At 35.7% G+C, this 997,319-nt stretch overlaps 1 protein-coding gene, 1 long non-coding RNA gene and 2 pseudogenes across 2 annotated transcripts; 3 read left to right on the forward strand and 1 right to left on the reverse strand.

The window, feature by feature from the left end:
- Positions 1–90,446: 90,446 nt before the first annotated feature.
- On the reverse strand, positions 90,447–948,966 carry MDGA2 (MAM domain containing glycosylphosphatidylinositol anchor 2). The gene is made up of 17 exons (XM_043556078.1): positions 947,602–948,966; positions 579,043–579,182; positions 481,484–481,658; positions 402,866–403,062; positions 378,234–378,366; positions 355,742–356,011; positions 308,147–308,476; positions 281,826–282,119; positions 206,329–206,598; positions 179,924–180,072; positions 137,125–137,302; positions 133,095–133,115; positions 122,247–122,402; positions 121,634–121,792; positions 108,821–108,951; positions 97,689–97,794; positions 90,447–95,038 (listed from the first exon to the last, which is right to left on the reverse strand). The coding sequence occupies exons 1-17, from the start codon at positions 947,879–947,881 to the stop codon at positions 94,950–94,952; spliced, it is 3,078 nt and encodes a 1,025-aa protein (XP_043412013.1). The 5' UTR covers positions 947,882–948,966; the 3' UTR covers positions 90,447–94,949.
- Positions 414,676–414,820, forward strand: LOC122469916 (annotated as a pseudogene).
- On the forward strand, positions 546,982–547,456 carry LOC122469049 (annotated as a pseudogene).
- On the forward strand, positions 948,963–974,184 carry LOC122469050. The gene is made up of 2 exons (XR_006293376.1): positions 948,963–949,443; positions 971,658–974,184. It is a non-coding gene; the product is annotated as an uncharacterized LOC122469050 (long non-coding RNA).
- Positions 974,185–997,319: the final 23,135 nt, after the last annotated feature.

The raw sequence follows: 997,319 nt of genomic DNA on the forward strand, positions 1-997,319 counted from the left end.
AGAGAGAGAGAGAGAGAGAGAGAGAGAGAGAGAGAGAATCTCAAGCAGGTTCCACCCTGTCAGTGCAGAGCCAGATGTGGGGCTTATTCTCAAGAACTGTGAGATCATGACCTGAGCTGAAATCAAGAGTCAGACACTTAACCGAATGAGCCACCCAGGCACTCCTAATTTTTCTAAAATTTTCAGAAGCAACTTATTGCCCTATGAATAAATTTTTGTTCACCTTAAACTGCTCAGTGAAGTCCTGGACATTCTCATTCCTACTTACATTTCCAGAATCATCTACCCCATCCTTCCCACTTCCACAATCTCATACACTTTCTAGCTATACTAAACCTTAATTTGTCCAACTGTCCATGGTCTCTAGCCCTCAGAATTTCAAATATTTTCTCCCTCCATCTCCCTCATCTAGTTAATCTCCACTAACTCTTAAAATTTTACATAAGATTTCATGTCCTCTGAGGAGTTTTTGCTGACCTTCTAAATCTAGATTAAACCATTAACTGAATTTGGTATTTGTTACATTATGGACAATGTTGATATTTATCTGAACTCTACAATTTCAGAGAGGAGAGATGCTTGAAAGGTATCCCCACTCTTGACATCCTGAGAAATAGCTATCTGAAAAGACCCTTGATGCTCTGGCGTATTCCCAGATAACACCTCCTGTGGCCCTTCTTCAATGATTCCCTTGTTTACCTACTTCTCTAAAATCTCAGCTCCTCTTCCTTTCCTTTGAGTTGTTCTTCATTCATGAACACTTTCCTCACTGTAATAGCCTCAACATCATCTCCTTATTTATCTGGTGCATTTTGTCTTTAATATTATGCAATTTCTCTATAATATACAAGACTTAGCATACAACTGATTTGTAATTTCCTATGTTTTGTTTTGTTTTGTTTTGTTTTGTTTTGTTTTGTTTTGTTTTCCTAACAGTGAAGTATGTGAAAGAAACAGAAACTATGTCTGTCCTTTTCTCTTTTTCTTTGTAATTTCCCAGGGCTTAGTGCAGTGTACATCATCATCATCACCCACTTTTACTTAGAATTCTATGAGCTTTATTCCTTTTTTTTCTAGGTATTCTCCCCTCTTTTATTATTTTGTAATATGAAATTTATTGTCAAATTGGTTTCCATACAACACCCAGTGCTCATCCCAACAAGTGCCCTCCTCAATGCTCATCACCCACTTTCCCCTCCCTCCCACCTCCCATCAACCCTCAGTTTATTCTCAGTTTTTAAGAGTCTCTTATGGTTTGCCTTCCTCCCTCTCTAACTTTTTTTTTCCTTCCCATTCCCCATGGGTTTCTGTTAAGTTTCTCAGGATCCACGTAAGAGTGAAAACATATGGCATCTGTCTTTCTCTGTATGACTTATTTCACTTAGCATAACACTCTCCAGTTCCATCCACATTGCTACAAAAGGCCATATTTCATTCTTTCTCATTGCCACGTAGTACTCCATTGTGTATATAAACCACAATTTATCCATTCATCAGTTGATGGACATTTAGGCTCTTTCCATAATTGGCTATTGTTGAAAGTGCTGCTATAAACATTGGGGTATAAGGGCCCCTATGCATAAGAACTCCTGTATCCCTTGGGTAAATTCCTATCAGTGCTATTGCTGGGTCATAGGGTAGATCTATTTTTAATTTTTTGAGGAAACTCCACACTGTTTTCCAGAGTGGCTGCACCAGTTTGCATTCCCACCAACAGTGCAAGAGGGTTCCCGTTTCTCCACATCCTCTTCAGCATCTATAGTCTCCTGATTTGTTCATTTTGGCCACTCTGACTGGCGTGAGGTGATACCTGAGTGTGGTTTTGATTTGTATTTCCCTGATGAGGAACAACGTTGAGCATCTTTTCATGTGCCTGTTGGCCATCTGGATGTCTTCTTTAAAGAAGTGTCTATTCATGTCTTCTGCCCATTTCTTCACTGGATTATTTGTTTTTCGGGTGTGGGGTTTGGTGGGTTCTTAAAAGATTTTGGATACCAGCCCTTTGTCTGATATGTCATTTGCAAATATCTTTTCCCATTCTGTCAGTTGCCTTTTAGTTTTGTTGATTGTTTCCTTTGCAGTGCAGAAGCTTTTTATCTTCATGAGGTAGGTCCCAATAGTTCATTTTTGCTTTTAATTCCCTTGCTTTTGGAGATGTGTCAAGTAAGAGATTTCTGTGGCTGAGGTCAGAGAGGTTTTTTTCCTGCTTTCTCCTCCAAGGTTTTGATGTTTTCCTGTCTCACATTCAGGTCCTTTACCCATTTTGGGTTTATATTTGTGAATGGTTTAAGAAAGTGGTCTAGTTTCATTCTCCTTCTGCATGTTGCTGTCCAGTTCTCACAGCACCATTTGTTAAAGAGACTGTCTTTTTTTCTATTTGATATTCTTAACTGCTTTATCAAAGGTTAGTTGGCCATACTTTTGTGGGTCCAATTCTGGAGTCTCTATACTATTCCATTGGTCTATGTGTCTGTTTTAATGCCAATACCATGCTGTGTTGTTGATTACAGCTTTGTAGTAGAGGCTAAAGTCTGGGAATTGTGATGCCTCCCGCTTTGGTCTTCTTCTTCCATATTACTTTGGCTATTCAGGGTCTTTTGTGGTTCCATACAAATTTTAGGATTATTTGTTCTAGCTTTGAGTAGAATGCTGTGCAATTTTGGTTGGGATTGCATTGAATGTGTAGATTGCTTTGTGTAGTATTGACATTTTAACAACATTTATTCTTTGAATCCATGAGCATGGAATGTTTTTCATTTCTTTGTATCTTCTTCAATTTCCTTCATAAGCTTTCCATAGTTTTCAGCATACAGATCTTTTACATCTTTGGTTAGGTTTATTCCTAGGTATTTTGAGTCTTGGTGCAACTGTGAATGGGATCACTTTCTTTATTTCTCTTTCTGTTGCTTCATTATTGGTGTATAAAAATACAACTGATTTCTGTACATTAATTTTATATCCTGCGACTTCGCTGAATTCATGTATCAGTTCTAGCAGACTTTTGGTGGAGTCTATCGGATTTTCCATGTATAATATCATGTCGTCTGTAAAAAGTGAAAGTTTGACTTCATCTTTGCCGATTTTGATCTGATGTAGATACGAACATTCCCACAATATAGATGGGGAAATGAGACATAATGGAGGCCAAGGAAATTCCACAAGGCCGTATGGGTGATAAGTGAAAAGCATCTCTTCAACACTAAGATCATGCCTGTTTGTAAGATCTTAATCACTCACTAATATTGTCTCAAAATAAGTTTGCACTTTTTAAACAAATAAGTGGGAAGATTCTAGAAAGATAGCAGCAATTACAATATAGATCTTGAAACTTCTCAGGTCTCCATGTTAAAAATAAACAAAAAACAGCATCTACATGGTAAAAGTAAAAATTATCTTAATATATACATATATATGTATATAATAAGACAATGCTTAATTATAAGCTATTCTAACTCTGTCATTACCTGTGTCCTTAAGAATGAGAATTCTTGGTGTGGAATAGAGGAGATACTAATAAGATGAAGAAGTTAGGTAAAAACCTGTAGTCTTGAATTTGAGTTGGAATTATTAGTATAAGTCACACATATTTTATCTTTACACATATACATATACATGTAATATATATGTGTATATATGTATATACACATATATGTGTGTATATATATACATATATATATATATATTTCATGCATATGTTTATATATATAACTTAAAGATTTACCAATATACCAACCCAATATTCTAAACACCCAAACTGTAGTCTTAAAATATCAGTTCCTTTAAAAGAAACAAAGCCTTCTTGGAATATTTTTATTTCTGGTCTGGAGCAGAAAATGTATAAAAGGAGGTAGGAATTATACAAGATCTGACAATAAGATCTCAAGGAAGTTATAGAAGATCACTATGGTCATATTAATAGAACTCAAGTGCCAAACTAAAGAGTATCCTACTGGCCAAAGATAGGAAAATTTGCAATTCAATTGGTATATGAAATAAAATGTATAGATGCCCATCAAATATGGTTATAATCTTCAGTTCAGATTGATATTCAAAAAAACAAAATAGGTTAACTACTGTATGACAACAAAAAATGAATGTTACTATCTTGGAAACTGTAAATAAAATGAAAAAAAATATCAGTCACTTTTTCTATCTTTTCACATAAAATTATTCCAGATAATAACATGACAGAATTAGGGGTGCCTGGGTGGCTCAGTTGGTTGGGCGTCCAACTTCAGCTCAGGTCACGATCTCGCAGTCTGTGAGTTCAAGCCCCACATCGGGCTCTGGGCTGATGGCTCAGAGCCTGGAGCCTGCTTCCGATTCTGTGTCTCTCTCTCTCTCTGCCCCTCCCCCATTCATGCTCTGTCTCTCTCTGTCTCAAAAATAAATAAATGTTAAAAAAATTTTTATTTTTTTTTAATTTTTTTTTCAACATTTATTTATTTTTTTGGGACAGAGAGAGACAGAGCATGAACGGGGGAGGGGCAGAGAGAGAGGGAGACACAGAATCGGAAACAGGCTCCAGGCTCTGAGCCATCAGCCCAGAGCCCGACGCCGGGCTCGAACTCCTGGACCGCGAGATCGTGACCTGGCTGAAGTCGGACGCTTAACCGACTGCGCCACCCAGGCGCCCCTAAAAAAATTTTTAAATAACATGACAGAATTAGAATATAAAAATTTTGCCAGTTCCAATGAATTAATGCATCTGGGCAATCAACATTTAAGAGTGCCAACACTACAAAAGGAGAAAAATCAGACTATGTGCCTGAGAATGAAAAAATGTTAACAGTTTATAGTCTTGCCAAAGGAAATTAATACAAGCCTAATGAAGTCTGAATCCAGCTGCCACTTTATTGGAAATACAGAGGACCCATAAACATGCAGAGTTATATTATGAGTATGTCATCAGCAAAGTACAGATTTTGAGAATTTCTATAGGTAATATCTGCTGAGTTATCTAGGTATAGTTAATCTCCTGAGTTCCTTAATAGGTATAAAATTAAATGAAAAGAAAAATTTATTGGAGCCTACAAAAAGATTAAAAACAAATACCAAGTTTAAAAAAAAACATGGGAAAGACTAAGGTATAAGGGTCTAGAAATATATCATTTGATTACAGAATTATTAGGACATGCAGGAAAGGGATTACTATTAGGATAGTGGTTATTTCAGAGAGATCATAGGGGCTGTGATGGAACAGGGTTCAAGAAGGGAGTAGCTAGCAAAATTCTATTTTTTATTCTCAGTGGTGTTTGCAAGGGTGGTTACCATATACTAATTAGTGACGCCACGTGTTTGCTGTGTGTGTTTTTCTAATTTTGTTTTATTTTAAAATACGATTTTAAAAAGTATCAAAAATAAGAGCTCATAGTGGTCAAATGTGGAACAAAATAAATAATCGCAGTGTTGAATTATAACCCCAAATATAAAATAAATATGCATGAGTCCATGCAGGCATAAATAAATGATTGGACAAATCTAATAAATGAGAGAGAAAGGATAAATCGCTTTTATAAGCAAATTCCAAATAATATGTGTAGATACTATCCCTATAACAAAGAAGAACTTAATCCGTCTCCCATTAATTTTGGGTTAGACTCAGTTCTAACCAAGATTTAAAGAAAGGTAAAAATGGTAACTGTACAGTGGAGAAACCTGGCAGACACGACCTTACCAAAGTGAGCAAGATTGACATCATCAGTAATTAGTTATATTTGTATTTTACCCCTGGTATGATGCTCTGTGAAGGTATCTTCTTCTTTGTGGTACTCCCTAACATCCATAATTTAGTTCTTATCATTAAAACATATTTGACAAACCCAAACTGAGAGATATTCTACAAATTATATGACCAACACAATTCAAAATGACAAGTTCATAAAAAATAACAATAAAAGATGGTAATAGAAACAGTAATAGTTTGTGGAGTTACCTAAGGAGACCTAACTGCTAAATGCAATGTGGTATCCTAGACTGGATCTTGAAATAAATAAAGGACATTAGTGGGGAAAATAGCTGAAATCTAAATAAAGAGAGTTTAGTTAATTATATCATAACAAGAGGTGCCAGGGTGGCTCAGTTGGTTAAACGCCCAACTCTTGATTTTGGCTCCGGTCATGATCTCACAGTTCATGGTTCTTTGTCTCCTTCTGTCTCATTCTCTCCCTGCTTGTGCTTGCTCTCTCTCTCTCTCTCTCTCTCTCTCTTTCTCTCAAAGTACATAAATAAACTTGAAAAGTAATATCATAACAATATTTATTCCTGAAATTTGATACACGATAGTTACATAAGATGTTAACATAGCTGGAAGAAGGTTACATATGACTTTGTATTATCTTTGTAACTTTTCTGTATCTCTAAAATTGTTCAAAGTCAAAAGTTAAATGTAGTTTTGACAGAACAAAAAAAATTAAGAGTTTTTTTGTTTTTTAAAAATATTTCCTCCCCTCACTTGTGACATCTATTATTTTATTCAGTCATTTAATTAATTTTGAAAATTTTACTTTGTACATGTCAAACATTTCAAGTCTTCCTTTTTAATTCCTCATATGAATTTTTCACTGAATTCTCTCAAGTCTTCATTTTGTTATGTCTCTCTGTCGTTGTATCTTTTTTTAAAAAAATTTAATGCTTACTTATTTTTGAGAGACAAAGCGTGAGTTGGGGAGAGGCAGTGAGACAGGGAGACACAGATCTGAAGCAGGCTTCAGGCTCTGAGCTGTCAGCATAGAGCCCAACATAGGGCTCCAACTCACGAGCTGTGAGATCCTGACATGAGCAGAAGTTAAAGGCCCAACAAACAGTCACCCAGGCGCCCCTCTCTGTCATTCCTCCTTAAAACATCTGATATCGGGGTGCCTGGGTGGCGCAGTCGGTTAAGCGTCCGACTTCAGCCAGGTCACGATCTCGCGTCCGTGAGTTCGAGCCCCACGTCAGGCTCTGGGCTGATGGCTCGGAGCCTGGAGCCTGTTTCCGATTCTGTGTCTCCCTCTCTCTCTGCCCCTCCCCCGTTCATGCTCTGTCTCTCTCTGTCCCAAAAAATAAAATAAAACTTTAAAAAAAAAAAAAAAAAAAACATCTGATATCTATTTCAGCTCAGAAACTTCACTGCACATTCAAACTCCTTCAATAATGTCCTTGCTTCTTTTTTTTTTTTAATGTTTATTTATATTTGAGAGAGAGACAGAGACAGAGACAGGGGAGGGGAAGAGAGAGAGAGGGAGACACAGAATCAGAAGCAGGCTCTAGGCTCTGAGCTGTCAGCACAGAGCCCATAGACTGTGAGATCATGACTTGAGCCAAAGTCAGATGCTTAACTGCCTGACCACCCAGGCACACCAATAATGTCTCTATTTCTTATGCCACTGTTAACTACACCTCCCTATACACTGGTCTAATCAAGTTTCTACATTGTATCCATAGTATGGTTTTTAATCATACCGCTATCATCTTAATACTCACACACATGTACATGTACACATGCACACATACAAACATACTGTTTTCAACTCAACCCTTATAGGCTAACTAAGCAGGAGGTCTTCATTGGGCCTCCTTGAAAGATTTTTAAAGATGGCAAAATCTGGATCTGAAATACCTTTGAATCATATACATAATTATATTTCCTGACTGCACCCAGGGCAACCCATTTTTCTTGTCTTCTGCATATAGCTTGTATTCCTCAGCAACATTTCACTAATTGCTTAATATTTTTACCTTAAGTATAGAAAGTTTTCCCCTCCTTTGATACTAAATTACATGGCGTTAAAAGTGTGAACAGTGGAGAAAAGTTAGTAAAGCTTGTCAAAAGCCCGTAAAAAGAAATAAAGTGAAAACAGGTTAAGTATTTATATGAATGTATTATATTCCTATTTGAAGTTCTTCGGGAATCCCCACATATTCATTATTCTGGTAGTTTATTTTATGCTAAAATGCTGTTGAGGCAACAGAGTAGTTTGCAAAGAACTAATGAGATTTATAGTACTTTATAAATTAAAATTATGGAATATTACCCAATCTTATATTTCCCATAGCAGTTATGACTTCTATTATTTAATGACAAAGCATAATATTATACATATTTCTGTGTGGACATGCAAACTGATATTTTAAAAACTCACATTTAAGAGCACTTATATATTTTTAAAAATATATATTATTTACAATATGAAATATATTTTTACTAAATTAGCTATAAATCATGAGATCATCTAGCTAAAAATACATAAAATGATATTCAATTATTCTTTTTTTTAAGTTTAATTATTTATTTTGAAAGAGAGAGAGAGCACACTTGTGCAGGGGAGGGACAGAGAGGGAAAAAGAGAAATCCTAAACAGGCCCTGCACTGGAAGCCCAGAGCCTGGTTCGAGGCTCAAACAGGGGGATCATGACCTGAGCTGAAATCAAGAATGGGGCAGTTAACAACTGAGCCACCCAGGCACCCTCCAATTACTCTTTAAAATAATTTTTTATAACCAAGAAGCTATAGTAGTTTTCTAAATAACACATGGGGAATTTTAGTGTCCCTGAGATCAGTTTGTAATATTTTATTAATGAGTTTCCTGACCATGATTTTATATTCCAAATGTGTATATAATAAAATATAGCTATTTGTTAAATGAATAGTTTATTGTAACTGAAGGGATATTAAACACACTGAAACATGTGGGTTTTTTTTTAACTAATGTTAGATAACTATTGTATGTATCTTGTATAAGCACAGCCACGAATGTAAAACTCAATTTCTGCATTGGAAAAAAAAAACAAAACATTTTTTAGAGATCAAAGTCACAATGGACAAAAAGATCTTGTGAAAACAGGCTGAGTGGGCTATAGACTGAGTATAATCAAAGTATCGTTTAGCAATAGCACTGGCTGAAGAGGAGATTAAAATTGGAAATATCATATTTGGCCTTTTACTTATGATTAATACTTTTGTAAATGATATGGAGAATAATTCATCCAAACTAAGCAAAGGAATCTAAGCAAAATAACTTACTGCCTCAAATACCAACAGCCAAAATTTTTACTCTATTACTATGTGACCAGTCATGGAATATGAAGGATTCCTCAACATGGATGTCTATGATGAGACACAGACAAAGTTCTACTTCCTAGAATAACTGCTAATATTATTTGTAGTTTACACACACACACACACACACACACACACACAGGATACAACTGTCTGAAAGACTTAAATACAGTTAATGTATCATTAATATCTGAGATATTATATAAACATACAATTCGTGTATATTCTTGAGTGATACAAGAGAAAAACAATTGAGAACTAATCAATTCCTAAATTTAAGATCTCAAAATTATATGATATGTTTAGTTAGTTCATACTAACAAGAGAAACAGAAAAGGGGAAAACATTTATAAAAAATAATTTTATTTAAATTAGACATAAGATGATTTGGTATACAGTTAATAATTTTTCAATGACTTCTGTGGCAATAAAACATTGGTTTCTTGTGAAGTGAACGAAAAGGCCATTGAAAAAGTTATAATCTCATTAAAAGAAAACCACTGAATAGTACATGCCAACTGTATGCCAGTGATCCTTGAAGACAAGTATTAAGCACTTAAAAATATAAATTACAGATTATTTATGGTTATAAACAGCATCAGTATTACCACTTCTTCATTTTCTTTTTTTTAAGCTATGAACATTTTTTATGTTTAAATTTTAGTTAACATACAGTGCAATATTAGTTTTAGGAGTAGAATTTGGTGATTCATCACTTACATACAACACTCAGTGCTTATCACAGCAAGTGCCCTCCTTAGTACCCGTCACCCATCTAGTCCGTCTCCCACCTGCCTCCCTTCATCACACCTCAGCTTGTTCTCTATCATTAAGAGTCTCTTGTGGTTTGCTTCCCTCTGTTCTTTCCCCTACCCCCTTCCCATATGTTCATCTGTTTTGTTTCTTAAATTCCACATACAAGTGAAATCATATGGTATTTGTTTTTCTCTGACTGATTTATTTAGCTTAACATAATTCATTCTAACTCCATCCATGTCATTGCAAATGCAAAGTTTCATTTCTTCATTTTCATCTTTTAAATCATACTACCTCTTAATTGATGATTCTATTCTCATGATTTAGCATACTTATTTTATGATTTGTTCTTTCATGAAAATGTTCTTAGAAAAAAAATTCTAAAATATTAGATAGATAGATAGATAGATAGATAGATAGATAGATAGGATGTTTTCTTTATTTATTCACCCATCAGACACTTATATTGTTTCCATACTTTTGCCAATGTGAATAATGTTAGAATGAACATGAGGGTGAAAAAAAAAAAAAAGAAAAAAGAACAAGAGGGTGCAGGTATCTCTTAGAGATACTGATTTCATTTCCTTTGGCTATATACCCAGTGGTAGGACTGCTGGATCATATGGTAGTTCTATTTTTAAGGAAACTCCATACTTGGGTTCAGTTGTTCGTACTTATTGATTCTGAGCTTTCTGTCTCGTTGGTTTGTTTCTGTATCAGATCCAATGTTGTTTTCTCTAATGTAGTTTCTCCTGTGTGCTCTCATATAGCACTTTTTGTCCTATCTTATTACCTAACCCCATGTGTTGTAACTTTGTAACTTGGTATTCTTCTGTTCTCTTATATCTACTTTAGACTTTAAGTTCCAAGGGGGCAGGGACTTTGTATTGTGCACTCTGCCAGTGCCTAAAGTAGATTACTTATAAAAATGTACTCACCAAATGTTAATATCTGACAAGGAAAGAACCTTGAAGTCTCCCTTTCAAAATATTTTAAGGTATTTTGCTTTTTTTCCCTCAAACTTCAGAATTATTTTGTTAAGCAACTCTCCCACAAACCCATTGAAAATTTTTTGGATATAATATATGAACTCATTAGAGAATACAATATGTAACTTTTAATGTTGCTTCAATATTGAATTTATGACTTTCTATTCCTAATGATAGAATGCAATTTTTTAGATTTCTTTTAAGTTTCTTATAAAATTTAGCATTTTTCTTTATATAGATCCTACATGTCTCCTCTGTAGTTTATCATCTAGTACTCATTATTTTATGAATTAAATACTTTCCTGTTACATTTCTTAACTGGTTATTGCTGGTATAATGAATTCTTACTAATTTGAACAGTTTTGTATTTTATTTTCATGAGGTTTACAGGTACATAGATTAAGTAGATTTTTTACATTTATATAGTTTTTCTGATGTTGAATAATCTGATTTCTTTTTGCATTATTTATAGGCCAATATTTCCAGAACAATATTAAATATAATTAATGGACATTTATTCTGTTATTTTAATTTTTACAAATATGACTCTAAAGTTTCAACATAAAGTTTAAAGTTGGTTCCTTGCTTAACATAACTTTGTTTATTACGCTAAAACCGTTTTGTTGTCTTCTTAGTTTACACATAGTTTTTTCTAAATTCTGACAGTTTGAACCAATGTACTTACTGCTTATTATAGGTATTTGAGGTTACTATGAAAGTTGATATAGTCCTTTGTATGAAAATGTCTTCCTATCCTTCCAAAGTGGAGGAAGGAAAAAGTGGAAGGATAGTAGGTCAGGGATGCTGTCAGTGAGGGAAGCAACCAGAGTACCGCCAGCATGTTGACCTCTGATTCACAGAGCTTCCAAAGTGGAATTTATTTTTTCCTTCATTAGAGGAAAACACATATTTGTTGAATCAACCAATTAATGAATATAACTCTTAGTACTTAGTGCCTATGATGCTTCAAGGACTGAGCAATCGTTAGCTATTCATGGATTGGTTTTAAAACTATAGTCATCTAAGATGCCTGCATCAACTTACTAGGTTTCTTATTGGTTTTAGCCAAAAATTATAAACTGGACTCACAGAATGTTGCCATTCAATGGCCGTTGTTTGATCTATACAGTGTTTTTAAAATTAGTATATTTTCTATAGATTTCTATCTTATTAGTTATTCATAAAAATTAGAAGACACATGGTATATATATTCTCATATAACAACCTGTAGCTTTAGTTTGCCATAGTCCCCAGTAATCCCTGTTGCCCTATTTCCATTCAGTTTACCAGTACAATCTTAAAGGCATTTTAGGTTGTGACCCTTAAATTAAACCTTTGTAAAAGTGGATTATTTAGTCAGATGATTTTGCCTTAGGTGGCTTAACATCAATATTTTATACAAGACAATATTTGAATTATAATTATTTTTTTTATGAAATTTATTGACAAATTGGTTTCCATATAACACCCAGTGCTCATCCCAAAAGGTGCCCTCCTCAATACCCATCACCCACCCTCTCCTCCCTCCCACCCCCCATCAACCCTTAGTTTGTTCTCAGTTTTTAACAGTCTCTTATGCTTTGGCTCTCTCCCATTCTAACCTCTTTTTTTTTTTTTTCCCTTCCCCTCCCCCATGGGTTCCTGTTCAGTTTCTCAGGATCCACATAAGAGTGAAACCATATGGTATCTGTCTTTCTCTGTATGGCTTATTTCACTTAGCATCACACTCTCCAGTTCCATCCACGTTGCTACAAAAGGCCATATTTCATTTTTTCTCATTGCCACGTAATATTCCATTGTGTATATAAACCACAATTTCTTTATCCATTCATCAGTTGATGGACATTTAGGCTCTTTCCATAATTTGGCTATTGTTGAGAGTGCTGCTATGAACATTGGGGTACAAGTGGCCCTATGCATCAGTGCTCCTGTATCCCTTGGATAAATTCCTAGCAGTGCTATTGCTGGGTCATAGGGTAGGTCTATTTTTAATTTTTTGAGGAACCTCCACACTGCTTTCCAGAGCGGCTGCACCAATTTGCATTCCCACCAACAGTGCAAGAGGGTTCCCGTTTCTCCACATCCTCTCCAGCATCTATAGTCTCCTGATTTGTTCATTTTGGCCACTCTGACTGGCGTGAGGTGATACCTGAGTGTGGTTTTGATTTGTATTTCCCTGATAAGGAGCGACGCTGAACATCTTTTCATGTGCCTGTTGGCCATCCGGATGTCTTCTTTAGAGAAGTGTCTATTCATGTTTTCTGCCCATTTCTTCATTGGGTTATTTGTTTTTCGGGTGTGGAGTTTGGTGAGCTCTTTATAGATTTTGGATACTAGCCCTTTGTCCGATATGTCATTTGCGAATATCTTTTCCCATTCCATTGGTTGCCTTTTAGTTTTGTTGGTTGTTTCCTTTGCTGTGCAGAAGCTTTTTATCTTCATACGGTCCCAGTAATTCACTTTTGCTTTTAATTCCCTTGCCTTTGGGGACGTGTCGAGTAAGAGATTGCTACGGCTAAGGTCAGAGAGGTCTTTTCCTGCTTTCTCCTCTAAGGTTTTGATGGTTTCCTGTCTCACATTTAGGTCCTTTATCCATTTTGAGTTTATTTTTGTGAATGGTGTGAGAAAGTGGTCTAGTTTCAACCTTCTGCATGTTGCTGTCCAGTTCTCCCAGCACCATTTGTTAAAGAGGCTGTCTTTTTTCCATTGGATGTTCTTTCCTGCTTTGTCAAAGATGAGTTGGCCATACGTTTGTGGGTCTAGTTCTGGGGTTTCTATTCTATTCCATTGGTCTATGTGTCTGTTTTGGTGCCAATACCATGCTGTCTTGATGATGACAGCTTTGTAGTAGAGGCTGAAGTCTGGGATTGTGATGCCTCCTGCTTTGGTCTTCTTCTTCAAAATTCCTTTGGCTATTCGGGGCCTTTTGTGGTTCCATATGAATTTTAGGATTGCTTGTTCTAGTTTCAAGAAGAATGCTGGTGCAATTTTGATTGGGATTGCATTGAATGTGTAGATAGCTTTGGGTAGTATTGACATTTTGACAATATTTATTTTTCCAATCCATGAGCAGGGAATGTCTTTCCATTTCTTTAAATCTTCTTCAATTTCCTTCGTAAGCTTTCTATAGTTTTCAGCATACAGATCCTTTACATCTTTGGTTAGATTTATTCCTAGGTATTTGATGCTTCTTGGTGCAATTGTGAATGGGATCAGTTTCTTTATTTGTCTATCTGTTGCTTCATTGTTAGTGTATAAGAATGCAACTGATTTCTGTACATTGATTTTGTATCCTGCAACTTTGCTGAATTCCTGTATCAGTTCTAGCAGACTTTTGGTGGAGTCTATCGGATTTTCCATGTATAATATCATGTCATCTGCAAAAAGCGAAAGCTTGACTTCATCTTTGCCAATTTTGATGCCTTTGATTTCCTTTTGTTGTCTGATTGCTGATGCTAGAACTTCCAGCACTATGTTAAACAGCAGCGGTGAGAGTGGGCATCCTTGTCGTGTTCCTGATCTCAGGGAAAATGCTCTCAGTTTTTCCCCGTTGAGGATGATGTTAGCTGTGGGCTTTTCATAAATGGCTTTTATGATCTTTAAGTATGTTCCTTCTATCCCAACTTTCTCAAGGGTTTTTATTAAGAAAGGGTGCTGGATTTTGTCGAAGGCCTTTTCTGCATCGATTGACAGGATCATATGGTTCTTCTCTTTTTTTTTGTTAATGTGATGTATCACGTTGATTGATTTGCAAATGTTGAACCAGCCCTGCATCCCAGGAATGAATCCCACTTGATCATGGTGAATAATTCTTTTTATATGCTGTTGAATTCGATTTGCTAGTATCTTATTGAGAATTTTTGCATCCATATTCATCAGGGATATTGGCCTGTAGTTCTCTTTTTTGACTGGGTCTCTGTCTGGTTTAGGAATCAAAGTAATACTGGCTTCATAGAATGAGTCTGGCAGTTTTCCTTCCCTTTCTATTTCTTGGAATAGCTTGAGAAGGATAGGTATTATCTCTGCTTTAAACGTCTGGTAGAACTCCCCTGGGAAGCCATCTGGTCCTGGACTCTTATTTGTTGGGAGATTTTTGATAACCGATTCAATTTCTTCGCTGGTTTTGGGTCTGTTCAAGCTTTCTATTTCCTCCTGATTGAGTTTTGGAAGCGTGTGGGTGTTCAGGAATTTGTCCATTTCTTCCAGGTTGTCCAATTTGTTGGCATATAATTTTTCATAGTATTCCCTGATAATTGTTTGTATCTCTGAGGTATTGGTTGTAATAATTCCATTTTCATTCATGATTTTATCTATTTGGGTCATCTCCCTTTTCTTTTTGAGAAGCCTGGCTAGAGGTTTGTCAATTTTGTTTATTTTTTCAAAAAACCAACTTTTGGTTTCGTTGATCTGCTCTACAGTTTTTTTAGTTTCTATATTGTTTATTTCTGCTCTGATCTTTATTATTTCTCTTCTTCTGCTGGGCTTAGGCTGCCTTTGCTGTTCTGCTTCTAGTTCCTTTAGGTGTGCTGTTAGATTTTGTATTTGGGATTTTTCTTGTTTCTTGAGATAGGCCTGGATTGCAATGTATTTTCCTCTCAGGACTGCCTTTGCTGCGTCCCAAAGCGTTTGGATTGTTGTATTTTCATTTTCGTTTGTTTCCATATATTTTTTAATTTCTTCTCTAATTGCCTGGTTGACCCACTCATTCGTTAGTAGGGTGTTCTTTAACCTCCATGCTTTTGGAGGTTTTCCAGACTTTTTTCTGTGGTTGATTTCAAGCTTCATAGCATTGTGGTCTGAAAGTAAGCATGGTATAATTTCAATTCTTGTAAACTTATGAAGGGCTGTTTTGTGACCCAGTATATGATCTATCTTGGAGAATGTTCCATGTGCACTCGAGAAGAAAGTATATTCTGTTGCTTTGGGATGCAGAGTTCTAAATATATCTGTCAAGTCCATCTGATCCAATGTCTCATTCAGGGCCCTTGTTTCTTTATTGACCGTGTGTCTAGATGATCTATCCATTTCTGTAAGTGGTGTATTAAAGTCCCCTGCAATTACCACATTCTTATCAATAAGGTTGCTTGTGTTTATGAGTAATTGTTTTATATATTTGGGGGCTCCGGTATTCGGTGCATAGACATTTATAATTGTTAGCTCTTCCTGATGGATAGACCCTGTAACTATTATATAATGTCCTTCTTCATCTCTTGTTACAGCCTTTAATTTAAAGTCTAGTTTGTCTGATATAAGTATGGCTACTCCAGCTTTCTTTTGGCTTCCAGTCGCATGATAAATAGTTTTCCATCCCCTCACTCTCAATCTAAAGGTGTCCTCAGGTCTAAAATGAGTCTCTTGTAGACAGCAAATAGATGGGTCTTGTTTTTTTATCCATTCTGATACCCTATGTCTTTTGGTTGGCGCATTTAATCCATTTACATTCAGTGTTATTATAGAAAGATACGGGTTTAGAGTCATTGTGATGTCTGTATGTTTTATGCTTGTAGTGATGTCTCTGGGACTTTGTCTCACAGGGTCCCCCTTAGGATCTCTTGTAGGGCTGGTTTAGTGGTGACAAATTCCTTCAGTTTTTGTTTGTTTGGGAAGACCTTTATCTCTCCTTCTATTCTAAATGACAGACTTGCTGGATAAAGGATTCTCGGCTGCATATTTTTTCTGTCTAGCACCCTGAAAATCTCGTGCCAATTCTTTCTGGCCTGCCAAGTTTCAAAAGAGAGATCAGTCACGAGTCTTATAGGTCTCCCTTTATATGTGAGGGCACGTTTACCCCTCGCTGCTTTCAGAATTTTCTCTTTATCCTTGTATTTTGCCAGTTTCACTATGATATGTCGTGCAGAAGATCGATTCAAGTTACGTCTGAAGGGAGTTCTCTGTGCCTCTTGGATTTCAATGCCTTTTTCCTTCCCCAGTTCAGGGAAGTTCTCAGCTATGATTTCTTCAAGTACCCCTTCAGCACCTTTCCCTCTCTCTTCCTCCTCTGGGATACCAATTATGCGTATATTATTTCTTTTTAGTGTATCACTTAATTCTCTAATTTTCCCCTCATACTCCTGGATTTTTTTATCTCTCTTTTTCTCAGCTTCCTCTTTTTCCATAACTTTATCTTCTAGTTCACCTATTCTCTCCTCTGCCTCTTCAAGCCGAGCTGTGGTGGTTTCCATTTTATTATGCATTTCGTTTAAAGCGTTTTTCAGCTCCTCGTGACTGTTCCTTAGTCCCTTGATCTCTGTAGCAAGAGATTCTCTGCTGTCCTGTATACTGTTTTCAAGCCCAGCGATTAATTTTATGACTATTATTCTAAATTCACTTTCTGTTATGTTATTTAAGTCCTTTTTGATCAGCTCATTAGCTGTTGTTATTTCCTGGAGATTCTTCTGAGGGGAATTCTTCCGCTTGGTCATTTTGGATAGTCCCTGGCGTGGTGAGGACCTGCAGGGCACTTCCCCTGTGCTGTGGTGTATACCTGGAGTTGGTGGGCGGGGCCGCAATCGGACCTGATGTCTGCCCCCAGCCCACCGCTGGGGCCACAGTCAGACTGGTGTGTGCCTTCTCTTCCCCTCTCCTAGGGGTGGGATTCACTGTGGGGTGGTGTGGCTCGTCTGGGCTACTTGCACCCTGCCAGGCTTGTGATGCTGGGGATCTGGCGTATTAGCTGGGGTGGGTAGGCAAGGTGCTCGGGGGCAGGAGGGGCAGGCTTAGATCGCTTCTCCTTAGGTGATCCACTTCAGGAGGGGCCCTGTGGCAGCGGGAGGGAGTCAGATCCGCTGCCGGAGGTTTGGCTCCGCAGAAGCGCAGAGTTGGGTGTTTGCTCGGAGCGAGCAAGTTCCCTGGCAGGAACCGGTTCCCTTTGGGATTTCGGCTGGGGGATGGGCGGGGGAGATGGCGCTGGCGAGCGCCTTTGTTCCCCACCAAACTGAGCTCTGTTGTCAGGGGGCTCAGCAGCTCTCCCTCTGGTTGTCCTCCAGCCTTCCCGCTTTCTGAGCAGAGCTGTTAACTTATGACCTCCCAGACACTAAGTCGCTCTTGCTGTTGGAACACAGTCCGCCCGGCCCCTCCGCTTTTGCAAGCCAGACTCGGGGGCTCTGCTTGGCCGGCGAGCCGCCCCTCCGCCCCGGCTCCCTCCCGCCAGTCCGTGGAGCGCGCACCGCCTCACCGCCCTTCCTACCCTCTTCCGTGGGCCTCTTGTCTGCGCTTGGCTCCGGCGACTCCGTTCTGCTAATCCTCTGGCGGTTTTCTGGGTTTTTTAGGCAGGTGTAGATGGAATCTAAGTGATCAGTAGGACTTGCGGTGAGCCCAGCGTCCTCCTAAGCCGCCATCTTGCCGCCAAGCTATAATTATTTTTAAATATGCATTCAGAATCCCAGTCTTATTTCCAATAAATGGGCGATAAAAACAATCTGTAATATTACTGGCAAATGACTTCTCAGAGACAGAAAGAAAATAATTTCTTTCAATTCTATAGAATTTTGCAGTTAAAAACAATTTTCCTGTGGTGTCAGTGGGTTTCAGTTGTGTTTCAGTTGGTTAAGCATCTGACTATGGCTCAGGTCATGATCTCACAGTCCATGGGTTCAAGCCCAGCGTTCGGGTCTGTGCTGACAGCTCAGAGCCTGGAGACTGCTTCAGAATCTGTGTCTCTGTCCCTCTCTGCCTCTCCCCTGTTCATTCTCTGTCTCTCTGTCTCAAAAATAAATAAATATTTAAAAAATTTAAACCATTTTCCTATATATTTTTTCTCTAAATGAACAGATAAGAATGTGTCTGGATCATTTTTTAATATTCTGTAATGCTTGGCATGGTGCCTTGCACAGAGTAAATATCCAGTAGATATTTGTTACAAAATATATAAAATAAATGGCCCACTCATGGTTTGCAATAGCAGAAAAATATTTGGGGTTTAGATAATAAGCTTTGATTATTTCCAAAAGCACTTATGGTTGTAACTTTCTCATCATTAGAACAAAGTAGAACAAAGTCACATTTACAAATGGTTGGAAAAAAAGATTGTACAGATATCATTTGCTGAAAATACATACATTTTTCCAGTTCTTGAGCAGTTGATTTTTATTGTAAAAAACACATTATGGGAAACAAATGTGATTCTAGAAATTGATTTTAAGAATTATACAGGAATCTGATTCTTGAGATTAATTGGCTAGTTAAGTGTTTTCAAATGGGTCAGCTTTCAATGTCTTGAAAGCCAATTTCAACCAAAATAAATATATCAACTCTAGGCTGGTAGAGACCAATCACTTTATTCAAGCAAATACTTCAAGAAAAACAAGGGAAGAGACACTTGAATAGAAGTCCCAGATCTAATCACTTTAGCTTTATCCTTAACGTTCCTACTTACAAATTGGTTGTAATGTAAGTGTCTTTGCCTTTTAAATTCTTTATTTTACTACAAATATGCCAAATGGTTGAAATGAAATTTCATGAAAAGACAGAGGACAATGCAAGTACTGTTGCTCACTTTGGCAAGGACTAATTTCTGCAAATTTAGTCAGTTTTGTTCTTAGCCTTGGCTTTATAGTAGAATCATCTGGGGACATTAAGAAAAAAAAATGAATGTCTGGTTCCCATTCATGCAGATTCAGATTGGATTGATCTGAGGTGTATCCTGGGCTCGGGAATTTTCTCTTGATAACTGTTTCAGTTTATTTGAATGTTCAGTCAATTTAAAACAAAACAAAACAAAACAAAAAAAACACTGTTCTCGTCCATGATTCTCAAAATTCCATAAATATCCCGGTATATCTTATCTTTTCTCACTTGCAGTGAAAACAAAAGATGCTTTTTTTGCTGCAGATTGCATGCAATAGAAGATACATAGTTTAACAGCAAGAATGGTCCGGGAAAAGATTGTTTTAAACCTAAAGTTAGCAGTGTCTGATTCTGTTTATATTTTCTTGACTATCCCATTTCTTTCCACCTCTTGAGAGACTGAGATCTTTTCATCCTGCCATTTTCAAATACCCGTGGTTCTGTATCTGTAATATGTCTATAGCCTTTGCTCTGATATGTTATCATTCTTTTCCTATGCAAAATACTCACATCAACAAAAAGCAAATGTTACTTCTTGCTTGCTCTAAACATTACATTGCTGAACTTTCCACAGCTTGTGTCACAATCATCACCATATCTCACCTCAAATATGCTTTTTACGAGCTTCTATTGAATTTGTTGAAGAGGCAAATTGTTACTCTACCCTTCAAATTTCTTCTAGCTGTTCTAAGAATTAAATTGACATGAGTCAGATTAATAGGAGAAAAATAACAAAGTTTGACTTTGTTTAACCAAAGTTTATATGCGCATGGAAGCCTAATACTGAAATTGCAACCCAAAGAAATGACCACGGCAGGCAGTTTTTATACTTTTGAAGCAAAAAAGATAATAAACCTGTGAGGAATTTGACAAGACAAAGAAAATCTGTGTTTGGCAGCTTTGATTAGCTACAAATCGTGATTATCACAATTTGATTCATGAAAAGTACCAAAGTTTGTTTATATAGCCTTCTGATACTTTACACACCTTATCTCTGGAAATAAGGAAATCTCTTTACCTCCTGGTACCTGAAAGGTTCCCTTCACAGGGGAGGGGACAGAGGAGGGTCTCAGTGTCCTTCTTGCACAGGCTATGTCTTAAGTAACTTTTATTTAAAATAGTCAACAAGCCAACATGGCACATTTGGGTGGGGGACATTGACCTTGGCCCCTTTTATTTGAAAAAGCACTTTAAGCACTGTAGAGAAATAGGAGTCCATGAATGATTACAGAGAATACAAATTCTCCAACATATCCAGGACATTTCATCCTTTGGTGCACCTCAGGAGACCACTGATGGCATGATAGCACCCCCAGGACCAATTTTCAAATTTGAACAATATTTAACACAAGGTAAACTATACCCTTGTGTCAATGGCAGGACCTTGTTTTGGGGCATCTGGGTGGCTCAGTCGGGTGAGTGTCCAACTTAAGCTTGGACCATGATCTCTTTAACTAAAGAACAATTTTACTATGAGAGAACGGTATTCCTCTAGTGTGTTGCCAGTTCCAATCCACCTGTCTGGTACAGCTGGAGATGAGGTCAGGAGGTGTTACTACAAGGATTTGATAAAGGAGTTGAGATTTATGAACTCTTCATTACCCAGGTAAGAATTAAGGTATTTACACCTCATTCTGTTAAAATGCTTTCCTAATTCATGTGGCATTTAGTATTATGTCTATTTGAAAAGAGTCTTTCCAAATCTGGCCTTGTAAAAAACAATATGTTCTTGGGGCACCTGGGTGGCTCAGTCTGTTGAGCATCCAACTTTGGCAGGTTATGATCTCATGGTTCATGGGTCTGAGCCCCACCTCGGGCTCTGTGCTGACAACTCAGAGCCTGGAGCCTACTTTGGATTCTGTGTCTCCCTCTCTTTCTGTACCTCCCCTGTTTGTCCTCTGTCTCTCTCTCAAAAATAAATAAACATTTTTTAAAAAGATAGTAGGACCCTATTTTAATTTTGAAACTCACTTTTACCTGGCAGGATGGATTCTAATAAGGTTATTCAGGCTGAAGTGAGGCATCATTCTAGAGCAGCAATTCTCCAAGAGAGATCCCCAACCAAAACCATTGGCATCATCAGAGAACTTGCTAGAGTTCTTAAACCGAACTTCTTAAACCTAAACATGCACTTATTGAGACAAAATCTCTGAGAGTGTGGCCCAGAAATCTATGTTTTTACAAGTCCCCTAGTAATTCTGGTATATGTTAAACTTTTATGAGCACTGTCCTTAAGGGAAGATGGTCTCCTGGTACCTAGAATAAATGAAATCCAACCCATGTCAGAGTAAGGAAAAAGAGTCCAGTGAATATTCATTTGTGTCCTTGATACTTTCAAGGAATTATGAAGTCTAAAAAGGAAACATGCACCGAATGTAGGGGAAAATAAGTCAATAAGACGGTGATTACAGGGTCAAATCTCAGTTTGCTACAGTGCAAGAGAGTTTTTAATGGTGTTACACAGAAAGTCACATGGCATTCATGTCTCTGTATCATAGGATTTGTAAGAGGTTAAAACCAATATGGAACTTAATCTTTCTGTCAAAGGAATTGAGATATAATACAACTCCATCAGAACACCCAAGAATCTGGCCAGGGGCACAAATATGTCTAAGAGAGACAGAGAACAGAATACCACAGTGCTAACTTAGTAGATAACATTTCCAGGAAGTAAGTCACTGGGAGAAGGCATTTTCAGAGTGCCCAGGAGGAAAGAGATGCCAAGAGTTCTATGAAACTAAAAAGATAGATAACTCAAGCTCAAGAAATGTAGTCAACAAAGACCTTGTATTTATGTCCATCCTTCTGCCCCTCCCATCCCCCACAAAATCTCTATTGGCTCCTTTTTTGTTACGGAAAAATATTAGTTTAAAATTTGAGTTTGACAAAAGGACTGCACATTCCCTGCTAAAAGGATGGAATAAGGTATCATAAGATTTAGTTACGTCTATGCACTAGTCATGTCTGTCCACTGAAAGAAAGGGACAGAAGATATTGCACAATGGTGAGTGTGAACCTCCATATGTGGCAAATTACATACATGCAGGTATTAAAAGTCTTATACAGGAGAAGGCTGGTGATTTCAATAGAGTGGGTGTGGATAGCAGCTATTTCTACCAGCAGAAGTTCGGGGGATTTGGAAGTGCAGTTTTCAGCCTCATTATGTCTCTTATCATGTCATGATCAGACATGTGTCATAATCCCCCACTCCTTTCACTTAAAGTCCTGGAATGGCTGAGCATTTAATTAGTGCTTCAACTCTGCAACTCTTAGAATCAAGACATGAGTGTATTATTCACTTCTAGATGCCCTATTGCAGTAGGAGATGGGGTACTTCTTGAAAGCTACTTTCAAAGTTTTCTGATTTTCCATTTGTGTTCTGTGTTGGATATTTACAGCCTTAACTGTCTCCTTCTCCCTAGGGCTTCTTCTCTAGGGCTTTCAGAGGAAGCTGTAATATTTATAGTCATTTTTGTCGCCATAGTGACTGACTGCCATAGCTACTTTATCTCCCAGTACTTTGTCCTCCATGTATATGCTAGCTTATGCACCACTAGCGATAATTTGAGCAATAATGGTCTCACTAGGTGGCATGGTTTCCAGACATGCAATTATCTCTCAGAAAGGAAGCTGCTGATATGCTTCCCAGAGAAGGCTCCCAGAATCTCCATCTGAGAGCTTGTCCTAGGGCGATTATTGCCTCCTACCACTGCCATCAGTCAGGGCCCTGGCAGAAGTCCTGTGGACTTGATACAATATTCATCAATTTCACAAACTCACCCCCCTCCTGTCTTTCAGTCTTTTGCTGTGCCTCCCTATTGCCAAACCCAAGTGGAAGCCAAGGGGTAGAGAGCTAGTTGATATTGTCCATTGATGCCTCTGAGTTACAAAGGGGAAGATGAATCTGGAAAAGTGGAAGATATCCAACACACCTACTATCTGAGCTGTAAACATAATATTTGATTTCAGTTTTCTTCCTTGATAGGAAAATCACCATGTTCATTATGAAATGTCTAATTCAGATGCTGACATCTGCTTTTCCTTCATCACCCAAGTACAGAGAGCAACATGGCAGGCCTGTCACTGCTATCCTTAGAAAGGCCCGCTTGTCAGATTGGCCCTTGGCCGTGGTCTAGAAATTTGGCTGAGAAAAAGTTTCTCACAGTGACTTATAATTTTGCTAAATGACAGGAGTGGCTCATTGTGCCTAACCTGTGCAATGCAATTTATGCTATGTATCTGCTTTCTTTCTGTGAATACAGTTATGAAATTATGATTAATTTCATTGATTATGGTCAATTACGTGACCAACTCCCAGTAAAATTCCTGGAATACTAGGTTCAAGAGAGCCTCCCTTTTAGACAACACTATATACATGTTGTCACAGCTAATTGATGATGGAATTAAGCTCACTCGGTGTGACTCCACTGGGAGGGGACTCTTGTATGCTTGTGCCTGATTTCCTCTGGACTTCACCCCATGCATCTTTTCCCTTTGCTGATTTGGTTTTGAATCCTTTCACTTAATAAACTACACTCATGAATAAGACTGTATCTATGCTGTGTCCTTTAAGTCCTCCAAGTAAATCATTGAACTTGGGGGTGGTCTTGGGGACCCCAAACACAATAATGTATGCTAATGTTATAAAAGCATAGGTAGAAATTGTATTCATTCATTCATTCATTTAAACCTTTTGAGTGACTTCTATAAATAAGGTAGCCACTTTTTGTGTTTAGGAAATGCTTTTAAAAGTTAAGCACTTTCAAAATCTATAGTTGAGCTATTTTACAAAGTTAAATGTCATTTTCAAGTAGACATAAAACTTCTTTGTTTTATATGACCATTATTCTATATTGCTATCTGAAACAATCAAACACTGTAAAAAAGAAAATTTAAGTGTTTGAATAAAATGTCATGGTCTATCAATAGCATTATTTCTCTGGAAGATAAGACATGAGATCAGAGTGACATTTTTCTTGTATTGAAATTTCTCCAAGTACTGAAACAAATAGTAGGAAACAGGGTACCTGCTTTAGGATCAAAGTAGTAATGGCAATCTTTGTGTTGCTAAATCTAAACCTATTTTAGTTTATGATTAACAAATTTCAGAGATAACTTTATGTAGCTTATATGTCAATAAATGTAAGATCTAAATATATGCTTATTAAAAATTGCATCAAATAACCTTATTTCTTGGGGTGCCTGGGTGGCTCAGTTGGTTAAGTATCTGACTTCAGTTCAGGTCATTTTCTCATGGTTCGTGGGTTCGAGCCCCACGTCAGGCTGTGTGCTGACAGTTCAGAGTCTGGATTCTACTTCAGATTCTGTGTTTCCCTCTCTCTGTGCCCCTCACCATTCACACTCTGTCTCTGTCTCAAAAATAACATTTAAAAAAGGCCTTATTTCTTATTCATGATTACCAAATGTCCTCCTTAACTTTTCCTCCCTTTAACTTATTTTAAAATCTTTACATATTGACTGAACTTTTTTGCACTGTTTATTTTCTTTTTTTTAAATATGAAATTTATTGTCAAACTGGTTTCCATACAACACCCAGTGCTCATGCCAACAAGTACCCTCCTCAATACCCATCACCCACCCTCCCCTGCCTCCCACCCCCCCATCAACCCTCAGTTTGTTCTCAGATTTTAAGAGTCTCTTCCACTTTGGCTCTCCCCCACTCTAACCTCTTTTTTTTTCTTCCCCTCCCCCATGGGTTTCTGTTAAGTTTCTCAGGATCCACATAAGAGTGAAAACATATGGTATCTGTCTTTCTCTGTATGACTTATTTCACTTAGCATAACAGTCTCCAGTTCCATCCACGTTGCTACAAAAGGCCATATTTCATTCTTTCTCATTGCCACATGATATTCCATTGTGTATATAAACCACAGATTCTTTATCCATTCATCAGTTGATGGACATTTAGGCTCTTTCCACAATTTGGCTATTGTTGAGAGTGCTGCTATAAACATTGGGGTACATGTACCCCTGTGAATCAGGACTCCTGTATCCCTTGGGTAAATTCCTAGCAGTGCTATTGCTGGGTCATAGGGTAGTTCTATTTTTAATTTTTTGAGGAACCTCCACCCTGTTTTCCAGAGCGGCTGCACCACTTTGCCTTCCCACCAACAGTGCAAGAGGGTTCCCATTTCTCCACATCCTCTTCAGCATCTATAGTCTCCTGATTTGTTCATTTTAGCCACTCTGACTGGTGTGAGGTGGTATCTGAGTGTGGTTTTGATTTGTATTTCCCTGATGAGGAGTGGCGCTGAGCATCTTTTCATGTGCCTTGACTGAACAACCTTTAGTATCAGTTTTAGATTTTGAGGTCTGTGTTTTGTTTTAATTTCAGCAGTATCTGTCTAACATAATAGAAATCTAAAGAATCCTAATGCTCTTCAATGAACATTTTCTTGCATATTTTAAAAGTCTATAACCGAGTTTTCCACCTCTAATCATATGGAAAAAAAAACATTTTTAGAGTAAGAGAACAAAAATACACGAACTAAATGAACTGTGATCTCTTAAAATCTAAAATGTACCTTACAATTATTTTTCTATACTATGAATCTGACAACTAAATAGTTTTGTCATAGACAAGAAACATATATGAGATAGATAAGATAAATATTTTAACAAGGTGTAACATTTTGAGAATAGATATCTTTCTTTTTAACTGGCCACAAATGTCAGTGGTGTATTGTATTAAAACAGATTAGTTGTTGACCTTCAAGAAGATGTGATTTTTACGAAATACAAAGTCCATGTAGTCATAGTAAAATATTGTGACTATTGGCCATTTCATTTATATATAGTGACTCTAGGGAGAAAGAGAAAGAGAAAATTGGCTTAAAAATCTTTACATAACAATAAAAGGGACCAAGTTCACTGGTGATACATCTACGAGATACATATATATATCTTTACCCAACAACATCTTTTATCCCTTTTATCTTTGAAATAATAATACATTTTTGGAAAACAACAACATTTGTGGAAGAAATTATTTTTCACTGGGGAGTAAGAACAGTGATATTTTACAATGAAAACATTGAGGAAAGAAGAGAAAGAGATGTTAAGGTCAAGACAGTTTATTCATATACAGTCTGCCGTTTTTCAATAATATCTTTTCTCCTGAAATTTCATTGAAAGCAAAACAGTGGAAACTTATTTTTTTTAAGTTATGTTTAATTAGTGTCACTTAAGAAAAAATCTGTAATGTAAGAGTAGTAGAAAGAATTCATGGAGAGGAAATCAAAAGATATTTCACTATCCATATGGGGAATATAACCCAATAGATTAGGTCTAGCTGTGACCACAGATGTTTTCTAGCTGGAGGCATATGGTTAGTTTTAACTTAGAACATACATTAAACAGCTTTCTTCTCTAAAACCTCAGCAGTGATCTCATTTTATTTTCAGAATAGTTTTCACAAGTAATGTGAATCTAAAATGTATAGTAGCACATATATATTATAAAACTAATTGAATGAAAACTTGCTACGTTTTTATATGGAAGAGAAGAGGTCATGCATTACATGGCAGCTCTCTTGGGTAAGAATATCACAATTAATTTGATGACTTGACTCGTGCTAAAATATCAAAAAAAAAGTCGACCATCTAAGGAACTCTGTTGGTAACATTTCTTTATGCTTTTACTTTTGACACATTTGTTTTTAAATTAAAAAGAATACATTCTTAGGAAAACAAATATAAAAATAGCTACCTTGGTTTAGAAATGGTGGTCTGGTTGATTATTGGATAAAAATTGGAGTGTATAACTAAACTAGGCCAAAAATTTTTATCATAGTCTACCTTATTTTCTAGTGAATCATTTTACTCTTATAATAGATGCAACCAAATATTAGATTTATCACATCTTTTTCTTGGATTACTTCTTTCTTAATATAGAATTCAATGAGTCACTTGCTTAGGCAGCAAGAAAATCAATACTGCAAATAAACTCATTTTTTTTCCACAGAAATTCCCAAGAGAAATTATTCTATGATCCAATAAATTTCTTATTGATGAAATATATTCTATTACCTAGTCTAAATATATACTTAGTCATTTTGCCCCATAATACTTAATTATATTGCCACCCTGTCTTAACAGTGTAAATCATTTTCTTTCTTCTTTGCGGAGCAGAATTTTAAGTTTCCCTGACTTAAAATTCTTATGTATCCTTACAATTAGGATCAAAAAATATCAAGACAAAAATTTTCCTCTAAAACCATAAAAATCAACACATAAAGATATTTATGATTTCCAGCATCATCATGTTCCAAGAGACAATATTTACATCCATTCTTAATGAGAATATTTTGTCATCTTTATTGAATCTGGGAATTCCTGGAAACACCTCAACCAACAGAACTGTTGGCTACATAAATTATGTAATTGTTATTTTGACAAAGCAAAGGACCACTAACCTGCATAAGAAAAATCTAGTTAGTTAAAAGGTGATAATATTTCCACATCGATTCAGAATAGAAAATGTCTTGTCCAACTTAGAAGGTCATTATCATTATCCTCTTCACAAATTTAACCAGAGAGTTTATCAGGTTTCTATATGATGACTAAGGTTGCTACAATCTTGGTTATGATTTTTCACTATACACACGCTTAGCAAACAGTCTCTGATTTTGTTTGTTTCCCTTGTAGAGTTCCTTACAAGTGATCAGGCAATGTTATGTGAAGTTTTTATCCAGTTGTCAGTTATACTTAGCAGCATAAACTAATACATTTTAAGAATAAAAATCAGTGTTTCAGGATGTCATTTAGCCTGTCTGTTGTCACAAAGCCCAGTTACTTCAAGATGTATTAATAAAATCAATTTTCTCAGTCTGAACATTTAAATTTTTTTAATGTTTATTTATTTTTGAGGCAGAGAGAGAGCATGAATGGGGGAGGGTCAGAGAGAGAGGGAGACACTGAATCTGAAGCAGGCTCCAGGCTCTGAACTGTCAGCGCAGAGCCTGACCTGAACCAAAGTCGGAGGCTTAACTGACGACTGAGCCACCCAGGCACCCCTTGAGTCTGAATGTTTAAAGACTAGATGTTAGATGTGTAACGATCGCACGAAAGTACCAAAACCCTGCTAGGTCATGTCTGAAGCACAGGATGACTTCCTATTTTATAACTTTTGAAACATTTGCTTTTTCAACAGATACAGAACCTGTGTTCCAGGCAGTGGTCTAGGCACTAGAAACACATAAATAGACTGGCTGATATGAACAACAATCACAGTTAGTAATATGCTTCGCAATAAGTTTTTTAAGATTGAGATAAAATTGACATGTAACATTATATAAGTTTAAGGGGTACAATGTATTGATTTTATACACTTAAATTTGCAAAAAGATTACCACCATAGAATTAGCTATTCCTGCTGTCCTGTCATATAATTATCATTTCTTTTTGTGGTAAGAACAATTAAGATCTAGTGTCTCACCAACTTTGAAGTTTACGGTACAGTACTGTTGACAATTTTCACTAGTGTCATGGTAGATCTCCAAGATAGATTTATCTACTAGTTGCAAGTTTGTATCCCTAAACATCTTCCCAATTTCCCCACCCACCAAACCCTGGTACCCATTCTAGTCCCTGTTTCTCTAAGTTCTACAAAGCTCTGATTCCTCATATAAGTGATAGTGTGCAGCATTTATCTCTCTCTGCTTGACTTATCTCACTTAGCATAATACCCTCAAGTTCCATCAACATTGCTACAAATGGCAGAATTTCCTTCCTTCTGATGGCTGAATAATATCCCATTGTGTGTGTATGCATATATATACATACATTATGTGGCATATATATATATATAGAATATATATATGTAGAAATGTATACATATATATACACCACACATTGTGTGTGTATGTGTATTTACATACATTGTGTGATACACACACACACACACATACATTGTGTGTGTGTGTAAATATACATACATTGTGTGGTGTGTGGGTGTGGGTGTGTGGGTGTGTGTGTGTGTGTGTGGTATACACCACACCTTCATCCACTTATCTGTCGGTGGACACTTAGGTTGTTTCCATATCTTGACTATTGTAAATAATGCTGCAATGAATATGGGGGTATAGATATCTTTTCAGCATCTTGTTTTCACTTCCTTTTGATATATACCCAGAAGTGAGATTGCTGGGTCATATGGTAGTTCTATTTTTATTATTTTTGAGAAACCTTCATACTCTTTTCCATGGTGGCTTTGCCCATTTACATTCTACTAAGAATGTAGAAGAGTTCCCTTTTCTCTGCATCCTTGCCAACAGTTGTTACCTCTTATTGTCTTACTGATAGCCACTCTAACATGTGTGGGGTGATAACTCATTGTGGTTTTCATTTGAATTTTCCTGATGATCAGTGATGTTGACCATCTTTTCATGTCCCTGTTGGCCATTTGGATGATTTACTGGAAAAAAAATGTCTACTTAGTTCCTCTGTCCATTTTTAATCATATTGTTTCTAGGTTTTCTTGGTATTGAGTTTTATGAGCACTTTATGTATTTTAAATATTAATCGCTTATCTGATACATAGTTTGCAAAAAATTTCTCCCATTTCACATATTGTCTTTTCATTGTGTTGTTTCTTTTGCTGTCTAGAAGCCTTTTAGTTTGAGGTACTTCCACTTGATTTTTGCTTTGATTGCTTGTACTTTTGGTATCATATTTTAAAAATTGTTGCTGAGGCCAGTGTCAGGGAACTTTTTTTCTATGCTTTGTTGTAGACGAGTGTTATTATATTGTGTCTTATGTTTAAATTTTAATCCATTTTAACTTCATTTCTGTGAGTGGTATGAGATAAGGGTCCAGTCTCATTTTTTTACAACTGATTATCCAGTTTTTCCAACATTTGTTGAAAAGATCATCCTTTTCCCATTGAGTATTCTTGGGTCCCTTTGGTTATTAAGAAAAAAAAGTGATTTATGTTCCCTGGCACTAAGAAGAGTCTGGTACATAAGAATCAGAAAAGGCTTTCTAGAGGGCCTGGGTGACTCAGTCATGTAAGCATCTGACTTCATTTCAGCTCAGGTCATTATCTCATGGTTCCTGGTTTTGGGCCCCTCGTTAGCCTGTGCACTGACAGTGCAGAGCCTGCTTGGAGTTCTCCCTCTCTCCCTCTCTCTCTCAAAATGAACAAATAAACTTAAAAAAAGACAAAAAAGAAAAGGCTTTCTAGAAAAATAAATATTTTTCCTGAATCTTAAAATATGTAGAAGTTGCTGTGTAAAATGGTATCGTAACATAATGTTCTAATTAAATTTCTGTTTGAAGCAAAAGTAGGTGGCCAGGAAGGGCTATCGGATGACTCTTAAGCCTCTAATTCCATCCAGGGTATGATAAGAAAGGATCAAATGAAATTTATGGAAGTTAATTTCCTCAGACTGGAGTGGACTGTGAGTCTCACCCTTAACATCCATGTCCCAAGGAAGTAGAATGGGTAGTTGGTTTCACATCTCAGAAATCAAAGAATATCTTAAAATCAACAGTATGTCATGTATTTTGGCAGCATGTTGTCTTCCTCAGCAGAATGTAAATTATTAAAGAATCTTATAATCAATGGCTCTTCAGATTCGATGAAATATGGTAATGAAGGATTTGTGGAGTGAAAAACTAGGAAGATCCACCTATATACCCATTGCCTAACCCCTACTCCCAGCTATTCACAGGGATGTGTTATTTTTCTTTTCACCTCTATTGAGAGAGGGGCTTTAAAGAGACCACTGAAGAGCCTGTAATGCTTTCTTTGAGCTTAACAGGGTCTGATGCCAAGCTAAAGAGAAATAGACAGGACTTATAGCTGCTTTGAAAACAAACTGAGTGCATTTTGCATCGCCAGAGTATTCCCTATGGACTCAAGTCTTGGACCACATGCTAACATAGGGTCATATCAAGTCCCATCCAAGAGGCTGCCCAGGGTCATGGTGGAATCAGGAAATGACTAGTATCCTGGAGTAGAAGACAAATGAGATAAAAGTGAGAAGAGAAATTAGTAGGCAGGTTAAACCCAAACTGTGAAAATGCTTGAATTTTACAGTTAAAAATCAGGTATTCTCCAGGCATTAGGGAACCAGCCTAGAGAGCAAAGAATAATATGACCTCATGTCTGTTTTTGAAAAGTTAGTTTGCAACAGCATGAGAGGATAGGAGGAATATAAATCTGAAGGCAGGAAATAAAGCAATGATTATTTAAAAACCATTTCAATATTTTAGGCAAGAAATGATGAGGAAGTGGAATACAACCAGTGGTAAGAAAAGGATCTTAGTAACATACTGGAGGTGAATTAAATAGGATTTGGAGTTAATCTGGTATGTGTTTGGGGATCCTTAATGTATATAGGGTGGTTAAATAAACATAAATTAATAGGATAAGGAGGAGCTTGTAGTGCTAGAAAAGAATGTATGACAGGCTATGAGAATTGAGAACAGAACTAGAACTAGAATATAATTGAAATAGAATTGAGAATATTTATTGTTTTAGAGAAGAAAAGGAATCAAAAGCAGCATAAAACGGAGAAAGATAAATTGGGGAAAATAGTAAAAAGACAATAGAGAGAGAAGTATCATGTTAGTTCTTCTCCTTAGATCCATAATTTAATTGCTACACCATTTTTTTTTGTAATTAAGTTGTCAATAATAATACTTACAATTACTATACCTTTTTTTGATAACTTGAATTGTGTTCAATGAATTCACACACACATACACTGCAAATATGTTTTTAATCAATTCTTTATAGACAACCGATTGTATTGACTTTGTATTTAGCATGATGTTTCTAGCATCCTGGGATATTGTTGAATCTACTCAGTCTATTTAGTAAGTAGTTCCATTCATAAGGATTTGCATTGGAGGGCTCTAACTGGTTATTGCAATCCCTAAGAATCTGAAGCAGATATCTTTTGTGGGAGGAGATAGTACTTTTCCCCAGGACTCAGCAATTATCCGTGGTTGCCTATCACTTTTCTCCCATTCCCCTTATTTCAGAAGTATACTTTATTGACCACATCCACAGCAGTGGAAAAATAACTCATTTCATTATTCCATTATTCATTATTCCATTTCTCTGAGGACAATATGGCATGTGGTCAAGGATAATAAGAATCTTATCTTAAGATAAACCACGCATGTAGGCGTGCAAGCACGCACACACACACACACACACACAGAATGTTTTCTACTGATATTGACTAATGTTGTTTACTACCAATATTAACAGCCATTTAATCTGCCTAAACGAAGGAAAAGAATGAGTCCAGAATCTTAGATTACCTTATATGCTTTTGTAGGTTTTACACTTCACTATTTCACAAGTTAGCATTCACTTCATAGTCCATGTTAGAATTTGGTAGTGCATATCCTGTGGGGCCGTAAGGATTGACCTGCTAATGTATCCAGGGGAAAAGAACTACAGAGTGTGAAAGAAAGCCATGATAATCACGTTTCAATTGGATCTAGCTGTGCTGGAAAGTAGTTTCAACTTTGGGCTTCCCAATGATATATGTGTTTACATTCTTATGTCTTATTAGCTTAAACTAATTTGGACTAGTGTTACTGAAATGGAGAGTTCTGAATCTTTTTGCATCAGAAAATAATTTGTTCAGAAAATGTATTTACCAACTATTTATTGAATGCTTATTGTGTGTGAGACTCTGTTCTTGGTACTAGTTATAGAGCAATAAACAGAATTCAAAATCTCTGACTTCATAGACATCATTTTAGTCGATATAATTTTCCTAGAACATCAAGACAAAGAAACAGCAAACAAGTTCCAGGGATAGCTTCCTAATCAGAGCCTAGAGAGGGGGAATTCAAGTATCATCTAGATTGATATTAAACAAATGGTGGAATATGCTACTGATTCAAACTTTTAGATGTCAAGAGGTAACATAAAATGATGAAAATAAAATTCTTTGGGAAAATCAGGAGATCAGAAGATAAACTCCTTTAGACAAGGATTACCTGTATGCACTTTCACTTAAGGTGATACCCATTTTAAACAGAATGATTTTGCAAAACTCAGTGACATATATTTTTTTGAACTGTGGTGATATCAAGAACTCTTTCTTTCTAATTTTTTTTCATGTTTATTTATTTACTTTAAGAGAGAGACAGAGAGACAGAGAGAGACAGAACACTGTGGGGGGAAGGGCAGAGAGTGAGAGGGAGAGAGAGAATCCCGAGCAGGCTCCCTGCTGTCAGTGCAGAGCCCAATGCTGGGCTTGATGTTGCAAACCATGAGATCATGACCTGAGCTGAAATCAAGAGTGAGATGCTTAACTGACTGAGCCACTCAGGTGCCCCTGAGGAATTCTTTCATTTTCCAATTAAAATTTATATAATTTTGCTACCATGCATATTGTTATCATTCTTGGTTTGCATATCATGTGTGCCTATCAGCTGTAGGATATAATTTTTGTTTTTAAGAAAAGATGTTTCAATGCCCAGATGTTTAAATTTGAATTAGATGATAAATACTTTAATGAAAAGAAAAATGTTTCTTGAAATAAGCTATTGATCTAACATTTGCTGTAATTTTTTTCATTTGCTGCAATTTTTAATGTAGATATCACTTTGTTGGAAATATAAAACTGCTTAAGAATGTAGTAGCTCATCAATTGTGTATCTTACTGTATAAATTTTTCACTGTCTTATGAGAAGTGTGATAAAATTTAACTAGTAGTAAAAACATACAACGTCTTATCAAAGAATCTGCTAGCTTTCCCTCTAATTTGCATGTGCTAATGTGCTGGTAATTTACCATTTCATACCTTTTTTCACACTACAGATGATTTTTTTGATCAGGCACAAAATCTATCATATATTGAGTGAATTTCTAGGTGTCATGCCCATGTTTTTAGTAGAGTTTTTTGTAATAAAAATTTTAAATATATTATGATATTGTGGTAGTGTATTGCAGATAAGAATATTTCTAAGTTTCGGGGCACCTTGGGTGACTCAATCAGTTAAGCATCTGACTTCGGCTCAGGTCATGATCTCATGGTTTGTGAGTTTGAGCCCTGCATTGGGCTCTGTGCTGACAGCTCGGAGCCTGGAGTCTGCCTCGGATTCTGTGTCTCCCTCTCTCTGCCTCTGCCCCACTCACACTCTGTCTCTCTCCAAAAATAAATAAACATGAAAAATTTTTTTTGAAAAAAAGAAAATTTCTAAGTTTCATTCTCTAAGGAACATAGTCAAGTAAATGGATTTTCTATTAATGAAAGAGATCTACCTAGAATCATGTAATTACTGAGATGTAAATTTATACACAATACATTTGAGCCACCCTGTTTTACTGATGAAGCTACTGATTTAGTTTGAAATAAACTTGAGTTCTTATCTCTGAACTAAAGCTCAAGTCCGATTCAAGTTTAGTAACCTTTATATGACTATGGGTGACAAATTTTTGTTCTAGATGAAACTCCTATGCATTAGTAGTAGCTTTGGCATTGAAGCTTAGCAGGATAAGTGAAGGAATTCTGGCAAATGTAGTTGGTTATTGCAGAGTTTTTGCCAGGATTATACAACATCATAATGCTTTCAGGCTAGAAATTTTATTCAATGCCATTGAGCTACATGAAATATTAGCCTATGTTAATCATCCTGTGGCCAAGGTTCACTAAGTAATTCTATAAACACTTGTCTTATCGAAGAGAAATGGATCAATCTTAAAGCCTCATCTGGCAGACTTCACTTATTCATCCATCTACTTATTCATTCATTCATTCATTCATTCAGGAACATATCAGGAAACTAGATACCAGGTAAGCAGAAATGACTAAGACATGTGTCCTGATCTCACTGTCTAGGAGAAAAGATAGATGTAAATAAATAACTAAAAAAAACAGTGCATAGGGTATCATTAAGAAAATTAAATTGGCATACCTCAAAAGGAGAAAGTCATGTACAAGGTTAATTGCCAAGGTACACATGCTTTCTTTTCAGTGTTCAGCATAGAGCAGGGTGCCAGTAGCCATGACACTTGCTCATCTACACTGGTGGATGTGACAGCACTGCTTTCCCTGAAGATAGTGCCTTTGGGAAATGAAAGACCTTTTGTCCTTATAGAACAAATGGGAATTTCTGATCTACTGGTGACTAAGACTAGGTAAGGCCTTGGCATCTTGCACAATAGGTTTTCAACATATGAACTTTGGAAGGACACATACACACAAACATTGAGACCAGAGAATTCTGTCCCTGACCCTCCAAAATCCATGTCCTTATCACATGCCATGAACTCAAAAGTCTAAGGCAAAAGCCTCATCTAAATATCATCTAAATTATATATAGAAGAGACCATAGCTATGAACCTTTAAAATAACACACGTTATGTATGTCCAAAGCACAAAGGTAGGATAGGCATAGAATAGATATTCCCACTCCAAAAGGAAAAAAATAGAAAAGAAAAAAGAAGTAACAGGGCCAAAGTAAATCTAAAACCCAGTGGAGCAAACAGCAAAAAATCCCAATCCTCCTTGGCTGCATGTCTCACCTTCTGGACCCACTAGGGCAAGAGTCAGATCCCCAATACTCCAGGCACCCCACCTGCATGGATTTGCTGGGAACAGCTCATGACGTACCTCTCCCTATCTGGATTGCACTTTGGTGCCTGCAGATGGTCCTAGATTGTGGGGGCACCACCCCACCCCCAACCCCTTGCCATGGCTCTGCTTGGCATTACCCTAGTGAAGACCCCCTGCCACAGGCATTCCTGAAACAGCCTTCTGCCTGGGCTGCACTCCCATGCCTCCAGGCTTCCCAATCCTTTAAAATCTAGGTAGAGGCAGCCACACTATGGGTGGTTTGATGGGTGCAGCAAAAACTGTGTCATGGCCCACTGGAACGGTGGAGGAGCATGGCACCAGAATGTGGATGGTCCAGGCAGCAGCAGCCCCTCCTTTGAAATCATTTTGCTCTAGTCTCAGCCTGTGATGGTAAGGGTAGCCCTGAGGATCTCCAGATACCTTTCAGGTCATTCTTCCATTGTCTTCCTGAATAGCTCCTAGCTTCTGTTGAAACAGCCAACCCATTCTCATATCCTTATCAAATTTGGCTACCCCATCTTGTTCTCTCCCAAGCAAGATTTACCTTCCTTTTAATATGACTAGGCTGAAAGTTGTACAAATTTTAAAATTCTGCTTTTTAAAAAAAATATTATTGAAGTTTAGTTGACAACAGTGTTGTATTCCTTTTCAGGTGTGCAACATAGTGATTCAACCCTGCTTCCTTTTTGATTAATAATTCTCAGTCTTTTCTCTCTTCTTACATCTTACTATGAGCAGTAATGAGGACCCAGGCCACTCCTTTAACACTTTGCTTAGATATTTTCTCACACAAATATCCAATTTCGTTGCTCACAAGTTCTATCTTCCAAAAACATTTGGACATGAACACAACTCAGCCAAGCCCTTTGTCACTTTCTCTTAAGAACTGTCTTTCCTCCAGTTTTCAACATGTTCTTCATTTATATATGAGACCTCAAAAGAAGGGCCTTTGCCATCCCTGTTTCTGCCAACATTCTGTTCACGACCGCTTTGGTATTCTCTAGGAGGACTGAAGCTTTCTCTACAGCTCTCCTCTCCTCTTAAGCCCTCATCAGAATTACTTTTAGTGGTCCATTCACAGCAATGTAGTCTTTTTCTAGCATGCACCTCCCAACTCTTCCAGCCTCTATCCCTTTCTCACTTCCAAAGCTACTTCCACATTTTTAGATATTTTTTATTATAGCACCCCCCCACTTCTTAGTACCAATTTCCTGTCTTAGTTCATTTTGCTGCTACAACAAAATACCTCATATTGGCTGGCTTATAAACAACAGAAATCTGTTTCTCACAGCCTACAGCCTGGAGACTGGAAGTCTAAGATCAGGGTGCAAGATGGTCAGGTGGGGAATCCTCTTCCCTATTGTAGATTTATGATTGTATCCTCATGTGGTAGAAGGGGTGAGCTAGCTTTCTGAGACCTCTTTTATGAGGCATTAATCCTATTCCTAAGGGCTTTGTCCCCGTGACCTAATTTCCTCCCATTGGCTCCGCCTTCTAATGCCATCATTTTGTATTTGTCATTAGGTTTCAACATGTTAGTTTTGGGGGGACATAAGCATCAGACCATAGCAAGCCTTGAGGTATCTTGCCCCTGAAGATAATAATTTATGTTTCAAATCAGCCAAAATTATCACAAATAGATAAAAGCAGGTGATAATATAACCGCAAAGTTCTAGTCTTAAAAATGAGTGATCTTATGGGGCACCTGGGTGGCTCAGTCAGTTGAACGTCTGACTTTGGCTTAGGTCATGATCTTGCGGTTCACAAGTTCGAGCCCTGAGTTGGGCTCTGTGCTCGGAGCCTGGAGCCTGCTTCAGATTCTGTGTTTTGTCTCTCTCTCTTTCTGCCCCTTCCCTTCTCATACTCTGTCTTTCTGTCAGAAATAAATTTTTAAAAAATTGAAAAATTTTGAAAAAATGAGTGATCGTACATCATTCACCTCTTCAATAAATTATTATTAGGTATTCACCATGTACCACACACAAGGAGGAAAACAGTGAGCAAAAGTAGAAATGGTACCTGCCCTCACAAGTCTTACAAACTGTTCTGTAAATGAACCAAATGTGGCCACTCTGTATTGGCCCCTAGCTTGTTTGTTTCTTCACTGTAGGCTGAGACCCACTAACTCAAGAGCCCAATGGCTCCAAACTCTAACTTTTGTACATCAGAGGAAAACCGTTTCTCTACACACAAAACACATCTGACACCATATATGTGTGGTTTTCCTTCATACTAGCAGTCAGTTCTCCAACTCTCCAGACGCAAACTGGGTATCCTACAATTTAATTCTGATAATAACTACCTGGAGTTAGCACAGACCTCACAGGTTAAGGGCTCAGCCCCATGAGACTGCCCCACTTTAGACACAAGTCACAAGTTCCAGGGTGTTATTGGTACTTCTGACCAACCAGTTGTAAATTGAGAGTTTTCATATCCCTCTCCTCAGATTTGATAATTTGCTATCATAGCTCACAGAAGTCAGAAAAGCACTACTTTTGTTTACTAGTTTATTATAAAAATTATTATAAAGGATCCAAATAAGCAGTCAGGTAAGAGGTACATGAGGCAAGGTCTGGAAGGGTTGCAAGTTCAGTAGCTTTTGAATGGAGTTGGGGTGTGCTACCCTAGGCACATGGATGCTTTCATCAACCCAGAAGTTCTTCAAACCCCATACTTTAGGAATCTTTATGGAGGCTTCAGCATGTACGCATGATCATTTATTAACTTGATTTCTAGTCCCTCTCCCTTTCCTGGAGTTTGATGGTGGGGCTGAAAGTTCCAAGCTTCTACTCATGGTTTGGGGTTTCTGGTGACCAGCCCCCATACTGAAGCTACAGCTATCCATGAAGAGTTGCTTAATTAAAACAAAAGACACTCTTATCTCCCAGAAAATTCCAAGGGATTTAGGTGCTCTATATAAAGATGCTCCTATATTTCTTCTCACTCAGGAAAGTACAAGGTTTTCAGGAACTTAGGGTCAGGAACTGGGTCAAAGACTCAAGGATAATAGAACAAAAGATACTCCTAGCATCCGTACCACTCAGGAAATTATAAGGGTTTTAAGAACTCTGTGTCACAAAGCAGGGGTAGAGACCAAATATGTATTTCTTATTAAGGCACAACATCCAATTATTTTTTAAAATAGCCTGACTAAGCAGATGTTTTCTTAACTGTTTAGATCCTGTGCGTTTTAGATACCCTACAAAACATCAACTAGCATCTGCTGGCCATCGATAAATTACATCCCTGTGGTTATAAGACCCCTTGGAGCTACTGCCCTTCTGAGCAGTCTGACCCAGAGTCCCCTCTACCTCCAAGTGACATCACTAGACATGCAGACCTTCTCTCCTATCCCCATCCCCAGGAGTTTCTTTGTCCTTCTCCCCTTCTGAGTGGAGACACCCATACCCTAGCTTTTGGAGACACTCTTTGGTGAGGGGCTTGCCCCCCTGGCTTCCCCCAAATATCAACCTGTCAAAGCATCATCACCCAGCGAAGCTTCTGTGTGCTACCGCCATTTCATGGTCATATCATTTTCCTTGCTCCATCATTCAAATGTCTAAACCCCCCTACACAACCTAATGGTGGAGAATCAGCTAAAAGTCTTGCCTAGTCTTCAGCAAATTATTAATGGCATAAATTTATTCTTTGTTTTAGGATTGCCACCTTCTCAGAAACTGCCAGAAAAAGAAATTAAGTGAAATTATTGATTTGATGGTTTTTATTACATGAACCTCCTGCTTCAACATTTATATCTACTTTAAAAAATTTTTTTTAATTTAATGTTTGTTTATTTTTGAGAGCAAGAGAGCAGGGTAGGGGTCAGAGAGAGAGAGAGAAGAGTAGACAGAGGATCCGAAGTGGGCTCCTCGCTGAAAATGGAGAGCCCATTGCGGAGCTTGAACCCACAAACCACAAGATCATGACCTGAGCTGAAGTTGTACACTCAACTGATTGAGCCACCCAGGTGCCCCTATATCTACTTTTTAAATTGAAGGTTATCAACTCCAGAACAAGGGTTTAGCTCTTCCTCTATTTTCTGTAGCTTTCCTTTACAAAATAATTATGTACTAAAGCTTTTAAATGAGACAGTGAAATGGAGGCATCATGACCATTTGGATTGGTGGAGGTGGTGACAAAAGCCACGGTGACTCCAGCACTGTGTCACAGAATAAATGGAGGAAGAAGGATGTTGGTGGGCCAGCCATGTGGTGTCAGAGCCAGGGCAGTGTGAAGAGGACACCTAAGCAGAGAAATGGCATGATGTGAGTTATCTGAGGTGAGCAGGGTGAGCGGGGGATCTGGCTGAGATGGCCTAGCAAGAGATACCAGAACCCAAGCAGGGTGAGGAAGGCATTCACACAGAAGAGTGATGTCCTACAGTTCAAAGCGAGCAAGGAGGGCATCTATGCAGTGGAAGGTGTAAAGGCAGATATAAAGAATTGGTTTCATAGGGGTATTTGTCAAACATGTAAATATGTTAAAGGTAATGGGAACCTGATTTCTCACTGTCAGAAAAAAAAGGAGTTATAAATATTGAAAGGAGAAACGAAAAAAGAATGAACTCTGTGGTGCCAGGTTAGAATTAGTGGTATTACATCTGTATTAATTTGCTACTGCTGCCATTTTAAAAATGCCAGCAACTGGGAAGCTTAAAGAACAAAAATTAGTTTTCTCACAGTTCTGGAGGCTAAAAGTCTAAGATTAAGGTGTCAGCATGTTTGGTTTTTCCGGAGTTTTAACTCCTTGACTTGAACATGAACACGCGTGGCTGTCTGTGTGTCCCCGCAGGATCTTTCCTTTGTGCACACATGTCTCTGGTGTCCCTCAGTGTGTCCAGATTTTCTTTTCTTATCAGGTTACTAGTCACACTGGATTGGGACTCACCTGAATGGCATCATTTTACCTTAATCATTTTAAAATATGGTTAAATTCTGAGGTACTAAGATTAGGTTTTCAACATAATGCTTTTGGGGAAGCATTCAGCCCATAACAATAATGTATATTTGTATGCACATGTGTAGGTGTGGAAGTATGTATTCATATACATATACATATACATATACATATACATATACATATACATATACATATACATATGAGTCCTAGTTCTGTTCACTGAAAAGGTTTGATATGGGGAAAGCGCTTTGATTTTTTTTATTTCTGCTAGGCTGTTTAATGAGTAGGGCAAGTTAATTAATATGATAAAACAAGGTTGTGTTTGCCTCAGAACTTTTCAACAGAACAAGTGAATAGAACTTATATGATGAAATGTTACCATCATACATATATTTTGAAATTTTCTCAAACACAAGGAAAATTAAATTAAACGAATCATGTTCATTTGCCAAAAAATTGTTTGACTACCATGTGTATGGATGCTACTCCGGATTTATAAATAAAATAATTGATTTTGTGACATGATTCAGATATTCTCTAAGTTTGTGCCATATTTGCAAGTGCAAAATAATTTAGAATACAGACTCATATACTTTTGAAGACAATGAGTGAAGCAAAAGGTTATAAGGCTATTCCTTAATAGTGGGGAATGAAGCAAGATAGAAAGTATGTGTACTGCCTAAGGCATTTAATTTTAATTCTAAAAACAAGTTATCCTACCGAAATACTAGTGTATTTCAGTATCAGGGCATGGTCTCTGATAACTTACTGTCAAAGTTTTCTTGGCTTATTTTCATTATACATTGACCATTGAACAATGCAGCGGCCAGGGGTGCTGAGTCCCTGCTCAATCAAAAATACACATGCAGGGACATCTGAGTGGCTCAGTTGGTTAAGTGCCTGACTTCGGCTCAGGTCATGATCTCGTGGTTTGTGAGTTCAAGCCCCACATTGGGCTGCCTGTTTTCAGCACAGAGCCTGCTTTGGAACCTCTGTTCCCCTCTCTTTCTGCCCATCCACTGCAAATGCTCTCTCACTCTCTCGTTCTCTCTCTCTGTCTCTCTCTCTCTCAAAAATAAATAAACATTAAAAAATACATACACAACTTTTGACCCACCCCCAAAACTTAACTACTAATAACCACTAGTTGACTGAAAGCCTTACCAGTAAACTAAACAGTCAATGAACATATATTTTGTATGTTTATATGCATTAGAAACTGAATTCCTACAATAAAATAAGCCAGAGAAAAGAAAATGTCATTCAGAAAATCATAGGGGAGAGAAAATACATTTATGATATTGTATTTATTGAAAAAATATATAAGTGGAACTGTACAGTTCAAACCCATCGTGTTCAAGAGTCAACTGTAATAATTTATTAAATATGCACTAAATACTAAAGTTATGCTACATTGGACAACAACAAAGAAAGATCTTCAAGGTATAAAAAAAAGAAAGATCATCAAGGTATAAATTAAAGTCATGTTCTTAAAAACATTTAAGTGTTTTTTTCCAAAATTTTATGTTTATCTCACCGATAAATCTATTTTTTTCTTTCACATAATGATAATTACACACTTGAATGCATTTTATATATTTTTAACTTCTATAAATCAGCTTGTATTTCTGCTGAACATATGTATTAGCTTTGTAAATGCTGCAAAATAAAACAAGTGTCATGTCTGCATGTAGAAGAAGCTTCTTTTCTTTTTTAAATGATCCGTTGGGATTACAAACATTTTATCTTATCACTACAAGCTAACATCCTATATGGTGTCTACTAAATGATTCCTATTTAGCGCAGACCAAATTATATTTTCATTCCTTTAGGAAATAAGCCACTTCCATTTTAAAATCTCTTCTTTTCAAATTATCAGCCACGATGATCAAAAGCACTGTTATTATTTATATCCTGTGGGATTTTATTACTATCTATCTAACCAGTATAGAAAAGACTAATAGGTTTTTTGAGAAAGATTTATATCCAGAGTCAACTACTTTAAGAGGCACAGTGCAATTATAACTACTTTTGTATTACAATGTATCTTGTGAATATGTGTCATGTCTCTTGGGAATTTTTTTCAAATACAAGTATTCATATAAAATAGGATTATTAATTCATTTAATGTTCAATCTGTTAATATTTCAAGTTGTTCCTGCCAATCTAAAAGTATCAAAATGCACCATTAAACAATGACCAATCTGGAATCAATGGTAGGAATTGGAAACTTGGGTGTATTGGTACTACTTCTGGAGAGTCTTGGTCATTTCAAGTGCCACATGGGGATGAAGAAGTTCAATAATTATCAAAATAATTCTAGACAATAAGTTTACTCAGGAACATATAGAAACCTTCAGCTGATTTAAATGTGGATGAGTTTCCTCTTTCACTTGGAGTTAGTTCTTATTTTTTGCAAAACAAAAATCAGATATGATATGTATCAGTAATTAATTTGTTAAAAATTTTTACTTTTAGCATTCTTGCTCTTTACAAGCCTGTGTAGATGTTTGCAGCGAATGAAATAGTTTATCAGTCTCAGTCCCTGGTTTTACTTGGCTTTCTTTCATTTTTTTTTATGTCATTCTTTCTCTTTCACTATTATTTTCACATTTCTCACTCATTTAGAATGAGATTCTGAAAAATATTAAAATAGATGTGTGTGTGTGCATGTGTGTGTGTGTGTGTGTGTGTGTGTGTGTGTGTGTGTGTGTCAGAAAGAGGGAGAAGGTGAGAGAGAGAGCTGTGTGCATGGGAGTGAGGGAGAAGGAACATTGATGGTATCTTGCTAAGATTTCATTGGAATATTACAGTGTTTCACTATGCACAGGTCTTTTTCTCCCCAGGATCTTTCAGTTCTTCCAGAGATGAATACTGTAATATATTACCTAAAGAGTTACATACTTAACTGCTAGGTTGCTGGGAACTGAGCCAAAGACAGGGCTGGAGGAAAGGGATCAACATTTAGTATACACTGCCTTCCGTTTACTGCCATTTTTGCAGTAAAATACCTCAACATCTCATTCTGCTGAGTCTCAGCCTCCATTTTTCCTGAAGTGGAATATTGGTGGTTTCTACCTGCAAAGAATTGGAGAAAACTGGAAGTCTCACTGTTCCTTAAAATGTCTTCAACCATCTTCCCAGTTCTCAGCTCTACTCTCTCTCCACTTATTTTAGCATCTTACGCACTGATTTTTGAGTCAGTTTCTAGAGTGTGAAGCAGCTGGCTATTCAGTGGCTTCTCCCCTGTGTGTGCTTACACTTCACTGTTCTCTGCCCTGCCGTGTTCATCATTCTATCTTCCCTCGGCTTTCCATGTTCCAAGAAAAAATATGTTGACATCTCTTGTCTAGGATTCTTTCTTTGTGTTTGCAGACCAGTACCTTTAAAAATTATACCTTTGTGGGGTGTCTGAGTGACTCTGTAAGTTGAGTGTTGGACTCGTGACTTCAGTTCAGTTCATGATTTCATGATTGGTGAGTTCAAGCACTGTTTGGGGCTCTACTCCGACAGTGTGGAGTCTGCTTGGGATTCTGTCTCTCTTTGCCCCTCCCCTGCTCCCTCTTTCTAAAAATAAATAAATGAGCTTAAAAAATTAGACCTTTTCTGTATCTGTAGTGATTTTTAGAGGGAACAGAGATCTTTGAGTCTATCATGATTAAATGGAAACCTGAATAATATTTCTTTTCTTAGTAAAAAACCCTACAGGGGTGCCTGGGTGGCTCAGTCAGTTGAGCATCTGACTTTGACCTGGGTCATGATCTCACACTTTTTGGGTTCAAGTCCCACGTTGGGATCTGCTGACAGCTTGCTCAGAGCCTGGAGCCTGCTTTGGATTCTGTGTCTTCCTCTCTCTCTGCCCTACTCCTGCTCATGTTCTCTCTCTCTCTCTCTCTCTCTCTCTCTCTCTCTCAAAAATAAATAAACATTAAAAAAATCCTACAGATGCTGCCAGAAAATGATGGCTAGAAATGGGAAGAAGTGAAAGTCATCTGAATTATTTAATCATAGTAGATAAATATAACAGATGACTTCTAGTGAGACCAATGATTGAAACTCAAGAAACACGTATCACAGCTTGTAAGAAAAATTATAGTATTAGTACCATCATAAAGACGCCAATCTTTTCAGTGTAAAATAAAATACTGTAGCATCATATAAACTTAAAAATTAAGATACAAATATCTGGAAAAACAGTAAAATGTCAGATGCTGTCAATAAGCATCCTGGCCACCAACAACAATCTCCATGTAAGTTTTTATATGTTCTTCACAGATCCTTACTTTTTAAAAAATAATGAGCCAACATTTGAAAACAACACGATTACAAAGGAATATATTTTTCTGCTCTCAAAATATCAAAGCATTTGGCAAATTTCTGGCAATGGTTACCTGAATCTGCCCTTTCAGTTCAGTCAAAGACTCTCTTATTTGCTGTTTCCTCACAACTCACATGTTGAAACCAATAAGCTGAAATGGAGCTACCCCAGAGTCAAGGCCAGTGAGCATGTAAGAAACAATGTCTTGACTCATAGGCCCATAGTGGAGAGTAATGTCCCTGCCCCAATGCTTGGGCAAGGACAGGGGAAGGGCCAGAATATTTTCAGTGAATATTTACCAAAATTGACCAAATTTTAAACTTCAAATTGCTGAGTTTATTTAAAGTCCAAAGTTCAATTTTCAATTGGTATAAATAGAGCTTCAATAACAAAGATAAGTTAGGTTATAGATGAATTTAAAAAGTTATACTTGCTTTCCTCAGATTTGGATTGTAAGTTTCATGCTCATTGTAATGGTATACAATTATAATCATATTATCCTTATATTTGTTTCATCTGTAAAGATTTTTATAGGTAGCAATGGTTGCTTTTTTAAATTTATTGCATTCTTTATTTTTCAAATTAGTTTTTCTGAATAGGCCCAACTTCATATTCTAAAATCTTACTTGAAAAAAAAAAACAGCTTGAACATCAGGATTTCAGTATATAAAGATGCTTTTCCCCATATAAGATAATACATTTATGACAAAGATCTACTAGGTAACGAGTAAGCAAGTTACATTGGGTGTTTGGATGCCTCACTATCCCCATATATAGAATAGATTCTACAGTGACTGTTCCCTCTTAACTGTTACAAATTAATAATGATGAACATGGGTTATAATTAGGAAGATGCTTTAAAATAAGGTAGCTCATACAATTCAAGGTATTATTACATGATTAATGATTGTTATTTTGTTTTTTTCTATTATTTTCTTTTTTTAATATAAAATTTATTGTCAAATTGGTTTCCATACAACACCCAGTGCTCATCCCAACAGGTGCCCTCCTCAATGCCCATCACCCACCCTTCCCTCCCTCCCACCCCCCATCAACCCTCAGTTTATTCTCAGTTTTTAAGAGTTTCTTATTGTTTGGCTCCCTCCCTCTGTAACTTTTATTTTCCCCTTCCCCTTGCCCATGGTATTCTGTTAAGTTTCTCAGGATCCACATAAGAGTGAAAACATATGGTATCTGTCTTTCCCTGTATGACTTATTTCACTTAGCGTGACAGTCTCCAGTTCCATCCACATTGCTAAAAAAGGCCATATTTCATTCTTTCTCATTGCCACGTAGTATTCCATTGTGTATATAAACCACAATTTCTTTATCCATTCATCAGTTGATGGACATTTAGGCTCTTTCCACAATTTGGCTATTGTTGAGAGTGCTGCTATAAACATTGGGGTACAAGTGCCCCTATGCATCAGTACTCCTGTATCCCTTGGATAAATTCCTAGTAGTGCTATTGCTGGGTCATAGGGTAGGTCTATTTTTAATTTTCTGAGGAACCTCCACACTGCTTTCCAGAGTGGCTGCACCAATTTGCATTCCCAGCAACAGTGCAAGAGGTTTCCCGTTTCTCCACATCCTCTCCAGCATCTATAGTCTCCTGATTTGTCATGCCAGTCAGAGTGGCTAAAATAATGATTGTTATTTTGAATGAACCTCCAAAAGTTTTCAACAAAACTAATTCCATACACTGATTCTTTCAGGATTTTTTCAATGAAGACATTGATGTTATTTTAAATTAGAATTCAATGCATAACTAGGGTTTATTTTCTTTACTATTGAATTAGTTCATAAATATACAGCTACACAGATATTGATATACATTCATATATAAATTGGCTTATTCAATATTACATTCTAGCATGAAAGTAAAAAATTACACTTCATGTTAGCTGTAAACTAAAAAAATTATATTTCCTCAATGCCCTTTTGCAGTTAGGTTCTGGCCTGTCAATTATGTGCACTTATGAGAGATTTTGATGTAGAACTGAGGCAGAATGGCAAAATGTAGGGCATGTAGTTTCTGAGTTAGGTTGTAATGTTCTGGAGCCAGAATCCATAGCAATGACTTTTTTTTTTCCTACCACTTAGCTTCTCGTTCATCAGATTTTGAAACTTTTTCAACTATGTCAGAGACAAAGTGCTTCTCATTTCAAAGAGTCTTGGGAGCTCAGCCTAGAGCCTTCTCCAGGTCTTTAAAGAATGGTGCAAGTAACTAACTTTCCATACTACGACTTTTTTTGTTAAAACCAGCTAGCATGGATTTGTTGATTGCAAATGCAATCCAAAGGTCCTTTTGTATTTTAATACCTATAGCCCATTGTCTTTTAGAATAGACCCATTTTATTCCAAATTTCTCTCATAGTAAAATGACTTGAGGGTTGCTGTATATGAATGCATAATAACATGAGATTTGTCATCTCATAAACAACATGAAATGAAGCATTGAGTAGGTGATTTCAGGCCCTCCAAAGAAATTTAACTGTATTTGATTATTCTTTTCTTTCTTTTCCCTTGTGAAGTCACAGCCAGAGTGAGAAGTCATTTTTTCAGAGTGAAAAGTTATGATTTTTAAATACTATATGTATATATTTTCTGTAAGCTTTTGCAACTAAATATTTTTAGGTATAGTGAAAAAGAATTGGAAAAATTATCCATAAAGATCTAGTATTAATATTGAGTTGTATCCCCTGAATATAACTGAAAATTCATGGTCATGATCACAGTGGATAAAAGATCTAAATGAAAATGATTGACTTTAAAAAAATACAATAATTTTGTTGAGAGACACAAAAATAAGTTATGTAACAATCATTTCCACTTTCATTACATAGAATCAAAGAGCCAAAAAGACCAAAAACTGCTCCACAAAATATTTGAGTGACATATGAAAATATAAAATTATTTTAAAAATCAGTTTCATGTGAAACAGATTGGGTAACTGAAACTTATAAGCAAAATAAAAAGAGATAAGTTTGTTTTATTATTATAGATTTGTTGTTATGTTTTATACATATTCGTGATTTAGTTAATATGGTGGTTACATTTTCCATATAATCCTCCTGGTATTTATTCCCTAAGGTAATCCCCTCCCCTTAAGTATATGTAGCACTCAGTCTGGCCAGTCTGCACGTAACTACATACTGTAAGTAAATGCATGAATAAAGTAACCACCAGTCTTTTCCTAGTCAAGCATCAGATGATTATGCAGTTCAGGCTGACACCTTTGATTTCAACCTAAGAGATAAACTTACTGAACAGTGCCTAGTCTCCTAACCTACAGAAACTCTGAGTTGAAAATATAAGACTTATGATTATATGTTATATATCACTGTAACTAAGTCATTTCTTTCGATGTAATTTTACTCATATTGCACACACATAGAACTGAATGTTATTTTAGATTCAATTTGACAACCAAATAAGCACATGGTATACAAAACACATAATGTTATGTTTTCTATAACACTCAGCATATTGTGTTGTAAGCAATTTCTTCTAACCAATCCAAAATGATATTCATGAAGTATTCATTAGGAAGTTTATTTTATAACAATAGTGGTTTCTAAGATGCAGTTTCCTATAGATAATCTCCTGAAGAGAAATTGTTTGGCCAATGATGTTCAATAAATATCCATGAAATAATATAAGTATACTTTATATAATATAAATATACATTTACTTATGAATGTTTTTTTTTTTGCTTGTTAATGGATGTGCAACATAGCAGAATCACAATTCTTGGGTGAGTTTATCAAATTCCATTAATTAATTTACATTAAAAATATTATAGAAAGTGTTAAATGTATCATAAAAAGAAATAGTAACATAAAAACCCATAAACAAATCACCTTGCTTTAGTAATTGTCAACTCATGCCAAGCTTGCTGACTGCACATCCTGACCTATTTCCTCAGACCTCATACCAAGTAAACCTTTCTTTAATCTGTCATTATCCCCTCTCTTTCTTTTGTTTTTTGTTGAAAATTATTTGATGAAAAAACCTTTTTTTGTTGTTGTTTGTGCAGTATATTTTTCCATCCTCTGGATTCCATTGATTGCATCCCATGGTATTATTTAATAGATTTCTCTGTCACTATATTTTCTAAAAATTGGTACTTTGGCAAGATTAATTCATAGGCAGTGTTGTGTTCTTCCATCAAGCAGCACATGGTGTCCAGTTGAATCTAATTTGTATTTTTTTTTAATTATTAAGGTAAAAACTTCAATTAATACCAATTTTTTAAAAGATCTGTATCTTGTGGGAGTGGGGGCATAAGTTATTTTCCATGTGTTTAATTGTCTAAGAAAGCTTACCAACTCTATTCAGAGGGATTGTCATCCTTTTCAGCATAGCAGCATGAGAAAAACAAACAATATGTTGCACTTACATAAACTAATTTCAATTTGTAGGTTCAGGAAAAATTACAACCAGCATATCTCTTTACAAGTGTATAGAGATTATGTCATATTTTCATTCCAGAATGCTCAGCGTACTATAAATGAACCCATACAATTTTGCAGAGATGCACGAGTGAAATTAGTGTTTCATTCACACTATATTTTTAATACCAATTTTCATTAGCAGAACTCCAAGGGTCTAAAAATATGTAAAAATTTGAATGCCTTTTCAAGTTTTATTTATAATTACATTTGATAACTAAAATCAGAAATACAGAAAGAAATAAAAGCACTATTGTTATAGAGTTTCTAAAATACTGGACAAGTGGTAGAATGTTTCTAATAATATATACTTCCTTTAAAATTATCCTTGAGCTTGATAAGTGACTTAATGTATGCAGGGGAGATTTGGTAGTAGTATGCGCTACTGTTCAGCTTGAGAGGGGAATTCATAACAAATTGCTTCCTCAGAATGCTACTGTGAACACTCTTTAAGTGAAAAATAGATTCCTACTAAGAATTTTGTAATAGAGTTTCACATAAAACAAAAGTTTTCATTGAAACAAGGAAAGCAATACTTGATCTATAAGTTTTATGCCTTAAAATGACTGGAAATGTTTTGGAATTTTACTAGAATTTATGCTATTTTTAGAGCATATTATCCACAAATATGCATTTCTTTAATTTTTTCTGTGAATCTTAGAGCATCTAAAAGGTATTATACCTGGTCTAGATGCAGAGTTTTATGAAAAGCTTAACAAATTGCAAAAAATAAATTGTAAAATGAATTTTAAAAAGCTATCTCTTAGAGACATACCTGTCTCCCACATAAACACCAAGGAGATAAAAAGACTTGGACGGTTAGCTTAATTTAATAACTCAAACCACTACGGGATAAACATTCCCCATAATGTACTTCCTTCAAATTTTGTTAGAAAACCAATCTTAGTGGGTCCCTTCCTGATCTTCCTTACTTAAAATTGCAACCCTACCACCTTTTCATCTCCCATCAAATATCCTTATTCTTCTTACTCTGTTCTTTCTTTCCTGTTTTGGGAGCACTTGTCACCTTATAAGCTATTAAATAATCTACCTATTTAGCATCTTCAGTCTCCATCTTCTCTCACTAAAGTGTAAGGTCCTTGGACAGGGATTTGTTAATTTCTTTTATTTTAGTTGATATATGCCCAGCACTGAAAACAATGAGAACAATGCCAGGTCCCTACTAGCATTCAGTAAATATAAGTGACTGAATGAGTCCAATAAACAGAAGTTAGAGTAATTCATGGCAATTAAGTTCTAATTTCTGCCTCTTGAGTCTCAAGACTGTAGGTGATAGGTTTGATGTAACTGATGTCAATGGGGGACAAAATGTATCTGTTACTAAAATGATATGCATGTCAATAACCAGTATAAAAGTAATAACAGAATGGAGTCATTACTACAAATCCTTTAGACATTAAAAATAGTAAAAATATTTCAGATCTGTTCATTTTTCAATGAAAAAATTTTGTACTTATGAACAAAGTGTTAAAATCATTGTTTCATGCTTGTAACTTACTAAATAATGATAATCATGTATATATACTTATATTTAAAAATGGGCCCAGAACCAAATACTTGCTTTACAGAAAAAGATATTAGTCTTCTGGCAGAAAGTTAAGAAATGTATGTTAAGTAAAATTAAATTTCAAATATTTTATTCACAAAGATTAAAGGTACTAATAATATTGATATTGTAAGGGGTTTCTAACATTCTGTTAACTAATGTATACTGACATATTTTTGGAGGAGAAAATGAAAACATTTATGACATCTTCCAAAATGAATATCCTTCACCCAGCATTTCTGCTCGTAAAAATTTATGCTAAGAAAGCAATAGAACATGAGTAAAAAGATATGTGTTCTAATAGGTATAGTAAGCACGATTCCTAACAGAGGGACTTTTTTGCTAAAAGATTATTTTTAAAATAAATTATATTAGAGTGACATTCTTTAAAATTATGAAAAGTCATCAGGATTATATTTATTATGTATTATTGGGGGGAGGAGCAGATTACACATATATTCACTATTCTTAGTATGAAAGGCAGTAAGGGTCACTGCTTTGCATAATCCAGAAGCACCATTTACATACAATATAATGTGAATGGCATCCTGGTGAACATCTGTAGTACAGGGTTAAGGGCAAGGGCTCTGGGTCTAGACTTCCTGGGTTCATTTATTTTCTAATGAAATATTACTTGTCTCCACATCTGAGTTGTACAAACTTAAGCAAGCTATTTTTTACCTGATGGAGTTGATGTGGCAATTAAATGACTAACTCAAGCAAATGCACATCAAATTTTGTGCTTGACACCCATATGTATAAGAGTTAACTATTATTTTTATTCAAGCCCCATGCAAATTCTGTTTTACTTTTTATTTTTATTTTTTTAATGTTTATTTATTTTTGAGAGAGACAGAGCATGAAAGGGGGAGGGGGAGAGAGAGAGAGACAGAATCCGAAGCAGTCTCCAGCTCTGAGCTGTCAGCACAGAGCCTGAGGGTGGGCTCGAACCCACGAAACATGAGATCATGATCTGAGCTGAAGTCGGATGCTTAACTGAATGAGCCACCCAGGCGCCCCTGTCTTATTCTCTACTGTATCCCTGCATATAATTGGTTCTTAATAATATTTTTGGATGATTGTTAATTTATTTTAATTAATTGAGTTAATCCCAGTATAAATTTATATATATTTATAAATTTAGAGAAATTTATATACTTAGAGAAGAAATTCTGGAAGACGTATGTCAAAAAGATAACTGTGGTTATCACTATTGTATATAAGTTAACTTTTTTCTATGTACTTACATTTTATGAAATTTTTAATTTTAGCATATATTATACAAATTGTAGAGTAAAACAGTGAGATACCACTAAATGTCCTTCAGCATATGCATCCCCTTTAGCCCAGGGATTCTATTTATAGGTGTTTACCCAAAAGAAATGGAAACAAATGTTCTAAGAAACTTGTAAAACAATGTTTATAGCAGCCTTGTTCTCAATAGGCAAAAACTGGAAGTAGACTAGTTGCCTATCATTAAGAGAATGAAAAAACATACTGTGGCACATCATTCACAATCTTGCTACCTACAACAACACAGATAGAGCTCTTTATCTATTTATCTATCATCTATTTATCATCATCAATCTATTAGCTGTGGCAAATATAAATATTGATATAATATCCTTTACATCAAGATTTGTAACAAAAGAGAAACAATCAGTGGTAAAATATGAAAACATGACCATTTCATCGAAAGCAGGGCAAGGTTTTATTGGGAATGGTAGCAGAGAAATTTCTAGTGTTATGGTGAAGTTCTATATGTTGATGGGTTTCTATATTACAGCAGTGTATTAATTTTTTAATGCATGCATGAGGGAAAAGTACACTTATGATTTGTGCTTTTCGTTTATGTAAATGTGATCTCACAAGAGAAATATACAAACAAATATTGAATAAAAGTTGATATGCATGTTGAAGTATTTAGCAGAAGGTATACTAATGAAATGAAGGATGAATAGACACGGCGTAGATTTTTTGAGAAAGCAAATACAGTAAAGTGTTAATGACAGAAACTCAGGTAGGGTATATGGATACTATCTTTTAAATAATTTCAGTCTTATATGTTTGAAAACTGTCACCATAATGTAAGGTTGGATATACATATGTGTACAGTAAATTCATAAAAAGAAATGTAAATGACCAATTCTAGATTCAAATTAAATGTGTCTAGGTGACAGAATTAGAGACATAGAAGGAAGGAAAGAAGGAAATCATTTGAAAATTTGAAAAAGTGAATACACTAGTAGACTAAAATAAAAATGATGGACACAAAATAGAATTTGAAAAAATTTACATAAAAGCAAAAAATATAGTAAAAAAATTAAAGAAATATATTTTAATAGAAATTGAAAGTAAAAATGAAGTTTTTCTCTTTCTGCATTCAAGAAAAAGAAATGAAAAAGAGAAAAAGAAAAAAAGAAAATTGTTTGAAAATTTGAAAAATTGAATACACTGAAGTAGAGTAAAATAAAATAATGGAGTTAAAATAGAATTAGAAAAAATATACACAAAAGTAAAATATATAGTAAAAAAGTTAAAGAAAAATATGTTTAATAATAATTGAAAATAAAAATGAATTTTTTCTCTTTCTGTATTCAAGAAAAAGAAAAGAATTGGAAAAGAGAAAAAGAGAAAAAAAAAGAAAGAAAATTGAATAGATGGACCTGCTAACAGATTGAAGTAGGACTGAAATTACTTCATTTTCCCCTAGAAGTCAGACTATGTAGCGCTTTATAGTCCATAAACTAAGTAGATGTTGAGACTTCTGTTCTTGAAGAGCCAGGTTGGCCTATTTGGGCAGGGCTCAGTGTAACAGCTCCGTTCTCCACTAGATGGCACTGTTAGTCTACTGGGGTGGATTGTTGTGGTGCTCTTAGGTGCATGTTCACATGTGCAGGAGCAGTGAAAATGATGCCACGCAGCTACCCGGTCTCTAGTATTGGAACTCTGTTCTCCCGGATCAGCAATTGCCAACCCATCCTCTGTCTTCAGCTTTCGTGCATTCCCTGCTTTTTCACTGTCTGTGACCAGGCCCCAGGCAGTACCTCTCTCCCGAGTTTTGTCTCACATGCGGCCCCTTACTTCTGAGGGACTGTGGCTTTGACCCGCTCTGCCCCTCTGCAGGAGAGTCTCAACTGAGCAATGGCCGAATGAACAATGGCCGAATGCTGGCTGCACCCAGGAACGCTTGCTAGACCCTGCTGCCCTGAGACTGCAGCCAGGTGCCAGCCTGTCCCAGAAAAAGTTCCTGAGACAGTGTAGCAGCAGCTTTTCAGGGATTATGGAAAATTACAACACACATCTGGCACCAGGCTTCACCCTTAATGACTTTGTTCCAGCACCAGCAAATGTGGCCACCTTCTGGGGTCTGCTGGGACCAGGTGGCTTCAACAGTCTCTACCAAATGCCATTCTAGCAGTGGAACCACTTTTCTCCGTGTGGCCCACGAACCTTCCAGACCCCACTTTGTTCCCGGGGATTCACCCTTCCCACCAGAGCACCGCCAGGTATCAAGCTGCCTAGTTGCAGACTTTGTGCTTCCCTTCTTTACAGTCTTAATGGAGTATAAACCCTCTCCTTTCTCCTTTCTCCCTTTTTAGTTTAGTCCCTGCAGCTGTTTCCAATTTTCCACTTTTTTCCAGCTGCCTTTGGGGGGGGAGGGATGCTTTTCCCGTATTCTCTCCCCACCCTGTCATCTCTATCCTCTCTCCACCCACAAAAGCATCTCCCTACCCTCCACATCACCTCTCCGTGCCACGTACCTGCTGAATTCTGTGGTTCAGGTTGTGCAGATTGTTGTGTTAATCTTCCAGTCAGTTTTCTAGGTGTGCAGAATGGTTTACTATTGGTCTGGCTGCATTTCATGGATGTGAGACACACAAAAACTTCCATGCTGTTCTGCCATCTTGGCTCCTCCTCCGAACATGTCTTACTTCTGTGAAAACTATCCACAAAATATTTAAGGATTTCAACAGGACTACTAATTTCTTAGGAGAAAATTGTGAAAAAAAATTCTGTTGTATCCATGTCTGGGACTTACTTTTACTTTCACTTTTAGGTACTCTATTGATAACTGTACTATTGTCTTGAAAGACGTTAACATTAGAAAAAGCAGAGTGAGAAATATAATGGAAATCTTTGTACTACTTTGGCAACTTTGTAATTCTAAAATTAGTTCAAATTGAAACTTTATATGTTTTATTTTTTTTTAATTTTTAATGTTTATTTACTTTTGAGACAGAGAGACAGAGAAAGAGCATGAGTGGGAGAAGGGCAGAGAGAGGGAGACACAGAATCTGTAGAAGGTTCCTAGCTCTGAGCTGTCAGCACAGAGCCCGACGGAGGGCTCGAACTCACAAACTGTGAGATCATGACCTGAGCTGAAGTCGGATGCTTAACCGACTGAGCCACCCAGGCAGCTCCAAAATGAAACTTTTCAAATAAAGTGTTCGTGTACTCCCAAGTTTGTAGATAGTTGCTACCAGTCCCTAAATCAAATACTAGTGAGAAGTAAGTGAATATATGATCTTGATATAATTTCCCACATATACAAGTACACAATAAATGTTTTATAATACTAATATTGAGTACTTATACATTGTTACACAGTTTTACGTTGTATTATTTTAGGCTTAATTTTAAGTTTTTGTGCATTTTGTGTTTTGATTTTGATGTAGTAAATGTGTTTTCTTTTATGCTTTATAATTATTTTGAAATCAATGTCTTATATTTACATATCTCATTATTAAACCAAATTTTACAAATAGTATTAAAACTTGTTCTTAGAATGGCCAGAGATGCATAAAACATACATAAAGCATAGATTTTTTTTTCTTTTTTTTAGCACTCACTCTGATTTCTAATTACTTATCAAAAGAATAATGAGAACAGTTAAAGCAAGTATTCAACATGCAGGCTTTTAAATAGAAGCCTATTTAGAGGAATAATGCAATCCATAACAGAATATGGTCCTTGTGGTGTTTTGTAGTTAATCCTATAAAATATGTTGATGTTTTATAGTTTATTAATTTTGAGAAAGAGAGAGACTGCAAAGCCCGCAGATGAGCAGGGGAGGGACAGAGAAAGAGGGAGAGAGAGAGAACCACAAGCAGGCCCCATGTTGTCAGCGCTGATGAACTGTGAGATCAGGACCTGAGCCAAATCAAGAGTCAGATACTTAACCAACTGAGCCACCCAGGATCCCCTAAAATATGTTGATTTTGACTTGTGACTATTTTGCAGGAACAGTTTTTATAATACATCTTATTTTTGCTTAAAGAATTCTTTTATTCCAGATGAATTTGAAGGCATTACTAACAGATATGATGTTCTTTAGGACTCACAAAGTTGATAACATGCAGGAATGAGTGAAGTTCATTTTCGTGATGCCTGTTTCTATAGGGAAGTGTCATGAAGGGCGGCTGTGAGGTGTTGGAATTGCTATAAAACTGCATATAACTTGGGAGAAAAACACCCCTAACTGCATTTGTGACCAAACGTGAAACTGACCCATTTGAAACTGCCTCCATTTCTGATGTCTTGGGCAGAAGACTGACAATATTTTCCATGTAGTTAGTGCTTCACAAAGGTTTGCCAAAGCGAATTGACTTTAATCTAGATGATGTCCCAGTATTGTTTTCTCATAATTAATTTTCCCCAAGGCAATTAACCTTTCTAATTCTAGTCTCAGTTCCTGAGCTTCTGTAGACACTGCAGTGATTTCCTGACTTAGCATTCTGTTTGTTTGTTTGTTTGTTTGTTTGTTTAGATATATATTTTTAAAGCTCTTCTGTTGTTTACTATTATATCTATATGCTTTGTCTTGTGTGCTTTTAGTGTGTCATGTTCTAGCTGATTTTTCACTCCTTTACTAATGCCTTTCACAATCAGAAAGTATGCTTGTTTATAAATGAAACTGTATACAGCTTCAATTCTTTTACTTATTTGTTGCATTGGTTATTTTAATTGTTTTGCCACAAAATTCAACACATTCTTCTTTTAAACTGATGACTCATATATTCCTATATTTGCTTATGAATAAACAAAAGTTTGTTTCTGTTTTTTTTCCTCAGTATTCATGCATTACCTGTGGGAGTTCTCATTAAGGGATGAAATTTTTCTGCATTCTTTTCTTTATTCTTAAAAATACTATAGGTATTTTTATTGGGGTTCATACATTTTTTTCACTTTGCTAATGTTAGCTTGCAATTATCTTGCTATTCATTAGAAACTGGATGCAGTAAACCATTGAGTACTAGTGCCAAATAATCTATTTATATTACTTTATTACAATGTTAAAAGAACCCTAAAAATTGGTATTATTATACTCACCTTTCAATTGATGAAACTGAGAATCAGATATTTTACCTAAATTTTCCAGTCTGGGCTTTTAGTTAGCCAATGGAAGACCTTAATGTAAAATCCTGAGTCTTTAATGCCGTAGCTTGTATTCTTCAGCCTGCAACCATTCACTAATGCAATTTTGTATCATTCAACTAATAGCTGCCAGAGTGTCCATTTTGTTCCAGAACTGATGGTGACTTTTATCAACTCACTTAAAGGAAAGTTGTTCCCTCTGCAGAACAGACCTGCAGGTCAAGTGGCCTGACTCTCCAAATGCTTTCAGAATTATAACAGGCATCTGTAAGAAAAGGGCCTCCACATTTGTTTATCTGTCATTTAAGTTTTCTAACATTTTTATGGGTATTTTGATGAGAGATAAAGGGAGGCAGTTACAAGCAGGGATACTCAGCTAACAGCTTCTGGAAGCCCTAGCTTGTGTTCACTGATGCAAATATAATATTTGGACATCAAAGAACACTTTGAAGTTTTCATTTTTCTCACCCAGATGTTATTTTAAGAAGTCTTTGCTTTCCTTCCTGTGTTTAGAATCTTTGGTTTCAGATAAATACATTCTGTCACTCTCTATATATGTATACATATTTAAAACAAAAAGATATATTATACCGATTCTTTAAATGAGAAGAAGTCATATACGCACACTTCCAAAAATAAAGAATTTAATAGAAAAAGTTGCATCAACATTATTAGTAACTTATTTCAACAAAAATGTAGCAAGTCATCTTCAGTCATTTTGAAATTTTTGGAAGAAACTTGACTTAATTTAACTTAAATTTGAAAATTTATTCACAGACATTACCATCTAAATAATAAGCATTAAGAAATTCAAAACTCTATGCCCATTGACTAGATACTATTCCTACTCTCAAAAGCTCATTCTAGATTTCAAATAATATGAAAAAAATAACGTGCCATTCTCAGATCATTCTTATGGTTGCTGTTTTCCTAGCAAACTGTTTCCCTCTACTCTGCATCAACTCATTTTGATTTTCTACTCTCATCTGTCTTCAGAGTTTTAGTGTAAAAACTCCACGCTCTGCTCCCAAGAAAAAACCTCCTGCGCTTTTTAAATGTTATCTTTCTAGTCATCAGTCCAGGCTGCTTTTCCCAACATCTCCTTTACTTCTTTGCCTTATGCCTACATACTTAGCTACTTTCCATTGTTTTTCTGATGAAACTATCCATTTTCTACCCCTCAGGTTTTCTTTCATCCCAGAAAGTCTGATAAGAAGACTCAGGCTTCTGGCTTCACAGTCTGCTATTCTAGGCTAACTCATCCTTTGTCGCTGTGATCCTACTTATATTTCTTTCCATAAAATACCACCTCCTGTATTGTCTATCCCATTTTTGTAGACTCAATTAAGCACTATCTTTTGCATAAAATCTTGCCTGACAATATAAGGGCTGATTATCCTCTGGATTCCCAACCTCCCTGTAGTTAATACAGAAGAATATATACTTATTTTTCTGTATTGTTTATGCTGAAATTTCAAAATTTCAGTTCTAGCTGCACTCTTTGCTCTTAACAGTGGTTTTCTATCATAACAGGAGAGATATACTATGATAACTTATATTAGAAAAAATTAAGAGATGCGTATTTAACCACCCTAATGAACTCCCCCTTTGTTTGGTTGACTATTCTGGTTTGCTTTTGCTACAAAGTGTACTTGGGGAAATCATCCCTTAAGAGTTGACAAGTCAGCAATCAGCCACCATAGCACTCTCCGGAAGTCACTAATCCTGCCGGCCACAAACTTGGCTAAACAGAGCAATTACTTTTTGTTGAAAAAACATTTTGAGCTTTCCCTTAATGAGATTCACCTTTGCCTCTTTTTGGAGTTGGGACCTTTATTGAGAATGATTTCCCCTATATATATGAGTTGATATGGTATTATTTTCAAAATGATAAAAGTAGTACTGTAAAATTAATGCATGTCAAAAATTTTGCCTCCTTAATTATTGGGAGAACCAGTATGAGTTCAAATAAAAATTTAACACATATATGGATATATATATTCTCTATTGGACATAACATTACATATAAGAAAAAGACTGTTACATATCAGAAGCATTTCCATTGCCATCAATTTTCTACAATCTAAGCTGCTTTATCCCTCAGGATATAAAATAGCCTAGTCAAAAAAGTGAAAGATGCATAATCTTATCCAATCAGATGTTCCTCAGAAAGATCTGCAATCCAACAGCTAACACTCCATTGTTAGGATACCAGTTATTGTCTTTACCCATTTTTTGACAGAATAAATTGAGTCTTTAGTCTTATTAATTAATATTTTCTGAGTAATTTTTGATAGTTATTAAGCACCTATTAAGTTCCAACAGGCACTGAAGTCGCAAAGATTAAAAGAGAGAGAAAGAGAGAGGGAAAGAAAGAAGACAAAATTCTGTTCCATAAGCCGCTCACAGTCAGATACAATAGAATGTAAAATTAATTGCAAAGCAATATGACAAGTAAAAGATAAAAGTGTGAGTAAATATAAGGAGTTCTGTTCAACTTTACATTGGAGGGTGTTAGGGAATTTTTTTAAAAATTTGGGGCACCTGGATGGCTCAGTGAGTTGAGTGCCTGACTTTGGCTCAGGACATGATCTCACGGTTCCTAAGTTGGAGCCCCACATTGGACTCACTGCTGTCAGACTGCCAGTGCAGAGCCTACTTCATATCCTCAGTCCCCCTCTCTCTACCCCTCTCCTGCTTGCACTCTCCCCAAAATAAATAAATCTTTTTTTAAGTTTGGATATAGTAACATATTGATTTAAAATATATTCATTTCAGTTATAAAAAATGAGTCCAAAGAAAAGCACTAAGCATGATATGACAGTAGTAGGGAAGGCAGTATTCAGAAAAGTTCATCAAGGATAATGATGGGTCTCAAGCACAGACAGCTAAGTTCCTTCCCATCAAGGGTTCTAGACTCCATTCTGAAGCAGATACTTGCACAACAGATTCCAGAGAAAGACACCCTCTGCTGTCATAGTCAGCTGTATAGGCTACCGAGCATGCCATGGGGGTCCATTCAATCCCTTGCATAAAGGAGGCAAGATCAGGTCAATCTGAAGTGCTTTCAACTGAGATCTAACTGTTCATTAGGTTAGAGTTTCGTGATTTTATAAGACACAGCTGTCTCTGGTTCCCACAACCTCATGACTGCATCTCTGTAGGGGCCGTTGGACACACATCATCTTTGTGGTGCCTGTTACTGCTGGTGTTGTCATTTTTTTGTTGCATAAATTAACTATGAAGAACTAATGGACTCATAGCTCCCACATAGTGTGCCTCCTCTTAAACATTGGCACAATAACAGGACACAGCGATGGATTGCTATTCTACCCTGAGTGAAAAAGCACATTTTAAAATCTTATTTCCAGGAGAAATCATTGATAAGAGTTAACCTTGAACACAGAGGGGAACCAGTACTCAAGAGCAATAATCCGTACTCAGGGGGTTGGTCCAGGGAGAAGGTGAATATTACATTGTAAACTTTTATTTTTTTCGAATGGATCAATGGCGTTGTTATATAAATACGTGTGTGTGTGTGTGTGTGTGTGTGTGTACTTTAAGTGACATTTCAGAAAAACTGCAACAAGCAAGAACAAATATGAAAGCCCATCTTTCAATATGCAAGGAATTCATTTTATAGACTTTATAGATCCCTCACACTTATGCTATTCTTCATCAAGTTTTCCTGCTTCTAGAGTGTGAATCCTGTCCATTTGAAGTCTCTGGCTTCTTCACCTGTTTGTGAACCTTCCACTAAGTTTTACTACAGCACATTTGTGAGACTATTAAAGCCTTGGCACCATTTCTTCCTCTGTTTCTGTGTTGTCTTCACCTTGCCTCCCCTTCTATTGTTGCTTTCACAAAATTATCTTTTCATCTATATTTGCTTCTCTTTGGGGGAAAAGAAGTAAAAGGTTATGCCAGGCCCCCCAATATGTCTAAAATTCTTACATAGGATTTTTTTTAATGTCTGAAGAAAAGCAATCTTAAGCATTGTATGCTTTCAAGGGCCCAGACCTTCTCTGGCTTGCCTTCTTCAAATCAGAAAAAAAAACCAAAACAGAGAATGTGTACCAGTTTTGTGTTCCTTTTTTTCGTGCAAAATTTATTTAATCCTCTGATAATGTCTTTTTCTTCTACAACAATATTAGATTACATTATCGCGATCAAATGCTGTCATTTTTTAAAATATTCTGCTCTGTCCTTATATAGAATATATTTATAAATAAAACAGGACATTGAAATTAGAAAGGATCATGAGAAAGAATGAAGTTTGTTTGCAAGTGCAAGGACTCAACCTGAGCTATCTTTGGTGGAAAAACATTAAGGAGATAGTTTATTGGTACACATAAGAAAATTAAAGGAAAAGCACTGGTGATCAGAACTTCAGATTAAAATATATTCAGAGCTGTCTCTCTAGCTCTTATTTCTGTACCCATCTGTATTCTGGCTGTATTCTCTTTAACTGTATTTCTTCAAAAACTACATGCATTCAGTTTTGCAACTCTAGGATCACATACTCACAGCTTTGTGATCAACGATAAAAGGCCTCTTTTCTCCCAGATACCATTGAAAAAAAAACCCATGAGAATAAGCTTCTTTCTTTGGCTTTAAGTACGTTTGTATCTTGAACCATTTTGTCTACTCAAATGAACATAGTCCTTTATTCTATTAATGTCATGCATAGGAGTAATTGATTTTTTGAACTAAGTGATTTTCTAATCCGTTGTTGCATAACAAACCATCCTAGACTTAGATTTGCTATAATAAAAATCCTCCATTTCTATTTCTATGGTTCAAGGGGATGATGACACAGGTGGATGTTTTTTGCTCACAGCCTCTCATGGGTTGCAGTCAGATGGTGGCCAGGGTTGGAGTCTCCTCAAAGTCTTTCTCATTCACATGCAAGGCAGTTGATGTTGGTTATCAGGTGCAGCTTTAGCAGAGACTGGAAACTAAAACACCCACTGGAAACTTCTCCATGGGATTTGGGCTTCCCCACACCAGTGAGTGAATTCCAATGTTGATAGTCCTGAGACAGAGCTGGGCAGAAACTGCACTGATCTTTAAAATCTGGCCCAAGAAACCATGCCATATCAATTGTACTGCCTCCTATTCATTAAAAAAAAAGTTTTTATTCAAGGAAAGAGTAATTAGATTCGTTGCAGGACAGTCAAAAATGTTGTAGACATTTTGAAAAACTATCATAGTCAATTATCCTTTGTAGAAGTATCATGGCTTTTGAGGAGGCTATAGGTGAGGACTTAAAAGAAAGTGAGGAAAATCTTATTAAAAATCAAAGGGAAGCAGATACTTGTTATGGGTGAGAGCATCATAAAATATACTTAATGCACTGAATGGTCTTGCTAAGGAAGTTGCTAGCTGACATGATGGACATGCAGCCTAGGTGGTGTCTTGCTGCTTACAGTAAAATATTAAAGAAACAAACAATGGAGGGACTGTTCCCTGTGAATGATCAGGAGTATAGCTTTGAGAATTCTCAGGCTTTCCAGAAGACAAACAATGGTAAAATTAAGCAAAAGCTTCCAAGGAAAGACAAAATGTAGGGCACTGCAAGGAAATCATTGTCTACATATGAAACCAAGAATATAAATGCAAAATGCCTTTTTTAGGGCCTCAGAAACATCAATTGTGGTGCTTCACACAAAAGGCCCTCTGAAGAATTTAATGGATCATCTGATGGATCTTCTGAATCAAACTGTAGAGTTTTAAAGAAGCTTATGGGTATTGAGGAACTTCTAACATTTATTTACATGGATTTCAGAATTAGTATGGATAGACGATGTTTTTAGTAGCAACCTTGTCCTACAACTGTCCTACAACTGTATGTTGAGTGTGGGTAGAGAGCCAGCACATCTCTTTATATCTTAGGTTACACTTTAGTAGCTGTATCTAAGTAACTTAATTATAGAGAGAGTCCTGTCCATCTGGATTTGATACAGAAAGCAAGATTATGGATTTTTTTGCTGGCTATATTATGGGATGAGACTTTTGGCAAACTTAGAAAGGGAAGAAATATTTTGCATGCCATGGTATTATAAATAACTTATGATCAGGCAACAGCACCATATGCTAAATAGATTTGTCTTTTTTTCATTAAATTACCTTGTCATTTTTGTCAAAAATTAATTGACCTTAGATGTGTAGGTATATATCTGAATACTCTAGTCTGTTACAATGATCTCGGTACCCATGCTTTCACCATACTACACTCTTTTAATTAACATTGCCTTGAAATCAAATACTGTGTACAGATGGTCCTCAGCCTGTGATGGTTCAACTTACGATTTCTCAACTTTACAGTGGTGCGAAAGTGATATGCATTTAGTAGAAACTGCACTTTGAATATTGAATTTTGATCTTTTCCCAGACTAGCAATATGTGATACTGTACTCAGGTAATGCTGGGCAGTGGCAGTCACAGCCATTAGTCAGCCATGTGAACACAGGGTAAACAAGCAATATACTTACAACCAGTCTGTACCCAGACAACCATTCTGACTTTCACTTTCAGTATAGTATTCAGTAAAATATATGAAATATTCAACATTTTATTGCAAAACAATTTGTAGTAGATGGTTTTGCTCAACTATGGGCTAATTTAAGTGTCTGAGCAGATTTAACTTTGGCTAGGCTAAGTTACGGTGTTTGGTACGTTAGTTGTATTACATACATTTTAGACTTACACTCTCGTTAATTTGTGATCGGTTTATTGGGTTGTAACCCTATCACAAGTCAGGAAAGATCTGTATTATCCAATTTTACTCTTCATTTTTCAAATTGTGTTGAAAATTATAGTTCTTTTGTATTTTTCATGTAATTTATAGAAATGCTTGTCAACTAAAAAAAATCCTTATGGGATTGTTATTGGGATGCATTAAATCCACAGATCAATTTTGGGACTTTTAAATCTATAAAATATTGTCTTCCAATCCTTGAACTTAAAAATCTTTCCATTTATTTCAGCTTTTTGGAATTTTTTCACCAGTGTTTTGTACTTTTCAGCAAATAGATATCTTCTGTGAAATTTATAGCTAAATTTCATATTTTGGTACTATTATAAATCTTACTGTTTCTTAAATGTCCATTTCCAGTTTTTCATTGTTATTATATAGAAACATAATTGAATTATTATATATTTCTAACAACTATTTTTGTATATTTTGGGGGGGTTTCTCTATGTAGACAATCATATTGCTGTGAATAAAAACAGTTTTTACATCTTCCTTTCCAAACTTATGCCTTTTATTGCTTTTTCTTGCTTTGTTGCACAGGCTAGGATCTCTAGCACAATGTTGAATAGGAGTGGTGAGATTGGACATCCCTTCCTTATTCACTATTTTAGAAGAAATAGACTTTCATTATTGTATATAATGTTAGCTGTAGAGGTTTTTTTTTGTTTTGTTTTGTTTTGTTTTTTATAGACATCCTTCATCAGGTTGAGGAATTCCCAGTTTACTGATAGTCCCTCAACTAAGTTTATCTCATTAGCATACCAAAGCCAGTCTTATTACTCAGGATATTTCAGGAGTTTTAGGAGCTGTGTGCCAGGGACAAAGACCAAATGTATTTTCTTCCTTCTTTCCTTCCTTCCATCCTTCTTTCTTTCCTTCCTTCCTTCTTTTGTTTCTTTTCTTTTCTCTTTTCTTTTCTTTTCTTTTCTTTTCTTTTCTTTTCTTTTCTTTCTGTTGTGAGTATAAGTGGAGGAAGGGCAGAGAGAAAGGGAGAGAGAGAATCCCAAGCAGGCTCTGGGTTGCTAGCTTAGAGCCTGACAGAGGGCTTGATCCCATGGAACTGTGAGATCATGACCCGAGCCAAAATCAAGAGTTGGGTGCTTAACTGAGTCATCCAGGCATCCCCCAAATGTGTATTTTCTATTTTACCATAGGCATGGATTAAAAAAAAGTGGTTAGATTCGTTTATCATAAATGATAGGGAAGATTTTTTTTTTTATTGTATCATCGTGTCAAAAATGAGAAACAGTTTGAATAATGTGCTTGTCTTTAAGAATCCAACTTATCAGTTTGGGGAAGCAATGAAAAAAAAAAGAAATAAAATCCAGTATTTCCTAAAACAGAGCTGACTCAGTTCCTCAAAATATGTCAAATATTATATATGCTGGAAATAGGATAACTTCTAAAATGATTGCTAAGTGGTATTTTTTTTTCAGGTGGTAATTTTTAAAGTAATCTCTCTGCCCAATGTAAAGCTTGACCTCATGACCCCAAGAGTCGCCAGCCAGGCACCCCCTAAAGTGGTATTTTGAAATATATGACTTCAGCTTGCTTAATTTAACTAATTTTTGCTCATTTGAGTCTTTTGAAGAATAGACACTTCAGCTTCTTTTTTTTAAATCTCCAGATAGCTAATTATTAATAACATATTTATTAATAACAAAAATTACTACTCATAATAATTTATGTTTGTATATTGCTATGAATTTTTTCCATTAGTAGTGTGCTGAGTGGTATTGACTTGCATATATGGTTGTGATATTTTAAATTGTGAATGTTGATTGATATAATATTCTTATGCATTCTGTTTTCTCCTTGGCAATCTGGAATGTTGAAATGCATGGGATAATTTAAGACCAATTGTTCTAGCTTGGTGGATGTTGAAGAGACAGCATTAGTTCTCTTGGAAGTTGTGTCATCCCTCAACCACTGGGAAAAGAAAGCAAACAACAAAACAAAACAAAACTTTGATTCTAATCAGGCATCTGAGAAATCCCTTTTGTTTTGTCTGCTCTGTCAGGGGATTGAGAAAAAAGTGGGAAAGAAAATGACTTTACAAATATCTGGTAATTTTCATATTTCTTTGGAAGCAAGGCATTGAAATGTTAGCAGTTATTAAGAGAAGGGTGTGTATTTGGGCACAGTTTCCATTGAAAGTATTCCATTCTTTAGCACATTCTGTAGTCTTCTCTAAATAAATTGGTTTGATAACTTTACCAAGTATAATCTGAGATGGTTTTAAGAGTAGAAGATAACGTCTAATAGGATATATTTAAGTTATAAATATAATCAAAGCAATGTCCTGATCATGTTTACTAGCCTAGAAGAAACATCACAGATATTTATAAGGACCTAGAATGCCTAATTTGCCTGAAGTGAAAAGGAAAGTGAGTCATAAATGTAAGACATTTGAGCATGTCCCTGGTTGATCATATGGTGTCATGTTCACTCCTCTGAGGAGAGATGGAACTCCATCCAAAATTGGTAGGATGTCAAGACTGATGACAACACACACACACACACACACACACACACACACACACACACACTAAAAGGATACAAAGAGTTTGCTAACAAAACGAGGCTCTCAAGTATGTCTAAAAATTGCTTGAGTTAGCAAGAAGGGGTGACTAGTCTTGGCTTTTATTGGGTTTAAAGGGTAGAGCCAAGGTGAAGATTCCTTTATGTAGGCCAGGGATTATGTGGCTTGAACTACCCGTCCATGCCAAAAGAATGAGCACCAAGCTTTCTTAATGGTTTGCCCAAATGTATAGTATGTTTCTTCTTTTTCTATAATGTGTATCATCTTCTAATATGCTATATAATTTAATTTTTAAAAATTATTGTTTATTCTCAGTGTTGCTGCAACTACATAGACATTCCAGAAAGTCTAGGTATTTATTTGTTGGGTTCATTGATGTTCTTATACTTTTATACTGATGTTTCTACATGCCAAGAACAGATTCTGGTACATAGTAGACACTTCATAAGTATTTGTTGTATGAATAAGGGAGCCAACTGGTAACAGAAGGAGACACAGATAGGTTCATATAGAAACATACAGAAGAGTTGAGCCACTGTAAGTGGGGAGCATTATTATGCACGCCTTGAAGTCCTGCTGGCCAGGGGCTTGCCAAAGCCTTGGATGCAAAAAGAATTCTAGTTTTCAGTCACATGTAAGTTCCTCTTAGATGTATGTGAAATTCAGGGTCTCTTGTACCCATGTATGTCCTTATTCTTATCCTTCACTACCTGAAATATCCCATGTGAGTCCTTATTTCCTATGATCAACATTGTGTAGCAAAAACACAAGAAACTTTCCACACTATGAAATGAAGCATTGATAAAATCTACTTTTGAAGTCATTTTGGACCTCACTTAATATATGGTGAACTTGTACAACCATAACTAAGGAATACTCATACAAGAGACTTGATTATTAAATGTATCCATTGGCATTCATCAATTATAACTGCATTTCAAAAAATATTTGCATAAACATAGCTAGTTGCAAGATTCTGTATCAAGAATTCTTAGAGTAAACTTACTTTCACTTAGAAAAGCAACTCAGGGGAGATTGTATGCAGTGTTCTCTTTGAAGTCTGAACTGAAATACAAATTAAAACCAACCAAATTAATGAAAAAAACTTTCTTAAATAGTCAATACATAGACTATATTTACAGTCTTGTGTTTTGCATGTTTTTACAAAAGTTAACTGTTGTGTTAGGTTCATAAGGTCAAATGTTTTGTTTGCTTGTTAATTGAATGACCTTGAATGTTTAGCTATTTACTTATGAGAGACTTTTTTCCCCCTTTGAGCAACTTCACATTCCAGTGTTTATCATTTGCAGATAAGATTTCAAGATAGTTTTCACTCTGAATCTTTGCTTTGTTGACTATAATTTGTCACAACTGACTTAAAAATTTTTAATATTCTAAAAAGAGCCTTTTAAAATCTCTGACTTCTCAAGAAAATGCAACTCCTAAATTGCTCATGTTATGGTATATTTTTCTCTTTTTCATTTCTCAATGATAATTTTTAACTCCCTAAATACTGCTCTTCTTGAATATAGAGATGATCTAAATGGAAATAAAGTGATTGAGTGCTTACCCTTGTGGGGTGCATTAGATTTGTCAGGCCACTCAAGTCCATTTAGTAAATTGCTACTCCAGTGCATTAAGTGGGGCTCCAATTGCCTAAAATCGTTAATGCACTTAATAATTTGGCACTTGTAATTGCCAGTGAGGTAGTAGTACATTTGCTTTCAGATTCTCATAGTAATGATTATAAAGAAAGAATTTGTGCCCAAAGAATTACCTGGTTAGCCATTAGAATTATATAGGTTCTCTTAAATTTATAATAAACCCTTTTGTCATCCAATACTAAATAATTAATATTTCACAAGGTGCTGCCAAAGATTTTGGTTCTTCTCAAAATTAAAAGTTTATTCTTCCCTGCATTAAGAGAAACCACATACATATACTCTAGAATTTCATTGCTGTATTTTCATGTCCTTCTCATGTTTAACCAAATTACTACTTTAAAAGCCTCATGTAGTCTTCTGGAGCATAGGCACAGTAAAGAATTTAACAGTTTGGTTGGCAAGGGGTTAATAAGTTATTATTCAATCCACAGTGTTAAAGTGGGTATCAGTTTTTCTAATAGAAAAACAATGGTTAGTTTCTTACCTGATTTGAAGACGTAATCACATAATTCTAATTTTCTACGTTGTACTCAATGAATACTCTGTTATCATAGGCAACCACTGGTGCCAAGTAATTAGTTTTAGTCAATAGACTGGCTTTATGGCTCATTTGAAGCCACCCATTATCTCTCACTACAGTTGTGATTCGCCTTTGTCAATGTAACAATCTTGAGAAGAAGCATCTTTAAGACATGCACTTTCCCAAGCGTAAGCAAATGTTACACAAGATCCAGTTCACCCTCCACATCCCAATTCTAAAAGCTCAGCAGAATTCAGGATGTGTTTTCAGGCATCCTAATTTCCTGGTATTCACTTCTTAATTAGCCAGTGAGAAGTAAACCAGCCTCTATAATCCTGAGGGGAATTGAGGTGAGGGCTGTGTTTAATTGGTGACTTAGAACTGCTTGGAAACTGCTGTTACCCTTAGAGATATGGTGTCTATCATGCTGCTGTCATTAAGGGTAGCCTATATGGATCATGAGTCAGCTTTTAAGCCTGATAATGAAACCATTTCATTTATGGTATGCTTCTGTAATTTTTTTGCTGTGCTCTGTAAAGAGTTTCATCTAAGGTATAAACAGAAAATGGTTTTATTTATAGTTGCTTTCCACTTTGTTCTATTACTACCATTTTTACTGGGCATCAAGATTATTGTTTGATATCTTACTCTATTTCCAGATGTTCCTTTTCACCTTGGGTTATTAAGACAGTTTGATTCAGTTAGTGAGAATCTATTCTACACATTTTGAAACACAGATCTAAGGTACCTTGTTAGCACAGTGGGCAGAGCGTTAGTGTCATAAAACAAGGCTCCGTAGTGGACTTAGAGCTCTTGCTTTTCTACCTTTGTAGTTTCAGTGAGGCCCCAGTAGCTCATGTCATGGGATAGGTGAATTTGGTCTGCTTCTCTTAACTGTCTCTCTCATATGTCTTTACTCCAAGGGGAAGATGGGACAAGAAAGAAGAGGGAAAGGAGACTGTTTGATTTTGAGTGTCCATGGCAATTTAGCTGATTCCTTGACTTATAACATGGGCAGCCGGTCACACATTGGGGGTGGTGAGGTCGTGGTCTTTTTTTAAGATGGTCATCATCTCTCATCTATCTTGTGGTTTACAGAGTCAATAAGAAAAGCAAAAACCTTACTGGGAAGACATTCATTTATAAATAGTCTCCCACTGGTGATTACTTTTGGCTTGGGATACATCGTTCAACTAACTATCTGGGGGCTCTACATTGCGTTCTACTATGTGGGCACTCTTTGCCCCATTAGAGTAGAGTGAGGTAAATCTGCTCTGGAAATATAATCTACTTTTTATATACCAAATCTGGTACCTTTGAAATAGCAGAGATCTAACTTCCCTACCTTTTGTGACCTAAACTGGAGAGACAGTCTCAGGCAGTCATGTCTCTCAGTGTTTGTTAGTAAGTGATCTTGTTTGAAATGGTACTATACAGCCCAACAACTGAGTGCTTCCCTGCTTGTCTTTTATTTGTTTGTTTGTTTGTTTGTTTGTTTACAGAATGAGAGAGAAAGGCAGAGGGGGAGAGAGAGAGAGAGAGAGAGAGAGAGAGAGAGAGAAATAGAGAGAGAGAGAATCTTAAGCAGACTCCATGCTCACCATGAAGCCTGACATGAGGCTGCATCCCGCGACCCTCGGATCAGATCTGAGCCAAAATCAAGAGTCAGATGCTCAAACTGACTGAGCCACCCAGGCGTCACTCTGCTTGTCTCTTTTTAAAGTATTGTGGGCAATATCTTCAGGTAAGAGTTTGCAAAATGTGATATGCGTAAGTTTCACTTGGGGAGTCTGTTAAATGCAATTCCTACCTTCCATTTTCCTAAATTTCTGATTCGTTCAGCACAGAGTCTCAAAATACATGTCTTTTCAAGCACTCCATGTGATTCTGATGAAGGTATCTTTGAATAATACTTTGAGAATTGCTTAAATGAGGAAATCAGCAATAAATAAAAATGGTTGCTGCCAATCAGAAACCACATTTGGAGAAAGAGGGTCTTCAAGTCATATTTGGAGATAGAGGGTTATAAAAATAGTAAACCAATGGCTCTCTCATAATTTACTGAAAAAGAACTTGTTAATCCTCTGCCTATATAACATTAGATACTATATTTTTGAACAAGGAGAATAAAATTGTAATTATGGCCTAACTGGCAGGTATTAGAAACACATCATGCACATTATAGCAACCGTTACATAACCCAACACAATATGTAGTTCTATTTATTAAATGATTAAATAAATTAACACTTTTCTCAGCCTGGTGAGTGGTTGAAATTCTCTAAGGATACCTTAATTAAAGGATGGTTGGGCACCTGGATGGCTTGGTCAGTTAGGCATCCGACTTCAGCTCAGGTCATGATCTCATGGTCCGTGAGTTCGAGCCCCACGTTGGGCTCTGTGTTGACAGCTCAGAGCCTGGAGCCTGTTTCAGATTCTGTGTCTCCCTCTCTCTGCTCCTCCCCTGTTCATGCTCTGTCTCTCTCTGTCTCAAAAATAAATAAATGTTAAAAAAATTAAAAAAAAATAAAGGATGGTTTATTGTAAGGATATGAGCTGTAATAGGACAATAAAGACCTGATGGAAACACAGAGACTGCCTTGCAGCCAGGCTTCCTGAGCTTTTTACCACATTTGGGGTTCCAGGATAGTTCAGCAGCATCTGCAAGGCTTTATCATCCATGTGACTAAGCATCTCTCCATGTGTGTTCCTCTCTCTGGGATGCTATAGACTACTTTTTCTTTTCCTTTCCTTTGTTCTCAATATTTTCCCAAATTTGTAGCCTTTTTCCTCTTTTTTTTCTCATATGTTTTAGGAGAACTGCTCTATAGTGTTTTTCCCGTAGAAAGGAGAACAGCTAATTCTAAACTCAGCCTGATCTCAGACTGGTATTGGGCAGAAGAACTCAAGGAACTCTGACTCAGGATTTTGGGGCTTGTCACCAAGTTAATATTCTTGCCAGAGGGATCTTTATTTGTGCTTTAATTCCACAGACTTTATAGTCCAACAACCAACCAACTGTTAAACAACATATACCTGATGCTGTTTAAGCTTTGGGGGCTGAATTTGAAAAAGGAGTCTACATTCAAGAGGGAATAAAAGATGTCTAAAGAGATATTTATAAAACAGTTTACATTCATACACATTATAGTTTGGGATCCCTAAGGAAGTTGAAACTTAGCTGAGGAGATGTATCACAGGAGAGGGAAATATGACTTGGGCTTTACAGAGTGGTTAATTTTGAGTTGCTAGATTGGCTTTCAGCAAGAATATCAGCCTTGCTACTGCCCACGCGCATCAGAGGATGTGTAGAAAGAATTCCAAGGCTTCGTTTGCCCACTGTAGTAAGCCACGACATGCCCAGAATTTGCCAACCTTCAAATCAATTAAAAGTAAGATCAAGTTAGAACAAGACAACATAATATAAACTGTACTTGTGAGTGGTGAGAGAACATGCCCAAGGAAACATGAACTAAAAAAGGGATTTTAGTGGGCAACACTTAATGAAGGACAACTTGAAAAACTAATAGTTGAGACAAATGTTGAAGTAAAAGTATGCACGAGGCCATTTTGTGCAGGAAGAAAAGATAGAAAGGAAAATGTCATGAACAAAATTATACAGTCAAAAGAAGAAAGGGTATACAAATCAGTAATGCAAAAGTGTGCAAAGAACAATGAATTGGTAAATTTGCTGACCGATTATAGAGAGGAAATGAGACAAGAAAGACAGGAGTTGAAATCTATCCAAAATTTTGTATGCTTTGTCTAGAAATATAGATTGGAGAAAAGTTTAAAGAATAAGGCAAGATCTGTTTATCTCTCTATCATCTAACTATCTGTCATATAGATTTAAAATTATGATCCTTCTTTCTCACATTCATGTCCCTCAGTAGGGGCAACAACCAAAGACACTGGTCAGATTAAATTAAGTAATAAAATCTAATTTACATTTGAAGATTTTACTAAAATCTTCAAGTAATGACTTTTATTTTTTATTTTTTTAAGTTTATTTTGAGAGAGGGAGCACACAAGGGAGGGGCAAAGAGAGAAGGAGAGAGAGAATCCCACACTGGCAGTGAGGAGCCTGATACGGGGTTCAGGCTCAAGAAATAGGAGATCATGAGTCATAACTCACTGAGCCACCCAGGTGCCCCTCAAGTAGTGACTTTTATAAATCATAGTTGATGCTCCACACTTTAATAAAATACTATCGCTTCTGTATAATAAAAATTGGCCTCACAAGATAAAGAGACTTAGAGTCAAAACTTTACACATTTAAGAGGACTCAGGTAGAAGCCTTAGCTATCAAATAAATTTGTGAGACTTTGCAGGGTAATCTTACAGGTAGACATCTGTCAGATATCACTAGTGAAAAGAAATGTAAAGTCTTCAGAAGTTCATGTACCTTCCCAGGGTGGGCATTGTGCATTTAGACCACTGTTTTTCTAGAACTGTTGTATATCGTCTACTTTTGTGAACCAGAACTCAGTGTAACCCAGGTCAATAAAAGTGGTCAGGAAGATTGACAAAGAAGGAATCGGAGCTGGTTTGTCATGCCGTCAGTTTGTGGAAGAGAAAGATGGGAAAGTGGAAATAGAGTTGTGTGTTGTCCTGTGTTCCTTTACTCCACTCACACCCTTTGAAGGTCAGAATGCTTGTCAGTAATGGTGAGTTCTTGGTATTGTATTCTGTTTGGATACATCTCATCACAAAATAGTGCCAAAAATTAAATCAAAGAGAAGTACACAAAGGAAAGTGTATATTACACTCATGTCAAGCCACTTCTAGGTCTCAGAGTTCATTTCTAATTTACCCAAATGAAGAAAATATGTAAGACTAATTTAATATATAGTGATGTTTCTTTGTTTATTCTGTTCTATTAAAATATTACATACTTGAATCCAATTTACCAAACCTGAGGGAACAATGATGTAATAAAGCACAGGCAAATTAAATTGGTAAAGAATCATTTCTCAAAAGATGAGAAAAATTTCAAGTAAAATTACATTTAAATGCTTTTTTATAGTTTATTTTGAGAGAGAGGTGAGAGAGAGCACAAGTGGGGGAGGGACAGAAAGAGAGGGAGAGAGAATTCCAGTCAGGCCCTACACTGTCAACACAGAGCCCAACATGGAACTCGAACCTACAAACTGCAAGACTATGTATGACCTGAGCTGAAACCAAGAGTCAGATGCTCAATCAACTGAGCCACCCAGGTGCCCCAAGTAAAATTACATTTTGAAATAGACTTTTATTCTTAATTAACTGTTAAATTTAAATTGTTATTTTTTTCATGTTTATTTATCTTTCAGAGAGAGCACAAGCAGAGGAGGGGCAGAGAGGGAAGGAGACACAGAATCTGAAGCACGCTCCAGCCTCTGAGCTGTCAGCACAGAGCCCGACACGGGTCTCAAACTCACAAGCCATGAGATCATGACCTGAGCTGAAGTTGGACACTTTACTGATTGAGCCACCCAGGTACCCCTGAAATAGACTTTTAATTTTACAGAGCTTCCCAATGACACACATACACCTATAAACATTTTTTCTACATCTGGACAAACTCAAGTTTTCAATCATCCAAATTGTAATGGGTCACACAGAACTTTGGAAAGGTAAAAGATTTGAAGGTAAGGGAGTTGATTTTGTGTCTTTGTTCAGCTGGTTTCTAGTTATGCCATCTTATTTTCTTTAAGCTTCAGGTTCTTACCTATGACACTAACCACCACCACCACCATAGAAGTTAACATATAGTGAGTGCTTAGTATGCAAATACGTTGTTCAGAGAATTTCACATCTTTTAATTTATTTAATTCTCATATTAGTCATGAGATAGATACTATTATTATCCCCACTATACAGATGGGAAAATTAAGGCATATAGAAGTAAAAAAATGGATCAGACAGCTACTAATAGCAGAGGTGAGTTTCATGCCCAGACTATGTGACCTGACATAATATATAACAAATTTATTTTAAAGTGGACATAGCAATAATATCTAATTCAAAGTGTTATTATTTAATAATAATTATTAAATTGCATATTAAGTAAAGTATGTAAAATCTTCATTACCTGCAAGTTATTTCCTAAATATTTATTATCATTTATTAAAAATATTTGTTAAGTCATCCTCTGTGCAAATCAGTGCCCTGAATGAAATCTAATTTTAAACATGATTACTATATTCAAAATGAGAAAAATGTATGCATTTGCATAATGATTGTAAAAAAATTGCGTCCCTAAATGTATATTCATTCTACCAATATGAAAAATTATAATATGTGTCCTGCTCATTATAGGATAGTTTAAAGTCATTAAGAAACCCAGTTTCAAATTGGTATGCAATATGTTGTGTTTTTTTTGTTTTTAAATTTCTTTTAACATTTATTCACTTTTGAGAGAGCACAAGAGGGGAAGGAGCAGAGAGAGAGGGAGACACAGAATGTGAAGCAGGCTCCAGGCTCTGAGCTTTCAACAGAGCCTGATGTGGGACTCCAACTCACTGACTGTAAGTTCATGACCTGACCTGAAGTCAGACGGCTGGCCAGCTGACTGAGCCACCCAGGCACCCCGGTATGCAATATTTTGTTAAGACAACTAGTTGAGCTATATTTCCAAGTAACTAATGCAGATTTATCAAGATACAAACACTCTACGTGTAAGCTAGTGACTTAAACATTAAATGTAATGTTTACACTACTTATCGTAAGTAGTCAGTAATTTCATTTTTGTTTTGCTTTCTTTCTTCTCTGTAAATGTGGTTTAACACATCAGAAGTTTCATATGGCTTAAATGTATCTCTGAATTTTCTATGGCCGAAAAGTGAGAGCTTATCTGAAAATGGCCCGTTTTTATACATCTTCTAAAACAAAATATGACACAGCAGAAGGGAGATGTGTACAAGACTCATAGGTGCATGTAAGATTTCATATCTGAAGGATGAATTTTAATATCAAGATTTTATATTTTTAAAATTCTATTAAAAATAAGTTCTAGCTTTTTCAAGTCATTTGAGAACTATTTAATTTCTTTTTTTAAGTCTATTTATTTTTGAGAGAGAGAGAGGCAGAAAGAAAAGGAGAGAGAGAATCCCAAGCAGGCTCTGCACTATCAGCACAGAACCCAGTGCTGGGCTCGATCTCACTAACCATGAGATCATGACCTGAGCTCAAATCCAGTGTCAGGTGCTTAAGCAACTGAGCCACCCAAGTGCCCTGAGAGAACTATTCAATTTCTAGTCAGTTTTAGGCACGTGAAGTTCTTGGTTTCTTTTGGTTACCACCCACTGTGGGGGAAAAGAGAAAAAAAAATCAGTTTTCAGGTAATTTTCATTGTTTGGTGATTTGATAGAGAATGGATTTTTTTTTCTCTTTGTTGCTTTGTCATGAATCATTATCAATTTATTTCTTAAATCAATGTCAAACCTATTAAAAAATGATATCAACATTCTAAAATTCCAACTCTTTCTTCTCCACTGTTGTATTTACTTTTTCTGTAATACTTGTCCTGTTTAACATATAATATAGTTATTTTGTTGTTGCTATGTTGTTGTTTGTGATGGCGGGATTATGAGTGTGTGTCTACTCCACTATATTAGAAGCTCCCTACGAGTAGATCTTTTTGTCTGTCCCGTTCATGAATGCCTGACTCATTGAAATGACTCATTTTGTTGTGGTTGTGAAACAAATGATGGATAAATGCATACATGCATCCATCATCCTAAAGAAGGCTTTCATATTATTTCTGAACAGAAACATTTTTTTACAATTTAATCATTGATTAAATGGAAATTAAATAGCCGTGACTATAATGTCTCTATGAAAACTATCGCTTCACGGTCATTGAAATTGATTGCAATTTTTAGAGTTTGGCACGGAAGTACTTGAAATAAAATATAGGATGTCCTACAAATCCAATGATTTAATTTCTAGGTTATTCTTTCTTTATACTTGCAACTCAATTCTGGAGGGTTGGCTTGCAATAGCTAATCAGATAAGTATTACTTTACTTCAGGATGAGGAAAGTCAGACTAGTAATAGCTTCTTTAGAAACTGGCATATTTAACCAAAGGCTTTCAATGTAGTTTCTTTTTCAATTGACTGCACAGCATTGCAGATTTCATTAAGTCCCTGGTAAGTATATCCCCCTTTTTAAAAAATATATATATATAAGTTTCAATTCAGAACTAACTTTACAAAAAGATAGTTTGCTTACGTCACTACATCTTCAGAATTTTTAATACATTTACTTTATAATTTTTCCTAATAAGTTTGCAAAATATCAAGACTGAGAGAAGAGAGGGCTCTTTGAGTATCTGACCTTCACAGAGGCTCCAGCATGTTTCTTCAGAGCTACATACTTCCTTCCTTTTGTGATGACCCCATTTTGGCCACTACAGCTCCATAGCCTAATGGTATGTTGGGTTAATGAGCTAGGTCCTTTGAGCTTATCTAACTATTGTCTGTGGAAATAGAGTATTATCCTATATTTCAGTGTTATCCCTACAAGTTTTGCAGTGCGAAACAAGAGTGGAATCAATATGAAGAAACACTAGGTGGTTGGGATATATTTAAAAGATATTTACTGAGAATGGAAGAGAGCTACTGTAAGCATTTATATAAATCTTTTACTCAGGTTTAGTGCTTTTTCCCACTCAGATGATTGAGACTAGATAACCTTTAAAAAAAAAAAGGTCCACTTAAATTAATGATATTAACTTGAGAAGAGGCAGTGTCATCCGTGTTGTTCACACTGCATTCCCAGTCCTTAATAACATGCCTGGCTCATCGTAGCATGTTCCATAGATCTGTTGAATTAATGCATGCTTGAAGGAATGAATCGCAAGTGAAAAGGAAGCATAAGAATAGTTACAAGCTCAACATGAGTAAGCTGTAAAGCTTACACTTTAGTTAATAAAGGCAGTCCATCTGCCTCCCCCTTCCCCTCAATAATAGACCCAACCAACTCACAATGTACAAAAAAGGAATCCAAATGTAAAGTTTTTTTCTGAGAAATGTAACAAATCAAATTTTATTATTAAAACTACTTAAAAAGGCTGAAATGTTGCCCTTGTCAGCATTCATTAGAACCACATTTTCCTCTCTAAAGGAAGGGATTGCATTTCATATAGGGTACTGCTCTTGTCCTATCGAGTTGCAAAAATCAATATTTTTCTAATCTTCTTCTTAAAGATAGAAATACATTCATTTGAAGGGACAGGTGTAGCAATATTAGAAAACCCTTTATGAAGACACAAGACATTCTTCTTAGATTAATGATAAGTATAAACATTTATCTCCCTTAAACCTTTGACTTATTTAAATTTCACCTTTAGGAAATTGATTTTTGTTCACTGTCAGCATAGATTTAACATTCTAGATATCTCTTTTTGATATAGCTCGGTGGAAATAGCCATGGTACTTTCAAGCTCTTTTCTGGGGGAGAAATTACAAAAATAGACTTTCTTTGTACTAAATCATGCCATTTCTTCTGCAACATCAGTGCACTTGCATGCACTTAAACCTCTTAGTCACACCAGGTTCTCAGTGTGAATGTGTCAGAGAAAAATATTTTATGTGTATTTTGATATCAGAACATTTCATGTTACTACCATGGCATTTCCAATTCCTCTGTTGAGACTACATTAGTGCTAAGGATGAATGAAGATGACAATTGAAGTTTAAACATGTGTTCCTGTACAATTGACAGTGGAGCCTGGATCCAGAATTTCAGAGTGTCACAAAGGATCTGAACCTGCTTTATTCATGTTCAGGTACCCATACACAAGTAAAATAATACACAAGTAAAATAATAGAACCGGTTGCAGTGTATGAGCCTTATTTTATGCTGGTCTCTTAGAGATAATTTCAACAAAAATGAATATGATTACATTTTGATGAGAATCATTCCCAATTTTGTCTCTTTTGAAATAATGTATGATATAATATTAATGATTCCTTGCCAAGAGATGAGTGTGGCCTCTGAGAGACAGTCAGTAAAATCCTTATTCTAAAATCATGAGGTTGGGAGAGATAATAATGTGCCTAGCATTTTCAATCAGATATGGTTATGTATGTACGCTGATATACACATGTGTACACATATACATCCAATTGTGTGCATGTATACATACTTGCAAATAATGAATACATCCAAATTATTGGCATTCCTCCTTTTTGTATTAAAGAATTTTTCAGACTTCCCATCATCTTTCAGAATATCCAGAAAAATATATTCTATACATATTTAAACTTTATATAAACTAGGACTTGTACCTTAACTTCCATTAATATATTAATTCACTTTATATATGCAGAAAAATAATACTGAGATTAGAAGACAATACGTTAGGATGACAAAGGTCAAAAGACCCTGATTTTAATTCTGGTTATCAGTCATGTGATCTTCAACAGGTTAGTTATAAAATCTCTATGCAGCAGTTTTCAGATGTATAGAATGAGTATATGACTATTCTATCTCACAAAGCATTTGGGAACATCACATTAATTTTTTTATTAGAAAATTTGAAGATAATTAAATCCTAAAAACATAATTATTATTATTATTAAATGTTATAATAAAACGAATGATACAGCAGAAACAATAAATTCTTTATTCTATACATTCTGATATACAAATTTCAGTAATTTCTTGAATATTTTTCTCTATATATACATTTTTATTAGTTTGGTTTCCTACATATTTAGTTTAATTCAACAAATATTAATTGAGCACCTAGTATATGCCAATCTCTGAAATTGGCATTGCAGGGAACATAAAATTAATAAGAAATAATGCCTGCTCTTAAGGAGCTTACAGTCTCTATTAAGGAAACAAGACAAGGACCCAACGGTTATAATATAAAGCAAAATATCTGTTCCATAAAAGAGGTGTGAAAAGGTGTTATGAATTTCAAGAAGCGTATCAGGTAAAAAGATGGCATTCGACATGAATGTTCAAGAATGGGTAGGACTCCCCCTTTCTCATCCCCTGCCCCTAGACCGTAATTCACTTTAGTAAAGTGAAATAGTAAGGTAAAGCTCAAAGAATTTAGAAATGTGAGTATGTTCTAGGCAAGTTATGCTTTCCAGTAAAATTAAAATGTACAGAGATCTGGCAAGGTATATTAGACATATTTAAGAAAAGTTGTGGGTATTAGCTAGGCATTTGTACCTCAGTCAGTATGCAAAAGGTAGACACTAACAATCCCTGAGAAGGGGACTAATATGTTTAAAGCTCCACATTCTTGTAAGAGGGTGGGACCCTATTTAGGAAGACCAATTTGGCAGGGGCAAATTTGGGAATAGGGCATAAGAGAAACAACATGAGTTAGGATGCTATTACATTGTGTAGAGAGTAGAAAATTTATATTAATTTCTCTGAAGCAGAATGGAATTTAAAAAAGGTTAAAAATGACAGAAATGAGGAGGCAAAACTGATTACATTTAGAACACAAGGGAAATGGAGGCAAAGATAGTTCAACAGGTTTGAACATAGTTGAAATAGTTCACTAGAAAAATGGTAGCATAATGGTGGTAAAATTAACAAGATAAAGAATCCAGGAGAAGAATTTGGTTTTTAGGGATGAAGAGCAAGTTGATTACTGATTTGGGGTGTAAAGAGTAATATTCAGCATAAATCTGTAATCTATATAAAAGATGCAGGCCTGGAGAATGAGGTCGATTCGAACATCATCCATGACAGGGTAGTTCTTGTAGTGGATGGGATGGAACTAAGAAGAAAAAACTTAGACTATTGGAAAAAGCTAAAGACAGAAGGATAGGTGGCATGTGAGGTAATAGATAGTATCCAAAACAATGAGAAAAAAACAGTGAATATGATAACATTTACTGATGTTGGTAATTTCAAGGAGTTGGTAATTTCAAAAAAATGTGATAGTATGAAAAATAATAAATTGAAGAGAATGAATCTTTGGGAAAGTCTTTGGATTGGCTTATACAGGATCAAAGTGGAGGGAATATAGTCATTCACTGTTGTTTAACAAAATGTTTGACACATTACTCTGAATTAAGAAAAAAACAACTGGTGGGGCGCCTGGGTGGCTCCGTTATACATCCATCTTTGGCTCAGGTCATGATCTCACAGTTCGTGAGCTGGAACCCTGCTCAGGCTCTTTGCTGACAGCTCAGAGCCTGGATCCTGCTTCAGATTCTATGTGTCCCTGTCTCTGACCCTCCCCTGCTTGCACTCTGTCCATCTCTCTCTTAAAAATGAGAGAACTAAAAGAGAATTAAAAAAAAAACTTAAAAAAATTGGTAAGCAAAGTCAGTATATGTTTCCTCTGGTTTCATAGAGCTTACAGTGCAGTAAGGGAAACTCATAATAACCAAATATGTAAATACTTAAAAATTTGAGAAATGTTCTCAAGGAAATTAGAGAGAACATATAATAGAAGACACCGATTTGATCTAAATGATGAAAAGTTTCTAGAGGAATATCTGCATAAGCTAAGATCACGAATGAACTGGGCAACAGGAAAGGAAGGCTTAGATTATTTGAGACAAGGAACAGCAGATACCCAGGCCCTGAGTATGGAGGCAGCATTGGAAAAACTGAAGAAAATCTCTGTGTCTGAAACAACATGAGCAAGAGTGAGAGTGGCAGGAGACTTGTTTATTCTTCACCATAATTTGGTAAGTGTCAACTACAGATTATGTAATACGATAGGTACTGGGGAGTGTCATTATCTTGTGAGCAAGATAAGGCTGGATTGGTAAGAGAAGCCAGATCATTTGAAGGTTTTCTTATGCGACTTTAAGGAATTCAGTCTTCATTTGGCAAGCGGTGAGAAGCCATTAAAAGGCTTTAAGAAGGAGAGTAAGGTTATATTTGTATATGTTTTTTAAGATAATTATATAAGCTACAGGTGGAGGATGGGGATGGCAGTATTGAAAGTAGAAGTGTACAGTGAACAGCTAAGGCAGTATCCTAGCAAGAGTTCATGGTAACTTTTTCTAGGGTAGTCACATAAGGGCTGGTGGCAAGTACATAGTTTCCAGATATACTCAAGAGACAAAAATCAGCAAGATATGGTGATGGATTGGACATAAGGGACAAAGACTGAAGGAGGCATTAAGGTTGATTCTCAGGTTTCTGGCTTCTATTTTGATTGTTGCTGCCATTACAGATATCAGGAATACTGGAGAAGCAGCTATTAATACACCAATGTAAAAGGAGGTTTTGAAATTTTTATTCAATTGTGATAATGAAAACCATCAAGTTTGTCACACAATTGTAGCCCTATTTCTGACCACTAACAAGCCTTAATCAGATGCTTGGCTGATACTCTCAGTGTGTGTCCATGGAATTTACTTCTCTATGAACAGCTAATTGGGATGGAGTTTGAATCTTCAGGACCCGCCTCATTAGCACATACCCAAATCAACAGAGCTAACCAGGCCAGAAAAGATGAAAAGAAATGCATTCATTGTGATGGAGATTACTCTCATGTGCTGTGTACTATTTTCCAGAATAAATAAATACAGTTGAGAGACTAAAATTAAGATCAACAAATAATTAGTGTATAGGAAGGAAGAGATAAAAGTGGAAAAACAGTCTTGAGGAACATCTCCATTATATCATAAAACAGAAATTCTGCATATTTCTTCTGAAAAGTAGACTTTTCATTGTTATTCATAATTAAAGAATCATTAATGAGTTATTTTCATTAACTTAGAAACAGGATTTTTGCTGTTTCCAATTACTATATCCCACCTGAACTTTGAGTTAAGTTTACTTTGCTAAGTAGAGCTTATTTTAATTCTACAACTTTATCTGGTTACCTCTGACTATGGGTAACACTAACTGATACTTTGCCCTTGACAATTATCCTGTTTTCACTGCACCTCTTTGAGGACTCATCGGCAGATAGGGTTCTCCTTGCTGTCTTATGCCTCCATCTAAAATGCTTAAAGCTCTAATTTCTAGGCCACACAAATGTAGACAAAATCACTTTTAAACAATAAAATCTCAAAATTTCCCTACACTGAGCCATTTCTTTTCGAGGAGTTTTTTTTCTTCAGTGTACAATGTTTATATACATTTAATGCCCAAAAAATTAAGGATCAAAAAAATAAGGTATAAAAGGAAACTTTGCTAAATCATATCTACCAGACATGGAGAATGTTAGCAGTTTGAGATATACATATTTTTATAAATATATCAGACTACACGTAATATTTAACCTAACAGTATGTAGTAGATATATTTATATGTTAAAGTTCAAGCCCATTTAAAAAATAGATTTTTGATTCTCTCTTCCATAACTAAACTATTGTCTTAGTTTTGTTCTCTCAGAAAAGAGAACCTTATCTTTGAGACAAAGTTTTAGGACAAAATCTTATCTGGATGATGATTACTGGAAGATTCTAGTGGAGTTATGAGGAGGTTATAAAGGGAAGGAAAGGTAACTAATAAGGATATGCTCTTAATCCAAGGACCCCAGTGGATGATTGACTCGATCCTATTTGGGGAACTCTGGGAGTCTGTACAACAGATATCTCAGTGTTAGTCTTTTTCAAGGCTAGAAACCCAGGGCACTGTACATTGAAGGCTGCTGGTGCAGCGGGACAGGAGGATGGTTGTGGTGGCTGTTAATTGCTGGCACTTTTGAGCTATAGTGCATGGGTAGGTCCTGAGGTAATCTCACACAATCAGCAGTCTTTAGGCTGCAGTGTGGTGCTCAAGCTAGAGTGGATATGGGAAGAGCACAACCATACTTTCATCAACCATTCCTTTACTGGTGGACATTTAGATTGTTTCCAATTTTTTTCATCATTATAAACTGCCATAATATTCTTACACATGATTATTTTCTTGGTTGTCCAATTTTGCATGATAATTCCTATAAGTGGAATTAAAGACAATTATGACAATTAAGGACAGCAGTCTTTGGGTTTGTTTGGAATGAAGAGAGGCAACTTCTCCTTATATGAAAGTTTTTATGGACTGGTCATACATCATATATCTAACTTTAAATGTAACATTCTAAATTTAGGTTTAACATCTAGAACAGTTAAATTGCTAGCACCATTAATTTATTTTTTATACCTTCTCATTGCTATGAGAAAATGTCAGTATTTTGAACTAAAATAAATATACCTAAAATTATAATAGGACTTACAATTTGTCCAATTTTCCATCTTAAAGACAACATTGATTATAAAAGAATATAAAAGAATCAAAGAAAAGCTTTAGTAACTTCGGCTAGATAGACAAAGAGTTCTTAACTTGACATCACAAGCATAATCCTTACAAGGGAAAAATAATAAATTAGACCTACCTCATCAAAACTAAAAACTTTTGCTCTGCAAAATACCATGTGAAGAGGGTGACGAGTCCAAGTACAGACTGAGAGAAGCTACTTAAAAGACATATATCCAGCAAATGATTTAATGTGTAAAATATAAAAAGAGTTCTTTAAACTCAAAAATAAAACAAAACACAAGATACAATTAGAAAACAAGCAAAGGGCATGGCTAGACATTTCACAGATGAAGATATTCAGATAGCAAATGAAAAGGTATTCAACTTCATTAGTCATTAGGAAAATGAAAATTAAATTCATGACATTTTACACACCTATCAGAATAGTTAAGATAAAAACAAATAGTGACAATACCAAATGTTGGTGGGAATGCATAGAAACTGGATCATTCATGCATTGCTGGTGGGAGTGAAAAATGATATACCCACTCTGGAAAACAATTTGGCAGTCTTTTTTTTTTTTTTTTTACAATATTTAACACTTATCTTGGAAATGGAAATTTACGTTCACACAACAGTGTATACATGAACATTCATAGCAGCTTTATTTGTAATGGCCCCACACTGGAAACAGCTCAGATGTCCTTCAGTGGGTGAATGGTTACACAAAATGTAGTACATCCATACACCACAATACTGTACTCTGCAATAAAAAGTTACAAATTACTGGTTACATGACATAACTTGAATAAATCTCCAGGGAATTATGCTGAGTGTAAAAAGTCAGTCCCTAAATTGATATAGCGTATGATATCATTATATAACATTCTTGAAATGACAAAATTGTAGAAACGGAGAACAGGTTAGTTGTTGACAGGAGTACAGGATGGGTTAGAAGAAGGGAGGCAGGAGTGAAATGTGTAAAATAGAAGACAGCACTAAAGGTGTTCTTACGGTGATTGGACTGTGTGTTTTGACTTTGGTGGTGGATACATGAACTGACAGGTATGATAAAAATACATAGAACTGGGGCGCCTGTGTGGCTCAGTCTGTGACGTGTCCAACTTCAGCTAAGGTTATGATCCCATGGTGTGTGAGTTTGAGCCCCCCTTCGGGCTCTGTGCTGATAGGTCAGAGCCTAGAGTCTGCTTGGATTCTGTGTCTCCCTCTCTCTGCCCTTTGCCGGCTTTCTCTCTTTCTCTCTCTCTCTCTCTCGCAAAAGTAAATAAACATTAAATACATATATAGAACTAAATACACACACATATATAACTATAAGATGTAATTAGTGAGGGAAACTGGGTCAAGGGTATATAGAATCTCTCTATATTATCTCTTGCAACTGCATGTGAATTTATAATGATCTCAAAATAAAAGATTATTTTTAAAAAACACACATCGTTCCTGTCTAGAATGTAAACACATATATGAATCTCAGTGGTAACTTTTGAAGAATATCAACCTTGTGCTTACTCACTAGCATTTGTGTAATGTTTCTAACTTAATTTTTTATATCCTAATATAAGCATGATTATTCCAAAAACAATTTACAGTATTAAAGTAATGCCAGAGAGCTTATTTCATTTGGGGGCTATTTCATTTCATATCAGATAAATAATATTATAATATTTAACTAATTAAAATATTATAGAAAATTCTTCCTTGTCTATCTTTAAGATGAAACAAGGAAAAGGAAATAAGGGTTAGCTATTCAAAGAGTTTTTAAAGAACCTATTTTAAAAGATCTATTACTTTATTAAACGAGTACATTAAAAAAACAAAACAAAATTTTCACTCTTTGCTAAATACTTAATTTGCATTGCCTCATTGAATCATTACAGCATTATGAGGTGGGTACTGTTATTACCATCCCATTTTTATAGGTGAGCAAAGACTTACGTGGTGCTTAGTAATGTTCCACATTTTGTAAAGATATTAGCTCACTAATTAGAAAACACAGTACTCCCTTTTAAAGCTAAGAGAACTGAGGGAGATTATGCAATGAAAAACCCTGGCAATCTGATGCCACACCTTTCTATGTTATCTCCAGGGTCACTCAGGCACAGAGATTTTAAACTATCTGTGCAAGGTCACACAGCTACTAGTGGTAAAAAACAGGTTTTGAACTTGGTTACTTTCCAATGCACCGATCTTTAACAAATTGTGGTTATTTTGATCAATAGATCAGCATTATTTAAGTGGCTTGTTAAAAACCTATGCCTTCTCCCTTTCCTCAAAGTCTTTTGAAACAAAACCACTGAAGCCAAGATTCTAGAATCTGTGTTTTCAACAACCATTCTAGGAGATTTTGATTCACATTAAAGTCAGAGTCCAACTGCATTACAAGATGCAGAGCAGATTTCCTGTGAAGGTCAAATGAAATATCTAGTATAATTATAAATGATGCCATATTTCATCAATCTTAAGGTTAATTTTTTGTTGATTTGCAATTTAACATCTCTGAAATAGGACTTTCTGTTAGAAATGATGGTGTCTTATAATCACAATAAAAATGTTTTTTCTTCCTAGTGGTATGTAAAATAATGTTATTTTAGACTTGATAAAGTATGGAGGTTCATTGCTAATAAAATACAAAAGACATTGTTTATTAAACATTGTTCTTTTCAGTCCTGGCTCACACTATGCAAGGGTGACCATCCACATGCAATGAAAGACAGGGTGATGGAAAGAAGACCGGAAGGCATCCATCATACAAAGATTCATGTATACCATGGTGAGTCACTAACAATTATGGGCTAGAACGGATGAAATGAAAACACTTTGAAAATGATAAATCATTATACCACCACTGTATATTTATGAATGTGGATGTATGGGCTTGAAGTAAGATTATTACAAAAAGTGGACATAATTTGAAAATGCTCATCGCCAAACTGATGCATGTGCAGTAGGCATTATGATTCTCAACTCTAGACTAATCTACATACTGTGAATCCACATAACCAGGAAGGAGAAATTGGACAGAGGAGCCAAGTTGTAACCATAGTCACTGCAAAATAAAAAAGACAAAGCAAGACGAGTGTGTGGTAAAATATTTGCATATATATTTATTGCAGTTCCTTTTCAAATTTACCTCATCAAAATATTTTATTTTCATTTTTTAGATTGTCTCTCTACCAGATGCATTTGGTTATGTCATCTTATTTTTCTCTCCTTTATGTTAATGTGAATGCTCTGATTAGATTCATTTTTCAATGCATTCTCCTGATCTATTCACATTGTACCCCTCTTAAGTGACCTCTTTATAAATTTCTGTCCTAGAAGCTTTATCATTCTGATCTTTGAGCCTTCGTGTGTAACTGACAGACTGACATTCCTTTCATTCTGTCTGTATTTTATGTACTGGGTATGTAATCTGAACCTGTCCTCAGGAAAATTGTGAAATGAATATAGTCTTTGAAACCCTCTACCTCTCCTCTTTGCATGCCTCCCCTTGTTGTCCCTTAGCCTCATCTGGTAGGTCAACGTATTTTCAGCCTATTTGGTTAGATATTTGAAAACTGTGAGCTAATAAGAATGTTCTCTGCAAATTTTAGAGAACTCTAGTATTAACAGACTCTATACTACTTATAGTTTCACTTACTTAACAATGTTTGTGTAGTTGCCATGTACTAACACTGTACCATCTTTTATTTTGGGCCTATTGGCCTGTTGAATTGTGTTAATTTGGGAAATTAAAACATAGACTTCAAAACAGAAACAATGAAAATAACAAAATTAGTAGTTCTCTCTGTTCAACACAATTTCCAAATTTGAAAATTAAAGTTTACCATTTTTTGTTCCGTATACAAAAGAATCTAGTTTATTACACATAAAGTATTCCCAGAACTAAATAAATATATTCCTATTTTAGTAATTTTGTTTTATAATTATTGTGTAATTCTTAAAAATATTTCCATGTTTAAATATACTTTATTTCAAGTTTAGTGGATAATTGGATCTCAAGCAATATCTTCCACCATAAATTCCAGAAAGCAGCTAGGATTGAATTTAGCTAGAGCTCATGATCTCTGTAATAGAAAATGAAGCATAATGTTCTATAATTAATACATTTTGGTTGAAAGAAGACATGCATGTAGTATTAGTCTCATGTATAATGATGGCATCTGACACAAAACATGCAGAATTCATCTCATTTTCTTCAGTTTAACGACATAGTAATTTTGTTTGCAAAAACATTGACAACATATGCCCTTTTATGAAGAGATATAATCACTTTCTGTTAAACTAAGAAGTGCCAGGAAATTGTGTTGCAAATGCTTATGCTGTTATTTCAGTTGCCTTGACTTCTCGTTTTTCTCACATGCAGGAGGCATCTTCTGTCCGTGAAATTTCATTGATTTTATCACTGAAAGGTGACATTGCTGCTTATTTCCTAGGTTCATTGAATAAGTTCTATTTTAAATATAGCTCTAAATCACAGATTAATTCAATAACCATTAATTCAATAACCTCTACAGAACCTAGATAAGTTGAAAGTACTTACTCTTGTTAAAAGACACAGTCTTTGCCCTGGGGTAGGTTACAGTTTCAGTTGGGGAGCAGATATTCAGATAACTAAAGAATACTTAAAAGGAATGTAGGTACTATAGGAAGTCAAAAGATAGATAAGGTCCTTAATTTGACTATTAAACTAAATAGCTATAAAGAATAAACAGTATTTTAATACATAGTTAAGGGTTGGTTTTTAAACATAATTAGTGTGTCTGTTAATAATAATTGTATTCACTTTTCTATAATTTCACAGATATTCTTAGAAATATAATACCAAAGATAGGAAGTTAAGCTATGCAAGCTAATTGTTAGGATTCCATTTATACTTTGGTTCACTCAAATCATTGTCAAGCACTATTATTTATTATTTTTTTCCCTCAGAAGACCCACATTTAGCCTACAGTGCCCCCCATGAAATATGTGACTGAAACTATCTACTTGGATAACTATCCATGCTATAATCTTCAATCAATATTTTACATATCATACACAAGCCCAGAGTTACTAAATTGAGCCATAATTCTTAAATCACAGTTCATTCAGGAGTATATTTTAGTGCCTGCTTGTTTAACACAATCTTATAAATGATCTTTCACAAAGTATGTAAAACTCAACACATATCTTTAATGGGCTAATTGTGCTTCATTGCAGTGTTGAGTCTATAAAAGATTTTTAATAGTGAGAGAAATGATGGCATTTTCACCTTAATTTGAAAATATAATTGCCATTCTAAATAGCTTTTTTTCTAACTTAAGTGCTTATTGACAGCAGTAATTTCCCCCAAACACTAATAGAGTATTTAACATAATTGCATTTATTGAAAGAAAATCCAAGGGAAAATAACATACAGCTATCTGAAACTAGCAGAAGTAAAATATCAAAAGAAAAAGTAAGTTAAATCTAAATTTGAGATCTAAAATGTAACTAATATTCAATGTAAATTCAACACAATGTATAGTTAATTAAACTTATACATTTAAATATACTGATGAGATTCAAGAAATAAAAGTGATATCCTAGAAATCCAGGATAACAAGAGCCATATGAAAACAAACTGAAACTAACAAGCTAATCCCTAATTCATAGAATTTACCATCATTTGATTGAAAAATAAGAATATTTTTTAGCTCAACCCATGGAAAATTAGAACAATTGAAATTAAATTCAATCAGTTGTAAATATTCCCTTGAGAAAACGATTTCATTTTTTACCCGGAGTTTAACCTCTACCCTACTCAAAATTTTGAATTCCAGTTCCTTAATTTCAATATACTTAGTGTGGGTTCAGGATAGTAAAATCACGACTCATATTTTATTAAACTTTATTCTAAAATGGCAATAAAGTGATCCATATGGAAATATGTGGAATAGTTCTCTCTCCCTAACTCTTCAGTTCTGTTTCTAAGCAGACATCCACATATGACGGACTGATTCTGAATGGACATATTTCCCATTACAATCTCAAGTCTTTGAGTCCTACTTTTGCTATGTAATAACATATATTTATAAATATTATGGATACTCAGCAAAGAGCTTTTTAATACCAGATTTGAAAAAAGTTCTGTCTGTTCGTGGTAGCTTTTCTCCTACGTTGAAGTAAAAAGTGCCAGAGACTGCTTTTAAACAATAAGCGCTAAGAAAACTGATTAAACTGGTTAGACACAAAAGGAACACTGGAGGAAAGGAAATAGCTTGGGATTGAACCCTATGATTTTATTGTTTTCACAGAAAATGCAATAACTCCTCATTGATACCAACTACCCAGTTGCAAGAAGAGTATAAACCTTCTGCTTTGTTGAGACACAGGTGAGACAATTTGTAAGAAGTAGTCATCAACCAAAAAGGAAATGAGTTTTCAGTAAATTTTTTTCCAGTTTAAATGCTGTTGTGAGGCCCTGATCTTTGAAAGGCACGTTAAAAAAAGAAAAAAAAAAGGTTTTTGGTTAAAGAAACTGCATTCAAAAGAATCCTTTGAAAATCACTCTATCAAAATCATATTAGTTGGTCACCATCTTTCAAATCCCTAATCAAAACAAAATAGGTCATGAAAAATATCACAACCAGTTTCATACAGTCTTAAGCATAGAACTTAATTGTTTTCCAATGATGCATTTTGACAGATAAGTTTATTATAAAGTCTTAAAGTAAAAATGCATGTTTGGTGAAAAGTTAGTACAGTTGTCATTCATATTTTGCCATATTTTAAAATATACAAGAGTGGGATTTTATTATTTGTAATATAATGTAACTGACTGACTAGCTGGTTTGTAATTCTGATTATTGTAGTTTTCATAATTCATTGCCAAAGTCAATTCTGTGATATATGTAAAATGAAGTCCCATTAGTTTAGCCTATTGTATGACATTGTAGTGCACCATGCATCTTTCAGGTCTCTAAAAGAAAATTTAATGGCAGGCCAAACTTCTAACTTACTAAGTACTAAGAATCACACAAAACAAGAAAACATTTCAAACCAGGGATACACAGCATGTTATAATTCATCATGGAACTAACAAAAATAGGTAGCAGGAAAAAAGAAAAACACAGCACGGCTAGGTATGTGTATACTAGAGGTAAGAGAAGACTCAGAATTTTTTAAAGCACAAAATAAAAGTTATGACATTTTTAATGCATAGGCAATGAATAATATAAACCCTACAAATATGACAGGGTATCTTTTTCTCACTTTTGGGTTTGTTGGAAAGGAATAAATATTGGGCATGATTTGGCACTTCTGGAAGATTTAGTGAATTTGGTGAATCTCAACATATCTAAGATGTTATCAGTTTTAATATGCACTTTTATTTTATATATCACTACACGGAAATACTACCAATTGTAACTAAAATAGGCCCAGTTGCAGACATGTTAAGTGTGGAGGAACAAGCATTTTTGAACTAAGGAAACAGAGTTAGCTCCTAATTAATCGGATCTATTAATGACCTGGACATTACGTGGTGTAATCTTTCTTCCAGAAAATTAAAAGCTCTATTGCCTGATGCCTTCCTATAAAGTACGACAACAAAAAATTGACATAAATTACACTTAAAATATGTTATCAAAAAGGAAAAGGGGAAATATATTGGTGAGTTTAACTCATAATAAATACAAAAAATATTAGGAAAAGATAGGCAGTTGATAAACAGGTAAGTGGTTTAAAGTCATCATTATTATTACTGATGTTAAACAAGAGATTACTTAATACAATTTACACTTGACTTATCCCAACCTTTTAAAATTTCCTGCATTTTTATTCATTTTCTTTCAACTGAACATTTGATGGGGAGTGAAAAACATTGATTCCAATTCTAAGTTTGGTGTTTTACAGAAATGATCCAGAACCCACTTGTGATGTATATTCTAATTTATTACCATATCAATAAATCTGATTGTTTTGCAGTTCTTCTGCTTGCCCCTTTGTTCCTGGCACGCATCTGCATTTTCTCAAAAAATTAATCAAAATTAATTTTTGAAGTACCAGCCAGTTCTCATGGACTTCTGCAGCTATGTGAAAGGTTATAAAAAGACTTTAGTATTTTATGAATACGTTGTAAAAGGACTGAAAACTTGCACTTACAGCAATTTCTTTGTGCAGTTAATAAGGAGAAAAGTAGACTTGATTGTTTTCCTGGAAAGGACACATGTATATCCAAATTTTCTGAATATAGATTTTTTTTTAGTTTTTTTCAAAAGTCTCACTCAAATCAAATTCAAGATAAAGGAAGAAGGCAGCAATGAGCTAAGCCTCTCTTTAGATGTAAAACAATTTTTTAATAATATCAGCAATGGGTGTGCAAAACATCAATTAGAAAGGATGATCCACTAATATGGGATAGTGGAAAGAAGTGGTGAGTTGCCACACAAAATGGAAGTCAAGGTGAGGAGAGTTAGTAAAACATGCCCCAAATATTGTTTACTTTAATCTCTTTGGTTTGATAAAACAGATGGTTGACTGTAATTGTGAAAATTTTCAATATGCCTGATTTGTTCAAGTAAGTTATAAAGCTTCTTAGTTAATTCTGTTTAATTTAAAGGACTTGGCTTTAGCTTGATTCTATCACTACCTAGCTCTGACTGGTCCCCTCTTTCACTATGAAAATACACATTAAATTCCAAGTTCGTATTTTACTTTCATAAGTTTGACTTTTATTTTACATGTATGAAAAATATGGAAGAGTGCATCAAGGGTTCCTATTAAATGCTTTCCTGCCAACATTAAGGTGTCTGAAGCTCTGAAGGTTTACCCCATGGTATCATAACTGATAACTTGTATATATAGCTAGTCTCATTTTGGTGACAAGTAAACATTGCTCAACAAACACACATACCGCTTTGCATACCTTACCTGGAAAGAGGCTTTATTGAACATAGCTGTAAAATTATCTTTTAAGTTGAATTACTGAATTTGCACAAACATTTCTACAGAATTTTTTTCTTTTAAAAACCAAGCTTTATCATTTTTCCACTACATTTTGTTGTGCTTTTTATATTAATATTTGCAAATGTTATAATTTAATACTTATTTCCCAATTACTTGCATAATCAGTTTTTTTTTAATCCTGGGGTGTTGAAAGAACATATAATAATAATAATAGTATTCTTCTTTAGACAAAAGTCTTTTTAAATGAAGTTAAAAGCTGAGATAATTTAAGGAAAAAGATCTTCAAATTTTCATAACCAACAGGTTTAAGTGAAATTTACAATGCATTGGAAAACTGGCTGGTTAAAGGTATGATTTGTCCTCAGGTAGCTCAAAATCATTTTTACAGGTTTTTGTTTTTTTGTAAAAGTGTTTTTAATCTCGGTAAAATAATAAAATAATATTTCACAATTTGCACAGAGTCTGACTAAAGGGCAGAGGCATAGTACCCTCAGTGTTTAGAATAAAGCCAGATTTTTCAGGCCCAGTTCCGCTGTAGAGTTTGTACGCACTGCAATCACAAACATTTTCTTTGCTCCCTCTAAAGCTAGGGCCAATTTCATTTCAAATGGAGGTTAGAGTAAAAAAATCACTCTTGTGTTTTACCACCTTCTGCGCTAAGCATTATTTTAACAACCTTTTGCTCTGGTTGACCCATTTAATAACCTGGAAGAAAAAAGTGTTGCTCCCATGTCTGGTCTCAATGGAAGTTATTTTCTGATGGACAATTAAGCCGAATGGCCATGGCTGTCTAGGAGGTCCAACAACAAGTATTTCGTCTGCATGGGCTTACGCAGTAGCTTCGGTCCTTTCTTCTTCAGAAGCGGCTTTTGTTGTCTCACCTATAATTTGCACGTTTAGGCTCTGTAGTTTGTTTACAAAATAGTTTTACACAAACCACTCTTAGCTGTGCAAGCTTCTGAGTTGAAAATTATTCAGGCTTGTTTCATTGAAGGCACTTGGTTTCCATGGCAATTTATAAAAGATGGTGGTTTGGTTTCTTCATTGGAACAGATGACTTAGTTTGGGTGTTCAAGTGGCCGCGAGCAAACTCCGATAAGCCTGTGTAATATGTAAGCCCAGGTTTACCATCCTGGATAGTAATGCATGCAAAAAGAGACAGCATACAGTTATCTAGCTTAGCCATGGGAAGAAAACAAATAATAACAAGAAAGGTGGGATGGGGACAGGTGGGGAGGAGCATGAATGTTTTAAATAATTCTGAGTTCGGGTTATTTTCAAGGAAGGGTAACAACCAAAGGTAAAAGGGCCTACATTTATTTAATTCTCTATGTAAAACCTTCTTGAAAGGAAAATAAATGCCAGCTTTTCACGTACCCTGTTTACAGTGAGGTTTTTGTTGGCAGGCCATTAGGTTTCCATGGTAACAAGCAAACTATTCATTTGAAACAAAACCAGCCATGACTTTGTGCTTTGACAAGGATTTCTATAGCTTTTTTTTTTTTTTTTTTTTCCAGAGTTCAACCAGATGACCAGATGATGCTGTAATCTTTTTAGCCACAAAAGCACCTGAAGGTCTCTTCTCTACTCAGGTCAAGATTATCTTTTATATGTAGTTTGGAATAAGTTATACTTCCATGATGTCTTTTTTATCCCCAGTGCTTTAAAAAATTCGTTTTTATTATTTTATGTTTGAGTCAGTAGTCAGTGGAGGAATCTTTGGTAGTTTGTTTTTTCAATGTCCATTTACAAAGACTCTTTCTTCATGCCAGTGCCTGGTGAATCTTTTATAGCCTCTGCCAGGATAAGGTCACCTTCGAGGACTTAAGATAGAGATGAGGACGATGACCGGGAAAAGCCATAGATGTACTAAAATTCCAACAGCACCATCAACAGAATCTAAAGACAAGAGAGATAATGCCAAGAAACAAACAAAAATAGAGAATAAATACTCCATGTAGCTTTCAATACAACTGTGGTGACCTAATAAGCAATATTAGCATATGGAAAACATTTTTACAAAATACTCTTTTTGGTTTGTTTTATTGATCAGTCTATTTCCAAGACAGGAAAATAAGAAAATAAATTAAATATGTGATTAGAAATTTGATAAAAGAAAAATGTTTGAAGTTGATATGCTATGCTATGAAAATTTGTTCAGAAGATATTTTTGTAAGTGTGTGGTTGGGCTCAACCTCAGCGTTTTGCTAGCCACGTGAAAGCCTGTGCACAGAGAAAATTCTAAGAAATCCTAAGAGGTCAGTTTTCATTCTCTCCCCACCCCGAGCTTCCAGAAATGGTTATGATTAAAGACAGAGAAAAAGTATTTTTTATGAAAACTAGGAAGGGGTTTTTATGGGTAGAAATTTAACTACAGCCAACTGGATTATATGTGCTTAGATCAGCCCAATATTTGTAAATTGGGTAAATAATTTTCTGTTTAGTGTGAGTTTTAGAAGCACTATGAAGCACATTCTAACTGAAAAAAAAATTTCCCAACAATCTGCTGTAAGACTGCTACCATAATTGGAGTTTCAAGTAGAATTCCATGTCCAGGTGATACCTCTCAGAATGTATGCCTTATCTAGGAGGGCTAACATAGGCAAGCCTGGTAATTCATGAACCTAGCTTAAGTTATAACATGGATCTCACCTAGGTGAGACCTGGGTTTTGAAGATAAGGCAAAAACCTCAGCTTTTGATATTGTGGTACCATATACTGACTGAGAAGGGTTGGGAACCTGAGCAGTTAGGAAGAAGCTTTGGGCCGCCAAATTGGTGTGTACTAAGAAATTAACAATATTCACCAAATACTACTTGTCAAAATGAGCTTAATAAATGATAGTTAAATGTATACTAGTGTAACAGAATACTTTCTCATACCAAAGAGAATATTTTTGTTCATTGGGGCTATTTCCTCTGCTTTCCAGAGGCTAAATAGAAATACCTCCAGTACAGACAGATTTTATTTAAAACAGACACACATTTCTCTCAATTTAGAAGAGAAGAAAACTGATTATGAAAGTATACTAATATGTAACAATAAAGTCCCTATGGGTTATCCTTGTCATTTTACTGTGGCAACTCTCACCACTTGTGTTTCCTCCATGAGGGAGTTCTCTTGCTTTCCTCATTTGGAGAGTTTAATTCAATTTCTTGAATTTAATTTGTAATAGGGTTCAGTGATTAAATTATCTAACTGTAAGATTCCTATGTAATATGGTAACTATCTTCAGTTAATATGATGTTACTATGACTGGCTCAGGTTATGAAATGCAAAAGAAATCCCATTCTCCTCCTCTAAGGAGAATGCATATTTGACAAACCTACTTCATTTGGGTACTGCTACTGGTTTTTTAAAGTGAAATTAGCCAGACATGGGAAAAAATTTTTACTAAATTTATTACTTGAAATACTAAGTATAATGACAAGAAGGTGAAAACTATGAGCAAAGTGGCTCATTGTTGTATACAATCTTAGTTTTTGTCTCTTTACAATGCTTAAAAATGGAGTCAGTTCAGTTCATATAAGCAATCACTGGGTAGTTGCACAAATTTGACTTTCAACATCTAGACTAATGCAATTTCTCAATAACTATATGCAATTAACAAAGACTCCTATTTTCTCTACATGTTACAAAATGGACTTTCATGCTCCTTTTATGTGTACTAAATAATTGATGAGTTATTTGTTTAAATTTAGCTTGATCGATATACCCCTTTATATAATCACGAAATTAAAGATCAGATGACCCTATGAAAATTTTTCAAGTCGAGGAATTTTTAAAAGAAATGGTTTTAGTTTTCTCAGATTCACATGGATAATATGGAGATGAGGATTTTAAGAAGCTGCCTAACACATAATTCTGATGCTATCTGCATTATTTGTAATTTTTAAATTTATCTCTTTTATTACACATATTAATAATATTTTACATTATATCTCCTTTATTCAAAAACATATTTGTGGCAAGAAAATAAAATTTGAATATATCATTAAACTAAAATATTCATGTGTGAAAAAATGAAACCAAATTACTAAACAAGATTGTGATGCACATAGGTTACTTATAGCAGGAAAAAATGGGCTGATCTCTTACTTATTGTATACACGTAGGCTCTTCACAGTAGTGAATCTGTTAAAATGGTTGCAAAAGTCAGACTTGGAAAATACATTCATAAACTGGGGCAATAAAAATAGCTATTGCTATGTAAATTGCTGAGTATATAGATTAGCCAATGTTTTCATAAAAGTTAAAGAATCCTCTGAAATTAATAATATGAATTAAATATTTTTAAAAATCTTCATTAAAAATCAAGGTGTGCTTGCCTTCCATAGACCTAAATCAAAATTACTTTGATCTTAGGTCTAATATGCCTACCCTCAAATTTAATACTTTGTTTTCAAAATATCTTCACAATTTTAGGGTCTCACATATAAGGAATTTCTAAATTTACAAACTAAAAAATGAGTTTTAAAAATTAGACGATTTTAACAGTTAATATGTTACTTTAACATTACATCAAACCAATCCAAGAATAGACACTTACTCTTAGTCGTTAGGTCTTGTTTTGCACATTCTCCTTCTGCAATTGATACATCATCAATGGCAATGTCACCTTCTATGCCAGGACCTCGAATACCTTCAAAAATGAGCTACAAATATGAATGAAACAAACCTAAATGTCGAGCTTTGATTTGTAGATGGATTTTTACTGAGAAACCAAGGAGCCAAACCTAAAATCAACAGTAATTCTGGCATCATTTATTATTCACAGTCTTCAGAGTTGTTGCTTAAAAAAAACATGAATGTTCTTAACAAAACCAATCATAGGATCTTCCTTGGCTAATATTAGTTTTCACATCAAAAGCTCTGTGTTGGTTTTAAAACAAAACTACACTTAATTGAATAATACAATAAAAACTACCACTGCTACAAATCCTACCACTGTTCGTTTTCAGGGGAAAAATGTTTATTTGAACAGTATTTCTCTGAGATAGATTCCCTCCAGTTTTCTCTAAACATCTAACACTGGTTTTCTAGAAATATTTTATGGGATAAATCAGTTCACGGTTCTTTACAGCAGTATTTATGTTTATTGAAGCCAAGAACAAGGGTTTACCATCACTATGAAATTGCTTGCTCTCTTGCAAATACAGTGAATAAGTTTCTCACATTCCCCTATGTTATGATATACCTCTATAATTTCACTTTTGACATTCTATTTTTAAACACCTGAAGATATTTATGGGTTTGCTTTAGTGTTTAGTGTCAGACCTTTGAACTTCCAGTATCTACAACAGTGATTGGCACTGAGACTTGATACATGAGAGGTGAAAGTATAGATGAATGAAATCAGTCTCCTTTTATTGCTAAATTCTGAATACAATAACAATATAGGGACAATTAGCAAATTTTTATTATTTAGTTTTTGCAGAAATAAGACATAAAATTTTCTCTATAACCCCACAGTCATTCCTTGCTTCTAGCAAAACCTTTTTAATCTTTTTGATACAAAAAGGCAACCTATGCATTTAGTGATTATAATCACAAAAATTTCTACACGCCAAAATGAAGTATCTAGTTTGGTCTTTTCAAAGAAAAATTAGGTTAATAAAGAGCTGTTTCAACATCAAGCTGATGTATGCATTTTAATACAATTTTTAGCCTTATTTCATTGCAACAAATTGAGTGAAAGTCTATTTTTATCAATGTCAAAATTTTTGGTTCTGTTTGTCTTTGAAAGTATCTTAATATGGCTCCTTAAAGGCAAATTTGTGGTGATTTTCAGAATACTTATGCTACCTTTGAAAGATTTATCTATTGTTCTCTGATATACTGTCATAATTTTATTAATTGAAATCTTTTAGTAAGCAGAAGCATTAGTTATCAACTTTTGCATTGAGTTCCTTTTCCCTGCTCATAGTCCATACGAATCCATAGCGTAAGAATAATTTTCAAGATCTGATAGGAGAGAAAAGTTTGAGAAAATTTTATTACTATATTTAATTTGTGTAGAAAGAGTTTTCTGCTTACCTATGTTGAGATAAATAAGTTAATAAAGATTTCCCAAAGCCATTTCTTTGAAAAACATCCAAAATGTCATGTTATCACTCAAGCCAGAATAAAATGGCAGACCAGAGTTAAAATATAATATAGAACCCAGCTAGCAGTATACGGATTCTCAGTCCTCAGAATAAAAAATGAAATATTACTTTGACTGCCTAGAATAATGACTTGCTTTTGTCTTAAGGTGGTATTTGGAAAGTTACCTGGGAAATAGCTAAAAAAAACCCCAAAACTCTCAGAGGGCTGTTTAAATCACAAGGTCCTACAACCTGAATTAAAAAAAAAAATCAATGGTATAAAAATCCAAGAGCACTGAAATCAGAAAAGGGGAAATCATTTTAATGACTGTGGAATTCCCCACCTTATGGGTATCACGTAAGTTGTGTAACCAGTGGCCCTGTTGATATTGTTAGACATTAAAGTTATTTTCAGCTATTCTGAACAAGGCTGAGGTGAATGCATTTTAAAACATTAATATGCACACCTTTTATAGAGCACATGGCTCTTTAAGGTCATCCTAAATTGCCCCATCAGCACTACTGCCTGTTTCCTAATTATGGGTTTTTAAGTCATTGGGTATTTTTCCTTATTTTAAAATGTGCTGCTTACCTGGTAGAGAATCATTGTTAGAGTAAATCAATGGTTATTCCCACCCCCTTCTTAGTTTCAGTCATGTGATGCTGAGTCTTCTCTCCTGAAGATAACAACATGAATGGAGTGTTATCTTGGAGAAAGTTAGAACCCACAGATTCATGTTGCTATGAGTCTTATTCCATAAAATCCAACATGTTCCACTTTGGCCACACGGCTAATAGTTGACTGAATAAAAGTGGAGTACTGTCATCACAATTCTTTCTTTCTTGCAGCTATTATAAAGGATCAAATGGAATAAAGTACAGATTTCTGGCTCCCAGTCAGGTTTTAATTCTGGACTGCAGCAGGAATAAGGATGCATTAATCAGGAAAATTTGCTTTGGTAAAGAGGAAACCTCCTCAGTAACCAATAGTTTTAATTTTAAAAGATGGTGTGGGAAGGGAAAGGAAGCAAACCCAGCTTGTAGAGTGGAGTACAGGCTTTATGCTGTAGCCATGGCAAAGAAGGGGACTGCATTCTCATGTGCTTTGTGTGGGAAGTGAAGTGTCCGTGAGAAGGCTGATAGGGTAGGTTAGAATGTTCTGCACCTGCTCGCACTTGAAATTTAAACAGATGAAGGTGAAGTCAGTCTTTTCAGTGGGAAGGATGCTGGAGAAACAGGTTTAGGAATACATAGATTTTTCCATCTTAGTTATGTAGAGGTAAATAGGTAAGACAATCATCCACAATTTTTCTCATTTAAAGTACACAATTATTTTTACTTAGCAAGTTCTAGTCACCCGGAGGTAGGTGTCAATATAAAAAAGATGAGACTATTTAAAAAAAAAAAAGTGAGAACTAAAATATGTAAATCATCAACATCTTTTCAAAGCTGCTGGCCCTTGAATGATGCTGCCATTGCTCAAAGCATTTCAAAATGTCTTTTAGGGACCATAAAGTATCAATCACTCCTAATTTTCCCATTAGCTGTCTTTATCCTCCCTTCCTTTTTCTTCCCATTCAGGTTACCTAGGTTCATGCTTAAACATATGGTCAGACCTATGTTTGGGTTAAAAACAGAGCCATGAAGCAGAGAGGTTGTGAAGGGTGCTGTCACACTACTTTTGTGATAGGACTGAGAGGAAGCGTTGGGAGAGCCTTTTTCGGTAAGCATCAGAGTAGATTGATGTAATTTAATGTGCGTGTTGCCTCCCTGCAGTGAGTTGACTGTATGTGTATAGTTGGCTGAACAGCAAAAATACAAATCAACACAAGTTGAACTGTCATGTGTCATCAGGACTGCCTATATCTAGCACATTTTCTTATATGAAAACTTCATCCCTTTTTGATCCTGAATGAGTTAAGTGTTATAGAAATAAGAGCTGGCTGATTTATAAATTATTACATTTATCTGTACAACTATCAATAATACAGTTTGTCACTGAGTAAAGCAACTTTACTTCCTGTGTAAGCATAACAGGTGTTCTATGTATTGTGTGTGGAAATAAATCAGAAATATAGTAGTAGCATAGATAGTGTAAACAGCAGATGATAAAAATAATTTCTGACAATATCTCTTGGTACAGTTATATAATTAGTGTTTGTAATATTTATTTGTAATCGTGCAATGATAGGGAATTCAATCCAATATTCCAGAGAAATACTGTAGTCTTCCTCAGCCTCCTATTTGAACAGGGAGAAAAAGATCCTATGCCATATGTTTGTTTGTTTCCTTTAAATTCCCATAAGAGTTTTGCTCCTAAGAAGATACAGATTGTTTTTTTTAACTCCTACAGACTCTCACAAGAAATATTTATCGCATTGTTCTTTTTATGTTCTGAACTCCAACTCCAACTACATATTTAATTATTATAACAAAATTTTATGGATTCCAATATACTCGTAAGTGACTTCTAGACTAAGACCCAGAGGGATACCTTTTTCCTTTATATTGTTTTTGATTGTGAAGTAGGTAACAGAAATAAAATGCATACAGATTCAATTCAAACAGTGTACCTTGGCCAAACTTTCAAGTGTTTACAAAAATAAATCCTTGGTGACAAACAGCTTTTTCCCAGGTATAAAAAAGAAGAAACTATAACCATTCCTTATGATGTATCTCAAACTGGAAGCTATAATCTGTATACAATGATAAAAATGAATTTTATTCATTTATAAAAGAAATGTTCTCTAGTTTAACAGGTTAAATTTTGTCATATTTTTATGAAGGACCATCATGATTCTGAATACTATTACATTACAGGGGTAAAATTATGTTCCTTTCCTCTTCAATACTTCTGAAATGCATTTGCTTTAATTGCCACAAAGAAGGAATTAATGACATCGATATACTTAGGGATAAAATGTTAAAGTTTAGGTTTCCTAAAAGAAGGCTCAATTTATGTAAAACGTGGTCTTTACACACAATCATACTGATATTATTTAAATGATTTCCCTTAACTGAAATGACAAGTTTAAAATTTTATATATTTTCACAGTGTGCACATGCAATGCATCAAACCTAATATGTGATAAATACTGCATGATCATAAAATTAACTGCTGGTGGGTATATTCAAGTGGGAAGTTAATAAAATGTATGTTGGCTTCTGTTATTAGAATGACACTAAACAAAATTATTTTAATTCACTGATTGACAATTTCTTACATACAGTATAGTGCATTAAAGCTTACCGATACAGATGTCAATAAAGAGACAGAGATATAGATGATCCTATTAAAACTTGTGTTCAAATATAATTTCTTAGTAAGGAAGAAAGAGCTCCATGCAACACTAATGAATAAAAATAGATGGGGGAGTCAAAGGATACAACACACTTTTGATGATTTGACTTCAATATTAATGATGCCTTCTGCAAATGTTCATAGCATATTCTTCAAGACAAGAAATACATCACTTCTGATTATTACTGCTAAGGCAACCACAAAGTCTAAGAATGCAGTCTGAAAACTGACAGTGTACATCACTTGGAAAAAATTAAGATACAAATAAAGTTTAAAATAGCTTTAACATTGGAAAAATTTTGTTTTCTTTTTTCTTTTTAGGTAGGCTTCATACCAAGTGTGGATCCCTAGTGCAGGTGAACTTACAACCCTGAGATGAAGACCTAACCTGCGATCCAGTCAGAAGCTTAACCACTGAGCCATCCAGGTGCCCCGTCATTGGAAAATGTTTACAATAGTTACTTTAGGAGCCATAGTTGTGTCTATATAATGGCCCTGGAATTTGGCTTAGAATGCCAGATATGCATCTACTTGACCATGTGACAATATATTCCAGATTACTACTACTACTACTACTATTATTATTATTATTATTATTACCTAGATAAGCATGAAGGGAGCATGATGTAAAGAGAGCTAAAATCTTTTCCCACCCTATTTTATGTTAAGGATGTATGTTATTTAAGATAAACTGTCTTGAAATCACTTTGAAATATTTAAATGAGGATATAAAGGGAGAAGATCTCCAGAATTCCTTTCAACTGTAATAAAGAAAATATAAAGAGCATCTTTTATGTCTCAGGATGTCTCCATATTTCCCCCCTGGAAAGCATTTGGAATATACTATGAAAAGAAGTAAAGCATTAAAAAGGATTTTTTTTTTGGTGATATAAATGATAAGTAGCATTCTAAGATAACACTGCATCATTTTTACCTTTTTTGGAATTTTTGCTGTATTCCTTCCAAATCTAGCAATAAAATATCTTTTCATCATAAGCACTGATCATGTTAAATTAATTCTTGAAAAAGAACCCCAAAAGGAATTTCAGAAGGCTAAAACTTCTACTAACCCTGAGAAATACTAAACAATTTTATTTTCAGCTAAGCAAACTAACTGGACACACTCAAACAAAGGACTTTGCAAGTGGCTGTTTTTTAAAGGGTTTATAAATCAAAATAATTTAAATGCATGCAACTCCAAACAAAACAACCTAAGTGTCAGTGCAGCAGAGGCTCAAGACTACTTATATCTTATTTAAAATTCCAAGAGGTAGGAGATATCCTTTCCACTTGAATTAAAGACATTCTACAATGCCACAAATCTACATCTGAGTAATATTAAAACTTCTCATAACTTAATTTATATGCTAATATATTCTGTACAGTTTTTACCATGTTTTCCTGGTAGGCATTACATACCAAAGCAAGTATTTTTGAAAATCTCAATAGGTTATAAATTATTTTTGAGTATAAAATCACTTTGTCTGAAAAGAGTTCAGAATAACAACAAACTCAAAACCAAAATACAAACAATATATGTGGTAGGATGATGTAGCTGTGTTTCATGTTTCCTTCAAAAATCAAGATTTATGAAATTAAAGACAGTCTTTAGTCAACAGACCTAAAAATATGTCAGAGAATAAAATAACATAGAAATACAAAATAAAAATGATTTTATTTTATTTTTGACTGATAACTTATATAAGCGTAGCAATGCTTCATTAAAAACTGCTACTTTTTGATTTGCTTCCAGCAAGGCAGATTAACAGGAACCAGACCTATCCTCTCATCAGAAACAACCAAATAACTAGATAAAATATAGGAAACAATGAGCATTAGGTAATGAAGAACAATGATCAATGAGTGACAGGAATCAAACAAGGTGAATCCTATGACTGTCCTATACAGAATTTATAGATCATGGTGCAAGTAGAAGAAAGACAGAACCTGGTAGAAAATCTGGGTTGAGGAGGTAGAGCTGAGAGTCTAAGGAGTCCAAAGTAGCTAGACTGTGCAAGACAGGATATAAACAAAGACAGAGTTACAGAGATCTGCAGAAAGTCCCCCTCGAGTATTTAGTAATGTACTCATCAGGGCGTGAATGTCTGGTAACTACACAAGAACTGGGAAAGAACCAGAGTGATGCATTTAAGGTAACAGTACTTAACTCACACAAGACATGAAAACCTCATAATTCATTGGACAGAGTGCTCAGAAGACTCTTGCATTGGTAGTGAGAATAGCCCTATACTAAACACTGCTTCAGCATCTTCCAACAAATCTTAAAAACAAGACCAAGATAATCAAACAGCTTCCAAATAACTACCAAACAAGCTCAAGAATAGTTACAGAAATATAAAAAAATACACAAAAAATTTGCATTTTATAAAATTTTAAGAATTTTACCTCTCAGAATAAAATTCACAGTGTCTGACACCCGATCAGACTACCAGACATGCACAGAAGCAGATAAATAATGGCTTGTAATGAGGAGGAAAAAAAATCAGTCAAAACCAAGAAACTGACATAGGTATTAGCATTAGCAGACAATGACAAAGAAATCTAGTATAACTTGGTTTCATATACTCAAAACATTCACTAGAGATGTGGAAATATTTTTTAAGACACTCAAGTTGAACTTATAGAGACAAAAATGACAATGTCTGAGATGCAAAATACACTGAATATGATTGAAGGCAGATTAGACATTGCAGAAGAAATGATTCATGAATGTGAAGACACACCAGAAAACTATGCAAAATGAAACACAAAAATCAACTTAAAAAGCATTTAAAAAGCATCAATGAACTGTAATACCTTATATACATGCACATAAATAAGGGGTCTTATATACATATATAAGATATTGGACTCTTCAAAGGAGAGGAGGAGGAACAAAAATATTTGAAGAAACATTATCCAGACAATGCTTAAATTTTATAAAAACTATAAACTCACTGATTCAAAATCAATGAACCACAAGCACATGGAAAATGAAGAAAATGACATAAAAACATGTCACAGTTAAATTGCTCAAAACCAGTGGTAAAGAGAAAATCTTAAAAGCAGCCAGTCATATTACACACAGAAGGATAAATAGGAGTTTCAACAGATTTATTCTTGGAAACAATGCAAACAAAAAGACAGCAGAATATCTTTAATGTTCCAAAAGGAAAAACTAGAATCCTATACTCAGGGGAAAGATCTTTCAAAATATGAAGATGAAATAGACTTTTTCAGAATACAAAAGGTGAAAAGAATTCATGTTTACCAGACCCACACTATAATAAATAAATGTTAAAAGAAGTCCTTTAAGCAAAATAAAATTGATACCAGATGGAAATCTGCATCTACAAAAGAACAAAAAGCACCAGAAATGACAAATACTGTGAGCACCAACTATGCAAACCCAGGCTGACTTCTCAATTGGAATGAGGCGAAGAGTTGACTGTAGTGAAGAGTTCTCCAAGGTTTGGAGTTTTGTGAATAACACTTTATTGAACTTCTGCTTTAAACATTCTAATCAATCTCGTTTTGTGAATTTAATATGGAAATCTCTGAGGCTGCAGAAAATGTGTCATTTGTAGTGAGTTGTAAAAATGTTCTACTCTGAATTTATACTGACCACATCCTTCCTGGTAACAAAAGACTAATACACATCTTGAAATCCCTTCTTTAAATCAACAATTCTGGTTGTAAGATGCAATGGAGTAAGATGGACCAAATCACAAAGGAAAGCAATTCCTTTCTATGAGATGAAACCTCAAGTTTGGAACTGATACTCTGCCTCTCATTTCTTTCCTCTATGAACTCTCTTCGTTGCTTATATCCAGGGGGACATTCCCTTGTGGATTCTCCCTGTTGTAACAACCTGACTAAAGCAACATTCCCTTGTAAGATCATAACAAAACAAAACAAAATTCATACTTTACTAATGTGAAAAATTATAGAATAAAATAACTGCATAAATATAACAAATTTAGTATCTGCCTATAGGTCATTTTATTAACTCTGAGGAGTAAATAATTTTAGTTATGATGGTGGTTCTTTACCAAGATGGTAAAGATGTCCGATCTTTATCTTTAAATTCTGTGGGCACCCAACTTTCCTGGATCTCCTTCCTTTTAACTTTAAAAAATACTACTTAGGATTGAGCTCTTCTCTCACAGTTGTTATTAATTATTGGTTAGCTTTCTGCATGGTTCCATCATTTAATCACTATTCACCTATGTACACTTTCCCTTGGAAATATCAACCATTCCCCCATTTCTAAGTAGCACATACGACCTGATGACTCACAAATGTGTATGTCTCCAAAGTTTCACATAAACACATACAGCAACCTGCACAGCTTTAAAAGGATAGTCTATAGGCATTTTGTATTTACATGTCCAAGAAAGAAGTAGCCGTGTTCAACCCTGAAGCTTTTCTCTTTCCTTCTTTCCTTCTTTCCTTCTTTCCTTCCTTCCTTCCTTCCTTCCTTTTTTTTTCTTAAGGTAATGTGTAGCACAGGAATTACCCAAGATTCCCTGGTTGGAAACCTGTTAGTCATTTATGGCTGCTTCCCAAATTCCCAACATAAAAATGCTGTGCTAGTTTTCACACCTAAGTAGATCTTGAAATCATCCACTTCTTTTTATACCACTTCCTGAGTTTATTCCTTCAACATCTTTCATGTGAATTTTGTGAGTGCTAAGTTGTTTGCCAGCCCAATTTAACCCACTTGAACCCCAACGTGACCACTGTACCAGGTCATTCCCCAACTAAAATCTTCCAATGACTCCCCATTATCTAAACCTTAACCTCAGATCACCCCAGTCTGATGTATCTTTAGGTACCAAATTCTAGATAAAAGTTTTTCTGTTTCTCAAGCAAATCCTATGGTATATGATGTCTATGTCTCTTTACTCCGAACTCTGCTGCAATATTGTTAGCTCTTGCTTGGCTTTGCAATCCCTCTCCTTGGTTCAGGTTTCACATACCTCAAGTGTCTCTTGACTTTCCTCCATACTGTTCTTGTTGTTTGGGTGTGCTCACAGAACCTTGTGCATACCTCTCTTACTGCAATTTTTACAGTATGTGATGTCAGTGTTTAGATGTATATTTCTACCAATCTGAGGTAAGCAATCATTTAAAAAAAATTTAATGTTTATTTACTTTTGAGAGAGAGAGAGACAGAGCACAAGTGGGGGAGGGGCAGAGAGAGAGGGAGACACAGAATCCGAAGCAGTCTCCAAACTCTGAGCGGTCAGTACAGAGCCCGACGTGGGGCTTGAACTCACGAACCATGAGATCATGATCTGAGTCAAAGTTGGATGCTCAATTGACTGAACCACCCAGGCACCCCAAGCAATCATTTTTAGATCTTCAAACTATGTATGTTCCTGGCATATGGTAGTAGCTCAAGAAGTATTTATTGAATTGTTCGTTAGGAGAATAAATGATTATCTTGAATGTGCCTAATATTTACTAAATTGATGTCTATGGTAATAACTAATAATTAATATAACTATTCTCTTAAAAACTTATTGTATATATATTTAATAATGTGTTGGTGAGGCAGTTACATAGGAAGCAAAAATATGTTTCAATATATTGAGGAAATCACCGATAGAAAAAAAACACTTGAGTATATAAAATACACATACTATGTATAGTTACTAAAATCATTACAACTACATTATTTTCTCCACTGATATATTTTCATGAAGTATTGTCTCAAGCCATAGTGGCCATTTTTATAGTCATTAAAATTTATATTATATATTTGTAGCTTTCAATCTAAGCCTACCTTTCTATGTCAAAACAAAGAAAAATAGCTTTGTTAAGTTCTCTGGCTTTGGTAATCAAAGTGATAAATTACTAAAATGACATTAGCTAAAAGAGACACATTTTGCTAAAATATATAAAATTTCATCAACTAAAATTCAAACAGATTGAGAACAGACTACCCAGCTTCCATTATTATAAGAACCTGTGTTATTTAACTTCAGATAACAAAATATACACATGTGAATTTGTAGAAATGGATTACATTTCCACTAGGCAAATCATTTAGATTCTGAAAGATAATTATTCAAACATATTACTTGATAGGTATTAATAAGGAAAAGGGTCATTTTCTCTTTATAAAACAGCTTTGAGAACTAAAGAAAAACTTAATACTGTCATTTTGTGATACTTGTATCACAGAATTTCTGAATGTTCATATTCTAATGTTTGCTTAAGGTCTGCCTTTTAACATTATGCTCATGTGTAGCAATCTGTTTACAGAAGTGATTGTTCTTCTCTTACCTGAAATGAAGTAATTGGATATATATTAACATGAGCCTCATTCCACCGTTGTCCTTTATTCCCACTTGAAGACCACAGTGGATTCTCTATGGTTGTCTGCCCTTTCAAACGCAGATAAACATTTAGGACACCTAAAAATAACAATGACATTTTATTTCATATATTTGTTGTTGTTTCACATTTGTTTCTCCTTGACCAAACACTTGTAAACTTTTAAAAATAAAATTTCTCAGGGCACTAGTGTCTCCTCCTTTCCTCCCCTCTCATTTCCAATCTTGCTCGTATGGCATTTGGCAGGCCTCCAAAGACAACTGTGTACTAATCCCTAGAATCTTTGAGTGTTATTTTATATGACCAAAGGGGCTTTGCAGATGTGGTCAAATTAAGGATCTCCAGGTGAGAATTATTCGGGATTATCTTGGTGGATCTTAAATGTAACCCCATGTATCTTTATAAGATGGAGGCAAGAGAGTTGATATAGGAGAGAAGAAGGTCATGTGAAAGAGAGGATGCTATGTGGCTTGTTTTGAAGGTGAAGAAAAAAGCCACAAGCCAAATATAAGCAGCCTTTAGAAGCTACCAAAGGCAAAGCAATATAGTCTTCCCTAGAGGCTTCAGAAGGAAGTAGGCCTGCTGACACCTTGATTTTAGCCCTATTTTACTCATTTTGGATTTCTGTCTTCCAGAACTGTAAGATAATACATTTTTGTTTTTTTAAGCCACAACACTTATGGTAACTTGCTACAGCATTAATAGGAAACTAATGTTTTTTGTATGTATTGAGTGACTTGACTCTAATTGCCCTATCTTACATTACCAAATAGCATCTCTTTGAGTTTACTTTTTATCCAAGTCTCATTTCTCTTTTAAAAGAATTATTTGAACATGAGAATAACTTTGTCTCATGATTTGATATATCTGTTTCAACAGTTTCACATTCTGAACCTCGTAAAAATAGTAGTGATGCTAATGATATTATTACAATATGGTATTGATATATAGTGAACACCTGCTCCAGATAAGGAATTAATCCTCTCACCAGTGCTATAAACTACTATTATTCCCAATTATAGACAAAACTTAGGATGGTTAAGTAATTTGCCCAATTCACACAGTAAGAAAATAGCAGAGGCAATATTTGAACCCATAAAGTCTGAATACTGATTACTAAGCAATCAGTATTTTGATACACTTAAAAAAACAACTTTATTGAGATATAACTTACACGCAATAAAATTCTCTCATTTTATTTTTTAAACGTTTATTTATTTTTGAGACAGAGAGAGACAGAGCATGAACGGGGGAGGGTCAGAGAGAGAGGGAGACACAGAATCTGAAACAGGCTCCAGGCTCCGAGCTGTCAGCACAGAGCCCGACACGGGGCTCGAACTCACGGATCGCGAGATCGGGACCTGAGCTGAAGTTGGCCGCTCAACCAACTGAGCCACCCAGGCGCCCCAAAATTCTCTCATTTTAAATGTACAGGTCAATAACCTTTGATTGATATATACTACAGTGTAAGTGCTGCTCAATCAAGATACAGGACACTTCCTCTTCCCAAAAAGCTTCCTTACTTTCTTTCCTCTGCAGTTATCTTCACAGCCCTTGCTCCTATGCCAAGCAATTATTGATATGACTCTCCTGACTAACTGATGGTTTTGGCCTTTTCTAGAATTTGATGTTAATGAAATTATGCACTAATTATTTTTTGTGTCTCTGGCTACTTTTCCTCAGTATAGTTTCTGTTATATTCATCTATGTTATTCTATCATTTTTAATTTTAATATTTAGTTCATTTATAGTTACTGTAATTTTTGGTGTGTTTGGAATTAAGACCATCTTATTTATTCTCCACTTGTACTTTCTGTTTTTATTCTTTTGTGGCTCCTTCTCTTTCTTCTTTTCAGTTGATATATATGATTTTAATTTATTTCTTGTACTGATTTTTAAATCTCTAATTGTGTTTTAGTGGTTGTTCCAGGGCTAACAGCACTCATAACTCTTCATAGTCTAATTATAGGCAGCAGTTTATTCTTCATGCTCACAACTTTACATCATCATACTCTCTTTTCGGGTTTTACTATTATCTCCCTTCTTTCATTTCAAAGCTGATACTTCACATTCTTTATCTCACTACACATATGCAATAATCTTACCACAGTATAATTCATTTATCTATCCTCTTTCCATTTTTAATAGTATTTTTTACTTTTTCCTAAATTGTAAATCTCACTTTACAGTAAACAGATATATTTTATGTAAATTATATTTTATGTATTTTATGTAAATTATATATATATGTGTATATATATATATATAATTGGAGATCTATCTATATAGATACATAGATAGATCTGCCCTCTTTAGTTTTATTTGCCCTTATCTTCCTGCTTCAGCTTTATTTCAATGGATTGATTTTTACTTTTTCATTGACTTTGGACCCCATTTCCTGTTTCTCTGTATGTCTAGTGATTTTCATTGAAAAATGGGCATTGTGGGCACAGAGACTTTAGATTTTTAATCTTTCTCAGAAGGCAGTTTCATTTCAGTAGACTGTGCTCAGTGATCCATCGTAGTAAGAAGTAGCTGTTCTGAATCCTTCTTTTTTCCACTTTAGATACTCAATGTGGCTCCAATTTTCTTGCTCATTGGTATTGGCACCTTGTGTTTAGAAAGGCAACCTGTGCCAAAAGGAAGAGCTCTTTCAGGACATATTTCTGTGTGATGTAACTGCATTCTATTTTTGAACATGAATCCACAATAGGGAGGGATTCCAAAGGAAATCAAGCCTAAATAAATAATACATTAAACATTAAATATAGTTATAATACTTTTGAATCAATTAGTTGTCATTGGACTAACAAATTGATATGTAGCATAAACCTTTCAGAAATTATTTGAAGAAACAGTCTGTATGTGCATTAGATAGAAAAGGGGCTCCTCATCTCTTCTATAGCTTGTGTCTGCTATAGCCTATGGCTGTATTAATGGTAACTGATTGGGTTGACCTGTGATGTTCTCTACTGATTTCTTATCTAACTGTACTGCTTTTTCAGAAAGCAAATTATCAGTTGTCTTTTTTTTTCTTAAATGTGACACCTTAGTTTCTCTACCTAGTAGAAGTCCTATGATACTGTGCATGTAAAGAATGATGGATGTTATCTCTAAGCTATTAAGGCAGTTCAAGTTGTTCTGTTCTTTAAAAGGACCATATTTACATATGTAATATAAATTCAAACTTGAATTATTCCAATTTATGTTTACTGAATATATACTATGTGAAAAATATTTGTCCCAGGTCTAAAGAAGCCAGGTTTGTTTTATCCCAGATTTGAATTTGCTTTTGAATACATTATTTGAGCTAGAGTCAATTTTGACCAGATTTTATTTTATTTTTTTTTCAATATATGAAGTTTATAGTCAAATTGGTTTCCATACAACACCCAGTGCTCATCCCAAAAGGTGCCCTCCTCAATACCCATCACCCACCCACCCCTCCCTCCCACCCCCCATCAACTCTCAGTTTGTTCTCAGTTTTTAGGAGTCTCTTCCACTTTGGCTCTCTTCCACTCTAACCTCTTTTTTTTTTTTTCCTTCCCCTCCCCCATAGGTTTCTGTTAAGTTTCTCAGGATCCACATAAGAGTGAAAACATATGGTATCTGTCTTTCTCTGTATGGCTTATTTCACTTAGCAGAACACTCTCTAGTTCCATCCATGTTGCTACAAAGGGCCATATTTCATTCTTTCTCATTGCCATGTAGTACTCCATTGTGTATATAAACCACAATTTTTTAATCCATTCATCAGTTGATGGACATTTCGGCTCTTTCCATAATTTGGCTATTGTTGAAAGTGCTGCTATAAACATTGGGGTACAAGTGCCCCTATGCATCAGTACTCCTGTATCCCTTGGGTAGATTCCTAGCAGTGCTATTGCTGGGTCATAGGGCAGGTCTATTTTTAATTTTTTGAGGAACCTCCACACTTTTCCAGAGTGGCTGTACCAATTTGCATTCCCACCAACAGTGCAAGAGTGTTCCTGTTTCTCCACATCCTCTCCAGCATCTATAGTCTCCTGATTTGTCCATTTTGGCCACTCTGACTGGCGTGAGGTGATATCTGAGTGTGGTTTTGATTTGTATTTCCCTGATGAGGAGCGACGTTGAGCATCTTTTCATGTGCCTGTTGGCCATCCGGATGTCTTCTTTAGAGAAGTGTCTACTCATGTTTTCTGCCCATTACCAGATTTTATTTTAAAATGCAAGCATTATTTATGAAAAAAGACACTAAAAGAATAACTGACTGAAATAAATTCTTTATGTTATAATTTATATGTCTCATTAATTATACTCTGTAATCCAAATCAATGAATCCAAACTATTGATTTGCTGTTCTATTTTACGAGAAAAGCAGTATTAACAAATAACTTTAGAATGTTTTTTCCAGCAAGTTTCCAGTTTTTTTTTTTTTTTATGAAGCCATCAGGGATGACAAGTTCTCTAGTTTCCAGTTTTTTAAGTTTATAAAGAGAATTCAATGACAACAGTTATATAAACTTATGTTCAGGTCATCTAGGTCGATGAAATTAGAACTTGTGAAACAGAATAAAGCAATTCAAGAAAAGTTAGATTCAGCAAAGCTGATTCAGCACATTATTATAGTATTATAGTAAGAAAATTCCAAAGTGAAAATGATGGATTGTATTAATACCCTTTAAAAGTAATTTTAAGTCCTTAGAGGCACTGTGTTTATGCTTGAGTAGGCACCACGTATCAATAGGTATGAATTTAATCATCCCCAAGGATTTCAAATGCTGCATAGTTCCAAGATACAAGTTTGACATTGCTAAGCAAAACTTAACTGTATTTTTCTTCACTTTCGTTTCCTAATTCTTATATTTTGATCACCACCCCTTCTGGGTCAGGTGTGAGAGCCCAAGAAAACTGACCTCATGTTAGGGACCACAGTCAGAAAGGCTAAATGACCTCAAGAGCAGTGACCAATGTTTTAAAGTTATTTATGGCATTATGAAATAGGATGGTTCTTATTTTGATATTATTTCACATACATTACTGTATAAATATAATTTTCATAAATATTATTTATACTTATTATTACCTAGTTCTTTCATTAAGTCATTAACATAATTTTACTTTTAACTATTTACTATAAATATGTATTTTATATATTTTATATAAATAACTGAAATATATGTCCTAAAATGTGCATACATACATCCTACAGATACTTGAAATTACCAAGTTCGTATAAACTAATTTGTAGTTTGGTGTACTCCGAGGCCTAGAGATCACTTGCATATAAATCACATTTTTATTCTAATCAGGAATACAGCCGTTAATTTGTGTTTCACATTTCATGGAACATGAAGATGTGCCAAAATCATCTAGCTTCAGGCAAGAGCTATGTATATTGATAGGTAATTGTTGGCATCATTTGTTTTATATACACAGACAAACATGGGAAATTATAAAATCATTATTTTCTGCTTGAATAGAAATGACTGCATGCATCCACTGTTATTATTTTTTCAATATATAATTGCAATTATATCTTAAATAAAAAATGTCAGTTCATTTTCTCCAGTCATTACCATGCCTTCTTGCATCCTGTTGAATCTCTCCATTAGTGTCCAATAAATTTTCCTTAAACATAACCTTCATCAGGCTTTCTATTTCTCTGAACTATGTCAGATCCCTTTCTTAGACCCAGTCACTCTTTGACTATACCGCAGTCCCTACTGTGCTGTAAGAGCAATATTCTCCATTTTTTCATGTGGCTCCTTCTGTTTCTCACATTCTGTAACCTTTGCTTTCTGCTTAATACTTATTTGGATGGTTTACACTTTGTTCTTGTCCATAGAAATTTTATCTTAACTTTCCTGTTCTCAGTGTTCTATCCTTTATTCACCCATTGCACAGGGTTGTAAAGCATTTTAATGAATATTACTTTCATGGATATGACTTTTATTTTATTCAGTAATTTATTATCTCAAATATTATGACAAACTATTTGATGGATAAAAACCTTTCACCACAATTCTTATTTTCTGTAGAACCCTATATAACCACTAGGCACATAGCATATGCAATTCATTCTATTGAACAAAAATGAGTGAATTCAAGACCTAAGGGTAAAAATACTCATCACAATAAACCTATATTTTCAGTTTAAAAAGTTTTTCACTGGGTGAGCAACAAAAGCAAGTCAACCCATTTGCTTACCATCAATTCAACTGATGAGATATTGTATTAATTACACTAAGAATTAGATTAGTATATTTTGAAATATCAGCCTTTCTTGATCATAGCATTACTTTTATTTAAAAATCTCAGCTTCTACTTTACATTATCTGAGTAATAAATAAATAGGAGGAGAATAAATTTAGGGGTAGTGGTAGTTCAAAACACAGATTTAAAAGGTAGGTGCACTAGATATTATTTATGGTCTTAGTAGAGGATCTGTGACAGGTATCTGTAATAACACATTTTAATTATAAGTGGTCATAAATCATGGCTAGGTTCTATTCACCCTCCCCTTAAGAAATACATCTTAATTCAACAAAGCAGTTTCCTCAATGAATGTCCCACCTGCAGCATTATTTTCACACTGATGACATTGGCATTATCAGTATTAAATACATACAAGATTTTACTGAAAACAGGCTCAAACTGTCTTTCCTATAATGTCTAAATCTAAGAGGTAAAATATGTGAGATTTCTTATTTGAGGAAAATATTTGAGATATAAGCAAGAATCTATAGTTTCTTAACTCAAACACAAGAAATATGGTCTTTGACCAAAGTAAGAATAAAAATCAGACTCCTAAAACCACGTAGAACGTTGTCACCATCGCCTTTTCTATATGTTGTATAAAAACACTGAAGTCTCCATTTTAAAATCTTTGAATGCCAGCACTGAGAAAGTTTTATTCCACTCTCACTAAATGATAACATGAGATAGCTTATTAAGAGAAATTTAATTAGAGGTTAATTCTATTTCTGCACTTTGTTAGTTAATCATAAGGTGACATATCTGGACCATGACACTTCAGCTCAAAACACAAATTGTAATGTATTGTGGTCCATCAGTATATAAACTTCCTATCTGAACAAGTTTTAGATCTTTCTAAAAGTACTAAGTGAAGACATTTTCCATTATATTTTAAGGGTGCTTTTATAAACATAAATTTCTCTTTGAATTAGTTGCTAAGAAATATGTGATATTCCTCTATGCTTTAGCTGCCAGAGCACATTAAGTCAATGATTAACTTCTATTTTTTCCCCCAACCTATTCTATAAAGTCTTAGTGAAATGACCTGTTTCCAACCTACACAAATACTTTTAAGTAATTTGCTTTGTTATTCTTGTAACACAGTCAGAGCTTAAATATCTAGTTTAGATTATTATTTTATAAAATCTATTAAGCATTTTTGTTTCAGAGGAACAAATATATAGCAATTATGATTGCTGCTCTCAAGGAGCTTACGTCTATCAGAGGTCAAGGGGACAAACATTATGATAGAGATGTATACCAGGTGTTACAGGAACAAAAAGAGAAGGAGGATGGGGAAAAATTTCACATGTCCTTGATTTAGATTTTAAAGGAAGAATATGAGTTACCTAGATGATTTAAGGAAGGGAAAAAGTACTTATTCTATCATATGATTTAAAAAATATTCATTTGCCTAGTAAATATTTATGTAGTGGACAAATATTTATATTTGCAGGGCACCATGTGATGGGGAGAGAGATTGTTTCTGCTCCCCCCAAGTATATAGTTCAGTAGAACAAAGAGCCTAGAGAACGGCTCCAGATAGAAGATAGCTCAATTTGGGGAACTTCCTGTATGGCTGATATAGACCATGCTGCTGCGCTAAGAAGCCAGAGGGGCATATATCCTTAAGGTCCTTATGATACTAGTCTGAGAAAATTATATTTACCCCAGAAACTATAGGCCCAAGAGACAGCAAAGAAATCAGTTATCAGGGGAATTCAGTAATACACACAAGAAGTGATTGGCATTGAAATTGAGCATTATATCCTAAAACATATTCCAAAACACTGAGGACTGATATCCTGGTCTCCAACTGCTTCAACTCTCTATCACTCATGAGTCTGTTTCCATTTGCCTACAATGGTCTACTCTTTGAACATGCAAAAGCTGTATTTATTTTACAGAAAAAAAATAGGTACTGTTAGATACTGTTAAAAAGGCAACTTCTAAGTCCACTTGCTGCACTTGCATCTAGGAATGTACCAAAAGCCACAATTCCCACTTAATTCTTTTCTTCCCACCTCAGTGGAAGTGACATTCTTTCCCCTTGAAGTCTAGTAGGGGAATCATAACTCTCAATTCCCATCTCTTCAAGAAATTTGCTTCCCTCCAACTTTAGTATCTATAAACTTACCTTTCCATTAATTTTTTTTCCTCTTAAAAATAAGCACATCTATAACCCCACATTTCTCTACTTTATCACTTCTTCCCCACCCTCAAGATTCATGAAAGAATGGATCCCATGACTGGACTCCTTTTCCTTGTTTCCCATTTGTTCCACAGTGAAATTAGCTTTCTAGAGCCACAACTTTATTGAACCATTCTTATCAAGCTCAATGAATGTATTCATAAGTGCCTTTTGTATTTTTATCTTTAATTTCCTGGTATGCTTATATCTTACATTCTTCCTAGAAATAAATGAAGTACATATTTTACTTATTTTTTAATAAGCTTTTTTCACATCAGGTGACCTCATATGAAGTTCAGTTTCAATGCAAGAATATTAGAAATTCAGATGATTAATCAAGAATCAAAATGCCTTCTTGCACCTACAGGATTGTTGAAATAATCTTATGCTATTTTCAATATCTATTGTATCAGTACTTATAAATCAACAGTTTAAGGGTGACATGTTGTAGTTTTCATTTGTTTTCTCTTCAATCAATTTTGGTGAAACATTTAGCTAACAATAAATTGTACCTGTGTGGCAAATAAATGCTAAGATGCCTCCCAATGATTTCAGCCTCCTAGCATTAACACCCTTGTGTATTCCCTCCCCCCCCATTGAATGTGGGGTGGAAATATCAGCTCAGTTATAATAAATAGCATAAGGCAGACATTATGGATTGTCACTTCAGAGATTAGGTTATAAAAAGTCTTGGGCATGTATTTGCTCTCTGTCAGTGCTTGCTTTGGAGAAAGCCTGCTGCCATGCCATGAGACAGTCCTGTAGAGATGTTCCTATGACAAGGAACTTGAGAGAATTGAGAGGAATTCAACAGCCAGCAAGATATCAATGTCCTTAGTCCAATACCTATGAGGGAGTAAGGCCTGCCAGACACCAAGTGAGTGGGCTTAGAAGAAGTAATATCATTGCTAAGTCAAGTATTCAAATTAGACAGTCATCATGCCTGATAGCTTGTCTGCAACCTCGTGAGAGACCTTGAACTACAGACACTCAGCTAAGCCTCACCTAAATTCCTGACCCACAGAAACTGAGAGATGAATGTTTGTGTTTCGAGCCACAAAATTTTGGGGAAACTTTTTATGTAGCATTAAATAATACAACATATTTGACTTTACATCAAAGAGGAATATCTTTTCTAAGTAATGCATAACTGATTGCCCATTTTTGTATCATTAAAAGTTACAACTCTCCTCAATGATATACTGAGCATTAGTCAAAGTTTAAACAGCAAAGATTATGTATGGTTACTCAGGAAATAATAATCGCAATTAGGCTATTAGCAATCCACGCAAATCATTTTCGAATTTGGACTTGCAAAAAAATGAATAAAACTGAGAATGTAATTTGTAAAACCAGTGACTATAAATGCCCCCAGGTTTACAGATAAATGAGTGTCTTAGAATAATATTTACAAAGAGGGAAGGTTTCAGCTACAGGCAACCTCTCCCTAATGAGGTCACTCATTAGTGCACGTCTGGAATGGACATTTTTGTCTACATTTAAGTAAGCAGCATGATTGTGCCTTGCTGGGAGGGACTCTAATGACAGATCTGATACCTGCAACCTTCAACCATCTGACGAAGCAGAGAAATGGCACAGTCATCAAAATGGTTAAGTGTTTAAGAACATGGAAGAAATGGAGAACTGCCTTCTTCCTGAAACAATCAGAATAAAACTGGCAGAAGTCAACTGGACATTTGTTGACAATAAAGAATGATAAGTATAAAAATTGTGAAGTTAGAAGTATATTACAATTATCTTGAACCTCAATATAAATATGGAGAAAATTTGAGAGGGGGCCAGCCTCATAAAAACAGTACATGCACATTTTACTCATTTAAGTAATTCAAAATATTGATCTTGGAATTATTTATTTAAAAACCATTTTAAAACAAGCCTGTTCCAAAGGAAATTGGGAGAAGAGAAAGAGAGTCTAAGGAATATCTTCAAAGTGAAGAATACATCACCAACTAATGGGAAAATGAGAGTTGAGCTAATCCTACCTTTGTAATAAGATCATAATCTCATAGTAAATAAGATGGTTTGGCAATTGTATGGAGATTTATTTCCCTTCATAGGTTAGGCTGTAGTGAATCCATAACTACTGTTGTAACTTTCTAACTGCTTTTCCAAACTGTATTCTGTTTCTCCACAATTTTACCCACTCCTATAAGATTTATTTTCCCAAATCAGAAATCTCATCATGCTTTGTCATCTGCCCAAAATGTGTATGTCTTCCCCTAACTACTAAATTAGTTAAACATTTATGACATTCCAGTGAGTCTCTCCACAGAACGGCAAAGCAAGCAAATCCTGTCCAGCTTCCCAGATTGGTATCATGGTTCGTTATTTATCAGCTGTGACATTATGGCAAGTAAAGTAAAGTAAAATTCTCTGTATCAGTCTCCTTATCTATGATAGAGGATAATGATTTTAATGAGTACAAATGTTTATTATAATAATTAAAAGAAATAATCCATGACGTGTTAGGAATAGTGACCGACATTAGCTATTACTTTATTATTGCTATTTGAGATTCAAAGTAACCTAAGGTTAAGAGTGTCTACCATCTGAGATTTCATATATATTATCCTATTTAGCATGAACTACAAATTTCTGAAATAGGAATTAATATTTCCATTTTACACACGAGGAGATCATGATCCAGGTGTTTTAAGTGAATTCTCTGCATTCTTAAAGTAAGCTACAGCCAAGTTCCAGCCCAGATTTCTTGACTTCATCTTCAGAGGACTTTTCATTGCACAAGTTTGGCCTTCCTGGTGTATTACCTAGTGCTCCACTGTGAAAAATACTGGTTAATAGTGCTGGCAATGAGTTTACGACCCAGCATAACCAGTTCCTTGCAATTCAAACAAACTCTCTGGGACTCAGTTTTTTTCTGCTTTAAAAAATGGACAGTGATGTTATGCTCATATTTTTAAATTGATCAAGAGGATTACTTCACTTAAATAGTACAGTAACTGGCATCTATCATGTGCACGATTGTGTTAGTTTATGTAATTATATATTTTTAGTTTTGTTCATTTACATCAAAACATTTAATGTCATCCTAGCTTTCCACATTTTATTTCCTCACTATCAGTGCCTTAATCTTCCCTGTGCTCATTTCTGTCCATTGAAAATGTAACCTTCTTTCATAGAGAGATGTTTTCCTTTGTCCCGAAGCATTGCCTTATTCTTCTGCTAGATACAGATCCACAACCCCTTGTCCAAGCTCTGTGGTGATAGATGCTTCACCATTCAGAATTTTGTCTTATTTTAGAAAGGTAAAAGAATGCCTATCTTATGGTTACATGATAGTCTCTGGAAGAATCTGGAACAGAATCTTATAATCAAACATAGTCATATTTTTGCTGCAAATAAGGTAAATGTTCACACTTATTTAGATAAATAAAGTTTATAAACAAGCTCAGATTATTTCGGGTCATATATTCCAACACATGGAGATCAGATAGCATGTGTTGCCAAATAAGTAAATTAAAAAATTTTGTGATCAGTTTGATTTTATAATTGTGCATAAAGACATGTAGACCTGTATGATCTCTCCCCACCTCCAGCAGCAGTTTTGCTATGTTGTCTGTAAGGCTATGTGGTATGAGGACATTCTTAGATCCTACTAGGTATGCTAGGCATACTTTATAAACAAGAAAATATCATCCCAGTATTCCAAATGCAAAGACAGTGCTAAAGGTATTTATCTTCCAAATATGGCAATACTTCTTTTCATGGTCATTAATATACACTGAGTCATTATTTGAGCAAGTTTCTTTGAAAAGAAGCTGCTTAAATTATACTGCTATTAATTCCACAATAAGATCGCATCAAGAATTTAACTCTGGTCTGTGTGAATTAGGATTCTAGAGGGGTAGGTAATGCTCCAAAAGTTCAAATTTGAATCTAAAATTTGAAAATTAGGACACGATAGGGGAACATTCTTAGCCTCTTAATTTGCAATTTGAAGGTATGTAATTTAAAAGTCAGTGATAACAGGGGTGCCTGAGTGGCTGAGTCAGTTAAGCGTCTGACTTTGGCTCAGGTCATGGTATCATGGTTTGTGAGGTCAAGCCCCATGTCAGGCTCTGTGTTGACAGCTCAGAGCCTGGAGCCTGCTTCGGATTCTGTGTCTCCTTCTCTCTCTGCCCCTCCCCTGCTCACATTCTGTCTCTCTCTCTCCCAAAAATAAACAGACATTAAAAAAAAAAAGTCAATGATGATATTCTTTGACTAAAATTGATTTCATGCTGTGTCTTGGTAAACATTTTTTCTTATGATTTACTTTAGAAGAAACATAATAATTCTTGCCATCTCACCTATATGTTGTCCATACATGTGATAAAAGAAGCTGAAACAATATGCAGTGTTCGTGGGGCCATAAGGGTTTTTAGGAGCTATGCTGAAAACAGGGCTGAGAAGTCGGGCCTTTTCACCTTCCAGTCTGGGTCGAGATGTCTCAATGTACATATAAAAACCTTTAAAAACACAACATAAATGTTTAGACAAATTATTATTAGGAGACATGAAATTTAATCATTAAGGAGGTTTAGAGTTTTTATAAGAAGTACATTCTAGATGCACAGGAGAATTTTGATATCATTTGTGAAATCTTTATATATATAACATCAAGAATAAATGATCTACATAATGAAAGATAAAACTGCTTGAATGTACAAAAATGTTAAACAAAATAGGAATTTTAGACTTGAATTATCAAAAACATCTAATCTCTCAACTATATGTGTCTGTGAGGTCTGAGAGAAAATTAATGTCTACAAGCTTTGGAAATATCTGAATTATTGAGTCTATGCATTAAAAATTTAAGGTTTTACCCCATAATCTTCAAATCTATAGCAAAGCATTCTGTGCATGTCATATTAATGGCATTTTTAGAAGTCCAAGACTGGAGTACATTTCATACCCTCATACCTTCTTTAGAGCCACTACGATCAGCATTCGGTCCTGTGTTTGGAGTGTATTTTGTATTTCTCGTTGCAGTACTTTGCTTTGTCCAGTCAAAATTATCTGTATCATCTTGGGTGAATAAACAAATGTTACCATCTTCAAATCCACAGTGAAATTCTCCTGTTAACAAATTTTAGTTAAATTAATATTAATTAAATTAATATAAACACAATATTCTTATAAAAATTTTAAAACATCATACAACAATAATAATGCAAGATTTCAATAATGGCACCAGGGCCATGATAGTGCAAAAGAGTATGACTAAACATGAAACTATTTCAATTTTAATAAAGAGAAAGATAATCTTGATGTATATAAACCAGTAATATCTTAAACCCAAGTCATTTTCCTCTGAAATATCTAAATAACTAAAATTTAACTATGGCTGAAGACTTTTCCCAACTTTTTAAAATAATTTTTAATGTTTATTTATTCTTAAGAGAGAGAGAGAGTGACAGTGAGAGCACAAGTAAGGGAGGGGCAGAGAGAGGGAGACAGAATCTGAAGCAGGCTCCAGGCCTCTGAGCTGTCAGCATTTACCCTGATGTGGGGCTCGAACCCATGAGCCATGAGATCATGACCTGAGCCAAAGTCGGACACCTAACCAACTAAGCCATCCAGGCTCTCCATGACATTTCTCAACTTTCATTTTTCAAGTATAAGAACAACACAAACAAAACAAAATTGTCAATTATAAAATTATCTTTATTAATTTACCTGACAACACTTTAAAGCTGTATACCTTGAAGTTATAATTTTTCACACCATCTCTGGAGATGCTTTCACATATAAGCACTTGCAGAAATGGAAGTTTACTTAGGGGAAGATAATAGCAAAATATTTTAAAAAGTAGTTATCTTTTATATTTTTTAATGTGAATTTGGCAGATGGTTGAAATTCACTAGAAATAAAAAAAAATGAAAAGAATTTATGAAGACTGTGGAAGGCCTGGGATTTCCTGGATGCCTGCCACATGCTAAGTTCAGACCCAACAAAAAGTTCGGAGAGAGTTTTCTTCCTGTAATGAGGGTAGGCAGGAGTAACCTTTCTAGGTATCAAGGTTTTTCTTACTGAGATGTACCCTGCTTGAAATATAGGAGACAATAAAGGAGATAATAATGTCAACTAGACACAAAACTAAAATTATCTAAATAGAGAAATATTAAACATAGTTTATATATTTCATTCAAACCCATAAAACCTCTATGAAATCACAGGAATACTAACTCATGAGGCTCACAGAAGAGAAAACTTTGACTAAGTTGCGATAGTAAATGATGAAGTCAAAACCCAGTTCAGATTCCCTGGAATTCATAAAGATAGAAGAATCTAAAAAACAGAGATTCTTGTTTTTCCCGCATCAGTGAGTTAGACTTATCAGACAGCTATCCCTGGAAGTGGAGCCCTTGAAGTTGGAATCATGCCCCTGAATTAATCTGTGTGTTTCTATACACTAACAATGAAGCATCTGAAAAAAAAAAAATACGAAGAAAACCATCCCATTTACAGTAGTATCAAAAAGAATAAAATACTTAGGAACCAACTTAACTGAGCGAGGGATGAAAGACATATGCATTGAATACATTGATAAAAGAAATTAAAAAAGACAAAATAAATGGAAATATCCTGTGTTCATAGATTAGAAGATTTAATGTTAAAATATCCATATTACTAAGGTGGTCTATAGATTCAATGCAATCCTTATGAAAATACCAATGGCACTTTTTTATTAAAGTAGAAAACAATTTTTAAAATCCATATGGAATCATGAAAGACCTTGGACTGCCCATAGAGCTGTGAGCAGGAACAGAGCTGGAGGCATCACAGTGAATAATTTTAAATAATAAAATATTATATATATACATATATATATTTAAAATAATAAAACATACAGATATATTTTTATATATTATATACATTTCATTATTTAAAATTATTCAGTGTGATGCCTCCAAATCTTAAGAAAAAGAAAGTTATCCTGCCAGTTGCAACAATATGGATGAAACTGGAAGACATGCTATGTAAAATAAGCCAGACATAGAAAAAAAAGACCCTACATAATATCACTTGCATGTGGACTCTAAAAAAAAGTCTAAATACAGAGAAGCAGAAAGTAATAGTGGTCTTTATCAGGGGCAGGTAGGGGGAAAATGAAAAGACACTGGCTAAAGAGTACAAAGTTGCAGGCATGTAGGATGAATAACTCTAGATATGATGACTGTACAGCATGATGATTACAGATAATAATATTGTATCATATACTAGAAATGCACTGAGAGTAGAGGTCATTACACACACACAAATGTAACTATGTGTCGAGATGATATGTTAATTAACTTGACTGTAGTAGTCATTTTACTATGTACCGTGCACCCCTGAATAGGGACACCAATTCCTTACACAGTCGAAAATTCATATATAACTTTTGACTTCCCAGAAACTTAACTAGTTAACTTAAGTAGTTGACTGGAAGCCTTACCAATAACATAGTCAATTAATACATGTTTTATATGTTATATGTTTTATGTACTGTAGCCTTCCAATAAAATAAGTTAGAGAAAAGAAAATTAAGAAAATCACAAGAGAAAATGCATCTACAATGTGGATTTTTAAAAAATCCATATAATAAGTGGACTTCCATAGTTTAAACTCATGCTGTTTGAGGGTAATATACATTTACATATATATATAGAGAGAGAAAGTATATATATATATGTGTGTGTGTATATATATATATATATATTATATTTTACAACTTAAATATATGCAATTTTTATTTATAAAAAGAATAAAATAAAAAAAGAGTATGGTACTGCCATAAAAACCTAACAGACAAATGGGACAGAATCGAGAGCCAATAAAGAATTCTATGTATATGCAGCCAAATTATCTTGACGAAAGAGCCAGGAACACACAACGGGGAAAGAAAAGACTTTTCAAAAATTTTGCTGGAAAACTGGACATCCATATGCAAAAGAATGAAAGTGGGCCCTTATCTCACACAATACATAAAAATAAATTCAAAAGGGATCAAATACTTTAATGTAAGACCTAATTCTGTTAAACTCCTAGAAGAAAACATAGGGAAAAACTTTCATGACATTAGTCTTGGTAATGATATTTTGGATATGACAGCAAAAAACACAAGCTACAAAAGCAAAAATAAGCAAATAGAAATACATCAAACTAGAAAGCTTCTGCACAGCAAAAGAAACAACAGAGTGAAAAAGGCCACCTTTTTATATAAGGAAATCTTAGAACTCAATAGCAAAAAAAGAACCTGATTAAAAAATAAGGAAGAAACTTGGATAAACATTGCTCCCAAAAGATATATAGATGGGGCCAATAAGTACACAACAAGTAGCTCAACATTACTAATTATCAAGGAAATGCAAATCAAAATCCCAGTGAGGTATCACTTCACACCTGTTAGGATGGCAATTAAAAAAATAACAAGCATTGCCAAGCATGTGAAAAAATTGGAACCCTTGTACACTGTTATGGGAATGTAAAATGGTACAGGCAGTAAGGAAAACAGTAAGGAGTTTCCTCAAAAATTAAAAATGAAACTACCATATAATTCAGCAATCTTATTTCTGGGTCTCTATCAAAAAAATTCCAACCATTTTTTTAATGTTTATTTTTGAGAGAGACAGAGTGAAAGCAGGAGGAGGGGCAGAGAGAGACATAATCCAAAGCAGACTCCAGGCTCAGCTGGCAGCAAAGAACCTGACATGGGGCTCGAGCTCACAAATGTGAGATCATGACCTGAGCGAAAGATGGATGCTTAATTGACTGAGCTACCCAGATTCCCCCAAAATTGCAACCATTATCTCAAGGAGAGAATTGTACTCCCATGTCCATTACAGCACATTTCACAATAGCCAAAATATAGAAGTAACCTAAGTGCCCATCAATGGATAAATGGGTAAAGGAGATGTGGTATATACATACAATGGAATATTATTCAGCCTTAAAGAAGAAAAACTTCCCATATGTGACAACTCTAATGAACCTGGAAGACATTATACTAAGTGAATTAAGCAAATCCTAGAAGAACAAATACTGCATGATTACACTTATGAGGTATCTAAAAGATCCAAATGCATAGAAGCAGAGAGTAGAATGGTGCTTTTCAGGGGCTGGAGGAAGATGAAAATGGGGAGATAGTGGTCAAAAGTATAAATTTTCAGTTCTGCAAGATGAGTCAGTTGTACAGATCTGCTGTACAACATTATGCCTGTACATAACAGTATTATATTGTATATTCAAACATTATTAGGAAGGTGGATCTCAGGTTAAGTGTTCTAATCACAATTTAAAAAAGAAAGAGAAAAGCAAAGAAAGAAGGGAGGGAGGAAGGCTGGAAACCAGTAGGTAGGTAGGTAGGTAGGAGGAAGGAAGGAAGGAAGGAAGGAAGGAAGGAAGGAAGGAGAAGTAGAAAGAAAACCATTGGCATACACATTTAAAAAGTAAACAGAAACTCTCCCTTTGAATTTAAGGAATAAGTTTTTGTTTTATTTTGTTTTTGTTTTCAGATTCAAGACTTGCTGTACTTCTTTGTGTTTATTTATATTCCATATTATGAATAGGAATATTGATAGGGAGCATAAGCATTTAGTGAATTCTAAATCAGTACATTTCTGGATAAACAATATCCCATATAAAATATTTTCTAGCACATCTTTATACCATGGATCTTGTACTAAAGAAGACAGGACTGCCTGAGTCTAACAATTGAGATCTAATGTTGGTGACAGCAGGGTAGCTATATGCGTGGATTCGTTTCTTTAAATGTTTTTTAGGCACGACAGGGGATTCCTTTAGCTACTATTCTGGAGTTGTAATAAAGCAATCCCTGATTTTAAATGCTTTCAGTTGTTTAACTACATATTGTATACACACAAAGAAAATGTCCAAAAACAAAAGTAAAACTTCAGAATTTGTTTATAAATCTGGTGCCAAATCTTTTTATGTTATTTAAAATTATATATAATGAATTTTTATAAGGACATTTAAACATATCTTTTGTGTAATTTAGCCTTGTTTCAAAAAAAAAATCTTGCCTACAAAAACAAAAGTTTTTAAAACCTGAAAATTTAAGTCTCTCATAGGAAAATTAAGCAAAAATACAGCTTATAAGAACCTAATACATGTCTATAATTTTAGATACACCTAAGAGGCTTATTTTATAGATGACACAAGTTGTTCACAGTACGATTTAAGACTACACTAATTCATATTGGACAAAGATACAGAAGTAATCTTAATAGTTCTTCATTACTTCTATAGACATACATCTACAGTGAAGAAACCTATTACTGGAGAGATTTTATAAAAAATAGAAAAAGTGGAAAAAAGACACCATTTTGGACTATAATAATCCTATGATTATCCTGTCATTATATGTTAAGTAATTATGTAAAAAGTGATTCATTAAAAAGTTTATTGGAATAAGGAATATATTGATAGATAATGAAAAAGCCTCAGTCTGTAAAAATTTATCAAAAGTCAGTATTATATTAAATATTAAAAGATGTCATAAAATATGAAAGTAATATGGGGTGCCTGCGTGGCTCTGTCAAGTCGGGTGTCCTACGTTGGCTTGGGTCATGATTTCGTGGTTCACGGGTTTGAGTGCCACATCAGGCTCTGTGCTGACAGCTCAGAGCCTGGAGTCTGCTTTGTGGATTCTGTCTCCCTCTCCCTCTGCCCCTGCCCAGCTCATACTCTGTCTCTCTCTCTCTCTCAAAAATAAATAAAACATTAAAAAAAAAACCCTTTAGAAAATAAGAAAGTAATACAGACCTAAAGACTGATCTAATCTTGAAAGTTTCACGAGATTTCTAACTACAACATAATTTTGGTGGTTTCAGGAGCTCCATAGAAATAAATTAATATATTTGAGATATTCTACATTACAAGGTTTCCAAAATTGTGCTTTACTTTTCAAATTCTTCTCAACATGATAAAGACAGATTAAAATTTAGGAATAAGCACCCTGATGCCCTGTAGTCCTCTAGCCCAATGACCCTCTTGCACCCACCCCAACCACTTCTTTATTTTTAACCTTATTTTTTTTAGCTTTACTGAAATATAATTGACAACAAATATTATATATATTTAAGATATACAATGTGATATTTTGATATACATTCTGAAATGATCACCACAATGAAACATATTAATATATCCATCACTTCACGTATCACAAGTTACCATTGTTTTTCTTCCTTTCTTTTGGAGTTGAGAATGCTTAACATCTACTCTCTTAGCAGATTTCAAGGATATAATACAGTATTGCTAAGCATAGTCACCATGCTGTACATTAGATCTCCAGAACTCACTCATCTAACATAACTGAAAGATTATATACCCTTTGACCAACATCTCCCCATTTCTCCTTCCCTTTTGCTCCTGTCAGCCACCATTCTACACTCCGCTTCTGCAATGATATTGTAAATGTAAATGATATTATGCAGCATTGTATAATGCTGATATTGTAAATGTAAACGATATTATGCAGCATTTGTCCTTCTGTGTTTGGCTTATTTTATTTAGCATAATAAACTGAATTCATTGGTGTTGTCTCAAGTGGCAGAATAACATTCTTTTTAAAAGCTGTTTAATATTCTCCATTTTCTTTATCCATTAATCCATTTATAGACACTTAGATCATTTCCATTTTGTGGTTATTGTGAATAATGCTACCATGAACTTGGCAATGCAGATATTTCATCAAGACAGACATTTTATTTCCTTTGGATATTCACCTAGAAGTGAGATTGCTGGATCATTTGGTAATTCTATCTTTAATTTTTGGGGAACCTCTACACTATTTTCTTTAAAAAAAAAATTAATGTTTATTTTTGAGACAGAGAGACAGAGAGACAAGGAGAGGGAGAGAATGAGAGGGGGAGGGGCAGAGAGAGAGGAAGACAGAATCTGAAGCAGGCTCCAGGCTCTGAGTTGTCACCACAGAGCCGGATGCAGGGCTCAAACTCAAGAACTGCATATCATGACCTGAGCCGAAGTCAGACACTTAACTGACTGAGCCATCCAGGAGCTCCTACACTGTTTTCTAGAAAGGCTGTAGCAATTTACATACCCGCCAACAATGTAAATGGTTAAAGAAACTGTCCCTTCCCTGTTGTATGTTCTTGGTATTCTTGTCAAAAATAAGTTGATTGGAAATTCACACATTTATTTGTGAGTTCTCTACTTTGTTCTATAGGTCTAAATGACAGTTTTTATGCCAGTACCATTCTCCTTTGATTACTGTAGCTTTGTGATGTATTTTAAAATCAGGAAGTATGATGCATTCAGCTTTATTTTTCTTGCTCAACATTACATTAGCTATTTGGGATCTTTAATGGTTCTGTATGCATTTTAAGATTGTTTTTTGTATTTATATAAAGAATGTCATTGACATTTTGGTAGGGATTTCACTAAATCTGTAGATTGGGAAAATATGGATATTTTAACAATATTAATTCTTCTAATCCATGAACATGGGATGTCTTTCCATTTACCTGTCTTCTTTAATTTCCTTCAACAACGTGTTATAATTTTTAATGTAGAAGTCTTTTACTCTTTGGTTAAGTTTATTTCTAAATATTTTATTTTTATTTCTAAATATTTTATTCTTTTGTTTTTGAGTGGGATTGTTTTCTTAATTTCATCTTCAGAAAGTTCATTGTGAATATACAGAGATGTCACAGGTTTTTGTATGCTGATTATATCACATCACTTTACTTAATTTGTCCATTAGCTGTAACTTGGGATTGATATTTTAGAGTGGGTTATTACAATAAATTTTCTTTTTAGTTTAAAGCTGTTTTCTTGAGGTAGTGAATTTTCATGCATATGCATTCTTTGTATTATGATGCATATTTATGGTTATATATTATATTAAGCATATGAATTTCATATATATACACATACCGTCTTGTATTTATAATCTCTAACATAAAGCAAATGAAATCCAAAAACAAACTTTCCAAAAGTTCTGAATTTTAATAATTTGCTTTTCAAAAAATTTAAAACCTCTTTACAGTGGGAAATTTTAACTCCATTGGTGAGTACTTGTGAGATCTCAGAATTCATTTCAATTGAAATTCAACTTTTTTCTGTTTTCTTTTCAATTAACACAGTCCAATCATGGGCTAAACTTCAGGTTTGGTCCAAGGGTGCCCTTCCTGAGGAACAAGACATGTATGAGAAGGGCAACTTAGCACTGCTGCTGCTCTACCAGAGGACTGCAGTTCTCTGACAACTAATCATCCTTCCTTTCAGTTCAAAAGACTAACCAAAAGAGTTTTTAAAAGACACTATAAATAGAAGGCCTTTCTCTTTTAAATTTAAAAAGTCAGTTTTTTTTAGTCTAATGAAGAATCCTACTATGATCAATTTCATGGACTTACTCTATATAGATATTTTGAAAGTAGATACCTAGGATAAATAAATTCACCTAAAGACTATATAAGTGGTTATACGCAAAAGAGCATTTAAGGTTAGTTTGATTTGTTGTAAATATAGGTCTCATATTGTATGTATTTTTATGTCAAAGACATAAAAATAATTACCCTTTTTAAAAAAATACTCTTTATAAATTATGGAAATCATCGTATGATGTTTACTAAAAAGTCTTTGTTCTAAACAATTCTAATCTTTTACCATATCGAAACTTGGTAAAATTAAAAAAGTACAGTAGTTGGGGCACCTGGGTGGCTCAGTCGGTTAGGTGTCCGACTTCGGCTCAGGTCATGATCTGGTGGTCTGTGAGTTCTAGCCCCGCATCCAGCTCTGTGCTGACAGCTCAGAGCCTGGAGCCTGTTTCAGATTCTGTGTCTCCCTCTCTCTCTGACCCTCCCTCGTCATGCTCTGTCTCTGTCTCAAAGATAAATAAACGTTAAAAATTAAAAAAAAAAGTACAGTCAGTGGAAATCTTTGGTATAGAGAGTTATACTGGAAATTATTTTAAAAATAGAAAATCCAACTCATTGTTTGACTATAAAAAAAATGCTTATGAGGAAGAAGTTGGTAACTATCACCTAAAGGATACAAGCTTTTAAAAGAAACTCAAATTCTAATTAATATTGTTCATCTTCAGGGCACATTTCTGGCTTCTGTAATGTTTGAACATCATACTCCAGACACACTGAGCTTTGCTCAGTAATTATCTGAACATGACCTTCGTTCTGATGACAGGCTTGCCTTTCCTCACCTTCTACACCAAAGGGACATTTACTCAATGTTCAGGACCCAATTAAAATAGCATGTCTTCTGTAAAACTTCACTTGCCAAAAAATTAATGGTACTTATTACATTGCATGGAAGTAACCTGTTAGCAAACAAAGCTCTACTGTTTATTTATGTATGCAGTTTTTCCAGTAAATTGAAGCTGCTCACAAATATTTCCTGAACTGAAATACTTGTCGATTTTTCCTGTATCTAATCTTCCCATGACAACTCTTTTTAAACACTTCTACTGAAATTATAGTCAGAGAATTTACCTTCAAAAGAATTATAATCAATATATTAATTAAATAGCAATAGTACCCTGGGTGGAAGCCAGGGAGAACCTGATTTATGCAATTAATTCATCTTGAAACTGTCGTGTTGTTCTTTTTACAAATGATCATTGAACACCTGCTAAATATAAGACGCTGTGATAGACAAAAAGATAGTGAGATAATAGCGAGAAATTAGAAACATATTTAGCTCTTAAGTATTTTATAATCTACTGGGGAATATGACAAAATAAAAAATAGCTGACCACATAGATGAAGATAAATTGTTACAGAAAATCAAATGGAGAGAATACTTAGTGCAGAAAGAAGCATTTGTGCTAAACCTTATAAGGGAACCCCAAAGACTTGAGGATATCCACATTAAAGGGTCATTGGTGAGAACAAAATGAAGTGTGCATGAAAGAAATATGAAAATAGTAAAGACCCATAAATGTATTCAGTGTTATGATTTGGATATGTGGAAATGGAGTAAAAGAGGATCTTCAGTAGAAAATAAGGTAGAAGCATGTTGTGCAGTATAGTCTTGGTGATATAATCCTTGAAAGGCCATGGTAGAAAAGGAAACATAGTAAGATGAGAAAAAAGACCTGCACATTTTCTTCAGTAAGTATAGGTAATGGAGAATATTGGATGGATGGGAGTAAGAATGTAAAGTGACTCTCCATTCTTTTATTAGCCAAGAACAATATATTCCTAGGCACAAAATAAAAAACACAAGTCAATCTTTAATGTGAAATATTATCAACAGGATGGTGAAGAGACTATCTTCTTCATTAAAAATGAGGATACAGATTAGTGATCCAAGAAAAATATTGATTAAACTATTTGAATACCAACTTTCTAAGTAAGTATAACCTTTTACAACTGGAATGTAGAAATTTAAAAAGAAAATTAAAGAAACAAATAATAGCAATATAAATGATATGCACTGCCACAAAAGATTAAAAAAAATACCCCAGTTAAACATATAACAAGTTTAAGTTGTTGGAAATGGCTCCCTATTTAGGAAAAATTATAAAAATCAATGATCAATGTTAAATAATTTGTCTTTATACCATGTCCATAAAAAATTAAAATTTACAATTCACATTTAACGCCAGTTTTACTGTTTCTAAGCCATTCGATTTTAAACAAAATATGAACAGTGCTCGCTTCGGCAGCACATATACTAAACAAAATATGAACAGTTGCTAACTAATCTTTGTATGCCTATGAATTTTTTATTTTTCTTAACTGTGAAATGCTGTACCATTATTAAAGTAAAAAATATACTTACTCAAATGAGGATTAACAGGAGCTACAAGAAAAGCAAAAAACTAATGTTAGCATGGCTTGAATGTCTTTTATAAATAAAGGTCTAATCAGTGTCTCATAGTTCCTTATCAAAACTTAATGATCTCCCCCACTGTGACCATGGAGAATTGTGTCTGCAATCCATTTTGTTCTAGAGGATTGAATAGAATCTACTTTGGAGCTCAGCAATAACAGTCTCAAAGTACCCAAAAGATCAATGCTAAATAGCATGTGGGATTTGTTCATTTTTCCAAGGAATGGAGTTGCTGATCTTTTATATCTTAACCAGTGCAAAAATCCCCAGAAATCAAAACTCAGGCTGACAGTAGGCCAACCTATAATCTAGATGGTTTAACAATGAAAGCAATTATCCAACAAAGATTACATTTTAGGTTTTTTTTTTTTTTTTTTTTTTTTGCAGTTATCTACTTCTGGTGAAAATAACGTGGTATATATGAAAATAAGACATCCCTTATATCATGTTATTACACACACCCTAAAACAAACTGCTGTACCAGTGCTGTTTTGTCTAATTACACACACACACACACACACACACACGGTTTTCAAATAAAAAGCAATACATTTGCATTTTTGTGCACCAGAAGACCTATTTATTTCAAAAAACTAATTGTTCTTACCATAGAAGTGACAATTGATGTCTACTTGAAGAGGAATGAGTACTTTACATTTTACTGAAACAACAAAGCTATATCTAATCCAGCAGTTAAAATGTTATCTGTGTAAAATCATTAGTCATTTATCACTTCGAGAGCAAATTTCATTCTGGATAAAGTAAAGCATTACCATAGTCTACCAGGATTACAAGAGGGAGTTACTCTAACTTGCAAAATTTGTCTGTTGTTAATTCCTAGTGTTTGCCATTAACCACTTTTGTTAAACTTGGACATTACAGGTAAAGTATGATAGTCAAAAATGCACACACATTAAGTGTGCTCACGATAATTGTTACATGAGTACACTGACATCAGTTTTAACAAAGTGAGTTAGTTTCTCAAGTATTTTTACTATTTCTTACAGAAGACAGATTATTTCTATTAACTTTATTTTTCTCATTGTTTTCCCCATTGCAAATATGAAATACACAATATAGAGAAGGGACTATATATCTACTATTTCCACTGAAGTGAAGAAAAATAATTCTTTTTCTTGTAAGATATCAATATATTATCTTTCAAAAATTAATTAGTAAAAAATTAAAATTATTTCATAATTAAAAATATGAAAGTTTAATTTGTCTATGCATTATCTCACAAAGAAGTAAATATCTTTGAATTATAATTTAGTTCTAAAAACTATGTCACATCTACAGTTAACCTATGACCAGACTGAGTTTTAATTGAGTCTTCTGCTACAATATTATTAGTCACCAAATTTACTGTAAGTAGCAGATTTAACCTTGTGAAAATTTGCCATTCTAAATTCTAAATATTGCAGTCAGTCCATTTTGCTTCTCTTTTCAATTGAACTTTCATGTGTGATTTTTTATAAATGTCTAGATACCATTTAAGTAAACTTTACCCAAATCTATATTATATAAAAGAAATTTTAATTAAAATGTTTAAGATTTTAATAAGTATGCCTAAGAATGTAAAAATAATTAAAGTTGAAACTACAATAATATCCATTCTCCAGATTTATTTTCCATTTTAGTCTGTTGCCTTAGAGTTTCCAATAAAACTACCGAGATTTTAAAGACTTTTTTTCTCTATATCTCTTTAAGGAAAGTCATATAATTTCTAAATATAGCAAAGCAACATGGATCCTCTGTCATGAAAGGGTGAACTAACCCCAGTTCTATTCAGAATTTGTCATATCATAGTTGTTTAACTCTGTGGTTGTTTAACTCTGTTTAACTGAAACTTTCTGGGTCCTAATATCTTCATTTTTTACATGAATGGATATTAATGCATTGTTTCTAATGACCATATTAAGTAGTCTATAGTTTTATAACTTAGGGACAGGGAACATAAAATTAGATAAAAGGAGATAATAATTCATAATTTATAAGACATATAAAATTAAAATTTTAGAAAAAATGTATTGAGATGCTATCTAATTGTGTGTCCAATGGGATCATGGAGGTTATTACAGAATAACAATTGTTATAGCCACTAAAATGTACTTATTTTTAATTTATTTTGAGAGACAGTGAGAGAGGGAGGATGCGTGAATGGGAGAGGGGCAGAGAGAGAGAGAGAGACAGAATTCCAAGCAGGATCTGTGCTGACAGTGAGCCTGACATGGGGCTGCATCTCACGAACTGCGACACCATGATATTATTGTTATTATTATCCTGTTAATATTCTATTTTATATTGTATATCTTTTTCAGTGAAAACTGAATATATCTAATTGATGAAAAAAGAGTGAAGAAAAGTGATTTCATGTGAAAAGCAATTCTAATGAGTTTTTTTTAAGTTAATTTCTTTTGAGAGAAAGAGAGAGACAGTGAGAGAATGCTCACACATGTGCAAGCAGTGGAGGGGCCGACAGAGAGGGAGAGGTAGAATCCCAAGCAGGCTCCATGCTGTCAGCACAGAGCCCAACACAGTGCTGGATCTCACGAACTGGGAGACCATCACCTGAGCTGAAATCAAGAATTGGATGCTTAAATGACTGAGCCACCCAGGTGCCCCAAATCCAATGAGTTTTTTTAATAATTTCACTGTATTTTTTACTTTTGATAGTATTCACTGTTTCCCTCTTAAGTAGGAAAAAATCTGCCTAATGCTAAACTGAATGGAGAACTTCAACCACAAAAAACTACATTCTATTAGTTTTTAATTCAAGCCCTGGTAATCAATGATAAAAAGAATAATATTTCACTAAAGTAATAAAATAAAAATGAAATATGAATCATTCAACCCTGAAAAACATTGACAGTTCTAGAGGTAGCCACTAAATTTCAACTGAAAAATTCACATAAACTTCAGTCAATAAAATATTAATCTGTTTCACCAACATACACACCAAAACACTCACATACATTTAGCTATTTTTAACATTAGCAATCTAAAAGAAAAAAATGACCAAAAAAATAACCTAGGATGTACTTCAATAGATGAATGGATCAACAGACTGCAATATGGCTGTACAATGGGATATTAAGCAATAAAAAGAAATGCACTATCGAGCCTCAGACGTGGAAATACCTTTTAAGGCATATTGCTAAATGAAATAAGTTAGTTTGAAAAAGCTATATGCTGCATTATTCCAAGTACGCAACACTAGAAAAAGCAAAACTATGGACAATAAAAAGATCACTGGTTGTTAGTATTGGAGGGCGTTGGTGGGGATGGATAAACAAGGGGCGCACAGGGGACCCACAGGGCAGTGAACCTCTTCTGTATCATACTGTGATGATGAATAAATAATATGATCTACTTATCACAATTAATGTAATTGTCCAACACAAATAATTTTAAACCCTAATGCAAACTATTTGTCGCTTTAACAATACGTCTATATTCTTTAATCAATTGTACTAAGTGTACCATGCTAAAGAAAGATGTTAATAATAGGGGAAACTGTGTTGGGGGAAAAGGACATACATGGAAGCTCTCTATACTTCCTATTCAATTGCTTGTGAATCTAGAAATTTTCTAAAAAATCAAGTCCATCAATTAAAAACCAAGCATTGGTAATATTTGCTAATTTCTTAATGACAAATTTTAAAACCATTAAGAATTTGAAAAAATATGCAAAATTATTGCATCATAACTTATGGGATAGAAAATAAAAGGACACTGTTGGCATTATCACAGAGATTCAATGTTAACTAAAATATTATTCGACATCTCTACATTTAAAACAAGTATTACAATACATGATGATTTAGTTTTCTGTTTTCTCTTTTTGTCACTTGGCTGATGACCCAGAAGGTCAATATGCTAAATTTTAGTTTATGTCCAAATTTAGCAGATAGTTGCATTGTACATATTCCAGACACTTTAATATGCAAAAAAAAAATACTTATAAAGTACTACTTACCACTATATTTGATGACACGGATTGTTGAATCTCCTTCACCAAATTTGGTGAGAGGAGTTAGTCGGACTTCATAAGCCTCTGGTTTAATTAGCTCAGTCAAGTTATATGTAATTAGTTCTCCCTTTTGAATATTTCCATTTATTTTAATCTCCTGTTCCCACCAACGCTGCTGTCCAGCCTGAAATCAAAGGAATTGGGTAATAATGTTCCCAATATTTTCTTCAGAGATATTTACTATGTTCAAGAAAGCTTTCTAAAATTTTATTAAATAAAAAAGTGTATTATATTGTACCTTTATATTTACATTATATTGTACATTATATTATATTCAAGTTTCTAGAATAAGCAACAAATTTGGTAGATATTTCCACACAGATGTTTGCAGATAATTACCAAATTATCACAGAATACTTTGGCTGATTAAACAGATTTAATATGCCATCTTATTAAGAGTCAGAAGATAAAACAATAGTGTCTATTGCTGTCTCAATCTGAAGCTTAGAGAGATAAAAGTTTAACTACTTTTTTTTCTTTATTAAAGTTTTTATTTAAATTCCAGCTAGTTAACATACAGTGTAATATTAGTTTCAGGTGTACAATATAGTGATTCAACTCTTCCATACATCACCCAGTGCTCATCACGTGTGCCCTCCTTAACCCCCAGCACCCATTTCACCCATCCCCCCACCCACCTCCCCCATGGTAACCATCAGTTTCTTCTCTATAGTTAAGAGTCTGTTTCATGGTTTGCCTCTCTTTTTTCCCTTTTGCTTGTTTGACTCTTAAATCCTACATGAATGAAATCATACGGTATTTGTCTTTCTCTGACTCATTTCACTTAGCATAATATTCTCTAGCTCCATGTATGTCACTGCAAATGGCAAGATTTCATTCTTTTTATGGCTGAGTAATATCTCATTGAGTATATACACCAAATCTTCCCAACATCAACTGATCTTCTTTGACAAACAAGCAAAGACAATACATGTGGAGCAAAAACAACCTTTTCGGCAAACATGGATGTAATGTCGGGCATCCATATGCAAAATACTGAATCTAAATACCAACTTTATACTTTTCATGATATTTAACTAAAAATGTATCACATACATGTAAAACATAAAACTACAAAGCTACTAGAAGGTAAAATAGGAGAAAATCTAAATGACCACGGGTTTGGCAACAACTTCTTAGATATAATACCAAAAGTACAATCTAGGAAAGAAATAACTGATAAGCTGAACTTCTTTGAATTAGAAATTTCTACCCTACAAAAGATATTACCAAGAGTATTGAAAGACAAAGAATAGACTAGGAGAATATATTTGCAAAAGGCACATCCAAATATATAAAGATCTCTCAAAATTCAACAATAAGAAAACAAATAACCCAATTAAAAAATGGTCCACGGATCTTAACAGAAAAGATGTTCCACACTGTATGTTATCATAGAAATGCAAACCAAAACAATAAGATGCCTCTGCAAACCTATCAAAAGAGTCAAATTCCAGAACACTGACAACAGCAAATATTGGTGAGGCTGTGGATCAAAAGTAACTCTTATTCATTGCTGGTGGGAATGCAAAATGATATAACCAATTTGGAGGATAGTTTTGGTTTGTCTGTCTGTTTGTTTGTTTTATTTACAAAACTAAACATACCCTTACCATATAATCAAGCAATTATGTCCCTTGGTATTTACTCAAAGGGGCTGAAAATATGTCTGCACAAAACTCTTTCCATGGATGTCTATAGCAGTTTTATTCACAATGGGCAAAACTTGGAAGATACCAAGATGTCCTTTAGTAGATGAAAGGACAAATACACTGTGCTACAACCAGACAATGGATATTACCAGTGCCAAAAAGAAATGAGCAATTAAGACATGAAAATACATAGAGGAAACTTAAATGCATACACTAAATGGAAGAAACCAATCTGAAAAGGCTACATACTGAGTGATTCCAACTGTATGACACTCTGGAAAAGGTAAAATTATGGAGACAGTAAAAAGATCAGTGGTTGCCAGGAGTTCGGGGAAGGAAGAGATACATAAACTGAGCACAGAGAATTTGGGGGGGGGGGCGCGGGCAGTGAAACTACTCTGCTTGATGATATAATGGTGGATACATGTAATTATAAACCCACAAAATGTGAACCCCAATGTAAATTATGGACTTTGGCTGATAACAGTGGATCCGTGTAAGTTAATCAGTTGTAACAAATGTACCACTCTGTTGCAGGATGTTGTTACTGGTGGAGGCTATGCCTGTCCTGGGGCAGGGGGTATATGGAGGAGAATCACTGAATCTTCTGCTCAGTATTACAATGAACTTAAAACTACTCTAAAGGAATAAAGTCTTTAAAAAAAAATCTGTTGTGTCACTTCATAATTTTTTCTTTGCATACATTTTCAGTTTTTTAAATTCATATAAGTACCATAAATATAGTTACCTTATAAACATGTACCTGATATTTTTATATCTGAAGTCTATAGTATCCTTGTTCTTGGCACTTTTCTTTTTGTATTATCTTGCTTATTTTTAACTGTATGTTGACCATGTGACTAAAAACACTATTTATGGGGGTTCTTTGCCGCCTAAAATACAGATATATTCCTTTAGAGATATGCCTTTGTTTCTGACACAGTCCTATGCACATCAACAGTATGGTTCACTTTTATTTTCACAGATTAAAGTGGAGGTGATCCCTTGCTTTGGGAAGACCTTGTGTTTTGAATCCTGCTTGCTTCACCATGCCAAGTTATAAGATTCAAAGTTCAAGTTTGTCTGGCTTGGTAAGCAGCTGAAGGCAAAAGCAATTTGAGTGGGACATTCCAATTAAAATACTTTGATTTTCCATTTTCCCTTACATTTGTACCTAGTAATATATATACACACATATACATATATAATTAAATGTACATATAGATATTTTGCATATATTTATATATTTGCTTGTTTTCTGAGTGTGGGTTAGTTTTAATTATATAGCCTAATCTGCTATGTTTCTGGAAATGTAAATCTCAAACATGCCATTATAGCAGGATAGAAAAATGACAAATAAAATTAAGGAATAAAACAGAAAGCTTTTATATATATACTTGTGGGGATTTTCACATAGATGACAGAAAAAGATATATCATCAAATTGGTATGTATATGGAAAAAAACATGAATTTGATGTCTACCTCACATCTTATATAGAAAAAGTCTCTGGAAATCAAATAAGACTTAAATTTAAAAGGCAAAAGTTTAACCATTTAGAAAAAAATACAGAAGAATGTCATTATGACTTCAAGTAAGACATTCCTTTCTGAAACAGAATAGAAAAGCACAATTAGTAAAGGAAAATGCTGATAAATTGGGCAAACTTAAATTTGAAGTTAATATTAAATTTAAAATTTTGATATACAAAGTTCTTCTCATCAATGCTCCCCATTAAGCAGCCAAAATAAAGGCAAAGGTTTGAAGAAGATATTTAGAATAATACAGCTAACAGTCTTCTAACTTAAGAGAAATAATTCAATAGCAAAATCAGACTGATAGGAACAGGTATTTCATAGATGTGGAAACCTGAATAACTAAAGAAAAGGCTCAGTCTCATCATGAATCAAGAAAATGGAAATTAAAATCATAATACTATTTCCCACCATCAGATAAACAAAAACTTATAAAATAACAATATTAAAGTTTGATGTAGATATAAAGCAATGAGAATTTCCTGTCAAGAACCAGCAAGGTGGGAGGAGTAGAGGGATGGGCAAGAATTTACTCCACTTAACAAGCTAAGACATTGGGGGGACCTGGGTGGCTCAGATGATTAAGCCTCTCTTGATCTCGGCTCAGGTCATGATCTCAGGATCCAGCTCTGTGCTGACAGCATGGAGCCTGCTTGGGACTTTCTCTTTCCCTCTCTTTCTGTGCTCCTCTGCTATCTTTCTCTCTCTCTCAAAATGAATAAATCAACTTAAACAAACAAACAAACAAACCAAGAAGTTAGCCGTCAACAGTATTACAGATACTAGCAGAAGACTAGAGACAACCAGGTCAATGAAAAGGACTCAGAATACAGCAGACAGCATGAACGTTACATTCAGATCAGTTCCCCTTGTCTCCTAAGCCCCACAGTGGTGACGCAGAAGTGGCCAGGTTGAAGTGCACATGCCTACGGTTTGTATCACATCTGGGGGATCCTTAGCTTAAAAATCCTTAGTATCTCCCTCCACCTTTGCTCATTTGTTTTGTTTCTGAAATTCTACATATGAAAGAAATCATGTTATTTGTCTTTCTCTGACTCATTTGGCTTAGCATAATACTCTCGAGCTTCAAACCAAGAAACAGATATTTTCTTTAAATTTAATTTTATTTATTTTTAGAGAGAGACAGAGAGAAAGCAGAGGAAGGGCAGAGAGAGAGGGAGACAGAATCCCAAGCAGGCTCCACACTGTCAGCACAGAGCCCGATGGGGGGCTCAAACTCATGAACCATGAGATCATGACCTGAGTCAAAGTCAAGAGTCGTACATTTACCCAACTGAGCCTCCCAGGAGCCCCACCAACTCGTTTTTTCCTAAACTTTATTTATTCTGAGAGAGAGACAGCATGAGTGGGTGAGGAGCAGAGAGAGAGAAAGAGGGTACTGTCGGTGCAGAGCCCAGTGTGGGGCTGGAACTCAAGAATCGTGAGATCATGACCTGATCTGAAACCACGAGTCAGACACTTAACCAATTGAGCCACCCTGGCATCACTCTTAAACTATGGAGAACAGACTGATGGTTACTAGAGGGAAGAAGCATGGGGGGATAGGTTAAATAGGTGATGGGGAGTAAGGAGGGCACATGTGATGGGCAATGGATGGTGTATGGCACTGTTGAATCACCAAATTGTACACCTGAAACTAATATTATACTGTATGTTAACTAATTGGAATTTAAATAAAAACTTAAAAAAAAAAAACCTTAGTGCTTTAAAACTGACAGTAACAAAACCTGCTCAACCATTACAGAAAAGGGAAATTAATTATTATACTGGATGTGAAACGGATCTCTGCTCCCTCTGCCCTAGAGGGAGACAATATCTCTATTTTCTAAGGATGTTTGCTATGCAAATGACCTTGAAAAGATAGGCTGGAAAAAAAAAAACAGTGCTTTTACACGCAAGATATTCAAAAAGGCGAGACATCCATAGAAAATGGTCTTCTAAAAATACAGTCTTGATGAGTATGTAAACTGAAGAGCCATTTGGCAATAAAAACAATATTACAATGAAAACAGACAAACTCTTGTATTTGTACACAAGGAAACAGAAATATCCATGGCATAGTAATCACAGAAAATGATCTGAACCTCAATAAGAGATAAAATAATAAAATTATAGACTCTTCAGAAAATATAATACAAAATATAGCACGAAAAATGAACCTAAGCAACACGTATTACCATGGACAAATTTCACAAAAGTCATATTGAGCAAACTTAATTTTGAAACAGGCATGTTATAAAAATTAAGTTCAAAGTATGCATTTTGAAGGATGCATAGATATGTATTGGGTATAAAGAAATGCAGAAAAAAGTGAATACTAAGTTCAAGATACTGGTCAGGTGGGTTAGGAGAGCACCAAGAAAAGATTTAATTGTGAGCAGTAAACAAAGGACTTCACTCCATTTGGTGATTTTTTTTTTTTTGTTATTGTTGTTTCTTTAGATTGGTGATAGATATACAAATGATGATGGTATTATTTGTGTGTATGCCTGAAATATTTCTCTTTGTTTTTCAAAGAGAGAGCTGTAGAATAAAAGTTAGAGACAGGCAATTGTGAATTTTCTTAGACTCTGAGGCAGTGGGGCCTTGTGTTGCATCCTACATCTACATCTGTGGCTACTCCCCTTTCCTTAATGGCAACTTCTCCTTTTCCTGAGTTCTAAGTGTTGATGGTCTCCAGAGTTTTATATGCTGTATCTTTGATACTATGTATCAGTGGTTCTCACATTTTGGCATGCATGAGTATCATGGCGCAATCTTGTTAAAAACCAAAATTCTAAGTCTTAAGCACCAGTGTTTCTTCTTTAATAAGGTCTAGAAATACAATTTTCCAATGAGTTTAGAAATGTAATTTTTAAAAACCACCTCTTCTTTACAAGGCAATTTAGGTGCATATGATCCCGGGGCTACATTGGATGAGGCACAGCTCAGTCTTGCTAGACCACCTCATTGATACTAGTAGCTTCTTCTCACACCTCTACGTTGATTACTGCCTAACTTGTATGGTTAGGTCAAGTTAAAACAACAAAACAAAACAACAAAAACAGAAACAACCCCCCACCCACTACATCTATTAGTCCTTACTATGTACCAAGCACTATGTTAACTGTATTATACTTGTTATATTTAATCTACCACAACTCCTAGTAAGTAGGATCTAATACTGGCCTTAGTTTGCAAATGAGGAAGCTGAGGCAGAGAGAAGTTAAGGTAATGCTTCTAAGGTCATATAGCCAGAGAGTAGCAACTGCAAAATTCGGTTGCACCAAAAACAACCTCAACACTCATCACTTTTTCCTGCTTCCCTAGAATTTATTCCTTCCTTTTATTTTGTTTATAACAGAGCCTTATTTATTTAGTTATTACACACTTATTGTACTTTTTCTTGCATATAGATTATAATCCAGAAACAATTTCTTTATTTTTAAACCTGCAGTGTCTGGCCATTAGCTTGATAAAGATGTGATAAGATTAAATTCTAACATGCAGAGTGTATTTAACTGGCCCCCAAGGAGTGCAGCAGGAAATCCAACGTAGTTACTGATAACCACATACAATCACTGAATTCATATACAGGAGTAAAAATGGAACATAAAACCTAATTGCACAGAAACTATTTTACTCATGCATAGTTGATACTAGATACTACAAGGTTCCTATTAGTTCTGGAGGTTAAGTATTCTATAAAGTAATATAATGTAAATGCCAATTTCTTTTACTGTTTTTAGGTTTTAAACTAAAGGCAAAGTACTATTATTTCAGAAAATAGTAAAAGAAGTTCAAACTCACAAAAATACATACAGAATAATTTGACATTTAAACATATTGATTAAACAAACAAGTTTAATCAATGTATACTCTTCTGGATGTTAATATAAGTTCAAAACCACTCAATATTTGTAGTACATCCCAAGGGAAGATTGTAGGTATTCTGTGGTTATAATGGGATGTTCTACTCAAGTAATTTTAGTTGGCAGATACATTGATGTTGTTACTTATCGCAAACTCTAGAGTACATAACTTCACATGTGTATTAAAAAAGCAATAATTTTGATCCCAATTCTTTAATTTAAAGCTGTAATGAAAGTATACACTTCTGCAGCTGAGGAATAAGCAACTAAATATTTTACATTGTATCTCAGTGAGCTGTGTAAAATGTAAAAATGCAAAACTAAATGTAGTGTTTGCACACTACAGAAGAAAATGCAACATTAGCACAATGTTTGGAGGTAATACCACAAAACCTTCAGAGAACACAGGACCCAATCATAACTACAAATGACAGTCCCAGAGCATACCCCATAAACATGTTCCTATGAAAGCAATGTGTTAAAAAATTCTTATCATTTCAGGTGTTAAAAAAATTTTCATTTAACTTACTTTTCCTTGGAGATACATTCTTTTCAAATGATTTAGGGGATGACCTCAAAACCTAAAAATCCCCTACAATGAATCATTTTATTAAAAGCTGCAGTTTGCTGTTTTTAACCAGAGATGATAACTAAAAGGCCATTGTTGAAAATGTTTTGGGGGGAAATATTAATTTAATTTTTTTAGTTTTAAAAAGAACAAAATTAGCTCCTTTAAGTAGAAGTCTGCAGTGGACTCTGAAATGCGGTTGGGGGAGGAAGTCCTTTTGGACTATAAACCTTTTTCAGCATGATAATGAACTCCAATGAAAGATACTGTCTAAATGAGGACCCTAAAGGAGAAGAGAGAGTTCACCAACTGAATACAAGACATATACATGGTTTATACGATTTATTTTGCTGTAAAATGAAAGAAAAATATTGATATACCCATATTATAGGAAACTTCCATTCATGTTTGTTTGCCAGGTACGTTGCTAATAAAAATAACAGCTGATGTTAAAAATCCAGGTATTGCAGACCCTAAATCATACACTCATAAAATTACCCCATAGAATATAAACTAGCTAAGATAACATTTCAGTGGGTTAAAATCCAGATGTCTTATAGCCTCAAATAAAGGTGACATAGGCTTTAAGATGCACTATTACTTTAATAACACCTGAGAGGATAAAGGAAAAATAACATAGCATTAAAGGTACCTTATTTCTATTTTCTACTACTAATAGTATACATTTAACCTTTCTTCCTTTGTTACTACAAATTTGTGTCTTACTCTTTTCACATTTGGTATGAATTCTTCTGAATTAGAGTCATTTTTTCAACACCCTTGAAATGTTTGTTTTTTTCAGGCTTTGCTTAATATCATAAACAATTAATGCCTTTGGAAGTGACAGTACATATTTTTAAATATACAGATGTTTAATAGTTTTCATCTGCAATTCTTCTTTGGAAGCTAGTATTATTGTTCTTAATTGAATTGTGTTTAGTGAAAGCTATGTAGCTTTAATTGAAAGCTAGTCTGAAGCTTTTGGCAGACTGATTTGTAACTAGTCCTTCAACAGACTGCTTCATCTACAACTGAAGATTTTGTGTTACCTTCTGAGGTATGTGGGCAACACCTATGGCATTTAATTGCATTTCCAAATGTGACATGGCCAAGGTCATTGCCAAGTAAACAGTGCCTTTTGTCTCAGTGTATATCACATTGCCATATTAAAGTCTTTTAGAAAGCATGTAGGGATCTGTGTTTAAATCAGAGTTAAAATAATGTAAATAATGCAAGTGAGGGTAACCATCAAATTGATAGAGATCTATACAGAGAAAAATATGTATCTGATTAGACAATAGTGTCTGCTAAGTAATTTACTCTATTGCCTAAATGCTGGCAAATTCATTTTAATAAATACCATATGATGGATCCAAATATGGAACACTAGAAAGGTGGGGTGGAGAGACAGAATTGAGGAATGATAGAAGTGCTGTCTTTCAGGACAAATGACCTAGTACTCTGTTGTAATCTTATTTGTAAAATTCAATAACAGCCATAGTGACACTAAAATCGTTTGACTTAAAAACACATTCTCATAATTTAATGTAAGTAATGCATGTTTCCATGTATATTTTAATTTCAGATTTATCCATAAACAAAATAATAGATGCTACATAATAGTGATCTCAGTTAATAAGTGGTTGATAACTTCTTTTGGGAAAGTTATTTAAGGAATTATGGTTTACCACTGTGATGAAAGTTATAATTTTGAAGACAATAAAGAAATGTGGAAATGTCTGAGATATCATGTACAGTTAAAGTAGCAGAGTGCAAAATGTAAACAATATGAGTGTGGCTCCATAAAATACATAAGTCCATGGAAAGGTTATGCAAAATAAGAACATCTGTTTTAAAGGTGATGAGATTCTGCATGATTAAAAACTCCTTTGATGTTATATTAAATAGTAGTAGGTACAACTAACTACCATACAATATCTGGTAAATCTGATTCCAAAGGGTGAGGTTCAAAATAATGTTACTGTATGAAACTGAGGGGTATTGGAAAGCTACATTCAGTAGATATCAGACAAAGTGTGGGATTCGTCATTTGCTTCTCCTAGAAACTGAATATTCTTTATTTTTCTAAAATTGAATTTTGCTTTCCTCATTCTGATGATGAAAAAGTAATTTAAAAAAAACAACTAATTCTTGACAATTCAAGTTAAACTCAATATGTTTAAGATTTGAACTTGATAAACTCAGGTTTTATGACCAGTTTGGGGCCCGTGGGTGGTTCAGTTGGTTAAGCATCTGACTTAGGCTCAGGTCATGATTTCATGGTTCCTGAGTTTGAGCCCCACATCTGGCTCTGTGCTGACAGCTTAGAGCCTGGAGCCTGCTTCAGATTCCGTGTCTCCCTCCCTCTCTCTCTCTCTGACCCTCCACAGCTCATGCTCCATGTCTCTTTCTCTCAAAAATAAACCAACATTTAAAAAAACTAAAAAAAAAAAAAAAACAACAACAATCATTTAGTACTGGGTACTACCTGGGAAATTAAACCCATTCCCTAGTTTAAAAGCTCTTGGCATGGTATTAGAGAGGATGCCTATTGCTTAGATTATCCTGTTTCTTACGGGTAGGTAATCTCTCAGAGTTAGTCAGTTTCATATGGTCTTTCTTGTCCTATACTGGCTCATAACTTTGGAACTGCCTTGGGCTCTGGGTCAATATTTCTATTCAGCCTTTTAGGCACCCAGGTGGCTCAGCTGAGTGTTCAACTTCGGCTCAGGTTGCAGGGCTACTTTCCAGCCCCATGTTGGGCTTGCTGCTATCAGTATCAAGCTCCTTCTCGGATCCTCTGTCCTCCTCTCTCTCTGTCCCTCCCCTATTCATGCTCTCTTAAAAAAAAAAAAATTAAAAAAGTATTTCTATTCAGCCTACATCTTTGGCAAATCTCGGGTTCTTTGGTTCTAACAGCACTGTCTCTCCCCTTTTTCAGAGGTTTAGTAAATTCTGACTACACCCCCTTTTGCATGAAGCAAAAGACTAGCAGGCCCCAGTACCTGAAAATCTGGCTCAGTCTGGGCTGTTGTAACACATGAGGGCTCACCCAGGCAGCATCCCAAGCTTCCAGGCCAGTCTTGCATTCTTCCTGCTATCATTAGGAGGTGAGCCCACGGCTTTCCTACTCATGTGGGTTATAGGTGCCTTTCTCAGGGAATGTTTAAGAATTATTCTATTGTTCTTCTTTCACTTTTACAAAATATTCCTCATGCCTGGAGATTCTGCGTACTTGCACTGGAATTTTTCCCAGTGTTTTTATTCCTGACACAAAGGCTTTGGAACTCAGTACTTTTTCTCCTTCAACTACCCCCTGCCCACTTCCACTACCACAAACCTCCATCTTACTTGAAGCTTAGGCTTCCAAGGCTACTGTTTTTGCTTAGATTTTATAAAATCTACTCAAAGCTCATTTGCCATCTTTTTGATTTTGTGGTAGTATATTGTTTGTAGGTTTGCCTTCACATTCCTGGAATGTGTCTTCATATCCTTGGACCATAAACCTCAGTGTCCTCTGTTGTAAGTTTAAATAACAATCCAGCACTGGACAAAAAAAAAATTGCAATAATTTAAAAACATGCATTTGTTAATATTTCAAACTCCCAACTGCCCTTGTGCAATCAAAGTTTTTAACTTACATAGTAAACTAATGTCAAGAAAGACTTTTACAGAGCTATTGCATTTAGCTTTGACTGTGTTGAAAGTTTTTCTAATTTACATTCCTTATCATAATGGTTGCTTGACTGCAAATGAAAGAAAAGAACAAAACAACCTTCAGGTAAAGACAACAATGAATGGGTCCACAGCTTCATTGAATATCAGTCTTTCATGCTGTTTTGCTAAGTTTTCTTTCCTTGTCTACCTAAGGAGCCAGTGCTGTCTGTGGGGATGTGAACTGGAGACAGAGGCAGTCTCTGGTAAATATCACTGGTATATAAATGAAAGGCCTTATAAATATATTCCAAGGATGATTTTTAAAAAATGAGAATGAAACATTAGGCACCTACAATAAAGTCTTCAGCTACAACCAAATGAAACATTTCTTAATGACCATAGAAAAGGAAGAAACAGAAGAAAAATAGAGCCAAAAACTTTCTAGATATATTAACAGTTTTATGACTTAAAGTAAAAAATGCAGTTCCAGAAAAATTAAGACAACTATAGAACAGAATTTTGAATAAAAGGAGACCTTTTGGCTCCCTGAAAAAAAATTTAGTTTTATTTATTTATTTTTTTTATTTTTTTTTTAATTTTTTTTTTCAACGTTTATTTATTTTTGGGACAGAGAGAGACAGAGCATGAACGGGGGAGGGGCAGAGAGAGGGAGACACAGAATCGGAAACAGGCTCCAGACTCTGAGCCATCAGCCCAGAGCCCGACGCGGGGCTCGAACTCACGGACCGCGAGATCGTGACCTGGCTGAAGTCGGATGCTCAACCAACTGCGCAACCCAGGCGCCCCAAAAATTTAGTTTTAGTGACAGCTAACCACTAAGAGAAGGGGTTGAGAACAAAGACTAGCATTTTACAGTCTAACTGCTTAGTATATATATTTTTATGTGACTTAACTTACATTCCCAATATAACATTTACAAATATATTAGAAGAATTACATGAGAATGTTATTAAACAGCTAATATGTATTGAGTGACTACTATCTGTTCTAAACATTGTAGTTATTATTTAATTTAATCTCAAACAATTCAGTGAGGTAGTTAAATAATTAACTTTAAATCGTATCCATATTCTCATATTTTCACCTATTCTAGTAAAATATGTAGAATTGTTTTTTCTTTTTAATGTTTATTTATTTTGAGAGAGAGAGTATGCAAGCCAGGATAGGAAGAGAGAGAGGGAGAAATAAAATCCCAAGCAGGCTCCACACTGACAGCACAAAGCCCATCACAGGGCTTGAACTCACAAACAATGAGATCATGCCCGGAGACAATGAAATAGACCTGAGATGAAATCAAGCATGCTCAACCAACTGAGTCACCTAGGTGCCCCTAATTTAATTTTTATAAAAATCCAATGAGATTAGTATTTTATCCTTATTTCCTCAGTCAAGACAACTAAAACTTACAGAATTGATAAACTTTCTCAGGACACATAGCTGGTAAGTAGCAAGAGTCGATGCAGAAACCCAATACTGTCCAATTTCAAGGCAACTTCCCTAATCTTAATCACTATTCTCCACTTCTTATCATTATATTCAATGTATTGCTTTCACAATTTTTTTTGACCAATGTGCATTTTATTCACATTCCCTTAGAAAAGTGATAAAGGAATTTTACACTAGGGAGGGCCTAATTATGTTGAACTGAACTACAGAGCAGTGCATGACAGATATAAGATAACGATTCTTTCTTTAGGAAGAGAGTTTAGTCACACAAAAAGCTTTTGATTTTGTGAGTCCTGACAGTTTAAGAGAATTCACATTCTGCTTTGTGAATTTTATTTTGAGACTCCAGTGAATGTATGGTCTGGTTGTGCTGAGTTCTGAGATCATAACTGTTATGTAAATCATTAAGTGATGGGGTATTTCATATTGCCTCGGGAAAGAATTTGTGTGTATTACTGGCAAATCCTCTCCACCATGAATTTATTATTTTCATCTCTTAAGACAAAATATAACATTGAAAACCACCCAAAAGAACATATATAACAGTTAAAATAATCATTCTTTAGCAGATAATGATAAATTACTATGGAAGAAAAACTGGTTTCCTATCAAGTTTGGAAATAACATAGTGTAATAATTTTTTTGCCATGCTTGGATCAGCAGGTGAAAGGACACCTCAGCCTAAAGACTAATTGATGAATTAAGCAGCTTAGTCAGCATTTTTCTTCATAAGTTACTGTTTCCAGAATTTACAAATAGATCAGTCTTTAGGGTTTTGATTTGTCATTTAATTTTGGCATTTCTTTGATATAAGGGAGTCATCATCACTTCCTTCAATTATTTTTATGAATAACCTGGTGTGATATTTTACTTCTGCTATGTTCTGAGTTTATCAATAGTTTTATATCTTAATGCTATAAACGCTGACTTTCCATATCTCATCAACAACTTCTAATAGTCTTTTAACTGAATTCTTTGCTTCTAGTGAATTCCAATTCCTACCCATCCTACATATTGCCACTGAAGTAACTTATTTTCCTGCTTAAACGAGCTGAGTGATTACTCTTTTCTAATATTATTTAAAATAATAGCTAACTTTATTGAGCACTCAGTATGTACGTTGACAAATTACTCAATTTAACTTAGTTGAAATCTGTAATGTCCCCATGAATATTTTCTAAGTTTTGTTAGACTATTTCAGCTTGATATGACTTAAATATGTATCTACTTGGGCAATCAATTTTAACGCTCATAGGGAGAAGCCTCAGGTTAATATGTCTTCATAAACTTTATATAATAGAAAATAATGACATAAAAATTTAAATGTATTTATGTACTATTGCTGTAATTCAATTACTGACAACGATAAAAAGTCTTAATCATCAAAATGTTCTCACATTATAGGGGTGCCTGGGTGGCGCAGTCGGTTAAGCGTCCGACTTCAGCCAGGTCACGATCTCGCGGTCTGTGAGTTCGAGCCCCGCGTCGGGCTCTGGGCTGATGGCTCAGAGCCTGGAGCCTGTTTCGGATTCTGTGTCTCCCTCTCTGCCCCTCCCCAATTCATGCTCTGTCTCTCTCTGTCCCAAAAATAAATAAAAAACGTTGAAAAAAAAATTTAAATAAAAAACGTTCTCACATTATAGGCTTAGACAAAAAACAGTAAGAAAAACAAGCAATTGTTATACATATATCTAAATAGAAATTAGCATCTCTTACTGTATTTTATATAAAAATGCCAATAATATTCTCTTTTCATGGGAAACATTACACAAGTTCCTGGACTGATACATGTATTTATTAATTCAAATTCACCCAACTAGGTTGGCACGAGAAAACAATAACAATGAGGAACCACACAGAGTAATTTCTTTTTATATTGTAGCAGTGTTAAATTGAGAGTGGAAGGTGAGTGGACAACAATACTGAAATTTTATATAAAACATATTAAAGCACAGTTTAAATATAAACTCTATGCATAGTTTTTGAGTCTTAGAAAGTTTAGTTTTGAATTTTCTAAAATATAAAGTTTTATTTTTTAGTGATTTTATGACCAATGGGATACAATTTTCTCGGTGAAAATATAAAGCGATGTCACAGGAAATGCTACTTTCTAACCCATTTCCAGTCCCCTTGCTCTTTAGGAAGAGAACTCAGCTTTTAGGGCTGCTAATTTCTGGGCTTCCTTTTAAACAAGATGTGGGCATGTGACCTAATCCTGGCCAATGAGATTGAAGTAGAAATGCTGCTTGGTGTTTTTGGGAAGGTTAGGGAAGACAGCCTAATCAATTAGAAAGGCTTTTTAATCATTTGTTGTTTTTTAAGTTTTTGTTTGTTTGATCTTTTCCTTTACTCAATTATAGTGAGTGATTCACCTGTGATGTGTCAAGTTCTACAGCAACCTTAGGTCATCAGGTAACCTCAAGCATGAAAGTCATGTCCTCTGGTAGTGAAAAAGAAAGCTATAAACTTAGGTCTCTAATGATACTGTGGAGCACACATCAACATTGGCCTGCTGAAGTCTGAACTGATTCTTTTTGAGAAAGAAATAAACATATATCTCATTTAAGCTCATATTATGTTGCTCTTTTCAGTTTCATATGTTTATACGTAATCTTAATTACTATAGATACCAACAAATTGTTTCTTTTTCCATATATATTAAAGGAAAAAACCCAGACTGTTGAATTTACTCAATGTAAAGCTGTAAAATACAATTTTCTGGACACTTCTAATAAATAAGAGTATGGCTTTGTTAGTGCTGTTTTCTGTCAAAGATTCACTTTGCAAAATTGCAATATAAGATATATCAAGGTAAAAAATAATAAAAGTATGTTAGTTTCATCTAGTTATGACACAACAATAATTTGTGTAGCAAATAACCAGAAATTCTTAATGGCATAAAACAATAAGCATTTATTTCTTGCTTGTACATCAATAGGTTGGTTGGGTTTCAGATTATTTAAGCTTTTCCCAGTTGGGCTTGGCTCCAGTCTATTATCCTTCTTGGACCACCATACTACCTAAAGCAGGTTTTAACACTGATGAAGTCAGATGGTTTTGAAGGATGAGTAGAATTATACCAGGCTTTTAATGACTGTTCTTAGAACTAGCATCTATCGTTTCTACACATATTCCATGATGACAAAGGCAAATCACATAACCAAGTTTCACATCTGTGAATATAGGATATACTCTTCCCAAAGACCAGAACTGTAGAGAAGTAAACTTTTAATGAACAATAATCTAATACACTATAATGCTGTACTAGAACCCTGAATGTATCACACAGTTCCAGCAAAGTTTTCTTATTAAAGGACAAGTATCAAAATATATAAGTTGTTAGAATTTAAACTAAAGATGTGTCATACTGCTGTATAATCACTTTTTCATACTTCTTTTTATATATCACACTTAAGAGGAACATTTTTAGAAGCCAGAATGTACCTCATTCTAAAAAAAATGCCATCAACTATAGATGGTTAGCTAGATATATGTGTTTTCTATAACACAAAACTGATTCCAATATTAGGAAAAAGACAATTACTGAAATTATTCTACAGTTTTCCTTAGTAAATATGGGAAAGGCAGTATACCAATAGTCTTTTATTTAATGAAATACTGTTTACATGCCCCGTAAAATGACACAAAATAATTGATAAATGAAGCAACCAGTGTCTTATTACATAAGTATTTTTAAATGCTTTTCCAGAAAACTCGTAATATCTCCATTTATCTACACATGAAATCCATACTTATTACTCCTTACTAATATATATTTACTAAACAGATAATCTAACATCACTCTCTGCTGAACTTGATATCATCCTCATATCTGCCCTGCATTCCTGTGAATTTCTAGAAAAATGTCTTAATCATCAAAACGTTCTTAAAATATTGGGGGTTGCCCGGGTGGCTCAGTCAGTGAACGGTCTGACTCTTGATCTCAGCGCAGGTCATGATCTTGAAGTTTATGGAATCGAGCCCCTCACAGGACTCTGTCCTGACAGTGCAGAGCCTGCTGGGAATTCTCTCTCTTCCAATCTCTCTCTCTCTCTCTGACCCTCCCCATCTTGTGCTCTGTCTCTCTCTCAAAAGAAATAAATAAATGTAAAAATTTTTTCTCAAAATATTGTTTTTGAAAACAGAGTCAATCACTATGTTATGTATATTGTGGCCATTTAACATTTTGAAACTTCAATTTTAAGAACAAGTATCAATTATATTTTATTTCAGTGAAAAATGTTGTACAGTATCATTGATTGAGTCTCATTCAAAGCCATCTACTGAGAGCCTATTACTGAAACAACTGAGACAGAATCCTTGTTCTTCTAGAACTTAAACTCTAACCTAGTAACTGCCTTACTGAGATGTTGCAGGGATTAAAAGAATTAATACATGTAAAGCACTCAAAACAACGTTTAACACAAAGTAAGCATTACATATGTGTTAGCTAATACAATAATAATTACATCTGCTAGCCCCCCTACTAGTGTTACTGTTACTGAGAAGCAAACGGTACATAGGTGGAAAGGGTGCAGTAAGACAGAGATTAATTTAATTATCACAGAAAAATATGTAATTATAAGCTGGGGATGCATAGCACGATTAACATAGGATCTGGCTAGTTTGGGGATTGTAATCATCTTTATCTATTTTCTTTAATTGGAAAATTTACTTACATAAATTATAGCTAGATCTTAATTGTCTTTCCTTTTTGTTTCAGATTTTATTTAAATTCCATTTAGTTAACATACAGTATAATATTACTTTCAAGTGTAGAATTCAGTGATTCATCACTTACATACAACATAACACCCAGTGCTCATCACAAGTGCCCTCCTTAATATCTACCATCCATTTGACCCTTCCCCCACCATCTCCCCCACAGCAACCCTCAGTTTTTTCTCTATCAAGAGTCTCTTTCATGGTTTGCTTCTCTCTTTTTTCTTTTTTCCCTGTTTTGTTTTTTAATATGCAATGATGTGGATGGAGCTAGAGAGTATTATGCTAAGCGAAATAAGTCAGTCAGAGAAAGACAACTACCATATGATTTCCACTCATATGTGGAATTTAGATCCTAATTTTAAAATAAAAAAATGAAACCACAAAAGTATTAGAAATAAAAATTTAAGATTTTGTTTAGATCTTTGAGTGTGCTAGGCTTTTCCAAGAAGACTTCAAAATCAGAAACCATAAGATGGAAAAATTCAATTGTATAAAAATTTTAAAAATAGGCATAGTAAAAATAACATTAAAATGAGAAGATAAGTATATGGAAGAATATTTCCATAACATATGCTAGAATTCTTAATATATTCACAAGATCAGATAAAAAAAACAAAAATAATAGCAATTAAAAATATATGGTTAATTATGGAAAACAATTTGGAGGAGGCAAGAGTTTATTCAGCAAAAGTCTCTGGTAATTTGTCTGGCAAGAAATTGGACTTGATGATCATAGAAGAGTTGGATAAAGGTAAAAGAATTTTAGGAATATTCAAGAGATAAAATTGGTGGAAATTGGATGGCTTGGATATGGAATAAATGTAAGAGTCAAGAATTATTCCCAGTTCTCTCTGGCTTGAGTAAGGGTATGGAGGATGAGACTATTCAGTGTAATGGGGACACTGAAGGAAGACCAGGCTTCAGACAGAGTATGTCAGGATTTAGACATGGTATGTTTGAGAGGCAAAGAGAACATTATTCATTGACATGTTCTGTGGTACTTTATGAATAATGTAAGGTAATGATATCCACATATGGTTTAATGGCTCCTTTAAAGAAAATATATGGAAGTTGGGAAAAAAAGAGATTAAAAGCAAATATTCTAGGGTAAGACTGCAAGACTGGATGGGGAGTAGGGGTTTGGCAGGATACTGAAATATTACATCAAGGTCACCCAAGCAATTCAGACAAAGAATATCAATCATTTTAATTAGACAGATAGCATCAACAAAATATTGGAACATGATATAGATTTTAGGTCAGATTAAGGAAAGGTAGTATTTAATAGTCAATGATGTGGTTATCCATAAAAAAGGAAATTTATAGGATTTTTGCCTTTTTCCAAACCCAACCCCAAGACTCCTTAAAAGCAAGAAGTTGATTAATGACCTGAGGGGAAAATTAGAGACCCTAATGGAAAAAGGGTCACATCACAAAGAGGATATAGGTTAGCATATAATTGTTTTATTCCTCCCCCAACTCTCATCATTGTTACGGACTGATCACTATTTGGGCTTTTTCCCCTGAGAAGCCAAAAATTAATCACACCAGGTATAACAGGTTGGGAATGGATAATAATAGTTGCAGGAAGATTGGTAACCTAAGTATTTTCTTTCCTTCCTATTCATCTTTCTCTGAGAAAATAATTACACGTGACAAAGCATTTCCAAAGTAAGAGTAAAATAAGTTTCCCACAGAGGCAAATGAGTGCCTGCATAACTGGTGAATTCTCATTAAACTCTGTGGATTATATCAATGTCAATTTCTTGGTTTTGACAATATACTCTATTATGGCTTCGGAATGGGCAGGAGAAGTGGTTCATGGAACTTCACTGTTATTTCTGTGTAATCTCTCATGAATCCATAATTATTTCAAAATAAAAGTTTTTTTTTAATTTAAAATGACTTCATACCGAAAGACTTTGTAATTACTGAAACGTATACATAAGGGTGAGAAAAAGACACTCAAACACACTTTCACTTGTTATAGTAAAACTTAAAAATATCAAAGAGAAAGAAAATATTGGAAGATTCTAGCAAGCAGGGGTTATTCAACAATCAAGATGAAATATTGCATTGGCATCATGCTTCTCAGTAGCACTAGTGCATACAAAAGACAATGAAGCAATATTTTTAAACTGTAAGGAAAGAAAAATCAAACCTAGAATTGATGTCCAGCTATATTATTGTACTTGGATTCATTCATTTATTCAGCATATATTTACTCTACCACAACTATGCGCCATAGTTCTGGGCACTGGGGATAACACAATGAGTAAAAACAGACCAAAAATCTTTTATTCCATGCTTCTATATCATTGTAAATGCTATTTCAACAACCCGTAACGGCCTCTAGCTTTCCCAACCACTTCAGAAATCCATGTTTACACCTTTGCTTTCCTTTCAGGACCCAGGCTCACTGCTAGAGTTTAAATAAGAACTAAGCCTGTGGCCAAGGCTGGAGCTTCCCTGGACCATCTTGGTGAGGCAGTCTTAATTGAAGAGCTATGGCTAAGCCTAGAAGTAAAACTTAAAGAGAGATACTGTGGCTCGTGCAAAGATCTTCATCATTCATCACCAACGACAATTTTACTCGGGCTTGTGGAGTTTTCAGCAGTAACTTTTTAAGGCAAACAGTTGCTGCTAGGGTCCAACTCCAGACTCACCGATGAGCTTCATTCTTTCATCCCCCTTTTCATGGTATACATAAGTGCAACTTATTTGCTCCCACTTGCCCCTTGCTTTACAAGAAAGGGTTTTATGTAAACTATATGCAAATGTAGAGTGGTATAATGTCTTCATATAGCCATTTCTGTTTCTAAATTAGTTTTAGTTTATTTTTTAAACAGTGTCACCCAGATTTCAATTTTGAAAAAGTTTTAATATTGGAATTATTACTTTTTCTTTTTTTTCTTTTCAATATCCACAAAAGTGATAATTAGTGAAATTTTTATCATATGCAGCAATAATTTACTAAAAAAATTACTGAACACATACTATATGTCAGGCACTTAAGTAAACTAAGATATATAGTATCCCATATATAGACACCACAAATGCACAATAAAAAAACACCACAACAATAATAGGAATAATAATAAAACTGCCCAGGTTTCACAAAGCTAGCATTTTGGTGTGGGAAACAATGCTAAATGATAATAATAATTAACTAATAACAGATTAGAGTAATAAGTGTGATTAGTCAAATAAATCAGGAAAGTCAGATAATGAACAAATGATCTTACAAAAATTACCATGAAAGAGAAATTCTACATTACTTAAAATGCAGTTGGATACCTGGGTGGCTCAGTTGGTTAAGTGTCTGAGTCATGATTTCACAGCTGTGAGAATGAGCCCCATGTCAGGTACTGTGCTAGGCATGGAGCCTGTATGAGATTCTTTCTCTCCCTCTTTCTCTCTGTCCCTCCACAGCTTGTTCCTTCTCTCCTTCTCTCTCTCTCTCTCTCTCTCTCTCTCTCTCCCTCCCTCCCTCCCTCCCTCCCCCTTGCCCTTTCATTCTTTCTTAAAAAAAAAAAAAGTTTAAGGGGCACCTGGGTAACTCAGTCAGTTAAGTGCCTGACTCTTGATTTTGGCTCAGGTCATTAACTCATGGTTAGTGAATTTAAGCCCTGCATCAGGCTCTGCGCTGACAGTGTGGAGCCTGCTTGAGATTCTCTCTCTCCATCTGTCTCTCTGCCCCTCCCCCGCACCCTATCTCTCAAACTAAACAAATTAAACTTAAGAAAAATGTTTAAAATGCAGTTTGTTAGCACATCAGCTGGATTTTGCAGTACTAAGGAATATACTCATGACCCCACATGAATCTCCTAGACTTGTGGGGAAATGAAGTCCTTTTTTATATTTTTTCCTTCTATTTCAAGTAGAACTTTTTGTTGCATTTGTCCTTTTTTATAGCTATTTAAAATGGTAGTTTTTGAAGCTATATGTAGCTCACACGCCTACTACTAGAATTTTATCGTAAAAATTAAGGACATTACTTAACAAAAAATGTTAATCAGAAATTTAGGATAGAAAAGGCATCCAATAGAGGTGAATGTCTTAAAAGCGAAAAGCTCCAGCATGGTTAAGGACTGAATATCTAATTCTGGTTATTTGTTTCTATTTCTATTTTTATACCTATTAGCTATTTGTATGTGGATGCATTAAGAAATTGAGGGCTGCAGTTTCCTCAGCAATAATATAAGGATGACCTTTATAATCCACTGTAGCACTAAAAATGATAAGTATTTGAACATTGGGAATATCTAATTCTGACAATGAGATGCCTGATTAATACTGTATCATAATGCACTATTAGCTTTTCCATTTTTTTAATAATTGAGCTGGCTGAACATTTGCTGTATATTCATGAAAGTCACTAATTAGAATATGTTACAACAAAACCAAACATCTGAACCACAGAAACATTTAAATTTAAAAAATTTTAAAGCTATGAAAAATGTTAAATTGACAAAACTTACACAGAATATGCAAAAAAATACCCCTGTAATTCGTGATAAGATGAATTTAATATTTTATTATTTTTGCTCAGAACTATTTTAAAAAGAGATGAAACTTTACAGATTTATGGAACCCCACATTCTACCTCTTTATAGAACATTTCTCTCCTCCCTCAATCTGCAAGAACTATATACAGGATGTACTTTTTTTATCTCTTCCCAAATACACTTTTACCTTTTTCCAACATATGTTTGAGTACATAGAAGTTATATTGGTTGGGAAAAAAAAAAACCAAAACTATCTTCCAAAATACTAGCATGTTTGCTACACTAAAAGTAATCTTTCTATAACTGAGCTTTGTTTTGTTCCTTTTTTTTTTTATTTCAAAACGACTGCACTAAAGTGAGCAATGCACTGTACTGACATAGAAAATATATAATATAAAAGTTACAAGAAGGGTTTCTTTTCATTATTTCACTGTCTTTATTGCTTCATATATGGCCATAATATCCTCATACTATCAACTAATAATGACTAAGTATCTGCTTTACGTTCAAGGTAATGTTATGTACCATTTTATAGGAGAGGAAATATGCATTTTCTCAAGATTTACACTGCTTTGTACCGTAATACTTCATTTGCTGCAATCTCTAAGACACTGAGAATCCACAGATCTACTTAAATATACAAATTAATCAGTGTTTATCTTTTTGTTTGTACAACCTTATTTCCCCATTGTAATAGATTTCACTAGGAAATGAAAACTATGTATTTTTTAATGTTGAGAAACACACTCTTAATTTTAGCGTTAGAAGAGAATTAGCCTAGTGTAGCTTTTACAGATAAAATTGCCAGTTGGTTTTGCTACTCCAAAACAATAACTTTTATTTTGATACTTCAAAAGTTTTATTTTTAATCTTCACCAAAATGTCCATTTCTATACCTAACCTGAGGAAACATATTTCTGCTTTCAATCAAAGAAAGTATTTCTTTTCCTCACCTCCATTATAGAGGCACTGTGCAAATTAACGAATATAATTTACTTATTTTCCAACAAAACCTACTTGAACTTGTTGTTAGCCTAATGTGTGCCTTTTGTAGTATTTGTACTGTATGTCATATCAGAATGCTCTTCTCACTCCACCACAGAAGGTTCCTACTTTATTTTGGGTTGTGGATTTGCTCACTAACTGAGCCTTACTTGATTATTTATTATGATGGTCTGGTTTCCAAGTAACAGTTTTCTGAAGTAGAAATTATATTAAATACCTTTGTATACAGCAATTTCTTGATGACTGTTCTTTTGTGTTCATCTAATTAGAATTGTCAAATGTAGACCACATTATAAAATAATTTTACATTAACTTATAAGGAATGTTATGTTAACTTAAAAGGAAGAATACTTTTTTAAGCAATGTTGAATCAATTAGAATCACTTTATAAACAACAGTGGTTTCAAAATGTACATTTGTTAAAAAGAGGAGTTTGTATAAAAACTTACAAAATTTGAAATATTTTATTTAAAATCACAGCACTGCTATTGTTATTGACAATGGCATTATTACTAAAACCACTAATTTAAAAAATTGGGTCTAATCTATAAGGGAATAGACATCCAGAGCATCAGTGAGGCAGACTAAGTACTTTTCTGAGCCTATTACATTTCTCAGAAAAGCAACCCAAAATGGAAGTATTCATACATACTAAGGATATTTGAGAAAATTCTTGTCTGAGCCATTTATTTTCATCAAATATTTTTGATGTCACTAAACACAACCTAATATGCTTTAGTGCTCACATCAGCATGTTTTCTTTTAAAGAATAAGGGGTACATAAATAAAAAATAACATATATACTTCTTAAAAATTCTTGAACTCATAAGGTGAAATGACTAGAAACTTGGACTCAAGTAAGTTCTCCTTCAATACATCCCACTTCAGAGTCTCAGAATCCTTGCTTAAAAATTTCTCATTTGCACTTTTAGAAGACTGTCTCCTAGTCTTTGAAGTGGTATTACTAGGGTAATCTACATGGGACCTTTGGAAATAAATGTGAATCTCTGAAGCTATGAGAAGGAATTTAGAAATCACAGCTTTAATAAAACAAAATTAATGAAAATGCAGGGCAGCTTTATGTAAAACAGACAATCAGACACATTTTTAATCTCCCGGAAGACTCTACACCTAGATGATTATCCTTCATCTCATTTCATTCTCATAAGACCATTTCCTATTTCATTATTATAAGTTGCTAAGTCTTTAACTTAGATGAAAAGTCCAAAATTTCACCTTCTCTGGAGGACTCACATTACACAAAAGACTAATAATGACAGAAAAGATTTTAGATATTCAAAGCAATTCCCAGCAGTGCAATCTCAAATTGAGAAAGCTGTTTGTGAGAAGGTGGGACTTCTAAAATTCCATGTCAAAATACTTAGTACTAATATTTGCATGAGTGCAAATAAAACCAGGTTTTTTTTTTCACTTGGCAAACGTGCTCATGTTTCCAAATTCCATTTTACACTTTTATTTATATTCTTTTGAGGTTGCAAGCAAACTATCTCATTCATGATTAATGACACTAGTTTGTATCATTATGCATAAGGACACTAAACCACACACAAATTGGAATATAAGCAAACGAGAGTAAATTTAAATAGAGGAATATGTAATACTTCTGAAACATTAAAATTTATCAAGTTATTATCTGTTATACAAAATGGGATTAAAATATAGTAAAAGTACAATCCCTTTATTGATAGTTGCTATTAACAATATAATTGATCAGCCATTGATAGAAAAAAAAATGAAAATCATAAGCATGCAATTCAATTCATCATGACAACAGGGAAAAAAAAAAACATGTTTGCTAAGTACTTTGAAAATTAGATAACTAAAACAAAACGAAAGCTCCTCTTTAGCCAGGAGCCATAAACTTAGCTAGTGATTATAGAAATAAATGAAGTAGATGTAAATCCCTGACAGTCAACAGTTATTCAATGAGCACTGAAAGTATATATAGGTATATAAATAAAATTGTTGAAAAGTTAAAAAACATTATGTTATATTAATACTGTAATTCATTCAACTTTTCCTATTTTAAATTTTTAAAGGTTTATTTATTTTTGAGACAGAGAGAGAGAGAGAGCAAGAGAGAGCACGAGCATGAGCAGGGAAGGGGCAGAGAGGCAGAGAGAGAGAGAGAGAGAGAGAGAGAGAGAGACACAGAATCCAGAGCAGGCTCCAGGCTCTGAGGTGTCAACACAGAGCTTGATGCGGGGCTCAAACTCATGAACTGCGAGATCATGACCTGAGCTGAAGTTGGACACTTAACTGAGCCACTCAGGCACCCTTAAACTTTTCCCATTTTAAAATACTGGCACATTAAGGCCATTCTATGAGGGGTATCAATAATTGATTAATATGGGGCATTTAGTATAGGCCACTGAGCTACATACTGTAGTACAGAATAGCAGGTGAAAGGGGAGATGTAGTTCAGAAAAGAACATTTTCTTGCCTTTGAGAAAATCTCATTCATTTAATCTGCAAGACAATTTGTTCCCCAGAATGACTGCTTAAATTCACTTATCTTAAAATGAGATGAATTTTTCTTTAAAATAATAAAAACTAATATTACTTAATAAATTTATAATCCTCTGGATATTTCAAAAATGAAGTAATAATTGGGACAAAAGTTACTCTTTTATTTTGTGAGAGATAAAGCAAATGCTTAATAAATGCTAAATGATTTTTATATCTGGATATTTACAGATAAGTTGGGCCTTGCTATTACCATGTTTTGTAAAATAAAACCTATCATGGTCCTTTTTTGGTAAATGGATGACAAAAGATTATTACACTTAGGATCAGTATGATTTCTGCTTAGGATCAGTATGATTTCACTATTCTAGGTTTGATGTTTCAGTATATATTTACTTGCTGTCTATTTGTTAGCCAAAACTCATTGTTCTTTACAAGTGTCTGACAATGGGTTGATTTATTCTTTATAATGCAAGTCCATAAAGGGAAGGAATTTTTTCTTTTTCTTTTTTTTTTTTTGGAGTCACTATAATATTCCCGCAGTCCAAACTTTTATTTATTGAATTGATGCATAAACATTATTGAGTTGGTTACTCAGTGGGAAGGTGTGTCTTACTTTCTGGATCAGAGAAAGGCATTTTGCCCATACTGACAAAATGTTGTGCCATTACTTAAATTTACTGACAGGTAGCTAATAAAAACTCAAGCCCAACACCTAGATTAATTACCAACTGTCACTCATTGAGCAGTCCCAATTACAGAGTTTCATTCTTTTCTTGTCTTAATTTCTAGCAAATCCACTGTGGGCTCTGCATTGTTCTGTCCCACATAACCAGTGTCTTATCAGTTCTCTTATCCTAACAATATGAAAACACATGTTAATTACACTTCTAATTAACAAAATACCCAATTCTTTTCTATTGGCCTTTGTGTTATTATATCATCAGATTGACACTAAAAATTTTTAATTTGATCTCCATGGTTTCTTGTAATAGAATGCTCTGTTTTTTCAATAGACATTTGAAGATCTGGTGCCCACAAAAGCTAAATGTAATATATATATTTTACACGTTTTTATTTTTCTTTGATATGTGGCATTTTGATCTCTTAGCTCAATTACCTTGTAGCTCCTATTTCTTGACTTCATTCATGTCTGTATGGATATGTCAATTCCTAAGAAAGAAGTTCCCTGATCACATTATTTCTTAAAGCACCAGGTTCACTGTTTCATTATCTCATCTTATTCCACTGCTCATCCCAATTTTTTTACTACCTGAAATCATAATAGCTGTTTATTTCTGTACAGGATTTCTTCCTAAATAAAAAGAAAGTTTAACAAGGTAAGGAACTTTTCCTGAGTATATTTCAGGATTGTTTCTGTCTTCTCATTACCTTAGGGTGGGAGGTACATCTTTGTCCTCAGCTGTAGGGTATTGAGAACCAATTAAAGGGGAACAGAAACAGTTCCAGGCAATATCATATAACACTGACAGAAGATCCCACAAACACCCCCACAATCATATCACTCTTAGCAATAAAACAAAGTATGAAATAAAACCATACATATCATCTAACCAATTATTAGCAATAAAACCAGAATGATCCTTAACATTACCATTCCTGGTGCTTATTAAAATATAGGGGATAGAAATTTAGAGCACTAAAAACATCATCCATAGTTTCAGAAACTAGAGGTTAAAAAAAAGCTATTTGTAATATAGAGCAATCTGGAAGGGCCAAACACCTAAGGCTCTAGTTCTAGATTTCTTAGTGTTAAGCATGCTGCCTTGGGCAACTCTTCCCTTCTTAATGTTTTGTCACCCGTCTCTTAGCATCTTAACATTCTAAACAGTTTTTTGGAGCAACTTAGGAAAATTCTATCCCAATTCAAAAATTGTGACTATTTGGGGTCGCCTGGTGGCTCAGTCAGTTGAGCATCTGACTTCAGCTCAACTCATGATCTCACAGTTTGTGAGTTCAAGCCCCGCGTCAGGCTCTGTGCTGACAGCTTGAAGTTTGGTGCCTGCTTTGGATTCTGTGTCTCCCCCTCTCGCTTGTGTTCTAATAAAATAAATACATAAAAAATAAACAAACATTAAAAATTGTGATTATTGGAATTCAAAATAATTTTTTAAATAAGAAAGATAATGCAGTTACAATAAAAGCATTAGGAGTATCAATGCCTCAGACATGTCTTTTAGAATTTCAGATGTTCCTCAGATGGCAATTTATTCTTATGCAAGTGACCTACCTGTCTTGCAAATTGTGAACAGCTTTTTACATACTGACTAGTATTTATTTACTGACAGTATTTACATACTGACTAGTATTTACACACTGACTAGTATTTATTTTTGACAGAGACAGAGAGAAACAGAGCATCAGCGGGGGAGGGGCAGAGAGACAGGGACACACAGAATCTGAAGCAGGCTCCAGGCTCTGAGCTGTCAGCACAGAGCCCGATGTGGGGCTTGAACTCACAGACTGTGAGATCATGACCTGAGCCAAAGTCGAATGCTCAACCGACAGAGCCACCCAGGCACCCCTAAAATATATAGATTTAACTATATCCAACTCAAATTTATTTCATATCCTTGAATATGGTTAAGAGTTATGAATGTAGTCAGTGAATTTTGGGTCATTTGCCTTACCTCATTTAGTTTTTAAGAAAATCTAAAATGGCAGTTGAATGAAGAGATTATTATTGCTTCATTTTAGTTAATGTACTTGATTATTGAAAATTAGATTCTTTTCCCCAGATTGAACTATAAGTCCACTTCCTATGAACATGAGTTGAAAACTGTCTCAAAATGATGTCATGTGGGAAAACTAAAGACGAGATTTTTGTTACCTTCTCATATTTTCATGAGATTCTCTGAATACAGAGAGAATTTTAGTGATATCAGTTTTTCCTCTATCTCTGCTTTATTTGTCAGGTAAGATTAATCAACTTCTGAAATTATTCTATCTGTGTGTGTGTGTGTGTGTGTGTGTGTGTGTGTGTGTTGGTCTGCTCTCTAAAAGAAAATAAGCTTCATGAGTTCATGGACTTTTTCTGTCTGTTTCGCTTCTTATCCTACATAAAACAGTGTGTAACATCTAATTACAAAAGAAGAATCAAAGAATATTAAGGCTTTGACAAATTATACACAGGGTCATGTATTGTTCTTTTACACAGATAACATGCATACAGGGGCATTTATTTCATCATTTATTTATTGACTCAGGCATTCAAAAGACAATTTTTGAGCCCCTTTGAATTCTTTATGCTTTCATTATTTGAACTAAATGCTATAATTTCAAAATAAAATTCGTACTCATTCTTTTAATATTTTAGAAGTAAACTTAAGAAGCAGATCTTTCTGAGGTTACAGTTTCATCAGAAAGTCAAATGATATTATTAATATATTCAATCAAACACTGCTGACTAGAAAGGCAAATCTGGGTGGTAACTCATGCTCCTCGTAAATATTTTCTTTTATATTTGCAGGTACATGAGGATACCACTTGTTTGCTTTGTGTATCTCACTTAAAGTCATTGGGCTTGCTTTGGTCAAGGTAATAGGAACGGAAGTGATATGGGTCCCTTCCAAGAGTAAGATTTAAGAACTGGTACAAACCTTAACATTTTTCTTTCCAAAAAATAATTAATGCTGTAAAAGTAATTTTGTATTAATATACAGGAGTACTTAACCTAGTATACCAATACTGTGGGGCACCAAGATACTTTCTAAAGAAAGAATAATATAAAATTATAGAGGATATAGTATAAAATATACACACACACACACACATGCGCGCGTGCACATGCACATGTGTGTGTTAAGAGTAACTATTCTTCCAAAATTTTTTTTCTCATTTTAGGACCTATCATTGTAGCACCTTGTACTATAAGCATAGACACACATATGTTCAAAATTAGCTTCCTATTTTTGAGGGAGATGCCTATTAAATATAAGAAAACTTCCTATGAATTTTTTATTGTGTCATTTTGTTAAGACATGAGTTTCTGAGAATAAATCTTAGAACACTAAAAAAAGAATTGCGGGGATACATTAAGGTTCTTTTATATTATCACGTGAAACTTCCTTCAGATTTTGTTTTTAAATTTTACCATTGTATATTTGCTTGAAAACATTCCATTAAATATGTGTCTACCATTCATCTCAATAGCAATTTATTTTCCTAGAACTATAAAAAATCATATTTAAAAATATTTTCTTAACCTATCGAAAAGAGTAACAGATATTCATGTTTTGACATAAGATTTTTGACAACAAGCACATAAGTAGTGAACTTTTTTTTTCAACTCTGCCTTCTTGCTTCCTTCTTTCCCATAATCTAAATTTAATCGTCAAATCATCCTCATGTGGCCAAATCAACTCTCCAATCACCAAGGCAGCAGCACTGATTCCTGTTGTTATATATCATTTGAAAAAAACAAACAAACAAACAAACAAACAAACAAAACAGCTTTCACTCTATGCTCATCCCTTCTTAATTTTGTGCCAAAATAGCAATCATTTGATTCCTCGGTTTTGGCCTTTTCTGGGTCTCCCACTTCTCTCAAGGTGAAGTCTAACTTGTTTGGAATATTTCATTTGGCCCTTTGTGTCCTTGGTCTATCATATCTCCAGCTAGATCCTGCCCCTCATGCAGTACATGGTCAGATACACTGCTTTATTCTTAGGTCTCTGAACTTACCATGCCGGTTTTGTATCAGGTACATGGTAATTCCCTCCATGTCCCCTGATCTGGGGTAACTTCTATTCACTCTTCCCATGTAAGTTTGCTATTACTGTGTCAGCATTCCTCACCTCCCAAAGTTATCTTAGGTTCTCCTCCAATGTTTTCCCACAATACCTTATATCCACACCTATTATCATACCTATCAAACTGTACTGTAATTGCCTCCTTGGTTATCCATCCATGAAGATATAAGACTATCCTCCCACCCACCCATTCCCACCTCCTTGGCATCTCAAATGCTTGGCATTTGAGTCCTTCATATTTAATCAGAGCTTAGTACACGCTTCACTGATTACATGAAAGGATCCTTCTTTCTTATGACTGACCTCTTTATAACTTGACATGAAACATAGAAGGCAGATTTAAGCATTCATTTACAATAGACCCTAATCCCCTTTTGTCTAGCCTCAATTATAAGGCACAGCAAACATGCTATTCTTGTATTGGTATTTTGATTTATAAACTTTTTGTATTTGGCTGTAGAAGCAGCAAGAGGTGAGCAGACATATATACCTTTTCATGATAGAGCTCTGGGATGCCTATCCAATATCCTTTCCAATGAAATATTACATTCTAATGATTCAGAGAAGCATACAGAATTTCACAGCAGTGAAATATAGAAGAAAAGAGCTTTTAGAATTAGACAAACAAGGTTAATATTATAGTTCCCCAAGGACCCCTCTCTCTGCAGAACATGATTACAAAGCTTAACTTTCAGAAGATTATTTCTGCATCTAAACAAGATTGATAATACCAATTTCACAGGAATTTTTGGTTTTTAGTATTATATTGGCATATTTTTCTAATTTATATTATTATTTATTCTGAAATCAAACAGTTGTGTTTTGTTTTCCTCATTTACCAATAAAAAAGCAAAAACGGGTATTCATATCATGCCATAATTAAGTAAACTATAAAATAACAAATTGAGGAAAAGATTTCCAAAATCAGAAAGGTTTGTATAACATATAGAAAATGTAAGTAGAAAAGTGGATGCATCCTCAAATACAGAAGAAATTAAAAGAAGAAAAATATAATGTTCAACTATGTGGGTATAGATATATATAATTCTAATTAAAATATGAATAGCAACTAAAGTTAATACAAAAAGAGGTAGAAATTGTCAATAAGAAATCAGTATAAGAGAAGTTAGAAAACAAGATGAAAATCTACCATTAAAAAATGAAGAATAAGAGGGGCACTTGGAAGGCTCAGTCCGTGAAGCGCCCAACTCTTGGTCTCAGCTCAGGTCATGAGCCCCTTATGACAGCACAGAGCCTGCCTAGGACTCTTTCTCTCCTCTCTATCCCTCCCCTGCTTATGCTTGCTCGCTCTCTCTCTCTCTCCTGAAATAAATTAACTTAAAAAAATTTAAAAAATGAAGAAGAAGAAAGAAGAAGGAGAGGAAAGATGAGATAGAAGATAAAGACACAAAGCTCAAATGATACTCAGCTGAATTACACTTGTCAGACTCCAACCCACATGTCTTGGGTTCAAATCCCAGTTTCACCTTTGATCTTGGGTGTATTACTTAACCCCATGACTTAATTGTCATTAACACAGAAAAACAGGAATATCTATCTCACTGTGTTGATTAAAAAATAAAATATGGTAGTATATGTAAAGCCAAGTACCAGACTGTGCAGCATGCATACTTCAAGAGCAGCTGGTGGAATCTATAAGAACTCCTAAGTTGAGGAGTAGCCAAGAATAGCATGGAAGTTTTTTGTGTGTCTCACATCCATAAAATACAGCCAGACCAACACTAAACCATCCTACACACCTAGAAAACTGATTGGAGGATTAACACAACAATCTTTACAACCTGAACCAAAGAATAAAGCAGGTACACAGCACAGAGAAGTGAACTTGGGGAGCGAGAAGCCACGAAGGAAGGAGCGCGGGTGGAGAGAGGACTGAGATGGTGGGGGGGGGGGGGGGGGGGCTGGGGGGAGAATATGGGAAAAGCACGTCTCACCAAAAGGAGCTGGAGAGAAAGTGGAAAATTGGAAACAGCCGTAGGGACTAAAGTACAAAGGGAGAAAGGAGAAAGGAGAAGGTTTAAATTCCATTAAGACTCTAAACAAGGGGAGCACAAAGTCTGCAACTCCACAGCTCGAACCTGGAGGTGCTCTGGTGGGAAGGGCAAACCCCCAGGGGCAGAGTGGGTTCCGGGAGGTTCTCAGGTCACACGGGGAAAAGCAATTCCACTGCTGGAAGACATTTGGTAGAGACTGTTGAAGCCATCTGGTCCCAGCAGACCCCAGAGAATGGGCACATTTGCTGGAGCTAGAACAAGGTCTTTAAGGGTGAAGCCTCGTGCCAGATGTGTGTTGTGATTTTCCATAATCCCTGAAAAGCTGCTGCTATACTATCTTGTGAACTTTTTCTGTGGTGGGTTGGCATCTTGCCGCAGACTCGGGGTACCGGAAGCAGCAGGGTCCAGCAAGTGTTCCTGGGTGCAGCGACATTCGGCCATTGCTCGGTGATACTCTCCCGCAGAGGGGCGGAACGGGTCAAAGCCGCAGTCCTTCAGAAATAAGGAACCGGGGAAAACAGCTGCACCTGAGATAAAACTCGGGAAAGAGGTACTGCCTGGGTCCTGGTCACAGACAGTGAAAAAGCAGGGAATGGACAAAAGCTGAAGACAGAGGACGGGTTGGCGATTGCGGATCCAGGAGAACAGAGTTCTGATACTAGAGACTGGGTAGCTGTGTGACGCCATTTTCACTGCTCCCGTGCTTGCGCATATGCACCTACGAGCACCACAACACTCCACCCTAGTAGGCTAGCAGCACCATCTAGTGGAGAATGGAGCCCTTACACTGAGCCCCGCCCAAACTGGCCAACCTGGCTCTTCAAGAACACAAGTCTCACCGCCTACTTAGTACATGGATGGACTTCACAGTGCTTCATAGTCTGACTTCTAGGGGAAATGAAGTAATTTCAGTCCTATTTCAATCTGTTAGCAGCTCCATCTATTCAATTTTCCTTCTTTTTCCCCCTTTCTCAATTCTTTTCTTTTTCTTGAATACAGAAAGAGAAAAAAATCATTTTTATTTTCAATTTTTATTAAAAATATTTTTCTTTAAATTTTTTACTATATTTTTTACTTTTGTGTAATTTTTTTCAAATTATATTTTACATCCATCATTTTATTTTAGTCTACTTCAGTGTATTCACTTTTTCAAATTTTCAAATGATTTCCTTTTTTTTGTTTTTCTGTTTCCTCTTTTCTGTTTCCTTTCTTTTTCTTGAATGCAGAAAGACAAAAACTTCATTTTAAACTTTCAATTTCTATTAAAAATTTTTTCTTTAATTTTTTTATTGTATTTTATGTAAATTTTTTCAAATTCTATTTTACTTCATTTTATTTTAGTCTACTACAGTGTATTCACTTTTTCAAAATTTCAAATGATTTCCTTTTTTCTTTCTCTTTTTTCTGTTTTTCATTTCTTTTTCTTGAATACAGAAAGAGAAAAAAAATCATCTTTATTAATTTTATTAAAAATATTTCTTTAATATTTTTCTACTATATTCTTTACTTTTGTGTATATTTTTTCAAATTGTATTTTACTCCCATCATCTCATTTTAGTCTACTTCAGTGTATTCATTTCTTCAAATTCTGAAACGATTCCTTCTCCCCCCCCTTTTTTTTTTTCAAATCTGTCAAACCACTTTCAGCACCCAGACCAAAATGCACCCAGGATCTAGGATCATTTATTTGATTTGTGTTTGTGTGTGTGTGTGTGTGTGTTATTAATTAATAATTTTAATACTTTTAATTTTATTTTTTTAATTTTTAATTTTTCTACATCATTAATTCCCTTTCTCCCTTCAAAATGACAAAATGAAGGAAATCACTCCAAAAGAAAGAGGACGAAGAAACAACACCCAGGGATTTAACCAACACAGATATAAGCAAGATGTCTGAACCAGAATTTAGAATCACGATAATAATAAGAATACTAGCTGGAGTCGAAAATAGATTAGAATCCCTTTCTGCAGAGATAAAAGAAGTAAAAAATAGAAAGAAGTTAAAAATGCTATAACTGAGCTGCAATCATGGATGGATGCCACGCGGCAAGGATGGATGAGGCAGAACAGAGAATCACCAATATAGAGGAAAACGTATAGAGAATAATGAAGCAGAAAAAAAGAGGGAGATTAAGGCAAAAGAGCACGATTTAAGAATTAGAGAAATTAGTAACTCATTAGAAAGGAACATCAGAATCATAGGGGTCCCAGAAGAGGAAGACAGAGAGATAGGGGTAGAAGGGTTATGTGAGCAAATCATAGTGGAAAACTTTCCTAACCTAGGGAAAGACACAGACATCAAAATCCAGGAAGCACAAAGGACCCCCATTAGGGTCAATAAAAACCGACCATCAACAAGGCATATCACAGTAAATTCACAAAATACTCAGGCAAGGAGAGAATCATGAAAGCAGCAAGGGAAAAAAAAGTCCCTAACCTACAAGGGAAGACAGATCAGGTTTGCAACAGACCTATCCACAGAAACTTGGCAGGGCAGAAAGGAGTGGCAGGGTATATTTAATGTGCTGAATCAGAAAAATATGCAGCCAAGAATTCTTTATCCAGCAAAGTTGTCATTCAAAATAGAAGGAGAGATAAAAAGATTCCTGGACAAAAAAAAAAAAAAAAAAAAAAAAAAAAAAAAAAATTAAAGCAATTTGTGACCACTAAACGAGCCCTGCAATAAATTTTCAAGGGGACTCTCTGAGGGGAGAAAATAATGAATGAATGAATGAATGAATGAATGAATACCAAAAGCAACAAAGATTAGAAAAGACCTGATAAACTCCAACTCTACAAGCATCATAATGGCAATAAATTCATATCTTTCAGTACTCACTCTACATGTCAATGGACTCAATGCTCCAATCGAAAGACAAAGGGTAACATAGGAAAACAAGATCCATCTATATGCTGATTACAAGAGACCCACTTTAGAACTAAAGACACCTTCATATTGAAAATAAGGTGATGGAGAACCATCTATCATGCTAATGGTTGACAAAAGAAAGCCAGAGTAGCCACACTTACATCAGAAAATCTAGACTTTAAAATAAAGACTGTATCAGGGGCACCTGGGTGGCTCAGTCACAAATCAGTAACAAAATACTGATTCAAATGGACAGCCAAGATAGGTTCAGCTCAATTAGATTTTTTAACACTTGACCTTGAAATAATATTAAACCTACCTACATTTATTTTTTCCAGTCCCCTCTTAATTGTTCACCTTAAATAAAAAAGCAACACTGCTTTGTCAGTATCTGGTATTTTTAAACTTCAGGCCTTTTTAAACTTTTAAAATTTATTTAAATGTATGAATACAACCCCCCCCCCCTTTTCAGGCATGTATTCACATACCTTTCCCTTAGTTTCCATGATATAGTAGATTTTTCTACCTCTTAGTTATTTCTTTTTTCACTGGAACTTCTATCCTCACTGTCTTAATGCAGTAAATTTATGTCTCTACATTTTTGCTATCTTCAGTTCTCAGGTCTAATGCTTCTGGTCTATAAATTTATATTTTCAAGGAGAATTGTTCACTCAAATTCTAGTAGCATATTCCTGCCCAGGCTACCTTTTTTTGTTTTATGTTTACTATCACTCAAATTTAACAAGTTTAACTTAAAAATCTGAGCATTCTTGCAAATTTTGATTCAATATCTTATTTTTATCAATAATTTAACAATCTTTCACTCCAAAAGTCTCTTCGAGGTTGCTCATTTTCTCTCTCACTCAGGGTCAAGTAAAAGGAAAATTTTCATTAATTTTTCTGAGTAGTATTACTACACAAAATGAAATATATACAAAGGGCCACAGACTCAGAAAAACTCTTCAGAAAATAGTTGGAATTTTCCAAGACAACATAACCTTATTTTGCAAAGGCTTTCACAGAAAAGGACCTTGGCATGTCCAGGTCTTTCAAATGTATCCTATTTATTCCTCCTAAAAAATAAATTGTGAAGTGAGTATTTATGGAATGAATGAAGAATATATGTGTGGTGTCTTTCATTTGGAAGATGGAGATAGCCACTTTTTATGAACTGGCATATGGCTTATTTCTTTTCCAGAGCCAAAGAGACCATTAACAAAATGGCTTCTCTACCTTTCTCTCCATTGCCTGCTCTCTTCTTCATCTATATACTTGATGATTTCCAGAACATTCACTAAAGAGATTGAAGTAAAGGGCAAAAAACAAAGGTCATTGTACTTTTAAAAACTGTTTCTCACAAATTAAATCAATATTCAAGTTCTGCCCATTTCAACATTTTCTTAATTCAATTTTTCTCTCTTCCCTTTCACTACTCTAATGTAAATCTTACTCAACCTTACTTCAAACGTTCCTAATTTTCTTCTCTGCCTCTATTATAATATAATTTAATATGCTATGTATGATATGATCAGATTAATCTATAGAACATGTCATTTTATTCACGACTTAAGACTATACAGTGAATCCACATTATCTATAAATTCTCCACAGATTTCCCTGGGCAAGTATGAAATGTCAACCTATGTCAAATGGTTCCTCCAAACTTCTCTCTCAACGAAATCTGTCCAATTGGCTTAAGTCAATCATACACATTAATCTCATTCTGTCTTATTCTATCATTTTACTTCAGCATCTGTAGACTGCCAGTACTTCTTTACACGAGTTGCTAAAGTACAAAAAGTCATCCCCCATGATCAATTATACTCCATGCTCCTTAAATTTTTCTGTTTCTATCAATACATTAAACGAGGTACTTAGCAATATTAATAACCACAATGGTCATACATATGGTCATTTGTGTATATAATACATTTATCAATTAAAAAAATAATATTTATTTTTGAGAGAGAGACAGAACATGAGTGGAGGAGTGGGGAAGAGAGAGACAGAGACAGAGAATCCAAAGCAGGCTCCAGGCTTTGAGCTGTCAGCAAAGAGCCTGATGTGGGGCTTGAACCCACAAGCCATGAGATTATGGCCTGAGAAGTCAGGTCCCCAACTAACTGAGCCATCCAGGTGCCCCCATACATTAAAAACTTTTAACTGCTATGATATAGTATAATATTAAAACTTAAGTAAACAACAATAAGCAATAAATTATTTAACAAAATAACAAAAATGTTTTAAATGTAAGGAAAAATAAACTATAGCTCAGTTTTATGGTCACATGTATAAAAAGTAAAATTAAATTTATAATAAATTCATGTAATAATTATACCAAAAAGTATATTCATAATTAGTGATTTCTTGATTAGTCTATATTAGTGATTACTATTTATGAAAAAAATTGAGTATAAATCTATAAAAACCAATAAACAAGCCTCTAACTTGGTGATCACATCTCTTACCCATACTACTTTGCAGTACTTATTGCTTTTATACTTGTTTCTATGGCATTTTGTACATAGTCCTATTATAGCTCACTTTAACAAGACACTGAGGGCAATGCTTCTTTTTTGAACTCCTGGTAATCGCCATAGGGTTAACTTACTTAAAGTTTTATTGACTGAGTGGTCAAATGAAGATGATAATTCTAAGCATTATAATATATCATAACTTAAAAAAATTTTTAATGTTTATTTTTGAGACAGAGCATGAACAGGGGAGGGTCAGAGAGAGAGGGAGACATAGAATCGGAAGCAGGCTACCGGCTCTGAGCTGTCAGAACAGAGCCCAATGCAGGGCTCGAACTCACAGAGTGTGAGATCGTGACCTGAGCCAAAGTCAGAAACTCCACCGACTGAGCCACCCAGGTGCCCCTAATATATCATAACTTAAAAAGAACAGAGGCATTTCATTTTATTCAATAAAACATCCTACTTTCCAAGGATGACAGTCAAAAAGCCACATTCATTGTGCATCTCTATGACAGAGTATAAAAAAGAAACTGCATAAAACTTCACAATCCTTTATTATTAAAACTATAGCTGTGTGTGTTTCAAATGCGGCCAAACGATGTTTATGGTACCTTCAGATAACTTAGAAACAGTTTTGCTTGTTCCTTAATTCCTTAGATACCAAGGAAAGCAGACATTCAAATAACCTTTTCTCTTTCCTGTTAAGCAACAAATGAAGCAAATAATTGTGGGGCTAGTAGCTGTCTAAGGAGATTAAACAATTGCTTAGCTGAGCCTAAAAAGTATAAATTAAAGATATTAAGGTCTTGAGAAAACTTTTTTCCCACATATTACATTTTTTTTTTTTTTAATTTTTATTTTTGGGACAGAGAGAGACAGAGCATGAACGGGGGAGGGGCAGAGAGAGAGGGAGACACAGATTCGGAAACAGGCTCCAGGCTCTGAGCCATCAGCCCAGAGCCCGACGCGGGGCTCGAACTCACAGACCGCGAGATCGTGACCTGGCTGAAGTCGGACGCTTAACCGACTGCGCCACCCAGGCGCCCTGCCACATATTACATTTTTTAACTTCATATGATGTATCTGTTCTCTTTTTAAGTCTCTTAAAGCAGTGATTCCAGAACACCAGTGTTCTTTTTTTCTCAAATACACTGCAGCAACTTCTAAGAAAAGTATATAAGCAATACTCAAATTCGAAGGGAATTTTCATCATATTTAAATATAGACTAAATTATTTTTTTGAAGTAATCATCCATTTACCAGAACGCTACAGAAATGCCAGGTTCAGCTCACCAACTCTATCGAGTTGTGGGTTTAATAACACAGCAGTGATTTTATCACCTGAATTTAATAATAGGTAACAAGGTTTCTAACAGTTTCTGGCTTAAAAACAAAGTAGGGCTCTCTAGAATTGAATTTCCCATTATTTTTTAAGAATCAGATTTGTTTTACAGACTTCATCTAATACAGAAATGTATTACATAATATGTTTGATATAAAAGGGGAGGTGCTCTGCACTAGATAACCTACATATTTTGTGGGTAGAAGAAATTATTTAGATATATATGCTCAAAATAAAAATACTGGCCAAAGAAATAAGTCTTTTTTTTAAAATTTTTTAGTTTATTTTTGAGAAAGAGAGAGACAGAGCATGAGCAGGGGAGGGGCAAAGAGAGAGGGAGACACAGAATCCGAAGCAGGCTCCAGGCTCTGAGCTGTCAGCACAGAGCCTGACACGGGGCTCGAACTCAGGGACTGTGAGATCATTACCTGAGCCAAAGTCGGACGCTTAACCGACTGAGTCACCCAGGAGCCCCCAAAGAAATAAGTCTTAAAAAAACAGGAAATATGTGACAGAAATTATTAATAATCCCTCGAGGAAAAACTGGTCTCATAATCAAAGGTATAAATGTTAGTTATTAGGGAAAAAAACCCATTTTTAAGCCATTTTAATCCATTTATAAAATCCATTTGGTTGAGGTTACATTCCTAGCAGTGTTTATTTCAAAATCATGCAAGTTATATTGATTATATTCAAAAGCTCTTGATTCAAGATTCTGTGATAGCTTGGGAGATGAAAAAGGCCATTTGTATGTAATATAAAATCTTTATTACAGTGATCATCAGATCGGAATGCAAGAGTGATTTCTGTTAAAAATGCTGGTATCTGTGTCTTTAAAAATGTTAATACCTAAAGGTACATGCCAATGAAAGAAGAAATCTAAATTTTCTAAGACAATATAGAAAAATAACCATATTTTACATTAATATCTTTGTTTCCTTTTATTAAGCAGGGGATATTCTTAAAAGTACTCTATCACTTTCATTATATCTAGAATGCCTTTCCCAGACTATGGCTCATAACATCAGAAATACATTTTCCTGTAGTGGATGGCATGAATCTCACAAACTTGGAAAGAATAGTATTAGCAGCAGACTTACTGATCTGATCAAGAAGGCTTTAAACTAAGACTCAAGGTGGAAGAGAAAAATGTGAATCAGTAAAATGGATATTATGGAAGACAAGTTTGAAATGAAAATAAGACAAAGGGACAAAATTGTCTAGAAATTACTTCGTGAAAATCATGGTTTGGAATAATACTTAGGCCTAGGATATACAGTATACCGAATGCAACTAAAAAATAGTAGATATGTTAAGGTCATAAAATTCCCCCTTTTTTTAACTCCTTACACAATTCTGGTAACTGAATGTGAGAACTCCAACAGATGTTTATGTAAGGAATGCCCCGCACAAGGGAAGCTGGCCTGTGAGGCAAGTGTGGAATGCATTCCACTCCACATCCAATTGCCCGAAAGGTATCATTATATTCAATTTACAGGGTAGGAATCTAGGTATAGGTATGTTCAGAAATCTGCTCCAGGTTATATAGTTAAAAAATGATGAGGCTAGATTGGCTAGAATTGGAAGCCAGATATGTCTGGAATGCATAATTTGAAAAAAACATAGAGGAAATTTATACACACATATACACTCTTAATTTATTCTAGAGTAGCAGAGTAGGGGGAAATTGTCTAATTTGTTCACAAGGAACACCACAGTGACTAGGAAATGTGTGTCAGTGCACATCAGAGAGTTATATACTAGTTCTATGATCCAGATATGTAAAAATAAGAATTTATAGGAGATGCTAATGTAGGAGAGGAAAATCTGAAGAGAAACTGCCATTGGAAAATAGGGTAGCGATCATTGTGAAACATAATACAGAAAGTAGTTTATTAATAATGAGTACAAGATGTGGACAGAAGGAAGGGCTTCAATTAGTTGGATCCCTCTTAGAAGGAAATCTGATTCTACTCAAATCAATTTGGGAGGAACGGCTCTAATGGTAACTGCTTTTCTATTAAATCTGACTTAGAGAGAAGGTAGCTGCATACACAGTGGAGACAATGGGAATGGAGGTTTTGAGAGACAGGAGAGTAAAGGAAGGTAATGATGAGCAGAGTTGGGTAAATTCTGCAGACCCAAAATAGGCAGCCCTTAAGTTTACAGGAGCAATAGGCCATTACCCAGGTACTGTAAGAAAATACATCTGAAGAAGAAAGTAAGAAACTAAAGATGAAATTCTGACTTTATCATTGCAAATAAAGTTATAACCAGAAAAAAAGGAAAAGACACCTAAGGAAAATAACAATTTTACAAATAACAATTTGTATTCGGTTCTTAGATATCTCAAAATACAGATAATGAAAGATGAATGTGAATGACCAAATCAAGTGGTAAGGACTCAGAAAATGAGTTGACATGTCTAAAGTCAAGAATGCCCTAAGATGCTGTAAATATGAAAGATCTAAAAATGTTAGCTTAAGAAAAAAAAAAAGAAAGAAAAAGAAGTCCACCAGCTGAAGGAAAAAGAGATGCTAACCTTTCTTGTTTATATTTTCTTTATTAGGGAAAATTGTCATCACATTAGAATGAGTAGAACAAACAATTTCGATATAGGTTTGGGATTTACTCAGATTTCCTTAGGAACTGAAGCAAAAGGGGAATAATAAACTTTCTTAATGATACCCTGCTGTCTGCTCTATCAGCGACTTATGAATACTTAGACAAGAAAGTGGCAATTTTCAAATGCCAGGATGTATTTACTAGAAAAAAGATTCTTTTATTTTTTCATTTAGATTAGATTAGACAGGAAAGACATGAATATTCAACTCACAATATATCTTAATTTGAATAATGTATCTTACATAGTCTTTCATTATAACTTTGTGAACAAGGTAGAAAAACACTGGTTTTATGATAATACAACTGAGGGGATTAATGATGGTTGATCAATCTTCTCCAAGCAAACTTTGTCCTTTCTGTTGTAGAAACTCAAAATGCTATTCTGTTATTTCATCAAGGAAGTGGAATAACACTTTACAAGTCTGGGGATAATATAAAGTTGTGAGGGAAAGCTAATAGATTATATAGTCATCAAATAACTCTTCAAAAATGTTTTGTTATGTTGAAACAGTCACTCCAGATAATATACTATGTAACAGGAATCAATGTAAAGACCCACATTTAAATTTCAAAAATGTCATTTACACCAACAAGGGATAATTTGGTTTAACGATGGTTCACTTGAAAATATTTATTTTCACATAACCCATAATCTTTAGCTACTTTAGGAAAACGTACTTGATTGTTTTTTCTCATTTTACTAAAATATTTCTATTCTTCCAATATATTAAATTCACTCTTAAAACATCCTCTCTATGTACTTTGAAACCTTTAGTGTAAAAATAACTAAGACTTCTAACTCCTTAGGAAACAAAACAAAGAATTATGCATTATAGGTAAGTGTAAGCACATCTTAAATAAGTTTCTTTCATAGCAGTAATACAGTGTAATTTCTATAGCATATCTAGTGATGAAGGATTTCAGAAGGCTCAAAGGATATCACTTTAGAATGTCTGCTGTCACAGCAGAAAATGCAAAAGTTAATCCAAACATTCGTAAATAATTCCAAACAATTCTATGTAAAGCACAATTATCTTTCATATGGAAAAATATATTCTGGAATTTATGAAAAATGATGAAAAATTTAGAGCAATAAATCATAATAACAAGGTCTTCACAGAGAACCACAAAGAGAGAAAAAAAAAGTCACTGAATAAATTTCTTTCTCACCTGCCTAATACCCAACCGGTATGCAACAATCCGATCTACTGCATCAGGATTCATTTGTGTCCACTGTAGACTGTAAGAATAAACACGGTGTCTGTTCTGCCACACAGGATTGTAGGTATCATAATAGAATTCTGGAGCATAGGCCTTTCCTAAAAATAGAAAGAGTGCTTAAATTTAACGATGACACATTAAACATGCATATTCTTTCTGACCCTCTTACCACATTCTACCATGTGTGCCATAAGTAATTCTTCTACTTGAAAAGTTGTATTATTGAAATCTAATCAACTTTCTGGAGAATTCTGAGCATAGATACAGGAAGATTTCCTGGCTGATTAGATGAACAGCGTGAGAGGAAGAGAAGAATCAAGGACAACTACAAGTTTTTGGCCCAAGAAAGAATGGAGTTTCCATCAACTTAGATGAAAACCCATCGGAGGATCAAATTTGGGGGCAGAACTTCAGAAAGTTACTTTTGAACAGTTTAAATGATACAAACGGAGTCATCAAGTGGGATATACTAGTCTCGAATTCAGGAAGGGGCCAGGATTAGAGCTATATACTCTTGCTAAGCATACACATATAGATAGATTTTAAATTGAAAGCCATGAGATTGATGAGGTCACCAAGGGGTTATGTATGAATAGATAGAGAAGACGACTAAGGCCTGACCCTGGAGCAACCCAGCATTAAGAATGATGAGAGAAGATAACCCTGATAAAGTGTGAGAAGGAATAAACCAGTCAACAGGAGGAAAATAAAAATTGTGGCATCCAAGAAGTCAAAAGTAGTATTTCAGCAAGTGAATGATCAATTCTGTCAAAACAAATTAGTAAAAATGAAAATCTGTGTTTAGATTGTGTTTGGTCAATAAATTTGAAATTGCCGAAACAACACAGGGACATAAGAACTTGGGCCAATAACAAAGAGGCTTTTATTTATATTTTAAGAATATCTGAAGTGCATATAGTGTATATAACATATATAAACCATCTCGGTTTTTTTTTTCCAAGTTCCAAGTTGGAAAAAGGAAAGACCACTTGGAATGATAGATCCAACTCCTGATATTCTGAAAAACAGATTTTTTCATACTTCATTTTTTTTTTACCGATAATGTATTTATTTATTACATCAACAACATTAAAAGAGAGCCTATTTGGGGCGCCTGGGTGGCGCAGTCGGTTAGGCGTCCGACTTCAGCCAGGTCACGATCTCGCGGTCCGTGAGTTCGAGCCCGCGTCGGGCTCTGGGCTGATGGCTCAGAGCCTGGAGCCTGTTTCTGATTCTGTGTCTCCCTCTCTCTCTGCCCCTCCCCTGTTCATGCTCTGTCTCTCTCTGTCCCAAAAATAAATAAAAAACATTGAAAAAAAATGTAAAAAAAAAAAAAAGAGAGCCTATTAAATGCCATGTAGTATACTAAACATTGGGGACACAATGAACGAAGTATGGCCTCTGTCCTCGTAGAAAATGCTAACATTTTCTTAGACTTTTCAAATAACTTTGCAATTCCTACTGAATGATGAGTTAATAAGTTGTACATTTACCATCCCTCATTCAACATCTTTTCTGTTTTTTATTATATAAAAATTAAACATTAAATGTCCTCCTGGGTTTCTTTCTGTGGGAACTTCTATTACCCGGTTTTTCATATTTCTTCACTACTCATCTATTATCTAATCGTTGCAGAAGAGCTGGCCTGTAAAAATTTTTTTTAATGTTTATTTATTTTTGAGAGAGAGAGAGAGTGAGCAGAGAAGGGGCAAAGAGAGAGAGGGAGACACAGAATATGAAGCAGGCTCCAGGCTCTGAGCTGTCAGCAATAAAGTCCGTCGCAGGGCTCAAACTCACAAACTTTGAGATCATGACCTAAGCCGAAGTTGGACACTTAACTGACTGAGCCACCCAGGCTCTCTGGCCCATAAACATTTCTAAAGGATAGTTAAAAAATGGGTTTTGCCCACTAAGAAGAGAAGTGATAGTTTCTATTACCCCAGAGATGTTCACCAGGAAAAAAATAGCATCAGGTGAGCTGAATTAGATTTTTGATACTTTTACCAGCAAAATTACATGGAATCAAATATCTGAATTTTAGTAACATTTGGAAAAGCCTCCCGCATCAATATTCTGTGACTTAAAAAAATGTTCCGTGAATATTCATTCAGTTGAATTGGAAATGATTAAAAAGGAGGTCTCCTGCATAGAAGGAACTCTCTAGAAAAGAGCCATCACGTTCGCTTTATTGCTTCTTTTATCTTTTTATGGTATTTTTATCTATTACTAAGTGATAGCACAAATTTATTGTTCGCAAGACTGAAGGGCAAAATCTAGGTGGAAAATAATGCTCTGAATGAAGAAATCAATACCCAAAATGTCACTGGCAACTTGTATTTGAGACCAAATTTCTCAAAATGTTATTGAGGACGTGCATTTAGTAGTAGCTTAAAGAGCTAGGGGTTTTGATTAAAAGTAAGCATCCAAAACGTAAAAATGAAGCAAGTGAGCTGCTTAAGTAAGTAATACAAACCTGGAGTGTTTTCATTAGAGACTAGGGATGATTTAATTAATGAAGTAATAGTCTCAGTAGGGTTTTTTTTTGGAGGGGGGGTGCTTTTGTTTTTTAACCAAGGGGGAAATGCAGCGGTACTAAATTTAGTTCTAAGCATCACTGTTTATAAAATGAAGGACACATTCAAATGGAATGAGTACACAGAGTAGAGTCACAACCTGTGGCTGTTTAGCATAGAAAAGGACAAAAAAAAAAATCTCTCAAAAAAGGGCAAATGCAGTTTTCTAAGAGTTGAAATTCTATCACAGAGAAAGAAGATCAGACAAATTTTAACAGATCTATGAAATAAGATGAATACCAGCAGGTGGCTATTAGAAGGAAACACATTTTGATGTAGAAATGTTCTCCCAATCCTTTCTGAATATGGAATGATCTACATCATTGATTTATTTTCTCTTTGCTAGAGGTATTTAATCAATACCTATTAATCATTTAGCAGGTCTGAGATGGTGACTAGCCACAGGGTGGCCCTTAAAGTACCACTGAGTCGCAGATCTATTGGGTGCTATGAAACATGTGCCTGCTGTTTATTGTATTACTTTAACTGTAGAAATCATAGTAATTTACAGATTCCATTGCATGTTTCTATCGCCTGTAATATAATCCTGTTTTTTGTTTAGTGCCAGGAGGGTAACAGGCTGTCTGTCATAAATGCAAATAGCCATAATTCTAGAACTCATTGTTTACCTAAATAAATACTTTTAAGGTTATTGAAGCAGTTAGACCTTGAAATTAAGAAAATCCTCATGATCCTATGAATAATATGAATTAATCAAGATCTATTTTCAAGATCATCTAACACTCCAAATAGATCCAAATTTCAGTGTAAAATTCCATCATCTGTATATTTAATTGCAGAATATTATAAAGGCTTTCCAGAATATTTTCAAAAATATTTTATTTGCATTGATATATCTGTATTATTGTAAGTAACATAATATGCTGTCATCTTTCATGGACAATCAGATTAGAAAATAATTTAGAAATGATCTGTTCCAATATCTCATATGACAATAAAGATATTTAGGAACAAAGAAATGGTGATGTTGTATGAAAGTTGATATAAATAAAAAATCAAATAAAAAAGGCTCCATTACAAATTTTGACTTTGATTTGTGAAATTAAAAAAATAGAGAAAGTTTTATTTTAATTAGAAGTTTTATGTTTTTACTTTTTTTAATTTTAGTTGAACTGCACAACCTTAGAATTAAAAATGAAAAAGGTTTTTGGGGTGCCTGGGTGGCTCAGTTGGTTGAGTGTCTGACTTAGGCTCAGGTCACAGTCTCACAGTTCGTGAGTTTGAGCCCCGCGTTGGGCTCTGTGCTGACAGCTCAGAGCCTGGAGCCTGCTTCATATTCTGTGTCTCCGTCTCTCTCTCTGCCCCTCCCTCTCCCTCTCTCTCTCTTAAAAGTAAATAAACATTAAAAATGATGAAAAAGTTTTTAGATGGTGCACAATATTGAATAGTAATAAATAATTACTGACAAGAAATCTTGACGAGTTACAGTTAAATATAGATATTATGCTTATGTTTCAGAACATATTTTGTACTAAATCTCTTTTGTATAAATTTTATTGAATAAAATGCTTTCTATTTCATTTAGAGAAATAATTTTTAAAGTGACATACACACACATTTCTTCTCTGATTTCAGAGCCAATCATATTAAATATTTATACAGTCATTTGTAAGAAGCTCACCATAATACTAAAGAAATACCTTTATAATAATCCTAGACTCTGACAACCAAACATGACATCTGCTGGTTGAACACAGAAAGAATTCATAACATATTTTTTTTTCTTTTTTATTCTGTGGGCATTTTTTTTCTCCTTCTAGCAAGCATGCCAAGAAATTTCCTTTCTCTTTTATATTCTAGTTTTATTTTTATGCAACGTTGTCCCAGTTTAAATCTTTTTAGACTAAATGACCTAGTTCATTATCTAAACTAGCAGATACTTTTTAGATATATTATGTTCATAGATTGTAAATTTTAAAATATTCTTAAAATATACATAGATAAAATATTTAATTGTTCACAATTTTAAATAGAATTTGTATAAAATACATTTACTCTCTGGCAAATAACTTTTGAAAAGTGATTAAATTGGTATTTCAAAATATGATTTTATGCATAAGCTAAAAGTTGAAGATCTAGTAAGAAGATATAACATGTCACTTTCCATAGCAGTAAAGACAGTTATCTAAGACATAGGGTTACTAGAAAATAGTTTCCCTTCACCAGCAAAGGAAGATGACAAAAAAAATTATATTAAATCATCATTTAATCTTTAAATATATATATTAATTTTTAACTTTTATTTTATTATTGAGAGAGAGAGAGAGAGAGAGAGCGCGCGCGCAAGTGCACATGAGCTGGGCAGAGAAAGAGGAGACACAGAATCTGAAGGAGGCTCCAGGCTCTGAGCCATCTGCACAGAGCCTGACACGGGGCTTGAACTCACAAACTGTGAGATCATGACCTGAGCCGAAGTCGGACGCTTAACCGACAGCCACTCAGGCGCCCCATAATCATTAAATATATATATTAAATCATCATTGGCCAGTGATACCACTGGAGTGCTTGAGTAAATCCAATACCAAGTTATTTTTGGAAGACATATTCTCAATTTAGACTACAGAGAATTTATCCTAATTAAACATCAATGGATATGAATTCAGAATACAACATTACTAACAAGAAAACGTTCAACTATGAATGACTAAGAAAGCCAATAAACAGCTGAATTAGTCTATAGATAAATAGAAACACATAATAGAATTTATAAATAAGTATGCCCAAGACCATTGAAGAATTACAATAAAGGATGATAAACCAATACTATGGGACCTTCTATGAAAGAATAACCAATATTCCCTACTGGGAACAAAGGTAGGCTTCACAGGGGCATATTTGAAACCTTTATAGATCTTAAAGAAGAAATTGTTTGGACAGACAAGGGTGGCTTATGAAGGGATAAAGAAGAGAAGAAATAAAGCATGGCCCTTGGCAGCGAAAAAAGACTATATTATAAATAATATTTTAGAACTATCACAGGATCTGGTATAACGAGCATGCAATTCCCTCCTTTCCTACAAACTCTGCACTTGTGATGAATAGGGATGATATCATCAGCTGTCATATAACAGCTGACACACTCATGTACTCGAATAAGACAGGAAGAATAGGTCAGTGCTAACTTATGAAGTGCCTTGTTTGATATAATGTTTCATACTTACCATATAGCCCAATTATTCTCTAATTATTTTAATCAGTACTCACTTAAGTAGGAGAAAAGATTTTATATGTATCTACTAATTTTCACTTCCCAGAGTGAAAAGAACTCAGTGAAATCAATGAATTGAATGAAAACTAAATTAATAATCAAAATGATAATAATCAAGGAATTTCATAAAAGATACACTAGCAAAGTATCAAAAATAATAAAAATATTAATATGTTTTAAATGTGTATTTATTATAAGAAAAGTGGCTACAGAGATTCATGGGAAACTTAAAACACTGATGATGTACTGATTTAAACAAACAAACAAACAAACAAGACTTCTAAATATCAGAAGAATCACAGCTCTGTGCCTGTATGCATTTTTAGTAGAAGCTAACAAACAGAGTCAAATCACATTGTGTTCAGACTCAGAGGCTGGCTAAGACTGAGGCCAGTTTATTAGACAGAAAAAATCTATGTAGCTCTGTCATTCCTCCAAAGGATAGAAGAAAGAACATGCAATTGTTGAAACCATAAATGTCTTGTCTTCAAATTAGTGAATCCTGAGCCATATTAAAAAGGAAAGAAAAGAAAAAAGAAAAGAAAAGAAAAAGAGATGATTCTATAGAAATGGAGATTTTTCTGGGGTGCCTGTGAGGCTCAGTCAGTTAAATGTCCAACTCTTGGTTTCTGCTCAGGTTATGATCTCATGGTGTAAGATCCAGCCTAGTGTCAGGCTCTGCACTGACAGTGTGGAACCTTCTTGGGATGCTCTCGCTTGCTCTCTCTCAAAATAAGTAAAATAAACTTAAAAAATTAAAAAAAGAAATGGAGATTTTTCTAAGTTTTAAATCAGGAATAGGATACAAATCCACTTTATAGTTTTTAATTATAATTGGTAGGAAAGAAGAGAGTGGAGTAGATAAGTGAAAAGCCCTGAGTAGGAAACCAGCAAGAAGATGCTGTTAAAAAACAAAAAACCCAAAAACATGATTTGAGAAATGAAGAAAGGTGGATGAAGTCAAAACTCATTACAGATAAACACCCAATGAACATTTGTCCTCTGACTGGATACTATGGGTAAACTCCTAAATTTTCAATGTGCACTGGACTGGACTGGACACTAGAGTCTACAACTGAGATGGAAAATGACTGTATGCATCTCATCCTGGAAGAAGAGTGAAGAGATACATTACCTCTTGGTATCCTATCCTTCTGAAAGCTTATTGTTTTGATTCAAAAGTATGTAAAAGTTAGTATCTTGAAAATGGAGGCATAAGAAAGAGGACCAAAAAGTTTAATTCTATGAAGTCAAAGGGAAATTTTTTTTTAAAGAATCAATATACTCATCTGTGTTACCTATATTTGGTAGTTATATGATATTTAATATTAGGCCTTATCTCATTAAAAGAATGTAATAAAGGAATTACTATTGAATTGATGAATCCTGCGTATTCTCATTTCACTAGAAAGATGAAGAATGGAAACATGGAAAATATCTAAGTAACACTGACAAAAGAAACTTGTATCTGATAAAAAAAACAATTTATCTTAGAATTACAGTGAATGTCACAGCAGCAATAAACTGAATGCCAAGAGTTTTTTCAACAGTGATAACTTGTCAATATGTGTTCAGGAAACAAAAGCATAACTAAATTATACAGCTGTGAAGTCAATGACAACATCTCTCAGTTAATGATTGTTTAGAGTGTGAAAAAAAATTACAAGACATGTAACAATTTATTATCCAACCAAATCATTAAAGTGAAATGCCTTTGTACGTGAGACAGAGAAATGTTCATCCATAATTTGGCTTACTGTTTGAGAGAGTCAATATGTTTTCAAATGACCGGTCATTGTTATGACATTTTTTTCAATAACCTTTTTTAGACTCGAATTAATGAGTATTTTTTTTAATTGAAGCACAGCTGACACACAATGTTACATTAGTTTCTGGTGTAAAATGTAGTGATTCCACAAGTCTATACATTATGCTGTGCTCGCAAGTGTAGCTACCATCTGTCACCATACAAACCTATTACAATACCATTAACTGTATTTCCTATGCTGTACCTTTTCTCCCTGCAACATATCCATTACATAACAAGAAGCCTGTATCTCACATTCTGGATCACTTGTTTTGCTCACCCCCTTACCCACCTTCCCTCTGGCAATCATCAGTTCTTTGTATTTATGGGTCTGTTTCAATTTTTTTACTTTGTTCATTTGTTTTGTTTTTCAGATTCTACACAGAAGTGAAATCGTATGGTATTTGTCTGTCTTTGACTTATTTCAAATTTAAATAAATAAACACTGCTGGCATAATCAAATCATCTTTGATAGATCATCAAAGAATATTACTAATATAATAAAAGCTGACATAGATCAAAGGGAATAATGTGTGTGAACATCACCTAGAAGTTGACAAATCTCAATTATTAAGCATTAACTTTTCTTGCTTGATCCACATACCTGTGAAGTTGATAAGGATTATTAGCATAATCTTAAAAGATGCACGTGGAGAAAATGCCACATAGCAGGATTCTTATGATATGCTCATGAAATGGCTTCATACAATTCATATCCTTTATCAAAATATGTTAGCAGAAAGTATAATACTTAATTAAAAGTATGATTTCAATGTTCTTTTCTTAATTAACAAAAAGCCAATGAAAGAAAATACTCAGACTTATGTGTAAACTTTTAGTCTTTTTATAGTTTGCTCCAATAATGTAAGTTCACTTGAATATAATATCCTACCAATTCAATTTTCTTCTACAGATAGTTTTTAGGTCAGATATTTAGAGGAAGTATGTTTATAGAAATTTCTACTTGGAAAATTAACGATAATGACTTCAAATTGTCTAAATTAAAATATTTCACTTTAATGTTTGAAATGCAGAATGAACCCAAGACCGAATTATATAAATTCTTCTAAAAATCATCTTTCAGTGTTGATAATTTAGCTTTTCTTTTAATCTCTAGGAAGGACATTAAAATGATGGCCCAAGAAAACGGCCTCTAGGCCTATTTCCTAAAACAGAAAATGATGATCAGATGCAAAAGCTATAATTTACCAAGAATCCTGTGATTGATTATTAGGAAAGAAATCACTGCTACTGAAATAGGCAACCAGGTAGGGTTGCAGAAGGAACATGGCTTAGAAATTACTTCTTGGAAAAAAAGGGTCTGTTTTACCAAAACACTAAATGCTCAAGCCACACATATCCACATCAATTGGAAGCTAATATGATATGTTTTCCACTGTAAAAATTCTCCCCCAATGTAAGACACTTTTTGGAGGAGTTCATAATTTCATTTGAGCAAGGATCTGTAATATAAAGTTAAAATACTTTATTAATACAATAAAAATTATTAATAAAGATTGTATACTCAGCAAACATTACTAATGATAGATCCATTTAGTTACTGCTAAGGACTCTTTCACTTAGGTTTTCTGTTTGTCAAAAATAATTATTTTATGAAGACAACTGGGTGAAAAACCTGTCTCTGGAGATTCAAATGGATTAGCATATACAGTTTATTCTATTTATATTTGATAGATTCTATAAAATACCTATCATACAACTGACAAATAATATTAAATAAATATTATTCTCTTGCTGTATCACCTCTCACAAAAAAAAAAAGAGGAAAGAAAAAAAGAAAGTAAACTAAAATTCTCTAGGAAGAGGTCCATACTTGGTTTCATTGTTATGGTTTAGAAGCACAGGAAATTGAAGCAATTTTAGTAGATTTTTTTTAAGTTTATTTATTTATTTTGAGAGAGAGAGAGAGAGTAAGAAAGGGAGAGGAACAGAGACAGAGGGAGAGAGAGAGCATCCCAAGCAGGCACTGCACTCTCAGCTCAGTTCAACTGAGATGCATTTCTTGATATGAATAATTTGAGTTTTTTTTCCAAAATAGGTTTAGACTAGTATCTGGTCCAAAAAATTTAAAAGATGAAACAATTTGGATTTGATGAAACAGCTTTCACATTTGGCATGTAAATAGGAAACTGCTAAGGGTTTAGAGAAAGTTTTGAAATGAAACTTACAAATCCAGTGATATTTTATAAGGAAATATCTAAGTAAATGTTATGTGCATAAAAACCACCTGTTCTAAAGAAAACTAATGTGGAGAGATCCTCCTGAAATAAAGTTGACTGCTTATTGATAGAGACACGCATGAAGAAAAAGGGCAAAAGACTCTGTACTTCCATTACCCACTTTGTATGCCATAGAGCTTGCCCAAAGCCTTTGCTTACCACTACCCTGTCCAGTATTTGAGACATTATGAAAAGTATACATCTGGAGCTGGCATTTTAAAGTTATTCTGTTATAATTTACCACTACAACTATGGACTCATGGAGTAAGAAAATGTTAAGGGATAAAAACTGTATCTCAAATTTATATAGGAATTTACAGTTTACAAATTACTTTCCCAAATATTAACTTATTTTAGTCTCACAGAGGTTGAGAAGGGCCAATATGCAAAAGGATATTACTTGGCTTGAGCTGCGAATCTTGAAAGTTACTAAGAACATCATAATTGCTGAACTAATGCAGACAAGTTTCCTTGCCTGGTTTGCAAATCATCCCTCAAAAAGATCCAAATGAACATTTTCTGAGAAGGCAAGGTTACACCATTCACCTAAGGATTCAAAGAAAGCTGGCTTTCAAATAGAGGATCTGATCCCCATCTTCCTCAATGTATATTATTTCCAAGAATGGTACGATAAAATGAAATTTTTAGAAATCTTTCTTTATAGAAACATTGCAGGAAATACAAGGCAGAAAGAATACAAAACTATTTTGCTTCATTTTATATTAAAAGATATTTCATTAATATAACCTTCCAAAACTTTTCCCTTGCTTTTTCTGGAACCCCCCTCAAAAGGCTTCTCACATGTAATCCAAAAGCCAGTCATTTCAGGTTTTCCTGCCCTTTCTTATTCCAACTTCTATCAAAGACACAGTCAGCTCCCTTAAGGTTGTGTACAGTGTGGGGAAATTTTATCTGAATCTGAATTATGTAACTGGAACTATGTGTAAAAAAACCCTCTAATGTACAAAATTTTCAATAGAATATGTGTAAAAGGGAAAAAAATCCTACAGACGGTGTAATATTAGAGATTCGATTTTCTTTGTTGTTCAGTCTTGTAATTTCTGACACTGAAGGATTTTGTGTTCTCTTTATATACTACAAATACATCTGAATAAACACTTTCCATTGGGGTCTTCCTATTAATAACTTTGTAAACCTGCTTCTAGTGTTGTTCTTCCTGATCACAGAAAATATTCTAATTGTGGCTTCTAAAGCATTAGTAGAAAGTTTAATCTAGGGAATAAAACAGTTATTTCTAGGCTTAAGGAAGAATTTATGCTTGATCTCTCCTAGACAAAAAAAATCTTTTTAAGGCACTTTTGGTGTTGTGTTTTGCTATTTGTCAGGCACCATGCTAATCAACTTGCACACATTATGTTTTTTTTAATATGTGCAATACCCTGCAGGATGAGAATATTCTTATCATTTTCTTTCCACAAAAGATAAAAGTGAAGATTAGCAGTCTTAAACAGCTTGCCCTATAGTAAGCAACCATCCAGTAACAAAGCTATATTCTGAACCCACACTGTCCAAAGTCCCTTTTTGTTCTAACATCCAACATCTTTGGAAATGGTTGGTCACTACCAAGTGTGTCTGGCTGAAGGGGTGAGTTGGGCTGAAATTCAGGCTCTATTCATCTTGCAACTGCTTCTACCCTGGTATAGGAGCCATATCTGCTTCAATAATGGGGACTTTTTCCCTAATTCACACACAAATACTGTACAGATGGATTTGCTGATAAAATGTCACTTCCACTAATCTAAAAAGTATCCCTGCTTCCCTACTTTGTCTGTTGTGAGTACAGAAACTGAAACTACAATTTACCCCTGGCACTAAACCAGATTTGCCATGTTATATTGTTTATCAGAAAGTATTATCAACTCAGGACTTCATATAGATAACGGTTGACTAAATCTCTTGAATGACAGATACATGTATTTAACTAAATATTTAACTTAGGAATAATGAATATACAATAAGCTGCAAATAAGTGTATTCATTCTTTCCTAAAGTTATACATTCCCTAAAAACGTAACAACTCCAAATATCTTAACGCTTGTGTTCATTTAAAGGACCATTGGTTGAGGTATGTGCATGGAAGGGGAACAGAAGGATGTGTTGACCCAGTGGCTCTTGGGCTGAGAGAGCTGAATGTTCAATGGTGTACTTATAGACCACATTAACTTCTTGGCAAGAGCTGTTGCTGCACATGTGGGTGGTCCATTGCTGAATATGAATGCACTGAATATCATTTAGGCAGGGAGCGAGAGGTGTTCAAGTGAGCTGGAAGAAAGCCCAGAAGCTATGCTGTTTATCTTCTAGGAACATTTATTTTCTTCAAAACATATAACTTGAATTAATAAAGTGGATTTAGATATGAATAAAGGAAACCAGTTATTGAAACTGAATCACTGATACTCTCTAAGAATAACTAAAAGATCTGTGAATATGACTCCTGGCACAAGAAAAAGATTAGAGGATAAATAACTGTTCTTATCACATGGCTAAGAAGCACTGGTCTGGATCTGACCACAAAGCCGTTATCTCTCTGCAGTCAGATCCTGAGGCTTCTAGGAACTGTCATATTGATGAGTTTTTTTTTGAAACAAAGTTCATTAATATGATGAAACAAGTGGATTTCTTAAGTTGTGCTTACCTAAGTAATACAAAAATTTCAGACTGTGGTTTTATCCTCTGGTCTAAAACCTCAAAAGAATTTATAAAAAGAACACCTCTCTTGACTTCTGCAATTTAACGTCCGTCACAAAACCTCCCTTAAGAAAAAACAATGGATCAGGTTTTGAGCCATCATTTGTGTAATCTCTCTGCTGACCACTTTGAATCTGGTTTTTGGCATGCCTTTGGAACAAGTTTTCCACTGTTCTCATCCATTAATCATCCCTTCAGGGTGATAAACAGAAGCCAGGTGCTTAAACAGACACTTGGAAGTTTGGCAGTTAGCTAAGATTCCATTGAACTAAAAAGCCCTTTGATTCTTTCAAAGATTGGTTTTATTACCCCCCAATATCTCCTGAAAAATCCAACTGTACTAAGTGGTAAACAGACCCTTAAGAAAATAATAGAAATACTAAACATATAACATTCATATACATATATGTGCTTTTCTACATTTCAGTTTGTTTTATTCTTCTCTGGTTGTTAAGTGAATATGAGGATTCTTTTCTCTCAGGGGAAACTATTTGTGATTACAGGCTGTTTCGTACCATCTGCAAATTGGATCTAATGCCTGCCCAAAATAATATCAGGAAGCCATGAGAAATAGTTTTGGAATCTGACAGGCAAGCTATCTTGCTAGACTTGTATCTCTATTTTCCCTTCATTGTATCCCGTAGTGACAGTCTTGCTTACAAAATGGTAACCCTCTAAAACCTGATTCATTGCTCTCTGATTTAACTTGTATGTATAAGTTTTGTTACCAACATATTAGGTCATTCTATATTCTTAATGTAATAGTCACTATCTCTTAAAGTAAGGGATACAATTGAGGAAAGATCATAGTGGTTATCATGGTGAGGTGAAATACCATGAAGACAACCAGTTTAGTGTGTCCATCTGAAGGAAAGGAGTTTAGAGGTTAGTGGAGGAAAAAGTAACAAAGGATTTTTGAGGAACAACCAATTTTTGTGAATTACCCTGAATGTAGTAACAAAATATGCACTAGAATAAGTATATTATATGATAACATTAAATAGAGCAAGCATCTTTATATTATAAAATACCTCCTATTCCCAATACTACTTTAGCTGGCAAATATCATTTATCTGGTAATACGTAATTGAGATATGATTTCCATACAATAAAATGTACTAGTTTCTATTATTAAAGGTTAGTTTGGCCTATTCATGAAATTTGTATAAAAGGAACCATAAATAGTGCACTTTTTGTGGGTCAGGTTGTATTCACTCAACATACTGTTTCTGAAAGCCATTCATCCATATACTGTGTCTACCAGTAATTTTTCACATTTTTTTCCCATTTTTATGAGTATAATTCCATTTCATGAGTAAGCTGTTTATCCATTCACTTGTTGATGGATATTTGGAATGTTTCTTGTTAGAGGCTATTACAAATAAAGCTACTATTAAAGTTTGCACATAATCTTTATATAGACATTGCTTTTATTTCTGTAGGGTAATCATCTAGCAATTGAATTGCCAGATTACTCAGTAAGTGCATGTTTACATTTACAAGAGACAATCCATTTTCACAAAAGTAATCTCATTATACATTCTCAGGAGCAGTGTGTGATAATTTCAGTTACTTCACACCCTCGGCAACACTTGGTATTGTGTCTTTTTAACTTTGGCCATTATAACGTGTGTGTAGTGTCATCTCATTGTGGTTTAAATTTCATTTCTACAGTAACTAATGATAGTGACAGGCCTTTATACAATTATTGGTCAACGGTATGCTCTTTTCTGCAGTGTCTATTGAAGTTTTTTGTCAATTTTTAATTGGACTATTTGTTTTACTATTGAGTTTTAAAAATTATTTACATACTCTGGATACAAACCTTTGCAACATATTTTCTTCTAGCCCATGTCTTGCCTTTTTATTTTTTAATGATGTATTTTGAAGAGCAGAAAGTTTTAATGACCTCTGATGCATAATTCTTTAATGAATGGGGCTTTTGTTTGTTTACTTTCTAAGAAATATTTGCCTATACCAAATTTGCATAGATTTTCTTCTGTGTTTTCTTCTAGAATTTTATAGCTTTAGTTTATTTTTTTTTAATAAAGTTTATTTATTTTGAGAGAAAGAAAGAGTGAGAGCACAAGCAGGGGAGGGACAGAGCGAGAGGGAGTGAGAGGATCCCAGTAGGCTTCAAGCTGTTGGTGCTGAGTCCCGCCTGGGGCTCAATCCCATGAACCATGAAAATGACCTGAGTGGAAATCAAAGAGTTGGATGCTTAACCGACTAAGCCCTCCTGGTGCCCTTACAGTTTTAGTTTCTTATATTTACATCTACAGTTGATCTTAATCTTGTGGGCAGTGTAAGGTATTGTTTAAGATTCATTTTTTTCAATATGGATGTATCCAGAACTAACACAACTTATTCAGTAAACTACGATTTCTGCAATGGATTATGCTGGTGACTTTGAAAAATTCAATTGACCATATCCTCTATGTAACCATAGATGTCTTTTTCTTCATTCTCTATTTTGTCTGATTGATCCTTCCTTGTGTATAGTTTTATACAGAAACTACACTATCTTGATTACTGTGTTTTAGAGTAAGCCTTGAAATCAGGTAGTACGAGGCCTCCAACTTTATTCTTTTTCTCCAACAGAGGCCTAAATATTGTTGAACCTTAGTTTTCCAAATAAAAACTCAAGCGTTTCAAGTCCCATTGAAAGAAAAAGAAAGAAAGAAAGAAAGAAAGAAAGAAAGAAAGAAAGAAAGAAAGAAAGAAAAAGAAAGAGAAAATGCTGGAAATTTTGTTGGGAGTGAATTGAATCTATAGATCATTTTGGAGAAAATAAGCATCAAAACAATATTCATTCTTCCAATCCATGAATGTGTACTTCTCCATTTGTTTAGGTCTTGTTTAGTTTCCTGAGCAATTTTTTTTATTGTTCAAATGTATATCTTGTGCATATTTTATTAAATTTATTCATATTTTGAAATGGTAATTTAAATTGGAAATGGTATTTTTTACATTTCAATTTCAAATTTTTGTAGCTGTTACACATAAATGATTGATTTTACATATTTTATTTTATACATAAATATGATTGATTTTATGTCCTTTGCTATTGCTAAATTATCTTATTAATTCAAGTAGGATTATCTACATAAACAACCATATGATTTGAGAAATTTGAGAACAGAATTACTTTTACTTCTGGGGCACCTGGGTGGCTCAGTTGGTTAAGCGCCTGGCCCTGGATTTTGGCTCAGATCATGATCTCAAGGTTTGTGAGATCAAGTGCAGTGTTGGGCTCCACACTGACAGCACTGAGCCTGCATGGGATTCTGTCTCTCCTTCTTTCTCTGCCTCTCCCAGCTCTCTCTCTCTGTCTCTCTCTCAAAATAGATAAACTTAAAAAAAAAAAAAAAGGAAAAGAACTCTTTAAAAAAAAGAAGTATTTTTATTTCTTCCTTTCTTATTTTTACGCATTTTATTTACTTCCCTTGTGGTGTTAATGCAATGGTAAGGACCTGCAGTATAATATTTGTGGAGGGTACAAGTGTGTATTTTTGTCTTACGCCCAATTTTAGAAGGAATATGTTTGGTCAGCGTATTATCTAGCTTACTGAGCATTCCCTGTGTACATGAAATAATGTATAGTTTACAACTTTGGGTATAATGATCTATAAATATCAATTAGTTTAAATTGCTTGATAATATAGCTCAGATCTTCTAAAACATCAGTGATTTTCTGGGTACATATTCTATCAATTATTCATGGATAAATGTTAAAATCTTCAGCTATAATTATGGAATAGTCTATTTCTCCTGGCACTTTTGTATTTATGAATTTTACAGCTCTATTATTAGAGACATACACATATGTAGAACTGCTATGTCTTCCCTATAAATTCTTTTATTATTTTTAAATGTCCCTCTTTAACCCAAAATTGTTCTATGTCTTTAAGTCTGATAATAATAATACACCTATGTCATGTTTCCTACGTCTGCTGTTTGCATGTTGTGTGTTCCTCCAATCTTTAACTTTCTGCCTCTGTGTCTTTGTATTTAATGTTTTTGTTTGTTTGTTTGTTTGTTTTCCTGTAGACAGGAGGGTGTACCTTATAAATAGCTTGCTTTTTAGAAAAAAAAAATCCAGTCCCATGATTTCTGACAACTAACTGCAGTGGTCAGTTCATTTACATTTAATGTAATTACTGGTATAATTGAGCTAATGTCTACTATCCTGCTCTTTATTTTCTTTGTCCCTTCAATGATTTTATTGTGCATGTATTATTGCTCTTTTCCTGTGATAGTTCGAGGAAATTCAAGTATATTTTCATTCCTTTGATGCACCACTTTTTGAAGATGTTTTGGAAGTTTCTGTATGGCTAAAACTATGCAAGTTTAACTTACTGATTCTGTTTAGAGTCAATATAAGATCACTTTATATATCACACTTCATATTTCATGATTATCTGAAGTCCCTATTTACTTCTCACTTCCCACCTTACAATTGTTATAAATTTAAAACCATATAATTCAAATTAATCCCATGATTTATGCTACTGTGATATTTTAGTTCTAAATATGTTAAATCTTAATTTAATAATGTTAGTATTTTGTTTCAAACCAAAGATGGGCAACTTTCCTTAAAGGACTAGACAGTAAATACTTTAGGCTTATAGGCATATAGGCTTATATGATTGTTGTTACAACTACTCACCTCTTCTGTTGTAGCATGAAAACAGCCATAGACAGTACTTAAACAAGTGAGGCTATGTTCCAATTAACCTTTATCTACAAAAAAACAGTTGGCTGGTTCCCAAGCTATAATTTGCTGACCCTTGTTCATATAGCTGTATATTATGGAAATTACAAGAAAAAAAAGAAGAAAGATAGTCTTTTATCTTTACCCACTTATTTACTGTATCTGATCCTCTTCATTCCCACCCCCCCAGCTTCATTGATATATAATTGGTATACAAAATCTGCACATAATTAATGTATACAAACTGGTACATTTGGACGTGTGTATACCTTGTGTTAGCATCACCACAATCCAGGTAATAAACACCCATTACCTCTAAAAGTTTCCTCGTATGAATGCATGTGTGTGTGTGTGTGTGTGTGTGTGTGTGTGTGTGTGTGTGTGTACATGTTAAGAGTCTGGAAATAAACTCACTCATATATGGTCACCTGATCTTTTCAAGGGTGCCACAAGCACATTATGATGAGAAATGGTGTTGAGAAAACTGGATATCCACATCCAAAAGAATGAAATTGAACCCTGTCTTTTACCATACATAAAAACAAACTCAAAATGGATGAAAGATTTAAATGTAAGGTCTGAAACCATAAAGAAAAGACTATTTATTTTTATAGATTTTGGTTTCCATTGATAACCTTCCCTGTAATAAGAAAAGTATCCTTTGGTATATTTTGTAGTACAGTTTTGCTGACTACTAACTCTCTAGATTTCATTGTTCAGAAACATTCATTTGATGCTATTTTTTAAATAGCATATCAAATTATAAATTGACAATACTTTAAAGAATTTTAAAGATTTAGAGATGCTCTATTGTCTTCTAATCCATATTGTTTCTCATGAGAAGGTAATTGTCATGCGTATCATCAGAATATCATTTTTATTGTGGCTGCTTTGAAAATTTTCCCCTTCTTTGGTTTTCCACAGTTGGATTATGGTGTACGTAAGTGTGGTTTTTTTCTGTACTCTTCTTGCTTTCTATACCAAGATTCATGCTTGGATCTGTGGGTTCGAATAACTTTTTTTTCTTCCAGTCTCATTCTTGTCTTTTAAACCTTCAATTCTACTCATTTTAGACCACTTTGTATCATCTCCCATGTCTTAAGCCTCTTTTCTTTAGTCTCCATTTCTTTTTCTATCAGATTGTATCAGTTCTTTCAATTTGTCTTCAATTTCACTGACCGTTCTAACTTTTCCAATATACTGTTAAGCCCATCCAGGTAATTTTCCATTTCAGTTATTGCAGAGTTTTAGTTGCAGAATTGGCATTCAGTTCTTTCTTACAGTTTTTTCCCCTTTTGAATGAAACTTCTTATCCATTTGCTCATAAATACTGCATTTATCTTTAAATCTTACTATGTATTCTCCTTGAATAGTTTGAAATTATTTATAATAGGTAGGTTTTGCTATATCCAACATCTGAGCTATTGTAGGGTTCCTTTTTAATAGACCACTGTTATTCATAACTAAGAGTAACATTTTGTTGTGTTTATTCTAATAGGTAATTCAGTTATCAGCTGACCACCTGATGCTTCTGTATGCTAGCTTTTTACATTTTATTGGAGTGAAAAGAATGGAGAACTTAGGGCATTTCCCAAGCTCTTCCAACTTGGTGGGAGTCAACTTCGAAATTCTGCCTGCCCATGTTATGAGGGCTTGGTGTTAGCCTTGGTTAGGAAGTATCTAGAATAGACCCTTACTCTCATACATGACCCTTATTTTCTAAGGTTTAATCATTCTGATATCTTACCAGGATGTCAGAAATTTTAAGGGGAGGTATACATCATTTTGCTGAGCTAAAAATCCTAGCTTCCTTCAGCATTGCTTGAATTCTATCACTGTTTTTACTCTGAAGAGTAAATTCACACACAGGAATGAAATGAAAAAGATACAAGTGGAATCAGCTTATACACTATAGAATGGTACACATTAAGAGTTGTTAGAATATATTACGCATTTTCTACTCCATATTTTTAAATTTTTAAATTTTATTTCTTTATCTTTGAGAGAGAGATAAAAAGAATGTGTGGGAGGGGCAGAAAGAGGAGAGAGAGAGAATCCCAAGCAGGCTCTGCACTGTCAGCACAGAGCACATTGTGGGGCTTGGACTCATGAACCATGAGATCATGACCTGAGGTGAAATCAGGAGTTGGATGCTTAACCAACTGAGCCAACCAGGAGCACTCTTACTCCATATTTTAAAAAATAACTATAATTCATAATCTGGCTGAAACATTGGCCACTAGTTTATCTATTATGATAAATAAAACTTTAAAAAGTTTAATAGAATTCTGCCCCTGAAAAATATTTGATTTCACATAGAAGTTTCTTGTCTTTTAGAGTTATCACCAGGAAATTTTAGTAGGTATTATTTTTCCATCATTTCATTTGCTGTTACTTCTGATAGCTGTTAATGATATATCCATAATCTTATGTTGCCTATTTTTAGATATTCATAAGAAACAAGTATTTGGCTGAATAGAACAAACATATGCATTACCGTAGAATAAAATATATTTTCCATATAGTTACTATGTAACTCAATCTGACATTAGAAAACAAGAATAAAATATTTTGATATTTTGATTTGGAGCGATTTGGTTATCATTTCTTCCTCTTTCGTCTTCAAAACTAAGCAATGCTAGAGTCCTCCAACATATTGTTTTGGGTAATATTACAGCTCTTAGTCAATCTGAATTTCTTTACATTTACTGAATGATAACATGTACTCCTTTTCAGAAAACTGTCACCTTTGCCTTATTTGTCCTCTAGAATCTAATTATAGTTATGTGTCTTATCTGCTGTTGCTGGACATGGAGAAAACAGCAGTTCTAATGCGTAAATCTAAATATTGTACTATATCACAAGAAAATTGTGCAGAATCCTAGCACAAATATTTCTAAACTAGAGGCAAAAGAAACAATCACAGGCAAATTTTTGCTTGGTTGAACCCTATTTGCCATGTTTACTGAAGAAGGTAAACTATGAAGGATTTTTTTCAATATTGCCTTAGATACAGTAGTCTCCTTCATATGTAGGCTGTATTTAAAAAATATTCCTTGGGGTGCCTGGTTGGCTCAGTACTGTCGGTTGAGCATTCAGCTTTGGCTCAGGTCATGATCTCATGGTTCGTGAGTTGGAGCCCCACATCGGGCTCTGTGTTGACAGCTTGGAGCCTGGAGCCTGCTTCAGATTCTGTGTCTCCCTTTCTCTGCCCTTCCCCCATCCCTCAAAAATAAATAAACATTAAAAAAATTTAAAAAATACTCCTAGGGGCACCTGGGTGGCTCAGTCGGTTGGGCGTCCGACTTCAGCTCAGGTCATGATCTCACGTCCGTGAGTTCGAGCCCTGTATCGGGCTCTGTACTGACAGCTCGGAGCCTGGAGCCTGCTTCCAATTCTATGTCTCCCTCTCTCTGCACCTCCCTCACTTTCTCTCTCTCTCTCTCTCTCTCTCCCTCTCTCTCTCTCAAAAAAAAATAACATTAAAAAATACTCCTTGTGGCAGGAAATGGGTATTTGTGGCAGGGAAACCCTAAGTTGACTTTCAATGATTCTTAACCCTGGTTTTCATGTCTTTGTGTATAATTCTTTCCCATTGAAAGTGGGGAGTAATTATGATGGGGTATCAGTTCAGTAACTGTTATGACATACAAGATTCCATCTTAGCTGACTAGAGCTAGGGATTCCTCTTGCTGGCTTGATGAAGTAGATAGCCATTTTGGAAAAACCCGCATGACAAAGAATTATGGGTGGTCTCTAGGATGTGCAGGCATCTTCTAGGACATGAAAGTGGCCTCAGCCAACAAGGAGCAAAACACTTGGGCCTTCTATCATACAACCATTAGGAAATTAATTCTCTCAAAAACCTTAATAAGTTTGGACATGATTCAACTTCCTCTCTGAAATTAAGCATTCAGATCAGAACATTCCAGCCAACCCTTTGATTGCAGCTTTGTGAGACCCAGAACAGAGGATCTGGCTAAACCATACCTGAACTCCTAACACACGGAAGTTGTGAGATAATACACATGTGCTGTTGCAAAAGATGCTCAGTTTGTAGTAATTGGTTATGGAGCATTAAGTAACATAGTACCCTCAATTCCATTGCTCGTCAATATAATATCTTGCAAGCTCTATGATTAAACCTATTCTTGTCTTTTTAAATTATACTAAGGGCCCAATGGCCATGGCTCCTGAAAAGTTGACTATCAGTAACAGTGTTAAGTATTACAGAAATAAAACCTAGATTCCAGGTTTTCCTTGAAAATCTCCATTTAATTTCATTGTATTTTTTTCAATTAAGGCAATTTAATATTCCTAGACTTAATTCCTAGATTTAATCCTGTGATTTAATCTTACTAAAATAAAATCAATACCCACAGCCTTTATTGCAGATACATCAATAGGATTAAGTTGTTTCCAAAAAAATTCAAGTAGAAAGAGTATCTAAAAATACCACTTTTTAAGGAAGTATCCTTAAAAAGAGGTAACACACTGAAATGCAGAGGTAATAGCTGGGACTTCAACAGCCATTAGGGCTATAAGATGTGCCAATTATTGATGGCGAATGAGCAATAAGATGGTAGAAACCTGAATTTCTGAAGACTTTGTGGAAAAGCCATTATGTTAGTTCCTGCAATGATACTTTAAGGTTTAACCTGAGTGTAATAATTTTCTATCTTGTTCAAATCATGGTTACTTGGGAGTTTTATGGATATTTTCAGATACTTGACAAATAATAACATACATAATTAATTTGTGAATTGTAAAATAATACACTATTACAACCTACACATCTCTATTTGGCTGAGGAGCAAAAGTCAAAATGACCCTGGTAAAGGCTTATACGAGGGCCGCCATTACTCTGGTAGAGGAATATTCAAAGGGCAAGTATTTCAAAATAAAGTAATATGTGAACAAAGGCATAAAGTCTTGGAAATGTGTAATGATTTGGTGGGAAGCAGAATGACCTAATTTGACTAGAGTGTGGAATAATTGGTAGGACTCAAAGAGATGTATTTCTATATATTCCATTTGGTATATTAATGAGTGGTTTGAAAATTCATGACATTGAATTAATGTTATCACCGCTATAAGGCAATGAAGAGCACAGATATTTCCCACTAAAAGTAAGATATATTTTCTAGGAAAATAAAGCCCTGCAGTATGGAAAATGGATTGAAAGGGAAAGAGGCTGAAAAGTCAGGTATCAGATAAAAGGCAACTATACTATCTCAGATAAAAGAATATATGGCTTTACAAATGTAATAGGAATAAAATTGTTAAAATGATATATTCAAAACACCAAGCAAATATAAAACCGAGAAGACTTAGAAACTGACATGATAGTGGAAGATTTCTTGGAGAGAGTATTTATTATTATATTTCTGGTGTCATCTCTGATACCTGGCAAATTAGTAGGTACACAGTAAATAAGCGTTAAATATTTTCCAGATTGCAAAATTTTCATCAGTAGAGAGAATACACACTGGTTGTTTTATGCTCAATTATAACTTGTAGTTATGCAATAAAAATTCTTATAGAATAAATATCCACTGTTACCCATTGAAAAAGACACTACTCCTTTAATAGTTTTCATTTAAAAGAATTTAAAATTGTCTCCATTGACCCAATTCTTAAGTGGTTTACAAATCTAAATTTATATAACTGTATATACATACTTCCTGGAACTTGTAAAAATTCCTTCACAGAAAAACATGATAAATGGTGTTTAGTTTCCTACCATTGTTCACAAAGCTAACTTAACCCACAAGACAAACAATAAACAACTCTATGCTTACCTTTACCATAATAATATTAGTAAATAAAATAAATGAAAATACACAGTATTTTGTGGTATTGTCATTAATATTTTCTAACATGGACAGTGCACTACAAGCTAAGCTATTCACTGCTCCCAAAATATCTTTACTTACTTTCTCACATCCTGACTTCTCAGCAAACACAATCCCACTCATCAGCCTCTATACTCCCACACACATCACACACACATGATATAACTGGGAAAAAGAGGTGTGAAATTTTAGCTTTCCTAGGAGCTAAAGTAACTATAAATATGAGGACTGCCATTCACTATTAGTTCAATTCTGTATATTTTGATATGTACTGAGATCAAGTTCACTTTTGGGTGACTGTATAACATTCAACCCTAATAGAAGAGTGATCTTGAATTTGGTAAAATAGTTGCAATAACAAAATTAATTAATTTGGCTGTCAGGACGTAAACATAATTGTCTTCAAAGATCTTTGTGGATAAAGAATATATGCAGAAAGATTATACATACCCTTGTATATATTCTATTCCTGAGCTCCTTTCTGTAGAGCTTCAAAGGATTCTGAATTGTGGCAAATTCATAAGGATTACTAATTGTGATATGTTTTAATAGAAGAAACAAATGCCTTTTCATTGTTCCTTCCGGACCTCTAATTCTAAGGAATCATTGATTTCTTTATATAATTGACCCTTAACAACACAGGTTTGAACTTTGTAGGTCCACTTCTACGTGGAGATTTTTAAAAAATAAATATAGTGACGTATGGGTAAATATATTTTCTCTTATGATTTTCCTGATAAAATTTTCTTTTTAAAAATTTTTAATGTTTATTTATTTTTAAGAGAGAGAGAGAGAGAGAGAGAGAGCAGGGGAAGAGCAGAGAGAGAGAGGGGGGGAGACACAGACCCGAAACAGGCTCCAGGCTTTGAGCTGTTAGCACAGAGTCCAACACGGAGCTCAAACTCACAAACTGAGAGATAATTACCTGAGTCGAAGTCAAACGTTCAACTGACTGAATCATCCAGGCTCCCCAATAACATTTTCTTTTCTCTAGATTACTTTAAAAATATAGTATATTATATATATATAGTACAAAATATGTGTCAGTACATTATATACTCAGTAAGGCTTCTGGTCAACAGTGGGCTATAAGTAGTTAGGTTTTGGGGGAGTCAAAAACTGTATGAAAATTTTTGACCATGTTGGGGGTTGGTGCACCTAACTCCTCTGTTGTACAAGGGTCAAATGTATATTTTTCTGGATTATACAATATTTGGATTTCAATTATTTCTTTTTTTCTTCAAAACTATTGGAATCTTGAAACAATGAGGTTGATCTGAAGGTATAAAAAATACACACTGGAAATAAATTAGTTCATGGAGCTATTCATTCGCTTGTGGGGGCAACCCATAACAGGCTTATTCCTTCCTGGAGCTATCAAAATCTATTTACTACATCCCATGGATCTTGAATGGGAAATGGTTTCTTCTAGGAAAAGCATTCCCTTCTGGTCTCAGCTTGTCTACCAGTTCAGAAAATAGGATTTGGGTCACATGATAGAGAACAAATGAAAATCTTACAAAGGCATCATTGTCTAAACTAGCCTGAAGTGTCAAAAACAAATTAGAATGAATGTAAGTCCAAAAATTTGAAGAAAGGTATGTAGTTAATTTTATGGAGTATTTTTGTTTTGGAGAATTAATGAAAAAAAAATGTCCTATTTCTACTGATATGTGGAAAACAACCACCTTTGAAAGATTCTTATTGATTTAGGGTAATAATATGTAAATTAAGAGTGAAAGTACATTGTGCCACTTAAATTACTCCATAGACTAACAGACTCCATTCTCTTTCCCTTATAAATATGCGTAGGAATAAAAATTAGCAGTGAGATCATCATGTAAGTAGCATTGTCCTAGGGATTTCTGGTTTTGTTTTAATAGTTCACTTAAAAAAAAAAAGTCTGTTTGTTTATTTATTTATTTATTTATTTATTTATTTAAAGTCAACACTGGGGAGGGGCAGAGGGGGGAAGAAAGAGAGAGAGGGAGAGGGAGAGAGAGGAAGAGAGAATCTTAAGCAGGCTCTGTGCTATTAGCACTGAGCCCAACTCAGGGCACCATCTCACAAACTGTGAGATCATGACTTGAGCTGAAATAGAGAGTCGGATGCTTAGGTGACTGAGCCACCCAGGAACCGTGTTCTAATAGTTCACTTTAAGAAAAGTAGAAATCTTTTAAGTCTAACTGAAAGTTGATAAAAGGACTATAAAACCAAGAGGTGGCAAGAGCTAGAAGAGAGGACATCTTCATATTCTTTGGTTGGTTCATTGCATTTTATCTACCTAATGTCATATTTCAGGAACCAAAAATATGTCAAGGTGATTCATGTCTAGAAAATTTTCTTATTGGTAAGAACTTATGAATAAAAATTTATATTACCAATGAACAAGATTTCACTAAGTTTGAAACATTTACAATTGATTTTCAGGTAATAAACAATTTACTGTTTCATTTTTTACTAGCATAAACATTCCAACTATTATGACTAACTTGCCCTAAAATTAAATAATACTGAAAAAGAATAAAAGGAATATATCCTTTTAATGTATGCCTAACCCACAGCTCAAAAATTATACAAATTTATTAGTATATAGGTTATAAAATAATTTAAATATTTACATAAGACTTAATAGAGTTAATATTTCTTTTAATACATTGAAAGATACGGCACGAAAAAGTTTTGATTGATACGTCTTTCTAAAAATTTATTATATGCCAGATACAACTTTATTGCTTTCCCTCTGAATATCTGTGAACCAATGGTAAGCCAAGGACAAAATTAAGATTCACCAAAATGAAGATTCAGAGTTAGTAAATAAATAATAATAGGAAGAAAACACTCTACTATTAAGAAAACCAAAGCAAGTCTTGGTTAACAAGCAATTTTAGACTTGCAGAAGAAAATATATATTAGTATTAATATTTGCAATGTGATCTAAAAAAACCTTGTTAAGATTTTTCACTTTATTACTTAAACACTCAAAATAACCAAACTCTTCACCAAATCTACTTGAATTCACATAAACTTCTAATTTTATAGGCATATAAACTGTCTTAACTACTAAAACAAACACCTTGAAAAGAAATGAGTAGCTCTAACTATGGTAGTCAAACTGCTCATAGTATGCTTCATGGATTTGAAAAATGCTTTAAATTCATATAGTGACAAAGCCGACAATCCCTTGATCAAAAATATATGAAAGGCAAAAATATTGTGAATCTTACCTGTAACAAGAAAGCTGCATCTCCCAGCTCCAGCTTCATTAATGATGCTACAATTATAAACCCCATAGTTTTCATTGGAAAGACTCTTCACCGGGTATTCTGTATACTCTTGAGAGTCAAACTGACCCGTCCGTAATAATTTATTGCCCAAGCGCCACTCATAGGTCAGCACCCGTATTGGATAGGCTCTCAGGACCCGGCAGCTCATAGTAACACTTCGGTCTTGTCCTTGCCGAATTTCCAGGAACGCTGGTTCCACAGCAGGAGGATCTGCAGAAGAGATGTTAAAACAGATAAAACATGTGGTCTGCAATGAGCCAAAGACTATTCTTATTCTAAGAAGCTATTTTTAAGAACACATCTAGCAACAAGTAAGGAGTAAGAGGTGGGTGGAGAGCAACACCAGGAATTTTATCTTGGGATGGGAAATGGGAAACATCATTTACTGACTGTGGGCAGTGAATGAGATTCACTGCCTTGAAATATCATTTGCAGGTGAAAGCAGCAGAGTTCACTTTTTTCTTAGCTACTTCCCAGAACAAATCATCATGACTATGTTTATACTGCCAGCAACCAAGTGATGTTGTAGGTGTAAAATGCAGTCTCCAAATTAGCATGAGACTTTGAAACAGACAAAGTCATTGGTTCAAGTCAGTGAATTCTAATTATTCCCAGTTTGGCTTCTGAACTACCTATTATTTAATAAAGTAGGTAACCTAAGTTTATAAATTTATGTTCTAAATTATTTGGTCTGAACACATTTGACTAAAATTCATAATATTCATGGGTAAACCTTAAGCAAACTTTGCAAATTATAACACAGGTGGATGAGGTTTCTAACTCACTGCAATGATGCATTTATCTGCCTTAATTGTGATTTTTTTCCATAATTAAAACTTGCTACATTAGATACCTAACTTTTTTGTTTTTGATGGAAAGATTTCTGAAAAGTTTTTCATACATACATTTCTCATTATATACAGTATGCAAATTATAATCCTTTACCTCATGACTCCCGATGGTTATAATAAATAACAACTACTTCCTAGGCACTAAGGACTCATTTAATCAAATAAACTGTCTGTGACCACTCAGGATTGCACTGCACAGCACTATCACATCCTTGACTAGATGTATATGATACTCTCCTGAGTAGTATAGAGCCGTACATACTCTCTTGTGTAGTATAGAAGCCATACAACTCTTTCTGGCATCCCTTCCTTCAAGACGCTAAAAGGTTTTAGGACTGCCTAAAGGCACTAAGTTCACCCTCCAATATTCTTTACATGTTATTCCAATACTTTTTTGTACTATCGCTGTCCCTTCTCATTGCCAATCTGTTGACTCATCCTTCTTGCTTCTCTCAACAAATATATTTAAACTACCTTACTGTTCTAATTTTATTCATAAATTCAATTTTTGAGCTCTTCCTACATAAGTGCTAATTTTTTTTAATGAATGAAAAAAATTCCTGTCTGCATGAAATTTATGATTTAACACAACAGGCAGCTATTTAAATAGCTGATTTACAAAACTGAAGTACAAAAAACAATTCTAGGGTAGAAAGTAAAGAAGTGAATAACACTATGAGGACTGACCAGGCAAGGCATCTCAAGGAATGTGATACTCGAGCTGTGTCTTCCAGGATATATAGGAAATGTGAGGTCGGGAATCAATCATCCCAGGTAAGGAGATTAATATGTGCAAAAGGTAAAGAGAAGGTAGAGAGAAGGTGGTGTTCATAGAAGTATAAATGAATTGGCATAGCTGGTGAACAAAAGGTACATGAGTGCTTCAGAGGAAATAAAGATGGAAAGAAAGGAAGGGACTCTAGTCAAGAATTTCTGAATATCATGTTATGGAGTTTGGATTTCATCTTGTTAGTGGTGAGGCTCATTAATTTTTTTCTATTGTACCTGTTAATCCCTTTCATCTATTTCATCCAACCCCCACCACCTTTTCCTGTGGCAAACACCAGATTGTTTTCTGTTATCTACGAGGAGTCTGTTTCTGTTTTGTTCATTTGTTTCTTTTGTTAGATTTCACATATAACTGGAATCATATGGTATCTGCTTTTCTCTGTTTGACTTATTTCACTTAGCATAAACCCTCAAGGTCCATTTAAAATTTTTTAAATGAAGGTTATATATGACTAAGCTTATCTTTTAGAAAGAATGTTTGGGCAGATAGGAGGAGCATACTCAAAGGAAAGAGTCTAGTTACAGAGAAAATGAGAACATCATTGCTGAAAGTCTGAACTAAGGCAATGTCAGTGAAACCACAAATGATGCCTTAGACAATGAGGTGGATACAATGTCAGTGACGAAGACAGAGAAAACAGGAGGGGTAGTTTAGGGTACGGTGGACATGTTGAACTTGTGCACCTGCTAGTCAGACAGTAGGGATACCAAGTAGGCAACTGTTTCTTCATTTCCAAATATATATGGGTTATGTTTTATTATCTCTTTGTTCTGATTTTTGCTTAATTGGATCACAGTCAGAGAAAATAGTCCATGTGTTTTCAATCTTCTGAAATTTGTTGAAGCCTGATTTGTAGCCCAATATATGACTAATTTTTGTTCTGTGTATGCCTGCAAAGAAGGAATAGTCTGAAGTTTAGGAGTGTGATGTGGAACTGTTTGTTGGGTCAAGTCTGATGAATGAGCTATCCAAATCATCTACATAGTTATTGGGCTCTTACCCTATTTGCTCTACTTGGATTAATTGAGAAGAGAGTTAAGCTCTTCTAAAATGGCAATAGTTTAAAATTTTTTCTTATAGCTTTCTCTACATTTTGCTCTACATATTTTTTAATGTTTATTTATTTATTCATTTATTTTTTGGGAGACAGAGAGACAGAACATGAGGGGGGGAGGGGCAGAGAGACAGGGAGACACAGAACCTGAGTGGACTCCAGGCTCTGAGTTGTCAGCACAGAGCCCGACTTGGGGCTTAACTCAAGAACCATGAAATCATGACCTAAGCCAAAGTTGGAGGCTCAACCGAGCTGCTCAGGCGCCCCTGCTTTACATATTTTGAGGCCACGCTATTAAGTACATACAAATTTAAAATTGCTTTATTTTATTGGTAAACTGAAGGTTTGATCATTTTGAAACAACCTCCTTTATCTCTATTAAGGTTGTATTATTTAAAACTATTTTGTCTCAATTAATACTTACTCTGACATTGCTTAGTTAGTAGTTGCAAGCTGTCTTTTCCATACTTTTAGAGTTCCATTATCCTTATATTTTACAAGTGTCTCCTTTAAACAGCATGTAGTTATATTCTATTTTTTCAAGAAACCTTGGCAATATTTAAATTTTATCCACAGCAATTAACACTTTGTTTACATTTACTGACTACTGATACATTTGAGTATAGATGTACTCAACAAATGTTAACTGTTTTGTACTTCCTATTTGTTTTGTGGTCTTTTTTCTTTGTCTTCTTTTAGATTTATGGACTACATGATTATTCCAACCCTTTTGCTGCTACTAATTTTAATTCTCTCTTTTTTAAAAAACAATTGAACATTATAATTTTGTATCTGCACTAATTTTTAGAATTATTTAGATATATGCTGGCTCATTTCCCTTTAATTCATCCTTTCACTATATACCTTAAAATTCCATGATCATTTTCCAAATTTTGCCTCAAGTACATCATTTAGAATTATCTTTAATGACCTTTCTGGTCTTGATTTTCTGAAAATATATTTTTAGCCTTATTCTTAAAAGATATTTTCCTTTTGCATAATAGGATTAGAGGGTGGCACTGATTTTCTTTTAGCATATTAGGATATAGTTCTACTGTCTTCAGACGGCTTTTACTGCTATAGACAAGTAAGCTTAAAGTCTCACACTTTAAAGTTCTTGTTTTTGTTTCCTCCAGGTACATTCAAAATGTTTTCACCTTTGATATTTGATAGCTTCAATATAATGATTTTAAGTGGATATTCTTTGTACCTAAAAGTTTGGGACCTGCTGGGATTTTTAAATCTGTTGATTTCAGTTTGGCATATTTCACCTAAGAAATTTGTGGAAAATTGTCATTTCTTAAATAATACCTGTGTTTCTTTCTTTCTATCCTCACTTGAATGTCTTTTTCATTCATTCTGTCTTCCATGTCTTTAATCCCTCTTCCAACTTTTCTATTTCTTGCTTTTTCTGCATTGCATTTTGAATAAATTCTTCTGAGCACTAATTCTTTCTTCAGTTCTACTTAATCTGGTAAACCCATCCATTATGTTATTGTTATTTTAATGTTTGTTTATTTATTTATTTATATCCAAGTTAGTTAACATATAGTGTGATAATGATTTCAGGAGTAGAATTTAGTAATTCATTACTTACATATAACACCCAGTGCTTATCCCAGCAAGTGTTTTCCCCAATGACCATTGCTCATTTAGCCCATCACCCTACCCAACACCCCACCAACAACCCTCAGTTCATTTTCTGTATTTAAGAGTCTCTTATGGTTTTTCTCTCTGTTTTTATTTTTGCTTCCTTTCCCCTATGGTCATCTGTTTTGTTTCTTAAATTCAACCTGTGAGTGAAATCACATGATACCTGCCTTTCTTTGAATAAATTATTTTGCTTAGCATGATACACTCTAGTTCTATCCCCATTGTTAAAATGGCAAGATTTCATTATTTTTATAGCCAAGTAATATTACATTGTTTCTATATACCACATCTTCTTTATCCATTCATCAGTCAATGGAGATTTGAGTTCTTTCCATACTTTGGCTATTGACAATACTGCTGCTATAAACACTGGGGTGCATGTGCCCCTTAGAATCAGCATTTTTGTATCTTTTGGATAAATACCTAGTAATGCAATTGCTGGGTCATAGGGTAGTTCTATTTTCAATTTTTTGAGGAACCTCCATACTGTTTTCCAGAGTGGCTGCACCAGTTTCTTTCCCACTGGCATGCTTTCTCTGCATCCTTGCCAACATCTGTTATTGCCTGAGTTGTTAATTTGTTTTTTTTTATTTAAAATAATGTAGCTTTCATTTATAAACGTTCTGCATAGTTTTTTTGTATACCTGTTATGCCACTACTTTTATACTTTTCCATTACTTGCAAATGTAGTAAGATTTGTCTCTTATTTCTTTAAACAAAGTAATTATTTTATACTGTCTGATATTTCTATATGGCTTTCAAGATGTTTTTTGTTTGTTTTCTCTGATGGTATTTTGTTGCTGTGTATTCTCGGTTAATTTTGACTCTGTGCTATTCAATGTCCTGTAAAAATATGGGAATTTTTAAATATCTAAGATGATGATTTCTTCCTCTAGAGAGATATGTGTCTATAGGCAACTACTGATATCAATGTCTAGGATCACATTAATCTAGGTTCATGGCTTGAGGTTTTATTTTAATCACCCAAGTGATATGAATGTTCATTAAAAATCCTCCAAAGAGGGAACTTGTGATTATAATGTACAGTATGTGATCCCACATCACCCTTACCCTGCTCACTTCAAAGACAACTTTCTTTGCACTCACTCGGGAATAGGAATATGTAGACTGGGTTTATGCCTACTTTACTCTTATCCTATGGATATAGTCCTTCGAGTTCCAACTTCTATGGGTAGAACTTTTCTCCAGGAAATACTCTGGTTAGATTGTAATCGACTAGAAATGCCATCAAAACTGAAGCTTAAATTCTCCCACATCAGCAAATGCCCTTGGGGCAAGATTAGCCTCATTGTCCTGCTTTCTTATAAATTTGACATTGTATTTTTAAAATAAACATTTTAATACTTTCAATAATATTTTTTAGAAATTTTGCAGCGTTTTTGATTGTTTGCATTGTAAGAATTTTTTTTTTTAAGAGAGAGAGAGAGCAAGTGGAAGAAGGACAGAGGGAGAGGGACAGAGAGAATCTTAAGCAGACTCCACGCCCAGCACAGAACTGGATGCCGGGCTCAATCTCACAACTGTGGGAACAGGACCAGAGCCAAAATCAAGGTTGGATACTCAACCGACTGAGCTACCCAGGGGTCCCTACACTGGAAGGATTTTGAGGAATATTTTGTCTATTATATGCCCAGAATCACATGTCTCTATTAGTCAAATGGAAATACAGATCTAAAGCTCAAAATGCTGACTTGACTGAAAGCTCTGGTTTTATTGAGATAATTCAGAATAAGCTTAAACAAAGACAAATAAAAAACCAAATTTGGATTTAGTCCTGAATATAATCACTTCTGGGGTTAGAGAAAAGTAAAAGCTCCTAGAGGAGAATAAATATAAATAAGCAAAGAGATATATGGATCCAGAGAGTTGTGTTACAAAAAATTAAAGGCTTTGGATGTTCAAAGAACATAAAGTAAAAAAATGTGCCAAATGTTAGCAATATATGAGTTTAGATTGAAAATATATATTGTTTTTGACAAGTCTGATGTCATAAGTGATTATAGCAAAAGCATTTTCTGTGGAGTATATATAATGTGTGTTGCAGTTTTTATGGTTAAATAGTAGACATCAGGAATGACATCTGTTTGTTCAATAGTGTTGTCTATGATTAGAAAACATAATTATCTATTCATTCTACTTTCAAAATATATCCAGAGGTTATACATTTCTCCCAATCTTTACTACCACTACTATTACCTCTTACATAGACTACTGCAAATGTCCTCCAATAGCCTTCTAAAAGGCCATTGTGCTTCCGATTTTGACCTTCTACTATTTCTCTGATATTGGCCAGATGTTCTTTTACAAGAGAAATCAGCTCTTGTTATTCTCCTCCTTAGAACACTTTATTGATTTGCCCCTACTTGTCAATCAGGCTTACAAAGTCCTGCAAGTTCTGGCTCTGACAATATTCTCAATCATTCTTATCTTAATCATTGTGTTCAGAAACAGGTTTCCTTCCTGTTCCTGCATGACAAGCACTTTCTGGATTCTGGGCTTTATTCTTTCTTCTGAAGATGTTCTTTCCTTCACTCTTTCTATTACTCTCTGATGGTCATTGTTTATATTTTACTTCTTTAGAAAGCCTATCCTGGGCTACCAATTAGTAAAATATTTTTCCTACTGTTACCAATACATGGTTAGCAATCATTGTATTTATTTCCTGCATAGTAACACCATTTGTTCATATCTAGTTCATATAAGTTCCATTATAATGGGACTTAAAACTCCCCATCAATGTATCTTCTCTGTATGCATCAAGTACTCAGCATTATAGCTAGTGCCAGATCATTACTGAATACATAAAAGAAAGAATGAATGAATAAATGATGTAAAAGAGTAAAGATGTTCACAAAGTCTTCAATATTTATTCAGCATGGGTTCTATGTCTACTCTGTTAAATCTGCATAGATTCTGTGCTTACTTTGACCAATAGAATAGAGCAAAAGTAATGCTACATCATTTTCTAGGCCTGGACCACAGGAGACTGGGAATTTTACTTTTTATCTCTTAAAATACTTATTCTGGGAGCCCTGACCCATGAAACAAGTCCAACTACCCTACTAAAGAGATGATCTCAAGAGGCCCTGAGATTATACAAAGGAGGAAAGGGTAGAATTAAGCTCAGCCATCCCCACCAAGGTTCCAGATATGGGAGGTCATCTTGTACCTTCCAGACCACCCCAGCCACCTGAAAAATACCATCAGGTGACCCAGATAATACCACAATCCACATGAAACAGAGGAATAGCCCAGGCAAGCTCTCTTCAAATTCTTGACTTGCCAGAGATTAAATAGATATAATAAAATATGATTATTTTGAGCTCCTAAGTATTTGCTTCACAATAACAGATAACTGATACAAAAGCCTCTGAGCCTTCAAAATTAAGCAGTTTGATATTATGAGTGGAGACCTGGTAGAGTGAGACAAAAGGACAAGTGGACAGGGCAATGGTGAGAACACAGTTTAAGCAACAGATCCTGGGATCCAAGTTGGTTCCAGAAGGAAATGATTCAGAAGGAAACTAATAGGGGAAGTCAATCAATAGACTGAATTACTAGGACACTTGAAAACCTTAAAAACAAGTACACTGAGAACAACAGAATCAGGAAACGAGAAAGCTGTAGTCAATAAACAGAATTTGTTGAAAATTTGGAGTGATTAGAGGCTCAGAATTATGTTCACTGGAATGAAATGCTGAAGTGAAGTAGAGATTAATGATACTAGAGTCAAATGCAATTATGTTAAGTGAATACACATTTACTCTCATTGTATTTGTATCTAACAGTGTTTGCAACTGCTTATCTTTCTTCTTATAAATTTGTTTTTAAATGGCAAAGGTCAAAATGTAATTAATTATACTTACCAGGCCAATATCCTAAAACATATATTTACTTTTCCTATGAATGATTTTCTGTGGGGATTCTTTGACTATATCTGACCTATTAGATTATTTCAAATAATGGATTTTTTAGACTTTCACTCTATGTGAATGTGTCATTCACCCAAACCTAGAAAATTCAGTCAACTCATTTATTAACAGCCTATAAAAACACCTGATAGTGTTGGGTTAAATCTCTTCAGTGTGTTTTCATAGAGTTCAGTAGAGTCCGAGTTGGAAAGCATCCCTAAATGAAAGTAATCATTACTGCTATGTAATAGACTGCCCAAACATCTTGGGTTCCAGGGTGATTCCCTAACTTCAAAATAAGTGATAAAATGTGAAACTAAGCAAACTCATTATAAGTCATGTTTGCTTGTGGAAAACTTCTGTGATATAAGGTTCACTTTAAGCCCACTGGCTATTAATGAACTCAGCATTTGATTCCTTGGAATAACCAGTGAGAAGAACAGACCTTCACAGTTAGGATTAAATGGTGTTGTGTGAAAACTTTAAATATGATGAAAGAAAGCTTCAGGTGTCAAAAAGTTAAAGTTCACTATTCTGATAAAATCAGCATTTCATGGTATAAGAGTTATTCAGTATGCTTTATTATGAAGTATTTAATTTTAAGAAACTGAAATAAAAAGATATTGTGAGAAAAAAAATCCAGTTAAGGAAGATTCCTTAGGAGAAATAAATAGGTAATTGTGTTTTTTTTTCCAACTGAACAAATGATTCTAAAATTATACCATTATAGTCTAAGAATACACTATTATATTATCTGGTTCAAAAGTTTACTTGTCAGGGGCACCTGGGTGGCTCAGTCGGTTGAGTGTCCGACTTCGGCTCAGGTCATGATCTCACATTCCTTGAGATCGAACCCCACATCCGGCTCTGTGCTGACAGCTTGGAGCCTGGAGACTGCTTCAGATTCTGTGACTCCCTCTCTCTCTGCCCCTCCCCCACTCGTACTCTGTCTCTGTCTCTCTCAAAAATAAATAAAATGTTAAAAAAATTTAAAAAGTTTACTTGTAAAACCATCTCCCTACATATATACTAAAGGATGATGATAATAAAAATAATAATTATATATGTTGATATTGCATATTTACTAAATTCTAGGTACGGCGTTAATATATTCACATGGTTTATCTTTTTATAGTAGTACTCATTTTTATAGAAGACAGTGAGGTACAGAAAAGTTAAGTAAAGCCACCCAGCTAAAAATTAGCAGAATAAGTATTCAAACACTCTGACTCCAGAGAGTAGGCTCATAACTACAACGTCTGCTTCATTCTTTCCAATTACAAATACTACCAATTTATCATGATTTTGGTCTCTCTCGCAGCATTTCCCTCGGAAATATTGGTTATTGAAGTTATCAATTAAAACAGACGTTGGCCTATTCACATGTACAAACTTGTGTAAGTCAAAAATGGAAACCACGTTTTGTGGAAAGCATAAAAGTATTACAACAAAACTGCTAGGTTAAAGAAAAAATGTTAATGATAGATTTCAAACCAGACTGAAATTGTAGTGTATATAACAAAGTACTTCATGTAAACAAATTTCTGTACTACCCATGTATTAATAGATATGATGAGTGCATGTAGAATATTAGCTGTCTGGAGGTAAAGGTATAACCTTTTAAAGTTATTAAGGGGGGCGCCTGGGTGGCTCAGCCAGTTAAGGGGCTGACTTCGGCTCAGGTCATGATCTCAAGGTCTGTGAGTTCGAGCCCCATGTCGGGCTCTGTGCTGACAGCTCAGAGCCTGGAGCCTGTTTCAGATTCTGTGTCTCCCTCTCTCTGCCCCTCCCCCGTTCATGCTCTGTCTCTCTCTGTCTCAAAAATAAATAAAGGTTAAAAAAAATTAAAAAAAGTTATTAAGGATTTTGATTGGAATAAAGTTGTTAAGGAGAAAGTGCTCGCAATTAATTAGGTTTTTAGCATTTACTATTCTTGTACCTACTGGTTCCAGATGTCTGGGAAGTGTTCTGAGTAGGAATGGTTCTAAATCTTTAAATCAAAATACAAGTGTCTAACTTATTTGAAAAGAGTAACCTGAGAACCTGTGAAAACACTCAATTATAGAGAAATGTGTATTAGTATCTATTTCTTAGTAAGGGAATCAGAGATAAGTCCATGATTTCTTGCAATATTGTGTATAAATAAAACTTTGCCTCTATTTCTTGAAAAACTTCCCAGGTTCTCATGAACACTAGAACTGTAAACAAAGTAATACTTTTAATTTACAGAAATAATAAAAGACATTTAAATATATAACAAAAAATTTCAAGCTAGTATTAAAAAATGTTGATATAGCCCTTTTTAAGTCTTTAAGGGAGTATCAGACTATGAATGTTAAATATGCATAGTTTATAGTTAAAAGAGGAAAATAGTCACCTGTTTGGCGAACTTCAGTGTAGGTATGATCCTAATTATGTAACTCTTAGGTCACTACTAAACATGTACACATTAGGATCATTTCTTCTCAAGTAATTTCTTCTCAAGTCAAATATCTGTCCAATGAAACACCTGTCCTTTGCTATTCTTTGTTAAAAGAGATATGGGGAAACTGTGCTGTCAATAATAATAATAATAATAATAATAATAAATCCAATACTTAGATGGGAAAATCCAGGAGTTTGAATGTTAAGTCAGTGAAATATATTCTTCTATTGTTCAATCAAAATAGTGAAATTGCTACTTTTAGTGTACGACAAACTCTGTGTGTGTGTGTGTGTGTGTGTGTGTGCACCTTTCTCTCAAACCTTTTCATGGTCTTGCAATTATACCCATCTTACTGGTGAGGACTTTGAAATTCAGAGATGACTGTGAGTAACCTCTTTATGCACTGAGAAACACTAAGCATATTTGAACCAAAGCCAATTTACTTTCAAAATGTCAGCCGTTTAGACATTACCATGTGATTTCTCTAAGCATTATGTTCCTATAAGGGTATGTATTCAAAAGATCCGTATATTATTTGCATCAATCAAACACATAAATACTTAGAGAATTCGTAGATACTGCTGGGTACAAGATGATATACTAGGGGATTAAACAAAAATGAATAAAAAATGGCTCCTGTTAACATGCAAGTTACAATCTCAGTATAAAAATAATATCTTAATATATGTAAGTAAGCACAATTTAAAATGAGCAAGTAATATATTAGTTTTTATAAGGCAATAACTTATTAATTGCTATAGTGTAATGGGAAATATAGATTTCATCTTAGTTCTTGATTCCTAGAACAGGGCTCCTAAAACTCTTGGAATTTCCTGAGTGATAAGAATGCCTTTTGTTATTTATGACAAGCCCCTTTCAACCATAGGAAACTTATGCTAATGAAGTGATTCTGGCTGGCCCCTAGAGCTTTGGGATGTGATATTTCCAGAAAGATCAAGCCTTGATTTTAAGTTTGGAATATTTCATTCCACCCCCTAATCTCCAGGGAAGGAAGAGAGGATGGAGTTTAGAGAGTCAGTTCAAGTACCACTGGCCAATGATTTAATCAATTATGCCTATGTAATGAAAGTTCCAATAAAAATACCTCAACAATGGGAAAACAGAAGATGGCAAAACAGCATGGAAGTTTTTTGTGTGTCTCCCATCCATGAAATACAGCCAGACCAACATTAACCACATTAACCATCCTACACACCTAGAAAACTGATTGGAGGATTAACACAACAATCTGCACAACCTGAACCACAGAATTCAGCAGGTACGCAGCGCGGACAAGTGAACTTGGGAGCAAAAATCTGCGGGAAGGGAGGTGTTTTGCGGGCAGAGAGAGGACAGAGATGGTGGGGGGGAGGGAAGAATACGGGAAAAGCACTCCTCCCCAAAAGCAGCTGGAGAGAAAGTGGAAAATTGGAAACAGCCGCAGGGACTTAACTAAAAAGGGAGAAAGGAGAAAGGAGAAAGGAGAGGGTTTACATTCCATTAAGACTGTAAACAAGGGGAGCGCAAAGGCTGCAACTTTGCAGCTCAATACCTGATGGTGCTCTGGTGTGAAGGGCGAATCCCCAGGAGCAGAGTGGGGTCCGGGAGGTTCTCAGGCCACACGGAGAGAAGCAGTTCCACTGCTGGAAGGGCATTTGGTAGAGACTGTTGAAGCCACCCAGTCCCAGCAGACCCCAGAAAACGGCCACATTTGTTGGTGCTAGAACAGGGTCATTAAGGGTGAAGCCTGGTGCCAGATGTGTGTTGTGATTTTTCCATAATCACTGAAAAGCTGCTGCTACACTATCTCGCGAACTTTTTGGGGGCAGGCTGGCACCTGGACGCAGTCTCGGGGCACCGGCAGCAGCAGGGTCCAGCAAGCGTTCCTGGGTGCAGCCGGCCTTCAGCCATTGCTCATTCGGCCACTGCTCGATGAGACTCTCCCGCAAAAGGGCAGAACGGGTCAAAGCCGCAGTCCCTCAGAAGTAAGGGGCCAGGGAAAACAGCCGCATCTGAGACAAAACTCGGGAGAGAGGTACTGCCTGAGGCCTGGTCATGGAAAGTGAAAAAGTGGGGGAACGGATGAAAGCTGAAGACAGGACGGGTGCGCGATTGCTGATCCGGGAGAAGAGAATTCTGAAACCAGAGGCTGAGTACCTGTGTGACGCCATTTTTCACTGCTCCCGCACATGCGCATACGCATCTTTCAGCACCACAATGCTCCACCCCAGTCAGCTAGCAGCGCCATCTAGTGGAGAACGGAGCACTTACACTGAGCCCCGCCCAGCTCGGCCAACCTGGCTCTTCAAGAACACAAATCTCACCACCTACTTAGTTTATGGACTATAAAGCACTACATAGTCTTACTTCTAGGAGAAAACGAAGTAATTTCAGTCCTACTTCAATCTGTTTAGCAGGTCCATCTATTCAATTTTCTTTATTTTTTTTTCTCTTTTACACTTCTTTTTCTTGAATACAGAAAGAGAAAAAATTAATTTTTTTCACTTTTTATTAAAAATATTTTTCTTTAATTTTTTACTATATTTTTTACTTTTGTGTAAATTGTTTCAAATTCTATTTTATTTCTATCATGTTTAGTCTACTTTAGTGTATTCACCTTTTCAAATTTTCAAACGATTTCCTTTTTTTTTTCCTTTTTCTCTTTTCTGTTTCTTTTCTTATTCTTGAATGCAGAAAGAGAAAAACTTCATTTTTAATTTCATTTTCTATTAAAATATTTTTCTTTAATGTTTTTACTACATTTTTTGCTTTTATGTAAATTTTTTCAAATTCTATTTTACTTCATTTTATTTTAGTCTACTACAGTGTATTCACTTTTTCAAAATTTCAAATGATTTCCTTTTTTTGCCTTTTTTCTCTTTTTCTCTTTTTTGTTTCTTTTCTTAATCTTGAATACAAAAAAAGAAAAAATCATTTTTATTTTTAATTTTTATTAAAAATATTTTATTTTTTTACTATATTTTTTGCTTTTATTTACACTTTTTCAAATTCTATTTTACTCCCACCATCTCATTTTAGTCTACTTCAGTGTATTCATTTTTTCAAAATCTCAAAAGATTTTTTCTTCCCCCCACCTTTTTTTTCTCTAATCTGTCAAACCACTTTCAACACCCAGACCAAAACACACCTAAGATCTAGCACCACGTATTCAATTTGTGCGTGTGGGTGTGTTTTTAGTTTTTTAATTTTAATATTTTTTTAATCTTAATTTTTTATTTTAGTTTTTCTACCTCATTAATTCCTTTTCACCCTCAAAATGACAAAATTAAGGAATTCTCTCCAAAAGAAAGAGCACGAATAAACAACAGCCAGGGATTTAACCAACACAGATATAAGCAAGATGTCTGAACCAGAATTTAGACAATAATAAGAATACTAGCTGGAGTTGAAAATAGATTAGAATCCCTCTCTGCATAGATAAAAGAAGTAAAAAGTAGCCAGAATGAAATTACAAATGCTATAACTGAGCTGCAATCACAGATGGATGCAGTAAGGATGGATGAGGCAGAACAGAGAATCGGCGATATAGAGGGCAAACTTATACAGAATAATGAAGCAGAAAAAAACAGGGAGACGAAGGCAAAAGAGAATTTAAGATTTAAGAATTAAAGAAATCAGTGACTCATTAAAAAGGAACAACATCAGAAGCATAGAGGTCCCAGAAGAGGAAGAGAGAGAAATAGGGGTAGAAGGATTATGTGAGCAAATCATAGCAGAGAACTCCTAACCTGGAGAAAGACACAGACATCAAAATCCAGGAAGCACAGAGGACCTCCATTAGATTCAATAAAAAAAAAAAAAAAAAAAAAAAACGACCATCAACGAGGCATATCATAGTCAAATTCACAAAATACTCAGGCAAGGAGAGAATCATGAATGCAGCAAGTGAAAAAAAGTCCCTAACCTACAAGAGAAGACAGATCAGGTTCGCAGCAGACCTATCCACAGAAACTTGGCAGACCAGAAAGGAGTGGTGGGATATATTCAGTGTGCTGAATCAGAAAAATATGCAGCCAAGAATTCTTTATCCAGCAAAGCTGTCATTCAAAATAGAAGGAGAGATAAAAATTTTCCCAAACAAAAACTAAATGAGTTTGTGACCACTAAACCAGCCCTGCAATAAATTTTAAGGGGACTCTGAGGGGAGAGAAGATGAAAAAATATATATATTTATATATTATTTATATATTTAAATATATATTTATATTTATTAAATATATATGTAATATATATATGCTATATATATATATTATATATATAAATACCAAAAGCAACAAAGATTAGAAAGGACCAGAGAACACCACCAGAAACTCCAACTCTAAAAGCATCATAATGGCAATAAATTCATATCTTTCAGTACTCACTCTAAAGGTCAATGGACCCAAAGCTCTAGTCAAAGACATAGGGTAACAGAATGGATTAGAAAACAAGATCCATCTACATGCTGTTTACAAGAGACCCACTTTAGCCCTAAAGATACCTTCATTGAAAATAAGGGGATGGAGAACCATCTATCATGCTAATGGTCAACAAAGGAAAGCTGGAGTAGCCATACTTATGTCAGACAATCTAGACTTTAAAATAAAGACTGTATCAAGAGATGCAGAAGGGTATTATATCCTAATCAAGGGGTCTATAGACCAAAAAGACTTAAAAATTGTAAACATTTATGCACCAAATGTGGAAGGACCCAAATATATAAAACAATTAATCAAAAAAAATAAAAAAAAACCTCATTGATAGTAATATCATAATAGTAGGAGACTTCAACACCCCACTCACAGCAATGGACACAGACACAGAGAGAGAGACAGAGCATGAACAGGGGAGGGTCAGAGAGAGGCAGACACAGAATCTGAAACAGGCTCCAGGCTTTGAGCTGTCAGCACAGAGCCCGACGCGGGGCTCGAACTCACAGACCGTGAGATCATGACCTGAGCCAAAGTCGGCCACTTAACCAACTGAGCCACCCAGGCGCCCCAGGAGACAATGGCTTTGAATGACACACTGGACCAGATGGACTTAACAGATATATTCAGAACTTTTATCCTAAAGCAGCAGAATATACATTCTTCTCCAGTGCACATGGAACGTTCTCCAGAATAGACCATATACTGGGACACAAATCAGCCCTAAGTACAAAAAGATCGAGATCATACCATGCATATTTTCAGACCACAACGCTATGAAACTCGAAATCAACCACAAGAAAGAATTTGGAAAGGTAACAAATACTTGGAGACTGAAGAACATTCTAGTAAAAAATGAATGGGCTAACCAAGAAGTTAAAAAGTATATGGAAGTCAATGAAAATGATAACACCACAACCCAAAACCTCTGGAAGGCAGCAAAATGGTCATAAAAGGAAAGTATATAGCAATCCAGGCCTTCCTGAAGAAGGAAGAAAGATCTCAGATACACAACCTAACCTTATGCCTTAAGGAGGTGGAAAGAGAACAGCAAATAAAACTCAAAGCCAGCAGAGGACAGGAAATAATAAAGACTAGAGCTGAAATTAGTGCAATAGAAGCCAAAAAAACAGAACAGGTCAATGAAAGCAGAAGCTGGTTTTTGAAAGAATTAACAAAACTGATAAACCCCTAGCTAGTTTGATCAAAAAGAAAAAGGACCCAGATAAATAAAATCAAGATTGAAAGAGGAGAGATCACAACCAACACAGCAAAAATAAAAACAATAAAAAGAGAATATTATGAGAAATTATATGCCAATAAAATGGGCAATCTGGAAGAAACGGACAAATTCCTAGAAACATACACACTACCAAAACTGAAACAGGAAGAAATAGAAAATTTGTACAGACCCATAACCAGGAAGGAAATTTACTTAGTGATCAAAACCTGCCAAAAAATAAGAGTCCAGGGACAGATGGCTTTCCAGGGGAATTCTACCAAACATTTAAGAAAGAGTTAATACCTAGACTCTTGAAGGTGTTCCAAAAAATAGAAATGGAAAGAAAACTTCCAAACTCTTTCTAGGAAGCCAGCATTACCTTGATTCCAAAACCAGACAGAGACCCCACTATATAGGAGAACTATAGACCAATTTCCCTGATGAACATGGATGCAAAAATCCTCAACAAGATATTAGCCAATTGGATCCAACAATACATTAAAAAAATTATTCACCACGACCAAGTGGGATTTATACCTGGGATGCAGGGCTAGTTCAATATCCACAAAACAATTAATGTGATTCATCACATCAATAAAAGAAAGGACAAGAACCATAGGATCCTCTCAAAAGATGCAGAGAAAGTATTTGGCAAAATACAACATCCTTTCTTGATAAAAACCCTCAAGAAGGTAGGGGATGAAGGAGCATAATTCGAGATCATAAAAGCCATATATAAATGACCCAACGCTAATATCATCCTCAATGGGGAAAAACTGAGAACTTTCTTCCTAAGGTCAGGAATAAGACAGGGATGTCCACTCTCACCACTGTTATTCAACACAGTATTGGAAGTCTTAACCTCTGCAGTCAGACGACACAAAGAAATAAATGGCATCCAAATCGGCCAAGGAGGAGGTCAAACTTTCACTCTTCACAGATGACATGATACTGTATATGGAAACCCAAAGGATTCCACCAACAAACTACTAGAACTGATTCATGAATTCAGAAAAGTTGTAGGATATAAAATCAATGCACAGAAATCAGTTGCATTCCTATATACCAACAATGAAGCAACAGAAAGAGAAATCAAGGAATCGATCCAATTACAGTTGCACCAAAAATCATAAAATACCCAGGAATAAATCTAACCAAAGAGGTGAAAAATCCATACACTGAAACTAGAGAAAGCTTATGAAAGAAATTGAAGAAGTCACAAAAAAATGGAAAAAGATTCCATGCACCTGGATAGGAGGAAAAAATATTGTTAACATGTCAGTACTACCCAAAGCAATCTACATATTCAATGGAATCCTTATCAAAATAACACCATCATTCTTCACCAAGCTAGAATAAATAATCCTAAAATGTGTATGGAACCAGAAAAGACCCCAAATAGCCAAAGTGATTTTGAAAAAGAAAACCAAAGCAGGAGGCATCACAATCCTAAACTTCAAGCTGTACTACAAAGCTGTAATCATCAAGACAGTATGGTACTGATACAAGAACAGACTCAGATCAATGGAACAGAACAGAGAACCCAGAAATGGACCCACAAACGTATGGCCAACTTAACTTTGACAAAGCAGGAAAGAATATCCAATGGAATAAAGACATTCTCTTCAGCAAGTAGTGCTGGGAAAACTGGACAGCGACATGCAGAAGAATGAACCTGGACCACTTTCTTACACCACACACAAAAATAAACTCAAAATGCATGAAAGACCTCAATGTAAGACAGGAAGCCATCAAATCCTTGAGGACAAAGCAGGCAAAAACCTTTTTGACCTTGGCCGCAGCAAGAAGACATGAATAGACACTTCTCCAAAGAAGACATCCAGATGGCCAACCAACACATGAAAAAAATGCTCAACATCACTCACCATCAGGGAAATAGGAATGAAAACCACAATGAGATACCACATCACACGTGTCAGAATGGCTAACATTAACAACTCAGGCAACAATAGATGTTGGCAAGGATGCAGAGAAAGATGATCTCTTTTGCATTGTTGGTGGGAATGCAAGCTGGTGCATCCACTCTGGAAAATAGGATGGAGGTTCCTCAAAAAACTAAAAATATAACTACCCTACAACCCAGCAATTGTACTACTAGGCATTTATCCAAGGGATATAGGTGTGCTGTTTCAATGGGACACATGCACCCCCATGTTTATAGCAGCACTATCAACAATAGCCAAAGTATGGAAAGAGCCCAAATGTCCATCGATAGATGAATGGATAAAGAAGAAGTGGTATATATACACAATGGAGTATTACTCGGCAATCAAAAAGAATGAAATCTTGCCATTTGCAACAATGTGGATGGAACCGGAGGGTATTATGCTGAGTGAAATTAGTCAGAGAAAGACAAAAATCATATGACTTCACTCATATGAAGACTTAATAGACAAAACAGATGAGCATAAGGGAAGGGAAACATAAGCATAAGGAAAACAAAATAATATAAAAACAGGAGTGGAACAAAACAGAAGAGACTCATAAATATGGAGAACAAACTGAGGTTTACTGGAGGGGTTGTGGGAGGAGGGATGGGCTAAATGGGTAAGGGGCACTAAGGAGTCTACTCCTGAAATCACTGTTGCAGTATATGCTAATTTGGATATAAATTAAACAATAAAAAATAAAATTAAAAAAAAATAAAAAAACAAACCTCAACAATGGTGTTTGGAGAGCTTACAGGTAGGGAAACATATTGAAGTGCTGGGAGAGTGGTGCACTTGCAGAGAGCAAGAAAACCTTTCCATTACCCTACACTTGCACCCCTAATCTTGCCCTATGTATCTCTTACACTTGGCTGTATCTGAGATACAGCCTTCATAATACACTGGTAAATTTAAGGAAAGCGTTTTCCTGAGTTCTATGAGTCATTATAGCAAATTATCTAAAGTGGGAGGGAGGAGGTCATGGGAACTCTAAAATTTACAGCTGGTTGGCTAGAAGTACAGGTGGCAACGTGGAATTATTACTGGTGTCTGAAGTGCAGGTAATCTTGCAAGACTGAGCCCTTTGACTTGTGGTATCTTCACTAACTACAGGCAGTTAGTGCTGGAATTGAATTCAACTTTAGACACCTAAAGGTTTTGAGGAATCAGAGAATTGGTGTTGGAAAACACACTAGTTATTTGGTGTCAGAAAGAAAAAGACAATTGCCAACCAAGTCTTAAAATAGGCCAAATGTATTCAGCAGTGAGGATACAAAAAAGGATAAACTGAGAAAAAGATATTGAGAAGTTTGTAGGTTCTGGCTAAATGTATATTAAACGTGGGGATTGAAACACTTTTAAGATTAATCTACTCTGTATGGATGAGCAAGCACATTACACATACTTAAGACTTAATTTAATCCTTACAATAATCTTTCTTTTTTAACTTTTTTATTTGAGAGAGAGAGAGAGTGCACGCACAAGAGTGAACACATGTGATGTGCGGGGGGGAAGAGACAGAGGAAGAAAGAGAGAGAATCCCAAGCGGGCTCCTCACTGTCATCACAGAGCCGGATGCAGGGTGTGATCCCACAAACTGTGAGATGGTGACCTGAGCCAAAGTCAAGACCTGGATGCTTACCTGACTGAGCCACCCAGGCACCCCTCCTTACGACAATCTTTTATAGTATATATTATTGTCTCCATTTTACATATAATACATCTGGGAAGTTACATTCTCGAGCATCCCACACATTCCAGGTGACAGACTTCAGATCCAAAACCACCTACTTCAAAGTCCATGTTCTTTCCAACACAGTAACTTGAGGAAGCAGTGTCAAAAGCAAATTATAAATCAGTCTCTAGCATAATGATCATCTACTTCAGAAGTTGTCAATATAGGGAAATGTAATTTAAAAACTAAATTGTCTATATCATTTGTAAACAATTAGCAGCAAAGCTACACCAAAGATTGGGTGGAACACTTTATAAAATTAGTGTTCACTTTTCTCCACAAACATTTTGAGATTGTTGGTAACCATTACTTCACATCTCTACGAGTTTTGTGTGCAAGACACAATTTTGGAGTTATAGTGAATTATTAACTTGTCATACTATTGAAAATACTTGCGTATTTGTATTATTGATATAAGACACATACTGGATAATGTATAGAACCACTGCAATTCCTTTCTCATAACAAAAGTATAGTAGTCTGTACTCATAACTGTTTTATGGGAGCTTTGCCTTATAAGATTAATAGACACTATTTATCATTTAGCCATACTGTTTCTAGACCTAAAAGAAAGTGAAGAATAAACCAACTCTGGATAATCCAAGGAACTTTTTAATAATACATTTGATTTAATCATTTGGATATTTTCATTGATGAAACCAGCCCTCAAATCTATTCTGACTTTCCTTTACAGCTTCTTCGAGCTTAATTGTGTGTCCATATAACTCAACAAACTGGTTTCAAAACTAAAATACTTCCATAAAAGCTGGAAAATTGACTCATACATAGTAACAAAGTCAAACAATATTTGAGATAAGAAGCAGAAGAACTGCAAGACACTAAATCCTCAATACCTCAACCCTTTCTGTCCTTTGTGTTCATTAATGCAAGCAGGATTTCAGAAACATGCACGGTAAGGATCATCTCAATAAAAGTAACCTTTTAATTAATTCTAAGTCAACCAGGAAGTCCAATTAAGCAGAACAACCTTCTCAGAAAATGAAATTGCAATACCCACAATTTGTGCCGATGTCTGATTTACAATGCATAGTAAATGAGGAACAAGTGACTAAATTTGACGTTTCGAATCTAGACTATAGGCTATGATGTCATATAACTGTCCTCGTGTTTTAAAAATTGATTCATGCTATAAAAGCCCTGTTGCATAATTAATTTAGTTTAAAATAAAACTGAAAATAAGCAATCATTCCACAAAGACAATTCCCCAACATTCTGGGCAAGAGCTTATATTTTATATTTAGTTACAAGTTCAGGAGGGGATAACTTAATTTCCCAAGAGAATGCTCAGTTTCTGATGGGATTATAGGTAAATTGAGAGATCTATAAAACAATGGTTCTGACACAGAAAATGAAACTTTGAATAAATTAAAATTGAAAATTGTTAAATATTGTTGTGGATCTGGTACGAAAATATGGTACAAGAATAAGAGATGCGGATTTGTAGCTGAGGAGAATAGTGGATAGTGAGGAGCCTGCTTGGGATTCATTTGTAGCTATGACCTATAGGTCACTCTGGCACATGTGTTAGTAAAGAAGATGCGGCATTGGGGATAAGAAAGTGAAGTAATTATAAGGCAAAGTAAGAGCACAGTTTATGCAAACAGATTTTGGCAAAAATGAAGGAAACAAAGAAAGAGTGAAGGTACTCCAGAGTGGAAATTCTGCATTTTTAAGGAAGAAGAAATGGTTAACTCTTTACAGCTCCAATTAGGTAAAACATGAAACAAGTTAGTCTAATAAAAATATATTTAGAACACTGCATTTTCTATGTGGAAGTCCATTATACCTAGCCATTTCATATGTTGATTGCTCTCCTTAAATCATAGGATTTGACTTAAGGAAATTGACACCTACTTTGACAAATGAAATGTGAGTTCATTCACCTTTTATAAATCAGATATTTAAATAATATAAATCATTAACATGATAGTGAACTTAGTATATAGAGAAAACTTCAAAAATAGAGGGGGACTCAGCAAAAGAATTATCCTTGAAAATTGATATGAAATAATGAAGACTAATCTTAGGCCAAAAGCAGATGATGTGATGCTTTAGTCTTGGTAGTAAAGAGTTATAAAAAATGGTCTCCAACACCAAAAATATTAGTGAGGAGAAGTTGCACTGTTTTTAGTTTTGCTCTTGGCTTATGATTTCCTTCAAACAGTGTTTTTACATTTGGTAGATACTTTAGTTATCTTACCTTCTTTGAAGGTTGAAGACGTTCTTCATGTACTATGTATTTATACATAAAATATTTTCAACAAAAAACAACAAAACAAAGTAAGAAAATAAAACCAAAATGATTATAATTCCAGTGGCTAAAAACTGTATCATCAAATATAGTTGTAGTTTCAATATGCAAATAAGATACACCGTTTTAATTGACTTGTCTCCTTTATCATAACAAAGATAAAACACTCTGATGAAAAAGATTGTTAAGAACCACTCATGTCCAGAATATACTTAAATTAACATATCATTCTAATTTGGGCATCAAAAATGGCTTCTTAATTTACTAGCATTTGATGAAAACATTTAGCATACAGCAGGCCCTTCTTGTCTCTGGTTTTTACTTTCTACAGTTTCTGTTACGTGCAGTCAACCACCATTCTGAAGGATATGATCCTCCTTCTGACACAAAATCGGACAAAAGAATGATAGTGGCCTAAGGTTAAATCACAAGGCCTGTGTCACTCACCTCACTTCATCTCACCACACTGACATTTTATTATTTCACATCATCACAAGAAGGGTGAGTGCAGTATAACAAGATACTTTTTTTGAGAGAAAGAAAGAGGGACAGAGAGAGAGAGAGAGAGAGGAGGGAGAGATCACATTCATGTAGCTTTTATTTCAGTATATTGTTATGATTGTTTTATTTTATTATTAGTCACTATTTTTTTTACATTTTATAAACTAAACTTCATCATAGGTAACTATGATGAGGAAAGAGCATCGTGGTACCATCCATGGTTTCAGGCATTCACTGGGGGTCTTGGAATGTATCCCCTGTGGATAAGTGAAGACTGTTGTAGATGCTTGTCAAGAAGTACATTAAATATCATTTATGTAGCCATGGGGGCTATAGGTAGTGATTTATACAGCCACATGTTACACTCCTGACATTAATTTCAGGGCTCTATAGTGGATGCTTTCAATATATACTTCAAAATAGTTAGTAACAACCTAAAAAAACACATATTGTTTCACTATATTTCACATAGCAGTAATGACAGAAGAAGCAGAGCACTTTTTAATATGGTGTAAATTCTTGTATATCAAGGAACTCTAAATATGAAGCTTCAACTTCTGGGATTATTGTTGGTAACAGAGGAAGAAATGCTTTCATTGCTTCTGCCAAGTCATAGTTGCTGCATTTGCAAACATAGAGAAATGTTACAGAAGCCCTATTAAAAAGTGCTAAATCTTTCCTTAAGAATGATTCAGAGCTGTAAGACAGTATTTATATCTCCATTCATACATTTTGGGATGTCTTTTGGTATTTGTACATTTATATTAAATACTGAGTTTGCAAAATAGGCCCTTTCCTAGACTTTCTGTACATAGATGCATTGACTGGAATGTAAACACATTTAATTCAGACACCATGTTTGACTTTGTAAAATGTCTGTATTTCAGATTCTGAAAAGTTCTGACCATCTCTGGTTTTAAAAGCCTTTATAGTTTTTCCTTGAAAAACTATTTTTGTAAATAAATAAATATCTATTAAGATGAGGAATTATCAGAAGCACCATGAAAGACATTTTTTTTTCTTTTAAGAAACTTGGAGTCTTAACTAGAAGATAAGAAATGAGAAATATAAGTATGTATGCCCTTTAAAACTGCTATATGCAAATCAGTGTGTTCGGCACTGTGGGAAATAAAACAAAGTCCCTGTCCTCCCAGAGCTTGTGATGTAGTTGGGGAAGACAAGTTATAAATATGTGAATATTTAAATATAATGGATAAGTTTACTAGAGCTTAAAAAATGTCAAGTGGTGGGTGTGAAATGAATGGCATAAAGACTTAAGGCTCTAAGTTGTCACAGGAGAAGAGCATCACTGGAGGATAGAGTCATTTAAGTTTTCATTAGCTGGTTTTTAAATAATCTTCTGAGTGTACAGAGAGAAAGGAGTCACAAAAATTGCAGGAAAGTATCATTTACTGTGGGAAGATGCTAAGACTGAACACCTGGGCATTGTACCCTTCTTGAACTTTCACGTAAAGTACCTGGGCCTCAGTTAACTCAAAGATTTGGACTGACACAGAAGTGAACGATTCTGTCAACAAAATCAAAGAGGTGGCAAACCCAAAAGTACATTGACAACAGTGATGAATAGGAGGGTATGATTTTTCAGTGCAGCCTGGTGTCAGAAATTGAGTAATATTTGATAGGTATCAAAATAGATCCACGCATTCATTCATTCAAAAGTATTTGAACATCACCTAAAAATTAAATGTCCTTTTGGACACTGTATTCCAGTTATGTCAGACTCTCAAGAACCATGCAATTAATCTTCCAAATCTTGTTCAAGAGCTCCACAATTTATTAAATGTATACGATTTTTGGAATATTTATTTATGGGCTTACAAATTAGTTTTAATATTGATAGAATTAAAAATTTGTTTCTTTAAAACATTAATTCAAAATGATTATTAAATTTTTTAAACATGTTTATTTATTTTTGAGAGAGACAGAGTGTGTGTGAGGGAGGGGCAGAGAGAAAGGGAGACACAGAATCTGAAGCAGGCTCCAGGCTCTGACCTGTCAGCACAGAGCCCGATGCGGGGCTTGAACACACAAACTGTGACATCATGACCTGAGTTGAAGTTGAATACTTAACCAACTGAACCACCCAGGTGCCCCAAAACTTTTTTAAATTTTTTTAACATTTATTCATTTTTTGAGAGACAGAGAGAGACAGAACATGAGTGGGAAAGGGGCAGAGAGAGGGAGACACAGAATCCAAAGCAGGCTCCAGGCTCTGAGCTGTCACCACAGAGCCTGATGCAGGGCTCAAACTCACAAACTGCGAGATCATGACCTAAGCCAAAATCAGACGCTCAACTGACTGAGCCACCCAGGTGCTCCTTCCCCAAACTATTTTTTTTAAAAATACAGCACATATCCTTATACATTCATAAAGAAGTATTGTAAAATTATATTAAAGGAATATTAAAATAAGTAGAATAATTATTTTGAGTATATAATCATGTACCTTATTCAATTTCTTTACAGAATATCTGTCATTAATATTTATCTAATGAATGTATTTTCCCAAATGATCATATTATTTTGAATTTTTCCACGAAGTTTCCTATAATTTATTTCACAGTTGTATTTTGTGATTAATAAATTTGAATTAAGGTAATATTAAATTGACTTTTTTCTATCAGCAAGAATTTCTATTAAGAAAATTATTTCTTTATGGGGCGCCTGGGTGGCTCAGTCAGTTAAGCTTCCAACTTTGGCTCAGGTCATGATCTCGCAATTCACAAGTTTGAGCCCTGCATGGGGCTCTGTGCTAACAGCTCATTCTCTCTCTCAGAAATAAATAAACATTAAGAAAATAATATTAATCTCTTTAAATGTGCTTCCAGAGGAGCACCATCAAAATATTCCTACCAGGGGTGCCTGGGTGGGTCAGTCAGTTGAGCATGTGACTTTGGCTCAGGTCATGATCTCTGGGTTCTTGAGTTCAAGCCTCCCTCACCCCCACCCCAGGGCTCTCTGCTATCAGTACCAAGTTCTCTTTGGTTCCTTTGTCCCCCTTTCTCTGTGAGCTTCCCCCACTTGTTTTCTCTCTCTCCCTCTCTTCCTCTCTCTCTCTCTCTGTCTCTCTCAAAATAAACTTAGAAAAATATTCCTACCAAAAGTTGAGATATCCCAAAGTGTCAGTGGAGATTTAAAAATTAAGTCATACATCTGAGTGCTCCTTTAATTTGTTCAGTCTCCCTTTGCTGTGTAGGGATGAATTTCAATATTTTCCTGGTTGCAGGCCTTATTTTCAGTAACATCAATGTGCTGAAAAGTTCATCAGTTCAAAAGTTCACAAAGTTCAAATGCTGACGTTTTTGGCACCCCACACATGGAAAAGAATTAGTTTCAGCTACAGCTGACACTAACATTAAATTTGTTATGCATGCCATTCAAAACAGAGAAGAGAGTATGAGAATTTTGATTAATTCTCTTCTTCAACCAGCAAAATGCTACCTTCACAATACACACTGTGATGTTCAACAAAACTAGTCTGAATATTAATTTATTACTAGTACAAAATTATTAGTATCACTATTATTAACAAGAGTAAATATAAGGCTATAAATATATTAGTAACAATACAGGTATATTATTGTAATAAATAATCAAAGACACATCAAGGTATTTTTCATGATTCCACTAAACATCTCAAATCAGATTTCCAACTCATGAAAGTCCTGCTAACTAGCCTCTACATCCTCAGCCTTGGTTCTTTACTTATGTTACCAAAAACAACAAACTATACCCTGTATTTAACTTTCCTGGAATAAAAATAAGTATGCACATGCACTTCCAATTCCTCAAACTATAGTAAAGAGAGAAAAGTCACAAATGATTGTATATAGGGAAGTGTTAACAGTCGTATCTCCACTTTTAACTTGCTTTATAAATCATTTTACATGGTTTCCTCAAGATTCTTTGGTCACCTTTATCTAACAATGATCTTCCTAAAATAACTTTGGCCCAGGGTTTGGACTACACTATAAGGAAATGTCTCACTGAACCTTTTTGATGCAAGATGGAATATATCATCTGCTGTTTACACTCCCCTTTCTACATATGTGTTCTCTCCTTTAAGATTATTGAGTAAAAATGCTCTTACATATCAAACAGATATACAAAATATAATCAAATCACCCATAATTATTTCAACATAGAAAATAAATGATTCCTGCCCACATATCCATAACCAGCATATCAATGCCATTATATGTCCAAATCAGGACAGTGGTTTCCAGTGGACAGTTGTACTCAATGATCCCCATCACATTCTTCAAGAATCTCTACATAGTCCATCAATTCACCAGCTGAAATCTTACACAGCTGATTTATGCTACAATTTCTCCTTAACTGTTGAACTAGATGAGCTCTGCAACAACATCTAAATACTGCAATAGTAAATGGTTCTGATTGCCAGCTTCCAAAAAATTAAAAATTATTTGCATGTTCCAATCTTCTGTTGACAAAAATACATCACTAACACTTAACTGAAGTTGCTACTTTGCTTTTTTCATCCCTTATACCCAAGTCACTGGCAACACTTGAGCAGATTTAATAACAGTCATTCTAAATTACAGTTAATGTTAACATCTCTAAGTAGGTATTTGCTGAACTTCCCTTCAAATTTTAAGTAGGAATTGTTCTTTAATACTCAGCAGTGTATTTTCTTTTCTTTTCTCATTCATTCCCCCTTTGAGGCCTTCTGAGGATAATTACAAAGGAATTAGGGAAGAATAGAGTAGAAATTGCTGCTGACAAGGAACAAGAATTTTTTTTCCTATTGCTGAACCTGACCGGTTAGATGACTGGGACAAAGCCACAGACCTTCCATTAGATTTGCTTTCCTAGTCTTTGTTTTGTGAATTTTAAGTGTGGACCTTTCCTGTATTTATCAAGGAGTTCTCATGAACATTAAATGAATTAAGATGTGAAAGTGGCTAAAAAGAAGTAACAAAAAATATAAATAATACAACGACAGGAAATTATTTATCAACACCATTTCTACTGATTATTTGATTGGTTTGAGAAATACAGTACTGCTCCTTGAATACAAGTGTTTCTCCTAGAAATTTCTTGACAAGAACTGAACTGACGCTAGAGGAGTATACATTTACATGTAATTATACATTTAAGTTTGGGGTCCCATGGAATGTTAAATTGATAAATCCATACTTTGCATTATCTTGCGTAAGTTCCTCCTCATGTTTACTTTGTTTTAATCTTGGTAGGTATATGTGATAGGAATTTATAGTATGGTAGGCCAGATAATTTTTTGGAGAAAGTGTGGCTTTCAGGGGGTCACACTCATCTCCCCTGACTATAGCTACCCCAAATAACATGTGCAGGCAACAGGGATACTTACTATACACTTACAAAACAAAAACAAAAACAAAATAACCCAAAAAGCAAAAAAAAAAAAAAAAAAAAAAAACACAAAAAACACAAAAAAACCAAAAAAACAAAAAATCTTCAAAACAGACCACAGAGAGTAAATCCACTCTTAATGTTAAGCAAGTGGAACATGGCATCTCTCCTGATAATTGAGCAAATCTCTAGTTGAATGGTTCCCCCCGGAGCTAATAAAGAATTGGGCATCAGTAAATCTGCTTTCAATTTTTCTGTGGTGGTACCATCTACAGATTATGAAATAACACAGGATGAAGTCAAGGAACCTCCATGAACTTTACATAATTTCAACAATCAAGTATTCAAGTGAAACGGGAGAGCTCCTATGTGGCCAGTTAAGCAGCTGACTCTTGATTTTGGCTTAGGTCATGGTCTCAAGGTTGTGAGTTCGGGCCCCACACTGGGCTCTGTGCTTACAGTATGGAGCCTGCTTCAGATCCTGTGTGTCCTTCTCTCTGCCCCTCCCCCATTCACACTTGCTCTCTCTCTCCCTCTCTCTCAAAAATAAATAAACATTAAAATAATTTTTTTTTTAAATTGGGAGATAGTTGATGTAAGAATCACAGATCTTACAACTTATCCTACTGCATTAACACTGCTATTTACACCTTACCAAGTAACCATTAGCTACCTGCAGTTGGGACATTTTTCTAGGAAAAAAATATAACTTCAGGTTTTCTTGGGTTTCACAGATTGCTCCATAGATGTAATTTGTCAAGAGATAACAATATGAACACTATCTTTGCCTACTAAAAATCATCACTATATTTTGATAGCTTTGACAGCCTGAGGAAGATTGCTGGAATATCAGGTTCCCAGTGAATATTAGCACACTGCAGTGCTCACAAACTATTGTTTTTACCTTATGGTGTTGGCACTTGGCACAGACACAAAATAACAGATGGTACAGAGATATCAATTGTTTTCCATTCAAGAACAGTGTCACATACAGAACTCAATTATGCAGAAATGGATACAGAAGCCCTCTGCACAAGAAGTTTTATCAGCTACCTCTACATCTGTGTCTTTATTATTTGTATCAACAAAACCTCTTCAGGGATTCTTTCTGAGGTTAAGCAACTCCCTTTAATTATAAAGCACTGGGGTGCTTTGCTCAACACTAATGACCACATAAAATGGAAGAACAATATTGAAGGCTGACAACCTAAGCATCTGCCAACACTGATCCCAGAATATACCAACGACCTTCCCTGAAAATACTGATGTAAGATTTTCTTTCTGATTCTCATCTACAGGCTGATTAAATCCATGTTTAATTTTGCTAGATACCAGAAAGTCTTAAATAGGGTACTGAGGAAATTTCCAAAAGAGAAACTTCTTAAGGAAATTAGAGTTAATGGACATCATCTAACCAAAGACACAATGAGATGTTTAGCATGCTATCTTTGTTTTCTTAATAACACACTGGCAGATTGTTCGTTCCATATCATCAGTGGTAAGTTATATCTGATTGCCTAGGACCCATTTAATTATTGAAGTCAGTAGAAATGAGTAACTTATTTTATACTCTTCAGCATAACCTGTCAAGAGTGTCTGATTTTTCTATCAGCAATTATTTAGAAGCCTTGGTTAAGAATGAGTTCTGATCTTCTAGGAGCATTCTGGAAGAAGGGCTTTAAGAGTCTTAAAGGCAACCGCTCACATTTACTCAAAGTGGCCTTAGTCTGATTTCAAGCCATTACAGTGATGCTCATAATTCTGTCCTAGTTATCTATCTATCTATCTATCTATCTATCTATCTATCTATCTATCATAGCTCATGATAGTGAAATAATAAAATACCTGACATGGGATATGCATTTACCTTAACTTATTTTAAGAAATTTATTCACAGAAAGCTTATCTGCTATTCTCAAATGACAGTTCTCTCAAGTAACTAATTGAAGTATTAACATGCTGGGGTGCCTGAGTAGCTCAGTCAATTGAGCTGCCGACTCATGACTTTGGCTCAGGTCATGATCCCAGGGTTGTGGGATCAAGTCCCACATCAGGTTCTGTGCTGAGCATGGAGCCTGCTTAAGATTCTCTCTCACTATCCCTCTCCCCAGCTGCTCTCCCAAGCTCACATGGTCTCTCTCTCTCTCAAAATAAAATCCAATAACAAAAAAAAAGTATTAACATGCTCAGGGTGAATATTTGGTAAAGGGCTAACAAAGCAAACAAGGCTAGAATTGTCAGTGCTAACTTATAAGTCCGTGTGATGAGTGGGAGGTATAGGATTCCAGGTACAAAATGAATAAATCATTGGGATAAAAGGTACAAATAAGGAATACAGTCAGTGGTACTTTAATAGTGTTGTGTGGTGAGATATAGTTTACACTTGTGGTGAGCATAGCATAACATATATAGACTTGCTGAATCACTGTTACTTACCTGAAACTAATGTAACATTGTGTTTCAACCATATTTCAATAAAAAACATTGTGAATCAGTGATTATTGAAGAATTATTGAACTCTATAAATTAAAGGAATAGAAAATCTTAAAAAAGAGATTCTCTCCTCTATGCAGACACGCATTAAGACTTATTTCTGAGCCTTCCAGAATAAGAATGCAGCAACATGACACTCATCACACTGATAAACTGAAAATGAATTTACTTTGATCTGAAAAAAGAAAATAATTTTAAAGAGCAACACTAGCATATGTGAAAGTTCTTGTTTAATCACCTAAACATGCATAAAATTCACAGTTAGGACGATACATCCTTCATAATCAAGGGAAATGAGTGCCAACAACCAAGTTTCAACCTGGGCCTCAAAAGGCCTTTGGGCCTCAAAAAAAGGCATCCTCCATATTGATATTATTGTGTCTTGCAAGGTAAGGGAAATATGTATAGCAAAGTGTGTTGAGATACAATGCTCTGGTGTGTGGTGTGTGTGTGTGTGTGTGTGTGTGTGTGTGTGATAATTTACTGTAGAAGTATGCTAGCTCTTTATGGCACAGACTACAGTATGTGGTGGTGAAAGGAAATATAAATTATAGTACTTAAATTAATATCATTAATATATTATCATGACATATATAATAATAATAGTAATAAAAAGTGAAGAATATTATTGAGAAGGGGCTAAGTAAAGACCAGAGAAGACAGAAACTCAAAATTTTTAAATGTGGTATTATGTGGGATCTGAGCACAAGTCATGGAGATGCAGATGAATAAAAAAAAAAAGCCTGAGAGAAAGTCTTCACTTTAAAGGTAGAAATCAGACTGAATTAGTTCAATAAGCCACGCACTGGACTTCTTAAAGATTCTCATAACATTCCAACCAACTCTCTAGAAAAAAAATCTAAGAATATACTTCATAGCCCTTCAGAGAAAATGCTGTCAACACAGCATTATAGTCAATAGGAAGAGAATTATCAAGAGTTTAAAACAGAACAGCAGAGAGGTTGTAATAACCACAAAAACAAATCAAATTTGTCAAAACAAATTTTGAAAAAAACCCAGATTATTAAAAGTTTCAAAATAAGATTTCACTTACATGTGGCATCTAAAAAAAACAACAATAATGAGAGAAAAAAAACAATGAATAAACTAACAAAAAAGCAGAACGAGACCTATAAACACAGAGAACAAACTAATGATTGCCAAAGGGTAGGTACCAGAGGGTGGTGGGATGAGCAAAATGGGTGTAGGGGAGTGGGAAATATAGGCTTCCAGTCATGGAATGAATGAATCATAGGAATAAAAGGCACAGCAAAAAATATAGCCAATGGTATTGTAATAGCATTGTATGGAGACTGATGGTAGCTACATTTGTGGTGTTTACAGCATAATATATAAACTTATTGAATCACTACATTGTATACCTGAAACTAACATAACGCTGTGTGTTGACTATTCACAAATATAAATTTTTAGAAAATAATTATAACATAAATTGGCACCAGAGGGATATCAAGCACTCAAGGGATGCAAGCTGGGAATCCCAATACTTCAAATCAATAAGCTCAAACACTCTCTGTCTCCTGTCTTTGTCATCACTTATTCTAAACACGTGTTCTTTCATCTCCCTTCCTCTGACCATAATCATGAAGATAGAAAGGCAGGGAGGAATACGAAAGAGAAAAACTAAAGAGCTCACTTCCAGTAAGGCATTCTGCTTTCCAGATTGACCACCACACCCTCCCCATTCATGCCAACCTATACTCTTCCATCTGTTCACCACCTTGAATTTCTTCATACCCACTCCTCCCACTCTTACTTCCTATTCTTCTATGGGTTTCCTTCTCTTTTACTCATTTTTTGTTGTTGTTCACAACGCCTACCTCCCAATCTCTCTATGAAATTTAGTTTCAGCATAAAGGCAGTATTAGCATAGGAGGAAAAAGTAATGTGAAGGCACAGTTTCAAATAAGCTTACAGAGAGTAAATATAATTCTTAAAAATTCCATAAGCAAGTTACTATTTCATTATAAAGCACATATATTGATTTACTATAGCTCCAATGAACTTTCTCTTCAAGAAAGGGTACATTTCAAATTCTTATGACATATTCTCACTACTGTCGTTGTGAAGACGGCTTCTTATGATGGTACTAGTTAGCAAAACCATATAGGAGTGTTGAAGACGGCTTGTCTTTCTGTAGAGCTGATAAATGTGTCCTCACGTTCATAGTGGGAGAGTTGTGCTGATTATCCCATAAATTACGAACAATAGGAATGAGAAACTAGGGTCAAATAAAAAGCAACATAATTGAGGATTTATATTTACCTTACAAGCAGGAAAAAAAATAACTGATGGAAAAAATCAAGTAAAGTAGCATAATTCTAACCCCACAATTCAGACAGCTGTTGTCATGAAGTCTAATTTGAACATAAGCAACTTAATAGAAACTGAGACACTGTTAAAGCAAAGGTTAGATTCTGACATGTTGGCTGATAGAAAGCCTACTGATGCTGTGTGTGCTGACAGTAGTATTTCAACTCTCAGAAGATCCAGTGTAGCAGTCTGACACAGGAGCAGGCATACTTTGGACAGGAAACAGCTAATGAGTAGCAGAAGGACTCATAGAAAATGGAATAATAGTGAAGACAACGGGCAGGTACTGCCTTCATATGTACTAGCAAGGATATCAGACCTAAACTGGAAAGAGGGGTGGATGGAGCAGAGCTTTAAGAAATCCAGGAAGATCTGATTTACTTGTCGCCTCTCAGGTAGAACTGAAACTCATGTTCCATAATAATTTTGCTAGTAGGAGGAAGTAAGATCCATTTCAGAACAGATCCTTATAGAAGAATGATTTTCAACTGTTTCTCTACCATGACACTTGGATAAAACTCTTCGTGCACAACACAATCCCATGTAGTATCAGCTTAGGGACAAGAATTAAAAAATGCTACATAATATATGCAGTTCCTGGACTCCTCTTGCTAACACTACCCTTCATTGTAAAGAAAACATATCCAAAGCATAACTTCAAAGTTTCTCTAATTTCCTTTATATTTAAAAATGCAATCCAAGTCACAAATTTTAGTGCCTTATACTAATAGGAAATTATTCATCACATGCACCCATAATTCTCTGCCCAGTTTTTAATTTTCTTTGTATCTGTCAATGTAGCTCTCTAATTTCCAATCTCATCACAAACTCTCTAGGTTCTGTGACTACATAGTTTGCCCTAATTGTACCACCAGCTAAATGGTACATCTTAATGACTTGTTACATCTCTATGTGTTAGGAATATGTACATGAAAGTGATGGGAAAAATGGAACTTCCCTGAAACATAAGGACAGGAAAGTTGCAGTGAAATAAAAGCTTACTTGTGAAGAAAATAGAATAGACAGGCCTAGAAAAAATTATTTCTTACTGGAGAATAAAGTAAAGGTAAATAAAAATACAAGATGGAAAGCTTATATTTTTAATCTTGGCAGTTGACAGTATGTGACTAATCTTTTTTCATCATGGCTAGAATTACATAATGTTAGTACTAATGAGAGAGACTAAATATAACATCAGCTTAAACAGTCTGTTGGCAATAGCTACTCAAAACACATCCAGTTAACTCCTGAGTGACTGTGCCAATGGGACAATGAAAAATACAGATAATACGGATTGCTTTTTTTTCTTATCATAGCTTCCGTTTACGGAAGCTCCGATTTTTATCAGAGAGAGAACTATACACAGGCACTTATACATACTCTATATGACTAGCTACCTGAGAGCAAAGCAGGTAGCAGAGACCACACACAAAGTGTGACTCATCAAGTGGATCATGAATATTTCAAAAAATCACAGAATTCTCAGAGTTGGTAGAAATATTAAATGTAAGTAGCTCAACAATAGTTCACTTAGTGTCCAAATCCTGCTACTCTGTCCTCCTATTCAATGTATCCATACTATGAAACTAAAATTAGAGCTCCAAATTTTATGTATATGATAAAAATATTTGCCATGCCATGTCTCATGGAGGGCAGGCTCTTATAAAGGATCAGTCCTCAATAGAATACAGTGTGCTTAAGAGCTCTCAGGTTCAAATCCAGATTCTACCACTTGCTATACATATGACCTTAAAATACATGAACTGAATTTCTCTTGGGCTTCAATTTTCATGCCTGTAAAATGAGGATGATTATGGTGCTTAACTCATAGATTTGTCCTAAAAATTAAATGAGATAGCATATATGAGACATTTAACATATTCCCCTGCCCCCTCTTTGCTAGTTTGTAAAGGTTCTATTGACCACTGGTCCTGAGAGACTAGCTTACTAGAACATAAACTGCATAAGAGTAGGAACTTGATCAGATTGGTTTACTATGGTTATTCAAATACTAATTAAATATTTCTGGAATAAATAAAAAGAAATAAAGTTTCATGGTAAGCTTTGTTTAGAAAATGCTGCAAGTTCTCTTGTCTTTTTAGGAATCTATGATATGCTTTAACAAATATAAGCTATTGAGAAGTACTATAAACAGGTATAGATAACAAAACCTGTCTATATTTGTTAAACATTTTCCAAAAATGTTAACCATTCCTTTTATTTTTGAGTTTCTGCTAACGTCTAGAGTTGTATGCAATGCACATTGGAAAATGGTGTCTATGAAAAATGTTATATAAAAAAATAGATATATAAAAAAATCAAAGATTTAAAATAATTTCTAGTAAGGATACCAGATACAGATAGATAATGAAATATACATTTTATTTGTAGACTACATCAAGTTTTACTTTGTCATATATAGAAATATGTTTAACGATTTAAGTGCTAGAGAAAATACAGAAAATCAGGATTCTAGTTATTGACTTGTCTTCATACATGGACTCAAACACACATAAGACAGAGGCAGAAAATACAGGAGCAAAAGGCTGTTGATCACTTCAGTAAAGGATTAGGGGATTATGACTACAAGTGTCAGAGCACACATACTGAATCAGGCTTTGTGCTCACTGATTTTTTCCGGCTATCATCTGGCCCTTCGATATGAAATAAGTAGTGTTAATATATTTAACTTGTCTTATTGGGGTCATATAGCCAGACATTTTTTTTATTATAATGAATGTACTCCCTGTTCTGTCCTTTAACATGTCTATTTAAAGTTCTGTGGAAATGTCACACACTTTAACAGAAACTTCAGGATACAGAATAATAATAGGGAAGACATCCTCTTTAGAAAGGTCATCTCTTGAGGATTCTTTAAACCCTTAATGAAATGTAAAGAAGATCTTACAGTTTTCAGAAAGAAAAGAAGTGGTATTCTCATTTTGATAGTTAAAACACAAATTTTTTTGTTAAGTGTTGATTGTCTATACAATTTATCAAACAGAACTCGTGTCAAATGGCAACACCAGCAATTACTCAATAATTTAGGGACTTAATAGTCCCCAATATCTCTTTTTCCCCCCAATATATGTCCTAAGATTCAAATCAGCAAAGGTTAATAATTTAAGGCTTTAATTTTTGTTATTCAACAATTTTATATCCACTAAATGGTATAAACAAAAATAGCAATAATATTTTATCATAAAATATTTTAATGATGTTTGTGAGGGCAATTCCAAACATATAGCTTACATCAATATCTGAACAATTTTTCTCCTCAGGCTTGAATGTTTCTAACAACAACAACAACAACAAAAAACAAAAGTGAACTTCCTTTATCCACTGAAACTAAAAGTCAGTTATTTCCCCTTGTGATTGCAAGAAACACAAAATAGTTAAAGCAACTCTAATTTAGAATAAACTCTTTAAAGTAAATTTTCAAATATCTTTGTTCATTCAATACATTGTAACTTTGCTAGATCACTATCCCTCATACCACAGAGTTAGTTCAGTACCAGACTCTCTTAGACTCCATCCAAAGGTTGAAATACAGAAACACCTTGTTATACACTGGCTTTTTGCCATGGACTTCAAAAAAATGCATAATTGCGTAATGTGTGATCCAAATAGGATAATAATTGCTTCCAACTCATGACTCCATGATGTGGTGAGAAAAGCTAGTCCTAAATATATTTTTTTCTTGTGTAAAAAGTAAAAACAATGGTTGCAATTAGCAGTTGAGGTACACACTATGACAACAAAACCCAACCGGTGACAATGACTTAAAAATTCTCAGACAGTTCAAATCCCTGGGGTTAGCATGAGCAGAGAAAGAAATGGAGAATGATATTCCATGGCAAATCTAACTTGGAAGTTCATATTTGGAGGTGGCTTAAATTTATTTAAATTTCCACTGTGAAATTAAATATATTTTTATTCAAAAGAAATAGATAAAAGATAAATTCTACCTAAGTTATCAGAACAAATTCATGACAATTTCCTATTTAAACAATTAGCCAAGAATTTTAAATAAAAAAAAATTTAAATCTCACAATCATTTTCTTCCTGCAGGGGATAATTACTTACAAATCTATGTTTGTTACAATGAAGTGCTACAGGAAAATTTACTAATAATATATATACCATAATAGTTGGCCACAACAACTTATTCCTTAAATTTATCACACATTCACAATCGTGCATATAACAATTTTAATTTGTACAAGGTTTTTCACTCTTGAGGAGGATATTCTGTCATATCTTTCTTATCATTTACTGGTACATTTCTCATAGTAGCTAGAGACCCAAGTTCTCCAGCAATCTTAATACTCATTAGTACTTTGCTAAAAGCTACTAGATAGCATAGCTGTGTAAATTGTGTCACTTTTATATGCCAGAGAAATTAAATTTTGAGTTCAGTTCTTAAAAAATGAATTGTGAGACACAAATAGCTTCCAGAATTGTCCTGATGATTTCTGAGCCATGCATGAAGTTTATTAATGACAGGGCAGTATGTCTTGACTAACCTAATCACTTATGTATTTAATACTGACAAGGGGAAATGAATTATATGAAAACATTTTCAACCAAATATCCTGAAATTATATGCCTCTTGCCCCAATAACTGAATTACTCAACGCTGTGTTTGTGTGTGTGTGTGTGTGTGTGTGTGTGTGTGTGTGTATATATATATATATATATATATATATATATATATATATAAATTTCTTCTCATACACTAGGAAAGTCCCTTGTAATGAAAATGATGTTAACTGGTTTTAGGAAAATGTAAACATTTCTTTATTTCTCTGGTGGTATGATGATGTGATGTATACTTTTAATAAAATCACAGTGTTTATTAAGCATATTTTTCAATTTATCCCATTTATTTATAAATGAATATGAATTATTAAAAACAAAATACCTGAAAACAAATTTACTCCCTCTATCAATGTTTATTTGCAGAAGTTTCCTTCCCTTCCTAGTTGGCTTCTTTTTTTTTTCTAAGTTTATTTATTTATGAGACAGAGAGAAAGAGAGAGAGAGGCAGGGAGAAGGAGAAAGAGAAGCTCAAACTCTGTCAGTGCAGAGCCCAGTGCAGGGCTCGAATTCACAAACCGCAAGATCATGACCTGAGCCAAAATCAAGAGTCAGACGCTTAACCCATTGATCCACCCAGGTGTCCCTCTAGTTAGATTCTTATCCTCAAATACTTCATATTGAATAATCAGTTCCAAATCCTATATACTTAAATCACTGTTAATAAATAGGATTTATAAAGAATTTTACACATTTCTTGCTTTTTTTCCCTAAATTGTTCTTATATGTTGGGTCCATGTTGATTATCTCTAATTAATTCAAAATTTTTATATTTCTGCTTTAAGAAGCTGTGTAGTAAAAGTGAAGAATTTATCTCTGCCCAAGGAGAGGGTTGGCCTTCATTTTCAACCTCTGGAAGGTAAGCTATGCCATATCTCACAGAAATGTCTTTGTTCACAGTGGAAGTTGGTCACATCAGACAGCATTGGGTTGGTCACACCAGAAAGTGTGTGATGTAGAATGAGGTCTTTGAGTCACACAGTAATAGTTGACCTGGAGACTGATTTCCACCACGTGGCCAATCAGTCAATCAACCAATGGTGCTGACCCAATGGAGCCTCATAAAACCTCTCAACACTGAAGCTTGGATGTTTGTTTCCCTGTTTGGCAATACCTCATGCATATCGTCACACATCAATGCTGGTAGGATAACACATACTGGTTCCTTAGGGAAGACAGTAGAAGCTTCACGTTTGGAGCCCCATGTGTCTCTTTCTCTGGCTGATTTTAATCTGTCTCTTTTCCCTTTAATAAACTGGAATTTTGAATACAGTTGCTTTCAATCATTTCTATGAATGCTTCCATAAAATTATTCAAATTTAAGAGTGGTTTTGGAGACCCCTTGAACCAACCATTGTAGTAGATGTCAAAAGCAAGGACAGGTTGCACAGATCTGTGTCCTCAAACTTCACAATTTGGCTAACCCCAGGAAGAAATACTTATGATACATTAAAAGGCAAACACACACACACACACACACACACACACACACACACACATAGCACTAAAATATGTAACACAGAAACCCAGTCCAAACATATATATGGACATCAACAGACCAAATTATAGATCAACAAATATATTTCAGTAACTTACCATCAGTATCATATGTGCTTCTTCTCATGCCTCTTGCACTATAAATGGATTTTAATAGTTAATTCAGATGTTGGTGCAAAACAACCTTATATATAAAAGCACAATATACTTAAATACAAAGTCTCTAGAACTGAAAGTATTAAGATGTAAATTTCATGTCTTGACACAAAAGAGATAAGCACATGGCATAGTAGGAAAATGCAATTCAATATAAGTCCCTGTAGGGGCATATGTTTGGCTCAGGTCATGATCTCATAGTTGGTGAGTTCAAGCCCCACAATGGCTCTCTGCTGTCAGTACAGAGATTGCTTCAGATCAGATCAGCTGTCCCCCCCCACCCACCGCCTCTTCCCCACTTGCTCTATCTCACAAATAAATAAACATTTAAAAATATGCATGTGTAAGTTCCTGCACACTTTCCCATTTTTTTAAACACAAAGTGTAGTTCTTTTAATCAGTTCACTTAAGATACCACTTTCAAACTTTACCTCATTATAGTATCATTCTTGTAGGTGTATCCACATTTGTTAACACCACTATTAAAAGTATTTGGAATTCCTAATTCCAAATATAGCTTATATAATACAGAGCAAAAGAGTATTTCTGAAATTTCATCAGAGTGGAATATTTCTCTGGTCAAACAGAGATGGTAGACCATTATATGATAATGATAATCATTTTATGAGAAGAATCTGGGGCAGCATTGAAACAGATGAATTATGGGGGTGCCTGGGTGGCTCAGCTGGTTAAGTATTGAACTTTGGCACAGGTCATGATCTCATAGTTCATGGGTTTGAGCCCTGCATCGGGTTGTGTGCTGATAGTTCAGAGCCTGGAGCCTGCTTTGGATTCTGTGTTTCTCTCTCTCTCTGCCCCTCCCCCTCACACTTTGTCTATCTCTCTGAAAAATAATAAAATTAAAAATTAAAAAAACAGATGAATTACAATTGAAATTTTAAAGTAAAATTTTAAAAAGTGTCTATTTACTCTGCTTCTATTTATATTCTACTGCATCATCAACTCCTATAGTGACTGATCCAATCAGCGTCTATCAGAATCAGTGAGGAAATTTCTTGGTACCCAGATCCTAAACTAAAATAATCTGAATTGGTAGTATCGATGGTATCTTGTGTTTCTACATTTTAACAAGCTCTCTAAATGCTTCTGTTGAATACCAAAGTTGAAAAACTACTGATCAATAAATTAAAATTTTCTTGAGGACTGGACCTAGCACATTTGCTTTGAAATGTGAAGTTTAAATTAGTTGCTTTCTAGGAATTAAAATATTCACCACTATACCACTTAATTAATGATGACAGTTTAATTAATTTTTGTGATTTCTGTCAGGTAATATATGGGTTTAAATTATTTCTGTGGCAATTGCTTTGTTTGACAGCATCTTTTGCTGAATTAATTTTCAGAAATGAACTCTCTCACTAGTGGTTCTGAATGTTTCAATGTTTCATTTGATATTTTTTTATTTAAAATTTTTTAGATATTTATTTATATTTGAGAGAGAGAGAAAGAGAGACAGAGCACGAGCGGGGGAGGGGCAAAGAGAGACAGAGACAGAATCAGAAGCAGGCTCCAGGCTCTGAGGTGTCAACACAGAGCCTGGTGTGGGGCTCGAACTCATGAGCTGTGAGATCATGACCTGAGCCAAAGTCAGACACTTAACTGAGCGACCCAGGTGCCCCTCATTTAATACTTTTAAATCAGTGTTTTTCAGCATAAACGTCTTCAACATAATTTTATAAATATGAAAATTTTATCTTAAAGGAAGATATAAGGAAGCTGTCATAAAACATTTTGAATGTAACAATAAACATTTATAGTTGTTTCATTAATATAAAACTATCCCTCACATTATTCATATGATAATACAAATTATTTTCTGAAATAAGAATTTGGGATTAGAGAGCAAGTTAAAGAGCAAGTTTCTTGAATTCTAACATGTTTCTTATTAAAGTGAAGCATTTAATTCAGTTTCCTGGAAAAAATGAACGTCATTTAATTTTTTCACGAGAAAAAACTGGTGTAGGGTCCACATCTATTCACTTTAAAACCAGTGGTCAGTGTCTTAACCATATGTGCCATTAGTCAAGGAAGTGGGTAAATAGCTGGTAAAGTCCTTAAGTGGTATCGTTAAGAGTGATAGAGAGTAGTACTATTTTCATAAGTTTTAGTAAAAGCTTCTTATTCTCTAAGTTCTGCCATTGCTTTCAAACTAATACCAACTATATACTTATAGAAAATTTTATTCCATTCTCAGATTATTGTTTTCAATATCTATGTGCTCAACACTACTCATACTTGAAATGCAAAGGGAATTCAAAATATTTGCTGTATTCACAAGTGTTACTTTGTGACATTCATGATAATGGGAAGGAAGTAGGGTGGATTACTTCTAGGTGTGGCAAATATCAGTATCATAAAAAGTCAACCCTGCTATGAACAATCCAAATTCAAAGGTCTGTGAAAGCAAATATTTTGAGTATATCTCTTTATCAGAAAGATCATGGTTTTGTTATTTGAAGATTGTGAATAATCCCTATTGAACATCATCATAAAAAGCTGGAACCAAGAGAGAAGTTTAGACAAAGAGAAATAGAAGGCAGAGAAGAAAAAGAGCTATTTTAAAAGAGCTTTTGGTGGGGGTTGGGGGGTGGGGAGGAATGAAGTGAAATAACATGAGGCTTAGAAGAGAATTTCTCTGTGTATAAAGACTAAGGAATCTAAGACACTTGTAAGAAGGGTAGAACTCATGAAGCTATCTTGGGAGACCTGGGGTTATATAAACATATGTATTAAAGAAAGGGTTAGAAATAGATTGCCCGGCAAGTTTAATAAAGCTGAGTAGCTGAGTAACCTTAAATAAAGGTTACATAAACTCTATTCACTCTTAAAACTGCAAGATCGGGCTTTTCTGCATTTCTGAATCCAATAAGAGAACCAAAGGTGGAAACCAAGAGCAGTGAATTATAAAATGAGAAAGGCTCATAGATAAGATACTCCTATAAAATTCCTCATAGTATTCTCTGCAAAATAAAAATTATTCTCTGCAAAATAAAATAAAGTCAAGTAGTGTTTCCAACTTCTGATAAGAGTCTGGAATTTATTTTATCAATTGTGAATAATAAATGGACACTAATTATCCACTAAACCACCATTGCTAATTAAATCTGTATATGATATTTCTATGATTTTAAACTAGTGGGCTGACTTTATATCATTTTAAGGCTTTTAAAATGGACCAAGGGTTTAATACTTTCATTTATAACCTTGATCTCCCTTGTCCTGTTTTTCCCATACAGTTTTAAGTTTTTTGGCTATAAATTGTTCTACCATGGGCAGAACATTTTAGGAACTTAACCTTCCCCATAGGAAACAGTCTACTGTTTACTAAATTACCTGTTAATAAAATAATAAGTGGAATAGAAGTATACAGTGAAATGTAATGAATGAAAAGTACTATCTCAGGCATAAGCTAATTATCACTATTTTTATTCCCTAGCTTGAATAAAACTCTTGAATTCTTTTGCCTAATTTTAAACATGGCAAATTGAAATATGATTGAAATTGAATATAAACTGCAGAATCAGAGGACCAAAATTCTATCATTACCACAGCCAGAAAAAAAAAAAGTATCAAAGCAGTCCACCTATTACCTGATAGTGCTAATAAAGGTAAGAGCCGGTATTTTCAGTAAAAAAAATTTTTTTTGGTAACTGAAATCATAAGCATTAATGGAACACCAGTACCTATAGGTAGTTATATAACAGACTGATTTCTTTAAAAAAAAAAACATAATTATCAAATGTTTAGAAAGGTTTTTCAAAATTACAGACTTATCATTAATAGTCCAAACAGGTATAAAATTACCTGATTCTAAAGCTGGTGCAACATCTCAAAAAAAAAAAAAAAGTATGTTTTCTGCAGTATCATTGGTCTGTATAAAAACTTTTGTTCTTGCTGTCTCACTTTGTTAACTACAGATAGATGTATTTACAATGAGGTAAACCTATTCTCATAAAAATGATTTATTGATATTAAATCCAACATTATTTAAATATTTAAAATTTTGGCTCTAGGAGAAGGGAGAGGGTTTTGAAGGAAATAAAGTCATATCTTGCCTCTTCTGCCAGCTTGAAAACCACAAAAGATGGCAATCACCTTGCTCCCTCCCGCTTGGATTATTGGTGGATATTAAACTCCTCTTTTGAAATGTGAACCACCATGACAGTTTAAATTGGTGAAGAGATTGCCTAGAAGGGAACGCAAATCTAACAAATTAGGACATACTATATCATCTATCTGCACACAATTCTAGGTAGTTGGGTTTCATAAGAATGATATATGGTCATTAGACATAATGTATAGGATTTAATAACAATGTGGTTTGAAGTGAAATACCTGGGTTGGAATGTTAGCATTGCCCTTTGTTAGGTGTACCCATTTTACAAGTTATTTATCCTTTGCAACTTTTAGTTTCCCCACCTAAAAATAACTGCAATTATATGTAAAAAGAATAGCAAAATTATTAGAGCTAAGATGTTATACTAATATTAATGGCTGTCATTTATATGATACTTACTGTATGTCGGACATATTTAAATCTCACAACACTGACATAGGTATTGTGACATCTATATGCTACACAAGAAAGTTGAAGGGTAGAAAGCCTAACTTCAAACCACATAACTGCTCTTAAGGATAATAATGCCATTTTTGGATACATTCTAGGCAGTTGTGAATATGTAATTAAAAAAAAAAAAGTGTGCCGGAACTTTGCAAATTAAATAGCTAACTGTGAGGTGTTAGCTATTATAGCCTGGAATTTAAATACAAACTTTTCAAAGGAAGAGCAGTTATTGTAACCCCTAAATTCATGAAGAAGTAGTGTAGAATAATTATAGTGTTTAGAATCAGAAATAATACAGAAGTCTTCAAGATCATCTCTGTATTCCATAAGTTCAAAAATAAGACAAAAAAGTACTTAAATGAATGGACTGACTTCATGCCATGGGTAGCTGCAGATCCTGGAAGAGAAATGAAGTTCTTAGATTTCTAATTCCATGTTTTCTTAGCATCCTAAAGTAAGCTGCACTCTGAATATCTGATTTTTCATGGAAAATCTCCTTTCAAGTATCAACAGGTAGAAAAAGATCATAACACTTAAACCTTATATAATTCTTTGATTATTAAACTAAGCATAGTTTGTTTCTAAAACTAAGCACACTACATATTATTTCCATGTGACATCTAAAGAAAATAGGTTAACTTTTCAAAGTATGTTAAGTGAGAACAAAATACCTTCTTATCCACTGTTCATAATGTGGACAGAACATTACTCAAGTTTCAAAAAGTAGCCTATGGGTAGAGATAGTGTATATTTAGTCTGGAAGCCAAACACTTTATATCAGAACAAACAAACTGCCTATTCTAAAATACCAAATCAGGAACAAGATGGAAAAAAAAATAAAACTACAATCACATTAGAAGTACAAAATATAAGCAGAGGGGAGGTGGGTTGGGGAATGGGTGAGATAGGTGAAGGGGATTAAGAGCACACTTATCATGATGAGCACCAAATAATGTACAGAATTGTTGAATCATTATGTTGTACACATGAAACTAATATAACACCTTATGTTAATTATACTGGAAATAAAAAAAAATAGATGTAGCTCTTGGGCAAACCAGAAAAACTGAATAAATATCCACTCTTGGGGGAATGTTGGCAGTGACAATGCTGGTAAATATATTCTACATATTTTCACAGTATCATCAATGAAGTAATATCTGCATATGGAAAATATATATCCAGTAGAAATGTCATGAAACTATGAGAGCAAAATATTGTCAAATATATATCAAGTCAGGATATGTAATACCCGTTAGCTTCATACTGTAGAATGGTTCTAATTGATAGTCATTTGAAGGATGGTCCAAAATGAAGACACTGGGAATGGAGAAGCTAAGTATTTGGCGTAGCTATATTTATTATGATCTTTTCTGAGATGAATATATGCATTATTTGTTTTAACCTATCTTACCAGCTTTATGGAGGTGTAACTGACAAAAATAAACTGCACATATTTAAATTATGTAACTTGATATGTGTTGACATATATTTTTGATAAACCCGTGAAACCATCACCACGGTCAAGGTAGAGAACATGTTCAACACCTGTGTGTTTCTTTGTGCTCCTTGGTAATTCCTTCTGTCCATCCTCCTCCTCCCCTATCTCATCCCCACAGAAATTATCTGCTCTCTGTTACTGTAAATTACTTTGCATTTTCTAGAGTTCAATATAAATGGAATCAAACATTATTTACTCTTTTTTTTGTCTGTTTTTTTCACTAAGAATAATTATGTGAGGTTCACACCTGCTGTGTGTGTCTGTAGTTCATTCCTTGTATGGACATACCACAATGTTTGTTCATTAACCTATACATGGACACTCAGCTTGTTTCCAGTGTTTAGCTATTATAACCAAAGGTGCTGTATTTGTGTATAAGTCTTTGAGTAGACTTATGGCTTCTTTTCTCATTGGTAAACACCTGTAGGTGGAGTGACCTGACCATAATTATAGGTGAATGTTCAGTATTAAAAAAAGAAATCTACCAAACTGTGTGCCACAGTTGTTGTGCTCCTCCATATTCCCAGCAGGGTATGTGAGTTCTATCACCTATTCACATTTCTCTGCATTTTGTATAATCAGTCATTTTAACATTAGCCATTAATAATAACTGTGTACTGTTACTTTATTGAGGTTTTAATTTGTATTTTGCTGATGAGTAATAATACTGAGTAAACACTTGTGTGATTATTCGCCATCCACAAACTGTTTTGGTGAGGTGTCTGTTCAAATCTTGCCCATATTTTATTGTTTTCTCATTATTGAGTTGAGAATTTTCACATATTCTGGATTTTAAAATATTTTCTTCCAGTCTTCAGCTTGTCTTTTCATTATTTTCTAAGTGTCTTTCAAAGAACACAAGTTTTCTTCTATATAATATCCAATTTATGACTTCTTTTTCTTATGGACTGTGTTTTGGTCACTATATCTACAAAATCACAGAACTATAAAACTTGTAGAAGACAGAAGAAAACTGTTGTAACCTTGTGTTAGGCAAGGATTTTTCAAATACAATTCCCAATACACAATCCATAAAAGAAAGAAATGATAAATTAGACATTATCAATATTAAATCAAACAAAACTTCTGTCAAAAGACATTTAATAAATGAAAATGGGGTGTCTGGGTGGCTTAGTTGGTTGAGCAGCTGACACTCGATTTTGGCTCAGGTCAAGATTCCAGGCTTATAGGACGCAGCTGTGCATCAGGCCCTGTACTGAGTGTGGAGCCTGCGGAAGATTTTCTCTCTCTCTCTCTCCCTCTGCCCCTCTCCCTGACTCACGTGCTCTCTCTCTCTCTCTCTAAAATAAAATTTAAAAAAAGAGTTAAAAGACAATCCAGCTGAGACAAAACATTTTAAGATCATATATTTGATAAAAGATGTATATCCAGAATATGTAAAGAATTTTCAGGAGTCAATAATGAAAACACAACTTAATAAAAAATGGACAACATATGAATAGACATTTCAGCAAAGGAGATACATAGATAGCAAATAATCATATGAAAAGAACTCAACATTATTACTCATGAAGAAAATGCAAATTAATCATAAATGTTGAGTGAATTTTTATGTCTGGAGCAAAGGGTGGAATGGAGTTTACTTTGTAGTGTACGGAAATCCAGTTGTTACATATAATTTGTTGAAAAGATTACCTTTCTCCAATAAATTGCCTTTGCACATTTGGCAGTAAGAAGGTGTCCCATATACATGGGGACTTATCTAATTTTTTCCCACTAATCTATTAGTCTATGTTCACATGAAGCCATACTCTGTCCTTATGATAAATAAACCTTAAGATCAAGTAGGATTAGTCATCTAACTTTGTTCTTCGTTTTCACAGTTGTTCTGGCTATTCTAGTTATTTTGTATTTCCACATAAATTTTAGAATCAGCTTGTTGATTTTTACTAAAACATAAATAAACTCTAGAATTTCAAATGACCTTGTTCACATCTATAGATCATTTGGGAAAATTGAAATCTTAACAATAATGAATTTCATCATCTATGAACACCATATATCTTTCCATTTATTTAGGTCTTTAATTTCTCTCAGCAATGTTTTATAATGAAGGTCTTTCATATCTTTGTCAAATTTTCCTCCATATAATCATATAGCATCACATTTTACTTTATTTCATTATTTTTTTGTTTTGCGAGAGGGAGAGATAGAGTGCAAATGGCGTGGGGTGAGGGGCAGACAGAGAGGGAAAGAGAGAATCCCAAGCAGGCTCCATGGAGAATGGAGCCCGACATGGGGCTCGATCTCACAACCATTAGATAATGACCTGAGCAGAAATCAAGAATTGGACACTTGTCCGACTTCAACTCAGGTCATGATCTCACGGTTTGTGAGTTTGAGCCCCACGTCGGGCTCTGTGCTGACAGCTCAGAGCCTGAAGCATGTTTTGGATTCTGTCACTCTCTCACTCTCTTGCTCTCTCTCTCTCTCTCTCCCCCCACACACACTAGTGCTCTCTCAAAAATAAATAAATGTAAAAAAAAAATTAAAAAAAAAACCCAGAATTGGATGCTTAACAGACAGCCACTCAGGCACTCCTAGCATCACATTTTTAAATGTTACTGTGAAAAAGATTCTTTTCTAATTTCATCTTCTGCTTATTTGTTGATCTATATAGAATCACAATTAATTTGTATATTGGTATCTTATCCTACAACCTTGCTAAATTATTTATTAATTCTTACCTTTCGCAAATTCCATCAGATTCTTTACACAGACAATCACATCATCTTTGAAACAGACAGTTTGGTTTCTTTCTTTCCAAAATAGATGCCATTTACTTATTTTCCTAGCTTTGCTGCCTTGTACTAGCTCAAAGCTCCAGTATGATAATGAATAGACCTGGTAAGAAAGACATCCTTGTCTTTTTCCTGTCTTAGAAATGATTTAGTGTATTCCTTATAAGCATGATGCTAGCTGTAGGTTTTTGGAGTAGGCAATTTTATCAGGTTTGGAAAGTTCCCTTCCATTGTTAGTTTTTAAACATCTTTTGTTCATCTATTTTTTGTTTGTTTGCTTTCAAAAGTTGTTAGAATTCAACAAATGCTTTTTCTTCATTTAATGAAAGATGCATAAGAGTTTTCTTTTTTAAGTTTGTTAAGGTGGCAAATTATATTGGTTGATAAGTGAGTGTTAAAGTGGCTATGCATTGGGGTGCCTGGGTGGCTCAGTCAGCTGAGCATCCAACTTCGGCTCAGGTCATGATCTCACAGTTGGTGAGTTCGAGCCCCGCATCAGGCTCTGTGCTGACAACTTGGAGCCTGGAGCCTGTTTCAGATTCTGTGTCTCCCTCTCTCTCTGTCCCTCCCCCGCTAATGCTCTCTCTCTCTGTCAAAAATAAATAAAAAATTAAAAAAAAATAATAAAAATAAAAAAATAAAGTGGCTATGCATTTATAGGATAAACCACTCATCATCATAATGTGTTATCATGTTTCATATATAGTTGTATTAAATTACTAAAATTTTGTTTATAATTTTTGTGTTCATGAGTGATATCAGTCTATAGTCTTTTTGTACTGTTATTATTATTTTTTGTAGCAGAGTAATATTAGGATGTAAAATGAGTTGGGAATTATCCCCTACTCTTAAGTTTTCCAAAAGAACTTGTATATAATATAATGTAATTTTGATAAAAATTTCTCTTTATTCATTTATCTCTTTTTCATCTCTCAATATATATACATATATACCAATCTAATGATAATGATGCTAATTGCTGGGTATAGGGATTAGGGTGATTTGTTTACATATTTATACATTGATTGTATGTTTTATAACAGTATAAGGTATTTTTAAAAACTGTAAAATTATATTCTGTAATTAATTAAATGGATCCTGTCAGAACTTATGCTGATTACTATAAGACCATGCTTTCAACATATTTTCTGAGAATTGCTAGATTATCCAAAGTCCTATGAAGTGTTCATTAGTAAGTATGACTGTTTCTGGGAAATAGGAGCAAATCCAAATTTATCAGTTATGTTGATGAATTTTAAATAGAAGATTAGTAACACCTCTAAAAATAGTATTTTATTAGTAATAATTATATCCTTACAGGTTGAGCTTGCACTGACAGGTTTATTCCAGTCAGTAAATCTCAGGCATATTTAAGTTATCAGGATGTAATTCATTTCAGCTCAGATTATTTTCATGATATTTGAGTATTAATGTTTATAATAGTTAAATTTGAAATAAATCCCCCATCTCCATTTCACACACACACACACACACACACACACACACACACCACATAGAATGATGGTGTAAAAATGATTCACCACAACATATAATAAAGATTTAAAAAATGATATAAATGCTTATAAATATACAATATCATCAATAACATTAAAAGTGAACATTACTCCAATTTTGATACAAAATGTGAATTTCTGAATATTCAGTCAACTGATCTATCACATCAGAGAATTTAAATGATTTAAGTATAGAAAAGGAAAATAGAAATGTTTTAATTCCCCCACTGTCAGGGAAGCTGATGCTATCTAATATTTACCTCTGTCCCAGAAATTACTTACTTGGAGTATCACCTAGTGAAGAACAGGGAATGGGAATTTTTATTTTTTGTTCTTTTTTAAACTAGAAGATAGTTATTTAAAATCTGCTATTTTTTTCTTTCTTTAAAAAGAAATATGCAAACTCATCTTTAAGCAGAGTTCCTAATCACCTGGGTGGCTCATTTTAGCTATGTACATATAAAGGAGGGAAGTATACAGTATTTTAGGAGAATAGCAAAATAAGGTTATTTGGAGTGGAACAGACTGGAGAGTTAGATAAGTTTTCGTGGGGGCAGGGGGTACAATTTAAGCAATGTTCTATAAAAATGCAACTGTCTTCCTCCACAGATGTACACTGATACGAAGAAATTTTCAGGAAGCAACATTTCTTTTAAAAAGTTCAGCATTTTGGATAACTGATGGACTGAGGTAAACATCCATTAAGGGAACAGACTGAAAGACCAGTGAGAACTTCCTATAGCATTTGTATCATGTGGGAATGGTAATTTTGGTCTTGTGAGTCCAATCCAACTCCTAAGTCAAGATTGTTACGGAAAGGATGGACTTATATATGCACAGAGGTGTCTTACGATGGAGAACAACGTATGTTGATGGAGCAGAATTAAAAACGTATAACAAAAATGCTTTAAGAAAAAAATCGAGTCAAAAATTACTGCTGGCTCTACTATTTTTCAGGTCAATCCCTAATTAATCGGAAGTTGAGATTTTCACTATGTTGTTTTCATTTTGTTATGATGTAGTTGCTGTAGGATTTGGTTAAGTGAAGGTGGTAGGGATGAATCTAGCAGTTGGAAAGTGCTTGCCATACACCTACACATACAGGTTGTTTCAGTCAACATTAAGATTACCTGGTGTCTTATTACACATGAGAGCAATACAGATCTCTTACTAGAGATACAGTGAACAGCATCTTGCTATTCTGAGAGTAAAGAATAAAACTACATAGACAGTTCAGAATGTTACATGGATGGTTCAGAATGTTACCATCATGACTGTAGAAAGTCTATTTGTTTCCCCTCTAAGATTAGACAATGAAAGAAGATAGGGAGATAAATGGAATAGAGTAAATGCACTGATACTTTTCAATGATTTCCACATCTTGCCAATTGCTCCTCAATTATCTTGTTGATTGGGTATAAACTTCTACTGATCTAAATATGTACCAGATTGTTTTGTCTATTGTATAAGTGATGCTGATTTTAACACTGTGAGTTGTTTTCTCTGCTGGAATGATATTATATTAAGTTTGGGTGAATCAAATTGTAAAAATATTCAATTATATTCATTTCCAATTATAATCTAAGGAAATAAAATAAGCACAGGGTGAATTGTACATGATGAAAATTATTTTGGAAAGCATCCAATTTTCAAATGTGTTTGTTTTATTTGGGACCTTTATCTGTGTCTACAATTCAAATTTCAAGTTTACTTAGCATAAAATGGCATATGTTAAACAACTACTGTATAAACATGCCTTTGAATATTCCATAATAGATAAAATGTACTGAGGTCTCATTCTAAACATACATTATAAAGGCAGGGGACCTATGTTTTAGACATGTGTATATTAAAGGAAAAAAATATTCAGAGGTCCTCTGGATATAGTTGAAGGACAGTGATTATAAGACATATTCACATACAAAAACACAGCATAAATATGGTGGATCAAAAGATTCCTAACAGGTAGTGTCGGAGAAATTTGCCAATGTCTAATTGTTATTTTTCTTGTGTTGGCTCATGCAAGTAGCTAAATAATAATAACTCTATATTTGGCATGTGGAAGTAAGATCTTGATATCAAATAGACCCTGGGCCACCTTGCAAATCAGTCTCCAATTCCTAGAACTGATTTGAGTGTACTCATTTGATCATAAAATGAGTTAAAAAGCATGGTGTATTTTATATTTATGTCTAGTGCAGATTTAAATATTTAAATCTTATGCAGAATTTGGCAGCATGAAGTAAAAAATGACACTAGACTAGAAATTCTGGCCCCAGTTCTGCCACTAATCAGGTGTGTGATTTAGTTAAGTCACTTAACCTCTCAAGCTACAATGCCATTATCTATAAAATATCTTCTCTGGAAGTATGGATAAAATAAAATAATGTACTTGAAGGAGTTTTTAAAAATTAAAACACTCCATAACTATAATTGTATATCATTCTATTAGATCTCACAGTGCCCTCAATAAAGTGTCTTTATTCTTTTTTGCAATAATATTTATATTACTTAAAAACATCTAAGGTCCTTATTAAGAACTAATTCAAAGGTTTATTTCTCACTCAGCACATTTTAGCTCTTTAATTATTTAATCTTACTCAGCAAATTAAGCTAATATCTACTTCTTTCTATTTTTAACATAATAACATGTAATTATAAGAAAATATTCCCATATTTACCCAACCATAAATCAAATTTCCTAGCAAATATCACCAGGTTAAGTTTATTTTATCAGGTAATATAATTTAATGTAACATGCATTTAACAGATAAATAAATTAGAATAGTATAGAACTCAAATAGTCCCACAGATAAGTTTACGTCACCATAAATAAATAAACTGAGCTGGCATTAAAACCATTTTTTTAACTTATATGTAGGATTATTCTCTTCTCTTGAATTAGTACTGGAGCAATAACATATTATGGAAATGTTCAAATAGAATGATTACATGTTCTGATAGTAGGTTACTTTAATATGCTGTGGTTTTTCTTAAGGTCACTCTTATGAGAAAAAAACATAAATACGTTGATTTCAATTTGATCACTCTTTACACATGTGCCTTTTGGATCACATTACCTGAACCTTTTCTGCCTCCTTTGGTAATTATGGGATGTTTTGATTTGTTAACTATCCTGGCCTGTTGCTTCTCAATCTTCAAAATCTAATCAATATATACCTTTCTCTAGCTAAGTACATATGAGCAGACATTTTAAGTTCCATCAGTAGTACCAAAGTAAGGAAAAAAGAAAGATATATGGTGACTAGGACTTCAGAATTATTTTGCTATGATATATGTGATACAATGAACAAGCATTATTTGTACAACATTAAATTGTGGGTCCATTTTTTCCTGGTAAGTTGTGCATTTACTTTTCCCTACTGGACATACTTACTAAATCCCATCAGGTGTGAGTGAGAATTCTGAATTCAGTTTCCCAGGGAAAACAGAAATAGTAAGAGACAGTCAACTCTTTAGCTGAGCCACAAGAGGGAGCATACCATGACTCGATCCCCTCATGTGTCTCCAGCCACTACTGTGCCTTCAATTTTCACTCTGGCAATACTAAATCTACCTCTTTTCACTCATATACAGCATTGCTGGGTCTAGCTCTCTGAGCCTTTGGTCATGCTGGTTTCTCTGCCCTTCACACCTTCCCCAACCAAGTCCTGGACATCCTTCAAAATCCAACTTAGACTTCCCCTTAAGGAAGATTTCTGATTCCCTCCCACCCTCCACTAGGTAAGATTGAATCTCTTATTAAAGTTCTCCATTAACAACCAAGTCCCTATGGAATCCTTCCCCTTACTAACTAGCATGCAAATGATCCATGACTATTTCTGATTAGCCAGTCAGACTGGAAATTCTCAAGGTTAGGAATAAACAATGATAACCTTTGTATTCTTAGCACCTTAGTCCAATTGCTGACATGCAAATGCTCAACATATGCTTTTGAAGAGATCTAAAGAGATAGGTTAATGAAATAAGCTTTTGAAATCTTAGGAAGGAAATTAAATTAGATATTAAAAATAATATAAATTTATAGCACATTAAAGCTGGATATATACACTCTAAGACAGAATATTTGAAACACCTATTTAGTTAAAATCAGGGCAGAATTCACCTTTCTGACATATTCCAGCAAACAAATCAAATTTTTTCTTTAAATATGCATATTATGGAGTTAATTACCTTAATTCATAACTACACCTTGATAATCTAGTTTTGCCTCCTATAGTACTTTGACTATTAGGTGAGGATGAGTAGGGGTATATTCCTTATGGCATAAGTATAATGCAAAATTTAAATTTTTCTAGTCATTGAATGTAAAGAATGATACAGAAATGTCTTCGTTAGATCACTCAGTGCTTAGATGTCTAACTTCTTTTTGTTCATCAACTAAATATTGTGTTAATTAAGCTTCATGTATTGAAATACAAGTGTTTTCTTTATAATTAAATGAATATAAGTCATGGACATGAGTTAATTTGATCAGATTTATTTCTTACTGATATCCATTTTCACTAAGAGAGGTAGGTTTTATTTTACTAATTTATAATTTACATTTTGTTTATTTCTAGAAGTTGGTGACTGGAAATTTATTTTGGAAGAAAAAGGTAGTAGATAATTTCTTAGTATCATAAGGAGTAAAGGAATTTGAAGCTAGACAAAGGTAATCAGAAAGAAGATGGAAACATGTCATAAAAAAAGGAAGGAAAAAAGCTTACCTTACTACAGAATTCGTGCTCAGGGGAAACAAATAGCATTTACTTTCCACATAACATAAAGTGAGAACTATGACCTTGAACTAACACTGCCCTTGCTATGATTCATGAGCATTATGTATACCTGTAAACTTCCTTAAGAATGTAAATACCATTCATCACATTATATCTGTGAGGACATATATTCTGAAACTTAAATAGTTGCCTTATAAATGAACTTTTAGAAGGTAATTTAATAAATCTGTGTACTTTTCTATGTTGAGGAGGGAGTAGCAATTTTCTTTGGGTGGTTCTACTGAACCTATATATTATATCTGCCTAATAGACTATTATATCAAAACATATTTCAAAGCAATGTATTGGGAGTTCTAGAGATAAATTTTTCCCAGGATTCACTAGCTACATATGTGGAGTCCATTAGTTCTACACCAGCACATTTTACAAAATTTCTTTAATGTCATGTTGACAATAATGGTCAGTTTGAAAATGCATGAAATTTAAAATAAGTTACTTCTGCTATATGCAAGTAGTGTTTTACCAGTGTATTTCTAATATTATATAACAATTATAACAATTGACATCAGAGCTCTGAAATGGAGTAAATATCAGTATCATAAAATTATTAAGATGTTAAGATAATAATAACATTTACTAGTTGTAACAATGACAATTTAACCCTGAGGTTTATTGCAATTAATTATAATTTGCTGCTTTTATCGATGGGATATATTTTGCAGATAATTTAAAAGTAGAAGCAATGAAATAAACTTTTTCTCAGTTCCGTCTTTGACAACTTTCTTGGTTGACTATATGCTATTTTCATCAGCACTTTCTTGGATTATAGTATCATTAGATTTTGCATGTTTGTTTTTTACATTAAGATACTGATGTTTTCTCCAGTCTTCATGTATACATGATTGTGTTAAATTAATTCTGTAGGATGATAAGGTCAGAGAAAAAATATAAAAGTAAAGTAGCGAAAAACCAAAGATTTGTATAGAGAACAGATTGACTAAAAAATCTCCTGAAAATCCCTTGTCCATAAGCTGTGTATAGCTGTTTGTAAGAAAAGGGAACTAAGTAAATTAATTGACTTGTCATTAAAATGATCAACTGAGTCAACATTCATGATACAAATGATAAATCAGTTCAAACACACACTTCAGAGCCTGAATTCTTAGGGTGGGTATTATCCACTGATTTATTATATCATTTAATCATTTTATATAATTTTTTCAAATACCATTTTAGTGCCTATCACTGAACTGTCTAGAGCAGAAAGTACAAAGATGAATCAATCATGACTTTACCTTTAACAAGCTTTAATAAACTTACAGTCTCTAGATTAGAAAAGGAACATAATGGACTCAACCACACAACCAAATACAAAAATACATGACTTACAGTTGGAGAGTTACTTAAAGATTAAATCAAATAATGCTAAAAGATTAGTTACTACAGTGTTTAGCATAAAGTGAGTGTTCCACAAAAGCAGGTTTCTGCGCTTACTGATGTTTTCATTGTAAATTTGGGTTTAGACCCAGGAAATCATACTTCAGCATGGAGGATTGGTACAGGTATCTTAAAGTAGTTGGCATGTATTCCATCGGATATTTTATTAGGTAAAAGAGCAAAGGAGAGATATAAAGCCAACAAGGACTAACAAGAGAAAGTGGTGTAAGCATGAAGACAAGAGCCATGAAAACAGAGTAGTCCACAATGGGAAGTATCTGTAGAAAAGTAATAGCTTAGAAGCCTGAGGCAAACAAGGTGGGGCCAAAACCCCCAGGTTAAAGGGTTTGTAATTTATTTATGAGTCAAGGAGAAGTATGGGACTCCAACAATTTGGAATGCCAGAAATTGGAGGCAGGACTAATGAAAGGGTAGGCAAGAGACAAGAAGGGTCTGAACTTAAGACTTTGGAAGTGAAAAAAGAATGTAACATGTACTTCAGAGATGAGGTGTCTGAGAAGATACTGATAAAATTAGACAGGGAAAAAAAATGAATTCCCAAAATGCAGAACTGCAGAAATCTAGGGAACCAGGATTTTTATGAAAATTAAGTAGCACAGAAAAGTAAGGAGAAAAGGGTCAACAACTTGGGAAGAGTCTCCCAGACTAACCACTAAGGTGGCACCAGGAAAGCATTAAATTGCCCTGTGGACTTGTTTATTTGGAGAGGTCTAACACTGCTAGTAGGATATCGACAGACTTCCATTTAAAACTTGTTAAATTTTTCGTAACTTTAATTATGTATTTTAAAAGTAGTCAGCAGGGGAAATAGTGGAAAGAGTCTGAAGATTATCCTTTGGATCCCTTGTCTTTAAATTGCTACATTCATCAATTCAGTTCAAACATTTACTTTCTCAGGGTGCTTGGGTGGCTCAGTTGGTTAAGTCTCTGACTCGTGATTTCAGCTCAGGTCATGATGTCACAGTTCATGGGTTCAAGCCCCGTGTCCAGCCCTGTGCTGCCAGCAGTGCAGAGCCTGCTTGGGATTCTCTCTCTCTCTCTCTCTCTCTCTCTCCCTCCCTCCCTCCCTCTGACTCTCTTTTGCTCTCTTTCTCCCTCATAAATAAATAAATAAACAAACAAACATTAAAAAAAAAAGAATCAGGTGTATGTTCCTCACAAGATTTCTCTGAAAAACAATAGAAAGTCATTTTATAAACATACAATCCAAACTATATCATTAATAATATCTCAAATACTTTCCCAAATAATACAGAATCTGTCATTATACATTATCCTTAAATCTGTCAGATTTTCAGGGCTCATGAAGCACAGTAGGTGAGTTAATTTCTCTCCCATTCAAAACTCATTCTTGACATTTCCCTTTGTACATTCAACACAGATTTATCATTTTATACAAAATAATTTCTAAATACGAAATTAAGATAAATGCACCAGGGAAGTTGTGATTATATGTATTTCAATAACTCACTCTGAATATATTTTAAATTTTCCATTGGAAAAAGAAAAAGCCTGCAACTCTTATTTTATTACTCTATCAATTTGGAGCCTGCAATGATGCAACTTGAACTAGACTTCTGGAGCTTCGAAAAATGTCTTAGCACATAAATTCACACAGACTATTACTAATATGAGGAATCTGTATTTATTCATATTTAAGTGTTTATTTATTTTGAGAGAGAGAAAGAGAGACAGCATGTGTGCATGAGTGGGGAGAGTGGCAGAGAGAGAGGGAGAGAGGGGAGGATGCCAAGTAGGCTCCTGGCTGTCAGCACAGAGCCAGATGCTGGGCTTGAATTCATGAACTTAACCATGAGATCATGACCTGAGCCCAGATCAAGAGTCAGATGCTTAACTGACTAAGCCACTCAGGTATCCCATGGACTTTTTAAATAAAGTTTAGTCATAATTAATTTTCTTGTAATTATACAGTTCTAATAGAAAAAAATAAAGAAGGGAAAATTAAGTGTCTAAACTTCTGACATCTTTGTTAATACACCTAGGATAGATTTGAAATTAGTAGACAATTATTGAAATTTTACATAACTCACAGATAAATGCCTTTGAAACACTTGCTTAAAATATTTCCATTTTTCTCATTTGTAGAAGTTTTTATTATTTTCTTCCACATTCTATCTTTTTTTTTTAATTTGGTCTCTCCCTTTTTTAATGTTTTCTTCTTGTAAGACACCTGTATTTTCCATGTAACTACCTTTCTTATTTAGGAAAAGTAGAATATACCACATATCTATTTATGTCTCTATTTTTTCTGTTTTCCATTTGTGTTTATCTAGTCTGATTCACTTTTACCAAGGTACTTTACCCTTGAAATTGACTTTTCAAGCTTATCAAAGGAAAACATATCCTGACTTCATGCTCTCTTGTTGCCCATAGAGACAGGTTTTATTTTAGATCTAGTTAGGGAAATGTAGTTCCATGAAAGAACTTTACCCAAAGGGTCAGAAGGAATTCATCTATTAAAAAAAAGGAATAAAATTTAGAACCAGCTATATATGTTTGTTTTTGAGTAAGAAATGTAAAATATTATAGTAATCAATATTTTAAATCAAGTAGAAAAATATATAATGAGTAGTACAATAATTCTAATTCTATATTATGTCCAACTATATATGAAAGAAATACCAACACAAAGAGAAGTGAAGAAACCACAGAAAGAAATATGACATAGTCTCAGGATTTAACCAGACCCTAAAATCAGAGCCTAAACATTTATATACATACATGCAATCTTCCACATTCAGGGAAAAAAAGAAAACACGAGAAAATATTTAAATGAGTTCTTAAGAAAACGGTTTTAAAATTCCACATAAAGTTGAAAAATAAAACTATTAAAAATCTCTTTTGTTCTTATGTATTGGAGAGGCATTCCCTGCCTGCTTATTCCGGAATGTGGGAAGTAGAGGCTCTCAAAGTTTAAGGGAAGGACTCTACATAAATGAATTAACATTACCATTTTGTTTTCCTTTAGATTTAAATATTGCCCCTAATGACCTTTAAAACATTGTACGAAATAGGACCTACATGACGTCAATCAGTTTAAGAGGACACCCAAGAAAATGTCACCTTTGCTTTGGTATTACCCTTTTTATTACTATGTTGAATTTTAGACTCAATATTTGTGGCATTTGTTACTCTCCGTTCCTCTCCACCCCATGCACTCTGCCTGCCTTATCTTTGATATTTACCCCTCCAGACGCGCACGCACACACACACACACACACACACTATATATATATATATATATATATATATATATGTAGACGAACACACACCAGTATACACAGAAACAGGTACTTACACAGCACACAGAGAAGGAAAGTAAAAAAATGCAATTCTGAAGTCTTAGACTGATAGATCCTGGGAAATGTCATAAGTTTCTCCTGGGGTAATTGGCTTTTTTCCCTCTTTAAAAGAAATACTTTTACTAGTCTTTTCAATTGTGACAAGGCAGTATAAATAAGGGATCTTTACCATGAAAAGAAGTAAATTACTCTCCATAGTAAGTATTATATATAGGAGTTGTGTTTTCTATTAGTGGCTGAGGGTTAGCAAGTGAAGATCTCACTTAGATGGGAATTAAGATCTAGACCTAACAGAGAGAAATGCTAATGATGGCTATCTGGGGACACTGATAATTCTTTCTAAGTATCTCCTTCTCTAATCTACCCCTTCCCCCAGTTTCTGGAAATCTTCAGTCATCTGTCTTGCCTCTCAGACTTAGATTAATACTGCTTTGGGGAAATAATGAAAAGAGAGTGTGTCCAATAAATGAAATTATGTGTGGGGAAAATTAAAACTCACTAAGGGATGGATGCTGGTGGAGTGCATATTGAGCACACAGGAAAAAATCAGAGTGAGGGATTCACAGGAGGATCAAGGCCCCCCAGAAATATTAGGGAGACAGGCTAGAAAGTCCCCATAGTTGTAGGGGCTCAAGCCATTTTGCAAAGATGTTTAAGTTGAGAGAATTAAAAGGAAGTAAGAGGATTAGGGAGAATCTTTTTACACAGTCATATCCACATCTGTCAGTACTGCTGAAATCAAATGTAAAACCATGTACCAAACATATACACTGTCAGGACAAAGCATAATTAGCTACCAGCATCCTCTCTTCTGTGCTCACATAGTATGTGTTCTGTCACTAGTGTTAAAAGTTTTTGTCTGGCTCTACATCATATCTAGCATACAGATTCTCTTTCTTTCCTATTTGAATTTCCCTTAGCTAGCACAAAAATGGGTAGAAAACAGTAAGTAATTATTGACAAAATTAATTAAAGCTTTCCCATTTGAATACAGATAAAAGTGAAAATAAGTAAATAAATGTGGCACACTACTGAGCAGCAAGAACAAAAAGCAATTGTTTAAGAAAAAAATATTTGCTACACAATATGTTAACTAACTAGACTTTAAGTGAAAGTTTGAAACTAAAAAAAAATTAAAAAAAGAAAAAAGAAAAAAGTACTTGCAATGCAAAAGCTCAGAAGGTCTTATGCAGTGTAGTCAAATTTCATGAATAGACCATTATCTCATCAATTATAATGCTATACCAACATTGAGTACTGCACTTTATCTTTGTCTGTGTCTTTTTGTTCAAAACAGTTTTCTAAAAACACATGCACATTTACTTTCAGCAATTTTATTGGCTTAGTAATTCTGCAGAAACTAAAATATACTCACACTTGAATATAGTGCACTTGTGGGGAAAACAAAGAGAGAGAGAAAAGAAAGGTTCTGTTGAACAACTGACTTCTCATTAGTAAAAAGTGGGAAGAAAGGACAAAGGTTAATCAACCAGCATCACAAGGTGGCAACACAGGAGACCATAGCAGTGTGAGGAGCTAGGTCAAACTACGAGATCTTTTGGAGCTATGGCTTCATAACCAAGATGCTAATGCAGAAACTAGTGTGAAGCAAGGGAATAAAGCAAAGACTGGAAGGGCAGAGAAATAAAAGACAGATTATAAACACTATTTTCAGGTGGAAGAGCCAGATTCACATGTTAAGAGAGAGAGATGGAAAGGAGAGAGAAAGACAGGGAAACAGTTCCATTATCTTGGAAAAGAATGAAGCATTTAGTGATAAATTAAACATAATTATGTGAAGAATAAAAATAATGCCAATGTTTTGAGTCTACAATGTAGGAACAATAGTCATTATTTTGACAAAATTAGAAAAAAATAAGGAAGTATACAAAACAACCATGGTGAGGCACAGAAGTTACACTACAAGTAGATGTTCTCTTGTAATTTGGCTTTACTTTTTAAGTCAGTCCACTGTTTGTTGTTGTTATGTTGTTAATGTTATTTTAACAATGTGGAAAGGCATTTGGAACAATCAACATTTTTATGGAAAAATTAAGTAAAATTATTATTTGCGTGGTAAAAGAAATGAAACCCAATAGAAAACCAGTATCATATCTAAACTAAACATATGTAGCATTACTATTAATAAAAGGGAAATAGTACGCATTTGCATTCCTATTAATTTAAGTATATATAGATGAATATAGAAACTTTATTGGAATTTTATGGACATTATTGAGCCCAGCTCTTTAGGACCCCATTCAAGCTGAAACATGAAATTTCAAGGCATTAGCTTGAGATCAAGTGTCAACAAAAGAATATACATATGCAGATTACCAAATTTAGTTTTTTGTTTGTGGAAACCTCTCTAACAATCATACATATAAACACAACAGTGTTAAGTAGTTCTACAAATGAATTAATGAAAATATGAAAACATTAGATGACTGGAGCCCAGAGTTGGGGGTAATAAGGTCAGATATGAGTCTTTTTTTTTAAGATTATTTATTTTGAGAGAGGGGTGGGAGGAGGGGCAGAGAGAGAGGGAGAGTGAATCCCAAGCAGGCTCCACACTGTCAGCACAGAGCCTGATGTGGGCCTCGATCCCACAAACTGTGAGATGATGACCTGAACCGAAATCAAGAATTGGACACCCAACTGATTGAGCCACCCAGGTGACCCAGGTCAGATATGAGTCTTAGGAAACACTGGTTTATTTTGTCATCAATGTAAAAAAAAAAAAAACAAAAAACAATAATTACACTTAAGCTGCAATTTGGGACCAAGTGTACTACACAGCATGGGATGACATGGAGTTCATCTTCAGGACAAGGAAGAAGGGAAAAAATCCAGAATTTCTCATGTACATTTCTAGAGAAAACCAGTCTGAATCTGAAAACAGACAAGTGAAAAGTATGTTCCATCTTCAAAGAAGGAGCGATATACTCAAATTAAAACTCCCTAAAAGTATGTATGTATGTGTGTATGTTTGGATGTGTATGTGTGTCTATATGTGTGTATGTATGGGTGTATGTATGTGTGTAGGTACGTGTGTATGTGTGTATATATGTATGTGCATATTTTGTATGTGTGTATGCATGTATGTGTGCATGTGTATATGTATGTGTATGTATGTGGTGCATGCATGTATGTGTGTATGTACGTATGTATGTGTATATTTGTGTATAGAGAGGGAGAGAGAAGACAAAGACGGAGGGAGATAAAGAAAGAGAATTTCTGAAAGTAAGAATGTTCAAAAGCTGCCTCAGAAAATAATCATGCTTTCCCAAGACCTCTGAAGGGAACCAAAACATACTCTGGACTGTCACATGGTTTATCAAATACTACTGTTATTATTATCCAAGGTCAAAATGGCCATTTCACGTAAAATCTTACTCAACTCCAGATAAATACTAATGTGTATGCTGAACAAATTAGGTTTTCTTACTCAAATGAGCTGACACAATATGTTTAAACATTGGAAGCAGAAATTTTTAACAGATTGCTCTGAAGAAAAAGAGACTCAGAAACTTTTTGGAAAAAGCTTCTTGCTAAAGCAAACAGGCAATCTAATTTTTAAATTAGGCATGTGAGATAAAATGGTGTTTGAGAGAAAAGTATTAATTTCCAAGCTACCATATCTTTCCATTGCTTTGTGTATTTTCTTTATAGATAAGCTGCAAAGGATATCTACATAGAAACAGACATACATACACACAAAAATAAAATAATTTAAGTTGCTTTAACTTTAATAATTTAAGTTGCTTTAAAAAAGTTTCTTCTTTCTTCTAAAGAAGAAACCAGACAGTAGTATCCTTAATAAGATAGCAGATCCACAGTCTTTAAAAGTAACTGCAAAATAACACATATTTGTACGCATGATATTTGTAATAGTTTATGGATTCAGTACTGTACCTAGTGATCAGTCCTACTCTACAGTGAAGTTAATCATAAACCAAAGGAAAAGACTCAAGTAAAATTCACAAGGATGATATGTTTAATAAACTTCTGAAATTTTAATTCACAGACACTAAATTTTTGTCATTATCTATATACCAAGAATGCTTTTTCCATTACTTCAAATGTATTTTCTCTAGATGCAATAGATGTAAAGCAGATATAATTAATGTTCTACTTGTCTTCAGGTTATCTTTTTTAAATTTTTTACCCGTCTTTAACACAGAACAGACATTTTAACACTGGGAACTTCTTCCAATGAAATGTTGTCATCATGCATCTTTTTTTTTTTAAAAAGTTTATGTATTTATTTTGAGAGAGACAGAGACAGCAGAAGAGGGGGAGCAGCAGAGAGAGAGAGGGAGATAGAGAATCCCAAGCAGGCTCTGCACTGTCAGCACAGAGCCTGATGTGGGGCTCAAACCCAGGAAGCCACGAGATCATGACCTGAGTGGAAACGCTTAACTGACTGAGCCACCCAGATGCCCCTCATCATGCATCTTTTTGATTCAAACATACAGTTTCTAGGAGATTCTTGAAATGGCTACTAAAATATGGGTTCGCTGTGATATATGCATAAATTATACATCAGACACTTACTGGCAACAATTTCAAACTTGACCATGACTTAGAGATCATCCTACTAAATTCTTCATTTGCATAAGGAAATTGGTTGTAGAGACAGAGTTAGTCACACATTAAAAACAGTTAGAATTAGGGGTGCCTGGGTGGCTCAGTTGGTAAAGCGTCTGACTTTGGCCCAGGTCATGATCTCATGGTTCGTGGGTTCCAGACCCTCACTGGGCTCTGTGCTGACAGCTCAGAGCCTGTAGACTGCTTCAGATTCTGTGTCTCCTCTCTTTCTGTTGTCTCCCACTTGCACTCTGTCTCTCTCTCAAAAATTAATAAACAATAAAAAATAATTTAAAAAATCTAGGATTAGAACCAGTGCCAGAATCGGAACCTATCCTACAATTTATAACCTATTTCTCCCCTAGAAATGTACTCATATTCATAGTTATAGTAAAAACTGTACATGTAATGTTATATCTTCATTAAGAAAACAGCAGCTGAAAAACATGACCAAAGCCAGAAGTACCTATTTCAAATAATTTATTAGTTTATGCATTTTCTGATCTAGGTCCTTTAGGAAGACACAATCATGATTCACAAAAAAAAGAACTTATGTTCTTATGAGAGAGAAAAAAAGAGAGAAAAGAATATCTATATCTACATCTATTATATATATCTCATATATATAATTTAGGAATAGAATGTTGAAATTGGTAAGTCCAGAAAAAAAAAGTGTCAATTTAGAGAATAAAAAGATTAGATACAGCTGGAGGTTTCAGAGAGAAATTTTATGCGACAAATGGCATTCAACTGTTGCTTTAAAAATGGTAAAGAGTAGGTTCAGGAGAGGTGACTTTAAGCATATTCATTAGGAAAAAAATGAAATTACAAAAAGCACCAAATTCAAAAGTGCATCGGATAATGAAATGTTCACCTTGACTGGAATATGGCATATGATCTCACAGAACAGTGGAGGATCCTGTTTGCCAAGTGTAGCAGTCTGAACTTTGAATCATGGGTAGTGAGCAGCAATACAGAATTTCTAAAGAGGGAATAACGAACGCTTGCAGCCATGCCTTTGCTATACAGAATGGCTACCTAAGCCAAGGGAATCAGATCCCACTGGAGTTAATCCTTGGAGGAGAGGCAAAAAAAAAAAAAAAAAAAAAAGAGGATTTAGATAAGAATTTTCTGTTATTTGCAACCGAAAGTGTTCCTGCTCATAAAGGAATGTTCATCTGACACTGATGTTCTGAGGGGGAAAGAGAAGATCAGAGGTGGGGAAAAATAGGAATTTCTTGCAGGAGATAAAGGGCCTAGCTTTGAAAATGACAGTGGGACTGGAGAGGACTGAATAGATACTGAGAAGGTTTTGAGAACTGAGAGCTAATGATTAGGAAGTATTATCTATGTGCCAAACATTGGATAAACACTGTTCTGGCATCGTTTAATTTGGTCCTCAGAGATGACAGATATGGAGAATGAACACTGAGAGAAATTACAGTTAAAGTAGCAGAGCTGGAATTTAAACCATATCTCAAATTTCAGAATCCAATATCCTGATTTTCAGTTGCATATTGGGAATGAAGGAAGATAGAATGATGACTTTCATAACAGAGAGGAGAGAGATCTTTTTAGGTGGAGCAGGGAACTCAAGAGGAGAAAAAATAATTAAGGAATCACTATAAGTTTAATTATAGTCATATTAGATTTTAGAATAAATCAGGAAACTAAGTTGAAATTCACAGAAGCTGCCTGACTGTCCCAGATACAAATGCAGGGAAGATCTGCATAGTCATAGTTTAAGTCCTTAAATTGCCAAGCAAGGGAGTGTAGAGTAAAAGAAAAATAGAAACAAAACCTGATTTGGAGAAAGGAAGAATAAACAGAAATAAAGACATAAGTAGAAAGTTAAAACAGAACTAGCACATATAGAATTATAAAAGGCAAAGAAGAAAAATGCATTAATAAGAATGAGTGTTCACTCAGTAAAGATGCAAAATGCATGAAGCTAATAACATTGAGAGAGGCAGAAGGAATGATGGCTGGATGGATGGAAGGGTAGATAGATGGGCAGACAGACATCTATCATACACATTTATATCTCTCTAAATATTTGCATACATTTGTAGCTTCAGGTTTTAAGTCAGTAATTACAGTGAAAACTTCACATACTCAGATTACTTGTGTCTTTTAACTCAGCAATAAAATATTATATTTATCATTCTATGTTGTACACAAAGCAGTTAGCTTGTGCTTAAGAACATATATCTTCAAATAGTAGAATCACTGGAAAAAATGTTGATGCTGACAGAGTGAAACTGAGAATACCTGAAGGAACATCAGATTAATTCTGCCATTTCATACAGTTCAATGCAAATAGTTAACATACTAAGAAAATATATGTCATTTTTCTTAAAGATTTTTTTAATTTCTGCTTAATTTTTAGTATTATCCAGCATTGACTATTTTTTAAAGTTAAACCCCTCTTTAATTGAAAAAATAAAAAAACAATGCTACCCAAGCTACATAACAGTCTGAAGGAAAACATTTTATTTCATTCACTGAGAAACAATATTAAAGAACAAAATCCACACATTCACTAATTTTCCAAAAAGTATTTCACTTCTTTCTCTTTGAAAATAGTTTGGAATTAAGAAGAAAAAAGTAATTTCCACGTTTAAAATAAATCTAATATGTGTGAAATCAAGGGAGAATTTCTTTCAGTTTCACAATGCATGGTCAGCTTAAGTCTCAAAGTTTCCTTTTGAAGAATTTTTGCTTTTTTCCTACTAGAATCTTTAAGGCTTCAAGGAAATACTCATTTGCCAGAAGAAAGGAATTCATAAGAGATCAAATGATCCGATGGAACAGCATGAAATACAGCTACTCCCTCCCAAACCCAGATACAAAGCCAAAAGTCTTACAAAGAAAGAATACAGGCACAGCAGTTTACAGAAAAGGAGTCCAAAAAAAAAAAAATAAGTGAAGTATGTTGGAAACATACTTGCTTGATAGCCACAACTGTAATTATTATGATCAAACAAAGAATACTAACGCAAAAGAATTACTAAGAAAGTTTAGCATGGCAGATGAAGAGTAGATACATTTGAAGCGATGACAAAAGCCTTTTCCCTGCTGCATGAGAATCTGACCTTCTTTTAGAGTTCTGCTCTGCTGCCCTGGTAACTTGACAAGGGAAGAATGTCAACTTTGATTTTAGGTAACATTTTTGTATTAAATTGCTTCTAGATTGAGAGGAATAGAAATAGAGGAATAATAGTTAATAGGATGCCATAGCTTTGAGCTACTGGTGTAGTGACTGTAACTTCAGGGATTTTCACAGTTGTACCTATAGGTTTGGTATAAGAAACATTGGTTCCTGTGGGGCAGAAGCTTCTGCCAGAGTTCCCATCCCCAAATTATGTAGCTCTTCTCTTGTACATATGAGCCATTATATAGGTCGTGGGCCTTAACCTGGGTAAGTTTGACCATCAGGGGATATATGGCAATGTTTGAAGACATTTTTTCTTTTCTTTTCTTTTCTTTTCTTTTCTTTTCTTTTCTTTTCTTTTCTTTTCTTTTCTTTTCTTTTCTTTTTTTTTATGTCATGACGTGAGGAGAGGCTTGCTACTGACATCTCAAGATTAGAGGCCAAGAATGCCTCTAAATTCCCTTAAATTAATAGGACAACCCCCACATAAAACAAATCATTACATTTTATGCAGAATAATTCTTTCTCTGGAGTTTGGCCTATGCATTTGGGACATCTAACAGCATTCCTGGCCGCTGAGCCCTAGATGCCAGTAGCATAACTCCTCTTTCAGTCCTGACAGGCAAACGTGCTTCCAGAATTCTCAAGTGTCCCCAGGAGTTGGGGAGTGAGAGGGCATGCCAGCAAGCTGTGCTTCCAACCTTATATCTATAAACTGAATTTGATGCCATATGTGTCTATGGTAGTCCCATGGGTTTGGAAAAAATTGCACCTAAGAAGACCCTCCTGTAGCTTACACAGTAAAGGAGTTTACTACTAGTTTAAAAGTTATTAACAAAACAGAATATAATATAACCCAAAACAATATAATACATGCAGAGACAAAAAAATATGGGGCTGGTATTAAATATCAAACTAAGATAATCAAACAATTGATAATAAATAAAGACAAAATTACTAACAAAACATAAGCTAAAATTCTTTATGAATTCTATTTGCTTGCAGGTGGTTTAAACACTGATTAAATGTGTGTCTTCTGCTTAGAGGGATAGTATAAGTCATGCCTTTCTCTCACAACACTGGCCTATGATTTCTCACTTCCTGATTGTTTTTATATATATGACTAACTGCTTTTTTGATATTCAATTTCTTACATTGTTACCTAACTTCTGAAATGATTATGAATTTTTTTCTTAACCACAGAGCCATGTCTTCTGCCTACTTTATATTTTCCCATACACAAAGCATTTTATTGGTGGTATATTATTTAAAATAAATTGATAAACACAGGCATGTCCATGGGGTATACTATTATAAACTTCTATGTATGATTTATTTTAATGGATTAGGATTATTACATTTTTATTTTCATGGGAGAAGAACATGGTATTTAGAAGATGTCTAAATTCTATATTTGGGAAGAATACATTTATTTTTCGATGAGAGGTAAATCCCTTTTTAACTACAATGAAAAAAGTTACAAAAATTTTATAGTCACACATTTATTGATATATGTGTTTATTTCACCTCTCTTAGAGAATATACTTCCATAAAATGAGGAAGGGAGGAGGTGAGGAAAAGACACTGGGAAAGGAGACAGTATAAACTTTCCTCATTCAAAGCACATTTAATTTAATCACAGATCTATTTCAGGGAAAATATCTTTTCAGTATTATGGAAATGCTGTTATTTACACTTAATTTTTTTTCTGCACTACAGGGGTGGGCCTAAGTACTTAACTTGGCAATATCAATAAACACAAGACTTGACTGGTTAAATTGGACTACTTTTAATCATCCTTCTAAAACTGGCTGCCCCCCCCATTCCACTTCTTTATATGGACACTGAAAACAAAACTTTTAATGTTTAAGGCTTTCTAAATATTAAACCATGCTTGTATCTACATTAAAATAGCAACAATGAAATAAATTATGGATATAGTTTCTTTACATGATCTTTATTCTGAATAAACCTATCCTCTTTCCAGATAATCTGTACTTGACTGTTCAATAAAAACATCACATCTGTATTCTACATTGAGAAGCTCTTTAGAAAGAGAGTTTTAGGGCCCCTGGGTGGCTCAGTCTGTTGGGCATCCTACTTCAGCTCAGGTCATGATCTCATGGCTTATGGGTTTGAGCCCCACGTCAGACTCTCTGTTCTCAGCACAATGCCTGTTTCATATCCTCTGTCACCCTCTCTCTGCTCCTCCCCTGCTTGTGCTCTCTCTCTCTCTCTCTTTCAAAAAAAAAAAAAACATTAAAAAATATTTAAAAAAGAGAGAGATTTTCTGTTTTCTCTGATAACTCCCTTAGATGGTTATCTACCATGCTATCCTCTCTGGAAGAGGGAGAAAACAGGGAGCAAAGAGATTGATTACCTGGGAGGGCAGGAGCAGTTCAGCTCAAGTAAATTCATCCTAAATACTTTCTGCAGAATAACATATCCACTTGGGAAGTTCAATTTTCAAATGTTCAGTAGTAATACAAAAATAAAATGTTTAAACACATCTGTTTTCAAGGCAGCTCCATTATAATTCCTCATTAAATCCACTGGGAAATGAGGTAAGATATATTTATATGACATATTGACTTGAAGTAGAAATTCGAGAGTTTTATTTTATACAGTTTAAATTGTACACCAACTTATAACAATATTGCTTCTTCTTTCCAAAGAGAAGATCTTAACTATCTGGGAGACAGGAAAGGTAGGATCAGAGAAAATAGCATAAATATTGTTTTTATAATATTCACATTACCTTAGGGTTCAGTTGATTAATGTTTATAATAACTGCTGCAAACAACAACATAGCCATTTAATTCAAATAAAAGAACTCTGTATAATAAATGCTAAATTCTATGCAATAATCCTTAAACATAAAATATGAAAAATGAATGCTTAAAATATTATATTGTTAGTAAACTTAAAAGCTTTTCCCAACCTACATTCTAGTGGGTTAATGAAGTTAATAATGAAGTTAATAATTTCTTACCAGGCAGACTTTTAAAAAGTGATGAACTTTTCCTAAGTATTGAGGCTCTAGAAATGGGTCACAATCAGTACCCTTCTCCAGTACCAAGAGGCTTTCTAAAGGGAGGGGATTTAGCCAGGACTTGAATAATGAAAAGCAGTTGACAAATCGGTGGAAACAGGAGAAGGGAGTAAAGGAGCCTAGCTAATGAGTCAACACCAAATAATCTTGTCTAGAAGGTTGAGAAGGGATAGACTGAATTAATATGGCAAATAGGAAAAGCATCTGGGTAAGTAGGCTACTGAGCTGGAAGCCCTTTTATTGTTCTGCTAATAACTTAAAATTCTTGTCCATTTAATTATAAATTCCTTTGGATAGCTTTAACATCTTCCTGTGTGAAGAAGGCAAATTGCTTGCATCCTCTTTAATCAATAGTTACTTTGTCTCTTGTATTAACTTTAGATTAATCTCTAGCCCCACTATCATTTTCAGGGCAATTTTGCTGTTTAAAAAAAATCCAAAAAGCAGTTCTATTCACGCAATAGTAATTCTATACATCTCAACATTACACAAAATTACCCAATAACTTGTCTTAACAATAGTGAGCATTAATTACATTCTAATCTGTATTTAAGTTTCTTTTCCTGTATAAGTTCCATGATCTTCTTGTAGGGACCAAGGGTAGGCCACCCCAAGATGGGCCACTTTGGCAGGAAGATTATTTTGAATTAAAAAGCAATCTAGGCCCAGCAGATTCAGGAAAACCTCTTTACCTCCCCCCCTCAACTGCCTACAAAGAATTGAGAAAGAGAACCTGTTCCAGAAAGAGAGCTATCACCATAGATAATTACATTATGCTATAAACTAGGGTATGATAGACTGGGAGGAACCTAGCAAGGCCTGTTTGATCAAAATCTTCTGTGTCCCACTGTTTCCCAATAACGCAACAAATATTTGCTTACCAAACATTTACTCTTTTTCATTTTCCTGTGAATTGCATTCTTTCCCTTTGAAGTCCCAGACTACTACCTGCCTCCTCCTTCATTCCAAATGATAAGGGACCTCACTTTGCCAGACTGTCTTTGGAATTTCCAAGTCTGAGTAGATTCCCTGTATATGAAATTAAATTTGATTTTCTCCTATTTGTATGGTAGGTGCAACAAATGTGCATATATATAACGAAGCTTTGATAATAAAAGTAACGTTCAATGCAGTACATATCTTCTCCAACTGATTTTCAAGAAAATTGTATTTCAAAATATACTCACTTAACTGAAAGATATTACCAGTGCTCTGAGATGAAACCATTTAAAGGATAGCTTTTATTAAAATAAAATGTTACAGTTTATGAAATTAAATTCAGAGTACATAAGGTTGTAAGTATACTTATATAATACATATATAAGAAAAACAACAATTTCCTTTAGGGGGACAATAGGCATATCTTAGTTCCTTCTTTCAAATATATATTTGAATTTATTCATCCAATGGGACTTTTATTTAATCAAGATTTAAACAATCACTACTCTAATGGGTCAATTAAATCATTTAATTTTTATCATTTTATTACTATAACTTTGTTAGGAAATTGTTCTAGTTTTGTTCAATAAACTCTATACACACTATGATTTTTAAATGATATGGATCAGTTAACACATATAACTCTTTTCAAAGATTCTATTGTAGGAGAATAAATCGGTTTCAAATAAAAATGAGCTGGAAACTTAACAAAAGAATTATACAGTTCCAAATACCCGGAGATGAAATTAAGTAATGGCTAAAAATTTGAAGATTATTAAAACTTCATATTGCACTTTGTAGTTTCACCTAGCAAATTTTTAGAAGTTTAGATTAACTTTAAATCATTATTTTTCAAACTTTTATAATTATATTTGCAGCTACTTATTCTGGCCCATATCATTTGTGATAATTGGCAAATGTAAAAGTTAAAAATATTATGATAAAATAGTTTTGTTTGTTTTCCAGGATCAAGCAGTGTACACAAGAATTTAGTAATTTAAACGATTTCATTTTGGTGATGTAGCTTCTCGTAACAGGCTATAGAATGGTATAAAATACCTTGAGGCTTCTGTCACTTGTTAAATCATTCTTTAAGAGTATGCAAATTAATTGAGATAGCAAATAATTCAAAAGGTTTTAATAAGATGATTGCTTCATAATTTTAATTCAACATTAGCTAAAATTAAATCTCATTTGGCAATTTAGAACATTAAACCCACAAAGTAGTCCATTATCTATATAATATGGAAATATATATACTATTTATATGTAGGCACGTACAATCTCAACAACTACTTCTGTGCTCCTTTAGTCCTTTTGACTGATGACTGTTTAATTGCACACAGTAAAAGTAAACAAGGGGAAAAAATGTGCCTTAAAGATACTAGATTTTTGTTGGTTTCCTATTTACTATGACGATCTCTTTTTCATTCTTTTACACTTCAGACATAAAATTATATATAAATGTGTATATTATGTGTGTGAAAAACAGATTTGCCCCAGAAGTTTCCAATGTAATAAATATTCTAAGAAAAGAAATCATAAACTAAAGTGTAGAGTTCAAGTCCTGAAAGAGGTGTTTTATTAGTGTTAGAATAATTTGGCATCTTCTTCATATACTTGAACACTTTCAGGTCTCAAACTCTATGCAACAAGTTCTCAGATACTCCTGAAACCTAAATAATAAAAACCAGTCATGTAGGAAGCAAGGAGTATGAGCTTATATATATATATGTATATATATGTATATATATATATATATATATACACACACACATATATATACACACATATATATATACACACACACACTATGCAATATTATATATATATATGCAATTCATATATATGCAATATATATTTATATATACACACACATGTATACACATATATATAATTCCTTTTGGTACCATAACTTACATTTACCACACAGATTTAATGAATAGCTATAGTGCAAAATATATTATGCTGAGAATATACAACATATATAAAGCAATGCTTGTTCGCTTCAGTGATATAACTAATTACTAAAGATAATATAAACATATGCACATATATATATGTATATGTGTGTGCACATGTATATGAAATAACTTAGTATTTTATATTCACATGGATATTTCCTACAGGTAGCATGACTGCAAGTTTAGCACAAATGCTATATTATTTTCATGACTTTAAGAAACCACTATAAAAGCTGGAATGTTTATCATTTAAAAAATACCAGAATTCTTGCATCATTAGTTTTGCAGGAATAAGTCTTAGGTAGGCATGCAGGTTGGACTTGCTAGCAGGTATTATGTGCCTGGAATATCAACATTTGATTCACTCAGGAATAATCTGGAGTTGTTACCAGTTACTTGTACTTGGCAAATGCTCAGACACAGAATTAGGTTCTTCACAAGAAGAGGGAATACATGAAAGGGAGCTTCTTGAAAGACATGATGGCATCCTCACCCGGAACTGGCAAGACTTCCCCAGTAGGCCAGGGAAGCTTGCCTCGGAGAGGAAGTGCTGTTAGATGCTATCCCCTGCTCTGGGAAGTCACCTTGGGATGTAGATCTTTTTGTTTACATTAAATGAACTAGACTCTGCCTATGTCTATCTGTGTCTTTTAGTCAATTACATCCTGTGACACTAGAGAGAACCATGCCAGTATTTATTTTCATTCACTATTACAAGATTGAATTTTTAAACTTTGTGCTGAACTTAATGTTTCCTATGGGACTTTTTAAGAAGCAAAGAAAAAAAAAAGCTCGCCAATAGAATTCTGAAGGTTAGTATATTCTATGGAGATTGGAGATCCTGGTTCTTAAAACTTTATTTCAAAATTCCTTATAATCAGTGGGTTCTATGGCTTTTATTTGTATCACAGATTCCCCAGAGAGGTGTGAGCAGCATGACACTAGTTTCCCTGAAACTAGCCTTTACGAACACAGGCTTTGTGCCTAACTCTAGAGGAAGCACAGAATTCTGGGATTACCAACAAAATGAAGTATTCCAAACTGCAGTTTCCTCTATGGTCACTTGAAAGTATCTTTTTTTTTTCCTCTTTTTTTTTATTCTTTTCTCTTTTTCTGTCTGGAACCTATTTTCACATGAACCTCCTACCCATGAGCTTGTCATGAGTACAAAGACCAGTAAGGAAAAAGCAATACTAAACTGTTGAATAAAACTTGCTATCTAAATGCTTTATTATTGGGGAAAAAAAAACCCAGACAAAGTAATAATCAACTGGAAATCAGCCAAGGTATTTGACTAAATATTTTATCCTATGCAAATATCAGTTTGCATATTTATAGGGCAAACAGCACACTAGAGTCTGAGTTTCTACAGAATGGAGAGGGAATTGGTAAACAGCACCCAGAACCTTGTTCCTCCCAACCTCACTCACACACCTCAGACATAAATGAACTTTTTATTAGTCCCAAACATAACCTTTCCATATCTCAACTATTCTTTCAAATTTAAAGTCAGTTAATCCAATTTGCTGACATCCTTAAATCTAACATAAAAAGAGACATTTTTGGACTAAATTCTGTTTTCCATTTTCTGAGTTACAGAACCATAGAAAGAAAACAACATCATTTCTTATTGAAGTGTGTACTTTCATCTAATTCATTCATATTCTTAAAGACTTTGCCAACATGTATTTAACAAAATACACATCAATTAAAATTTACAGCAGCGTTACCAGAGTTTGAAAAGATTGTGTTTAGTTTGCTTCTTCTCTTTTGGCCCTATCTGTACCACCTGCCATCCAATTTACCAGGGCATCCTCTAATATCCCAACATCAGGACATCATTAAATTTTTTCTTACCTTTATGAATTTAGTTACTTTTAATATTAAAAGCAAATTCAAAGCACACAATGTCTCCAGTTTTTTGTTAGAAGTGTAACAGTGATTTCAATAAAAATAGTTAAAAATCTATTATATTTAACTCTCACAGTGAAACAATTATCTGTTACCAAAATCAGGCAAAAATTCAGTACCTAATATGTGAATTATCTCAATATGACTAGAAAATTGTGTAATCTACTCTTACAGCTTCAGATATGCAAACATAGAAGTTTAATGATGAGGTTTCCACAATTTAAGCAGAGGGGTGCACTGGAGTAGGTGGATAATTTGGGCAAAGGGCAAGCAATAGCCTGAAGTAGAAACAAGAATTGTGAAGACAAGAGTATTGTAATCTGAATTAGCAATTACTTGCAGTCTCCACTCTGCTTCATTGCACATAGCCAGTTTTTCACCATTAGATTTGTTGATGCTTTGGCATTAACCAACCACATAATACCATCATAATCAAAACACACACACACACACACACACACACACACACACACACCACTGATACTGTTCTTTTCTATTACTTCTAACTCAAGCAATAAGCAGATTTAAGGGAAAACTATAATTTAAATCGGGTAGTGACAATATAGACATATTTTATCCTAATCCAACACCAAAATTCACCTCATTTTACTAGCTGAATCATCACATCCTTTCTTTCCTTTTGTCCCCAGTAGAAACAGACAAAAACATTACTTACATTGCACGATGAGCTGCACCAAGGCTTCTCTTGGTTTCACGTTAAATCCATTGTACTGGCTGGTCTGACACCTGTACATTCCTGACATTTCTCTAGATACATTCACAATTCTCAGTGTTCCATCATAACTCTCCATTTGCATTGACCCATCAGGCATTGCAACTTCTTTATCCGCTCTAGACCAGAGGATGATGGGTTTAGGTTTTCCAGTTACTTGACACTGCAGTTCTATTGTGTCCCCTTCTCTGGTGACCAGAGGTGATTTTTCCTGTGGAACAGTCAGATTGGGTGGAACTTGAAATGGGAAAAAGAAAATTTTTCAAGGTTAGTATAAACTGGTAAAGCATATCCAAACACAGAAAATCATAAGGAAACAATTTCTGCTGGTTGAAGAAGTGTGACAATTCAGATGACAAAAATAATAGAGACCTTGGGAGTAAGTGGCACATACTCTCACTTAAAAGAATTCTGAATTGTTTTCCTATGACTCTCACAGATGAGGTATTTAAACAACATTAGCAAAATAAATGAAGCATTAAATTGGAACGTGAACGGTCAACATAAGAACAATCTACTCAATGACTTGTCATGATCAGTCATTGGCTGGGTTTTTAACATCTGCATTTCAGAGAAGAGTGATCCTGCTTGCTGAGGGTAGGATCCAGCTTTTCAGTCTTGTTTCCTATGTTGTTATCTCTTACCCAAAGATGCTCTAAGAAAGGGATAAGAGACATTTTCGACTTAGCAGGCACAGTAAATGCAAGTAATAGGAAAAGGAAAACAAAGAACCTCTGATAGAAAATCAGAAGTTTTGACTCTGGTGTACAAAATGTTGCCAAATTGCTAACATTTAGGGTTTGTTTCCTCCCTGATGGAAATGGAATGCAACAACAGACTTAGAATGCCACATTCTGACAATCCACTATATTCTTCTCTTTTGGACTTTTAATATTTTTAACATTTTAATTTCACATAATTTCCTTTTAAGACATTTTGAGATAACTATAAGTAGTTTGTCACAATTTGCCCCTATTTCTGTGGAATTAATTTTAAGTGAATTTTCGAGAACATATTTCAACAATAAAACAATTGTAATTTTTTCAAGTAAAGCTAATTTTTTAGTCTACTGAAGATATTTATGAGACATTCATTTTACGTGAAATTTACTGTGCTGGAATATATTTATGTTAGGGTTTAGTGAAAAGTATAAACCAGTAAGAGGCAAATAGTTTTCAGTGTGTTGTTTTAGAAACATTACCTATTCCTCTGAAGACTTTTATTTCTTATACAAACATATATGAAATCCATTGTATTTGGGATATTAGAATGTCTATCAAAAAACAAAGGCTAACTTAGAATGCCAGAATAAGAATAACCAGAAATATAGGAATAACTCTACCCTTCTGGGAAACATCATATGCTTCCTTTAGAGGTATCACTGCATATATGGATAAAAAGGCAAAGATTTTATTCTTCCTTTTGGCATTACTGTGTTCCAGTGCCCAAGAACAAAACCAAACATAGTTTTTAAATTATTTTTCAACTTAATGTTGAACTGTTATCGCTCTTGTTACACATAGAGGAAAATAAATTTGAGTCCAAAGTGATAGGGAAGTTAATTATCTTGCTATTTAAGTATCTTCAGATTTTTTTCCTTTCATTTAATTCGTTCATTTGCTTCTTATTTTTAAAAAAGTTACTTAAATAATGCATACATCTTAGAAATTAGAAAAAAATGTGAAATATTAACCACCACTTCCTTGCATTTAATTTTTTTTAATTTAATTTTTATTTTTTTTAATTTACATCCAAATTTGTTAGTATATAGTGCAACAATGATTTCAGGAGTAGATTCCTTAGTGCCCCTTACTCATTTAGCCCATCCCCCTCCCACAACCCCTCCCATAACCCTCAGTTTGTTCTCCATATTTATGAGGCTCTTCTGTTTTGTCCCCCTCACTGTTTTTATATTATTTTTGTGTCCCTTCCCTTATGTTCATCTGTTTTGTCTCTTAAAGGACTCATATGAATTAATGGATGAATGGATAAAGAAGATGGAGTATTACTCAGCAATCAAAAAGAATGAAATCTTGCCATTTGCAACTATGTGGACGGAACTAGAGGGTATTATGCTAAGTGAAATTAGTCAGTCAGAGAAAGACAAAAATCATATGACTTCATTAACCACCACTTTCTTGAAGCAGATATATACATTCTAGAATTTGGCAATAAAATATATTTTTAAATGGCTACATTTTTAAAACTTACATGATCAATTATTTGATTAACTTTTGTAAATATTAAAAAATTAAATTACTTAGTTAAATAATTAGTTTAAAAAAATTTTTTTAACATTTATTCATTTTTGAGAGACAGAGACAGAGCATAAGCGGGGGAGGGGCAGAGAGAGAGGGAGACACAGAATCCAAAGCAGGCTCCAGGCTCCGAGCTATCAGCACAGAGCCTGACAGGGGGCTCGAACTCACGAACTGCGAGATCATGACCTGAGCCGGAGTCAGACGCTCAACCGACTGAGCCACCCAGGTGCCCCAATAATTTGTTATTTTTGAAATGAACCACAAGGGAATGATGCAATTCTAAGCGGCATCTTATAAAAGGATCGGGAAGATGTAATATTTATTCACCCTCCATGAGAAAGCATACGGAATAACAGCAACAATATCTGCACTTAACATTAATTGTGCTCCTACTATGTGCCAGGCATAATTAGAGGTTTGGCATTTTACTTCCTTGATAATCCTAAGGATTAAATATTTAATATTAAAATTTAACAAATGAGAACATTTAGAATAAGAGAGGAAAAACACTTTGATTTGATCAAAATTCAAATTGAGGCTAATTTAGAGCAGTTGGCCAATATTGAGCCTCCAGTAAACTATGGTGTCTGGAATGAATAACTTGAGGTAACACTGGACCCCACTCCTCCTGCTCATGGCGTCTGTGCTCCTAGGGACAAAATGGACCAATTTTCCCTGCCCATCTCTTGGTCACTGTCTCAGGGACAATAAAAAGAGCCAAGGTAGAATTTAAAATGGTAAATTACACACCCTTTGCAAATGACCTTATCTATCTTATATCTTACAGATCTATAGTTATCTTCAAAATCTCTGTCTATATTGGAATACTTCATATGTATAAGTCAAAACTGCTTATAAAATATAGCTATCCAAACATATCTCCAAATTCTGATAAATCTACATGAAATAAAAGAAAATAAATTATAAATTAAAAGATTATTCAATGGAGTATTAGTTTTTGAAATATTCCTCCCATCTCTTCCAAAAATAAGTCACATGACCTTGGCCAACCTTAATCACTCTGAGTATTAATTTCTTCATTTTTGAAAATAAGAATTTGTACTTTATAAGCTCCAAGGTTATTAATGTTATGACCCTAAAAACAAATAGTAAAACATTAAGGAAAGAAGTGGTGCTAAATGAAAGTGTATTTCCTTAATTAGTAAGAAGAATATTCAGAGACCTTACTACATTAGGCCATTCTAATACAAAATACATAATGGACTAGCTATATAACTTTTTGTTGTTGTTTATCATGCTACATAGTTCAAAAACTCCCTTTATAAGTTTATTTATGTTATTTATTTAGGTAAACTTTCCTCCCTACAAGATCAAAATTACATAAATGTAAGACTCAATTTTAATCTAGATGACTTAAAAATAGATTTTTAAAATAAATTAGCCCAATTTTTGCTAAACAGCAACACTCAACTAAAATATTGTTTCCATCTCTTCCATGAGGCTTTTAAATCTTGAAATCAGAGTGAATCTTTCTTTGCAACTTTCTTGGCCAGGAAGACCTTACAACTTCCCACAGTTTTCATAGGCTTGTCTTCTCTCTCCACATTAAATTTTCCATTCTTTAGAATTCTTCAGTCAACTCTCTTATTATTACTATAAATTTTCTTGTTACGAGATCTCATTTTTTCTCATGAATTTCTCTCTTGTATATGTTGATAACACAAATTCTAACTTTATCCCAAGGCTCTTTCAGTCTATGATTATAGCCTACTTCTATATCCCCAAAGTCTTTCAAATCCCCAAACCAAAGCACTGTTTATTTCTTGACTTAGTTGGTAGTTATCAACACACCTCATCTGCTAACTGAAAGCTACAGAATTTTGTTTTACCATTTCCTCTTGCTCACCACTTCTAATCAGCTGCGTTGTTTCCTCTATCAAAAATGTCTCTCATATCTGCCTATTTCTTTTCCTGGCTAGAGGCAGACTTCTCAGTAGAATTCATCGTTTTCTCTTCTTGTGACACTACAATAAGTGGTCTCTGTCACCAGTCTAATTCTTCCAGGCTTCCTACTACCCTGCTATAAGCTTTATCATTTTAAATACAATTTTGTTCATGTCACTGTGAAAACTACAGTACTCATTGAGAGTGCTCATAATACTGTTTTAATTTTTTTAAAAAAAGATTGAAAACAGCCTGACGGATCCATTAAATAAATGGTGGTATAGTCACATTATAAAATATGATGCAGCCTTTTAGATGATGATGTAATACACCTATATTTATTGATAAAGATGCTGAGATTGCTAAGAAAAAACATTCTAGTGAATAGTATGAATAGCTGTTATCACTATGATTGAGTAAAAGATGTTACTGAGCACTATAAACAGTAGTGTCAAAATTTTATATCAAAAAGACATATGCTGGCAAATGTTAGCAAGGAGCTTCTTGAAAGGAAGAAAATATACCTTTATATTGTTAGTATCCAGCACTCTATTTCACACATAGTAAGAACTCAGTAAAACATGTTAGACTGAATGTACACATTAAGAAAGGGAGGCAATTTTGCACTGATTTAGAGGAGAATAGGAGGCTTATACAGGAAAAATCTAGAGGAAAAGAAAATCCAGGAGGAACTATACCAAAACACTAATAGTGGTTCCCTCTGAGTGTGGGATTATTGATGAATTTTACTTTCTTTGTATATTTCCCTTCATCTTTCATTCTTCTACAATATGGACAATGGATATTAGTACATCATAGGTTCCAAGAAGCTCAGAGAAATCTAAAATGTTAATGCAACCAATTTTCCAAAGCTCATTTGATAAAAACTCCATTTTTTAATAACACAAATGTATCACCTGGACATAGCATTCTGTTCAACACAGTCTGAGAAATGCTTACTCCTTTAACACTCATTCTCTTGCAGTTTCACTGACTGATGAACTTCAGTGCCCTTGAATAAGCACTTCTTTTCTATGTTCAGCATGTCTGGCCCTTGCTGAATTCTAGTAGGTCCTGCTTGCCTCATGTGTTGAGATTCAGTTCAAATATTATCATTTTTGTGATAACTGCCTACCACTAAGGCTGGGTTGATTGCTCACTCTTCCTGAACACATATTACACTGTATATTTGTTTGACCTGTACTTGTGGCTTTGCCTTACATTTTCTCCCACTTCTATGCCCCTGAACAGACAAGCTCCTCAAAGACAGAGTATCTTATTCTATCTCTAAAGTGCCCTGCTTTCCTGCTTGGCAGAGACCAGGAAGTCATGACATTGAAGAAGGAAGGGAGGGAGAGAGGGCAAAAAGGGTAAAAGATAAGAAGATAAAAGGCTATGAGTATAATAGAAATAAACATAATAGAGACAAATCATGAATATTATAAAAGTGATAAATCATGAAATGTAATATTACTTCTATAATTAGTAGCCCATACAAGTAGAAGAATCTTCTGCAAAATATATTGTTAGCATGGATTTCAGATGCGGTATATCTTGAGAAGTGTGTGGGTGTGTGAGAAAGTTGAGAGTCAAAAAAAGGACCCACCAGTTTATCTTTTCTTTCACCTTTCATTTAAAAATTCAAATAGTTAAGCTGTAAATTAAAACAAAACAAAACAAAACAAAACAAAACAAATACAACAGAAAGAGCTAGCTTGAGGACATGCCATTTAATTATGTCATGATGTTTTTTCCATCCTTTTGCTAATCAATTATTTTTTCTTGAAACATCATCTCCAGTGAAAGCATCAAACTAAGTAGAAAAAAATGGAAATGTCTGCCCCTCTGAGATCCACATTTATCCATAATGTACTCAGTAGAAAAAAATTTCCTCCTAGTAAAAACACAAAGGTACCTTCTATGACATATAGGTTCTACATGCCCCTATTTTGATTTGTGCTATCTGAAATGCTACTGTGGAAGATGCTATAATCAGAGAAACTTGAAAAGCATGATATGACACCAAAGTTTCTCATTCTAAACAATAAATATGTGACGAGTAATTCAAACTGGTTTTCTGTCAACATTTCCATAGTATCACAGACCGTAAAATAAAACAAATATCGAAAATTCAAATGATTTTATTTCTTCAGTAGGAAGGAAGCTGACGAAATTTAATCTTTAGTCATTACTCAGAAAATGACTGGCCTATTTTCTCACTCACAAGAATGCAGGGGAAGGTCAGTTCATCTGAACTGTATGAGAAAATATCATGTGATCTGAAACAAAGACATCAGAATATGCTAATTACAGACAATGGTGTAAAACACATAACTATTTATAGTGTGTTTTAATAAGAGATATTAAAAGAAAATATATATTTCTTTTAACATAAAAACCATAATAAACTAAGTAGTAAGTAGAGTTTTCTCCAGAAGGACAACCAGACTCCCATTTTTCAAGAATCCTAAAATAGGTATGTCATTATTTAATTATACTTGAATTTTAAGGAGAAATCGTTTATAACACCTATGTATGTTTTAAAGTAATATGTATAATCTGTATTTGAAACATTTAAAAAAAATCAGAAAAATGTGTGTTTATAAAAGTGACCCCTAGAGGTCACACTTCAGGAATTCTCAAGTTGACTGGATGTATATAAAGGAATATAAGAAACACTCAAGTAAATACTGAATTTGTAGATATAACTAATTCAAATGAATCAACTCTGTTTTGTTTGTTTGTTGTTTTTGTTTTGGTAATCTTCAAAAACAACATGTGAATTTTAAAAATTTACTATAAACTGGATGTGAGTTTCATCCTTGGTGATCTACTGATTGAGACGCCAAGGTTAGTAACATCCTTATTTCAGACCACATAATTTTAAAGTAAAGATATTCTATCACACTTCAGTGCTTTCTCAGCATCCACATCAGCAGTCCTCAATCTCATTTTTGCTAACATATTACAGATTAGCTTTATAAGTATGAGACGGGCACATAGATATATTCAAAATGTGAAGTTATGAGAAATCACAAAATAATTTTACACGGACATACAGAACTAAATAGCTTGCAATTGCAACACTTACTGACGGCACATCAGTAATGACTTCTCACAATGGACTAAGGAAAAGCAATATAAACTATTAGTTAAGTGAAATTGTCAGCATGTCTCATTTCTCTTCCACTCAAAAAAGTATACCCAATATAAGTGAGAATAATATAATTATTGTAATCTATATTTTAAAACTTCCATACCCTAATATTGGAAATTTTCTAATCTAATGTAATATAAACCTCACAGCTGATATGAACACACAACTGAAAGTAGGAGTAACTGCTTTAATACATGAAACATATAAGAAAGTGAGGTCTATGGCCATTGGGGAATATTCATATGACTATATAAGGGAATTTCGAGAATTTTCTTCATTTAAAACTAATTCCAATCCAAGCCACCAAAATACTTTTGAACTAATAAGCTTAATTAATATGTGTCAATTACTAAATATTTAGTAAGATGTGCTTAAAAGATTTTCAAGGTGATAAAGAAATCCAGCATTCTAAAGACTTCTCACTTGTGAATGAACCTGCTGATACTGGCCTCCTTTAAGAGACCATGACCGGGAACATAATGTTTGATGAAAGACAGCAACATTCTATAGTTCATTTCCCATGAAAGGAATAGAAATCACCAATGGATACTTATTGGAAACAATTCCTATTTTGTAAAATCACAGAGATAGACAATATGTGAATTATAAGATATGTAGCACATAGAATGTTTTTGTAGTTTGTTTTAAAAGATGCAGAACTTCTCTGAGCAACATTTTAATATAATTTAATGCAATGTCATATAATACAAATATATTGAATGCTGCACTTCCTTCTGGATTTTCTTCCCCCTTACAAATGAATTACTAAAATCTCATTGATTAATGTTTTCCCTCCTTAGTCTTTAGTAAAACGTGTCATTCCACCATTCAAATATCTTCAGTAGTTACTTGTTTTCTAGGATAGAGGTCTAAATCCCATTGCTTGCTTTGCCCCTTACCTGCCAAACTTTATTAAGCTGCAATTTTTCTGTGAAAAGTCCTCTATTCAATTTAGCCAGGTCTTTGGGTTCTTTTAATATACTTGGCTCATTCTCTTCCTTCCTTCTTTCCAGAAATGATGTTACCCTCATAATACCCATCCAATAATCCCCCATTGTATTAAGGCCCAATTTAAGTTTCTTGTTCCCTTCAATCTTTTTGAATTCTGTGTCTCTTATTCATTCTCCATGTCTCCGAATTACAGCATATCCAATTCATTCTACATATGCCAGAACAAAATGTCTCTCTCCCTTACAAAGTAGCTCAGATGTCCTGGGGTCAGCACCAGGTTTTATCTACTTCTTCAGGAGCTCCCACACCATGTTACATTTTAAAGTATTTCAGAGGAAAAAAAATAAGTATTTCAGAGGTGCTTGATAAATTCTTAAGTGATTCATAGAGCACCAATGACAGTTACTAAGTAACCAAAGTAAGAAAACTATTGATGAATAATCACCTCTTGATGATCCAAGGCTTAATTATAAAGTGTATGAATTTCAAGATCATTTTTCACACATGAACTAACACTTTCAATTTTTAATTAAAAAAAACCAACAATACAATTGGTTTCTATAAAGTTAGCAATTCTACTAGATTTTAATTTGGTCACAGTAATGATATAGGGAGGTAAAATACCAGAAGCATTGAGTAATTTGTCCATGTTATGGCTTTCTTCTATTAGCAGTAAAGAAGAGGCTATTTGGCTCTACAATAGAATGTCCATGGGGACCCATATTCTAAGACTTGTATTACTTATAGCCTCGTGGGTAAATCATATATGAAACACGCACTTATTTTTAAACGTTTCCTTACGCCAGATGGTAAGCCTACTGTTTTTGTCCATGATATGAATACACATAAATACTTCTCTTATCACACTCTGTAAATAAAAAATTGCCTTTTTAAAAAATTTTGCACTGACACACATTTTTTTTTGACTGACTCACCTACAATAAGTTATGAGATGCAAACAAAACAGAACTGACAAGATTTTGCAAGTCTAGCAATAAAACCAGAAGAAAGAATGTGTGAAAAACAAACATGAGGTTGCAGTACCCCGGCATTTGCATTTGGAAATTCTAAGGGGAAATGTACCTGCAAGCACACATACATATACATTGCTTACTTCTGAAAGACTTTTAGAAAATCTTATTACAATGGTATTGTTAGTTATTTGGAATATATGGGGAGAGGCAGGATCTTGGAGGGTAGCAACTCTGGAGGGTTTAGTATTGGAAGATGGAGGACATGCCGTGCCATTCAATCAGGAAAACAACTTTGGCAGGCAAGTGTGGTTGTTCCAACTTCACTCTCCCAGCAGGTGTTGCTATGGCACAAGAATAGTCTCTGAGGGATTCAATAGAACACAAAGTGTAAGATGAAAGAACAAAATAGAAAATCATTCTCTAAGTGGCATTCATATTTTCCCTGCTACACAAGCTACAAGTCCAGTTGCAAAGAAACATGGGTTCCGTTCTTGCTGCCTCATAAATACATAAGTGAATAGGAACTTAACCTAAGGTTGCTCATGTAGCATTTGGTTAAATGTAGTTTTCGAGTATCTTGCATTGTTCTGATCTTCATGTAATTTGGTTTTCTAACCTGATTCTAACCTGATTCTAATCTTCTAAGAATCATTAAGATAAATCTGTATCAAAAAGAGAATTTTCTACTCACCTTTTTGGAAAAAGATATGAAAGTTTCCCTTGTTTCTGTGTTTAACTTCCCTTCCCCTGACTTACTGTATGTGTTACTCAAGCAGTGAAATATAGAAATAGCTGATGGTCACTGATTAAGTATGTAAAGTCTCACATGTAAAAAACTTAAAAAACTAAAAAACTAGGAGCAAGATAGTTCTGCTTCCTAGTGACTCAAATTACGATAAAACTTCAACAAGGTAGGCATCTGGGCTAGATTTGAGAATGTTGGAAGAAATAAGGACTGCAAAAGAAGCACTTTCTTTTTTGCTGTAATAAGAAAGAATTACAAGAGTCAAACCATAAAATAAAGTACTAAGATCTTCACTAAAATATGACTGGGTTATTTTATAAAAAATAATAATCTATAACATCATTTCTGGGAAACGGGATCAATTCTTTAACTTAACTCTATGTTATTATGTAAATTCCATTTCATTTTTGTATGTCTTTTTAAAAATAATGTAGAGTAAAACTGGAAAACAGTTATTTGGGCGTAAGAAATCAATTTAGATTTTTACCTTTAAAAGTTGAATATTGCACTCTAAACATTTGTTACAGAAACTAAAAATAACAAGGAGGAGAGAGAGAGTGTTATAGTTTAAAGTTAACTCAGAGATTCCCAAATTCCTGAAATTCTTCTGTTCTGTAACATATTTGTGTCCTTGCCTACTCGCTCTTAAAACAGTTTATCCAAATACATTTATATGTGTGCATAAATGCACTATCCCTTAAATCAATAGCAAAACATCCTGGGAATAACAAAAGCAGAACAGCATGTATGAAAACTTATGTGTTATTTTAGAGCTAACACCAATTCATTTTAACACACATTTTAGAGCTCCTTCAAAAGATAAATATGCTTAAAAGTGAGGGCAAGAGAGATAAATTAGGCCATTCCCTACCTTCAAAAATGCACTATGCATTACAGAAAATGATAAATAGAGAGGATTCTTTGTAACTGGTAATTGCTCATAATTATTTTTAAATCTGATGGCTTTTTTAGTAGATGTGGAGAGTTTAGGAGAGATTTAAGGTACAAAATTAGAATGTGACTTGGGCTTAACCCAGCCCACTTTCCAGCTGTCCAATTTTAGGTCATTTTGAGAATTTAATGATAATTTAAAGATACAATGGCACAATGCACACTGGAGTATCCCTGAACTGTGAAGTACTTTGAGTTGTACACTTGTGAAGAGCAAGGCTCAGGGCTGGCAGCCTAATTTCAGATCCTTAGTCTACCACCTACTAGGTGCGTGACCTTGGGAAAGTCGTCCAACCACTGTCTTGTTTACTCTAAATAAAGTAGCATAATAGTACCAACTACATTTTTTTAGGACTAAACAGTATAATACATACAAAATCTTGAGCACAACGTCCAGCATATAGTAAACACTCCATATATGTTTATATGTTATGTTTTCTTATCAGTGCCTTTTACTGGTGTGGTATCAATGACTGTATTTTATTGTTATACATATATTTCTATATTGAGGGCAAAGATCTTGCTTTATTCATACCCATGATGTCTCAAGTATTGAACATGGGTACACACAGAATCAAAGAAATATTAAAATATATATATATATATATATATATATCACATTGCCATTGTCAGTTCTATTGGAGATACATATGCATTTCAGATGAAAACACTGTTTGAAGAAGATAACATTTTGGAAATGGACAGCATAAACTTTTTAAAAATCCGAACAAAGGCATCCCCCACTGCCAACCAAGGAAAGAAGGTTGCAGATTTCTTTCATTAGACACAATAATTTGATCAGTGTGTTTGGATATTATCCTAAAATGGCACATAATACAGATATCCCAGCTCTCATTCTGTTTCTATGAAATAAAGGGGCTTGGACATTCCTAATACATCTGTTCCTCCCTTATGAGGATGACAAAATGTCAGTGCTGTCCATTTTCACAAAGGTCAGGGTGTTGCCATGAAAACCAGGGACCAGTAAGTAAAAAGGAGCTGTCTGATCATGTTAATTATGTGATTGCTTTTCTGTGGATGAAGGAATTCTAAATTAAAAGGATGATAAACTATAAATTATATATCAAATGCATCTTATGAAAGCATAGCAAAAGAAAGATGCTTTAAAGCAATCCACGATTTATTTTATTTTCTAGAGCAACTGTTGCTCACAGTAGTAAACTCTTCAATGTGAAATGGCTAGAAAAATCAATTTGCTTCTATAATAAAAAGGCCATTTGTCTACTTGTAGAATCCATGTGACATTGTTAGGCCCCTTGTAAATGATCACGCTGCACAATGCCTGTGGTTTACAAATTCCCTAATTACACCACTGATTGTGTATCACTGAATATGCCTTATCCTGTGGAAATAGACACTACTACCATTTTAATAAACATTTTGACATAAAATGAAGCTGGCTCTTTCACACTTTGTCAAGAGCAAGATGAAACAACCAGTGAACACAATGTTCCATCAACAGATCAAGGCCACATGTTCTTTACAGCAAATGAGGCTTAATTAACAGATCTGTTAGTAGGTAACTAACTGGTCAATTAAAAAATAGGTTTCTTTTTTATTACACATGAACACTTTATTAACAAATATTCTCCCAATGAATGATTGCACTTTATGGTCCCTTCTGCCAGTCTGCAGAAGTATAGAATGATACAATAAAAATATGAGCCCAATTTTAAAACCAAATAAAAACTCATATAATGCCATTGATTGGAATGAGACATAACTTGTTCTGAGCTCATATATGAGTGTGAATAGAGTACCATATTATTAATATGGTTTTACATTGCATTTTATTCCTAAGCAAGGATATTTCTGCTTAAATGTCAACTAAATATATTTTGTTTACAAGTATTATTTAGACAGACTCGGTAAAAGTGGACTACTTATGTTTCATTTACAGTGGACTGTAATTCACACGAAATCCATTTTAGATGCAGACATTTGAACTGCCTGTCATTTTATTTTTTCTACTTCACATATTTAAATTACCAGTATATTTCATATTGTGCACAACAGCCTTTCTTTAAAGTGCAATGATATGCTTCACATTTCACATCTTTTTAATCTAGTCATCACTGATGGAAGATCTCTAAACTTGGGGAAATTCTGACTTATTTACCTGTCATGTACTTGAGGGGAGTCCAGCATTCTCAATTCTTCAATTTCCCTGCAAATCACTGCCATGTCCCCTTTTCTAAAGCTTTCAGTCCTGGTTCTAAACGGCCTCTTAGGTTGACTTTCACCAACAGGTCTTCTTAGGCGCCAATTGTTTAGTCAAAGATGAATGAAAGGCAAACACATTATGATTTGAAAATTCTGAAATGAATTCAATCATTGAAAATACATTTCTCACAGTTTATCTCTGGAGTCTGAAATCTCATTTCGTGAGCTCATTCTATTCAGAGGGTATGTGTTTTATATAAAAGGCAGCCATAAGTGACCTCTGTTCAACACCTTACTGTGCTACTTAGAAACTCTGAGGCCTAGTAAAGTTACTTATGCTTTCTAAAGCTCAAGTTTCTCATCTGTAAAATGGATATAATCACAGCAGTACGTACTTCAAGGGGTGTTCTAAGGATTCAATGAAGTACTAATTTTAAAGTATTTAGCCCAGCAACTAGAATATAATAAAAACTCCAAACATCATAGATTATTACTTCTTGTAAGTAGGTATTCTATGTTATGTGGTCTATAATTTACTTTTAATCTTCCACATATGGTAATGTTTTGTTTATTCTATTTTGTGTAGTTATATATATATGTGCACTCTCTAAGCTGCATGCTTGCATTTCATGCATTTTTCTGCTTTTATTAAGCTGCAATATAATTTAAAAAAAAATGCTTCACTATAAACAATGTGATTTATGTTTATATGCTGTAAGTTTTAATGTATATTCTAGGGGTATGGTTATTTAAACTATGCCACTCAACCCCAGGTGTGGTTAAAGTAGTATTTTAAATACCCAAACCCTGGGTCCACTCTTCTCAGGAAGCTAGGATAAGTATAACGATGTTGAGCTGCACTAGAGGATTTTTAACCTAGCATAACATTGAAAGTGGTCTTCTTTGGTGACATGAATACTGTTTAAGCTGTGCGCCTTGGTTAGAATAAGATAAGGCCTCACTCTGCTTTTGTGAGTGGAATATAAGACTGGTAAATGGAACCTAACATCCTACCACTCTTTGGAGTGGTGTTCTCAGAGGAGGAGAGAAAGGTTTGTTCCATCATCAACAGAGGGCATGGCATATGATCCAACCAGGTTACCTGAATCTCTTTTGGAATATTTTAAGACCTCCTTTAGTGACCCTTTCATGCAAGGCCCTTGTCAAATTCAGAATCACTTAGATAGTAAAGGGAAATAGCCATTTAATGTAAGGTGATATGACATTTTATAGCATGCTGCAAAGTCTTATACTGGACTTTGCATCTGAGATTGTAAGCTTAATTCATAATGTGGCTATAGGAACTAAGAAAGTACCTAAGCTTTGGGGTCCATTTCCCTCTCTATAAAATGAAACGTATTAGGTAATCTATAAATGGCCTCAATATTTAAAAACTATGCCAATAAATGAGACATTTAGAAATCTTTTAAAAACGTTTTACAAAGTAGGTGTCTGGGAACCTACCCCAATCATCTTTTATTTTAAAACTAGATATTCAAAATTCATAAATTTTCCAAAATCATATCACCAAAATTCCAGTTGTAATGATTTTCTAAATGTATTTAATCTCTTTCCTAACCTCACTGATATGCCACAATGAAGGATGAAAAATTAAGACTGAAAATTAATAAGGTCCTTTTACTAAAAAAAAATATATTCCTTTGTAAGCATATTCTTTGGGGAAAGTTCTTTGCATTAACGGTAGTTCTAATTTCTATTTTGGAGCTCTTAAAAGAGATAGCTTTGATTTAAGACATTCTAATATGTAAAATGAAACCTACATGGTACACACAAGTTAACTCACTATACTAATTGTTCTAGCAGACGCTAGAAGATCTAGGATTCTAGAGTATCTGCTTGAACAAGAGCAAAATGATGATCAAACTATTAGTCTATGGATCTAGTCTCCACGGCTACTTCTATTCATTTCTCTGTTCCTCACCTGATAATGGTAGATTGGTAGTGTCACCTGCAAACACAAAATTATGAAGTGTGGTCATAATCACATAAATAGTAAATATAATGTTATTTCCCATAACTCTATCCTCTTCTCTAAGCAAAAGATCCAGAGTAAGTTTTTATATCATAGCTTTAAATAATACACCCTAGCCTATATTCTATTCTTAAGCATAAATTTGATGGAGAAATTTATTGTTCATCAATTAATGGATAGACTGTCATCTTTAACTCTAGTAACCAAATTATTGATAGTTATTATAATTTTAAATGCAAATTATGAAACTAATAGTGGTTAGTCCTCATAAGATTAGGTAAACCTATATTTAGTCATTTAAAATTCAAATAGTTCCTATGCCCTCATTGCTTGCATTTATAAAAGGATGAAGAGTATAGGAAGCATAAATTGGGTATTCTTTCCTATTTCCCATTGATCTGTTCTTATCTTACTTGTTCTTATCTTAATGCAATCCAGGAATTTCAAAAAGTGTTTAACTCTGCCAAGTGAAGAAAATATTCAACACAAGACATGGTAATTTTACAGTAGCTAAATTAGCCACTGTTAAACTATAACCTGTAAGGTAGAAACTTTGTTTTGGTATTTGTGGGGTGGGGGGGAAAGCATATTTTAAGATGAATAACAGGGAAACCTATAAATCCAATGTTACTTCCATAATTACAGATATTCAAATTTATGTGAGAAAATTCTAATTACAAACATGATTAAAGTTTATTGAACTATTATAGAAAATACAGAATTTTTGCATTTATGCCCTCCCAAAATATAAGTAGCAAAAACATTAATACAATTCATGCTTTTCGAAACAACTTGTAACTTACTGATAAGGCTAACTAAACGCATTTTAAATATTCCATATCTCATTGCAACTGATCTCATTGCAAAGAGAATTAGTGTAATTGTTACTTTTTGTAAATCTCTCTCTCTCTCTCTCTCTCTCTCTTCCCCTCTATTCCACTCACCCTCTCTCCCTTAATTCACAATCCTTTCATTAGGAGAAAGATAAGAGCTGCTTCCATTGTCAAAATTCATGCATCAATATTAAAGTACCTGGGACAAACAAAATCTTTCACATGCCTCTTCATGCTGATGAAGAGATATTAAAGGTCCTACAGATGCTATAAATACATAAGTTTTCCCCGGGGTATTCCTTCTTCCACACAAATTGAGGAGCTCTTTTTCCTTATGTCCATTTTTTTAATTTTCTTTATGATTCTTTGCTTTTTTCCACCATTTCCTTGGATATATTTTACCTTTGTTTCATATTCTCTTCGTGGACAAGTTCATCCACTTCTAATTAATGCAACTGCTTGTGAAATCCATGTTCTACTTGTGACCTTTCTTTTGGTCATCAAACTTGATTCTCTAATTGGTAACCAGAAACTCAAGGATGTTGTCCAACCTTTCAGCTATAAATGATCCTAAATCAGTTTGTCCTCTCAAACGTCTCCTACAACCTAAAGTCTCTCACTCAGAAGGTGGCATTGCCATGTTCTAAGCAGCTGGAGTATAACATTTTGGAAGCATAAATTAACAATATACTTTGGAAGGGACTAAAGAATTTATCTAAGCAAACAGTTGACAACTATGTGTTGTTAATACCATTTGTGCATGAATTTGGATCAGAATTGTTGCCCAAATATCATCTTACATAGAAGTCCTAATATAAGAGAGATATATGCTTATCTCTGATTGAAATTGAAAAGAAAGGGGGGGGGTTATAAAACTTCCAGCTGGTTATTTACTGTCTCTCTCCAGTTCAGTAGCCCTTGAAAATATTTCCCCCAAATCCCTAGTTATCATTAGAACACCATTTAAAACCAGTTACCCACTTGATTCCTTTATTCTACAGATGAAAAATCTTGAGGTCCAGACAGACCCATGGTCATAAAGCTATTAAGTGGTAAATATGGGCCTGGACCAAGTCCATAACTTTGTTCTAACATCAGTCAGGCTTTCTCCCTCTCTCTCTCTCTCTTAATTTTTTTTTTACCTCTCTCTCTCTTTTAAAACTTTATTTATTTAAATTCAAATTAGTTAATATACAGTGTAGTACTGGTTTCAGGGGTAGAATTAGTGATTTATCACTTGCATATACCACCCAGTGCTCATCCCAACAAGTGCCCTCCTTAATGTCTATCACCCATTTAGCCCATCCCCCTACCCAACACCCCACCAGCAACTCTCAGTTTGCTCTCTGTATTTAAGAATCCCTTATGGTTTGTCTCGCTCTCTGTTTTTATCTTATTTCCTGATGCCAGTCAGACTCTCTCTTAAGCTGACTTGAGAGTATTGGTCACTGACTAAATTGTCCCTTAACAGGAGAGGTTATAAGTGCTCCCCAGAGCCTCATCTGATTCTTATTAATTTCTTCAGCTGAAGAAATAGCCCCTCCCCTCCCCCACTCCAAAATGAGGGTGTTTTGTCTTGCTTTAATGTTCTTTTTTTCCCACTCTATTTCTTTAATCTCTTCCTTAAAAATATTCCAAAGCTATAGTGGAGAGATAAGGAATCTAAGATGCAAAGAGGTTTTATTGACTTCTCAGATGACATTCATGAGTGACATTAATATTCACATCCATGAAGGACTGCCTAGCCCCACTGCCTTTTTGCTTCTTAATAAAATTTTTCTGTTTTCTCTCTCACATTATCTCTAAATGAAACTATTTTATATCTCCACCATTCTTCCTCTAATTGTCTCTTTTTGGAACTCTGAGGATTCATCCAATGAATAGCCTCCCCCCCTCCCCAAATACCAATCTGATCATACTCACCCCTTGATAAAGTTCTTTTGGTTATTCTTGCTTGAGTGAATGAGATCTAATTATATGCATTTTCTTCTAAGATCTAGGGGCATACAATCCTCATTCTTAATCCAGTTCAGATGCCACCTGTTCCATAGAACTCTTGATGACCAGATTCAATCATTTCATTCTATGTTTCTATATTTCTCTGATAGCTTGTGAAGCAACTCTAGACTTCATCTGTTATTAAGGTTTTCAAGTGTATTCTCACTATGATATACAATTAATTATGAATTATACCCTATTTGTTTTTATTTCTTCCATACCTCCTTTCCTACAGTGGTTGTTGAATAAAACTTTTTTTTGGATTGAATATGCACTATGTTTCATGAATTAATTCCAGAATTGCAGGTGACAGCTATACTTAATTTCTCTCTGCTATATTAGAACACTTGGCTTTATTCCTTCTTGCACTGTCAATTAGCTTTGCCTCTCAAATTTAAATTTCCAAGCCTCAATATTCCTCCACTAAGGGCAGTTTCTTTAGGGCTGACAGACTGTGAAATAAAGGTGTTATATACCAGATGGAAGGAAAAAATACCAATGTTGGGAGCTATCAATAGTGTGTACATTTCTTGTGGAGGGTTTCCTGTCTCCATTAAGACGACTTCAGAAGTTTCAGGAGTCTTTTTGTAAAGAACTTTGCCTTATTTTTGTGTAATTTAACAATTTTTCTCTTAGGTCATTCGGCACATTTTAATATGGCACTTGGTAAGACTTCTGAAAGTATCTTTACCTTAAAAACATTCAAGTATGGGGTTCTGACTATTTGAATGGTTGTTATCAAAGACAACACAGAATTGGTCATAAGCTCCAAACACCACAATCCCCATTAAGCTACCTGAAATTAAATGATAATAATAAGAATAATGCAAACAATAATATTTGATATGGACAACTGATATTTTCTCAAACCTACTTAAGAGTGAGTATAGACATCTTTAGAAAATTTTGCTATTTCTGCTATTTTTCTTTTACTATTGAAAACATACAATCTAAATTAAAGCCATATTAGCTATCCAAACACAGATTCCAGACAAGTTGCCTGGCCACTCCAACACTTCCAAATTGTTGCATTTATAGGTCTCCTTTGTAGAAAATCTGCATCAGCCACTGAGCAATACAAGAATTACATAAATGAGCAGAAGAAATAATTCCAAATTATTAAATAATTTTAAAGTTAAAACATTTAATATAAGGAGTAAAACTTATTTTCAAATAGGCAATGTTAAGCATAAAATATTCTTGGTAAACTTTTACATAACTAAATATGAATTTATATAGCCACACCTACCATACAGGCCATCAGTAATACCATCCTTTACTGAAAGCACAAATGAAAAGAATTAGGTATCTCTCTGAGTATGCATAGCCCAATATTTCCTAAGGAATGTTCTGGGTATGTGGTGATTAAACACGGTATTTTGCAGTTCAGTGTCTCTCTGGGAAATTCACTAAGTACAATAGCAATTTAAGGCTCTAAGTACCACAGTAAAGATATATGCTAGCTACATTTAGTTCCAGTCCCAGTGCTGTAAATGAAGAGGAAAGCCTATGAAGAGAAAGTGGGAAAGTCTGTAGAAGAGATAATTCACCAGTTTTTAGAGTGACAGTCTCTTTACTGACACACTGCTCAAAACGCAATGCTTCTTCTTGACCCGTATCAAGGACGGATATAATACCCCTTCCAATAAGCACAAGAGTCAACTGAGAGAGGAAGCTTCAGCATTGAGAGTAAATTCAGTCTGTAAGAACCAGTCCTGCCTGAGGTCAGTGTGAATAGTAGCCAATCAGCCTTTCAGAAAAAAGCACACTGACCCCATAATCAGGAGACTCCAAAGTTCAGTGTATCAAATTTTTTTAAAGTTGTTTTTTTTCATTGTCTCCTCAGCTATTCAAAACAATTTTTTAAATGTAGAAACAGATAAAAGATAGCTCTAAGAGGTCACAAGCAGAATAGGGATGGCAGCAGAAAATCTTGTGTGTTAGGAAGGAGATTTGAGCTATCTCAAGTAATCTCAGAAGATCTTAATGCATTAATTCTAGAACGTGGACCATCCTAGCAGACAATTATCAGCTTAACCAGGGACCCAATAAGATATACAGATGAATAAGAAATAGAGAAAGGCTGAGATATCACCTCAGTCTATAGAAAATATATTAATATTTGTATAGACAAATAGCAGTTATTTGTGGGTTTAGCTTAGTTTCCTAGTAAGTCCATAAGAATTCAGCTTTGTTACTATTTTAAGTTCCAACAATCTAGGTTACATTTTAGCACAATATGGCCTGAGGCAAAATATGGCCCACAACCTGTTTTTTATAAATAAAGTTTTATTAGGACATAGTCATGCCCACTGTATGTGGAAACTTTCCTACTACAACAGCAGACTAAGATAGTTGCAACAGAAACCTCATAGCCTACAAAGCTGAAAATATTTACTATTTGGACCTTTCTAGAAAAAGATTGCTGACCTCTGTTCTTCACCATTAATTTGTAGGTCATGGACTGAACTTCATAATTTTGGAGTAAAGGAAGAAAATGAATTTTTCTGGGTCTAGTAACTGAGTAAGTGATTACATAACTTTTCACTGCATGGAAGTTTCCTCTTATCAAAGCATTGTCAGATCTTACATGCATTGGTTTTATTTATGATTTCCTCTTACATGAAAGGGTCTATCTTTCACTACAGTCATTCTATAGAACTTCAGTTTTAATCAGCAGAATTTCATGCGTTTCTATTATTCTTTAACTGAAAAAGGGCAAAGAAGCAAATTAATGAACAGGGCTTAATCATTTTTCTGTTGCCTTCCAGCTCATTAGCTATTCTTATTAGTTGTGTATTATATCCCCGTGTTATCAAGAGCATTTAATTTCACAGGTGTGAATGCTTGTACAAACATTTGTTAACCATCATATTTATAGTAGCCAGTCAGGTAGTCAGCAGCGAAGCTAAAATTTCAAAATTATTTTCTCAGTTGGTCAGCTCTGTGTGCCTATGCTTATGGTTTAATCCTCTAAATCTTGCTCAATTTTCTGCTATACAAAATGCTCATGGATTCTAACAAGGGAGGAGAAAATCATCAACTCTGTTTTGAGTCTTCTGCTCTATTTGCCCACCAGATGTCTCACCACGGGAATTCCACAGATCGCCAGTCTCACTGTTTATATTTTCTAGCATGATGTAGATGCTTCTGAGTTTCCTATAAACCTACACGTTTGTCAGGTCATGCAAAGAAGTACATGCAAACTAATAGTACCTAAGGACTTTACCTCAGAACGACCCTGGAGGAAGCAATGGAGTAATTCTCAGCAAGCCTTCTGAAAATTAAATAGTTACGGTAACAATTATATTTTAAAATGAATAACAATCAGGTGAAAAGATTTTAAGAGTTGGTTTAACTATTGCTGGGATTTTAGGCTAAAATTCACATGCTTTTTTCAGCAAGTATGGGGAAGATTTTCATTTTACAAAATTGAACTGTAACAATGAAAATTTCAGTATATTTACTTTTAACTGATAAATTTATAATTACTACAATGTGTTTTTTAAAGCTATCTACTAGATAAAATATAGCTTCCATAATGATAGCAATAAAATTGAAATAAACCAATACAACTTATCTTAATATCAATTACTATCAATCCTATAGTAAAAGCAGAACATGAAGAATCATGTAATATTTCCAGGACTTTCTTCATCCTGTATATTTTGCCAGCTGTACCCTCCTCCCTCCACTATCCCTATCACAATGCCATTTCTATCAAGATTTAACTCAAATGTCATTTTCCTCTGAAACTTTCCTGGGCTAATATTAAAGAAAGCATTCACAGTTCCTACAGAAATATGATCAAATTTAAGTACAGCTTCCTTCCCACTATAAACTCTGCCTAATTTCTAAGTCACCTGATAACTAAGTAATATGAAAACTTAGATTGTAAGGTCCCTAAGGAAAAGGCCCATTTGTCCATCACCATATGACATGGAGCCAGATGCAGAACAATAACAGTAGAAGAATCTGCAAGAAACATGGAATTATTATTATTATCATTATTATTATTATTACTATTATTATTAGAATGAGAGAGAAAACATGAGTGGGGGAAAGGGGCAAAAGGAGAGAGAGAATCTTTATCAGGTTCCATGCTCAGCACAGAGCCCATCACAGGGCCCAATCACATGATCATGGGATCATGACTTGAGCCGAAATCAAGAATTGGACATTCAACCAACTGAGCCACCCAGGTGCCCCAGAAACATGAATTTTAAATAGACAAAACAAATGCAATAAAACAATCTGAATGCTTGCAGAGTCAGAATGAAAGTAGCTACTAATAATGAATTAATGTGAAAATAAGACAATCTATCATCATATATCACAGTTTTTATTATTCAATCAAATGCATGAGGCAAACTCCAAAATAAATACATGTAGCCTTTCTCTTCATTTTTTTTAAATCAAATCATTATCTTTTTAAAATATTAATAATTCTGTAAACTAGGATTTACCTTCCTGAGATATTTTATATTTCAGTTTTAAAAGTCCTCAAAAGCATATCTAGAGATGTGGCTTTCATTAAAAAAAAAAATGCTTTTCTAACTATATTAGGCAGAATTGCCTTATGGTACCTCATCCAAAGCTTAGTAAAGTTAATATATGTCTCTTAAACACAGTAAGTGATAACTCAGGCCTAAGTGTAAGATTTTTATGAAAAACAAAAGATTTAGAGGTTTTTTTTAAGTTTAAGATGTCACCCTAAATAGCTTACATTTAACATATAGAAAACATCTAGCACATAAGAAAATCACGACCACTTGGTCAATCCTAAATTCCCTGAAATAGTAATAATATAACTAGCAAAATCCAGAACCTAAGAGGTCCCCACATATTTACTTAAATATTAACAGCAATTTCCTCCTCTTTGACTTCACTCGCCCGATTGTGGAAATTTCCTTTGAATCCTCCCGTGTGGTTCATAGAATTAATGTAGTCCAAGATTTTCCTCCATGTTACAGCTTGTTCATTCTCACTGTTCAAATTCTACCCCCAGGAATACCTCTATATTTCATCCTAAAGCATTGCTTTAAGTGGAGTCTTCTACTATGTGAGGATAAAAATAGTATTTTCAGTACCCATTGAATCACATAATCTCAGATCTGCAGATCTTTATAATGTAATCCGGTATTCCGTTCTATTGTAATCAAAATAGAGCATGAAAACAAGTTTTGGCATAAAGACAGAATATGCGATTGCCTCCAGTAAGTGACTCATGCTTTAGATTAAACTTCATCTTCTTCAGGCCTTTCTATCAAAGTTCAATCCCCTGTGCATGTCAGTACCATGCCAGCCACACTCACAAGGATCCTGTGCTTAAATTAATGCTTCGATGTTGTTACCGTGAAATTCTCAGCAAGTTCTGAACACGGGATCTGCTTTATATTTCCGCAGGACACCATAAATTATGGAGCCATTCCTGCCCTTAATAGTGATAACACCTCAAATCACAGTATACATTGGCGTACTGAATAATGTTTCTTAAAGACAGTAGGAAATTATAAGGGAAGGGAGAGAGACACAAAATGCCTAACTCAGAGTAATAAGAGAAAAGAAAACCTAAAAAGGAAAGCTATGGGCACAAATTAGCTCATTTCTTTATCTAGTAATTATTTTTTGGGGGGGGGGCCTGGATGGCTCAGTTGGTTGAGTGTCTGACTCTGGATTTCAGCTCAGGTCAGGAACCCAGGGTCATGGGATCAAGCCCTGCATCAGGTTTCAGACTGAGTATGGAGCCTGCTTACGATTAAGATTCTTTTTCTCTCTCCTTTTGCTCCTTTCCCCTGCTCAATATAAATAAATAAATAAGTAAACAAATAAGTAAACAAGTAAATAAATAAATAATAAATAAAATTACTTTTTGAGTACCTACGATGTACTATGTATTGCTCCAGATGCTGATATTATAATAACAAGCAGTACAGACAAAGGCCTGGACTACATGGAGCTTCCACTCTAAGGAGGAGACAGACAATAACCAGGTCTGTCTGTGATGGGTGGGAGACAGCAAAGGGGAGTGTTTTAAAAGAGGACTTAATATATCTCCTTTTATCTCTAGCATTGTTACATTTGGTAACCAGACCAGATGATAACAGTTTAAGAAATTTTACTTATTATAACTAAACTTTTATTACTAAGAGGCATTTCTAGAATATTTTCTGCTTTTCTGACATTTCTTTTCACTTAGGATTTTTAGAAATTTCATCAATCAATGCTAGTTACCTCTTCTCCTTTTCTCTTACAGCCCATAGTTTGAAATGGGTAATATAAGTAGTATATTTGAAAATGAGTGTCAGGAGCCAGCAGGGTGGTTCAGTCAGTTAAGCATCTGACTCTTGATTTTGGCTCAGGTCACGATTGGACAATTCATAGGTTCAAGCCCTGCATCAGGCTCTGCACTGACAGTGTGTAGCCTGCGTGGTACTGTCTCTCCTTCCCTCTCTCTCTCTCTCTCTCTCTGCTTGGGATTCTCTCCCTCTCATTCTCTCTCTGCCCTTCCCTTGCTTACTCACTCAGGCACACTCTCTCTCTCTCTCCCAAAAATAAATAAACATAAAAAAAAGAGACAAAGAAAATGAATGTCAGAACTAATTTTGTAGATATTATATAATACTCCTTTCTTCTGTCCATTCTACGTTCCCTCTTTTGTCTAAGTTTAATGTTGAATGAACTATGCTACCATCAGACAAGTCTGTTTCGATAGCAGTATTGATTGTTTGGATCTGGGTTTATGTCACTGGTTCCGGAAAAACAACAACAACAACAACAACAACAACAAGCAAACAAAACCACACAAACAAGCAAACAAAAAAAAGCAGTGTTTACAATTTAGTGTAGACCAATTCTGGAAAATCGTCCCTCAAAAATAAGGACAGATAATTCTGGGTCTTACAAAATTGTTCTCACTCTTACAGGAAATAACATTGTGGGATGTCACCTAGCACACTGATGTAGGCAATCAATGGATGTCTGTTGACGGAATGAAAACATAAACAATGATGACTAAGCATATCAACAGCTTTCTATGAGATATCCTAAAATGGTGCTAGCACCGACCTGGAAATAAAGTTCAGATAATAGTTACTATCAAAATAGCTATTATTATCATTTTGCCTAGAAAGTGACTTCTGCCAAAGACAAGTAACTTTCATCCCTCTAACCTCCTTTCACATTAACCGTGGCTGATAAAAATGAAATATCTCTTAGAAATAATGTGGAATGGTGAAAAGTAAGCACATGTGGTCAGCCTGAAGATGGACCTATGTCCCTTAAGGAGTAAAATCAATCCACTGTCCACCGGAATTTAAATCATGAGAAGACACAAAATCACAAGTCAATCTGTTACCACACGAGAGTCAAAATGCCTCCTGACTGGAAAGGAAAAGCCGTTTAAATGTTCTCAAAACAGAGTATGTCTGCTGGCGACATCTGTGCTCTATGTTTTCAACACGTATTATTCACCCTAGAATTATACAAAAATCCTAAATTGAAATTCAGTCTGGTAACAAGCTGGCAAAACAAAGCTACGTTGGTGTCGTCCCCATGCATACTGATTGCAGTTCACAGAATCACAAGGCTTTTTAAAAACATCCTAAGAGGTAAGCTAGCATGTCCTCCCATACCAAAGTCCTATAATTTACCTCATCTACAGATGTATGTTTAGTCGAGAGAAAATTGATAACACTTTCATTTTTAACTTTAAAAGAAGGAATTTCACTCCAGTATATTTTTATATTTAATCGTTCCCACTGTGAAGAGATTCTATCGTAACGTTCTTCAAAAATCACATCGGATTACAAGTTTAACACTTTTATCATTGGTTTGAATTGGTGGAAAATGCATTTCTTATAAATCTTGTATTTGAATACTTTCAAATGATCTCTTAGTATTTGCTTCTTAGGACTAAATATTTTGTTTGTTTAACATTTCCAAAATTTGTCTTAACTCTTTAGGAATTTGTTAACTTTATTAATTAATATAATTCTAGGCTCTACAGAGGGCTCCTAGTTAACTTAAGAAAAAAAAAACACCTGTTACTATTTAATCTGGAAGCCTATGCCTATCATAGCCAATGCTATTACTGTTACTCACACTACTTCTGTAAAACCTCCTACAAACCTAAATCAAAACAGAAGTAACAATGTCTTTTAACGTGATATTTATTAGACATTCAGAATGTTAGAACTGTGGTTTTAGGAAACGGAAATAAGAATGTTCTTAGCTTGACTGAAGACTATTTTGTCTGCTACACATAAAGAAATCAATGCAAACATCTTCTGCATCACAAATATGCTTCTTACCTGTGCTGCTGGATATATTAACATCAATACTGATATCAGATATTCCTCCTCCCTTCAGAGATGCTACACATGTGTATGTCCCAAAATCCGTGAATTTTAAATCAATGATGTCCAAGTTTGTCGTTCCCGGGGAAACATCCGGATCAGTCTGCGTAATAACCATCCGCTCAGAACTTCTCAATGGACGACCATTTTTAAACCAACTAAATGTTAACTCCTCAGAAGGAACAGCTTCTACTTGGCAAGATATTTTCACCTCACGCCCAATCTGGATGTTGTCATCTTTGTGATAAGGATCTGGTGTGATCCAAAATCGTCCTTTTTTTAATGCTAAAACATAAAAATTCCATAAGTAGTTAGTGTTACTTCCATAATATTAAGGATTCATTCACTCTAGGTAATCATCTCTGGGCTGAAATAAAGTAAAACAAAATAAAATAAAGTGTATATATGTTTCTTTGTTGTGTGCATGTCAAAAACCTCATTTAGGAAACCTGGAAACAGGCTGAAGATCTAAGTCACTTAGAGATTCTAAACACTGATTTTTGTAAATTAGATAATATTTTCCAGTGATATAAAAGATGCTTTGTCTATATATGATACTTAAAAATTGTTGCCAATGAATTTTGAACACACGATGTAACTTGTTTTGTATAAAATCATTTAGGTATTAGACTTAAAAATAACAATATGGATCATAAGCCCAATTCAATACCTGTGCCACCCTTTAATTATGGTGCAATTTCACAGATGGTGCAATTGCACAAATGTCAGATTAAAGAAAATTCTTCTAAGATTTTATCTACATGCTGACCAAAACTAGTTTGGTAAGAATTGAGTCAGTTCATATTCATAAGGCATTTTCATATATTTAAATAACCTGCACTGAAGAGAATTAAAAAAAAACACATTTGCTATGACTGTTCTATTGCACCATACATAGATGTTTCCAGTTGAATCTGTGTGCTGGCTCATGCAGATGGCCAGAAGAACCTCTTGGCAGATGGTTTGGAAAACATGCTGTGTTTGTATCCTAACAGCAGTGCTTTCTGGGTCTAAGGGCAGTACTGTTCTCTTAACATGTGTCAGCAGTGACAACTACCAGAGACTTTTGGGGGAGCATCTACTGGCCTCCCAAGGGCCCCAGTTCTAAACTTTGAATGATACCATGGGACTCAATATAGAATAGGGTTTGCACATTTATTTATGGCAGTGATTCACAGACATACAATCTTCTCTTTACTAACATCCTACTCATTTCCCTCCCCCTTAATATGACTTAATATCCCTATATGATAAAATGTGGCATATGCACTGAAACATTAATAATCAGAATAAAATATTGTCCATTCACTTTTACCATTAACCATATATAAATGACACTGGCAAAAATGATGTGAATTTAAAAGACCTGCAGATAACAGAGGCCTTCTCATTGCATTGTGGGTGACCTTTCTTGAGTTTAACCTGATTTTTCTTAGTTCATCCCATAAAAGCAAGAAAATACCATGGAAATCTTAGAACTATATAAGAATGCACTAGAAATTAAAAAAAAATTTGCTTTTAATTTTATTTACTAGTCAGCCCCATATATTTTCATCTGCTTTTTTGTTTGCAACTGAGGAGAGATAAATGAATATCAAAAACAATGTTTATATATTTCTTTTTATTCAAGAAAAATTTATAGGGCTCCTTTTCAGGAGTAGGTGCTAGATGAGGCTCTTATTACATGAGATGAACAAAGCAGACATAATCCTTACCCTCATGTACTGGTACAGCATATTTTGTACTCATAGATTATAGTCCAATTTATCCACCTGACACTTAGGATACTCCTGTCTAGAAAAACCACACTCTACATAGATATTAAATGTTATAACTCTGAAGAAATCTGAATCTCAGAGTATCCTTTAAAATATTGTTCAGAAAAGGCACAAATCTTCATTCTTAATGAAAACACCAAAAAACAAATATTTAAATCACATTCTCATACCATTGTTTGTTACATTTTTCCACAAATAAAATGCTAACAATTATTTATTTATTGCTAACAATGTCTTTATCAGTATATGACTGTAGGATGAAATTAAGAGAAATTATGTCATTCTATTACCCAGAGTGTGTGTGTGTGTGTGTGTGTGTGTATACAATTATATTTTAACAGGCACTGAAATACAACTTTGTGGCTAGAAAGGAAAATGTGCTGAAAATGCCTATATTTGGTATATAACTTGTGCACACATATTTCAAATATAATTAAAGTTCTATAGCACAAAGTAAATTGTACCCTACAATAGTTTTTCTTTTTTTAAGAGTCCCCAAAAATTAGTATGTCAAGGAGCATTTACTTTTGTCAGCACCATAATATTTAAATGAGTTTACTTTCATTTGGTAAGAATTTTCCTGATTCTGTTTCTACAGAAAAAATGATAAACCTAAATAAAATTTTTAAACAGACAATTCTTAATTTTAGAAGTTTAAGTATATATATTAATTTATTAATAGCTTCATATGGACGCACATTGAGAATAAATTTCATTCCAAAATTATTAGGGTGGCCATATATAAACACAACAAAAACTTCTGATGTGTTGGTGATTAATATTTATTTACTAGGCAGTTACTGTTAGGTCTGCTCTCTGCTTAGTGACATAGTAAATGGATACCACCACTGAGAGAGCTGCAAGTACATCAGATTTGTTAGATTTAAACAACAAAACAATTCAAAGCCACTGATTTTTTAAAAACCATAAAATATTTATAATATGTGTTCCAAACTGTTTTATTCATGGAAAATAACTTTTAAAATCTGAAGTATTAAAAATATTAAAGATTTTAACTCTAATAATCAATTAATTACAAAATTCAATAGGTTTGCAACTGTATTTTTTGATAAAAAGCAAAATAATCAAGTGGGCTTTTAAAATGAACTCATTGCCACAAATATTTGTTGTTCTCAGTATGAGGCCACTCTGTGACTTGACCAATGTCAATCACATTAGTCTTCTGAATGACAGATTCTAAAAAGGAAAAGAGGGACAAGTCAGTCTGGCAAGTGAGCTAAAGTTAAGGAATATCAGAATAAGTAGCATGGATCATTTGACTGGAGAGCCATCTCATTGAGTTTGTCTTATGTTACCTCATAACAAAATACCTAGTTTTGCACACAGAACAGAAATGTTCTAAGAGAAAAGAAATAATGTGTATGTGCGTGCGTGCATGTGTGGGAATCCACGAACAAAGATCTCTTGGACCAGTGGCCAGTTAAATTTATTTGACTTTCTAACCTTAGCTCCTCAGAAAACTAAAAGCATGCCTCTGTAAACTAGGCACAGGTACATTAAGATCTTGAAACCTAATTCTAGCTTTTCATTTTTATGTAGTCCAATATGGGCAATCTAATTTTTATGGGTCAAGTGCATCATTTATAAAAATAGGAGGTGATAGTAGTAGGCTTCCTCTGAGACCCATTGTGAGAAATAGCTTATTAGCAATAGTGTAGAGCTTTGAAAATATAAAGTGTTTAATATAGTTAATCAACTGGGAAGCAGGTTCCTTCATTTATAATTAAACACTCTCTTTTTCAGTGAACAATTTACGGTAGTTCATGCAATGTTAATTTAAAGTCATTTCCTGCTAACCAGTTAAGATTTAAATGCTTAAAATCAATCTGCGATTAGTACCAAAGTATAACAAGGATCCAACAGACATAACAAGACTCTATAGAACTAAAGAAATTCTACAGAAAAAGAAAGGAGAAATCCCTTTCCCCAAATGCAATTTCTTAGTCTGACTATTGAAAATCCCCTAACACCAGCCTGAGAGAACATTAGATTTAGCTTAATGTATCATAAATTGTGATGGATGAACCTCAAAAGGTACTTGTTTAGTCTGGCAGTTCATGTAAAGAATTGGCATCAAGCTGAGTCTCTGTTTGGGATAATCAGTTTAGAAACACTGCCATATAACCCATAGCCCCCGTTTTTGTTTTTGTTTTTTTAATATTGTGAGAACTGAATACAAACTTGGCCCACATTCTCTTCTGACAAGTTACTTGTGAGTATATTCTAGATGCACTCACTGAAGTCCCTCTACTCTGAAATTTAAAAAGGTGCCCTGCAAATAAAGGGAAACCGGTGTGTTATAGCAAGGCCACTGCAAAGATCTAGGTGGGCTTGCTGCTTGCCTTTCCCTAGAGTTAAAGTATATTTTTGCCTATGAATGACTACAGCTATGAAGAAGATTTCCATTATATAAAATTAGATTACTTCTTGAGTTTATTTTTGAATGAGAAACCACTGGCTTTGGAGAAGTCTATGCCTGTGGCTTCCAGGAATATAGGCTCAATGCAGATAAAGACAAAGAGGAGGCTATGAGGTTGTATTTTGCCTGTAACTATAAACTTAAAATTATAAAATGTACTGATTGTTTGTCAACTGTTCCACAAGTATACAGCATATAGTAGTTCCAAAAGAAAATATAATTTGTAGATACAGCAAAAATGACACTAAATGAAGTGATACTCAAAATGTTTTAAATTTTGGAGGGACTGGGTGGCTCAATCGGTTGGGTGTCCAACTTTGGCTCAGGTCATGATCTGGCAGTTCACAAGTTCAAGCCCCGTGTCGGGTTCTGTGCTGAAAGCTCAGGGCCTGGAGCCTGCTTTGGATTCTGTGTCTCCCTCTCTCTCTGCCCCTCCCCTCCTCTTTCTCTCTCTTGCTCACTCTCTCTCTCTCTTTCTTAGAAATAAACATTTAAAATTTTTTTTTAAATTTAAAAAAAGTCAAATTTTAATGAGGAAGCACCTCTTTGCAGATATGAAATATCAGGTGTCAGTCTTTTAACCTCTGCTGAGAACATAGCTATTTCACAGGGATGATGAGACACAGAGTGACCACCACCCACTATACTAAGTAGTTAAATTACTTTAAAAATCACAAAGTGTACCAATTCTTATACTATCAGTAGGGTTCTGGACTGCAGGAAAACTGGCAAAATGTTGCTGGGAGAAATGGATCTAGAAATCATTAATAGTGTAGTCAGATAAACAAAATTGATTTTCCATTTCTTTATTTTATATTAAAGACAATAAAAATATTTAAATGGAAAAAGAAGTATTTGCCAGTTTCACATGATGTCAATTGAATAAACAGTTGGAAATAAATTACATCAGCAGAGCAACTTAAGAAATAGTAAATTATAGTGTATATAATCTGTCCTATTATAATTAGATGTCAGTCCTCTTCAACGAGAGTGTGAAAACCTCGGGAGTGGGGCCATGCCTCCTCCCTCATCCTTCTTTATGGTCTCCAAATTTTGAAGCTGGTTCCTTGGTAGAATTGCTATTTAAGAGGTTTTGTCAAATTTAATTAAGTGTGACATTTCAAAGCATTAACTTTACAAATGCCAATCATTTCCATTCAGTCTGATATCTATGTTAACTCTTTTTGTTTGGTAGTCTTGTGTTCTGAGGTAAATCATGGCAGAGGGAATAAGATAGAGAAAGGAGAAGAGATTTGATGTCCTCTAAGGTCCAGGGGTTTTGTTATAGGAGCAGAATAATGCTTGGTGAATAAACAGTATTAATATAGGAATATATGTGAAGAAGAGGATTCTGTACAGAAAAACTCAGGAGACCTCATTCCATCATGGCCAATGACTAGCTAGTTATGTATCCTAGTCATATAATGTGTCAGGGACATGCGCCATCAAATTAACATCTGTTACTCATCCTTTCTTTGTAAGGAGCCTGAATTTCATGCAAAAGGGTTTGTTTACATGCTTTAGAGCTCAGTTGATAATCATTTCTAAGGAAAGATGAAAGAATTAAGAAAACTGACATCTAAGCACATTTATATTAATTGAAACAGTATTTGCCAAAACCTGTTTTAGAAAAAAGTCATTAGGGATCATGTTAAAAGGAAGCAGAACAAATAGTGTTGGGAGATTGACTATATGAATAAGTTTGCTTTCCTGCAGAACTTCCCAGAACTTTGAACATGTTAACACACACTTTGTAATACTCCTAGAGGGGCTTATGGTATTTTTAAAAAACCTTTATTTGTGGAACATCTTTCAGGATCAGTATCTTACAGAATAAAGAGAATCTATCAATTGATGAAAATCACTGAAAAGACTCTAAAATTAGATTTCATTCTTGATGTTTCAGGAATTTCCATTATGCAATCACAAAAGTAATGAGAAGATACAACTCTTTAGTAAAAATAAAATTTAAGATTAAAAAACTAAAGGAGGGGCGCCTGGGTGGCGCAGTTGGTTAAGCGTCCGACATCAGCCAGGTCACGATCTCGCGGACCGTGAGTTCGAGCCCCGCATCGGGCTCTGGGCTGATGGCTCAGAGCCTGGAGCCTGTTTCCGATTCTGTGTCTCCCTCTCTCTCTGCCCCTCCCCCATTCATGCTCTGTCTCTCTCTGTCCCAAAAATAAATAAATTTTGAAAAAAAAATTAAAAAAAAAACTAAAGGAAAGGGAAATATTTTTAAACTCAGATGTACCTACTGGCACATCAAAGTCATAAAACATATTTCAGAGCCATGACATAAACTTATCTGCACCAACAAAGGTGTGTCTCTTTCCTTTCCCAATTAACCAGCATTTTTAAAAATTTAATTTATCAGTTTGTTCCTATCTTGGGAATGCACACTTTGGAATATGCAAATAGCATTGAAAAGGGATTAAGTGTATTAGCTTCTGTACAATGTGCAATTATTGATATAAACTCGTAAGACTCAATCTAGCTCAGATGCTTGCAGAAATAATAATATCTACTTATTTATACATTATGTTGTTACGAAAAAAAGCACGTAAAGTGTTATTATAAGAAGCAGTAAGAGGTGCCTGGAAGCTCAGTCAGTTAAGCTTCCGACTTCAACTCCAGTCATGATCTTGCAGTTTGTGGGTTCAAGCCCCGCATCTGGCTCTGTGCTCACAGCTCAGAGCCTGGATGGAGACTGCTTTGGATTCTGTGTCTCCCTCTCTCTCTGCCCCTCCCCGACTTGTGCTCTGTCTCTCTCTCCTTCAAAAATGAATAAACATTTAGAGAAAAAAAAAAAAAAAAACAACGAAGCAGTAAAGCTTCTAGAAGATGGATACAAGTAGGGAGGTACTTTTTTTGTATATATTATTAGGTATTTGTACATTTACTTCCCTTTATCCAACAATTCCAATTGCCAATCTGTAGTGTGAATAATGCAAGAATGAAAAAAAAAATCATTACATCCATTTCCTGAAAATACTTTAAAATAGCACCCCTGATAATCTGAATGCAGAATTAGATGCTGGAAGGAAGTTGGGGTTCTATTCAATTATGAAGTATCAAGGCTTTATTTATTTTATGAATTTTCTCAAAGCTAATTACTGTAGTTAATCATTCAAGTTGTTTAAGCAAAGTCTGGTTGAATTTTAATTGTCTTTTAAATGTCCTTGCTCAATAAAATAATTGCAGGTAAGTATTTTGAGTAGTAATTAAAGTAAGAAAGGATCTTTTAGATGGGCACAAATTTTCCTTTTTGGTTTAAGCCCTTCTTTGAGAAATGGGAAAAGAAATGGACTAAAATGATATTATCATTATCATTATTATTTTGCCATTGATATCATTTCAGCTCTATCTCAAGGAGAAAATGTATATTGTCCATAAATTATCAAAGTGCCTTTATAATGTCATAAATAAAGACAAATATTTTCATACCGCAGCCACTACATAAATGGTATTTGACACAGCACGACATGTTTGCACCACTTATCTGAATAGGAGAATGTTAGTCAGCACAACTTCCTGCCCTCTGATGTCACAAATTAGCAGGTAGTCTGAATTCACCTTTCCTATCAAATTTAAGAATACCCCTTCACTACGAGAAATAAGAACGTGCCCACAGTAAATTATATTTTTGGTTAGTTTGTAAGGACCCAGGACTAGAAACAGCTATAACATCAACTGCAGCTTTGAAGGGCCTGTGCTAAATATAGTTCTTTTGAAGTCCTTTTGAAAACAGTGCATCCTTAATATTTATGGAATCAATCACGTAGAAGTGAAAACTGGAGGAAAATGATGAAACTAAATGAAACTAAAAATCTTTCTTTACTTTTCTTGTTTTCTTTGTTTTCTGTCTCAAAGTTATGGCCTTTTTCCTTTCCAAACTCATTCTGCCCATCTGGCAGCCTCTCGCACTGAACCCTGATGCCTCGCATTCTTTTGGGTATCCACTTGCTTTTGAAATTTCAATATTTTCTTTTCCATAAGCTATTTACTCTTAGCATAGAAAATTATTTCGGTCACATCAAAACTTAAAACACTTTTTTTTTCTTAATTCTGAAAATCCTTGAAACTATTCATGGCATATTTCTTAAAAAAAAAAAACAACAACACAGTGAAACCCCAGTTACCCCCACTATTCCATCATGTACTGATCTACCTGGGCAGTTCACACACTGGTTTTCACTGGTGCTATTATGGCATCGAAGACTCAAAGGTTAGCAATAGCCTCTTAACAAATTAACTCAATGATTTTTTTCTCCAGGTCTTCTCCATTTTTATATGCACTTATATTTGTACTCCCTATCTTTTTACATTATTGATTTCTTCCTTCTTGAAAATCTCTTTTCTACTGGTGTCTATGACTAGTAAAATATGAGATCATATTTATGAAATAAATAAATCAGTTGGCTTTGCTCATCTGCATCACCACTGTCATGCTATGTTCTCTAGTTCCTTAGTTCATATGTATTTTATCATCCATATATAGTTGTAAAGTCAGTCTTTGTTGGGAAGGAAAGAATTTTTATAAATTATTTTGCCATAATTTTAGACCACGGATATTTTCCTTAATTCATTTTGCTGCCCATGTTTGGGAACATGAGATCATTGTTTGTTTGTTTTTGTTTCTTGTGAAACAAAAGATTGTGACTGGATCTATGCACATTTCAATTTAAAACAACCGCTAAACCATTGATATATATTCTTTCATTTTAATGTTAAAGAGCAAGAAAAATAACCTAGATATATTAAATGACCAAATGAAAAAAATCTGTATTCCTTAGGAATTTCTATAAATGGCCTTAACTACCTTATCTTGCCCTGTAAGAATCTGAAGAGTCAATACCATTGATGAGACCACCTAATTCTGATAATAGACCATAGGACAAGTGCCTGGATTTGTGGGTTAACTTACAGATGACAGGGCTGCTAAAATGAGGTGTGAAAAGACAGGCTCCAATACTAAATAACTTTCATATATGTGTTATAAAGAGAAATGTGTAACATTTACTTTAAAAAAGTACATCTTACTTGCTTTAGAAGTTTTTAAAGCATATTTTAGAAATACATATTATACATATTATAGTTCATTCTCTTTTTTTAATGAGAAAATTGTGGCATATAAGCAAGTAAGGTCAAACGATGGTGGCATAGAAATGTTTTTACATCCCATACAGTTGGTAGTTGGGTTATAAATTGGCTCTGATCTTTACAGGACCAAAGGCAAAGAGGGAAATACTAATTTCATATTTCACAGTTTCTGTGAGTTAAAAATACTCCCACTGCTTACATTAACAAACAAACAAACAAAACTATTCCTGATTCAATATCTGAATGGAATTTATCTTCTGAACTTGTATAAATGAGACCCACAATAAGCAGCATTTGGAACCACATCCCATGATGATCATAACAGTATAATTCAATGACTAGTTGTCAATCTGTCCCTCAAGGTGAGTTAATTATACCAATTTTACATAGGAACCTAAGGAGCACGGTCTAGATGCACAGGTGTTCAAGTTCAAGTCAAAGATAAATCCAAAGATTTGTCTTGGTAACTATTCAGCAAGAATGAATACAAGTTTACATTCTATGACAATGACCCAGGGAGGTTGTCACTGCTGGTCATGGTTGGGGGGTGATGCTATATGTTCAGGGTTATATGAAAATATATACTTTAAGTGTTAACTGACATGGAAGTAAGATTCACATAGTCTTAGAAAGGAGAAAAGCTGACTTAGGAGGCAGTCTCTGTGAACAGGTAGATAATGGGATACCTGTGGATAGGGACAAGATAGGGAGGTCTACATGTGCCAGCATCCAGTGAAAATACTTTAAGAAGTGACACATGCTGAGTGCTTTAAGAAAAAAAAATGGTTCCACAATATCCTCATTTTAAATCAACTGTTGCATTACTTAGAGAGTTGTTGGATATATGCCAGTGCAATGTTAGAACATATTTATCAGACACAATGACTTGTGTATTGAAAAAGTTGATCTGTACTCATTCTCAAAGGAAATTATGAGATGATAAGGCCAGTAGTCTGTTAAAGTTATTACTACTATTGCAAATTAAAACTATTACATCTATAGTTTAGAACAGTAGTTTTCCAAGTGTGGATCCTAGATAAGCAACAAGAGCACAACCTGAGAACCTGTTAGAAAACCAAGTCTTGAGTACTACCTCACACTCAATTGGCAATTCCTGGGGTAAAGCCCCACCTCACACTAAATCTATAATTATTCAGGTAGGACACAGCTATCTGCATTGCAACAAGTCCAACTGTGTGATTCTGATGTATGTTCAAGTTTGAGAACTGCTGTCTTAGGAAACAGTTAGTTATCCTTCCACCCTCCAGAAATGCAGAGCCAGAAGAGAATGAGGCCGGTCATCAGCTTATCCAGAAGGACTGAGTTATTAGAGAACATGCTTAAAAGTGACCACGGTGTATCATTCTTTACTTTACCCGACCCTCAAGGGAGTGTTTATCCTGATTATATTACTTCAAACATTATTAAGGAACAGCTCCTAAATGTATCAATAATAAAATTATTTAAATTGACCTCATACAACTTAACATGTAACTTCCTTTCAACATAGCTCAGGCTTGAAGAAAGTTTCACAAAACCAGTGGTTTCTGTATGTCTTCACAAGCTAATAAAGATATTAAGAGTGATCAATATTAAGTACCTTAAGGTCATCATTCTTTACCTAAGAAATTCTAACTCTCAAAGTATTATGAGTCTAACTAACCTCCATTTAGGCAAAATCTAAAAAAAAAAAAAATCAATCTGTTCAGAATTTGGGATTGAGAAATGCATAGCACATCAGCTTTCATCTGAATGCCAGTGACTTCTTGGAGAGTCAATATAGAGAATAAGTAAATTTGAAGAGTAAATATTCTGGGGTCAGATTATCTGGGTTCTAGTCTGAATTCATCATTTATTAAATGTGACCTTGTGTAATTAACTCAGTCTCCCAATTCTGGAAAGTGGAGATCATAAAATTGAACCATGAAGCTCTGAAAATGTTGATGCCCACACAGAGTAAGCAAATAGTAGATGCCAACTGCTTTCTATTCAGTGTTTCCTGACTCACAATGTATCTATTGTTATGCTTCCCACCAAAGCTACAAAGATGGAAAAGCCTAATAGTGGAGAAAAGCATAGAAATAAATTTTATTTACAGTGCAATAAAGACAAAGACACAGAGTACTAGCTATTACACAAGGGGATACTTTAAAACACATAAACAAAAACAACTAGTTACTGTGGAGAAGGCAGGGAAGGTCTGAGAATTAGGGGAAAAGAGAAGGGTTGTAGATGCTGACAAATCATTCCACAGAGTGGATTCCACCGTAAGTATGTGGAACAGAGATTTTTATGGTACCAGTGTTTGTTTCTAATTCATCTTTCACTAATTCTAGCAAATAGCCTCACCATTCTATGAAATGTATTTTTCTGTGATTTCAACCATTCATTTCCATTCCCCTCCAGTCTCTCCGGTTGCAAGTCTGGTTCTCCTTTCCAAGTTAAAATCTTAAACTGTCCTCCTGATATCAGTTCCAGCCCTGCATGGAGTATCACACATCTTCCATTTTCTCGTGTTTTTCTCTTACATTCTCTCTCAAACACAACAAGGTCCTTCCCATGTATCTATAAACAAGATCATAATCTCCTCATTAATTACAATAAAGCAACAACAACTAAATAATACAGAAAGCCCTCTCTAAACTTTATAGCCTGGAGCTACTTCTTATTTACGTTCTTTCCCTTTCTCCTTGTCAAAACATTAACACAGAAACCACTCACCCTTAACCTCTTTCAAATTAGTTCTGATTCTCACCAGGACCAGAGTTGTAACAATTGCCAGTGAAGACAAATTCCAGGAGCTGCTGTTCCCCCTTCTCTCCCTGCAGCATTCGCTATGTCCTGACCTTTTGTTTCCAGCTCCCAGATAACTCTATCCCCATTTCCTCCGTCCTGAATCTGGGCTCCACTTTTCTCTTCTCTGTCTAGCCTATTACTTCACAATTTGCTTTTTACATCCATCGTTTCAGGCTCAGCACAGATGCCATCTTAGGCAAAAGCTTCTGACTCTACCTCTCTGAGTTACAGTTGTTTACTTCCAGTCACCAGCTAGGTTTCTATGTGATGAAGCACTTCAGAGCCTGTGCGCCTTAAAACTACTTGTACTACTGCTTTAAGGAGTATCTAGATTTCCCTCCCCAGCACGCCCCTCTCCTGCCATTAATGACACCTTCTTCTATAGAAACTATCTTTTCCCCTTTGCTGCTTGCAGGCTCCCAGAATTTGCCATTGCCATTACATATACCTGGTATGGGCATCTTCTCTAAGCCGTGTGTCCAAGTCCTCCCCAGTCACCAAAAACCCAGATCCAATGTTATTGCTTTCATAATACTTTCCCCGATTCACGCAATTAAGACCGAATTGCCACTATTCTCTGTCAGAAAAACCTTCTCCCACATAGCTGTTTTCAAAATACTTTGTATTTTCTGGACTTACAAGCTTCCGGAAAAGAGAGGTACTTTATAATGCTGACTTCCTGAGCATTTTGTCTTCCACATGTCTTACATTGTGGTTGGTGATACGGAAGAGTAAATAGGATAAACAAAAATATAAAACGTTACATCTACTGGAGACATATCTGGAGCTATTTCCAAGTAGTTATCATATTGATTGTTGTCACCTAATATTAACCTAAACAAATGCACTTGTGTATCAATTATTTTTTTCTTATTTTAGGAAGTTGTTTGAGAAATGAATTTAAAAAGACACTAATTTGGGGCGCCTGGGCGGCTCAGTTGAGCAACCGACTTCGGCTCAGGTCATGATCTCATGGTTTGTGAGTTCGAGCCCCGCATCAGCTCTGTTCTGACAGCTCAGAGCCTGGAGCCTGCTTTGGATTCTGTGTCTCCCCCTCTCTCTCTGCCTCTCCTCCACTCATGCTCTGTCTCTCTCTGTCTCAGAAATAAACATTAAAAAAAACATTAAAAATAAATAAAAAATAAAAAGACACTAATTTATTGTTATTTATACCCACAAGCAGTCCCAGTGATAATAATGGACTTTGGGCTTTACAACTCTGGATTATTTTCATAGTAAACTATACTGAATTATTACAACCCTTTGAAAATCATCAAAAACAGAAAAATAATTATCAAATATCAATATAAAATACAAAAAATAGCTACCAAATAAAACTAGGTGAGGAAATTAACTTATACTCAATAAAGTATTTGTTCAGGAAATAAATTAATCTTCCTCACACAGTGGGTATCATTTAGTGACAGTGCCTGATAAATATGTCTTTTGTGAACTACTCCTCAACATATTGCAGAATCTTGTTGCAGAATATTTTTCTTAACCGAATTATAACAAATGATCTGTCATTCTGAAAAACACTTAATAGGGGAAAGAAATAAAACTTTTAATTCTCTGTGTTGGTAATCCTCCAGATATTTTAGAAAAAAATATAAACAAAAATCTAAAAATGTGTGACCATCTAACATATAACACATGCAACATTTTTCATTAATATCTATAATTCCCTGCAATTGGAAATTAAAATGATACTTTTTTTTCTTCTTAAATTTTCCACATATACATGGCTCTGTATGACTCTGAAATCTCAGGGCAGATGAAGATGTATAAATGTGGCCGGTGGAAGTAGAGTGCCATGATTTATCAAAGTAGGACAAATTTTGGGGTGCCTGTGTGGCTCAGTGGATCAAGCAACCGACTCTTGATTTTGACTCAGGTTATGATCTCACAGTCATGAGACTGAGGCCTATGTTCGACTCCTCATGAGCTAGGATTCTCTCTCTCCCTCCCACTCTGTCTGTGTCTCTCCAGCTTGCGTGTTCTCTCATCCTCTCTCAAAATAGATAAACATGAAAAAAAAGGTAGGACATATTTCAACATACATATGTGTATGTGTATATGTATATATGCATATGTGTAAATATATATATGCTAACCAACAAGCACTATTTTAAAAACATCTTTAATTACTCTGCCTTCCCCCATTTTCCTCTTATTTTACTAAATATAATATAATAAGAGAAATACATATTTAAGAGCATACTATATGGACCAGGCACCTTTATTTGGAGGTCCAAATGAAGCTTGGGAATAAATCAATGAGAATTTTATGAAGCTATTTTTCCAAAGACTGTCTCAAAATTAATTCTCCTTAATCCATTCCTTATCACCATTGGGTGATAGTGCAACACTATAGTGTTTTGTTTCATTACATGGTAACAAAATAGAGTATTTGTTGAAATTTAGCTATCTGGAAAACATTTTCCTACCAGAAAATCTTGTGCAATTCTACTCACTTTTTTTAAACAGATAAATATTTTTTGCTTGCAGCAGAGTCAAAGCTCATTCAGTTGGAAACTCAAAGAACACAATTTGGATTTATAAAAAGTTTTTTTTTTTTCTGTATAACTTAAAATACATCATTTCAAGCCCACAACTTTAAAAGATTAAGCTTTGGGGCACCTGGGTGGCTCAGTCAGTTAAGCTTTTCACTCTTGGTTTCGGGTCAGGTCAAGATCTCAGTGTTGGTGAGTTCTAGCTCCCATGGGGCTCTGCACTGACAGCTCAGAGCTTGCTTGGGATTCTCTCTCCCTCTCTTTCTGCCCTTCCCCCACTCGTGCTCTCTCTTAAATAAATACTCAAAAGTAATAACAAATAAAAGCTTAAGTTTTTAAAAATGTTTACTCTAAAATGTATTACAAATGTCCCTGCTTTTTAAATTTTTTTAAGTATAGTTGACACACAATGTTACATTAGTTTCAGGTGTACAACATAGTGATTCAACATCTTTATATATCATGTTATGATCACCACAAGTATCATCTGTCATCATACGACATGACTAAATCTATGTCTCTGCTTTTTCAAGAAAAGGAATTGGGACATAGTTTTGCATTTTCATAAAAATTTGAGAACCTATCATCACCAATTTACTCAACTGCATAGATAGGTACCAGGTGTCTTCTGATTATGACAAAGTGACTTTTTTCTTCTCTAAATAGCTATAGACAAGAGTGTATTCTTAGTTTGTGTCAGGTTCTTTTTGATTTTCCCAGTTTCTTTGTTGATAAGTGTCAGCTCTTACTCTCACTACAGTTCTAGACTTAGTTTAACAACTTCACTCTCTTCCCAATTTTCTACTCTACCTCTTTTATCAAAGATGCACATGGGCTTTATCATACACAGTTGTGTGCTCTCTTTCCATAGTCATATTTTTTCTTATTTTTTGGTTTTCTTTAGTTTTTTCTCACTTTTCACTCATTTTTTCAGGGGGCTCTGTATGACTGCTATATATGTGTGATGTTACTTTGTAGTGTCAAGGTCCTGAGACTACTGCTCATTTATTTATATCCTGCCATGTTCTAAGAAGGATTTAAAAGACTTTCAACATTTATTGCTAATTTACTGTACCTTGAAGTAAAAACAACAGCAACAACAATGACAACAACAACAAAGAAGCAATGATAAAATCAAATTAGGAAAACAAGACAAAGGCAGAAGTGAAGCTGAAGGGAAAGATAAATATAATTAGCTTCTATATATTTATTTGCTATAGAGGCAAGCCATAGATTATGTACTAAACACTGTAGCAGCCAAAAACAAGGAGTAAAACTTGACCAGTTGTAGAATTTATAGTGTATGTAGAGTAAAAACAAAACAGCTGCACAAGAGAAGTACGAGCATTTCTTAGAATGTTCACCTTAGGAGGGTACAGGCTAGAGGGATGAACAATAACTTTGAACATTTTCTTGAAAAAAACCCAGGGAACAATTTTAGAAGGCTATTTATAAAAAATTGCTCATTTCAGGCTTAAAACATTAGGCTAAGGGGAATTTAGCAAAGGAGATTTAATATGTGAAGGATGGATGAGGAGACATATGATATATCAATTTAGGGATAGATTTTCATGCATTGAGACCACTAGTTCCTAACCAAAAGTAAACAGAGTCACAATGTCTGAGCACATCCACCTGTGATTCCAAGTAAGTTACATTAAGGTGCAGTTTGGGAACGTCCATTTTTAGGCTACACCAAATGATTCTGATTCATGCCTCAAGATGAGGAATTACTGACCTAAATAAAGAGTTGAAAAACATTTCCTACATGAAATCCTCCATATATTTGATATTCTGGATTAAGATTCTGAAAAGTATTGAGCAGCAATAACTTTGAGATCAAAATCCCTGGCAAATCAACCACAATCTCTACTGACAGTTAACCACAGAGTCCTATGCTTCAACAGTCTGACAAACCAAGGCAGCGTCCCACAAAAACTGTGTGGTTTGAAACTCCCTGCTACGTAGCTTACCCTAAATAAGCTAAGTGTTATTATTGAGGCTTACCTTCAACAAGCCTAAGTGTTGAGGACACAAACTCCTTATAATGACAACATCTAAAATAAAACATCACATCAAATATTTAAAATATAAATCCAATTTAGATTTTAGTACAGCACAACCCACAACCTATACCTGTTCAGTCCTTCTAAAATTTGAGGGGAAATTATTAAGATAAAACCGTAGATAACTTCACTCACATATTTTTTCCTGAGGGGAATAAAATATTCTCTTAAAAGTAAATTTTTCAAAAAAAATATTAATGACTATTTATTTTTGAGAAGGAGAGAGAGAGAGAGAGAGAGCACGGGCAGGGCAAGTGCACAGAGAGAGACAGAGAGACAGACAGACAGAATCTGAAACAGGCTCCAGGCTCTGAACTGTTAGCACAGAGCCCGACATGGGGCTCAAACTCACAAACTATGAGATCATGATCAGAGACGATTCTTTGATCAGTTGGAGGCTTAACCAACTGAGCCACTCAGGAACCCCTCAAAAGTAATTTTTTTAAATATTTATTTATTTTTTGAGAAAGAGACAGAGAAAGGGAGGGTCAGAGAGAGAGGGAGAAAGAATCCCAAGAAGGCTCCATGCTGTCAGCGCAGAGCCAGAAACAGAGCTTGTTCTCATGAACCACAAGATCATGACCAAAGCCAACTCAAGAGTCAACTGCTTAACAGACTGAGCCATCCAGGCGCCCCTCAAAAGTAAATTTTTGAAAAAAATTAAGTTGATTACTTAGCATGGCAATTATGTGACATTTGCACTCCTACTTCTTCATATACAGATGACCATTATCATATATCAATACTAACCATCTTTCCTATCCAGTCTGCATAACACTTTGAAACCATTTGGGAAATAGTTCTATAGGCAGTCACTAATATTTGATGGGCATTTGGCATGCTTGAACAGGCCTTTCTGACAGTTACTTAATCTTCATTTTACATAAAATTTCCTTAACGAAAGACCCTTCAAAATTTGTAGGTTGTTTGGGTGATTTTTTTTTAGCCATTTAAAGAAGGCACAAGTAAGGATTGTATATGATTGAAAAACCATTTGATAAGGTGTCATTAATAGGCTGAGAGATGAACAAGCTATTAATAGCTCCAAGGAACTAAGTTTCTGTTTGCTAAATTTAGAAGAATCTAAGCAGTGATGAAATTTCATTACTTAAATATTTTAGACAGCAGAGTAGATCAATGTGGAATTCTGCTTTTATTAAGTATAGCTTCATTCTCAACATCACTTGAGATAGAAGCTGGCAGAAAGTAATATTGGAGTGCAAGCAAATCATATATGAAAAATACAGATAATTTTTTATAGCACTAGTTTAATAATAAAGTTTAGTGACAAGGACAGTCAAGTTAATTGTCCCTTTGCACTCAGTTTTACTGTATCCAAATGTCCACAATAATGTTGACAGTAAGTAGTTTTAGGTTGTGTTGACAAAAAATGAATGCTGTCAAATGTACTGTGTTATTTGGGTCAGTTGATTTAATCATAATTTCTATTTGCAGTCCTCCTGGAATTCAATAAAACAGAATAAAAGAACTACAGAAAGGTGCAGGTTAACATTTTGTCTAATTCAATTAAACACATACTTACTGAATATCAGCTACATAATTCAGTCATTAGAAGACCTGGTCTGTCATCATATACAGGGAAGAAAACATGATTCTAAAACAAAGCTGAATATGTAAATAGAGTGAGAGTAGTAAAAATAGCTTGATTTATATTGCACTTATGTTTAATTCGATGATTTCTGGTTGAAGAGATGTCTGTTCTATTTATACAGCCACTAGTTTATTTGGGGACACAGGATCATTTTATTTTTCTTCCACAGAAACATTGGAAGACTATTTCTTCAATAAGAAAACCACTTACGACTATCAGTTTAAACATATTTTTCTATGAAGGAAATCTTGAGAGAGACATAGCTTATTTTCATATTATTATTTATTTTCTCCCAAGCCTCACTGAATAGATATTATTGTAATTTGACTTGATTTTTTTTTGGAAAGAAAAGGATACAAACCCATTAGTTAAAAGGTAGAGAGATTGCTCCATTTTTAATTGTAGTCACCAAACATATCTTGTCATTACACTATAAGAATTGTAATAACAATACTTTGGTTAAATTCAATTATTCTAGAAAAATAGGTAGAATCAATAAAGCACTGCCATGTTATAATGAATAGTTAAGGGTTAGTTTTGAGTGATATTGTGTTTATTATTAATGAATATTAACTAAGATCATGGTTATATAAAATGCTACAATCTCTGTTGCTCAGCAATGCTTTATGCAGCCTCCATTTTCCATGCTCTTAACCATTCTCCATTATCTGCCATCATCAGCCTCAAACTTCCACCTAAGTCCATCTCTCAGTTTCAGCAAAAGCTATGGCCTCTTACTTCAATGAGAAAAATAAATGGCATTAGGAATAAATGCCCAAATATAGACTCCAGTCCAAAACAAAGCTTATCTATGGTTCTACCTCTTCTTATCCTTTCCCTTGTGTCTGAAGATGATCCCTTCTATGTTCGACCATGATTGTGCCTGCATCTATTCTGTTCCACTACTCCCTCTGTCCATCTCTTGCTTCAGTTTTCAACCTTCCCTTTGCCACTGATTACCTTAGTCAAGCCTTCACAAATGCTCATCTCTGTCATCTTAAAAAGATTTCATTCCTACTCATCTTATTCACTCTCAACTTCTCCAGGTAGTCCATCTTCACAACCTTTATTTTGCAAATCCCAGTTGCTCCCATAATCTGCTGACATCTGGCTTCTGATCCACCTCTTATGTGTCACAGCACACCAGTGGCATCATTGTGCAGTTTCAATCCTTGTTGAATTTCTGGCATAATGCATTTATGCTGTTGTGACCATGCCATCATTTGTGAAATCTGTTTCGTTTTTTTTTTTGTATTGCTTTTGAAACAATATTTGTGTCTGGTTCTCATTTTACCTCAATTTTCACAAATTTTTACAAATTGTTGCATCCCTCAAATGTATAGGCTTCCAAAGGTCTGTTTCTGGGTTGTGTATACTATATTGCTTTTATCTATACAGGATGAAATAGAAGCACAGAAAAACTTAATGAAAAGATATCTGTAAGTATTAAACTGATAAAAATAATAATATCAAGTCAAGTAATATTTTAAGTATTATTTTGCAAAAGCTTATAAAAGAATATATTATTCAAGCATTAATGAAATCTCTAAGCTTAATATTATTTGTGCACTTGGGATTTTTCTGCCATGTCAGGAAAATCAGATAGAAAATTTAGACACAAAGTACTTTTAGGAAACAATGAAAAGTACCCACCAAAACCCCCAAAATTAGAGTCTTTTCAGCAAGGAGATATCATTGTGGGCTTATTTTGGGGAATGAGGTGTTCCTTAAAGTGGTCGAATTACACACAATGCTATACCATATTAACTCATAATTATGAACAGTTCCTAAATTATCACTGAAAATATATGTATCTATTAACATATTTATTATTTTCAGTGCACAGTACCAGCAATTAAGACATATCCAATTAAGAAAGAAAAAAACCAAATTTAATGCCTAATTTAAATTTTTCATTATTTGCTGATTGAGCCATTTGTCAATTATTGTTTCTGTGCTGTTGATCATTATATTGTAAAATTATGCTCCTGTTATCATCTTTACTTGTAAAAACATTGGATTGCAAATCCCATTGTATTCTATTACAATTTTTGCTCCTTAAAAATAAAGAGGTAACAGGGGAGCCTGGTTGGTGTAGTCGGTTAAGCGTCCGACTTCAGCCAGGTCATGATCTCGCGGTCCGGGAGTTCGAGCCCCGCGTCAGGCTCTGGGCTCATGGCTCGGAGCCTGGGGCCTGTTTCTGATTCTGTGTCTCCCTCTCTCTCTGCCCCTCCCCCGTTCATGCTCTGTCTCTCTCTGTCCCAAAAATAAATAAACGTTGAAAAAAAAATTAAAAAAAAAATAAAAAATAAATAAATAAAAAAATAAAGAGGTAACAGACACTTCCTTTAACTGTAGGTACTTAAAGAGTTTCAACTTTATGGTAGAAAAATCTAAGCTACTTGGCTATTTTCTATTTCACTTGCCCATGATGTCTGAGTTTTCTGCATTTTGATCATCATTATACATCAAATTCTCAAATACAAAGTTAGTACTTATTACTATAAATACATTAATGTTAAAACTGTATTGAATCAGACTTCTGTTTCTGACTTTGCTGGGGTCACTTACAGATGACCATCACTTCCAAAAAGAAAAATTAGAAAAGCCAATAAGATTTTTTAAAAGCATCAGATATCAGCTCTCCCAAACTTGATGGGTTAAAATCCCAGAGAAAAGGAAAACAAAAAGATGAGTCAACATATTATAGCCACTTTTCTTTCAAGGCATTTGCCTGTAGCTGGAGGCTGAAGATTCAGGCAAAAAACTCCAGTGAATATTCCACAGTACTCATTTGGAAGCTCTGCAAATCCCTGTCCTAGGAGTGGGGCAAATAGGGGACAGAGCATTACCAACTCAACCTTCAATCTGATCAATATCTGATTGAATTGAGACAAGAAAACTAAAAGAAATTTTAAAAAAAGGAAGAAACATTTCTGAAGAAACATAATCTTAAGCTAATTTTTAATATAGAATACTTGGGAACCAATAAGAAAATAAGGCTTGTCATGAGACAGGACAAAGTTAAAATAAAAAAAAATATATATATCATATTTGGTCAAGACACTGGAGTTCTTAGATAAAAATACTAAAATAAATATGATTGAAATGCTCAATAAAATGAAATAAAACCTTTGGGAAAGCTAAATAAAAAGACGGAAAATTTTACCAAATGACTGTAATCTATAAAACTAAATAAGATATAATTTTTACCAAGAGAAATGCAATAAATGAAATTAAGAACACATTAAGTGTGTTTAATAATAGTTCAAAACAACAGACTACATGCTTGGTGAACTAAAAGATAGGGTAATAATAAATTTTGAAACACAAAGGAGAAAAAGAAGATGGAAAAAGCCTAAAATATATATGAAACTCGGGGAGGGGCCAAGATGGCAGAACAGCATGGAAGTTCTCTGCTTCTCTCATCCCTGAAATGCAGCTAGAACAGCACCGAACCCGCATTTGTGTGAGGCCTAACACAACAATCTGCATGACTTGAGTCACAGAACTCAGCAGGTATGTGGCACAGAGTGGTGAACTGGAGGAGAGAGAAGCCGCAGGGGGGTGGTGTAGGGAGCTGTTTTTGTTTTTGGAGAGAGGACAGAGACGGGGGGGGGGGAGAGTACAGGAAAAGCACTCCCCCCAAAAGCTGCTGGAGAGAAAGAGAAAGAGTGGAAATACCCACAAGGAACTGAACAAGAAAGGGAGAAATGAGAAAGGAGAAAAGAGAGGATTTCAATACCATTAGGACTCTACAAACAGAGGAGCACAGAGTTGGAAAATCCGCAGCTCAATACCTAGTGGTGCTCTGGTGGGAAGGGTGAATCCCCAGGAGCAGACAATGAGTTCTGATGGGTCCTCAGGCCACATAGAGAGAGGTGGTTCCCCTGCTGGGAGGAAATTTGGTAAGGGCCATGAAGCCTCCTTGCAGGCAAAGGTCCCAGTGGACTGCAGATTACAGCCATGTTTGTGGGTATTGGAACAAGAACACTAGGGTGCAGTGAAACGTGGCATCAGATGTGTGTTGTGATTTACCATAGTCCCTGAACGCTGCTGCTGCTACACAATCCTGCAAACTTTTTCTGGGGTAGTTTGGCACCCACCCACAGTCTCTGGGCCTCTGCAGCAGTGTGCAAACATTCTTAAGGGTGAGCCGGCAGCTAGCCATTCCTTGGCAAGACCCTCCCCTGGGTTCAAGACTCTTGGATGGGTCTGAGTGCGTTCTAGATGCAGGGCCCTCAGAAGTGAGGGGTTTGGAAACACAGCCCCATCTGAGACAAAACTCTGGAAGGAAGTGCCATTCGGCAGGCTGATGGCTTGGCCATGGACAGAGTAGAAGTGGAGAGAGGACAGAAGCCATAGAAAAAGTAGGGGTGCTTGAATGCCAGTTGGCGAGAGCACAGAGTTCTGATGCTAGAGACTGGGAAGCTGGATGCCATTTGCACCTCTCCTGCCCATGAGCACCACTCATACGTGTGCCACATCAATCCACCCCAGTAAGCTAAGCAGCACCATCTAGTGGAGAATGGAGCCATTACACCAAGCCCGTCCAAATGTGCAAATCCAACCTTAGAGGATCACCACACGTCTCTCCACCTGCCTAGTGCACAGATTACAAAGAGCTTCATAGTTTGGTTTCTAGGGGAAACTAGATGTAATTTCATTTGGATATCATTTTGTTCACTGGGCCATCTATTCATTTATTTTTCTTATTCTTGGACACAGAAAGAAAAAAAACTCATTTTTATTTTCCATTTTATAAAAATGATTTCTCCTTAATTTTTTATTTTTTTGTAAATTTCTTTGTCTATTTTACTTTTTCATTTAATTTTATTCAACGTTATTGTATACACTTAAATTTTTTAAACGTTTTCCTTTTTTTCTTTTTAAAAATTTTCTTTTCTTTTCCTTTTTCTCTATTCTATCAACAATTCAACAACCAGAACAAAACACATCTAGGATCCAGCTTCTTTTATTTGATTTTTTTTGTGTTATTTTTAACTTTTAAATGTAATGTTTATTTTATTAATTATTTTTCTTTCTCCAAAATGATAAAATGAAGGAATTCACCCCAAATGAAAGAACAGGAAGAAATGACAGACAGGGACTTAATCAACACAGATATAAGACAGATGTCTGAACCAGAATTTAGAATCACGATAAGAATACCAGCTGGAGTTAAAAAAAAAAAGTATAGACTCCTTTTCTGCAGACATACAAGAAGTAAAATCTAGTCAGGATGAAATTAAAAATATTATAACTGAGATGCAATATCGAATGGATGCCACAGTGGCAAGGATGGATGAAACAGAGTAGTGAATCAGAGATATAAAGATAGACTAATGGAGAATAATGAAGCTGCAAAAATGAGGGGAACTTAGGCAAAAGAGCATGATATAAGCATTAGAGAACTCAGTAAATCATTAAAAAGGAATAACACCCAAATCATAGGAGTCCCAGAAGATGAAGAGAGAGAAAAAGGGGTACAAGGTTTATGTGAGCAAATCATAGTGAAAAACTTTGCTAACCTGGGGAAGGCACAGACATCAAAAATCCAGGAAGCACAGAGAACTTCCATTATATTCAACAAAAAAGTGACCATCAACAAGGCATATCATAGTTAAATTCACAAAATACACAGACAAGGAAAGAATTATCAAAGCAAAGGGACAAAAACAAAAAGTCCTTAACATATAACCGAAGACAGATCAGGTTCACAGCAGATGTATCTACAGAAACTTGGCGGGCCAGAAAGGAGTAGCAGGATATATTCAATGTACTGAATTGGAAAAATATGCAGCCAAGAATTCTTTATCCAGCAAAGCTGTCATTCAAAACAGAAGGAGAGATTAAAAGAGTCCTAGACAAAAACTAAAGGGGTTTGTGACCACTAAACCAGCCCTGCAAGAAATTTTAAGGGGGACTCTCTGAGGGCTGAAAAGACAAAACAAAACAAAAAATACCAAAAGCAACAAAGAGTAGAAAGGACAAGAGAACACCACCAGAAACTCCAACTCTACAGACAACACAATGGCAATAAGTTCATATCTTTCAGTACTCATTCTAAAGGTCAATGGACTAACTGCTCCCTTCAAAAGACATAGGGTTCCAGAATGGATAAGAAAACAAGATCCATTTATATGCTGTTTACAAGAGACCCATTTTAAAACTAAAGACACCTTCAGACTGGAAGTAAGGGATGGAGAACCGTCTACCATGCTAATAGTCACCAAAAGAAAGCCAGAGTAGCCATACTTATATCAAACAATCTAGATTTTAATATAAAGACTGTATCAAGAGATGAAGAAGGGCATTATATCATAATTAAGGGGTCTATCCACCAAGAAGATCTAACAATTGTAAACATTTATGCCCCCATTGTGAAAGCACTCAAATATAAATCAATAATCACAACCATAAAGAAACTCATTGACAATAGTACCACAATAGTAGGGGACTTCAACACTCCACTTACAACAATGGAAAGATCATCTAAGCAGAAAACCAACAAGAAAACAATGGCTTTGTATGTCACACTGGACCAGATGGACTTAACAGATATATTCAGAATATTTCATCCTAAAACAAGAGAATACACATTCTTCTCAAGTGCACATGGAATATTCTCCAGAATATATCACATATTAGGACACAAATCACTCCACAACATGTACAAAAAATCAAGTTAATACTTTGTATATTTTCAGACACAAAACTATGAAACTAGAAATCAACCATAAGAAAAAATTTGGAAAGACAAGAATTACTTGAAGGCTAAAGAACATCCTACTAAAGAATGAATGGGTTAACCAAGATGTTAAAGAGGAAATTAAAAAGTACATGAAAACCAATGAAAATGATAATACCACGGCCCAAAACCTCTGGGATGCAGCCAAGGTGGTCATAAGAGGCAAGTATATCGCAAGCCAGGTCTTCCTAAAAAGGAAGGTCTAAAATACACAACCTAACCTTACACCTTAAAGAGCTGGAAAAAGAACATCAAATAAAACCCCAAACCAGCAGAATATGGGAAATAATAAAGATTAGATTAGAGTGGAAATCAAAGTTATCAAAATCAACAAAACAGTAGAATAGGTCAAAGAAACAAGGAGCTGGTTCTTTGACAGAATTAACAAAATTGATAAACCCCTAACCAGTGTGATGAAAAAGGAAAAGGAAAGGACCCAAATAAATGAAATCGAAAAGGAAAGAGGAGAGATAACAACCAACATTGCAGAAATAAAAACAATCAAAAGAGAATATTATGAGCAATTATGTACCAGTAAATTGAGCAATCTGGAAGAAATGAAAAATTCCTAGAAATATATAAGCTACCAAAACTAAAACAGGAAGAAATACACCATTTGAACAGATCCATAACCAATAAAGAAACTGAATTATTAATCAAACATCTCCCAAAAAATAAGAGTCCAGGGTCAGATGGCTTTCTAGGGGAATTCCTCCAAACATTTAAATACGAGTTAAGACCTATTCTTTTGAAGGTGTTCCAAAAAATAGAAATGGAAGGAAAATTTCCAAACTCATTCTATGAGGTGAGCATCACCTTGATTCCAAAACCAAAGACCTCACAAAAAAGGAGTACCATATACCAATTTCCCTGATGAACATGGATACAAATATCCTCAACAAGATACTTGCCAACTGGATCCAAGAATACATTAAAAGAATTATTCACCATGATCAAGTGGTATTGTTACCCTGGATGTAGGGTCAGTTCAATATCCACAAATCAATCAATGTGATACATCACATTCATAAATGAAAGTACAAGAACCACATGATCTTCTGAAAAGATGCAGAGAAAGCATTTGACAAAATACAGAATCCTTTCTTGATAAAAACCCTCAACAATGTAGGGATAGAAGGATCATACCTAAGTCATAAAACCCATACATGAGAGACCCACTTCCAGTATCCTCCTCAATGGGGAAAAACTGAGAGCTTTCTCCCTCAGATCAGGAACACAACACGGTTTCTCACCACTGTTCTCAGCACTGTTCTCACCATTCTCGCCACTGTTAGTCAACATAGTGTTGGAAATCCTAGCCTCAGCAATCAGATAACACAAAGAAATAAAAGGGATCCAGCAAGGAGAAAGTCAAAGTATCACTCTGCAGATGACATGATACTCTATATGGAAAATCCAAAAAAACTGCTAGAACTGACCCATGAATTCAGCAAAGTTGCAGGATATAAAAATAAATGCACAGGAATTAGTTGCATTTCTTTTATTTTACTTTTGTATTTAAAAAATTTTTTTAACGTTTATTCATTTTTGAGACAGAAAGAGACAGAGCATGAATGGGGGAAGGTCAGAGACAGAGGGAGACACAGAATCTGAAACGGGCTCCAGGCTCTGAGCTGTCAGCACAGAGCCCAACGCGGAGCTCAAACTCACGGACCGCGAGATCATGAGCTGAAGTCGGACGCCCAACCGACTGAGCCACCCAGGCGCCCCAGTTGCATTTCTATATACCATAATAAATTAAAAAAAAGAGAAATCAATGAATTGATCCCACTTGATAATTACACCAAAAACCATAAAATAACTATGAATAAACCTAACCAAAGAGGTGAAAAATCTATATGCTGAAAATCATAGAAAGCTTATGAAGGAAATTGAAGAGGACCAACACACACAAAAAAGGAAAAATATTCCATGCTCGTGGATTTGGAAGAACAAATATTATCAAAATGTCAATACTATACAAAGCAATCCACATATTCGATGCAATCCCAATCAAAATAACACCAGCATTCTTCACAGAACTAGAACAAACAATCCTAAAATTTGTATGGAGCCAGAAAAGACCCCGAATAGCTAAAGCAATCCTGAAAAAGAAAACCAAAGCTGGATGCATCATAATCCCGGACTTCAAGCTGTATTACAAAGCTATAATCATCAAGACAGTATGGTGCTGGCACAAAAACCGACACTTAGATCAATGGAACAGAAAAGTGAGCCAGATACAGATCCACAAATTTATGGCCAACTAATCTCTGACAAAGCAGGAAAGAATATCCAATGTAATAAAGAGTCTCTTCAGCAAATGGTTTTGGAAATATAGACAGCGACATGCAGAATAATGAACCTGGTCCACTTTTTTCCAACGTACCCAAACATAAACTTAACATGGATAAAAAGCCTTAATGTAAGACAGAAAGCCATCATAATCTTAGAGGAGAAAGTAGGCAAAACCTCTTTGACCATGGCCACAGCAACTTCTTACCCAACATGTCTCCAGAGGCAAGGGAAACAAAAGCAGAAATTAACTATTGGGAACTCATCAAAATAAAAAGCTTCTGTACAGAGAAGGAAACAATCAGCAAAACTAAAAGGCAACTTACGCAATGGGAGAAGATATTTGCAAATGACATATCATTTAAAGGGTTGGTGTCCAAAATCTGTAAAGAATTTATCAAACTCAACACCCCCCAAAAATAATCCACTGAAGATATAGGCAAAAGACATGAATAGATACTTTTCCAAAGAAGACATCCAGATGGCTTACAGACACATGAAAAAATGCTCACCGCCACTCATTGCCAGGGAAATACAAATCAAAACCACAATGACATATCACCCCACACCATTCAGAATGGCTAAAATTAACAATTCAGGCAAGTACAGATGTTTGTGAGGATGCAGAGAAAGACAAACCCTTTTGTACTGCTGGTGGGAATGCAAACTGGTGCAGCTACTCTGGAAAACAGTATGGAGGTTCCTCAAAAAATTAAAAATAGAACTACCCTATGACCCAGAAATTATGCTACTAGGTATTTATCCAAAGGATATAGGTGTGATGTTTTAAAGGGACACATGCACCTCAATATATACAGTAGTGTTAATGACAATAGCCAAAGTATGGAAAGAGCCCAAATGTCCATCAACAGAAGAATGGATAAAGAAGATTTGGTATATGTATACAATGGAGTATTATCAGCAATCAGAGAAAATGAAATCTTGCCATTTGCAACAACATGAATGGAACTAGAAGGTATTTTGCTAAGCTAAATTAGTCAGTGAAAGACAAATATCATATGACTTCACTTTTATGTGGAATTTAAGATACAAGACAGATGAACATATGGGAAGAAAAGCAAAAATAATATAGAAACGGAGACAAAACATACTCTTAAATATACAGAACAAACTGAGGGTGGCTGGAATTTAGGTAGAGGGATAGGCTAAATGGGCAAGAGGCATTAAGGAAGACACTTGTTGGGATGAGGACTGGGTGTTATATATAGGGGATGATTACTAGAATCTACTCTTGAAATCATTCTTGCACTATATGCTAACTTGGATATAAATTAAAAAATATATATATACAAATATATATATTTATATATATTAATATTGATATTCACATATACACATATTCATATATATACTCATATATACATATTCATATATATATTAATATACATATATGAATGAAACTCATTGAAAGGCCTAATCTTAAGTGTAAATAAAATCAGTGAAAGAGAGGAGAAAAGGGGCGCCTGGGTGGCGCAGTCGGTTAAGCGTCCGACTTCAGCCAGGTCACGATCTCGCGGTCTGCGAGTTCGAGCCCCGCGTCGGGCTCTGGGCTGATGGCTCAGAGCCTGGAGCCTGTTTCCGATTCTGTGTCTCCCTCTCCCTCTGCCCCTCCCGCGTTCATGCTCTGTCTCTCTCTGTCCCAAAAATAAATAAACATTGAAAAAAAAAATTTAAAAAAAAAAGAAAAAAGAAAGAGAGGAGAAAAGGAAAGCGATAAAGAAAACAGACTAAAACCTATAAATTCAGAGTACTCAGAAAAACTGAAGCATGATAAACATAGAAAAAACACATGTAAGCACAGATTATGAAAACTATTAAAACATCCAAATATTAACAAATGAACAAAACAACCCAACTCTTAGAAAATCAGCCAGGGACACAAAACAAAACTACACAAAGAGATGTAATAATAAAAACCTTACAGATTTAACTAAATAAAAATGGAAATTTTACAAAAAAAGTTATATTTAGTGGAAAGAAGAAGGAAAAGTACTTCTACTACACATTCCAGGAAGTAGAAGTTCCTCATGTTCAAATAATCTACAGGGAAGCAGGAAAAAAAATAGATAAGAAAGAAAAACAGAACAAACAGAAAACAAAAGATAAGTGACAGACTCAAGCTCTGACATTTCAATAATTGCATCCAATATGAATGGCGTAAATACATCCATTAAAACACAGATTGGCCCAGTGAATTTAAAAAAGTGACTCATTTATCTATTGTCTATAAGAAGTTCACTTGAATATAATGATATAGGTAGAGTAAAAGTAAATACACACACATGTGTATATAACAACATTAGATAAAGTAGACTTCACAGCAAAGAAAACTGCAGAACTCAGTCAGGGACAGTATGCATTGCCTATGGATTAAACCACTAAGAAGATGTGGCAGTTCTAAATGTGTATACCCCAAAACAAAACAAAACAAAACAAAACAAAACAAAACTCACAAACAAAATAGGAGCACCTAAATTTGTGAAGTAAAAAACTGATAAGACTGAAAGAGGAAATAGGCAAATCAACAACTGTATTTAGAGACTCTGACACCCCTTCCTTAAAACTGATAGAACTATTAGATAGCAAATCATCAAGGATACTGAAGGACTCCATCAACCAAGAAGATCAAACTGACACCTACAGAACATTATACCAAATAGCAGAATAGACATTTTTCTCAAGTGCTCATGGAACATATCAAAGAAGACATATCCTACTTCTAAAACAAATCTTAATGTATTTAAAAGAACTGAAGTCATCCAGAGTGAGCTCACCAACCAGACAGAATCAAACTAGAAATCAAAAACAGAAAGATAATAGGAAAATCTCCAAACTCCTGGAAACTGAACAACATACTTCTAAATAACTTATGGGTCGAGGAGGAAGTATCAAGGGAAATGAAAAAAACATTGAACTGAATGAAAATAAAAATAAAACATTTCAAAATGTGTGGGACACAGCTAGAGAAGTGCTGAGAGGGAACTTTATTTCCATCGAATGCATACAATAGAAAAGATAAAGTCTCAAGTAAATTATGTATGCTCCCATCTCAAGAACTCCAAAAAAAAGAAGACAAATAACAAAAAAAGAACAAATATAATCCAACATGCTGAGTCATAAAATAAAAATAAAAGAATATGAACTCTGATAATAATGATTAACTTATAATAAATAATAAAAATATAATTTAAAAATCTCATGTGTTTGAAACTTATACAAGTATATAATATATAAGTAAATATATAGATATATAATTTACATATATATAAATTTATATAATATATAAATATATTATAAATATATAATTGACATATAAATTGACATATAAATGTATAATTGACATATAAATATTTAAATTATATATAAATATATAATTGACATATAAATATATAATACCTATATATACATATATATACTTACATATAATATAAATAAGTATAAGTATATAATATATACTTTTATATACGTATATGTGTAAGTATATAATTATAAATAATCCTTGCATCAAAGAAAAAAAAATCATAGTGGAAATTATAAAGTATTTCAATCTGAATGATAATAAAAACATTACAAATCAAGACTCACCAGATGTAGTTAATACTATGTTTATAGGGAGATTTACAGCCTAAACCTGTATCAGGCAAAATAGAGAAGGTTAAAACCAATAATATAATCAATACTATAAAAGGCTGGAAACTAACATTGTAAAACTAAAGATATAGAAGAAAAGAAATAATCAAGGGTAGAAATTATTATAACAGAAAGTGTCTGCACAACAGAGAAAACTAAAAAAAAAAACAGTGAAAATTGAAGCTTTAAAGTAACTAATGACATTGAATGACCTCAAACAGAACTAAGCAAGGAAAACCAAGACATAAATTACCAATATGATGGTTTCATTACAAATTACAACAGCAGTATGTTGTAACTACCTCATATCTACTCATGACAACAAAGTACGTGCATGTCTTCCCAATGATACAACTTGAAACTGGCCATGGTCCGATTACACACAGCATGGAAACTTGTAAATCTTATAAATCAAACTTTTTTTTTCCCCCAGAAAGCTGGGTTACTAGCACACCACTGACAAAAAAAAAAAAAAAAAAAGAATATATGTATATGTGTGTGTGTGTGTATATATATATATACATATATATACATATATATACACATATATATATGTATATATATATTTAATTATAGCAATGTTACACGAATAAAATTCACAATTTAAAAAACATAGTTCCACAGGGAAAAAAATCTTGAAAAAGAAATAGACATTTTATTAGTCTCGTATTTATCACAGTAACTTAATCTATAATTGAAAATCTCTGTACAAAGAATCTATGAGCCCTGAAGGCTTCTCCTGAGAATTCTTTTCTAAATAATTAAGGAGAAAATAACACTGATTTTACATAAACTTAAGATGGCCAAAAAGAAAAAAAAATGTTTTCTGACTTGTTTTTTTTAATATCTTTTTTGGTACTGAAAATCCCTCCCCATTTTTAAATATTGGCTTGTTTGTTGTTTTATTACTGAGTTGTAAGAGTTATTTCTATAATCAGGATATAAGTTATTTGCATGCTTATGTGGGGAGAGTAATTTCTCCCAATTTCTGGCTTATTTTCTTGACAGTGTATTTTTTTAAGTTTATTTATTTATTTAATTTTGAGAGAGACAGATACAGTATGAGTTGGGGAGGGGCAGAGAGAGAGGGAGAGAGAATCCCTAGCAAGCTCTGCACAATGAGCACAGAGACTGACGTGGGGCTGGATCTCACGAAGCTGTGAGATCATGACCCAAGCTGAAACCAGAAGTCAGATGCTTAATGGATTGAGGCACTCAGGCACCCTTTAATAAGTGTTTTGTTGTTGTTGTTGTTGTTGTTGTTGTTGTTGTTGTTGTTTTATAAATAGAAGTTTTTAGCTTTTCATAAAGCCAATTTTTTATGGTAAGTTTTGTTCTTTAAAAATGTATTAAGAATATGTCATCAGAGAATAATGACAGTTTTCATTTCATTTATAATCCATAGGGTTTTATTTCTTTTTCTTGTCTTATTTCACTGGTGGAAACTGCAGAAGGTATAATTTTGAATAGATGTGGCAACAATGGACATCATTCTCTTGGCAGTCTTAGGAAGGGAAGTATTCAGTATTTTACTATTATGTATTACCTTAGCTGCAGGGTTTTGTAGTTGTGTTTGATTAGGTTTAACTGTCGCCTTGTATTTATAAAATTGATGTTAAACTTTACCAAAATTTTTTCTGTATCAATTGAACTATTAGTTTTCACTTTAATTTGTAATGCAGTATTTGCATTAATTGCTATTTGTTTGGGTTTTAAATGTTTATTTATTTATTTTGAAAGAGAGAGTGCAAGAATGGGGGAGGGAAAGAGAGAGTGAGAGAGAGAGAGAGGAAAGAGAGACAAAGAGAGATTATCCCAAGCAGGCTCCATGCTCTGTGTGGAGCCTGATGCAGGGCTGAATCTCACAAACATGAGATCATGACCTAGCCAATATCAAGAGTTGGACACTCATCCAACTGAGCCACCAGGGGCCTCCATTAAATGCTACCTGAATGTTAAACCAACATGCATTTCTTGTATACAATACTTGATAATTCTGTATTATCCTGTTTATATATTGGTGGAATTGATTTGATAATATATTTATGGAATTTTTATGTCTGTGGTTATGAAGTCTAGTGGTATTTAATTTTCATTTCTTATAATAAAGTACTGCCTTTTTTCACTACCAGGGGTATGGTGGCCTCATAATATGAGTTGGAAACTGTTTCGTCCTCTTTGACCTTATGAGTTGTTTGAATGGGTATAGGACTGCTATTATTTATTCCTATATGTTTAATGGAGGTCATTAGTGAAGTCAACTGGCCATGTTTTCTCTTTTGGAATTTTGAAATAATGAATTCAGTTTCTTTAATTAATATTTAGAATATGAATAATGTAAATAAATTTGAAAATATTTCTTATGTTAAATTTGATGAATTGTGCTTTTCAATAAACCTATATTGGCATAAAGTTGTTCATAAAACTCCTTCATTGTCTTTTTAAGTTTGTAAATTCTGTAGTAATGCCACTTCTTTCATTCCTGATGATAATAACTTGTATTTTATCTATTATTTTTGTGATCAGTCCTTTTGGAATTTATCAGCTTTGTTAATGTTATCCAAGAACATATTTTTAGATTTTTTTCTTTGTCATTTTTCCATATTTTATTGAAATATACTCTTTTTAAATTATTTTCTTTCTTCTCCTTTGAGTTTGATTTCTGTATGTCTCACATATTCTTTGTTCCCCTAGTCCTCTTTTCTTGTTTTATCAGCATGATTCAATTATTTCATAGCATTTCGCACTCATTAAAAATTCTTAGTTAATTATGCATAGAAGAATATAATTAAAATGTCAGCAGTAAACATTTCATTTAATGGTGTAGTACTTAAAACTTTCCCCTGGGGATTGGAAAAAAGAGAATGATGTGTGATATTCTACTTCTATTGCGCATGTAATTTGGATATCTTTGGCAATAAACCAAGTCAACAAACAGATATAAAATATGTAAGCATTAAAGGAAGAAATATACCTTTCATTATTTGAAGTGAACATGATTGTATACATAGAAAATTTAAAGAATCTAAGACAAATTATTATAATCAGTAGGTGACTATAGTAAGGTTGAGTAATGCAAAGTCAATATACAAAATAATTTGCATTGCTATATACCAACATGAAATAAATTGGTAAATAAATAAATAAATATATTTATTTACTAAAAATAAATCTAACAGACGTTTAAGACCATTCCTCTGAACATTACAAACTTTTTTGAAAGAAATTAAAAACCAGTAATGAAGTAGTAGACAATGCTGATAGATTGGAATATTTGTATATTCAACTCAATCCAATAAAATTTTCAGAGTTATTTATGGAGGGGGAGTGAATTAAAAATTAAGCTGCCTATAAATGTATATGGAAACACACAGGGCCAAGAATAGCCAAGGCAATCTTGAAAAAAAGAAAAAAAAAGCCAGAATACTTACACTACTAGATTTTAAAGATCAATATCATGTTATACTAATTGAGATACGATAGTATTAGCACAGGTATAAACAAAAACCAATAGAAAAGAAATGGGTCCAAGAAACAAATCCACATGTATCTGTTACTTTTATGTATGACAAAGGTGACACTGCAGTATAATGGAAGGAATGGTCAATTACACAGGTGGTAATGAGTTAACCAGGAATTGAAATTGAAAAAAAATTACCTTATTCCTACCTCGAACTACATATAAAAATCAATTTGAAATGAACTAAGGATTAAACCTGTAGGTAACATAATGAAACTTTTAGCAGAAAACACAGGAGAGTATATTTTTATTATATGAGGTTTGGAAAAGATTTCTTAAGTAGGACACAAAATGCATTATCCTTAAAAAATGTTTTTGATAGTTTAGACTGTCAAAATTAAGACTTATGCATGATAGGACAACATTAAGATTATGAAAAGGCAAGCATTAAGTAAGAGGAACCATTTTTCAATAAATATATTCAATAAATGACATATCAAAATACGCAAAGAACTCTACAAATAAAAAAGGAAAAATACAACCAAGAAGGTGTGGGAGGTGGAGCCTTAGGGACTGGTGCATGACCACATTAATCAGAGACCTTCCCCACTGAGACAAGACCCTGTGTCCAGTTACCCATATAAGGAGGACTGGTCTAACACCAAGGACAAGACATGCAGGGTTGCCAGTGAGGATGCTACTGCTGATACCCATGGGGAGAGCCTTTAATGCCAGAACTATCTCAATTCCTGACTGAAGAACCATCAGCTAAATTAGGAGTTCTACACAGGCTTCCCACTTGTATGGAAACTCTCAGGTAGGAAAAAATTCTGAAATCAGGGGTATGCATTTGGAAAATGCCCAATCATTCAATCTCTAGGTAGGGGCATGGGGTCCAATGATGCTCTGCAATCTCTGGCCATATTGTCATCAGGCCCACATGGGGGAGGGCAAAAGACTGGAAAAAGCGATTGTCAAAAAGTTAATCCAATGGTCAAAACCATTTGAAGAGTTGTTTGACTTGTCCATCATTAGATAAATGTAACTTAAAACCACGGTATGACTTCATAGCACCAATAGAGTGGTTAAAATAAAAATATAGACAATATCAAGTGTTGACAAGGTGTGGTACAAACAGAATGCTTGTACAAGTGTAAATTGGAGAATCTCGTATTAGATATTAATATTCTCTTATCCTACAATTCTTAGGTATATCTATTAAAGAAATGCATTCAGGAGTGCTTGGTTGGCTCAGTCAGTTGAGCGACCAGCTCTGGATTTCTGCTCAGGTAATGATCCCACTATTAGTGGGATCGAGCCATGCATGGTGCTCTGCACTGATGGTGTACAGCCAGCTTGAGATTTTCTCTCCCTCACTCTCTACCCCTACCCCCACTCATGCATAAACATGTGCTAGCTCTCTCTCTCAAATAAATAAACTTTAAAGATAAATTTAGGGGCACCTGGGTGGCTCAGCTGGTTAAGCACCCAACTCTGGATTTCATCTCAGGTCATGATCTCATAGTTCATGAGTTCAAGCCCCATGTCAGGCTCCACACTGGCAGTGTGGAGTCTGCTTGAGATTCTCTCTCTCTCCCTCTCTCTCTCTCCCTTTTTCTGTTTCTCCCCAGACGCTCTCTCTCTCAAAGTAAATAAACTTTAAAAACAATTAAAAAAATAAAAAATAAAAATAAATTTAAATAAATATTCATATGTTTACCAAAAGATTGGTAAAAAAATATTCTGAGCATAACTATGCATACAAAGGTGTCAAACTAGAAATAAAAGTTCATAAATATTCAAATAATTTCATTATATGCATACAAGGGAACATTATATTATGATGAAAATAAAAAGTCTCTTGCCACACACAGAAGCATATGAATCTTACAAACATAATATTGGGATAGAAATCTAGATACAAATTGCATTTTATAGTTCTTTTTAAATTTAAAAGAGCAAAACTAATCTAAGAAGTTCAAAGTCAAAATAGAGGTTGTGAAAGAGGAAAGCTTCTTGATGGCTATTAATTCTCTGCTTCTCAGTCTGAGGGCTGGTGACATACATATGCTCACTCTGTGAAAGTTCATTCAGCTATATACTTATAACTTCCACCATTTTTGTTATATTTAATAAAAAGTAAAAATAAAGTAATATCTTAGACCTCATTTTTAAGATAGTGCTTTAATATATTCATATTATATCATCAGTAAGCAGGGGGGTATTATATGATAATAAAGTATTAAAACTAATAAAATCACAGGGACCCTGAGTCTAGAATTCCAATACTATGAGAGGAAAAGAATTACTGAACCATAACCTTTCTATCTAAGTGAATATCTTCATTTATTTCTCTGAGCGCTCACACTAAATAAACTCCCAAATTAATAGACCAACTACAATCTGTTACATGCCTCCCTTTTGAGTTTTTCTACATCTGTCAAAGGAAATTAATAGCCAGTTTGAAATGAAACGAATTACACTAAGAACAATCCTTCAAAAACAAGCTTCTGTAAATAAAGTTAGCATTTAACTTGTACTGTAAGAAGGAGCCATATTATGACATTTTACATCGTCTTTATATCACACACACACACACCACCACCACCACCACCACCACCAGAATAATCAGGGGAACGTTTAGGAAGGAAATTGATAAAGGCAACATAAATATCCATTATTTCATTTTCCATTATGTTGGTTTCAAGTCCTGGATAACCTGACAGGATATCTTCTAGTGCTACGGGAAGCACACAGATTTTACAGTATTTGGACTGCCCGTAAGTGACAATATTGTGTTCATGGACTCCATGGGCTCAATGAATGACAAGGGGGAGGAAGCACATTTTAGAAGCCTAAAAAATAGCCTATAATAGTTCTTACTCTTACAGTAAAAAGTAGGTTTCAAAAATTAGAAATCACATAAAAAACTTTAACAAATGAGGTGAGAAATGTTAGTGAATGGAATACAGAGCTTCAGAGGAAAGAGTCTGAAGACATGGACTAGGTGAATAATTGAGACTGAGAGAGATCATTATAACCCAGGAGATAGGAGCTGATGACCATGGGCTAAAGAGAAAAGGTACTGCTCTAAGTTCCCAGTAAGCACTTCCCATGTGGGCCAGATGACAGCTTCTTCCCAAGATGACTCTACAGAGAAACAGGACTGTCAGGCTAAGGAGTACTGACATCTGCAGCTCTAAGAGATATGTCAAAAGTCGTTACAATCTGATATTAATACTGTATCATAATGCACAGTGTTTTTTGGAATTAACTCCATTTTTTCTTTGCTTTTGTTGTGTGTGCATGTATATAGTTTTATTCACTTTTCAGATTGGTTTTAAGGGAAACCAATTAAGGTCAGAGTTCATGAACAGCATTGCTATTTACCCTTAGGATAATTATTTTTTGTCGAGGCTATCCAGGGCATTGTAGGTTCAGCAGCATTCCTGGCCTTTACCTTTTAGATATCAATAGCACACTACCACTCCTGGCCATGACAATCAAGAATGTCTCAGTAAACTGCCAAATGACCCCTAAAAGGAAATACTGCCTCCAACTGAGAACCACTGACCTAAGCCGATAAATAAAATGCCACCTCTCTCTCTCTCTCTCTCTCTCTCTCTCTCTCTCTCTCTCTCCCTCTCTCTCTCTTTTTGCATTGGGTTCCCATCATCCACTGTATCATGGCTGAAACAAACCAAAAACCAAAAACTAAAACCAAAAACAAAACAATATAAAAAATGCCTTCAAAGAAACTGATTAAAATTTTTTTTAAATAATGTTATTTGAATGAGATTCTTCTTTTCTATTAGCAGGTATTAACTTTTATGTATTTATTTATTTTTATTTTTAAAATTTATTTAATTTTTAATTTTTAAATGTTCATTTATTTTTGAGAGAGAGTGTGTCGGAGCATAAGTGGGGGAGGGGCAGAGAGAGAGGAAGACAGAGAATCTGGAGCAGGCTCCAGGTTCTGAGCTGTCAGCACAGAGCCCTACGCAGGGCTCATACTCAATAACCACGAGGTAATGACCTGAGCCCAAGTTGGACACCTAACCGCCTGAGCCAGCAGGCACCTCTATTTATTTATTTTTAATGTTTTTTTTTTTTTATTATTTTTGAGAAAGAGAGAGAGGTAGAGCACAAGCTGGGGAGGGGCAGAGATAGAGAAGGAAACACAGAATCCATAGCAGGCTCCAGGCTCCGAGCTGTCAGTACAGGGCCCCGTGCAGGACTCAAACTCACAAACCATGGGCCAAAACCTGATGCAAAGTCAGAAGCTCAACCGGCTGAACCACGCAGGCGCCCCAGCATGTATCGACTTTTAAGGCACTACTACCAATTGGCAAGTCTCTTTTTGGATAAATATGAGAGACTCCATCTACTACGGAGGACAGTGTAAGTTTTTAATGAAGTAAACATGTACAACTAAGCTGTCTGTGCATCATTATGTAAACATAATAAGACTATGCAATATCTAGACAAACTTCTTTCACTTGAATTTATATTTTATGATAATTCCTCATATGCTATTTCAATGAACAAAGATAAGTGAGATATATCCTATTTATGAAAAGAAACTGAGCTATCATCTATATTCAGATGAGAACTACTGGATGTGGTAATTTTCATATTTTGTGTAGCCCAGATTAATTTTTAAAAAAATAATAATGAAACCATTTCAGAGCTATAAAACATAATATAATAAAATCCTCTCTGGTGTTTTGGGGAGATGTAATTACTACAGAATATTAAATTGGGAAAACAGAAATAGAGCGTTTAATCTACATGAATAATTAGAACACCTGCACACGGCAGACAGCTTTGCTCTTGAAGAATGTTAAAGACTGTTTTTCTACAATTTCAGCTTTTATCATTATAGTTTTTATTGATGACAGATCACGAAAGAGAACTACTGACTACTGAAAATTTAATTTGATTAATCTCAATGCTTGGGAAGTGCAATGACCTTATTATTGGAAATTCAGAAATACTTTATTTTTAGAAACACATAGAAACCTAAATTGAATCAATTATTTATGGAAAATTTTAAATTCTTTTTTTTAAATTTTTTTTTCAACGTTTATTTATTTTTGGGACAGAGAGAGACAGAGCATGAACGGGGGAGGGGCAGAGAGAGAGGGAGACACAGAATCGGAAGCAGGCTCCAGCCTCTGAGCCATCAGCCCAGAGCCCGATGCGGGGCTCGAACTCACAGACTGCGAGATCGTGACCTGGCTGAAGTCGGACGCTTAACCCACTGCTCCACCCAGTCGCCCCAGAAAATTGTAAATTCTGACTGACTTTCTGGTCAAGAGCTTGAGATAGATAACTTTCAGTAAAAACAATGAACACACTTTTTTTAAGTACAGGTAACTTGTTTTGTTCCTCATTTATACTGCATGCTTTATTTGTGCAATTATTTTGTATCTTCTATGATTCAATTAGTCTCAAAATGAATAGAAATTTTTCAAAATTCTTGTACAGTAATTTTTAAAAGAGCCATTAGAAGTAAACGAGTCATACTAAGTCCTTCACAATTCAGTATTACTTAGAAAATCATAAACTATAAACACTGTGTTGGTTAGAATTTGAAGTATGCCTACCATCACCACAGAAAAAAAAGTGCTAACAAAAACAATTTTCTCCAATCAAAAACAATTATATATCTGGGAAGAAAACAGTGCAATTAGGAAGAACTCTATATGGTGTTGGGAATTTTTTTTCCATAAATACAAACATATATTCAATTCACAAACCAGAAAGAATACCTAGTAACTCTCTGGCAAGACAAGAATACAGGAAACAATAAAGGATATTAGTCAGTTAAATTTGGGGACTGGGGAATGGAATATATATGTATATGTGTGTATGTGTATATATATATTTAATTTATATAATTAATATATATTTATTAATTGTATTATATATAAATTATATTATATATAAATATAATATATTATATAAATAATTATATTTATATATAATTAATATATTGTGTATTAATTAATATATTAATATATAATATATTTTACATTATATATATATTAAATTTGGCTAAATTTTGAAAGGCACAATGGTACCTTGGTTAAGACAGTGTCCCTGGAACCACATTGTATGGGTTTTGAATCTCAGCTTTGCTGCTTAAATAAGGCTTGTTTGGTGGAAGTTACTTAACTGTTCCCTCTTCAGTTTTACTTTTCTTTAAAATGGAAATAATATTTTTTACCTCATGAGTATTTTGGAATTATTAAAAAGTTAATGTATACAGTATGCCTGGTAGCTTGGAACATAACTATTACTATTACCTAAATGGAACTGATAAACTCAACTGCTCACAATTTTTTTCCTCACAGAATTTTAGAACTATAAAATTTTTTGCCATAAGCCTAAAGATCATTTTTAAGTGTTACGAGCACTAATATTTGATGTATTTCCACTAAATGTGCTTAATATTACAATTCAGATTTTTAGAGAGAACTCAGTCATTTCATGTGGATACACGAGTTAGGTAAATCAACACATTTCAGTATAGAAGGTTATGATGTTCCTGGAGGTTACAGTATATTTCTGTACAGTTAGGAAACTGTAAATTCACGCCTCACTGAATACATATTGACTTCCTCCATAAAGGTTAAATCTATTTCAATATTGACAACCTATTTTTTCTCTTTCCATATTAGAAATCTGAGATCATAGCCAACAAAAAGAGGCTGGGATATTTCTAAAATTAAAAAAAAAACTGCTTACAATATCACTTAGCAGAGGCCAGGGTTCAAGATAGGGGCTGATAAAATTAAGGAGAAATTGGGAAAAAAAAAAAAAAAGAAGAGGCATAAGTGAGCTTTGAGACAGCATGGGAGTATGATGTGAAGAATATGGTTTGTGGAGTATGCCACATATTGGGGTGCCTATTTAAAACCATGTCTGCAGATTATTTGACACTGCTCCCTTTCATCCCCTCCGGAAACAGGCCAGCCTTTATCACTGTCTTGAATAGAATGCAGTAATGACACCACATGACTTTGGAACCCAGGTTAAAAGAATCCACACAACACTCGGGACTTTTGTCCTGAGATCCGGTAGAATTCTAGCTACCATGAGCCCTCTCCATGTGGAGAAAGCATGCAAAGAGACTATTGAGAGTGAAGGGCAGAGACTGAGCTAAAGAACTCAGCTGTTTAAATTTTTTAGTCTAGGCAACAGATATTTGAATGAAAAGCCTTGAAGATGATCCCAGCACTAGCCGCTTTCAAAATGCAATCATAGGAGACCCTAAATTTTTTAGCCAAGCTTTTCAAACCCCAGAGTTGTGAGCAAAGCAAATGTCAGCTACTGTTTCAAGCTACTGTTTGGGGGTGGCTTATTACACTGCAATAAATCATCAGAACAATGTGGCCTTTTAAATGAGCTAGTCATATCACACAGATGTTTAGTAGGATTTAACATGTATATAAAGTTCCTAACTTACATTAATAACATTTAGTACATAATTAGGATATCAAAGGGAGACAGATGTCTGAAGAAATGTTTAATATAAGCCATTAAACTTATAAAAGAGATCTATTTACTCAACATATATTTATTGAGCATCTATGATATGCTGGGTAATTTTCTAGGTTCTAGGGATACATTACTGAATAAGACAACAGATAAATTCTTTGTTTTCATAGTCTCATCAAACAGACAAACAATAAATAAAGATATGTATAAGACAACTCCAGGTAGTTATGTAATAAGAAGAAACAACAAATCATGCAAGGGGATTAGGGGTAGGTTATCTCAGAGAGGGTAGTCAAATACCTCCCAGAAGATACTATCAGAAAATTAACATTTTAGGCCAAACGAACAGTAAATGTTCAAGTCCCGAGTTGTGGAAAGGAAAAAGAAGAATAATGAGTATAAAGTATAGTGGGTAAAGAGGGGCAAGAAATGATGAGGAGGAATATGAATTCCATTTTAGGTGAAATCCCACTTTAGGGAAAGTCATGGGAGGAGTTTCCAATAGTAGAATGAGATAATGCCAATCACTCTGTCTCTTGTATGAATGGGTGGCTGTTGACAAACACCCATGCCCTCTCATTCCTGAGCACACAGTAAGAAGACATTTCCCAGCCTTCATGTCATTGCATGTCACTGGGCGTGACTATGCACCTAAGATCTAGCCAATAGAATGTGAGTGGAACTAATGCAGACCTGCTCCATAAAAATCTCCTATGTGTGCTCATTCAAACTCCTTCCCACTTCCAGCTAAGAAGGATGGAGGTATTACTCAGAGAAGCCTTAGGAGCCACAGACTGAAGATGGCAGAGATATCATCAACCTAGGTGCCTGAATGACTGCATGGATCAGACTCTCCATTTCTACCTGTACCCACCCACCCCCATCCCATACACACACATGCCAATTACACACACAACACTCTCACCAACATTATCGACTAGGAAATGCCTGAACTCTTTCATGAGAAACATCTATAGTGTTTCTGTTTTCAGTAAATACATTTATAGGTCTATTTGTTAAAAGCCTAGTCTACTTTATTTAATACAGTGGATAAAAGAGGGGCTTCTAAAAGCAAAGCTGGAGTGGAAAGATGAAAGAAAAGGCTATTTTAATAAACTAGGGGAGATACATTGATAGTTTACACAAGGGTAGTAATGGTGAACTTGGTAACATATGCCCAGATTCAGAGTACAGTTTGAAGATAGAGCCGATATGGACCAACGTAGCAGACAAACGACCTGTCTATTTCATCTCAATCCTACTGAGGAGGCTTTTCATGGGAACAGATGGAGCTCTGAAGTACTTTCCCTGAAAAGGTACCTGATACATCCGAGGAAGCCAAAACTTGTGTGGGCAATAGGGTAGCTACACTGGAATTTGTGTGCTCTCCCAGAGATCACTGGTGAACATTTCCACTAAATGGATGTGAGTCACAAAGAAAGAGAAATAGCACAGACTTGTCTTGGGCTCTCTTTAGTTGGCTGCCCAGAGGAAAGCGAGAAGCCTTCAGCAGAAAGGAGGAAAGGACACAGCATAAGAGGTTGTGCTCAGGGAATGTGGCACATTAAGGGGCTCTTGGGAGATTCCATCACTAGAGCTCAATCCTTAATCCACATAAATATACATCTCTTCTAGATAGAGGAATCTCCCAAGACTCCCTTAATGTGCCACATAAGAAAGACAAATGTTTTATATAGAGAAGACCTCTCTACCCCACCACAAGCCAGGGAGGTCACAATCTGGCGATCAAGTCAGTGGTGGAATGGGTAGTCAGGAGGGTGGTAGATAAACAGACAAAGATGAAGAAGTCAATATACATCCCTTCTGCTTTCCCATTGCAAGTCTCCAACCTAATGTGGACCCAAGCTGAGCAGGAGAGAAATTTTTGCATTAAATCAGGCTTAGAATTTTACTAGTATTTTGGATAATGCATCCAGAAACCCTGAACTAAATGTGTGCTTGTGGTTTGAATGAACTGTAAGACTCTCTCCATTTCTAATAATGAGGATAAGGGTCAGGAGATATGCTGACTTTTCTTCTTGAAATGGGAAGATTAAGCCACTGAATAACATTTAAAGAGACCACAGGAAACTAAAATACAATAATGTCTTGATCGTGTTATGAACCATGCTTGTTCAACACGGTGGTTCAATTCATGATATATGAAAATCATGGAAATGACATATTGAAAAGGAGCTTGGAAAGCAGTGGGCCCAGGCCATCCTGCTTCTCTTCTGACTCGGGAAAAATATGGCTCCATCATGACAACTTCTTAAAGAATAAGAAAAGGCATTGCAGCTATATTTATAAATATCTAACAAAATATTAAAGCATATGACATTCCTCTTCAGTTTTGAGCATGTTATCTACAAGAAGTTCTGTCTACATTATTTAAAATGTTTTCTATTAAAATAAAGAAACACAACAAATGACAATTCAGGAATGTTTCTAGAGTTTTATTCCTGTCTTCACCCCATGCTCTTATTTGTTCCATGAATATTCTCCAATGGTAATGGGAATTCTACACACAAAATATCCCTGTGCTTGCTCAAAATTCTGGTCTATGGATCTTGATTTCATTGCAGATAAGAATGTGTGTGTGGGGGGGAGGGGGAACATAGAGCTTCGTGTTTACTGTATTCATAACACAGTTAATCTGAGACACTGCAGAGGTCTACAAATTCAGAAGACTCAAAAATAATTTCTTTGATATAATAAAAAGAAAACCATTTTCTTTAACTGTATTTCTTGGCCATGGTGGCAGGAATCAGATGCCTCACATTACCATAGCAGTTTTCTCCCCACATGTAATCTAGAACCCATTAACAAAGGCTATTTCTCTACTCAGTATGATTTTAGACAAATCTCGTCAAATCGACTTTATGAATTATGTGAATGCCATTGCTGAGAGGTTCCACTGGCAATACATTGTGGCTCTGCACACATACACTTCAGATAAATTAAAAGTTTAAAATGTATGAATTGGGGATATACATGTTTAGGTCACTCCCATCAAAGTTGGAAATTGTATTTTGTAAGAACATGGATTAAAACTGCTAGATGGAATGGGGAAGAGCAGATCACTCTCTGAGCATCTATGTGCTGTGGATTGTAGTCCCTCACAGAGGGGGCCTGAGAAACACAAATATTTTATGCCAGATATTTTGCCAGTTGTATAGGAATTCAATGCACTTGCAGATGATCCTCTGGTCAAACTATATTTAACGCATCATTTTTCTCTAGTGAATTCCCCTCCTTGAAAAATAGTGGAATGAAAGATTCTACATTGCATCCATGAGTCTTAAGGATAGTTTTGCAATGATTTAATGAGTGTCAAATTTTTATAGCAATATTTGATAACATTATTTCATGAATATTTGGGAAAGCATGTGCTTAAAAGCAAACAAATAAAAATGGGAATCATAAACATGATGATTTGTACAGTCTTTCTTTCTTTCTTTCTTTCTTTCTTTCTTTCTTTCTTTCTTTCTTTCTTTCTTTCTTTCTTTCTTTCTTTCTTTCTTTCTCTTTCCTCCCTCCCTCCCTCCCTCCCTCCCTTCTTTCTTTCCTTCCTTCCTTCCTTGAAATTTGGAGTGGCCGGAGAATCTGGTTACTCAGTGAGACCAGGCTTAGAGAAGTCCATGCCAGCAATATTGATATCCAAGTTAGGAAGGTTAGGATACTTCGATTCATAGACCCTGTCTTTTTATTCATTTCCATGTGTTATTCCTTTGTATTCTTATCTTTCTTACAGAATTGTGAACCCCTGTGAGGGTACTCACTGATTTTTGTAGTTACCCCCATGCATCCCTTACAAATTTGCTGAGTTGTTAGCATATGGTAGTCATCCAGTAAAAGTTTCTGAAATCAAACAGCTTAAGATCACATTTCATTTGTTTTAAAATCCCTATTACGTTCACCTTCAAACACTTCTAAAATCAGAATGTATCTCACATTCAGTATTCTCTTATGATTGCTATCAACACGGCAAAGCAGTGATGATCTAACTTGAGAGAAAATCAGAGACCATACTTCTCTGTAATTCTGGATTATAAATGTCCTTAATGATAAAGAAAGATGTATGGAAAACCATAGTCAACAAAGACTGGGATTGAAACAGTTGGGTTGGTTCTGAGTGTGAAATTTTAGGAATAATTTAATCAACTTGTTTTTCTTTTACTTTCCTTTTTATACATAGTAAATGGTTGATACATGGCTTAAAAGAAAACCTAAGTATATACAGATCTGAAACACTGCTCTCAGTAACATTGTATCTCATAAGAAAACACTGTGGTAGCTTAATTGACATTACACTTTACTTTGTAGTGATACATAAAATAAAGGTCCATCTTGCAATTACTAAACATTGTACAGCCTACAATTTGGTAGCAGATAGTGCATTTTTCATAGTGCTTCATTTACATCTAACACCTTGCAATATTTTGAAGTGTATATTTTTGGTCAAGTACCATTTTCTGAGAATTGGATAAGAACAGATAGCTACAGTCCCTAAAGCCACTGCAACCCACGTTCACAAAATTACAAATGTTAATATCAATACATTCAATTATGTTTTGCTTCCATTACAATCCTCGATCATGAGAAACTTTCATTTGACTGTGAGGCAAGTCCTCTTGGGCATGTGAATATCTATTTTAAATTTAGAGGCATTGGTGTCCATCCTCCATCCCAACCCAGGACCATGCCAGGTGAGACATGAAGAAACACAATCTCCTTGCACAGTAACTTAACATCCTCCAACCTACAGGGATAGCATCTCCTTTACATATAGTACCAACACACCAGCTGGCAGCAGCCACACTAGAACATCAACGCTAATGTCAACTTCATGACCCACCTTTTATGTCAATTCCTCAAATAAATTTGTCGGACTTTTCCATGTCTTTTTCTAACCTCTATCTGTTAAAACTTCCCAGCCTCTACAAACTGATGTAAACGTGATTAGATATTTCCTAACAACCTCAGCCAGCACTTACTGCAATTTTTTATATGTCTATAGCTTTTGCTTATGCCTCCCCAACACTGGATCACAGGGCTATTAAGTGAGATATTTTATTTTCACTGACAGTATAATCCTTGAGTGCAAGGTAATGTTTTGTAGATCTCTATATAATCCCACAATTTACAATTTAGAGCTCCGCTTGTAATAGGGATTCAATAAATGTTTATTAAACATTAAATTGATACATGTATTGAACTTCTAAACTGATATGCAATCTTTAAAATAATGATTAACTCTCTATGCCACATTTGTGTTTTCATGATTTTTTTTTCTAAAAACATATTATAAAAACTATTCAGTGGAATAGTTTCATAGTATCACTAAGACTATGTTATGAAAACCATTCGATGCAAATATAAAGAAAGCATAGTTATTAAGATTCAGAAATTTTAGTTGCCATTTAGAATTATACATCATTCATCAACTATAAATAATTTTCTATGTATATTACACATACATGCAATATTTGAGGAAATGTTTTCATACCAAACGTTATTTGCTTTGTGATAGCCTCGCTAACACAGAAATCTAAGTGGTAACATTCTCTAGGCCAACGTACCTCTCACAATGATGTTGGTGGACTTTTTTGCAGGGTTTCCCACATTATTATTGGCGATGCAGCTGTAAGTACCGGCATCTTCTGAGGTGATGGCAGGTATGGTCAACGTTCCTCCATTCAAAACTGTCTTTTCAGGCAGAGTCCCAAAGGACCTGACCCAGGTGAGAGTGGGCACAGGCTCTCCTCCTGTCGTAACACATACTAATGTTATGGCCTCTCCAGGATTTACAACTATAGGGTCATCCACCAAGAGTTTAATTGACGGAGATGCTAAAAGACATAAACAAACAAACAAAAAAAAAAAACATGCACTATTTAGATCTCCTACAACTGGAATTCAACAGCATGCTTTATATTTATTCAAACAATTAAAATGGCATATTCTTTTCTTTTGCCAAAATCTTACTGTATAATCAAGTTTAAACCAGATATAATGGTTACATATTTTAATTACATGGCATAAACCTGTAGAAGTGCACTAAGAATCTTACACAGAGAGAGAGGAATTAAAATTTATGTATTCCTGGATTATTGTTCCAAAATTAGAATGACAAGAAAGATTAAGGTTTTTAAGTAAAAATCCCTTTCTCTTTTAATACTGACAATCATTATTTGTTTTTGTTCTCCCAGGTACAAATATTGCAGCTGTTTCGTCCTTGTATTTTCATAAGGAAGATCATCAATTATTTAATTTGTGGATCATTCTGAGGTGCTATGATATATTTTTGTGCCTGAACCCAACTGAATAAGAGATAAAGGCATAGATCATTCCAGTCTTTCACCAAGCAGTGGGCCTGGTTTTTGATCTTGAAAGGAATAACAAATCATCTAATTCTATTGCAGTCCCCATACTTCATCTCTAACCTCTCCATTCACAAAAGGTCTAAGACAGTGAGTTTGCATAACTGCTTTAAAACAAACAAATGAGAGCTCAAACATAGTCGCCAAACTGTGACTCCTGCCACCCTAATGTTCAGGTTATATAATAATCTCCCCAGTGAAAATAATTCCCTTGCAAACTTTCAGGTTAAAAAATATAAAGATAAATATCCATTCAAAAAATGCTGTGTTAGATTTTTCACCAAACACTCAAAATATAAACAGCACAAAAACTATCTGTGTTCACATGCAGCACTTTTTTCTGCTTACAATGAAGTGCTGCCCTACACAACACAGCCTTAAATGAAGGCGGGGGAATGCAGTATGCTGGTGTCTGATCTTACATACGCAGAAATATTTTATACCAAAGTTAAAATTGTATTGTAAATCCACATCAAAAACACATGAAATATTCAACTGTAAAGTATAATTTTTTTTAACTATTAACTTCAACTTAGAGTAGAGAGTGATTTTCCCAGAATAAAAGGCAAACTTGTGTGGTCCAATATTGTCTTTCCTTGTTAAAACACAATAAAGCCAAAAAACAGACATGAACAAGAAAACAATTCCATATTATTATTATGGTTCTGTGGGATGGGCACAAATTGCCTGGATAACATTTCTAAACATGATTTTTTGCATGTTGGTCCTTCTAACATCATTTTAAGTAATATGGAAGTTTTTCAAAGTGTCTTAATAGCCCATGTGAGGTGTTTATTTGAAATTATAAAGATTTATGATTAAAACTGGAAAACTCACATAGTGAAAATAATATGCAAAAGGCACTGCAGTTTAGTACAAAAGAAAGTTCTGTTAAAGAGTTATTTAATATTACTATTTAAATATTTTAAAAATAGATATTATGTCTAATTATCAATATATTGCCATGAAAAAGTAAAAGAAATCCCCATAGCCGAATGTGAGGTAAATAGCATAATCTCACAAGGGTATGTAGTTAAAGTATAATTCTAGAGATCCCAACTTTTATATCATGCTAACACAGTTCATTTGTTTTACATCATATTTTAGTAAAATTTAAAGTCCCAAGGCTTAACGGCCATTAACAGCATACGTTTGGACTATGGAAATATACAATGGTGACATTAACTCAAGAAATATTTGCCCCTGAAATCGACTTGTATAAAGATGAGCTTCTATTAGTTTCTATTAAAGAAAAAAGCTCAAGAAAATTCCAAAGTTCAGAAATATAATACATATATAACAAGACCACTGTTTTACCTATAAAGCACTATATAGAACTATATCCACTGTCTTAGTTTTTTAAAAATCCTCTTTCCCAAATCTGAATTGAAAAAAGAATATCGTCCAACTTAGATTTGTTGAAGATGGCATTCATTTTTCTGATTATCCCTGATATTAAAAATACCCCAAGAAGAACACAATAATGGCAAATGATTTCAAGACTTTAAGAATATTAATATATATGTTAACATCAAAATTTTCTAGCTTTAAATACTGAAAAGGTAAGAGGTGAAATTGCTGTCATTTTGTTTTAGTGTCTTACTTTTGATTTATAAGTATCAGTTTTTTTTTAAACTATGAGGTTTTGCTTAAGAACCTCAGAGGCATTAGAATTCACTAGGCTTAAGTGTAAAGCATGTCTTAGAGAGAAAAAATTAAAATGGGAAGACTTAAAAATATTTTTTCTACTATCAAATGTATTTTTAGAGGAGATTTCTTATTGGAAGGATCCTTTGCTAATTTGGAGGTTTATAAATGAGTAATGCAATATATCCTGGGCTATTTACTCCCTTTTTATAGGTTTCCATAGCCCCCACATTTTTCCCTTTCATATTACATTGTATAATATTAGCCAGGCTATCAGAACTGCTCTTGAGCCAGATGTAGTGTGGTGGTTCTATTATCTGAGTGATTCCATTATCCATTAAGTGGTGGGGTGTTTGAGTGGTAAGAGACACGTGGGTTAAAATCTTGACTGTGCTATTATTTAATAGCTGTTTGAACTTGGACAAGTTCTTTTACTTCTTGGTGACTCAATTTCTCATTGTTGAGATGGAGGAAAGCAACTGCTAACAAGCTTATAGCTTTGAGATGCTTTAACATGTCTAAAGTGTTTACAACAATGTCTAGGACAAAATATCCACTGAAAAAGTGATATCCTCTGTTACTATTTTTGTTACCACTATCATAGCCAGGTCCAACACTTAGCACATAATAGATACTTAATAAGTACTAGAAAGGCAAATCAATAAGGGAGCAAATTAATAAATGAGTGACTGGTGTGAAAAATTTAGTCACTATAAAATTCAACTGTTCTATTTTATTCTGATGCATATGGCTGAGATATTTTAGGATCATTTTGACTTTTGGAGGTTTTATACCATGTCATATAAAACACATTTAAAGACATACACATTTTAAGCAAACATGATTAAGCATTTATTAATATTTTAAATAATTTTCAATTTATAATTTGAAACTATTATTTTTCAAAATTCAACATTTTCACAGGAATTTTCAAAGCTTATGAGCAAAAATTATTATATGTATTTCATCATCCACCTTGTGAGTGAATGCTATTTGTTTCACAGTGTCCTTAAATTGTCCAACCATCCTGAGTCTGTGCATTACAAGCTTATTATTTTTCAAAATTCAACATTTTCACAGGACTTTTCAAAGCTTATGAGCAAAAATTATTATACGTATTTCATCATCCACTTTGTGAGTGAATGCTATTTGTTTCACAGTGTCCTTAAATTGTCCAACCATCCTGAGTCTGTGCATTATAAGATTCCTCTTTAGCACTTATATAGGTAGACAGGAAATGAGAAAGATAAATCTCATTACACTAAATCATGTAAGTAGCTGAGTGTTCAGTAAATGACTATAGCATGTGTTGGTCAAATTACCGCATCACTATATCAATACAAACATGGAAGGCCACAGAGGTCATCAGTCTCCTTTTTACTATGACAAAACTGCGGTGTCCTAAAACATATTGCAAGATCTAGACATCCATACATTCTTCACAGCAACATCTGAGAGACAGATGACCATTTTCAGCTCATTGTTAAGTAATAAAGAAATTAAACATGAAGATTGAAAAAGGGACAAGAGAAACACTGAATGGACAATATAAGTTTTATTTGGGATGTTCATGAAACCAAAGCAAAAAGTAGAAAAAATGAAATACATACAATAAACAAAGGAAAATTTCCAAATTAAGTGAAATTTAATAGAGTATTTGAAACATGTTTTTAGTTATTACCAACACCTGACTCAAATTACATAAAAATAATTCCAACTAAGTCAGCTTTTAACATAGCACACACATAGATACCACCAGCTATAAAAATTCTGTGTTTATGCAGGGCTTATAAATAACTGTGGTGCCATTCAGATTTTCAGAAAGGTAATCTTGCCAGCACTTAATTATGGCAAGCATGGGTTGGTTACCATAGGAGTTGTCACAGAGATGTGACTGTCCTCTTCAACATCAGTATGCCAACATTCTAGCATGACTGATGTGCTCTGTGGTAGGAATCTGACTGACTGATCGATTGATAGATAAATTATTGGTCCTGGGAGAAATGTGATGAAGTAGGATAACAAAAAGAGAGAGAGAAAGAGAAGGGAATGAAGAGGAAGAGAGGAAAAACCAGTCTGTTGTCTCTATTTTCCAAAATCCTAAACATTTAATAGAGTTTCAATAACTGCAGTGTGGAAAATATATTTTAGGAAATATCTTTGAGAAAGGGAATTCTGGCCATATTCCCTTCAGTTCCTCTTCTGGCAAACAAAAAGAATAGTTTTCTTGGGCTGAGCAACAGACACTTCAGTGGGTTCCAGACAGAGAGAGGACTGGCCTCTTGGTTCACACACCAAATCCCAAACAGCTGGATATTCAAGAGCAGAGTATCTGTGTATCCCTTCTTGGTTTGAGGTCATTGAGTGTGACCAGCTAGATAAATGAGGACACAGTGAATCTCATGGGAAACGCTCCATGCCTCAGGGGAGTGGTCTTCAGCCCCACGATGGTGGAATGGAAGAACAGAGACACCTCAACTAGCATGGTCTTTTTCTTAGTTTGAGTCTTTCCAAAAATAGGTCGTGATATATGTAGTTAACTTGAGTGCAGATGCAAGGAGTCATACTGAAGGAGCAGAAAAGGGGGAAAGGAAAGGGGGAAAAGCCAGTAAAGGAGCACTAACGAGCTGGTCATCTTTGTGGGAAGCATGGGTCCCTGCTGATTGGAACCCTGGGAGAGACTATGGAGAACAGACCTCAAAGCTCTCCTTGTGAAGAGCAAGAAGGCTGTGTGGGGTGTTGTCTACTACCTCCCATCCCTCATTAGTTGAGGATTATTCTGTGGTTCTTAACTTTCCAACCTCATGCTTTGGCTGAACACATTGCTGAGTCCAGAGAAAGTCCTTAGAGAGAAGAGTACTGAATGTGGAACCTGTCGAAAGAAACTTCAGCAACCTCCACAACATGCTAAGAAGAGAAGGCAGGGCTTTCACAGTATCTGCTAGGATATCCTTCGATGTATCAGTGATAAATACCTGGCTATGTGGAGATAATATGAAAGAAATAGAGAAAGAAAGAATAACAAATGAATGGGTGGTGAGTAGAGGCACCTTTATCCATAAGGATACAGGCACAAAACAAAATGAATAAGAACATGGTGTAAATTGAAGGAAGGGGGATAAAAGTATATATGATTAACTTTCTGCTTCTGTTCTATGGCCCTACATTTTCTAAACTAAAAGATATACAGATGATAAGCAAACCAAGCCCAGCTTCTATGTGGAGAGGCATAGCATAAGGTATGCTTACAGACTCAAGGAATAGGAAAAAATTTCTCCCAGAAGAACTACTTACTTCACTGAGATGCAAGAATCACTATTTTTTTCATTCCTTTCCTTGAAATCCATTTTCAACACACATTTCACTGAAATACAGTTGCAGTGAACATTTCACGTAGTAAAAATGAGAGAATATTTTAGAAGTTGAAGACTGAAAATAACCTATCCATTTACTAGGGTTACTATTCAAATATTATCATTGTTGACATATTGATTGATTCCCATGAAATCCAGAAATGACATCATATTAAGCAATTCTGTTTAAAACAATGCTCCAGGATATGGCAATATTCAAAACAGTATTCATAAATAGTCTCTAATTCAAGAGTGAGGCTTTGGTACAGATATTGAAACCAACATGCATTTTTATTACATTAATATTCACAGACAGAATACTTCTGGAAATGATTGAGAAGGCAGAGTAAGTGTGTTTCTGCACAGAAAATTACATAAAAGTCTCCTAGAAGAGACCTAGTTAATAATAATACCAGGGTCTAAACCAGGTTGGCACAACCTCTTTTGTTATTATTATTGTTGCTGTTGCTGTTATTAGGAAGGAATGTTTTTAGATGTGTTGCTTATTTTCCCTAGTACAACGAATTTCAACACATTCATTCATCCATTCACTCAATGAGTATTGACAACCTACTATATATTTAGTCCCTGTGATGGGCACTTGAAATTTACTGGTGAAAAGAAAAACAGCCAAAGATCCCCTGCACTCAGAAGCTTACATCCTAGCAGGAACAGAGCCAGCCCTTTCCCCATGATTCCCATTATCTTAGGTGACTTCATATATTTACATCACCTGCCTGTTCTCTGAAGTTGTGTGCATTTCTGATCCCTGACCAAGATGCTTATGTCACATGAACAAAATGAGTAAGGAAATTTCCCACAAGATATTATTCAATAAAATGAAGCTTTACAAAATAGAACAAGTGTCATTTACATTTGAATCTAATAAGTGGACAAGATAAATGGAAAAATTAGAAATGGAACTTGTGTTTTAAGGTGAGCAGAAGCTTATTTCAGTCAGTAAGCAATGCCAATAGTTGGGATGATTAAATACTTAATGGCCTGAAATGCCTTCATATACTTTGGGAAACATGATGGAAAATAACAGTAAAACCACATACACCTCTCTCCCTTGGTCAACAATCCCTAACTATTCTTGCCAAAATGTAAAATCTTGGCTAAATTGGGTCTCATTCAAGTTTACAAGAAACCAAGCATTAATTTGTTATTGCAGCCGAATCCCAGGGGGTCATCACTCATGGAGAGTAATCCAAGCTAAGCACTTCCGACTAAGGAATTTGTTGTACACAGAACTTTCCTGTTCTTTACAGAAGGTACCAGTTGTTTAGGAAGAGTGCCACTTTGTAACAATGTCCTCTTCACAAGATCAATAGAGCATGAATTTGCTATACTTGTTGCCTGAAATTTTCTTTCAGTGTTTATACACTTGGTAAACAGGTAGTCAACACTTTACCATGCTCAACTATCAATATCAATTCTTCACTGGATTCCTAGTTTCCTGCCCAAGCCAACTGAGTTACTTCCTCCTTTGTATGGCAATAGCTACTTTTAGTAACCACCTTTCATGCCCCACTACAACATTACAACATTTACTCTACCCTTGTACTGTGAGATATTTAGGAATAGGATATCAGGGTGAAAAGGATGATGTTTTTCATATTTGTACCAACAGCACCTAGAAAAGGATGTCATAAAGAATTAAGTGCTCAATAACATCTCATTAAATAAAACAATGTTGAGTTTAAAGATTATAGAACAATATGCTTAACATAATTAACTTTCAGGGAAATGCAAATCAAAACCACAATGAAATATGATATCACACCTGTAAGGATGGCTAAAATAAAAAAGACAAGAAATAACAGTGTTGGTGAGGATGTGGAGGAAAAGGGAACTCTAATATTACTGTTAGTGGGATTATAAACTAGTACAGTCATTATGGAAAACAGTATGGATGTTCCTCAAAAAATTAAAAATAGAAATATCATACAATCTAATAATTCCACTATTGGGTACTTACCCAAAGAAAGTGAAAACACTAATATGAAAATACATATGCACTCCTATGTTGACTGCCCCATTATTTACAATAGCCAAGATATGGAAGCAACCTAAGTGCCCATCAAGAGACAAACTGATAAGGAAGATGTGGTATGGTATGAATGGAATATTACACATCATAAAAAAAAAGGATGAGATTATACCATTTGAGACAACATGGATGCACCTAAAGGGTATTATGCTAATTAAGTCAGATTAAGAAAGACAAATACCACATGATTTCTGCCATGTGGAATCTAAAAACAAAACAAAAAACAAACAAATAAACAAACACGGGGAAGAATCAGACCCAAAATACAGAGAGAAAACTGATGGTTGCCAGAGAAGTGGGTGTAAGTGGGCAAAATGGGTTAAGGGAAGTAGAACATACAGGATTCCAGCTATGGAATGACTAGGTCACAGGAATAAAACGCACAGAACAAGGAATATAGTTAATGATATTGTAATAGTGATGTATGACGACAGACGGTAGCTAGATGAGTGGTGAACATAGCATAATGTATACATTCAAATCATATTGGTGTACTCCAAAAACTAAAGTAACACTGTGTGTCAACTATACTCAGTAAAATTAACAATAAAAAATAAAGATTAGAGAACAGAAACTCCACTTAATCCCCAACTACTCATTATTATAAACTTAACCCAAAAAAATAAAATGAAAAAAAATGTGACATATGACTTATAATTTCATGAGCCATTCATTGAAAAATAGTAGTTATAAAGACCTGCCAGTTCTTTCACTGCTCGATCCATCTAAACTTAACCTGGTTTATACTACTAACAAGGTGACCACAATGAATTTCTCTATCAAAATTTAGTACACCACTTTTACATAGTATCTTATTTACACTTCTTTGTGCTTAACCCTTTGCTCAGTTATGACATACACATTACTATTAATAAACTATGTGATTAAGCTAAATTATATCCCCGAAACCAAAATAAAGGGAGCATGGCCTTTATCCTAAGAGGACAGTATGTTGATAATTCAATATGGCCTTAAAAAAATCAGTCAGGACTTAAGACTTTTCTATGAGAATGAGATAGTGCAGCAGCAGAAGAGATAAAGACATCACCTCTAAGACCATCTGGTGCAGATCTCACAGCTATACTATTGAAGCCGTACCAGAGCATCGAAACAAACAAAACAATAATTCTGTTCTGGCTACCACAGCTGCTGAAATAGAGGCAGCTGGTATTTCTATAACCAGTATGATAACACAGAGAGATCCATGCAAAAAGGTACTCCCTTACTGGTTACTCTCTTATTGAACTGACAAAGATTACTTTTCTCTTTCTATAACCCAGCCTGGGGACACTGTATTATAGTGTTCTATTTTGAATCCTTTTATGGTTCTATAACTTTATTCTGTAGCCATTTTGGCTAAGATTGGTGCATAGCTAATCTTAAAAGAATAATGTTGAATAGATTTAACTCTGCTGGGCCTCTATTTGCCCCCTAAATATCCAGGGAATTCTGTTAAATAATTCCCAAGGGACTACTTAGGCCAGATTTCTATTTTGGTTAGGAAAACACCTGGGCATAAGGTCTTCTAATCGTATGACACATATTATTGAGGTTATTCCAGTTCCTAAATTGGGTCCAAGAACTAGCAAAGATTAGATGGAGAAAATTATAACCTTTAATATGTGCCAGACACTCTTCAAAAGCGTTTACATATACTGACTCATTTAATTGCATGAGATAGGTACCATTATTACTCATTTTAGTTATTATCAATCTGAGAAATAGTTTAGATAACTGGCCCAAGTTCACATAGATAGTGACGGCTGGAACTGGGATTCTAATTTAGGCAGTCTGATGTGAGATGAATATAAGTCATTGTAGATAAATTCCAAAGTGAAATAAACAAAGTTGGTAATTTCCAAGCTCTAACAGAATTCTTGCCAGAGGAGAATTTGTGCCAGAGGAGGACTTAGTGCTGCCTCTCTGACAGAAAGAAGAGGTAGCATTCGTGTCATCCACTATTACGTTATAAAAACCTAGGAAGGGCAAAAATAAATGTGGGTTGCTAGTCAGACTTCCAGAAACATCTACCATTCAGAATACAAGTCCATTATTACATTATAAAAACCTAGGGAGGGCAAAAACAAATGTGAGTTGCTAGTCAGACTTCCAGAAACATCTACCATTCAGAATACAAGGCAAAAAGGACTTGTGAACCACCTAAGTCAGAATTAAAAGGACTTAATTCTGAAGTGTCTTTGGCTCTCTAGGCCATGCCCAGAGGATGTTTACTCCTAACTTATACATAGCTACAGTGGAATCAGTTATTTCAATTCTCAGATTTCAAGAGGTAAGGAGGAGGAACTTAAAGTCTTCTTGAGACAGGAAAATGGAGAACAACAGTGGTAGGTGACAATGTGCCAGCAAGAAAAGAGAAAGAGAAACATCACATAGAACAGTAAGTGTGGTCACAAAGATAAACTAACCTATTTCAACTATCATCCCCAAAATGCCAGATTACGAAGGCATAATTTTAAAAATCAAGAAAAGAAGTAATATATCCACATATTTAGATGTTAGTCATTAGATGCAGAGAGAGAGAAACATTTTTGCTGATCCTCCTAAATTTTGCTATAAAACACTACTTTGTGAAAGACAAAAGTGGTCATATTTTGCTGAATACAGTAGTAGACCAAAGCTTGATTAAAAAATCAAATCATACAAATCATACATACATTCACATTGAACAGACTTGAGCCTTATAAATGGTTATTTACTGTGGATTTTGGAAGAAGTTTTACAAAATAGAATATAATCTTGATTGCCTGAATTGGATCACAACCCAGATAAGTGTAGTGTCATGAGTTCTTCAGCACTGAGCACATATCTGTTACCAACCTCTCAGCTGGGATTTCTGCTCTAGCCTACATGAACATGTGTGCATTTGGAATCTAATTCTAGTAGGTGAGGGTGCCTTAATAAATTAAGACCTGTCCTGGGAAAGCCTACTATTGTGTCGATTTTGTTACATAAAGGAATAAATGTGGTTTTAGGAGATGTTTCCTTTCAAATACAGATAGAATTAAGTATTTTTCTTACTATGATGTGTATATTGATATTCCTTCCCCATATTAATTAAATAAAAAAGGAAAAAGAAAGGAAGAAAAAGAATCAGAGCATAATTTGTAAAAAATAAATGTACTGAAATAGAAAAATTTGATTTCAAGTGTTGTGTGTGATTAGGAACCATTTGGACTGAATTGCAAAGCCATGCACTTTGTGGTTTACACTGGAGAGAATGACAATTTTAAACTATAGACCTTGTAGTAGGTGTCACTGCAGTATCATGTTGACATTCTGTAAATAGTAGCTGCTGCTTAACACTGTCATTACAGATCTAATTCCAACAAGAGTCAATTCAAGTCTAACCATTTAACTAGCTACACTTCTTATCTTGGGATTTCAGACTTTCAGAGAATATTTAAATATATTGCTGCCATGTTCTAGGACAATGCTGCTACATGATAAGGGAGGTATTTATTTTTTGAATAAGAAATAATGTAATATAGCATGTGTAGAAGAACTAAATAAGCTGCAAAAAAATGGAATACTGCTTAAGGAAAGATTAAAAGCCAATAAAACCTTTTTAATATGATTTTAATATGAGAGATAAAACATTGACTGAATCACCTCTGAATTCAATTCCTCTCTACACATAAGAAATGTATGTATAAAATGTCCTGCCAATATTTTATTTCTCAAAGCCACTGGAAATATAGATTTTACATTTTACTTCTGATATTTTCTCTATAGATTTCAGTAAATCTACATGTTCCCATTTTAGTATGAGCTGCAGAAATATCTTTACGGAGGATGTGAAGACCATTTGTTTTAAGTGTCAAATTATTTTTTTGTTTTTCTTCAAGTTCTTAATTTGACTATTTAACTCTTCAGCAACTTGAGAAATTAATCCATGGGGCGCCTGGGTGGCTCAGTCGGTTAAGCGTCCGACTTCAGCTCAGGTCACGATCTCGCGGTCCGTGAGTTCGAGCCCCACATCGGGCTCTGGGTTGATGGCTCAGAGCCTGGAGCCTGCTTCCGTTTCTGTGTCTCCCTCTCTCTCTCTGCCCCTCCCCCGTTCATGCTCTATCTCTCTCTGTCTCAAAAATGAATAAACGTTAAAAAAAATTAAAAAGAGAATTAAATCCATTTTATACTGAATGTGGATCTGCGTACATATAATAATGCTTTTTAAACCTATATTCATATTTAACACCTAGCTTAAACACACAAAATGATATTTAGCATGCAGACCACTGCATATTCAGAGAATTTTCAGATTCTTTGAAATGTAGTATCATATTTTTTGTATAGCCCATAATGTCATAATACTTTATGATATCATATCAAATTGCTTTTTACTTATGGTTCTAAAATGAAAAAGACATGAAAATTACAATTTTTTATCAGATTGAGCTAAATTTAAAGTTGAAAGACAACATGCAACAAGGCAGGACTTGAGTTATTACATACTTCTGATCCACATCAAGAGAATTAGAAAGATATAAAAATAGGGGTTTATCCTCCTATTCCCCTTTTTGTTTCCTTTAAGCAAGTGCCTTAGTAGATTTAATCCTGGAGAAATTTAACAAGAAACCCATATTACACTGCCTATTTTCCCAAAAGGTTTGTTCATCTATTTCCTGTTGTCCCTAATTTGTTTTCTCTTCACTTTGGAAATATATTTGGAACTAAAGCCTTTTCAGTAAAACAAAGCAAACTATGGTTTCTGGATTTTGCTTTCCCTTGCTGACTTAAAATCCTCCCTCTTGCTTGGTTGAGTACAATGTTGCATTGCCAAACCAAAGTAACAACTTAAAAAGAGTAGCTTCATAAAAGTGACACATCTTTTTATGCTAAAACTATATACCTGGATTCTTGATAATATTCATTCTTATCAAATCGGGATACAAGGTGCCATTAATAAAATAAGAGGCCACGGCTATCATCAATGAATTCCTATTACACAATGTGTCTATCAGAAAATAAAACTGCTGACTTTACTGCACATTCACTAGGTAGTATGTGATTGAAAGTTGCCATCAATAAAATGCTCAAGTAGTTCAATAAGCAACTAAAGCAGAGTGACTCAAAGCAGCTGACAGAAAGAAATGCTGTTCAAAACAAAAACTAAAGCATATTATTAAACAATTGGACATGCCTATTTTCCATGGGAATAGAACAGTAGCAAGTAAATCAACAGGAGTATGTTGCTATAGGGGAAAAAAATGTTTCTTAAAACAGACTTTGCAGAAAATGGAAATTGAGGGAATAGCTGAAATCTTTGTGAGGCTTTGGAAATAACTGCCACAATAGCAAACCAAAAGTGCATGTGATGTCTGGACTTACAATCAAAAGATTGATGTTAATGCATTTCTGATACTCAGCTTGTCTGTTATTTCCCATTTACCAATCTCTCAGCTTCCAGTCCCTATAACAATATACTACATACCCTATGTATCAACTACTACAGGATCTGTCTCTCCCTGATTTTAATTAAAAGTCTGCATGAACCAATATGAATCTTTTAAATTATGGCTACTGTGGCTCGCATGACTCTATGATAGTAACAGTGACCACAAGGCTACAACTTAGCCCACCACGGCGACTTAAATCCTATGAGTAATGTGGCTAATCTCATTTAATCTTTCCAGTATGTATGATGAGGTAAAAACAAACTTGATACTTTGAAATGCCTTAGAGCTTGAGGGAGAACAGTAGCCAGGGATGCATCCTCTCTTCAAGGACATTAAAGCCTTCCTGCCGCTGAATTCTTCAAATTTTGTATAAGAAATAATGAAAGTACAATATTTGCAAAGATTCTCTAGAATCGGTGCATTCGGTTCATAGATTATTTAGTAGCTTCACTTTTTTCCTGGATAGTAATGTAAGTCCCATGTATAAAAGGACAACAAGCCCAATGAGGTATTAATATTCCTAAACTGTGTGAGCCTGAACCTTTCTTGATGGACTTTGGGGCTCAAGAGTACCTGTGTATGTATAGGTTTCATCCACTTCTTTGCAACCAGCCACCTCATTCATGTAGGTTTTTATTGTTGTTGATGTTACCTTGCTAAATAAAAATGAAATTTTAGAGTGAATGTTGTCTTTTCATCAATCTGAAACCAACCTCAGAGAAAATTATCAATATGACTTGACAGAAAAGCAAGTTCAAAGAGTTGACAGAATTGGTCATAGCACCAATGGAGTGGGGAGAACCAGGATCCATACCCAGGTATTCTCACTGATGCTTCTTTACAAAAGAGTGGCTTAAAGCTGTATATGCAGCAGCATTAACAATTGTCATTAAGACTAGTATCCTATATGGAAGGAGGCTGCATGTGGAATTAGATCACTGGGTAATTAAACATACTGGTTTGCCTGGGATTAAAGGGTTTTCCAGAATTGGGACTTTCACTGAGTCTAGGACAAACTGGGATCATCGGTAACCTTAAAGATGATCATTTGCTATAATCAATTCTAGGATTAGGGTGAATAAATAATGGGATTAGGTACATGAACTAACGGATATTATTTTACCTTCATCTTGACAGCCAATAATATGCAAATTCAAATTTTTCGACAAATGATCGTGAGTTATTCTGTATCACAAGTTATGAATGGCAAATTCAAAAACCATGAAAGAAGTCAAAATGCATTTCTACCAATTTAATTAGTATCTATAATAGCATAATTTCGAGCAGTTTCACTAGAACAATAGAATCTTGAAAAGTACTAAGCTGTAGCCTATAAATCCATAATCTAGAAGCAATTTAAAATTTAAAAAATGAATTATTCTCAGGGATATAAAAATCCTTATTTTATTTTGGCTTATCTTCACTCAACTTTTTGAAAGAAATATTATAAAATACATGGTTTGAACTTTCTATTCTCATGAGTAATTTTTAAATTATTCAATTTAATTATAGTCTAACAGCATATGAAGAATAGTAACTACTTAAAATTAGAAAAATCTTACCAATGAATTATTCTAGATGTTTGCTAAATCACAAACTATTTGATATGCTCCAAACTATTTGTGGTGATTTGTGAGACAGAATGGCAATAGTTTACAGCCTTGTCAATGAATGATAAGTGTTTCATTTGACTAATAGTGTTTTTTTAATGTTTATTTATTTTTGAGAGAGAGAGAGAGAGAGAGAGAGAGAGAGAGAGAGCAAGCGAGCATGAGTGGGGTAGAGGCAGGGAGAGAGGGAGAGAGAGAATCCCAAGCAGGCTCTATGCTGACAGCAGGGTTCGAACCCACGAACTGCAAGATCATGACCTGAACTGAAATGAAGAGTTGGATGCTTAACCAACTGAGCCATGCAGGCACCCCTCACTAACAGTGTTTTTAAATCTTGTTCCATGTTTAGATATCTGCTGTGTCTGGATTCTGATACCTTCTGGGAGAGCTGATGGCTTCTGAGGAATATTTTATATAAGAATTCATAATCCAAGAATAACTTTGGATATAACAAACTTGAAAAATGCACTGCTAGGACAACAAAATGCACAGGTGTAGGGAGATCTCAGCAACATGCAAACTTCTTGTTACTATAGTAATAGGATTTTGGGAAATCTGGGTCACCTTGTTGCTCTGGAAACAGTCTCAGGAAGACCAAAGTTGAAACCCCATAATGACACTGCTTCTATCTCCAGATTCACTGCTTACTCATCACCTGTATTTTCACATTTCTGAAGAGACATTAGTGAGAATAGGTCATATATAAGTTTGATTACCTTAGGAAAAGATAAGCACTCATATTAAGAATCTGCTGCATATCAACACGATTGAAAGCTTTTTCAATTTACCTTACATACCATTATTAATTGAGCAAAATAATACTTTGATTTCTGTTAAACATTTTTGTCAATAATACTTTATATAGTATGCCAGAAAATGTACTCATTTCTATAGATTTTTCTGAGAAATTATTATTTAATTCACCCACTGATAAAAGTAATTCACAAAACGATTATGAACTTTTTTCAAGATTAGTCATCAGTGGTTGAAGCTGTAAACCATATCCTAGCAAAAACCCTAAGATTCTTATCACCATCTCATCATTATTACTAATGGTGTCATTTTATTCCTTCTTTCTATTATCTAGGTTCACAACCCAATTATAGCTATTATATATTATATTTGTTATATGCCAGATATTTTTTTAAGTTTTTCATTTAATAGCATTTAGAGCCTACAAAACTAAATAACGTGGAACTTTGTATTATCCCCATTTTATGTGGGGGAAAAATAAGTTTAAAGAAACTAAGTAACATCTACAAGTTCAGAAAACCAGAATTTGAATCTAAGATTTTTGAATTTCCAAATTCATGCAAAAGAGTTATAGGAAACATCTCATTCTCTAATGATAGCATATCAACATTATGTGTGTTCTGTTGGTGGATTTAGTAGTAAATACCGGTTTTAGAAAATGTGAATTATCTATGATAAAAAATATCCATTAAGGCACTCATGTTCCCAATATTTCAGTGTGTGAAATAGTGATTTTCGGCTTTTTTCTGTGTTTTTTTTTCCTTCTGTTTTATTTTCTGTTGCACATACTAACTTCACCAAAAAGGAAATCAGAAAAATAATGTATGGGTTCTGTGTATGTTATCTGTGATCTTATTTCAATATTTTGATCATGCTCTTAAAATTTCATGCTAATACTATTACAAAAGTGATTTCTGCCCTCACTAGATTTTCATTCACCTTTCACAGTTGCTTGTAATCTCCAAACCTAAAATTACAGGGCCACAAACACTCTCACTAGAGTTGAAATACTTTGTGATACTAATGAAGAAAGGTTTTTTTTTTCTTTAAATGTTAGATTCATTTTCTTACATGGATTTTACATATATTATAAACTTATATCTGAAATTTTAAAAGAAAAGGAATCCTAAATGCAAAAGCTACCTTTCAGTCATTTCAAAGTGTTATGGACTGAAATGTGTGCCCCTAAATTCAATGTGTTCAAGCCCTAACCCCTGGTGTGACTGTATTGGAGATAGGGCCTTTAGGACATAATTAAGGTTAAATGAGGTCACAAAGGTGGGACTGTAATCTGCTGTGTCTTTATGAGAGGAGGAAGAGACACAAGAGCTCTAGCTCATTCATGCCCTCCCTCTGTGAACCACAGAGGAAAGACCACAGCTGGGAAGGCAGCTATCTACAAGCCAAGAAAGAGAGGCATCACCAAAACTCAACTTGAACAGCATCTTAATCTTAGCCTTCCAGCCTCTAGACTGTGAAAACATAAGTTTCTGTTGTTAGGCCACCCATCTATGGCATTCTGTTATGGCAGCCCAAGAAAACTAGTACAAGGAAGTCATTGTATTTGCACTATGTACTTCTCACAAATGTAGTTTTTTTTTTAAAGAGTTATTATTGTTGGTGAAATGCCATATTTTTTTTTATTTTTTTCAGGTTTATTTATTTCTGAGTGAAAATCAGATTGTGCGCAGGGGAGGAGCAGAGAGAGGGAGACAAAGAATCTGAAGTAGGCTCCAGGCACAGAGCTGTCAGCACAGAGCCCAACGTGGGGCTCAAACCCACCAACTGTGAGATCATGACCTGAGCTGAAGATGGACGCTTCACTGACTGAGCCACCCAGGTGCCCTTGAAACACCATATTTAAGTCCTAATAAATGATACTACTGATTGTATAGATGCAGGAGAGACCACCAAAAGGCAAGACACTCAAATATCCATATAGCTAAGAAAAATGCCTGAGGTCAGCACCCACATGTACAGCAAAATGTCTACTGCCCCTTTCTTTGCATTTAAATGGGCTATCTATGAAAAAGGGCATACCATTTTACAAGAGGAAGTGTTTATGTATTTTTATTTCATATCTACAGCTATTCCTATACTACTCCTATAACTAAAATATTATTTTATTTCTCATAACACCTATTAAATTCCCATAAACATAAAACTACCATAAATCACAATGTCCAAAAAATCTTACATTGAAGTTTATTGTAATTGCTGGGAATTTATATTATAGCTACCAGGTGGGTTATCTAACAGAATAGGCAACAGTTACCTAGCATAAAAAACAGAGATTTCTCCTAACCTCTCTTATTAACACAGATTAAAGGGGGGGAGGGGGGAAGAAGAGAAAGAAGATGAAAAAGAGATAGAAGGGAGAGAGAGAGGAAGAGGAGAAAGGGGTATAGGTTTGCCCTATTTATTTAGCCAGCAATAACTTTTATGATGAATTGGTTCCTAAATGTGATGCACATTTCAGGAAGACATCTTAATTAGATAATTTTTATAAATGCTAAATGTGAGCAGACTAAATCAAAAGACTATATAATTAAGTAAAATTAGCCCCACCTGTCCCATTTCTTTACAGACTACATCATAACCTCTCAAGCAGGTACAAAATATGTTTTTCATCCTAATATAAGTAACCTACTTAATTCTTACTTGCCTTTCAAATCATGACACATCAATATATAAGTGCTAGAAATAAATTAAAATAAATTAAATTTGCTTTATCATAATTCCTATGTGCCCTCATGTTAGAAGTATAAATTATCTGAGAAATTTTAGTATTTAATATTCAAAGTTAACATAATTATGATAATTTAAAATATATACCTATATTTATTAATATTCTAAATTTACAAATTTTAACAGGTTTGTTTTAATGAACTAAGAAAAATACAGCTACATTGGGAATTTACCAATCAAGAGCTAATCTTTGTCTTCCAAACAGGAGTAGGAAACAACTTTGGTCTCTGCTACAACATTATGACAAGAAATTAATACACCTAAAATCTTCATATTTTATAAAATTCTACAAACTGTCATGATAAGTCCTAAGACAGCTAGATCAGGTATGATAAATAATGACATTTCTATGATAGGAGATTTTCCATAGCATGCCAAGTAACCAACAGGGGCCAACAAATGATTGGACACTCCTCCATGGTCCAATGATATTCAATTATAAGCTCTACTATATGCCAATTCATAGCAGAAAATTTAAGGAAATATGTTGTTGGTAAATCTACATATGATGCTGCCTTTTAAAATGACACCTAAACATGGCTTTTCTAAGCAGTTCTATAAAAAAACAGACTCTTATTAACAAAAGTTCCTATTCACAAAATAGACTGGTTCATGGAAAACACTCTAATAATACAGACAGTTTTTGTTTTCCAAAGCAATCATTTATACTTGGTTAAAGTGTATACATTGCAGGAAGTGTAATTCAGCAGGTATAGGAAGGGCCCAGAGAACTATACTCCATGATGCAATTGTTCTGCTGCAAAAACTTTTTGAAAACGTTATTCACAGAGGACTGTCTCCATCTTCATAGGCTATGTCATTTGGGCATTGTGCAAAGCATATCAATACCCTGATTACAATTAAAAAGTTTCCCTGAGATGTTAGAATAAAATTATACCAAAAATACATTTAATAGTCAATTATTTGATCTCCATTACAAAAATTATTTCCAAAGTTATCCTTTCGTCAACAAATTAATTAACAAACAAGAGCAATCACAGATATTACAATATTTGTAATAGAATATTCTCCCCCTCAATACTTTAAATATTTTCCTTGACATTTTGCAAACCAAGAGTTAAAAATTTGGGAACTTTATGTCATTTAAAGATTCACAAGAGTGAAACGATAAAGAGCACCTGTCTCTCACATCGATTACGGCCATGGTGACTCCTGATCTTCCAGTGTTAGCAATGAAATAGCCTGTATGCACTTGTCAGTTTATTGACCTGTTTGCATGAAGATGCTGAAAGCTTAATTTATTCCTGGTGTAATTTGAGAGCCACCTCAAGATTCCACCTATTTGAAATGCACCAACTCTTTCAACTTAAGAGTACAACCAGATGGTGAAAATGCAGAAGAAACCTGGATTGAATATGTAAAGCACCAGGCTGCAGGATGTGCCCAATTATAGTTAGTGAAGTGTCAAACAAGGCACTAACTTGTATTTTTAAACCCAATTATTTACCATAACTCTGATGCTCATTTTTCAGTGAACATCAATTTAAGATTTTTGTGAGATAATTTATAAAAGAGAAAAATAGGTTATTTTGTTAGCTCAGTCTACATATGCAACACTGCAGTCTGAAAAATAAACAATGGAACAGAAAACTGAACAGTTAAACAAAACATCTATATTACAGAGTTCCTGTGCTCTCTGTAAGACAGGGAGTCAAATCTTTGTTTTCTCAGCTGCAAATGTTAAAAATCACCTCAGAAATAAAGTCACCCAACTGCTTTCTAAGACCTCAGGCAGGGAAAGTCTATCTTCTCCATTCAGCTTTAGGATAATACGTGCTTTTTTTTTTTTCCTAATAAAACTCCGGTTGAAATTTAAGTTCATTTTCTCTAGCTCTACAAAAAATTTTGAATAGCTAGTCAGTCTCCTATTTAAAACAACTCCTCAAACATTGGGATAGATTTTGTCCCCTGTTGTTAGTAGCCATAGAACATTGAGAAATAATAAAGTATACATTCCTGAAGCAGAAAAAAAAATGTTAACTATAATTTTGTTGTACCTCTTAGACTTCAAAGAATTTTTGTTTATGTTGATTTAGTTCATTCTCAAAACAACCCAATGAGGATACTTTAATCACTATGGGATAGTATGTTATGTATCAAATGATAAAGACGTGATAAAAAGAAAACAAAACATCTAGCTGCTTACATCCCAGTAGTTATAAAGATAAACTGAGACAATAAACAAGAAATACTTTTAAAAGTAATAAAACATTGTCAAGGGCAAAGCTGTGACATATGTAATAATATCTACTACTTTGTCCTTATTATGTTGCAATGTTTCCTCATCCCATAGAACCTACTTACATTTTATTTCTAATTTTTCTCTCTGGATCATGTGTATTTTAAAAATAAATTAAAGAAACTAAGAAAAACAAAATCAGTTATAATAATTCACAAAGTATTTCATGATAAGAACCATAGCATCATCACACCCAGTTCTTACATGTTAATCTCTGATAATTATTTCTCAATATCATATTTCTTCTTTTTTAAGTGAACTGAGATTAACTTCTATAAGTCTTAGGTCTCCTAAAATTTTATATTTCTATTTTTTTTATTCAACGTAGTTTCCCTCAAGTCTTTCTCATCCTTCTTGATAAAGTTTATTTTCATCTCCCACTTTCTTCTTCTACCTTCCACAAATGACTTTTACCTGCTGCTTAAGAAATCATTTCTCCAGTTTAAGGCAATTTACATCTTATCCAATATTCCTGTGCCTATCATTGCTGACCCATAATAGGAACCCAATACACTTCTGACAAATAAATGAATGAATACTTTTTTTTTACTTTTTTTTTTCAACGTTTATTTATTTTTGGGACAGAGAGAGACAGAGCATGAACGGGGGAGGGGCAGAGAGAGAGGGAGACACAGAATCGGAAACAGGCTCCAGGCTCTGAGCCATCAGCCCAGAGCCTGACGCGGGGCTCGAACTCCCGGACCGCGAGATCGTGACCTGGCTGAGGTCGGACGCTTAACCGACTGCGCCACCCAGGCGCCCCATGAATACATTTTTAAAATGACCTTTCAAAATTTTAACAACTCAATGGAACATATGTTGATGGGTCAATGTTTGAGCACATGTTGTTTCCACCTTCCAATAAAGTCCCAGGTTTAATCTTCTTACCAAATGAGCTGGATGGGGATGCTGACTAGTTCTTTGTTGAAAAAAACTGACAAAGTGTTCCAAGTGCTTTATGTATATTAACTCATGAATTCTTCTCTACAACGTTAAGAATTTATGAGGAAACTGAGGCAAAGAAATGTGAAGTGATTTGCTCAGCAAAATCCAAGTGCTAATAAGTGGCAGAATCAAAACCTATACCCATGCACACCCAACACACACCTTTCCAGGTTTCTGTTAATGAGAAAAGTCCTTTTAAAACTCCATATTTTAATAGCATTATTTAAAAGTAATAATTTATATTAATTGCCACTGCAAGTTTCTCAACACCAGTTCAAATTCTATTTGATTGGGGTGACTGGACACAATCATAGAAAAGACAGTCCATTCCCATGCTCTCTCTTTGCTCTTTCATTTAGCAATTCCGTTGTAATATGTTTGCAGTTATTCTGAGGTCTATAGTACTAAACACAGGCTGACTTAAGTTGCAATCTTGCTAATGTTTTGACATTTCCTACAAAAATGCTTTCCAGAAAACACCTACCTGAAATTACCAATTAACTATCTTGACTTGAAACAGAGTAAGAGAGGGATTCTGTTACTTAGCTTTGGAATTACAAAACACTTTTAGCAATTTAGACCATAAATTTTTATATGAAGAATCTAATATTTCTCAGAATGTTTTGAACAGGACATGGGCATGCTTGTGACATTTATGAATACAATATCTTAAGGAAGCACAATTTTGTATGCAATATAAACAAACCTAACATGGGAACATATTGCATTGTAAAGTGTGCATTTACTAAAAGCTTTCCAGATATCACAGACTTTTCTGGGGGGAAAATAAAGATGCCTTGTACCTACTTATACTAAAGAAATAATTTGGTCTACAAGAAAGTTAGAGCCTTTTTAAACATTAACAATGGATAAAAGACATAAGACGCTGAGAGATAGCTCCATACCTGTTTTGTTGGAAAGTCTAAATGACACCATCTTATCAGGAATATTACATACATTCCTCACTGAAGCAATGCAGCTATAATTAGCATAGTCCTGAGGTCGAAGATTCTTTAGTTTTAAGATCTTGGTTTCACCCTGAAAACGTAGAAAAGGTCATAGAAAAAGTCAACAGTAACCAAAATGAATGAATGATGAATCATGGCATTATAGTGTATTAAATCATATTATTATAAAAATCTAGCAGATTGTCTTATTTTGAAGGAAAATGTCTTTAAATAAAACAAAAACAAAAACAAACAAACAACAAAAACACCACATGCATTTAAAAATAATACCGCAATGTGCCTGGAGATAAAAACTAACAGACTACAATGAAAACTCAACATTTTCTTTGCAAATTAGCTTCATAAGGGGAGAAATCTATTTCTGGTGGTGGTTATGCCAATTATTATGCAAAGATCAGAACAGTGTACTTAATAATGGAGTTTATTCAACAAATGCTGCAATCTATATAGACTTCAACATGAAATGTTTTGAAAGAAAAGGATTCTGAAGAAGAGCTAATAAACGAAAAGCTGTTGGTAGAAAAGTTATTAAAATCAATCTAATAACAGGCAATTAAATTTATAAATATAAATATTTTGTGTATATGTATCAATGATAGATGACAGATATAGAACTGTCTTAAAGAAGCATTCATGAATGTTTCTGAATAATTACTGCTCTTGCTATCTTATATTCAGGAGTTCAAGACCTAGATCTTCCAAGTAAATCTGCAAAATCATACACTCAAATCAGGAAAGCTGGACAAACTCTTGATAATCCAGGAAAGACCATGTAAAACAATGAAATTATTCAAAGGGTAAAAGAGCAAACAAGCAACAACAATAAAAAATTAAAGAAAAAAAAACCCTACTGCCCAATTTAAAATAGGTCTCTTGAGATTTTGTTACTTTAAGGTCATTAATGCATCGTCTCCAAATAGTTCTTCTCATAAGTAAATGAATTATGGAAATGATAAACAGTATCCCAATGAAATCATATTTGGTATAGTAATTTTCAAAATGTTATTTTTTTCCAGATAATATCTACATGTAACAATGTATAACATCACTCAAATCCTAAAAATTGTAATACTTTCATATACTCTTCAAAAGGGTCAGAATACATAGTGAGAAGACATATAAGCACTACCTGCTCATTTGCAACAAAAAAAAGCTTGCTCACACGTAGACATTCACACCTAGTTTTGCAAATGTGTCAAATGAATCTCTCCTTCAGTATGCAGGGGCACTGTGGCTATAATTCCACTCATTCACTGTCAAAATTCAGTCTTAAATCAGTCCACTTTCCTCAGGGGGCTTAGAAACAATCTCCTATCTTTAATTTTTCTTTAGGAAAGACACTGTAATTTTTCTATACAAACAATTGCAAATTCATCCCACATGAATATACATAGTGCGTGTGTTTCTAGAACATATTTAAAATATATTCTCAGTGTATTACAGAGTTCTCACTTACACTAACTAAACACAATGCCTAGAAAAGTGTGTGCTTAGCTAGAAAGTATAGTTGAAAGAAAATGTTACTCTAGAACCAGTTGACTAAGATATTTTTTTTCAGTTTTTTACTTTACATCCAAGTGAGTCAGCATATAGTGCAATAATGATTTCAGGAGTAGAATCCAGTGACTCATCCCTGACATATAATACCCAGTGCTCCTCCCAACAAGTGTCTTCCTTAATGTCCCTTGCCCATTTAGCACATCCCCCCACCCAAAACCCTCAGCAACCCTCAGTTTGTTCCCATATCTAAGGATCTGTTATGGTTTGTCCCCCTTCTTGTTTTCATATTATTTGTTTTCCTTCCCTTATGTTCATCTGTTTTGTATCTTAAATTCTACATATGAGTAAAGTCATGATATTTGCCTTTCTCTAATTGTGCTTACCATAATACACTCTAATTACATCCTTGTTGTTGGAAATGGCAAGATTTCATTCTTTTTGATTCCCAAGTAATACACCATTGTGTGTGTATGTATGTGCACGCGCGCACGCATGTGTGTGTGTGTGTGTGTGTGTGTGTCTGTGTATATATACACATATGTCACATCTTTTTTATCCATTCATCTGTTGTTGAACATTTGGGCTCTTTCCATACTTCAGCTATTGTCAATAGTGCTGCTGTAAACACTGGGGCGCATATGCCCCTTTGAAACAGCACACCTGTGTATTTGGATAAATACCTAGTAGTGCAATTGCTGAATTGTAGGGTAGTTCTATTTTTTATTATTTGAGGACCCTTCATACTGTTTTCCAGAGTGGTTGCATAAGTTTGCATTTCCACCAGGAGTGCAAAGTGTTTCTCTTTCTCCATATCCTAACCAATATGTGTCATTGCCAGAATTATTAATTTTAGCCATTCTGACTGGTGTGAGATGGTATCTCATTGTGGTTTTGATTTGTATTTACTTGAAGATGAATGATGTTGAGCATGTTTTCATGTGTCTGTTGGCAATCTAGGTGTCTTTTTTGGAAAACTGTCTATTCATGTCATCTGCCCATTTCTTCACTGGATTATTTGTTTTTTGGGGTGTTGAGTTTGATTAAGTTCTTTATAGATTTTGGATACTAACCCTTTATCTGATATGTCATTTGCAAATATCTTCTCCCATTCCATTGGTTGTCTTTTAGTTTTGCTGATTATTTCCTGTGCTGAGCAGTAGCTTTTTATCTTGATGAGGTCCCAATAGTTCATTTTTGCTTTTGTTTCCTTTGCCTCTGGAGACATGTTGAGTAAGATGTAGCTGCAGCCATGATCAAACAGGTTTTTTGTCTACTTTCTTCTCTAGGATTTTGATGGCTTCCTATCTTACATTTAGGTCCTTCATCCATTTTGAATTTATTTTTGCATATTATGTAAGGAAGTGGACCAGGTTCATTCTACTGCATATCGTTGTCCAGGTTTCCAAACACCATTTGCTGAAGACACTGTCTTTATTCCATTGGATATTCTTTCGTGCTTTGTCAAAGATTAGTTAACCATATGTTTCTGGGTCCCTTTCTGGGTTCTCTATTCTGTTCCATTGATCTAAGTGTCAGTTTTTGTGCCAGTACCATACTGTCCAGGATTATGATGCCTCCAGCATTGGTTTTCTTTTTCTGGATTGCCTTGGCTATTCAGGGTCTTTTCTGGTTCCATACAAATTTTAGGGTTGTTTGTCCTAGCTCTGTAAAGAATGCTGGTGTTATTTTGATAGGTATTGTATTAAATATGTAGATTGCTTTGGATAATATCAACATTTTAATAATATTTGTTCTTCCAATCCATGAGCATGGAAAATTTTGCCAATTTTTTTGTGTCCTCTTCAGTTTTTTCATAAGCTTTCTACACTTTTCAGCATATAGATTTTTCACCTCTTTGGTTATACCTCCTAGGTATTTTATGGTTTTGGTGCAATTGTAAATGGGGCTGATTCCTTGATTTCTCTTTCTGTTGCCTCATTATTGGTGCATAGAAATGCAACCGATTTCTGTGCGTTGATTTTATATCCTGTGACTCTGCTGAATTCACGGATCAGTTCTAGCAGTTTTTTGGTGGAATCTTCTGGGTTTTCCATATAGAGTATCATGTTGTTTGTGAAGAGTGAAAGTTTGACTTCCTTCTTGCTGATGTGGATCCCTTTTATTCTTTTGTGTTGTCTGATTGCTGAGGCTAGCACTTCCAATATTATGTTGAATAACAGTGACAAGAGTGGACATCCCTGTCATGTTCCTGACCTTAGGGGGAAAGCTTTCAGTTTTTCCCCATTCAGGACAATATTAGCAGTGGGTCTTTAATATATGGTTTTTATGATCTTGAGGTATGATCCTTCTATCCCAATTTTGAGGGTGTTTATCAAGAAAGGATGCTGTATTTTGTCAAATGCTTTCTCTACACCTATTGAGAGGACCATGTGAGTCTTGTTCTTTCATTTATGAATGTGATGTATCACAGTGACTGACTTGTGGATATTGAACCAGCCCTGCATCCCAGGTATAAATCCCACTTGATCATGGTGAATAATTCTTGTAACGTATTGTTGGATCCAGTTGGCTAGGATCTTGTTAAGAATTTTTGTGTCCATGTTCATCAGGGAAATCTCCTTTTTAGTAGGGTCTTTGTCTGGTTTTGGAATCAAGGTAATGCTGGCCTCATAGAATGAGATTGGAAGTTTTCCTTCCATTTCTATTTTTTTTGAACAGCTTCAAGAGAATAGGTGCTAACTCTTCTTTAAATGTTTTGTAGAATTCTCCTGGAAAGCCATCTGGCCCCGGACTCTTGTCTTTTGGGAGATTTTTGATTACTAATTCCATTTCTTTCCCGGTTATAGGTCTTGTTCAAATTTTCTATTTCTTCCTCTTCCAGTTTTGGTAGTGTACATGTTTCTAGGAATTTGTCCATTTCTTCCAGATTTCCCAATTTATTGGCATATAATTGCTAATAATATTCCCTTATTATTGTTTGTATTTCTGCAGTGTTGGTTGTGATCTCTCCTCTTCTCTTCTTGATTTCATTTATTTGGGTCCTTTCCTTTTTCTTTTTGATCAAACTAGCTAGGGGATTATCAATTTTGTTAATTCTGTCAAAGAACCAGCTCCTGGTTTCAATGATCTGTGCTGTTTTGTTGAATTTGATAGTATTGATTTCTGCTCTCATATTTATCATTTGCCATCTTCTGCTTATTTTGGATTTTATTTGCTGCTCTTTTCCCATTTCTTTAAGGTGTAAGGTTAGGTTGTATAGCTGAGACATTTCTTCCTTCTTTAGGAAGGCCTGCATATTATATACTTCTCTCTTATGACAACCTTTGTTGCATCCCAGAGGTTTTAGTCTGTGGTGCTATCATTTCCATTGGCTTCCATGTACTTTTTAATTTCCTCTTTAATTCCTTGGTGAACACATTCCCCTTTTAATAGGATGTTCTTTAGTCTCCAAGTATCTGTTGTTTTTCCAAATTTTTTATTGTGGTTGATTTCAAGTTTCATAGCATTGTGGTGTGGATATATGAACAGTATGATCTTGATCTTTTTGTACTAGTTGAGGGCTGATTTGCATCCCAGTATGTGATCTATTCTGGAGAATGTTCCACGTGCACTCGAGAAGAATATGTATTCTGATGTTTTAGGATGAAATATTCTGAATATATCTGTTATGTCCATCTGGTCCAGTGTGTCATTCAAAGCCGTTGTTTACCTGTTGATTTTCTATTTTCTGTCCATTGCTGTAAGTGGGGTGTTGAATTCCCCTGCTATTATGGTATTATTGTCAACGAGTTTCCTTATTTTTGTGACTAATTGATTTATACATTTGGGTTCTCTGTGTTGGGAGCATAAATTTTTACAATAGTTAGATCTTGGTGGACGGACCCCTTAATTATGATATAATGCTCTTCTTCATCTCTTGATGCAGTCTTTATTTTAAAGTCTAGATTGTCTGATATAAGGATGGCCACTCCGTCTTTCTTTTGTTGACCATTAGCATGATAGATGGTTCTCCATCCCCTTACCTTCAATTTGAAGGTGTCTTTAGGTCTAAAGTGGGTCTCTTGTAAACGGCAGATAGATGGATCTTGTTTTCTTATCCATTCTGGTACCCTATGTCTCTTGATTGGAGCATTTAATCCATTGACGTTTAAAGTACTGAAAGATATAAACTTATTGCCATTGTGTTGCCTGCAGAGTTGTAGTGTCTGGTGGTGTTCACTGGTCCTTTCTAGTCTTTGTTGCTTTTGATCTGTTTTGTTTTGTTTTGTCTTTTCTGCCCTCAGAGAGTCTTCCTTAAAATTTCTTGCAGGGATGACTTAATGGTCACAAACTCCGTTAGTTTTTGTCTGGGAAACTCTTCACCTCTCCTTCTATTTTGAATGACAGCCTTGCTGGATAAAGAATTCTTGGCTGCATGTTTTTCTGATTCAGCACATTGAATATATCCTGCCACTCCTTTCTTGCCTGCCAAATTTCTGTGGATAGGTTTGTGTGAACCCATCCTCCCTTATAGGTTAAGGACTTTTTTTTTTTCCCTTGCTGCTTTCATAATTCTCTCCTTGTCTGTGTATTTTGTGAATTTGTCTACCATTGTTGATGGTCGCTTTTTTGTTGAATCTAATGGATGTTCTCTGTGCTTCCTGGATTTTGATGTCTGTGTCTTTCCCTAGGTTAGGAAAGTTTTCCACTATGATTTTCCACACAATCCTTCTACCCCTTTTTCTCTCTTGATCTTCTGAGACTCCTATAATTTGGATGTTATTCCTTTTTAATGAGTCACTGAGTTCTCTAACTCTTATATTGTGTTCTTTTGCCTTAATTTCCCTCTTTTTTTCTGCTTCATTATTCTCCATAAGTTTGTCTTCCATATCACTGATTCATTGCTCTGCTTTATCCATCCTTGACACCATGGCATCCATTCAAGGCTGAATCTCAGTTATAGCATTTTTAATTTCATCCTGACTAGATTTTACTTCTTTTATTTCTGCAGAAGGGATTCTATCCTTTTTTCAACATCAGCTAGTTCTAATTATCGTGATTCTAAATTCTTGTTCAGACATCTGCCTACACATATGTGGTGATTAAGTCCTTGGCTGTCATTTCTTCCTGTTCATTTGGGGTGAATTCCTTCATGTCATCATTTTGGATGAAAAATAAGAATTCATAAAATAAAAATTAAAAATTAAAAAAATCAAAACGACACAAAAATCAAATAAATGAAATAAACTTGACAGAATAAAGAAAAAGGGAAAGAAAAGAAAAATTTTTAAAAAGGAAAACAATGTAAGAAAACGTTTGAAAAATTTAAAAAGCATACAATAATATAAAATGAAAGTAAAATAGACTAAGAAAATTTACAAAAAAGTAATTAAAAATATAACATAAAAATTAAATGATATTTTTTTATGAAAATGGAAAAAAAAATCTTTCTGTATCCAAGAATAAGAAAAGAAAAAAAACACGAATATATGGAGCAGTGAACAGAATGAAATCCAAATGAAATTACATCCAGTTTCTCCTAGAAGTAAACTATGAAGCACTTTATAGTCAGTAAATTAAGCACACAGAGAGACTTGTGGTGGTCCTCTAGAGCTTGGTTTGCACAGTTGGACAGGGCTGGTGTAATGGCTCTGTTGTCCACCAGGTGGCGCTGCTTATCTTACTGGGGTGGATTGGTGTGGCACCTGTGAGTGTGTATGCGGATGCACAGGAAAGGTAACAATGGCACCACCCAACTTTTCAGTCTCTCCCACCAGAACTCTGTGCTCTCACCAACTGGCAATTGAGCACCCCTCCTTTGTCTATAGCTTCTGTCCAATCCTCTCCTCTACAGTGTTCACATCCAACCTGTCAGCCTGCCAGGCAGCACCTCTCTCCCAAATTTTATCTCAGATGGGGCTGTGTTTCCAAACCCCTCACTTCTGAGGGCCCTGTGGCTTGTATCTGCTCAGACTCTCTCGGGAGAGTCTTGCTGAGCAATGGCTGGGCACTGTCTTGTCCCCAGTAATGTTCTTGCAATTGTGCTGCTGCAGAGGCTCAGAGACTGTGTTGGGTACCAACTTGGCCCAGAATAAGTTTGTGTGATCACATAGTGACAGAGATTCAGAGATTACGGTAAATTACAACATACAACTGGTGTGAGGTTGCACTGCACACTGGCCTCTTTGTTCCAGTGCCAGCAATCATTTTCTCTGGGGTCCACTAGGATCTTTGCCTGTGGGGAGGCCATATGGCCTCTACCCAATGCCATCCTAGCATGGGAACTGCTTCTCCCCATGTGGTCCACAGACCCTGCAGACCCTGCTGCCTGCTCCTGGGGATTCTCCCTTCCCACTAGAGCACTACCAGGTATTGAGCTGCAGAATTTCTGATGTTGGGCTCCCCTCCTAATAGAGTCTTAATGGCATTGAAATCCTCTCATTTCTCCTTTCTCCCTTTTATTCAGTCACTTATAGGCATTTCCATTCTTTGTCTTTCTCTCTAGCTACTTTCAGGGGGAGGGCTTTTCCTGTACTCCTCCCTCCCACAATCTCTCTCCTCTCTCTGCAAATACAGCTTCCTACCCTCTGCGGCTTCTCTCTCCCCCAGTTCACTTCTTCACACCACATACCTGCCGAGTTCTGTGGCTCATGTTATGCAAATTGTTGTGTTTGTCCTTGGATCAATTTTCTATGTGTGCAAAAAGATTTTGTGCTGATCTGGCTGCATTTCAGGAATGACAGAAGCAGAGAACTTCCATGCTGCTCTGTCAACGTGGCCCCTCCTCAGATAATTTTTGAATAACATTACGTATTTTACTCCTTTTACTTCTGTGACTGCTATTCCTTAGCTTTTTACTTTTCTTTCTCCTCTCAACACTTAACTATTTAGATTCCCTGGAACTCTGTTTCACAGTTGATTTTGAGTTACAAAATTCCCCTGGTGACCTACTACTCCTTGCCACTACAAGCCCTATCTTCCTGCTCCTCTCCTCAATTCTATATCTCTATTCCAGAATTCTCCCTTAAGTTTCATACACAGAGACCAATATTTTACTTTAATATGTCCATTTTGATGTCTCATAGACACCTAAAATTTAACATATCCTAAACTGAACTTCAGCTCTATTCCTCTAAATTTACTCTTCCTTCTTTAAAAACAAGAATCATAGACTTTCAGTTACTTATTAATCATATATTCAGTATCCCCTTCTCAGATCCTTTTATTGACTTTGAAACATGTTCAATCTTGGCCATTCTTCTTATTTATTTTTAAATGTAATGTTATAAACCCTACATTCTGCTAAGAAATTCCTGATTATGCTTAGTATAGTTTAAGAACACAAGCAAGCATAATTATCTATAACCAGGAATTATTTGTCTGTTTGTTTTTTAAATAAGCTGAATGCCCAATGTGGGGCTTGAACTCATGACCCTGAGATCAAGAATTGGATGCTCTATTGACTGAGCCAGACAAGCACCCCCAGGATTTTTTTAAATATGAAAATCTTATCACATCATTTCCTTGCTCAAATCAGAGTATTGAGCTGCAGAATTTCTGATGCTGGGCTCCCCTGCTAATAGAGCCAGGTGCCTCCATGATTTTTTTTTAATATGAAAATCTGATCATGTCATTTCTCTGTTTAAATCACATCAATGGCTTAACTACCATTCTTAAAGTTAACACAATAGCTATCAACATGATGGTCAACCCTATATGGTCTGCATTCTCCTTTCCTCTCCAGTCTCATCTCATTCTCTTAGTGCCCTGTACACATCCTTCCATCTACCACAGAACCTTTTCACATGGTTGGTTCTTTATCTCTCTATGCTTAATCAATTTCATCTCATTCTTAGGTACCAATACTCCTCACTTCCACAGGTAAGCCTTTCCTCACCTCTGGAAGAGGAGAAATCCCTTTTTGTGAGGTCTGTTTATATCATTATCTTCATAATACAGTCTCAAATTTCCTTTTATTTCAATAATGGATTGATTTTCTGCCAGACTCATCCCTTTGCCAGTAAGTACCTAGGGGGGAGGGATTATGTCTTTCCTGCTCTCAGCATTATGTTTCAAACACCTAGCACAGGACTTAGCTAGAGACACTTCATAAATGAATACTTTTTCAATTAAAAGTGCTATAACTACCTGTATTTCACCACTCAAGGCTTTGCTTTGCACGTATTACCCCAGGATTTATTATCTCCTTGGAACCCAATATGAATTCAATAGATGTTAATAAATATAGACAATTTCTAAAAGTAATTATAAAGGCAATTTTTCATTAATAAAGATTCTCAAATATATACAAAGGAGAAACAGTGTCATTTAGGTGTATATTTAGTGATAAAGTCTGTCTATTCACATGGAGTTAATTATATTCTGCCACGACTTGTTTCTGTTTCCACTGAAAAATTATTTTTAATACATGTTTGAAAAAATATTTCAACACCCCAATGAAACCATACCTATTAATGCCATTAATAATGCTCTTTTGTTACAATTCAATACATCTTTCTTTTTTTAAAATGCTTCTATATTTCTCTGCTTTTTTCTAACACTTTAGATTATCTTTGCTACTTTGACAGCCCCTCAGTGTAGGTAATTAGAATATCATACTTCAGTCACTTCTTGGTTGTTTTCCATTTCATTTTCTATCTGTTGTGCAAATTTTATTCTGCAATCTTCTAGTGTACTAATTAGAAACATTGCTTCAATTAGTATCGATGTATAGATTCCTGACAAATCTCTAAGCTAAACAACAACAGAAAAAATGTATTTGAAAGAAATTACCAATAGTATTATAACTAATAAAATCTAACTTTTCATATTTTTTTCCTGTCCTTTTATCTGCAATGTTTGTTAGCAACAATGACCGTACACTTGAATTTTGCTCCCTCTCTCTCTTAAAAAATCTGTCATGGCTTTCTAATTCTCTTTGATCATTGTTATTTATTTGTTTATTTATGTCACCTGCTGACTTCTATTTTTCCTGCATTACTCACCTCCCTTCAAAAAGAAAGCATCTCATACTTTCCCAATGTATTTTTTTCCCTCTTGGATGCTTTTGGCCTCTTTGTACATGTCTTCACACCTCTGACTTCTAGCCTCGTCTCTTGTTCTCTGATAACTGCTTGATGGAGATTTTCATCAGTAAGGCACACAATGTCATATTAAAGTTGGTTCACTAGTACACTCCATTATACTGGCTGCACTACCTCATATGAATTTTCTCTTCTGATGTTATTTTTAATGCAAGTCACCATCATTCTCCCATAATCCAGACTCAGAAGTCATGTCGTCATTTACTTTTTACTGTTTCTCATTAGTCCACATTAAATGACATCAAGAGCTTTAGATTATTCTTAATTTTCCTTTCACAAAATGACCTTTCCTTTCCAATCCTATTGGCATAATATTTGCTTTAGATCCTTATTTATCATTGATTTAACAAATATTGCTTGAGTGCTCATTTTGGCTAAGGTAATGTACCATCTACTATGGAGAACTGCAGCTCTCCTTTATTCCAATCATTCTGTAGCTGCCATCAGACCTGTCTTCATCATGCCATGTCCATGCTAAAATATCCTAGCCAGCTCTCCTCTGAAACATCATTTCAAAATTCTTTAGGTTCTTATTTGAGACCCCATGCAGTCTACACAAAATTATTTTCCCTATTCTTCAAATTCCATATTCCTAATTACTTTCATCATGATTTTTAACTCTTTGTAATATCCAACTCTGCCATCATTTTTTTTTAATGTTTATTTATTTTTGAGAGACAGAGACAGAGCACAAGAAAGGAAGGGTAGAGAGAGAGAGAGAGGGAGACACAGAATCCAAAGCAGGTTCCAAGATGCCAGCACAGAGCCCAACCTGGGGCTCAAACCAATTAATCATGAGATCATGACCTGAGGTGAAGTCAGGATGTTCAACCAACTGAGCCCCCCGGGCACCCCCCAACTCTTCCATCTTTTAAAAAGACACCCTCGCCCCCTGATATGCATCTTTTTCTGCTCCCATCTTAACTGAAGTGCAGTTCAAAAAAATGTGTACATACCCTATAGTCTTTCTGAACTTCTCAGTTAAATTCTCTTCCTTTGGATCTTTTATTGCATTTTTATACTAAGACACCTATTTATAAATCACTGTTTCGTGTTTCCTTATTAGTTATCATTACTTCTATTCTTTACCTGAATCGTAAGGCCCCTGGGACAGGCTCATCCTGTTTCTCTCACAATACTAGTTAGAAACCTTTCATGTACTGCTTAATAAAAACTTGTTCATTAATAGAATGTACTTAAAGTTTGGTCTTTTCCAACCATCATATCCTTTAGGAAGAAATGTAGTCATAATATACAATCATAATGAGTTTTTAATATTATTTATTTTGAGAGAGTGTGTGTGCACATGTATGAGCACAAGCAGAGGAGGGGCAAAAGGAGAGAAAGAGAGAGAGACAGACAGAGAGACACAGAGAGACACAGAGGGAGGGAAGGAGAGAGAGAGAAACAATCCCAAGCAGGCTCCATGTTCAGCATGGAACCCAATACAAGGCTTGACACCAGGCTCCATCTCATGACTCTGGTGTCCTGATGTGAGCTGAAATAAAGAGTCTGATGCTTAACAGACTGAGCCACTTAGGCACCTCGAATAATAATGACTTTTAAAATAGAGGGCAAAAATATAAAATCTAGACAAATTAGATTTCATTTTTCTTCACTAGGCACATGGTCCTTTGCTTATGTTGCTGTATTTCTTGTATCATCTTTATTACTTTCTCATTTCTCTACCCTTTCTATAAAACTTGTCATATTAATAATCAATTGGGGGCACTGGGTGGCTCAGTTAGTTAAACATCCAACTTCGGCTCAGGTCATGATCTCATGATCTGAGTGTCGGAACCCCGCATAGGGCTCTGAGCTGTCAGCATAGAGCCTAGAGTCTGTTTGACATTCTGGGTCTCCCTCTCTGCCCTTCTTCTCCTAGTCCTCTTTCTCTCTCTCAAAAGTAAATAAACATTAAATAATCAACTAGATGCTGATTCTTTCTGTAACTTTTCTACATTTAAGTATTTACACCTGGACTACTAGAATAGATATACAGCACTTCCTGTCTATTAAATATTAAGAAATAGCTAGTTTCTTGATTTAAAATTTACTACAACCATAGAGGGAATGACCTGGTTGTAAATTCAGTTTCTTGATCCTACACTGCTGTGGGAGGAACTATAAACTCATCGTAAATTGAAAATATCAGAAGTTAAAAATGTATTTAATGCACCTAATATACCAAGCATCATGGCTTAGCCTAATCTACCTTAAACATGTTCAGAACTCTTACATTAGCCTACAGTTGGGCAAAGTCATCTCACACAAACCGTATTTTATAATAAAATGCCCAATATCTCAGGTAATCTAGTGAATATTGTACTGAAAGTGAAAAACACAATGGATATATGGGTATCAGCCGTTTACCTCCTGATCACATGGTGGATTAGGAGCTCTGGCTTGCCTGATGCTGCCCAGCATCAGAAAGAGAATATCTAACCGCGTATCACCAGTCCTTAAAAGATCAAGATTCAAAATTCAAAGAATGGTTTCTATTAAATGTGTACCACTTTCACACCATTATAAAGTCGAAAAAGCATAAATTGAGTCATTATAAGTTGGGGACTGTCTGTATATGTTTTCTGTCATTTGCATTGTATATGTTTTCTGCTTGTTTTTTTTTTTTGCATTATATATTTGTATGGATCTTCGTTTTCCATTATATGAGATAACTTCACTGTTAAGTTCCACCTCTGCCATTTGTGCAGTTCATGTTGTCAATGCAGTAAAGACTGCTGACTAGAAAAAAAATAAAGCCAACTCACTCGCTTGCATATTTCCAGTAAACATTTTTTTAACCATATTAGCTTTTTAGTACTAGTAATAAAAAAAATTCTTAACTTTACGGAAGTCTGAAAGGTAGATTTATGAAGCTGAGTTAGGGGCCATCGACAGAATTGTACAGTCAGTTATAAATAAGAAAATGTAAATGGAAAATAAGTCACAAGGGAAGGAAATATGCAAAAAAAAATCAGATACATCTGGGCCAACAGCAATGAAGCTCTGGCCATTAAAATTGGAAGTCACTACTGTACTGGATGTATTCTTGAAATATTTTGTATACCTAAGTTTTTGTGGAAGGAATGTGCCTACTGCTTATATTATCCAAAAGTAAGAATATAAATTGGGAGGTAATATTGTTAAGGGTTAAAAAAGAATTCATGTTTCCCTTTGAGATGATTCCCACCATTTAAAGACCAAGTATGGCCCAGTAACTATAATGGTTTGCACAAAGCATATTCTAGTTAATTCTTAAACGTAGAACAGAGCAGCAAAATAGGTACAGAAGACAAAAAACAAAAAACAAAAGAATAACTTTTACTGTAAACTCTAGATTCATAATATTCCAAGGATTCAGCTTTCTTGGGACTGGAGAATTATTCTGGGTGAGCTAAGATAATTTATTTCTAATAGTCGGAAAACAAGGTCCCAAGATATGTGAACCTACAGGACAGCCATCTAGGCTAATACATAAAATTATGCAGCATGGCAAGGAGTGAGAAGGGCTAATACAGACAAATCCTATTGAATGAATATAGAAAAGAACAGAGTTATGGGGAAATTTGAACCTTAACTACTTAATTAATTCACTACATTCAGGAAATGATGAAGGCATTCAGGATGACCCTGTTCCCCTCAAAAAAGAGCTTCCATAATACTTAAAAAATATATATAGCATAATATATAAAAAAACAGGATACCAACAAATGTGTGCATATATATTGCTATCAAATAGCATGTATATATACATTTGAAGGTATATATTTAGAATGGTATAGACTTTACTACTTATAACTGGTTTTATCACATAACATTAATTTTATTTTGTTGCTCATATAAATTTAATATTCTGTGCTGATAGAAGGCTATTTGCATGTGAATTTCCATGATTTGTAAAAAGGAATTTTCAGTTGATTATTGTCTAATTGTATAATTAGTCTAATTAGCCTAATTATAACTAATTATGTAATTGATGTAAATATGTTCAGTCTTATAATTAGATGGTGTAATTACAATACACAAGATGATGTCACCAACATCTTTATTAAAGTTCTAGAAAAATAGCAAAAGTATGTGTAGTTGATAAAATTTAAGTACATGTTCCTTTAACATTGACCAAATTATCTGTGATATCTATATTTAAGCTTTTTTTTTTCTTTTTTTTTCAACGTTTTTATTTATTTTTGGGACAGAGAGAGACAGAGCATGAACGGGGGAGGGGCAGAGAGAGAGGGAAACACAGAAACAGAAACAGGCTCCAGGCTCCGAGCCATCAGCCCAGAGCCTGACGGGGGCTCGAACTCACAGACCGCGAGATCGTGACCTGGCTGAAGTCGGACACTTAACCGACTGCGCCACCCAGGCGCCCCTCTATATTTAAGCTTTTAAAACTACTTTTTGTAAATAAAATAAAAAAGGGAAGGCACTCTATACATTAGTCAGTCGCATTACCAAAGCTGACATCGTGTAATGAAATAATATCCCTGGCATCAAGCACCATTTCTAGTAAAAGAAACACATTTTCTTTTAAAAGAAATTGGAAATTTTAAAAATACTTATTTTCAGGTATCAGTAAAAAATTAAAATCTTTTTATTCACACTCATTTTTTTCCATGTCTAATGACTAATTTATTATGAACTTATGAATTGACAACAATATGTTAGCTTACACCTTCAGTAATGAGTGTAAGTATAAATGTATAATTATTCCTCTTAAACTTATTACATTACATTCTTATGAATTCTATCAGACTTAGAAACTCGGACCAATTTCACCTCAGTAGCATGAGTTATATAAAAAGGTGTAAATAAGATTTTTCTCTCTCAATAGGATGGCGAAGTAAATATTTTATTCAAATTGATATAGTTATTAACTTAATATGAATGGGGAAATTCAACTTAATAAAAACAAGAAATCATTACTGAATAGCAAAACATAAATATCCTAAAAAAAATGATTTTCTAATGTTAAAAAATAAGCAGACTATGATCTGTAATGTGAATTCTTCCACAATATGGTCCCAGTATAGTGTTCCAGCTTTACAGTCCACCTATTCCCCACCTTTACCAATTATTGTTCCAGTCAATCTTGGAGATATTGTCATCCTTCTCTATTACTATAGGTACTACTGTTTTCCATCTTGAATGCTCTCTCTGTGGCATTATTGTTTGCCTCTATTTTAAGAATGATGTTTACTTTGTATCATAACCATTATTTACCTTAAGTTCTTCCCACACATATCAACAAAGTAAGGAGAGGAGAAGCCATGCCTAGTAACCTCTATATCTCTAGAAGAGAGTTCCCCAAACCTTGCACATAGTAGATCTTGGTTAAAGTAATTGGATCTTGGGGCACCTGGATGGCTCAGTCAGTTAAGCTTCCAGCTTTGGCTCAGGTCATGATCTCATGGTTTGTGGGTTCAAGCTCCACATTGGGCTCTGTGATGACAGCTCAGAGCCTGGAGCCTGCTTATTAGCATTCTGTGTCTCCCTCTCTCTCTGCCCCTCCCCTGTTCATGCTCTCTCTCTCAAAAATGAATAAACATTAAAAATTTTGAAAAAAATAACTGGATCTTATTTACATTATGAAGCTACAAGGCTACAGAATCTATGAAAATAAATTAAAATATTATTGAATTATTCCAATACAAACAATGTTAATGTGTAAAATTTTTTCATCATAAAGTACATAAATGGTAGGTGATGGGAAACAACCATCTAAGAAATGAATAACACCAAAGAATTATATCTATATTTATATCTATATCTATATTTATATATAGAATTTATTAAATTCATATATTTATTAAATGAATATGAATATATTATATATATTAAATTTACAAAATTATATATATACATATATATATACACACACACATACACACAAATGTACACACAAAAACTAGCACAATAAGCAACAGGAAAATTAAACACTATTCCTATCTCATTAAAAATACCAAAGCCATTATAGGAAGGCAAATATATCTTGGGAAATATTTCAAGGACACAACACAAAATTAATTTTAAATCTAGAGAAAATTTGATACGTACCAAAACAAGTGATGCCTTTAATTCAATAACACAATTCTGGATAATTACTTAGAAATGTATGGTTTGATCTTCTAATGTACAGAAAAACAACTAGATAATGATAATTTTGTAAGTTAGAACTTACAAAAAAATCATATTTTATCATTATAAAAATGAAGAACACAAGCTAAGTTTATTTTGCTGCTTTCTACTGCTGGTCAACCGTAATTCACATTCCTTCCAAATTTCCAAGGAGGTTAGAAAATACAAATGAGGACACTGTCTACCATCAAGGAGATTCATAGGCAAAAATGTACCTTATATCATGTTCATCTGTATTATAAAAATCCCAGCCCTGTAATCCTCAACATATCAATTCTACTTTTTACATTCAACAAAACTTTTAGAGAAATCCTGGTTACTCTGTAGCTATATAACACTAGTAATAATATCATATACACCACCACATCCCTCCTGAAGTAACTTGAACTTGAGCCCGAGCCTCAAAATGGCAGCCCAGAGGCCCATATACAGAACTCTGGCAATAGGCAGTGTATTTTTTTTTTTAGAACGTATGCACACATAGCAAGCTTCGCCATTTTTTATTTTCATACTACCAGGAAGGTTTACTTATATATGTTACCAGATTAGTCTCAGTGAACATTTGCATTTGTGATTCCTGCCTAAAAGTAAACTTACTATGCCCATTAAAAAAGAAACACTGGAATTTCAAGGTGGCGATCTACACCTGGCCCCTGAAACATAATTTTTTTTGTAGGAAACTCTCCAGAATTTATTAAGTAAATGGCCAACTTCTTATGCATTTATGATGTATATATGCGTGTATATATATATACATATATATAAAGAGACTCAAAAGCTGTTTCTCAAAAGTTGATGTATCTAAATAAAATTGGCTGAAAAACTTTAAATATAATCTCATATTATATATAAAGCAAACTTACACATGACAAAGCACTAAAATCAAAATGAGGCAGATTGGGGTGCCTAGGTGGTTCAGTCCATTAAGAATATGACTTGTCTCAGGTAATGATTTCACCATTGGGTTCAAGCCCTGCTGTGCTGACAGCTCAGAGCCTGGAACCTGCTTTGGATTCTGTCTCCTTCTCTCTCTGCCCCTCCCCACTCCCCTTCTCTCTGTCCCTCTCTCAAAAATGAATAGTTTTTTTTAAATGAGGCAGATTGAGTTTTTCTTTGCTTGATTATAACATATTGCCAATATCAGTCACCCATCGTTGAATAGCAGTCTCCTGAAACTGATCTACAGATTCACCACAACTTTATTCAAAATCTTATCAGACTTTTTGTAAAAATTGACAGGATAATCCCAAAATTTAAGTGGAAATGCAAAGCCAAAACATCAGAATCAGTTTTGAAAAAGATGGACACAGTTGTTAGATTTATTCTTTCTGATTTCCAGAGTTATTATAAAGCCACAGTAATTAAGACAGTGTGGTATTGGCATAAAGACAGACATATAAATCGATAAAACATAATTAATAGGTCAGAAATAGACCCTAATACACAGGGCCAATTGATTTTCAATTTAAGTGTCAAAGAAATTCAGTGGTGAATGATTTTTTTAATAAATGGTGCTAGAACCCATGTATAACCATCCACAAAAAATGAACCTCAAACATTCCCTCATACCATAAACAAAAATTAACTCAAAATGGGAAAAAAAGCTGGTAAATATAAATGAATAATGATTGCTCCAAAGAACAAAATACTAATATCTTGTTGATTGAAAAATATACATAGAATTAAAATACTAGATGAAAATGACATGAAATACAAAAGGGTAAATATTGTTAAAGTATTCTAAGTTTTTTTCACTACTGAGGAAGTGATCAAGTAATAATCAAAGATGCGAGGTGTAACTTTTAAGGTAACCAATACAAGATATTAAGATAATTTAAAACTCCCTAGTTGAATAAAGGAGTAAATGTATGACAAATTTAAGAGAAGACAAGAAAAGAGATAAATAAAAGATAATAGGTGGGTCATGTAGAAAAAAAGGATTAAATATAGTAAAAACTAAGATTTGTCTCACCAGCTTAACACAACGAAACCATATACTGATTACAAGTGACATAACAACACATAAAATATGCAAGTAAAAGAGGTAGATAATTACCATTTTCCCTCCACTCCCCAAATAAACCAAACACTAACCAAAAAGGAGACAAACCAAGAAACACACTCCTAACTATAGAGAATAGATGACTACCAGAGGGGAGGTGAGTGGGGGGGGGGTGTGAAATAGGTGATGGTGATGAAGGAGTGTACTTGCTGTGATGAGCACCAGGTGATGTATGGACGTATTGGATCACCATATTGTGCACCTGAAACTAACATTACACTCTATGTTAACTAACTGGAATTTAAATAAAGTTTTTTAAAAATCTAGTGTAGTTAAATTAATGACAGACACAAGAGGCTTTAAGTCAAGAAGCATTTTTAGAGGTAAAAATGGACATTCTTAACAATAATCTACCAGGAAAATAATATACTAAGATAATTCACTAGGAAGTTATAAAAATTCTATATCTGTACTAATAATATACCTTCAAAATATATATAATGCAAATATTGAAAACAGACAACTCTACAGCCATATTAATAGACATTAGCCTCTCTAAATAGTTTTTATTTTTTTTATTTATTTTTTTAAATTTTTTTTTCAACGTTTATTTATTTTTGGGACAGAGAGAGACAGAGCATGAACGGGGGAGGGGCAGAGAGAGAGGGAGACACAGTATCAGAAACAGGCTCCAGGCTCTGAGCCATCAGCCCAGAGCCCGACGCGGGGCTCCAACTCACGGACCGCAAGATCGTGACCTGGCTGAAGTCGGACGCTTAACCGACTGCGCCACCCAGGCACCCCTCTAAATAGTTTTTAAAAGAACAGACAGAAAAATTGGAAAATATAAAGGAAATCTGAACACACAATTAACAAATGTGACCAATCTGAAACACAGTAATTGTGAAGTGCACATTCTTGTGTGTGGGCGCACATATATCATTTATGAAAGTAGACCACAGGCTTAACATAAGGCAAGTCTAGGTTAATTTCTAAAGGTTAAAATGGGTCAGAGTATGGTTTCTGATATAATGAAATCAGACAAGAAATCAATTAAAAACTGTAACTAGAGAATCATCAACACTTTGGAAACTAAATACATTAAGATGGATTTAATTATAACATCTTTCTCATTCACATTTCACTAAGCCTTCTTTAATGGGTAAAGAGGGATGGAATTACAGAGAGTGACTCAAGAGTTACTAGTAACTTGGACTCAGTTTTATTTACACCATAGCTAGAAATCCAGACATCTCCGTGGAAGTGCTGGCTCAACATTTAACACATATTTATTGAGAATCTTCCATGCATCAGGCAGTGTTTGAGCTGTTGAAAAGATAAAGACTCTATAATTAGTGAGTTTATGTCCAAACACACAAATGGGATAATTTGATGGATTCAGTGCTATGAGAAAAATAAAATAAAACTGGGTATTGGAAAAGTGTAACTGTGGAAGGGAGACATGTTATTTCACAAAGGTCTGCCAGGGAAGACTTTCTGAGGTGATAAAGTCTTCAGTGTTAAGACCCCTGCCATGTTATCTAAGTAAATAGGAGGAAGAATTGATAACATGGAGACCCCAGGGATAGACAAGGTTAGCACCTAGGGATGGCGTAACCAGAACAGTGCGTGAAGTATAGATTAAGTAAGAGAGAAGAAGGCAGAGCAAAGTCAAATAGGATCTAGACCGCAATATATTATTTGGATTTATTTGAAATATTTGGAAGCCACTGGAGGGATTAAGAAGAAAAGCATATTTGATCAGATTTACATTTTGAAATAATCAGTCAGATGTCTGGAGTAATAAACCATGGCAGCCAGTTATTCCGCTATTCCAATATTCCATGGAGAGATCGTGGAAGTTGTGTGATATAGTTGGACTTGTGTATATTAGGCCTATGTACAGTATATACCATGGAGTATAGAGTAAAACCACTGATAACATTTTATCTATGAAAAATCCCACACTCTCTATGGCTGTAAGAACTAAAATTTCCACATGCTGCTGTTTGAGAGTTTCTATCAAACAGAGTTTTTGGCCTACAAAACATGTTTGATATTAACAAGTACATACAAAACACAAAAATATTGAAGTACTCCTTGTGCTCCAACATGAATTTTTTGGACACATACAAATACATATTAGCTATTTCAGAAGGAGAGATAAGCAACACAGTCAAATAAGCAAAGGCAGGAAGGACATCTTCATTTTTAAAAAAAAAAGTTTAATGTTTATTTTTGAGAGATAGAGACAGAGCACGAATGGGGGAGGGGCAGAGAGAGAGACACATAATCTGAAGCAGGCTCCAGACTCTGAGCTGTCAGCACAGAGCACAACACGGGCCTTGAACCCACAAACCGTGAGATTATGACCTGAGCTGAAGTCGGATTCTTAACTGACTGAGCCACGCAGGCACCCCAGGAAGGATATCTTTAAATAGGAGCTAAACTGTATGTTATTGGTAATTATCAACTAAAGCAGGTGAATCCACAACACAGAATTTGCAAGAAAAGTTTGTGTGTGTCTTAAATACTTTTAAGAGTACTGATTCAGATGGTTTAAACAGCAGAGTTATGAGCACAGCCACCTTAGAGAAAGCCTGTGTTACATAGTAAAGGCTGATATTCATATCCAAGAAAGTATCAGTAGTGAAATGTTCAAATTAAAAAGTTGTTTTCTCCTAAGTGAAGGGAGGAAGGAAAATAAAGAAGAGAAAATAGAAGTTATTATTAAAAGGAAGAATCACTAGTTATTAGTCTGAGAACTCTTATAAGATGGTTTTTTAGAGCTGGTAACAGAAACTATCAACAGATTCAAAAGAATGAAAAGTTTGTGCTTGCTTAATAACTTTAAAACAAATTCCTAATTATTTTGGAAGTATATATATTTTTCCAAAAGGTGGACATGACCCATGTGTTCATGTCCAAGAGATCAGACCCACCTATAGGCAAGAAATAGCTATACAGTATCACCTTTGTATCTGTAAATGTTATCATTTTTCACAATTTTCTAGAGGAAAACGTGTTGTTGTTTTTTTTAATTCTTAACAATGTACACATTCTAGGCAACCTACGGAATAGGAGAAAATATTTGGAAATGACCTAACTAATAAAGGGTTAGTATCCAAAATATATAAAGAGCTTATAAAACTCAACACCCAAAAAACAATCCAATTAAAAAATGGGCAGAAAACAGAAACAGGCATTTCTCCAAAGAAGACATAGAGATGGCCAACAGACACACGAAAGATACTCATCATAACTTATCATTAGGGAAATGCAAATCAAAACCATAATCATCTCACACCCATCAGAATGGCTAAAACCAAAAACACAAAAAACAGCAGGTGTTGGTGAGCATGTGAAGAAAAAGGAACACTCATGCACTGCTGGTAGGAATGAAAACTGACGCAGCCACTGTGAAAATCAGTATGGAGTTTCCTTAGAAAGTTAAAAACAGAACAACTTTATGTCCCAGCAATCACACCAGTGGGTATTTACCCAAAGAATATAATAACACTAATTCAAAGGGATATCCCTATGTTAATAGCGGCATTATTTAAAATATCCAAGATATGGAAGCAGCCCACTATATACTACTCCATTGTGTACATTAATATATATGTATACAATGGAATTGTATACATATTATATATATTCCATTGTATACATATATATTAATGTACACAATGGAATATATATAATTTGATATATGCAGAATAAATAATAAAAGAATAAAAAATAATGAAATCTTTCCATTTGCAATGACATGGATGGAGCTAGAGAGTATAATGCTAAGAGAAATAAGTCAGTCCAAGAAAGACAAATACCATATGACTGCACTCATCTGTGGAATTTAAGAAACAAAGCAAACGAGCAACTGGAACAAAAATAAGAGAGAGAGAGAGAGAGAGAGAGAGAGAGAGAGAGAGAGAGAAATCAAGAAAAAGACTCTTAATTATAAAGAACAAACAGATGGTTACCAGAGGAGAGGTGGGTGGGGGGATGGGGAGTAGGTGATGGGGATTAAGGAGGGCACTTGTGATGAGCACAGGGTGATGCATGGAAGTGTTGAATCACTATATTGTACATCTAAAACTAATATTACACTGTATGTCAACTAACTAGAATTAGCATAAAAACTTAAAAAAAGACAACGTACATATTCTAAAAAAACATTGACAATAGAAAAATAAAAATAAAAATGGTAGATGATCATTTATATGATTTCTAAACCTTAGGGCCACCCAAGCAACTAAATACTGCTAACAAATATTTTGTTAATTTTCTAAGAAAAAAAAAAGATTTAAGTAAAAACTGAACAATGAATTACAGTAGTGCTGAATGAATGGAGAGATTGTGGTCTTCCTTTTTGGCAGAAAGCAACTGATATTATAATAGCCTGAGTCAGGAGAGGGTCAAATTAAAACAGGCTTCAACAATGTGTCATGGTAGTAACACATGTGCAACAATGATTTTCAGAAGTTTGTATCTTGGTAAGTCCCAGCTGTTCTATACCTCCAAGTAGCAATATGTAAGCATACATAGTGTGTTCAGATGTTTTTGTACAATTATGCATTCTTCCACAGTTAATATCTAAACATTGGCAATTATATTAATTGAAAGAGGTCAGAACTCAGATATTACAGGTAAATGGTTTACTAAGGAAACGGTTTAATAGGGAAATATATTTAATGATGAAAAATGAGATGTTGGGAAATTTACAAACTCAGGATGACCTTTTGTTATTATAGGGAGTTAAGAGGTGAAACATGTATTTATCTTTAATATTTAAAAGTAGAATATTTATAATATATAAAATTTAGTTGTATATTGACCTAATTATGGTCACAAAATATCTCGAAGCTTCATATAAAATGGTCAAATCCCTCTTTATTATTCAGGGTCACAATTATTTTGAATATTTTCCATAGACATTTTTTAATTAAAAATTATTTTTCTTTGTTAATTAGGTTTGTATTCCTTTCTAGTAACCAGAAAAGCTTTATAATAACAGCACTCAAATATTCTTTCAAATTTTAGTGTCTTCCTCAAGAATTACTAATTCTCCCCTCGATATATTATAGAAGAATATTTCACATTACATTAACTCTATGTGAAATTAATTCGATTTTTCTTTTTATTAAATAAGTTGAGGACCCATTAGAAATTTCAGTTTTTACATAATTAAGGCTCTATTATTAAACTAATTCAAAACCCAAAATGAACAAAAGAAATTAGAAATTTTTTCCTACAACCAAAGTTAAGTGAATTTCAAGTACATTTCTTTATTCCTTTAAAAGTATTTACCATTGAGAAGAGAAAAATCAAAATTTCTCCCTTTAAGAGATATTTTCCACAAAAAACAAAGCAGTCATCAAATGTACAATTATGTACTATATAATGAAACCTAGGTAAACCTATGGATAAAGGAATACAAGTTAGGATACTTGATTTTTTTTTTCAAATGTTAACATTTTAAATTTAGCTATCACATAAAAATTAACAAATTTTATTATTTGAGTTATTTATCTTTCAGTCAAGAACATATTGTTTTTTTTTTATTTTTTTTTAACATTTATTCATTTTTGAGAGAAAGAATCAGAGCTCAAGCAGGGGAGGGGCAGAGAGAGAAGGAAACACAGAATCCAAAGCAGGCTCCAAGCTCTGAGCTGTCAGCACGGAGCCCAACATGGGAATCCAACCCACACACCATGAGACCATGACTGAGCTAAAGTTGGACACTTAACCAACTGAGCCACCCAGGTGCCCAAGAACGTGTTTTTTACAAGGCCAGATTTGGAGACACTCTTTTCAAATAAACATAATACTACAAGCTACCTGAATTAGGAAAGCATTTTAACATTATTAGTAATTCCTACCTGGGTAAAGAAGGGTTCGTAAATCTCAACTCCTTTATCAGATCCTTGTAGTAACACCTCCTGACCACGTCTCCAGCTGTACCGTACAGGTGGATTGGAACTGGCAACACACCGGAGGAACACTGTTCTCTCATAGTAAAATTGTTCTTTAGCTTCACCTATACTTTGATGAACAGTTACTACTGGGTCATCCAAATCTAAAAAACAAAAAATAAAATAAACCAAGTGACAATGTTATGAGTTACATGGCTTTTATAAGTATTACACATACGAAACCTAACCAAAGGTTCATTTTCATAATCAGTTTTACTGCTTATCACTAGACTCGTTTTTTTCATTTAGTTTATTGAAATTGTTTAGAGAAAATTCCAATTATAGGCAGTAAAAACAAATAGAGCTATTTTTTAAGATTTCTACTTATTGAGATAGTACACATGACTTTGCATATTTCCAACACTTTCTAACAGCTGCATAGAACAGAGCTCCATGAGAGATCAGAATCCAAGACCCTTCAATTCAAGAGATTAGCCAAAACAACGAAACAGGGACAGGGAAATATCAAGCGGCTCAACAGACTCTTTCCCTTAATCCCTTAACATCTTTTCTAAACATTTATAACAGATATATTTAAATAAAAAAATATTATGTTTATAAACTATTATCATCTTTATAGTGAGAAAATATGATCTTTTAATTTTTTTTAATGTTCATGTACTTTTGAGAGACACAGAGAGGGACAGAGCATGAGTGGGTGAAGGACAGAGAGAGAGGGAGACACAGAATCCGAAGCAGGCTCTAGGCACAGAGCCCAACGTGGAGCTCCAACTCACGGACAGTGAGACCATGACCTGAGCCGAAGTCAGACATCCAACTGACTGAGCCACCCAGGCTCCCCGAGAAAATATGATCTTAAACTAGGCTAAGTTCTTTCTTCATCTCAGATTTTATTTCCCAGATTACATTTGCTAATTTGAAATGTGCTAACAGAAGGTACTGTTAAAAGGCATTAATATTTCTACTACAGGATACTGAGATTAAATTTTTGCCATCTTACATACATCTTAAAGAAGGGATAAATACCACAGTGTTTAGTAAACAGTTTCTGGAAAAAAAATACATAAATATCTTGGGCTTTGTATGAACATGGGTTCATACAATCTTGGTATGAACCTGGGTTCATAGAGTCTTTCTCTCAACTACCCAACCCTACCATCATAGTGTGAAGGCAGTCAAAGACAGGTAATTAAATGAATGGTTGATTAACATTGCCGAGTCCCAGTAAAACTATTTACAAATGTAGGTGCCTAGACAGATTTGGCTCATGGGCCACAGCTTGCCATAGATTGTCAACCCCTGATCTACCATATCCCAGTTTCTTTAATTAAGAGAAGAAGAAATTAGAAAGTAAACTTGCTTTAAAATAACAACTGTATTATATATTTGTTTTTTTGGTTTTTTTTCTGTATTATATATTTAAAAGTCAATAAGAAAATAGATCTTAAAAGTTATCATCACACACACAAAAGTATCTGTACCTCATGCATGGTGATAGATGCTAACTAAACTTATTTTGGTGATCATTTTGCAATACGCACAAATATCAAATCATTGTGTGGTATACCTGAAACTGATATAATGCTATATGTCGATTATATCTCAACAACAAAAAAGAGGGAAAAAAAAAACCCAAAAACAACAACATGCTCTTGGTTCCAAATGCTAATAATATTAACATAGTATATACTTACTAAGTATGATGCAAACTTTCACTGTATTTAAATATTAATTTCACCCAGCTTTGCCCTTTTTGGCTTTGTACCGGAAAGATTACTTAATCTTTGTGGCCTTAAATTGCCTTACCAATAAAATGGGAATAATAATGGTACTATATAATTAAAGTTGTTGGAGAATTAAATGAGTTACTCCTCACAGCCTTGGGCACATAGTAGAAGCTTAATAAAAATTAGCTATTATTACTACTATTATCATTATTGGATTTCATTTATACTCCCATTAATTCCACATACTTTTCTTACCTTTACCTCAATTCACAATGCACAAAACTCTCATTTTAAATAGATAAAAATGCCATTTTGCCATTTGTTCAGACTACCAATTTTTTCTATAAGACAAATACTTTCATGTGAGCACTGAAGAGAAGCTATTATATTTGTAAATATTATATATTTATATACATATTATATATTATTATGTTATATATTATATACATTAAATAAACATAAGAATAGTAAGGTGTGTGAGCATATGCCACCCAGAATAGTTAAAAGGCAGTGTTCTTTAAAAAGATTCTTTGTGATGCATTAAAATAATAAAAAGTCAACAAAAGTCATGAAGTAATAGCAGCCCTAAGGAATCAAAGAACAGAATTCTCAAATTTCCCCAGTTTTAAAAAAGGTTTTTCCAAATGTGAACTGCTTGACAGCCCTACTTAAATTTCTAGTTTTGCAACATTCTGAGTTTTTTTTTTTTCCAACATTAGAATCTTTTCACAGCTACCTCAAAGGCTTCTAATTTTAGTAGTATAAATTTACAGAACAACTGCTGCTTTTTGGTAAAATTGAAGGAACTTTCAGTTTAAATTCATTCTATTAGCTGTGCAAGGATACATGCCATCTGGTTTTAATAGTCAGTGTACTTAGGGATACCAGCATCATTATTATGAAATGTTTAAAGGTCTTGAGAATCTATCAAATATTCGCTTACTTGGTGATTAGTCCTTCACATACAAATCAAATCCTTAGAGGAGATTGATTATATGAATTCACCCTTAGTGACTTGAAAAAAAAAGTATTGTGAATGGATTGTAAACAACTTATTTTTTTTGTCTTAGACAAAACATAATTTCTTTTAGTCCTATCTCATTTTTAGGAGATATGATCTGTGTTATGTTGTAAAAACAAAATTCTGAAGCCAGAAAGTTTAGGGACAAAACAAGTGGATGGTAATCAATCCCAACAACGATGATACTCCCAGGCCTCCAAGTAGTTAACAATATTGTACTCTCCAACATGCATTTATTGACATATCCCTAGCTCTTTTCTTGTTAGGTGATGGTGTCAATAGACCAAACCTGAACAAACATTTAAACATGCTCTTCTCTGATCTATGTAAGTTTCGGGTCACTGGCCTTCTGAGAATCCAATCCTGTGACAATGTGCACTGAACATTGTATTGGCAGAATTATCTGTTGGATTCACCCATGTTTAGGAACTTCTACTTCACAAAGCTCCTAAATGATATATATATATCATATATATATATTTTATACATATGATTATATAATATATTATATATTATATTATAATATAATGTATTATAATATAGTATATATATTACTTATAAATATATATGTATTTTTTTTATTTAAAAACAAACATAACAAAGACAAGTCATGTTCTAGAGGGTCAAACAATGACATTCCTAAAAAAATATATTTTATATGTGTGGGGGGGTATGTTTATATTTATACACATATAAATATACTTCATGATATACAATTTTTACCATATACATATAAATCACTTAAAACAGTACATATGTTTAACATAAACTCTATATAGTCTTAGTGAATGTATACTGAATATGAGTATTTGTTGTAGGTCAGGCTTCTTGGAAAAGACTCTAAAAGAGAGGTATGTGTGCAGGAAGTATATTGAGAAGTACCTTCTAGATCAACACTTGAGTGACAGACTTAGGATTGTTGGGGAGGAGAGTTGAGCTACAGCAGTTATAACAAAGGTCTCAATAGCTCTATAGAAGTGATGGAGCTGTGAGGTCTTCTCACAGTTGTCCTGCCCTAAGCCAAGGGAGCTAAACTTTATATACCCACCCCCTCCTCCTCAATCAGTCCCTTCCCTCTGTGCTACTCCCACCTAGAAGGCATGACCTTGGGAGGGATAGCTCTATTAGGTTTAGGATAATTTCTTTTTTTTTAATTTTTTTTTTTACTTTATTTATTTATTTTGAGAGATAGAGAAAGAGAGAGATGGAGAGTGGCTTGAAGCAGGGAAAGGGCAGAGAGAGAGGGAGAGAGAGAATCCTAAATAGGCTCCATCCTCAGCACAAAGCCAGGGGCGGGGCTCAGGGCTTGATCTCAGGACTTAAAGATCATGACCTGAGCCAAAATCAAGAGCCAAAATCAACTGCACCCAGGGTGGTTTCTAAACAAAGATTTAGCTGATAGCCATCAGCTGCTAAAACTCTCAGCAGTTGGAGGAATGAGTCCTTCAGTATCAAGGAAGGGATCTGGCTGCTGCATACAGCATCTGCTCACATCCACTTTCTAGTTATGATAATTCACTCTATCTGGGAAAAGCTACTCCAGGATGGTGGTTAGTCACCTTTCTGGGGAAAACTGTCAAAAGAAACTGTGGTGAGATGATATTCGTCATCTCTTTCTACTATTCTCATTCTAAATTGCTCTCATCCTAGGCTAGTACAACTTTTGGTATAAGTAGATTCCCTTACTGAGGTTACCAACCCTTCCTCACTGAGGATTTTGTGCACCAGGTCACCATGTCCTTCTCAAGCCATTACTGATGCACATTACTGATGTTTACCACCAAAATTGGTCAAGAGAAGACCAAGAAATGATTAAGTGGATCAACTGGGTATCAAACATATTATTTACTGTCTCACTGTGTAACAACATCCCTACCTCCAGCTAACCATAAGGGTCAGTTACTCCTTCCAGGATGGTGACTCCTCTTATTCCCTGTTTCCTAACATAGGAAACCTAAAGTAAATGAGTAGCAGCTATGGCTTAAAGATTAATGGGGCTCTTGATATATCACTTAATAAAAGCTTTTCATCTTCTGAGAACTTAGGACTTCTAAACTGGCAGAACCCAGAGTTGGAAGGGAAACACGGATTCCCCAAGTGAGACACTGAATGTGATGTTAGTAAGTGGGCTCACTCCTTGGTTTTGAACCTATGTATTCTATAGAAAAAAAAAGCATTAGATAATAATGATCATTGATTTAGAATGTGTACTGTATCTTAGAGAATAGCACCCCTTTCTTAGCAGCCATTATCTCTCTGAGACTCAGATGCCCCCTCCAAAGACCATTCTATCACTCTAGTAAGTTGGTATTTTTAGGTAATAAAGAATATATGACCAAGGAATCCCATGGCAATGTTCTCACTGCTATATCTTCACTGCTGCAAAATGTGCTTCTAGTCCCATGAGTGCTTAGGTAGGACCCTGTGTTGTGAATACAACATCCTAAAAGTCCTTGGGTAAGGTTGCTGCTGACTAAGGTCAACATAAACATCCACACCCAGATTACATGTTAAGTTCAGTCAAAATGATGCACTGTTACTTTCGGGTAATCAGGTCTAATGTAACCAACTTGCCACCAAGGGACTGGTTGGAATTTTGAAGGGCAGTACTTTTACTGTGTCAAGTGTTGGTCCCTGTTGCTGCCAGGTTAGATAATCAACAGTGGCAGTAGACAGATTGGCCTTCATGGATGAGGACCTATTATTCAAGCTTATGCTTGGGATAAGCATAAGGGCTTAATATGGGATAAGCATAGAGGGTTATCCTCTATCCCTACCATTATGGGAATCCTATTCATGAGCCTGTTGTGCTACCTATGAGTGGCCAGTGACAGAAGCTGGCTGTTAACAACCGTCTTCACAACTCTGTCTACTTCATTGTTTTGTGTTTCTTCTGTGGTGGGTAACTTTTGGTCCTCAATAATATCCATTCAATAATTATCCACAATAATAATAGGTCCAACAACATACTCAAACAGATCTCTTTCCACACAAAGTGGTTGACCAGGTACACTACCCAAACCAAAGTTCTACCCATTAAGAACATTTTTCCTCATTCCTGTCTATCAGGGACATCCCAGAGTTGGGGCTCTAGTGAAGTAGCAGTCCAGTGTTTGACTTGCATACATATACTGAGCTGACTTATCACAAAAGCTTAGCCTTTTTTCTCCACCATCAACATACAAGTGACCCTCTATGTGGCCAGATATAGACTGACAAAGAGGAGCCAGTAAAACTGATAGATGCCATGGGGGCACATCCTTGTACCGCTTACTTGGGCCCTTGGCCCTGGCCTTGCCTCCTCCTGAATTTACTACTTCCATTTTATGATGAACTACTGATGGGTCTCAACTATTTTATGGCTTAATGTTGGTAGATCGGACAAAAGCCAACGTATGATTGAAATTTCAGACCACATGGTCATTCAGTGTTCCATATTCAGACACTCCATCTCTACCAATGCCCAGTAGCATACTAGGAGCTATTTTTATGATAGGGGCATAATTCTCAACTGAAGAAAGCATGATCTTACTAACAATCCTAGAAATTGAATTTATAATCCTCCTATGAGTATTGCTGTAAACCACACATCTTTTCTAGCACTGCTATATCTAATATCATCGATTTTCCTGGGTTATGTGACTCAGGCACCAGGGTCACTTACATCACAGCATGGGAATACTACAGAACCCTTTCCTACTTTGAGACACAGTTGAAGTCTATAGTTGAAGCCTTCCAAATCACCTGATAAATGGATTTAAATTATATTTACAAGTGTGAAATATGCTTCAGAACCCAAAGAGACTTAGCAAGCATTGTGTTTCCTTCCGAAGGATGGGAATTGTGAGATGCAATAATTTGTGCCTTACTTTGGAGGCAACATCCTGGTAAGATACAACAATTGGATCTCTAAAATTTTATTAATACTGTGTGCCCCTGAATCTTCATAGGCTTATTTCAATCCTCTGGATTATGCATGTCTTACCAAGATATCCAATGTATTTAGCAATTCTTGTTTATCTGGACTAATCAACATAATCCCATTGATATAGTGGAATAATAACAAGTTCAACAGAATATCCAGATGCTTATATCTCTTTGGACGATGTTATGAAAAGGAGTATGAGAGTTAATTTAGTTTTAGGGCAAGACTGCCAATATATGCTATTGTCTGTCTCAAGTGAATGCAAATTATTTATTATTATCTTTCCTAACAGAAATGAAACAGACCGCATTAAGTATATTACTGGGCACACAGTATGTATCTGAGTCCATGTTATTCTACTCTAGCAAAACAAACTTATCTGGCATAAGCTGCAATAAGGGCACTGCTTAGATGAGTTTGTGGTAGTCCATTATCTTTCTCTGGGATCTCTCTGGTTTCATCAGGAGACAACATTGTCAGTAAGTAGAATGTGAGGTGGACCATCACCAGCATATCTTTTAGGATTTTAAAGATGGCATCAATCTGTGGTATTTCCTCTGGGATATAATATTACATTTGATTAATCTCACCTGAAAAATGGGGAAGTTTCAGAGGCTTCAACTTGGCCTTCTCACTAGGACAGCTCTTATTCCCAAAGCCAAGGAATCAATATGGAGGCTCTGCCAACTAGAAAATATGTCCATCCCAATTACACAATTAGAGATGAGATAAATGATAACAAGGGGGATCTGTGGATTGTTTGACCCAATGTGAGCTAGCCATGGGCCACAACTGCATTTATTACCTGGTACCTGTATGCCCAACTCCAATGATATAAGAGCATGATAATTCTGTAGAATATCAGGTATCAAAGTCAACTTAGATCCTGTGTAACACACTCCTCAAAATGTTTCACAAGTCCCCTTTTCCTAGAAAATGGTTATTTAAGGAAGTGGATATAGGTTCTTTAAACAAAGAATTTTGAGAATCATTACTGTATACACTTCTTGTGGTGTTGTAGTGTTCTTTCTAGTGACTTAGTCTCCCCTTAAAAGAGTTCAAAGTCTGAAAATTACCTCAGTTGCAACAATTAGGCAAGGAATCATTATTTGTTTATTATGTGACCATATTCAGCCTCCTGATCATCCCTCTGATTTTTTTAAATGTTTATTTATTTTGAAAGAGAGAGAGAGAGAGAGAGAGAGAGAGAGAGAGAGAGAGAGAGAGCGCAAACAGGGGAGATGCTGAGGGAGAGAGAGAGAATCCCCAGTGCTGTCAGTGTGGAGCCCGACATGGGGCTCAATCACACGAACCATGAGATCACGACCTGAGCTGAGACCAAGAGTCAGACGCTCAACCCACTGATCCACCCAGGCACCCCTGATTTCTTTAATAGCATAGACTGGATAATACCTTTGTTGATTGTCCACTTATTTTGCTCTGTGCAATGCTATATTTTATTGTTGGTCTCCAGGACCCCTGTGAGTCTAGAGCCCTGGGTGCATTTTAACTAGCTCCTCATTAAAATAACTGTGCCCACCTTGCTTGTGACAACTAAGCACTGCCACTTAGATTCTATTATTTTGAGATCTTGACATTTCCATTCCTATCAGGCAGTTCAGTTCTGTACTAGCATCTCTTGCTATCAACATTTGCCTACAGAGAACAGACACCTAGGAACTTCTCAATGATGCTTGCATCTGAGTCATCAGCACATTCTTATTGCTTTAGGGGTGTCCTTGAAGCCTTTATACAGATGATAGTGAGTGAATGATTTTTCTGGACTCTAACTGGTATATTCACTTTAGTATGTTCACATATCTGAGTCTTTTGACACCTTTTTCTACTGTATGCACAGCAGCTCTGGTATTTATACTTCTTTTAGTGGGAATGCTTGCTTTCCTCAAGTTTCCAACAGCTATCTGGAAGCAGCAACTCTCTCTTGCTATCCTTGCTGAGATGCTAAATTTTATCTCATGGGAGAATACTATCATATAAATAAACTGTTATTCTCTATCCCCATTTGATCTTATGTATTCTCTATCCCCAAACTTATTCAATCTTATTCTCTATCCCACTTGATCCAGCAGTCTCAGAATCCAATTCCATACATACTCTCTCAACGCTTACCAGTAAACATACTTCTGTGGCCACATGATGTCATCTGCTGACCCTATATAGTGATCTGGAGGCCAGGAATGGAGGTGAGGGTATATCCTCAGGGGGAAGAAGTTTCCGAACCATCTTTAAGCAAGATGGACATAAAAGCCCTTAATTAGGAGGAACAGACCATTTCTGTAGGCCCAGAATGTTTATGGAGAACTAGGTTTCAAGGTTTCTGAGATCATTAACCCAAATGTACTCCAACCCTCCCCCCAGCCCTGCAAATCAGAGTACCACTTGTTCTCAAGCAGGGTTCAGACACTGGTTTAGCTGACTTGTCAGGGCTAAGGATTCAAGTTTCTGTAAAGCTCAGCTATATATTTAAGCAAATCCTAAGCCTTTTTTTTTCAGCCTTTATGACCTCTGGCTAAAGAAGATGAACATTTCTTTATATTGTGGGAAGAAAGCCTTCTTATTCTCACACATCATCCACCTCCAATTCATGATTATTTACATTCAGCCTTGCATTCTTTTTCTCCACTGCATAAATAGAATCCATGAGAAACAGATTCCATCATGCTTATAATAACTTTCCCCTGAATTCTACAAAAGCCAGAGATAGTGTATTCACAGTGTATTACATTCCACTGGTACCTATCCTTGTTCAACATCAGGGGTTTTAACAATTTCACCACTACAGCATTCAAGAGCTATCAATGGTCCACCTACTACCAGCAATGGGGTCCTCATTGTCAGTAAGTTAGTGGGCTGATGGGTGATGTTTGTACCCTTCTATTTTAGAGTCTATTTCCTCAGACCATCTAGAATGACTCCTTGAAAATACGGTCTTTGATGAAGACATGCACTCAGGAAACTTTTGAGGAGTGCCCCTAGGAACAATTTTTATGGTGGCTTGAAAAAAAATTAAAGGTAGTAAAGATTAGGCAGTGGGAGGAGTTAAACTGTGATGCATCACTACAAAGTCTCAAGATGATCCAGAAGGAGCTCTAGAGTTGCAATGGACTTTAAGTTGTCCCAAAAAGTTGTTTTATAAAGGACACTGATTAGTCACTGGGTTAGGGCTTCCCTAGAGAGAAGGCTTGACCTTGGGTTATGTAGCTCTTTCCATTTGAGGATAATTTCATGAGAGAGATTAACTTGAAAGTCAACAACTTTCACACCCAGGATTTAGAAGGAGTACTTGCTATACGTTTTATCCAAGGACCTTTAAGTTATCATTTCTAATTTTCTTCAATCTTTATATATAGTTTAAATGACGTAAGATCTCTCTCTATATTTATTTAATATTCAGTTTTCATACTAAGTGGCTTTGATGATATTGCAAAAACACACTGTAGTATTTTCTGTTATGGAACATATTTTATCTACACTTATTTATTCTCTTTAAAATAAATTTCTTTTAAATTTATAGGTTGAGTATGTGAAATTAAAACATGTAAAGATAGTATTCATTGACAACTGCAAAATATTCTTTGAAGTAAAGAGAATATGATTTTTATTATCTAAGAGAGGACAAAATTCTTCTCATTTATGAAATAATATAAATAACTGATATATGATTTGATATATGAATACTTGCTTCAAATATATTTTAATGACATAACTAATTTGGATTTCTATAAAATATATATATCTCTATGTACATATAAGATCCATATCTTAGTCATGTTTGTATTCCTTCAACCTGACATAATGGACATAAGTATTCTATAATGATCTAATGTATTAACACAAAGAAGATTAATCTGTAGTTAATATGATCAATGTCAATCTTTAGCAAGGCTACCCATACATAAAATAATCTAAGGGAAATTAGTTTTTTTCCCCATAAACAGAATAGCTACTGCTGTCTAGCTGAGATAATTTTCTAGAGATTTTCTCTTTGGCTAAATAAACATGCCAGCAACTGCCAAATTAAAGTCATTTTAAGAAACAAAAATATATACGGTGATATAAGTTACCTTTCTTAATCCTAGAAACTTGCATGAACTGAACTGGGTGACTGATTAAATAGCTGAGAGAAAGAAGAGAGTGAGACAAGGACTTGGCTTGGGTAGTTGGGTAGAAGGTACAGTAACAGAAATAAAATATAAAGTAAACCCGTTCCTGGCCAGAGGAGACAAGGCAGGAGATTATGGAAGATGAAGAACCTGTTTTGTTTAAATCATGTCGAATGTCAAGTACCTACTGCTCTACTAGTTATAAGGCACATAGACTATACATTAAGAAGAATAAGAAGTCTGGGTTGCAGATACGGATTTGTGAGTTATCAATATGCTATGTGAGGGATGAGACCATTCAAGAAGTGTGCAGAATGAAGACAGGGAAGGTTCAAGGATAGAGCATGGGCAACACCAAATTGAGGAAAAAAGAAGGAAAGAATTAGGAAAAAAAAACTGAAAAAGTGATGAGGAGGGTAGAGACAAAACAAATCAATGGGAAACAAAATAAATTTAAAAGGTTAATCCATTGCCATGGAAGAGTTAGAAACCAGAATAAATGGTGAAAAGAATCAAGGTAAAAATAGAACTGAAAAGTGACTTGAAATTTGGCAAGAAATAGGTTACTGGTAGCCTTCATCATAGTTGTGTCAGAGGAGTAATAGAACTGATAGTCATTTTCCTGTGCTTTAAAGCATTGAAAGCCAGTAAAAATATGGAAAGATTCATAGATATGAATCTTCAAGGAACTTGGCTTTCACAACGAGTTAGAGGAGTAGCTATAAGACAGCACTTGATCATAGGAGTCCTGCTCTGTTTTCATTGTTTTGTTTTCCTTGAAGCTGAGAGATATATATTTAAGTCCCAATAGAAAAGAGCTAGGAATTTATAAGGAAAAAAATAAGAATAGGGAGCTTTATAAAAATGGTCAATATGTGAACTATTTTAATGGTATAATTATATAGATTTTTACAACTCAGCATCATTTAAGATTTATCAATAGTGCATCCTTGTTTTTTATCGTTTCTTGGCCTTTTGGCTAAGATCAAGTGTAGTGCATCCTTGTTTTTAAGAAGTATTTATTCAAGCTTCCAATCTTTTAGATTAGAAAACTTGGAAGTGTTTTTTACACCCTCCCTATTTTTTTAATGAAGGCATAGATTTTCTCCTTAAAAAATTCAAAATTATTGCTTATATATTAGATAGTCCTGTTTGAAGTAAGATTCACTAAAGCATGGGAGCATTTGTTTAGTCTACTCTCCACTTAAACTGGGGTACTCTAGTTACATAAAAGAGTTAACTCATCTCCCAGCATGCAATGGCACAATTAATCTACATATTCATGGATAATCAGTTATTAACTGCCACTGAAGTCATGGGATATAGTTACAAGTTAAAGAATCAATTAATCTCAAAAATAATCACAGCAGAGGCATGTTTTCCACAGGGCTTTATTCCACCATTTGGTCCAATTTTTCTGTCTTTAATCTTTGAATTAAACCAAATGAATCTAAAAACCCAGATGGCAGACATACTAAATACCGCACTGGATGTCATCTTCCCCTCTGGGAAGTGCTAGAAATCTTAAAAATCCTATGCATAAAAAAAATCTGACTGTGTTTTCTCAAGGAAAATAACCACTCAATACTCTTGGAGGCACTAAAGCTAGTCAAGTATATTATTTCTCATTTAATGGGTAAGAATTTATGTTAGTAGTATAGCTATAGGATGAATATACATAACAATAAATAATGCTAACTAACCTGAATAAAATTAGGTTGCCTTGAAGTTACAAAAAAGAAAAACTTATTAAATAATTGTTAGATATATCAACAATCAAGCACAAGTTACCTTAGTATAAATAAAGCATCAATGTCAAAGATTTGTAGCACTTTCTGTAGGTATCAATAAAAAAAGCACCATTTGATAAATCAATGAGAAATTATGTGCAAGTACTGATGACAAGAAAAGTTTCAAATCTTTCCCTACATATTTTTTCTGTCTAATAACTAATTTTATCTGATAGCCCATAAAAAAAAGGACAAAAAATGAGTAATTGACACCAAGTTCTCAAAATGGCACATTTATGAAAGAGTGAAGCTATCTATAAGATTTAGACTCGTTATCTGAAATTTTGTTCTTACAGATCTACTTACACATAAATTGCATCTTCTAAAGTTTTTCAACTTTTGTTAAGTTTTTTCATTTTAATTCCAGTATAGTTAACATACAGTGTTACATTAGTTTCAGTTTTACAATATAGTGATTCAACAATTCTAGACATTGCTCAGTGTTCATCAGGATTAAGTGTATTATTTAATCATCTATTTCACCCATCTCCCCCCTCTAACTCCCCTCTGGTAACCACCAGTTTGTTCTCTATAGTTTAAAAGTCTGTTTTTTGGTTTGTCTCTCTTTGTCCTTTGTTAATGTGCTTTGTTTCTTAAATTCCACATATGAATGAAACCATCTTTCTTTGGCTGACTTAATTTCACTTAGCATTACACTCTGTAGCTGCATCCATGTTGTTTCAAGTGGCACAATTTCATGATTTTTTAATGGCTAATATTCCATTGTGTGTGTGGAATATACATTGTGTGAACATTATATAATAACATATTCTTTATTCATTCATCTATTGATGGACATGTTAGTTGCTTCCATAATTTGGCTATTGCAAACAATGCTGCAATAAACACAGAGATGTATGTATCCCTTTGAATTAGTGTTTCTGTATTTTTTGGGTAATACCCAGCAGTATAATTACTGGACTGTAAGGTAGGTCTATTTTTAAATTTTTGAGGACTCTTCATACCGTTTTCCAGAGTAGCTGCACCACTTTGCATTCCTACCAGCAGTGCACAATGGTTCTTTTTTCTCCACATCCTTGCCAACACTTGTTGTTTCTTGTGTTTTTATTTTGGCCACTCTGATGGGTGTGAGGTGATATCTCACTGTAGTTTTGATTTACATTTCCCTGATGATGAGTGATGTTGAGCATTTTTTCATGTGTTTTTTGACCATCTGTATTTCTTCTTTGGAGAAATGTCTGCTCATGTATTCTCATTTTTAAGTGGAATATTTGTTTTTTGGGGTGTTGAGTTGTATCACTTCTTTATATATTTTAGAAACTTACCCTTTATTAAATATGTCATTTGCAAATATCTTCTTCACATTCGGCAGGTTGTCTTACAGTTTTGTTGATTGTTTCCTTCACTGTGCAGAAGCTTTTTATTTTGATGTTGTACTAACAATTTATTTTTGCTTTTCTCTCCCTTACCTCAGGAGACATATATGTAAAAAAAAAATGTTACTACTGTCAGTGTCAGAGAAATTACTGCCTGAGCTCTCTCCTAGGATTTTTATGGCTTTAGGTCTCACATTTAGATCTTTAATCCACTTTGAGTTTATTTTTTTATGGTGTAAGAAAGTGGTCCAGCTTCTTCATTCTTTTGCATGTAGCTGTCCAGTTTTCCGAACACCATTTGTGGAAGAGAGAGTCTTTTTCCCATTACATATTCTTGCCTCCTTTGTCAAAGATTAATTGACCATATAATTGTGGGTTCGTTTCTAGGCTTTCTATCCTGTTTCATTTGATCTATATGTCTATTTTTGTGCCAGTACCATACTCTTTTGATTACTACAACTTTATATAACTTGAAATCTGGAATTTTTATACCTCCAGCTTTGTTTTTCTTTTTCAAGACTGTTTTGGCTGTTCAGGGCCTTTTGTGATACCATACAAATTTTAGGATTATTTGTTCTAGTTCTATGAAAAATGCTGTTGGTATATTGATAAAGATTGCATTAAATCTGTAGATTGCTTTGAGTAGGACATTTTAACAATATTTGTTCTTCTAAGCCATGAGCATGGGACACCTTTCATTTGTGTCATTTTGAATTTTTTTTCATCATTGCTATATAGTTTTCAGAGTATAGATCTTTCATTTCCTTGGTTACATTTATTCTCAGCTATTTTATTACTTTTGGTTTAATTATAAACATTTTTGCTTCTTAATATCTCTTGCTGTTGATTCATTATAAGCGTATAAAATATTCAATGGATTTCTATACACTAATTTTTTATCCTGTGACCTTACTGAGTTCATTTATCAGTTCTGTTTTATTTATTTATTTATCTATCTATCTATCTATTTATTTATTTATTTATTTATTTATTTTTTATTTTTTATTTTTTTGTGGACCCTTTAGGGTTTTGTATAGAGAGTAACATGCCATCTGCAAATAGTGGAAGTTTTACTTCTTCCTTGAAATTTGGATGTCTTTTATTACTTTTTCTTATCTAAATGCTGTGGCTAGGATTTCCAGTACTAGAGTGAATAAAACTGGTGAGACTGGGGGGTACCTGGGTGGCTCAGTCGGTTAAGTGTCTGACTCATGACTGTTTATTTCAGCTCAGGTAATGATCTCACAGTTAGTGAGTTTGAGCTGTTTTGGGTTCTGCACTGACAGTGTGGAGCCTGCTTAGGATTCTCTCTATCTCTGGCTCTCCTCTTCTCCATATCTTTCTCTTAAAATAAATGAATAAACATTAAAAAAAAAACTAGTGAGATTGGACTACTTTGTTTTGTTTGTGATCTTAAGAGAAAGTACTAAGTTTTTCACCGTTGGGTACAATGTTAGCTGTAGGTTTTTCATATATGGCCCTTATTATGTTGAAGTATGTTCCCTGTAAACCAACTTTGTTGAGGGTTTTTATCATTAATGGATGTTGTACCTTGTCAAAAATTTTTTGGCATTTATTGATATGATCATAAGTTTCTTTTTAAAAAAGTTTTTTTAATGTTTACTTTTTGAGAGAGAGAGAGAGTGTGAGTGGGGGAGGGTCAGAGAGAGAGGGAGACACAGAATCCGAGGCAGGCTCCAGGCTCTGAGCTGTCAGCACAGAGCCCAACGCGGGTCACGAACTCTCGGACTGTGAGATCATGACCTGAGCCGAAGTCGGACACTCAACTGACTGAGCCACCCAGGTGCCCCATTCCTTTTTATTTCTTCAGTTTTCTTTTCATTTCTTTTTAAAAATACATTAATGTTTAAAAATTTTTTAACCTCATTTATTTTGAGAGATACAGAGATGGTGTGAGTAGGATTGGGGCACAGAGAGAGAGAAAGAGGGAGAGAATCCCAAGCAGAGAGAGGATCTGTCCGCACAGAGCCCAATGTGGAGCTCGAACTCACAAAACCAGGAGATTATGACCAGATCTGAAATCAAGACTCAGACACTTAACTGACTTAACTCCCCCCTTTTATTCCTGATTTCATTTAATTTGAGTCCTTTCCAACCCTCCCCCCCCCCCCACCCCAGATCTGGCTAAATGTTATTGATTTTGTTGATATTTTCAAAGAACCAGCTAGCTCCTGGTTTCACTGATCTGTTTTACTTTTTAAGTAAAACTGTTTTATTTGTTTTGTTTTGTTTTTAGTTTCTTATCATTTTTTTTCTGCTCTAATATTTATTAATGGCTTCCTTCTACTGGTTTTGTGTTATGTTTGTTCTTTCTCTAGCTCTGTTAGGTATAAGGTTAGGTTGTTTATTTGAGATTTTTCTTGCTTCTTGGAGTAGGCTTGTATTGCTATAAATTTATATTTTCTGGAAGAAAATTCTAAGAGAAATTTATAGCATGCATACCAAAGATTTTGGACTATTGTATTTTTACTTTCACTTATTTCCATGTATTTTTTGTTTCTTTTTAGATTTCTTGGTTGACCCATTCACTGTTTAGTAGCATATTATTTAGCCTCTGTATTTGTGCTCCTTCCAGATTTTCAAGTTAATTTCTGGCTCCATAGTATTGTGGTCACAACAGATGCATGGAGTGACTTTGATCTTTTTGAATTTGTTAAGCCTTGTTTTGTGGCCTAATATGTGATCTATTCAGGACAATGTTCACTGTTTACCTGAAAAGAATGTGTATTCTGCTGTTTTAGGATGGAACGTTCTACATGTAACTGTTAAAAGTCATCCGGTCCAATGTGTCATTCAAGGACACTGTTTCCTTTCTGATTTTCTACTGGACATCTATACAATGATGTAAGTGGGGTATTAAAGTCCCTTACAATTGTATTATGGATCACTTTCTTTATGTTTGTTATTAACTGTTTTAAATGTTTGGGTGCCTTCATATTGGGTGTGAAAACGTTTATAATTGTTATATCTTCTTGCTTGCTTGTTCCCCTAATGATTATACTGTGTCCTTCTTTATCTCTTGTAACAATCTTTCTTTCAAAGTCCATTTTGTGCCATATAAATATTACTACCCTGGCTTTCTTTTCACATCCATTTCCATGATAAATGCTTTACCATCCTTTCAATTTCAATGTGAATGTGTCTTTTGGTCTGAAATGAGTCTCTTGAAGGTAGTAGATACATGGGTCTTGCTTTTTATCCATTTTGTCACCCTATGTCTTTTGATTGGAGTGTTTAGTCCATTTACATTCAAAGTAATTATTGATAGGTATTTATTTATTGCTATTCTATTACTTGTTTTATGATTCTTTTTGGTTTTTCTCTATTTCTTTCTTCTCTTGATATGTTCTCTTAAAAATAGTTGGCTTTCTTTAGTGATACACTTGGATTCCTTTACTTTTTGCATATCTATTACAACGTTTGTGATTACCATTCGGTTTGCATGTAACATCTTATGTATACAACAGTCTATATGAAGTTGATGGTCACTTAAGTTTGAACTCATTCATTACTCCTCTCTCCCCTACATTTTAGGTATATGGTGTCATACTTTATATCTTTTTATGTTGTGAGTCTCTTGACTGATTTTTACAGATATACTTATTTTTACTGCTTTTCTGCTTCTTACTTTTCCTACTCTTGCTTATGGTCTTTTCTTTCCACTCAAAGAGTCCTCATTAACATTTTTTGCAGGGCTGGTTTGGTGGTCATGGATTCCTTTCACTTTTATCTGCAGAACTCCTTATCCTTCTATTCTGAATGACAGCTTTGTTGGATAGAATATTCTTGGTTGCAGATTTTTTCCTTTCAGCACTTTGAATGTATCATGCCACTCCCTCTAGCCTAAAAAGTTTCTGCTGAAAAATTAGCTGATAGCTTTACAGGGTTTCCCTTGTATGTAATGCTTTTATTTTCTCTACCTTTAAAATTCTCTCTTTATCATTACTTTTTGCTGTCATAATTACTATCTGTCATAATATGGACCGAACTGAATTAATTTTATTGGGGGATCTCTGTGCCTGGATGCGGATTTGTTTCCTTCTCCAGATTAAGGAAGTTTTCAGTTATTATTTCTTCAAATAAATTTTCTTCCCCCTTTTCTTCCTCTTCTTCTTCTGAGATCCCCATAATGTGAATGTTATTACATTTTATGGTGGCATTGAGTTCCCTAAATCTGTTCTCATTTTGCCATTTTTTTTTTCTCTCACCTGCTCAGCTTGATTATCTTCCATTACTCTGTCCTTTAGGTCCCTGATTTATTCTTCTGCTTCCTCTACTCTACTATTTATTCTAACAAGTGTATTTTAAATTTCATTTATTGTGTTCTTTATCTCTGATTGGTTCTTTTTTAAATCTCATTGAAAGGTCTCACTGATGTCCTCCACTCTTTTCTCAAATCTAATGAGCATATTTATGATCATTACTCTGAATTCTTTATCAGGCATATTATTTATCTCCATTTCACTTAGGTCTCTTACTGTGATTTTGTCCCGTTCTTACATTTGAGACATATTCCTTTGTCTCCTCGTTTTGTCTAACTCTCTGTGTCTGTTTCTGTATATTAGGAAAGACAGCTACATCTCCTGCATTAGAAAATAATGGCTTTATGAAGAAGAAGTCCTGTATTACCCTGCATTGCAGTGTCCCCTATTCACCGGAATCTGGCACTTCAGGGGTGTCTCCTATGTGTGATGTGTGTGCCCTGCTGTTGTGGGTAAGTTGCTTTTTCCTTTAGTCCAGTCACCCGCAGTGGATTTTTTGTTTGTTTGTTTGCCTGTTGTGGGTAGTGTTTAGTTCCTGTGGTATTAGTGGGCCAGTCTGAGGATGTCTAGGTCTTGATTTTAGTCAGACCAGGTGTTTTCCAGAGAATCAGTACCACAGTACCAGCAAACTTTTGGGAGTTTTCCCTGTGTTGTACACTGATGAGCTTTCATTGGTAGATAGGTCCTCATCTTCTATTATTAAAAAAAAAAAAATGTAACCACATGCTTTATAGCTTGATGATATTATATCTGATGATCTTACATATCATCCTGCAGAAACAGTTTTTGAACTTTCAGATGTTCTAAAAATTATTTCAGGATTTTTTTTTTATTTCCTCCTTGCCCATTTTCTAAGAGACACATGAAAAATGAGAAAAATAAAGAATCTGAAGTTTTAAAATTTTATACACACACACAATGGTAATTTATGTGTTTACAATATATACATTTATATACTCATTATAAATAATGTATTATAAGCATGTTATATACATTATATAATATTTATAGGTATATACTATGCTATATATACACACACACCTATATATATATGTATATATATATGTATTTGTTTCAATCTTTTTCTTCTAAATGCTTGCCTCTCACTCCACTCTCTTCTTTCATACCCTCACCTCCCCACATACTCCATGTTAATATCATGGTATTCTATGTTTTTGTTCAGACTCATATATTCATATATATAAAAATATGCACATATATGCAAAGACACACACACACACACATATTTGGGTGTGTAGTTTTGTTTGTCTTTCCAGTAAAATTAATCATACAACACATTTAAAAAAATATTTTTCTCATGCAAAATTACTCATGGAAATCCTTCCAAAGTAGAGCTCTTTATCTATGTATCTATCTATCTATCTATCTTAGTTATACTATATCCCTGGGCATGAATTCATGTAATTTATTCAAGTATTTCCCTACTGTGTGCATTGATTTTATTTCCAGTTTTTTGCCTCTCTGAACAATTCCATAGTAATGGTCTCTGAATATGTATTTTCAAACTGATGGCTTTATTTGATGGGAATAATTCTTATAAACATGAAACTGACTTGTAAGTAGTTTTAACTGAATTTTTGTCCTGTTTCTTTCCAAAAGAAATATATGTTTCATGACACGCATATGAGTATCATTTTTCCTACCTCTCAGCTATGATAGATTTTTTTTTGTTCTGAATTTTTGTGCACTATGATTGTATAAGGTAGTAGTTCATTATCACTTTATGTTGCACTTCCATGACTACATCTTATTCTGAGTCTTTTAATTTGGTAAATGGTTACATAGACTTTTTCTTTCATCAACTACCAATTCATATCCTTTGTCTATTTTTCTTTCCATTAGTTGTACTTCAAAAACATTAAAATGTCTTTATATATTATATATTATAACCTTTTGATTATTATTTTTCTATGAATTTTGTTTGATATCTTTTTTCCTAAACAACATAATTTTTATATAACATAAATTATTATCTTTTTTTTTTGGATTTTTGGTTGTTAAAGTATGGCAAATTATGCCCACTTTTCCCCTCAATTGCACATGAAGTCTTTACTCCATTAAGAATCATATTTTGGCAGTGCCTGGGTGGCTCAGTGGGTTGAGCATCTGACTCTTGATTTTGGCTGAGGTCATGATCCCAGGGTTGAAGGATCACACTGAGAGTGGAGCCTGCCTGATATTCTCTCTCTTTCTCTCTCTCTCTCTTACCCTCTGCCCGCCCCCTCCCTCACTTGCTCTCTCTCTCTAAAATCAAAATTAAAAAAAAAAATAAAAGAATTGAATTTTGAATATCATGTAATTTAGAGGTCTAATTGTTTTTTCTTTCTGATGGAGATACAGTAACAGTAGCACCATATAATATTTCATTCTATCACAATAATTGAACAGCAAATTTATTATATTAAATTCTCATGTCTAGGATCTATTTATTGTTTATCTTCTCTGTTGTATTAATTTTTCCATTCATATGCAAAACTATTATATGTAATACAATATATTTTTACCTTCTGAATTTTATAAAGACAACTTCACTCTGTACCAACCCTTCACTGCTATTCTATTTTATACTTCTTAGGTTATTTTCAGGCTTTTGTCTTTTATTTAATGTCTAGATTATTTTATTTAACTCAATTTAAGAAATCATATAAACAGACCTCTGGGAATTATTTGGGATTATATTAAATTCACTTATTAATTGGCATATTTTATATTAGATGGATTCATTCAAAAACATGGCATGTTTTTCCATTAATTCAGAACACATATTGCAGTTTTAGATATGAATTCATACATTCTTTATTTAGATTCTACACCATTTTTTGAAGATTTTTTTTTCCAAAACATTTTATTTTTTAAGTTATCAATGAAGTGTTTTTTCATTACCATCATTTATTCCTAAAACATAGCTATTAATTTTTTATAATTAACTCATATCCAATTACTTTCATATTCTTCCAAATACTCTAGAACTTTTTTCCTAGTCTCTATCTATAAAAGTATTTTATATTTATATTGTAAATATATATATATATGGATATATTTATTTATATTTTAAAGTATTTTATATTGTATAATTTATCAGCAAATTTGTTTTTTCTTTTTTAAGTTTATATAAATTATTTTATCTTATTTTCTTAGAACATTTGCTAGAAATCAAAGACAATCTAAAACAAGCTGCAAAAAGGGGCACCTGTGTGGCTCAGTCGGTTAAGCATTTGACTTTAGCTAGGTCATGAGTTGAGTTCATGAGTTCAAGGCCCGCATTGGGTTCTGTGCCAACAGCTCAGAAACTGGAGCCTGCTTCAGATTTTGTGTCTCCCTCTCTCTCTCTCTCTGCGCGTCCCCTGTTCATGCTCTATCTCTGTTTCTCTCTCTCAAAAATAAACATTAAATAAAAATTAAAAAAAAAAAACTACAAAGAGCATCCATATTTAGATCCTAATTTTAACTGAAATTATTCTAGTTTTCTTTTTTTGTCATTTAGGCAAAATTTAAATTGAATATTATTGATTTGAGTCGTTTCTTTTCTACTTCTTATTTAGAGATTTGTTTTAAAAATAGGAAGAGATGTTAAAATGTATTAAATGCTCTTTAAACATCTACTGGTAATGTGCTTATACATTTTCAGATAAGAAGGCAGTTTTGTATTCCTTTAATAGACCTTTTTTGGTAATATTGTACTTTTATTCTAGTAGTTAAAGACCTCAGAAATTGAATTTCTTATATTGTGGTTCTCAGATTTGGGATCTTTAAATATTTTTTTTTTAAATGGGTAAATTACTGGGTCTCACCAAACACAGGGTCTAACATTTGAACTCCATCCTTACATTTTGGTATTTCCTCCTTCGCCCCTCCCCCCCCCACAATGCAATCCTAGATAATTTATCTCCCAATCTCTTTGTAGCCAGAGTAGAATGCATCCACTATAAGCTTTAAATTGGGTGTTATTAATACAAAGAAGTAGAAACCACAGAGGATCCATTTCAGTGTCATATGACAGAGGTAGCAGCAACAATGTTGAGTTTCCTGGGCAGTAGGGGTAACTGTGCTAGAGCCTGCATCCCATGTTGAATGGGCAACAGCAGGACATGTGAAATTCAGTGCACCATAGCCACAGAAATGGCAGCCCTGGTGGAGGGATTGGGGGATGGGCCCCTCTGTGTTTCAGTCAATCTTTCTGAAACTGAAAACAAACCTACAAAATTTAATTTTATGTATGTATTCATTCATTCATTTAGTTAGTTAAAGTTAGTCAGAGTTGAACTCTCCTGCTTATATGCAACGGACTATTGAATTAGAAGTGCTTAACAGGAAGGAGCCATAAATCAACTTTATTCTTTCTTCCACTGGCCCTTAAAGCCTATGTGATAGGCTATTTCTTTTCCTGCTATTGGATGAAATTTGGGGCACATTTCATAGCTTTTCCAGTTCCCTGTGGTAATTCCCAGGAACAGCCCCATTTCTGTAATTAAAATGTCCAGTTCAATAATTTAAAAAAAATTATGAATGTTCTAATGCTTTCTCCATTCCCTCCAGTTGTGTACTAGTTCAGGCCTGATATTCTGAAAGCCTAGGATGGAATAACAGATAGTGGGGGGCTGACTTAGCCCCCTTTCTTCCTTTGTATACTTTGATCTTTGACTCTTCCCTTCCACTCTCATAGCCACAGGGTCTAGTTCTTTCAGGGTGATAGACATGATGATAACTAAAGGAGGAGTGGAGAAGAAAAATGGGATCCTGTCTTGTGTAGATCGAGAAAGTCTGCAGATCTTAGGACAGAATGCTTGAAGTCTTCCTCACTTGGCTGGAGAAAAGAAAGAAGCATAACCTTCTTATCCACCTGGAGAAACAATGAAGCACTCACAATAAAAAAAATAAATAAAATAAAATAAAATAAAATAAAATAAAATAAAATAAAATAAAATCCCTGTCTTCCATCCCTAGGTTCCAAATTCAACTCCTCTTAAAAGGGAGGTAGAGAGCAGTTTCCACTGTCATCATGCATGGTCTGGTAGTTCACTTTGCCAGATGTTTTTGGCAACTTCTAAATTGCTATAAGCCTTTAGGTCTCTGCCCAAAGTGATAGAGACACAGTGCAAAGTAGCATTCCATTACTCTTGCAACTATGAGCTCTGACACAGAGCTTTCTGGCCTTCTAATACACTTTTTTTACCTAACCTTAGCCCCTGATTTACTGATAAGGCAGACTAAAAACATACATTTTTGTTCTACTTGATTTCATATATAACAATAGCATTGGTGGTTATTATCAAGACAACTTCACTAAAAAATACATATATATACATGTATATATACATATACATATATATACATGTATATATACATATATATGTATATATACATATACATATATATACATGTATATATACGTATATATACATATATATGTATATATACATATATACATATATACATATATACATATATACATATATATATACACACACACACACAGGGAGGAGGGGCAAAGAGAAAGAGACAGAATCCTAAGCAGGCTCTTCACTGTCTATGAAGAGCCCAATGTAGGGCTTGATCTCACAAACCTTGAGATCATGACATGAGGCAAAATCAAGAGTCCAACACTTAACCAACTGAGCCACCCAGGTATCCCAAGACAGCTCCATTTTTATAGGTCAATACACACCTTCTGCTCTAAGTTTTCATTTCTTTAGTTTCATAAGGAGCCCTGTTTACCTTTTTAATCCATCTTTAGAAACCTTTTAGAAAGATGTAATAGTAATAGCTAATACATATGTAGTATACTTATTTCATTATTCCAAAAACATGTATTTCTAGATATCTATTCATTTATTCATCTTCTTATCAGAAATACAATGTGTATTTCCTTCTTTTAACAATATCAGTCATTTCATCCATAATACAAGCATCAGCATCTTCCGGTAATGGGCAAGATATCTTTAGTAGGATATTGTATAACAATGGGTCATTAGAATAGAATAAAGATACCTCAACACGAGAAACAACTGAAAGGAACCATTACCTCCTGGTCTAGCCAACAAAGCTTGAAGGACAAAAAAACTTGAAACAAGTCATTATTTAAAAAAAAAAAAAAAAAAAGCAAAAGCGAAATTATGAACCAGCTTGAGAAAAACCTCACCTGAGGTAAAGAATGTTTTACACACAAGTCCAGAGCTGACCTGATGGTACAAAAACAAACTAACTAACCACAAAAACCAGCTTTGTTTCTCCCACTGATACCAAATGGTCCTCTTTCTAATAATTAATTTAAAAACTAATCCACAGGGGCTCCACACAGGCAGAAAAGACAATGTGTGTCTAGAATGTATCAGGCAATCTAGCAAGTACCCAGTACATTGGATTCTGCTTTTAGCTGCCATCACCTAACAGTATGGACTTAGCTTTTTGATAATTGGGGAAAATTAGCAATACTCTCAAATGTAGCCCCTGACCAGTCACCACTGGCATGCTCCACTTGTGAGAATCCACCATTATTTCTGAGGCTGATACCTATTTGAAAAGTAACTGCATGAAACCAATTCTAATTAAAGTTGAATAAGAATCAATTTAACTTACTGGTTACAAGGAGAACTGGGTAATCACCCAGATCTCTGTTTTTGCCTTTACTATGATTATAATTTGAGGCGAGTTACTTAACCTCTGTCTGCACCTAAATCTTCTCTTTATATGTGCTCTGCTGTGGGAAGCACCTTTTAGCCAGAGCTTGTGAAAGGCAGGGAAGACTTTTTGGCTGAAAAGAAGAGGACTGGAGGTTGTCAGGGAGCAGAAAATCCATAGCAGTGGGAATTTCTTCCCACAAGAGACAAAATAGTAGAAACCAAAAGGTGGCAAGATTAGCAGAACTGAGGGATTTATAAACTACAGGCAGTGCTGTGATTAAGTCATACATCTCTGGGACCTCAGATTAGAGGTGCTAAAACATTTTTTAACCACACACGTACACATTTCAGGGAGTTATTAAAAAATACTTTGTAAGATGCATCCTAGAATAAGACTTAGATCTCCTGCTTAATTGAGTGGCACAGACGGACAAAATGGGAGTTACTCTAAGTGCAAGTATTTTATTTATATTTAAAATCCAGTAAAACCTTATAATGGTAGACCAGTTTTAAAACAATGGGTGACTTCTGCCTTCATAATGTCCCAAGGGAATAACTTAATTGCATTTCCAGCATGGTTGTATCTATTTTTCATGCATATTTCAATTATACAAAATGTACAACTCCAGTGCATTTAGCCATGTGTGTTGTTTACAGAAAAGTATCTCTATTGTTTCTCTATTGTCAGCTGACCATTCTTAATATATTAGACATCTGTAAAATCTGTGCATCTGTAACTTGCCTGGATGCTATGGGATCAGCTCTTCCTTCAACTGACAATTGCCTTGCTTTTTTGCCGTCAGTTTGCTTTTCCTTTCATGGGATTTCTAAGAAAATTGTTTTTTTTTTTTTTAAACAGTTTAATAGCAACCCCTTGCCACTTAAACAAGAGAGATACAGTAATCTCCATCAAAATAATGAATTTCAACAAGAATATTATAAATATCAGAGATGTAACCACATTGGAGGTGATTTCACAATGTCAATCAGTGTCCTGCCTCATGCCATCCCCCTCTTTTATCTGCTGTACAGTTGTCTATGGATCCACTATTGGAATTTCCCAAAACATACAAGAAAATTAAGTCAGGAACTTATGTTCTCCTGTTAGAAATGATAAAAGAATCTAAGTTTGGTGATCATGAGGACTCAAATAATTGATGTGGTCAGATTTATTGTTTCTGCAGAACCAGAGGCTGTCAATCAAAATGACTGATGGCCACTTATTTATGAATTAGTAAGAATGGGGTGGGATCTCTCCACACTAGATTATAAATAATTCCAAGCAAAGAGACAATAACAAAGTCAGCTATTGGTAGGACTTCAAGAAAATTAATTGTTTTTTTTATAATTTTCTGGGAAAAATCTGAAAATTAAAATTTTCACTTTCAACATTGAGTGACATCATCAGATATAGAAGGGAAGGCCTCAAGTTACCAAAAGTAGAGGGTTTTATTTTTCATTTGTTTATCTAAGGAAAACAATCACATTTCTTTTCTTCCCTTTTTAAGACTATTTCATAATATTTCTTTGGAGTAGAAATCAGGGCCACGATTCTGCTTACAAAGGTAAAGTGGACAAAGGAAAGAGCCTGAGAATGACACTGTTAAGCTTATCTATGCACCCATGTTGTGGGGGAAATTCCAGGTATATAAAGAAAGTCTTGTAGTCCACCCATTATTTTCATTAGAGAAAAATCCCATCACAAAAGCTTAACGTCTTGCCTATAATTAAGTTTCCATTTAATATTTAATAACTTCTCTACTCCGTATAATTTTTCATCCTTTCCTTATCATAATTTGGGTAAAATGCTGACAAATTAATACACAAGTTTTTAGAGTCTTTTAAGTTTAGTATTCCACTCAACTAGTATAAGCTCTGTTTTTCTTTTGCTTGACCTCTTGTCCCAAAACTACATGCTGACTTCTCACTTGGTAGCTGATAAGAAATTATTATTTAAAATTATTACATAAAAAAGGGTTTTATGTTATACAGTTCAGAGTATACTGCAACTAAGTAGCACATACTCAGTTCTAGAAAAGAATGTAAGTTTAATAAATGTGTGCACTAAATTTTATAGTCTGATATTAAGCTATCAACCAAGTTCAATTTTAAGAAACTGCCTCAAACTCAAATTAATTCACCTTAAATTATATTTATACATTAAATTCAAGCAGCTGGAATTTCATAGCAAAGTAATAAAATGCTAATAAAGCTAATGGAAGAAATTCTGCCTTCAAGACACTAATTCAATGAAAGTTATATGTACCTAAGAACAGTATCTCTTTGACTGAGAACTGATTCCCCTAAAATATTTCGGGTTCTTAAACATTAGCAACATTAGGACCTGACTGATGTTTATGGATATAAGTAAAATAAGATGAGACTTAACACGAGTCTTTTACTGTCTTATTAGTTAGAAAATTAATAAGTCTGATTTTTGGCTCCTTCAAAAACATGAAAGGAGCATTAATTAATTAGCTAATTAATTAATTTTATGTATTTATGTAGTCAGCCTGGTTTGGGTATTAAAATTCTTCTTCCAAATGGGCATAGTTGGGTGACGGGAAACAACTTAAAATCTGGTTTGCTTTATTTACATATTTCAAAATAGCCATGCTACGTATATTGAAACTCAGCCTACAAGTTCAACAATATGACCAAGAATAACTCACAACTTAAATTTAATAACTAGTTTCCTTTCAGAATATTTTCTTCCATTCTGTGCTCCTAAAACACATACAGATATTTATATAGTTACAATCAAAGTGCATTCTATTTATTCTATTACTTTCATTTGCCTATAAATGTTCATAGAAAGATTCATACTCATTGGTAGCCAACAGTTTTTACTAAGGAGTTCCAAAGGTTACTAACATTGAAATAAACTATTACTTCAATACATGAACACAAAGTTTATTACTAAGATGTGAACCTATGGATCAAATTAGGAAAAAAAGTAAACATAGTATTATTTTAAGAACTAATATACCTTATATTTACTACTAAAACATGAGTCTTTCTACTTGATAGGATGAAATGGCAATAATTATAATAGTCAAGATTTTCTATAGCATACTGAATCTGAACATTTCTATAACTTTGGATCTCAACCTAAGTGGATTCTTTCTTGATTGAATGACTTTTAAATGAAGTATTGATATGAAATATTAATAATTATAAATTAAATATGTTAAATAATAAAGACATCCAGAAATTAAAATAAATAAATTATGTATATTGTTACAGAACTACCCTCCCCTCTTCTCCACATTCACAGCATTCCTGTCAGGTCAAAGCAATACAGTGTATTATTAAATAAATATCAAATGTTAGATAAATATAATAATCATTCAATTATCCTAAGTTGATCTTTCTATACTGTCAACCACCAGAACAAACCCTAATGTACATACATAAAGGCAAAGGGTGTTCGACCAAACAGAAAGAAATGCATACCCTTCACTCATAGGGTGCAGCAACTTTACTTTGTCCTTGAACTCAACTCCAAGGTCTTACATACAATAACTGCTTCCTGGTTTATTGCTAAATCCTCAGTTAACCAAAAGTAAATTGGAAGAGGAAAAATTACAGCAACAGCAGTAAGAAATGGTATTTAAAAAGACTGACAGTGAGGAAAGAAATCATTAACCATAACAAATAATACTAAATTATTTGCTATCATTTATCAGAACCTGCCATGTGCCAGGCACGGTAGAGGCATTTGATATTTCACCCAACTTTTACAAGAGTGCTTCAAGGGAGGCACAATCATTGCCAGGTTACAGGTGGGAAACTACTCACAGTTTCTCAGAGATGTTGAATGGTTTGAAAAAGATGGCAGAACAATGATTCAAGAGCAAGTCTACTGAACTTCAAAGCTCTTTCTGTGAGAATGAAAAACTGGAGCACTCTGGATACTTTGTTTAGAGGGGAAAATCCTACATACTTTTTACTTCATTAGGACCTCAACGCATTATGAATTTGCATAATACATTTAGATACAGTTATCACGTTGTTTAAGATGGCAAATGGATAAAACATTATATAAAGTTTCTTATAAAAATTTCTGACAAGTGTGTATAAGATCCATATTTCTATAGATTAATTTCATAATAATTTTTGTTCTGTTGATTTTTATCCTTCTAGATGAAAGGAGAATGAAAGGATGTGAGTTTTAAACTGTAACGACCATAAAAATGTTTTGCTTTCAGACTATTCATGTATATTTAAATTGAAATATCAAAAGATGTGATGTTTGACACATAACATATTGGTTTAATATATATAGTTTAATTTAAATCTTCATATAGAAATCGAAAGTCATATACTTTTCATAACCCACTGGCTCAAAACCCTTGCATAGTTAATCAAAACAATTTCTTAAAAATCATAACTTATTAGGGAATTTCTCATTATAAAAAATATGGTTTTCATAACCTTAAGCTCATAATCTCTTAAGAGATCGTGAAAAAATACTAGAGGTTTAAATATGAAATGTGCAAAAAAGAACTATAAGAGTTTCTTACTTTCTTTTTTCTTTATTTTAATAATACTATGGCCCAAAGCATAATGGATATGTCATAAATCCTTTTAATTTCATACACTAGAAAAAAATGAAAATAATAAAGTATATCAAATAACATTAAATTCTTTTTATTGAAACTGAGGATATCCTTGGGTTTAAATGGAAAAAAATTAAGTAGTTATCTTATGTTCTTGGTCTAAGGCAAACATTGGTTTACATGAAAAGTTATTACCACCTTTCTAGGATTCTCTTCCAGTGTTCATTACTGGCAAATGATACAGAGTAAAATAGGTGATCTCCTATTGTTCAAAGGGATATTATTTCTTCAGTGACAATATTTATTTCAGATAGGCGCTCTAATTATATCACAATCCATTTTCCTTCAGAAATTTTATGTCAACTTATAACAATACATGAATACATTTTTAAAACCTGCTTTACTAATTTTCTGTTTGTGAATCGTTTAGGAAGAAGAGTTAACATAAATGCTTAGCACATCATCATAAGTAATTTTATCATAACCAGTTCTTCTCCATGGCAATAGTGTCACAGAGAAGATTCCCCTTGGAATGCATCTCAGAAATACATTGCTTAAGAAACACACATTGAAGGGAGTGGGTGTTACAGACTTTGTAATCCAAAAACAGCCCACAACATCCATTTTGATTGAAAAAAGATTTTAAAATATATTAAATAGTGTTAAAGTTCATTACAAAACCACTATGTCATTTTAAAGTAACTAACAGGGTAGTATTATTTGCTGCTTTAACATAGGAAATGTACATTTGGCAACCCATCAAATTTCCAGGCCTTCTTTAGAGCTATTATTTCCTTTCATAAATAAAGATCATTCAAAAGCATTTCTACTTGGTCAAAAGCCAACCAGACTGACATCAAACTTTTTTCACTATTCATAGTGAAAGTCTTGGACTATGCCAGTAAAGCTTTGATTATATTGTCTTCTGTTTCTAAGTTTGGAACCTTAAAGAATATCTTTTCTCTATTCTCAAAGAAATTTTACAAAATGCATTGTTCAGTTGATTCATTTCTTCTATAAAAGTGTTTCATGCCTCCCATCTGTATACCCAGTGTTGAGCTACGTACAGAAATATAAAACAACTAAGAAAATTTCTGTCTTGGGAGACTTCACAATCCAATGAAGCAGAATATATTAAAAATAAACATTTTCATGTGGCAAGTGCTATGGGAACTATCAAGAACAGCTATATTATAGACATGTAATTACACAACCTATCCAAATTTATTCAGGGACCTAGGTGAAAATAGCAACAAATCCTGCCTGAAGAAGGAACACGAAGTAAAAGCTTGAGCTGAGGTTGGGAAAGTGAATAGAGGCTAACATGTTCCAGGCATAGTAAACAGCAAGCACTTGGAGGTTTAAGAGAATGTAGTACATTCAGGAAACTGCAAGATGTTCAAAGTTGTTAAAGTAACACATATGAGTACTGGTCTTATAAGCAATGAAGATCCAACAAGGCCTTTGGTAAATGATGAATACAAGTCAAGTCTATATATTATAATGTTAATTTGCTTTATCAACAATTTTAATTGAGCATCTACTGTGCCTGGTCTTTTGTTAGACCATGGAGAAATAACTACGACCCAGCACAATGACTGTTCTCATGAGGAAGATAAATCTTAAACAACAAAAAATAAGTAATAATTTCAGGTGTACAATGTTATGTGGGGTAGCCAAATCAAGAGAAGTCATAAGGTTTTAATATCTAATTTAAAACATCAATATTTTCATTTATGTTTTATTTTATGGGTTACCATCAATTGAAATTTTTACTATTTTTCCTCTACTTACCTCTGCACTATAGCTTAATAATAACTGAGGCCAACTATTCCCATTTTGTTTTCATAATATTTTGGGTTTTTTTAACCTGTTTATTATGCCAATAAACTATTGTTTTTTTGGGAAGAGCAGACCTCCATACTATTCAGACACCTAAACCATATTCATAATACATATCTACATTAATTCAAGTCTCATTTACACATCATTAAAGGTTTGCGGTTTTCTTAATAAAATTACATGGTTTTTTTTTTAATTTTATGTTCTAACAGGCTGCTGCTGATATATAACATCTCTAATTTAAAAAACAAAGTACCCGCACTGTAGGTTCTATGGGAACATAAAGGCAGGTGAAGGATTTTAAACTAAGAGTTATGAAAAAAAGTTTAGTTGTCCTCAAAATATTTTAAACATTTATTTCAATAAAAACAAACTAGTCATATCTCTTTATGAATGTGATTATCTACTCTTCATTCCTGAAATTAACTTCACTTGGCTTTTTACTAAATCATAAACATATTAAGATAATCCTGACTTGTTTTTTTTTTTAATTTTTTTAATGTTTATTTATTTTTGAGAGAGACAGAGACAGAGTGAGAGCAGAGGAGGGGCAGAGAGAGAGGGAGACACAGAATCCGAAGCAGGCTCTGGGCTCTGAGCTGTCAGCACAGAGCCGGACACAGGGCTTGAACTCACAAATTGAGAGATCATGATCAGAGCCAAAGTTGGATGCTTACTTAACCAACTAAGCCACCCAGGCACCCCTGACTTGTGGTTTTCCTAAACAGTAGTTTACTACTTCTCATTTCATATTTATACATAAAAATCCATTTTAGTTGAGACTCAATTTAAATTTTTTATTTTCAATTATTTAATTTTCTTTTTATTTAATAAGTGAATATCACTTCCCCTGGCTTCTTTCCTTTGTGTGGTGATTAGGACTAAGATCCAGACCCATTTTTTTCTCTATTAAGTAATTGTATGACATTGTAAAAACCATCTAGCCTGTCTTTATTCTAATTTCATTATATTTATATTAATATATTACAACCGATTTTTTAGTTCCCTTATATAAACCTCTAATTTTCTGTTTATACATTTTTGGTGAACTGATAAATTAGTCACTTTTTCATTCAACATTCATTCAAAACACTAATTTAACACCTTAATCTATGCCAGGAATTATACCAAGTATATGTCATGGGGGGAGAGGCACTCCGCATATTTTGATTCTTCTGTTTATTTATGACATCTAGATAGCTCTTATCTCTTTAAATAGAGCTCTCTTAAAAGATAGATTATTTTCTTATGATTATTTTTTTGATTGACGCAGTTTTCATCATACAGCTTATTTGAATTTTCAAGTTATTTTGATACTGTAACTAGTATGAACTGAAGTGTGTTCCCCAAAATTCATATGATGAAACCCTAATCTCCAATGTGACTGTATTTGGAGTTAGAGCCTTTAAAGAAGTGATTAAGATTAACTGAGGTCCTATGAGTGGGGCCCTAATCCAATAGGACTAATGTTCTTGCAAGCAGAGGAAGAGAAAATCTGAGTGCACACACAGAGGAAAGTCCATGTGAGGACAGAGCGAAAAAGCGGGCCATCTTCAGGCCAGGAAGAGAGGCCTCACCGGCAACCAACCTTGCCAGCACCTTGAATCTTAGAATTCCAGCCTCCAGAACTGTGAGATAATAAGATTATGTTGTATAAGTCACCTAGTCTGTGGTATTCTGTTATGACAACTCAGGGAGACTAAGATAGTAACAGGAGATACACACTTTAATGTAAAATTAAGAGAATGATTTTAATCAGAGTAGGTTTTTCCAATTAGTTGAAAATGACACCAATACATTACAAGAGCTATAACTTACACAGGTTATATACTTCTCTTTTCCTACTGAAATTCACAAAAAGTTTGCACTTCTGAAACAAATGAGACTGCTTTTTTTGGACATTTTAATGAGCTCTTTTAATTTCATTTGATATTTAAATATGGGTGGATGTTCCTCAGGTATGTTCTGACTCTTTTATAGTATCTTAATTCAGGGGCACCTGGGTGGCTCAGTCAGTTAAGCGTCTGATTTAGGCTAAGGTCACAACCTCACGGTTGTGGGTTTGAGCCCTGTGTTGGGCTCTGTGCTAACAGCTCAGAGCCTGGAGCCTGCTTCAGATTCTGTGTCTCTGTCCCTCCTCCATTCATGCTGTCTAATTCTCTCTCTCTCTTTCTCTCTCTCTCTCTCAGAAATAAACATTATAGTATCTCAATTTAATTTACTCTATGAGTTTAATTTTAATCTAAATGCTGATAATTTCTATTTATCATCTGCTGATGTATCTCCAGAACTGAAAGCCAGTTCAGTAAAACACATGCTAAACACATACCTTTTTCTGTTCTCTGAGCATGTGTATCTACACATATGCAAAAGTGGACTCACTATCCCCCTTCACATGAGCTAATCCTTCTGTGTTTATCATTCCTGGGAATAAAATCATTATCTATCTAATGTATCACATTCAAGATATCTTCACCATCCTTGATTCATCTCCAACTGCTGAATTTAATAAATTTCTAAGTTCAGTAAGGTCTATGCCCTAAGCATATCTCGAATTTTATCTTCTCAATCTTTACTGCACATACCACATTTAGGCAAACATTATCTCTAATTTATAAGTATTTCTCCCTCCAGTTTCACTCCACATGTCCCTGCATCCATTCCTCACAGGAGAGCTTTCTACATTCCAAATTGCTCACTTACTTCAACAGCTCCCTGATGCCCCAAAATAATGTTTAAATGTTTTGATGAAGTTTAGAAAATGTGTCATAATCTGCCTCAGATTACTACCTCTGTCTCTTATCCTAATTCTTACTACTCAATTTTTTTAGTCATGTTCAACTTATGTTTAAATAATTCTTGTGTCTAGGGGCACCTGGCTGGCTCAGTTGGTTAAGCTTCCTACTTTTGATTTCAGCTCAGATCATGATCTCCCAGTTCATGAGTTTGACCCCCACATTGGGCTCTGCGCTGACAGTGTGAAGCCTGCTTGGGATTCTCTCTTTTCCTCTCTCTCTCTGCCTCTCTCCTGTTCAATCTCTCTCTTTCTCTCCAAATAAATAAATCATAAATAAATAAATAAATAAATAAATAAATAAATAAAGTGTCTTAAAAACATAATAATAATTATAATGTCTTAAATGGGCAACAGTAATAATTATAGCAAACTCTGTGATAATAATAATAATAATAATAGATGAAAGCATATTTTTGACCACTTCCTTTTGGCTAGTAATGCACAAAAACATATATACACAAGCATATCAAATCTCCAAAATATAATTTTGATATAAAAAACATTATCATTGGAATTTACCAGAGTCTTCAATCTTAAATGACTTCTCCAAAACAGTTCATCATTAGAATTCCAACCTAAGTCTACTGGACACTGATGTATGAGGCTATACTGACTTCCATGCATTCTTTTGCCTCTATGTTTTATATGGTTCCCTCTACCCACAAATCTTCATCCCCTTTTTGCATCCTTCACTCTTACTTTTTTAAGGTTTCAGACATCAATTCCATGATCAAACCTTCCAAGATAATGCCCCTTCCCAACAAATGATGACTTAAACCCCCCTATTTGATATTAGGCAAAGACACTATATTTATTATACATTTTTTACACATATCCTATAGAAATACATTTTAAATTATATGCATGTATATACAAGCATGTGTTTACACAGACATGCATATATATTTATAAATGTGAAACAGAAACATTTGCTAATAGGTTTTAGAATTGCTTACTGTTGAAACTTCACCCTGTTTTAACATTGTTTATTTTGTTAATTTAAATTCTCCTGCTTCAATATTCCTTAATTAAAATGTATTAGTGGTCAATATTTCCTTGAAAGCTAGTCAAGAAGTCTTTATTCATGCATAATTGCTTTGCAGATAATAGTAGGGGAAAACAATCAAACAGCTGCAAATTAGACCTCTATTGGGATATTTTAGCACATTTTTTGTCCATGTGGTTAATTAGAAATCAGCCCATATAATGGTATAAATTTGGGTTACTTTACTAAACAGCCATGTGGTGCAGATGTAGCTCTCTATTCATTCTCTCTCCTTTTGGCTCTTTCCCTTTGCCTCTGTTTCTGCCTGTCCCTCTGGTTCTCTCCCTCCCTCCCAAGTTGCTGCAATATTTTCTAATACATAGGCTAGAAAAATTTGCATTTTCAAAGGACGTTTACTTAATATTGGTAAGAGCTTTGCAGAACAAATATCACTCTATGAAAGTATCCTTCTAGTTCTTTCAAAATACCATTAATTAGGGGCACCTAGGTGGCTCAGTCGGTTGAACGTCTGACTTCAGCTCAGGTCCTGATCTCACAGTTCGTAAGTTTGGGTTCACGAGTTTGAGCCCCTCATCAGGCTCTGTGCTGACAGCTCAGAGCCTGAAGCCTGCTTCAGATTCTGTGTCTTCCTCTCCCTCTCTTTGCCCTTTCCCCACTTATGTTCCAACGTTCTCTCTCTCTCTCTCAGAAATAAACATTAATTTTTTTATACCATTAATTAGACCATAGTCAGAGTAAAACACATGTTTTATAAAAATTAGAACATGATGCTCTCTGTTTAATTCTCAGGACTAACAACACTATGTAAATTGTTTAAATTATATCAATGGACCTGTAGCACAAAGAAGATTGAACTGCAGGGTAAAAGCTATCTAAAGCCCATATATTATGAAAATAACAGAGATACCAATTAATGTTTAATGTAGAAAGCTGAATATGCATGCCAAAAGTTAGGTTTTACCATTAAAATATAAAAATAGAATTGTGATTTAAACTACATTAAAAGAAAGTAAAACTATAACAATCAAAGGGTATAAAAAATAAAGAGAAACAAAAACTCTATAAAATAAAATTAATGAATAATATTCTAGATATTTGTCAAATATGTTAATCACACGTAACTTGAGAGTAAGACAAGAATATGTCTTTCAAAATACCTAATGATATGATCTTTACACAAGATACACATAAACATAATGTTAACATAATATTACAAAGTATTTGAGTAGAAAATGTGATAAGAAAATATAAGTATTAATCAGAGTAATATTATGGAAGCTCTATTAATATCAGTAAAATAAGGCAAAAGTATTAATAAAGTTTGTCATTACTTTATAATACAGAATACTTTTTTTTAGGAAAACAAGGAAGTTTTATATGCCAGTTAGTGTTCTTAAGTACATTACATGCATTATCTTAACTAATCCAAAAAATACTCTATGATTTGGATATTATTAATACTCCCATTTTATACATAATGAAGCTGAAGGAGAGAAAGGTTAAACTATGGTTACACACCACTGTATGATGGAGAGTCTCTCACTCTCCCCCAATATTTATCTAAGGAATTGAAATCAGGATTTCAAAAAATATTAGCCCTTTCGTGTTCAGTGCAGAATTACGTGGATATAAGTGAAATTCTATCAACAGATGAATAAATATGGTACATACATATAACTGAATATTATTTAGCCATGAAAACAGAAGAAAATCTTGCCATGTGACAATGTGGATGAACACGGAGGACATACACATTTCACGTAAGTGAAACAAGCCAGTCACAGAACGACAAATACTGCATAATTTCACTTCGGTGAAGTATGTCGGATAATCAAATCACAGTATCAAAGAGGAAAATGGCAGCCACTAGGGGATGAGAGTGAGAGAAAATGGGAGTTTCTAATCAAATCAATTAGAGACATGCTATACAACACTGTCCCTACAGTTAAGAATACTGTATTGCACGCTTAACAAATTAAGAGCCTAGAGCTCATAAGTGCTCTTACCACCATAAAATAAAATAAATAAAGTTTGAAATTCTCCTTGAAGCACTATTAATGAGCTTGTCTACCTTGTTCAGGATTATGTAAAATGATGATTTTCATCTGGTCTGACTGGTCACACCATTTGACTAAGATACCATGCGCACACCTTGGCTGGCTCGTAACTGGAAGAGAAGTTCGTCCTGTGCAATCAAGGAACTACCTTGAGGGGATGCACTCAAATGTTTTCCATCTATTCATGGTAGGCTGTGCATGCTTTATCTTACTGTGTCATATTTTCTACAATTATTAAAACTTTATGTGAATATACACTGTAGAATCTTGTGTCTCTTTAATTATGCAACCCTAAATAATCACTACAATTCGTCACCAGACATCATTCAAAATATAGATTCTTAATATTAAATTCCTAAAAACAAAAACAAAAAAAAATAATTTAAAGCCTTTATAAAACATCCAGAATAACACTTTATGAGGTCAGGGTAGAGAAAAATATCTTTTAAAACACCTTTTAACTAAAAATATCTTTTTAACTTTTAATATCTTTTAAAATATCCTTTAACAAAGTTCCAAACTCTGAAAAAAAGATTGGTTAATTTTATGAATTATATTTTAACTCTATTAAATCCAAAGACAAAAAAGTAAAGGTCACAGAGTGAGCAAAGATACTTGTGACATATATAAAATAAGTAATATCAAGAGATTATTAGATGCTTCTTGAAATGAACAACAATAACAAGAACAAAAAAACAGCCTAACAAATAATTAGGAAATTGTATGGAAGGCTGATTTACAGAAAAAGGAGGGCTGAATGCTAATAAGTATGAAAAATATCTGTATCCTTACTAGCAATTAAAAATAACAAATAAAAATTATGCCATTATAGATCTTTTGATCCTTTTAACTGGCAAAAAGAAGATAATTGACAAAAAACATTAGATCCTTCTGATTGGCAAAAATACCAACTGTTGACAAAGACATGGGAAACAAAAACTAATACGCTTATTAGAGTAAAATTTGACACAACCACTGTGAAGAGCATTTTGGCAATACTGAGTAAAGTTGAAGAAGCACTTCAAGAGTGAGACTGAGTAATTCCACTTATTTTTTTTTTAATTAATGTTTATTTATGTTTGAGAGAAAGAGACAGCAGAGGGGCAGAGAAGGAGACACAGAATCCAAAGCAGGCTCCAGGCTCTGAGCTGTCAGCACAAAGCCTGACACAGGGCTCAAACCCCTGAACCGTGAGATCATGACCTGAGCCAAAGCGGGATGCTTAACCAAGTGAGCCACCAGGCACCCCAATTCCACTTCTAAATGAATACATTAAGAAAAATATTACAGGTGTACACACAGACATGTACATATATAGTCATTATTTCCTGGTAGAAAATTAGAAAAAAAAAGTTTTGGCATCAATATTCATTCACTAGAATATTATACTGCAGTTGAATAAGTAAAATTAATCTTCATGTACTAACTTAGACAACTTTAAAAACTTTATGTGGAATAAAAAAATAAGTAAAGTTGCAAGAAGATACATAGAGTTTCATACTATTTCTGTAATTATTAAAATACAAAAATACTATATATGATTTGTGCATATGAAAACAAGTAACAAATGCACCAAAATGTGGATAACAAAAATTTTCTCTCATTGACAGTCTATCAAATGCCATTTGTCCAATGCAATACATTTTTATAAAATTGTTTAATTATAATTATTAATTACAAATTTAATTATAATAGCACTAGATATTATAGATACATAGGTATTAATATCCAGGAGGTGTAGGGAATGCATTATTACAGAAATATAACTATTTTCATTAAAAGCAATATATAAGCTACCTTCAACTAATGGGAAAATCATACATTTTGACTTCTAACTAATAAAAGCTAACATTTATAGGATGCTTGCTATAGGCTACTTACTTTTCTACAGGCTTTATAAATACTAACTCACTTAATAATGAGAGAAATACCATGAGGCATATGAAGATTACAAGTGAGAGAAAAGACCGGAAGCATTTAGGAAATTTTTCAAGGTTGCATAACTATTAAGTGACTGAGCTGAATTTCAAATCCAGACAGTCTAGCTATGCTATTAACTATATACTCTACTGAATCTCAATGTGCCTCAAACACAAGTTGACTTTTACTTGTCATTGGGACCTCTAGTCACTCAAATAACTCAGAATTTGTAATTCAACAAATGGAAACCAACCCTCTCAAAAGAAATATTATCTACTGGACCACTTGGAATTTCTCAGATTGTTATGTATTGTTGATTATCATTATTACTGCCTTCTTTTGTTAATTTGTTCTCTTGTTTTGCTATGAGTTTATAATTATTTGTTTTATGTCACTCTGGATGTGGCTCTGTTTCTAGGATGAGGCTGGGCCAATATTCCCACTTATTTCTGCTGCCAATAACGAAGAGTTAGAAAGATCCTATTCACGCATGTTATTATTTTCAATGTAAATAGTTAGCCACAGCTGCTGCAATTTTCCCAATTGTATGAGAGAAAAATGAGGCAGGGAGATGAGGGCACAAATACATCTATCAGCTCTCTAGGCATTCAAAATAAAATATGAAAAAAGACCAAGTAACAATAATTTGCTTCCATGGCACCAAACTACATAAATTCTATCAATACCTGACATACACGATAAGCATAATCATAAGATAGGCTTGTAATTCACATTTTTTTAAAGTTGACACTTGCATGGGATTTTTTAGAAATGTTCTACTGAATTACCCCACCCAACCAGTTAGTAAGCTGAAGAACAATAACATAATTTCTTTAGTTATCTAATAAAAAAGTCATTTACACACATTTTAAACAGGTAACTTAGAATAACATTGAATGACTTAAAAAGTTAGTTGACCGAAAATATGTATGATTAAAAATATTCTATCTTCAATTTAAGACTTGTGAAATGGATCCATGTTAATTTATGACTCTAGTTCATCCATTTTCAGTGTGTATAATATTCAACTTTATGAATATACTACCATTTGTATGTCCATTCTACTGTTAATGGATACATAGGTGCTTCCTTTAATTTTCTTGTTTTTTATGAATAATGCTCTTTCCAAGAACTTTTAACATATATTCTTGGGAGCATATGAATATACAGAATAGGGGCACCATTTACATGAAGTTTTAAAACAAGCGAAACAAGAATATATTATTAAATAATGCATGTATATAGTAAAACTATAAATATTGAATAATAAAATATATAAAATCTATATATAATATAGAAAATATACAAAAATATTGAAAATTAAAACACCAAAGTCAAAAAAATGAAGTAAGAAAATAAAACCCCAAAGTCAGGGCAGCAATAATCCCAAGGAAAGAAAGGGTTCATAGAGGATTTTAACTACACTGCCTTGTTTTGTTAGTAAAAGAGGATATAGGGGGCGCCTGGGTGGCTTAGTTAGTTGAGCGTCCGACTTCGGCTCAGGTCATGATCTCACAGTCAGTGAGTTCGAGCCCCGCGTCGGGCTCTGTGCTGACAGCTCAGAGCCTGGAGCCTGCTTCAGATTCTGTGTCTCGCTCTCTCTCTGACTCTCTCCCATTCATGCTCTGTCTCTGTCTCAAAAATAAATAAACATTAAAAAAAAATTAAAAAAAAGAGGATATAGATATGTGTGTGTCTGTTCTCCTATGATCTCAACATTTTTATATTCCCAAATACTCCATCAAATTACAAAAAGTTGATGCCTTTTGGTGAACATGTAAAGGTAAAAAAAAAAAAAAGGTAAAATTTTTTTCCCTCTTGAGCTTTCATAAAAATGACTTGGTAAACTGTCATTTCTTTTTTCACCAAAGCTGTTGGTTACATGTCACCATTTGTGGTAAGTAGCTTCTGAAATGACCCCCCCCCCCATGATTCTCTCCTTCTGGCATTCAGGTCCTCAGGTAAGCTTCTCCCTTTGAGTGTGGGCTAGACCTAGCAACTCACTTCTAACAACCAGAATATAGCAAAAATAATAGGATTTCACGTCAAAGATTATGTTCTAAAGATTCTATGACTTTCTTCTTGGGTGCTCACTCATGTGCTCTTGCTGGCTTTCTCTAATGGAAGCTGGTTATCATGTTGTGCCGCCATGTGGCAAGGAACTTTTGTCTCTAGGGACCAGCCAGGGAGGTTGTGAAGTTGCCAAAAATCATGAGTAAGCTTTGAAGAGAATCTCTTTCTCTCACTTATACCTGGAGATGACTGCAGTCCTGGATGACTACTTGGTGACAGCATTCTGAGAGCCCCTGAGCATGACCACCTAGCTGAGCCACGATGGGATTCCTGACAAACATAAAACTGTGAAATAATAAATGTTATTTTAAGCCACTAGGTTTGAGGGTAATTTGTTAGTCAGTAATAAATAACACCCTATTCTTAGGAAAAGAACATAAGCTGGACTATGAAATGTAAAAATATTTCTATCAGGAAAGTAAAAAAGAATAAAAATGAAATTTCTTAATATATTCAAAAAGATGATTAGCAAAGATAATTTCTAGCATGACAGAGTGAGGAGATCAACAAGTTCTCAAATCTTCTCCCCAGAAAGCAACAAACATTATAAAACTCCAATTCCAAAATTGATCTAGGCTATACCACAAACTAAGAAACATTTATTCACAAAAAATACTGAACTTCAGACAAAAATAGCATAAATCTGTGGTGTTGATGCTTGTGGCTATTCCCCTACCCCAACCAGGCTCTATCTTCATGGAAGTCTAAGCAAGCCTTGGAAACACATTGCACGACTGTTGCCAGAGACAGTTCACCCGACTGAGGTGTTTTCAGTTAAAGGCAAGCACACAGGAGCACCAGAAGCTCTGGTATCCTGAGTTTGCAACCCTGATCTCATCCTATCCTCCTGTGGCACACATTCTCTGTCTTTACATGTCTCTGCATCTCTCTGTGTCTGTCTGTCTGCCTCTCTGTCTCTGTCTCTCTCTCTGATCTGTCTCTCTGTCTCTCTCTCTGTCTCTGTCTCTCTCTGTCACACACACACATACACACACATGCTTTCACAAATACATATTAAAATTTATCAACAATGGATTATCAGTTGCTGCTACTATAGCCCCTCAAGGAACAGGGGCAGTTTAAGCCATCGTATTGCTCCTTTATAAAAATATTCCCCTAAGAATGACTTATCAAGAAAGCATTGGACATTATTGCCTCCCAGAGTCACGCAATATAGCTGGCTCACTACCTCTCCTTATGGCTGTCCAGAATCACAAGAATTGGCAAAAATACTATTTCTGGCAACCATAGCTGCCGATATTGAGTCAGCAGTCATTTCTATTCCTCCTAGTATAACATAAAGATAGTCTGAATCCATTCACATTTCCTCCTCCTAATCACCTCTTTAACAAAAAATGCCAATAAATGATTTGCAGGTTTAATGATGACTGAAAACATGCCAGGGCCATTAGGCAAACACGTATCATTTAATTTTAAGCCTAGAATTATTTTCCTAACTCATAAAAATAGCTACCACATTTCAATTTATATTTAAGCCCTTAATGCGAGAGGCAGAGTTCAGACCCATGGTTTCTGAAAAGTACAGACAAGCTTTCAATCACCTTGTCAGGTAGGAGATGCACTTAATATGTCTGGAATCATTTCTGGTGGTCTTTCCCACTGATCTGGTGATAATTAACACTGAAAACCCATCTCAACGTAGCAAATAAAAAGAGATAATGAGGCTGTGTTCTAACACCCTAGTAAAATGTCACTCTTTCGATTGCTTCTCTGGAATTTCACTTGTCTGCCAAGTCCCATTGTTCCTCTCATTTATCTGTTGCTTTTGCTGTAGGGTAGTGGCAACATCTACAGAAGTGCTTGGATTTCTGGCTTCTGTTTTTACTAAGGCCGTGATAAATTCAAATCGGTTTGACCTATCAAAACATCTAAAATAAGGCTAGAGTTGATCCTGCACAAATTGAAAAGCACGGCATCTTCTTTTTGTTTTCATGTAATGTCTGGAAAATGACCACTTTGCTGATCTAGGAGTCAGAACCTAATGACCCTCTGCAACGCTGCTGTGGCAAAATAGCATGAATGTGTAATGAGTCTCCCTGACAGCAATATACACAGCCTCCCAGGACAGCGAGCCAGGTCCAAATCAATTACATGGGTGGGAAAGCCTGCCTGTCCCTCTGGGCTGAAATATTAGGCAGTCAAGACATGTTGTACTGTATTAACACATCTGTTTTCAAGGTGTGTATTCTTTGGAATTTTTCTCATACCCTCTGGTGGAAATACATAAATATCAGCAAATGCAATAAATTGCTTCACAGATAAACTTGAATGTAAGGTCAAAGTTCTCAGAAATGACACAATCCTTAAAATATTATCTTTGGCTATATAAAAAAAATGAATGCATCTCCACAAGATTGCCTTATCTGTATGACATTATGTAACAGTCTTGTAAGGTTCCGAGGATCATGACGGCATAGAAACTATTGAGTAGTTTTCACTTTCTCTCCTGAACAAAAAGAATTTTATCAACAGAAATGTTTCCAATGGGTGAGGGGGGGAATGTCTGAGTACAGAACTGTCTAAATCAATTTTCTCTCCACATTCACAGCAGAATATAGCTATGACTCGCTGGAGTAATATAGTGGAAAATCCAATGTAGGAGACTTGTATGTGCACTGGAGTTTTAAATCTTATTACACTACCTGGTTTGAAACAATATAGTTAGGGGGTCAGTTAGTATTTTTTTTTCCCATTACAACCTCAGTTTTCCAGGAGGCACTCATTCAAGCAACTGGTTTAAAATGCATCAATCAGGTTGAGATTTGCCCTACAAGCTGCTACATGAGATTTAGGGAATGTGGACAGTTTTTTGACTGAATTTTTAAAAGTTTAAAATTACTTACAGTTTCTGAAATATTTGTAGCACCCGAATTTATTTGTAGTAACTGAATTTAGCTAATGTATTTAGCTAATTTAGCTATCTGTGTGTGTGTGTGTGTGTGTGTGTGTGTGTGTGTGTGTTTCCCCTCAGGACTTGAGTTTTATGTACATTAGCACTTCACAAATTTGAAGACAATATGAAGACCCTAAAAATCTACCATAACATTCTTTCTTATATTTCTTTTATGAAAGTAGTTTAAAGTATCCTTTACAGACTACTCAAAAGATAAACTAATCCCACTTATTTTATTACAAGAGAACAAAAACTGCTTCCTATATAAATATAGTCATTACTTTCTGAATCTTAAAAAAAGTGGTTTTTGGGGCGCCTGGGTGGCGCAGTCGGTTAAGCGTCCGACTTCAGCCAGGTCACGATCTCGCGGTCCGTGAGTTCGAGCCCCGCGTCGGGCTCTGGGCGGATGGCTCGGAGCCTGGAGCCTGTTTCTGATTCTGTGTCTCCCTCTCTCTCTGCCCCTCCCCCGTTCATGCTCTGTCTCTCTCTGTCCCAAAAATAAATAAATGTTGAAAAAAAAAATTAAAAAAAAAAAAGTGTTTTTTGGGAAAATGCTAGAAACTTTATCCACCAATTCTAATTACAGTATCTATTATTAGAAAAGGCTATCTTAGCACCATCTTTATGTTTTCAGAAGTTTTGGTTGTCACATATGCAATTTAACATCTTCATTGGATTAAAGTATCTATTAGCTGCTTCTATTTCATCCAAAACTCTTCACTAGAAAATGATTCTACGTCCATGAAAACAACAGAATACCAAACTAAGAGTAGTAATTCTTTCTAAATTTTCCCATTAATAATGAATTGCTACTTCTCCACTTGTTTTTTTTTTTATCTGCTGGTCAATCTGTGTAATTTGTTAATGAATTTTAGTTAAATGGTAGATCTGATGTACCACAGCCAGGAAATACTTAATAATTTCACATATTCAGTTAGCTTTCCTTCTCAAAGTCAGAACACAGTAAAACACCTACCCATGGAGCACTTGGTGAGTGAGTGGGAAAGCAGAGAAACCTAGATGTTAATCAAAGGTACAGAATACTACAGTTCATGTAAATGAAAAAAGCCACCTTAGAAAATAAGTAACTGCATCTTATGGAGCATACTGGAGAAAGCAACCACGATGGCTATGCAATAAATGAGATCTCTTCATTTAAAATCTAAGCTGCACAAATACTAACACTGAGAACTTTCTGCAATTAGCTGTTAACAATAAGGCAAGGCAATGACAATACCAGTGCAGGTAAGTGTGATTAAGAGAGATTTGTGCCAGAACAGAAGAGAAACATTTACTTTGCTAATTCTTTGGGAAGGGGTATAGAAATTACTATTAGATTTCCAGTATGTATTGTTCAGAGTTCACTGTATAAAACTACATTTATTCTAGCTATAGAAACCAAGTGTATACTAATTATTTCAAAAGATATGTTCAATTAATTTCAGTTAACTATTAAAGGTTTCAGTTAAAGATCCAACCATGTATTACTGACTCTGGCAATGGTGTCCTCCAACTAGCCACCTGCAAAAACAGATTGGTAATCAATCACTGTTGCACATAAACACTTTCCTCTGGACTTACCAGCAGTCCTGTGGGTTCAAACGTAGGTACCATCAATACAGTTTACATGTAAATCTCCTGTTAGAGCTATCTGAAGCCTATCATCACAACACGGTTTAAAATCCCAACTCCTGTGACTCTTAAATTATTTGGTGACATTCTTAATCATACATTAAGACTTAGCTCAAGTAGTATCCTTCTTAGAAAGCTCCCCAGCCACCTCTGACAGAGTTAAATTTCAGTCCTAATGTACCCTTGTTTATATTCTGTGACAACTAGAATAGTGGCAGTAGTCACATAGTAGCAACACTAACAGCAGAAATAATCCATATTATTGGACACTTAATATAACTTTTTATCATATTATCATATAGATTCTAACCTATAACCACTCTGTTTGCTAAGTACCATACCACTGACAACTATCTTAATATTTGGAATCTTAACTATTGTCCTACAGCTATTTAGGGTGAAATTCAGACTTGGACTCATCTGTCTAGAGTCAGAGATATTAACCATATGACTCCATATCCATCCTCATTATTCTGATCTTTTTTTCAGCATCCTATTAGCTTTTTGAGGATGTAGAATGTATCTCCCTGCTTGTCTTTGATCTCTCAATGTGCAGGGCAAAATGAGAAAGTAGTGGTTATCATGGTCCCCACTTCATGGGGAACTGTATTACATGAGATAATACATGGGAAGGGTTTAGTTAGGGTAGTACATCTCCAATATAAGTATACAGAAAGTATACAGTAGAATGTATCTCCCTGCTTGTCTTTGATCTCTCAATGTGCAGGGCAAAATGAGAAAGTAGTGGTTATCATGGTCCCCACTTCATGGGGAACTGTATTACATGAGATAATACATGGGAAGGGTTTAGTTAGGGTAGTACATCTCCAATATAAGTATACAGAAAGCTACTGCTATGTGTTAGGAAACAGTGAATGACAGAATGAATTAATGTGCCCAAATATGTATTCACCCCATGTATGTGTGGGAGTATGTATGTATTCAGGGAGTGATAAAACTGCCTACTTTTCTTTTGGAACATCTTGGTGGCTCCTTCAGATAGTTCCTGAAAATCGCATTTTAATACCTTGTCACAATTTTTTATAAAATTGCTTTAAACATATTATAAAAATAGGAGACTTGAGTTAGAAGACAGGCTTCTCAATAGAAGACTTCCATTAATTTAGTTGGGGTATATTCATCAAACGGTCATTTTAGTTAGACTAACTAGATGTAATACTTTTCAAATTAGCCACTGACATAAAGATCAGAAAAATTTAAGTCTCTTCAGAATAGGTATCTTGCCCAGCCAGCACAGTGTACCACAAAGGAATGTACAAGAAATTTTTCTAGATAATTATCATATTTGTATTTCCATTTTTATATGATATCTTGGACAATAAAATTATATTCTGGCAAGAGAGCTGAAAATATAACTGAAAGAGAATCCCTAGACACAGTAACAATGTTTCTAAGTTTTTGGAAGTATAAGACTGATTTAATAAAGTAACAGGTTCAGAAGGTCCATGTTCAAGTTCATTCAGAAGAATGTGTATTATTAATTAATTTTCCATTTTCCTTTGGCTGCATAACCAGAAATAAAGGATTTTACAAAAAGTGTTTTTAAAATAGTTTTACTAGTTTACTATGTATATATTGCATACAGAAAATTTATTCAGTTGTGTTTCTGATGAGGGATTTCGTTAGTTTATCCAATTTTTTTTTTTTTTTTTTTGCCTTTCACAGTATTCAGTCATGAAAGTTTTTGTGCCTTTTAAAAATACTTATCTTAGGATCATTCCTTTGTCTAACAGGGAGTACTATAGAGTTCTCATTAGACGAGGTTAACAGGCCCCTTAAGCCTTCTCTAGGAAGCAGTTTCAAGATAAGCACTTGGTTATGATGAAACAAAGCAATCAGCCCACAATAAACCAGGAAACCACACACACACACGCGCGCGCGCACACACACACACACACACACACACACACACACTCTGTAGCATTGAACTGAAGATTCAGATAAAGGGACAACATGTAAAGATGGTTTTAAGTTATCTGGGATTGCAATTCGGTAATTAGATGCATCGCTGTCTCTCTGTCTCTCTCTGTGTCTCTCTCTGCAACAACTCTACAGGTTATAAATATTATTCTTTTTTTAGCAATAAAACCCCAAGTTTAAAGACACTTTCCCAGAGCCATTTATCTGTTAAACATTGAGACAGGATGAACAAATGCACTGCTTGTGTTTTTCTAGTACAACATATCCCTTTCTGACTTATTTTATGTAGTCTGGAATGATTGTGATATGAATGTGTCTGATATAAGACACAAGCTCTCACTTTTTCTCTCCTGTTCATTAAAGTATGATCCCTGCATTTCAGCACAGACTTCAGTATATTGGTCAAACAAAGACAGTACACATTCTATTTAAAACCAGCAGTGTGAAAGTTTTCATTCTCTCACCTTCAAAGTGCATTTTTTTCACACATACATTACTTATAATTTGAGTTTCAGTGATCATATTTAATTCTTCAGATTTCCTTCAGTGTTGGCAATAGTTCCTACATTTATTGAACTACCATGAAAAACAACAAAATTATCAACAAAATTATGGCCTAATAGTTCAAAGATAATTAATATCACCATTTAAATAGGGGACAGAAGAACTATTCTTATGTCCCCTAAGAACATATTTAAAATCTTAAAATTAATTTAAAATTTCAGTCTCTGAAAACACCTATTAACAAAATGTGAAGACATTAAGGCCCGGAATCTATACTAGATCTCACTGCAGGGTGTATTTGATAAACTCGTTTTATTGCACCACATGAAAATGATTAACAGGAACTTACATCTACAAAGTTTAATTATCCTCATATTAAGGTTTCATTTGATATTCAGATCAGAAAGTAAACTGCTAATTTAAAAAGTAAAAGTATATAAGAATGAGAAGTTCAAAGAGTTCATTTCCTTTTGTTATATATCTCCAATAGGAATTTAAATGCTATTGGAACAAGAATTCAAAGTTTGCTGCAGTCTATAACTGACAACTGACTCAAGAAGACAGCCAAGGAACTTGCAAGTAAATTATATTTTCTCTTCAATCTGTGGATGACATCATAAGTGCATGAGCCCTGTAGAAAATAGCCATAAGAAGTCATCTAAAAATTATGCCTACCAAAGGAAAATAATAAGTTAAAAACTGCATTTAAAACAAAGGTAAAACTTACACAAATAGAAACCTCAGCAAATTATGATTTTTGAACATTCTAATATCACGACTAATTTTAATTTAACGACAGTTTCTTATACATCCTATTTTGCTACATACCAGACATTCAGACTTTATAACTATAACTAGTTTATATATAGTTTTATATTTATAGTAATATAATCATATATGTGATGTTATATATATGCTTATAAGGTATATTTTCAAAATAAGAAAATATTTACATAATGACTTTGTGAACTATTTAATTTCTAAGAATACTGTATTCATAAAAATATATGTGCTGCTTTTCATTAATGCTTTTCAGGGAAAAATTGCTAAACTAAAAACTTTTCTCTTGGATAGAGAAATTTATGTAAAACACTAAGTACATCATGTGAAACATTCACTACTCATATATATTACAAGAGATGTAATAAGTAGTTGCAGTAGTAATAGTATAATAGTATAAGAAGAAACAGCAATAATAGTAGTTTTTTTTAATGTAGTCAACACAGAAAGAGATAACCCTATCTTAATACTGTAGCAGATCATTAAATGACCACTTACTATATCTTAACACATCAGGTCAAGACTTGATTTGCATTTTGTTATTTAATTCTCACGAGATACTTGAGATTAAGAAATCATTATTCCCATTTATTGTTTTAATTTTTTTTAATTTAAATTTTTAAAGCTGTTTTTATTTATTTTTTGAGACAGAGACAGACAGAGCATGAGCAGGGGAGGGGCAAAGAGAGAGGGAGACACAGAATCCAAAGCAGACTCCAGGCTCTGAGCTGGCAGCACAGAGCCTGACATAGGGTTCGAACTCACGGACGGTGAGATCATGACTTGAGCTGAAGTTAGACACTTAACCAACTGAGCCACCCAGACACCCCTATTCCCATTTATTATATAAGAGAACTGATGTTCAGAGGTTTTAAATGCTTTAAGATTAAACAGCTTCTAAGTGTTGGAACCAGATTTAAAAACATACTGCTACCCAAGCTTGTACTTTGTGCAACTACTTTACACTGCACAATAACTTTAGATAGTATAAAGATATTGTGGCATAATAGTAAAAAGCTACAGACACAATACAGTTTATAAGACCTTCACATTTAAAACAATTAAAAATTCTTTTTTACTTTAAAGTATCCTCTCAACTTTTGGTTTATGTATCATAATCATAACTTGGGCATTTCTATAACACATATTTATAAGGTTCACTACTGCTATTGACTCAGTGTTTATGCTCCATCCCTAATTTCTTATGATGAAACACAAACCCCCAACATGAGGGTATTATGGGATGAGGCCTGTGGAAGGTAATTAGGTCCGAAGGGTGGACCCCTCATAAACTGGACTGGTGCTCTTATCAGAAAAGACACCAGAACTTGCTCTCACTCTCTGATCTCTGCCACGTGACAATACAAAGATGGTAATCTACCAACCAGGAAAAGAGCTCTTGCTAAATACCAGATCTGCCAGTGCCTTGATCTCGGATGCCCAGTCTCCAGAACTGTGAGAAATTGATGTTTGCTAGGTAAGCCACTTAGTCTGTTTTATTCTGTTATAGTAGCCTCAACAGACTCAGACAACTCTCCCCCCCAAATTATCATATATTCTATACTATAAATTCTTAGGGAAGTAATGTTATTCTTTTTTTTTTTCAACTTTTATGTATTTTTGAGATCGAGAAAGAGCATGAATGGGGGAGGGTCAGAGAGAGGGAGACACAGATTCTGAAGCAGGCTCCAGGCTCTGAGCTGTCAGCACAGAGCCCGACGTGGGGCTTGAACTCACGGACCGCGAGATCATGACCTGAGCCGAAGTTGGACACTTATCCGACCGAGCCACCCAGGCGACCCAGTAATGTTACTCTAAAGATATTGATTTTTATAGTAAACACAAGTATTTTTTGATTTAATTACTTTTTAGGACTTGTATACCTAAGTAATCTTTCACCATGACAATTGCCATGACTAAATAGTGAATGATTCCAAGAAATCTTTTCAAGGAACAGTGAGATACAGTGAAATCAGCTAACCAATCTCAAAAAACAGTAGTTATGGGAAAATAAGAAAGTCTTATGAAACTGGTGTTACTGCACTTACAAACGGAAGTGCCAATAATAACCAATGGCAGTTAGTATCTATTCTGCCATGATGACCAAGCCAGACTCACAGTGAAGAGAAAACAAACATAAATATCAGATTGGAAGGTTAATATCATATAACCACATCATACAAACCAGTTGCACTATTTTTCAGGCTAAGATAAAAACAATCACACAATAGGGGTGCCTGGGGGGCTCAGTAGGTTAAGTGTCTGACTTTGGCTCAGGTCATGATCTCACAGTTCATGAGTGTGAGCTCTGCATCGGGCTCTGTGCTGACAGGTCAGAGTCTGGAGCCTGCTTCTGATTCTGTATCTCCCTCTCTCTCTGCTCCTCCCCCACTTCTAGACCCCACCCCTCTCAAAATTAAATAAACATTAAAAAAATCACAGAATAATGTGTTGTCCATGATGTTGTTGATAAAACAACAAGAATTATTTTTTTCAATACAGGGATGTCTTTCAGAAATGATCTTGTTGATGATTCTGAAACAACAAGAGAAAATTTCCAGCAGAGATGATGTGATTTTAGTATTTAATTAGGATAACACACCTGTCCTTAATTTTCTTATAAGATAATACCATTAGTCATGAAATCAACAGGTATGCACTTATGCTGCAATTCTGTTCTTAAAAAAAATCTACTCATAACTAATAATTTTATCTTTAGCTATAGATATGTTCCTATGTACAGTATGTGCATTGTCTTAATGACACTTCACATTATACATAGAATGTGTATGTGACTTAATCCAAAACTAACTATATTGAAAAAGAAATTTGTTTAAAATAGATCAATTGGGGGCACCTGGGCGGCTCAGTCGTATGAGCCTGTGACTTCGGCTCAGGTCATGATCTCACAGTTTGTGGGTTTGGGCCCCACGTCTGGATCTGTGCTGACAGTGCTGAGCCTGGAACCTGCTTCAGGCTCCCTGTCTCCCTCTCTGTCTGCCCCTGCCCCACTTGTGCTCTGTCTCTATCTCTCAAAAATAAATAAACGTTAAAAAAATTTTTTTAAATAGGTCAAATGGTTAGTGTTTTAAAAATAAATAAACTTCAGTTAGTGATGTCTACTTCATCCTATTTTTTAAAAGTTGTAAATGATAGGATGATTACTAGCCCCATATTAATACAATTATGAAGAAACGTTTATAAGAAGCTACGTTAATATAGTGTTGTGGTTTTCAATCACTTTGATTTTCTTTATTTAGTAATGTTTTTAAATTTTTATTTTATCTGCTTTTATTTTAAGAGTTAAAAAAGTTAATGAGACATCTGAATGAAAGATAAATAAAATGTCAAAATAACTGAAAAGACTCTTGATGGTTATTTTATGTATCATCTTGGCTAGGTTATGATACCCAGTTGTTTGGTCAAACATTAGTCTAGATATTCCCTAGAAGCTATTTTTAGATGTGACTAATAATCAAATCTGTAGAGTTTGAGTAAAGCAGACTAATCCTCCATAGTACGGGTGGGTCTCACCCAATCAGTTTGAAGGCCTTCAGAGCAAAGGCTGAGGGTCCAAGGAAGAAGGAATTTTGCTAAAGATTGCAGCACAGAAACCCTGCTTCAGTTTCCAGCCTGCTACCCTGGGACGTTTGGACTCAGGCTGAAACATCCATTTTTACCTAAATTTCTAGCCTGCTGGCCTGTCCTACAAATTTCAGACTTGCCAGTTCCTTAGTTGTGGTATCCAAATCCCTAAAATAAATCAATCTTTTTTTCTTTATTTTCAAACTTACTCTTTCCCATCCTCCCTTCTTGCTTTCCTTCTTTCTTTCCTTCCTTCCTTCTTCCTTTCTTCCTTCTTTCTTCTCTTTTCTTTCCTTCCTTCCTTTCTTCCTTCCTTCCTCCCTCCCTTCCTTTCTTTTTCTCTCTCTCTGCCTCCCTCTCTTTGCCTCTCCCCTGCTTGTGAGGTCTCTGTCTTTCTCAAAATAAATAAACTTAAAAAGAAAAGAAAAAGATACTGCATTTCTACAACTTCTATAGAATAGACTTGGCTTACTGAGAGTATGAAAGTAATAAGTTAATACCATAATTCATGTATCAGATTGGTTTCTAATAACTCATATACAGTTAGTTTTTCATCTCTTCCCATTCTTACTCCATCATCTGCTAACCTGTCCACTCCATCAATTTTTTGAGGAACTTTTTTACACCTAGTTTACAACCTCACCCTCGATCAAGACTCCTGCCATCAAATCCAGGGGTTTCAATATCCACATCAACACGGGATACATCTTCACTACCTCAAAACTCCCTAGTACCTTCTACTGAAAGGACAATAACTTTCACCCCAGTTCAGTCACCCCCTCACAAGATTATCTGGATCATGAAATCATATGAAGATGCGAACATGGTACATGTGGAGGTTTCCTCTTCTCCATGAGATTCCTGTTCTTTGCTCTCCCCCTTGCCTGTGTACCTGCAGCTCAGACTAACTGAACCTTTTGTATTATTTCCCAAGCCTCTCTCCTCCACGTAAGTGAAATTTCCCATTCTGCACAACAGCTCCGAATATGCAGAATTTTCTTCAGACCTCTAACTCGCCCTCCACGCACATTCTCACCAAGAGAAATACCTTGTATTTTAGTAGACCAAAATGGCCAACAGATCTCACTCCTTCAGCTTCCCAGCCACTGCCCACCTACTTCATCTGTTTCTTTTTTTCTATTTCCTTCTTGCCTGCCTTGGTAATACAAAGGAAGAAAGTTCATTTTTCCTCAAATGATCTATCTGAGCTTTTGATTTTATTCCCTCAGAATCTCACTGCCATCACTTGGCTTATATCACTTATATCACTTGGCTTTCCTTATATTCCATTTTCATATTTAATTAATTACTACTTGTGAAGTAGCTGACATAATGCGCAGTACATATGAAGTGTTATGAAATCTTATATTTTATTATTGTTAGTTGAGTAGTGATAGTATTAATAGTTACACAATTATTTTTACATGCCCGATGCAGTGTTTTGTACCTACGCATAGAGAAATAAAAGCAGTAGGATACATTCCACTGCCTCTTTTTGTCCCCAAATTTTTCTTATAGTCATCCTTTATTGAGTTCTTAACATGTCATTCACTATTCTAAACCTTTATAGGTGTAAGAATTAAATAACAAAATATTTACAATGGCTTACTACTTTGCCAAGTGAATAGCAGGCACTTGACTAACATTAGTAAATGTAGTTGTGATGATTAGATAATGACAACACTGATATGGATTAGATATCCTTAGATATCACTATTAGTCCTTTAAAAAGTAGCTAAGCAATTTGCCCAAGGCCATGAGGCTAGTAATGGTGGAGATGGCCACTTGTGATTACATTAACTCTTTGACTCTAGTTCACTTGATCTGTACCCTTGGAAGCAGTAGGCTAACCTGATTTTTTTTTTAATTGTCTCATTTCAGGCATCCATCCATATAAAATTTACAATTCTGACAATGATTACCATCCTTCTTGAAACTACTACCCGCCCATATCACCAGCATAATGCCTGTCTGTAGCAATGAGATGACCTTCTGAATTCTGACTTCTGTCAGCCATTGAATGAGAAAATTTATAAGATTCAACTAATTTTATCCTTACAATAACTGTATGATTCTGGTATTATCATCTCCATTTTTAAAATGAGCAAAATTAGTTGCATGAAATTCAAAGAGTAAAAATGTATTGATTATAGAGTTACAGAAGCTATAGAATTGATAATGTGGGATCCAATACTGGAACCCAGTAGCTTGGCTCACTGTGTGCACTCATAAGAATGACACCTCTTAGTGTCCAGATTAGGGCACATAACTGATGCCCAATATGCTGGTTGAATGAATGCCTGTGCTAAAATTACTATAACAATACATAAATAAAAATAAAGTTATGAAATACTGGGAAATAAATTTTCTTTTCAGTTCTGGTGTGGTAAATATCTGAAAAGAGTTCTCAGTTGTCATGTTTTAATCTGCAGCAAAAGCTTTGTCTTTATAGTCTTAACACATACCTATGCCTATTTTTTGAAAAGGTGAGGATACCTGATTGGCTCAGTTGGTTGAGCATCTGACTTTTGATTAGCATTCAGGTCATGAGTTCATCAAGCCCCATGTCAGACTCTGTGCTGACAGTGCAGAGCCTGCTTGGGATTCTCTCTCTCTGCCTTTATCCCACTTATGTGTGTGTACATGCTCTCTCTTTCTCTCAAAAGAAATCAACTTTTGGAAAAAAGAATAAAAGATGTAGGGGTGCCTGTGTGGCTCAGCTGGTTGAGCATCCAACTCCTGATTTCAGCTCAGGTCATGATCTCAGGGTCATGGGATCAAGCCCTACATTGGGCTCTGTACTGAGCATGAAGCCTGCTTAGGATTCTCTCTCTCTCTCTCTCTCTCTCTCTCTCTCTCTCTTTCTCTTTCCCTTTGCCCCTCTCCCCTGCTCATACTCTTTCTCTAAAACAAGAAACATTAAATTAATTAAAATTAAAATTTAAAAAGGGTATAAGCAAACAGAATCAATCATGGATACTGCCTAAGCACTGTGCAGTTACACAGATCCAGATCCTTCTTATATAACTATAATGAAGTAGAGACATTTTATTAATTTAATATTTGACAATAGTCCCCCAAGAAGATCACTCTTTTAAAAATATATTTAGAAGTGCTCATGGGCGCCTGGGTGGCTCAGTCGTTTAAGCGTCTGACTTCAGCTCAGGTCATGATCTCACGGTCCGTGAGTTCGAGCCCCGCGTCGGGCTCTGGGCTGATGGCTCAGAGCCTGGAGCCTGCTTCCAATTCTGTGTCTCCCTCTCTGTCTGACTCTCCTCCGTTCATGCTCTGTCTCTGTCTCAAAAATAAATAAACGTTAAAAAAATTAAAAAAAAAAAGAAGTGTTCAAGGTGAAGGTGAAACTGGAAGGGCTAGAGGGAAATCCTAGTAAGCTTCAGGGGAGGGTGATGTTATTTTTCATGATAGAGGACCTGGTGGTACATGGGAGACTGTTATGCTATTTCTGAAAGGAGGAAGGACAGTGAACAAAGTAGAGAAAGCACCAGGAAGATACAGAACATCTGGATACACTGAGAGTGCATGAAAAACTAGGATCGGTCATTCTACTGGGTGGAAACAGCCAGCTAAGCCAGGTAAGGCTGTTTGTATTGCCGGATGCAAATTGGCTTCCATCACATTTGGACGAGTTTCAGTAAAGAGTACCGTGCTCCTGGAGTGCTGTTAGTTGCAGTTTTGTGTGAAATCCAATGGACCATGCTTATAATTAGGCAGAACATGACTGCACAGTGACAGAGACAGAGAAAGAGAAGCCCAGGAGCCTAGGAGGCAGTGGGATTTATAAAACACAGCAATTTTCAGAAACCCTGAAGGAGAGATTTGGACATTGAGAGAGTTATGAAAATGGCACGACTTTGTGGCATGCACCTCGTTTTGAACCAGGAGCAAGGTCTTGGACTTGGACTAAGGATCTGTAATTTGTTAAGTATCCACAAGAGATGAAGATATATAATGACAGATAAGAATGGTAATGTCGCTTTAGGGCTGTGAGTAGGAAGCTTCTACAACACTTCCTGAGCATACACTCTGGTTGCAAATGAGCAGATAAATATATTTGGGCTTTCTTTTTTTTTTTTTAATTATATAGATTTGGGGCTTTTTTTTTAAATTTTTTTCAACGTTTATTTATTTTTGGGGGGACAGAGAGAGACAGAGCATGAACGGGGGAGGGGCAGAGAGAGAGGGAGACACAGAATCGGAAACAGGCTTCAGGCTCTGAGCCATCAGCCCAGAGCCCGACACGGGGCTCGAACTCACGGACCGCGAGATCGTGACCTGGCTGAAGTCGGACGCCTAACCGACTGCGCCACCCAGGCGCCCCAGATTTGGGGCTTTTAAAGCAAGGTTAGAGAAAGGGTGAGTTCCCAAGAGGTGCCAACAGGAAAAATCAAGAGTTGGCACAATATAATATGTACAAAAGAAAAGTATGAGGATATTTAAAAAAAGTGAGAACTAGAAATGAGCACATACATGGTGAACATTTTCAAAGGACTATACAATCTTTATTGGAAAGCTTACCAATTAATAACTTTTTATGCATATTGACTGTGGTCATTCCACCTCATTTTTTCTATCAGTTGTAGTCAAAACTACCAATTATAGTGATTCACTCCTGTTTTAGTACAGCACCTCATGCTGACCTTGCAAGGAGAAAGTGTATAGAAGACAAAGGTAAATGGTCATGAGTGAGAAAATTCAGCAGCCATGTAATTAATTAAAATTTATCTTCATCATAAAGTTATGCAAATGATGTGTAGTGTGTGCCCACATGGCCTTCAAATAAAATAAAACACAAACTCAATGGGAAAGGAAATCATGAAACAGAAACAAACAAAAAACCCAACTAATCCACTGACATTCCTCATAATTATCTGTTACTTCATTTCAGGTAAGTTTTGCATTCTCTTCCAAACTGCTGTGAAGACTATATTTTTATCCTTTCAAATACACTCTCTTATTCTTCTTTCTAATTCCTTTTAGTTGCAACACCCTCCTTCACTTAGTATTAGTTCTGTAAGGAACAGAACAAGATGACTGACAATAGTTCAAACAACTCAGGCCCACAGTGTTAGGCTGAGTTCGTGAAAAAAAGCATGCTAACAAGGAAAACTTAGCACTTTCTTCACTACCAACATTATTTGATTCTAACACAATTTCACTGTGATACCATAGGCACACAGTTAAAAGATTTCATTTCTAATTCCTACTATACCACCATTATACTGTGAAGACTTAAATAAACTATTTAAAAAAGGAGTGACCCAAGTCACCAGGATAAAAAAAACAAAACAAAAACCTTCTGTCTTAATGCTTTCTCTCTTCATTCTTCACATTTCTACCAGTCCTCCCCCCCCCCCACACACACATACACATTAAAAACTGTATATATACCCTTGCTTTAGCAATTCTATGATGGCTCCTTATTCCCACACAATGATATACAAACTATTTAACTTTGCATTCCCAGAAACTGCCTAAATCTTTAGAGAACATTTGCCCTGTAACCTTTACTCAAATCAATCTGTTCTGTCAACATAATAGAGTCATGTTCCCCTAGGAATGTGCCCACACCTAGTGAGTGCCTCTCCCAATCAGAAATACTTCATCTCCCTCATCTTGACTTGCTGGAGTCCACTCTTTCTTTATAGCTTGAAGCTATATCCTGGGGCGCCTGGGTGGCTCAGTCGGTTAAGCATCCAACTTCGGCTCAGGTCATGATCTCATGGTCCGTGAGTTCGAGCCCCGCATCGGGCTCTGTGCTGACAGCTCAGAGTCTGGAGCCCATTTCAGATTCTGTGTCTCCCTCTCTCTCTGCTCCTCCCCTGTTCATGCTCTGTCTCTCCCTGTCTCAAAAATAAATAAAAGTTAAAAAAAAATTAAAAAAAAAATAAATCGTGCCAATCTTTACAGACTATTTCTTCCCCTGAACTTCTATAATACACCTTTGTACTTATGATTTTACATCTATTCTTACTTCCAAAAGAGGCTATAACTTATTAATGGGTGGATAATATGCTTTATATATTTTAAATATCCCCAAGCCAAATAGGTGCTCAGAAAATGTTTACTGATAGATGGCATTTTTTTTCAGAATAGTTCTTAGAAAATGACAGTATTTGTGTATAAGAGATTTTATTTTTTTCTCCTCCATGCCCCAGCACACACTCAAAATACTCACTCTAGATATTTTTTGGTTTAATAGAAAGCATCCTTTCAATAAAGAAGAAATTCAGAATCAAAGAATCCAAAAATTGTTATGGTAATTAAGGATGCTTTAGTTCAATCTATTCATTTAGAAATAAAAAAAAAAAAACTGAGACCCAGAAATGTCGTCTCTTTATTGAAGTCATAATTTAGCAAGTCTCAGGGCTAGTGGAAGAAGAACTGGAAGTATGACTCCTCAATCTTAGCTCAGATTTCAGAGACTACGGCAAGCATCTTAACTCCGCTATGCTGGATCATACTCTCTCTGATGACATGAACTGTGTTGGTTCTGTTTTAGCACTCTATTCTCAACACTGAGTCACACAGAATCTGCCACACAGAAGTCATTTCAGAATTGTTTGTTGAGTGAATACTGAAAGGTTCCCTATATACAACACCATATGAAGAATTTTTTTTTGAAAAATTTTTTTAATATACGAAATTTATTGTCAAACTGGTTTCCATACAACACCCAGTGCTCATCCCAAAAGATGTCCTCTTCAATACCCATCATCTACCCTCCCCTCCCTCCCACCCCCCATCAACCCTCAGTTTGTTTGTCAGTCATATGAAGAAGAATTTAACTCCCATGGAGGGCACTATTCAAAAGCATTGTTTTCCAGATGTCAGCTTCTTCTTGAAAACACTGCTCCATACTCAGAAAAAAAAGGAAAGAAATACTACATTCTAACTCAGAGTTTCCCAACTACAGCACACTGCCTTCTCAGTAAATTGCCATTAAGATCACCAGTCATTTATCTTTTTCCCAGTAGAAATACGGACACATGCCATCATTTCTTTGCCTGAATCTTTGCTTTGAGGAAATTTACAGGCTATTTCTAAGAATGCAGAGGTCATAAAAGAGAGGCTGCAAGTGGAAGGAAGAATGAATCCAGATACACATTCTGAAAGAATTAAGATCAAGCAGTTTGATTCTACCTCCAGATGCCCTTCGGTAATTAATCCACCCCACTACAAACACCTGTTTCTTATACCCTACCATAAGTTTGGCACAGAGCTGGTCATTTGGACAGGCTGTATTAAATAATGACATAAGGTGGTCCTTGCCTTCCAGAAGTGTACAAGACCTTCAGAAAAACAAAATTTATAGGCATAAATCATTATATAATACCTGTCAATATACACAATAACTATTAATATAGGTACACAGTACCTCATATACAAGTCCATAATTTCTTCTACACAATTCTGAAGTACATAAAGCTCTCAATAGGGAGCGTTTTTCCATAAGCCATTTGAAAGCAAAATTTGACATGACCTGAGCTCTTTAGGTGACAAACACTGTCTTCAAAGGATTTGAGGCTATTTATGAAGTTCATTTATCCCACTCCATGATTGACATGACTCAGAGCATGGAGAGAACTGCAGAATATTAATGTTTTTCATCATGAAGCAGTGCCCCAGGTCTCACTGGTAATGTTACAAAAAATATTGTATGTTCCCAAAAAACTTTCTAAAATCTGAAAAACCCCGAGTCTTAAAATGGCCTTGAACCTTCACAAAATATATTGTAGAAATGTAAGATAAAGAGGCAGGTTATCACACTACATTTTTGAGGCATAATTTTTTTTTTTAAAGTTACAATTCCCAGGAGAGGAGATGAAGAAGGAGCTCAAGCAATCAGCAAGGAACCTTGAAAGGTAGGCAAGAATGGGTACCTGGAGACAACAGAAGAGTTGAAGACACAGGACAAGACATAACAGGAACACAGTGTGGGGGCGGACGTAAGCCCAGGCTCTTATGGCGGCAGGAGAGGGAGGGCTGGGCCAGCTAGAATATGGGGGCATGAGGAAGAGGGCACAGGGGAGGAGGAGAACATTGGTTTGGGGTGTAAGGGATTAAATTTCAACAAAATAGGGGGGAAAAAGAAGCACAGGGAATTTGGTTTGAATTTGTAAGAAAGTACAGAATGAATGTAGAATTTTTAGTGACAAGTACTATGATGAGCCTGGAATTTAAGAGATTGATCTGGCAATGATCTGCAGAATAAATTCCAGGAGAGTACTAATACTGAAGGAGAGGTCTGCCGGGAGGCTTTTTGCAGGAACCAGGTGTGAGGTGATGAGGTACTGGGATAACATAGTGGAGGTGGGATTACAGAATGGAATCTGTTACTCTATCGCTAATTTAACTCATTCTGAAAATTAGGATAGATTTCTAAAAGCCTCTCTTTACATGCTCACTCCACATTTTGAATATAACTCTTAGGGATGGACACCTGAAAATGTTTGAAAATGAACAAACCCTTCATTTACTTTATTCACAGCCATCTGGATGTCCTGAATGCACATCATAGTTATCTTGTGACACATGGATTTTTATATTCTAAGCCTGAAGATAGACTCAAGTGGCCATGAACAAAAAAAAAAAAAATTAAAAACAAACAGTAACGACAACAAAAAAAACACTGTACTGTTCCCTATGAGAGTTTAGATGTTTTCATTTCACTTTCAACCTAAGAACTTGAAAGTGGCTTGAAAGTAGCCTTGAAAGTAGGTTACTTTTCAGATACTTCAATATTTGGTATTCGGTCATACAAGTGCAGTTCAGAGGCTAAAAACTGTTATTTGAATTTCCCTCTCTAGTAAAAGAACAGAGCTAAGATTTTGAAAATGTAAAGTATCAAGACAAGGCCAGATGTCTTCTCCAATATCCTTGGTCAGAATGACAAGAACCATTGCCTTCAATTGTCAAAGGGAAAAAATAATAAACTCTTGCTGAAAGTTGGAGGTAGAAATCATTTTAATTTTATAGAGCTTCTTATCTTGTATAAAATCTAATGGATTTTTTTTACTCTCTATGAGACTCTTTCCGCATTGTTTTTACAAGGCTAGTCGAGAATTGATATTTTACATTATTTCATCTTACTCATGATCTAAACAAAAATGCGGAAGTGAAGTTTACTAGGCTTTCTTGGGCCTGTTATAAATTCAAATTAGATAGTATAATACATTCTGAATAAATTCAGAGGAAGTATTAGTCATATAATGGCCTCGAGTGTTAAATATAGAGGTGAGCAATAATTTACTCTTCAAACTTCTACTTTATCCTCTGAGACTAGATTCAAAAACATGTGAAGTAAATCTAACTAAACATCGTCTTACATATTTTTCAGATTCGAATCATTTTATTAACTCACTTTATTTGTACAAATTATATCATTCCTCCTATCTTTTTCTTCTTTTTTTAAATGAAATATGTATGCAATACAGAATTGAGAGTAGCAGACTTTGCTCTCAGGGAAGAAACTAGATTCAGATACTTCATGAACGGACTACTAATCACAACACTGAATGCCGACTCCAATTCCCTGGCTGACTCAGCAGTCAGCCTGCCATTGAATTTTGGCTGAACAATCTCACATAGCCAATGGTCTGTTTTTTTTTTAAGGGACTTTTACTTGGTTTAATCAATAAATTTACCACTTTATTATGATGGATAAAAAATATATGTAATTTTTAGATGTGAGGGAGAAACTTTATCGAATTTAGATGCAAACTTTTCTTTTCTCTAAACAGTCATCAACTTTTGTGAAAAACTGCTACTTTTCAGTTAATAAGTTTGCTCAAAAATTGATAGCTTTTATAAAACTAACAGCCTAGAAATTAAATTACATTGATACAATAATTACATCTGTTTTCTTGAATTCTTCAATATATTTAGTGGAGGACTTTCTTTTTTTTTTTAATTTTTTTTTCAACGTTTATTTATTTTTGGGACAGAGAGAGACAGAGCATGAACGGGGGAGAGGCAGGGAGAGAGGGAAACACAGAATTGGAAACAGGCTCCAGGCTCTGAGCCATCAGCCCAGAGCCTGACGCGGGGCTCGAACTCACGGACCGCGAGATCGTGACCTGGCTGAAGTCGGACGCTTAACCGAATGCGCCACCCAGGCGCCCCTAGTGGAGGACTTTCTAATGAATGTCATATTATGTATCACTTTTCTTTTAGTACTTTTAATATGCATACTACTTTTACTCATCAGTTTATTTTTTAACCAAATTCTTTTCTAGGTCTGTTTTTTTTATCCAAATCTCCAGCTAATTATGAACTTCTTTAGGGCAAAGGCCTTGTATTTTTGTTTTATTTCTCGGCATAGTTTCTAGTAGAATGTTTTCCAATAGTGAATCCTCAATTAACATTGAAAACTGACAGACTCTAATTGGAAATGGCCTTCTGGGACCTCTAATCCAGAAGGCTAACAGAACATTTGGGATTTTCAGAATCAGGTTGAATAGTCACAACCTAAAGGCAGTAAGAACAGGTGCAGAGCAACTGAGAGAAAGCTGCTGATAGCTATTCAAATTGTGTGCCTGTGGAATGAGGGAAGGATTTCAGTAGGTCCTCACTGAATATCTCTTAAAAGGACATGTTTGTCCAGGAGTGAATGGATAATAATCAGCTTGATAAAGATAGGACTACATTGATTTAAAAGCAATTCTTCCATTATGTTCTCTGAACAAGAATCAGTGACCAAGTATGAAATAGGCAGACCAGGTAGGTCTTCTAGAGACCCAAGGACATGTTACAGAATTTGTTCCATTAAATCTGACAACTGTACATGAAACTCACTGTTAGAAGAGAATACAAGATGAATTCAAGACTTCCCCTCCTCCAGAGATGAAATAAAAAATTATACTTTGGGGGTGGGGCAGCTGAGTGGCTTGGCTGGGTAAGCATCTGATTCTTGATTTCTGCCCAGGTCATGATCTCACAGTTGGCAAGTTTCAGCCCCACGTGGGAATTCACACTCACAGCATGGAGCCTGCTTGGGATTCTCTTTCCCTGTCTCTCTGTCCCTTTCCTGTGCTCTCTTTCTCTTTCTCTCAAAATAAATAAACAAAAAAACTATACTTTCAAATTGATGTTGAAATTATTGTTAAAAAGATGCTTTGTGATTATATAAAAATTATATTGAGAATTATATAAGTCAAAATATGTGGTAATCAATATTTTAATACATATTTTGTACAAAATAACTTCTGATAAAGATTATAAAAATACAAATAAATCAAATGTGTTGTTCTCTCTTAAAACTAAAATCTACCAGGGTGCCAGGGTGGCTCAGTTGGCTGAGCATCCAACTCTTGATTTTGGCTTAGGTCATGAATTCACAGTTCATAGGTTTGAGCCCCTCATCAGGCTCTATGTTTGAACCCCTCATCGGGCTCTATGCATAGCATGGAGCCTGCTTAGGCTTCTCTTTCTCCCTCTCTCCCTTCCCCCAGGCCCGCCCACTCTTTCTCAAAATAAATAAAAACTTTAAAAAATGCCAAAAAAAACCCAACCAAAATCTACTTGTTACCATTCCAAACAATGTATCATTATACCAAGTTAAATGTTTTTTCAATATTTATTGTGTCTTCTGAGTTTCCCCAGAGGCAAACTCTTAAGACAAAGATTCAAGGGCAAACAGTGCATCTGAAAGTATTCCCATAAACACCAGTAGGTTATTTGGAAAGTGAGGAAATAAACATAGAGAACATTATTAAGCTAGTGACAACTGTAAGCAATTAGAATTCAGAGTTTGCTGAGGAACTGTGGGATAGTGAAACAGCCTAAGTCATCCTATCCAAGGAGCAAGTGAGCTGGGGTATTTATATACCAACTATTGCTAACAATATTTTGAAGAATATGTGAAGGGCATGAATTTCTCAGAACTTCTGCCTGCTGAGAATATGGGCAGAGTAGACTCTGGAAACCAAAGAAAACCTAAAGGAAGGCATTTCAGTCAGGCACACACATTTGGAAATTACTCCCGTATATATATAGAGTAAAAAAAAAAAAGTTACTGGAAGGGTACCAACAACATCTATTGTGTTGATCAGGTAGAGTCTTTAGTTTGGGTAGCCCGACTTATTGAGGTCTTTTACATTCTCCATTTTTATATATGAAGGAACTCTTTTTAAATATTATCTCTGTTATTATCTAATCTTGGGGTTATAATAAGAAAACCAGATTTCAGTTTCTAGAAATCATCCTTCACAGGTGAGTATTCTTCCCTTATTTATTTATTATTTATTTTAAACATTTCCTTTTGTAATTTTTAATTTTGCTTTAGAGAAAGTGAGGCAGGAGAGGGGCAGAAGGGGAAAGAGAGAGAGAGAAAATCCTAAGCATGGTCAGTGCAGAGCCTGACAGGGGACTAGATCCTACGACCCTGGGATCATGACCTGAGCTAAAATTAAGAGTCAGACACTTAACCAACTGAGCCATGCAGGCACCCCTCTTTTCTCATTAAAAAAAGGCTATGCTAATATTTAGCTTTAAAATAATCTTGTTTGTCTAAAATATATTGTAAGACAGAATGTAAAACTGTTGGACTGACCCAAATTACTAAACTAGCCTTCTTAAGTAAGCAATAAGTACACTTCTTTATACTTCAGTTGTAGCAACTTTAGACAAATAAAAATTGTATACTTTTTTCATGGACAGAATTTGAGTGAGATATTATAAAAACTGGGAATTTATCGATTAAATTAGCATACTGGTGTTATATTCTTCCACTGAGACAAAGTATTACCCCTTGTTTCAAAACTTATGGAAGAACTGAGAATCTAAAAAATGCTTCAGCTTCAGAAGACATTAACAGAGAGTTCTGAGGGGGAGAGGTCTCAGATCAGGACTATCTTCTACCCTGGGATCAGGAACAGTATAATTAAAATCTGAGAAATCAGTAATTTCCCTACTGTACCCATTTTGTGCATATAATCAATAAATGGATTTCTGCTTTTTGTGAGTTTGTTTTGTTAAAGTGTACTTACTTCTAAATCATTCAGATATGCTAAAGAGAACAAAATGACCCATATGTTTTTTAAGATACTCTATAACTTCATGAGTACAGTGTAGAAATGGAGAATAGATGAAAAGAGGAACCAAGAAGACAGCAGTTAGGATAAGTATAACAAATATCTCTAAATCCTCAGTGGCTTAAAACAAAACAAAACAAAACAATTTCCTGTTATGAATATTCCAATTCAGGGGTGCCTGGGTGGCTCAGTTGGTTAAGCATCCATCTCTCTCTCTCTTTTTTTTTTTAATTCTAGTTCTGATAGTCTTTATTTTACCTTTCATTTTTTTTGAGAGAGAGAGAGAGAGAGAGAGGGCCTGAGTGAGGGGCAGAGACAGACAGGGAGGGAGGGAAAGAGAGAGAAAGAATCCCATAAGGAACAGAGAGAGAGAGAGAGAGAGAGAGAAAGAGAGAGAAGGGGGACTCAAGCTCACCCCATGCAGGACTTGAACTCATGAACTGTGAGATCATGACCTGAGCCAAAGTCCCATGCTTAACCGACTGAGCCACTCAGGTCCTCCAAGCATCCAACTCTTGATTTCGGCTAGCATTTCCATGATGGTGTGGAGCCTGTTTAAGATTCTCATTCTCTCTCTCTGTCTCTTGTCTCTCTCTCTTTCTCTTCCTCCCCCCACCCTCCCTCCCTCTGCACAACCCACCTCTCTGCTCATGTGTGCATGCATGTGGTTATGCTCATGTGATCTCTTTCAAAAAAAAAAATCCAGTTCAATTGTTCCTATACTAATTAATCTCCTGTGTAGCTCTCCTCTAAATGGTAACTCTGAGATTCAATATCCTTCCATCACGTCACTCCAAAAACCACAGGATCCTTACACACTTTACTGGAGCCGTCTGTATGCAAAGATACAGTACACAAATCAAGATAATTATGAATTATGTGAGATGTTTCAGGCACTCAACCTGAGTGTGACATATATCACTTCTTCTCACATGCCACTGGCTGAAACTTGTCTCATGACCATACCCAGATGAACCAAAACTGAGAAAACAGAGTTTAAATGTGTATTAAGCAAATAAATATTGGATGAAAGAGTCTACTACAGGTCATGAAATAGCCTGAAATTTAGAAATGTGTTTGTAGCATATTAAAGTGGTTTGATCTTGGTCTTGTCCCCAGGGAATATTTTTAGCAATGAATTAGATGAACTATAAGAAGTAATAATATTTTTAAGTAAAACATAAAATACAAAAAAATTAAATGAATAAAAAGGAAATGAAATTCTAAAACAAATACATTTTAAAATCTTAAAATATTTGTACGGAGATGAAAATAAAATGAAATACACAGGAACAGAAGTAAAAAGGCATATAATTATGCCTTTAGGTTTACAATATGATCAGTTGCACAAATCATGTTAATAGAATGTTAATTTTCAAATGTCTGTTTAAATAAGATTTGACCACAAGATAAATATAGTCAAGAAAGTAAAATAATATAACTAATTTTTTAAGAAGCCAAAGCAAACAATTTTATTAGTAAGGATTCAAATTTTTGATTATAAGGATAATGCTTCTAATTTAGTCTATGTGGATCATCTCATAAATACAGTAAAACTGTGAATCAGATTTACTAAAGTTTTTAGAAAAATACTGACAAAATTTAGCATGTTAAGAGAGTCCACTAGAAGATAATATATTTAGAAATGCCTCATACAAAGGATAATATATAAAGTGGAGACAATGAATCTATGAAAAAGGTGCAGGGCATCAGAATGACCATTTAAAATTGTCACAAGAAAGAAAGAGTAGACTTGTTTGCATACTGAAAGTTATAGGAAAGTCAGCGCAATTTAAAAAAAATCTACAAACATTGCACAAAAAATTGGAGACGCACTTAAAAAATAGCAAAAGTCTTGTTAGAAAAAATATATTAACAAAATCTAACTACACTTTATATAAGAATTGAACAGAAGAAATTAGGTGGATTTAGAGGAATGTAATATGTTTTTATCTGCTTGTTCATATCTAAGACCATAGAAAATGAAGCCTTATCAGCATGAGATTGACATAGTCCTTGACTTGGCAGATGTCTCTATATGCCCACCTCTTATTTTCAATGAAGGATGTTAGTAATTCTAATACCATATGGAATGAGATTGGCCATGTGTCCCATGAGTAAATAACTCTGAGAAACAAGTATTCTTCATCTGTAGTATACACAATATTACAAAATTCTGTCTTGAAATTTATTAATAGGGTAATTACCATGACTGTAACCCATTTTTAATAAGCATTGTAATTACTGCATCAAACATTATTAAGCCCTTCCAAACCCAAGGTGAATTAGTCTTAAGAGGAGAAATGGTGAATGAGAAAATCATGCTTAATAAGACTGACTTAAGGTATTTGTTTTCTTCCAGAGCTTACCTTGGTATCATTTGTCATTCCAGCCCTTTTTCTAAATTTTGTTATCCAGAAGTCATGTCGATGGGTCCAGTAAAAATAAACTCAAACAACTCACTGTCAATAATTTTTAACTGTGGAGTTTATAATTTTTTTTCTAACACAGGTAAATTGTATTTGGGGAATAAATTGGTAACATGACATCCTAATTTCCAACTAATTTCTCAGGTAAAAATGTAATAAATTAATCTAACAGACAAGGACAAAAAAAAAATCACTGCTTGCTCTGAATGTAATGAAATGCAGCAATATACCTAAGTGAAATTAAAGTGGGGGATATGTTTCAGAAATAAGAAGGCTTACAAAATGTTTAATGGATATTGAAAAAGATTTGTCTCATGTGTGAACAGTGTCTGCACACATGAAAACTTATTAAGCTAATGCCTCTGAATCTAATTTCTTTTTGAATTAAAAATCATCTTCAATCAAACCCTAACCTTTAAAGTTGTATGACCTCTATTACCCTGTGAGCCATATAGTCATGGCTAAGAATAAGTGAAAGAATTAGGGGAACACATTCTTAGAAAAATTCTTAAGTGCCCTCAAGAATCTCAAGGCAACAAATACATTTGAAGGAGGAGAACTTCAAAATTCAATGAACCTGCTTTACATATATATATTTATATATATAAATATCTGCATCAGTATGTGTGTATATATATACATTATATATTATATATATATCGCATATTTATAATACTCTATTCCTCCAAAAATGGATCTTGGGGCTCCCAATGAGTGGTTGTTGCTTCTTAGAGAGGGCAAATGAAGCAGTGTTCATATTAGGAGAATGTTGACTCTCATCAGTAATTATGAAGTCCTAAATCCTAAAGTTATAATTTCTTAAGATGTTACATATATGGCAGAGAATCATTCAATTGGTCTGAAAACACTGGCAGAAAATTTCAACACAATCTGACAGCTCATCTTTCAAATTAAGCTCTCATTCCTCCTCTAATCCCCCATTATAGTTAGTATTCCCCCCAAATACAGTTCTCATAATCTCTCGTCTGTGCCTTTAGTCCAAATGCTCACTCATTATGCAATACCTTTGGCCTTGCCCTCTAATTTTTATTTTTTTTATTTTTTTATTTTTAAAAAAACATTTTTACATTTATTTATTTTTGAGAGACACAGAGAGACAGAGCACAAGTGGAGGAAGGGCAGAGACAGAATGAGACACAGAATCTGAAGCAGGCTCCAGGCTCTAAGCTGTCAGCACAGAGTCTGACACGGGGCTCAAACTCACAAACCATGAGATCATGACCTGAGCCAAAGTTGAACACCCAACCGACTGAGCCACCCACGGGCCCCTGGACTTCCCCTCTAATTATTTAAACTCCGTGTCAAGACTCTTAAGAGTCTACGGGCACCTGGGTGGCTCAGTTGGTTAAGTGTCCGACTTTGGCTCAGGTCATGATCTCATAGTTTGTGAATTAGAGCCCCGTGTTTGGCTCTGTGCTGACAGCTCAGAGCCAGGAGCCTGCTTCAGACTCTGTGTCTCCCTCTCTCTCTCTGCCCCTCCCTGCCCTGTCAAAAATAAATAAACATGTAAACAAAATTTTTTTTTTTTTGGGGGGCGCCTGGGTGGCGCAGTCGGCTGAGCGGCCGACTTCAGCCAGGTCACGATCTCACGGTCCGTGAGTTCGAGCCCCGCGTCGGGCTCTGGGCTGATGGCTCGGAGCCTGGAGCCTGTTTCCAATTCTGTGTCTCCCTCTCTCTCTGCCCCTCCCCCGTTCATGCTCTGTCTCTCTCTGTCCCAAAAATAAATAAATGTTGAAAAAAAAATTTTTTTTTTATTTAATTTTTTTTTTCAACGTTTTCCATTTATTTTTGGGACAGAGAGAGACAGAGCATGAACGGGGGAGGGGCAGAGAGAGAGGGAGACACAGAATTGGAAACAGGCTCCAGGCTCCGAGCCATCAGCCCAGAGCCCGACGCGGGGCTCGAACTCACGGACCGTGAGATCGTGACCTGGCTGAAGTCGGCCGCTCAGCCGACTGCGCCACCCAGGCGCCCCAAAAAATTTTTTTTTAAATAAGACGCTTAATAGTCTGGTATTTCCACTATTTTGCTGGCTAACATGTTAGCCTGTCACAGTTTCATGGATGCTCACTGAAGACATGAGACTCCTGGGTCAGAGACAAAGGACTTTATTATTCATGTCTCTGATGGACATATGAGCCTCATGTTTTCATGGGTTCTCCTCCTCCCTCAGTTTCCAGGGGAGCAAATGGGGGCAGCCCAGGTGAATGCAGCACATGAAGTTTCCTTAGCTCACAGCTAAGGAATTGAAGCTTAGGAAACTTCAAAACTTAAAGGGTCCTCTAACAAATCTGTTCAATCTTTGCTCCTGAGGGAGACAGTACCTTTATTACCCTGGTCAGGAAACAAATTTTCCCTCTGCCCTGGAAGCAGACACCATCTCTAACATCAGAGGCTGTTTGCTACATAAACAAAACACAAGCTTCAGAATGAAAGCTGCCACAAGACATGTAGAAATGTCATGAGGAATTTTCTCTCAAATCTCATCCTTCAAACTACAATGTAAACCCTACTTCTTTTTTTTTCTTTATTTTTTTTAAATGCTTATTTATTTTTGAGAGAGAGAGATTGAGACCAGAGCACAAGTGGGGGAAAGGGCAGAGAGAGAGGGAGACACAGAATCCGAAGCAGGGTCCAGGCTCTGAGCTGTCAGCATAGAGCCAGACGTGGAGGTGGAAACCACCAACTGTGAGATCATGACCTGAGCCCAAGTCAGATGCTTAACTGAGTCACCCAGGAGCCCCTAAACCCTACTTCTTTAATGAGCAGAGTCCACAAGACCCCCTCACTCCCAGCACTACATTTTGTGTGTCATTTGACACATCATTCATGTTGTGTAGTATAATTTATGTTATTTATCTTACTGCTTAATATTTGTATTCCATTTAAATTAACTATATATTCCATGTTGTCTCTTTAAGCAGTTTAAACTCAATGAAAATACAAGCCTCACAAAATGTAATGGAATTATATATTGAATAGCCACCTAATATTTGTTGAATGCATGAAGAGTCAAAACTTATTTTTTAAGCTTCATCCTAAATGACATGCAAATAAATGACAGTGTATTAACCTGAGTTTTAACTTATTAAGTTTGGAGAAAAATCAGTTAGAATGTGGCACCAATGTCCCTTGTTATTGCCCATCTTTTACTTGTAAGATATCTTGTCAGCCAATTTTATTTGGTGTCAAATATCAAGGGATATGGATTTTTATGAAGAATTCAAGAAAATGTGAAAGAAATCTGGTCTTAAGTTTTAGGAAAAAAACAGTCTTCTGATACAATTTGGAATGAAATTAGTTTTGACTTATAGGAGCTTGATACCCAGGACCTCCAAGGCAAAATCTTCAAATCTATATTTTATGAAGTTAAAAAAAAATAACAAATTATACATGCACATAGTTTAGAAAGCCAAATAATTATATAAAACACCACCTCAAGCATTTCTAATACCCAGAGGCAACGTTATCTATCTAATTCATCTCTTAACCAGTCTTGGTTTTGCCTTCAATATTTCTAAATGTTTAACTGCCATTTATAGCTTTTTTTTTCATTTTCCTATTGTCTTACTGATTTTTTCCTGTTCTAGAAAAGCCCTTACTAACTGTACTCACCCTTTTGTACTAACAGTCTCCCATCCTCCGTCTATCATACTTTTGATTAAGTCAAATGCTGCTGTTACTAATGACTATGCTAAGTATTCTTCACAGTTGAACCTTGTAAAATATCTCAATTACATTTCATTTCATACAACTTTTTCTTTGTCTTCTGTTAATAATGCCCATATTTTGTTTGCTCAATTGTGTAGGCACCTATCATCACCATATTATTAAGCTTTCTACGAAAAGTATAAAATTACTCTCTAAAGCCAGGCAACCCACCATTTGCATCTGTTCCATGAAAACGTCCTTCATGGAGCCTCTTTCTTCCAGCTTCAGTTTGCCTTGGTTTCCCTTGAGACCCAATGCACAACTATCATTTACCATCCTGGGAAGATTCCGCTCTATATTCTCCTATATACAAGACGCTTGTATATAGGATAATAATTAATAATATATAGAATAATAATTCACACCCAGGTGAATGCAGCACACAAAGTTTCCTTAGCTCATATCTAAGGAATTGTGAGCTTAGAAAACTTTCAAACTTAAAGGGTCCTCTAGCAAATCTGCTCAATCTTTGCTCCTGAGGAAGACAGGAGCAATTCCTGGGCAATAATAATAATAATAATAATAACAATAATAATAATAACAATATTATTATTATTTCTCTTCTTATTTCTTGATTTAATTTCTGGTTTTGGTGCTACATACATAAAAGTAGTGTCCTGAGAAAGGGAACAAGGCAGAAAAAAATTGGAAATTTTATAGGTCTAAAAATGTCTTCTTCTAAAAAGGATCTTCTTTGACACATGAAAAAAAACAATGGCTATGTGGGAAATTCTAGCTTGGAAATAATTTTCCTTCCACATTTCAAAAGCTTTACTCAGTTGTTTTCTGGCTTCTTGAGTCTATTAAGACATGTGCCATATTAAATCCTAATTCATTACATGTGACCATTTCGGAAAAAAACACAAAACTCTCTAAAAACTTTTAAGATCTTTATTTTTCTCCTAGTGTTCTGAATTGCATATTGATGTGTTTCTGTGTAGATCTAGTTTACTGCATTGTACTAGACACCTAAGTAATTAAAAATGCATATCCAAATATGATGGGAAATTTTCCTAATATTTTTAAAAAATAATTTCTTCACCTGTATTTTCTCTGTTTGGAATTTCCATTCAAATGTTAGATCAGCTGGACTAATTCTGTCATGTTCTCATCTTATTTTTCTTGTTCCATCCCTTTGATTATTAAATTTTGTTTTACTGTCCTTAAGATTTCAAACTTATCTTTCATAACTTATGTTATTTTTGAATTAAAAAAAATAATGTTTATTTATTATTGAGAGAGAGAAAGACAGAGACAGAGCAAGGGCAGAGAAAGAGGGAAACAGAATCCGAGCTGTCAGCCCATAGCCTGACGCGGGACACAAACTCACCAACCACGTGATCACAACCCGAGCCAAAGTTGGACACTTAACTGACTGAGCCACCCAGGCACCCCTATGTTATCATTTTTAATATTCCAAGAAATCTTTGATATTCTCTGAAAATTCCTTGTTTTTATTTTTCCTGTTCTTGTTACATACATGCAATATTTCTTTCTTTTTTTTTTTTGAGAATACTAATTAAAATAATCAATAATTTTGTTTTATTTTGTATTTGGTCCCTGAATTCTCCTTGCTTCCTGAATTCTTTTTCCTATTTCTTTTTCTTGGTTTATTTCTTTTTTTGTTAAAAGACTGTCTCAAGTTTTGGGGTATAGGGTATATTCCCATTTAAGAATCAGTTATGAAAGGGCTTATTGGTAGTTCTGTGATCAATAGTAGCTTCATTGTAAGTGTATTAGCTAGACTGTTGTCATCAAGTCCCTTACTTGTCAGGACCTGTAGCCTTTCCTCCAAAGTTAATCAGATTTCCTCACAGGAATTCTTCAATATTCTGCCAGGAAGGCATTTTCAGAACTAAATATGAGAACGGATTGTGTCGAATATGTAAACTTTGACTTAATAACCCTGATTTAAGTGCAGTAAGTTACCTCCTGTTTTTGATGATTCCAGGTTTCTTAGTTCAAAGTCTCTCAGTTTCAACACCTCACATAACAAACAAACAAACAAACAAACAAACTAAATAAATAAATAAATAAATTCTAGTCTTCTGTAGGAGTTGACTGGGAAGCTGGTGGAAAAAGGAGGCATAGAATTGTGTGAAATGTGGAAGGAGATCTGGGTGTGTAACTCTTCTGGTATAGACTTTCAGCCCGTTCTTCTGCTTTTACACTAAATTACATTCACACTCAGGAGCTAAGTGGCGTCTCCAATTGCTGAGCTTTTGAAGGATTCTACTGCAGGAGTATGCCAGTTCTGTCCTTTAAACTGATGGCTTTGATTTAAGCTTTCTTTAGTATGCTAAATAAGCAGTGGCCATTTCCTGATCTGATTCTGTTCCTTCAAAATTGTTTTTCCTTCATCTCCTCTCCCATTCTCTCTATCCTGTATGTATGTGTTGTTGTTTTATTCCCTTACCATTGCTTTCACATGGTTCTAGAGAGAAGACATAAAGAAAATACATATGTTTAAGCAGCAACTTTAAGTAGAACTAATTCTACATGTTTCTTTCAAGCATATCACTATTAGTTATCAAACTCTCAGAAGACATATCCCAGCAAAAGAAGGATTGCATTGATTAGCTTTTAATCAGAAATATTAAATAAATGACTAGGGCAGATTTTAGAAAAAAACAATTAAATCATTACATGGCTATGAAATCTCCCTAGTTATAAAATATACTTTTATTAAGAAACTATAGCTCATAGAACGCTTGGATACTTTTATAATTCTTAGGAAAACAAGTGATAGGTCATATAAGTTAAGGAATATAGTTATATTTTGTCAAAATAGTAACACAGAGAAAACAGTATTCTTGGTTGAAATAGTAAAAGTAAATAAATAGATAAAAGAACATTTGGTAGTTGCTTTATAAAACCTATACAGTCCAATTTTTCTACTACAAGAAACTTCAGAAAATTTTGTGGGACAAAATTGCTAATTCAGATTAATAAATCTGCCCAAATCGATCAGAACATTAATACAGAGTCACAAATATTTTAAAATATCTATCTAATAAAAACCATATATATCAATCAGCATTGTAGCAGGTTCCTTTTCTAAAACTAAATTTCCTCATCAAACTAATGATGAGCTATCACGAAATTTTATTTTAGGTTGGTATTAGCTTTAAACTCTAGAAATTTATTATTAGAATACAGGGCTTAATGAGAGATGTACATTTTCACTGTTAGGAAAACTCTCCATAAAAATGGTGGCCTTAAAATTAATACTTTGTTGGGCACATTTTAGAGATAATCTATTACAGGGGATTCAAGGCTAAATTATAATACTGTTTATTAGAATTTTTGTTAAATTCTAGCCATTATGGCCTTAGTTTGTTACTGCAAGTATAGTCCTTATCTGCAGATTTTTCTATATTTTGTATTGTAGGCCCATCCTGTGTTCCAAGTTCTGTTGATATTGATGACAGTTCCACTCAAGAACCAGTTGTGAAAAGATATAGAAATCTACAGTTTAGGTGATGATCTAAAACCATGGATCTAAACAGAAAAATCGGTGCTGTTATTTTATCATTTCTTAAAATAGAGCAAAAGTATCTGAAATAAAGTTGCTTTCTCATTTATGGTTTATCAAAATGAATATCTATTCAATCAAATAGTCCAACATCAAATCAAAATCCAAGCACAGATGAATCTTAAGACTATGATCCAATTTTTAACAAGGTTGCCCAATTTAAACGCATGCAGAATTTCTATGCTAGTCATGTTCTTATTAACAATGACAGAACAGGTTTTAAATTATAAAGATTCATGCAGAGAACACATACTTAAGCCTAAAAACCAGTCTTCAGTCAAGGTTATATTTGGAACACATGGATTCCTCAAGTAGGCTTAGCTGTCTCTACTGTAAAGTATTCTCATGAGTTAAAACGCTTAACAATTTACTATCTGGAGGAATTTATTTATCCAGACCTTTAAGAATAGGTATAATCACTTAGAACACATGTCTAGATTCCACAAACAAAGATCTTTCCTGAAGGTAAGGCATTATCTGGAAAATTTATATTTCAGCAATGTCACATTTATTCATATGGTCCACAATTTAATACATGTTATTTTCTCCAATCAAATAATTTTAGGCAGCTTTCTAATAAATCTTGGGCACAAAGAAAAGTACTGGAAGTACTTCACTCTGATATGTATCACAGTGACATTTCCCTTCAGTGACAGAATAAGATGTTTGTCAGGTCCTGGTTGTATGGGGAAAATCCCAAAGGAAGGCAAAGAAAAAGGAAACAAGCCAGTGTTTTCATTCCTGGCTGTCTTGAAGGTGACCCAAGTCTTAAAAGACCAACGGGGCTTTGGAGTGCTGCAAGGAACAGTGCTATCATTTCTACCAAAATGTGCAACTGAGTCTGGACAGCAAGAGACGTGAACAGATAGAAAAGGGTGGGTATAATGGAGAATAGTACTGAGATGGCTTTGTAGTAAAAGGAGGAGAAAAAGAATATGTTTTTAGGTCCTAACAATGTCAGTTCCCCCTTTATCTTTGATTTTTAATCCAGCAATGTAATTGTCTAAATTATTACTAAACCTATTATGGTGGCAATGAAAGTCACAATCTCATATTCAAAATCTTTGGGGAATGGTTTTCAGAATATTTCAGCTTTTCAGAAGATAATACAGTACATATACCATATTGCGTAATACATCCAGCAGGCTCTGTGCCAATACTGTGTAATCAAATATATAATTTCCTGAGTAAAACATATGATTATTCATACAAAGTAGGGTAAATAAAGAGCATAAAGTCTTTTCTATTCTTCTATTTGTGTAATTTTAGAGCAGTGGTTGCCATCAAACAAGTTCACATCAGGTTTCACTGAAAAAAATTTACCAATAATGCCCAACAAAGCAAAATAAAATACACTCATTTAATTTACAGAACTTTTTAGATTTTGAATCGTGTTTCAGGTATTGAAGTTGTGTGTTTTAAAACGTCACGACCAAAATTATAAGAACAAAAAAGCACAGGAATGTACTCTAGAATGTTAAATAATAGAAGTACATAATTATGTAATTAGGTAAACTAGATTAAATTTAGTTTAATTACAAAATATATGAACATCCATGCTGTTTTCCAGAGTGGCTGTTCCTATGTAATTTCTAATGAAATCTTGCCATTTGCAATGACATGGATGGAGATAAGAGAGTATTATGCTAAGTCAAATAGGTCAAAGTAAGACAAATACCATATGATTTCACTCATATGTGGAATTTAAGAAACAAAAGAAACAAGCAAAAGAGAGAAGGAGTGAGAGAGAGAGAGAGAGAGAGAGAGAGAGAGAGAGAGAGAGAGAGAAATAAAGAGAGGCAAACCAAGAAACAGACTCTTAACTTTAGAGAACAAACTGGTGGTTACCAGAAGGGAGGTGGGGGGGGATGGGTAAAATAGGGGCTGGGAATTTGGGAGGGCACTTGTGACAAGCAACAGGTGATGTACATTAAGTGTTGAATCACTAAACTGTACACCTGAAACTAGTATTGACTGTATGTTACACTAACTGTAATTTAAATAAAAACTTTAAAAGATTGTATGTGAACAAAACTAGTAAAAATAGTGTTTTGTTTTGTTTTTAAGGAAACTAACTGGAAATATGTGATTAGGAGAAGGGCCAGAGGCTATATTGTGGTTAGGTGGTAAATGAGTAAGGCCAACCTGTGTGCCCTAGATGCACATGGATGCACACAGGATGCAGATGCCTAAATTATGCCAGGGGATGCCTAAGGGGCTGGAGATGCTAGAGAGAATGGGACAGGACTTCTCTCTCCTCTTTTCCAGGAAGGGAACAAGCATCCAAGAGTGGAAGATGAATCACAAATGCAGCCCTGTTATGCACCTCCCAGTCACCTGAAAAACTAAATAAGATTCAGCAAATGGTGCAATAAAGAAATCATGTATAATTCCAGTCACCTTCCTAACAATGTATCTCTTGTTGCACATCAAAAGGGACACAGTGAAAGGCAGAGAAACAGGAACTCCTCACTTGTTACTATGTCTGAATTACTTGGAGGAGAAAAAAACTTTTATTCTAATTAGTAGAGAGTTAAAAAAAATGCAAGTTCTCATAAAAAGACAACAGAATGATGGATAAACCTGTGCAAAAGGATGAAATGAAAAGTAGGCCCTTGATTTGTTTTGGTGGAGAAGAAGATAAGGAGACCAAGAACATTTTAAGTATATTTGCTAAAAGCAAAATGTGAAAAAATGAGCCTAAGAACCATTTGCTAACAGCAAAAAGTGGAAAAAACGAGACTGACAACCAAAATAAATCAACAAACACTTTACAGGTGGCACAGCATTGCCCAAGGTACTGGTTACTTTCCACAGAGGTGGACTGAAAGCAGACTCTACCTAGAGATTTTGGTCATTCACAAGCCAATCCAAATACCACTTACATGATGTGCCTTTCCAAACACAAGACCAGCTGGCTTCACACAGAGGGAAAGTTAACAAAACAAGTTACAGTATGTATCGCATAATATTTTCTTTATGTAATTACAAACGTATTTATACACATACACATAAAGATACGAGGTATATACACTCAAACTCTAACAATCATGGGTGGGATGATCAGTAACATTTATTGTCTTCTTGTTATTCTGGTTCTTAAATGATTAACATGTATTACTTTATCACAAAAAAATTAGGAAAGTTTCTAAAACAGATTCTTTCTTCAGGAAATATATTAAATGAGCTATAATTATCTTATACACTCTTATCCTCAACTAAACAGAAGGCTATTTGGGGGGGAACAAACCATAATTTTTCTGAAAGACATAAAGATGAAAAGAAAATATATCTCAAGTTGTCAGACGAAAACCCATAGTAGACTTAATCATAGTTTTCTGGGTAAGTTACTTACAGTACACATCCACTCTGATTGACTTTATCGCCGGGGACCCCAAGCCATTCTCTGCTTTACAGTAATACCGGCCTCCTTGGTGTCGCTGAATATTTGTAATCCTCAAAGTCTCATTGAAGACACTTGAGTCTTGGAATCTGTCAGAGGCACTTCCTGCTGTTTTGGTCCACCTGATCTGAGCAAGCATCAACAAAGATTGTTACTTTAGGTTGGTTTTCTCAAAGAAAAATCAAATAGCCATTACTCATTTGAAGTTTGCTTTCAGAGATGCTATATGCCATTCCTGGCAAATTGCTGGGAAAAAATTTTAAGTTTATGTGCACAACTGAATTATAAAAATTTGATAGCAATTCCATTATTGTATAGTATATGTAGTGTATACAATTCTTATTCAATTGCATAGAATTCATGCATAGCTTAATCAGTGTGTAAGGCAATATAAATATAACATAAAAGGAGTTAAACATATGTAATATGTTGGAGATATGGATTAGTTTCTCTCTTTGTTGAGAATTTAAACTTCCATATTTTTCAAACGCTCTAAGGTACTTTTTATTTATTTAATACAGGAAGGCTCTCAATTTCTTTTTGGACATGCTTCATTATTTTATTTTAAATTTCCTCTTTGATTTGGATAATTTAAGCATGTGACTCTAATGGCTTATTGAGACTATGTGTGTGTGTGTGTGTATGTATGTATGTATATATATATATATATATATATATATATATAGGTTGTTAAAAGTTCTGGGTTTTTTTTCTAATGGCTTTGCTTTAATAAGTCCATAAATGACATATCTGTTTTGATAAAAAGAATTTATTTTATATCAATAATTATTTTCAAAAAATGTGCAAACTTTTTCAAAGACAGCATTTTTACTAAAGTGCCAAAACACTTTGAATATATAAAACACTCCATTATAAACAATAGCATTCTTTTAAACACAGCTGTGTATAACAGACTTAGTTTTGGCTAGCAATAAAGACTGGCATTCAACTCAAATTTTGTGTATTTTAGTTTATAAAACCTGAACAAAGCCACATGATGGTAATGTAAAGTGATAAAAAATAGGAAATAAAAACAACTTGGTTTTATTTCTCTCCTTGCCCCTGCTGTATACAATATTTTTGTTCATTTGTTTTTACTTTTAGGTTGAGAAGTGGTTGACAGAAATCCTTGGTTAAACATAGAAGAAGAAATGAAAATGAAACTAAAGACTGAGTCTTCAAAACTGAAATCCTATAATACTCCCATTAGCTATACTATGTTTGTATATTAATTAAAATTTATAATCTAATGATGTTAAAAGTATTTTTTAAAAGTTTTCTACATCATTAAAGTATCAATATGAATATAATCATGTTTGTCCTTAATTGTGAATGAAAATGTTACTTAGAGATTTATAAAAACTGAGTAATTCACAAACATAAGTGTCACGTTCTTATTCAACATGTTCTGTGTGTATGGAATATAGACAAAAGTCAATGGCAAGACTCCTGACTTTAAGCAATTTATAAGCTGATTACTAATATGCTCATAAAAAGACAAGATGTAACAAGGGCACTGGTTTGACAAGTTGTATTTCCAAGGAAATATCTAGGGTTATGTTTTCATTCAAATTTCAGAGTCTACAAGTAAACAAAAAAAGAAGATTAAATAAGCAAATTACATATTTTGTTCTTGCATAAACAGATGCCAATTCTAAGATAATCGATATCTCTAAGATGTAATCTAAGATAAATCATTCCAATTAAGAGGCGTCTGGGTGGCTCAGTCAGTTAAGTGTCCAACTTCAGCTCAGGTCATGATCTCATGGGTTGTGAGTTGCAGCCCACCTCTGGGCTCTGTGCTGACAACTCAGAGCCTGGAGCCTGCTTTGGATTGTGTATCTCCTTCTCTCTCTGTCCCTCCCCCATTGCAGTCTGCCTTTTTCTGTCTCTCAAAAATAAATAAATGTAAAAAAAAAAATTAATTCCAATTAAGATGCCAAATTTATTTGGCTATCATAATACTAAAATTGATTTTGAATAATATATATTTCATATTATAAAAAGTAAGTTCGGTATAAATCAATTTTGGAAATGGCCTAGCACTTTCAGAAATTAAAAATGTTATTAAGAGGGGAGCCTGGGTGGCTTAGTCGGTTAAGCGGCCGACTTCAGCTCAGGACACGATCTCGCGGTCCATGAGTTCAAGCCCCGCGTCAGGCTCTGGGCTGATGGCTCAGAGCCTGGAGCCTGCTTCCGATTCTGTGTCTCCCTCTCTCTCTGCCCCTCCCCCATTCATGCTCTCCCTCTCTCTCTGCCCCTCCCCCGTTCATGCTCTGTCTCTCTCTGTCCCAAAAATAAATAAAAACGTTAAAAAAAATTTTTAGATACAATGATTAAGTTGGATTATACTGTTACAATACTAGAAATCATTCAGCAATAGGGGAGACAGAAAGTACGTAAGAGTGTGTGTGAGTGTGTGTGTGCCTGTGTGTGCCTCTGTGTGTGTGTGTGTGCGTGTGTGTGACAGAATCAGAGAGAAAAGAGAGAAAAACAGGGAGAGAAAAAACTATGAGGCATACCAGCAGTTATAACCTTGTTTGTCTTAAAATGACCTTATACTCTTGGGGCGCCTGGGTGGCGCAGTCGGTTAAGCGCCCGACTTCAGCCAGGTCACGATCTCGCAGTCCGTGAGTTCGAGCCCCGCGTCAGGCTCTGGGCTGATGGCTCAGAGCCTGGAGCCTGTTTCAGATTCTGTGTCTCCCTCTCTCTCTGCCCTTTCCCCGTTCATGCTCTGTCTCTCTCTGTCCCAAAAATAAATAAACGTTGAAAAAAAAATTAAAAAAAAAATGACCTTATACTCTTAAAAGCTGTTGAAGACCTTAAATAACTTTTGTTCATTTAGATTGATTCTATCCATTCATAATTACTGTATTACAAATTAAAACTGAGGTAATATTAAACTATGTATTATTAACTCATTTCAAATTATATTAATAAATTGATGACATATTAACACAAGGGAAATTTTTAGTCAGAAGACTATATTTTCCACAACCAAAAATAATTGTGTAAGAAGAATGGAACCGTTTTATTTATATTTTATTTTACTTTATTTTATTTTATCTTATTTATTTATTTACTTATGAGAGAGAATGAGAGAGCATGTGAGCTGGGGAGAAGGGCAGAGGGAGAGAAAGAGAGAGAGAGAGAGAGAGAGAGAAGGAGAGAATCCTAAGCAGGCTCTATGCTCAGCATAGAGTCCAACAGGGCAGGATCCCACTACCTTGGGATCAAGACCTGAGCTGATATCAACAGCCAGAGGCTCAACCGACTGAGCCACCCAGGAGCCACAAGAATGGAACTGTTTCATAGTTCTGCAAATCTCTTAATATCCAGTTTAGTGAAAAAGAGCCAACTAGATAATCATATTAGCTTCTACATGAAATCTGTTGCTACAAAATGTTTTGTTTCAAATATATGAAGAAAATCTGGCCTCACACCAATATTTATTTGGAAAGGGAGGAATACTTCAGTAGCCTTTTCAGATCACTGTGGATAGTCTCCTTTGATACTACACTAAAACTCTACAATGGTAGTTTCCTAATGTTTTCAGAGTGAATTCTAAAACCATACCAGTGAACTTTTTCTATTCTGTTACATTAAAATCCATTGGTTTATCTTGCACTTTGAATGGATCTCTCACTCATACATGATTGTGTAATATGGCACATCAGTCATTTGAAAATATGAATTCACTGACTTATGCAGATCTTCTAAATATTCATGCATTTCATCACACAATACCAAAAAAAAGAGCATATTTAATAATTTCACTGCCAATCTCTTCAGAAGAGTCTTTAAGTGTTGGGAAGCCATCATGCTTAATGTGAGCAGATTTTCCAAAATTCTCATTTTCCTCTTAAAATTTAATTTTATTATTAGTAACAAATATGGCAAAGGTATTTTATTTAGAATGGGAGGATCAACTTCCCTGATTTTTTAAGAAAATGTTTGCCAAATACCCAAGTCTGAATAACCAGAGTTTGTTTTAACAGTCATGCTTTTTATATTCCATGAAAAAAAGCGGCAAGTTCAGTACAAGACTCAATCACACAAGTCCTTCACTTTGAGAAAAACTCTGTATTATAGGAAGCAGCAGAAATGCTTTATGGGATTTCTTTATTCTGTCAACAGAATATTAAAAATACAGTACTCAACTTTGACGATCTTAAAATTTGATCATTTTTACTGATTTACTGACGATACTCTTAGTGACATTGCTTTTTTTGTTTGTTTTTCACTGTTGGGTACATGTTAGTGAAGCAAGTAGAGAAGAATACAGACTGACAGTACAATTTAATGTCACAGCTTTGTTTTGTGCTAAGGTGCTGCCTGTTTTATCCACCATTGCTTTGCACCATCACTGCAAGTGCAACAGTAAAAAAAAATACTATTTTCTACATAAGCTTCCAGTAAAGATCGCAGGGTCCCCCTAGAGATCTAGCAACCACACTTCAAGAAACACTGATTTTTAAGGATAGAGAAACAGCCATAACTATATCTATGTCTACATCCAGCCATTTATTATTTAATCAATAGTGTTAGGGCAAGTGACTATATATCAATCATAATAATATTAATAATAATAATTAATAATAGCTGACTCTCCAACACACCCTTCACACTGAAATAAATTCTAGATGCAACAGTCACAAATGCTGATAATATCTTTGTATTGTTGGGGTTTCATAGTTGAGACTGAAAGGACAAATTGGTAGAAGCTTCCTTTTGGAAAGGAAACTTTGTAAATTATGTCAAAAAATCGAAACATATTCACACTTTGACTTAGCAATTACCTGGTTAAAATTTACCTTCCTAACATTTGCATGAATAAGAATGCAGAAAAATGTATATATCAAATGATAGGGATGAATATCATTTGATGAATATCAAATGATAGGGAAGTGGTTATAAACTAACTGATTCTAAAATTAAACTGAATGTGGGCATTAAAGGATTAAGATATAAAATGTTTTATTAAATAAAAAAGGAACTAAAGAATATTCTCATATAAAGTGAGCACATGTGTATGTATGCATGTGCATATATACTAATATGTTTGTTAGAAATACACACAGAAATACACAAAATTTAACACTGATTAACTCAATGAGTGGGACTGGAAAAAAGAATAGTTAAAATGTTTCTTTTTTTAAGATTTTAATTTAGAATTCTTATTTACAAAATTTATTTTACCATAAACAAATACTGTTTATTATAAATAAGTTTTAAAAAAATAATACAATTCTATAGTGAAATATAGAAAATAGAGAAACTAAAAGAGAAAAGAGAAAAATGAAAATCACTTAGGAAAAAACTTTTCTTCTTCTCTACTTTAAAAAAAATACTAAATGGAAATATTACTGAGCCACAAAAAGACATTCTAATGATGAGAGAAGAAACCTCCAGATACACTAACATTAAGATTGTGACTTCAAAGTCTCCAGAGAAAATTGTGTAGAGTTCCAGGCAGAAGGAACGAACTGTTATAATTTGCAGAGCCTTCTCATTCCCCAATGTTCTCCTTCTGTAGTAACTGAGCCCCAAATATTCAGCAGGCACATGGCTGCCCAAGACAAAAATGATATTTCCTAGCTATCTATTCATCCACATTCTTACCAGTGTGCTTAGAGCAAAAGTGTCCTCAGAGGGAAGCAGCAATCTACATTTTGCTCATTTCTGCACATTTCTGCTGACCCCTATCTTGGACCATGAGCTGATTTGGAACAAGGTCCAGCACAGAGAAGCAATAAAACAGAAGAATCTGAATTTCTGACATCATGGAGTTGTACCTACCTGTCCTGAACTCTTTATAACCCTGGGCTTCTACATGGGAGAGAAATAAAATTGTCTTGTTTACATCATACTTATGGGGGGATTTTCTGTGACTAACAGCCAAATTTTACTTTAACTGATAAGTCTGGGGTGGTACAGAAGGTCAGCTTGACCTCAGGAAACCCATCTCCCAACACTGACTGCTTGAAAACAGTGTAAATAGCACCAGAATTTACTGAAAAAGGTAGGGGCAGGGTCTCTATCTCCATATCAAACAATCAAGATCTCTTTCATGTAGTGTGAAAAGAAAATATTCAGTGATATGAAAACATACAGTGATCTCAGGGTTCTAATACCCACCTGACAAAAATATTTTAGACAATAATCACCCAACAAAATAACTGGATCTGAGGGTTGGTTTTAGAGAAGACAGAGAAAAGTATATGTTGGTGAGCAGTTAATATGTGTCCATTCTTTAATGGGTAAGTAAAGTTTTCCTGGGTAATATACAACTTAAGTACTAAGTAAAGTTTCTTAAAACCTAAAAGTCATAGAATAAAGGGATCTGTAATATCTTAGCAAAATCTTGGAGTTTGGGGTGAGCGAGCGCAGGACACAAAAGGGAAATAAAACTTAATGATTCATGGGAATGGAAGGAAACGGGAAGAGAAAAATTTTCCTAAAGCCTTAAACTTTAGGAGAGTTGGCAGAAATCTCTTTATGGAAGAAACTGTAGGTATTCTGTTTATGAATAATAATAATATCATAAATGTCTGATTAAAATAATAGAAAAATGCACAACTCCATTAATGGCAGGGAAAATGAGAAAAAGGAGAGAGTGGAAAGAAAACAAATTGGATAAATAGAAATTTGATAAAATGGGCAAGAAGAGACCAAAAGGGAAAGAGAAATATATAATTCTAAATAAATAAAAACCATAGAGTAAGATAGAAACAACCTGCATCAGTCATAAAGTAAATATGAACAGACTGAATTTGCCCATTAAAAAGTTTGTTAGACTGGAATTAAAGGTAACAAGTTTTTATGCTATTATATATGTACGTATATATACATATACAATATACAATACATATATATAACTATATAATATATAATATGTAATACATATTATATATATACACATACATATGTACATATATAATATATATATTATCCGCATATATGTAACATATATATAGAATGTGTGTATATATATGCATACATACATATAAACACTAATGGGAAAAGAAAGTCATTACTTTACGTAACAAAAGTCATAACTGATAGCAAAAATATATTGTCATTAATTGGTATGCAGTAAAGTACAGGGCAGCTAAAGACATAATGTAAACAAAATTAGAAATGAAAGAATTTGAAAAACATGAAGTTGCAGTAGGAAATTCCAATCCATCTCTTTGAGAACTAGGAAGTTCTAGATAGTTCAGTTTTTTTCTATTAACTTAAAAAATAACTAAGACAAGGAGGAGCTGAAAAATAAAATCAACACATATGACTAATAAAATATTTTTAAAAATCTTTCATACATAGAATAAACATTTTCTTATGTTCATTGAACATTTATAAAAATTGATCGTGTAGTTTGAATTAGAAAACATATCTTAATTAAAAAAGCGGATATAGTACAGGCAATGTTATCTAGACTTAATTAAATAGTTATAAATAAGTTATCAAAAGATGGCTACTACTACATTGTCAAAGAGAAAATTAAAAGGAAAATTGCTAGTGATCTAGAAGTCAACGAATAGAAATCATCTCACACCAAAATCTGTGAATTCAGTGAAAGGAGTGCACAGAGGAAAATATAAAGTGTAAGTACCTTCTATATTAAGGAATGAATGAATGAATGGAAGCATGAATGAATAACAAATAAATAAAACAGGTACTCATCTAATTTATTTTAATTTAATGTAGGTTACTGAGCTCTACTCTAACATACTATTTAGCCATGCAAGTAGAACTAATTCATCTTCATTTTCAGTTCCTTCTCCCAGAGATTTTTGTGAGCTAGCTTGGCAGAGATATACAGAATGTCACTGCGGAAACAATAAAATAGGAAGTACCTCAGGAAGACTTTCTGGATATTTCAACTCTGCATCGCTAGCAATTAGTTCAGTAGAGAATCTACATAGCTTACTACTATCATGACTACTAGTAGTACTACTACTAATACAAATATGTTGAACGGAAATATGGGACTTGAGTTGTACCTTGAGAGGTTGGTGGATAGAATGGTAAGGATTAGGTTTGGGTGTAAAATAGACAAATTAACGGTGATTTATATTTGATGAAAGTTAAATTCTATCATGTAAAAGAAATCTGGAAGGAGGCAGGCCACTGCGGACAAAATGGCTCCATCAGGGACTCAGACTCTTTAGAGGTGCCCTCCACACCGTGTGTCACTTGAACTTAAGTCCAAAATAGTAGCTACAGATCTAGTTTTCACATCCATTTCTAGCAGAAGGAAAGAGGATAGGACAAAAGTGCCTGCCAGTTGTCTTCTACAAGAAGTGCTAGGTCACTGCCTCATGACACTTGTGTTAACATCACATAACTATATTCCATCCTTAGCTACGAGAAAGGATGGGCAGTGTATTCTTTACACTGCATAGTACCTTCCTCCCAACCCTCTGCTAAAATCTGATAGTTCAATAACTCTGGAAAATAGGAGAGAGGATATTTGAGACTGGGAATAAAATATATCCGATTTTCAGATCTGCCGCATTATTAAATACAATTGCGCTTAAATCCTGCTACAATGACATCAAACAATCATTTCCATAAAATAACATGAATAGAAAAAGAAAGATACTAGAAATTAGGAAATACGTCTATTATAACTCTCTACCTAATCCGAAGAAATGACATGGAGATCCTCTTTGGTTGCAGAACCTAACACTTAGCCTAGGGTTATCCGACTCCCAATAAAGAATTCTCTACTTTGTTTTTTGTTATAGTGAAACATCATAGCATTATGTAACAAATAAAATCAATGTGAACTGAGATAACTCAAGAAAATGTTAAAAACCTGAGGCACAGATCGAAGATAGACCTGGATAAATCTAAACTAGTGTAATACATAGATGCTATGAACCCAATAAGGACTTAGACCTTGACAATGCTCAGATTTGTAGGATGCTCCCCTTTAATTAATGTCTAGTGAATGGGAGGATTTGTGACTTGAAGCTACTTTCTATCAGTTGTCAAGGAGTTAGGGCATATATACTCAGATCAACCTGTAGAGACAAACCTGAGCCTTGTCCCTGCCTTGGTTGTACTCTGAAAAAAGTTACCTCATCAATAAAAAAGTAAGCCAGAGAAAAAGTATAATAAAGATCGTCTGATCTGCTATAATTATCAGGTGACTTGCCACCAGAGCTTTGGGAGCTAAATAAAGCTGGCTACAGAGCAGCAGCCTAGAAGAATATAAAGGAACATCTATGATAGGTGAGTATGAGTAGACAGTGTTCATTACACTTTTGAAAATAAAGGTTATCCTCTTATCTTGCATCAGTATCAGGGAAAATTACAGAGGGAATATGCTCTCTTTGAATTACTAAATACAATAAATAGAATTCTGAGTGGCACAGACTCCAGATCATACAGGTCCAATTTTCAATTAGGCATATTCACCTACCATAAATTATAGCAAAATGCCACACTTGCTTCTAAATCTAATTTTATAAAAAGAACTACAATTGTCTGACAAAGCAACAAAAATTTAACCCAAAAACTTCTATACGCTATGCATAAAACATCACATTTTTCTAGTATGCTCAAAATATTAGAGATCACTACTACTACCAATATGACTATCACCACCAATAATAATAATAATAATAATAATAATAATAATAATAACAATAACAATGTAACAGATACCTTTAAAGATTTCTATAAGTTAGAGTTACTATGTGATATATGTGCTCAGTGAAATAGGAAAGAATTTCTCAGTGTATGTAGTGCAAATATGCTCAGAGAAACAGTAAGGAAAGGTGAGTTTGAACACCAATGAGGGATCTTCTCACCAGCCAGAGAACAGAATGGTGGGGAGGGGATCATCATGGCCAACTGCACTGGAAATGGAAGAAAAGCATGGGATAAGGACGTGGGTGTTTCTGAACACTAGATATGCCTTCAAGCAAAGTAGACTTATGTTCTAATCTTCTTTTGGGCTGTGGCTTTTCTTTGGACTTAAACTTTCAAGAACATACTCCTATGTGACTAACCTGTGGGAGAAACTACATAAATGTAGTGCTTACCTGTGACAATGCCAGGCTTCCTAAATGTATATGAACACTACAATAGGACCTGTTGGCATTATTTCAAACCAAAGGTGATAGAAGAGGGGAGTAGATCTTGGTGCAAATAAATACATGCTCATAAATACAAAAGGCTGGGGGTTAATGTAGATTGCTTCATTAAAGGGTTTTATTTTGTAGCATAACCAAGACATTAATCATCACCTCCGAACAACCATTAACAAAAGTTTACTTCTTCAAAAATTTACAAAATGCTTTTCTATTCCATCATCTGATTTTAATACCACAACAGACTTGAAAAAGTAGGAAAAATTTTCCCCCCCATTTCACAGCTCCAGTTCTTCCAGGACCATGTGACTCTTTAACTTTATACACTGGGCTCCTTTTGACCTGAAAGCTCTTTTTTTCTACTCTTATTAATCTCAGTAACTTCTTCTGATCACTCAGAAATCATTTTACTAGAAAGCCTAATTTATATATATATATGTATATGTATATATACATATAAATATGTATTATATGTACATATAATATACATGTAAAATACATAAAATATATGTACTATGTATACACATATAAATATATATATATACATACACACACATGTATATATGATCACACACACACACACACACACACACACACACACACAAATTAGCAACTGGTGTTCTGCTTGATTCTCTCAGAGCCCCTTTATCCTCCCATATATGCCTCCCTAGAAGTCTCTGTTTGTCATGGAAGAAGGTCCTTGGGCTGTGGAGCCACTATGCTCTTAGAGGCAGTCTTGGAAATGCTTTGGGGTTTACCTTCACCCCAGGGCTCTTAGCAATGAAATAGTAGAGTGGATATGAAAGCCGAGAGCCCCTGCCTCCAGACAGGATTGATTCAGAAGCATAATATGTCCTCCAGACTTTCTTTGCAGGATCAAGCTGAGTCTAATCTCCTAAAATCACACCCAAGCCCTCCTTCTTCCTTTTCCACTCACGCTTTCTTCCCCATTAGTAGTTTCTCATGACAGCATTTCCTTAATAAATTACTTGCAAATGAATGCTCATCTGAAGCTCTATATCCAAAGAACCAGACCTAAGAGCTTGGGACATAGTACTCATTAACAAAACCATTGTTGGATGAATGAATTCCTAGCACTATAATTCTGCTGAGAAGGCAAACTTAAATTAGGCAAAGTCCCACTGCACAAGGCACTTACAGTATACTAAGTATCAGTTAACTGAGATGCTGATCTTTTTTTTAATGTTTATTTATTTGTGAGAGAGAGAGAGAGAGAGAGAGAGAGAGAGAGAGAGAGAGAGAGCGCATGAGCATGGGAAGGGCAGAGAGGGAGAGAAACAGAATCCAAAGCAGGCTCCAGGCTCTGAGCTGTCAGCACACAGCCCAATGTGGGGCTCGAACTCACAAACAGTGTGATCATGACCTGAGTCGAAGTCAGACACTCAATCAACTGAGCCACCCAGGTACCCCACGATGTTGACCTTTTAAATTTTTTTTAACGTTTTATTTATTTTTGAGACAGAGACAAAGCAGGAAAGAATATCCAATGGATAAAAGACAGTCTCTTTAACAAATGGTGCTGGGAGAACTGGACAGCAACAGGCAGAAGGAGAATGAAACTAGACCACTTTCTTACACCATTCATAAAAATAAACTCAAAATGGATGAAGGACCTGAATGTGAGACAGGACACCATAAAACCCTAGAGGAGAAGGCAGGAAAAAAACCTCTCTGACCTCAGCCACAGAAATCTCTTACTTGACACATCTCCAACAGCAAGGGAAATAAAAGCAAAAATGAACTATTGGGACCTCATGAAGATAAAAAGCTTCTGCACTGCAAAGGAAACAATCAACAAAACTAAAAGGCAACCATTGGAATGGGAAAGGATACTTGCAAATGACATATCAAACAAAGGGCTAGTATCCAAAATCTATAAAGAACTCACCAAACTCCACACCCGAAAAACAAATAATCTAATGAAGAAATGCGCAGAAGACACGAATAGACACTTCTCTAAAGAAGACATCCAGATGGCCAACAGGCACATGAAAAGATGCTCAACATCACTCCTCATCAGGGAAATGCAAATCAAAACCACATTGAGATATCACCTCATGCCAGTCAGAGTGGCTAAAATGAACAAATCAGGAGACTATAGATGCTGGAAAGGGTGTGGAGAAATGGGAACCCTCCTGCACTATTGGTGGGAATGCAAACTGGTGCAGCCACTCTGGAAAACAGTGTGGAAGTTCCTGAAAAAATTAACAATAGATCTACCCTATGACCCAGCAATAGCACTGCTAGGAATTTACCCAAGGGATACAGGAGTGCTGATGCATAGGGGCATTTGTACCCCAATGTTTATAGCAGCACTTTCAACAATAGCCAAATTATGGGAAGAGCCTAAATGTCCATTAACTGACAAATGGATAAAGAAGTTGTGGTTTATATATACAATGGAATACTACTTGGCAATGAGAAAGAAAGAAATCTGGCCTTTTCTAGCAATGTGGATGGAAGTGGAGAGTGTTATGCTAAGTGAAATAAGTCATACAGAGAAAGACAGATACCATGTTTTCACTTGTATGTGGATCCTGAGAAACTTAACAGAAGACCATGGGGGAGGCTTTAGAAGGGGAAAAAAAGTTAGAGAGGGAGGGAGGCAAACCATAAGAGTCTCTTAAAAAATGAGAATAAACTGAGGGTTGATGGGGGGTGGGAGGGAGGGGAAAATGGGTATTGGGCATTGAGGAGGGCACCTGTTGGGATGAGTACTGGGTGCTGTATGGAAACCAATTTGACAATAAATTTCATATTAAAAAATAATTTAAAAAAATATGGCCACCTGGGTGGCTCAGTCGGTTGAGCTTCGGACTTTGGCTCAGGTCATGACCTCATGGTTTGTGAGTTCGAAACCTTCATTGGGCTCTGTGTTGATAGCTCAGAGCCTGGAGCCTGCTTCAGATTCTGTGTATCCCCCTCTCTGCCCCTCCCCCACTTGTTCTTTGTCTCTCTCTCAAAAATAAATAAACTATAAAAATTATAATAACAATAATAATAATAAAATAAACATGGGGGGTTGATGTTAGAGGAAAATATTAAATGATACCTTATCAGTGTCAAATTAGTGTTTGAACCATCATTTAATTACCAATTAGCAATATTAAAGGGGACACAAGTCAACTTTGATAAATAGAAAAAAGAATTCATAAAGATAAATTCATTCAAGAGAACCAACAATATTGGAAAAAATAATATAAAAATAAAAACTATTATGAAGTAGTTTATCAATAGACCACCCAAGTTTTAGAATGGACACAGACTACTAAATGGATCAGCAGTAGAAAAAAAAGTACTCACTTTGCTAAGTATATCCAACTATGACTGAAATGTAAAGTTTTGACTTCATTTTTTACCATCATCTAAATTTTGAAAGATTACAACATTTCATATAAGCTGTAGAAGAATACGAAAAAATGTAGAAGATACTCTCCATGTTTTCCAAAAGGTGAAGGGAAAGAGATTTGTTTGGCTGCTTCCTCACCTGCCACTGCTTTAAGGCTTTTTTAGAGGTCCCGCCTCCTGTTTGTGACCTCTGAATGGTTGAAAGCCCTAAAACATGGTCTTTTTCTATTTATACTGAGTCTGGGCCATTCCCTCCAATTCTCTAAATGCCATTTACACGATGATAACTCCTAAGTTAGTGTTAGTAGTTCAGGCCAGTCTCCTGGCCCCACCATCTGCCTGCTATCTCCAATGTAATGTATCCAAAATGAGCTCTTGGTCTCCCCTCTAAACCAGCTCCCTAAGTCTTTTCCATCTCAGGCAACAGCAACTTCATCCTTCCTGTCATTCAGACCCAAGCTTCACAGCTACCTTGATGAAAACAGAATGTGAATAGAAATGCAAAATCATATTATTAATTTTAGTTCCCAAAAGAATCATACCAGGTCTGTGATCGACTATCAAATTTGATTTCTACCTGGAGAGGTTGTAAAAGAATCATTCACTGAATTTTCACATTTTGTCAGGAGTCCCTAAGACCACAGGGGACTTACAAGACTCATGGCATAGTCCTAGTCATGACTATAATATGTTGAAGAAAAAGGACACAAAGCAAAACTAACAAAAGGGAAGGTGGATGGGGAGAAGTTCAGAGAAAAACAGGCACAAGCTTCCAAGAGTCCTCTCTCCGTGGAGTCACACGAGAGGCACTTAATTCTCCCAGCATTCAATTACGACAACATGTGTGAAATGTCTACTGGGAAAGTGCATCAGAGTCTCAGTTTTTACTGAAGGCTGGTCATACAGGCACCCTCTGCCTAGCATACACAAAAATCTAGACTCCCAAAAGTAAAGCAAGTGTTCAGCATCCACGTTATTGTTTGGATAACAATTTAGGCATCTAATCAGAGAATGGCGGACTCTTCCTGAAATCCCAGTTCCCGGATGCCAACTAAGGGCCAACCTTGCTAGCAGGCCTGAGGATGGTGTCCTCAGGCCTGCTGGGTCAAGTCTTTCTGTACAAATATACACCTTGTAGCAGAAGTGTTGTGTGGGCCTTCCAAAGAAGCTCCTTGAAAGTCAAGGGTATGGGCCCACTTATCTTGTTTCCTTTTCTTCCTTGTTAATTCAGATTCAAATGTGATAGCTGAGCCTCCAAGATCCATCTTAGATTGTGAGCCACCTCCTTAGAAGTCCTGTGCTAAGGATGGGTCCCTATGGACATCATGAACCCATCATACCACCATCATACCATTTCAACGTTCTCAACATCTACAGTTATTTTCTATACAGAATTGACACTTATCTTGTTTAAGCTATTCTGCATTCAGAAATTAGAAGCCAAACACATTTGTCATGAAAAACTTAAATCAAGCAAAATATAAGGAATCCATTTTTAACATCTGCAAACGCTATAAATAAAAGATCTGTTTTTCTTTTTCCTTTTTTTAAACTTTTTAAAAATTTATTTATTTTTGAGAGAGAGACAGAGACAGAGCATGAGCAGGAGAGGGGTAGAGAGAGAGGGAGACACTAAATCCAACGCAGGCTCCAGGCTGTGAGCTGTCAGCACAGAGCTCAAAGTGGCACTTGAACTCAAGAACCATGAGATCATGACCCAAGCTGAAGTTGGACACTTAACCAACTGAGCCACCCAGGCACCCCAAGATCTCTGTTTATCAAATGAAAAATGAAGGTAATACCATTGAAGAAACAACTAGAAGTACCCAAAGAAATAAACTGCCTGCATTGGAAATGCCATATTTAAAGCATCTAAAAATTTGAGTGCCAGCTCAAGAGAGAAAGAACAAACTATTGGTTAAAAAATAAGTAAATCATTAAACTGGGCCTGTACAACTGGATCATCCATCCATACATCATTTTTATGAAGTGGGGGTGATGAGGTAATGACATACAATATATCCCCAAAACATTTGCTTTTTGTAATCTAAGTGAATAAATAGAGGAGGCTAGTTAAGTTTCCCTATGTTTCTTCCAGAACTTTCAAAGAGCTCCCTGATTTAAATTTAGCACATTTATACTTAATGATCAATATTTATTTTACCACAAATTTTACTAATTAAGCATTTTTTAAACAGTTGCCACTGAATAGCTTCTCATCTTCCTTACAGGTTTCTTATGGGATTTTTTCTTGCTATCACTCTCAATCTTGTTGAAAATGAAGCAGTAATTTCCTTAATGGTTTTTTTATAATAAAATATAATCTAAATTAACAGTATTGCAGACACTGCAGAGTATTAGAAATGTAATAAAAAATAAATTGCTCTGTGCTACTCACTCCAAAACAGTGCTCTACAAAAGCTGTAGCTAAATTTATTCATAACATAACCAAATGAACTTTGCCATTTAAGGCATTAAAAAAATACCAGCACACTTACAGAAACATGAGAATGTCTTTTGGCATATAGACTTGACAAGACTTGAACTTGACAAGGATGTTTGTAATTATGGTATTCTAGTATTCTCCTAACAGTTAAATTCAGACAGATGTACCAAATAAATAATTCAGTGTGATTCCATTTCATATTTTCCAATAATTCAACTAAAATATCCCCCCAATTACATTTAATTGGGCCAATAAAATATTTTAGAGTGAATTATCTGTCCCTCTGCATTTTTCTAGGCACCAGCACTGGGAAGAGAAATTAATACCTCTAATCCCTATGGGTACACTTTCAATTTTATGTAAAAATCCTATCTCACACTTTTTCCCTAAACTAATTGAGCAACTTTTAGAAAACGTAAGAACAAGAACACATTTTATAGACACTTTGCAACATTCAAAGGTGCAAATGACCTTTAGTCATAGTTGCAATTTTGAAACTTGAACTCAAGAAACAGCCAGGTGGTGGGAAGCTATCAACATAAAGGCCTGCAAAACTAAACTGAGGCATCAAAAATAATACCTATGAAAGAGGACTATTTTAAACTTTCATGCAAGTGGCCCCATCTCAGGATCCAGAAATATGTTAATCTTGTACACATTTGAAGTATTTCCGTCCACTAGATTAGTGCTGGGGTTAAATACTACAAGAATTTATGTGTAACTTGTTTCAATTTTGAATAAAGATTAGAAAAGGAAGAAATGGAAACTAAGTTGCTTTGGACTCCATAATAGGCTACATTATTATCTTTATAACAACCCTACAAATAAATACTATTATCCTAAATTTGCATATAACTGAGATTCAAAAAGGTTAACTAACTTTCCTAAGGCCATACAATTAGTAAATCCTAGTTCCAGGATTTTAGCAAGCATCTGTAGGGCTTTATTTCTACTAAAAATCAATATCTGTTCACTCAGGTTCTCTCAGGCAAATGCTTTATCGAAGTATATCCTTTAATCTTCACAGCAATCATATCAATTAGATACAGTCTCCATTTTATAGATGAGACAACTTATGCTGAAGATAATACAATGATTTGTCCAAGATCCTACAGCTAATATATGGGAGAGTGAGGGTGGGGGTCCCCCTCTTTCTGAAATTGGAGTCTGTTTTTAGTCTTGCTCTGATGTATTAATAGTAAACAACTTTGGTGGCTTTAATTCAACTCCTATTGAAAACTTTTCTCTAGTGCAAGTGAAACTAGATGGCTGCTTTATCTTAGTAAAAAGAGCACACAGTATTTGACTTTATTGACCCACTGTAACATTTTCTGCACATATTTATATTTCTACCAGAATATGTTTCCTAATTGAAATGGAGATGAAGGATAAAGCACAAAATTACCTGGGATTTTTGGGACTGAGTGTTTCTGGGACAAGAAAAGACGTAAGAAAAGGAACTTGACACTAAATGCTGAGCAAAGGAAAAAAATTTCAGGAATTTTAACGTTAGAAAGGTCTACAAAGAATCTTGTCCTAAGAGTGGTTTCCACAAATAGCAAGGAATTGAAAGGATATATCTTCAACACTTAAAAGCTTCAAGGTAGGTTTTCCTCTCTCTCAAAAATAAATAAACATTAAAAGGGGTACCTGGGTGGCTCAGTGGGCTAAGCATCTGGCTTCGGCTCAAGTCATGATCTTGCAGTCCATGAGTTCGAGCCCCACTTTGGGCTCTGTGCTGACGGCTCAGAGCCTGGAGCCTGCTTCAGATTCTGTGTCTCCCTCTCTCTCTGCCCCTCCCTTGCTTGTGCTCTGTATCTCTGTCTCTCAAAAATAAACATTTAATTTTTTTTTAAATATCTTCAAGGTAGGTTTTCAATAGCAAGTTAGAGATTTTGACTTTTGTCCAAATATAGTAAAAATCAAATGGGTTATGGAAATAGATGGTTGGGAAACTGTGCCACATGATTATCCCATATGACCACGGGATGTAGTTCATTGGTCACTTAACACCTGTCCCAACTTTTGACCAAAATGCCTTCTTATAATTCAAAGGCCAGGAAACTAAATACATTTACCAGATTCTCTTGCATTAAGGTTGTGGACAGAATTTGGATTTTATCAATAAAAATTCTGAAAACCAAATTAAGTGTGAAGAGAGGTATTTTTGTGAAAATCAATTTTTGCAGGTATGAATCACAGTAAGCATGGTTATGAAACAGTCACCAGCTATGGAGCTGACTTCTCAATAATGTATGTTTCTCTTGAAGCTAATGGCTGGGAGAGAGAACTACTCTGTGATTCTAATCGAGGAAGACATTCTGTTGGTGGGCAAATGCTATGGTGTTATCCTGGGAATCATTTCTACAGGTCCAGCCTAATAGCCTTCACTTGTAGTTCTTAGAATTAGTTTTGTAAGGAATTAATTATCTAGATCAATTTAACATTTATACTTAAACTAGTTAGAACAGATTCTGTTACCTGCAACTGAACCCTGGCTGATGCAAACCCTTTCTCCTCACTGTCACCTGCCTTTGATCAGGTTCACCTTCAAAGCCAGGCCCAGCAGAGTGAAAGCATAATGTTAGCACTCTGTCTTCTCCGGGGCCTTGATCCTCCAGAAGAATGCTCCTCTTTGGAATTACCTGGGTCAGTATCCACTATAGGCTACAACATTTCTCAAGTACCATAAGCACCATAAAAGCTAACTATGCAGTGGAATTAATATATTGACACAAACTCTTGGCTGCATAAGTATTATCAATTTGCAAATTTAAATGATGTTTTTCTATCCTCTAATTTTAATGACTGAAAGAAGAATGATGGAGAACAGGTCAGCACTGGTCACTGAAGGGAAAAGTGGCATCTGCAATAGAGGGTAAACAGAATTCATATTCTGTGAAAGAGAAACAGTACCAGGGATACCTGGAGGGCTCAGTCGGTTAAGTATCCTATTCTTGGTTTCAGCTCAGGTCATGATCTCACAGTTCCACAGCTCATCAGTTCAAGCCTCGCATCTGGCTCCGTGCTGACAGCACAGTGCCTGCTTGGGATCCTCTCTCCCTCTCTCTTTGCCCCTCCTTGGCTTGTGCTCTCTTTGTCTCAAAACAAACAAACTGGGGGCGCCTGGGTGGCGCAGTCGGTTAAGCGTCCGACTTCAGCCAGGTCACGATCTCGCGGTCCGTGAGTTCGAGCCCCGCGTCAGGCTCTGGGCTGATGGCTCGGAGCCTGGAGCCTGTTTCCGATTCTGTGTCTCCCTCTCTCTCTGCCCCTCCCCCGTTCATGCTCTGTCTCTCTCTGTCCCAAAAATAAACAAAAACGTTGAAAAAAAAATTTAAACAAACAAACAAGCAAACAAACATTAAAAAAAAAACAGTACTGGGGTTTCATGAAATATACAGAAGCTACTTTTCAGGATTCATAAAGACTTTAGTGTGTCTTCAGCTGAAGGTAAGCACTATTATAAAAGAGCGTCATTATCAGCATTTAACGTACCAGTGCATTTATATTTCAATAAATTATTTTATGAAGTTTAAAAATAAATGTTTGCTGTTTGATAGTAAATAATGTTACCAGTTCTTCTACCCATAGAAATTTAACACCAATAACTACAAAAACTCATGAATGCTTCGTTCCATCCTGACATAAATGAAGATTTATTTCACAGTATTTGGAATCAATTGCACATGAAAAACTAAGCTATATTTCAGGTAAAATATAAATAAAATATGCATTACAAAGTTAATATATCACATGGTATGTCACAAATACAATGCTTAAAATAAGGATCTGTTCATCCGTTCCCCCCAACAAACTTAGTTTTCAAGCCAGCAAATGTGAGGAAATATATTTCACTCATATAAGTGTATTGTCCTTAATTTTATTTATTTAGTTTGTTAGTTGTTAAAGTAGGCACCATGCCCAGCGTGTAGCCCAACACAGGGCTGGAACCTACAACCCTGAGATCAAGACTGAACTGAAATCAGGAGATACTCAACCGACTGAGCCACCCAGGTGCCCCTGTCCTTAAATAAATAACATCAGACACTGTACTTTCAGGCCTCGTTTGCCACTCTGTGAAGTCTGTCTCCTAGTTTGAATACTCCTCAGATGATGTGAAAGGAGTGCATGTGGGTGCAGGATGTGAAGGGAGGCATTACAGAAAGGATGGCGGGTGGAGAAAACCAATAAGGGATTGCTGATCATAGAAACATGAGGCTGCTCTAGCAGATGTGACACAAAGCACTGGAAAACTGTACTTCTTCAAAGTTTATTAAGGAGCCACACAATGTGCCTTAACTAAAAGGCAGAATGCTGACCTAACAGCATCCATGGCTTTTAATTCGGACTCAAAATGAGACATTTCTGAGAACATTTCACTTCCACCCTTGCGGTTGGGGAGAATTCAGAGCTTTCTGAAATCATGAAGGAAAGCTCCTACCAGAGAATGTCACCTATAGCCTCTACTTTGAATTCAGGTCCTTTAGGAAAATGGGTGACACAGATGAAACCAGTTCAGCGTATTGCCTCCTGAGCTATTAAGGGTAACTCCTAAAATGTTTTCCTTCTAACCTGCCAGTTCAAATTAAAACCAGCACACACAGCACCATAAAATACCTTATGTAAATATCTTTTTATTCACTTCATTTTATACATTTAGATCACAAAACTAAAATCACATAGGAAGTGACAATAACCAGCCTCCCCATAATTAATGAATGTTGCCCCAATAATATACATATGTATAAACATATATTCAATATAAAAATATGTATCTATATTCCATATTATATATACACACATATGTAGGCATACATATACTCATACATATAAAACTATAATCATAGGTTCTTGAGTACAATAGTGAAAACATATAAAATGAGATAAATTAAAGACTATTTCTCAACTATCAATAAAGGTTTGAACACATCTGAAACTAGGTTTTTTAATATTTTAAGGTTTGTATATTTATTTTGAGAGAGAGAGACAGAGAGAGAGAATAAGCAGGGTAGAGGCAGAGAGAGGGTGACAGAGAATCCAAAGCAGGCTCTCCATCACCAGCGTGGAGCCCAGTGCAGGGCCCGAACCCACAAATTGCAAGATCATGACCTGAACTAAAATCAAGAGTCGAACGCTCAGCCAACTGAGCCACCCAGGCAGCCCTCTGAAACATCAGTTTCATCATCAGTGGTTTTCATACACCGTATAAATTATAAATATTTAAGATCTCTTTATTCAAATGTACATCTACCAGTGTTATTTCTGTGCCTGATGGTGATAGGAATAGAATGTTGCTATTCTAGTAAGAGCTCATGTTGAGGATACATGACCAAAAGGAGACAAATGTATGCTGAACCTACCAGGTAACAGAAGATGGCAGACATTCCAAGATGTTACCGTGACACTTCATGAAAAACATTTTTGCCTCTTGTCATAAATTTACACATTCACAATTTCAGTGATGATGCTATCCTATAATAAGTCTCACTGCTAAATGAATACAATTCACATCAAACTTCCAATAAACAGAGTCCACTGAAAGGTATTTTCAATAGGAACGTATTTTTATTTTTCCTTAACATTCTTTTGATGGAAGTATTTATTTGATTTTATCACTTCAGTCAATTACTGTATATTTACACAGCTAGCTTCATTATCTCTAATTAAGAAATCAGTGTTCATATGTGTAATCATTTGAACATGTAATTACAATATCTAATTTTATAATTATAGAGTATATTTAAATGATCAAAATCTTCCTCTTATTGATTTTAAAAGAAGGCATGTTATTTATTAAAAACCTGAAAGAGAAAAGGTTCATACTTTACTTGCAATACTGTTTTTAAAACTGCTTACTTTCCAAGGTTAAGTTTTAACAGGGAAAGAAAAAGAAGGTAAAGATATAAATCTTATGTGTATAAAATAGGCCACAGGATAATTTTTGCATTATTACGTACTACAACATGCCAAAATGTTTATTAGTGAGCTCTCACCATGCCTTGATTTAGCCATTCATTGTATTCACTCATCATACATTTAATATTCACTCATCATACATTTAAGTTTGGATTAGGGAGAAATTTAAAAAAAAATTCCAGAATAATAGAAACATAAAAAAGGTTTCTATGCCTCTGACGAAGTTTTTGTTTTCCAGAACTAATTACAGAAAGAATAAGGTGATCAACTGAGAGCAACTCAAAATGTATAAGCAGAAGCAGATCTTACAATCCTTTCTATTCCCCACAATGTTTGCTCAATGTAGATTAATACTACCCTCTATATTAGCCTGGACCTTTTAAAAAGATCAGAGCCTTAGGCAGGGATTAGAGTGTTGACAGTTCCTTTAGGAGATGTGAGTCCAGTGAAATAAAGATAAGGGGAAAAGGAGGGGGGTGACTGAGGCAAGGAGAGGTAGGAGGCAATGCTAAAGATATGTTGCTCATGGTGTGCCTTTTTTTCTGCATGTAGGATAATCTGGAAGATTTACAAAGAGGGAACATACTTTCAGTGAAGGTCTCTGAGGGGAGAAATTAAGAGAAATTCAATCTATCTTATTATCTCCTGTTGCTTGCTTCTTATTTGTCTAGAGTCATGCCAAGAAAAACTAACAAGTTTGAGCTTCAACACCTGGCCCCCATGACTCCTCAGAAAGCCAGGTCAAAAGACCTAGAAATGGCTGGCCTTGGAAATCAAGGACTTCATCACTGCCAATGCCTGGGCCCAAGAGTTTAAAAAAAAAAAAAAAAGAGTGCAGAATCAATGGTATAGCCAGAGAAAATAGGGTTACAAGAGAAGACTCCATTGTGGGGAGACAGTGGTTTTATTATGTGAATCGTGTTCCAAAGAACAAAGCTGAATGATACAATTAACTTCAGTAGGAAATGTTTAGAAACAGTCAGTGTTTGAGGAAAGTCACAAGTGGATAATACTGGTGAAGGAGATTGAGAGTCACATGCTATTTCTGGGATAAAGGAATGCTAAGTAGTCAAGATGCTTTTTCCCACAGGTTCCTGAAAGCACAGTGAGTACTTCAGTAACAATGTCTTCCCAAATGCTTCCCTAGTTGCTGGGTAGGACTGATGATGCAGTGATTGCTGGCATCTTATAGCACCCTTCAGTAATGGTTAAATGAATGAATGGCCTCTTCAGTGACTTCAGGGAGGGGACCAAAGGCTTTGGTGACTTTTTTCACATTAGTGAAATCTAGTAGTTAAAAGTATTTAAAACAAGTTAATGTAATATTGAAAGGAAGGAAGGAAGGAAGGAAGGAGGGAAGGAGGAAGGGAGGGAGAGAGGGAGGAAGGGAAACCCAATATCTCAAGAAACTTTTTCCTGAGCCAGGCCATAAAATATAAAGGAGAGCCTCCATGAAAATGAACTCTAACTTTGTTTGCAAAATAAGCCAAGCTGTTAGAAAAAACTTACATGGCACCAATTTAATATTTCTCTCTGACCCAGTTCTTAGAAATTTGTTATCAAGTTACCTATTAATATAACTTACTAGTGCAAACACCCTAAATATGTAGTACTTACAAAATTCAGGTTCCTGTAAAAATAGCTATTGCCTCCCCTAGAGTAAGGCAAGCTTTCCCTTTCCCACAACCTAAATCTAATTTAGACACACTTATTATTAATTCAGAATGCCAGAGAATCTGGTGCATAAAAAGGAGAGCTTTGTAAAGAGAGAAGTCACTTACTCCTTGGGCCCGATCCACTAAAGTAAGTTCCTGACATTAAAACACTTTAATTCCCTGATAAAAAAAAGTTAACGTTACATTAAGCAAATTTAAGAAATCTAATTTCTGATATTATCAACCAGTTTGATATTATCAACTATATACATTTCACACCCAGATCTCTCATGCCTTACCTTTAATGCGAGGTGTTCTTTACACCTCCAAACTCACCTGAGACAGTGTAGTAGAAAAGACTCTGAATGCACAGTAGATCTTACAGACTTGATTTTATAGGTAAAAATTATCTATTTTTCCTCCATCTTTAAAACTTGGGGTAAAACGAAAACAAAAGCCAAAATAATCTTTCCGGAATGAGTCACAGTTATTACCTTACAGCACAAAAGTGTTAGAAACCTAAGAGTTGCAATGCAAATATCCCTGTTGATAATGGACATAGATGCCCTTGAAGTTTACTGTCAAAAAATTAGTATATCAAGGCTCCTGAATGGCTTAGTCAGTTAAGCATCAGACTCTTGGTTTTGGCTCACGTCCTGATCTCACAGTTCATGAGTTCAAGCCCTGCATCAGACTTGCCGCTGACAGTGCAGAGCCTGCTTGGGATTCTCTGTCTCCCTCTTTCTCTCTGATCCACCCCCCACCCCATTCGCTCTTTCTGTCTCTAAATAAATAAATAAATATAGTAAATCAAAACTCGTTATCTGTATGTATGGCACGTAACCATTCAGACTAAAGTTCTTGAATCATCCCTGACTACTCTCCTCCCACCCTCATATCCAATCCATCCACAAAACCTTCACTCAGAATATATTTGATCTACTCTCTTTCACCACCCCCAACATGAACCCCATAGCCAACATCACCATCATCTCTCTCTGAACAGAGTACCCATCTTCACTCTCAATCCCTCTAATCTATTCCCCAAGTTGCTGGCAAATTGATCCTGTTAAAACATAAGTCACAAAGTATCACCTCCTGCTTAAACCCTTCTTTGCCTTCCCAAACTGGGTGCAAGTAAGAGGGACCTTCTCATCAGGCCCTTTTCATCAGAAATCCTTTTTCACCTGCAGAGGCCTCACAGTCACTGCCCTGCAGCCTTACGGAACTTCCTATTCAAACACATCCATATACCTCTTGCTTTAGGGCCTTTGCCTTTGTTATTCTCTTTCCTCAAGGCTGTGCTTAAATGCCTTTTTATCACTGTAGGCTTCCCTGACCATCCTATATAAAATCTCCATCACCTTATATAGTTTAATTTTCTTCAGGATATTAATCAATACCAGAGATCAGGAGACATGTAAATCTGTTTATTGCCCATTTTGCCCTAGAAAATATAACCTCCACGAGGGCTGGGATTTGGTAGGTTTTGTTCATTGTTGTATCCCCAAACCAAAATAGTGCCTCACACTTAGTAGATGCTTAATGCTCACCTCCTTACATATGGCATACAGTGGCCTTTCTTTACAACTCCCTGGGTAAGTATTAGAAACTACAAATGACCTCATTAATGCCTAGTGTAATTCTGAGGGAAATGTGCATGCTATTTAAGAAATTCAACTTTGTAAATGTTCACAAAAAAGGGGTTACCCATTCAGCAATAATAAAAGCACCAACATTATTAATTAGAATGTTTAAGTTACCCTATAGACCTCTCCAAATAAATGCAGAAACACCGTGTTCCCAGAAGAGCATTTTATTCACAGAAGTTTTATGAAAAGGCTTTAAAGCTCAGCAGTTTAGGAAGAAAATAAAGTGAAAGCTCAGTAACAAAAAAGAAATGTATTCCAGTAAGCTCTCCACACCTAATGATGTAAAAACAAAATAAAACTTAACAAAACCAAAACAGCAGCAACAACATTTTTTAGTCAAACATGACCAACCCAGGGGACCCCAAATAACACAGAATAAATTAGAAGAATAGCTTTAAATTAAAAAAATAAAATAAAAAGATGAGCTAAGAAGTCCACTTCTTAGTCCAAAATAGGAAGGGATATCTAAAAATGTTCAATGTAAATTTATTTGATGAGCTCTGCAATCTATTTATTCTTTACCAAAGATTCCATTATCAATATTTATGGGGCAGGGTTGGGCTATTCCTAGAATACTACCAAAAAATTATCTGCTACAAACTTGAGTGTTCTACTGCTATCACTCAAAGTTTTACTGACAACCTAATATGAGCTTCACTCTGGCCTGGGGAAACAAACACCCTCTGTGATCCTGAGGACCATAATCTATAAGAAAGCTCAAATCTATGATGAAATGGCTTAAGTGCTTGATTAAGTTATGGGCAAATTCTGTCATATATACAGCATTAAGTTCATGGACTAGTAATCCTTTATTTTAATCATAATTATTTCAGTATAGGCTTCTACTCTAATATGTCTAATGTAAATTACTTTCATCATATAAAATGATTTATAAATTTCATATAGATGAGAAAATCAGCCTTCTCAAAACGATGTGTTTACTTAGAAAAAGGCAGGCAATATGCTTTGATCAATTTGATGTGAAACATTAAGTCTTCTTTCATATTAAACGGGTACCAGGCAGACAATTTAAATTGAGGACAATTTTTGTTAATTTTTAACATTTCAAGGGAACACACACAAAAATGGGCTGTAAGTCAAATGGCTATTTTATTACTACCTTTGCAATAAGTTGAAAATGTACCTTCCTTAGGAAAGGAAAAACAAAAACAAAAACAAAAACAAAAACGACTTCAATTCTTGACAAATCAGATCATTCTAAATTATCTGCCTAAAAGTTCACTATTTTAATAAACATTTTATTATGTTTTTTTTCCTCCACATTCACAATTGCTATTTCATCCTCACTTTTTGAAACTGTGGGTTTTATATACAAATTTTATATCACCTTTTTAATGGTGTACATTTTTTTTGTGTGAAGCATAACAGCAATCTTTTTTTCTAAATATTTCAGTCCTTGAAACAGCTTCAGCACATACAGTTGTTATAACCTTGTCACTCAAATATCAGCCTAAACACAAAGTGATCTCACCGCACATAATGGAAGCATGGACACTATTCTCAACAAGAAACATTTTTTTTCAGGAGGAAGAATGTTGTGCTGACAATGTTCTGTTTCTCAAATCAGGTCATAGGAGCGTGTTCAGTTTAGTGAACATTCAATAAAATAACCACCACCATAATAAAGAGTAACTAGATAATTAGAAGGAGTTAAGACACTGCATTGGTATTGTCAAGGAAAGAGCCATCACACGTGTTTGTCTCTGTGGACACCCCATGTGGAGGAAGGTACAAATTGAAACCGAGAAAGAGCATAGTGTGGCAGTGGAGAAAAAAGAGAAATAATTGAAAAGACATTGTGCAAATCAGACAGGAATGAATGAGCAATTATTGCTATGGAGGTAGGACATGTTTCAGATCATACACAAATGAGATGTCTTAGCTAAAAACACATGACCCAGAAAGGGCAGGGAGCCGTCAGCTAAAGGGCTCTTGCTTAGGATCCACCAATCAGTGAGCGCTTAGCCAAACCTCTAGGAAGCAAATGCCTCTAAGGAGGGTGGTATTTGTGAATTATTCATACCTTATTGCCAACGGCTTTAATCAGATACTTCCTTCAGAATGTTCACTGAATCAGCTGATTTTAGGTAATTTTAGGCACACAAGGGGGAGGGGTGTCTGTGAGTGTGTGCGTGTGTGCGTGTGTATGATTTTGGAAAATGACTTCTTTGGAGGAAGCTTGGCCTAGCTAGATTTGAGCTACATTTGCTGAAATCACTGAAGGTTTTCAAATTCTATTTACCTAACCCTTCTGACTGGATGTCCAATCCAGGGGATGGACATTCAGAGTCATTTGATGTTCAAAGTTAAGCATTTAAAAAATGGCATCCTTTAATGCTTCCTTAAAATAGGTATAATTCGACTGTTAGGAACCTTCTCGTAGCTTGGGGTTAGTATGTTAACTAATTACAACAAAAACCAAATTTGTTGGGCTTACAACAGGCAAAACAGTGATGCCATTGTTCACATTCTACTTCCCATGTCTCTTTTTCATACACACCACATCTTCATCCTGTCTCAGGCTATCTTTTCAGGGATACTCCCACTTAGCTCCAGAAAAATCTTATCTTTATTAAAATGTCAATTCCTGCTGAGGTCAAAAGGAAACAAAACTGAATTTTTTAATATTAACTTTTGTTAATGATAGAGAAGGTCAGGTCTTAGTTGCTTGTAAACAGCAAGGCTGTTTCCTTTTGTTGAAGATCAGACCCTGATCAGTCCTTGAACCAAAACACTAGGTTTCCTACAAATTGTTTGTGGCCCAAAGTATTTTTAGGAATTCCTACAGGGAGGAAACATACAGACTTCCCCAAACTCTTACATCCTTCAGCCTCCTTTTCTCTAATTGTCCTGCTTTCCAGAATATTTCATTGTATCATAAAACACTAGCATACATTCTAAGATTTTTCCATTGGAGTCACAATGTATAGTATCCAAATTAACAAAGTTTGATGTTTACCTACCAAAATTTTTTTAAGCAGGCGAACAAGCAAAACAAAATAAACCATTGCTAATAGTGTGACATGCTAGACTGAAATCTCTTTGTTGCTTTGTGATCCTAGGAAAGTTACTTTTTTTTTCCAGAAGTTCAAATTCCACACCAGTAAAATACACACAATTATATTCAACTCACAGGGCCATTGTGAAAACAAAACAAAACAAACAAAAAAACAAAAAAACCCTGAGAAACAGTATGGAAAATAAGAGTAAGGAATATTTTTACTCACTTTAGCATCTTCACTGCTTTCCTGGCATTTAGTATAACACATGTTTTCATCTAATAATCTATTACCATAGCTAATATTTCATTTAGAGTAATTGTTCATTCAAACTATAATCCCTTGTCACACGTATTTACAGTTGTTTTTCAATAATTAGATAATTACTGAATGGGTTGATAAAATATTGTCAGGCATAGAGGATATTAAACTCTCATGCAGCCAAACAATCCAACCATTCCAGTGGGTAACTGGAGACCACATCACAGTGGTGTGTGAACATGCATGTGATTGTTTTACCTCTGTCTGTACCTATGCTTCCTCTGGGTTTCATTTTACCAGTCTGTAAAAAATTAGATGACCACAGAAGCTCTTTATAATTCTACAATTCTATAGACTAATTCTATAACCTTTACAATTCTATAATTCTAAACCATAAGGTCCATAAAGAATCCATTCCCATCCTGATGACTTACCCCTTTTGGCATTTACCACACTTAACCACACTCTGATAACACTCTGCTTCTTTAGTTATGTTTCCCCCTTGTGATTCTTCCTTTGAGGAAGGAAACTTCATTTTCTCCTTAATTATATGTTATCCTGGGGCACCTGGGTGGCTCAGTCGGTTGAGCGTCCGGCTTCGGCTCAGGTCATGATCTCGCAGTCTGTGAGTTTGAGCCCTGCGTCGGGCTCTGTGCTGACAGCTCAGAGCCTGGAGCCTGCTTCAGATTCTGTGTCCCCCTCTTTCTCTGCCCCTGCCCCACTCATGCTCTGTCTCTCTCTGTCTCAGAAATAAATAAATATTAAAAATAAAAAAATTTATATGTTATCCTTAGCAGCTAGCAGACTGTCCGACACATAAACTATATGTGGAGGGGCCCCTAAGTGGCTCAGTTGGTTAAGCATCTGACTCTTGGTTTCGGCTCAGGTCATGATCTCAGCACTTCTTGAGTTCAAGCCCCATGTCGCACTCTGTACTGATAGCACAGAGCCTGTTTGAGACTCTCGCTCTCTCCCTCTTCCTCTGCCCCTCCCCCACTAGCGCTATCTCTGTCTCTTTCAAAATAAATAAACTCATAAAAAAATACCTGTGGAATTATAATAAATTAATCTAATGAAGGAATAAACACTCAACAAATTAAAGTAGAGAAGATAATACAAGTTTACTAATTTCAAAGTTGCTATTTTTCCTACTTGTCCTAAATGTATTTTCAGTAGAAACCATGTACCTCCTGGAATTAAATAAGAATATGTATTTGATGTTATATTCTTAGAATTTATGTATCAATCTTTTCTACTAGACTTTCTTAGTTCTTCAAAGACCTGTCTCTGGTCTTCAGTGTCTAACATAGTTTTGGGCCACACATATTATAATACTCAATAAATGTTGAATAAAAAACCTTATATAACATCTTTACAAATATAATTGTAATAATTCTTTTTTTTAATGTTTATTTATTTATTTTGAGAGAGACAGAGAGAGTTGGGTCGGTGGGGGGGGGGGGTGGGTAGAGAGGCAGAGAGAGAGAATCCCAAGCAGGCTCTGTGTTGTTAGTGCAGAGCCTGATGCAGGGCTGGATCTCATGATGAGATCATGACCTGAGCCAAAATCAAGAACTAGGTGCTTAACTGACTGAGCCACCCAGGTGCCCCTAATTGCAATAATTATTGAAAATCATTTTCTTTCTATCCTTGGAATTTGATTCTTGCATCTATGCCAATACTGATTTTCAAAGCTTCTCTAAAATAGAGTCAAGTCTTTGTGGCAAAACTATTGTCTAATTTGTAGCACACAGACCAACTGGCATTCTTCAATAACATGATATTTTGATTAAAGGTGTAGAAAACGCTATCCTATGAAAAGACAATGGAAAATGTGTGGGCTCCGTCTCTGTATATTTTGATATACTTCCCAAACAGTCTTTGGTTCCCTTGGTCTCTTAAAAATATTATTGTGTAGGGGCGCCTGGGTGGCACAGTCGGTTAAGCGTCCGACTTCAGCCAGGTCACGATCTCACGGTCCGTGAGTTCGAGCCCCGCGTCAGGCTCTGGGCTGATGGCTCAGAGCCTGGAGCCTGTTTCCGATTCTGTGTCTCCCTCTCTCTCTGCCCCTCCCCCATTCATGCTCAGTCTCTCTCTGTCCCAAAAATAAATAAACGTTGAAAAAAAATAATAGTGTGTAATAATAAAAACAGACTAAGCACAAGTGGTCTTCTCATCATCAAGAAGATGAGGATAGGCAACAAAGGACAAACGCAGGATGTGAATCACTATTTTACATAGAGATTTATTATTGGCAGTCTCAGATTTAAACTTAGGTTGACAGGTAGACCAGTACCTCACTGATGTCAGGACTCCTCACATGCATTATAAAAATATATTGAGTTTCACCTTCACTTCCTAAAGAAATTAATTCTGGGACAAACAGTGGGATAGGAGATGATACAGAATTTTGAACGAGCCCTCCTCATACTTGGTTCTTACAATCCAGTTATAAGGAATCAGCAAGTGCTATAAATTTAAAGAAAGCCAACCACTCCCCCCCCTTTTTTTTTGATTTACCAAAATTATAAACATCAAATGATTTTTATAATATTTGTTTTTAACTTTTTTTTTAACGTTTATTTATTTTTGGGACAGAGAGAGACAGAGCATGAACGGGGGAGGGGCAGAGAGAGAGGGAGACACAGAATCGGAAACCGGCTCCAGGCTCTGAGCCATCAGCCCAGAGCCTGACGCAGGGCTCGAACTCACGGACCGCGAGATCGTGACCTGGCTGCTGGCTGAAGTCGACGCTTAACCGACTGCGCCACCCAGGCGCCCCTATTTGTTTTTAAAAACAAATGCCATTCAAAGCCCTGTAAGGTCATTTCCTGCTTACCAGAGGGAATAATTTCCAAATCTTTCAGTATGTTTTTATATTTACTTCCATAAATCTGAATAACAATATTCATATTGTTTCTTCTATGTTCTCCTGTGTGGAGAATTCTGTATTGGCCTTCTATTATGGAATATGAGGACTTAGCTCTTCTGCCCAGCTTCACCCACAAAGACATACAGATGCACAAACACATAACACACTTCTTATCCCCCTATATTCTCAAATGTACTTCTATCACAGTTTTAATCATTACTCTGAATTTATAGTATTAGGACTGGGTGATGCTGTTCACCACCATACAGTATACCATGAAAAATTTTCTTTCTTGCACCATGTCTGGTCTTCCTTGAAGTAAATTATTGTGATTTTGTTTTGTCCTATCCCCCTTTTAAAAATATTGATATCATGATTTCACTGTCATCTCTCAGCAGAGCACTTATCTGTTTCAGTATATACAAATACATTAAATATTGCATTCACTTCTTCTTGTGAAATCTATCCCTGCCCAGAGATTCTATGTCTCCAATCTGGACAGGCTGCTTTCTGAATCTGCTTAGCAGCTATCATCTCAGATACTCCTTCCCTGTAACCAACTTTGACTGGCTTCTCTCCTGTGTTCTGTACTTACGTTTTTAGAAAGATTCTTATTTTTTTGATTATCACTTCTGCATCATTTTGTCTTCACTTTTTTTCCCCTGAGACTTATATTATTCAAACGATATGGACCTCTTGGAAAAATTCTCTATTTTTTTTGTCTCCTAATTTCCATTTCTTCGTCTGCCCTACTTTCTGACAGATTTCTTTAATTTTCAAATCTCCTACTGAGACTTCCCTCACAACTATCTGATCTTTAATTGCCAAGAACTCATTTATGTTTGATAACTCTTTTTAATAGTAAACTATTCTGTTTTCATGGATGCAGTAATAGGTTTTATCACTCTAAGATTACTAATAAAACATTTTGAGGATATCTTCACTCTCTGGTAGCGTCTTTCCACATGGTTTTCTGTTTGTTTGTGTTTTTTTTTGGGGGGGGTATTTTTTTTTTGGTTGTTTTGTTTTGTTTTGCTTTTGCTTCCATTTTTCATCTCAGGTGACTTCCATAAATATGTAGTGATCCACAGTTGTCTGTTCATATTAAGAGCAGAACACTTAAAAGCTGATTGGAAATGCCATGCCCATGAGTGGGATTTATTAACTATAGTCTTCATTAAATGATGATCTCCTGGACCATTTCCTTGGGGACTTCAGTCAGTATATTTAGGATTCTCTCCCTACCTACCCCAGACTCCTGGGAAAAGCATCTTCCAGTTTCATACATGGAGGATGTATATACCATGTCTGCAGCCTCCTGGGCATGAGGTGACAGGAGCATAGGGCAGGGTACTGGACATCACAACTTTATCGTCTCAATGGTCACTTACTCACCCTGTTTTAATTTAGTGTCCCCCTCATTTACCTAGGCAGGGATCCTCTCTTTTTCCCCTTCCAGAATATCAGACCTTCGTCTTCTGTCAGAGGGTGAGAGGAATGATCACTCAAATATGCAGAGTCAAGGAGAGAGGATCTGGGCCCCCTTGCTTTTCACACAGATTTTCAGCCCCTCTCCCAGTTCTACAGCCTTGCCATCTCCCCACCTTCCACAAGTACCTGGTGCTGTGAGTTAACAAGTGTTTGATGGTGTAAAGGAGGGATGTCAGAATTCAGCTCTATTTTCCCCTTTCTGCTGACAAGCTGCTATTTACATTCCAATGGCTTGTTTCCTAACATCTCCTTCCCACTGATTGTCATTTTTACAACCTTATAACAAAACAGTCTTAATGCACGTGTTCCATCCATTATTTTTTAACTGGGTTTTAAAAGATTATGTTACTCCACATTAACTTCTGCCACTGCTCTGTGTGCAGTATTTCAGGTGATTACACAGACTTAGGTTTTATCCCCTACAAAGAACTCAGAGTATTATTAATAACAATAGCTGTTTTCTTTTCTTTGGGAGGGGCCGGGAGTCACCCTAAACAACAACAAAATAACCAAATGGCACACTGAATAGTACTGCAAACTGCATATTGCAATAAGAAATCTGAAAAACTATAGTTCTTTCTAGAAGTACAATCAATCCCTGAGAGACAAGGGTAAAATAAATTATTTCAAAGTTCCTTCCTAACTCTAAACTACTATGAAAGTACAGAAAATTTTATACGTACTGACATGGAAAAATGTCAAAGATGTATTTTAAGTGAAAAAAAAAACAAGCTGTAAAACTGTAGGTACTGAAGGGTCATATTTTTTGTGAAAATATATAGGATTTAAAATCTATCCTTACTTCCAATATAAAAGAAAATACTTCTATGAAACATTAAAATAGCTCATTTCTAGTCAACATTTCCATCAAAGATTATAACATCCTTCCTTATATGCAATAATTTCCTAAAGAAAATAACAATGGCACTCACTTATATAGCTTTATCTCCATGAAAGAGTGTTTTTAAGGAGATTTACAAATATTAACTCATTTAATACTCAGAACAACACTAGGGAGTAATTGTCACTATCACCTCTGTTTCACAGATGCCAAAATTGAGGTAAGGGGAGATCAAGTATCTTGTTCAAGGTCACATAGCTCTCCACCGAGGGGAGGTGGGCCTTAACTGGAGGCACTCAGGCTCAGAGGCCAGTGCTCTCCAAGCTCACCCACTATACTATGCTGCCATACACACTCCACTCTACAGCTCATTCCAAACATGAACTTGATGCCTAGGCCGATTGGCAATTTGATTTTATGTCACCTTTCTGCCCATTTATTTTACAAATATACACTGAGCACCAATTATGTACAAAGCATTGCTTGACAGTCTCTGCTTCCAGTAATTGATCAGCTCGTCCCCTTAAGAGCTGGTCCCAAATTTATCAGTCCTCTTCAAAATCCTGATCCAGTGACTTCACACCTATTTCTAATGTCGTCATCATCACTGATAAAAGAAAAAAAAAGGCATTCAAAGGCTACCTAGAGATAAAGAGACACATATTTTAATATACTCTAGAAGGCACCATTTCCAAAGCTCCCTTCCTGCAACCATTAGAACAGGTCCTGCATACCTATCTACAGTCAAGTGTTAGGAGTTGCTGACAGGTAAGGAAGGTTGAGCTAGATGACTCCTAAGGTTCACCCTCATAATTGCAAAATGAGGCAACTACTTAATATCTCTGGCCCTAAAAATAATAGCACTTTCCCCAGAAATGAAGCCTGGTAACATGGCAAGCAAAATACCTGAGACACGAGCAGGACAACTTTTCCCTTTATTTAACTTAATTTTATTATTTTTATTATTTTATTTTATTTTATTTTATTTTATTTTATTTTATTTTATTTTATTTTATTTTATTTTATTTTATTTTTTAATTTCAAGGTCCAGAAGGGTTTCCACAGAAATAAAAAGAATCAGAAACTTGTGAATTTTGGGCTCAGATGATGAAGAAAAATAAAGGAAACACACACACACACACACACACACACACACACACACACACGCTTGAAAATATCAATGAAGTCTGAGGATCCCTGATGGTATAATTCCTGATAAAGGGCAGGGCCAAGTCCTGGATTTGGGGAGCAAGAAGATTCCCCATCTTGTCTGATGCCTATGAGCAATCCTCACAGAGATTATTGTAATTGTGTGTGATCCACAGAGCACAGACTCGTAGTGCAGATTTTGTTGTTGTTGATGTATTTTCTGTTATAATTACTTTCTAATATTGAGACTATCCTTGAGGCAGTATCTTAACTGGTTTGTGGTACCCCAGCCATCTTGGTCACAAGGAAATGAAAGCTTTGCAGGACAAGAGGCTCTGAGTCTGTGTTCCTTTGACTGATGGAATAGGGTAGCATTTAAGCAAAAAAGCCAGATGTAGAACCCCTTCGGGGAGTGAGGGAGTAGAACTAAATACGTGTGTATATTCCATAGTGCCTAGTATAGTGTCAGATTGATAGAGTCAATACATATTTGTTAAATAGGAGAAAGTATGACTGAATACATGAAATACTAAATATTCTGTAAGGAGTAGGAGAAACTGATGAATTCATCTTAAAAAAAATAAGAATCGCTAGATAGAAAAATAGCAATAAAAACGCATGTAAAAAATACACCTCTTGCCATATCTTACATAAGTTTCACAGAAGACATACAGAAAATATCATATATAAGAAGTTTAGGAAAATAACTAAAGAAGATAGTTTGTTCTGTGTATTTGCAGAAAATCATCACTAATGGTAGCCAAAAGGAAATGATTCAGAGAGAATGCAATTCACAGCCAACAGAACATTATATGTAAAAAGATATATGATAAATCCCTAATGTCTTGTTGAAGTTATATAGTTTCATGGTAATAAAAAGAGTCTTAAAATTGCCAAACAGTTGGCATCAGGAAAATTATAATGTCTTGGTTTTGTTTATTTTTGTGTTTTGCTTTGCTTTTTCTAAAAAAAGAAAAAAATGTATATAATTCCCGAGCATCAGAATAGTCATAAGTCTTAGTAGCTAGAAAACAAAATAGTTTGCTTAAAAGCAACACAATATCAGGCTTATCAAATAAAAAAAAATCTTGTTTTTATTTCTCTAATAGCTTGTAAATCATTTCAACTAACACCATTAGAATAATTACAATTAACACTGCTACAAGATCTCAGAAAAATTAGTGTATTTGATGTTAACACCATTGTCTGAAACTCAAAATTTAATTTATGTTTCAATTAATCTTTTCTATCAAAATTGTTATGGTCACTCTACTTTCTTCAGCGTTTGTTAAGACAAGACACAGATTAAACATAGGCGCTCTCTCTCTCTCTCTCTCTTTTTCTTTCAGAAACAGACTTAGATATTCCTGTAAAAAGTAGGCCAGGAATGAGCTCAAGGGCTGAGGAGTAAGACCTTCACTTATTTAAAAAAAAAAAAACAAAAAAAAAAAAAACAAAAAAACCTTAAAGACCTTATGATTATATTTCCCTTTGTGTAGCAGACCCTGTTCCTGAAGAATTGCTAACTAGACAAGGTAATGCAAGATGCTCACCTATAACCTGACACTTGTCTGGAAGGGAAACAGACTTTCCCACTGTGAAAGCTGTAAGAGAACACACACACTCTATTATGGTCCTATCCAAAGGGCCTAAGAAATGTCTTTAAACTCCTCAGGAAGATGTGTCAGAGATACAGGACTGTGAAGTGAAATTCTGGGGTGGAAGGGGAGTGTCTCAGTCATTGTTAACTGTATCTGTAGCAAAATGATACATTGTACACGTATCACTGCACAATATCTCTACCTAGAATGTAGCAAAGAAGGCAAAGCTAGCATGGGCCTTCCACCTGAACACTTTATTGCTGAGGCCAGAACAAATCTTTGGACTTTTGGGAGCAGCATACTCAAAATCTATCTCAGATAACATGGGGCAGGCCATGCAGGATTCCGGAAGCAGGTCTTCTACTGGTGAATTGTGGATGGCACTGTATTTTCAAATTTTACTATTTATTTATATTTCCTACTTAAGTGCTTTTAATCAATTAACATACCCTTCCACACACATATAGATGTATATTGTAAAAAAAAAAAATAGGATTTAAGATGTGACACTTTTACAACATAGTCACGAGTTCCTGGACCCTCCTGCCATTGAAAGATGAGGTCTATCTACATCCTCACCATTTAAATGTGGGCAGACTTGTGACTGCTTTGAATAAGTACAAAAGGGCAAAAGTGATGCCAAGACACATCCGAGGACAGATCATAAAAGGCAATTTAGCTTCCACTTTGCCCTCTGAAATACACATTCTTGGAGCCCTGAGCCACCTCACAAGATGTACAGCCAGCCACCTGTCGTCATCACACTACAGAGTCCATGTGTAAGGACTGTGGCTGTCCCTCCCAGTTCTGCTCAGCCTTTCAGCCATTTCTGATGAGGCAACACCCAAGTGAATTAAGCCTTCCTAGCTCATCTAGAACAGCCTGTTAATAAATACCCCCAAGCGACTTTCATCAAAAGCACAGAAACAGAAGAATCACACAGCTGAGCCCTAACAGAATCCATGACCCATAAAATAATGAGCTACAACAAAATGAATACTTTAAGTCACTACGTTTTGGGCTGGTTTGTTGTACCATGATAAACAACAAGAATACATAAAAGATCTGTTAAAAAAACAATATTGTAGGATAAAATAATATTAGAGGTAAGACAGAAGAGAAAAATAAATGGTGTGGGATAGCTTATAAACCTCTTCTGCTCCTTTTTAATGTCAAGCTTTCTCTCTATGTTGCCCCACGACTTCTTCCTTCTGTCTGGAACCACTACTGTAAGCAAGACGCTTTCAGCAGAATCATTCTTAGGCTCCCCAGCCTTGACGTCTCAGCTTTAACAGTATCCCCCAATAGTGCCTTTGCTGGACGTTGATCTTCCCCGCTGTCTTGTGTAAGCACAAACTCTTCAATACTTTTAACGGCCATCAAAATCTGTGAAGTGCTACGATTTTACTCTATTTGTAAGCAGACAAGCTAAACTAGCCTGCCACATTAAAAAAAGAAAAAAATTACTGGTAGAAGACAAAAGCCTCCTGGAAGAGAGACAAAAGACTTTTTTTACTCTTGGGTGACAGACAAAGAAATTCATTACCCAATATTGTTATTATGGCATTAGCAGCCATCAGGGTGTCCACATTTGCTCTGGTTCCCCAAGTCTCTATTCCCACAGGGCAACACAAGGAGGTCCAGATTAGGGAACCGAGATTTTTTTTTTTTCCTCAGTTCAGAATGAAATGCTTTTTATTTTCTGTGTCGAGAGAAATGCCATCAGTTATCTAGCAGGCACAGAGAGGCTACCCATTGGTTTATCCAGTGCTTCTGGGGCCTGTTAGGAGTCCTGGTGAAAGGGCAGTTGATAGAGTGGCTGACAGTGGCAAGGAGGCCTCTCTGAGGGCTTGTGGACTGGACACACATATATGTTCTGATGCAGAAACATCACATTTTCCCCAGATTTCACCCAAATGGTGAGCAAGGGGCCACAGAGAGTTTTGCTGAGAAACTCCTGATCTATAGTATTTTCCTGTCCTAAGGAATTTTTATACTGAACAGTTTATTCCTGCTGCTCCAGACTGACACTATTTATAATTTTCAAGGCTGTTTTCTATATAAAAAACTTTGGAAAGATAGTGTGGAATAAAGGGTTCAGGGGGTCAGTGCCTCTGCTTTTAATACATGCAGACAGACATATGAGAGACCCATGTAGAAATATCTCCAAACAATCGTCTGATTTTTATATTCCCTGATTGGTACCAAGTTCCTTGAGGGTCCTAATCACATCCAACTTACTTGCTACTATATCATCAACATTTAGTACAGTGTCTCCACATAATACCTGCTTAATACATGCTTTCTTCAGAGAATGACTGCATTGACTGAAGACAAGTAAGTCCTTAAAAACGGCTTTAAAAAGAGTTTTCTCCAGCAGCTTTTGAGACAAGGAGCTGTGAGTTCAATTTTATTCCCTGCCAAAGGTCCAATATACACGTATTTATTGTTGCAAACTAAATATGATCCTGTATTATTTCATATATATCCTTCAACATTTAACATAAGCCAACAGATTGCTTGACATTCTTTAAGGAAAATGATTGGGTATAGCAAGGTCCATGTCTCAAGAAAGAGCAAACCACCTCTACCAGAAAGTAAACAGAGAAATCTATGGACAGGGCCAATATTTCTGATTTTGCTTTAACGCCCAGATGGATGAATAATTAAAACCTCAAAGTCAGGTGCCTGGGTGGTTCAGTCGGTTAAGTGTCCAACTCTTGATTTCAGCTCAGGTCATGATCTTGCATTTCATGGGTTTGAGCCCTGCATCGGGTGATGGTGCAGAACCTTCTTGAGATCTCTCTCTCTCTCCTTCTCTCTCTCTGCCCCTCCCGTGCATTCTCTCTCTCTTTCAAAATAAATAAATTAATAAAAAATAAATAAAACCTCAGTGTTTTACTCCACTGATAAGATTATAAATTATTTTGAGGATCACTGGTAAGATATTCATGCATGACCATCAGGATCAAAAATTTATATCTTCAACAAGAGTTCTCTGATTGGCCTGAGGTAGATATAATAAATTTTTTTATCGGGCTCTCAACCCAAAAGAATGCACAGAAAGTAAATTAGTTCCTTCATATTATAATTTTCAAATATTTTGATCATTTTATTATATTCTTTTAATTTATCTGTTGATTAATAATGATAATGAATGTTGATTAAGATGCTTATTGAGTGGCCACTGTGCAGTGTATCATTGCCTTGCTATGCAATACAAGATAGGAACAGCAACAATAACAATATTAATGGTAACCAAATCTTAACACTTAATGTGTAGCACATGGAGAGGGCTGCATGTACATTAAAATTTATTGAGCACCAAGTATATGCTTCAAACTGTCCTAAGTATTTTCATAAATATTAGCTCATTTCATCATTAATACAATCCTGTGTACTAGGAGTTCCCTCTCTTTGCACTTAGGGAAACTAATATTATTGAGCACCAAGTATATGCTTCAAACTGTACTAAGTATGTTCATAAATATTAGCTCATTTCATCATTATTACAATTCTGTGTACTAGGAGTTCCCTCACTTTGCACTTAGGGAAACTAATACTATTGAGCACCAAGTATATACTTCAAACTGTACTAAGTATTTTCACAAATATTAGATCATTTCATCATTAATACAATCCTGTGTACTAAGAGTTCCCTCTCTTTGCACTTAGGGAAACTAATACTGCAATAAATTAGCATGCAACTCTTCATCTAGGAGTTGAGTTCAAGCCCTACGTTGGGAGAAAGAAAAAGGTTAAATGACCTTTTCTAGGTTACAGTAAACTAAGTAGTAATGGCTGAACTGAAAACTAAGATCTTCCAAAAAGTGCCCAACCTTGCTGGCTATTTTATTTAATGGCCCAAATATCCAGTTAAATTACAAAATCATAGGAGCCATTTTTTGATGATTTTCTTGAACCTCTCAGCAATCCCTGCTCATTCAACCTCCAAAACATATCCCAATCTCACCATTTTGTAACATCTCAGCTGATATCCCCACAATCTAGGCTGCCACTATTACCTCATCTGAAATATATCAGTTGCCTGTTAACAGATGGTGTTGCTTTCTTTCTTCTCCTATGCTCCATTCTTCACACAACAAGAAAGAAAAATAACATTTAAACACATATCAAGATATATTAAGTACTCTCTTCCCATTACTCCTACCTGTTATGGACCTTTAAAGTGCTAATAGCACCTTTTCTTTTCATATATATATACTTTTCTGTTCTTAGAATTCTTCATGCTGGTCCCTGCCAGGGGGCCATTCTGCCTACTTGCTCATCTATCTGAAAAGTTTCCCTTCAACCTCTTGCCTCTTATACACCACCAAGATCTTCACAGGGCTCAGCAATTTCTCATCATTTAGGTCTCAGCAAGGTATCACTATCTCTGAAAGTCTCCTTTGACCATCCCAGTTGGAATAGTACCACTGTCCCTACCCACCCCTCTCTACCTCATTTCCTCATCCTTCACTCCCTCCCACTTACAGCCATGACAACTCTTCATCCATTTTATGTGCTCATTATCCATTGTCTCCTGTACTACAATGTAAGCTTCTGTCTTTTGCACTGTGAGATTCCCTCTCCTTACGTTGTAGCCATTCAATAATACTGATTACATGAATGAGAGGAATACGGAGTTTTATCCACTATGACTCACTAGCCCTGAAGCATATATGCCATACCTCAGCTTTGTTATTCTGAAGATAATAAAACATCATGTCAATCTTACACTGTAATTTTCTGTCAGTAAAAACATGGTGACTATAAGTAAACATTATTTGTTTATTGTTTTCACACAAAGCACACCAAGATATTTAGGTGGTCAGTGATGCATTCAGACTTCCGCATTTGCATAGAAACTAGTGTGAAGATGTTTGGAAATAAAGCCGTATCACTCAAGACAAAATAATATTTACTTACTTAAAACATACACACACACACACACAACTTCAGGCAAACAATCAATATAAAAAAAAGGCTACCTGGGTTTAATTTCAGTCATTTCCATTTGTTAGTACAGGACCCCAAACAAGTACTTTAACATTTCTTTGAGTTAGTTTCATCTAGAAAACAGGAAAAATAGTAATACCTGACTCAAAACAGGGTGATTTCTCTTGTTATTGACTTCTATTATTGTTACTATTAATCATTTTAATTTATGGTGGTTGGAAGGGAAGGGGCTATTGGAAATAGGGGAAGTGAGTATAGCCCTCCAGAGCCACCCCTCAGCACTGCCTTTCCTTCACCCCAGTCATTCTATCTACTTTCTCCATCTCCATGACCCACATGACCTCCTTCTCAATCCAGATCTGTAAAGGTATCAGTTTTAACTTGTTCAGGCCCTTTTACACAGAAAAAGAAGGAGGAGAAGGGAGCTTGCATTGATGAAAAGAAAAGAGAAAGATTAGACAATCTATAATCCTAAATATAAGAATCTCATGAAGTAGGGAAACACTGTTAAAAATAAGATATTCTTACAATAAATACATTTTCAAACTTATTCAGGCAGACCACTTTCAGAACAGAAAAGATCGTGATATATTTAGATGTGGAAGACATCAGTGTTTTCACATAAAATGCAATGACAGCATACATGCACAGGTCTTGTTACAAAAAGCGACAAGGAAAATATTTAATCATAATCTCGCACATTTGTATTATTTTGGGATAGCTATTCATGTTTTCCTAATCGAGTGAGCCAGTGATAGGCAATAAAGGTTTAAAATTATTTATGGAAGAAATGTGTAGAATTAAGAAAATTTAACCTGTTAACATTGTGTTTTGGGGGCAAATTGAGACACAACAGCATTATTCCATTTTGGTGATAAACCTTGACTGTTAACAGGAGCACAGTTTGGAAGTGACAACTTCAATCCAAAGCTTGATGTGTATCAAGATGCTAAACTTATCTGTATGTTAGAATACAGCAACAGTTACCAAAAGGGTGATAAGAAGGACAAGGTGAGGGTGATGTCTTAATAAAAGAAGAAAATAATATTTACGTGTGACATGTTACATATTGCAATTTTCAAGGAAAAAAACCACTTTCTAATAGGAATATCTTATGAAAAACAAATGCCTGAAATAGGAAAAATTCTAACATATGGACAATATCCCAGTCAATACTTCCTTGGCAGCTTTTATTTTATGAAATTGAGAAAATAACTTGCTACTTGAGCTCAGCCACCTGTGAGTAACGCTCATGAAAATCAACATTAAAGTCTCTCCTATTTACAAAACAATGAATGAAAAGTACACTCATACTGGCACTGTATGGCCTGCTGTCCAAGGAACATGATGTCTCAGAACCTTGAAGCAGTTTCACTGGGTTGTGTTTTGTTCCCAATTTACCTCTTTTTTTTTTTTAAGCTGGGTTGAATTGATGGCCGATATAGCAAATGGCTGATGATTTTCTTCTTTACTCATTCATATAATCATCAGGATATGTTAGGCATCTGTTACAGGTCACTCATTTGCAAACTGTGTGCATGCAGGGGGAAACAGGACTTTGATTCTGTCTTCAAGGAGCATACATTCTTGCGAGAAAGACAGCAGGTCTTTATTAGACAATTGCTAATAAAGACTGGAAGGAATTCTCAAAGGGGTTAGGAAAAGGACAAAGTAACAGTGAAGTCTCAATAAAAGGAAAAAAAAAACAATTGTTTCTTCGGTGACCTTTTTTTTTTTTTAAATCCTCTTAAACATGTTTAATTGTACAGTTCAATGGTGGTAAGCAAGATCACATTACTGTGCAACCAATCTCCAGAACATTTTCATCTTGCAAAACGGAAGCTACCTACCCATTAAACAACAACTCCCCATTCATTCCTCTTCCCAGCCCCTGGCAACCTTTGTTCTATTTTGTGTTTCTAGGATTTTGATTACTCATATAAGTGGAATCATATAGTATTCACCTTTATGTGACTGGCTTATTTCACTTAGCATCATGTCCTGAAATTTCATTCATGTTGTAGGATATGGCGAGCTTTTCTTTGTTTTATAGGGATGAATAGTATTCCACTCTATGTACCACGTTTTGTTTATCCATTCATCTGTTCCTGGACACTTGGGTTCCTCCACTTCTTGGGTATGGTGAATACTGCAGCTATGAACATGGGTGTGCAAAAACCTCTTTGAGATCCTGCTTTCATTGTTATGAATACACACACAGAAATGAGATTTTTAATTTTTGATTAACTCTCCAAACTGTTTTCCATAGGGGCTGTGTCATTTTACGTTCCCATCAACAGTGCATAAGGGTTCCAATTTCTCCACATCCACGCAAATTCCTGTTATTTTCTGTTTTTTAGATAGCAGTCATCCTAATGGATACATGGATGTTTGTTTTGTTTTGTTTTGTTTTTTTAGCTTCAAGTTCTTATTTAAAGTCCAATTAGTTAACATACAGTGTTATACTAGTTTCAGGTGTAGAATTGAGTGATTCATCACTTAAAACACCTAGTGCCCATCCCAACCAGTGCCCTCCTTAATACCCATCAGACATTTAACCCATCCCCCTGCCCAACTCCCCTCCTGCAACTTTCAGTTTGTTTTCTATAGTTAAGAGCCTATTTTATGGTTTGCATCTTTCCTTTTTTATTCCCCTTTGTTCATTTGTTTCTTAATTTTCACATATGAATAAAATCATATGGTATTTGTCTTTCTCTGACTGACTTATTTCACTTAGCCTTAAGTCCACAATGTTGTCCATTAGCTCCGTCCACAATGTTGCAAATGGCAAGATTTCATTCTTTTTAATGGCTGAGTAATATTCCATTGTATACATATATACATCCTCTTTATCAATTCATCACTTGATGGACATTTGGGCTCTTTCCATAGTTTGGTTATTGCTGTTAATGCTGCTATAAACATCGGGGTGCATGTGTCCCTCCGAATCAGTATTTTTGTGTACTTTCAGTAAATACCTAATAGTGTAATTGCTGGACTGTAGGGTACTTATATTTTTAACTTTTTGGGGAACCTCCATACTGTTTTTCAGAGTGGCTGCACTGGTTTGCCTTCCCACCAAGAGTATAAGAGGGATCCCCTTTCTCCACAACCTCACCAACATCTGTTGTTTCCTGAGTTACTCATTTTAGCCATTCTGATAGGCGTGAGGTGATATCTCATTGTAGTTTGACTTTCTCTGATGATTAGTGGTATGAGGGCTTTTTCCCTATGCTTGTTGGCCATTTGTACATGATCTCTGAAAAATGGCTGTTCAAGTTTAAGCACGTTTAAGAAAACAAACATTTATCTAATAAGCACTGTTTTCTCAGCCCTGTGCTAGCTGATCTCAAATGTATTACCTCATTTAATTATTTCAACACTATATAGAACTGAATTTTCAGGGTGGGCGACAGATAGGCAAACTGACGGATTTATAGAGATTGAGTAACTTGATATAAGTCTTCAGCTAATAAGACATGGAGCAAAGGTTTAACTCAAATAGTGACCCTTCCAAATTATTAAATTATTGATGCTATTGAAGTTTCCAAATTATTAAAACATCCAAAGATTTCAAATGTGGAAACACCTAAAGTACTAAAGATATTACAGACTACCAAGGAATACATTGTAAATCCTAGCCAAAATATGGCAGTGTGAAGGAAAACCACCTGTCAACAGAAGAGCCTAGCAGTGTGTTTGACTGGAGCACACAGTACACACAGTCATGAGAGATGGAGGAAGAGCTGTCAGCAAAGGCCAGAGCATGTGTCCACGGGGAGTGGGCTCAACAGGTGCATTAAAGCAAGGGGATAACACGAGCGGCTTTGTGTATTTATTGAGTGTATCTACTGGCGTAGGTCCAGGCATCTGATCTATACCTGAATCATCTACAGGAACTTCTCAAAGCATATATTCACTACATTCTCCTCCAGGAATTTTTCCGTACTCCATCCCCTTTCTCCTCTTTTTTTTTTTAATGCTCACTTTTGGGTGACGTCTCCAATTGTCACAGGATGAGATGTCATTTTTCATCTTTTCCTTGTTACTTAAAAATAGTGATTCGTTTTCATAGTTGCATAGCTTTCGTCTTGGCATCTGCTAGTTATACCATCTCTTATTAATCACATTTCTTGGCTTCATTCAATGCAGTTCTAACACAAATAAAGTTCCCAGGACACTATCTTTGTGTCTGAGCATCATACTCATGTTAATCCTTCTTGTCTGGTGAATGAGATTGCAGAGCACATGTTATTGGAAGCAAATACTATATTGTATATGTAGTCCAGATGCTAGCTGAGGTCATTCTGCCCACTGAGAGTTACACATAAAATTAAATTGACCCTTACCATGCCATCTCCCTCCACCATCTATGTTTAATGAGAAGGTTGATGTCCACCTCCAGATTTCCAAAAATTCAAGGCTTGGTTATTTTAGCTTTCTGGTTTTTGTAATTCAAAATTCTAGGTATTTCTGAACCACTGATATCACTTATATCTCATTCCCACAGCGATTTTCCTCTCCATGCCCCATACCAACCTGTTATATATTCCCTTTAACTGGATGTTAAAATGATTCACCTAGAGTATGTGTAGGAGACTACTGAATTTTAGAACAACTGGGAAGAGAGACGGTGGTGACATCACAGAATTAACAAGCAAACAGCTGAAAATAAAATATTAAATCCTCATACCTCCAAAAATCTTTCATCTACTTTCCCTCCATTGTAATCAAGAGTTAATCAGTAGCTAATAGTTACCAACAGTGCCCTCCCTCCCATAATGCTCAATGACCCTTCTCTATTTTCTCTCTCCCTCTGTCCACCTGACTCTCCTCCTCCTTTTCTCTGGTTTCCCTTACTAACAAATCTCAGTGCATTTCTCCGGTAGAACAGTTAACCTATTTGCTTCTTTCTTCCAACCAAACCAGGCATTCAAGAGCTCACCTTACACACTTAAAGATGTTACGCTACATAAAGAGCATTTCTCTAGAAGGAAATTCTGACACTCCATTAGAGGAAGAAGTGATTCTACTTAATTGTGATATTGTTTTTCTATTATTTATTTCAGAGAGAGAGAGAGAGAGAGCACAGAAGTGCGTGTGGGTGCGAGTGGAGGGAGAGAGGGGGAGATAGAACCCCAAGCAAGTTCCATGCTCAGTGTAGAGTCCAGGCAGGGGCGCAATCCCAGGAACCATTAGATCACAACTTGAGCTGAAATCAAGAGTGAGACACTTAACCGACTGAGCCAGCCAGGTGTCCCCATAATTGTGATTTTAAATAGATTATTTTCTTTCTGTATTATATTTGATTGGGTTCAAAGTTATTGGCTGTTTAATTTGGGAGAAAATGCCAAAAATTTTTATTAAATGTAACAAATTAAAAAATCATTTAGTGGCATATTGATAGAGCTGTGAAAAAAAGAGAAGAGAAAGGGTGGGGGAACAAATAGAAGAATAAAGGAGATAGGAGTGGGGTAGAAAAGTACAGACGGGGAGAGAAAAGGACCTGTTTAGGGATAGTGTCAGGTTAAGAAAACCCAGATTTAAAATAAATTTAGTTATAACTTACACTATTTGGCTGCGGCTTGTAGCATGTACCCTCCTCTGCTGAAAACACTCCAAATAACTTCTGAGCTGAGAATAAAAAGCAACGTCCTTTCAACAGCCAACACAACCCTGGGCTTTTGCCCTGCTTGTCTCTCAGATCTCATCTCTTATGCTCTTATAGCTCACACCAGTCCAGCCACTCTGACTTTTTCCTCATTAACAACTGGTGTGATATCATCTCAGGGATGCTGTCCTTGCTGTCTCCTCTTCCAAAAATGTTTTGCCATATCCCAATACCCCTTCAAGTATTTGCTCAAATATCAGCTTTTTACTGAGGCTTCCCCTAAACATTTTATTGCAAATTGAAATAGACTTTTTCCTGCTCTCCATAACTTCTGCTCTTATATTTTACTTATATATTTGTCCATTGTCTGTGTCCTCTTATCGGTGCATTTGTAAGAACAGGGATTTGTGTCATTTCATTCACTGCTGGTTTGTCCAGTGCCTGGAACCGTGCCTGGTACAAAGGGTTGCTCAATACAATTTTTGTAATGGTTGAACCTTAAATCAATTACCTGTTATCTAAACTGTATAGACTTACCGGAGTTGCGGCAAGATGGCGGCTTAGGAGGACGCTGGGCTCACCGCACGTCCTGCTGATCACTTAGATTCCATCTACACCTGCCTAAATAACCCAGAAAACCGCCAGAGGATTAGCAGAACAGAGTCGCCGGAGCCAAACGCAGACGAGAGGCCCACGGAAGAGGGTAGGAAGGGTGGCGAGGCGGTGCGCGCTCCACGGACTGGCGGGAGGGAGCCGGGGCGGAGGGGCGGCTCGCCGGCCAAGCAGAGCCCCCGAGTCGGGCTTGCAAAAGCGGAGGGGCCGGGCGGACTGTGTTCCGACAGCAAGCGCGACTTAGCGTCTGGGAGGTCAGAAATTAACAGCTCTGCTCGGAAAGCGGGAAGGCTGGAGGACAAAGGGAGGGAGAGCTGCTGAGCCCCCTGACAACAGAGCTCAGTTTGGTGGGGAACAAAGGCGCTCGCCAGCGCCTTTTCCCCCGCCCATCCCCCAGCCGAAATCCCAAAGGGAACCAGTTCCTGCCAGGGAACTTGCTCGCTCCGCGCAAACACCCAACTCTGCGCTTCTGCGGAGCCAAACCTCCGGCAGCGGATCTGACTCCCTCCCGCTGCCACAGGGCCCCTCCTGAAGTGGATCACCTAAGGAGAAGCGATCTAAGCCTGCCCCTCCTGCCCCCGAGCACCTTGCCTACCCACCCCAGCTAATACGCCAGATCCCCAGCATCACAAGCCTGGCAGGGTGCAAGTAGCCCAGACGAGCCACACCACCCCACAGTGAATCCCGCCCCTAGGAGAGGGGAAGAGAAGGCACACACCAGTCTGACTGTGGCCCCAGCGGTGGGCTGGGGGCAGACATCAGGTCTGACTGCGGCCCCGCCCACCAACTCCAGGTATACACCACAGCACAGGGGAAGTGCCCTGCAGGTCCTCACCACGCCAGGGACTATCCAAAATGACCAAGCGGAAGAACTCCCCTCAGAAGAATCTCCAGGAAATAACAACAGCTAATGAGCTGATCAAAAAGGATTTAAATAATATAACAGAAAGTGAATTTAGAATAATAGTCATAAAATTAATCGCTGGGCTTGAAAACAGTATACAGGACAGCAGAGAATCTCTTGCTACAGAGATCAAGGGACTAAGGAACAGTCACGAGGAGCTGAAAAACGCTTTAAACGAAATGCATAACAAAATGGAAACCACCACAGCTCGGCTTGAAGAGGCAGAGGAGAGAATAGGTGAACTAGAAGATAAAGTTATGGAAAAAGAGGAAGCTGAGAAAAAGAGAGATAAAAAAATCCAGGAGTATGAGGGGAAAATTAGAGAATTAAGTGATACACTAAAAAGAAATAATATACGCATAATTGGTATCCCAGAGGAGGAAGAGAGAGGGAAAGGTGCTGAAGGGGTACTTGAAGAAATCATAGCTGAGAACTTCCCTGAACTGGGGAAGGAAAAAGGCATTGAAATCCAAGAGGCACAGAGAACTCCCTTCAGACGTAACTTGAATCGATCTTCTGCACGACATATCATAGTGAAACTGGCAAAATACAAGGATAAAGAGAAAATTCTGAAAGCAGCAAGGGGTAAACGTGCCCTCACATATAAAGGGAGACCTATAAGACTCGTGACTGATCTCTCTTTTGAAACTTGGCAGGCCAGAAAGAATTGGCACGAGATTTTCAGGGTGCTAGACAGAAAAAATATGCAGCCGAGAATCCTTTATCCAGCAAGTCTGTCATTTAGAATAGAAGGAGAGATAAAGGTCTTCCCAAACAAACAAAAACTGAAGGAATTTGTCACCACTAAACCAGCCCTACAAGAGATCCTAAGGGGGACCCTGTGAGACAAAGTCCCAGAGACATCACTATAAGCATAAAACATACAGACATCACAATGACTCTAAACCCGTATCTTTCTATAATAACACTGAATGTAAATGGATTAAATGCGCCAACCAAAAGACATAGGGTATCAGAATGGATAAAAAAACAAGACCCATCTATTTGCTGTCTACAAGAGACTCATTTTAGACCTGAGGACACCTTTAGATTGAGAGTGAGGGGATGGAGAACTATTTATCATGCGACTGGAAGCCAAAAGAAAGCTGGAGTAGCCATACTTATATCAGACAAACTAGACTTTAAATTAAAGGCTGTAACAAGAGATGAAGAAGGACATTATATAATAGTTACAGGGTCTATCCATCAGGAAGAGCTAACAATTATCAATGTCTATGCACCGAATACCGGAGCCCCCAAATATATAAAACAATTACTCATAAACATAAGCAACCTTATTGATAAGAATGTGGTAATTGCAGGGGACTTTAATACACCACTTACAGAAATGGATAGATCATCTAGACACACGGTCAATAAAGAAACAAGGGCCCTGAATGAGACATTGGATCAGATGGACTTGACAGATATATTTAGAACTCTGCATCCCAAAGCAACAGAATATACTTTCTTCTCGAGTGCACATGGAACATTCTCCAAGATAGATCATATACTGGGTCACAAAACAGCCCTTCATAAGTTTACAAGAATTGAAATTATACCATGCTTACTTTCAGACCACAATGCCATGAAGCTTGAAATCAACCACAGGAAAAAGTCTGGAAAACCTCCAAAAGCATGGAGGTTAAAGAACACCCTACTAACGAATGAGTGGGTCAACCAGGCAATTAGAGAAGAAATTAAAAAATATATGGAAACAAACGAAAATGAAAATACAACAATCCAAACGCTTTGGGACGCAGCAAAGGCAGTCCTGAGAGGAAAATACATTGCAATCCAGGCCTATCTCAAGAAACAAGAAAAATCCCAAATACAAAATCTAACAGCACACCTAAAGGAACTAGAAGCAGAACAGCAAAGGCAGCCTAAGCCCAGCAGAAGAAGAGAAATAATAAAGATCAGAGCAGAAATAAACAATATAGAAACTAAAAAAACTGTAGAGCAGATCAACGAAACCAAGAGTTGGTTTTTTGAAAAAATAAACAAAATTGACAAACCTCTAGCCAGGCTTCTCAAAAAGAAAAGGGAGATGACCCAAATAGATAAAATCATGAATGAAAATGGAATGATTACAACCAATCCCTCAGAGATACAAACAATTATCAGGGAATACTATGAAAACTTATATGCCAACAAATTGGACAACCTGGAAGAAATGGACGAATTCCTGAACACCCACACGCTTCCAAAACTCAATCAGGAGGAAATAGAAAGCTTGAACAGACCCATAACCAGCGAAGAAATTGAATCGGTTATCAAAAATCTCCCAACAAATAAGAGTCCAGGACCAGATGGCTTCCCAGGGGAGTTCTACCAGACGTTTAAAGCAGAGATAATACCTATCCTTCTCAAGCTATTCCAAGAAATAGAAAGGGAAGGAAAACTTCCAGACTCATTCTATGAAGCCAGTATTACTTTGATTCCTAAACCAGACAGAGACCCAGTAAAAAAAGAGAACTACAGGCCAATATCCCTGATGAATATGGATGCAAAAATTCTCAATAAGATACTAGCAAATCGAATTCAACGGCATATAAAAAGAATTATTCACCATGATCAAGTGGGATTCATTCCTGGGATGCAGGGCTGGTTCAACATTCGCAAATCAATCAACGTGATACATCACATTAACAAAAAAAGAGAGAAGAACCATATGATCCTGTCAATCGATGCAGAAAAGGCCTTCGACAAAATCCAGCACCCTTTCTTAATAAAAACCCTTGAGAAAGTCGGGATAGAAGGAACATACTTAAAGATCATAAAAGCCATTTATGAAAAGCCCACAGCTAACATCATCCTCAACGGGGAAAAACTGAAAGCTTTTTCCCTGAGATCAGGAACACGACAAGGATGCCCACTCTCACCGCTGCTGTTTAACATAGTGCTGGAAGTTCTAGCATCAGCAATCAGACAACAAAAGGAAATCAAAGGCATCAAAATTGGCAAAGATGAAGTCAAGCTTTCGCTTTTTGCAGATGACATGATATTATACATGGAAAATCCGATAGACTCCACCAAAAGTCTGCTAGAACTGATACAGGAATTCAGCAAAGTTGCAGGATACAAAATCAATGTACAGAAATCAGTTGCATTCTTATACACTAACAATGAAGCAACAGAAAGACAAATAAAGAAACTGATCCCATTCACAATTGCACCAAGAAGCATAAAATACCTAGGAATAAATCTAACCAAAGATGTAAAGGATCTGTATGCTGAAAACTATAGAAAGCTTCTGAAGGAAATTGAAGAAGATTTAAAGAAATGGAAAGACATTCCCTGCTCATGGATTGGAAAAATAAATATTGTCAAAATGTCAATACTACCCAAAGCTATCTACACATTCAATGCAATCCCAATCAAAATTGCACCAGCATTCTTCTCGAAACTAGAACAAGCAATCCTAAAATTCATATGGAACCACAAAAGGCCCCGAATAGCCAAAGGAATTTTGAAGAAGAAGACCAAAGCAGGAGGCATCACAATCCCAGACTTTAGCCTCTACTACAAAGCTGTCATCATCAAGACAGCATGGTATTGGCACCAAAACAGACACATAGACCAATGGAATAGAATAGAAACCCCAGAACTAGACCCACAAACGTATGGCCAACTCATCTTTGACAAAGCAGGAAAGAACATCCAATGGAAAAAAGACAGCCTCTTTAACAAATGGTGCTGGGAGAACTGGACAGCAACATGCAGAAGGTTGAAACTAGACCACTTTCTCACACCATTCACAAAAATAAACTCAAAATGGGTAAAGGACCTAAATGTGAGACAGGAAACCATCAAAACCTTAGAGGAGAAAGCAGGAAAAGACCTCTCTGACCTCAGCCGTAGCAATCTCTTACTCGACACATCCTCAAAGGCAAGGGAATTAAAAGCAAAAGTGAATTACTGGGACCTTATGAAGATAAAAAGCTTCTGCACAGCAAAGGAAACAACCAACAAAACTAAAAGGCAACCAACGGAATGGGAAAAGATATTCGCAAATGACATATCGGACAAAGGGCTAGTATCCAAAATCTATAAAGAGCTCACCAAACTCCACACCCGAAAAACAAATAACCCAGTGAAGAAATGGGCAGAAAACATGAATAGACACTTCTCTCAAGAAGACATCCGGATGGCCAACAGGCACATGAAAAGATGTTCAGCGTCGCTCCTTATCAGGGAAATACAAATCAAAACCACACTCAGGTATCACCTCACGCCAGTCAGAGTGGCCAAAATGAACAAATCAGGAGACTATAGATGCTGGAGAGGATGTGGAGAAACGGGAACCCTCTTGCACTGTTGGTGGGAATGCAAATTGGTGCAGCCGCTCTGGAAAGCAGTGTGGAGGTTCCTCAGAAAATTAAAAATAGACCTACCCTATGACCCAGCAATAGCACTGCTAGGAATTTATCCAAGGGATACAGGAGCACTGATGCATAGGGCCACTTGTACCCCAATGTTCATAGCAGCACTCTCAACAATAGCCAAATTATGGAAAGAGCCTAAATGTCCATCAACTGATGAATGGATAAAGAAATTGTGGTTTATATACACAATGGAATATTACATGGCAATGAGAAAAAATGAAATATGGCCTTTTGTAGCAACGTGGATGGAACTGGAGAGTGTGATGCTAAGTGAAATAAGCCATACAGAGAAAGACAGATACCATATGGTCTCACTCTTATGTGGATCCTGAGAAACTTAACAGGAACCCATGGGGGAGGGGAAGGAAAAAAAAAAAAAAAAGAGGTTAGAATGGGAGAGAGCCAAAGCCTAAGAGACTGTTAAAAACTGAGAACAAACTGAGGGTTGATGGGGGGTGGGAGGGAGGAGAGGGTGGGTGATGGGTATTGAGGAGGGCACCTTTTGGGATGAGCACTGGGTGTTGTATGGAAACCAATTTGTCAATAAATTTCAGAAAAAAAAAATCACTTACCAAAAAAAAAATAAATAAATAAAATAAACTGTATAATGAATCCCTTATATAGTTCTTCAGGAGCTCTACCAAGAAACAGACAATTAGCCTGAAAACAGGGGCAGGACATGGAAACCTAAGAGCCAGAACAAGAACCTGGAGTCTTCGATCAATGCTTCCTAAAGAATGTGAAGTAGAATTGTGGCCTTCAAACATGTTTTGTCCACATAACTCCTAAAAGACTTTAAAATCCAGTTACCCCTCACATATTTTCAGGTTAACTTCTAACATTATTCTCATACATTTAGTTGCAAAGATGTATTGTAACTATTGAGATTTGAAAATAAAATGAATATACCATTCAATTAAAGGGATTCATGTATTGTGAAGATATTAAAACCCCTGAATTGCTACATGTTAAAAGGGTGAATTTTATGGTATGTGAGTTATACATTAATTTCAAACTTTTTAACACAAAAAAGAAAAACAGAAAAAAAATTAAGTACACATTGGACCTTCCCCCCAAAGTTAAAATCTGCCAAACTAAAGCTAGTTCCGACTTTGAGATTAAATAAATTCACCCATAACTAAAAGAGAACATTTATATTTTCACTATTTTCCCTTCTAGCAACTGCTTTTAACAATAACATTTTTGATATTATACATTTAGCAAGATCTATCTTCCAGATGAGATGAAAAAAGTTTTGTAAGATCTGTTTTTGCTTAATAAAAGGCTGTGACTTATTGAAAAGAAAAATGGATCCATGGAATATACAACCATTTGATGATCAATATCATGTATTAAAATATGAAAACATGGTCTTCATAATAATCAGACATTTTATATCATTTCTCGTTCTCCTTAAATCATGTGTCATTCCACTTTTCTCCAGAGAATTTTATCTTGAGGTAATATGTTTATATGCTTGAAAGTCATTTACTAATTAATGTTTCATATTACCTTTGGGAGAAATGGAGTATATTTTTTGAGGTTGAGATTAAAGTTATTTGAGTCATCACTAAAATTATATTAGTACATAACTGATCTAACAATATAAATATGTTACATTTTTTGAAAATTATTTATTGAAAATGCATCTCTTAAATGAATAAGGCTACTTTCCCCCCTAAATTAATTCATGTATACTAAATGATCATCACTTATTGCTAAAATGAAGTGAAGGGTTTCACATCACTTATTTCTATTTTTCATTCTCCTAATTAAAATTGGAGAAACGTGCTCATATAAATATGAATATAAGAATTTTAATTCTTTGAAATTCTATCTTTGGGAAAAATAATATATAGTGCCACACTACATCACTGAAAATTATTTCCAGTAACTTGTCTGCTGACCATTTCATTAAGCCCATCTCCAATTTTGTTAAAGCAAAAAGAACTGAAAACTATCTTAGTTGTGAAAGAATCTGCTACCCAAACATAAATCATTCATCCTTTCTACTCCAAGACTAATTTCTATTTGTTTGGTGCCTTGGAATTTTTTTGACCCTGAAGTAAGGCACTTAAAAGATTAAGGCTGTGAAATTTAAATATTGGTGTTGTGCTGTTTTCTTCTTTTGTATAAAGGGTAAGAGTGATTATCATGGAAAGTGGAGGGGAGACCTCAAATCCCTCTAGTCTTGTCTCAAGTATATCCATTTTAGGGAAGTTGAAAATATTAAGATTGATTCCCTTAAGATTATTTCCTTTACTCACAGACCCTTGTTTGATGATTGCTGTGGAAAAAAAAATAGAGAAGAAAGAAAGGAAGAAGGAAGGAAGGAAGGGAGGGAGGAAAGAAGGAAGGGCAAAAGAAAGAAAGGGAGAAAGAAAAAAGTGAAATCTCCCAAATGAGGGTCCTAAAATGTTTATGAGATAGGCATGTTTCAGAAATGCTTTTGTTATTCTCTTCAGAGATTCATAATATTTATTGTTCTCTGGTGAGGAAACCTGGCTGCCTTGTTTAACTCTGCCTTTCTAAATCATATCTGAACACCGAACCCTTTCCCTTGTAACATTATTGGACAACCCACAGAATTAATATTCTATTGATACATGTTTAACACTATACTAGATGCTTCTACTGAAAGGCATGGGGAAAAAAAGTGTGTGTGTGTGTGTGTGTGTGTGTGTGTGTGTGTGTGTGTGTGAGTAAAGTGGGAACTTTAATTAAAAACTGTGGTTTTAGAAAATAAGGCCTTGCTATCATTGGAAAGTGAAGTCTGGCAAATAAGGAAGCTGAGAGAGAAGACAGGGAACCAAGGGCAGAACAGGATATTGCATATTCAGAACAAAAAAGGGGCTAGTTCAAGAAATATGGGGGAAGGGAGAAGACTCAATGTCACTACCAAATTATTATATAAGAGACTGACAAGACTGTCCAACATCTAGGATGTTTCATACATATTCAACAGATAAGCTGCCGCTGATAACAGAGTGTTCTTTCTTCTGGAGGCTGGGGGTGGGAGCCCAGACAGAAAATAACTCTGCATCTCCAGAGATCAAGGGAGAAAATTCATTCAGCCTCAAACTGGTGCTAGGTAGAAAAAAAATGCTAATTTCAGGGGGAAAAAAAAGGATAGCACAGCCTAAAATATAATGCTATGTGGCAAGCTGAACTACCTGGAAAGAAAGATTACACAGTCTGGATGAGAGCAATGGGTTATTTAAATTAATGCAACATAAATTAATATCTAGTCAGCTTTCCCTCAGAGATTGCCTAGAACTATAATGAAATCTTGTGTGCTCAATGCTGTGCACATATTTTTGGAAAAAGAGTGACACAAGACAAGTGAAAGAGGACGATCAGGCTTTAAGCCGGAGGTGAAATCTTTACTAAACCCCTAGATAAGAGGGACACGAGTCATTCAAGACAGAGCATAGGTTGTATCCGGGAGTCATCTCTACAAAGCTTCCTTGGATGTGTCCTCTATCTTCTCTCTACTCAGAGTGTAATTTTAAAAACAAATTGGGAACTTTATAGAAATCATCCCACAGGTAAGTAAAAGACAAAAACCAGCATGGAAAATACCTACAATGAATAGCAACAATATAGAAAAGTACAACTTTTTGGTTAGATAACCCCTGTAATATTTACATGAGCATCCTTCTTAGGGTTCTCTGAACACATATCTGATGGAACTGGGCTGAATCTGAACAAAGCATAAGCTGAGAGCTGAAAACAGATCTCACTGAATCAAATCCTAATTCAAACCTACATTTTCAAGGTCCCCTTTGTATAAAGTCCTATGGTCAGTCCATAGAGTTCCTAAAGAATGCAAATTCCAGCAATGGTTTAAATGTGAAATCTAAGAGAAAGACTTATATTTAACTTTAATATCAGTTGCCATGACAACCAATGGGCTATTTAAAGTTATTAGCATCCCAGCCCACTGAGTTAATAATATGGACAAGAATGGCATAAAAGTTAAGCAAAAGCAAATTACTTTAATGTCATATCACATAGCAATGACAGTGAAAGCATGCAGGCTTAAGAGGGTTTGGAGAAACATAGTTAAAAGGACATATTAATCAGCCACTCTTGAAATGTGTAGCATATTATTGATGCCTTCTGCCTACGATGTTCCTCAGGCTCATTAAAATTCTAAGTTCAGGATTTAAATAAAATGAAGCAAAAAACATCAAATTGGAATGTAAAAATTGCTAGTTAGCCAAAATGTTTTACAACCACGTGGTCTCCATCTTATTAACTATCTCCTGTTTTAATCTCAACACACATGGTCAAGTATGTCTTACAGAGTCACCTTGGGGATATCCAGAAGATTTTAACAAAGAAAAAAAGGTGTGATGCAGTAAGGAAGAGAGGATCAAGCTTCATGAACTGTTGTTTGAAAGAGTCATCTGCTAAAAGCAGCAAAGAATGACATAAGATGTTAAAACAGATGGCCTAAGTCACAGTGCTACATCACATAAGTATGGAGACGAACTAAAATAGCCCAAGTAATATTTTTATTAACAAGTTGCCAAGTACAGTAGCAAAAATACCTTTAGAAAGAATCTCACTTCAAAAAAGAGGTTTTTCCCCCCTTACACTCGGTGTTATTTTCTGAATTACTCTTGGTCTGTTGCATATGTTCAAGCATCTGGGTGCTTGCCATGTTCAGATGAAAGAAACTAACCTCTCTCCTTGAAGGATGCCTCCTTGCCTTCTGAGCCTACCTCTGCGATGGAGACAAATGAGAGTAAACTAAACCAGAAACTCATGAGGAAAGTGCTATACCGCACACTCTTACAGAGAATTATTTTGCACATTAAACAAGCTGAGTAGAGAGTTCTCTGGTCTTTGAATCAGTTAGGAAGAAAGAAACATTCATTAAATCTGTGACAGTAAGTGTTGCCAGAATGACCTGAATATTATTAAAGGTGATGCCAGGAAATCACTTTAAGAACATGGACGCACATGGGGATGGGTGTAAACAGTAAGCTATAACTGCCCACAGACGTTTCAATTACAAAACCAGCACACAAGAAGCAGATCAGAACAGAGTATATTCAAAGACATGTGAAAAAAACCTCCCAAATCAGAAAGAACAGTTTGAGATTTACAGAATGATTCACTTGTACAGCCCTATCAATGAATATTATTCACTAACATCTATGAATTCATTCATGTATAAATTACACTTAGGGAAGACTTTGGAAAAGTGGCATGGTATACTGGTTGAGAGCATAGAATGTGGAGTCAGACAACCTGGGTTTGAATCTCAGCTCCTCTACTCTGGACAAATTAGGTACTATCTGGGCATCATAGGTATGTTGTCTCACAAAGCTATTCTAAACATCAAATGAGCTAATGAATTTAAAGCCCTTCAATACATACTTTTCATTATATACCATTTAAATTATCATTATATATTATACATTATGTACATAATATATATAAATAGGAGAATGATGAAGATAAGCACTTATGGAAATTCTAATATTTTCCTTGCTTGCTCCAAGAATTTGCTTCCACAATGACACCTTTGACCAACAGTCTGGAGGACAGAAGTTTAACAGGGGAAATTTTACACAAAGTACAGTCAAAAGATGAAGATGACAGTCCCTGGTCAAGCAATGACCAGGAAAGCTAAGACAAAAAGGTACTAATATTTGTCCTGACAGTATCTGGTATCTTGGACTTGACACACACACACACACACACACACACACACACATGAACAGGACAGATTTTTGAAACCTAACATCATTTAACATTGAATTTGGCTTGATTAAAAATTTGGCTTTCCTTAGAGCTTTCTAACAAGGGAAGAATATTCTAGGCAAAGAATGGAACTACCTCCTTAGTAGTTACATTTCTCATAATAAACAAACAGACAAATTCTGCTTATAAACTTAAAATTATTGCGGTCTTTTTTGGCATGAGTCAGCCTCCCAAGTTCACTGAAAAGTTTGAGTTTCCCCTACCAGGCTATGGGGCAGACAATGGATGGAGGCAAATTCACCAGTATAATCCCTCCTTATATGGCACTTGCCTGTCTGCTAGCCAGGCTGTATCCTCCTGGTGAGATCCCAGGTACTCAGATATGCCTGACTTAAATTCCTATCAGTTGAATCATAAAGAAGTGATACTACATAGTCTTAACATTTAGAACTTAAAGAATCAAGATTTATTTAGGTTCATTGATTCAAATTACAAAGTTTATTTTTCCTCCTCCAGTCTCATAATCTCATCGGGGTAACTGCCAAAGAATAATAGGCAAGCACAGTTAAATAGTGGTATGTAGCAATATTTTTCAAGCCCCTCTCAATGCATAATTGATTTATACTTTCTTGTGAGAGGTCCTCATTTGTATTAGAAAGATCTCTGATCCACAACTGGTTTTTAGTGTTTCAGTGAGGTCCTCATCAAAAAGTCTTACGGGATGGAATGACTGACCATGCCCTATATTTAAGACTATTGCTATGGTTGTCATCACAGGCAAAGGTGCTAGAAAGCTCCAACAAATTCACTAGAACTGTATCAATACCCTCTTAGGCCAACTCCCCGACTCATGTCATTGGAGTGATCACAGTACAGCAAAAACATTCACGTTTACCTTGTATTTGTCTGAATATCCACTTATGGCCTGTGTTGTAAGCCATTCTTTAAATTACAACTGACAGTGAATTCACCTGATCCTGAGTTTTATGATTTGCCATTGGTCATGATGTCTCTTTTTCTCCTTTATAAAGAAAAATAACAATACAACCTTGAGTTAAAAAAACCCTAAGAAGCACTAACTTGTGACCAAGCCAGCCTGCCTTCGTGGAAGTCACATAAGGTCTCAAAGTCATGTTTCATTTTGTAACAAATTTATCTAAAGTGAGAGACTCAAAATACTGTTTATTTCACAGAATTTAACATTATTACCATCCCTTGAACCCATGAAGAAAACAGAAGCAAGCTCTTTAAGTCAAGATGTCCTTGGAGAATAATTTAATAACCATAATTGTTTTCAAGGAGCAGAGAGGTCCTATTTCTGCATACTTCCCCATTATTTTTTACTTCTGAGTCACATCTCTATATAAAAACTCATGTCTTACTGAAAACTACTTCACTAAGAAATCTTCACTTCTCTGCTCAAATCACTGCAAATTATCATGTCTTTTTAGACATCACCATCAAAAAGATAGTGAACAAAAACCAATAAAACAACTATTATTAAAATTCATAATTCTTTCTTACAAATAGGTTAAAAAAGGGGTTAACTGAAATTTTCAACATTTTTAAAGCATTTTGAATGCATTAAAATTGGCTTCCTCTGGCATTGCTGAAAGAGCACCTTTTTAAAAATATCTGATGGCCAACAGAGTCTCCATCTTATCTACAGCATAGGACTTAACTAAGTTTTTAACATTCCGAGTTCTGTCTTCTAAAGAAATTCCAAAGAATTTAAAATTTTTTCTTAGTGATTAGTGTTTTTCCTTGTCTTGCCCCTAGCCAATATCTTTCAGGTTAACTTTAAGAAATACTTGTGATTTTTCCTTCAATATTTTTATGATTGTTTTGTTTTAAATGTTCCTTCAAGCAGGTGCCTTTGTCCAGCAGTGAGCTAGTAAATGTTTGACCACCAGTTCTCCAAATAAAAGCAAAGTAAAACAAGAAGCCTTGATGTATATAACATTTGCCAATTTCTATGGTGTAAATACTTCCAACAGAGTGGATTTCAAATTACTAATATAATGACACTGAACGCAGAGCTAGGAAGAGACATGCAATATACCATTATGTTACATTTCCACCAGACAGATACAACAGGCATAAATAATGTCAAGAGCATAGGGGCGCCTGGGTGGCGCAGTCGGTTAAGCGTCCGACTTCAGCCAGGTCACGATCTCGCAGTCCGTGAGTTCAAGCCCCGCGTCGGGCTCTGGGCTAATGGCTCGGAGCCTGGAGCCTGTTTCCAATTCTGTGTCTCCCTCTCTCTCTGCCCCTCCCCCGTTCATGCTCTGTCTCTCTCTGTCCCAAAAATAAATAAACGTTGAAAAAAAAATTAAAAAAAAAATAATGTCAAGAGCATTGATAATAAGACATGATAAAATAATTAAGAAGTCATTAGTTTTGAAGATGCATTACCTTTGGTTTTAGTATAATTTATTCAATCATAAGAGTACATCTAATTTTTAATGACCTGTGTATTTCACAATCATCTTTTACAAGCCATTAAGAGCTGGCTCCAAAACACCATTGCCTCTACTATGACAGTTAATCAAGCTTTAAGCTTATACTTCTCTTCATAAAAGTTAAATCCATATTTAAACATCCATCTAAATACATTGTGCATTTTTTTTTACTGTTTGCTATATTTTCTACTTATGGTAGTTGGAATGTGCTATTATCTTCTTGTTAAGTTCATGGAGGAAATAAATGCAGGGCATCAACTTGATATCACTATGGAAATCAGTGTTTGATTTTCTTTGGGGAATTACATTCTCTTTAAACTGGCTGATTTATGATATGATACGTTGTTTAAAAAATAAAATGGCCGGGCAAATCTCTGAAAGTCCTAGAAAAATCACAACACTCCTGTGAGGATCAATGACGTTAGTACAATCTTTTCTCACTTCAGAAGGCTTCCATGTTAATACGGACTAAACTGATGAGCCCAACTTCCTAACAGCACAGTAGTTCAATATTTTTTAGTTAGGCACTTTCCAAGCCTTCAAAAATAAAGCCAAAAATCATAATACCTCCCACATAAAGTCTCCAGAAATCATAATCTTCACCCTCCAAAAACCTTTGCTATTATTATTGTAACTAACGCTATTAGCAAACAAACACTGTTCCAAGGTACTGTTCTGGTTGCTATCCATAGTACCTCATTTAATCCTTATGATCACATGGGGACGGTACTTCTGTTATCATTTTTAAAGGTGAGCCAACAGGAAGTTTAGATAGACTAAATAACTAGCCCAAATAATGCTGGGGATAAAGCTAAAACTTAAACCCAAGTTTTCCTAACTCCCAATCCCTTTCTCAATACCACTATGTTTATCACACCTATGATCCCTATGTCACTTGTACTCCATCCCCCTGTGCTCCAACCAAAAACCTAAACTTATTTGATGTTGTGTGGTCTTTAACCATTTACAGTTACTTATCACTAAAATCAATAGGCTATATTTCTAAAAGAAGTCTCAACTCTGTTCCTCTCTACTGCCACTACCCTAGTCCAGGCCACCAACATCTTTGGTCCAGGAAACTCTAAGAATCTCCTTCTTGGTTTCCACTCCTTCCATCTTGCAACTATCCTCTGTATCCCCAGGCTCTATCATCATCATTATCCAGATTTACAGAATGGGCACAGTGACCAAGACATTGGGTAAATGTCTAACAGGAACAAATATTTTGTAGTTAACAAGTTGGTTTGTACATTAACAAAGCAGGCCTCCTGTTCAGTCAAGAATGGTTACATAGACTAACGCCAGGCTTCTAGCTCTGAAAGCAAATAGCCCTTACTCTGTAGAAAAGAACAAGAACAAGAACAAGATCTGTGTTTCAAGAACTCTTCCCACCCTCACATCTCACCCACCAGAAGTCCCTACCTTCATCCCCACCCAGACCTGCCTTCAGAAACAAATATGTTTATATATGTTATTCTTTAGCATGAAGTTAGAATGATCTTTCTAAAAGTAAAGTCTGATTCTGTCAATATCTTCATTAACATATTTCAGTGAAGGCTCCAGTGAAGCCCAAAGTCCTTAAAAGGATTCCCCAAGCTCTTCATTATTTGTTCCCTGTAATCTCTTCAGGCTCTGGTCTTGCAACTTCCTCTTGCATAGTGACCAACTTCTGACAGTCGGAAGTTGCCAAGGTCTTACCAACTGGCTTTTGAACAAGCACTTTCTTCTGGCTAAGGGGCTAGCTAATCTTCCATTCCTACTCTTGCCAGACACTCCCATTGAGTTCCAATTAATTATTCAACTGTCAACTTAAAATTTCTCGTGCCTACAACTATATATAGTAGGATTTCATGGACTCTTGCATGAACATTTTCTTCAGATAAGCTATGTGATATATTTGTTCTTGTAAGAGAGAAGCTATAGGCCATTTGAAATGATCTATTATCATCATTAACTATATTCATTTGTATCACTCTGCAAGTAAAGAACACACAGATAGTTAACTTCCCAGGGACCAGTTTCTTTATCCAAAAAATGAAAAGAATGGACCAGATAGGTTTTACAAAATGAATGGATAATTTACATTTCTAAGTTAAAGGACTCTGTACCTTCACTGAGATCATTTTGGGGACCAGAACCTAATAAGCAGTAGAAAGAACTTTCTGTAAGCAGCAAGTAGCATTTTCTTTAATGAAAATTGAAACAGTTTTTGGAAGAGGTCAGAGAACTACAAGATACAGAACAAAAGTGTGCTATTGATGTCTGTTTCATTAAAATATAAGTTAAATATGTGAGGGCCTCTAGAATTAGAGATGTCCTGGCTCTTGCTCAGAGCACACTTTTCAGATTTCAACATAGCATTCCTAAGTGTGTGACTCTTTGTGAGTACACTGATGAAAAAAATAAATTCACTAGGATTCAGCAAATGATACAGATTTATCTGTGCAGGCACTTTTGAGGGGCTGTTTTCACCTATAAACCTAGATTCTTTCAACACACAACAAAAAGGCAGATGGAATAACGTTTGGAAAAACACCAATATTTTTTCTCCTTGCAACCTATTACATCAGCCAGCATTTCCCTGTAGTTGTGATTATTCCATTATGACTTGATTACTAACTATTACTGCCACAGTTGGAAAAGTAAAAGCCCGGCATGGGGCCATCTCCATTAAAGGAATATGAAATCCCATAACCAGCTCTCAGGCTGCACGGCTGCTGTGGGGTTGAACTCAGAAGTACATTAAGTATCTACTTAAGATGCTGTTTGAAGGAGCACCCTAACTTACATCATTATTTCATTTAGTTTGAACCGTACCATGGATTTTTCCATTAAGCAATATTAGACACTTAAACACTATATTGAGGTTAGTCGTGCTCTAAAAAAAGGCCATGCAATTTTTTTTTCTACTCTCTTTCTAGAGGTTGAGGATTTTCTATCACGTGTATAGGCAATCCTGATTTTCCCTAATAGAACAGACTAAGTGGTTACATAAACTAGGGAGTACCATCATGTTAAAGAGGCATAACTGAGAAGAGAAGCATTAATATTCATGTTGGTAACATGGGCATACGCCATTTATAAAATCAGAGAGAAAAGAGCTTTTATTGCTATAATTTAACAGGCCCAGGAAATACAAAATTTTAAAAAGTCAAACATATTCAAAGCACATAGATTATTGTTAATGGGGAAAGGGAATTATGATACTATTTTATATCTATTCTTGTTTTATGTGTCACAAATGACAAGATGGCCCAGGATGAGAAGTGAGATATGATGAAGTCCTTTCACCGTGTTTTTAGGACAAAATCTAGTGGTGGAAAAACACCAAACAACTTAAATATTTTACAGGGGGATGCTCACCACTGCGAGAAAACTACAAATTATATATATTTAAAACTACAAATTAGTACATTAGCATATATGTAATTACGCTTGGGAAAGATTGCATATATGTGTCTATGTGAGTTTGTGTAAATACACACCCCAAATAATAGAAATGTCTAGGGAAGATACATATCTTGACTTTATTTTCAAAACCAGGCAGATTGTTTTTACTCAAAATAGCTTCTGCTACGATAATTATGTGGAGAAAATCTGTATTTAGCCAGATTAAAGGTTTCTTGAGGTAAAGAGGTTACTCCATCTTTACCATCTTCTTTCCTGTGTGGGATTCCTCACTTTGGAAGTGAAGGCATATCTCTGACAGGAGCCAGTGCAAGCGTGCATATCCTCCCTATCAGAGAGAGGAGCTTAAATGGTTCCAGATCTCAATATCCATACCATTAACATTCTCCTTCCCCCAAAGGCTTGGCTCAACTCCCCTTCCAATCATCACTCCACTGATAGTAGCAATGTCTTCATCTCTGAATCCCTTTCTTCCTTTTATTTTTATCATTTAAATACACTTAGTAATAACTAATGTAATTCTGTCCCCCTTCCCACACTGCCCTCCCCCGACCAATTTGGAAAAGAAAATACCTCCAAAAGCACAGGAAATTGTGTGAGCAAGTCTGTGGGCTCACAATCTAAAAGCTTATGTGATTGAAAAAGAAAATCAGGGAAATATGCATGAAACTTAAAAGTCTAAGATGTGGTTCTAGGCCTTTTTGCAAAGGGTCCCTCTAGGGAAGAGGATGAGAAGTGAGTGTAAGTAGAACCTGGAAAAATACACAGAATTTTGAGAAGACCCTATTAAGAGGCATCAAGTAGCAGTACGAATGATCAAGTCAGAATTCCCATCCCAGCCCTGTGACTGGTTCCACAACCTCCTGATTTTACATAAATCACATACGCTGAAGAGACTGTTACCTTCTCCCTTTAGAAAGAGCAACACCAATAACATCAGAAGATAATTCTTTAAAACATTAAAATTTCTCTTCACTGTTGTAGCCATTGCTGGACATCAGTGGCCAAAATGAAGTGCAATCCCTTTGTGACTTCCGACTGGAACAAGAATCATAAAAGGCATTCCAATGTACCCTCCCACACTCACAGTAAAGATTATATCTTCTCTTTACAAAGAGCTGAGACGGAAGTACAACATTTGATCCATGTCCACCCAAAAGGATAAGGAAGTACAGGTTGTATGAGGACATTACCAAGGTCAGCAAATTGGCAAAGTAGCCCACATGTACAGGAAGAAATACATTATCTACACTGAATGAATAGAGCAAGAGAAGGCCACTGGTGCAACTGATCCCTGGGCATCCCTCTAGCAAGGTGGTTATCAGTAGGCTAAAACTGGACAAAGACCACTAACATATCCTTGAACATAAAGCCATATCTCATCAGGAAGCAAAGGAAAAGGGAAGATAGAAGGAAGAAACAATTGAGAAGATGCAGGAATAAAGGAATCTTATAAACGACTTTAAATAAAAGCTGTTAAAATGGAAAAAACTTATTAAAATTATAAATAACTTAATTATTAATAAAGTTTTCCTTAGAAATAATTCCCCCCAGCAAATATTCATTCCTTATTTTCCCCTGGGTTTCTAAAATAATTTTCTTTCTCCATTAAGGCTGACCGAGTCTTACAAAAACTGCTTAATCTAGGACTTCACACTTAGTGAGTCACAGTGTCCTGAATGTTAACTGAAAAATCACTGTTTGTTAGTGTGGATATTTTTGCTATTTTGTGCATCCCCAGACTTTATAGCCTAGAGATTCATGAAAAGTGAAACAAAAACTCCTTTCATTTTTTCTTCAATAAGTATAAATAAATACAGTGAATGTTAAAGTGAAATTTAAGGAAGTAAAGGAGAAAGAAGGGAGAGAAAACAGTTAAGTGAAAGATGAATCATTACTATTCAATGAACCCTAACTACAAGCTATACACTGTGCTAAGTGCTTTCCATGGACTGTATGCATACCTCACAAGGAAGGCAACACAATTTAAATTGCTTAGACATGAAAACTGAGATGAAAACTAAAGGTCTTGTGGAAGACCTTCCATTGTGGGTGAATGGCAGACCTACCCAGATACCCAAGCATGTGATCCAGAAGAGGAAAGAGAGAGACAGAGGTTGGGAGGGAGATGAAGATCAGAAGTGGATGACACAGGGGCGCCTGGGTGGCGCAGTCGGTTAAGCGGCCGACTTCAGCCAGGTCACGATCTCGCGGTCTGTGAGTTCGAGCCCCGCGTCGGGCTCTGGGCTGATGGCTCAGAGCCTGGAGCCTGTTTCCGATTCTGTGTCTCCCTCTCTCTCTGCCCTTCCCCCGTTCATGCTCTGTCTCTCTCTGTCCCAAAAATAAATAAACGTTGAAAAAAAAATTAAAAAAAAAAAAAAAAAAAAAGAAGTGGATGACACTGTTCACTCCTTTCCCCCACTCCTGAAGTCTTATCTGGGTTATAAGCAAGCCCCATGCCAGCTGTTTCTTGACTTCTCTGTTCTCCAGTTAGGCCTTTTAGTGAAGGAGAGCAAAAGGAATAGCAATGATTTAATAGAAATAACCTTGAATTTTCTTCATTTTCAAGTAAAACATTTGCAAAGATTGGCACTTTGAATATTACTAGTAACATTACATGCAACCCATTTCATAGCTATTTCCATCACCCCAGTGTGTTATCACAGAGTTAGCCTAATAATGACTTTCTGTTAAAATGTCTATATAAAACAATACGCATATGAGGTGGTTTCCAATGTTTGCTAATCGGTTAGCAAAATGCCATTAACTTCACTTGGTTCAAGGTAATTGGTTACTATAAAAAATATAATTCCCAGCTGTAGGGAGATGCATAGACCTACTTTCCACCTAACTAAGGCAGAAATTTTTACTCTAAGGAAACTTAAGCAATCTTTAGAGGCACCCTAGGGGACAACTGTGGCTAGAGGTTGGGTCTCTTGACCCTCTTTTTCAATATCTCTTATTAGCAGAGCGACTCTGTTCTTACATGATTTATATACTGGATTTTGAATAAGATTTTGGCCAAGAAACAGTTCAGTTCAAAAAATCTTGAAAATCACCGAGGTAAGGGACTTACATTTTCTTCAAACATAATTTTGAATATAAAACCAATTAATAATTGTTACTTAAAGCTGTCGTCAAATCCTGCATCAAATTACATTCCAGTGTTATTAATGAAACTAGAATGACAATGAAGTCTCTTAGTGAAACCATATAATAATACTTGAGTAGCAGGGTTTTAGTGGTTCCATCTACCTCTTTCTCTGAAGTACACTGAGGCAAGGAAAAGTCAGAGCAAATTAACAGTGTTTGAAAAGCTTAATGGTGCTTTAACAAAAGATACAATAATCAAGGTTTTTAAATGTATAAGGTGTATGTTATGAGAAGAAAGTAAAATGAGTCAGATCTGATCTGTCCTTCATAAAATCATGTTAATGGCCCCGTACACGCTGTGCTTTTTGTATGCAAATATTGATTATATGCTCTTGTATTTTGTCTTTATCATCTACAATTTTAAGGCAAAACATTCCCCCATAAAAAAAAGAAAAAGAAACAAAAAATGCACATAGCATTTTCTAACATTTTGGGAGGGATTTTTCTTGTCTCTAACCATTTTAAAATTGGTGTCAATATTATAAAATTTTGAAATAGCCTCAAAAGGCTGTATGAATGTAAGGAATAATATAGTTAAGGGGTGCCTGGGTGGTTCAGGTGGTTAAGCGTCCTACTTCAACTCCGGTCATGATCTCAAGTTCGAGCCCTGTGTTAGGCTCTGTGCTGACAGGTCAGAGCCTGGAGTCTGCCTCAAATTCTGTGTCTCCCTCTCTCTCTGCCCCTCCCCCACTCACACTGTCTCTGAAAAATGAGTAAGGGTTAAAATTTTTTTGAAAAAAAGGAATAATATAGTTAAGTTCAGCTGTTTGTTTCCTATACAAAAGAAACTACCCTAGACTCTGCAACATAATGATAGGAAGAAGATGAGGAAGAGGAAGAGGAGGAGGAGAAGGAGAAGGAAGAGAGGCAGGGGAGAGGAAGAAGTAGAGGAGGAGGAAGTAGAGGAGGAGGAAGTAAAGGAGGAGGAGGAGGAAGAGGAGGAAGAGATGGAGAAGAATTCATTTCTGAGGAACTTTTAGTTTAGTGATAGAGCCAGCTATATGAAGAATTTTCATGCAATATGGCTGTGAACATAGTATATCCACCAGCAACCCAAAAAAGGGCACTGAGCTCAAACTGAGGTTTCAGGAAATCGTTTTCTTTTTCTTTTTTTAAAAGGTTTTATTTTTTCTTCAAATTTTTGTTTCAATTCTTGTTAACAGTGCAATATTGGTTTCAAGAGTAGAATTCAGTGGTTCATCGCTTACATACAATACCCAGAGCTTATCACAAGTGCCCTCCTTAATGCCCATCCCCCACCACCTCCCTCCATAAACCCTCAGTTTGTTCTCTATAGTTAAGAGTCTCTTATGGTTTATTTCCCATACGTTCCCCTCCCATATGTTCTGTTTTGTTTCTTAAATTCCATGCATGAGTGAAACCATTTGATATTTGTCTTGCTCTAACTTATTTCACTTAGCATAATACACTCTAGCTCTATCCACATCATTGAAAATGGCAAGATTGCATTCTTTTTGATGGGCGAGTAATGTTCCATTCTGTATATATACCACCTCCTCTTCATTCATTCAGTCAATGGATGTCTGGGCTTTTTCTGTACTTTGGCTATTGCTGATATTATGGCTATAAACATCAGTGTGCATATACACCTTCAATTTTGCATTTTTGTATACTTTGGGTAAATACCTAGTAGTGCATTTGCTGGATTATAGGGTAGCTCTATTTTTTTTTAATATTTTATTTTTAAGTCATCTCTACACCCAATGTGGGGCTCAAAGACAGAACTCTGAGATCCAGAGTCCCATGCTCCATTGACTAAGCCAACCAGGAGCCCCTCAGGAAATTTTTTTCTATAAGATAACCTTTAGGTTCAGGGCTTTTAAAAACAGCTTTATTAAGATAATTATTGAGGTATAATTAACATACTATACAATCCACTCATTTAAAAGTAACAATTTCATGTTTGGCCATGCAACCACCACCAAATTCAAATTTTAGAACATTTTTTTGTCCCTGTAAAAGAAATCCAATAGCCATTAGCTGTCACTCATCATGTTCCCCCCACACCTTCCACTTCCACCCCACCATCCCTAAGCACCTCACTAATCTTCTAAGCCATAAAAATGGAAGTATGTATGCCATATAAATGGAAGTATACACTACATGGTCTTTTGTGACTGAGTTCTTATCATAGTGTTTTTAAGGTTTACCCTGTTGTAGCATGTGGTATTTTATTATTCTTTTATTGCTGAATAACTTTCCATCATATGGATACACCATATTTTATGTAACCATGCATCAATTAATGGAATTTGCGTTACTTCCACTTTGGAGATATTACAAGTAATGCTTTGTTAAGAACAGCTGTGTGTACAAGTTTGTACGAACGTCTTATTTCTTAAGAATATACCTGAGTCAAATTGCTGGGTCAAATGGTAACTCCACATTTCACTTTTTGAGAAATTGCCAAATTGTTTTCCAAAGTGGCTGCACCATCTTACATTCCCACTGGCAATGTAAGAGGGTTCCAATTTCTCCACATCCTCACCAATACTAGTTAATATCCTTCCTTTTGTTTATGGCTTAGGGCTTGAGAAGTGGTATATTGCTGTAGTTTTGATCTGAAATTCCCTATTGACTAAATGTGTTGAATATCTATTTCATGCGCTTATTGGCCATACATATATCTTCTTTGAGGAAATGTCTATTCAGATCCTTTGTCCATTTGTTAATTGTTTTTGCCTTTTTATTATTGAGTTGGAAGAGTTACATATATACACTGTATACAAGTTCCTTATCAGATATATGATTTGTAAATATTTTCTCCCACTCTGTGGGTTGTCATTTAACTTTCTTGAGCTTATTTGCAGCACAAATGTTTCTACTTTTCAGGTAGTTCCATTTATCTATTTTGTTGCTGTTGTTATTCTTGCCTGTGTTCTTGGGTGTCATATCCAAGAAAATATCTGAGCTTAGGCCTTGAATAATGAGTACGACAGACCAAATTAAGAATAGTAGAAGCTCAATCCAGGCAGAGGTACAGAAGAAGCAATGGCATGGAAGCATGATCCACTGTGATATTCTCTTCTGTTTGTTTGGAACAGGGGAGATTCCCACAGAGCCATACCTAGCAACTTGGCACACCATCATACCAGTCTTAGGATGCACAATGTAGTTCTTAGAAGAGCATTATTGACATTATCCTATTGCTGGCTGCAGGTTAAGGTCAATTAAAGGATTATATGTGTTAAAAGAATGTTTCCATAATGTAACATTTTAAAAATATCTACATTCCCTCAAATAATTTTTAAAAACATGTCCTCTAATTTGGAGGTCCTGAGGCAAAGTCCAGTTTACATATCCTCGTTTTCATTCTGGATTCTACACTCTAAGAGGCTGCTAAGTTTAACTTAAAAGCTTTTTAAAAATATTATCATTATATGAAACAATGGTAGGTAAGCAATCTGCTCTTCCTCTGAACCCACTAGCAATTTATTTGCACTCCTCTTATAGCTTTGATCACACCCCTCCTTATCTGAACCTATCATTAGAGTGTAAGCTCTTTGATATTCTCTAGCATGTCTATTTTCCATTCATTTCTCTAACAAATATTTATCAGGTCTAGGTCACTGTGCGTGGGGTACAAGGTCAGACCTAAAACCACAAGGGCCAGGAAAGCAGAGTTATAACTTACATTGCAGGGCTCCTCTTTAGGGTCAGGGAGAAGCCACCCTCTAAAAGGCCTTTGCCTGACATCACAGGCTGGTGTTGCTTCCTCCTCTGCCCCACCCTGCTGCCCCATTCCTTTCTTTACCAGTCTCTCCTATGAGTGTTTCCTGAACAAATCATTTACACACCAATTCTCACCTCAGGAATTGCTTTTGGGGAACTTGATCTCAGACCCTATGATAGAAGAAACACAATGACAATGATATGCAGTGAGGATACACAATGAACCAGATGGATTTACATTTTTCTAGCTAAGAAGCTAGATTTAGATAACTATTTACCTAAACCATCTTTCTCACCTTGCTTTGACTAGCACAACACTAATAAATGCTCCATAAATATGTGTGGGGTGAACAACTATGAACCATTAAATTAACCAACAAATATAAAACACTTATACCCAATGACTAATTCCCATGCCTTTGATTGGGCAATATTGACTAGAGAGGGATTTCAAAGAACTCTATTTAATGGCAGAGAACCAGGTTAATATTAAATACTGGAAATTAAATGTATCAATTATGGTAAAGTATATAGATCACTTGGACCTAATTGGCCAGAACTATGAAATGTACCTCCAACAGAAATGAGAGGAGCAAGAAACACAGTGGGAACTGGACTAAGATGAATTCAAAGCTCAAGAAGGATAAATTGTTCATGCATCATTCTTGAATATTTTGGTATCAAGAATTAGATAGCCCTGAGCATGCTGACTGTCCTATTACCCCAGTTTTCCTGGAAATGCTGATAACTATGAACCTCGACCTAGTCACGTAATTTCTCTATGTTCAGCTGCTGTGTGATAAAGTAAGGAGTTGCCCAGGACTGGCCCAGAGATGAAGTGAAGAGCAAGAAAAAGAGGTAGGAAGATGCAGGCAGCAGCTAGCAAAGGGGGAAAGCAGAGATAGAGAAGGAAAACAAAGCTATAGAAAGGGGTTAAAGGATGGAGAAGGGAAAGAAAAACATCTCAGGTTTAAAATCTACATAGCAAGAAGGATGAACATGGAAAACTAGAAAATTAGCTGCAACAACAGGGAGTGAATTTAATATGTAAAATAATACTATATTTGGATAAGGCCAGAACTGATACAGTAAGCCTGGTAGTGGTGTTAGAAAACACTGCCCCCTAGAAACAAGTTTCCCTCACAAATTGACAAAAACTGTGCGAGTCTCAGACTTGCCAAGCATTCCAGATCCCCAGTGAAATCTCAAACTGGGTCCCAAACTTTGGTCCCATCACCTAAAGTCCTGCACTATAAGTAGTGACCTTACTGATGGAGGCCATAATAGAATAATATTTTTTTTCTAATCCCCACCAACTCTTTGGGAATACTATCTGCTTTTTAAGTTATAATATAGCTATTACAAGCACACAATTCAAAAGAAACAAGAAATATATACACTTAAAAATAAATAATCTTCCCCACCTCCTCTGTCTCCCAGCTCTCTGCTTAAGGCAGCATGCATTATTTTAGTTGTTGTATGTTCTTTCAGGGCTATTTCATGAAATTTTCAAACAAATGCTTTTGCTCTTTTTCCACTCATATGATCCTCCTCCTCCCCAACAACCCACTTAACAATATATCTTGGAGAAGTTTGAAATCAAAACATATATAAGGACCTTATTCTTTTTAGTCTGCATGGTATTCCACTGTATACTTGTTTTTTGTTATGGATTTATTTATCTAGTTCTCTATTATTACACACTTAAATTTCCATATTTTTGCTACTACAAAAATGTTGCAATGTAAATCTTTGAAGACATATATATATGTAATATTAGAAACACATATGAGTTTGTAGGATAAATACATTAAAATGACATAGCTGTCAATATCTAAGTGCATCATTTTTACTTTTTAATTTTTTTTGCTTTTTATTTTTTAAATGTTTATTTTTGAGACAGAGCATGAGTGGGAGAGGTGCAAAGAGAGATGGGGACAGAGGATCCAAAGTGGGCTCCGTGCTGACAGCAGACAGCCCGATGTGTAGCTTGAACCTAGGAATCATGAGATCATGACCTGAGCCAAAGTTGGACACTCAACTGACTGAGCCACCCAGGCATCCTTATGTGCATTATTTTTACTTACAATTCCAAACTGACCACAAATTTAACAATTTATGCTCCCACCAGCCATATAGCAGACTGTTCATTCCCTCGCATATTGAATAGTGTATTATTAACTGCATTTTACCTTTGTCAATTTAACAGATTTTTTTTAAAGTCTCTAGTTTCAATTTTCATCAACCTTATAATGTAAGTGACAGACTAAGCTAATTTTGGTCTGTTTAAGAGACATTTGTGTTTCTTTTTCTGCCTGCTCACATTCTTTGACCATGGTTCTCTTCAGTTGTAGTACTATTTCTTTTTAAAAAAATTTTTTTTCAACGTTTATTTATTTTTTGGGACAGAGAGAGACAGAGCATGAACGGGCAAGGGGCAGAGAGAGAGGGAGACACAGAATCGGAAACAAGCTCCAGGCTCTGAGCCATCAGCCCAGAGCCTGATGCAGGGCTCGAACTCACGGACCGCGAGATCGTGACCTGGCTGAAGTCGGACGCTTAACCGACTGCGCCACCCAGGCGCCCCGAGTTGTAGTACTATTTCTTACATATGCTCTGCTTTCTTTTGTTGAAAACATTAATTTGTTTGGATATAAATTGTAAATACTGTAATATTCTTCTCCAGTTTGACATTTGCCTTAAGTTTAATTTAGAATTTTCCCCAAAACTTATTTTTTATTACTGTTACCATCATCATCTTCATTATTTAGTGTACTCAAACATACTACTAGTCTTTTATTTATGGCTTCAGGGTTTAATATTATCAATATTTAATCTATTCTGAGATAAAAGTAACTCATGGTTTCCTCTAATATTTTTGTTTCTTTTTCACATTTAACTCTTACATACCTCCAAGATACTCACACAGACACAGACACACAAACACATACACACATACTCTTTTAAAAAAAAAATTGAGATGAAATAGTTTATCCTGCACCCCAGATATGGCTTAACCCTAAAGCTCTTCCTGCTATTTAATGTTTAGTAATAAAAAGGACTAGAGAATAATTATTTCCAAATTAAAAAAAAATTTTTTAACGTTTATTTATTTTTGAGACAGAGAGAGACAGAGCATGAACGGGGGAGGGTCAGAGAGAGGGAGACACAGAATCTGAAACAGGCTTCAGGCTCCGAGCTGTCAGCACAGAGCCCGACGCAGGGTTTGAACTCACAGACTGCGAGATCATGACCTGAGCCGAAGTCGGGTGCCCAACCGACTGAGCCACCCAGGCGCCCCAAATTATTTCCAAATTTAAAGTCCTAATTTCTTTTTTAAAGATATTTTCATCCACTTAGTTACCAAAACAAAAAAATAATTTTTGTGTCTAAGTTATTAAATATTGTATAATTCATTTTATGATAGATATAACAGGAAGTTAGAACGTTTAAGGTTAAAATTTTTACAAGTGTTTTACTGAGATTATAAATAACATTTTCTAAACAGTATATAAAAAAAGATACCTGCACTTGCATGTTTATTGCAGCATTACTCACAAAAGACAAGATATTGAAGCAACCTAAGTGTTTATTAACAAAAGAGTAAATACACTAGATAGATAGATGATAGATAGATGATAGATGTTATTCAGCCATCGGAAAGAAAGAAATCCTCTCATTTGCTACATCACAGATGAATGCTGAAGGCATTAATAAGCTAAGCGAGACAGACTAGATAGAGAAAGACAAATACTATATGATATCACTAACACATGGAATCTAACACAAAAAAACAAAAAAACAAATTCATGGAAACAGAGAACAACAGTTACCAGAGACTGCAGGTAGAGTAACTGGGGAGATGATGGTAAAGGGTACACACCTGCAACTAGAAAAAAAGTAAGTTCTGGAAATCTAATATACAGCATAGTGATTATAGTCAAAATACTGTATTACATATTTAAAGCTGCTAAGAAACTACATCTGCCGTATTTTTATCACACACACACACACACACACACACACACACACAAATGATAACTATGTGATACGACAGAGGTGTTGGCTAACACTGTGGATGAAATCATATTGCAATATATACATGTGTCAAATCAACACACTGTGCTCTTAGATATTTAGCATTATCTGCTTTAAAATGTCTTCCAGGCTAAAACTTTGACTGCCAAACTCTGAATTAGAGGACTCTGCAGGCTCAGTCTCTGCTCATGTGTGTGCTACAGCCAAACCAATATTATTTTTGATACTTATAATACCTTGGAAAATTTTAAGCCTCCACAAAAGTAGAGACTGGCTTAACTGTATATACCCATTACACAGCTACAACAAACAGTAGTTTGTCACTCAGTTTTTCCTATCTTTCCATTTATTTAAAAAAATCACTTATTTTTATTTTCTTAAAGTATCTGAGCAAATTCCAGACCATTGTATCATAACTTTTGTAAAAACTTCATATAATCTCCATCAGATAGCACATAAAAAACATAGCATACTGTCATTTCTTACACTTTGTAATATTAGCAAAAATTCCTTAATAGGATATAAAACAACCATATTGTATCCAATATTCTTTGTCTCAAAACATCATATTAAAATACATTTTTTCAGACAGAGTCTAGAAAAAGTCTACCCATTGCATAAGAATGATATGATCCCTTGAGGAGCCTGGGTGGCTCAGTAGGTTAAGCATCTGACTCTTGATTTTGGCTCAGGTCATGATCTCATGTTTCGTGGGATTCCCAATCTCTCCACACACACCCCTGACCCCTACCTCACTCACATGCACATGCAGGCTCTCTGTCACAAAAATCAATAAATAAACTTAAAAAAAAAGAATGGTACGACCCTTAGTTATCTCAATCTGTAACATTTCCCCCTCTCCCTCCACCTCATATTGTCTACTAGGTGATTTGTCCTGTACATCTTCCTACATTCTGTATTTAGGTAATTGCACCCTGGTGCCATTTAGCATTGTTCTCTAACCCTGTATTTTCTGGAAACTGCTATTGAGTTCTAGAAGCTTCCTTCTTGTTAAGTTCATGTTTTTAATTTTCATTTTTTAAATTAATTTATTATTTATTTTGATAGTGGGGAGGGGCAGAGAGAGACAGAGAGAGAGAGAGAGAGGGAGGGAGGAAAGACAGAATTCCAAGCAGGCTCCACACTGCCAGTGCAGAGCCTGGCACAGGGTTTCAACTCACAAACCATGAGATCATGACCTGAGTGGAAGTTGGATGCTTAACCAATTGAGCCACCCAGGTTCCCTTATAAGTTCATTTTTAAATTTATTTGGAAAAGAGCAAGAATAATTCATGGATGGATGGCACTGTGTACTTCTTAGTACTTCTCAGCAAGAGGAGTATAATATCTGGTTGTCCTATTTTTAGTTAGATTAAGAATGATCAGGGGCGCCTGGGTGGCGCAGTCGGTTAAACGTCCGACTTCAGCCAGGTCACGATCTCGCGGTCCGTGAGTTCGAGCCCCGCGTCAGGCTCTGGGCTGATGGCTCAGAGCCTGGAGCCTGTTTCCGATTCTGTGTCTCCCTCTCTCTCTGCCCCTCCCCCGTTCATGCTCTGTCTCTCTCTGTCCCAAAAATAAATAAACGTTGAAAAAAAAAAAAAGAATGATCAGAGGGTCCAGGTATTGTCATACTGAGCCATCCACTTTAAATTTCCTCAACATATTACACCTAATGATTTTAGCAGTCATAAATGATCCTTACCTATATCCATTATTTTTGAAGGGGATTCAAAATGGTAATTTTTGAACCCTATAATTTTTACAGAGTGTATTAGCTGAAATTCATCTCTAAAAAGACATTTTCTTCAACAAGTATTTTCTTAATTTCAAATACAGTTTGTATATAAAAGAAAAATGCTCAAACATAATCAATTTTCAGAAAAATGCACGTGTGTCTTATCAAATTCTAAATGTGGCCATTATGTTTTTGTTAGTTTAGTTATTTTGTGCTTATGTTGTTTTAGTGTGTTGGTATCTTTATACACTCAAAGATTTTTATTTCTTTGACATGAATACAGTCATTCTAAAATGCACATTATTTCTTATTTGGCTGGTAGAAGCCTCTTCCAGTTGGCTTCTGGGTTCCTTGGAAATAAACCTCAGTCATCTTTGATTGTTTCCTTGTTTTATGGCTAGAATAAAAATCTAAGGCTCACCTTATATATTTCCTGCCCCAGGACAGGAATCAACCATTTTTCCAAGGAGACCTGGTTCCATTTACTGTAAAATTGTAGTTAGAGATCAAAATCCAGGTACTATGGGCATCTTTACTACATTATTTCTAGAACTTTTCAATAGACTTAACTAGGACATCATATTTAAGAAAGTGAAAAATAAATTATAAGTTCATATTGATATTGTCAACTAAAATTAAAATCACAAAACTTTCATTTAAATTGTCTGAGAGTGTCAGCCTGCTGTATTACTTTCCTATTGTTGCTATGACAAAATGGCATAAACTTGGAGGCTAAAAAGCGTACAAATTTATTATCTTACAGTTCTGGAGGGGGGAAAAATGAGATCTCAAAGCTGAATTCTTTTGAAGTTTACAGAGGAGAATTTGGTGTTTTGTTTGTCTCTTTGTTTGTTGCTTTTCCCAGCATCCTGCAACTGCCTACATCATTTAGATTATGGCTACCTTCCTCCATCTTCAAAGTCAATTGCATACATTTTTTAACCTCCTGCTTTCCTCTTTTAAGGAAATCTTGTGATTACATAGAGCCCATCCATATAATCCAGGGTAATTTCCCATCCCAAGACCCTTAACTTAATCACATCTGCAAAGTTCCCTTTGCCATATGAAGTAACATTCACAGGTTCCAGAAATTAGAACTTGGATGTCCCTAGGGGCTATTATTCAGCATACCATGCTTATTATATATATATTACATTATATTACATTATATTAGATTATATATTATATTATATTATAATTTATTATATAATATGTTACCATATATATATATATATATAATATTTTACAATAGCTTCAAAGCAAAATAACAAAAATAACAACAGTATTATAATTAAAGAGAAAAACTACTAAATTCAGTTTAGTCTGTTTTGCACTTCTCCCTCATTGCCTCCATTTAGGATATATCCCTCTAGGATATAACCAAAAGACCATGTTTTAAAATAACTTGAGATGATCTTTGTGTTCTGACTCTATCAGCTTGATACTGACTTTGGTTAATTTGTTTCCATTTGTGTTCAAATTTTAGGATTTAAAAATGATTTATTTTGTTTGGAGTTACATAAATATACATGGTTTTAATATCAAAATGTAACTTAACTCAAAAAATATACATACAATAACTCGTTGTGGTTTCAATTTGCGTGTGTCTGATGATGAGTGATGTTGGGCTTCTTTTCATGTGTTTGTGACCATCTGTAAACCTTCTTTGGAAAAAAATGTCAACTCACATCTTCTGTTCATTTTTATTTTTTTAAGTGTTTATTTATTTATTTTAAGAGAGAGAGAGCATGAGTGCACCAGCAGGGAAGAAAGAGACAGAATCCCAAGCAGGCTCCGTGCTGTCAGCACAAAGCCCGACTAGGGGCTGGATCTCATAAACTGTGAGATCATGACCTGAGCTGAAATCAGGTGTCAGACCATTAAATGACTAAGCCACCCAGGTACCCCTGCCCATTTTTAATTGGATTATTGTTTTTTGGGGGTTGAGTTGTATAAATTATTTATATATTTTAGATATTAACCCCTTATCTGATACATCATTTGCAAATTAATCTTCTCCCATTCAGTGGTTTATCTTTGTTTTGTTGATGGTTTCCTTCACTGTTAATATCACTAATCATCAGGGAAACGCAAATCAAAACCACAATGAGGCATCACCTCACACCTGTCAGAATGGCTAAAATAAAAAAAAAAAAAACACAAGTATTTTTACAAGTGTTGGCAAGGAAAGGGAGAAAAAGGAACTCTCATGCACTGTTGGTCGAAATGCAAGCTGGTGCAGCCACTGTGGAAAACAGAATGGCGATTCCTCAAAAAATTAAAAACAGAATTATCATATGACCCAGTAATGCCACTACTAGGTATCTACCCAAAGAAAATTAAAACATTAATTTGAAATGAAATGAAATTAAAATACTAATTGCAGCATTATTTACAACAGCCAAGACATGGAAGCAACCCAAGTGCCCTTCTATAGATGAATGGATAAAGAAGATGAAGACGTGGTGTGTGTGTGTGTGTGTGTGTGTGTGTGTGTGTGTGTGTGTGTAGAGATACATACACAACAGACTATTACTCAGCCATAGAAAAGAATGAGATCTTGCCACTTACAACAATATGGATGGATCTACAGGGTAGTGTATTAGGTGAAATAAGTCAGTCAGAGAAAGACAAATACCATATGATTTCATGCATATGTGTAATTTAAGAAACAAAACAACTGAACAAAGAAAACAAAAGGAGATAAACCAGAAAACCTACTCTTAATTATAGAGAACAAACTAGTGGTTACCAGAGGGGAGGTGGGGACAGGTGGGTGAAATAGGTGAAGGGGATTAAGAATACACTTATGGTGACACTAATGTACAGAACTGTTAAATCATTATATTGTACACCTAAAATTAATACAGCACTCTATGTTAATCATAACCATAATTAATTTATTTAAATATAAAATAAATAACTTATAATTTTATAAAATTATAACAATTTAATTTAAAATTAAATTAAATTAAATTAAGACACATTTAAAGATATCTGGCTTAATCTCTGTCCCTTCATTCTTGTTCCCTTATATTTCTTAAAAGTAACAATCTTCTTTAGTTTTTTTCTATTACTTATTTTTTTTTTAATTTTTTTTCAACGTTTATTTATTTGTGGGACAGAGAGAGACAGAGCATGAACGGGGGAGGGGCAGAGAGAGAGGGAGACACAGAATCGGAAACAAGCTCCAGGCTCCGAGCCATCAGCCCAGAGCCTGACGCGGGGCTCGAACTCACAGACCGCGAGATCGTGACCTGGCTGAAGTCGGACGCTTAACCGACTGCGCCACCCAGGCGCCCCTCTATTACTTATTTCTAAAAATATCGAAAAGCTTGTATAAACATAAATGCAGATAGATGGCTGATAAACAGATGTATTTCGACCACAGAGATCATTCTATTGTAATGTAAGGATATCTTCCTCATTTCTTTCACAGATGCCTAGAGTTCCACTGAATGCATGTATCCTATTTTATCCAATAGTGTGAAATTTGAGGTAAAGATTCAATGTATTTTCTTTCAGAAAGATAGCATTTTGTGCCAAAACTACTTATTAATGTATCTTTTCTCTAATGATTTTAAACAGTACCTTTATTTTGCACTGTTTGTGAGTATATATGGTTCTTTCCCAGAGCTTCATTATCTGCTTATGGGCCTATCTAGTCACGCAACAATACCAGGTTATTTAAATTATTATCTTCTACATGGTATTTATATGGTATTTAATCATAATTATCTAGATGGTTTTAAAATTTGGTAGGGTAAATCCTCCCAAGTTAACTTTCTTTTTTAAAAAAATGTTTAGTTATTTTTGCTTTCTTATTTATTTCCACATAAATTTTAAAATAAGCCTAATTAAAAAATAGTCTTATTGATATTTTTATTTAGATCATAATAAATGTATAAGAGGATAGGTTCTTGAGGCAGCATCATTGGGGCCATGAGAAAAAAAATATGTCTGTGATTCAGCTGCAAAAGTGGGCACAGATATCAAAGATAGTAGCAATTTTAGGTAGCAATATGCACTCTGTATAGTATTACTAATACTGGGAGTAATGCCATTAGCATCTACATTAGTGCCTCACATTTGCCAGGCATTATACACACATTATGTATTTTAATCTTCATATAAACCTTTTAAGAGGCAAAGTCAAAACTAGAACCTAAATCTATCTTTCTCTACAGCCTCTAATGAACCACTACATTCTGCTACGTCCAAGGAAGTAGTCTGAAACAATCTATTAAGTGACATCCTGCATTAACTGTACTCTGAAAGAGAATTGCCTCCAAAGTACCAGTAAGTGTGCTGAGTAGGAGGACTTCTGTGAAAGCGCTGGTCCAAAAACAGACTGGCTGTCCCTGACTGCTGGAGAATGCTATGTCTATGTAAACGAAAAAAATGTAGGCAGTGACCTATGACTCTTACAAGGTAAGTAAATATCTAGGACCTGCATACACCTGCAGTCTAAGGGATATTTTGGTAACACATATGAGCATTTCTGGGGATATTCTATGTAAATCCACTAAATGAATGACCTTCAAACTTTAAAATGCATCAGATCATCCAAAGACTTATTAAAATATATATTACTGTGCCCCACCCCCAGGAGTTTCTTATTCAGTAAATCTGGTTTGGGACTCAAGAATTTGCATTTCTAACAAGTTCCCAGGTGATGTTGATGCTATTGTTTCAGGACTCACAATTTAAGTTCGATGGGCTATGCCTGTTATGAGTACCAATAATAAAATCTGATCAAAGTAATGATCAAGTAAGATCATTTTCAGGCTACCATGCTAAAAAGTGTGCAATTTCTGAAAAGGGGAGAGAATGAATACAAATGTTTCAAAACACAGGCAGAGTGTAAGAAGTATGAAGTTGGCAATCTGGCAGCTACCTCATAATCTAGTCTCTGTCCCCAAAAATCTGGGTGGCCTAGACTTAGTCACTTAATTTCTCCAGACTCAGCCTGCACATGTGTCAACTGTAGCAGAAAGGAAAAAATATATTCAAATTTTGTCAGAGTTTTAGGATTCTAATACAATAAGGTGCACCCATTCTAAAGAAATTAGAAATATAGGAACTAAGACTGTCCTTGGAGAATGCAGTTATAATTAATTGAGCATAGCATTTCAGAATAGAGATATGCAAAGTCAGCATAATGAAGGCAAATTGTTAACACATCCTTGGGAATTGACTATAATGTGATTGAATGTATTAATATTAATATACCTAAAAAAGAATGTGCCAATCAAAATAACAATTGGTCAGCCTCAGGAATGGAAAAATAAGCATTTAGGAAGACAAACTGGCAAGTATTATCTACTCAGGAACTGTCCAAAAAAGGAAATCTTTACTATTGGATTCAAGCCTTATGGTTTTGTACTCCATAACAGATGAGATGGCCTGAGCTACCTCAGTTGAAAGTCCTTGCTTACCAACATGTTTTTGTTTATCTTGTTGATTGGCTTGCCTAATGGGAGAGTGAACCTGATAGAAGGAGCAATGTCCAATCAATTTGCCATTGCAAGTTTAAAAATGGGCCTTTGATCGTAATTTGGCTTTATCTGTAGCTTATATACACTGATTGACAAGTGGGACGATGTGCTATGATCTGTAATTGCATTTCTCATTACAAATGCCTAACTTGATTTTTGCATTGTTTGTACATGTATGAGTCTTTATGAGTTTAGAAAATGCATACTCATCCCTAATCTGCTTTCACTATACTAACAAAACCAGGCTTATGAGCCTACAAAATGAGTATTAGAAACTGAGTGGCCTTATTTACCAAGATAAAATGCCCCTTTGTGGATAACTACCTAGAAAGAAAGCTTGCATTTCCCAGGTGGTACTTCTCTGCATTGCTATGAGGGCTGGTTGTAGCCAGTATGATCACAAATCCATGTTTTAAACTTTTAAACCTTCCTCTGCTCTACTCTGTATCATTGGGAGGGACTAAACACTTGTAGATTATGCTACCCAGACTCTCACTGGTTTCAACCAATGGACTGAGACTGGCATGAGACCAAATGACAGAAGAAAAAGAAAAGCCAAATATTTCTCCCTCTTCTCAGCCTCTTCTATCCCCAATGTAACTCATTTCTTACATTACACTTCTTCAGTTGTAAACTCAGAGTTTTAAATAATCAGAATTGTTTGTACTTTCCCTGTCCAACCCTAAGTGATTACCATATGACATAAGAACCCACTAGGAAGTATAACCATGTGTTCAAGTATGAAGTGTGTGTCCATGGACAAACGCACGCGGGCGCGCACGCGCACACAAACACACACACACACACACACAAATTCATTATAAAATCATATAAACCAATAAAAATTCTGGTTTGTACTTTTTTTGCTAAATTATACTAGATAGCCCCATTAAGTAGACATAAGCCAAGTGTGTGACTCATTGCGACTGTCAAAAGAACAGTCAGAAGGAATAAAAGTCTCAAACAGACAAATGGTTAGGAGGGCAGTTATAGACTTAGATTATGTGTATGTCTAATAACAAACTAAATGTAGTTTTCAGTTTAATCTGTAAACATATCACTAGGAGCTGGTCTAGAATACTTAGCAATATTCAGACTGATAAACATAATGTTAGAGGATATCATCACAATACTGGACCACTTTGGTTAACCAACATATTGGCCAAGGAAGTTAACTGGTCTCCAGGCAGGGGATCCAAAGATATATGAGAAAAAAAATACCTCTAGATCACTCATCTTATTTCATGCATCGAAATTCCCTGTGCTTATAAGGTAACTAACTTTCCTCCTGGGCTTTCTGTTTTGACCCCCATGAACAATAGAAGCTATATTCTTTCAAATGCTTCTAGCAAAATTAACTATGACTTGTTGGCAACATGAACATGTCTTGGCATATACTTTTTCAAACTCTGTTCTACTTTCTCTTGATACTGGTGTTTTCCCCCCTCTTTTCAGGTAAGAACAAGATTTCATCATCTGTACCTTATTTAGACATAGGATTACAACTCTGTATTCTGGTTTTAAGCAACAAATTCCAACAATGAATGACCAGGTTTTGATCTGATACTTTGTGAATATGCTCCCATCACTGAGATCCCAATGTTGAACTGTTAACATCTATAATTAAAAATGTACACCGTTGTCAAAAGTGGCATGGAGTGTTTAGAATCTTCTCTGACTGAAGGGCTTTAATGGCTTCATATTATTGAGTCCCATTTCCCGAGTGTCTTTAAATCCTTGCCGGATAGTAAAATAAGAACACACATTAAATCTTCGAGACCACCAAGGGAACATTTAATGCATTCCTGCAGGAACTGAGGTATAGGGCTTCCAACAGTGCCTATGTAAGTGAATCTGAAGGTTTTTTAAAATGCTTACTTCTAAGAGGTAAATGGCATAGGCACAAGCCAACACAACTTAGTATTTTTTGAAGGTAATGGAATTAATTAAAATATTGAAAAATTAGCCTAAAATGAAAATGCCTGTTGCATTCACTCATTTGGTAAATAATTGAGACCCTCTATGTGTAAAGCTTTTATGTTTATTTTCCCATATATTTTATTCTCCACAACAAGACACTTTTGGCGACTGAGAGAGGATGACGTTAATAATTGTACCAAAACAATAGCCATAAACTAGCAGCATCCCAGGCAAATCGTAACATAGGTTCACTCTAACGTGATAGAAAATGTGAAGGCAAGACCCATTCCTTCATTTTTAGGAATCCACTAAGTGGAAAACAATATGATTGTTCCATTTTAATTTCTATCATCATTATCACTATTCAAGATTTTTTTAACTCTTGCCTTCTGCTATTTTATTTGATCCTTAAAGAAGCTTACTATATAATCACTACTACCATTGTCATTTTATACATGAGGAAAGTAAGTGAAAGAGGATTTAAATAAATTGCCTACATTCACATGGCTAGAAGGTAGAGAGAGTGGCATTCAATTTAAAACCATGCAGTTTGATTCCAGAGCCTAAAATCTCACTCACTGCCCAAAGCAACATCCTAGGATACATTTATTATAGTAAGAAATGGCGAGGTATTCTGGGACCACATAGAAATGGCACTTAAGCAAGCCTCTTTGACCAAGAGAGGCTTTCAAAATGATTTGACAAATAAGCCACTTATTCAATTAACCAAGGGGCAAAGGTACAGACAAGTGGATGGAAGGGACAACAAATAAAAAATCTGTAGGCAAATCACTGAAATGTTCTTCAAGATTAATGGTACACAGCAGTCTCTCTCTCTCTCTCTCCATATATATATATATATATATATATATATATATATATATATATATATATATATATGATGTGCTCTTTAACGGCAGCCCCAGGACATGTCCAGTGAAGGTATGAACTCTCTCATTTAAAAGAACAGATAATATATGTTATGAGTTGAACTGTGTGCTCCAAAAAGATAAATGGAATTCTTAACACCCAGTATCTCAGAATGTAACCTTATTTGTAAATAGGGTTGTTGCAGATGTGATTAGTTAAGATAAGGTTATACTAGAGTGGACCCATGATCCAATGAGACTAGTGTTTTTATCAGAAGAGGGAAAATATCATTGGAAGACACACACACACACACACACACACACACACACACACACACTCTGACAGAAGCACAGGTTGGAATGATGCAAGTGAAGGCCAGAAGGCCACCACCAGAAGCTAAAAGAGGCAAGGAAGGATTCTACCCAGAATCTCATCTCAGAGGGAGTATGGCCTTGCTGACACTTTGCTTTTAGAATTCTAGCCTTCAAAACTGTGAGACAATACATTTCTGTTGTTTCTGTTACTTTGTGGTACTTTGTTATGGCAGCCCTAGAAATCTAATAAGATTTATAATCATGCAATTCAGGCATGTGTACAATTTTGGAATTAGGGACCCTTTAAAGCTAATATTGGGCATTAGCCAATGTAGAATTTATATATGTCATAAAATGTTTACATGAATTTTATATAACACAGCCAAATGGTTGGCTATAATCCATCTTGTTGATGGCATGGTGAAGTTATTCAAAATGATCAGTTGTTCTAATTATACATGGTATCAATACAAAGGATCACTTAGATTTGATACTATACCACACCTGGATGCCTAAAAGTTAATTTTAACATACAGAATTTCAATGACAGCCAACAGAAAAGACACTAATTAACTACGGATTTTGCTCTGCTCAAGCTTATCCAACATCATTTAATGATTTCTGCCAAAGGCAAGTAAGAAAACAAGAGGAGGCCAGGTTGTATGGGATAATGTTTCCTCATGTACCATAATAAGCAGAAAAAGGAAGAAATCAATGTTTGCTGATGCAAAAAGATAAAACTGTCAGGAAAATAAATGTTATTTTTAGGTTTTGTTAAGACTTTGGCACTAAGAGAAAATCAGAATAAAAGATTAATAATTCCTAAAAAAACAAATAAACAAACAAAAAAGAATTGATTGAGTCATTCCTAATAAATGTTTTCTCATTTTTCAGTCCTGAAAATACTCACATTTTACAAGCACTTTCTTTGGTGTAGTTTAAGTTAACTTTTGTAGATCCCAGAAAGGTTTTTAATCTTTATTGAGTTTTTGGAAATATCTCTGAGCATTTCAGGAAAAGACCACGAGGAGTCTAATTCAGAATAAATATGTCATGTTTACAACCAGCACTGATATAGATTATTAATTACCACTGACAGGATATTCTTTAGCATAGAGGTAGATCAGTAGTACTTTCTATTATTATAATTGAAATTATTAAACCTAAATTTGAAACCTCAATGTTTTAAAGTCAATTTAAGGAATGTTCCATTAGATTGGAGTTTAAAAATTTAAGTAAATCCAATTCATTTAATTGGTATCTTTGATGTCCTAGCTATAAGTGCAGAGGATAAATTTCACTCAATAGGATCACATGTAGACAACTACTATATTTTTCATGTTGCCTTTTATAAATAGTAGGGATGGATATAACTATAAATGATCATTTATGACATATTGAATGTGCCCAAATGACTCACACTTTGTGGATTTATCTTTATCTGTTTATATATGTACATACATACATATATGTAGTAAGTGTGTGTGTATATATATCTACTTTTGTCTATACATATATACAAAATGGCAGCATATATGTAATATAGACTCAAAACTAAATCAATTAATTCAATTGACATTCCACCATGAAAAAATTCACTTCATACTACGTTAACGTTACTGAATTTAGATTTGTTGACAGCTCAATAACTACTATGAAAAAAATTTTTAAGTCTGAAGGGAAAAAACTATTGTGGGATATCTACCACTTGGAAATTGCCCCATTTAAATAAGACATATCTGAAAACATGTCAATAGGAGTATTATTCTAATAATAAAAATACAGAATCCAATTCATCAATGTCTATGTAATTATTCATAACTTCCTTATTAAGAGAACTGCAATTGTCTACCCTAAAATGATACATTTTAGGGGCACCTGGATGGCTCTGTCAGTTGAGTGTCCAACTCTTGATTTTGGCTCAGGTCATGATCTCATGGTTTGTGGGATCAACCCCAATGTGGGGCTCCACACTGACAGAGCACAGTCAGCTTGGGATTCTCTCTCTCTCTCTCTCTCTCTCTCCCTCTCCCTCCCTCCCTCCCTCCCTCCCTCCCTCTGCCTCTCCCCTGCTCATGTTCTCTCTCTCTCTTTTTCAAAATAAATAAATAAACATGTTTTAAATTATACATTTTAACCATGAACACAACCAATAGATTCTTAATTACACGTTAATAGGAAGTATGGATTTCCTTCTATCTCCTGGAAATGCCCTAATAATTTTAAAATACTTACTTTATGTCAAGTGCTGTAATAAAGTAATGATTATGATATTATCACTTCTACTTATAATATTTTTCATTAAAATATATAGATCTCAAAGTAAGATTTCTAAGTTAAAACTTCCACATGGTTTGTATACCTAAAATTTTGATTCTGCCTGAGAAATCATTTTCTGATCTCTCTGAGGATCAAATTTTGGCCATGAAAGGTAAAGCTGTCATAACCAAACAAACCCTTAGTCTGTATTTACAGTCAATCTCCATCACATGCAATTCCTTGTGCATTAACTTGCAAACTTTCACTGCTTAGAAGTAATTCAAATAGAAGAAATATTTTTTTAAATATTAGAATAAATTTGAAAATATAGTCGAAACCCATGCTATTCATGTTAATAAAACTCTTAAGACAAATAAAATTTGACGGAATATCATACCTTTACTAATGACTTGTGGCTTTCCTTTTACAAGTCTTCAGGAAAAGTAGTATGATAATTCTGAATCACAATTAAGCAACACAAGGTCAGCAACCAGGAAGAAGAATCTAGGGTTAGTTGTGTAAATATACTCCTCATTATGTTTGAGTCCAGGAAATAGGTACTGTCTTATAGAATTGCCATGGGGAAATAAAGACTGAGATAAGAGATACAAAAATAAGTATGTTTTTTGTAACCAATCCTGGGGAAACAGGAGATTGTGAATATGACAAAGAGAAAGAGGGAAAACCATACAACAAACTGTTATTGTGCTGTCATTGCTGAGAGTAACTGGGGCTCCATTCTACTGGGATCCTCTGAGGAGTCATGTAGAATGTGTCGCAGAATTGCCTGACCAAGGGGGCATGTATCAATTGGAATCTACTCCCTATGGACCAAAGAGCTTCTTTGCAAACAGCAATTAGTACTCTGCCTGACAAAGTTTAGTCTAGTTCCAGAATCTCAAGTTTTGTGCTGTGACCCTCTTCTTAGGAACTAACAAAGAATCCACGCAGCATAGTCAACCAACAGCAAGCCTTCCGGATTGCACTGCCTGAGCAGCAAGGCAGTTTTCACTGCAACTGGACTTGCTGCAGAGCCCTCTCTTGCTCCAAAACTGAGAATTTTAAAAGTTTTCCAATAAAGCAATATTTCTAAGTGTAATATACACAGGCTTTAAAATCCAAAAAAGCCTACCATATGCTGGACTTCTTTCTTCGTGGTATGCTGTGATAAGCAACAACATTTTTATAACCTTAGATGGAATAGCCCTAGCATGCCTCATTGGACTCCAAAAGCCTTTACCATTTGAACAGACCAGTAAAATTCAGGGTACTTTATTTCTTACCTTCTGCCACATTTCTATCTTACTATGGCATCCATGGTACCTATTACTTCCTTTTCAGAAGTTCAAGATGACATGATGTAATCAATATAATGTTCTGTAGATCACTGAGACAATCAAGTCCCCTGTGCACTATAATGTTATAGAGAGTCAGAGAGTGAATCCTGACCCAGGGCACAGTAATATATGTGCATTGCTGTCCATCCCACATGAAAGGAAACTTTAAAATCTTCTTGGTGACAATTGAAAAGCATCCGTTTGTCAGATGACTACCTGTATACTGGCAAATCTGCTCCAATGGAGACATGACATGTAGCACAGCAGCAGTGTTGATTTGATTGTCTACCACAGTCTATCATCATCTGCCATAATCTACCAGGCTTTTTACGTATCTTGTATGTGAAATAAATTGGAACATGATAGAGACTACCGCTCCTTTACTGTCCAAGCTTTGACTGTAGTACCTAATCTCTGAAAATTCTTCTGGGATGCAGTACTACTTCTGATTTAATATTTTGGTTTGGGAGGGACAATTTTACAGGACTCCACCTTCCTACCATAATGACTCTGACTTACTCCACATGTCAGGTAACAAATGTGGGGATCCTGCCAGCTGCTAAGTATGTCCCTCCCAATTACACTTTTGGGAGTCTGGAGAGATGACCATAAACCCACTTCTCTGGGCCAGGACCCCATTGATCATCTCGCTTCATAAACCTCCACTCTATGTCAGTATTACAAATCCATCGATTTCTGTGTCAACTCAATCTCTGTACTTTGAAGAGCCTTCAAAAAGGCTTGGTATTTTTCTTTCTCCAAGGTAAATTACTATGACAAATGGCCACAAATCCCCTTGGGGAAGGATTCAGCTACTATTTTTGGTGTGAGCTTGTAGTGATATTTGTAGGTCTTTTCTCAAAGAAATCTGGCTTCCAAGAAAACTAATAAAAAAATTAAAAAAAAAGAAATCTGGCTTCCTTTTCCAACAATGAGTGTTGGCTCTGTGAACAAGTTTAGATTTGGAAATTGTGTGACTGTGATTTTTTGTAGAGTGGAAATCAACCTCCTCCTTACCTCGTTACCTCTGTTTGTCTGTTTATATGAGTCAAGAACCACTCTAGTCAGCTACCCCTATATATTACCGCTAAACACACTATAATCTATCATTCATCAACAAAGCCCTACAGGTAAAGGCAACATGCTTGCTACTCCAACCTTGCTGCTCATTACACTATTTATATCCACATTGAATCTGTTGGTTAAGTGTGACAACCCAAACTCTGCCATTTTTGAATCCTATCATCTTGGTGATTTTAGAGATTCGACTTCTATGGCAGCATCCCCTACTGAAACCCTGGTCTCCCAAGGACAGTCACCCATGAGCTTCTCAAAGATGCCAGTGTCCATCTGACCAGTGCATTCCTCATAGTAACAGAAGTATCCCTTGGGAACTCTCTAAAAACAAGTTTCATAATAAGTCTATGCTAACATTTCCACCTCCCTGAGCCTTCATTAAGTAGATTAACATTTTTTGAGCAGTTTTCTGGAATGGATGATCAGTGTTTCTTATAAGCATAAAGACTGTCCATGGAATTAAACAAAAGATGAAATCTGAAATACCTATAAACACATTCAAATCGTCTAAGGAGCAAAACGGACTCTCTATTCATGAAATAGAGAATCCATTAAATGTTTTTTTAAGAAACTCTTTGGTCAATGCTGATATACTGGGAGTAAAATGTATCAGCAGTTTTGGAGAAAAGTGTTGAACCAAAAAATACTTTCCACATTGTGTATAAAAATCAATAGAAACAAAACTATTTGAAGGTATGACATCAACCTTCAGAAAGACTGTAAATCCTTCCTCCTAAATGAGCTGTGGTAAGTGCATTTACCCATGTAAAAATTAACTTAAAGGAGTATATCCAGGAGAAGACACCAGGTGTGCATGTATGTGTTAGGGAGGACAGACTGTGAAGGTAGCTATTGATATGGAATTTGTGATTAATATATTTTAAAATATGACATATACTAAAGTCTTTCCTACATCCTATCCAAATATTCATTGAAAAAATATTAGCCGTTTTAGTTGGAGAGTCTCTTATATGATGAAGCAGAGAGATCCAGCCTGGATAGATTTATCACAGATGATAAAAGAACATTTTTTGAAATTCTATAAACCATGATAAGGAAGAGATGCAACATTTGATGATCTCTGATTAGATAACAGATTCCAATTCTGCCTATTTAATTGGACATAAATCCAACAATCTAAGACCTCTATTGTTCACGTGCATGCATTAATTTTATTGTAAGAAATTTAACAGACTGAATCAGAAGAAAAAACATATGGAAATGTGAACCAAGATGTACAAAATATTTGCAAAGGAGAACACACAGATAGCACTAATGGTTTAAAACTGAAAAACCTGTTACCAAGGCTTGCTAATATATTCATTATGGCAAATTTATCACTTTGAAATCTGCATACAGAATTAACAAGGATAAAAACATCAATAACTCAGCAACAGTCTTGACAGTCAAGAATATATTTATATAGCAATCAAATGACTGAATATGATCCCATTGTAAAATTGAATGGCCTTACCCTTATTTTTTTAATCAATAAAATGAACAATGCCTAGGATGAACTGTAATAAGCTAGTAAACAATATTAATTATTCTTAGGTAGGTGCTTGGGATATACATAATTATATTTTAAGGAATCGCTTTCAAAAATATTACAGTGATGAAAAGTAATATTCAAATGAAATCTTACCCAGAAAGCCAACGTATAAAAGCAGAGCTTTTTTGGTTGATGCACATTTCATCTTTGTTTTGTTTTGTTTTTGAAAAGAGAAGAAAAGCCTTCCAAATATAAATAGCCAGGTTTGTTATTAAAATAAATTCAAAGACCTTCACATTATACTCATTACAATAAAACTGCCTTCTTGTTTGAGAAGTTTGAAATATTCAAAGTGTCCTACTGAGAAGTTCTTTGTAAAAGTTTTCCATACTTTCTATTGCAAGGTCCCATAGCAAGAAAAATGCAATGCAATTAAAGTTCCAGTATTTATTTGGGTGGGGGATATAAAGAGCTCATTTCCAATATCAAAGAGAAGAAAAAATGTCTGAGGCCAACCAAGCAAATACAGAAGCACAACAAAAAGGAGTGACTTGCTTTCCTCTATAGCTAAGTGTAATATAAAGCCATTGAAATTAAAATAGCACGGCATGGTAGGAGAAGGGATAAGTAGAATGGTAGAACAGAATAATTCAATTTTGGGGCATCTGAATGGCTCAGTCAGTTAAGCATTTGACTCTTGATTTTCACTCAGGTTGTGATCTCAAAGTTTATGAGATCAAGCCCCACGTCAAACTCTGGCTGACAGCACAGAGCTTGCTTGGAATTCTGTCTCTCCCCTCCCTTTCTGCCTCTCTCCTGCTCATGCACTTTCTATCTATCAAAATGAATAAACATTAAAAAAGAATAATTAAATTTTATTAGTGGTGAAAATAGCATTTTTAAGAACTTTTAAAAATGCTTTAATGTTACACACTATATAATAATTAAAATGTTAACAGTTCTCATTACGAGAGAAAAAAATTGTAACCACGTACGGTGACAGATGTTAACTAGACTTAACTGTGGTTATTATTTCTCTTGTACACCTGAACCTAATATAATGTTATAGGTCAATTATACCTCAATTTTCATAAAAAGAGAAAAAATAGCATTTTAAAGCTGTAGGGTGGAATGCTGACTCTCCTGTCTGGATTAAGGCAGAGGGAAAGAAGAAGAAAAAAGAGAGAAAACACTAAACTAATACTTTGTACCATGGACAACACATTCCCTAATGATTAAATCATTAAACACATTAGCAACTATATAAGCTGTTAGAAAAGAAGCATACAATGTAAGATACATGGACATGAAAGGGATCTTATGAAAGTAGGTATAGAATTCAGAAGCCAAAATTGAAAAGATTAAAATGATTCATCTTTTAAAAACAAAATTATCCAAGTAAAAGTCGCATAAGCAATATTAAAAGACACATCCTGGTAGATAAAATTTGCAACATAATTTTCAGATACTGAATTTATTTTTATAGGATGTAAAAAGTCCCTACGGGTCTGTAGGAAGACAAACAGCTAACCCATAAGAAAATAAAGAAGGTAGATAACAACAATCAACAGACAAAGGAGATGAACAAATGATTGATACATGGGTGGGAAAATGTTCAAATTGACTGGTAATTACGAAAATGCAAATTGAAACTTCACTGTAGTATAATTTACTTCCTCACATCAAATTAGCAAAAATTTTAAAGATTCACCTGTGCTAAGGAATTAAGGTAAAGTCACTTTCAACTTTGGATAAATGCCATTTTGGAGAAGGAAACTATCCTACAATGACACTGGCAGACATGTAATCAAGACGTGTATAAACACATACACATACCGGAAATGCTCACTAAGTTATTATTTGTAATAGTAAAAATCTCTAAGTAATTCCATTTTAAACAAAATAGCGGCAATTCCATGTATCTAGTGCATCTATACAGTAGAATTTAGTGCATCCATACAAAGTATAATTCAGCCTCTGTGAAAATAGTGATCTAAGTCAGTGGTTCTCAAATTTCAGGGTACATCAGGATTACCCAGAGTACTGGTGACAAGACAGATCACTGGCCCCAACACAGGATTTTCTGATGTGATGGGCACAAGAACTTTCCTTTCTAACACATTCTCTTCAGGGACCACACCTTGAGAACCACTAAGCTGGATCTATAGTTGGTGATTTGGACACATGGACAAGTGAAAAATTCTAGCCACCGAATAATACTTTTCATTACCTAATTTAAAAATGAAACTAAAACATTAACATATACAATCATATTTATGGGAATGCACCTAACAAGGACTGCAAAATGATACATCAAACTATTTAACATAAACCTCTGAGAGGTGAGTGGGACAGTGACAGGGAACATTTTGTTAAATATCTCATTGTTTAAGTCACTTATAAGAGAGCTATATTAAGAATTCATTTGTTATTGATGTGATAATATTGAGAGAGAAGAGAGGAAGGAAAGAAGGAAGAAAAGAAAAGAGAAAGGGAGTGATGGAGGAAAAAAGAAAAGAAGAAAGAGAGATTGGGTAGCTGAATCTTGAAATTATGGACATGTAGAGGTAATATTAGGTTTAGAGATTTACTAACAAATTGTTGCCTCCCCCTGCTTTCTTACTTCTTCATATATGTTATAATAAACCTTCATTAAATGAAGTAGTCTGAACATAGTCCTAGTCCTTGCAAGCTAAGCAAAGGTAATTAACAGAAATGTAAAAGCTCTGTGGAGTATTAAAACACAAAAAATATTGAAATTTATTTAAATGGGTCTAATTTAAAGTAGGCCACAGGAATGCTAAGAACCACTTTATAAATCTACTTATTTTCATACTTACATATTCAACTCTAGACTTTAAAGTCTAATCAGAAATTGCTTTAAGACAATGAATAAAAGCCCAGCATATATTTTATTACATATCAATATAATGCTTATTTACATACCAACTACATATATATGTACATATATATTTACAATACCCATTTAACTCTCAAAAGGATTCTATGATATAGGTATGATGTTTACCATCATCCTTTGTATACAGGTAAGACACCTGAGGCATAGAGAAAAGAGAGGTCAAGGAACTTTCCCACACTCAGGCGGGCAGTCACAGTGGATCCAGGGTCATACCCAGGTAGTCTGGTCCCAGTGCCATACTATTAACTACTAGTACCTTCCTCTGTACCTTCCTCTCCTTCGTTTATTTCCCTTGCATACAGTAATATCTTCAGGCCATTCCATATTGCCAGATGATATATTTTTGAAGAGAATTTTTTTTAATCTAGAAAAAAATGCTGCCTTTGAACACTTCTGGAAATGGGGACTTTTATGACTCTCACTGCCAACAGGAATAGACAACAGATTAAGGAATCTCCTGAAGAGTGGAGTACCTCACTCTTCCAGTGCATTCCCAACCTATCACATTCAGATGAGCCAAGACAGCCAAGAGGTCGTTCCAGCTTCATGGGCTCAGCCAAGAAAAACCATCCTCAGGACCAGCTGCTATCAGCATGCCCTTTAGCGTTTGGCCAGGATGTCGATGCCCAGCTGTTCTGTCAGCTTTCCTTATACAGTTTGTTGACAAAAAAGAGGCCTGGTTAATTTTTCAAGCGGGTGATATAAACTGAAACTGTGTCACCTGTGAATGCCTAAATTACTTCTAGGAATGAAGAAATAACAATACTGAGACAACTTTTTCCTAGGGTCAGAAAACACTGAAATGGTTCCAGCAATGGAACTGTTTGAAAAAAAAAAAAAACACATAAGGCAATAATCTACTTCTTTGTTACAGAATTATTTTGGATTGGCCAGACATCAGAGATTATACTCCAGATTGTGAATCATTGCAGACAAAATGTATGAAGAAAATAAGAAATTCCTAATACTAAGGGAACCTAAGGATGGAGATGAGGGAGCAGACAGCAGGGATGACTTTTTAAAAAGATAGAAAGTTGCATTTTTAAGTGTAATTTGTAGTTTAGAAGGTGCTGAATTTGGTGGGTTCGGTGTGGGAATGATGGAAGAATTAAAGAGTCTTCTCTTGCCACAAACTGCCTCTCATTTGACAATTTGTGTTTTCTTTTAGATTTGGACATTCATATTTTGATCCCAACTTTTTGATTTTGGAATTGTTATTCTATGTATACAAATACAAAAACTATAATCAAATTATAACAGCACTAAATTTTCTGTGAGATAATATTCTTGAGTTAATGTCATCATTTTTTAAATTTTAGCAAAATTATTTTTATTGAAGTCCATTGTTTCTATATGAATTTTAAAATATAAAAGGTCTGACATATATTTTCTATATCCAATTTTAATAACTATCATTTTTGTCCTTGTATGTATAGTTTTGCAATCATTGTTTTCCATGAAGTCTAATCATAATAGGTCAAATTGTATAGAACTCAAATTTATTAATGTAATTTAATTCTTTAATCAATTTTCAGTTAAAAGCAAGTATTATAATTTATCACTTTAGCCATTGTGAATTTTAATTTTAATATTATTTTTAAAATTTAATAACAATGAGGTTTAATTATTTTCTAGATTACTTTTTACTGTCTTTCATTTTACCAACAGAGTAGCATTAAGTTTTATATTTTACCGTTTTAGTTTTAGTCATGGTCTTATTTATCCATCTATTGCTTCATTCTATGAAGTTCATTTGCTTATTTTTATTTGTTCTTCAGGTCACAATGGTAAGGTCAAACATCTTTGCGTATTAAGCGTTATGGTTGGTAGGAGCAAAAGAGAAGGTTAATATGATGAGTTCATAAAATATCCACACTGCCCCTTACTTTCTCCTCTGTAGTGGTGTTAGATGGATTTTTTTCCTGTAACACTAATACTTAAAATATGCAACTTTGCCACCAAATGAGATCTCTCTTCCATCATAGTGTCCGTATTGATTGCCAGTGCAGATTTTGAACCAGGCAGGTTAAATATATGACAATAAGAATCGGCAATTACTGACTAAAACATCCTGAATATTCTGTATTGAATCTGAATTAAATTTTTACATCATGAATACACAGCCTAACTATATTACCTTCTGCCTAACCCTTTCTTTCACTCCTACAAACTTTTGCTTTGCTCATTATTTATAATTTTAGTGCCCTTTGAAAGTCTCAATTTCTGTTCCTGCTATTAAAGTAGCTTATGAAAGCTGTAGCAGATGACTCTGAAAGCCTGAATGCATACACCTGCAAACATTTGTTTTTCAAAGTTTTCTATGAATATAATGATGAGGAGTAAGGAAAGTGCATGTGACCTCGTGCACCACATTCTTCACAACAAATGCTTCCTCGGCTGCAATTATGTCATCATGAAATCATGCTCCACATTCTAAAATAAACTCATTGCCATATGAATTGTTATCTTACTGAGATATTTTTGTAGTTGTCTTTTTAACAGCTTCCTTAGAAGTGTCTTCCAAATTTCTCACAATACCAAAACAAAAAAATTCTTTCTTCATCTTATCCAAGTGAGTATTTCAACCGTGAATGTTCAGCAATCACCACCCTTATCCTGCACTGCAGACACGCAGTGACTTCAATGTCTCTCTCTCTCTCACACACACACAATTGTTTTAGCTAAATCTCCTGAAATATGTACATTTTTGACTTGCAAGAAAGGTCAATGAGAGTTTCCCCCACTGTCACGGTTCGGGACTCACCTGTGGACGTGGATGTCCTGTGACCAGACAGGTCAGTTCTAGGGTTTCTCCTTCCCGTATAGTATAGACCCTTTCGGAGTAGCGCTCCTCCTCAATGTTACAGGCCAAGCCTGAATGCACAATACGAACCGTTGGGGGAGCTGTCGGGTCAAGAAGAAGAGAGACAAGACATATAAAAAAAGTAAGTAAACTCTCCTCCCATGAATCATCTTGGTTGTCAGAGCAATTCTTATTAGACTTTACCACAGTCAGATCCATCAGTCTTAAGACTTTGAGCAACCCCAAGGGATTAAAGATATTGTTGGACAGGAAGCTTTAAACTTTTCTAACAGTCACCAATACATTCTGAAAATGGCAAAGGGGAACATGATGGTGGGAGAAAACTCATGACTTAGGAACTCATCATCATTACAAGACTGCATGATGAGATCTGACTGCTAAAATGGGAGAGGTCCTTCCTTTTCTGAAACCCCAAATTTAATATAGTAAAGGATGCTGCCCAAAATCTAAGTAGTGCAACCTCCAGAGACCAATAGAAAGAATAAAGGAATTTACATGAAAAACACTGGCATTTTTCTACTAATTTTATAAGCCTTCTGGTGCAAATAGAGTGCTAATGAATGAGAAGATTTTGTTGTCAGGAATTGAACATCAACTTAGCTTTCAATATTTATAGACTATTGTGTTGATATGAGCAAAAGATGATCGTTGAATTAAGCCATTGAAGAAGGCAATAAATCATTGATGCCCAAGTGTAAAATTCTGATTCAAGAGAGACGTAGTTCTCATGAAGCTATCCAAATTCCTAAGTATTATTTTCTCCTCTTTCAATACCACACAGGCCAATAAAACTTGACTAGCATTAATTGACTTACTTATCACTGAAAATCCACTATATGCAAAAACTCTTCCAGTCATAAGAAACACTTAGATAATAAAATATGTTTCCTGTCACCAAAGAGATAAATGTCAATTACTAGCTTCAAATTGGAGATCATTCTCATTTGTGAATTCAGGATTTTTATTTGTAATAAACACATTTGGGAATGGAGGAGAAAGGGTTATTTTAATTAAAGGCAAGTGGAAAGGCTACATCTACAGGTAAAGGATAGTAATCTCAAGAATTTCCTGTAGCAATCTTAACCTAAACATCAGTATTGTCAGTAGATGCTATGGTTGCTTAAAAATTAATGAAAGCATACTTGGAATTCTTTATGTAACATTAAAAAGATCATGAATATCATAGAATTTGGTTGAACTTGGTGATTCTATGGAGGAAATAAAATGAATATAAGTCCAACTTATGGGAAAATTTCTTCTGGAAAAATCTGTGTTCTGAAAGTAATACAAAAGAAAAAGTTTCCAATATCTAATACTTTGTTTTATATAAACTAATGTATATAGCATTAACAATCGAAAAACATATTTTGTTATCGTTCTCAATTTCAAACAGAAACTGATAGAAAAGTCTATTTATAGATAATAAAATCATTGGGTATTTCAAGTTCTTTCTGGATTCCCAAGCAGAGTCCTGTTCTTCAACTTTCAAATTCAGGATCCAATACCCAGCATCAAATGACATGTAAAGATTTCCAGCATGAAGATAAGAAGATTTAGAAAAGTAATTCTTACATTCAGTATGCACAAAAACAATTCCCCAGAAACCTGTTTAAAATCCAGATTTCAGAGGTATGGCCAGAGATCTGTTATGGATGCAGAAAACACAAGAACCTGCATTTTTGCCGAGCACCCAGATGATAACGCTGCCAGTGCTACTTAGGCCAGATGATCAAAAATAATTTCCTAAGTCTTATAAGTATTTCTTGACTCAAGGAAAGTACTCCAAGGAATAAAATATCATTTATCTTTTAATATTGTCAAGTAACTAAATTTCATGCATGCATCATTTCATTGGTTTGAACATTAAATTATGTTCAAAAAAAATCAAATGTTTTGTTTGATCTATAAAATCAATTTATCAAAAAAAAATTCACCATGTCTTTGGACTCTGTCTAGACACTGTAATAATTTGTTTAGTTTTATGACATTAGAAATCCTTATCTGCAGCGTTTTTCTGGGTGTTCTGATACACTGCACACAATGTTTCCGACATATCATTTCCTATAAGGATCAAACTTAAACTTCAGTTCAAAGAAGCAAAATCAGAGAGCTACTTATTTTTAAGCATCCATAATACAAACTGTATACGTATTATAGAGGCTAACAAACTGATGACAATTAATAAACATTTTCAAAGCAGAAATAGAAAATACAGATTCACTACTTTGAAATATTATTCTATGCCAAATGTATCTTAATAAGTGATAGCACACATTTACTAATACATCTAATTATAGAGTACCATGACAATTTTTCCAGATTAATTTACACATTATTTTTGTTTTAATTTCAAATCAATGAATAGCATTGTTATTTTAAGATATATCTTTCCAAAGCATCATTATGCAAATAAGTAGCTTTATTTAAAACATGAAAATTATACAATAAGCACACTGTGTTCATGTACAAGGGTTAATTTTCTACTTTCTTTTATATTTTAACACGTTCTTAGAAAAGGTAATGCCTATATATTGTAATCATTATGAACCTACTGTCTATCTTATGGTAAGGTAGAATATTCTACCAAAGTTTAGGAGTGGAAGATGTATTTTTCCTAGTATGCATTAAAATATGTGCTTAGTATTTTCATTGCTCAGTGCTAAGAAGAGTATTTTGGAAACTTTCACTAACTCTCTGGTCTGCAGAAAGCTCAACTGAAAAGGTCTTAGTTCATCCAGGTCAACACTCTTATTTCCAAATTGGGGACATCAAGTGACCTGCTCATAGGCCTGTAGCTAGTTGTGCCCTAAATGAGACCAGAACCACTGGTCCTTTGTTCTTTTCACCACTTCATGCTATTAAAACTATGTCTGACATAGTTAAATAAGGGCTCTAAATAACTCCTAAACTAGACTTACACTACACTAGAAGGAAGAAAAAGATTAAGTGTTCACGAAGTAGAGCACTGCAAGTAGACCAACAACATAAACACTATAATTGCTACAAACAACCAAAGTAATATTGCCCCAATTCATCATCCTGCCTCCAGTACGTGCCCAACCCAAGAAATCTCACAACTGCCAAAATAATATGTTGAAAATTTCTATTTTCAACACGTCCTCTTCCTGCCTAAGGATCCATGATGTCTCTGCATGACGTTTCACAGAGGAATGCCTCGAAGAGTTCTGTAAAGGTCCTCATACTGACTATCCAATCTGAAACCATACTTCTCTGTAACATCAGCCCACCAGGGGTAAGGTAAAGAGCGCTGAGATTTTAAGCCTTTGATCTCATATACAGATCTTTAAGCATGTATTTATTGAGCAACTGCTATCCATCAGATATGAGAGGCTTTGCTCACATATCCTCCCATCTAGAATTCCCAGACAGATATTTAGACCAATGTTCCTGACACCTTCTTGGATTATTTAGCAATGATTCTCTTTTCTTTTCTTCAGGAGATATGTACTGCCCAGTGATTTTCCTTTTCCTTAACACTCTAATTTTACATTAAGCATATCATTGCCAGGATGAGCACCATTTTTGGCATCTGAATCATATCACATGATTCAGAATGCAGAGTAGATTTACATTTAATAATTTATTTTAATTTAATAATTAATTCATAATTTATGTTTTAGCAAATATCACTATAATGACACCAACATCCTATTTTAGCAAAATATCAATTATTATGGCATTGAATTTACTTAACTTTAAATATAAATGCAATTTGCAGTACTCTAACTGAAGCACGTCATCTTTTATCCTCTGCCTTGTTGAAAAAAACTCAATTCATCATCCTGAAATTGGACTAAGGGTTACGATCCCCTTTGCCCTGTAGAGTCAGCAATAAATTAAAATGTTAAAATATTGCATGAGACTCATATTCATCCAAATTTGTTTGAAGTAAACCAAATCCCATTACGTAAAATCTTTCCTAACACTAATCACATCAACTCCCTTAATTCGAGTAAATTGGCTTTGGGTTCAAAAGGTCAGCCTGAAAGGGCAAAAGAGAGATATTCTTTTATCTTGTTAGAGTATACTTTTGAAAGTTAAACCAAATTTTCTCTGTATGCTGTTGGAGAAAGGACACAGAGAAATTATGCTCCAATGGCAACAATCAGGAGCATTTCTAGGCTTTTATTCTCATATACAGACTTTCAAGCATATATTTACTGAACAACTGCTGTAGATCAGGCAGAAGGCTATGTCCTGGGGATATAAAAATTAATGTTGTGAGCTGTACCTTTTAGCGGCTTACAGCCCATAGGGTCTGTCCAGTTAGGAAGGAGGGAAGGAGGGAAGGGAGGAAGGAAGGAAGGAAGGGTGGTACTCTAACAGAAGAAAGTGAAAAGTACTATAAGAGAACAACCCAGAAGATGCCTAAATCTGCCTGGAGGTTTCTAACATGAGTCAGTGACATGTAACCTAGGTCTGAAACCATGTGGTGGGAACAAAGGAGGATACTCCAGAAAGAGGAAGCAGTGCATTCAAAGGCACGTCTGCAAGAGACTGCCTGCAGTGTTTAGGAAATAACCACATTAAAATGTGGCCCACGTAGTTTATAACTTACTCTAAATGTTGACACTGGCGCCACTCTCTCAACTTGCCATTATGTCTCGAGACACAGCAGAGACGCCGTATAGTCCTAGGAATGGAAATGAGGGCAGAGACCTACTTCAGCGGGTTTTGTTAGACAGGAGTTGAAGATTAACTCCAGGTGGGGTGAAGGAGGAGTTAAGATGACACAGAAGTTTACACTTCAGTTAACTAGGTGAGAGATGACTGTTTAAATAGAAAATGCCTGTTGAGCACCAGGCTAGCTCAGTCAGTAGAGAATACAACTCTTGACCTCACGGTCCTGAGTTTGATCCCCATGTTGGGCCTAGACCTTATTTTACAAAAAAAAAAAAAAAAAAAAAAAAAAGAATAGAAATAAAATGCTCTCTTGATCACTACATACTATTCAGAGGTGGAAAAGATTTGAGATCAGGCGTTCTAAGCCCAAATCATGGAGGGGAGGACTTGGTTAGAGAAAAGACTTAGCTGCAAAGCATTTTCAAAAAAGTCGTTTTCCAATAGCAGGCAAGTTATTAGCCAGTAAAAAGGTTTGGTATTAGGAGTTTTCTCTTGTCTAAGAACTCCAGATAAGAGCTTTGTACTTTGGTAAGTTCCTCAAATCCCTGATCCAACTACTCTCTTTGGAAATCCAGTTGCCAATATAATCTTGACACTCTTCAACACCAGGTCAAGACAGCTTATGTTCTTGATGCAGGTCCCAGATCTCCTGGGACAGGCAATGTGGAGAGGGATGCTCATTGGTCCCCTCTCAGAAGCCCTGGTAAACACATCAGGGAACCACCCAGCACCAGCATCTCTCACACATTCTGTCAAGAGACAGAGACACAGAGACAGAGAGATAGAACATCTCACACCTCACTGCTCTCACATGGCTAGAGATAATACAGTTGACATTGTTAGTTAACAGCATTCTCTTAGCAAGCATTCAGTTGCACTTTTCAAGCAAACATAACAATAATCAAATTTCTTCCCATTCTCCATTTTTGATTTAAGTGACCACATGCTTCCATAAAACGCTTCTCAGTTTTGCTTAACATCTTACATTTAGCTAATTGACACTGTCAATAATTGGCCTCTTCTGCTTATTTCACACAATCTCCAATACAGCACATTTAAATAGTAATTCTAAAAATGGTGTCTTCCTTTCTTAATTTCTCTCTCCCACCCAAGTGACTGGTTTAAGATAGAAGATGAGTCTTCTCCTCCCTCCTTTTTTCAGTATGATCTTCCAATTCAATACTTAAATTAAGTATTGTGTCTTTAGATGGAGAGTCCATATTTATCCTTCTTGTTGTTTACAACAATTTGCTTAGTATCTTTTTTCTTAGGCGCATTATATTACATATTCCGATATAACAAACACAGGGAAGAAGAGAATAAGATTTCATCGATGAGGTGAAGAACTCAGTTTTAGATGCTAATGGTGAGCTGACCAACAACTGAAAAGTCACTGCTGTACATAAATATTTAGAACTTCCAGAGTAGTGGGTGGTTGACAACAAGAGAATAGGCGAAACCTTGAAAACAGAGAATGTAAAGTGAGAAATGAAGAGGATAATGATAGAAACAGAGGAGTATGAATTCTTAATACAGAGATGCCAAGAAAAGACTCAATACGTTTCTAAAGTCAGAGAACTGAAGGAAAACAAAGAAAATGTAGTTCTTTAAAAGTTACATTAAGAGGAGTGCCTGGGTGGCTCAGTTGGTTAAGCGTCCGACTTGGGCTCAAGGTCATGATCTCGTGGTCTGTGAGTTCGAGCCCCACGTCGGGTTCTGGGCTGACAGCTCAGAGCCTGGAGCCTGCTTCAGATTCTGTGTCTCCTTCTTTCTCTGACCCTCCCCCATTCGTGCTCTGTCTCTCTCTGTCTCAAAAATAAATAAACATTAAAAAAAATTTTTTTTAAGTTACATAAAGAGATGCTCAAGCATGGGGAACTGTCCAAAATGTTACTTACAACAGGGTTGTCAGGAGGATCACAAACAAAAGGTCATTGGCTATGAGAGCTAGGATGGCATTTGGTGAATTTTGAGTGAGATATGGTATTAGAGTAATGGGGTCAAAAGATGAATGAGGTAAGACCCAATGGAGAGAGAAACGTCTTAGTAGGTCAAACCAACTCAGGGCAAAAAGTAAAACTTCTATTCAGGTTCACCCATAAGTGAAAAGGAACGTAAGTATAAAATGGAATCCTTTAACAATATCATACCATCATCTCAGAACTGCAAAGACTAATTATTTAATTTTTTTAATGTTTATTTTTGAGAGAGGGAGAGGACAAAGTGCAAGTCAGGGAGGGGCAGAGAGGGAGGGATACACAGACTCCAAAGCAGGCTCCAGGCTCTGAGCTGTCAGCACAGAGCCAGACGCAGGACTCAAACTCACAAACCGGGAGATCATGACCTGAGCCAAAGTTGGATGCTTAACTGACTGAGCCACCCAGGCGCCCTGCAAAGACTGATTATTTACATTATATAGTAAACAAACCATAATGTTTGTGTTTCCAACATAAACAACTTTATGCAATACTATACTATTTTCTACAATTCTTCATCATTCTTTTAAAATTGACTTCCCTGGGGTGCCTGGGTGGCTCAGTGGGTTGAGCATCTGACTTCGGCTCAGGTCATGATCTCATAGTTCATGGGTTCAGCCCTGCGTCGGGCTCTGTGCTGACAGCTCAGAGCCTGGAGCCTGCTTCAGATTCATTGTCTCCCTCTCTCTCTTCCCCTCCCCTGCTCGTGCTCTGTCTCTCTCAGTGTCTCAAAAATAAATAAACGTTAAAAAAATTTTTTTAATTGACTTTCCTAAAATCCTACCTGTTCTTCTTTTCCTTCTTTTTTTCCTCTGTTTACTCTTTTACAAGTTTAACTTTGTCAATTTCTGCACCACATATGCAGAAATCTCTCAAAACTATCTAATTTCTTCTATAAAAAGTACAATCAAGGTGAATCCCTACAGCACATAAATATACTTAAATGAACCCATATTTTAAAAAGAAAAGAAAAACAGAGACAAAACAAGAGCATTTATCTTCCCATCAAGGCCTCTTCTTGTCCTTCCTTTACAGTTTAGTGCCTAGAAATAACAGTACACACTCTAAGCCATCTTTCTGCGTCTGCTTTGCTATCCTCAGACCACAGCAGCCTGGCTTCTGCCTATTGCTTGTATTTATAAAAGGAAAATAGAAGATGGTAAGCTGCTAGATTTGGCATTATTTTGGTCTTCTAATTCAGTCTTAGTTTATCTTCCTTTTCCTCCATGAGACTATAAGGATCTTATGAAATTATACCCTTACTCTACATTTTAAAACTACATAGACTTATTAAATCCCACTAATATACTCACTACACTCATGAATATAAACACATATGGAAACATGCCCATAAACAAAATGTTCAATTTGTATGCCTATTCTAATAATTTCCTTAAAATGTAGTTAAAATCCCTCTGTCATTGCCCTAAGTAATCCCAAATAGGGCAATAGTCTGATACACAAACAACATACAGATTATTTTAGTCAATTTTTTAGTTCCAAAAAAAAATCAGTTAGAAACTGACATTTGATTTTTTTGATTCATTGATTTCTTTTAATTAACTACTATTTCAGCATCAGTGTGAACTCATTTCCCTCCCTCTTTCCCCTGAACCTATATATTTGATTGACACAATATTCCTATTCACATCAGAGAAATACCTTTTTTATATTTACAAAATATAAAAATATATTTTATATATAATAAAATAAAAGTACCAAGATCCTATTGATTATTCTGGATTTAACCAAAAGAAGGCCGTATCTACCTCATATGACTTTGAGAAAAGGCTCTTAATATGAAAAGTTTTAAATATTTTGCATTATTTCTTCAGTACATGTTGAGCAGCATTGTTATAAGTTAATTGAGCTCCCCTGAGAGACTCTCCAAAGCCCAAAAGTAAGGTAAGAAAATTAAACCCTGAAGCCTCTGCTTTTAGAAAGGAGCTATTAATGTTTTCTAAATAATAGAAGTTAATATGATTTTTTAGGTTAGTGTCAGCTAAGTATTTAAAGAAAAGTGTTTAAGTTAAAAATTTTAACTCAAGTTATCTGTTTATATGCAATAGATACTATTTAAGACGGAAGAAAGTCTGTCATCAAAAGAAAGTAACAATAATAATATAATTATATACATGAAATATCTCTGATGAATACAGATACAAAATTCATCAACAAAATATAAGCAAACCAAATCCAAAAATATGTTAAAAAATCATTTACCATGATCAAATAGGATTTTTTCCAGGGATCCAAGGGTGGTTCAATACTCACAAACCAATCAATGTGGTATATTATGTCAACAAGAGAAAGGATAAAAACCGTATGATCATCTCAACACACGTATAAAAAACATTTGACAAAGTGCAACATCCATTCGTGATAAAAAATCCTCAACAAACCAGGTTTAAAGGAACATACCTCAACATAATAAAGGCCACACATTAAAAATCACTGCTGGGGTGCCTGGGTGGCTCGGTTGGTTAAGCGTCCGACTTCAGCTCAGGTCATGATCTCATGGTCCGTGAGTTCGAGCCCGGCGTCGGGCTCTGTGCTGACAGCTCAGAGCCTGGAGCCTGTTTCACATTTTGTGTCTCCCTCTCTCTCTCTGCCCCTACCCTGTTCATGCTCTGTCTCTCTCTGTATCAAAAATAAATAAACGTTAAAAAAAAAAATTTTTAATAAAAAAAAAATAACTGCTACCATCATACTCAATGGTAAAAAACTGAAGAGCTTTCCTTCTAAGATGAGCAACAAGACAAGGATGTTCACTCTCACACTTTTATCCAACATAGTTTTGGAAGTCCTAGTCACAGCAATCAGACAAGAAAAAAAAGGAGGGGGGGGCATCCAAAGTGGTAAAGAAGAAGTAAAACTTTGACTATTTGCAAATGGCATGTTACTCTCTACATAAAACCCAAAAGACTCCATCAAAAAAACTAATAGAACTGATAAATTAATTCAGTGAAGTTGCAGAATACAAAATTAATACACAAATCTGTTGCATTTCTGTATATTAATAATGAATTTGCAGAAAGCGAAATTAAGAAAACAATCCTATTTACAAATGCACCAAAACTAATAAAATAACTAGAAATAAACTTAACCAAGCAGGTGAAAGACCTGTACTCTGTACAAGTAAACACTGATGAAAGAAATCGAATATGACACAAATAAATGGAAAGATATTCCATGTCCATGGATTGAAAAGCCAATATTACTAAAATGTCCATACTACCCAAAGTAATCCACAGATTTAATGTAATCCCTATCAAAATACCAACTTTTTTCACAGAACTAAAACAAAATACTATTAAAATTTGTATTGAACCACAAGACTATGAATTGCCAAAGTAATCTTATAAAAGAAGAATAAAGTTGGAGGTATCACAATCCAAGATTTCAAGATATACTACAAAGCTAATCTAAATAGTACAGTATTAGCACAAAAAATAATCACATAGATAAATGGAACAGGATAAAGAGCACAGGAATGAACCCATGTCTATATGGTCAGTCAACCTATGACAAAGAAGGCAAGAATATACAATGGGAAAAATGACAGTCTCTTCAATAAATGGTGCTGGGAAAACTGACAGCTACATGTAAAAGAATGAAACTGGACCACTTTTCTACACTCTACACAAAAATAAATCCAAAATGGATTAAAGCCCTAAATGTGAGACCTGAAACCATAAAAATCCTAGAATAAGCCCTAGGCAATAATTTCTTTAACATCAGCCATAGAAACATTTTTTCTAGGTATGTCTCCTCAGGCAAGAGAAAGAAAACCAAAATTAAAATATTGGGACTACACCAAAATAAAATGCTTTTGTAGAGCAAAGGAAACCAACAAAACAACAAGGTAACCTACTAAAAAGAAAAAGATATTTGCAAATGATATACCTGATACAGCATTAATATCCAAAATATGTAAAGCATATTACACAACTCAACACCAGAAAAGCCCAAATAATCAAATTAAAAGACAAGCAGAGGATCTGAACAGATGTTTTCCAAGAAGGATATACAGATGTCCCACAGAAATATGAAAAGATGTTCAATATCACTCATCATCAGGGAAATGCAAATCAAAATCACAATGAGATATCACCTCACACCTGTCAGAATGGCTAAAATAAAAACTCAAGAAATACCATGTGTTGGCGAGGATTTGGAGAAAAAGCAACCCTCATGCTCTGTTGACGGGAATGCAAACTGGTACAGCCACTGTGGAGGACAATATGGAGGTTCTTCAAAAATTTAAACTAGAATTACCATTTGATCCACTAACTCGACTACTGGGTATTAACCCAAAGAAAATGAAAACACTAATCTGAAAAGATACATGCATCCTTTTGTTGATTGCAGAATTATTACAATAGTGAAGATAGGAAGCAGCCCAAGTGTTCATCTATAGATGAACACACACACACACACACACACACACACACACACACGCTGGACTACTACTCTGCCATAAAAAGGAGATCTTGCCATTTGTAACAACATGGATGGATCCAGAGTATATTATGCTAAGCAAAATAAGTCAGTCAGAGAGAGACAAATATTATACGATCTCACTCCTATGTGGAATATAAGAAACAAAACAAATGAAGAAACAAACAAAAAGAGACAAAAAAACCAGACTCTTAAATAGAGAACAAACTAGTGGGTGGGTGCCAGAGGGGAGGTGTGTAGGACAAGTGTGAAATACATAAACAACACTAAGAACAGAAAATAAAATGACCTTCAATAATAATACAACTATGTGCATGAAATTTTGAAGTGAAACACAAAAATCAGTAATGCAATTTAAGTTGTAATGTTAAAACAAGAATAAAACCAATAATGTTTTTGTATAAAAGAACTACCTTGTAATGTCATTTTCTAATATTATTCATTCAGGGTACTAACTTTGCAGAAAATTAAACACATAACAGCAAAATATAATCTAAACTATATTCCACAAAATAACATTTTGTGTCCTATTTTTCTTAAGTGAAACAATATAAAAATTTTAAATTTTATTACATGGAGGTTTCTATATTTGCAAATTCGGATTTCATCAAAAATATCTCTTTGTTTTCACCTAGAAGCATAACCTATTAATATCTATAGCTAAAACTTCAAAGACTCTTATATGTTTTATAGATGAAAAACACATTTCACTGAATCAAAGGTTTTTAACATTCCTTTTTTCAAATAGAGCATTTGACAACCTCTTATGTGTGTTCCATAGAGGAACCATGGACCTCCAAGTCTTAGTTGGCCTCCAGTTCTCTACATCCTTGTCTCTACATGGACATTCCTAGCCCAAACCCTTGACTATGTTCTTCCTGGTATTTTACAGGGGAAATATCTGACTTACATCTAGCAAATATTTGAAAGCCCATCAAATATTTTGTTAATCTTGTATTTTGCTCACAAAGGATTTGTGTGGACTAAGCTGGGTACCCCAACTTGAAGGTAATTATTATGGGGAACTGCACATTCCTCTTCCTGGGTAGGAATGAGATACCCTATACACAAGTTCCTGGCTTTCTATTGGATGCTATAGCACATTCTGAATTGTTTGCACCTAGAAGTTGAATCATGTCTCTAATTAATAAATTTTAGAAAAATAAAAAATAACTACTCCAGAAACTTTGAAGCCTAGGCCGTAGACTATCAACCTCAACAACAAGCTGAGACAAACACTATCTTGCTTTTATGGCACTGTTCTTTTTGGGCTTTGAGTCAGTGTGGGGGCACGGTAATGGAGACACAGACCCTATTATAACACTGCAAGAGAGGGCAGCATTTAATCCTTAAAACCTTTGATTAGGTCTTCTCCCTCTAAATCAAACTTGTGAAATGGCTTCCTCCTAATAATGTCAGAAGCTATGTATCATGCGGTCAGTGAACCATCCAAGGTTCTTTGAACCACATCTTCCTTGCCCCTTATGAATTATTACCACATCTTATGAGATCAGGACTCTTGAAGCCACAGGTACTGATTACATCATTTTTTTTTTATCCCTCTGGACTGAAATGTATACCTCAATACACTCATCCTTCAGTAAAATTAAGAGCTTTACAGCCTTCTGGAAGGAACTTAAGCTACAGCAAATACTAACTAAAATGAAATTAGTCTCATCATTGTGCTGCAACCTTAATCACAAATTGGGTATTTACAGAGAGCCATTATTTCTTCCAGTCTAGCTCATCAAAAGAAAAAAAAAAAAAAACAAGATTTACTACAGAATATGCCAAAAATGAAAACTTCAATTTGCTTCTCCAAGAGTGGCAATGGCAAGCAGAAAATGTTGATGATCTGACCTGCCAATTTCCCCATTGTTTCTCTCCACTGAGAAATCACTGCTGCTGCCTGTGACTAACCCCAAGGAGAACAACTTCCTCAAAATGTCAGGAAAATGCCTTCTGGACCCCAGAGTGCAGGAATCAGTGTGGCAGTGAGCCACGCCCAAAGTCCCCTACTGAACAGAGCAGAAACAAGATTATCACTAAGCAAAAATGAGTCAGAATCCACTAGGGCAATAATGTACTCCATGGACTGAGAATTTAGCAAACACCAGGCACCTGTGTAACAAATGTGATTCTGACAATCTCTAGTTCTCTCTAAAACCTGAAATGTTTATTTTTAATTTCCATTGAAGAAAACAAGACACCTTCAGTGAAATTCAATAAATTGTCAGAGTTTACTTTTAACTACAATTCTGCCTTACCCTAAAAAACAAATTTTGTTAGGGTGCCTGAGTGGTTCAGTTAGTGAAGCGTTCAATTCTTGATTTTGGCTGCAGTCATGATCTCGCAGTTTGTGAATTCAAGGCCTGCATCAGGCTCCGTGCTGACAATGGGTAGCCTGCTTGGAATTCTCTCTTTCCCTGTCTCTCTGCCTCTCCCCTGCTTGCTCGCTTGCGCGCTCTCTCTCTCTCTCTCTCTCTCTCAAAAAAAATAAATAAGCTTAAAAAAACACAAATTTTGTTGTGTTTCATTTTGCGGTGCTGCATCTTTTTAAAAGGTCAAACATTCCCTTATATCTTTGGAATTTAGGGGGAAAGAACCAAACACAGAAAGAAAATTATCAATCATTTATATACTGATAGGTAAAATGTGTTTTTATTACATTAGATGGTGCCATAAGACGCAAAGTAAAAACATCTGTCTAAATCATGTAATGTGACACATTAGCAATTACTAGTAAGTCTTATCATCCACCATCCAATTATTTTAAATACTAAGCTTTGACAATTTCAAACATACACACACTTTCTCTGCTTCCACATCACACTTGCACTCATTGTCTTAATCTCAATGGTAAAGATAACACCTGCCTATCTGTCTGGACCCACCAGGTTTTTTCCCATGAACTTCAGTCCATTTTCAAAAATTGATTTAGAGTCTTCTGACTTTTCTTAAACTATGTTTCTGGACTTTGAATATCCTACCCTCTTCTTTGCACTGCCCTTTGTCTGATATATGAAAATCCAGTGAATGACCAAGCCCATTATGATTCAAGTCACCAGCTCTGTCCGTCTTTCCAGGTCCCCTACAATGAACCATCACTCATGTATCATCTTACACCCCCACTTTTACTGACCCACTGTCCCAGAGATCTATATCACCAATGCCAACATTACAATTTTACATCACCAACATAATGTAAGCCAATACCTAAAACAGTCAAAATTTTAAGAAAAGAAAAACGGAATTTATTCTTTCAATAATAACTTTTTTTCACAAGAAATTTTCTCCCACACCTGCTTAATGTTATTGGTAAATAATGAACAATGAATTGTATGTATGTATGTATGTACGCATGTGTGTATGTGTGTGTGTGTGTGTATATATATATATATATATATATATGCGTGTTTGTATGTGTGTGTGTGTATATATATATACACACCTCTAGATAGAAAGTCTTTAATGATGAAAGTTGAATCTTTCTAATGTTGCTAATTTACAGTACTGGGTTTGAAGTTGGGTTTCCTGGGTTGGGAAATACTAGCATATAATCTTGGATAGTCTCACTTCCTCACATATAAAATGAAGATAATAAAACTTTTTACTTCACACTGCTGCAGTGATCATATTAGATAATGCATATCTGAAGCTTACATCAGTGCCTGGCTCATAGCAGTAAGCATTCAAAATTTTAGTTTTTGTTGGCAGCCTGGAATCCTCATGTATGGAGCAAACATTGGAGGAATAATATTATTACTGATTAGTGAAATCATTATATTATCTTCCCAATAATTTACATGAAACAAAATGAAAAATATCTGTAACAATTACACCAACTTAATATAAATTGTCCACATAATGAAACCATCAAATTTGTCAACAAAGCTAAGCTTCTCTTTTTGAGGCCAGTTTATCAAGTAAATAAATGAAAATTGTTGCTGAAAATGTCAACTGAAGCTGGTGTTTTTCTAGAATAAATTTACTTAATATTACAAATCATTTTAAATAAATAAAAGTAGGAAAACACTTAAAGAATAACAAGTGGGTGTATCTACAGAGAAGTATTTCAGAAAGGCTTTTGTCTACTTAATCACAGAATCAGCATTCTTGTAAATATATTTTAGGGGCACCTGGGTGGCTCAGATGGTTAAGTGTCTGACTCTTGGTTTCAGCTCAGGTCATGATCTCACAGTTTGTGGGACTGAGCCTTGTGTCGGGCTCTGTGCTGGCAGTATATATCCTGCTTGGGATTCTCTCTCCTGCTCTCTCTCTGCCTCGCTCCTGCTAGTGCTCTTTCTCTCTCAAAATAAATAAAAATAAAAACTTTAAAAAAAAGAAACACATGTTAATACTCAGAGTACGAAGCATATATTTGCTTCTCTACTATAATCTCAAAAATACAAATATTTGTAGAAATTTCAAAGACATACCCAAAGAATTCTAAAGGGACCTTTTCAATACTGAAGTTTCAATAACTAAAATGAATAGTGGAGGAATGTCACAAGCCAAAAATGTTATCATGCAGCTGAAGCCTCCATTTTAATTAAGGGCTGAGAACAAGAGACCTGAGGGTCTAAATCCAGAGCTATTTTGACATATATCAAATGTTCCTTAATTTCCAATTAAAGGCCTTTTTGACAGGTTCTCATGTTGATATGTTCCTATTAGCTACTAGTACCTTTAAGTGGTGTTTTGTCACTGACCTACATTAGTATATCAAATATGACAGCAAATTAATGGCTTCACACACTAATAATTCATATTACAGTCTCTAGCCAAACATTTAGAAGAGCACCTCAATAGCAATGAAACATGAATACCTCTGTTTCAACTTTATTTGAGTAGACACTAAAGAAAAGTTGAATATAACAATAAATAACTTTATAGGTACTCAAAATCTTTTTTTTTAATTTAGGATTTAGTACAGAGGTTACATAATTTAATTCTGGAAATAAATTTACTCTTTAAATAAATAAAACAAGAAATACTTAATTTTGAGAAATCTAAGTACAAAGTCTTGGACATAATACATGTATGTATATGGCCCATGAGAACCTCAAATAAAAAACATGTAACTCATGTTGACATGATGTTTGTCCCTATTTTTCCCCCTTATATAAGGTAAGAGGTTAAAATATGTGACCCTGTATCATTCTTGAAGTGGGCACTGCTAAATGGCATGCTGTGGAGGTTAGGGCATTTATACTTTCTAGAAGACTTTGCCTAAGGCTTCCAACTACATTTTCTCAAGAAAAGTTCCTGTAGTGCTTGTCAGCACTGAAGAAGTCTACCCCTGGAAGGATCTCATTTTCCACAGGTCATTTACATGGTGGGGGCAGGGAGGCCTATGGATCATCTCCATTTGGTTACCTAGGAAAAAGTGTCCAAAACTGCGAGGCTGTTCCCTGCGCTACTCTAGTCTCTTCTCACCATTCTTATTCTAGAGTACACAAGCATTAAGCCATAAAATGGCCCAGCTACCATCTATATGATGGCTCACAAATTCAAGCTGCCAATACAGACCTTAGTACACGCCTTCTGGCCCCTATATCCTACTTTCTACTTGATAGTTTCTCTTGAATGTCATAAAGTATTCTAATATATCCAAAATTGAACTCATAACACCTTTATCTCGTCAAAAAAGATGTCTTCTGGGGCGCCTGGGTGGCGCAGTCGGTTAAGCGTCCGACTTCAGCCAGGTCACGATCTCGCGGTCCATGAGTTTGAGCCCCGCGTCGGGCTCTGGGCTGATGGCTCAGAGCCTGGAGCCTGTTTCCAATTCTGTGTCTCCCTCTCTCTCTGCCCCTCCCCCGTTCATGCTCTGTCTCTCTCTGTCCCAAAAATAAATAAACGTTGAAAAAAAAAAAATTAAAAAAAAAAAAAAAAAAGATGTCTTCTTTCAGCCTTTCCTGTCATTGAATGGCAATACCATCGGAAAAACTGCCTCTACCAGATGGGGCGCCTGGGTGGCTCAGTCGGTTGAGCGTCCGACTTCAGCCCGGGTCACGATCTCGCGGTCTGTGAGTTCGAGCCCCGCGTCAGGCTCTGGGCTGGTGGCTCAGAGCCTGGAGCCTGCTTCAGATTCTGTGTCTCCCTCTCTCTCTGCCCCTCCCCCGTTCATGCTCTGTCTCTCTCTGTCTCAAGAATAAATAAACGTTTAAAAAAAAAATTTAAAAAAAAGAAAAGAAAAACTGCCTCTACCAGATACCTAGACCTCATCCTTGACACATTACCGAGCTGTTGACTTTACCCTCTTAATTGGCTCATTCCATCTTCAGCACAAGTATGCTATCCCAAGCCACTATCACCTCTCAGTCAGACTACTACAAAATCATTCTAACCGATGACCCCTTTCCAAATAAATCTCCAGACCAGATCAACCCCTTACTTAAGAACCGTCAGTGGCTCCCTAATGCTTCAAAATCAAATTGTTATTATTTGAATTTTGAAAACCCTGAACATTCTTCCCCTGATTCCACATCACATTCAAACTGTCCTCATTGTCTCTTCCAGTCCCCCTAACTTGCTGGATTTTATCCTGGCTCAAGGATTTTGCATCTGTTGCTCTCTCTGGTGCCAAAGTCCTTTTTACTCATCTTATCCTAGTTATTCCTTACTCAGTGCTCTCACTACAGGAACACGTTCCCTGGTTCCTCTGAATAAATCAAATCCCTTACTTATGGACACCCAGAGCAACATGAGCCTCTTTTTCATGCCACTTGTCACAAATACAATTTTACATACACTTCTGTGGTTATTAAAGTCAGTCTCCTCCAGTTGGAAGTAAACTGTGCCCTATTTTATTCAGCATTATATCCCAAGTGCCCAGCACTGTGTCCAGCACATAATGTACTTCGTTAAATGTTTACAGAATAAATATATGGATGCAGTTAAAAAAAGAAATAGCCTATACAGATCCATAGTACAAAAGAGGGGGAGAGGTGGATGGAAGGAAAGAAATCCTTAGAAAAAAAGCTACACATAATTCTCGACTATGCACATACACTAGAAATGTAATTTTACAGATAACTCACATGTCTATTTTCAAAAGTTCTGCCTTTTCCTAGCTGATTGTCACTCCAGCAAATGGGACTAATCTAGTCCTATATCTCTTCTGGTAAAATAATTTACATCATAATTTTCCCTAGCCTGAGGACACAGCCTTTTGCTCCTCCCCACAGTCAGTTTATTATGTGGCAATTTCTACAAATAAAATGTCTGAGAACATGCTGCTTAAAATGCATAGTGTGATTTATAATACAGTATTTTTCACTAAGTGTCATAATATCCCTCTAATGGGGTGGTGGATCTTCAGTCATCTCTTATTCTGGACTGGAACAAAAGACTATCTGCTCTATGCAGCCAAAGCACAGATACCGACATTTGCAAACAATATCCTTGGGTTTGACAATATCCAAACAAACCATCTTTCCCAACCAGTTTTTGCCACTGTACATTTCTGACTTGCAGACAAACTGCAAAACATCTATTATAATCTGTAAAATTCTATTTTTTTTCAAATAATGAAATTGTTTCCACCCTTAGTTAGACCTTTATTGGTCTGTTAAACCTGTCCCTCCTTCTAGTACACCAATACCTTATATACTAAAAGACTGAAAGCACACTCCATTTCCAACCAGCGCAGGCTACTGAACACCAGTCTTCAAAAAGAGGGTGTCAGGGATATTTCACCCCCTCAGGTTCATCTCCTATTTTCTGTAGACCTGCTAAAAAATTACAGGGGTTTATTTTCAATGATAGAAACAGCCACTGATAGTTGTCTTAAATGCTAACTGATTGGGGAGCAACATTAAATGCTATTACTTTAAATTATTTTGGTTTATGACAAAAGCAAGAGAAATATACTTCAAATGCTTTAAAAGTTTTTGTACTGTATGGGACGTCTGGGTGGCTCAGTCAGTTAAGCGTCCAACTTCGGCTCAGGTCATGATCTCACGGTTCATGGGCTCAAGCCTCACATCGGGCTCTGTGCTGACAGCTCAGAGCCTAGAGCCTGTTTCCGATTCTGTGTCTCCCTCTCTCTCTGCCCCTCCCCCACTCATGCTATGTCTCCCTCTGTCTCAAAAATAAATAAACATTAAAAATTTTTTTTGAAATAAAAGTTTTTGTACTGTAACAAAAAATATGCTATTTGCTATAGACTGAACGTGTCACCCTCCCCCAAAATGTTGGATGCTTAACACCCAATACCTCAGAATGTGACCTTATTTAGAGAAAGGAAATTAATAGAGGTAATCAAGTTGAAATGAAGTCATTAGAGTGCACCCTAACTCATGAAACCGATGTCCTTACAAAAAGGGTGAAATTTGGACAGAGGCATGTACACAACAAAAACACCATGTGAATTTGAAGACAGAGAATGGGATGATGCATCCAGCCAAGCCAGGAAACACCAAAGATCACCAGCAAACCACCAGCAGCTGGGGGAGAAGCATGGAACAGATTCTTTTTCACAGCCCTCAGAAGGAACCAATCCTACCAATACTTTATCTCAAACTTCTAGCCTTCAGAGCTGTGACACAATAAATTTTTTATTGTTTAAGCCACCCGTTTGCAGTGCTCTGTTACAACATCCCTAGGAAAGTAATACACTACTGAACAATTAGTGAGAAAGATGAGGGTTCCACAGCTTGGCATTTCCCCTGATGACTTAATGTACACCCCCCAAAACTGACAGGCGGGTAGGGATAATAGCAACACATCTTTCCTTCCTTCCTGTCCCCTTTTTCTTCCTTTCTCTTCCACTCTCCCTTTCCTCCTTTACTATTATCTTTTTCTCTCTGCCCTCTCTCCCTTCTTTACTTCCTTCCTTTGGATAGCATGATGAATAAGTCACAGTCACAATCTCCAAGAACACTATTTAAAAGAAACTTGAGTTTCCTGAGTGGAGAAGCCCACTATTTTGTACTTAAATACAGCAAGAGAAAAGGAGAGATGGTAATAAAATCCAAAATTTTTATTCAAAACATAAATTCCCCTCTAATTTTCCTAGAAAGGAATAGCTTGGATTTAAGAGATTTAGACTATCTTGAGTATCTGTATGTGTACTAAAGTTCAGACAAAGCCATCTATCTCTGCCATTTACCCATAAAACACCATGAACCATATAAAACAAAACCAAAACTTTTAAGAGTTAATGGCCAAAGGGGACATAAACACAAACTTCATGGTTAAGGAGTTCCAAGAACACCCTATGGAAAACTATGGAAAGGATGACACCTTTCCAGGAAAAACATAAAACATATACATGCCTGAAAATGATATATCTGGAGGTGAAAGAAGGCAGACAGAGTAGATTGTCATGCTGAGTGATTGACTGGCTGTTCTTTCTTAGCTTGAGAGTGGCAACACACACACGTGCATACACACACACACACACACACACACACACACACACCCCAAAGTGACTTTTCAATCAGTTCTGGGTAATCCTATACATTAGCTGCTGTTGTTCCCTCTTGTGTGACCAAGGTCACTGCAGTAAGGAAATAAGTCTGTTGGTATTTTTACTTCTCTTTCAGTTAAGTGCTTTTTGACACAGCTCTCATTCAACACAGCATTATTAAGATTACATATAACAATTACTGCAAATTTTATTTGTCAAATGAAAAGTATTGACCAAAAGATACATTATATTGCTAGTTGATATGCATTGGCTGCCTTAAAGATGGTCAATTGAAATCCAACATCTAGTTACTACGTTTGCCAGTGTTCAATGTCGGCTGTCCTCAACTTGGGAATGAGGTTATCTTTTCCTCTTTTGTGGCTTCCTTCTGTACTACAAATAGGTCTTGTAAGAACTATTAAACCTTTGGGGTACCTGGGTGGCTCAGTTGGTTAAGCGTCCGACTTCGGCTCAGGTCATGATCTTACTGCTTGTAAGTTTGAGCCCCGCGTTGGGCTCTGTGCTGACAGCTCGGAGCCTGGAGCCTGCTTCGGATTCTGTGTCCCGCTCTTTCTCTGCCCCTCCCTCACTCATGCTCTCTCTCTCTCTCTCTCTCTCTCTCTCTCTCTCTCTCAACAATAAATAAAATATATTTTTAAAAATTCAAAAAAAAGAACTATTAAAGCTAATTAACAGTCATCCAGTACCCTGTGGTACTCAACTTAGTAAATTTTATCTGAGCCAGAGAAAAAAAGAAAAATTACAATATTGTTCTAATAAGTAACAGTTTAGCTATACAAGTTAACGATGCTTACAAAATAGGATACAATGATCTTTATAAGGATGTAGTCACACTGCATTACCAAAATAAGCTTCCATAATCTTTTTGTCTGGAAAATTGATATGTCCTTATGTTCATCTTCTCTGTCATTAATGACTATTGATCACATATATTCATAAAGAGAACAGCAATTATTTAATAATTTGTTTTATAATAATTTAACAAGGTGCCTTTCAGTTTTAGAACTTATGGTTTTATAACTGCATGCCGCATTCTATTTCAACAGAAATCGCTAGGTTGTTTATTGCTAAAATGCTAAAAAGTCACATTTTTCAAAACACTGAACTTCAAATGCAATAGTAAACTAAGTTAAGAAAGAGGTAGAGAGATTCCAAGATATTCTAAATAAGGAAAAGCATTTCTATTCACAGTATCCTATTTGGATTGATTTCCTGTCATCAGAGACACAGACTGACCAGACAGGGGCCCGCATGTCACAGAGCATATGTTTTTAAAATTTATACAGCAGGATGCCACAAATGGAAGAGTAAACAGTTGTAAGGGGAGAAGTTAAGGGTTCCTACATGTAAAACAATGTTTTGTCTCCCTTAATAGGTATTCTGCTGACAGGTTTTAAAGTGTCAAAATCAGGGTACCTCCTGGCAGCAGTCCTGAGAAACAGGTATGCCATGTAATTTGTTTATTGCTTTACTATCATCATCATCACCATCATCATCATCATCATCATCATCATCATCATCATCATTTTACTACTGGTGATCTCTGGAAGGAAAATTGAAGGCTGAAAAAAAAGAAGCTTACGGCCAAAATTTAATGAAGTCAAGCAACCTGAAAAGGAGATACAGATGCTGGAGAAACCAAATTCAATCTGATTTTATCCTTTAGGAACAGGGATGGAATAGAGGAGGCAGGACTTTTAATGCAACACTACCCAGAAAACATGGGTTGCATATAAAAAAAGTAATTTCAATGGCATATCCACATCTCAGATTGTATTTATCACCTGTGGGTATTCAGATTCTCCATTTGGATCGAGAGAAAGCAGTAAGTCTAGATTCTGTGAAGGGTAGACTAGTATTATTTCTTAAATTCTGTTTATTTACTGAAAAAATGAATATTTTTTTCAGCACCAGGAGTCATGATGCAAATACAGAAAATATTTTACCAGCACTGGATTACATCAGCTAATTTATAACTGCTCCCCTCCTTGCCACCATGATTTCCAGAACCACCAACACCTGCTCTCACAAACATACACCTCTCTCTCTCTCTCTCTCTCTCTCTCTCTCTCTCTCTCTCTCTGCAAGCTGCTTAGTATTAATAGGAATCTTGCAGTTGCCTCAAATAATAAATGGGAGAAGTTCTTAAGGCGGGGGTCATAGAAGCAGAGGGACAAATTCTGGGGTGGAAGGAAATTCCTCCCTTCATTTAAGATTTTTTTTAACATTTATTTTTTGTTGAAAGACACAGTGTGAGCAGGGAAGGGGCAGAGAGAGAAGGAGACACAGAATCCGAAGCAAGTTCCAGGCTCTGGGCTATCAGCACAGAGCCCGACACGGGGCTCAAACTCACGAACCATGAGATCATGACCCAAGCTAAAGTCAGACGCTAAACCGACTGAGCCACCCAGGCGCCCCTCCTCCTTCACTTAAAGATTAACTTCAACCACTGCGGTGGAATGAACTTTGTTAAGTCATGCATATAGTATACAGTGTAAACTTCCAAATGACACTGTGAGTGGCTATATGCGAAGATTCAAAATAAAGGGCTCAACCACAATTATTCTTGAAATGATTTGTGGCCAGACTTGATTAATGGATGTGATAAAATAAACAGTTCATTCACCAAACAGCAGAAAAATTTTTAAAAAAAGACAAAATAAAGTTGCCTGTAACTATAAAAGAGCTACTCAACTCTTTCATCTGGAATGGTGTCCTCAACTGGTATTAGTGTGCAATGCAACTTTGAAAGTGGAGGTTGGCTGAAGCAAGATGGGAGTGGGGGGAGGAGAAAGGTAAAATAAACTAGAAAGGAACATCGTAAGAATACAAGCATGATATAGCATGAAAGAAACAGTGTGAGAAAAACGAAATCTCAAATAATTCAACTCAGCAAATATTTAGTTGTGTAGATACTTTACACAAAGTGTATTACAGATCTGCAAGACAAAAGTATATAAAACATTCTTTCTTTCTCCCAGAACCTCAAAGTACAATTAGAAGAGTCAAAGGCATTAGTGTTGTCCACGGACCAGCTGTACCAGAATCACTGGGAATGCATGTTAAAAATGACATTCCATGAATCACTCAGAAAATGCCCAAGTTACCTTTCATCTAGAGAAAGTCAGAACATTTTCTTTCTTTAGCGCAAATTAGTCCAGACTCTGGAATTCTCTGTGGGCTTTTCTAGCCAGGAACCATTGAGCCAAATCACTGTTTTATCAAAATTATCATAACACAATTTTTTCATGACTTCTTCCTTTCTGGTTTGCTTGAAAAATATGATGAAAAAGCAAAGGAAACATATTTATTCATAATTTCCTTTTGATCACGAACCTCTGTCTCCACATCTTAGAGTGAAATGTAAGTTGTTCAAATTATGATCTTTTATAAATTGTTTGAAAATTTTAAAATGTGAAGGTTTTATTTTCTTGATTTCTGCTCAATGATTATCTTACCTTGGTGAAAAAAGAAAGGATGCCAAGTGTTATAAACATTGTTCTGGATTGTATAAAGGGAGAAGGAGACAGAGAGAGGGGAGAAGAGAGTTAGGCAACCTTCAGAAATATGCAGGCTCCATATATGATGTACCAAACTTGGGGAAGATAAAGCAAGGAAAAATAGGCACACATATCTTAACAAAAAGCAGAACAGTACTATTACAAAAGGGAATAATGGGGCATGTCTACTGTGTTGCAGCACAATTTTAGAAGTCAAGACTGCAAGATACAGATATGAGAGGTTACAAAATCTGATTTTGGGGTTGGACATTCAGGCTCTGACATGATTTCCCAAATGACCCTTAACTAAGAACCTGAAATTGAGAATTCAGCAATGCTCAGTCACAAATCAACTGTCACTGGGATGACTGCACCCCACCGCACATCCCAGGGGGCAGACATCTCAATCATGAGAATCGTGGCTTCATGCCAAGGGCAGGAGCTGCAGGGCTGATTGACAGGCAGGGTCGATCCTTTTTCTCTTTGACTGTTTATCATCCTAAAATAAGCATTGGCATTAAAACCTGCAGACTAAAAGAATTGGAATCTTTTGGATCAAGTGACCCAAGAAGCTGTATTCATGACATCCACAATAAAATCTGAGAACATATTTTCTAATACAGGAATACTTTGAAAAAGTACTACACTAGCATGGCATAAGGAAATGAGGGAGGGAGAGACACATTAGAAACAGGAGGAGGGATTGTGAAGGTTATCTGAGAAACAGACTGAGCTGACCTTTGCAGGATGAGCAGAACTTTATTGGGCACATGCAGAAAAGAAGGATACATGTTAGGTATAGGAAATAGCTATAACAAAGATTCGGAGCAAAAATCAATCAGAACTCTTAAAGAGAAGCACTGGGTGACTCATTCAGTTGAACATCCACCTCTTGATTTCAGCTCAGGTCATGATCCCAGAGTCGTGGTGACGGTCAAGCCCCGCATTGGGCTCTGCACTGAGCATGCAGCCTGCTTAAGATTCTCACTCTTGAGGCACCTGGGTGGCTCGGTTGGTTAAGCATCTGACTCTTGATTTCAGCGCAGGTCATGATCTTGCAGTTCATGAGATCGAGCACTATAGAGTCAGGCACTATGCTGACAGTGCAGGGCCTGCTTGGGATTCTCTGTCTCCCTCTCTCTGCCCCTCCCTCTCTTTCTTTCTCTCTCTCTCTCAAAATAAATGAATACATATTAAAAACAAACAAACAAAAACTCTTAAGGATGTGTAAAAGTCCAATAATGGAGCGGAATGAGAAAACAAAACAATATAACAGGTAGGCCAAACTAGTGAGGGCTCTGAATTCTAGAGTCAGGAGTTAAGAACATATGCTCTGGGAAAAGAGAGAACCACAGAATGTTTCTGGGGCTACATAACACTAAATCCAATTAAGTTATGAGGAGGCCAGTTTAGGTGAGATGAACTGCAAGAAAGATGTCCTTGGCCACTATGGGGGACTCTGCTGGGGATCAAGGGATCAACTGAGACACAGGCCGAGTAGAAAATTCATGCACTTGGAATTCTAGCAAAAGAATGTGGATTTTACTTAGCTATATTTTGAGCATAAGGATATCAGCAACATACATTAGTCTAAGATGGCAGCAATGTAAATTAAAAATCTATGTGGAATTAAAAGAAAAACTTAAAGATCTGAAATTTCAGTCAAATTACTTATTTCAGGGAATGACACCAAAAACCACATACTCTACCAAACTATATATCTGCAAGTCTTTCCAGACATGTCACTACTATCCTACATTCACAAACCTACTGCTAGTAATATTTAAAGAGGCTGCTATATACTTGCCGTGTCCCAGGAAATGGTCTATGTACTTTACACACATCAATTCAACACAACAATTTTCTGATATAGGGACTCTTCTCCCCATTTTGCATAAAAGAAAGAAATAGAGACTCATAAAGGTAAAAGACCTTGCCCAGGGTCACTGAGCAGGTAAGAAGCTAACCACTGTACGATACTGTCCCCTCAATAATTTCTAAATTATTTCTTTCCAGTACAATTTCCTCCCACTGACCTAGTCTAAATTGCCCTCATCTCTTACCTACATTCCACAACAATCTCTGAGTAACTGTTTCTGCCTTCAGTTTTATCCCTTCTCAAGCCACTCTCCATTATGCTGTCACACCAGCTGTTCTAAAATGCAAGCCACAGCATTAATCTGCCCTTAGGCGAATACAATAGTATACACATACACACAATTGTAGCATTTTTGTAAATCCTTAATCACAGAGAGAGAGAAATTCAAGCAAATCAGTTATGGCTTGTGTTGGTTTTAAAAATAGAGATATTAAGTGTTATTGATCTCTGGAGTAGAACAATATATTATTCCTTTCTCTCTGCAGAGAAATCATTAATTTTGTTTCATTGAGGGGATTTTTATCAGTCAAGGTCCTGTCAGGAATCATATAACATTCTCAAAAAGTGTGACCGAAGAGAGATTAATGAAGGGACTGTTTACTAATGAAAGGGCAGAGATAAGGAAAGAACAAGAAAGTGAAAGACCCCGGGACTAGTGAGAATTAGAGGCCACCCCCAAACAGGGTCTGAAGAGACATGTAGTCTGGACCTGGTCAAACCTGTGGCCAGAAAGAGCCACCAGATAGGAGCCACTGATGAGGCAGAGAAACAGAGCCACTAACACACTGTGTCCTTCTCAGAGAGTAAGCTAGGGGAATAAATGCTCAATCTCTTCTCCCACAAGCCAATCTCAGCTCCTTGCTCCCACTGGTCTAATGGAATTAGAAGCCCACAGGAGCGGTCCATACAGATCGGCCTGTCAAGGGATATAGCAAGGTAGATGAGGGTGGAAAGTGAAAATGGAAGCATAAATGGGGAAGAAACAGCAATGTGCTTCCTTGATATACAGCAGTCTTATTCTTGACATGAAATTATGTAAATTAAGGCCTATCTGAATATATGAAACAAGCATATCATCTACACTCATCAACAGAAAGGCTTGCTGGGCTTCCATTTCCCACTTCCTTACTGCTAGACTAGTCTTGCCTCTCACCTACCACATACATAAATCAAGGATTTTTGACAGGCAGAGACATGTGTAAACGCTTACTGCCAACAAATAAATCCTAATGCAGAGCAAGAACAGATTACTGGACTCTTCCAGAAATATCAGTTTCTGTGTTCCTCATGACTCTTAGAACTGCTTACCATAATAACATACTTACAATGCATAACGTAAATTACTACATAAAATATAAATACAACATACACACACATATACCCATACACACATATTTCTGTGTGTATGAAGGTTTTAATGCTTTTAAATATACTTGGCTCTCATATTTCACATAAAATTACTCATTTAAAGTTCACATAACCCTGGACAATGTATATCATCTTCATATAGCATAGAAAAATCCTGAAGCTTGAAGAAGGTAAGTAAACCACAAAAGTTCACATGTTCAGGAAAAGGTGGAAGCTAGGGTTCAAACCACAGGAATCTAATGTGAACTACACTCCAAGTCACAACGTTTCCTCACCCACAGTTGCTGAATCAAATAGGGTAATGTACTATTACACATTTGTTTATGAGACAACAAACCAACAAAAATCCTGCTTACCCTACGATAACACAAACAAATTCAATCTCTTTTTAAATTTTTTTTTTCAACGTTTATTTATTTTTGGGACAGAGAGAGACAGAGCATGAAGGGGGGAGGGGCAGAGAGAGAGGGAGACACAGAATCGGAAACAGGCTCCAGGCTCCGAGCCATCAGCCCAGAGCCTGACGCGGGGCTCGAACTCACAGACCGCGAGATCGTGACCTGGCTGAAGTCGGACGCTTAACCGACTGCACCACCCAGGCGCCCCAAATTCAATCTCTTTTTAAAGCTCCTTCATGATCAAAGGATCCTGGTGATTACTGAAGCTCACATTACATGTATAGAATTTTTTTGGTCTAAAGTCCTCCACAGTACCAAAGGAGATCCACCAATTCACTGTCTGGAAGACAAAGTGCATTTAGACACGAATTCCTAAAGAAATATAAAAGGAAAGCTTTTCTCCACACAGTGTTTGTCACCCACTGTGAAATCCTATATTTCCACCAACCAGAGGAAACTTTAATGATCAGTTGGGGCAGTACAAAAAAGTGTGAAGAGATGAAAGCCACATATTAGAGGATCTATTGTTTTTCTTGTAGAGCATGGTACCAAAATATATGCTAATGTCATGCTGTATTTGAAAGATTTTAAGTAATACAAGTCTATTTTTAGAATGTGCACACTTTATGTGCTACTGGAAGAGCCTGTGTTCACACTGTACATCCTCACTGCCTATCTTCCTGGAACAAATTGGCAAGTGTGAATTCATTGGTCTGTCTGAAAGAACCCTGTCCCTGATATGTATGTGTCCTGCTGGCTTTGATTTTTTTTTAATTTATTTTAGTTTTTACTTTTCCAGGTATCAGATGTGATAGCTAACAAGCAATCATCAAAGAAAAAGCTTTGCACAGAATAGTTACCATTATATATATAAAACAAACAACAACAAAAATATGAGCAAACAACCCCAGTGTTTTTGAAATAGAAGCTGTGGTTTCCTTTTAGGGTCTGCTGCCCAATTCATTGATTATGACTGTGAAGAATGGAAATGTTTTAGAGGGTGCTACATCCCCCCAAAAAGAGATAAGAATTAGGGCAACATTTGGTAACTCTCACATTTTGGATACAGTGAACAGAGGAGGTGTTACAAAAGTCTTACTTTATTTTTGGTTTTGATCTTAATTGCTTACTTGGTAAACACCGTATTTGTGATAGCTCATTAAACTAATCCATATTTTTAAAATGGTGTATATGACTTAAACTCAGGGGAAAAATTCACAAGCCTAAGAGGACATGTCAGGCATCATCTGGAAGAGACCAGGGGTTAGACACGATAGGGAGAGGGGCGCTTGGGTAGCTCAGTGGGTTGGGCGTCCGACTTTGGTTCCTGGGTTTGAGCCCCGAATCAGGCTCTGTGCTGACAGCTAGCTCAGAGCCTGGGGTCTGTCTGTGAATTCTGTGTCTCCCTCTCTCTCTGTCCCTCCCATGCTTGCTTTCTCTCTCTCTCTCTCTTTCAAAAATAAATAAAACATAAAAAAAAAAGGAAAGAAAAAACAATAGGGAGAGAGGTGGGTTCTGCTGAGAACCAGAAAGGAAAGGCCCAGTGAAGTATCAATGCAGGAGAGAGGGGTGGGCCCTTATTCCAATTCAGTTGATAGGTGCCATTGTTAATACAGATTTTTTTTTTTATTTTTAAGAAAAAAGGAAGATGCATACATATTTTTTGGGAAATCTCCATTTTAATGTTGGCAACTGCTACGAAAATGTTTGAGCCATTGTATATGCAAGCATTCTATACTCTAACCCACACGGGTGCAGGTGGACACTAGCCCACAGGCCCCCATCTGTGCCCTCAAGTATAAATAAAAGACCTCATTTTTATGTATGCAACTGTTTTCTCTATCATCAGTTGTCCTGATTTTGTTTGCTGATTCGTAAGGTAACTTTTCTCGGTTTCAGATTATCATTCTGCAACAAACTCCCACAATCTGTTGTGGGTTGCTTGGTTTGTTTTTACTCTGAATTAAATTATTTAACTGGATCAATTCAGTTTTCATGTCATTTACAGCTAAGCAAAGTGAAATGGTATTGTTGTTGTTGGATTCAAGCAGACTTGGTTATCATTATTTCTTGTACTCTTTATTCTGTTTAAGACTTACCTCAAGCCAAACTGTAGAGCATAGTTTGTTAGACTAGTACTTGTATGCCATAGGGGTTATTTTCTTAAATATGGCTTATTTTCAAAGGAAGGAAGGAAGAAAGGCAGGAAGGAAGAGAAACAGAGAAGGGAGGGAAATAGAGATGAACGAGAAGAGAACAAGAATATAGGAGAGGGTGTCAATCCACTAGAGGATGGATCAAGTGAACCTTCCATACATAGTTATTGGAATAGAAAAATAGGTGTTTCTGCCTGAGCTGCTCAAGATTGATGGTCCTCAAAAGTTACTCACGTCCCAGTAATAAACATAGTATTTTACTCTAAGATTCAAGGGTGGTTCCTTTTCTTCCAGTTACAAAGGAGCGGTGTTTTATAAACACTTAATAGGCTCTTTTTTCCTTTGTCTTGTGACCCCTAAGACATTTTGAAAACTATGTAAGTCATGAACACTGGGTTGTAAATTCACAAATTGTCACAGTAAAAATGTTAGGTCTTAACTATTATGAACCAATTGTTGCTAGTGAATATGTAAAATCTGATACCAGGAGAGAGCAGAAACAGACATAAAATCAAGAATCACAGAAGTCTATTTAGTAATCATTTCATAAGGAGAAAACTAAAGCAAAGAAAAATTAAGCGATTTGCCCAAAGTCACTCCTTTGGACTTTATAGTATAGAATTTAACAGTTATTTCAAAGCACTAAAAAGGTGGTGATAACTTCCTCTGTATTTATGAGAGAAAGAAAGCAAATAATTTAAATTCATAAATCAAATGTTTCAATATTATTCAAACTGCCATTTTTTAATTTTATTTTCTTGAAATAGCTGCCAGGAAACCACTTGGGCTAGAAATATTAAGGTACAGCAATTTAAAAGGAAAAATAGTAAAAAAAATGTACCTGCACTACATGTATATTTCATTAATAGCAATTTTAAATGGGTTCAATTTCTTTCATTTTTATGAGTGAGTTACAGGTTATCTAATAAAAATTTTAATTTATATCAGGTATCTTATATGTCAACTTGATTTATTTTTACAAACCTAGAACTAAAATTGATATACACTGTGGGAATTACTCTTATTCCCCTATAATTTGTGATACTTTAGTCTACAATACAATTTCTACTTGAGGCATTAACTGCCATAGCTTGGAGTATATGCCTATGCTTTAAATAACTGGAATATACAATGAAATGCAGAGAAATCTTTCAAACAGTACTTACATGACATGTTTCATAATTCAACACAACATCAAAGGGAATAATCCACAAACATCTGGTAAATTTTAAATTGGAAAAGAACTCTGATAGTGAAATGAAATTATGCCTTTGAAAAGAGTGGCTTAAATGTACCATGCTTAGTTCTTCATCTATGACAGCGTATGATCCAAGTAACGTGAATGCCCAGGTCAATTTTGGTCAAGACATTAGATAGAGAGCCACAAAAAATACTATTATATCATAATGATTCATACTTCTCTGCAGCTACCAGCAAAAAAACAAAACGAAACAAAAGAATCAAAGATATAAGATGCTTAGATCCAAAAACCTATCTAAATGATTTCTCAAAGAATCCCAGAGTATATTTCCTTTGTGACACTTAAAACATGTATGAGTGAAATATGAAAACAATTCAAACACTTCTACTAGACAATATTTTCCAGATTTCTTTACTTTTGCAGATTTCTTTCCTATCTAAATTCCCATACTTTCAAAAAGTAAAGAGAGAAAGGTAGGTTTATGAAAGTATTACATATTTCTGGACTACGTAATCTCTGCATGTTTTTGTGAGGCTTAGAGCTGTAGAATTTACCTACTATTACTGAACTTCAGACTGGACTAACTGTAAGGTTTGTTTGTATGTTTGTTTGTTTAAACAGCTTCACTGAGGTATAATGGTAAACAAAGAACTGCACATATTCAGTAGGTACAATTAGATGAATCTGGACATATGCAAATATCTATGATATCACTATGATTCAGGGAATAGATACATCCTACAGTTTCCTTGTGTTTCTTTGGTTTTTTGTGTGCATGTGGTAACACCATTTCACATTTGATCACCCCTTGTAACAAATTATGAAGCGTACAATGCTGCATTGTTGACTACAGTCAGTATGTTGTACAGAAGAACTGGAACTTATCTGTATAGCAGAAGTGACACATTTTGCACACTGAATAATGACTCTCCATTCCACCCCCCAATACCATATGATCCGTCATTCCCACTTCTGGATATACATCCAGAAGAACTGAAATCAAGATCTCAAAGATATATCTTCATTCCCATGTTCATTGTAGCAATGTTCCCAATAGTCAAGAAATGGAAACAACCAAAGTGTTCATCAACAAGTGAATGAATAAATAAAACATGATATATACCCACAACGAAATATTATTCAGCCTTAAAAAACAAACATGGATATACCTGGAGGACATTATGCTGAATGAAATAAGCCAACCACAGAAGGGCATATATAGTTTGATTCCACTATTATGGGGTTTCAAAACAGCCAAATTCACAGAAACAGAGAATACATATCATGTACATACCATGTAAACGGTTGCCAGCATCTAGGGGGTGGGTAAATGTGCCAACTTTGTTTTTATCAGTGTCTAAAAATCAAATTCTTCTTAATACATGATGATTTTACTAATCAGAAAGGTTTTTTTTTTTGTAATGAAAATTTTGTGAATTGCAGTATAAGTCCATTAAGAGTTTCATTAAAGATGAAAAAATGGTATTTTAAGATGAACATATATAGCTGCATAACATCTATAAATTCCTTAAAAAATTAAAAAGCAGCTCTTTTCAACATTAGAGCAAAACATATTTTATGAAAAAACTCTCCTCTTATAAGATGACATAATTCTTCAATCAAATGCTTAGATTAGAAAGAAAATGTAATTTTCTGTGTTTAGCCCTGAGCAGTTTGGGGTGAAGCATGAACGAAAAATCAAGAGAAAAATTACTATGTATGTCATTGTGCCAAGAAGTAAAAAGGTGCTAACAAAATTTACACTGTAAAAACAGTGTAGAATTTAATCTACCCATATACAGTTTATTTTATAAGCAGAGACATCTAAAAAGTCCTCTTTCACAAAAATGTTCCTCTTGATAAAAAATGCCCTATAAACTCACTTTCTCATATCATAGCTCATGCAAACATATTTCCTCTCTTTTTTCTCAAATCACTTGATATTACTCTGTGTTATTTTAATACTTTTCTGGAAATCCACTTAACACTGATTTTTGCTAACAAATTAGCCTATTGGGATGATAGCAGGGGGAGGTTTTTTAGAATATTTGGTAATAGGATTAATAAAGATCATTTGCCTTATTTTGTATATGCTTTGTAACTTAACTAGATTAAATCTATTAGTGAACTTTAATTTCCAACTCTCATTTAGTACATAGGGATATTTCAGCATAAAGAAATCAAACAATTTGACTAAAGAGACATGGAAAATGGAATAAGAGGAAATAAAATTCAGTTATTCTCATGCCTAGTCATAAGTATGTCTATACACATAATAACAATATTAAGTTTGACTACATGCCCATTCAGTTCATCCCATAAATCCTAGGGTCAAGTCAAAACTCATCCATGAACTCTCGGTGTGATCTGGTGCAAACTGCTTACATTCACAAAGCCTCAGTTTTCTCATCTGGAAAACTGAAGTACAGACACTTCTAAGGTCTCCCTTAAACTCTCAAATTCAGTTCATCAGTGATTGGTTTGCATTCAGAAATTGCCCAAATAATCACACACGCCTTCCTACAGTTAGTTTCAGCAATAGCACATAAGCACACATTAGCAAAATTCACACATGCTTCTGAATACAAACAACATCAAAACAACAATAACGAAGATAGTGTAAATAGCCAATCTGAGTTAATACAGGAAACTATAAACCTGTCAGGAAAAAGAAAAGCACCCATTTTCCAATGCAGCAGAATGGGAACTTTGGTCCTCACCAAGTCTATTCAAAGAAAAATTATTTTAAAAGAATTCAAGACTGCAAAGCCAAGTTCAATACTAGTGTAAAATTTCTTTCAAAAAACATTGTTGGGGTGCCTGACTGGCTCGGTCGGTAGAGCATGTAACTGTTGATCTTGGAGTTGTGAGTTCAAACCCAACGCTGGGTGTAAAGATTATTTTAAAAAGAAAAGGAAAGAAAACTGAAAATAACAATAAAAAAAAAAACACTGCTAGTCTTAAATTTAAAAATCAAAATTAAATAAAAACCAATTTAAAAAGGCAAAGTTTCAAAAAGTATCACAGTAGTAAAGAATTCACTTTCGCAATTATTTTAAATTTAGTTATGTTCCAATATATAGTCATAGCAGATAACTTAAACAGAATAAGATGTATGCTTTATCCCCAAGTTACAGCAAATATCAAAAGCCTCTGTTTTGGCTATGATGTCTTCATCATCATAATCAAATGATCTAACAATGTTTATTTCTTTCAACAATATAAATTTTTGTCTTAGTAACAAAACACTTCTAGAATTAATTTTTAAGAGTAACTCGATTTCACTGTACTTCTTCTATCAATGATAGACCAAACAAGGGTCTTCCCCCCTAATTTATCCCAATCTCCACCCCCAGCCTTGATGCTTACACATGCACAAATTCAATAATTCACTATTTTACACAATGAGAAAATGATTCCACATATATAATTATTCTATTTTGAGAAACAAAATGTGTTAATGTCCAATTCTGTTTTGACTTGGCAAATGAATGAGAAACAAGAGTATCCTGAGCCCACCTTTAAAACTTTTCATTAAGTCAGTTGTAGTAGTTTGTATTTGAAAGGACTTCTCAGTTCTAGGTGACAAACAAGTAAGATTTCTGGATCCCTATAAATTTTAAGTTATGGTTAAGATATTCCCTCTAGCAAGATGCTGGTGTTCAAGAATTTGAGGGAATCACAGCTCTCAACTGAAATGATAATGACAAACTAAAAATAAGTCTATAATGGAATTGTGACTCATCACACTCAAAAGGTGATAGCTAGAACTGTTTGAAATCTTGGAATGACATATAAAAATAAAGCAAAATCTTCCTCGTTTCTGAGTGAGAGCTCTATAGCAAAGACTCAATGGGAAAAAAAATACATAAAATCATTGAGATTTGGGATACAGCAAGCCTGTTTTCAAACTTTAGGTCACATGAATTTGGCTCATTCATGATTAAATACAAATTATACATGCACACATTTAAAAAAGCCTTTTAGTAGGAAATTTGCATCTTAAAGTGGATAGAATCTATTTTGTTTAGTGTTAAAATGCAAGGAGTAAATTAGCATGGTTGTAAGTTCAGATTTTATTTACTATTTAAATAATCACAGGAAAGTCACTGAACCTGCCTAAGTATCACTTTCCTACCTTTAGTAGGGGGATAATTATACCTTATAGAATCGCTAAGAGGATTAATGAGGTAATCCCTCAAATGGCATACCATAAAGAGTGGTTATACTTAAAATGTTATTTAAAATACTTTACACAGTATTTTTTGTTATATCAGTGTTAAAAACAAATTAAAATTAGGTTATTTGAATTGTTTATATTTTGCTGACAATTCTGTAAACAATGTAAACATCTTACTAGTGTCATGCCACAAATCCAGGGTCAGAAAAATGCAAGCTGTGGCATGATTAACAATTCAAGTAGAATCAGATGCAAGGGATTGTGAATGCTCAGAAAGCTAATCTGATGTTGAAAGGATCCCTGGGGGAAGAGGTCAAGAACAGATCTATCTGCATTGAATGACCAATATCAGTTAAATAAGCACTTAAAATCTTTGAGACTTGGTTTTCCCACAAAGGGCAGTGTCATGGACACTAGACTCCATAATTACCAAAATAGATTGATCTCATTTAATTTTAAACTTGAATTTATTTTTTACATATATTAAATTAGCTGGTTTTTAGAATGTGGATGTGCAGAACAGCATGGGAGTTTTTTCTGTGTCTCGCATCCATGAAATGCAGCCAGAGCAACACTATACCATCCTGCACACCTACAAAACTGATTGGCGGATTAACACAACAATCTGCACAAACTGAACACAGAATTCAGCAGGTACACAGCATGGAGAAGTGAACTTGGGGAGCGAGAAGCTGCGGGAAGGGAGGTGCTTTTGCGGGCGGAGAGAGGATGGAGACGGGGGTCAATGTGGGAAAAGCACCCCTCCCCAAAAGCAGCTGGAAAGAAAGTGGAAAATTGGAAACAGTCATAGGGACTAAGCTAAAAATGGAGAAAGGAGAAAGGAGAGGGTTTACATTCCATTAAGACTGTAAACAAGGGGAGTACAGAGACTGAAACTCTGCAGCTCAATACCTGGCAGTGCTCTGGTGGAAAGGGCGAATCCCCAGGCACAGAGTGGGGTCTGGGAGGTTCTCGGCCACACAGGGAGAAACAGTTCCACTGCCGGAAGGACATTTGGTAAAGACTGTTGAATCCACCTGGTCCCAGCAGATCCCAGAGAGAGGCCACATTAGCTGGTGCTGGAACAAAGTCATTAAGGATGAAGCCTGGTGCCTGATGTGTGTTGTGATTTTCCATAATCCCTTAAAGGCTGCTGCTACACTGTCTCAGGAACTTTTTTGGGGCGGGCTGGCACCTGGATGCAATCTCGGGGCACCTGCAGCAGCAGCAACTTTCCTGGGTGCAGCCCACATCTGGCCATTGCTCAGTGAGACCCTCCTGCAGAGGGGCAGAAAGGGTCAAAGCCACAGTCCTTCAGAACTAAGGGGCCAGGGAAAACAGCCGCATCTGCGACAAAAGTCGGGAGAGAGGTACTACCTAGGGCTTGATCACGGCCAGTGAAGAAGCAGAAAGTGGATGAAGGCTGAAGACAGAGGACGGGTGGGCAATTGCTGATTGGACAGAACAGAATTCCATACTAGTGACTGGGTAGCTGGGTGACACCGTTTTCACTGCTCCCGCGGATGCCCATACGCACCTACAAATGCCACAACAATCCACCACAGTAGGCTAGCAGCGCCATCTAGTGGAGAACAGAGCCTTTACACTGAGCCCCGCCCAACTGGCTCACTCTTCAAGAACACAAGTCTCACCCTTCAAGAACACAAGTCTCACCGCCTGCTTAGTTTATGGACTATAAAGCGCTTCATGGTCTGATTTCTAGGGAAAATGAAGTAATTTCAGTCCTATTTAACTCTGTTAGCAGCTCCATCTATTCAATTTTCTTTTCTTTTTTTTCTCTTTTTCACTTCTTTTTCTTGAATACAGCAAGAGAAAAATTCATTTTTATTTTCAATTTTTATAAAAAATATTTTTCATTAATTTTTTAGTATATTTTTGATTTTTGTGTAAATTTTTTTAAAATTCTATTTTACTTCCAACATTTTATTTTAGCCTACTTCAGTGTATTCACTTTTTCAAATTTTCAATTATTTCCTTTTTTTCTTTCTCTTTTTCTTCTCTTTTTCTTGAATGCATTAAAAGAAAAACTTCATTTTTTATTTTAAATTTCTATTGAAAATATTTTTATTATTTTTGCCATATTTTTTGCTTTTCTGTAAATTGTTTCAAATTCTATTTTACTTCCATCATTGTATGTAACTCTACTACAGTGTATTCACTTTTTCAAATTTTCAAACGATTTCCTTTTTTTCTTTTTTTCATTACTTTTTCTTGAATACAGAAAGAGAAAAATTCATTTTTATTTTTAATTTTTATTAAAATATTTTTCTTCAGTTTTTTTCTACTATATTCTTTAGTTTTGTGTAATTTTTTCAAATTCTATTTTACTCCCATCATCTAATTTTAAGTCTACTTCAGTGTATTCATTTTTTTCAAATTCTCAAATGATTTCCTTCCCCCTCCCCTTTTTTTCTGTAATGTGTCAAACCACTTTCAACACCTAGACCAAAACACACCTAGGATCTAGCACCATTTGTTTCATTTTGTGTGTGTGTGTGTTTTTATTTGTTTAATTTTACTATTTTTATAATTTTAATTGTTTTTAATTTTAATTTTTCTACCTCATTAATTCCTTTCATCCTTCAAAATGACAAAACGAAGGAATTCACCCCAAAGGAAAGAGAACAAAGAAATGACAGCCAGAGATTTAACCAACACAGATATAAGCAAGATGTCTGTACCAGAATTTAGGATCACAATAATAAGAAAACTAGCTGGAGGGGCGCCTGGGCGGCTCAGTTGGTTGAGCGTCTGACTTTGGCTCAGGTCATAATCTCGTGGTCTGTGAGTTCAAGCCCCGTGTCGGGCTCAGTACTGACAGCTCAGAGCCTGGAGCCTGCTTCGGATTCTGTGTCTCCTTCTCTCTGTGCCCCTCCCCCACTCATGTTCTGTCTCTCTGTGTCTCAGAAATAAATAAACATTAAAAAAAATAAAGAATACTAGCTGGAGTCGAAAATAGATTAGAATCCCTTTCTGCAGAGATAAAAGAAGTAAAAAAGAGAATGGAATAAAAATTGCTATAACTGAGCTGCAATCACAGATGGATGCCACGGCGGCAAGGATGGATGAGGCAGAACACAGGATCAGCGATATAGAGGACAAACTTATGGAGAATAATGAAGCAGAAAAAAAGAGGGAGATTGAGGCAAAAGAGCACAATTTAAGAATTAGAGAAATCAGTGACTCATTAAAAAGGAACAACATCAGAATCATAGGGGTCCCAGAAGAGGAAGAGAGAGAAATAGGGGTAGAAGGGTTATGTGAACAAATCATAGCGGAAAACTTTCCTAACCTGGGGAAAGACACAGACATCAAAATCCAGGAAGCACAGAGGTCCCTCATTAGATTCAACAAAACTCACCATCAACAAGGCATATCATAGTCAAATTCACAAAATACTCAGGCAAGGAGAGAATCATGAAAGCAACGAGGGAAAAGAAGTCCCTAACCTACAAGGGAAGACAGATCAGGTTTGCAGCAGACCTATCCACAGAAACTTGTCAGGCCAGAAAGGAGTGTCAGGATATATTCAACCTGCTGAATCAGAAACACAGCCAAGAATTCTTTATCCAGCAAGGCTGTCATTCAAAATAGATGGAGAGATTAAAAGTTTCCCAGACAAACAAAAATTAAAGGAGTTCATGACCACTAAACCAGTCCTGCAAGAAGTTTCAAGGGGGGCTCTGTGAGGGGAGAAAAGACACACAAAAAAGACCAAAAGCAACAAAGACTAGAAAGGATCAGAGAACACCACCAGAAACGCCAACACTACAAGCATTATAATGGCAATAAATTCATATCTTTCAGTACTCATTCTAAATGTCAATGGACTCAATGCTCCAATCAAAAGACATAGGGTAACAGAATGGATAGGAAAACAAGATCCATCTATATTCTGTTTACAAGAGACCCACTTCAGAGCTAAAGACACCCTCAGATTGAAAATAAGGGGATGGAGAACCATCTGTCATGCTAATGGTCAACAAAAGAAAGCCGGAGTAGCCATACTTATATCAGACAATCTAGACTTTAAAATAAAGACTGTACCAAGAGATCAAGAAGGGCATTACATCCTAATCAATGGGTCTATCCACCAAGAAGACATAACAATTGTACATATTTATGTGCCAAATATGGCGGCACCCATTATATAAATCAATTAATCACAAACATAAAAAAACTCATCAATAATAATACCATACTGGTAGGAGACTTCAACACCCCACTCACAGCTATGGACAGATCATCTAATCAAAAAATCAACAGGGAAACAATGGCTTTGAATGACACACTGGACCAGATGGACTTAACAGATATAGTCAGAACATTTAATCATAAAGCAGCAGGATATACATCCTTCTCCATTGCACATGGAATGTTCTCCATAATAGACCATATACTGGGACACAAATCAGCCCTAAGTAAGTACAAAAAGATCAAGATCATACCATGCATATTATCAGACCACAACACTATGAAACTTGAAATCAACCACAAGAAAAGATTTGGAAAGGTAACAAATACTTGGAGACTGAAGAACATCCTACTAGAGAATGCACTGGCTAACCAAGAGGTTAAAGAGGAAATTAAAAAGTATATGGAAGTCAATGAAAATGATAACACCACAACCCAAACCTCTGGGACGCAGCAAAGGCGATCATAAGAGGAAAGTATATAGCAATCTAGGCCTTTCTAAAGAAGGAAGAAAGACACAAAAGCAGACACATAGACCAATGGAATAGAATAGAAACCCCAGAACTAGACCCACAAACGTATGGCCAACTAATCTTTTCCAAAGCAGGAAAGAATATCCAGTGGATAAAAGACAGTCTCTTTAACAAATGGTGCTGGGAGAACTGGACAGCAACATGCAGAAGAATGAAACTAGACCACTTTCTTACACCATTCACAAAAATAAACTCAAAATGGATAAAGGATCTGAATGTGAGACAGGAAACCATCAAAACCCTTGAGGAGAAAGGAGGAAAAAACCTCTCTGACCTCAGCCGCTGAAATTTCTTATTTGACACATCTCCAAAGGCAAGCGAATTAAAAGCAAAGATGAACTATTGGGACCTCATGAAGATAAAAAGCTTTTGCACTGCAAAGGAAACCATCAATGAAACTAAAAAGGCAACTGAAGGAATGGGAAAAGATATTTGCAAAAGACATTTCAGACAAAGGGCTAGTATCCAAAATCTATAAAGAACTCACCAAACACCATACCTGAAAAACATATAATCTGGTGAAGAAACGGGCAGAAAACATGAATAGACACTTCTCTAAAGCAGACATCCAGATGGCCAACAGGCACATGAAAAGATGCTCAACGTCACTCCTCATCAGGGAAATACAAATCAAAACCACACTGAGATACTACCTCATGCCACTCGGAGTGGCTAAAATGAACAAATCAGGAGACTACAGATGCTGTGGAGAGGATGAGGAGAAACAGGAACCCTTTTGCACTGTTGATGGGAATGCAAATGGGTGCAGCCACTCTGGAAAACAATGTGGAGGTTCCTCAAAAAAACTGAAAATAGATCTACCCTATGACCCAGCAATAGCACTGCTAGGAATTTACCCAAGGGATACAGGAGTGCTGATGCATAGGGGCACTTGTACCCCAGTGTTTATAGCAGCACTTTCAACAATAGCCAAATGATGGAAAGAGCCTAAATGTTCATCAACTGATGAGTGGATAAAGAAATTGTGGTTTATATACACAATGGAATGCTACTTGGCAATGAGAAAGAATGAAATATGGCCTTTTGTAGCAACGTGGATGGAACTGGAGAGTGTTATGCTAAGTAAAATAAGTCATACAGAAAAAGACAGATACCATATGTTTTCACTCTTATGTGGATCCTGAGAAACACAGAAGAGAGGGAGGAAGCCAAACCATAAGAGACTCTTAAAAACTGAGAACTGAGGGTTGATGGGGGGTGGGAGGGTGGGTGATAGGCATTGAGGAGGGCACCTGTTTGGATGAGCACTGGGTGTTGTATGGAAACCAATTTGACAAAAAATTTCATATAAAAATTAAAAAAAAAAGACTTTGAGGAAAAAAAAAAGAAGGAAGAAAGATCTCAGATATACCACCTAACCTTACACCTTAAGGAGGTGGAAAAGGAAGAGCAAATAAAACCCAAAACGAGCAGAAGTCAGGAAATAATAAAGATTAGAACCAAAATTAATGCTATCAAAACCAAAAAAAAAAAACAAAACAGTAGAACAGAACAATGACACCAGAAGCTGGTTGGTTCTTTGAAAAAATTAACAAAATTCATAAACCACTAGCCAGTTTGATCAAAAAGAAAAAGGAAAGGACCCAAATAAATAAAATCAAGATGAAAGAGGAGAGATCACGACCAACACAGCAGAAATAAAAAATGATAAGAGAATATTATGAGGAATTATATGCCAATAAAATGGGAAATCTGGAAAAATGGTCAAATTCCTAGAAATATATACACTACCAAAACTGAAACAGGAAGAAAAAGGAAAATTTGACAACACCCATAACCAGGAAGGAAATCAAATTAGTAATCAAAAATCTGCCAAAAAACAAGGGCCCAGGGCCAGATGGCTTTCCAGAGGACTTCTACCAAACATTTAAGGAAGAGTTAACACCTATTCTCTTGAAGGTGTTCCAAAAAATAGAAATGGAAGGAAAACTTCCAAACTCTTTCTAGGAAGCCAGTGTTACCTTGATTTCAAAACAGGACAGAGACCCCACTAAAAAGGAGAACTGTAGACCAATTTCTCTGATGAACACAGCTGCAAAAATCCTCAACAAGATATTAGCCAACCAGATCCAACAATACCTTAAAAAAATTATTCACCACAACCAAGTGGGATTTATACCTGGATGCAGGCAGGGCTGGTTCAATATCTGCAGAACAATCAATGTGATTCATCACATCAATAAAAGAAAGGACAAGAACCATCCGATCCTCTCAATGGATGCAGAGAAAGCATTTGACAAAATACAGCATCCTTTCTTAATAAAAACCCTCAAGAAAGTAGGGATAGAAGGAGCATACCTCGAGATCATAAAAGCCATATATCAAAACCCAACGCTAATATCATCCTCAATGGGGAAAAACTGAGAGTTTTCCTCCTAAGGTCAGGAACAAGACAGGGATGTCCAATGTCTCCACTGTTATTCAACATAGTATTGGAAGTCTTAGCCTCTGCAATCAGACAACACAAAGAAATAAATGGCATCCAAATCGGCCAGGAGGAGGTCAAACTTTCACTCTTTGCAGATGACATGATACTCTATATGGAAAATCCCAAAGATTCCACCAAAAAACTGCTAGAACTGATCCATGAATTCAGCAAAGTTGCAGGATATAAAATCACACAGAAATTGGTTGCATTCCTATACGCCAACAATGAAGCAACAGAAAGAGAAATCAAGGAATCGATCCCATTTACAATTGCACCAAAAACCATAAAATATCTAGGAATAAATCTAACCAAAGAGGTGAAAAATCTATACATTGAAAACTATAGAAAGCTTATGAAAGAAATTGAAGACACAAAAAAATGGGAAAAGATTCCATGCACCTGGCTAGGAAGAACAAATATTGCCAAAATGTCAATAGTACCCAAAGCAATCTACATATTCAATGCAATCCTTATCAAAATAACACCAGCATTCTTCACAGAGCTAGAACAAATAATCCTAAAATTTGTAGAGAACCAGAAAAGACCATGAATAGCCAAAGCAATCTTGAAAATGAAAACCAAAGCAGGAGGCATCACCATCCCAGTCTTCAAGCTATACTACAAAGCTGTAATCATCAAGACATTATGGTAGTGGCACAAAACACTCAGATCAATGGAACAGAACAGAGAACCCAGAAATGGACCCACAAATGTATGGCCAACTAATCTTTGACAAAGCAGGAAAGAATATCCAATGGAATAAAGACAGTCTCTTTAGCAAGTGGTGTTGGGAAAACTGGACAGTGACATGCAGAAGAATGAACCTGGACCACTTTCTTACACCAGATACAAAAGTAAACTCAAAATGGATGAAAGACCTCAAAGTAAGACAGGAAGCCATTAAAATCGAGGAGTGAGCAGGCAAAAACCTCTTTCATCTTGGCCATAGCACCCTCTTACTCAACACCTCTCCAGAGGCAAGGGAAACAAAAGCAAAAAAGAACTATTGGGACCTCATCAAAATAAAAAGCTTCTGCACAGCGAAGAAAACAATCAGCAAAACTAAAAGGCAACCGACGCAATGGGAGAAGATATTTGCAAATGACATGCCAGATAATGGGTTAGTATCCAAAATCTATAAAGAACTTACCAAACGCAACACCCAAAAAACAAATAATCCAGTGAAGAAATGGGCAAAAGACATGAATAGACACTTCTCCAAAGAAGACATCCAGATGGCCAACCCACACATGAAAAAATGCTCAACATCACTCATCAGGAAAATACTAAACAAAACCACAATGAGATACCACCTCACACCTGTCAGAATGGCTAACATTCACAACTCAGGCAACAGATGTAGGCGAGGAGGTGGAGAAAGAGGATCTCTTTTGCATTGTTGGTGGGAATGCAAGCTCTTGCAGCCAGTCTGAAAAACAGTATGGAAGTTCCTCAAAAACTAATAATAGAACTACCCTACAACCCAGCAATTGCACTACCAGGTGTTTATCCAAGGGATACAAGTGTGCTGCTTCAAAGGGACATATGCACCCCCATGTTTATAGCAGCACTATCAACAATAGCCAAAGTATGGAAAAAGCCCAAATGCCCATCGATGGATGAATGGATAAAGAAGATGTGGTATATACATACAATGGAGTATTACTCTGCAATCAAAAAGAATGTAATCTTGCCATTTGCAACCATGTGGATGGAACTGGAGGGTATTCTGCTAAGTGAGATTAGTCAGTCAGAGAAAGACAAAAATCATATGACTTCACTCATATGAGGACTTGAAGAGACAAAACAGACGAACATAAGGGAAGGGAAACAAAAATAATATAAAAACAGGGAAGGGGACAAAACAGAAGAGACTCTTAAATATGGAGAACAAACAGAGGGTTACTGGAGGGGTTGTGGGAGGGGGAGATGGGCTAAATGGGTAAGGGGCATTAAGGAATCTACTCCTGAAATTATTCTTGTACTATAAGCTGACTAATTTGGATGTAATTTAAAAAAATAAAAAAATTAAATTAAAAAACATATATATTAAATTATACTTATTTATTATTATGTATTATTGTATTTATATAGCATGCCCTTTATGTACATTGCCTCCTTTAATGTCATTAATTGAAAGCTATTACTGATACCTACTATGTGCTAACTTCTTACTCTACAATGCTGAGGATCAGCAGTGAAAAAGCAGACAAAGTTCTTGCCCTCATAACTCCTACAATGTAGTAGTAGAGACAGAGACATCTTAAATAAATAAATAAATAAATAAATAAATAAATAAATAAATAAAAATATATGTTATATTATGGTGATCAATACTGCAAAAGGATAAAAAAACGTACAGGGTGAAAAAGGATTCTGAGGGGTTCAGGGATTGCAACTTAAATATAGTGATCATGGAAGACTTTCCTGAAGATATCTGAGCTAAGTTTTTATGTAGATGACAGAGTGCACCATATGGGTATGTAGGGGCCCTTCCAGGATGCAGAAATAGCAATGCCAAACCCCCGAGGTGGAGAATTTATAGAATGGGGTAGACTGGAGGGAGGGTAATGGCAAATGAAGTCAACAGTTATGGGTGATCAGATCATGTAGGGCTTTTTGCTAACTGCATTTACTCTGAATTAAATTGGAAACTATCAGTCATTAAATGATTTTAAACAGGAGAATGATATAATACAATGATACAATACATAAATGTAATACACAGTCATATAATGCACACACATTATACATATATTATAATATAAAATACATGTAATACACACACAACATCACTCTGGCTGCTGTGTGGAAAACAGACTAAAGGGGGGGCAAACCTTGAGGCAGAAAGACCAGTTAGGATGCTGTCAAGATATGTTAACTCAGCAAGAGATGATAGCAGATGTACAGGTTGAATACAGAGTGTAAGAGAGAGGAGCAGGACAGCCATTGTGGGGCTCAGAGAAAAATGAAACTGTAAGGTTTTGTTGAAAAAAAAAAGTAAGCATTTTAATACAGAGATAGCAGAATATCAAACCAAGCACAGAGCCTCTCTGAGTGTGGAACCCTGCATGACTGCAATGGTTACACTCTTGAGAAGCTGGTCCTGGAGAGACTTCAAGGATGAATCCAAGGTTTCTACTTGAGCAATGAAGTGATGGAAGGTCCATTAATACTTACATGAAAAAGTGTAGGAGAGGAGGGTTCACAGCCAGGGAAAAGGTCAGTAATTGTGCATCATTCATGTGATGTCTTTTTAGACTTCACATTGGGATGCCAAGGAAGTAGTAGAATATGGTCTGGAGGTTCAAAGAGTAGTCTGGGCTGAACATATGTGTTTAGGTGTTTGTTATTCATGTATCAGTTCTCTTTAGGTCTGCAGTGCATGCAGACAGAAGAGGGAAGAGGTCTCAGTCCTGGGTAACTGACGAGGCACCACTAAAAAAGGCATAAGTAGGAAGGAAGGAAGGAAGGAAGGAAGGAAGGAAGGAAGGAAGGAAGGGAAGGAAGGAAAAAGAAGGAAGGAAAGAAGGAGGAAAGGGGCAAAGGAAGAAAAAATAAAGATGGCATAAATGAAAAAATAGTAATAAACAACAGTACTGAGGAAATACAGACTCATGGGGTCTAGAAGCTAAGTGGACAGGAACCAGAGAGAAAAGCAAATGACTTGATGATGTTAAGTGACACTCATAGATCAATACAATGATGACTACAAATTTACCTTTGAATTTAACGTGGAAGTCATAACTGACCTCAACAGGACAGTGTGAGTGGTGAGGGATGAAGCCTGGCTGTAGTGGTTTAGAGAAATGAGAGAAATTAACAACAGCAACTACAGAGCTGCTCAAGACCTTAGCTGAGTAGAGAAATGAGAGAAATTAACATCAGCAACTACAGAGCTGCTCAAGACCTTGGCTGAGTAGAGAAGTAGAAAATGGAGAGTAGGGGGGCGCCTGGGTGGCGCAGTCGGTTAAGCGTCGGACTTCAGCCAGGTCGCGATCTCACGGTCCGTGAGTTCGAGCCCCGCGTCGGGCTCTGGGCTGATGGCTCAGAGCCTGGAGCCTGTTTCCGATTCTGTGCCTCCCTCTCTCTCTGCCCCTCCCCCATTCATGCTCTGTCTCTCTCTGTCCCAAAAAATAAATAAACGTTGAAAAAAAATAAAAAAATAAAAATAAAAAAAGAAAATGGAGAGTGGGAACAAACAATATGGCAAAAAAGGAGTATCTTTGAGAGGAAGAAATAATTGCATCCTTATAAAAATCCATTGAAGTTGGCATTATTTTTCCTATTTTACAAAGTTTAAGTAACTTGTCCTAAATCATAAAACCAGTAAGTTGCAATAGTATGTAACCACAAATTATTTTATTTAAATTAAAATGCCACTTTGAATCACTGGCTTAGTTCAATTATTTAGGGTCTTAGCATGTCAGGATTTGAGGAGAGAGATAATGTTACTGCAGTAGCTTAAAAATGTAGGTGCTTAAGATCTCAGCTTCAATGTCTCCTCCTCAATGTCTCAAGGAAGAGTAGATCCCCTCAAGATCTCTGCCACACCATACAGTATGCTTCTGTAATAATACCTGACAAAATGTACAGCTATTTCACTTCTTTATTTTTTGCTTATTTGCTTATTTAGTTACCCAAATATAAATGGATTCAGGAATCTTTTCAGACTTGCTCATAATTTTTTTCACACTGCTCATGCTAGTATGTGCTCAAGAAATGTTTGTTGAATGAATAACTACCTTTCCTTTATTCGCCCTAGTCTCAGTCATGCTAACATAGAAGAAATACGTATCTATCTTCTTGATATTCTTCCTTTACCAGAAGCAAAATTACAAATTACCATTAGTTCTCTTCTAAAACCTGATTCACTTATATTTCAAGCACTAATACTAGTTATGAATGCAACATTATATTAAATTATGATGATGTTTTATATAAATTATATTATTCACTCAGCTTCTCAGAAAAAATAACCAGTGAAATAAAGTAAAAAAAGATAAAAGAAACATAAAATGTATGAAATGTCCATAGAGTATGTTAAGTTAGGAAATGTAGACACTGAAATTACTTCATTTTTATAGAACTTCAGTAATGGTAACACTTTAAACTGTAGTACAGATCAGTCACAGTAAGTATTATTCACAGGTATTACTATTAAAGCATCTGCTGGAAGAATCTATTAGTTCCAAACAATTCATTTGCTGTTCAGCATTCTCTTGCCTACCCACATTCTATACCTACAGAATTTGCAACATGGAGAGCCTTCACTTAGAACATGGTTTTGGTTCCACTGACACATCAAAAAACTCAGGTTCATTTCATGAGAAAAGGAAGAAAATAAAAGTAGGTACCAGCTTGCCTAATTAGCCTTTTTTTTCTCCTTCTGATCAATGTTGACATAAACCTGCTTATAAATTGGAACTCCCATCTAAGTTGGCAAGAACAACGAGCTCTCATGCCAACTAAATTAAGAAAAGAGACAGAAAAAAATATATATAAGGAAAAGAATGGGAAAGAAGAGAGCTTCTTTTAAATTTCTCAATATATGGATACTAACACCTAATAATACAGTATTGTTGTCTTGGGGAAGGAGTTGCAAAAATAAAATGAGAAAAGTAAAAAAGAGCTTTGATGAAGTAGGAGAAAATGATGATTAAAAAGAAAAGGGGCAAGGGGCACCTGGGTGGCTCAGTCGGTTAACCATCTGCCAACTCTTGATCAGTCTTGATCTCAGAGCCGTGAGCTTAAGGCCCATGTTGGGCTGGGCATGAAGCCTATTTAAGATTTAAAAAAAAGAGAGAAGGGCAAGAAACAACACGTGTTGATGAGGATGTGGAAAAAAAGAATCCTTGTGCACTGCTGGTGGGAATGCAAATTGCTCCAGGCCACTATATAAAACAGTATGGAGACTCCTCAGAAAGTTAAAAATAGAATTACTCTATGATCCAGTAATTGCATTACTGGGTATTTACCTAAAGAATACAAAAATACTGGGGTGCCCGGGTGGCTTGGTTGGTTAAGCGTCTGACTCGGTTTCGGCTTAGGTCATGATCTCACAACTCATTATTTGAGCCCTGCACTGGGCTCCCCACTGACAGCTTGGAGCCTGCTTGGAATCCTCTCTCTCCTTCTCTCTCTGTCCCCCTTCTCCACTAGCTCTCTCTTGCTCTGTCTCTCTCTGTCTCTCTCTCTCTCAAAAATAAACATTTAAAGAAAAAGAATACAAAAATACTAATTCAAAGGGATACATGTACCCTGATGTTTATAGTAGCATTATTTACAAGAGCCAAACTATGGAAGCTGCCCAAACATCCATCGATAGATGAATGGATAAGAAGATGTGATACACATATACAATGGAATATTATTCAGCCATAAACAAGAATGGAATCTTGTTATTTGTGACAACATGGATGGAACTCGAAAGTGTAACGTTGAGCAAAATGAATCAGTCAGAGAAAGACAAATACCATATGATTTCACTCCTATGTGGAATTTAAGAAACAAAACAAATGAACAAAGGGTATAAAAAACAGACTCTTAACTACAGAGAACAAATCAAGTTAACAGAGAGGATGTGGGTGGAGGTGGATGAAACAGGTGATGGGATTAAGGACCTCACTTCTTGCGATTAGCACCAGATGTTATATAGAATTGTTAGATACATTATATTGTACACCTGAAATATATCACTGTATGCTAACTATACTGGAATTAAAATTAAAGAAAAAAAGAATAAAAAAGCAGCATTGGGAAATAGCAAAAAAAAAAAAAAAGAGGAGGGGGGAAGAGGGGGAAATAAATTGTTCAGATGGTGGCCATTGATTAGGAGCTATCAATCATTTTCCCCCTAATGTCATAATCTATGATATTAAACAATGTATATTTAGAATTGCACATTATTTAATAGCACATGACCAAACTTCACATATTATTGTATGATTATACTGTGGGAGATACCAAGGAAAAAACTATATGTCACTATATTCCCCACTTTATTTGGAATAAGCTGGCTTCTAAATACACATTTTTACAATGCCTCAGATCCCATGATACAGTTTTTAAAAATTACATACACACCCAGAACACTACACTGTAGTCTCCATTACATAGTCTGATTTTTCCTTTGAGAGTTGCTTAAATAATTGCATGGTGTAACAATAATTTTGTTCTCAAAGTACCTTAAAATAATGTGTATATTTACTTTACTCTTTCAAATAATCTAGGAGAGACAAGCCTGGTTTTCAATAGCTGTCATATCCTAATTGTGTATTTGTTCTTTTTAATTAGCATGTCATCAAACTAGATGATGAGGATTTAAGTGAATGAGATTTTATTGTATTTCATATGGTCTGCTTTAAAAAGTTTAAGTTTATGGAAATCATTTTATTGTCTAGATAGAATGTATCAAATGTGCAATTTCTGAAGAACTCTACCGAGAGCTAAATGGCATCACAGGAAGGAGAACATTGTTAAAAAGACAAAAGGTATCTCTGAACAGACTCACTAGTAATACACATGTAAGTGGGCTATGGTATCTTTGTGTATGTGTGTTCATGATACTCAATCCTAAGCATAAAAGACTAATCACATCTTCATTGATTTATGCTAATTTACAGTGCAATTAAATAAGAATAAAGTTTGTGAAGTGCTTCATAGCTTGTAAAGCTTTCAAGCACTGCAGGAGAGATGGATTTGACATATTTATTAGATTTTGGTTTCAAAAGACAATAGTAAAAATCTTGATTATGTCCTAAATGGCTTATGCAAATCTATAGCCTCTGTTACTCATGTTAGCTATTATTCAGAAGTCCACTGACTCCTGCTCAAAGCTGAAAACAAAAAAATGTCTAACTCTTAGTGTTACCAGATTGGCTTTGCTCTACAGTAATGTTATCTGCCAAAGCCCCAGTTCTTTGTTTTCTGAGAGTCTTTGTTTTTCAGAAGACACATTATTAATCCAGTTGTATGTTGCGATTACAATTTAAGGCAGTGGTCACATGGCACCTAAACAAAGAACCACTTCTAGGAAAATGCTGTTCAAACCAGTTGGTAAACAGAAGTGGCCATTTTAATCAATGCATCAGAGGTGTAGTTGTAAGTTTATGCATATCTCAAAATTCTACCTACAAAAGGATAGTTTCTTTGTGCAGAAATAAAAGGTATCTATTGACTCAAATAAGGGTATTTCACAGAAGCACTGTAATTTGAAAGACATACTTTTTTTTTATCTATGATATACCATGATTTATTTCCTCAATTCTGCAATATTTACAAATGTATGAAGCCTAAAAGTAAGCATTTTCTTTCCTGAAACTTTGTGTTAGGCAATAGTAAGGTCCTGTACTATTGTTCATAATATGTACAGTCCTTTCTAACTGGTTCACAAAATTGTAATTTAATTAACACAGTGCAATTAGCCATTACCTTCCCTAGGAATTGCACATTTTGAAAATTTCTGTAAGCCTATTAAGCATTTCAGGAGAAAAAAAAATCATGATCATGTCTACTTTATTCTGGTTGAAATTAATCACTGGCAGTAAACATGTATCTTTTATAGGGCCAGTCCATTTAAAATGGGCTATAATGTCTTCATTTGTCATCAACCAGTCTTCAAAGTTCACAGGTATATATGGCATCCTTAGGGGTTGTAACGGATTTAGAGAACTGGTATGAGTAATAAGATAATGAAGCACTATTTGGTGGACAGTTTTATTTTAGTAATTTCTTTTATTAGATATTATGTAATATTACTAAAGTAGATCCCATGTTTCTTATGAAGAGGGGATTTACGTTACTAAAAGTTTGGGAAAAGTATACCTTAAAACTTTTATAACTGAGAAAGCAAGATTATGAGATTAATTTATGTTTACATAATCATATGTACATATGCATATAATAACGAGTTTGTATACACATAGATGTTTCCCCTATTGGTGCCAGTATTCTGAACTCTCAACAAATACCATGACTTATATAGTAATAACATAATTTATCAAACATGTGCTTTATAAAAATGGGTACACAGTTAATGAGCTTCTTTTGATTTTAGAATTTTATAAGGATATTATATTATAAAGATATTATATTGCAGTGACACTGGCTGGACACTTGGGGAGGCCTTGCAGAGATGATTTAGACTGGACACTCCCAGTTTAGGTCCTCAGTTTCCTAGACCATCATGATTTTGTCACACAACCAGATATAACAGCATGGTTTACTCATTTGGAAGGACTCTGGCTAAGCAAACTCTCAAGACACTAATGCATAAAACAACTGATAATAGATCTCCTACCTATTAATTTATAATGAGAAATACGAGCACCAAACAAATGAAATACTTATACATACTTGATCAGTATGGTCTTTCCCACTGAGTAAACCAATATGGGGAATAAAAAATATTCAGAATACTGATTATAATGTATTAAAATCAGATTTCAGGACCCATGGTAATTAGATAGATCACATCAGTAGCTAGTGCCATCTAGTTATGCCATCGTGTAGAATCCATCTCAATCACAGAGACAGGGATGGCACTCTCAGTTTTTAGCACTAGAACCAAATCAAAACTTCATTTCATAATTGCCTTAAAATATCTTACTGTTCTCCTAGAGTTTGTGACCATCACCTTTATAAGACAGGGTACCAAAAGGATCAGCAAATGGTCTGCTGCCATTCCTTGACACTACAGCATATCGGATGTTAATTACAGTCTTTTCTGATAAATCTGGACTTAGTCTTAGACTCTGTCAAAGCAGCAAGCAGCTGAGGCAGTCACTATCATTTAATTGTAATTGCCATTTTCAATGAAATTTATTTGTCATCCTAGCGTTAGAATTAAGTTTCAGATGCATTATGTATTCAAACATTCAAGATTTAATGCCATGGAACTCTCCCTGCTTGTGATATATTGTTTCTGTGATTTTAGACCCATCATTCACAGAACATTGATTCAGGTGGGTTTCTTATACGAATCCTGATCTTACCTTCTATATTTAATACTCTATAACTTCATTTTCAATGAATGTCTTATCTTCAAATTTGGGGGGCAGCTGACTGTTACTTTCTATGTACTTAGTCCCATCTGCTATCACATAATCTTGCACTTCCTCCCACGGTGATCTTATTCTAAATTTCCCTTTTAAGGAACATTGCAATTTAATGATATGCAAAGGAACAACTGAATTCTGCATAATAGTCTGGATTGAAGTACTAATTTTTAGAAAATACAACTGAGGGGCACCTAGGTGGCTCAGCTGGTTAAATGGCCAACTTTTGATTTCATCTCAGGTCATGATCTCAGGGTCATGAGATGTAGCCAAGTGTGGAGCTCTGTACTGGGCATGGAGCCTGCTTAAGATTCTCTCTCTCCTTCTCCCTCTGCCCCTCGCCTGCTCTCTCTCTTTCTCTCTCAAAAAAAAAAAAAAAAAATACAAGTGAAATTAACAGTATCTACCATAATAAAAATCCAGTGCTTCTGGGCTTTTTGATACAATGGTATATGGCCAAATAAACCTTTTTGATAGATGCCATAGAGTGAAGTGATTAATGCTATATTATTTTTTTTCAACACTAATGGTCATGAAATGGAAAATAAATCACATAAAAGGTATAAAAAGTACTTGCTCCTTGGCATTCCATTTCTTACACTGGGATAAATTCTTTTTTTTTTTTAAGTTTATTTATTTTGAGAGAGGGAGAGAGCGCAAGTGGAGGAAGGGCAGAGAGCAATGGGAGAGAGAATCCCAAGCAGGCTCCACACTGTCAATGCAGAGCCACACATGGGGCTTGAGCTCACAAGCCATGAGATCATGACCTGAGCTGAAATCAAGAGTTAGATGCTTAACCGACTGAGCCACCCAGGTTCCCCTACTCTGGGGTAAATTTTGCATCAAGTTTTAGTTTTGTTTTGTTGGTTTTGGTTTTCCTTTTTGCAACACAAAGATAAAACAAATATGCTGAGTTCTCCAATAAGTCTGCAAATAAGGAAGTTACCTCAATGCAAATAAGGTTAGTTTTGATAAAACACATGTCATTATCTAAGGATATATCTGAGAAATCAGTCTTACCTTAAGAGTTTTAAATTTTTATCTTGTCAAGCTTTGATGTTTCCTTGGGGAAAAGTGTCAACTTGTTTCTCTTTCTCCAGAAGTAAGTGACTATTCATGTATAGTTATTCTTTGGGCAGGTATTTGTAGAAAATGGAGAGCAGAAGTGGACAGAATAGCAGCAAGACCCTCCAGGAGAGGCTGTGATGAGGGTCAGGACCTGGTTTATTTAGAGATTCATCAACTGTTCTGTGAGTTCATACACAGAGATTTTATTCACCTAAATTTGCTAACAGTCAATGAAAACTTATGCCTAGCTCAGACACAGTGTTTTATATATATATTCATTCCTGTATGGAATGAATAATAATACCATTCTATAGATGAGGAAACATAGGCTTATAGGTAGTGAGCAGTGGAGATGAATTCAAATCTGTATTTCTTACTTAACATCCCAAGTTCTTACATTCTCTACTGCCTCATACTGAATAATTCAGAACTAGAGAGATGTACTCCTTCCAGACTACTGTTTTCTTTTATCTGAGGATGAAGCTGCTGATGGGTTTCCTCTCAAGAGAGCAGTTATATATTTTACTAGGAAGAACTTCAGCAAAGGACAGAGCATGTAGAGTCCTTTGAAGATGCTGACACGGGGACAGGGAAGAATGTTTTTCAGGAAGGCCTGCAATGTGGAGAATGGTCATTTGATTGAGGGTGTTCTCCTTAGAGGAGATACATGTTCCTAAACTTAGGCATGAAGTGGATTATGAGCAGAGTAAAAGGCAGCCTGCAAGAGACTTTGTGAAAAGGGGTTTGGCTTTGGGTGGCCAGAAAGTAGCCACTCATAATAGTACTAGTAAGGTCTTTTCCATATTGTACTTCTATTATCCATAAAAGGCTTTCTTAGAGACTTAAAGGGTAGGTTCCACGGAGAAGAAGGAGAAGGAGAAGGAGAAGGAGAAGGAGAAGGAGAAGGAGAAGGAGAAGGAGAAGGAGAAGGAGAAGGAGATGGAGAGGGGGGAGGGGGGAGGGGGAGGGGGAGAGGAAGAGGGAGAGGGAGAGAGAGGAGAGGGAGGAGGAGGAGGAGGGGGGGAGGAGGAAGAGGAGGGGGAGAAGAAGAAGAAGGGAGGCTTATTTCATACTCAAGACAGATTAGTAAAAACCATATCCTTTCCTCTGAAGTCAGAGTAGTGGGAGCAAGAAAAGCCAGATTTGTTTGGCAGAACACTACCTCAGGGGAGTCCACCACCAAGTGGGAAAAGCAGGCAGCTTGGCTAGGAGGCCAGGGACAGATTCTAAGATATTCTTACCTGAACAGGAAGGCCACATGTTGAGGGATAGGTGCTCAAGACACTGTTGATGGACTAATGAAATAGCTGAAGTTACTCTGAAAGGACTAATTTCTACTAATCCTTTTGGTAATGTCTTAAACTATTTAAAGGAGGTATGGTCTAATTTTTAAGAGACAGATTATTGAATCCTAGACATTGCATTACCTCAGGAAGGCAATGTCACCTAAAGTATAAGTAGCAATGACATGTGATGAATTTGGGATGAAATGAATGTGCTCCCACAGCATAAAGGAGGACATAACCTACAGTGAAAAAGCCTAACTCTGAACCCCAAATAAATATGTCTAGTCTAGCAGAATCACTGAATTTCACTTATTAGTTTCATCTGGATACTGCCATTTCTGTCCTTTCCTTCTTTGTGCCATTTTTCCCCCTAATGTTTTCACCATTGTTTCTTTTCAGTTTTATCTTGACTTGATATACTATAATTAACTGCACAGAATGAAAATATTTTCTCCAACAAAGAAGGCAGACCCCAAGGAACAAAGACGCCATTTTCACTCCTTATCTAAATATAATACACAACAGGAAAGTTGTTTCTGCTCCTAAAAACAAGTTTTGCATTTAGGTTATAGTAATTTCACATCGTTTTGCTAATTGATTTGTTAAAACTTTCTCTAGTGCTTTGTGTCTCTATTTTTTGCCCCCCCCCCCCACTGTGTATTCAAGCATTACACAATTATATGGCTTGCATGCATTTTAAAATCGTTAAAAAATAGTTATGGTAACATGCAATAATTTAGAATAAAATATCCATGTGTATCTAAAACCTAAACATACTTTTTCCGTATTCAATTCAACAATGGAATTCACCATTTAACAGCCTATTCATTTACCCTGACTCTTGGAGAAATCAGAAGAGTGCATACCTCTGCACTTCTAGAATTAACTAAACTGCCATTGCCAGACCCCCTGAGTGCCAACAGCTGATCATTGTTTACCACACAATCATGCTCAACTACAATTGTTTCCCTCATTTTCTTCCCAATTTCCTTCTGCTTTCTTTATCCTTGGCATTTATCAAAAACATTTCTTCTGAGGAATAAGAGATTTCTTTATTTCATAAAGAGGAAAGCATTTTTAGTTTTGGCATAAACATAAGCCAAGTATTTTTCACAATGCCATACTGTCAGGACAAGTGTTTTGCCTCTCATCCTATTGTTAAAGATTAGCCAGGGTGCAGCCTATGACATTCTTTTGTGTAAAGAACCTCCCCTCAATAATACAAGAACAAACAGTCTTGATGCAATGTTTTGCCAGGCAAAACCAGAGCCAATTATGAAACTAGTTTATTCTTCCTTGAAACACTAGTTTGCTATCCTAGAAAGATGAATGAAGAGTGAGCCACTCTCTCTTTTAATTTTGTGCTTTCAAAGCCCTAGTCAATATCAGGGACCATTTTTCAAGGTGTATGATAGCTTATAACAATAAGGTATATATAGTCTGGTATTTGGGTAGATTCTAAAAAAGGCAAAGAAAAATATTTTGTGGTTCTCTACCCCTATTTTTTTTTAACAAATTGGACCTTTGGCTCCTTAAGAGCAGATAATTTCTATGGAAACTTCTTAATTTTTCTCCATCATATAGGATTATTATTCTGTACAGTAGGAGTTTAAGTAATATCTGTTAACCTGTATAAAAATGCCTTAATTCAGTTTGTCTCTTATTTTTGTATATAACCTCATATCTGGTGGGATACTTTTATTAATAAAGGCACTACTTAATATCTGAAGGGGTCTGTGTAAGCTAGATGGTAGCTAAGACACTGCACTAATAGTCACACGTTAAATATGAAAACATACTTTCCCCAAAGCCAGCAAAACAGTTTATTACATCACCATAGAATTGCAACCTAATATATGACTATGGAAAAGATAAGTGTGTTCGGGGAGGGGGAGGGGAGTGGTGTGCTATATACAGTATCAATGAATTAGTAACCATTATTTCATAAGAACTTATAAAAAATGCAGTGCAGAAATACAGAAATGAAAGTAGAAATGTCTTGGCATTTTTGATCTTAAAATTCAACCTAATGTTTAAAAACGAGAATGAAAATTAAATGCCTACATTTCTTTCCCTTGGGAATTTACAACCTCTTCTAAAAGAGTTCAAAATCAATGAAAAAGGAAGCAAGTTCCATTTAATATTTATTTTTAGCTAGGACTTGGCAAAACCAGATGCCAGGAGTAGTTCTACCGTTCTGAATACTAAATATTCAACAGATGGCTCTCCTTAGATTTCATCCAATCTGGAAATGCCCCAACGGGAAACAAAGATGGTCTTCAGACTGTCCCTTTTCTATTAAAATGTACTTCCCACACATGCTATGAATAGGAAGGTAAGAATTACAAGCTCGGTCTGTAAGACAATCAGTTTAAGAACTGTATCAATATTCATTATGCAAATAAATATCTCCCCGAACAACAGTTTACATTATCCATTTCCAAGTGAAGTACTGCAAGGATAAAAGATGAAAAAAATCTCAAAGATGTGTTTGAACTCCACTTCTAGTAATTCGGGGTGACAACCCTCGACTATATAGTACTTTTACAACTTGAAGATGTAACTCCATCCCACCCATCCACCACCACCTCCCAACTCTCAAAGAGAGTTACTTGATTAAACTATAAAACCATAGAGATCTGGCAATATTTCCACAGCATGAGCATTCTTCCACCGTAAGACTACAGATGAATTACAATGAGGCTCAAAGAATAGTCATAAATTAGCTAACCCAAATACTAGATGTTTTATATTCTGCAGAAGTGAAGTGTGTGTTGTCTGTTTTCTCCTCATTATACACAAATACATTTGCATATGGCATCTTAGTGAATTGAGATAGTCATTCTGTTCAAATAGTTAAGCTAACATCTAGTAGAGGACAACTAGCAAGTAACATAGCAGTCAATAAATGGTAACTATTAGTCTTGTCTTAACGTTAGTTACTACTGATTAGTTGGCCGTACTAGTTTTGTGCATCATATAAACTTCTCCAATACAACAACGTATGCAAATTTTGTACTTTCAGAATTTCAGCCAGTGTGATACAGCAAAAGTAACACTGAACCAGACATCAGGAGTTCTAGTTATTATTTTTTAATCCCTTTCTTTTTTACCTTAGGCAAGTCACTGAACATTTTTTAAGTCTCAATCCTCTTGTGTAAAACAACAGTCTCTCCTATTCAGAGAGTTGTTTCTAAGAATGCATGTTATCATGTATATAAAACACTTTATGTTTTAATCCTCCAATGGGATTAAGTGTTCCTTTTAATTGTAATTTTATTACAGAACATAGCTTATTTTTATTAATTCTTTCAAGAAATATTTATTAAGCATTTATTGTGCTTGGCACTATTCTAAGTGCTGGGAATTTAATGATGAATGAAATAGACATATTTTCCACCCTCACAAGGCTTATAAACCATAAAGAATACAATTCAAATAAGATAAAGGCAAAAAAAAAAAACCCAGGTAATTATAAGGCAGTATTGCTATGACTCTGAGCAGTTCTCTATGTCTTAGAACCCAAGGAAGGCTGAGAAGAAATAAGTGCCCAGTCTGAGAATGGGAAATAGAAGAACCATGGAGGGAGAAGTGGGTTGGGGGAATGCACCATATGCAGAGAGAACAGCTCATGTAGAAGGCGCAGAATCAGCACAAGGCTGTATGTGTGCTTGGGGAACTGAAACCTCTCCATGGCGGGTTCCAAAGTGCATAGAGAAAGGAATGGGGAATGATCAGACATAAGTAGGGAACCACTGAAACAGAGCACAGTGGCCATAATAAAAAGTTTGGATTTTGTTTCAAGACCAATGAATTTTAAGCTTAAAAGTGACATAGTTATATTTTCGGTTTTAAAAGTCATTCTGAGAGCCATTGTGGGCAATAACTTCAGCAAGTAAAAGTGAAGTTCAGGACACTGTTTAAGACACTGTGGCAATAATTACAATAAGAAATGAGGGTGGCTGGGCACCTGGGTGGCTCAGCTGGTTAAGTATCTGACTCTTAATTTCAATTCAGGTCACGATCTCATGGTTTGTGAATTTGAGCCCTGCAATGGGCTTCATGCTGACATTGTGGAGTCTAGTTGGGATTCCCTCTCTTTCCCTCCCTCTGCCACCCTGCCCCGCTTACATGTTATCTCTCAAAAGAAAGAAAGAAAGAAAGAAAGAAAGAAAGAAAGAAAGAAAGAAGAGGGTGGTAGTTATGAGAGAAAAAAGAAAAAGTAGAAAAAGTGGCAGTGAGAATTCATAAACATGATAAATGTTAAATGTTAACAAATGTTAAATGGTGATGGGATTAAACAATTGACACTATTTATTGTGAGTGGAAACAGGCATAAAGGGATGGGGATAGCTGTGAGACAAATGGACAAATGATCCCAGGGTGTCTGGCTTAGACTATTAGGTGGATGGTCTTCTCATTCATTCACTGAGCTAGAGAATGCAAGAGGAAATACAGGTTTGATGAAGATTGTGTGTTCAAATTTCAACATTTTGCAATTATGACGCTTACAATACCTCAACACGAAGCACAAGATAGAGATATGGCGTGAAGATGAAGATTGAGAATAGTCAGCATACAGTGAAAATTAGTCATGGGAGTTTAACTGATGGCTCATTGAAAGTATATGAAGCAGAGGTGTAAAGTGTTAAGGACATCATTGTGAAGAGCATCTACATGTAAAGAATGGTGAGAGGGAAGACTCCATAAAATGAGAAGAAATGGTCTGATACAGAGGCATATAATGGGGAAAATGTGATGTTATGGAACCCAAGACATAAGGAAATGGTCAACAGTTTGTCAAATTCTAGGAAGAGATAAAGTAAAATCAGAATTGAGAAAGGTCCCTAGGAAGAAGGCAAGAGTGGAGATTTAGGTCAAGAGATGGACTGATGAGGGTTGGAGAAGTGACTCAGAGATCAGGAAATAAAGTTAGAACATAAACATTTTCTCAATACGTCTGGCAGTGAAGGGAGAAATAAAACTACAGTTGTAATAGTTATAGGAGTGTTTGAGATTAAAGGAAGCCATTTAATTGCTGTGTGTGTATGTGTGTTTAAGATAGGACTGTTCTTGGGGCCCCTGGATGGCTCAGTCGGTTGAGCATCCTAATTCGGTTCAGGTCATGATCTCACAGTTCGTGGGTTCAAGCCCTACATCAGGCTGTGTGCTGACAGATCAGAGCTGGAGGCTGCTTCAGATTCTGTGTCTTCCTCTCTCTCTGACCCTCTCCTGCCTGTACTCTATGTCCCTCTCAAAAATAAACTTTAATTTTTTTTTAATTAAAAAATATATATGGGACTGTTCTTAACATGTTTAAATGATAATTTGGGAAGTAAAGAGAATGGAAGTACAATTACTTGAGAAAGTTTCCCAGAGAAGGTGAGAAAGGATAAAATCCTTAGCACAGTGAAGCGACTTGATTTAGAAAGTAACAGAACACCTCCTCAACTCCAACAGAGAGGGAATGATGAAGGGAAGGAGGAAGAAAGGAAAAATGAGTGCAGAAGCAAAAATCTTTATAGATATGGTGGCAAGAACTTAAGGAACTTCTAATCTGATGGCTTCTATTTATATGAAAATTGGAGCCAAGGTTATCTGCTGACCTTATTGGTAGAAGAGGAAGCTAGTTTGCAAGCAGAGTAAAATTGAGGAAGTCTGAAACATCTCCTAAGAAGAAAGAGAATTACTTAGAAATATAGAAGAATTCCTATGTATTGAGAATCTGGTTGAGATTGAAAGGGTAAAGTAAACTCATATTGACATTATTTGTTTTGTTTTGTTTTGTTTTGTTTTGTTTTGTTTTATTAGACATTCAGTGGTTGTGCACAAAATTCATGATGTAGGAGTGAAAAGATAAGTTCTTGAATTGATCTAGGGTTCAGGTATTGAAAAGCAGCTGTGACAGCAGAATCCTTAAATGCTTAAATGTTTCCAATGGGAAATGGGGTTGAAAGTATTCCCAAGAGCCTACTGGAAGTGGCAGACCAAGAAATCTAAACATGACAGGGAGGAAAGTACCAACAGGAGAGGGCTGTAAGAGCACAGGAAAATACACTGGCACAAGACTGAGACCTGAATTCAAAGCCTCCTTGTAACTCATCAATTGTTTGACCTGCAATGAGTGGATTAATACTTCTATATATTTTCTAATTTGAAAAATGTGATTCTAATTCTTGTCAAACAAGTTGCTTATGAGATTAAGTGAGATAACGTATGTAATTTATAGGAAAAGTGCTCCTACAGTTTTGCAACACAGGGGCTACGTAAGAGTTACGTGCTCGACATATAATAAACACTCAAAAAAGATAACGATCGTTATTGCTACTGACAAGGTCAATACTATCACAAATTTGCAGTTAAATGGAGGTGTTTAATAGAAATCACATAATAAACATCTTTAAATACTAACTAGTTAAGTACACATAAGCTTCCCTCCTTAGAAAAATATATGCAACCAGTCAGTGTAATTATATTATCTCCACAAAATAATAAACTTTTCTTGCCTTGGCTTCAACATTATTTTAGAAGAATGTCATGACTCCGTTGTTGGGGTACTTTTAAAAAAACATTTTTTTTTAAATAACAAAAATTGCAGAATAAAATATACTGACTTCAGTCAATTGTAAGCGGTGAGAGCAAATGATGAAATTGCAATATCTTCACTCTGAGAGAAAGGAAAATGCACTAAAAGCCACATTCTCATCACTGGTGATACCAGAGGGTGGGAGCAAGGGAAGAAATTCAGCATGAGCATGTTCTTACAGACTGGATTGTAGTCTAACAATTACAAAAACAATCCCAATTGGGGAAAGAGGACAATTGTCATTTTTCACTGCATTTGTGAAAAGCCAATTAGCTGTGGCCACAATGGCTGGGATGGAGACCAGATGTTGTAAAGGATGGAGGGTAGCCCTCTTTTGAAAATAGCTTTATTGGAGAAGAATATTAGATTTTTCTCAGAGCATAAGCAGAGTTTTTTCAATGACCGTCTTCTAGTAGTTGCAAAGGGATGCTTCCAGACCCAGCAAACCTCAAGGTAAAGAAGTCTTCTTTTACTTCCAGTGATTATAGAAAGTAACCAAGCATGTTCAGCTTTGATCACATCAACCATACCAAGTCCACGATTTGTGGTACCAAAAGTTTACAAAATACAAGAACCCTCTTGATAAAAAATTAAAAACACAAATGTCATACCTGGTACTTGGTATATAAAAAGACTCAAGCAAGTGAGCAAATCTGTATCAAACCTCATCAGCATCAAAGTAAGCCCCTCTCTGGGGCGTCTGGGTGGCTCAGTCGGTTAAGTGTTCCACTTCAGTTCAGGTTATGATCTTACAGTTCATGGGCTCTGTGCTGACAGCCTGGAGCCTGGAACCTGCTCCAGATTCTGTGACTCACTCTCTCTCTGCCTTTCCCCTCTCTCAAAAATAAATAAACATTAAAAAAATAATAATAAAGGAAGCTCCTCTCTTACTCTATCTGCTACTTGTGAAGATTAGATGATCTATACAAAAGATTTTGGCAAGAGATACTTGTCTATACAAAGGCATGAGTTTAACTTGGGAAAATGTACAAGTCTGGCCTTTGACATGTTATCCACCTAGTAAGAAGTAATTTTTAACAAATAATGTTTTAAGAACCCAGTTCTGAGGAAGGATTCATGCAAAAAACTTTCCAAGTAACCCATGAGGCATAATTTGAGGAGATCTGAGAATGTCACCATCTCCAGACATTTCCCACTTCCAGCAGGAATAGTATACGAAATCTTACTATTAAAGGCTCAGTCTTAATCAGATATTATCTCACTGCTATTGTGATGGAATCATTGGTTCACAACACTCCTTCAAGTATTCTCAGCAAATTATAAACCTAAATCCGTTCATGGTTATAGACCTATCTATCTGTTTACAGGAAATACAGGGGATTGAGGAACATGCTAAATTTAACACACATGCAATTAGCAAAATCTAGAACAGGGGAAATCTAGAGGATAACTTATCAAAGTTATCAAACAACTTTTTTTTTTTAAAGGAACGACAGAGAAGGTACATTTATATCATAAGATTTAAGTGAAATGTCAACTGCCACTAACATGTGGGCTTTGTTTACATCCTGATTCTTACAAGTACCAACTGCAATCCAGGAGATAATCCAGGAGATTTGATCACTAACTTTGATGACATTAGGAATTACTCAATTTTAGGTAACTAATTGTATTTGTTTGGGGAGGGGTGGGGAAATGTCTTACAATTTAAAGATAAATTACAAACTGTTTAGAGATGAAAACAACTAGTAATAAAATCAGTTCTTTGTAGTTTTCCCTAAGTTACAAATTACCTATTGACCTCTCCATGTCCATTTTTCCTCCTCATGCTGTGCTGTATCCTTGGAAGGCTTAAAGGTCATGCATCACTCTGGCTCTGACTTTTGGCCCTGCTCAGCCAATGGGAGGTGTTGGCAGGAGATAAGAGGGTTGGAGAAGAGGCAAGTGTAGGTACGGATTCCCCTGGATTCCTCTGTACCAGGCAAAGTTTTGGGAGTGGCTCTGTTTCTCTACAAAAACCCAGAACTCCTGTTGGGTAGAACTCCCCTCCAGTTATGGCACTCAGGGAGTTGCAGAACTGCTTCTTCATAGTGTACATTCAGGGCCAGCTGTCTTTCATCGTCCTTTATTTTGACCCTTTTGATTAAAAGGTTTTTTTTTTGTTTGTTTGTTTTTTGTTTTTAATTACCGTTTGCTCCATCTTTCTTGCTGGGACTCTTATCAACATCTACTCCTTATGTATTTTATTTATTTATTTTTTTAAATTTTTTTTAACGTTTATTTATTTTTGAGACAGAGAGAGACAGAGCATGAACGGGGAGGGGAAGAGAGAGAGGGAGACACAGAACCGGAAGCAGGCTCCAAGCTCTGAGCCATCAGCCCAGAGCCCGATGCGGGGCTCGAACTCACAGACCGCGAGATCGTGACCTGAGCTGAAGTTGGCGCTTAACCAACTGAGCCACCCAGGCACCCTTCCTTATGTATTTTAGATGTAGCAAATAATCAACAAAAAAAGGTGACACAGTTTATTATGGAATAACTGAGTTATGAGCTATGATCTGAGAAGTCTAGACTGTCAGAACCTTGTAAAAACACTGAATGATGGGACAGGCTTTAGAGAATAAACTCTGCTAGGAGTCTATATTGTATAAGGCTGGCTTTATCCATTTAGATTTAGGGAACTCATTAGGTCACATCTAAAAGTATGCAAAATATGCTGACCTTTTAACTAGACCTTATTAAACATTAACCATTTTCTGGCAGAAAGCCTATACTTGCTATTTTGGTGCATAAAAAATAGAACTTAATGAGAAATTCTATTCAACAGATGTGGATGGAGCACACAATTCATTAAGATTTATTTACCAAAGATGCCAATTTGCAGGGCTCTTAAGTATCCCTCTTCTAAACGCTTTTCCTATTTCTAATCATCCCACTCCCAGAAGAAGATCTTGGAAGTGAGTTATTTGGCTTTCTGCTTCCACAAAACTCTAGTGTCCAGTTGTAGATATTTGATCTCTGATTACAAATTCAGTATGTTTTAAGCTTTGAGACTAGTCCTTACCTATGTGGGATTTTTTTTTAATGTGTGTTTATTTTTGAGAGGGGGGGGAGAGAGAGAGAGAGAGAGAGAGAGAGAGAGAGAGAGAGAGAGAGAGAGGAAGCTCACATGAGCAGGATAGGGGCTAGAGACAGAGGGAGAGGATCTAAAGTGGGCTCTGTGCTGACATCAGCAAGCTAATGCGGGGCTCGAATTCACAAACTGTGTGATCATGACCCAAGTCAAAATTAGACGCTTAACCAACTGATCCACCCAGGCACCCCCCCCCTCCTGGGAAATTTTTAAAAACCTGAATCAGTAAACCAAATGACTCGACCTTAGGTTAGCCTCATCTTAGTTCTAGAAGGGTGATTTCATGTGACCAACTGCCAATTAATCTCAATATCTGTTATCTTCTTTCTTCAGTTTTTATATTTATTGTTTTATCTTGACACAGAAATTCTGAACTACATATTACAAAAGACTCCATCTCGCTATCTCCCTGATGATTAACTACAGTCATGTAACTAAGTTTTGCCCAAAGGGAAGTAAGTAACAGTTACATATATAGCATCCAAGAATGTCTTTAAAGGGAGGAAGCAGGCTCTTCTTCATGACTTTCTCCACCCTGATGACTAAAAAGCAGACAATAATGATGGGCATTCCCACAGCAACTTGGACCATAAATGGCTTTGAGAATATGGAAGAAATAATTATTGGTCTCTGACATCATGGAGAACTATGTTAACCCTCAAAAAACTTCTAGCTTCTTTACCACAGGAGACACTTCTACCTTGTTGAAACCACTGTTCCTTTGGCCATTGTTGTTTAAGCAATTCCTACAGTTTGCTGATTGCTTTGATATAATGTTAGATATATCAATGTCTCAAAGACAGGACCTGCCCTGATTTAAGCCTCTTTTTAGAAAATGGGACTTAGACCTTAATATCCTAAAGTCAGCACAGAGATAACTGTGTGTTCATTTGAATCCCGGAATACGTGCTTGAATTTAGACTCTCTATTTCTGCTCTGACACCATTCTGGAAGTCTTTTTTGTTAACTTTATTACTTCCCTAAGACAGAATCTGCCTTCTTTTAAACAGTCACTTGTCACTAAACCATGATTTGCAACCCTGTTTATATGGAGATCCACTCGAGGGCACTAGTGCATTTTCTGGTCCAGTAAAAAAGCGAGATTTCTATCTGCTGGCCCTCCTTCTCTGACAAGAATAATAATAAAGTCATAGAATGTAGGGCATTTTCAAGATAGTAGAGCTGTCTAGTTAGGATGAAGGATAGGCAGGGAAATAACAGGTGAAAAGATCAGGACTCTAAATAGGAGCCAGAACATTGATGGAATATTGGAATTATGCAAAGTTACATATTTAAACATAGTAATATATCAAATTCCAAATATACAAAATACAGCATGTTTTCAAAATACATTGGTCATCTCTGTAAGGCTCATTCCTCTGCACATACACACACACACGCACACACTCACACACATATAATGATTTATATATAATAGTGATGTAAATAAAGTTTTCCTTCAGAAAACTTTTCAAAGAATTTCTGAACTCCCTAATCCCACGGAGAGAATATGTCTTTGAAGCAGAGACACATAACCCTATCATTTCAGTGAATTTCCATTTCAGTAGCTCTCAAGTTCCTAAGTGGTTTCAGTTGGTCACTGGATCTAGGGAGCAGAAAGAAATTTCAATGAAAGGTTTCAATAGAAGATAAGGGAATTCTCAGAGTGTAGTGGGAAAATGAGAGTCAGAGAAAGAAGAGTGGTGTCTTGTGCATGTAGATTTCTATTATATGATTAGGTATTCTTGAATTTCATAATCTGCACCAAGCTGGCAGGTGCCATAAAATCATCTATCATTATGACTGGATTTTTATTCTTTCTCCCTTAGTGAACTGTAAACTTCTCAAGGGCAAGGATTCAAAATCTTTAAGATTATAACCTTGCATGGTTAATGCTCAAAAACAGCTGTTAAATGAGACACGAAGGTCTGAATATCATCTGCCTAGATTCTTAGACAATCTTTAAATTGATGAATTTCTGGTATATCCAGCACCTCTACCTTATTTCTGAAAAGATCTGCATTGATTATGTCATTTCATCATAGGTGTCATATTATGAAAATTAAGTTGAGCATTCTTTTGATTATTATGAATTGCCAACAGACTTAGGAAGGAAATAACTTCATAGCTGATTTTAGGGAAACCAAAAGACATTCCCAAAATACCTGAAGCTACAAACGACAACAGTAACTAGTAAAGCCTCACCATGTCTGCACTAAACATCTTATTATAGGACTTATCAATATTATATGTCCTTAAAATGAATATGTAATTCCATGGGATTTAACAGTTCAAAGTCAACATTTTAGGAAGGGAATTTGTTTCCTATCCTCTTGGGAGTCTTGGTTTATTCTTTTTTTTTTTTTTAAGTTGGCTTCTTTCTTTCTTTCTTTCTTTCTTTCTTTCTTTCTTTCTTTCTTTCAGTAATGTCTACACCAACATGGGGCTCGAACTCACAACCTCCAGATCAACGATCATATGCTCTTCTGACTAAGCCAACCAGTCACCCCAGTCTTGGTTTATTCTTATGTGGATGGAGATAAGAAGTTAAAAAATTAATTGAGATAACACTTATAAAATTTCCAGCATAGTGCCTGACAGACACATGGTGGTTTCCAAAAATAAATGTCTTATGTTCTTATATTTACTGTAACTTAGCTTACCTATCCCACAAAATTACTGGGAGGAATAGGTGAGAAAATATATATAAAAGCTCTTTGTAAATTATAATTTACTAAAGACATATTAATAAGCATTTTTAGTAAAGTAACTGTATTATTCCCTATATTTTAGTATCACCCATTTTGTCATTAAACTTTAATACTTAGTGGTGAATATTTCAAAGCCCTTTTCGATAAATACTTTATTGTACAATGCTTAATGTTTTAGCAAATAATCATATAAACCATGTATTATGGGCTGTATTATTTCCCTCCCAAATTCATATGTTAAAATCCTAGCTCCAAGTACCTTAGAATGTAATCATATTTGGAGATAAGGTCTTTAAAGAGGTGATTAAGCTAAAATGAGGCCATTATGGTGAATCCTAATCCAACCCACCGGTACTCTTGTAAGAGAGGAAATTAGGATACACAAATAGATATCAAGGACTAATGCACACTGAGAGACAAGCCTTGAAGAGGCAGCAAGAAGATGGTCATCTGCAAGCTAAGAAGAGAGGCTTCAGAGAAACCAACTCTGCCAACACCTTCATCTTAGACTTCAGCCTCCAGAATTGTAAAACAATAAATTTTTGTTAAGTCTCTATGTGGTATTTTGTTACTGTAGCCCTAGAAAACTAATACACCATGTTCAAATGAAGTAAAAGTTGTAGGGTCATTTAAAACTCTTAATGTTGTTTCTGACTTCAGGTCAAAGAAGAAAAAAAAAAAGGTGTGCTGACCTTATTCAAACATAACTAATTCTATTGCCCTCCCACACCTGTGATTCATCACATTCAGATTTAAAGCTTAACTATCATCTAGTGCCTTCTAAATGAGCTTGAGAATATAGGTTTCCTCACTCTTAAAAATAAGAGACTGGACCAGTTTTGGGGTGTCTGGATGGCTCAGTCAGTTAAACATCTGACTTCGGCTCAGGTCATGATCTCATGGTTTGTGAGTTCAAGCCCTGTGTTGAGCTCTGTGCTGACAGCCTCTCTCTCTGCCTCTTCGCTATTTGCTCGCTCTCTCTCTCTCAAAAAATAAACAAACATTAAAAAATTTGTCTAAAAAAAAAGAGAGACTGGACCATTTGAGTCTTTTTTTTTTAACGTTTATTTACTTTTGAAAGAGAGAGGGAGAGGAAGAGAGAGAGACAGAGACAGAGACAGAGAGAGAGAGAGAGAGACAGAGCCAGAGCCAGAGCATGAGTGGGGGAGAAGCAGAGAGAGAGAGAGAGAGAGAGACACAGAATTTGAAGCAGCCTCCAGGCTCCAAGCTGTCTGCACACAGCCCGACGCGGGGCTCAAACTCACAAACTGAGAGATCATGACCTGAGACGAAGTCACACACTCAACCGACTGGGCCACCCAGGTGCCCCATGGACCAGTTGAGTCTTTTGGACTGTTTACACAAGCCCCCATTTTTTAATTCTTTGATTTTGAACCAGAAAAGTGAGAGTTTGGCTGACCACTAATCTGCACTCCTGGTCAATCTTTTGGAAGACTTTCACTAGAATACAGGAAAACTAGACAAAAATAAGAATATTGCAAGGTATTTTTTAAAACCTAGTTATATAGTTTGAAGCACTTTGCTTTATTCTGAGATACTATACTTCCTTTTATTTTTTTCTTTTAAGTTTATTTATTTATTTTGAGAGAGAGAGAGAGAGAGAGAGAGAGAGAGAGAGAGTGCAAGAGCAGCGGAGGGGCAGAGAGAGAGGGAGACAGAATCCCAAGCAGGCTGACAGCGAGCCCAAGAATCCCAAGAATCCCAAGCAGAGTTCAATGCAGGGCTTGAACCCATGAACTGTTAGATCATGACCTGAGCTGAAGTCAAGAGCTGAACATTTAACTGATTGAACCAGCCAGGTGCCCCTATATTTTTAATTTTCTTTTATAAAATGTGTCCTTTCTTTGAAAGGATATGATAGTTGGGGTTTTTTGTTTGTTTGTTTTGTTTTGCTTTGTTTTGTTTTAACCTGATACTTAGCAAAGAAAGTCTGAAACCTCAGATCAGACAGAATACACATATCTGCATATCGATCACTCTACCATTGAATTCAATAGTCTTCAACAATCCTTACACCTGAACTAGAAGCCTAGCTTGGCCTTCTGTCCCAAGTGGCCTTAGATTTAATGCATGCTCATTCAAATACATTTGCATCACTAAATTGAGTCTCATAAAGAGAATACTAACATCTCCTTGAATTTTGAGGTATCCTTCATTTACTTTTCCTTTCCTGCAAGCAAGACTCCTTTCCACATACGTCTTAGAGTGAAATCATAAATAAGCAGACTTTTAAAGTAATAATAAAATAATTTTGAATATGTTCAATGTGTATATACACAATGACACATTAACTCATTCCTATTCAATAAATATAATTATTGATTATATAGTGTTTATTATCTTTACTGTGCATGGATTAGCTACACTAAGTACACTATAAGAAATGACAATTTGAGTACTGATATTCTTAAAACACTTAATATAATCTAGCTACTTACTGCATTAGTTGCCTTTACTTTTCACTTTTGTATCTTTTTCTGCCTACATAGATTTTCCCTCCCTTGTATTTTTTCTTCTAAAAAGATTTATCTGACTCTATAAGATTATGAAATTATTAGGTAAAATTAAAAGTCACTAGCCGCTAGGTCTTCCCAGTAATTCGACAAATTTAAGTAAAACCATTTTTCATATTTTGCTATCTCCTACCAATATGACATTCTTGTTTGTTATTGTAATATTCAAGATGGAAGCTTTCTCAAAAGTTTTTTTCTAAATTTTTTGAAAATAGGTATTATTTTATTTCACTTATCCTGAATTACTTCAAAATAAATGTATCAAATGGATTGAATACTATTAACAAAATCTCATTCTGTAAGAGCAGTTAGGACTAAAATTGCCTGATAGTTTCATTTTGAACTGAATATAGGCATCTGGTGCAAAAGCAATTAGTAAAGCTTTTGAAAATAGTTAACAATCTGATCAGAGTAGCACAACTCTATACGCTCACAGAAACAGCCTCCTTTTTTTCTCCCTTAGGTAAAACTCTGTGGGAGCTGAAGATATTAGAGTTTATCATCTTGGTGATGGGGTAAGCTGTGTAAGAATATCTTCTTCAACTTGTATATACTTTATTTTCATATCTTTTGTATGTACTTCCAGATGTTCACTTTTATTAAAAATGTTTCAATATCTGGGTTTTATCGAATTTGTATGCTCACCAAATATTGACTAAGATCCAAGTTTCAAAGTCCCTGCTTATTAAATTATAACAGAAACTCACACAGCATGGTAAATGAATTGGCAAACATGTAAATTATCTTATAAACAGGGGTCAGAAGAAGAAAGAGACAAAGAAATAGAAGCAGGTTGAAGAGGAGGGGAAGGAAGAAAGGAAAAAAGGAAGGAAGGACCTAAATGCATTCACGTATTTCAAAACAGTAGCTGCCTGAACAAAAATGAACTCCTTGGAAATTCTGAGTTAAAGAAAAAAAAAAAAAAAAAAGAAAGATAACCCATACCAAATCACCTGATTAAAGATGAGGCTCAAATAGAATGTGGGCATTCCCAAGTGTCTGCCTTTGTCATCTTTATTTTACATAATGGCTGTGGTGATTCTCTCTGAGTTTTATCAATTCTATTTCAACAGTACATATGCATCATCTCTAAAGAGTAGGTATATATGTAATTCTTCAATACTAAGTCCACTAATCTATTCATTAATTACATTAGAAGAGTGTAATTCTCTTATTGAGCGACAACCAAATGAGGTCCTTCCTTAAAGCAAATGTGATTGATGCCAATCAACACTGCACAAATCTTCACTGAGGGTACTGGCTCTCCAAAGACATGTTCTCCTTGAATTCTAAGTTGGATCTTAGAGTTCATTTTCTTATATAAACAGTGTGAGAAGAGTTGCCTACCTCGTAAAGTGAAAAAAGAATTAGTAGTAGTTCATAGGTAAAATAGGATTTCATGGTCTCACCTAAAATTGAATTAGCAAGTATAACACAGCTTTCATGACATAATATGCATGAATTCTAAGAAACAACTAAGAAAATCTGAACAAAAACGCATCTGTAAACACAATAAAGTCCCTTTGGGGACATCCATAGTTTGTTTTCTATACTACTGAATGGGATCTCAACCAAACAGGCGCTCTAGTATATTACCATAGAAATCAAATAAAATTCAACTCCTTCACCTCCATCCATTTCTCAATAGTATATTATTTCTGAAAGACTTCAGATAGAACTCGCTCTTTTCCTTCTGGATTGGAAGGAAGACATGCTTTTCTGAGCACAGCTGGAAAATGTGCCTCTCAGTGTCCCACCCCTGCCTCTCCCGTCTGTTCAGGTTTACCCATGGAAGCTGTAGCTAGCAGTAGGCACAGCTGCTGAGGGAGAGATAACTTTGCCCATAATAAATGAGTGAGGCTCTTCACCCCGTGGAACACAAAGAGCAGACTGTGCTGGAATGGGCAGAATCACCACAGCTATGCTGCTGACAGCATGACCCTTTGCCATTCCTAAGCTGCTTATATGCCATGACCAGTACTGGCAGACAGGAACTTGGGGAAGGTCAAGGAAGCTCAGACACACTGCACAGCATTTCTACTCAAATGATAACTTCTTCGTTTTTATTCTCCTTTTTCTCCCACATTAAGCAATATAAGGTAGTTATTCTAGATAGCAAATGGTAACTTACTCTGTTTCCAAGCAGAAATACCACCAGAATATGTAGAGAGGAGACCCAGAAGGAAGGGCATTAAACATGGTCTTAACCTTCTCTTTCTTGCATAACATATTGCTTCACTGGACCACTGTAAAGAATTGTCCCTCCTCCTTCTGTTTACAAATATTTATAGTTATAGTATGCCACCACATCCTAATGTGATGCCAAGCCAAAGCATATTCATTCTTTTAATCTCTCCTTATAAATCAATACTTCCAACTCTTTCATCATTTTTGTGGCTGTTCTCGGAAGCTCTTTTAATTTATCTAAATCTTTTTTAGAGCTGAGGTGCCAAAAACTCAATCACAAAGGCAATCTCAATAACCATGCATGCAGGGGAAAAGAAAAGGGGAGGAAAAAACCCAGCTCCAAACCACTCTTATAAGTTATACTTCCAGTAACTGCAATCCTTGCAACACAACCTATTCTTCCTACAGCACAAGTAGCATTCAAGGGTCCCTTCACATAGCCCAGAACGTCTCCCATTGAAGGCTTTGGGGCTTTAGGAGGGAGGTCAGGAAAACTAGGGTATGATGCTGCATTGGAGAGTCCCAATCACCAAACCCTCTTAGGTAAGAGTGCCTTTTCTGCATAAATAGAGAGAATTGTTAAACATGAATGCCCCAAGGATATCTAGGTCTGATTTGTTAGTCCACAATATATCCAAGAAAAAAGGGATCTGTTCTAGAGTTTCCCTGGAGAGAGTGGTTCCTTCTAATCCTGGGATTAGCCAGGATGAACCCATTCCCCATGGTCTCTCTTAGTGAAGTCTAAAATAACAGTTGAATAGATATTCCTTCCTAATTCTTTTCATCTTTCACCTGGTTGCTTATATACCAGAAAGTTACATTGTAGTAAGTCTTCAATTTATCAACCAATAAAATGGTCAATAAAACAGGTTTATCTGTTACAAATAATACCTAATATATTTTTAAGTATATGATTACTTAAATTTTACTAATATGTAATGTATTTTTTAAATTTATAATTAAATTTTACTTTCCAGATGATTTATCATTAACCAGTACAGATTGAGTTCTTCAATTTGTTGTTTTGTTATTATTATTTGCCGTTGCACAAATGAACATATTATTTCACCAGAGCTTTTAAAAGTGTTATATATACTTCAATATAACAATTATATATACTTCATATAATAGTACTTCTAAGCAGACTTGAACTCCTTAAAAATATGTGATACAGTCTTTTACCAAAATTTAGACATCATACAGTCACTTTCAGTTTGACTTTGGTCCACCAGTTTTGCTTCTACCAGAAGAAAAAAAATTAAGAAAAGAAAACAAATTTGTGTGTAAAAGCAAGAACCGATGAACAGAGGGGCACCTGAGTGGCTCAGTCAGTTAAGTATCCAACTTCAGCTCAGGTCATGATCTCACAGTTCATGAGTTCGAGCCTAGCATCAGGCTTTCTGCTGTCAGAACAGAGCCTGTGTGGGATCCTCTGTCTTCCTCTCTCTCTGCCCCTCCCCTGCTTGCACTCACTCTCTGTCTTTTTCTCTCTCTCTCTCACTCTCTCTCAAAAATAAATAAATGTTAAAAAAAAAACAGAACTGATGAACAAAAACCTTAATCTATATGGTTAGAACTGTTACAAATGGAGGAGTTCCATAGTCTAATCGTCTGCCATGAAATGAAAGACTGAGAGTTGCAAAGAACTCAGGTGAGTTTATTAGCTAATTACTGCTAACACGCACAGAGGAAAACAAATATAACTGAGCTTAGCTGTTCTTCACTTTACAGTAAGCAGATAAAACACAGTGGGATTAATTCACCCATTAACTCTCATGAGTAATTTCACGGAAACCCGTATTTTGTGTCTTTGCAATAACACACATCCATCCTTGTTTCAGCGTATGGTAAAGCCTAGAGTTTCCAAAATCATTTAAATCTTTCCTAGAGATGTGTGTCTCTTAAAAGGGCTTCAGTTGCAACCCACCTGATCTGAATCATAAGTCATCTGCTTTTGACTCCCATTTAATTTAGGTACACAGATGTCAACTGCTGAAGTAATTTTTATCTCACTTTTTTGACTAGAAGTAGTTACCACCCAATATAAAGTCCTAAAATATCTTTAGTTTTAAACAACATTCAGAAAGGGCAGAGAAGTGTTACGTTTCTCATTCTGGAAAAACAGACTTACTTTTGAATTAAGGATAAGAGACAAAACAAAGGCAAACAAAAATCTTCATGAAATGCGCCATTTTTCCAGTAAACCCTAGAAGATAGATATTAAAATGCTCATAAAGGACTTACGTGTAGTAAACTCTTCACTAGCCAGGAAAACCTTTAAATTAAAGTTATAATTAGTTACTATTTTCATGTAGAATTAATTTGATTCTAGTACTGATGTGGGGAACAAAAGCAAAAGAAAAAAATTAAATTTCCTTGTAACTTACAGTCCAATGACAAGTCCTTCAGACAGACAGAATGACCTTCCTCTAGGAACTCAACTACCTCCATGTTAATACTTTACTAAGGACAAAAGGCAATCTTAGCTTAACATTATCCTAACCTCCTGGATCCTGTTAAGTCCCTTTTAATGCATAAAAATTCCTTTGGAAACTTCTTTTATCTCTACCTCCCGAGATATATGTTAGCAATCATCCTTCAGGATATGGCTCCCTGAAATACATCTGAAGAGTCTCATGACAAAGGTTTTATTAGACAGTAACAAATGACTTTTTCCTAATAATAGCTAGCCTCTCAAGGTCCTGGAAACATTGCTTCCAAAATTCCTCAGAGACTTAACGCTATCCCTGACTCCTTCCCAACTTGAAAGTATATCATCAATTGCTTCTCACAATCCCAGTGTAGCTCTTTCTGCCCACGGCCCGGTCCCTGTGCTTTAATAAAAGCGCCTTTTTGCACGGAAGACATCTCAAGGATTCTTTCTTCACCTTTTGCTCCAAACCCCAGCATTTCCACATCAGTATTACCAAGAACACCCTCCCCCAGGTAACCAAATGCTGATTTGTTAGTTGTAACACCTTTGCCAAGTAAAACTACAGAATGATAGGTCATTAACTAACTATCAGACTGTTATGGGGGAACCATTCTAAAAATTATATTCCTCTCCTTCTTCCACAGTTTGTTAACCCCAAAACAAATCTAATTTAAACAAGAGCAGCAATTACAAGCATGTGCATCTTGACCTCTTAATCCCCTTCTGAAATTCAGTTTTCTTTGTTTTAGTTAATTCCCTTACTTGGCCAATGTTCCTTTAGACATTTCTCCAAATCTGACTTCAAGTTAAGTGACTCTAAATAAGACTGTCCATTACTAAGGTGATATTCTTATTATCGGAGAAAGTAAAAATATATCTTTGAAAAGGCAAAGTGTTCTTGAAATGTAAGATTTATTATTTTTCCCCTGAGTATCAAAGTAAACTACCCTATGTTAGCCACACTCTTAAATAATAATAAAAGGAAGATATGCCACATTAATCTGGAATTAAAATGAATAAATGATGCTACAGACATAGCAAACACTTTTAACAAAATGCATTCACAAATTAACTATTTCTTCCATCTAGATTTGATCAGTGATCTGTACTTAAATGAATATTTTGTAGATCTATTTATTATTTGTGTATGTATAAATGTGTGTAAGGTTTTTGTATACATTTATAAAGAAAGTTATATACAAGCTACCATATTCCATATGAAATATTCTCATTAATTTAAATAATGTGCTATCCACCAAAATAGTTTTTCTTTATATTGTATTATTCAAACTAATTCCAGTCATTGAAATATTCACTTTTGCTAAATTCATAAACGTCCACCAGTAATTTTGCAAACTATTAGTCTCAAATATCCTACCTGCCCTAACTTCTTCCAACCATAGTAGCTAATCATTTCTCCTTTTCTCCTTTTGCTCTGGCAATATCTGCTGTGTAAGCCACCCCTTATGTAATAAACACTAGTGGAAATCATACACTTGGTTTAAGTTTCCATTGAAACTTGAAACTTAAACCTCAAACCTCAAGTGGTACATCCTTTTCTGTATTTCCATTTTACTAAGTTGATTTTATATTATCTAAACACTTATAAAATCTTGTCTCCTGTTTTTCTGGTTAATACCTTCCTGAGTGTACATTTTATGTCCCCAATCTTAGTAACAAATTCATCAAGAATTGGGGATATAACCTATACCTAGTAGACAGCAAAAAAGGAATTTAAAAATACCACTTGACTTGAAACATTTCTTAAAAGACAGCAGAATAAAATAGGAGGTGAAAAAGGAGTTACATAAAATAAAAATAATTTTACAATTTGATATAAACTTGGGAAGAAGGCTTACAGAGCAGGTATTGCCAGAGCAAAAGGAGAAAAGGAGAAATGACTAGTTACTATGCTTAGAAGAAGTTGGGGTATGTAAGATATTTGAGACTGATTTTGTAAGCCAAAATTCAGTGATATTACATTGGATTTTTCCTATAGGAAGTTTAATTTAAGATATCATATTATTAGAGGAACAATTATGACCTTTTAAAAATTATGCATGAGCCATTTTCAAATACTGACCTTTCTAATTCAATGTAAGACTTAGTCAAATTTAGTATAAAATTATAAAATCTAAAGTTAGTACATAAAGTCTCAAGTACATACCCAAGTTCCTTATTTGGAAGTATCAATCTCTCTTAGTCATCTAAATTAATGTACTGACTCTCTCCAACCATGAACCGTATTCAAGGCAGGATTTAATATATTTTCTCATAAAATATTAACATTATAGTAATTAATCATTTTGACTCCAGGCACATTTTTATATTCTGAATAGAATCAAGAAAAGCACAGAACCAGATAAATAGCTTGAGGATAATAATGCAAAAAGTCGTTTCATAGATGGTAATATTCCTGCAATTCCCGCATCCCAAAAATGTGCTAATCAAGTGGTTTCATATGAATTTCAAATTTTCCATAACCTTAATGGTTTTCCAACTGTAAGAATAATGGATTATCATTTTCACCAAAAGGGTACCAGAAAATAATACATACCAAGGTAATTTCTAGTTCTATAACTTGATATTTTATATTCCAGCATCATATGAGTCAGTATTTCTCTTTTTTGTTTATTTATTTAGTTTTTTTTTTAATTTTTTTTCAACGTTTTTTATTTATTTTTGGGACAGAGAGAGACAGAGCATGAACGGGGGAGGGGCAGAGAGAGAGGGAGACACAGAATCGGAAACAGGCTCCAGGCTCTGAGCCATCAGCCCAGAGCCTGACGCGGGGCTCGAACTCCCGGACCGCGAGATCGTGACCTGGCTGAAGTCAGACGCTTAACCGACTGCGCCACCCAGGCGCCCCTATTTATTTAGTTTTTTAATGTTTATTTATTTTTGATAGTGAGAGAGACTGAGTGCAAGTGGGGGAGGAGCAGAGAGACAGGGAGATACAGACTCTGTAGCAGGCTCTAGGTTCCGAACTGTCAGCACAGAGCCCAAAGGGGGGCTCAAAATCGCAAACCATGAGATCATGACCTAAGCTGAAGTCAGAAGCTTAAGCCACTGAGCCATCCAGGCACCCCTTGTATTTCTCTTTTTTGCATAAAGCATCCATTTCTTTTTATTCCTTAATGTTTTTTTGTCTTGTTTTGTTTTGTTTTTTGGGGGGGTTGACAAAGAGAACGTAAGCAGGGGAGAGGCAGAGAGAGATGAAAACACAGAATCTGAAGCAGGCTCCAAGCTCTGAGCTGTCAGCACAGAGCCCGTAATGGAGCTCAAACTCGTGAACCATGAGATCATGACCCGAGCCGAAGTCAGCTGCTTAACCAACTGAACCACCCATGCGGCCCACCATTTATTTTTTCATTTTATATCTGGTAACATTTTAAGTAGTCTGTGTTTTTTTAATTAAATATTTATAATATATACTGCAAATTTTCATTATCCATTCTGAAACATACATAAAATATAATGTCATCTTATAAAATATTCTAAGATTTTATAAAGTATTCAACATTTAGAAAAAGAATCATGAAGTAAATGGTGAATATTCCATTAATTCTGGTTAGTTACTGAATACCTTAGAAACATTATGTCCTTTCTTTAAACATTACATTAACTGAAATGCATGTAAGAAAAAAAAGTATGAAAATACTTCCATCATTAATAGGTAAATGAAACTGATCAAACTACAATGACTGAAAGGAAAAGAAAAATAGACATATTTGAGGACATTAAGAAGATTTATATGGCAAAAGACAACAAAAATAAAGTAAAAAAAAAACGATAAAATATTTGTAACACGAATTATAAGCAAATGTTAATATCCCTAATATATAAAAAGCTCCAGTAAGTTGTAAGAAGAAAGCAAATAAACTTGATAGAAAAAGGGCAAAGGAAAAGAATTAGCAATTCACAAAAGAAGACATTTAAATTTCTAATCAACATATGAAAAGATGTTCCCTCTCATTTGTAGTCAGAGAAATGCAAATTAAGTCAACAATGAAATACATATGAAATAGGCAAACTTAAAAAAATTTATTATATCCAGTGTTGGTAGAGACTCTGTGAAAGAGTTACTCTCATGAGCTATGGGTAGTATCAACTGGAAATATGAATTGTTTCATACTTTTGTGAAAATCAATTTAACAATATATATTAAAAGTAAGGATGACTACTGAGTCAATAACCCTACTCTAAGGAATCCAGCCGATAGATATTAATATTCTTCTTTTTTTAATACTTATTTATTTTTGAGGGAGATAAAGTGAGTGGGGGCAGAGGAAGAGAGACAGGGAGCCTGACATGCAGAACCATGAAATTGTGACCTGAGCCAAAATCAGGAGTCAGATGCATAATCGACTGAACCATCCAGGCACTCGGAAATTAATATATTTTATAAAGACCAAATGTACAAGCATGATTACTGTAGCTTTGCTTACAATTGTGAGAAACCAGGAGTCTAAACTATAGAAATTAATACATTGCTTATAAAGAACATATGTACAAAAATGATTGTTGTAGCTTTGTTTACAGTCACAAAAAATTAAGAAGTAAAATAACTAAATTTGATTATCAAACAAGATGCAAATGTTTATGCAATTTTTTATACCAATTTTGTGGAATGCTGTGTCATTACTTTTTTAAATGCTTATTTTTGAGAGAGAGGGCGTAAGCACATGCACTTGGGGGAAGGGCAGAGAGCAGGAGACAGAATCACAAGCAGGCTAGGAGCAGTCAGCACATAGCCTGAAGCGCGGCTCGAACTCATGAATCATGAGATCATGACCTAAGTCAAAATCAACTCTCAGACACTTAACCAACTAAGCCCCATATTGAGTCATTATTAAAAATAATGAGTTAGAAAGACATGTTTTGGCTTAGACGAATACTTACGGTATGTTTTTAAATAAGAAAGACAATCTGCATTGCAGAGTAATTCATATACCAGAATTATCCCATTCTAAAAAAGCCATACAATAAGCCCTCATATGTGTGAATATATTAATTTGCATTTTTGTAAGTTTGTATATATGTTTTATATGTTTGTAAGCATGTGAGAACAGTAGGGATATGGAATGACATACAATAGGCTATAACCTTTGCTTATTTGGAGGGTCTGATGAAAAGAACAAAGTGTAACAGAGATTATTGTTTTTTCTTTATATATACCAACACTAATTCATGTAATTAATTTTGAAAATATTTTGACACATTTTAAAATTAAGATTGATAAGAGATAAAACATATAAATCCCAGTGTACCAGTTCAAAAATATCTATGACCTTGGGTATATATATCCAAGGGAAATGAAAGTATTCATTCATACAAAAATTTGTAAACATTTATAACAACTATAACAGTCAAGAAATAGAAATAACCAAATTTCCATCAACTTGATAAATTGATATGGTATCCATACAATGCAATATAATTTAGTAAAAAAAAATAATAAGGAATAAATTACTGATACCTGCTTCAACATGGATGAACCTTGAAAACACCAAGCTAAGTGAGATAAACCAGTCACAAAAATCCACATAGTATATCACCCCTTTATGTGAATTGTCCAGAAAAGATGTCTATAGGGCAGAAAGTAGATTAGTGTTAGGCTAGGGCTGAGGAGGCCAGCAAGAGGAGGGCAGTGAGTGCCTCCTTAATACGTAGAGGATCTTTTATTGATGAAGATAAAAATGTTCTAAAGTTAGATTATGGTGATGGTTGCACAACCTTCTGAATATATAAAAAACATCCAAATGTACACTTTCATGGGTGAATTATATGATATAGAAAAAAGAGCTCAACAAGGTTGAAAAAAAGAATGACCAATTTTTGAACACATAAAATGTCTTCTAACAAATTAATTTTTAAATGTTAATGCTCATTAAACTGCATACCCTATAACCTGACATTAAACAAGAATAAAGTACTCCAAAAACGTAAAATTTCCTGTGGACTGAAAATTTCCACTTGAAATAGCAATACTTTCTCTTCAACTTTAGATATTTTAGTTAGGAAAATTTGTAAACTTTGTTATAAACCTATTTGACTCCTTAAACAGTGTGTAATAAAGATATCCTTTTCTTGAAACTGTAATCAATAATACAAACATCACCTTTAACGTTATGATATATAGTTTAAATGCCATATTAATGTGAATAAAGTTTACACAGAAGCTCCCCTAAGATTTCTCACTAATTTTCTTTGATAGTAGAGCTCATTTAAATATACATTTAAGGGTGAGGAGCGAAGATGGGAAAACAGCATGGAAGTTTTTTGTGTGTCTCGTGTCCGTGAAATACAGCCAGACCAACACTAAACCATCCTGCACACCTAGAAAACTGATTTGAGAATTAACACAATCTGCACAACCTGAACCACAGAATTCAGCAGGTCCTCAGTGCGGAGAGGTGAAGTGGGGGAGAGAGAAGCCACTGAGGGCAGGGAGCCGCTTTTGCATGTGGAAAGAGGACAGAGACGGGGTGGGGAGGAAGAACACAGGAAAAGCCCCCCCCCACCCCGCCAAAAGCAGCTGGAGAGAAAGTGGAAAAGTGGAAACAACCCAGAGACTGAACTAAAAAGGGAGAAAGGAGAAAGGAGAGGGTTTAAATTCCATTAAGATTCTATAAACAGGGGGAGTACAGAGTCTGAAACTCTGCAGGTCAATACCTGGTAGTGCTCTTGTAAGAAGGGCAAATCTCCAGGAGCAGAGTGAAGTCCAGAGGTCTTTGGGCCAAACAGGGAGAGCCGGTTCCCCTGCTGGGAGACACCTGGTAGAGGCTATGTGACTCCCCCAAAGACAAAGGCTCCAGTGGACCCGGGAGAACAAGTACATTCACTGGTGCTGGAACAAGGTCACTGGGGGTGAAGCATGATGCCAGATGTGTGTTGTGATATGCCATAATCCCTGAAATGCTGCTGTTACACTATCACCTGAACTTTTTCGGGTTGGGCTGGCACCCAGCCACAGTCTCTGGGCATCAGCAGCGGCACAGTCCCGCAAACGTTCCTGGGTGCGTCTGGCACCCGGCCATTGCTCGCTGAGACCCTCCCGCAAAGGGGCAGAATGGGTCAAAGCCACAGTCCCACAGAAATAAAGGATTGGAAAAACCTGCCGCATCTGAGATAAAACTCAGGAGGGAGGTTCTGTCTGGGGCTTGTAAAAGTGGGGAGGGGATGAAAGCCGAAGACAAAGGATGGGTGCACGATTGCTGACCTGGGAGAACAGAGTTCCGATACTAGAGACTGGGTAGCTGAGTGCCATTTTTACCACTCCCATGTATGCGTGCACACGCCTACAAGAGACACAACAATCTAAACCATTAGGCTAAGCAGCGCCATCTAGTGGAGAAGGGAGCCTTTACACTAAACCCCACTCAACTGGGTGAACCTCGCTTTTCAGAAACACAACTCTCTCCACCTGCTTACTTTTAAGGACTATAAAGCGCTTCATAGTTTGAGTTCTAGGGGAAAACAAAGTAATTTCAGTTGTATTTCAGTTTCTTAGCCAATATCTATTCAATTTTCTTTCTTTTTTTCTTTCTTTTTTCTCTTTTTGTTTCCTTTCTTTTTCTTGAATGCAGAAAGAAAAAATTCACTTTTATTTTCAATTTTTATTAAAAATATTTTTAATTTTTCTACTATTTTTTACTTCTGTGTAAGTTTTGTCAAATTCTATTTTACTTCCATCATCTCATTTTAGTCTACTTCAGTGTATTCATTTTTTCAAATTTTCAAACGATTCCTTCTTTTTTTTCTTTTTTTCTTTCCCCTTTGTTCTCTAATCTATCAAGCTCCTTTCAACACCCTGACCAAAACACACCTAGGATCTAGCATCATTTATTCGACTGGTGTGTGTGTGTGTGTGTGTGTGTGTGTGTTTAATTTTTTAATTTTAATATTTTTTTATTCAAATTTTTTTTAATTTTAATTTTTTTTTACCTCATTAATTCCTTTTTTCCCTTCAAAATGATGAAATGAAGGAATTCAGCCCAAATGAAAGAACAGGAAGGAACGACAGGCAGGGACTACACCAACACAGATACAAGCAACATGTCTGAACCAAAATTTAGAATCACGATAATAAGAATACTAGCTGGAGTTGAAAATAGATTAGAATCCCTTTCTGCAGAGGGAAAAGGTGTAAAAGCTAGTCCAGATGAAATAAAAAATGCTATAACAGAGTTGCAATCTCGAATGAAGGCCATGGCAGCAAGGATGGATGAGGGAGAACAGAGAATTAGTGATATACAGGACAAATTTATGGAGAATAACGAAGCAGAAAAAAAAAGCAGGAGATGAAGGCAAAAGAGCACAATTTAAGAATAAGAGAAATCAGTGACTCATTAAAAGGAACAACATCAGAATCATAGGGGTTGCATAAGAGGAAGAGAGAGAAATACGGGTAAAAGGGTTATGTGAGCAAATCATAGTGGAAGACTTTCCTAACCTGGGAAAAGACACAGACATCAAAATCCAGGAAGCACAGAGAACTCCCATTAGATTCAACAAAAACCGACCATGGACAAGGCATATCATAGTCAAATTCACAAAATACTCAGGCAAAGAGAGAATCATTAAAAGCAGCAAGGGGAAAAAAAGTCCTTAACCTATAAGGTAAGACAGATCAGGTTTGCATCAGACTTATCCACAGAAATTTGGCAGGCCAGAAAGGAGTGGCAGGATATATTCAATGTGCTGAATCAGAAAAATATGCAACCAACAATTCTTTATCCAGCAAGGCTGTCATTCAAAATAGAAGGGAGATAAAAAGTTTCCCAGACAAAAAATAAAGGAGTTTGTGATCACTAAACCAGCCCTGCAAAAAATTTTAAGAGGGACTCTCTGAGGGGAGAAAAGATGAAAACAAATAAATAAATAAATAAATAAATAAATAAATAAATAAATACCAAAAGTAACAAAGACTAGAAAGGACCAAAGAACACCACCAGAAACTCGAACTCTACAAGTAACATAATGGCAATAAATTCATATCTTTCAGTACTCACTCTAAATGTCAATGGACTCAATACTTCAATTAAAAGACACAGGGTAACAGAATGGATAAGAAAACAAGATCCATCTATATGCCGTTTACAAGAGACCCACTTTAGACCTAAAGACACCTTCAGACTGAAAGTAAGGGGATGGAGAACAATCTATCATTCTAATAGTCAACAAAAGAAAGCCGGAGTGGCCATACTTATATCAGACAATCTAGACTTTAAAATACAGACTGTATCAAGAGATGAAGAAGGGCATTATATCATACTGAAGGGGTCTATCCACCAAGAAGACCTAACAATTGTAAACATTTATGCACTAAATGTGCAAGAACTCAAATATATAAATCAATTAATCACAAATATACAGAAAGTCATGATAATAATACTATCATGGTAGGGGACTTAAACACCCCCTCACAGCAATGGACAGATCATCTAATCAAAAAATCAACAGGAAAACAATGGCTTTGAATGACACATTGGACCAGATGGACTTGACAGATATATTAAGAACATTTCATCCTAAAGCAGCAGAACATACATTCTTCTCCAGTGCACGTTGAAACGTTCTCCAGGATAGATCACATACCGGGACACAAATCAGCCCTAAGTAAGTACAAAAAGATCAAGTACAAAAAGCATATTTTCAAACCACAACACTATCAAACTCGAAATCAACCACATTTAAAAATTTGGAAAGGTAAAAATTACTTAGAGACTAAAGAACATCATAATAATGAATTGTCTAACCAAGAAGTTAAAGAGGAAATTAAAAAGTTAATGGAATCCAATGAAGATGATAACACCACAACCCAAAACCTCTGGGACACAGGAAAGGTGGTCATAAGAGGAAGATATATTGTAATCCAAGCCTTCCTAAAGAAGGAAGAAAGATCTCAGGTACACAACCTAACCTATGCCTTAAGAAGCTGGAAAAGGAAGAGCAAATAAAACCCCAAAGCATCAGAAGACAGGAAATAATAAGGATTAGAGAAGAAATTAATGCTATGGAAGCCAAAAAAAAAAAAGAAACAAACAAAAAAAAACCAAACAAACAAAAAAAAACAGTAGAACAGATCCATGAAACCAGAAGCTGGTATTTTAAAGAATTAACAAAACTGATAAACCCCTAGCCAGTTTGATCAAAAAGAAAAAGGAAAGGACCCAAATAAATAAAATTAAGAATGAAAGAAGAGAGATCACAACAAACACAGCAGAAATAAATATAATAAGAGAATATTAGGTGTAATTATATGCCAATAAAATGGGCAATCTGGAAGAAATGGACAAATTCCTAGAAATATATACACTACCAAAACTGAAACAGGAATAAAAGGAAAATTTGACAACACCCATAACCAGGAAGGAAATCGAATTAGTAATCAAAAACCTGCCAAAAAAACAAGAGTCCAGGACCAGATGGCTTTCCAGGGGAATTCTACCAAACATTTAAGAAAGAGTTAACACCTATTCTCTCGAAGCTGTTCCAAAAAATAGAAATGGAAGGAAATTTCCAAACTCTTTCTATGAAGCCAACATTACCTTCATTCCAAAACCAGACAGAGATCCCACTAAAAAGGAGAACTATAGACCAATTTCTCTGATGAACACAGCTGCAAAAATCCTCAACAAGATATTAGCCAACCAGATCCAACAATACCTTAAAAAAATTATTCACCACAACCAAGTGGGATTTATACCTGGATGCAGGCAGGGCTGGTTCAATATCTGCAAAATAACCAATGTGATTCATCACATCAATAAAAGAAAGGACAAGAACCATCCGATCCTCTCAATGGATGCAGAGAAAGCATTTGACAAAATACGCATCCTTTCTTGATAAAAACCCTCAAGAAAGTAGGGATAAAAGGAGTATGCCTCGAGATCATAAAAGCCATATATGAACGACCCAACGCTAATATCATCCTCAATGGGGAAAAACTGAGAGCTTTCCCCCTAAAGTCAGGAACAAGACAAGGATGTCCACTCTCGCCACTGTTATTCAACACAGTATTGGAAGTCTTAGCCTCTGCAATCAGACAACACAAAGACACAAAAAGAATCCAAATCGGCCAGGAGGAGGTCAAACTTTCACTCTTTGCAGATGACATGATACTCTATATGGAAAATCCCAAAGATTCCACCAAAAAACTGCTAGAACTGATCCATGAATTCAGCAAAGTTGCAGGATATAAAATCACACAGAAATTGGTTGCATTCCTATACGCCAACAATGAAGCAACAGAAAGAGAAATCAAGGAATCGATCCCATTTACAATTGCACCAAAAACCATAAAATATCTAGGAATAAATCTAACCAAAGAGGTGAAAAATCTATACATTGAAAACTATAGAAAGCTTATGAAAGAAATTGAAGACACAAAAAAATGGGAAAAGATTCCATGCACCTGGCTAGGAAGAACAAATATTGTCAAAATGTCAATAGTACCCAAAGCAATCTACATATTCAATGCAATCCTTATCAAAATAACACCAGCATTCTTCACAGAGCTAGAACAAATAATCCTAAAATTTGTAGGGAACCATAAAAGACCCCGAAGAGCCAAAGCCATCTTGAAAATGAAAACCAAAGCAGGAGGCATCACAATCCCGGACTTCAAGCTATACTACAAAGCTGTAATCATCAAGACAGTATGGTACTGGCACAAAACAGACACTCAGATCAATGGAACAGAATAGAGAACCCAGAAATGGACCCACAAATGTATGGCCAACTAATCTTGACAAAGCAGGAAAGAATATCCAATGGAATAAAGACAGTCTCTTTAGCAAGTGGTGTTGGGAAAACTGGACAGCAACATGCACAAGAATGAACCTGGACCACTTTCTTACACCAGACACAAAAATAAACCCGAAATGGATGGAAGACCTAAATGGAAGACAGGAAGCCATCAAAATCCTCGAGGAGAGAGCAGGCAGAAATATCTTCGATGTTGGCTGTAGTAACTTCTTATTCAACATGTCTCTGGAGGCAAGGAAAACAAAAGCAAAAATGAACTATTGGGACCTCATCAAAATAAAAAGCTTCTGCACAGCAAAGCAACAATCAGCAAAACTAAAAGGCAACTGATAGAATGGGATAAGATACTTGCAAATGACATCAGATAAAGGGTTAGTATCCAAAATCTATAAAGAACTTACCAAACGCAACACCCCAAAAAACAAATAATCCAGCAATTACAAGCTGGGTATTATTCAGCAGTCAAAAAGAATGAAATCTTTCCATTTGCAACTACCTGAATGGAACTAGAGGGTATTATGCTAAGCAAAATTAGTCAGAGAAAGACAAACATCATATGACTTCACTCATATGAGGATGTATAGACACAGAACAGATGAACATAACGGAAGGGAAGAAAAATAATATAAAAACAGGGAGGGGATAAAACATAAGAGACTCTTAAATATGGAGAACAAACAGAGGGTTACTGGAGGAGTTGTGGGAGGGGGGATGGCGTAATGGGTAAGAGGTATTAAGGAATATACTCCTGAAATCATTGTTGCACTATATGCTAAGTAATTTGGATATAAATAAAAAAAATAATAATATTTAGAAAAATATATATACATTTAAGTAAAAAGTAAAAGAATAAATCTCATTTAATAGAAAGCCTCAGTTTCCACAAATCATGTACCTGACCTTAAATGCTTACTGTATTGTGAGATCAGTTTTGACTATTCAGATGTCTGTTCCTCAATTTTTGGTTCTTCTCTGTTCTGTGCAAGTAAGGTTGCAGACAGTAAGATAAATAGCATATAATATCCCGATTTTCAATCTGGGCAGTGCTCCTGATATTCTCTGGTATTCAAATCACTAAAATACTCATATCTATTTTTATTCCATGGGGGACTAAACTTGCTGCATGGATATCTACTTTCATACTGCAGTTTTTCAAACATGGTTTTCAGCAATGAATTCTGCCATTAACATTTTCAAACTAAACATCAAAATAGTTCTAAAATCTGTGACAGATCAATTTAGGGGTGTTATACACAAGCAAGAAGTTGCAGGTGCTGGAAAAATACACACTGGATTTGCTTCTATAATTTTCTGCACATTTATTCCTCAAGCTTGTGAAAGTTTTTATTTAGAATTCAATAATATGTTATCCTTTCTGTTTCAGTTTTGTATTTGCAATGGTATGTCTTCCAAAATTTATACACATACCTATATACTTATTAGATATCAGATGTGTTACATATAAAACCTTTGTCCAAGCGTGCCCCTTCTCAGGCACAGTTATCATCAATTCAATTTCCTTTTAATCTGACCTTAATTAGTTATCCCCATAACTAATCATTTATAAACAATTCCAAAGATTTTTTTTTCAGTGAGTTATAGTGGTTAAGGATTTGAATTTTAAAGTCAAATAGAGTTTATCTTGCATTCTAGCTCAGTTGTTTTCTAAACATTTACTTGGTCACAATGTTTCCAAATATATTTCCTCACTTATAAAAATGCAGAAGACAGTACAATAGTCCTTCCTCACTCGTGGTTTGACTTTCCTCGGTTTCAGTGACCTGTGGTTAATTATGGTCCAGAAGTAGGTGATCCTCCATCAGACATACTGTCAGGTCAATAGAAACCTAACAGTATATCACAATGCTTATTACATCATTCACCTTGCTTCATCTCATCACGTAAGCATTTTACCATCTCACATCATCACAATGGGAAGGGTGAGTACAATACAGTAAGACTTTGTGAGACCACATTCACATAACTTTTATTACAGTATACAGTTATAACTATTGCATTTTATTATTGGTTATTGTTGTTAATTATTACTGTGCTTAATCTATAAGTTAAACTTTATCACAGGTATGCATGTGTAGGAATAACGACAGTGTGTGTGTGTGTGTGTGTGTGTGTGTGTATGTGTGTGTGTGTACACATAGTTTGGTATTATCAACAGTTTCAGGCATCCACTGGGGATCTTGGAATATATCCCCTTTGGATAAGGCGGGACTACTGCATTTACTTTGTACTTCTTCAAAGGAACTAAATTAGTCATCATTAATAAAAAAGTCTAATACATTGCCTCTTCCTCCCCAAAATCACTAATCACACAGAAGTAGTTCATTCTGTTTTTCTTAACTCCTTAGCCCACAATTTCCATCTTAATCAAAGCTCTTATACTTCACTTGATCTTTACCCAATACCACATATGACTGCTCGTTTTATCTTTCCAAAATATACTTCATATTTTCACTGCCCCAAAATCTTCAATGCCAGGTTATGGGATTATCTCGCCAAATAAACTCAAAATGCTTTATCTTGACCTTTAAGATCCTTCTTAATCTAGCTTCATCTTCCTTCCATTTCAGTGAAACTGATCTGTATTTGAAATCATTTGTTCTCCCTAAATCTGCCATTTTCTAATGTCAATCTTAAAAAAAAGAATATTAACTTCTGACTTGTTTATTGCTGATTCTATGATGATGTTTTATAATTTTATTTTCCCTTAAATATGACAGTTACTTACCAATCATCACAATTATCCAGATTTCAATTTTTACCCACTTTGTAAAACTCTTCCTAATTATTCTAACTAGAAACCACATCCCCATCTCTAACCTCTAAAATGATAGTTTTTAGAATTTCTGAGGTAATTATTTTTGTATTTTTATTAGGTGCTCTGAAGTTATTTCCCATAATTTGTCTTCATTTTTGTGTGTCTTGTTTGTGCTTTTCACACAAAAAAAGCAAAGCACACAGAAAAAGTACATTGTGCTCAGTGGGTAGTCCAGAACCATTTGGAAAACTTGATTTGCTCTTCATTTGTCTTTTTCCTTTTGGTTCAATCAGACAGCTGAGTTCTATCTATATTTACAAGACCGTACAAAGTAATGCATGTTTCTGATCAGCAAGAAAATAAAATTCCATTGCATTCACTTTATAAGACAGAAAAGATTCTGTTAAATATCTTCAAAACAATGAAGAGGCAGTTGTAACATTTCACTTAAACAGAAAATGCAATTTATTCCAATGCCTCAATCTCAAAGCATGTTCATCAATTTTATTTCACGTTAATTGCATGTTAATTGAAATCATTTGTTCTCCCTAAATGTTTTGGGGTTTTCATTATTTGTTTTTGAAAACCTATGTGCATACTACCAACAGTTACTTAGAAAAAAAAGTACAAATGATGCTGGTATCCACCTCCTGTAAATAGGCCAAACATTTTACACATACTCATTCCACACTTGTTTTCCCTAGTAAATAGCATTATTGTAGATTTACATGTCCATTGCACATGAAGGCCAGCATGCATAATAAAAAGAAAACCCAAAGATCACGGCTGTGTAATCCAACTATTATTGGTCAAACTCAAACCTAAATTTGTTCTCTTCTTCAAATTAAAAAAAATTATAAACACAAATTTCTTATAAGCACAAATTTATTTTCTAGAACAATTTCTAGAACAAATGCCCATTGATGGATGAATGGATAAAGAAGATGTGGTGTGTATATGTGTACACCACACACACATACAATGGAGTATTACTCGGCAATCAAAAAGAATGAAATCTTGCCATTTGCAACTATGTGGATGGAACTGGAGGGTATTTAATGATAACTTTAAAAATCCTATCTTCTCTGACTTTAATTTCTTTTTTTTCCTCTAATGAGAATATTAAAATTTGGGAAATACTTGCTGACTTCATTTGGCCTCTTTGTTTTTGTGCAGCTGCTCTTGCACTAGATTTCCATGTTGCCATGCCATACATTATCGTGCTATTCCAGCAAAACATGTAATCAGTTCCAAAGCAAGAGTACTGAGCAGTCACTCTTTATAGGGAACTGACTTGGGCACTGTAGAAGGAGGCAGAAAAAGTAAAAATGTAGTCTTGAAGAGTTTTCAAATTCAGCTGGAATGAAAAAATAAATAAACATGAACTTTCCTGATTAATTTTTTTTTATTTTTTTTAACGTTTATTTATTTCTGAGACAGAGAGACAGAGCATGAACGGGGGAGGGACAGAGAGAGAGGGAGACATAGAATCTGAAACAGGCTCCAGGCTCTGAGCTGTCAGCACAGAGCCTGACGCGGGGCTCGAACTCACAGACCGCGAGATCATGACCTGAGCCGAAGTCGGATGCTTAACCGACTGAGCCACCCAGGCACCCCTTTCCTGATTAATTAAAATCAATTGAAAACATCAACATGTTACAATATAGAGTAACAATAGTAAGTACAGTTTCTCCCTGGCTGAACCAGGGAGGCTCCTCTGAATTCTTTTTTCAACTAGACCCTGACTTTTCAGCTTCTGTATTTGCCTCTGCATTGTCCAATTTTAGTAAGAATCCTGCTGAGTCATTTTAAGGAGAATCCCCCATGTGTAATATCTGATGATCCTTGGTATCTGTCCAAGTTCCTCATTCCCCACCATCTCCCAGGTGATGTTTGATCTTGCCAGCCTGCCTTTTGCAAGAATTCTGTTAGGTTGTTTCACAGAATCCATCCCACCACTTACCCCTGATGTTTCCTCTTAGTGATTTTCCATCCACTGACCCCCACCTTGCATTTCATCTATAAATTCCTACTTGTTGCATTTGGAGTTGAACTGAATCTCTGTCCTCAATACAAAACCCCATGTAGCAGGCCACTTGAATAAAATATTTCTTACTGTATTTAACACGGTCATGAATAATTTATCTTTAAGAGTGTTGGTGAAATATGACATAAAGAACTGGATAGATTGTCAGCTGATAGATCAGCTGATTGTGATCATGCCTCAAGCAAAAATTGTTGCCATCTATGGATTGCCCAGTGCTTAACAGTAGCCTAGCATAAAGCCTCTATGTATATGGTATTCCATAGAATGATAGATTTATGGTAATGGTATGGTATATTGGTTAGTAACTAGTTCATCAAACAGTCTCTCAGATATTTGAATATGAGAAACATATCCAGAGGCTTAGAAAGTATTGTAAAGTAGAAACTAAGCTAACCATATAGACATAACAGCAAAGTTCAGGAGGCAGTGAAGAAAGTAGAGGTCTCATACTTGATATCACTGACAGAGGCAGAGGGACTAAGTCAAGAGGATGGAACATTACGAGAGTTGCTACCAAGCCATGAGACGGGCTCTAGTGTGCAGACAACTTCAAAGTTGTGTTGAAGCTAGGCTGTGCCAAGAATAAGTTCCATATACTTTCCTACAAGCTCATAATGGTCTTAAACTCCATCATCTTAAATCTAGAAAAAAAACAAATGTACAAATTCTATTTTATTTTTCTTCAAAGTTAACTTTCTAAGACCATTTCTCATAGAACGGTTACACCCTATTTATTACTCTTCTTCTCCTTCCCTGTTCCTTCTGTTTTCTCCCTGGTATTGTAGTGATGACACTTGGAACTACTAATCAGGTGTACCATTATTTGCAACCCCTCTTCTCCAATCTCGGATGTTTCATACTTTTATGTTCTGCAGTATGGCTGAGAGAGCAACTTCACCACCTACTGCCATCAAAATCACTGCTCTTGATTGCTGGGGTGGGTGCCACAGTCGTTCCACACAGCTCTGAGTGGCTCTATCCCACCTGATATACCCACTTAGAGACTCCCCAGTGCAGAAGAAAATATTGCAAAACAAATTGAAAGTCACCGAACAAATGGGGTGTTAAGCCCAGTGGGGTGGACCAGATGAACAGAACACTGCAGAGCTAATCAAGAAACTATGCAACCTGGGAACACAAAGAGAGCCGAGCCCATAACAATGGAGGAGCCGTACAATGAACACTTCTGATGCCTTCAGCTGTTTCAAAGCTGTCTTACCAGGGTTTCCTAAAAGGGAGTGAATACTGTTCTTGATGTGAACAGACATGATTTAAAGTCCTAGCTGTATTATTTGCTATTTGTGTTATCTTGGACAAAGCAACTGAACAGTCTGCCGAACCCCAGTGGGTGATAATATTGACCCATCTCACATACTTAACATACATTTAATAATATGTGGGAACCAATTAGAGTATAAAATTATACTTTTTTATTTCTAAGATTGCTAATAAACCTCCCATTAAAACCTACAGATTTTAACTGTATAGATATAAATATCTATAGTGTCCCTAGTAGTTTCTGGATCCAAACAAAATTCACTGAGTATGGTCACATACTCCAAGATTAGGAATTGGCATTCATTCCCTTAGAATAAAATGTTTTTACTAAAAATTGAGAAGGAATTTCTAAATAAGTGAAAAGTATAATTTATTTTGAGAGATGTTATACAGCATACATTTTGCACACGAAAGTACTTATCAAATGAAAAGTCCAAACACAATCAGAAATATTTTCAAGAGGGGTGCCTGGCTGGCTCAATCAGTGGAGCATATGACTCTTGATTGTGGGGTTGTAGGTTTGAGCCCCACGCTGGGTGTAGAGATTACTTAAAAATAAAATCTTTATGGAGTGCCTGGGTGGCTCAGTTGGTTGAGCAATTGACTCTTGATTTTAGCCAGGGTCGTGGGATCAAGCTCTGTGTCGGGCTTGGTGCTGAGGATGGAGCCTGCTTAAGATTTTCTCTCTCTTTCCCTCTCTCTCCCTCCCCTGCCCCTCTTCTCCAATCACGTTCTCTCTCTCTCTCTAAAACTAAATACATAAATAAATAAATAATAAAACCTTTAAAAAATTTTAAAAATATATATATTTTTTCAAGAATGGCCCATAAGTCATTGTTTCAAAGATGGAGCCATAATATGGTTATTTAAGACATGGACAACGATAATTAAATATTTATTTTTTTCTTTCCAGTGTTTTGGATAGTTCAAAAGAAAGGCAAGTGACCACCAATGACTCCTCCTTCCCACTCCCTCCTCATTCATCCATTAGCAATGCCCTCACTCTCACTCTCTAAATGCTAGAGAAATATACACTTGCTTGTTTTGAAGAAGGAAGGAATACAGAGCTTTTGTGTGACTACAATGAAAAAATTATTCCTAAGATATTCTAAAGAAAGTCAGTGATGATAACAACTGAGGCAGCTATCTTATCTTTATAATGTCAATAAATCCCAGGACTGTAGCCATTCACATGCATGACAGAGGGGAAAAAAAAATACATGTGGATTACCATTCAGAACAATACAATGAAACAAGGTTTCCCCTATTATATCCATCAGAGTCACTTTTAAAAATTTAAAACAGTATACATTTCATTTATAATCTTTTCAATTATTCTGATTTCACAGGAACTGATTATAGTGGATTCTATCAAAGGAAAAAACACAACCATTGATTGATAACATGTAGTTAATGAAGAGATAATCATCACCAATAGTTTCACAATACAATGGCCACCATTCCTCAAAGATGTGAACATGGTAATCATTTCAGAAAAAATAGCAACAAAAGTATCAACTACAAGGTGAAAGAGTCCTTAAGGAAATGACAATATAAAATGTGCACCTTACTGAAAGGTACTGATTAGCTATAGAAGCAGAGTGAAAACATGTAAAGAGAAAAGAGAAAAATGAACAGACAGGTACCAACATTATCAATACCTGTTGAGGTTATCCACAATTATGGCTTCTGGATCATTCAGGGATTATACAGGAGCCACGGAATGGCTCAGTGGAAAGGAATGGTGGTCAGGAAGAACTCACAAGGAAGTCTGCCTGGCTTCAAATCCTGTTCCACCATTCACTAGCTGTGTGACCTTGGAAAGTGTCTTACTTTTCTCATCTGCAAAATAGGAGTATGAATACCTACCTCACTAGGTTTTAAATGAGGATTAAATGACAGAAAGTATATATGACACATAAAAAGCACTCAATAAAGGACATCTCTTAATATATAGTGAATTCAAAACAACAAAACAAATACGAACATAAATATATACCTCCCCTTAAATTCTATTCTTCAAAGTCATCCTCAGAGAGCATGACTCTGTCATTTTTGATGCTATTTTTAGAATTCCTTTTTTGGAGTGTGTTACTATACCACCTCAGGAAACATTAAGGATTTTTCTAACAGGCATTTCAACATTTTATAGGCCAAAATGATTCTTCAGTTGGCTTCCATTCTTCAATTTATGAACAGATACTTTGAGACCAAGACAGAATAGTGGGTTGCTTTGGTCCCAATGTCATTTTCCCCATTCCATGCTACTATCTGGGGGGAAAGGTCGGAGGTTGGAGGTGAGAACTAAGGATGTTTTTTTTTCTTTTTTAATTTTTAAATGTTTATTTATTTTTGCGAGAGAGAGAGAGAGAGAGAAAGAGCGAGCAAGAGCGTCCACGCACATGAGCGGGGGAGGGGCACAGGGAAAAGGAGACACAGAATCCTAAGCAGGCTCCAGGCTCTGAGCTGTCAGCACAGAGGCCTACAAAGGGTTTGAACTCACAAACCGTGAGTACATGACCTGAACCAAAGCTAGACGCTAATCGACTGAGCCATCCAGGCACCCCAGGAACTAAGGATGCTTTGACTCTATTGTTCATTTGTAATCAATACAGCAGAACAGCTTACTGTTTCTCTCCATCTCTCATCACTGTCTACCAGTTATGTCTTATGCTCACCCAACCCTTCTACTACTCCCTCTTACACTCTTTTGACATTATTTCAGCCAGGTAAAATTTAATAAAGTATTAAAAGTTGCTCTAAATTGTTTTCAGTAAGTCAATCCAGATGTTCAATTGTTTTAAAATTTTTGTCTTTGTTCAAAAGTCACCATGTGGGCATAATTTTGATAATATTTGTACTTTATTAAATATCTTTGTGTCGGGTTAAACACATCCTGTACTCTTATCTAGCATATTCCAGGTCCTCTGTAGAATGGACAGGACATCTCTGACAGTTGCTGATGTTATTATCTTCTGGAGTGAGGGTATATTTTTATACAAGAAGATCCCTTGTCTATTTCCAAACCAGTCTGCATTTAGAATTGGCTCAGACACAGTACTGATTCTAATATCAGGGAAGATGACAGATAAACATGTGGATGGGACATGCCTTTTGGTGAATAAGCCACACTTTTTTTTGTCTGTGTTTATTTATTTTGAGAGAGAGGGAGAAGTGGCAGAGAGAAAGGGAGAGAGAATCCCAAGCAGGCTCTGTACAGTCAGCACTGAACCCAAAGCGGGACTCAATCTCAGGAACCATGAGATCATGACCTGAGCCTAAATTAAGAGTGAGAGGCTTAACTGACCCAGCCACCCAGGTGCCCCCAATAAGCCACGCTTTGGACATTCACCATATCCACTCTGCTTGTGTCCCCTATTCTCAATGTCCAAAGTAGGTACTAACAAATCCAATTTCTGCATTTTTCTTTCTCATCCTGAGAACTCATCACTAGATGCTCCGAGAGTCTCTTGTTTTTGTTGTTGTTGTTTGGTTTTTGTTACCTTTCTTCTGTTAGGTATGTTACCAGAATGATATTTGCAATTATACTGGATATAGAGATACACACAGTAAGTAGTGGTACAAATGATTCCCTAGTTAGCATTTCTTCTCTAAACCTAGTTTTAAATTAAATACACTCCACTATTTTCCATGTTAAGAACAGTAAACTAAACTGAATCCTCAGATAATTCCTTAGTAACACTATATCAACTGGTTCAAACTCTGTTCCAATTCCTCCTAAACATGTATACGTTTGTGATTTGATTTTGCAGTTGTATCAGTAATTGGAAAATGGAGGTTATACAAATTAGCACACAAATAATTATTACAAAGAGGGTGGGAAACCGAATAGACTAACAATTTATTAGAGAAATCTAGAACACATGAGAAAAAAGACTCTAGAAAATGGAGGTAGGTAGACACAATTTTCAAACTTCAACTATTTCAAATTTCTCCTCTAACTTCAAAAAAACAGAAACAAAACAAAAAAACTATGTTACTCCCTATTTCTTTCCTCTCACTGACAAACATCTGAAACAACTGATCCATACTTGCTGCCTTCATTTTTCACATCCACTCAATATTTTAACTCCCTGAAATCTGGTTTCTGAACAAATCAATCTCCTGATTCGACTCCCCCAAAGGTCACTGATAGCTTCCTTATTGCCAAATGCAAGGCCCTTCATGCCAATCTCATTTTCTTCATCTTTCTGCTGCACTGGACATATGTTCTCCCCCTCCTTGAATTGCTTCCCCACACCATTTGTGTGGTGTTTCAAATCCTGATTCTCCACTGACATTTTGACAAATCCTTTTTTGTTACAAGATTTGTGTCCTCTTTTCCCTATAACTATGCACACTCCTCAGGGCTGATCCTAGGCCCTTTATTTCCTCTTGCTCTCGTGTCCTCACTCATAATGCATATTTTATTTATTTCTCTTCATGATTTCAACCCTCTTCTCTGTGCTGCTGACTCTCAAATCTATTGAATGATGAGGATCTATCAACAGACAGAAAGTATTGTGCTTTTCATCTCTCTACTTCTCCTTCTCCAGCCAAGAAAACCACAAGCCAACGATTCCTTCGTGCCGTAACCATTGTCTCTTGCTCTCGACAGAGACCACTTAAGAGGTTGCTCAATCCCGACCTGGATTCTCTCCTTCAGGGACGAAACTTCTCCTGTGGGTTACTGATCTTAGTAACTTGAAGTCCATTATTTTCACACACCAACTGGCCTGATTTATTGAGTCCAAGCCTATCTTTCAAGTCTTTTTAATCTGCTTGGAATCTTGACTTAGACCCTGTTTTGTTTTCATACTTAGGAATGCCCGATTCTCTACCAGAGCCTGGTCTCTAGAGTCAGGCTCAACACAATTCAGCATCTCCTGCTATTAAATGGGGCAAAGGGGCAGTGTTAAGAGGCCCTCAAGAGAGGCAATAAAAGAGAAGACTTGTACCACCGTGTTCCTTAATGGCCTTTGTTATTTGTCTCTCAACTTGGAACACTGACAGATTCAACAGCCTTTTAATAAGATATTCTTCTGTAAAAGAAACTTACCCTTCATAGAAAGGCACACCAGATTTTCCAATGTCGTTTTCCCTCTCACCTACCAATCAATGCACCTCCTGCTTGTATGTGCACCACAACCTCCATCTCCACCTGAATGCTCTGTCTCCTGCCCACCTCACTCCTTTCTAGGAAATGCTTTAGTGACATCCATCCAACCTTGCTGCCCTTTTGACCCTGCTTGGTCAAATCAGACCCTCATTTTCTTAGGATATTGAGATGCCAGCCGGCATGTGCTAGGCACTTAAACTGAGGATACAAAAACTCAGGGTGGGGTGTGAGTTGTAATCTTCCATCATGAGCAGAAAAGTAAACAAAACTGATTCCAGGAAAAGGAGAAAGTGAAGGATAAGTCCAGGTAGAGGAACAGGTGGCCCCAGGGCAAAAGAGGACAGAGTGAAGCTGTTTCGGTTCTTAATTTTGATGTTTACTCATCACTCCCGGTCACACTATGATCTAGTCTGCCTCCTCTCGATGCAGGCTGCTTTCTGCCGAAGCTGGCTGAGTGGACTTGTTAGTTATAACCATGGGTCCCAACACAGTCACTGGCTATAGTTTACCATGTGTGGAGTTTCCTGCATTGTTTCTTACTGATTCCTGAGTCTTGGAAATTCCATGGCAAAAGAGGCATAGAGTCACAGTTTCTGTTCTAATGATACAGGGCTATCCATAGCCATACCCATTAGTCACATTTTACCAGCAAGACTGTAAACTCTTGCACCTAACATCAAGTCTTTACTTTTCTCTATTTCCCAAGATACACAGCATGGTATTAGCAAACAGTTGGTGTTTGATAATGGTTTTTAATAAGCACTGTGTACACTGCGACTGATGAAATGGAAACATAAATGTTGTATGCATTTTGCATGGAAAAATATATGTGCAAACACATAAATATGTTGACCCCTGAAATATAGGAGATACTGTGCAAATATTTTTTAAAGTCCCCAAACTAACATGTAATGACTGAAAAAGTATCTAATAATGCATTACTTACACTTCTTAGGCTGATCTTACTAACTTTTGTAATGTTAAAAGGCATATGGAAATACTTATTTCAATTTTTGTTGTTGTTATAGTGTAATGTGGGCTTTACAAAACTGCTGTCTAGGAATATGTTCAGACAATGGAATAAATGAAAAATAAAATGCTGTGTGAACAATTACAAAGGACTTGAGGATTTCCCTTTTGGGAAGAAAAAAAAAGCCTTCAGACAGCAAAGCAGCCTTACTCACCCCCTGCAGCTGTAGAAATGAGAAGGCAAAACTGCCCTACTTTGCAGTCCCTGGGCCTCAGGGTAAGAAAAAGGGGGGGGGGGATGGAATTTCCCAGAGATCTGTGAATAAAAATTGTTGCCACAGTCAAGTACTTTAAAATGCCTAAGGGTAGAGGATTCCAACATAATTCCTCAAATACAAACAACATTTTAAGAATTAATCCAAATAACTTTAAAACGATAACAAAAAAAAGGCCATTTATTTATTTAATTTCTTGACTCCTAAAGAGAAAACTCTGCAGTCTGGCTCCATCAATATGCTCAGAAAATACTCACAGAAGTGGAGGACTGCCACTTTGAAGTGAAAAAAGGACTTTCTCTGGACCTTCTCCAGTGCCCCTCCCCACTTTTTAAAACTGTGTATAACAGCTGAAGGTAGCTGATCAACTAAATACCCTTGCTTGTCCTTAAGGGCAAATACAAATCAAGAGGTCTACTTTCCCTAGTGGGTATCAGGGAAAAGACTGCTTCTCACTCCTTATTTGTAGAGCATTTTCTTTAGAAAACATGTATTTTAAGTTCTGTCTCTTTGAAATGTATGTAACTCTTTTTTAAACCTGGATAAGCCAACTGCCAGCTTTACAACCTAGTTAATGTCTTTCTCAAGGACCTGGGAATCAACTCTGAAATGTGATCATCAAGGAAACAGCTCCCCTATCTCCTAGTTTCTGGGGATGGATAGAAGCCTAACCTTGGCAGGTGCTTAGCACCAAAACTCCCTTCTGTCATAAAAATATATGTATTTTTCCTTTGGATAAAGCCAAGTAGTTAAACATATGGTTATCCCAATTACCAAGTGAATTTAGGATGAACTGTGTGTGCCTAGTGGGGTTGTCAAGTCTTCTTACTTAAGGGCTAGTCATTATTTATCTTGAGAGTGTGGATGCAAGGTCTATATAAAAGTGTGTGATTTCTTTCTGTCTTTGCAATCTCTTAGCAGATTGCCTGTGATGCACACATATTCTGGTTTAGTGTCTATTCAATAGTAAAACTGTTTTCTTTTCCTTCTACCTTTGTGATGTCAAAGTAATTAAACAAAATTTATTAGACTGAAGTGGCTCTAATGCCTTACTAGCAACCAAAACTTAAGCCAAAGTCAATGTCCAGGAATCTGAGACATGAAATTTAAGAACAGCCTGTCACAAACAGCCAACTAGGCTTTCCCAAATAAAGCAACCCCGAAGCCTTGTCCCTTTATGCCTTTCTAAACCTGGTCCTTGCCATTGCTAGCCCTCCCAACTCCCACCCTGCCAGCCCTTGCGGACTTCACAATCTAATGTATTGCTGGAGACATTGCCTGCTAGTTTTGATTCTATCCTTATTTAAGGTGCTATTCTTTCTGGCTGGAGTCATCTCCTCCTCTGGTATGATTTTCGCTGTTATACTTTTCCTGACCAGACTCTGGAAATAGTTAATTATTCCCTTCACTGCAAACTCTCCTCTGATTTCAAGCAATCTTCTGATTGTAACTACATGTAGCGTAGATTTGCTGAAGGGAGAAAATGCACCAGTCTGCTCCACAGATCCTGTTCACATGACAGTGATCTCTTATAAAATTCGCTGGCATTGTTTTGCCATAATTTTTTATGAATCAGTTTCTTTGAGTAGGTGAGTGTGAAACTGCTTCTAAGAAGAATGATCTATTCAGAGTGTTTCTGAAGTTCTGAGGCTGTGAAGGTCAGCACCAAGATAATGGCAGCCTTTGGGACTCTGTGGATGCCATCTAGTGGGGCTTCCCTGGTTATAGGTCAACCTCACTGCACTTTGAACATCTATTTAAATTGCACTTTCTCTAGTCACAGCTATGCATATAAATATAGCACACTAATCAAGACAAGTCATTTCTCTGATCTTGGTTTTGTCAATTATAAAATGTCAGGTGTGACCTTGATTATCTCTAGAAGTCATTCCCACAGTAAAGTACATGAATCTGAAAATGTTCTCCTGATTTGCAATGTCAATATCAGTAAACAATAGAAACTCTCAGGTATACATGATTAGTGTCAGACATTCAATTTTCTCCTTGGCGGGCTGCTGTGACTATAAGCCCCTTCAACAGAGGCATCTCATAGATCTGATAGAAGCTCCTGAGAAGCACTGAGTAAGGTTATTTTTCCCAAGCAAAGTTTCTGGGGTCATTCTCAATATTAAAAAAATGAAAATGTACTTATTTCCTTATTTTCTACTAATCTTCCTTCCCTTTCTGATACTCATTTTTATATGCATCTCCCAAAAGGCTAGAAGGTTAACAAGATGACTCACAGCATGCTTGTGAGCCAAAACTGTGCAAATCACCTGTGAAAGGGTGACTTTAAACTAAGTCCTCCTCAATTTTATAAAACTTCCAGAATGTCAGTCTCTTAACCCTGAGATCTCCTAGGGAGAGAATTAAATAGAAGGTATGTGTAAAAATGAGTGAATGAATGAATAGATAAGTAAATAAGTATGTAAATAAATGAATAACTATTACATAATTGGTTTAGAGTAAGGTTGAGGACAGGAAAAAGTTTATTACAGTTGATTAAAGTCAAAGGCAAAAAAAGTGAAGCTTAGAAATAATTAAATGTTATGATTTCATGAAGCAAGTGATTCAGCATTAAAGTAATGGGAAATTCTATGGGGCACCTGGGTGGCTCAGTCGGTTGGGCATCCAACTCTTGGTTTCGGCTCAGGTCATGATCCCATGGTTTGTGAGCTCAAGCCCCATGCTGGGCTCTGAACTCACAGGGTGGAACCTGCTTGGGATTCTCCTCCCTCTCTCTCTCTGCCCTCCTCTGCTCACTCATGCTCTCTCTCTCTCTCTCTCTCTCTCTCTCTCAAAATAAATAAACTTTAAAAAGTTAAAAAATAAAGTAATGGGAAACTCTAGTCATATACATTATAATGCAAGACCTAATTTCTGCTGATACTTCATGCTGGCACAACAGAATGTTCATTACAATACAGATTCATGCAACTAGGCCTTTGAATACTGACCAACTTTCAACAAAAAGCTTTGTTTTTTCAACAAACATCTCTGAGTGGAAGATATATTGATGAACAAAATAAATACAGACCTTGCCTTCAAGAAGCAGGTGGATTTTCAGGGTGAAAAGTCCAGAGAGGCCTTTTGAGCAGTCCATACCCTGCCACCGCTCTTGGACACAAGATGAAGAGTGAAGTTCTGTGAGCACCTCATGGGAATAGAGGAAGGAGCAGCCGTGTGTGGTGACCTGGCATAGTTTATTATTTCCATTTACACTTGCTGTCCAGAGGCAGGCATATTTTTTGACAAACAAAAATCATTTAAGACAAAATACCTGCTGAATAAGATTTCTGAATTTAAACAAAAAGTCTGTTCCTGTGTGAATGAAATTAGAGAAATGGAAAGTCTCAGGAGCATGGGAATAATGTAAATTCGGGGGTCTCACTGCTCTTATTTCATCATCAGCCAAGAAAATTCTGGAGAGAAACACCAGATCAGCCCAGTATTTTCTGAGGAGCCTTTGTTGCAAATAAGAAATTGGCCTTCCAAAGTCTTAAAAACTAATGTGTTTGTTAGATGAACCTTAAGTTGCTACTAGCTAAATAGCCCAGACAATAAAAAAGAATTGCAACAAGAGATACAAATAGCTAGCTGTGTCAAAGATCTTTGTTTTCTAAGGCTGACAGGCTTGAGGAAAAAAAGCAACTTTTGCGTTGCTTTAATTGCAAAATATAAAGCATCCATTCATTTTACATACTTAAGAATTTGTGTATGTGTTTTAGCAACGTAATCTACTTCTAAGTAATATACCGCTATAACCTCCATACCAGAATCTCTATTTATTTTACTGTTTCATAAGTTTCTTTAATTTTTCTTAGGTTTAGTTATTTATTTTGAGAAAGAAAGTGTAAGTGGGGGCAGGGGCAGTCAGAGAGAGAGAGAGAGAGACAGAGAGAGAATCCAAAGTAGGCTCCGCACGAGGAGTGCAGAGCCTGATGCAGGGCTCAAACTCACAAACCATGAGATCATGACCTGAGCCGAAGTCAGACTCATAACCAACTGAGCCACCCAGGCACACCTCTTTTTTTTATTTTTGAAATATTTTTTAAATTATGGTTCTTTGATTTTTTAATAAAATATAATTACATATTTAATGCATAAATATGTTTGCCATTTAAAAATTAAAAACCCACAAATAATAGCTGTTTATTTTAAATTCTGGGTGTTCAGGGGGAGAAGAAAAGGTAGATTTATAAATACCAGAAGCAAACTTCCCATGAAGTTTAAGTTTAAGCTCCATTACTTGTCTAGGCCCTTATGCTATTTCTGTAGGAGCTTTCCCTTCTCAACCTCACAATTGTGCAAGCTTCAAGGACCAACAAAATCTGAATATGATACTTATGATTAATTAACATTCTCCCCATATGATCCTCAACTACTGGTCTATCTTTCAATAGTGAGAGTATCCTGTGATTTATGCCTGAACAGAACGGGGCCAAATGTGTCTACAGCCTGACTAATCATACTAAGTCCCAAGGACTAAACGTTTTCTCGGGAAAAGAGGCATTCAGTGCTAAAACAAGACCAGGTGGGCTGGTCAGTGGTTTCGGAAGAAGGAGGAAAACTAAAGTCTGTTCAACCAAGTTCTTCAAAGACAAAATTGCTGTTAATCTGCTTTCTCCGGCCCTCTATTTTCCCCCCATGAAAATGAAAATGCAAGCTCACAACTTCCTCCGTAGCACAGATAATTAACCTTACAAGAAAAAGGAAACTTATATGTAATAAACATGCTATACATTTGTTAGCATCTGACACTGTTTTTTAAAACCTTTTGCATCTGTTCATTAATTTGAGCTTTTAAACCATCTATCAAGGTAGAAACAATATATCTTACTCGTTTTTAATATTAAGGCAATTAAGTTACTGAGGCTTTGAATGACCAACTGAAGGCTGATACTTTATTAGAGCCTGGACCAGAACCACAGTTTCTTGAACACAACTGATCGGCAATACGGCATCTGATATATCTTGGATAATGCCCCAAACTCCAAATACTTACCCGTCAGAAATCATTGTGAAGTTAATCTTAAATGTGCTAGCAATTTAACCAAACTAGAAAGCATCTCACATAGAAGCGATTTCACTACTTGATTAAACAAACATACATGAAAACATGTATGAATCCCAAACCAGAGAAGCTACTATATTGGCATTTGAGTTGATACATCTGACACAGAATGCAAAGAATATATATTATATCCCTTCATATATTCTAATACACACACTTTTCAAAATTTGTATTCAGTGGTTCTCTTTAAAATTATAACAGTTTAGGAGCACCTGAGTGGCTCAGTCGGTTAAGCATCCAACTCCTGATTTCTGCTCAGGTCATGATCTTGCAGTTTGTGAGACTGAGCCCCATGTTGGGCTCTGCACTGACAGCAAGTAACCTGCTTGGGATTCTCTCCCTAGCCCTCCCCTCTCGCTCTCTCTCTCTCTTAAAGTAAATGAATAAACATTTATAATTATAACAGTTTAATTTGACAATAACCACATAAGTATTAAAATGTGTGGATTTATTCACATTTTTAAATATAAAGTGGTCAATTAGAACAAAGATATATTATTATCATGAATTATGCTCAATACCACAATTGATCGAAAGTTTAAAATGAAAAATTACTGACTACAAATGTAAAGTTATGTATTAAAGACTTTAAGAAAAAAATTTTGATATACCTAGATCTTAATGTATCGCCGCATAAATCTCATACTTAAACAAGTAAGGTCCCTAATAAAATTATCTCGGTGCAGAGGAAAAAGAGTGATGTGAATTACTTATACTAGTTTTGAAAATAAGTTCTCAAAGTGGAGTTATCCCAAAGTAGAATTGTACATGTATTTCTCTGAAGTTTTCTGCATAGAATCCAAAAGTATGGTAAGTCACATGACAATATGTAGCTACATATAACATTATTTCTGTGATACATTTAAATTTCTTGGGGTGCCTGGGTGGCTCAGTTGGTTAAGCATCCAACTCTGGCTCAGGTCATGACCTCACAGTCCATTAGTTTGAGCCCCACATTAGACTCTGTGCTGACAGCTCAGAGCCTGGAGCCTACTTCACATTCTGTGCTTCCCTCCCTCTGCCCCTCCTCCACTTGCACTCTGTCTCTCTCTCTCTCTCTCAAAAATAAACATTAAAAAATTATAAATTTCTCATTTTATAGAATTTCCCAAACATAACATTAAATGTGTAGGTAAGCAATAATTTTTAATGCCTTAGCCTAAAGTAAATAACAAGTTATTAGAAAATGATGTTATTCCATATGAACATGATTCTTAGAAGCTACAAAGAAGACTGTAGGACAATTTAAAAATGTACATAATGATAACAGAACAATAAAAATGACCAAATCATGAACAATGTGTGCATTAATTATTCACTTATTATAAATTATGGGGTTAGCAATGCCCATTGAGTAGATTTTTCTTGATTAAGTGTGAGAGTTAAAAATTAGTTTACACACAATCACAGCTTCTAAATCACATTCATGTATAAAAAAAGTATAGTCACCATTTTATTTTTAAGTTCATTATAATAATCAGAATTTTTAATTGTATATTACCTAGAAAATAAATAGAAGACATTTTCCCCTAACTGGGTGGTAACTAACAATTTCTGTCACCAGTTGCCCTATTTACTTTTGTGTATGATAAGCAGGGAGGGGAAAAACTAAAGTTTGAATATCTTATGACTAATATGGTAACTTACATATTTCATAAATGTTGGGATGGATAAAACTGAGGTGAGATAGTAAACTGTGTGTTAATATCCGTAAGAAGAGTGCACAAATCAATTTTCAGTAGAAAATATAGCCTATTACTTTAAGTGAATGCAGAAAATTTTCTTAATAAGCATACTTCCAAAGTTAAGAAACTTTTTTAATGCTGTATCTTGTCATTTATTCAGATCTTGTTTAAACATTTAAAAACATTTTCTGGCACTCAAAGTTAAGGTAGTTTTAAAAGTTTTTTTTTTTCCTATTAGTATTTTATGTATTTCAGAAGGCTTTTACTATTGTAGTCCAATTTGTACTCATAGAGCTTCATATGTACTCTGTAATGAAACTAAGACCTAACATTGAATTACAAGGGAATAGTACGTAGAAAATGTCCAAAAACCCAAATAAAACAGAGTATAGCTAAACCAAGAGTTTCTTTTTTCTATACATCAACATATGAACATCTCTATATATAGATACTCTATATACATATGTATGATATATGTACATGTAAATATAGACAAATGTTTTTATGTAAATACAAACATATATGCATGCATATTTTTAAAAACCAATGTTGTAGAATTTTATCCTAGATGCAGCAAGGTAGCATTGAAGGCTGGTTAAAGAGACCCAGGTTAAGAAGGTGTAATACAAAGAATGTAGAGTTCCTATTATCAGTTACATAGATTTGTCTCAATTATTTAGATGCTTCAACAATTAGCAATATCTAGTAGCCAACACTATACACCAGGCATTGTTCTAAGCACTTTTATATATTCTCATTTTATCTCATACCACCCTTTTGAGAACAGAATTCACTATTATCCTAATATTGAGGCACCATAAATTTAAACAACATGACTGAGATCCTTGGTAAGTGTTATAGTCAGAAGTCAAACCTGTAAGTGGTTTGGTTTCAAGAGTCCATGCTCTACACCCTTAGGCTATATTGTCCCCCAATTTACTGTCTATATCCGTATTTTCCGTGATACAGACCTAGAGCTTAAATATAGTCTGTCCAGTTTACTTATAACTCAGAAACTACTGAAGTATATAGAAATTGAGGTTATTCTGAGAGGTACAGTTTCATCTGCATTAATTCTCCTGAGTGTCTTATAAGAAGCAGAATCAAACAAGACAGACACGGGTGTTTGTCCAACTAAGTGTATTAACCTTCCTCAGCTTCACTTGACTATTTTATACTGGCAAAAAAATGCATTCTTAGAAGGGCTGTTATAGAGATTAGAGAAATTATACCTACATTTCCTGGCACATAACTAAGTACTGTATCAATGATAGCTATTATTAAACTATCATTATTAGTTTCATTTACAGATGAGAAAATCAAGCATCAGAGAGTAGAAGGAATTTCCCTAAGAGCACACAGCTGTTAAGTAGTAGTTGTGAGTTTGGAACTCAGGTTCTCTGGTGCTATATTCCATGCAATTTGCAGGACAACACATTGCTTCAAAAATTCCTTTAGGGCAAAGCACAAAATTCATCTTTTCCATTCTCTCCCCGAGTTATTTTCCCATCACCTTTTCTTGAGGATTTATGTAATACATAGTTTATAAGTTACAATCTAGTACTTAAGCATTTCTAGGTTTGTCTGGTGCTGCTTCAGCAATAAAACTGCAAACTCCCTGAGGGAAAAATACCTGATGTCTGTACACAATGGTAGCTGTGCACTCAACAAGTAACTTTACTATTTTCATTATAGAACAAAGTTCACTCTTTCAACAAATAGTTTGGGTCTACTTGAGTTGATCTGATTGGCCCTCTGCCTCTCCAGACATTTTTTTTTTCCTCTCCAGTCAACAAGGAATACCTGGGTACACCAGGAATCCTGTTATGATGTCATGGGCAACATGGAAGAAAAATTTACAGTCAGACATGCCAAAGATAAAGGTCAAAGATAAGACAAAAGAGAGAAAGAAGCATCCATCTTAAAGAGCAACATAAAGAAGGACCACAATGAAAGAAGCAAGGACAGGGAGACAGAGGGACAGGAGGAGGAACGGGTATTAGATGGAGTTTTATTGTACACAACCACGTGGAAATAACAAAATAAAAGACTGACAGATTACAAACGGGAAACTCAGGTAAATTTGGGATTGGGAATGCCTATCTGTGTAACAAGAAGCGGGAGCATGGGGAATAACAAATAGTCCAATATCTGCCTTTCTGTTCTCAAAATAAGTAACCCACTTCTCCATTATCTTAGAAGTAGATCTATTTCCACCTGTTTGAGACCTTAGAAAACTCTTAACATGATTGAATCTGATTCTAAACACCTTTTGAACACCACAGCTGGACACCAGACAGTGTCCGGCTCTAGGGAAAATGCCTTTCTCTCCCCTACAGTATACAGAGCACTTTAAATAGGTGCCGGGGCGCACTGATGTGGCAGGTAACATTGAGGACTGCCCAACAGAGCCTAGATGTTATATAAAGGACTCTGTACTTCCACAAAGAGTTTATACAAACCTCAGGAAACAAATTATGTCTGATTTAAAAGAAAAACAATGCTATATAACAATACACAGCAACTATCAAATTAGGGAGGTAAAAATAGCAAGCTTTAGGATTTCAGAGGAAAGGAAAATCACCAGGGGTCAGCTGATGTGGTCAAAGAAGGCATCCATAAGAAGGTGGGTCTGGTCATCATCCAAGCCTCTCAGTGTGGTACCAAGAATATATAATTAAGCTGTGACACCTAAAAGCCTGACCCATGGCACAAGAATAGCATGTATCTCCAATTTATTTCCTTTTTTTGCCTGACAGTGTTCTGCTACTTTGAATGCATAATGTTCTGGTAAAAATAATTTTGTTGACAGAAACTTCATATACAGGAAAAAATTCAAAGTCTAGAGCATTTAAAAATGCATATTTATCATGAAAAAATCTATTAAAGTACTCATATTCTTATGTTACGCTTTTTTCTGTTTCTTTTACAATTTAATGTTAAAAATCTTATTTTCCAGCATATATACTCCTGATCCCAGAGTTACCATTTAATCTGAATTCTCCCCCAAACTCATCCAACTTTATAGTCAATGCTTAGTTCCCTGCTTTTCATGATTATATTTTAAAAATTACTTTCTGCAACTTCTCTTTCTTCACTTGCCATTTATGAAGAATAGACTTTTAGATTGCCTTGTCTACCCCCATGTATGTATACATTTATATCTGACTCTGATTGGAAATGTACCAGTGATATTTGTTTGGCCAATAATAAAAAACACTTTACAGAATTTATATGGGTGACACCAACAATGGACAGAACATTGGAAAGAAACAACACATCAATTGTAAAATCTAGGATGGCAGGGCAAATATTTTTTCCTCTATGTTCCCAGTACTGTTCTGTTCTAGGTGCTTCCCTGCTTAATTAATAGTAGAACCTCAATAAAAACATGTCAAGTAAATGAATAAACTACTGCATGCAATAACAAAACAGTTACTCATTTTTTGGTTTCATCTATTCAGGTAATCATTAATTGTTATATCCATTTTTTCCAACAGGACTATTAGGATAAGAAGACAGAACTGAATTCTAGCCTTTGAAGCAGTGAAAGTCTATTATGAAGATGACATGAATATGTATAATTAAAACAGACCCTGAAAGCTTGGGGTACCATGATTTTAAGAGTCATAAGGTAAATGGGAGTTAAGGGGAGAGAGAGAGCAAGGCAGAGAAAGCCAAAAAAGACACTAAGGCAACCTAATTATCTATAACCAGCTTGATTAATATTAGCATTAGGTACTCACTTACTAAAATGCTTGGATTTTTACCAATAAATTACATGATTAAATGGAATCAAATTGTGAGTTTGGGTCATGATCATGTTAGGTACCAGGCTGCCTGGCAACAAATGACAATAACCCACAGGCCATAACCCACAGTGGTTGAGTGGCCTCTCCATGTACTCAATCAGACCAATTCACTCAGAAGTCTGAGGTCCATCTTCCTGAGACATGTCTCCAGCACAGTCACATGAGACATCTTTTTCTGGAAACCCATGACAGCCAATGTCAGGTCTCGCTGGGCCCCTGATTGCTTATCTTTCTCTGATTTAATTAAGCAATAAATTATGATGTCTGCTGTGAGGTAAGATTCCTTTACCGTGAAGCAGACTTAATGCAATGAATCTCCGAGGAGTGACAGGTGAGAGACAATACATAAACATTAATCAAATGCCACATAACAAGTGAAGGTCTGACTTTAGGACATGGCCTAAAGGTATGAAAATCAATGGCCATCACATTCCACTTTGTGGTAAAAAGTTATCACAACATATATTTTATCAATGTCTATCTTATACCGGCCAGGAGAAGTCTTAAACTTTTTCATGGTGTGTTTCTCATTCAGCCAATTAAACTTTGTTTCTATGCCCAGATTCACAGACTGCCCCAGGTAGCATCAGCACAATACTACTTAAATGCATGAAAGGCATAAAAAACAAGAGTTCCAGATCCCAAGGAGCTTCCAGTATACTTGCAAAGGCAGGAGAAAGTTAAATCACAAACAAATTGGTACTGTTCCCACTATGTTTCCACAAACCTAATTTAGAATTCTACAAACCCAAAAACAAATGCCTGGTTTATGCTAGGACATAAGCCTTACAGACAAAAGTAGAAGGGAAAAAAAAAGTATGCTACCATGACTGACCCTTTCTATTTGCTACAAGCAGAGGTGTAAACTTGTCCTCAGGTGCCACATTTCCATCTCACTAAGGAGTACATTACCCCTACAATGCAATTCTATAAATGATACAGAAGCTCTCTTTTTGGCCAGGAAGCATGTTTATTCCTTGACACTTCTGGAACGATATGGGAAAAGAAAGTGTCAGAGGAGAGTGCAAAAAAAGAAAGAACAAACAAATGAGGATAAAGAGTATGAACTGGTTTTTTTTTTCCCCTTTAACAATGGTATTTTGCATTTGGATAGCATTATGTAGTTTATAAAATATTACACACACATTTCATTTTGCCTTAAAAACTGTATGCGATAGGCAAATTACCAATGAGGAGAATGAAACACAAAGGGCGTTAAAAATGTATCCATTAAGAATGAGAGCTAATTTCAAAAATGATTCTCTTCTGTTCTATTCAAAAGGAGTTCCTAATCCTGTAGGTTAGTATTTTTCACCTTTTCATCTTCTTAGGTATTCAGCACCATTATTTAATTCTCTTCCATATGTATTTTTTCCCCTCTTGACTTGCTTTTTGTTCTCAACACAAAATTATCCTGGAGCTTTTTCTAAAAAACAGCAGCCATTCGGTCAACACTATCTCTCTCCTGCTACCATGCTGCGCTTCCTTCTTCCCTTCATGACTGTGATCCACCTCCAGTCACCATCCTCCAACGCTGGGGCATATTTACCGGCAACTTCGTTTCATCCTTCTCAATGCCATAAAAGCACTCTTGCTAAATCCAAAGCTTCCCTAACTGCTAATTCAATTTTGCATTTTTATTCCTTATGCAACTTGATTGCTCTGCTTCTTTTAAGTCTGCTTTCCTTCTCTCCTTTCCATTTGCCATCCCGGAATCTGGAAACCACACTCTATTCACCTTTCCCCCACAGACTTTCCTTATCAGTCTCTTTTGCAAACTACCAAATCTCTGCTTCCTAGATCAATGTTAATTAATCACATCATGGTCAATAGTACAGTCTCCCTGGATTTTTCCCTCTCCTTTTCCCCACTGCAATCAACCGATTGCCAAGGACTACCATTCTACCAGTAATCACTTCAAATTCCATTCTGTCCCCTCTATTTCCACTGCCATTGCCTCAGCTCAGCTGTTCGCTTTCTATCACTTGAACCACTATATGGTTTGCTAACAGTTCTTCCTGCTTTTGCTCAACCATCTCTACCACCAGGAACACCAACAACAACAATCACCACTACTCATTCATTCTCTATGCAGATCCAAATAAAATTATTAGTTTCCAGATTTACATGGCAATCAAGATGTAACTCTTCAAGATAGTAAGCAAATTTTCTTCAGTCTTACTCCTTTCTCTTTGTTTAGTGTTTTCCATTGTTAATTTTCAACATGGATTCTTAGTCTAGTTCACCCAAATGTCTTGTTCCTCTGTGAGTTCATGCTGGTGTCTCATGCCTTTGATTCTATGGAGGTAACATTTCTTCTACCTAGAAATGTCTTCTCCATTGCTTTGAGGCCCATGCTTAACTATCATATCCTTTTCAAAGCTTTCCCAAGACCTCCTAAATTGAATTTGACTTTGTGCCCTTTAGTTTTCTATACCTACCACTTATAAGCTATTATGGAATTGTTGGTTTATTTAACTTCCCCATAAATTCTGACCAAAGCAATTATGACATATATCTTTCAAGAATTTTAACCAAACTTATCTTACTCCAAAAGTGAATCTTAGGTTATCTGCTTGTGTAATAAAGCCTTTAACCAAGACAGCAATTATGGAAAAAAACTTCAGGTCAGTTTCTGTACATATTAAAAATAATTCCTAAGTTTTGGAATCTGAAGCAATAAATGATGTTTATGGCAATCATTAATTAATCAGTGCTTTTAGGCAATATCTCAAAAAACATTTTATACTATATTTTTCTTCTCTGATGTATACATGTATTGTGTTTATATAAAAATGATTAATAACAAGCGTGCTTCGATGCAGCTTTGTCAAGGGTATAAAAGTAATTAATTAAACTGTCTTTTCAATCAAGGAACCATAACACATCCTTCATCTTACAGTTCTTAACTGAATTCGTAAATAAAATTTAAGTCATATCCTCATCTTGTGTTTTCCACTTGGCTCTCTCCTGATGAATATGAAACCTGATGCATTACAGCTAGAGCATAATATTCTGTCGTATCTGTAAATTCCACAAAGTCTTAAGCCATGAAAAAGATGGCTACATGCTGTTTTTGAAAAAAAATGTTTGAGAATTAATCATTTATTTCCTTTTCCTGACATGTCTTTTATGCTTTGCATGTTTTTCAAAGATAAGGAGAGTAGTAATGTTAAGCAATATTGCTATCCTCACCAGTGGAAGAAAATGGAACTATCAATCCCCAAACAAAACTACACACTTGACTTTGAAGGTGCCATAGTTTGTCCAATTTCAGAGTCTCTTCCAAGCACCTTTCCTGTATTATGAACTGCAAAATCACTCTGACAGTTACAGATTCTATTTTTAGAATCTATGCCTTTTGTCACATCATTTTGCATAATCTCCCAAGCACTTGAAGCATGAAGACAATGAGACAGAGATTTAAAATGCTTGAATTGCTGGAGTATAAATGACACATGAAGCAATCACATAAATTCAATCAACAGATTTACCATCACAAAGAATCCTTCGAAAAAATTACCTACGAACATGCATGACTCAACTTTTAACAGCACAGATACAGTCAATATTTGAATAAAAGAAAAACAATTAAGAACTTAAACTTGTACATAAGCTTTTCAGTAGTTTTTAGTACAATTTATAGTTTCCTATAAAGTATACATTTCCAAATCTAGGTTATGGTCCACAGAAACTGAAATGCATCAATCTCTTTATGTGGGAATTCTATACACGTAGTTTAACACAAGACAAGGCCAGGAGCAAGAAAGGAATTGATAGTAACTGTAAGAATTAACACGAACACTAAAAAGTTATATTCTCACACTGCTGGAAGAGTGCAAAATAGTATTTCATTTTGGAGAAATTTGGAAGTAATTTTCAATAAACCTAACAAATCTTACCCAGTTAAGAAATCTGCCCTAGAGAAATAATCAGAAACTCATATATAAATTAAATAATTCATTGTTGAATCCTCTGAGATAGCAAAATTATGAAAAGAGTATAAATTTCTGAAATTATGACAAATGTTTATTATATGTAGCACAAATGATTGACAGTATGGTATTTGTTTAATTAATTGCAGCACAAATTTAGGATGCCTTATTAGGTGATCGTTAAAATGGCAGTAAGCATGGAAACATAAAAAATGAAAAGTCTGAGGAACAGAATTTACCTGGGAAAGGTCGGATGAAAAAAGAAACATGACATTTTCTAGTCTTTGCATCTTGTTACATTTCTATTTTCTCTTCTTCCATAAATCAGTTAAAAAGAAGATATAGAAATAGCTATGAAATATTTCAAGTAATAATTGGGTTGTTTCCTCTTCATTTCTATCTATTCTGTGCACTTAGCAGATGAAACAAGTGTGGTTAAATGAATAAGACTTCTATCCTATGTTGAAGACAATATATATTCTTCTTCAATATTTTAAATAATTTCCCCCTGAATACTAAGGCAAATACATACCAAATGAAGAGAATTACAAAGCTTCATAATGGTATAAAGAACATAAATATAATGCACAATCTTTCTCCCTGGTGATAGTCATACACTGTTCGACATTTTGATGTTTTTCCTTTGCTACATATGATATACAAGCATAGGAATATATACTATACTATATATACACTTTTAATTCTACTTTTTGTCATTTAACATTATATTGTAAACATTTACTCAAGTCACTTAAAATTATTGTATTATTTTTAATATGCCATTATTCACTCACTTATCAGGACATTGTGTAGGTTTCTTCTAATTTATTGGAACATTGCAGTGAATAGATCTGCATACTAATTTTGGTTCAAGTTTCCTTTCCATTAGGTATGGTTCCTCAATTGTGCAATATAGGCCACACTTAGGAGCGATGTGAAGGTTCATGGCACATTCATTTTTTCCTTTTTTTTTCTTTCTTTCTTCTTTTTTCTTTCTAGACTGTAGCAATTTATACTCCTGCTTGGTAGATATCCATTTCATTGCACTTTAACCAACATTTAATATAATCATTTACAAGTTGTTCACTACTTTTGATACTTGAAGTCCACTTAATGCAGTTAATCATTTATTTTTTATCAAATATCTTTTCATTCTGTAATTATTTATTTACTCGTGTTGCCTTTATTAACTGTAATTTTTGTGAATTCTTTATAGATTACAGGGATATCTTCAAATGTTACAAAAAATAGTAGTTTTTACCCCTAAAAACTAGATTTCTGGTAGGTATTTTGGCTTTTAGTAGATTTTCCTATATCAATCTTTCTTAGAGAAAAGTATGAGAATGCATTTATGTAATCATAAATAGATAACCAGGAACATATATTCAAAGTAAGGCTAGATGTTCTATACACTAATTAAAATTTTCTTTTCACCATTAATCTTATTCACCATTAAGCAACCACATAATTAGTATTGTAGTGAAAATCAAAGTTATTGTTCATTCATGCATGCATTCAATAATATTTAGTGTTTATTTATTTTTGAGGGAGGGAGAGACAGAGCACAAGAGTGGAAGGGACAGAGAGAGAGGGAGACACAGAATGTGAAGCAGGCTCCAGGCTCTGAGCTGCCAGCACTGAGCCCAATGTGGGGCTCAAACCCATAAGCCGTGAGATCATGACCTGAGCTGAAGTGGGACACCCAACCAACTGAGCCACCCAGGCGCCCCTCATTCAACAATATTTACTGAGCAGCTACTAGGTGATTCACTTCCTTTCAGGCACTTTCAGTACATTAATAAACAAAACAGATGGAGATTCTTGTTTGTGTGAGTTTTTGCTTAATTCTAGTAGGGAGAATTCTAGTAGGGGGAGATAGATAACAAGCAACACAAACAATAGACAGAAAAACAGCTTCACAGAGATGCCCATACCCTAATCCCAAAAACCTGTGAATATGATACTTTACATGGCAAAACAGATTTTGGAGATATCATTAGGCTTGTGAACCTTAAAACAGAGTTCCTCTCGATTTATCTGGCAGACCGCCCTAGAAGTATTTGATAAGCAATGGCTGGCTCTGAGATGGGGGGGGGAATCACATCTAAGAACTGGAGAAAGAAATCTAGGAGCCAAGGGTGACCCCAAGTGGGCAGCCAGCAAGGTCAGTGAGACCTCAGTTCCGCCAAACACATGATACCAGGTTCTGCCAAGACCCTGAATGAGCTTGGAAGGCTATTCGTCCCAGAGCCTTCTGAGCAAAGCCCAGGTGATAAACAATTTGACTTCAGCCTTGTGAAATCCAGAGCAGAGAAACCAGCATGCCAATCTGGACTTGTGACCTACAAAATGGCAAGATAATGAATTTATATTGTTTGAAGCCACCGCTACATCTGTGGCAATTTTCCTGACAGCAAGAGAAAACTAATACAAAACGCACAATAAATGAGTAAATTAGATAATATATTCGAAGGCATTACATTCTCTAGGAAAAATCAAAATTAATGCAAGGTCAGAGGGATCAGGAATGCTTGTGTGAAGATACTGGGCAGATGGAGCATTAAACAGGTGGCCAGATCGGGCCTCATCAAAAAGGTAAGATTTGAGAAAAGGAGGTAAGGATGTTGGCCAAGTGGACATATGAGAGAAGTCTTTCCAGGCAGAGGAACCTGCTAGAGAAAAGATTTTAAGGCAGACCTGATGTCTCTGAAAAACTGGAAGGGGCCTTGGGTGGCAGAAGTAGAGTGAGTGAAGGTTGGACAGGGTAGGTGGAGAGGAGGCCAGAGAGGTGTGGGAACCAGGATCGTATGCCATCTCAGGCTTGGGAAACTTCAGCTTTTACTCTGAGTGAAAAAGGAAGCCACTGAAAGGTTTTGAGTGGATGAGTGATACAATCGAATGTAAATGTTTCTAGAATAATCCGGCTGCTGTACAGGAAAGAGGCTGTTAGGGGAGCAGGGACAGAAGCCAGGAGATTTGTTCAGAGGTTACTTCACTAATCCACACAAAGGATGATAATGGCTTAAACTAAAGTAGTAAAAATGGAGATGAGAAGGGATCCCATTCAGAAAATCATTTTTAAAATTTGCATCTGACATTTAAGGGATTCTTTTTCTAGGAAGCTTCCATGACACCTCTACACAGCTTTACTTAATTATCATAACACATCACACTGTTATCACAGCACATATCACACTGGTCTAAAATTACCTGTTTACTCTTCCTCTCTTTCTAAACTTCACACTAGACCTTTAAAAAGTCAACTATATCTTTCCAGGTGAGCTTAATAAAAAGGTGCATGCTGCCATCCCTGCTTCTAATCCATACTCTAGGTACAGTCCAGTCTTCTGAGAAGAGTTATCTTTTATGGTACACCAGAGAGCCTCCAGTTCTCTTCATTCACAAGCTATATCATTTCAACATCTTAGCACCTAGATGTCAAAACTAGGTTCATATTATTTTGATTTGTTTTTAGTAGAAAGAAAACCTCAAGATTTCTATAATCATCAATAGAGACTCCAAATGGAATACTGCTTCTTTTATTGTAATTCACTATTTTTCTCTCCTTGGATTGCAGCATTCTGAAGAAAAAGTGTAGAACAATCCAAAAAAAAAAAAAAGAAAGAAAGAAAGAAAGAAAAAAATGGGCAGTGGCACAATGTTTACATATCGCTGAGGGGTCAAGGACAAAATACGTCCAAAGTCTGAAGTATGTAAAACAAGTAATTTCTGCTCAATCATAAGGAACATAGTCTATGAATTTCATAGACTTTTAAAAACTTTTTGTTCTATCAATATTCTAACATAACAAAAGGCAACTAACTTATGTTATCTTCAAACAGGAAGCTTGTCAGGATGTGAACAAGGACCATTTTGTATTCTACTCACTGGTTAGAAGATACACCTATAAATAAATGTCTGGCACTAATAGCTTTAACCATCTAGTACCCAGAGAAGCATTAATCTGGAGCAAGCTTTTGTTTTTTATAGCCTACTTAAGGGGAAGATGAAATGAGGGAGCAAGAAAGAAAGGGAAAGAGAGAGAAAAAGAAAGACGGAAAAAAAGGAAAGAAGGAAAGAAAGAGGAGAAAATTAACACTACTTTGGAAATTTTACTAACAAGAATGCTAAAAGCCATTCAAAGAGACCAAGAGATCATTTATATACTTTCCTTTAATTTTTGTTGTACTAATTTGATACTAGAATTTACTAACTTCCTTTTGTTTTTATATATTTGTAGTTCACCTCCTTCTTTCCTTCCAAACTTAAAAGAAGTGATTTCAGACAACATTGAAATACCAACTGTAATTATCTGCATAAAATATATCTGAGATACATATATATCGAACAGGAAAATGAATGTATCCATGGATGAAGAGAGAAAATATTGCATTTAGAGAGGAAGAACTTTCAAAAGCATATTATTCTAAAAATATTTGTGAAGTGTCCCCATTCCTGATTTTTGTATGTAATAAACATTACTTTTACTAGAAGTTCTCCCTAAACTAAAACTGATAGTATTTTATGCTAGATAAAAATTGTCTAATATTGAATTTGCTTATTTTTTCCCTGAACTGGCAAGTATTTATACAATGGCTATCATTCACCAAGCCATGCAGTCATTAAAAATAAAAGATATTTAAGATGTAGTCCTTGCCTTCAATGATCTCACAGAGTTTTCTAATGAAACTTTAGTCTATAAAAAAGCTTTCAACGCTAGGTGAAATCCTGTCTTTTTGAGCTTGAAGGCTCACTATAATGCATTTGTCAGATCATTGACTAACTCGGTGTAGGGCTCCCTCATATGTGGGGGATCAATCTGTTTCCTGTAGTCAGACATATATCGGTTTATGAGGAAGAAAAGACAAATCTCTTCCAGGAGTGGGAGTAATCAGAAAAGGGACATTGTGAGCTGCAAAGAGAAAGGTAAGTTAATATGAATTGATCTCTGCATAATTGTAATAGAAATACGGCATAAGCTTCTTTCTTCCTTTTTGTCTTCACTGGGGAGGGATGGTCAAAAAAAACACTCCTAAGCCTTGAAAGTACACTACAGAATAAAATGCTGGGGGGGGGGGGGGACACAAAAACATGTATTAAAATGGCATGAGTGATTGGACTGGAACATTCTAGAATGTTCTGGAACTCTGGATACAATAATCATGGACAGAATTAAGGTCATTTACTTCTAAGTCTAGGTAGGAAGACTGTAGCCCAATCTTACATGCCCTAAAATGGTTAAGTATAAGTTTATCCAAACTTTTGACCACCATCATTTAAATTTCATTACATCTCTGGGACCATCAGAGTTGGTCTTAGGAAGTAACAAACAACATGTAAAAAACCGAAATTTATAGAAGACCAGAAGACAGGAAAATAAAGCATGTAAAAATGAAAAATGTTAACTGACAGTAGGCTCATGAAGGAGGAGATAAGAAAAATGTCAACAGTAATCTATGTGGAAAGCAGGAAGATCACAGCCATCTGCTCTATTGTTCTGTTGAATTCATACATTCTGCTTACCAATGCATATTCTAAGATGGATCATCAGGCATAGGTTCTTATCTTCGAACCAGAGCCCTGACTGCTTTAAGGCATTTGATAAAACCCCAAATGTCTGGCAGGTTGCCTATGGAATATGGCTGTGTCAGGCACTGTTGCCCGTTTTAAATCTTCCTGACAATCACACTAAGAAGTAGGTATACTTATTAGTGGTATCACCATTTTACAGACTGGGAAACTGAAATTCAAAGCTAAATTAAGAAACTTCCCTAGGGGAGCCTGGGTGGCTCGGGCGGTTAAGCATCCGACTTCGGCTCAGGTCATGATCTCGCGATCCCTGAGTTCGAGCCCCGCGTCAGGCTCTGTGCTGACAGCTCAGAGCCTGGAGCCTGCTTCAGATTCTGTGTCTCCCTCTCTCTCTGACCCTCCCCTGTTCATGCTCTGTCTCTCCATGTCTCAAAAAGAAGTAAACGTTAAAAAAATATATTTTTTTAAAAAAAGAAGCTTCCCTAAAGTCCCACAGCGAGTAACCCAAGGCAGTCTAGTTTCCATTAGTTTGCTAGTATTTTCTGGAAGGGAGAAGGAAAACGCAACCATCAAAGCACTCAGAACTGTCTTCAGTTTGTCTGATATAATATGTCTATCAATCTTCATGGGAAAGGAGAAGGATGAATAATGTGAGGCAGGGAAAGCCTGAGACAGGAAGCTCTACAATTATCTAGAAGAAAAACAAAATAGAAATGGAAATATTTCAAGGTGCAAAAATACTTCTGAAAAGTTGTGGATTGCTGATAATGTATAAATTATGCAGTAAAATAAATTATTTTGACGGTAGATTTGCTTAGGGAGAGACAGACTAGAATGAAAGTAGTGCTATAGGCTGTCATCAACATCAGATTCCTGAATTTCCCTGGGAAAGAGGCCCAGAAGTTTTCAGATGCTGCTGATAAACACACACAAACCAAACCACATGTTTCTCACACAATTTCAAGGAGAGATTTAGGAAAACGCTTTTTGAACTAAACAGTTTTGCATTCATCCTTAATCACAGGTCAAAGATTTTCATCCATGTGTTCTTTCAAAGCTGAATGTATTAAAAATAAAGGAAACTGATCTCTCAAAGATTCATTAACATGCTTTTGAAAACTATCAACATCTCATCAAAATTTCATTTGATTTTTTTCAGAACCGGGTTTGTGCTAATACAGAAAGTTATAGTGTCAAAACCTTTTTATTCCATGTGAGTAATATCATTCTATCAGACTGATTAAACATTTGAACTATATTTCAGGATTGTAAGGTGCTATTAAACCTGGCCCGTCAATATTAAACATCTATCAAACCACAAAGTTTTCACTAGACTGCAAAATATTTGACTGGAAGTAAACATGAAACATTAAGGAAAGCACATTCTTAAACTCTTGGTACATAGGCTAGAACCAGTACCTGCCAAATTTCTGAGGTTGTGAACATGTCCTGTAACAAAATTAACCTCAGAAAATTATTATTAAGCTCCTACTGTTTTATGCATTGCATTAGGTGCTTTCTTTTCTAAAGATGGAAAGGACTTCATCTCTGCTTTTAAGGGTAAGAGTAGTGGGAGCAATAGAAGTTACATGGAAAGAGGGAATGAAAAAATCACAGAAGCTATATCCTCAATGATTCTATGAGATAAAGATTACAAAATGCCTACCAAAAAATCTGAAGCATTCAAACACTTACAGGAAACCCACAAATGCATGTAACACAGGCTGGTCATCCCGGTCTGACAGTCTATTCATTACAAGCAATAGTTAATAAAAATAAGAATTGAGAAAGAAAGAAAGAATCTTATCAATTCATTAGGACTGAACTAAAAACAAAATTATCTGTTCAAAGAGACCTATGTTGTTAAAGGATGTTAAGCAAACAAGGGAACAGAGTGGGAAGCAAGTGAATCAATTGTGGCAACAGCAACTTAAGACATGTATTAGAATTTGTCAAACAGAGAGAAGTTAAGCTTCAGTTCTGTCGTCAGTGTCACTAATAATACACAGGGCTTATGTCCCAGACTCAAAATTTTAAGTTCCAAGGAGAGAAGAGGAAATGAAGCAGACTCTCTAGGACTTGAAAGTATTCAGGAAATGGCATTTTTAAAACGATAAGTAGCATTTCTTAAAGGCCAAAAAGTGAAAATGATAAAGTGTTCTACAGGAATTAAGAGTGAAATCCCAGTGGAATAAGGTGGTGCGGACTTGTGCTGTGAAGTGGAGTTATAGTCCTCGGGTAATACTCAGCTGCTTATGCTGAATTGAATTTCTTCATCTCCATTAGCTTTATGAACATGGCAGTCAAGACCACTAACCAGACACAAACAGCATCATGTTGTAACTCAAGATCCATCCCTTATGAGTTCTGTGCCCTTGGCCATATAACTAACCTTTCTAAGACTAAATACTACAACATAGTATGAGAATAGTAAGACATATACTCCATAGGTTATCTTTTAGAATTAAATTATATAATTCATAAAAATAATCCCTATATACACCAATGTTAGCTACTAATAGCAAGAATAATGTTCTTTGCCAAATTATAAATCAGTGCCCAGGAATGAATTTCTTGAAATACATACAGAGATACAAGAAAATAGAAGTAAATGGATCCAGATTAAATAGTTGCTGATTCATTAATGCAAGTAAAAACTAAAAAAGATAGCATTAAGTTGCTAGAGCTCTACAAAAACGTTAATGCACATTGTACTTGTGGATATTAAACCTTGCCGAGCTTTGGGTTTTAAAAATTACTTTTTCAGATTCATATTTCATTGCGTGCATCACTACTATGTTGAACATTTGACCGTTATTAAGATTTATGAAGTTCTGCCCTGATTTAAGTTCATCCCATGTAACCAAGGACCCAACAAAAATTTAGATGCAACAAAACAGATATTGAAAAAGAGATAAAAGCCAGTCAAAAGAATAATCATTAAGATTATTGCAATCATTATTTTTACTAAGGTTGCAAGGATTCAAATTTCATTCTATGGCAAAAAAAAAAAAAAAACCATAAAAGAAGAATTCATTTTTGTTCAAAACCTTTGATTAAAATGTAAATTTACAGATTTACATATAATATTGGGTCTTTTTACTAGTATGACTTGTTTAGTTCACATATCCCCTTTAAAACTAATGAACTAATGGCACAATTCTGACATGATGAAACCTATTTTGGGAACTCTTGATTGGATAAAACCCAAGTGGATCCAAGTGCAGAGCAATGTACACAGCAATAACCTTTCCATGGTGTATACGATTTTGTTTTTAGCATACAAAGAAAAAATCGGGATTAATCAGTAGAGCTGTCTTCTGAGTGACAAAGTCAGTAATCTGTTTTTGCCTCATAGTCACACAAGGTAAACACCTTCATAGATTCTATAATTTAGTCAATTTTAGTCATTCTACTTAGCTTAAATATGCTGTATATGTATATATATATGTATATATATATATATCATATAAAATTTAGATAACTACATATATACATATATTCATACTCAATTATAGTAAATTAAAATAATTCCTTCTTCAGGATTTATTTTCAACTTTTCTTCTAAACCCGTAAGACCCTTCTTTCATTGTAGATGTGCCAATCCTGTTAACCCCATAAGAATTATTTATAAATCTTGACAGAATACACTCAAGGCACTGTACAAAACAAACTGTGAAGTCCCAAAAGTACTATGCACAAATAAAGTAAGCCATCACCATCATGGCTGAATTTGAGGAAAAATGAGAGAACTTTCAGGTTGAAAGCATCATTTAATCAAACGAACTTCATGGGCAGTTTATCAAAATATCTGAAATTTCAAGAGTAGAGATTTACCTCCCTTGTAATTATACAGCCCCACTCTATCTGACTCATTAAAACAAGCCATCATAATTTTAATAAGAAAAACATATTCAGACATCATTTATTAACATCATACTGCAATTTACTTTCTCACTTCACTTTCCAAGCATTATATTTAGCTGGTATGAGTGGAATAGAATCTAGGTCTGAGAAAACAGAAAGAATATTAGGCCAGAAATGCTGTCAAGGAAATCAGTTCATTGGAGAGGGCCTATTTGTCCAGTAAACATTATGCTACTATACTCTAACCACCCTATGAATTCTGATGACAAAAAATAGTGCAATATTCCTTTTCTGCCCTATAGAGAGATAGTAGATTTTTAAAGGATTAAAGAGATATTAAAGGGAAACTAAATTAAAGAAGGATTCAGGCACATAACTAAGTAATTCCAATTTATTTTTAAGAAGCACAGACTTAAGCAAGTCGTCCACTTTATATAGGTATATCACTTATCCATCTGCCAGTGTTGGAATTGGTTTTTATGTTGATACTCATGTGTTATGAAAGACTACTGGAATTGCCAAAGGTATATCAGCAAGGCAAAGAGGATTCCAGGCTGAAGTGGAACTAAATGCAAAGGCACGGGACCATAAATAAATACCACTGCCCCTATGTTATCAATATTACTCACTTGAGAGAAGAATTTAGCAAAATGGGGCTCTCTCCTGGTCCTATCAACGATTTAGATAGTGAAATAACAAGTACGAAGTCAAAGGCCACTATGTGATGAAAAGAAAGATGGTTATGTTTTCAGTAATCATAGGAAAAATGTATAAAGTATCTCTAAAGTTGCCTTTTCTAAATAACACACCTGAGTACAGAAGAATGAACCCCATTAACTGGATCTAGTATTCTTATATTCTCATACCCACTAGTCATGCCTTTCCTTACACAGGTTAGCTGCTCATTTACATGCACTTAATATAATTCTAGCATCAAGTGAATTTGTTGAATTAGATTTTTTTTAATCATGTAAAGAAAATATGCCATATCACTCAGTGTGCACAGGAAAGATCAAGTCTATTATTCAGAAAAATATACCAAATATCCAAATTTAAATGTTCAATTGATAGGTATAAAACTGATTTAATAATTTAATAAGGGATAAGAAATAGTTTTCCATAAGGACCATTTCTTTCTGATGCAGCGCTCTTTCTATGGGGTTAAGCATACTAACACCTGAAATCTCTGTAAGGGAACATATGGAACATTCAAATATGAAGAAGGATAATCCAAAAAATATTACAAAGGTAATAAGAAATAAGCCTTCTAGTGTGAATGAAAGCTAGTAATAAGGGATGATCTTTTATGATGAGCTCTGATTATAAGGAAGATAATGGGGCAGACTGTGTAAGTGTGGGGTTTGGATAGAAAGAAGAACAAAACAGATACCAGACATGTAATCAGATCATCCAAAGGTTGCCCATATACATGTATACAGCACTGACCTACAACATGTATGGTAACAACATCTGTAGCCAGTTTTCAAAAATTATTTTCAGAACAGTTATTTTAAACTGAAAGTGACATAAACAATTTAAGTTTGATGACTCACAAGTCATTCATTCACATAAATCATTTCAAAAAATAATTCTGTTAAAGTAATATGTCCATGTGACAAAATAAAGATGAATGATAAAAAGTTGAAATACAAAAAGAAAGAAACATATTAGGTCTAAGATAGTTCCTACTATTCTATGTTATTTTAAGCATGACAATATCTATTGTGATTCCAAGAAATTCTAAATTTTGGAAAAAAACTGCATAATGAATTAGTATGAAAAGTGTTCTAGGTCTTTAATCAAACTCATGATAGTAAAAACAGAGAGAGAGGAAAAGAAGGAGGATGAGAGGAGTAGGAGGAGGAGAAATGGGAAGGGAGGGGGTGGGAGGGGATAGAAAAGAGTCATCTGAATATGTAATGGAATTTCTTTCTTGGTGCCATAAAACACAAGACACTAAAACTACAGCAGGTGTAAAGGTAAACTCTCTGGCCAAAGGGGCTCAAAGACTATGAACATGTAACAGTCTTTTTTCATTGTAATTCTTTTTCATGAAGCCATGAGGGTTATAGGCTTTAGAGGTGAAAAAGCCCTTAATTTTAATATCAGGCACAATTTTATAAGGGCTTCCAGTTTCCTTAGATATAAAAGCAATGTCTGCAAACAAACAAACAATTTTAAAGTCACAACAGCACAAACTCTATGTTTCCTATCAGGACGAAGAAATACGCACGGAGCATCTTCTCTGAAGACCATTTTGATTACTTCCGTTGCAAAAGCCAGATTAGTCCTAAACATTCTCAACTTTTTCAAATATTTAAGAGGGTGTGTTTTGTTTTGTGTTTGCTTTGGTGTTAAACCGTCTGCAAATTGTGTTGACTTTGTAATTCATCTTTCCAAGTTAAAAGAAATCATGTAGCAGACAATTTTGGAGGTGTGATGGCTGTAATAAAGCATTTTACAACTTTTACATTATCCTTTGAAGTTGTAATGTCGCTAAACAGAATATTCATCTCTTTGTAACGCCTAGGAGTTGCCCTCCATGTGCCATGGCATAGACATTAACCTCTCTCTTCTGTTTATTAAATTTCCAGACCTGCATTTTCTGGATACGTATCTCTAAACTCAAACTTTCTGCTCTCTCTTTCAATAAGCATTCTCAGCAAAAGCAATAAATTAAGTATTTGAGTTTACTTGTGAGCAAAGTCCCTGTTGGCTAAAAAGGAAATATGAGTGCTGATGTTGACCTTCCAATTACGTTTCTTCCTAGGGAAGCCTGGATTTTCTATTGGTTTTGATTAGCAAGGCAAATGTGGCAGACCTTCCTTGTCTCTCCCCCATCCCCACTTCCGTCCTCCAGATTCCAGGTTAATGTAAGTAAAATGAGTTAGTCAAACATGTCTCCCCAAAAAATGTGAGAACTGCCAGGATATTTCTGAAGTTCATTTTAAGAACTTTGAAAAGCAAGGCTCAAGTGAAACAAGTAGCTTAAATTAAAGGCATATGTACATTGAGTGGTGTTTTGTTTCCATCCATCAAATATCAGGTCCGAAGTTTTCTAACTTTTTACACTATGACTTCTATGATGTTTACTTTTTGCCATCTCTCTCCGTCTCTACTCCTTTCATATTCCTAGGTATCCCTTCAGCAGACACACATACTTTTAGCTAAAATTTTTAGTGAAAAATAAGTTTGATCCTTTCTTTCAGATGCCACCATCATGAAAGCCACAATACATGTCTCTTCTGTATGGCAGGCCATTTGTAAGGACTGAGTTACAATGGACAGGGAGAAAGGATCTAGAAGGTAGAAACAACACCAGCTCATTCAACACGAATGGATACATTGCTACCTCACACATATCTTTGTGGTGTGCTGAATAAACATACCTGTTATCCTTAAGGGACCCTATCATTACCGGTGAAAAATATTGTTTAAACAATAAATATGAAACTCTAGATTGGTACATTCAGGATATTTGTTACCTTCTCTTTGACCTAACTGTTACAGGCTGAAATCAGTAACAGAAAACATTTGATCAAAGCCTAAACCATATGCTAAAATTCTAACTGAGAAGTCAATTGGTAAGCTATGAATCCAAAAGACAGAGTTTCATAAAGCTACAAATAACCCCCGTTCTACAAAATGTACTGTTTGTATTCTGTTTTTGAGGCAAATTAAAAGAGTAACAATAATAGTCCCAGTAGCATCAGACATCTACAAGCAGAAAACTACTGGAGATATATAGGTAACATTTTCAAGAAGGTCTGCATCTGAATACTACTATGACAGCTGAACTTTGGTCAAAATTGAAAATATCACAGAAAAATGGAGATACTTGGCAGCAATAATAGACTTCATCTATTCAATAATTGATATGCTGTTGTTAAATGATTATTTCCTAAAATAGAGGAACTTCTGTGTCTCCCTCTCTCTCTGCCCCTCCCCCGTTCATGCTCTGTCTCTCTCTGTCCCAAAAATAAATAAACGTTGAAAAAAAAAATAAAAAAAAAAGGGGGCGCCTGGGTGGCGCAGTCAGTTAAGCGTCCGACTTCAGCCAGGTCACGATCTCGCGGTCCTTGAGTTCGAGCCCCGCGTCAGGCTCTGGGCTGATGGCTCAGAGCCTGGAGCCTGTTTCCAATTCTGTGTCTCCCTCTCTCTCTGCCCCTCCCCCGTTCATGCTCTGTCTCTCTCTGTCCCAAAAATAAATAAACGTTGAAAAAATAAACAAATAAAATAGAGGAACTTATTAACTTAATCTCACAGCTAAAGGTCTTATGTTTTGCCAGCAAAGGGCCTTTTGTAATATCATGATTCCTCTACAGATACCAAAGGCCTCTTACTTATCTTTTAAGAGACACGTTTACCTTACATTGTCTTTATCTATCAGTGGTACAAAATTACTTTGGGGATAATAATCATGGATACTTATGTTAATTTTAGATGTGTTCACCGTAACTCTCAGACGTGCAAAACCTCAGCAATGCCTGATAATTGTTTCATTGACCATATCTCAGGCAATGCTCTGTGAAACTTCAACACATCCCTGAATTAGTACATGCATTTGTTTTCTGCACAACTAGATGAGATACTTAAATAGCAGAGAATGCTATGTCTGCTTTGAATAACAACAAGATGATTTCATTTTTCTCAGTGTGCTTACAATTCAAGTCTACAGCTTCATGCCATTTTCATGGAATAACAATGTAAGTGGCAGCATCGGCCCCCCAATACTTCAATTCCCTGATGTCCTGAATCCAGATTTTCTCATTTCCCTTTGTGGGTAGCTTTCCAAATGTCTCTTCAGTGTTGAGTTAGGTTTTATAAAGCTTTAGGGAATATTTCCACTAAGATATTAGACTCCTTACTTCAAAACTGGCAATAGTCATGTTGATTATTTTGTAGGTTATGAATATTTTTCAAAGCGATTATAAAATATTTTAGGTCTCTCGTATTCTCAAATTTCTTATACATTTTGTTGGGAGAATCCAACTCTGAGAAATTCAGTCAGGTGGAATGTTGCTTGCTTTCTTAATCAGTACATAGTGTTTCCAGAAGAAAATCCCAGCTAAGAAACCAACTGGTATGAAGAGGTGCCTCCATTTCTCAAAAGGGCATCTCTGCTACTTCTAAGCTTTCCAGGCCTAATACTATGTGAGTACTTTTTAATGAAAAACTTGTTATTGTCGTTGTGACCACTTTTTAATTACCTAAAGTAATACTTCTCCTCACTTTTTTAAAACTCTTTAATGTTTATTTTTTTTTTTTGAGAGCACACATGTATGTGGAGGAGGGGCAGAGAGAGAGGGAAAGTGAATCCCAAGCAGGCCTTGCAACATTCTCAGTGCAGAGCCTGTGCCTGGGCTCCAACTCACAAACCATGAGATCATGACCTGAGCCAAAACCATGAGTCAGACACTCGACCAACAGAGCCACCCAGGTGCCCTAACCTCCTCAAACACTTTTGCTCTACAAGTCCCTATGCCCTATTTATACCCTGCCCTTTCTCTTTTGAAAAGGCAATTATATCTGTAATCGCTGGCTTGGTACACACCTTCCTCACATAACCATGAGGGCAGTCCTCTGAGAGCATGGAAAATAGGCCAGTCCTCTTCATCTCTGTATCCCAGGATCTGGCCCAGCTCCTGGCACACGGTAGGTACTCAAAAAATATGGAAGAAATGAATAAATGAAATTCTATTAATAACTGGTTTCTGATCTGCAAACAGCCTCCACAATAATCATTCATCTTCAAAATTCTTATCTGCATTCACCTACAGGTCATCTGACCAAATACAATATGGGTTATAGTTTTAAACTAAAGCTTCCGAAATCCATTATTTAGAATATGATAAGTAGTCGCATTAAGAATTTTCTTTCTCTTCACGTCTCTTATTTGAGACAGCATTTATTTCTCCAAAAAGACACAGAGAGTATCAGGTAGTTCATAAGGTCTTTGTTCACAGAAGTGAAAATAGAAATACATTGGTGGACAGAGATCCTATCACTCTTTTGGCATGTCAGCCAGATACACTATGGAGAAACCCCTTCCTCCTGTAATGGAGATAGAAGGAGCCAAAAAGTGCACATAAAATCACCTGAATATACATATTCTTATTCCAAGGGCTTACAAATCTAATTTGGCAGATATACGTGAGACAAAATAATACAAGACATTTCAGCAGGTGAACAAAATTTAAGCAGAATTGTGACCTAACATAAAGGGGTGAGGTTCCTTTAGGCATCACAAATGGAACTCAATTCAAGTATACGTTTAACTTTGAACATTAAATAGACTTTTATTTTGAGTAATAGATTTTGAAAATTTTTCTTTTACCACAAAATCATGAGATAAAAAGGTCCATACAAAACCCAATTATCCCACAAAATCATTTTCAAAAAGTCAGAGACAGGTATGTGCACAAACACCTATAGACCAGCCAAATTATGTAGAGTACATAGGCCGAACGGACATTCTCTTTCAAGAGTTGGTTGTTTAAGTTAATCTTCACTAGATAAAAAAGTTGATATAAATAATGCACTAGCTACATCTGTATCTCTCTATTTTTGTTCCCTGAAGTAGTAATGTCTCAGGAGATTAACAAAGGTATTTGTAATAGAGGAATTTAGTCAAGTAGGTTGTGGAAAGCTACGCTAGGCAAATTTAAAGAGGATTCTTCACTTCAGGGATTTTTTGGATCCTTTAGTTTAGTGATGCACGTAACAATCGCCATTGAAAAACAGAATGCAAACCAGTCCCAAATGTTCAGTTACTAATTGCCTACTTATTTTTAACTTTCTTAGTTTATTTTTTACCACTTTTAAAAATGTATATAGTAAAGTATGACTTATTTTTGTCATAATGTATTATTACTCCAGAAATGTTCAGTTGTGTAGAGAAAAAACAGCACCTCAGGCAATATTTGAAACATGATCAGATTTCTTTAAGAGATAATTAGTACTAAAGCCAGGACTTGGACTCACCTCTAGTGTTAATGCTTTTTCCATCATAACAACAACAAAAACATAATATTTAATGAATTCTTTCTATGTGCTAGGCACCAGGATCAACATTTTATTTATCACCACATAAAGTTCTCCTAATACTCCTATGATTTATGTACATAACTCTATGTTTATGTGACTGAGAAGATAAATATATATAAATGTCTTTAAACAATTTTATTACTAAATTTGAAAATGTTACATGAAACTTTATTCCCCCTCCTTAAACCAGATGATTAAAACTTACATGGTATACCTTCTGCTCAATTTTGCTGTGAACCTAAAATTGCTCTTAAAAAATAAAATCTATTAAAAACAATAACTTACACTGTGAAACAGTACCGAAGGATAAGTGAGTTTCCACTGCCTATGGTGGTATTTGTAATCTCTGGTTAACTGTTTTATGATTATCTATGAACACTAGAGAGAGAGAGAGAGAGAGAGCACAGACAATTCCAAATCAAAACAGGTAATAATATAAAAACAATAAAAGAAACAGAAAATGCTTGCTGAGTTCCTACTCTATGAATAATTATAAAGCCTGCACATGTGTGCGCTGATTCAACCTTTAAATAAGCCCAAGCAGATAGATAACACTTCACAGTTGATGACAGTGACATGGAATGAAATAATGTGCCAAAGGTTGAACAGCTAGAATAGTGGTACTAGGATTAGAATTTAGATAACCTCACATTTGATCACCTTGTGCACGGCCATCATTTGAATGAATGGGATACCATCGTTTGAATAAGACTCTAAACCAATAAAGGATATCTGTCACTCACAGTGCTTATTTGATATAGGATCTTGTATGTTTAAACAGAAATGAGTTTTGAGTAGTTCTATTACGGATAGGTCAGAATAGGATTTTTAATCATGATTCCATTATATAATGATACTCTCTGTACTTTATTCCTCATAGAGAAATTTTCTTTAAACTTTCTAACGCCATTGCCACTCACTCAAATTAACAAAATATGCACTTTCTCCAGTCTAGCATAAGGAACACAGATCATGGCAAAGAGGTCATAATGCAAGATAAGATAAATCTGGTCTTAGAATGTTACTTGGCTAAGGACAAGGATGGGAGCTTGATACTGTCTTCACCATCTCAATAAATGGCAATGTCATCTACTCATTTGCTTGAGCAAAAAAAAAAAAAAAAAAAATAGCAGTTGTCTTTCTTTTCTTAGTTTATGAATGCTTATCAATTAATCAGCATGTTTTAATGGATCTGCTTCCAAATATATTCTGAATCACTCTGTATCTCTGAATTATCTCCAAAATTACTGACAGAATCTCCTATATGCTCCTCCCTGTACAATGGTCTTTCACAAATATATCATAGATCATGCCATTACTGTGTGTAAAACATGCTCAACATGTTTAGAACCAAATCCAAACCATTAAGTAGAATCAACAAAGTGCAGAAGATCTGTACCTGGCCTACCTCTCTGACTTCTACTCCATTTTTCCACTTATTCACTCCATTCTAGATATACTGTCATCTTATTGCTTTCCCACCACAGGGCATGACCCTTGCTTTTACTTCTAGAATGCTCTTTCTTCTCATTAACATCCAGGTCATCTTTTCAATCAATCTTCAAGCCTCAGACTATATAATGCTGTGGTACACCAAGCCTTCATTTCCCACTTAGATACTCATTCTATCACGTTATTTTATTTTCTTTCTAGGATTCATCACTACGTGAAATTATTTGCTAATGCTCCATCTTTCCCACTGGATATAAATATCATTTCCCTTGTTCACCGATTTATCCTCAATATGAAGAATGGTGCCTGGGACGTTGAGGAACCCAATAAAAATTCCTACAGTGAATGAATATACCATTTTGTGGGTAATAAATGAAACAGGCATTAATCATTTTGCCTGGAAAAGCAAGTCTGCACAAATTAATTTATAAAGATTGTACCTAAAGTGAATTTTGAGCATTTGATAATCCATAATGCATAGATGCAGATGATGATGCATGCTTTATAACAAGAGTAAGACCATTCCAGAACCAAAAGAATAAAAATGTCATAGAAAAGATTGCTGCACATGAATAAAATTAAGGAGAAATCCAGAAGATGCAGGACCATTACCTGACATACATTTGCAAAGAATGCTTATAATTTCCTTAGTAAGAAAGAACTAGAAGTGAATACCAAAAACTTCAGTATTATCTTTTTATATTATTTCACTATTATCTGAGATAAATACATAGATAATAAAGATATAGATAGACAGATGATATATAGATAGATGGATAGATAGATAATAAAGAGACAGATGATAGATAGATAGATAGATAGATAGATAGATAGATGTAGACAAGTAAGAGATTTGTGTGTATATATATACATATAGGGATATATGTAAAAATATATGAATATGTATATACATCTATCTTTATATTTTATACTTACATGATTTGCTCAATTTTATTGTACCATAACATATGGAAGGTCCTATTCTCAGTTTCTGATTTGAATTATGCTCAAAATGCCTCTATTATTTTGTATTAATCATTATTTCATATACCACTTTACAAAAATGTTACTAAGGTCAATAACAGTGGTGTGTGAGTGTGTGTGTGTGTGTGTGTGTGTGTGTGTGTGTGTGTCTGTGTGGTGAGAGAGAACACAATAGGAATGAGCTCCATATATAGAGAACAGCTCCATATATATCTAGTTCCCCTTACAGAGAAGAATGCAGGGGAAGATGCCACTTAGAGAAAGCTGCCCCATCAGGATCTATTATTTGGGTTTGAATGATGATAATTAGATATCAGAATACAAAACGTGTAAGAAAGTTCTGGACACGGATTATTTTTTTATGTTTTCAAACAATTTTTTAATGTTTATTCATTTTTTGAGAGACAGAGCGTGAAGGGGGATGGGCAGAGAGATCGGGAGACACGGAATCCGAAGCAGGCTCCAGGCTCTGAATTGACAGCACAGAGTCCGATGCAGGGCTCAAACTCACTGACCATCCAAAGGCGGATGCTTAACTGACTGAGCCACCCAGGCGCCCCTCTGGACACAGATTCTTGCAAACTATATTCTTTTTTAAGGTGACATTTTTCATTTTGAAATAGCAACACATTCCAAATATTAAGAATTAAATATAAACTTGATTCTGAAAATTAGTCTTTATATAGGCTAACCAGAATTTTCTTATTTTGTGGTAAGAATGAATGTATCTCATATTGAAAACTTCTGTACTTATCTAATATAAGGAGAAAATACCTCATCGAAACACTTTCTGCAAAATACAAACTTTAGAATTACACATTAGTCTTCTCAATTATGAAAATAACTGCATAGTACTAATGGGGCATTCTCCATATTGCTTACCTAACTCCTAAGTAATAACAAAAAACAAAGTGAAAACAATGTTCTTTAAATTTTTTTCTCCTCACTTTCCATTTAAGTATTCAGTTTGAAGTGGCACACAAAATAGAAAAATATATTTTTAAATGAAATGCATTCCCTGAAAAGCTTCTCTGTGAACTGATCATCAAATTAAAATAGCAATTCAAAAAAAGGAAAGAAAGATCTTACAAGATCAATAAGCGTGCTTTAGTGAAATCAAGGAATAATTTATCTTTCTTAGGAGTTTAGAACCAGTTTATTTCTTTCTTAGGTGCAGCTAATCCATAGATCTAGACTAACTGCATGATAAATTTTAATCTTGGCATGTTCCAATGATAGATCTCTCAATAATGAGAAGAACATCTCTCACACAATCTGCACTGAATGAAATGCTTAGCAGGACCTTGTGAAGCTTCCCCTAACTCACCACTCATTGGCACTTTCTAAGGAAAAGAATTGCTAGACAATTGAAACAAATTCACAACTTAAAGAAGCATCTGGCATCACATTAAGTCCCAGGAGGGAGAAAAATGGCTCTGCTTTTCTGACCTGGTCTCTTGACTCCCACCACCTAGTTTAGAGACAATTACTCACTTGCAATTAAGTGTTGCTTCAAATGAGAATGTTGCAAAAAGAGGAGAGGACCTCAGAGAATGAGGAGATTGTGTGATTGTAATTTATGTCTGGATGGAAATAACAAAGTGACATGGAGAACCTGGCCCAAAGACTTCCTTTTTCCTTATCAGTGAGCAGCAGGAGTATTTAGAATAGTGTTGCAAACAGTATCTACAAAATCCACAAACCCTAAACCTTGGAAATCACAGTAATCCTCCCCTCCCTGTAACTACCACCAGTCACCTCTCTCTTGCAATTCCATGGCCAAAAGTTATGTCATTTTCTTTTAATCTTTCTCTATATTCCCATCAGTTTCAGACTTTTTTTGGGGGGGTGGGGTGGGGGTAGGAGGGGAATAGTAGGTATTATTTTCTTTTTGCCTTCAGAGAACATATTGAGACATTTTTTTAAAGTACAAAAAAAAGTAATGGCTTTTCATACCTTTTTACCATATTGAAAATAGTGGCGTGATGGCAGTTTATGGAAAGTTTGTTAAGAGCAGATTTCCTTAAATACTGCCAACCTAAAAACAATAAAATTCAGTAACATTTTTATTTAAATTACCATACAGTTTTAAAAGCACCTGACATTCACCAGCCATGGTCTACTATTATTACTTTGCTGTGTTTACTTGCAGACATTTTTTTTTTCCTAAGGTTACACAAGTAACTCATGATAACTTAACAATTTATAGAGAATTCCAGAGCTTGTTATTCTTCCCCACGCAGTGTATAATGAATATCCTTCCTTCTCTGTAAATACGAATCTTTATTATACTTTAAGGCTACATGTATGAAATACTATAATTTAGTTAATCCTTTATTGCACATTTAGATTGCTCACATTTATATGAAGAGAGAGAAACTTTTTCAAAGAATTATTTTTCCAAAACTGCCTTTATAGAAAATCATTTTAGGTTCTACTTTTTTTAACTTTAGAAACTTACAGTTTGTTAGCAATTTTACAGTTCCAAGGGTCACTATAATTCTCTTAAAGGGACTTTATACCTAGATCATCCTGTGGTGCAGGACACAGTGAACAAAGGGGGGACACAAAGTAACAAAGTGATCAAAGGGGGAAAAGTGCTGAAAAGAGAAAGTGGAGGCACCAAAACCAACCTGAAACAAATCCCATGGGCAAATTTGGAACAACTTGATCAAGAAAATATATAATGATAGTATTAGATTATAACCCAAAGAATAAAATAAATATCAATGATTCTCTATATGTATCAATAAAAAGTTGGAATACATAAGTGGGAGAAAAGACAGTTATTTCTTAAATTACAATTTCCATTAGTAAAATGTAGAAGAAATGGGAGAATTTAAAAATCATCATTATATTGCTACTATAACATGTGCCATAGTCCTGATCCTTTGATGGAAGTTAAATTAGTGAGCAAAAATATAGTGGGCAGAAACAGTATCTCTCCTAAAAAATACTGTGTGCAGTGGGAAGAATAATGTCCCCTCAGTGATGTCCACATCCTAATCACAAAACCTGTGAAGATGTTTCTCTCTACATGAAAGAGAGCATTAAGGCTGCAGATGAAATCAAAGTTGCTAATCAGCTGACCTTAAATCTAGGGAGGTTACACTGAATTTTCTGGGTGTGCCCCAATGGGATCATGAGTGTCCTTAAAAATGGAAGACAAGGTCACAGCATTGCAGTGTGAAAAGGCTTGATCCACCCTTGCTGGCTTTGAAGACAGAGGTTAGGAGGCCACAAGCCAGGAAATATGGGTGACCTACAGAAGCTAGAAGAGGCAAGAAAGCAGATTCTTTCCTAGGGCCTACGAGAAGGAATACAGACCTACTGACACCTTGATTTTATTCAAGTGAGACCTGCATCTAATAATACAAAATCACAAAATTGTAAGATAATAAATGGGTGTTGTTTTAAGTTGTTTGCGGTAATCTGTTATGGCTGTGATTTTTTAAAAAAAGATACACTTATTAATTACAAAAAGAAAGTTTATAGTGGAGAATCCTGCCAAATTAGCTTTATGATCACAATTAACATCACCACCACACACTCCCAGTTAGGAGGTGATGAGAAGGACACATCATCTCTGTGGTATTCTTCCAGTAATGTGTAACCTTAAGTCTAATCATGAGAAAATATCAGGCACACCCAAAATGATAGATACTCACAAAATAAATGACAATACTCTTTGAAAGTATCAAGGCTATGAAAGACAGGGAACCATCACAAATGGGAGGAGACAGAGACATGACAACTAAATTCAATGTGGGATGCTGGATTGTATCCTAGGACGCAAAAAGGGCAGTAATTTTTTTTAAAAAAGTGAAATCTTTAAATGTACTACTATACTTTTGTTAATTTAGTATTGGTATTACAAAATAGTTAATTTCTTTAGTTTTTTTTTAATATGAAATTTATTGTCAAATTGGTTTCCATACAACACTCACTGCTCATCCCAACAGCTGCCCTCCTTAATGCTCATAACCCATTTTCCTCTTCCTTCCACCCCCCATCAACCCTCAGTTTGTTCTCAGTATTTAAGAGTCTCTTATGGCTTGCCTCCTTCCCTCTCTGTAACTTTTTTTCCCACCTTCCCCTCCCCCATGGTCTTCTGTTAAGTTACTCAGGATCCACATAAGAGTGAAAACATATGATATCTGTCTTTCTCTGTATGACTTATTTCACTTAGCATAATACTCTCCAGTTCCATCCACATTGCTTTTGATAAATGTTCTGTGGTTATGTACAACGTTAACATAAGGGGAAGCTTGTTGGAGGATAAATAAATGGAAATACTACACCACTTTTCAATTCTTCTACAAGTCTAACAAGTCAAAATGTATATATGTATACATACACACATATTCACACACACATATATATACATAGTGGCTCATAACTATAATGAACATTTTTTTCATAAATTCTCTAAACAAAGTGGGCTTTTAAATTACACTTTAGTGAAAAATATCTTATACCCTTCAACATCCTTATACAGAAAACAATTTTCCTTTATGTTCCTGGGAGTTCTAGCCTCTGCGGTATTACTGTGCATGTGTGTTTAGTATTTCCTTTACTCCTAGACATTTTATTGACATGATATTGACTAGCTCACAACCTTGTCCATTACAAAGTGTTCTCAGGAATTGACAATGATAAATCCTATTATTTTGTCCTTTTAGGTGATTTTTTTCTACATTTATTTCCTACTGATATTAAGTGATGGCTTATTTATCTAGTTTCATTTTATTCTCTAGGTGGGTGTGTGCACTATTATTTGAAACCAGTTTTATCGGTAGCCCTAAAAAGGATATCCCAAAATCTGAAATTTGTGATGTAAATGTCAGTGTTGGGACAGCCTTTCCCAATAAGACATTAATATTGAACCATATTTTTCAAGGACAAGGATTTTGCAAATTTATAGAAATACACAAGGGATTAAGAGATTTATCAGATAAGCTAAATTTAAATCATCTGACAACTTTAAATGAGAATTTCTGTTTGAAGATCTACCTTGGGAGCTGCTGTAATTCCCATCACACTTGGGCTACTTCTTTGCTAGATTCCCTAACCCTCTATGTTCTTACACCCCACCTCTTTCTCCATGCTCCAGGTTGCCTTCTCTTGCAACTTACCAACATATGATGCTTTTCCTCATCTGTTTCCTCTAACATTACAAAAACCAGAATTATGAGGTTACTGTTGTTGTTTGCTCTGGATTATCGATAGCTGGGCAATAATAGAAGGATAGGTGGAGGATGTGAGCTTTGATGTTAGTCTGTGAAATCATGAAATTAATTGAATTAATCAGTTGCCCAAGCCACATAGATAATGTATTGGTCCTGTGTAATAACCTCCAGGTCCACGCTGCATTGACTACACATGCATTGTAGAGTCTATTGTAATATCTAGAATTTCACCATTTGCTTAGGTAATAATTGGAATTACCATGATGATAATTTTAAGGATTAGTAGTGACGTATTTCTAATTTCTAGTGTACATCATCATACTGTTTAAGTGATGATAAAAGTCCTGGTGCACATGGGAAGATAGGTATTACAAAGAGTTCTTAAGGCAAGAGCCTTGGTTCAAATGCCCGCCATGTCCATTACTTACTCAACTATCTTTGGAAAAGTGGATAATCTCTCTGGACTTCAATTATCTTCTCTCTTAAAATTAAATAAGGATTAAATTGATTAAAGGAGATAAACTGTGTGTTGTCAGAAGGCTGTGCGTGCGTGTGTGTGTGTGTGTGTGTAGTGTGCATATATAAACATACATGCATATGTGTATCTTTTGGTTTTAACAATCTAAGTCACTGAAAAAATTCAGTAGAAAATAATATATTCAGTTCTATCATGTGACTTTTTAAAAAACTACATTATAAAATAAAGCATCTTAATACACAATGAATACATTTTTTTCAGTTTCCATGTTATCACCGTATCGAAGCTGAACATTATAGAGAGAAAGATATAAATATAGATAGATATAGATATAGATATAGATATAGATATAGATATAGATATAGATATAGATATAGATATAGATATAGATATAGATATAGATATATATAGATACAGATATAGATATATATAGATATATGGTGAGGAAGGAAAGATAAGGAGGGCAACAAAGAGGGGGGGAAAGGAGAGAGAGAGAGAGAGTTCCAATCAGGGCTCTGACAATAGCTATGTTATCTTGGGCAAATCACTTAACAATTCTGAGTTTCCCTTTCCTCACCTGTCAAATGAGTTGCTCTGATTATTAATTGAAATAAACAATCCACATATACGACCTAGCATCCTAGCTGGTACATGGATACCAGCATTAATACATGTTAGTTTCCCAGTCATTACTGACAGGTATGGGGAATACTTACATCATTGTGGAGAAGGGAAGAAAAAGACTCACTTGGGATTTAAAGCATTTTGCTAATGCTTTTGACTTCTTTCCTTATATTTCCAATCACCACAGAAAAATGATTAATAGAAATTTTAGAAAGAAAAATAGAAAAAATAATTAATTTCAATTTTAGTCCATAGTTCCATCAATGGGGATAAAATTTATTTAACATATAAATATAGATAAATGTATGTGTTACACATGTGGGAGTCATTTGAAAGAAAAAAAATGTAAAGCAAAAGGGATCTATGTAACTTAACAGTGGAAAAGGAACTGCCTAATCATAAAAGTATACTGCCCAAACATAAAAGAAAGGACTAGCTACTTAATTATGGGTGGTAGGGAGAAGACAAGGTAATCATCTGGTATTAATTGCAGGTAAAATCTACCTACCTATCTATCCATATATCTATTCATCATTTATTTGTCTATGACACACACACATGTAAGCATTTAAAGACCAACATCTGAGTGTGGGATATATAAATTTTGTTATGGTTATTCTAGGTCCCAATACTTCAAGACCCAGTAGGAAAGGGAATGCAATGCATTAATTAAAACCAATTCAGCAATATAAAATTGTGCTTTATGACAGCAATGCAGCCAGTTATAATACTTAGCTCTAGTGAGAGTGTCACACACAAAGATGAGTTGCTGACCTTCCTAAAAATATCAGATTCCCCTAATTTCCTTTGTGTATTGCCAGACATTTTTTTTCATGCATTTCTGCAGTGCAAGTATTGGCTGCTGTATGTTTTCTCCCAGATTCCCCACCATTTCTTAAATGCGGAACTGCGCACATTTTCCCCCTCACAAGACCCACGTACTTAGTGAGAGTTTAGGCTCTGAAGTATAGACCAGCATGGCTTAGCATGCCTGGAAATCAGCTTTCTTGAGAATCAAGTTATTTCCACACACAAAACCCTTTACTCATCATTTAACCACCTGGCTTACCATTTTCTATGACCTATGAAGTGCAGCTCCCATTGCCTTCATAATGTTTAACTTGTTCTGTAAATTTGCCATTTGCATTCATGGTAACAACTGGCAAATAGTAAAGGGTTATTTAAGACTCCGAAGTCCTTCCTATACTGGGGGCCACATGACTTTATGTCCCTGCTACCAATGCAGTGATAAAGGTCCACAATCCCTCATGACCAGGTTACTGAAAAAAACCTCCCTGGGCTTTATACTTTTGGACTCACTTCTGTCAAATTCATTTCTTATTAACTTGGCAGAACATAGCCCATAATATTTGTATCATTCAGTTTCTCCCAGAAAATTTACACTGTTCCCACCTGACCTATTAAAAACCTTCAGCCTTTATCTAGGACTCTCTTCTTTCTTCTTTCTCCCTAAAGCTGGTGACTGTCAGACAGCCCATCAAGGTCAGGAAAGACTTCCTCAAGCTCAACTCTGCGTTCTGTGCATCCAACACTTCAACACTTAAGACTATAGCTTGTGGTTTTCTTCAAACTGGGCCATCTCACAGAAAAGGTGTTCATGAATACTTCTCTAATGTCATTAGCCTTCTCTTTTCTCTACTTGAGAGGTTGCTCTTCTCAAATAGATAAATGGAAGACAAGAGATTCTGGTTTAAAAAAAAATGGCTGGAGGTTTTAGTCCTGGATGAATTTTCACGCATTCTAGCGGAATGGAGGTTAGAAATAGGTCTAATGTTGTTATATATGCTTCATGCTTATATATGAACTGTAGTCCATTTCTATAGTCCAGACAAACAGAGAAGATGGCATTTTCTTTTTATATATACCATACACAATATTACTTACAATATACTATATATCACTACATACAATAATACTATATAATGTAACTATATAAATGTGTAAGTAACATAGGTAGATAGAGATATTATAAATATATAATATCTATAAAAAAGGAACCCCAAGTGGAGTTCATAGGTAGAGTAGAAAGGAGAAAATCAAGAAAATGGACACACTCATCTGCTATAGTATACTATACTTTATGAGTCAACCCACCACATTTCCTTGTAATACCTCACATTTCCAGGGAAACCATACAAAATATCCTGCAGCCAGATCACTTCTTAAAGAAACCACTGAATCTGATCTGAGTTTTCCATTCAAGCTCACGTTTCTGTATCTGCTGGACAGAGAACAAGACCTATTCTGGGTTTTGCATGCTCCTCTGTGTGTTCATCAGAGTCACACGCACATACCCGGACCATGACACTTCTCATTCTGTAATGTTAGTTGATTTGTCTGTCTTTACCACCATGTGGAAAGCTGCTGAGAGAGTTGGCACATTACTTAATCATTTTTCCAACTTTAGTGCCTAGAATTGTGCCTTTTTCTAATTTCTCTAAACTCATTTCTAGGAGAAGTAATCCTCTCCATTCCAAAGTAATTAAATAGGAGCATAAACATATTGAATAACAGAAATTTAAAGACTACCTATATTGGAATCTTACAGTAAGATATTTTACTTTTTTGTACCTGAGATATCTCAACTGGGCTGAGAGAACTGAACGTGATAATGCATCCAATTTTAGCCTAGTATGGAGCATAATAAATCTCAGTAATATCAGCTATTATTTGTATTCCAATATCTTTGACATGCTTCCAATTACATATACATAATATACATAAAATACATATAAAATGTTGCTACTCTAGAATTATTACAAGTTACCAGAAGACAATGATTATACTTGCATTTCTTTAGTGGCCACAGTATTTCCTCATGCTTTGTACTCAAATCCACCCACAATTTGCACATAGAATGGGTTCAGCAAATGTCAAATGGAGTACAGGACAGAGTGGAGGCAAAAAATGACAGGAAGGCACTGAATGAAACAAATCAGCCTTCAAATGTGATCAGAGAACTGGGACCATTCTCATAATTTAAGAATATGATCAGAATTTCTTTTGCAGCTGATCTTTTAAATTAAACAAGCACAGCTGGAAAAACACATGCAAATTTTGGTATTTCAGTCCAGCAATATTCAAGCATATCCACAGTAGGAGTAATTTACTGAAGAAGCCTCATTAATGAGCTCCAGCACTGGTTTATTCTGAGCAGTCGTGCTATACTCTAATAAAGGCAACGTTTTCCTGAGTACTACATAAGGTCATATCTTATGTACAGTGTCTTTCCCCATAAAATACCAGACTTTTTAGTCAAGAATCTTTACCTATTACAGATAACCTGTCAAGTGCACACGGGGCCATGTATCAGCACCTCATTCTGAAGTATCTCTAGACTGAATTGCCACGTTCTATTCTGCGTTAGGACATGCTTCAGACATACCAGTGGATGGATGCACACAGCCTATCCATTTACTAACTGTACTCTGTTATTAGCTCTTTGTGCATTGATTTAACTTCCTACTACATTTGCAAAGCTAAAACCTAAAAGAGTAATCTAAAGGGAAACATTTTTTCTCATCTCCAAGAAGGTAAGATTTTGCAGTGATGCAATGAAGGATAGCCAAGCGCATACCAAGAGCAAATGTCCTGCTCCAGAAAGAAGGGTCGGCACATAAGTCCATCAAGCTTCAGAGTTACCCCATAACCCTGAAAGAATTATCACTGGATGTAACTCAGCAGGGGTACACTGTGTTCTGACTTTACAGCCCAGCACATTCCATCTTTACAAACGATTTTAAATATTTCTAATCAGGCTCTAATCAGCTCCCACTCCTCAGATATGTAAGCCCACACAGCTACTCCACTCCTCTAGCTCCACGATGCCATTTTTCAAGAGACAGGAGTCAAAAATATGCTGCATCTCTATCCCTGCAGCTGTGAGTCCCAAGCTGGAAGAAGGAAATGTCAGCAATGCAAAAAGCAAAAGAAGAACCAGACCAATTGGTACTGCTAGAGCCTGATTCATGAGCATGGGCCAGGGTTTATTTTCCAGTGTAGAGAAAAGCTGGCACAAAGGTCTGGCCATGTGCTCCCAGCTCTATCAGGGAAAGGAATTGATCATTTGGATAAGTAGAAAAAAAGTCTCTCGCTGCCTCACTGTCTCTTATGTGTGGTGCTACTGTACTGCTTTAGGAACAAGCATAGTGTGTCTATTTTTAGGGCCAATGTGCCTACTCTATCTTCGCCAACTAAATCTTTCTACATGACTAATTTGCAAGTTGAATTATCTCGGTAAATAGGCTGACTCACGAGCAAATAATCTGCAGAATTTAACTATGCATTGGATTTCTGTAGTGAATTAGGTCCTTTTGTCTTCCTCAGGATGCTGAAACGAACTGCGGTAGTGCTCTGGTTAATAAAAAAAAAGGGGGGGGGGGAGAAAAGTTATTCCAAAGGCAAGAGGAGTCTTTCTTTAGAAGAGTTTGGTATGATGGAGATAAATATAGCAGGCTATATTGAGAGACACAGCGGTGAGTCGTTAAGTCAAATAAGGAAATGAACCACAGTTCAGATAGAAATGTGCATAATTAGTATACATATATATGTTGTGTGTGTGTATCCTACATATGTATACAATAATTTATACTTACATAACCATTTAACACAAAATGTGCATCGCAATCACCCAGTAGTTGTTTAAGAAACAGTTGTGAAATGGATGAATTGAAATGCCGGGTTAACATTCCCACGTAGTCAATCAGTCCTCCCCCTCTTCTGCCCCTACCCCTCTATGCCTGTGATGATTCAGTAGTGGGAAGACATATTTTACTTCATAGAGAAGAATATTTTTTATGTGGTTTAAAAGAATACCAAATTATTTATAACTGCAGGGATAACTGACATTCTTAAAAAGATACATCTGATCCAATGCTTTTTAAACATGGCAGGGATTCAAATTTGATACACTTGAGTACCTAACCATGGGCCAGGACAGCGGCACACCAAGAGAACGGCTGGGTGATGGGGAGAGCGAGGTTGGGAGCAGTTTATCAGTGAAAGTATCCAGAACTGCTGGTGCACAGTGATAATAAGAAGCAGACTGACTTTTGCCCAGTTTCATTTCATTTTTGTTTGTAAATTCTTGATAGACCTTGCATCTCCTTATTGCCTGCACTGCCTTATTGCTGTGCAGTGCTCCTGTCAGCTCCTGGGCCAGGATTCTCTGCAGAAACCTACAGCAAGAATGCAGACTGCGTGTTTCAGGCAATGCCACTGCTCCACCCACACCTCTCTGGGTTCTTTCACTGTCCTGTGCACTGGTTCCACCCAACAACAAACACCTGTGGCTCCCTGGAGAAGGGCTGCCCTTCGCCCTGGACTTGGCTTTGCCTGAATACAGGAAGAGATGAAGTCTCTGGGGCAGATCTCAGTGAGAACATATAGATACCATGCCCTGAAAGGACAGCCCTTAAGTGTGATCTCCACTCTCTCCTGAGGGAGACGGAGTCCAAGGGACTTTCCATGGGACTTTGCTCTCACATCTTTACTCGCTGGCCTTCTTTTCCCTGGGCCATTTCTCACTCCTGGGAATACTTTCCAATGAACCACTTCTTCATTAAACATTGTCTTCGGGTCTGCTTCTGAGGGGAGTTAGGGCAACCTTAGACACACGAGTGTCACACCTAGACCTGGAATAATGGAGAACTGGACAATTCTATCCCCCTCTGTTCCAGAGGAGAGTGAACCAAAAAAAACAGACTATTCTAGTTTGTATTTTGGTAGCTCCAAGTTCATAAAAGAAAAGCTATTATAAACCCCACGGTTTTGCTCAGCATGCTTCTACACTTCCTGTAGGCTTCCAGAGATTCCCTGGGAAGAGAAGTGGCCAAAAAACTTAAAAAAAAAAACAAAAACAAAAAACCTACTTCTCACTCCGAGGGTGCCCTTTGCCTCCACAGTTATGTATAAATGAGGGAAAGATATGATTGTTTTCCCTGGAATCCAAGGCATTATTTTAGAGAAATTCATCGCTTCTCCTATCTCAGCTCCTTATCTCTTCCAAAGGTAGAATTAAATTCAAGGTCACAGCTAATAACTGATTATATATGACAAGCCCTGATTCCACTTGGGGACTGCACATTCACATTCTAAAGCATTCCCTACCTTCAGTATTACAGCATAATAGGAAAGACAGATTTGTGCACAGCGACCATAAAGCAAGAAAGAAAATATACACCTCAAAGAGAAACACAAATAAAGGCTTCTGGGAGCTGAAAAGTGAGATGGATGAACTCTGAACTGGGTAGTCAGGCAAAGCAGCCTGGCCAACATGGCTCCTGATGTCCTTTAATATAAGAGATTTGGTCTATTTGAGTCAAGGAAGAAGGCTTCCACAGTGACACCAACATGACAAGACAAGATGCATGGGGACTAAGGCAGGAGGTGGGGGAAGGCAAATATGGAGAGCAGAGACAGAATGGGCAATGTGGGCAGCATTGCCTTAGAATGTGTAAGCAAGACTGGAGTCTGGGTGGGGGTGTAGTAAGTTTTCAGAAATGCACCTAAGATCTCACCAGCTGAATTTCACCTTGACTGAAATTCCCTTGACTTTAGGTCTTTACAAATGCAAATTTGCAGAGAAGGGTAATTTTAGTATAGCTCTGATTTTTATCTTAGAGTGAATAATTTCTGAAATATTTTGATTCACATCTGATTTTGATAGAAGGAAGGTACGATGAAGTTACTACTTCCTTAGGCCAGAGTGAGGCAGCAAACAAATAGTAAAGAGACCTAAAACACACTTTGCATACTTAAAACTTTGAAAGTTTCATCCAGGGATGCTTAGGTGGCTCAACCAGTTAAACCGGTTAAAAGTCAGACTTCCCCTCAGGTCAGGATCTCTTGATTCCTGAGTTTGGGCCCTGCATCAGGCTCTGTGCTGAATGCTCAGAGCTTGGAGCCTGCTTAGGATTCTGTGTCTCCCTCTCTCTCTGCCCTTCCCCCATTCATGCTCTCTCTCTGTCTCTCAAAAATAAATAAAAACATTAAAAAACGTTAAAAAAATTTTTTTAATTATTAAAAAAAAAGTTTCATCCAGGCATTTGCAATAGCCATACACCATAACTGAATAGCAAAACATACACATAAAACACTCCTCCTCACCATGAAGGAAAGAGGAATAGTAAACATTAGCAATTCATATTAACAATTTTTTTTCACACTGAAAAACTCTTGGATCTAACACAATAATTAATTTATCAGTTACAAAATGTGGCAATTTTAAACAATTAAAATTTGATGAGAAATTATAACTAGAAATAATGCCACAGGCATTTAGTGGCTAATCTAGGAAAATAAAGTTGCATAAACCTCATAAAACATTTGATAACGTAAATTTCTTAAGTCAGATAAGCAACTGAAGCAAGGCATCTTTCTGGCTATACTGAAGGACTTGTTAGAAAGATTAAGGGATATCTAATTTTAACTACCACAATAAGCATATAAATAAACATTTGTCAACAAACATATACATTAAACACCTATAATATAAGCATTAGGGTTGCACCATTGAATAGACAGACTCCCCTTACTCATAGAATTTACAGTTTTCTAAAAATCAGGTTAATGATGGGTACATCACATCACAACCAATAGAGTAGCAAAATAAGTAATTGGTGGATAAACCAAGAACTGTACGCAGGGTATTAAGCCAATAGGCAGAATAGCATGAAGAGAAATATAAACCGGTGCCTGAAGTTTAAATGAAACTTATCAATGCGACATGGTACCACAAGTACAAGGTTGGGAATCATGGGAAACAGCTATCACAGTATATCCCGGGATAGACTCGCGGTGTCAGATGCACACATCCTGTGCAGCAGAACAAACATTTTTCTATTTGATTTCAGAGAACAGATAAAACAGTCAAATATATTGATTCCAGTTCCCACTTAGGGGGGGAAAAACTCTGTGTAGTAGAGAAAAGAGAAGCAGGACTGTGGTGTAGAAATTGTTGAGAATCAGACACGGGATTCATACTCTGATTTATCATAGGTTGGCATCAGTTTGTAATGATCATGCTAAATAAAGGTAATGTATAACATAATTTGAGTTCTTTTTGTATGACAAGCAGTCTTCTTGGGAATACATATACATTGATTCGTTTAGTCCTCCATTCATTGAAATGATGTTTACTAAATGTCTCTTTAGTGCCAGGCACTGTTACAGATGCTTCAGACATACTGGTGCAGAAACAGCAAAAGTTTCTGTCCTTCTGGAGCTTACTTTCTAGTGGTGGAGAGACAGTGATAAATAACTACTTAAAAAAAGGAAGAATGTAATCTAATTCCAGGGAAAGTGCACTTGAAGTAAAATCAAGCAAGACAAAAGAGTAATGAGTCAATCCATACCTAAGGTAGCCAAGAAAGGCCACTCTGATGATTTGAAGCGAGACCTAAATGAGAGCCAGGGAGGAGACTGTGTGGAGGCGCATTCCTGACAGAGGAAACAGGAAGGAGACAGCCAAGAATAAGGGACACACTTGACTCTCTCAGAGACCAACTTGGAGGTCTGTGCCCAGAGGTGCTGTGAGCAAAAAGAGTGGCCCATGAGTTGGTAGAGAAGGCAGGCGCTGAGCATTAACATATTTATCCTCACAATGATTCTACACAGTAGGTGTTATTATATCGCTTATTTCCATTTGGACAAACAAAAGCTTAAAGACATTAAATATGTGGGCACAGCGAACGGCATGGAGAATGTGTGCCCTGACTCCCGCAATCACGACCTCCTTGCAGACGTCACATCTGTGTATAAAGCATGAGGAGATCTCTAGCTTCAAAATAGACTGGGAAATGAAAACAGTATTAACAGGCTCATAAAATGAAAAGAATTATATTTCTCTCTCTCTCGCTCTGTCTCTGCCTCTCTCCCTTTCTACACACATACACACACACACACACACACACACACACACACACATACACACACGCATTACATAAATATTCGTTGTTCTGAATTTCACTATTTCATGGTTTGAAAATCCTGTAGAAACTACCAACTTTGTACAACAATGTTTCAATGAAGAATAAATCCAGGGTCAAAACTAAGTAAATTATCCCCAGCAAGGGAAGACACCTTTCACGTGCAACTGATTAGGGGTGCTCCTGATGAGGGGGTCTCCAGCACAGGAAGGAGACCCTAAGTGTTGGAATTCAGATATCCACATGGTAAGAGAGAAGGTCCAAGACCCTGTACTGTGGAAACACCTAGGGACACTTCTTCAATCCCAAACCTTCCCTGGCAACCTGACTTTTCCATCACACACAGATTCTAGGGTTACCCTTTTTGCTCCATTTCTATTACATATCTACTAGATCACAACCTCATTGAGGGCAGGTTTTTTTCACCCCGTAGCACAGGATCTAGCACATTATTAGAGACACTAAAGAAGCACCTGTTTAAATGAGAGATCATCTTCCTTTTGATGGTGGCTTCCCTTCCTGGAAGCTTCCTGCTGAAGATGAAAACTTCTTGGCTTATTGCCTGTAGAGCATGTATGTGAGTCTTCCAAAGAGTCACCTTATATTGGAGCTTTGGTTATTTACCAGACTTGTTAGGCAAACTTGGTGACAGCAGGTTCCACAGTCTTAGCTTGCAACAATAGGCCAATCGTGTACTGTAGGAGGGCTAAGACTGGATTTCTCCCCTAAACCTCCCCTTTCTCAGATTGAACATAATAGTTATACGTTAAAATCATGATATAGCACCATTGAGTATCGTCATCATACCTAGTTTGCCTGACAGAAGATGAACATTTCAAAGAATAAAACAGTCCTCCCAGTATCTGCTCTACATTGAGTGTCTGCTCTATAGGGTAGGCATAGAGAAAGAAGGTGGGAAAGATGGTACGTGCTGAATCTGGGGTACAGATGGGCAGAACTGAGGGCAGGAAGCATATGAAAGAATATCTGCCTTTGGCCACCTCCCTCGCTTGACTGTAGCTGCCTGTGTGATTTGCTCATGTCACTCAGGGAATAAGAGTCTATGTGTTTTAAAAGTAAATGTTTTTCCCTCATATATCCCCCCAAATTTGCGAGAATAACAAGTGCAACTATTAGGGTTGCAAATCACACCTAGTGTATTCTAATTCTATTTACACTGTAACAAAAGTGCTCTTTCTTTTTAATTAGTTGAGTTCATTTTCACCGACTTCATCTTTTTTTATTAGAGGGCAAGGAAAAACTTCATGGGAAAATATTAAAAAACAGAACTTTAATTTCTCAGTTTGCATTCTTACCCATCCTTTCTCAACCTTTGAGATCACAAAACATAATAAGACAAAATTAGAAAAATTCCAGAGGGAGATGGCAATAAGAAATACAGAATATAAGAAAATGAAGAAGTTACTGGGAGATGAGAAGGAGGGGAGGGGAAAGAGCAAAATGGCTGCACACTGGCTTCAGTGGAAGCTGTGTGATTCCTTTGTAAATGGTCTGGGACAATGATGAGCACAAATTGGAAAAGCATAGTAATGTGTCACAAATGGAATTCAATTTCTTGATACCACAATAGTAGAGGGTATGATGCAGCCTGACAAACATAAAAGAAAGGAACACAAATAGAAAAGAAAGGAACACAATGCAACAAAATATAATTTACTTCTATAACTCCCGGAAGGACATAGAAAGCAATGTGGGTCAATACTTTGTTCATGTGACAAGTGCATATAGCATTGTGATTTAGTTTGAAAAATCATGTAGTGTTTTTTTTTGTTTTGTTTTGTTTTTTTAAGGAACTCTCACAAGGCTGCCCGCTCCCCCTTAGAGCTTATTTATATATGCCAACAGAAGGGGAAGTAATTATTTAAGACTTAAAAAAAAACTTACTAGTAGTAATATATAAAAATCACTGGCCATAATTTTATACTTCTTGCAAGAAAAGAAAAGAAAAGAAAAGAAAAGAAAAGAAAAGAAAAGAAAAGAAAAGAAAGGAAAGGAAAAGAAAAGAAAGGAAAAAAAGATAAAGAAACAGTTTGTATACAGAGTTAACCCAGTGTGGAATTTTTAACAGAAATGGTTTACCAACACAGAAACTTTACATGAAGATATGTATGAGCACTTGGTTTGTTGTAACAAAGCAAAAACATGTTGTGATTATGTGTGAGCAGATTATACAAGAAATCTGAGTGGAAAATTACACAGTCAGTTGCTATTGGCAGAAATAATAAACATGTTTGTGATCCATAATTTACACAGGTTCCATCAAACTTACGACAGACATATTGTAAACTTGCCCTCCCTTTGGGGTGTGGCTCATTGTGAAAGAAGAGGAAATAGAAACACTTTGACCAGAATTTTTCCTAAATGATAATTCTTAGTTAAAAGGAAAGTAGAGACAGTGTGGTTAGGGGCTAGGAAAAAAAGTGAAAGAGAACATTCTCACTTCATGAAGACTTGAAAACCTGTAGTGTAATTTATGTAACATTCACAAGGTAGTTTCTCCCCACTTGTCAATGAGATCACATTCACTCTCTTGTTTTGGATCTCCTTAGTTTTGTGCTGATATTAAGTTAAATTAAAAGCCTGAACCAGGATATGTGGGTATACAAAACAGAGAAGTAAAAAGAAAGGATGGGTGTCAGATTGAAGAAGAGCCACTTTCCAAAGTCAAATTAAATACATGGTGTTAATATCCAACACATTTATTTTATCCCCCTGTATTATAGACAGAAGTGTGGCAGACCAGAATTCTATTTGCATACTGTGAATGAATTACATGCATCTCTGTAGTGACTTTAATCATACTGAATGGACTGAACTCCATGGACTGTAATCAGAAAACAATTTACTTTCTCAAAGTAAATTTACTTTCTTAAAGTCTGTTGTAAGTTTTATGGAACCAGTGTAAGTTATGGATCACAAACATGTTATTACTCTCTTAAACCTGACCCATGGACTCATGGTTCCCTAACCCCTAGATGAAATATTTTCCTGTTACTTCCAGATAATAAAATACTTTCATGTTGCTCTCACATGCTAAATATCACCATTTTAGTACTAAAAATGTCCAGTCGAGGGGCACCTGGGTGGCTCAATCAGTTAAGCTCAAGTCTTAATTTCACAGTTTGGGAGTTTGAGCCCTCACATCTAGCTCTCTGCTGTCAGAGTCCAAGTTCATTTCAAATCCTCTGCTCCCCATCTCTCCCCCTCCCCGCCTTATGTGTGCGTGTGAGCTCTCTCTCTCTCTCTCTCTCCCTCTCTCAAAAATAAACATTAAAACATTTTTTTATTTTATTTCTTTGATATGAAATTTATTGTCAAATTGGTTTGCATACAACACCCAGTGCTCATCCCAACAGGTGCCCTCCTCAATGCCCATCACCCACCCTCCCCTCCCTCCCACCCCCCCATCAACCCTCAGTTCTCAGTTTTTAAGAGTCTCTTATGGTTTGGCTTCCTCCCTCTCTTCTGTGTTTCTCAGGATCCACATAAGAGTGAAAACATATGGTATCTGTCCTTCTCTGTATGACTTATTTCACTTAGCATAACACTCTCCAGTTCCATCCACATTGCTACAAAAGGCCATATTTCATTCTTTCTCATTGCCAAGTAGTATTCCATTGTATATATAAACCACAATGTCTTTATCCATTCATCAGCTGATGGACATTTAGGCTCTTTCCATCATTTGGCTATTGTTGAAAGTACTGCTATAAACATTGGGGTAGAAGTGCCCCTATGCATCAGCACTCCTGTATCCTTTGGGTAAATTCCTAGCAGTGGCTAAAATGAACAAATCAGGAGACTATAGAGGCTGGAGAGGATGTGGAGAAACGTGAAGCCTCTTACACTATTGGTGGGAAAGCAAACTGGTACAGCCACTCTGAAAAAGCGTGGAGGTTCCTCAAAAAATTAAAAATAGATCTACCCTATGACCCAGCAATAGCACTGCTAGGAATTTACCCAAAGGATACAGGAGTGCAGATCCATAGGGGCACTTGTACCCCAAAGTTTATAGCAGCACTTTCAACAAGAGCCTAAAACATTTTTTTCTAAGGTCCAGTGCAGGGAACTCCTAATTTCATAGAATTTAGAGTTTAGAATTTAAGGCTTTCCCCCAATCTCCACCTTGGCTCAGCTTGGCACTGTTTAGCTTTTTTTTTGTTGAGAACAAAGGAAAGGTTAGAATCTTATCTCATGCCTACCCCCACTACCTCCTTTTGCTCCAGGGAGGGAATCCATGTAGGGATAACATGAAGGGAAGGAGGAGGCTAAGGGAGGGCAGGGTAGAGGCCTTCTTTGATTGCCTCAGATACCACCTGGCTATGGGACTCCCCTCTGTATTAGTTTCTCAGTACTAATACTTTATCTTGTTGGATGCTTATGTGGATCACATGGAAATCTCCCACTATTGTGGTTGATACAGCAACGTACTTCTCCAACTGACCATTTCTGATGTCAATCCTCATTTCTCTATGAGGGTAAACAGTTCACTGCACAGAAACTGTGCCTCCAAGCAGCACTCTTAGAAAAATCTCCTTTAGGGGCGCCTGGGTGGCGCAGTCGGTTAAGCGTCCGACTTCAGCCAGGTCACGATCTCGCGGTCCGTGAGTTCGAGCCCCGCGTCAGGCTCCGGGCTGATGGCTCGGAGCCTGGAGCCTGTTTCCGATTCTGTGTCTCCCTCTCTCTCTGCCCCTCCCCCGTTCATGCTCTGTCTCTCTCTGTCCCAAAAATAAATTTAAAAACGTTGAAAAAAAATTAAAAAAAAAATCTCCTTTATAAATTCAGCTGGGGCTGGCTTCCTCCCCTGTATTCCACTATGGTTCATAGGAAATGAGGAGTTCTGCTATCACCATTAGTGGAAATGATTTCATTCGTATGCAATAAGTAACCTCTTTGGTAGACACTGAAGCCAGCAGCTCCAGTAAGAGTCTATTGCCTACAAATTGCACAGGCAGAAACAGACTATCAGAAATTTAGGGCACCTCTAAATTCCAGGTGACCCAGGGCAAGATCCCTAGAGGATATATATATATATATATATATATATATATATATATATAGTTTCTTATTTTGAGATAATGAAAGAAAGAGAGTGAGCAGGTCGAGGGGCAGACAGAGATGGAGAGAGAGAATCCCAAGCAGGCTCCGTGTTGTCAGTGCAGAGCCCAACACAGGGCTCAAACTCACAAACCATGAGATCATGACCTAAGCCAAAACCAAGAGTCTGACGCTTAACCAACTGAGTGACCCAGTGCTCCTCCCTAAAGGAGATCTCAAATATCCTTTCATGTGACTTGGGGTGAGAAGGAAACATCTCCCTAATTCTCTCCAGATAAATCTTAACTCTATTTCATTCTTCAACTTGTTATATACCTCAGAAGTAGAAAACCAGCTAGGACTCATGAAACTGGTAGTTTGCCACTGCCTCTGCCTGTCCTGAGAGAGCAGCCCAACACAGTCTTAACAACATGGAGGTACTTGAAACTTGTTTTCTTCTTTATATTTGGAACCACACTCCTATCTATATCCAAAAGAGCCTGTTTATTACACCAATGAAGGAGTATTTCATATTTTAAATTCATATTTTCAATTGTATGGTCTTAAACACGAATACATGAGAACTTTGCTACAGAAATACAGTCAATCTCATCCGTGTTATAAATTAGTTTATGTCTGTCAAGCTCTTAACTACTTTTTGTGCCGTGCAAAGTTTTTTTCATATAGTAGGGACAGATGAGGAGGGACCCATCATGGGTGTGTCATCTCAAAGGACCATAACTTTTTGTTTAAAAATAGACGGGAACTTAGAAACCAGTTAGTTTACCTTCTTCAATAATTTAGATTTAGCTAAGAAAGTGAAAACACTTGAAAACACACTCACATTATTTTGTAACTTACAATCACACAGCCAAAAGATAGTAAGAAGGATAGTTTTGGGTTTTTTTTAGTGTCAGAATTTGTAAATATACATAACGATGCAGAGCAGAAACAAATCCCCTAGGCTAATACTGACACCAACTCCTTTAATCTTTGTGAAAAGATCTCAGTGAGAATTTCCTTTTAAAGGGGCTTTTCCCCCTTATTTAAGTTCAAGTATAATTAACATACAGTGTTGTATTAGTTTCAGGTGTACAATATAGTGATTCACAATTCTATACATTTGTCAGTGCTCATCACCTTAAGTGTACTCTTTTTTTAATTTTTTTTAACGTTTATTTATTTTTGAGACAGAGAGAGACAGAGCATGAACGGGGGAGGGGCAGAGAGAGAGGGAGACACAGAATCGGAAACAGGCTCCAGGTTCTGAGCCATCAGCCCAGAGCCCGATGCGGGGCTCGAACTCACGGACCGCAGGATCGTGACCTGAGCTGAAGTCGGACGCTTAACCGACTGCGCCACCCAGGTGCCCCATCACCTTAAGTGTACTCTTAATCCCCTTCATCTATTTCATCTATCCCCCACCTACCTCCCTCTGGGAACCGCCACTTTGTTCTCTATTAAATGTGTTTTTTTCTTTTTTTTTTTTTTTAATTTTTGTAATGTTTATTTTTTTTTAATCTTTGAAAGAGACAGAGAGAAAGACAGACAGAGAGAGAGAGGGATGGGGAGGGGCAGAGAGAGAGGAGGACAGAGGATCCAAAGCAGGCTCTGTGCTGACAGCAATAAGCCCAATGTGGGGCTTGAACCCATGAACTGCAAGATCATATCCTGAGCTGAAGTTGGATGCTTAACTGACTAAGTCACCCAGACACCCCTAAATATGTTTTTTCTTAGGCAAAATCATAATAATAATGATGATTTAAAAACAATTACTGCCTAAAAATGTGAAGAACTATTAGTCTAAACAGAAAGACAACCAACATCCTCTGAACTCATATATTCCTGTTAAGATCTGAAAATACATAGCTCTTCATTTTTTTTTTTTTTTGAGGCTAACTCCCACGTTACTTAAATATGAGCTTCTTAATATTTGGTAGCAAACATTAGATTCCCAGTATGTTTAAACACAGCTTTGTGGCTCTGTCACTTTTCTCATTTTACTTTCTCTAAGCAAAGTCATTTGAATCACATACTAAGTGCCTCCAAGCCAAGGAAAGTAGAGAAAAGGTTTATCTCACAGATAAGACTTAAGAGAACATCATGTATTTCCAGCCTAAAGAAAGTTACAGAGAGGAGCTGCTGGGTTAGAAATTGGGAAATAATTTCCCAGCAGTGTTACAGTTACAATGACATCATTTGTCACCATTAAAGCCACTGAAGTAAATCTCCAGAACAAATAAATGTAAGGGTAAATTTTTTTAAAAATACCAATGTCAAATAATGCGATGTTTTTGGGTTTTTTTTATTGCCTGTCATTTAGGATTATTCTTATTTCATCTACCACCACTTATTAAGACATTTTTGAGAATAGACTCCAGTGTGATGCATTAGAATATTCAGAGCAGTTACATATACCTTTTATGACAATAGAAGAAATGTATTAGTGAATATGAATAAGGACTGCTTATTTTCAAGCTGAAGGGAATCGCAATTGTTACAAAAAATTGTGAATAGCATAATTCTTTTTCAAGTGATTGCTATTGGAATTTATAATAAAGGTTAATGGAATAGAGAACCAAAGGACTTGCTTTTCAAATAACCTTAAGAATTCAAATTCAAAATTCGTAGTTAGCTGGGGCACTACTGAATTAACATTTCTATGGGGTAGTGCTCACAACTTCTTTTACCCCTCACTCATCAGAGGAATATGAGACACACATCTGTCAGTAACTGTGGTTTAACATAAAGGGATCTAGAAAGGAAGCCACCTAGGAAGGTACCTCAGGAGATTCTTCACCACATCTCTCCACTAATACACCCCTCCAAACCCCCAACTCCCCTTCCATAATTACTGCAATAATGCTTATTATCTACAGATTCTCAAGATTTGCTAGAACAGCACACTTTAAAATCTTAAGCTCAAACTCTCCTATCCAGGAATGAAGTTCCCTGATTTGGACCAAGCCCATCAAGAATTCTTTAAGAATACCTAAAGGGGACCATTGTGATAAAGGAAGGAACTGCAGTGGTTTTTGGGGGATGAACAAAGTGATCATATGATTTCACACTGGGACACATATTGTCTTTTTGTGAGTTTTGGTTTGCTTTGGTTTGGTTTGCTTTCCGTTCTTTCTTCTAATCACTCTGCTAATTGCCATTATAAATGTACCTGGTGTTACAATGTAGACTGAGATTATGTCCACCTGTATTTCCCTATCTTTGGAAGCCACAGAAATATCAGGATATGGTTCTGGGAAATGGCAACATGGAACTTCCCACTGAAAGCTCCTTCTAATCTTAACCTAAAGGAACCTGTGAGGCTAACATATATGTCAACCAGGTACCAGGATAGGAAGATAGATCCAGATAATGGGCCAAAATCCTAGGGAAATAAAGAGTTTAGTCACAGATTTCTCTGTGCATCTACCCATTGTTAACTACATACAGGTGACAGTGGATACATTAAGCAGTTCACTGTTCAATGAAATGGGATTTTGGTCCTAGCCAATAGATTTTATTTATCCTTCCCTATGTAAATGAAGGCTGAGTGACATGTTATAATAAAATGTTTGTTATTTTCATACTGACACAAAACTAAACAAATGGAGACAAACAGCAATAGTAGAAGATCTTGGAAAGGCTTCCAAAGTTCAGAGGAGAATGATGAGGGCAGTGAGAGGATATATCATATAAGATTGAAGGAGCATGGAGATATAATTTATTTGAGAATATATGAAGAATGCTGACATGGAGGAGTATTAGATTTGCTCTACATGGTATATAGCCTTAGGGACCAACGACTTCCAAGAAGACAGGTTTTCCTAAATTTTTGTTTTTTCTAATAAGTCACTAAGACAAAAAAAAACCCTTTCTAATAAGTATGCTACCATGTGTAGTGTTTATGCATAGTTAGGTTAAAAGTTTCTCAATGTTTTTCCCCCAGCACACACACATAAATGGGCGATGTTTGCAAAATGCTCACAAGCTTCCCCAGACTGTGATGAAGGGAATCAAAGCACAGATTAGACAGCCCATAAATCATGTAGATTCTCCACCATCTTATTTGAATAAAGAGACACAAACAAATATGAGTGAAGGTAACTATGAATCCACCCACCTATTTAAAACAGAATTAGTTCTATGAAAACTTCAGTACTTTACTATTTTTACTTACAACACTGATTTCAACTTGTCTCCTAACTGGTAGGTGTACCTCAGTATATTCTGCTACACTGAGAACTTCTGGGTTAGGCGACCAAGGACTCAAGTATCAGAAGTATGGTTACGTCAGATGAACTTCAGGATCCTATCTAAAACAGATTTCATCATACTGCAATACAGATGATCAGTAGCCTTTCAAAGATTTGTGCTCTCCTCCAGAAAAACAGAACTGTTGCTACAAAGCACCAGCCCAGCCAAGGGCTTATTTCCCAGCCCCACTGCATCTACATGGGGTCACATAACCAATACTCTTCAATAGGATGTTAACAGAAGTGACATATGTCAGTTCTAAGATGAAAGGCTAAGAAACCGGTATGCCTTCATCATGCTCTCATTTCTTGTCCTCTGGCTACCAGGCAAAATCTCCAACATCATGAGAGATGGTAGAGACATAAGATCGAAGGCACAGCAGTCCATGAATCACACTGTGGAAGGCCACCAACTTTACAAGCACATCATAGTAACTGTTACATTAATGAGAAATATATTTCTATTATGTTATGTCACTCACATTTTGGGGTTAATTTGTTGTAACAGTCCACCGTAATAGAAATTATGAAAATTTCCCTTTCTTCAGTAAAGTTTAAAGCATTTTGCACAGTCTTGCTCTATAATAATATCGCAACGTACTGGGTGCTCTATTACCGTGCACAATAATGGTGATGGAAAGAGTTATTTTAAGTAAAAGTTACCTATCCTCTTCAGTATGGCCAACTGTTGATCAGGCCAGGGTGTAGCTTTTGGTCATTCCAGCTTTCTTTTGTCTTCACTTTCTTTGTCCTTGACTTCTTATTTTTAAATATATTTTTTTTTTCCTTACAAGGGAATGCAATGGAGTTCAATGCATATTGGGGTCCTTTGTTTTTAACAAATTCAAGATCTGAATCACAGAATTCTGGAAAATAATAAATTTGTGTTATTGTAAACTGATAAATTTGGGGTGATTTGTTACTCAGTAAAAAATAACTGAAACAAGTTTCACAGCATCTCCCTCAGATAGTAAATACTGGGTATTTAATTTAAACCTTGAATGTTCTAGAAGTGTGTTCTTTGTTTTTGTTTTTGTTTTTGTTTTTACTCATTTCTCACTATACATACTACTCTGTTCCTTATTGGAGATTCATCTAACTCTCAATTTTACCTATGTGCCAAATTAAAAAAAAAAAAAGAGCAAGGTTTGAAACCCCATACAATTTCAAGCCAAAAGAGTAAAGATCTTTGGAATATAAGTTAACTAAATTGTAGAAGCATCATTCTGCTAAGAGTTGTTTTAGTCATGGAATTACAGTATGTTTGAGACATTTCTGTAAGCACTAAATAAATGTCTAACCCCTAGCAAATTTATAAAAGGAGCTAAAGAGCTGGAGAGAGCTAGAAAAGTCTGACAAGACCTGACTGTGGGTGAGAGCTGACACCCAACAGGTACAGTGAGCCTCATAAACTGGTGTTATTAGCTGCTGGTAGAGGAAAGATGATCATATCTGCTTCTGCCAGCCTTTTAATCCCATGGAAAATTCAAGCCACATAGATGAACATTTAAGAGATGAGGTAACAGATGCTAAATGTCACACTGAAATGATAGTATACAGTATTTGAAAATCTTTGATTTGTCGTATTATAGGCTATGCACTCCCTCTGCTACCAGAATTGCGAAATAGGTCCCAATAGGGAGGTTTAGCTTAATAAACGTAGTTGCTTTGTTCCTCAGATTGCTCATCCATGTGATTGATTGAAGCTTCTATTTCATCCAGGGAGGTGGGAGAGCGTCGTAGGCAGCAGACTCTGTAATTTTTGATGTCTGACAGAGCAAATGAAATTCATGTGACAGACTTTATTTTACCCTCCAAAGTGCATCAACATTTATTTATGATGAAGGGGAAGTTGCGTGAAAAAAAAGCAGTCGTGTTTATCATAAATCACGAAGTTTTACATTCTGCTTTTTAGAAAGAGGAATGACTGGTCTCCGGTATATTTATGACCTCAGTATTTCTTTAATACTTTAAATATATAAAATGTAGTACCAAAACTATCCAAAAGCTAACTCTATAATACTTAATGTCTTTATGGATCAGTGAAAATTATTATTCATTCTCCCTTTTTTTTTAACTGTGTATATAGTTTTCACTCCCAGTATGAATAAGATTTTACATATATGCCAGGTTCTCTGAGCTATATAATCATTTCTCGAGTCAGTAGTGGTGTCTAGATAAAAAGATTCCAATGGAGAGGCTAGCCAGTGGGCACCTACAATGACGTATGGAATTAGGGGACCTGAAAGGGTGTTGAATGACTGCCTGAAGTAATTAATGATAAAAAAATGGCACCTTTCAGGGTCTCTTCAGATCTGGAATTCGCTCTTCTGAGTCAGATAATTTCATACTCCTCCAAGCAAAGATGATTTCAAAAAAAGATAACATGTGAAGAATCAGGAGACATTAATACCTGGAAATGGAGAATGTTGGGAGATAGTGCTAACAAATGAACACTAAAAATGACAGTGGAGAAGTGAATAAAATAATGCGATTGAAGAAGCATACGTACATTCCATCCAGCTTTATTCAACGGTCTAAAAAGATGAGGAAACAGTATCATGTAACACCTTTTAAAACTATGAACATTAGACTACGTAAAGCATGGGCACTATGTAAAAACAAAATGACAGAGCAAGAGGTCACACTTCTGTTATATAATAACGAACTGAAATGAATATACAGGTGTTTATGGATGCATATTCTCCAGATTTTGAGAATTCATAAAAGCAGAAGTATGCTAAAGAGGCATACATTATATTAAAAAAGTGGGAGGAAGAAGATAATATAAGTATAATATAAACAATACTAAAGGACATATTGAAGAACTTTAATGCACAAAGTTAGGATCTTTAACATAAGCCACAGAGACAACGGTAGTTTTGGCTCTGTATTTTACTTTTATTGATTAAAGTCGATCACAGGTTAAATATCAGAACCTGAGTAAGAATGGGCTGTGGTAAATAAATTGTGAAGCTGCTTGAACGAGTTTGTATCAAATACTGAAACTGAAAAGAAGGTGAGGAGGGAAGGAGAAGCTTTCGAGCTCTAATGTCTTTTATAAGGTTTTAGAGGGTATGACATTTTAGAATATTAAGAGATGATGGAAACGTTTTCAAGAACAGATCATAACGCTTATACTAAAATAGACAATTGAGTCAGCATTAGCAAGAAAGTTGTATACATTTTTAAAGAGCTAGAGAGATGTGAAACCATAGGGTGAGGGATGAATCAGAAGACAAATGGCAAGTTAGAATGTCCCTATGTGAGAGATAAATAAATGCAAATGATTAAATGGAGTAACCTCTTTTAGAAAAGAAATATGATGTCTGAAAATTTCAAGGACATTCTTTCGCTTATGTTTTATACAGGAGCAGTAGAAATATGATGACTCTCAGCTTGTGAATGTGTGCTGGTTAAAAACAGCACCAAGCCTTACTGAGTAAGTATACTTAAGAAAAGCTTAAAACATACTAACACATGCCATACTATACGTAGACTCTGGGTAAAAATATGTCAACCTTACAGATGTTCTAGATTAGCCAGTATAATGAGATATTTAGAACAAAGCTGACATATTGCAACAACTGGATGAATCCAATTGCTGCAGGGGTGAATGAGGGAATATTCTGATAAAATACCTATGGATTAACAAAGAGGTATGTGGTCAAAAAGACTGGATTACTTGGTGAAGTTAGATAAATTGTACTAATTCTAAATGTTTTAACATATATTTGACCAGTTTAGACCAAAACGATTTTAGTATTCCTTGTTGGTAGGTGGTGTCCCAGAAGAAAAAGCATTAACCATATATTAGCTATCAGCATGCATTTCAGAAGGCAAGCTCTCTGCAACCATCTGATAAATGCAGTTAAGACTACACTAACGGAATCTCATTACCTCCATAAATTGAGGTACACATGAAATGAATTAACACATGAAAACAAGCAATCCCAATGCAAGCTGCCATGTGATAAGCAGTTTGGGAATGCTATGAACAGTAATTTAGGGGGAAAAATTGGACAGAGGGAAGAAGTTTTCTCTGAAGAAGGCTGAGAAGCTTCTAATGGTATTCTATATTACTTACTTGATTTTCTGCACTGTTAACTCTGCTGTTCATTGCACCATATTTGGAGTTATGCTATTTTATTTTCATTTTGCTGCTATTTAAAAAATTTAGCTTCTTTTTTTTTAAATCTTAGCTTTGGTCAGGCTACATTTTTTAAATATAATTTTAATATTTTATTATAGCTACCTATCCTTAGGTCGCATGGTCATTTTGTTGATTTTATTTTGTTTTTTATTTGAATTTTATTGTATTTTTTAATGACACTTGCAGATATTTTCTAAAATCATCTGCTGTTGCTATCGTAAATTTTCTTCACAAGTTCATTTTTCTTCCAAGTGGTTAAGAGGATATTACCCATTTTTATGCAGTTAGTTTTTAAATTTTTCTATCTTTTCCCTAAAGACCCTACCACTCTACTTTTGTCATCCTGCTCTGACATACTGAGTTACTGACATACATATTCAGAAAATTTTCTAAGAGGAGAAGAGGATGTGTGAATCAATCTTTGCATTTCCATTGCATTGTCCTCTGGGACTGCAAAATTTTACTTTTTGGGTTGATATGCAGAGTTTCCAGTTCAATCCCCAGTAATGGCCAACAACTAGTGTGGTTTTGTGGAATGAAGGTATATTTTCTCCTGTCCTCCAATGGTTTTGTAACTAGTAGGAGATATATTTATGTCCTAGTGAATTTGAGGAAGTCTACACTCTTTGACCAGAAAAATCTCTAAATCATCATGGTTCCGTCTGTTTCTACTGTTCCACATAACATTATGTGCTGGAGACATATCTCCAGAAGGCAAAGTGATGCCATCAATTGCCCTTCTATTATTCTCTGTAATATCTCTGACTTGTTCCCTGATTGGTGGTGAGTGAAGGCGAAAACTTCACTGACTTGCCCAGGAAGAATTACCTACAGAAGGGTGGCAGAGGGTGGGAGCTGGAGATGCAAGACAGTGGCCTGGTTTTCTCTATAGTACAGGTCATGCATCACCAAGAGTAAGTGTAGCTAGGCTGTACCATTTTAAAGGGTGAAGAACTCCTCCTGGATTATGGAACTCTGTAAGTGGTTAGGTTCTTTTATTTCCCAGAATTACGACATACATCTATCTTTCAATCACCTTCCTTCCTATTTCTTTCCTTTCCTTTCCTTCCTGTTGTCTTTCTTTATCTCAGGTATTTATGCGTGTGTTTCCCAATAGGAGAAAATTATAGAAAGGCTGTATCAAACTCTTAAACTGAAATAATATATTGAAAGGAAAATGCCATGTTATCTGAATGTATTTTATTTCACAATTTTGTAAGTCTCAAACACTATTGCTTTTATCAAAAATGTTATGAAAATTAGTTAATACCAAAATGAATTAATTCAAGTCTTATGATGGCTCCTTCTGCCAGGTTCTGGTAAGGATGCTAAGAAACAGAATTATTTTCAGAGTAGTGGGAAGAGATAGGAAAGAAGAATATGTTCATAATTTGCAAACCAGATAATTTATTATTGTATGATCCAGAGTAGATTTTCCAATATAGTGAAGCTGAGTACATGAATTTGAATCTCTTATTTTGAACTTCAAAATTACAAAATGAAATATTTTCACCTGACCTGATTCTGATCCTTTATGAAAAAAGGGTAATACCATTTTCTTCATTCTCATCCATCATTAAAGTTGACTCCTAAGAGATTTAATATTCTTTTTTAGATATGCCTAAACAGGACATGTTCTGAGGGTATCTCATTCCTGTTTTGGGTGTCAGAACCATTGATTATTTAAGTGATCTTGAATCATATGCAATAGCACTTGTACTGTTCTACCTGCAAATATGAATTCAAAAGGAAAGAAAAACAAATGTGGAGCTTGGAAATGACTTTGAAGTAGTTTAAAAATAAAAAAGGAACAAAGTAAATGTGTTAAAATTGAAAAAAAATATATGTAAAAAACACACAAACACTGGATTGCAATGCTTAAAATCTCATCCCTTTAGAAGATGAGATATTAGACAATGTCATGTCACGGTGCACTGAAAGCAAGACCCAGGAAGCCCCTTGTTCTACCTGGGGACTATCAAATAGACTAGGACAAAGGATCACATGAGTATTCTTGATCCACATCTGCTCACCTAGGAACACCTCCCAACCGAACTATCGTGGTCCACAAGTGCCCTCAGTAGAATTGCACGCAGCCCAACAAAGTGATTTTTATTCACTTGACTGGAAGTGTACATTCATTATACACAGAGTTCTAAACATTAATTATAAACATTGAAATAAGAAGGGAGTACTCTGTTATTCATTTAACACAGCTTCACATTCTACCAAGGAACTGCCTTGAATGTGATTTTAAAAACAAACAAAAAAGGGAAAACTTTCCAAATATGAGGGAATAAACCTTGGTCATGCGAGCATAAAACTGTTTATCCATCACAACTCGGTTGAAGCGCTCTTCCTATATTGATGACCATGTTACACTGATTTCTAGCTCAGCGGATAGAGGGAGGAGGAGAAACATGGAGTCCAATCAGAAGAACCCCAGAGTGTCTTAATTATTTCATAAAAGAGTCAGATTAAGTACTTGCATAGTTCCTTGAAGCTTAAGTTAAAAAATATGTACACTGTGATATGGAAACACAAAACCAGCGGGGTCCAGGCAGCTGTGCCAGGAAGAACATTTGGTCAAACCTCTTATTCAAAATAGAAATAAGAAAGAGAATTGTAATCTTAGAACAGAGGGAATTCAGACCTGGAAATAACAACAGAGAGCATGTCATAGTTTTATAAACAGAATAGCACTGTAAAAAAAATAGAAGCAATTTAAATTTTCTGTGGTACATTTATTTCTCAGGAAAGTGGCTTCCCACTGTGAGCATTCACTCCTTCACAGACTCTGCTCAGAGGCTCAAACATATTCAAGCCCCACAAATACCCATAATGATTGCAGACTACAGACTGAACCACAATAAGGCATCAAAAAAGAAAACAGAAAAAAAGACCAAAGGTAGATACTTAATGAAAATGATTTGAATAACATACGATCCTGGTTTTCTTATTTTCTTGTGAAGTGAACGATACTACTGAAGTTCAAAGCCATTCACTTTTCTTGAAACCCAATTTCAAGTTATTTCAAAGAAGAACACTTTGAAAGGACAGAAACAACAAGAAGAAAAGAAATTCACAGATGAGTAATGTGCTTTCAGTAGCAGTCCCTAAACTCAAATCTGTGGGATCCCTATGTATTTGATGGAGGACGGTAAATTGTTCTAATCAGAAATACCTTATAAGTGATGAGACAATTTACCAGTTAACAACACTCTTGGGTCTTTGCCATAAAAGAAGTTTAATAAACTCTAATCACTTTGCCACCTTTAAATCCAACTCACCAGAGATGTTCCCAATAAAACCAGTGATTGTGGTCCGTGACTTCTACAAGGATTTGTAACTAGGAATGAAGGGAGCAGACAAGAAGGATAAATGCTTCATATAGATGCTTTCTAAGCTTCCTGGAAAAGAACTGCCTGAGGTAATTTTTAAAAATATAAAATTCTGCCAGAATAGAAGTTATGGTTAAAAATACAAATTCCTGTTAAAATTTCAGTTCCCACCTAAGTGAGACACTGACTCAGAATCCTCCAAGAAGGGACAGGAAGCCGTATGCTCAATGCCCCAAGCGATTATCATCAACATGGAAGGTTTGGAAATACTTGATACCAATAATCGAGTGTTTTAAAAATGGGAATAATTGACTAATGTAAGCTACAATTTGGCCTAGAAGATTTCAATATGAAACAACTATTTTGGATTCTCCCCTTCCCACCTCTCATACTAAAATGACTGAACATATTAGCAACGTATCACCAGATGCTCAAAGCACATAGAGCAAAGTTTCAAAACTGGACTGTACTAGCAAAATTGAAGCATTTATGAATAGTTGTGGTTTTCAAAAAAAAAAATTCTAGATAAGTTCATGATGGTTTTAGAAAAGAAATCACTAATATATTTGTGTGAGTGTGTGTGTGTGTGTGTGCATGTGTGTGTGTGCGTGTGTGTGTGTAAGAAATAAACTCTAAGACATGGAAAAGAACAGGAATAATTCAGTAAGCTTACAATTTCTGAAAAGGTAAATAGAGAGCTCACAAAAATAAACATTATGTCATAGACAACAGTTTTCAACAAACTTGAATCTTAAACTGAATTTCTACTAAAATTACTTTCATATTTCCTTGTCCCATTTTACTGATATTTTGAGAATTATTTATGTATAATTCCTGAAAAAAATCACATAAATGCTTGCCAATGTATGTGGTGTAATGGTAGATGTTGTGTGGACTAGAAGCTTTAGGTCTTGTTTTCAGGGTATTCATAATTTAGGTGGAGAAAGAGGAGGCACAGATATCCAAAAACTAAAGTAACTCTAACAGTCACATATGTAAGAGTCCAAATAATTAGATGTGATCCAATATATAGCATTGTGTACTAATCTAAATGAAGCACCTAATGAAAAATAAAATGAAGAGGATTTCATGTATGTGAGCCTTACTGATCGGCTACATCTTCACATAGGAAACAGTGATTGAAGTGAACTTTAAAAATGGTAAACTCGGGGCGCCTGGGTGGCGCAGTCGGTTAAGCGTCCGACTTCAGCCAGGTCACGATCTCGCGGTCCGTGAGTTCGAGCCCCGCGTCGGGCTCTGGGCTGATGGCTCAGAGACTGGAGCCTGTTTCTGATTCTGTGTCTCCCTCTCTCTCTCTGCCCCTCCCCCATTCATGCTCTGTCTCTCTCTGTCCCAAAAATAAATAAACGTTGAAAAAAAAAATTTTTTTTAAAAAAGCAATGGCATTAAAAAAAAAACAAATAAAAATGGTAAACTCATATACACAAAGAGATGAAAGGGATGTTCTAGAATTAAGAGTTCTTAATGTCTAAGCAAACTTCTAGGGAGAGGAACATATACATATAGTATTATTAAAATAATGGCAATACTTTCTGGGTCACCAGTTACATGGCATGCATTGTGCTAAGTAATTTTCGTCTCATTTAATCCTCATATTACAGTTTTGACTCCTTTTCTGTAATAGCATGGAAACTCTAGTGTTCTCCTGATTACTCCTTACTTAATGGTATTCCTTTAGTCTATAATGGGTATGACTTAAAGTATAATATTATACCTAACAGCTCAAATGCCTGAAGAGAGGACTGCACTTAGGACAGACACCAGTGAGCCTAAAATAAGAATTTTCTAACAATACTTACAAGTTCTCCCTAGAACAACTTCTATAAGATAAGCTGGGTAGTTTAGTTTTAAAACTAATTTCTAATTTACTAGGTATACGCACCCACACATAGCCTCTGTTGCTTTGCTGTTGACAGCAGACACGAATCACAGTTGACTAGACCACCGATGGGTCACAGATGAATATGACATCAAAGAGAAAACAACCCAGAGGTTAGGAAAAATCAATCCAATTCTCTTTCTTGCAAGTGTTGTAATTAAGTGATACTCACATACTTAGGTTACTCAGACTGGGATTTAGGTCGTCACTTGGGACTATGTGAAAGCAGAGACTGAAGGACAGAAAGAAATGAGACAGACAGGGAGATGCCAGAGAAAGGGAAACGGAAAGGGAAACGGAAAGGGAAAAGGAAAGGGAAGGGGAAAGGGAAAGGGAAAGGGAAACAGAAACGGAAAGGGAAACGGAAAGAGAAAGAGAAAGAGAAAGAGAAAAGAGAAAAGAGAAAGAGAGAGAGAGAGAGAGAGAGAGAGAGAGAGAAAGAGAAAGAGAGAAAGAAAGAGAAAGGTGTTATCCTTGAGAAGTAGAGGGAGAACTCTGCTTTCCTGATCTTCCATTTCAGTTTCAGTCTTCCTGTAACAAGGCTGTGCCTCATTTACTGGACTTGGATGTCCATGACATAACTTGCTGCCATCTTTCAACTTATGTTAATAAGAGTGTGTTCCTGTTGGAATAATACAGATACCTTACAAGAGGACTGTTATTTCAAAGTGAAACCCTCAAAATCTTCCTCTGAAATACGTGTGTGTGTGTGTGTATGCATCCACATATACATGGTTTACGGATATATTAGATATGTTAATAATGTTACTAATATATATTAATGACAGTATAAAGGCGTATATATGCACACATACGCATTCTTTCATTCTGCAGATCTCTCCAGTTTCACGTTCTAAAGCTTGTGTTTTTACGGCGCACAATGTAAGTAATAGAGGAAATTGCAGAGAAGGAGGAAGGGCAATTGAATCACTTCTAGAAGGAACAAAGCCAAGTGTTTGGGACACACCAGCAACTCAGAGAGTGTAAACTGGAGCAATTAAACTAATGACAGATAGTGAAGGTGCCACTAAGGAAGTCATTCTATTCTTTAAAATGGCAACATGATCATAAATTACTACTTTCTCAACAAAAAGCCACGGAGATTTATAAATGCTTGCCAAAACAGCAAAAAGGAGAAGCCAAACTAAGGCTGGCAGTTAGAGGGGAAAAAAAAAACAAAGCCTCTTAGTATGTGAGAAAGGTTTCCTTTACCGTCCCCAAAGACTAATGAGCTTTTGTATATATCAATGACTATTGGCAGCTGAACGATAACATACTAAATACATGTGTTTCAGAAATGCAAAAGTAACACAATAAAGTTTCAAGCAACAGGAAATTTAGGAGTGGAAAGACATGAATCTTGCAGCATGATATGCAATAAAGTTTCTGGATAAGGGCTCTGGGGAAGAAGAATGTCACCTTCCATCTTCCTCCCTCCATCAGTGTGCCCTACAATGGCATGAATGAGGGCATACTTAAAGGTTTTGATACCTTGGCATAATTTTTAATATTCAGAAGCAGCTAAAGAGGAAGCATAATGAAGTTGGTAAATGGATAGTCTCTCAGAGCCACACTGCTGGTATGAACCCTCACTCTCCCACTTACCAGACGTTTGACCTTGGGCTAGGCATTTGGCCCTGTGTGCCTCAGTTTTCTTATATATAAATTGAGGAATAGATGAAGTTGTTTCAATGACTAAATAAATATGTGCGTGTGTTTATTTAGAACAGACCCTAACACATATCAAAAACCGTATCTACCACTTAATATTATTTAATATATTGACCTTATTAACTCATCTTATAAAAAAATCCATATAAAATACACTTCAACTCTACGCTTCAAAGATGATTAAAGTGAAAATTCTATTAACACAGTGTCTTTCACATAATGAAATGTTCGTGTAAAGATGGAGCAGAAAGTAGGAAACAATGGGTAACAGGCTAAGGAAACTGAACCTGACCCCACAATAAAGGGTATCCATGAGGGGTGGTAGATTCCAGCGGAGGCACAGTGAAAGCAATGCTGGTCCTGCATTGTTATCAGGTAAGTCCAGGACAGCAAATAGCGGAGGAATGAGAACCATCAAGAGAATGGTGCAAAAGCCCCAAATCCAAGCATTTCTCGGTGGTAAAAATGACATAAACAGTCTTGGAATGGCCTCAAATCAACCTCATGATATTTGGCTCAATTCTTGAAGGCCTTGCTTATCCATGATCTTCAAAAAACGTCTCAAGGAAGAAGACAAGAGAGGAGTCAATATGTTCTCTATGGGAATTACAACTGAATGCTATTATGGCATGTTCAGAGCAGATGGACACTCATATTGGTTTTGTTGCCCTTCCTCTTATCTCTAACTTGAAAAGCTTGACACCAATTATTTGTCCCTATAAGCTAGAAAACTTAATCATAGCTGAGTGGAATAAGCAGTTTTTCTTTCTGAAGCCTCTTCAAGGAAAGACTTAGGTGGATAGCAACTCTGATTGTGATGAGGGCTGGCAGCGAAGGCCAAAATTAATCCATTCTGAATGATACTTAATAAATCAGCTAAAACAAAGGTAGACTGGAGTCCTTAGCCATACCCAGCAGAGCTTCTCCTGACCTCAAAAACTGAATTTCTCAGGGTTAATTTTCCTTTAACTGAGGGGTTTAAATATCATAATCTAGCTGAAACCAATGGGGAAATTTTTTAAAGTATATTTTAGTTAAACTTGGCACCTCTTTTGGATACAAATGCCAGGTGCACTGCTTTTCAAATGACTTCAGCTCACTGCAAAGTGTCTGAGCATATAGGGCATCTTGAGAATTTACTATGCAAATAATAATCACTTAAAATTGCCTTTGAAATGTCAAATCTGTTTCACACTGAGGAGTAGAAATTTGAAAAAAGAATTTTTTTCAGGTTTTACATCCATAGGAGAGATCTGGAAATAAATATGATTCTATTCTATTTGATTGCTATATATATAAAATACCCCAGAGAAACATGAAAATCACATACAATGGCCTACATGATAGCATGATATAAATACTCAAAAACTGCTACCTCAACAGGCTTATTTAACATTATCTTGAATTATATTTGGGAAGAAATTAGCAACTTCTTCTTGCATTCGAAGGGCAACCTGAAAGTTAATGTCTATAAAGGCAGTTAAGGCCTTTCCTCCTACTCCCCTTGCCTCTCCCCTGTATGAAATTAAAACAGCCAGTGACACCCCAGCCAGGCTCACTGTGAAGGTTCAGCTCCATCTCAGTGTCAGCAGGCGTATTTTATGAGGCTTCCCATGGGATTGATTTTTCCAGTTTATTGGGACATCCACTAAAGGATTACCCACCATGTGTGTTAAGATTAAAAATGAAAAATTTTCCCAGGAGTAGCTATTTCTAGTGGCTAAATTGGCATCAATTAATGAAAGCATGGAAATGAAGCTGATTTTATATTCAGCTAAGGAGAAAACATTTTTTTCCAAAAGTTTATAATAGAAATTTTTACGGAGTGAATTCCTATGTCTATGATTTACCAGCAATAGCGGATTTGTTTATAATAGGTCTCATTTCAAGGTTGGTGAGGGACAGAAAGAGAATATCACTGCTCTTCTCCACTTGGGGTGGTGCTGGGGAGGAGGTTCCAAATCACTCTTACCACTGTTTCAGTATCCCACAATATTATGGGTGGATAGTGCAAGAAATAAGTGAGTTGTGTTTTATTGTTCTGTTTGCTTGTTTGTCTTATCTTAACAGGTAAAAGCCAGAGGGTTCTCAGAAAAGAATCTACAAGGGAAGGAGAGAGATTATTCTTGAGTATTCTTTTATTTCCTGTGACTAATAGCATGAAATGGGAGAGCTATTTGTTTGTTTCTTTTGATTTTGTTTTTTTTAGTAATAGATTCTGGATGATGTCACATTACTATTTTAATACAGTCTGTGCTAACGCACAAAGTTATAAATCTGTCTTGACATTGAAAAATGTATTACCTTAGGGCACTTGGGTGACTCGGTTGAGAGTCCAACTCGTGGTTTCAGATCAGGTCATGATCCCACAGTTCATGGGATTGGGCCCTGCTTTGGGCTCTGAGCTGACAGCACAGAGCCTGCTTGGGATTCTCTCTCTCCCTCTCTCTCTGCCCCCTTCCCTGCTGGCTCTCTCTCTCTCTCTCTCTCTCTCTCAAAATGAATAAACTTTAAAAAAAAGTACTACCTTATTTATACTCTAGATTAAACTAGTTAAATATATTTTAAAATTAACACAAAATGAGGGGGGAAGATTATTGTGTGAGCAAGTCTAAGAAATATAATTTAGCAAATGCTTATTTACTTAAACACAGCTTTATCATGGCAGCTTTCCCACCCGTTTAGAATTAATCTTCTCTGGAAAAATGTTTTATACTTTTCATTTAAGTAGAAACACCTAATCTTAGTTAAACTGATTTATTCATGTCAAAATAAAATATCTAATATTAGATAATTTTGCTCAGTTAATGTTCATATAACTCTAAATTTTAAAACTGCTTCAACTCTTTAGTGGCATACTTACTCTTTAGGAACTAACCTGGGAATAAACTCTATGAATGCAGAAAACATTTAAGGCTTGGCAAGTACAATAATTCTTGTGTTCCATGAGTTGCAATTTTATATCAGAATAATTTACTTAATTGAAAAATGATAGCTGAAAAATCATTTATGTCTCTCTTCAAATAACTTGTATGTGGCCTGTCACAAGTCCAGACTTCTACAAATCAAATGTCTATGGTGTTATTATATTTAATTCAAGATTATTCTTTTTATTCAAGGTAATGTAGGAAGCTACATCGGGGAACAGTAAATAAAAAAAAATAAAGTGATTCTTTTTTTCCCCTTAACTTGCAAGAGCAATGTATCAAAACTAATGATAATCCAGAAAAAGGTAGGAAAATCCCATTATCCCAGCACAGTGATTTATTATTGCTTATTTAGTTTTGAGTTATGACTATATGTATATTTTAGCTGCAAAATATGTAGCCATAGTAACTGTATATATACTATTCTAGATTTTTGTATTTTTTTTCACTTAACATTTATTTCATATGCTTCTCCATGTTGTAATGTCGTGAATAATAATTACTTACTACTCTATGAAACAACTAGTTTATAACCTTTAAACTATAATATCTGAGATTATTTAAAAGTGGAAGCCTAACCAAAGAGGTAAAAGATCTACATGCTGAAAACTATAGAAAGCTTATGAAAGAAACTGAATAAGACACAAAGATATGGCAAAACACTCCATGTTCATGGATTGGAAGAACAAATATTGCTAAAATTTCAATACTACCCAAAGCAATCTACACATACAATGCAACCCCTATAAAAATAACATCAGCATTCTTCATAGAGCTACAACAAACAATTCTAAAATTCGTATGGAACCCGAAAAGACCCCAAATAGCCAAAGCAATCCCGAACAAGAAAACCAAAGCTAGAAGCATCACAATTCTAGACTTTAAGCTATATTACAAAGCTGTAATCATCAAGACAATATGATACTGGCACAAAAACAGACACATAGATCAAGGGAGTAGAACAGAGGACCCAGAAATGGACCCACAAATGTAGGGCCAACTAATCTTCAACAAAGCAGAAAAAATATGCAATGGAAAAAAAAAATCTCTTCAGCAAATGGTGTTGGGAAAACGACAGCAACATGCAGAGCAGAATGAACGTGGACCACTTTCTTACACCATCCAAAAAATAAACTTAAAATGGATGAAAGACTTAAATGTAAGATAGGAAACAATCAAAATCCTAAAGGAGAAAAGAGGCAACAACCTCTTTGACCTTAGCCGCAGCAACTTCTTACTTGACATGTCTCCCGAGGCAAGAGAAACAAAAGCAAAAATAAACTATTGGAATCACATCAAGATAAAAAGTTTCTGGACAGCAAAGGAAACAATCAACAAACTAAAAGGTAACTGATGGAATTGGAGAAGATATTTACAAATGACATATCAGATAGAGGGTTAATACCCAAAATATATATAAGAATGTATCAAACTCAACACCCCCCCCAAAAAAACCCCAAATAATCCAGTGAAGAAATAGACAAAAGACATGAACAGACACTTTCCAAAGAAGACATCCCCTTGGCTCATAGAGGCATGCTTAATATCATTCATCATTAGGAAAATACAAATCAAAACCACAACAAGATACCACCCACACCTGTCAGAATGGCTAAAATTAACAACTCAGGAAACAACAGATGTTGGTGAGGATGTGGAGAATGGGTAACACTTTTGCATTGCTGGTGGAAATGCAAACTGCTGAAGCCATTCAAAAACAGTATGGAGGTTCCTCAAAAAATTAAAAATAGAGCCACCCTATGACCTAGCAATTGCATGATTAGGAATTTATCCAAAGGATACAGAAGTACTGATCCGAAGGGGCACATGCACCCAAATGTTTACAGCGGCACTATCAACAATAGCCAAATTACAGAAAAAGCCCAAATGTCCATTGACTAACAAATGGATAAGGAAGATGTGGTAATATATACAATGGAATATTACTTGGTAATCAAAAAGAATGAAATATTGCCATTTACAACAGTGTGGATGGAACTAGAATGTATTATTCCAAGCTAAGTAAGTCACTCAGAGAAAGACAAATACCATATGATTTCACTTATATGTGCAATTTAAGAAACAAAACAGACGACACAAGGGAAAGGAAGGAAAAATAAGATAAAAATAAAGAGAAGGGAAACCACAAGAGACTCTTAAAGACAGAAAATAAACTGAGGGTTGCTGTGGGATACTGGGTGGAGGGATAGGCTAAATGGGTGATGGGCATTAAGGAGGGCATTTGTTGGGATGAGCACTGGGTGTTCTCTGTAAGTGATAAATCACTAATTTCTACTCCTGAAACCATTATTATAGTATATGTTAACTAGCTTGAATTTAAGTAAAAATAAAAAAGTGGAATGATAATTTAGTGCAGTATTTATGCAATTATTGTTCTTTGATAATTTGTAACTATAAATCATAGTATGTTGTCATTCACATTTTTGTGGCTTTCAAAGATGCTCAGATTTCTATCCTTTTTCCTGATGTTCATACTATGCCTGCTTAACTTTAGGAACACTAAAATCACAGAGTTTAAACAATGCCTTATGCCTACCAAGAAATAAAGATAAGGCTAATTTTTTGGAACAAAGAATGCTTAACCCTGTATATATATATATACATATACATTAACCCTGTAATATATATCCCTGTATATTTGTCATTTCTGTAATACAGTTATGAAGTACTTACTTTTTTTTCCTTTTTTTTTTAAGTAAGCTCTATGCCCAACATGGGGCTTGAACTCATGACTCTGAAATCAAGAGTCGCATGCTCCACCAACTGAGCCAGCCAGGCACCCCTGAAATGCTTACTTTGTATGGCTTACTGTGCTACTCAGTAGATGATGAAATAATTTGTAAGGCAAAATTCTTCAATACCAATATGTAATTGATTCCACAAAAGTAAGAGAGTAGACCATTAGTTCTGCAGCCATAACAAGGTAGGCTAGGTTGAGTTAATGCCAGTGGTGGTTAAGGATGGGATGGTTAAAGTGGATTTAGTATGTTATCCAGGCATCACCTAGAAATAGTGACAGCAAAAGGTAAGGCAAGGTTTGGGGAACCTGATCCTCATGTAGGATAAGTATGGGGGGGTGCAGATGTTCAAGCCAAGAAGCTGGGGAAAGGTTCCTTTTCTTACCAGCTAGGCAACTTTAAAGCCCCGAAGCCTCCACTTCTTCAACTACTGAATGGAAATAATTTTAAAATACCTACTTCATTGAATGGTTGTGATATTCAACAAGTTTATTCATGAAGGGTGCCTACTGCAGTCTCTAGCACATTTTTAAGAAAGAATATAAAAATATTCATTGTTGTGTTGTTGATAGTATTTTTCAGCCAATTTAAGAGCCAAATCTAGGGTTGTATGAGCATGAGAAACCAGGAGGTTCCTTTTGGGAAATGTGACAAGAAGCAAATGCATGCCCCAAGGAAGGAAGGGACATTCATATTAGAGGACACGTGAAGTAAGGTGTACCATGAGCTTAGCAGAATAAATAGAAGGATATGACAAAGCAGTTACAAACAGGGAGGGGCACTGATCAGAGCAAGGAACAGGTCACAGCAGGGGAAGGATCAGCTCTGCCAGTGGGAAGTCCCTGTGTGTACTCCCAATTCTGTTCATTCTGAGTTAGTGCATCAGAGCCTGTCTCCAAGTCATGGAATGGGACAGTTCTAACAATAAACTACGGATGTAACAACTCTTTCTTGTTTTGTAGACAGTTTTTTAAGAGGTGGATTTATAATAGTTTTACCAGTGCCTAAAGAAAATACACATATAGTCTACAACAATTTTTGATAGAACAAATCTTCTCATATTTTAAAATAAAAAAATTTAGGAGTTCCTGGGTGGTTCAATTGGTTGAGTGTCCAACTTCAGCTCAGGTCATCATCTCGCAGTCTGTGAGTTTAAGTCCCGCGTCGGGCTCTATGCTGACAGCTCAAAGCCTGGAGAATGCTTTGGATTCTGTGTCTCCCTCTCTCTGTACCTCCCTCTCTCTCTCTCTCTCTCTCTTTCTCTCTCTCTCTCTCAACAATAAATAAACATTAAAAATTTTAAGTAAAACTTTTTGAAACCTAGGCAGAAATTGAAAAAAAAAAGCATCAATAAGGGCACCTAGGTGGCTCAGTCAGTTGAGCATCAGACTCTTGATTTCAGTTCAGGTCATGATTCAGAGTCGTGGGATCTAGCCCCACATCAGGTTCCACACTAAGCTGTGGAGCTTGCTAAATATTCATCCTCCGTCTCCCTCTGCCCTTTACACCCACTTGCATTCTCTCTCTCTCTCTCTCTCTCTCTCTCTCTCTCTCTCTCCCCTCTCTGAAAAGAAAAAGAAGAGCATCAATAGACTTGATGACATTAATACTAACCTCCTTTAAATATGAAAAAAGCATCATTAGGATAATTAAAAGGCATAAAGATAAACTGGGGGAGACTGGAACATAAATGGTCAAAGGGTTAATACTATTATATGTAAAAAGATTTACAAAGCAAATTCTGAAATGAATATTCCAATAGAAAAATGGATAAGCTGCAGAGAAAAGGGAACCCTCTTACACTGCTGGTGGGAATCAAACTGGTACAGACATTGGAGAATAGTATGGAGGTTCCTCAAATTATTACAAATAGAAATACCCTATGATCCAGCAATTGCACTATTAGGTATTCACCCAAAGGATACAAAAATACTGATTTGAAAGGATAGGTGCACTCCAATGTTTAGAGCAGCATTATCAAGAACAGCCAAATAATGGAAAGAGCTCAAATGTTCACTGAATGATGAATGGCTAAAGAAGAGCTAGTATATATATACAATAGAATATTACTCAGCCATCAAAAAGAATGAAATCTTGGCATTTGCAATGATGTGGGTGGAGCTAGAGAGTATTATGGTAAGCAAACTAAGTCAGAGAAAGACAAACACCACATGATTTCACTGAACCTAGGGAAAGGTTTCCACATGAACATGGTGGGGGGGCAAGGGAAGAGGCAAACCATAACTAGATGAATCACTAAATCCTACATGTGAAAATAATATTACACTGTATGTTACTAATGGAAATTTAAATAAAAACTTAAAAGAAACAACATGAAACTAGACAAGCTTCAAGGACAAAATTAATTTTTTAAAAATTTCAGTAACTATGGGTGCCTGGGTGGCTTAGTCACTTAAGAGTTCAACTCTTGATATCGGCTCAGGTCATGACCTCATGGTTCATGGGATGAAACCCCACATCAGCTCTGTGCTCACAGTGCAGAGCCTGCTTGGGTTTCTCTCTCTCCTCTCTCTCTCTGCCTCTCCCCCTGCTCTCTCTCTCTCTCTCTCTCTCTCTCCTTTCCTCCCTCCCTCCTTTCTTCCCTCCCTCTCTCAAAATATAAATTTTTTTTTTAAATTTTGAGTAACTAAAAAGCATTGACAAAATGTTCAACCTGAGTAATACTCAAAGGTCTATGAATATAAAAACTTGCATATTATCAAGAATATATAAATATGCACATGTATATAAAATCTAGTGTTGGACAAGAGGAAAAAAAGCAGTTATATTTAACACAATTTGACGAAATGTAGCAAAGCTTTTAAAAGTATCCATAAAACTTTATCTAGAATATCCTAACCAATAAAATAAGGATGTTCCTGAAGGTTTAAATACAAAAGTAATACTCAGAACTTTAAATACTAGAAAAACTTAAAGATATTATAAATGCTTTCTGATAAGGGATTAATTAAAAATGCAGCAGATATATTCATTGGATTTAATCTCATAAATTCTTATTGACATATAGAGATAAATATTTCAAGTGAAGAAAAGAAATTAGAAAACATACACAGTAGTATCTGTTTTTTATGGGTAAACTATATATAAATGTGTGCCTAGGAAAGATATAAAACAGATCATTCAATATGAGACTATATATTTTCAATTAGCTTTCTTGTCCCTAATTCATGTTTTGTATGCTCTCAATGACAGATGTGGGCATACTTATACAGTTTTATAAAAGGCATAACATAATTGAAAGTGTAATCACATGATCTTTGCACACAGTCAAATCAGGCATCGAGAGCCAGGTCTACCACCAACAATCTCCTTAATCTACTTAAAACTCAAAAATACAATAATAGCATCCACATTGTCAACTCATATATGTGTGTGTGTGTATATATATATATATATATATATATATATATATATATATAAAATGAGATAATGCATGTAATGTGCTCGAGATAATGACTGGCACAAGGTGAATATTCAATAAATATTTGTTCACTTTTTAGACATTTGATTTGTAAGAGCTTTAAGCTTTTGGATGTTAGAAAACATTGATAATTTTAAAATCCCTGGAACCTAAAGTAGTATCAAAGTAATTCACTGTTAAATGGAAGAAAAAATGAATACATGATATGGAACATATGCACCTGGTACATATAATATCTTAACTGAAGTCATACCCTGATTCCTTTGACTCTGCAAATCTTATTCAAATTTTTACTTATGACTCTGACATTTTTGCTCCACAGAGCTTTATGTCTCTACTTGATTTATGTAATTAGTGGCTCTACACTTTGATTTCCATCTTGGACTTTGTTTTTGTATGCTAAATTATATAACATATTTGACTAATATCTCTCCATCATAACTTTTTTTGTGCTAATCCTCTAGATATGAGAATGCCATTCACTCATTTACATGTACAAAGAGAAATCTTAATAAACTCTTTGTGTTAGAAGGATCTTGCCTTGCTCTAATGAAAAAAAAATTCCATGATATTTCATAGATATTCAAACACACATATAGGGCTAAGAACCCTAATAGACCATTCAGCACAATCTGTTTCTTTTACAGAAATGTAAACTTTGGCCCTGAAGGTTAAGGCATCCTATCCATGGTCAAACAGCTAATTAGTAAGAGAACTGAGATCAGGCCTTCTTATTCCCAGGCCACTGCCCTTTCCACAATATCTTGCTGCTTTTAAGGTATTTAAAAATAACTCAATGCAGCTCAAACTCATTGCTTTTGTTTTTAAAATGGACAAGACTTCTGGTATTCTAGTTCACAATGCCTGAGGCAAAACCCTACATTTTTTTTCTGAAGAAAATAAAACTTAGTTCAGCTTTAAAAAGTTGCAGTTAGCTTGGTAGAAATCTTGTCTTCCATATACTAAATCAACGAAAAGTCATTGCTGAATGTTCTCGTGGGAAGTACATCTTTCAAATCATAGATACACTGCTTGTACTGTAGATGGATACCTTGATGACCAGTTATGCAACATAGAATATTGTATTTAGTGATATTGTTACTGAAATCCAATTGTATTTGCAAACATTATAAGTTTTCATATCCAAGAGCAATACCTCTCTAGAAATAATCAACTCAAGTGACACTTTCCTGATCCAAAATACACTGAGAAAAATCTCTCACGAATTAGGATCCGGTGGAGAATATTTCACCAATGGATGACAGATCATGCTAAATAGATGAGGAAAAGACTTGGCTTTGAAGTGCTGGAGATCTCTTGACATCTTGAAGCCTTTGAAATGGCAGCTAACTTCTAGAGAGCCTCACCTCTGGCTCTTTATAGGCAAGGCAGATTTGACAGTAGTTCCCTGTACCCTGCTTCATCAAAAGGATATATCCACACTGCTCACTTTAAAACAATGATTTTTTGAGAGTAACAGTAGCAGCTTTTTCCTAGCAACAATCCTATACACATGATCATCTTTTTAACCAATGAAGCTGAATCACAAGGTGCTCTGCACATAGAAACAGTAATTCTCTACCTTTAATTGTTAATCAAAAGGATGAATACCAGATCTTGATAGAAACAAAGAAATAGCTAAAAATTAATAACAATGTCCCCTTTGAGATACAGAGTGGAATGACGATGCTTTAAATGATAATCTGTAATGTTAAATGTTAAAGTTTCAAATGAAGCTCAAATCTACTCAAAGCTAGGTCTAGCTTTTTCTAGGTAAGAGAAACATTTTGACAACACTTTTAATGCTACAGACTACAAACCCAAAGCTGAAAACTATCCAGTCTAATGAAGAACCTTTGCTTCTCTTGGTATATAATTTTAATTACAGGCGTGTTTCCTGGAAGCAATCATTGTCCAAAACATCCGATGTAAAAATTTACTGATATAAACATTATCTTTGGTGAAATGTTTATCCAAATAACCACTGGTAAACATTCACTATCTCACAAGTAAGGAAAAAATTTCATATAGCTTCAGAAAAAAAGTTATTCCAGGTAGTAATTATTGATAACATGTCCTCTATTCCTTCCCCCAGTAATGGTAACACACCCCCAGCTAACCACACAAAAACGTTAGAGCCATCCTTACACTATACCTTCCAGTTCCTACGAGATCTCTCGAATCAGATCACATCTGCTCCATTTCAACTGCCCTCGCCACTGTTCAGGTTCCCATTTCACCCTCCAAAGGTTATGCAAAAAAATCTTTTCTGTTCTCTCTTTGCCCAGGTGCATCCCTTTAAAACTGAATTATGTTCAACAAGGCATAAAAATTGTAAATAATGTGGTTCCATTTAAGAAAAGGTTTAAATATTTTAATTATTTACAAATTATATCCAATGCATTTCCCTCCTTCATATTTATTTAAAAACTTCTAATAGACAGCTCTTCAAAAATTAGCCAAACTTCAGCACATGTAAAATTAATTCATAAACATAATTAATTCAAAATTAATTCACAAAACCAAATATTGCTAGAAAAAAAGAACCCAACATTTTAGGGTTTATAGTTGAGCTAAGAACTGCATGAACTCAGGTAAAATAGTCTCCGGTAGTATTTAACCTAAGTATGGGATGACTATTTTAAAATAGCAAATAATTATTGTTCCTGGAACACATCTTTTTTTTTAATGTTCATTTTTGAGAGAGAGAGACACAGCATGAGTCGGGGAGAGGCAGAAAGAGAGGGAAACAGAATCCAAAGTAGGCTCCAGGCTCCAAGCTGTCAGTACAGAGCTCGACGCAGGGCTCGAACTCAGGAACCTCGAGATCATGACCTGAGCCGAAGTCAGACGCTTAATGGACTGAGCCACCCAGGCACCCCCCCTGGCACACATCTTTTAAGCCCAGGCAGCGATAGTTCTAAGAGAGTAATACCTAGAGCGTATCTCCAATAAATGATTTTTGTCAGTAGCATTAACGTTTAGTCCCCAACTTCTCTTACCAGTTGGTAAAAATAATGGTAAGAATTAACATTTTGAGCAGCAAGTACTAATAATCCATTTTTAAATAAAAAAATAGTTTGGATTGTTCACTATAATATTTATATTATGAAAAAGAAAAAAATACTGTTTTCTTACTTTTTTTTCCAAAAGTGATACAGTTCATTTTTTAACTATCATTCACAAAACAGGAAGGAATAGATAAACTTAGTCCACCAAAAGTGGACCCCAAACACTCACTGTGCCTTCTGAAACATAGTTTTAAGATAAACTAGGAAAGATTTTTTTTTTGGCTCAAATAGGAATTTTTAAGAAGAATGAGATATTGTAAATACTATTGTAGTGATTAGGACAACCTGTTATTGTAAAAAATCTCAAACTATAGGATGATTATATGATTCACTTTTACACTAATAGGGAGAAGCACCGTAGAGAATTGTTCCGATAGCAATAATTATCTCACTATTATAATGGTAATCTCATATTATATGAGAGTAGCAATGCATAAAGAAGGGAAAAATAAAACCCAAGATATTAGGTCTTTACATAAGAACATCTTCACATTTGAGAACTAGTTATATCCCTAAAAGGTACATAAGTAATGACACTGCCACTGCAAATGTGAGTTAAGTAGACACAATTCCTTGCCTAACTTAATGTGATGCTAAGAAAAGATACCAGCCTTATTTATTCCTCCTACTCTTTTACTCCCTTTGCCACATATAAAGTGATAAGCGTAGGAGGAAATCTGACTTGGCAAAGTACCAGTACTATTTCCAGGGTGCGGAAAACACTTTCAACTTAGAAACTTTAAAAACAAGATCTAACTGAGCAGACGATCAGAGTTTTGTTTGACAATGTTTATATGATGCACTAGTTTACAGGAAATGAAATATATAAATGACATGGCTGACCATAATTAAAATAAGGTTTATAGATGCAAGGTTTGTCCAACATATTAAAAGCCAAGAGGAATGAGTTCAAACAAACTAATATCCTGAACGGGTAGTATAATATTTCTTTTGTGCCTTGACACAGTACAAAATACTTATGCTTTAAAAATAACCAGTATTCACCTACAGACAAAAGTAACCAAGTTGTCCTAAAGTCACATAATCACTTATCAGGCCAAATGGCTTAAGTCCTTTTTATTATCAGACAAATTAAATATTTGCTTATTTTGCCCATGCTAAGTAGAAGGCCCTCAAAGCCAGAGAAACATTTATGGTTCAGAAATGATTTATATTTGACTTGGAAATTTTGCAGCAGGCTTATTTCTCCATTGATGAAAATTAAACATCACAAAAAATACAGAACTTCTACTAGAAGTACTATAGATAATTTCTAAAATAAAAAGAGAAAATGCCCAATATGTACTGCATATGAAGAAGTACACAGGGGGGCCTGGGTGGCGCAGTCGGTTAAGCGTCCGACTTCAGCCAGGTCACGATCTCGCGGTCCGTGAGTTCGAGCCCTGCATCAGGCTCTGGGCTGATGGCTTAGAGCCTGGAGCCTGTTTCCGATTCTGTGTCTCCCTCTCTCTCTGCCCCTCCCCCGTTCATGCTCTGTCTCTCTCTGTCCCAAAAATAAATAAACGTTGAAAAAAAATGGAAAAAAAAAAAGAAGCACATAAATTGCCTCAAATAAGTACTTAACTTATAGCAAAAATATTATTACCTTATATGTTCATAATATTATAGACATGCATGAACCGCAATATAGAAATAGGTCTTATATGATATAATTGTAGTAAAATACTATAATTAATTAACAGATCCTATAGATTGAACCTAGATTTTCCAGCTAGAATTCATCATGGGTTTATAATGGCGAGTGACGTGTAGTTCCAGAGCTAGTTCTTAACGCATTATTTCTAGGTGAAAAGCAAAAAGAGAGCCGTAAGGTCTGGAAGCTTTGTATAAAAAAAAATTATATGATATCAGGAATGACAGACGTTCAGGAAGACAGAAACAGACAAAAGTTTTCCTAAGATAAAAAGGGCTAAATAAAAGGATTACAAATTTCTACAATAGGACCATTTACAAAATAGCATTTTGCATGACACAGGACGCCAATAAATTCCTTAACCATCAGTTTTCATTTTCACATTGGGAGTGGCATTATATATTGGAAGGAACACAGGACTGGAAAGTAGTTCCATTTGTAAATAAAACTATGACATAGAATATATTACCTATACCTCTTTCGCAGGGCTTTAGTGTCCTCATTTCGCATAGAGAGCATTGACTAGAGTTCATTCCAACTCTAAAAAATCCAGATACGTCTAATTGTTTAATGTAATTTTAATTGTAATTCTTTAAAGTTTTTTTTTTAATGTTTATTTTTGAGAGAGAGAGAGAGAGACAGAGTGCAAGCAGGGGAGGGAGGGAGAGAGAGAGAGAGAGAGAGAGAGAGAGAGAGAGAGAGAGAGAGGTAGACACAGACTCTGAAGCAGGCTCCAGGCTCTGAGCTGTCAGCACAGAGCCTGACACGGGGCTTGAACCCATGAACCGTTGAGATCATGACCAGAGCCGAAGTTGGACACTCAAGCAACTGAGCCACCCAGGCGCCCCTAAATGTAATTTTTAAATGTAAAGTAATACTAATTTATTTGACTAATTTAATTTGATTCTAAGTTTTAGATTGTGAAACAAAAGAAAGTTATCAAAGATATCACATCATGATACCATTCTCTTCATTCTCCTTTCATTCATTCATTATTATTGACCACCTTTTAGTGACCATTCTACCTTTTATGTTGATAGACCGTAAGAAGCACCATGGGATCAGGGACACTATTTGGAGGCCATATACAGTGAAACTCTGGGTTTGTACCAGGATATTAGTAGCAGAGGTGGTGAGAAAGTGGCCAGCTTGTCGACATATATTGAAGGTACAACCAAGAAGATTTCCTGAAGGATTGAATGTGGGGTAATGAAAGAAGGAAAAAAAAGGGAGGACATTACTGCAATTTCCCTTTCTACAATCCCAACCCTTCCCTTTCTACAGGCATATTTATTTTCCCTTTTCAAGTTTACAAATGGATGATACTATTTTTTTGCAATACTGAATTGACGTTCATGGCAAACTTTCAAGTTTTAGAAAAGAAAAAAATTCACATTTTAAAAAGCTTTTCACTGACATTTTTTTAGATCATGGCAATCACAACGATGACATCATTTTAAAGGCCTCTACTGACCCTGTCTTTCTCTCCCCACAATTCTAAAACACATCTCAAATGTTTTTTTTTTTAAACTTACTAACTTATTACTGATATTCCATATCACATTTACTTTCAATGACCAAATAGTCTATACATTCTGTGTTTTTCTCCCTCTTCCCTTTACATGAACTTTCCTGCCTCTGTCAAACTCTCAATCAGAAACACTGATGAGCAACAGCCTGCCTCCAACCGACACGCACAATCATCATAATCATGATCACCGCAGCTGCTTTGTTCATTTCTTTTAACTCTTCCTGCCCCATCATTCTCATGTCCAACACCGACCTTCAGTTCTGAGAGGCTTCAATTTTAAGAATTATTCCAATTACCTGAGACACCACATTTCAAACATTTGCAACACAGAGCTGCTCTAAATCGTGTCTCACAGAGCACCGAGGTCTACCATGCACGTACCGAAAAGTACAGATGGCGACAGACAAAGCTGAAAGCTCGTGAGTACATCACGAAAGTCAAAATAACAGTGGCTTTCCATCTGCTAACATATTCATATTTACCTCATTTTCCCACAAGTACTCCTCCTTACTTTCCACTCACACTAGCAGAGCTCAGCAGGCAGTGAGTGGTTGGCATCTATTTTCATCGTGTAGTAGTTCTTGAGTCTCCATTTTCTCAACAGCAGGATATTATAAAGACAAGTGCCAAGGACATAGTCTAGCCCCCAAGAAGGATTTGAGCATCCCCACTCCTCAGCAATTTTTTGTTTAACTGCTCAGTGTACATGTTATGTGGTGTCAAAACCTCTGAGTACAAATTCTTTCTAACCAGCAGCTGCCTCATCCTTATTTCACGCTTTTAAAAACAACTTTTGTCTAACTATTTTAATAAAATAAATTCATGGGCAAATGAGTGGGAGAAGCCTCAAATGAAGAGTAAGTATATGGATACCTAAATTTATCACTATATAATATTTTTTGAGTTAGCTATTGTTTGTTTTTTTTTTTGTTTTTTTTTGTTTTTTTTTTTCTGAAATTTATTGACAAATTGGTTTCCATACAACACCCAGTGCTCATCCCAAAAGGTGCCCTCCTCAATACCCATCACCCACCCTCTCCTCCCTCCCACCCCCCATCAACCCTCAGTTTGTTCTCAGTTTTTAACAGTCTCTTATGCTTTGGCTCTCTCCCATTCTAACCTCTTTTTTTTTTTTTTTCCTTCCCCTCCCCCATGGGTTCCTGTTAAGTTTCTCAGGATCCACATAAGAGTGAGACCATATGGTATCTGTCTTTCTCTGTATGGCTTATTTCACTTAGCATCACACTCTCCAGTTCCATCCACGTTGCTACAAAAGGCCATATTTCATTTTTTCTCATTGCCATGTAATATTCCATTGTGTATATAAACCACAATTTCTTTATCCATTCATCAGTTGATGGACATTTAGGCTCTTTCCATAATTTGGCTATTGTTGAGAGTGCTGCTATGAACATTGGGGTACAAGTGGCCCTATGCATCAGTGCTCCTGTATCCCTTGGATAAATTCCTAGCAGTGCTATTGCTGGGTCATAGGGTAGGTCTATTTTTAATTTTCTGAGGAACCTCCACACTGCTTTCCAGAGCGGCTGCACCAATTTGCATTCCCACCAACAGTGCAAGAGGGTTCCCGTTTCTCCACATTCTCGCCAGCATCTATAGTCTCCTGATTTGTTCATTTTGGCCACTCTGACTGGCGTGAGGTGATACCTGAGTGTGGTTTTGATTTGTATTTCCCTGATAAGGAGCGACGCTGAACATCTTTTCATGTGCCTGTTGGCCATCCGGATGTCTTCTTTAGAGAAGTGTCTATTCATGTTTTCTGCCCATTTCTTCACTGGGTTATTTGTTTTTCGGGTGTGGAGTTTGGTGAGCTCTTTATAGATTTTGGATACTAGCCCTTTGTCCGATATGTCATTTGCGAATATCTTTTCCCATTCCGTTGGTTGCCTTTTAGTTTTGTTGGTTGTTTCCTTTGCTGTGCAGAAGCTTTTTATCTTCATAAGGTCCCAGTAATTCACTTTTGCTTTTAATTCCCTTGCCTTTGGGGATGTGTCGAGTAAGAGATTGCTACGGCTGAGGTCAGAGAGGTCTTTTCCTGCTTTCTCCTCTAAGGTTTTGATGGTTTCCTGTCTCACATTTAGGTCCTTTATCCATTTTGAGTTTATTTTTGTGAATGGTGTGAGAAAGTGGTCTAGTTTCAACCTTCTGCATGTTGCTGTCCAGTTCTCCCAGCACCATTTGTTAAAGAGGCTGTCTTTTTTCCATTGGATGTTCTTTCCTGCTTTGTCAAAGATGAGTTGGCCATACGTTTGTGGGTCTAGTTCTGGGGTTTCTATTCTATTCCATTGGTCTATGTGTCTGTTTTGGTGCCAATACCATGCTGTCTTGATGATGACAGCTTTGTAGTAGAGGCTAAAGTCTGGGATTGTGATGCCTCCTGCTTTGGTCTTCTTCTTCAAAATTCCTTTGGCTATTCGGGGCCTTTTGTGGTTCCATATGAATTTTAGGATTGCTTGTTCTAGTTTCGAGAAGAATGCTGGTGCAATTTTGATTGGGATTGCATTGAATGTGTAGATAGCTTTGGGTAGTATTGACATTTTGACAATATTTATTTTTCCAATCCATGAGCAGGGAATGTCTTTCCATTTCTTTAAATCTTCTTCAATTTCCTTCAGAAGCTTTCTATAGTTTTCAGCATACAGATCCTTTACATCTTTGGTTAGATTTATTCCTAGGTATTTTATGCTTCTTGGTGCAATTGTGAATGGGATCAGTTTCTTTATTTGTCTTTCTGTTGCTTCATTGTTAGTGTATAAGAATGCAACTGATTTCTGTACATTGATTTTGTATCCTGCAACTTTGCTGAATTCCTGTATCAGTTCTAGCAGACTTTTGGTGGAGTCTATCGGATTTTCCATGTATAATATCATGTCATCTGCAAAAAGCGAAAGCTTGACTTCATCTTTGCCAATTTGGATGCCTTTGATTTCCTTTTGTTGTCTGATTGCTGATGCTAGAACTTCCAGCACTATGTTAAACAGCAGCGGTGAGAGTGGGCATCCTTGTCGTGTTCCTGATCTCAGGGAAAAAGCTTTCAGTTTTTCCCCGTTGAGGATGATGTTAGCTGTGGGCTTTTCATAAATGGCTTTTATGATCTTTAAGTATGTTCCTTCTATCCCGACTTTCTCAAGGGTTTTTATTAAGAAAGGGTGCTGGATTTTGTCGAAGGCCTTTTCTGCATCGATTGACAGGATCATATGGTTCTTCTCTCTTTTTTTGTTAATGTGATGTATCACGTTGATTGATTTGCGAATGTTGAACCAGCCCTGCATCCCAGGAATGAATCCCACTTGATCATGGTGAATAATTCTTTTTATATGCCGTTGAATTCGATTTGCTAGTATCTTATTGAGAATTTTTGCATCCATATTCATCAGGGATATTGGCCTGTAGTTCTCTTTTTTTACTGGGTCTCTGTCTGGTTTAGGAATCAAAGTAATACTGGCTTCATAGAATGAGTCTGGAAGTTTTCCTTCCCTTTCTATTTCTTGGAATAGCTTGAGAAGGATAGGTATTATCTCTGCTTTAAACGTCTGGTAGAACTCCCCTGGGAAGCCATCTGGTCCTGGACTCTTATTTGTTGGGAGATTTTTGATAACCGATTCAATTTCTTCGCTGGTTATGGGTCTGTTCAAGCTTTCTATTTCCTCCTGATTGAGTTTTGGAAGCGTGTGGGTGTTCAGGAATTCGTCCATTTCTTCCAGGTTGTCCAATTTGTTGGCATATAAGTTTTCATAGTATTCCCTGATAATTGTTTGTATCTCTGAGGGATTGGTTGTAATCATTCCATTTTCATTCATGATTTTATCTATTTGGGTCATCTCCCTTTTCTTTTTGAGAAGCCTGGCTAGAGGTTTGTCAATTTTGTTTATTTTTTCAAAAAACCAACTCTTGGTTTCGTTGATCTGCTCTACAGTTTTTTTAGTTTCTATATTGTTTATTTCTGCTCTGATCTTTATTATTTCTCTTCTTCTGCTGGGCTTAGGCTGCCTTTGCTGTTCTGCTTCTAGTTCCTTTAGGTGTGCTGTTAGATTTTGTATTTGGGATTTTTCTTGTTTCTTGAGATAGGCCTGGATTGCAATGTATTTTCCTCTCAGGACTGCCTTTGCTGCGTCCCAAAGCGTTTGGATTGTTGTATTTTCATTTTCGTTTGTTTCCATATATTTTTTAATTTCTTCTCTAATTGCCTGGTTGACCCACTCATTCGTTAGTAGGGTGTTCTTTAACCTCCATGCTTTTGGAGGTTTTCCAGACTTTTTCCTGTGGTTGATTTCAAGCTTCATGGCATTGTGGTCTGAAAGTAAGCATGGTATAATTTCAATTCTTGTAAACTTATGAAGGGCTGTTTTGTGACCCAGTATATGATCTATCTTGGAGAATGTTCCATGTGCACTCGAGAAGAAAGTATATTCTGTTGCTTTGGGATGCAGAGTTCTAAATATATCTGTCAAGTCCATCTCATCCAATGTCTCATTCAGGGCCCTTGTTTCTTTATTGACCGTGTGTCTAGATGATCTATCCATTTCTGTAAGTGGTGTATTAAAGTCCCCTGCAATTACCACATTCTTATCAATAAGGTTGCTTATGTTTATGAGTAATTGTTTTATATATTTGGGGGCTCCGGTATTCGGTGCATAGACATTGATAATTGTTAGCTCTTCCTGATGGATAGACCCTGTAACTATTATATAATGTCCTTCTTCATCTCTTGTTACAGCCTTTAATTTAAAGTCTAGTTTGTCTGATATAAGTATGGCTACTCCAGCTTTCTTTTGGCTTCCAGTCGCATGATAAATAGTTCTCCATCCCCTCACTCTCAATCTAAAGGTGTCCTCAGGTCTAAAATGAGTCTCTTGTAGACAGCAAATAGATGGGTCTTGTTTTTTTATCCATTCTGATACCCTATGTCTTTTGGTTGGCGCATTTAATCCATTTACATTCAGTGTTATTATAGAAAGATACGGGTTTAGAGTCATTGTGATGTCTGTATGTTTTATGCTTATAGTGATGTCTCTGGGACTTTGTCTCACAGGGTCCCCCTTAGGATCTCTTGTAGGGCTGGTTTAGTGGTGACAAATTCCTTCAGTTTTTGTTTGTTTGGGAAGACCTTTATCTCTCCTTCTATTCTAAATGACAGACTTGCTGGATAAAGGATTCTTGGCTGCATATTTTTTCTGTCTAGCACCCTGAAAATCTCTTGCCAATTCTTTCTGGCCTGCCAAGTTTCAAAAGAGAGATCAGTCACGAGTCTTATAGGTCTCCCTTTATATGTGAGGGCACGTTTACCCCTTGCTGCTTTCAGAATTTTCTCTTTATCCTTGTATTTTGCCAGTTTCACTATGATATGTCGTGCAGAAGATCGATTCAAGTTACGTCTGAAGGGAGTTCTCTGTGCCTCTTGGATTTCAATGCCTTTTTCCTTCCCCAGTTCAGGGAAGTTCTCAGCTATGATTTCTTCAAGTACCCCTTCAGCACCTTTCCCTCTCTCTTCCTCCTCTGGGATACCAATTATGCGTATATTATTTCTTTTTAGTGTATCACTTAATTCTCTAATTTTCCCCTCATACTCCTGGATTTTTTTATCTCTCTTTTTCTCAGCTTCCTCTTTTTCCATAACTTTATCTTCTAGTTCACCTATTCTCTCCTCTGCCTCTTCAAGCCGAGCTGTGGTGGTTTCCATTTTGTTATGCATTTCGTTTAAAGCGTTTTTCAGCTCCTCGTGACTGTTCCTTAGTCCCTTGATCTCTGTAGCAAGAGATTCTCTGCTGTCCTGTATACTGTTTTCAAGCCCAGCGATTAATTTTATGACTATTATTCTAAATTCACTTTCTGTTATATTATTTAAATCCTTTTTGATCAGCTCATTAGCTGTTGTTATTTCCTGGAGATTCTTCTGAGGGGAGTTCTTCCGCTTGGTCATTTTGGATAGTCCCTGGCGTGGTGAGGACCTGCAGGGCACTTCCCCTGTGCTGTGGTGTATACCTGGAGTTGGTGGGCGGGGCCGCAGTCAGACCTGATGTCTGCCCCCAGCCCACCGCTGGGGCCACAGTCAGACTGGTGTGTGCCTTCTCTTCCCCTCTCCTAGGGGCGGGATTCACTGTGGGGTGGTGTGGCTCGTCTGGGCTACTTGCACCCTGCCAGGCTTGTGATGCTGGGGATCTGGCGTATTAGCTGGGGTGGGTAGGCAAGGTGCTCGGGGGCAGGAGGGGCAGGCTTAGATCGCTTCTCCTTAGGTGATCCACTTCAGGAGGGGCCCTGTGGCAGCGGGAGGGAGTCAGATCCGCTGCCGGAGGTTTGGCTCCGCAGAAGCGCAGAGTTGGGTGTTTGCGCGGAGCGAGCAAGTTCCCTGGCAGGAACCGGTTCCCTTTGGGATTTCGGCTGGGGGATGGGCGGGGGAAATGGCGCTGGGGAGCGCCTTTGTTCCCCACCAAACTGAGCTCTGTTGTCAGGGGGCTCAGCAGCTCTCCCTCCCTTTGTCCTCCAGCCTTCCCGCTTTCCGAGCAGAGCTGTTAATTTCTGAACTCCCAGACTCTAAGTCGCGCTTGCTGTCGGAACACAGTCCGCCCGGCCCCTCCGCTTTTGCAAGCCCGACTCGGGGGCTCTGCTTGGCCGGCGAGCCGCCCCTCCGCCCCGGCTCCCTCCCGCCAGTCCGTGGAGCGCGCACCGCCTCGCCGCCCTTCCTACCCTCTTCCGTGGGCCTCTCGTCTGCGTTTGGCTCCGGCGACTCTGTTCTGCTAATCCTCTGGCGGTTTTCTGGGTTATTTAGGCAGGTGTAGATGGAATCTAAGTGATCAGCAGGACGTGCGGTGAGCCCAGCGTCCTCCTAAGCCGCCATCTTGCCGCCTAGTTCGAGTTAGCTATTGTTTGTAACAAAGTTTTGGCTTTATCGTACCAAGCCATACCATAATTATGATTAAAAAATTATGGGTCAGGTATTTATATATTTCCAAAGGATTTACTTCCAAAGACACAATTAGATGTGAAGCAATGCATGCTGGTTTTCAGTTTTCATACATTTATAGGGATATAGTGTATATGGCTGCATAGTAAAGTACAACTTTCAAGTCTATTCAATACAGCAGTTTACCAGATGGTAACTGGTTAATAAAAAGAAGTGATTCATAAATGAATGCTTTATGAGAAGAAGGCAGATTTGTCAAAAACCTGCAGAGACGTTTGTTTATTTTAAGGAGGGTTTAATAACAAAGTTTTCTTCCAATTGCCAATGGATGCAGTACTACCTGCTATCTGCTAAGTTTGCTTTCCTGCTTGGTATTAAATTCATGGATATTTCTGCAATCCAAAACAACTCTTCAAGACTGACATGAGGATACCAAAGTAACACTACATTATGTTTTGGGTTTTCTTTTGTTTGTTTGTTTTGTTGTGTTTTTTTTTGCTTTATCGCTCTTAATCACTTTATCCTTTTATCACTGTGAGAAAGTTTATGCATTCCTCATCAATTCACTGCATTAGAAACACAAAAATTTCTGTGTTTACAATATGCTATGAAAAATAACTGTTCAGTTTGAATGATTGCTAATTTCATCTCAATCATGTGCTCCTAAGGCAAATCTTGAGAAAACAAACAGTATCACAAAGTCTGTTCAAAACAAGGGACATAAGTTCATTATGCAACACATCTTCCTGATAGATGTTCAGGCATAGCAACATTACTGTGGATGATCGTCAGAGAGAGACAGTACATCACATTCAATCAGATGCAAGGCTAGACCCATATAGGTCTGGCTTTTAAGAGATTTAGCATTTTTTCCATAAAAATGAATACGGGTAATACATTATCAAAACTTACAACTTGGGTAGATTACTAAATATTTGTCACCTTTAGTTTCCTCACATATGACACCAAAATTATAAAACATAATCAACAGAGTTGTATGGGTTGAATGAAATAAGCCAAGTAAGACATGTGGCACAGCAAAGGTTGACAGTAAATGAAAACTTTTATTATCACTCTTAATTAAATATTCATGGCTGGTAATATTCACATATTCCTAGCACTTTGGCTCCATTATTATGTCATCTAAATGCCCTCTTTACAGAATGGAGGAATGGAAAAGAACTTCATATAATTATTTGAGCCTAATATTGCTTAATGTTACTTTTTAAATGTATCAGTGGCTTATTTCTAAATTTAGAAGCAGTACCACAAATAGAAAATGCATAACCCTTCACTTGCTGTTTAATAATAAATCTGTATTGATAATTAACCATTCTTCCCAGCTTTATTAAGAATTCTTCTTTTACTTAGTTTTGGCAATACCTCAAAAATGTCCATTATAAAAGTCTAATTTTCGCTGCTTTTTGGAGAATGAATTAGATTTTCAAACCACTTATTTTCATATATCATACAAACATTTTCTTATCCATGGAGCATTGCTATAGTAGGAAAATAAAATAATTGATAGGTTAGGAACATCTGTTTGAATGTAGGCTGTCTATAACACCTAGTAGGAATTATTTAACACTATAGACCCCTGGGGCCTCTCTGGGAGGTCTCCATGCTACAGGACACTCATTCTCTATCCTAGTTAGATCTTTGGGTATTCTAAGTATAAATGCATATTTTAGTGAATCCGGTAGGTCACCCTATGAGCTGTCTTGTCAGTCAGATGCAGGAGTTGACATGTGAGATTTCAAGCCAAGACAGAGTGCATTTAGACCAGAGAAGAAATAGATTCCCTTAAATTTCACAACTAGAGTAAGTAAAATCTCTTTGCAAAACCAACTTTTGCAAAGCATGAGATACAAACTGACACTCTTTCTCCCAATGAAGCATCTGGCATGTGCATTTTGTTCATAGATCAAGTTCAAAGAAATTATTATGCTCTTGACATTCTACCTCTTATAGTTCTATTACTTTCTATGTGTGCTCTGCAGCGAGTATGAAGACTTCTTAGTGATTATGTACCATGAAAAGGCATGCTATTCCTTTTATAAAGTTAAAAGCAACTAACATAAATAGACTTTTAATGCATATATATTAATGAACTTAAAACTATATGAAAAGGAACAAGAGAAGAATAAACATACGGAAGGAATGGGATGAAGGAAGAACACATAACTACAAACAGGTCATGGTCAAGGTCCCAGCTTTCATCTGAAGTATCATTAGTAAGCATTTCTTAAAGATTTATAAGTAAACAAGAAAGCTAGTAAATAATAAATAAGTAAATACAAGCCATGCATAGACAAATACTGAAAATATGTAACAAGCCATGGATGACAATTAATCCACTTCCACAAAACACAAGTTGACTAGGAAAAATAAAAAAAATGTGTCATGAGAAACACATATCACAATCAGCTTAAACAGACAAAGGACTGCAGTATTTCTTCTTACGCTATTGGGAGGTGTCTATCATATAAAGGACAGGACAAAGTTATGATCTGATAATTGACCAAACAATATAACTGGGAAATGTGGTTCCTCTTGTGCACTATTCCTGAGTAGTTTCTGTTATGCTTACCAGTCCTGGTATTTATTCTGATGTAAGTTTAGCTAAAATTATATCTAGTGGTATGGACAACTGAAGTCCTTTGTTTCGTTAAAATAATTTTGAGGACTGATGGGATTTAACAATATAAATAAAGAGAAACAAGCATTTCGGTGACACTAGAAAAGTTTATGACGATGACTCTGACAAGAGCTATCATTCAGAAAACCAAAATCATATTTTAAATGTTTTTTTATAAATTTATAAATGGTTTTCATTAAATTATGTTTTTACATTGAATTAATGATAATTTTTGGGGGGTCAATCTTTAAGGATTCACCTATAGACAAAGTGAACAAGCATTTCACTTTTGCTTCATTCCTGAGCATCTTACCCAAAGAACTGACAGCTAAATTACTTGTCAAGAATAGGCAAGATATTTTGTACATGCTACTTTTCTGGTTACTATTTTTACTTTCTGCTCCCCATCTATTTGGTGTAGGTCGCAGTGGTCAGTGAAATGTCCAAAACATCAGAAGAAGACAAGCAAACTGGACTGATAATCCAAGCAGTATTTTGCATATGTAATATCTGCATAATACAATTTAAAATTTTCTAGTTTTCTATGCTGTTTATCCCACTAAAAATTCTGTAAGCGTTCAGGACAGTTATTTCCATCTTATAAACAGAAAACTGAGGCAGCCTACCATCTGCCAAAGTCAGACAAGCACTCAGTGCAAGATCTGGGTAGCACTTGGTTCTCTGCACATCTTAGTGAGTTTCACTATGTCTTCAGCTTTCTTTTAATCACTGGGGTGGGTTTTACATAGTTCAAGCTAATCATCAGTATTCTTTTACAACTTCATGGGTTACTATCTGAAAACTATGCAACTTTCAAGATCAGAAATTACTCAGCAGTGTTCACATTCTTATACACTTTTGCAGAAGGTTGTTTTCTACAGGACTTCTAACAAAGAATGACTATGTGCACCTACTTTTAATTTGGAAAATGAAAATAAGACAGTGACAGCTGCTTTAATGAGTAGTATTGTCAACAGCAGGATAGAATCTATTCTCCTGACAAATGCCCACAATAATAGGACTAGTCAGCTTTTCTTTTCTTTTCTTTTCTTTTCTTTTCTTTTCTTTTCTTTTCTTTTCTTTTTTCTTTTCTTTTCTTTTCTTTTTTCTTTTCCCATAAACTGTGTGTAAATTTTAACTCTTGGGGTTAGCTAATATGAAATGGTTTTGAATTTCAGTTTTCTGTGCTTCTTATTGTTATTTACACAAAATCACTTCTGAATTGCAGAAAAGTTGAACTCTACTGAGTACCCTACCAATAGTGTATGTATAGAGAGAGGAATCATCTTCGGTGATTTGAAAACATTTTATTTAAAGAAAATTCTATCAGGAAAGCTACAGAAATCAAGGAGCTACAAAAAAGCATCTTATTCTGAATACATTTCAAGAAATAAGCTGCTGTTCAATAACTGGTGACCGACAACATCACATAATACCTCTTTGAGGACTAAATGAAGATTCATTTTGAAACCAAATCAGATGGTGTAGTTTAGCCTCTTCTATGCAGATCCCATTAACTCAACAATTGCCAAATTTCATTTTAACAACGTTATATGTATTTTGGGGAACAAGGAAGAGGTGCTAAAAATAGAAGCAACATGGGAATTTTAAGCAAGAGGAAATATAGAGTAAGAGTTTACAAAAGAAAAAACTGAAAATCTAAAAACATGCGTTAAGGGGTAATGAGAGAAGTCAGACTTGATGTAATAAGCAAAATATCACCTTGTCACAGGGGATTTGGGAGAGAATTCTCTGCTACTGATAGAATGTTTCACCTTCTTATAGGAATCAGGTGGTTAGACCTAGTGCAGGTGCCTCTTCCAAAGATAAGCAGCATTTACACAGTGAGAAAAAAGAACATTTCACAGGGTCTGTGACGAGATTTCTGTTGAAAGTCCTCTTTGTTTAGAAATTATTGGTTACATGTCTGTTTGTTGTTTTTGTCTGTTAAAAAACTGGGAGAACTGGCCCTTGACATTTTGACAGTAGGTAAATCCATAGATAGATGGACAGCTAGATAAACAAATCAAAGTACATTCTAAAGAGAACTTGATTTTTAGGAAATAATTATAGTAGGATACTGATGACATTTTTTTTCTGTTATCCTAGAATTATGACTGAAAATGAAATTTTAGCTAAAAGTGAAATCACTAGCCTACATTCTAAAGAAATGTGCAAGAACTCAAACAGAACCAAGTGCCATACAGAGTTTACAGAGTTTACTGAGATACAGCTAGCCCTATGACCACTAAACAGCAATGCACCAACCAACATTTCTCAGAGTTTCTTCAAAGGTCTTGTGAGGAATGCAAATTTCACAATGAGAAAGATTCTCTTTTCATTCTAGGAAGAAAAACAGAGGAACTTTCTCCTACATGAGGCTAAGTGAGAAGGGGTAACAATATATCAATCATGAAGGTTATGCGTGCTTGTAGAAAGGAGAGACTAACCCTTCATCTTCCAGAATCTCTGCTTAAGGAACAGACTTGTTTCTTAGCCCAAATAAGCAGATCTCATAATGACAAACATGGAAATCAATTCAAAATGAGGGCTTAAAAAGATATAGTTGTTTGTATGTTTGTGTGTGTGCATGTGTGTGTGCGTGGTTGTGTGTGTGTGTGTGTGTAAGTTGAACTGGTGACCTGGATGTAAAGCCATGATTAAGAAACAATGAGCTCGGGGTGCCTGGGTGGCTCAGTTGGTTAAGCGTCCAACTCTTGATTTCAGATCAGGTCATGATCTTGAAGTTTGTGGGATCAAGCCCCACATCAGGCTCTGTGCTGACAGTGCTGAGCCTTCTTGGGATTCTCTCTCTTCTTCTTTCTCTGCCCATTCCCCCACCCCCTCTCTCTCTAAAAATAAATGAAAAAAAAACCCTTCAAAGAAAGAAACAATGATCTATTTTCTCCCTAGGAATACTGCCAGGATGATAAATATCTATTGTCAATAAATACTAACTTTGGACAATTGTTATTTTATGTGTATACCATACTTGCTATGTAACACATCTGATTTAAGAGAAAGATCTTAAAGCTGTTATTAATTTTCAGAGTACACAGTAATCTATCTTCTAACAAAATCTTCTAACAAAAAGTTATCACATTTGACCACAGAATGATAATATTTTCACACATTCCTGGTAATATCCATTTTTCATTCAGTAAACAAGTAAATAAATTGTTGCACTTACAGCGATGACATTGTTTAGAAGTTACATTAGAACAGCAAGTGGATTTGTCTACAGAGTCTCCAGCAATCTGTGACCATTCAAAAACATTTATCCTCTTTGAACCAAGTACCACAAAAATATAAATTCTTCTTTCCTTCCCATACTGCTTCATGCCAAGAACCCGCAGATGAGTCTGAGTAATTGTACACTTGTTTCCAACTCTCATTTAATCTTCCTGTATTGATATATTAATAATGTTGATTTTATTATAATGAATCCAAGACATCAAACAAATGTGCTGTTGTTTCTGGTTTCAAAGCTAGCACACTAGAGATGAATAACTTCTTTCATCTATTTAAAAATTTTTATTAATTATTTGCCTCTGAAATATTATGGTTTTTAAGAAATTTTGGGGGGCACCTGGGTGGCTCAGTCAGTTGAGTGTCCGACTTCAGCACAGGTCATGATCTCACGGTTTGTGAGTTTGAGCCCCGCACTGGGCTCTGTGCTGACAGCTTGGAGGGAGCCTGGAGCCTGCTTCCAATTCTGTGTCTCCTCTCTCTGCCCCTCCCCCACTTGTTCTCTCTCTCTCTCTCTCTCTCTCTCAAATAAATAAATGTTAAAAAAAGTTAGAAATATATTTTTGTTATCTGAATGACTAAAACATATTTCTTACATATATTTGGTCTTAATCCATAGTTCTTGGCTCACAGATCCCAAATACCCTTGGAATTTCCTGAGTGGTGAGAGCAATGGGAGCATCTTTTGTTACAGTATTTGGTCTCTTGTCCTTAGTTCCTAAAACTGTTCCACAGCCATAAAGATGAAATAACTGAGTTGCTATTCACAACAAGACTCTTCCCCACCACATCTGGGTTTATGTTAATGAGGTAACTTTAGGAAAGCACCTACAGATAAGGGCTGGCTTCCAGGAGAACCAACTATGTATAAAGAGCTGGAATCTTCAGTCCCACTCCCTGATTTCTGGGATGGGGAGAGGGGCTATGGTTGAATCAATTACCAATGACCAATGAGTTAATCAACCATACCTATGTTATGAAGCTCCATAAAGGCCTAAAATGATGGGGTCTGGAGAGCTTCCCTGTTGGTGAACATGTAGAGATTTAAGGGAGAACGGTATGCTCAGAGAGAGTACAGAAGGTCCTTGCACTTTCCCCATACCTGCCCTATGCATGTCTTCCATCTGGCTGTTCCTGAGTTATATATTCTTTTATAATAAACCAGTTATCTAGTAATTAAAATGTTTCTCTGGGTTCTTTCAGCTACTCTAGCAAATTAACCAAACCCAAGGCAGGAGTCCTGGGAATCTCTGATTTATAGCCAGACGGTCAAAGTGCAAGTAACAACCAGGACGTTTGACTGACATCTGAAGCCCAAAGAGCAGCTCATGGGAACCTCCAATCTATAGCCAGGTGATCGTACAGAAGTACCAGTAACAACCTGGGGTTGCAATTATCATTTAAAGTAGGATGTAGACTTACAGGACTGACATCTTAACCTGTGGAATCCAGCACCGGCTCCAGTTAGAGAGTGTCAGAATTGAGTTAAATTGTAGGACACACAGCTGGTGTTGAATTGCTTGCTTGGTTGTAGGGGAAACTTCACCTACTTCCACACATTAGAATAGGGTACCTCCTTAATGTTCAAGCTCAGTTATTCAGACAATATAAGCATTAATCAGACAGAGATCATGCCCTCAACAAGCTTACAGTATGAGTGATCATAATATTTATGTACAAAACTGTGATTCAGGACAGAAAATGAAAAAGTGACAGAAGGGATCAGAGAACATATCTGGTACTTCAAAGGAAGTACCTTTATGGCTGGTTGGATTCATTGATTAATTTCAATAATGGTTAGCTTTTAAGTGATTTTTCACCAATGCAGGTAATTTAAAATATGGTCAATATCAGACCACATTATCTGGGCTTATTTTTAATAAGCATTGAATACAATTCCTTCTATAAGAGGTGTTATAAAAAACATATGGGAACTTTAAAAAATGTCCTGAACCCCATCCAAAACCCTACTGAATTATGTCAGTAATAACACAAGTATTATTTCCATGATATTAGATTTATGCAACATATAAAGTCTCTTTTAGTTTATTATTCAAGGTGAGTCAGCTATATCCTACAAAACTCAAACTGAAAACTTGAATAATACTTACTTTACATGAATCTAGACAATTGTGTTTCACTTTCTTATTTCTCCAAAACTGCAGACATTTTTTTTTTAATTTTTTTTTTCAACGTTTATTTATTTTTGGGACAGAGAGAGACAGAGCATGAACGGGGGAGGGCCAGAGAGAGAGGGAGACACAGAATCAGAAACAGGCTCCAGGCTCTGAGCCATCAGCCCAGAGCCTGACGCGGGGCTCGAACTCACGGACCGCGAGATCGTGACCTGGCTGAAGTCGGACGCTTAACCGACTGCGCCACCCAGGCGCCCCCAAAACTGCAGACATTTAACCATTTGTATTTTACACGCTTAAAGCAAATTTTGAAAACACTATACATTTTCTAATATTTTATCACCAGCATCGTGATAATATAGTGATAGTTCTCACGAATGTGGCATCCTAACATTTGTTAATTCTACATTTTAAACTATCTATAAAACATGTAATATAATTACCTCAATATTTTCAGGTAAGACTTTTAATAGGAGCCAAATATAGAGTACTTACAACTTATCCAATTATTTCCCCCTCTCAGAAATACTTCAACAGATATGTACAAGATTTTTACATTAAAATGTATCTGGAACTAGGATACATTAAAATAATCTAAAATAGATTTTAAGTATCTGTTTAAAATTGTATCTCAAACAGTAGCTCTCAAAATTTATGAAACAAACTCTCAAATATTTTTAAAATTCTATCTGGGAATATTTTCCTATCATATAGATAATTAATGATAATACTTAAATTACTGGTTCTTTTTGTTATTACCAATGCATATGGTATATCCAATGGAACTTATGACTTAAAAATTTTACATATAATCTGCAAGGCTTTGGAAAGAAGAAATCAACTGTCATTCAAAATAAAGATATAGATATGGATAACTGTGAAACATATGTTATAGAAATCCGCATAAAGGGTATTATATAAACTTAGTTTCCGTAAAATTCATTCCATATTGACCATAGTTGGATAGCTGTCCTACGAGTTTGAAACTATAGCTTAGGGCCAGTGCTACATTATTTCAGAGGATCACAAACAAATCTTTTAGAAAGACATTTGATAATATTGCTATGGTAAATTTTGATTTACCACACTGTTTTGATTTTATCTATAAATCCTCCAAAGAGAATGGCCTAAGAACCCATATTAACCACATTTAGAATTAGACAACTCTAATTTCAAATCATGTATGCCCTATTGATTATCTTCATGGTTTTAAGCAATTTTACTTCTCATGGCCCCAGTTTTCTATCTCCAAAATGGAATAAAACCACTATCCCTATTGTCATGGAATGGCATTTTGATGTTTAAATGCTATTTTATATCTATGTAGTTGAATAACTAGTCAAGTAGTCTTATAGTACATGTGATGAGGACAATGATCGTTCAATAGAAGGGCAGAGAACATATCATTGCTTCAGATCCAATATTTCCAGGTTGCTTTTCAAAAGGGGAAACAAATGTGTACTCTCAGTAACAGTGTATACAAACATCCATTTCATTGTTCTTTCAAAATCACTGAGTGACATCATTTGTTAAAGCATTTGTTAACTTGCCAGTTGAAAAATTACTTAAAATTTTAATTTTAACCCTTCTGAAAATTAGTGACATGTCACATTTTTTCAAAGGTTTATTTGATATATGTGTTTTGGGGTAAAGTGCTTCTTCATGTACTTGGTACATTTGCTAACTGTGATATAATTTTAGTATTTATATACTAAATGTATTAATAATCTGTGTCATTTTTCTTTCCTGAGTCAAAAAGTTTTGATTCAAATGAATGAATGAGTGCCTGTAAGGAATTTTTAGGATCACAAGCAGGTGGAACAAGTGGTATCCTTATTACCTACTTATTTTTTACACAACTTCTAACTTGCAGTTTTGAAAAAGTGAAGATAGAAAATGTATGTAAGGCACTTTAAAAGGAAGACATCTGACTTGCATTCTAATTAGAAAATAAATACACTGACATATCCTCTTTAATTAAGTATAATAATCTCAATAATATGAAAAGCTTGAAGTTTGCATCAATTATTTTTTCCACAGGTCATTTTTGTTTCATAAATTCAGCAACCCTATAACTGTTCGCTGAGAATGAGATTTGACTAATCTTAAAATTTTAAATATCAATTATCTTAATACATAAATTCAGTTGAAAAACAAGCCACTTATTACCACTCATTGGCTTGGTGAAGGATTTTGGATAATTCATTGAATCTATTTGTGCTTCAATTTAACAGAGGACTTAAAATTTGACTTTATATTCTGTGAATAGGATATGCTCCAATTAAAACAATAGGATATTAAAATTCAAATTTAAAAATACAGATACTAGGCTAAAATTACTAGTGTTAGAATTTTTTTTCTTTTATGACTACTTTATAAGAACATTCTCTTTAAATTGATTATCTACTCTCTAAGAACTATCTGTTACCACTAATTTCTGATATTTGCAAATCTGGGGAAGCTATAAAAATTACAGCATCATAGGCTATTGACCCTGAGAATAAATTACAAATACTAAGTAATAAGTCTGAATTACTGTTGTGAACCAATAGAAAAATATAAGTAATTCACAGTAATGCATTTTGTATATTATTTTTCTGTTAAAAATTCCCTTAAGAATCAGTTATAATACTCTTTTTGGGGTGCCCTTTCCAAAGATTAATTATCCAATAAGTTCCATTGGGAGAAAAGAACAAAAGGCAGAAGGAACACAGATGAAAACAGAACGATGGACCAGGATAACTGATAGAGTAAATGTAAATCTCTGACTTTTCTATCAACATCCAGACACCAGCATCCCCTACATGTACCTTCCTTTGCTAGATGTAAATCTCTTCATTTCCATGGAGTATTTGGAGGCAGTTACCCCTTCTTATCAATTCTAACTATATATGTTGCTAACCTGTTAACTTAGCTAATATTCCTACTATGAAATACTAAGTAAAGGGCAAACAAAAGCTTTTATCATGAAACTGTTACTGGAACAAGATAGCTATAGAAAATCTTGACTTCTTTAGTCACATGTGTACTATTATGAAGGAATTCTCATCCTTATAATCTAGTGTTAGCAAATACATGTGCTCACAATGTCTTTCCCACTATGGTAGATACAAGCGAAAGAGTGCTTCATAAAGTGACCATAGGAAAACTTTACTTCAGGAATTCACCAACAAAGTATCTGTTTAAAATGTACTCTTAAGGGGTACCTGACTGGCACAGTGGGTTAAATGTATGATTCTTGATTTAGGCTCAGGTCATGATCTCACGTTTCATGAGATAGAATCCCATGTCAGGCTCTTCACTGACAGCAGGGAGCCTGCTTGGGATACTCTCTCCTCCACACCCTGCCCCCCACCGCCACCCCCCCCCCCCCAGTGCATGCACTCCCTCTCTCAAAATGAATAAACAAACAAAAAAAAAGATAAACTCTTAAGTTAGAAAAAAATGGCATTACTTAAATTATTATTAAATGCACTGTAACTAGCATTGCCACAGTAGCAAATGAAATATGAAATAAAGGTGCCCAATGCTTAGCAAAATTAAAATATTAAAAAACAAACATGTCAAGACTTGCATTAAAAGATGGAAAAATGTTGTTATATAGAGAAGGATTTCAGCCCAACAGTTTTTGGCATATACATATCCTATGTATTATTACAGTTTGGTATGAAAACTGAAAAACAACAGCAACAACAACAACAACAAAGAAACAACCAAAAAAAGATAAAGTTTTCTTATTCATTGCCATGACATCACCATTCACAGTTTATGAATCCATAGTTTATAAATCATGTAGAGGGGAAGCAGTCATCCAGGATTTTAATACTTAACAATCTGTCACTTTTTCTCTTGTGTAGAATTTCTTTTCATTGTATCATGTGCTAATATGTTCATATTTCTCCAGGATAACTAATCCTAGTCCATTTTTAAAACCAAAGGTGTATGTTCATTATTTAGGCATATTTCTTCCTAATCATTCCAGCTGGAGCGGGTCCATAATGTAATGGAATAAAGTTGCATAAAATGTGCCTGGCTCTCTTCCCACTGATTGGTCTTTGCTAGATTGAGATATTCTAGGCCCAGAGCAAATCCTAGAGTATTGGAGATGTCAAGGGGGGCTTTGTTCTTTATATGCAGATCCTACATATCTATTTTTCATTGTTGGAAAAGTTAATGAAAAATTATTATATATATATGGTCTAATACTCAAAGATAGTTTTGTGTCTATTTACACAGAATTAGAACCAATCAGATTAATGCCCTTCTACCTGTAGCCACAATATACATAAACTGTATTCCTCTCTATTCTTCTAGATCAAGAAAGTGTTTCACAAACTGTGAGCAGGTAATGAATCTATTTTAATGTGCATTGCTAGGATCTTCACCGTACAGTTGTACCACAGCTCCCCACCACTGTCAGCCTATGTTCCTATAGCTTCCAGCAACAATTAGAAGTGTAGACTGGCTACTCCAAAGATAATGAGAGGAATAAAAGCCACAATGGTAGCACCTACACTTATCCTTTGATGAGTTTTCCTACTTAACTAAATCAGGATATCCAGGAACCGCCTTCTGAGAAAAGACAGTTCTTGGGAACTGCAATTCCAGGCATGAGAATTTACAAATGGATTTTCTTTTTCAATCAGATCTAAATTAGCCCACGGAAAATTGTGCATTATCTGGTTTTGTGTTTTGGCATTTATCTTTGCCCAGATAACCACAGACAAATACACACCTATATTCAACTTGAAGGTGAAAGAAATGTGAACTTTTCTTTCAGTTCAGTGGTAGACAGTGTTGGAAAATATACCAAAAGTAAAAGTGTTTAAAGTTTTTATTTATTTTATTTTAATCTGCAAGTCTAGTCTACTGAAAAATCATTTGCAGATGGTCAGAAAACATGATAAAACACCCATGAAAACATGTACGATGACACATTAAGTCTGGGGATCATATCATTTTGAATTTAGGGCAAAAACCGTGTGGCATAAATTTCCTCATATCCTCCCAATGAATGATCTCCTTGGCTATTCTACAAATTCTTTCAAAAGTTAAATTAATCCTGTGACTGAAGGACCATTTAAAGGCCAAAACCAGTAATAGAATTCTTCCCAATTTAGATTCTTTTGGATGTTATAATTGTGACTAGGAGTTTTCTCCATTGATTGAGGTAAAAAATTTAAAACTACAATAGAATATAGATCAAAACTGGTAGTTAAGAATATATATTCATTTATCTATGTGGGCTAGAAAGTCTGAAATGGGACTTCCTTAAAAATCAAAATTCGACTCTTAGTACCAAGGTTGTATTATCCAAATACTAATTCCATTAAAGGAACCAGGACTTCTTGGAGAAATAGCTGATTTCTGGGCTAAAGGAGGATACATAAAGGATGAGCCTAGGACATGTACTGGCAAACATAGAAGTTGCCAGAATCAAGCAGAAAGGACTGCAACTCATTCAAGATGGGATAATTTTAGCATCAAAAGGAATCATGACTATAATTGATAAAACACATCAAATACTTAAAAATTAATATATTCAGAATGATATTAACAAAAGTTAGAACAAACTCGTTATAATTCAAGTTAGTTTGAACCAACTTATTATACTGAAAGTCACTAAATAAAGGAAATATACCACAATAATAATAATCTGGATAATGAGAGTTCTTCTTTATTAAAGATGCCAAATAAAATATAAAAAGTAATAGAATTAGAAAAATGCTGTTTTGTAACTCTAATGAAACAACAGATTTAAAGTAATAATCATCAGTGAATTTTATTAGATTAAATATTGATGGTGAATTTATAATGCAGAAATAAGAGTAACAACCTCTGGAACACTGATAAATTTTAGCCACTCCCAAAAGTGGGCTTTTTGATAGGATGCAAAATCAAAAAATCTGAACTTGAATAGGATCAATCCTCTGGCTATAACTACCAACTTCTAGGTAATGGGTGATGTAGAATAAGTTCCATGACACCATGAGAAATTACTCAGTCAAATCCAAAATATGGAACATTCTTAAGGACAAATGAATCACTTTGATTAAATCAATGACATTCACACACACACACAAAAAAAAGGATGGATATAGTCCATTACAGTATAAAAAGAAATCACAAATATGTGTAATGTGTGAACACTGGCTCCAGATTTGAACAAGCTGATTCTACAAAGTTACTTTAGAGTTAAACAAGAAAACCTGAATTGGAACTCGGATATTGTGTATTATTAAGGATTTTGTTAGTGTAATAATGGTGTTAAATGGATTACTGCTTATTATGGTTGAATTGTGCCTCCCCTCCCCCACCAAATGATAAGCTAGAGTCCTAATCCCCAATCAATACCTCAGACTGATTTTATTTGGAGGCAGTCTTCACAAAGGTAATCAAGTTAACATGAAGTCATTAGGGTAGGCCCTAATCCAATAAGATGATGTCATAAAGGGAAAAACAGTGGACACACAGACTGATACACATAGAGAGAAGAGGATGTAAAAAGACACAGAGAGAAGATAACCATCAACAAGCCAGGAGAAAAGCACGAACAGTTCCTTCCCTGATGCCTTCAGAGGGAACATAACCTGCTAACATCTTGATTTCAGACTTAAATTTCTGTTAAGTCACCAGTTTGTTGTACTTTGTTATGGCAGTCCTACTAAACTAATATACCACTTAAATTTCCTTATTATTTGGAAATACATTATGAAGTATTTACCTATGAAATGACATGATGTGTGAGATTTCCCTTAAAAATCTGAAAAATGTGTGCTAAGAGAAGAAATGAAATAAGAGTAGAAAACCCTTAACTATTGAAGCTGAGTTATGGGTACATAGAGTTAATTATGCTATATTGCTTTATTTGGTGTTATTTAAAAGGTCCATAAATGGGGCACCTGGGTGGCTCAGTTGGTTAAGCATCAGGTCATGATCTCACAGTTTGTGGGTTCCCACATCAGGGAACCTGTCCCACATCAGGCTCTGTGCTGACAGCTCAGAGCCTGGAGCCTGGTTTGGATTCTGTGTCTCCCTTTGTCTCTGCCACTCGCCCGCTCACACTGTTTCTCTGTCAAAAATAAACATTAAAAAAATTTTTTTTAAATAAAAGTAAAAGGTCCATAAGAAAGACTTAAAAAAGAGAACAGAAAAGCATAAAATTAGTGCTTAGGACATGAACATACTGCTAAAATTAAGGCTGCTTTCCTGAACTCCATTTGGATTCTTGTATATAGGATCAAAGCATGAAACCAAAGAATCTAGCCAGAAAAATGCCATTCATTAGTTCTATGATGACAATTTATATGCAAATCCATGCTTTTATAATGTTGATAAGCTGACTTTAGTAACTAACATTCTGAAAAAGTTTTTTAAAATACTATGAACAAATTTAGATATTTTATGAATCCATTACAAAATATTAAATATGAATGACACTTTTCTAAAAAATGTTATTTTATGAAGAACATTCCTGGATGCTTCAGAGAAACTAAAAACATAAGCCCTTTATAAAATATAGAAATTCAAGTTCAACCTCCAAAAAATACTAACAATTCTCCACTGTGGTTATGAGCTACAGTGAAAAGAGGCAGACTGTCCCCTCTTTATGTATGTGAAATATAAAGCTGTTTTAAAATTTTATTGAGAATTAAAATAGTAGAGAGGTGAGTTCCATGTTCAGAATTAGTTTCAGGAAAAACCAAAGGGTCAAAAATTAAAAAAAAAAATTGCTTAGGTACCATTTTTTTAAAAAGCCACATTTAGGTAGCTTAGTAAAAAGTCTTATACAAAGAATAGGATTAGCAAAATTAATTGATTTATCACTTTCTTACTAGACTACCCTCTGCTATCTCAATCCTATCACAGGTTCTTATCTGCCCCCCCCCCCCACCTTTTTTTCCTTTTCTTTCTTTTTTTTTGTCCTTCCCTCTCTGGCTTGCCAATATCAATACATGTTTTCTGGGAAACGTCTGAGTAGTACTGATATTCGATGCCCTGTTTACCAACTTCTTTTTCATTATTTACCTGTGACTGTCTCTTAGAATGTGGTTAGTCTGTGTCCAGTTGTGAATACTTAGTTCTAGGTTGTTTCCAAATAGGGTTCTCATACTCTATAGGGCCTGGCACTAAAAACAGATGCACAAAATGTGTAACCCTCAGATGTTCTTAGTGTACAGGGCAACTTTATGATGCACGTTCATCCAGCTGAGTGACACAATTTAATGGTCATTCTATAATAAAACCAATATATCCGCGGTTAAGGGAGGCCAAGGACCTCTCTTAAAAGCGTATTCTAAAAGAATCTAAACTAACTCTTTCAAGACTTTTGTGCTTAGACTAGTTTAGTGATTTCATTTTTTCACTATTTCATTCTGAAAATTCTCTTTTTAATAGATAGTCCCCAAGTTATTCTTTGGACATAGAAATCATTTTTGAGTACTGAATTATGAACAAAGAAACTGCTACACTCACTGGTTCTGATAACATTCACAACAGAAGGTGCTAAAAAAAAAATTATATATATATATATATATATATATATATATATATATACACACATATATATCTCCAATGCCCATCTTCTCTGTCCTCCCTCTATTTAATTATGACATCATGTCATATTATAATATGAGAAGGATATGCAAGGATGGCATCTGTCTTATTCATATTATATCTGCACACCTAGAAAAATGCCTGTTGCATCATTAGGCACTCAATAATTATTCATTGAGTAAACAAAATAGTAAGTGAAAAATATAGATTATTATAATCCATTCTAGTAAAAAAAATGTTTGGGATTTTTTATGCCATTATTTGCAAAGTGAAGGCTAATTCTGCCCTTATTTCAACTAAACTCCAAATTTCAACTTATATTACAGTCTTTAGTGACATTGATTCAAAATTAGTGTCAGAATAATAATTAAAACTGGAATCCAGAGCCATTTATCTATGGGATACCCAATCTCTAGCAAGGCTTTCATTTACTCTGTATATTTCCATTATGTGCCTTGTTTACTACATTTTCATTTTGTTGAATCCAAGTTTTATAAAAAAACAGCAGTCACCTGACCATATATTCACTGAATGAATATTAAGGAGAAGTGAAACACAAAGCACAGGCTTCACAGTGGAATGGGATAAAATTAGTAGGACAAAGGTTATGTTATCTTTGAACCTTTGTAGGAAAGGTAAGACATGCACATACATAACTAATAAAAGGTTTCAGTGATGAGAAAGTATAGATAAAGAACCAGATTACCATTGGCTGGAATGGTCAGCGTATTCTCCATGGGAAAGTAGCATTCGGTTTGAAGTGCTTGGACAAGTGTAGTTCAGATGTCAAAGACAACATTCAAGTAGACATACCACAATGAGCAAAGGCATAGAACTGGGACTGATGCATAAGATATACAATAAAATAAATATGGAAAATAGAATTGATAAGGACACAAACACAGTCAATTGTCTTCCCAAAAATCTTTATTTCCCTTGGCCACCCATCTGGAGGCCCTATTTCCAGACTTGCAGCCAGATGTGGCCACGTGACCAACTTTTTGTCATGGCAAATGAAGGCCAATGTTGTGTGCAAATCCTTTTTTGTTGCTTTAAATGAAATTCTTGGGGCACCTTGGTGGCTGAGTTGGTTAAACGTCCGGTATCAGCCTAGGTCATGATCTCACCGTTCCCAAGTTCGAGCCCTGCATCAGGTTCTGTGCTGACAGCTCAGAGCCTGGAGCCTGCTTCCTATTCTGTCTCTCTCTCTCTCTCTCTCTCTCTCTCTCTCTCTGCCCCTTCCCCCCTCCCAAAAATAAATAAACATTAAAAAAATAATAAAAATAAATGAAATTCTTGACCTAAATTTTGTTTCTTTCACTTTCTCTTTCTCATGGGCTGGAAGTTTCTAGCATTTGAATAGGTTTCAAGGACACATGTGAGAAAAATGCTCTAAAATACAGAGTCATGAGAAGAATGGAACCAAGATGCCTGGCTAGACTTCCAACATCTGGACTTTAAGTTATGGCCTTGGATGACTTTTTGTGTTTTCCCAGTCTCTAGTAGGTAGAAGAAGAAGAAATAAGAAAGTACTTACTTTTTTTTTTTTTGTCACACATGTTCCATCACTGTGCTCTTTCAAATATCCCATTATAATTTGATAAACATTTGTTCGCAGTTGTACATTTTATGAAGTAATATAAGGAGAGATTACAAGATAAAATCAGTTACTATCACAAATGAGAATATAAAAGAGTGAACAGAGAGGGAAAGTAGAGAATTCAGAATTGTGGTTGTAAAACAAGATTAATCTAGCTATGATTCTAGCCTAGGAGACAACAGAGACTGGGCTACTCTCACATTAGGTAACACAGAATAAGGAAGAGGATTTGGAAGAGGGAATTATTAATATAGTTTATGAAAAAAATTCAGTGGTGAGCTAAAAACCTAGAAGAGGAACTAGCAAGAGAGTAGGACTGAAAAGTCAGTTTAGAAACCCTGTGCATAGAAATAACCTGAGAAAATAAGTCCAGTATAATACCAGATGTAAACAGTGTACAAGCCGGGCCAGACCTGAATAGGGAAGAAGACAGGATTTCACTTATCCATGTCTGATATTAAATAAAAAGGAGCTGATAAACCTCTCACTTTAAGTTCCTTTCAAGTAGCTCTAACATGTTAGCTATAGATTATCAGACAGTAGAAGAAGAAAGGTGCTGAATAGTGATTTCAACTTCTCCCTAGTGATAAAGGTAATGCATTATTCTCTCAGTGTTCTTCCTTATACCTAAAGGATTCTTTCCAGATAACACTCAACACGTGTCTTATCTTCATTGTCAGAACTGCCTAAATAATTCAGACAAAACTTTGTGGTTGTGAGATTATGTTGGTTACTGACAACATTAATTTTTGGCTTAAAGTTTATTGCCTAAGTTGCTCTTTACTCTATTCCAACACAGAATCTGAGAAGTGGAGCAGTGATTGAAACAGTGATTGTAAATCTAATGTTGTCAACTCATCCTCATGCATTTTGAATCCCTCTATGCCTCCCTTGACAAGTATTGCCTCTCTTTAAATAACACCACATACTTCCTGACACCAGTGAAAGAGAATCCTAGTTTTTAATGGCTCTATTTGTTAGGAAGTCTTCCTGATATAGTAGTGCAATCATTTCAATCCTCTATAGTGGGTTCCCAACTTAAAAGTAATTCTTTTTCAACATGACTACAATTCAAATATTGAAAGACAGATATGTCTCTGTTAAGTCTACTTTTCAGAATAAACATGTCCATCCTTAAACCATCTCTTGTACAGCTGTTTGGACTACTCTTATAACATTAATTTTGGAGCATGGATCTGTATAACCATATTCTTTACACCTCTAGAAGAGACAACAAACTTAGAAGAGAGTTTGACCAGTGCAGAACAGTTAGGAACCATTACTTTATGTACTATGATCAAACCACTAGGCTAAACCCAGTTCAATACTTTGCTACCCTTAAAACTTACTATGGTCTCTTCCTATATGACAACAAATAACAGCACAAAAAATTAGTAATTTTAAATTACCAGGTCTTACAGCAACATGCAGAAGGTTGAAACTAGACCACTTTCTCACACCATTCACAAAAATAAACTCAAAATGGATAAAGAACCTGAATGTGAGACAGGAAACCATCAAAACCTTAGAGGAGAAAGCAGGAAAAGACCTCTCTGACCTCAGCCGTAGCAATCTCTTACTCGACACATCCCCAAAGGCAAGGGAATTAAAAGCAAAAATGAATTACTGGGACCTTATGAAGATAAAATGCTTCTGCACAGCAAAGGAAACAACCAACAAAACTAAAAGGCAACCAACGGAATGGGAAAAGATATTTGCAAATGACATATCGGACAAAGGGCTAGTATCCAAAATATATAAAGAGCTCACCAAACTCCACACCCGAAAAACAAATAACCCAGTGAAGAAATGGGCAGAAAACATGAATAGACACTTCTCTAAAGAAGACATCCGGATGGCCAACAGGCACATGAAAAGATGCTCAACGTCGCTCCTTATCAGGGAAATACAAATCAAAACCACACTCAGGTATCACCTCATGCCAGTCAGAGTGGCCAAAATGAACAAATCAGGAGACTAGAGATACTGGAGAGGATGTGGAGAAACGGGAACCCTCTTGCACTGTTGGTGGGAATGCAAATTGGTGCAGCCACTCTGGAAAACAGTGTGGAGGTTCCTCAGAAAATTAAAAATAGACCTACCCTATGACCCAGCAGTAGCACCGCTAGGAATTTATCCAAGGGATACAGGAGTACTGATGCATAGGGGCACTTGTACCCCAATGCTTATAGCAGCACTCTCAACAATAGCCAAATTATGGAAAGAGCCTAAATGTCCATCAGCTGATGAATGGATAAAGAAATTGTGGTTTATATACACAATGGAGTACTACGTGGCAATGAGAAAGAATGAAATATGGCCCTTTGTAGCAATGTGGATGGAACTGGAAAGTGTGATGCTAAGTGAAATAAGCTGTACAGAGAAAGACAGATACCATGTGTTTTCACTCTTATGTGGATCCTGAGAAACTTAACAGAAACCGATGGGGGAGGGGAAGGAAGAAAAAAAAAAAGAGGTTAGAGTGGGAGAGAGCCAAAGCATAAGAGACTGTTAAAAACTGAGAACAAACTGAGGGTTGATGGGGGGTGGGAGGGAGGGGAGGGTGGGTGATGGGTATTGAGGAGGGCACCTTTTGGGATGAGCACTGGGTGTTGTATGGAAACCAATTTGACAATAAATTGCATATATTGAAAAAAATAATAATAATAAATAAATAAATAATAAATAAATAAATAAATGACCAGGTCTTTTAAAAATATGCTGCTATTAGTTTTGTATGTGTGAAGTTAAATTTTTATCTAAGGAAATATTTTATATTAATTCTTGTTCAGTTTCACCTTGATTGACTCATCCTAATGATTCCAATCTGTTCAGAAAATATGTGCCTCCCAATCTTGTACCTAGATTATTCATTACTACGTTATCTGAAGATTTTATCATTATGCTAGCAAACTCCCTTTCAAAACTATAAATAAGAATGTTTTAAGCAACAAAATTAAAAATTAAACTCAGGAGAATGCCACTGAAGACCTCCCTCTAGGCTGATGTACATTCATTAATAAGATCTCATGCACAGCCATTCAACCTATTTATGAAATTAACCTAATATATTTTGTCATCCAGATATTATTTCTCCATATTAGTCAAATTATTTCAAAAGTCATTTTGTTATATAATGTGATTAAATGGAAATGTACCACAAATACCATTACTGGAAAAAGAACTTCAACTTTTCAAGTCTAGTACAAGAATATAAAGGAACAGAAACAAAACACAAACAAAGTAAGAAATTTAGGTATTGTTGCATGACTTAACCTCAGTGCATATATGCTGCTCTAGGTGCTGAATCTCTTTTTAAGTACTATTAATCATCCAAATAATAAGTCATAAAAATCAATGCTGGTATCTAACATAAGTATCATTATTGGACTATAATTTTTTGTATTTTTAATATAAATACAAATTTTGTGTGCATCTCCAACAGTTTAGTAACAACCCTAAAAACATCTGAGTAGAGTTCATTAGTGCCAGCCAAGTATTTCCTACTTTGTCAATTACCTTGATTATCTTTTCTCCCTGTAATTTTTCTGATTTTTTTTTCAGAATGAATGAGAAATAGAATAATTTTAAAAAGACAAAGATCTTCACTTCTGTTAATTATTGGTATAAAAAAATCTCTAAGCATGAAGAAAGTTATTTTGTTGATGCTTCACTGTTTTTAGTAGTTATTTTTTTAAATTTATTTATCTAAATTCAAGTTAGTTAATAACCAGAGTAGTACTGGTTTCACGAGTAGAACTCAGTGATTCATCATCTACATATAAACATTCAGTGTTCATACCAACAAGTGCCCTCCTTAATGTCCATCATCCATTTAGCCCTTTAGTAGTTACTATTTTGTATGGATTTGGCATCTGGTAGATAGCTTAGAGACTCTGGCTTGCACAATGCAAGTGGAAATAAGATAAACACAGATACAAGTAAGTGTTGGGCAGAAAGGGAGATAATTTCCTACAAGTCTACAGGGAAGGAATTAAGATGTTTGCAAAGATACAAGATATGAGAAAGGTTGAGTTATTGAGGGCAAGACAAAACAATGAAAAAAGTAAGAAAATAGCTGTCATTTGTACAAAAGGACTGAGAAAAATAGAAATGTCTAGATTAGAAAGAACTTAGTCTACATTGCATTATTGGGTAGACTGCCACACAGAGAAGAGAATGCTAGAAGAGGCTTTGTGGGACAGGATGGGATTCAGTGTGTATATATCCAGTAAAACCACTGGAATACTTTTTCTGGAACTAAGGAGAACAAGTTAAAGATATCATTTTGGGGATTACAAACACAGTTGTGATCCATGAGGGTGGATTAGATCACTCAAGGGAAGCAGTGTTTTGCACAGAAGAGGGAGGCTTGGGGAGTCCCTGTAATTCAAAAGTGGGGAGGCAATGGAATATGGAAGAGGCATATAGTAAGAAAGAAGAGGCAGAGTTCTCCTTGTTTAACTTGTTGCTCTAAATAAGGCTCAAAAGAAGACTTTTTTTGTTAGCAACTTTACAAACATCATCGTATTTTGGTCTTCAGCCCTTCTGATATTAGCTTGAAAGTTCTAGGCAATTTTATTTTTTTTTATTTTCTAGCTCAATGTCTCTTTTAAAAATCTGACATAATCAGCATTACCTCAAATAATCTTGTTTCCCTTAGTTACTCCTCCCCCCCTTTTCTTTTTGGAACTAAAGACTGATGTCATCCAAGTGATGTAAGGACAAATGGGAAGCTCTCCAATGACTTCCAATTATTATTGCAATAAAATCTAAACTTTTTGTGGCTGTCTGTAAGTCCTTACATTAGTAGGCTCCTGCCTTTCTGACCTCATCACATTTTACCTTCCATCAAATATGCTTTCCTTGTGTTCCTGGCATGCTCCAACATATTCCTGCCTGAGGGACTTTACATGTATCATTTATTCAAGTCTGGAATATGAGTGCTCTACTAAAGCACTCACTACAAGAACACCTACCTGTACTATAGTTTGGATCTCAGCTCAGATGTGATTTTTTTTTTGGCACAATCAATCTTAGCTAAAGCTGACTCCCCCTACAAGCTGTCACTCTCTACTTCACTGCCCCATCTTAATATCTTTATGGTAGATACCATCATCTACAGTGTTCTTATTTTTATTGGCTTTATTTGTGTCTACCAATCCACCTACACCTGTTAACTCCATGAAATCAAGGACTGCATTTTATTCATTGGTATATTTCCAGATCTTGGAATAGTACTGAACAGGTAGAAAGTCCTCTGTAAACAAATCACATTAGACGACTTAAAATAAATGAAGACAACTTATACTGTGGCCCAATGGAAACCTCATTACTGGCGAAAAGGAAATTGAATTTTGAAAGGCTGTACCATAAAGTGACTATCAAGTATGTTTAAAGAAAAATGTAACAATATACGATACAGAAATTACCTACTAAATATTTTAAAATTTTATTTTATGTGCAGTTAACATGTAGAAGAGTTTTGTTTTTATTTTTGTTTCCCCTTTCTTGACTGTTTTAAGCTGAGTGGACTTAATCATGACAAATATTTTCCTGAAAATAAAAATGTTTTATTTTTGTATTTAAAACTGTTGGATATTGCACACATGGCAAAGAGAGGGGAATGGTAGGAAAGAAACACAGACTATACACAGACATACAAACATACTTCTAAATGAGAAATGATGCAACTGAGGAAGCAGCCAGTTCAAGAAGGAAGTCTACCTTTACTGTATATGAAAAGTATGGAGATCGTGAAAAAGGACTTATGGCTAAGTCTACAGCTAAACAAGTTATGCTGCCATAATCAGATTTACTTCTCAATGAAACAGTCTTTTTGTTTGTTTATTTGTTTGTTTTTTACAATGAATTCTTACAGCCCTACATTCCCCAAAAGTTCTAGCCACCTTGCATATATAAGGGCAACAACCCACAAATAATAAAACTTGGGCTCAGGAAAGTCCAGGCCAAGGATAGAGCTGGTATGTGTTACTGTTTCGTGGGACACTATGGGAAGTACTAAAAAGCACAGCATAGCATTTAATTTAATATTTACTTCTAAGTTCAGGTAACATATTTGGACACATAAAAATATTAAAGTATAAAATATCTTCTGTTTATATCTGACTTTGACCTCCAACAATGAATCAAAATTGAATTGTCAGATTGAAACAAAAAGAAAGGTGGATTTGTAAATTTACTCCTTGTAAATTTTTTCTTCTGATTTTTCTACATTTGAAACATCACTAAAACTTTTGGTATATACAGTAACTCACTGGATATCAACATTTAATATGATCTCAATCCAGCTATAGTTCAAAACCGCTCATAAAGATTCAAATAGATCCCAAAATTAGAGGACCACAAAATCATAAATCAAATTATCCACTTTACTTACTGAAATGGTATCAACCTTTCAGGTGCCAAAGATGTGAATGACTTATGAAGAGATGCCTTGTTCTATCGACATCATAAATCTATCGCTGTCTATGCCAAGGTCCATAGTTAACAGTACTTCAAGTGTGAAATGCTAATTTAAATCCACAGTTCAATGATTTTCTTAAGAGATGACAGCATAATGTTGAAATTATTGATGTCAGTCTCTTATACAGCAGATTCCCCATGCAGCCACTCAAAATCCATGTCTTTCTCTCACTGTGAAGGTGTTAGCCATCTTTGAGTTGGATGAAAGAATGGGGAGAAAATATGGTCCAAGATATCATACTGACTTAACATACTTTCTTTCTAAATCTCCTCACAATTCAGAGCTGACCTTTGAAACTCTGCTTTGTTTTTATACAATGGCACACAAATTTTAACTAAATGTCATTCAAGAAAAATTTAAATAATACTATATATTCACAAACTTAATCATTACATAATTTATTTCATGTATATTTGGTTAGAACTGTATTATCTTGTCCTGCTGTATCCATTCATTCAATGTTTGTAATACACACATTTCTTTCAAACAAATCTAATACACTGCAAGAATTGTACAAAAAAATAGTATATCTTAGATAGCTGTGTCACTGAAGTAGAACCTATGATAAGAGAACGTGCTAGTTAATTGAAGGTAGGAAATGCAACAAATTATATAAGAGAACTAGTCTCCCAAATTCTTCAGATATTTTTTAAGAACTTTCTATATGCCCAATACAACAATGAACAAAACAGTAATAGTATAGTTTATGTCCTAATGAGGCTTACAAGGAAGAAAATATTGTAAGAAAGTTATTATAATTTAATTATATGTTATATAATTAATATATTATATGATGTTTTATATTAACATATTGTATTTAATTACAATTATCTCATAGGATAATTTAATATTTTTGTTCTACGGCTCCTGATATAAAAAATGCTGAATTATTAAACCCTTTCTTACTTAGTGTTTTTAGTGATACTTTTTCTATCCACAAAGAGAAATTGAGTGATAATTTGGGGTTCTAAAAAAATGAATGGGTAAATGAGCATTTCATCAGTAATAGAGACCAGAATCAATTACAATGTAAACATTTCCTAGCATGTAAGCTTTAATACATATTGTCCCTAAGGCTAATAACCATACATAAGTGATAGCTACAGAATATTTTAAATTCAAAGAACTGAAAAGCACATTAAATTAGCATTCCCTATGTCCTCAGTTAAGGATTAATTGACCTCTGTTTCTAATGGTGTAAAAATTAATACTATATGGTTTGTCCAAATTAAAACAAATTCATAAATCAATTCAACATACACTTATTATGTTTTCCCCTCTTTGAGTACCCAGATGCAACTGAGATATACTGAGAAAATGCATAATATCCGAAATACAGCAGATGCTCCACAAATCTTGTTGATTTCTAGGAACTGCCTACCAGGTTTAATCACCACGTAGAATGTAGTGACACTGAAGCCAGGATGTGCACCTCAGAAACTTAAGAACAAAGCACCAACAGCACACTTAGTAAAAAGTTCTGATTTCAGCTAGGGCACTTTAACAGACTTTTATTAAGTTTACATTTTGTTGTTTTTGATTTTCAAAAAGGTGGAAGAGTTACAGTGACTAGCTGCTGGGTAAGAACTCCACCTGACACATTTTCCCCCTTTTAACAACGTGCCTTCTCCTCCAAAGCCTAAAAGAGAGACAGGTAATGCCCCAAAGTTCTTGGGGGAAGGTGATGTGTACAAGCCAGCCTTCATTTGTGAGCTCCTAGTGGGTTTAGAAAGCAAGCAATTTAGATCAAACAGCCCTCCCAAGCTAAAACTAACTTCTGGAATTCTGTCTTTCTTCTGAGTTTTCCAGGATGATTGGAGAAGACGGAATCTATGGGCACCTCTAAGCTCGGTATTACAAAGGAGAACACTCACTCAGGAATGCTTCCATAATCGTTTATGTATTAACACCAGTACTGGGTCTTAAACAATATCTTGGAATTCTATCATCAAAATCTTCCATTCCATCCCATGCCATGCAGCATATTTTATACAGCTGGTACTTAACTTATACTTGCCTAAGGGAAATACTCCCTTGTAAATGAATGACCACCTATGAATAACACTGTCAGTGAAGGGTTCTTTGATCTCCCTCTTTTTTTCATCTCTCCTCTCCATTTATTTTTCTGCAACTCTTGGATAAAGTTTTTATCAGCCAAAACTCATGATTACAAGGGCTCAAAACAGTGTTAAAAATTCTCTCCAAGTTCTTCCTTTTTTCTTACCTCTCTAGTTTCTTTCCTGCCCCAAGAAACCAGTGACACCCCCCCATTCCATCTCCTGTGATGAAATGCTCTAGATAACACAAGTGTTATATCTGAAATACAGATTGACTATACTTTATCTATACTTTATCTCTTCATATATGCAAAGATCTACCCTTGTAAATGTGTTCATTTTGTATTTACTTATACATAGTTCTTGAATAAACAGGTTAGTTGGGGAACAGGAGTACACAAAGTAGTTCTGACAGAGTTAGAAAGCAATGATGAAGAGCTTAAGCAGAAAAGGAGTTTAGGATTCAGGGTAGCTCACGGACTTGCACAGAAAACTAAAGAATTGGGCCTGGATGAGGGGCTACGTAGTTGATTTTACAGAAATGTGAGGCCACGGGAACCACTTAGGATGCTGCCACCAGGACCATCACAGTAATTTTCAGCAGTGCTGCTGGACCCTCAATTTGGTTGCCACTGCCAGGGATAACCTGTAAACAGCCTGAACACATCAAGATACACAATGCACACTGCATGAGTCAAGTGTGCTTCACATGATGCACTTCAGCAGACAGAAAGCAGGGAGATAACATATCTGTCTTGATCTTGCACAGAGGCATAGAGGTCAGTGGGGCATTGCTTCCTGATTCCTTTGGAATCCACACAGACACACCAAAAATAGAACGGATATTCAGTCACTGGGAGCCAAATATCAACAAATACCTAACATAGATATGAGAGTCTCCCATTTTGAGGGGTTAATTTCAAGTCTTAGAATGGTATACTTCATCACTAGGCAGAGATAAATAAGCCATCTCAGGCAAGTCTGGAAATGTGAATCATCAAGCGCCACATGCTTTTTTTAGAAGGACAGTGCACCGAGTTTGAAGGATACTGTATGCAGCTGACTCAGAGTATGCATAGACTGCATCAGGTATGAACAGTGCTTCTGCCACTTACTAGCTCTCCAACCCTCGACAAATTGCACTAGTTTTCTGGACCTCAGTCTTCTCATCTGAAAATAGTACAGAATCAATAACTGCATGTGCTCCTTCCACGTTCTGAACTTCTAAATACATTTTGTTTCTCACAACCAATTAGTAAGTTGAAGACTGAATGAATTCCACTGTTAGCAACTTAAAGGGAATTCTCTGAAATGCAGATAGAAACCCCTCATTGCTAGAGTCCATGGAAAATAAGCATGGTTCAATCATCAACCGCAGTTCAAAACACTCAGTACATTTTCCGATGCACTGTTTATGCATAGCTTACCGGAAATGAGACTTGTCCAGTAGGCGACGCTTATATCTTTCGTAGGCAATGTTTATGTCTGTAGTAGGCCTCCATTAGCACACAGGAAATTAAAAACAAACAATGATTGTTTTTCACAAGAAGTGCTGTAAAATAGTCTTTTATACATAGACTTGTAGCAGACATTTGTTGGTTGCCTCCTGGACATCTAATCCCCTCTTCTCTCACCAATAACACCCAGACTTTCCTTTGGCAAATCCCCTTGAACTTGTTCCCAGACTTTTTTTGAGTCACAGGTTCAAGAGGCCACATGGCTTAAACCAGGTAGTAAATTCCATACTCTGAGCTGCAAACTTTGGTTCAGGAATGACTATTAAGCCAACGAACCATAAGGAAGCATCTGCTGGGGCTTCCAAAAGAGCAATTTCCTTTTTTTTTTTTTTTTTTAGGGGAGACTTCTCTTTTCTGGACTTCATAGTGTGAAGTTACAAAGGTGACCCTTCTGTGCCACCATGTGGGAAGCTCGTCTGGGTATTATGCCTACACACAGGGTGTGCACAGCTAGAGAATTGCAGAGAAGCAAAAGGCAAAGTCTGGAGAATAGTGTGAACATTTAAATCAAACTGTGCCTCAAAGTCAGTGAAATCTCTTTATTTTGTGGGTACCTAAGTCGAATTACTTTTTTTTTATTTTTTAAGCCAATTTGCATTAGGTTTTCTATCACATGCAACCAAAAGATTCCTAGTTGAAGAGCAAACTAGAATATTATCAGAAAACATATTCTTACATACAAGAACAAGAATAATAAACATTTTATTTACCAAAATAATTGTCTAATATAATACATCCATTAGAGAAACAATCAGAAGTTGAATCAGAAGGAATTGCAGATTGAGACTCAGAGTCGTTGTGATATTAACAAATAGTTTACAAACAACAAATGTTTTCACATATGACTAGCCTCCTTTTAGACTGAAAAATGTCAGTCAGATAAAAGGCATCTTAAATTTAATTTTTTTCACGACTGCATAGGGGAAAAAATCATGCCTGCCAAAAATGCTTACACCTGACTTTTACAGTTTAACTCTGACTGTAAGTGGGAGTCTTTCAATGACTAAAATCAAGACAAGTCAAGCTTAAAACACCCTAGAACTCTGAAGGGAAATTATGATGTCAAAATACATCCTTCAGCAAAAGTTAATGCAGATGTGTTAGTACGCCATCATGTGTACACTCATCCCTAGAGTACAAAGAGGGAGAAGAAAACAGAATATTTACAGAAAAATATTGAGAATGTGGGTTGTAAATTCCAAAAATATTAACTTTCCTTAAGTTCATTCTTAAAAAGCAATGTGCAAGTCAGAGAGTATCAAAAAGATCATATATATATATATATATATATATATATAATTTATATTATATGCAAAACATTATGTTAGATGATTCAGTATAAAATTAGACAGAGGTAATGAACTCTAATTTATATTCTGCCATGCAATCAGCTCAATGAGCTCAAGTAGTACATAGACACCCTCTGACGTTCAGTTACTTCACACATTTGTACATATGCCTAGTGAGTAGAATCATATTACTCAAACATTGTGAAGAGTAACTTACACTTGGAAGCATAAAAATTACAAAAATGCCAAATAACCTAATTATATGAGTTCACTGAGTCATATTTATTAATTTATTACTTCCCAACTAGAAAATTGGAAAATTTGGGTATAAAGAAAAGATATTCCCAACATAATATGTGCCCTAAATTTCCTCATTTTTTTCTTTTTCTTTCTTTTTTGTTATCTTTCAAATCCAACAGTATGGAAAATTAAGGTGATGAATGCCCATAATGACAAGGAATATGTGTATGTATGTTTCTATGTGTAAAAAGGGTGGGTATGTCTGTTAGGGGAGGAGGAATTACATAGGTCAACTAAGAATATGACGTTGAGGGTGGCTAGAGCAGTAACAGGTGAGAAAATTCTGTGTGCTGATATAAATGAGCATACATATGTATATTATCAAGAAATAATGCTTGATCAAAGAAATAAATTTTCCCTAGCAACTGACTGATGGTACTGCAGAATCCTAGAAGCAGAATAGTCTACCCACAAAAACATACTAAATTTGTGGGAGTGGGGGATGGACATGTGGTGGTAAGGTCAACAATCTTCACAAATACTAAAGGATTCAGTAAATTTCCTCTGAACAAGAAGAAAGCAATAGAAACAATTTTTAAACATATCTACATGATAATTTCTGGAGAAAAGACATGCTGAAGTTATATATATATATGCACAGAAATATGTTTATGTAAGTATAAAAATTGGTACAAACTGTTACATGACACTAATTGTTTAGTACAAAACAAAACACTATTTAGACTTTCTATTATTGATGTATACATCACACACTAAAACTGATAGAACTGTGTACGTAATTTGCAACAGTGTACTTGCCAAGAAAACATAATTGTTATTTTACTACTGCCTCTATGATTTTTCTATCTGCTATTCTATAACATTAAATATCCCTATAAAGAAAGTCTCTTTTAAAAAATAAAGAAACAGAACTAACACGTTTAAAAACACTTAAAGGAATTTGACAGTTACTTAAAACCCCTAAGCCATCTACAGCAGCAGTCTGCTTTACAGAAAGTCTGGTGACATGGGAAGCTGTCAAACACACATTCAGGAGGCACACAGAACTAAGGAAGTGCTAAGTCATCATCATTTTTACTATTTTCACTTTCTGTTGCCTGTTTTGGGGGCCACAGGTCCTTTGTTTATTGAAAAATATGCTATTAGACCCAAATGAGTTAGTGCTATTTCGCTTCATATTTTAGCAAGTGCTGGTGAGTATCCTTATGGAAGATTCATTTTTATATTATGTAAAATGTTCAAAAACATAGAATATAATTATTGGAGTAGTTTTAAAACCCCTTCAAATTAAAAACATTTTATTCCATTTTATTTTTAGTTCTTAACCTATTTTGTATTTTATGCATGGCTACATTCTAATTTAAGGAGCTGATTTAGTTTTTTGATTCAGTCTTCTCCATAGGTTTTCATTGAATGGGAGAAGGACATGCCTCAGGCCACCTATTTTGTTTTGTTTATTCATGCAATTCTTTTAAACTGCAATTTTATGTATGCTATATGACTGAAAAACAGTCATTTAAGCAATTAAATTCCAGCTCCATTTTAATTTTTTTAAGTGTACTTATTTTGAGACAGAGACAGCATGAGTGAGGGAGGGGCAGAGAGACGGGGGTGGGGGAATAGAGAGAGAGAGAGAGAGTGTCCCAAGAGGCTCCACGCTGCCAGCGCAGAACCCACGTGGGGCTGGAACCCATGAAGTGGCAAATAATGACCTGAGCCAAAACCAAGAGCCCAACGCTCAACCAACTGAGCCACCCAGGCATCCCCCAACTCCATCTTAAATGGAAGAATTTGAATTTACACGCAATGCTTATTGAAATAATTGTTTTCTTTGAAAACTGGCAGGTAAAAGAATGTACAGAAATGACAAAGGTTAAATTCTCCCAAGATTTCATTTGATTTTTTTTTCTTTTTTGTCAGAGGAGCAGAGGAAGTATTCTATCCCTCATTACTCTTTTTGATTACCTTCCAAGTCCCTTTATTTGGGCCTTCTTCTCCAGCCAGCCTGTCAGCTGGAAACAAATCATTAATTTATACCATCTATAGGCATTCTTACATTTGGGTATCTAATCAGCCATATAGTTTGTAAGATAATGATTTCCGACTCAGTAGGAACTATTTTTTCCTCCTTTATGGAATTAAACTAATACAAGAGTTCAACAACTTTCCTCCTATTTCTCTAATTTTTATTTCAGGTAAATCACTGCACTGAGTTGGAAGGTCATTACTCTTGTTGATAATAAAACCTCTCTCTCCATGAAGCCAGGTACTAAAATAATGGAGCTCTCTGCTTGTGAACAAAGAGAGAGAACTATACCAGAAGTAATAATTTTTAGAAGTTCATTTCTGATTTGGCAAAGGCAATCTCCATGTCTATGAACTTGGCTTGGTAGATAGGCTGCGTCCAGATCTATGAGGTACCGATAGCTAAGTCATGCTCTCTGTGAAGCATCACCCCATTAAATCACCCTATTTCACTTATTTTCAGGAGTAACTAAGAATTTCCTCAGGATTTGCATTCACTGAGGACTATTCTCTCTTTAGTGGTGTTTTCCTTTCTTTTTTTAAGTTATTGTATGTTTTGGACTCAGTGAGTTTGTCCCTCCAGAAACCAACTAAGCACAATGCACTCAGGGTATCTGAAAAACTAACTAACTAACTAACTAACTAACTAACTAACTAACCAACCAACTAAATAAGTAAATAAATAATCTAAAATCTTAAAGCACTGAAAATAATTGTCCAAAACCATAGTGGCTGCTATTAGCACACTAGAAGCAACTCACGGGATTAATTTCCCAGAAGCGGCTGATGTCAACGACAAGTAAAACTGCATATTATGAACCCATGTGAACTTTCTAATGTAAAAATCTATGAGATGGACATGAAAGTGCAAGTAGTTTGCAAGCCCCAAGAAATTACATTAATCATTTTTCTCTATGACAGATCACAAGTAAGTATAGTCAGAAAATAGATATAGAACACAGAACAGGAGAAAGTTGACATTTTATTAACAACTCCATTAAAATAAATGAGCTCACAGCCAAGCAAAAATCAAGAATCGATAAATGTTTTAAATTAAGCACTTGACACATTGGAAATGTTCACTTCAGAACACTGAAGGAATCAGTGACCATTCCTTAAAATATGATTCCAAACTATTGGATTCACTACATGAAAGGCACAAATAAATTTCCCTCAACTTAAAGATAATTCCAAATTAAAATATTAACCATTCTTGAAGTATAGGAATTGTGTCATCCAGACGTAAGGGAAATAATTTGCAAAAAAATTTGAATACAGAATGAATTTTAATTCACATCAGAATTTTTTTCTTTTCTAATGTTTATTGAAAAGCATTGATACCTTGTCACTGACTTAAACGTGAGGATAGTAAAACCTGCCGTGGATATGATAACTAACAAAAATAACTTCTACTCTGCAGGCACACACATAACTCAGAAACTAAAATTGATTTCTCATTTCCCTCAAATCCCATCTCAATCTTCTCATGGAAAGACTTGCTTCCTCCTTCCAGAGCATCTTAATGATTGGTTCAATGACTGTTATTTTTAATATTCAATTATTGAATGAGACAGTAGAAACTGGGTTTGGAGAATTATTTCTCAGATGCTCACAAATGTTGATTTTTCAGCCTTATTCAGTGTACAATGCAAAGTTCCCTGACTCCTCACTCATGCATTAAGGGCACTTAGAACAAGAACATCTACCAGACACAGTGCTACATTCTTTACATATATTGTGTTGAACACTGATCTTACCACTACCCTTTCTCTTACAAAAAGGAAAAAGAAAAGCCACACATGCAAAAAAATAAAAAATGCAACAAAACTATGCAGCAGCCAAAATTAGTCTTATTTCATAGATGAGAAAAATGAGGCTCCAAGAATTTGATAATTTGACTAAAGCAACAAAGACAGTAGCGAGGGGAGCTCAACTTTAAAAAGGGATTTTGTGAACTCTAAAATGCTACAACCACTCTATAGAATACCTTCATATAAAAAAAAAATAGATGGGGCACCTGGCTGGCTCAATCAGAGGAGCATGTGATTCTTGATCTAGGAGGTTATGAGTTTGAGCCCCATGTTGGGTGTAGAGATTACTTTAAAATAAAATCTTAAAAAAATCGATAAACTTCTCCTTCCACTTCTTAATACTGTAGACCCTAAATAAATCTTCAGTGGGAACATACTCTCCCTTTCCAATCATTCCCTGTAATTTTAAATACTCTTCTGAACTAAAATAAACACGTGAACTAACATAAAGTCATGGTCAGAAGCCCTTGCATTTCATTTCTCTCTGTAGACAAGCAAATGATTTTCTTTTGCAGTATAAATGTTTGTCTTTAATATGTTAAATAGTTTATTAAAAAGCGTAATGCTGTCTTCCCATATTTGAATATCCAAAATATGTTAAAATGTTCATGTGTGGATATATATGTGTGTGGATATACATGTGTGCATGTATGTGTGCATATATATACAGATACACAGTTAAATGTAACTAGAAATTCTCTATTCAGTTGGATATGTTCACTACAGAAACTGTCTTTTCTTTTTGCTTTAATTTTACATGTGCAACTTTGAGCAATGTCATTGATGTTTGATCTGGGAGAATATTTAAAATTGTAAAGTTTAAACAGTCTAGAAGAAGTGAATGAGGTAACAAATAATCAGTGAAATGGTAATTCTAAATTTCATATTTTATCAATTAGAAGGAATAAAACCTACAATGATACCACAGGTATTTCTTCCAAGTAGAACAAAATCTATACTTACTGTAATTATTATGTTCAGAAATTTATCCCTGGCTTATAGTATTTCCAAAACCATTATTCTTATACAGCACTTCCATAACTAGGTTCTATTCATTAAGATGCCAGAATTTCAATTTCCCAAAGAGATTGACACTTTCGGGCAATCTTCACAATTTCAGAGGCAATTCAATCTATTTTGATTTAAAATTGATTAGCATCTTTGGAAATAATGCGTAGCGAATTGCTGAGCTAATCAAGGTAAATGGAGCCATGCATTAAACATTCAAGGCTGTTATTCAATCACAAAATAACCCACATTTTCAAGCTCCAAATCAACAAATTAAAGCTGCCCTTTGAAAAGCTTAATTTCATTGGCTCATCAGTATTGTTGTGTACATTTATATAGTTATCAAACACTAACAACATGCTCCTGAAATAGGAAACAGCCCATCCTCCCTCTCTGGGCATACCAATTAAGCAAAGACCAAGGAGGACAAAAAAAGAAAAGAAAACAGTGATGAAAATACAATCAAGTCCATTTATCTTGCTCATTGAGTTTTGAAATCACAAAGAACTTCGTAAGAATACAATTTCATTAATGTAAAACCGACATTAATCAGAATCACCAAAACAGTTGTGGACATACAGTAGGGGTTAATGCAAACAGTGAGGTAGTATGATATAATTGATATTGACCCTAAATTATTATTTTCTTTTTAATTTTTTAAATATTTGAAGTATTAGAGAAGGCCCTTAGGTTAGTCCACTGTTAATATAATCTTCTTTGCAGCAAAAAAAAAAAAAAGAAAAAAAAAAAAACAGATGATAAAGATTAAAATGGGAGCACACAGAGGTGGTATCTGTAATCTCTCTACAAAATTGTCAGATTCTCTGGGCCTACGTTCACATGAATTTGGAGGGACGACTATAGGGAAGGTCCATTCAGAAAGGAGGGAAAGGGAGGGCCCTTTGCTCTGACCTCCAGACACTCTATCAGTGGGGCTATGTGCCACAGGAATTCCCCAGTCCCCATACACAGGCTTATAGCTGGACTACGCATAGGTTCATTAAGCCTTCAGAACATCATCCCAACAAAGGGACATCTCCATTTTTATTTTGCTATCCATCATATTAGAAGTTGCCTTTGACTTAGCTTGTGACTGAAACAAAATATCCCTATTTCTTTCTTCAGCAGCTTACAAGTTGAAAGGTGTATCAAATGGGAACACAATGTCACAGTTGAAACATTTATTTTCCCCAGAAAACAATCTTCAGGCAGTGGAACTGACCGATATTTTTCATTAATGCTTGAGGGCAAATCAAGGACAGATTTAAAAAAAAAAAAAAAAACCTGTAGTATGCGGTGTTTCCAACTTTTTTCCCCTCCAGTCAAAAAGGTGCTTCTAAAATGTAAAATATATTTTCTACTATGATGACTGTTTTAAAAACAGAATTTGGTATGAAAACTAAGTGTTTTAAGATATGTGTTGTTCTCTTCGTGCAGACTGCAGGGTAAGCCAACTCCTCAGCCTGGGTTATTAAAATGATAGGATCAAAGATCCCTAGGGCACCTGGGTGGCTCAATTGGTTAAGAATCTGCTTCTTTTTTTTTTTTTTATGTTTATTTATTCTTGAGAGAGAGAGACACACACACAGAGCGTGAGTGGGGGAGGGTCAGAGAGAGACAGAGAGACAGACAGAATCCGAAGCAGGCTCCAGGCTCTGAGCTGTCGGCACAGAGCCCAACACGGGTCTTGAACTCAGGAACTGTGAGATCATGGCCTGATCTGAAGTCAGATGCTTAACCGACTGAGCCACCCAGGCACCTCAAGAATCCGCTTCTTAATTTCAGCTCAGATCATAATCTCATGGTTCATGAGTTTGAGCCCCATGTCAGGCTCCGTGCCAACAGTGCAGAGCCTGCTTGGGATTCGCTTTCTCTCTCTCTCTCTCTCTCTCTCTCTCCTCTCAGTCTCTCCCCCTCCCCCCCCCCCATGCTAACAGTGCAGAGCCTGTTTGGGATTCACTTTCTCTCTATCTCTCTCTCTCTGTGCCCCTCCCCTGCTCCTAAACAGTCTCTCTCTCTCTCTCTCTCTCTCTCTCTCTCTCTCTGTCTCTCTCTCTGAAATAAATAAACATTAAAAAAAAAGATTCTCAATCCCATTAAATTTAGGAGACATTGGGGTAGAAAATAATTGCAGTGTCTTCATTTAATGGCACAGAAAATGCATTTAAAAATTATTATTAATGGCAACTTTCTTCTGCCATGACATAAAGACATATATGATCACTTCATGACAGAGAACTAGAACCATTATGTTAACAACAAATACAGAAACTAGGGATTGTTGAAGAAATACAAGATAGTTAAACAACACTGAGGCTCCAAGTATGGCCTTCTAGAGCACTGAAGCAATAGTATGCTAAGATCATCTGGTTGTCCTGGAAAGGGTTATATTTATAACAGTTGTGTTCAATTTGACAAACAGCATGTAATCTCCTCTGTAAAAAGGAATAAAATACCCATTTAGTGGAGATGAATTATTCTTTTACACTATTCAGCTCCATTTTAATAATATATGTCCTGTCTTCCCTTGTACTAAGTTATGTTATAGTGACCTGAATAAGTTATAAACTCTCCAGAATTGGCTTTTCTCATGTGCACGATCAAGATGATGCCAAGGACTGTGTCTCTGTCTCTTGGTATCTCTCCTGCCTGTGAACAGGGCCTTACACCAAGTGGGTACTCAATAACATTTGGCTGAGTTAATGATTAAATGAATGGCTTCTTAAATCAGTTGCAGTCATGAAAATACAACAATCATTCACTGGAATGCACATTATAGAATTATTTAACCTTGGAGTTATGAAGAATTGTACAGGAGAGCTCATTAAACTCACATTCAATTTAAGAATACCTTCTTCCTCTCTGAAGCTTGTTCATCTACAATCTCAGTTTAAAAATCTCAGTGATTGGGAGTTTGCTGTTCCATTTTCATTCAGGTCTATTTATTACTCTCTTCTGTTGAGTCACAAGCTGCTTCATTTCAACTCGCATCCTAGCTCTGTCCCTTGGATAACACAGCACAAGTAAATTGCCTTTTCGTCCTGACAACACCTCAAATTTTTTAAGACTACCAAAATTGTCTTACTGGTTTAACATTCCCACCTCTCTCATCTTTTTATTATTTTCTGGTTTCCAGGTCCAGTCTCCAAGTCTTTTATGATTCCACTTGCCACTGGATATGCTCTAGTTTTTCAATCGCCTTCTATAAATGTGGAACTCAAAATGAATAAAATTAAAATGTAGTTTCACTGCTTTTAAGAATTTCTCTTCTTCATTTTCAGTTTGATGATATGCACCTAGATGTGGTTTTTCATTGTAATTTACCTCCTAGGAGTCTGAAGATTTTTGGATCTGTGTTTTAAATCACCATTTTTTGAAAATTTTCCTGGATCTGTCTCTTTCTCTTGCTCTTCACTTTCTAGAACCCTAAATTATATGTATGTTAGACATATTTCACATATTTTTTATATCCTTCTTCATTTACCTCTGGGATTTTATCTAGATATTTTTAGTCATTTATCTTCCAGTTCACTAATCCCCTCTTCTGACAGATCGAATCTGCTATTAACTCATCCACTGAATCTTCAATTCTCACTCACAACATCTTTTGGATTCTGAGACTCTGGGAAAATTCTACATTTTCCCTCTATTTTCTTGAAAATATTTGTCATCGTTATTTAGAGGTTCCCACCTGATAACCACAATACCTAAATCATCCTTCGGGTTTCTGTCTATAGAATTTTGTTTTCACTTTCAGTCATCTGGATTTGTTTTTTGCACATGCCGGGTAATTTTTTTAAATGTTTATTTATATGAGAGAGAGAGGGAGAGAGCATCAGTGGGGGAGGCACAGAGAGAATCCCAAGTAGGCCCTGCCCATCAGCACATGGTGCTCAACCCCACAAACTGTGAGATCATGACCTGAGCCAAGATCAAGAGTCAGAGACTTAACTGACTGAGCCACCCAGGCGTTCCATGAACATGCCAGGTAATTTTAAATTACTATTAGATATCATATATAAAATATTGCTCTGATGTGATTTCCAAGCAGAATTTTATTTTATTCTGGAAGGCAGGTAGAGTATTGGCATGTCCATTTAAGCGTGGGTTTTGGGTTTTGTTAGTGCTGATTTTGTTTCCAGTTTGTCTTTACTCTTAGATCATAGTACTTCTGGGATCAAGACTGCAAGCCTATGGAATTTACAAGGACTACTCCACTTTCTTGGGCCCTAACCTCTAACTGCTCTCTCCCCAAGACCACCAGACCATCAATATCTTTACTAAGCTCTCTGGTCTTCCTGGAACAGATTTCTACTTGATTTCTAGGAGTTTCACCCTACACATGTATAGCTTAGAAACTGGAAAATGCTTTCAGAGGAAATAACATACATCATTTGCAGTTCAGGTCTCAAAGATTTCTTCCTCGCATCAAGTCCTGATCTATGTGGTAGCCCTGAATGCTAAATTCTCTCTCGAGTGTAGCAAAACTGTTACAAGCCTCTGGCTGGGGCTTGCTCCTTGGTCTCTCTTCTCTTTGTTGAAAATTGACAGGTTCTGTGAGGGAAAAGCAGAACGATTGTTGGGATCATCACAGTGGTCTGTTTCCTCCAGAATGTTGGCCCAAGTCCTGTCTGCTCTGGGTTTTCACCCTTGTCTTCATTTTAATGTTACTTTAATTATGCAGCATGCCATGAGGTTATCATAGTTCAAAAATGTTTACTGAATATTTACTAAATCCTAAGCTCTGCACTAAACAATCCACAAAGAGGATTACAATACAGTGTCCTCCCACTCTTGCTTTTATTTAACATAGAGAGTAAGGTTAGGTGTGTGAGGTGATAGCTGATGAGTCAAAGGAAGCACTTATTCTTGACAGATCCACTTTTTTGTAGGTTTCTAATTAGAAACAATTTTAGTTTTTACTTCTGATTAAAAGGGTGATTCATATTCATTGTGTATTTTAAATATCAGAAAATGAATAAAACTATGAAGAAAAAACTAGAAACTACTTCTCGATTCCTACTAGGAGGTAGCCACTGTTTTATTGTCTAAGCATCAAGATTCTTACAGATAGATGGATAAAAAGAAGGAGGGATGGAAGGAAGAGAAAAAGAAAGGGTAGGAGGCATGAAAGAAACAAAGGGCAGCCATCAGCACCTACGATGTGTTAAAAATACTAACAGTGGAAAGGATTATCTACGGAGCATGGGTGCATGAGAAATGCAGTGGGCTGAAAACTGAGGGAAGAACCTTGGGAAAGCTGAGGAGAAGTGAGGGTGAAGTAGAAAGAAAAGAAGAAACTATCAAGATGCTCCATGAGCATCAGAATTTCAGGAAAGAGGACATGAGCAGAAGACTCGAGTATAGCAAAGACTACTTATAAGTACCACCTGTATTTGACCCTTGTTAATACCAGCATTGGTGGCTTCAGTGGAAATATTTTGAGCAGGGCAGTGATGGCAAACTAGACTTGAGAGAGGTAAGAGGAAATCAGACAGCAGAAATGAAAGACATCAACCATCAATTATTCTCCTTCATATCTGGACATGGGAGGAAAGAGATAAAGCAGTTGGTAAAAGCCAAAACAGTTTTTTATTTCTAACTCTGGGAGAGACTTGAGCATGTTTAAAGACTGAAGACAAGGAACAATCAGAAGGCAGAAACTGAAAATGCATGAGACAGAAAACAAAGCTCATCAATAAGATCCTTTCTTTGGATGTTATCATTGAGAATACAATTATCCCTGACTTTATTTTTAATGTATTATTATTTTTTTTGGTAGCCACATTTCATTGCAGGTGCACATCAAACTTAACCCTAAATAAAATTACCACATCTTTTTCAGAAGAACTGCTACTAAGTCAGGCCTTTTCTTATCTATGTCCAGGTAGGCTTGTATTCTTTCTCCTGTACCTAGACACAGCACCATTAAATTCCATCTTTTCCATCTAGTACTTTCATTCAAGAACTATTTAATCAGTGCTTCCTGTAGGCAAAGCATGATGCTTGGCATGCAGTACACAGTAGTGAACAAAACAGACACTATTTCTGCCCTCCTAGAGCTTATACTCTAGATGCTTACAGAATGGTGTATGTTCCCCTCAGACCACCCTCAGATGAGGGTCCAAAATATGGAAGCTCTTCAGTCAACAGCTGTGGAAACCTGTGGCAACTTTCCATCTTCCAATGAAGAAAGAAGTCATGGTCTCTTCTACCATTGCCTGAGAATAGGTTTCTAGCAGATTTTCAGGTAATAAGACTAGAAAATAAACATTCACTAAAATTACAGATATATTGTGCCAACAAAATTTAGTGAAATAAATGTTTAAACAGTTACATTTACAGGTGTTTAAAATGATCTCTGTAATACAAGTTATCACTTAGATTAATATTTATTTTCTCTCAAATACATTAGTTTTTAGACTGAATTCACCAAATCAAACAATTATTTTAGCCTAAAATAGAAAGCTATTCTTTCATCTAATTAGGAAGCTCATGAACAAGGACTATCAATAGATTTTATTTTGTAAAACAACCTATGTACTACATAAAGGAAACAATCTATCTAAACATCCACTCTTGGGGACAAACTATGTGTTCCATGAAGAAGTTTTAGAAGATTCTGAGCGAGGGGCAGGTATCATTATCTCCTCCAGTATCAATGATAACAGACTACATCTGTAATACAGCTGTTACTGTACAGCCTTAGTGAGTTCCTTTTTGGATAACCATCTCAGAAAAATTACAAATCAGAGACACATATTAACCCCATTACTTCTTTAAAATCTACCATGAACATTTATTATTGGCATTTTTACAGAGATTCCATTAATTTAAAAAAAGTATTTTTATAAGAGTAAAATGGAAAATTCTACTCCTCTTTCTCATTATTTTCATACTCTTAGTGACCTCTAACAGAGAGCTCTATTTAAGCATTATAAACTCCTAAACTGAGTTTCTGAATTCTTTTCTTTCATGAAAATTATTGAGAATGGTCAACTAGAACTACACTCAGAAGGTCAGTCTTTTTGGTGAGTAGAAGTAAGTCTACGTATTTAACTAAACGTTGTTATACATGTCACAGCTGGAGACTTTTCTATTTTGGAAATATTGTCATTAAAACCAATTGTACAGTTGCACAGAAGTTGCAGCAGGGTATGTATGGCTATGACATTTATACAATTCCAAGCATTTGCCATGGATGTTACATGAATCATATTTTCCTTAGTTTGAATTTTTGCCGCTTGGAAACATGACAGGAGCAGCAGTCAAAATGATAGGTAAAATAATACAAAGAGTAATTTTCTCCTACCATTCACCTAAAAATGTTTCCTTATCCAAATTATAAGTTAATTAAGCCCATGTAATCTATATTCTATTAAGTTCCCAGGCTAAATTAATTTTACAAAGGCAGTTCAAAAAATACCCAGGAAACTAACACTGAATTCCAGGGTAGAAGCTGCGACTCTCTGGAGTTTGGTACCTCGCTTTCACCAAAACTTCAAATATGATCACTTTCAAATGAGGATGCAAGATGTATAATCACAAAATGTGCACGTTACATTGCCCCTCCAAAGCCAGGACTAACAAAGACCCATATTAAAAGGGGAAGGGAAGTATTTGAACTATTTTAGGCAACCATTGGATAAATACAATATAATGAGGTACGTGACTTAACCTATCTGAGCTTCAATGCCTTACTTATAAAAAGTGGATTACAATATACCTCACAGAATTGTTATGAGGATTAAATGAATTAATGCATAGAAGGCGTTTACAACAGCACTGGGGACAGATTCTAAGACATTAAACTAAGCAGTATTATTTCATCTTATTGGGTTGCTGGGGAGCTCCTTTTATTTTTTTAAATTATTTTTTAATTATTTTTAATTCTTTAAATTTATTTTTGAGAGAGACAGAGACAGAGCCCAAGTGAGGGAGGGGCAGACACAGAAGGAGACACAGAAGTCAAAGCAGGCTCCAGGCTCTGAGCTATCAGCACAGAGTCTGATGCAGAGCTCAAACCCACAAACCATGAGACAATGACCTGAGCCAAAGTCGGACACTTAACTGACTGAGCCATCCAGGTGCCTCTGGAGAGCTTTTCCTTAAACATAAGACATGTTGGTAAAGATCTGTCAAATGTTGATGGCAACACTAAACATATTTACTCTTTGAAATTAAGGAAATAATAGTTTCTTATCTATGGTACACATCTCTACCTAGATAAAAACCATCTAAGTTTGAAATTAAATGTCCTAGATGGTTCAGGGAACTGTGTGCATATATATTCAGAAATCCAGGGGCACCTGGGTGGCTCAGTTGGTTGGGCGGCCAACTTCAGCTCAGGTCAAGATCTTGCGGTCTGCCCTCCCCCCCCGCCCTCCCCACTCATGTTCTGTCTCGCTCTCTCAAAAATAAATGTTAAAAAGATTTTTTTTTAATTTAGAAATCTGAAAAATCAAGGGAGATAGATCCTGAAAAGGATTTAATGAAGACAAGGCCAACACATATATTTCTATGATCAAAATAAATGTAGAAAACTGACCACATATTAAGGGTTATTCAATATAAATCACTGTTTCTAGGGTCTCTAGCACATGAGGGTTGGGGATGAGGGCTGGTGCTTTCAAGGCTGCGGAGCCTTCCACATAATTTGAGGCTAACAGGGCATAGTAACGGGAGAAGAGCTATAGAAGCATACAGCCGTGCATCCAACAGTAGCTTTTGATTCATTACAAGCCCCTCTGCACTGATTTAGAGGCAGAGAAGATCTTCTCGTTTTTATCCTACAAGTCAATTACTAGTATAGTTATAGTTTTAACTTTTTTTAATGTTTATTTTGAGAAGGACAGACAGAATCCAAAGCAGGCTTTAGGCTATGAGCTGTCAGGATGGAGCCTGATGCCTGGCTCTAACTCACAGACTGCAAGATCGTGATTTGAGCCAAAGTCCGACGCTTAACCAACTGGGCCACCTAAACGTCCCAAGATAGTTACAGTTTTAAAGAAATGCATTAGGTCTATTTTTTTAGGTGATAAAGATATTTATTCCTTATTTAATATGAAATTTTATGATAGATATTTTTTTGTCTTCTAAAAAGTAGTGTATAATTAACATACAGCATTAATTTCAGGTGTACCATACAAGGGTTAAGCAATTCTATACACTTCTTTTCTGGAAGAAAAAAATTATTTTTATTTTATTCCTGAAGATTTCATTTAAATTCAAGTTAGTTAACATATAGTGTAGTATTGATTTCAGGACTAGAATTTAGTGATTCATCACTTACATATAATACCCAGTGCTCATGACAAGTGCTCTCCTTTAATGCCCATCACCCATTTAGCCCATCCCCCCACCCAAGATCCCTCCAGCAACCCTCAGTTTATTCTCTATAGTTAAGAGTCTCTTATGGTTTGCCTCCCCCTCTGTTTTTATCTTATTTTATTTTTCCTTCCCTTCTCCTGTGTTCATCTGTTTTGTTTCTTAAATTCCATATATGAATGAAATTATACGGCATTTGACTTTGTCTTATTTTGCTTAGCATAATACACTCTAGTTCCATCCACATTCTTCCAAAAGGCAAGATTTCATTCTTTTTGATGGCTGACTAATATTCCATTGTATGTATATACCACATCTTCTTTATCCACTCATCAGTCAATGGACATTGGGCTCTTTCCATCATTTGGCTATTGTTGTTAGTGCCGCTATAAATATCTGGGTGCTGTGCCCCTTCAAATCAGTATTTTTGACTGGTATTATAAATGTATTATTAGGGGCATCTGGGTGGCTCAGTTGGTTAAGCGTCCAACTTCAGCCAGGTCATGATCTCCTGGTTCACTGGTTAGAGCCCCGTGTAGGGCTCTGTGCTGATAGCTCAGAGCCTGGAGCCTGCTTCAGATTCTGTGTCTCCCTCTCTCTCTGCCCCTCCCCAACTCATGCTCTGTGTCTCTCTCAAAAAGTAAATGAACATTTAAATAAGTAAATAAATAAGTAAATAAATACTCAGTTTCACCAAGAAATAAAAGCTTTCCCTCTTGGATTTTACAACCTTCACAGCTCCTGACCTTGTCTTCTTTCCTTCTTTCTTACCACCTTCATGTTCTTCTCATCCTCCAGTTTGCCTTAGCACTAAAGTTTCCTCTCTAAGTCCACTGTATTTTACTATGTTTCTTTCCTATGAACTCATCTCTAATGAATTTAAGCATCATCTTAATTGTTATACACAAATCCTTATCTCTAGCTCTACCATCATCCCTACTCCAGTTCTGTTTCCAGGGACTGACAGAAGAAAATCTACTTTAGTATGCTTCCATTACATCATACTCATCTACATGCACTTCTCCATTACAATTAATTCATACCAGAGGTATTTTCTTCCACTTCCCTGATATTGAGCTCTTCCCCACAATTCATACCTCCAAATATATTTTCTTTGTGTCAGTTAAGACTTTTTTTTTTACGTTGCAAGTAACGACAGAGCCAATCCAAACTCATTTTATTAAGGGAACTCATTGGGTTAGGCAAATTAAAATCCAGACTTAGCTTTGATTTGATTTGAGGTTTTATCCAGTGCCTTAAGCCACATTACCAAGAATCTGATTTCACTCTACTTCCCTGTTCTATCTTCCACAGAATGAGTTCCATCTGCCCCTCTATAATGTGGCTGCTAAAACAACATCATACCCGTCCTCATGGTAGCAATGCGGCTGCATTAGCTCTAGGTCCCCAATTCACACATCACACTCCCCACAGCAGAATTTTGCATCTGTTTTGACAGTCTTCGCATGAATCCTGGGATTACATCTCTCTTGGTCTGATTTAGGTTACATGTATACCCCTAAATCAATCACTGAAATCAAAGATGGGTCTGCTAAGTCAGAGGTAGTTTCAAGTTTCCCCACAGCACAAGACTCAGAATGGAAGCACATAAATCCTTCAAAGGAAAATCAGGCTACTGTGTTGAGAGAAAAGGAAATAGGTGCTGGGAAGAAAAACAACACATGTCTGAGACACGTTCCAATCCGATTACAAACTCCAAGCACAGATCATGTACAAATCCTAATCTTCCTTTCTATAAACTTCTCCATTCCCACAATATTCAACGCTGCGTAAGATCCATTAGTCAATTCCTAATACATAGGTTGGGATTTACTGGATTGATCAATATCCAACCTGCAGACAATTTTGGATCAAATGGTTTATGTAAATCTATCTAGGACCATAGTTAGATAGTTGGAGGAACAAGGTAATAGAAGAGTGTGTGTCGATCCACCCATCTTTTCCACCTCCACAAATGGAGGATGCTCAACACAATGCACATCTAGAATATAATTTGAAAATAGTATATACTACCATGCCTGTATTGTAGTTTGGAACTTAGAGAATTATGACCTCATTATGTCTATGCCTTGATTTCCTCCCTATGGCTTCTATATATTTTAAATAAATGCATGTGTCCTTAGTAGACAGGACACATATTTCAAAGAGTAAATCATGTGTTATTATTTTATTAGCTCCAGAGTTCAGCAAAAGACCATGGTGCAGAGTCAGTCCCAAATATCTATTTGTTAAATAACAGTAATTATTGTATTCTTTAATTAGTAAAAACAGAAAGCAAAGAGTACCATCTGACATTGCATTAATCATAGTAAATGTAGCTGAAGTGGTCAAATATCTTGATCGCTGGGAGATATTCTTTGTATCTCCTAGGACGTCCTAGTTTAAGCAGCCTTAATCTTATACCATAATAATCAAATGGATGTGGATATGCCTAGGGAGCTTCAAAGAACTGAGAAAACTGGGAAAAAATATCTTACGGGTGAGATGTGAGGCTCAAAAGAGGTTCAAGGGCAGTGAGACAGTGCTGAAGAGTTCGGAGTGCTTTAAACTGGGGAAAACATTCTGTCGCTGTGATTGATCTATAGTCCACTCTTCACGAATTCACACATAAATCCCAAAGTGCGGGTGCAGGTGACTGGGAGGCTGGCGGCTTCAATAAAAAAACAAGTAACAATGAAAAGGGCTGGCTTTGGGTTTGACAGCTTTGGCAAGAACAAATACAGCAGCTTCATGGGCACAGGTTGTCTTGGTGAGAACACTGGCTCTCTGAACCAGGTCTGTGGACTTTTAGAGGATGTACTGGGCATCAGCAGCAGGAAAGGCAGAAAATGTCAGACAACACAGGATAGATTAGAGGACTGCACTGGAGCATGTAATGTAGAATCTCCCCAGGAACTCCCAAACTATCTGGAGAGAAACTGAAGAGACTGAATGTCTCACAGATGAGTTTGGACAGAGCTCAAGCAACACGATATTCCTGCTCTTATTGCGGTCTTTTGTGAAGCTACTCAGGTTAAGGCCTAGGGAAACACTGATTGTGTCTCAAAATTAGAAACTGAGGGGCGCCTGGGTGGCTCAGTCGGTTAAGCGTCCGACTTCAGCTCAGGTCACGATCTCGCAGTCCGCGAGTTCGAGCCCCGCGTCGGGCTCTGGGCTGATGGCTCAGAGCCTGGATCCTGCTTCCGATTCTGTGTTTCCCTCTCTCTCTGCCCCTCCCCCGTTCATGCTGTGTCTCTCTCTGTTTCAAAAATAAATAAACGTTAAAAAAAAATTAAAAAAAATTAGAAACTGAGTTGTGAAAAGTTATGTGCCCCATAACCATATTAATATGACAACATGTTTTTCACTTTTGTGTCCTCAGAATCCATTTGTCATCATCAGGATTGCCAGGTGTTGACTATTGATTCAGGCTATATTTTAGGCCCTATCTAGCAGAGTGAAAAAAATTTAAAAAGCAGTCATATAACTTCCATTTATATCGCTTACACAGTTTCTTTCATGTAACAGGATGCACCAAAACTACACCATTTTATTCCTGAAGACTTGACAACTAGTGTATCATGAGTGTGTACTTTTTTTTCCTGTCGTCTCTCTCTATACTATGGTGTTTTCACATCTTTAAAAATCTTTATGGCTGAGGAGAGACTGCCCCTCCCTGGGCTAGCCATTTCTTAGAGACAGCAAAGGCTCAGCCAGAGCATGCCTTTCATATGCAAACTCATCCGGAGCTATATCTCCTCTATCTGGCCACTGCACCCAGGAGGCATCATTCCTCCACCTTAATCTTCCCTGGACCAGGAACCAGACAACATAGGACCGGCTGAAGAATGAGGGCCAATAATTATTTCTACCATAAAAACACAGTCAAGCAAATGAAAATTACCAAGTGAAAGATGCATTATTAAAAACAAACTTAAATGCTGCCATAGACTAAATGTGTTTCCACCACCCCCAAATTCATATGTTGAAACCTAATCCCCAGTGTGACAGTATCTGGAGATGGGGTCTTTGGGAGATGATTAGGTAATGAGGGTGGAGGTCTCCTAAGTGGGTTTAGTATTCGGATAAAGGACACCCAAAGAGCTCAGTTGACCTTTTTGCCATATGAGGACACAGCCAAAAGACAGCCACCTATAAACCAGGAAGTGGGCCCTCACCAGACGCCAAAATCTGCAGGCACTTTGCTTTTGTACTTCCTAGCCTCTAGAACTGTGAGAAATAAATTTCGGTTGTTCAAAATTCACCCAACCTACGGTATTTAGTCATAGTAGCCCAGAATGAACTAAAACATATGTTTCCCCTCCAGCTGGTAGTCTAATGTGTATGGAGCACACCTGTAACCTTGGGTGCTAAAGTGCACTAATGTGCTATAAACATTAGTCACACAAAGTAATAATTGTCTTACATGCATCTATTGTTAAGTATGAACGGTCTCATGAGTCTTACATTGCTAGAGCAGACGGGAGTTTTCAAGTGTTCTATTATTCAGAGTGAGAGTTCACAAGTACAAGTACATTGATTAGTTAATCACACTAGTCAATGATTACACCAGTTGAAACAGTGGAGAAGAAGAAATAGCAGAATATATTTATTCCATTGTGAGGTATAATTTAAAGTTTGTAATAAAGTGAAAATTTTCCAGTAGACAAATCAGAACTACTAAGAACTTCTCTGTAAGAAGTAAAAGGCTTTCCTTTAAGTCACCAACAATACTGACAGCTAAGTATGATATTCCCTATAGCTTGGCCATCATGGTATTTCAGCAGTCTAATTTCCCTAAGTATATGATCTTGCCCCAAAGGTAGTCATATAGCAAAAGAAATAGACACTTTCCTGCTCTTGCTATTTATTTAAAAGTTAAATATGGCACTAAATCTAAGCAAGTAATTAAAGCTTATAGACCACTTCATGAAAGAATGCAGACTTAATTTGTTAATCCTCAAAGAAAAAAGACTGAAAAGAAGTCAAGTGACTGGAATAATTTAAGGACTAAAGAATCTAGAAATGGAAGTTTCTTCAGAACTGTAACTGTAAAAAAAAACTGCACCAGCTGTTGACATGAAGAGGGGTGCCACAATGCAATTCAAGAATTAATCTGAAGAGGAAACCTGGGACCTATTATCTGCTGATACTTGTCTCTTAAAAAAAATTAAAAATAAGCAAAAGCTTGTTACAATACTGAAATATGTCACATCACTGTCTAAATTCATCAGAGACAGATGGCTGATTTGACTAAACCAACCTTGTTTACAACAGAACAGATCCATTGATCCTGTGCCAAAGAATTGTGGTTTAAACTTCCCCCTATTTTGGCTACCACATTAATTCTAGGGTTCGCTGAGTCTCAAAAGAACAGGATTAAGATTTCAACATAGTCCTTAACGATTAAAACAACTCAATGAGTTCATACTAATAAATATTTAGGAACCAGACTTCCCAAGGACAACATAATTAATAATAACCATGTACAGCACAGGTGGGCAGTTTTATATCCTAATGCATTATTTATATGATAGGAAAAAATACCATTAAATGAAAAACACTGTTACCAGCACTGATGTTTAAGACAATACAGATTCAGATAAATAGGTCTTCTGTGTGTTTATATTTGCAATTTAAATTACAATGTTAGACTGTTTCATGTCCTAATTATTTAAAAGAGGCAGTAGTTAAATAAAAGTAGGATATTTTGAATCTGTGCTAGCATCTTTTATCCATATGCAAATGTATGCCTTGGATATACATGGCTTATTGATGAAATAAAATTATTGGGCACTTCTCCACTGTTTCATTAAAGTTTGACAGCTTGATTGGCATGATATTTCAAATTTGTGAGTTAATTTTTTTTCTCCTATTAGCAGAATCTGGATAGTAAAATATCCTACAAGTGTTCAGTAGCATCTAAGAAGTTGACTTCTTATTCAACTGCCAGGTGATTCAGTAAATTATAGTTCTAGAACAGGAAGTGGTAAATCAAAAGGTCTAAGTCTTGTAAAAAAAACTAAGTGGTCTCAGATATTACCTTTTCATTGAGGTTTAATGTTATAACATGTAAAGACACCAATGCAGTATCTCTAGACTGAGATCCTTAATGGAAGGGTTGTTTGCCATCAAAACATCTCTAAGTCTCAGCCACAGGCATACTTGACCTTTCTATTACATTTCTACTCTGTCACTTCCATCATCACCTTATCACATCGTGATGTGTGATTGTGTGTGTGTGTATGTGTGTGTGTGTGTGTGTATGTATTTGTGTGTGTGTATTTCTCCCTCTCTCTCTCTCTCCCCCCAACCCCATAGGACTCTAAGTTATCTGAAAGGTAAAAATTCCTGTTCCACTCTGTGTGATTATCACAGCAATTACCCAGCATGTATCTAGTGCCAGCACTTACCTGACACTCAATGAATACATACAGTTGACCTTGAACAATGCATGGGTTAGGGACACTGGCATCCCCACATAGTCAAAAATCCACATATAACTTTTGATCCCCCAAAACTTTACTAACAGCCTACTGTTGACCAGAAGCCTTACTGATACTATAAACAGTTAATTAACATACTCTTTGTATGATATATGTATTACATACTGCACTCTCACAATAGAGAAAATAAATGTTACTATGAAAACGTAAGGAATAGAAAACACATTTATAGTATGTACTATAAAAAACTCACATACAGGGCTACCTGGGTGGCTCAGTCAATTAGGCATCCAACTCTTGGTTTCAGCTCAGGTCATGATCTCACAGTTTGTGGGTTTGAGCCCTGCACTGGGCTCCGCACTGGTAGTTCAAAGCCTGCTTGGGATTCTCTCTCCCTTTCTCTCTATCCCTCCCCCACCCATGCTCGCTCTCTCTCTCTCTCTCTCTCTCTCTCTCTCTCTCTCTCTCAAATAAATAAAAAATAAAATCCACATATAAGTGGATCCATGCAGTTCAAGGGTCAACTGCACATTGAATAAATCGATCACTGTAAGTTTCAGTGAAAGTGGCACAGTTGCTTTGCATGTAAAAACTGCTCCATAAATGTGTGTGGCCCTGAATTAAACCATCACTGTTTATCCCTTATTAAGTGCACAACACTTTGCTAGTTGAGAGTGCTTTGCATTTATGTTGGTTGCCTTTCTTACTCCACCTGTCATGCTAGTCTCACTCTTGACTTCTCTGATAAATGCAACTCAAAGAACACTTCGGCTGAGTTTCTCAACTTAATGCATCCTTGAGAATACTGAAAAAAAGAAACATGTGTCTGTAAGTTTCGGAATTAATTTTTTGCTCTTACCACCTGTACCATTCAGGGTCTAATCAGGAGTTAGAAACCATGTGATTTGAACAGGCGAAGTGTAAAAGAATTACTAAATAGAGCAAAGAAAAATTAAATCATTTTAAAATTATCAATAAAAAATTACCACATATAACTTAACTATAAAGGTGTCACAAGATATCTAAAGAAAACTCTAGAGCTGAGGGACTGTACCCAAGGAAGTTATAATTTGGACAGGTGGGGAGATCTCCCCATGTCTAGAATTCAGATTATCAATACAGAAGGTATGATTACAGCCCACTGGATAGTGAAGTCTGCTGAGCTGTCCAGACAAGAGTTGGTCTACTGTTGATAGGGAAGCAGGAAACACCTCTTGGGGGGCAGACAGGTAGGTATACAGATGGTGTCAAAGCACTAGAAGCCTGCTCACCAGCAGATCAGCAGGAAACCCACTGTATATAGTATCCCACTAGGAAAGCCACAGCAGTGTCACATCAGACTGCATGCTCTGGGTACACGGTTGAAGCAGAGTGCCACTGCACATTCCTAAACTGGCATTCTTGCTGTAGAAGAAGTAGCAAAACAGATTCACAGGAGAGCCAGAAAGGGAACACTCTTCCTTCTGCAATTTTGCTTTAGCGCCCTCTACTGACAAAGCTTAATGTTGAGATTCCTGCAAAGGAAAAAAGTGTTTATAGGGTCTAACTCCACTATAGCACAGCAGGTAATTAAGGGTAAGTTTGGAACTCTGAGGCAATGAATCACTATCTGGAACATCACTCAACAAAAGAGGGATTCACTCGCAACAAAAACCTCATATCATTCTGATTCTTTTATGTTTTGGACTTATCTGCATCCTCTCTTCCAATCAACCTATTGCCACATGGCATATTTAGGTGGTTGAAAGGGCATAGGTTACCCTTATTTATATTTGAGAGAATTGAGGGATATTTAGACAAAGTAAATCATATCCAGCTTCATGGTGTACCTTAGAGCCGGTCTAGCATAAACTCACTTCCTTTAGGGCCTAATATTTATGGTCATATAGTTCATACTCAGAATGAAAGCCAGGATACTAACAATCACACCATTCCAGATCCAAATCCTTGTTACTCTCCCAGTGGTTCATTACATGCCCCCCACTCCAGCCTCTTCAAGGTTCCTTTAACACACTAACAAATTCATTCAGGGCAACTTTCCTTGGTTCTTCCCTCTGTCTGAAGCACTTTTCTCGCAAAGAGCCACAGGGGTTGTTCACTCACTTTCTTCAGGTTCTTAGCAATGTCACCTTCTCAGTAAGACTTTCCTTAACTACCCTACTTAAAACAGCAACCCACTAATGCCTCTTGCCTACTTTCCTGCTTTATTTTTCTCCTTAGCATTTACCACCAACACACTATACATTTTAGCTGACTATTTTGGTAATTGCCTGCCACTCACATTAGAATAGAACCTCTAAGAAGGAACTTTTCTGGTGTCTTCACTGCACTGTATTATAAATACCAGATTAATATCTAACACATGCTTGGTGATCAATAAATACACGTGGAATGAATGACTTTTATTCTGCAACGTAAGCACAGATGATTGTTCACTCCTTACTTTAGAGGTTAAAAAATCCTGAAGGGCACACATATGCCAAGCAGGTAATATAAATGACTGAAGCTGGCTGAGGTGAGTAGCTGGGGCAAAGTGAGGACTGTATACCCTATCTGAAGGGAGTAGCTATTCATCATCATCTCTACTGGAAACTGTAGCCACACAAGAATCAGAACAGCCTTGCCAGTTTCAGACTTTACAAAAGAGGCATAATCTCTTAGTTTGTAAATATAGGTGTGAATTCATTTTAAGAACAAAAGAAACCAGAGATAAGACCCAAACACTTTGAAGATAAGCAAAATATACCTGGTGGCAAAATGCATGGGGCGCCTGGGTGGCGCAGTCGGTTAAGCGTCCGACTTCAGCCAGGTCACGATCTCGCAGTCCGCGAGTTCGAGCCCCGCGTCGGGCTCTGGGCTGATGGCTCGGAGCCTGGAGCCTGTTTCCGATTCTGTGTCTCCCTCTCTCTCTCTGCCCCTCCCCCGTTCATGCTCTGTCTCTGTCCCAAAAATAAATAAACGTTGAAAAAAAAAAAAATTAAAAAAAAAAAAAATGCAGCCATAGCAGCTGGGAGACCACATGACTTCCCCCCACTGATACATTATGGAAACTCCATGTTTGATCTCTAAATTCACTCTTTCTGCACTTATGCTCAAACTCTTAATGTATCAACTCTCTCTCTTATCAAATAAGTTTTACCCCCATAAAGGCATCATTGTCTCTCCCTCTGCCCTCTTTTTATCCTTGATTCTTTCAGTATTTTCTGCCAGTAGCCTACACCTAGTAAATTTTCAGAAGGAACGTCTGATTTGGAATTTAAAAAAAAAAAAAAAAGAATTGAGTTATAGCTTTACCTCTTGATTGCTATAAGAACGTAGATAAATTTCTACCTCTCCAATCTTTAATTTTCTCACAGCATTTGAATTCCCATGGAAACCCAGCCATTTTGTTCTGAAGCCTTTCCATCACTTTCCAATGTAATCCTTTAGTCGTTCCCCCCAGCCACTGGCTGCTTTCCCCCTGAGGAGCCTAAGTCCAATTTTTCCTTAATAAGGAGAATCACAGAAAGCTTGTCCTCTTATAAAAGTCAAATACCTGGCACTATAACTCCATTCCACCACATAACATTGAGGTTTATTGAACTATTCTCTCAATTCATTATCATCTACTTTCCTTAGCACCTAACACACGAGAACTAAACAGAGAGAGACAGACAAGAGAGAGAAGGGGCAGGGGAGAAGAAACTGTAATTATTTTCTTACAACGTATCTCCTTTTAAAGGCAAACGAATTGACTCCATCGTCCTGAACTACTACTTGTATTCCAAGGTTCTGTGACTCTATAATAATTAATTGAGAGGAAAGAATATTTTACAGGGCCAAAATACTTATTTTCAACAAAGTAGTTGTTTCCCCTTAAGAGTCCATGGAAGGGTATTCTGTTCACAGTATCTTTTGTTATTAGGCCTCTAGCAGACATTGAAAGCCTCATGTTTATTTCTGAAAAGTAGCAAATTCTCCATGGGTTTTGAAAAAAAAAAAACCTCTGAGAAGTAAATTTGATTAGACTACCAGCACACGAGGGAAGTCAGAGGTTGATTACAAAAGGTCTAGTTGATGTTCTTTCGGCTTTCCTTTAACCTTGGCGAGATTTCATGTTCTTGCTGCTAAATTCAGAATCACCACTTATTACGGCTTTTGACTTTCGTATAGTTTAAGAGGGACGTGGTGTAAAATCATGCCTAGGCTGAAGACATAATATCATTTAGGTTTTGTTTAACAATAGTATATTTGTGTTGACACAAAAGGTTTAAGAAAAGTTGTTATCTATCTATAAGTCATAAAAATAAAACAAATTAGATTAAAAAGATTTTTTGAGACAAAATTTCTAAAATGTTGCTATTAAAAATGTTCTCATATTGTTTTATCAACTTATTTCTGCATATTGACAACTGGTTATGTTTTATGCTTTGTGTTGAATTAGAAAATTGATTTATGGAAGCATTTTATATCTCATGTTATAAAAAGCAATGCATGCATACTTTTAAGAAGCACAGGAAGTAGAAAAACATAAAAAATATGCAGAAAGTAATATAATTAATAATTTAACTATGAAATTATGAAAGTGTAATGAATTCCCTCAGGAAAAAGCTATGCCATGAGTGATTAAAATTGAAACTTATTGCCCTAAGATGGTCAAGCAGAGAACAAGCATTAACCCTGAAACAAGGAGAACATTAGTGAAGGTGTTAATACTCTGAGTTAAGAGAGTTAAGGACATAGGCATGGTCCAAAACAGCAAATGCAATATTACTTCTGAGCAGGTAACATCATCAATTTTCCAGTTTTTCCCCATGGTTAATAAGTTAATGACCCTTATTCTTGCCACTTCAAATGAATTTACTCAGATAATTCAAAAATATCTTGAGTTCTCTCATCCAGTCTGTTAGAGTTACAGTCATAAATCATCTAATCCAGCTACCAGACTCCATAAAAATCTATAAATCATCAAGAGAGATGTGTTTGAAAGATGCTCTGTAAGATATTAAGCACTAACATACCACTTGGTAAAGTGAATACTGCAAAATAGTTCAGTGAGATTTTCTGAGGAAAAATAACAAAAAAGGCGGGAGATGGGGGCAGCTTATTAGCCCTCTCTGCTAGAGTTTCAAAGGACATTAACATATAAAGGCTCTGAGAAAACGTGATAAACCTCATTTAATCCAGTATCTTTCCATTATATTTACCATGAAACATTTAGTCAAACATTTTCATTACACCTCAGGAATATCCTGAAGGTTTGAGATTGGTTCATATAAAGTTCTAATAAGAAGTATATTCAAATAAACTAAAGATAATGTCCACACATTTAAAATATAAAGATCACAGAAAATATGTCATAGGCTAAATGCTGGGGTTAATATCACCAGCGCAAAAATAACAGTTACCAAAAATCTAATGGTGGGGCGCCTGGGTGGCTCAGTCGATTGAGCGACGGACTCGGGCTCAGGTCCTGACCTCACAGTTTGTGAGTTCGAGCTCCACGTTGGGCTCTGTGCTGATAGCTCAGAGCCTGGAGCCTGCTTCACATTCTGTGTCTCCCTTGTTCTCTGCCCCTTCCCTGCTCACACTCCCTCTCTCTAAAAAATAAACATTAAAGAAAAGAAAAAAATTTTTAAAAATCTAATTGTGTTCAGGCTTAACTAGTTATAAGACTAAGTTTTTAGGCAGGCACCTCTGATTTTTACAAAAGCCTTAGAAGGTTAGAGTGGTCTTTATTAACCTGTTTTTCAGATAATTTGAAATATGATTTGCAAATTTCAAACATATCATGGGCTAACAGGTATAATAAAATATATGCTTCCTGAGTTGCCCATGTTTTTTTCATTGCCAAGAAATTAATGTGAAATAATCAATTCCATTTCAAATCCAATTCTGAATGAATGGGTACAATGAATATGTCAATCATACAGTTTATCTCCTACCAGCTATGTTGCCTCTTGTACACCTAGTGTAAGCTTTTGGTTTCTTTGTGTTTATTTTATTTTAATGTTTTACTTCTTTATTTTGAGAGAAAAGCAGAAAGAGAGAGAGAGAGAGAGAGAGAGAGAGAGAGAGAGAGAGAGAGGGGAAGAGTGAGAATCCCAAGCTTACAGCGCAGAGCCCCATTCAGGCCTCGAACTCACAAACCATGAGATCATGTCCTGAGCAGGAATCAAGAGTCGGACTCTTAACTGAGCCACCTAGGTCCCCGTGTTTGCTTTGTTGTTAATTTGCTGCTCTGTTTGTTGTACAGAGGGATGCTAACTATCGGTCCAGAGGTGTGTTCTGAATTCCGAATCAGTAGGCTAATAACCTCCAAGTATTAGGCTGTGAGGACTCTTTCTTCCCACCAGAGGGAAAAAACTAATTAGCAAAACTAATCAGACCTGTTCTTCCAGCCAATCTGTATTGGAGAGTACAAAGATTATCTAATGGAATCAAACCTGTATAGAGAAATAAAGATAACATGAGAGTCCTATCACAGGACCAATACGAAAGAACTGATTCCTGTAATTACTTTATATCACCAGAGATCTGTACGTTCAGGCTAGGTTTATTTTTAAAGATAAACCAACTTTTTCTAGATTTAAATTAATTCACCAACAAAATGATACTAAGAGAGGTGGGTATAAAATGATGATCTATATGATCTGTGCCAACTAAAACAGATTTTTTTCCAGAAAAGAATCATTTTGTTCTTCAACTATGCAACACCAAGTTCAATATTTAAATAAAAAATTCTAGTCTTGTGTTGGTATTGTAAAAATCTGTCAAATTCTGTGACAAATGAGTTTCATATCCACGAATTAATTCTAAGTCACTGCTGGCTGTGTTTAATAATATTTGTGCAAATAAAAGAACAAAATAAAAAGTCTGATACCACAAAAAGCTGATGGCTAAGCTCTAAACGCATTTAAGTGTCCATATTTAATGGCTGGGAAGCAGTTTAAACTACACACTATAAAATCCATCAACACACACTTTTATTTAAAGAGGAAATCTCCATTTTGTGGTCAGCTAAACTCAATATTTGGTTTGAAAACATCTCATGTTTTTATAGATTAGAAAAGATTAGAAAGGGGGCAGAGATCCTGTGCTAGATAACACTTTATTTTTCAAAAAGGAATAGGTTCATGATTTGGTATACACTGTAAACAAGAATGAAAGCCATAGATTAAAGTTCTGTACACAGCAGAAGCCAATGAAAACTATGCAGGGTGCTACTTATGATATATTATTTACACCGGTGACTTTCTGCCAACAAGGCTTTGTTCCTTAAAATACATTTAACATCTGTGGCGTCAATCAATGACATTTAACAACTCTGTCACGGTCAAAGGGTGGAAAAACTTGCTTGGATCCTTACAATGAATCTTCAAAACTGAGAAAAAGAAAATACAGCAGGAGTCTCAGGTACAACAGTGCGCTACAAACAGAAATAAAGAAGACAGCTGGTGTATATGTGGGGGAGACTTGAAAGCCATGTCCATCAAGTGCACTATGGATGATTTAAGAGTAGTGTAAGTTTACGGAAGATGTTTTTCTAGGATTAATGTACCCCAGTTTATGAAAAGGCTGTGTTTCAAGTGTTCACCTAAGTATGCAATCCTGTGCTAGGCATTTTTGAGGGAATTTTAGATGTTTAAAACACAATCCCTGCCTTATAAATGACTGGCATTATGATGAAATGGAGAAGAATGTACTGAGTCCAAGAAAACAACTATTAATCAAACGGAGTATGAGCACCACTCTGAAATAAATACAAGTAGAATTTTATGATTCCTTAGAAGAGAAGAGGTTACAGATGGCGGCGGACGATACTTTATGTAGAAGGTTCCTTTTAATATGAACTTGGAAAACATGGTTCATGCAAAATGACATAGTTTAAGTAACAGGGAGGACAATCCAGCAAAGGCAAGAAATGGAAACTAACAAGGCACAGTCTGAGAGCAGCAGGTGTTCATGTAAGCGGGGGACAAGTCCTGGTGGAAAGCACCAAAGAGTGTCAGGTGGCCACAGTGAGGAAGGCATTGAACACCCAATTATTCATCTACCAATAACACGGACTGATTTTATGTGATATTAGCTTCTGAATATATGATCCCAAGAAGTTTATGGATATATAAATACACTCATTTGAGGTTGTGTCTCTATATGTGTGTGCTAACATACATACAAATACACGCACACATAGCTGTTTACTCACAAATTGTACTTAAGTTATGGCATTGCTGAAGTAGGCTGCCATATTCCCTGAACATTGAATATGAAGAGAACCATCTATAGGAAAGAGAACCGCCGATGTCTATAGGAAAACAAACTTAAGGCCCTTATGTGGACCATCAAGCATTTATTCTAGAAGAACTTTTCCTCTGCCTCCAATTCTACCTAAAGAACATCAGAAATGGAAACTCTCCTAAAGTAAGGCACATAGAAAAACACCTCTGGTTTTGACAAGGGCTCTGGACATCCCCAAAGAGGGGGGCAGAGACCTATAGGATTGGGGCTGAGTGTATGGGGCTTCTATTACTTCAAAACCTCAAAAGTGTTTCTTGGTCTCTCTGGTTCCCGGCTTATTTCCTTTCTTTTCCTCAGCAGACCTCCATAAAGTCAGAGACTTTGTTCACTTTAGGGACTGGTGCCTGGAATGGTACCTAATTCACTTCAGGCAAAAAGTAAATTGAATGAATTAATATTGAAGGTCTCACTTTTATATCAAACAAAATTATTTATCCTCCATAACTCAAAAAGAGACTGCACAGGCTATTTCCACAAATTCTCCCCAAGGCATATTTTCCAGAATCAAGTGCTTAGGTCCTTAGGTTTTTCATGAGAGTGTCTCACACAAATTACTAAAAGGGTTTCTGGAATAAAACAGCTCCATTTTAGTCCTAAGGTAAACAATACATAAATTCTTGTAGTGGGTTTTGACCATTCGAGAATGAATAAAGACTCAGCTACATTTCAGAGAAAAACTGGGTTCAGTATATTCTAGACATTTCCGGACGGAACAGGGGCAGGGCTATGCTAATAGCACGGACAGAACTTTAGTCCACAACCGCTGCTTGCGTTAATTACAGATCGCGAAGCTTCTGAACACTGGCCCCTTGTCTCTTCATCCCAGTACTCCCACTTTTTATCACTTTGTTGGCACTCAAAAGAATTAACAAGTGAATGAGGAAACCCCAGGAATATTTGATCTCCTCAAATTCTTCATCTTCCCCTTTTCTTTTCCCAGGTGTTCTTATGAGTTTTTGCCAACAGGAATCCTAATAGCAAGTAAGGGTGACAGAAGATAAATTGGCTGTAGCTGATAGAGAAATGATATTTTCATAGCTACTTGACATTCCCGTTTATCCAAGGGAAAGCATGAAAGTTGGCTACTGCTTTATTTAACTCTTTCAAAGTTTAAAGTTTAAAATACATTACACACTGGCGAGTCTGACTGGCTCAGTCAGTTAAGCAACTGACTTCGGCTCAGGTCATGATCTCATGGTTCATGCGTTCAAGCCCTGCATCAGGCTCTGTGCTGACAGGTCAGAGCCTGGAGCCTGCTTCGGATTCTGTGTCTCCCTGACTCTCTGTTCCACTCCTGCTCATTCTCTGTCTCTCTCTGTCTCTCAAAAATAAATAAACATTAACAATTTATTTTTAAATAGATCAAACACAGAGGTTCTGGAGTAAGAGGTCTTTGATTTAAAATCTAGCCCTGTTTCCTCCTGGTATGACTATAAGCAAGTTACTTAAATTCTAACAGCATCAGTTGAGTATTTGTAAATGGATATAAATTATACCCCTTACTTTAAATGTGGTTGTTATTACTAAATATGATTAATCTAAAATACTTAGCACTGAGGAGACAATGCACTAACACCAAGTGTTACATATTGCTACTGTTATTGCCCATTCATACAAAAACATAACCATACTGTGGCTTAAAATGAGAAAACACACTAACTCGGTGATTATTAAATAAAGATTCATATCTGAGATTGAAAGTTTAGCTTACATATTACAATATTTTATGCATGGCAGCTTCATAATAAAAAAAATAGTTATATATTCATTTAAAAATGATAAGAAAACCAGTTCAATAAGTAGATGGACCAGTATTCTTTGCTCAGTCCAAGTTCAGAAATTTTTGTCATAGAGTAAATGTGACCAGAGCAAAAGCACTGGAGTTAAAAACAAACAAGCAAACAAAACAAAACCTCAATTCACTTACTTTACAGTACATATATGAGTGGCATCAATACTTCTCAAGATCTAAAATGGTAATTCTTTCTAGAAAATTCGGTTTAATCCCCATTCTGAATATACAGAATAAAAACTGTTAATAGTACTAATATATATTTTCTAAAGCTATATTTCATATTTTTAATCTTACTAGTAACATAATAATTTATATCTTATTAACCATAATATTTAATTCCTAAATAAATATAAATTTAAAAAAATACACACATACACATACACACACTCATAGTCCTTAAAATGAGATAATAACATAGTGCCAACATTATGTCCTCATTTCCATGAATAACAATGTTATGAGTTTCAAAGGAGAAGGTAATCTTGAATAAAATTATTTTATACTTTTAAATTATGTCAAATGCAATCCTTTAAAGCAGCTAAATGTAAAGATACTTCTATAATCAGTGATGTACTTAATTTTTTTTTTAATGTTTATTTATTTTTGAGAGAGAGACAGAGCATGAGCTGGGTAGGAGCAGAGAGACAGGGAGACACAAAACCTAAAGCAGGGTCCAAGCTATCAGTACAGAGCCCAATGGAGGGCTCGAACTCACAAACTGTGAGATCATGACCTGAGCTGAAGTGGGATGCTTAACCAACTGAGCCACCTAGGCACTCATGTCAGTGGTGCCTTTAAAACCAACTGCTGTGGGGCACCTGGCTGATTCAGCTAGAAGAGTATGTGACTTTGCGTTCAGGGTTGTGGGTTCGAGCCCCACATTGGGTGTAAAGATTACTAATAAATAAATAAATAAACTTTAAAATCAACTACTGCTACAACCATGCTAATAGTGAAATTGATTTTCATGGGCAGAATGAGAAATAAGTCTTACTCATTTGAGTCTCACTTTCATACAGTATTTCTAAAAAAAAGTCTGAACTTGCTCATATATCTGAGTAATTTAAACATTAAACATGTGTGTGTGTGTGTTATGCTGGACAAGAAATAAAATGAAATCATGTAAATAACTTGTCAATTTTAGTGCCATAAAATCTACATATACTTTTCCTAAAAGAATAAAAAGAATATATGAACACAATGTTAGCCTATTTTCAATGCATTTATGTTGGGAATGTTGGTAAAGTTGAGAGAAAAGATGACTGAGAAAAATACTTTGTCTTAATGAAAGCAAAGAAAACAATTGCGGTGAATAACAGTGATTATGGAATGAAGTCACTGGAGCCTGGTTGTCTGGATTTAAATCTCAGCTCAGCCACTAACTAACTGTATGAGTCTCAATGCTCTTCACCTCTCTGGTCTTCCATGTCTCATTTGATAATGGGGTAGCTGTAATGATTTTCTGTGTTAGCAAGGAAAGAAAAATGCTTAAAATGCTGTCTGGCATTCATATGTAAACTCCCGCTGCCTCTGATACTTTCTTTTTAAATTGATATCATCTCTCTAGATTTGGGGGGAACAATTTTTGCTAATTATTGATTATCATTAAGCATAGGCAAAACAGAAACTACACTGCGACTGGAAATCTTCACATGCAAACCAAAAATATTGGTTTAATGTATCATTTATAAATTCGTCATGACACTCCAGAAACATTTAAGAAATTCCTTATGTCAAATATTTGTGCTAATTTTTAAAGTATATGCCAATCATCCTTTTAAAAATAAAATTTGACAAGGGCACCTGGGTGGTTCAGTCAGTTAAGCACCCAACTCCTGATTTTACTCTCTCCGTGCTGGGCGTGGATACTGCTTGATTCTCTCTCTCCCTCTCCCTGACCCTCTGCCCCTTCCCATGCTCATGAGTATGTGCACACACCCTCATGCGTGCTCTCTCTCTCTCAAAATAAAATAAAATAAAAGTTAAAAATAAAATTTGATTCACATATTGATATACTGGTCCACATTTTCTCCATTCCAAAGAGGTAAGCACTACAATATTTGGAAGTTTTCATTTAGGACTTCTCTATTGACTTTTTAAAAGAGACTTTTTAAAGAGAATTTTTATCAACCTATTTGGCTTTGAAATAACTTATTAACTTCCCATTTTTAATATATAGATAGAAAGACAGCTACACATACAATCAGGGTTTCTATTGTGAAAGATGTTACCTCAAGATTGCATTTCCATGTTGCATGGATATATTTCCAATTTAAACAAATGATCTTGATTCCATATGTATTCTTTGAAGCCTTATTATAGGTACATGTAAGCTTCCATTAGTCCTTTTGATATAGTGAAAATATAGCTACGAACCTCTAAATAATATTTTCTTGGATTTCAAGCAGTTTTAGCTTTATGGACATACTAGGGGGCAGAACATATAAAAGAGAGATACTCTAATAAGAGAATATTTAATATATTTTTTTCTAGAATTGACAAAAAATAACAGCCTTGGGAAAGGAGTTTTAAAGCCAACAATCAAATTGTTGAAGCAGATGAACAAAATTCAAGAATTCCTGTTTCAACATTTTGACAACTGTATTAACCATTCCACTAGCATGAAGAACTAGCATGTGCTGACAAATAAGAAAACCATGAAGACTTTCGCCAGGCATAGCGACCTTGCGTGACTCAGAGGGTCAAGGTTGAAAATGGTCAGTTTTGAAATTTCCTAACCACAGCATTAGCACAGACCTAACTCACCAATCTAGCTCTGGTTAGATGTCATGGAAATTTTCAGAGAAGAAAAGCCCTGATGGACATAAACTGTATAATTAGATAATTTTAATTTGATAACAAGTGCAATCATTTATAATTAGAAGCAACGGATCTGTATTAGAGAAAGTTTCGATTTTTTCACATGCAATGAAGTGATCAAACCATGCTCCCTCACTTAAATTTTCCACTGTTCTCTTAGTTTCTTCCCTTCTGTCTGCAAACATTTCAGTCTCCACAGAACATATCAATGATTCCTTTATTCCATTAAACTTTACTGTCCTCTTTCTTCTTTTGTGTACACAGAAAGTTCTTAAAAGGGTATTAGATTTTATCCCGGTTCAATCTCAACCTCTCTGTAATTTTCCTTTTCTCTTTATCACTCTTTTAGCAAAATGCCTGATGATATTTTTAACTAAAAGCCTTTTAGATATAATTCACATACCATAAAATTCACCCTTTTGTATTGTACAACTAAGTGTTTAGTATTTTTACAGAACTGTGTAACCATCATAAAAATCTAATTTTTGAATAATTTCATGACCCCCCCCCAAACAAACCCCATATCCATTCATAGTCATTCTCCATTCTGTCCTTCCTACAGCTCCTAACAATCACGAATATAATTTATTTCTCTGTGGATTTGTGTATTCAGAACATTTCACATTAATGGAATCACACCTTGTTTGCTGTGATTGCCTTCATTCCCTCAGCAAGATTCATCTATGTTATGGAAGTATCAATGCTTTATCCCCTTTTTTGCTGAATAAGTATTTCATTGTACGGATATACTATATATTATTTACCAGCTCATCACTTAATAGTCATTTAGGCTGTTCCAAATTTCTGACTGTTATGAATAATAGTGCTATGAACATTTGTGTACAGGTTTTATAGCAACATAAAACCTGTACATTTTAACTTTTCTGGGGTATGTTAGCTTTTTCTGGGGTAAGTTAACATAAACACATTTTAACTTTTCTGGGGTATATTTCTAGTAGTGGAATTTGTAGGCCATGTGGTAAATAAATGATTACTATTTTGAGAAATGTTTAAAATGTCTCCCATAGTGGCTGCAACATTTTACATTCCCACTCAAAAATTTTTGAGGATCTGAGTTCCTCCGCATTCTCAATAATACTGTTTATTTTCTGTTTTTGGTTTTGTTTTTAACTTCTAAGCCATTCTAGAAGTTCTGAAGTGGTGGAATATCATGATTTTCATTTGAATTTTCCTGATAGCTTAATTATTCAGCATCTTTTCATGTATTTGTTATTTATATATCTTCTTGGAGAAATATCTATTCAAATTCTTTTCCCATTTAAGAAACTGTATTATTTCTCTTTTACTGATAAATTCCAAGGAATATATTTTCTTCTGGGTAAAGTACCTTATAAACTATATGATTTGCAAATATTTTCTCCCATTCTGTTTTTTTTTCTTTTTGACAGTGTCCTTAGTACACAAAAAAATTTCAATTTAATTATGTCAAATGTATCTACTTTTTCTTTTGTTGCTTATGCTTTTGGTGCCATATACAAGAACCTAATGCCTAACTCAAAGTTGGGAAGTTTTACTTCTTTGCTTTAAGAGGTTTGTGGTTTCAGCTTTCATGTTTAAGTCTATGATCTATTTTGCAATCATTTTTGTATACGGTGTCACATAAGAGTCCAAATTCATTCTTTAGCATGGGGGTATCCAGATACCCCAGCACCATTTTTGAAAAGACTATTCTTTCCCCCATTGAATTGTCTTGGCATCTTTGCTGAAAAGCAACTGACCATATAGGTTGGAGTTACCTTCTGAATTCTCAGTACTAGTCTACTAATCTATATTCCATTGATCTTGTACCCACCAATCTTGCTAAATATATTTATTACCTCTAAATTTTTTTAGGATACCTTAGGATATTCCATAAATAAGGTTTAGTTGTCTGCAAACAGAGATAGGTTTATTTCTTCCTTTCCAATATGAATGTCTTTTATTTTTTTTCTTGCCTGAGTGACAGGCAAGTACAAGGCTGAATGGAAGTTGTGAAAGCAGACATTCTTATTTCTGATCATAGAGGAAAAGTGTTCAGTCTTTGATGATTAAGCATAACGTTAGCTCTATGTTTCATTTTTTGGAGACCCTCTTTACCAGACTAAAGATATTCATGTCTACTCCTGGCTAGTTGAATGTATCTATTGAAACGGTAATGAAATTGTTTGCTGTTTACTAATATTAATTGATTTTCAGATGTTGAATCAAGCTTGAACTGTGATAATCCAACTTGGTCATGCTGTTTGTTTGTTTATTTATTTATTTATTTATTTATTTATTTATTTATTTAGAGACAGTATGAGTGGGGTAGGGGCAGAAAGAGACAGGGAGAGCGAGCGAGAGAGAGAGAGAGAGAGAGAGAGAGAGAGAATCCCAAGCAGGCTCTGCACTGTCAGCCCAGAGCCCAATGTGGGGCTTGATCTCACAAACTGTGAGATCATGACCTGAGCTAAAATCAAGAGGCAGATGCTTATGAGCCACACAGGGGTCTCTTTAGAATCTTTTATAAATGTTTCTAGATTTGGTTTGCTAGCATTTTGTTGGTGTTTCTTCATCTATATTCATAAAATGTACTGGCCTTTAGTTCTCTTGTGATATCTATCTGGTTTTAGTAACATGTAATACTGACATCATAGAATGAGTAGCTAAGTATTTAATACTCTTTTTGTGGGGATGAGGAAATTTGTGAGGGAATATAATTAATTCTCATTTAAAAGTCTGGAGATCCCCAGTGAAGCTATGTGTACCTGGACTTTTCTTTGTGGCAACTTTTTAAATTCTTCCCACAGGTGAAAATCTCTTTATTTGTTATATAATTATTTAGGTTTTTCTATTTCTTCTAAAGTCAGTTTCAGTAGTTTCTGTCTTTCTAGGAATTTGTCAGTTTCATCCAGGTTACCTAATTTGTTGGCATAAAGATGTTTATAAATTTTGTAGGCAGAATAATCATCCTCTAAAAGGTGTTCATGTCCTAATTCTTAGAACCTATAAATATTTTACCTTTCAGGGCAAGATTAAGGTAGCAGATGGAATTAAGGTTGCTAATCAGCTGACCTTAAAATAGGGAAAGGTTTTATCTGGGTGAGCCCAAAGTAATCACTAGATTCAAATGGGGAAGAGAAAGGTACAAGAAGAGATCAAACTGATGTGATCTAAGAATTCTACCCGCTGATGCTGGTTTTGAAGGAAGAGGGCCACAAGCAAAGAAATATTAGCATACTGTAGAATCCGTAAAGAGCAAGGAAATTGGTTCCCGCCTAAAGCCTCCAGAAAGAAATGCAGCCTTGCATTTTTTTATTTAACCAAGTAACACTCATTGAAGACTTCACAACAGTAAAATAAGAAGTCCATGTTGGGTTTGGCCACTAAATTTGTGATAATTTGAGATAGCAACCAAAGATACCTAATGCAATAGTATTCCCTTATAATCCTTTTAATTTCTATAAAGTTGATAATGATATCTTTTTCTTCATTCCTTGCTTTAGTAATTCGAGTTTCCTCTCCCACCCTCCCCCCACGCCCAGCCCTTAGTCAGTCTAGCTAAAGGTTTGACAATTATGTTTATTTTTCAAAGAAACAACTTTTGGTTTTTTTGATGTTCTCTAGTGTTTTTCCATTCTCTGCTTCATTTATTTCCATTTTGATCTTTTTTTCCTTCCTTCCTTCTTCTCACTCTCCATTTAGTCTGCTCTTCTTTTCTTGGTTTCTTAAGGTGAAAGGTTATTGACTTGAGACTATTTTCTTTCTTTTTTTAATTTTTTTAATGCTTATTTATTTTTGCGAGAGAGAGACAGAGTGCAAGTAGGGGAAGGGCAGAGAGAGAGGGAGACACAGAATCTGAAGCAGACTCCAGGCTCTGAGCTGTCAGCACAGAGCCTGAAGTGGGGCTCAAACTCATGAACCCGTGAGATCATGACCTGAGCTAAAGTTGGACGCTTAACTGACTGAGCCACCCAGTTGCCCCTATTTTCTTTTTTTTAATATAGGTATTCACAATTATAAACATATAGTTTCTCTATAAGTACTACCATAGCAGCATCCCATATATATTGGTATGTTGTATCTTAATTTCATTCATCTTGCAGTAGCTTCTAATTTCCCATGTGATATGTTTTTATTTTTAATTTTGGTTGGTATCTTAATCAATTTACATTCAATGTAATTACCAATAAGAGTGAACTTACACCTGTCATCATGCTATTTATTTTTGCACATCTTATTTCTTCCTCAATTCTTCCATTTTCCCCTTCTTTTGTGTGAAACAGATGTCATCAAGTACACTATTTTAATTCCCTTGATGTTCTTTATATTTTTTGAATAATTTTCTCAGTGGCTGCCTTGTAGTTTACAATTAATGTCTTAACTTAAAGCCATCTAGTCAAGATTAATGCCAACTCAATTTTACAGTATGCAAAAACTCTCCTCCAATATAGCTGTTTCTTCCACTGCTTTGTGCTATTATTAACATACAAATTACAACTTTATATATTAGAAATTCATCAACACAGTTTTAAAACTATTGCTTTAAAAAAATAAAAAAAAATAAAACTAATGCTTTATACATTTGTCTTTTAAGTAGAAGAGTTACAAACAAAAATATAATCATACTTACTATCTTTAATATGCATGTATGTAGTTACTTTTATTCTGTGCTCTTTAGTTTTTCATGTGGATTTTGGTTATTGTCTAGTGTTCTTTCACTTCAACCTAAAGAACTTTATTCTGTATTTCTTATAGGGGATGTCTACTATTGATAAATTCTCTCAATTTGTTTCTCTGTTAAGTTTCTTACTTTCACCTTATTTTAAAATGATAGTTTGGCTGGATATAGAATTCTTGGCTTTTTTCAGCACTTCAAATATGTCATTCCATTTTCTCCTGGCCTTCCTGGTTACTGATTAAGGCAGCTGTAGTTCTTATTGAGAATCCCTTGTATGTGTTATAAGGTACTTTCTCTCAGAGTGTTTAAGATTCTCTCTTTGTTTATTTGGCTTTTGCCAGTTTAATTACAGTGTGCATAGGTATGAATTTCTTTGAGTTTATACTACTTGGAGCTGATGTGTAGATGAATGTTTTTCATCAAACATGGGGAGTTTTGACCATCATTTCTTCAAATATTCTTCCCCTTTCTCCACTCTTTATAGGACTCCTCATTACGTGTATCTTGGAACACTGGATAGTGTCTCAGGTATCTGAGGCTCTGTTCATTATTCTTTCTTCGTTTTATCACTCAGGCTGAATAATCTCACTTTACCTATATTTTGAGTTTGCAAATTATTTCTTCTGCCAGCCCAAATCTACTCTTGATCCAACCCCACACCCCTGCCCAGTGAATTTTTCAAACTTTTCATTTTAGTTGGTTATTCTTTCAACTCCAGAATTCTAATTAGTTTTGTGTGTGTGTATATATATATATATATATATATATATATATATATATTAAGTTTGATCTCTTTGTTGATATTTTATATTTAATGAAACATATTTCTCATACTTAGTTTATCAGATACAATTTCCTTTAGGTTGGTAAACATATTCATAATAGCTGGTAAGTCTTTATGTAGTGAGCCCATCATTTGAGCTTCTTCAGGGACTCTTTTCTTTTCTTTTCCTTACTTTTATTTTCTCTTTCTCTCTCTTTGTTTTCTTTGTAGTTATCTTCAGCCCAACATGGGGCTTGAACTCATGGCCCCGACACCAAGAGTTGCATGCTCTACTGACTGAGCCCTCCAAGTGACTCAGGGACCATGTCTTTTTTTTCCTTTTTTTTTTTAATGTTTATTTTTGAGAGCAAGAGAGATAGAGCACAAGCAGGGGAGGGGCAGAGAGAGAGGGAGACACAGAATCTGAAGCAGACTCCAGGCTCTGAGCAGTCAGCACAGAGCCTGAAGTGGGGCTCAAACTCATAAATCCATGAGATCATGACCTGAGGCAAAGTTTGATGCTCAACTTGGCTCAGCTGAGCCACCCAGGAGCCCCCAGGGACTGTGTCTTTTAACTTTTTATTTTTTTAACCTGTATATGGGTCACACTTTCCCATTACCTTCTATATGTCATATTTTGTTGTTGTTGAAACTGTAAAATTTAAGAAATCAGATCCTTCATTCCCATAGTTTGTTGTTGCTATTTGTTTAATGAATCTCCTGGACTAATGTTGGAAAAGTCTGTATTTGTCACCTGTAACCACTGATGTTTCAGCATAGTGAGCCTAGTAAGCAGTCAATGATTGGACAGAGATTTCTTTAAATGCCTTGAACCAATGAAGTTTCTAAACCTTTGAAGAGGAGATCTGTATGTATGTTGGAGGTATGACTTTAAAACTACAGCAGTTTTAAGCTCTGTCTTGGACTTCACTTATTTGTGCAAAGCCTAAAGGTCAGCTACAGGTAAGAAATTAAGGTCTTCTGAACTACTTTCTTGGCATGTACACAGCCATATGGCTGTGAGCTTCTAGATCCCCAGAAGTATATTGTAAACTTTCATATACCCTGTAGATTTCTTATTCCTCAGACTTTCTTTTTAAGATTTTTGTTAGCCTCTTGTTTTGTCCAATGGTAATACCATCTCAATTTTTAATACCTTAACTTGAATTTTTTTTCAGCTGACTCCTTGGTGATAGGGTTTCGTCACTGAGGAACCTCTGAATCAGGTCAAACAAACACAGGCCCTATTAATGGAATTTTTTCCAGGAATATGCCAGATAGGTCAGATAGTAACAATTCAGCAATGGTGAATCTTTAAAAAAAAAATTACTGGGGCACCTAGGTGGCTCAGTCGGTTGAGTGTCTGACTTAGTTTTGGCTCAGGTCATGATCTCATAGTTTGTGGGTTCAAGACCTGCGTTGGGGTCCATGCTGACAGCATGGGATTCTCTGTCTGTCCCTCTGTCTGTCCCTCCCCTCCTTGTGTGCATGCTCTATTTCAAAAATAAAGAATAATTTTTTAAAAATAAATAAAAAATGTTGTTTTTTAGAGCAGTTTTGAGTTCACAGTAAAATTGAGAAAAAGGTATAGGGATTTTTCTTACACCCCTTGCTCCCACACATTCATTCCCTCCCCTACTATCAATATCCCCCACAAAAGTGGTATATTTGTTACAACTGGTGATCCAACATTAACACATATAATCACCCCAAATCCACAGCTTACTTTAAGATTCACTCTTGGTGTTATACATTCTATAGGTTTGGACAAAGGTATACTGACATGTATCCAGTATTATAGTAACATGAATAATATTTTCAATTCCCTAAAAATCTTCTGGGCTCCATCTATTCATCCCCCTCTCCCCACTCTTTCCCAACCCTTGGCAACCACTGATATTTTTATTGTCACCATTGTTTTGCCTTTTCCAGAATGTCATATAGCTGGAATCATACAGTATGTAACCTTTTCAAATGGGCTTTTTAAAATCTAGCAATATTCTTTTAAGGTTCTTTCATGGTTTTTCATGACTTGATAGCTCTTTTTTTTTTTAGTACTGAATAACATTCCATTGTCTGGATGTGCCAAGGGTTATTTATCTATTCATCTACTGAAGGACAAAATCTTCCAAATTTTACCAATTATGAATGAAGTGACTGTAAATACTGATGTGAAGGTTAAGTTTTAAACTCCTTTGGGTAAATGCCAAGAAGCATGATTGCTGGATCATATGGTAAGAGTATGCTTAATTTTGTAGGAAGTCACCAAAATGTTTTCCAAACTAGCTGTACCATTTCGCATTCCCACCAGCAATGTATGAGAGTTCCCACTGCACCAGATTTTCACCAGCATTTGGTGTTCTCAGTGATCGGGATTTTGGCCATTCTAATAGGTACACAGTAGTATCTCACTGTTGTTTTAAGGGGTGGAGATATTTGAGGGGCTCCAAAATGGTCTTCCCCCCTCCAGTGGCTAACTGGCTGCTTTTCTCATACCTACTGCATTTGGAAGGCTGATGGTTTTCATAGTCACGATGGAGCTAGACAGGGCGATATGAATATAGAGAAGGTAAAAAAAAATTGCCACGAAACTCTCTGTTCGTAGACAGATTCAATGATCCTTCTTGAGCTGTCCTTAAGTTCCTTAAGGTCTTGCAATTCTTTGATTTCTAGAGTTCTAAAAAAAGTTTAGGTTGACAGTTTTTGCCAGTATTCATTCCCTCTGTCTTTCTTTGTCTCTTTCTCTCTCTTAATAAAATATCATGTTTTGTTTTGTTTTGTTTTGTTTTGTTTTGTTTTGTTTTGGGGGGGTAGGGGGTTGTCCTTATTTGCCATTCCAGAAGTACTTCTTTCATGATGACTTTAATATCTAGAGTCAATGACTTTCTTTAGTCCTCATTATACTCAACTACCAGACTTTTCCTTTGGGTCTTACTTCTTTGTACATAAAGCATTAGTGATTCTACCTACTCCCTGGCTTGGGCTACTGTTACAGACTGAACTGATCTCCCTCCAGGCTCATATGTTGAAGCCCTAACTCCCGTTGTAACTGTATTAAGAGATAGGGCCTATAAGGATGTAACTAAGGTTAAATGAGGACACAAGGGTGGACTCTGATCTAATAGGATTAGTGTCCTCATGAGAAGGAACACCAGAGAGTGCTCTCTCCACACACACACAGGAAGAAAGGCCATGTGAGCACAACAGTGAGAAGGCAACCACCTACAAGCTAGGAAGAGAGTTCTCATCAGAAATTGACCGTGTTAGCACCCTGATGTCAGACGTCCAGCCTCCAGAACTATGAGAAAATAAGCCACCTAAATTGTGGTATTTTTTATGGCAGCCTAACCTGATGAATATAACTGTCTCCTAAATCTATTTCTCAGCTCCTAAACTCACTTATAAATTATCAGCATATGTTTTTAACTTTTGTTAGGTATTACTTCCTCAACGTCCTTCTGGTCACATAAATCACGGTATGTTCCAACTAGAATTCATAGCTGTAGATCAGCAATTCTTTTTGCCTTTCACAACTTTATTAATGATTCCCCACTAACCAGACTCATATTCTAGTACAGGTGATTTTATAAAAATATTTTCCAAAGCTATTTTGTGACCATTTCTAAACAAGGAAATAAAGGGTACATAGCACTTTTTTTTCTTGTGACTTCTTTTTTTGTTGTTTTGTTTATGTATCTTTTGAGAGAGAGAGAGAGAGAGAGAAAGGGAGAGACAGAATCCTAACCAGGCTCCACACTGTCAGTGTACAGCCCAACAAGGGGTTCAAACTCATGAACTTTGCAATCATGACCTGAGGTGAAATCAAGAGTCAGACACTTTGAGCCACGTAGGAACCCCTCTTGTGACTTCTTAGTAAAGAAAATGATCATACTCTCCTCCATGCTGGTAGCTATGGCTATACGATACAGTATGGTGTGTTTGGCAAGCAAGCTCAACATGTTAATACTTCCATCACTGTCTTCAGAATCAGTATCATCAAGCATACAGAGGCAAAAACTGCAATCATAGCCACTGATATCACAAGGAATGTGGGTTTGATATTAAATATGTACCTATTCACCTCCAAACAACTTACTAGTAAAACTGACAATCTGGCAAAGAATAAACAAAATCACAACAATCCTTAGTTGCTATATAAGTCAAACATGATTGATTCACTGATTCTCTTTATCACCTTTTAACTCGCTGTTCTGAAAACACATAAATATGACCAAATTCCTGCCTCACCATAGTCTTCAAAAAACTGTGTCTTTGTAAAAAGACACTGTCCTGCATTTAGCAGCAAAGCAGAATTCCTGGAATTATGTAAGCATTTCCAGAAAGGACGATGATTTTTCTCAGCTACAAGTTACATCCAATTCTGCCTACGGTGATCTCATTTTTGATAACCAGTAACATATCAAGACATTCCCTCATTAAATGTAAAGCCCAGATATTGGCTCAAGGTGCACATTGAGAGAGTGGTAGAGTTTTTCTCACTAACCATCTTTTCCCTTTCTAAGCCAAGTCTTGGCCACCCAGGTGAATAGGTCCCTAGGAAGCATCAAGGAGGCAAGCCAACTTAGTCCTTTAAAAGCAGAGTCATTCCTTTTTGCTTTTGGGGTATTTCCACAGTCTGAAGTATTTTTTTGAAATGAAAAACATGCATTTTTATTAAATTATATATTATTAAAATATACTGTTAATAAATATCTATTTTGTTCTATTTTAATTTTAGCTGAAGATACAAATAAAAAAACAAACTTACAGAGAAATTAAGCACAATATGACATCTTCCAAACTAAATAAAACTGTAATTATTCAATATAATTCAGAGGAGACTATTTGTGTTTGATTAAAAAAATATTTCAAGGGGCGCCTGGGTGGCTCAGCCAGTTGACTGTCCAACTTCGGCTCAGGTCGTGACCTCACAGTTTGTGAGTTCGAGCCCCACATCGGGCTCTGTGCTTTCAGCTCAGAGCCTGGAACCTGCTTCGGATTCTGTGTCTCCCCATCTCTCTGTCCCTCTCATGCTCAGGCTCTGTCTGTCTCTGTCTCTCAATAATAAATAAACATTAAAAATTAAAAAAAAATATTTCAAAATATACATCCCTCTAAATTCTGCCTCCAGACAGGTAGGCAGTTTTCATTTTGCTTTTTATCACAGACCAGGCTTTAATCTACTAGGATGACTTCTGATTACTAGCTCAGAAATCACTAAGCCTGTTCTTTGCCTGGGGATATACATTTTTGCTTTCTATGCTTTTCTATTCTATTAAAACAGTTCTACTACATGCAGCTACAGTTCAGGCTAAATACTGTGATGTTCTTGCTTCTTCACACCCCACCTCAGTACACACATATTGCTCCTCTGGGTCTCCATGAAATTCCTTGATGATGTTTTACTGAAATAAAGGGTATCCTTGGCACCCTTTTTAAAATAATTCCAACTGTTCTCCAATCTGATTTTAACTAATCTCCAATGAGGAGTTTTCTGCATTATCAGATGTTTTCTATATTTACAATCTAGCATCTCTCAAGAATTAAAATACAAAATGGAAAGGAATAGAAATAGACAACATCAAGTCTCCCAAGACCTTCATATTACAACATGGTCATATCACTTCCTTGACATAGTGAAAACAACACTTCAAAAGAAGTTGAAAGCGTATTTCTAAAAATTTGTATGTTTATATGGAATTTTTATGAGTAAGAAATCAACTCTCACTTTATCTTTATTAGTACGGAAGCAGTAAGAGGAAATTATTGTGTATGTAGGAGGAAAGGGAGAAGCAGCAGCAGAAATAACAGCCACAGTAGTAACTACGAAAGGACTCAAATTATTTGTTTTTCAATAAGAAAGTATACTTCATTACTAAAATATTTATGGTCATTTGGAGTTTATTTTTCAATTAGTCTAAAAACAGTATTTCAAGGGGCTCCTGGGTAGTTCAGTTGGTTAAGCAGCAGATTTTGGCTCAGGTCATGATTTCACAGTTCGTGAGTTCAAACCCTGCGTCGGGCTCTGTGCTGACAGCTCAGAGCCTGAAGCCTGTTCCGGATTCTATGTCTCCCTCTCTCTCTGCTCCTCCCCCACTCATGCTCTGTCTCTCAAAAATAAATAAACATTAAAAAAGATTTTAAATAATAGTCCAAGATTTCAACTCTTCTGGTTTTCCTCCTTCCTCCCCAGCCATTCCATTTTAGTCTCCTTTGCTTTTGTCTCATTTCAGTGACCCTATATATTACAGTGGTTCCATAATCAGCCCTTGACCTTCTTTCCTACTGGATAATCACTCACTCTACCAGAAATCTTACCTAGATTCAAAGCCTTAAATATCATTGCTTAATAACTGCTCCCAAATGTATTTCTCTAGCCTGGACCTCTCCCCTGAATTCCAGACTTGACTATCCAACTAGCTACTCACTCATATCACCTGGATGTTACAGAGGCATTTCCAAGTCAGTATGTCTAAAATGGAGTTCATGATATATCCCAACAAAAATGGAAGAAATAGGGAAAGAGAGAGAGGGAGACAAAGGAAGGCAGGAAAGAAGGAAGGGAGCTTTCCCACAGTCTTAATGGCCTCTGTAAATTACAACTACATCATCTCTGTTGTTCTGACCATATATTGAGATAATCCCTAACTCCTTTCTTTCTCTCACACCACAGTATCCAATCCTTCCGCAAATCCTATAGGTTACACCAAAATAACAGTCAGAATCTGATCACAACCCATAATTCCCACCCCTTCCACTGGTCCAAGCCCTAAAACCACCACCCTATCCCCTACCACATTATTGCAGTAGCCTCCTAACTAGTCTTTACCTTGCTATCATTTGAAAAAAAAAAAAAGAAAAAAGGAAAAGGGGAGAAAAAGGCAGATCATGTCACTTCTTTGGTCAAATTACACCAATGGCTTATTATATTCAAAATAACAGGCAAATTCTTTACAGCGGCTTATGAAACGCTATACAGGCTCACCACTCTCAACCTTGCCTTTTTCATTCTGCATTTGGCTCCTTTCTATGCTGGAACACACTAAGCAAGCTCTTGCCTCAGAATCTTTGCACTTTCCTTCCTTACGGATTTCTTCTCCCTCAGCTATTTGCTGGCTGCCTGGCTCCCTCAAACAATTCAGATCTTTGTTCAAATATGACCCTTTCATTGAGACCTTCCTTTATCACATTATTTTAAAATGCAGCCCTGACTTCTTCCCTGGAACTCTCCAGGCCACTTTATCGCTTTATTTTGTCTATATTATTTATCATCTGATGTACCTTGTGTGTGTGTGTGTGTGTGTGTGTGTATTTAATTATCATTACCTAATTTTCCCAATTAGAATGTGAAGCATTTGTTGGCAAAGGATTTTGTCTGTTTTGTTAGTTACATTGTTGCCTCCTAGAAAAAAGGAAAATGGCTGACACAGAGTAGATGCCCAAGAAATTATTTTTAAACTATGGTGATGAAGCATAGAGATGTCTGGAAGTCAACATGTATATTACGGTCAGGCACTTGGAACCACTGCTAGATATTCAATAATTTGTATCATTATGTGATAGACATAAATAATCAACTAAGTAATATGTAGGGTGGTTCAGCTAGCTGAGCATCTGACTCTTGATTTCGGCTCAGGTCAGAATGCCAGGGTCATGGGATTGAGCCCCATGTTGGGCTCCATGCTGAACGTGGAGCCTGCTTAGGATTCTCTCTCTCTCCCTCTGCCCCTCTGCCCTGCTCACACTCTTTCTAAAAAAACAAAAAAAATAAAAATAAAAATAAAAATAAATAAGTAGCATGTGAAATGTATAAAACTTTTATTATTTAATTTTTAAATAGCTCATTTTTCCAAACAATTATGTGATCATTAGGAAGTTTTTAGAAAATTCCAAAAGGTAAAAAGATAATGTCATCTCTTGTAATTGATATTTTGAAATATTTCTGATATTTTTCTTATACATACACACGTATAAATACATATATACCCATACAAGTGGATATAAATCAATAGTGAAAGATATAATTCATAATATAATAAGGAAAGTCTGCTGAATTTTAACATTTTACCATACCATTAACTATTTGTCAAAAACATTTTAATAGTGCCACTGCAGTCTATTGAATGGACATACTTTATTTAAGAAATCTCACATTATTAAAATTTAGGTTATCTGAAAGACCAGTTCAAATCCAGTATCTTCCACCTAATTTTGCTAACTACCTCATTCTACACTTGTCTGTACTCACCGTGAATCATTCATTTTACCTGTTCATGGCATATAAGGATACAGGCTTTCTTACACTTTATTACACCTCTAGAATTTCCTAGTATTTTCTACATATTAGGTGTTCAATAAATATGTATTAGTATTGAATATAACATGCGAAGACCCTGTATTTTCCTAATATCAACGTCACAGATAAAATGAAGTCAAGAATTCTGTTGATTTTCATGTGGGGATATAGTTCTATACACTGTAGCTTGGGTCCTGCTGTTTTAACCCTTCTTCCTATTTTTTTCTTTTCTTCTGTTATCATTTAAGAAATCCATTTACTTTCGGGGAGTGTTCAGTTGCTGAAATCACTCTCCATTATGGAAGAGCATTTGATTCCCTGGATGCCTGTGTCCTGGGTTTCAGCGTGGGAGTTCCATTACAGGTGTTATTGATTCGGGCTGACTTCCTTTCTCCGAGCCAGACTCTACACTTGCCATCTGACTGTCTGATGAGTATATCGCACACCTAGTAGTTTGTCTGTATTTTATTTCACAGGAAAACAGAGATACGGATGGAAATTTTGCTGCTAGGGAAAAAATAACTTTGAAGACTCCTTATTGTTTGAAATGTGTATTTGTTTTTGACTATGTTTGTACGTAAGGGCAGAAACATAAGCTCAAATGAATGGGGGAAAAAAACCTTGAAAAATCATCTTGTCTTCATAGACCACCCCAGCAACATTAGAACTTAACTATCCCAGATGGATAAAGATGTGCATATATACAAACATACTGGATGGCTGAGGAGTAACTAATGATTCTTTGGAAAGCTTTACAAGGAGCAGGTTATTTTTATTACTAGTACATTTAATAGATCTTTGTTTCCCTAACAGTATTCATGATTAAGAATTTTTTAAATTATAGGTATTTTAATAATAAGCTCATCCAGTTTTCTAATTTTAAAAATGAAGAAATCCATTTTCCATTTCACCTGAGTCAGTAACTGAACTTGGACTCTTTCTAAACCACTATCTTGGGACACTTTAGTTATATTCAAATACAGAATCTTAGAAGTTTTCACTTGGCAGTGGCCTTCAGCAATCCCCTCCTTAGGTTCCTTTCTTTTATTGATGTCAAAACTGAGGCCAAAAATTATTTCCACAAGCTGCTATGGCACTATTTTACCTCTCTTTTTCTTCTCATATTTTGCTTTTCTAATTTCTGCTAGTAGAATTACAGAACAAGGCCAAATCTACACAAATAAATAAGTTCATCTCAGCCAAAAGCAGTATTGTGAATGCGGATTTATGTCCTATAGGTGTTACGGGAAGGAGATTATTGGAGCAGGACTGTTGGCCTTGTCCAAATACAGGCTGGCAACAAGTGATAGGCTTAATATTTTGTATGTTCTCACTGACTGGGGGAAAAAAGGATTGCCAATGATTTCTGTGGCCTAAATTGGCAAGCCGAAGGCAAATATTTTTAACCAAGGTCATGCAGCTAGCCAGCACTAGAATCCAGAATCCTTTACATTCCACTGTTTTTCATTTGTTAGCAGTGCGATATTCTCAGGCACTGGGGTCTCATACTCATGAAAACTGGGGAACTGGGACTGTGGAGAGTTTGTGAGTTATACTTAAGAAAGAATGATGAAATCTGGTGTGAAATGGAGCTAAGAAAGTATACTCCTAACTCTGGGAAGGACAGCACTTTTATTCTGATCAATATGTGTGGTAGGGACACTTGAGAGTACATCTTCAGGAGAGAGACTCAGAAGTAGGAGTGTAGGTAATTCGTTAAAGTGATGTTTTAAGAAGTTTTTAAAATCATTTCTTTTAATAATTATTATTCCATTTAATAATTCATTAACGTGATGTTTTAAGAAGTTTTTAAAATTATTATTTCTACCATTGCAAGGCATGTTTTTTTATTCTCAAAAAGAAAATAGAGCCATAGTGAGCCAATGAAAATGAGAGTCACTATCTCTTCGCCACCTACCACAATGAAATAACTCAGTTGGCCAAAACTTTGCTAGATTCTTTTTAAAACTGCTCCTCCTAACTTTAATGACTTCTATCTATCTCATAACCTCTGGTCACAGTAATTTTTCCACAAATACAACTCTATCATTTACCCTCCTTTCCACATCAGCCCAATTTTAAACCCCAGAAGCTCTCCCTCCCCCCACCCATCACTGAGAGCAAAGCTGTGGCTCTGCAAACAGGCTGCAACCTGGTAAGATTTCTGTTTGAGCTTGAAAATTTCCTTTGCTTTGTATCTTGACGTTTCTGTATGTAAAGCCTCTCATGGGCTCAGGTTCTTACAATTACTCTTCTTAAGTGACTTCCATCCAGATGCCTGCTTTCTGGCTCCTGGTTCTACTTCCAGCACAGCTGCATGCAAGTGGGTACACTCACTTGTGCTTCCCACTATTGGTCATGAGGGTGTGCCCCACCTCTGGCTCGGAACTTGGTTCTGTCCTTGCAAGTACCACAAAACACAGCGTATAGGACCATGTTGCCCATTAAGTCAAACACAAATTAAATTCACTGACATTTAAGACTCTACAATCTGACGTAACCCAACTATCAAAACCTGTAACTCATTTTCTCCCCACTTCTCACCAGATAACTGCATCAGTGATTCTAAACCCCGTCAAGGCTGTCTCACCCTGAAGCTTCCCTCATACAATTCCCTGAGTTGAGAAAACCCTTGTCAGAGTTCCATCTCCACTGTTAGCATTCTATACATTTTTCAAGGCTGGCTTGCAAAAGGCCCCGTTTTCAGAGTACGACCAGAAGTAAACGCTCATTCACCTTCACCACCTTCAGCCGAACAGCAGTGAACTGGACTGCCTATGTTCGAATCCCTGCTTCTCCACTGGAATACCAGCTGGAGCACACTGGTCAAGTTATTTACGTTTTTTTACCCTCTTTGTTCTGATCTGCAGAGTAAAGATAGTAACAACACCATTGGGGAACGATAATCTGAGTTTAAAAAGACAAATGCCTAGCAAACAATACATGCCCAATAAATACTTGTTATTGTTAGCATTACATCTCTAAGATATTTTTACTACAAGAAAAATAAAAGTCTATACAATAATTCTTTATTTTTCTAAGCTTTTCTAGGACATTTAATATCTGCATGTGGTCTTTTATAATTTGTTAGAATTTCCACATTTAAAAAAGTTTTATCCAGGGGCGCCTGGGTGGCGCAGTTAAGTGTCCAACTTTGGCTCAGGTCATGATCTCATGGTTTGTGAGTTCAAGCCCCGCGTCAGGATCTGTACTGACAGCTGGGAGGCTGGAGCCTGCTTTGGATTCTGTGTCTCCCTCTCTCTCTGCTCCTCCCCCATTAGTGTTCTCTCTGTCTCTCAAAAATAAACAAACATTAAAAAATTATTATTTAAGTCTTATCCATACAATAACTCCAATCTGTAAATTATCCCATTTCACCAATAAGCAAAACTAAGATCCTAAGAGATCAAGTGGCTGATGCAAAGACACACATACCTAGTAAATGCTACATGTCGTGATGCCAGTCTCCACAATCTCTGCCCCAAGGCACAGCTTCCTTGGGAGGCAAACCCATGTTTTCCGAATCTTCCTGTCCCCAGAGCATATAACTCATTGTTTTGTCCAAACTAAGTATATAATACACATTTCATGAATTATTATTGAATGATAAAATAGGAACAAAAAGGGCATCATGATGAAAGTAAGATTTACATATCAAATGGAAGCCAAATTCACAAAAATTTGAGGATGGACACATTTTAGTATGTAATTGATTATAAACCTCCTCATACGATTAGGGACATTTCAGATATTGGTTTCTCACCTTATCTCTGGGAAAAATTCACACAAAGTACATAATTTGTAAAATAAAAATCAAATACAGGTTTGATTTTAGTGTCTCGTATCTGGAGTCTTAGGTCTATAAAATTTCCTGATAGTCCAGGCTCACAAATCAACTATGAGAAAAGACCTTTGTATAATAGGCCTTTCAGAACTAGAGAATGAGAGGTGATATTTCCAGCTCCTGGACATGATGGGGTAGGGGAGCAGAAGAGGGTGGGGTACACAGAATGCTAAGAAGCTTGACTCATCTTTTAAAATTTCAAATCAGAGACAGTTCTTCATAAACGTCCCATTGTCTCCAACTATAGCCATTTGTTGATTTATTCATTCATTCAACAGACTTTCGCTAAGTACCTATTAGGTGTCATATTCAATATCTATAATGGTGAACAAAGATCTGTTTGTTAGGAAGCAATATGCTTGGAGCGCCTGGGTGGCTCAATTGGTTAGGCACCAACTTCGGCTCAGGTCATGAACTCGCAGTTCCTGAGCTCAAGCCCAGTGTTGGGATCTGTGCTGACAGCTCAGAGCCTGGAGTCTGCTTTGGGTTCTTTGACTCCCTCTCTCTGCTCCTTCCCCACTCGTGCTCTTTCTCTGTCTTTCAAAAGTAAATAAACATTAAAAAAAAAAAGGAAGCAATATGCTTTACCCTGGGTCTATAATTGGTTGCGTGTGTATATGTGTGTTTGGTGAATGATCCTTAACCCATTTTGATTTAGCTTCACTTTGTTAGTTTGTACATACAAAACCCACCTCTCCACGTTGTCACACAAAAGCATTACAAACAGATCTGTAAGCTAAGTAAATTGGTTCCTGGATTGTCCACAATTTTCATTAAAATTTTTTCAGTTACATGATTCAGGTACCAGTCAGAATGGCCTAACTGCTAAAAAAGAGGAGTCATCATGAATTTTTAAATAATGGAATCATACGGCATAGTTCACAGTGAAAAACAAGGCAAGTGGGGAGCAGTGTCAGAAATAAGATAAATAAGACCATGACTCCAGCATCCTTAACAAACAAGGTTTATAATTGGGTGAAGACTCTGACTATTCTCATCTATGCCTGAGGATAAAAGTATAATGCTTTCAAAAATAACATCATCTTCAAATAACTTCCAATCCTGGTTTAAAATGATCTGAAGTAGGGGTGGGCAGGGGTAAGAAAAAATAAGTCTGCTCTGATATCCTCAAATTTTAGGTCTACACTGGTATGATGCCAGTTTTGATTTTAACCCAGCATCTGGAGGAAGTTATATTTTCAATAGAAAAGTAATGTTTACTGAAAATGACTGACTCACCATGCAGTTTTCTGAGGGAGTGCATTATTTGTACCTAAACAAAATGAAGAAAAACTGTCAAGATTCCAAAAATAATGAGTAAACATCCCTGTATTTCAGGAATAAATGATGTGAACCGACAAAGGAAAGTACACCCTTAAGCAGTGAATTTTATAATTAGCCTCTAACTTCAGAGACAACATATATATGCACAGCTTTGTCCATTTTGATGAGTTTTCTGCCTCTGTTACAATAAATGTTTCCTACAAAAATATGCTGGCATTTTTTAAGTGTGTATAAATTTACTCATTCCCTTAGGGCAGACTGGGAATATACATTACATAATGACAGTTATAATAAAACCTAGGGATGAATTTATGCTGATAAATGATTATTTTTAATAATAGAACTTTTCACAGAACCCTGATTAGAGAATTCCTGCTTGGAGATATTATCATTTTAAGGGAGTAAACTAGGCAGCTATAATTTGTAAATTTTACTTCATTTTCTTAAAAATTATATATATATATATATATATATATGTACATATATGTGTAAATATATATGGTATTGCAAAAAAAGTTTTATATGAAATTGTTCACGTTTTTATGCAGATGTCACAAATAATTAAGCATTTTTAAACGTTAAGGAATAAGATAATAGATAAAAGGTTGAACTAAAGTACTATTATAAAATATTTAAAAAGATAATTCAGACATCCATCATATACAAGTATTTGCAATGTATTCTAATGTTAGAACCTGTCCCAAACCAGTGTCTGCAGTAGAATCAGATGGTAAGTTTCACCTATGACTAGCTACAATGAGGTCCACTCAGCAAAGGGACAAATGCTTATCATGTTACCACAGAGGCACCAAATGGTGAAATATAAACTCAAGCAACCACTCCATGTTTGCCTGCCCAAGCAGCAGTACTCCTCATCAAGAAAGGAAATTTCAACCACTTTCTGAGCCCATCCCAACCATAAAGGGGAGTGCCTTTATGGTCAACACTCGAGGACAAGGTGAAATTAAGAGTCTTGCTTTATGCAGTGTTCACAGCATTAGCATTGGTGGGAGAGTTGAGTGCCACACACACGCTTGAGGTAGCTGCTACCATCATTTGCTTGACCCAGAGAATGCCTAGGCTTCTGATTTCATCTTCCCTAACACCCCTGTTTCTAGCCAGGCCAGGAGGCCTGATCCTAGAGTAAATAGCCCCCTCAACTTGACACTGTATCTTTGCTTTTGTTTTTGTTGTGTGTGTGTATGTGTGTGTGTGTGCATGTGTGTATGTATATGTGTGTCTATATATACATATATATTCAGATTATAAATATTATATGTAATATATAACATATTTAATTATGTAAATATAATATATCTAATGTTTATTGATATATACATATAAACAAATAAAATCATGTCCCTTTTGTTGGTGAAGTATATTTTATTTGTTATACTCCCATGACTGCCTGCAATTCTGCTATAATTTATCAGATTTCCTAATACCTCCTGACCCTCTGCTTACTGGCATGCACCAAAGACCTGATACTATGGACCTTCCTGGCTTCTCCCATACTAGCTCTTCCTATACAGAGTCAGCCCTACAGTTTTCCTGGGCTCACTCCCATGTTTCCACAGGACTCCTGTTCCCTTGCTTTTCTTCACTAGTCAGTCCTGCTGCGGCCCTAACACTATGGATTATGTTCCAGCCTTCCTGAGTTATGACACAAGGAAGGTCATTAAAGTTAAAAGTTTTAAAATCACATGTGGATTTTATGGACCTCATGCTGTCTATATAGACTAAAGTCATCAACCAACTGCTGTTCTGGGAAATTTTACTCCTGTACAAGTCAAACTGTTAAGGCTGTTCAGCTTCCTTGATTCCTATCCACTTAAAGTATTCACCATCCCTCATATTTTGTATTTTAAAACAAAACATAAAACTGAATGGATCATTCCAATTTAATAAATGCAATTATATGTGAATTCTTTTTTGTGATAACTACATCTAAATAATGAATATGACAGCATGAGATATAGATTAATAATCAATATTAGCAAAAAAAAAATTCTTGGGATCCCTGGGTGGCTCAGTTAGTTAAGCATCTGACTTCAGCTCAGATCATGATCTCACAGATCCTGAGTTTGAGCCTGTGTCAGGCTCCATGCTGATAACATGGAGCCTGGAGCCTGCTTCAAGTTCTGTGTCTGCCTCTGTCTTTGACCCTCCTTCACTCACACTTTCTCTCTATCAAAAATAAACACTAAAAAAAAATTTTTTTATATTCTTTAAGGAAAAAAAGGACATTCTCTTCATGTTAAAGAAAAACTAAAATATGTCTTTGGAAAAGGTACATAGATGATTCAGGCCACTGAAAATCTATTTACATGGTCATTTATTCCTTGCCCCCCAAACTATTCAACATATTTTCTCAGGTGAGAATAAAGATGAAGAACGTATAGATAATTGCTGCTAAAAAATCATTGTAGACTAGTAAAATTGTCTTCCCTGTCAATGGATACAGTATGTAATAAGAAAAGCTTCACATATTAAAAATTGTTAATGGAGTCAAAATAATTTTTTAAATGCATAAGTTTTATATGATCAATTTTAGATGGCACTTTGTTGGTTATAAAATGTATAGTTTTTTTTTAATTTTAATGTTTATTTATTTTTTGAGAGAGAGACAGAGTGTGAGCCAGGGAGGGGCAGAGAGAGAGGGAGACACAGAATCCAAAGCAGGCTCCAGCCTCCGAACTGTCAGCACAGAGCCTGACCTGGGGCTCGAACCTTCAAACCGTGAGATCATAACCTGAGCTGAAGTCGGATGCTTAACCGACTGAGCAGCCCAGGCACCCCTAAAACGTATACTTTTTAAATTAATGCTGATGATCACAAACTCAGCCACTATTTGGAGATTATTACTTCCTTTTGGTACATAAGTTTCTTCTTTCACATTTAATTAAAACATAAAACTACTATCATTCTTGATGTAAACTTGGCTGATAACTAAAATAAAAAATAAAACCTAACCATGTGTTCCTTGTGTTGTTAATGCCTGTATTTGCCTTCCAAAATAACTCTCTCTCGTAATCAAATATCCTATAAAAAAAAAAAAAACAGAGTAACATTGATACTAGATTTTTTTAATGCATATATGTAGTGTTTAGGACCAAAATCTAATAGTTGTTTTCCTCTTTTCAACCTACAATTTTTTTCAGGTATCCTTCCCAATCACCGCCTCCAGGAAATGAATCTTGATTACTCTGAGCTATCCAATGTATGACATGAGCATGGCAATTGCCTTTTAATCTGTCCCAGTCACAGAGAATTGACACTTCTTAGTTGGGGAATACGTTCTCTATCTCTCACTGAACAAAAAACCAAATTAACAAAAAATAAACATGGTCCTAGTTCACATTCTCAGTCCACTTGCAACCACGATGGGAAACAGCCTGAGGAAAAAGCTAATATACCAAAGATGGGAGAGCAAAGAGGCCGAAAGGCCCAGTGATATGGTTCAGTCAGCAATCAATTCTTGAGCACTGACAAATTCTGAAGATAAGAAATGCCCTTATTTCTTAGGCCATTTTTGCCAGAATTTCCATTATTTACAGTGCACAGCATCATAAATAATCCAATATACTTCAATAATCATCCAGTTGAGAATTCAAACAAGTATATTTCAGATACTTATCTCTCTTTTGTGGTCTCATATCCCACAGAAGGAAAAGTACAGACTTTTTAGAAGTCTTAAAAGTAAGACTTTCTAATGTCTTAATTTCGAAACGATTCATTTTAAGCACAGGAAACTAAAGGTGCTTTAAAGACTCATGGTTATATTCACAAAGCAAGAACTTCTAATTAAGTATTGAATAAAATTTTCAGGCTAAACAAATCACATTGTTGATAAAGACAGAAAAATGTCTAAAATGGAATTAAAAGTTTAACTTTGTATGCTAACAAAATTTAATGAAAATAGTGTTTTATTTACATACATTATTAGAAGGTACCCAATTAAGTTGCTTTAAAATAATGACCTTACATATTTGGTCTTCTTTCTCAATTATATCCTAGAATGGAAAAATTAATGCAAAAATTAAAATTAAAAAAAGGAATGCTTTTCTATGTTAAGGAAACACTGAATACTGGCACCTACTTAGTCTTCTGAATATATTATCTCCAAATGTAAACTTTACCAAACATAAGCTCTAAAATGAAATTCAAGTAAACACAGATTTTGGACTTAGACATGTATGCTCACTTTAGGCAAGTTCCTTAACACTCAGCTCGGCAAACTCACACGTAAAACAAGGATTATACCATCATTTTCATGGAGTTTTGTTAGAAGATTAAATGATATGTCACACTTTGTGGGACAAAATGTATTTTTCCACATTTCTGTTTCAAACTTTCAAATGAAAACACATGTTCTCTTAAAAACATATAGCACACATCAACACATGCACACCAACATAGTACTTTCTTATGCACAAACACACACTTTACTCAGGTGTCAAATCTAAAAGTAATGGAGCACTAACACAGAATCCGAGTTTTGGCCCCATCCTTTACGCTCATTATTCCCTCTGCATAGCACATCTTTCACTTTTGTTCTACTTTAGAAAGAGGTTTCAAAGAGAATCCTAGGCCAGCCAATCCCATCCCTTGCTCCTCCAAATTCTTGCACTGCATCTGATAGTTATGATTCACTGCTCTGCTAATTTCCTTCTCTACAAAATACAATGTATGTGTATGGACAGTGACCATAAGCAATTATTCTGACCTCCTGCCACTCATTACTTTACAAAAATCACTTATATAATTGTCACATCCCCATGCAAGCTTTATATAAATCAAGTCATATTTTATACATTGAAATCCTCAAAATTTCTAGCCATATAATATCTTGCATGAATTAGGAACATGTGTGGCCATGTTATTAATTATAATCACTTAAATATCATTTAGCTGGACAATTTTTTTTAAATTATGACTTGATTAAAACATTAAACTCATTCACTAAACTGTTCACCTGATGAACAGCTTTTTGCTCAGGTAGATTACAACAGACAAATAACACATCCTTTGGGTAGGATTCCACCAAAACCTCTAACAGGCAGCATATCATCTCTTTAAGTCCCTTGGTGGGGAGATCTCACCACCTCCATGCTCAGGACAGCCAGACTACCTCCTAGGAAGATGACTAGCTGGAGTTGGAGATACAGAATGCAGAGAAAAGTTTTCTTTTTTTCCTCAGTGAAAATTAACCAGCTCATTTAAAAATGGAACGGGACATTCTGGCCTCACCAGTACCACTCAACAGTGTAAACCAACCAGACCCACAGGCTCATTTAAATTTCACATAAGAAACAAATTCACTCAAATTTGATTAGCATTTTGATACAAATGCTCTTTATCTTATGATTATTTTCATATTGTCTCCAGTGCAACGTTATAATTAAAGGCAGAAGTCGTGCTAAGAATCACAAATTTAATTCATTTACAATAATCTTATGTTTCCTTGAACAGGTCCCTTGAAACAATGACCAATGACCAATCCCTCTACCACTGATTATTTCTCTCATTTAACACATAATTCTGTAACTGAATCTATCCACCAAGGATTATGCTTCTCTGCCTATTTATACCTCTGGAAACATTAATAGGCATCAATTCCATCAAATTATCAATGAAAATATGAAATACTATGAGACTTAATTAAGATAACAACACTAAAGAAATGAGCATTATTCTTTTGGGGAGTGTTTTCCAAGCAGTTAAGCATGAACTGTTGGGTAGAGAATTCAGCAAAATGGACATAGACTACTTCTAGCCCTGGAAAAGTAGCATGTTATTAATCACATTATAATCCTTGCATAATGCAGGAAGTATGTTATACTTCTCATTGCCAGAGCCCTAAGGACTTACATCTCATCAGACACCACAGTTTTTCACAAGCCCAAAGTTCGGCTTAACATGCATCTTCATTTTACCATTAAAATAGTAGGAACCAAATCTTTTTCATGCTCAGATTCCTTATCTGTGAAATAGGGGTAAAGTATTAATTACCTAATGTGCTCGGGTGTTCTGTGGTTTAACTAATTAGAGGTTGTAAAGACTGATAAAGCACTAAGTTGTATTAAATATCTATATAGCATGTATTTACTGGCCAGCTTGTGCTCTGGCTGCCTAAACACAGCTGATCTTAATAAGCAGTAGGAACTCAGCTAAAAGCATGTGAAGAGCTGATTGGAGGAAATAGCATGGAAGGAGTGTTTACGACGTGTGAATTTTTTAACATTGTTTTAAAAATTCAGAAGTGATTTCATTGTAGGATGTTGCTATCTTTAAAACTCCCAGAAAGGTAACACTTTACCACCTTATAGAAGGTAAACCTTTAACATTGATAGGAAGAAAATATTCGGAATTCCAGGGACTGCACCAAAAGTGCTTTTGAAGCCAAACTGACATGGTGTGCCTTTTTTCACTGTTCTCTTTTCTGTCTGTTCTGCTGATAAAATTCAGATGATGTGTATACAGGTACAAGCAAAGATGCTCTGTAAGTTCTTACGGAGGAAGAAGATGGGTTCTGTGCACTGTAGCTTTTTAGCAAATCAGACCAATGAAGAAAGCAGATCAAACACAAGCAGATATTAGGGAACTCAGGATTCAATAAAGTCCAGCATCTGTCACCTTACCGATATCATGAGCCTAAGTTGTGACACTTTCCTACTCCTTCCTATTCCCAGGTTCCTTGCTAAGATAAGATCCCCATGCCCAAATCTCATGCATAAACCAGACTGGGAAGTGCCTGCTCCCCTGGGTTCTTATCCTTGGCTCAGCAACAGGACTTTGATTTGTTTTGCCCTGACCTCTTAGTCCACTTCATCTACCCCTATAGCCCAACTTTGTATTTATGATTCCAGTTTGATGGCCTGATTACAATTGTACTTACCATTTTTATTAAACAATGTACTTTGATTTCCTTAATCATGCATTGTAACCCAATTCTAGTTAATCTAGCCATGACAGCTCAATTGTAATGTAAACTCTTCCCTTAAAAAAAGGAATATTCCTTGCCTTCATTTCTAGTACTCCTACTAACATAAACAATTGCTAACAATTACTGAGTGCTTACTATATGGATCAAATGTTTATAACAGTTTACAAATCTGTACTAAATATTTAATCTGGATGTCAATTGTCTAAGGTAGTTGCTATTGATGGCTCCTCTTACAGAAGAGGAAACTGAGGCACTGCAGAGTACATAACCTGCCTAAAGTCTTGCAGCTGTTACGTAGAACTGAATCTGAACCCAGCAAGTCTGGCCCCAGAGTGTGCACTTTTCACCACTCCATTCCAGCTGCTACGTGGTACTGGGCTACCCACTCTATCTTTTCTAGTATCGCAGCGGGAACTGAGGCCATGCCCGGTCACTGTAGGTTGGAGGTGAGTGAGTATATGAGCACAAGGCTAACAGTTTTCTCTTGTTAGAACACCCCTAGTTGGGGGGCCTGGGTGCTCAGTTGGTTAAGCATCTGACTCTTGATTTCGGCTCAGGTCATGATCTCACCTTTCTTGAGTTTGAGCCCCTTGTCAGGTTCTGGGCAGACAGCGCAGATCCTGCTTGGGGCTCTCTCTCTTTCCCTCTTTCTCTGCCCCTCCCCTGCTCACACTCACTCTCTCTCTTTCCCCCTCTCTCTCAAAATAAACATTTTTTAAGTTAAAAAAAGAACACCCCTAACTATTTATTTCAGTAGGAGTGGCTTCTGACTTCTCCATTCCAAGTTATTCTTATAAGTAGATTAAGAGAACCATGTTCATTTTATAAAATGAAATCAATGTATTCACTCTGCAGAGGACCCTACTATAGTATATGAAAAGATAAGAGAAAACATTTTATTAGGTAGCTGGAAAAAAAAAGGGAAAAATTGCCACAGTGAAAAGTAATACCCTTTCGAATACTGCTGTGGTTTTAATTATCATAATGGATAGCTTTCAAATAAAATAGAAACAACAACAACAACAACAACAAACCAATCTGGTCCTAATATCAAAACAGTCAAAGAAACAAGAACTCAAAATTAATTGCATCGAAAGCAAAAAGCATTATTTTTGGCAAATACCTAAAATCATTTTGTCTTTTTTTCAACTTTTCAGACAGATTTTTTTTAGTTTATTTATTTATTTTAAGAGACAGAGAGAGAGGAGGGGGGAGCACAAGTGGAGGAGAGGCAGAGAAAACGAGAGAGTGAGAGAGAGAATCCCAAGCAGGATCTGCACACAGAACCCAATGCAGGGCTTGAACTCACATACCACAAAATCATGACCTGAGCCAAAGTCAGCCACTTAACTGACTGAGCCACCCAGACACCCCATTTGGTCTCTGTTAAACACTACACAGACACACAGAGAACGTGCACTATGCCACTTGGAACCACTGGTCAAATGGCTGAACATGGTGACTATTAATATAAACTTACAAGTATTTCCAGGCAAAAATTACTTCTGTCATGCCAGCATCATAGGTTATTATCTGAAAATAAAACGTTGGATGTTATATGCCATCCAATACCCTTCAAGGACAAGAACTGATGTTGAAGGACAGTCATCCTTTTCTCACTACTTTACATTTTATCAGAGATCAAAGTCAGCTCCTATAAGGATTTGTATTTGACTTACATCAGTTATGCCCCTCACAGAATTAACTTTCCTGAAAGACATTTTAATATTGTGCCCCTAATAGTTTTTTGGGTGGCCTATAAAATATATATGAAATTTAATATTGAATATCATGTAAAAATATAATTTAGGAGGCCATTATATAAATTCTTATCCAAGCACATAAAAGCCCACATCTTACATTTTGGAATTCAGTGCTAAAAAAATCTGTGTTTCCTCTGAAGAATCATAAACTACGTAATTATTCCATGTTTGCTTTTTCCTAAACCCCAACTCCAGCTTTCTGGAAGCTAAGAATCAAATCTGTCAATCACAGAGAATATCTGTGCACTTCTAATTTGGCATCTTTATATTTGAAACAGATTTTTTTAATTCAATTTCTCTTTTACTATTTCATTACAGATTCCTATTTTTTCAACCAGTCTTGAAGCTTCAACGAACAGTAGGCTCTAAACCTAAACAAATGCAAAAATAAGCTTACCCTAAAAATAATCTCTCTTTCTAGAGGACAGATCAATATTTTAAAAACTGCTGTTATAATGTACCCTTAATGTGCATAATTGTTATTATCTTAAGAACAACTAAAAATAGAGGAATTCTTCTTTTCAACTTTGGCTCCTCATCTCTCTATTTATACTTCTCACAGAATCAACTTATGCTTGATGGTACAAGAATCATTTGAATCAGTATAAAAATCAAAGAGCCATATTTCCAGTGTGTGAAACCCCAAAGTAAACCTGGAAATATGGGAAGACTACAAACCAAAAAGAGCCAGTGAGGGGCAAACATGAGGACACAGACTTTCATAAATATGCTAGTTGGATATTGTGGGGACAAAATAAAATATTAGTACTGACAATGGTAACAAGAGCATTAATAGCTTATTGTGGGCCAAACACTCATTTAACTGATAACCTCATATCAGCCCAGTCCAAAAAATGTGTTTGCTAACTCTAGTCTCTCCATCATTATGTTTCAACTTTCCTCCTTGTAGCTTTGTAGTCTTAAAAGAGTACTCAAGTCACAGAGATTCTACCCCAACTACAAGATCTATCTATGGCAAATGGAGATGGGAAACATTATTAAATCCAGAGGAAGAGGGAGATTAAGATTTAATAAGGTCAGGAATAAACCTGAGCACACTAATTTAACTTGAAAATATTTCCCACTCTTCCTTTGTTTCAAATCATCACATTTATAGTTTTCCCTCTCTTTAAAAATGAAATTCCACAAATGCACTTCCCAACTCCACTGCAAGGTCAGTACTTTTGTAAACTTGTGATTGGTTTCTTTGGAGCGCAGACTGTAAAAATGCTAACACAAACCCGTGACCTGCTACACCTTTTCCAAATAAAAATAGAAGGAAAAAAAGGCCCCAAAACATTTGGCGTAGTAACCTATTTATAGACTATTTTCATTTCCACTTATTGAACTTTATCACAGAATGACATATGTCCACAGAGCTGCTATATCCAGCTTAACAGCTTCAAGTAATAACAAGGTGGTTCACTGTAAAGATATCACACTGGCATGTGTGTGTGTCTGTGTGTATGTGCCCGTGTGCCCGCGTATATGTGTGTGTTTAGTAAGGCCAAGCAGATTAGTATTTTACAGAACACAAAACTAGGAATAAAAACCCAATCAAATTTCTTTCCTTTTTACAAAGTGGCCGATTCCACAACCTTGGACTAGTCAAATTCATTGCACATTTTCTAGGTTTTACCATTATTATAAAATATGGCAGGCAACTTCACATTTAATTGTGTAAGTGTCCTCAATATTAGAGAACAGCCTATTCAGTAAGCAATATTTTGCAGTTTCTCTACTTTTTCACAGTATGGAGTAGTGCCTTGTATGTATACTATGTATGCAACATGTAGATTAGTATTAGAATTTTGGCTCAGAAACTTAACAGCCATGTGATATTGAACACATAACATTTTTGAGCCTAAATTTTATCCTCTATTAAAAATGGTTAATGGTGGGGCACCTGGGTGGCTCGGTTGAGCGTCTGACTTCAGCTCAGGTCATGATCTCGCAGTTTGCGAGTTCAAGCCCCGCATCGGGCTCTGTGCTGACAGCTCAGAGTCTGGAGCCTACTTGAGATTTTTTGTGTCTCTCTCTGCCCCTTCCCCACTTGTGCTCTGTCTCTCTCTCAAAAATAAATAAATATTTTTTTAAAAATCTTAAAAAAAATGGGTGATGGGCATTGAGGAGGGCACTTGTTGGGACGAGCACTGAGTGTTGTATGTAATCGATGAATCACAGGAATCTACCCCAAAACCAAGAGCCCACTATACACACAGTATGTTAGCTAACTTGACAATAAATTATATTTAAAAAATAAATTAAATAAATAAATTCCAAAGAATATGTAGATGAAAATAGGTATTTTACAGATCTTAGTGAAAATTACTCTAAGAATAGACATAGAACTTTCATCCTCATGACTCACACATTTCAGACACTCAAGAAATCTCAGTTTTCTTCAAACACTTCTCCTTGTCTCAAGATGCATTATTCTCATTGCACCAGGTTTATTCTCACAAAAGCATTTAAATTCAGTCAATATAAGCAATACTTTTCGTGGATTTTCACCGTATCTCATATAAACTGGGAAACCAGCTCTGCCTTCAAAAAGCTTACAACCTAATGAGAAAGAGGAAAAAATAGACCAGAATACAAAATTGAGCATCAAATGAAATTCTTTAGGTTCTCAGATTTGGAATATGTTGGCCTTCTTTGAAAGTCCATCCACTTTGCTGCCTAGCTAGAGTATTCTAGAAGAAAGTTTACAAAGTAACTCATGCTATTGAGCATATCTCTGGAAGAAGGAAGTCAAATGAGATGGGAGACAGAAATGGAGACTAAAAATAACCTATTTAACCAAAATGACTTCATAATATCCCATTAGCATGATGAAGGTCTACTTCAAAATCTGAGTTCAGCTCCCCAACCAAGCAATCATAGTAAGACATGATTAAGGGCAGAATTAAGCTTAGTGGTCAATGTTTTTCTTGTTAGTCCATCTGTAATTATTATGCATCCATTAACATGCTATTATTTTTATTTAGCATTATAAATATTTTTGTAAATTGTCAATATTTTTCTAAATTTCTAAAATTTTCTAAATTTTCATAATTATAATTTTTGTAGGCTACATGATGTACTATCCTGTTGGTATACCATAATTTATTAAAGAATTTTATATGTTATACATTTAGCTTGTTTCCATTTTGTGCTACAGTAAATTTCTTCTTGCTTATGTTGAAATGTTCTCAGGACAGATTTCTGGGGGTATAATATTAGGTCAAAGAGTATGAATATCTTATCCTCATCATATGAGGAAAATTAACTATCACAATTTGCATCCAATTTTTTAATATATATTTTTTTAAGTTTTATGAATAATTTACAGAAGTGTAAGGAAATAGTGAAAAACTTCATTATAATTTATAATAAGACCTTAAACATATCAACCTCTTTTCTTAAGTGATTTCTGGGATATACATATTATAAAAGATAAACTTTTATCAAAATGGGATGGATCAGGGACACGTGAGTTTCTCAGCTGGTTGAGCATCCAACTCTTGATTTCAGCTCAGGTCATGATCTCAGGGTCAGGGGATCAAGCCCTGCCTCATGCTCTGCAATGAGCCTGCAGCCTACTTACGATTCTCAATCAATCTCTCTCTCTTTCTCTCTCTCTCTCTCTCTCTCTCTCTCTCTCTCTCTTTGTCTGTCCCCCTCTGTCCCTCTCCCCAACTTGTTCACTCTCTCTAAAAAAAAATAAAATAAATAGGGGGATAGACCAGGTTTTTGTAGTAAAGTATTATATGAGTAAGTCCTTCCAGCTGAATGACTAATGAGGTGAGAATGTCATGTTTACTTTTGTCTTTAAAAATGTATTATTCATCCACTTATTTTTGATTTGGGGGAAATTCATCTAGAATATCATAATCTGAAGATTCATTCTCTGAGATTTCACTTACATAAAAAATTTCAGCAACATCATAAAGTCTATAGTGCTGTCTCTTTTCATTCATCTTCTGATTTATTCAATCATTGTGAAACATCTTTCATTTTAATTCTATTTCCTTTTTTTAAGTCTTTTTTAGAATTTTTGAGAATACAAGATGAATAACAAAATAATTCTGGGAATGAAATAGAAAAATGTTTCAAGATATGGGAAAAATAACATCACTAAAATCTGTTAGAGGGCTCAATGGATTCATAAGATAATTACAAGATAGGATGAGTTTTATCCTATTTATTTTTAATGTAAGTGTTCTTTACTTCCTTTGGAAGACCTCTAAGAAACTATAAAAGTCATAATATATCAATCCTTATAAAGAGTTAGAACTGCTCTCAAAAGACACTAAAATCTAAAGTTGGATCCAATGGACCTTGGTGATATACAGAGGTTAGACAGTTCTGTCTACATGTCATATTCTACTTAAAACAGGTTTGTTTTCTTAAAGAAACAGAAATTAACCAAAATCTACTGGACACCTATTACTAAACATAAGGTATTGTGCTAGTATTTAATTTATAAGGTAGTTCCAAGAGGGAGAAATTATAATTCTTAAAAATGAGGAAGTGGGTCCAAAATTATTGCTTTTCTTGGTTAAAGTCACATCAAAATTAAATGGTAAAGCAATTATTTGAACACATCTTTAAGTGTATTTACATTTATTTTATTCTATTTTATTTATATTTATTTTACTTTCCTCTATTTTATACTTTATTTTACTTTACTCTATAATTATATTTATTTATCTTATTTTCTGTTTCTTTTACCCTCCAAAATTCAAGTGTTACATGTGAGTTAGTTTTCACAAAATGTAATCATATAAATAGGATTCTACTCAATACATTGTTATAAACCATATCAAAAAACAATATGAGGGGTGCTTGGGTGTCTCAGTAGGTTAAGCATTTGACTTCAGCTCAGGTCATGATCTCACAGTTTGTGAGTTCGAGCCCCACGTCAGGCTCTGTGCTGACTGACAACTGAGAGCCTGGAGCCTGCTTTCAATTCTGTGTCTCCCTCTCTCTCTGTCTCTCCCCTGATTGTGCTCTCTCTCTCTGTCTCTAAAAAATAAATAAAAACATTAATTTTTTTTAAATATGAAATTGTGGAAAAGGAATGTAAACAGAAAAATATTCACCTGCCAGTAATCTCTGAAAAGAGTAGAATATATGGGTTTTCTACATATTTGAAAGCACACACACACACACACACACACAAATGCCAGCATGTCCCTTGGAAGTCATTTGTTTTTCTTTGAAACAATATGTATTTATATTGTCCTGAGGTTTTAAGTCAGAACAAGGCACTAGTTTTCTTACCCCATGGTTTGCAACTATGAGAAACAATGCTTCTGCTACATAACATGCTGCCTGTTGCCCCTTGGCCATCTAAGTGACAATGGCCCTCTCCACAGGCGATACATCAAAGGGGCACATCAACAGACTTCTCTAACTCATACTGTTTTAGAAAACAAAAATGATTGCTAATAAATTTTAAGTCATGATGGCTCAATCACTGGGTAAAGCAAGATTTTAATCATCTGAAATCAGGAAGCACTTGCAAGTTATCATAGTGCCTCACATTTCCTCAGCAATTTGCTTTTTATAAGGCTTTGTCCCTTAATTCAGCTTTCAAGTTAATGTATCTCCATGGACATACAGGAAAGAAAATTCTCTCTCCAAACTGTCCTTTGTTACTTTCTTCACTGGGGCCTACTTCCTGACTGGAGGAAAGAAATATTTTTAGAAAAGCAGTTCTCAACAAGATTTGGGGGTAGGAACAGGATGTAGAGGCAGCATTTCCACACCACTTCTGCCTGCTAACTTTGCTCAGTTTTTAAGTTTCCAATAACCCAGCCCCTGGTTGAGGAGACTATTTTGATTACTAAAAATGGGAATTAAGGACTGTGAAATAATCAAGTTTTTATGATAACACATCCAAATAGAGTCAGAAGGTTGATGAGATCCACAGAGCTGGGAAACACAGGGAGAATAAAGAAGGTTCCACCATATTAAATACATACAGGACATAGTCCCACTCACAATTCTCACTCAAAGGGAAGTACACTTTCCTAGCTCACTGATGTTGGGATTGGTCACACGACTTGTATTGATCCCTGGAATCTGAACAGAGGTGACAGTGTACCTGTTCAGAGCACAGACTATAGTCAGCACAAAATTTTTCTGCTCTTTTGCCCCTCCATGGGAAGAGTATGACCAAGCAGCTACTGGTTCCAAATGAAAACACGTAGGGTGACTTGACCCTAAAGGGAAAATAAATGTGTTTACTTTCATAAATCTCCGGAATTTTGACATTGTTAGTTAGGGCCCATTATTATATAAACTTAAATACACATTGTATTTCAAGAATTATTCTCCATATTCATTCCCCTCATTCTGCCTAAAGCTGCATTCATTACAGTAGGCAAAAAAGCAGTTAAGCCTGCAAGCTCTGAAATAAGATGGACCTTCAGTAAGCTAACTTCTGCAAACCTACTTATTCAGTTGTAAAATCTGCATAACAACAGTAGCAACCAAACTGTTATTATTGTGCAGATTAAGTAAGATAATTGATTTAAAGTCCTTAGTATAGTTCTTAGTATACAGTAAGCATTCACCAAATCTCAGGTATGGTATTATTGTTTTTTTCATTACTTGTGTTTTAATTATTGACACATTAACATGACACAGGCTGCATAAAGGTCTGGCTAGGAAATGGGAAGTGAGGTAGGAGAAAGGAAGGGCTGGGGCATCCTTCCAATAGCCAGACTTCTGCGATGGTGCAATGAAAATGGACCTAAACACTTCATTCAAGATTTTCCATAAACACTGGACTTCTAGTCTCCAGAACCGTGAGAGAACAAATGTCTTTTGTTTGAAGTAATATATATACATATATATTTTTTTTCCATAAACAATGCAACAGCAAAAAGGGCGTCTTAGTAAATTTGTGCTTTTAAAATGTGACGTTGAGAACAAATGACTTTTACATGTGACCAAATATGAATTCTTCCATGCTGAAATTTTTAATCCTTTTGATGGAAATGTTTCTAAATAATATGCTAACCTCCTTCCCTCTCTTTATATGGATTTCAGGTTTTTAACCATTTTGCATGACTCTTTGTCTTGGTTTCTTATTTGTTTTTAGCAATTATAATAATAATTTATATTTTTAATATAAATGTGAGGTATCAATGCTGAATGAACTTACATTCCTCAATGCAATCTATATAACACCTTTTCCTTTGTTTACTTTAAATGAAAGTTGAGTGCAGCATGTATAGGTTGTACTACATGACCATTGTTCTACCCAAACAAATTAAGGAAATCAAAGGATAAACCAGTTTTCTTTGAAGTTTTTTTATATTCTTAATAAATTGTATTCTGCCTATCAGTACCCTTTGATATCGTAGCATTATTCAAAATACTCTCCTAAATCAGAATTAGCCACCACTTCAATTGCTTGGTCATATTCAACTCAGTCTCTCATAAACTTCTAACCATGGCACCTGAAGGACCTTATTTGTGTATCTTAATTGTGCTTGCCACAGCACTATCTTTGATGGGTAAATAACACCATCTTGTTAATGCTTAGGAGATTTATTCTAAAGACAATATATCCAAACTGTGATTTTTATTCATATCTCATTAACTCAATAAGCCTTTACTGAGAATCCACAGTGCATGTGTAGGGCAATGGAGAGAGAAAGCTAAAGCAAGACAGACAAGGTCTCCAGTCTCACAGAGCTTGAGGGGAAACAGACAATGCACAAGTAAATAAATGAATAAACGTAGTGTGATGTACAGACTTAAGACAGAATGCTGTGAGAGAGAGCGGCTAGATTAGATTAGATGGCCAAGGAAAACATCTCTCTCAGGAGGTAAGATTTACACTGCACTCTGAATGACAAGCAGCAGCTATCCAGTGGGAACAGAAAAAGCTTTACACCTACTGGCTTAAACGTGAACCAGAGCCTTTGATTCATCTTGACAATTCTTTTTAAAACTACGTAGTTGATTTCTAATTTATTAAATTCTAATCTTGAATAATAAAAATTTCATATCTGTATTTCAAAAACATAAGTTGAATCCTCTCTACCTTGAAAAACTATGAAAATTTTAGGTCCCAAGAACAAAATCATCTGCCCTTAATTCTCAGGAGGACAGAGAAAATGGTAGATTTTAAATATATCTACTTATTAATCATTACCTATTTCTTATTTCAATCCCTATATTTAGATCTTGGATTAAAATAATAAAAAACTGCATCTGTCTTGAAGCCAACCTATGATCCCCAGATAAGATGTGATTACTTTCTAAGACAAATTCTTTATTAGCTGACATTATTAAATTGAAATGATTACCTTGTGTGTAAACAGCAATTTCTCTGAAGGGCTTAGTCATCCATTTAGACTTATTTTTAATTACTTTAAACCCAAATAATCCTCAACACATTTTAGTAATGTAAAGGGGAAACAATCCTATCCAAACTATTCTAGTGAACAAACTGAGGCACTGGGCAATTAAGTTATTTATTTCTGATTATCCTGTGGTCTGTATTCAAAGTGTTTCAAAGTGTCTGAATAAAAAATAACCACCTTAGCCAGTTATCTTCCTGTTGACAAGAGGTTGAATATTTGAGAAACATACAGGTGTTTATTTAAATAACAAAATCATCCATTTTGTATGAAAGTTTCCATTTTTTTTTAATCCAGCAATTCCATGAAATTTGTTCATCTCTCATTCACTGAATAAGCATCTGTCACACACCTTCTATTCTCCTGAAATGGTGGTAAGCTCTGGGGACACAAATGTGAAACAAATGTGGTCTCTTCTGGCAATCACTGTTTTTATTTTTTTTAATGTAATGTTACACAATGTAAAACATAATCACACCTGTGAGTAACCATCTAATTGTTACAGATTAACCTTTAACCTGGCACATGACAGTTGTTCAATCAGTACTTGCTTACTGGTAATACTTTGCTATATAGATATAATCTTAGGATCAGAACCACGAATTAGAGATACAGCTTTACTTACAAGTATTTTATAGAGGAAAGCGCTGTTCTATTGCAGTACAGATAACTAAATTCCACATTTCAGAAATAAAAACACATTTAAATTCCTCTACATCTCTCTTACCATCCATCCGCTCCTCTCTATTCTCCCCTACAACCTTGATTCAGAAAGTTAGAGCCTCATGTGTGGATTATCACAATCTTTTTCTATAAATGGCTTCCTCATCTTCCATCTTGTTTAAGTCAATATCACCTTCCATTTTTAAGTCTATCTGTGTGAATACACATTTTTAATGGTTCCTTCTTTTCTACTGGATAGAGTTCAAACTTCTTAAAATCACACACAAGTTCTTCCATGAATTAATCATTGTCTACATCCTCTCAATACCCCACAACTCAGCCAAGCTGACTTCCTACCGTTCCCATAATGTGAATTCTGTTTTATGGCTTCATGCCTTTGTCATTTACTCTCGCTCCTTGGAATGTCTTCCTCTTCACCCTGAATAGCACACATTTATTCACATCAAGACTTCATTCTCTAAAGCTTTTTCTGAATCCTATTCCCCTACTTGAGTAAAATCGTACTTCCTCCTGAATGCCCTTTGTAACTATTAATATGAACTACAATCACAATGCCCAGGCTCTAGCATACTTTTAGAAATGTATATGTGTACAAAGGTATTTCTTCCTGATTGAATATGATCTGTTGAAGTTAGGATCTTTTTTCTACATGAGTTCTTTGGCATTCAATGACAATATGTTGAAGAAAGACAGCATAAAGGAACTATAGGAAACAAAAATATGTTTGAACTGTGATGCCTGCCTTTTCTCCAACTCTCCAGATGTAAGTTTGCCAACACCCTTTCCAAGGCATTACCACCACTTAGCTCCCAGAACAATGCAAGGTTATGAAAGAATTGTACTTTATGTTTAAGATCCTGCTTCCAACACTAACAACTATCTAAACTTGAGCAAACCACTTATCTCTTAACCTCCGTCTTCTTATCAATAGAATGAAGAATATAAGGATACATATCTCACAAATCTGGTATAAGGATTAAATGAGACGATATACACAATGCTTAGAACAGAGTCTGGTATGCAGTAATGCTTCAGACTTGGGAAAGATAGCTATTTGATAGTTAGGGCTTTCAGCTGCAATTCATAGACCCAATGTAAGTCAACTAAAGCCAAAAAGAAGTGATTAATTTAATTTAATTCCAAGTCATGGAAACTGGGAAGTATAGAGTGTCTGATAGGTTGCATAGTTCATTAATTCCCTTTCACTTTCAGAATCAATTTCCTTCTTCCTAGCCCTCTCCATATCTCTGTCTTCATTATATCCCTTTGTACATTGTTCCATTTTTTTTTCCATTGTATATGGCTTTCCCCAGTCCCAGAGCTCCAACATTACATCCTTCAACTTTGACAAACCACTTAGAAAAAAAAGAGGCAAGAAACACTCACTTCCTTAGCCTCAGTTTATATAATCTCTGTGAGGTTTTTCATTGGTCAGTGCTATAGACTATGTACCCCCAAAATCCATATATTAAAACCAAATCCCCCAAATGATGGTGTTTGGGGGTAGGGTCTTTGAAAGGTGATTATGACATGAAAGCAGGTCCCTCATAAATGAGATTAGCATCATTTATAAAAGAAAACCCAGAAAGCTCCTTTGCCTTTTCTGCCATGTAAGGACGCAATGAAAAGATAGCCATCGATGAACCAGGAAGTACCTTCATCATACACCAAATCTGTCAGCACTTTTGTCTCGGACTTCCCAGCCTCCAGAACTGTGAGAAAGAAACCTCGTTTTTTTTTTATAAGACATCCCAGTTTATGGTATATTGTTACAGAAAATGGACTGAGACAGGCAGTCTGGAACCAACTGCTATAGACAGAAGGGAAAGCTACTAGAACTGGTCCAACCAGTAACTCAACCACTCTTGAGTTACTGAATGGTCTGCTACTAGAATGGGGTCTGTTACCAGAGAGTAGAGGTCTGTTACTAGAACAGGGAAGGGGAAATACTGGATAGATGTAAGCCATAGCTGTTATATTATCCTTCTTAATTATATTTCCATTTCCTACTTGATCTTAGCTAAATTAAGCTTGTTTTATTTTTTTTCTTTCAATTGACTACTCCCTAAAAAAGTGGTGTCCAGCATTAACCAATGGCATCAGACTGTCCTTAGTACTACTCTCGCCACAACCCTAAGAACGCAATGCCTTCATTCTCTACTCTAGCCACTTAGATTAGTCAGTGGGAGTTAGTTTATCACTCTTACTGCTCCCCAGTGTCCTAACTCTCAGTCCCTAGCTTCAGTGGTATATGAAATGATTTTTTTTTCCAGATGCTGACACAAATGTAAGGATTTGAGTATAACTGGGATTTTTGTAAGATAATCCTAGGAAGAATCAGTTAAGAAATAGAAAAAAAGGCAAGGCAAGAAACAGCAAACCAATATGGTATGCATTAAAAAAAAAAAAAAAAACAGGTTATTTCTGTAGGCACCCGGGACAGAGCTAAGCTGGCCATCTCTAGAAGATGGTCTCGGACTTCTCAGAGTTGTCCCTCCCAAGGAATGAGGAATTTGGCATTTTTATCATGCAATGTCCATTCGTTAGTGGCTGAGGCCAGCTCCAGGGCATGTTCATCCTCAAGCATTTCCTGTTTTTCCATGAGGGCTGAAAGAACACTCTTCAAACAAAAAGTCATAGAAGCTTATGAACAGTATCAATATGAGAATAGTGAGTGCCAAGGGGACCTGAGCTAAACATTGCAAAGAGTCTTCCGTAAGTGGCCTGCCATGAACTTTTAGAACTGAGACCTCCTCTGCTCTGTCCAATAACCCTTTCTTAATGAACATCCTGTCCCTGATCACCAGTCATGTTCAAACTTTCTTGATAGCCATTGTCTACACTGGATTTTCTTTCTCCTAGAGCTCAGTTATAGAAAGCTACAATTCTTGGATTCCTCAATTCTAGCCATATAGCTGAATCTACTCCTACAGCAGAAATGACATTTAGCTAGTTCTATTGGCTTGACCATGTGTCATTTCTATTCCCTTCAACTGCTACCTTATCTGATACTAAATCTCACAGAAATATAGTCCTTATCATGAGGGAGTTCACAGATATCAGGAGAATATGAGTAAATAAATTACTTTATGTTCCAACTTAGATTTCTCTCTAATAAAGAAGCCTAGCATAATACTCCAAGTCATGTTGGGGTGGCACTCTGAGGTTCTTTGAAAAGAAAAGCACTTCGCACTTTTTCTCTCAGAGCACTTATTGCCCTTAAATTTATTTTATTTTTCATATTAGTTCATGCTATTTTCTTTATTTTTTAACATTTATTTATTTTTGGGACAGAGAGGGACAGTGCATGAACAGGGGAGGGAGAGAGGGAAACACAGAATCTGAAACAGGCTCCAGGCTCTGAGCTGTCAGCACAGGGCCCGACACGGGGCTCAAACTCACGGACTGCGAGATCATGACCTGGGCTGAAGTCGGATGCCCAACCAACTGAGCCACCCAGGCGCCCCATTTCATGCTGTTTTTAATAACAGTTTTATTGAGATATAATTCACACACCATAAATTTCACCTTTTATTGTATACAATTCAGTAGTTTTCCCTATATTCACAGAGTTTGGCATCCATAACCACTAATTCTAGAATATCTTCATCATTTCTGAGGGGAATCCCATACTCAATAATAGCCACTCTCTATTTCTGCCACATAATCACCACCTCTGGCACCACTAGTCTACTTTCTATGAATTTGTCTATTCTGGACATCTCTTATAAATGGAATCATGAAATATGTAGCCTTTTATGCTTAGCATGTTTCTTTCACTTAGCTTGCTTGCAAGGTTCATCCATGTTGCAGCTTATGTCATTACTACGTTTTATTACTGAATAATATTCCATTGTAAGGATATTCCACATCTTATTTATGCATTCACAAGTTGATAGATATTTTTTAAATGTTTATTCATTTTGAGAAGGAGAGAGGAAAAGCAGGGGGAGCAGCAGAGAGAGAGGGAGAGAGAGAATCCCAAGCAGGCTCCACTGTCAGCACAGAGCCCAACACTCATGACTGTGAGATCATGACTCGAGTGAAAACCAAGAGTTGGGCACTTTATAGACTGAGCCCCCAGGCGTCTGACAAGATGACAGATATTTTGGGTTGCTTCTACTTTCAGAGTATTATAAAATAAAGCTGTTGTGACTATGCATGCACAAGTTTTTGTGTATAAATATGTTTTAAATTTTCTTGGATATATAAACAAGAACAGAACTGGTGCATCACAGGTAATTCTATGTTTAATATTTTGAAGATCAAGCAACCATTTTCCCAAATGTCTGACTCATTTTACATTTCCACCAACAATTTATGAGGGTTCTAATTTCTTACATCTTTACCAACACTTGTTACTGTCCATCTTTTTTATTGTAGCCATCATAGTGGTTATGAAGTGGCAACTCATTGTGGTTTTCCTTTGCATTTCCTTAACGACTAATGATGCTGAGAATTTTTTTATGTGCTTATTGACCATTTTTATATCTTCCTCAAAGAAATGTGTATTCAAATCCTTTGCTCATTTTCTAATTGGGTTATTTGTCTTTTTTGTTAAAATGTCCTTCGAATTTTTTGGATACAACTCATCAGATATACGATTTGCAAATACTTGCTCTCAGTTTGGAAGCTGTCTTTGACTTACCAGATGTTGCCCTTTGTAGCACAAAAATTTTAATTTTAATGAAGTCCAATTTATCTAAGTATTAGGTTTCTACTGCTGCTATAACAAATTACCATAAACTTAATGGCTCAAACCAACACAAAATTATTGTATTACAATTGTAGACACCAAAAGTCCAAAATGGGTTGTACTGGGTACTGGCAGAGCTACATTACTTCTGAAGGCTCCGGGAGAATCTGTTTCTTTGCCTCTTTCAACTTCTAGAGACTATTACATTTATTGGCTCGTGGTCCCACATCACTCAAATTCTGCTTCTGTCTTCACATTTCCTCCTCTGACTCTGACTCTCCTTCATATTTTTTCCTTTATAAGGACCCTTGTGTTTACACTGGGTCCACCCAGATAATCCAAAATAATCTCTCCATGTTGAGGTCCTTAATCTAATCACATCTGCAAAGGTATTGAGGATTAGAATACTGACATCTTTGTGGATAATTTATTCTCCCTACCACAATTTATATTTGCTTTTGTCACTTGGGCTTTTGGCATCATTTGTAAGAAATCATTACCTAACCCAAGATCTCAAAGATTTAGGCCTACGTTTTCTGCTAAGAGTTTTATAATTTTAGCTCTTATATTTAAGTCTATAATTCATTTGGCATTAATTTTTGTATACGGTATAAGACTATGGTTCAACATCATTGTTCTTCTAAGTTTACTTATTTAAATTGGGCATATGGGACTTGAATTCATGACCCAAAGATCGAGAGTCACTTGCTCTTCTAACTGAGCTAGCCAGGAGCCTCTCAGCATCATTCTTTCACATGTAGATATCCAATTGTCCCAGAACCGTTTGTTCAAACGACTACTCTTTTCCCCCCAAAAATTGTCTTAGCACCTTTGTCAAAAATCAATTTACAAAAAAAAAAAGTAAAAAGAAAAAAATTTACCAAAAATATATGGGTTTATTCCCAGATTCTATTCCACTGTACCACATCGTATTGATTATTATAACTCTATAGTGAGTTCTCATATCAAGAAGTTTGAATCATCCAATTTTGTTCTCCTCTTTCAAGACTGTTTTGGCTATTCTGGGAACTTCGAACTTCCATACGGGTTTCTGAATCAGCTTGTCAATTTCTGCAAAAAGGCTTTACAGAAATTACAGGTTTTGATATGAATTGTGTTTGAATCTGTGGGTCAATTTGGAAATTATCATCATATTAAGAGTAAATCTTCTAATCCATGAACATGAAATATTTTGGCATATATTTAGGTTTTCTTTATTTCAATAATGGTTTGTAATTTTCAGTTGTTAGGTGTGTTTTTCTTTTGTTAGATTTATTGCAAAATACTTCATTCTTCTTATTTATATGGTAAGAGAAACTGCTTTCTTAATTTCATTTGCAGATTGTTCATTGCCAGTTTCTTGAAATGCAATTGATTTCTGTATGTTGGCCTTATATCTTACAACCTTGCTGATTTTATTTATTGGTTCTAATAGCTATAATGCATCTATTCCTTAGGGTTTTCTATAAAGAAACTCATGTCATTTGCAAGTAGAGAGAGTTTCACTTCACTTCCAGTCTGGATGCTTTTTATTTCCTTTTTTTCCCTAGTTGCTCCAACTAAACCCTAATACTGAATAAAAATTGTGACAGCAGATATCACCCTTTACTTTAGTAGTATGTTAAGTTATCTGCCTTTCCCATTACAATGTAAAGTCAGCAATGGCCTAGTTCATGGTATGGTAAATAGTTAATTTTCAACACAAATATTTTAAATGAAAAGTAGAATATGAAAGATGTCAAAAGAAAACACAAATAACTGATGTTTCAGTAGATGCAGTTATCACTCGTTAGCAAGAATGAAAGAATATGAATGGATCATGAAAGATGAGTTGGATTTTGACAAGATAAAATATATTCTAGGCAGAGGGAAAAGTGTAAGCAAAGATATTTAGGGAGAAAAGTATGGGGCATGATTATGAAAAACACTTGGTATATCTAAATTTTTTATAGAACAGAGAAAAGGAAGGTATGTCCTCATCATTTTAAATCTGGTTATTAAAATACCAAAAAGAGGGATACCTGGGTGGCTCCATCGATTAAGCTATGACTCATCGGTATCAATTCAGGTCATGATCTTATGGTTCATGAAATCAAGCCCTGCATGGGGCTCTGCATTGAGAGCCCAGAGGCTGCTTGGGATTCTCTCTCTCTCTCTCTCTCTCTCTCTCTCTCTCGGACCCTCCCCTGCCCATGTCCTCTCCCCCAACTCTCAAAATAAATAAACATTTAAAAAATACCAAGAAGATAATACAAATTTGTTAAATTGTCATATGCAGTATCTTAGGACAACTATACTAATATTGCATTGAGCGATGTTTTATAATGTGCTCACTGACCACCCACAGATAGGACAAGGAAATTTTTCCATCAACTTCATAAAGTAATATTTTGAAATATGATGATTAACCAACAAATAATGATGAACTGTTGGAGAAAATTTAACCCAATTACAGACTAATTTTGGAACAAGACAGGACATTTCATCTTTATACTTAAATGAATAGAGCTCTCATATATCATAAGAAATTACTCTTTTCTATGGAATGTTATAAAATTTTAGTACCAATTTTACAAAAGAAAATTTCTTTCTCTGCTCATCCTTATGGCAAAAGAAAACCTATAATCTCTGATATGAAAATTCCCAGGTTTGACTGCTGGGATGGAACATCTTCCATTCGTGTTTTCTCACACTTATTTTGTAAAGTTTGGCACCAATTCAAACAATTTACAAAAAACTCAGTCCTAGGTAAAGTCAGAAGTTTAGCTAAGACCTTGTTTGATTATTTGTGTTTAGTAACTCCAGATAGTTTCCTGAGGAGAGATTTTATCAGTAATATGCACATTGTAAATGGCATTTAAAATACAATTAAACTAAAAACAGTAATGAAATTATAGAAGTGCCAGAAGTTTCTTTCAGAAGGAAACTTGCAAATTTTTCAAAATAAATTAATCAGTGCACTTTTGTCCTTCAGTAAGGAATTCAGATTCAGTGTGGATTGGAACTAATAGTCCTTGTACAAAGTATAATTAACTCCTAAATTAAGACTTGCTCCCTTTCAAGGAATCCAAGATTTTTGTCTAGGATAAACATTAAATTATTTTAAAGAGCCAGTTTGATGACACATGGTAAGGACATGGATATAGATATTCTTCTCTTTATCTTATTCTCCCTCATACCTCTCTAACAGCTTACTGTTTCTGATGACTGATCTTATTCTGATATTTTCTCTTAAAGTATTAGGAAATAAAAGGTCTTAAGAGCTTGCAAATAAATTCAACTTTTCCATAAAAAGATAGATTCTTCTATGGATTCCTCTAAAGGGCATAGAAAGTTATTTCAATTGAAAAGTATGTATTAATAGAAACATTAAGTTTCAGGTTGAGCAAAAGTGGGTCTCTGACATATTTTTGAAATAGAATTTTAGGTTCAGGATTCCTCAGAGCTTACAGGGGGCAGTGCTGCCTCCTACATGGGCTTCATATTCTCAGGAGTCATATGCAATTCTGCTCGTTACTTAAACTTGGTCTTGGTTCTTAACTGTGTAGGCACAGTAGAGATAGAGCTACTCTCAAGCAGGCCCAAGTGATTGCCAAGGTTCATGCATGCCTTCATTTCTTCAACCAATATTGAGTACCTACAACATACCTAGCACTAAGCTAAATGTTGCAAAGAGAGTGGAGGAAGGCAGCATCTCTGTTCTCAAGTGACTTCCAGTGCAATGGATAGAATAGATTATATGGTTTACATCACCTATTACCTGTCTTGCCAATTTCCTCCATATCATTCCAATCTTCTAGCCTTCTCCCTCATCTGAGAATGTCTTCTCACTCCTCACAATTAAAATATTCTCAACCTTCAAGCTCTAGCTAAATCCCTAACTTTTTTCACAAATCCCACTCCAGTGTATACATGCTCTTCTACAGTAAAGCCTGTAGCTTAAGTGTCTTTCACACCCGAAAGCGCCTAACAAAAAATTATGCATACTATAGGGTGCTCATTATTTTGGATACAACCCGACATGATAATTGGGAATTTCAAAAGATGCTCCATCAGACATTTTCTTTGCTGATACCTAGCACTAAAGGAAAATATAAAAACTGATATATTGTAAGAAAAGAAAAAGAGAGAAGCAACCCACAAAAACTCATCCTACTATGTTTTCAGTTGAATCCAAGTGAAGAATTCACTCAAAGATGTGACAGCATAATGGAGTGAGAGGCATTAATTATACTCTCTGAAGGAGCCACCCTCAGCCATGCATCTTAAATGTTTGTCACCTGGAATGAGTCACCAAGGCAGTGCCCACGCTACACAGAACCATGTAGGCATATAGGCATATAGTAATCTCTGTCCCTTACCTCAATTTTCCTACATGATTTGGTAGTTTTCAAAGCCCTGACTAAAAAGTTGAGTTTGTGTAAGGTACAGTGCCATTTCTATAGGAACAAATCTCACTTTAATAGGACCCCCATGCTGAATGGAATGAGCCACTATATATAAAAGAGTATATTCTATGTGATTCCATTTAAATAAAATTCTAGAGGGGCACCTGGGTGGCTCAGCCAGTTAAGCTTCTGACTTCGGCTCAAGTTATGATCTCATGGTTCATGGGTTTAAGCCCCATGTCTCTCTGTGCTGAAAAACTCATGCTCTGTCTCTCAAAAATAAATAAATGTTAAAAAATAAATATATAAAAATCTAGGAAACCACACACACACAAAACAAGTCCTAGTCTATAATTCCAAAAAGTAGATCAAGTGTTGTCTGAGGCTATGGTGGGGGGAATTGGCTACAAAGGAAAACCAGATCATTTGGGGGAGTGATGGAAGTATTCTTCTATATCTTGATTGTGGAGTGGTTACACAGTGTACATTTGTTGATACTCATATGTACATGTAAGAGGCATGCATTTTATTATATGTTAATTATACTTCAATAAAATTTGTTTAAAAGTTAAAAACAACCCAAAAGGCCTCCAATTTTGTGCTAGTAATTCAACAGTCAAGAAGTAGGACTTGAAGAGAACAAAATAAATTAATGCAATTGTTTTACTCTAAGAACTGAAACATAAAAACACACGGACTCTGTTCTTCATCATCAGAAAGCATTTCTGACTCACTCCGGAAAGTCATTTTCCATGGCGTATTTCCTTATTTATGGTTTTCAGTGTTTCATATGTTCAGGTCCATGGTAAAATGATGAAGCAGGTGAAGTTGGCCTTTGCCCACCATCCAGTTCCCCCTCTGTAGCAAGCACCTAGCAGTTACACTTGTCTCTTTTCTTCTCTTTACACCGCTACCAAAAACTATGAGTAGTATAATTAACAGCCAATACTTCCTCAACACATAATACTTCCCAGGCATTCTGCTACTTGGATTCATTTATTTCATCTTCAAAATCTCTCTCTGGTGTCAGTATTTTGTTATGCCCATTTTTAAAGATGAAGAAACTAGTCATGTAGCGATTAGGCAACTTGTCTAATTTCTAAAAATTAGTAAGTTAGGGACTCTTTATTCAAGTCCAAATCAAGAGTCCATCTCCATAACCAATTTGCTCCGGTGCCTAAGCCCATTCTATAAGAGTTCTCCACCACCTTAAGTGGTAGCTTCACCAAATAAGCCTTCATGTTAATGTGCTAGTCTCTCATTGTATTACTACACTGAGGCCACACATTTAAAATCCCATCAAGCTCTTCGTATAGAAAATGAAAATGTTTTGTGAGAGACAGGTGTGCTTCAATAGTCAAGAGACCCTTTCACTATCAACTGAGGTCATGAAAATTTTCCCTTTGAGGTTAAATTTTCTACTTAGTTAAAAAAAAAAGAACACCTAAAAGAGGGGCGCCTGGGTGGCTTAGTCGGTTGGGTGGCCAACTTCAGCTCAGGTCATGATCTCGTGGTCCGTGAGTTTGGGCCCCGTGTAGGGCTCTGTGCTGACAACTCAGAGCCTGGAGCCTTCTTTGAGTTCTGCGTCTCCCTCTCTCTCTGCACTTCCCCACTCTCACTCTGTCTCTCTCTCTCTCTCTCTCAAAAATAAACATTAAATTTTTTTTAAAAAAAACTAAAAGAATTATCAAAAAAAGTCACTAAGACTGTCTCATATATTTACCAAGATTCTTTCCATAATCAAGAAATGATATCTATGTAATTTTCTGCCCATTTTTTAAACAAAATGAGTATTTTAATTATTTTTTTCAGTAAAACTCAAATTAATAGGGAAAAAGATGCTAGATGAAACTATCCCACATTCTTTTCTTCTTCTAATAAATTCACCAACACTTTCCAACATGAAATAAAAAATAATGTTGGTAAAATATTCCAACTACAATATGACTAGCCTTCACCTTGTATTTTTTATATCTCAGAAACTGAAAACTTTGAAAAATAATTTTATAACATCTCCTTTTCAAAGAAATATTTTATAAACCTGAATGTGGTTTATAAATTTGAATAAAAATGACCTTTGTTCCTCCCTAACCATCATTACTATAAAAACTTTAAAATGCTTTCACATGTCTTCGACTGGCTTCAACAGCTGCTACAATGGCTTCCTTTAAGGAAACATAGTAGATCAGAGTCAATTAAAAAGTTAAATATATGAAAGATATCTTTAAAAGAAAAAAAAAAAACACAGAGTCTAGACTTGCCAGATAGAACTGTCCAATCCCAGGGAAAGGACAGATATTGATTGAATAAGATATCAAGAGTGTGTATAAAGTTTATCAAGTAATAAATCTATAAGATATAAATGCAAAGCATACTTTATTATACATGCTGCAAAAGATAGCTTTGATAAGCACATGAAAAGGCACTCAATATCATTAGTCATTAGGGAAATGTAAATCAAAGCCACAATGAGATACCACCTCACATCTACTAGAACTATTTCTATATACATACATATATAATATACATATATATATATACATATATATATACGTACACATAAATACATATATGTCTCAAGTGTTGGCAAGGATGCTGAGAAATTGCATCCTCACATCTACATCCCGGTAGAAATGTACAGTGGTATAGCCCCTGCAGAAAACAGTTTGGTGGTTTCTCAAAAGGATGAACACAGAACTACTATATATCTCAGAAATTCAACTCGTAGGTATATATCCAAAATAACTGAAAGCAGGAACTCAGATATTTGTATACTAATGTTCATAGCAGCATTATTCACAAATGCCAAAAAAAGGTAGAAATAACCCAAGTGTCTGTCCACAGACAAATGGGTAATCAAAATGTGGTATGTTATATACGGTTGAGTATATTTTATCCACCAAAATGCATGCTATATGGACCTTGAAAATATGCTTAGTGAAATAAGCCAGACACAAGAGGGGAAATATTGTATGATCCTACTTATACAAAGTACCTAAATAGACAATCAGAGACACAGAAAACAGGTTTCCAGAGGTTAAGAAGAGGTGGGGAGTTAATGTTTGATTGCTATGGAGTTTATGTTGGGGACAAGTTGTTAGTATACACAGTGGTGATGGTTATACAACACTGAGAATGTATTTAATGCTACTGTATTTGTACACTTATGAATACTTAAAATGATAAATAATGTTATGTATATTTTACCCCAATAATAATAATTTTAAAAAAGAAAGCTGCAATCAGCTCCAGACTCTTCCCCATACAAATGTGGTTCAGGGCATTTCTCCACAGACACAATTAACTCAGACAATTCTCTGTCACTAGATGTAAGAAAGGTTTTTTGTTTTTGTTTTTGTTGTTGTTTTTTATGTTTTATTCATTTTTGAAAGAGAGAGACAGAGCACAAGCAGGGGTGGGGCAGAGAGAGAGGAGAACACAGAATATGAAGCAAGCTACAGGCTCTGAGCTGGGCTCGAATTCATGAACCGCGAGATCATGACCTGAGCTGAAGTCGGACGCTCAACTGACTGAGCCATTCAGGCGCCCCGAAAGGGTTATTTTTAATAGTCGAACAGAATGCAGGTTAGTAGAAAGAATCCCAGGTCAAATGACAGAGCTGAGGTGCCACACCAGTAATGGGTCAGCCTCTGCTCCCCATCAGTTAATTTAATCTCCTAAACTAGATAATTCGATCGTTTGGGGAAAACATCATGTCTGTCCTCCCCTAGTATGCTACACAACATCATTATGCACAAGAAGGATATTCCATAATTGAGTCAATGATTTTAACTTAAAAGGAATCTGTCAACTCATTCCATCTGAAAGAGAACTAGACAGAAAATCTGCTAGCAGGAAAGAATGAAGTCAGTTAGAAACTAAGACAAGTGCTGGTTTCTTCCATTTTATTCAAATGGCAGCAAATCAAATTAAGATAATTACTGATGTATACTTAGGCACAGAAAGAAAAGCCAATACACGGAACTCAAAGCACTTACACAGCTGAGGCTGAGTATTTTACTGCATTCAATATTTCTTCCAAGTAGTAGAAAGTGGCATGTGCTTAGAATAAGGAGTCATGAGTTTCTCATTTAACTCCATCAATGAGTTTTACTCCATACCAAAACAAAAAACAAAACAAAAACTGGCTTTAAATAAGTAACTGATTTTGTTTGCCTCAATTTCTCCATCTGGAAAATACAATACCTTCTTCATACACTTTGCAAGCTTGTGTTTTAAAATTGTATTAATTTACAATTGGAACAGAATTTTAAAGATAATCTTGCTCCCACCCTCTCCTTTCACAGTATTTCAAGCTGGGAGAGGATTAATTGCCTACTCAAAGTCACTTAGCTGAATAAGTATAGAGCCAGGCCTGGGCATCAAGTCTACTGAGGAATTATTCTGTGTCATTATAAACTCACCTCACTGTGTTTTGAAATGAAGAATAAATCTGTTTGAAATGTAAAAAATATATTCAAATAAGAGTAAAAATTTAATACAGATTTAGGTGGATGGCCTAAATCTATAGTATAGATTACAGTATAGATAGTATAGTATAGAGAGTATGTTCTGAATATCCCGAGTAATATTATTGCCACAGAGGGAAAATAATAACTGATTTTTTTTTAGTTTTTTACCACAACAGAATAAAGAACTATAATTCAAATTTACAAGGAAATAAAATATATTTTATTTGTGGCCATATATGCTACATGACTATGGTGGATTTTTTTCTCCTTTAATGTAGTATGTATATATATATTGTCCCAGGAGGATAGTTTAATACTTTACCTAACCCTTATTGAGTTAATGATGGCTCACTGAGTTAACTCTTATTGAGTTAAAGCATGGCTGCTTCTGGATGTAATAGGAATTGTGTCCACACCTTCTCTAGGGCTCTCAGTAGTGCTGACTCTTTAAAGTCTCAGACTGTCAGGGCAAAAAAAAAAAAAAAAAAAAAAAGCATCAACACCTATAGGTGGGGATGCACAGCCTCCATCATCCCCCTCCTTGTAAACCACATCAACTATGCATATCCGTATGTCAGATCCCAGAAAAGACCAGGAAAGAGTGCACTTAAACTGGTATAATTCCATCACTGCTGCTAAGAGACGCTTTTAAATTAACAGTCTTTCTGATAGCTGAATCAAAGCCATTTTCGAGTACTGAAAAAAAGTCATGTTAGCCAGTAAGTTTTCCATGATTTAATGGGTAACCTTAACAAGAAATTTTCATTTAGTGATAGCAAAATGACATGCTGTTATTACTAGAACCTTCTTAACACATGCAGAGATACATTCCACAAAATACCTATCATCTATAAGACTATATAGCCATATAGAATAACAGTTTAAGTCTGCCTTCACAAGATTTTCAGAGAGAGTCCAGGCTGACAGATATTTGATACAAGTCAAACAGGAATACTAAGAATTCAATTTAATATATATTTTTGAGCACCAAATATGTTGCACATTGATAACACCATTTAACTCTACAGAGTAGTTGATGCCATCAGGTAGATCTGAGGAGTCAAACAGAAGAAGGCAAAGAGAAAATACTGAAGGTGTCTAGTAACTGCAGAGGGTAGCTAGGCACCACTGTTTACAACAGCTTTGGTCTGGTTACAGAGCAAGATCAAGGACCCTTGAGGTGAAGGCCACATGTATGCTGTGCTAGAAATCAACACTTGGGACTCTCCCAACAATACTCCATATCCCAGATAGAGAAGAAAAAAATAAACGTATCGATCCAGCACAGTTGTTTTCTGGAAGACTATAAAATGTCAGAGAGCAAGGGTTTAAGGTACAGCCCTTAAATTATAAAGGGTTGTTACATATAAACCTATTTTCTAGTACTAGTCTACTTGTTCAGAATAAAATAGCCAGATTCATTTCCTTTTCCATTATTTAACATTGAAACTAAATGGTTTTATAAAAAACATCTTTCTTTTAAATAAGAAAGACAGGACTCTATCAGAATTACATTCATAGTTGAGAAGAGACTCAAATTTTCTTCTTAAAAAGTGCGGGTAAAAGATTTTTTTGTTCCAGTTTCCGTGGCATCTGAGGCAAGGTCAAAGGTCACAATCCAGCTACATCAGTGAATAGTGCTTGGATGTGTTTGCTCGGAGTATACATAGTTGTGGGAATAAAAGCAAGCTTGTGTATGTGTGAGCCCATACTAATATATCGCCTTTAATAAAACTTGAACTTGTAAAGTATCTTGAATACATTCAAGTACAAAAATTATATTGTCTCCTATGGCTTTGGAGTTTTGGCTTAGGCTTATTTTCCTGGAGTCACCATGTACTGTTGTAGGTCTGACCACCATAGGTAATTCACCCGTATGGAAAGAACAGGAATGCCACTATCTTCGTTACATAGTTAATCTGAGAAAGCTCCTCTCAGGACCATGGAAACCTATGACTATTTTATATCTAAGCAGAAAATATTTTTTATTTTTTTAAATTTTTTAAAAATTTTTTTAACATTTTATTTATTTTTGAGACAGGGGGAGACAGAGCATGAACAGGGGAAGGTCAGAGAGAGGGAGACACAGAATCCGAAACAGGCTCCAGGCTCTGAGCTGGCAGCACAGAGCCCGACGCGGGGCTCGAACTCACGGACCGTGAGATCATGACCTGAGCCGAAGTCGGCCGCTTAACCGACTGAGCCACCCAGGCGCCCCAGAAAATATTTTTTAAATTAGGGCTACATGTTTTGCTTCTATCCTATACCATCAACTTAATGTTTTCATGAAATGACTATGTTGAACAACTAACCTACAGACTGCCAGGCCCAGTCACAAAGGTGCCTTGTGAGTACCAACTATTCTAAATCCAAAAGGGCCATGGAGACCAAGAGGCCCAGTACAGAGTGAGTGCAGTGAAAGCACTCATTATGGCTGCTTTCAGATCAGACAGTGCCCAGAGGGATGAGCATTCCCTTTGATCAGATGAACCACTCATTAAACCAGAATAATTCTACTTCATTTTTTGAGGCTGTTTACAGAGCTCCGAAGCACTATAAAATACAATTCCAATTCCTCTAAAAGCTGGAGGAAGAGGAGACATCCTATGTTCCCTCTCTTACTAAGTTGAAATTTGTGTATGTTTAATTTCCTACCATGTCTCTATGGAAAACTATTTTCATTAAAGAAGACTTTGAACAGGATTTTTTTTTTTGTCCCCTTGAGGGATAAAAGTGACAGAGAAAGTTCTTGGACTTTTCTCCTGGAGGCCTCCAATGGCCAAACCAACAGTTTAAAGGACTGATGAAAGATACACCTTGGGGAAGAAACAGACCCATCACCACACTTCCCCTTGTGCAGGGTTCAGAGACTGTGAAATACGTTGTGCTAGATAGAAGTGGCCCTAGAACGCAGAAAGTTAGGTTGAATACTGAATAACACTTTTGAACTTTGTTTTCATTGTATATTATTTCTGGAGTCCAACTGAAGTACTTGATGAATGTGAAAGCTTAAAGAAAAAGAAATGAGAAAGAAAAAAAAAAAATAGGCCACAAGTCATATGTTAAGTAGAATATACATACGACTTCCACCCATTATTGCCCACACAAAGCCACAGAAGCCTGTTTATCTTCTCAAGTTCATCTGGGCAATTTAAGGGTTTGGATTAATGAGTCTATTACCTAATCTACCCAAACAAGAATCAGAACCACTGCTGTCTAGGCAACAATCCAGTTTGTCTGCCAAGAAGCAGAGAGAGATATGCAGTATTTTTTACTCTTTCCACTTCAATGATTTAAATAAAGGGATCCTAATTTTCCCTCTGTCTCACTACTAATTGATTTTGCTTTTACAATCCTTTCCCAAACATTAATGAAACTATCAGATTTCATTTGAATGCTTTATTAAACTAATACATCAGTCTGCACCAGTTCCACGCAGTGATGCATTAGTCCAAAGCATGAGAATACACCCTCAAATTAGGTACAGTAGACATAAAATCACCACTGCTCAACGAAGAGCTATTTCAAAAAGGGGTACTACTTGATGTCACACTGGAAAGTGTTCCTGTGCCCGGTTCCTCCTCTGAACTTACAAGAGATCTATATTCTGCAATACGCTGCCTGACCAATGCTTTGATTTTGTCCAATGACTGAGCTAAAATTAGATGCGGGTTCATTTCCAGGACCCCCTACTCGTCTCTCAGTAATGCTATCTGTCTCCCTCTCTGCCCACTCTCCCCTTTCTCATTTCCTTTTTCTGCTCTGGGCCCACTGTCTCCAAACCCTTGGAAGACTTTGAACAGACATGTAATTGAGCCAACTCAGGATAAAACATGGAAGGAATACTTGCAACTTTTGCGTTGGTATTTCAAATGTCACTTTTCTCACTTCCTTCCCATCTCTTACTTCCCTCTTTTCTCCCTACCCCGCACCACTTACCCCCTGTTCCTTCTTCTTTAATCATGATCTCACTCTGACTCTCTCAGATTAAAAAGTGGCCACATAGTCTCTGCAGATCTTTTAATCAAGAAGGGAAGTCTGTTACCCCACCTTCTGAATCTGGGCCAGCCTTGTGATTTTCATAGAAATGATACCCTGCAATTTCTAAGAAAGCCTCATTCTCATCCTCTCACAACCCAGAGATCATTATGCTTTTAAAAAGATGGTCTGGCTTCCTTGAGGCTGAAGGACGACATGCAGAGAGGCACGTCACCCCAGCTGACCTGCCTGCTGAAGCATGTGCATGACAGAGCGCAGACAAGACCAGCAGAAGAAGCGCCACACCATGCACAAAGTCACTAGTAATAATGAATTGTTTTTAGGCCACTGCACTGGGGAATGGTGTGTTACAGAAGAACAGACAACTACTATACCCTGATTTCTGTCTCATTTTCTTTCACTCTCTCTGTTTTCTTTCTCTATGATTTAAAATGTCTTGTGATACCAATGTTATTGACATATGTCTAGTCACAAAAGCATCCTTGGGTTTATTTCTTCGTATTTGACAAGTAAGTCTTTTAATAAGTAGCACAACACTTACCATAAACCCATCAATTTATTTAACTTCAATGAGACAAAATGAAGGCAATTACTACTTTTCCACTTAAAAGTTAAGATGCAAAATAGGTAAGTGGCAATTCATATGTGTTTGAGTCTGTGTGCACATGCCCACACAAACACCTTTGATTATTACTACAAGGAATTTATGTAAAATGTAAAAGGGAATAATTATAGGAGGGGCATACAGACCCACAGTGTTGTATGAGTCACCTGATAGACAGAAGAGATATTAGAAACTGTTGTATCCTTATTTTTCTATAAGACATTACAGATAGAACAACATCATTTACAAGAATGAGGAAAGTCACATCAAATCAACCCAGCAAATGTCCAAAGAAAGAAAATTAAGGTAATATGTAACATCCTCATAGTCCTGTACGGTTTACAATGGTTACAATGAAAGAAATGAATTTCAGAATTCCCCAAAATAACTTTAACATGAGTTCTGAGGGAGGTTTGTGAAATTTCTTCTCACAAACTGAAGAGTGAGTATCCCCCACAGAAAGAAAAATATATTTTACAGTAGGTTCTCACATCTCTATTGCTATTTGATTAGACGGCACACATGTATTCCACGTCACGCATTAAGGAAGCTAGCTCCTTCCCCATATCTCCTGTCCTTCAACTCTCTGCTTCCTTTTCACGGCCGTGGTCTGCCCCAGATCTGCTCTTCTCACTCTCACTGCTGTTTCCTGATGACCATCCAAGTCTCCTCCTTCACGCTGCTGTCTCAGGGAGGCAGGCTCCAATTGCTCTCTCTAATGGTGCCCCAGATAGTGTTTTACATATTAATCTGGTTATAAAATTTTACATAGCGAAAATCACTAACTGAAACTATCTTATATTTTTATATCTTATTTTATTTCTTTATTTTCAACTAAAGGATATAGTTTATGAAATAAGGAACTTCCTTTCCTTGCTCACTACTATGTCCTTAGCACGTAGAATACATGAATCTGTTGAATAAACGGGTAAATGAACTAGATAGGAAGTACAGAGTTGGCTTCGTACCCAGGCTAAAATCAATCCCATGTAGTTTCTGACACACAACACCATTTGGAATCACTTCCCTTTTCTACGAAACTGCTACTCAGAAAAGAAAGTGAAGCTTTGATATGGCCATGAATCCATTTTTAAATGTTATCCACTGAAAAAGACATAATTTAATCCAAAAGCTAAATATACATGCTGTATGTTGGAAGCATGTTTTAGTAAACAATGTGTCAGGGCATGAAACACCCTCTCCTCTCCACTAGCAGAGGTAATTGAGACCTAGCTGTGTACATCAACGCAGAATCAGCGCCTCCAGCTCAAACCTTACATCTGAGGCTAAATCCTAAAGGTACTATTTACCTTGTGTCAGCAGATCCACCCCCAGCACTGTGAATAGGCACCACCCTTCCCTACAGCACACAGGATACTTAAAAGATGTATAATATGATTTGTTCCCCACTGAGAAGAAACGGTTTGTAGGACAAAGAGAGCTGCTGTGAATGAATCAGAAGGCACACATCTTGCGCAAATCTGAAATGCCTCGCTCCACGAACCACAAAGAATTAGTTTTTGTTTTTGTTTTTTAATAATTCACCAGTTTTTCAGAGTTTTATTAGCAGTTTAATAAGTAAGAAGAATGTCATGTGCTGGGAAAGGTTGTAACACGAGGAAGACTGAGTAAAGAAAACAAAATGCAGTAGTGTGACCAAATTGTCCTAAATTTTAATTGGCACAGGAACAGTAGAACAATTTAATTTCAAGCTGTTTGGCCAACAACCTGCAAAAGAAGATTCCAAAGTGAAGTAAGCATTGCTAAGAGATTCATTCAAAACAGGACTGGGAGGATTGTGAGGAAGGAGGACCTAAGCACATCTCCTGGTTCAATTTCTGTAACATCATGAACTTTTGACTTTTGTCAATTGCACCTCTGACCAGCTTCTGGAACACTTATTTCTACTTTGGACTGAAATAGAGATAATGTAACATCTATTAGCTAAATAACCAATCATGTATGAGTCAGTTTAACTCTGTCAGCACCAATCATAACTCCTTAAAAGCACATTATGTAACTTCGTGGTTTTTGCCTCTATGAGCCCACAGGCTCCACTTGCCATTTGAACATATTTTCAATTTTCACCCACTCTGTATCTCCCAGAATGCAATCCCTAAAACCCTAAACAACCATTTTTGGTTGTTTTACAGCCTGTTCGTCTTGGTCAACAAATCCAACATAGCACATAAAAAAGTCTAGCTCTCAACATCTTGGGGAGCAAGCGGTGTCTCACCTGTATTTACCTGTATTCAGGAGAGATGCACCATAGCCTATAACTTCCCAAGAGTGGGAGCATATGTTTCACAGACATTGGTAGCATAGAACAAATAATATAAAAATTATTTGGCTAGTTTCATAGCATTTAGAAAGGAAAACACTGGCTGTCTTATTTGGAAATGCTTTCCGAGTTGAATACTTAATTCAAGAAATAATGGTCCCTCTAATCTGTACCCTAATACCGTTTTTGTACTGCACTAACCACATTCTATTTTGTATTTTAAATATATGTTTATGTACCTGTTTTATGTGTTTTATTAATTACCAACCTCTGGAATGGAGCGTAACATCTAGTAAGTGCAGGATAAAGGCTTATTGCCTAGAATTCATGTAAACAATTTACAAGTTTACACACCCTTACAAAAAGACCAAAGATGTAAAAGAACAATTTATGTTAAAAATACTTTAAAATGGAGGTGGCTGGGTGGCTCAGTTGGTTAAGCACACAACTCTTGATTTTGGCTGAGGTCATGATCTCACAGTCCTGAGTTCAAGCCCTGTGTGGGGATCTGCACTGGGCATGGAGTCTGCTTACGATTCTCTCTCTCCCTCTTCCTTTGTCCCTTTCCCACTTGCATGTGTGCTTGCGCATGCGTTTTCTCATAAATAATAAACAAATACATAAAATCCTTAAAAATTTACTTTAAAAATACTTTAAAATGGAAATGTTTATCAAAAATAAGTTTTAACAACAAAAAAAAATAGGGTCTATAACTTCTGTAAGCTGTCCAAAGTTCCAGATGTCCAAGGTTATAACTGTTGGCATGTGAATTTTAAATTTTATTAACACCGAAGAGTGAATTGTCTTTAAGCTCCTTAAACAAGATTTACTATTTAATTTTTTTCACTATTGGGTATGCAAAACTATTTGAGTGTGTTATTTACAAAGTGTTAAATCTTCTCCAAATAATATGCCACTCTTTGTGCTCTTTAAGCACTATCTGTATTGTTTTTTTTTTTCCATGAAAATTAATAAAGGGAAACCTGACTACAGTGGAGTCCCAAGGCTAGAAGGGCCATACAACTCAATGTCAATTACAATAGAACTGTCAATTACAAAACCCAAGAGAAGAATGGTCAACAGGAGAGGGTCATCAATTACAAGTCATGACAGGAAAAGATGTACATTGCATCTCCTACAAGAAATCGATGAACCCTGCAACCCTCCATCATCACCCTGAAAGCTTCCTTTTCTCCAATGGACTTTCCTTCAAAGCAAACCCCTCTCAGCTTTATCCTCCTTCTCCATAAAATAACATAACGTTCCTCTCCTTTCTTTGTTGGACTTGCCAAGGGTTTTGCCATACTTTCTTGTCCAGAATTACAATTCTCTATTCCCAAATAAGCCCATTTTTACAGGTAACATAACTGAGAGTTTTATTTTTAAGGTTAACACTTCCCCAAAAAGAAGTGTTGAAATAGCATATACAGAAAGTAAAGTGTACTTTAAATATACTCTATTTCCACCGGTAAAAAAATAAAATAAAATTCACATCTAGTTTAAAATATGGGGCTGGTTCATGACTTGTTAAGCAAATGTTCTCTTGAAAATCTGTCTGACCATATTTAAAAAGAGACCCAGTCTAACTATAGGATTTCCCCTTCCTGGGCTTTGCTGACATTTCTTTCTGAGTGTCCTCTGAAAACCTATTGATACCATGATTTCCTTCCTTAATTACCTAGTTTTGAATCCACATCAGGGAAGAATTTCACAGAATCATTCACAATGAGTTTTAAGCACCATCCATATGCCAGCTACAGTGATAATTGCTATAGGTTTTTTTTCATTTCTTTTTCATTCCAACTCTGAAATAATTACTGTTAACTTATTTCCCTAAGGAGAAAATTGAAGGCCTTATACAATAGATAACTTGCCTATGGCCACTCAGCCAGCCACTGGCAAGGGTCAGTCCCAGCTTTGTCTGATCCTACTGGCCCTGTTTTCATTAGACAGCAAACTGTCTAAAGCATCTGTTAACAAATGAGTTTTGCATATTAGCCGATTAGCAAAGTTCTAAACAAAGAAATAAAGTAAGCTGTGTGGTGGAATTTCAAACATTCACCAAGAGAGAATACATGTTTTGGGAGAGAGTTTCTGAATTCACACTTCGCAGGCAACTTTACTTAATTTGTTACATAAAATGCATGCATGCACACACATAAAACATATACACACACGAAAAAGCAAATCCTGAATTTGCTATAGTATTATTTATCATGAAAGAGGGATTCACTTCATACTATTAGGGCCAATAACATCCAAGCATTCTAAAATATGGACTTACAGTTGACCTTTGAATAACATGGGTTTGAACTGTATGGGTCCACCTACATATGAATTATTTTTCAATAAATATAGTATAGAACTAAAAATGTATTTTCTCTTATGACTTTCTTAATAGCATTTTCTTTTCTCTAGTTTACTTTATTGTAAGGATATAGTGTAAAATACATACAATATACAAAATACATGTTAATTGTTTATGTTATTGTTAAGACTTCTGGTCAACAGTAGACTGTTAGTAGTTTAGTTTTGGGGGAGTCAAAAAGTTACATGCCAGTTTTCTACTGCACAAGGGGTTAGTGCCCCTAACCCCCACACTGTTCATGGGTCATCTGTGTATGCTTTCAGCACACACATTTGTTTATACATAACTTTCCTAATTTCCTTTGTGAATAATACACTTCTGCCATGTCAACATTTATCACACAAGATGAATATATCATTTTCTTCACTTGTAAAAGATCTCAATCTCATATGGTTAACTTTTCACATCACACTAAAAATAAACCTTCATGTACTTACTAGAATTATTTTAGTTAGACTTTTATATGAAATATTTTAAATTTCTTTTATTAACTATGGACACATTTAAAGCATCTTTGCTATATTTGGAGTTATATTAAATATGGCTTCTATAACTTTATTGAAGGAATTGAAAACATAATTTATGCCATTTTAGAGGAAATTTGTATGCCATTCTAGAGGAAATATAAATACACACACACACACACACACACACACAAACTTGTCAATATTGTATAAAGTATATAAACAAAGTTGATGTACTTTGGTCCACAAAAACTTTTTCCCCATAATAAAATTCTGGTTAAGTTTGGCCAGAAATCAGTTATTCACTTTTTAAACCAATGCTTTCCCTCAGATGCATTTCACTCCATTTTAGAGAGCAGAAAGCATACTTAAGGCCAACACTGGCTCTGTTCTTTTTTTTTTTTTTTTTTTGTAACGTTTTATTTATTTTGAGACAGAGAGAGACAGAGCATGAACGGGGGAGGGGCAGAGAGAGAGGGAGACACAGAATCGGAAGCAGGCTCCAGGCTCTGAGCCATCAGCTCAGAGTCCGACGCGGGGCTCGAACTCACGGACCGCGAGATTGTGACCTGAGCCGAAGTCGGCCGCCCAACCGACTGAGCCACCCAGGCGCCCCAACACTGGCTCTGTTCTATATATTAATGTTATTTATGTTCATATTCATTGTGATAACTAACAGAGTAATTACAGATTAATTCTAATACACTATTCTTTCATGTATCCATGTTGATTAGAAGGGTCCGCCATTAAGCAATCCTTTGAAATGTCTGCAAGTAAAAAAATGTCAAGCTTTCTGATTTAGAACCCTCCACTGGAGCAAGCATCTAAAACACTACCTGGTCAGACCAAATCTCTACTGGCTCATAGTTTTATCTAGGTAAATGAAGAAGGAACAGGTACATAATAAGGGTAGAGTTTTTTTTATTTATCTCAAATATCAACTAATCCAGTCAGAACATTCAGAAGACGTTAATATCCATGTGTCTAAGGCTTGGTAGTGATAAAGTAGTGATAAAGTAATGATAAAGTAATAAAGAAGAACTTCCTCTTCCATAAAACTGTGCCAATAATCATACTGAATTCAAGTGGGGTTTGGATTTTTAAAACTCTATACCTATAAGAGCTTAGCTCTACATCTGGCACACAGTAGGTATTCTATGAGTTTAATATTATTATTATTAATTTCATCATCATAATTATTTGGTAGTCACAAAGTACACTCTCCAATTGGTGGGCTGATTAAAACCTTATTAATAACTCATTTGGGAAGAAAATTTTATATAAATGTAAAAAAAAAATACCCTATAGCAAGGTTGATCCATCTTCCTGGTGTGTTGTCTTTGTTGTTGTTGTTTTATTTTTTAGATTTTCTTTCATATCTAAAGCCAGGAAAAAGACAAGTACATTTATTTTGTCTTGACCTCCTTAGGAATATAATGAATTAATATAAAATTATATAAATATATAATTTATATATAATATAAAATGATTTAAAAAATAACATGTGACTTACTAGTGCTTTTAATTCCTACCAAAATAATGATTTTAACCACTCTATAATGATGTATACTTATTTAAAATCAATGTAGCATTTGAAATTCATGAACATTTTAAGAGCAATCCCAGTTACCCAGATCAATGGCTACATTAAGTATTGAGGGATTAGCCCAAGTCAACAGACAGGATGTTTCATGGTAGAATAGCCCAGTGTAATATGAATGATGGGGTGTGAAAATATACTCTAAGCAAAATCATAACTGGGTCTTTGCAACATGTAGGCCCATTCTCAATGGGGGTACTCTCAGGGGCTGAGGTGAAGTGAGAGGTTATCTAGAGAGAGAAGAGAAAGAAGAGAACAAGTGCACTTTGAGAAAGCAACTCCAATGATTCTAATGGACCATCTCCAGCCCTCAACCGCATTCCTCCCCAGCACAGGTGAGAACTATGAGATTTCAAAGGGGTCTAATATATTAATATCACCTCTCTTCTTCGCCTGAGTTATGAACTGGGAAATAAGACCAAACCTCACCTGTACTGTTGATAAAATTGAAATTGAAATATGTGGCTCATATATGCCAGTGAATGGTCTTCCTGAGGCTGACCTGGGAACTGAATGGATTAACCATGTCCACACTGAGAGCAGTGGATCAATCTGAGCCTCCACCCTTTGAGCTGGGTTTTGGTTGGCATTAGAGTGGGGGACCTGGGAACATTAAAGAGTAAACCTTGTTTCTCCCTCCAATATTACCAAGAAGAAAAGTCACTCCACCTCCCCTGGAAGAAGTGAAAGGGAAGGAGAAGTGATCAGGACACTTAAACCTCAGTCTAAGACCAACAAGCATTGTGCGTTTCAATGTTATCACTAAAATACATTTGATTCTGACTTTTCAAGTCGACAGTAAAATATAATGGGGCATTACTGTCAAACTTGACAGAAGAATCAAAGTGATGTCTGTGCATTGTCTGCTCTGCCTTTGAGGCACTGCTAAAATTCCCAGATTCTTTTGTTCCTGGCAGTAAACTCTGAATTAGCTATTTTGAGGGTTTATTTTAATAGTATCCGCTTATGCATTTTTGCTACTTTATAAAAATTTCTGAGACACAGGCGATTTATTACTTATCTAGACACTGGGCTAACATGACAAAAAACATCTAATTTTACAATGTTAAATTCTTGTTCCTTTCTTCCCCACCTGCCAGTGTAACTTTGAGGCTGGTACCACTTTAACTCAGAAACCTTTTTCCCTGAGGCATGTTTGAATTTCCAAACACTCTTCTCCATGTTTCTCCTGCTAATTACTGGGTCTGCTTTAAGCACAATATAATGGGCCACACAGTGACTTCTGTTACTTTGAAGGTTGTCACACAAAAATGGGTAACTGAAACCCCACCGATTTTCTAAAATTGCCCTAAGTAACCCTAACATAAAAACGCAGACATTTTAAAATGGACTGCAAGATTCCTTATTTGTACACACATTTGTCCAAAGCCTTATTAACATGATCTGATCTATCACTTAAAGCTACCCTGTCCACTAGTTAGTCACTAATTACATACGACTTCTTAAATTTAATAAAAAGTAAACAATTAAAAATCACTTCCTCAGTTGCACTAGTCTCATTTAAAGTGCTCAAAAGGCAAATGTGGTTAGCAACTATCCTACTGGACAGAAAATACATTCATCATCAAAGCAAGTTCTATTTGACAGCACTGACTTTAAAGCATCACTGTTGAAATGACCTAACTGGAAAATGACAGACTTGAAGTTTAACTCTTATGCCTCCAAACGATCTAACACTCTTATATATACAGATAAGAGTAGATATAATCTGATGAGATAGGTGAATAATAAAGCATTTCAAATTTAAATTTTATTAGTCTATTATAAAGGAGGAAATGATAAACTTGCATGCTGGTATCAACAGTCACCACAACCACTATATATATAAAGAGAAAAAGAAAGAGCAAAAGAAAAAGGGAGAGAGATGGACTCTTTGTTGACTCTTTCCTAAGACCATTTCTTTATGGGTAAGTTGTAAAAATATAAATGTTACTGGACTGCTTGGTGCAAAATAACTTGTAGTTATTGTTTCTTAAGTCAGATCCATATTATTTATGTATTTGCATACAACACGTTATGCGCCCATCAAATACTATATACATAGACAAAAATGGAGTTACAAGCATCTTAAAAAACAACATAACTGGAGGGTGGCAAGTCATTTCATGTTCATTGCACACAAATGAGTGGATTAATGCAAGATTTATATCAGAACAATGCTGGCATTTGGGAAGAGCCTAAGGAACATTAAATGTGAAATAATTTGTAATATAGGCTGATACGCATGTATGCTTGGGTATCGATCAGGATGTTTCCACCAATCAATCGTTTCCCTGAAAGTGATGAATCCTTTCTTAATACTCTCTCAATCTCTCCGTTTATACCTTTCTTGATGCAATGCCTGCCACAGTAAAGACTGCTGTAAGTGAGCACTGTGGCTTGCTCATCTTTGCAATCTTTCTGAAGGCCTACTACATATTCTTACTACTTTGGGTTGCTTTCTGGTTTTTTTAAGATTTTTTAAAAATTTTTTAAATTTTATTTTTGAGGTGGGAGGGAAGAAGGAGAGAGAGCATGTGGGGGAGGAGCAGAGAGAAAGGGGGAGAGAGAGAATCCCAAGGAGGCTCCACATTGTCAGCTCAGAGCCCAATGTGGGGCTCAAACCCACAAACCGTGAGATCATGATGTGAACCATAATCAAGAGTCAGACACCTAACCGACTGAGCCACCCAGGCACCCCTGGCTTTCTTCTTTCCATTGCTTTGGTACAATTGCCTGTCCAGTATTTTAAGTATCCATAAAATTTAAAAAACCCTAAACTCAGAGAATAAATTTAGCTTCAGTTTTAAAACAAAACAAAACACACAAACAAAAAAAAATAAAAAAAAATCAGCCATGAGAAGGCAAAATAATACAGCTCTGAATTTAGACAGGCTTGAGTTGAAATTCTTGTACCACAACTGAGTACATTTTGAAGCTTTCCAAACTTCCTATTGACGGCATTCATAGTGAAGGACCACATCTGTAAAGCACACTGAAAGTAATAAAAAACCCTTTCGTGGTGGTCAGAATGAGACCCATCCAGGGGCTCTCTATGGATGTTCAAAGGCTCAAAGAATCAAGATCTTGGCACACACCTGGGGAATGGAAATCTCTGGGTTATGCTGCTTTTGATCCATTAATATAATCTTGGAGCCTCAGTTTCTGAATTTTACATACACATAGCAAGACTTTTTCTGTGAACCCATTGAGATGGCTGGAAAAAAATGGATGTGAAACACCTAGCACTGTGTTAGACCCTAACTAGACACTCATAAATAATACCTAATAATTTTAGTGCCAATAATAATAATATTCAAAATAGAAGTCACATGAATAAAGAACGTACTCTTCATGGAACAGTGACCAGGTGCGTCATCATCACTCTGAGAAGTGCTAATAGAGGACAGGCTGATTGATTTTTTTGAATGTGTAAGCAAAGAGCTTGAAGTACATTAAAGCTAATACTAACAATTTCATAGGCAAATCAAAGGCTTCTCTAAAACCACATATCAAGTGAAGGGCAGAAGTAGCCATGAATCAGGGCTGTGCATTCAGTCAGAGTGTGTATGAGGAGGTAGATAAAGAGCACAGTGAAACATTGCTCAAGCTTTATGCTGGCAGAGATAGAACCTCAGAATGACTGGAAAGGCTCTCAAGAGACCAATGGCAAGACTCACAGATGAGTAGGAACTTCCCTGTACTCAGGTCGAACATAAGGAACTACAATGCCCTTTTCAAGCCAGGTACTGACATTTAAAAAGGCTGAAATTTTATGTTTTGTTTCCTTTGACAAATTCAGCATCTGATTGGACACTTTTCCCCACACCGTCAATATGTGAACAGGCTTTCAACACTGATACTAAATGCGACTGTAATTTCGCTTATTACTTTGTTAGCCACAGATGCTTCACTCTCCCCCGTGGAACATGATTGATCCACAGACTGATCTGTTGCTGTCCTCATCAGAGCATACAGCCATCTACTTGATTCTGCTGTCCTAAACATTGCTTCGTATCTTGGCCATGGAAGAAGCCCCAACAAAAGGTTCTCAGGACGTTCTGGGATGGATGTATCTATAATCCCTGACTTAATGCTGATATTTGAGATATAGAGTTAAATACTTGAAAATGGAATGAATTAAGATCTAACAGTGCCTATAACAAGACAACCAAGGCACGAAACAAATGCCAACTTTTAGAAATAAATGAATTATCAAGAAGCTAATATCAATGTTTCATCACTGTTTAATTATTAATGTATTCATGTATTAATCACTGTTTCTGATTCAAGAGATAAATATTAATTTCTCTGTGTTTTCGAACTAGAACAACAGCAGTTAAGATACTGTGGCATATTCAAGGACAAGTGGAACAATATGATATATAGTATACTACATGTTGATGTTAACACACATAAAAGCAAATGCAAATTAAATTACTCCATGAAGTTAAAGTCTGCACTTTCTTAAATTTTTTAATGTTTATTTACCTTTGAGAGAGAGAGAGAGAGAGAAGGAGCAGGGGAGGGGGAGAGAGAGAGAGGGAAACACAGAATCTGGAGCAGGCTTCAGCCTCTGAGCTGTCAGTAGAGGGCCCGACGTGGGGCTCGAACTCACCAACCGTGAGATCATGACCTGCGCCAAAGTTGGACGCTTAACCGACTGAGCCACCCAGGTGCCCCAAGTGTCTAAATTTTAAATATAACACTTTAGGGGCGCCTGGGTGGCTCAGTCGGTTAAGCATCCGACTTAAGCTCAGGTCATGATCTCGAGGTCTGTGAGTTCAAGCCCCGCATCAGGCTCTGTGCTGACAGCTCAGGGCCTGGAGCCTGTTTCGGATTCTGTGTGTGTGTCTCTCTCTCTGACCCTCCCCCGTTCATGCTCTGTCTCTCTGTGTCTCAAAAATAAATAAATGTTAATAAATAAATAAACAAATAAATAAATAAATAAAACACATTTATTTCTCATTTTTCCAGTATATCACACTAAATCAATACAATATATACTTCTTTCCCAAAAGAAATGGAAAGCATTACTTGATTTAAAACGAATAGTAATAATTTTTAAAATTACTTAAGTTTGATTTCTAAGTTCATAAATCATAAAGATTTGATTACATGTAATACATTTCAATTAATCATAGGTATATTTTACATGCTTACAACCACTTTTCCTCCTTCTTCAAATAACAATGAGAGAGCACAAGAACCTAAACGCTTTGTGCCTAACTGTGCCTTAAACTACATCTGAAAACTTTTGTATACACTTATTTGAAATTGGTAAGATTATCATATACACTTGGCACCTCAAGTGTCAAAAAAAGTTTTAAAGACAATAAGAAGCCAATTGCCCCCTTATGATTTGCATGCAGGATGAAGCCTTGAGGGGAAAATGAAACAACTAAAGGCAGTGGCTCTTAAGTCTTTTGGAACAGCAAACATGAACCTCCCCCCACCCCAGCAGTTCATGGTTGGGTATGTGTGTTCACTCTGTCAGAATCAGGCTGGCTGAGGTGCACCTTCACTCTAATCAAGACAAATGACAATTACGTGCAGGCAAAATTGCCCACTATTTGTCACCTAACGTTTAAATACAACTGTCATCACTGAGCATCCCCAATGCTAAAGATCAGGTTAAGTCATTTACTTCCAGCATACTTTAATATAACAAATATTTGAAGATTAGTTAAATGGAGCAAATCATTTGAAATTACTTGCCAAGTGACTTGCCAAATTCAAAGATCTTTAGGCCTGAATCCATACATGTCACATTATTTAGTATTTTCATTAACTCCCAACCCCCTTTCCCACCACTCAGACCCTCACATTAATTATCTGAACTTTGTTTTCCTGTTTTCACTGTCCCTAACCCCTTCACCGATCCCTAAACTATTAAATACATGTAAGCTCTAGTCCTGAGGAATTATTCTTCACCATTCTTCCATCTTACTTTTCTCAATACTCAAACACCCAGAGGATCCTGCCTACTCCTTATTAATCATAAATTCTTTCCTCTTTTCATGTAATTTTCTTGACCTTGTCCCCTTAGCAAACAGCATTTATTTATAGGTACAACACATGAAAACATAGGTATCAGACTTGGCCATGTGACTTGCCTTAGCCAATGAACTGTGAGCACAGGAACAGCATGTCCCAAACAGGGGCTCCTTCTTCTGATTAGTTTCCAAAATGAAGACGACGTAGGGCAGAGTCACAACCAAACCACAACCAACACGTATTGTGAAAAATAAGCTTGTGTTGTCGTAAGCCGCTGAAATTTGGAGATTACCTGTTACTGCAGCATAATTTAGAGAAAACCAGTACATCATACATAGTACATAAGTTTATGGTGATAACTAAATGAGATAATGTGAATGGTGATAAGCATTCTGCTGGCAACACAGGAAATATTCAATACATGTGAGCTATTGTCAAGTTGGCAACCTTCCACATGTATCTGTTTCATTTTCCCACAGTCTTCAAATTAGAGAACTATATGTTGTCTCAATAGTAATTCCTGATATGTCTAGAAGAGTGACAGGTGCTTAATAAATACTTATTAAATAGAGTCAAAGGAAAAAGTAACAGAAAGTTAACCTGAAGAGAGTCACAGTAGGAAGAAGAACAAGGTACAGAGGGAGAAGGGAAAAAGGAATGATGACATCACTTTTTTATTCGATAAGTATTTACTGAACACTTAACTACGAGTCAAACAGTGATATGCATTAAGGGGACAACTGTGAATGAGGCAAATGTGCCTTCATGGAGATGGAGAAATAATGAAAAGTAAGCAGCAATTATATGTGTCCTTCATGTGGAAAAGCAGTGACTTAGAAACCCACAGAAGGGGTCTAGGAAGTTTTCTTCAGGATGTGGTCTCAAGAATGAATGGGAGACAGGTAGATGAAGGAGAGAAAATGTGGGTATGGAAAGAATGTTTCAGGCAGAGCAAGCAGCTGATGATGATTATTTCCCAGAGGAAACAGATAAAACCATCTGTTGTCACTAAAAGGGATGGAGGAAATAAAGCTGATCTTCAGGAAGTTACATAAGGCCCGATGTCTTCATTACAGAGAACCGTACGGGAGCTGATGGGACTGAGAATGTTTTCTAGTCACTGTTGCTGATTTGTTGGAAAGCAGAGAATTGGGGTGGCATTGATCTACAGAATGGTATGATGTTTGAAAGTGGCACTCGGACTGGTTTTAGTCACAGAGAAGCAGCAGGTAGCTTGTGCCAGAGTAGCTGCTGATGCCAGATGGTTGCATTGAAGCCAACAAGGGATTGGAAATGCAGACACTGGCAAGGATGTGGCTGCTGCCGTGGACCATGATGTTTAAGTCAGGAAACTAAAGAAAGCGCTTCTACTCCTAGATATGGCAAAAGGAGAGTTTCAGGGGACTGAAGGTCTCAATGAAGCTGAAGCATGGATTTTCTTTTTTTAATTCAGGTTCCATATACTCTCTGAAAGAGTTGCTGTCTACCAGTATCAACAGGATATATTAAACACTGCTCTCTGGAAACCACCAAACACAGGCATGACCTAAGTGATCTAAGAGACTATTTTTACTTTATTTGCATAGCACTTCCCTTTATTTCAAGTGCTTTCACATCCATTGAAAATACCTCATTTGACTGCCATTACTATGTTGTTGAGTAACAGAAAACCAGTATTAATATCCTCATTTTGTTAACTGGAAAAAACTGAGATTTAGGCAAATTTTACAACTTGCCTAAGGTCCCAAGGTGAGTTTGTGATGGCTTATAAGTAGAACCCAGCTTACTACTCTGATACGTGCCTCTTCAGCAGAAATCTATGGTGAAAATAGATGCAGAGGACTACCCATATGTCAAACCTTAGTATAAGCTGAAATTGCCCATCATCTCAAACACATTCTTCTGTGTGATTCCCAGACCACAGTCCAACGACTGGCTTCTGGTCGGTCATTCAGGGGAGAAATGTGTTCATGCACATTGTACCTCCAGGGAGTTATTAATCTATGTCGGTTTTAACATCCCTTTTTGAGGCACTGCTTTTGCCTTAACGTCTACCCATATGGTACAAACATTGTTTTAATTTCATCACTGTAAACTTCAAAAAATATGTCTACAATCTAGTAAAGATAAAGATAGTTATTTCTTTTGCTTTAGAGATCTTTTTATTCACTCTTAAGAAAAAAAATATACATTTTATCAAATTTTAAGGATATAAATAGAACCAAAGGGTTGGTTCCAGGACCTGAAAATAAATGAATATTCTTACATCCAATCAGTTGAATAAAGCTCCAGGCTATGAAATAGATGGTAAACAATTTTCCTAGGTGCTTCTAATTTTAAATTAAAATTGAGGTCACACTGAACTGGTGGAAGCCAAACCCAATTTAGTTCCTTTGATCTCAAACTGGGAAATATACACTTCTGCTTAGCCTCTTTACACCTAATAAATGCTTTTCAGATAAACCAAAGAATGTACCACATAGAAATAAGTGGACAATATGGCGGGCACCATATACTACTGTTTTCAAACACAGGGTAAGTTGATTTTGTACAGATTGATTTTACCTTTGCCCATATAGACATTTCTATTAGAATCATAATTAAATGGAACCCTCATTTAGACCTGCTTCGACTATTACCTTGGCATGTGAAATTAAACAAATCACTCAAACTCCAATTTTTTTGGTTTCCTTGCCTGTGCAGTGAGTGCAATTTCCTTGCTCTGATCAACTCGTAAGTTCCCCAAATTAAATGATTTTCCCAAGATTTCGCTCCTAGTAAGTGGCAGATAAAAACTTTAAAAGCTATGTCTCTTGAAATCTATGGCTACTTTCTCAAAAAAAGGTTATGGTATATTGTTCCTAAGATCGCTTTTTGTTCATCTTGGAATGATTTATTTTAAGGCTCCATGGTAGTCTTTATTACAATTTGGTCAAACTTCTTATATTTACAGCAAGAGGACAAAGAACACAGATAATAGTAAACAATGTGGAACTTAAAAAAATTCATTTAACTTCAGAATGCAAGATTCTTTGCTGCACTGAAAGATAAAAGACTTGTACAATGTTTTACTTAGTCTCCTATTAAAACTTACATTAGGGCGTCTAGCTGGCTCAGTCAACTCTTGCTTTCGGCTCAGGTCATGATCTCATGGTTTGTGGGTTCAAACCCTGAGCTGGGCTCCACACTGACAGTGGTGGGATTCTCGCTCTGTCTCCCTCTCTCTCTGTCCCTCCGCTGCTCAGGCTCTTTCCCTCTTTCTCAAAATAAATAAATTAAAAAAAAAAAACTTACATTAGGGGGGCCTGGGTGGCTCAGTGGGTTAAGTATCCGACTTCAGCAAGGGTCATGATCTTGCAGTTCATGAGTCTGAGCACCGCATCAAGCTCTGTGCTGACAACTCATAGCCTGCAGCCTGTCCCAGATTCTGTGTCTCCCTCCCTCTCTGCCCTCCCCTGCTCGCATTCTGTCTCCCTCTCTCTCAAAAATAAATAAGCATAAAAAAACACTTACATTAGACATTACATTAAAACTTACTTACCTCCTAATAACATACCAATGGCAATATTTATAACATCCCTGAGAGCAATGAGCAATGTTACACACAATTTAATATTGTATTTTCAGGTCTTAACTAGGGTAACTGTGTTTTCCAACTATCAAAACTGCTCAATGACTTTTAGCTATTAAATAAAATTGATGGGGCGCCTGGGTGGCGCAGTCGGTTAAGCGTCCGACTTCAGCCAGGTCACGATCTCGCGGTCCGTGAGTTCGAGCCCCGCGTCGGGCTCTGGGCTGATGGCTCAGAGCCTGGAGCTTGTTTCCGATTCTGTGTCTCCCTCTCTCTCTGCCCCTCCCCCATTCATGCTTTGTCTCTCTCTGTCCCAAAAATAAATAAATGTTGGGAAAAAAAATTTTTTTTTAAATAAAATTGATAATTGAAAAGAGTAAAAATATATATACTTATATATATATATATATATATATATATTTAGACTTAATATTCTAAGCTCCATTCCTTCTTCAGTATCACTGCCTTAAAATAAGCCTCCTTCAGTTATTATCTGGATTACTGAAATGTCTCCCTAACTATTTCTCTTTCTCTAATCTTACCATTCTCTAATCATACTCCACATGCTATCAGAGTTATCTAATAGGTTCATTAGACTGTCATTTCTCTGCTTTATAGCATTCATTAGTGCTTGATAATTTTCAAAATAAAGGGAAAATCCCTCAACCTCTACTTTTAAGTCCCTAGGATTTAGCCTCTGCCCTTTCTTCAACCCCAGGCTCCTCTACTAGCCTTATAAAGCTAATCACAGGAACCCAGGACCTGAGACAGAGTTTCAAGTCTCTTTAAGTTCCAATATACTGTTCCCTCACTCTAGCATCCTTTCCTGCCCCTCACCAGCACCGCTGAACTCATTAATATTTAAAGTTTTGCTCAAGCATATTTTACCTCTCAGTCTGAGGGCTGATTGAGTCTGCATGGCAATTAGGGTGTTGTTTAAAAAAATGTAAACCTAATTGCATTATTAAAAACAGTCTATACCTGCCCCCTGAATTCTGGACAATAGCCTCCACTGGCTCTACCCAGGTTTGCGCAGCCCAGTTTTCCAGCCTTACCTACCTGGTAACACTGTTCTTCTTCCCACTATGCCACCTGCATTGGTGGGGGAAGGGGAAGCAAACCTGAACTCTTTCTCAGCTTTAACAAATTCTCTTCTCTCTGTCTCAAGTGCTCTTCTCCCCACCGGTGCCTTTGTTCATCTATGATACTCCTCAGAGAGTCATTTACCTCACCCAGTTTTAAGAAAATTCACCTCTTGGGCACCTGGGTGGCTCAGTCAGTTAAGCATCTGACTTCAGATCAGATCATGATCTCACAGTTTGTGGGTTTGAGTCCCACATCAGGCTCTGTGCTGACAGCTCAGAGCCTGGAGCCTGCTTCAGATTCTGTGTCTCCCTCTCTCTCTGCCCCTCCCCTGCTTGCACTCTCTCTCTCAAAAATAAACGTTAAAAAAATTTTTTTTTAAATTCACCTCCCATCCATTCTCATAACATATGTTGCTTTCCTTTGACTGTGCTTATCAACATTTATAACTATTTTTACTTATTTACATGACTATTTGTTTAATGTCTGTCTCTACATCCTCCATAAGTTCCATGCAGCCCAAGACAATGTTGGTTTTGTTCATCACTGTAGACTCAGTGATGAACAGGGCAGAGCTCAGAGTTGAAAGACTCTTTTACTAAGCATCACTATTGTGGAGAATCACGATTTTATCCGGCTTTGAACAATCAAGAATTAAACACCGCAGAAATGCCTATAGTGGATTCTCACTAAATATTGAGTCATCAATTTTCAAAGATGAATCATAAAGCCTAATATTAAAACTATGCAGAACAGCATTAACCTTTCTTTGATTCTCCAGGGATACTGACGGATCCTGTATTACTTTAGACTTACATCTTAAGGAGAATTATGATCATGCTTTTGATATACCACCCACATCCCCCCTCTTCAGGAATGAAGACTTATTCCCCAAACTTGTGGGAGTGTTGCAAGAAGACCCTCCCTTGTGAGCTCACTTTGGGGGTTTACAACAGCTGAAGAAAACCACTGTTTAAGATTTGACCTCCTTTCTGGGACATTTTGCATTTGGTTGTCTAAAGGCCGAACCCCTTCACCTCACCTTAAGACAAGACTGAAAAGCCATCCCACATCCAGAGCTCTCCGTGGGTTCCACAGAGGCTGACACAGGACAGAATCATCATTCAGCTTCCCTGTCTACTCACTCGTGCTTTTTATCCCTTCACTTCTTAAGGATTGATTCTCAGAGCCAGTCCTAACAAACATCTTGCATGCTGAACTCCATCTCAGGGTCTGCTTCACAGCAAACCCATCTGTGACAAGAAATAATATTAGCGTTCCATATGGATTAAAATGATAGATAAAACATGTGGTATATCAGTGTTGTGGATATGTATATACTATTATTAAAGAATTTTTAGGTGCGCCTGGGTGGCTCAGTTGGTTGAATGTCTGATTCTTGATTTCAGCTCAGGTCATGATCTCAGGGTCATGGGATTGAGCCCTGTGTTGGGTTCCATCCACTGAGTGTGGAGTCTGCTTTAGATTCCCTTTCTCTCTCCCTCTGCCTCTCCCCCCTGCTCATTCACACACTCTCTCTCTCTAAAATAAATAAATGAATAAATAATTAAAAAAAAAAAGAATTTTAAAGCTCTTAGCAGGGTACCTTATGGTTCTTTCAATAGCGTTATATCAATAGCAATTCTGATTAATTTGAACTGTGCAGTGGTTTACAGATATATGGACAGGACTGTCCAGGTGTCTTTAATATTAAGTATCGTGGTTTGGATTTGCCAGAAGAGAACAAATACATTTTTGAAGATGGTTTTATGTCAAGGGAGGAAATGATAGAGAATAAATATGCCATATATGTACCACACCACAGTGATTTGTTTACCTTTCCAGAAAATAAAAGGTCACCCTTCTAAAGGTATAAATGTTGTGGGATAAAGATGTAACTACTTTCAGAATAAGAAATTTGTATAAAGATGCCTTTATACCAAAAAGAAGATATAAATAAGATATAAATATTTATTATTATAATAAAAGAATTATCCAGCTGACTTTGGCAGTTGTTTTTCAGCAACCTAGCTAAAATTTAACTCATTACTTTTTGTTTTGTATCTCAATTATGCATATTTTGTAGTTTAGCAATTAAAATTAGGGACATAACTCTTTTCTAAAAGAATATACACCTTATTCCTCTGCAGCTCATTAGAAAATATCTACCTGGGAAGAACAGGCTTCCCTTGAGGTATGTGGGCTTCTCAAACTGTACTGTGCACACAAATCACCCAAAGGACCTCATTAAAATGCAGATTCAAATTCAGGGGATCTGTGATGAGACCTGAGAGCCTGCATTTTTTAACATCACCCTGATTCTGCTGGTCTCTGGACCATAATCTGAGACACGAGGATATTAAAAAACACAAGAACATGTGACTAGGCATCACAGAATGTGATCTAGATACAAGGCAATATTTCTGATATATTGCTCAGAGGGGAAAAAAGGATATATGCCATTTTTTGAAAGAAAAAAATTACACATACACATATAACAAGCATATGTAAAAAAAAAAAAAGTCCCGGAGCCACTTAACTGTTCTTTATAAAACGCATACAGCAAAAGCCTAGTCAACCTTAATAAGTAGTGGGTAGCAAATAAAAACCACTTCTCTACTGTAAACCTCAAAATTTTGTTTTTAGAAGTATGAATTACACGGGGAAATGAATAGCTTCCGTAAGTTTATTTTCATACTGCAAAAACCACTTTCAGGATGAAGCGTGGTTATATATGTATAGGGTGTGTGTGTGTATGTGTGTGTGTGTGTGTGTGTGTATGTATGTGTCAAATTTATGGGATACAATGACAGATAATACAAGTTTATTACTGACTATTCTTGTTTCATGACTCTTTAGTAAAAATCTCTTTTTCTGTACTTATGAAATTATCTGTACAATAATAGAGACTTTCTGGGAAGAAACCTATACTTTCAGGGGCCTGAATATTAAAAACCCAGCCAAACACCAAAACAAGCCATACACACATTTGTGTTGTGGTAACTCTGAAAATGGATTATTGTGATAGTACTAAAGGGAACAGGGACATCAAGAATTTGTTCCCTTAATTCCAGTGAAGTCAATATAGCTGTCCCTAATGTCCTGAGTACATGGAACAGCCAGATACTAGAAATGGAATACATTTCTAAGATTCTTTTCTACTTGGATACAGAGAAGAACAAAACCAATATTTATAAGAATTTACCAGGTTCTAAAGATTGTGCTAGCTTTCTTTCTCCGTTTGCTCAACCATTCCTCAAGGCAACCATGTCAGGTCAATACCATTATCCCCATTCAACAAATGAAACAGAAAAGTTAAGTAACTGCTCTTGGTCATAGAGCAAGACAGCTCTATTGCACTTTGTAAAGAAATGTAAAAATCCTCTTAATAGCTCTCAATCCCAGTTACAGAATGGAACCTCCTAGGGAGTTTTTAATTTCTTTTAATGTTTATTTATTTTTGACAGAGAGAGAGAGAGAGAGAGAGAGAGAGAGAGAGACAGAACATGAGTGGGGGAGGGGCAGAGAGACAGGGAGACACAGAATCCGAAGCAGGCTCCAGGCTCTGAGCTGTCAGCACAGAGCCCGACGCGGGGCTCGAACCCACAAATTGTGAGATCATGACCTGAGCCGAAGTCGGCTGCTCAACCAACTGAGCCACCCAGGCACTCCTCCTACAGAGTTTTTAAAAATACTAATGCTTGGATCCAACCCTGTAGGGATTCCAACTTCAATAGCCTGGTGACTGCTGTTCACATACAGAATGCAGAAGTCCCTTGGGTGATTCTAATGTGTGCCAAAGCAGGCAACCACTGTTCTGGAGCATCTGAATACCTTGGTTCTTATACGATCATTTCTCAATATAAGCATTTCTTATTTCTCCAGGAAAGTAGAAGCCATCATACAGGCCCTTCCTCAGCCTGTCACCACTTTAACTTAGATGCTTAGCTGTACCCATTCCCCCTTCACTGTTTCCCTGACTTACACCAAAGATTACTTGTTTTCTTCTCTCTCTCCCCTTCTCTCTCTTCCTCCCTCTCCCACCTTCTTCCCCCACCATAACTAATGCTAATTCTTTTCACCTGAGTTCTGGTGGACATCAACCTTATCCCTCCCCACCTCCATTTCCTGTCCTGGAACTTTCTTAAATATACAGTCATCTCTTTATTCCTTAATTTCAACCTGTCCTTTCCTGTCAACTCATTCCCATTACTAATTGAAAATGCTCAAGTTTCTCCTATCTTTTAAAATAAAACAAACAAAAAAAATCGTCTCTTTGTCACCACCCTTTAGCCTATTCTATATCTATACCCATCACAGCCAGACTTCTTCACCAGCTTATCCACAATGGATGGTGACATCTTCCCTCCTTCTTGTCTCAATCTGATTTCTACCCCAACACTCAAAATCTACTCTCACCAAAATCACAAATGCTGCTTTCCACTAGACTATGTCTGAATTCGGTTCAAACTTACTGGTTTAGCCTAAAAAGTCCTTCATGGGCTGATCACTACCTTCCTTTCTAGCTTCATCTCACGTGCTTTCTCCCCTTCCCATTCCAAAAAACATCCATAATGAGCTTCTTCAAGTTCCTTGAATTTGTCATGCTTTTTCTGGCTTCTACAGCTTGGCACAGGTTTTTTGTGTTTTTTGTTTTTGTTTGTTTGTTTGTTTGTTTCCTATGCCTAGAACTCTATTCTCTGTTTTGCACTTCCCCAAACTCTCTCCTTCTGGATAACACTGCCCTGATCTTTCAGGTGTTAATTCAACAGGAGGTGCTTATACTTTGGACTCAGCCCATTTTGAATCAGGACTCTCTCATTTCTTACCATGTGAACTTAATTCACAGTCACCTCATCTTTGAAATTCGGATAATAGAAATATTCACCTTACAGAACTGTGTAAATGAGAAATGAAAACATGCTGCTAAAGCGACTGGCACATTGCCTGGCACATATTGTCAGTGAATATTATTATTCACATGCTCCTGGGAAGCCTTCAATGACCCCCAGAAATACTGAAGGTCAGCATCCAAAGTGTTCTCACCATGGCCTCTCCAGCTACTGTCACTGTCCCCATTATACAGAATGACAAAGTTTTTTATCTTTCTCATCATCTCCCACTCATATGGAAGCTCTTTCAGGGTCAGGACCATGTCCACTTTATTTAATATTGAATTCTTGGCATCTGGCACACAGCTGAGCCTACAATAGCACCCATTAAACCATAGTTCAGTAAAAGAGCAAAGGATTCAGAATGAAAAAGAAACCCTTCCAATGGCATGACCTGTGCACTTTTCAAAGCACCATGTTCCTTCCCAAAGGAATGATACCCGTTGTGTGTGTGTCTGTGTGTCTGTTGTGTGCTAATTAAATCACTCAGGAATAATCTTTAAATATGAAATTTAAATTGTATCCTTGATTTGGGATGCTAGCTTATGTGTACGCATTTTAGCAAATGTAAAATCAGAAAAATTTCATTGATAAACCTTTGCCAAAATACTCAATAAGCATAGAGAAGAAACAATGACATTTTAATTTGAAGAAGAGAATTCTGATACATTTTGAAATACCGGTGTCATATCAGTAAATTCCACAGTAAACTATACTGCACACTTGATTTTACAAATACTGAGTTTAAGCTGCAGAATTATAATGTCGCTATAAAGACACTGCAATTTTTAGTTTGTAATCCACCTTAACCATAAAGCAGACCCTTTTCCCTGGATTATTTCTTACGCAAATCACCTTGAAAAGTGCATCCTGTAGGTTAGGTACAAGATCCCTGAGCTTTTGTAATCTGAGGGATAATGCCAACTACATTAACTGGGTAAAAGTTTTAGATGAGAAATTCTGTATCTTGAAATACATACTGTGAAAGTGAAAGGTTTGAAAAGAGATTGTTTGTCCTTTTCTTAGATGAGATACAGAGCAATGTGTACCCAGCCAGTAAATGGATCCTTTAAGAAAAAAAAATAAGGTACTTTGTGTCGTTTGACCCAGTACTCATCCCTCTGGAAATTAACATTAATAAATACTCTGAAACAACAAAAAAGCCAAATGCATCAAGAAGTTTACTCTGGTATTTCCCAAAAGGGGGAAAAAACTGGAAACTAACTATACTCAAACAAAACAAGGAAACATTTTATTATTATGACAGATCATACGCAGCCCTTAAAATAAAAATTATATCATAAGCATTACATTGCTATATAATATCAAATAAAAAGCATATTATATATAAACCGATTTCAATTATGAAAATGATATATTCATATGGAGGAACAGATGAGAATATGGATAAGCAATAATTTTAGAGCTGTATAATCATGAATAGTCATTCTTAATAAATTCCATGAAATGCGCATATTTGTTATAGTATCTGTCCATTTTTAAAGTTCCCCAAATTTAAAAGCCAGTCCCAGAAGTTTATTATTCTGAAAAAAAATTGTTTTTAAGACTGGTCTCCAGCAAAATAAAAAAAAAATGTGTTTTTTTTAGCTTTTATAAACCCTATTTTGGGCTTCATTTTTTGTAAAATAAAACGATCACCTCTATTTTTCATGTCTAAACCATAGACTTCAGCTAGAAAGACTGATTTCAATATCAGTTTATTTAACTTTGTGAGTTATTCAGCCACAGTTTACAATGCATGAAAACTATTTTTATTTTCTGATTTTGTGAAAATGAAGAATATGTAGGATGTTAGGTAAAAGACATACCATTCATAGATTCTCCTATCAAAATCATTACTATGTACCAGTCCTTTAACTGAATCATTTTCAAAAGAAGTCATTAATGTGAAAGAAAACTGAATTTAAGAACAGACTCTGAAACCATATCACAGCTTCTTACTTATTAAACTATGTGAATTTAGGCAAGTCACTTAACATCTCTGTGCTTCAAATTGCTCATTTACATTATTATTATGGGTAATTATAATGCCTACCCAATAGCTTATAGATGGGAAGCACCTAGAAGAGTAACAGACACGTAGTGAGTAACATATAAATGTTCTTAATACCATTCTCACTCCATCTTAATCAGAGTCAGGTTTTATACATTTTTTTTCTTGTTTAAAGTACTCTATAAAGTCTATGGCCAAAAAATAAATTTTATGCTGTTCTCCTAAGAGATAGTCCTAGACTTCTACTTGTCTTAAAGTTGACCTTAGACAGGTCACTTACTTCTCTGAGAATCAGTCTCCTCATTAACAAAATAGGAAAGGGGAGACTGGGTGGCTCAGTCAGCAGAGCTTCCTACTCTCGATTTCAGCTCAGGTCATGGTTTGGGTTGGGGTCAGGGTCTTGAGTCCCATGCACCGAGCTTGGAGCCTGCTTAAGATTCTCTCTCTTCCTCTCCCTCTGCCCCTCTCTCGCACAAGCTCTGTCTCTCTCTCTAAAATAAAAAATAAAATAAAATAAAATAAAATAAAATAAAATAAAATAAAATAAGAAAATAAAATAAGAAAGATAAATACCTAGATTGTAAGTTTTAGATAGGATTAAATAAGACACATAACAGAAATCAATGCAATGTAATCAATCTATTTGTTCTTAATTTTTATATGGTCTGGCACACTATCTAATGCAGAACAGATGGCTTACAAAAAATTTTTAAAAGGAGGCATAATTTTGCAAAAAACAGTTTATCAAGGAGACATGAATTTATTTTTTTAAAAACCTCAACAGGTCAAATGTCTTAAGTTGTCATTGTCCCTTACGTATTAAATGTACTCTGATACAAGAGTGCAAATATCTTCCCTGTACAAATACAAAAAAAATCAATGCATGGATAGAGAGGACTATGGTCATTATTTAATTTAAATCTATCTTCATAGAAGACAATTAACCCCCAAAATTCAATGGTCCTTGAAATCACTAGTGTTAATTTTTGTAATCTGGCAACTCAAATTTTTCAGAAACAATAGGGGCCTTAAGTGCTGACTTTCTGTCAAGAAAAATATCCATTCCTTGTTGTTACCTTCCAGAGAATGTTTCATCCAAAGCAGTGTATGAGACATCCAAGAAAATTGTGGGAAAGGAATCAATTTAGAGAAGGCAGAAGCAGACAGACCTTATGCAATAGACAATCTAAAAGAATGGAGGTCAGAGGTTAAACCTATTGACAAAAAAGCATAGGCCCTAGCAAATCTTCATTTGAAATTTTGCCTACTTTATTTTACTTTTTTAAAGAATATTATAGTGTTTAAATATTTGTAATGTTTATTTATTTTTGAGAGAGGCAGATCGCAATTGGGGGAAGGGCAGAGAGAGAGGGAGACACAGAATCCAAAGCAGGCTCCAGGCTCCAAGCTTACAGCACAAAGCCCACCGTGGGGCTCGAACCCATGACCCATGAATCATCAGATCATGATCTGAGCTGAAGTCAGATACTCAACCCACTGAACCACCCAGGTGCCCTAAAAGTTGCCCACTTTAAAATTCTCCATTAGCAACTATGAGGAAGCATGATAAACAGGAACACTTTTCAAAAAGTTGCTGATGGAATAAGGCTTGCCAGTAAAAGACAACAATTTCTTATAACACAGATATCTTATTATTACATCTGATCTTTTCATGGTAATATAGTACTTCCAAGTACTTTGTTTCCCCCAGATTTAAAATCTCCTAAAACAAAGATATCTTCCTAAAGGTATCACTTGAACTAAAACAAAAAGATAACACAGAATATTAATCTTACTATTAAAAGAAACAACTTCTAAGTATAACTGCAAAAAAAAAATGTACGAAACCACAATGTAACCCAATCTGCCTTCATTGAAGACAAATGAAGGAGAGAACTTTTGCTGATTTCTAGATTTGAATCAAACATCAGAGCAAACTCTACTACAAGTATTGTAAAGCTAGAGGCAGCCATAGAATTTGAAGACATTAGTGTCCACAAACCAGCATTAATAAACGAACATGTGCATCTGTAAACCCAACAACTTCAAACAACTGAAGAAATGTGTAAGTACCTACAATGTGCTAAGCATTGTGTTATGTATTATGTATGTATTTTCTCATTTCAGTCTACAAGGCAACTTTATAAAATCTAGTATTACATTCACATTTTACACATAAGGGAATGGAGTCTGATAAAACATATCTATACATACAGATGAGTTTATACAGTTAAATGACATATTACCCAAGATCACCGAGCTGGATTAAGGTACAAAGAGGATTCAAATCCAAGTAAAATAACCCAGGATTTCTAACTCTATCCACTATGTGCTGCTGGTTTTGTCTGTGGTTAAGATGCCCAGAGTTAAAAATTTGGTATAGACCATTTAAGGATAAACTAACTTTGGCACTAAATTATTTAAAATAACTGATCGGCATAAATGTCAATAAAAGAAAATGAATTTGAGAGAAATATCAAAATATCTTGAGAGAAAATGACCTCTTTTCTACGGCTTAGTCCCTTCTAGAATAACATAACCAAATGGTCAAAATAAATAGTATATATTGTAATTTTAAATAGTTTTCTAAGAATAATATCCCTGTACAGACTTCAAGGAAAGAACTTTGAAAAGTTAAAAAATCCCCAAGAAAGGTCACACCATTCCACCTCTAAGAAATCAAAACAGTGTTATTTTAAATGTGCAGCTCCTCATGAAAATGCCCTCATGTAGTGTATTATATGAAATATAAACCAGTATAAAGTCACCATAGAAAATGTGATTCAAATTTTGACTGCAAGATAGTTTTAGATAGGGCAAATGTCAGATTTCAGATGTGATATATATAATCCTACATGCGAGCTGGTCTCATTTCATTGTTCTTCTTGAATGAACTATCATGCTAATTGCATAGCTCTGTTCCCACACTGCCTTTGGCAAAGCAAACAGCAACACGCTCAGATTAAATGTCTATGCGGTTACCCAAGGAGATGAAATGACACAACTCTGATTCTTTTGCTTACTGTCTCCTTTGTCATCATCATTCTCAATCAACTCCTGCCAGGCTTTGAACATGTGATTACGGTCTTCAAAGCTACAACAGAGTCACAGAAGCTGGCCTAATGATGCCTAACACAAAGAATTTAGATGAAGCCCCTGACATCCAAGGCAGAAATACTCAGTAGTGAGGAAATTAGTGCCAATAACTCTGTGCACATCCACAGAGTGCATACAGATGTGTGTGCAGACATCATCTTTAGATATCAATGTAAAATCCATTTTGAAGCTGAAATCATTCTAAATGAATTTAATCTGAGCAATAGGAGTGAGGGCCAGAGAGGATTCACAGGAAGGTGATCACTTAGAAATCCAGCTCTGCTATGAGAGAATTCAGTAACAAACAGTACCTAAGGTGATTCTTAGCACCTTAAAGAGAACTTTCTCTTCTGTGCTTCCTTGAAGATGGGACTGAGTGTAAGGCAAACATTCACCAAATGCCCACCATGTGTGAGGCCCTCTGGTGCCTGCAATCCCCAATCCTCGGTAAAGGGGCAGAAATCACATTTCTCCCGAACTATTTCACCCTCAGATTTATTCAGCTTAATTCTACGTAACCCAAAGCCAGACTTCTCCCCTAGATTTTTAGAGCCATAGTCCCTAACCACTGGGTATGCTCACTTCAAGTGTCTTTAAACATGTAATACACAACATATTCAAAAATAAATCATGTATTTCCCCATCTCTTCTTCCTTCATCCTTATGGCCCCTTGTTCTACATTCTACATCTTGAGAAATGAAGTCCACACACACCAAGCACTGGAGAATCACTTATCCTCTCTAACCATGCATGTCCAGTTTTCAAATTCTATATAGAGACTCTTTCTTCTGATTACCTCTTCACTGAGTCCTCCCTCATTTAACATCAACATAAATCTGTCAATTCCTGGCCTTATCACTTCTTACCAGGTTTCTTGCAAGGACTAAGTGTCCTCCTTGTCTCCAGTTATACCCTAATCGTCTTTCACGTGGCTGCCCTTCATGTTGTTGTGGTTGCTACTGTTGTTTAAGGGAGAATTATGTCCTATTACTTGTTAAAAATCTGTGGAGACGTTCCTACATCCTTCTAGAATGCTTATAGTTCAATTTTTAGCATATCATATAAAGCTCCACATAAGGGCCCTACCTCTTCTTTTGCCATCTTCTGTTCCTCTTTTCTGCTCTCTCAGCCACCAGCATCCATCCACTCTCCAGGAATTTTCCTATCTACAGTCTTCCAAAGGCCACCTTATTGTACAGGCTGGTCCTTCTGCCTGAAATAAACTCTCCTCAGTCAATACTACTCTCATCAGTCAATACTATTGATGCTTTTATGAACACCCACTCAAACATCATTTCTTCTAAGAAGACTTCCTGTCTTGTGCTATCATCAATTCCTTTGTGTGTTTCTTTCATTGCACATATCACATAACATCACAGCATATATACAATAGAGGCAGGAGCACCACCTCCCTGGTTTACAACTATATATACAGAGCTTAGTATGATTTGCACCTCAAAAGTGTGCATCAAACATTTCTTGAGTAAACAAATTTTGCAACTGTTTCTTTACTTTTCTGTCTTTCCCACTCAAGTAGCTCCTCAAGGCAAGCTATTCATTTCAGTATTCCCACTGAATGAAACAAACATACATTCAATTTTTTAGTTTTATTTATTCAACTAAGAAATTGCAAACGTAGATGAATGCACCTATACATATGCATGCATCTAATGCAAATTAAATGTGTCTAATCTTGATATACTTGGAGTCAAGCCAAGAAGTCCACAGTACAATCAGGGATACAGATCACTATCTTGATGCCTATATTACCATGCCTGGTGCAAATAATAAAACAGGTCCCTTTGTCAAGTATATGTAAGTCTGATTCCAAAGCATGATCGATTGCTTCCTCACTTATATTATCAGTTCTGCCCGCTCTGGAAGTGTAATCCCTGAGTCAGTGAATGCTTCTAAGGATGTCTCACCATTTCTACTTACTTGATGCTGAGTATGAATGTGACTACAAAGGTAAATTAAGGAAAATACTAAAATGAGGGGTCAAGTATTAGAGAAAAGGGGGGAGTGAGAGAGAAACTCCAGAGGAGGAAAGTGATACCAAAAGGAAGTAGTATTTGAATAGAGAGCTGAATGATGACTAAGAGTTGGAAAGTCCAAATCAAACTCAATAAGGAATCAATGGAAAGATTGATGAGCAGCTGGCTGTCCTCTAACTAGTTATTTGTCATCAGAAGAATTTAATCCTCTTACAAATCAATTTAGGTTGGTATTGTGATAACCCTATAACCTGATACAAAATAATTAGAAAGTTATACTGTAATACTTCATTCTCATGTGACAACTTTAGCTAAGTTTTTCAGGTACTTTACATGAAATCCCACTTTAGAAGTACAGTATACAAATCCGTCTACGTGTCCATTACTCTCTCCAACTTTTCTGAAAGATGAAAGGAGAGGCCCGGATAGGAACAAAGGGAGAAGAGAGAAAAGAATCGGTACATTTGTACATGAGAATAAAAGCTAGAACCCAGGGGATGCAGAGTGGGGGAAGGGTGCCACAGTGTTTAATTATCTTATTCCAGGTGTGACAGGGAAGTAGGAAAAAGTGTGAACTGGGCTACAATCAGGAAGGGAAAAGGCTCCCCTCCCAACAGGAACTTGATTTGTTTATGAACAGGATGGACTCTGGAAACACACTGCTTAAACTCCTAGGTCTGCCACTTACTATCTTGGCAACCTTGGGCAATTTGTTAACTTCTCCCTTCTCAGTCCCCATACCAGGAAAATGGAGATTATTATGGTACTTATATCACTGGATTGTCATGAGAATTAAATAAATCAATATTCTCAAGGCACTTAGAGCACCCCAATATATAATGGGCACTCTACAACTATGTGTGCTAAATAAACAGGTATGCACTTTAAGATAACAAAATAAGCTCAAAAACATGACTTTCCAACAGACAAAAAATAGTCAAGAACCTACATCCAGGAGGGCTTGGAGAGAGCTTTAGTTCCCTCTCATTATCTGTCAGATATATCTATTTCCAAAATCAGCATCTTCTCAACCTCACACACATTGCTAAGCAAACACAACTTCATATCCTTCCTTCCTTCCTTCCCTCCTTCCAGTGTTCCTACACCCTTACCATACAGAATAGAGCCCTCACTGCTCCTCACAGCTCTTAAATACCTACATTATATACCATAAATGTTATAAATTCCATACTCCGGCCTCTGCCAACTAAAGAAAACGTTAACTTTGTAAATCTAACAACAGAAAATTTCTCTGTGAGGGAATTGTTCACATATTCATTAGAATTACTGTTTAACAATATATTTTTAAAATACAATGAGTTATTTTGTTTTCAGTTCAGACTCTTAAAACAGACTGGGTTCAAACTCAAGCTGTTATTTACTGGTTAAGGAACTCAGACTTAACCTGCCTTTGCCTCATTTTCTTATATATAAAATGAGAATGACAACAATGTATGTATGTATGTATGCATATAAAGCTCTTGGAATATTACCCGCCAAACAGTAAGTGCAAAATGAGCTTTTGTTATGATTATTATTGTTATTCTGGATAAAGCACAATGACTACACTCCTTCCCTTTGCTGATAGGAAATCATATTTTACTTGTAAAAAAAAAACAGTCAAATATATAATGGATTCTGTGCATGTTCATTGATTTTAAATTCTGTTCATGAAGCAAAAGAAAAAAGGAAAATATTTTAAAGTACTACATTATACCATTTTAATAAAATGTCTATCGAGTTGAAATGATATTTAATGAACAGACTATTTTAACATTTCTGGTACTTCTTGTCAATCATTATAAAAATGATGCAGAAATCACTAACATTCACCATTTTTGTATATGCATATGCAAATTACTGATTTCTTCAAGCCCATCAGGTTTACTGTAGGGAGGCTAATGATGTAAATATGAAATGGCAATTTCCTCCCAATAATTCCTCAACATTCATCTCTGAGAAGTAGTTTAATATGCAAGAAAATAGCATCCTAGTTATTGGAATAAAACCTTGCATCTTTTTATCACAAGCCATTCAAAATATGGGAAGTAAGCAGGTACCAACTGTTAACATATTTGATGGAAGCTCTTAATCTCCCCCTTAAAAGCTCTGCTGTAAACATAAAAATATCAAGAAGTCATAATTTGACCAGCAGTTTCTTTATATGATAATAATCTTTTACTAGAATAACAAAAATGTTTTCACTTTTTCCTTTTACCCAAAAAGAAAATCCAGTGCTAAAATAAAAATGGAATGGTTGATTCTCCATTCTTCATTATTTAAACAGAAAAAAAAAAATCGTGAGGGAAACTGATTAAATGGTCTTTTTCTTTTTTTTAATCCAGTAATCACTAAAAGCTCATTACCAAGCACTCTCCTTGTTGGGTATAATTTACATAGTGAAAAGGAGGAAACGAGCCATTAAAAGGTCATTCAGTAGATCAGAGTATAGAGCAGGTGAGTTTTCTCACGGCTAATTTTAAATTACTTTATTAAAGCATCTATACACATGCAATAAGAATTATAAAGATATGCTTTTATATGAAAACAATCATGTAGTCTATATTGTAGAATCTGGCTGTGGTAGAAAGACTAAAGGCCCCCAAAGATGTCTACACCCTGATACCTGAAACCTAGTAGTTCATGTAGTAAAAGGGACTTTGCAGATGCAATTAAATATCTTGAGATGTGAAGATTATCCTGGATTATCTTCCAATGGAAGGATCCCAGGGAGTTACAAGAATTCCTGTAAGAGTTAGGCAGGAGTGTCAGAGTAGGAGAAAGATTTTTTAAATCTCACTTTGAAGAGGGAGGAAGGAGACTTCAGCCTAGGAATGCAGGCAAAAAGCTGGAAAACACAAGGGAACAGATTCATGCCCAGAGCCTTCAGAAAGAACACAGCCCCAACCCTGCAGATCCACGGAATTTAACCCTGTAAGATCCTTCCATTTTACATTTCTGATCTCCAAAACTACAAGATAACAAATCTGAGCTGCTTTAAGCCACTATGTTTATAGTCATTTGTTCTAGCAGTAATAGGATATTCATGCACTGTTTTTACAAGAATAAAGTACCCTTCACCCTCAAACAATCCTAATAGCTGTATTTCGTAAAACTACATCACTCTTTGGAAAAACTATTTTTGCCTCTTTTCTATCTGCAAGAGTTTCTGTATGATCATCTTCATTTTCTCCTACACGTGAAAATTCCAAACAGAAAAAAAATTGCTTTCTAGGATTTAATTAAGGTAGACATGTCTGTTTTATTATTACACAATTTTTTAAGTTCACATAAATCTAGTACCAGCACTAACAAAAGTCTTCACTGATCAAAACAAGATCTAATCAGAATATAACTGCCAATTGTTTCAAAAAAGATTAACATACAACACAAAAGGAGAAAAATTTCCTTAGTTTTATCATCTTGAAGGCAGAAACTTTCATTTCTGAAACAGAGTCAATGTCAAATACCAAGATATTTGATACATACAATGTACCTTTTTTTTTTTTTTCTTACTTGCTAAAAACGTGTCTAGGAAAGGTTACGGAGCAACTTTTCTTAAAACACACTTCAGGAATTTGGGGTGCCTGAGTGGCTCAGTTTGTTAAGCCTTCAACTCTTAATTTCAGCTCAGGTCAGGATCTCACAGTTCATGGGTTCAGCCCTGAGTCAGGATTCATGCTGGCAGTGAGGAGCCTGCTTGGGATTCTCTCTCTCTCTCTCTCCCCCTTCCTCCCTCTCCCCTCTTTTCCTCCCTCTCTCTCTTAAAATAAACTTTAAAAAAGTACTTCAGGAAATGGGGTGCCTGAGTGGCTCAGTCAGTTGGGCGTCAGACTTAGGCTCAGGTTATGAACTCATGGTTGGTGAGTTTGAGCCCTTTGTTGGGCTGTGTGCTGACAGCTCAGAGCCTGGAGCCTGCTTCAGAGTTTGTGTCTCCCTCTCTCTCTACCGCCTCCCCTACTCATGCTGTCTCTCTCTCTCTCTCTCTCTCTCTCTCTCTCTCAAAAATAATAAATAAACATTTAAAAAATGTTTTAAAATATTTTAGGAATCTATATATTCACTTCTTTAAGCTTTTTATGTATGTAAAACCAGCTTTAAGCTGTATATAATCTTCTTTCCAGATTTTCAGTTTCAGGTTTTAATCTGAGATGGAAGGAACAGCAAAATGGATGACAATGCATGCTTTGGAGTCATCCTACTTGGTTTTGAATCCCTCATCTGCCACCTACTTGTTGGGTGAACTTGGATATAACATTTATCTTCCCTAAGCTTGGTATCATAGTCAGGAAAATGGGAATAACAATAGCACATTTTTCATCACAGTGCACAACATGTATATATTTATATAAAAGCACCTGCCCTACCATGAGAGCAATTTCAATTATTTTAAGTTATTATTATACACTATCTTATGTTTTACAACCCTTACCACAAAGTCTGGCACATGCTCAACAAATATCAGGTAGGTGACAGTTTGATTTCAGGAGTGACTCTGCATCACGGAGAAGTGTTATATAAAACTCAGTTGTTCCTGAATCTGAAATCTGAAGCTTGAGTCTCCCGGTTCCTTAAGTCCACATTCTCTAACATGTATACAGCTGATGAATAATGTTTGAATACCCTACTTCCATCAGACTAAGTTACCTCAACTATCTAGGAGCACTCTCCTGCACTGCAATTTACACGACTATCTAAATCAGAAGTCGTTTACTAATAAAACGCATTGCCCTCTCACAAGAAGTTTGGCTGCCCATAGAAAATGTTTGGATTAATCTCTAGCTCTAGTATTACATGCAATGTTCCAGTATCTTAAATGAATATACAAATGTTTCATTCATTTGCAACTGCATGCCACTCACAAGCCAGGAAGATCAAAACGTCTATTTTTAATTGTTCAAGTATAGTTTGAGTCTGCACATATATTTTAAAGCTGCACCTTAGGAAATTTGTCTCAAAAGTTTCTTATTAATTTCAGTGCATTATATTGGATGATCAACCATAACATGTGGACTTTTTTCATGGAATTATTTGTTTTATGGCACTGCATGCATCTTTGTAAGGTTGATGTAAGAACATCGGATACAAGCTAATAAGGTTAAAAAAAAATACAATTCCTTTAAATTCCACTTGATCATCTGACTTAGGGACTGGATGTCATAAGATATCTCATCCTGGATAAGTTAAATGGAACTGAGGAAACAAACTTTAATCTTTTATAAACACTGCAGACAACGTGATCTCCTTTTGTGGACAAAAGTATTCATATTACCCATTTCGACAAATACACTATTCTATGCAGAGAATACTACTGGCAGGGTACGGTGGCGTGGGCCTCTTTTCTCCTACCATAAAATAACACAGAAATTTAATATCCACATGTCCCAAATATATCGTTTATAGAGGTTTTAAAAGTTCTGGAACATTAAACATCAAATATAACGAAACAGAAAATCAGCTGTGTGCACCGCAGCATCTTTGTCATCCTTTTAGCTTCTCTTCAGCTCTGTAAAGTAGTCATGATTAATACAGACACGTTTTTAAAAGCCTAGAAAACAATACACTATGACAATCACGTCAGATTGTGTCTTCAACACCCACTCACATACACACAATTTCAAACTGTGTTTCATGTAAATCCTCCGATTCTCTGCCTATGTCATGATGTGCTATTTCACACTGTTAAGAGACATAAATGCAGATTGTAGAGTTAGACATTCCAGCTTCTAATCTCGGCTTTGGCACTTATTAGCTACATAACTTTTCACAAATTGTACAATCTGTCTGAGACTCAACTTCTACCTCTGAATTCTGGGATACTATTAAAGAAGTATTTTGAAAAATTATAAAATAAGGTTTCTACTACATAGTTCATTTTCAACAAATGGTATTATTACAGACATGATTATAAACTTCTTTGTCTCTTCAATAAGAGCATACGTTCTTTGAGGACAAAGGTAATTTTTGGACTGTTTCCCTGAAAGTCTAGAAAGTAACATACTATATATATAATGACTAATGATGATCTGCTCAATGAACAGTTGTAACAAACAGTAAATAAAGAACAACAACAACAAAAAAGAGAACAATTAAGTACTAAGCGAAGGCATTGAAACACAAGTGTAAGAAAAGCTCAGCTTCAAAGAATGAGATTGGAGTGTGGGGCGCCTGGGTGGCGCAGTCGGTTAAGCGTCCGACTTCAGCCAGGTCACGATCTTGCGGTCTGTGAGTTCGAGCCCCGCGTCGGGCTCTGGGCTGATGGCTCAGAGCCTGGAGCCTGTTTCTGATTCTGTGTCTCCCTCTCTCTCTGCCCTTCCCCCGTTCATGCTCTGTCTCTCTCTGTCCCAAAAATAAATAAAAACGTTGAAAAAAAATTAAAAAAAAAGAAAAAAAAGAATGCGATTGGAGTGGCCTGGTGTTGTAGGGAAAGAACAACGGCAGACAGGACCAGTACTGGAAAGTGGAAACTTTTCCAGGCAGAGTAAGACTGGACACAACGCTCTCCACAGAACACATTTCAGAAGTATATATCAACATAAATGAAGTTTTCATAAAATATGCTACTTAATTTTTTGCTTTTCTCATATGTGTTCAATACTTCTTCACTAAAACATCTTTGGACAAATTTTCTTTGGAATACCAACAGAAATGGAGGAGAGATGATATATTTTTACCTAAAATTATACAAATAACAATCATTGTACTAGAGCCAGCCACCATGTTAACAATGATGGTTTATATATGTCTTCCAACCTCATGTCTTATATCTAGAACACTTAATTCTTTAGAAATATCAAGACGTTAGAAAATTTCTAAAATTAATTATACAAAATATTTTTATACTCATCTGATAATTTAATCATTATTTCTATAGTCCTTTTGATTCAGAGTAACTTTGGATTTTCACCAAAGACCTATGGGGTAATTTGTTCTTCTTAAGGAATGAGGGAGGAAATGGTTAACTTCGCAAAGGAAAAACTTTCCTACTGTTTGTTATCCTAATACTTCAATGACTACATCTATGACAAATTGAGTTCATTCCTGAATCTACCCATTCATTCTCTAGCCCCAAGAAAATAACTGTTCTGTCAGACAAACTACAAAGTGCTCTATACAGTATAAATGGTGAACAAGTCAGAGCAGTCCCTGTCCTTCTGGGTCACCCAATTTAGTGGTGAGGACACATATCAAACAAATTATTTCACAGATAAATATAGAATAATAAATCATAAAAAGCACTCAGAGATAAGATAGACAAAGCTGTGACAGGCTTAAGAGTGAACTTAGATCAAGTAGATGGTCATGAAAGGCTGCTCTCTTTTTAATCTGAGAATTGACAAATCAGGATGAATTAAGCAGAAAGAACTGAGAGGGGGAAGGGGAATGTGATGGTTAATTTTATGTGTAAACGTGACTGGGTGCCCAGTTACTTGGTGTTTCTGTGGAATTTACATTTAAATTGATAAACAGTAAAGCAGACAGTCTCTAATGTTGGTGTGCCTCATCCAATCAGTTGAAGGCTTAAATAAAACAAAAGGCTACTCTCCCCCAAATACCAGGGGACTCTTCTTGCCTTACTGCCTTTGAGCTGAAACATCAGTTTTTTCCTGTCTTCATACACAAACTGAAATGTTGGTTGCTCCTGGGTCTCAAGGCTACTGGTCTTTGGACTGGAACTACATCATCTGCTCTCTTAGGATTCCAGCTTACCAACTGCAAATCTTAGGACTTGTCAGCCTCCATAATCACACGAGCCAGATTCTTATAATAAATCTCTTACACTATATAGATAGATATAGATACAGACATCCGATAGGTACTGCTTCTCTGAAGAACCCTAACTAATACAGGCAAGAAAATTTCAGAGCAAGAGATAAGCATGTACAATGCAGGGAGGAGTCTAGTGCTTTTACGGGGTGAAATAAAAACAACTGTGTCTCCACCAAACGCATAAAGAAAGAAGCAATTCAAGATGACGCTAGAGATGGGCACATCTTTAACGTACAAGGACGATGGCAAGTTTGAAATTTATCTTCGGAGGAATGAAAAACTACAGAATGTTTTTTAAGGGAAAGAAGTGACATAATCTGATTTATGTTTTCAAAAATCATGCAGGCTTTGTGTGTGGATGGATGTATGGAGGTGTATGAAGTAGGTAGAGAGGTTGTCTATAGAGGCTGGAGGAGACCAGTTGAGAAACCACTGCATCTACAAAGACGAAATACAAAAATAGCACAGATCAGCATGGTGGCAGTAGTAGGCGTGAGATCTGTTTTGCAGGCATGATTCACAATAAAGGTGATAGACAAGTTACAGGGTGTAGAGGAGAGGCCAGAGTCAAAAGTATGACTTTTCAGGTGGATGATACAAACACATGTGTAGACATGGGTGACCGACCTTTAATGAGAGGGGGAGGGCTGAGGAGAAACATTTAGGCAAAGATCAAGAGTCGAACTTTTGACATATTAATTTTGATGCCCTTAAGCAACGTAAATAGAAATGTGAATGTAGCAATTACCTATATTTGTCTGGAGCCCAGAACAAAGATCTGATATGGAGTACAAGTTTGCAAGTCATTAGACGGAGATGATATTTAAACCGCCTAAGGCAACAGGGTACAGAGTGACGGAAAAAAAGGAGGACAAGGACAGAACTCTGAGAATCTGTGATATTTTACAATTAAGAAGAGGAAGCGCTAGCTCAGGATACAGAGAAGCGTTAGATATGTAAGATTTTTTTGTCAGAAAGTATCGTTATTTCCTTTCCTATAAAGTACTATTAGGACATCTCACATTTGTTTGGAGCAAGGTAAGTTATTTACAGAAAACTTAAATATGGCCAATATTCTTCTCATCTATTATTCCTGAGAACAAAAGTTCTATTAGACATAATAAATTATTCACAGAGAAACCTGAACTTTCATTATATATACATAACAACCAATAAAAGTATCAGATGACACATAAATATTCTTAAATTATATATAAAGAAGACTAACTCCAATGGTAGGAAATTCACTAAGTACTTTTCCTTTATCTTCAAATATTAATTTATTCAACATTTATAATATTTTTATGTTCTTAAACAGAATTAGACTTTCATTATAAGTTTAAAGCTTATAAAGATGACATTAAAATTGTTTCAAATAATTTTTTTTCAAATTTATATAATTATTTCTTGAGGGAAAATAAGTCCTGTCACATACTAGCAAACTAAGAAAACAGAGGGTGGATAAGGAGATAGTATCTTATAATTCTGTAATAACTTTTAAAATTGCAAAGATCTTTCTGATACCATTCTCATTCCTCTCTCTCTCTCTCTCTCTCTCTGTCTCTCACACACACATACAGATACACACACACACACACTCACACACACACACATACACATACTTCTCCAGAAATTGATAACTGATAGTGGAAAGAAAATATATAACTTTCAATTTTTCAAAAAAGTTAAATGAATAAGGACTATACCTAAAACTTAGAAATAAGGATGCCAAAAATCCCTAAAGAGCCGGCACATTTGGCCAAGACATTACCACACCACAGAGAGTAGCTGAAATTCTGAGCGAAATTCAGGCTGAGAAGAAAGGTATTGTCTGACCCATCTTCTTTCCATCTTCATCCCCTAACTTCTAACAACCAATTCATGGACCTATAGGTAGTTATGAGTGCTACAGTGGCATATCCTTATTATCCAGTAAGAATCTTAGATGGACAAAAAAAAATATTACCATAAGAACTGAAATTGCCATAGTTAGGGCCATTTCAGAATTAAAAAGTTCATTTTCTATAAAACACAAAAAACCTAAACAAGAGTAGTTAATGAATCTCCCAGGAGAATAAAATTCATTTATCCCAGGGTGAATACTGTAGAAACAATAGCTCTTTGTGGAGATTGGCTGAGATCTATGATGGAGAGTACCTGAGCTCCATGTAATTTATCTATGTCTTACCTAGTTGAACTGAAATGATCTACCAAAGGAAGGTGTACAATGTCTCAGATACTTGAAAGTTTGGAGTAACTAGTTAATAGAAGCAGACGGTTATTTCTGGGAACTACGCACGCGTTTGAGAAAGCTAATGGGAAGCAGACATCTTTTTTTTTTTTTTTTTTACTGTGTTTAGCAGAAAATTGCCTCTCCCCAAAGATGTCCACTTCCTAATTCTCTGAAACTGTGACTATATCTAGGTTGCATGACAAAAAGAAATTAAGGTTGCAGATGTAATTAAGGTTGCTAACTAGCTGACCTTAAAACAGAGAGAATATCCTGGATTTTTAGGGTTGGACCAAAGTAATGAGAGGGAGATGTGACTACGGAAGGAAGAAAGGAACAAAGAAATGCAACAGTACGACCTTTAGAAATGGAAAAACAGGCCATGAGCCAAGAGATAAGGGCAGTCTCTAGAAGGTGGAAAGGACAAGAAAGTGGATTCTTCCTTACAGCCTCTAGAAATCAACACAGCCCTGCTGACCCCTTGACTTTAGCCCAGTGAGACACAGAGCAGACTTCTGACCTACAGATCTGTAACAAAAATTATATTGAAGTATTAAGTTGTCATCATTTGTGAAAACAGCAACAGAAAACTAATACAATCATCTGTTTAAAGTGAACTGGGAAAGCCAGAGAGCCTCCTTGTCGGTAAACGAAAACGATACCATTTCCTAGAGGGTAAAAGAATCCTGAGGGGATCATGTCCAGAACTTAATTATAAGGTAAGGAGCTCTGGATACAGTTGAATCTACCTGGAAAGTCCGCTACATCAAAGTAAAGGGCTTAACTGGGAAGATGTGGAGCCTGGAAATCTAGGAAATGAACATCAGGTTTGATACACTCACCAATCTTGATCATCAGGCCCCTCTGGACTCTATGTGCCTACAGAGGGGTACACTCCTCCCTGTCCAAAGCTAGTGCTTCCTGCTTCCTCCTTGAAGACAATTCCAATGACAATTCTCTGCAAGAGGACACTAGCCCCACTCAGGACCTGCCACCACATTCTCTCTTGCCTAATGGGTCAAAAACCAGGAATAAATCACAACTGGCTGGTGATATGCTGAGCCAACAAAGAGAGGAAAAGGACAACGCCCACAAGAACCACAGAACCTATAGAACATTGCCTGCAGAGTCAGTAGAGTAACTTTGGGACTGAGTCTGAGGATTCTGGGTCAACAGGGAATGGAACATAAAGTCAGAAAACAGAGTTCATTGATGCAGAGACCTCTGCCTAGCAAGACAACACTTTTCTTCCTTAGAATCTACTCTTAAACACCCTACTGGCAGTTAATCCAACAACCAGGGTTAAATTACTACATAATCCAGCCATGGAGATGTTAAAATTTCCGAGGAAGAAAAGCCACTATGCTCTAAAGGAAATGGATTTAGCCAATAGGTACTAGCAGGAGCTAAAAGAGTATGTACAGAAATGAATCCTGAGGATGCTGGAATAAGATGGCAAAGCATACAAAGGTGAACAATGGAGAGTTTTTTTGATATGGGAGCATCTTTCTGGGATAAAGGATTTATCAACAACCTTGTGAGGATCCCAGGAAATGATGCAATGACACTGGAAGGAAAGCCTTGCAAATCTTACTTGCAAGTAACACCCTTATTAGGTGAAATAGAAGTCCACATAGTAGAAAAGGTCTACATAATAGAAAAGGGGATCATAAGAGTGTATTTTATTCCTAATAAGGGGGATGGACTTGTGCTATTGTAGTCACTTTCTTTTACTGACCCCTGTATTATAAACCAAAAGCTGCCATAACAACATACCACAGATTGGGTGTCTCATAAAGTTATTTTCTTGCAGTTCTGGAGGCTGGAAATTCCAAGGTTAAGGTACTGACAGGGTTGGTTTCTCCAGAGGCCTCTCTCTTTGGCTTGCAGATGGCCACTTCTTGCTGTGCCCTCACCTCTGAGTGCACACTTTCCTAATGTCTTTTCCTCTTTTTATAAGGACAGCAGCCCAATGGATGAGGGTCCCACCCTTATGACCTCATTTAACTTTTATTACCTCCTTAAAGGCCTTATGTCCAAATATAGTCACATTGGGGGTTAGTATTTCAACATATGGCATTGGGGCCACAATTGGATCTATAACAATCCCCTTGGAAATCAAATGTATGATTGGTCAGTGTTAGACAATGAAGCATTTTAAAATTTTACCAAGACTACTGGTTATTTGGGGGAGGGAAGAGGAGGTATGAATATTGTTTCATTATCTCCAGGCTTTCTAGAAATGGGGCAAGCCAAACAATGTGTTGTTATCATGCAGTGACTAACAAAGACTCTCTTTAAAAGATTAACAGAAGTGGTAAAGCTTGAGTGCTTATGCTACTTAAAGCCAGAAAATTCACCAACTGAGTGGTGTCAGTGCTAGGGTGAGGGGGTCTACACATTGCTGAGGTTACAAACACCAGGAGATGTCATATGGAACTTGATTCCCTGATGGCAGTGGGAACAACAGGGTCTCTAAATAACAGAGGCCAGTCTGAGGCACTTAAGCCTCAGAAGCAATGTTGGCCAATTAATCATAAGAACAGCCGAGTGGCAACCAGGGTGAGGGGGTTCTCTAAAATGCCTATTATCCCAACCCTAAATCAAGACAGCAAATCACAAATACATTGTTTATTGGGAGGAATGGAAGATATTAGCATCATGCTTAAAACCCTAAAGTAGGCATTATGTCCTAATTTTATTCACTAGTCAGGTCAATACAACCAGATTGATGCCAGAAGATGAGAGAGGACCACTACAAGTTCAACCAAGCAGAATCCCCAATTGTAGATGCTTGGCTAGTTGTGGTATCTTTCCTATAACAGATGGATACAACTTTATGGTACTTGGCAACTGACCTAGCAAACACATTCTTACCCATCTCAAATAAAAAGGAGAACCAAAAGCAGTTCTCATTCATAGAGAGCAAACAGCAGTATAGTTCTACCATGCTGACTCAAGACTGTAAGTTTTTCATTCTCTGTCATAATCTATTCTGAAAGTATCTTAACTTGCTGAACATTGTGTAAAATATTACATTAATCCATTATATAGATAAATTTTATTAAGTGGGCCACATAAGCAAAAAGCAGCAAGTACTTTACAGGCGTTGGTAAGACACGTGCAGAGGACAGAAAACACCTAATCAGTGAAAGTTTTAGGTGTCTAAGACCTCAGCAATGCAAGGACAACTCTTCCAAAGAACAAATTATTGCATCTCACACTGCTCATCAATAAGAAAGAAGCAAAATCCCTAACAGGACTCTTTTGATTCAGAAGGGACATACCCCATGTTGGAAATACTGCTGTCACCTACTTACCATGTCCCACAGAAAGATGCTGGGTTGGAGTGAGGCCCAGGAAAGTCAAAGACTTTGCAAAAGTTACAGGTGGCACTGAAGAAATCCTGAAGCTTGGGTCATATGACCCCACAAACTCCATGTTATTACAAGTATCTTTGGTGAGAGAAGTCACCAGGCAGAGTTTAAGGCAAGTCCCAGAAAGAGAATCGCGGCATAGACACCTAAGGTTTTTGAGCAAGCCCATGCCATTTGCAGCAGAGAATTATAAATCATTCGAAAATTAGTTTATGTTGTACTACTGGGCCTTCTTCAGGCAGAATACCTGACCATAGGCTATTAAGAGGCTATAGAAGCAAAAATGCCTACTATAAGCTAGATTGTGTCAGTTAAGTGATGTAAGATCAAGCAGGTCCAGTAGCAACCCATTATTAGGTGAAAATGGTACATCTGAGACCCAACACAAGTTGACAGAGAATGCACAAGTAAGCAAGGCAGTCCAGACCCCTACATCTACCCTGGGTAAAGAGCACTGGCTCATTACCCTCAACTCATACCCATGACTTTATGAAAGTCCCATATGGGACCACCATGTCCAATAGTGTTCCACAGATGGGTTGGCTTGATATGTGTCACAAACTAAAGAGGTACTGCACCTGCCCTGAAGTTCCTTCAAAGACAGCAATGAGGGGAAATCCACTCAATATGCTGAGCTTTGGTGATCATACACTTCATGTGGAAAGAAAAGTTGCTGGAGAATACACACACATATACACTCATTGGCAGCAGTGAATAGACTGGCTGGGTGGTTGGTTGGAGGACTGGAAAGAGAAATAACAGAATATCAGCAACAATAACTCAGGGGAAGAGAAATGCAAATGTACCTATGGGAATGGGCATAAAGTTGACAGATCTTTGTCTTACACGTATTTGCTTCCACCATGAAAGAGGCATGTAACAGACTGCATTTTCTAAAGAAGCCTGCAACAATTTCTCTAATCCCAGAAATCCTTCTTCTAAGGTGAACGTGACACTATTCCCATCAAGCAGTAAGACCTACAGTCCCTTCCCTTCAACCTGGGTGGACCTGTATCTCTGCCTCAACGGACAGATTACTTTAGAATCAGTGCATGTGACTTCCTGGGTAAGATCAAGAGACCACTTCTACCCTCTTGGGACACATGCTTTTAAAATTCAGCCACCGCGGTGTGATGAACCCCAAACTATGAGAGAGCCCATATGGAGAGGTCACTTGTAGGCTTTCCATCTGCCAACCCAGCTGAGGTCCCAGCTGCCAGCCAGAATCAACTACCTCACATGTAAGTGAAGATATCCCCAGATGATTCCAGTCCCCAGATGTCAACTCATCCTCTGCTTTCAAGTCTTCCCAGGTAAGGGCTCAGAAGTTATGGGGCAAAGATAAGCCATTATGATTGTCCCTTATATGAACTCCTGGACCACAGAATCCATGAATATAATAAAATGGCCATTTTATACCACTACGTTGGGATGGCTTTTTACAGAGCAGTTGTAATTAGAGTAAAGCAATAAATAGAGTAAGGCAATAAACAGCATAATAGATAGAATGACTTGACCAGCTAACATCAGTCAGCTTGCCATCAGTTACCACAGTGTTGGTTCAACAGGTGCAAGAAGGAAGCAGCCACAGAGAAAAGTACAGGCAACATGCACAAAGCAAGCAGCATAGACAGGCTCCCAGTCATGAAGGCTTATCTAGCTAGTGCTGCTGCTAAGTGACCAACTGACCAGGAAGAGAGACCCTGATATATACCATTCAAAGAGAATAACCAGCTGTTATGGTGGTAACTGACTACACTGGACCCCATTCATACATGAAGGGGCAGAGTCATCCCGATTAGAACTGAAAGATATTCTGGGTATGGATTTATAATCTACTGCCTATAATCAGCAAGCACCTCGATCCAAGGGCTTTCAGAATATATGATCCACCCAAATGGGAGCCCTCATAAAATTGTACTAAACAAAGGGATCCACTGAAGAGGAAAAAAAAGGTACAGCAATGAGTATATTTTATGATCATAAAATCTACTGGTTCTATCATATCATGTGCCATCCCAAAGCGCAGGCCAGACAGAATAATAGAACAGTATTTTGAAGGAGCAGCTGATGTAGCAGCTTGGAGACAATGGCCTGAGTGGACTGGGCACCACACGCCTAAGACCTCATATAGCCTTAAATTAATGACCATTATGTGGAGCTGTGTCCCTAGTAAGTAGAATACACAAGTCCAAGAACCCCACTGAACTTCATTCCTAGCAACTTACATGGGGTCCCTGTGCTCTCAGTCCCTAGAGTTCTAAATTCTGTGTGGCTAAGATGTCCTGGTCCCCAGAGGGGAACACTTTCCCCAGGGACAACAGCAAGAGCCCTGAACTCTTGTGACAGCTGCCACCCAGCCACTATGTGCTGAAGATAAACAGGCCAAGAAAGGAGTAGCCTTTCAGGGAGGGATAACTAAGTCTGACTGTCAAGAAAAGGAAAGACTGCTGTAACACGATGTGAAGGGAAGATGACACCTAGTACCCAGGGACCCTGGTCTATGTATCTGTTTATGCTGCCCTACTGATCCTGACAGCAAACTGACTAATGCAGTATCTGTGGAAGCAGCCTGAGATGGGCATTATAACCATGATCCCAGGCTCTTCAGGGTCACTTCAGAGCTGCCAGCTGCAGGTAGGAGGCTCCTAGAAGGGGTGGTAGAAAAGGGGGGATGATAAATATCAGGTGTGGTTCTGAGCTGAGGCACAGTAGCAGGGGATGACATTCATCCCACTAACTTTCTTCTTATATTTCCTTAAGAAAAGAAACTTGCTCCTGGAGAACCAGTTCTCCAATGGGATGAACTCTCATAAGCAACCAAATATGAAAACCATAAAGAGTGACATGTAGAAAATGTGTTTTATTCAGAATCCCTTCTACATAAAGACATTCATTCTCCCAGGTTCTAAGAGTATGGCCTGCTGATTGCTTACAGCTGAGTTCCTCCCAGGATTTGCCTTCTACTACAGGGAGCCATCTTACCCAGGGGCAGCACACATCTCGCAATTGGTAGAAAAGTAGGTAGAAAGGAACTTTCCTCTATCTGGAACATCTCTGAAGGTCCATCCCAGCTTCACAGTTCCCATCAGCTCAGCTTAGGACTCTGCTGCAACTGAATCACGGTTCAACTTCTTCCTCTACTCAATCTAGGCTCCCTCCTTCCCTCACAGGGAGTACAGAGAGCACTCCCTAATGAACGACTGGCATGTGAATCTTCACCTCAGTGTTCATTTCCTAGGAAGCCAACGTCTGATGACATCTCTCATTCTGCCTTGATCCATCCTACCAGTCCCCATGACCTACACCCAACTATTTCTTGTAATAACAACAAATCTATTCCAGTGCGATCTGCCTGTTTCCAGGCCAATATTATGACCAGGCTAAGATACCTGCCTCTCCCTATGTAATTTGAAAATCTAACCCCCAGAGCAGCATACAGTAGTATGTTGGAAGTTTGCTTTAGTGGTTTTCATTTATTTGCTTTGTCAATAACTTCCCATTTGTAGAAATGCTGAGTCTTTCATTAACAATGAGAAAATCTCTACAATGTCAAGATAATTGTTGGGAGGATGACAGCTACGTACAATGAATAAGAAGCTGTCAATAGTTAAGCCACCAGAAAATATTCTTAGAGCAATCTTAGAATAATCTTTGAAAATATCTAGACTTTAAGTTTTGTCACAACTACAGATATTTAAATGGCATTTTCCGGTTTCACAAGATACTTGAAAATCACAGTCATTCTTTATTTTGTTTAAGAATCTATTCCAGCTTTTTTAGACATTTAATTGAATGACTATTAATTGCTAACATTATATATTACTGAAATAAAGGGTAAAACATAACATAGAGATGTACTTAAATCTTAGGTATATAATTTTATACCTCAATCTTTAAGGCACCATCCACCTTCATCCAAAATAGAGTATGTATCTAAGGTATCACAAAATACAAAAATTGGAAGTGGAGAAAGACAAAAATAGGGTGTACTCTCTTCTGCAAGTATTCCCAAATATAGTGTTAAATGTGTGAGGTAGTAAAAACATAAAATCTATGATTAAACTATTTTGAACTTTGATTTGACTCATCCTTGAATCCATTCCTTTACAAAGGCTTGCAGTGTAATTTGAGATTGTTAGATTACAAGACACATGGGGCACCTGGCTAGCTCAGTTCGTACAGCATGTAACTCTTGATTTTGGAGTTGTGAGTTCGAGCCCCATGTCGTGGGTAGAGTTTACTTAAAAAAAAAACTTTAAAAAAAAATTACAAAACATATGATGGCCTGCTCCATTTGACAATATTATTACAATTTTCAGTGTGCAAATAGCCGTATATCAAGAGTTCTGAGTATTTGGCTCAGGTATGAGCAAATTACTGCTTAGAGAAAAATTCACTAAATTAACATTTCTCCACATTCTTAAAGAGGTATGACTTGAAAATACAATAACAACAAAGTCATCCTACAGAATTAATGAATTAATGAAATGTGAATGTATAATGAACTTCAGGCGTTGCTCTTTGCAGCCAGATGAATTAAGAGTTAAAGTTCTAAAGGCTCAATAGCCTCTGAAAATTTGGGGGGTGGTTATCAGTTAAAGAAAACATCAGCTGCTTAGAAATGCATGGCACTACAGCCGAATATAATACCTTTCCTGTTCTCTCTTGAAATGGTTTCCTATCGAAGCAGTTTCTGTATCAATCACACAATAGCCAGAATGGTACAGGGTTATACTATATGACACAATCACTGCATTCAAAAGGCATAGGAAAAATGGCTTTTATGGTAGCAAATGCCGTAGCTAAAAGCCTAAAACAAATCACTAAACTGCACTAATTTGTAAGCTTTGAGGTTTCAGTTGCTCACTGGCAGCTAAGAGAAGAACAGAGCTTGCAATCAACTGTCCTCTTGAGCACAACAAGATTTTTAAGAAAAAGGAACCCGCTGATATAGTCCCCTCAATTAACTCTGAGAAAAAAAAAAAAAAAGCCCAAGTAGTACCTGGAGGGATCTCAAGGCAAAATGAGGCCAAATATGACATTTAACTATTAATCTTACCAAGGCCAGTGATTGCTAATCAGCCTGAGGGAAAATAAAGCAGTACAGTTGACAGTGGTTATTTTTTATAAGCACATGCCTACTATTTTACATGGAAGAATAGAACTACTTCTGCAGAATATCTAGTAGAGCCATGTCTTCATTTTTACAGGTCACTAATTATGAATAAGCTTAAAATATCCCTTCAGTCCAAAAATAAATGACACCAGAGAGAGCCCTCAGTATGGGCATTTCAATTCTAAAAAGAAAAAAAAAAACCAAAATTACAAATCCTATCTTTCCTTTCTAAAAAAGAAGGCTGTATGATATAAAATGCTGACTTTAGCTGCCTATATATGTTTCTCGGGCAAAAAGCTAGAATTTATCACACAATTTGCATTTCATATATATAGTTTGAGGTAAGTTTCATGTATGGCACATGAGCTAACTTGCTTGTTTTAATCATAGGAAGTTATATACACACACATATATGAATAAAGCTTAATATTACATATAACAATATACACAAATACTTATTTTTGCATACACTTCATATATGATTCCAAACTTAGGCACAAGTAACTATATGGTGGTTATTTAATTTTTCATCCATCTCATCCAAAGATCAGAGTATAGCATAATATGCACAAGCACCTAGTACAAGGTGTGGCAATAGCAGACACTTAATAAATAGCAATTATTTTATCAAAAAAATTACTAGATCCTATTTTTAGTTCTTTTTCAATAATAGAAAAAGAAGGCATATAATTCAAATTACCTAAATTTAGTTTATAGATGAATTTTAGTATCCTCATTTGGATACAGATATGTCTGATGCTCTAAAAGCTCACTAAAAAGGGGAAAAGACCTACTGTAAAGACCTGGCCAATAGACACAGGGGATGGTCTTCTCAGAATACCAGTGACACTGGGCTTCAAGTGTACTCATCACTGTACTGCAAACAAAATCAACTGACCATGTAGTACTATTATGCAGCTAAGAAAAACTTCTCTTCTGTCAACTGCAAAAAACAGAAGGAAAGACAAGTAATGTAAGTTTCTAGAGGTAATGTAAACTGGTGAACAAGAAGAACATGAAAGTATCACAAAGGGATATTTAAAACAAAACGAATGTTAGTTAACAGATTGCATGCCCTGCTGACAACACTGAATCAGAGTCATCTCTGCAAGAGAAGCTGGAAAGCCATCCAATTCCTCCAGCTTAATCTAAAACGTATACTAATCCAGGACACCTACTCTATGAATACACAAACACACTCACACATACACACATACATAAACACAATTAATATATGTGAATATATTTTTAGAGCATATACATATATGCTCTATATAAATATACATTTATAGTGTGTGCATATCTATTTATATATAGACAGATAAGAGTCTTTCAATATTTCTCTGAAACTGAAGAGGTGGGTAAGCCATAAAGGTTTCAAAGTACTTCCTTCGCATAAGTAAGTTTAGAGTTGAGGTATGAACAAGTTTTTAATGATGACAGAAAACTAAAAACTTAGATGCTTTTGAAGTGCTCACCCAAATAACATATAATTAGAATAGAGTTCAATGGTAAAATCATGAAATCACAGTGAGCAGAAAGGAGACTTTCAACCCCAGCTGCTGCAACTGGAGAGATGTTTGTTGGTGAAGCACAGGAAATAATCAGAGTATAAGTAGCCTCTGAGTAAAAGGCTGCAGCCCCCTGGGGGTTATTCTTGTCTTAGGTAAAGAATGAAAAGTTTAGAAACCCTAATCTTCACAGCGATGATGTCACCATGTAGCTTAAATATTGCAGGGAGTGGTCATGACAGAACAGACTTGCATCTCCTTATGCAATGATACATAGATGAATCTATACATGACAAAGTGAGAATAAAATCACCCAAAGATTGAGCACTGATTGTGAAGTAAGACTGAAAATTTTTAAATTGATATAGTAGGGACGCCTGGGTGGCTCAGTCGGTTAAGTGTCCGACCTCAGCTCTGGTCACAATCTCATGGTTCATAGGTTCAAGCCCCGCATGGGGATCTGTGCTGACAGCTCATCTCTGCCCCTCCCCCTGCTAGCACTCTGTCTCTCTCAAAAATAAATAAACATTTTTTTAATTTAAAAAATAAAATTAATATAGCAGCTCTACACAGGGGAACAGTACAGGTGGAATAGTCCAGTGTGAAAATTGAACCAAATGATAAATATAAGTGAATAAAAGAACAAGGGGAGAATCATAATAACAGTGTAGAATAACCATGAAACAAGGAGCAAATTCAAAAGCAGGGTAAAAATATTAACTATATCGCTTGTTGATAATAACTTCACTAATTCTGAGGTACTGAGGTAACACCGACAACTCCAAAACTACAGTTGAATCTGTGCACACGACAGAATCTCCTGTGTATGTCCTTATGGTGACTTACTTCACTAAGTCAACACTGTTCATTCCACATAATGGGGAAAATTATTCTCAACTAATAATTTTTTGTCGGCTTAAGGTCCTAAGAAAATATGACCTTTTGGTTTTGTTACGGAACCAATATTGTTACCTGACCAATATTCCCAACGAATGTCTAACTAATATTCTGATACTCAAATGACAGCCTAATTTTTCCCATCTAATTAGTGATATGAAGAGGGATTATTTATGTGAACTTTCACCCACAAAAAATATAGTATTTGCCGAGTATAATTAAAATGCACTAGTACAAAAATGTTTTCATATATATATATGTACACACATATATATACGTATATGTACATATACATTACAGTTTAATGTTGACAAAATTCCAAACTTTTCGGTTACTTCTAAAGATTTTTTTTTAACAATTAGTTGGGTAGGTGAGAAATAGCAATTTTGGTCAGTTTTGGACCAAAATTAGATTCTATACACAATAAATGTGCAATAGCCTCATTTGATAATTTTTCATTTTCCCTGTTTTTATTTTTATACTATCAAATATTTATATTTTTACAAGTAATTCCTACTTTTTTCCATTCAAATAGTTTACATTTATAGACAGCTAATTTTCAATTAGTGTCAAAGAGCAGGACATTAAGAATATTCTTGCTCCTTGGGGCACCTGGGTGGCTCAGTTGGTTAAGCATCCAGCTTTGGCTCAGGTCACGTCTTGTGGTTCACGGGTTCAAGCCCTATATCGGGTTCTGTGCTGACAGCTTGGAGCCTGGAGCCTGCTTCGGATTCTGTGTCTCCCTCTCTCTGCCCCTCCCCTGCTCTTACTCTGTCTGTCTGCCTGTCTGTCTGTCTCTCTCTCTCTCTCTCTCAAAAATAAATAAAACATTAAAAAAAATAAAAATAGAAGAATATTCTTGCTCCTTGATACAAAAGCAAGATTTATATATAATCTGAACACACACATGTAAATACACTCATGCACATAAAGTTTAGGTTACACTAATATTCAATGGAGTTCTTTTTTTTAATGTTTATTCATTTAGTTTTGAGAGAGAAAGAGAGCGGAGACAGACCAAGACAGGAATCCCAACCAGACTCTGGGCTGTCAGCGCAGAGCCCGACCTGGGGCTTGAACTCACGTACCATGAGATCATGACCTGAGCTGAAATCAAGAGTTGGACACTTAACCAACTGAGCCACCCAGGCACCCCTCAATGGAGCTCGTAAATGAGGCAGAGAGTGGGGTTAGCAGTTCCCCACTGCCACCCCCTGCCAGTAAGGAGCAGTAGAAGAAATTCCAGGGTTATGCAAATTGAGAGAAAGAGGTTAGCTTGAGGTGCAATACCAATTATATGTGCACACAAGATGTAATATCAATAGCATTTTCATGCACATATTAATATTAGATATACTGTTTAAAATATAACACTTATTTTCTGCTAGACTGACACACTGGAATGTTTTTCCAGAAAAAATTACTTCTTCTCTGTTACTAGGTCTGTACTCTGTTCTAAGAACCAAATGGCAGGCCTATTATGAGGTCCAATTGCTAGCACACCTGAGTGTACTTTCTTAAGGAGATGGAGAACACTTTTCATGCACTCTCCCTCTATCCCAGGTATAAAAAAGCAACCATACATTTTTATTCTTGCTTCCCTTTATGTAACAGCCCACTTTCCTAACAGTTGACTGCATGTGGAAACGGAGGGATACAGAGATTAAGATTTTTGTCCATGGTCACCCAGTAAAGCAACACAGGTGAACCAGAAGCAAGCCTAAATTCCTCAAGTTTTCAACCACATCTTGCTGCTTTGCACAAGGGTAAAAAACAATAATGAAAGCACATACCTCACTTTTCATAACGACAATGCATTCATCTCAGTGGCTGTACATTTGTAAAAATCAACATGACATTTCAAGTCATTCTGGACCCACAGTCCACTGCTTCTAAGTAGTATACACTCTGAAAGGGCTTTGAAAAGTCTTTGACTTTAAGTCCAAGAGGAACTGCTGTGTAGGTTCAAAGCTTCCCAAGGTTGCCAGAACTTTAAACACAACTGTCTTATCTTCTTCTTTTTTAATGTTTCTTTTAAAACCTTATTTATTTTGAGAGAGAGAGAGAGAGAGAGAGAGAGAGAGAGAGAGAGAGAGAGATAGTGGGCAGGGGAGGGGGAGAGAGAGCACACGAGAGAATCCCAAGCAGGCTCCACACTGAGTGAGCCAACAAGGCACTCTGATAACTGTCTTATCTTCTAATGAGCAGTCAGTTGGCTTCAAACTGACCAAATCCAAAATCTTGGTGGACATAAATATCTGAGCACATTCTAGAATATCATACAATGAAATTTATTTCCCAGACTTACAGACTTTTGCAGGGGAAGGTGGAGGCTAAATGGCAGATAATATCTTTCTAGTTGGGTATACTTTGGAGAAATAGCTTAAGCTTTCTTAGATATGCATTCTAGGGTTATTTTTCCTTATGCACCATGATTCCTACAGCTGGGATCTGTGCTGTGGCAGTGCATTTCCACCTTCTTTATCAGTATTATGCCAACCTACTTTCAAGGCTCAACTTAGGATGTATCAGCTTTTTCAACTTTCCTCCATCCATAATATAAACGGTAACTGCTCTCTGTTTTTTAGGCACAAACTTATATATTTCTTACAGCCTTACTTTGTCTGTTTCCCCATTTAGTTTTATCTCTTCAATTAACTTATAAACTCTTTCAGTTCACAGCCTTTACACCACCCAGCTACACGTTATCCACAGCAGTTATACATTAATTTGTTGACTGAATTACCAGAAGTTACCCTACATTTGCCCAGAATCTGTACAGAACTCCCACTGGCCATAGTTTCTGAAAAATTGCCTGTCTTCCTCAGATTTTTCTCTCCTTGGGCATACTCACAGGAGCCCCCTCCTGTTCAGGAGGACATCTACCTGAGGCAAGGCATGGACTCAATACACAGTTCCACTCAGAAATAACAGAATGCCCTGATGCTTAATCTGTGCCTCTCTCTCCTTATGTACCCAAGTCATACAATTAATTAGTAAGAAGGATAATGTGGTCTGCAGGACCATAGCCTCTATTTAAGAGTTCCTCATCTTTCCCTTTCAAGAGACCAGAAAAATCTTCCTGAAGATGTTTTTCAGTCAAATGGCAAACATTTTACTTCTTCTGTTTGACACACATGAACAAAGTTCTAATTACTTCAGAAAAAAAATTATTTTGCTTTTCCCCATTACTTAAAGGGTGGATACATTTTCTAACCGTCATTTCTGGCTAGCATCGTATTTCCTACTTACATCTTTCAGATCTGAGCTGCATTTTCTGCTGTCCTTTAGGACTCTGGGAGGCCTAGCTATGAAACAACCTTTCCTCTTTCAGACAGACATGTTTCCCTTTCCACAGAATCACTCAATGATTTTTATCCCCCCATTCTCATTACAAAGAAATAAAACAAAAAATAGGCTGCTTGCAGATATGGTAACATATCACATACTTGACCCCATCTGTCAACCACACAGCAGTAGAGTGTTGAGTTGAGTGTTGAGTGTTGAGTGGAACAGTAGGAAACTGATGTCTCCTACTTTTATGAAAAACTATAAAGGTAGCACACTAAAAGATACAAAGAATAAGTTACCTCATCATTTCTAAAACCCTTGTTGCTACGTAACAATATCTTTAATTAATATATTTATAGTAAATGTGTAATAGCCCAAAAATATTTTCCTAATATTTGAAATTTCCTGTGATTATAATTTATGGGGAATGTGTGATTTGGATTATGAAATGGAAATCATCATCTTACTGAATTCAATCAATGATATCAACAGAAATGAAAATAAAGCGTTTTGAAACCAAGCTTAGAAAAGGTATAGTATCTCGAAAAAGTGGTAAGAAACCAATATAAAAAAAGCTTAACTGGGATCAGTGTAAGGAGGTATAGTAAGAAAGAAATGGAGGGGCACCTGGGTGGCTCAGTCAGTTAAGCATCCAACTTTGGCTCAAGTCATGATCTCATGGTTGTTGATTTCTAGCCCAGCATTGGGCTGTTGCTGTCAGCACATAGCCTACCTCACATCCTCTGCCCCCTCTCTCTCTGCCCCTCCCCTGTATGTGCTCTCTCTCTATCAAATAAATAAACATTTTTTCAGAAGAAAGAAAGAAATGGAACTGCACTGGCATAAAATGGAAAATAAGTGTGTGCCCCAATAATGCAACATGACAAATTTTATTAGTAGGTTGGGAAAAAAATCCATCCAATGGATGTGCCTGCATTCTGGAAAAAAGAGTTGTGAAATTTCTTTCTGTAAAGAAATCTCATAAACAACACAGGACTGCCATCTGACTGGCATATTGGGTCTTAAAGTAGTGGGAAAATTTAATGACATCTTATAGTCTCTTCTCACAACTTTATAATTGTATAGGCCCAAAAGTTTATTAACTGGATTTGAAATAAAAATAGGGCACAGTTTCTTATGAATACAATCATTTATTCAGTCTGATGTAAGGGGTATACTTACACTGACAGTCACTGAAACAAAGAAATGAAATTTCATTTTGTGGGACTATTCAGTTAACAGCAATAACAATGAAGCTGAAAACGTTCACCTTATTCATACCTGAAATGCCCTCATTATAATACTTTGCTTGTCCCTCCAAAATAGCCAAAAAGGAGAGTACGACATTCTCCAATTCAACTCAGAACTGATGGCACATTCCCTTAGTTTACTGCAGCTGCCAGAAAGCACCACTCTAGAGCTCAGTTCCAGAACTAGGCTGGTATATCTATCTGCCTTTGCCTTTTGTGGGTTGTAAGCCTTAAACCCAACTCTTTCAAGACTCTTCCCAAAGCATAAAGACCAGGTCAGAGAATGTGAATGATGAATTACCTCTACAGCTAGAAAGCAATCCACGATCACAGTTCCTAACACTGTCTTGAAAAGACATAAACTGAACCCATAAGGCTCATGCTGGTAGGTCTTATCTCCGAAAGCCCCACCACAATCACACTAAAAGAGTAAGTTGTGAAAGAATACAGAGCACATTCCTTCCGAAAAATTTGCTTGTAGCCTACTTCTCAAAACAGATTTAAGGCGGTTCACCTTATAAAACAAAAACAAAAATAATTGTATAGTATCAATAAGAAGAGTCAGAATCAGAGACAATAAAATTAATCCAAGAAATCAAGACCACGAAAAATGCTTTCCTTGGATTTCTTTAGTGTTATCTCTATTAACCAGAACTCCATCTCTACACTTTTACATTGGAGTCCTAATTATCTTCACCCTGCCATCCTTTCTAACTTATTCTCTAGAAAATGATTCCTTAGGCTTGATGTACAACCTGCTCAATCTAAAATACTTAAGAGCCCACTTAAGGACTTTCCTAGGGATCTATAAGACATGAGCAAGTAATATTATTTAAATAATCTTCCCACTTTGCATGCAAATTCTCAACATTGAATGGACAAAAATAATCCCAAGATACAAAGGACAGCCCACTCTTGGTGATGGTGATATGATGGTGGCCAAGGTGGTGACAATATGAGTCTGTTTATGTGTACGTGTATTGCATATAGGAACAGTGGGGTGAAGAGTGGGAACAGAGAAAGAGCTGGCTGTATGTGGTAGAGCTTTAGATTGATTTTTTTCAGCAACATTTATTAAAGTTATATCCCCCTCTCCTGCCATAGGCTGACACCCTAAATATGTGTTCAGCCAAAAGCAGTCTCTGATCATAGGGCCTCTTCAAACTCAAAATGGGCAAAAATCACAATTCAACACACTCAGGATAACTTTGCCATGAGGATGGCAACATCCTGGGACTGGATGCACTGGTCAACTGATGTTCTAGAGCGCTCTTATCCTTTGGATCAATCTGTCCATTCAGATTCGACCTACTGACAGGCTGAACTATCTTCCAGATCCTTCCTATCCACACTAAATGTCATTGCTAAATTATATGATATTAATTGATATTACTGGAATTGAGTGAATATAGCTTGCTAATTTGTCATACACATATGTTTGATAAGCTTATTCTATTTATTATTTCCAGCACATCCTGGGAACTATATAGATGGTGCATTAACCATTTCAGGATACCTACTCACTGGTCGATTGGCTCCCATTAAAAACCATTCAGACATGGACTTTTATTTTGTTTTTCGCTTGTAGATTTGTCTTGTGGTAATGCAGTTATAATCTTTTATGAGTCTCCTTGGAAATTAAGGGCATGATAGGCCAGAAGTAAAAATACAGTGTGTGCCAATACATTAGTTTTTTTTTTTTCTTTTTTAGCAAAACAACTGAGAAGTCGATGGGAGATAGGATTCTCAATATATGATTCTAGAGATGTAAGATCTCTAGAAAACACAGTTAAACGGCCCAAACTGCACAAAAACTTACAAAGAAAACTTTCAAAACTAGGAAAATGTTTTGATCGCTTGGCTCTAAGTATTTCAGTTAAGTATACATATAGCTGAGGTTTATTATGACCCTTGATGCTATGCTTAATCAGGTATCCTAAAACTAATACAAAGGAAGTCCAACAAAATAATACCAAAAGTTGATACCATTTCACTGTTCATTTAAGGACTCTGGTTTTCAGTGTAAGTAAAAATAAAACAAAACTTTCAAATTCTAAGAGTATTCTCAGGAAAAAAACTTTGAATACAAATAACTTTTTAAAATTCAAGAAAGTCAAATCTGTAACTCAAGAAAATGGATTTTAAAAACTACACAAATATAGATATCTCCAAATGAGTATTATCCATCAAAATATTTAACAGCTGTCTTAGGAAGTCTACATGAATGTTTTTTTAATGCTGCTTTGTTATAAAGAATTATTTTTTTTCCAATTTTCCTTTCAGAAGTGTTTTCAAATAATTTATATCCCTGTAATACTATCTCTGGTGTGGGACAGTTAAAAGATATACAGGAAAATGCCAGTTTTTAAATGTCCTTTTTAATGACATCAGAATTATTGATGGGGGGTAGACAGCCGGATATAAACTGATGGATAATTTCCCTTACCTAAATGCCACACATACACAAATCTCAGCTATTGTGCAGTAAGTTTCCTAAACAATATTCCAAGATAAATAACAGTAAGTTCCTGGGTCTACAGAACACACTTTTACAACATAAGTATTGAACGTGGTGCCAAAGCTAATTGTGCACAAGAGGAATAAGATTATAGTTACTCAAAACAATATAATCTGTGCGTTAAAACAAATATTCTCAATTACTTAAAAAAACCTGAATTTCACGCTCAGAGTTTTCCAGCCAAGAAGTGGAAGAATGAAGGGACTGACTAGCTATTTCAAAGAAAAGTTGCAATGACGTATTTCTAAATCATGAAGTTAACTTGAGGCTGCAATGAAATAATTTTGTCTGAATTAACTATAAGACAATTTTTGTTTCCCCTTTAACTTAGCTAGTAGAAGGAAACATTAAGAAATAATACTTTGTGTGTAACATGAATGGTTTTACATCAGAAAATACAAAGGGATAAAGGGACATAGATTTTTATGGTAGCGAAATTCCAATGTAGATCTTTAAAGTCTCTGTTTACAACTGCCCTGCTTTCTTACTTATTCGTTTTCATTGTTCTTCAAATAAAATGTTCAAAACACAATTTATAACCTTACACTAACTCTTATGTCTATGTCCTTTCCACAACTGATCAATATTTTATACCTACATAAACTCACTATAAACATTTCGACAAATAAAATTCAAACTACTTTAGGTTAAGAAGGGTGTCATGATTTACACAGTCACAGCAATGAAATCTGAAGTCCTTATCGGTGTTTCTCAGACTTAAGCATACATCACAATTATCACCTAAGGTAAGGAACACAGATTGCTGGATCCCACACTCTGAATTTCTGATTTAGAAAGTCTGGGAGGGGCCTGATAATTTGCATTTCTAACAAGTTTCCAGGTGAGGCTGATGCTGAAGGTTAGGGGTTCCCACTGTGAGAACCTAACTCTTGTGCTAAAACATATTTAAAAACTAATACATAAATATATTTTTTCACCCACCTAGTAGCTGTAACATTTATAAGGACCAGGGATGTGGATTAATTTTCACACAAACCCCATTCTAATCCAAGCCAGATGCCTAATAGCCACACCAATATTAAAAGAAAACAGAAAAAAAAAAAAGACCACTACCTTCATCACAGTGATTAGTTCAGTAGCAGAACTGCATCCCCCTTTGTTGTTAAGCATCATGAGCATTATTTCAATGCAACTGTTTCCTACTTGTTCCCACTCCTAGATCTTACCCTTCCACTGCCCAAAATAAAACCGTGCCAGGATTTATAATCCGAATGACAAAAAGTGACAGGAAAATGGTACCATGCCTTTCTAATCCAGACACTTCCAGCATGTCCTGCCATCCCTGAATCTAACTTCTCATTATCTCCTACACACACACACACACACACACACACACACACACACAGAGTTGTTGTTTAATCTTCTTAGCTGGAATGATCTGAACAAATGAAAAAGAAATAAAGACTTGGATATGGGATTAAAGGAATCCAGACTCCCCCATGTTAAGGAACAGCTCCTTCATAAGGCTCTATCTCCAATATTCCTCTATCCCTAGAATCTCAGCCACTCTAAGATGTTCAGAAGTCAAAAGAGCAGTAAGTGAATTCTTGCCCTCCTCAAGGCCCCACCTCCTGCTGTCAGCCAAGCAGTAAGATCTGCCTGGAGTTTCAACATCTCTCTCAACATACACACACACCACCATCATCACCACCATCACCCCCTCAAGCGGGTTCTCTTTCCTTTGGGAAAGAGGGGCTGGGTAGAGAGGGGAAATTAAGATGCACAGAGGTAGGAGAAAGTGAAACTTTTCTGGCCTGAGCCAAAAAGGGAACTAGGAAGACAAGAAAGAAGAGTGGCAGATGGAGCCCTGGAGGGCCAAAGCTCACCCCTCCCAACCCCCTCCTGACCACCGCCTCAAACACTCAAGCCAGGAAAAACACAGCAGAGACAGTAAAAAAAGGCTGGGTCAGATCTCCTGCCTCCTTCCCCACACACCTGCCCATGGCACACACCACGTTCCCAGAGAGTTTAAGTATTCAAAGTCCCCTTGCACCCGCACCCACTCTGCAGTAAGTTCCAGGGTCTGCAGGGAAACCTCTGCAAACACTCATGCCCTTTGCCCAGGGACAGCCATTGACCTAGCAGTGCAGCGCTGGGGTCTAAACCCTGGAGTGATACCAAAGGCAGCAGTTGAGTGTCCAGCACACCCTGACCCTAGGAGAGCTGTAGAAGAGTGGTGGCCACTGTCCCCTCCATAGCTGTTCTCTTAACCTTCCTACCATACCTCTGAGATCACAAAAGTTATGTTTCCTTTGTGGCACTGCCTGCTGGTCCCAGGAAATGAGGCACCTTTCAACCAGAGTCTGGGTGTGTGTGTGAGTGAGTGTATCTTTCAATCCCGAAAGCCAAGGGTGCCAACTGCTGACAGGCAAAGGAACCTAGATCTGCTCTTGAGGACTTAAAAATCTCCAAATTAACAAGCTTGCCCTTCTCTCGGTCCTAACCGGCCCAGACCTGGGTTTTCCAGAGAACTGTCGTTGTGTTCCTGTTGCAGCGAGCTGGTGTCCTGCCCCGGAGCCAAGACGCGCAGACTTGGCCATCCGTTCATTCATGCATTTGCTCATCCATTCACATAAACATGTCCCTTAATTGTGTCTGGCACCGAGAATCTTGCCTGCTATTTTCCCCTCCCCAAGTCAGTATTCATGGCAACGCTGGTGCAGAACGCAACTCAACTGTCACCCCACTTCCTGAGCCGGAAAACGAAGTCATGTAAGCATTCACCAAGAAGAAGAAGGGAAAAAAAAAAAAGGAAAAGGTGGAGAAAAGGAGGAGGCGGGAGACGGAGAGGGATGGGGAGCTCACTGGGGTCACATTCGGAGCTTCCCTTCGGGGGAAACCACGGCACAGACACCGCGGCAATGCAAGGAGCCAAATCATTATTAAATTAAGGACTGCTAGAGCTCCGTTCCCCAGCGGGGATAAATCAAGTGCAAAGCCACTCGTTCGCAAGAGTGCAATGTTGCCGGCTCGACCCAACTCCCAGCCCCAGCCGAGGCGCTGGGGGAGCGGCTCGCAACCCAACCCGCAGCGCGCTCGCTGCCTCCTCACCGCTCCCAATAACGTGATGAAGTGTAAATCAAATACCACGCCGGGGAGGGGCCCTGGAACGGCGCGAGTCGTGCATTTTCGCTCGCCAGCCTATGTTGTCCAAGAATCACAAGGTCACGATAGCGTCGCGATTGCACTCACCGTATACTCCTTGGCCAGAGATCCCTTCCAGGAGGACTGTCAGCAGCCACACGAGACCGTACACTAAATCCATCTTCACGTGAACATGAACATATCCAGCCCAGGGGGGATGCAGCGGGACCTTCCGGAGGCCGGCGGCCAGCCGAGCGCGCTCCACTCGCGCCCGGGCCGAGCCGAGGTGCCCAGGAACCGCTCGCCGAAGAAGGAAGCGCCGTCCGTCTGTCCTTCTCCGGCGGCGGCCGTGAGCGGAGCGCAGGAGCCCCGCACACCCCACACTCATGCACACACACACACACACACACACACGCACACACTCCCACAACACAATACCCCGACACACACTCACACGCACGCAGCACTCACACCGGGCGCCTGGGAAAATCGCAGGCGCCGGGGAGGAGCAGGGGGCGTGATGGGAAGGGGACCGGGAGGCGAAGTCTTCTTCAGGGTACCGGGCTCGAGTCTCCGCAGCGACGGCGGCGGCGGCGCGCTGGGCTGGCGGCGGGCGCGGGCCAGGGGCCGGGGGTGCCGAGCGCTGCAAGCCTGACGCGGGCAGCCACGGAGCAGGAAGTGGCCTCTGACTCGCGGCACGGAGCAGGGGCTTCCTCGCCTGGATTCGCCTTTACAAAGTAACTCGCGAAGGTCCCCGGAGGAGCGTCAAGCGGCGGCAGCGGCCCGCCCGCCCGCAGTCCGGAGCCCCCAGCCCTGCTGTCTTGCCTTCCCCCATTCCATCAGTTGCCATTGCAACGCCAATCCTGTTACACGATACAGGCTCGCATCTCCGAGCGGGGAGAGGAGGAAGAGGAGGAGGAGGAAGAGGAGGAGTGGGGCCAGGGGGACGGGGGTGGGGAGGCAGGGAAGGGAGGGGGGGTGGAGGGAGAAGGAGGAGAGGGACCGAAGAGGAGCAGAGTGTGCGTCTGGAGCTCTCTCGGGCACCAGCCTCAGCCGCCGCCGCCGCCGCCGCCACCACCGTTCTCCAAAATAGCCTTTAGTGCCCCGCCAGAGAAGAGAGGGCTCCGGGCGGCCGCACCGATTCCGGGAGCCGAAAGCAGAGTCCAGGCACCGCCACTTGCAAGGGAGGGAGAATGCCAAGCCGAGACCGGATCCGCACACACGTCTACGCGTGCCCACCGGCACAGCGCGCGTCCTCTTCGCTTCCGCGCCGCCCCCGCCAGGTGGAGGGGTGGGGGCGGTCGGGACAGGCGGGAGTTTAGAGCAGGGAGCCGCAGAAGGGGTTCCCCGCCTGGGCTAACGTAGTGCTGGCATCCAGAGGTGAACGCGGGAGCGACCGCCTGAAGAGGACACCCGGCTGCGTGGCCGCCGCTCGGGCCCCAGCTGCGGCAGAGGTGTCGGGCCAGGCGGCGGAGCGCCCAGGGCTCGACGCCGGCCGGAATCCCTGGCTGTGCGCGGGGGTGCGCGCCGCGGAGGCGAGAGGAGGAGGAGGAGGGCGAAGGCGAAGCCGAGAGCGGGCGGACGGGCTGCCGGGCTGCCAGAGAGGGAGGCTGTGTGTGGTCACGTTGTGCGCTACGTGCTGAGAGCGCGAGCTGCTAGCCGCAGCTGGGCGACGTCAAAGCCGGGTGCGCGGCTCTGCCGCCTGCCTCCGCGCCTCCTCTGCCTCCTCTGCTCCGCCTTCGCTCTGCCTGCCTGTGTCAGCCGAGGAGCTCATCAGTATGGACAGCACCAAGAGGCTCCGCGAGGCCGGCGGCATCCGGCCTCCAGCTTTCCCCGCCGAGGCCCTCCCCTGACTCCCTGGGAGCTCCGCGGCGGCGGACCACCGTTATCATGCCCGACGCCGCTGTTTGTGCTTGCACGCCGAGGGGCCGGCTGCCACCCTAGACCAGGGTAATTACAGCACACACCGTCTCCTCCCAGTCGCCCAAGGTCTTCCAGGACCCGTTCTACTTGACTAGAGGGCAGAACAGGCCAGGGCACTTAGAAATGGCACAGTTTCTTCCCCATTTCCGTCCTTTTTAAATGGAATTGTGGTCAGCGCGGCAATGAAATGCCTCTCCTCTCTAGGAGAGGAGACACTGGGAGTTCAGAGTTTAGTTTATTTAATATGCAGTGTCTCCTACTAAAGTTAACTGCTTTGAAAATCTTTTCTCTTTTGTGAAAGACAGTGTCTCACAGGGACAGAGCTAGCTAGCTAGCTCTGATATTTGGGGAGCTTAAGAAATTCAGTTACAAAAGGATTAGAAAACTCGAGGCATCTTTACTTTGGAGCAAGTATAGAAATACTTAGCCCAATTTTAATAGGGAAAAACTGGGAATATAGTAGTGATTTGTGATTTGCTTCTATAACCACAATAATTAATGCTTCCTGCGTGCAATTCACTTTCTTGAATATATTCTTCACTATTCGAACAGCATATGGATAGGGAAGTGATAAAAATAGCTACAAACGTGCATTTATACGTGTGTTACAAAAGTAATTGCTATGAAAAATCTGGAGCATAGTATTCATTTATCTGCTCCCATAATAGATTAGTGCTGCAGTTCCCTCTCCCCCTGCTACTTCTGCTGTGGGGAGGGAACTCCAAGCAAGAGAAAATGAATAGTCCCCGTTGTTTCCACCAAGGTCCTTTATCTCACTTAAGTGAATTATGTATATCATCTTTGTAGGGTGGGATCTACCGCTTACCCTCTGGATTTCCAAGATAGGAGGAACCAAGAATGGGTTCCAAGAATGGGATGGTGAACGCGTCCCAATGGACACTTCACTGAGTGTTGAGGACCCCTTCCTTATGAAATGCCACTTTCACATGGATGGAATTAAGTGTCATTTTAGAAGCAAAATTCAATGTGTGGCACTTCCGAAAAGAATGAGTGATGTTCACTCACTGGCCACTTGTATGGGGAGGGTGGGGGTGGGAATTGTCTTAAATTTCTGAAGATCTGTCTTTAAAAAAAAAAAATCATTCCTGCATAGTACAGCATAGCAGCTTCAAGGGGCAGTAAACTGCAACTCTCAGACAGCAGCTCACAATGTATATTGTCCATGAGACACTTGCAGATTTTAGCTGCTCATGTTCTGAAGTAGTATTTCACCTGCATGTTGGCACTATCCCTTTTTTTAGGGGTGGGGGGACTCATATTGAATCATTTGCTCTTTGAGTGTTTGCAGGACTCTAGACTGAAATATCTTAATATCCCAGAATGTCAGTGTATCACATTTGCAAAGGAATCCAGACTAAGTGACTATCCCTAATGGGGATTATTTTCCTTAACTTTCAACATTAGGACGTTAGCTTCAGGGAGTCAGGGCCTCTATTTTCCACGTAGTGCACACCTCTGTCTAGGGAAGGACCCTACACCCATGGAACCCTCAGCAGTTTCTGAATGAACTATTCAGAGCTTGGAAAGAACCTGGACATTGTGGAATTTATTTCAGTTGAGGAAACAGCCAGGTGTATCTACTCTGGGCAAGGCCTAATTCTGGATATTGGACATTCAAAAATATGTCAGACAGAATCCCTTACTTTAAGAAACAATCTAGTGGACAGAGTATGTTGGTCAACACATGCACTACTATCTCTGTTGACACGATAACTTTTATATAAGTAAACAAAGTCCTAGGGCATAGGGTGGCAAACTCTATGTGCAACCATTAATTCAGTTAACATGACAGTAAAAATAAAAAATTGCACTGGATTTAATATAGGGGTTTTTGTTCCTATGAAAATCCTGGATAGATAATTTATGGAAAAAAAATGGCCAGTTCAACCAATCAAGGTATTATTTTATAAATTTATTTTTATTTTTGATATTCAGCATTTTATATCTGCTCTGACCAAACAGGCCTGATGCATTCAGCCACACCTAGCACTAGCTACTGAAGGCCTCCAGGTGGTGAGCCTGAGCTGAGGCTTGAGGATGGGAAGGGAGATGGTTTATTAGAGGAGAGGAGCTCTAGAAGACAGGCCCAAGAGCTATAATGAAATCAGACCCAGGACACTCTGTGTAGCCCAATTAGAGCAGTTTCCTATAGGAGCAGTATAAATAACCTATGGAATACTAGCTTCTTGGATTTTCCATTGTGGATATAGATGTTGCTTCGAGCCCAAAGGAATCCCACATTATATTACTGCCAGGGCCCACTCAAGAGTATTCTTCTGTCTCTAACAAGAAGAGCAATGAACACTTTATCATTTGCAATTACAGGGCCATGAAAATTTAGGGGCTCCCCTCTGACAACCCTAATTACCTTAACAATGTGTTATAGTTTTATTGACTATGGTTTCTGTTTAATTTCTATCTCCATTTTCCAGTATGAGCATGACATTCCAACCTAGGTTGCATCAGAGAGGCAATGTCATAGAGGGAGTCAGGGCTCGGGACAAGATACACCAAGATAGTGGGACAGAAAGAAGAAAAAATAGTAACTCTGGAGATACAGCTGAGTAGGGAAAAATTGGAATATTAGTTACAAATCTTCCCTTTCTTTCTAATCTAGCTTCTTCCCACAAAGCCAATACAAGGCCTTGTATGTTATCTACGGTTACTCCCTGTTTCCTCCACTGGCCCTTTTAAATCACATATACACTATTCCCTGTCCTGTTTATAAAACCAAACAAGAATGTAGAAATCATCAGGAGTACATAGGTAATCTCTCAGAAATTGTACACCCTAACCTGTTGCCCCACACTTCTTTGTGCTTGCTGTAGTCTTCTTGGTCACAGATTCCTGGTTTATATCACAGCTTATTGGGACTATAACCCACCCTGAATCATACCTTTCTTGTCTGTGTATATGTACCCCTGGCCTAATCCTTTTATCCTGAGGCTAAATCTATTTCTGACATTTCCAAAACCTGTTAGGGGAAACTCTATTGTTCTGTGGCTCAGACATGCACCTGAGACCCCATACTATCACTCCCTCAACCTCTGTCCAATGGACCAGTTCTCTTGAAAGCTAATCCACTCTGATTAAACCCTAAAATGGAACCATTCCTATAGGGTACAAAATCTTCTGTCCTGGTAAGTTTCCTCTAGCCAAGTGCCTTTCCACCTAGTTTTATTTTCTCCTACTTAGTAATAGCTTTCAGGATGCAAGCTTAGAAATCTAAGGAGCATCACCTAGAATTGACAGTTTCAGACAGGAAGACATGATTTACCTTCTGAGAGACAAAGCATAGTATTGGGGATTCTAGGTCTGGTCATTTCCAGGAAGCAGGTAGGGGACACTTGTTCATAAACAGCAGCACTGAGACAGACACTGGTGTTGAGTATGAGACAAGGATTTTGTTTTGGGAAACAGGACTGTCCCTTAGCAAGGTTTTAGTGGGAACAAAAAGGGAAATGAGAACAGTAACTGCTAATATTCTAAATAAAGAAGCACAGCAAATCCCCATTGTATGGACTGAGAGAAGTCAAGGAGAGATATATGGCTTGAGGAAGCAACAAAATACCCCAAGGTTAATCCCTAGAGGTAGTAAATCCAGGGTCTAAATTTAAAAAAAAAAAGGTACCTAGGAAAGGCTTATTATATTGATACTGTTTTGAGAGGATGCCAAGGTAATTTGTTACCAGATGATGGGGCTAAGGTCTCAGATATATTGTGGCTGCCAGTAAGGAGGACCTGAAGGACTCAGGAAAGTAGAGGAAGAGGCAGAAAACATGAGGCAAGGGTCTTTATAGTCTTGATATTCTATCTTCACCTTAAAAATAGCAAATCTTTGAGATTTTTTACTCATGTGGTCAAGAGCATTCTCCCTCATGTGCCCTCCTTCTTTAAGAAAGATATGCTAGTCAATAGATCTAGACTTCCAGGATTTTGTGAGCCACTCATGTTTTCTATAGTTTGTATCTTGAACCCACAATTATTTTTTAAAAGCGTACCCTCATATACCATAGCCTTGACAATTTTAGTAGCCCTGCCCTAGATTTATTCTTATTTTGGCACGTCTCCCTCGATTCTGACACTATTTCAGGAACAAAGATGCAGATTTGTTCCAGAGTAGAAGATGTTCAGTTCAGGGCAATGTAACATAGTAGGTAAAGGTCTGAGCTTTGACATCAGACTGCCTTGGGCTTGAATCACTGATGTCACTCTGACCTTCACATTTCTCGTATTTCATAAAACAAAAAGAACAAGAGGTTACTAAGAGTTTAAGTAAAGTAATACACATGAAATAAATAGCTCAGCACCTGGCATATAGTGCTCAAATAATATGTTATTACTCAATATTTTTATTGATAATTGTTAGTTGTTAAAGAGCATTACTAGATGGGGCTAATAACTTGAATCACTTCCACTTTGAGATTAGCTAACAGCTCAGAACCTTTGGTTTTGTAAGTATGATGAAGTGTTCTTTTCTCTAAAAAGCTTTACTTCACTTGCTTTCATTCAAAGTTCATCTGTCCCATTTCTGTCCAGTCACATTGAATTCTGAAGTCTTTCTACGGTTTATCTGTAATGGTTTGGCATTTCAGTACTTCAGAATAGCTTAATATCTTCTGAAAACTTGAAAATTTGAGAGTACAATTCTACTTCAAGATTATTTTTGAAAGTGCCACATCCCTGGATATATCCTTGGAAAACTCCATAGCTTAAATATTAACACAGAGAAGTTTCTGCTTATCATTTTTGCTTGGGTTACTATCTTTTAATAACAGATTGGTATGAAGTAATGCTTACACTTCTAGGTCACCAGTAGTCTAGATTAAAGATCAACATCAAAGTTGGATTAGCAATTTTGTGGTGGAAATATAAAGAAACCCACTGTTTCTGACAAGGAAGTGATTTGATTAAGCCACAGATATGTTATAAAGGACTAGAAGAGAGTTGAACTAAAAATTTCCCCAAGATTCTACATTTGGAGCAGTTTATAGATGTGCATGTAATAGGAAATAAGGGAAAGGAAATTTGGGTCGTAATCAGAGCTGGGCTCATTTTGGCATCACTAATACAATTAATATAATATAATATGCCATAACAGAACAGAACAGAACATAATATGAACTTTAAACATTCTCTGTAGTTAAACTCGACCTGCTAATAAGCTACTCCTATCAACCAGTGGTTGGAAAAAGTCAAGGAAGCACAAAGCCTTCTTAGGTTTAAAATTTACCATCTTTTATCCAATTACCCAGTTTTTCAGGGTTTCTTTCACATGCTTTTCTCCTTGTCCTCACTCCATGATTGTTGGTTCATGTTTTGTCCTTATATTAGGGATAGGTATCTTCTTTTATTGTTGTCTTCCATTTGATCTTTAGGTGTTTGCCATTAACCCTGCTACATCCATTGCTCTCATCTTCACCCATTGGCTTTGAGTGATAAGGACTCAGCTCTTGGCTCATTCCAACTTCAAGCTTCTTTCAGACTTCCTGCCATGGAGAAACTTTCTCATTCCCGTCTGGAGCCACCAGGAACATCTAGATCTCCTCCACCCCACTCATATTGGGAAACTATATAGCATTACTCTTCATTCTCTCTTTACCTGTGTATACCATGTTGACATTTCTCCTCCTTTGTAGATTCCCTAATTTACACTCAAGGAGGTGTTTTCATTCAAGAGTTAAGGCAAGATTCAAAAAATAAGTTTTCTCCACCATGGAATTCCTAAAGTGTATGAAGGTCACTAATCCCTTTCAATCACAAGACAGGACAGGAAAGTCCTCCTCAGGAACATCCATTTCCCTATCTTCCAAATCTGCCATCTCTTTTTCCTTCCTCTCCCTGAGCTATTCTACTCTCCCTGACCATAAGCCTCTCACCAGGCCAGAGGAAAGCTGACCATCCTTCCAAAGGAAAGACGAAACACATTTCAATCTTACATTCTTACTGTCTGATTTATAGAAAAACTGCTGTGGTCTGACTTCTCCAAGCTAAAGCTTAATAATTTAAAGCCTAGGTCCTCCCAGAAAAAAAAAAAAAAAGAAAAAAAAACACCTTTTTTCTTTCAAATGCCTGACACTTCTTTTTTCCCTGGTTTCTGCCCTTTCCCTGAAGGTATGCTCAGCTTCGATAAATATGGAACCTTAGAGCAGCAAGAATTACAGGAAATGAGAAAGAAGTTGAATATAAGATAATATTTCAAAATATTAGTTATAGCTGCACACCCCAACCTTGTATAATTAGGTTAGTAAGGGGGTAGGACCATGTCCTGTCTCTTAATGGTGGCTCAGGAAAGAAAACATTATTATGCAAGTTCAAAGTTTTGGAGCAGATCCAAAGAAGTGCAAGGTTGGGGGGGTGGGAGGTTTCTAGGGGGCATTCATGAGAGGTGCCTTGAAGGAGGGAAAACTAAAAAAACAAAACCTGTGGGCAGGAAAGCAGTAACTAGGAGATTGAACAATCAAGTATTCCAGCGTGCTACAAAACTGGCAAAGAAAATAAGACCAGCCAAACATGTGGCTGAGTAGTTTGAAAGTTAACCAGGAAGAATACAACAAGACAGAAGAGGGAAGGGAGGAAGAACCACAGGGACCATACCAGGTTGAATAGTGCCCCCCCCCCCCCCGCATTGTTGTCTTCTCAGAATGTCAGAACTTCATTTGGAGGTAGGTTTTTAGCAGATGTTATTAGTTAAAATGGGACCATAGTGGAATAGGGTGAGCCCTTAATTCAATATCACTGATGTCCTTAGAAGAAAAAGTACAGAAACAGACACACAGAGGAGAATACCATGTGACAACAGAGGCAGAGGCTGGAGTGATGCATCTTCAACTTAAGGAAAATAGGGGATTTCTGATGCCACCAAGGGCTAAGAGAAAGGTGAGGACACATTCTCTCCTGGCACCTTCAGAGAGAGCACGGTCCTGCTGACACCTTGATTTTGGCCTTCTAACCTCAAGAAGTTTTAAGAGAATAAATTTCTGTTGTTGTAAGCCACCCAGTTTGTGGGACTTTGTTACAACAGCCACAGAAAACAAATACACGAACTCACATTTGTGTCTTGGGCAAGAGTGTACACAAAAACCATTTGGCCGAGACCTCTGGGGTTGCTATTCAGATCCCTGCCTTTAGAAAGTGTTCTTCTAAATCTTTATGGAATCACTTTTCTAGCTCGGACAAATCAACTAACCTCAGTAGTCCCTGCATTTCCAATACACAACATAATATTCATGAGAGCTAAAGGGAATTATGCTTGTTAAAATGTAGGTGATCATGTACTTTATCAGGAAACTAAGAAGAACCAGGAAAACTCGATTTGAAGTTCTCCCATCTCAAGTTGACTCTGATGCAGCTACTCCCAAGTATGGGTGGGGAGCCTGGGATCTCCTGGAGAAGAATGGAAGGGAGGTAGTTCTGTCCTCTGTGCTGCATGTATCTGACAACACCCCTCTACTTCACGAAAGCAAGGAGGAGTTTTCAAACTTTCTTTTCTTGCCATTTATTCACCTCAACTCACAATAATAAATATATTTTCTGTCCTGACTCAGAACACACACACATATCCAAAACACATTTCTTTCTCATAATACAATTACCCTTTGCACAAAAGTATTTTGTTATGTTCTTTTCTAGTCTATTCAATTCCTTTCTCTTCTATATTATTTTATTTTTAAAAAGTATAGTCTGACCATACTAAATTTATTCTATACCTCCTTAGTGTGTAACTGATCATATTTAATGCAAATGCCTGTCTTTTGACATGCTGAAATGTTACTTAAAATGTTGATAAAGAAATTCTCTATCTAAAAATTCTGAAAAGAGCATACACTCTAACTCTCATGCCCTGAAACAATAAAAGTCTTGGATAGGCTTTGGAGAAGGGATAATTGTTAAAGATACACATTTTAAATGATATACTTCTTTACCTGTTTTGTATCCTTTCTTGTTTCATTCCATATATAGTGACATCTTTCTTGCACAATAAATGCTCATCTTCAATAGCATTTTTAATGACTGAACAACAATCCCACTGGGTGGATTCAGTGGAATCATCTAATCAAGCTCCCTTTGTTGGGCATTTGGTTTGTTTTAAAAGCTTATATTCTAATGGGATGAGATAGGTAATAACCAATAAACAAACAAATAAATAAGGATAATTGCAGATTGCAATAAGTACCTCAAAAAAGTGATGTAATAGTATACGAAAGGATTGGGGATTATGTTAGATAATATCATCAGGAAATGGATTTTGAGATAGACCTGGAAGACAAAAAGCCCACCTCATAAAGTTGTGAGGAGAGATCTACAGACACAGGGGAAAACAAGGGTTCTTGGAGTCTAATGCATTGAAGGAACAGAAAGATAGCTGTCTGGTAGTTAGGAACCAACTCATGAAGAACTCTGTAGGCCAGTGTAAAAAAAAAAAAAAGTCTTTATTCTCAGTGCAGGGGTAAGCCTCTAGATAACTCAGAGTGATAGAAAGAAAAATAGAGACAAAGAGAGAAAAAGAATGAGAGAGAGAGAGAGAGAGAGAGAGAGAGAGAGAGAGACTATCCCAAGAGGGAAAAGTAGTCAACAAGTATACTGGGCATGAGTATGAATGCCTAAATCCGTTTGGGCACTGATCATATGAAACTTACAGTCAACTCAGTCAACTTCAGAGCTCATTTATTTATTTTAGGTTTTTTTTTTAATGTTTCAAGTTTTTATTTAAATTCTAGTTAGTTAACATGTAGTATAATCTTGGTTTCAGGAGCAGAATTTAGTGATTCATCACTTACGTATAACATCCAGTGCTCAATACAAGTCTCCACCTTAATGCTCATCACCTATTTAACCTATCTCCCCACCCATCTCCCCTCCTTCAACCCTCAGTTTGTTTACTTTAGTTAAGAGACTCTTAAGGTTTGTTTCCCTGCTTTTATTTTTCCTTCCCCTATGTTTATCTGTTCTGTTTCTTAAATTCCACATATGAGTGAAATCATATGGTATTTATATCTCTCTGACTTATTTTGCTTAGCATAATGCGCTCTAGCTCCATCCACATCATTGCATATAGCAAGATTTATTTTTTATGGCTGAGTAATATTCCATTGTATATATGTACTACCTCTTCTTTCTCCATTCACCAATCAATGGACATTTGGGCTCTTTCCATAATTTGGCTATTACTGATAATGCTGCTATAAATATCAGGGTGCATGTGTCCCTTCAAATCAGTGTTTTTGTATCCTTTGGGTAAATACCTAGTAGTGCAATTGCTGAGGCATAGGGTAGTTCTATTTGTAGAGGAACCTCCATACTATTTTCCAAAGTGGCTGCACTAGTTTGCATTCCCACCACTAGTGTAAGAGGGTTCCCCTTTCTCTGCATCTTCGCCAACTTCTGTTGTTTCCTTTGGTTTTAGTAGTAGGTTTTAGTATAATTACAATTATTTTATGATAATTTTAAACTTGGGTTTCTTGTAGTGATCTTTTAGTTAGGGTTCTCCTGAAAAACACAACCAGTACAATATATATAACAAGACATCTAAGCCATTTAAAATTGATACACTCAGTCTTTGAAATCACAGTATTAGGTAGGAACCTATCATTATCCAGTCAATATATGAGGAAACTGAGACACAGAGGGCTTATTGTGTTGAAATACCTTTGTGTTTCAGTAAAAAACCCACACTTGTCATAATATATAAGACTTTATTAAAGTACCATACAAAGTTACTAATAATTTTACTTAGAATTTTCTTGTCCTTGAAGCCCTTTGGTAACTCATTTATACTCTTATTTGAAACTAGTCTGAAATTGTTTTTTTTTTATTAGCTGGGAAGTTTAAAATTTTTATGAACTCCAGAGTATGGTAGAAATTATTACACAAAAAAGCTTACCTGCTAGTCATCTGGACCTGCATTTTTTTTTTTTAACCACATAAACACATTTTTATTTTGATGAAGTCACTTAAGGTTCCCTGGACAGTTGTAAACTAGCATATCATATGACCCACATTTCCTTTCTAAATGATTACTTTGGTGTCAGTCCAAAGGAAAAACTGATGACATAAAACCAAGACTGGAGTTAGTAAAATGATAATTCAGAAGATCATTAAAATGATGATTTTGATAACAGTAAAATAATAGTAACTATCATATAGTTCTGAAATTGCAAGGCTAAGTTCTACATGTTTTATATGTATTTACACTTATAACATTTATAAAAATCCTAGAAGGGATGAACAATTACTGGTATATCCATTTTTTTTTTATTGGAGAACTGTCTAGTTATTTTATTTTATTTTTTATTTGTTTGTTTATTTATTTATTTATTTATTTATTTATTTATTATTTATTTTTTTTATTTTTTATGAAATTTATTGACAAATTGGTTTCCATACAACACCCAGTGCTCATCCTAAAAGGTACCCTCCTCAATACCCATCACCCACCCTCTCCTCCCTCCCACCCCCTATCAACCCTCAGTTTGTTCTCAGTTTTTAACAGTCTCTTATGCTTTGGCTCTCTCCCATTCTAACCTCTTTTTTTTTTTTTCCCTTCCCCTCCCCCATGGGTTCCTGTTAAGTTTCTCAGGATCCACATAAGAGTGAAACCATATGGTATCTGTCTTTCTCTGTATGGCTTATTTCACTTAGCATCACACTCTCCAGTTCCATCCACGTTGCTACAAAAGGCCATATTTCATTTTTTCTCATTGCCACGTAATATTCCATTGTGTATATAAACCACAATTTCTTTATCCATTCATCAGTTGATGGACATTTAGGCTCTTTCCATAATTTGGCTATTGTTGAGAGTGCTGCTATGAACATTGGGGTACAAGTGGCCCTATGCATCAGTGCTCCTGTATCCCTTGGATAAATTCCTAGCAGTGCTATTGCTGGGTCATAGGGTAGGTCTATTTTTAATTTTCTGAGGAACCTCCACACTGCTTTCCAGAGCGGCTGCACCAATTTGCATTCCCACCAACAGTGCAAGAGGGTTCCCGTTTCTCCACATCCTCTCCAGCATCTATAGTCTCCTGATTTGTTCATTTTGGCCACTCTGACTGGCGTGAGGTGATACCTGAGTGTGGTTTTGATTTGTATTTCCCTGATAAGGAGCGACGCTGAACATCTTTTCATGTGCCTGTTGGCCATCCGGATGTCTTCTTTAGAGAAGTGTCTATTCATGTTTTCTGCCCATTTCTTCACTGGGTTATTTGTTTTTTGGGTGTGGAGTTTGGTGAGCTCTTTATAGATTTTGGATACTAGCCCTTTGTCCGATATGTCATTTGCGAATATCTTTTCCCATTCCGTTGGTTGCCTTTTAGTTTTGTTGGTTGTTTCCTTTGCTGTGCAGAAGCTTTTTATCTTCATAAGGTCCCAGTAATTCACTTTTGCTTTTAATTCCCTTGCCTTTGGGGATGTGTCGAGTAAGAGATTGCTACGGCTGAGGTCAGAGAGGTCTTTTCCTGCTTTCTCCTCTAAGGTTTTGATGGTTTCCTGTCTCACATTTAGGTCCTTTATCCATTTTGAGTTTATTTTTGTGAATGGTGTGAGAAAGTGGTCTAGTTTCAACCTTCTGCATGTTGCTGTCCAGTTCTCCCAGCACCATTTGTTAAAGAGGCTGTCTTTTTTCCATTGGATGTTCTTTCCTGCTTTGTCAAAGATGAGTTGGCCATACGTTTGTGGGTCTAGTTCTGGGGTTTCTATTCTATTCCATTGGTCTATGTGTCTGTTTTGGTGCCAATACCATGCTGTCTTGATGATGACAGCTTTGTAGTAGAGGCTAAAGTCTGGGATTGTGATGCCTCCTGCTTTGGTCTTCTTCTTCAAAATTCCTTTGGCTATTCGGGGCCTTTTGTGGTTCCATATGAATTTTAGGATTGCTTGTTCTAGTTTCGAGAAGAATGCTGGTGCAATTTTGATTGGGATTGCATTGAATGTGTAGATAGCTTTGGGTAGTATTGACATTTTGACAATATTTATTTTTCCAATCCATGAGCAGGGAATGTCTTTCCATTTCTTTAAATCTTCTTCAATTTCCTTCATAAGCTTTCTATAGTTTTCAGCATACAGATCCTTTACATCTTTGGTTAGATTTATTCCTAGGTATTTTATGCTTCTTGGTGCAATTGTGAATGGGATCAGTTTCTTTATTTGTCTTTCTGTTGCTTCATTGTTAGTGTATAAGAATGCAACTGATTTCTGTACATTGATTTTGTATCCTGCAACTTTGCTGAATTCCTGTATCAGTTCTAGCAGACTTTTGGTGGAGTCTATCGGATTTTCCATGTATAATATCATGTCATCTGCAAAAAGCGAAAGCTTGACTTCATCTTTGCCAATTTTGATGCCTTTGATTTCCTTTTGTTGTCTGATTGCTGATGCTAGAACTTCCAGCACTATGTTAAACAGCAGCGGTGAGAGTGGGCATCCTTGTCGTGTTCCTGATCTCAGGGAAAAAGCTCTCAGTTTTTCCCCATTGAGGATGATGTTAGCTGTGGGCTTTTCATAAATGGCTTTTATGATCTTTAAGTATGTTCCTTCTATCCCGACTTTCTCAAGGGTTTTTATTAAGAAAGGGTGCTGGATTTTGTCGAAGGCCTTTTCTGCATCGATTGACAGGATCATATGGTTCTTCTCTTTTTTTTTGTTAATGTGATGTATCACGTTGATTGATTTGCGAATGTTGAACCAGCCCTGCATCCCAGGAATGAATCCCACTTGATCATGGTGAATAATTCTTTTTATATGCCGTTGAATTCGATTTGCTAGTATCTTATTGAGAATTTTTGCATCCATATTCATCAGGGATATTGGCCTGTAGTTCTCTTTTTTTACTGGGTCTCTGTCTGGTTTAGGAATCAAAGTAATACTGGCTTCATAGAATGAGTCTGGAAGTTTTCCTTCCCTTTCTATTTCTTGGAATAGCTTGAGAAGGATAGGTATTATCTCTGCTTTAAACGTCTGGTAGAACTCCCCTGGGAAGCCATCTGGTCCTGGACTCTTATTTGTTGGGAGATTTTTGATAACCGATTCAATTTCTTCGCTGGTTATGGGTCTGTTCAAGCTTTCTATTTCCTCCTGATTGAGTTTTGGAAGCGTGTGGGTGTTCAGGAATTTGTCCATTTCTTCCAGGTTGTCCAATTTGTTGGCATATAATTTTTCATAGTATTCCCTGATAATTGTTTGTATCTCTGAGGGATTGGTTGTAATCATTCCATTTTCATTCATGATTTTATCTATTTGGGTCATCTCCCTTTTCTTTTTGAGAAGCCTGGCTAGAGGTTTGTCAATTTTGTTTATTTTTTCAAAAAACCAACTCTTGGTTTCGTTGATCTGCTCTACAGTTTTTTTAGTTTCTATATTGTTTATTTCTGCTCTGATCTTTATTATTTCTCTTCTTCTGCTGGGCTTAGGCTGCCTTTGCTGTTCTGCTTCTAGTTCCTTTAGGTGTGCTGTTAGATTTTGTATTTGGGATTTTTCTTGTTTCTTGAGATAGGCCTGGATTGCAATGTATTTTCCTCTCAGGACTGCCTTTGCTGCGTCCCAAAGCGTTTGGATTGTTGTATTTTCATTTTCGTTTGTTTCCATATATTTTTTAATTTCTTCTCTAATTGCCTGGTTGACCCACTCATTCGTTAGTAGGGTGTTCTTTAACCTCCATGCTTTTGGAGGTTTTCCAGACTTTTTTCTGTGGTTGATTTCAAGCTTCATAGCATTGTGGTCTGAAAGTAAGCATGGTATAATTTCAATTCTTGTAAACTTATGAAGGGCTGTTTTGTGACCCAGTATATGATCTATCTTGGAGAATGTTCCATGTGCACTCGAGAAGAAAGTATATTCTGTTGCTTTGGGATGCAGAGTTCTAAATATATCTGTCAAGTCCATCTGATCCAATGTCTCATTCAGGGCCCTTGTTTCTTTATTGACCGTGTGTCTAGATGATCTATCCATTTCTGTAAGTGGTGTATTAAAGTCCCCTGCAATTACCACATTCTTATCAATAAGGTTGCTTATGTTTATGAGTAATTGTTTTATATATTTGGGGGCTCCGGTATTCGGTGCATAGACATTTATAATTGTTAGCTCTTCCTGATGGATAGACCCTGTAACTATTATATAATGTCCTTCTTCATCTCTTGTTACAGCCTTTAATTTAAAGTCTAGTTTGTCTGATATAAGTATGGCTACTCCAGCTTTCTTTTGGCTTCCAGTCGCATGATAAATAGTTCTCCATCCCCTCACTCTCAATCTAAAGGTGTCCTCAGGTCTAAAATGAGTCTCTTGTAGACAGCAAATAGATGGGTCTTGTTTTTTTATCCATTCTGATACCCTATGTCTTTTGGTTGGCGCATTTAATCCATTTACATTCAGTGTTATTATAGAAAGATACGGGTTTAGAGTCATTGTGATGTCTGTATGTTTTATGCTTGTAGTGATGTCTCTGGGACTTTGTCTCACAGGGTCCCCCTTAGGATCTCTTGTAGGGCTGGTTTAGTGGTGACAAATTCCTTCAGTTTTTGTTTGTTTGGGAAGACCTTTATCTCTCCTTCTATTCTAAATGACAGACTTGCTGGATAAAGGATTCTTGGCTGCATATTTTTTCTGTCTAGCACCCTGAAAATCTCGTGCCAATTCTTTCTGGCCTGCCAAGTTTCAAAAGAGAGATCAGTCACGAGTCTTATAGGTCTCCCTTTATATGTGAGGGCACGTTTACCCCTTGCTGCTTTCAGAATTTTCTCTTTATCCTTGTATTTTGCCAGTTTCACTATGATATGTCGTGCAGAAGATCGATTCAAGTTACGTCTGAAGGGAGTTCTCTGTGCCTCTTGGATTTCAATGCCTTTTTCCTTCCCCAGTTCAGGGAAGTTCTCAGCTATGATTTCTTCAAGTATCCCTTCAGCACCTTTCCCTCTCTCTTCCTCCTCTGGGATACCAATTATGCGTATATTATTTCTTTTTAGTGTATCACTTAGTTCTCTAATTTTCCCCTCATACTCCTGGATTTTTTTATCTCTCTTTTTCTCAGCTTCCTCTTTTTCCATAACTTTATCTTCTAGTTCACCTATTCTCTCCTCTGCCTCTTCAAGCCGAGCTGTGGTGGTTTCCATTTTGTTATGCATTTCGTTTAAAGCATTTTTCAGCTCCTCGTGACTGTTCCTTAGTCCCTTGATCTCTGTAGCAAGAGATTCTCTGCTGTCCTGTATACTGTTTTCAAGCCCAGCAATTAATTTTATGACTATTATTCTAAATTCACTTTCTGTTATGTTATTTAAGTCCTTTTTGATCAGCTCATTAGCTGTTGTTATTTCCTGGAGATTCTTCTGAGGGGAGTTCTTCCGCTTGGTCATTTTGGATAGTCCCTGGCGTGGTGAGGACCTGCAGGGCACTTCCCCTGTGCTGTGGTGTATAACTGGAGTTGGTGGGCAGGGCCGCAGTCAGACCTGATGTCTGCCCCCAGCCCACCGCTGGGGCCACAGTCAGACTGGTGTGTGCCTTCTCTTCCCCTCTCCTAGGGGCGGGATTCACTGTGGGGTGGTGTGGCTCGTCTGGGCTACTTGCACCCTGCCAGGCTTGTGATGCTGGGGATCTGGCGTATTAGCTGGGGTGGGTAGGCAAGGTGCACGGGGGCAGGAGGGGCAGGCTTAGATCGCTTCTCCTTAGGTGATCCACTTCAGGAGGGGCTCTGTGGCAGCGGGAGGGAGTCAGATCAGCTGCCAGAGGTTTGGCTCCGCAGAAGCGCAGAGTTGGGTGTTTGTGTGGAGCGAGCAAGTTCCCTGGCTGGAACCGGTTCCCTTTGGGATTTCGGCTGGGGGATGGGCGGGGGAGATGGCGCTGGCGAGCGCCTTTGTTCCCCACCAAACTGAGCTCGGTTGTCAGGGGGCTCAGCAGCTCTCCCTCCCTTTGTCCTCCAGCCTTCCCGCTTTCCGAGCACAGCTGTTAACTTATGACCTCCCAGACGCTAAGTCGCGCTTGTTGTGGGAACACAGTCCGTCAGGCCCCTCCGCTTTTGCCAGCCAGACTCGGGGGCTCTGCTTGGCCGGCGAGCCGCCCCTCCGCCCCGGCTCCCTCCCGTGGAGCGCGCACCGCCTCGCCGCCCTTCCTACCCTCTTCCGTGGGCCTCTCGTCTGCGTTTGGCTCCGGCGACTCCGTTCTGCTAATCTTCTGGTGGTTTTCTGGGTTATTTAGGCAGGTGTAGATGGAATCTAAGTGATCAGCAGGACGTGTGGTGAGCCCAGCGTCCTCCTAAGCCGCCATCTTGCCGCTGCGTCTCTGGACCTGCATATTTTTGAAGGGCAGTCCCTGCTGGTCTATTCAATTAGTGGAATTATAGTAAGTAATGTATTTCTGAATGTTTACTAAAATACAATGTTATGAGTAGCAAAGTCTTAAAATTTGATAAATTTATGCTTACCTCACTTTTTTCATTCTCAAAATGTGTACTTTTATTTTCTTTGTGTGTATATAGATCAGTGTGTATGATTTGTAAGTTCTCAAGATTGCATATTTTTTGTCTCTTCAATCTACTAGCTTTCAAATTTTTCAATTATTCCATTTCATGCTTTCAAATTAATTAAGTCTTTGTGTTAGTTTTCACGTCTCCCTTATTCCTATCTCTTAGACTACTTGGGATAATTTTGGCATATCAGTTTTAGCTTCTCCTACTGAGTAATTAGTTTATTTGTGCTTATTCTTACCTATTTACTGATGAAAGTATTTAGATTTATACCTCTTGGACTGAGTATAGAATTTGCTGTTTCACTCTATTTTTGACATACCATATTGTCTACTTTGTTAGTTTTAATGTAGATCGTAATAAATAAATAAATGTAAGATACAAAGTCTTGTATATAAATATAAATATATAAAACCAATTTTCTTAATTATATTATATATATATGTGTGTGTGTGTTCTATATTTTAATAATATTTTGATACCTGTTGCATCAAAACTATTTTGTCATTCATTATTGCAGAGGAGAGGTCTGAGGCCAGCTTGATCTTTTAGTTACTACAGATATTTGCTTTTCCTCCCTAGGCAGTTTCAGTGTTTTTACTTCATGCTTGTGATTCATGTATTTTATCAGGATGTATCTGGATAAGGATTTTTCCCAGAAATTATACCTTATGTGTAGTTAGTCCTTTCTTACCCTTGAAATGTTTTCTCTTATTTATGTCTCCTCTGTTTAGTCTGGTTATCCTCTTTGGGAACAACTACTCTTTATCTTCACTATTTTTTTTTCTATCCATATGCATTCATTTTGACATATACTATGTGTGTATTCACTTTCTTTCATCAAATCTGTCATTTTTCTCTGTGTTCTGGGAAACTTCCCATGCTTCTGGTCCACATCGCTGCTTTGATTTTCCACAGCAGTGGATACCCACATCAGGCTCAAATGGAAATTTTATCTTTATCATTAATTTATAATTGTCCTAGAAGCCCTTTGATAACTCACTTATTGCTTTCTTCTCTTCATCCCATTTTCTTCTGTCTTTGCCTGATACTGGTGAGGCCCTAAGCCTTGTCATATAAGTAATCATAATTTTCTTCTAGATCTTGCAATAAATTATTGTCAGGGATGCACTCATCTTTGTGCTATTCCCTTTCTCTTTGGCTGCAGTAATTTTTTATTAGCCCAATGCCAATTTTTCTTCTTAAAGGGAATTTAGATCTATCAGGATGTAATTTTCTTACAGAAAATATGGATTGGTTAGGTCCTGCTCCCTTTCTACTTGAGTAATGTTGAAATTCTCTTTGGAGGGTCGTAGTAAAGGGCAGACAACAGGAGCCTTAATAAGGAGCAGGCCGTGTACAATTGTCTATTACTTCAGGGAATTTTTCTACTACTTGCATAATCTGCTTTTCTGATTCAAAACAAAGAAAATAGGTAAAGATTATAATTCCCAGCCTGCAGAATGGGATTTCTTTTATATCTGTCCCCTCTTCAGTGCTCACTTATAGTACCTATAATTTCCAGAATACATGTATTATGGTACTTCCTCTGCAAATAGTACCTGAAATGTGCCATTTAGTTGGAGAATGGATAAAGCACCTTTCTTAGTTATGTGTGTGTGTGTGTGTGTGTTTCAGTCAATCTCTTGACTTCACTCAAGAATTAAATCCACAGTTGTTTCCTTTTCTTTTCTTTCTTCTCCCCCTCAAAGATTTTGATTTCTATTTTAAGCATGCCAATTTCTCACAGATTCTAGCCTAAGGTTGTGTGTTTCACTTACTTATTAACTCTTGTCTTTTTCTGCATGTTTTCCCATAGGGAGAAGGCTGCATTGGCGCCTGTTAGCCACACGTTATTTAAATAGGGATTAATACATTTAATTTTCTAAACTTATTTCACTTTAGGTTATTTTCTCTACTTCCATTCTGTATACAACCCAGAATGACTGGTATCATTCTTCATAATGTTTCTTGGTAGTCGTAAAGAAATTTCCTTGATTTGTATTCTTTATGTTATTTTGAATTCTGTTAATTAAACTGTCCTTATCACTTACAGGAGACCTATAAAGATAATGATGGGATTACATTAAAATCTTTTAAAATACAAATCTCACTCTAGAGCAAAAGAGATGAAATGGAGGTGGATTCAACACATATCATCAACTTTGAAAGTGGGAGAATTCTTATTTCCAAATCTTGGAGAAAATACTCATAACCATGAAGGAATACAAAATCCCCAATTCAATATGTTTCAAATTTCTATTTTATTTTTTATCAACTTCACATAAAATAAAAGGAATCAAAAACACAAAACATGAGTTAAAAGTTATTAGATGGGTGGAGATATTAATTCATTCCAAACATTTGTTAAATCCTTATATAGGAAAGTGTAGCATTTGTAGAAGTCTCTGGCCTTAGTTTCTTGGTCCAACCTGGAGGTCACCTGCAGTTTTAATGAGGAATTCATTGAATGAATGAATGGCTTCCTACCTCAAACACCTCAGCCTGAAGGCTTTCTCTAGCTGTAGAAACACAATAGTTCTGAGACCAAGGAGCAGGTCAGAGATGTAAGGGAGTTAATGCCCACAGAAGCAACCTTCAAACAATAAGGGACATTTGTTCGTGAATAACTTCTTCACTCCTTGGTTGGGAAATTCTCTGAGAATAGTCAGCAAGTCTCAGCCCCAGTTGTCCACAACAGTGCCCATTCATGAACGCATCTTTTATTGACTTTCTTCCCTATATGATTTCACTTTCCTAATAATGCTTCCTAGGACCGAGTTCTGCTTTTTGGGGAACCCCATATAAGAAAAGAGGCAAGTCCCAGAGTCATAGTGATAGCAAATAAATGCTAGGAAGAGGTATCAGTCAAGGCATATAGTGTTTCACCAAATGTTTGTTCCAAATCATTGTTGTTTTTTTTTAAGTGTTTTATTTTTTCCCCGAGCCATTGTTTTATACAATTATAACAGTGCTAATTTTCCATGTAAAACCCTCATGCCAGGAAGCCAACAATACTTAATGACTCAGCTATCTGCCTTGTGTCATTTAAAAAAAATCTTTTTTATTTTCAAAATTTTAAAATACTTTAAAGTTCTAAATTACTAAAAAATTCTAAAATGACCCAAATATTCTGTCATCTAACTCCTTTTTTAGTCCATATCTTATCTTTAATAACAGCTAGATATATTTAAGATGTATGACATGATGATTTCATATACATCTACATAATGAAATAATTACCACATTCAAACTAATAACACATTATGTCTCACATACTTATTATTTTTGGTGATAAGAGCACCTAAAATCTACTCTCTTAGTAAATTTACATGATTCAATACAGTTTTATTAACTATAGTCATCATGCTGTACACTAGATCTCTAGAATTATTCATCCTACAAAATAGCGAACTCTGTAACCTTTAACAAGCATCTCCCCATCTCTTCCCACCCGCAGCCCCTGCTAACCACTGTTCTTTCTATTGTCTGCTTTCACAGATTTGATGTTTTTAGCTTCCACATACAAGTGAGGCCATCCAGGTTTTTTTGTTTTTTTTTTCTGTGTCTGGCATATTTCACTTAGCATAATGTCCTCCAGATTCATCCATATTGTTGCAAAAGCTAGCATCTCCTTTTTGTTAAGACAAAATAATATTTCATTTATATATATATATAATATTTTATCCATTCATCTTTCGATAACCACTTAAATTGTTTCCATTTCTTGGCTGTTGTGAATAAGGCTGCAACTGTCATCCAATTTCAATAAATACCAATATTTACCCTGCTTTATTTACATATCTTACTCTATTTGTTTTATAAAATGTTCATGTTCTGTATGCAATATACATACAGAAAACTGCAGGTACTGTAAACCTATAGCAAAATGAATTTTCTCAAACTGAACACACTTGCGGACCCAGTGCCCAGATAAAACAAATAGAATATTACCAACACTCCCCTTTTCTCACTCCCAATGTACACACTCCTTTTCAGTTACTACTCAGGCTAACAAAGATTAACACTATTCTAACATGCATGAGTCTTTTAAGTGAATTGCACATATCCTGTCATTTTACTTTATTGTATATTATTAAGTCTAATTTAAAGACAAATCGATCCCCAACCCCACCATATTTTACATACAACGTAATAAAATTTTTTCCAAAAATTTTGTTGTAAAATGCTTTCCTCAATTCAAAATGAACTAAAACCTGGATTTAGTGAATTAAATAGAGATGTATAATAAGCAGGTAAAAAATATTTTTTTAACTATATGAGTTTGAACTAAGTGGGGGACTAGTATTTTACACTCAAAGATCATACAAGAAATAAACTGACTTGTTGAGAGTCGCTACCCTTTCCCACTTTGAACTGGATTATTTTGCTAAAAAACCTTACAATTCCATTAATAATTTATAATACCGAAGTATTACATTCTAACTTTAACCTAAGTTTGAAAGTAATTGTTTCATTTGGATTTAAGTCATAATCGATGTTGACAGTTTTATTTTAGGATGACTAGAGGCATTTCAGAATGATAATTTCCTTTTTATTAGGATACATCTGTTGATTAAAAAACTAGTTTTGAATTTATAAAGTGCTCAAAGTAATTAATTTTAACAGTGACATAATGCAGTGCATTTCTGGAGTACCGATTCTCTACAATACGGAATATTTCCATATTCACCAGGTACTTCCTTATGGACAAATGTCAAAAGGAGCCAAGTATTATAGTATCTGACTCAGTACTATCTTTTCAGTTAAAATGTTGCCTTGTTAATACAGATATAAAAAACTAATACTAAACTTCATCAAGCTACTTACTGTCATTTCAGAATAATGCCTGGCTTTTATATTCCTTTTACATTTTGATTGTTAATTTTCTAAAGGGAAATTAAATTGTAAATAGGAAATTGATAAAAACGTATCTGACTAATCATTATCATTTAAGAAATTCTAGGTGCATAATAAAATTTTCACGTTTTCCCTCCTTTAATTGTATGGACCAAATACATATCCCGACTATTCAAATAACATCATTATCATTTTTAGTTAATAAAATATTCACATAACACAAAATATTGATTTCTTACACATTGTTAAAAATAATAAACACAAAATAAATTGCACACAAGATTCTTAAGTATTGAAAATAATTTATAGAGATTATTACTTTGACCTTATTTTCAAACTATTGGAAGACTTCATTTTCAGAAACAAACTTCCAGAATGCAGAACTGAAAATTCTTTCATTTACCTTGTTTATACTACAGATAACGTATACTTGCCATTTATTTTGTTACTTTATCAAACACCTAAAATATACACACTGCTCCACCAAATTCATTTGCTCAAAGATATCCAACCTATCCATCTAAATCAACCAGTGAAGAAGATATCTAAGAGTATATATAGTATTTATAGGGATGTTGCAAAACAAACAAACAAAAGAAGTGATATAATAAAAGTGGCATTAATCTTCTAGCTCTTAAATAATAATTCTAACACTGGAATTATACAGAAATGAAAAAACAAAACCAATTTTTAAAATGAATTTGTTCTTTCTTCAGTATCATTTTTATCATATCCAGCTTGACCCTATTAAGTGATGGGTAGGGTGGAATTTTGTTCCTGGGAATGGCAGTCTAAGTAATTTCAGTCAATACTGTCACAGACAGCGTAATTAGAAAGTTGAAATGTGACTTTCTGCACATCTATACCTTTATCTATATCCATCTATTTGTCTATCTGTCTGTCTGTGTAGATGACAGAGGACTAGCAATGCAGTGAGAATTTCAAGACCAAGATCTGAGTAAAGAGGAAAACCCAATGCAGCAAGTCCAGCACTTGTATCCACTTTTCCTGAAGAATAATTAGCATATTCCTGAAGAAGTGAGTGAGGAACTGAAAAGCTAAGCAAAATTTTCAACAAACTCGAGGACCAAGATGGGCAGAATTTGTGATTTAGAGCGACCAAAAAACAGAGTCTGATAAAATACCCTGTTTGAATTGGAACCCCAAAGGACCACGAGTGAGGAGTAAGGATGAAACTGAAATAGACTAGCCCTCACTGAATCACAGCTTTGAATCAACTCCAGCACGTATTGGATTAAGGTGATCTGGAATTGCTGATGCACAGGCTGCATGCCAGAGACAACTATAAATTCTCTCTAGAGAAAGGCAATATCATCTTAGGTCTCAAAAGTCCTACAAAGATATGAAGAAATAAGACAAAGTGGTAATTATGGGCCAAATTGTGTCCCTGCAGATTCATATGTTGAAGCCCTAACCCCTGATACCTCAGAATTTAACTGTTTATAGATAGGATCTGGTCTATAAATAGATAATTAAGGTAAAATGCAGTTGTATGGATAGGACCGAATCCAGTATAATTTATGTCCTTCTGAAAACGAAGATTAAGACATAGACACATACAAAGGAAAAACATGTGAAGATGCCAGAGGAAGATGGCCATCCACACGCCAAGGAAAGAGGCTTCAGAAAGAACCAAACATGCCAACGCTTTGATATTGGACTTCTAGCCTGTATGACTATGAGATAATATATTTCTGTTCTGTAGGCCATCTAGCCTGTGATACTTTCTTGGGACAGCCCTAGCTCACTTTTACAATGGTCAAAGTCCAAGAGAAACAACATAAAATAGAAATATCTACAGTATTTACAGGGAGTCTAGATAATAGAGATTCAACCACTGACTTAAAAAAAATAAAAGATTACACTTTGCAGAGCCTGGGTGACTCTACAACTGAAATTTCTACAACTGAAAAATTCAGAAACTGATATTAAGAACTCAAAGATGAGTTTAATAATGTATTTGATACAGATGAAGACAGAATATTTAAATGAATGAAAGTTCAAAAAAATTCTAGAATAGGGCATGAAAAAGTAAAAAAGATGGGATATATAGAAGAAAGCATATGAAATAAATGAGTAAAAGAAAGAAGTTCTATGCCATATTACTATATCCAAGGGGGAAAAAAGAAATATTAAAAGCTTGATATAATAGCTGAGAACTTAAAAACCTGATGATGATATAAAAGTCTCAGGTTAAGAAGCAAGTGAAGAAAGTGTACCTACACATAACAAGGTAAATGTGCTAAAAACAATAAGAAAAGACAAAGAAAGTATAAAAACATCCAGGGGAAAAAGACAAATTACCCAAAAGAGTCACAATAGGGTTGAAGCCAGATTCCTTAAACAGAAGAACAAAACCAAAACCATATTGGAATGAAATAATATCTTCAAAGTATTAAAAGAAGTTAAACATTCTATACACAGAGAAAATATTCTTCAAAAATGAAGTGAAGAGGTTTTGGTAATAGAAAAAATGTTTATTCTTACAATAACATAAAATGCAAGATAAAAACTACACTAAAATGTCATTTCTTATCTATCACAATACCAAACATTGATTGAAGTTTGACATGTTACGTTAGCAAGGCTTAGGGAACAGGTACTAGCATATAGTACAAAATCACTCAAAAACATGGAGGGAAATTAAGTAATTTGGCAAAACTACATATGCATTTTTCCTATATCAAGAAATTCTTCTTCTAGAAATCTATACTAAATACATACTGACAAAATACATAAAAAGACATATACGCAAGAAACTCTATTGCAGTAATATCTATAATAGCAGAAGAATAGAATAAAACTACATATCCACTAACAGGGGCTGTGTGAATAAACTACGGTATGATATTTAGCTGGGGATAGTTTCAAGCTAAGTGTTGAAAATATGGCCTAGTTTATTCTAGCTGCTTATAGTAAAATTTGAGAGAAAGACATAAATTGAGAAAAGAATTGTTAAATAAGTAAAACCTAGAAGTGATAATTTGAAAAATTACCAGTCCTTCCAGATAACAAAGGGAGTCAAAATTAAGAAATTCACTATCAGGAAAGTACTGTAGAGAAAATACTGAGGATGTGACCCCAAAGTCCTCTCCCGAAACATCAGAGATCAGAATATTTTGTCACACCATGTGACTCTGAGAGATAAGGAGTATGACTCAAAGATCCCCTGGATTACATACAGCGTGGCCTCTAGGAAAGGAGAGCAGTGTCCCTCAACTATATCGGCCCAAGCAGAAATTGAGAAGGGATTATTTAAGTAAGATCTCTGGGAGGAATCCTTTCACAATTTATACAAGTATTGAATCATCAGGTTGTGTACTTTAAATATCCTACAATTTTACTGGTCAGCTATACCTCAGTAAAGCTGAAAAAATCTCTTGATTAGTCTCTTGTCTAATGAAGTTAATTCCTCTGACATACACACAAGACAGAAAGTTCTTCAAATTTTTATGACAGCAGAAATATTTCCAATCTAATCATGAGACAAACAGAAATTTCTAATAGAGGGGCATCCTACAAAATAACTGACTAGTACTCCCCACAACTGTCAAGGTCATCAAAAATAAGGAAAGTCTGAAAATGTTACAGCTAAGAGATGTCTACAGAAGCATGACAACTAAATGTAACATGGTATCCTAAATGGGATTATGTAATAGAAAAGTTACATTAGGCAAATACTGAGGAAACCTGACTAAAGTATGGATTTAAGTTAATAATAAAGTATCAATATTATTAATTGTAACAATTGTATTAAATTAATGTAGGATGTCAGCAATATGAGAAACCAGGTGTAGGGTAATCAGGAACCCTGTGTAGTATCTCCTTGTTTTCTATAAATGTAAAACTGTTTTTAAAAAGTCTATTTAAAATTATATAAGGATATATAAAGAAGAAATATTACTATCTTGATAAAGTGGATATAATTGTGTATATAGAAAAAACTGTCTTGATTACGTTTTTCACTTTTTTATTGAGGTAAAATTCACATAACATAAAATTCACAATATTAAAGTGTACAATGCACTGATTTTTAGTATGTTCACAATGTTCTTCAGCCATCATCACTACATAATTAAATAATGTTTTTGTCCCCCCAAAAAAGAAATCCCATACACATTGAGCAGTCATTCTATTTCTATTCTCCCTCTATTTCTATTTCTCCCTCTCCCCAGTCTCTGGAACTCAGTAATACTTTTGGTCTTTAGATTTGCCTATTTTGGTTGGACATTTCATGTAAATTGCATCATACAGTATGTGGGCTTTTGTATCTCATTTTAAGTTAAGATAATGTTTTTTTTAACTTTCTAATGTTTATTTTTTGAGAGAGAGAGAGAGAGAGAGAAAGAGAGCAGGAGGCAGAGAGGGCAGAGAGAGAGAAGGAGACAAGGAATCTGAATGAAGCAGGCCCCAGGCTCTGAGCTGTCAGCACAGAGCCAGTCGCGGAGCTGGAACCCACCAACAGTGAGATCATGACCTGAGCTGAAGTTGGAAGCTCAACCGACTGAGTCACCCAGGCATCCCAAGTTAGCAATAATGTTTTAAGGCTTATCCGTGTTGTGGCACGCAACAGTACTTCATTACTTTTTAATGACTGGATACTATTCCATTGTACAACTACACCACATTTGTAACATAAATTTATCAGTTGATGGATGTTTTGGTTGTTTCCACTTTAGGGCTATTATGAAAGATGCTTTATGAACATCCATGTACATGTCTATGTGTAGATGTATGTTTCTAGCTCTCTTGGTATATATCTAGGAATGGAATTTCTGTGTGCTATGATAACTCATCGAAGAGCTGTCAAAATTCTCCCAACTGCTCTCTACAGAACCTGAGCCATTTTACATCCCAATCACCAATGTTTTAGGGTCCAATACTTGTTGTTTTTCTTCAAAAAATTATAGCTATCCTACTGGGTATAAATTGGCTTCCCATTATGATTTTGATTTGAATTTCACTGATGTCTAATGATGTTGAGCATGTTTTCATGGGCTTATTGACCATTAGTATATATTGGAGAAATGTCTATTTAGATCCTTTGCCCACCTTTTCATTGGGTTCTTCAACTTTTGTAGAGTTGTAAGAATTCTTTATTCTGGATAATAAACACATGTATGATTCAAAAATACTTTGTCACACAATGTGGGTTGTCTTTTAATTTTCTTGATTATGTCCTTTAATACACAGAAGTTTTAATTTTAATGAAGTCTAGTTGATCTTTTTTTTCCCTCTTGTTTATGCTGTTGGTCTCATATTTAAGAAACTATTGCCTAATCCAAGGTCATGAAGATTTACACCTAAGTTTCTTTATAACATTTTTATAGTTTTACCTCTTCTATTTAAATATTTATATTGAATTAATTTTTGTATATGGTGTTAGATAGGGATCCATATTAATTATTTCGCATGTAGATGTCTAGTTATCTCTTCGTCATTTGCTAAAAAAAGTATTCTTTCCAAATTGAGTGGTCTTAGCATTCTTATTGAAAGTCAATTAACCAAATAAGTATAGATTTATTTCTAGACTCAATTCTATTCCATTATCTATATATCTATCATTGTGCCAGAATCACCATCTTTTTATTATTGTAGCTTTGTAAATTTTGAAATTTTAAGTATGAATCTTTGTGGGTTTTTTTTCAAGTGTGTTTTAGCTGGAATAAATCCCTTGAAATATCACATGCATTAAAGTGATCAGTGTGTTCACTTCTCCAAAAAAAAAGCAATTGGGATTTTAATAGGTGTTGCATTGAATCTGGAGGTCAGTTTAGGGGAATACTGTCAACATACAGTATTATTTTCCAATGCAGTAATGTGGGATGTTTTTCCATTTGCTTATTTCTTCTTTAATTTTTTCCAATAATGTTTTATAGTTTTTGGTGTATAAGTCTTGTACTTCCTTTGTTAATTCTTTTCTCAAGCATTTTATTCTTTTGATGCTATTGTAAATGGAAGTGTTTTCTTTTTTTCCCCAAGTTTTTATTTAAACTTCAGTTAGTTAGCAGTATAATATTAGTTTCACATGTAGGATTTAGTGATTCATCACTTACATACAACACCTGCTGCTCATCACAAGTGCCCTCCTTAATTGCCATCATCTGTTCAACCCATCCACCCACCCCACTGCCTCCCCTCCAGTAACCATCACTTTGTTCTATATAGTTAACAGTCTGTATCTTGATTTTCATCTCTCCCTACCCCCCACTATGTTCATTTGTTTTGTTTCTTCAATTCCACATACCGTGTGTGTGTGTGTGTGTGTGTGTGTGTGTATATGATCATATATATCATATTATATATCATATCATATATATATGATCATATATATCATATTACATCATATTATATCATATTATAATAATTATAATTATATCACTATATACATATATACATATATATATATATACATATATATATATCACATCTTAGTAGATGGACATTTGGGCTGTTTCCATAATTTGGCTATTGTTGATAGTGCTGATGCTATAAACATTGGGGTGCATGTATCCCTTCAAATTAGTATTTTTGTTTTCTTTTGTTGAATACCTAGTAGTATGAATGCTGGGTTATAGGGGAGTCCTATTTTTAACTTTTTGAGGAAGCTCCGTACTGTTTTCCAGAGTGGCTGCACCAGTACTCACCTGCAGTGTAAGAGGTGAAACTGTTTTCTTAATTTCATTTTCAGATTCTTCAATGAAATTGTGTAGATATACACTGACTTGTGTTTAGATCTTGTATCCTGACACTTGGCTGATCTTATTTGTTAGCTCTAGTGTGTGTGTGTGTGTGTGTGTGTGTGTGTGTATTCTTAAAGATTTTCAATATATAAGATAATGTAGATCTCAAATAGAGATTGTTCTCCTTCCTTTTCTGTCTGGATGTCTATTTGATTTACTTGCCTAATTTCTCTAGCTAGAATTTTTAGTACAATGATACTGGAAGTGGCAAGAGCAGACATCCTTTTCTTGTCCCCATTTTAGGAGGAAAACTTTCAATTTTTCACTGGTGTGATGTTGGTAATATCTTCTTGGATGCCTTTTATTCAATTAAAGAAGTATCCTGCTAGTCCTAGTTTGTTGAATGTTTTTTATTATGACAGGATGCAGATTTTGTAAAGCACTTTTTCTGCATCTATTGAGATAATCATGTGGATTTGTCCTTTATTCTATTAATATGGTTTTTCACATTGATTGATTTTCATATATATGTGAAACACTCTTTCATTCCTGGAATAACTCCTGCTTGGTCATGATGTGTACTGCTTTTACTATATTGCTATATTTGGTTAGCTAGTATTTTATTGATGATTTTGGATTATCATCATAAGGGTTATTGGTCTGTGGTTTTTTTTCTTGTGTTGTCTTAATCCGGTAAGACGGCTTCATAGGATGAATTAGAAAGTATTCTCTTATATTTTTTGGAAGAGTTTGAGAAAGTTTGGTGTAAATTCTTCAATATTTGCTGTCTTCTCCATTCTGCATATTTTAGTTTAGTTTGCTTTTGGTTTTCTAGTTTCTCAAAGTAAAAGATTAGGGTATCAATTTGAGATTTTCTTTTTCAATGCACATATTTACATCTATAAATTTCCTTCAGAGTACTTCTTTTACAGAATCCCACATGTTTTGATTTGTTGTGTTTTGTTTTCTTTCCTATAAAAGTATTTTCTAATTTTCCTTTTGATTTTTTTCACCTACTGGTTTTTAGGGATATATTGTTTGATTTCCACATATTTGTGAATTTAAAAAATCCTTTGTTATTAATGTTTATTGTAATAATCATTTCAGTTTAGCTAAAAGAAAGCACTAACAGAGAAATTGAAAAAAACAAAACATATAAGGCTTATAGAAACCAAATAGCAAAAGGGAGAAATAAGACTCTATCAGTAATTAGATTAATGTCTCTTAAACTCACCACCGGAACAGCAGATACGGATTTTTAAAAAGCCATCCAACTGTAGGCTATCTACAAGCGACTCACTTTAGATACAGACACAAAATAAGTTGAGAGTTAAGGGATTGAAAAAGATAGTCCATTTGTGTGGACCTTAAAAAAAAGAACTTAAAATTTCATAAAATACCATGTTGGCAGAGGAGAGAGGTCAAATGATATCCACATAGAAGCTTACTTTCTGTGGTTGATAATTATCGCAATGGGAGTCTTTTGGTTATTACTTACTGGGATATAACTATTCTTCCTTTCTAAAATCTATTTGAGAGATCTATTCACACACTTTTCCTTCAATTAACCTTGTCATCTGTGCCAGTCATTTATTTATCACTTCTCAGCTTTATATCTACCTTTCTTTGCCTTGCTTTGTGATCCTGGAGCTGGACCTTCAGGACATTTCTCTTTGCAAGTTGGCTTGATGTTAGACTTTGCCAATAGAGAGTATTGGAAGCCCATTGCAAGATCAGAGTAGGAGGAAGTGACTTCTTTTCCTTTACTGGTGTGCTATGTTCAACTTGGCAGCCACTGAATTGGTAAGCAAGATCCTGAAACTATTCACTATAGCACCAGCTCTCATGGATTAGAAGTCCATGGCTTCTGGGAAGTTTCTCCATTTCATAGTGGCAATCTGGATTGCTTTTTTAAAACCAGAAATCTCCAGGAAATTTCTCCTCCACCTTAAATACAACTATGGTTCACCCAGTCAAACCAGAATCTAATGGTCATTAGGGGAAACCTGAAGTCTTAGCCCAAGTTTAACTCACAGTAGCCACCTAGATGGCTAGTGTGTGGATTCCATAGCAATTTTTTCCAGTTCTTGAATATATAATTAGAATAAATACACATCGCAACTGGCAGAATCTGTACATTAGCTATGCGACCCATGGTAAAGGCCATGATGGTAGCAAGATCTAAGTGAAAGTCACTGGGCCTTTTCTTTCCTATTCAAATATTAAAGAATTGTGAAGATTTGTACTGTCATCAAAGATTGTAGAGATGTAGAGAGGTAACATTTAATCACATTCCCATTTAACTTGACTATTTGGCCTGTGCAAAAGTTGGATAGATCTTGGAGAATGAATTTGGTGGCTCTATTTGTAGACAATAATACAGCTACAGTATTTTGACTGGAATAAATCAACATAGACTTTTGGACTTGGTTTGTAAATATTTACCTGGCCAATCCATTTTTCTCCATACAAAAAGTTACAAGGACCACAGCTTGGATGAGCTGGAAATAGTAGATAATTTAGTTGCCTTATTAAGACAAATGTGAGCCAAGGAATCATAGATAAATGCCACAAAATTTCAGAAGCTTATCACCTCAATGAAGTTTCTGGAAGTCCAATGGTCTGGAGCACAAGATATATTATTCAAGGTGAAACACAGTTTACTTTATTTCACACAACCTAGCACAGACACACACACACAAAAGGCATGATGTTCAGGATTTGAAAACAACATATACTACATTTGTGTGTTCTACTTTAATCTATATACAAATTACCTACAAATTTTCTCTTTCAGCACAAAAGAAGGCTCTGAAACAAGTCTAGGCTTCAGGGCAATTGGACTTTCCCCTTGAACCTTATAATACAGGACAGCCAATGATACTCAAATTATCTATGGCAAATAAGAATGCTGTATGGAGAATCTGGCAAGAAATCAGAGGATAATTGCAATAACAAGCTTTAAGGATTTTGGAAACTACTTATGCCATCTTTAGCAGATAACTATTCTCTTTATGAGGAACAGCTTCTGACTTGCTACTTGGCTTTGGTAAAGACTTAAAGCTAACCATAGGGTATCAGGTGACCATGAAGTCTGAATTCTCAGTCATGAACTAGTTTTTCTCTGATCTACCAAGCTAAAGCTTGGGCATGAACAAAAGCAATGCATTATCAAGTGGAAATAGTATATATGTGACTGGGCTCAGGTAGATCCCAAAGATATAAATGAGTTGTATGAGTAGGTGGTTTGGGGTTATTTGAAACCAGCTCCTCCTGCAATCCATTCTCTCAATCCACGTTTCTTGCCTCATGGGGAGTTCTTTATGGTTCATGGATGGAGAAGAAAAAATAAAACCTTATACTGTTTTGTAGATAATTCTTGACAATATGCTCAATGTTACCTAAAAATGAACACTTCAGTTTTACAGTCCCCACATGGTCCTGGAAGACAGTAGTGAAGTGTAACATCCCACTAGACAGAATTCCAAACAGTATATTTTAATTTGGACAGACTGAAAGATAAGAAGAAGTATGGATTACATCATTGATGTAATACTTGTTAATGGTTCTTCATGGTCAGGTTGGATGAATATGAACTTGGAAGAAAAGAGAATGGAAGACTGGTGAGAAAGGAGCTCTTGAGTCAAGAGGTATGTAGATGGACATAGACTGTGAAGATATTTTATTTTACTTGGGGATGTCTACCCAAAGGCATATAATTTGGAGGACACTCAAAATAATAAGGTAGGCAAATAACTCACTCTATGAATGTCAGTAACCTCTTTCCCAGCCATCCCAATGCTTATTCAATGGGTCCATGAGCAAAGAAGTCATGGCAGTAGGGATGAAATATCCCTTTAACAATACTTTGTTACATATCCCTTTAACAAGATTTTAACAACATAGACCACCTATTACCAAGGTTAACACTGACAGTGCTACTCCTGGGTGCCCAATCTACCAGTTACATAGACCAAAATTTTCTATATGGCACCATTCACCTAGGGAATCCACCACTTGGAAACAGGTTGATTACATTGTACCCTCACCACGAGAAACCAGGTAAAGATTTAACTTTATTAGAATATAAATATATTCTGAATATGGATTTACCTTCAATGCCCATGATGTTTCTAGCACCACCATGTGCAGCTCAAAGAGTATTTTAATCACTGTCATGAGATTTTACACAGCATTGATTCTGATCAAGAAACTAATTTCTCAGCATGAGCTGCAATGGTCTTGTGGAATTAATTGGTCTTACTACTTACTCCCTCACCCAGACATATTTGACCTAATACAAGGATGAAATGGGTTACTGAAGAGTCATGTATGGTGGTAGCTGTAAGACGCCAGCTTAAAGTGATGTAGTCTCATACGATGTAGTATGTACTTTGACTTAGAGACAATATTATATGGTTATATCCCCCCACCCCTAGCCAGAATACATGGCTTCAATAATCAAAGGTATGAAGGGGCTCCTCTCACTATTTTACCTAGTGACCCAGTTACAGAATGTTTTCTTTCTACCCTGAAAACCTTGAGGTCTTCTGGACTAGATACCTTACTTCCCAGAGAGAGAATATTTCCACTAAGGAACACAGTAATGCTTCCATTCACTTTGAAGATAAGACTGAACATTTTAAGGTTTCTCAGATCACTGAATGGAACGATTGGATTGATCCCAATTATTAAGGGAAACTGGTTTGCTATTACACAATAGGGTGCCTTTCAATATTTCCATGACCACTGGTAAATGCTATTGGAAAATGACGGCAATGACTATATTAGAAAGTAAAAACCACTAAGGATCCTTCAGAAATGATGGCTTGATGTACTTTACTAGGTAAAGTGCCAAAACCACCTGAATTTAGAAAGGAAATTTAAAATATAGTATTGGGAGAGAGAAGTCATAGTACCTTTTCATGACCAATTACAGAAATCATATGATATATAATTTATATTTTAAAGACTTACAAAGTTAACCTTCAACAACCCTGTATAGAATGATAAGGAGAAAAAGGAGAAAATATATACATAGATAGATAGATAGATATGTAGATAGATAGATATTTAGATATCCAGCTTATAAATCCTTAAGGGAAAACCAAAAGGACTGTGAATGAATTTGAGAATTAATTAATATAACCAACAATAGATACTTCCAGTCAAGACTCATAGAGAATTCCCTAAAAGATAGGAAGAGGGCACAGATACAAAGCAGCTTCCCAAATACTGTAATGTCTGCTATGCACACAATATATTTATTTTGGAAAAATTTTACAGACATATTGAATAAATTCTCTTCAAATCTCTAAGGCATGGGCTTATTAGTAAAATAACAAAGTATGAAAAAATCTTTAGCCACACTTGTTATTAACATGAGTGTATCTTAATTACTGCAAAATATGGTTCCGGTATACCTCTTCTGATTACCAAAGAGAGTATTTAGATAAAGAGTCAACTAAGTAATGTAATCCTGAATGATTTAAGGCAGTATATATTTTAATACATTTTGTTTTTAGTGATATCAGTGTGAATCAGTATTATTTTTTGTAGACAGTATAAAATTCTGACTTGTACTCATCTTATTTTTGACGTACATGGCTATTTATCTGCTGTTGCCAAAATGAAATATATTAGTATTGGAAATAATCATGAGATAAATTGGTATCAGAGAAAATAACATCACAATAGTAATAAAAGGTTCTGCTATTTACTTATTGCAATGAGAATGTTTCCTATGAAGCATGCTTTCTAACTTACATTCTGCTTTTCTCAACTTAATTTAAAATTTAAGAATTAAAAATCAAAAAAGGCCTTGGAGGAAACAGCTATTCCTTGGAACCTGAGCAAAATATGACTTGCAGTGGGAAGGTTCGAAGCAGTAACTGAAATACACCCACTGTGCACAACGTAGTGGGGGTTGGAGGGGGAGAAAGTCCTCTCTGCTGACCACAAGACAAAAGGTTCATATACTACATAAGTCTGCCTGTGAATAAAAACTGTTACTATATGATGAGTAGGGAAACAGGATTTCTGATGGATAAGACCCTGAAATAGCAACTAGTTATTAGGAATTCAGGTAAAAATCAGGAATGAAGTATTATTTGAACAATAACAGGGAATATATAATATTTATTCAACCTCCACCCACTCACTGCTTTATTATTTCATTCATTAATCATTTATTATTTTTTTTCAACGTTTATTTATTTTTGGGACAGAGAGAGACAGAGCATGAACGGGGGAGGGGCAGAGAGAGAGGGAGACACAGAATCGAAAACAGGCTCCAGGCTCTGAGCCATCAGCTCAGAGCCTGATGCGGGGCTCGAACTCACGGACCGCGAGATCGTGACCTGGCTGAAGTCGGACGCTTAACCGACTGCGCCACCCAGGCGCCCCTCATTAATCATTTATTGAGCTCAACTTATTTGACAGAGAATGGAAAAAAAGAACACTTGAAGAAGCAAAATGTTACTTTTTCTCACATATATTATAGTCAAGCAGAGAAGAAAATAAAAAAAATTTAATAAATGACCATGGAAGTAAAAAATCATACACATGGAAGTAACCAAAGATTACTTGAAGGTTACTAAGTGGTTGTGATAGTCTGCTTGTTTATTTTGAACTTATATGATGTGGTCATCTTGTAAAAATGTACTGACTTAAACATTTGTGGCTGGTGTACTTTTCAATAAAAACTTGAAGACAAATGGTAAGTAATAATGATAATAAAAATAATAATATTTTGGCTTTTGGAAGGATGAATACTCAGCTTTCCAGAAATTTCTACTAATTTGAATAATTGATTTACTGACTATCTAAATAAACAAGGGTTTTTCATGATTGATTTTGAATTTATGTGACTTGCCCAAGGAGAGCTTCTTTTTAAAATCATATTGTTAATCACTAGTTCATAATAATGGTTAAGATCTTTTCATCTAAGGACACTACAACATAAATAAAATCATTGAGAATTGTAAAAACAAGACAAAACAAAACAAAAACTTCACCACAGTTTAGCAATGGCTCTGCTTGTACAATAGGATACCTGTTAAAGAACATATTAATGCTATTTGGAGAATAATATGTAGCTATTCAAGGAAACATCTTGGATGTACTCTGGTTTTGTATTAATACATAAAATTGGGTTCAACTGTGATTAAACACGTGCATTAGCGAGGCTTCTTGGTTGCAAGCTAAAAAACTGTATCCTTAGTAACTGAAATGGAAAATCAGTTTATTGGAAGATTATTGGGTTGTTCAGCAAAACTGATAAAAACTTTGGAAGTTCAGAAATTAGGTCAAAACCAATGGAGACTGGTAGCAGAGGTCATGCTTAAGGCCTTGATACGGAAATAATTTGGTTTGGACATTGTTAATACACTATACCATTAAACTCTTCATGTGGTCCCTTGAATTATCATCAAAATGGCTACCAGGTGAGAATTTATCTTTACAAACCTGAGACTTTGGTTCACGATTTCAAGATTCAAACTCCCAGGTAGAACCATCTGATTGGTCATAGTCCCTGCTTCTCATGAAGTCTCACATAAAATAGAAAGAGTGTCTAGATGTTGCTTAACTTAAAAAAATAATAATCAACAAAATCACATTACAAGAAAAATAAAGCAACTTCTTAGATGTATTTATTATTATTTTTTTAGTGGGCTTTTCCCCAATTTGAGGTTTGACCTTACAACCCCTAGATCAAGAGTCACATGCTCTAGTGACTGAGACAGCCAAGTGCCCCTCAGATTTATTTTCAATACCTGTGGACTGTGTACTCCAGGACTCTAGTTAAATGAAAGATACCAGTGGCCAGCTACTTAAGCAGTTATGTGAAACAGACAGCATGATAACAAATAGGACTTCCCTTAAAAGGGAGTTGAATTGAATTGAATTTTGAGGTTTGTTCTCTTTTTAGTTTTATTTATACATCACATATATTTCTCTTAACCTCTAAGCAAATTAGAAACTATGGAAATTAAAGATTATTTTTGTTTATTTATTTATTTATTCTAGGTCCCACTATAATAAAGTTTGCTTACTAAAATAAGAATTTAAAACAATATAAAATATATTTTTCATGTTATTTGAGTCTATATGGTTTACTATGATTTTAGAATCTAATAGCTAGATCATAGAAGCTCTTTTAGAGTAAAATCATTTTTAGAAGTAAACTATAACCTCAAAGTGTTAAACACTGAAGAAATTACTATTTCAGAGTACAGAGGATTTTTAGGGCAGTGAAACTACACTGTATGACACTATAATGGTGGATATATGTTATTATAACTTTGTCCAAATCTATAGAATGTACAACACTAAGAATGAACCCTAATGTAAACTATGAGCTTCCAGTGATATTGATTTGTCAAGGTAGGTTTCTCAATTATAGCAAATGTCCCACAGTGTTGGGAGGATATGGATAATGGGGGAGGTTGTGCATGTGTGGGCGGGGCACAAATGGGAAATATCTGTACCTTCTGCTTACTATTTCTGCAAACCTAAAACTGTTCTAAAATTAAAATCTATTAAAAACTACTGTTATGGTTTGAAGTTGGGGTGATTTAAAAATATCTTCCATTAGAAAATTATAATGCTCATGAGCAAAATAGAAATTGATATGCTAGTTTCCAAAGATGGCAATCATCAGTTCCTTCCTTTGCCTATAAATGTATATGCTTCACCTCATACCAAAATGATGAGTCTACTTCCCTGCCCCTTGAATCTAAGCTGTTCCTTGACTTGTTTGAAGAATCAACTGAGATGGAAGTGACACTGTGTCAGTTCTGGGCCTAGCTTTTTAAAATATCGGCTGCTTCATCTTCTGCACTCTTGGTCAACCACCATGTGAGAAGTCCGATATGACCATACTGTCAGGAAGCCTAAGCTAGCCATGTGAATAGTCCAAGTGGGGAAAGAAAAGTGAATGGTCAGCTGTGAACTGGGTGATCCTTTCCAGCTGAGGCACCAGGCTCAGAAGAAGCTTCCATGAAGAAGCCACCTTTTGTGATCCAGCCCCATGAGGTATCATGTGGAACAGACTAGCTGCATGGGTGAGTTTAGCCCAGATTGAAGAATCATGATAAATAATAAACAGAGCTTTTTTTAAAAAAAGTTTATTTTATTTATTTTTGAGAGAGAGAGAGAGAGAGAGAGAGAGTGCACAGGGGAGGGACAGACAGAGAATCTCCACACTGTCTGCCCAGAGCCTGACGTGGAACTGGATCCCACAAACCATGAGATCATGACCTGAGCCAAAATCAAGAGTTTAGAGTCTGGTGCTTAACCAACAGAGCCACACAGATGCCCCATAGAACTAAGTTTTGTGTGTGCTTATCTAGTAGTAGACAACTGGGATGGAATGGTACCTAATGTAGGACACTATCATGACAAAAACTTAAAACATATGGTATTAGTTTTGAAATGAAAGCTAGCAAAGAGATTGGAGATCAGAAGGGAAGGCATTACTGGAATGCAGGGAACCAGTTGAAACACCTGGTGAGACTGTCACCTCGAGTGGTATGGAAAATAAAAACTGGACTCGGAGAAATTATGGATCTGGATGCATATATTTCTAGGCAGAATTTTGCAATTAAATTTGACCTCATTTAGCTGCCTATGATAACATATTGCAAGAGAAAAATGATATAAAGAAGGAACACTTCCCGGGGCGCCTGGGTGGCTCAGTCGGTTGAGCGTCCGATTTCGGCTCAGGTCAAGATCTCACAGTTCGTGGGTTCGAGCCCTGCATCGGTCTCTGTGCTGACAGCTCAGAGCCCGGAGCCTGTGTCCGATTCTGTGTCTCCCTCTCTCTCTGACTCTACCCCGCTCACACTTGGTCTCTCTCTCCTTCAAAAAAAATAGACATAAAAAAAAGAAGGAATACTTCAGTCAAGGAGACGAAGCAAGAATTTTCTGAGTTATGTTACCAACTCCTCTAGACAACCAAAGATTTTCAAGGAAAAAATGACCTGAGAACAAAGACCAAATCCAAGATGCTGCTAATAAATCATGGAACCAGTATCAGTTCCAAACTGGGAGATAAGATTCCAGAAAAATTTAAGGCAGTGCCTAAAATTAGAGCCTCTTACCTAGCAAAAGGTATTTCTTTTTTTTTATTATTATTTAAAAATGCTTTTATTATTTTTATTTAAAAAAATTTTTTGAATGTTTATTTTTGAGGGAGAGAGACAGAGTGTGAGCAGGGGAGGGGCGGTGAGAGAGGGAGACACAGAATCTGAAGCAGGCTCCAGGTTCCAAGCCATCAGCACAGAGCCTGACATGGGGCTCGAACTCATGAGCTGCAGGATCATGGCCAGAGCCAAAGTCAGACCACCCAACTGACTGAGCCACCCTGGCGCCCCTTATTATTTAAAAATTTTTAATGTTTATTTATTTTTGAGAATGACAGAAACGGAGTGCGAGCGGGAGAGGAGCAGAGAGAGAGGGAGACACACAAAATTGGAAGCAGGCTCCGGGCTCTGAGCTGTCAGCACAGAGTCCAACACAGGGCTCTTACACACGAACCAGGAGGTTATGACCTAAGCTGAAGTCAGATATTCAACTGACTGAGCCACCCTGATGCCCCTAGAGAAAGGTATTTCTAACCATCTTAAGATCATGAACCTTAAGAGAATAGACCCACAGCACCATATCTCACAAAATGAAGTATTAACAGGTCCTGCTTCAAAAAGACCTGTGAGTGTAGTTTTGATCTAATGAAATAAACCCAATAAGATTCAGAAGATCCACAATGTTTTCAAGAGAATTTTATTGGCAAAAATTGCCACAAATGTGGACTTAAAGAGGTACAGACAGAAAAAAAAAGCTAAAAAGATTTTGGGGCCTGAAAACTTCTATGGGCAGGAAGCAGACGGAGAAAGTTATTTAGTTGAAAGCATAAACCATTTCCTATAGAAAAAGAGAATTAACTCAGAGGATAGGGCAAAGAGCGTGCAGGAAGAACTCAAGAGCCATGTAGAACCATTTCCAGAGAGCACACATATATCCTAGCCAAGGAACATACTTTGTACCTTGTCTCTGGAGCAGGGCAGACTTGGGAAATATTCCCTGCTGGATTTTAGAATTACTCTGGACTATTGGCTGATAAAGGTCTTCTGCTTTCCCCTGCTTGAAAGGGAGTTATACTATTCACTGTATGGCAGCTTGTGTTCCTTTACATGGCAAAAGGGGCTTAGCAGATGTAACTAAGTTAAGGATCATAAGGTGTGAAGATTATTCTGAATTAACCAGATGGGCCCAACTCTAAAAGGGAGGAAAAAGGGTCGGAGTCAGAGGAAAGGGTGTGTGACAACAGAAGCAGGGGTTTTTTGAAAGATGAGAGAGAGAAGGGGGTGGAGGGAGAGAGATTTTAACATGTCACACTGCCTGCTTGAAGATGGAGGAAAAGCCGCTAGCCAATAAATGCAAGCAGACAATAAATACAAGTTGCTCTTGAAGCTGGAAAAGACAAGGGAGCAGATTCTTTCCTCCAGCCTCCAAGAAGTAAGGCAGGCCAGCCAACACCTTGATTTTATGAAAATGATGAGACTAATAAAACTGATTTTGGACTTCTGATCTCCAGAACGGTGAGATAGTATAAGTTTCTGATAATTTGTTATAGCAGATATTGGAAACTAATATACTGTTTTACTACTGTATGTTGGGTATAGAGGAAAGATAGCGTCTTACTTCATAGGTCTCTGATCCTGAGGAACTGCATTCATGTGTCTCTGCATCTGACATGGATAATGAGACACTGGATTGAATATCTGAGCCTGATGCCACAATGGGCTGAGGTTTTGGAGATCTTAGAATGTAATTTGTATGTACGCACAAAGAATGCATTTTGTATGTGGAAAATCATGAATTGTTTGGCCACAGAATGAACTGGAGTAGATATCCTCTGAAGACAGCCACCATCAATTCCTGCCCTCCCTCCATGCTGCTCCTCCCATCAGGAGGTGGAGTTTATCACATTTCTCCTTGAATCTGGCCTGGCTTTGTAGCTTTCTTTGACCAACAGAATTGAGCAAAAATGAAGCTGTCAGTTTCATATCTAGCCTGTAAGAGGATTGACAGCTTCTCCTTCTTCTCTCTTGGAAGACAGCCCTTATGTAGAAAATCTTCTGTGATGACCATTGCTGTGTGAAGAAGTAAGGCTGTATGATAAAAGAGAGAAGACTTATCAATTCCTAGCTGTTGCGCAAATCCTAAACAATAAAGCCATCTTGGATGAAGTCAGATACTATGACTACCTGAACCAAAACAAACAAACAAACAAGCAAACAAACAACATAAAAAACCCAGATATACCCAGCCTTAGTTGCAGAATCATGAGAAATAATATATACATTACTAGTATTTTAAGCTGTTAAATTCCTGTGGGTTTTCTATGCTACAATACAGAATTGAAAGACTTAATGTGAGCTGTAAAACAAAATTAATGTCAGAGTTTTATTGTCTGCACTTTTAACATTAATGAATCTAAAGTTATCATTTTACATTGCCTAAACAGGGAACATTTTGATAAAAGGTAGTTTGGTTAAAGTCAAACTTTCTATGTTAACAAAAATCCCACAATATACATCCCTCAATAAGGGATTTGCTACATTTTTATTGTTACTTAGATTTTTTTGCCTTTAACTGTTTTTTTTTTCATTTTCGTTGCCTGAGATTGTATGCTATGATTTTACCACTTAATGCCATAAAGGATCATTATATCATGAAAAGCACATTAATAATTTAAACTCTTGAAGATAGAATCAGTTACGCAAAAAGATGTTTCCCTCTTTAGACTCAATAATCTTGACTAATAGTTAGGTAGGATTTGCATGGTCCAAATGTCTAGATAGAAAAATATTGGCAGATGGATAGATGGATGGATAGAAATAAAAAAGATGATAGGTAGATGATAGATACATAGATAGATAGGCAGAAAATCAATGAGATGGACAAGCAGACATATAAGGCCTTGTTAACTCGGGACTTTGCTGTGCAAAAACAAAAGAACATATTGAAACTTATCAAAACCAAAGTCCAAAATAAGCACTTTTTACCAATACCCATTCACCATGAATTGTGAATGCTAGAAAGTAAATCTGATTATCAGTCATCAAGTCCTTTTTTATTTATGGTTAACTAGGATGACCGAAGAAATAGTTCTTGTTTGGTCTGAAGTTATTTATAGCTGAGTAACAAATTCTTCAGAACTTAGTAGCTTAATTTATTTATTATCTTGTACATCTTGTGAAGTTCCAGAATCCTAGAGCAACCTAGATGAGAGATTCTGATTCAGGGTCTCTTATGAGGTTATAGTCAAGCTGTCAACTAGCTCTATATTCATCTCAAGACTTGACTAGGGCTGAAGGATCAGATTTCAAGCTCATTCACATGGTTATTTGCAGGCCTCCATTTGCTCAAACTGCCAGCTGGTATTGCCATCATTAACATGAAGGAAATTACCTTTGAATACATAATAGGAAAAATATAATCAGAGAATATAGGAAAATCTCTCCTGATAAAGACTTGTCAAACTTTAAGAAATATCAAAGAATATATCCTAAACATCTAAAACCTCTGTCACAGACAGGTTAACATGTAACATCTTATTTTGTATTACAACACATTACCTATCTTTAGGGATATTATAGCATACCATAATACATACGGTTTGTGAGGGGTTTGAGGGGAAAAAGAAAGTCTACCATTTTTGAAAATGGTAAGTTATGAAGATACTCTAATGTATATTAACTATATACATGAAAAAAATGTTTGTTTAGCTGTGGGTGCATGTACACTTCAAATCCGTGATGCATTTCTGCTCTTATATATTTGTGTATGCCCAGTTCTGCTTGAGACTCTGTGATAGTTTTAAACCTCTTAGAGGAAAAGGAGTGGTTTTTTTTGTCTTCGGAATGTTTTCTCTTGTTCTTTTTATTGCCCTTAAAAGAAATTTCAATGATGATTCAGAGGCCATGGTGTCAAGTCATTCTGTGATGATAGCTTGGAAACTTCAGAAAGTGTTTCAGGGATAATAAGTACCAGGGAGAGTATCAGCAGTAGCATTACACACGGTTCATAGGCAACCAAGCCTTCAAATTCTGAATAGTCTGCCCTGAGAATACATTGTATGACAATTTCTGCAGGAAGATAAAGTGAATTCTCATATTAATGATTATGAAACACTATACACAAAACTAAATGAATTTCTTGTTAGCAAAACTGTGTAAAATTATGGCAAGAGGTGTTCTTTCTTCTTGTTTTTGGCATGGTATTGATCTGAAAACAGAAAATGATAATTGTTTTATGGGCAATATACTCATAATTAGAGCTGCATGGAAAATTTTCACATCATGTGTGAAATTATTTTTGCTAAAATTTTTCATTTTTGCTTAGGGCCTTTTTGCTAATTCAATCTTATATAAAAATAGTTTTTGTGTTGGAACAATTTTCCATATTCTCTATTCTAAAATTATAGTATGCTTTTCCCCAGGAAGGAATATAGAAAGTCGTATGTGAACTGGAGACAAAAATCAATCAATACAAAGAGTTATCACAGTTATTTCATTTTTGATTAGTTAAGATCTTTGAACATAGAAGCAAACTTGGGTCATTCAGGGAAGTTTTTTAACTCTCTGTAAGAGAAAGCTCAATGAAACATGGCTTAAACAATAAGGACTATTAATTCAAGAATTATAACAAGAACTGGTAACACCTGTTGTTTCAGAGTTGTTGAATTCAACACCTCTGAGAAGCTCTTGGCTTTACTGTCATGGTGACAATTGACAAGATCATTCATGCTGTTCCAAGTATCTTTTCTTTCTACGTCAGTGACCAATGCAGGCAAGAAGAAAGTACATGGATTCTTTTCAATTAACTATCTCTTTATTAATCCGAAGATTCTTTATTTTTTAAAATGTTTTAACATTTATTTGTTTTTTGAGAGTCAGAGAGAGACAGAGCACAAGCGGGGGAGCGGCAGAGAGAGAGGGACACACAGAATCCAAAGCAGCCTCCAGGCTCTGAGCTGTCAGCACAGAGCCTGACGAGGGCCTCCAACCCACGTACTATGACATCATGACCTGAGCTGAAGTCAGACGCTTTACCAACTGAGCAACCAAGGCGCCCCTACCCTGGACATTTTTAATAATCTCATTAACATACTTTGCAGTTGGCTTCTCTTGACTCAATCTGAATATTATTGCAGTAACTATGCTGGGCCAAAGTTCAGCGTGTGGAATCATAAAGACTTAAGTTACAGGTCAGTGCATGACACTGGGAAAATCGCTTTCCTTCATTTTTAATATGTGGATAACGGTGGTAACCACCTCATAAGGTGTGTGTGTATGTGTGTGTGTAGAGGGGGCATTAAATTAGATCATGCGTATAAAACTTCAAGCATATTTTTGTGTTACAGAACAAATCTTCAATACATATAAATTACATAATGGTTGTTGCTGCTGCTGAAGACGATGATGATTCAGTCTGCTGTATCTCTGTATCACTGCTACATATGTGCCAAATGAACCACATGTCCATAGTCATCTGTTAGCATGGGATAATTGAATATTTACCATTCTGTTTAATTTACATCCTTCTTTTTCCTTGTCATTCATTGAATATTCATTGTTTTCTTGCCACTATGCAGGCCCTTTCCTTAACCTTTTCCCTTAATTTCCAATCATTATTTGTTTTACCGAAGAGGAATGGTTTCAGAAAGAGTAAATAATCTGTCCAAATCACAGCCAGGATATGGCAGGACAAGGATTCAGGCACAGGTAGGCTTTTTACCACTGCAGGATTTTGCGTCTCTTTCAGAATGCTTTTGTGAATTTTTTTTTACCTGTCTATATAATTAAGTGCTGAACTATAAATGTGGCCCTTGGGTTTAGACACCCTAGAGTTTTGTTTTCACTTTCCCCTTTTATCTGGTACTCTTCATTCTTCACAATTTCTCTGAGGATTACTCACTTAATATACTTGTAAAGGGTTCTTATGAGAACTGCTGCATACCGTTAACTAGTTTCCTTGCCCGAACATTGGCATTTGAACTAAGTTTTTGCCTTTTTCATATTAAAATTCATTGTATTTCCTGAATTTCTTTTTTGTTGAAATAGATTTCTTGTAAAATATGCCTGCATATCGACTAAACAGATAGTCATGAAATTATATGCGTGAGTTAGCATTTGCTTCTCACATTGTATGTAGTTCATGTTAAGGGCTCAATTGTGGCCTCCTAAAACCCCTGTGTTGCACCCCCAACCCTCAGTATTTCAGAACGTTACTGTAATTGGAGATAGGGCCTATAAACAAGTGATTAAGTTAAAATGAGTCTATTAGGGTGGGTTCTATTCCAACCTGACTGGTGTTATTGGAAGAAAAAATTTTGATTCACAAAGAAACACCAGTGATATTTGCACAGAGAAAAGACCACATGAATACACGGTGAGCAGCCTGCTACAAACCAAGGAGACAGGTCTTCAAGAGAAACTAACTCTGCCAGCATCTTGATTTTGAACTTCTAGCTTCCAGAACTGTGAGAAAATAAACATCTGTTGCTTAAGCATCACAGTATGTGGTATTTTGTTGTGACATACCTAGCAAACTGACAGAGTTTATTTATTTATTCCACAAATATTTACTGCAAATGTCCACTCTACTCCAGGTGGAATGCTGCAAAGAGCAGAGCACCCTTAAATACATGTGAAATATTAGTACCATAGAGGAAAGAACAGTCTATAAGAAAAGCCTGTAAGCTTGTTTTTCTCATTGAGGTCATTGTTGGAGAAGATGATCAAAATCATGGTCATGGAATTGTACCGTGAAAATAATTTCCAGGTGAATTTTTGGGAAAGATAACTATTTTCTTTCCTAAGATATTATGAAATTGTATTTACAACAACATAGGTCTAGTTAAGTTGCTAACACTCATTTGTCAATAATTGTCTGTACACTGTAGCAACTTTTTTAAGTTCTTTTGTGCTGGGGTAGTTGAATGTTAAGCATGGCTTATAGAAATAGGTAATTCCTTGCTCTCCCTTATTCTCCTGACACCTCAAGTATGTTTATCTTCTGATTTACATGGAAATTGAAATGCCTCATAGGAAAGTGGTATGTGTAGACTTGTAAGGTAAATAGACTGAGATAGAAAAATAAGGGCACCTGGGTGACTCAGTTGGTTAAGCATCCAACTCTTGATTTCAGCTCAGGTTATGATCTCACAGTTTGGTTTGTGGGCTCTAGCCCCATGACTGGCTCTGTGCAGACAGCATGGAATCTGCTTGGGATTCTCTCTCTCTCTCTCTCTCTCTCTCTCTGCTCCTCCCCCGCTTGTGTGCTGTCTCTCTTTCTCTCTCTCTCTCAAAATAAATAAACTTCGAAGAAGGTTTAAAAAAAAAAGAAAACGGGGCGCCTGGGTGGCGCAGTCGGTTAAGCGTCCGACTTCAGCCAGGCCACGATCTCACGGTCTGTGAGTTCGAGCCCCGCGTCAGGCTCTGGGCTGATGGCTCAGAGCCTGGAGCCTGTTTCCGATTCTGTGTCTCCCTCTCTCTCTGCCCCTCCCCCGTTCATGCTCTGTCTCTCTCTGTCCCAAAAATAAATAAACGTTGAAAAAAAAAATTAAAAAAAAAAAAAAAGAATGGAGGTGGGTGGCAAGATTGTGTAGGTAGAGAAAATTCTACCTTGGAACATGTGAGGTACTACACAATGAGGCAGTTTTAATTACCCGACCTGAGGCTCCTGATATTGTGTGGCAATCTTCACCTAAACTTTCTGGAAGTAGGTATATGCTGTGGGGATAAAATTGTGTGTGAGATTCTGAAAGTCTGTACTAATCTGAAGCTCTGCTGTACAGAAGCAAAATAAAAATAAAGGAGACATTTTCAGACAACGGAGATGACACCATTATCTGGGGCAATTCAGTGGTAGCCTGAACATTAGCCTGAATGGTGATCCTAAGTAGGAAAGAGAAGGAAACAGAGGAATGGCCTCTGCAGAGTATGAAGGGCAGTTCTGAGTGGAGCTGGTCTTGGTCTTGATTTTTCTATGATTCCTTGGGTATATAATCTAATGCTCTACAAATTCTAGAAGGAGAGAGTCTCCTGGAAAGGTACAAAATATGGGATCAATGGAGAGACTAATTCACTTTGTATTCAAAGGAGGAGGTCTTGGGATCAAAGTTGATGGCACCGAAATATATCCTCTAAACCTAGAGTGAGCTGATCAGATTGGCTACTGAGAGACTTTGCTAGAAATCTTCATAATCTTGGGGCATGAAGCCAAAATCATTCTCAAGTTGGGCGTTTTTCTTCTGTTGTAATTTAGGGCTTGTCAATAATTGCTTTATCACATGACTTTGAAAATCCATGCATCACAGCTAATCTTTGTCATACCTAATATTTTAGAATTCAGAGCAAAAAATTCAGTTTTTACACTTTAATTAAATTGCATATTTTTCAAAATTTGACTCCTTTTAGGGATTAGTAAGCAAAACAAAACAAAACAAAAACCTTTAAGTAAAGAGTATTCTATTGTTAGTGTCTTTACTGATTTTCTTTTTTTTTTTTTAATGTTTATTTATTTTTGAGAGTGACAGAGCATGAGTAGGGGAAGGGCAGAGAGAGAGGGAGGACACAGAATCTGAAGTAGGCTTCAGGCTCCAAGATGTCAGCACAGAGCCCAACGCGGAGCTTGAACTCACAGAGCATGAGATCATAACCTGAGCCGAAGTCAGTCAGCCGCTTAACCGACTGAGCCACCCAGGCACCCTGCTTTACTGAATTTCTAAATGACTTTATTTTGCTCTGTTATCTTCCCCAGCTGTACAGACAGAAAACAAAAACAAGCAAGGAACAATGGTGAATATAGTATGACAATTCTTTTAACACTCAAGTTCACTAACAGGAAATGTATATAATCAAGTAGCAGTATACAAATATAAAATACATTATACAAATACATAAAATATAAAAAAACCTTATTTGATTCATCACAATTCATGAGAATTATTATCTGGTTCTTTTTTTTTTTCTGAAGGGTTACCCAGTTTGCTTTAAGGCAGACTAGTTCTGAATGCAATTTTTTTGCTCTCTTTCTATATAATGTATATTTTTCATTTCTTAATCCTTTATATATTCTAAATTTAAAAGCTGAAAAGAGTTTGTTTTTGCAGTACCAGTTGCTTTTTTGAAATTAAAAGCTCAACTCACCCTGTGTTTCTGAGCCTCTTGTGGTTGCCAAGTATTAATTCAACTACAACATGTTGTCAGTCTATTTCAGAAAGGAGGTTAAACAGGTCAGTTAACTTTCACCTCTCCTGCCAATTCACATAAACATAAAAGTCACCTTTTTAATTTTTTAATCTACCCTATTTATCTAAATCAAGTCAAAGCAAGTAAATTTAAAACCATTTCCCCATTTGCTCTGTGTTTTATGAAACCTTGAATCTCTGCTAGAGGCTATTTCTGTACTCACTCAAAACATGTGTAGTCATAAATAGAATGAACTTTGTGATGTTAAAATTTTTCAAAAGATATTTTAATGTTGCTCATTTAGGAATATTGCATTGGTGGTGGATAGTGGATACACATACGGATGGGATCACATTTAATTGTGCAAAATAAAACATTGCATACACTTATCAGTTGTTAGATGTTAGTAGCTAGGACAGACATAATCATTCACATTTCTGACAACTTAAAAAATATGTGATTAAACATCTTATTACTTTGGGAAAACTTTCATAATGTCAATATATGTAGCACTATTATTAAGATTAGATAATAAATTTGGTTCTGTCATGGTTTAAATTGTTGCCGTTATTCACTGATTATATAAATTTTAGAATATTCTCAGGG

Source organism: Prionailurus bengalensis, chromosome B3 (genome assembly GCF_016509475.1).
Source record: "Prionailurus bengalensis isolate Pbe53 chromosome B3, Fcat_Pben_1.1_paternal_pri, whole genome shotgun sequence".
NCBI classification, from domain to species: domain Eukaryota; kingdom Metazoa; phylum Chordata; class Mammalia; order Carnivora; family Felidae; genus Prionailurus; species Prionailurus bengalensis.

Coding starts and splice junctions, on each gene's coding strand:
- MDGA2 (XM_043556078.1), bottom strand. CDS start 947,881: ATGAGTGTGGGGTGTGCGGGGCTCCTGCGCTCCGCTCACGGCCGCCGC. Junction 378,367..402,865: donor ACGAACCCTTCTTTACCCAG/GTAGGAATTACT, acceptor CTACGTTTTCAG/GGTGAAACCAAGATCTTAAA. Junction 356,012..378,233: donor TAGACTTTCCAACAAAACAG/GTATGGAGCTAT, acceptor TATGTCTTTTAG/CATCTCCGTCAATTAAACTC.